The 988262-nt window shown below is 43.3% G+C and overlaps 6 protein-coding genes and 1 long non-coding RNA gene across 9 annotated transcripts; 2 read left to right on the forward strand and 5 right to left on the reverse strand.

Moving 5' to 3' along the window:
- Positions 1 to 199059: 199059 nt before the first annotated feature.
- On the reverse strand, positions 199060 to 218648 carry cetn3 (centrin 3). Its single transcript, XM_067982825.1, is given in 6 exon segments — positions 199060 to 199505; positions 199507 to 199538; positions 204715 to 204906; positions 206365 to 206479; positions 211836 to 211971; positions 218545 to 218648. Coding segments are annotated over 6 exon segments (675 nt in total). The 5' UTR covers positions 218562 to 218648; the 3' UTR covers positions 199060 to 199322.
- Positions 218649 to 232515: 13867 nt separating this feature from the next.
- On the reverse strand, positions 232516 to 243908 carry mblac2 (metallo-beta-lactamase domain containing 2). Its single transcript, XM_067982307.1, has 2 exons — positions 243410 to 243908; positions 232516 to 233078 (listed from the first exon to the last, which is right to left on the reverse strand). The coding sequence occupies exons 1-2, from the start codon at positions 243906 to 243908 to the stop codon at positions 232696 to 232698; spliced, it is 882 nt and encodes a 293-aa protein (XP_067838408.1). The 3' UTR covers positions 232516 to 232695.
- A 6397-nt stretch (positions 243909 to 250305) lies between these two features.
- Positions 250306 to 293938, reverse strand: LOC137320626 (ATP-dependent Clp protease ATP-binding subunit clpX-like, mitochondrial). Its single transcript, XM_067982309.1, has 13 exons — positions 293890 to 293938; positions 292805 to 292968; positions 288104 to 288227; positions 281619 to 281770; positions 275020 to 275182; positions 273792 to 273944; positions 268453 to 268617; positions 264103 to 264191; positions 261986 to 262150; positions 259247 to 259543; positions 254600 to 254692; positions 252841 to 252947; positions 250306 to 250390 (listed from the first exon to the last, which is right to left on the reverse strand). The coding sequence occupies exons 1-13, from the start codon at positions 293936 to 293938 to the stop codon at positions 250306 to 250308; spliced, it is 1806 nt and encodes a 601-aa protein (XP_067838410.1).
- Positions 293939 to 318676: 24738 nt separating this feature from the next.
- On the forward strand, positions 318677 to 352440 carry polr3g (polymerase (RNA) III (DNA directed) polypeptide G). Of its 2 annotated transcripts, XM_067982829.1 has the most exons (8): positions 318677 to 318717; positions 319174 to 319307; positions 324314 to 324443; positions 327538 to 327597; positions 332541 to 332597; positions 346269 to 346360; positions 348450 to 348572; positions 348899 to 352440. In XM_067982829.1, the coding sequence occupies exons 2-8, from the start codon at positions 319188 to 319190 to the stop codon at positions 348980 to 348982; spliced, it is 666 nt and encodes a 221-aa protein (XP_067838930.1). In that variant the 5' UTR covers positions 318677 to 318717; positions 319174 to 319187; the 3' UTR covers positions 348983 to 352440. The 2 variants fall into 2 exon arrangements, with proteins under 2 accessions (XP_067838930.1, XP_067838931.1); XM_067982830.1 differs by lacking the exon at positions 318677 to 318717 and having other exon boundaries at positions 319200 to 319307; positions 324348 to 324443.
- On the reverse strand, positions 349556 to 362133 carry lysmd3 (LysM, putative peptidoglycan-binding, domain containing 3). 2 transcript variants are annotated; one of them, XM_067982828.1, is made up of 3 exons: positions 361709 to 362133; positions 360373 to 360639; positions 349556 to 356116 (listed from the first exon to the last, which is right to left on the reverse strand). In XM_067982828.1, exons 2-3 carry the CDS (start codon positions 360631 to 360633, stop codon positions 355469 to 355471), a joined length of 909 nt encoding a protein of 302 aa, XP_067838929.1. In that variant the 5' UTR covers positions 360634 to 360639; positions 361709 to 362133; the 3' UTR covers positions 349556 to 355468. The 2 variants fall into 2 exon arrangements, with proteins under 2 accessions (XP_067838929.1, XP_067838927.1); XM_067982826.1 differs by having other exon boundaries at positions 360313 to 360639.
- Positions 362134 to 373959: 11826 nt separating this feature from the next.
- On the reverse strand, positions 373960 to 382548 carry LOC137320478 (uncharacterized). Its single transcript, XR_010962543.1, has 3 exons — positions 382120 to 382548; positions 381777 to 382021; positions 373960 to 376846 (listed from the first exon to the last, which is right to left on the reverse strand). It is a non-coding gene; the product is annotated as an uncharacterized lncRNA (long non-coding RNA).
- Positions 382549 to 450674: 68126 nt separating this feature from the next.
- Positions 450675 to 957961, forward strand: adgrv1 (adhesion G protein-coupled receptor V1). Its single transcript, XM_067982173.1, has 89 exons — positions 450675 to 450857; positions 463644 to 463793; positions 468274 to 468369; positions 480586 to 480690; positions 484933 to 485046; positions 491252 to 491817; positions 496410 to 496680; positions 497738 to 498067; positions 514614 to 514790; positions 515286 to 515509; positions 531267 to 531393; positions 531910 to 532095; positions 533055 to 533235; positions 537077 to 537240; positions 540502 to 540625; positions 552019 to 552285; positions 554208 to 554334; positions 557732 to 557949; positions 558863 to 559606; positions 563400 to 563773; positions 567896 to 568066; positions 570311 to 570491; positions 573631 to 573830; positions 576198 to 576327; positions 577005 to 577085; positions 584008 to 584147; positions 584375 to 584981; positions 587065 to 587280; positions 590906 to 591121; positions 593127 to 593371; positions 596110 to 596291; positions 598120 to 598931; positions 599782 to 599991; positions 605872 to 606002; positions 611758 to 611857; positions 613280 to 613459; positions 615332 to 615495; positions 620975 to 621068; positions 621679 to 621757; positions 628880 to 629018; positions 631796 to 631937; positions 636193 to 636455; positions 638795 to 638970; positions 641659 to 641783; positions 646957 to 647138; positions 647263 to 647409; positions 653787 to 653897; positions 657489 to 657753; positions 658123 to 658245; positions 660026 to 660248; positions 663100 to 663304; positions 663698 to 663844; positions 667192 to 667447; positions 668176 to 668378; positions 669697 to 669873; positions 671450 to 671632; positions 674965 to 675144; positions 686426 to 686587; positions 693340 to 693460; positions 693619 to 693742; positions 694556 to 694694; positions 698922 to 699107; positions 702013 to 702248; positions 706459 to 706607; positions 707227 to 707428; positions 708657 to 708876; positions 710861 to 711100; positions 713158 to 713307; positions 720768 to 721235; positions 726731 to 726874; positions 729145 to 729316; positions 731266 to 731404; positions 737984 to 738828; positions 743279 to 743396; positions 747427 to 747598; positions 749576 to 749818; positions 764948 to 765355; positions 766247 to 766431; positions 786215 to 786467; positions 786801 to 786940; positions 789382 to 789542; positions 796025 to 796125; positions 853392 to 853508; positions 867295 to 867473; positions 907122 to 907279; positions 930491 to 930612; positions 933527 to 933718; positions 953074 to 953251; positions 957492 to 957961. Exons 1-89 carry the CDS (start codon positions 450675 to 450677, stop codon positions 957608 to 957610), a joined length of 18657 nt encoding a protein of 6218 aa, XP_067838274.1. The 3' UTR covers positions 957611 to 957961.
- Positions 957962 to 988262: the final 30301 nt, after the last annotated feature.

Below are 988262 nucleotides of genomic sequence, written 5' to 3' on the forward strand. Positions count from 1 at the left end.
TAGAACAGGCAGTACAGGCTGGGAACCGGCCATTTGAAGGGCTATTTAAAGAAGCACTCACCTGAAAATCTTTGGATTAGGGGATACAAGTCTGACTTGATTTACAGGGCATGGTTTTGACCTTGGGCCGGGAAGAGAGCAGGAGGGAAGGTTTTTGGGTGCAAAACCCAGAAGGTAAGTTGGGGGGCTGCAAACTGCGATCGCGACCTTAATGAGGTCAACAAATTTTACTTCCAGGCTTCACGCCTGATTGACAGGCTGGCTGGCTGATGGGCAGGAAGGCCTGCAGTAGCCGGGGGGTCGGAGGGAGGGAGGGATCATGGACTGGGGAGGATATCGGGGGTGGGCTAGGAGGTGGAGATCATGGAGACTGATGCCGGGATTTGGAGATCAGGGGTCTGATCCCGGGACTTGGAGATCGCGGGGTGGGGTGGTTGGTCTGATGTCGGGAGGGGATCAGAGGTTCACTCGAAGAGATTAGAGATCGGAAGACTAGATCGGAGGTTGGGTGAAGAGTCAGAGGTAGGTGGGGGCCACCAGCTAGTTGGGGGGGGGGTGTCGGCTGATCGCAGGGTTCCTGTCAGCTAGGTGAGCTTGTTGGGCCTGGATGAAGCACTCCTGCTCCTCCGGGCCCACAAGCAGTGAAATAAAGGCACTCACCTTCCGGCCTGCTTTCACCTGACGTGAATCAGAAGCGATGGGAAACCCGAACAGGTAACTTAAATTCATTTAAGTTTTCCAATACACAAAGAATTAAATACCTCAAGTATCTCAATGAGGTACATTGCCCCTTTAGGTATCAGCCCCGCCGGCTTTAAGTGAGGGCGGGACTTCCTGGCGTCTGTTGACCACAAGCGTACAAACCTGCCTGGGTTAAACCCAGAAGTGGGCACGTTGGAGCCAGGATGCAGTCCCATTCCAAAAAGCTGTTATTTTAATCTCCCACCCACCCCCAACACACCCGTTCTTGGGGTTTAAAATTACCCCCACAGTGTCGGGATTTTGTGTGAAGAAGACTTTTTTCAGTGCTTACAACATTTCAGGAGGCTCAGAGGCCCTCATAATAGTCTGGAGCATTGGAATGGTTTTGGCAGCTCCCTTCTGGTTGGACGAGGAGGAAGAGCAGCAGCAGCTGGAGAGACCACAGGCAGCTGGAGTGGAGCCACAGAGGAGACCACCAAGGAAGGAGGCTGCAAGAACGTATCCAAGCTCACCATAGAAGGTATACAGACGCATGGTGACGTACCTACAGTTTAATGAGGAGCACTGTTTGAGGAGGCTGTGCTTCAGTAGAGAGCTTGTTGCTGCCCCATGCCATCTGCTACAGCAAGAGCACGAACCAGCCCTCACAGGTGGACATGCCTTGCCCGTGGCCATGAAGGTCACCACAGCCCTAAATTTCTATTCTTTGGGGTCATTCTAGGCTGCAGCTGGTGACATGGTAAACATCAGCACTATATGACTCCTTAAAACAGGTGACGGACACCCCATTCAGCAAGGCCATTAACTTAATTCTCTTCCCCATAGACAAAGCAGCCAGCAGGATTAGATTGTCCACATTGCAGCCATAGCAGGCTTCCCTCAATTGCGCTCATGTAGCATCAGGTCACCTGTCAATGAGGCGGCAGCCAACATGAATCAAAAGGGGTTTTATTCACTTAATGTGCGGCTAGTAAATAAACATGCCATTCACATCATTAAAGTACGTGCACGCCTTACAGGGAGGTGTTATAATGCCTCCATCCTGCAGCAATCATCCATCCCCTACTCTGCACCCAGTGCGCTGATGGCTGCTTGGGGACAAACAATACCCTCTCACTGCCCGGTTGCTGACGCCATTAAAAAATCTTCACTTGCTGGCAGAAGGAAGTTACAACTGGAGCCATGTCAACACATCATTGAGCAAGTGGCTAAAGTATTGCTTCAATTGCGTGGACAGGTCTACAGGAGCCCTTGAATACAGCCCCCAAATAGTTTCCCAGATGCTGGTGGCCTGCTGTATACTACATAACTTCACTTGCAGCATGCACTGCAAGTGGAGCTGGAGCTGCAACAAGACCTGGCGTCTTCTGATGATGAAGACCTTAAGGACAAAACCAAAGCTTTACAGCATCAGCAACGGACAGTGTGAATTGTTCAGAATCACCTCAGAGCCCAGCTCTGCACCTGAATCCCTCTCCCGCATCCCCCCCTCCACCACCCAACTCCCACATTAACAATCGTGACAAACATTGTCACTAGTTATTCCACCCTCCAAAGATAAACTTCCAACCATTGGCCAACATTCATGTCCATGTCACCTGCTAATGCAGGCTCAGCAGCCACAGAATCACCTGCAAAGTAAAGCAGATTTTCAGAAGGTGCTATTTTGTAATAGCTTCAACAACTACCATAAGACAACATTATCAGCCAGGTGTTATCAATAGTGCCTTTCTTAACTGATGGTGCTCCTACATGGTGCTGTGCCTATGGCTTCAGCATGGCCGGTGAAAAGCTGCTGATGCTCAAATAAGGGCCCTTGAGATGCTCATGGTCAGCCGCCTTTGGGAGCATAGGCCTGAGTCTAGATTAACACATCTCAGTTGATGCTGCGGCATTCTGGTCCAGTTGGCTTCCTGGCACCAGTGCGAGCATTGGACAAGGGGGTAGCTAGGGGACAGACATGCTGTCAGCTTGAGAGTGCACAGTATGTGCCACTCCTGCAGGGTCACTGCCTCTCCCATGGGGCTGCGGCTCAGCACTTTCTGCTGACCAGGCTGGTGGAGAGAGTGGAGGCCAGCATCACAGGCTCCTGAAATGCAGGTCACACTGCAGCATCCACAGAGGAGATCACAGGCTTACATGGTAGACTGTAAAGTGCTGTCACCTTGTGGCATTCTGATGCTGCACAAGCTGGAGGCAGACTCCTCTATCTCTCAGACATGACGTGGGAGCTCCTTCGCAGGCTGTCCAATGACATTTGCTGCTGCACCTGTAAAGTCTTCTTCTTAGATGCTGGGTCACTGAAGTCTGCATCAGCAGAGATTGGACCCGGGCTCGCTCTCCAGCCAGCTGTGTCCGTTGCTGTGCCTTCACTCTTGACAGCTGCTGCTCACTATTGATGTGAGATTCAACCTATACAGACATCTCCAACTCACCATCTCTTGCACCCATGGTGCTGATTTCTGTACTGATACTTCGGAGTGAGGGCTTAAAAGGAGGCTGGCTTCCTACGGGTTCCGGTTCTCTCCCTAGAGTTGTGCGACAGCTTGTCCTGCAGAAAGATGGGGAGTGAGCTAGTGTTTGGCTGCTTGTAAAGGATTGTGCAGATGTGTGAGGTAGCTTGATAGTGTGAATGCTGAGAGGGAGAAGCAGCAAGTAGTGGACAGGATAAAGAGGTGGCAAGTTACAAGGAAGTGTCTGCACTCTAAAATGTGCAAGCAATTCAGAAAAGAGTGAAAAGCTTTCCAGTTATTACCATTAAAAGCAGAATGTTGCCTTTGGCCTATTGTGAGAGCAGAAGCAGCTGGTGAGTCTGTGATTGTAATGAACAGGAGGGTTGGTGCAGGTTGCAATGGTGATTGGAGGAGAAGCATATGGAGCAGGGGACAGGAGTGCTTGGAGTACTGTGGTGGCAAGAATGAGAGAGAGCAGGAACTGATTCTCACCTTGGCTGACCTGGTAAGGTCGTTGACCTACTTTCGACATTGCACCTATGTCCTGGGGGTGATGCTTGCAACATTTACGTTTCTGACTCCTCCTTCCAGGCCTTCTATAGTATCCAGCTCAACATCCTCCCACCACTTGAAGGGAACAAGATGTGTCTCTGAGCCTTGACCTGTTACAGCACGACCTCCACCAATGCATCCGAAAGCTTGGGTGCCCTTGCACATACCATGTCTCACTGAATGTTCAGCAGCAACAACCCCAGAAACTCACCAAAAAAAAAATACACCTCACTTTAAGAAGTGTAACCATGCTTTAAGTAGGCGCCAGGCCCGCCGGAAATACCGCCCTCCTAATAGGCAAGCTGCCCGTGCTGGAAAACACGTGAGCAGCTCGCCAATGGGATTCAAATGAGTCTGATCATCAAATTGTTGGGACCTCCACTGGACAAGTGGTGCGCTGAGCCCACCTAAAGGATGCCCAAACAGGGGCAGAAGTGAAAATCGACTCCATGTAGGTCAAACAGGTATTATTAGAGAGAGAATTTTTGGGTCACAGCAAGGTTACGCACAGAATAACTGATACCTAGGAGCAACAATTTCATTTAGTGGCTTAGATGGCATCATCAGCTATGAGTGAAGTTCTTTCAATTTATACATGTCTTCTGAAACTCAAAAAGACATTGCAACCTTGAAATCACTCCCGACTATATTACTATACATATTGGGACATTTAGTGGTTTAACTGAGTTTTGAGCAGCTCTCAGTGGCAACATTGACAATAAGAGTGCTCTGTGTCATTAATGCATACTGACATTGGCACTAAAGGATTAGAAATTGTGATGTCATTGCAGCAAGTTCGTCAAATAATAAAGCCGATATAATGTAAATTTCTTTTAGCAAATTTGCACTTCCAAAATTTGAATCCACAAATAAAAAATGATTTTGTTTTTCATTTTCAACCAAGCAATGCAACAATTATTATTCACTTCTCTGCTAAAGATTCCAACTGTAAAACAGTAGGTTTGGATGAGCTGTACCACAATATGGGCTCCATTTTAGCACCCGCTATCGGGTGCGTTCCAGGCGGGGGGGGCTCTGAAAATCGGGGAATCCCGGAGCGGGTCGGGAGCCCGACTCCAACCCGCCCACTTCTGGGTTCCCCACAGACGCGCCGACGTGCGCGCGCAGCCCCCGCATGTGGGACTCCCGCAGGCAATTAAAGCCGGCGGGGTGCCACTTGAGAGTATTTATCTTGCTATTTCAGGTCATTAACAGACCTGATTAAGGGAATTTGTCAGGAGGGGTGGGATTTTAGAAACAACTGGGACTGTTTCCCACACTGGGGGAAACACTCCCATTTGAAATGGACGTGTTGCAGCCATCAGCCTGTGGCAGCTGCAAAGGTCCATTTGACAGGTGGGGGGGGAGACCCTCACTCATTGCAGGAGGCCGCTCTGTCACTTGGGACAAAGTTTGGCCTCCACCACCCTCCTCCTGACAATAAAATTCACCAACTTGCACACTTACCCCGGGGTCCAGAGACATGTACCTACCTTGCGGACCCCCTCAGATGTACATCTTCCGGATGGGGGCCGCCATAGCTGCAGTCATGACCTCCTCGGAGGGCGAACAGCATCACCAGCCTTGCCGGCCAAGCCGTCCACCTCTGACACATGGAGCTCCACAACACAGTGCTGTGACACATCCACCTGCACAGCAGGAGGGAGGGCTACCGCAGAGATAGATGCGTCGCAGGGGGCACTACCCTCGCCACAAGGTCCACAGACTGAGGCTCAGCTTCCTGGACCTCTCTGAGCAGCAGTGCACACGGAGGCTCAGAGTCACTCGACATGTAGTCGTGGACATCTGCAGCCTCCTTCATGCCGAGCTGCTCCCGGCTGGCCCGAGCACCATCTTCTTACCTGTCACTGTCAAAGTCAGCACTGCCCTCAACAACTTCTCCTCCGCATCCTTCCAGGGTGCCACCGGGGACATCGCCGATGACTCTCAATCATCTGCACAAAAGAGCCCTGCAAATACACCTACACCCACGCTGCAGTGACACAATGGGTGGCATCAGTTGTGGGTCTTCATTGTGATCCTCAGGAAAGGGCATTATTGCACAACCCAGACAAGATTCGCAAAGATGTGGCAGTAGTGGTGCCAATATAATATGTGATGTGAGTTGGTCAGAAATCAATAGAAGTAAAAACCATGACAAACCCTCAAACACCCTTGTGCATCCCCTTCATGCTCACAACACGTTTGCCTTACGCTTCCTACTGCACATATGTGATGCATGCCCTGTGGCTGCAGCACAGGTAGTGGCAGGTTGAGTGCAGCTGACCGTGAAAGAGATGCATGAGAGGGTGAGTATGAGATAGAGCCATGAGATTGTATGAGGATTGTAACCCAAGTGGTAGTGGCGGGATGAGTACTGGCGAGGTGAGTAAGTTCAGGTAAGATGAGGATGAGCTTTGAGTGGGTATGAGGGGTGATGTGACAGAGTAGTGTTGGCAGTGCAGAAGGAGATGTGGGGTGGGGGCAGTGATGTGGCAGACGGAGTGTAAGGGAATGAGTAAGTGTACTCACTTTGGCTGACCTACTTAGGTCATTGCAGCGCCTCCTGCACTGTATGCTGGTGCGCGATATGTTGGTGGTGCAGGTGACCTCCTCTGCCACCTCGAGCCAGGCCTTCCTGGTGGCAGAGGCAGGCCACTTCCTCCCGCCCGCCGGGGGGAAGATCTCTGTCCTCCCCCCTCCTCCTCACCCCATCTAATGATACCTGGAGTGAGGCATCATTAAACTGCGAGCAGCCTTCCCCCTGGGCTGCTCCATGCTGTAATTTTTCCTATTTGTTGCAGCATCAGTCAGTGGAGGACTGCCCCTTTAAATAGAGCTCCTCCAGCTGACAGACCTTACTGCCCATGCGCAGTCCGCCCGACGCGCAGATCAGCAGTGGGGAACCCGGAAGAACAGGTAAGTGGATCCAATTAGGCTGTGATCACGCGTGGGGCAGACTGATTTCGCCGGGCGAATAGCCCCCCCGCCGTGAACCCGCGGCCCTGGCAATATCAAGCCCTATATATCAGAATGAAATCTCAACTCCTACAATATGTTTATTACAGGAGGACTGATTGTCAATAGCGGCTAAAACTTGAGCTTTAGGTGTCCTAAGTTCCAAGACAATACACGGGCTCGAATCTTTCCATAGTGAGGCCTACATCTGAAGGCCCCATTTATACTCTTCCTCAAATTTTAATGTAGAAATAATATTTTTCACATGTACTCATTTTTCCTTTGTGAATTATTTCTCTATCCTCCTTCAGCTCCCTGCCCAAGTGATCTCCCTGTCCTCTAGCTTCTGCCCCCATGACCACACCCAGATAATCCACAATGCCGCACCCATACCACTGCTTCTTGGCATCTCAACATAGCTGCTCCAGCACTTCTTTATGTAGATTTTAACTACATTCAAATGACTAAACAAAATCATTAATCACTAAATCAATACCAGAGTGTTACAGTGCCTTAGTACACTGGAGTAAGTTTCCTAATCATTCTTTACTTAATTCTTTTTACTTAATTGAAACTTTTGCAAATACAGTAATATACCACCAGATGGGGAGAAACAGCTTAATAGTCAGAAATTAATTAATTGACTACATGAAAGTACATTTTTGAAAAAGTGGAAAAATAAGACAAAGTGTTTCTGGAGGCAGAGTCCTTTGAAACAGAAGGTAAATGAGCTTTTCATTGGGTTTTCATTAAAATATTTGTCAATTTCAGAATTCCTAGCATAAAGTGCTTTATTAAAATGTCCTGTCTTCAGTGCCCCAGATTTACTAACCACAATAAATGAGCCTCAATCGACAAAAGATAAGACTTCATCTGTGCATGCTACTTCTTCACTAATTATATCCTAAAGAGAGCTCTACCATATGTGAAAAATTATACATTTCAATCTTGGATTCAAAATCTGTTACCAACTATCTTGAAACATGTAACAACATGTCATAGAGCAATGCCCTTTTGTGTGTGAATGTCTGTGTCCAGTAACAGTCAGATCAGTTCACATTAACATAGTGGCCTAAAAATTGGTTGTGGCTCGTTTTCAGAATGATAACCAGTGGTCCGCAGACAGCATGCTCCCCAACTGGGAGGTTCAAGGCCAGCACGAAATTGGGCCTAGGACCTCATTAGCATTAACTGGGCGAGCTACTGGCACCTGTCACGCCTCTACAGGCTGCTTGTCCATTTGAAGATGAATTTCAGGCCCGAAGATAAGCCCTGGGGTGAAGTGGAGCAGCAATGGGAAGAGGGAACCGTTCAGGATACAGTGGAGTCGGGGGAGCACTCCTGCTCCTCCTGTCTCCACAGGAACATTGTTGTTGTTTTAAAAATCTTACCTTTTGGTGGGGACTTCTGCTGAATCTGCAGCAGAGTAGACCCGGCTTCTGCTCCACTCTGCGATGACCAGTTTCCCAGAGGGGACCTAAAACAGGCATAAGGCACCTCATTTACATATGTATGGGGCCTAACACCTGTTTTAGTCAGCTGCCTGGCCGGAACCCAATATTGGTTTGGATGCGTTTTAGGCATCCTTTGGGCGGGGGACATTGGTCCCCGAAATTGGCCCTCAGATGTAAAACAGGCACAATGAAGTCCAATTTCTAGGCCAGTAACTCTGGAATCAATGGAAAATATGACCCGAGGCAGTGACGTAGTTAGACTGAGATGATGGGCTCGATTTTGAAATCAAATTGCGGGTGCGTTGGGGGTGGGGGGGTGCTGCGAAAATGGCGAAAATCCTGAGCGGGTTCGGAAGCTGGCTCCAACCCGCCGACTTCCAGGGTTGTCACAGCTGTACCTGTGTTCGCGCGCGCTTCACAAATCCAGACATCCTGCCGGCAATTAAAGCCAGTGGGACGATACTTAAAGCACTTATTCACATTGTTAATCTTGTTGAAGTCGTTAATTTTGTGGAGATTGAGGCAGGGGTGCAATTTCAATTCAACCTCAGCGTGTTTCCCGTGCTGTGGGAAACACTCCATGTTCAAGGAGACGTGTTTCAGGCAGCAGCCAGTTGGACATTTAAATGCCTGTTTGACAGATGGGGATAAAAGGTCAGTTATTGCAGTAGGGCACTCAGGTGTCTCTTATGAAAGGGCCCTATCACAAAAGCCAGTCAAAAATGGGGAAGACGTGGCAGTAGTGGTGAGAATGTTAACATTTAATGTGAATATAACAAAAGCCAAATATAAATGAAAAACATTACAGTCTGTCAGACACCCTTGTGCATACCCTTTGTGATCACAAATCCTCAGCCTTTCTCTTCCTACTGCTTCTACGTGGTGCATCCCCTGTGGCTGCAGCAGAGGTAGTGGCAGGTTGCTCATTTTCATGTCCTGACTGCTTAGATGCTTTGGGCCTACACCCTCTGGGTTTTGGAGCCCATGAGGGCCCCTCCAAAGACTGTTCCACCTGCACCTGTGCAGGGCCTGACTCGGCCACCTGGAGAGGAGGCAACATTTCGGGCACTGGTTGAGAAGGGGGCCACGGGTGAGACGTGGGAGCACTTTGAGTGGCGTCCCCACTTCCATGTCCCATTTTGCCATCATCCCTCTCCTGGGCCAGGCCCACATCACTCCTATCACCCTGCTGGAGAACAGTTTGGAGCACATGTGTGAGGCCTTGGAAGGCCACTTCCAAAGTATCTGTCTGCCTGTTTAAGGCGGCAGAATGTTGTTCACCCTGAGTCCGAACGGCTGTTGTCAGGGCCTGAATGGACTCATTTGTGAGCCGGGCTTGAAGCTCAACAGAGGCTAGCCTTCTCTCCATCGCAGACATTCCCGCACTTACCTGCGACACTATCTCAGACATTTCAGCAGTTACGTGCAACATTATCTCAGACATTTCAGCAGTTACGTGCCACACTATCTCAGATAGTTCCTCACGTCCCTGTGACACTATCTCAGAAATTCCCTCACGTACCTGTGCCACCATTCCACTAACGCAGGAGTTGAACTCCTCCATCCTCTGCGCTATTGTGGAGAGTGCGCCTGGCACCTGTTCCAGTACCACACAATTGTGCTGCTGTCCCTCGATCATCCTTTTAAAGGATGGTGGGGTTCAGCTTCTGCGTCCAGCTGAGCAGAGCCTGGAGAGGAATGCGCCCACCGATGCAGACTCTCCAAACCTGCCCCTGCCACCAATGTCTGCTCAAGCTCGCTTGTGTGTGGTGAGTCACCAGATGCCAACCCAACTAACTGACTACTAGGACCCACTGAGGTGTGTGTATCTGCACTGGTGGATGGCTCGCTAAGATGTGATGGTGTGCCCTCAGAGGCCTGGAGCTCCTCTGAGGAATCGGCCGCTACTGGCACTGTGGTCATTGAAGGGCCTGTAAAAGAACAGAAGGCAATATTAAACATCATCACAGATGTGTCATGTTGCGATGAGCATACTGAGGTGTTCAACATGCCGAGCATTCTAATTGTGTGTGATGAATGTTTAAGTTGTGTCACCAGACATTAGTGGGGTGCCAGTTTCGGCATCCCCAACGGACAGGCACGTGCGGCTGATCTGTAGGGCCTCCTGCTCCATGTCTGTGAGGACCACTATTTGCTGTGGCCCCCCTCCAGTCCTCACCCTCTCGCGTGCATTCTGAGCAATCTTCTCCTAGAGGGGAGAAAGTACAGACGTGTGAGTGAGTGATGGTGAAGTGGTCAGCCAATGAATGCGTTACTTTGGGTGAGGCTGACCATGAAAGAGATACATCAGAGGGTGAGTATGAGACAGAGCCATCACATTGGATGAGGATTGGGTTGGAGTGGTGGGGTGACTAATGGGGAGGTGAAGAAGTGCTGAGGAAGTGCAGGTAAGTTGAAGATGAGCCTTAAGTGGGTGTGAGGAGTGATGTGATGGAGTAGACTTGGCAGTGCAGAATGAGCTGTGGGTGGGGGGGTGCAGTAATGTGCACCATGGAATGCAGGAGAATCAGTAAGTGTACTCACTTTTGCTGACCTAGTTAGGTCATTGAAGCGCTTCCTGCACTGGATCCAGGCACGGGAGATGTTGCTGCTGCTGGTGACCTCCTCTGCCGCCTCGAGCCAGGCCTTCCTGGTGGCAGAGGCAGGCCACTTCCTCCCATCCGCGGGGTAAAACATTTCCCTCCTCCTCCTCACCCCGTCCAGTGGCTGCTGCAGAGAGGCATCATTAAACCTTGGAGCAGCCTTGCCCCCATGCTGCTCGATATTGTGTGTTTTCTGGTGTTTGCTGCAGCAAAAGCCATTGGAGCAATGGCCCTCTAAATAGAGCTGCTCCAGCTGACAGCCTGTCATGTGGGTGCGCAGTCCGCCCACTGCACAGCTATCAGACGGCAAACCCGGAAGCCACGTAAAGGGCCACCAATTAACTTGCAATTGCATGGGAAACGGTAGGATTTTATTAGTCGGGTTACCCATGGTCCATTGACCCCCCCCCCCCCCCCCACAGCCCCCGCTGCTGTCCCACCACCCTTTCAAAATCAAGCCCGATATAATTGAGGCTTTGGTGGAATTTCAAAACGGCAAACACTGGAATTCTGAAGCAAAAGCAGAACATTCTGGAAATACACAGCAGCTCCATCAGCATCCGTTATAAGATGTTTTGGTTGGAGACCCTACGCCCGTACTGTTCTGAGGAAGGATCTTACACCCAAACACGTTAACCTGTTTTTTCTCTTTTCAGATGCTAATGAAGGTGCTGTGTATTTCCAGAATTTGCAGCTTTTATTGGATTTTTGTTAAGTAATTTGTTCATGTATGTAGATAGTCTTGGTAGCTTTAGTAAAAAAAACAAGTGTTGGCCATTGACATTATCGCACCCACCTGTCTGTTTAGGCAGTGAATGCAATTATCCCATTAGCAGTCAGAGTGACATCAAAGCTTTTTTCATGGAATTTTTCCACCTGGCAGAAACAGCAAGAATAAGCTTGTGGTTGGTTTCAGAATTTCCACAGTTAATGAGTGCCAGTGGCAAGGACCTACTACCAGGTCTCAGAATACATAGGGTTGAACTTTCCTGAGCCTTCCCCTACAACGTCGGGACAGAACTTCCACCCGCCACCCAACCCCCCGCCATGACTCCAGCCTAGTTTCCTGGATCAGGAATCCATATCTATTTATGACAGGCTCCCAATGGGTAACCTGCCCGCAAGCGGGAGGCCGTAGCAGTTCCCCTGGAAGATACAGGCGGTGCTCCAGTGTTTGAGTTCAACGAGTAAGGTATCATGGCAAGTTGGAGGGAGAGGAGGCCTCCACTAGGCCCAGTTGGAGCTTGTGGGGCTATTCCCACCACTACCCTACGCCTGCTACCATGGTTCACCTGGCAGTTTTGAAGAGTGGCAACAACAGGAGCCGATGGAAGTGAAATGGCTGGAAACCCCTGCCCCACAACCACCCACCACCACTTTTCTTCAACCACCTATCTAACATCTTCTAAAAAGATGACATGGTCTCTGCTCCAATCACTAACTGCAGTAGTACATTCCACAGTTGTGAATGGATCTGAACACTGTAGAATCATCAGCAAACAGCCTCAATCCTGACCATATGATGGAGGGATGGTCCTTGATGAAGCAGCTGAAGATAGTTTAGCTGCAGTGACATCCTGGGGCTGAAAAAAAAAGAAAAAAAAAACATCCTGGGGCTGCGATGAATGGTTATCGACAACCACAATCATTTTCCTTTGCATCAGGTATGACTTCAGCCACTGGAGGGTATTCCCTTTGACCCCCATTAACTTCAATTTGGCTACAACTCCTTGGCGCCATACTTGGTCAAATGCTGCCTTGATGTCAAGGGCAGCTACTCTCACTTCTCTGGATTCAGCTTTTGTGACCATGTCTGGATCAAGGCTGTGATAAGCACTGGAGTTGAGTGATTCTGGCAGCCCCCAACCTGAATGCCAGCAAGCAGGTTATTGGTGAGTAGGTGTTGCTTGATGTCACTATTGATGACACCTTCCATCACTTTACTTATGATTATGAGCAGGCTGGTAGCGGTAATTGGCTGGGTTAGATTTATCTTGTTTTTTGTAGATAGGACATATCTGGGCAGTCTGCCACATTTTTGGGTTGATGCCAGTGTCACAGCTCTACTGAAACAGCTGAGCTATGGGAGTGGCAAGCACCGGTCCACAGGTCTTCAGCATTGCACATAGGATGTTATCATGGTCCATAGCGTTTTCTGTGCTCAGTGCACTAGACTGCTTATTAATGTCACATGGAGTGAAACACATTGGCTGGACATTCATATGTGTGATGGTGGGGACCTTAGGAGGAGACCAAGTGGGATCATTCTCTCAGAATATTTGTAAACACTCCAGCCTTGCCTCTTGCACTCATTTGCTGGGCTCCACCATGGTTGAGGATGAGGATATTAATGGAGTCTCCACTTCTTCCTCTTGTTTGTTGCCTTGTTGTCCACTAACATTCTCCACTGGATGTGGTAGGGTGACAAAGATTTGCTTTGATCTGTTGGCTGTGGGACAGTGTAACTCTGTCTATAGCTGCTTTTGGTGTTTAGCATGCAGGTAGCCCTATGTTACCATCGTTAGTTTAGTACCTCATTCTAAGATATGCCTGATGCTGTTCCTGGTACACCTTTCTACACTCCCCATAAGAGAGAGGGACAGTGGGATTAGTTTTGCGTTGCTCTAACAAAGAGCTGGCACAAACACAATGGGCTGAATTGCCTCCTTGCTGGAAACTTCTATGGTTGAATACTCTTGATAAGAACATACCCACAATAAATACTGATTCCGGTGTTGTGTTATAAAGCAATGTTTTATATCTCCACATGTGATTCCTCCATATCCATTCATCAGAATCAGTGCCTGAAGTCAATGGTAAGAATAACTGTGAGCCCATTGTGTTTATGCCAGCTCTTTGTTAGCCTGACATCAGTCGTTGGGAAAATGCTGGAATCCATTATTAAGGAAGTGGTAACGGGGCACTTAGAAAATCATAATATGATTAGGCAGAGTCAACATGGATTTATGAAAGGGAAATCGTGTTTGACAAACCTATTAGAGTTTTTTGAGGATGTAACTAGCAGGGTAGATAAAGGGGATTTGGCCAGCAGGGGATGTAGTATATTTGGATTTTCAAAAGGCATTCGATAAGGTGCCACATAAAAGGTTGTTACTCAAGATAAGGGCTCATGGGGTTGGGGGTAACATATTAGCATAGATAGAGGATTGGTTAACAGGCAGAAAACAGAGAGTAGGGATAAACAAGTCATTTTCAGGCTGGTGGGCTGTAACTAGTGGGGTGCCACAAGAATTGGTGTTTGGGTCTCAGCTATTTACAATCTATATCAATGACTTAGATGAAGGGATCGAGTGTAATGTATCCAAGTTTGCTGATAATACAAAGCTAGGTGGGAAAGTAAGCTGTGAGGAGGACACAAAGAGTCTGCAAAGGGATACAGACAGGTTAAGTGAATGGGTAAGAAGGTGGCAGATGGAGTATAATTTGGGGAAATGTGAGGTCATTCACTTTGGTAGGAAGAATAGAAAAACAGAATATTTTTTAAATGGTGACAAACTATTAAATGTTGGTGTTCAGAGAGATTTGGGTGTCCTCATACAAAAAGTTAGCATGCAGATACAGCAGGCAGTTAGGAAAGCAATTGGAATGTTGGCCTTTATTGCAAGGGGGTTGGTGAGACCTCACCTGGAGTGCTGTGTACAGTTTTGGTCTCCCTATCTGAGGAAGGATATACTTGTTATAGAGGTGGTGCAGCGAAGGCTCACTAGATTAATTCCTGGGATGAGAGGATTGTCCTATAAGGCGAGGTTAAGTAGAAGGTGCCTATACTCTCTGGAGTTTAGAAGAATGGGAGGTAATCTAATTGAAACATATAAGATTATGAGGGGGCTTGACAGGGTAGATGCTGAGAGGCTGTTTCCCCTGGCTGGAGAGTCTAGAACTAGAGGGCATAGTCACAGGATAAGGGGTCGGCCATTTAAGACTGAGATGAGGAGGAATTTCTTCACTCAGTGGGTTGTGAATCTTTGGAATTCTTTACCCCAGAGGGCTGTGGATGCTGAGTCGTTGAATATTTTCAAGGCTGAGGTAGACAGATTTCTGGACTCTAGGGGAATTAAGGAATATGGGGATCGGGCGGGAAAGTGGAGTTGAGGTCGAAGATCAGCCATGATCTGATTGAATGGTGGAGCAGGCTCAAGGACCTACTCCTGCTCCTATTTCTTATGGTCTTATGATGAAGAGGGACATAGCATCAACCCAACAGATTGCTCATCCCTTGTCCAAATCACAGCCAGAACATTTGAGCAGCCAAAATACACCCGATATTTACAGGGAGGGTGCGGGGGAACGCGGGGAAAACCCGGCAAGGACGGGGACGCGGAAGTCCTGCGAATTTAACGGCAGGACCTCATTATAATATTTTTCTTTCGTTTTCCGCCTGGCTGCTGGCCAAATTGACAGGCTGGCCGGCTGCTGGACAGGAAAAACAGCAGCTGGAGGCCGCAGCCAGGACCCTTGAGGATGGTCCCCGACAATCGGAGGGAGCAAGAGATCAGGGCTTGAGGGCAGGAGTTCTGCGATCGTGGCAGAGGAGAGAGAGAGGCAGCAGTCGGCAGGGGGGAAGCCAAAGGTGAGGGGAATCACTCCTGCCCCTCCTGGCCCACAAGGAGTGCTGTAAAAGGCACTTACCTTCTTGAGCCGGCAGCTCCCGCCTCCCTTTCACTGCCGGGTTTCCCGAGCCCTGGGAAACCTGCGCGGCAACTGTTGAATTTAAATCAGGCTCCCCGTTGCGCTGTGGGGCCTGATTTAAATATGTAATGAAGTGTTTCGCCTCTCCAAAATGGGACACTCACACGCCTCAAAACCTGCCGACGTAAAAACGGCAACAGGCGCGTGAACAGCGGGTTGGGGACACATTCCCCATTTTAACATTTTTAACCCCCCCCCCACCCTTGATCCTCTCCCATCCATCGTTGGGGGGTTAATATCGAGACCCATATCTTTTCAAAGATCCTCCACTTAGCTACCTCTAGGAATGGTTACTTCATTAGTGTAGACATATAAATCACAAGAATGGACACATTAACGGAAAGGAGTTGTCTCTCAAAATCCTCACCCAACACTTTGAACATACAGAAGGCATACAAATAGGAAGGGTACATTAAGGTAAGCAAGTTGGCTCTCTGGTCTACATTTCTCCATTGCCAACAACTGTCCTCCACACAACTCAGAGAAGTTGTCATTCAATACTACAACAAGGCTGAAGTTCAGTCAGGTAGGATTATTGATTCAGCTTTTCAAGTCCCACTATGGCTGATTATTCTTTTCATTCAGAGGCTGATCTCTGGAGGATCCTTCTAGTGATGTATGTTCCACAAACTCGTCAGTCACTTTCAATCTTGTTTTTTTTTCCCTGAACATTTTCGTAATGTTAACAGATTTATTTTATGTGAGACTTATTAGTTATTTGCCTATTGAATTTTAATGATTTGCTTAATAAATCGTTATTTTCATCTCACTGAATCAAGTGTTTTTTTAGTCCCTTGATATGATAGTCACTTATCATCTCATTTGAAAAAAAACATTGAAGCATGCTGTGAGCTGCCCTGTGTGCAGCTCTTTGATTTTCTGAAGTGTTCTGGCATCTATTCCAAACATTCATCATTTGGGTTCCAATTTTACTAACATATGGATGTCAGAGGTGGCTTGATTTGTGTCAATTAAATCATAAATCCAATTGTATTCAGCAGCATTTTCAAAGATATCAAGTTAGAAACATCCACTGCAGCCCATCCTGTGTCAAAATGTTCGTATCTTACACATTTCCTACATTACAGAAAAATTGCTACATCCTTCAGGTCAGGAAACTTGGCAATGAAAGGGAGGCAGGAGCTGCTCCACAAGCTAAGTGCCTTTTCCAGCATTCCATGTGGGCCAGGAGGAGCAGGAGTGCTCCCCTCAGTCCCTCCTGGAAGCCTACAGCCTCCCCTCTGCCAATCATGGCCTCTCTCTCCCCCTCTCAATCACTGACCTCCCCATCTCCAGCCTTGATGGCTGATCTTCCCCCCCCCCCGCCACAATGTCCAATCTTCCCCCCCCCTTGCCTTGATGTCCGATCTCCCCTCCGCCACAATGTCTGATCTACCACCTCCCCTGCCTCGATGTCCGATATCCCCCCACACCCGCCACCGCGGTGTCTTCTCTTTCCCCCCTACCGCAATGGCTAACCTTCCTTCCTCCCGATTGCCGAGGATCGTCCCCAAGGTTCCCCGGCTGCGGCCTCCTGCCACTGGTTTAAATCTCCCGGCTGCCGGCTAGGCTGTCAATTTGGCCAGCTGCCAGCCGAGAAATGGATCAAAAAATGATAATGAGGTTCTGCCGTAACACTGCCCAATTCTTTGACCATTATCAGCCTTTCCCGCACTCTCCCCACCTCCTTGTAAATTTTGGGGCCATTGTCTTTAAAAAATAGAAAATCAATCTCGGAGAATGTAATAGTGGGTCACGGAGAGGTATTAAAACCTACCCCAAATTGGAGGTAGAATAGTACAATGAATAGCTTCAGAAATTAAATGGTAATCTGCCTAACTAAAATGAGGTCTGCCTCCTGACCCTTCACAAGCATTAACACTATTTTAAATTGTTGCCAGTAAATGAGGTGTAGCACTAATGCATCAAAGTATTCTTACCACTGAAATTGTTATTTTCCATTTCGTGGTAAACAAGTGGTAACATTACTTTACATAGAATTACATAAAATGTACAGCACAGAAACAGGCCATTCGACGCAACTGGTCCATACCTTCTCCAGTGCCTCTATATCCTTTTTGTAGTATGGAGACCAGAACTGTGCTCAGTACTCCAAGTGTGGTCTAACCAAGGTCCTATACAAGTTTAACATAACTTCTCTGCTTTTCAATTATATCACTCTAGAAATGAACTCCAGTGCTTTGTTTGCTTTTTTTATGGCCTTATTAAGCTGTGTCGCTACTTTTAGTGATTTGTGTATCTGTACCCCGAGATCCCTTTGTTCCTCTACCCCATTTAGACTCTTATTTTCCAAAGAGTATCTGGCCTCCTTATTCTTCCTACCAAAATGCGCCACCTCGCATTTATCTATATTGAAATTAATTTGCCAATTATGCACCCATTCTCCAAGTTTATTATTCTCTTTTTGTACATTATCGCAGTCCACCACAGTATTAACTGTACCCCCAATTTGTGTCGTCTGCAAATTTTTTAATTGTACTTACGATTCCCGAGTCCAAATCGTTTATGAAAATCGTGATTAGTGGTCCCAGCACCGATCCTTATGGAACCTTCACCCGTACTCTTTGTTTTCTGTTTTGGAGCCAGCATGCTATCTATTCTGCTACTTGTCCCCTGAATCCACATGCTCTGACCGTATTCATGAGCCTACTATGTGATGTAGGTCGGACATCGTGGCGGGGGGAGGAAGATCGGACATCACGCCAAGTGGGGAGAAGAGAAAACAACGCGGTGGGGGGGCAGGGAAATCGGACCTCACGGCAGTGGTGGTAGTCGGGGGGTTATGTTTAGAAAATAGCCTAATATTCATTATAGTGGTACATTTAGTGATATATTTTTGTACAATCATTGGATGAATTATTAATTAATTAAATATAATTACCCCCTCCCCCTATGTAGTGTGAATTTAGCAACAGTTTCCCCTGTCCTACATGTACCAAAGCCATAACAGAACAAACCAGACAGATTAAATACCGGCTACAAAATACACATCTCTAAACAAAAAGAAAAATAAAGAAAATGGAGCTAAAATTCTGCTCCACTGGTGTACGTGCAGTGGCGTGGAGCCCATGTTCACCCAAAGTTACTTCAGTTACATGGAGAGACTGGAGAAGCTGGGGTTGTTCTCCTTAGAGCAGAGAATGTTAAGAGGAGATTTGATAGAAGTGTTCAAAATCATGAAGGGTTTAGATAAAGTAAATAAAGAGAAACTGTTCTCATTGGCGGAAGGGTCGAGAACCAGAGGACACAGATTTAAAGTGATTGGCAAAAGAACCAAAGACGACATGAGGAAAAACTTTTTTACGCAGCGAGTAGCTATGATCTGGAATGCGCTGTCTGGAAGGGTGGTGGAAGCAGATTCAATCATGGCATTCACAAAGGAATGGGATAAATACTTGAAGGGAAAAAATATGCAGGGCTACGGGGAAGAAACAGGGAAATGGGACTAACTGGATTGCTCTTACAAAGAGCTGGCACTGGCTCGATGGGCTGAATGGCCTCATCCAGTGCTGTAACCATTCTATGATTCTACCTTATCGAAGGCCTTTTGAAAATCCAAATATATTACATCTGTCCAAATGTATTGCATCTTTAGCACATATTTAAAATTCCCTCCTTTATATAGTGGTGAGTCCTGCAGGAATGAAGGGACTTCTGCTTAGAAGGTAAGCAAATTTTCTATTTCTGCTTGCAAGGGAAAATTTTAAATTTTGGATGGAAGTATAATAGCATCATAGAGTTACAGCACAGGAGGAAGTCATTCAGCCCATCGTGCCTGTGCCGGCTCTTTGACAGAGCTATTCAATTAATCCCATTCCCCTGTTCTTTCCCCATAGCCCTGTAAATTTTTTCCCTTTAAGTATTTATCCAATCCCCTTTTGAAAGTTATTATTGAATCTGCTTCCATCACCCTTTCAGGTAGCGCATTCCAGATCATTACAACTCGCTGCAACAAAAAATGTTTCCTCATGTCACCTCTGGCTCTTTTGTCGATCGCCTTAAATCTGCGTTCTCTGGTTACCGATCCGTCTGCCACTGGAAACACTTTCTCCTTATTTACTCTGTCAAAACCGTTCATGACTTTGTACATCTCTATCAAATCTCCCCATAATCTTCTCTGTTCTAAGGAGAACAACCCCAGCTTCTCCTGTCTCTCCACTTAACTGAAGTCCCACATCCCTGGCATCATTCTGGTAAATCTCTTCTGCACCCTCTCTAAGGCCTTGACGTCCTTCATAAAGTAGGGTGCCCAGAATTGGACACAATACTCCAACTGAAGCCGAACCAGTGTTTTATAAAGGTTTAGCATAACTTCCTTGCTTTTGTACTCTATGCCCCTATTAATAATGCCTGGGATCCCATATGCTTTTTTAACAGTCTTCTCAGCTTGTTCTGCCACCTTCAAAGATTTGTGTATGTGCACCCCCAGGTGTCTCTGTTACTGCATCCCCTTTAAAATTGTACCATTTAGTTTATATTGGCTCTCCTCATTATTCCTACCATAAATGCATCACCTCACACTTCTCTGCGTTTAATTTCATCTGCCACATGTCTGCCCATTTCACCAGACTGTCTAAGTCCTCCTGAAGTCTGTTACTATCCTCCATATTGTTTACAACATTTCCGAGTTTCGTGCCATCTGCAAACTTTGAAATTATACCCTCTATGCCCAAGTCCAGTTCATTAATATATATCGAAAAGAGCAGTGGTCCTAATACTGACGCCTGGGGACACTACTGCACACTTTCCTCCGGTCTGAAAAACAACCGTTCACCACTACTCTCTGCTTTCTGTCCCCTAGCCAATTTTGTATCCATGCTGCCACTGTCCCTTTAATCCCATGGGCTTTAATTTTGCTTACAAGTCTATTATGTGGTACTTCATCAAATGCCTTTTGAAAGTCCATTTTCACAACATCAATTGTACTACCCTCATCAACCCTTTCCGTTACTTCACAGAACTCAATCAAGTTAGTCAAACACGATTTTCCTTTAACAAATCTGTGCTGACTTTCATTTATTAGCCCATACTTTTCCAAGTAGATTTACAAGAAGCAGAAAAAATACCTATGAATCTGCTATTGCCTGCCTGGGGAAAAATCAAGCCCCAGGTTGTATCAGAATACTTAACAACACTGTTAGGAACAAGAAGTGTCTCGAGGGAATGCAGCAAGTAGACTACTGGAAAAGAACCTGATGGCAGTATTGTTTACAAGAGACAGAATTTCCAGAGGGAGTGTCACTCAGGAGGCTCACTAATGAAGTGGCATGCTTGGTTTGGTTTCCTATGTGCTGTTTAACTGTGTTTGTAACATTGCACAGAATTTTGGCTCATAAATAAGGCAGATTTTTATTATGAGCTACAACTCAACTGAGTTAAATTGCACAGCTACAGAGAGCAAGCCAGTCACATTGTTGTTATTCTACCCAGAATATAATGCAGAAAGGACAACCTCTGATGGTATCCTGTTGCAAAAAATGCATTGCTGCAACTGGATTTTCCACAACACGTCAGCATGTTGTTGAAAAGATGTGCTAAAGGATACTAGGTATGCTAAAGAACTTTTTAAATATAAATAGTTTCCTTTTAAATGAAGTTCGCTAGCTGCAAAAACAATTAATACTAATGGGACCAAATTGGAATCCTTTGAAGACACAAATGAAATAGTCTGGCTTGTGTTAACAAGTGAGGTAGGGTTGACACATTTTACCAAGTCCAAAACTGAATAGGGGGAAGTCCAAGGACTTTGGCCAGCTGTACGGCTCAAGAAAAGAACATTTTTACAATTATATTGAGACTTGTTATTTAACTATTGTGTGGCCGTAGCATTCAAATAGTCTAGGGGTACATTTATTTTCTCATTTTTGTTGCATGATATCCTACTTTATGCTTCTTTGCCAGCTCTTTATTTTGAGTAAGGCTGATTTTTGGTGCCCGTAATGCCCTGGCTATGCCCAAAACAGTGCCGATTTCATGATACTGTGAAATCAGTTCCGCCCATTTCACACCCTGCCAGGTTTTGCACTGAGGTCTGACAGGGGCTTCGTTACCACATGCTAAAGAAGCTGTGGAAGGCCCTCGCTCCATTTCCCAGCCTGTGGACATACTGGACGCTAAATCCAATGCATATCCGAGGAATCTCGTGTGGACAGTTACTAAGACGGACCTTTATGTAAGAGGCCATTTTATAGGTAAGTGTTTTTAGATCATTTCTGGGTTATTTGGTAATGTCTTTTTCCTTCTGGCACTTAATTGTCATTATTTGCTCCCAATTCCTTTACTGGCACCAATGGGTTTACCAGTGGGAATCGTCCAAACTGAGGTGATTGGAAAAGAGGAGAACCTACATTGGGATGCCAGGCAGGTACTACAGCCGCTGAGGTGCTCTGTGCTTTCCTGCCAGCACCTGCATGCCTGCACCTGCAGTGGCCCAGTGCTTATGGCACTGCACTAACACCCCAGAGGCCATGAGTTCAAATCCCAGCATGGCAATTTAGGAAATTCAATTTAATAAATCTCATAATCTGTGGACTAGCTTCAGGTATAATGGCCATGAAAACTTTCAGATTGTTGTAAAAATCCAACTGATTCACAAATATACTTTAGGGAAGGTAACTTTTCACCCCTACTTGGTCTGTACTACAAATGACTGTAGTCCCACACTATATAGTTCACCCTAAATGCCCTCAGGACAACCAGTGATGAATAATAAATACTGCTAGCCAGTGTCGCCCACACCCCAAATACAAAGTAGAAAAAGTCACTTCATTTTGCTAGACATAACATTGGTGGAAATTCCTGTTCTCAAAGAAAGCTGTGCCAGAAGACTCTATGACATCAGTATGATATGTGAATGTCTGACTAACCGTTAGACTGGATAGTTCTTCAAAAGCACCCCACTCACTGCATGTCGTGCTTTGTCATGTGGTACTGCAATAAAAGAAGGGGTGCCAGGGTTATCAAAAGCCAAAGTTGCCTGATTGGCTAGGACAGAGGGGGTTTCAGGGCTTCCCTGCAAAAAAAAATTAAACTGTCCCCAGTGGCACCATTTGTAAGGGAGTTACAAGTTCTTAAAAAAAGAGAGATTCCTCTTCAAGGCTCCATGCCATGATCTCGGCCTAGTCCTCCAGATGGGGCCCAGTTCTGCCATTTGGTGGGCCGGTATGCCTGGTTTCACCAGGTGTACTGCCACTAATGAAACGCTGGGTCCCTCAGAGCACCAGAAAAAGCAGGAACTTCCAACATAGGGTGTCGCCATCCCAGGTCCCACCACTCCTGCATTGATATCCTTATTTGGTACCTGCAGAGGCTCTGCTCCCAATAGGCCATCTAGGAAACCTCAAGGAATGGCCGTGATCCACCAGGTTTATGGTAGGAATGTGCCAGAAAGTCCATGGATTGTTGACTCCTTTATCTTTTAAACCTTTTAATGGCCCTTTTGTCTGAAGATCTGCCCCAAGCCACCTTTCCTGCCAAGTTCCTAGGTTTAGTGTGAACTTGGCATCCAGCACGCCCTTAGATTCTTCCCCCTTTTGAATAGCTTAACGAAGCTTCTGCCTGTTTCAAACAGGGGTTTCCATCACCCGCCCTGGATCCAACCAGAAGATAGAGTGCAGCCCAAATCAGGCAGCAATGCAGCCAAATTGGTTCCTGCTGTATTTCATGATCCAATGTGCTTCACCTGTGCCCAAAAATGGAAGCAAATTGGACATACCAGACACCATAATCAACCAGGCGGAGTTCACACTTGGTGCTGCGAATAATTATGCAAATAAATTTACATCAGAGAACTGTGTGATATTTGCACTTGATCTCTCAGATGGGATTTGTATCAGTTGTAAACCATGTAGCACTGACTTGGACCTGAAGGCAAAAATCAGCCCAAGGTGTCTCACCAGACAACCTCTGGTGCTTTATCATTGTTTAATATTATATTTTGCAAAATGTTTTCACCAATTATCATAACATTTCTCTGTATAGTTAGAGGCATGTCCCTATATTATAGGTCCAGATTTTCCGATTTGATGGTATTCCTGCTGGAAGTGTACAAGCATGACCACACATTGACCCCACTGTATTTTCCAGGATTAGCCTAATTTTTTATTCTGGGTGGAGTCCTGGCAGTACTTCTGCCTGCTATTCAAAGTTGCCATTGCAAGGACTAGGAAATTGAAAGGTGCTGCAGCAACTTCAAGCCATCCTTACAACTAAAGTACTGGAAATGGCCCCCACTGAGCTTGTGAAAGGTGAGCACAATTTCCTCCACAGCCTTTTCTGGGCCCTGAGCTCCCAAATACTCAGACTCATCAGTCCTAAAATTGTGAGGAAGGTGCACTTATTTGACAGTGACAACAGGTAAACAATTAAAGAGGTAATCCAAGAGCAATGCAGGGAGATTGCCTTAAGTGTCAGTGCCATATCCATGACCCTCCTTCCCAGCACAGCAAGCTAGAGCAGGAAAAAAAATGACCTAGCCAAGGTAAGAGGACACTGTGTCACCAGCTAAGATTGCATTGCTCTAAGCATGAGTACCACTCACAACCATCTTCCCCTCAGTGTTTTGAAGTACTTCACTAGATTATCTGCAATGCACAGGTGGTACTGAAAGATCATTCACACCACCTACGTTCACCTGCAACTGTTTCTTTTGATCACAGCCTAACATAACTGAATACTCTGAAAGCCTCACTTGATTAAGTACTTGCTTGTCACATGCACCTGTTTCTATCTCCATAATTGTTTGCTTGCTGACAGCAGGGTGGGATTACATGTCATGGTAACCAGAGAGCATTCACACTCTCCACTCTCTTCTTAAAGGAGAAATCCATGCATATTGAAAGACAGTACAATGCCACAAATGGTGGAATATCCAATGTCCATCTTTTGATCCTTAGGAAGAGGAAGCCCTCTAAATTCTGGGCAAGCTCACAGGAGAAGCAGTGAGAGATGCAGAAATAGAAGATCTGGTGCAAACTGCATAGCTTTCACCGTATGTTCTCTCTTATGCTACTGAAGCTCCCATATTTGTTTTTCAAAAATGTTAACCAGCCAACATTTAACTGGAAGTCCACAAATATTAGTGCTCAAGTACCCATGCTAAACCTCCTCTTCTTGTTGTGTCTTAGATTTCCAGCAGCAGCAAGCAGAGCAACAGCATGAGAAAAACCCAGCTTACCAGCACTTTTTCATGCCTTCTCTCTGCCAACTTCCAGCCCAGAGACACCCACCCAATAGGAGAATTAGTTAGTGAGCAAGGGGGGGGGGGGGGGGTGCACAGGGTGACTCACAGATCATGAGTTACCAGGTGGAGCTGGAGGGGGTACCTAAGGAGGCAGACGATGTTGGCCAGAGGGTCAGGTGTCTTCTGGCCTCAGCTGAGGATCCTTAGCACCAAGATCTCAGGGGGTCCAGCTTTTAAAAGAAAATTGCTGTCTGAGCATGCCACATATGTACAGGCACGGGGGTGATTGCTAAAAGTGTGCACCGGGCAATCGGTTGTTTGGAGAAGTTCATTATCTGCAATTGTGGCACCCGGATGGATGTGTGTACAGCAGTGCAGTGTATGGAAGCTACAGGATGATCTGCAACAGGGGCCCCGAGCAGAGCCCCTGAGAATAGTCCTAGCTTTGCCACAGGATGCAACAACAACTGCCACAATGGCTATGTACACCATATTGGAGAATGATTCTCTCTTCTAGTCTCCAGTGATTGAGACTGCATACAGAAAAGCAGTTTTCAGGGTTTTGGGTATCATTTGACGTCCTTTCCCATAGTTTAGTGGGCTGTACAGCCACTGCACAATACTAGTGGTACGACAGGTTTGGGCTCCTATGATAATGCTCCTAGAAAAATAACATATGTGTGCCCTCTTGCCAACCCCCTCAGATGCCTGCAATTGTCATAGAGTCATAGAGTCATAGAGTCATACAGCACGGATAGAGGCCCTTCGGCCCATCGTGTCCGCGCCGGCCATCAAGCCCTGTCTACTCTAATCCCATATTCCAGCATTTGGTCCGTAGCCTTGTATGCTATGGCATTTCAAGTGCTCATCCAAATGCTTCTTGAATGTTGTGAGGGTTCCTGCCTCCACAACCCTTTCAGACAGTGAGTTCCAGACTCCAACCACCCTCTGGGTGAAAAAGTTCTTTCTCAAATCCCCTCTAAACCTCCCGCCTTTTACCTTGAATCTATGTCCCCTTGTTATAGAACCCTCAACGAAGGGAAAAAGCTCCTTAGTATCCATCCTATCTGTGCCCCTCATAATTTTGTACACCTCAATCATGTCCCCCCTCAGCCTCCTCTGCTCCAAGGAAAACAAACCCAATCTTCCCAGTCTCTCTTCATAGCTGAAGCGCTCCAGCCCTGGTAACATCCTGGTGAATCTCCTCTGCACCCTCTCCAAAGCGATCACATCCTTCCTGTAGTGTGGCGACCAGAACTGCACACAGTACTCCAGCTGTGGCCTAACCAGTGTTTTATACAGCTCCATCATAACCTCCTTGCTCTTATATTCTATGCCTCGGCTAATAAAGGCAAGTATCCCATATGCCTTCTTTACCACCTTATCTACCTGTTCCGCCGCCTTCAGGGATCTGTGAACTTGCACACCAAGATCCCTCTGACCCTCTGTCTTGCCTAGGGTCCTCCCATTCATTGTGTATTCCCTTGCCTTGTTAGTCCCTCCAAAGTGCATCACCTCGCACTTTTCCGGGTTAAATTCCATTTGCCACTGTTCCGCCCATCTGACCAACCCATCTATATCGTCCTGCAGACTGAGGCTATCCTCCTCGCTATTTACCACCCTACCAATCTTTGTATCATCAGCGAACTTACTGATCATACCTTTTACATTCATATCCAAGTCATTAATGTAGACCACAAACAGCAAGGGACCCAGCACCGATCCCTGTGGTACCCCACTGGCCACAGGCTTCCAGTCACAAAAACAACCTTCGGCCATCACCCTCTGCCTTCTGCCACTAAGCCAGTTTTGTATCCAAAGTGCCAAGGCACCCTGGATTCCATGGGCTCGTACCTTCTTGACCAGTCTCCTGTGGGGGACTTTATCGAAGGCCTTACTGAAATCCATGTATACCACATCCACTGCGTTACCCTCATCCACACGCCTAGTCACCCCCTCAAAAAATTCAATCAAATTAGTCAGACATGATCTTCCCTTGACAAAGCCATGTTGACCATCCCTGATTAATCCTTGCTTCTCCAAGTGGAGACTAATTTTGTCCTTCAGAATTTTTTCCAATAATTTTCCTACCACTGATGTTAGGCTCACTGGCCTGTAGTTCCCCGGTTTTTCCCTACTCCCCTTCTTGAATAATGGTATTACATTAGCGGTTCTCCAGTCCTCTGGCACATCCCCTGTGGCCAGAGAGGTTCTGAATATATGTGTTAGAGCCCCCGCAATCTCCTCCTTTGCCTCACACAGTAGCCTGGGATACATTTCGTCCGGGCCTGGGGATTTATCCATTTTTAGGCCTGCTAAAACCGCCAATACCTCCTCCCGCTCGATGTTAATATGTTCGAGTATATCACAGTCCCCCTGCCGTATTTCTATGTCTACATCGTCCTTCTCCATAGTGAAAACAGATGCAAAAAATTCATTTAGAACCCCTCCTACATCTGCCGGCTCCACACACAGATTGCCATTTTTGTCCCTAATGGGCCCTATTTTTTCCCTAGTCATCCTCTTACCCTTAACATACTTATAAAACATCTTAGGATTTTCCTTTATTTTGCTCGCCAGTGTTATTTCATGGCCCCTCCTTGATCTCCTAATTTCTTTTTTAAGTATCCCCCTGCACTTTTTGTACTCCTCTAGGGCTTCCTCCGTCTTTAGCCTTTTGTATCTGCCAAAAGCCCTCCTTTTTTTCCTAATCCATTCTCGTATATCCCCTGACATCCAAGGTTCCCTGGAGTTCTTGGAACCACCCTTGACCTTTACGGGAACATGTTGCCATTGTATGGTCTCAATCTCCCTTCTGAAAGACTCCCATTGCTCCGATGCGGATTTTCCTACAAGCAGCTGATCCCAGTCCATTTTGGCCAGATCCTGCCTTATCCTATTAAAATCAGCCTTCCCCCAATTTAGAACCTTTATTTCCGGCCCCTCCCTATCCTTTTCCATGACCACCATAAATCTCACCGAATTATGGTCACTGTCACCAAAGTGCTCACCTACTAGCACTTCTTCCACTTGGCCGGCCACATTCCCTAGAATTAGGTCCAGTACCGCCCCCTCTCTTGTAGGACTTTCTACATGCTGGCTCAAAAAGCTCTCCTGGATGCACGTTAAGAATTTTGTACCCTCTAAGCCTTTTACACTCTGAGTATCCCAGTTAATATTGGGGAAGTTGAAATCCCCCACTATTATTACCCTATTATTTGCACAATTTTCTGAGATTTGCCTACATATCTGTTCCTCTATCTCCCTCTGACTGTTTGGGGGCCTATAGTACACTCCCATCAAAGTGCTTGCCCCCTTTTTGTTTTTAAGCTCCACCCATATGGCCTCATTAGAGGAACCTGCTAATATATCATCCCTCCTTATGGCAGTAATTGATTCTTTAATTAATATTGCGACCCCCCCTCCTCTTATACCTCCCCCTCTGTCTCGCCTGAAGATTCTGTACCCCGGAATATTGAGCTGCCAGTCTTGCCCCTCCCTCAACCATGTCTCTGTGACAGCAACAATATCATACTCCCATGTGTTTATCAACACCTTCAGTTCATCCACCTTATTCGCAAGACTCCTTGCATTAAAATAGATGCCATCCAGCCTTGCCCTCACATATTTGCCCTGTCTTCCAAGCTGACTTGTTTGTTTCTCTATATTTGGCTGCACATCACCCCCTATTGTAGCTCCACTCTGTATCCCATCCCCCTGCCAAGTTAGTTTAAACCCCCCCCAACAGTGCTAGCAAACCTCCCCGCAAGGATATTTGTCCCGCTCTGGTTCAGGTGCAACCCGTCCAACTTGTACAAGTCCCACCTTCCCCAGAAGCAGGCCCAGTGATCCAGGAAACTGAAACCCTCCCTCCTGCACCAACTCTTTAGCCACGCATTCATCTGTTCTATCCTCCTATTTCTATACTCACTAGCCCGTGGCACTGGGAGTAATCCAGAGATTACAACCTTTGAGGTCCTGCTCTTTAATCTGCTACCTAGCTCCCTAAATTCTTGATGCAGGACCTCATCTCCCTTCCTACCTATGTCGTTGGTCCCAATGTGGACCACAACCTCTGCCTGCTCACCCTCCCCCTTGAGAATGCCCTGTAGCCGCTCAGTGACATCCATGACCCTGGCACCAGGGAGGCAACAAACCATCCTGGAGTCACGTTTACGGCCACAGAAACGCCTGTCTGTTCCCCTTACGATAGAATCCCCTACCACTATAGCTCTTCCACTCTTTTTCCTCCCAGCCTGTGCAGCAGAGCTACCCCTGGTGCCAGGAAGTTGGCTGCTGCTGCCTTCCCCTGATAAGTCATCCCCCTCAACAATATCCAAAGCGGTATATTTGTTTGAGAGGGGGACGGCCACAGGGGACCCTTGCACTGCCTGCCTGCTCTTCTTACTCTGCCTGGTGGTCACCCAATTACTTCCTGCCTGTACAACCTTTACCTGCGGTGTGACCATCTCACTAAACGTGCTATCCACGACGTTCTCAGCATCGCGAATGCTCCTTAATGAATCCATCCGCAGCTCCAGTGCCGCAATGCGGTTTGTCAGTAGCTGCAGCTGGATACATTTCCCGCACACATGGTCGTCAGGGACACCGGAAGGGTCCCTGATTTCCCACATAGAGCAGGAAGAGCATAACACGGGGCTGGGCTGTCCTGACATGACTTACCCTTTAACTAATTAATTCCAATTAAATGAATCCCACCAATTTCACTTCAATTAAAAAGGTATACTCAAGGGCCCTTGCTGAACAGCAGTCCCCCACTACACAACAGAGACCAGAGAATCCACAAACTCTAACCTTAGACAAATTCAGCAGGAAAATACTCATCAGCCAATCACTTGTGAAAGTGAACAGGCAGCGATAGGCTGTCTTTGCATTAGCGCAGGATACGCAGCTAAGAGCAGAACCCTCTCTGGACTCAGCTACCCTGCGAGGAGGGCCGTCTCAGTCCTAGAGGGCTCATGGAGGAATGCAGCAGGCAACCACCTCACAGATAGAGAACCTAGGAGAAGCTATAGATTAAGGTTGTAAGGGTACAACATTAGGGACACCAAAGGGAAGAACAATGATTAGAGAAACACACATCATGGGTGGGAAATTAAAAATATTTGACTGCTACAGGTTGAATCTTCAGATATTGGTTTTAGAAGTGCAAATGTCTCTGAGCAGATGGCATGAATGGGAAACACGGAACTTGATATTTTGTGTCAAATGTGTATAGATAAATACATTTCTGGGTTGACAAGGGAAGATGAGGACAGGAATGTTGATGCTGTGGGCGGGCGTTGTCACAGGAAGGTGTTCCAAATAAGATTGCTCTTAATGTCTGTTGCTGCAGACAATGGGTTTTCCTCAGCATCCTCCTCATCTTCCTCCAAATAAAATAGATACAAAGATATCCCCAAAGGGGAAAAAAATTGTAAACTATGGTTAGTGGTTCCTGGGAATCTCGAATCCCACATTGCGACACACCAATCTGACCCTCAATCCTGCAGTATTCAGAGACAAAATGGTGAAAAAAACTATGAGAAATATTTCTTAAAGAAAGATTTAGTAGTACTTCTGCAGGAACTGTCAAGGCCCTTTAAAATGATTTCTTCCTTGATCTGGGCACCTAGCAATACTGTACACCTGTTCTGTACAGTCAGCCTCAGCAATGAGCAAAAATACAGTGGAAGAAGTGCACAATGGGATATCCCACATCAGAATGTCATTAACATACCATTTACAATCGTCTGCCCATATTTGGGCAGGTGGGCGGTAACTTCCAACATGTTCTCGTCCAGTGGAAACATGTTGTCATGCTGCCAAAATACCTCCCCACCCAAATTCAATTATCTGCCCACTATAACACTGCTTGAAAATGTGCAAAAATAATTCAGAAAATCCAGTGTATGGTATGTGGCAGGAGCGCAGATCGGGAATTTGAGTACAGAGGTTGGCACGCCCTGCATGATTTTCCATTCATTAAAATAAATCTCTGCTTCCAAGTTTGTGATTTGCACTCCCATTCCACAGTGTTCTTCACAGAGAGCGTTAATTTGTAAAATCTACCCCTTAGACTTATTTCCTGTACGTATCTTTATTTTGCTGGATTCACTCTGACTATTATGGGTGAGCATTTGTACTATTTTGTACAATTTTTGCTTTTATTTTTACTTTTGAACCTAGTTCTTACATCTATATGAAGGCAGCATATGTTATGCTTTATAATTATTTTAATCCTGTCTCTCATGCTCATGCCCTAACCCAGCAAACTGACTGAGGGAGTTGGATGAATTCAACACTGTCTGAAGGAGCAGATCTCGGCTCTAGACTGCAAACCAGACCACATGTTCTGGATCTTCATGTGTCAGTGAACATGCTTCTGCTAGTGCCCGGTTTTAGCTTCACCAACACATCGCATTTCTCCCTGAAGCTACACCGCAGCTGTTCGAGTGCCTCCTGCGAGTCCCACTCCACCTGCTCAATGTCACACTTCATCAAAAGCCATTCACTCTATAGCTCCCAATATTTGCCAAGACTGACTGTCCCTCTTCTTCTTGGTGGCACTGAACTTCATTCCACATCCTAGTACTTTGAAGTCATCAGTAAACATGTCAAAATGATCCAGTTTTGACATTTTACTGCAAAGCCCACAATACTAGTTAAAAAAATCTAATAAAAACAGAACAAAATCTGGATAAAAACCTGGAAAACTGACTGCCTCTGCTATATCCCTCCAAACAGCCTGAACCATCATCTTACGGGGCTTCCTGCACGCAATGCACAACAGTTAATACCTTCTGGCCCTAACTTCTCTTTTGGCTCTAACTTCAGCCAGCAACGCCTCCATCAAAATAGCCAAGAATCTGGGAGCCCTTCCCGCTACTGACCGCCCACCTGCCCCCGAGGCTGCTGCTTCTTGAGACTGTTTTCTGGTGCTCAATAACTGATGTTCCCTCTTTCAGTGGCTGCAGCCTGTTCAAGACTGCATCAGTACTCTACTTCCTTAATTGCCAGTGACGATAAGCCAATGAGAAGCAGTATTACCATCTGAGAAGCATCTTTGAAAGTAGAAAAATCGCCAGGCCCGGATGAAATGTATCGCTGGCTGTTAAGAGAAGCAAGGGAGGAAATAGCAAAGGCTCTGACCATTATTTTCCAATCTTCCCTGGCTACAGGCGTAATGCTGGAGAATTGGAGGACTGCTAACGTAGTACCATTATTTAAAAAGGGAGAAAAAGATAGATCAAGTAATTGTAGGCCAGTCAGTCTAACCTCGGTGGTGGCAAATTATTGGAATCAATTCCAACAGACAGCATAAATCATCATTTAGAAAGGCACGGGTTAATCAAGGACAGTCAGTGTGGATTTGTTAAGGGAAGGTCGTGTCTGACGAACTTGAATGAATTTTTTGAAGCGGTAACAAGGGGGGTCAATGAGGGTAACGTGTTTGATGTAGTGCATGGATTTTAGCAAGGCTTTTAACAAGGTCCCACACGGCAGACTGGTCAAAAAGTAAAAGTGAAAGTGGCTAGTTGGATCCAAAATTGGCTCAGTGGCAAGAAGCAAAGGGTAATGGTTGCCGGGTGTTTTTGAGACTGGAAGGCTGTTTCCAGTGTGATCCCGCAAGGCTCAGTACTAGGTCCCTTCCTTTTGTGGTATATATTAATGATTTGGACTTGAATGTGGGGGCTTGATCAAGAAGTTAGCAAATGATACAAAAATTGGCCGCGTGGTTGATAGTGAGGAGGAAAGCTGTAGATTGCAGGAAGCTATCAATGGACTGGTCAGGTGGGCAGAAAAGTGGCAAATGGAATTCAATTCAAAGAAGTGTGAGGTAATGTATTTGGGGAGGGCAAACAAGGCAAGGAAGTACTCAATAAATGGGAGGATACTGAGAGGTGTAAAGGAACAAAGGGACCTCTGAGTGCATGTCCACAGATCCTTGAAGGTAGCAGGACAGGTTTTTAAGGTGGTTAAAAAGGCATACGGGATGCTTTCCTTTATTAGCTGAGGCATAGAATATAAGAGCAGGGAAGTTGTGCTAGAACTGTATAAAACAGTTTGAGTACAACGTACAGTTCTGGTCACCACATTACAGGAAAGATGTGATTGCACCAGAGAGGGTACAGAGGAGATTTATGAGGATGTTGCCAGGGCTGGAGAATTTTAGCTAGAGAAAAGATTAGATAGGCTGGTGTTGTTTTCTTTGGAACAAAGGAGGCTGAGGGGAGATTTAAGTGAGGAATATAAAATTATGACAGGACTATATAGAGTGGATAGGGAGGTCCTATTTCCCTTAGCAGAGGGGTCAGTGATCAGCGAGCATAGATTTAAAGTAATTGGTAGAAGGATTAGAGGGGAGCTGAGGAGAAATTGTTTCACCTAGAGGGTGGTGGGGGTCTGGAACTCACTGCCTGAAAGGGTGGTAGAGGCAGAAACCCTCAACTCATTTAAAAAGTACTTGGATGAGCACTTGAAGTGCTGTAACCTATGGACCAAGTGCTGGAAAGTGGAAGTAAGCTGGATAGCTCTTTTTCAGCCGGCATGGAAATGATGGGCCAAATGATTCTATGATACCACTCCAAACCCCACCTGCATTGATTATGCAGGTTCCAGGAGGAAAAACCGGCAGGTTAGTAGTGATGTCACATGGTGGGCAGTACCTGCTCTGCATTCATCCCAGCAATAGGTAACAGTAAACATCACCGGGAATAAATGGGATTAGAATCATAGAATCATAGAATCATAGAAAGGCATGGAAGGAGGCCATTCGGCCCATTGAGTCCGCACCGGCTCTATGCAAGAGCAATCTAGCTCATCCCACTCCCTTGCCCTTTCCCCATAGCCCTGCAATTTTTTTTCCTTTCAAGTACTTATCCAGTTCCTTTTGAAGGTTTCTGCTAAAGTTATGGCAGCAGAGCAGGAGAAACCCCAAGGAAATTTCTGACGCCTGTGTAGAACACAAAAGTATATCTTCTGGCAGAGCCTGAAAAGGAAAACAATTTGGGAAACAATTCTTAATGAGGCAAATCAGGTTACTAGGGTGCGTCTAGAGAGCACTGAAGTACAAGTCAAAACAAGTTATATTGACATTGTACAGATCAATGGTGAGGCCAGTTCTGGAGTATTGCTTGCAGTTTTGGTCATCCTACCTGAAAAATGATACAAGTATAGTAGAAAGGACTTAAGAGAAGAGTGACCAATAAGATTAGAAGACACGAGTACAAGCCTTGAGAAAGATTATAGATTGGAAGAAAGTTTTACACAGAATAGTGGACATGTAGAAAAGGCGCCCAGAGGAAGTAAATAATTCAGCATCAATTGGTACCTTTGATAGGGACCTGAATTGATATCTTTTAAGAACAGGTATTGGGTGTTAATAAGATATTACAGTCACTTTTAGGGAAGGTTCGGGAAGAGACTTAAGCCTAGATTTTCTGATCAGTTACACGTAAGAAATTGACATAATGGGAAACACTGGCTGGAGTTGTTGGCTGGACCAGAATGGGAATCTCCCTGTACTTATGTTTTTAGGAGGAAAGAGAGAAAGAGCAAAATTGTGATGCAGGGCATTACATTAGAAACTCTTTACAACCACTTACCACTAGCCACACAAGCATTTACCTATACCCCCATCTATCAAAGCAACAGTACTTGAATAGTGTGTGATTCACAAGGAAGGCTATGGCTGAGTTGTACTGCATGCTGCAAAGTGACCTGAAGCCAAACTCATCCATAGGCACAAAACTGCTAATAGGAATAAAGACCACAAAAACTCTTAACTCCTACGCCACTGAATTATTTCAAGTTGCCACTGGCAGCATCATTCACATCAGTCAATCCTCAGTATATAGATGTATGAAGCAAGTGACAAGTAGCTTGTTTGCTTGAGAAAGCAATTTATCTCCTTCCCCATGTACAGCCAACAGCAGCATGAGAGAGCTGTGAAATTTTACCAAATGGCAGGATTCCCAAAGGTTCAGGAGCTTACTATTGCATCATGCAGCACTACATATTTCATTACACATTGCCACTACCTACATGAATCACTCTATGAATTCTCAGCTTGTTTGTAACATACATCAACTTCAGTACAACCAGATTTAAATTACCAAATGTGTCATACACGTGAGTACCTTGGCCTAAAAATTCCACACTGCTTTTGGCATAGTTTCAGTGTATAATTGTAGCAAGTAACTTTTTTGGCAGCAAAATGGGTTGGAAGCCAGTTTTCCAACCCCAAATTAATCCTCCCCCCCCATCCCATGAATTCTCTTACGTTTTTTTGGCCCTAACCCGCAATCTGCCACATAGTGCCGAGTGAACTCATTTACATATATTATATTGAGGGCCAGTGGCACTGCAGCTCTGGTTTAACATTTGCAAAGCACGTGACTTAAGTTAGACTGAGAAGTTGCAGCTGTTGCCAGGATTAGCTGATACAGGCAGAAGTGAGGAATGTGTGAGCCTGAACAACATGGAGAGTTTCAACAATGATTTCTGCAACTGGAAACGACTTTTTGCAGCAATTGTTCTTTTGGCATTCTGATTACATAGAACTGAATTTGCTTCTCGCTGTTTCTGACAATGTGAGACTACCAGTAAATTTTCACCCCCACAAACCCACCCAGTCACAGTGAGGACTTCTCAGAAGCAGGTATGGCAATCCCTATGCGCAAAACCTTGCATGCCATTAACATGAAGAGGAAAAGGAAGAGGCGCAGCATGGATGGAGCAAAGAAAAATCAGGTGGCACTTGAGGATGGACGCCATCAGATATAATTCAATCAGATATAACACCACCCAGGTATACAGGTAACACAGGCCAATGAAGCGAGTGCTTCACCAAAGAGGAAATATAGCAGCTCTGCCACCTATTGCATAATGATTTGCAGCCATGGTTATCTGCCAGCACCGGTCTCTCTGTATTCAGTTCCTCTCAATATAAACCCTAAATGAAGGTGCAACCACACTCAACTTTTATGGCACAGGCTTTTTTCTGGTATCCAGGCTACAGTAGGGGCGTGCATTTGTCAGGTGACTAATGCACTTTATAGGAAAACTGGGGAATTCGTCACTTTTGGCATCACAGGAAGGCAGCAGCGAGATATGGTCGTCCAATTTTACAGCGTTGCGGGCTTTCCCAAGTTCCAGTGTTCAGTAAAAAGCACCCACAATGCTTTGTGGACTTCTATAGCAAACTCCTCTCAATCTGCCCTAATAATTAGAGATATAATAAATACTTAGAAAATAGACTGATCAGAAATAGTCAACATGGAGTTGTGAGGGGTAGGGCGTGCTTGACTAATCTAGAGAATATTTTGAGAGAATAAAAGAAAGTATACACGGGGAGATGTGAGAGATCTAGTTTATGGAACGTAACAGTGGAATTGAATTTGCAGAAAGCATTTGACCGAAAATAAAGTTCAGAAAATTAGGATCCATTGCATAAAACAGAAAGTGGTAGTATGGACAAAGAAATGGTTGAAAGGCAATCAGCAAAATGTTGCAGTAAATGGATGTTTCTCAGACCGGCAGATGATGGCTAGTGGGGGTGTCCCACGCATCAGCGTTAGAACCATTTTTGTTTCTCTCTCCCTACATATATACAGTATATATAGTCTTAGACATAAATTAGACATAAAGGATGGCTATTTGTTTAAGATATCTAACTGGGAAGAGCAGCAAACTGCCAGAGAGAGTGCAGCAGTTATAGGAAGCCATAAACAGGCTAAGAGAATGGGCAGATAAGAGGCAGATGCAGTTTATCACGGAAAATGTGAGGTAATACTTTTTGGGAATGAACAATGGAAATACTCCTTACATGGTAAACGTATCAGTGCGGTGGAACAGTTAAATGATCAAAACTTATGAACTAATTAGATCTCATTTCTATACGTCTGCAATGTCATTTTGGTCTTTTAACCACAAGTGCTCAAAACATTTAAGGGTAAACTTTCCATAAAATCGTAGAATCATAGAAAATTTATGGCACAGAAGGAAGCCGTTCAGCCCATCATGTCCGCGCCAGCCGAAAATGAGCCTCCCAGCCGAATCCCACTTTCCTGCACTTGGTCCTAGCCTTGTAGGTTACGGCACTTCAGGTGCACATCCAGGTACTTTTTAAATGAGTTGAGAGTTTCTGCCTTGACAACCCCTTCCGGCTGTGAGTTCCAGACCCCTACCACCCTCTGGGTGAAATAAAAATTCCTCAGCTCCCCTCTAATCCTTCTACCAATCACTTTAAATCTATGCCCCCCGGTTATTGACCTCTCTGCTAAGGGAACTAGGTCCTTCCTATCCACTCTATCTAGGCCCCTCATAATTGTGTACACCTCAATTAAATCACCCCTCAGCCTCCTCTGTTCCAAAGAGAACAACCCCAGCCTATCCACACTTTCCTCACAGCTAAAATTCTCCAGTCCTGGCAATAGGTCAGGTAAATCTCCTCTGTAACCTCTCTAGTGCAATCACATCCTTCCTGTAATGTGGTGACCAGAACTGTACGCAGTACTCAAGTTGTGGCCTAACCAGTGTTTTATACAGTTCTAGGATAACCTCTCTGCTCTTATATTCTATGCCTTGGCTAATAAAGGAAAGTATTCCATATGCCTTCTTAACCACCTTATCTACCTGTCCTGCTACCTTCAGGGATCTGTGGACATGCACTCCAAGGTCCCTCACTTCCTCTACACCATTCAGCATCCTCCCAATTATTGTGTACTCCCATGCGTTGTTTGCCCTCTCCAAATGCATTACCTCACACTTCTCCGGACTGAATTCCATTTGCCACTTTTTTGCCCACCTGACCAGACTTTCCTGCAGTCTGCAGCTTTCCTCCTCACTATCGAACACACGGCCAATTTTTGTATCATCTGCAACCTTCTTAATCATGCCCCCTACATTTAAGTCCAAATCATTAATATATATCACAAAAAGCAAGGGACCTAGTACTGAGCCTTGTGGAACCCCAATGGAAACAGCCTTCCAGTCACAAAAAAAACCGTCGACCACTACCCTTTGCTTCCTGCTACTGAGCCAACTTTGGATCCAACTTGCCACTCTCCCTTGGATTGCCTGGGCTTGTACTTTTTTAACCAGTCTGCCATGTGGGACCTTGTCAAAAGCCCTGCTAATATCCATGTAGACTACATCAAATGCATTACCCACATTGACCCTCCTTGTTACCTCCTCAAAAAATTCCATCAAGTTAGTCAGATACGACCTTCCCTTAATAAATCCGTGCTGACTGTCCTTGATTACTCCTTGCCTTTCTAAGTGATGACTTATCCTGTCCCTCAGAATTGATTCCAATAATTTGCCCACTACTGAGGTTAGACTGACTGGCCTGTAATTACTTGATAGAACCATAGAACCATAGAAAAGATACAGCACAGAAGGGGGCCATTTGGCCCATCGTGTCCGCACCGGCTCGAAGAACAACTAGGTGCCCGTTGTAATCCCACCTCCAGCACCCGGTCCACAGCCCTGCAGCTTACAGCACTTTAGGTGCAGGTCCATGTACTTTTTAAAAGAGTTGAGGGTCCCTGCCTCTACCACCAATTCGGGCAGCAAATTCCATACACCCACCGCCCTCTAGGTAAAAAAGTTTTTCCTCATGTCCCCTCTAATCCTTCCGCCAATCAGCTTAAACCAATGTCCTCTAGTTCTTGAACTCTCTGCTAGGGAAAACAGATACTTCCTGTCTACTCTATCTGGGCCCCTCATAATTTTGTACACTTCAATCAAGTCTCCCTTCAGCCTCCTCTGCTCCAAGGAAAACAACCCCAGCCTATCCAATCTCTCCTCGTAGCTGCAATTTTCAAGCCCTGGCAACATTCTTGTAAATGTTCTCCGCACTCTCTCCACAGCAATTACGTCCTTCCTGTAATGTGGTGACCAGATCTGCGCACAATACTCCAGCTGTGGCCTTACCAGCGTTTTATACAGTTCCATCATTACATCCCTGCTTTTGTATTCTAAACCTTGGCTAATAACGGAGAGCATTCCGTATGCCTTCTTCACAACCTTATCTACCTGTACTGCCACCTTCAGGGACCTGTGCACATGCACTCCAAGGTCTCTCACTTCCTCTACCCATCTCAATATATTCCCATTTACTGCATATTCCCTTTTACTGTTTGCCCTCCCTAAGTGCATTACCTCACACTTCTCTGGGTTGAACTCCATTTGCCACTTTTCCGCCCACTCCACCAACCCAATGATATCTTCTTGGAGTCTACAGCTATCCTCTTCACTATCAGCTATCCCAATTGTGCACTCTCAACATGGAGCTCACCTGCCAGGAGTGCTCGCTGGGAAACTGCACGTGCACAGCCCACGATTTTTCATCTATTAATATTCCATTAGTTTGTAGCCAAATTCCACACTAGTGCCTGATGGGATAACATTATTATACATTTAATGCTAATTGGAATTGACAATAATCCAATACTTACAATAATTACCAACGACTTTGCATTTTCCGCATAAAACTAACTGCCGCTTTAATGGAATACTGGATGTTGTCCAGAGCATTAATTAATACAGTTGTTGGGGGATGAATCGGATTCGAATAAGCCAGACCAGCATCTTTCCATTTATTTGGGGATGCTGAAAATGTGCTATCTGAATCAAATTAGAGGTAGGGTTCATCTGTCTTGTACTTGGTTACATATATCTCCTGTTTTGCACAAATCTGAAACTGCAATGATTCACACAAATATATGGCATCATTATTTCTCACTAGATACTATGTCTAATGCATTTTAAGTAGTTTAAGCACTGGGTGATATTTGAAAAATTACAATTTTGATTAAACTCTATCATGCACTTGATTGAAAGGGATAATAATCATGACATAATTAGACTTTTAATACCATGCAAGATTTTTAGGATTCTTCATTTCTACTTTTTATTTTTGTTCAGGTTTTTTAAAAAAGCCAGGTGAAAAATCAAAGGGAAATAATGAATGTTACATTTTCTGGTTGAAGCTCAGAGGAAAATCCAATGTTATAAAATGCTCAGGATGCACATTTATTTTCCTGATTATTTAGTTAAATACATTTTTAAAACATTTTTCTTCATTTAGCCTTTAGAGCTTGACTGTTAAGTTATTTCATTAGGAGAGTAGGCTGCAAGCTGTCTAGCAAAGGTTCTTTATGACTTGGTGCTAACAGCACATCAATATGCCCCTAACATCAACGCTCCCACTTTTATTTCTTTTCTTGCTCTGACTCTACATGTATCCTGTTACAATTATAGGTGTGGGCTTTAATTTTGTTCTTAAACCTCCAGTGGATAAGCTGCTCAGCAATTAGGGCCTCCACTCTCACTGGCCTTGTGCTTTGCATGTGAGGGACTGCGCTAGCGGATGTGTGGCAGATTCTGTTCAGCTGATTGATTATTTTTACTCCTGAACCACTGAATTTTGGGCTTAAGACTTATAAAAATAATTGGACTCTTACATCGTGTTTCAGTGATTTTAATCTTAACAGTGCCAGGGTTCACGAGGAGGTCAGGCAGATGGTGCCTTCACGTCTCCCTCCTCAGTGACCCATAATTTTCTATCTCAGCTTCAGGAACATTTGGAAATGGTTTTTACAACACAACAATATCCCCAGGTCATTGCTTCCTCTGTTTTGGAAATTGACCAAGGCAGTTTTATTATCACCTGTATCTCCAATGAAAAGGAAGCACAGGATTCCCAGCTTCAATTGGAGAAGCAGATTTGAGTGTTGAACTCTGTCCGCATGTTACCAGAAGTCTTTTTTGCCCTTTAGGATGTCAGAGTGAATTACAGTCTCTCTAATTTGGCTTACCAATACTCTTTTCTATGAACATGGGGATAAACTCATTTATTAGCATATGCTCAGATGAAGCAGCAAAATAGACAAGCCATCCCAATGATGCACTCTGGAAGTGGCCAGGTTGTCACTAGTTCTGAGGATGTTAACCAGGGGTTTTATTCTGATGTGTATGACTCTGAAGCCAAAGCATCCCCAGATGCTATTCTGGACTGTATGCAGACTCCCTTTGATGCAACTAGATGAAATGGACTGCACAGCTTTGTATGCAGCATTGATCTGGATGAAAGCTATAAAGTTTCTTCAGGCTAATGCGGCCCCTGTCTCAGATAGCTTTTCCCAATGAATTTTACAAAAGGTGGCTCCTACATTTTCTCTACTACCCCCTAAAGTGGTTCATACAATTATTCATACTGGCTCTGAAGCCAAACCATCCCCAATTGGAGAATGGTTTAATCTTACTTATATGCTAAAAAAGGGCATGGATTGTTGAAAATGTTTTCCTATCAGCTTTTTTCTCTCTTGAAATGTGACTCCAACATTTTTTACAAAAATTCTTCAACTCAACTAAATAGTTTGAGCCATCTTAGCAGATGAAAGCTTAACACATTTAAAATAAGCAGATCAATACTTCTGTTAAAATAGCAGACACAGAAATGTCCTACCAGGGCATTAAGCAATTAATTGCTAATAGCATTTACAGTTATTTCTGTCCTCTAGTTTCCAAATTAATTCACCCTGATCAGCCAGGATTTGTTTGAGAGAGGTATCATTATGATATTATCTGGCAGCTTCTCCACAAAATATATTCTGCAAATGTGTCAGATAAATCTACTCCTTTCTTTAAGTCCTGAGAAAGTCTTTGACAGAGTGGAATGGCCTTTCTTACAAGGCGTACTACAGATCATAGGGTTTGGAGGAATCCTCAACTGGTGGATCTCCTTGTTATAATCCCACCGCTGCTCATCAGTTTTCTCTGATGGAATTGCATCTTCTTTGTTTGAATTGTTGCAAGGCACTCAGCAAGGTGCCCTCTGCTTTCAACATTTTGGGGTAGAAATTGGCATTATTAATGCATGTTCTTTGGATGTAAAATGGGTGAAACCATGACAAATTTAGCAGTGGGACAGCCTGCACCTAATCTGTGCGTACCTTCAAGCCACTACTAAATTTGTCGGGCTCATTTTGCAGGCATTCCTGAAACAGGCGTTAAGCATCTTACAGTGAGGAGCCTGTTTTAAGTCCCCTTGCCGAAATTGGTTGGCAATGAGTAAAGCAGGAGACAGACCTGCTCCGCTCAGGATTCTTCAGCGGCTCCTGCAGCCACCAACGAAAGATAAGTTGTTTTTTAATTCAAAAATCATTGCTGTGGAGCTAGGAGGAGCAGGAGTGCTCCCCGGACTTCACAGTCCTTGCGATCAGCCTCCCCCTCCCTCGTTGCTGCTCCAACTGCAACCCCCACCCCCCCCCCCCGCCCCACTTGGGACTTACCTTCAGGCCGCTGCCCATGAGGCAAGCGCCGCAATATTTATCTTAGCAAAGTGAGTGAGTTGCCTGTGGAGGCGCAATAGGAGCCAGCAACTTGTTGATAAAATGTTAATGAGGCCCGATGGATTTTGGGCCCTTTCTGGCCATCCAATTGGGGCTCTCGAGCCATAACCAATTTCCACCCCTTTGCTTTGGCTATTGAGCCACTGGCTGACAGCATTCATGCTATTCCAAGCATTTGAAGGATTAGATAGTTGGGGAAGTATCATAAAATATGTGGACAATGTTGTGTTATATATCTACAGCCTCCAGTTCTCACTTCCATGTATACTGAACTGTATTCAACATTATGACTAAAGCTTTAGCCTTTTATTTTGTTGGACTGGCTCAGTTTTTCCTTATCTGGAGATGCAGATCACTCCTGGGTCACTAATGCCATGCTAATTATCCACTTACATTTTGGGCTATTTATAAGGAATTGAATAGATGATGGAGAAAAAGGACCTAGTAGAGGCGTCTTGTCCCTCCATTTTGGCCCAATTTGACTTACCTTATTAGGCCTCGGTCTCAACTGATATACATCTAAAGGAAAAGAGAAAAAGAAGACCCCCTTAGTGTCTTGGGCAGTGTCTCTGTTGGCCCACCCAATCTCTGCAACTTTCTCCAGCCTATCTCCCAGTCAGAACCCTCAGTTCCTCTGATTCTAGCCTATTGTGCATCTCCCTCTGCTCCACAATTGGTAGCATACCCTTCAATTGTCATACCCTGCAGTGTGGAACTCTTTCCTAGCCCATTAATCATGTTACTTCCCTTCCCACCTTCAAAAGCTTCCTGAAAATCTATCATGCTGTTGGTAACCTCCAACTATCCTATCTCTTCTGCTAACCTTTGCTTAGTGTCTGTTCCTCCTGTGAAACTCTGTGGGATATTTCATTGTGATATATAAGTGCAAGTTATTTTACTTATACTTGTTAATGTTGCAGTGTTACTATTCTGCTGTATATAATGTAATGTTGGTCTTTTTTTTTCTCTGTTCCTTTAGGTGTATATCAGCTGAGCCATTACCACCTCTACTCTGAACCTACTGCCATCTTCCACTAGGTGGTCCCAGGGAGCTCAGGTAAAATGGGTGGATAGGAGGAAATCCATCGGGAACCCTGCTCCTCCCCAGTGGCATTTACATTCGGCAAGCACTGAAGTGACTGTGGTGGTGTTCCCAGCAGGGACAGAGGAAGGAAAGTCGAGGTTGGGCCAGGGAGGTAGCAGGAGTCCTCACTACCCCATTTTCCTGCCATTTCTGCCGTCATTTCTTTGGGCAGGATCATGGGGGAAAAGCCAGCCCCAAAGGTCCCAATATTTCTGTTCCTTCAGGGTCTGAGATTACTGCAGAGGTGTCACCTGCCAGTTTTGGAGTGGATAAACCCATCTCCCAGAAGCCAACTTTTCATTTTGTCTGTCCCATCAAACAGTTAAGGAACCCTTTATTCCTACAAGATGTGTATTGTGAGCACTCCCCAGAAAGCAAGTATTAACTTGCACAATTTTTGGCCAGTAGTCACATACCATCTGAACGTTGAGGGAGCAGCAACTGTTTCTGTTAGTAAAAGGAAGGACACTGCCCTCACATGCATGAATAGCAATGTGAGTGAAATCAATGGTACCTTTACTCTAGAAATGCCACATGACTGGTAAATTGAACCTGCCTTACCAGCGGGTAGTACATGATGACACATTTCTCTTACCTCCGTGATGAGGCAGTGTACTCCATACTAGCTGACCGAAGTACTAACTCCTGTTGATGACTGGAAACACTCAGTTCCATTGAGGTTCTACTGGACTGCAGTCTGGATGTTGGTCCTCAGCTATAGATCTGGTTTCAGAAGCTGATACTAATCTGAGATTATGTCACTGTCAAGGCACAGCCTCCAAGGCACAGGTCCAAGTAGGTGACATGTCTTGGTACCCACACTGCATCAAGTCGTAGCAAGTCTGCAAATCTGCTTCCTATGACCCCCAACTTTCCAGGTCATGGTTTCCCTCTTGAGCATCAACAGAATTAATGGGGGAGAAATTTCTCAGAGTGGTGAACCAACAGTGCTCACCGCTCCATAGATTTATACTAACCCATTAACTTACCACGGTCTTTTCTTCAGGCATTTCCTCGAAGAGGAAGCGGAGAAGAGCCCAGCGTTAGTTCAAGCAAAGCTAGGACCTTGGGAGAAGCGAGAGGTTCACGCTCTCCCCTTGATCAATCAGATTGCAGCATTTTTGACAAGTTGCATAGCTCTCTGGAGGCTTGGAACATTAAAACCAGGAAACGAAGGGTACAACATTAAAATCATTGTAAAAACAGATATGGACAGTGAAAAAAGAGAAGGTAAGAAATAATTGAATTAAATAAAAGAGACAGAAGGGAAAAAAATATTTTAATTAAAAAAAAATTTTAATGACCAAAAACCATTAAAATAAGGAGTAATGAGACTCCACATTTTTAAAAGTTAATTTTTAGTTGTTTGGCAGTCATTAAGACTTACCGTGCTGTTAAAACTTAGTTTAGACCTGGTACATTTAAGCATACCTGTTTTGTGGCGTAGTTTTACTTTCCAGCTCAGCAATCAGCTCAGCAGATGCATCTGCGACCAATCTACCTGTCGCAGATGCATCTGTCCATGACAGTATTGGTAGGAGTGACCACCTCACTGTCCTCGTGGAGACGAAGTCCCATCTTCGCACTGAGGACACCATCCAACGTGTTGTGTGGTACTATCACCGTGCTAAATGGGATAGATTCAGAACAGATCGAGCAGCTCAAAACTGGGCATCTATGAGGCACTGTGGGCCATCAGCAGCAGCAGAATTGTATTCCAGCACAATCTGTAACCTCATGGCCTGGCATATTCCTCACTCTACCATTACCAACAAGCCAGGGAATCAACCCTGGTTCAATGAGGAGTGTAGAAGAGCATGCCAGGAGCAGCACCAGGCGTACCTAAAAATGAGATGCCAACCAGGTGAAGCTACAACACAGGACTACGTGCATGCTAAACAGCGGAAGCAACATGCTATAGACAGAGCTAACCGATTCCATAACCAACAGATCAGATCAAAGCTCTGCAGTCCTGCCTCATCCTGTTGTGAATGGTGGTGGACAATTAAACAACTAACAGAAGGAGGAGGCCCTGTAAACATCCCTATCCTCAATGATGGCGGAGTCCAGCAAAAGACAAGGCTGAAGCGTTTGCAACCATCTTCAGCCAGAAGTGCCGAGTGGATGATCCATCTCGGCCTCGTCCCGATATCGCCACCATCACTGAAGCCAGTCTTCAGCCTATTCGATTCACTCCACGTGATATTAAGAAACAGCTGAGTGCACTGGACACAGCAAAGGCGATGGGGCCCGAAAACATCCCGGCTGTAGTGCTGAAGACTTGTGCTCCAGAACTAGCCGCGCCTCTAGCCAAACTGTTCCAGTACAGCTACAACAGTGGCATCTACCCGACAATGTGGAAAATTGCCCAGGTATGTACAGTCCACAGAAAGCAGGACAAATCCAATCCGGCCAATTACCGCCCCATCAGTCTACTCTTAATCACCAGCAAAGTGATGGAAGGTGTCGTCGACAGTGCTATCAAGCGGCACTTACCCACCTATAACCTGCTCACCGATGCTCAGTTTGGGTTCCGCCAGGAACACCCGGCTCCAGAACTCATTACAGCCTTGGTCCAAACATGGACAAAAGAGCTGAATTCCAGAGGTGAGGTGAGAGTGACTGCCCTTGACATCAAGGCAGCATTTGACCGAATGTGGCACCAAGGAGTCCTATTAAAATTGAAGTCAATGGGAATCAGGGGGAAAACTCTCCAGTGGCTGGAGTCATATCTAGCATAAAGGAAGATGGTAGTGGTTGTTGGAGGCCAATTATCTCAGTCCCAGGACATTGCTGCAGGAGTTCCTCAGGGCAGTGTCCTAGGCCCAACCATCTTCAGCTGCTTCATCAATGACCTTCCCTCCATCATAATGTCAGAAATGGGGATGTTTGCTGATGATTGCACAGTGTTCAATTCCATTCACAACCCCTCAGATAATGAAGCAGTCCATGCCAGCATGCAGCAAGACCTGGACAACATCCAGGCTTGGGATCATGAGTGACAAGTAACATTCGCACCAGACAAGTGCCAGGCAATGACCATCTCTAACAAGAGAGAGTCTAACCACCTCCCCTTGACATTCAACGGCATTACCATCGCCAAATCCCCTACCATCAACATCCTGGGAGTCACCATTTACCACAAACTTAACTGGACCAGCCATATAAATACTGTGGCTGCAGGAGCAGGTCAGAGGCTGGGCATTCTGTGGCAAGTGACTCACCTCCTGACTCTCCAAAGTCTTTCCACCATCTGCAAGGCACAAGTCAGGAGTGTGATGGAATACTCTCCACTTGCCTTGATGAGTGCAGCTCCAACAACGCTCAAGAAGCTCGACACCATACAGGACAAAGCAGCCCGCTTGATTGGCACCCCATCCACCACCCTAAACATTCACTCCCTTCATCACTGACGCACTGTGGCTGCAGTGTGTACCATCCACAGGATGCACTGCAGCAACTCGCCAAGGCTTCTTCGACAGCACCTCCCAAACCTGCGACCTCTACCACCTAGAAGGACAAGGGCAGCAGACACATGGGAACAATACCACCTTCACGTTCCCCTCCAAGTCACACACCATCCCGACTTGGAAATATATCGCCGTTCCTTCATCGTCGCTGGGTCAAAATCCTGGAACTCTCTACCTAACAGCTTTGTGGGAGAACCTTCACCACACAGACTGCAGCGGTTCAAGAAGGTGGCTCACCACCACCTTCTCAAGGGCAATTAGGGATGGGCAATAAATGCTGGCCTTGCTAGCGACGCCCACATCCCATGAACAAATAATAAAAAAAATAAGCAAGTTGGCACTTTTTCAATCATTTTCCTGATTGCAGCTGGCGATATGCCTTTAATTTGAAGCTGTCATATTGCCGGCAAACCAGGAGGAGCAAGTTCCGGATTCCCCCATTTCACTGTGCACGTACGAATGTCGAATCTTGCTCCTCCATTTCACCACTAACAACGGTGAGCGCTGTTGAGTTCACCGTTACTTCGCAGGCAATTTCTGCCCCATTCTAACACCAGTGCTTCAGAGTTTACTGAAAGGTTCATCCTCTAGGCAATTCCTCCTGATCTGCTCACCACTGGAAACTTGCCGACTCCCACTGGTGCTTTAACACCAGCTCTAAATGGGAGAAATTAACATAAAGTGGAGATCACTAAATCCTGACTAAATTTGCATGTTTCACATTAATTGCTGCTTAACAAGCTGTTAACGAGCAAAAAAAGCAATGATATCAGGTTTGTGCATTACCATGTGTTAGAAATAATTACTTCTAGGGCAGAAATGCAACTATGGAGCGGGTAGTGAGGGCATCAGGAGCATTTCTGGGATTTGGAGCAGGGGAAGAGAGCCCATGCCAAAAATAACTGGAATGGGAACTCGGTGTGCCCCAGTGGTTAGGTTTATGTCCTAGCAGTCCTCGTCCAATTCTGGCCTCCTGTGCACCCCCAATTTCCATCGCTCCACCATTGGTGGCCTTGCCTACAGCTGCCTAGGCCCTAAGCTGTGGAACACCCTCCTTCAAGTTGTCCCTTAAAACCTACCTCTTTGACCAATCTTTTTTGATCACCTGTCCTAATATCTCCTATGTGGCTCAATGTCAAATTTTGTTTGATAACTCTCCTTTGAAGCGCCTTAAAACATTTTGCCATGTTAAAGGTGCTATATAAATGCAAGTTGTTGTTGTTTAGGAGCATGGACAAAAGTTAATTCCCAATCAATTAACAACAAATCACAAAATTGCTACCCATTAATGCACAATTAGCCCGTACAGTAACTCAAATTAAATCCCCATGTGGGGAATATGAATCATAGGCTTTTACAGATCGCTGATAAACATGCATCCTACATGCACATTTACCAACAAAACATGCTTACCAATTTCACACATAACAATTCTCCTCAGCTACTTCTTTTAATTTATATGTTAGAAATATTTGTGCAGATCATAATAGAAAGAAACACCCTATGAAACAATCATTTAGAAATCTCATATGATCTTGGTGAGAATAAAGGTGGCCCGGGAGTAGCAAGTGGTTATATCTTCCAGTCTCGGTTTGTCTATTACTGAAATCTTTCTATCTCAGCAGTATCATCGAACATTATGGGTATCTAACAATGAATTATAAAGCAGTAATCTAATCGAACAAATTCCATTAACTTGGAGGCTATAAGAGTAACTTTTTCCTGCTGACCAGCTGCAGGAGAATATTTATAATTCTCTTCCACTTTCTCTGCTCTTCTATTTTAAAGAAATCATTAGGCACTCATGCATGTAAAACTTCAATAATTCAGTAAATCGCAGCATTTAGTGCTCAAAATGTTCCCATATTTGTTGAATTTTTGCTAATTCACCACTACTTTGATGTTTACATGAGGGTTTGTTAATCAATGTTAAAACCGTCCAGCACTGATTGTAGCACAATTCTTTGCCTGAATCATTAAAACTGACAATAGCACCCCCTATAGGAGAAAATGTACCTACTACAAGAATTATTTTGGTGGTGCTTCTACATCAGTCTTGTCAATATTATAATCTTTGTTCCTGAAAATTCTAGAGGCTAGAAATTACTGTTGGCAACAGTAATTGGTAACAAAAACTTATTTTAAATGGGATAAATTGTCATTTACAAAGGCAAGGGTTAATCAAGGACAGTCAGCATGAATTTGTTAAAGGAAGTTTTTCGTGTCCGACTAATTTGATTGAATTTTTTGAACAGGTAACAAGGAGGGTCGATGAGGGTAACGCATTTGATGTAGTGTACATGGATTTTAGCAAGGCTTTTAACAAGGTCCCACATGGCAGACTGGTCAATAAAGTAAAAGCCCGTGGGATCCAAGGGAAAGTGGTTAGTTGGATCCAAAATTTGCTCAGTGGCAGGAAGCAAAGGGTTGACAGTTATTTTTGTGACTGGAAGGCTGTTTCCAGTGGGGTCCCTCAAAGCTCAGTACTAGGTCCCTTGCTTTTTGTGGTATATATTAATGATTTGGACTTGAATGTGGGGGTCTTGATCAAGAAGTTTGCAAGTGATACAAAAATTGGCCGTGTGGTTGATAGTGAGGAGGAAAGCTGTAGATTGCAGGAAGATATCAATGGACTGGTCAGGGGGACAGAAAAGTGGCAAATGGAATTCAATCCAGAGAAGTGTGAAGTAATTCCTTTGGGGAGGGCAAACAAGGCAAGGGAGTACACAATAAATGGAAGGATACTGAGAGGTGTGGAGGAACAAAGGGACCTTGGAGTGCATGTCCACAGATCCCTGAAGGTAGCAGGCCAGGTAGAATAGGTGGTTAAAAAGGCATACGGGATACTTTCCTTTATTTGCCGAGGCATAGAATATAAGAGCAGGGAAGTTGTGCAAGAACAAATAAAACATTAGTTAGGCCACAGCTTGAGTACTGCGTACAGTTCTGGTCACCACATTACAGGAAAGATGTAATTGCACTAGAGAGGGTACAGAGGAGATTTACCTGACCTGTTGCCAGGGCTGGAGAATTTTAGCTATGAGAAAACATTGGATAGGCTTTGTTTTCTATGGAACAAAGGAAGCTGAGGAGAGATTTAATAGAGGTATATAAAATTATGACAGGACTAGATAGAATGGATAGGGAGGACCTATTTCCCTTAGCAGAGGGGTCAGTGACCAGGGAGCATAGATTTAAAGTAATTGGTAGAAGGATTAGAAGGGAGCTGAGGAGAAATTTTTTCACCCGAGGGTGGTGGGGGTCTGGAACACACTGCCTGAAAGGGTGGTGGAGACAGAATACCTCAACTCATTTAAAAAGTACTTGGAGTGCAGTAACCTACAGGGCTTTGGACCAAGTGTTGGAAAGTGGGATTAAGCTGGATAGCTCTTTCTCAGCCGGCACGGACACGATGGGCCGAATGGCCTTCTTCTGTGCCATAACTTTCTATGATTCTATGAATCCGTCTATCAAAATAGTGGCCAGAAGAATGTCACATGAATAAGTTAAGAGTTTGTCTGCTAGCATCGCTAATAGTAATTTTCAGCCTTATAATATTAAAATGAGTGCATGCTCTAAATTTCTGGGATTACCAAGTGGCTATACTTTCAAGTCTCGGGGTTGGCTGCTACTGAAATCTCTCTATCTCAGCAATGTAAATTATAGATATCAAACAATTAATCATAAAGCAAAGCTTGAAAGGTCTACATTTATCATCTGAATTGTGAGGTTGGATTACTGCCTTAAAGTGACTGAGAGGTATCCATTTTAGTTTATAATAAATATAAGTTTGATCATTTTCTTTTTGATGATTTTTCAGGTTATTACAGTATTGTGTTTTCACTTCTGTTGCCATTTGAAAATGCTTTATGATGTAGGATCGGATGACGTATGGAATTTATGAAGTAGGATCTGAAAGTGCTTTGAATGGCTAACATAGGATCTACCATATTGTTATTTATGATACTGTAGGTCCTACTTTCCACAAGTTATAGATAGAGCACCAGGTGGAAGAGAGATGTTCCATCTCAGGGTGTTGGGTGGGGGGGGGGGGGGGGGGGTGCACATGGATCAGCTCATTTATTCAGTTAACAAAGGATCGGTATTGATGGAGGTCACGGAAAAGTTTGCAGCCTGTATTGTCTGCCCTCCTGGCTTAAGGAGGGAGCCGAATGCTGTGTGACCTGGATGAAGAGAAGGAAAAGAAAGGTCTGAATGTACTCTAGCTTTCATCATTTGTCTGAATTCCCCTGATGCCATTTCAATAATCAAATCACTCTGGAGCCCCATTTTGTCAGTACAGGAATGATTTCAACTAAATGTGAATATTTCAATAAACTACTAGTGACTGTGATTACTGGTGCTTACTTATTTGTTCAGCCTAATGTTCTGTCTCATGGGAGGAATTTGACTGTATTCAATGTGATTAATTCGCAAAGTAAGGAACATTTATTATTTTGTAATAAGTACATGATTATGTAATGTATTAGGAAAACGTCTTTGTGAGCCAGGCTGTTAAAGAGATTCACAGAGGAATTCAGAACAACTTCATTACCACACAAAAGATTTTGCTGTTATAGATATTAACCCTTTGCCCTCATTAGGAGTCTTTCACCAGAAAGCCATTTAGTGACGAGTTCAAAGAGTTAAATGAAATTTAGTAGAACAACTGGTTAAAACATTGCCTTCGGTCAGTTTTCTTTGTATAGAAACAGCTGGCTTCAAGTACAGTCCAGGAATGGTTGATGATGAGCCTGTATTGCAGGATCCAGTGAAATTCTTTGTTCTTTTCTTCCCCCCCCCCCCCCCCCACATATTCTTATTGAGTTATAGCGATACTGAGATAGAGCGATCGTAAGTCAACACTGTAAAGCTATTTGAATCCAGCACTGAACCCAGCAGTTCTGGCTTTGACAGACTAAGAATTCCAAGTGATGAGAATGGAAGTATCATGCTGGTGCAGCAGGGGACTCGTCCTGCAGGGCTGCAGTTGTGTTCATTGTTGTTAATCTGCACAATACCTGACCTAGAAGTGCCACATTTTCAAGCATTTAAAAAGAAAAACTTTAATTCTCCAGGACAGTCAGTACTGTTTTTTAATGAGTATCAGAAAGAACTATTTCTCGTGAATTTTATAGCAATGGAACCGTATAATTTTAAAGTATGGGTAATTTCCTTGATTTATCTTATTTATAAAGGAAGGGGCTTGATCTGTAAAATTAGCATGGGCTGCAAGGCTTTCTGATTACAGGGCCTTAATCCCTGAAAAAGGCACTTTGTGGCTGCAATCTACTGTTTGACATTTGGTTACGGCTTATGGTAAGGGAAGTGTTTAGCATGTTAGCTTGTTCTTTGTTATTTTTAACATGTGACAGATCCACAGCTTTCCTTGTGCCTCGTTTTCCTTGCACCTCTATTACTTTGGCGTAACAACTGGTACTCAAAGGTAAAATATGTTTTTATTCATCCAAAATATGATTATCCTCTCCAGCAGACCTTCCCAGTGGTCCCAGCATTGCCAAGGTCATGCCATTGGATACAGTGAGATTTTTTACAAACAAACAGTGAGGTAAACTCACTGAATTGATTAGAGCCAGGTTATGTTTCTATTGCAAAACTCAAAGAAAAAGGTTAGGTTTTTTCACAAATGAGAAAACAGTGAAGATAAGTCAGGCTTGACAGGTCTAGGGCGCAGTGGTTGCATCCCAGTCAGGAAGCATTTTTTTCATTTTCATTTCAGTCCAGCAAGGCTGCCTACAATATAATTTGCAATATTATCCACCTTCGGCCGCACTTGCCCCCCACCTCCACCGAAACCTTCATCCATGCATTCATCATTTCCAGGCTCAACCTTTCTAACACTCTCTTAGCTCCACCCTACACAAACTCCAACATGTCCAGACTTGGCCCCAGTCCCCACCAACCTGCTCTTTATCCCCCACCTCATAAATTTCAAAATCCTTGTCCTTGTCGATAAATTCTTCCATGGTTTTGTCCTACCGTCCTCTTCCAGCCTATGTCCCAACTCGCTCCCTCTGCTTTTCTGAATCGGACCTTCTGTGTATCTCCCCCTTGGTGACAGAGCCTTCAGTCATTCTATCCATGAACTCTGGAACTCTCTTCTTAATGCCTTCTCTCAAGTCATATCTCACTCCACTTTCAAAAGCCTCATCAAAACCTACTTTTTGAACAATGCCTTTGATCACTTCCCCTAGCCATCCTCCCTAAACGTTACTTGAACAAATAATCTTCCCGTCCTCTTGGCTGGGACTTTGTGTAGTATAGTAAAAACATGGAAAATGTAAAATAACTTACAAATTTAAAAAATTAAAAAATAAATCTCTCATAAACTGCCACATAAAATAATCACCAGTACACATTCCCAGAACAATAGAAACAGTTCCCCCATTAGAGGATTTTAAAGTAAGGTCTGAAAACTCATTCAAGGTCAGTTTTCTTCAGGGTCAGAGGATGAAAAATGATATGTGTTTTGCAAAGTGAAAAGAAATTTAGAATTTATAGAGTTAACAGAGATGAAATCTGCACTGAAAGAATGTCTGTTCTATCTTATTAATAAGACTCAGGCAGTTAGGATCTTTTTTCAAAAAATGAACATTTTGATTTCATTGCTTACAACAGGGGGATAATTTTCAGTTTGGGTGCAGACAGAAAACTGGTGTTTGCAGATTGGTCGCCCATTATATACACCCCGTCCAATTTTATTTTCCGTTGAAGTCAATTTACAGCCCGCACCGAAAGTGAAAATTATCCCCACTGAGCCCAATGGAAAGAAAAATCGGACAGGGTGCATAACAGGCAGCCGATCCTCAATCGCCAGCTCTCCGCCTGCGCCCAAAATGAAAATTACCCGTGTCTTCAAATTACAGGAAGGTTATAGCAGATGCAGAATAGAAGGATACAATCGTCTTTGGTATACAACAGTATTTTCACTACATTGGAGAAACTTTACAAGTTACACTCTCAGGGCAGAACTGTGAACACCACAGAATTTTCCATCTTTTCATTTTAATGGATGGAAAGTCCTGCAGGGCCTGCTGACCTCTGCACCCGAATTGCCAATATGCACGGCCAGGGAGGGGAAGCTCCAAATTGGGAGGCCAATTTTGTACCATCTGCCCAGAGCTGAAACTGCTTATTATTCAGTTTAGTGAGAAACCTAGGTAAAGGGCTAAGGCTCACATTGCAGGACACCATCAACATTGAAAAGGGAAAGAGATAAGAAAAGGAAGTAAATCAAGAAGCATTGGTTGGATGGCACAATGCTTGGTTTCTTAAAGCCTGTAGACTGTGCGGGGAAGGCCAAACTCAGGGAGGTTAAGAGTTCCACAGTTTTGAGATCCTGGGAAAGAACGAATTAGAGTGGGAAATGCAATATTATAAATTTAGAAATACCATGAATGAGTACACTTTTTCTTCTTTTTACCTCCATTTTGCAAGCTGTCTTAAGGGCCGCTACTTTTAAATATAGATTGGTATTTGGTGATAAGTATCAATGCTTAAAGATCATCAGATTAGACAAAGCCTTTCAAATTACTAGACGAGGGCCCTACATGCATGACTAGGTGACCACTCATAAGTTTCATGGTGCGTGCTGCAGTGCAACTTGCAAAGCAAAGAACAGAGCTCACTTTTTTATATTCAGTTATTGAATAAATTTTGTTAAAAACAGAAAGCAGTATGAAAATATATTATTAAAATATCCTAATATTGAATTCAATTGTCCTTTTCAATGGTTAAAATTCAACATCCATTTTATATTCTAAAATGTGATTAATTTCAATTTTTTGAATTATTTTCTCTGTTCAATAAAGAAGTGATGCAACATTTTTTTTAAAATTCAGTTCTCAGCGACTTTGGATGATTCTCACATTGATACATTTCAAACATAAAATGAACAAGTATATATTTGCATAATTTTGTTAATAGGGCTAGGCTTTTCACATTTGTTTACCATTACGCGTCTTTGCATCACTCATGCATGTCCTCATTGCATTGAGAATGGCACATGACTCTTTGGCTTTTATCTCTCCCTAAACTAAAACAGATTTACCAAAATCTTTTTTTTCATGAAGACAGAGTTCCTCTGTAAAAGAAAAAAAGTCTGAATTAATACTTAGTTTTGTTTTTCAAAATAAACTGCTGCAATAATGTGAGAGGGGCAGCTCAACTTGGGTGTTGCAAGCAACCAAATTTTTCAGGAAAAAAAATATAAATTTGTGTAGTGTGATCACTTTCTCATTTCAAAGTGAAAATCATTTTAAACATTGAAAATAATCAAATGTAAATTGGAGGTTGAACTTTTGCCATTAATTCAACAGAGAAAGAAACAACTGAAATGTAGCACACTTAGTTCTTTTTTATCCCTTGCTTCTGGGACAATGCACCAATGCCTAATCCAGAAGCTGATACCAGCAGGTCTCTGTCAATGCCCTATCCAGAAGCTGATACCAAGACTCTGTCAATGCTGCTCTGGATCCAGCTGCTGGTAGCCATGATTGAATCTGTTTCACTCAGAGGATAATAACTGGTCTTTGTTCTTTGTCCCTGAAGGCCCAGGTAAAACTATAAAGCTGTGTCTGACCATTCTGCGGTGCAGTGTTTTAGCGCTTCAGCCCACTGCATCACTAGGCCATCCACAAATAAAAACGTATTTGTTAAGTTACGACCATGAATACATTTCCTGTGCGTGCACCATAATACGAGAAAGGTTAATCTGACGAAGGCATTTGTTTTTTTAATAAGCGCACTGGATAGGAAGTGTTCACAGACATATTTTAAAATAAAATGACACAGTTCATGTCAGACACGTAAGCCTAAAGCCACACTCCATATCCGGGACTACAAAGAAAACCCCAATCACATATGAGCCTGCCTGTGAATATAGTGTTAAACACAGCTGCTAAATTTAGTGTGTGGTTAAACTCTGTTGTTACCGTACAAGCTGCAAACACAAATGCAACGAAAAAAATCAGTAATAGGGATGCCACAGCATTTTTGGTGATAAGATAATTGCTACATGTAATTGCTATGTGTTTATAATTGCTGATAATTGCTCCTTGGTTATAATTACTAGTTACCGGATGCCTGTCCCTCAACATGTCTCCGAGAACAGCCTAGGCACTTTTCACACTGATGAACAAGCACTTGAACACTAACACTTTTAATAGTTCAAACATTCACGTGTAATCGAAGTCTATCTTGCAATGAACTCTACTACATCATGTCTTTGCTCCAAACCAGGCCAGTGCTGTTAGTTGCGATGGAGGGCACGTTCTCGAGTTTAATTGTAGATGTTTCAAATTGTGTTCCATTTTGTTTTCACTATGGTAACCGTGTTTTATTTTGATTTTGGTTTTCTCCCTTTCCATTTTATTTCAGTGAGGGGGAGGGTAGAAATCCTTTCTGTGAATTTTTAATGCCATTGAATTTGTACTTCTCAAGCATGGGAAAATTCTGCCCCTGTCACTCAACAGCATTAATCACAGACATTACATGCCAGAAGATAAACGTTGTCATTCAAGCATCTCTCTCCTACTGCTCCAGCCTTTCCATCCAATCTCTGACACCTCTTCTACCAGTGCATCATGTCTTCTGTGGATCATTCCCCTGTTTCTTTTCCCTATCACACTATCCCTTTTATTCCTATTATTCTGTCAACTGACTTCCTTCAATCTCTCTCAAATGTTTGGAAGACCTATTTTTATCTGGGGAAGGAAAAGAGCCAATAAGACATGTCATTTTTGTTGTGATGCTATCACTGAAGTAACGTGATGATGCTGCTTGACACAACTTATATTGTTGCATTTTGTGTTTGCAAATAAGCAAAAAGCATTTTGGCAAATACATTTTCGTGAATATGGTGCACCTTTAAATTAGCAATCTCAAATCAAGAGTTCCACTGAAATACTATGGAGAATGGAAATATCACTGGGAGGTGCTCTTCTGATGCTTTTGTCAGGTTAGCCTTTCTCATATTATGGTACATAAATAGGAAAAATATTCATGGTCATAGCTCATCCTTATTTGAAATGATATTTTTTTTTGGGGGGGAGAGCAGGGGCAAGGGTGCTTTGCTCTGCATTTCCACTTGCTATATTTGACCAGAGAGTGTTTGCTGCTGACACTGAAGAGGTATGCTGGAGGGGTCACTATTGGATGGAAAATCCTATGCACTCCTGGTGGGCAGAGCTCTGTACCAGAAATGCAGATTCATGAAAGTTACCATTGAATGTCAAACAACTTTATAAATTTGGGATATAACACGTGAGTTAATAAGCCCAAGGTTACTCAGTGATTTATTTATCTAAGCCATTTTTGCAACTTAAACATATTACAATGAATATGAATATGGCATGCTGAGCATCTAATAAAATTGGGTCAAGAATTGTCTTCAAAAGGCCTTTTGATGTGAGTACAAGCCATGACAGCCCCGTGTGCAATTTAACATTAACACTAAAAAGAAATGTTGGCATATTGTTGTATTGTTTGTTCCAGAAATTTCTGACCTTCCAGACTGCATGACTAAAACTCATAGGCTTTGAAACTTATAAGGTGACAAATTTGCTAACTAATCACTGACTTGTGCTTAGGAATGGGGTTCAGGTCAGTATAAGGTTTCAGTTACCTTAGATCTAAGCAGCCTCCAGCTGGGGTTTCTGTTGCTGATAAACTGACACCAATTTGTACATATTGCAATTAAAAATGTGTGAAGTACAAATATTATACAGTGGATCTTTCTTATTATCATATGCTGTTTGCCAGCCAAACGTATGACATTGAGCAGGCTGCTGAAACATAATTGAAAAAGGACCGAAACAGGATTCAAATGAAGTAAAGAAAAATCACAGAACAATAAGAACAGATGTACTATATGTGATGGTGGGGGGTGGGATTATAAGCGAATTGCAGAAGTGCTGTGAAGTTGGTTTGATGGGATTAAAGGATTAACACACTATTAATCACATTCTAATGTGTTCACAGAGCTAATGACAGAGCAACTCCCACTACCAGGTGTGAAAATCTTTAGGTATATTTACAGATTAAAATCAGGTTACTTGTGGTTAGTGAGGTACTTTAGCCTTTAAGAAGATTATAACATTAAACAGCTACAAGCATGACATAAAAATAAAAAATTATATAGAAGTGAATAATAGAACACAACATTTGGAATTCTATGATCAGAACCAGATTATTATCTTAAATGGTAAAATAATACAGCAGCATTATAATCAACAACTGACATCAGTGCAATATCATGTACTCTATTCTGGCATTTAATAGGAATGTATGCGCATGCCAGCTTTTGGTTATCGTTTCAGAAATGATTGTACTGCAGGAACATATGTTTTTGTATTTGGAACTTGAAGATATTTATGCATGTAAAATCAAATACAACATACTTACGTCAAACTTTCTAAATAAAATTTCTCCTGCTCCAGTATGACTTGATTTTCCTCAGTATCTGGACGATGGTACTAATATTTGAACCTTGAAATTGCCCAAGTAGACTGAAAAAACTTGTTTGCTTTCCAGGCACTAGTACTCGGGTCACAACATTCGCTGGCTAGATCGTGCCAGGCCATGATACTGTTTATAGGGTTACCCCCCCTCTCCAGTTTTACATTGGTCAATTTGGTTTTTGAGCGGGCTTCTGGAAATTTTTTAAATGGAAAACAGACAAGCAAAGGGTAGATTTTCCCTTCCCAGCCAAATGTAGATCCTAGTGCAAAACTAGCCAAAAATGCAACAAGCTGACAGCCTGCAATTTTCTCCCATCAACTTATTTGCATAATTATTCTGATCTACCTGTGCAGTTCAAACCCTGAGCAGGGAGCTAATCTAATTTGGTAAGGGAAGACCGAACCAGAAAATCACACCATATCTAAATTTAAAGGAATAAAGCCACAAGGTATGTGGCGGCGTTGAGGGCAAAATTCTTAAACCCTTTAGAAAGGCCCAAAATGCATCTCAACCAACTTTGTGGAGGCTGAAGGGGTGGGAGAAGAAGTGCCAAGCAAAAATGAAATAAAATGAACCCCATTGTGGAGGCACAAAACTGAATCTGTGGACAAGTGATAGAACAGCGCAGAACCCAACTCCAGGTCCATGGTTGCAAAGAAGAAAGAGAAAAATGTCTTTTACATCCTTGGGACTTCCCAAAATGCTTCACAGCCAATGGAGCTCTTTTGAAATGTAGTCACTGTTGCTTTGTAGGCAAATGTGGCAGCCATTTTGTGCCTAGTAAGGTCCCGTAAGCGGCAAAATAAATGAATAACCAGTTAATCTGCTTTGGTGGTGTTGGTTGAGGGATGAATGTTGGCCAAAACACCAGGAGAGCTCCATGCTCTTCTTTGAATGGTGCCATGAGATCTTCTATATCTACCTAAATAGGTGACAGAAGATTGGATAGACTCCCTTACCGGCATGCAATCCTCCCTGTCCTATTTTCCTGTATTTGTTCAGGTCCAAGCAATTCAATAGCTCTAGGCACAGGAACCAGAAATCTGCCCCCACATCTTTAAGAAACTAATTCAGGGGTTCTGTGCGCCCAGTGGGGAGGCTGCTCTCAAAGAGAGTACAGCTCAGAGAGAATGCAACAACATTGTAGCCCCAATTTTCTAACATGCACTATTTTGAGCACACCTCCCTCCTGGGAATGGATGAATGCAGAATTTACCTTTAATTACCAAAGGCACACGATTTGTCAGATGCATACATTTTATATGGGCATAGAAGTAATTTTGCACATTTCTCAAGCAAACATCAGTAACGCATGCCAGGAGCCAATTTTAATTAATTAAAATATCTTCTGAAGGTTTAATCTTCTTTGATAAAGTAACGGAGCGGGTTGATAAAGGAAGTTGATATTGTGTATATGGACTTTCAAAAGGCGTTTGATAAAGTACCACATAATAGACTTGTTAGCAAAATGGAAGCCTATGGGATTAAAGAGGCAGTGGCAGCATGGATACAAATTTGGCTAAGAGATAGAAAGCAGAGAGTAGTAGTGAACGGTTGTTTTTCAGACTGAAAGGAGGTATACAGTGATGTCCCCCAGGGGTCGATGTAAGGACCATTGCTTTTTTTGATATATATTAATGACCTGGACTTAGGTATACAGGGCATAATTTCAAAGTTCTCAGATTACAAGAAAATGTAGTAATCAGTGAAGATGATAGGAACAGACTTCAGGAGGATATAAATGGGCAGACACGTGGCAGATGCAAATTAACATGGAAGAGTGTAAAGTGATGCATTTTGGTAGGAAGAATGAGAAAACGCAATATAAACTAAATGATGCAATTTTAAAGGGGGTGCAGGAACAGAGAGGCCTGAAGGTGTACATACACAAATCTTTAAAGGTGGCAGGACAAGTTGAGAAGGCTAATAAAAAAGCTTACGGGATCCTTGGCTTTATAAATAGAGGCATAGAGTATAAAAGCAAGGAAGTTATGCTAAACCTTTATAAATCACTGGTTAGGCCCCAGCTGGACTATCGTGTGCAATTCTGGGCACCACGTTTTAGGTAAGATGCCAAGGCCTTAAAGAGAGAGGGTGCAGAGGAGATTTATTAGAATGGTACCAGGGATGCGGGACTTCAGTTATGTGAAGAGACAGGAGAATCTGGGGTTGATCTCCTTGGAGTAGAGAAGGTTACGGGAAGATTTAATACAGGTGTTCAAAATCATGAATGATTTTGATAGAGTTAATAAGGAAAAACTGTTTCCAGTGGCAGAAGGGTAGGTAACCAGAGGACACAGATAAAATAATTGGCAAAAGAATCAGAGGCAAGATGAGGAGACTTTTTTTTTACGCAGTGAATTGTTATGATCTGGAATGTACTGCCTGAAAGGGTGGTGGAAGCAGATTCAATAATAACTTTCAAAAGGGAATTGGATAAATACTTGAAGGAAAAATTTGCAGGGCTTTGGAGAAAGGGCAGGGAAATGGGACTAATTGGATAGCTCTTTCAAAGAGCCAACACAGGCATGATGGGCCGAATGGCCTCCTTCTGTGCTGTATCATTCTATGATTCTATGATTAATGAGGCTTTTGTTAGTGAGAGCCTCTATCGCTATTGGTGTGGCCCAAATTAAAAAAGGCAGGCTGTGCATTTCCGGGTGCCTAAGGCCTACTAGCCTGACTTTGTTTGATATGATTTCCAGTCCTGCCAGTAAGATACATCATAAAACCAGCCCTCAACAGTAGGATTTTTAAAATATTATAAGACATAGCAGTGGAATAAATGGACTGGAGTTGGCGCATTTATTCTAATTCTGTGTCTTTAAATGTGAAGTTGAAAATTTTGAAAGAATTTTTATCAGTAGCAAAACAAATAATGGAACTCAGGCGATGATCCCAATCACTAGCCATCTCCCACCCCCTCTCTGACTTTGGACCTAGCATTAGATGGCAATGCTAATTGTCTCACCAGGCTTGGGAAGGTAGTATGTAAGGAATGAATATCAGCAAAAATGGCTATACCAAAACTGGCAACTTATATTGTGAAGATACTGGTATTAGTAATAACAATTTCCTTTATCATGAATTTCTTTAGATTAGGTTCAATCCATTTATGAACATAATAAAATTCAGTCAAATCAGTAGCAAATAACTAAAGAGCTTTTTTTTCTTTTGCACATTGTATTGTGTTAAAATCAGTTTGCAGTGGTTACAGCTTGCTTTTATTTTAAATTTCCAGGGTTTAAAGGCTTTCTTTTTATTGTAGTATCACTTTGAGTAGAAGCTGTTCTGTGATATCTCAGGCTCCTGGCTGCTGTGGAATAGCCTCTTTGTATTTCTCATCTTGGATTCTTCACCAGAATAATGAACTATGCTTTACATTACTGGCCATTGAGCCTTCACCAGTAGATAGAAAAAAAAGGGTAGCCTCTGCCTCCAGAGACAGCAATTATATTTGCCACCAATAAAACTGCTGCCTCTGGAGGCATCAGAAAAAACAAATCACCTCCTTTGGGGAGAGGGGTGTCTGAACATAACCACTGCCTCTATGTTATAACACCAACTCTGAAGTTAGAGCTCTGTCAATGACAGCATTGTAAAAGAGCCATAAGTATTATACACCCAGGCCCAAAATTCTTGGGGGAGGTCAGAATTTGGTGTGGACCCCTGACCTTCATTTACACCCTTAGCAACACTGAAAGCCAGGGACATCTATAAGCTCCTGACTAACATTGCAAGGACCTGCAGTGGTGGTGGGTGAGTGGGGGGGGCGGTGAGCTTATTTAAAAATTCAAAGGCCGGTTTCAGTTACACAGTCGATGACAGAGGAATCAATTCCTTTGCCGAAACTATCAGAAGAAACCAATTTAAGATGTTTTCTGTGCTTTCCAGGGCCAGGGCCACAGGCCCACTAATGCTGAGACCAGGAGCCACGGTGAAATTCCTACCCCCTGCTTGGCCAGACATCCCAGCTGTACCAGATACTGTGCAGGAACATTTAAATGTTCCTGAGCCCAGAATATCGGACAGGGTCAAAAACATTGGTAGCAGTCAGGCAGAGGTTCCACTCTCAAAGGCCTTCCCAGGAATTTCAAAGCCCGCAGTGTTTAAAACTTACACCACTAGGATCATTTTCTGAATACACAGTGGCAGTGGGGATCATTACCCTAGCACACCAGCGCATATCAGAAAATCATGCCTGCAATTTTTAATATGCCTTGGCAACAGGCAACCGGGGTGTATTCAGAAAATTTAAGCTTGCATCACCAACCACTAGTCACGGAGATCGATTTTCCATTTTTCTTACAAACATATTTAATTTTGCTCTTTGAGGCCGATCTCAAAAAGGTTTTGAACTTTATTGGAATAGTTTTAAATTCATGTTGCAGGTAGTATTTTCAGAATATTACTATACAATGTTAGACCAAAGCCTATACTACAACAGGGACCAGCTGCAAAAGAAGAGATCTAGTACGAGCTAGGATGAGCTGATACTGCTGTCCAGGCTGGGCCTAGAAAATTTAGTCTGTGATGTTTTGAACAGAATTTAGAAATAGTATGACTTAAAATACCTTTATAACCTTTGTACATTCCAAATAGGGAGCACATTATCACGTAGGAAATGGATGATAATTACAGCCATGTGTCAGTAATAAGCGAGAGATCGCAAGGTCATTCTTTTCCTAAAAGCTTAATTGATGAAGCCTGTAATGCAGGATCAAACTTCTGCTAACAATGTGGGGTTTTATACAAATCCTCCCAGTTTCCTGTTGTTAAAAAAAAAGTTCTCAGGTGTTTCACAGCACTAAAGATATCTGGAGAGCAGACAACATTCACCCCCGCAAGTCCTGCCTCAAGCAGTGCATGTTGTGCCAGATCTGAGGAAACACACACAGCCTGTGAAATGTGAACAAAAGATTCAAAAAAAAGAAGGTAGCTGGCCTTCTCTAACACATTGGATAATAAACAGAGACCCATGTCACTGCTTTAAGTCTGTGCATTAGAGGGTAGAATGATTCACGACTACTTCAAAGTAGATGTATCCCTACAGAATTCCAAGACTTCTGATGAAGAGTTACACTGAAACATTAACCTATTTTTCGCCTTCAAATGTTGACTGACCTGCTGTGCTTTTCCAGCATTTTCATTTTATGTGTTTATCAGCTTGGTTCAGTTGATAGCACACCATGCCTTTGAGTCAGAAGGTTGTGGGTTCAAACTCCATTGCGGACTTGTTTGGACTGACACTCAGTGAAATACTGAGGCAATGCTGCATTGTTGGAGATGTTGTTCTTTAGATGAGAAGCAAGCTCAGATGGATGTTAAAGATCCCACAGTACTATTCAACAAAGAGCAAGGAGTTTCTCCCTGAAAAAATAACAACAAAAACTGATTATCTGGTCATTCCTTCATGTGTTGTTTGTGGGACCTTGCTGTGTGCAAATTGGCTGCTATGTTTGTCCACATAACAACGGTCCAAACAATTACTTCAAAAGTTCTCCATTGATTATAAGCCACTTTGAAACATCCTGAGGTGTTACTGTGTATAAATGCGTGTTCTTCCTTATTTGTGATTTCCCTCTAGAAATAAATCCTGTTGGCTAAGGAACCATGCAAAGCGGAAACTTGACCAGTTCTGCAATCCTGCTGTAGTTTAGGCATGTTGCATGGCATTAGTATAGAGATTTGTTCTTGCACCAGTTCTCAAGGTCAGGTCATTTAAACATTACACAACTATCCCTACACAGAAGCACACGTGTGCCAATGAGCAGGATGTGTTAAAACTGTCCTGCATTGTGATGTGCCACCAATTTTCTCCTGCAATTATCTATCATGGCAGGAAGATGGGTAAGGAACAGCATGGCTCCTTTTACAGGAGGTCTTGCTCCATGAGATGGCGGCTGCTCAGGGCAGCCTCCATTCCTCACCAATACGTGCAATGCCTTGTGGAAGTGGCATGGCACATGAATACAGTATCATATTTGCACAGAATATTGCGGCAAATGAGGAATAGGTTTTCAGGAAATAAAAACAGAAAATGTTGGAAAAACTCAGCAAATGAGGCAGCATCTGTGAAGAAAGAAATAGAGTTACCATTTCAGGTCAAAGACCTTTCGCAGAACTGGAAGATGTTAAAGAGTTTTAAGCAAGTACAGAGCCAATGAAAGAGGGGGATGGAGGGGAGGGGAGGCTAGGACAAAAGGGAAGGTCTGTGATAGGGATGATGGCGCAAGGTAGGGAGGGTGGTAATGGGACAAGTTAAGAAACAAAAGATTGGTCTAGATTAGCTGTAAATGGCAACAGCAGAACCATTACCAGCAATTGTCCAAAAAAATAGGAGCAATGGTTATGATCTGAAGTTACTGAAATCAATGTTGAGTCTGGAAGGTTGTAAAGTGCCTAAACGAAAGATGAGGTGCTGTTCCTCGAGCTTACGTTGGGCATCATTGGAACAGTGTAAGAGGCTGAGGACAGAGAGGTCAGAGTGGGAGTGGGAAGGGGAATTAAAATGGCAAGCGAGCAGCAGTCAAGGTCATGCCTGTGAACTGAGCAGAGGTGTTCAGCAAAGCGATCACCCAATCTGCGTTTGACCTCCCCAATGTGTGGAGACCGCATTTTGAGCAGCGAATACAATATACTAAATTGAAAGAAGTATAAGTAAACTGCTGTTTCACCTGGAACGAGTGTTTGGGGCCCTGGATGGTGGGAACGGAGGAGGTGAAGGGGCAGGTGTTGCATCTCCTGTACTCACACGGCAAGGTGCCTTGGGGAGGAGCGTGGGTGTTGGAAGAGTGGACTAGGGTGTCGCGGAGGGAGCAGTCCCTTCAGAATGCTGAAAGGGGAGGGGAGGGGAAGATGTGTTTGATGGTGGGATCGCGCTGGAGGTGGCGGAAATGGCAAAGGATGATACATTGAAAGTGGAGGCTGGTGGGGTGGAAGGTGAGGACAAGGGGGACCCTATCATGTTTCTGAGAGGGGAGGGAAGGGGTGAGGGCAGAAGTGCGGGAAATAAGACAGATAAGTCGAGGGCCCTGTCAACTACAATGGAGGGGAATCCTCGGTTGAGGAAAAAGGAAGACATATCAGAAGCACTGGTGTGGAAGGTGGCATTGTTAGAACAGATGCGGCGAAGATGGGGAAACTGGGAGTAGGGAATAGAGTCCTTACAGGAAATGGGGTGGGAGGAAGTGTAATCAAGGTAGCTGTGGGAGTCGGTGGGCTTATAATAGACATTGATTGACAGCCTATTCCCAGAAATGGAGACAGAGAAGTCGAGGAAGGGAAGAGAAGAGTCGGAGAAAGCCTCCTCAAAGCTCATCAATCCTTTGCATTTTATTCTTCATCCTCTTACCCACTTATTCACGTATGCTGCACTATAGCAGCACAACACAAAATATCTTAGCATGTAAGCTATGTTTGAAGGGCTGACATCCTGAAAATATTACAAAATAACTTTACTCTTTTGATCCTCCAGGTGCCCACACGGAGAGACCTCTATCCTCTCTTTCACCAGCACTTTGCAGGAGCCAATGTCACTCAAGCTAACCCTGGCAAGCACCAGCACAGATATATGGTGGGGGGGGGGGATTTTAACCCCCAAGAACGGATGGTTGGAGTCAGGTGAGAGGTGAAAATATTAGTTCTTGCAAACTCAACCCCAACCCGGCTCCAACATGTCCACTTCCGGGTTTAATGTGGGCACATTTAGATGTGCGCGTGCAGCCAATTCACATATGTCGCTTCCCCAATAACTGCCGGGGGGGCGAATCGTTAGTGGGGCTATTAACATCGTTGAGATACTTGAGGAAGGTTTTTTTTAAATTGATTCTGAAACTAATTCCAATTAACGTCTCCAGCACAGGTTTCACGGAGGTGAGGTTCAACTGCAGTTAATTTGGGTTTTTAAACCTGTGATTGCCCCATCTGAATAGAAGGTCAGTTATTGCAGCTAGTCTCTCAGGCAACATTTGACTGAAAGTTCTTATATTGAGACTGGGAGTTCTTGGGTTGAGACTGGGAGTTCTTGGGTTGAGACTGGGAGTTCTTGGGTTGAGACTGAGAGTTTTTGGGTTGAGACTGAGAGTTCTTGGGTTGAGACTGAGAGTTCTTGGGTTGAGACTGGGAGTTCTTGGGTTGAGACTGGGAGTTCTTGGGTTGAGACTGGGAGTTCTTGGGTTGAGACTGAGAGTTCTTGGGTTGAGACTGAGAGTTCTTGGGTTGAGACTGGGAGTTCTTGGGTTGAGACTGGGAATTCTTGAGTTGAGACTGGGAGTTCTTGGGTTGAGACTGGGAGTTCTTGGGTTGAGACTGGGAGTTCTTATATTGAGACTGAGAGTTCTTATATTGAGACTGAGAGTTCTTATATTGAGACTGAGAGTTCTTGGGTTGAGACTGGGAGTTCTTGGGTTGAGACTGAGAGTTCTTGGGTTGAGACTGGGAGTTCTTGGGTTGAGACTGGGAGTTCTTGGGTTGAGACTGAGAGTTCTTGGGTTGAGACTGAGAGTTCTTGTGTTGAGACTGAGAGTTCTTGGGTTGAGACTGAGAGTTCTTGGGTTGAGACTGGGAGTTCTTGGGTTGAGACTGGGAGTTCTTGGGTTGAGACTGGGAATTCTTGGGTTGAGACTGTGAATTCTTGAGTTGAGACTGGGAGTTCTTGGGTTGAGACTGGGAGTTCTTGGGTTGAGACTGAGAGTTCTTGGGTTGAGACTGGGAGTTCTTGGGTTGAGACTGGGAGTTCTTGGGTTGAGACTGGGAGTTCTTAGGTTGAGACTGGGAATTCTTGGGCTGAGACAGCTTTAGCAAAACTTTGAAGCCTTTCAAACTGACAAGATCAGGATGGGGTGCAACGAATATATTCGACAGTATATCTGAGGAGGAGGAAAATGACCATCCACAGCAGCCACTTCATGCTGTATTGGGATCTGTAGGCGCACAAGAGAGAGGTGCGCAACAAAAATCTGGAGAACTGCAGAGAGGGGAGCAACAAGGGGTCCGAGGACACAGGAGGCACTACCCACATGAGAGGGTATACAGGCAGAGGCTGAGCTTCCTGGACCTCTCTGAGCAGCTGTGCCTACGCAGGCTCAGATTGAGTTGGTAGGTGGTCATAGACATCTGCAGCCTCCTCAAGGAAGAGCTGCTCCATGTTGGACCTGGCAGCCACGCATTGCCCGTCGCAATGAAAGTAACCACTGTCCTCAATCTCTTTGCCTCTGGATCCTTCCAGTACATGACATCTCCAGGGTGCGTCAGTCACTTGCACATAAGTGTATAAGGCAGATGATGGATGGGTTGTTTGCCAAGGCATCTGCTTATGTGAACTTCTCCCCGACGACAATAGCCAGAATGAGCGGGCAGTGGGTTTCGCCTCTCTGGCTGGTTTCCCATGGGTGCAGGGCTCAATCGATTGCACACATGTGGCAATCCAAGGACCACCATATAAGCCAGGAGTCTTTGAGTAGAGTTCCCACATCCATGTCCCCTTTGCCTTCATTCCTCTCCCAGGACAGTGCCACATCACTTCCACCATTCTGCTCAACAGCAGCTTGGTGCACATCTGTGATACATTGTAAGGCCACGGATAAGGTATCTGTCATCCTGTTTAAGGCGTCGGACATGCTGACTTCCGAGGTATGCATGGCCGTGGTCATGGCCTGCACAGACTCATTTGAGAGCCGTGCTTGAAGCTCCATCATTCCACTAGTGTTGGAGTTGGACTCCTGCATCCTCTCCGCTATTATGGAGAGTGTGCGAGCTCATCTTGATCATGAGATCCACCGCCTGCTCTCTCGACCCTATTCCCACCAAACTGCTGACCACCCAACTTTCCTTCCCCATGTTAGCTGATATTGTTAACAGTTCCCTCTCCTCAAGTACTGTCTCCCTCATTAAACCTCTCCGCATCTCTACCCCTCTCTCCTCCTTTAAGTTGCTTGTTAGAACCTACATCTTTGACCAAGCTTTTGGTCACCTGTCCCAATATCTGCTTATGTGGCTTGGTATCAAATTCTGTTTGATAACGCTCCTGTGAAACACCTTGAGACATTTTACTACATTAATGGCACTATATAAATGCAAATTGTTGTTGTTGTTCTCTCCATGGCCTCCTTCTCTGCATGTGTCACCTGGACAATTTGTGGAGGACCACCTCCAGTCCTTGCACTCTCCCTTGTGTTTTGCGTTCTCTTCTCCTACAAGGGACGAAAGTTCAGACCTGTGAGTGATTGAAGGTGACGTATTCACCTGATGGATGCAGTGCATTGGGTGAGGGTGACTAGGGGACATATGGATCACATTGCATAAGGATTGGGGTGAGTGGTAGTGGTGGGTGGATGAAGGGGGAGATGAGGAAGTGCGTAGAAAGTGAAGGATGGTTGCTGCTGAAACTTAAGCGGGTGTGAGGAATGATGTGATGGAATAGGCTTACCAAGACAGAGTGAGAAGGGGGGGGGGATTGTTATACACCACAGGATATAGGTGAATCAGCAACTGTACTCACTTTTCCTGACCTCATCGAAGCTCTTCCTGCACTGCATCCAAAACCGGGGTACTATGCTTCTGCTGCTCACCTCATCAGCCACCTCCAGCCACGCCTTTTTGGGAGCAGAACCAGGTTTCTTCTTCCCATTGCTTGGGTAAAATAGCTCCTTCCTGGTTCTCACTGCACCCAGCAGTACTTCAAGTGAAGCATCCGTGAACCTGGGTATTGCCCTTGCGCTGTTTGAATCCATAGCTTTATTTCCTCCTTTCTCCTCCAAAATCCATTTTTACATTGGCCCCTTAATCAGAGGACTTCAGATTGTGTCATGCGGGTGTGCAGTGCATTGCGCAACTTGGAGACACGAAACCCAAAAGCAAAAATAATTGCCTTCAATTAAGTTCGGATCGCAGATTCCGACACGCTCACATCACTTCCGGGTTTCCCACGCAAAAATCTACCCGTTCCACATGAGAACATAAGAACATAAGAAATAGGAGCAGGAGTAGGCCATCTGGCCCTTCGAGCCTGCTCCGCCATTCAATAAGATCATGGCTGATCTTCTACCTCAACGTCATTTTCCTGCACTATCCCCATAATCTCTTACTATCCCCATAATCTCTTGATGCCTTTAAAATCTAGAAATCTATTGATCTCTGTTTTGAATGTACTCAATGACTGAGCCTCCACAGTCCTATGGGGTAGAGAATTCCAAAGATTCACCACCCCCTGAGTGAAGAAATTTCTCCTTATTTAAGTCCTAAATGGCCAACCCCTTATTCTGAGACTGTGACCCCTGGTTCTAGACTCCGCAGCCAGGGGAAACATCCTCCTTGCTTTTACCCTGTCGAGCCCTGTAAGAATTTTGTATGTTTCAATGAGATCACCTCTCATTCTTCTAAACGTTAGAGAATACAGGCCTAGTATACTCAATCTCTCCTCATACGACAATCCCGCCATCCCAGGAATCAGTCTGGTGAACCTTCGTTGCACTCCCTCTATGGCAAGTATATCCTTTCTTAGGTAAGGTGACCAAAATTGTACACAATACTCCAGGTGCAGTCTCACCAAGGCCCTATATAATTGCAGTAAGACATCTTTACTCCTGTACTCAAATCCTCTTGTAATAAAGGCCAACATACCACCTGCAGCTACTGACCGATCGTATCTCGGAGCTGGAGCTGCGGGTGGACTCACTGTGGAGCATTCGCGATGCAGAGAAACTCGTGGATAGCACGTTTAGCGAGTTGGTCACACCGCAGGTAAAGGGTATACAGGCAGGAAGTGAATGGGTGACCACCAGGAAGAGTAAGAGATGCAGGCAGGTAGTGCAGGGGTCCCCTGTGGCCATCCCCCTCTCAAACAGATATGCCACTTTGGATGCTGTTGGGGGGGATGACTTATCAGGGGAAGGCAGCAGCAGCCAACTTCCTGGCACCACGGGTAGCTCTGCTGCACAGGCTGGGAGGAAAAAGAGTGGCAGAGCTATAGTGATAGGGGACTCAATTGTAAGGGGAATAGACAGGCGTTTCTGCGGCCGCAACCGAGACTCCAGGATGGTGTGTTGCCTCCCTGGTGCAAGGATGTCTCGGAGCGGCTACAGAACATTTTGGAGGGGGAGGGCGAACAGCCAGCTGTCGTGGTGCACATAGGCACCAACGATATAGGTAAAAAAGGGGATGAGGTCCTAAAAGCAGAATATAGGGAGTTAGGAGGTAAATTAAAAAATAGGACCTCAAAGGTAGTAATCTCAGGATTGCTGCCAGTGCCACGTGCTAGTCAGAGTAGAAATAGGAGGATATTTCAAATGAATACGTGGCTAGAGGAATGGTGCAAGGGGGAGGGATTCAAATTCCTGGGACACTGGAAACGGTTCTGGGGGAGGTGGGACCAGTACAAACCGGACGGTCTGCACCTGGGCAGGGCCGGGACCGCTGTCCTAGGAGGAGTGTTTGCTAGTGCTGTTGGGGAGGGTTTAAACTAAAGTGGCAGGGGGTTGGGAACCTGAGCAGGGAGAGAGAGGAAAGCGTAACAGGAAGGGACAGAAGGTATGGAGTAATAGGTAAAGTGTTAAAAAAGGAAAAAGCAGGAACTAAGCGTCACAAAACAGATTTGAAAGTTCTTTATCTGAATGCACGTAGCATTCGTAATAAAATGGACGAGTTAACGGCACAAATAACTACGTATGGGTATGATCTTGTGGCCATTACAGAAACATGGCTGCAGGGTGACAACGACTGGGAATTAAATATGCCAGGGTATTTAACAATCAGGAAGGACAGGCAGGAAGGAAGGGGAGGTGGGGTGGCTATGTTAATAAAGGAAGGAATCACTGTAATACAGAGAAATGATATTGGGACAAAGCATCAAGATAATGAAACAGTTTGGGTGGAGATAAGGAATAATAAGGGAAAAAAAACATTAGTGGGCGTAGTATATAGGCCTCCTAATAGTTGCAACTCTGCTGGAAGAAGTATTAATCAGGAGATAGTCGGGGCATGTAATAAGGGAACAGCCATAATTATGGGGGATTTTAATTATCATATTAACTGGACAAATCAAATTGGGCAGAGCAGCCTTGAGGACGAGTTCATTGAGTGCATCAGGGATGGATTTCTTGAGCAGTATGTAACTGATCCTACAAGGGGGCAGGCAACCTTGGACCTGGTCCTGTGTAATGAGTCAGGATTAATTAATAATGTCCTAGTTAAGGATCCCCTTGGAACGAGCGACCACAACATGGTTGAATTCCATATCCAATTAGAGGGTGAGAAGGTTGATTCTCAAACAAGCGTACTGAGCTTGAATAAAGGAGACTATGATGGTATGAGAGCGGAATTGATTAAAGTGGACTGGGAAAATAGATTAAAGGGTAAGACGGTACATGAGCAGTGGTGTTCATTTAGGGAGTTATTTTACAACTTTCAAAATAAATATATTCCACTGAGGAAAAAAGGGTGTAAAAGAAATGACAGCCATCCGTGGCTAAGTAAAGAAATCAAGGATAGTATCCGACTAAAAACAAGGACATATAAGGTAGCCAAACTTAGTGGGAGGATAGAAGATTGGGAATTCTTCAAAAGACAGCAAAAAGTAACTAAAGGATTGATTAAGAAAGGGAAGTTAGATTATGAAAAGAAATTAGCAAAAAATATAAAAACAGATAGCAAGAGTTTCTATAGTTATATAAAAAGAAAAAGGGTGGCTAAGGCAAACATAGGTCCCTTAGAGGATGAGACCGGGAAATTAATGGTGGGAAACATGGAGATGGCAAAAATGCTGAACAAATATTTTGTTTCAGTCTTTACAGTAGAGGACACTAAGAATATCCCAACACTGGACAAACAGGGGACTCTCGGGGGGGAGGAGCTAAATACGATTAAAATCACTCAGGAGATGGTACTCAGTAAAATAATGGGACTCAAGGCGGATAAATCCCCTGGAACCTGATGGCTTCCATCCTAGGGTCTTGAGGGAAGTGGCAGTAGGGATTGTGGATGCTTTGGTGATAGTTTTCCAAAATTCCCTGGACTCAGGAGAGGTCCCGGCAGATTGGAAAACTGCTAATGTAACACCGTTATTTAAAAAGGGTAGTAGGCAGAAGGCTGGAAATTATAGGCCAGTTAGCTTAACATCTGTGGTGGGTAAAATTTTGGAGTCTATTATTAAGGAGACAGTAACGGAACATTTAGATAAGCATAATTTAATAGGACAAAGTCAGCATGGCTTTATGAAGGGGAAGTCATGTCTGACAAATTTGCTTGAGTTCTTCGAGGATATAACGTATAGGGTGGATAAAGGGGAACCAGTGGACATAGTGTATTTAGACTTCCAGAAGGCATTCGACAAGGTGCCACATAAAAGATTATTACTTAAGATAAAAAATCACGGGATTGGGGGTAATATTCTGGCATGGGTGGAGGATTGGTTATCGAACAGGAAGCAGAGAGTTGGGATAAATGGTTCATTTTCGGACTGGCAACCAGTAACCAGTGGTGTTCCACAGGGGTCGGTGCTGGGTCCCCAACTCTTTACAATCTATATTAACGATTTGGAGGAGGGGACCGAGTGCAACATATCAAAATTTGCAGATGATACAAAGATGGGAGGGAAAGTAGAGAGTGAGGAGGACATAAAAAACCTGCAAGGGGATATAGACAGGCTGGGTGAGTGGGCGGAGATTTGGCAGATGCAATATAATATTGGAAAATGTGAGGTTATGCACTTTGGCAGGAAAAATCAGAGAGCAAGTTATTTTCTTAATGGCGAGAGACTGGAAAGTACTGCAGTACAAAGGGATCTGGGGGTCCTAGTGCAAGAAAATCAAAAAGTTGGTATGCAGGTGCAGCAGGTGATCAAGAAAGCCAACGGAATGTTGGCTTTTATTGCTAGGGGGATAGAATATAAAAACAAGGAGGTATTGCTGCAGTTATATAAGGTATTGGTGAGACCGCACCTGGAATACTGCATACAGTTTTGGTCTCCATACTTAAGAAAAGACATACTTGCTCTCGAGGCAGTACAAAGAAGGTTCACTCGGTTAATCCCGGGGATGAGGGGGCGGACATATGAGGAGAGGTTGAGTAGATTGGGACTCTACTCATTGGAGTTCAGAAGAATGAGAGGCGATCTTATTGAAACATATAAGATTGTGAAGGGTCTTGATCGGGTGGATGCAGTAAGGATGTTCCCAAAGATGGGTGAAACTAGAACTAGGGGGCATAATCTTAGAATAAGGGGCTGCTCTTTCAAAACTGAGATGAAGAGAAACTTCTTCACTCAGAGGGTGGTAGGTCTGTGGAATTTGCTGCCCCAGGAAGCTGTGGAAGCTACATCATTAGATAAATTTAAAACAGAAATAGACAGTTTCCTAGAAGTAAAGGGAATTAGGGGTTATGGGGAGCGGGCAGGAAATTGGACATGAAGCTGAGTTCGGATCGGTCAATGCCCTGTGGGTGGCGGAGAGGGCCCAGGGGCTATGTGGCCGGGTCCTGCCACATAGATTGTGTTCTTTAGATTTGTGGTTGGGATCAGATCAGCCATGATCTTATTGAATGGCGGAGCGGGCTCGAGGGGCCGATTGGCCTGCTCCTGCTCCAATTTCTTATGTTCTTATGTTCTTATTTGCCTTCCTAACTGCTTGCTGCACCTGCATGTTAGCTTTCAGTGACTCATGTACAAGGACACCCAGGTCCCGTTGAACATCAACATTTCCCAATCTCTCACCATTCAAAAAATACTCTGCATTTCTGTTTTTCCTACCAAAGTGGATAACTTCACATTTTTCCGCATTATATTCCATCTGCCATGTTCTTGCCCACTCACCTAGCCTGTCTATATCCCCTTGACACCTCTTTGCATCCTCCTCACAACTCACATTCACACCTAGTTTTGTGTCATCAGCAAATTTGGAAATATTACATTTGGTCCCCTCATCCAAATCATTGATATAGATTGTGAATAGCTGGGGCCCAAGCACCGATCCCTGCGGTACCCCACTAGTCACAGTCTGCCAACCTGAAAAAGACCCGTTTAGTCCTACTCTCTGTTTTCTGTCTGTTAACCAATTCTCAATCCAAGCCAGTATATTACCCCCAATTCTATGTGCTCTAACTTTTTTCACCAACCTCCTGTATCAAAAGCCTTCTGAAAATCCAAATACACCACATCCACTAGTTCCCCCTTATCTATTCTACTAGTTACATCCTCAAAGAACTCCAATAGGTTTGTCAAACATGATTTCCCTTTCATAAATCCATGTTGGCTCTGCCAAATCCTATTATTATTTTCTAAGTGTCCTGTTATCACATCCTTTATAATAGATTCTAGCATTTTCCCTAACAGGTCTGTATTTCCCTGTTTTCTCTCTTCCTCCTTTCTTAAATAGTGGGGTTACATTTGCTACCCTCGAATCTGCAGGAACCATTCCAGAATCCATAGAATTTTGGAAGATGACAACCAATGGATCCACTAAATCTATAGCCACCTCTTTCAAAACCCTGGGCTGTAGATCATCAGGTCCTTGGGATTTATTGACTTTCAGTCCCATTAATTTCTCTAGTACTATTTTTTTACTAATACAAATTTCTTTCAGTTCCTCATTCTCGCCAGACCCCTGGTTCTCTAGTATTTCTGGGGGTTTTTTTGTGTCTTCTTCTGTGAAGACAGGCACAAAGTATTTGTTTAATTTCTCTGCCATTTCCTTATTGCCCATCATAAATTCTCCCATCTCTGTCTGTAAGGGACCTACATTTGCCTTCGCCAGTCTTTTCCTTTTTACATACTTATATAAGCTTTTACAGTCTGTTTTTATGTTTCTCGTTAGTTTACTCTCATTCTATTTTCCCTTTCTTTATCAATTTCTTGGTCCTTCTTTGCTGAATTCTGAAATGCTCCCAATCCTCAGGCTTACTGCTTTTTCTGGCAACTTTATATGCCTCTTCCTTTGATTTAATACTACCTTTAAGTTCTCTTGTTAGCCACAGTTGGACCACTTTTCCAGTTGGGTTTTTGTGCCTTAAAGGAATATATATTTGTTGCAAATTATGCATTAATTCTTTAAATGTTAGCCATTGCCTGTCTACTGTCATACCTTTTAATATAGTTCCCCAATCAACCACAGCCAACTTGCGCCTCATACCTTCACAGTTTCCTTTGTTTAGATTTAACACCCTAGTTTCAGATTGAACTACATCACTTTCAAACTTAATGAAGAATTCTATCATATTATGGTCACTCTTCCCTAAGGGCTCCTTTACAACAAGATTATTAATTAACCCTTTCTCATTGCCCAATACTAGATCTAAAATAGCCTGTTCCCTAGTTGGTTCCTTAACATATTGATCTGGAAAACCATCTTGTTCTGTTCTCAGCTTCAGGTAAAAATCATGCACTCCAGGAAGCTCTGTCATTCAATTCCAGGAGGGAGCACTCTGTGAACCAACACAACAACAACAACAACAACAACAACAACAACAACTACTTGCATTTATATAGTGCTTTTAATGTAGTAAAACGTCCCAAGGCACTTCACAGATGCGTTATCAAACAAAATTTGATACCGAGCCACATAGAATCATAGAATGGTTACAGCACAGAAGGAAGCCATTCGGCCCATCGAGCCCACACGAGCTCTTTGTAAGAGCAATCCAGTTAGTCTCAGCCCGCTCTTTTCCTGTAGCCCCGCAAATTTTTTCCCTTCAAATATTTATCTAATTCCTTTTTGAAAGCCACGACTGAATCTGCTTCCACCACCCTTTCAGGCAGTGCATTCCAGATCATAACTACTCGCCGCGTAAAAAAGTTTTTCCTCATGTCGCCTTTGGTTCTTTTGCCAATTGCCTTAAATCTGTGTCCTCTGGTTCTCAACCCTTCCACCAATGGGAACAGTTTCTCTTTATTTACTTTATCTAAACCCTTCATGATTTTGAACACTTCTATAAAATCTCCTCTCAACTTCTCTGCTCTAAAGAAAACAATCCCAGCTTCTCCAGTCTATCCATGCAACTGAAGCCCCGCATCCCTGGAACCATTCTAGTAAATTTTATCTACACCCTCTCGAAGGCCTTCACATCCTCCCTAAAGTGCAGTGACCAGAATTGGACACAATACTCACAATACTGTGGCCAAACCAGTGTTTTATAAAGGTTCAACATAACTTCCTTGCTTTTGTACTCTATGCCTCTATTTATAAAGCCCAGGATCCCGTATGCTTTTTTAACCACTCTCTCAACTGTTCTGCCACCTTCAAAGATTTGTGCACATATACCCCCAGGTCTCATTGTTCCTGCACCCCCTTTAGAATTGTACCATTTAGTTTATATTGCCTCTCCTCATTCTTCCTGCCAAAATGTATCACTTCGCACTTCTCTGCGTTAAATTTCATCTGCCATGTGTCTGTCCATTCCACCAGCCTGTCTATGTCCCCTTGAAGTCTATTACTATCCCCTCCTCACTGTTTGCTACACTTCCAAGTTTTGTGTCATCTGCAAATTTTGAAATTGTGCCCCTTACACCCAAGTCCAAGACATTAATGTATATCAAAAAAAACAGTGGTCCTAGAGCCGATCCCTGGGGAACACCACTGTATACCTTCCTCTAGTCTGAAAAACAACCGTTCACCACTACTCTCTGTTTCCTGTCAATTAGCCAATTTCATATCCATGCTGCCACTGCCCCTTTTATTCCATGGGCTTCAATTTTGCTGACAAGCCTATTATGTGGCACTTTATCAAATGCCTTTTGAAAGTCCATATACACAACATCAACCGCATTGCCCTCATCAACTCTCTCTGTTACCTCATCAAAAAACTCAATCAAGTTAGATAAACACGATTTGCCTTTAACAAACATGAGGTGTTAGGACAGGTGACCAAAAGCTTGGTCAAAGAGGTAGGTTTTAAGGAGTGTCTTAAATGAGGAGACAGAGGGAGAGAGGCATAGAGGCTTAGAAAGGGAATTCCAGAGCTTGAATGAGCACAAGCAAATGGAGGTAGCATCAGAGGAGCTCACACCTGCTGGCCAGAGGCCTAGCTTGAATGTTCCTTTAGATGCTTATCCCAGGGCTTTAGATTTCACAGAGCCTGTCTACAAAGGCAGTTTGAACATCTTGGTTTAAGCAACAGAGGAAACAGAGCAGAAATTCTACCCTGAAAATCTATGGTCCGCATAACCAGCCAATGCTTCCATATCATAAGATACAGAAGTGGAAAAACATGGGACTTCTATTTTAAAAAAACTAACTTTGGAGGTTAATTTTGCACAAGTATATAGCATGGCTTGGTATCTTGTCTTAAAGAAGGCATGTTACAGTGGGAAAATTTATGAGGGTAACAAGAAAATTAGAGAAAATAAAACACCAATGTTAGTACGCACTATGTATAAAAACATGATTGGTATGAATTTTTGCAAGAAAGCATGGAAGGGATAAAAGGCCATTCGACTCATTTGAGAAAGTTTCTCCTAGTTGCCACTTCTCCCTGCCTAAGATAATAGAGTAAAATAAACTCTAGACAGAAATCCAGTCGGGCCTGCTGACCTCCCACTCAAATTCTGGATATACACTCCTGGGGCACAAAGCTCTACGACAAGAGTGCAAATTCCTAAAATCTACCCTAATAACTCAACAAAACTGGGATTCACTGCTTAAAGAGAATCTAAACTCCATTTATAATTCTGAAACTTTATAGTCAGTATTCATCTTGCCTAGCCTTGCAATGCTGCTGACAACTGAAAGCTGCATATGGGCCACCTGTTTTTCATTAGGAAGAGGGTGCAGTCCTTTTGGCTTCTGTTCAGATGTGGGGATGTAATTGTGTGCAGAAACTTACTGTTGCAACACTTGCTACATTGTTCATGGTTAGGTGTCCCTGGCACAAGAAAAGTGGCTACAAGAGGAAACTCAATCCCACAATTACACCAGCACACCAGATGAAGACGCCAGTAGGGTGTTGCCCTAGCCTTTGAAGAAAATGACTAGTCTGCATGCACTTTCCACACCAACAGCATTGTAGCAAATACTGGCCACGTGGTATATATTCAGATAACTCATGATTATAATCAAGGGTGGAGTTCCTTCTAAAGCTGTGATATGTTCTAACATAAGGCCAGCACTGTAAGTAAAAATAAGTTAAAAGGATAAATCATAGATTCAAATTTCTGAAATGCACCAAGCCACTGAGCCATGGATGGAGATGAAGGGTTCATGTCTGTAACTTTCCAGTTTTGGGCATGTCGTCAACAGTGGGCACAGAACCAAAGCCAGGCATTTCCCCACAGGAAGCAAAGGAAAATCAGAGAAAGTCACCCAAGCTTCTCTTGCATGTCTCCCAATAGCTGGAACAAAGGAAAAAGAATTGTGCATGACCTTAAGAGACTTAAAGAGGAGGCGATCCAATACTTTTTTTAAAATGGGAAAAAAATGTTTTTTTAGATGTTTAAGTTGCTCCCTTTTCCCCCTCCTATAAAAGTGATCAAATGTTGACTGTTTAAGTTTTCATGTGCTCATGTCCCCTGCACATTCAGTGAAACCCCACATTTCATGTGTCATAAGGTTCATGTGTTATAAGTTCAGAGCTATTGTAAGGGGTTTTGTTTCCGGGGCTTATTGTAGGTCAGTCAGTTATGTTTTCCTGAGCTGTCCTGCCCGCTGTGCGGTTTTGAATCGCTTTCCCCTTCCTGATTCTGAGCTCAGGACTTATCGAGCGGTAATAAGGACAAACGAACAGACCAGTGGATTGGTGCAAGGAAAACTAATGTTTATTAATAAGAAAACTAAAACTACAAGGTAAACAGTATTATATAGAAGATAAAAGGAATCGCTATGGATGCAATACAGTCTTACACTTAACGGGGTGGAAGAAACGGACACATCGAGGGAAAATTCTAAAATCACAATTTTAGCAATACCCCTTTAACTCCCACCCTTACACCTAGCTAGGTTGTCTTATGACGGCCAGAAAAAAAATAATGCTCATCGATGAAACAGATGAAAAGACCTGGCCCCTGTATCCTGCTGCTGCCGTCGACACGTGGTTGCAATGTTTACTGGACGGCCTTCATTCTTGGTTGCTAGCAGGCAAGCAGGACGCCGGGCCGAGGCGAAGAGAGATAGAGGTTCTGGGATGCCCCAGTTATACCCTCCTGGTAATAGGTTATTTTCGTGCCTCATCAGTTTGCTCTATTGTCCGATTTGGGCGCGAAAACGTAAGACAAGAGGGCCCCGATCTTGGCCCATTTACATTAATGGCCGGTACCTGTACTGATCGGTTCCATAACTGCTTTCCATTGTTCCAAATGTTCCTTAATGGGTCACCTTAGTCCGGGGATTACTTCTGCTCGAACTTTGATTGTGTAGGCAGGCAATGTTGATGGCTTGCCTCAGGGCGTGAATGCAACTGTGCTTGCCTCACTGCATTGTTCAAAGAGCCCTGTCTGCTCTTGTGGAAAGGTGTTTGCAGACATGTTAAACACGGAGCCTGCCAAGCTGTCAGAGAATCCAATTTCAAATGCTGCAGGCCTTTGGCCATGTGTCTGACCGCAGCCATTTTGAGAGGCCCTGGATTTTTTTAAAACACAGTCACACCAGGGTTTCTTTAATAACTCCAGTAAATCTTCGGTGGCGGGGGGGGGGGGGAACATGTGAAATTTTGCGAATCCCATCACTATTTTTGAGCTGTCAGCTTTTGTGAAGCTATAAGTCAGCTTTTGCTAGTTTTTTAGGCTGGCACATATGGGCATGCTGCATTGTTGGAGGTGCAATCGTTCAAAAGAAACATTAAACCCAGGCTGGATGTAAAAGAAATTGGAGTGGATTTTAACTCATAGCAGGTTTCCAATGGAAAACCATGCTGGCAAGTTAATTTCCTAACTGCCCGTGGCAGAATGAAGCCACGACAATTTTAACCACCGAGCCTCAGTGACATGCCACTGGCTGACTTCCCGCTTCCTGCCCAGAACAGATGGGAAGGGGATGGAAAGCAGCGTCTGGGCTGCAGAGTATTGGGTGGCCCTTGGCCGCCCGCCAGTACTCAGGTAAATGTCTGCCCTCTCAGGTGGACGTAAAAGATCCCATGGCACTATTCAAAGAAGAGCATTGTATCACATTGCTGTTTGTGGGACCTTGCAGTGCGCAAATTGGCTACCGTGTTTCTCTACATTACAACAATGACTACACTTCAAAAGTACCTAAGTGGCTGTAAAGTACTTTTGGACATCCTGAGGTCATGATAGGCGCTATATAAATGCAAGTCCTTTTCTTCCTTTAAGTCAGGATTGTGTGACTTGGAAGTGAACCCATAATGTTGCCCTCTGTCCTTCTCAGTGATACAGGTTGCTGGGGAGGGAGGAACTGTTGAAGTAACCTTGGTGAGTTTGCCTCAATGCATACTGTAGATCATTACATATTGCAGCCACAGTACACCGGTGGTAGATATTGAGCTGAATGGCAGGGGCACCGATTATGTGAACTGCTCCGTGAATTGTTCCTCGATGGCATCGAGCTTCTTGAGTGTTGTTGCGGCTGCACTCGTCCAGGCAAGTGGTGAACATTCCATCACACTCCAGATTTAAGGTTTTGAGGAGCAGGAGGTGAGCCATGCGTCATTGTTCTTGTGGCCATGGTGTTGATATGGCTGGCCCGGTTGAGTTGCTGGTCAATGATTACCTCCTCAGAGGTTGATGGTAGGAGACTTGACGATGGTAGTGCCATTGAAGGTCAAGAGGAAATGAAAGGCTTTCTTTTATTTTAGATGGTTATTCCCTGAAACCTAGGTGGTGCAAATGTTACCTATCAGTTGTCAGCCCAGGCCTGGATATTATTCGGGTCTAGTGCTGTTTTGATGTCAAGAGCAGCTACTCTCACCTCTCCTCTGGCATTCAGCTCCTGCGTCCAGATCTATATCAAGGCTGTGATTCTGGCATCAGTGAGCAGTTTATTGGTGAGTAGGTGTCGCTTGATGGAATTATTGATGACCCCTTCCATCACTTTACTAATGAATTGGAGGAGGCCGATAGGGCAGTAATTGGCCAGGTTAGATTTATCTTGTTTTTGTGGATAAGAAATAACTGGGCAATTTTCCATATTGTTGGATAAATAATTTGGTGCAGAGTGTAATTCTACCTTCTAAGCCAAAATAATTTCTCCTGGAAGGGTTGGAGATATTTTAAATACGAATATAAAAGTTGATGTCGAGACTTTAAGAAGTCAAAATAAAGGTGTTAACAACCACCAATTAAAATAATGGATAGAAGAACGTCATATGAACGCATTAAGCATTCGTCCACTATTATCAACGACAGTAATTGCTATGTTGCTGTTTTGAACCTGTCAAAAAGATTTATTTTCTTCTATTGAAATAAAAATGATTACATACAGCAATCATTAAAAAAGCAAGTTGCACAAAAATGTAGTTTCCGGGTACAGGCATGGATAGGTGAACAGTATGCCTTTAAATGGACTTGAATGACTGCCTCCAATCTATTGCACTCCTATTATACATTAATGTCACTCCTCATATTTCTCTGTGACTGTTGACCACACTAATATGGATGGCGTGGGCTCTTCCCCCAGTTACTCCATGGTAATAAATGGATCTCAACCATATGTGTGTAAACAAACTGAAAGCAGCTGGGTTACAGATCATAACCAGGAACAGCGACTCACAGGCAAACAAGCCAACAATCCACAAAATAGGAATCTCAGTGTAATTTGATTAAATTAAGTAAAGCCCATCACCATTTCTACCCCATTTTTATTTCCAAACCCTGGTAATTCCACCAGTGAAGTGACAGGAAAGCCCAATAAAGCTAGTTAATGCATTCACACCAGGAAGCATTCTCCTTATCCCAAAAAAGTGGTCGTAACTAGTCTTGAGAAAAATAAACCTTCATATAAGACAACAGCCGGGCACGTCCCTGAAAGTTCCTTTGAGCATTTTAGCAGCTTCGAGGTTATATACAACTCATATGGGGTCTTCATTAAATTACAAACACCAGTAACTAACTTTCAAAAAAACATTTATCTAATCTCAAAACTTTTCTGCTTCAAGTTTCTCTGCAACCAGCAATGGGAGAAAAAATTGGTTCTAACAGCATTCAGTTCTTCCAACTGATCTGATTGGTTCATATTAACAACCTCCAATCTCAGTGAAAATACTGATTCTTTGTCCATGAAATGCTGACAAGCTGACACATGGGTTGAAAAGTTGTCATCATTAAAAGTTGACGGGTTGGTGTGTATACACACCCTCAGTACTGCATTGAAGCATCAGCCTAGATTATGTGCTTCAGCCAGTAGTGGGACTTGAACCCATAACCTTCTGCTTCAGAGGCAAAAAGTGTTCCCAACTGAGCCAAGCTAACACACACAGCAAAACGTAATTGTGTGACCCAGATGTGAGTTGTTCTGGAAAAAGCTCAACTACACTTGTTGAAGTTAATTGGGAAAGGTTGTGCAACAGCCTTTTTCATGAAAAGATCTTAACATAATATGTTGGGGGGGGGGGGGGGTGGGGAAGCAGTTATTGAAATATTTAGCTCAGTCTTCACATGCTCCCAAATGTTAAATGAAATGAATTGTAGTAATACACAGCAGTTAACATCAGTGCTACAGATTTTATCTTCAGGAACTGATAACTCAAAATGCTTTGACATATTCACGACAGATATTTATATTGCAGAATAACCCTGAATATCCCAGTTAAGTAGAAACCCTGTTTATAAAGGGTCCCTGCCAAAGAACAACTGATAAAGACCAGATACTGCAGGGGACAAAATAGATCCAAGCCAAGCGAAAGCGATATATACGATGGTGTTTCTAACCACTTATTCGATTGATGATGCTATTTTTTTAATGAAGATTTTTTTGGTAAAAATTTTGGTAAAAATTTGTGAGATTTTGTTTCAATACTAGACCAGTACATCAGCAGCACAATGACATGCTTTAACCCAACTGAAAAAATGCACAAATCTAGGACAGTGTAACCAAACGTCCAACAGACATCAATATGGCGGGCAGTCACAGCAGTACATCCAACATAATTACCACTTACCAGAACTAGACAGTAACGTCATCTGCAAGCTACATAATAAAGCTCACTTCCTGTCACACTGCACCAAGTAAGCTGTATACCATGAAAACAATGCGCAACAATGTACTGTCACTAAGGAATAATTACACTAAAAACAATTGTGAGGTTGGGCAGTGGCTATATATCAATATAGAGCAAACTTCAGCCTGTTAAAAATGAATGACACTTTATTATTGCTCATTTCTATCCTTCAGCACACACTTTACCTCTACTGCAACCTATGGTTTCGGCATAATGGTGGGAACTGATCTTATCAAAAGAAATTGTTCCATTATCAGTATATTACAGTGTAAAGGTGGATATCTGATAGATCATAGGGCCAACATTCCTCTGCCATGCACCTGGGGAACAATCAGTTGCTGGGTGCAAAGTGAAGGAACAAAAAGGTGGAGATATGTGACACTGGGTCGCCACACCCTTTGCTTTGCCTGGACATTTTCAAGGTTTCCCCTGGCAAGAATGGCAGAGTGCTTGTAGCGAGATATACAAATGAGGCATGAGGGACCTTTTTCCTGCAGGTGTGCCCAAATCCAAGGGCTCCCAAAAGGAGGTCTTAGGCCTTGCACTCAGCCCCCCTTAGATCAAAGGAGCTGAAAAGCCAGGCAATAAGGTGACCTTTTTATTTTATTGCAGGTCCTCTATTGGTGTTTGAGCTGATGGTCTTCTGGCTGTTCTTTTTGACTGCAGCCAGAGTCCTGCAGTCGACAGCCATTATCATTGCTGCAGCTCTTGAGCCTGCATCAACAGGTAGATTTCTGTCTCTGATTTTTGCCACTGCCCTTTGCCAAGGAGTGGGCCTACAGCTGGGCTGGGGGAAGTCGAGCCTATGGTAATGTCAGAAGGAGCACAAGTTGATGCTCTAAATCTGACTAGCACCTAGGCAAAGGGGGAGTAGAAAAAATCAGCCCTTATAGCTCAATCCCAACAACCTTGTATTCTATTTTGCTACAATTTAATTTCTCCACAGCTCGGTATCTATATTACCTCTGTCTAGAAAAAGTACAATATAAAATACAACTTTTGGTTGATTATCACATTACCATTTTTCAAAAATAGCTTACACTGAACCACCTTTATAAGGCTCTCAGATACAGCATATTTATTGCTCTGTCTGATTTAATATGCTTTGGTTATGACTCCCTCACTAATAGGAATTTTTGTGCAGTTTGCAAAGGCTATGTTGCGGAAGAGAAAAAGGCTTTTGTACTAATGCTGATCTATTAAGCTATTTTATTTGATGAACCAACATACTCTTCTGATGTTATTTTGTTTTACACAAAGAAATTGTAAGTAAAAGTAGTTAAATTGCTTCCTGTAATTAATTGCCATTGTACAATTGAAGAAGCAATAGATTTTACAAAAGAGAGAAAATATAAATGATAGTGATCAATATTTCTCACGTATATGCTTTTTTTCAAAAACCATTCAAGACATACAAAATACTAACTAAAACAGTACTCAGCTGTGAAATACAGTCCTAAATCATCAAGCATTACTCAGGCATCCTCATACACTGTTCACTCAACAATTACTGTACAACCATTATAAATGTGATAACTGTGAATGAATTCCCCATCCATGTTTTAAGAACATTTGCAGCTGAAGGCTGCCTGCCTTCAATAGTCATGAACCTCGTCTATCCTATTTCAGCATCGAATGACCTCGCCAAGCAGCACTTATCCTGCTACAGCAATCGGATGTGGTGCTTAGTGGTTACATGTAAAGATCATTATCTGTACTGTGAGTTCTATTTCATGCCTGTAGAGGACTCTCAAAAGATATAGCTCATGTGTTCATAATGGCCAATAAAGGGTAGATCTGTGGGTGACCATTAAAGCTTCAATGCCCCGCAAACCACTGCATGCGGTTTCAAAATCCAACATTAAGCAAAGTGATTTGCCAAAAACTGAGTCATTAGCAAGTTCAATACAGAATTTATATTTCTCACCAATATGGATCCTACACTGCTTATTTCTCACAGTCATGGATCTAGGAACTATCAACTCAGGATCCACATCAGTGCAATTTATAAGCAAGCCTTGTATTTCAAGGTACTTACCAACTTTATGAGAAAAATGTAAATAGCTTCAATACTGAACACACTAAAAGCACAATTTTTGATGTGACTTTTTGATTTTAAATATGTAGCTTTTCCAGTCGCTGGTGGTGCTGAATCAGAACAGGTGCTGGGGGGCTGGAAAATCTGGCTTAGATTCATATGGCCAGCCCTGCATCACTTTAGTAATGAGTGCAATTTTCCAGCGGGCTTTTCAGACTGGCCTAAAGTGATCACCCCAAAAAGGAGCCATAGCTTCACTTAAAGGTAGATTCTCTGCTCTGCTTGTCAGTTGTGCAGGCATGGATCAGGCGAGGTGGATGGCATGGAGAATCAGATAAACAGGCCTCAGGTCTGTTTATTGCCTGATCCTGTGGAGCACAATTTTCTGATCAGCAGGATTTGGGGCCTGAGAGTGCCTTTGCATAAAATGTACGAGAGCTTCATTATGTTCTGATAATTATGCAAATTAATTTAAATACCTGGAAGGCACGATTTCCTGGCTTCCTCAACAACAGTTTGCTGTCTGCTTTATGAACCTATATAAAAGGGCAAGACTGGGAAGGCAAATTCTGGCCTTTTGAGAGTTTGTTATCTTAAAGGTGTGTTGGAGTTTTTTGTGCTGCAATTTACCTTGTTGGATTTGAATTCTGTGAGTTATTATTTCTGAACAGTCTTTCTAATTTTTTTACCTGCACTTTCCAACTCTGGATATTTCTGAGCGCTGCAATTTTTTCTTCTCTTTTTTTTGTGCTCATCAAGATGAGGGATGTCAGTGCTGAGGAACTTAACACTTTTCAGGCACCCAGTGTCAGCATCAAGCACTCCCAGGTCAGATAGAGCACAGCCAGATGTGAAGCAAAGCTCCCTACACTTTACCCCGACTAGGTGCCTTGGCCCCTGCCTCAAAAGAACGCCCCCCCTTCTACATTGTTTGCTGACACGAATCAGTGAAATTGGACCCTTACTACACCCTCCATCCTGCACCTCCCAAGTCAATTGGATAATGCACCAGACAGGCTTTGCCCCCTCTTTGTGCAGTTCCAGTGCTACTAGACCGGATTTCTACCTCTTTATAATGAAGCCAGGGCTCCCACGAGACGGGAGCTCCCATTTCCAGTATTTAGAGGCTGCGGTGCACGAGAGTGCATGAAGAGGATAAGCTGGCCCTATCCAGTGCATGAGCCATGGCACTCGGGGAGCAAGTGGATAGAGAATGCAAAGGGAGGGCAAGGGGGGGAAAGAGGGAAAGGGATGAAGGCAGAATGCAAGGGTGGGGAAGGCATAGAATGCATGGCAATGGGGTCACCTTGGAGAGCATGATCACTCCAGGACTAGCTGCAGCAGCGCCCCCAATGAACAAGGTCCTATGTCCAGCAGTAGTTTCTCTAACAAATGCTCTGAATGGTGCAAAAGACACCTTAAACTCCCATATAAAACAGTCTCTCTTGTCCAGTTTTGACATTCTGGGGGATCAGGTTGAGAGACCCATAACGTGGGATTTCATTGAACTCATTCTTGCCCAGTGGTCTGCTCCTATACAGATCACTGGACATGCTTAGGGACTGCCCAGCAGCAGGAAAATGGCAGGAATTGTCATCGATGATGAAGCTGCCTCTAAGGCCAACACCATATCCATCCCACCATGCTACCCTACTCAAATGCCGATAGCATGCAGGACCAGGCAGCCATTGCAGAATTAGATGTAGCACCTACACTTTCACAAAAACATAAGACCGTAAGACCATAAGAGATAGGAGCACGAGTAGGCCATTTGGCGCTTTGAGCCTGCTCCGTCATTTAATGAGATCATGGCTGATCTGATTTTTACATCAATTTCACTTTCCCACCTTTTCCCCATATCCTCTGACTCCCTTGCTGATCAAAAATTTGTCTAACTCAGCCTTGAATGTATTTAATGACTCAGCCTCCACAGCTTTTGGGGTAAAGAATTCCTAAGATTCATGACCAAACATACATGGACCTTACAGTGTTAGAGAGAATAAAATAGGTTTCATTTATGTCCTGAATTGGGGAAGAATAAGATAGTAGCAAAGAAATATATTGGCATCCATGGTAGTTGAGTTAATGCAGAGGGCAATGTTGCGGATAATGACTGGTCCACTTTATTGGACACATGTGGACTTGACAGTTTGTGCATTGGGTGGAACAGATACTTAAGTGAAAGTCTTGTCATTATAGTCTGGGGTCTAGCAGACATGTCTTCAGGCTCAGTCTCGATGTCTTCTTCTGCCAATACTGGCTCCTAGGCCTCCTCTTCCATCTGATTCATCATAACACCTTTTTGAATGGCAAAGCCATGCAAAAAGGAAAATCTACCAAAATATTTGAGATCTTGGTGGAGTTATACTGCACAATCTTTATCTGAAACTTTATTTTAACATTCCCACAGTATTTTCAACCATGATCCTAGCAATCATGTGTGCCTCATTATATTGCTGCGCTGCTCCTCTTTTACACCTGTTTCCAGGTCCTGGAGGTGTGTACACTGCAATGATCTTGGCTGCCACCTCCTGCCAGGCATGTCGCAATGCTGTCTTCTGGGGATGATGCTCTGGAGTGCCAAACAGTGCAACAAAATTATCTAAAATTTGCTGTTAATTTCATGGGGAACCAGCCAGCTATTGTTTTGGTGTTTGCTTTCTGATTAGAAACTATTCAGGTCAAGTTTGTTTGGCTGGGCCATCATGTCTTTGAAATGTTAAAGGTACAAACTCATGTTAGACATTTAGAATAATTTCTGTTGCAGCCTGATGTCAAGAGCCAACAGGATCGATTTTAACTCCCAGGCAGGAACATGGTGAATGGCATGCCCGTCCTGGAGTGGCAGCAGGCAGGTCCAGCCAATCTTAATGACCGGGTCTCATTAGCTTGCCACGTTCCCAATCAAAAGACCCAGAATGTAGGCGGGAAGCGGCTGCCTGGCTGTTAAAATTGGGTGGCAGGAGGCCGCTGCCAGGGACCCAAGGGAACAGTCCCCAGCACAAGATTAGTGCTCTCGGAGGGAAATCCCAGTCAAGGGGCAGTGGGGGAGCCCATGGCAGGGGAGGCCCAAGGTTTCCTTGTCGGGCCAATACATCTATTTTATCTGAACAAAAAGCAAAATACTGCGGATGCTGGAAATCTGAAATAAGAATAGGAAATGCTGGAAACACTCAGCAGTTCAGGCAGCATCTGTAGAGAGAAACATTTAACATTTCAGGTTGATTTTCTCTATTTCCTGGCTCTGTACTTGCTTAAAAGCTGTTCATCTCCAATATGTTCCAGTTCTGATGAAAGGTTATTGACCTGAAATGTTAACTCTGTTTCTTTCTCCACAGATGCTGCCTGACCTGCTGAGTGTTTCCACCATTTTCTGTTTTTATTTAATTTATTTTATCTGGCTTATTCCATTCACTGGACAATATACTCATTTTCTTAGATTGCAAATAAAATAACAGACCTAACACCAATTTAGATGCGTCAATGTCAATACGTCATATAAAAATACTGACACTCATGACAACACCCCGAATCATTCTGAACATTCTACCTAAGGTACAGAACATTCTCTTTTATTTTAGTTCTCATAATCTTTGAACAAGAGTCAAAGGAGATAAGAGTACAACCACATACAAACACCATCACTGATGATTTCATGGCAATTTGTAACAGAAAAAGTAAATTCTAAAAGAAACTACATTAACATTTTAATACGACAATGTATACAGTCAGTTCAAATTCAGATTTAATTTTTCTCACTAATATATCAGTGCAAATTAACAAAAAGATAGTTATTTAGCAGTTTGATAATTGAAAACTTTAATAGAGTTACTTTAGCATAAAATTATGACAGTAACACAAAGCAGCAATCAGTGTTCTTCACACATTTAAGTTTTTAAATACTTATGTTTCTATAAACATGTTTGTCAATTTTTATCTTTGGTTACAAGAGTGTCAGCTGCATTTAGTAAATGTAATCTTTGACCTATCATGATACAGTCGACTGACGGTAATGCAAACAACCTCTGAGCTAGCGTAATGTCTGCTTTCAGTCAGCAATATATCACAGTATCTACCAGAATAATCACTAATGGTTCAGCACGCATTAAAAATCAACCCTTACATAAAAGAACGTATTTATCAAGCAGCAGTTTCCTCTATAGGGTTTCCCTCAAAAGTATTTATTCAACGATTTAGTTACCAGAACCCACTTAAACTGAAATTTAGTTGCTATTTAGTTTGAAATATGACTGAAAACTTTCAGTTGATGTAGACAGTTTTTCATTTATTGCAAGTGTATCAAATGCAGCATATAGGTCACCTGACTAAACATGCAGTTATGTTTCAGATGAAAACTCTTGCTATTGTACTGTTAACCTCTTCATTGGATAATTGGATGGTTGGATGCAGGAGGAAATGAAGTCCAAATGTTAAAAAAGTCTCATATATGGGTTTAAAGAACAGAATTGAAATAATGGATTTACCAGAAATATAATAAAATTTCAGGACTGTAATGTGTGTTTATGTCTGTGTTTTTATGTGTGTGTATGTAAGTTACCCTGACATAGTGTGGAATCTTTGATGTTGCTTCCTGCCACCCAGACAAATAGGAATAACACCACAGGATTTACGTCAGAGCAATCCATAACGTTCCGTGAGTTATAGTTTTCAATCTTAACTAGAAAAATTAATTTAATCTCTAGAACAGATCACATCACAAATGCAATGTTTGGTAACTTCATTATTCCAATTCTGTACCCAAGTCTTGTTTAAGGTTTTATGGACTGTTCCACCTTTAGTACACGGATTCTCATTAATTCTGATACATTGTTATTATTTTATGCATGGAACAGCATTAAGGTTGGTTAGCAAAAATCCTTTTAGCAGTTTGCCAAACATATCCATAACATATTGAGACTCATCGAAACTAAAATGTTGGATTATATACCACCAGCACTAGCTTCAGCATTGATTATTGGATTGTTTATCTTAGGTCATTTCTATAACTTCTATAACTTTTGGAGTGATATGTTTGCAATTATTACTTATGTACTTTCAGGAATGGAAGAATATTACAAAAAGTAGATAGAATTGTTAGCTGTGATATTACAAAGAAGGTTGGCTTACAGGAATAAGCAAAGTACAAATGATTAAAAGCTCCTATTTTCCTTTATTAATGGGCCAAATGTGTGTTTGCTAAGTAGTTGAGCGTATTCTATCATAACTAAAACATTTGGCAGGAATACCAGAAAAGGACACAAATGTCAAGAAGGCTGCCAAAAAAAGTGATCTCATTCAACAAGCAAGCTTGAAGAGGTGCTAATATAAGGTCTTGTGCCCTGAGACCACTGATTTCCCCCCACACACACATACACCCACCTCTCAGAGGAGAGAATGGCTGAATTTCTTACCATGGAGACTCTGGAAAGAGTCTGAGGTTATGAGATGGGTGAGGGCAGCACTGATTCTGGTAATCTGTGGTATTGCATCACATCAGTCACTTTTCAAGAATATTGATGAATGTCAGCTAGTAGGAAATGGATATCAGTAAGACTTGAGTAAGATTCTGAAAACACTATTGGAATGTCAATTTTCCACATAAAAATGCATTTCATAAAGTTTAGTAAGTATATAGATCAAGGTCAGATGTATCAGTCTTAAAAAAGAAAGACAATGTTTCCTTAGGCGATAGATAATTCAAAACCATGTGCATTTGTTCATCAGTCGCACTTGAACATCTACATAGAATAATCATCTTTTCTTTGGAAGAAGCGGCCATCTATATGTCCGCTTAGTATCCTTATATTTTGGGATTATTAGTACGAATGTTCTTCTATGTGAAATCCCCATGTTTTCCATTGGCAGCAATATTCCACTATCTTGATGTTCATGTTAATGCTGGAAACCTAGGACCAAAAATCTGGAGGGAGCACGTCCTGGCATATATGCCAGGACGTGCCCACCAGGACCTCTGCCAAAAGCGCAGATTCAGGGCAAAGTCCCTTGATTTGCATCCAAATGGAAGGTCCCTACAGCACTAGGAGCAAATCAAGGGCACCCGCCTGCCCCAGAGGCTGGAGAATCAGCTGTCCTGTGCTCAGACCGGGAGAGGGGAGAATGGTGAGTCCTCCCCTCAGTAAGCAATTGAAAGTGTCCCCATTGGCCTCCTTTGTAACAGGGTGTCCAGATGGAACCCACATATATTTCAGGGTTCCTGTGAGGCCAAGGACTCAGGAACTCCTGCCATTGGGAATCCCGGCACCTGGCCCCTCCCCGTTCTACACCACTGGCCTTGTAAGAGGCTTTACCCCCTACAAAGCCTGTTGGAATCCCTGATATCAGACCAGAACCCAGCATATCCAGGTCCCAGCTTAATTTCCAGCCCATTGTTGTACTGCCGCTGGAGTTACAATGGGCATGCAACAGATGGGTCATGGGTTTTCAGGCCACTTATCCATTCCCAACTCTGAAAATGCTGGTTTCATACTTTATAGATTAATTAACAGCCACTTAAGTAGTACATAAAGCACGTGCCAATGTTAACCCTTCTGCAGAGAACCTAATTCCAAGGTGACTAAGTCTCAGCCATGCACAAGAAATGCATACTTCATGAATAAGTCCCTGTCTGTTCAAATAAATGCAGTGCTGGGGAGGATACAGGCTTTTTTTGGGTCAGCAAATGTCAACACTGCCAAGACTAGTGTAGTGTCTGCGAGTAAGTTGCTAAAGGATGAACGCTGTGCCCTGACCCTGAACAGTGGATGCAGTCAGGAAGAAATTCAACAGCTTGTACAAAAATATAAAGATAAGCCAATACTAATACATAAATGAAGGGTTAATGGACAGATATGGTCTGTGAGGCCATTTATGGCAAGCTGCTTGGAATCTAAATGTGCGATTGCCATCACAACATGAAACAAATATGGTATGACATTTGAAATTAATGTGTAATGGGCTACAAATACTGCAGTCCATTACCTGTGGGGAAAACTCAATCTGGCTGCTATTGTAAATCATATTTGTGACAAAAGGATGGAGTGCCCAATAAGGACAGGTAACTCCTTAGAAGTAGAGAGGGAGGTATCGGGTATTGTGGAGGAAAAGATTTTTATGCTTACTGTCATTCACATCTTGTGTTTGAAATGGCGTGAATGAATTGGTACGCCCCCATGCATGATTTGGCACAGCAAGCCTGAATGGCATATGTTGTCCTCAGATTCACAACTGCTATCTTGACTTACCCTGTTGGCATAAGAGAAGTCAGAGAGGAAATAGTAGAAGGCCTGACCACACTCTTTCAAACATCCTCGGATATGGAAGTTGCGTTGGAGGTTTACCAAAGTAACACCTTGGTTCAAGAAGGGAAAAAGGAATAAATTGGGTAACTATAAATAATTCAAGCTAACATTGCTTAGTAGAGAAGCTTCTAAAGTCATAAATATTCGACAAAATTAATACTTAATGAGAAAAACAAAGGTGGGGAGAGTTAAAATTCCCCCCCAATATGTTGTTTCATGTAGGCCAAGCTGGTTTGCAGTAGCAGAGTCAGCAGTGACACCGGAGAAAGATGGTTCTGGAAGAAGGCCCTGCCATCCTGGAAGTCCTACCTTGAGACCCTTCTAGAAGTAGGCCTCTGAAAGTAAAGGACCCTATCAAAGGTCATGATCCTATGACTTAGTATCACATTAAGGTATGTGCATGCCTACAAATGTGTTATGTGCTAAGCATAAGACTGTGTCAAGTATCACAGCATGCAGCCATTAAAGAAAGACATTCGCACCGATTTACTGGCATGACAACAATACCATTAATATGATCTCAGACGTCCCATTGCATTCCCCACAGATGTCAAGAAGCCCATTTGCTGACAGTTGCCAGCTACCATTTCAGCAACACAGAAGCATCTAATTCACTGGATACGATGGTACCATAAAATTCACATGAGAAAGATAATAGAACTATTGGTGAGTGGTTGTCAACAGAGGCTCATTAATTCAAACCATCTGCAGACATGTCTGAGGAAGTATATGTCTCAGTAGACCCCTTTGAGTAGAGGATGCTGAACCATGTGCATGGGGCATCTGCTTAAGTTAGCTCCATGGGGAATTCTGTTCAGCAAAAGGACTAAATGCGAGGGGCTGTGAGGACTAGCATCAGTTGTAGGTATTGTTCCATGCCAAAGTTGGTGTAATGGTATGGATGGTGAAACAGGGCATCTATCACATGTTCAAAGGCTTTGTGGACTGAATAGCGGCTCACTCCCATAAAATCCCTGTTGACCCTAGAAGCTAGCTGGTGGCTGCGGATGGACATGAGTGCTCCATGAAGCTTTCAATCACTCTCTTCTCTGTCTCCTGAGATAATGCAAATCAGCACTTATTACAACTGTAATATTCACCAGCATATTTATCTATCCTGGCAAAATAACAGTCACCAATGGACAATTTGTGGCAATGAATGGAGAACAAATGTTTAATTGGCATTACGAAGTAGTCAGCATTAAAATAATGACAGAATGTTGGCAGTAATAAGTTTTTTTTCCCACAGGGCAGAAAACTCAAAATAATGACAAAGCCAGTAGTGTACATTGCCAACGTTTTTTTTCTTGGTTTTCTGCTTCTTTTAATACCAACCCCATTCCCCCCTCCCCTCCCCTCCCCCCCCGCCCCCCCCCCCCATGGGTGCTAGGAGCGGAAACCTAACCTGATGAACGAGGATGAAGTGGACAAAAAGGGAGTGAGTAAACGCCAATGGCACCATGGAATGTTATTGCACATCCAAAGGGCAGGGCACAGCAACAAAGAAGAAAACACGGAGGATGACATCTCATTTGCAGGATCTCCTACAGGGTCACAAAGAAATGGAATAAATCAAGGCATATCTCTAATAGGAATTAAGGGTTGGTCCTGGACTCCCACCCCACTGCCAACTGCAGGGAATTCATAAGAGCTCAGGGTACCAACAATGTACTTGATGCTGTGTAGATCAGCCTCCACCAATGGCATAGAGACACTGCGTCACATTAAGAAACAGTTTGTATTTATATAACACCTTCCACATCCTCAGGACATCCCAAAGCACTTCACAACCAACTATTACTTTTGAAGTGCAGTCACTATTGTTATGTAGGCAAACACAGCAGCCAATTTGCACATAGCAAGGTCTCACAAATAACAAATGACCAACTGTTTTTGGTGCCATTAGATGGGGGGATATGTGTTAGCTAGGACACAGGGAGAACTCCCCATCCCTTTTTCAAATTGTACTATGGAATATTTATGTTCATCTGAACAGGTCACATTAAGCTTTCATCTAACAGACGGCATTTCCAACAATGTAGCATTCCCTCAGCACTGCACTGAAGTGTCATCCTAGATTATGTGTTCAAGTCTGTAATGGGGCTTGAATCCACAACCTTCTAACTGAGAGGTGAGAATGCCACCACTGAGCCAAGCTGACACATTAGCTATTAGGATACAATTAGCTGAACAGGTTGGTTCTATTATAATTCTGTCAGGTTCCTCCATGTTCAGGAATGTCACTAATCAAATTTCCCTAGAGTTCTGTAACAGCCAGCAACCTTATGTCACTGTGGCTTGCTCTCAGAAATGGACCTTGTAAAGGTTCCTTGTAGTGATGGCTCATCCTAAAGTTCAACGTCAAATTAATATTTACAGTTTTCCAGAAAGATAATCAATAGTGAAGGCAAGTACAACTTTTTTTGGCTGTAGGAAATACTGTATCACCTGAAAGCTTGGTAAACATAAAATTATTTTTCATCAATTTGCATCTGTTTCTGTCTTTGTCGCTGCCCCTCACCACTGCCACCACCCCCCCCCCTTCTCCCACCCCCAATGTTACAGTGAAAAACATATTGGGGTAGTTCTTGACTTTGTAGGGGTGATTGCAAGTCGGCAGCCCATTTTACATCTCACCCAATTAATGGAAAATCGGGAGAGATGTAAAATGGTTTGCAGGTTCACTATCACCCGTTTTACACAAACGCACAAAGTAATAATCTACCCCATTATTCTTTCCAAATTGAATATAAATATATTGTGCTCTCAGTGCTGGGAGGAGATCCTGTGTTTTTCTGATGTATTCTGCTAAACCTGGTGTTGTAAGATTCCTTACATTTATTTCTAGGCCCATAGTAATTTATTATATGCAGTCAGAGGATGTGCTGTTACAGTTGTTTAATGTTTAACCCTTGCCTTTGGCCAGGTTATGCATTAAACACCTGGATAGAACACATCTTTCATTTTTGTCATATTTGTTACAATCCCAAAAAGTTAACATAGACCAGGAAACTCCGCCACATTTCCAGTGAAGTTAAGGCATTAGAGCAGGAGCAGCTCTGAGGAAATTCCCAGCCATAATCATTGTAGCCAGTTTATAAAAATTATGCATCAGGTAAGAAGCCTAAAACTCTTCTCTGATTATATCACAGTTATTGACAATAAATTCCAGTAGTTCTATAAATCACAGCAGTTCAAATATAGAATCATAGAAGGAGCCCATTCAGCCAGTCACACATGTGCCTCTTTGAAAGAGCTGTCCAATTTAGTCCCTTACCCTAGCTTTTCCACCATAACCCTGCAAATTAGTCCTCTTCAAGTAACATGAACAATTGCCTTTTGAAAGTTCCTATGGAATCTGATTCCACCACCCTTAAAGATAGTGCGTTCCAAATCTTAACAACCCTCTGTGTGAAAACATTTCTACTCACTTCCCCTCTAGTTCTTTCGCCAATTATTTTAAAATCTATGACCTTTGGTAACCGACCCACTTGCCAGAGGAAACAGTTTCTCCCTACTTACTCTATCAACTCCCCTCATTATTTTGAATACCTCTATTAGGTCACCCCTTAACCTTCTCTGCTCTAAGGAGAACAATCCCAGATTCTCCAATCTCTCCATATAACTGAAGTCCCTCATCTCTGGTATCATCCTGGTAAACCTCCTCTGTATCTTCTGAAACACCTTGACATCCTTCCTAAAGTGTGGTGCCCAGGATTGTACACAATACTCCAGCTGAGACCAAACCAGTGATTTGTAAAGGTTTAGCATGACTTCCTTGTTTTTGTACTCAATGCCCCTATTTACAGAGCCAAGTATTCCATACGCTTTCTGAACTGCCTTATTAACTTGCCTTGCCACCTTAAAAAATTTATGAATCTGCATCCATTGGTCGCTCTGCTCTTGCACCCCCGACAAAAGAGTACCATTTAGATTATACTGCCTTACCATGTTGTTCCTCCAAAGTGCATCACTTCACACTTATCCGCATTAAATTGCATCTTTTTTTTATTCGTTCATGGGATGTGGGCGTCGCTGGCGAGGCCAGCATTTATTGCCCATCCCTAATTGCCCTCGAGTAGGTGGTGGTGAGCCGCCTTCTTGAACCGCTGCAGTCCGTGTGGTGAAGGTTCTCCCACAATGCTGTTAGGAAGGGGGTTCCAGAATTTTGACCCAACGATGATGAAGGAACAGCAATATATTTCCAAGTCGGGATGGTGTGTGACTTGGAGGGGAACATGCAGGTGGTGTTGTTCCCATGTGCCTGCTGCTCTTGTCCTTCTAGGTGGTAGAGGTAGTGGGTTTGGGAGGTGCCGTCGAAGAAGCATTGGCGAATTGCTGCAGAGCATCCTGTGGATGGTACACACTGCAGCCACGGTGCGTCAGTGGTGAAGGGATTGAATGTTTAGGGTGGTGGATGGGGTGCCAATCAAGCGGGCTGCTTTGTCCTGGATGGTGTCAAGCTTCTTGAGTGTTGTTGGAGCTGCACTCATCCAGGCAAGTGGAGAGTATTCCATCACACTCCTGACTTGTACCTTGAAGATGGTGGAAAGGCTTTGGGGAGTCAGGAGGTGAGTCACTCGCCGCAGAATACCCAGCCTCTGACCTGCTCTTGTAGCCACAGTATTTATATGGCTGGTCCAGTTAAGTTTCTGGTCAATGGTGACCCGCAGGATGTTGATGGTGGGGGATTCAGCGATGGTAATACCGTTGAATGTCAAGGGGAGGTGGTTAGACTCTCTCTTGTTGGAGATGGTCATTGCCTGGCACTTGTCTGGCGCGAATGTTACTTGCCACTTATCAGCTCAAGCCTGGATGTTGTCCAGGTCTTGCTGCATGCGGGCTCGGACTGCTTCATTATCTGAGGGGTTGCGAATGGAACTGAACACTGTGCAATCATCAGCGAACATCCCCATTTCTGACCTTATGATGGAGGGAAGGCCATTGATGAAGCAGCTGAAGATGGTTGGGCCTAGGACACTGCCCTGAGGAACTCCCTCAGCAATGTCCTGGGGCTGAGATGATTGGCCTCCAACAACCACTACCATCTTCCTTTGTGCTAGGTATGACTCCAGCCACTGGAGAGATTTCCCCCTGATTCCCATTGACTTCAATTTTACTAGAGCTTCTTGGTACCACACTCGGTCAAATGCTGCCTTGATATCAAGGGCAGTCACTCTCACCTCACCTCTGGAATTCAGCTCTTTTGTCCATGTTTGGACCAAGGCTGTAATGAGGTCTGGAGCAGAGTGGTCCTGGCGGAACCCAAACTGAGCATCAGTGAGCAGGTTATTGGTGAATAAGTGCTGCTTGATAGCACTGTCGACAACACCTTCCATCACTTTGCTGATGATGGAGAGTAGACTGATGGGACGGTCATTGCCGGATTGGATTTGTCCTGCTTTTCGTGGACTGTACATACCTGGGCAATTTTCCACATTGTCGGGTAGATGCCAGTGTTGTAGCTGTACTGGAACAGCTTGGCTAGAGGCGCAGCTAGTTCTGGAGCATAAGTCTTCAGCACTACAGCCGGGATGTTGTCGGGGCCCATAGCCTTTGCTGTATCCAGTGCACTCAGCCGTTTCTTGATATCACGTGGAGTGAATCGAATTGGCTGAAGACTGGCTTCTGTGATGGTGGGGATATTGGGAGGAGGCCGAGATGGATCATCCACTCGGCACTTCTGGCTGAAGATGGTTGCAAACGCTTCAGCCTTGTCTTTTGTACTCACCTGTTGGACTCTGCCATCATTGAGGATGGGGATATTTACAGAGCCTCCTCCTCCCGTTAGTTGTTTAATTGTCCACCACCATTCACGATTGGATGTGGCAGAACTGCAGAGATTTGATCTGATCTGTTGGTTGTGGAATCGCTTAGCTCTGTCTATAGCATGCTGCTTCCGCTGTTTAGTATGCATGTAATCCTATGTTGTAGCTTCACCAGGTTGGCACCTCATTTTTAGGTACACCTGGTGCTGCTCCTGGCATGCTCTTCTACACTCCTCATTGAACCAGGGTTAATCCCCTGGCTTGTTGGTAATGGTAGAGTGAGGAATATGCCGGGCCATGAGGTTATAGATTGTGCTGGAATACAATTCTGCTGCTGTTGATGGCCCACAGCGCCTCATGGATGCCCAGTTTTGAGCTGCTAGATCTGTTCTGAATCTATCCCATTTACCACGGTGATAGTGCCACACAACACGTTGGATGGTGTCCTCAGTGGACGAAGGCAGGACATCGTCTCCAAGAGGACTGTGCATCTGTCCATGACAGTATTGGTCACTCCTACCAATACTGTCATGGACAGATGCATTGGTAGATTGGTGAGGACGAGGTTAAGTGAGTTTTTCTCTCGTGTTGGTTCGCTCACCACCTGCCGCAGGCCCAGTCTGGCAGCTATGTCCTTCAGGATTCGGCCAGCTTGGTGATTTTATGATTTTTTTAAAGCGAGATTTTACAACTGAGTGGCTTGCCAGGCCATTTCAGAGGGCAATTAAGAATCAACCACATTGCTGTGGGTCTGGAGTCTCATATGGACCAGACCGGTTAAGGACGGCAGGTTTCCTCCCCTAAAGAACATTAGTGAACCAGATGGATTTTTACGACAATCCAGTAGTTTCATGGCCACCATTACTGATACTAGTATTTCAATTCTGGATTTTATTTAATTAATTGAATTTAAATTCCCCAGCTGCTGTGGCAGGATTTGAACTCATGACTCCCGATTATTAGTCCAGGCCTCATGGATTACTAGTCCAGTAACATAACCACTATGCTACCGTACCCAGTATCTGCCATGTGTCTGCCCATTTCACCAGTCTGTTTATGTCCTCCTGAAGTCTGCTACTATCCTGCTCACTATTTATTACTTTGCCAAATTGTGTATCATCTGCAAACTTCAAAATTGTACTCCCTATACCTATGTCCATGTCATTTATATATGACAAGAATAGCAATGGTCCACTGCATACTTCTCTCCAGTCAGAAAAACCATCAGGTCACACTACTCTCTGCCTCCTAGCCCTTAACCAATTACGTACCCAAGTTTCCACCATCCCTTTTATCCCACGTGCTTCTATTTTCCGAATAAGTCTGTTATGTGCTACTTTATCAAATGCCTTTTGAAAGTCCATATACACAACATCTACTGCACTGCTTTCATCAACCCGCTCTATTACTTCATCAAAGAACTCAATCACGTTCGTCAGACACGATTTGCCTTTAACAAATCCGTGCTGGCTGTCCCTTATTAACCCATACTTCTCCAAGTGAGAATTAATTTTGTCACCACTGAAGTTAGACTGATTGGCCTGTAGTTACCAGGTTTATCCCTCTCCCCTTTTTTGAATAGGGGTGTAACATTTGCAATCCTCCAGTCCTCTGGCACCACTCCCATATCCAAGGAGGATTGAAAGATTGTGGTCAGAGCTTCTGCTATCTCCACCCTTATTTCCCTCAGCAACCTTGGATGCATCTCATCTGAACAGGGTGACTTGTTAACTTTGAGTGATGCCAACCTATTTAGCACCTCCTTTCTATCTATTTTCATCCTATCCAATATCTTACTCCCCCCTCCTCTCCTGTGATATTAACTTCATCCTCTTTTTTGAAGACAAATGCAAAGTATTCATTCTATACTTCAGTCATGTCCTCTGCCACCACAAGAAGATTTCCTTTTTTGTCCTTAACTGACTCCACCATTCCTTTAACTCTCCTTTTACTTTATATATGTTTATAAAAGATTTTTGCCTTCCCTTTTATGTTACCCGCTAATCTTTTCTCATTCTCTCTCTTTGCCCTTCTTATATCCTTTTTCAATGTCCCCCTGCACTCTCTGTATTATGCTTGGTTTTTGACTGTATACTGTCCTGACCTTTGTCATAAACCTTCTTTTTCTGATTTATTTTAACCTCTATTTCCTTTGTCATCCAGGGAGCTCTAGCTTTGGATGCCCCATCTTTTCTTCTTCTTGGTTGGTTGCTTGGTTTGTACCCGAACTATCTCCGCCCTGAAGGCCTGCCATTGCTCATTTACTGTTTTCCTGGCCAATCTTCATTTCCAGTCCACCTATGTTAGATCCCTTCTCAAATTACTAAAATTGGCTCTTTTCCAGTTGGGTATTTTCCCCTTTGATTTTTCTTTGTCCATTTCCATAACTACTTTAAACCTAATTATATTATGATCACTATTATCCAAATGTTCTCCTGATGAAACACACTCCACTTGCCCGAATTCATTCCCAGAATTAGACCCAGCACTGCTTCCTTCCTCATTGAGCTAGAAACATACTGTTTAAGGAAGTTCACCTTTACACATTTTAGGAACTCTTCACCCTCCTTGCCCTTATATCCTGTTTTTTTTCCCAGTCTATATTAGGGTACTTGAAGTCCCCTGCTCTATTAGCAATATATATATGACAGAATTGTGACCAAACATTTGTCTTATCATAGTGGGAGGCCCGCTCTATGCTTCTAGCGCACACGCTAGTGCGGTAAATGGTTGGTTAGCTAATTTTAATCAAATTTGCCCTAATATCTCACTTGATTGATGGTTTAGTCATTGTGTACAGTAATACATTAGGAGTGTTCTTAATTCACTGTGAAAAATGCAAATTTGTCTTTAATCACACAAAGTAGGAAATGAGAGAGGAAATATTAAGAGGTTTAGCATCTTTGAAAGTAGGTAAATCATCAGGCCCAGATGAAATGTATCCCAGGCTGTTAAGAGAAGAAAGGGAGGAAATAGTGGAGGCTCTGACTATCGTTTTCCAATCCTCTCTGGCTACAAGCGTGGTGCCGGATGACTGGAGGACTGCTAATGTTGTACCGTTGTTTAAAAAGGGAGAAAAGGATAGACCGAGTAATTATGGGCCAGTCAGATTTACCTCGGTGGTGGGCAAATTATTGGAAACAATTTGGAGGGACGGTATAAATCATCATTTAGAAAGGCTTGGATTAATCAAGGAAAGTCAGCATAGATTTGTTAAGGGAAGGTCGTGTCCGACTAACTTGATTGAATTTTTTGAGGTGGTAACAAGGAGGGTCAATGAGGGTAGCATGTTTGATGTAGTCTACAATGATTTTAGCAAGGCTTTTGACAAGGTCCCACATGACAGACTGGTCAGAAAAGTAAAAGCCCATGGGGTCCAAGGGAAAGTGGCAAGTTGGATCCCCTGGACCTGATGGCCTACATCCTAAGGTGCTAAAAAAGGTGAAATAATTGGTTATGATCTTTAAAAATTCCCTAGATTCTAGAACGGTCCTAGCGGATTGGAAGTAGCAAATGTAACACTGCTATTCAAGAAAGGAGGGATAGAGAAAACAGGGAACTATAGACCAGTTAGCCTGACATCAGTCACCGGGAAAATGCTGGAATCTATTATTGAGGAAGTGGTAACAGGGCACTTAGAAAATCATAATATGATTAGGCAGAGTCAACATGGCTTTATGAAAGGGAAATCGTGTTTGACAAATTTATTAGAGTTTTATGAGGATGCAACTAGCAGGGTAGATAAAGGAGAACCAGTGGATGTAGTATATGTGGATTTTCAAAAGGCTTTAGATAAGATGCCACATAAAAGGTTGTTACACAAGGTAAGGGCTCATGGGGTTGGGGGTAACATATTAGCATGGATAGAGGATTGGTTAACGGACAGAAAACAGAGAGTAAGGATAATTCTCAGGTTGGCAGGCTGTAACTAGTGGGGTGCCGCAAGGATCGGTGGTTGGGCCTCAGCTATTTACAATCTATATTAATGACTGAGATGAAGGGACCGAGTGTAATGTATCCAAGTTTGCTGATGATACAAAGCTAAGTGGGAAAGTAAGCTGTGAGGAGGACACAAAGAGTCTGCAAAGGGATATAGACAGGTTAAGTGAGTGGGCAAGAAGGTGGCAGATGGAATATAACTTGGGGAAATGTGATGTTATTCACTTTGGTAGGAAGAATAGAAAAACAGAATATTTTTTTAAATGGTGAGAAACTATTAAATGTTGGTGTTCAGAGAGATCTGGGTGTCCTCGTATAAGAAACACAAAAAGTTAGAATGTAGGTACAGCAAGCAATTAGGAAGGCAAATGGCGTGTTGGCCTTTATTGCAAGGGGGTTGGAGTACAAGAGTAAGGAAGTCTTACTACAATTGTACAGGGCTTTGGTGAGACCTCACCTGGAGTACTGTGTGCAGTTTTGATCTCCTTATCTAAGGAAGGATATACTTGCCTTAGAAGGGGTGCAATGAAGATTCACTAGATTGATTCCTGGGATGAGAGGGTTGTCCTATGAGGAGAGATTAACTAGAATGTGCCTATACACTCTGGAGTTTAGAAGAATGAGAGGTAATCTCATTGAGACATATAATATTCTGAGGGGGCTTGACAGGGTAGATGCTGAGAGGGTGTTTTCCCTGGCTGGAGAGTCTAGAACTAGAGGGCATAGTCGCAAGATAAAGCTTCGTCCATTTAAGACTGAGATGAGGAGGAATTTCTTCACTCAGTGGGTTATGAATCTTCGTAATTCTCTGCCCCAGAAGGCTGTGGATGCTGAGTCGTTGAGTATATTCAAGGCAGAGATAGATAGATTTTTGGACTCTAGGGGAATCAAGGGATATGGGGATCGGGTGGGAAAGTGGAATTGAGGTTGAAGATCAGCCATGATCTGATTGAATGATGGAGCAGGCTCGAGGGGAAAGTGGCAAGTTGGATCCAAAATAGGCTCAGTGGCAGGAAGCAAAGGTTAATGGTCGACAGGTGGTTTTATGACTGGAAGGCTGTTTCCAGTGGGGTTCCACAGGGCTCAGTACTCAGTCCCTTGCTTTTTGTGGTATATATCAATGATTTAGACTTAAATGTAGGGGGCATGATTACGAAGTTTGCAAATGATACAAAGGTTGGCTATGTGGCTGATAGTGAGGAAGAAAGCTGTAGACTGCAAGAAGATATCAATGGACTGGTCAGGTGGGCAGGAAAGTGGCAACTGGAATTCAATCCAGAGAAATGTAAAGTAATGCATTTAGGGAGGGCAAACAAGGAAAAGGAATACACAATAAATGGGAGGATACTGAGAAGTGTAGAGGAAGTGAGGGACCTTGGTGTGGGGTACCGCAGGGATCGGTGCTTAGGCCCCAACCATTCATAATCTATATCAATGATTTGGATGAGGGGACCAAATGTATAATTTCCAAGTTTGCTGATGTCATAAAACTGGGTGAGAATGTGAGTTGTGAGGAGGATGCAAAGAGTCTTCAAGGGGATATAGACAGGCTAAATGAGTGGTCAAGAACATGGCAGATGGAATATAATGTGGAAAAACAGAAATGCAGAGTATTTTTTAAAATGGTGAGAGATTGGGAAATGTTGATGTTCAAAGGGACCTGGGTGTCCTTGTACATGAGTCACTGAAAGCTAACATGCAGGTGCAGCAAGCAATTAGGAAGGTAAATGGTATGTTGGCCTTTATTACAAGAGGATTTGAGTACAGGAGTAAAGGTGTCTTACTGCAATTATATAGGGCCTTGGTGAGACCGCACCTGAAGTATTGTGTACAATTTTGGTCTCCTTACCTAAGAAAGGATATACTTGCCATAGAGGGAGTGCAACAAAGGTTCACCAGACTGATTCCTGGGATGGCGGGATTGTCGTATGAGGAGAGTTTGAGTATACTAGGCCTGTATTCTCTAGAGTTTAGAAAAATGAGAGGTGAACTCACTGAAACATACAAAATTCCTACAGGGCTCGACAGGGTAGATGCAAGGAGGATGTTTCCCCTGGCTGGGGAATCTAGAACCAGGGACCACAGTCTCAGAATAAGGGGTAAGCCATTTAGGACTGAGATGAGGAGAAATTTCTTCACTCAGAGGGTGATGAATCTTTGGAATTCTCTACCCCAGAGGGCTGTGGAGGCTCAGTCATTGGGCCCCATATTAGGAGGGAAGCAGGTTGCCAGCGGGGGGTTGACTGGGCGCATGGGTAACCCGCCCAGTAAAATCGGTGGGTTCCCCACGTGATCGTAAGTAAATTGAAGCCACTTATCTTGGCTTCCGGGTTTCGCGCTGGAAAGCTGCGCAGCAGGCGGACTGCGCACCCGCATCATAGGCTGTCAGCTGGAGGAGCCCTATTTAAAGGGGCAGTCCTCCACTGACAGGAGCCAAAATTACAGCATGGAGCAGCCCACGGGGAAGGCTGCTCCCAGGTTTAATGATGGCTCACCCCAGGTCCGACTGGATGGGGTGAGGAGGAGGGGGAGGACAGAGATCTTCTCCCTGGTAGACGGGAGGAAGTGGCCTGCCTCTGCCACCACGAAGGCCTGGCTCGAGGTGGCAGAGGAGGTCACCTGCACCACCAACATATCATGCACCTGAATACAGTGCGAGAGGCGCTTCAATGACCTGAGTAGGTTAGCCGAAGTGAGTACACTTACTCATTCCCCTACACTCCGTCTGCCACATCACTGCCCCCACCCCACATCTTCTTCTGCACTGCCAACACTACTCTGTCACATCACTCCTCACACCCACTCAAAGCTCATCCTCATCTTACCTGCACTTACTCACCTCGCCAGTACTCATACCACCACTACCACTCTACCCAATCCTCATACAATCTCATAGCTCTGTCTCATACTCACCCTCTCATGCATCTCTTTCACGGTCAGCCTCACTCAACCTGCCACTACCTGTGCTGCAGCCACAGGGCATGCATCACATATGTGCAGTAGGAAGCGTAAGGCAAATGTGTTGTGAGCATGAAGAGGATGCACAAGAGTGTTTGAGGGTTTGTCATGGTTTTTACTTATATTTGATTTCTGATCAACTCACATCACATATTATATTGTCACCTCTACTGCCACGTCTTGGCCATTCTTAACTGGCTTGTGCATTAAGGCCCTTTCATGAGGTTCTCCATGAACACCCTTGATGCCACCCATTGGATCACCCTACAGTGGGTGCATGTGTAGTTGCACGACTACTTTGTGCAGGTGCCTGTTGCGCAGCACTGTGTTGTGCAGCTCCACGTGGCGGAGGTGGACGGCATGCCTGGCGAGGCTGGTGATGTTGCTTGTCCTCCAATGGAGTGATGAATGCAGCAATGGACCCCCCCACCCACCCCATCCTGACGGTGTGAGTGTGAGGGGGTCCAGAAAGTAGGTAAATGTGTTTGGACAGCAGAGTTTAGGGTATGATTTAATAATTTGGACCATGGAGACAACGGTGCAGCAGGCAAAACTTTGTCTGATGTGACAGAGTGCCCTGCGGCAATGAATGAGGGTTTACCCCGCATCTGTTAAATGGACTTTTGCAGCTGCCACTGGCTGTAACACATCTGTTTAAACAGGGAGTGTTTCCCCCAGCATGGGAAACACGCTCTGGGTAGTCCAAAATCCGAATCCTCCTAAAATCTCCAACTAATGAGGTCTGTAAATGACCTCAAGTATCCAGATAATGATCTTAAGTGGGATCCCGCCGGCTTTGATTGCCGGTGGGAGTCCCGCGTGCGGGGGCTGCGCACGCACCGATTCGCGTCATTGGGGAACCCGGAAGTGGGCGGGTTGGAGCCGGGCTCCGGTCCCGCTCCAGGAATCCCCAATTTTAGGAGCCCCCCCACCACAAACGCACCCGCTCAGCCACCTGAAAATTGACTCCATTGAGTACATTCAAAACAGCAATTGACTGATTTCTAGATATTAAAGGCATCAAGGGATATGGGGATGGTGCAGGAAAGTGACGTTGAGGTCGAAGATCAGCCATGATCTTATTGAATGGCGGTGCAGGCTCAAGGGGCCGGATGGCCGACTCCTGCTCCTATTTCTTATGTTCTTATGTCCATAGATCCCTGAAGGTAGCAGGACAGGTAGATAAGGTGGTTAAGAAGGCATACTGGATACTTTCCTTTATTAAATGTGGCATAGAATATGCCACATAGACGAGGCAACGGAACTACGCTGCCGACATGAAAACCAAGAGCAGGAAGCTTGAGAAACTCGGCATCACCACCAGCAACGACCAAGCTTCCCCTGGTACCACGGTTGCAACCACAGGGAAGTCTATTGTCAATTTATCCGACCACACCCTTCAACCAGACGAAATCGAAGTTCTCAGCCGAGGGCTCAATTTCTGCCCCACTACCAAAATGGACCCCACTAGTCTCGCGGCGGACACAGAGGAATTCATCAGGAGAATGAGGCTCCGGGAATTCTACCACAAACCCCAAGATTGCAGCAGCGAACCCAATGAGACAATCGACGATCCGGAACAGCAGACAGAGGGATCCGCGGTACAGCAACCGAAGAGGAAAGAGTCAAACTGGACTCCTCCGGAGGGTCGCTGCCCTCAGCTGGACATGGATGCTCAAGCTGTCAGGAAATGCGTCAATGCCAGATTCATCAGCCGCACTCAGAAGACAGTCCAGAATGTCACCCGAGCACAACGCAACGCCATCAACACTCTCAAGACCAACCGCAACATCGTCATCAAACCAGCGGACAAAGGAGGAGCCATAGTCATACAGAACAGAACAGACTATTGCAAAGAAGCATACCGACAACTGGACAACCAGGAACACTACAGACGGTTACCCGCAGATCCGACCAAAGAACACACCCACCAGCTCAACAAACTGATCAAGACCTTCGATCCAGACCTTCAAAGCATCCTACGCACTCTCATCCCACGTAATCCCCGCGTGGGAGACTTCTACTGCCTCCCAAAGATACACAAAGCCAACACACCCGGACGTCCCATCGTATCAGGCAACGGAACCCTGTGTGAGAACCTCTCTGGATACATCGAGGGCATCCTGAAACCCATCGTACAGGGAACCCCCAGCTTCTGTCGCGACACTACAGACTTCCTACAAAAACTCAGTACCCACGGACCAGTTGAACCAGGAACACTTCTCACCACGATGGACGTCTCGGCACTATACACCAGTATCCCCCACGATGACGGCATCGCTGCGACAGCATCAATACTCAACACCAACAACAGCCAATCTCCGGAAGCCATCCTACAACTCATCCGCTTCATCCTGGATCACAATGTCTTCACCTTCGATAACCAGTTCTTTACCCAAACACACGGAACAGCCATGGGGACCAAATTCGCACCCCAATACGCCAACATTTTCATGCACAAGTTCGAGCAGGACTTCTTCACTGCACAAGACCTCCAACCAACACTATACACCAGATACATCGACGACATTTTCTTTCTATGGACCCACGGCAAGGAATCACTAAAGAGACTACACGATAACATCAACAAGTTCCATCCCACCATCAAGCTCACCATGGACTACTCCTCAGAATCAGTTTCTTTCTTGGACACACGAATCTCCATCAAAGACGGGCACCTCAGCACCTCACTCTACCGCAAGCCCACGGACAACCTCACGATGCTCCACTTTTCCAGCTTCCACCCTAACCACGTCAAAGAGGCCATCCCCTATGGACAGGCCCTGCGAATACACAGGGTCTGCTCAGACGAGGAGGAACGCGATGGACACCTACAGACGCTGAAAGACGCCCTAGTAAGAACGGGATATGACGCTCGACTCATCGATCGACAGTTCCGACGGGCCACAGCAAAAAATCGCGTAGACCTCCTCAGGAGACTAACACGGGACGCAACCAACAGAGTACCCTTTGTCGTCCAGTACTTCCCCGGAGCGGAGAAACTACGCCATGTTCTCCGCAGCCTTCAACATGTCATCAATGAGGACAAACACCTCGCTATGGCCATCCCCACACCTCCACTACTCGCCTTTAAACAGCCACCCAACCTCAAACAGACCATCGTTCGCAGCAAATTACCTAGCTTTCAAGAGAACAGCGTCCACGACGCCACACAACCCTGCCATGGTAACCTCTGCAAGACATGCCAGATCATCGACACAGATACCACCATCACACGAGAGGACACCACCCACCAGGTGCATGGTTCATACTCCTGTGACTCGGCCAACGTTGTCTACCTCATACGTTGCAGGAAAGGATGCCCCAGAGCATGGTACATTGGCGAGACCATGCAGACGCTGCGACAACGGATGAACGGACACCGCGCAACAATCGCCAAACAGGAGGGTTCCCTCCCAGTCGGGGAACACTTCAGCAGTCATGGACATTCATCCACCGACCTTCGGGTAAGCGTACTCCAAGGCGGCCTTCGAGACACATGACAACGCAAAATCGTCGAGCAGAAATTGATAGCCAAGTTCCGCACCCATGAGGACGGCCTCAACCGGGATCTTGGGTTCATGTCACGCTACACGTTACCCCACCAGCGAACAAATGTTATCTGTTTTTAATATAATGGGTCATTTGCTGGCTCTCTCTGCCTTCCGGATGTTTCTGCCTCTCTCTGTTTTTTTTCTCTGTTTTTTTTCCCTGTTTGTTTTTTTGTTGAATGTGTATTCGGGGGTTCTGCAGGTGACACCTCTCTGTCTGAACACGGTGATTGCCTTGGCAACGGGCAGTTGCAGGGGCAGTCTGTAAACACCATGTATTGTTCTATATGTATAAATGCGTAGGCTTCAAGGAGCTCCTGAAACATTTACCTGAGGAAGGAGGAAGTCTCCGAAAGCTTGTGAATTTAAAATAAAATTGCTGGACTATAACTTGGTGTTGTAAAATTGTTTACAATAGAATATAAGAGCAGGGAGGTTATGCTAGAACTGTATAAAACACTAGTTAGCCCACAGCTAGATTACTGTGTACAGTTCTGGTCACCACATTACAGGAAAAATGTGATTGCACTAGAGAGGTTACAGAGGAGATTTATGAGGATGTTGCCAGGACTGGAGGATTTTAGCTATGAGGAAAGATTGGATAGGCTGGGTTTTTTTTCTTTGGAACAGAGGAGGCTGTGGGGAGATTTAACTGAGGTGTATAAAATTATGAGGGGCCTGGATAGAGTGGTTAGGAAGGACCTATTTCCCTTAGCAGAGGTGTCAATAACCAGATATAGATTTAAAGTAATTGGTAGAAGGATTAGAGGGGAGTTGAGGAGAAATTTTTTCACCCAGAGGGTGTTGGGGTTCTGGGATTAAGTGCCTGAAAGGGTTGTAGAGGCAGAAACCCTCATGCATTTAAAAACTACTTGGATATGCACTTGAAGTGCTGTAATCTACGAGGCTACGGACCAAGAGCTGGAAAACAGGGTTAGGCTGGATAGCTCTTTTTTGGCCAGCACAGATACAGTGGGCCGAATGGCCTTCTTCTGTGCCGTAAATTTCTATGATGATTCTATGACCACTAAAATTAGACAGTAACATTAGGGCCAAAATTCAATTTGCCAATTTCGGCAAAAAAGTAAGATTTGAGTAAATGAATTATATTCTTGCACATTCTACTTATGCCTATTTATTCATTAATGATTAGCAAAGACATGAATTTTGGTCCTATTAACTTCACAGGACAATTTCAATTTTTTTTTGGACTTTCTCCCCATTGTGTTTTCCTTGGCCATGCAGCTCAAACTCATAGCAACCACAGATGTCTCCATCTCCTCTACTAATGCTATTTCAAGCCACCCAGAAAAAGAGGAGAGAATGGCTGAACTGTGACCTTAGGCCCAACTTCTTCCAGATTTTCCCTCCCCCCAATGACTTGGCTCCACACAGAGCTGCAGAACTAACTGAGGGAAGCCTACATGCAAATGTTGGATGAGGCTGGGACTTGAACCTGTGCCTCCTACGTTAGGGAGCAGAATCCTGCCACATTATTGTTGCTAATGCTGACTTTGTGAGTCATAATTGAAAGTTACAGTAGAGGAATTTTGTGTCCACTGTCCTCCCAAAACTCTGTGAGCACTCATTATGAAAGTGTCATTCCTGGACAGAATATCTGTAGGTAAAGATAAAAATGAGAGCGTTTGTCTATTGTAATGTCTTTGTAACTGTCTTTCCGCTTTGTCTAGCGGAAATGATGATCTCCACTGGGTTTAAGTAGAGAGAAATCCTGCCTGGTTAAGGTGCACCAAGGGTTGAGTCATCGCAGTGAATTATTTAGCTTTTATTACAGGTACATTTTTTAACGTGAATATTTTGAACGAAAATGAAAATAAAACATTTAGTCTCGAGTAGGTTAATTAAAATGGCTTAATCTGCGAAAGTTCCTGGATACTTTATTATTTTCTGTTGAGAGTTGTTATTTATCTTATTTGTTGACAAAGTGTAAAAAGAAAGCTTCAATTCTCATAAGACAGACAGTTGTAAGTTTTGCCACAAAACACAGCTTGATGTTGTCGTGGTTTATCCTATTAGCTGCTTTTATTTCATTTCATATTTACAAAATCCATATTCCTGCTCCCATGAGGCAATATAATTTAGCACTTACTGTAAATGAACCTGTTTCCTAGAAATTGTGATGTACTGTGCTCCATTTATAATGACAATAGAAATTTAAATGAATGCATGGCTTCGGTTAGAGCTGGGAACCATAGAAACTATAAAACCATTCTTTATGGATAAAGCTCAGGGTCCCCCTCACTTCAATTGGCATTTTCTTCGCCTGACCCACTTCTATTTTATTATTTTGTTTCCCTTTAAATTTCTAGGTTTCTTGTACATGTTGTGTTTGTTTACCCTGCTTCTGAGTTTGATTCATTTTGGAGCCGCTTTCCTGTTCATTTTATGTTACAGTATTGTCTCGTAATTTTCCGTTCTTCTTAATTTTATCCAACTGTAGACAATAATGGAGAACTAGCCAGCTACAGCACCAGCATTCACAGTAACAATTCCTTGTTTTCATGACAACTCACAAATGGTCATTCCCAAATTTCCTTAACACTCTTTCACTGGAATATGAGGATCGCAGTTAGTGAGAAAAAGACACTAGGGATTTAACTCCTTCTGGTAGTGTACTGGTTAATGTGTTCATGTAAAATTCCTTTTACAATAAGTGGCTTAACTACTGCATTAAAATAATGCACACAGGACTTTTATGCGAACATGTTAACCATTGTGCTACTAGAGAAAATTAAATGTTTTATTGTGCGTTTTAAAACTAATGTACTTTAATGATGTTATTTTCCTAAACTGAACATTTTCCTAAAGACTATTAATAGCCAAAACAGTATTTACTTATGGTTGAAAAGGATATTCTTTAAATCCTTGTAGTGCACTGCCTTCTTCTTATGAGGTCTTTAAGGACTCTCTACTAAAATGGTTGTCTGTGTATCTGTGCTTCTGTCTTGACGTTCCCTTGTCTCTGGAATGCTCGATGTCTGTTTGTGTATTGAGATTGTTCACAGCTAGATTATCTTATCCTTTGACCAAATCTTAGATCGGCATTGCATATAAAAAAAGATGTAACTTTGGGAACAGTACAAATAAAATAGATTTCTATTACAAGCTCTAGCAGTATGCACACTATCAAAATTATTCTCCCAACATTCATGTGGAAATGACAAATAGGCAGAGCTTTGAATTAATGGCACAGCAATAGAGATTCATATGACTTTCCATCCTGCCCCACTTTATTTCTGTAGAAATACATTTGCACACAAAGAGTTATATATTATCTCTTTTCCTTAATTTTAGTAATAAAATGAGTGGAAAGGGGTGTGATCTTGGTGGAAAGTGTTAGAGGACTGTTCGTTTATGCTCGGCATTGATCAGAGGATTCCTGTTCCTTCAAGAATTAGTTAATCAACAGTGTTAAAAGCCAATTAAAAAGTCAATTATTTAATTTTTAAGCCTTGTTAGGGTAATTAATGATGAATGTTTACATCATTCAAATCCAGGTCAGACCTGAATTTTGTGGGCTGATTTTTCTGAGGCCTACAGTAGTGGAATGGCCACTGGCTTTATGGCCTTCAGGCTTTTGCTTCTAGAGAAACAATAAAGGATCTTTGTTACAGGGACGCAATGATTAGTAGTAAAGAAAAAATAACAGCCAATGAAATCATATTCTTAGAAATCATATGTGTCACAATTTTTCTGTTACTGCCATTTTATTTGCAGATCAAAAATTACAAAGAAAAACATACATTTATCTTTCATTTTTCATGAAAATACAGTTTTACCTTCATTAAAGTTTGCCCTATATTTGCTCCAACTGTCTTTCATCGAAGAAAGCTTCCCCCAGCTTACTTTTCCTCATACACTTAGTGATAATATTTCAGTTTCACTAGAGTGGAATGCTTTTCTAATGTGAACGTACCTTGACCTTGATTTCATAAGCAATATGACACGACAAGGAAGAGTTCCTCTGTGTGCTATAGGTACCAAAATTGCAAATCTATTTATAAAGAGCAGATTCAAAATGTTGTTACATATAGCTGTAGTTATTACACTTATGTGTGTAACAACTACAGCACATTTTAAAAAATAGCCTTTGTGACTTCATTAGTTTAACTTCAAGTATAGTTTACCATGATATGATTGGCTTAGCAACAAAATCCAGTATTGACAACAATCATTAAATCAGACTGCCACTGGATGGCCTGAAATATTTTTAAGTTCTTTTGCAATGAATTTTATCCTCATCAATCACCCCCTCTGCTCCTCCCCACCAATAACACTGACCCTCCACCTCGTAAATACATCCCATGCTGCATCAGTGTTATATTTCCAATTCGAACAATAGCCATCCTTATCATCTCGGTGATGTGGAGATGCCGGTGATGGACTGGGGTTGACAATTGTAAACAATTTTACAACACCAAGTTATAGTCCAGCAATTTTATTTTCATAGAATCATAGAATCATAGAAGTTACAACATGGAAACAGGCCCTTCGGCCCAACATGTCCATGTCGCCCAGTTTATACCACTAAGCTAGTCCCAATTGCCTGCACTTGGCCCATATCCCTCTATACCCATCTTACCCATGTAACTGTCCAAATGCTTTTTAAAAGACAAAATTGTACCCGCCTCTACTACTGCCTCTGGCAGCTCGTTCCAGACACTCACCACCCTTTGAGTGAAAAAATTGCCCCTCTGGACCCTTTTGTATCTCTCCCCTCTCACCTTAAATCTATGCCCCCTCGTTATAGACTCCCCTACCTTTGGGAAAAGATTTTGACTATCGACCTTAACTATGCCCCTCATTATTTTATAGACTTCGATAAGATCACCCCTTAACCTCCTGCTCTCCAGGGAAAAAAGTCCCAGTCTGTCTAACCTCTCCCTGTAAGTCAAACCATCAAGTCCCGGTAGCATCCTAGTAAATCTTTTCTGCACTCTTTCTAGTTTAATAATATCCTTTCTATAATAGGGTGACCAGAACTGTACACAGTTTTTCTTTGTTTTTCTTTCACATCGTTCACCTGGCGAAGGGGGAAGCCTCCGAAAGCTTGTGAATTTAAAATAAAATTGCTGGACTATAACTTGGTGTTGTAAAATTGTTTACAATTATCATCTCTGTGAGTGAGATAGCCAAATTTAGTCCAACTGACAATGGTTCTGTGCTGTCGACTCAGCTACGAGGAATTGGATTATGACTGTCTAAACTCATTTCACTTGGGGTCCATACAGCTATAAGTTGAACATAGATGCTGATCATATCAAGCTGAGCTGGATTCTGACACAGGCAACAGATTTAAGGGCCCGATATTACCAGGGAGGCAGGATGGCAGCAGGGGGGGGTGGGGCGACTGGGCACTTGGGTAACCTGGCCAGTAAAATCTGTCCGTTCCCCACGCTATCGCGGGTAAATTGAAGCCACTTAATGTGGCTTCGGGGTTTCCCATCGTCAACCTGCGCAGTGGGCGGACTGTGCACCTGCATCACAGGCTGTCAGCTGGAGGAGCCTTATTTAAAGGGGCAGTCCTCCAATGCTGCTCCTGGAGCAAACACCCAAAATTATAGAACGGAACAGTCCAGGGGAAAGGTTGCTCCTAGATTCAGTGATGCCTCACTCCAGGTCCTACTGGAGGGGGTGGGGAGGAGGAGGGATATATTCCCGGTGGACGGGAGGAAGTGGCCTGCCTCTGCCACCAAGAAGACCTGGCTCAAGGTGGCATAAGAGGTCACCAGCAGCAGCGTCTCCCGCACCTGGATACAGTGCAGGAAGCGCTTCAATGACCTAACTAGGTCAGCCAAAGTGAGCACACTTACTCATTTTCCTACACTTCGTCTTCCACATCACCGCCCCCACCCCACAACTCCTTCTGCACTGCCAACACTACTCTATCACATCACTCCTCACACCCACTCAAACCTCATCCTCAACTTGCCACCACTACCACTCAACCCAATCCTCATACAATGTCATGACTCAGTCTCAGACTCATCCTCTGATGCATCTCTTTCACAGTCAGCCTCACATTTTCACCATCACATCTGAGCGAGCCATCCACCAGCGCAGATACACACACCTCGATGGGTCCCCGTCCTCACTGAGTTGGGGTCGCACATGGTGAGTCACCACACACGTGAGCACGAGCAGACACTGGTGGCAGGGGCAGTTGTGGACAGTCCGCGTCGATGGGAGCATTCTTCTCCAGGCTCTGCTCAGCTGGACACAGATGCTGAACCCTGGGGGCCATCCATGAAAAGAAGAATGATCGAGGGGCAGCAGCACATTTGCGAAGTGCTGGAACAGGTGCCATGCGCACTCTCCACAATCGCATAGAGGATGGAGGAGTCCAACTCCTGCATGAGTGGAATGGTGGCACAGGTAAGGGAGGTGATCTCGGAGATACTGTCACAGAGACGTGAGGGCACCTTTGAGATAGTGTCGCAGGTAAGTGCGGGAATGTCTGCGATGGAGGGAAGGCTAGCCTCAATGGAGCTTCAAGCACAGCTCACCAATGTGTCCATTGAGGCCCCGACAACGGCCCTTTGGACTCAGGGTGAACTATATTCTGCTGCCTTAAACAGGCAGGCAGATATTCTGGCACTGGCCTTACAAGGCTTCACACATGTCCTCCAAACTGTCGTCCAGCAGAGTGGTAGGAGTGGTGTGAGCCTGGCCCAGAGGAGGGAAGATGCCAAAAGGGGACATGGAAGTGGGGACGCCACTCAAAGCGCCCCCACGTCTCACCCACTGCCCCCCTCTCAACCAGTACCCGTAATGCTGCCTCCTCTCCAAGTGGCTGAGTCTGCCCCTGCACAGGTGCAGGTGGAGCAATATTTGGAGGGGCCCTCACGGGCACCGAAACCCAGAGGGCGTACGCCCAAAGCATCTAATCGGTCAGGGCATGAACAAGAGCAACCTGCCACTACCTCTGCTGCGGCCACAGGGGAAGCACCATGTAGGAGTAGTCGTAAGCGTAAGGCAAAGGTTTCGTGAGCACAAAGGGGATGCACAAGGGTGTTTGACGGTTTGTCATGTTTTTTATTTATATTTGATTTTTGTTAATGGCACATTAAATATTATTATTCTCACCCACTACTGCCACATCTTGGCCATTCTTGACTGGCTTATCTAATAAGGCCCTTTCATGAGGTTTACCATGAACACCCACCCATTGGGTCACTCTAGGTGTATGTGTAGTTGCAGGACTATTTTGTGCAGGGGGCGGAGGGGTGGGGGGCGCTGGTGTGGCCGCTGTTCTGTCCAGGTGGTGAGGACTGGACACCTAACATCAGACAGTGTGAAGAGATCCGTTCACATATCAGTGACTCCCTGGTCAGGAGCAGCCAGGTGAGCCACTGTTCTGCCCATGGGTTGCTCCTCCTCCTCTGCCTCCTCCTCCACCTCCTCCTCCACCTCAGTGTGGGTGGCAGATGTTGATGGGGCCTCGTCCAGCGGCACCCCTCTCTGTTGTGCCATGTTGTGCAGGGCACAACTGACGACTATAATGTGTCCCACTCTGTCTGGTACGTATTGAAGCGTTCCCCCAGAATGATGAAGGCACCTGAAGCACATCTTGAGCAGCCCTAGATCATGCTCAATTATAGACCTGGTAGCGATGTGGCTGTCGTTATATCGACGCTGTGGTTCGGTGGTGGGGTTCCTCAGAGGTGTCATGAGCCAAGTGTGCAGGGGGTATCCCTTGTCCTCGAGGTGCCAGCCCTTGTGAGTGTTGGCTGCGTGGAAGAGGGGCGGGATGTTGGATTCCCGGAGGATGAATGAATCATGGCAGCTGCCAGGGTATCTGGCACACACGTGAAGGAATCTCTTGCGGTAGTCACAGATGAACTGAGTGTTGATGGAGTGATAGCCCTTCCTGTTGATAAACCATCCTGGCTCGTGTGGAGGTGCTTGTATTGCTATATGGGTGCAATTGATTACACCCTGCACATGTGGGAAGCCAGACACAGCGTGGAATCCAACTGCCCTCTCCGTCTGGCTGAGGTCATCCATGGGGAAGTTGACGTAGTGCGAGTCCCTGCGAAACAAGCTGTCGGTGACCTGCCTTATGCACTTGTATGCAGACGACTGAGAGACCTCGGCGATGTCCCCGGTGGCAAAGAATTTGAGGGCAGTGATGACTTTGACAGCGACAGGTAAGGAATTGCTGCTCGGGCCAGCCGGGAGAAGCAGATCGTGAAAGACGCTGCAGATGTCCGCGACTACCTTGCGACTGACTCTGAGCCTCCGTATGCACTGCTCCTCAGAGACGTCCAGGAAGCTCAGCCTCGGTCTGTTGACCCTGCGACGAGGGTAGTGCTTCCTGCGGCGCCACTCTCTCTGTTGTTGTCCTCTGTGCTGTTGTGCAGGTGCCTGTGGCGCAGCACTGTGTTGTGGTGCTCCACATGGCGGAGGTGGACGGTGTGCCTGGCGAGGCTGGTGATGTCGCTCGTCCTCGGATGAAGTGATGAATGCAGCTATGGCGCTCTCCCATCCTGACGGTATGAGTTTGAGGGGGTCCGCAAAGTAGGTAAATGTGATTGAACAGCAGAGTTTTGGGTATAAATTAAGAATTTTGATTGGAAAGACAAAGGTGTTGCAGCCAAATCTTTGTCTGAAGTGACAGAGTGCCTTGCTGCAATAAATGAGGGTTTTCCCCCAACCTGTCAATAATCCTTTGCATCTCCCACTGGCTGCTGGCTGAACATATCTGCTACAACAGGGAGTGTTTCCCACAGCACGGGAAACACACTCAGGTTCCTTCAAAATTGCACCCCTGCCAAAACCTCCACTCAATAAGGTCTCTCAAGTACCTCAACTATCTACCTAACTATGTAAAGCAGCATCCCGCCGGCTTTAATTGCTGGTGGGAGTCCCGCTTTCGGGAGTTGTGCGCACACCTGAACGCGTCACTGGGGAACCCGGAAGTCAGCGGGTTGGAGCCGGGCTCCGAACCCGCTCCGGGATTCCGCCATTTTACGAGCCCCCCACCCCCAACGCACCCGCTCCGCCATCCGAAAATCGGCCCCAAGGACTCATTCTACTGCCTGATCCATCATATTTTGCTTTATATTCAATTCCTGTGTTTCTTCTCTATTTTAATTTGTCAGTTCTTTATCTCTCTCAAATAATTTCTATCCAGCTTTGCACTTTTTTATTCATAGAAGTAATAAACAAACAAAATAACGTTTAAGCGGAACTAGAATTAAAAATAATACTGTCGGATTGAATGAACTGCCAGTAATAGAAAACAGAGAGGTACAGGGTGCTATCCAATGAAACACAAGTCATTTCTCAAAGGGCCCTCTCTGCTATGGAAAAAAATATACTGTGCTTTCATTCAACTGGCTCGTGATTTTAGTTCTGGGAGACGCCAACACTGAGCTCACTGTTCCTTTCTAGCAGAGAGCGTCCATTAGTGATGCTCTTCAAGCTGCTTTAAAAATTCATAACACACTCAACAGAACAGTCTTGTCAATGTACTGCTACTTGCTCCTCTTTATCTGTTTCTTTTTAATTTAATTAAATCTTTTTTGATTCTCCTCTCCCAATTTTTCTGCCTCCTCCACTGAACACACTGGAGCCAATTTTAACCGTGGCTGGCCGGCATACACGTCATGGTAGCGGCTTGAAAATGGAATGAAAACCTACCACTTTACTTATGCTGGTGCTCCAGCCGCCGCCATCTTGGTATGGGCCTTTAGATAGATGGCCAGAGCTCCAGCCGATTTCAGACAGACGACCACGTTTAATATGCAAATTAGGGTCCTATGCCGTACATAAGAACCCAATTGAATTTTGAGTACAAATGGGCATTAAATGCACGCTCCACCCATTTCTACCAGCATTGAGCGCCGTGACCATTATGAGACCACTGGAGGCCACTCAAAAAATGATCTGAACCCATTTTCAGCTTTTATTTTTGTGGATCCAGGAGAAGCAGGAATGCAAAAATACACTGGCCCACTATCAGCCCGTGCATGGCAACCCCCTACCCACCCACCACCGACCCCCCCACCCCCATCCCTTCCCACAGGCCTGGACTGACTATCAGATGGTTCAAAGTGCCAGCCAATTTCCTGCCCTCCCCAACTGGTGAGCTCTATCGGTGTGTCAGTTTAGCAAGCACAGCTCATCAGATCCATGCAAATGAGACCTGGGACTCAAAATGATTTGGGACTCCCGGCAGCAACAATGCATCTGCCCGCCAACCACCTGTTTTGTACCAAATGTTAAAATTGGCCCCACTCATTCTTTCTGGGCTACAATTCCATGGACACTGGGCAACCACTACCGCCTTTCCATAGAGGCCATTTTTCAGATGTGAGTCGAGACAGGGAGTGGCAGCAGGCTGTGGAGAGGGCATCCCTGCCAACTCTGATGCTGTCCTCACCTTACATGCATCACATTTAGGGGAGAAATTCATCTAGGGTGGTAGTGCCAAATGGACGATAGTGAGCTGGTTACCCATTTTACACTCCACCTGATTTTCTTTTCCATTGAAGTCAATAGAAAAGAAAATTGATCAGACTATAAAACAGGCTGCTGATTCTCTATCACCCATTTTACACTATCATCCAATACACCCTCTTACTTTCCCGCAGCGATACTCGATAAAAATCAGCAAGAGGAGTCCCAGCTGTGTTTTTGCTCTCTAACCCAGGGCATTTGGGCCAATAAAGTGCCCCTACCACCATCCAAACTGAATTCAACTAACTCTGCACAGACTAGGAATCAAACCTGGGACCTCTCTGTTCTGGTCCACACAAGGTGGAGTTTTACCCATGAGCCATCAGGGGAGCTTCTTTTGTTTATGATTTTAATCCTCATTTTCTATCCTTTGTGACCTAGATTTCACACCTTAGGTAAAAGTCAAGTGATCTGACGGTAGCTATCTCTGCAGGCTCCAACATTGCCAGCAGGAACTGAAATATAACCTGAGGTGAGACCTCTGATGATTTTCTCTTATTTAAGTGGCTGGGCACCAGATCACCCAGCCAAGGTATTGACCTCACTGAATGAGATTGCAAATGTCCAAATTAACTGCTAGTACTAACTTAGTACAAATTAAGGACAATTTTGCTGTTGGTCCATGCCCACTAGGAACTGGAATGAGTGTCCACACTCATTTCATGTAGGACACTTGCAGCTAGCAGACAGAGGCAAGTTGGGCTGGAATCAAACCCACATCCCAGATTCTCCCCCTTATTGGTGAACTTTCTAATTGGACACCACTGAAAGAATTCAAACTCACCAAACTAAACAGCCTGCCAGTATAATAAAAAGGATTGTTGGTGCACTATTAATATTCAACCATTAACTATTTAGTAACATCCATATCAAATCATGTCATATTCCCAATAATGCTGTATTTATGAATTATATTAAAGATAGCCAAGTGGAGAACTTTATTACTGCATCAACATTTTCTCCAGATTGACTCCTCAAATATACTATTAGACGCCTAAAAAACTAGACATAGGAGTTTGAATGGATTCCTAATTTTATTAAAACAGTTGATGACCCTCTAAGAAGGGAGTAAGTACTAGCAATTTAAACGTACATAATATATACTAATAATAGAATTTCCATAACCAACTGCAAATTATTTTTGATAAATTTGGACTAATTACAATCATTAATCATTCAGCGTGAACACCATCACGCACCTGGCATGAGCTACAACAGCAGCTGGCATCTGCACCAGCAGCCATTGTTGACACAAAAGAGTGAACCCAAAGCTGAATAAAACCCTTGACAAATGAACAATGTGAGATATTAAAAACACAACAGATATCCAGAGTAATTTTTCGACAGTAATCTTATCTTTGAGTTTAGATGATGGTTATAAACCATTCACACTTCATTCTCTTAGTATATGACATCATCCAAACCATTTAATTAGATTCCTTACTTATAAGCATTACAATGGGACGGATTTTGCTGTGAAAATAACAGCGGGGCTAACAGCGCTTACCGCTATTTATGCCCAAATCGGACAGCAACTTCTGGCGAGCAGAGATGCATGGTTCAACGTGAAAATCCGGAAGTGGCTGTCCAAGATGCCCCTCCGTAAGCGGCACGAAAATGGCATCTCGCCGTCTGGCTCCCCATTCAAATGTACTGAATGGCGTGAAGTTCCAGTACTGACATGGTAGATATTGACTAAACTCACCACAAAAAGTTAGGACTTGTCCTTTCCAGTCTAAGTACCCTTTTAATGACATGGTAAGTCTTAATTACTGCTAAACAACCTGTCTGGTACTGGAAACTAACTTTTACAATGTGTGGAGTCTCATTCCTTTAGATTTTAATTATTGTTGGAAATTTTAAAAATACATTTTTTTTACTTTTTCTTTCTGCCTCTTTTATCTCTCTCTCTCTTAATCCAATCTTTCTTTCCCTTTCTCTATTTCTCTTTCTGTAGCTGATTTGATGTGGAGATGCCGGTGATGGACTGGGGTGTACAAATGTAAGGAATCTTACAACACCAGGTTATAGTCCAACAGTTTTATTTGAAAATCACAAGCTTTCGGAGGCTTTTTCCTTCGTCAGGTGAGTTATAACCTGGTGTTGTAAGATTCCTTACATTTGTAGCTGATTTGACATTGAATTCACTTCTAACTAACACTTCCTGGTTCAGACCCTGGACTGCTCATTAACGATTCTTCAATCTGATTGGTTAAGGGGATACACCGCTGCTTGCCCTGTTCACACAGGTCCCAGATGCCCCTTAGAGGGCGCCGTGCCGTTTGGATCATTAATTTACAGTAACTTGCCGGGCAAAACCCCATAGAAAGTCAATGGGCAAGTGCAAGTCTAAAGATCACAGCAAAATACAGCCCATTATGTATTTATTATATATACCCTGGGGCTTTTTTTCATTTTTGGGAAGAGGAGACTAAGGGAAGGCTTAAGAGAAGTCTTCAAGACTGTGAAGGGGTTAGAAAGATATTTTTTCTATTGTATGCGGAACTCCATGGATTCAAGATAAGAAAAAGTAAAGTAAATAGGAAATTCAGACAGAATTTCTGCAGCCAAAGTGCGATCAACAAATGGAAGAAACAATGGGAGATTTTGAGTTTGTGCAATCGGGTAAAATGGGTGATAGTGATTCGGCAGCCCGTTTTACATCTCTCCTGATTTTTTATTTCCAATGGAAATGCAAACCGGGAGAGATGTAAACGGGCTGCCAAATCGCTATCACTCATTTTACACTATCGCACAAAGTCAGTAGCTACCCCAGCCAGTGCATGTGGCTGAATTGAAAACTTTATGGAGTTTCAAAAAGGAAATAGACAAGTAACTGGGTTGTGAAGGAATTCATTATTATTAAATTTTATAAATGATTCAGAGATATCTTACAGGAAAAAGGGGATAATTGGGTGGACAGGTTATATGGACCAATGTTACTTGTTCAAAATATCTACATTTCCCTCCTTAAGCAATCAAGCTGCTAATTTCATTTCATTGACATGTACAGAATGGGAAAATTTACAACATCTTTCTAAACAAAATTTTGCTGAAGGTGGGAGTCACTCTTTTAAGGATTTTTTTATTTTTCTCTCTTCCATTGTGGTGTTTCATTCTACACTCTACACCTGATCATTCAAAGTCATCTTTGTGCGAAAAAAATGAATAATGCAATAATTTGAATAAAGTATCAAAAATAATACAGCAATGTAAGAATATAGTGCTAAAAATTGATTTTTCAGGTAACTTGAATCAAGCAACTTTGAATTAAGTTTTTTTTTTACTTCTCAAAGCACCATGCTGCTCTATGCCTCTACAGCTATTTCCATATTATTTACAGTGGAAAGGTTTTGCACGCTGTCTGGGAAGGGGAGATGTAAAATATACATTGGGGTAAATTTTCATCTTCACCATCTGGGCAGTAATCTGGCGGAGTGGATAGCTCGTCTGTTATTGAACCCGCCTGATTTTCAGACCAGTGTAATGGAATGAAAATAGGGAGGCTTCTATAATGAGCAGGCGATCCGCTCCACCAGAATACCGCCCGAGTGGTGAAGACGGAAATTTACCTCAATGATTCCACAAGTGTCTTAGAGTAAATCAGCTTGTGTTACCTCTACTTCCTGCTGCTGGGAGCAAAATGATTATGGGATATATCATGAAATCCTCTGTTGATCTGCACTAACTTCAGATCTCCCAGCCAATCAAACTTCAGTATTCAAATGAAGTGCCGATTAAGGTTTATTTTGGCAACTGTTGTATTAGAGAATGTTGAAGCTTTATTACTGTGATCATTAGTTCAGTATCAGTAAAGGCTATCAGCTACAGTGAAGCTGTAAGTTTACATTTGCAATAAGTTGATAATTTACTTATAATAAAACTGTAAGTCCCAAAGTTGTGGAGTTAATTGTCCTAACCTTACTTCAGATCATTTTAAGATGGATTTTTAATGCTGGCTGCTAACCAATATAATTTCAATCAGGCTGGCAAACTATCTGATTCAAGCTCACTGTAACTTTACGGCCTATACTGGACCATAATAAATGCAAAAAGCTGTTTTGTTTTAAAACAATTTTTTCTTTCACCTCTATATTGCCCAATTCCTGTCTCCCGCTGCTAGGCTTCCTCCTACATCTGGGAATACCAGATGGTTTGGGGCATGGACTCCTCCACAATCAACCTTAATACTACTCCACGATCAACCGCCAGCCAATTTTCTTATAGCAGAACTGCTGCTGCCAGTTTTGTTTCATTCCCCTGAGGTGAAGAGTTCTCTTGTGGCACGGCGCTCCATGCTGCAGTCCAGCTATGAATTGGTTAGTGGCCCAATAAGGGCAGGCAAAATCAAAGTTGAATCAATGATTCAACCTGTCAATCCTCTGTGTTGGGAGTGCAATACCCTACTGCTAGAGCCCCTGAGCTGGCTTCATCGGACAGATAATTTGATACCATCTGGTGTGTGAACTAGATCAGGGCAGAGATGAGTGTAGCTACTTAGGATAACATTCACTTTAGAATCATTCAACATAATGTGATGTCGCACTGTAAATGGAAGGCCACATGTGACATTCCAGATTTGGTTCCTTATATGCTGTTTAGACAAGTGACATCAGGCCTTCCTGAGCTTAGATCAGTGTAATGCAATAGTTTCAGAGCTCTCTGAAATTCCTTTCCTTTTTTTTAAAATAAAGAACACATCTATTGCATCAGAGACCAATATGGAGTAAAATGCAATTCTTGATATCGTGCAAGAAATTCAGCAAAATGATCACCGATTTCATTGAGGACTGGGTGGTGCAGTGGTTAGGCACTGACCTTTCACTTCTGAGATAAGTATTTAAAAACAGGTCAGATTGATATTATGATAGTCTCGTCTCTCTGCTGGCTGTAAGGGTCTTACATGGAATAAGTCTGGACAGTTTGCATACCCATAGCATAAGCTGCTTGTAAATTGGAACAAATTGGCACTAAGCTGGCAGTCTTCCTAAGAAAGGTCACTGAATGACTGGTGTGCGAAATGGAAAAAAAAAAATCATGATTGCCCTACTGAGGTTAGGGTTATGGTGTGTTGTTGAGGGAGAGCAGAGAGGGCTTTACTCTCCATCTGGTTTGTATTATACCTGACCTGGAAATGCTTGATGCTGACATTGGGTGCTCAAAGTGGAAATATATGCTGTTCCCTGGTGCTGACATTCCTCACCTCGATAAGCTCAAAAAATCACCAAAAAATAGAAACTGCAGGGGAAAAAAACAATAAAAGAATATCCACTGGGACACTGCAATGACAAAACATTTCCTGCAATTACCTATATCCCATTATATTGCTACAGAAACTGCCGGGTCTAATAACAAAGACCAACCACTAAGACCGTGCTCCCTAAGGGATAATTCCTTTATTGCTACACCTATAGTAAAGATTAATGACAACCACTTCTCAAAGACTAATATTTGTTCCTACAATAAAATACAAAGCCAGCCATTTCTTTTTCAGCTGTGTTTCTGGAAAAGTCAAGAAGCTTTAGCTTTAAGTGCTGCAGTCAGTGCAATGAAAGTCTTATGTTTCCAGTGACTGAGATATCACCAACAAAGTGGAGTGAAGAGTTTATCGATATTCACTAAATTTCCTATTTTCTTTTGCTTGCAGTCATTCTTAAGCCCAAAATCGCTTTAAAAAAAATCATTTCTCATTGGCTGAAAAGCTGTTTGAATATCTCTTTTTCAGCCAATCATATGATATTTCACACCAGGTCTGATCTGATTATGTCATTAGAGAAACTGGTCAAACTCGTTACATGATTAATGAGAAAAAATTGCTGATTGAGATTAAGTTGTCAGTAGCCCTAACAGTTAAGGTGCACCAAAGCAGGTCATAGGAGCATCAGCTACATGAAAAAAAGTGTATTGCAAACCTTTTTTGGGGGCGAAGACCCATGCACCGTTTTCTACACAAGCGAGAGGGTAAAAAAAGAACTTGCATCTGAGAGGGTAAAAAAAGAACTTGCACCTTTTACATCCTGAGGACGACCCAAAGTACGTTACAGCCAATGAATTACTTTTGAAGTGTTGTCATGTATATTGCACTGTGTACTCCCAGAGAAAGAAGAAAGCTTTTGATGAATTTAGGTTAAAAGACTGAAGATTTGCCCTAGAGTTCCATTGGCTTTTCAGGCAGGAGGGTGCAGGTAGATAATTGGACAAAACCCATCCCACTAGGTTTCTGCCCAATCCTGTCCCCATAGCAATCTTCCATAGACCCATAGAAGTTTACGGCACAGAAATAGGCTATTTGGCCCATCATACCTGTGCTGGCTGTTTGCTAGAGCAATCCAAAACTAATCACGCTAATGGATGGGCATAACCAAATAAAGTGGTAGTGTGAGGTCATGTGGTACATTTTCTATATCTACCATTACACAAGGCCTTCTAATTAACTAAAATGCTCCCCGCAGGGACTGCCATCAATTGCGGGGCGATTGATTCGCACTCCCTCATTGGCAATTCACATGGGATGTTGCAGAAGCCAAATGCTTTTTCCCAATCTATAGGCAGATGACCCTTTTAAGCTGCTGCAGGGACAGAGTCCTATAGCAGCAGGAGTTGTTCCACAGCTACCACCCCTTCCCGCCTCCCCCCCCCCCACAACTCCCCCTGTGAAGGGCTCCCCATCGCAGGCAGAAATCCTATTGAGACCCACCAAAAAAAATTATATTGGGCTGACCCAGGAAATTTGTTTGGTTCAGCAGCGTATAAATCAGACTGATGGAAATCCGCTGTGCCACAATTATGGCAACAAAGCCACCAAAGGAGCTTATTTTTTCGGATGCAGAATACCACACTTCAGAAACACATATCAGGAATTCTGGTATGTGGCCACTAGCATTTTGTGTCCATTAACAATTTTCCATCAAATAGTTTTAATGAACGGAAAATCATTGGGGGTGTGGGTCTGCCCAATTTACCAATATATAAGTGGTTTATGTGTGTGACTATTCTTATGCATCACCATGCTCCCCTCTTTTTAAACCATATGATTTATGTGCTCTAGAACCTAATCTGCTACTCCTTGTATGTGGTCCTTCTGTAATTGAAGCCAGCAAGGTGGCTGTATGCTAAATGTCGGTTGGAGCCTCTCCTCTTTGGGCCTTTAGATAGCCACATTCGCAGCTGCAGGGGCTTCCTGCACGATTTCTGGCACATGTGTAGATAGTGGAGGGGGATGGTAGGAGGGTCTGGGTGTGGAGCTGTTCAATGTGCCAGTACCGTCATTCATGCCACTCCAGCCATAACCCTGCTGTTAAGCCGTAGCTCTCGATGATCACTGACAGTAAAGCTGATGGTAACACTGAGATCTAAGGCCGTTGGTGTTGCTTCATTAATATCAAATCTGCCAACATTTGGAAACCAGAGAATAGACAGCGTGTTCTATGGTGGAAGTCAGAGCTTCTGCCTGTGGGTCTCTATTTCAGATGTCTCTGAAGTTTCCTAATGCTCCATGGGGGACTGCAGTGTTCTGAGTGCATTCTTCATCCTTATACGAGTGGAGCTTGTGCACTCCTCCATAGTGGCCTTCAGCTGTTTGATGGACATGTGTCCATTGACTGGATCATTTTTCTGTGTTCAGAAAGCATCCTTCTTTTAAAAGCAGGCACTGTGAGGTCTGCCTCCCTTGGCTCCTCAGTTGAAGGAGGACACAAGCTGGCCCTTTGGGCACCAGGTTCCCGTTCTCCATCCATTACTACCTCTTGCTCACTTGTACTTTGTGAGTCTCTGTCACTAAAGAAATCCCCTGGAATGAATATATCTGAGCCTAGCACATGGGCAGGTACGAGTGAGTGACACTGGCTGCTGTAAAGCACTTGGGAGGTCTGGGGCTGCGGCCTAGTCAAATTGCTCTCTTCTACATCTACAGAAAGGATATATGATACATTACAGTGGTTGAATTACATGCAAAATGAGTTCCATGGGAATTTGTCACACATTTGTGTGCTTGGGTGCACATACTGGTGGTAGTAAGCGGGCGAGTAAGTATATGGAGTGAAAATACAGAGGATAATAAAAATGGCACCTGTCCTCAGCTTGAGAGTGGTCCCCAAGTCCCCCATCCACCACCTTCTCCACAGCCTCCATACCAAGTAACCCAACTGACACCTCTTCAAAAGAACTAAGAGGCCAGCAGTTCTGTGGGTCTTCTCACATATGGGTATATTCTCAGCAGTTATGCCTTGTCTGTCTAGGAGAGATGTACAGTCAGGGCTGTTATATAGACCACGGTAGACATGATTACGTGCAGCTACATTGGTAAGGATGGAAAGTAAATTGCAGCTTCATAGAAAAGATGAGTGAAGGCAGCTCTGTAGTCATCTGTTGAGGATATCAAAAGTGTCCTGTAGCAAAATAGTCATGCATGATAAACATTGGAATTACTGATAATGTGAGAAAACTAAGAGAACAATGTGCCATGCAGACTTTCGTGTCTACTTGAGAATATTATGGTGTTTGGACCTACCTCAACAGACCAGCTGAGGCCTATGAGCTTTTTGTGAACTTGAAGCTGTGTCCTTAGGAATGTACTGTGTGTGGGTATAGGTTCCCAACCCTCCCAGGCACTTTGGACTACATTTCTATGGGCCTGTGGACTTGACTGTCAATCATAGCCATCTTCCTGAGATGCACTTGCTCCAACAGGACTCCAATGCTGGCATTTGAGAACCTTGGAGCTATTGGTGTTGCTCCTTCAGCCTGTTCCATCTTCTGGATTGTTGTAATATAATTCACATCTCTGCAAACCCTTTCCCTTTTAAGGCTCAGCTGCAGGTTTTCAAAGCCTGCAGCATACCATATCTCCTGCCCACAAAGTCGTGAGCTCTCAGCACAGGTGTTACACACGTTAAAAACACAATTGCTTAATTTTAATGAGGTGGGCCATGGAGTCTGAATGTAGTCTGCTTCCAACTAAATTAGCAGGCATAAAGCACGATTGAAGCTTATAAGGGTAAGCATAGATATAGATGATCAAATACTCTGTGAAACGTGATAGCTCCTGGATTGATCCCCTGATCCAAACCAAGCTAGAAGATTGACCCCATTATTTGACAATCTTTACTGTCGGGATTATATATAAAGATAAATATTTAAGAAAGAAAGAAAGACTTGCATTTATATAGCGCCTTTCATGACTTCAGGACGACATGTCCAGTGAACCCTGTAATTTTCCCTCAGAAAGTTAAAAACAGTGGATGTCCAAAGGGACTTAGGGTTTCAGGTACATAGATCATTGAAGTGTCATGAACAGGTGCAGAAAATAATCAATAAGGCTAATGGAATGCTGGCCTTTATATCTAGAGGACTAGAGTACAAGGGGGCAGAAGTTATGCTGCAGCTATACAAAACCCTGGTTAGACCGCACCTGGAGTACTGTGAGCAGTTCTGGGCAACGCACCTTCGGAAGGACATATTGGCCTTGGAGGAAGTGCAGCGTAGGTTTACTAGAATGATACCTGGACTTCAAGGGTTAAGTTAAGAGGAGAAATTACACAAATTGGGGTTGTATTCTCTAGAGTTTCGAAGGTTAAGGGGCGATCTGATCGAAGTTTATAAGATATTAAGGGGAACGGATAGGGTGGATAGAGAGAAACTATTTCCGCTGGTTGGGGATTTTAGGAGTACGGGGCACAGTCTAAAAATTAGAGCCAGACCTTTCAGGAGCGAGATTAGAAAACATTTCTACACATAAAGGGTGGTAGAAGTTTGGAACTCTCTTCCGCAAACGGCAATTGATACTAGCTCAATTGCTAAATTTAAATCTGAGATTGATAGCTTTTTGGCAACCAAAGGTATTAAGGGATATGGGCCAAAGGCGGGTACAGATCAGCCATGATCTTATCAAATGGCAGAGCAGGCACGAGGGGCTGAATGGCCTACTCCTGTTCCTATGTTCCTAGAAAAACATTAAAAACTATGGAGGGAGAAGAGGTAATTCAACCCATCAAGTCAGTTTCTTCCTCAAACCATGTATAATTTGCACTGTCATGGACTTGTCCCAACTTATTAAATCTGCAGAGGGACATAAATAACCACATGCAAAATCTTTAACAACATAAAACCCTTTGAAATTGTTGCCTGCCTCCTGAACATAATCTAACAAAATTCCCCAAGACATTAATCTCACATTACAATCCAAGTTAATCAACCTGGATAAATTGAATTCTTTAGATGGCTTCCCATGACCCCAACAGCCCAGGAGCTATTATAGTTCATTCAGTACTTGATCATCTGCCTCTATACTTACTTTTATAAGCTTCAATCCAGTTCTCCAACCAATATTTATCCAATTCCTTTTTAAAGGAGTTGATTGTATTTGCTGGACGTATTCTCTACATATCTACTGCACTGCAGGAAAAATGTTTCATGTAATCTCTTATTTCTTGTAATGAATTTTATCTTTGCTTGCATCCTCTAGCTCTATAATCACAATGAAGTTCAGTAACCTGCTTGCATCTACATTATTCGTGCCTTTCAGCATTTTTCAGAACTACATCATATCCCTGTTCAATTCTCTTTTCGGCAGTGAAAAGAAGATTAATTCTGCAAATCTCTCTTCATAAATTAGAGCTGTGTGTTCCAGGAACATGGTTGGTCTTTTCTAAACTTTCTTCAGTGCATCAAAGTCTATTTAAATGTATGTAAGGGGTCGCACAACACCAGGTTATAGTCCAACAGCTTTATTTGAAATCACCTGACGAAGGAGCAAAGCTCCGAAAGCTTGTGATTTCAAATAAAGCTGTTGGACTATAACCTGGTGTTGTGCAACTCCTTACATTTGTCTACCCCAGTCCATCACCAGCATCTCCACATCATATTTAAATGTAGGATGCCCAAAATTCAGTGCAATATCCCAATTATGGCCCAACCAATAAGTTATCTATTAGTAGAGGGTTTTGACATACAGGAGTAAATTCACCGATTCTGCACTCCCAACAGAGAGCTGCATTCGAAGGGAGTCCGACCACAGATGGGCCTATAACACTATATCACTGGTTCGTCGACCTGCATTACCTTTAAGCGTGGCACCTTGCTGGGAGTGTGAATTTACTCTATAATCAAAAGCACCAAGTACTTGATTATCCTTGTTATAATAGCTTCACACTTCTGCTTTAGGGAAGTGCTTGACCTCTGCTTGCCATCTTCCCATGATAGCATATTTCAGAATGGGAATACACTAGCATTTGGATGAGCACTTGAAATGCCATAGCATACAAGGCTACGGACCAAATGCTGGAATATGGGATTAGAGTAGACAGGGCTTGATGTCCGGCGCGGACACGATGGGCCGAAGGGCCTCTATCCGTGCTGTATAACTCTATGACTATGTAAGGAATCACAGACGCAAAAAGCCACGCCCCAGTACACCATGGCGGAGAGCACGGGATCTTAAACACTCTGCCATACACCGTCATTCTTTGTTAATGGAGACTGGCTTTACTGTTTTTTCTTTCGTACAGTTCGTCTGAAAACATAACTGGAAACATCACCACAAACCTTTCTACTGGGTTTATATATATGGGAACAGAATGCACAGGGAGTGCAACAGGAAATGCTTCAAGAGAATATCGTTCATGAATTTTCTCGTGTGAAAAGCGTGACATAGACCAGAACACAATATTCACAGTCCACTATCATTTTTCACACAATGACTGGCTTAAGTGAAGAACCAATACACAGGCAGGCTTTTGCAGACTTGCTGTCTCTCTACCAGTACTTCCTCCTTGGAAAATATGTTTAGAAAAATCCTGCCAAGACTGACATTTTAAAATCTCCAGTTTAAAGCTTAGTTCATAAGATCAATTTACTTTTATATCTCTGCTGGTCTAGTTCAGTAGTGTAGCTGTTAGGATACTCATTAGCTCAATTCACAATCCTGTGTTTGTAAACTAAGGTCAAAGGCTGAGTTCTCTCCGAGCCTTTTAAAAGTTAAGTTCTCACCCATAAATACTCAAGTCAAAAACTAAAAAGTAAGGCTTTATTTTGGATGTATTTTCTTGCTTCAATTTCTATTCCTCTTCCCATCTTTCACTCTCCTTTGCCTATTCCTGATATACTGAGTTAGTAGCCTTATTGATTAACAATACAGCAAATTAACTGCAGTTGGTGATGAGATCCAGATTGCCCTCATTTTATTTGCTGTTGTCTGTCCTGAAATACATCATTGCCCATTTCATTCAGATAGTTTCCTTTTTCAATGTTCTTCCCTTTTCTCTTGCCTCTCCTAAAGGCACTGACTTGGGCTGGGGTACATTTCCATGTCTGTTCGTAGCTCTTTGGTACTGGACTTAAAGTAGCCACTCCTCATGAATGAGCCTTGGCACCAAATGTTGACAGGTTATTTGATCATGACACAGACAAACCCAAGCCTGTCTTTGCCCAATGTCCACATAGGTAGACTTTACAGCAGGTGTCACTCCATAGAGATCCTTAGGCCATGGGCTACACAGCTAATTGTAGACCCTGCCCTGTCACAGCTGCCTCAGCTATGAAACTTTGAAGTTCCCTAGTCTGGGTGGATCACTCTGTACCACACTGTGGGGTAGATTTTCATCTTCACCGCCTGGGTAGTAATCTGGTGAAACGGATCAAAATCAATGGAATGGAAATTGGGTGAGTTCTATAAAGGGTGAGCAATCCGCTCCAACAGGTTACCGCCCAGGTGGTAAAGAAGAAAATCTACCCCTTTATGTAACTTTACCCACTGAACCACCAGGGGAGGAGATCGGGTACTTTTTTATAGAGCTTTTGTTACTGAAGCTTCTTTAACAGAACGTGTTGGACAAGATCCAAGGACGAGCGTACGGACAGAAATGGATTTTAAAATATGACTGGGATATGAAACCTCTTGTAAATTATGAAGCAGTGGTTAGTGAGGTTTCTTCATGATCCACATTTATTGCCTTCTGAACACAACAATCCCCAAAGATGTACATACAAACGTGACCAAGATGCATATAAAGTCCATTAGCATTTTTGTTAATGGGATGCCTGGTCATGAGGCTGTGCGATACATAAATCGCCTGCCAGCCACTCTTCTGGTGCATTGTGTCAGGTCTTGTCTAAGCCTTTAGGTAGGATGCCTTGCAAAAACCCAGTGCCTTGACACAGGGCAAGTGCACCTCTTGTTGGTTGAGTAACAGCATTAACATTGGGTGTTGAAACTGCCAGGAAATCTCTTGCGCACTCATTTCACTTGTGTTCCCTTAGGAAGGCTAGAGGGGGGGAGATGGGGGTGGGGGGGGAGGGAACCCTTTAGGCAAACGGATACAAAAATAAAAAATGAACTATCGAGATTTTGTGTAGCTGAAAGTCAACTGCTGCATCTAAAGAAACACCATAAAATTCAGTATTCAAAGGGTAATTTCACTGGATGATATATTAACATTACCAATGCAGCCCGTACACATTCCTGACGCCTGTAAACCTATGCCAACAATTAAATTAACAGCATATATTATCAAAAAATATTGACCATACTTTTATTTGAAGTAAGTATTTTAAAAGCAGTTGTCTAATCTGAGTGCAGATAGCAGTTATGAACTGCAGGACCTCAAGATTGGAGCACTGCTTTGCAATCGCGCCTGCAAATTTATTTAACTCCGTTTTATTTTAACTAGAAACACAAGCAATGCCTTTACAAGTGTTTCTCTCAGCTACTGACACAAGTGTCTGGTTCATAGAAAAATGACCTACTAGTGACAGTTTACATTGACAGGAAGCTGCTGGGGTTTGCTCTCCCTACTTGGATCCCTTGATAATCCAATTACATTTGTCAACCATGTTTGATAATTTTGCAAAGAAAATGACAACATGAGCATCATGTGGCTTGAATTACATACATTAGGTTAGCTTGTCAAGAATATCACCCCAGTCACCACAGCACAATGCAGCACATATCCTGATTAAGCAGTTACCAGTTCTCCAAAACTTTATCTACAAAAATTTGCAACCATTTAGCATGACAGCAAAATTTGTAAGTGTCAATCTTCCTAAATGAACTTGTGCTGACCTCATGGTTGGGGACTGTTACAATGTCGCAAATGTAATTTTCTGAACAGTGATGCATTACGTATGCTCATTGTTTTGGGGTCAGGACACAGATATAAAGTCAGACATAATTACCAGACCTATCAATAACCACCACCATGATCGGTGCGCAAATGACAGGCTATAAAGTCCACTGAAAGGGGCAAGTGATAAAATGTGGTGGAAGATGCTTGAACATTTTGTGGTTTGAACAGCTGCTGAGGCCCATCAACATCACCAGGGGAGCTCATTGCATTAACATAAATTCAAATGACAAATGCATGGTACTATTCACAGACTCATTAATTTGCAGAGAGTATGGTGCTCAGATTAGTGTAAAATTTAAATGTCACCACTAGAACGTGGGCCTAATCATGAGTCAAGCCTGCACAATGTGAAAAAGAAATGAGTATTGTACATGAATCTCTTCACTTCTCATCTAGCATATTAAATGTGATGAATACATGTGTAAATCTGCTTGAAGGCAGACAAGACTCAGAATCCATGCTTTTCACACACCAAAGGAATATCATGTGGCACTTTCTTAATTGTTTGGGTACTGTAACATACCTAGACACATGGCGCCCTCTTATGGACAAATAAGCTTTTCTTAGGAGAGAGCTGGTTGCTTAGAAGGGAATATTCATTCTGAGTTCTGCTGAACGATCCCACCTGAAGTGTTAATCTATCTTTCTCTTTCAGATATTGACTGATGTACTATGCATTTCGACCATTTTCCATTTTTATTTCGGATTTCCAGCATACTTTTTAAAGGAGTGTGGTGCCTTAATTTTATATTGTTGATGATTGAATTGTTAATATTGCTATTCTCTTGCCAACAATCTGTCAGAAAAAAAAAAAATTTTAATTTTTAATTCATACCTCTATGGGCCTCCACCTTCACTGTGAAAGGGCCGAGAAATGCACCTGCATTTTCCCATCTACCCAGCAGCCTGACCTCTAAGTCAGGGAGCACATGGTGAAGTGACAGTTCTGCTAGGCTCACAATATCGTCCGTTACTGTATCTGACCCAGAGGTGGGACTGGCTGAGTTCAGAGGTCACTGTCCTAAACATTTTGTAAAATAAATATAAAATATCAGGACAACATTTTTTAAATATACTCGGGAGGGATGAAGGTACATTAATTTACATAAAAATAGTAACAATGAAAAAGGATATAGCTCATATATGTATAACCCTTCCAAGAACAGTGCACTGCTGGTAGTCACACCCAGAAATTACCTTGTCACAAGTCATTGCACATTTGTTAACAGCATCAAAAAAACAACAATGCTGCACAATATCTACAGCAAAAAGCCATATGTACTGTTGCACTGTAAACATTTCTGAAAATAACACTGGGTATAAGGGGAAGTCAGTTACATCAGTCACTTGTTAATACAAGTGGAAATTAAAAGCCCAAAAGGAAGTAGAGCGAAAACAAATGCAAAGTGCTCTCTACGATCCCATCCCACCTATATCTTCTAGCAGCTAAGGATTATGAAAGATGTTTCTCCCTTTACTTCCTTTTTTGAAGTTCTTTTACAATTAGTGTGTATGCCTTTGCACTAACACCACAAACACTGCCTTTACATTGTATATCTGGTTCTTGTTTTACTACAGTTTCAAAATGATCTGCTGGGAAAACAATCTATGCAAATCACTGCTTAACAATATCAAAAGAAGACTCATTTTGGATGTGTACAGGAGATTTTATTGAAACTAGGCTCTGAATGCACTCTGAATGGAGTGAAGTTCATGCAGTTATATCCAGAGGATATTGGACAGTGAACTTACATTGCAGTGTTCAATATATGACTAGTTTGATAGTTTGAATCAAATGTTGTTACAAATATATAAAATCTAATGCCAGCCATTGTAAAGTACACTTCATGCCACCCAAATGATTCAGTGGGTAAATATGTACCATGTAGTGTGGTATTGAGCAGTACAAGCAGAAAACTCCCAAGACTGACAGCAAGTGAGGTCGTATCTGTGGAGAAAGAAACAGAGTTAACATATTAGGTCGAAGACCTTTCGTCAGAACTAGTCATATATTGAACACTGCAATGGAAGTTCACTATCCAATATCCTCTAGATATAGCTACATGAGCTTCATTCTATTCAGACTTCTTTCCTCCCCTCCCCCCACCCCTCCCACCACCACCCCCCCCCCACCCCGCCCCAACCCCTTTCCCTGGCTCCGTACTTACTTAAAAACTTTAACTCTAACTTCTTCCAGTTCTGATGAAAGGTCATCGACTTGAAACGTTGAATCGGTTTCTTTCTCCACAGATGCTGCCTCACTTGCTGAGCTTTTCCAGCATTTTCTGTTTTTATCCCAAGACTGATACCCAGTTTACAGTGAGGGCAGTGGCGGTGATGGTGCTACAATTGGCTGCAGTGTCCATGGTCTGGGAGGGGAGGAATCTAAGTGATAAAGACATTTTGGGACCACCCTGTTAGGCTGCAAACAACAACGTGGGGGTTGGGAGTGCTCCTCCCGACCCCCACATAAAAAGAACGTGGGCCACCACCGCTCTGGCTACCAGTCTCCCACCCCCTGGCCACAAACCTCCCCGGTCACCAATCACCCTACCCCCCTGGCTACTGATTCCCCACCATTCTATCCTGCGTTCCCCCCCTCCAAACCCCACCCAGGCATCCAAAAATGGGTGCACCCGAATTTCTAGGCCCACGATGGTGAGTGAGTTCAAGGCAAAAAAAATTTTACTCTTCAGCTAGTCTGTGCTACACCTGACCTGGGAGAGCTCAATGCTAAGATAGGGTACCAAAGATGGACAAATTGTTCTTTTCCTCAGCATCGATATCCTTCACTTTAATGAGCACAACAATTCACTCTTTTTTCCATTTCCAGTATTCATCAAATAAGCCACAAAATGGTCCCTAACACATTGCTTAGCCCATGAACAAGTATTGCTTTTGCAGCTTTAACTTGATGTCAATTCATTTCTTAATTGTAAATTGTTGACTAATTCCAAATGAACACTTTACATGTGAGTCGGAAATTCTGACTACTGATACCAATTTAGTGGAATGTGTTCTGTCATTATCAGTTGAATTTATATACATAGGAAGTTCTGTTTATAATAACTAATCCTTTAGTGCCTTTACGTCAGCGGTTTTCAAACATTTCTGTGGCGGGGGGAGCTCCCTGCAAATTTTGACACACTCCTGGAAACCCTCTGCAAACATTGATACAGCCACTGGGAATCTTATGTCTGAACTTCCAAAAGATAGTCAAGCCAATTTGTCTCCCTAACTAATCAGGCAGAGCCTATGTCACATATGCCAAACTTGCACTTCACAAAACCCGGCTGTATTTTCAGGCTCAAGTCATTTACATATCATGGGATGGGACTGCTGCCTCGGATTCAATGCTCATCCAAGGGGGTAAGAAGGCCCCCAGCAGCTTAAGGCGGAATTGCAATTTTTAATGGTGGCTGCAGAACCAGGCTCAGCAGTTGAAGACAACATCTGGGACCAGTTGCGGAAGCAGCTGGGCATTCCACTGTGAGGAGACAGTTGAAATCTGCTGCACCAAGTGCACCCCGGGGAGACCTCTTGTTTCCACGAGATGGCTCAGTCTGCAGTCTTGCCTCTGAGTCAGAAGGTTGTGGTTTCAAGTCCCACTCCAGATACTTGAGTATATAATCTAGGCTGACACTTCAGCGCAATATTGAGGGAGTGCTGCACTGTCGGTGGTGCCATTTTCTGGATGAGGCATTAAATGGAGGCCCCGTCTGCCTGGGTCAGGGATAAAAGATCCCATAGCACTATTCAAAGAAGAACATGGGAGTTCTCCCCAGTGTCCTGGCCAATATGTATCCCTCAACCAACATCACTAATTCAGATCATCTGGTCATTATTTCATTGCTATTGTTGGACCTTGCTGTGCATAAATTGGTTGCTGTATTTCCCTACATTACAACAGTGACTACAATTCAAGAGTACTTCATTGGCTGTAAGCCCAGGTCAGCTGAAGGGTGGGTCAGAGAGCTTGCCAGTAAATGGTGGATCAAATAAATGTTAGCAGCACTCTGAAGAGGACCTGGCTTTAATACCACAAATAGTTCAATGACCTCATCAGGAGTGGGCAGGGGTCCACACTGTCACCTTCATACTTAAGTACTGCACAGATCTTTACAGTAATAAACTGTTCCTACATACTCATGCATTCTTTAATTGTGTCTCCAGATTCCCATGAAACATAAAAGGGGCACCCATTGTCCAAACAGCGCTGAAAAATGCCGCAAAGTTTGCCTAAAAGACCCTGGTCCCACATAGTGCAGCCCAACTACACTAAAGATTTTTTTTTAACTTGCTGAAAGTAACATCCAAAAAGCAGTACACCAAAACTTAAAGTTTACTGGCAGCCCTTTTAAAGATCTTGCAATCTCAAGGCCCAGCTTAGCAACTCCTAAGACCCAGTTTATATAGATGTTCTTCTGAACAGATGTCTGCTTAGCATAACGGCAAGAAAATGAGGCGGGTGGTATTATGATGTCACTCCATGGCATCACCATCTGATTTTAAAGTTCAGTTGCCTGAAAAGGACAAAAGGGACTGATACCTGATGTAATGGGTCTCTGCTGCTTTTTCCTAATGCTCTGACAACTAGAGGACATGGAGCATTAGGGACAGGAAAATTGGCCCCTGTGCCAGTTATTCAAAAGAAAACAGTGCCTGGAATTTCCACAAAGGTTCTCCAGCAGGAGATCGGCAGAACCCTCGGAGAAACCACATAAACGACTAAAAACTACCGTTTATACCATTTCTCCAAAGTTTTTGCTAAAGGTACGGTGGGAAATCAGGAGAATCCTGGAGAAATTCTCCCCCCTCATGCTCTACACAATGTAACTAAAATTTGAAGAGCATCATATAGAGAATTGCTGTATTTGTGCTTTGGCATTGGAAGATGTGATGGTCCAAGAATTAAGCAGGAAAATAATCATTAAACTACTGGAGAGTCTCCAGAACCTTTGTGTGGTCATGAACATTTGGCCCTGGTTACGTTTTATAATTATGATACAAAATGATATCCTAGTCCTCAAAGTCTGCTGTTGCATAAAGTTCCTCTAATCAAACAGAATCAAATTGAAAAGGAAAACAAAAGCAAAATACTGCGGATGCTGGAAATCTGAAACAAAAACAGAAAATGCTGGAGAAGCTCAGCAAATGAGGCAGCATCTGTGGAGAAAGAAACAGAGTTAACATTTCAGGTCGAAGACTTTTCGTCAAAACTGGTCAAAGTGACATCAATAAGCACAACATAAAAGCAACTGCGTGGGAGGGTTGGGAGTTCAGAAGCACTTTCTAGCCAGTTGGTGTGAAGGTTACAATTGATACCTTTAGTCAAGCAAACCTAGTGACACACTGTAATTACTGGTCATTCCACATTTTCTTTTCAAATCTTTTTCCTCTTTTCCTATTTTCACCTCCTCTCTATGTGTCACCAATGCTGATTTAGCCCTGGGAGGTGCATTTCGGCAATGTTAGAATTAACAGTGTCAGTTTTCCATTCTCTCTAAATGATGATGAATGACAGGACACTGGATCCCAACATATGTTCCCAAAACAAGTCCAATGCTCGACCATTTAGCTACCAGCCTGATTTCTATTCCAATGGATGAACAGCATTTTTATGCATTTTTAATGAAAATAAGTTGGACACGGCAGATATGGCTATATTGTACTTTACCAAAGAATTGAGGATAGGCAAGTCAAATTGTAAGAACAAGACTGAGTACTTCAATCAGCCCACTATTCTCAGCAACCTCTAACAGTGCAGACTTCACTATTACTACTTGATTACAGTTTCTACTATGGTATAGTTTGAGGCACAATACAGAACAACATTAGCAGATGGCTACAGACAGATGACATACTGCCCTCTCAATGCTGCATTATTCTTCTCTTCTGCGCCTAGCAGCACATGAGGCAACCCATTTCTTCCACTGCTTTAAATCCAGCAGATTGTGCTGGATCATCATACTAACAAAGTCCCTTTCTACGTGGCTGGCTCACAACTCCTCACTAGGGGATAGGGATCGCCACTGCACTCCCATCAGATGCGTGAACCCCGATGGAAGTCAACCAATTCAGAGGCCAGGGGCATGATTTTAGCATGGAAGCAGGAACTCAGCGAGTGGGTAAATAATCACGTGGGAAACTCGGAAGTAACTTGAGAGCGTTGGATTGTCCAATCGCAACTCAATTGATGCCACTTTACTTCCGGGTTTCGCGTTTCCAAGCTGCACAGTGTACGTACTGCTCACCCACATGTCGCAATTTAAAGCCCTCTATTTAAAAGGGTCAGTGCAACAATGGATTTTGAAAGAGAAAGGAGTAAAAAGCAAAATGGAAGGACATAGAGGAAAGGCAGCACCCAAGTTCTCAGACGCCTCCCTTGAGATATTATTAGCTGCTGTGAGAAGCAGGAGGGAGTCGTCATACCCAGGTGATAGGAGGAAGGAACCTACTTCTGCCACCGAGAAGGCATGGCTGGAGGTGACGGAAGAGGCAAACAGCAGGAGCAAGGTGCCCAGGCCTTGGCTGCGGTGCAGGAAGTGTTTTAATGATCAAACCACGTCAGGAAAAGTGAGTACATTTGCTGATTCACCCACATCCTGTGTTGTGCAACACCACCCCCCTGTCACTCTGCGTTGGCATGCCTACTCCATCACATCACTCCACACACCCTGTTAAGTTTCAGCATCAATCTACCTTCACTTTCTATGTACTTCCTCTACTCCCCATTTGTGAACCCACCACTGCCACTCACCCCAATCCTGATGCATTGTAATGTATCCGTCTGATAGTCATCCCCCTGATGCATCTGTTTCATTATCAGCCTCACCCACAGCATTGCATTCATAGGGTGAAAACATCACCTTCAGTCACTCACAGGTCTGTCCTTTCTCCCCTTGTAGGAGAAGAAAACGCAAAATGCAAGGGAGAGGACCAGAAGTGAAGGTGGTCCACCACATATAGTGAAGCTGACAGATGTGGAGGAGGAGGCCATGGAAATAAGTGGGACAGTTGCATGCCTATCCATCAGAGATGGAGAGACTGGAAACCCGTAGATGGCTGGTGACAGAACTTTAACATCTTTCACACACATGATGAATTGATTTTATCAATGAGTGAATTGTGCCTGACCTCAGTATGGTCATTTGAAAGATTGTCACTTTTCCGATGAATAGTTCATATTGCTTTCTATTGTCTTCCAGGGCACTCATGACTTCAAGAACAATCGGGGAAATGGAAGACATCGATTCCTCAGAGCTCATTCCTTCGGATGGTGCATCTTCACAGGACATAGAGCAATGCACCAGCGCAGATACTCACACTTCGGTGGGTCCTGTTAGACAGATAGTTAGGTTGTCACCTGGTGATTCACCACTCACAAGTGAGCACAAGCAGACACTGGTGGCAGGGGCATCTATGGAGAGTCCACGTCAGGGGGTGCACTCCTCTCCAGGCTCTGCTCAGCTGGACACAGATGCTAAACCCCGGGGGCCATCGTTGAGAAGGGGAATGATTGAGGTACAGTTGTACCTTTGCGAGGTACTGGAAAATGTGCCACGCGCACTCTCCACAACAGGGGAGAGCATGGAGGAGTCCAATTCCATCACTAGTTGATTGTTATCACAGGTAAGTGCGAGAATGTCTGCAATGGAGAGAGTGGCAGCCTCCATTGAGCTTCAAGCATGGATCTCAAATGAGTCTATGCAGACCATTACAATAGCCGTGTGGACTCTGGATGCCAACATGTCTGCAGCCTTAAAGAGGATGACAGACACCTTATCTGTGGCCTTGCAAGGCAGCACATCTGTTCACCAACCTGCTGTTCAGCAGAGTGGTGGGAGTAATGTTGCGCTGGCCTGGGAGAGAGATGCTGGTGAAAGGGGACATGGAAGCAGAGGCTCTATTCAAAGCGCTCCCACATCTCACCCGTTGCCCACCCCCCCCCCAACCAATACCCACAATGCTGCCTCCTCTCTCAATGAACGAGTCTGCCCCGTGCAGGCGGAGCAGTCTTTCACGGGGCCTTCAAGGCCTCCAAAGCCCAGAGGACGCAGTCAGCAGCATCTCAGCAGTCAGGGCAGGTATCTGAGCAACCTTCCACTTGCAATCCTCTGCTGAAGCCACAGGGGATGCACCACATAGAAGCGGCAGAAAGCGAAAGGTTAAGCAATTGTAGTTCACCATAATAGTTATGCCACATTAAAATTAATCATTATCACCACTACCACATCTTGGCCATTATTGCATCCCATCTGTGAAGTCACCCTTTCATTTGCTTCATCATGAATGTCAAGACATAATGACACCCATTGGGTGGGTGTGCAATGGGTGGTTAAAGGATTTTTGTGCAAAGGGAAGGGGGGGCGGGGGTTGGTGGTGGTGGTGCTGGCGGCCTGAGCATGTTAAATTCTTCACATTGCACATCTCATTATGAGAACATGTTAGAGATGAGGGCATCCCTGGCATTACAGCCACCAATGTGTGCAGCTACTCTGGCGATGAGTTCACTATCTTCATTTTCCTCCTCCTCATCATCCTCTTCTTCAATGTTGGCGCTAACAGAGGATGCTTGATGAACGCATTCAACCCCATCCACCTGTAACCCTCTCTGCAGCGTTATGTTGTGCAGGACGCAGCACACAACGATTATTCTGGGCACATTCGGTGATGAGGACTGAAGGGTTCCTCCAGGCACCTGAAGTGCATCTTCAATATGCCTATGGCTTGCTCAATGACACACCTGGTGATGATGTGGTTCTGGTTGTACCGCTGCTGTGCCTTGTTAGCGGGGTTTCACACAGGTGTCATGAGCCACATCTGCAGGGGGTCACTCTGGTCTCCAAGGAGCCAGCCCTTGAGTCTGGAAGATGTCTGGAATGTTGGGCTCATGCAAAATGAAAGAATCATGACAGCTGCCAGGGAATCTGGCGCACACCTGCAGAAACCTCCTCCGGTGGTCGCAAACCAGTTGTGCATTGATGGAGTGATAGCCCTTTCAGTTCATGTGGAGGTTCTCGGATTGCTACGTGTGTGCAATCAATTGCGCCCAGTACCCATAGAAAGCCAGCCAGAGAGCTGAAACCCACAGCCCTCTCAGTCTGGCTAATGTCATCACAGGGGAAGTTCACGTAATCGGATGCCCTGGCAAACAAGCCATCTGTCACCTGTCATATACACTTACATGCAGACAACTGAGAAACCCTGGGGCTACAATAGGGGGAGAGGAGCCACTCCCATCCCATTGGATACGAGTACCCCGCTGGATGTCAACATAATTTCCTGGGACCAGACCCGAGGATGATCAAGCTGTGGAACAAGATTCCAGAGGAAGTAGTACAGGCTGATTTTTACAGTCCTTCAAGAAGGTGCTAGATGAACTTCTGGAAAAAGAGGTGATCAAAGCATAAGGAAAGTAAATAAATCATTCAAGATAAAACGGTTTTAGACTTCTTGAAGTTTGCCTGATCACCCATGAAAAGCCGGAGATAAACTTTTGACACTGGAATCCTGAATTGGAGTCAGGCCTCTGATTTTTTGCCACTCTCAGAAAATGGAGGAAGGGGTGTTTGGAGTTTGGAGATGAAGGCAGAAAGTTAAAACAGGGGTGAAAAGTGAGAAAGGGGAAAACCGGACAAGCAACCATAAAGTGTTTTAAGATTTCTTATTTTTATTTAAAAGATTTTAAATGTTTTTACTTAAGTAATAAAGCTGCTACTGATATCTAAGTTGCCATATTACTGTGCTATTAGGGTTTATTTCAGTATCACAGTGTGTGAGCTGAGAATATTAAAAAACTATCTTATCCAAGAAGCTTGAACTTTCTTGAACTGCCAGTGCTCTAAAGGGTTAAAAGAGCTGACAAAAAATGATGAACTTTTGCTTCCTTGTATTGTGTTGTGCTTAAAAAAAATCTTGTTCAAGTGGTTAAAGATAGAAAATTCCTGGCCCATGGGATCTTTTATATCCACCTGAGAGTGCAGCTTCGATGGGGGTGATTTTAAACCCCAAGAACGGGTGGATTGGGGGCGGGTGGGTGTTGAAAATAGTTGTTTTTGGGATCGCGACCGCAACCCGGCTTTATTTCCGGGTTTAACATTGGCGTGGAAAAGTACAGGCTTCCCATTGGGAATTCAAAGTCTGAAAATGTTGCGGTTGTGATCCAAAAAAACAACTATTTACACCTCCCACCCGCCCCTAACTCACCCATTCACGGGGTTTAAAATCACCCCCAATATCTCATCTGAAAGACTGCATCTCTGACAGTGCTGCACTGAAGTGGCAGCCTAGATTATTTGCTCAAGCAAAAGATGTGAGGCTTGAACCTATAACCTGCCTGCTCAGAGGCAAGAGTGCTACCACTGGGCAATTGCTGACACCAGATCCTAACATCATGATTGGGGGAAATTGCCTGGAGGAGGTATTGACTCCCACCATACAAGGGAGATGAGTGAACTGCACAGAGTTGAAACACTCATGAATGCCTAATAGAGCATCTTGTGTGGGCAATGTTATCATACATCCTGTTGAAAGGATCTCCAGGCCAAGATCCAAATATTTGGGTCAAACTAAGCAGCAAAATGCAAAGCGGCTTTTGTGTCAACAGAGATGCATAACCACATCTGCCACAAGTCCAATGCCTATCCTGAATCCTAATCTCTGATTGCCTCAACTCTACCAGTAGCAGTCAAACATGTCCAGTTGCATTAGCAAGCTGGCAGATGTACTTCCACTCAGAAAAGGGAGATCCTTCTCAAGACCAGCAGAAGAGCAGGCTGTTAACTTGTAATATTTCCATACTATGGCTGGATTGCCTTACGTGCTTAGAGTGGTGGACTGGTAGACTGCACTCATGTGAAAATCAGGACCCCAAGGCAAAATCTCTTCCATACATAAATCAAGGGGATAGTACTCTGTCAATACTCAAGTTGTCTGCAATGCCAAGCATGAAATCATGCAGGCAACTGCCAATTTCCCTGGCTCAACTCATGATTCATTCACTTTGAGTCGGGCTGGATTGCCAAGGGCCTTTAAACAAGATGACAGGATGAATAGATGGTTCCTTGGGGATCATGGCTACAGTCTGAAGACAGGGATGTTGCCACTTCAACGCAGCCCACAGACCCCACGTGAGTGCAAATATAATGAGGCACATTGGGTAACATGGAACATGATTGAGAGAGTATTTGGCAACCTAAAGCAAAGTGCCCTCCAGGATGTATCCCTGAAAGTCTGAACATTTTCAATGTGCTGCATTGTGCACAATCCAACTACTCCGAGGGACTTATGTATTGATATATTAAAAGAGAGGGCATGAGTGCTGACAATGGAAGCCCTTGAAATTCAGAACAGACAAAAAGTGGCTGGAAAATTTAGGACTTATCTCGTTACAAATTATTTCAAGTTTAAAACTTTACAGATGAGTTCTTAAGTCTTACTACGGAAGATATTTCTACTTACAGTTTCTGCTGAAAGCTACCTTATCAGCAAACGGTTTGTAAACCAAAAGTACCATGAGAAATCCTGGTTTAGGTCTGGATAGCAAAAAGAGCTTTCCCTGTGATGATTTACAAATCTTGAACCAACAACAGGAAGTTGGTCTATAACACAATGGTATTTATGATATATCCCTAGGGACAACTTACAGCATATCTCCCCTCCCCTTAGTCCTCAGGAGACCACGGCCTAGAAAATGGATCATGCTGCGCCATTTTACAGGCGTAAAATAGGCACCTAAAGGTCCAATATGGCAGGCAATGTGCATTCACTCATTCCAGACCGGAAGTGCGCTGCCCGCCAAATATTTAGTGCTAAAATCATAGAAAATTTACAGTACAGAAGGAGGCTATTCAGCTCATCATATCCATGCTGGCCGAAAATGAGTCACCCAGCCTAATCCCACTTTCCAGCACTTGGTCGAAGCCTTGTAGGTCACGGCACTTCAGGTGTACATCAGGGTACTTTTTAATTGAGTTGAGGGTTTCTGCCTCTACCACCCTTTCAGTCAGTGAGTTCCAGGCCCCTACCACCCACTGGGTGAAAAAAAATTTCATCAGTGCCTCTCTAATCCTTCTACCAATCACTTTAAATCTATGCCCCCTGGTTATTGACCTCTCTGAAAAGGGAAATAGGTCCTTCCTATCCACTCTATCGAAGTTCCTCATAATTTTATACACCTCAATTCAATCACCCCTCAGCCTCCTCTGTTCCAAAGAGAACAACCCCAGCCAATTCAATCTTTCCTCATAGCTAAAATTCTCCAGTCCTGGCAACATCCTCGTAAATCTCCTCTGTACCCTCTAGTGCAATTATATCCTTCCTGTAATGTGGTGATCAGAACTTTACACAGTATTCAAGCTGTGGCCTAACCAGTGTTTTATACAATTCCAGCATATCCCTCCCTGCTTTTGTATTCTATGATCAGCTAATAAAGGAAAGCATTCCATATGCCTTCTTAACCACCTTATCTACCTGTCCTGCCACATTCAGGGATCTGTGGATATGCACTCCAAGGTTCCTCACTTCCTTTACACCTTTCAGTATCCTCCCATTTATTGTGTATTCCCTTGCCTTGTTTGCCTTCCTCAAATGCATGACCTCACACTTCTCCAGACTGAATTCCATTTGCCACTTTTCTGCCCACCTGACCAGTCCATTTATATCTTCCTGCAGTCTACAGTTTTCCTCCTCACTATCAACCACGCTGCTAATTTTTGTATCATCTGCAAACTTCTTAACCATGCCCCCTACATTTAAGTCCAAATCATTAATGTATATCACAAAAAGCAAGGGACCTAGTACTGAGTCCTGTGGAACCCCACTAGAAACAGCTTTCCAGTCACAAAAACACCCGTCAACCATTACCCTTTGCTTCCTGCCACTGAGCCAATTTTGGATCCAACTTGCCACTCTCCCTTGGATCCTATGGGCTTGTGCTTTTTTGACCAGTGTGCCATGTGGGACCTTGTCAAAAGCCTTGCTAAAATCCCTGTAGACTACATCAAATACACTACCCTCATCGACCCTCCTTGTTACCTCCTCAAAAAATTCAATTAAATTAGTCAGACATGACCTTCCCTTAACAAATCCACGCTGATTGTCCTTGATTACTCTGTGTCTTTCTAAGTGACGGTTTAACCTGTCCCTCAGAAATGATTCTAATAATTTGCCCATGACCGAGGTTAGACTGATTGGCCTGTAATTAGTCAGTCTATCCCTTGCTCCCTTTTTAAACAATGGTACAATGTTAGCAGTCCTCCAATCCTCCGGACCCACGCCTGTATTCAGTGAGGATTGGAAAATGATGGTCAGAGCCTCTGCTATTTCCTCCTTTGCTTCTTTTAACAGCCTGCGATACATTTCAACCAGCCCTGGTGATTTATCTACTTTCAAAGATGCTAATCCCCTTAATCCTTCCTCTCTCACTAAGTTCATCCCAACCAGTTACAAATAATGAGCCTATGCTTGTTGTTGGACCCTTTCATGAAATTGGTCTGCCCCAGCACTTGACTCACCTTGTGATAAACTCGCCCAGCAAATCATGGTGCTAACAGGCAGCAAGGAGTGCTATTTAAAGGGCTAATCCACTCCATACAGATTAGTTGCTGGTTTGTCTTCTTACGCTGCTGGTTAACGTCTGGGCCTATTTTTAGCAATTTTCTGCATTCAACAACTGAATTCTGACTTCTGCTAACTACTTTGTGCTGGTGCTGAACTGCTTTTGTCGGCCTTGAAAACAGTTTTATTGCAGTAATGGATGTTCTGGTAGGTCTGCCTTTGGGGCTGGAAGTCAAGGGAATCAACGAAGATGACAGAAGAAAGCAGAAGCAGCTGGGAGGAGGAGGCCACTGCGCAGGAGGCCATACCCACAGCAGCTCTTCAGGAAGCACTTCTCATACCTCAACTTCACCAAGCAGCAATGTGTCAGGCGTGTGCACTTCGCTAAGAAGCCTGTCACTGAACTATGTCACCTGCTGCAGCCACAACTGGAGCCTCAAGCCAGGGCATGGACAGCACTGCCTCTGGCAGTCAACATCATTATGGCCCTTATCTTTTACACAACAGGCTCCTTCCAGGCTGCAGCAGGTGATGTCAGTGACATCTGCCAGTTTGCTGTTCATTATATCAGGGAGGCTACCGAGCCGCTCTACGCCAGGAGGAGCAGCTACATCACATTACCAATGGACAGAGTGAAGCAGGATGAGCAAGCAGTAGATTTCAGCCACATTGCCTTGCATGCTCCCCATCATCAGCCTGGTATCTTTCTCAATAGAAAGGGATTCCAATCCCTGAATGTCCAGCTCGTTTGCGACCACAGACAACGCATCTTCAGGTCTATACCCTGTTTCCTGCTAGCAGTCGTGATTCATTCATCCTGTGCCAATCCTCTGTGCCACCTTCATTCCCACCAGTCTGTCATGTCACAGGCTGGCTACAAGGCAACAAGGAATATCCCCTCTAGACATGGCTCATGACTCCTGTCTCCTGTCAGGAATCTGGGCATAGACGTAGAGCTGGCCAACAACAAGAACCATGCCGCCATCAAAAATATCATTAAGCAGACCGTCGGTGTGCTCAAACAATACTTCTGCTGCCTGAACCGTTCAGGTGGAAATCTGCAATATAGCCCTGACTGTGTTTCCGGATTTGTGGCCATGTGCTGTATGCTGCGTAACTGAGGAACCAGCTCTTACCGCCACCTGGACAGCAGGAAGAGAAGCAGGAGCATGAGGAATAGCAGCACAAAGAGGAGGAACAATATGAGCAGCATCGACCACCAGTGCCCCAGCTGCTCTGAGAGTAACTCATCCAAGAGTGCTTCACCTGAACCATCCCTAGTACACCAACAGTCCCGCAATCCTTATCACCACCATCATTACTAGCACCATCTGATTGCCTTCCTTCAGTCCAGCTTTACGGGTCTTACCCTCAACAATCTACAAATATTATCAGGTCATTAAGCAATTCTCAGGATTCATTTTAATGTGGAAATTTTTATTTCTGGGTAATTGCAGCCAAGCTATTAGCGAATGGGTTTTTGAGCCCATAGTTGCTTTATTCCTCAATAAATTCTTGCACTAAAATATGAAATGCATGCTCCTTAAAATGTGGTGTAAACTTTAGTGAATTTTCCATTTTGCAGCAGTAAATAAGTCCTTGACAAAGGTCAAGTGGTTTATGTACTGTTGTTAAAATGTTTAATTTGCTGTTCCATCCATCACTCTATTGAATGCCTTAACTTCCCATTGGCAGTAAATTAGCATGCAAAAAAGTGCTAAATTGTGCTTTATGACTGGATTAAATGCCCAAATGGCCTTAATGATTGCAGACAAGACAATCCTGCTGTATATCTTTTATATAACAACATAAACTGACAAACAAGATGTTAATTATAATTCTTTATTGCAGATTTTTTAAATGATGCTGAGTGAAATTCCCTCTTTATAAAAGGAACTTTACACAACACAGAAACATCACCATTTTTCAGACAAAATTCTCTTTTTCACCTGGATGGAGTCTTATCAGGACAGTTTTTTTCTGGCAGTCACATTTATTGCAGATCAACAAAGCCATTCTCAGCAGTAAATGACTTCAATGATTAAAAGCACTGTTCTGGCTCCATAACTCAGGATTATTTATTATCCCTGTCCTCGGCTGTGGCCTGCAACTTCCTCAGACTGTATCCAGTAACTTTTCTGTATATGTTATCCATCTTTATAAATGTATAGTTTTTACCACTCATTTGTTATGTTCACAGTCATCTTTTATTTGTTTGTCAGTATATTTAAAGGACCTATCCTTTACAATAAAAATAAATAATACAATATTGATTTAAACTGATCTCATTAAAAGAGAACTGTATCCATCTGTCTTGTCATCTAACTCTAAATGATATATTGGGAAATGTTTGTGCACCTACAGATGCCTCTCAGTCATGCCATTTTAAAACTATTGGTCAGATTAAGCTTAGAAACAGATTTTTGGGTAGACTTTGCACCACAAAATTAAGAAGTTTCACTTTAGGGGCATGTTCAATGGAGCATGATGTTTATTGACAAGACAGTGGATTATGGACCATAATGACACAAAATAGTGAAAAATATGTTGACCAGGCGAAAATTAATCATCTAATTATATAAAAGCATCAATCTGTCCATTTGTCTGTAGTGTTTGCCCAAGGGCAGGTCCTAACTCAAGTCTCGCACATGAGACTCTTGAGCCACTTACTAGGGAAGAGTTGCTGTGGTAGTTTCTGTTGCCTTCCTCAGTTTTTATCTTTGGAATTCCTTGTCCGAGGCTAAAGAGCCCCACCTACTGTTTACGACACAAGTACCCTCGCTGGACATAAACCCAGTATTCGGAGCCAGGATTCTGGTCTCCGCTCGCTGGAGCTGTCTGAAGTGAGACACAAACCCAACTCTTCTGACTCAGTGGTAGGAATACTACCACTGAGCCAATGGTCTCTCCGTCCGGACATGAGTATCCTGCTGGATGCCAACCCAGTATTTAGAGACTCCATTCTGGTCTCTGAGGCAATAGCATCAATAATTACAGGTAAATAGACCCCTGATCCCTATAAAGAGACTCTCCACCAGCAATCTGGGCAGCAAGTTGTGCAGAGAATGCCACCAACAGTATTTGGAGGCTAAAACCCTACACCCCTGCCAATCTTTTTAGGTCATTAAGCAGTTCTCCGGATTTGTTTTGATGTGGAAATTTTTTTTTGGTAATTGCAGCCAACTCATTAGCATGTGGGCTTTTGAGCCCAGAGTTGCCCTATTCCTCAATAAATTCTTTCACTAAAATATGAAATGCATGCTCCCTGAAATGTGGCATAAGTCTTGGTGACCCAGCAATCTGGGCAGCAAGTTGTGCAGAGAATGCCATCAACAATATTTGGAGACTAAAATTTACAAGACAGTTGGAGGTAATGATGACAAGAAGGACTAAATATGGCACTAACCACCTAATCCCTAGGTCAGAAGGGAGACACTGGGGGCAGTCACTTGATGATTAAACACCACTGATTAAATTCTACATCCACCACAAAAAAATCCTTGTAGGATACTCAAAATTCTTAGTGATATTAAATGTGTAACAAAGCAAAAATTGATAAGTTTAGAACTGCTGAATCAAAAAGTATTATCAATAACAGATTAAGCATTAAAGCTCTTCCTTGCTGAAACTTTGTATGGTCTCTGGAATGTTGAGATAGGAGTTACGTGCGCTGTAACTGCTTAGTATGTCATCATGGTTTGTGTCTTTAGCAATGATATTTCACAAAATAATGTGTTAGTTTTCCTAATGCAATGCATTAGTATTTAGAATAATCTGTTACCCCTATGCCTTTGCAAACTACCATCTCATCTCCAACCTGCTTTTCCTCTCCAAAGTTCCTGAGCATGTTGTTGCCTCCCAAATCTGTGCAACTCTTGCTCCTCCCAAATCCACATTCAGGTAAGTATATATTTTTTTTAATTACTGTTTTGGTGGTGGTCCCTTTAAGGACCGCTGGTTAGGCCATATGTAGACAACATTTCACTGAATGCAGCCAGCCTGGCGTCATTTTCACATAAGGTGAACCAATTTGATAAAGGAGGCATCAAACAGACATTGGATCATCTATTCAGCTGCCTCTGCCACTTCCCCTTGCCCACCAAGCCAAAGCTCCTCCCAGGCGTCCCCCTGCCCTAGCCCTGAAGCCACTTCAGGAGATGAGACCCATCATCTTTTCCCTTGATCCCATTCCAAATAATCTGCTAACCACCCAACTTTCTTTCCTGACCCCCATGATGTTGTAAATGATTCCCTCTCCTCAGGTACTGTCCCTTATTTTCAAAACAACCACCATCCCCTACCCCTATGCCTTTGCAAACTACCATCTCATCTCCAACCTGCCTTTCCTCTCCAAAGTTCCTGAGCATGTTGTTGCCTCCCAAATCTGTGCCCGTCTTTCCTGCAACTCTATGCTTGAATCTTTTCAATCAGCTTTCATTCCCTGCCAAGGCACTGAAATGGCCCTAACCAAAGCCACAAATGACATCTTCTGTGACAATGACTGTGATACATTTTCATTCCTTGTCCTCCTTGACCTCTCTGCAACCTTTGATACGGTTGACTACACCAATGACCTCCAATGCCTTCCTCCATTATTCAGCTCAGTGGGATTACTCTCACTTGGTTCCAATCTTACCTGTCCAATTATCTCCAGCAAAGGCTTCTCTCACCATCGCCGCACTGTTACCTCTAGATCCCCCAAAGATCTGTCCTTGCCCCCCTCCTCTTCCTCATCTACAGGCATAATGTGCAGGCATGGGGCAGCTTCCACATATGTGCTGACAACACCCTGCTCTACCTCTCCACCACCTCTCTCAAATGGGTACCTGCATTGTCAGGCTGCTTGATGGATATCCAATTTTGGATGAGCCAAGATTTCCTCCAGTTAAACAATGGGAAAACTGAAGCCATCGTCTTTGGTCCCCACCACAAACAACGTGCCCTTGCTATAAATTCAATCCCCCTCCCCGCCACTGTCTCAGGTTGAAGCCAACCGTTATCAACCTCGGTGTCTTACTCAACACCAAGCTGAGCTTCCAACCTCATATACTCTCCATCACAAAGACCGCCTATTTCCACTTCCTCAGCATCACCTGCCTCAGTCCATCTGCCACTAAATCCTTATCCCTGCCTTTGTCACTCCCAGACTCGACTATTCCAATGCTCTCCTGGTCGGCCTCCCATCCTCCACCACCCGTAAACTTCAGTTCACCAAAACTCTGCTGCCCATATCTTATTTCACACTAAGTCATGCTCACCCATCACCTCCGTCCTTGCTGACCTATATTGGCTCCCAGTCCCCAAACAGTTGCAATTTAAAATTCTCATCCTCATGTTTAAATCCCTTCATGACCTTGCCCCTCTACACAATTTTCCCAAACTCTGTGTTCCTCTGGCTCTTGCCTTTTGGGCATTGCCCCCTACCTTTCCCCCCACCATTGGCTGCCGTACCTTAAGCCGTCTAGGCCCCATGATCTGGAATGCCTCTCTAAACCTTTCTGCCTCACTCTTCTCTTTTCAGGCCCTCTTTAAAGCACACTTCTTTGACTAAACTTTTGGTCACCCTTGCAAATATCTCCTTATTTGTCTTGGCGTCCATTTTTGTCTCATTACACCCCTGTGAAGTATCTTGGGATATTTTTCTATGTTAAGAATGTTATATAAATGCAAGTTGTTCTTGTTATTGTCAGGTCACAGCATCTCAGTCAAGCTATCAAAGCTTATCAACCTCTACTTCCACTGCAGCATTCATTCTTCATCGGTCTGAAGATGAAAACTCCCCTTTACCACTAGATTATGTAATATGTGACACATAACAAGGTTCTCCATACCTTCAATGGTTGTATAATTAGACATCACCAGATCTAGTCAGGCACTTTCATCTCTGCTTTAGAATTTCAAAGGTACACTTCACTGATCTGTGCTCATATCTGCTTGATTATCGTTTCACTCTGCTTCACTGTAGGGGGGTAGTTTTGACTTTGGGTTTTAGTGTAAAACCCATGAATTTTGCGTAAGTGTCTCTATTTCAGGCCCTAACCTTGGCCACACAAAAGCCATGCTCGCACACAATTACGCTCTTCAAATGATGCTGGTAAACAGAAATTGTGTAAAATAAAGGAAATGTGTTAAACCATGCAACATTGCAGTAATTAACATATTCTGTGCATCAAGGATTATCTGCTTGTTGAGCAAGTAGAGTCTAGAATGGTTGCTGTAGACCAGAGGGTTTTCAGAGGGTCCCCATATCACACTCTGCACAGTTGACTATATCCCAGACAATTGTGCTTCTTTGTATAAATGTATGAAGCATGAAGAACACACACTACAAAGCCTCAATCACCTCCTAAATACAATTGGACACTGTGCTTTAGGCACTGCAAGTATAAACTCTGCCAGGAGCTTGGAAGGACCCTATGGTAAAAAAAATTCCAAAGTAGTTGCCATAAATAGATCAGTAGAATTGACAAATACAATGTCCCGGGGATGAACTACTCTGGTCATTGTATGTAGCACAGCAAAAAACACATTCTTTTATAATCCATTTACGATTCTTCCCTGCCCAGTGTGGGGGTCATTTTAACTTTGGGTGATGGTGGACAATGAGCAATATCCTATTAAACAACACACCTGATATTCCTTTCCATGCAAGGGAAAATCGGGCGGGGAGTATAACGGGCGGCCAGCCGATATCACCCGTTCCACGCTATCGCCCGAAGTTAAAATGACCCTCAGGAGATTCTGTGCAGTCATCAAACGTGCTCTTATTAGGTCTAAATTCCATAAATGGTGGAAGGCTTTAGACATAGTGAATGATCATAAGTATAAAGTAGATTGAACCTAACCCTAAGAATTGCTTGAATTGATGGATTTCAACAAAAGTGAAAGTATTTTCATCTGAAACAAAGGGATGAAAGTGAAAATTCTAAACTGGTGCAATGCCTACCTCAATCGAGATTCTTTTCCAAATTTACCTGATGGAGAATTTTCTAGCACCTGTAAGATTCTGCCTATAATTTTTTTAATGTTTTGGCTCCCCTTTAAAAAAATAAGACCCCCACTATCAAAGAGTTTTAAAGTGTTTTCTAACATTAGAAATACTACTTGTATGTGGCCGTCAGATGCCCCACATGTGCTTCAGATGTGTGTGCATATGCAAACAATCACAAAAAAGTTTAATTCAAAAAATGGTCAGAACAAAGAGCAATTAACTGGATTAGATGCAAATCAGGAACAGGTGAGTTTCGGTTGTTCAACCCACTCACTATAAGGCTGTATTACAAAAAAAACACATAACAAGGACCAGGTGTTCTGTATGGCTTCTCCTTTACAGAATCATAAACAATAAATGCTTTGTCAGACATTATGGAATATTAGAAAATGTTATGGTGTAGGGTTAGATTATTTTGCTTCACCTTATGAAACTCAGATAGTATCAAAATATTTTAATTAATTCTCACCAGCCTTTTTACCAGGATTGAGGTTTTACTTAAGTATTCATTTCAGATAACACTTTCAGGGCCCTGATTTTAACTTTGGGCCAGTTTTCATAAAATCGTAGAATCGCACAGCACAGAAGGAGGCCATTCAGCCCAACCTGCCAGTGCCAGTTGTTTGAAAGAGCTGTTCCAATTAGTCCCACTCCCCTGCTCTTTCCCCACAATCCTGCAATTTTTTTCCTTTTCAAGTATATCTCAAGGTGTTGGCTCAGTGGTACCACTCTTGCCTTTGACTCAGAAGGCTGTGGGTTGAAGTCCCACTCCAGAGACTTGAGTGCAAAATCGAGATTGACACTTCAGTGCAGTACTGACGGAGTGCTGCACTGTCAGAGGTGTCAACCTTTAGATGAGACATTAAACCGAGGCCCCGTCTGCCCTCTCAGATGGATATTAAAGATCCTATGACACTATTTCGAAGAAGAGCTGGGGAGTTCTCTCCGGTGTCCTGGTCAATATTGAGCTCTCAACCAACACCACTAAGACAGATGATCTGGTCATTATCACAATGCTATTTGTGGGGCCTTGCTGTGAGCAAATTGGCTGCCAGGTTTCCTACATTACAACACTTCAAAAGTACTTCATTGGCCGTAAAGCACTTTGGGATGTCCTGAGGTCATGAAAGGTGCTATATAAATACAAGTCGGTCTTTCTTTATTTATCCAATTCCCTTTTGAAAGTTACAATTGAATCTGCTTCCACCATCACTACAGGCAGGGCATTTGGCAGGTGAGTAGCGGTGTGAGTTAGAAACTCACTGCTCTAGAATTGAGCAATCCCACCACCAACAGTAGTTGGTGGTGGGATTGGTTGCCAAGCCATGCCATGAAGGTTCAGCGGTCAGGGAGGGGCACATCCACAGCAGGGGAGGTCTAAGCATTCCTTGTGTGGCCCAAAGGAGCACTTCTACCCCTCCTGGCCCCACAATGAAAGTAGAAAGAAAAAGTGTAAAAACTTACCTTTTTGTGCCTCTGTTGTCCAATGCCTCAGCCACTCAGATGGCCTGGTGGAAAACTCACTGGAATTCATGTTCAGGCCACTAGTAGAAAATTGCAGTCTGGTCCCGATGATGTCATTGGGACCTGACATGCATATATTAAAAAAGACCCCACCAGCTTTGGACAGATGTCCTTGCTGCCTGCTCAGGAGAACAGATGAAAATCGGAACCTGGTGACTCCAGGGTGGGTAAGTAACTTGGATGATCTTAACTGTCCACCCGCCCAGTTTCTGCTGGTCGGGTAGAGTTAAAACTGCCTCACTAGTTTATGATCCTAACTAAAAATTGTCTGAGTTGCTTCTCAGCAATGATTTGAACAAAGCCAGCAAGGTAAAGTGAATGACATTTGGTCCTTTCTATCATCTTATAATGCTGTGCTTTCTGGGTCTCACAGCTTAACAATCTTGCTTTACTGTGCAGAAAACTTATTCTGTCAACACTCCCACGGAAGTACAGTATGTGCCGAATCCTTTGATCACTGCTGGCTCCCACATTTATCGGGTATAAGCCAAATTCAACACAGGCTAGCAAGGCCTCGAACCAGGTGCGCTTTGTACTGTGCTGGAAACAAATATGAAAACTATTTAGCTTTCTTTTCACTGCACTTTCCTGTGTGGGTAGGACTTATCTTTCCTAGTCCTTTCAGAATTGCAAGCACAGTTCTAAAACAATTGTTTTTTCAAAAAAATAAGAAAATATTGTTTGTTCCTAGAGTAATATTAATTTAAAACAACACATCTATCATATTGTGCATATTATGAAAGATGAAATTGCCTCTTGGCACTCAAAGGGTTAGCAAAACAAACGTAAGTCACAGAACTGTAGTGGGAATTGTTAGCTGCCTTTAAAAAGGGGGTCTAACCATCAATACAAGGCCTCACGACAAGGAACATGCAACCTTTTCTATTATCTTTAGGCAAACTATGTATATTTATACATGCTTATGATACCTTTGGCGAAATTGACCTGGACATACTTGACAGTATGAAAATTACTGGAGAAAAGAGAAAAGTCACTGGGCTCGATATTAGCACCCGCGATCGTGTGCGTTCTTGGCGGGGCGGCTCCGAAAATCAGGGAATCCCGGAGCGGGTTGGGAGCCCGGCTCCAACCCGCCCACTTCCGGGTTCCCCACAGACGGGCTGACGTGCGCGCGCAGCCCCCTCATGTGGGACTCCCGCCGGCAATTAAAGCCAGCGGGGTGCCACTTAAAAGTATTTATACTGGTATTTCAGGTTGTTAACAGACCTGATTATGGAGATATTTTACATGGGGTGGGATTTTACAAACAACTGGGACTGTTGCCCGTACTGGGGGAAACACTCCCAGTTGAAATGGACGTGTTGCAGTCATCAGACTGTGGCAGCTGCAAAGGTCCATTTGACAGGTGGAGTGGGGGGGGAGATCCTCACTCATTGCAGGAGGCCACTCTGTCACTTTGGACAAAGTTTGGCCTCCACCACACTCCTCCTGACAATCAAATTCACCAACTTGCACACTTACCCCAGGGTCCAGAGACATGTACCTACCTTGCGGACCCCCTCAGATGTACATCTTCTGGATGGGGGCCGCCGTAGCTGCAGTCATGACCTCCTCGGAGGGCGAACAGCATCACCAGCCTCGCCGGCCACGCCGTCCACCTCTGACACGTGGAGCTCCACAACACAATGCTGTGACACATCCACCTGCACAGCAGGATGGAGGGCAAAGGCAGAGAGAGATGCGTCGCAGAAGGCACTACCCTCGCCACAGGGTCCACAGACCGAGGCTCAGCTTCCTGGACCTCTCTGAGCAGCAGTGCACACGAAGGCTCAGAGTCACTTGACATGTAGTCGTGGACATCTGCAGCCTCCTTCATGCCGAGCTGCTCCTGGCTGGCCCAAGCACCATCTTCTTACCTGTCAGTGTCAAAGTCACCACTGCCCTCAGCAACTTCTCCTCCACATCCTTCCAGGGTGCCACTGGGGACATCGCCGATGTCTCTCAGTCGTCTGCACAAAAGTGCCCTGCAAATACACCTACACCCACTCTGCAGTGACACAATGAGTGGCATCAGGTGTGGGTCTTCATTGTGATCCACAGGAAAGGGCATTATTGCACAAACCAGACAAGATTCGCAAAGGCGTGGCAGTAGTGGTGCCAATATAATATGTGATGTGAGTTGGTCAGAAATTAAATATAAGTAAAAACCATGACAAACCCTCAAACACCCTTGTGCATCCCCTTCATGCTCACATCACATTTGCCTTACGCTGCCTACTGCACATATGTGATGCATGCCCTGTGACTGCAGCACAGGTAATGGCAGGTTGAGTGAGGCTGACCGTGAAAGAGATGCATGAGAGGGTGAGTATGAGATAGAGCCATGAGATTGTATGAGGATTGGGTTGAGTGGTAGTGGTGGGATGAGTACTGGCGAGGTGAGTAAGTGCAGGTAAGATGAGGATGAGGTTTGAGTGGGTGTGAGGGTGATGTGATAGAGTAGTTTTGGCAGTGCAGAAGATGTGGGGTGGGGGCGGTGATGTGGCAGATGGAGTGTAGGGGAATGAGTAAGTGTACTCACTTTGGCTGACCTACTTAGGTCATTGCAGCGCCTCCTGCACTGTATGCCGGTGCGGGATATGTTGGTGGTGCAGGTGACCTCCTCTGCCACCTTGAGCCAGGCCTTGGTGGCAGAGGCAGGCCGCTTCCTCCCACCCACCAGGGGGAAGGTCCCAGTCCTCCCCCCTCCTTCTCACCCCATCCAATGATACCTGGAGTGAGGCATCATTAAACCTGGGAGCAGCCTTCCCCCTGGGCTGCTCCATGCTGTAATTTTTCCTATTTCTTGCAGCATCAGTCAGTGGAGGACTGCCCCTTTAAATAGAGCTCCTCCGGCTGACAGACCTTACTGCGCATGCACAGTCAGCAGCGGGGAACCTGGAACAACAGATAAGTGGATCCAATCAGCCTGCGATCGCGCGTGAGGCAGACTGATTTCACCGGGCACGTTACCCACGCGCCCAATAGACCCCCGGCTGCGAACCCGCCGCCCTCCTAATATCGAGCCCACTATTTCAGGTGTGGACCCTTCATACGAACTGAGGGTCCATAAATGAAGTATTAACTTTCCTGTTCTCCCACAGGTACTGCCTGACCTGCTGAGTGTTTCCAGCAATTTCTATTTTTGTATCAGATTTCCAGCATCTGCAGTATTTTGCTTTTTGTTCAGTCTGAGAATTAACATCATTAGCTGAGGATGCTTCAACCTATTGTCATTTCAAATATATAAGTTAATTCATCTCCATTATGCTATTGGCCATAGTAACTGCAGAGCATTTCTGCAATGACATCATCAATGATCACTGTTTTTCTTCAAAACAAGATATTCTGCAAAAGAATTAACAGAACAGACAAAAAAGAAAATGATGTTAAAGTTAATGCTAATTCTTAACAGCTTGATTTTTGAAGAAGGTGCACAGATAGTAAGACACCCTCTTTAATTGGGGTTCTGATAGGATCTCCTTTAAAGGACTTGCTGTGGATTCTGCTCAGAGAACACATACTGTCAATTCACATACACAAAAATAGGTCGAAGAATGAACATATGTAAAAAGCTTCAGGTAGGTATGATTAGATAACACATTGTGTAACTTTACTCCTCAAATAACTCCAAATAACTATTGTTGTGTCAAGAATAGAACATAAATCAGCCTCCATGTCAGTGTCTCTTGGGAGCTAACCCCAAGGACAATTGACATTTTATCCTTTAACCCCATCCAACCATCATACACTTGGCAGTTTCCTTTAAGCAGGACAGATACATGTTGTCAATCATATGTGTACTCAAATGTTATATAATGCTGTTATCCATGTAGAAATGCATCAACTGACCCACTTTACTCTGAAGACTGCGACGCTTACTCAAATTTCACTCCTATGGGAATACCAGGCTTGACAAATGCCTGAGGATTGGTTGTGCTTGCATATTCCTCATGATACATAATCACAAACTTATAAAATTATGTGATATATTTTGATTTAGTCAGTTAATCAGAATGTGATTTTTGTTTGTGTTTTAGTAGAAACATTCTCAGAATGTTTAATTTCATTTAAATTTTTTTTGCTGAAAAATATTACTTCTCAGTGACACAGAGAGCAGTATTTCTTTTTCATTTAAAAAAAATGATATTTTCTCCATAAAGGAAAAGAAGTCAGCTCCTGTTCAGACATTTAGTGAGTTTAGTCTGTGCAGCTGGTTACGAGAAGCTTTGTTCCGCATTCTTTTTAAGATTTTGTTAAAAAGGTCATCACAATTCAGTGTAAAACATGCAAAAGCAGTCTTCAACTTAACAGACAGCCATCAATTCATGCTGGGCAGTACCCTGTATACTCAACCTGACTGGAACTTCAATTCCCCTGCCTGAAGTGCGATGCGTCTCTCTAGGCGAAACTGTGTCTGAATTTGGAGGGGTGGGCCATTAGCACGGCCAGTCGCACTCTAGGTGCAGGCCTTCCCCATGTCAGAGCGTTGTGCCAAGAAACTGGAGTCTGACAGGCCTGCAGGTATGAGCCTGACCATTAGTATCAAGGTCTTCTGGCTGCTTTTGGAGAACAGCAGACAGAAGGCCTCTGGATCTGATAAACCACTTTATCCGGGATAAGAATTATGGCACTTACCTTTTGGCCTTGCTGCCTAACTCCCTCAGACACTTTGGTCTTAAAGAGCTCCAGGTGCAGGATTCGTGGTGTGCCCCTGAATTTGAGTGCTCCTTAGCCACAAGCACAGGAAATTGACCTGGGATGGTTGGGAATGAGCCCTCCCACCTTATTTCCATGACAACACTTGGCCTGCTCCTATTGCAAGTGCAACCTCTGCTCCTCTCATTGGTGGAAGTCACGGAAATCTTGAGTAAATGTAAAGGATGCATTACTCTGCCCCCTTTTTCCTGATCTTTGCACTCACGGAATAAGCATTCACCAGGGATAAAATTCAGGCAAATTGGCTCCAAAATGTTTTTAGAATGTGCATTAACATCAAGTAGATTTATAAAGTGCTCGGCAGGTACGACTGATCACTCTGAAAACCAGGTTTGACACTGCATTGAATTTACACTCCAACCAATATCTCACGTTGCTTCTCTCCTGAGTCTGGTGGGATCCTGACTCTGGATTTGCTCTGCACATCTGGTGTTAGTGCGAGACTAAAATCACTTTCCATGGGCACTAAAGTTGCAGTCTAAAAACACCCAGATGCTACAAACGCTATGATTGCTCTGCATTATGTTCTGTAGTCTTACTAAATGTTGTGCAGAGGCATTTGAGCCCACAAAAATATGAGCTTAGTAACCAGTTAACAATCTGTTGCCGAAGAAAAGATATATTCTTCCCTTCCTCTCTTTAAGTCTCCCGACACCACAGTCTATCCATGCCAAACAACAGGCAGACAATCCACTCCCAGATCTGTTTGTGCACATTTGTCACTGGCTGTTAAAATCTGCACAAGCAGCCTGCGTTGTTTCATTCTTTAATTTTCTCTCCCTTTCCGTGGAGAAGTACCCAGCCTCCTCGCAGCTCCTCGTTGATGGCACATCTGTGATCACTGATTTATGCCCCTGTAACTCTTACATTCCAATTGAGTTTGAGTTTTGGCAATGGAGAAATTAAACAAAAAAAAAAGCAAAACTCAGGTGGAGGGTGCATGGATCACATGGCTCCTTTACACACATACACAATGGAAAAAATGATTAATAACTGGTCTTTTAAAATGATTACCAGTATTGCAGAATGCTGGTCTATCTTAGGAGTGGCACAGCTTCTACCTGCCACAAAGATGTATTCATGACCCTGGCTGATTTTCTGGCCTCAAGGTCATTTGAATATCATTGGTGGGCTTCCCAACAGAGGCCAGGGAGCCCAACTGGAGGTGCAGAGATTGGCTACAGGCCTCAGAGGCCTGCTGCAATGTAGCACGGTCAGCAGCTTCTGTGCTGCCAGTTAAATTTAGCAAAAAATATGTAGATTTTCAAAATTGGGACCTGAGCCTGTACCTTGTACTCCATTACACAGGCCTTCCGGACTTTAAAATTTGAATATCCCACCCGTCTGCTGCCATAGTACTGCTGGATGCCAAAGACAAACAAGCATCCCTGGCATCCAGTGTTGGTATGATTGGAATACAGATGTAAGGAAGTGATGCTTCAGTTGCAGAGAGCCTTGGTCAGACCCCATCTGGAGTACTGTGTTCAGTTTTGGGCACCGCATCTTAGGAAAGATATATTGGCTTTGAAGGGTGTACAACGCAGATCCACCAGGATGTTATCAGGGCTAAAAGAGCTAAATTATAAAGAAAGCTTGCATAAACTTGGCTTGTATTCCTTTGAGTTTAGGAGATTGAGGGGTGATTTAATCGAGGTGTTTAAAATTATAAAGGGCCTCGATGGGGTAGCTACAGAAAAACTATTTCTTCTAGTGTGGGAATCCAGAACAAGAGGGCATAATTTTAAAATTAGAGCTAGGCCATTTGTGAAACCAAGAAGCACTTTTTTCACACAAAGGGTAGTGGAAATGACTTGGCTTAATTTTTTGTGGTGAGTTTAGTCCGTATCTATCAGGTAAGTACAGGAACTTCATGCCATTCAATACGGGGAGCCAGGCAGCGAGGTGCCATTTTCCCACAGCTTTTGGAGGAGCATCAAATCTCAGAGAGCAACTTCCCATTTCCACGTTTAACTGCACATGTGTGGTCGCTGGAAGTTACTGTCCGATTTGCACATGATTAATGGTGAGCGTGTTAGCCTCACCGTTATTTTTACAGCAAAATCCAGCCCAATATCTACTTGTGAAAGACTACCTTAGTGATGCAATGTGTGATTTATTTCTTGCATTGCATTTTTAGCCTGAATCTCTCCCTCTCTTTCTCTGCTCTTTGTATCACCCTTCCTCTTTCTGATATTCCTTACTTTCTTAAAGGCCACAATCAGAATTCTGCACTAAAATCAGCTTTGAATTATAAGTCTGAATACCTCATGTGCCGGTTTAATGAAATGTAAGGTTGTAGTATGAAATAGAATGGAATCACCCGTAATGGCGGAGACTAGGGACTTTAGGGTAGAAATTGGACCTATTGTGCCAGTTTTACAGGTGTAAAACGGGAGCAACAATGCCCAATTACAGGGAACAACATTGGGTCGGGCCATTTTCAGGTGTCACTGGCGGCTGCCTAAAACAAGGGCATTAGACCCTTAGATATGTAAATGGGGGGCCTAGTGCCTGTTGTAGGCCCCCTTGCAGAAATTGGAGATCGCAGAGCGGAGCAGGCGCCAGGTCCGCTCCGCACCGGATTCTTCAGCAGCGGCCACCAACAAAAGCTAAGATTTTTAAAAAATATTTTTAAAAATAATGCTGTGGAGCCAGGAGGATCAAGAGTGCTCCCCCAACTCTATAATATCCCAATCGCCCCTCCCCTATCAAGCAGCCCAATATTTATTTCTTCAAATGGGCGAGCTGTCTCTGGTGATGGGACAGGTTTTCGGCTTTCTTAAATTATTGAAATGTGGCTCAATGCCCAATTTTAGGCCTCCTGGTTGGGGTGCCCATTCTGGGCCTGAAAGCGGGCCCAGATGAATTTCTACCCTCTTGGCTTTCTCTCTCTCTCTCTTTCTCATTTGGATTGGCTGCAGTCTGTGGCCAAAGTTTAGATGAAGGCAAGGCTGCAAACAGTGTTTATAGAAATTATGAAAGAAATAAATAATTCTTTGCGCCACTAAATAACCGTTCACATGTGGATCTTAACTTCTCATGAGCCTCCATGTTTCAAAACGGATCTCCTATAGGTCAAAGACTAAATATTATTAAATCTGATTAAGCGTTAGATGATTCATCATTTTTTTTGTTTCGGGATTTGCTCATGTGCAACGGAGTGACATGTCCATGCTTGTGTTTTACGTTTCTTCTGTGTTTTTGCATTGCCAGGCAAGGTGCTAATAAATCTATTGGTCCACACTGAGGTTATGCAGTTGGTATGTTGAGTGATCCAGGTATTGTAGCCAAAAAAAAACATAATGAGCAACAGGACATTTATATAAAATTATTAGGGCTGTCGAGGGATTAAAACAATTAATCGCGATCAATCTCACAATTAAAAATTTTATTCTCAGTTAATCTTCGTTTTAATTGCGTATTTAATTGATACAATTACTGCATCCATTTCAAGTTTGTTTTATTACTGATGCTATTATCATCCAAAAAACAATCTAGCATAAAAGCACTAGAACAGAACAACTTTGAATCCAAACCACAGCCATACTCTAACCTGCAGGCCATCAATGGGGATCCATTGAGCAGCAGGCCTCCTGGGGCCCACGGTTGATGGAGAGATGCCCTGCAGCTTGCCTCAGTCTGTATGCTGAACACCACTGACCAACACTGTTGCACTCACATTCTACTGTCACCCTGGCAATGGCGCACATACACAGAAGGACATAATGGCTACACATATGCAGAAGAAGTTTAAGTTTTGCACATTCATATAAGCTTATGGTGAGGTATTGTAAGGTGTATTGAAGGTTTCAGGCAGTTCCATGGCACTCTCCGTGATTAACGTGCGTTAACAAAAATTAATCGCCAAAAAAAAACTCATTAATCACAGAAGTTAACTACGATTAATTGACATTCCTAAAAATTATTACTGGCTTTCGTGTCAGCCTTCACTCAGTGGTAACACTCTTGGTTTTGAGTCAGAAGTCCCACTCCAGAGACTTGAGCACATAATCTTGGCTGACATCTCAGTGCACTACTGAGGAACTATTATACTGTTGGAGGTGCTGTCTGTCGGATGACACATTAAACTAAGGCCCCGTCTAACCTCTCAGGTGGATGTAAAAGATCCTATGGCATTATTCGAAGAAGAGCAGGGAAGTTTCTCCCCAGTGTCCTAACCAATATTTATCCCTCAACCAACACCTAAAAGAAATAATCTGGTCATTTGTTTCATTGCTGTTTGTGGGACCTTGTTGTATGCAAATTGGCTGCTGCATTTTCTACATTACAACAGTGACTACACTTCAAAAGTACTTCATTGGCTGTAAAGCGCTTTGGGATGTGCTGAGGTTGGGAAAGGCGCTATATAAATGCAAGTTCTTTCTTTTCTTTTTTTATTACATTTTTTCTGTAGGATGCATACACAGAACACATGCATGAAACATAAATATAAAAACAGTTTACAATTTACAGCTGATACAATTCAGATAGCTCAGTTATTGGTATTATTTAGTGATGCAATGAACATTCTGGCAAATTAAGGACTTGTTTTATGTAGCACTTCATGTCTCAATGCACCTCATATATAATTAATAGCTTTAAAGTCCAATGACACACCTTCAGATCCCACAATGGTCTAGCCCTCTTCTTCTGGTATCTTCTCCACATTCAAACACCTCACCCTCTCCCACTCCTTCCACCTCTCCTTCAAGATCTTTCTCTTCTCCTACCCTCCACCAGGCCGTGGGGTGCCTTCATTAACCAATTCCTTCCTTTCCTGCCCACCCTCAGTTTTTTCAGCATGATTCCTTATCCTTGGTGATTCCAACTTCCATCTTGACTCATCCTCTCCCATCTAAGCTTACTTTCCTTGCCACCCGCAATCTCACCTGCCACATCAGCTCCCTCACCCACAAGACATGGCCATCCCCTTGATTTTGTGGTTTGGTACCTCTAAAGTTTCTATCACCAACAGGGCATTCACTTCTCACTTCCTTATCTCCTTTCTCCTACACCTCTCATGCAGTCTAGCCTGCCTGTTATCCATTCATTTATCCTGCTTTTCTCCCAAGCATCTTAGGAGGGGGATTCCCAGTGACAAATGCATTGATGTCAGTAATGGTTCTGGGAGGCAAAAAAAGGATTCAAAACAATTGTCACAAGGCTCCTGAGAACCTAAGTGCCCACAGAAAAAAAACAAAATTAAGAAAAGGGGGCCCGAAATGACCTAAAAACTAGCACACTAAGCTTACTTCTGTACACAGCACTAGGCCTAGCATTTCTGGCCCCCACTTATATTGTGGATTTGGAAGCAGCGTAGGCCTGTAATTAAGGCCAGGAAAAGGCACAGGGTGTGTTACAACAATGCTCCTGTGTCATTTGCATATTATAATGAAGCTCTTGTCTGTGAACTGATTCACAGGGTGAAGGACAGGAAAATCAGCCCCTGAAGGTCAGCATTTGACCACTAAGTCCATCAGAACTTTCCAGCAGACGCACTGGATAGAAGCCTTTTGCTTACTTTTCTCCTCCCTAGATGAAAGGTCCTGAGTCCTTAATTGCTGCTCCAGTGCAGGTCAGCTAACTACATATGGATTGAAACTGGGATCTTTCTACTGTGTATGGGTGACATGTTATATTGGGAATTTTTCTATACAGGATTGCATTGCACAGAATTTTATTTGACTGCAAAAGTGATCAGATCGTTCAAGAGTTGGATGTGAAAAGGAAATTGATTGGGAGAATTTCAGTCAGCAGTTTGTGACAACAGTGGATAGCTTGTAGGGTCCATTTTGGATGGACAGCTCAAAGGAAAGAAAAAGGACGTGCAGTAAAGTTGCAAGCTGACAACTTCAAACAGTAGTCTGACAAAAAGATTACAGCCGATAGACTTAGATCCCACAACAGATGACACTGGTGCAATCTTGTATGGGCCTGTCCAACTATAGCTTCTAATCTTCCTTGGAAAAAGGGCAAATTAAACAATGGTATGTGCATTCTATATTTTGCTTTTTTTCTTTGCAACAGGTCAGGGCACAGAAACCATAGAAAATCTCAAGGCCGGAAAAGCTCATAGTCGAGAATTTCTGCTCCGGTAGCATTGCTTCCGGAAGTATGGCAGAGCGGAACCTCCGCCCACCCGACTGTCCCACTGCTGACCCCAGTGCACCCAGGGTCAGTATTGGGCAGATTATTTTGGCTCCACCTACGCCATGGAGTCTGTCAGAAAATCGCTGCTGCTGTAGGACTCAGTTTAAAGTGATCTGTTGCCATGTGGGGAGATATTAGTGGGGGGCCTCTTTGTTTCCCAGCAAAGTCTGACAGTGGAGGGACAGTTCATCAAACTCCCTTTGATCCATTGCGTTCACTGGGCTGAATTACTTAAATTTTAAACTCCCTTGGGCATTCCTAGAAATGCTGAATGCCAGTAAAATGCAGGTGTGACTAACATCCAACATTGCTAAGGCAATGACATATGTTGTCATTCCATCATTATCGTCATATTTAAATACAAATGTCCAAAGTTGAATGAGTGCTTCCAACTTCCATCAGAAGTGATGCCCAAAAGATCAGAATAGTTGCAGAAATGGGTGAAGACCCAGCAGTACAAGTCGATGCCCAATTTTCCACCCTCCCGCTCAAGTATTGCTGGAAAACCAACACAACCCAGAAGGAAAATCCTGCTCAATGGGTCCATTTAGGCCACCTTCCTGCTTTTCTAGAAGTTGTAATCACTGGTGTGATTCTTTACAAAATAGTATCATAGTGGGTGCAGTACAGGAGGAGGCCATTCAGTCCATCGTGACTGTGCCGGCTCTTTGAAAGAACTATCCAATTAGTCCCATTCCCCTAATCTTTTTCCATAGCCCTGTAATTTTTTTCCCTTCAAGTATTTATCCAATTCCCTTTTGAAAGTTACTATTGAATCTGTTTCCACCACCCTTTCAGGCCATGCATTCCAGATCATTACAACTCGCTGCGTAAAAAAATATTTCCTCATGTCGCCTCCGGTTCTTTTGCCAATCACCTTAAATCTGTGTCCTCTGGTTACCAACCCTTCTGCCACTGGAAACAGTTTCCCCTCATTTACTCTATCGAAACCATTCATGATTTTGAACACCTCTATTAGATCTCCCCTTAACCTTTTCTGTTCCAAGGAGAACAACCCCAACTTCTCCAATCTATCCACATAACTGAAGTCCCTCATCCCTGGTACCATTCTAATAAATCTCTTCTGCACCCTGTCTACAGCCTTGACATCCTTCCTAAAGTGTGGTGCCCAGAATTGAACACAATACTTCAGCGGCGGACTAACCAGTGTTTCATAAAGGTTTAGCATAACCTCCTTGCTTTTGTACACTATGCCTCTATTAATAAAGCCCAGGATCCCATATACATTTTTAACGGCCTTCTCAACTTGTTCTGCCACCTTCAAAGATTTGTGTACCTACACTCCCAGGTCTTTCTGTTCCTGCTTCCCCTTTAAAATTGTACCATTTAGTTTATATTGCTTCTCCTCGTTCTTCCTACTAAAATGTATCACTTCACACTTCTCTGCATTAAATTTCATCTGCAATGTTTCTGCCTATTTCACCAGTCTGTCTATGTCCTCCTGAACATAAGAACATAAGAACATAAGAAATTGGAGCAGGAGTAGGCCAATCGGCCCCTCGAGCCTGCTCCGCCATTCAATAAGATCATGGCTGATCTGATCCCAACCACAAATCTAAAGAACACAAGAAGTCGGAGCAGGACCCGGCCACATAGCCCCTGGGCCCTCTCCGCCACCCACAGGGCATTGACCGATCCGAACTCAGCTTCATGTCCAATTTCCTGCCCGCTCCCCATAACCCCTAATTCCCTTTACTTCTAGGAAACTGTCTATTTCTGTTTTAAATTTATCTAATGATGTAGCTTCCACAGCTTCCTGGGGCAGCAAATTCCACAGACCTACCACCCTCTGAGTGAAGAAGTTTCTCCTCATCTCAGTTTTGAAAGAGCAGCCCCTTATTCTAAGATTATGCCCCCTAGTTCTAGTTTCACCCATCTTTGGGAACATCCTTACTGCATCCACCCGATCAAGACCCTTCACAATCTTATATGTTTCAATAAGATCGCCTCTCATTCTTCTGAACTCCAATGAGTAGAGTCCCAATCTACTCAACCTCTCCTCATATGTCCGCCCCCTCATCCCCGGGATTAACCGAGTGAACCTTCTTTGTACTGCCTCGAGAGCAAGTATGTCTTTTCTTAAGTATGGAGACCAAAACTGTATGCAGTATTCCAGGTGCGGTCTCACCAATACCTTATATAACTGCAGCAATACCTCCTTGTTTTTATATTCTATCCCCCTAGCAATAAAAGCCAACATTTATTGAAGTCTGTTACTATCCTCCACATTGTTTACTACATTTCCAAGTTTCGTGTCATCTGCAAACTTTGAAATTATACCCTCTATACCCAAATCCAGGTCATTAATATATATCAAAAAGAGCAGTGGTCCTAATGCTGACCCCCCTGGACCACTGTATACTTCCCTCCAGTCTGAAGAACAACTGTTCACTGCTATTCTCTGCTTTCTGTCCCTTAGCCAATTTTGTATCCACGCTGCTTCTGTCCCTTTAATCCCATGGGCTTTAATTTTGCTAACAAGTCTATTATGTGGTACTTCATCAAATAAAAGATACTTGTCCAATTTAACTTTGATGAAATTTTATGCTACTTACCCCACAACATCCTTAAGTAAGCTATTCCAAAAGCCAACCATCCTCTGAATAAGTAATGCTTCTTACGTCCCACCTAAATCTACCCCTCGCCAGCTTATACTTGTGTCCCTTTGTTCTGTTATTCCGTACCAATCAACTATCCCTGATTGATCCTCTACATTTCTGAGCCTTATTAATTGTCTTATTAATCATATTGTCTTTCGGTCTTCTCCTGACCAACAAGGAGAGTCACAGTTCTGTGAGTCTATCCTCGTGTTTTATTCTCTGGTTCCCTAATCATTCTAATTACTATTTTTTGCACCTTTTGCAGCTTCCTGTAATGAGGGTTCCACAATACTCCAGGTGAAACCTGACAAACACTCTATAAACAGGCAGACTAACCTCTTTCAGGCTACATTTTATGGGGGTAATTCAACTTTCGGTGATGGCGTAAAACATGCGAAATCGGATCGACCACTCATTATACAATTTGCCCGATTTTCCTTTCCACTGAAGTCAATGGGAAAGAAAATCGGCCGGGGGCATATAATTTGGCAGCCAATTCGATTTTGCCTGTTTTACACTATCGGCAAAAGTTAAAATGACCCCTGTTTCTCTTTGTATTCAACATAACATCCCATTTGCTTTCTTGACAACCATCAAGCATTTATTTTATGTCTTGAGGGATCTATCTACTATTACTCCCAAACACCCTTCTTAATTCGTCTATACATCTTCCACCATATTAACCATCTCCACCATTTTGGAGTCATCCATAAATTTTGAGATTACTGACACTGTTAGATGATATAACAAGAAGTTTCCATAAAATCCTGTGTGTAAATTGCACTTTAATCATCAGTAACAATTTGTATTTCTGTAGTACTCCTCGTGTACACAAAGATGTCTCAAAGTATTAAATGAATGTTTTTTACAACTTGTGAATTTGTGGGTGTGACTTATTTGCTGGTTTCTATGGTGTATATATCCAGATTTGAAGTTGTTTTTCACACTAAAAAGAATTGAATTATTTAATAATCTGAAACAATCAACACAAAGAACAGCAAATGGGAAGTCAGTGCAAAAAAATTTTAATTAAGCAACTTTGAATTAAGAGGAATAGAATGTTACAAAGTTAAAACTTGCCCGAAATCACAAGTAACAAAGTCTAATGTAATACTGACTTTGAGGTTGCGGTAATGTCTGTCACTGGAAGGGGATTAATAAGACAATTGTTCCTGTAAATTACACTATTTACAGACGTATGGGAGGACTTTAAGCACACAGACTACATGTAGTCAATATATGCAAGCTACATACTTCTACTCTAGCCACAGTTCAAGAATCCACAGCAACATCACGTAGACCTCACTATGGTCGGATGATGATCTAACTGGGGCTTTGCATGTAATGTAACATTTCTGTTCTACCACAAAGACGACAGACAACGTGCATAAAAATAGCATTTACTGAATAAATATAACCATTAACTGGTTGACCTAATGGTAGCTTAGCTATTTCTTAGTCTGCAAAAGGGCTTACAAACATAACTGTTCCGAATCTCCAACTGTCAAACTGGATGGTCCAGTGTCAGTATTACTGAGTATAATGACTGATTGAAGTTCTAAATTCCCAGCCAGAGGTAAACACTTCATATTTGTATCTGTGTGTAGTCTCTAAGGATTAGAGATGTTTCACCTATTCAGCAAACTGTTAACTGCAGAGTATCTGAAGAACTCATATGACAGCAGAACTCAAACTGCGCTAATGATGAAAGATTCACTGAATTCAGCAGAATAAAGAGGGTAGATTTTCCAAGGTTCCACATGGGTTGTGAAGCCTCACAGGCAGTGGGCAGGGATTAAGAAAGTAGGCCCACGGTTGACTGCACCTGATTTGCAGTGTGCCAAATTTCCCAACAGGCAATTTATGCAGCAAGAATTATGCTGCACTACTGCCATCCATGGGCCTCATTTAAAATTGAATAATGAGGAAGATTAGGTCTTTTGCCTGAATATCTGACTGTGGGCGAGAGAATACCCAAGATATTCTGCTCACCCAGTTCAAATGGACACAGCAGCACATCGATGGTCTGCTCAATGATATTTCTGGTGGTGGCAAGGCCAGCTCTGTATCTGTGCCCAAGTTCCTAACAGGAGTCACGAGCCATGTCTGGAGGAGACACCCTTTGTTGCCCATTAGCCAGCCAGTGACATGACGAACTGGTTGGAATAAAGGCAGCACAGAGGACTGGCACGGGATGTATGAATCATGACTGCTGCCAGAAACCGGGCACAGATCTGCATGATGCACTTCCTGTGGTCACAAACAAGCTGGACATTCAGGGAGTGGAATTTCTTTCTATTGGGAAATATACCAGGCTGGTGATGGGGAGCACGCAAGTCAATGTGTGTGCAGTCTATGGCACCTTGGATCCTAGAAGAGCCTGCAATGCCCTCCTCCACCCTCTTCTACCAGCTGCTCGCCCTTGTCCTCCAGCCCCAAAGACAGACCTACCAGACCACCCATGACTGATATATAACTGTTTCCAAAGTAAACAAAATCAAACCAGCACCAGCAGAAAGTTGTTCCCAGAAGTGGAACTCAGAAAATCGCAAAAAAGGCCCAGAAGTTAACCAGCTGTTTAAGGGAACAAACAAGCAACTAATCAGTATGAAGTGGATAAGCCCTTTACATTGTGCTCCTGCAGGGGTTCTTACTGCCTGTTAGTGTCATGATTTGCTGGGCGGGTTTATCATATGGCGAGTCAGACGTTGCGGCAAATCAATTTCACAAAAGGGTCCTACAACAAGCGTTGGGCCTTTTATTTAAATATGATATTGAGGCTTTTAAATGCTTCCAGCGCACCTGCTGGTATCCTACTGAGCAGCCCGATCCAATATGGCGGGTTGCTTTTACGCCTGTAAAACAGGTGCAGCGCGATCGAGTTTCTAGGCTGTGTTTACCTGTGGCAATACCTTTTATCATTTGCTCTTCAGCTGGACAGAGTTTTCACTATGTGGTAGATTTTCATTCAGTGGAAGCCGTCTCAGATGGCATCCATGTGAGCATCAAGGTTATTCATATTAATGCTATGGCCTACATGTAAAGAAAGGGTTTGCACTAAATTAATGTTCAGATGACATCTGACGACCGAAATATAATTATACACATCATTACCAAGAAGCAAGCATAATGCCATTAGTAAGCAGTGTTTGACATGTTGCAGAGTTAAGGGTTAATAATGGAACTAACCTATATAACTACAAATGGTCATGGAAGCAACAGGCTTTCTAAGATAAACAGGAAACCAGAAGGGAACTGGGAGAAGAAAGGATGGATTAGACGGCCTATTTCAAAGGTCTGATAACGATCTGCAAGGGATGCGTGCAAAGAGACAGGGCTCAATTTTCGGGTGAAGGAGCAGGCACGTTGGGTGCGGGAGGGGGCTCCGAAAATCGCTGAAATCCTGAGCGGGTTCGGAGCCCAGCTCCAATCCGCCGTCTTCCGGGTTCCCCAGTGACGCGTCGGGTGCGCACGCGCATACCGAATGCGGAAGTCCCACCGGCAATTAAAGTAGCGGGATGATACATTGCATAGTTTGTCAGCTAGTTGAAGTACTTGAACTACTTGATTGACTCGACATTTTGGTAGGGGTGCGATTTTGAAGCATCCTCAGCGTGTTTCCCGTGCTGTGGGAAACACTCCCTGATGGAGCAGACGTGTTTCAGCCAGCAGCCAGTGGGAGATGCAAATGCTTATTTGACAGGTGGGCAGAAAATCTTATTTATTGCAGCAGGGCACTCTGTCACTTCAGACAAAGTTTTGGCTGCAAAATCTTTGTGTTTTCACTCAAAATTCTTACTTTCCACCCAAAACTCTGCTGTTCAAACATATTTAACTACTTTGCGGACCCACTCAAACTTACACTGTCAGGATGGGGGGGCGCCATGGCTGCATTCATCACTACATCCGAGGATAAGCAACATCGCCCACCTCGCCAGGCACGCCATCCACCTCCGCCACATGGAGCTCCACAACACAGTGCTGTGCCACAGGCATCTGCACAACAGCACAGAGGGCAACAACAGAGAGAGCGATGGCGCAGGAGGTACTACCCTCGCCACAGGGTCCACAGACCGAGGCTCGGCTTCCTGGACCTCTTTGAGCAGCAGTGCATACGGAGGCTCAGACTCAGTCGCCAGGTAGTCGCGGACATTTGCAGCCTCCTTCATGCCGAGCTGCTCCCGGCTGGGCTGAGCAGCATCCCCTTACCTGTCGCCCTGTCGCTGTCAAAGTCACAACTGCCCTCAACTTCTTCGTCTCCAGATCATGCCAGGGTGCCGCCAGGGTGCCACCAGGGACATTGCCGGAGTCTCTCAGTCGTCTGCACACAAGTGCATAAGGCAGGTCACCGATGTCTTGTTTCGCAGGGCCTCGCAGTATGCCAACTTCCCCATGGACAACCTCAGCCAGACAGAGAGGGTAGTGGGATTCCATGAAGTGGCTGGCTTCCCACAGGTGCAGGGTGTAATCGATCGCATCCATATAGCAATACAAGCACCTCCACACGAGCCAGGACTGTTCATCAACACTCAGCTCGTTTGTGACCACCGCAAAAGGTGAGAGGTGATCTGATCTGAGAGGTGATCTCATCGAAACATATAAAATTCTAACAGGACTAGACAGACTAGATGCAGGGAGGATGTTCCCGATGGCTGGGGAGTCCAGAACCAGGGATCACAGTCTCAGGATACGGGGTATGCCATTTAGAACTGAGATGAGGAGAAATTTCTTCACTCAGAGGGTGGTGAACCTGTGGAATTCTCTACCACAGAAGGCAGTGGAGGCCAAGTCATTAAATGTATTCAAGAAGGAGATAGATGTATTTCTTAATGCTAAAGGGATCAAGGGATATGGGGAAAAAGCGGGAACAGGGTACTGAGTTAGACGATCAGCCACGATCATTTTGAATCGCGGAGCAGGCCCAAAGGGCCGAATGGCCTACTCTTGCTCCTATTTTCTATGTTTCTATGTTTCTAAAAGATTCCTTCCCGTGTGCGCCAGATTCCCTGGCAGCTGCCACGCTTCCTTCATCCTCCAGGAATCCAAAATCCTGCCCCTCTTCTACGCACTGAACACCCTTAAGCGCTGGCTCCTCAGGGACAAGGGATACCCCATGCACACGTGGCTCATGACACCTCTGAGGAACCCCAGGCAACAGCGTCGATATAACGACAGCCACATCACCACCAGGTCAACAATTGAGCATGCTATACGGCTGCTCAAGATGCGCTTCAGGTGCCTTGATCATTCTGGGGGAGCACTTCAATACACACTAGACAGAGTGGGACGCATTATAGTCGTGCGTTGTGCCCTGCACAACAGGCACAATAGAGAGAGGTGTCTCTTGAGGAGGCCCCATCCATATCTGCCACCCATATTGAGGAGGAGGAGGATCAGAAGGAGGAGCAACCCATAGGCAGAGCAGCGGCTCAACTGGCTGCTCACGAGGCCAGGGAATCACTGATATGTGAATGGTTCTCCTAACATCAGACAGTGTGAAGAGTCAAGTCCTTACACCACCTGGAAAGACCAGTGCCCACACCAAGGCGCCCACCCCCCCCCCCCCCCCCGCTCTCCCCACACAAATCAGTCCTGCAACTACACATTCACCCACTGTAGAGTGACCCAATGGGTGGCATCAAGTGTTGGCGTTCATGGTGAACCTCATGAAAGGACCTTATTACAGAAGTCAGTCAACAATGGCCAAGGCGTGGCACTGGTGGTGACAATAATAATATTTAATGTGAGTTTAACAAAAAGCAAATATAAATAAAAAACATGACTAACCGTCAAACACCCTTGTGCATCCCCTTCGTGCTTACAAAACCTTCGCCTTTTGCTTCCAACTACTTCTACATGGTGCATCCCCTGTGGCTGCAACAGACGTCGTGGCAGGTTGCTTTTGTTCATGCCCTGACCGATTAGATGCTTTGGGCCTACGCCCTCTGGGTTTTAGTGCCCGTGAGGGCCCCTCCAAAGACTGCTCCACCTGCACCTGTGCAGGGGCAGACTCGGCCACCTGGAGAGGAGGCAGCATTGCGGGTACTGGTTGAGAGGGGGGGCAACGGGTGAGACATGGGAGCGCCTTGAGTGACGTCCCCACTTCCATGTCTCCTTTTGCCATCATCCCTCCCCTGGGCCAGTCCCACACCACTCCTACCACTCTGCTGGACGACAGTTTGGAGGACATGTGTGAAGCCTTGTAAGGCCAGTGCTATTGTTTCTTTTTTTTTATTTGTTCATGGGATGTGCGCGTTGCTGGCAAGGCCAGCATTTATTCCCGATCCCTAATTGCCCTTGAGAAGGTGGTAGTGAGCCGCCTTTAACCACTGTAGTCCGTGTGGTGAAGGTTCTCCCACAGTGCTGTTAGGTAGGGAGTTCCAGGATTTTGACCCAGCAATGATGAAGGAACGGCGATATATTTCCAAGTCTGGATGGTGTGTGACTTGAAGGGGAACGTGCAGGTGGTGGTGTTCCCATGTGCCTGCTGCCTTTGTCCTTCTAGGTGGTAGAGGTCGCGGGTTTGGGAGGTGCTGTCTCCCAAACCCGCGACCTCTACCACCTAGAAGGCAAGTTGCTGCAGTGCATCCTGCGGATGGTACACACTGCAGCAACTTGCCAATCAAGCAGGCTGCTTTGTCATGGATGATGTCGAGCTTCTTGAGTGTTGTTGGAGCTGCACTCATCCAGGCAAGTGGAGAGTATTCCATCACACTCATGACTTGTGACTTGTAGATGGTGGAAAGGCTTTGGGGAGTCAGGAGGTGAGTCACTTGCCGCAGAGTACCCAGCCTCTGACTTGCTCTTGTAGCCACAGTATTTATATTGCTGGTCCAGTTAAGTTTCTGGTCAATGGTGACCCCCAGGATGTTGATGGTGGGGGATTCAGCAATGGTAATGTCGTTGAATGTCAAGAGGAGGTGGTTAGACTCTCTCTTGTTTGAGATGGTCATTGCCTGGCACTTGTCTGGTGAGAATGTTACTTGCCACTTATCAGCCCAAGCCTGGATGTTGTCCAGGTCTTGCTGCATGCGGGCACGGACTGCTTCATTATCTGAGGGGTTGCGAATAGAACTGAACACTGTGCAATCATCAGCGAACATCCCCATTTCTGACCTTATGATGAAGGGAAGATCATTGATGAAGCAGCTGAAGATGGTTGGGCCTAGGACACTGCCCTGAGGAATTCTCGCAGCAATGTCCTGGGGCTGAGATGATTGGCCTCCAACAACCACTACCATTTTCCTTTGTGCTCGGTATGATTCCAGCCACTGGAGAGTTTTCCCACTGATTCCCATTGACTTCAATTTTACTCGGGCTCCTTGGTGCCACACTCGGTCAAATGCTGCCTTGATGTCAAGGGCAGTTACTCCCACCTCGCCTCTGGAATTCAGCTCTTTTATCCATGTTTGGACCAAGGCTGTAATGAGGTCTGGAGCTGAGTGGTCCTGGCGGAACCCAAACTGAGCATCGGTGATCAGGTTATTGATGAGTGAGTGCTACTTGATAGCACTGTCAACAACACCTTCCATCACTTTGCTGATGATTGAGAATAGACTGATGGGGTGGTAATTGGCCGGATTGGATTTGTCCTGTTTTTTGTGGACAGGACATACCTGGGTAATTTTCCACATTGTCGGGTAGATGCCAGTGTTGTAGCTGTACTGGAACAGTTTGGCTAGAGGCACGGCTAGTTCTGGAGCACTGCCTACCTGTTTAAGGCGGCAGAATGTTGTTCACTGTGAGTCCGAACGGCTGTTATCTGGGTCTGAATGGACTCATTTGTGAGCCGTGCTTGAAGCTCAATGGAGGCTAGCCTTCCCTCCATCGCAGACATTCCCGCACTTGCCCGCAACAGTATCTCAGAGATGCCCTCACGTCCCTGTGACACAATCTCAGGAAGTTGTTCACGTCCCTGTGACACTATCTCAGAGATTCCCTCCCGTACCTGTGCCACCATTCCACTCATGCAGGAGTTGGACTCCTCCAACCTCTGCGCTATTGTGGAGAGTGCGTGTGGCACCTGTTCCAGCACCTCGCAAATATGCTGCTGCCCCTCAATCATTCTCCTTTTAAAGGATGGCCCCCGGGGTTCAGCATCTGTGTCCAGCTGAGCAGAGCCTGGAGAGGAGTGCTCCCAGCGATGCGGTCTCTCCACAGCTGCCCCTGCCACCAGTGTCTGCTCGTGCTCACGTGTGTGGTAACTCACCATGTGCGACCCCAACCAACTGTGGACAAGGACCCACCAAGGTGTGAGTATCTGCACTAGTGGATGGCTCGCTCAGATGTGACGGTGCACCCTCAGAGGTCGGCAGGTCCTCTGAGGAATCGCCCTCTGCCATCACTGCGGTTGCTGAAGGCCCTGTAAGAGAACAGAAGGAAATATTAAGCATGATCACAGATGTGTCATGTTGCGATGAGCATACTGAGATGCTGAAGATGGTAAGGCATGTTAACATCAATTCATATTGTGTGTGCTGAATGTTAAAGTTCTGTTACCAGCCTTGAGGGTGCGGCTCAGCTCCAGCGCCTCCTGCTCGGCGTCTGTGAGGACGGCGGTTTGTTGCAGCCCCCCTCCAGGCCTCGCCCTCTCCTGGGCATTCTGGGTTCTCTTCTCTTACATGGAGTGAAAAGAACAGACGGGTGAGTGAGTGATGGTGACGTGGCCAACCGATGAATGCATTGGTTTGGGTGCGGCTGACCGTGAAAGAGATTCATCAGAGGGTGAGTATGAGACAGAGCCATGACATTGTATGAGGATTGGGTTGAGCGGTAGTGGTGGGGTGACTAATGGGGAGGTGAGGAAGTGCTGAGGAAGTGCAGGTAAGTTGAAGATGAGCCTTAAGTGGGTGTGGGGAGTGATGTGATAGAGTAGTGTTGGCAGTGCAGAATGAGTTGGGGGGTGGGGACGGCGATATGGAAGACGAAATGTAGGAGAATGAGTAAGTGTACTCACTTTGGCTGACCTAGTTAGGTCATTGAAGCGCTTCCTGCACTGGATCCAGGTGCGGGAGATGTTGTTGCTGCTGGTGACCTCCTCTGCCACCTCGAGCTAGGCCTTCTTGGTGGCAGAGGCAGGCCACTTCCTCCCGTCCGCCGGATAGAAGACATCCCTCCTCCTCCTCACCTCATCCAGTAGCACCTGGAGTGAGGCATCGCTAAATCTTGGAGCAGCCTTTCCCCTGTGCTACTCCATTGTGGTGTGTGGGTGTTTGTGGAGGACTGCCCATTTAAATAGAGTTCCTCCAGCTGACAGCCTGTGATGCAGGTGCACAGTCCGTCCACTGCACCGCTTTCGGACGGCAAACCCGGAAGCCACGTTAAGTGGCTCCAATTGACCTGCGATTGCATGGGAAACGGACATTTTTTATTGGGCAGGTTACTCACGCGCCCAATCATCCCACCTCCCCGCTAATATTGGGGCCATAGTATTTGGGATGACATTAACCATGACTGATTAAGGTATAACTTTAGGGACTATCATAATAAATGTAGGTAGAGGGATCAATTAACCATGGAATAGGGTGGATATTAAGTAGATGAGCTGTAAATAAACAGTTCTTGAGAGGTTTTGAGAACAGTTTGTCAGGAAGTCTTGTTTATGAAGTATATCTGTGAAGTAAACAACTAAGGCTATTTATGTAAATAAGTTTTTCTTGAAAGAATCCAAGAACAGATCAATCACTAAGTCTTATCTGTGAAGTAAACCTTTGAAGTAGGCACACTGAGGTGTATAAGAGGGGGACTTTCCAGAATTAGTTGGAGAGCTCAAAAGAGAGAGACCCAAAACTACTCCTGTATACGGCATAGATTGATCACCTACACTGTATATGAATAAAGTCTGTTCTGTATATTCCACTATCAAGTGTCTCGTACTTATTCGAAGCATGTCGTGGTGAACCTTCGAAGGAAGGGGGTCAACAAGCAGCAGTCCACAGGGGCTGCACTTTTGAAAGGGGAAGAAACGCTGGGGGTTGGGGGGATAACTGTTAAGAGACCTGGACTAACCTCTGCATCCATCCTGCCAGTCTCACTGAGAAACCCCCCTAACAGCCTAGGAGGGCCCTGCGATGAAAGCCTGAGCATCTATTTGGTGATCCATGTCCACTCCCTTCAGCTGTAAAAGAAATGTGCCAACCAGCTTTGGCACAATGAAAGAATGGGTGCAATTTTTAACTTCCACCCAAAGCGGCATGAAGTCGGCAGATCGGCTGTGCCGCCTGCCCGAAGCCAGTGTCAGAAGGCCTGAACCATTTTCACTTCAGGCCTATTCAGGTGAGTGCTCAATGAGAGGGGTCAGAAAATCCGGCAGCTCCGTGAGTGAGCTGAGCCAAAGTCAGCACTAAAATAAGGGGTGGAGACACACCGGGGTGGGGGGGGAGGGGCTACCCAGCTACTGGAAGAGGGCCACAGTATTTTTGTGGGGCCAGGAAGAGCCAGGTGGAAGGAACTGGGTGACTGTATGGACTCGGTCAGTGACTTTCGATGGAGATTGCACCTGAGCTTTTACTTCAGCCCAAAATAGGGTCGCTGTCCTTTGGCGCACTTCCTGCAGCAGAAACTCCAACTCTCCAGCATCAAAGGGAGCAGTGTTGAGCATATGTCCCCGCTGTGCTATTGTGATCAATTAGTCTTTCTGTCCCCACCACAATATCCCCTTTAATGGCTAGCTGCAGTCCTTTCGGGAGCCGCTCCCTGTCTGGATTTTCTGATCCCCAGCCAAATGTGCTGCAGGCCAAGTTCTCTGAGAAAGCTTTTCCTGTGCCTGTAACCTATTCAAATTAGAGCCAATCACTCATATTGGAAAATCGGGCAAAATCTGCCTTCTGTGCTGCAGGATCCAGCACAAACCTATATTTTCCGCATGCAGAAGATTGGGGAGTCAGATTTAACTGTTCCCGCCAGGCGTAAAATGGGCAGCAGCAGTTCGGCAGCCTGTTTTACACCCCGCCTGATTTTCCTTTTCACTGAAGTCAGGTGGGGTGTAAAACAGGCGCCAACCCGCTGTCACCCGTTTCCGGATTAAAAGGGGAACAGTTAAAATCGACCCTGGGGTGCAGCTGTAAAATTCCTCCCCCCCGAAATAAAACATCAGTTGTATTGATGGATTTTAGGAAAGAAAGTGAGCTCTCATTAAACCTAAAGGCACCATAGCATAGAAAATTTATGGCACAGAAGGAGGCCATTCGGTCCATCGTGTCCGCACCCACCGAAAGTGAGTCACCCAGCCTAATCTCACTTTCCAGCACTTGGTCGTAGCCTTGTAGGTCACGGCACTTCAGATGCACATCCAGGTACTTTTTAAATGAGTTGAGGGTTTCTGCCTCTACCACCCTTTCAGGCAGTGAGTTCCAGACCCCTACCACCCTCTGAAGAACTTTTCCTCAGCTCCCCTCTAATCCTTCTACCAATCACTTTAAATCTATGCCTCCTGGTTATTGACCTCTCTGCTAAGGGAAATAGGTCCTTCCTATCCACTCTAAGTCCCTCATAATCTTGTACACCTCAATTAAATCACCCCTCAGCCTCCTCTGTTCTAAAGAGAACATCCCCAGCCGATCCAATCTTTCCTCATAGCTAAAATTCTCCAGTCCTGGCAACATCCTCGTAAATCTCCTCTGTAACCTCTCCAGTGCAATTATATCCTTCCTGTATTGTGGTGAACAGAACTGTACACAGTACTCAAACTGTGGCCGAACTAGTGTTTTATACAATTCCAGCATATCCTCCCTGCTCTTATATTCACTGCCTCGGCTGATAAAGGAAAGTATTCCATATGCCTTCTTAACCACCTTATCTACCTGTCCTACTACCTTCAGGGATCTGTGGACATGCACTCCAAGGTCCCTCGCTTGCTCTACACCTTTCAGTATCCTCCCATTTATTGTGTACTCCTTTGCCTTGATCGCCCTCCCCAAATGCATTACCTCACACTTCTCCGGATTGAACATAAGACATAAGAAATAGGAGCAGGAGTAGGCCAATCGGCCCCTCGAACCTGCTCCGCCATTCAATAAGATCATGACTGATCTGATCCTAACCTCAAATCTAAATTCGTGTCCAATTTCCTGCCTGCTCCCCGTAGCCCCTAATTCCCCTTACTTCTAGGAAACTGTCTATTTCTGTTTTAAATTTATTTAATGATGTAGCTTCCACAGCTTCCTGGGGCAGCAAATTCCACAGACCCGCCACCCTCTGAGTGAAGAAGTTTCTCCTCATCTCAGTTTTGAAAGAGCAGCCCCTTATTCTAAGATTATGCCCCCTAGTTCTAGTTTCACCCATCCTGCTCTTATATTCAATGTCTCAGCTGATAAAGGAAAGTATTCCATATGCCTTCTTAACCACCTTATCTACCTGTAGAGATTCCATTTGCCACATTTGCCCACCTGACTACTCCATTGATATTTTCCTGCAGTCTACAGCTTTCCTCCTCACTATCAACCACACAGCCAATTTTTGTACCATCTGCAAGCTTCTTAATCATGTCCCCTACATTTAAGTCCAAATCATTAATATATATCACAAAAAGCAAGGGACCTAGTACTGAGCCCTGTGGAACCCCACTGGAAACAGCCTTCCAGTCACAAACACACCATTGACCATTACCCTTTGCTTCCTGCCACTGAGCCAATTTTGGATCCAACTTGCCACTCTCCCTTGGATTGCCTGGGCTTGTACTTTTTTGACCAGTCTGCCATGTGGGACCTTGTCAAAAGCCTTGCTAAAATCCATGTCGATTACATCAAATACACTACCCTCATTGACCCTCCTTGTTACCTCCTCGTTACCTCCTCAAAAATTCAATCAAGTTAGTCAAACACAACCTTCCCTTAACAAATCCATGCTGTCTGTCCTTGGTTACTCCGTGCCTTTCTAAGTGACGATTTATCCTGTCCTTCAGAATTGATTCCGATAATTTGACTGAACACCTCAAGAATTTTCAGTTAATCAGAGAGAGCCAGCATGGATTTGTGAAAGGTAGGTCGTGCCTGACAAACCTGATTGAATTTTTTGAAGAGGTGACTAAAGTAGTGGACAGGGGAATGTCAATGGAGTTATTTATATGGACTTCCAGAAGGCATTTGATAAGGTCCCACATAAGAGACTGTTAGCTAAGATAGAAGCCCATGGAATCGAAGGAAAAGTACGGACTTGGTTAGGAAGTTGGCTGAGCGAGGGGCATCAGAGAGTAGGGATAATGGGTAGGTACTCACTTTGGCAGGATGTGACTAGTGGAGTCCCGCAGGGATCTGTCTTGGGGCCTCAATTATTCACAATATTTATTAACGACTTAGATGTAAGCATAGAAAGTCTCATATCTAAGTTTGCCGATGACACAAAGATTGGTGGCATTGTAAGCAGTGTAGATGAAAACATAAAATTACAAAGCGATATTGATAGATTAGGTGAATGGGCAAAACTGTGGCAAATGGAATTCAATGTAGACAAATGTGAGGTCATCCACTTTGGACCAAAAAAGGGTACTTTCTAAATGGTAAAAAGTTAAAAACAGTGGATGTCCAAAGGGACCTAGGGGTACAGGTACATAGATCATTGAAGTGTCATGAACAGGTGCAGAAAATAATCAATAAGGCTAATGGAATTCTGGCTTTTATATCTAGAGGACTAGAGTACAAGGAGGCAGAAGTTATGCTGCAGCTATACACAACCCTGGTTAGACCGCATCTGGAGTACTGTGAGCAGTTCTGGGCACCGCACCTTCGGAAGGACATATTGGCCTTGGAGGGTGTGCAGCGTAGGTTTACTAGAATGATACCCAGACTTCAAGGGTTAAGTTACGAGGAGAGATTACACAAATTGGGGTTGTAGTCTCTAGAGTTTTGAAGGTTAAGGGGTGATCTGATCGAAGTTTATAATAGATATTAAGGGGAACAGATAGGGTGGATAGAGAGAAACTAGTTCCGCTGGTTGGGGATTCTAGGAGCAGGGGGCACAGTCTAAAAATTAGAGTTAGACTTTTCAGGAGCGAGATTAGAAAACATTTCTACACACAAAGGGTGGTAGAAGTTTGGAACTCTCTTCCGCAAATGGCAATTGATACTAGCTCAATTGCTAAATTTAAATCTGAGATTGATAGCTTTTTGGCAACCAAAGGTATTAAGGGAAATGGGCCAAAGGCAGGTATTTGGAGTTAGATCACAGATCAGCCATGATCTTATCAAATGGCGGAGCAGGCACGAGGGGCTGAATGGCCTACTCCTGTTCCTATGTTCCCATGTTCCTAATTTGCCACTGAGGTTAGACTGATTGGCCTGTAATTACTCAGTCTATCCCTCGCTCCCTTTTTAAACAACGGTACAGCGTTAGCAATCCTCCAATCCTCTGGCACCACACCTGTACCAAGTGAGGATTGGAAAATGATGGTCAGAGCCTCTGCTATTTCCTCCCTCGCTTCTTTTATCAGCCTGGGATACATTACATCCGGCCCTGGCGATTTATCTACTTTCAAAGATGCTAATCCCCTTAATACTTCCTCTCTCACTAAGTTTATCCCATCCAATATTTCACACTCCTCCTTTTTAACTACAATGTCTGCATCATCCCTCTCTTTTGTGAAGACAGACGCAAAGTATTCATTAAGAACCATACCAACATCTCCCGCCTCCACACATAGATTACCTTTTTGGTCTCTAATAGGCCCTACTCTTTCCTTAGTTATTCTTTTGCTCTTGATGTATTTATAACACATCTTTGGGTTTTCCTTGACTTTACTTGCCAATGTTTTTTCATGCCCTCTCTTTGCTTTTCTAATTTCCTTTTTAATTTCACCCCTGCACTTTTTATACTCCTCTAGGCTTTCTGTAGTATTGAGTTCTCGATATCTGACATAAGCATTCCTTTTCTGCCTTATCTTACCCTGTATGTTCCTTGACATCCAGAAGGCCCTAGATTTGGTAGCCCCACCCTTTGCCTTTATGGGAACATGTTTTCTCTGCACCCCTTGAATCTTCCCCTTGAATGCCTCCCACTGCTCTGACATTGATTTACCTTCAAGTAGCTGTTTCCAGTCCACATTTGCTAAATCACTTCTTAGCTTAGTAAAATTGGCCTTTCCCCAATTGCGAACTTTAACTCCTGTTCTATCTTTGTCCTTTTCCATAACAATGCTAAAACTAACTGAATTATGATCACTACCACCAAAATGCTCTCCCACTGATATTCCTTCCACCTGCTCAGCCTCATTTCCTAAAACTAAATCCAGAACTGCCCCCTCTCTTGTTGGACTTGCTACGTACTGACTAAAAAAGTTCTCCTGAATGCAATTTAAGAATTTTGCGCCCTCTATACCTTTTACACTGTTTATGTCCCAGTTAATATTAGGGTAGTTGAAATCCCCTACTATTACTGCCCTACTGTTTTTGCACTTCTCAGAAATTTGCCTACATATTTGCTCTTCTATCTCCCTCTGACTGTTTGGGGGTCCATAGTACACTCCCAGTAGTATGACTGCCCCGTTTTTGTTCCTTAGCTCAACCCACATGGCCTCATTTGACGATCCATCTAACAGATCATCCCTCTTCACAGCTGTAATTGTTTCTTTAACCAAAATTGCCACCCCCCCCTCCTTTTTTATCCCCTTCTCTATCTCATCTGAAAACCCTGTAACCAGGAATGTTGAGCTGCCATTCTTGCCCCTCTTTAAGCCATGTTTCTATAATAGCTAAGATATCGTACTGCCACGTGTCTATCTGTGCCCTCAGCTCATCTGCCTTATTTACTATACTCCTTAAATTGAGGTATATGCCTTTAAGCACCGCCAATCTCCCTTGCTGTTTATTTTCTAACCTTTGTTTCCTCTGCCTTCCTAAGTCACTTACTAATTATCTGCCTTCTATCTCCAGTTCTGATTCTGTCCCATCTGAATCTACACTCAGATTCCCATCCCCCTGCCAAGCTAGTTTAAACCCTCCCCAACAGCACTAGCGAACCTCCCCGCAAGGATATTGGTCCAGGCCCTGTTGAGGTGCAACCCGTCCGGCTTGTACAGGTCCCACCTCCCCCAATACCCCAGGAATCTAAAGCCCTCCTTCCTGCACAGCTCTCCAGCCACACATTCATCTGCTCTATCCTCCTATTTCTATACTCACTAATGCGTGGCACCGGGAGTAAATTGGAGATTACTACCTTTGAGGTCCTGCTTCTTACTCTCTTTCCTAACTTCTTAAAATCTTCCTGCAGGACCTCATCCCTCTTTCTACCTATGTCGTTGGTACCGATATGATTCCTGCCACTGGAGAGTTTTCCCCCTGATTCCCATTGACTTCAATTTTACTAGGGCTTCTTGATGCCACACTCAGTCAAATGCTGCCTTGATGTCAAGGGCAGTCACTCTCACCTCACCTCTGGAATTCAGCTCTTTTGTCCATGTTTGGACCAAGGCTGTGTAATGTGGTCTGGAGTTGAGTGGTCCTGGCGGAACCCAAACTGAGCATTATTGGTAACTGCCGCTTGATAGCACTGTCGACGACACCTTCCATCACTTGGCTGATGATTGAGAATAGATTAACGGGGTGGTAATTGGTCAGATTGGATTTGTCCTGCTTTTTGTGGACAGGACATACCTGGGCAATTTTCCACTTTGTCGGGTAGATGCCAGTGTTGTAGCTGTACTGGAATAGTTTGGCTAGAGGCGCAGCTAGTTCTGGAGCACAAGTCTTCAGCACTACAGCCGGGATGTTGTCGAAGCCCATAGCCTTTGCTGTATCTAGTGCACATCCAGTATAGTTAAAGATAATAAAAGTTTTTTTTTATTGCCAATTTAAAAACCTGGATTTTTTGGTCCTTTGAAGTTCTACTTTTAGCATAAAAATGGGAGAAAATTAGGGAGGGAAAATTGAAACCCAAAAGCCCATTTTTGGGGTTGTTTTTCAGATTCTATATTTACAATGAAAACAGGAGGAAATCTGCATGAATCAGTATTAATTCAGAACATTGTTAAAATTCAAGAAAACAAGCAAGGGACTTAAACAAAAACCAGAGTTAAGCTAAATAACAATTATTTATACAGTTTGCAGACATCACTTACGAACATACGAAAACTTCGGACAGGAAAGGACCAGCTGGTCCATCTAGCCTGTCCCGTACAGTTGTGATACCTTATGCAGCAGGTCAAGAGACTCTCTACCCCTTAGGTTCCATGTAGTCTCCTGGAAGAGGTGGAAAACCAGATCAAAAACCCAGGGTCAATTAGGGGGAAAAAATCTGGAAAATACCTCTCCAATCCCTCAAGGTGATTGAAATTAGTCCTTTAACTAGTCATGAAATATTATGAAATATGAAACATTGACCATGGCTTATATTAATTGGTACCTGCCTCTTTCATGGTGTGATCACCACCCCAGCCAGGAACCAGTCCAGCTCCCTCCTGATGGAACCTAGTGAATCAGTACCCACAGTACAAACTGGCAGCCTGTTCCACAAGACTAATATGCTCTGGAAAAAGAAGAACCATCTAACATTTAACCTATTTCTTCCCTGTATGCACAAAGCCCCTGGTCCCCCCACCCTATCAAATTAAAATAATTCATCAGTGTGCACAAAATCTAATCCCTTCATTATTTTATAGACCTAAATCAAATTTCCTAAGTCTACGTTTCTCTAATGTATATAGATCCAGCTCCTTAAGCCTACCAAGGTAACTAAGGTGATTTAAACTGGGAATCCTTCTTGTGGAATGTTTTCCAAAACCTCAATATCACCCACTATGCGGGGGAACCAGAACCGAACACAGTATTCTAAATGAAACCTGACCAAAGTCTTGTACAAGGACAAAATGGTATGTTTCATTTTCGTAATGTGAACGCAGCCCAGTACCCTTCTCTGCATTGGTTATGAACCTTTAAGAGAGTTATGAACTATGATACCAATATCTTTTTCCTTCACCAAAGGCTTCAGTTCTGTTCCTTATAAGGTGTAAGTATGCTTAGCGTTGGTCTTGCCCACATGCATAAAACTGCAGAAACCTGTCTAAGTTAAATACCATTTGCCAAATGCAGGCCCATTCCCCCAATACATCGAGATCTGCTTGCAGTTGTTTAGCCTCCTCCACAGTGCACAAGTCATTAATATAGATAATAAAGAGCAAAGGCCCTAACACCGATCCCTGCAGGACACCACTGGTGACCAGTCTCCAAGCTGATCCACAGCCACTGATAGCAATTTTTTGCCTAAGGGCATGCAGTGAATTCTTAATTCACGTGTATATGGATGAAGTCAAATCATAAGGATATTATTGCATGTTCAAAATTACTGCTATAACCTATAAGAGGAAAAAGTTAATCAATCTTAGCTCCCAAAACTACAGTCAGAGCAATTTGATTGGCTGTGCTTTTGCTCTCTTTTATTGTGCTTTTGCTCTCTTTTATTCGTAGGCTTTGCAGACTAATGATTATTGCTTTGATCTTGTGTAAAATGCTTGATGGTTCCTAGTTGGTTATTTTTGTTCTGATTTTGATTCGTAAGTTACAAAGCTCTTGAATTGTCATTTGTTAATATTTTAGGATTAAAAAATTTGAGCAAATGAAGTCTGTGGTACAGATAGACTGTAACATCTGAAGTGTAACAGTTTTTAATATAAGATAAATTGATATAAAGCTAAATTCTGCTCTCTTGCAGACAAATAATGAGTACAGATGCTTAAATGTTTTAATCGTTTGATTGTCAGTATTGAGAGCTAAGACATTTTGATAACTAAAGAGAAAGAGTGCCATCTGGTGTTGGTAAAAAATAGGCAGGAAAAAACATTTTTGAATGTTTGTATTTTATTTAAAGGAGACAGTAATGCAGTCACACAGCTAGCTTTTTTGAGGGATTTGGAGTTTAAGAGCTCCTCCAACATTATATTTTCCACTGGTATCTCCCAGGATTTACATAATGATTTCCAATTTATTCCAGCTTTTCCTTTATGTCCATTGAAACTGTTTTGTACTTAGGTTTCATGCTTGATATGGTATTTCCATTCTTTAATTAAAAAAAATTGAGGTGAAGAAAGTATTACTGCTTCAGCCAAATGCACTGAGAATAGCTGAAGCAGTAATGTGGGTGCAGGATACCAGACAGGATTCCAAAAAAGAAACCAGCGACGTTACACCCCAGAAATCACAAATGGTGATCAAGTCATCGTGATCAAGTCATCATGCTCAACTCATTATTTTTTAAGCCACCAAGTCCCATCGGGTATCTGATGTATATCAGATGTCATTGTGGTATCTCTAAACACTAAAAAGATAGAAATGAGTAAATTTTTATGTCTAAGTCTTTTCAAATATCAGCAGCATGAAGGACTGAGTGCACATAAATAGAAACTGGACGTTGGGCATACTTGCTGTTTGATATGTCATCATTTAGCCTTCAGTCTTTGAGGGAATCAGCAGCCTGGAGGGAGAGTAGTTTGAAACAGACAACCCATTACTTGTGATGCGCAAACCTTTCATAGTACTTCCAGAAGAGGAATAGACTGCTGATGGATCAGTTAAGTATCCCCAGTAATTTCTGATTTTTATTTTGGATTTCCAGGGTTTACAGTTTTCTTTTGGTTCAACCAAACTCAATCGCTGATTAAAAGTAGGAACATAGGAATAGGAGTAGGTCATTCAATTAGATCATGGCTGGTCTGTACCTTAACTCCATTTACCTGCCTTTGCTCCATATCCCTTAATACCCTTAGCTAACAAAAATTTATCTATCTCAGTTTTGATTTTTTCAATTGACCGAGTTTCAACAGCTTTTTAAAGAAGGGAGTTCCAGATTTCCACCACCCTTTGTGTGTAGAAGTGCTTCCTGACATCATCCCTGAACGGCTTAGCACTAATTTTAAGGTTATGCCCTCTTATTCTGGACTCCCCCACCAGAGGAAATAGTTTCTACCTACCCTATCAAATCCTTTAATCATCTTGAACACATCAATTAGATCACCCCTTAATCTTCTGTACTCAAGGGAATACAAACCTAGTCTATGCAACCTGTCCTCATAATTTAAACCTTTTTAGCCCCAGTATCATTCTGGTGAATCTGCGCTGCATCCCCTCTAAGGGCAATATATCCTTCCTGAGGTGTGGTGCCCAGAACTGAATGCAGTACTCCAGATGCGGTCTAACCACAGCTTTATACAACTATAGCATAACTTCCACTCCTTTGTATTCCAGCCCCCTTGAAATAAAGGCTACGATTATGGTCAAGTGTTTAAAAATACCACTATTGTATGTTTGCTGCTCTGTGTATTTTGGTTTTGACTAATTCTAAAACTATTTTTCAAGTTTAATGTTGATAGTAAGAATGAAAAAAATATATATCTTGCTAGAATTGCAGGAAAGTGGACCTCTGGTCTCTTCCAGCCGTGAGATTTTCTATGTTTCTATGAAAGATGCAAGCTGTCCTGGTACTGCCTCCTGGCTTCCACTTAAAATCTCACGATCTTTCAGATCAGCCATGATCTTATTGAATGGCGGAGCAGGCTCGAGGGGCCGATTGACCTACTCCTGCTCCTATTTCTTACGTTCTTATGATCTTCTTTTGGGGAAAATGATTGAATTCCTGAGGTTTGCTACTGCATCTCATTGAAATGGTACCAGCAAGAGACTTTGTTAACTTTGTAAGTTTAATTGTCAAAGAACATAGTTCTTTCAAAGCAGAAAAATCTATACGCTTTGTATTTGGATCAGAATAAATATTTTAGGACATCGTCGTTTTGAAGTACTGTGTCACATTCGTGCTACTTTGAGATCCATGGTGCTAATAAATTCTGGATCTTTAAAAGGAAAGAAAACTATTGAATTGTTTTTTTAAAACACCCATTACATTAGTGAAAATTTTCACTCATGTTCTTTTCGTAGATTGTTGAACAAAATGGTCAGTTATTGCAATACATGAAGTCCAATCAGCTGGCATTTAGTTTATAAAATTTATGAGCATTACCAGAAATGGTGATATTGTTTCACTGACAAAACAATGGATTTTTTTTAAAACACTGGGGGGGGGGGGGGGGGGGGAATATCACACCCTTTCTTCTTTCCTGTTCAGTTATCAATTCAACTACAATGCAAAGTGATACATTTCGGTAGGAAGACCAAGGAGAGGCAACATAAACTAGATTGCACAAATCTAAAAGGGGTACAGGAACAGAGAGATCTGGGGGTATATGTGCACAAATCGTTGAAGGCTGCAGGGCAGGTTGAGAAAGCAGTTAAAAAAGCATATGGGATACTGGGCTTTATAAGTAGAGGCATAGAATACAAAAGTATGGAAGTCATCATGAACCTTGATAAAGCACTGGTTCGGCCACAACTAGAATATTGTGTCCAGTTCTGGGCACCGCACTTCAGGAAAGATGTGAAGGCCTTAGAAAGGGTGCAGAAGAGATTTACTAGAATGATTCCAGGGATGAGGGACTTTAGTTACATGGATAGACTGAAGAACCTCGGGTTGTTCTCCTTGGAACAGAGAAGGTTGCGAGGAGATTTGATAGAGGTATTCAAAATCAAGAAGGGTCCAGACAAAGTAGATAGAGAGAAACTGTTCCCATTGGCGGAAGGGTCAAGGACCAGAGGACATAGATTTAAGGTGTTTGGCAAAAGAACCAAGGGTGACATGAGGAAAAACCTTTTTACACAGCGAGTAGTTAGGATCTGGAATGCACTGCCCGAGATGGTGGTGGAGGCCTTCATGACCTTCAAAAGGGAACTGGATAAGTATTTGAAAGGAAAAAATTTGCAGATCTATAGGGAAAGGGTGGGGGAGTGGGACTAGTTGATTGCTCTTGCATAAAGCCCATATGGGCTTGATGGGCTGAATGGCCTCTTTCCATGCTGTAACCTTTCTATGATTCTATGATACTGTGATGGTGCCTGCCCACTAAAGGACCAACTTCCTTTGTGTGCGTCAGAAAGGACCATAAGGTATGACAGAGTGGTCCTAACTCTAAGAAACCAGGCTTCTAATAGCCTGAGATCTGAGATGACACCTCCATCAGCCTCAAAATTCTGAACATTACATTCACTGTAATACTATGGTCTGGAGAGTAGGATGTTTCCAAATCATACAAAAATATAAACCTGGCAAAAAGATTATTCCATAAAAAGCCTGCAATCAAAAATATTTGAAGGAGATTTTTGATTTTTTAGGAAGGTTTCATTTTGGATTTCCCAATGTTTGCATCTAAAAATGAACAGTCTTGTTGGGCAATTTTTCTGGCACCTTCCCGGAAATATGCTGTTGTTCAGGCAATTATTAGATTACTAAATATACAGGGTGGTGTGGTATTGACCATACAGATCAGCAAAGCCCCAGATTTGATTCTGTCTGTGCTGAGTTAGCTAACATCAGCCACACACCAGTAAGGATGCTACAATGCATGCTAAACAGCGGAAGCAACATGCTGTAGACAAAGCTAAGCGATTCCACAACCAACGGATCAGATCAAAGCTCTGCAGTCCTGCCACATCCAGTCGTGAATGGTGGTGGACAATTAAACAACTAACGGGAGGAGGAGGCTCTGTAAACATCCCCATCCTCAATGATGGCGGAGTCCAGCACATGAGTGCAAAAGACAAGGCTGAAGCGTTTGCAACCATCTTCAGCCAGATGTCCTGAGTGGATGATCCATCTCGGCCTCCTCCCGATATCCCCACCATCACAGAAGCCAGTCTTCAGCCAATTCGATTCACTCCACGTGATATCAAGAAACGGTTGAGGACACTGGATACAGCAAAGGCTATGGGCCCCGACAACATCCCGGCTGTAGTGCTGAAGACTTGTGCTCCAGAACTAGCTGCGCCTCTAGCCAAGCTGTTCCAGTACAGCTACAACACTGGCATCTACCCGACAATGTGGAAAATTGCCCAAGTGGAAAATTGCCCAAGTATGTCCTGTCCACAAAAAGCAGGACAAATCCAATCCGGCCAATTACCGCCCCATCAGTCTACTCTCAATCATCAGCAAAGTGATGGAAGGTGTCATCAACAGTGCTATCAAGTGGCACTTACTCACCAATAACCTGCTCACCGATGCTCAGTTTGGGTTCCGCCAGGACCACTCGGCTCCAGACCTCATTACAGCCTTGGTCCAAACATGGACAAAAGAGCTGAATTCCAGAGGTGAGGTGAGAGTGACTGCCTTTGATATCAAGGCAGCATTTGACCTAGTGTAGCACCAAGAAGCTCTAGTAAAATTGAACTCAATGGGAATCAGGGGGAAAACTCTCCAGTGGCCGAAATCATACCGAGCACAAAGGAAGATGGTAGTGGTTGTTGGAGGCCAATCATCTCAGCCCCAGGACATTGCTGCAGGAATTCCTCAGGTCAGTGTCCTAGGCCCAACCATCTACAGCTGCTTCACCAACGACCTTCCCTCCATCATAAGGTCAGAAATGGGGATGTTCGCTGATGATTGCAGTGTTCAGTTCCATTCGCAACTCCTCAAATAATGAAGCAGTCCGAGCCCGCATGCAGCAAGACCTGGACAACATCGAGGCTTGGGCTCATAAATGGCATGTAACATTCGCACCAGACAAGTGCCAGGCAATGACCATCTCCAACAAGAGAGAGTCTAACCACCTGCCCTTGACATTCAGCAGCATCCTAGGGGTCACCATTGACCAGAAACTTAACTGGACCAGCTATATAAATACTGTGGCTACAAGAGCAGGCCAGAGGCTGGGTATTCTGCAGCAAGTGACTCACCTCCTGACTCCCCAAAGCCTTTCCACCATCTACAAGGCACAAGTCAGGAGTGTGATGGAATATTCTCCACTTGCCTGGATGAGTGCAGCTCCAACAACACTCAAGAAGTTCGACATCATCCAGGACAAAGCAGCCCGCTTGATTGGCACCCCATCCACCACCGGCGCACTGTGGCTGCAATGTGTACCATCCACAGGATGCACTGCAGCAGCTCGCCAAGGCTTCTTCGACAGCACCTCCCAAACCCGCGACCTCTACCACCTAGAAGGACAAGAGCAGCAGGCAAATGGGAACACCACCACCTGCACGTTCCCCTCCAAGTCACACACCATCCCAACTTGGAAATATATCGCCGTTCCTTCATCATCGCTGGGTCAAAATCCTGGAACTCCCTTGCTAACAGCACTGTGGGAGAACCTTCACCACACGGACTGCAGCGGTTCAAGGCGGCGGCTCACCACCACCTTCTCAAGGGCAATTTGGGATGGGCAATAAATGCTGGCCTCGCCAGCGTCGCCCACATCCCATGAACAAATAAAAAAAAATTGATGTCAACATCTCCAGTTGTGGAGAGAGGGGGGAAGAAAACAAAGTTTGTGCTACTAAATACCATTGAGCAACTAATGCAGGAAGTGCGTATCAGTGGATACCAGATGAGGATCTGGTCCCACAATCAAACAAACCTGCTAATGCTCAATACAGAGACTCACAAAGAACAGGCAAGACACTGAGGGGAGGGGGGCTATCTTCTGTTTAATCATACCTCAAGCATGAGTCTGTGTCTTCAGGAAAGGAGTGATAAGACAAGAAAACTCTGGTAATGGAGAGCAGAGGGAACTGTGTTCATCCAAGTAGCATGTTTTTGTTTTCTGAAAGGGGATACATTACAAAAATAATGAACGATAATATGGCATGAAGATTGGGGGCCATAGGTATCTCTAACATGGAAATATGAAAATACTAATATACACCATTAATTATTTTTGACAGTAAGTAGCTGCACACAGTATTCCAGCAATAATTCAAAGATTGAACTCAGACTGGAGTTATCATTCACTCACAGAATCAACAGAATCTCTTCCTCTAATGTTCTTAATTAAGTAAAAATATACACAAAGATAAACACCAATCTAGTCTTTAAATTTTAAAACTAATATTACAACAGTCAAGAGATTTATTTTTGTGTGTTTACAACACCATCACATCCAAGTTAACCTCCAAGTTACACACACCATCCTGACATGGACATATAATCACCGTTCCTTCATTGTCACTGGGTCAAAATCCAGGAACTCCCTATCGAACAGCACTGTGGAAGTACCTTCACCACACAGACTATAGTGGTTCAAGAACCACCACCATTTCAAGGGAAATTAGGGATGGGTAATAAATGCTGGCCTTACTAGCAACTCCCCCATATCCCAAGAATTAATGTTTTTTTAATTCCTAGAATACCAATTAATAAAAATTAAATTTTTGTTTATTCAGTCTGTAAATCAGTGGACTTTGTTATTTCCTACACAGCATAAACACCCCTATTCTTAAAACAATGTATTCTCTGGCTCACTGAGTAACACCATAGGATATCTGCTAGTAGTAAATATATATTTAAGATTTTGCCTGTGAGCAATGCTGTGGGAGAGCAGCTAGTTAGGATAGTAGACGGCTGCTGTAAGATTTAAGGCAATTTTTGAATCAAGTGAGTCTAAGCCAGTTCTGATTTCAATATCACCATAACACTGGTTTCATTTCTGCCCTCCATCTTTCCAGCCATTTCTTATTCTTTCTTTATATACACACACCAGGTGAAGTTTACGGGCTAGATTTCTGACCATTCATCCAACTTGCTATCTGAGGATAAGGACGAAGGCTGCAGGGAGAATGCCCAGAATGCTAACCATGGCTCCAAGGAGCAAGAGGCAGTCCGGGGGGGGGAGGGGGGAAAAAAAATGATCAGAATAGAAAGGTTGTCGTCATAGGGAATAGATAGCATCCTCTGCAGTCACGACCAAGAGTCCAGGAGGGTGTGTTGCCTCCCTGGTGCAAGGGTAAAAGGACATCTCGGAGCGACTGGAGAGGAACTTGGAAAGGGAATGGGAGGATCTACTTGTGTCCATGTCGGCACCAATGACATAAGGAAGGAGGAGGTCCTGCTAAGGGAATATCAGAAGCTAGGAATTAAATTAAAAAGCAGGACCTCACGGTTGGATTACTACCCAAGCCACATGCTAATTGGCATAGGGATAGGCAGCACAGAAAGGTGAACGCATGGCTAAAAGTGATATGGGAAGGAGGGGTTCCATTTCGTGGGACACTGACACCAGTATTGGGACAGGAAGGAGCTGTACCACTGGGACGGGGTCCACCTGAACCGAAATGGGATCAGAGTCCTAGCAGAAAGGATAAATAGGGCAGTGCAGGCTTTAAACTGGGGGGGGGGGGGGGAGGGGAGGAAAAGGCAGGGAGAAGGGGTCTGGTAGCAATAACAAAAGCTTAAAAAGATAAAAGAAACAGGAGATGAGTGTAAAGGTCAGATCAGGGTAAGGAATAAAGATAACAAATGGTTGAGGAACAAATACAGTTATAAAACAGAAGTATAAAAGGACTGTTAAAAATAAAGTAAAAGGAACTACTATTAAAGATGAATTAAACTGCCTGTATAGCAATGTACATAACGTCCAAAATAAAATGGGGGAAATAGGAGGCAATAATCCATAGCAAGGAACCAGATGTAGTAGGAATAACAAACATGGCTACATAAAGAACAGGACTGGCAACTAAATATTGCAGGCTATAACAATCAGAAAAGGATAGGGATAACAATGGCAATAGAAAAAAAGGGACATAACAGAAGGATAGAAACAGAATCTATATGGATTGAAATAAAAGGGATCAATCACATTAATAGGGTATACTACAGACCACCTAATAGTGGAAAGGAGGTGGAGGAACAAATATGTAAGCAAATATGAAATTAGTAAAGTACATAGAATAATAATCATGGAAGATGTTAACCATCTCCAAATAAACTGGCAAGAGGTAGGTAAAGGTATTTTTATAGGGAATGGAGTTTTTACAATGTGTGCCGAACTCCTTTCTTACCCAATATGTAAAAAGCCTAAGAGAGGAAGCACTTCTGGATCTAGTAATGGGAAATGAACCAGAACAGATGAGAAGCAAGCATAAGGGACCATCTAGGCAATAGTGATCACAACATAACAAGGTTTAAGATAAAGATTGAGAAGGACATAAGAATGACAAAGGCCAAAGCAATAAATTGGAAAAAAGCTGATTTTCAGGGGATGAGAGCGGAACTTGGGAAAATAAACTGGAAAAATTCACTGATAAACAAAGAAATAGAACAGCAGTGGGAAACATTTAAAATGGTGATCGAGAGTCCAGGAGAAATATATCCCACTAAAAAGACAATCTAGCCAGTAAAGATACACCATGGATGAATAAAGAAATAAGGGCAAAACAAACTAAAAAAGGCATACATTAAGTACATATACAACAAAGGAGGATGACAAAAGGGAATACGAAAAGGTTGGGAAAGAAGTTTAAAAAAATTAGGAAGGCAGAGAAACTATGAAATTAAATTATCAAGGAATATAAAAAGTATTCTACAGACACAAATAACAAGAAAAATCAGAATATGGATAGGGCCACTAAGGGATACAGATGATAAACTCACAGGTAATGACAGCAAAATGGCAGAAATATTATATAATGATTTTGCCTCAGTATTTACCAGGGAGACTAACAAGGTGGGTATGACATTAGAAGAGAACAAAAAAAATTACATTTAAGATGGGGTGGGGGGGGGGGCGCAATAATTAATAAACTAATCAAACTTAGAAAGGATAAAACCCCTGGTCATGATGGATTGCATCCGTGCATATTAAAAGTAGTTAGAGATAGCAGAGGCACTATTACATACATATAAACATTCATTAGAAAAGGGAATAGTGTCAGAGGACGGGCAAACAGCTAATGTGATTCCTATATTTTAAAAAGGGAGATAGAACAAGTCCAGGGAACTATAGACCAATTAGCTTAACGTCAGTGGTGGTAAAGATAATGGAATCCTTAGTCAAATATGTAATAGAGAAACATCTAGAAACCAAAAATAAAAGTCAGCACAGATTTCAAAAGGGAAGGTCATGCTTGACCAACCTTGTTGAATTATTTGAAGAAGTAACAAAGGGTAGACAAGGGTAATGCAATAGATGTAATATATTTGGATTTTCAAAAAGCCTTCAATAAAGGTACTGCACAGTAGACTCACGACTAAGGTCAGAGCACGTGGAGTCAGGAGACAAGTAGCAAGCTGGCTACAAAATAGGAGCGTAGGGGTTAAAGGTAGTTACTCAGACTGGTATAAGATGAGAAGTGGTGTTCCACAAGGATCAGTGCTGGGACCACTGTTGTTCACTATTTACATAAAATAATTTGGACACAGGAATCAGAAGTATAATTTCAAAATTTGCAGACGACACCAAATTGGGGGTATAGTTAATAGAGGACTGCAACAAAATACAGGAAGACATTAGTAAACTTGCAGAATGGGTGTGTAATTGACAAATGAATGTCAATACAGGTGTAGGGTATTATATTTTGGTAGGAAGAATAAGGGGGCCATATACTGCTTGGATAATAAGTCTAAATAGGATAGAGGAGCAGATGGATCTGGGGGGGGGGGGGGGTACAGATACACCAATCACAAAGTAGCAACACAGGTTAAGGAGGCCATAAAAAAGCAAACCAAGCACTGAGGCTCATTTCTGGAGGGATAAAATTGAAAAGCAAAGAAGTTATGCCAAACTTGTATAGAACCTTGGTTAGACCACACTTGAATTAGTGAAGACTTCTGGTCTCCATTTTATAAAAAAGGAGATAGAGGGCACTGGAGAAGATGCAAAAAAGATTTACTAGGATGATGAGAATTGAGATGCTATACCCTCAAGAAAGATGAGAGAAAAGAGCCCCAGCCTGCTCAAAGACTGAGGGGTAACTGGATAGGGTAGACAGATGTTTCCACTTGCAGGGGAGACCAGAACTAGGGGCCATAAATATAAGATAATCACTAATAAATCCAATAGAGAATTCAGGAGAAACTTCTTTAGCCAGAGTGGATAGAATGTGGAACTCACTACAAGGATTAGTTGAGGCAAGTAGCATAGATGCATTTTAGGGGAAGCTAGATAAACATGAGGGAAAAAGTAATAGAAGGATATGCTGATCGAGTTATACTAAGTAGGAAGCTTGTGTGGAGCATAAACACCGGCATGGACCTGTTCGGCTGAATGGCCTGTTTCTGTGCTGTACATTCTATGTGCCAATAATCTAGCTATATTTATTGCTACATTAGATTTCACCAGCCACAAGTCATGTGATGCTTCACTAATATTAAAGACCATTACAAGAGAGGATACGGTGCAGACTTACAAGGATGCTATCCACATGAGGAAATATAAATACAAAAAGAAAAATTGGGGCTATTTTTGTTAGAAGAGATTACAGGGTTATTTGATAGATGTGTTTAAAATTATGAACAAAAGGGATAGGGTAGATAGAAAGATATTTTCCAGTGATGAAGGGCATAAAAAGAGGGAATGTAGACATGATTAAAAGACATTTAGGACAGGGAGCAGGAGAAACTTTTTTTTTTAAAAAAAAAGAGGGTTGTGAGGAGTCAGTGATTGAAGCAGTGACCATAACATATAATAGGTTAGATTGGTGATTGAAAGAAAGGGAGATAAAAGGATATGGGAACAGAGAAGGCATCTGGGATTAGGACTGCTGCTTACATGGGAGGATAAACACCAACATAGAATAGTTGGGCTGAACGGCCTGTTTGAGTTGTAATGTCTAAGTAACCACTAAAAGTTTGTACGATGTTTCAGCACACCATGCTGTGCAACAAGCTATGTGCAGATTTAAGACACTGGCTTTTCACCTTTGGGACCAGAGTTCAAACCTAGGATGTTACAAATAAGTCTGTCTACTGGCTGTAAAGGTCCTATGTGGAATGAAAGGTAAATCCTGACTACTACTTTAAATTAAAATTCCAGGTGTAGGACAAGGAGACATAAGCCCAAATTAGTAAAGGTCAAATTAACTATCAAAGTTCTTCACGCAGAGTGATAATACATGGAATGGACTTCCAGATAAAATAGGGGTGAAGGCAAAAACATTGAAATTATAATAAACAACTGAATGTTGAATGTCCTTCCTCATCAGTACTAATCTTGTGAAATGAGCTAGAGTAGTCTCAATCCAATTCTTAGAGGATTTAATTTGGTAATTTTACTCTGGAAATGGAAAAAACTTCAGTGGTGCACAAGCTTGGGGTTGAGGCACATCAATGGGCTAGAGTAAAAGGGAACTTTGCTCTGTATCCAACTTAAATTGTTTAATGACAACAGCATTTGGTATCCAAGTGGAAAATGCTCCATTTTCCAACCTACCTCACCTGGAGTACAAAATTTACATAATAAATTACAAACTTTGGTACATGTAAGTTATGAATCATTTTTATTCATGAAAGACTACCTGCAGCATACTCCACAGTAGCATTAATTATATTGAAACAGTATCAAAATATCAATAGGAATGGACTGAGTGAAACATGTTTATGCTACGGGTAACAGTAAATATAACAGTTATAATTACATTTAATACTTTATTGGGTCTTTAAACAATTTACAAATACAAATTACTAAAACAAATATACAACAATTCTGGGACTAATGACAAAAGTTAAATTCAAAGTTCTTTCTTTCAGAAACAGTATTCAATACATTTTTGTTTGGTTTTATACTGAGAATATTGAATAACAATCCTCAACATTCTCTGCTTTTTTTCCTCTTTTGCGGTGCTTGGGCAGGGACAACTTAAAAGCCATGACATCAAGAAATTGTTCAAAACTTCTGCAGTAATTTTTCCATAAAGGTTAGATGTCTCCAGTCATAATAGCAATGAATTCTTCCTGGTTAACTAAGGGCAATAAAATACATGTGTGATTTGACAACTTTTGTAACAAATAAAAACTAACAGATAATCAAGAGATTTTAACAACCATCCAGACTAGCTATAATGTTCTTGCCATCTAGTAACATAAATCCAGCCATGATGCACCATGCATGGTTACAAGTGGTAAATTATTTAATCATAGTTCATTTTTATTTTGCATTTTCTTGCTGTTTGTCACATCTCTGCTCTCACTTTCCATATACTCCAATGGTCATGAAGCTGTTATAATACTATGATTCAGACAATTTTTGGGGACAATAGTCTCCTATCACAAGGTCACCAAGAGGGATATAAACTTCACATTTTATTTCAATTTGAACAAGAAGGGATTGTTCTAGCACAGCACATTGAGGCTACATGCTGTATCAGAGACTGCAGGACACTGATTCTCCCCAATCATTGTGTACATTTGATCCTAATGAGATCAGGAACTCATCACACAATGAAAAACTGGAGGCATTTGTTACGTACTTCTGAGGAATCAAGTTACAGTGCAGCATTGGCTGAGGCCAATAGGGTGTGACATGGGAATACCTAAACAAAAAAGGTAACTAGACTAACTCCCAAAAACAAGAAAGCCAATTTTTAAAAATTGGCATGACAGAAAAATAAATTCTCTTTCAGCCTGCAATGGTCTCATTCATCTTTCTTAATTTCTAATTATTTGTATCACACACACTATCTCTCCAAGTCATACATGTTTTTCATTATGGTGACCCATTTCCTTACCTCAGTCTTTATGCAAATTTCTTTCTCAGCTCTTCAGTATGTCTGCCAATCTCTGTCTGGCTGTCATACATATTTCTCTACCAGTGAAGTAAATTTCTATTCTCCTTTGTAAGCCCAAGGTAGACAGTAAGGCAAGTAAGACTGTCCAGCAACTACTGGAACACTTGCAAGAGAGAAAATGGGAAGTTGAGGGCTCAAATGTGGAATTGGGTAAAAATTTCAGGCTGGAATTGGAAGAGAGTTTGAAGCAATGTTTCTACATGCCTCCTGGTGATTTGGCAAGTCCTTCCTCCTCACCACCCACCTGTGGCCTATGCCCAAATAGATCCTGACTGTCCTCCACTACCTCAGGGTTGGAGCTGGGTTTCTGTTGTAGGATGCCAAGCCCTTAAGCTCAGGATCAGAGCTGGCTGTAACCCATATCCACTTGACAGTCACAGGCATCTTTCAAAAAAAAATTCAAAATGTTGTTTCGCAAGGTAGATATCCCGAGAGTTGTTGTATATTACAATTTTGTTACTGGGCGGCAGCAATAAAGAAAGTTCTGATCATGTGCACAGGAGCCCATAAAATATCAGGATCAAAGCCAGCTTAAGGATTCAAGCTCCAGGAAAAGCAGAAGACAGGCTCAAAAGGGCCTGAGCTAGGAAATGTTGTTTGAGGCAGTTGATGGGAAGGATATGTTTGTGAGCAAGTATTAGTGTTTTTTTCCCCCACAACTATAACTCTGTTGTATACATTTTGAGTATATAATTGGATGGCTAAGGAGCCAGCAAGGACTAAACCCTAGAGGCATTTGATTGGTTATTTGTGTGTTGGTTTCTGGTTGTTCACTGATTATAAAAAAATTTTCCTCAATAAAAAAGTTGTACAATTATACTTGTTGATTTCCCATGGTGTTGCACGTGGGGATTAAAGACCAGGTGTAGCCTTCAGTTAGAGGGCAGGGGATAATTGGACCAGGGCACAGATATATAATTCAATCCCCATTTTAAAGTCACACTTTCTGTCCTTATTGTTAGGGTTCCATTACAACTTACTATTGCCACACCTATAAATGGAATTGCATCCCCTCGCCAGTGGTGCCGTTGCAGCAGCTCAACAGGGGAGGCTGTAATGGCAGCCTGCGACATGGTACATAGGGCGTCGCCGGAGACCAAGGCGCGCACGCGCACACAATGCAATCGTTGCAGTCCATTCAGCTGAATAGCAACAATTATGCAGCAACATACAGGAGTGTCTTTACGTGTGCCTAGCACACATTGAACACACAAGAGTACAAAGCAACGACATGACCATCCATATGCCACAATGATCATTGTTATATTGCCTAGAACAAAATATCTTTACAGTTGTGAGGCAACAAATCCTTAGTGAATAAATGTTACAATTGTGGGTTAAACTTCATTTTTTTTAAATGGTGAAATCCAAAACTGGTGAACTTTAATAGTTATAGAAAGAGAAGCAAGTCATTTTATTTTAATGTAATAGCCAAATGTTAATTTACTCACGAAAAAAAAGGAATGGAAATATTTAGCATTCTGTATTATTTCTTTTTCTTGAATTTTTCCATCTTTTATTTTTAATTTTCTATTAACTTCCTTTTATATTCACATTTTTCTTAGTCACATTCTTCTGTTTCTTTATGTACCATCTCCACAGTTTGAGCTCATTTTTGCATTAGCTTACAATTTTGTCTGGATCAATCAGAGCCCCAAATTTTCTCACTTTTCCCCCACCCCTTTCCTGGCAACTTCTATTTTAATTTTTGAGTGTTTTTACTAGTTATCAATTTAAGTTTCCACAGTTACAAGCATTCCTTCAGCAAAAAGTGTCTGGCATCAGATGCCACAGTCACAGTAGTAATGAAACTAGGATCAATATGAAATAGTACTGGAATTAAAGATACTTGAGCCAGGGCACAGAGTACTACACCCTACAGAAGAATACTCCATGGGACTATCAGGTTAAACTACAGGATTGGCAGCTTCAATTGAAGAATAAAAGCAAACATTTATATTGAAGTAATTTTATTTTTAAAAACAAAGTTATTTTGTCCAGGGTGGGCAATCAGATACAAATGGTTATCAAACACCATAAGAATGTGGTTAATTGGGAGAGAGAGAAATCTTCAAAGCATTATTGCAGTGGGTTCTTTTGTCAGGTCATATTAATGTTTCCTTATTAGTGCACCTTTGGTGCTGATGCAGTGCAGAGACTTTTTAATACAATAACCTGAAAAGGGCAAAATAAACCTGACAGAGTAAGCAAGATTACACTCTATATCCAAAGGGTGGTATTGCTCTAAACTGGGCAAAGCCTACTTTGAATATTTGTTTTAAAGCTCAAGCCTTAGCTATACAAATAGCTCAGGAGGTTAAGTTTCCACTTTTGTACAGACCACAAAGGCATCAGATTCAATAGCTGATTTCTAATTGGTGGCGTAAATCACTAAATTTTACACCACAGAAGGAGGCAGGTGATTCAACAAAGAAAAGTGTCCATCCAGATACCACAATGTCTTTTCAGACTTCCAGTCGGGTTGTAAATTTTCCTCTATTTTGCTGAAAGGTCTGTACAGGACAGCAATGACAAAATTACACTTCTAATGCTTATAGGTGGAGTGGGACATCAGTAAGTTTCAGTCAGAGATCTCCAGTGAAATTACCTCCCTAATTGGCTTTTGGTACCTCCAACAGTACCAATGCCAAGTTTCCACTCTACAGGATTACATTTTAAATGTTCCATTCTGTTAATCACGAGATCTAGACACAAAGGGGTAGAAATTGCTTCGGGCCCATTTTCAGGGGCTCGAGACAGTTCACCAGATGACAGGAATCAAATTTGGGGCATTTGCCTCATCACAAGCAGCCCTCAGGTAAGTCCTGGGAGGTGGAAAACCAGAGGAAAACGCAGGGGGAGAAAGAGTGCAGGATAGCAGTGGCAAGCAGTAGTACTGTGGAAGGCTCCACAGGAGAGAAAGTCCCTTTAAGGACCACTGATTAGGCTGCTATGGAACTGGAAAAACTAGTCAGAGCATGCACAGCATTATATTCCACATAGTTTTTCACAAATTTTGCAGAAGGGCCCTGAAACAGGTGCAGTGCTCTCCTCTGCATATTTAAATTGGTCCAATGCTGATTTCTGGCAAAACCAGGTACACAAAAACACCACAGTCCAATGTGGCGGAGGGCATGCTGCTGGCACAGATCAAAACCCAGAAAACAGGTGCAACTCATACCAATGTCTTCCCCAAAGCTTTTTAAAAAGGTAGCAATGCAGGTAGGGAAAAAAAATAGTAACAGTGAAATGAAATTATGAGCACTGAATATAAAAGCAAAGAAATGTCAGGCCCTAATTGAGATTGTATGCAGTTATGGGCACCCAATTTTAAGAAGAATATTAGAGCTAGAGTGGTACCAGGAATTAGATGTTATGTGAAGAAGAAAAAAGAGGCTTTTTAAAAAAAAACCTAGGTTAAGGGGATCAAAGCTTTCCTAACTATGAGAAGTTCAGAGAGGGTAAATAGTGAAAGATTGTATTCATTGGTTGGCAAATCATTAACAAGAAAGCATAGTCAGGATTATAAGAAGAAGAAGTGAGAATTTCACAGATTATTAGAACATGGAATTTTTCACCACAATTGGCTATTGAGGCAGAAACTACAATATTATTTGAAAGTGAACATAATAGGATTCAGGAAAAGTGCAGGGAAAAGGGATTAGAGTAGATAATACCAGTTGAGCTAGCAACTGTTCAATCTCAAGGCTCTCTCATGTACTATCACTTCTATGATTTTACCACAGTAATCTTATAAGAGGGGTCAAAAACAAGGCAGCCATTGGCCTCAGCTCAGCAGCCCCCCAAAAGCATAGCAGAGTTAAAGATCTTAAGGAAATGAACCCTGTTCTCATACCATGGCAGAGTACATTTGAGCCACTTTATTTTCTTAGGTTTACCAACTATTTAGTTCTATTCACAAAAACTGCAGAAGAAATCTGCAGTGGTGTCATGATTGATAGGCTGTAGTGTTTATAGTGTGAATTTTTTTTAATTTATGGGCTCCTCATATGAGATGTCAAATACTTCAAAAATGATTTTGAAGCATTATCTAACCTCTGCTAACTCTCTCACTAGTCACTAATATGCTAAATAAACGTTTCCAATAAAATTAATATAAATCACAACCTTGCACCTTCAATGAAAAATGCTATTTGCCATAAACTATGATAAAAATCAGAAAACAATGCAAGTTCTGCATCTTGCCAGAATATATCAGACTGAACGAAAGATTAACAATCATGCAAAATGCAGACATCTAGTGTCATTTGCTCAGTTGGTAAAAGTTATCTGTATTGCTTAAACAAAATTACTGTACAGTGACTTATTTAAAAATTCAACAATCACTTACTTTCTCCATCTCCATCCTTATCAAATTCATCAATCATTGCACGTAGCTCTTCATCAGTCATGTTTTCACCAAGCTCTCTCGCAACACGACGCAAATTTCGAAGATTGATTTTACCAGAGTCATCATCATCAAACAGTTTGAATGCTTTTAGCATCTCTTCTTGTGGATCTCTATCCAAAATCCAATTGGTCACTAATCAGAAAAAATATATACATCTAATAGAATACAGCATATTTCATATAAAATTAAATACAAGACCAATTTTAGTACAATAAAAAGTCTGTTAAAAAGGAAGGATTTGAACTTTATAGTTTCAAGTGTGGGCTTGCAAGGTTTAAAGATTTATCAGTCTCATCTCTGAAACCTATGGTCAACTGTGGGGAAAAACTATTGAATTAAGGTACAAACCTAAGGTAATCTACATTAGTTGATAAAGCATTACATTTTGCTACAGTACATCAGAATGTAAGACTAGCTAAATCTTGCACAATACACAAGCAACTGGTGTCACCTGCTCAGCTGGCAAACTTTTACAATAATTTCTATAAGCAGTACTGTATTTCAGTGTACTGGAGTGCCAACATCCTATGCCACTGGAGAGGCGGAAGAGAGACTTAATCCCTCACACTGCCAAGTTCTTCCCAACAGCAGTACTCTTGGACACACAGTGGATGAAGACCAGGAAACTGGTAAGACAACAATTGCATAATCTCCTTAAAAACAATTTGATCTAGAAATTTATGGCACAGGAGGCCGTTCAGCCAATCAGGTCTGTGTTGGCCAAAAAAAGACGTATCCAGCCTAATCCCACTTTCCAGCTCTTGGTCAGTCTTCATTAATAAACCTAAATCACAAATCAATTTGATGCAAATTTTTAGACCATTAGAACAATGGGCAACTATATTTTCTGTAGGTCAAAATACTGGAAGTTTAAATAAAGGGGAAATTTGGGAGAAAAAAATAATTTTACATTCAAAGTATTCCCCCCTCCCCGACCCTATTTTGCAAGAGCAAAAGACTGACTTTCTTTCCTGTATCCACTTGGTACCTCTCAAAAAGATCAAGAACTCATGAGGGAGTTACAATGTAGCGTTATTGGGCACTTGTAGCATCAACGTACCGAGTGGTGAGATACAAATTGTGCCCAAAATGGCCCACAAAAGAGCTCCAAAATTAGAGAAAATTCTTCCCATTTTTAGTGACTGGTTCCAGACCAGATCTGGCAACAGCCTCATAGGTCAACCATAACACAGAAAGATCCAACTGGTGAGACAGGAAATATGATTCAGTAGCTGGGGAATAATAAAGTAGAATGCACATTCTACTACCCTGTGATACAGTTCAGCAGAATGACAGTAGTCATCTTGAGTGATTAATTGATTGCTTAAAATAATGTTTTTCCTAAACATTTATCCTTCAGTCTTACAATAATTCCTATAGGCAGTGCTGTATTGCAGTGTACTAGAGTATCAACACCCTGTGCCAAACTTGAGCAGTGCATAATCGAAGTACAAGAGAAATATGAAATGTGAACATTCTGTAATCTTGCCTGCCTAGAGTTTAAACCCGAGCTCTCCACCTGGTTACAATTTAAAACATCTGTACATAAAGATTTAAGCAACAGAAAACAATAATTGTGAACATAATTACCAACTTCATTGAAGTCCTCAAAGGAGATTTTGCCAGTGCCATCCCGATCATAATCTTTCAGTATCTTCAATACATCAGCCTTCTTTACATCAAAACCCAGCGCTCTCATCGCAACCTAACAGAACAGTAGAAAATAGACAAAGAATTCTATTAAAAATGATAATTCTAAACATTTAATTTTATGACATTACATTGACCATCTTTATTTTCCCATTATTCTAGCATACTGTACAATTGAGAAGTTAAAAAACACAATAGGTGCCTACCACAGCCTCAACCTAAATGTACAATGAATCCTCCACCCCATAAGCAATGCCCCAAGTAGGAATAACCCATACTCTCACATAATCCCACCCAAATATGTAACCATATAACCTTCAACAAATATATCTAAGTATTGTAATCTGTAATGTGGCACATATTCTGTATTGTACCATGGCCCAAAGATTGGAGACTTTTTGTACAATAGTAAAATAAATGCAATTAACACACACAACACAAATACCTTAATTAATAACCATTGGATTTAAAGAGTCTTGAGCAAAATTACCTTTGCCCAACCTACATTCTATCAACTTTCCAAATGTTGGTTATAGTCCGCAATTCCATCATATATTGGAGAAGGCAGAACAATCATGCTCTGCTCCTATAAAATGTCCCAACTCAAAAACGAGCACTAGTCCAATTTTTCTGTATTCATTTTTGAAAAACATTACTGTGACTGTTTTCTTTTTCCAGTTTTAGGAAATCAAAAATTGAAGCTTATAAACTAGTCTTGAAATGTTATTGAACCTTTAACAATAAAAATACATACATAAATCATTAGTGTTGTGCTGCCTGAGGTTTTCAGGTAGGATAGCTCGTCACACCTCTAGTAACACTGAACGGGAAATGGCCAGTGAAGAAGCACAGAGCTATGCTACGTAAGTTCAACCAAGGTGGAAAGGTCTGCACAGAGCTGGTGACAACTGACGTGACTCAGGCATACAGACAGGCACATGGAATATTCAGGCGTTCTGCCATTAAGGCAGAGTGATCCTTCTGTCGCGGACACTAGTACATCTCAGTTAGTACAGAAGGCCTTTAGGTGTTCTGGGCAGAACTCACTCAAACAGCCATGATGGATAACATCTCCAAATTGTAACTCTTGCCATAGATCCAAAGCACTCATCAGTTAGAAATCAGTAAATGAACACCTTCTTACAGATTATTTTGTTCATAAATATGGATATTTATGATTAATAGTAGCACATGTTCCAACAGATGTGGAAGACTCCAGTAACAATGAGTTTTATAGATGTCACTAGGCAGCCAACACATTAGCATCCCAGTGGGTCCTGTTCTTCCTATTAGGAGACTTTAATGCTGATGTAGGAGCAGATAGATCAAACTTGGCTAAGATCACTGGTGCACCTGACCACAGACAACAAATTGACAATGGTGAGCAACTTGTTGACATCTGTGCTGCCCATGGCCTCAGGATAGGAGGCACCATTTTTCCCAGAAAAGACATCCACAGATACATGTGGTACAGCAACGATGGAGAAAGAAAGAGACCACATTATTACAAGCATTCGTTGGCATGTAGTCGATAATCTCTGGATCTTCAGAAGTGCCGAGAATGGCAACTCCGACCACTATCTTGTAGCTTGTGTAGCTCTGAAATTGAAAAGAAATTCTGATCTCCCCAGAGGTTCAGCCATCAAACAGGCTGATGTCAAGAAACTCAATTCACCATCAGTAAGATATAATTTTAAATTTGAACTGTCCAACTATTTTCAGGCACTGGCACAACCCACCAGTGACGTGGACACAGGCTGGGCCACTTTGAGATCAACTTTGCAGAAGACGTCCTAGGAGGTAGACTAGGCGCTACAAGTGGAGATGTTCAACCTGGTCGAGCACTGTAGGAAGACAAAACTCAACCAGGTTCTGCAGTTCAGGAGTTAAGACGACAGAAAAAGTGCCATTAAGAGAGACTAGGAGGCCTACCTGACAGGACTATCAGAGGAGGAGAAACAGCAACACAACAATACCCAAAAAACACATGCAATTTTTTTTTTTAATTCGTTCATGGGATGTGGGCGTCGCTGGCGAGGCCAGCATTTATTGCCCATCCCTAATTGCCCTCGAGAAGGTGGTGGTGAGCTGCCTTCTTGAACCGCTGCAGTCAGTGTGGTGAAGGGTCTCCCACAGTGCTGTTAGGAAGGGAGTTCTAGAATTTTGACCCAGCGACAATGAAGGAACGGCGATAGATTTCCAAGTCGGGATGGTGTGTGGCTTGGAGGGGAACGTGCAGGTGGTGTTGTTCCCATGTACCTGCTGCTCTTGTCCTTCTAGGTGGTAGGGGTCGCGGGTTTGGGAGGTGCTGTCGAAGAAGCCTTGGCAAGTTGCTGCAGTGCATCCTGTGGATGGTACACACTGCAGCCACAGTGCGCCGGTGGTGAAGGGAGTGAATGTTTAGGGTGGTGGATGGGGTGCCAATCAAGCGGGCAGCTTTATCCTGGATGGTGTCGAGCTTCTAGAGTGTTGTTGGAGCTGCACTCATCCAGGCAAGTGGAGAGTATTCCATCACACTCCTGACTTGTGCCTTGTGGATGGTGGAAAGGCTTTGGGGAGTCAGGAGGTGAGTCACTCGCCGCAGAATACCCAGCCTCTGACCTGCTCTTGTAGCCACAGTATTTATATTGCTGGTCCAGTTAGGTTTCTGGTCAATGGTGACCCCCCCAGGATGTTGATGGTGGGGGATTCGGCGATGGTAATGCCGTTGAATGTCAAGGGGAGGTGGTTAGACTCTCTCTTGTTGGAGATGGTCATTGCCTGGCACGAATGTTACTTGCCACTTAGCAGCCCAAGCCTGGATGTTGTCCAGGTCTTGCTGCATGTGGGCTCGGACTACTTCACTATTTGAGGGGTTGCGAATGGAACTGAACACTGTGCAGTCATCAGCGAGCATCCCCATTTCTGACCTTATGATGGAGGGAAGGTCATTGATTAAGCAGCTGAAGATGGTTGGGCCTAGGATACTGCCCTGAGGAACTCCTGCAGCAATGCCCTGGGGCTGAGATGATTGGCCTCCAACAACCACTACCATCTTCCTTTGTGCAAGATATGACTCCAGCCACTGGAGAGTTTTCCCCCCGATTCCCATTGACTTCAATTTTACAAGGGCTCCTTGGTGCCACACTCAGTGAAATGCTACCTTGATGTCAAGGGCAGTCACTCTCACCTCACTTCAATAGTGAAGAGACTGCAGAAAAAAATAGCAGCTGCCAATGGAAGACCTGTTGATCGATTGTAATGACCAAAAAGAGTGATGGCGACAGTACACCCAAGAGCTGCTCACATCCACACCCAGGAGTTAATCAATAGAGCCAAAAAATGCATGAATTGACAGATATCTAGCGATTCCCCCCCAACCTCGAGATTAAAAAAGGCTTTGTCAAACTGAAGAATAGAAAAGCACCCAGCATATGTGGCAACACTCCAGAAAGATGAAGGCACTATACAAAAGTCACTTGCACCAGCTACTTACATAGGTATGGACTGATGAAACTATTCCTCACCGGTGCCGCCAAGACAAGGGATCCAAAACAGACTGCAGCAACTACAGGGATATTACCCACTGTCAAGTGGTTAAAGTATTCTCTTGAGGTGCCACTTGCTCACATCAAGACCTCTCAGGAGACAAACGCCACAAAGAGGCTGACTTCACAAAATATAGGTCCACCACTGAACAGATATTTAGACTACAGCAGGGGTCAGAGAAACAACACGAATGCAATGAACCTACATAGATTTGAAAAAATGCTCTGGCTTACTGAAGTGTGCCTGTGGCTCCTGTTATAAATTTTGGTAGGGATACCTAGAAATTGTATTAATCCTGGAGCTTTATGCCCACAAGCAACCAGCTCCATCTTAACAAAAGCTTTCTTAGCCTTTCGAGTTTAATACCAGAGTATGTCAGGGCTGTGTTCTCACTCTAACCTTATTCTTGCCAGGTGTTGACTAAATCATAAGTCAAAAGAAAAAAAAATGATTGTGGGACCAGCCTAAACAAAGACTATATGTATACAGTTCTGGACTTTGCTGATAATATAGCAGTCTTGGCTGAAACCGTGGACACTCTCACCAAACCCCTACAAATTGCTGACCAAGAGGCATCCAGACTTGTTCTTCCAATCAGCTGGAACAAGACAAAAGTGCAATTGCTAGGACATTATCATTCCAACCACCTTTATAACATACGATGGTCCATCCAAGAGAGCAGAATCAGTGATAATTCTCTTATGTAGCACTGTTTCCCCCACTGGGGACTCTTTTCCTGACGGCTGTAGGCACATTGATTTCTATATATGGGAGCTTGCAAGTGCAAACAAGTTGCAACATCAAAGTACAACTCTATAATGCATTAGTAATATCCATATTTAAATATGGCTCAGAAACATGGGTACATACCAAAAGTAATGAATATTCAAATCGATGGGATTTGATTCTAGATCGCTTCGCATACTAAAGGTTAAGTCTCAGGACAAAAATCAGACTGCATGCAAACTTCCTAATCAACTATCATTGCCCCAGTCGGTGGCTTGTTACCAACTTCTTTGGTATGGACACCTCAAGTCTGACCCTGCCAGAGCATTCACCACCAACATTGAAGACACCACGTGGCAGGCTCAGAACAACGTAAAGGTACTCCTTAATAGCATGGGCCTTATTGCCAATGAAGCACAGCGAGAGCCCTGAACCATAATGGTTAGAAGAAGCTGGTAGCAACAATGTTTTGAATAAGCTCATAGACAATGAGTACTGTGTATGCATAACTATGCTCTTATTGTATTGCTTTCAGGTTCCAACCCCCACCCCCAAAGATTCCATTGATGTCCAAAGTCCTATGTGTTTGATTTTACTAGACTAGTAAGAGTTAATTCAATTTCTGTTTGGACATCCAAAGCACAGCTTGCTCACTCTTCCCTAGTCAGAAATGACCAGAGTACAGTGATTGCAAAGCATGCTGTTGTCTATGTAACTAACCCAATTTCTTTGTAGTTCAAACCCATGTTAATACTTATGCATCTGAACTACCTGTCCCAAAGACATATGTATTTGTTTCACCACAAATATTTGCTTATGCTGAAAATGCAGGCAGCTAGTTATTGGTAAATTCATCAGTATGACATTGTCAGATAATACTCTCTTGCTATTGATCACCTGTGCATTTACTTTTCTAGTATTACTACAAGAATGAGCAGCAAGTGCTTCCTGCAGGGCTGCTATAAAATTCTCAGTTAGCTTAACTCTACAACATGCATGTCCCACAGCAGGCTATATAATTACCAACTGTCTGAAGACAACTAGCTGATTATTGTAGATAAATCAGCAAGTCAAACAGTTGAAAAGTAATAAAGTTACAGTACTTAAAAATGCACACAGTATTCAGCTGTCAAGTATTGATTCAAACCAAAATGCACCTTCAGTTCATGATAATCTATTGCTTTATCTTTATCTGTATCAAATAAGTCAAATGCTTCCTTAATCTCCCGTCTCTGTTCTTCTGTCAATTCTCGTCGCTTTTTCCTTTTTGTCTTGTCTATGGCAAGCTCTGTTCTGAAAGACAAGGTAACAAAAATTAAACTCAAAAAAGGTATTTTTTAAAAAATATTTTGAAAAATGGCTGCTCAAAACTAAAGCTTGAGCCACATCAGTATTTATACCTTCCACATCAAAGCATTGCAAAACACTTATACAAAATTAATTGCTTTTTGAAGTTCAGTATCCATTGCGCATCATTTGATTTCTAAAAAAGTCTTATTGCCTCCCCCTTTATCCCCCCTGATTTATCTACAGTGATCAGCTATTTAACCAAAATCTAAATTTGTGAAATTAGCAATGAGTCAACCCTATAGTCAATACAGCTGATTTTTTTTTTGCATACATATAATCATGTACAAAAACAGACACATTGACCTTATATTTAAGCAGACATTTCGGATCATTCATGGGAAGAAAGGTTTTAAAATAGTTGCTAGGTAGGATTCATGTAGAATGTCTGTACAATAAATCCAAGTGAAGGAATTAGTGGTCAACCACAATTTTGCTAAAAGTCAAAATCCAATTAAAGATAAATAAACCAGTACAAATAAATTTTCAAAACTGCTAATACTGGAAATCTAAAATAAACAGAAAATGCTGGAAATATACAGCATGTCAGTATCTGTAAAGAGAAATAATCCAATATATTTTCATTTAGCCTTTTTAAAAAAAAAATCAGCAAATCCAAGAAACATTTCTATGGTCCTACCCAGCTGAAGCTTCCAGAGGAGCTCAGTGGGTTGAACAATGGATTGAAATTAAGAGCCTACAATATTTCAAATAATATGATTGTGAGCAAGTTAAAAAAACACAACAATTTAATAAAGTGCCTCAGATTACATCATAAACCATAGGGGCACAGCTTGTGGTTTATGGATATCGAAACCTTGATTAAATCACTGCCTTACTACTCACTACCATATTATTTAAAACAGGCCTCTACTGTTACTTATTATTTCTAGAGCAGTATTTCACAGTTCTGGGGACAGCCTCAGGGCAGTCTGTAGTTATGACAATGCAAAGATATGCAGACGTTTTCATTAACCAACTACTACAATTTACTGTTACGGGGCAGTAATGGTATATTAATACTGCAATTGTATTATATTCATAAGGTCCACAAAGAACAAAATCTACACAGTGAGGGCTTAAATTTAACAATGTTAAATTTAACAAATGACTATTATACTATTGCCAACTCAAACGTACAGCAATTTCAGCCTCAAGGCTCTGAGCAACTTTCACTGGTACTCCAGTCTACAGTCACTTTAGACTGACAGTACTTGTGCTCTCTGAATTAGTGCCGATGACTGATAAGAACAATGCTTTTCAGCAAACCCATGAGGACTTCCACAAGGCCATGTCAAACCCATTAACATTGTTCTACTCTCTATCGTGAACAACAGGCTAACCTATAGGATATGGTGATGGGTTCCTTCAGTGCAGTATTATGCTTCTACATGGCTCAAGAGGGAATCTCAAAAAAAGGTATTGATTGAAAGATACAGGGGCATCTGTACCAATTAATTTATGTTGATACCTGGGGATTTCTGATGAATGACAGCTTTAGCTTTGACACAGTTCTTCTGGATGATGCTGAGCAGAGGTGACAGACTCTGGTCTTTCTTTAATGACAGCAAAACCCCAATGTAATTTAAGCTTGTGTTCTATAACATGTTTGTCCAAACAATCCTTTTTTAATAATTCAGAGCTCCCAAGCACATGCAAGATCCAGGACCAAACGATGAGGTGAATTTGTAGCAAAAAAGGGAGATAATAGTGGAGGCTCAGCCTATGTGACTCCCTTCAATCCATCTGGTATGCATGGAGTGATAAGCCAAAGAACCACCTTAAGAGTCACTGATATCAGTGCGATTTCTTGGTAGTTTCTGATCTCACCATGTACTTGTAGAGTCAGCTTCACAGCAGGCGTAACCTTTAACGAGGATCTCAATTAAGCAATTAATGACAATTAAGACAAACACAAAACATTAGTCATGGATATCTAAAACATCAATGTGCATAGGAACACAACAGCCTGACTTGGACTTATATTGCTATTCCTTCATCGTCGCTGGGTCAAAATCCTGGAACTCCCCACAAACAGCACTGTGGGAGTACCGTCACCAAATGGACTGCAGCAGTTCAAGGCAGCGGCCTACCACCACATCCTGAAGGGCAACTAGGGATGGGTAACAAATGCCAGCCTTGCCAGCAATGCCCATATCCAGAGAGTGAATGAACAAATTTTTAAAAATAGGGTTTGGAATGACAATCCAGCTGCTAGCAAACAAATTGCCAGATTTATTGAATTCAATTTTACAATTTGCCATGAAAGGATTTGAACACAATCTCTGGGTCACTGGTCCTGTACCATTTCCAATACACTACCAAGCACTGCTGGAGAGTTTGTCCAGCAGTGACCTACATGCAACTCAAAACACACTACGTGGTTGACTTAATGCCCTCACCGCAACTAGGGATGGGCAATACTGCCTTGCCAGTGCTGCCCACCAACCGCCACCCCCATCCCAAGAATAAAATAAGCCCTGGCATACACTTGGCATTGGATGGCAATCTAATATTTAGTCATACACTAAAACACAAGCACTGTACAGATAATTATGCTTGGGACACCCGTAGAAGTTTGTTGTAATTACAGATGGGCAGCCTTTCATTCTTTAACTGGACTATCAGTAAATGAAGAAAACAACTTTTCTCTTAAAGCAGAACAGGTATATTTTTCCCCAAATGAACGCCCCCCCCCACCACACTCCACCAACTCTACACAATTCATACTATCACATAACTCAAAGGAGTGTAACAATTAAATCAGTTTCCACAGCTACTCAGCCTTGTTCATCCATTTCTCCCATGGTATTACCGTTGATGAACTGAATTCAAATGCAAAAATAACACCAGAGTACAAGTTACCTTGCCACTCATACTTGGAACTACTTATACTGACAATAGTGATGATTCGCACTCTCGCCCTTCCTGACTCTCCTCCCCTAGACAGCTATATGCTATTGCAGCTGGTGGTAAATGTAGTTCATCTTTAAACCTCTAATGTATATATAGAATCTTGTATTTCTTCATCTTAAAAAATCATAATTAAACTCAACGTGAACATCCACGTCTTTCATCTTGATCAGCACAAAAAGATCCTGAAACATTGATAGAAAAAGTTTGCAAACGTTCTAGATCCTTACCTGGTAAGCTTCTAATGATGTAATGTGAAAGGGCATGGAGCACCACACTTTATTCATCAAACTGATTACCTAGCAGTTACGACACTAACTGCAATCATATAGTTCATAGAAGGCTATAAAGAGGCAATTATTCTGCAGTTCTCAAGCAGGATTAAGGCTATTAATAATAGCATACTATACATGATGAGAATTATATTCCCTGAAAGTTCAAGTGCCCCACAAACTAATTTTCTAAATTTAGTAAGACTTTTACTGGAGGATCATTACCAATAACCATCCATACATTACATGTAGCTCTTTTTCTTTTAAGCTTATTGTTTACCTCCTTTAGCTGCTGTCTTATCCGACTATACTATGCAGCTATTACTAGGCCAGTGACTTAGGCAGCCTACAAAAGTAACCTAACAAAGGCAATGATTGGCCTTAAGGAAGAGATACCTGGTCTCAGTTCAACATCTCCCCACACACAATAGTTGAGAACAGTAAAAACAGCAGACATTCACCTCACTGTAAATCAGGATGGCAAAACTGCACCTAACAAGTGTGTTTTTGTTCTTAACTGTACTTGAAGTAGCAGTATGAAATAAACCAAATAATATTGTATCTATTGCAAAAACACAACTGACCAGTAATTTCAAAAACCTGGCTCCGCCAAAAAAAGCAGCCAGTGGCAAACCCAAGACTGGATGAATCGTGAAGTGCAGATTAAGTAATGCTGCGTGTTGTTTTAAAGTCGTGTAAACTGCAGAAGCAAGGAAAGACGGAGGGAGATAAATTAAGCACCACTCGATGGAAGTGTATTTTGTAGACATGCTGTAATCAACAAAATTCAAATGGATAGAGAAGAATTTAAATTCTGCACTAGGACTAAAATGAAATGAGAAGAGAAAGAGCAAGCACGAGAGTGTGCGCAAGAGAGATACACTTACAAGAACCAGTCAAAACACCAAGTTTCATGCTTGTAGAGATCCCTTGGGATGTTACAAACCAGTGCAGCCAGACCTAAAACACCCCTGCCAATGCTGAGAAGAATGCCCCCACTCCTTCACTGCTAACAGTCACCAAGAATCCACCAGCAAGCCAAACCTCAAGTTCTCCCTCCACTATTCTGCCAAGCTCCAGACTCCTCACAACACCCCCCCTACCCCAAATAATGCAACATCAAGGAATCACCCCATGCTGCCAAATCCCAACAGCTCAAAACTCCAGGACCTCCACCCCAGTTGCACCAACATCCAGGATCACCCCAGAGCAGCTAAATTATATTTCCCCTATCCAGCAATGAGAAAGAAAGAACTTGCATTTATAGATCACCTTTCACAACCTCAAAACGTCCCCAATTGCTTCACAGCCAATTACTTACTTTTGAAATGTGGTCACTATTGTAACGTAGGGAAACTTTGCAGCCAATTTGCACACAGCAAGGTCCCACAAACAACGAGATAAATGACCATTTAACTTTTTAGTGTTGTTGATTCAGCAATAAATGTTGGCTAGGACACAAAGAACTTTCTGCTCTTCTTCAAATAGTGCCATGGGATTTTTTACAAATACCCAAGGGGGCAGACGGGACCTCGGTTTAATGTCTCATCCAAAGAATAGCACGTCTGACAGTGCAGCACTCCCTCAGTACTGAACTGGAGTATCAGAAGATTATATGCTTAAATCCTGGAATGGGGCTTGAACTCATGGCATTCCGACTCAGGAGAGAATGCTATCACTGAGTCAGGGCTCACTCATTTATAGTTTTCACTCAATATGGGAAAAGTGATGGCACTTGATATAGTCATTGTAAATCAGTGGCCCCGATGTCACCCTCTACATGACAAATACCCCTGTTATAAAATAGTGTATCCTCCAACTCACCATGTGAAACACCACAACTGTCCTCCTAGTTTACATGATGTGGAGATGCCGGTGATGGACTGGGGTGGACAAATGTAAGGAAATAAAACTGTTGGACTATAACCTGGTGTTGTAAGACTCCTTACACTAGTTTACATGATAATTATGGATGCGGAAGGCCATTCAGCCACCTTTATTCATCCATCCAGAAAGATCCTAACACCCCCCACCATTGTCGCATCAAATTGTTTCTTAATTTTTTGCCTCCAGTACTCTATCTGGAAGTTTATTCCACAGTTGATCATTCTTTGTGTGAAGAATTTCCTGATATCTATCTTAAAATTATATTTCTCTAGTTCGAACCAGTGTTCCCCAGTTTAATTTAAAGTAATATTCCAAGTTAACTTTTTCTATATTCTTAATCTTATAATCCTCCTAGATCACCTTTAAGAATCTTCCTTTCCAGGTTGAAAAGCACAAGTTTCTCCAGTCTTTTCTCAGACTCCTGACACAGGATCAGTCTCTTCTCTGCACTGACTCCAGCACTTGAACATTTCTCTCGTTTCTTGGTAACCAGGATTGAATGAAGTTGTCAAGGTGCAGTCTGACTGCAGTCATTTATTTTTCCTTGTGTAGCACTTTACACCTGTCTGCATTAAATTTCACCTACTTCTACCCCAGTAAAATCGACCATCCCTGCCCCTGTCGTAGCTCGTCTGCTGCTGAAACCCTCATCCATGCTGATATTACCCCCAGATGCGACAATTCCAATGCTCTCCTGGCTGGCCTCCCATCTTCCACCCTCCATGAACTTGAGCTCATCCAAAACTCTGCTGCCCCTATCTTAAATCTGACCAAGTCCCAATCACCCACCCCTGTGCTCACTAACCTACATTGGCTCCCAGTCCCCAAACGCCTCAACATTATACAACACCAAGAACTCTGCGTTCCTCCAACCCTGGCCTCTTGTCCATTCTGCACTCCCTTTGCCCCACCATTGGCAGCCATACATTCAGCTGCCTAGGCCCTAAGTACTGGAATTCCCTCCCTAATCCACTGCTCTCCTTTAATCACACCTTAAAACCTACCTCTTTGACCAGCCTTTTGGTCACCTGTCTTAACGTCTCCTTCTTCAGCTCAGTAACAATTTTTGTCCGATTGCACTCCAGTGAAATGCCTTGGGACCTTTCACTACGTTGAAGGCACTATATAAATGAAAGTTGTTTTTTATTGTCTGGGAGTCTAGGACACTCCACCCAACCCACATCGGCACAGTCCGGGAGACCACGAGATTCCCTCCCTCCGCCCGACTGCGGGCAGCTGCAGGGTTTGCTACACCGCCCGTCAGACCCTAGATGTCGGTTTGAAATCCGACGCGAACAGCCCCGGATTTGGCAGAACCCGGGAAACAGGCCAACTAAAGGGGCAGGCACTTTAGGAAATGTTTTAACACGAGCCCTCTGAAAGGAATAAGCGGGACCTTTATTTACTGCTCCAGTGCCAACAACGCCAAGCAGCACAGAGCACCTACCTCAACGACAGGCTCATTGCACCACCGTAACCGTCACACGATTCACGCACTGCACGGCGCCCAGGGCAACCAACCAACCAACCAGCCGTCACCGCCCACCCGCCTCTCCTCAACGCCGATTGGGCAGACTCTACCACCTGCCGCTTTCTTATAGGCACAACAAGCTGCTTATTGGTTAATTGCACTGTCAATAAAAGAATGTTTAACGACAATGCAACCGTCAGTGGGAGCTCGAGGACTGACAGTTTATTACCCAGAGACCCAGGCGGGCGCGTGGCTGGGCTCCAATCCTGCCTTCTTTTTCGCACCAATGGGAAATGCAGCGACGGACTTGATCCTCTGACCCTCCCCTCCTTCTGCCAGGCTCATTGCAGCTGGTGGAGTCTTGGAAAATTTATTCCTGCAGGCAAGGATCATTAGTTAAGGATCATTCCAAAAAGGCACAATGCGGACAACAACAACTTGCATTTATATGGTGCCTTTAACACAGTAAAACGTCCCAAGGTGCTTCACAGGAGCAATTATCAAACAAAATTTGACACCTAGCCGCATAAGGTGACCAAAAGCTTGGTCAAAGAGGTAGGTTTTGAGGAGCGTCTTAAAGGAGGTAGAGTGGCGTAGCGGTTTAGGAAGGGAATTCCAGAGCTAAGGGCCTAGGCAGTTAAGTCATGGCCGCCAGTGGTGGAGTGATTAAAATCGGGGATGTGTAAGAGGCAAGAATTGGAGGAGCGCAGAGATCGCAGAGTGTTATAGGGCTGGAGGAGGTTACAGAGATAGGGAGGGGTGAGGCCATGGAGGGATTTGAAAACAAGGATGCGAATTTTAAAACTGAGGTATTCGCGGACCGAGAGCCAATGTAGGTCTGTGAGCACAGGGGTGATAGGAACAACAATCTCATAGAGGATGTCAAATATTTTGCAAAAGCTAGTTGTAAAAATCAAAAGACGGAATTGCTATATCAGCATTCATCTTAATGTGTACATCAATTCACTGAATTCAACTCGAAGGTAAACAAACATTATAAACGACAATAAAAAGTAAAATTATTTTCAAGATTATGAAAACTACAGGAAGTGGGTTGGCATATTCTCCTTTTTACATTGCCTTAATGGTTTAGGGAGAAGAAAAAAAATTCAGCTGCTTTTCAAAGAGAAAAGACAATAGGATGACAGCAATGAAAAAAAATAATTCATTTCAAATTACCCGAGCAAGGAATCAAAAGAAAGTAACGGATAAATCAAAGGACTTAAAAATTGCAGTGTCTCCAGATGTTACTACTTTCCTCTTCGGTGATGATCCAAAAATGGGATGATTTCATTTGGAACTTATATAAGCAGTCTATTAATCATTACAGTATTTACAAAAAGAATGGTTGCATTTATTCTGCTTTATAGCTCACCTGGAAAAGAGTAATTGGATTATGATCTAAAAAAAAGCATGGCAACATACACTCTAAATTGTTGCTTGGTTTCTTCTGCTTGTATTAAACCACAGAACTATGTTCATATTATGTCTACAAAATACAGCAAAGACCTCTGTCATGAGTGCCTTGGGAACTCATTTCACTTGCCAATTTTCCATTCCTACTTGTGAGGAAGGTTCTTGCCTCCGTTCTCTTAATGCACTTCCAAGCCTAAATCATTAGTATATTGTTGAGACTGTCACTAGGCTGTCATTATAGATGGGTGCACATTTTCATTCAAATAGTCTTTAAGTAAGGATTCACTGTGAATCTATTCTATAACAGTTGCAATTTATAGAATGAAAAAAATACACTAAAAATACAATGAAAATTACTATGTATCGTTCCCATTGCATTTATATAAGGACCTTCATAGAAAAACATTTAGACCAATTTTATAAGATTACAACTGGTAGATTTTTTAATAGTACAATAAGAATGCCATTGCTTCTATGTACATTTAGCATTTCATTACTCTACTATATATGATAATTTCATTGGACATTTTACAAGTTCACAAGATATATACGGATGAGGAAGACAATTTGGCCCATCCTAGCTCTTTTATTTGACCTTACGAACAAATTTCATACACTTTCAGAAGTTTATGTACATTTAGGAAGATTGGAAGTAGTAAAATAATAGATTTGGTTAAATTTACTATTCAATGCTACCTGTCAGTATAGCATGTTGGTGAAGTGAAAATGTGATCCTGCAATTCCTGCACACCATGTTTTCCCATTCTCTACTGAGCAGGTCTGCAATAAAGGGGATTTCTCCAGAAGGAGGAAAACCAGTGGGTGACATGAGGTGGAAAATTAAAGGGACAGTAATGACAGGATTGCTCTTGTGCACATCTCAGCAGATACCAGAGTGGTGTTGGCAGAAGCCTAGGGGCATGTCACCTGTCCTTTTTTTGATCAAGAAATGCCAAGTTGTCCATGAGGGAGAAATCTAAAGAGGGAGAAAATATAAATAAAAATATTTTTCTGTTGATTTTTTAAAAATTGTCCTGCATCTACACTGTGTTGAAGTCAATACTTATCCCATCTTCTCATATTCTATCTCATTCTTTCCCAGGACCTCAAAATTGTGCAACTCATTACATTCCTCCATCTTCCCTTTCACTTAAAATCTACAAGCTTTTAAATCCCAAGTTTTCTGTAGTTTCTCTGGGTTTAAATTTTTATTGTCCAACATGAACATTCATAGATTCACAGTGGTAGAGTTTCTGCTTTATATAAACATCCATCATATTCCCTTTATCTACACACTGTGATATCCTCAAAAATTTCAATTAGTCAACCACAATGTCATGATTTGGGATTCTGTAGGATACTTTCCATGAAAAAATCTTGGACATAAGCAATGTGTTTTGGACAGCAGCCTGCCTGAAAGGGAGTAGTTTACCCAGGCAGCCTTATGTTAGGTTGGGAATCCATGGGCAGAATGTAGGGTGGGCAATTGCTTTGGACAAATACTTAACAATGGCCAATTCATTAGCAATGTCTGGTCATTTTAAAAAATTCGTTCATGGGATGTGGGCGTCGCTGGTGAGGCCAGCATTTATTGCCCTTGAGAAGGTGGTGGTGAGCTGCCTTCTTGAACTGCTGCAGTCCGTGTGGTGAGGCTTCTCCCACAGTGCTGTTAGAAAGGGAGTTCCAGGATTTTGACCCAGCGACAATGAAGGAACGGCGATATATAAGTCGGGATGGTGTGTGACTTGGAGGGGAACGTGCAGGTGGTGTTGTTCCCACGTGCCTGCTGCTCTTGTCCTTCTAGGTGATAGAGGTCGTGGGTTTGGGAAGTGCTGTCGAAGAAGCCATGGCGAGTTGCTGCAGTGCATCCTGTGGATGGTACACACTGCAGCCACTGTGCGCCGGTGGTGAAGGGAGTGAATGTTTAGGGTGGTGGATGGGGTGCCAATCAAGCGGGCAGCTTTGTCCTGGATGGTGTCAAGCTTCTTGAATGTTGTTGGAGCTGCACTCATCCAGGCAAGTGGAGAGTATTCCATCACACTCCTGACTTGTGCCTTGTAGATGGTGGAAAGGCTTTGGGGAGTCAGGAGGTGAGTCACTCGCCGCAGAATACCCAGCCTCTGACCTACTCTTGTAGCCACAGTATTTATATTGCTGTTCCAGTTAAGTTTCTGGTCAATGGTGACCCCCAGGATGTTGATGGTGGGGGATTCGGCGATGGTAATGCCGTTGAATGTCAAGGGCAGGTGGTTAGACGCTCTCTTGTTGGAGATGGTCATTGCCTGGCACTTGTCTGGCGCGAATGTTACTTGCCACTTATCAGCCCAAGCCTGGATGTTGTCCAGGTCTTGCGGCATGCAGACTCGGACTGCTTCATTATTTGAGGGGTTGTGAATGGAACTGAACACTGTGCAATCATCTGCGAACATCCCCATTTCTGACCTTATGATGGAGGGAAGGTCATTGATGAAGCAGCTGAAGATGGTTGGGCCTAGGACACTGCCCTGAGGAACTCCTGCAGCAATGTTCTGGGGCTGAGATGATTGGCCTCCAACAACCACTACCATCTTCCTTTGTGCTAGGTATGACTCCAGCCATTGGAGAGTTTTCCCACTGATTCCCATTAACTTCAATTTTACTAGGGCTCCTTGGTGCCACACTCAGTGAAATGCTGCCTTGATGTCAAGGGCAGTCACTCTCACCTCACCTCTGGAATTCAACTCTTTTATCCATGTTTGGACCAAGGCTGTAATGAGGTCTGGAGCCGAGTGGTCCTGGCGGAACCCAAACTGAGCATCGGTGACCAGGTTATTGGTGAGTAAGTGCCGTTTGATAGCACTGTTGACGATACCTTCCATCACTTTGCTGATGATTGGGAGTAGACTGATGGGGCAGTAATTGGCCGGATTGGATTTGTCCTGTTTTTTGTGGATAGGACATACCTGGGCAATTTTCTGCACCCATGAGGACGGCCTCAACCGGAATCTTGGGTTCATGTCACGCTACATGTAACCCCACCAGCGAAAAAAAGTTATCTGTTTTTAATACAACTGAACATCCTCTCTCTCTCTCTCTCTCTCTCTCTTCCTTTCGGGTCTCTTTCTCTCTCTCTTTGTAATCTGACCCATTGTGTATTCAGTATACTAGGATGTAATGTTTTCCGTGGCTAACCTGTCTGAACACCAGCGGCACCTTTGATTGCTGTGATCGTTTCCCAGCCGAGATGTGATAGGGGGCAGTTGGAAAGATTATCTGAAATCACCAGGCATTGTTCTCTGACTATATATGCTATGCGTTTTTAGAACCCTTCACTCACCTGACGAAGGAGGTAAGCTCCGAAAGCTTGTGATTTTAAATAAATCTGTTGGACTATAACCTGGTGTTGTGCAAGTCCACAGTGTTGTAGATGTACTGGAACAGCTTGACTCGAGGCTCAGCTAGTTCTGGAGCACAAGTCTTCAGCACTACAGCCGGGATGTTGTCGGCGCCCATAACCTTTGCTGTATCCAGTGCAAGAGACATCTAGCATCTTGATGTTGACAAATGTCTTTGACCTCTGAGAGTCTAATGACCTAGTTGTGGCAGCAGGATTAATCCTGAGATTACTACCCTGGAAGTCCAGCTTTTTAATACCATAAGACCATAAGAGAACGGGCGACCCCTTATTCTGAGATTATGCCCACTAGTTTTAGAGGGGTAACATCACTCAGCATCTACCCTATCGAGTCCCCTCAGAATCTTGTATGTTTCAATAAGATCTCCTCTCATTCTTCTAAACTCCAATGAGTATAGACCCAACCTCTTCAATCTTTCCTCGTAAGACAACCCTTTCATACCCGGAATCAACCTAGTGAACCTTCTCTGAACTGCCTCCAATGCAAGTATGTCCTTCCTTAAATAAGGGCACCAGAACTGTACACAGTATTCCAGATGTGGTCTCACCAGCACCCTGTACAGTTGTAGCATGACTTCCCTGCTTTTATACTCCATCCCCCTAGAAATAAAGGTCAATATTACGTTTGCCTTTCGGATTACCTGCTGCACCTGTATGTTGACTTTTTGTGTTTCATGTACGAGGACACTCAGATCCCTCTGTACCGCAGAATTTTGTAGTATTTCTCCATTCAAATAATATTTTGCTTTTTTATTTTTCCTCCCAAAGTGGATGACTTCACATTTTCCCACATTATATTCCATCTGCTAAATTTTTGCCCATTCGCTTAACCTGTCAATATGCCTTTGCAGACACTTTTGTGTCCTCATCGCAACTTGCTTTTCCACCTATCTTTGTTTCATCAGCAAATTTGGCCACAAGAGACTCTGTTCCTTCATCCAAGTCATTGATATATATTGTAAATAGTTGAGGCCCCAGCACCGATCCCTGCGGCACCCCACTAGTTACAGATTGCCATTTTGAAAATTACCCTTTTATCCCGACTCTTTGTTTTCTGTTAATTAGCCAATCCTCTATCCATGCCAGTATATTACCCCCAACACCATGAGCTCTTATCTTGTGCAGTATTCTTTTATGTAGCACCTTATCAAATGCCTTTTCGAAATCCAAATATACTGAATCCATTGGTTCCCCTTTATCCACCCTGCCCGTTACTTCCTCAAAGAACTCTAATAAATTTGTCGGATGTGATATCCTCTTCATAAAACCATGTTGACTCTCCTTGTTTGTATTATGAGTCTCCAAATGTCCTGCTACTACTTCCTTAATAATGGATTCTAGCATTTTCCCAATGACAGATGTTAGGCTAACTGGTCTATAGTTACCTGCTTTCTGTCTCACTCCCTTCTTGAATAGGGGTGTTACGTTTGCAGTTTTCCAATCCGCTGGGACCTTTCCAGAATCTAGTGAATTCTGGAAAATTACAATCAATGCATCCACTATAACTGTAGCCACTTCCTTTAAGACCCTCGGATGCAAGCCATCAGGTTCCTAATATTGTTGTATGTTCTCTTCCAGGGCCCCTAAGGGGTGAGGACATGGATGAGGGCGATTCATCAGAGGAGCTCCATGCCTCTGAGGGCACATTGTCACATTATAGTGAGCCATGCACCAGCGCAGATACTCACACTTTGGTGGGTCTCATTAGAGAGTTAGTTGGGTTGTCATCTGGTGAGTCACCACACACAAGTGAGCAAGAGCAGACACCGGTGGCAGGGGCAACTGTGGAGAATCCGCATCGGTGGGTGCACTCCTCTCCAAGCTCTGCTCAGCTGGGCACAGATGCTGAACCCCAGGGGCCATCCTTGAAGAGAATAATAGAGGTACAGACGCACCTTTGCGATGTACTGGAAGAAGTGCCACACTCAGTGTCTACATTAACACAGAGGATGAAGGAGTCCACCTCCAGCATTAGTGGACTGGTGGTGCAGGTAAGTGTGGGAATGTCTGCGATGGAGAGAATGACAGCCTCCATTGCGCTTCATGCACGGCTCACAAATGAGTCCATTCAGGCCCTGGCAATGGCCGTGCGGACTCAGGGTGAATAACATTCTGCCACCTTAAACAGGCAGACAGAAACATTAGCACTGGCCTTACAAGGCATCACACATGTCCTTCAAACAGTTGTCCAGCAGAGTGGTAGGAGTGATGTGGCCCTGGCCCAGGAGAAGGATGATAGCGAAAGGGGACATGGAAGTGGGGACTCCAGTCAAAGCGCTCCCACGTCTCACTTGGTGCCCCTCCCACACCACCTCAAACAGGTCCCTGTGGCGCACCTCCGTCTTGCAGAGCTGCAACTCCCAGAACTGCACTCCATGCCTGATGGTGATGTGCCTCCTCCTCAGATGTACTGCTGAATAAATCCACTGCGCACCCCCCCCCCCCACCATCCTGATGGTGTCAGTTTGAGGGGGTCCAAAATGTAAATGTAAATATTTGTAAACACAAGAATTCTGAGTGTGAACAACAAAATCTCAGTCTAAACACAAAGAGCTCCCAGCCAAAGGTTTGTCTGAGAGAACTGATTGCCATGCTGCAAAAACACCTTTTTTTCACATGTCAATTACTAGTTTAAAGATCCAAATGGCTACCGGCTGCTGGCGGCAACTCGCCTCCGTTTCCATGGCGTATTTTAGAGGCCATGGGAGGCACATTCAGGTAGAGTTAAAATCGTTTTGTCTGCCTCAATACACTAAAATTTAGTTCCCTTAACTACGTCAAATATCTTAATTGCCCCTTTAAATGTCATCACGCTGGCTTTAAGTGCCTGCGGGACTTCCGGGTTTCAGAAGCACACACGCACCCAGATGCATCTGGGTCTAAAGTGGAAGACGGCAGGTTGAAGCGGGATTCGTTCCCGCTCCCAACTATTAAAATTTTCACAACCCCCCCCCGCCCCCAAACCACCCATTCTTCAGGGTTAAAATTTACCCCTATATATTTCAGGCTGAAAACTACAATGAGTGTTTATTAAGAGACAGCAATAACACAGAAGCAAAATGGATCAATCAATAGAATGAGTATAGCAATGGATATTTGTTTTCGCACCAGTACTTTACAGTTCTGTAAAGTCCCACTCCCCTACAAGTTTTCTGCAGTTAACTTTCATAAGTTGGACCAGACATCCTCCTCCCAGTTTTCTATTCTCCTTTCCTGAAGGCATCAACTCATACTAGAATACAGGTGCCTGCTGTCCTCTGGTACCTCATAGCATGAGCCAGACAAGTGTCAGTATACCAATCAATCATGGGGACCATCACATGGCCGTTTAATAGTGTTCTCACCCAATTTCTACACACATGCAGTTTACAGGAAGTCACTGGACTACAATCAGTGCAGGAACCATGGCTCTATTTTCTACCTTGTAGTCTGGGGGCAGTGCCATCCTGATTGAAACCACCTCAGTATCTGGAAGAGGGAATTAGTAGCTTCATCTCAAAGTTTGTGGATTACACCTAAATAGTACAGTTGAAGATGGCAACAACCTATGGGGGGGGGGGGGGGGGCGGGGGTGACCATTTGGGAGTTGAGCAATCAACTGGCAGCTGCAGTTTGAGGTAGATAAATTTAAACTCATGCATTAAGCAGAGGGATTATAGGATTAATGGGAAAATATTGACAAAGAAAATAAGAAAAGGGATCTGGAAGTCATAATAGATAAATCCTTCAAGACAAAGTCAACGTCTGACTGCTATGAAGAAAGCAAATGGGATGTTAGGTTGTATAAAAAAAGCAACAGGGTGTATATCAAGAGTTGTTATACTTCCACTATATAGAGCATTGATCAGGCTGCACCTAGATCATTGTTTGCAGTTCTGGAGCTCTCACTACAGGAAGGATAGCAGCTAAGTTGGAGAAAGCACAGACAAGAGCTAGAATTATTAGGGAAGTAGAAAATAAAGCATAAGAATAGACTTAGAACTGGGGCTTTTGTCATTGGAGGGAAGGTGGAGGAGGATATTATGGAAGGCTCAGGGATGTTTTGGATCATTCTGGGTGTTATAAGTTTAGGATCTTAAATATTCTTTCAAGTCTTATATTTAGGGTGTGCCCATACTGACCAATATTTAACTATGCAATAGCATAACTTGGGGTCTAACAATACACACCATTGGGATCTGAACATGTCTTGTTCATGCACCCCACCCGTGCCTCTCCCATTTTAAGGCAGCCCAAGAAAACACTTAGTAAGATGAGATTGGATACAAATTGTTAAAAACTGGTTTATTTCACAGCAAGCAAACATACAGAGCAACAGTTTTGATCGGACTTAGTTCAATCAGTACAATTTAACTTCAAGTAATAATACAAAATAACAAACATTTTATACGGCCCCACATCAGTGGGTCATCTTGCTTGGCTTAAACAAAACAACTTCTTACTCCACTCCTGCACTCTTAACCTTCTGAACCTGCTGAAAACTTGCTCTAACAACTTTCTGTTTAAAAATTCTATTTTTGTTCCCATTTTTCTCTCTGTTCACATTCAGAGGGGAGGTCTGTGCCAGACAACTACTGCCAAATCAAGGACCTCCTTGGGTGTGAGGTGTTTATTGATTACTGAGACAGATTAACAAATTGCTTGTTATCAGTCTTTGAACAATTTGGAAGCTGATCCCTTTAGCATTGTAACTACCTTTTATGTCATTGCTTTCTTTTAAATTTGTGTGAATACACTTTGCTTTAAAAACCCCAACATTTAAATATAACTTTTCCAAATTCTTTCTGTGGAAACATGGTGAAAAAAAATCCCAAAACATGACAGGGATATTTGTTTTGCTGCAGAGTAACAACAAGGAGACATCAGTACAAGCTGAAAAGGAGTAGATTCAAACAAGATGCAAGAAAACATTACTTCAGAATGGGTGTTTTTTTTAGAACAACTTATCAACGGGATGGGTATAGGAGCAAGTAGCAATGGAATAAAAGGGGCAGTGGCAGCATGGATACGAAATTGGCTAAGTGACAGGAAACAGAGAGTAGTGGTGAACGGTTGTTTTCGGATTGGAGGAAGGTATATAGTGGTGTTCCCCAGAGGTCGGTACTAGGACCACTGCTTTTTTTGATATATATTAATGACTTGAACTTGGGTGTACAGGGCACAATTTCAAAATTTGCGGATGACACAAAACTTGTGTCATTAAACAGTGAGGAGGGGATAGTAATAGACTTCAAGAGGACATAGAAAGGCTGATGGAATGGGCAGACACATGGCAGATGAAATTTAACACAGAGAAGTGCGAAGTGATACATTTTGGCAGGAAAAATGAGGAGAGGCAATATAAACTAAATGGTACAATTCTAAAGGGGGCACAGGAACAGAGAGACCTGGGAGTATATGTGCACAAATCGTTGAAGGTGGCAGGACTGGTTGAGAAAGTGGTTAAAAAAGCATATGGGATCCTGGGCTTTATAAATAGAGGCACAGAGTACAAAAGCAAGAAAGTTATTTTGAACTTTTATAAAACACTGGTTCAGCAACAGTTGGGGTATTGTGTCCAATTTTGGGCACTCTAGGAAGGATGTGAAGGTGTTAGAGAGGGTGCAGAAAAAATTTACTAGAATGGTTCCAGGGATAAGGGACTTCAGATACGTGGATAGATTGGAGAAGCTGGGGTTGTTCTCCTTTGAACAGAGAAGGTTAAGAGGAGATTTGATAGAAGTGTTCAAAATCATGAAGGGTTTACATAAAGTAAATAAAGAGAAACTGTTCCCATTGGCGAACGGGTTGAGAACCAGAGGATACAGATTTAAGGTGACTGGCAAAAGAACCAAAGCGACATGAGGAAAACTTTTTTATGCAGCGATTTGTTATGATCTGGAATGCGCTGCCTGAAAGGGTGATGGAAGCAGATTCAAACCTGGCTTTCAAAAAGGAATTCGATAAATACTTGAAGGGAAAAATTTGCAGGGCTATGGGGAAAGAGCCGGGGACTGGGACTAACTGGGTTGCTCTTGCAAAGAGCTAGCATGGGCTCAATGGGCCGGATGGCCTCCTTCTTGCTGTAATCATCCTATGTTTCTATATGTGACAGGATACATGATGGTGGACTGAGAAATGCTTCATATCCCACAAATAGTCTGAATTGATAACTCATGAGCAACAAAGACGCAGGTGAATTATAGTAATCACATGATTGGGAAATAGATCAACTTCCCTGTGGCTTCTCAAGTTTTGTTGGTTGTTCCAGCTTGGATAACAATTAGATTTTAAAAAGCTACATGCAAATGTTAATTTTCAACAAGAAGAAAACGATGTACAAAATGCAGAACACTATTCATTTTACTCACGTGTTTGTTTTCAATTTTACCATTTGTATGAAATATGAAAATTGAAGAAATCAAGAGGGGAAATATAAATAAATGTTCTTATCTATAATTTCTGTGGATTTTGTTTCATTTTTTTGCAATCAATTTTGAAATCAAGTCATTAATTACATTGTTTCCCACTTCTCATTCTTTCTCAGCACCTCAAAACTGTGATACACCACACTGACCCCAGTGTTCCTTTTCATAGGCTTTTAAAATCCACATTTGGCATCACCCTAACCACGACTCAACAAAAATAGGGAGAACAGTGGAGAAAGATGAATAGCATAAAATTTGCAAAATTATTTAGACTGGTTATGCAAATAGGAAGATACATAGCAAATTAAATTTAACACTGATAATATAGAAACAGTAAAAAAAACACATACAAAGTATATAAAGAATTAAATTGACATAGTAAGATTTGGAAAGGCAACTTGAAATAATAGTACATATTTCACTTTAAATGTCCAGACAATGGGGGAAAACAATTGAAACACTTAAAGAATAGGATATATAACCAGAAGTTGTTAGAAATTATGCGAAGATTTTTGCAATACACTGGTCAGTCTACACTAATGGAATGTCATACTGCCATTTTGCATCACTGCAAAGCACTTTCCACTTCACAATGATGCAAAAGTGACAGTGCAACTTTGCTTCCCTGGACCAGAAAGTTGGATTCATAGCCAGGCCCCATTAAAGAGGATAAGGTAGTCTCATACCATTTCAACTAGACACTGCACGAAGTATAACTTCAGTTTTTGTCAATTAAACCTTAAAAAATGCATGGAAAGCCTCTTGGATCTCCTGGACACTTTATAAACTGAAGCAGAACTTATTTAAATTTTCTTAGCGTGTAGACAATCCAGTCCACTCTCAATTTATTTAAATTTTACTAGCCTGAAACATGAGCTCTAAGTGCATGTAAATGCACATCCACAGGGCTCTTCCCAGACCAGAAAACTGGATTCACAGCCAGGCAGTGTACAGAAGTGCTGATAGGTTCAAAATGATCAATTGCAGTCTTGTATCCACATTATAAAGAGAGATGCACTTGCATTATAAAAGCTACCATTACATTTAACTCTGACACTGACTGCAGGACCTTGTTATTCTGCCCAAAATACAGTGCAAACTAATCCCTTTAGACTTATTCCATAGCAGAGCTCCTATCATGGAAACATCCCCTCCTTATTCTCCTCTGACAACATATAATGCTCAGTGTATGTACTTCTTAGGAGTAAGACCTGTCACCCACTTAAGAGAAAGGAGTGTGGGTGACATAGAGGGATAACTGCTGCAACCCCTAATTGCAGGAAGGGCTAATTCAAAATTTACACCAAACATGACTCCGCAAATTCCACCCAATCCGGTCAGATGAATGCTGGTGAAACTATGGCCAAACGGGGACTCTACTGCACACATTCTAGTTATGTTCTCACCTCCAGCCCTTCCAGGAGGGCCTTCAGCTAGAAAGGGTTTTACCATCCTTTCAGACTATTATTACAACTACTTGATCGGCCCTAAGACCCCTACATCAAGAAAGATCATGGCAATACTGAGTAACAATACCAACAAAAAATACTGAATTCAGCAAGATGCCCTCAGTATATATCTGCAAGTGTCATAATACAAGTGTGTAAATTTTACTGAACTCAGTTCTTTTTAATATAGTTATATAAAAGAGCAACAAGACCTAACCCAAGTATAAATGGGATGAACAACATAAGAACCTCCATTATCTGCACTCCAACTATTTGCTTTCCCAATTATCCAGTTTTGTGGGAGAAAGTCTTGTACAAGTCATTGTCTCATTTTACAACCTCATCAGGAAAACCTAAATTATCGAAAGACAAGAAATTAGTAGCAGAGAACATGAAATGAAAAGTAATGAAAAGATAAATTTAGAACAGATATTAACGAAAAAATATTTACTCGGTAACAAATGTTTGGAATAACCTATCAATGTCATAACACGAAAACACAGGTTATTCAAAACACAATTTGATCCAATGATGGAAGAATTAATATACTGGAGGAATGAGATTCAATGGCAGAATGGTCTTTTCACATCTCTAATTTTTCTTGTTTTATAAAATAGCTTACCCACTTGCTGTTGATAGAGGGGCCTGCCTGCACCACGTCATTCATTGTTGCTGTTTAATAACATCATACAAGCATTCTTTGTATGCTGCGTGACCAATTGGGAAATTCACAGGGATACAAATTATTTGACTAGAAACACAATTTTCCACTTCCTTCACCATATACTGACTCTTAAGTAGTCATCTTCAGCTCTTTCTCATCATCAATGTAAAGCCAACATAGTTCTTCCTTTCCTCTCCAGAACAATGTCTTTATATGGTTGGGTGGGGTGGGGGTAGATAGAAACATGAATGAAATTTAAGCTGGTCATTTTTGTAATTACGTTCACTTATCTGCAAATGCAGAGATGCCACACTTAAATTGGGTTCCTAGCAAGGAACTAAATGTTACATCAACCTAAAATTAAAATTAATGTTCTAAAATTAAACAGCCCAGAGAAAAAAAAAAGGGATGGCAGTGAAGAATGGTTGTTACGATAATCTAATTTTCCTGACAGCACGTCATAAAATGCAAAATTGATCTACAGTATGAATTTTGTCATATAAGCTTATGTGTAAAATCCACTTTAATTTCTATTCTTTTGTAACTACAGTATAATCACAATGTACTTTACCAAATTATTGTTTTGTGGAATTTTTGTTTCATGACATTACTCCTACAGAAGCATAGATGGTTACAAAACTGCTTCCTCCAATTATCAAGTATTAACATTAACCCTCTAAGAACAAGAACATCATTTGATTTACAAATACACTCCTTCCTATCACATCAATCTTATTTAAAAGAAACCTGTAAGCTTAAACAGTGTTAAACTTTGTATCACCCATCTTATTGATCCACTCATCGTCTGCTAATATTCTTTACCCAAAGGGCTATGTTTGCAATGCATCTCATTGCACACGATGAAATTTTGTGACACACGCCAGCATTAGCAATGTAACTCGAAGCCAGATTGTAAAGTCTTTCAGCATCAAAGGGGTCAAGATGACCCGGCAGCACATCTTTCACAAGGCCATTGTCCACTAGGCTCATTAGACGTTTGCAAGTTTGGATGTAGTCATTGATGTTGCTATAAGGGAGCCAGTCAATCATGGATCCATTGTGTACTACATCTCCACTAAAGAGAATGCGGTTCTCCCGGTCGTGAAGGCAGATGCTACCTCTGGAGTGACCAGGCATGTGTAGAACAGTGAGCTGACGGTCTCCAAGATTAATAATGTCACCTAATATGAAAAGCATAAAAGTCTCAAATCTCTCTTGGAATTAGCAGGCTTGCCACTTACATTTAATTTATAATGTAAATATTTGAACTCGTCAACAAATGCAAGGGGTAACTGTAATCAGAAGTTATTTCCATTAATAAAAGCATCTCTAATTTTGCTATCTATACACAATTCTTTGCCCAATATCTTTGTGAATTGCCTTACTACTGTTGAAACTGGTGAGCATAATGTAGAATTCTGTTCAGTCTTGAGATTGATCTTGACTGTGCGATTGTGTAAAACGGGTGGTAGTGAATCAGCAGCCCGTTTTACATCTCTCCCGACTCACTATTGCCCATTTTACACCATCGCACAGAGTCAAGATCTACTCCTTGGGCTGCAATACTGCTTTGAATCACAGAATGATGTGGCACAGGAGGCCATTCGGCCCATCATGCCTGTGCCAGCTCTTTGAAAGAGCTATTGAATTAGTCTCACTCCCCTGCTCGTTCCCCATATCCCTGCAATGTTTTTCCCTTCAAGTATTTATTCAAATTCCTTTTGAAAGTTACTATTGAATCTGCTTCCACCATCCTTTCAGGCAGTGCATTCCAGATCACAACCACTTGCAACACTAAAAAGTTTTCCTCGTTGCCTCTGGTCCTTTTGCCAATCACCTTAAATCTGGTGATCAATCCTTCTGCCACTGCATACAGTTGTTCCTTATTTATTCCATCAAAACTCTTCATGATTTTGAATACCTCTATTAAATTTCCCCATAACGTTCGCTGCTCTAAGGAAAACAACCCCAGCTTCTCTGGTCTCTCCACTTAACTGAAGTCCCGCATCCCTGGTACCGTTCTAGTAAATCCACTGCACCCTGTTTAAAGCCTTGATATCCTTCTTAAAGTATGGTGCCCAGAATTGGACACAATACTCCAACTGGGGCCTAACCAGTGATTTATAAAAGTTTAGCATAACTTCCTTGCTTTTGTACTCTATGGGGGTAATTTTAACCCCTAAGAACAGGTGGGCTGGGGGCAGATGGGTAGTTAAAAATAGTTGTTCTCTTCAGCGGGACCACATCTCAGCTCCAACGCATCCACTTCCGGGTTTAACCCAGGCGTGTTAGGATGCGAGCGCAACAGAAACCTGGAAGTCCCCTCCCCACTTAAAGCCAGCGGGCCGATAGCTAAAAGGGTAATGTAGCCACTTAAAACACTTGAGGTACTTAACTTTTTGTGGATTCTGCAACATAAGCAGATTAAACTTCTCCTGAACATGTCTCCCATGGCTTCTGAAACACACCATTGAAACAGAGGCAAGATGCAGCCGAAGTTCATTTTGCCCCCTTAACACATCTCAATAAAAGGTGAGTAATTGCAACTAGGCACTCAGCTCTCTGAAACATTTGGCTGGGTATTCTTTGTGTTTAGACTGAGATTTCTTTGTTGAGACTGAGAATTCTTGTGTTCACACAAATTTACCAGCATTTTGGAGCCCCTCAAAATGACAAGACCAGGATGGGCGGTGCAATGGATTTATTCCACAGTACATCTGAGGAGGAGGCACATCACCATCCAGGGCAGACATGGCATGCAGTTCTGGATTCTGCAGGTGCACAAGACAGAGGTGCGCAACAACGACCTGGAGAAGAGCAGAGGGGACCAATGGAGGGGCGGGCGTCGTAGGAGGCACTACCCACGTGAGAGGGTATACAGGCAGAGACTGAGCTTCCTGCACAAGGTGCAGTGCCTACACAGGCTGAGATTGAGTCGACAGGTGGTCGCAGACATCTGCAGCCTCCTTCAGGAAGCTGCAGATTTCCAACAAACGTTCACCTGAGGAAGGAGGAAGCCTCCGAAAGCTTGTGAATTTAAAATAAAATTGCTGGACTATAACTTGGTGTTGTAAAATTGTTTACAATTGTCAACCCCAGTCCATCACCGGCATCTCCACATCCTTCAGGAAGAGCAGCTTCCAGCTGGACCTGGTGGCAATGTCACAACTGCCCTCAATTTCTTCGCCTCCAGATCCTTCCAGGGTGCCATCGATGACATCTCCAAGGTTTCTCAGTCGCCTGCATGTAAGTGTACATGACAGGTGATGGATGGTTTGTTTGCCAGGTCGTCCAATTATGTGGACTTCCCCCGCGACATTAGCCAGACTGAGAAGGCAGTGGGCTTCAACTCTGACTGGCTTTTCACGGGTACAGGGCACAATTGATTGCACACATGTAGCAATCCGAGGACCTCCACATGAGCCAGGAGTGTTCATGAACTGAAAGGGCTATCACTCCATCAATACACAACTGGTGTGTGACTACCAGAAGAGATTTCTGCAGGTGTGCGCCAAATTCCCTGGCAGCTGTCATGATTCCTTCATTTTGCGCAAGTCCACCATTCCAGACAGGAGATAGACTCAAGGGCGGGCTCCTTGGAGACAAGGGATGCCCCCTGCAGACGTGGCTCATGACACCTATGTGAAACCCCGCAGAGCAGCAGTACAACCAGAGCCACATCACCGCCAGATCTATCACTGGCCAAGCCATAGGCGTGTTGAAGATGTGCTTCAGGTGCGTGGATAGGTCTGGAGGAGCCCTTCAGCAAGGCTGTCCAGCATAATCATCATGTACTGCATCCTGCACAACATAGTGCAGCAGAGAGGGTTACAGGTGGAGGAGGTCGAATCATAGAATACGCTCATCAAACATCCTCTGCTGGCACCAACATTGAAGAAGAGGAAGAGGATGAGGAGGACGAAGATCACGAGGAGGAGGAAATTGAAGATGTGGAACCCATCGCCAGAATAGCCGCGCACGTTGCTGCCCTCATATCTAACAGGTTCTCATGATGAGATGTGCAATGTAATGAATTTGACATACTCAGGCCGCCTAGAACAACCACCGCCAGCTCCACCTCCCTCCCTTTGCAGAAAATTCCTTCAACCACGCATGCACCTAATGGATGTCGTCATATCTTAGCATTCATGATGAAGCAAATGAAAGGGTGATTTCACACACGGGGCGCAATAACAGCCAAGACGTGGTAGTGGTAATAATGATTAAATTTAATGTGGCATAACAAAAAAAATATATAAATGAACCACATGACATTGTCAAATACCCTTGGTGAACTACAATTGCTAACCTTTCGCTTTCTGCCGCTTCTACGTGGTGCATCCCCTGTGGAAGGCTGCTCGGATACCTGTCCTGACTGCTGACTGCTGAGATGCTGTTGGCCTGCGCTCTCTGGGTTTTGGAGCCCTTGAGGGCACCGCCAAAGACTGCTCTACCTGCACCTGTACAGGGGCAGACTCAGCCATCGTGAGAGGAGGCAGCTTTGCAGATATTGGTTTGGGGGGGGTGGGGGGTTGGGAGGGAAACAGGTTAGACGTGGGAGTGCTTTGAGTTGAGTCCCTACTTCCATGTCCCCTTTAGCCATCATCCCTCTCCTGGACCAGCGCAACATCACTTCCATCACTCTGCTGGACAGCAGGTTAGTGAACAGATGTGCTGCCTTGTAACGTCAAAGGTATCTGTCATCCTGTTTAAGGTGGCAGACATGTTGGCATCCAGAGTCTGCACAGCCGTTATCATGGCCTGCATACACTCATTTGAGAGCCATGTTTGAAGCTCAATGGAGGCTGCCACTCTCTCCATTGCAGACATTCTTGCAATTACCTGCGACAACAATCCAATAGCAATGGGGTTGGACTCCTCCATCCTCTCCCTATTGTGGAGAATGTGCATGGCACATTTTCCAGTACCTCGCAAAGGTGCAGCTGTACCTCAATCATTCCCCTTCTCAACGATGGCCCGCGAGGTTCAGCATCTGTTTCCAGTTGAGCAGAGATCAGAGACGAGTGCACCCTCCGACGCAGACTCTCCACAGCTGTCCCTTCCACCAGCGTCTGCTCATGCACATTTGTGAGTGGTGAATCACCAGGTGACAACCCAACTGAAGTAAGCTGTGAGAAGGATTCAAACAGGCCACAAAGGGATATAGTCAGGTTAAGTGATTGGGCATAGAGATATAGCAGATGGAGCATAATGTGGGTAAATGTGAAATCATCCACTTTGGTCAGAAGAATAGAAATGCAGAATATTTTTTAAAAGGTGAGAGACTAAGAAATGTTGGTATTCAGAGGGATTTGGATGTCCTTGTACACAAATCAGATAGTTAACATGCAGGTACAGCAAGCAATTAGTAAAGCAAATGGTGTTAGCCTTTATTGCAAGGGGATTGGTGTATAAGAGTAAGGAAGTCTTGCTGCAATTATATAGGGCTCTTGTGAGACCACATCTGGAGTACTGTGTACAGTTTTGGTCTCCTTATCAAAGGAAAGATATACTTGCCTTAGAGGGGGTGCAATGAAGGTTCACTAGATTGATTCCTGGGATCAGAGGGTTGTCCTACGAGGAGAGATTGAGTAGAATGGGCCTATATTCTCTGGCGTTTAGAATGAGGTGTGATCTCATTAAAACATATAAAATTCTTAGAGGGCTTGACAGGGCAGATGCTGAGAGGCTGTTTCCCCTAGCAGGAGAGACTAGAACTAGGTGTCAGTCTCAGGATAAGGGGTCGGCTATTTAGGACTGAGGTGAGCAAAAATTTCTTCAGAGGATTGTGAATCTTTGGAATTCTCTACCCCAGAGGGCTGTGGATGCTCAGTCGTTGAGTATATTCAAAACTGAAATCAATAGATTTTTCGACACTAAGGAAATCAAGGGATATGGGGATAGGGTGGGAAAGTGGAGTTGAGGTAGAAGATCAGCCATGATCTTAGTGAATGGCGGAGCAGGCTCAAGGGGCCGTATGGAGTACTCCTGCTCCTATTTCTTATGTTCTTATCTGTCTAACAGGATCAACCTAAGTGTGAATATCTGCGCTGGTGCATTGCTCTATGTTCTGTGACAGTGCACCCTCAGAAGTAATGAGCTCCTCTGAGGAATCGATGTCATCCATTTCCCCTGATTGTTCTTGAAGTCGTGAGTGCCTTGGAAGGCAACAGGAAGCTATATGAATTATTCATCTGAAAAGTGACAATCTTTCCAATGACCATACTGAGTTCTGGCACAGTTCACTCATTGACAAAATCAATTCGTCATGTGTATGAAAGACGTTAAAATTCTGTCACCAGCCACCTGCAGGTCCCCATCTCTCCATCTCCGATGACTAGGCATACAACTGTCCCACTTATTTCCATAGCCTCCTCCTCCACATCTGTCAGCTCCACTATATGTGGTGGGACCACTTTCAGTTGTGATCATCTCCCTTGCGTTTTGCACTCTCTTCTCTTACAAGGGGAAAAACTGACCTGTGAGTGACTACAAGTGACGCTTTCACCCTATGAATGCATTACTTTGGGTGAGGCTGACAATTAAACAGATGCATCAAAGGGTGACAATCAGATGCTACATCAAAATGCATCAAGTCTGGGGTGAGTGGCAGTGGTGGGTACGTAAATGGGGAGCTGAGGAAGTACGTAGAAAGTGAAGGATGGTTGATGCTGAAACTTAATTGAGTGTGTGGAGTGATGTGATGGACTAGGCCTGCCAACAAAGAATGGGGGGGGGGGTTGCGCAACACAGGATGTGGGTGAATCAGCAAATGCACTCACTTTTCCTGACCTGGTTAGGTCAATAAAATGCTTCCTGCACTGCAGCAAAGACTTGGGCACCATGCTCCTGCTGTTGACGTATTCTGCCACCTTCAGCCACGCCTTCTTGGTGGCAGAAGCAGGTTTCTTCCTATCACCTGGGTATAACAACTCCCTCCTGCTTCTCACAGCAGTGAGTAATATCTCAAGAGAGGCATCTGAGAACCTGGGCGCTGCCTTTCCTCTATGTCCTTCCATTTCGCTTTTTCCTTTCTCCTTCAAAATCAATTTTTGCATTGGCCCTTTAATAGTGGGCTTTAAATCACGTCATGCGGATGCGCAGTACATCTGCTGTGCAGCTTAGAGACGCGAAACCCAGAAGTAAAATGAAGTGCCTTCAATTGAGGTGCGATCGCACAATCCGACGCGCTCAAATTACTTCTGGGTTCCCCATGTGATTATTTACCGATCCACTGACTTCCCGCCTCCAAGCTAAAATCATGCCCTATGCATCTGTTTATAAAGCCACGGATCCTGTAATCTTTTTTTAAAAAAACAGCCCTCTCAACTTGTCCTGCCACCTTCAAAGATTTGTGTACATACATCCCCAGATCTCTGTGTTCCTGTTATCCCTTTAAAATTGTATCATTTAACTTATATTGCCTCTCCCTATTCTTCCTACCAAAATAAGTGGAGGTTAGAGCAGAAAGCTTCCTTTCTTTATCATGCAAGTCCCTGCAAAGAAGCCTAGTGCTAGGGTATAAAATTCCACAGAACTGGATGTCCCAAAAGTATGTAAATTTCAATCAAAATTGTGGAAAAGTAGGATTGCGATTTACATTTCCCCCCACAGCAGGGAGCATAAAAACGTACAGCACAGAAGGACGTCATCCTGCCATAATGCCTATACCGGCTAGCCAAAAGAGGTATCCACTTAATCCCATTCCTGTGCTCTTTCCCCACATCCTTTTAAATGTTTCTATTTTGAAGATTTATCTACTTCCCTTTTAATAACTATTATGCATTTGGCTTCAAGTGCCCTAATAAGTCTCTGCACAAAAAGAAATCTGCTGACCTATCTCAGTTTTTTTGGTGACGATCTAGTTAACAACTCACTAACCATTAGGAATAACTTTTCTCCACTTACTTTATCAAAGCCTTTCCTAATTTTGAATGTCTCGATTATATCTCAACCTTCCCTACTCTATAATGAAAACAGCCCCAGTTACTGTAGAGTTTCCTCATAACTGAGGAATCAAGCACCATCAAGCCTCAATCTCCTCTGCCAAAATTGCCCTCAACGCCAGGATTATCCTGGAAAGCAAAGATAACCCCTGGCCTCTTTTCTCCGATTCCAACCATCTCTTTACCTCACCCATTCCCCTCCAACAAGTGCAAGGAGCTCATAGACTTCTATTATCATTAAGATTGAGACGATCCATTCAGTTGCCTCTGTTCCTCAACATCACTAAAAAAAATTATCTGGTCATTATCAAATTGCTGCCTGTGGGACCTTGCTGTGTACCAATCTAAGCTGACACTCCAGTGCAGTACTGAAAAAATGCTGCACTGTCGGAGATGCTGCCTTTTGGATGAGAGGTTAAATCGAGGCCCCGTCTGCCCTCTCAAGGTGAACATAAAAGATCCCATGACACTATTTCAAAGAGGAGCGGGGAAGTTCTGGCCAATATTTATCCCTCAATCAATGCTTAAAAACAGATTATCTGGTCATTATCACATTGCTGTTTGTGGGACACTGATGTGCGCAAATTGGCTGCCACATTTCCGACATTACAATAGTGACTACACTTCAGGAATATTTAATTGACTGCAAAGCTCTTTAGGGCATCCTGAGGTCGTAAAAGGCACTATATAAGTGCAAGTCTTTCTTTGTTTCCTTTCTTTCTCCTTCCCCCCTTTCCCTTTATCCACCAATCCATAGATTTTCTCCACCCAACCCTGAACCCGAGTCTTTATCTCGTTACCTCTTGTCTCCGTTCATGCCCTCTCCAAGCACACCTTGTCAATGAGACCCATCTCCTGCTCCCTTGACCCCATCCCCACTAAACTCTGACCACCAAACTTCCTTTCCTGGCTCCTGTACTAGCAGACATTGTAAATGGTTCCCCCTCCTTTTCAAAACCATCATCATCACCCTCTTCCTCAAAACAAACCACCTTCGACTCCTCTACCCTTGGAAACAACAGCTTTCCTCTCCAAAGATTGTGAACATGTTGTCGTCTCCCAAATCCGTGCCCATCTTATCCACAATTCCATGTTTGAATCTCTCTAATCAGGTTTATGCCCTGCTGCAGCATTCTCGACGGTCCTAACCAAAGTCACAAATGACATCCTCCGTGACCATGGTGCATTATCCCTCCTTGACCTCTCAGCAGCTTTTGACATGACCAACCACAACATCCTCCTCCCAATTCTTTTCCTTCAGCTCAATGAGATTGCTCTTGCTTGGTTCCACTCTTACCTATCCAACCACAGCCAGAGCATCTACATCAATGCTTCTCTTCCCACCCCCACACCATTACCTCCAAAGTCCCCCAAGGGTCTGTCTTCAGCCCCCTCCTCTTCCACATGTACATGCTTCCCCTTGGCGACATCATCCATAGGCATGGGTTCAGCTTCTGCATGTATGCGGACGACATCCCGCTCCACCTCTCTCTCTCTCTCGACCCCTTTGCCCGTATTATCAGACTGCTTGTCCAATATCCAGTCTTGGAAGAGCCGCAATTACCTCCATTTAAACAATGAGAAGTCTAAAACCATCATCTCCAGCCCCAGCCACAAACTCCATACCTATGCCACCAAATCCATTTTCCTCCCCGGCCATTCTCAGGCTGAAGCAGATTGTTTGCATCTTGGCCTCCGATTTGACTAACAGTTGAGCTTCTGACCCCATTATCGACCACAAAGAACACCTACTTCCACTTCTATAAATGGCCACCTCTGCCCCTGCCGATCTGCCGATGAAAGCTTCGTTCACGCCTCTGTCACCTCCAGACTCAGTTATTTAAATGCCCTCCTGGTCAGTCTCCCATCCTCCACAAATTTCAACTCATACAAAACTCTACTGCCCATTCCCAATTCCACACCACGTCCTGCTCAACCATCACTCCTGTCCTTGCTGGCTTACACCGGCTCTCTGTCCCCAATACCTCCAATTTAAAATTCTCATCCTGGTATTTAAATGCCTTCATGGCCTCGCCCTCCCTATCTCTGTAACTTCCTCCAGCTCTACAATTCTCCCCTCCGTTCCTCTGACCCTGGCCTTTTGTAAATTGCCCACTTTGCCCCACCATTGGCCATCAGCCGTCTGTATCCCACACCCTAAAATTCTCACGCTAAATCCCTCCACCTCCCTTTTTTCCTTTGACCTTCATTAAAATTCACCTCCTTGACCAAGCTTATGGTCACCCCTCTTAATATCTCCTCCTTTGGTTGGCGTTCATTGTTTGTCTGATTATGCTTCTGTGAAGTGCCTTGGGACATTTTTCTATGTTAATAGCACTATATAAATGCAACTTGTTCTTGTTGTGTTCCTCCCCCCTCCTCCAAAGTAATATATATCTACATATTGCTCTTCAGAGTGTAATTACCCCAGCTGTAACTGAGGTAAGAAAGAAACATACTCCCAATGGTGCTTTGCAACCAACTAATGAAAGAGCTACCCCAGATAACTGACCCTCTGGTTTTACCTCTTTTTCTGTGATAAGCTGTCTTTCCTTTGATCACCCCTGATGGTATGGCTAAGAGAGAATCACCTACCCATTCCTTACTTGTAGATGGGAGGACAGATGTCAGTAGCCTATGCTGAGAGTACACATTCCTGAAACTGACCACCACTGAAAAGAAAGGTTTACCTCCAAATATCTTGAAAAGGGTGGGGAATAGAATCAAAGAACACCTGCCACTAAATTCCCTTGCATGAAACACATTCCAGCATTAAAGAACATGGCCATTGGTTCAAGTTTTTCTCCCCTCACAACTTGCATTTATATAATGATCTGGAATGCACTGCCTGAAAGGGTGGTGGAAGTAGATTCAATAGTAACTTTCAAAAGGGAATTGGATAGATACTTGAAGAGAAAAAATTTACAGGGTTATGGGGAAAGAGCAGGGGAATGGGACTAATTGGATAGCCCTTTCAAAAGAGCTGGCACAGGCACGGTGGGCCTCCCCGTGCACTGTACCAACTATGATACCTTTAACGTAGTAAAACATTCCCAATGTGCTTCATTGGAGCGTTATCAGACAAGATTTACCTAAGGAACCCAGTCACACAACGGTATTATTCCACAGTCACCAACAGTATCCCCAAGTGGTCATTCATGTGTGCGCTTTGGACAGAACATGCCATTTTATCACAGACATCACTACATCTGAATCCGACCCTGTCCTTACCCAGTACCAACATGCACACACTTTCCAGCAGTCACTGGGCAGCAATGAGGAGCAAACACTCTGGGTTGTTTTTTTTTTAAACTCCTTACACCATGAACACTGTGGTCAATTGTAGACTGAAATCCACCATTTCAGGACGAACTGGGGATAACAATCTGGAATCTCCCTAGTCTATATTACGGCTCAGTATGACAAATCAGGTTATCACCCACGGAGTAGCAGCAGGACAAGGGAGTCTGGCCACGGTTCCTGTTCAGTTAAATACATAAATTCAAGTCGTCGCTATGCTATCACGATCAGTGATGGGCACACAGTTGTAATGGTCAAACATTTACCATCGTCTAGTATCCGGGCAGGTTGCAAAGCGTTCACTCTGTAATTGTCTGCTTTCCAGCCCGGCCGAGGGGACCTTATAACCTCACGCTGAGACAGCCAAGTCGCTGCTTCAAAGTTGTCTCCCTGCACGAACGCGCCAGCCTCGGCCCTATGCACGGCCACTCTTTCGAAGTGGCGCAATCCGCCCGAGTGATTGAAGTGGATGTGAGTGGCGACCGCCAGAACCGGCTTATTGCCGATGAGGCCGGTGATGCGCAGGTAGCTCGGGAGGCTCCTCAGGCCGAGGCCGGCGTCGATCACCAGGTCTCGCAGCGAGCCCTGCAACAGCCAAATGTTGGCGCGGTGCCCTGACTCGAAGAAGCGCTCGCGGATCAGGAATAACCCGTCCGCCACCTCCTGCCGCCAGAACCAGTCCCAATAATAATCGAGCTCCAAACGCGCCCCCGAACCCAATGTTCCTGATCCCGATCCCAAACCCGACCCCGACCCCGACCACATCCTCCGCCTTCCACAGAACAACCACCGCTGCTGACTGACAGCCTGCTCAACCAATTGGCACTGTCCGCCTTTACCCGCCTGCAATGGGCGCATCCAATCACAGCCGTAAGGGGGCGGGCTCTCTCCCAAACACGTGACGCTGAGAGCGGCATTGTGTGTTTTTTTAGGATTGGGCAGGGGAGTGAAGTTGTTGTTGTTCTCTGTTCTTTTTTTCTTCTTCACTTTGCTCTAGTATGGATGTGTAAGCAGGTTGACTTTTTTTTGTGTGTTTTAGGCCCCCCTTTTATAAGTGAGGTTTATCTCGTTTTTTTGTGTGGATTAGGCCCCCCTTTTATAAGGTCGGGGAGGGAGGGGGGTGTTGGGGTGTGTTTTATGCGCAGCAAATCAAAACACAACAAAATATGTGTCAAATAATCATTTTATTATAACGATCCAGGATGCACTCCAGTCCCTGCGGTGCCCACCGGTGGCGGAAAGCCTCAAGTGTACCAGCAGACACCCCGTGCTCCCTCTCCAGGGCCACCCTGGCGCGGAGAATGCCGTGGAAGAGAGGCAGACAGTCGGATCGACCGTCCCCACGGACTGCGTCTAACCTGGACCTGTGGATAGCCACCTTGGACAGGCCCAAGAGGACGTTCCCCGACTTGCCCGCCCCCTCCTCACCGGGTGGCCAAAGATCAGTAGCGTGGGACTGAAGTGCAGCCAGGACTTGAGGAGCAGCCGCCCTAAATAGTGGAACAGGGACCATAGCCTCCCACACCCTGTGACTAAATGAAACTCAGACTCATTCAAGCCACAGAAATTGCAGGCGGCCTGGGAGTCCGTGAAATGGCTTAAACGCCTGATCGTGGGGACTGCTCCGTGCAACACTCTCCACCCCAGATCCCCAATGGCATTGTTGTGTTGTTGAGCAGGATTGTCGTTCCTCAGGGCAGGTTGGAATATTGTCAATTCGTTTCCAGTTAATTTGTAACAAATAAATTACTAGGGTTTGGAATTTTTTTTGAAAATGGAAATGCGTAACAGATCAGTGAACATATGTAAGAAACATTCGAATTGGGTGGCAAAATTTTAGAGAGAAAGTATATAATTATAGAATCAGCACAGAAGAATACAGACAAAAGAGCTGAATTCCAGAGGTGAGGTGAGAGTGACTGCCCTTGACATCAAGGCAGCCTTTGACCAAGTGTGGCACCAAGGAGCCCGAGTAAAATTGAAATCAATGGGAATCAGGGGGAAAACTCTCCAGTGGCTGGAGTCATACCTAGCACAAAGGAAGATGGTAGTGGTTGTTGGAGGCCAATCATCTCAGCCCCAGGACATTGCTGCAGGAGTTCCTCAAGGCAGTGTTCTAGGCCCAACCATCTTCAGCTGCTTCATCAATGACCTTCCCTCCATCATAAGGTCAGAAATGGGGATGTTCGCTGATGACTGCACAGTGTTCAGTTCCATTCGCAACCCCTCAAATAATGAAGCAGTCCGAGCCCGCATGCAGCAAGACCTGGACAACATCCAGGCTTGGGCTCATAAGTGGCAAGTAACATTTGCGCCAGACAAGTGCCAGGCAATGACCATCTCCAACAAGAGAGAGTCTAACCACCTCCCCTTGACATTCAACGGCATTACCATCGCCGAATCCCCCACCATCAACATCCTGGGGGTCACCATTAACCAGAAACTCAACTGGACCAGCCATATAAATGTCGTGGCAACAAGAGCAGGTCAGAGTCTGGGTATTCTGCAGTGAGTGGCTCACCCCCTAACTCCTCAAAGCCTTTCCACTATCTACAAGGCACAAGTCAGGAGTGTGATGGAATACTTTCCACCTGACTCGGTGGGTGCAGCTCCAACAACACTCAAGAAACTCAACACAAACCAGGATAAAGCAGTCTGCTTGATTGACAGCCCATCCACCTCACCTGAAATATCCACTCCCTCGACCACCGGCACACTGTGGCTGCAGTGTGTACTTTGTACAGGATGCACTGCAGCAACTCACCAAGGCCGTTTCTACAGCACTTCCCAAACCTGTGACCTTTATCACCTAGAAGGACAAGGGTAGCAGGCACATGGGAACACCATCGTGTCCAAGTTCCCCTTCAAGTCACACATCATCCTGGCTTGGACACATATCACCGCCGTTCCTTCATCATCACTCGGTCAAATCCTGGTACTCCCTACCTAACAGCACTGTAGGAGAACCTTCACCACACAGACTGTAGCAGTTCTAGACGAAGGCCCACCATCACTTTCTCAAGGGCAACTAGGGATGGGCAATAAATATTGTCTTGCTAGCGACGACCATATCCCAAGAATGAATATGAGAAAAAATTACCTGCACCCTCTCCAAAGCCTTGACATCCTTCCTAAAATCTGGTGCCCAGAATTGGACACAATACTCCAACTGAAGCCTAACCAGTGTTTTATAAAGGTTTAGCATAACTTCCTTGCTTTTGTACTCTACGTCTCTATTTATAAAGCCAACGATCCTATATAATTTTTTAACAGCCTTATCAACTTGTCCTGCCATCTTCTAGGATTTATGTATGTGCACCCCCATGTCTCCCTGGGGGTGCACATACAAATTTCATCTGCCATGTGTCTGCACATTTCACCAGTCTGTTTATGTCCCCCTGAAGTCTGCTACTATCCTCCTCACTGTATACTACGTTTCCAAGTTTTGTGTCATCTGCAAACTTTGAAATTATGCCTCCTATTCTCAAGTCCAGGTTATTAATATATACCAAAAGAGTTGTGGTCTTAATACCGACCCCCAGGGGACACCACTGTATACTTCCCTCCAACAAGATAGGAAGATTAGATACAGAGAAACATTTTGAGATTCTTCGATATGTTCAGATTTTTAAATATGTATGTATTTTAAATGCAGTCTTACAAATTCTAATAAGCCTACTGGCTAATATAATTTTACTTGCATTGTCCCTGACATTTTCAAAAGTTAATAAATAGAATATTTAAATGTTGTCAAAATATTTAGCACATCCTGTGAACAACATGAAATTTTAATTTTGAAACACAAGGATAGTTTCAAGGTTGTGGGTAGATGTAACTTGGAAATATGGAGGTGCTGGTAAAAATGAGGGGAATATTACCTGATTTCATGTTGTGCTCTGCCGCGCCGGAACTGCACTGGACACCATATCAGCTTGGGCGACTTTTAGTCGTCAAGGGTACCCACCTGAAACAGGGGTTGTGTTCTTTAAGTATGTAAATTGGGGTCCTATGCTGGTTGTAAGAACTCAAAAGTGAAATTCAGGTACGAATGGGTGGAGTTTGCATCATGCATCCTTAAAGGGACTACTGGAAGCCACTCAAAAAAGGCCCATGAAATTTTCAGTTTTTATTTTTGTGGGCCCAGCAGAACGTTTGAGGCCCCCCCATCCAAAGCTAAATTCAGCTCGAGCCTCAAGCTGGCACGGACTGACGCATGGAGTCATTGCTCTGCCGACTTTGGGCCCATTTTGATACTAAGGTCCTGAAACTGCGGGGGCCAGAGTGGGTGGATAGGAGGCACATCACCTGCTGGGGGGGCGGAGGGGGGAAGGAAATTGGGGTGGAACCTAGTTTTGCTGGGATTCCACCCCAATATCCAGAACTGCAAATTCCAGTCGAGTAGTGTGTGAGCGACTTTACTGTTCAACCCCTCTTCCATTTCCAGGGAGAATTTTGCCCATTACGCCTCTATAAGGCCCAAAAGAACTCTCACCAGCTGAGGGCTGGCATAACCTCCACTGTGGGTTTAGTAAAGGACCCACAAGTGCCCAAGAAAAAGCTAATTGCCGTATCACATGCACTGCAGAGGGGGCTTGTCTGATGCGCCCGTAGAGGTACAGGCCACCCGCCCTGATTATGGAAACGGCCCTGTTTCTGTAATTTGAGAATGGATCTATATTGGTGGCCACGGGCAGCCAGACGTCCTGCTCCGTGTCGCTTCCAGCAGCGGAATTTTGGACCTGGTGCACAATCTTCATACAAAAGTATTTTGAAAACCATTTGAGGGAAGGAAGAACTAGAAGGGTATAAGAACATAAGAACATAAGAAATAGGAGCAGGAGTAGGCCAATCGGCCCCTCGAGCCTGCTCCGCCATTCAATAAGATCATGGCTGATCTGATCCTAACCTCAAATTTAAATTCATGTCCAATTTCCTGCCCGCTCCCCGTAACCCCTAATTCCCTTTACTTCTAGGAAACTGTCTATTTCTGTTTTAAATTTATTTAATGATGTAGCTTCCACAGCTTCCTGGGGCAGCAAATTCCACAGACCTACCACCCTCTGAGTGAAGAAGTTTCTCCTCATCTCAGTTTTGAAAGAGCAGCCCCTTATTCTAAGATTATGCCCCCTCGTTCTAGTTTCACCCATCCTTGGGAACATCCTCACCGCATCCACCCGATCAAGCCCCTTCACAATCTTATATGTTTCAATAAGATCGCCTCTCATTCTTCTGAACTCCAATGAGTAGAGTCCCAATCTACTCAACCTCTCCTCATACGTCCGCCCCCTCATCCCCGGGATTAACCGAGTGAACCTTCTTTGTACTGCCTCGAGAGCAAGTATGTCTTTTCTTAAGTATGGACACCAAAACTGTATGCAGTATTCCAGGTGCGGTCCCACCAATACCTTATATAACTGCAGCAATACCTCCCTGTTTTTATATTCTATCCCCCTAGCAATAAAAGCCAACATTCCGTTGGCCTTCTTGATCACCTGCTGCACCTGCATACTAACTTTTTGACTTTCTTGCACTAGGACCCCCAGATCCCTTTGTACTGCAGTACTTTCCAGTTTCTCGCCATTAAGATAATAACTTGCTCTCTGATTTTTCCTGCCAAAGTGCATAACCTCACATTTTCCAATATTGTATTGCATCTGCCAAATCTCTGCCCACTCACCCAGCCTGTCTATATCCCCTTGTAGGTTTTTTATGTCCTCCTCACTCTCTACTTTCCCTCCCATCTTTGTATCATCTGCAAACTTTGATACGTTACACTCAGTCCCCTCCTCCAAATCGTTAATATAGATTGTAAAGAGTTGGGGACCCAGCACCGACCCCTGCGGAACACCACTGGCCACTGGTTGCCAGTCCGGGAATGAACCATTTATCCCAACTCTCTGCTTCCTGTTAGATAACCAATCCTCCACCCATGCCAGAATATTACCCCCAATCCAGTGATTCTTTATCTTGAGCAATAATCTTTTATGTGGCACCTTGTCGAATGCCTTCTGGAAGTCTAAATACACTACGTCCACTGGTTCCCCTTTATCCACCCTGTACGTTATGTCCTCAAAGAACTCAAGCAAATTTGTCAGACATGACTTCCCCACGTCATTTTACGTCATTTTTTGCCATAATGGCGTTGCACTTGTGATACAGTGATACATCTTGACACAATTTAAGTCATCATAATAGATGTTTGCAAACAACTGGGAAAAGATTTGCCAATCATGAAGGTGGTGGCTCTTTATTGTTTGAGATTACTTGTGATACAGAACTGTGTTTCTATACGAACATAGTGACAAAGATACAATAATAAACAGAAATAAATTTCACTATTGATTCATACTTACAGATGTACGGGCATGAAAAAGAAGCTGTTTAGTTGTATATTCTTGAACACTGGATCTAATCTCTGACAAAGAAGCAAATACGAACGAACAAACAAATTTGCATTTCTGTAGCGCCTTTCACGACATCAGGACGACCCAAAGTGCTTCGCAGCCCATGAAGTTTATTTTTTGAAGTGTAGTCATTGTTGTAATGTAGGAAACATGGCAGCCAATTTGCGCACAGCAAGATCCCACAAACAGCCAATGAGATAAATGACCAAATAATCTACTGTCTCCCTGCTCTTCTTCCAATAGTGGCCGTGGGAGCTTTTACTTCCACCTGAGAGGGCACACCAAGCCTCGGTTTAGCGTCTCATCCGAAGGACGGCACCTCTGACAATGCAACACTCCCTCAGTACTAGCACTGGGGGAGTGTCGGGCCTGGATTATGAGGCTCGAGTCTCTGGACCGGGGGCTCAAACCCATGACTTCCTGACTCAGAGACGAGAATGAGACCCACTGAGCCACGGCTGACACCTATGAGGGGGAGGGGGTCCTAAATAAAATGATATTTTAAAAAGTATTTCAATAAAGTTTTGTTTCATTGCTCTTGGGTGGTGTAAGAGAGAAACTTCGAAGTTTTATTTTCTAGAAAGTTTTACTGTATATAATCACCACCCCCAACCCGGAGTTTAAAAATATCGGGAAGAGCCTATAATGTGCAAACATCTCACGTTTATTGATCACAAACGAGTGTGCTTTACTTGTTTCAGTTTGTCCTCCAAAACAGCCCCTTTTCACATTGTACCGAGTAGTATTCAGTTGGCTGATCATTTGCTGAATGTGTCAGCTCTTTTCATCCATCCATGATCATGGCTACTCAACTTATGGTTGCCATCCACATTTGGTGGTGCCCTGTAAGAATCAATCACTGTAATTTAGTTCACACGGTAATAGAAAGTGGAAGCTAAGAAAACACACCTTAAAACACAAGTGTCACCATCAGGATATATAAATATATGACATGTTACTATTGTTAGGACTCTTCAGCCTTGATTTCCAAAATAGGATCATTGGAAGCAATGTTAACAAGGAACGTATTGTCAGTTAGAATTTGAAGTGCTATTGTACTAATGGCAGAGGTGGCATATATTTTTCTCTCTGTAAATTTAAAGAAAAAATATTTTACCAAACTCTCATTGATCCACAATAACACCTTAGTAAAATAATTTCTCTTTAACTTTATACACAGAAGAAAATATACCTTAGTATATCAAACACAAGAAATATAGGACAGATCCATCCTAGATGCTGGTATTCTGGCTATTTTGATCGTGATTCTACAGTAATTATACATATAGGGCTCGATATTAGCAGGGCAGTGGGTTCTCAGCAGGGGGTCGACTGGGCGCGTGGGTAATGCGCCCGGTGAAATCGGGGTGCTCCGCACGCAATTACAGGATAATTGGAGCCACTTACCTGTGCTTCCGGGTTTCCCGCTGGTAAGCCACGCGGCGGGCGAACTGCGCATGCGCAGCAAGGTCTGTCAGCTGGAGGAGCCCTATTTAAAGGGGCAGTCCTCCACTGACTGATGCTGCAGAAAATAGGAAAAATTACAGCATGGAGCAGCCCAGGGGGATGGCTGCTCCCAGGTTTAATGTTGCCTCACTCCAGGTATCATTGGATGAGGTGAGGAGGAGGGGAAGGGCAGGGATCTTCCCCCCGGCGGGCGGGAGGAAGCGGCCTGCCTCTGCCACCAAGAAGGACTGACTCGAGGTGGTAGAGGAGGTCACCAGCACCACCAACATATTGCGCACATGCATACAATGCAGGAGGTGCTTCAATGACCTAAGTAGGTCAGCCGAAATGAGTCCACTTACTCATTCCCCTACACTGCGTCTGCCACATCACTGCCCCCACCCCAAATCTCCTTCTGCACTGCCAACACTACTCTATCACATCACCCTCACACCCAATCAAAGCTCATCCTCATCTTACCTGCACTTACTCACCTCGCCAGTACTCATCCCACCACTACACTCAACCCAATCCTCATACAATCTCATGGCTGTATCTCATACTCACCCTCTGATGCATCTTTTTCATGGTCAGCCTCACTCAACCTGCCATTACCTGTGCTGCAGTCACAGGGCATGCATCACCTATGTGCAGTAGGAGGCGCAAATGTGTCATGAGCATGAAGGGTGTTTGAGGGTTTGTCATGGTGTTTACCTATATTTAATTTCTGATCAACTCACATAACATATTATATTGTCACCACTACTGCCACGTCTTTGCGAATCTTGTCTGGTTTGTGCAATAATGCCCTTTCCTGAGGATCACCCATAACTGATGCCACCCATTGTGTCACTGCAGAGTGGGTGTAGGTGTATTTGCAGGGCTCTTTTGTGCAGACGACTGAGAGACGTCGGCGATGTCCCCGGTGGCACCCTGGAAGGATGCGGAGGAGAAGTTGTTGAGGGCAGTGGTGACTTTGACAGCGACAGGTAAGAAGATAGTGCTCGGGCCAGCCGGGAGTAGCTCGGCATGAAGGAGGCTGTAGTTGTCCGCGGCTACATGTCCACGGAAGCTGAGCCTCAGTCTGTAGACCCTGTGGCGAGGGTAGTGCCCTCTGCGAAGCATCTCTCTCTGTGGTTGCCCTCCCTCCTGCTATGCAGGTGGATGTGTCACAGCACTGTGTTGTGCAGCTCCACGTGTCAGAGGTAGACGGTGTGGCCGGCGAGGCTGGTGATGCTGTTCGCCCTCTGAGGAGGTCATGACTGCAGCTACGGCAGCCCCCATCCGGAAGATGTACATTTGAGGGGGTCCGCAAGGTAGGTAAATGTGTCTGGACACCGGGGTAAGTGTGCAAGTTTATGCATTTGATTGTTAGGAGGAGGGTGGTGGAGGCCAAACTTTGTCCAAAGTGACAGAGTGGCCTCCTGCAATGAGTGAGAGTCTCCCCCCCCACCTGTCAAATGGACCTTTGCAGCTGCCACAGGCTGGTGGCTGCAACATGTCCATTTCAAGTGGGAGCATTTCCCCCAGTACGGGAAACAGTCTCAGTTAATTTCAAAATACGATCCCTCCTAAAATATCAGGTCAATCAGGTCTGTAAACAACCTGAAATACCTGTTCAAGTACTTTAAGTGGCACCCCGCCAGTTTTAATTGCCGGTAGGAGTCCCACATTCGGGGGCAGCGCGCGCATGTAAGCGCGTCACTGGGGAACCCGGAAATGGGGCGGGTTGGAGCCGGGCTCCAGACCCGCCCCGGGAATCCCGGATTTTCGCAGCCCCCCCTGCCACGAACGCACCCGATCATAATAATCACAACAATCTTGTTAGTACAAGTACTGAAGCTTACCTAATATACTGTGGAACCTTCTTACCATCAACAACATCCTTATCTACATGAACACCAATGATATCTGAATTAGGGATCTCATACATAGGTTCTAGCAGCAGTTCTTCCTGAAATAAAACCAGACATCACCATCCTTCAAAGGTGTAACTATTAGCTAGACTTTTATCATTTTTAAAGAGCTTATAGTCAAGTAATTATATTTGCACCTTATAGCACATAGGTATCAGTATGACTGAAATCTGCTAAAACCAAAATTAAAACACAACATATGGTCAGTCCTTCAATGCAGTGGACCATGGAGTCGGACATAGTTTATACACATGTTTTTTCACATAATGAGTTTCCAATCTCACCCATGAAGTTAATGAAGATGGTGAGTGAGGACTTGGTATTTCCCCACAGGGAGGAAAAAAAATCAGGTACAAGGTCCAAGTCTCCTCTCGCACCGGTTCATGATTGATATTTGTAGTGCCCTGGGGGCAGCCTTCCTGCCCTGTCAGCTGGGAATGGTGCAGGGAGACACTTGTTGGAGTGGGAAAAAATAAAACAAGTACAAGGTGGTGGGGGGGCAAATTTAATTAAAAGTGAAGCACTGCGCTGACTTTAATGTGATTACGGTGTATGGAGAGCACTAACATGACAGCAAAATGTGACATCGGGGGCAAAGAACTTGGACTGTTCGCTCATTAAAAGATAACACCGTACGTGCAGTGGTGCCGCATGTTACAGCACCATAGAGTGGCAGGATGATACAGTCCCTTGAGATTTTGAATTCCAGCAGTGTTGATGTTACAAAAGGAGCCCAGTTGTTTCCTCGCAGCAAGAAAAAAAAATCAGAAAACTCATCCCTGGGCCACTCTCTTGTATTTCCCAGCATTTTAGAGCAGCTTTGGTGAAGACCTGGGAGATGACCCATCATCTGCCTGCTTGGCTGCAGCTGGTATGTGGTCAGGGAAGGACAAGGAGCAAAATAGAGGAAGTAGACCATCAAAATGAAAATAATATAAAAGGTGGCATTAGAAAATGGGAGTCTACCAAAATGTTTAATCATACAGCGATCATCATATAAATGGGAATTTCTGGGCTTGCAACTTTAAAATTCTTGACAGTAGTCTCTTTACATTGTTCTGTTCTATCAATTCATAAATTCAAATGTCCATGCAGATATGTTTAATTTACAGCAACGTTATCATTTTGTAGATTATTGAAATAAATATTAAATAACTTCAACACAAAAAGTCATTAAAAAACACAATTTATGAATGAAAGTGGAAAATTATGAATGTTTTTCTCTAATTTTCCCAAATCATCTCGTTCAGTTGCAAAGTAACAGCCATGCAGATCACACATTTCTATATTATTGGTGTTGATTTGCTTAAGTGATCAGCTGATGGAAGGTGTGTTTTAGCTGATCAAGAAACAGATAAAAGTTTTCACCAAACACTCTATTATCATAAGGTGATACCTGGTGCTCTGCCCAAGAACTCAACTTAGCCTACAACACTGCAACTCCATGATAGACAGCAGGAAGGGCAGAACTAGTTCTGTTAGTTCACCTGTCCTCTCTGCTGAGCCTTTGTTACAGCCCAGTGTGCTAATTTACAACAGAACTCAGAAGAAATATTATATTTTGCTTTCTGGCTACCACCCTAGCGATTGGTTTTTGTCCTAAAATATTTTAAAATTTTACTTCCAAAATGCAACTGCAGTCTTTAACAGATGCAAGTAGTTTGGTAAAAGTGAAGTTCCCATAACATACCATGATTGATCTCAGTCCTCTGGCCCCCATCTTCCTTTCAATCGCTTTACATGCAATTGCACGCAGGGCTGCCTCAGTAACAGAGAAATGACACTGAAATGAAAGGTGCAGGAAGACTTCTGAGAAATATTCTGTACCACTGCTGTATTATTATTTAGGTTCAAAAATAAAAACATAGTTTGAATTAAATATATATTTTAAATATCAGTATGCTTAAAGTATTGGCATTTTTTAGTTAACTATATTAATTTTAAATGACAATATTTTACCTCACGCTTTTGGTGAATACTTTTTTAATGGTTTGAATGTACCTCAGAGCAGAAGGATAAAGTCAGTAGCAATGTCAAGAAGCCACACTGAATCTATTAGGTCTGTCACTACCTGCTGCTGGAGAAACAATCACATGGACAGTGGAATATAGCTGCAGTCTGCTTACTCAGCACGTAAGAATGGCAGCCTCGGCAGGATAGCTGACATTTTCTCTTTAAATTATGCATATTGAATTTAAGGATTATTGGTAACAGAATTGCAGTATTTTTAAATTATTGAAATTTAATGACACTACAGCAATTCTACAATCAACAAACTAATTTTAGGAATACCCATTCGTTAAATTTGTTATCAAAGCCTCGTAAAAGAGGTTTTGATAACAAATACTGGTGCTCATAAAGCAAATGCTTGCATCTGACACATATGTCAGAATTTGTGGCTTTGATCAAAGTCTATTATTTGTTTTCTTCCGCCATAAGAAATATAATGCAGCGAATTCAACTCTTGGTGGTGTTAAAAGGCCACCAACTGAGTTAATGACTGCAGGCTGAGTGTACCGAACAGGCTAAGTAACAATACTAAGAAATAATCTGGCCTTTATAGTGCCAGATTTTTAAAAGTTTAATCAGGTTTATTTGTACAGTACTTCTTGTGTCATTAAGCACGACCCCTTCCCTGCCATAGGCATACTTTTCAATGTGTTTGAATATGTATCACATATAATGACAAATATACTCATTTCAGATATTCACTAACTATATAGAAATATATATGCACCCATGTACATCCAGATCTCAGCTGTTCAGAGGAAGGCGGTGAGTGCAGGAAGGGGAATTCAAAGAGACAGTGACTTCAGCTACCTTGTAGTGAAAGAACAAACTTGCATTTATATAGCATTTTTCATTTCCTCAGGTGCTTCACAGCCAATGAAGTACTTTTGGCATTATCACTTGGTAATGTAGGCAAATGTGGCAGCCAATTTGAGCAAGGTCCCACAAACAGCAATGAGAAAACAACCAGATAATCTGCTTTAGTGGTGTTGGTTAGGGGATAAATGTTGGCCAGGTCAGTGGGAGAACTCCCCTGCTCTTTTTTTTTGTGTTGTTTTTCTGTGGGAATGAAATGTCCTGAGCTAGGGCTAAAGGTCTACATCGATAGATACTTGTTCACATCGATAGATACTTCCTACTCTCTAGCAGTTGACAACTTATTTTCTGCTTTTGTTTTCCATTTGCCATTTAACGGAAAAGTAGTTAAACTATTTCAAATGATCACAAGTACTAATCACAACTTGTCTTCCTCTCAACAAACTCCCTCCCAGCTTTTTATTGTATCCAGAATACCACATACCTGATGAATGTAATATATCGTTGTTTTGATTTGTTTAGTACATATTGTTACAAAGTAACTTTTATTGAAACCTCCCTCAAGGAAATGAATGGGACCAATCCTGGCTCATGGGGCCTAATAAAACTGCCTGAGCACCCCACCACTAGCACCACACACTCTCTGCACCAATGCATAATTGGGCTGCCCACGACAGTTAACGGAGATCAGTCAATTTACATAATTTAGTGGCTCTCCACAGCCATTTCTCGATGCGCCAGGAGTACCAGGACTGAATTGTCAGGTTCTGGAAGCCAATGAAGAGCAGTGGGCTACACTTACGCACCAGTTGCTTTAAAGGGTAGGAATGTTGGGCCTAGGGTGAGGGGAGGGACACAGGGAGCATCAATGTCAGAGGGTCAGGGGAGGTAAAAGGCAGAAATGCTCAAATTTCTTTTCAAATTTCAAAGGCCCATTTCAGTGCTTATTCTAAATGGGCTCTGCTTAGACACATCAGCTGCTTTATGTGGTTGCCATGTATTTAATAGGTCCAATGAAGCTAGCGCACAGTTTGTGTGTTGGCTCCCAGATCCCTTTGTGTTCACTGCCCATACTGCAGTGCGTTGGGTGCATTGCAGATATCAGGCCTCCACACTTAATTTTCACAGATTGGGCACTTACCACTGTATTACCCGCCCAGTGGTTTGACCATTGCTTATCTCAAATCCCATAGACCAATCATCTCGCTCAAAATCGACGATCAGAACATTAATTTACTCAATTGTTTTTTAAATAGATGATCAGTGCCTACATATGTACATCATTATGTTACCAGGTTTACACGGTAACATTGAATAATTCATTTGACACAAGACAATGTATCTGATAGCACCCAGTTTAAAAAAAAATTGGCCGCCATTGTGTTCCTTGACCGCCATTATTTTTGTTTTTGCTTGGATGCCGCAGGGAGTTGGAATGTCCTTCCTTATTATGATTTTATTTTAAATATTGAAAAAGGGTGCATTTTCTATTATAAAACACCAGACAGCAGCCTTGATTCCAACCACTGGCTAAAATGATCACCACTTTGTTTTCCAATATCAACAAAAAGAAAAAAAATTACTTTCAGGTCATCAGGAATACCAATCTAGATGTATACCAGAATACTCCTTACTTGATCCCTGGCCAATGCTTCCTCCTGCTGGCAAGGGAAAGGTGGGGTGGTGGGGGGGGGGGATGGGTGGGGGGAAGCAATTAAAGTGCAGTGGCAATACTATTTATTTAAGGATGATTTTTTTCTTCCTCTCTTCTAACCATGCAGAAATTGCAGTTAATAAGGACAGCTACTTATTCCCAACCCTCAGTCAAGGCTGCTCTGAACCAGACATTAGCAGCAGCACAAGAGCACTTGGATAGATGACTCCCTCTGGTTTTATTTCCCTTTCTGTGGGAAAGTGCCTGTCGTCTGTTTTCCCACAGTGATGCAGTGATTGGGAACTCAGCAGTGTAGAAGATTGTGAGCTTGAACCCAAGTCCCATAATTCTGGCAACACATATTGCTGCTTAAAACATTGCCGTGCCCACCTCTTCTTCTGCTACCATCTATACAGATAGAACTAGACCAAATGAATTTTCTACCCTCTATTTCTTACATAATTTCCTACATAATTTAATAGGACAAAGTCAGCATGGCTTTACGAAGGGGAAGTCATGTCTGACAAATTTGCTTGAGTTCTTTGAGGACATAACGTACAGGGTGGATAAAGGGGAACCAGTGGACGTAGTGTATTTAGACTTCCAGAAGGCATTCGACAAGGTACCACATAAAAGATTATTGCTCAAGATAAAGAATCACTGGATTGGGGGTAATATTCTGGCATGGGTGGAGGATTGGTTATCTAACAGGAAGCAGAGAGTTGGGATAAATGGTTCATTCCCGGACTGGCAACCAGTGGCCAGTGGTGTTCCGCAGGGGTCGGTGCTGGGTCCCCAACTCTTTACAATCTATATTAACGATTTGGAGGAGGGGACCGAGTGTAACATATCAAAGTTTGCAGATGATACAAAGATGGGAGGGAAAGTAGAGAGTGAGGAGGACATAAAAAACCTACAAGGGGATATAGACAGGCTGGGTGAGTGGGCGGAGATTTGGCAGATGCAATACAATATTGAAAAATGTGAGGTTATGCACTTTGGCAGGAAAAATCAGAGAGCAAGTTATTATCTTAATGGTGAGAAACTGGAAAGTACTGCAGTACAAAGGGATCTGGGGGTCCTAGTGCAAGAAAATCAAAAAGTTAGTATGCAGGTGCAGCAGGTGATCAAGAAGGCCAACGGAATGTTGGCTTTTATTGCTAGGGGGATAGAATATAAAAACAGGGAGGTATTGCTGCAGTTATATAAGGTATTGGTGAGACCGTACCTGGAATACTGCATACAGTTTTGGTCTCCATACTTAAGAAAAGACATACTTGCTCTCGAGGCAGTACAAAGAAGGTTCACTCGGTTAATCCCGGGGATGAGGGGGTGGACATATGAGTAGATTGGGACTCTACTCATTGGAGTTCAGAAGAATGAGAGGCGATCTTATTGAAACATATAAGATTGTGAAGGGGCTTGATCGGGTGGATGCGGTAAGGATGTTCCCAAGGATGGGTGAAACTAGAACTAGGGAGCATAATCTTAGAATAAGGGGCTGCTCTTTTAAAACTGAGATGAGGAGAAACTTCTTCACTCAGAGGGTAGTAGGTCTGTGGAATTTGCTGCCCCAGGAAGCTGTGCAAGCTACATCATTAAATAAATTTAAAACAGAAATAGACAGTTTCCTAGAAGTAAAGTGAATTAGGGGTTACGGGGAGCGGGCAGGAAATTGGACATGAATTTAAATTTGAGGTTAGGATCAGATCAGCCATGATCTTATTGAATGGCGGAGCAGGCTCGAGGGGCCAATTGGCCTACTCCTGCTCCTATTTCTTATGTTCTTATGTTCTTATGCAGCCATATAGGCTGTTTTCCACACACTTTCTCCATATCAAACAGCTTTCTTCATACCTTATCCATGTCAAACAGCATCTTGTACTGAGTTAATATTGCATTTTGTGGTTCTGTCAAAATACGAACTAACATGTCCTCATTTAAACTGTGCAGTGCGAGAACCACGGGAAATCTTCCTACAAATTCTGGAATCATTCCATATTCTATCAGGTCCCTAGCCTCCACATTACAAAGCAATTTGTCTTTCTGTTGGAACTCTTCATTAGTATTCACTCCAGAAGAATTAGCCAGGCCAGCTGCTGCTACAGCTCGACGGCCTGTGCCCAGGCTGGATGTTGCACCAAATCCTAGGTACTGAGTGAAGAAATATAGATTAGTTTATTTTTCCATTCGATTTTTCAGAGCTTTATTGCATAAATAAAATTTCAATAGTTTGAAGTTTAAATCATGAGTAAAGTATTAACACTAAGTGTGTTCGCTGAATTCGCAATCCGTGTATTGAAGAGAAATTTTTCAAAATGTTATCAACCTCACGGTAAATAGTTGGTAGACAATTAAAGTAGCTTTATTCCTTATTTAAAGTTAGGCTTTTTAAGATTAAAGAAGTATTTGTAACTGTAGTTTCATCCTATTTCCCATTTCCCCATCACCAATTTTCTCCATTTCAGTCCTGTAGGATATAGTTCCATGGACATGTCCCCAGTACCATACACCAGTGATAAATCTTTATGTGTAAGTCTAGACAGTGAGTGAGGGAGCTGTGGAGTATATGCTGGGAGCTCTGGGAATAGTACGAGGGGGGACTCCTAGTGTGGGAGTATTGGGAGTGACATCTTGAGAGGGGGGTCTGTCAGTGGTGGGTTGTTGCAGTATTTGTTGTGAGTACAGTTGTTGACTTTGGGAGCACCAGAAGTGGGTGTCAGTGGTTTGGGAGTAGTGGAATGGGATCCTGGAATGTGGGAGTAGGGAACGAGTTCTGAGGTGCATGAGTACTGTGGAGAGGGGGTGTAGAAGTTTGGGAGGGTTGGAGATAAGGGTATTGAGATCCAAAAAGGTTGGGGCAGTGGGGTGTGGTAATATATGTCAGAGTGTGGCTGTGGTGAAAAGGGGTACTAGGGTGTGGCGGTGCTGGCGTGTGATGTTGGGTTCTGGGAGTAATGGGAGTCAGGAGTCACTGGGTCTGGGAGTACTGAGAAAGAAGTCCTCTGGTGTATACCGGGAGTGGTGTCTTGAGTGTCTAGCAGTGGTGAGAGGCTGCACTAGGGTGGGGGGGACGGGAGGTGGGTTTGGGACTCCGCTGGTATTGTGGGGGGACCAGGGGGCAGGAATAGCATGGGGATGGGGTTCTGGGAGTTTATCGGTTGATTAAAGCACTTAGTGCATTTTTACAACACATTGGTAAATAAAATAAAAACACACTCGCACTTTAATCAACTAAATGACAATTTCCAACTCAGTGCTGTGAAAGCCAACCTTCCCCCACCTTAAGAAAGACTGTAATGCCAAATTCCCAGTTGTAACTCAATAACTGGCTTTAAGTACTTTTAAGTGCTTACTGTGCCTTTATTATCTTTCATGATTCAGGAAATATCAATCAAAGTGCAACAAGTGCTTAAAGGAGCTTAATAGCGATTCCTGTGTCAAAGTCGGGAACTTGCATTACAGTGAGTTTTCAAGTCAGAAGTCGGGAGCAGTGTGTGGCAGGTCAGGTCAGGTCAGGTGACAGAATCAATATACAGCAAAAGTGCAATATGCACTTTAATGAACCAAGAGCCAGTTCCTGACTCAGTGCTGGGAAACCAGCAGGAAGGTAGCAGTGTTTGGGTTGGGTGACAGGCCTGATGTTTAGAAGCCTCGGATGGGTAAGCAGTGGCCTGCAGGAACACGGCGGCATGTCAGATGAGGGAAGGGGCCCAATTCAGAGGCCTTATAGTGCCACCCAGAGCTAGGAGACACAAGTTTGAAGAGTGGAAAACCAGAGGTGGGATGAGTTATGTGGAAGGTAAGTTTAAGAAGTGATGACAAAAGGAGACAAGAGTTCCAGTCTTTGAATACTGGGCTGACATCCAGTGGGTTGCTCGTGTCCGATGGGGGCAAAGTGGTGATTCTCAATGGCATCTAGCCAGCCTTCCATGATCAGGCTAACAACCTGGCCGCATAAAACAAAAGGGAGATCTTTATTATGGAAACAATCCTGAGTATCATCTGCTGAATGTAAAGGCAATTGAAGAAATAGGTTACCTCGTGTGCCACATGGAAGAGAAGAAAAACAAGATGTTGAAGAAACTTTGTATGAGAGAAAAATGTACCTGGACCCCTGATGATTAAGATTTTTTTTCCATAATAATTTGAAGGCATTCTCACCAGATGTACCTGCTGGATCTGAAAGAAGACTCAGGGTAAGAGAACTCCAACGTATGGAGTCCCCACCCCTTTACATAGAAGTAAGTGCTAAGATCCACCCACCCCTTGGACACAAATCAGGGACCCTGCATGGTTTCCAGCCAATCCAGTAAATTCCCCCTGAAATTACTGGAGAATCCACCAGAATGGCTGTGGATTTTGGGGACCTAGGTTTTTCAACATCATTTTGATATGAGAAAAAGACAAATTTTGTTCAAAATTGTTGAATCATTGAAAATTCCACTATAGACCTTAAACCTGCGAAACATTCCCATCTCAGACATCATAAAGGCTACGAGAATACACCAGCAGAACCACCATTGAGAGAACAGTCTGTTAAATTACCGTGAATGTTGGAAAGAACATTTAGTATTTACAGAGTTAAGAACTGACTTTTTCATTTTTCCTTCTGCTGATTACTCTGTCCAGTCCATTAAAAGCTCCTGAAGCTACAAAGAGAATGTTGGTGGTGTCCACCTGAATGCTATCCATACGATACCTCCTCGAGCTGCGTTCTGGGACATTTACTATTGTTCCCTCCATGAGTTTCAACAAACCCTGAAAAATAAAATAAGTACCATTATCATGTTCCCCCCATTTGTATCTTAAAATTGCATCGGGGGTCCTATGTATGTAATAGGACCCCGATATGCTTATCACAAGTGATATCACAGCCTTAAACTTAAACTGCAATGCTGATAAGATGCCTTTAAGACCAGATGATAAAATAAAATAAAAGGCAGTCCTTACCTTGGCAACCATCCTGAGACCAGAAAATTTCTTCCTCATCTGTTCCCAGCTTTGGTGCACAGGTGAGGCAGCATTGACTCTGCTACTTCTGTGCATAGTTCCAGTCTCCATATTACAAAAAGGATATAGAGGCACTGGAGAAGGTGCAAAAAAGATTTACAAGAACGATACCAGAACTGAGAGGCTATAACTATCAGGAAAGAATGAACAGGCTGGAGCTCTTTTCTCTAGAGAAGGCTGAGGGTTGACTTAATAGACGTCTTTAGATAATGAAGGTGTTTGATAGGGTAGATGTAGAGAGGATGTTCCCACTTGTGGGGGAGTCCAAAATTAGTGGCCATAAATATAAGATAGTCACCACTAACTCCAATAGGGAATTCAGGGGAAACTTCTTTACCCAGAGAGTAGTTAGAATGTGGATCTTGCTACCACATGGAGCAGTTGAGGCGAATAGCATAGATGCATTCAAGGGGAAGCTACATAAGTACATGAGGGAGAAAGGAATAGAAGGATATGTTGATAAGGTTAGATGATGTAGGGTGGGAGGAGGCTCATATGGAGCATAAACACCGGCATAGACCAGTTGGGCCGAAAGGCCTATTTCTGTGCTGTAAATTCTATGTAATCGATGTAACTTCTATCCAGACTGCTCTGGTGCTGCCCCTCACTGGACGGTGGGCTTCTACTCCAAAGGACCATGCTCTTTTCCAGGACCTTTTCTAGCAGCACATCCGAGTTGTCTGATTGAATGGAGCCATTCTAGTCTGTGCGTTTGCTGCAGCCATTTATTCCCCCTCTTCAGGAGCAGGACAGCTTTAATGGTGACCAGAAGCCCTTTAAGAGCTGCTGGTGTCAGATAACCTGTCCCATTACCTGAGGGCACTTCATGCTCTCTGGACTGGAAGTGGTGACAATTTATTTAAATGAGCTACTGTGTACGACTGCACCGGGTCAGTTCACTGCACCACAGACATGTGCAGCATCCAAGGAGCAGTGGTCCCAGTGCCTCTGCACCAGGACTGCATTATCAATCACCGTGCGTAAACAAGCAGGCTTTGTTACCCAAGCCTTTTAGTAACCACATTAACCACCAACTAGTGCACAAACAGACATTTCTAGATTACATTCTACTTGGTTTTCAAAGAGATATTACCTGAGTTAAACAGCCCTTCTAGCAAATCAAAGACTCAAATACTTTCATCACTTAATGGAGAAGATCTTCCTAGGTCTGTGCCCAGGAGTACTTGACCACCTGGAATATCAGAAAATCAAGCAGGTTGGAGTGCACACCAGTAATGGAACCTGCCAGCTTTCCCTCTATTTAAATGAATGGAGTGAAATCAGGTGGGTTCTTTTACAAGTGTGTGCTTCGGCCCACCCGGTTTTCTGGTATTTGCTGCACCAAGGTGATCCAGTGCAACTGGACAGCAAACCCAGGAAAATCTCCCCTAAAATTTGCAAGCAACAAAAATTGTACAATTTAGGCTATACACATTATGTAAACATGATTAGCATAAAAACTATTGTTTTTTATTTAAATGCCATCTAAAACTTCTAGTTGTGGTTACATCTACTGCCCTACCACATAAGAAAGTATTTGGACAAATATTGTTGAAAAAATATTTCTCAAAAGTTGTTATTTTTTAATTGTTCTTAACTAGCCATTACCACTTCTATGATCTGAACTTTATTTCTACAGTAGGTTCACACCATCAATTAAATATTGCTCCTCTGCTGTCTCATTGAATATTATCACTCACTTGCTGCACACCTTCTCCCCCTACGTCACGAAGCTGGTGTATTCCTGGAACTGATCCAATCTTATCCACTTCATCAAGAAACACAATTCCTTTTGGATTAAAAAAAGAAATGGATTAAAAATGAATATTCAAAACCAGTACTGTCTCACTATGACACACTGACATATACTCGTATCACAGCACAGAACACAACATTCACTCTTTACGGTTACTCCATTGATAGAGGAAGACGTATCCTTGGGGGCTGATGATGGTGGTCCCATACCCCAGGCAGCCATTCCAAAGCAAGACTGAATTTTCCAAGTTTGCACCGCAGTGAGGACCCAGCCCATTAGCAGAGCTCATCGGAAAATTGCGGAGTACACTGCCCACAATTAGCAGAGCTCATCGGAAAATTGCGGAGGACACTGCCCACAACTTTTCATTCATTTAAATTAATATGCGGAAGATTTTCTGATATTTGCTGGCACTAGGCGAGGTTCCACACTTCTGGTAAGCACATGAGAAAGATTATCTCTGGAATGTTAATACTGTATAGCAGTTGAAAGACAAGAGTTCTAGTTTCCAGTCATGATCAGATGTGAAGATCGGTTGGTGGGGAGGCAAAATTATGGGCTTTGAAGTCAGTAATACCTTATCTCCTAAGGTGTAAAGACTATTGACATCTCTGTTTATTTGTTTACTTCAAATAGAATGATTGTAACATGAAAAATCCCATTTTATGTAGGCAAGGTGCACACTGTGGGCAGACCCTCACCTGAAGATGTGAGCATTGGCATGACACCTAATTTTAATAATTATCGTATTTGAGGCTCAGGTATGCTTGTAGTGCTGTCCCACTTTGTGCCCCGAAGTTGCGCATTGCAAACTGAAGTGCACAATAAATCAGGTGCACAAAGTCATCTATCTGACCTTAAGCCTGGTGCCTACTTAAGAAATACACACTTAAAGGGGTATTTTAACTTGAACCTATTTTTATTGTTTTTAAGTACTGCACTCTCAGTATCTTGTTGTTACTTACTGCTTCTATGTATTATTCAATCTCTAAATAGATCCATTCGCTTTCCCCTGTACAGCATGATATTTTCAACCTTTTGAAGGAGTCAGGAGAATGTGATGCGGATCTGACATGATTTCCAATATTGAATACTGCAGCTATTGAGGAATTGTTAATCTTGGGAACACTATCCCAGACATGGCACGTTAAAAAGCCAGAGGTTTTAGTTAAGGCTTTTCACCATGAACAAAAGAAAATGCAACCATGTCACGTCTGATCATACAAATATTATTAACTGTACTGACAGTGAATGGCTTGATCTGGGGATGTAAAAGCAATGCTTGGCTTACTAGTAGTAAAGTCAATGGATGTTCGGTTCAAATATATATGTAGAAAGCAATACACCTGGAAGTTTAATTGAATAGAAGGGAAAGGGTGCAAGAGCATAATTTAGAAACTAAAGGAGCTCACATTCTGTCAAGTGTAACTGATTTTGATTCCTTTGACCTATTTTGATAGAGACTAACACGGGACGCAACCAACAGAGTACCCTTTGTCGTCCAGTACTTCCCCGGAGCGGAGAAACTACGCCATGTTCTCCGCAGCCTTCAACATGTCATCAATGAGGACAAACACCTCGCTATGGCCATCCCCACACCTCCACTACTCGCCTTTAAACAGCCACCCAACCTCAAACAGACCATCGTTCGCAGCAAACTACCCAGCTTTCAAGAGAACAGCGTCCACGACGCCACACAACCCTGCCACGGTAACCTCTGCAAGACATGCCAGATCATCGACACAGATACCACCATCACACGAGATGACACCACCCACCAGGTGCATGGTTCATACTCCTGTGACTCGGCCAACGTTGTCTACCTCATACGTTGCAGGAAAGGATGCCCCAGAGCATGGTACATTGGCGAGACCATGCAGACGCTGCGACAACGGATGAACGGACACCGCGCAACAATCGCCAAACAGGAGGGTTCCCTCCCAGTCGGGGAACACTTCAGCAGTCATGGACATTCATCCACCGACCTTCGGGTAAGCGTACTCCAAGGCGGCCTTCGAGACACACGACAACGCAAAATCGTCGAACAGAAATTGATAGCCAAGTTCCGCACCCATGAGGACGGCCTCAACCGGGATCTAGGGTTCATGTCACGCTACACGTTACCCCACCAGCGAACAAATGTTATCTGTTTTTAATATAATGGGTCATTTGCTGGCTCTCTCTGCCTTCCGGATGTTTCTGCCTCTCTCTGTGTTTTTTTTTCTCTGTTTTTTTTCCCTGTTTGTTTTTTTGTTGAATGTGTATTCGGGGGTTCTGCAGATGACACCTCTCTGTCTGAACACGGTGATTGCCTTGGCAACGGGCAGTTGCAGGGGCAGTCTGTAAACACCATGTATTATTCAATATGTATAAATGCGTAGGCTTCAAGGAGATCTTGAAACATTTACCTGAGGAAGGAGAAAATCTCCGAAAGCTTGTGAATTTAAAATAAAATTGCTGGACTATAACTTGGTGTTGTAAAATTGTTTACAATTTTGATAAATGTCACTCTTCAAAAGTAAAACAGCTCCAGTTAAATGGATTTGTAAATAATGTCACTCTTGCTAATCACTAATGCCACTACGAAGATTCTATAACATTGACAGCTCCTCAGCAATACAAGTACAGGACTTCTGTGGCAGAGAATGAAGCTTCATACTGCTTTTAACTCCCACCAAGCCATCTTTCTTTGTATTTCATTTTTGAAAATAAATATTCAAGTAACTTCTAATAATGCAATAAATTTAACATGACCAGTTATTTATCTTGAGCAAAATTTAAAAAACACAAACCAAGCACTGGGGTTCATTTCTAGAAAGATAGAATTGAAAAGCATAGAAGTTATGTTAAACTTGAACAGAAGCTTGGTTAGACCACACTTGGAATACTGTGAACAGTTCTGGTCTCCATGTTATAAAAAGGATATGGAGGCACTGGAGAAGGTGCAAAAAAGATTTACTAGGATGATACCAGAATTGAGAGGTTATACATATCAGGAAAGATTGAACAGGCTGGGGTTCTTTTCTCTTGAAAAGAGAAGACGGGGTCAAGAACAAGAGGATATAGATTTAAGGTGATTGGCAAAAGAATCAAAGGCGACATGAGCAAAAACTTTTTTACACAGTGAATGGTCGTGATCTGGAATGCACTGCCTAAGGGGGTGGTGGAGGCAGATTCAATCGTGGCTTTCAAAAGGGAATTGGATAAATATCTGAAGGGAAAAAATTTACAGGGTTACGGGGATAGGGTGGTGGAGTGGGACCAGCTGGATTGCTCTTGCATAGAGCTGGCACGGTCTCAATGGGTCGAATCGCCTCCTTCCGTGCTGTAACCATTCTATGATTCTATTCTATGATTCTATAAGAGTGTAAAGAATCTTACAACACCAAGTTATAGTCCAACAATTTTATTTGAAAATCACAAGCTTTCGGAGGCTTTCTCCTTCGTCAGGTGAATGTGGGAATCCTTGAACGTTTCGCATTTATAAGAGTGAGGGGTGACCTGATAGAGGTCTTTAAGATTATGAAAGGGTCCGATAGGGTAGACGTAGAGAAGATGTTTTCACTTGCAGGGGAGATCAGAACTAGGGGCCATAAATATAAGGTGGTCAGTAATAAATCCAATAGGGTATTCAGGAGAAATTTCCAGAGAGTGGTTAGAATATGGAACTCGCTACCACAAGGAGTAGTTGAGGCGACTAGCACAGATGCATTTAAGGGGAAGCTAGATAAATACATGAGGGAGAAAGGAATTGGAGAATATGCTAATAGGGTTAGATGAAGTAGGGAGGGAGGAGGCTCGTGTGGAGCATAACACCAGCATGGACCTGTTAGGCCGAATAGCCTGTTACTCTGCTGTACATTCTGTGTAATTCTATGTATATAATTACCATCGATTTTGTTGGGACAATTGCAATTTTTACCATTTTCACTTTCTTTGGGATACGTCTTTGCTCATTTCTTTGTTTGAAATGACAACAATAAACTCAACCTGCTCCCAACTGTTGATCATTATAAAGTAATGGAAGCCCCTCAAGAAATGAACTCCAGGCTATCCAATGGTCAGTGCTTATATTGCATAATAATTTGTGACAGGGTATACGTCTCCTGTTGTTATAAAACACCATATCCTTGAAGTCACCATGAGCAAAACCACAAGAGATTTACTTGCATTCTCAAAAGAATGGATGCATTTGAACAAATCTGATCACGATAAGAAAAAAACAAATACTAATATTCAATGATCCTTCTCATTCGATTCTAATTTTTTTTGCCAAAAATAAAAATGACTATACCTTGCTGAGCTCTTGCAACATTGAAGTTCGCATCCTGCAGTAGCTTAGCAATAACCGATTCAATGTCCTCACCAACATATCCTGCTTGCGTTAGACAGGTACAGTCACAGATAGCAAATGGCACATCCAAACACTTGGCCAGTGTCTGGGCCAACAATGTTTTCCCTATAAAATGCAAATTGAACATTTGAATTTGAAAGAAAAAAGTGACAAAAATGAAGAACTTCTTATCATTAGAAAATATCACTGCAAATCAACTTAATTCTTAAGAGATATAAAATTAAGGCAACTTTAAAGGAGATTTATGAGTCATTTTGACATTGCTCGTGGCACAATCATTGAAGTTGTTTTATTAGCAATGACCATTTTAAATATTCATATGAAATTCCTCTCTCCGCCATCCTAACAAAGGTATTAACCCACTTATTGTAACTAGGTATATGCCTTTGTTAAAATAGAGTTCAATGGAATTTCATAGGAGCATGTTAGCACATTCGTTATTACTAATGCACAACACAATTTTAATCTAAGGTAGTTCTACCAAAAAAAAAGTATGTAAGAGGATTTCATTTCAATCCTGGTATGAAACTGGAAATGGCATTTTGGCATGGAGTACAGTTTCAATTGATACTAACGTTCTCTTCTGAATCAAAAGGTTGTGGGTTCAAGCCCCACTTATGCTTTGACCACATACATAACCTAGGCTGATACTTCAGGGAGTGCTGCATTGTTGGAGGTACCATGCTTCAGATGAAATATTAAATGGAGGTCCTGTCTGCCTATTCCAATGATTCAGGTGGACATGCAAAAATCCCATGGCACTATTCAAAGAAGGGGGAGTTCTTCCATTGTCCTGGCCAACATTCCTCCTGCAACTAATACCACCAAAAGCAGATTAATTGATCATCTCATTGCTGTTTTGGGATGTTGCAGTGTGCAAAATGGCTGATGTGTTTGCACTTCAAAAGTAATTAATTGAATGTGAACCGCTTCGGGTAGCTCCGAGAGACATGGGGCATAATTTTAACATGGCGGCAGGAACTCAGTGGGGGGTGAACAGTCGTGTGGAAAACCCAGGACAATTTTCCATGCATTGGTTCGAGTGATCACAACTAGATTGAAGGCCCTTAATGTAACTTCTGGGTTTCACGTCTCCAAGCTGCGCAGTGGGTGTACTGCGCACCCAAATGACGTGCTGGGAACTGGAGTACTTAAAGGGCCATTGCAACCATGGATTTTGAGGGAGAAAGGAGAAATGTGCAGAGATACAGCAACAAAGGAGTAAGACAGCACTCCGCTTTAACAACTCTTCTCTTGAGTTGCTACTGGCTAGTGTGAAGAGAAGGGTGCTACAGTACCCCGCTGATCGGAGGAAGCACCCTGCCTCTGCCATCAAGAAGGCCTGGCTGGAGGTGGCAGAGGAGCTGAGTAGCAGAAGCACTGTGGCAAGGTCGTGGGTACAATGCAGGAAGCACGTTAATGACCTAACCAGGTCAGGAAAAGTGAATGCAGTTACTGAGTCACCTACATTTTGTGGTGTACATTACCCCCCCCCCCTCACTCTGTCTTGCCAAGCGTACTCCATCACATCACTTCTCACACCCTCTTAAGTCTCATCATCAACTTACCTTCACTTTCTCTGCACTTCCTCACCTCCCCATTTGTGAACCCACCACTCCCACTCACCCCAATCCTGATGCAATGTGATGAATCTGTCTGATACTCACCCTCTGATGCATCTGTTTCATTGGCAGCCTCACCTAAAGCTACGCATCCATTGGTGAACAGGTCATCTTCACTCACTCACACGTCTCTTCTTTCTCCCCTTTTAGGAGAAGAGAACACAAAATGCACGGGAGAGGAGTAGGTATGGAGGGGGATCACCACAAATAGAGGCAGAGGAGGAGGCCTTGGAGCTCAGCCGCACGGTTGAATGCCTGGCCATCGGAGATGGCAAGACTGGCAACCCACAAACGGCTGGTGACAGAACTTTTAACATCCTTCACAAACATCATGAATTGATGTTATCAATGATTGACCTGTTGCACACCTCAGTATGCTCATTGCAAATTAACTTCTGTGATGATTGTTAATATTGCTTTATGTTCCCTTCCAGGGCCTTCAAGAATTGATGAGGAGGCACACAACATGGAAGAGGGTAATTCCTCAGAGGAGCTCCATTCCACTGAGGGCGCACCGTCACATCATATCCAGCCACGCACCAGCGCAGATGCTCGCACTTCAGTGGATCCTGTTAGGCAGATAGTTGGGTTGTCACCTGGTCACCACTCACAAGTGTGCATGAGCAGACAGTGGTGGCAGGGGCAGCTGTGGAGAGTCTGCTTTGGGGGGGCGCACTCCTCTCCAAGCTCTGCTCAGCTGGACACAGATGCTGAACCCCGGGGACAATCGTTGAGAAGGAGAATGATTGAGGTGCAGCTGCACCTTTGCGAGGTGCACATTTACTGGAAGACGTGCCACGTACACTCTCCACAACAGCAGAGAGGATGGAGGAGTCCACCTCCAGCATTAGTGTAAAGGTGGCAGAGGTAAGTGTGGGAATGTCTGCGATGGAGAGAATGGGAACCTCCATTAAGCTTCAAGCACGGCTTTAAATGAGTCCATTCAGGCCATGACAACGGCTGTGCGGACTCTGGATATCTGCCGCCTTAAACAGGTGGACAGATAGTTTAGTCGTGGCCTTCGAATGCATCACAGATCTGCTCCAAGTTGTTGTCCACCAGAGTGGTAGGAGTGATGTGGCTGTGGCCCAGGAGAAGGATGATGACAAAAGGGGACATGGAAGTGGGGACTCCACTCAAAGCGCTCCCACGTCTCACCCATTGCCCCCCCTCAACCAGTACCCGCAATGCTGCCATCTCTCCCAATGACCGAGTCTGCCCCTGCACAGGTGCAAATGGAGCAGTCTTTGGCGGGTCCTCACGGGCTCCAAAACCTAGAGGTCATAAGCCGAGAGCATCTCAGCATTCAGGGCGGGGATCTGAGCAACCTGCCACTACCTCCGGTGAAGCCATAGGGGATGCACCACGTAGATGCGCTAGGAAAAGGAAGGCTAAGGTTTTCCAATCACCAAGGGGATGCACATGGGTGTCTGAAGGAATGTCATGTTTTTCATTTATATTTGTTTTTCTTACATGCACATTAAATGTTATAATTGTCACCACCACTGCCACGACTTGTCCATTCTTGAGTCCCTTTTGTGAAAGCGCTCTTTCGTGTGCTTCAACATTAACGCCAAGATTTGATGCCATTGGGTGAATTTACAATGGATGTATGCGTAGTTGAAGAAATGTTTTGTACAAGTGGAGCGGGGCGGGATGGCTGGTGTTGGTGGCAGTGGTGGTTGTTCCAGACGGTCGGAGTAGTTCAGTAACTTCAGTTTGCAGATCTCATTATGAGAACCTGTTAAATATGAGTGACTTTCTGGCATCACGAACAGCCACATATGCCGCTGCTCTGGCGATGAGTTCCCATCTTCGTCCTCCTTCTCCTCCTCTTTCTCATCGTCTTCTTCAATGTTGCTGGTAAATGAGGATGCTTCGTGAGCGCATTCGAGCTCCTCCACCTGTAACCCTCCCTGCTGAGCAATGTTGTGCAGGACGCAACACACGACTATTATTCTGCACACACTCGCTGGTGAGTACTGAAGGGATCCTCAGATCAATCCAGGCACCTGAAGCACATCGTCAGCATTCCTGTGGCTTGTTCAATGACAGACATGGTGGTGATGTGACTGTCATGGTAGCACTGCTGTGTCTCATTGGTGGAGTTTCTCACAGGTATCATGAGTCACATCGGCAGGGGGTATCCCTTGTCTCCAAGAAGCCAGCTCTTAAGTCTGTCTTGTACGTGGAAGAGGTCCAGGATGTTGGACTCGCACAAATTTGGCACACACCTGCAGAAGTCTCTTCCGGTCATCGCAAACTAGCTGTGCACTGATAGAGTGATATCCCTTTTGGTTGATGAACAGTCCTGGCTCATGTGCAGGTCCTCGGATTGCTATGTGTGTACATTCAATTGCGCCCTGCACCTGTTGGAAGCCAGCGAGAGAGTTGAAACCCACTGCCCTCTCAGTCTGGCTGACATCGTCACAGTGGAAGTCGACGTAGTCGGATGTCCTGGCAAATAAGCCATCCGTGACCTGTCATGTACATTTATTTGCAGACTGAGAAACCCTGGAGATGACACAGGTGGCGCCCTGGAAGGACCCAGAGGCGAAGAAATTGAGGGCAGTGGTTACTTTGAGTGCGACGAGCAATACGTGGCCACCAGGCTCAGCCGGGAGCAGCTCTGCATGAAGGAGCGTGCAGATGTCTGCGACCACCTGGCGACTCAATCTGTGCCTGCGTGGGCGCTGGTCCTCAGAGAGATCCAGAAAGCTCAGCCTCTGCCTGTAGACTCTCTCATGTGCGTAGTACCTCCTGCGATGTCGTACCCTCCATTGGTCCCCTCTCTGCTCTTCGGCAGGTCTTTGTGGTGCATCTCCGTCTTGTGGAGCTGCAACACCCAGAACTCCACGCCATGCATGCCGAGGATGGTGATGTGCCTCCTCCTCAGATGTACTGTTGAATAAATCCATTGCGTCCCCCATCCTGATGTTGTCAGTTTGGGGGGGGTCCAAAATGTAGGTAAATATATCTGAACACAAGAATTCTGAGTGTGAGCAAAGAAATCTCAGTCTAAACACAAAGGACTCCCAGCCAAGGGTTTGTCTGAGAGAACTGATTGCCCTGCTGCAAAAACTCACCTTTTATTCACGTGTCAATTACTGGTTTAAAGGTCCAAATAAGGGCCGGCTGCAACTCGCCTCCGTTTTCATGGCGTGTTTCAGAGGCCATGGGAGACACGTTCAGGACAAGTTAAAATGGTTTGTGTAACTCAATAAACAAAAAATTAATCGCATCACCTGGTTTACATGCCTAAATTGGCCCTTTAAATATCAGCCCGACGGCTTTAAGTGCCGATGGGACTTCAGGGTGTCAGAAGCACGCACGCATGCTAACGCGTCTAGGTCAAACCCGGAGGTGGGCGTTTTGGAGCTGGGAAGCGGTCCCACTCCTAAAACGGTGGATTTTCACTGCCCACCCGCCCCCAACCCACCCGTTCTTGGGGGTTAAAATTTACTCCATGGCTCCATATAAATGCAAATACTTTCAATGTACATATTAGATTCATTCTTAAACAAACTAGACATGAACCTACTTTAACTTCACTGGTAAATTTCTTTGCACTGTACCGGGCCGCTGAAACAAAAAGATAACACCAAAATGATACAATAGTTACATTTGTATTTCTGATCCTACTGAGCTCCATTATACCTGAGCCTGTTGGTCCAAGCAGAATGATATTACTTTTGTCTAGATGAACCATATCACTGTCAGAGTCAAAAGTCTTTCGGAAACTTCTCTGTGACAATGGCTGTTGTGATAAATAAGGTGAAGGCGGAATCAATCCTGTCAGTTGCAACAGTTCTGGAGGACAAAAAATAGATGAACACTTTATTAAACATTATTTTGTAGCCATGCTTTTCATGTTTTTTTGATATTCTTACAAAAGTTCAATCTAACAATGAAACTTCAAACAGGAGTAATCCTCACTTACTCTAGCCTCTGTTTTAAAAAAAATTACCGTCAAAGCACATTTCTTTAGCTTTTCTGCTAAATAATAGCATACAAGCTACACGCAACATTCCCTCCTCCTTCTCCCTCCCTCCCACAGTGAAGGCATAAGGCTTTTTAGATGGACTATTAGGAATAGTGAGGATTTTGTTTTTAGCGGCCACTCCAGTCAGCCTACAAGACAATTTTGCACATCACCACTCATTTTTATATTTTGTGCAAAGCACGTGGAATTACTCTTTGAACCAGCAATGGCACCAATACAAGGAAAGTGCGTGACTTAGTGTACAGTATTCAAAAACAGAGGTGTTTTTATCCGTGACCTGCAATGCAATGACTTCTCCGGCTGCACTGTGCACACCAATGTGATGAAGACTGAATACTTTAAAGGATATTCCACAAACTTTTCAATGTGGAAGAAATAATAATTTACGCTCCTAATCCCAGTGTCTTATGCTGGAATGGTTCCCCAGACACCAGCAGCCATCCGGTATCACACCCAAGCAGGCATTCGTCACAAATAGGCATGGGCAGTGACTGTTGGCAAGCTATTCGTCCTGGAGGGTGAGGCATTCAAGCAGCCCTAAATCTCTCCTCACCTGATCTCTATAAACGCAAACTCTTCCAGCAGGAGTCACTTCGATCGGGATCAGAAGCGAGAGCCATAACTGATTTTGTTCCCTTCCCCTTGATGTAACCATCACTCTCTGGCTGAAATTGCTTAATTCAGCACAGACCAGAGACTGAACCTGGGACCTTTCTTTCCTGTATAACTGCAAAGCTTTTCATTTTATTACCTCAAACAAAATTGATTTAAAGTTGCTGATTTTGCTAGGGCCATCTATGCTGTCAAGTATTATTGATTTTAACCAGAAACACCGTAGGAACTTACAATTGTAAAGATCAAAAAGCCCCAGATTAGACATACCTTTAGAAGAGTGGGAGTAACCATCATCATAAACCTCAGTATGCTGTGTGACTTCGGATGGAATATTGTTGTTAAGTCGTTTATAGTGATTGTAGACAGCTACTGAGAGAACTTTCTTAGCTTGGTTTTGACCAATAACATAATCATCCAAAAATCTATGGAGCTGAAACCAAAGACATTTAACAACTTTCCACAACTTGTAAAATACCAGGTCATTAAACCGACTTTAAAATAACGATGAACAAGTTTCTTTAGTTAAAACCTGAACTCAAATGTTACCATGCTCACTTAGAGACATGGGCACCGATATTACCAGGGAGGCGGGTTGGCAGCGGGGGGTCGGCTGGGTGCGTGGGTAACCCACTCAGTAAAATCGGTGGGTTCCCTACGCGATCACGAGTAAATTGAAGCCACTTACCTTGGCTTCCGAGATTCCCGTTGGAAACCGACGCAGTGGGCGGACTGCACACCCGCATCACAGGCTGTCAGGTGGAGGAGTCCTATTTAAAGGGGCAGTCCTCCAATGCTGCTCCTGCAGCAAACAACCAAAATTATACAATGGAACAGCCCAGGGGAAAGGCTGCTCCCAGGTTTAATGATGCCTCACTCCAGGTCTTACTGGATGGGGTGAGGAGGAGGAGGGAGATCTTTTACCCGGCGGACGGGAGGAAGTGGCCTGCCTCTGCCACTAAGAAGGCCTGGCTTGACGTGGCAGAGGAGGTCAGCAGCACCAGCAACATATCCCGCACCTGGATACAGTGCAGGAAGCGCTTCAATGACCTAACTAGGTCAGCCAAAGTGAGCACACTTACTCATTCTCCTACACTCCGTCTTCCACATCACCGCCCCGACCCCACAACTCCTTCTGCACTGCCAACACTACTCTATCGCATCACTCCTCACACCCACTCAAACCTCATCCTCAACTTACCTGCACTTACTCACCTCCTCAGTACTCATCCCACCACTACCACTCAACCCAATCCTCATACAATCTCATGGCTCTGTCTCATACTCACCCTCTGATGCATCTCTTTCACGGTCACCCTCACCCAATCTGCCACTACCTCTGCTGCACCCACAGGGGATGTATGAGTAGTAGGAAGCGTAAGGCAAAGGTTTCGTGAGCACAAAGGGGATGCACAAGGGTGTTTGACGGTTTGTCATGTATTTTATTTATATTTGATTTTGGTTCAACTCACGTTAAATATTTTATTGTCACCACTACTGCCACGTCTTGGCCATTCTTGACTGGCTTGTGCAATAACTCCCTTTCATGAGGTACTCCATGAACACCCACACTTGATGTCACCCTACAGTAGCTGTATGTGTAGTTGCATGATTATTTTGTACAGGTGCCTGTGGCGCAGCACTGTGTTGTGGAGCTCCACGTGGCAGAGGTGGACGGTGTGCCTGGCGAGGCTGGTGATGTTGCTCGTCCTCGGATGAAGTGATGAATGCAGCTATGGCGCCCCCCATCCTGACGGTGTGAGTTTGAGGGGGTCCGCAAAGTAGGTAACTGTGTTTGCACAGCAGAGTTTAGGGTATACATTAATAACTTTGAGTGGAAACACAAAGGTGTTGCAGCCAAAACTTTGTCTGAAGTGACAGAGTGCCCTGCTGCAATAAATGAGGTTTTCCCCCCAACTGTCAAAAAATCTTTTGCATCTCCCACTGGCTGCTGACTGAAACACGTCTGCTCCAACAGGGAGTGTTTCCCACAGCACGGGAAACACGCTGAGGATCCATGAAAATTGCACTCCTGCCAAAATCTCCTGTCGATGAGGTCTGTCAAGTACCTCAACTAAGTAAGTATGTATTTAAATTGTCATCCCGCCGACTTTAATTGCTGGTGGGAGTCCCACATGCGGGAGCTGCGCATGTACCCGAACGCGTCACTGGGGAACCCGGAAGTGGGCGGGTTGGAGCCGGGCTCCGGACCCGCTCCGGGATTCCCTGATTTTACGAGCCCCCCCACCCCCAACGCACCTGCTCGGCCATCCGAAAATCGACCCCATGATTTGCTGCAGAATGAGTTTTTGCAGTATAGCAGTTTCCAATTAGATGTCGGAGGTTTAAAATTAATAGTACATTATTCTGCAGTTATCATCAATATGCAACGTACTTAACTCAGTTTCAGGAAACAAATTGACAAAAGTGGCCCTGAAATCCTTTGGAGGTTCTACTAGTCGCCCGCCATAACTCTGGTGGCAGTTACAATGGAAGACTGGCAGAACCCCCAACGAAACAGTATAAACAGCCATTTTCAGCTGTTTTTATATTGCGTGAAATCTATGCTATTGTCTCCCTCAATCACCACCAGCTGGCTTCCCGCTCGGGAGTTAAAATTGCCCTATTTTCATTCAGTAGTGTAAACACCAAGGCCCTGATATTAGAATAGAGGCAGGATGGCAGCTGTGGGGTGAATGGGCGCGTGGGTAACCCGACTAATAAAAAATGTCCATTTCCCTCGCGATCGCAATTCAATTGGTGCCACAGGCTGTCAGCTGGAGGAGCTCTATTTAAAGGGCTATTGCTTCAAAGGCTTTTGCTGAAGCAAACACTCACAGACCACAATGGAGCAGCACAGGGGCAAGGCTGCTCCAAGGTTTAACAATGCCTCACTCCAGGTGCTACTGGATGGAGTGAGGAGGAGGAGGGATGTGTTTTACCTAGTGGACGGGAGGAAGAAGCCTGCCTCAGCCACCAAGAAGGGCTCGTGATGGCAGAGGAGGTCACCAGCAGCAGCTGGATCTATGCAGAAGCGCTTCAATGACCTAACTAGGCAGCAAAAGTGAGTACACTTATTGATTCTCCTGCATTCCATGTTCCACATCACTGCCACCACCCCCACCCCCCCACCCCACCGAACTCATTCTGCACTGCCAAGACTACTCCATCGCATCACTCCTCACACTCACTTAAGGCTCATCCTCAACTTACCAGAACTTTCTCACCTCCCCATTAGTCACCCCACCACTACCATTCACCCCAATCCTCATCTAATGTGATAGCTCTGTCTCATAATCACGCTATGGTGCGCCTCTTTCACGGTCAACCTCACCCAAAGCAGTGCATTCATCGGTTGGCCGCTTCACCATCACTCACTCACATGTCTGTTCTTTGTCCCTTTCTAGAAGAGAGCGCAAAATGCACGCAAGAGGCCGAGGACTGGAGGGGGGCCACAACAAATAGTGGTCCTCACAGACGAGGCAGGAGGCACTGGAGCTCAGCCGCAACCTCGAGTGTCTGTCCGTCAGGGACGGCGAGACTGGCACCCCACAAGCGACTGGTGACACAACTTTAACATTCATCACACACAATATGAATTGATGTTAACAATGCTTGCCATCTTCAACACCTCAATATGCACATCGCAACATGACACATCTGTGATGATGCTTAATATTGCCTTCTGTTCCCTTACAGGGCCTTCAGCGACCGCAGTGACGGCAGAGGGCGATTCCTCAGATGACCTGCCGGCCTCTGAGGGCGCACCGTCACATCTTACTGAGCCATCCACCAGTGCAGATACTCACACCTCGGTGGATCCTATTCCTCAGTTAGTTGGATTGGCACCTGATGAGTCACCACACACAAATGAGCATGAGCAGACACTGATAGCAGGGGCAGCTGTGGAGAGTCTGCGTCAGTGGGCGCACTCCTCTCCAAGCTCTGCTCTCCATGGGCCATCCTTTAAAAGGATAATCGAGAGACAGCAGCACATTTGCGAGGTACTGGAACTGATGCCACATGCACTCTCCACAATAGTGCAGAAGATGGAGGAGTCCAACTCCTGCATGAGTGGAATGGTGGCACAGGTACGGGAGGGAATCTCTAGATAATGTCACAGGGGCGTGAACAACTGTCTGAGATAGTGTCACAGTTAAGTGCGGGAATGTCTGTGATGGAGAGAAGGCTAGCCTCTGTTGAGCTTCAAGCACGGCTCACAAATGAGTCCATTCAGGCTCTGACAACGGCCGTTTGGACTCAGGGTGAACAACATTCTGCTGCCTTAGACAGGCAGACAGGTACACTAACACTGGCCTTACAAGGCATCACACATGTCCTCCAAACTGTTGTCCAGCAGCGTGGTAGGAGTGATGTGGCCCTGGCCCAGGGGAGGGTTGATGGCAAAAGGGGGCACGGAAGTGAGGACACCACTCAAAGCACTCCCACGTCTCACCCGTTGCCCCCCTCTCAACCAGTACTCGGAATGCTGCCTCCTCTCCAGGTGGCCGAGTCTGCCCCTGCACAGGTGCAGTTGGAGCAGTCTTTGGAGGGGCCCTCACGGGCTCCAAAACTCAGAGGGCGTAGGCCCAAAGCATCTAAGCAGTCAGGGCATGAATGTGAGCAACCTGCCACTAATTCTGCTGCAGCCACAGGGGATGCACCACATAGAAGAAGTCGTAAGCGAAAGGCGAAGGTTTTGTGAGCGCGAAGGGTATGCACAATGGAGGTCTGACAGACTGTCATCTTTTTCATTTATATTTGCTTTTTGTTAAAGTGACATTAAATGTTATGTTTGTCACCACTACTGTCATGTCTTGCCCATTCTTGACTGGCTTTTGTGATAGGGCCCTTTCATGAGGTTCACCATGAACGGCGACACTTGATGCCACCCATTGGGTCACTCTACAGTGGGTGTATGTGTAGCTGCAGGACTGATTTGTGTGGGGGGGGGGTGGGGGGTGGTCTGGTGTGGGCAGTGGTCTTTCCAGGTGGTGTGAGGACTGGACTCTTCACACTTTCTGATGTTAGGAGAACCATTCACATATCAGTGACTCCCTGACCTCACGAGCAGCCAGGTGAGCCGCTGCTCTGCCCATGGGTTCCACCTCTTCCTCCTCCTCAATGTGGATGGCAGATGTGGATGGGACCTCCTCAAGCGGCACCCCTCTCTGTTGTGCCATGTTGTGCAGAGCACAACACACAACTATAATGCTTCCCACTCTGTCTGGTGCGTATTGAAGCACTCCCCCAGAACGATCAAGGCACCTAAATCGCATCTTGAGCAGCCCTATAGCATGCTCAATTGCAGACCTGGTGGCGATATGGCTGTCGTTATATCGACACCGTTGCTCAGTGATGGGGTTCCTCAGAGGTGTCATGAGCCACATGTGGAGGGGGTATCCCTTGTCCCCGAGCAGCCAGCCCTTAAGGGTGTTCAGTGCGTGGAAAAGGGGTGGAATGTTGGATTCCCTCAGGTTGAAGGAGTCGTGGCAGCTGCCAGGGAATCTGGCACACATGTGAAGGAATCTTTTGCGGTGGTCACAAACGAGTTGAGTATTGATGGAGTGATACCCCTTTCTGTTGATGAACAGTCCTGGCTCGTGTGGAGGTGCTCATACTGCTATACGGGTGCAATCGATTACATCCTGCACCCATGGGAAGCCAGCCACAGAGTGGAATCTCACTGCCCTCTCTGTCTGGCTAAGGTTGTCCATGGGGAAGTTGACATACTGCGAGGCTCTGCGAAACAAGCTGTCGGTGACCTGCCTTATGCACATGTACGCAGACGACTGACAGACCCCGGTGATGTCCTCAATGGCACCCTGGAATGATCTGAAGACGAAAAAGTTGAGGGCTTTGACAGCGACGGGTAATGGGATGCCGGTCGGCCCAGCTGGCAGCAGCTTGGCATGAAGGTGGCTGCAGATGTCCCGACTACCTGGCGACTCACTCTGAGCCTCCATATGCACTGCTCCTCAGAAAGGTCCAGGAAGCTGAGCCTTTGTCTGTAGATCCTGTGGCGAGAATAGTGCCTCCTGCAACGTCGCTCTCTCTGTTGTTGCCCTCTGTGCTCTTGTGCAGATGCCTGTGGTGCAGCACTGTGTTGTGGAGCTGCAAGTGGTGGAAGTACACGCCGTGCCTGGTGAGGCTGGTGATGTTGCTTGTCCTTGGATGTACTGGTGAATGCAGCCATCATGCCCCCCATCCTGAGGGTGTGAGTTTGAGGGGGTCTGAAAAGTTGGTAAATATGTGTGAACAGAGCGATTGTGAGTGGAAAGTAAGAATTTTCAGTAAAAACACAAAGATCTCACAGCCAAAAGTTTGTGTGAAAGAACTGAGTGCCCTGCAGCAAGAACTCACCATTTCTCCCCATCTGTCAAACAAGCATTTGAATGTCCAACTTGCTGCTGGCTGAAACATGTCTGGTAGAACATGGAGTGTTTCCCACAGCACGGGAAACATGCTGAGGATGTTTAAAATCAGATCCCTGCCTTAATGTGGACAAAATTAAGTACTTTAAGTATCTACATAAGTCTCTTAACTATCATCCTGCCGGCTTTAATTGCCGGTGGGACTTTCGCATTCAGGAGGCACACGCGCACCTAGATGCGTCAGTGGAGAACCCAGAAGTCTGCGGGTTGGAGCAGGGTTCCGAACCTGCTCGGGATTTCCGTGATTTTCGGAGCCCCCCCCAACCTCCAATGCACTCGCTACTTCACTGGAAAATCGAGCCCCAAGAGTCAGTTAAAAGAGGCTGGTCTCCTGGAATTCAACCTAAACAACACCAATATAAAAACAACTCATGAGAGAGGCATCATCATTCAAATGTACAATAAGAATCAGCGAAAGAAAAGTGTGCACCTTACTTCTTTTGGTACTGGTAGATTCACTTGACAGTCACTTTTATCAGCTGTGTGCCACAACTCTACTTCTTTGTAGCTGTTTGTAGGAGATTGTTTTGACCTCACCATCAAAAAGAAGTGTTGACATTTTTTACATTTTACAAAAGGCGTGGAGTCTAGAAGAACAAAAAACACTTTAATATTATACATATTACACCATGCACATCAAATACAATTTTCCACTTCAAATTTAAAACCCAAGGCCCAACATGTTAGTGCACTGCATTACAGACTGGGAGATTTGCATTAGAATCAAAATGTGCCAAAGGGCTTCAGGGACACCAAGCCAAAGAAGGAGTTAAAATAGGCTGATGATTTGTTATTGTCATTTTGCACTACCGCTTATGACCAATTTCATTCGCTAGGAGGGGTAACCAAAAGCTTGGTCAAAGAGGTGGGGTTTAGGAGGTTTTAAAGGAGGAAATGGAGATGGAGAGTCAGAGTAGTTTAGGGAGGAAATTCAAGAGTGTAGGGCCTAGGTAGCTAAAGGCACGACTGCCAATGGTGGGACAAAGGGAAGGGGAATATATGAGAGGCCAGAGTCAGAACAACGGAAATTTCATAGGGTGACTGGTATCTCGGAGCATTTGTGGCGTTGGAATCTGGAAGCATTGGGGAAAGGACATCTGCCACATCCTCCAGTCTGCAGTGCACACATGTATTAAGCAAATGACAAATGCTATGCTCCTGCCTCAGCCCATCTGCTGCCAAAACCCTCATCCATGCCTTTGTCACCTCCAGACTTGACTATTCCAATGCTCTCCTGGCCGGCCTCCCATCCTCCACTCTCCATAAACCACTTCATCCAAAACCTTGCTGCCCGTACCCAAACTTGCAGAAAGCCTCGCTCACCCATCACCCCTGCGCTCGCTGACCTACATTGACTCCCAGTCCCCCATTACCTCCAATTTAAAATTCTCATCCTCGTGTTCAAATCCCTTCATGGCCTCACCCCTCCCTATCTCTTTAACATCCTACAGTCCTACAGCTCTCTGAGAACTCTCAGTTCCTCCAACTCTGGCCTCTTGTCCATTCTACACTCTCTTCGCCCCACCATTGGTAACTGTGCCATCAGCCGTCTCGGCCCTAAAATCTGGAATTCCCTCCCTGAACCTCTCCATTTCTCCACCTCTCTCTCCTCCTTTAAGACCCTCCTTAAAATCTACCTCTTTGACCAAGCATTTAGTCACCCTTCCTAATACCTCCTTCTTTGGCTCAGTATCAATTTTTGTCTGATTATACTTCTGTGAAGCACCTTGGGACACTTTCCTGTGTTAAAGGTGCAATATAAATGCAAGTTGTTATTGTCTTTAGTTATACACAATGGTAAGGATGGCTGTTCAAAGGTCTTTCAAAAAAGGTTTCCCAGGATTTGATTAGTTGGACACTTTTCCATCCCCACAGACATTCCCATATCCTACAGATATGTGCCAGATGCATCATTTTTAATTATACAGAAAATATATAATTCTTCATTAATGGATGTATATAATTGTTCAGCTTTAATTTAAAAATATATGCCCATAAACCATTGAGAGTCTGAGGCTGGAATAGGAAGAGAGCTGGGAGGTAGGAAAAGGAAGTGGCCCTGGAAATAGTGGATGCATTGGTGGTCATCTTCCAAAATTCTATAGACTCTGGAACAGTTCCTACAGATTGAAGGGTGGCAAATGTAACCCCACCATTTAAAAAAGGAGGGAGAGAAAGAACAGGGAATTGCAGACCAGTTAGCCTAACATCAGTAGTGGGGAAAATGCTAGAGTCTATTATAAAGGATATGATAACAGAACAATTGGAAGGCATTAACGGGATTGGACAAAGTCAGCATGGGTTTATGAAAGGGAAATCATGCTTAACAAATCTACTGGAGTTTTTTGAGGATGTAACTAGTAGAATAGATAGGGGAGAACCAGTGGATGTGGTGTATTTGGATTTTCAGAAGGCTTTTGATAAGGTCCCACACAAGAGGTTAGTGTGCAAAATTAAAGCACATGGGCTTGGGGGGAATATACTGGCATGGATTGAGAATTGGTTGACAGACAGGAAGCAGAGAGTAGGAATAAATGGTTCTTTTTCCGGGTGGCAGGCAGTGACCAGTGGGGTACCGCAGGGATCAGTGCTTGGGCCCCAGCTATTCACAATATATATCAACGATTTGGATGAGGGAACTGAATGTAACATTTCTGAGTTTGCAGACGACACAAAGCTGGGGTGGAATGTGAGCTGTGAGGAGGATGCAAAGAGGCTCCATTGTGATTTAGACAAGTTGGGTGAGTGGGCAAGAACATGGCAGATGCAGTATAACGTGGATAAATGTGAGGCAGAAAGGCAGATTATTATCTGAATGGTGATAGATTGGGAAAAGGGGAGGTGCAACGAGACTTGGGTGTCCTTGTACACCAGTCGCTGAAAGCGAGCATTCAGGTGCAGTAAGCAGTTAGGAAGGTGAATGCTATGTTGGCCTTCATTGCAAGAGGATTTGAGTACGGGAGCAGGGATGTCTTACTGCAGTTATACAGGGCCTTGGTGAAACCACATCTGGAGTATTGTGTGCAGTTTTGGCCTCCTTATCTGAGGAAGGATGTCCTTGCCATGGAGGGAGTGCAACGAAGGTTTACCAGACTGATTCATAAGAACATAAGAACATAAGAAATAGGAGCAGGAGTAGGCCCAATCGGCCCCTCGAGCCTGCTCCGCCATTCAATAAGATCATGGCTGATCTGATCCTAACCTCAAATCTAAATTCATGTCCAATTTCCTGCTCGCTCCCCGTAACCCCTAATTCCCTTAACTTCTAGGAAACTGTCTATTTCTGTTTTAAATTTATTTAATGATGTAGCTTCCACAGCTTCCTGGGGCAGCAAATTCCACAGACCTACCACCCTCTGAGTGAAGAAGTTTCTCCTCATCTCAGTTTTGAAAGAGCAGCCCCTTATTCTAAGGAAATTGGGACTAGCTTAGTGGTATAAACTGGGCGACATGGACATGTTGGGCCGAAGGACCTGTTTCCATGTTGTAACTTCTATGATTCTATGATTATGCCCCCTAGTTCTAGTTTCACCCATCCTTGGGAACATCCTTACCGCATCCACCCGATCAAGCCCCTTCACAATCTTATATGTTTCAATAAGATCGCCTCTCATTCTTCTGAACTCCAATGAGTAGAGTCCCAATCTACTCAACCTCTCCTCATATGTCCACCCCCTCATCCCCGGGATTAACCGAGTGAACCTTCTTTGTACTGCCTCGAGAGCAAGTATGTCTTTTCTTAAGTATGGACACCAAAACTGTATGCAGTATTCCTGGGATGGCAGGACTGACGTATGAGGAGAGATTGGGTCGACTAGGCCTATATTCACTAGAGTTTAGAAGAATGAGAGGTGATCTCATCGAAACATATAAAATTCTAACAGGACTAGACAGACTAGATGCAGGGAGGATGTTCCCGATGGCTGGGGAGTCCAGAACCAGGGGTCACAGTCTCAGGATATGGGGTATGCCATTTAGAACCGAGATGAGGAGAAATTTCTTCACTCAGAGGGTGGTGAACCTGTGGAATTCTCTACCACAGAAGGCAGTGGAGGCCAAGTCATTAAATATATTCAAGAAGGAGATAGTTAAATTTCTTAATGTTGAAGGGATTAAGGGATATGGGGAAAAATCGGGAACAGGGTACTGTGTTAGACGATCAGTCATGATCATTCTGAATGGCGGAGCAGGCCCGAAGGGCCAAATGGCCTACTCTTGCTCCTATTTTCTATGATTCTATGATTCTATGACCTGAAGGGGGGAGAGGCCTGTGCTGGATCGTGGAAGGATCAGGTCCCGAGGCCAGAGGCCCGAAGCTGGAATGGGCTGTGAAGTACTAAACTGGAGAGGCAGTGGCAGGAGGCATTCTGATGCTTGCCTCTTTATGTTTGGTGACCAGGTGAAATAAACTGAGACATAACATGAATGTGATATGAAATCAAAGACCATCTACATTTCGCACTGCAGTTTTCTAGTTACTCCATTCTATTTTCATCACTAACTATGGGAGCAGTAGTTTTAAGCAGGTGCATTTCTCATCTTGGGATATTAAAACCAGCAAATTTCCAGTAGTAAAAAATAGAGAAGCAACAGGATCAGTATTCAGGAAATCACACTGGTCCCAATACTAAATAAACCAGAGTGCCTAACTTAAAATGTACAATCTCAGTCAGCATCCCACTATATCCCTGAATTAGTGGCAGGTTGAGGCCAGGAGAGCAGCGATTTCAATAGTTGTTTTTGTGCCACTTGCTTCTTTATTGGTAACTTTTTGCTGCTTGTTCATTGTATTTTTTTTGTTGCTTCTTAGTTGTTCATTGATAGTTTTGCTAATCATGATTTTTTCTTCCATAATGGACAGTTTCCATGTATAATGACACTTTGGGGTAGATTTTGACTTTGTGCAATAATGTAGAACGGGTGATAGTGAATTGGCAGTCCATTTTACATCTCTCCAGATTTTTATTTCCATTGAGGTTTTACACTAATGCAAAAAGTCAAAATATACCCCTCTGAGTTTGTCAGACACTTCTCAAGAGTGACACAATTGAATATAATAGCTAGATACAAAGTCCTAGAAATTGGTTTGTGCTGGCCAGTCGAGGCAAACTGGGCGCAGGGATCGATCTATGCACTGGAACGGGTAGGCCTGATGGACATCCAATGTTGTGCCTTGGGCCTCATTTACATGAGACCGGCAAGCTGCGGATGCCTGCTGGGTGTCTCCAGGCAACTCATCAGCAAATTGGATTTTGAATTTCGGGCCACTGCGTCACTGGCTACGGCCTTCAGGTAGGTCCTGGGAGGTGGGGGAGGAGATCAGACGAAGCCCAGCAACAGTGTTTGGCAGTGCTGTGCAGCCAGGAGGTGCACTCCAGCTCCTCCCAGCTCCACATTCAGGTATTATTTTTAAAACGTAAATTTTTGTGGCGGCCTCCACGAACCTCTTTAAGGACCAATGGTTAGGCTACATGTACACCTGGTTTTCCTGAATGCAGCTGACCTGCAGTAATGCTGGTGGCACTGATCCTGTCAGCTACCTCGTCCAGACCTGGGCCTCATTTTTATTTGACTGACAGGCTGCCCTCCCTATTGCGTTGGGAATCGGGCAACCCCCCACATGACGTGCGCAATTTCCAGCGTGTCTTCCAAGACCTATTTAAAGCAGGGATGTAGCTCTTAAAGGGAGGTTGCAATCCCCGTTCAGGGTAGACCAATTTCAGGAAGGGGACCTGAAACAGGCGATAGGCTCCGTATTTGCATGTGCAAAGGGCCTAACGCCTGTTTCAGGAGCAGGCCCTGACTACCTGTTTTTCTGCCTTCACCAGTATGGCGGGCGACACATTTCCGCCATACGCGCACGTTAACTGCCATATTAGATGCTAAGGATCCCGTTCATGCCAGTGAAATGGGCGTGGCGTCACCAACTTCTAGGCCAAACTTCCAATTATATAGAATCTTCCTAAGGAATGGAAAATTTTGAACTTGTTCACAAATGCCTGAATTTTGTCACATTTGGATTATTCCATGTTCAGCCTGGCCAGTCCCTTTAAGTAATGGTTAGGTGGATGTGCACAGAAGGGCTAAATGTTTTGTGCAGAGCTATGTCCAACACTTCTAATTAATCATTACTGAGAAATTGAAAGTCAAATCAGATTAATTTTGCTAAGAAAGTTCTTGGCCTAGAAATTGGATCACGCCCGAATTGAGGTGTGATCCTGGTACAGCGCACGCTGCACGCGCCTAATGAGGCCAGCAGCAGGTCAATGTCAAATTGGTCCACCACTAGTAGTACCAGCAAGCTGTGGGTGTCATTCACGGACCCAGACCCCGGTTGTGGAGATTGGGGAGGGCGGCAAGATCAACTCAGGAGAGTCCAGGAGGTGAGAGGCAATGGGGGGAGGGGGGCAGGGGTGCGGGGATGAGCAGCAGTCCGTGGTTTTAATGTGAAGATGGGAGTCGCACTCCTGCTCCTCCAGGCTTCATAATAAGATAAATAAAATGTTAAACTTACCTTTTGGGTGGCAGCGTCTAGTGGTCCCTTTAAGGACTGCTGGTTTGGCTGCTGTGCAAACCAATTTCTCAAAGAGGCCTGAAACATGCATTAGACCCAAAATTTGCATATGCAATGAGCCTAATGCCAGTTTCAGACATGCTCCCTGGATGCCTACTGAGCAGCCTTATCTAATTTGATGTGCAGCGCACGTCCAGTCCGCAACGATCATGTGCACGCCACTTGCCATATTGGACCCTCAGGCGCTTGTTTTAGGCGTAAAACGAGTGCAGCATGATCAGTTTTCTAGACCCTTATTTTTGCAACACCCTACACAATGTTATGAGTAATATATGGTGAAGACTCATAGCTGCAATACTGATATCACAATGGGCCTAACCAAGCAAACTATTAAGCCTAGACTTACATGTAACTGTCTCCATATGTACACTTTGACTTCCACACTTTGGACAGCATAATTGATCATGTGTTTTCCCAAAGGACTTTTTTGAGTTTTGATATGTTATCTTCATTCCATTTTTATGATTAGCCTGTTAAAATATATAGAAAACACAAATTAGCTGCAATTTTAACTCGGGACGCGAATCAAGGTGGGTGGGAAGCCTGGGTAATTTTAACTCCCGGGCCTCATTTCCATTTGACTGACAGGCTAGCCTCCCGATCGCATTGGGAATCGGACAACCCCCCACATGACATGCGCAATTTCCAGTGTGTCTTCCAAGACCTATTTAAAGCAGGGATGCACCTCCTTAGAGGGAGGTTGCAATCCCCACGTTCATTTTTGCTGTATCATTCTATGATTCTATGATACACAGGCAGAGTAAAAAGCCCTGGACATCACTGGCCCAGGCAGGGTAATGAGTGTAGGGAAGGAAAGGCTGGTGATGTACCTAAGCAGGATTACTTGTATCCCTTCATTCAACTCAGCACAGATGCAGCAAGCTTAGCAACGTCAACTTGCATTCTTTTCCCTTTTCTCTTTCTTCCTGATTCTTATCAACACTAAAAGGCTCCTGCAGGAGAACAGAACTTGGAGGAGGCCATTCCTCCTGAAGATGGATCATGAGGTGCTCTACCCCTCCCAGGCACCAGCTTAGACATTGGCTCTCCACATGGGCTGGATAATGAGCTTGAGGGGTCTGCAAGTGGCAAAACACCAAGTGCCAGTGGGCAGCAGCATCCACTGTTGACAGGGACAGCCCAGGAGAGGCCTCACTGGAGAGCGATGGCCTCTCCCAGTTCTGCTGAGGACAACAAAGATGAGGACTTCGAGGGCCCAGCCATGAGAAAAAAAAATATTGGAAGGCGGGCCAAGGTGTTTCACCACTATGGCTGAGAATGTGGAGGAGTCTGCATCCAGTCTCAGGTATTACGGTACATGGCACCACCACTTTGCAGTCTACCTTGGATAGTGTGTTCACCTGCAAGGATGCTGCAGCTGGGCCCTCACAGCAGGACTCTAACACACAGAGGAAAAAATGTCTCAATATTTTGACGCCACAACTGACTATAAATTGACATCAAAATTCCATTTGGTGAGTTGCACCATTTTTGCACTTGGTCTGGAGAGCCACTTACACAAAAATTTCACGGGTTGGCTCATTTGCATATCCATTGGAGTAGAGATTGGTGTAACCCTGTGTAAAGCAGGAATAATGTGCTGGGAGGCATGAAAATTAAAAAAACAGTTCTGGCTGAAGGTTGCATCAGCAGTCGGGGGGAACAGCAGATAAGTGAGTTGACTTAGCTGGCTTGACTGGATGTCTCATGGCTGTTGTTGTGCCACTTTACAGGAATGTCTAGCATTGGAGAAGGGACAAGGACATGACACAGAGGCAGAGAGGAAGATGCCACAATTTCACTGAGTCGGATTTACAAACCCTTCTGAACGAAATAGAAGACGGGAAAGACCAAGTACTGAGTGTCCATGACAGGAAACCTACCCAAAAGGTTTTTTATGCCCTGTGAAGGGAGGTGATCCTGGCATGGAGCAGCAATTCTCTCACCCTAGGACTGCAGACCAAGGCCCGAAAATGGTCAATGACCTGGCCAGGGCAGGAAAGGTAATATACAGCCACTCTTACTTTTCTTCCTTGCACATGGGCACCAGGGCACTCTTCACCCTCTAAAAGTAACAGCTGCACAACTAACCCTTCAGAATGCACTCTGATTATGAGGGCCGATAACTTCGGACCTTACAGTATAGCTACCTATCTCCCGTAATAGCAATTACTTGCATTCACAACCTTAAATCCCTTCCTTCACTTTAACAGGCCAACATCTCTTATTTCACCTCTCCCATGCTACACAGACACACTCCACAATTGATATTCTTCCCTCATGAGGTGAGGACTAACATCTAGTGGGGTGCATCCTGCTTAAATGCTGCCTGACTCTCCCTTGCTTCATCCAGTGCTGCTCCTCCAATTCCTCCATGATAATGGCATACGGGTAGAGAGTGGTGTCAAAATCTCCCGATGGTCTCACACTCCCAGAGACAGTCAGAAGCAAGTCCAGGTCTGTAAAGGCAGAATGCCAAAATAATTGCTGCAAAAAGTTGTTCCTTGCTGCAGAAATTGCTTTTGCAACTCTTCACACAATTCAGGCTCACAAATTCCTCATGTCTGCCTGTCTCAGCTGATCTTGGCAACAGCTGCACATTATAATTCTCATTCTAACTTACTTGAGTGCATTGTGAAAGTAAAAGCAGGAAACTTGAGGCTGTACTGCCACTGCCCCCTATTACAATATATGTAAATTAGCTAACTCGAAATTTGCTGGGCCGCACGCAATAAGGCATGAGGGGATTCAGAGGAATTGATTTAGGGCGGAAAATTGGAAAAAATAGCTTCTGTCACATTCTGTTGCCATAAAAAGTTATTTGCCCCGATTATATGCTGAAATTATGCAGAAAGCTTTGTGGAATTTCTAGGCCATTGGATATTCACGAATAACTTTTTTTCAAAACTAAATCAAAATAAGCACTGGCTGAAATAAGGACATGTTGTTATTAGAGAAGACAGTGTTGATGATAAGAGGAAAAAAAGACAAAAAAATGTTATTGATTGAAGTAGAGACCATGTCAACATCAGGTAGGCTAGATACCTGAAGGAAAGGGGGGTGAGGGTAAAGGGATATGGGCAAGGGACGGGCAAAATGGTTAGGACTACTGCCCATGTGGAGGATAACCACCTACACAGGCTGGGGTTGGGGCATTTGGTAATTTCTGTGTAATGGTACAGCTTATTAGCTTTGGAAAAGAGAAGTCATGTTCTGTGGGACAACATTTCTTAAAGGGATAGATTGTCCTAGTTGAATTGCTTGACATATCAGAGTAAAGAAGAATAAGAAATGATAAAAAGAGTAATCAAGGTTGTACGAAAAAAGGCAAAATATAATTTTTTTTTTATATTCGTTCATGGGATGTGGGCGTTGCTGGCAAGGCCAGCATTTATTGCCCACCCTTAATTGCCATTGAGAAGGTGGTTGTGAGCCGCCTTCTTGAACCATTGCAGTCCGTGAGGTGAAGGTTCGCCCACAGTGCTGTTAGAAAGGGAGTTCCAGGATTTTGACCCAGCGACGAAGAAGGAACGGCGATATATTTCCAAGTCTGGATGGTGTGTGACTTGGAGGGGAACGTGCAGGTGGCGTTGTTCCCATGTGCCTGCTGCTCTTGTCCTTATAGGTGGTAGAGGTCGCGGGTTTGGGAGGTGCTGTCGAAGAAGCCTTGGCAAGTTGCTGCAGTGCATCCTGTCGATGATACACACTGCAGCCACTGTGCGCCGGTGGTGAAGGGAGTGAATGTTTAGGGTGGTGGATGGGGTGCCAATCAAGCCTGGATGGTGTCGAACTTCTTGAGTGTTGTTGGAGCTGCACTCATCCAGGCAAGTGGAGAGTATCCCATCACACTCCTGACTTGTGCCTTGTAGATGGTGGAAAGGCTTTGGGGAGTCAGGAGGTGAGTCACTCGCTGCAGAATACCCAGCCTCTGACCTGCTCTTGTAGCCACAGTATTTATGTGGCTGGTCCAGTAAAGTTTCAGGTCAATGGTGACCCCCAGGATGTTGATGGGGGATTCGGCGATGGTAATGCCGTTGAATGTCAAGGGGAGATGGTTAGACTCTCTCTTGTTGGAGATGGCCGTTGCCTGGCACTTGTCTGGTGCAAAAGTTACTTGCCATTTATCAGCCCAAGCCTGGATGTTGTCCAGGTCATGCTGCACGCGGGCACGGACTGCTTCATTATCTGAGGGGTTGCGAATGGAGCTGAACACTGTGCAATCATCAGCGAACATCCCCATTTCTGAACTTACGATGGAGGGAAAGTCATTGATGAAGCAGCTGAAGATGGTTGAGCCTAAGATACTGCCCTGAGGAACTCCTGCAGCAATGTCCTGGGGCTGAGATGATTGGCCTCCAACAACCACCACCATCTTCCTTTGTGCTAGGTAGGACTCCAGCCACTGGAGAGCTTTCCCCCTGGTTCCCATTGACTTCAATTTTACTAGGGCTCCTTGGAGCCACACTTGGTCAAATGCTACCTTGATGTCAAGGTCTGGCAGAAGCCAAACTGAGCATCGCTGAGCAGGTTATTGGTGAGTGAGTGCCACTTGATAGCACTGTCGACGACACCTTCCACCACTTTGCTGATGATTGAGAGTAGACTGATGGGGTGGTAATTAGCCGGATTGGATTTGTCCTGCTTTTTATGGACAGGACATACCTGGGCAATTTTCCACATTGTCGGGTAAATGCCAGTGTTGTAGCTTTACTGGAACAGCTTAGCTAGAGGTGCGGCTACTTCTGGAGCACAAGTCTTCAGCACTACAGCCAGGATGTTGTGGGGGCCATGGCCTTTGCTGTATCCAGTGCACTCAGCCGTTTCTTGATATCACGTGGAGTGAATCAAATTGGCTGAAGACTGGTTTCTGTGAAGGTGGGGATAGCGGGAGGAGGCCGAGATGGATCATCTACTCGGCACTTCTGGCTGAAGATGGTTGCAAATGCTTCAGCCTTTTGCACTCACATGCTGGACTCTGCCATCATTGAGGATAGGGATGTTCACGGAGCCTCCTTCTCCCGTTAGTTAGATAAAATTGCACTCATACCTGTTTGTTTCTTGGATGATCTTTATCACAGCCTTCATCCTTTTTGCCAAATGTTGGAGTTACAGAAAATGTTCTCAATGGGCTACATGCTGGTTTATGGATCAGTCCGCAAGATGTTGTTGCTATGGCCATAAGTTTTGAAGTTGGTACCAAAAGCTGGCAGGCTAAAAAGAATAACAAAAAAGTCAAACACTCAGAACACACAGTCTGTTCATTTAGAGTTGCGAATCTAATTGTTTTCATTTCCAAATCTTGTAATTTAAATTTAACTATAGTCCTAACCGTAAGATCTATATCCTCTTTCATTGTAAAAATACCTCAACCCCAATTTTAACCCAGAGCAGGAATCAGGTGGGAGGGGTGAGGCGAGTGGCAAGTCCTCCCCCCAGCCACGGAAGCGTCACGTCCAGACAAGTTTCACTCCTGGGCCTCATCTACGTGCCACCAGTCAGCTGCCTATCGGTAGGCACGAGTGGCCTTTTGGGCAGCAAAAAGCTGACACCAAAGGAACAGTTGCTGGCAACAAGGTTAGTCATGGAGAAGGGATTTCGAGAGGGCCCTGTTCACCCTGGCCCCGCAAGGAAAGAGAAACAGAGTTAGAAAACGTACCTGTTTGGGCTTCTTCAGGCCCCAAATCCTCTTCCCGCTATCTTCACCTGGTGGGAAAGCCTCAACGGCTTCTCCAGAGAGTTCACCAGTTAAAATTGTAGTTGGAGCTCGATGACATCGTTGGACCCCAATCTGCATATTTAATGAAGGGTCCTGCCAGCTTTAGGCATCTGCCCAACCCGTTATAAGAACCACATACTAACTCACTCCACTCTTTCTGCGGGACAAGTTGGCTCACAACACAGTGGAAAGGATCCAATCTGGGGGAGGGCTAGCCTCCATTCAAGCCCTCACCTAGATGGAGGAGGAAGCCACGGGCATCAATGAAGCAGATGGAGAAAGCAGGATGGAGGCCATGCTCAGCAGGGTGTTTGTCTATTACTTGAACCCTTTCTCTTTCCTCAAGCAATCACACATTCAGGCAACGTAGCAACCTGGTACTGCATAGTACTGCCAATCATCTGCTACTGCCTAACCTTTCTCTGCCTTGTTAACCTTTATCTTGCTCCCTTTTTCTAGGTCCATTTGAAGACCTTAAGCCTGCAGAACAACACTGGAAGGAGGGCAATAATCCTGAAGAAGCTCCGACATTCACTTCATCCCTCCCACATACCAGCACAGAAATCGTCACCCTTAGTGGGCTAGATAGTAAGTTAGAGGGGTCTGCACTTGATGAATCACACAGCACAAGTAAGCAGGTGATTTGCTGAGGCCCAGCCTACAAAAGAAAGCTGCTTTCTGCACATATGCAATTGTATGAGGTATCGGAAAGCTCGCCTAGGAGCTGCTGCGCCACGTCTCAGAGTATGGAGGCGTCGGTTTCCAGCTTGTGTGGCGTTCTGACGAAAGCATCAGTGCTCTGCAGTCTACCGTGGAGTGTGTGGTCGCCGCTATGGATGGTGCAGCTGGGCCTTCACACCAGGAGTCTTGTGCCACCAGCTCTTGCACTCTGATCGAAGCTCATTTAGACTCTGGGCTTCACCATCTCCACCGCTTTGGAAAGGCTGATGGGACCACATGGATAGGGGCCTCAATCACATCATTGATCTCCTAGAGTCTGCTCTCCCACAGATCAATAAGAGTGATGAGCCACAGCCCCATAGGAGTCGCAGTGGCACAACAGGAGTGGCACATGTTGCCCTCTCTCAGGATGACAGCATATCTGTTCTCTCGCCACACCCCCTCAACTAATGTCCGCCATGGATCCAGCAAGCCAGCTGGGTCAGATTGCCCGGCAACAGCCAAAATGCTGCAGTCTGCAGCCGAGCCCTCTCTAGCCCAAGCTCTTAGAGGTCAACCATGAGTGTCGCAAGGGCCCTCAACTGAGCATCAGCCACCTTCCAACAATAATGCTGAATCCAATGTGGGAGGAACTCATAGGAGTGGCAGGACAAGCCAAAAGTCGCATTAAAGCATCATGGGTTAACACATGGATGTAAATATGATGTTATGGTCAGCCATAAAAGAAATCACAGCTTTTGACTTTGCAACATTGTCTGCAAGGGATATCAAAGCTAACAGAAAATATTTTCAGAAATATATTAAGAGAAAGACTATGGTAAAGGGGAATGTGGTCCCATTGAAGACAGATTCAGGTGAAACTATAATGGATAATAAGGAAATGGTAGACTTGTTAAATTAGTACTTTGTATCAATTTTCACAATGGGGGAAAGAGGACAAAATACCAGTGGTATAAGGGAACCTAAAAATAAGTCAAGGGGAGGAATTTAATGGACCTGATGGTTTCCACCCCAGGGTATTACAAGAAATAGGTAAAAAAACTGAAGGTGCGCCAGTCATAATTTTCCAAAGCTCTTTAAATTTGGGAATTGTGCCTTTGTATTGGAGATTTACAAATGACAACATTATTTAAGAAGGGAGGAAGAGAGAAACCAGGTAACTACAGACCTTTCGGTTTAACATCAGTTGTGCGGAAGTTCCTGGAATCTACCATCAGGGAAAGAGTGACTGAGTACTTGTACAACCATGAGCTGATCAAAGAAAGTGAGCGTGGATTTGTGAAGGATAGTCATGTCTGACTAATCTAGTTGAATTTCCTAAGGAGGTCACTAGTATGGTGGTTAGGGGAGTGTCTATGGATGTTGTCTATATGTACTTCCACAAGGCATTTGATAAGGTTCCACAAAAGAGATTAGTAGCAAAAATAAAAGTGCATGGAATTTGAGGTAACCTTGTGGCATGAGTTGGTAATTAGTTGGGACATAGGAGTAGGGATAAAGGGAACATTCCCTGATTGGCAGATGTGACAAGTAGTGTTCCCTGAGGATCTGTAAGGGCCTCAGCTTTTCACCATATACATTAATAACTTGGAATAGTGAAAAAGGAATTGTATATCCTAATCTGTAGATGACACCAAATTAGGAGGCACGGTAAGTTTGTAGATGGGAGCAGGAAGTTACAAAAAGACATAGACAGACTGTGAGTGGGTAAAACTGTGGTAGATGGAGTTCAATGTGGGGAAGTGGGAGGGCATCCACTTTGGATCTGAGAAAGATAAATCAGGATATTTTCTTATTAGATTAGGAGCTGTGGAGGAGCAAAGGGATTTAGGTTTCCATGTACACAATCACTAAAAGCCAATGCACAGGTACAAAAAATACAAAAGCGCAAAATTAAATGAGGCAACACGTGCTTTAGCAGGTTGAAGCTCATCATTAAAGAGGAAGTTGTAATGGTGGGGCAAAAAAATGAACTAATTGTTCACGGTGGCTTAGGAGAAACATGTGGGCAATACTTTTCCTTTGATACTGATGAATTGTGGGTTCTGCTGCAGGTGGAGTCCCAAAGGAGAATGGCCTTATTTGGGCCATGACAGTATAAATGCAAGATGCATGGAGGGAGGATGCCAACTGAGTCAATGCAGTCACCCAGGTCCACCTGGCTGCAAATAAGGAAGAAGTGTGCTGCCTTCAGATCCAAGGTGAAGGTATCCTCTGCAGCCATGGCTGCTGATCTCACTGAAATACCTTCAACAGCAGAGGGGGATCTTAGGCTAAGACCTCAGCTGTCTGCTGTACCTTCATGAAAAGTGTAGCATGCAGGTCACTTTTGCGCACATTTCTTGTGGAACACCTGGGCCCAGCACCCTTTGGCAAAGCAAGAGAATGGCAACTAAAAGCGGATCCCTCAAGGGCTGCAGTTTCACCGAGACTAGAGTTACCTCAGTCCTCAAAGGCTGAAGAGGAATCTTTCAGTCACCAACCTGAAGTGAGGTAAGGTGAGAGTAACTGCACTTGACATCAAGGCAGCATTTGACCGAGTGTGGCACCAAGGAGCCCTAGTAAAATTGAAGTCAATGGGAACTAGGGAGAAAGCTCTCCAGTGGCTGGATACATACCTAGCACAAAGTAAGATGGTAGTGGTTGTTGGAGGCCATTCATCTCAGCCCCAGAACACTGCTGCAGGAGTTCCTCAGGGCAGTGTCCTAGACCCCACCATCTTCAGCTGCTTCATCAATGAACTTCCCTTCATCATAAGGTCAGAAATGGGGATGTTCGCTGATGATTGCACAATGTTCAGTTCCATTTGCAACCCCTCAGATAATAAGTCTGTGCCCACATGCAGCAAGACCTGGACAACATCCAGGCTTGGGCTGATAAGTGGCAAGTAACATTTGCGCCAGACAAGTGCCAGGCAATGACCATCTCCAACAAGAGAGAGTCTAACCACCTCTCCTTGACATTCAACAGCATTATCATCGCCGAATCCCCCACCATCAACATCCTGGGGGTCACCATTGACCAGAAACTTAACTGGACCAGCCACATAAATACTGTAGCTACAAGAGCAAATCAGAAGCTGGGTATTCTGCGGCGAGTGACACACCTCCTGACTCCCCAGAGCCTTTCCACCATCTACAAGGCACAAGTCAGGAGTGTGATGGAATACTCTCCACTTGCCTGGATGAGTGCAGCTCCAACAACACTCAAGAAGCTCGACACCATCCAGGACAAAGCAGCCCGCTTGATTGGCACCCCATCCACCACCCTAAACATTCACTCCCTTCACCACCGGCGCACAGTGGCTGCAGTGTGTATCATCGACAGGATGCACTGCAGCAACTCGCCAAGGCTTCTTCGACAGCACCTCCCAAACCAGCGACCTCTACCACCTAGAAGGACAAGGGCAGCAGGCACATGGGAACAACACCACCTGCACGTTCCCCTCCAAGTCACACACCATCCCAACTTGGAAATATATTGTCGTTCCTTCATCGTTGCTGGGTCAAAATCCTGGAACTCCCTTCCTAACAGCACTGTGGGAGAACCTTCACCTCACGGATTGCAGCGGTTCAAGAAGGCGGCTCACCATCACCTTCTCAAGGGCAATTAGGGATGGGCAATAAATGCTGGCCTCGCCAGCGATGCCCACATCCCATGAACGAATAAAGAAAAACCTCTCAACCTCGTATCACTCGGTGAGCACCTCATAGAAGTAGTAGGTTAGGAGCTAGAACAAGTAAGGTATCTGGCACGCAGGGTAGACAGGATGGTAAGAAATAGTTGCAGTTAGAACCTATAAAGTTATTGGAAACTTTTGGTGAATTCTGTTCATTTAAAAGACATGCCAACATTTCCAACCCCTATTCGTACAGAAGGTCTCAAGAGACTGATGGAATTGCCTGATAATACTTTGTGCATTATCTCTTTTTCACATCCACGGAAACATTGCCTGTGCAGAAGATCTAACGTGCAATGGATTATGGAACAATTTAAAGGTGATTTATAATTTCAGATGATCAGCGAGCTTTTGAGGCCCAGGGCAAGCAATGCAAACAGAGGCCAAAAACTTGTACTGTCTGTTGGCAAACTTCAAAATTACATTTCCAGATCTATTTTAACAAAGAAAGACTTCATTGGTAAGGACATTGAGAAAGCTTACCAATCTGTCTACCCTCTCCATGATGTCTATGTTCAGCAGGTAAAGATGATGAAGAAGCCCAAGTTTGAATTGGGCAAACTGATGGAGCATCATGCTGAAGGAGGAAGTGTTTCCAGCAAACCATCCGGTGAAGAGACCGGTGCTAAAGTATGTAAGGCTAATGGATAAGAACCTCATGTCCAAGAAACTGTCTAAAAAAACTTGTTTAATAAAACATCTCTAATGAAAGAAAGACTTTCCTTTATATACTGCCTTATCACTGATAGGGGCCGATTAATGCTGTTTCATAATAGCAAACGTCAGAAGAGAAATTTAATAACCTAAGAAGCACATCAAAATGGTTATTGAGGCCTTGCAGTGTAATGGACCATGTTTCCTACGTTACAACAGTGACTACACTTCAAAAGTATTTATTTGGCTGTAAAGCACTTTGGGACGTCCTGAGGTCATGAGAGGCACCATATAAATACAAGTCTTTCTTTCTATAAAGGCACTGCACAACATAAGCACATTCCTGGCACTGATCATGGGATCTTGTTTCTATTTATCTTTTGGAGCCTTAATAATGGGAGCGCATGCCACATGTGTCCACCCTTGTGTTCCCAGGTCACTGCCAGGTTGCATGCTGGCATGCTGACTGTTTAGGGTGACCAATATGTCAAAGGCCTAAACGTTGATAACAGGGACCCTGCTCGCCTGATGGGCATTGATGCTACTGTGAAATCAGCCCCATAATGAATTACTTTGAAGTGTAGCTGGCTCCTTATATTTTATTCCAATACCCAACGGAACAAAAGGTAGATTAATTATGAAAGTATTGAAATAATTTGCCTGATAATGCATTTCTTTGTATTCATAAAATTATAGATATACAACAAGAAAAACAGTAAATTAAAGGGGCTGGAAGTGGTGCAAAGCAATACCCAGTTTATTTCACAAATGACTGAGTGAGGAAGATCCAGAAGGTTTCCTAATTTTACCTATCATAAGTTCGGCATATACTTTACATCTGTTATAGGGGCAAATTTGTTTAAAATTTGAAAAATGAAAAATGTTATTGTTATTATTAGAGGATACTTTAATACTACATAAATTATTGTGTTGTTCTCACTCTCCATCCTGCCATCTCCAGCAAAACTCCCATTACTCGTGGTTTATAATTTTTTTCAAAATCCAGAGATGAAAGATCACAGGAGTTGTATACATTTAAACCATAATGCATGAAATGTCAATTCTGCAAGGCAGCTTAACAGAGAACAATATCGGTAAACAATACCGCTTTTGCTATTTCGATAAGTAAGATTAAAACGTGCATGCAAGATAAAGTAATTTGAACTGAATTCTAAGCTACCTTTCGCCCCAATTGCAATGATTCCAAACATCATCATCTGCTGCCAGGATCTCACTCCATTGGATGTTGTGATGGAGCTTTCAAAGCCACGTGTTTATCCTTAGACAGCAGGGAAGAAAAGAAAGACTCAACAGAAATGCAAAGTGCAATACGTTTTCACTGGCGTGGGTGTCCACGTAAACAAACGAATTTTTTTTTCATCCTATGGCACATGTTGCGTCAGCTCATTAAAAAAACCACACATATATAATCGCAAATACAAATATTAAACATGCACAGCTCCCTCCCAAAAATATTAATACACACCTAAGCCCTGAGACCGAACAAGTCATTCTTTCTTATGGAACGCTGTTCTGCTTGGTTCCTTTTAACTTTAAGTTCAAAGGTAAGCTTAATGTTACAATGATCGGATGGAGAGGGAAAGCGTCCCAAAACTAAAAGATAACCCGGTTTGACAGCCCCCGACCAGGCACTAGAAACTCCCGTTCCAATGATGATTGATTATGAGCACAAACCAGTGTGTCAATCACCATCATACTAAATCTGAAATTAAATGAAAGAATGTTTGTGTGGTTTAACAAGGACGTTATTAGTATTGTTAAATTTAAACACATAGTTTGAAAATCAAATTAACTAATCTTCTGTACATCTATCAGCAAATACGCTTGAGAATACTTTTTTGATTCTACTCCATAGTCATAACAGGAATGTAAGTATAAATATATAGAAAGTGTACGCCACTGCATATTTAACATAACACACTTAGGACCATATACAGTAATTACTAATAAATTGTATAAGCATGTGTTAAAAAATAACGGGCTATGAAAGTGTGTGCAATGTTTGATGCATATACGGGCAGCCTGTTCTCGCTGCGGCAATGATGATGTTATCACTGTAGGGTGATTGATTCGTCACTGCCACTGTGACTGGTGTTGTCACTTGACCCATCAGATAGTAACAAGCGTGAGCAAACGTGGTACCTTCGATTTATAATTATTTATCTTCAAGTTTTTTCTTTACTAACTTTTGGCGATCACTGGGCGATGGGGCTTTAGAACCAATACTGGATTTTTTTCGAAGGAATAGATGTACAGTAGAATTGCTCTTATTTGCTCATTGATTTACTGCATGTTCAATCATACAGATGGCAAGCCTTCCTAGAAATACATTTCTTTCGTCTGCGCATTAGGGGTAGTCCAAGGACTCCAGGTGAGGTGCACTGATGGGCTCCATTTTGAACTATTTGCACCACTGCATTTTTTAAAGTTTGTATCATAGTGGTATCATAGTGGGTACAGGACAGGAAGAGGCCATTCGGCCCATCGTGCCTGTGCCGGCTCTTTGAAAGAGCTATCCAATTCGTCCCATTCCCATGCACTTTCCCCATTGCCCTGTAAATTTTTCCCTTCAAATATTTATCCAATTCCCTTGTGGGGGAATCCAAAATTAAGGGTCATAAATATAAGATAGTCACTAATAAATCCAATGAGGAATTCAGGAGAAACTTCTTTACCCAGAGAGTGGTAAGAATGTGGAACTTTCTAACTAATGGAGTGGTTGAGGCGAATAGCATAAATGCATTTAAGGGGAAGTTAGATAAGTACGGGGGAGAAAGGAATAGAAGGATTTGCTGATAGGGTGAGATGAAATAGAGTGGGAGGAGGCTCGTGTGGAGCATAAACACCGGCACAGACCAGTTGGGCCATACGGCTTGTTTCTGTGCTCTACATTCTATGTAATATGTAACAAAAACAAATTTATTTATTTTAGATCTACCTGTAGTGGGAAGGAAAAACACTATTTACTATCTAGAAACCAATAAAACGCATACCTCACCGTCTCTCACAAACTTCTTTGCGAATTATTTCCGTGGAGGTATGCATTCCGACCCTCAAAGAGCATTACCTCACTGCAAGCAAAGTCGTGAGACCTGCCAGTCAGCAGAAACAAACCCCTTCCAACTGCTAGAAGGAACATGATTCAGTCCTGGATGTGACTAACAGCAGAAATTACAACAGAACCAAACCCCTGCAGTTACTTGTGAACTCGCTGGTGTGCCAGCAGGGTGGAGCGCTGAGCGAATCCCTTCCCACACACAGAGGAGGTGAACAGCCTCTCCCCGGTGTGAACTCGCTGGTGTGACAGCAGGTGGGACGACCAAGTGAAACCCTTCCCACACACGGAGCAGGTGAACGGCCTCTGCCCAGTGTGAACTCGCTGGTGTGTCTGCAGTTAAGCTGAAAGGGTGAATCCCATCTCACACACTGTAAGAATCTATTAAATAAGCTAAGAATCTATTAAATATGAAATCAATCGGAAGAACGAGTTCCGAGCAGTTTGAAAAACCATGGACTAGATACATCCAGGGAATGTAAATGCTGGCTGGAGCCTAAACCTGTGTAGTCCTAAGAAGTAGAAGGCCATCTTCCGCGCGGGCTGTACAATCCTAGACAGGTAATATGCTTCTAGTTTGGGGTTGTTAGTTATCACTTGATATGTGTATCCTTTGCTGTTTGTGAACAATAAAGGCTCAATTCTTTAACAATATGGTGTCAGGTCGAATTGATTACAAGAGCCACTATACTTAGAGTGAAGGGGATTCTCACAAATTGGTGACTGCGGAAGGACGTGACAAAGAGTGCTTTGTCCTTCATAAATAGGCTCGACCGGTCTAACTGATCATTACGTTGGAAAACCTGAAAGGGGAATTTGGGATTGTGAAGACCCACCAGTAACATAGACGGAAAGGATGGCGATGGGAACGCCAGGTGACAGGGAAATGGCAAAGGGCCTGACCCTGAAAGAAGTGATATGGATACTGTCGCGTCTCACGGAAGGAAACAGAAAAAAATATACGGAGATGCGAGGGTTGATTACGTCCAGAAACGAGTGGACAAGATAAAGATTAAAATGGAGAAAGGTAGACAGTTGTTGGTCTATGCTGCGCATCTCTGGGCACATCAGGGCAATCAGATGGCTAGCTCAACTGATGTTGAGAGAGCCCAAGATAAGAAGTTTGAGAAATTATGTGTAAGAGAATTAGTGTTGTTTTTGACTAGTCCAGAAGGGAACTTGTGTCAAAAGGTGACAAAATGGATTCAAAGTCAAGTAACTGTAGGTAAGATTGTGTAGGAGGATGAGGAGAACTTAGGAACTTGTGCTGTATTAGTTAAAATCTGTCAGACTTTGTGTGAGGTGGAGACTAAGATGAAAAAACTGGTAAGGGAGAAGGAAATTAAAGAGGATTGGAAAGCAGGCATCTTGGTGTTTCAGCCACAGGAGTTAGGGAGGTTGAGAGAGGAAGTTGAAATTCGGAAAGATAGGTTGGGTGAGGACACGGACTATGAGCTTGAGTCAGTACAGAATGGGTTCTATAATGGAATCAACATAAGAACATAGGAAATAGGAGCAGGAGTAGGCCACATGGCCAATGAGCCTGCTCCGCCATTCAATCAGATCATGGCTGATCTTCAACCTCAACTACACTTTCCTGCCCGATCCCCATATCCCTTGATTCCCCAAAAGTCCAGAAATCTATCTATCTCAACCTTGAATATATTGAACGACTCAGCATCCACAGCCCTCTGGAGTAGAGAATTCCAAAAATTCACAACCCTTGAGTGAAGAAATTCCTCCTCATCTCAGTTTTAAATGGTTGACCCCTTATCGTGCGACTATGCCCCCCAGTTCTAAACTCACCAGCCATAGGAAACAACCTCTCAGCATCTACCCTGTCAAGCCCCCTCATAATCTTATATGTTTCAATTAGATCACCTCTCATTCTTCTAAACTCCAGAGATTATAGGCCAATTCGACTCAACCTCTTCTCATAGGACAATCCTCGCATCCCAGAAATTAATCTAGTGAACCTTCGCTGCACCACCTCTAAGGCAAGTATATCCTTCCCCCTTAGATAAGGAGACCAAAACTGTACACGGTACTCCAGGTGAGGTCTCACTAAAGCCCTGTACAATTGTAATAAGACTTCCTTACTTTTGTACTCCAGCCCCCTTGCAATAAAGGCCAACATTCCATTTAAAACCCTCGGATGTAGGCCATCAGGTCCAGGGGATTTATCAGCTTTTAGTCCCATTAGTTTCTCAAGTACTTTTTCTCCAATGATATTAATTACTTTACGTTCCTCACTCTCGTTAGACCCTTGGTTCCCCACTATTTCTGGTATTTTTTTGTGTCTTCTACTGTGAAGACAGATACAAAAGGAGATCACAAGCTACAGAATGTGTTCTTTTGTTTTCCGTGTACTGTCTCTTTAAAAAAGTCAGTCCTCATTGTGAGTGCTTTCTTTTCACTGTTGCAGGCTAGCCCTTTTTAGTGTTTGTTATGTGTTTTCCTTTTTTGTGTAATGTAACAAAGATTTTGTTTAGCTCAGAAAGCAGTTATTTCCAGTATTTTTACAGTTTTTGGAAAGAAACGCCTGAAGAAAGAACAAAACGAAAGACAAGATAATGTACTTTGTTTTAGTAAGATGTGTTATGTTGATAATTTTATCTGTTTGTCTTGTGTTTAATATCTCTTTGTCTTGTGTATACTATCTGTTTTGTTTTGTGTTTAATTCTGATATTGTTGAATTAAAATTGGAGTTATTGAGGTTAACTGACCTATTAAATTGTGGAAACCAGACTTTTGTTGTGGCCACGTAAAATTCTGATTCTTATTAAAAAAATGTGAGCGTCTCAAATTCCAGACATGAGATCATCACATAAAAATTGGCATTTTGAATTTCTTAAATGCTTAATGATTTGAAGTGACTGTCGAGTGGTTTGAAATTAAGTTGTTATGAGTATTGGTGAGTGTGAATTGATGTGTTAAAATATTGGGACATCTTGAAGTAACTATTTGTTTAATCATGTTTTACTGAAATGTGACAGCTGTTAGCAAACTGACCCTTTGATCTTGTGATTGATGGTAGTCAAACCAGAAATGACCACGAAGAAGGAAAAAAGAATGGTTACAGGATCTCTGCTATCTCTGTGATAACGATCTGGAGATAGATAGATTATACTGCAGAATTTTTTCATACAATGTTTAAAGTTAATAGAAGGAAATACTATTGATTTCTGCTGTTTTAACAGATTTTCAATTACTAAGGATGGATAAAATCAGTAAATCTTTTGTGCCTTCATGTCTCATGTCTTGAAAATTGGAAGTCAGAGAGCTGAAATGTATTATCCAGAGTTTAATCTTATCTTCATGCAAGTTATCACTGTTATAAAAGCACAAAGACTTTTTGGGAAAGGATCAATTTGAACTTCTTTAAAGCATTTTTGTTTTAATGACATCATAGCTAAAAAAAACTGCTATTGTGATTGACTCCTCCCCCATCCCCTGAGCTTCCAGCAGGTTAATCTGCTGACTCATAAGCAGTTTTATTGTCCCTTAGTGATTTCCAAGAGAGAGAGAGAGAAACTTTGGGAGATAGACAGAAAAGCCAGTCAGTCTCTCCTATGTTTCTCTGGACATTTTTCTAGATTTGTTTCAATTTAAAGGGATTAATCCTTACATTTAGTTCTATTGTCGTGGTGCTTTAGATAAGCGTATGAGATTTTTACATTTCTTAATTTAAGTGGATATTTCCCCACATGATAGAAGGAAATATTGGACATTACTTTTGTGCTCCCTTTGCTGACTATTCCTCCTGGAGTGAGGTAATTAGATTCATTCACGGAAACATGCATGGAGTCCTCTCTGATCCCAGGGTAAAGAGTGACAGAAGAAATTTAATGAACTGTTTGTTATTTTTAACCCCTTGGGCTCTCAAGTAGAGCCACAATGGATTTCCTATTTTTCTTTTTAAACAGGGAGCCATCGTTTTCAGGACTGCAAAAGTGTTGGCGCAGGAAACAGTCCAGTGGCGTGAAGAATTTAAGATCTTATCTGCAGACATCGTCAGATATCCAATATCACAGTGTGGTGACGATTTAGACTGAGACTTTGCCTCTCAAAGGCTCACTTTAACCCATTCAGGGTTATTTATTGTCTTTCGAGACAGTGTGCTCGAGGTGGGGAGATATGGGAGTTACACGCAAAAATAATCACAAGCACTTCTGTCTACAGTAAAACCACAAAGCCTGGACATAATTTGTTTCTGAAATTGGAATTGATAATATAAATTGCTATTCAAGCACATGAGAAGGGAAAATTTACCTGTAGTTTAAGGGGATAATCAAATTACATTTTAAAATAAAATGAGTCCAGTCTAAATGGTTCTTTATCCAGTGATGTGTATCAAGGAAGAAAGTATTTTGGGAGAAAATAAAATTGTACATTGACAAGTCCTGTCAGTGCAACAATACTGCTCTCTGGAATTAGAATAATTTTGAAATGATGGAATGGACTCAGGCACAATGTAATGGGATATTTTGGGTAATGAAAAACGGTCCAAGAAGAATTTAATTAAAATAAACCGAAAATGTATTGATACTGGACCAGCCTGTAAATATTGTATTGGACAGTAAAGTTCCTCCAGGGCTCATGAATGGTAATATGTGATGTATAAAATTGGATGAGAGAAAGTGGTTAAGAATTAAGGTATACAAACAGAGAAATTACACCACCAAATAGGAATTTATCTAAAGTCACTAACCTAGGCATGATTTACCAAAAGATATCAATCTGGTATAAATGTACAATCGAGTGAAAGTCAAGGAAGTGTAGTTGAGAATAGTAAATTGATAGCTTTCTCATGGAGATGTCGTGTCCTTGCCTTTCGTGAGCAATGAGAAAACTACATTTGATAGCCTGGCCACTACCTGAGACATCGGGACCATGCAGGGGGAGATAAGCAAAAACCTTCAGATACCCCCCGATCTTTTGATAAGATAATCTGAAAACCCAAGAATGACTACAGTGGATATGAAAGATACAAATGTATGTTGCCATCAATTGGAAACGGAGACCAGGATAAAGAACATGATTACAAGGGCCTACGATCTAGTGAGCTATTGGAACCACTCTTTAAACAGACCAGTTGCTCTTACAGGATTGAATCTTGCTGGACATGTGATGTGTGCCATGGAAAACACATTCGGAAATACCATAAGAAAAAATAAGCTGGCCAGCAGAAAGTTAATATTCAAGAATATTACCTTTGATATGTTGCGTGTGAGGCAACCAGTATGCGGAAATGCGTGATGAAGATGCACTGAAGAACGGGTCTCAGACATAGAATCATAGAAAGGTTACAGCACGGAAGGAGGCCATTCGGCCCATCGAATCCGTGATGGCTCTATGCAAGAACAATCCAGCTGGTCCCACTCCGCGGCCCTATGCTAGCAACCCTGCAAATTTTTTCCTTTCAAGTACTCATCCAGTTCCATTTTGAAAGCTATGATTGAATCTGCCTCCACTATCCCCTCGGACAGTGCATTCCAGGTCCTAACCACTCGCTGTGTAAAACATTTTCCTCATGTCACCTTTGGTTCTTTTGCTATTCACCTTAAATCTATGTCCTCTGGTTCTTGACCCTTCCGCCAATGGGAACAGTTTCTCTCTATCTATTCTGTCTAGACCCTTCATGATTTTAAATACCTCTATCAAATCTCCTCTCAATCTTCTCTGTTCCAAGGAGAACAAACCCAGCTTCTCCAGTCTATCCACGTAAATAAAGTCCTCATCCCTGAACTCATTCTAGTAAATCTTTTCTGCACCCTCTCTAAGGCCTTCACATCCTTCCTAAAGTGCGGTGCCCAGAACTGGATACAATACTTCAGTTGTGGTCGAACTAGTGTTTTATAAAGGTTCATCATGACTTCCTTGCTTTTGTACTCTATGCCTCTATTTATAAAGCCCAGGATCCTGTATGCTTTTTTAACCGCTTTCTCAACCTGCCCTGCCACCTTCAACGATTTGTGCACATATACCCCAAGATCTCTCTGCCCCTGTGCCCCTTTTAGAATTGTGCCCTCTAGTTTATATTGCCTCTCCTCGTTCTTCCTACTGAAATGTATCACTTCGCATTTTTCTGCATTAAATTTCATCTGCCAGTGTCCACCCATTTCACCAGCCTGTCTATATCCTCTTGAAGTCTATCACTATCCTCCTCACTGTTCACTACACTTCCAAGTTTTGTGTCATCTGCAAATTTGGAAATTGTGCCCTGTACACCCAACTCCAAGTTATTAATATATATCAAGAAAACGAATAGTTCTAGTGTGGACCGCTGGGGAACACCACCATACATTTCCCTCCAGTCTGAAAAACAACCATTCACTACTAATCTCTGCTTCCTGTCACTTAGCCAATTCTGTATCCATGTTGCTACTTCCCCCTTTATTCCATGGGCTGTAATCTTGATGATTAGTTTAATACATTTTTTAAAAGTTTTTATTCAAATGATTATTTATAGTTTTGTTAATTAATTTGTTAATCTAGTTTAAGTTATTAATTTAATAAAGTAATAGCAGTTTTATTCTTCCAGCTCTTAATTTAACCCACTGCCCGAACTTAGAGAGCAAAAAAAAGCTGTAATACATACCAGCCAATCACCTACCTTGTTGATGAGCCAATCAAATCACTTAAAATGCTTTTTGAAAAAAAATTCAGCCATCATTTTTTTCTCAGTAATTTAAATTTTTATTGTCCAAAATAAAGTTTTAAAATATAAAAACATCAAAAAATTATATATTTCACAATTACATAGAATCATCATAGAATTATAGAATGATACAGCACAGAAGGACTTCATTCAGCCCATCGTGACTGCTCTTTGAATGAGCTATCCAATTAGTCCCACTCCCCTGCTCTTTCCTCATAGCCCTGTAAATTTTTCCTCTTCAAGTATTTAACCAGTTTCCTTTTGAAAGTTATTATCGAATCTGCTTCCATCATGCAGGCATGCATTCCAGATAATCATAACTCGCTGCGTAAAATTCTTTTTCTTCATGTCACCTCTGGTTCTTTTGCCAATTACCTTAAATCTGTGTCCTTTGGTCACTGACCCTTCTGCCATTGGAAACAGTTTCTCCTTATTTACTGTATCAAAACTGTTCATGATTTTGAATACCTCTATCAAATCTCCCCTTAACCTTCTCTGCTCTAAGGAGAACAACCCCAGATTCTCTGGTCTCTCCACGTAACTGAAGTATTTCATCCCTGGTACCATTCTAGTAAATCTCCTCTGCACCCTCTCTAAGGCTTTGATATCCATCCTAAAATGTGGTGCCCAGAAATGGCCACAGTACAGAATTGGCCAGCTGGAGCCTAACCAGTGTTTTATAAAGATTTAGCATAACCTTCTTGCTTTTGTACTCTATGCCCCTATTTATAAAGCCAAGGATTCCGCATGCCTTTTTTAACAGCCTTCTCAACTTGTCCTGCCTCCTTCAAAGACTTGTGTACGTACAGCCCCTGGTCTCTCTGTTCCTGCACCCCCTTTAAAATTGTACCATTTCTTTTATATTGCCTCTCCTCATTCTTCCTACCAAAATAAATCACTTCACACTTTTCTGCGTTAAATTTAATCTGCCATATGCCCGCCCATTTCATCAGTCTGTCTATGTCCTCCTGAAGTCTGGTGCAATCCTCCTCACTGTTTACTACATTTCCAAATTTTGTGTCATCTGCAAACTTTGAAATTATGCCCTGTATACTAAACTCCAGGTCATTAATATATATCAAAAAGAGCAGTAGTCCCAACACCGACGCCTGAGGGACACCACTGCACACTTCCTTCCAGTCTGAAAAACAACTGTTCACCACTACTCTCTGCTTTCTGTCTTTTAGCCAATTTCCTATCCACACAGCAACTATCCCTTTAATGCCATGGGCTTCAATTTTGCTAACAAGTTTATTATGTGGTACTTTATCAAATGCCTTTTGAAAGTCCATATACACAACATCATCTGCACTACCTCATCAACCCTCTCCATTACTTCATCAAAGAACTCAATCAAGTTAGTCAAACACAATTTTCCTTTAACAAATCTGTGCTGACTTTCATTTATTAACCCATATTTTTCCAAGTGCCAATTAATTACGTCCCGGATTAATGTCTCTAAAAGTTTCCCCACCACCGACGTTAGGCCGACTGGCCTGTAATTGCCGGGTTTAATCCTCTCCCCTTTTTTTGAACAGGGGTGTAACATTTCCAATCCTCCAGTCCTCTGGCACCACTCCCAAAGCTGAGGAAGATTGGATGATTGTGGTCAGAGCCTCCGCAATTTCCACCCTTACTTCCCTCAGTAACCTAGGGTGCATCCCATCCGGACCGGGTGACTTTTCTACTTTGAGCGCTGACAACCTTTTTAGTACCTCCTCTTAATCTATTTTTATCCTATCCAATTTCTCTACTACCTCCTCCTTTACTGTGACATTGGCATCATCCTCTTCTCTAGTGAAGACAGATGCAAAGTATTCATTTAGTACCTCAGCCATGCTCTCTGTCTCCACAAGATCATCTCCTTTTTGGTCCCTAATCAGCTCCACCCTTCCTTTGACTACCTTTTTACTATTTATATGTATATAAAAGACTATTGGGTTCCCTATTATGTTACCTGTTAATCTATTCTCATACACTCCCTATTATGTTACCTGTTAATCTATTCTCATACACTCTCTTTACCCTCTTCTTTTTTCAGTTCTCCCCTGTACTTTTTGAATTCAGCTTACTTCTCTACTGAAATATGAATCCGACATTTATCATAAGCCTCCTTTTTCTGTTTCAATTTAATCTCTATACCTTTGTTCATCCAGGGAGCTCTAGCTTCGGATGCCCTCCCTTTGCCCCTCGTGGGAATATGTCTATTCTTTACCCAAACTATCTTTCTTAGGTATATCCTTACCTAAGAAAGGATAAACTTGCCATAGAGGGAGTGCAGCGAAGGTTCACCAGACTGATTCCTGGGATGGCAGGACTGTATTCACTCGAGTTAAGAAGAATGAGAGGGGATCTCATTGAAACATATAAAATTCTGACAGGGCCAGACAGTCTGAATGCAGGGAGGATGTTTCCCCTGGCTGGGGGGTCCAGAACGAGGGGTCACAGTCTCAGGATATGGGGTAGGACATTTAGGACTGAGATGAGGAGAAATTTCTTCACTCAGAGGGTGGTGAACATATGGAATTCTCTACCACAGAAGGCTGTGGAGGCCAAGTCACTGAATATATTTAAGAAGGAGCTAAATAGATTTCTAGACACAAAAGGCATCAAGGGATATGGGGAAAGAGCGGGAATATGGTATTGAGATAGAGGATCAGCCATCAGAGGCTGGGTATTCTGCGGCGAGTGACTCACCTCCTGACTCCCCAAAGCCTTTCCACCATCTACAAGGCACAAGTCAGGAGTGTGATGGAATACTCTCCACTTGCCTGGATGAGTGCAGCTCCAACAACACTCAAGAAGCTCGACACCATCCAAGATAAAGCAGCCCGCTTGATTGGCACCCCATCCACCACCCTAAACATTCACTCCCTTCACCACCGGCGCACTGTGGCTGCAGTGTGCACCATCCACAGGATGCACTGCAGCAACTCGCCAAGGCTTCTTCGACAGCACCTCCCAAACCCGCGACCTCTACCACCTAGAAGGACAAGAGCAGCAGGCGCATGGGAACAACACCACCTGCACGTTCCCCTCCAAGTCACACACCATCCTGACTTGGAAATATATCGCCGTTCCTTCATTGTCGCTGGGTCAAAATCCTGGAACTCCCTTCCTAACAGCACTGTGGGAGAACCTTCACCACACGGACTGCAGCGGTTCAAGAAGGCGGCTCACCACCACCTTCTCGAGGGCAATTAAGGATGGGCAATAAATGCTGGCCTCGCCAGCGACGCCCACATCCCGTGAACGAATAAAAAAAATTTTTTTTAAATGATCATATTGAATGGCAGAGCAGGCTCGAAGGGTCGACTGGCTTACTACTGCTCCTATTTTCTATGTTTCGATGTTCTCTTTGAAGGCCTCCAATTACTCATTTACGGTTCTACATGCCAGTCTGTGATTCCAATCTACCTGGGCCAGATCCTTCTTCAACTCACTGAAATTAGCCCTCCTCCAGTTGAGTATTTTCACATTTGATTTTGCCTTGTCCTTAAACGTAATTACTCTAAACCTAATGATATTGTGATCACTCTTTCCCAAATGCTCTCCCACTGAAACATGCTCCACTTGCCCCACTTCATTCCCCAGAACTATATCCAGCACTGATTCCTTCCTCGTTCAGCTGGAAACATAATGATCAAAAAAGTTCTCTTGGAACATTTCAGAAATTCCTCCTCTTCTTTGCCTTTATACTGTTACTATCCGAGTCTATATTAGGATAATTGAAGTCCCCCATCATCACTACTCTAAAGTTCTTGCATTTTTCTGAAATGCAAATTTGCTCCTCTATTTCCTTCCCATTATTTGGTGGCCTACAGTATACACCTAGCAGCGTCATGATTCCTCTATTGTTCTTTAATTCTAACCAAATAGATTCTGTCTTTGAGCCCTCAAGTATACCATTCCTTTCTAGTGCTGTAATAGTATCTTTGATCAATACTGCTACCCTCCCTCCAATTTTTTCCTTTCCTATCTTTCCTGAATACATTGTAGCCAGGAATACTAAGTGCCCATTCCTCCCCTTGTTTGAGCCACATCTCCGTTATTGCCACTGTATCATAATCCCATGTGGCTACTTGTGTCTGCAGCTCACCAACATTATCTACCACGCTCTGTGCGTTTACACACTGATTAAATTTATTCATAGAAATTGTCTTATGTGTTTTATAAAACCTTCATTAAATGTTTTACTTGAAGGCCTCTGCCTTTCCAAAAAGCCTGGGGTTGGACATAGTAAGTGTGCCTAGAGCAATGCTCTGTGAGCTAAACGTAGATCCTGCAGCTTCACCGCGTGCAGTGCGTTCAGCTTCCCAGTATAAATTAGTAGCATTTCGCTAGCTAAATGATAAAATTCTTCTCTCTGTCTTTAACAATGTCTATTTGGTTATCTTTCAAAATCATCTAAAGAAAAGCTAGAGGTCAAATTTCAAAAATTTTATTTAGGTAAAGTTTGTAATGAGTATTAGCAAACCTCCCATAGCATTGCCTACCATAATTGAACATTGGTTGGGCATTAAATAAAGAGGAGAACAGAAAGGGGGGCTAGAGTGGTCTCGGAGTTTTAAAAAAAGTTGGAATGAGAATTGAATAAAACAGTAGAAAGAAAGACTTGCATTTGTATATTGCCTTTCATGACCTCAGGATGTCCCAAAGTGCTTTACAGCCAATTAAATACTTTTGAAGTGTAGTCACTGTTGTAATGTAAGAAACATGGCAGCCAATTTGTGCACAGCAATGAAATAATTAACCAGATCATATTTTAGGTGTTGGTTGAGGGATAAATGTTGGCCAGGACATTCGGGAGAACTTCCCCGTTCTTCTTTGAATAGTTCCATGAGATCTTTTACATCATAAAAACATAGAAACATAGAAAATAGGAGCAGGAGTAGGCCATTTGGCCTTTCGAGCCTGCTCCTCCATTCAATATGATCATGGCTGATCCTTTATCTCAATACCATATTCCTGCTCTCTCCCCATACTCCTTGATGCCTTTTGTGCCTAGAAATCTATCTAGCTCCTTCTTAAATATATTCAGTGACTTGGCCTCCACAGCCTTCTGTGGTAGAGAATTCCACAGGTTCACCACCTTCTGAGTGAAGAAATTTCTCCTCATCTCAGTCCTAAATATCCTACCCCGTATCCTGAGACTGTGCCCCCTCGTTCTGGACCCCCCAGCCAGGGGAAACATTCTTCCTGCACCCAGTCTGTCTAGCCCTGTCAGAATTTTATATGTTTCAATGAGATCCCCTCTCATTCTTCTAAACTCGAGTGAATACAGGCCTAGTCGACCCAATCTCTCCTCATATGACAGTCCTGCCATCCCAGGAACCAGGCTGTTGAACCTTCACTGCACTTCCTCAATGGCAAGTATATCCTTTCTTAAGTAAGGATACCAAAACTGCACACAATACTCCAGGTGAGGTCTCTTATTTTATGTTAAAACATTGAATAACGGTTACGCGCTACTAAATCCCACATCCTCCAATCTGCATGCTAGACCTCACCAATCTGCAGATCTGAGTTTGTATCAGGCCTGCGAGAAAGCGTGCACCAGGGTTCTCTGCTGATGCACTAGAGGCTTTGGTGCAAGAGGTGGACAGAGGAGGAGCATCCTATATCAGCAAGGTGGGCAAGAAGCACTCCAGACATATGCTTAAGAGGCAGTGGAAGGCAGTAGGGGATGAAGTCAATGCCAGGAGCATGGCACCACAAACATGGATGCAGTGCAGGAAAACGTTCAATGCTTTGACACAAGTGGTGAAGGTGAGTGAGGTCAACTGTCAAATGGCATCTCCTACCAACTGCACCACTTGCCGCATCAATTGCTCCATGCACTACATCCCCCATCACCCACCTATCAACAAACTCTTTCAATCAGTACTCAACTCTTCCAATCACGTGCTGCATCTCACCCTCCGACGTTACCACTGTTGCAAGCTGCACACCCACAACTCGCAGGCCACACACATTGGCAGTTATTCAACCATGACAGGCACATCACCTAGACATCCCGCAGGACACGCACCGACACACTTCTCACTTTCTTACAGGAGAACCCTCTGAGTGAAGAAATTTCTCCTCATCTCAGTCCTAAATGTCCTACCCCGTATCCTGAGTCTGTGACCCCTCGTTCTGGACCCCCAAGCCAGGGGAAACATCCTCCCTGCATCCAGTCTGTCTAGCCCTGTCAGAATTTTATACGTTTCAATGAGATCCCCTCTCATTCTTCTAAACTCTAGTGAATACAGACCTAGTCGACCCAATCTCTCCTCATACGACAGTCCTGCCATCCCAGGAATCAGTGTGGTGAACCTTCGCTGCACTCCCTCTATGACAAGTATATCCTTTCTTAGGTAAGGAGACCAAAACTGCACACAATACTCCAGGTGTGGTCTTCCCAAGGCCCTGTATAACTGCAGTAAGACATCCTTGCTCCTGTACTCAAATCCTCTTGCAATGAAGGCCAACATACCATTTGCGTCATCCTGAGAAGGCAAACAGTGCCTCAGTTTAATGTCTCATCCGAAAGACAGCACCTCCAACAGTGCAGCACTCCCTCAGTACTGCACTGGTGTCAGCCTAGATTAGGTGCTCAATTCTCTGGAGCGGGACTTGAACCCACAACCTTCTAACCCAGTGGTGAGTTTGTTACCACTGAGCCACAGCTGACAGTAGAAGGTAAAGAGGCACAACAGGGGGTGTAAAAAATTCTGACTGTGGTTGGTGCCAGGGTGTAAAAGGCAATCAGAGGAAAAAAACAATTGCTAGGGGTAGAATGGCCATGGGACATGGGGCCCTATGTAAGATGTGTAAAAAAGAATTAGAGCAGGCCCGGGTAATTTAGCAGTGAGGACAGGCCACCAAGATGGAACAAATCTTGGATTGGCAATATGCTGAAGTGGGGAACAAGGCCAGCTACATATCCCAGTTGGAGAAAAAAAGAGGCAAATTCAATCACAGTCTTGGGGGACATAAATAGGGAGAAGAGCCCACCCAGAGAGCGGGCAAATATAATGTATATAACTAGCTTAGAGAGTTTCTGTTCTATCATTTGTCACTCACGGAAAGTAAACATCTCTGCTTGGATTTGGCAGAGAAGTTGGCTGATTATGCTGGCTGCAGTTGTCCACAGCAAAACACAAACATTTTTTCACATACTTCAGTGGCTCCTCTGTTGTTGTCTTCAGTGCTACATATGTATCATCATACCATGTGGGGGAATTTGGTGGTTCCAAAAACATTTCTGGGAAGAGAGGAAAGAACAACAGAGAAATTACGGACAGGTGTCAGTGATATAAAATTGTGAAGGGGGGTCAAGATAGTTTCCTCGAAATGTAAATGAAGTTGGTGCCCTCTGCAGCTCACCAACTCCTCACTTACACTTGTCCGAAGTGCTGGGGAGCTGTAAGAATGTACTTTTTTTGGGTGTAACATTACACCGATTGCAGGAGCAAAGTAAACCCAGGAAATGTCCACGTACTTCAATAGTGCAGCTATGCAAATGAGCCCTGAGGGGTTTTGATGGGTGTAAGTTTCATGGAGGCAATTGATTACCTTCACCAGAATTGCCACTGCCTCTAATAAGAGCCAGACAAAATAATATTCTTATTCCTCTGGCTCTTTCCAGATCTTCCACACTACAGCAGCATGGAGCTACTCTGATTTTCCGGATCTCCATTGCTAATGCTCTCTTGTAGGCGTTGGCGGCCAACACCGACCGATTTGGGATAGAGACTGTGTCCTGGCACCTGGGTGGCCGGAAGTTCCATGACACAAAACTTTCACAGGCAAAGCGTGACTCCCAGAATCTCAGTATATCTAGGTGTGCGTGATATAAAACTCCAGGTGATAAATCTTTTTTTTTCATTCTTGGGATGTGGGCATCACTGGCAAGGCCAGCATTTATTGCTCATCCCTAGTTGCCCTTGTGAAGGTGGTGGTGAGCCGCCTTCTGGAATCACTGCAGTCCATGAGGTGAAGGTACTCCCACAGTGCTGATGGGTAGGGAGTTCCAGGTTACAAGTCTTTTTTTTAGGAGAAAGCCAGATATTTGATCCTTAGTTTTGATCTGAAAGTTAGAAGCAATTTGCAACCTCCAAATCATTGTAGGATTTTAGAAGCATCCGCTATTACCTGGATTCCCACAGGGAATACCTGAGCAGAGGCTTAGCAACCTGAGAGAGTGAACAGCTCAGCACCACAGATGTGTTCCAGACCCCAAACTAACTTATGAGAGACTTGTTAAAGAACATTTCGACTTGCCCATTTGTTCCTATAAATTACTGGAGATGATTTTTTAAAAATTCGTTCATGGGATGTGGGCGTCGCTGGCGAGGCCGGCATTTATTGTCCATCCCTAATTGCCCTTGAGAAGGTGATGGTGAGCCGCCTTCTTAAACTGCTGCAGTCCGTGTGGTGAAGGTTCTCCCACAGTGCTGTTAGGAAGGGAGTTCCAGGATTTTGACCCAGCGACGATGAAGGAACGGCGATATACTTCCAAGTCGGGATGGTGTGTGGCTTGGAGGGGAATGTGCAGGTAGTGTTGTTCCCATGTACCTGTTGCTCTTGTCCTTATAGGTGGTAGAGGTCACGGGTTTGGAAGGTGCTGTCGAAGAAGCCTTGGCGAGTTGCTGCAGTTCATCCTATGGATGGTACACACTGCATCCACTGTGCGCCGGTGGTGAAGGGAGTGAATGTTTAGGGTGGTGGATGGGGTGCCAATCAAGCGGGCAGCTTTGTCCTGGATGGTGTCGAGCTTCTTGAGTGTTGTTGGAGCTGCACTCATCCAGGCAAGTGGAGAGTGTTCCACCACACTCCTGACTTGTGCCTTGTAGATGGCAGAAAGGCTTTGGGGAGTCAGGAGGTGAGTCATTTGCCGCAGAATACCCAGCCTCTGACCTGCTCTTGTAGCCACAGTATTTATATGGCTGCTCCAGTTAAGTTTCTGGTCAATGGTGACCCCCAGGATGTTGATGGTGGGGGATTCAGCGATGGTAATGCCGTTGAATGTCAAGGGGAGATGGTTAGACTCTCTCTTGTTGGAGATGGTCATTGCCTGGCACTTGTCTGGCGCAAATTTTACTTGCCACTTATCAGCCCAAGCCTGGATGTTGTCCAGGTCTTGCTGCATGCGGGCTCGGACTGCTTCATTATTTGAGGGGTTGCAAATGGAACTGAACACTGTGCAATCATCAGCGAACATCCCCATTTCCAACCTTATGATGGAGGGAAGGTCTGAAGATGGTTGGGCCTAGGACACTGCCCTGAGGAACTCCTGCAGCAATGCCCTGGGGCTGAGATGATTGGCCTCCAACAACCACTACCATCTTCCTTTGTGCTAGGTATGACTGCAGCCACTGGAGAGTTTTCCCCCTGATTACCATTGACTTCAATTTTACTAGGGCTCCTTGGTGCCACACTCGGTCAAATGCTGCCTTGATGTCAAGGGCAGTCACTCTCACCTCACCTCTGGAATTCAGCTCTTTTGTCCATGTTTGGACCAAGGCTGTAATGAGGTCTGGAGACCAGGTAGTTGCTAACCAAAAGGGTTTTCTCTCACACAAGGTCGTGAGAAGCTTGTTTTGATACAAACAGCAAGCCCTTTGTTCACAGTTGACTAACATGAAACTTAACATAAACTTTAAGATAAGATTTATAATAATGCAGCTTATGTTTCATAATAATATAGAAAGCTTGTTTGGTGCTTTTCTTACACTATACTATTTCCATAATGTCTCAAAAAGAACCCAGGAGCATCCCACAGTTTTATTTGTTATTGTTGCTTGCATTAGTTAAGTGATAAAGTTCATTTGAAAAACCCTGTGTTAAACTGTGTACAGTTCTGGTCACCCTATTATAGAAAGGATATTATCAAACTAGAAAGAGTGCAGAAAAGATTTACTAGGATGCTACCGGGACTTGATGGTTTGACTTATAGGGAGAGGTTAGACAGACTGGGACTTTTTTCCCTGGAGAGTAGGAGGTTAAGGGGTGATCTTATAGAAGTCTATAAAATAATGAGGGGCATAGATAAGGTAGATAGTCAAAATCTTTTCCCAAAGGTAGGGGAGTCTATAACGAGGGGGCATAGATTTAAGGTGAGAGGGGAGAGATACAAAAGGGTCCAGAGGGGCAATTTTTTCACTCAAAGGGTGGTGAGTGTCTGGAACGAGCTGCCAGAGGCAGTATTAGAGGCGGGTACAATTTTGTCTTTTAAAAAGCATTTGGACAGTTACATGGGTAAGATGGGTATAGAGGGATATGGGCCAAGTGCAGGCAATTGGGACTAGCTTAGTGGTATAAACTGGGCGACATGGACATGTTGGGCCGAAGGGCCTGTTTCCATGTTGTAACTTCTATGATTCTATGACTTTTGCCACATCGCCTTGTACGTGGATCGACCAGAAGTGGTGCATGCGTGCTCCTGGGCTGAGCAGTTCCGGTAGCTGACGAGTCTGCGTGCGGGAAGCACATGTGAGATAGTGAGGGTGAGAGTCGGAAAATATCTGTAAGATAACCGTTAAATATAGAAAACGCGTACCGGCGGCAGGATGAGCCTAGTGCCATCATTGTGCTGCTGATTTAATTCTAGGTGCAAACTCCAGCGTGTAGAGGCAGTTAGCCAATCCGTTCTGAGATCTTCAAGTTCGCTTGGGGGATTGCTAGAAATATAAAACGGTTTGAGCAGAGTGCGCTTAGAACTTAACATAAATATTTATATAAAGTGGCAAAGTGCACTTGTGATTGAGGCGTGGCCACTGTGGTGCTTCAGATCCTGCAGCAGTCGTGTCCGCACGCAGCTAGTTGTGAGAGGCACATAATCTGATGCAAACAGTATGTCTTGAGATTAAGAAGACAAGTGTGCGCCTCGTACAGAAGCCTTGTCAGTTTGTTACTATGCAGATCCCCCCCGGTGTTTATTTTACACTGTTGGTTTTGTGTAGGGATTTCAGTCGCAATGGCTGGAGGAGGACGTGGCCGAGGACGAGGGCAATTCACTTTTAATATCGAAGCTATCGGCTTTTCCCGAGGCGAAGCTTTACCTGATACTGGATGCCAACCACTCCCTTTATTTCCGGTAAGTGTGAGTAGCTTTTTTTTTAAAGGGGCAGTGTCGCTCCAGGTATAGTGTTGGGCAATTCATACAGTGCAATGATGTAACCGGCATCGAGTCACTCTGTCGCTGCACCACGGTTATGAACAGCTCTTCTGACTCATTTCCCTTTAAAGGGAAAACATGTGCGTGACCTTTATAGTTCGAATAGGACCAGCTTTATATACTTCATAAAACTTCTTAGGAATAACAAAATGGATGTCAATGTTCCCTGAACTCTTTATATTCGACGTTTGGTCCAATGGCACTGTAACAGCAAAATAAATCACATAAAAGACCCTTTTAAACTTTTGGGCCATCTGTTGGAGTCATTGAGGGTAAAATTCAATGGTTAGGAAAGTCGACCTGGGTGTATGACGGGTGGCCGATTCGCTACCACCCGTTTTGCGCTCCTGCGGATGTTGAATTTTACTTTTTTTTATATTCGTTCATGGGATGTGGGTGTCGCTGGCAAGGCTGGCATTTATTGCCCATCCCTAATTGCCCTTGAGAAGGTGGTGATGAGACGCCTTCTTGAACCTCCAACAGTCTCTTCATTTAAGAGATCTTCTAAGGTGCTTCAGTATTTTTTGAAAAGGAGGGTGAAACGATTTGACTGTTAGCATGATATTTAATTTCTTATAATGATTATGTAATAAAGACAGATTTAAATGTAAAGACCATGTTGCAAAAGTTCACACTGCAACATATAAATCAGATGCAGTGCATTTTTTGTTTGGCCAGTGGGTGGTACTGCAGTTAGTTTTCAGAAAAGGCTGAGGGGTGACCTGATAGAGGTCTTTTAAGATTATGAAAGGGTTTGATAGGGTAGATGTCGAGAAGTGTTTCCATTTGTGAGGGAGTTCAAAACTAGAGGTCATCAGTATAAGATAGTCACTAATAAATCCAATATGGAATTCAAGAGAAACGTCTTTATCCAAAGAACGGTAAGAATGTGGAATGTGCTGCCACAAGGAGTAGTTGAGACAAATAGCATAGATGCATTTAAGGGGAAGCCAGATAAGCACATGAGGGAGAAAGGAATAAAAGGATATGCTGATAGGATTAGATGAAGTAGGGAGGGAGGAGGCTCATGTGGAGCATAATTGCCGGCGTAGACCAGTTGGGCCGAATGGCCTGTTTCTGTGCTGTAGACTCGATGTAACTTGGTGCTCAAGAACATTCGTGTAAAGCTATGCAACCTTTTTACTGTTTAAAATTTGCAATGTGACTGTTTTGCTGCACTTTATAGAAATGGCCACACAAATCTTTCCACTAATTAAAATAATTTGTTAGTTTAGAAGCTTAGTACAGGTGAACCCTGATGAACCCGCTGGTTCATGTCTGATGTTATTGGCCACTAGTTCATCATGAAAAGATAAATTGCCTAAGTTGTAGTGTCATCTTCATTCTCTGAGTAGAAGCATCTTCCACATATAATGCAATAAAATCTAACAGCAGTGGGAGAGCTGTGTGAGGTGACTCTTTCCTGCCCCTTCCAAATTTTCCTCCCCTACCAAAAGTGTTGATTCATACTGTTGTACAGTTCCATGGGTGCTGACAGCTCTCTGGTGCCTTCCACATGTAAGGCTAAACAATGTGTACCAATCCCACTTCTGTTCCTGCCTGGCATTAACACAAGTGTACTTCCTGGAGGGGATCACTTAATAATGATCAAGAGCAGGATCCCTGGCTGACTTACCCGCACCCCCCAAACTCAGGTTGCTGAACCCAATTGTAGCATGCTAACTGTTGACTTGGTTGAGATTAGCTAACTCTGCACTGATCGGGAATCAAACCGTGGGCCTTCTGGGCTGTAAGGCTTAATGCTACACTAGACCATCAGGGAGATGTGGCGACCCTTAAGGCATTCTTGATTGCATGTTGTTTCACTTGTGACCTTCTTGTGTCATTTAAAGTGCTTCTCCAAAGTATGTTTTTCTTCATGTGAAACAAAAGAAATCTTAATTTGTATTATATGTGCATCTATATCTGCAACCAAGACACTCAGAACATGTGAATAAATAGAAAATAAAAGAAACAAAAGGGTAGTCATAGATGTCTAACTGTGAATAGAATGGCATTAACTATACACATCATATTCATATCTGTTTCTTACCCTCTTATATGCATTTAATTGAAATAATACAAAAAAAATGTGGAACTATGTACATAAAGGGTTAGAACCCAAAGAAAAAGCAACAGGATGGGCGAGCTGGATGTGTTGTGTATGAAAGATGCTTCCGTTGGAAAAATGAAGGAAAATGATTTCATTATAATCCAATTGTCTTCTTTACACTCATCCCCTGCATCAACTGAAGCTGGTCTCCAAATTATACAGTTTTGAGAATCCATAAATCTGATGGTATTGGCCCACAGATTGCTGAATGCAGCTTCCATGTTGCTGTTTGGGAATCGGATATTGGAAAGCATTGTCAGGAGGATGTAGGCAAGGTGGACACTTTATCGAGCTTCTTTCAGCCTGTCTATCTCCAATTCTAGGTTCTTTGCAGCCATGATTAGGCTTCAACATTCCTCAAGAAGATAGGGTCTAAGAAGGGAAAGCTCTGCCTTCACCTATAGTCTAGTTGACTAAAATCTAATTGAATAGTCCAAAGGTAGATTACAAGTTTTGTTACTACTTGTAAATTTTTAAGAAACATTTCTATGTCTTCTGAAAAGGGGTGCAGGAACAGAGAGATCTGGGGGTATATGTGCACAAATATTTGAAGGTGGCAGGCAGGTTGAGAAAGCGGTTTAAAAAACCATATGGGATCCTGGGCTTTATAAAGAGAGGACTAGAGTACAAACACAAGGAGGTTATGATGAACCTTTATAAAACACTGGTTCAGCCACAACTGGAGTATTGTGTCCAGTTCAGGGCACTGCACTTTAGAAAGGATGTGAAGGCCTTAGAGATGATGCAGAAGAGATTTACTAGAATGATTCCAGGGATGAGGGACTTCAGTTATGTGCATAGACTGGAGAAGCTGGGGTTGCTCTCCTTAGAGCTGCAACCATTATATGATTCTATATATTTTCTCCTTTTTATTTTGGTCTCCCCTTTCACAACCCAATTGCAACAGAAAGGTCACGCAACCAGAGTCTTGGGTTTACCTGTGCTGCTCTTGATGAGCTCACTAGATGCTTGAGCAGCCCAGTAACAAACCTTTGCTCTGATTCTCTCCCCGCCCCTCGCTGCCTCCTCCTATGGGGAAAGGGTGGGTCTCTAGTGTATACCCTGCAGTGCAGCTATATTCAGTACATAAGAAGTGGCAAAGCAGGGCATACTATCCTACTACAGTGCACCTTTATAAGTCAGGTCTTACAATTGGACCCAAATCCAAGTCATTAATGTATATTAAAAAAAAGCAGTTATCCTAGTACCGACCCTGGGGAATACTACTGTATACCTCCCTCCAGCCTGAAAAACAACAGTTCACCACTACTCTCTGTTTCCTATTACTTAGTCAATTTCGTATCCATGCTGCCACTGCCACTTTATTCCATGAGTTTCAACTTTGATGACTTGCCTATTTGGCACTTTATCAAACACCTTTTTGAAAGTCCATATACACCACATCAACTGCATTGCCCTCATCTACCCTCTCTGTTACCTCATCAAAAAACTCAATCAAGTTGGTTAAACACGATTTGCCTTTAACAAATCCATGCTTGCTTTCCTTTATTAATCCACACTTGTCCAAGTGACAATTTTATCCCAGATTATCGTTTCTAAAAGTTTCCCCACTACCGAGGTTAAACTGACTGGCCTGTAGTTGCTGGGTTTATCCTTACGCCCTTTTTTGAACAAGGGTGTAACATTTGCAATTCTCCAGTCCTCTGGCACCACCTTGTTGTCTAAGGATGATTGGAAGATTATGGCCAGTACTTCTGCAATTTCCACCCTTGCTTCTCTCAGCAACCTAGGATGCATCCCATCCGGACTGGGTGACTTATCTACTTTAAGCACAGCTAGCCTTTCTAGTACCTCTTTTTAATCAATTTTTAGCCCATCTTCCTCTTCCTTTACTGAGACTCTGGCAGCATCTTCTTCCTTGGTAAAAACAGATGCAAAGTACTCATTTAGTACCTCAGCCATGCCCTCTGCCTCTATGCGTTGATCTCCTTTTTGGTCCCACCCCTCCTATTACCACCTGTTTACATGCCTATCGAAGAATTTTGGATTCCCTTTTATGTTAGCTGCCAGTCTATTCTCATACTTTCTCTTTGCCCCTCTTATTTCCTTTTAAGGCCTCCCCTCTGAACTTTCTATATTCAGCTTGGTTCTCATTTGTATTATCAACCAGACATCTGTCGTACACCCCTTTTTTTTTTCTGCTTCATCTTATTCTCTATCTCTTTTGTCATCCAGGGAGCTCTGGTTTTAGTTTCCCTACCTTTCTCCGTCGTGGAAATGTACCTAGACTGTACCCAAACCCATCTCCTTTTTAAAGGCTGCCCATTGTTCATTTACAATTTTACCTGCCAATCTTTGATTCCAGTTTACCCTGGCCAGATCCATTCTCATCCCATTGAAATTGAGTATTTTTACTTTAGAGTGATCCTTGTCCTTTTCCATAGCTAATCTAAACCTTATGATACTATGATTGCTGTTCCCTAAATGTTCCCCCGCTGAAACTTGCTCCACTTGGCCCATCTCATTTCCCAGAACCAGATCTCGTTGGGCCGGAAACGTACTGGTCAAGAAAGTTCTCCTGAACACATTTCAATATTCTGGAAAAATAAAAGAATTTGTACCCTCAACAGATGGGATCCAGATTAAGATTTGGCAGTAAATTATTTAGTGAGCAAAGAGTTTTAAAAAAAAACTTGTTTAGGAATTCTGAGTTGGAGTGAATAGAATCTGATTTGGTACAATGGAAAATTATGTTTGGATCAAGTATGTGTTTATCTGGTTTCAGCTATGTTAGTGATCTTATTGTCTAATGTACTTGTACTATATGATAACCTACATTACCAATCTGTAGCCCACAGAATTTAAGCCTGTCCCCTTGAATACAGGGGAAGATGTAAACTACATTCTAGCCTTGAAGCAGGAGTTAAGGGGAGCCTGCAAGAAACTGCCTTACTACATTGAAGCTGCTCATGTAAAGAAAGGTAAGAAATAGTATGCTGCAAATAAATACACATGTAGGCAAAGCCTCCTTAGCTGCAGAGCTTTATCGGCTTGGAATATTAGGCGTGAAATTACACAGAAATTATAGCATAGAAGCAGGCCAACCGGTCTATGCCGATGTTTATGTTCCACACGAACGTATTACACTTCCTTATGCCACAGGCATGGTGCAGAAAGAGAGGAAAGTCTAGTTTTTCATGTCTGCCTGTCCTTGGTTTTGCATTGGATCTGTGCTGGAGGCAGAAGCGACTTGCACTACTCCTTGGCACAAGCTTCGTTAAAATAGGTATATGAGGGGTATCCAAAAATTGTGCAACTTTGTGCCATTGGCATAGTGCCATTCCAGTGCACCAAATGAAGGTGGAGCAGAGGGCTGTGCAGCCAGTGCAGCAACCCTTGAAAATCTTAAAGGTGAACCCATTCTTCGAGTTTATTTTTGGCTTTTTTTGATTTGTGAGAGTCTTGGAATTTCTGTATTTCTTTCTAATGTGGAGTGGAGTAGCTGTTTGGAGATAATTTTTTTGGAACTTGACTTCCCCACCCCAAAACATCCAAGGCAACTTGACCCACACCATGGGAATCCCTTAAGGAATCCCACCAGCTCTTTTTGAGATGGAGGAAATGGACCAGAGGAAGGGGCCACAAATGAGGCACAAGATGTGGACATTCACTACCCTTTGAGCAGCAACATGTAGAAAAATTAGGGCAACGGTAGCGTACTGGTTATGTTACTGGACTAGTAATTCAGATGCTTGGACAAATCATCCAGATAATGTGAGTTCAATTCCCACCATGTCAGTTTGAGAATTTGCATTTAGTTTTTTAAAAATCTGGAACTAGAAATCTGATATCAATTTTTTTTAAAAGTGAAGGTAAAGCTATCGGATTGTCGTAAAAACCCAAATGATTCACTAAAGTCCTTTTTAGGGAAGAAAACCTGCCATCCTTACCTGATTTGACCTACGTGACTCCAGTCCCACACTAACATTGCTGACTCTGAAACGCCTTATGAAGTGGGCTAGAAAGCAACTCAGTTTAGAGCAACTAAGAATGGGCAATAAATGATGGCCTTGCCAGCGACGCCCACATCCAGAGAATGAATTTTTTAAAAAAACATTTCTAGATGAGCCTGCCCCTTTAATGGGCCTATCCATCAGTGGTGAAAGGGGTGTGTAAAGTTAAGAGTGCGCGTATTTCAGTTGTGCATAAAGGTGAAAGGTTATATGTGTTACAGGCACGGCATTGCAGATCAGTACAAATGGATAAGGAGAAGACTTGTATCTTGGCAAACGTTGAGGGTCTTTCTTCTTTATCTTAACTTCAAAGATTGCACTCTGTTCAAACCTGGTTGCATGTTGGTGAGGAGGATGGCCATCGCACCCAAAGATGGCACGTCTCCTCGCCTGCACCTCCTTCAAGGCACTCTCGGTAAAGACACCATTCTTGCCTGCACCCTGAGGATTGTCAGACTTCGTAGTCATTTTCCAACACTTTCACCAAAGGTGTATTTCAAATCATCTTCTTTGTGCCCTACAGAAAAGGCCAGTGCACCTTGAGGTGCAGCACCTCAGCACTTCTCCAGAAATTGTGCTTCCTCCTCCCCCTTACATCTGAGCAAAGTGCACTGGCAGTGCACCATTCGTATGCTGATAGGGGCAGCACAAATTCTGGAACGATTCCCTCTGCAACCTGGCAATGCGAAGTGTACTGTGCAAAGTACCTGTGCACTGGCAGCACACCAGGGGCAGAATTTGAGGTCAAGTCTGAAGATAGGGTGTAGAGAAGTGGGTTTAGTAGGGAATTGATCCATCTGTGAAATGGGGATGGGGCTATAAAATTTAATACTTCATTTTGACTTTGTTATAGGTATTTTACATTTGACTATTTTAATGTGGTACTTTACATTACAAAATAATTTGAATAACATTGAGAGATTTAAGAAATTGGCAAAGCACAGTGTTTCCAAAAAAAAAATCCTCGCAACCTTTTTAGATTTTGACCAGGGTCAGAAAAAGTGCACAGACTGATGCTCAAAGCTGCTATGGAACAACAGGATACTGAAATACCATTTGCATCTAATCTTAAGAACTCAAGTGAAATAGATCAGCAAGGTCATAAAGCTGAGTTTAAATAGTACAAGTTTTGTGTTACTATCCTGTTGATCTGCATCCTGTATGCAGGTGATTTATCACAGAACAAGCAGTCTGTGTTCTGTGATAAATCAGTGCCGCACCAGACATAATCTCTCTTTTTCAAGTTCAACTAGCAGTCTGTGCCAAGTTAACTGATCTCAGTTGAGGGGCACCATTTATTCTACACTTGGCCTTCATGCCCTTAGGGGAGAATAAGCCTGCTTGCTGTCCAGCTATCCCCTGCTTGAAAATTCATATATGTGGATGTTGGATGAAGACACAATCAGATTCAACTGTGATGCTTGTTTTTCCCGGTTGAATAGTCTGCCAATGTTCACTGTCTAGGCTCACACATGAAGAATGCCTGCTTGGATAAAGTATTGGAGGACACCCAGCATATGGAACAGTACCTCAACATGAGTTAGTACCTTTTTAAAAGGAGGGGGCGGAGGGGAGAGCCTGATTTGTGGTTCTAAATTGGATAAAATACATCAGGGCAAGATGTTGATTTTAAAAAATAACTCCTCCCAAGGGTAAATTTAATTTTCTTCACCCATTGTGTTGAAAAAGAGGTTCGCCCTTCATTCTTAGTCATGTTTTGTAGTTTTATTCTGTTTATTTCAGTTTAGCCACTAGGTGACAACTGAAGCAAGTTGCAGAAACACAATGGTCTTTTTACACTGCAGAGCTGGATCACTGAAAATATTTGAGCACCATCGTAATTTAGTAAAATAGTTGGAAATTATATAAATGGATTTGTGTTTCATATTGCAACACAAAAGTGAGGTAATATAGGATGAAGAGTAGATCAAATTCTAAAAAATTGTGACTACTAAAAAGTTGAATGTAACTATAAATGATGCAATTGTGAAGTTGTACAGTGAAGCAGATTTGAAAATGTAAATCAAATAATGCTACTTTTAAAGATATTTCTTTCATTTAGATGTTGAAAGATATGCACACAAGTATCAAGACAAAGATTGCAAAAAGATTTGGACACCAGGTAACTACAAATTAATTTATTAGTGCATATTAATGTATTTCCTGCTCTTCTCTTCCCCCCCCCCTCCCTCCCCAAGTGACCCATTGAATTAACTGCATGTTTGTATTACTCTATATCTAATGTACATTGTGTTGTACTTTATTTGTATTGCCTTGTATAATCTATCTGTTTTGAACATCACTTTTGAGCATCTTTAGTCAAGTTGTGTGTGTCACTTTTCTAGAAAATCTAATTGACTGATAGTAATCATGTGATAGTAATACTGTGTACTTCCATTGGTCAGTTTTAAACATTCTGACCAGTAAAAGGGTGGGTGGGAGGCTAGGGACGATTTGGCAGATTTCAATTTATACAGTAAAAATAACATGCACAAATGTTTATAACCCAATACCTGCTGGACTTACACCAATGATAAACATCAGTTTTAATGCTGTAAGCCCTACTCTTTGTCAACCATTTAGAGTCTACCCACCTCTCGAGTGTTTCCAGGGATATAACTGTTTTTGCACCATGTGACATGACCCATTAAGATATAGTGGTAGAATATGAACTGGTGATCTTTTATCTGTCAAATGGAGAGAGAGAGAAACAAAGCAACAGCAGCAGAGACAGTAAATGTGGGAATGCACACCAGTAAGCTTCTCCTCATGGAGAGGGAGGGCATATAGCCGAGTTAGACAATCTAACCTGACCGTGGCTTAGAATCTGTGGGCAGTACTGTGGGAAATGCAGTAGCGTCAGAAATAATGAAAGGGGTTTACGTCAGAGACTTCTTTAGGCTACTGTTGGATTTCGGCTTGATGAATCAAAAAAAATTAACCACTTGTTGATTCATGATTCACTTTGTGTACAAGATGAACATATTACAGGTTTACTCCAGTACCCTTCATGACCAATGTCTTGCGGTGAACTAGACAATTCACAGCCTCTGTTCCCTTTTTGCCCCGAGCTGAGTTTTTGACCCCCCTATCCTCTCCATCACAAAGACTGCCTACTTGCACCCATGTAACATTGCCTACCTCAGCCCATCCACTGTTGAAACCCTTATCCAGGCCTTTGTAACCTCCAGACTCGACTACTCCAATGGCCTGCTGGCCAGGCTCCCATCCTCCACCCTTTGTAAACTTCAGCTCATTCAAAACTCTGCTGCCTGTATCTTTCCCACCAGAATTCAGGCCTGCCCATGAACCCCGTCCTCACTGACTACCTTGGCTTGTGGAATCTCAGCACCTCCAATTTAAAATTCTCATTGCCACGTTTAAATCCCTTCATGGTCTCTCCCTCCCCCTCTCTGCGACCTCCTCCAGCCTTACAGCACCCACCCCCCCCACCTCCAAACTGACTATTACTCTGACTCTGGCCTCATACACCCACCATCCCCCCTTCACCCCATCATTAGTGGCTGTGGCTTTAGCTGTCTAGGTACAATGTTCTGGAATTGCCCCTAAACCCCTGTGCCTGTCCACCTCATTCAACCCACCTCTTTGACCAAGCTTATGTTTACCCCTCCCCAATTATTTCCTCCATGTCCATTTTTATGATCATGCCTCTGTGAAGTACTTTTGGATATTTTCCTACATTAACAACTTACATTTATATATGATGTGGAGATGCCGGTGATGGACTGGGGTTGACAATTGTAAACAATTTTACAACACCAAGTTATAGTCCAGCAATTTTATTTTAAATTCACAAGCTTTCGGAGGCTACCTCCTTCCTCAGGTGAACGATGTGGAAATGAAATCCTCGAAATGAAGTCGCATTTATAATTCACAGAACAATGCTTGGTGAGTACAGACAGTTTTTTCAACTGCCCGTTGCCAAGGCAATCAGTGTGCAGACAGACAGGTGTTACCTGCCAGGTCTCACAGAATATACAAATCACCAAAAAAAAAACAACAAACAAAAAAAAACAGAGATAGAGAGGTAGAAACATAGAAAAGACAGCAACTGTCGATCGACAGTTCCGACGGGCCACAGCAAAAAATCGCATAGACCTCCTCAGGAGACTAACACGGGACGCAACCAACAGAGTACCCTTTGTCGTCCAGTACTTCCCCGGAGCGGAGAAACTACGCCATGTTCTCCGCAGCCTTCAACATGTCATCAATGACGACGAACACCTCGCTATGGCCATCCCCACACCTCCACTACTCGCCTTTAAACAGCCACCCAACCTCAAACAGACAATCGTTCGCAGCAAATTACCTAGCTTTCAAGAGAACAGCGTCCACGACGCCACACAACCCTGCCGCGGTAACCTCTGCAAGACATGCCAGATCATCGACACAGATACCGCCATCACACGAGAGGACACCACCCACCAGGTGCATGGTTCATACTCCTGTGACTCGGCCAACGTTGTCTACCTCATACGTTGCAGGAAAGGATGCCCCAGAGCATGGTACATTGGCGAGACCATGCAGACACTGCGACAACGGATGAACGGACACCGCGCAACAATCGCCAAACAGGAGGGTTCCCTCCCAGTCGGGGAACACTTCAGCAGTCAAGGACATTCAGCCACCGACCTTCGGGTAAGCATACTCCAAGGCGGCCTTCGAGACACACGACAACGCAAAATCGTCGAGCAGAAATTGATTGCCAAGTTCCGCACCCATGAGGACGGCCTCAACCGGGATCTTGGGTTCATGTCACGCTACACGTTACCCCACCAGCGAACAAATGTTATCTGTTTTTAATATAACGGGTCAGTTGCTGTCTTTTCTATGTTTCTACCTCTCTATCTCTTTTTTTTTGTTTGTTGTTTTTTTTTGGTGATTTGTATATTCTGTGAGACCTGGCAGGTAACACCTGTCTGTCTGCACACTGATTGCCTTGGCAACGGGCAGTTGAAAAAACTGTCTGTACTCACCAAGCATTGTTCTGTGAATTATAAATGCGACTTCATTTCGAGGATTTCATTTCCACATCGTTCACCTGAGGAAGGAGGTAGCCTCCGAAAGCTTGTGAATTTAAAATAAAATTGCTGGACTATAACTTGGTGTTGTAAAATTGTTTACATTTATATAGTTAAACACTCTCAATGCTTTGATTGTTTTTACCACAATGTCCAATAGACATCCCTCCTACCTTCCTCTCTTGATGTAGCCTACATTTAAAATTTAATACAAGCCCTAAGTCTGTAGGGGAAAATGTAGAAGATTGTCCACGTAAACATTAAACAGGGAATTAATAAAGGAAAATAAAATCTTCTTTGGTTGGGGGGGGGGAGGGAAGAGGGGAACAAATAAAACCTTGAAACCCTTTGAGTTCAAACTAATTTCTTTAAAAGGAACTACTGCAGCAGCAAAACTCTAAACCCAGATCCTTTTCTGCATACCTCCTATCCTTAACAGTCCATTCTAGGCAGCAGCATAGCAATGTTTCAGCCTCATAGAAGCAGTGTGTTGTCCAAGTTCTTTCATACAGTAGATTTACTGATGCATAAAAGAAGACATATATTGGAAGCACTGGTGTGGAAGGTGGCATCGTCAGAACAGATGAGATGGAGAAACTGGGAGAATGGAATAGAATCCCTACAGGAAGGAAGTGTAATCAAGGTAGCTGTGGTAGTCGGTGGGCTTATAGTAAATATTGGTTGAAAGTCTATCCCCAGAAATGGAAATAGAGAAGACGAGGAAGGGAAGAGTCGGAGATAGACCACGTGAAGGCGAGGAATGAGTAGAAATTGGAAGTAAAACTGATTAAATATTCCAGTTCGGGGCGAGAGCAGGAAACGGCACCGATACAGTCATCACAGATAGCAGGTGCTGGTAATGGTTCTGCTGTTGCCATTTACAGCTCCTCTAGATCCATCTTTTGTTTCCGGTCCCATTACCATCCTCCTTGCCTTGGACCATCATCCCTTTCATCATTTAATCAATCCTGCCCTCCACCCTATCTCAGACTTTCCCTTTTGTTCTTTCCTCCCCTCCACTCCGTTTCCTCTTCTTCCGCCCTCCCCTTTCCCTGGCTTTGTACTTGCTTAAAAACTGTTCAATCTTTAACTTCTTCCAGTTCTGACGAAAGGTCATAGACCTGAAATGTTATCTCTGTATCTTTCTCCACAGATGCAGCCTCACTTGCTGAGTATTTCCAGCATCATCTGTTTTTATTTCAGATTTCCAGCATCCGCAGTATTTTGCTTTTGATTCACTGTTATTTAAATCATGGTATTCTTTTCGAGGAGAGATTTAAACTAGCCCACTATGAAGGTTTTGAGAATTGGAGCCGTCAGTGGTTAGAAATTCATTAGCAACTGTATTGCGCTTGGCCTGATTGTCATACATCGCTTCGTATACCGAGAGAATTTTTTTTTGAAAGCGGGGTGGAGGCCAAGGATTAGGTGTTGGTATGTTCCCTCCAGGATTATTTATCAGTCTGCTGTGCATTAGCTGAGCGCTTGGGTTTGACCCTTTTTTTTAATCCATCTAATTGAGGAGTGTGGGAATAAAAAATGCAATTACGCACATTCCAGCTAGAATCTCTACTACATTTTCTCAGATAGATTAATACCTTATCATGTTTTTGAGGTTACTTAGGCCTAGATGGATGGTAAATTTAGCCCTGTGTACTTTAAGGCTTAAATTATGTAGCATTGAAAAATAATAAGGCATTAGTTAATTCCTCTGAGCACATACCAGATTTCCTTTTCCACAACTCCAAAAAGAAGTCTTGAAGGTTGCACTAGTCGCCGGCACTGTTTTATATCAGGGAATGCTATGTTGAACTGCGGAACACCCTACCTCCTACAATCTACAGGTTTTTAAAACCCAAACCGCTTTATTTTTTTTTCCCCCTCATCTTCTGTTCTTTTCAACTTTGGTGGCGACCTGAACAATGGCTATTTTACTCGGGTTTGTTAATTGGAAAATAAGTTTAAAATACTGTGGATTTTAGTGACCTATATGTTAATTTTAAAAAAAAACTTAAATGTTTAGATTGGAGAAGACTTCCAAGGGAGCTAAAGCCAAGAATCAAAATCTTAAAAAAAACAAGTAAGTATGATTTGTTTTATCACATTTGGTGTGTGAAAATAAAAACTTTGTTATACAAATAGAACTTAACTAAATTCCACAAATGTTTTCTGTTGTGTCCAGTTTAGGTGCCCTGGTCTTAATGTATCTTCGATCTCTCAAATTTCTAGGAAAGCAGAGCATAAATAGTACAATAATCTTCATACTGACTCTGCTGATTTCAGTATCTGCCTTGTGACACACATTTTGCAAAAGTGTGGGGTTGTACTGAAGATGAAGGATATACAGCTGCTGAAGAGCATTCTGTGTCTTCCAGTGTTCTGCATTGTATATTCTATTTACCACATTTTAAGATCATTTATATTTTCTATTTGTTGACTCTGGATGGAAAATATAGGCCCATATGCATTGGAATGAGTAAAAGCCACTTGGCTCAAAGAGTTCATTCCCTGAACAGTCCATGCTGTATCATGGACTGTGCCAAATTGACGTAGTCTGAGGGAAGCAACTGACCACAACTAAGGCTGCCAAGTAGGTAAAACTACAAACATTTTCTTTGCCTCCAAGTAATGATTGAGCAAAAATTCTTGGGTATTTATACACTTTTACAACCCATACTATTCAAATCTGAGCAGTTCTTTTTTTAAAAAAAAGTCACTATATAATTTAAGAACACCAAACAAACTTACCTACAGCTTGCCCTGGGTCCCTTGTGGCCTTCAGGTCTGCAGCTCCTCCATGCAGGCCTCAACGTCTCTTCCAACTAAGGTATTATTTTTAGGAGGTGGCCCAGGGCAGTAGTGAAGGGAAATTGGCTGCTCCATCTAACCTCTATTTTTCTCTTCCTCCACCCCCCAGGTCGTTATTTGCACATGGTAGGGTAGACAAGCAACAGCCAAAGAAGTGGAGGGTGGGAATTGGGTGGTCGGCCTCCCCGATCCATTTTTTTTCCAAAATATGTTCCGGGACCACCTGAAAATAGGAAGATTCCCTGAGGAAAATCTAGGCCTATTTTCTTTTTTTGGAAAGGGAAAGTTGGAATAGAAGCTTGTATTTTATCTGAAGGATGCAATGAACTCTGGGAAGTTTTTTTAGCTCGAGTAGGAGATCAACTGTAAACGAAAATAGATTTATCAAGTGCTACATTTTTATAATGCTAGATTCATAAAAGGACAGTAGTTTTGAGCATTAAAGTCTTGGAGCACTGTCAAGACAGGTCAGATTTTTTTTTTAAAAATCAGGTCACATACTGTGACACTGAAAAAACCCTAATATCAGTACAAAATTACCCAAATGCTAAAAGTAGCTTTATAAGTACAATATTAATCCTATACGACTGATATAAACTTGAAACTTTATTTTTATTTAACAAGAATTAAATGCTGTCTTTGTCCTCTCTTTTTTGAACACCTCACCCTGTTCCACCCCCTCATTTCTCCTTTAAAATCATCTTTGTCTAAGGGCCTCCCAGCCCCAACCTGAATTTCTGAGATATCCTTCCTCCTTTCCTCCCTCAGCCTCTACACTGACTCCTGTCATCCGTGATTTCAATTTCCATCTCCACTACACTTGTCCCCTCTCTGAATTCACCGCCACCTGTATTCCCTAATTCTCTCTTTCCATACAAACTCCTACTCATATTCATGGCCAACGCTCCATCTCCCGTGGTCTCTACTCCCATGGTATTGATCACTGGCAAGGATATCTCTAACTGCTTACATGTATCCCTCACAACCCACATCCTCCTACCCACTTCCAACCTTACTTAATGATGTGGAGATGCCGGTGATGGACTGGGGTGGACAAATGTAAGGAATCTTACAACACCAGGTTAAAGTCCAACAGTTTTATTTGAAAATCACAAGCTTTCGGAGGCTTTCTCCTTCGTCAGGTGAGTGTCGAGATTCATTGAAAATTACCGCCTATCTAGTCATAGAACAATGCCTGGTGATTACAGATAATCTTTCCAACTGTCCGTTATCAAGGCCATCAAATGAATTAAATAGTGTTCAGACAGATGGACGTCTCGGCACTCTACACCAGTATCCCCCACGATGACAGCATCGCTGCAACAGCCTCAGTACTCAACACCAACAACAGCCAATCTCCAGACGCCATCCTACAACTCATCCGCTTCATCCTGGATCACAATGTCTTTCACCTTCGACAACCAGTTCTTTACCCAAACACACGGAACAGCCATGGGGACCAAATTCGCACCCCAATACACCAACATTTTCATGCACAAGTTCGAGCAAGACTTCTTCACTGCACACGACCTCCAACCAACGCTATACACCAGATACATCGACGACATTTTCTTCCTATGGCAAAGAATCACTGAAGAGACTACACAATAACATCAACAAGTTCCATCCCACCATCAAACTCACCATGGACTACTCCTCAGAATCGGTTTCTTTCTTGGACACACGAATCTCCATCAAAGACGGGCACCTCAGCACCTCACTCTACCGCAAGCCCACGGACAACCTCACTATGCTCCACTTTTCCAGCTTCCACCCTAACCACGTCAAAGAGGCCATCCCCTATGGACAGGCCCTGGGAATACACAGGGTCTGCTCAGACGAGGAGGAACGCAATGGACTATGAAAGATGCCCTGGTAAGAACGGGATATGACGCTCGATTCATCGATCGACAGTTCCAACGGGCCACAGCGAAAAATCGCATAGACCTCCTCAGAAGACTAACACGGGACGCAACCAACAGAGTACCCTTCGTCGTCCAGTACTTCCCCGGAGCGGAGAAATTGCGCCATGTTCTCCGCAGCCTTCAACATGTCATCGATGACGACGAACACCTCACTAAGGCCATCCCCACGTCTCCACTACTCGCCTTCAAACAGCCACCCAACCTCAAACAGACCATCGTTCGCAGCAAATTACCCAGCTTTCAGGAGAACAGCGTCCACGACACCACACAACCCTGCCACGGCAACCTCTGCAAGACATGCCAGATCATCGACACAGATACCACCATCACACGAGAGGACACCACCCACCAGGTACATGGTTCATACTCCTGTGACTCAGCCAACGTTGTCTACCTCCATACGTTGCAGGAAAGGATGCCCTGGAGCATGGTACATTGGCGAGACCATGCAGACACTGCGACAACGGATGAACGGACACCGCGCAACAATCGCCAGACAGGAGGGTTCCCTCCCAGTTGGGGAACACTTCAGCAGTCAAGGACATTCAGCCACTGATCTTCGGGTAAGCGTTCTCCAAGGCGGCCTTCGAGACACAAGACAATGCAAAATCGTCGAGCAGAAATTGATAGCCAAGTTCCGCATCCATGAGGACGGCCTCAACCGGGATCTTGGGTTCATGTCGCGCTACACGTAACCCCACCAGGGGAAAAAAAAGTTATCTGTTCTTAATACAACTGGTCATTCTCTCTCTTTCTCTTCTTTTCGGATGTTTCTCTCTCTCTCTCCCTCTCTATCTTTGGTTCTGGCCGTTTGTATATTCAGTTGTCTTGGGTATCTAAGGTTCTCTGTCTGAACACTATTCAATTCATTTGATGGCCTTGATAACGGGCAGTTGGAAAGATTATCTGTAATCACCAGGCATTGTTCTATGACTATATGCGGTATTTTCAATGAATCTCGACACTCACCTGACGAAGGAGAAAGCCTCCGAAAGCTTGTGATTTTCAAATAAAACTGTTGGACTATAACCTGGTGTTGTAAGATTCCTTACAACCTTACTTAATGGCCTTGGGACATTTTACTATGTTAAAGGCACTATATACATGCAAGTTGTTTATTTTTTACTTCCTTCTGCATCTGTCCTGGGGGAGAAAAAGCTTTGCCCCCAAAGTTCCTTTCAAACTCCTAATGGCTTAGCTTTCAGCCTTTAGCCCTCCATTTGCCACAATATCTCTGCAGCAGTTGATTTACACAACCACTCCCTCACCTCCACCTTTGATATCCTTGTTCCCAGGAAAACCTTCACTGTGTCCCTGCTCCTCCTAGTACGGCCCCCATCTTCACTCCGTCAAGTTCAAGGGGTGCAAACTTGAGCTTTGGTGCAGAACTGGCTTAGTCATTCATTGTGTGATCTGGCTAGACCATGTCAAGCTCTACCGGACTTCACTCTTGTCTGCCCAAAACTGCCCACTACTTCAAGATCATCCATAAACCTTTCTCCTCTGCCCTCTCCATCCTCATATCCAACAACAAATATAAGGAACTCTTAGACTAAGATAGAGACCAGCTGTCTCTACTGCTTCTCACCCTTGCCCACCAAGCCAAACCTCTCCATAGCCCTCAACCTCTCTTTCTCTCCCATCTCTCCTCATGCCCTCTCTGAACACATGTTGTCCTTGAGCTCCACCTTGTGCTCCTTGACCCTGTGCCCACTAAACTGCTGACCATCCAACTTCACAGACTCTGTGCTTGCTGATATAGTAAATGGTTCCTTTGTTGCAGATACTGTCCCATTCCCTTTCAGAACTCCCATCATTACCTCCGTTCCTCAAAAGACCCATCCTCAAGCCCTCTGTCCTTGCAAACTACTGCCCCATCTCAAACCTCCCTTTCCTTTTCAAAGTCCTTGAATGTGTCGTTGCCTACCAGATCTGATCTGATCTCATCTCTACTGCAACTCCAAACAGGTTTCCGTCCCTCCCCCCTCACTAAATTGTCTCTAGCCAAAGTCGTGAACTACGTTATCTGTGACTGGCCGTGATGCTTTTTTCCTCCTCTACCTTTCTGCATCCTTTGACACAGTTGACCACATCATCCTTCTCCAACCCCTTCTCCGCCCTCCAGTTCCGGGGCTGTTGTCGTTTGGTCCATCTCTTATCTATCAGATTGTAGCCAGAACATCTCTACCAATGGCTTCTCTTCCTACTTCTGTACTGTCGGCACTGGAGTTGCTGAAGTGTCTATCATTGGTCCCTTCTTCTCCCTCGTCTACGTGCTGTCCCTTGGTGACATCATCCGCAGATGTGGGGTCATATTCCACATATATTCTGATGACATTCAGCTCAACATCGCCACCGGCAATCTTGACCCCTCCACTGCCTCGGCATTGTTAGCTTGCTTGTCTAACATACAGTCCTGGGTGAGCCACAATTTCCACCAGCTAAACTTTGGGAACACTGAAGCCATCGTCTTCAGCCCTTGTCACAAACCTTTACCATTTCCCCTCCCCGACCACTATCTCTCGGGCTTGATCAGACTGTTTGCAATCTCATTATCCCACTTAACTCTGAGCTGAGCATTTGACCCCATATCCTCTCCATCACAAAGATTGCCCATTTCTACCAAATCCTGCTCGCCCATCTCCTCTTCTCGCTGACATGCATTGATTCCTGGTTCCCCAAACCTCAAATTTAGAATTCTCATCCTTGCATTTGAATGCTTCCATTGCTTCGGCCTTCTTTCTGTAATCACCCTCTCCCTCTGACTAGCCTCTTCTGCATTCCTCCTCCCCTCCCCCCTCCCTCCCCCCCCCCCCCCCCCCATATTCCACTATTGGTGGCGTCAGCCCGTATTGTAGAGTTCTCTCCGCCCCTCATTATCCCTCTCCTTTGAGGCTTTATAAAACTCAGCTCTGACCAAGCTTTTGGTTGCCCCTTCTAATCTCTCCTCCTTTGTCTCGGCGTTCATTTTGCCTGAGTACCCAGATTTCTTCTAAGGTGAGCCACATATTGAAAAAATTGACCTCTAACTGAAAACTTGCCGCCAACGCTGATTTTTCAGCTAATTGAGATCTGTAAGTTTAAAGATTGACGTATTGCACAGTAGATGTAATCAAGTCAACTGTTGATGTGTTTTAAAGCACCAGGAAATGCTACACAGGACAAGATATTTTCTCTAGTGCTAACAGCCCAGTCACACCCAGACAAAAAAAAAAACTCATCTGTGGTTTGCCTGAAGGTTAATTTGCATGTTTTAAAATATTTCGGTTGGGAAACAGTTTCTGAAATGTGAGGAGCCTTGGAGACTGCATTTGAGAATTGAAAACCTATATTTATGCTGAAACCTGATGCCAATTCTGGGCTCCATACTCCATTCACAATGTCGAAACTAGCCAATTTAGTGCATTTTATATTATTTTCAAGTCAGTGAGTTACCCATGCAAAACATTTTTTTATTTTCCACACAAGTCATCAGCATTAATTTTATATATTCGTTCATGGGATGTGGGCGTCATTGGCGAGGCCAGCATTTATTGCACGATATAGCAAGTTGTCTGCTTAAAGTTTAAAATATTTTGATCAGTTCTAGTATAAAACCTACCACTGAAATGAGTCTAGTTTAAAAGATACCAATGTTCATTATTTATATTAATTTAGAGCTTGTATTTCAGGGTTTGATCAAACTTTTCAGATGTAGGTTTGATGTAATCAACTGTGATAAAGAGTGATATACATAGCCAACAAATTGAAACTGCTAAAACTTAGAACCTACCTTCTCATAAATTAATATATAATTTGCAGCAGTATTCCTGCTAGTGTGTTGTGGGTTCTAGTGAAGAACCTCCATTTTGAAAAGGCCAGGATGTGTCCCTGTCACCTACGTGCCAACCAGGTCTGCTTCCCAAATTGCTGTAAGTTTTGCTATTTACCTATAAATAATATGAAATTAAAGTATTACATTAAAATAAGAACGGACTGAATTACGTCTGTGCCCCCGACCCAATTATCTCCTACCCTCTAACCCAGGTTCACTACACTTGATCTTGACTCCCCGTGCGCAACGCCGTAGGAGATTGACTAGACTGCATTCAGTTCTGGGCACCTCACTTCAGGAAGGATATATTGGCCTTGGAGGGGGTGCAGCACAGATTCACCAGAATGATACTGAGGCTAAAAGGGTTAAATTATGAGGACAGGCTATATAGACGAGGCTTGTATTCCCTTGAGTATAGAAGATTAAGAGATGATCTAAATGAGGTGTTTTAAAGATGATTAAAGGAGTTGATAGGGTAATAGAGAGAAACAATTTCCCCTGGTTGGGTCATCCAGAACAAGTGGGTATGATAAAATTAAAGCTAGGCTGTTCAGGGGTGATGTCAGGAAGCATTTCTTCATACAAAGAGTAGTGGAAATCTGGTACCCTCCTCCCCCAAAAAGCTGTTGAGGCTAGGTCAATTGAAAATTTCAAAACTAAGATTGGTAGATATTAAGGGTTACGGAACCAAGGCAGGCAAATGGAATTGAAGTACAGGCACCAACGATATAGGTAAAAAACAGGATGAGGTCCTACAAGCTGAATTTAGGGAGTTAGGAGTTAAACTAAAGAGTAGGACCTCAAAGGTAGTAATCTCAGGATTGCTACCAGTGCCACGGGCAAGTCAGAGTAGGAATGACAGGATAGCTAAGATGAATACGTGGCTTGAGAGATGGTGCAAGAGGGAGGGATTCAAATTCCTGGGCCATTGGAACCGGTTCTGGGGGAGGTGGGACCAGTACAAATTGGACGGTCTGCATCTGGGCAGGACTGGAACCAATGTCCTAGGGGGAGTGTTTGCCAGTGCTGTTGGGGAGGGTTTAAACTAATGTGGCAGGGGGATGGGAACCGATGCAGGAAGTCAGTGGGAAATAAAATGGTGACAGAAACAAAAGGCAGTAAGGGAGAGTGTACAGAACATGACCGGACAGATGGTCTGACAAAGCAGGGCAAAGACCAAGGGAAGTCTAGATTAAACTGCATTTATTTCAATGCAAGAAGTCTGATGGGCAAGGCAGATGAACTCAGGGCATGGATGGGTACATGGGACTGGGATAAGAACATTACTGAAACATGGATAAGGGAGGGGCAGGACTGGCAGCTCAATGTTCCAGGGTACAGATGCTATAGGAAAGATAGAGCAGGAGGTAAGAGAGGAGGGGGAGTTGCGTTCTTGATTAGGGAGAACATCACGGCAGTAGTGAGAGGGGATATATCCGAGGGTTCGCCCACTGAGTCTATATGGGTAGAACTGAAAAATAAGAAGGGAGAGATCACTTTGATAGGATTGTACTACAGACCCCCTACTAGTCAACGGGAAATTGAGGAGCAAATATGTAAGGAGATTACAGACAGCTGCAAGAAAAATAGGGTGGTAATAGTAGGGGACTTTAACTTTCCCAACATTGACTGGGACAGCCATAGCATTAGGGGCTTGGATGGAGAGAAATTTGTTGAGTGTATTCAGGAGGAATTTCTCATTCAGTATGTGGATGGCCCGACTAGAGAGGGGGCAAAACTTGACCTCCTCTTGGGAAATAAGGAAGGGCAGGTGACAGAAGTGTTGGTGAGGGATCACTTTGGGACAAGTGATCATAATTCCATTAGTTTTAAGATAGCTATGGAGAATGATAGGTCTGGCCCAAAAGTTAAAATTCTAAATTGGGGAAAGGCCAATTTTGATGGTATTAGACAGGAACTTTCAGAAGTTGATTGGGAGAGTCTGTTGGCAGGCAAAGGGACGTCTGGTAAGTGGGAGGCTTTCAAAAGTGTGTTAACCAGGGTTCAGGGTAAGCACATTCCTTATAAAGTGAAGGGCAAGGCTGGTAGAAGTAGGGAACCTTGGAGGACTCGGGAGATTGAGGCACTAGTCAAAAAGAAGAAGGAGGCATATGACATGCATCGGCAGCTGGGATCAAGTGGATCCCCTGAAGAGTATAGAGATTGCCGGAGTAGAGTTAAGAGAGAAATCAGGAGGGCAAAAAGGGGATATGAGATTGCTTTGGCAGATCAGGCAAAGGAGAATCCAAAGAGCTTCTACAAATACATAAAGGGCAAAAGAGTAACTAGGGAGAGAGTAGGGCCTCTTAAGGATCAACAAGGTCATCTATGTGCGGAACCACAAGAGATGGGTGAGATCCTGAATGAATATTTCACATCGGTATTTACGGTTGAGAAAGGCATGGATGTTAGGGAACTTGGGGAAATAAATAGTGATGTCTTGAGGAGTGTACATATTACAGAGAGGGAGGTGCTGGAAGTCTTAACGCGCATCAAGGTAGATAAATCTCCGGGACCTGATGAAATGTATCCCAGGACGTTATGGGAGGTTAGGGAGGAAATTGCGGGTCCCCTAGCAGAGATATTTGAATCATCCACCGCTACAGGTGAGGTGCCTGAAGATTGGAGGGTAGCAAATGTTGTGCCTTTGTTTAAGAAGGGCGGCAGGGAAAAGCCTGGGAACTACAGACCAGTGAGCCTGACATCTGTAGTGGGTAAGTTGTTAGAGGGTATTCTGAGGGACAGGATCTACAGGCATTTGGAGAGGCAGGGACTAATTAGGAACAGTCAGCATGGTTTTGTGAGAGGAAAATCATGTCTCACGAATTTGATTGAGTTTTTTGAAGGGGTAACCAAGAAGATAGATGAGGGCTGTGCAGTAGACGTGGTCTACATGGACTTCAGCAAAGCATTTGACAAGGTACCGCATGGTAGGTTGTTACATAAGGTTAAATCTCATGGGATCCAAGGTGAGGTAGCCAATTGGATACAAAATTGGCTTGACGACAGAAGACAGAGGGTGGTTGTCGAGGGTTGTTTTTCAAACTGGATGCCTGTGTCCAGCGGTGTGCCTCAGGGATCGGTGCTGGGTCCGCTGTTATTTGTTATTTATATTAATGATTTGGATGAGAATTTAGGAGGCATGGTTAGTAAGTTTGCAGATGACACCAAGATTGGTGGCATTGTGGACAGTGAAGAAGGTTATCTGGGATTGCAACGGGATCTTGATCAATTGGGCCAGTGGGCCGATGAATGGCAGATGGAGTTTAATTTAGATAAATGTGAGGTGATGCATTTTGGTAGATTGAATCGGGCCAGGACCTACTCCGTTAATGGTAGGGCGTTGGGGAGAGTTATAGAACAGAGATCTAGGAGTACAGATTCATAGCTCCTTGAAAGTGGAGTCACAGGTGGATAGGGTGGTGAAGAAGGCATTCGGCATGCTTGGTTTCATTGGTCAGAACATTGAATACAGGAGTTGGGATGTCTTGTTGAAGTTGTACAGGGCATTGGTGAGGCCACACTTGGAGTACTGTGTACAGTTCTGGTCACCCTATTATGGAAAGGATACTATTAAACTAGAAAGAGTGCAGAAAAGATTTACTAGGATGCTACCGGGACTTGATGGTTTGACTTACAGGGAGAGGTTAGACAGACTGGGACTTTTTTCCCTGGAGAGTAGGAGGTTAAGGGGTGATCTTATAGAAGTCTATAAAATAATGAGGGGCATAGATAAGGTAGATAGTCAAAATCTTTTCCCAAAGGTAGGGGAGTCTATAACGAGGGGGCATAGATTTAAGGTGAGAGGGGAGAGATACAAAAGGGTCCAGAGGGGCAATTTTTTCACTCAAAGGGTGGTGAGTGTCTGGAACGAGCTGCCAGAGGCAGTAGTACAGGCGGGTACAATTTTGTCTTTTAAAAAGCATTTGGACAGTTACATGGGTAAGATGGGTATAGAGGGATATGGGCCAAGTGCAGGCAATTGGGACTAGCTTAGTGGTATAAACTGGGCGACATGGACATGTTGGGCCGAAGGGCCTGTTTCCATGTTGTAACTTCTATGATTCTATGATTAGCCATGATCTAACTGAATGGCAGAACAGGCTCAAGGGGCTGAATGGCCTACTCCTGTTCCTAATATATTAAAATTGGTATGTATATCGTATGCTCCATTTTAGAGACGGATAAACCTCTCCTCTGGGGTTTTCCAGTGTTAACATATCAATAGTTGTAAACAATTTTACAACACCAAGTTATAATCCAGCAATTTTATTTTAAATTCACAAGCTTTCGGAGGCTTCCTCCTTCCTCAGGTGAACGAAATGAAATCCTCGAAATGAAATCGCATTTATAATTCACAGAACAATGCTTGGTGATTACAGACAGTTTTTTCAACAGTATATTCTGAGACCTTGCAGGTAACACCTGTCTGTCTGCACACTGATTGCCTTGGCAACGGGCAGTTGAAAAAACTGTCTGTAATCACCAAGCATTGTTCTGTGAATTATAAATGCGATTTCATTTCGAGGATTTCATTTCGTTCACCTGAGGAAGGAGGAAGCCTCCGAAAGCTTGTGAATTTAAAATTATATTGCTGGACTATAACTTGGTGTTGTAAAATTGTTTACAATTGTCAACCCCAGTCCATCACCGGCATCTCCACATCATATCAATAGTTGGCTGTCACCACTCCCTGTCATGCCTATAGATGTCCCCTCAATAGGATTGCCTATTGTAAAGTGTGTAGTTAGTTGTCAAGGTCCCAGTCGTGGCAACAGATCTAGCTTGCCCACTAGATGGAACTTCAGAGCCTGCACATCCACACACGACAAACAACCTTATAGCCACCATGCTTACACAGAGGTAGGCCTAGCCTCTGTTCCCATTTTCATTTTAAAAAAATGTTTACATCATAAATATGAGATCAGACCTCTGGCCCAGTCACTGCTGACCACCAGTCTCGCTTCCTACTTCTCACTGCTCATCCAGATTGGGTCTCCCCATTGCTAACCCAGATTGCATCGCTCACCTGCTCTACCTCTGCTGCACCACAAACACTTAAGTCACGAAGGGATCTCATGGAATCCAGTGAATTCATTTAATAATGTATGGGTGAGTTAACTTAATCCAGTGAATTAATTATATAATGTGTTGGTAAATCAGTAGAATCCAGCTCTTAATGCATTACTCTTAATGCATTTTTAATCCAAAATGTTGCTGCTATCCTGGAAACTTTATATTTTGTAATCTGTTTCATATCAAAATATCAGACCTGGAAAGAAAACCAATTAATTAATTTAAAATGAGGTGTTTCAACCAACTTGTTACTGCAAACGTAGCTAATGAAAATATATGTAAAGATGAATTTTATTAACATCAATAAACCTTATTAATGCACAAAATATTTTATTCTTACTTACTAACAAACCAGTGATTGGAATAGAAGGAGCCTTGTTTGTCAGGAATACAGGTCATAGAATTGTCTTTTAGGCGACCCATTTTCTCATCTTAGCTCCACGATGGGAGCAGAAACTTGGGAAATTTACTCTAGTATGTCTTTCCTTTTATACATGAATGGATAGTGTAGCAGGATTCTAGTCTGTTCCTTTTTAAACAGTTTTTAATGATTTTTTGAACCAAGCACCAAACCTGTCTTTTCAAGTCTCTTTTATATTAATAAGAAATTTTGTCACATTGAACAATGTATGCTTTAGATTTTTGAAACATTCCTTCCCTTGCTTTTCTATTATTTTCCATATACAGTGGTAGGCAATCTACTCTCTGGTCTCTACCAGCATTGCCCTAAGGATGCTGTTATACTACACATACCAGTATCTGCAGGATGTAATGTACTGCTAGATGACCCAAATTACATCGCTGGTTCTGCCTTGCATTAAGTTCAGCAATGTTCAGTTCAGTTGGACCGATGAGGTGCTTATTAAACTTCACTTTGCAACAGGCTGCAGTTGTACTATATGCGGTGTGAAACTATTTCATGGCCTCAATCTTCTTGGCTTCAGTGCAGTTGGGAGTCAGACTGGTGACTGAGTCCTTAGTTATATTGATACCCTTGGGTCAGTATGCATCCAAACCTCATTCACAGTATGTTAATGGTACTGTAAACCGTCAATAACATGTGCAGAGTGGCTGACATGACACTCCCTTTTCCTTTTGCCCCAACCCGTGGAGCAGTACTCTATACAGTGGATCAGTTGAATCCAGGGGCTTGGAATAGAAGATCATGGGGACAAAGCTATGTCCCACCATTTTGTGGCACAATGTATTTGTAGTCCAGTGCATTGTGCTGCCATCCATTTAATTTTGCATTAACTAATCTGAGGTAAGTTTTTGAGCCCAAGGCAGAGTATTGCAAACTATTAAGAGACAAATTTGCTAATGAACCTTTTCGGGAAATCTAACATGTCTGTAGTGTAAACAACATTCAAAAAAGAAAAGGTAATTGATGCAGGAGGTGGCTTGGTATTTATTGCTTGAGAGCTAGGCTATAGATACTAGATGTATCTTGTACCAATATAGAGCAACTGGAATTTAAAGGGTACAGATGTTCAAGCTGCCTTTTTGATTGGCACAACTACATTTGCAATTGAAATGTCTGATGAATTCATGCAAACATGAAAAGGTCTATAATCCATATACTATATATGCATGTGTCTTACACTTGGGATAGTAATTCTAGTTGAAGTGTGGTGGAATTCAGCCTCCAGCTATTCAAAAATGCCATATAAATGAGAAAAAAAATTAGAAATGTCTTTTTAATATCCCACTCTAATGTACTCCTCACCTTCTGGTCTGGGTTATCCAAGCAATTACTTCCCATGAATCAGCCCTGTCTGTTTTAGATGCATAGAAGAGTTTTCAAATGAAACCATTGGGACTTACCAATTTCTTTTGTTGGAACCGATAATCGTCCTATGCAAATGAAATTTTTTCTGCTGTCAAGGAAATGTTAATAACTAGAGTAAGCAATAATGAAATGAATGTCTGGTGAGCAGACAGTATTTGGAGTTAAGGAGCAATAAAATTGACACCTAATGAAAAGTTTTTTAAACTACTTTTTGTCAAATAGCAGTGCAAATTTCATTACTTGTGTAACTTTTATATAGTTGTGACTATGGGTTTAGTGAATTTTATAGAACAGACTGCTAATTATTGCTTTCTCGATTCCATTATTTTATTTTTGCAGAAATTAGCATAAATGTACCCTCAGTCTCTAAAATGAAGAAGCCTAAAGCTGCAGTTAACAAATCTAATGAGGATGTAATAAAGACGCTGGAGGTGAGAAGCACAATTAAGTATAGTTCATTTTAGTTGCTAGTCTATGATTTACAAATTTTACATCTTGATTTCATCTGTTAATGTTACCAATTCAGTAACTTGGACTATTCCAAAAATAGATAGACCTGACAGTTCAATAATGAGTTTAATTAAAAGTGATAAAAATAACTGATCTTTGCAGTTACCTGCAAAATGAAGTGCAATAAATTGCAGTGGATAAGATGGACCATTGAACTTCATGAATACAAGGACAGCAGAGGCTGTACGGGGATAAGGTAGTGTTATGGCTATGTTATTTGACTAGTAATCCACAGGCCTGGGCTAATAATTCAGCCAACATGAGTTCAAATCCCACCATGGCAGTTTGCGAATTTGAATTCAGTTTTAAAAAAAATATGGAAATTAAAAAAAAAACAGTATCAGTAAAAGTGACCATTGTCATAAAAACCTAATTGGTTCACCAATATCCTTTAGAGAAGGAAACCTGCCATCCTTATCTGGTCTGACCTCTGTGACTCCAGTCGCACACCAACCTGACTTTTATTATTTTTTAACTCTAACCCAGACATGACCCTAAGCACCACCATTGATTTAAAAACCTTCTACTTCTCTAAATTCAAAGTTGCTTAATTTGAATTATCTGAGAGTTTGATTTTGTTTTTAAGCAGACTATAATCATTTAATTAGTAAGGCCATCTTTCATCCCTTGTTTTCCTTCTACAACTCTTCTGAATTTAAAGCCATGTTTATTTAGTTCCCAGTTTTATCTTGCCTGAAGCCAAATTTCATCAAAGCGATGTCATATCTCTTCTCCACCCCCCCCTTCCCCATTCTAATTAGTCTCTAGTTTCCTGACTTTATTTGAAATGCTTTGCAAGTTTAGATGTAAAAACTGAAATTCCTGACTTTCATATTCCTCAGTACCCCTTTCCTTTGTTTTCTTATTTCCTTCACTAACTTGTTAGCCTATCTTCTATCTGGTCAAAGGTAGGTGCCTTTTTACCCCTTCCTAAGCTTACTATTTTAGACAGTTTTTCCCCTACTTATTTGAACTCCTCGCCCACAGACTCTTAAGATTTGCCACTTCCCACTAGTTTAAAACCTCCCCATGGCTGTATTTACTGTCTCTGAAGAAAAGCCTGTTCCAGCTGTAAATTTTACCCCTTGCACAAGAACTTGTTTCAATGCCCTAGAAGTGTGAAACCTTCCCTTCTACATCATCTGTTGAGCTGTGTTAAAATGTCTAATTGTGTTTCTTCCTAACTGACCTAACACTGTGGCACCAGAAATAATCTGAAGGTTATTACCCTTGAGGTCTTGCTGTTTAATTTTAACACCTAACTCCTCAAAATCCCTTTTCAAACTTTGCTTTGTCTTCCCTGCATCATTGGTCCTAAAATGAACTGACTTTGAGCCGCTCACTTCCACCCCCGCCCTCCTTCCATAATCTTTTCCATGTGCTCTATTTTATCCTTTACCTTTGCACCTGGGAGGCAACAGACTACTCCCAGTCATGGCTGAAGAAAAGACTATACCTTCCTCTAATGACTTCCCCTTCCCACCGCCCCCCCCCCCCCCCCCCCACTAACTACTACTCATCACTGTCATTTCTTCCTCCTTAGGATAACTTCTTGCTCCATAGATGTTCCATTGAGTTCATTAATTTACAGACTCTGTTCAGCGGCCAGATCATTTCTAATAAACAATAGTTTGAATAAATAAAATGCAGCTTAGTGCATCTATCAATCCTACATGCTAAAGCATGTAATTTGGCACTGGAACCAATGTCTGTTTTTGCTTAAATTCTGCATCCTACATCTCTAAATGAGTTGTCTACATTCTCTGAATTCTCTGATGTCAGCATGGTGGTCTCCTGTGTTGTCTGTACCCTACCACCAGCATATGTCTGGGTAAAGGGATCTGGTCTTGGTAATTGGCTTATCGTATGGAATTTGCAATATCCTAATGGTGTTACTTTTTACGGATTTGAAACGTATAGCTGTTTTAACTCTTGCAGGAAGTAAATGATTCTTCAAATGTAAAAGCTATGTTCAATTTTCTTGTGTTGAAGATAATTGTTTTTCTGTAGGTTCTAGAGAAGAAGGATACAGAAAATAAATCTGATGAAGAAACTGAAGAGAAGGAGAAAGAAAAAAATGAAGAGGATGAAGAAGCTGTGGAGGATGAATATAATGAGGAAGAATTTGAAGAGGTATAGTATTCAGTATTTCCAGCAACCGTTTAGAAACAATGGGAAGTGATCAATTGATTTGTTTTGTTAGTATTAATGATTGATAGATATAGATATTGCTGATCAGAAAAGCACCCATCTATATTGTTCAGTACTTCATCTGAAAATACAAAACAAAAACGGATTGCCTGGCTATAATTTGTAAAAGTGAAAATTATTGGAGATTTATAGTTCTTGGTTGTAAGATATGTAATACCTGCTGGTGTTTTCCTCATGGTGTTAGTATGCAATTTTGATGAACTGGGGAAAACTCAAGTAAACTGATAAATCAATTCATTTTCTTTTAGGAAAATGACTACATTGCATCGTACTTTGAAGATGGAGATGAATATGGAGCTAGTGACGATAATATGGATGAAGCTACTTACTAACCGTGCCTGGCATTGCGTGTAATTAATGTACACTCTGAAAGTATTCAACATTCTTGTTAGAATTATTTTAACTTTCCTCAGGTCACTGCAGGCTTTTGTTTTGCAGATGCAAAGGAATCCAAATAAGAAATATTGTTTACAACAAAGAAAAATGGGTTCCAACTAAACTACAATAAGCGTACGTTAGATCTAGTCACTTTGGACTGGTTGATTGAAAAGCAAATTACCAGTAACCGATCTTGTTTTAAATGCACTTGGGTTGGTGGTTGCACTAGCATTTATGTACTAATATATAATTATGCAAATCTTGTAGGAAAGAGTCACAAAAATGAGGTAGAAAACATAACAGTAGAGGTAAATGTTAAAATATCCTCCTTGGTGGCAATTTGCAAGTCAACACTTTCAGAGTTTTTTTTTAATGATTATTGATAATGATCATTGCCATTTATTATGAACCCTAAAATCCTGTCAATGAAAGTAGACTGGTTCATTGCATCTTTGGTGCTAGAATGTGTCAGGTCTCTTTGCTGGTTCCGACTTAAACTAGTATAAATAAATGTTCAAAGCAATAGGTTTGAATAAATCTGATTCATATTGACTGAATCTTTATTTAGGAATGCTTCAGCTATTTGCAGTATCAAATAGTACGTATTATAAAGAAATGCAATCATGTTTACAGAAGCCAACTGCCTCCATTGCCCAGGCATGTAACCTACCTCTTAAAATTCTGACTGCACAAGTATATGTCCTTGGGTACTTCAAACCTCCAGATCACCTTTTCAATGTAACTGTTTATATATTGCACCAGATGAGATACAACAATAATACAAAGCCTTAGAAACTTTCTTAAAAGAAAGAGGCAGTCCAGTTTGGCTAAGAATGTGAGTATGAATGTACGTTTGATAAATCCCTACCCTCTGAGCTGTGCCAATTTAAAGGAGCCCAAACAGCCCTGAATTTTTCAAATCCAAGAATATATGAAAAGGAACATGGGAGAGTACAGTACAGAAAAGACCAAGCAGTCCATCTGTCTGGTCCCAAATACTAATTCTTAATTCCCCACTCCCTCAAATATATATCCATTTCTCCCTTAAATTGTTCCGCTATCTCCGTCCCTGCGCAGTCTATTCCATATGTTTCCACACTCTCCATAAAGTAGTTAAATCTAAATTGTCTGCACCTTCCCTCTTTTAAGCTTGAGCCCACATCCGCAGGCAACCTCAAACATATTATTGGGTTCAGTTTATTTATTCAGTTATGAATCTGGAATATCTCTAAGCTTTCTCTTTGCCACAGTAAATAATTCCAGGCTCTTCTACCTGTCTTACCTAGTTTAAGACATCTGAGCTATTATCTGTTTTGATGCCATTTTTATTTTTTGCAGTGCCTCTAATGGATATCCTTGCTATAGTATGGTAACCAAAATTGTCCACTGTACTTCGTGTGGATGTACTAGTGCCTCATCATCACCTCCTAAGATACTAATCCCAAGATTTTATATTCAAGGCTGAGATAGATAGATTTTTGGACTGTAGGGGAATCGAGGGATATGGGGATCGGGCAAGATAGTGGAGTTGAGGTTGAAGATCAGCCATGATCTAATTGAATGGCAGAGTAGACTCGAGAGGCCGTATGGCCTATTCCTGCTCCTATTTCTTATGTTCTTATCCAGTTAGCTTTTGTTACTGCTGTTACACACTGTTGGTTTGGTTTCAGTGAGCTGTCCATCAAAATGCCCGATTCTTCTCCTGTAGCGTAGAGTGATTTAGTTTATATTCCCACTTTTAATTCGCTTCCCTAGTCTTATTTGCCACTTACCAGCACACCTTCCCTATCTATCCAGATCCCGTTGTACTTTGTTTGCCTGTTCTTTTTAGTGTGGATGCCCTACCTTACTGTAATGCTTTTTGCAAACCTTGTTACGGATCTTGGCTCCAAATACATTTTATATATTGCAGTGGCCCCAGTATTGATTCCTATGGCATCACATTAGTGAACCCTTGTATTGTTGATGCATCTTCATTTACAACCATTATTTATTTTCTCAGATCTATAAGAACATAAGAAATAAGAGCAGGAGTAGGCCATACGGCATCTTGAGCCTGCTCGGCCCTCCACTAAGACGATGGTTGATCTACCGCAACTTCACTTTCCTGTCCTTCAAAAATCTGTCGATCTCAATCTTGAATATACTCAATACTCAAATAGACTGCATTCACAGTTCTCTGGGGTAGAGAATTCCAAAGATTCACAACCCTCTGAGTGAAGAAATTTTTCCTTATCTCTGTCTTAAATGGCAAACCCCTTATCTTGAGACTATGACCCCTGGTTCTAGACTTACTAGCCAGGGAAAACGGCCTCTCAGCATCTACCCGGTCAAACCCCCTCAGAATTTTATAGTTCAATGAGATCACCTCTCATTCTTCTAAACTCCAGGGAATATAGGCCCATTATACTCAATCTTTCTTCATAGGACAACCCTCTCATCCCAGGAATCAATCCAGTGAACCTTCACTGCATCCCCTCTAAGGCAAGTATATCCTTCCTTAGGGAAGGAGACCAAAACTGTACACAGTACTCCAATATTTAGCCAATATTCAATCCACTTCAGAAGCTTGCCTCCTATTCCATGCCTTTCTGCTTCGTGAACTAATTGCTTTTGTGACACACTATCAAAAGCCTTGCTGAAATCATATCCTCCAGAATATTGTTGTCAAGAAAAGAACATCCGTCTTTCTTGACTTCGGACACCCCAAAGCGCTTTAGACAATGAATTACTTCTGAAGTGTAGTTGCATTTTTGTAGGCAAGCACTAATGAGGCAATGAGGTAAATGACCAAATAATCTGTTTTAGTAGTGTTGGGTGAGGGATAAATGTTGATTGTACACTGGGAGAACTCCCTGCTGAAGTTAAATATTTCTGATGAATCATTCCCTGTTCCATTATAAGCTTAATCATAAACTCTAACATTGTTGTCACTGTTCACAAGATGTTCTTTGAACTCCTGGTTATTACTTATCAAGTGCAATATTTTTATTTTGGAATAGAAGAGGCTATGCTTCAATCAGCCCGCTGCCCTCTTCTAGCGCAAACCTGCATGTAGCCACAGAACATTTGAACAACTTACTAAATGGAAAATGGTGGTCTGATTGGAAGGACTAGAATTACCCTGACAAATTATTTAAAAAATTTAAGACTTGAAAACAAATGTGCAGTATTATTTTGCCTTAATTTTTTTAATCGGTTTCATTGTTCAAGGGAAATTAGTGTATCATGGCTTGTTTGCATTTGATTTTGTATAGTACATGCATATTTTTTATGTGCATAATAAATTATTGGTGTATGCTATAAAGTTTGCCAACAGTATGACATTTCTGCAAATCTTGTAATTAAATATTTATTTCTAATATGATTTTGTTTTCATGATGTAAACTTAACATACCACTGAAATATACAAATGCCTTAAAGTGTTGCATTAATAAAGTATTTGGATACTAGATTCTTGGATAACCATTTTGTTGTGGAATCCCAATCATGGTTCAATTTTTGTTTGGATTTGCTTCACTTTGTCAGTAGTTCACAAGTCAGACTAACACAAATTTGGTTTGATCTGCTATTACAACTGTTACACTGAAATTGGATCATTTGCTGCACTTTTGTGCTTGTCAAGATGAGGAATGGCTAGTCATAGAATCATACAGCACAGAAGGGGGCCATTTGGCCCATCATGCCTGTGCGAGCTCTTTGAAAGAGTTATCCAATTAGTCCTACGCCCCTGCTCTTTCCCCATAGCCCTGCAAATTTTTCCCTTTCCAGTATATATCCAATTCCCTTTTGAAAGTTACTACTACAAACATATGAAATTGATGGCAGGAAAAGACCAGCTGGTCCATCAAGCCTGCCCCACACTTCCTTAACCCCCCCACCGCACAGCCATGTAATCTGCTGGGAGAAGCAAAAAACCCAGGGCCAATAAGGGAAAAATATTCTGGAATCTGTTTCCACCAGCCTTCTGGCCAGTGAATTCCAGATCATAACCCGTTGTGTAAAAAAAAGTCTCCCCTTCTGTTTTTTGCCAATTATCTTAAATTGGTGTCCTCTGGTTACTGATTCTCCTGCCAATGGAAATAGTTTCTCCTTTATGAAGGGTTTTGACAAAGTAAATAAGTTTGAATACCTCTATTAAATCTCCCCTTAACCTATCTGTTTAGGATAATTATTCTTAACAGTACCTTCAATTACACAAGCCTTTTTTATGAGGCATACATTGGGGGCTCAAATCCTGGAGGCTCTGCTGTTCTTCTGCCATATCGCTGATGGGAGTCTGGTAGAACCTCCCCTGCCACAGAAAACAGCAGGGACCTGCTTGTGCTGGGTCTCTGACATGTTTGGAAGTTTCCAAATGTCCTGTAAGGGGTGGAACCTTCGTCTGCTGCTTAAAAGCTTAATTCCTGCTTGTCTGGCTCAGTTGGGACCTGTCGTATCACTGGAGACTGATATGCTGAGTGAGTTTAGTACGGAGAAGGTTCACTCGCCTGATTCCTGGGATGAGGGGGTTACCTGAGGACAAGTTGGGCCTGTATAAACTGGAGTTTAGAAGAATGAGGGGTGATGTTATTGAAACATATAAGATCCTGAGGGGACTAGAAGGGGTAGGTGCTGACAGGATGTTTCCCCTTGTGGCAGAGACTAGAACTAGGGGCCACAGTTTAAAAATAAGGGGTCTTCCATTTAAGACTGAGATGAGAATTTTTTTCTCTGAGGGTCATGAGTCTGTGGAATTCCCTTCCCCAGAGAGTGGTGGAGGCAGGGTCATTGAATATTTTTAAGGCTGAGTTAGATAGATTCCTGATTAATAAGGGAGTCAAAGGTTATAGTAGGTAGACGGGGAAAGTAGGGTTGAGGTCACAATCGGATTAGCCATGATCTTATCAAATGGCAGAGCAGACTCGAGGGGCCGAATGGCCTATTCCTCTTAATTCATATGTTCGTAGCACTGGTCTCCAACTGGGTGAAAGTGCAGTTCAACCAGGCAGTGGCCTGGATATCTGAAGTGGGCATTTCAAAAAAATCTTTCTGATCTGCCTCATTTTATAGAGGGCTGAGAGGGTCATGGCCAAGGTCAGGGGGAGCCTGGGCGCACCCTCAAGTAGTGGGCGGGGGGTTGGACATTCCAGCCACATGGAACTGGCGAGAGATGTTCCCACCTGCTCTTTGCAAATTAGATGCTCTCCCACTGACCCTGCATACTCCAGCAAGGGCTATGATGACGGTGGGCGCGATCCTGATGCCTGGAATTTTGTTGCTAATTTGTTTATTCATTGTATATTTAGCCTAAACTAAATATAAATGGGCAATGCATTGCATCAAAAGTGTCTCCATTTTTATTTTAAAAGTTATGACAGATTCCTAAAGATTACAATTTGGTTACTAAGCTTTAAGAGAATACAACTGAAGTAAATGTTGGAATTTCATTCTTTAACAACCACATTTAGCTTTGTAATACCATCAATTTAGAGTCATTTGGTCTTTTCACAATTATAATCTCCAGCTTCACTGTTCAGAATCAATAACTGCTACATAAAATATTAACTTTCAACAGCCTCAATACTAACAAAACATCTGCATGTCTTCAACTATAGTCAGTCAATAAATACATTTTTATATTAAAACTTAATTTTAGGCAGCAGAATCCCTTTACTATATGAACAGGTGAAATTAAGACAAAGGTGGTGCAGTGGCATTAGAGTGAGTTACTATCTCTGCACTTACAGGAGAACCATTTTGTGGACTAATCACTTCAGAACTACACTGAACATCAATGTGTTGCCATCAGGGTAGCCTTCAAGGTTTAAAGAACAGGGAGGGAGGGGGGAAGGGGGAATAATGCTAAATGCATAATTTTTGACACTGGATAGCAGGTAAATAAAAGTTACACATTAAAACTTTACAGCGTCCTTAAACAAAAGTTTTGCAATTTAATAACTAATTTATTTTAACAACCGCAAAAGAAATCTTGATCATGTCTGGCTTAGTAATGTATTTAACCAAACTAAACAGGATCACATGCAGTTACTTAAAGACGCTGGTTAAATAATGACACAAAGCTGCTGTTTAGAAGAGAAGTACAATACTAACCCAAGTGCAATTAATAATGTTGCACATCATTACTTGACTCAGGCACAAAACTCCAGTTGCTTTAAATTCAGCAAATTCTGTGTCAGTGTCAAGTTTTATGTTACCATATCCCATAAATATTGGAAGGCAAATCTGAACTGCTCTATTTATCATTTTGCAAAATTTGGTTTACTTATGCAGTAGTTTATGGAAAAAAATGAGAATTTGTAACATGATGCAATTTCCCCTGTTCCTCCCCATTACAACTGAAGGCTATTGGATATAGTCCTTTTACATCTGCACTGCACACAAAGTCCTGTGCTAGATGTTTGTGGCACTGCACACAGTCCTGTGTTAGATGTTTGAGGTCAGGTGACAGACACCTGAACTTTTGAGTTCACATGCTCAAGGGCCTTCTCTGAGGCTATTTTAGTCCTTTTGATAGGATTAATTTCATAGCTATTCTTTGGCTCTTGCTGTGCAGGCTGAGTAATAGGTAGGTTTGTTGATTCCATAGTAGAATGATGGCTCGTCTCAACCTTTACCAGAACTTCATAGTAGAGTAGATAAAACACTGGTGTAACAATCCCAACTACCAACATTATCATCACTGCATTCCACCAGCGCATGCCCCAGTCAGCTCCATAATGGGGATCTTTTCGTGGCAAGATTTTGCGATCTGCTGCTTGATAAAATGGTTGTGTAGATAAAGCTGAAACCACCTCATTTAAATGCTCCCTTGTGGTGTCATGAGATTTCACTATCCTTTCTATGTCTTTATCAACCTCTCGGAGAAAGCTGTCAGCGTTGTCATTCGATGAAGAGGAATCTACACCTGTGTTGGATTCCTGAAACTGTGCATTAGATTCCAAGGCAGCACGTGGAACTAGTCTTGATTTGGTAGGGCTGTGCGTCTCGCCTAGTAAAGTGATCTTTTTCACAGGGATCTTTATAGATCTGAGAGCAAAAAAGTCCTGGTCGTTGATAAGATTATTAACCCTCTTGATATCTGCAACCTGAAAATTAAATTTAAATATTTAGTAAGAAAAATACAATCATACTAAGGACAGTATGTTCATGTTATTCTTGCTGAAGGCTTTTCATAATGCATCTACAAACTCTCTTCAACATCAGTAGTGCAGTAAATGTATGACATCAATCAGATTGCATTTCTAACACCAAAGCAGGTGTGGTCTCAAAGTCTATTCCAATCTCAGCTAAGCAACTGCACTTATTTCTTAAATGAATCAGACAGTACTCTAAATCAGAATCCTCTTTAACAACCTGAGACAGCAAATAGGAGTTCCTCCTGCCAAAAACATTACATCAAATGTTTTGATCCTATTTGGTTCACTTTGATCTGCTGCAGAAGAACAGATTCCTGTGGCTCCATACTGACCTCTCATCACTTTGCTGGACATCAAGATTAGGATCGCAATCTTAGATTCTGCTACTCTGCATCCTTAGTGGAAAAACAAAAACGTCTTTCATAGCTACTAATGGGGCAGAAATTGCTTGCAAAATAATGGTGAGGTCAACAGCGTTGTTAGTGGCGAAATGGAGGAGCAAGTTCCAGCATTCACACATGCGCGGAGAAATGCGGAAATCTAGAACTTGATCCTCCTGGTTTGCTGGCGCTATGATAGCTTCGAATTAAAGGTATATCGCATGCTGCAATCAGGGAAATCATTGAAAAAGCACCAACTTACTCATCTGCCCAGCTGGAAAGTTACTAATATTGCCACAAAGCAGGTACGCTCAAAAATAACAGTTTTAATAGCATGGTAAGTCTTAATGACTGCCAAACAACTAAAAATTAACTTTTTAAAAATGTGGACTCTCATTACTCTTTTTAATAGTTTTTGGTAATTTAAAAATTAAAAATTTTAATTTTTTTTACTTTTGCCTTCTGTCTCTTTTAGTTAATTCAGTTATTTCTTACCCTCTCTTTTCACTGTCTATAACTGTTTTTATAATGATTTTAATGTTGCACTTTTCACTTCCTGGTTTTCACTTTGGAAGCCTGCAGACACTTAACGCAGCTTGTCAAGAATACTACAATCTGATTGGTCGAGGGGAGAGCGTGAACCTCTCACTTCTCCCAGGGTCCTAGCTTCGCTTGAACTGACGCTGAGCTCAACACTGCTTCCTGTTCGAGGAAGTGCCCAAAGTAAAGACCGTGGTAAGTTAGTGGGTTCGTAAAAATCTATGGAGCGGCAAGCACAATTGATTCGCCGCTCCAAGCAATTTCTGCCCCATTATGATGTCCCTATACAGCTGCATTGTTGGAATTATAATTCTATTTTTCCAAATAGACTCACACTGAATCAACTTGTGACTTAGTTTTAAGACTAGAAAATCTGCAGTAGCGTTGCCTACGATAAGGCAGAAGATAAGGTCTTATATACAGAAGATAAGGTCTTGTAACATTGGTTATGGTAGATGAGACAGCGTGGTTTGTGGGAGTGGGTTATTTGGGAGGGGTACAGAAGAACTGTATTGGGGAAGTGAGGAGTTACAGAGGTTGTGATATTGGTATGGAAAATATTGAACATTTCTGGGAAGCAATTGGGTATAGCGGTGAAGGATTTGGGGATAGTGAGGGTGAGGGGTAGAGCAAGTAACTGGGCACTGACCAATTACTGTAACTGGAGCAAATAGGAGTTGGGGTGTATGGTGTGAAATATTTCAATTGAAGGGATCACTCTAAACTTGCCAAAAATTGTCAACATAGAGGTACAGTGCTCGCTAACCTACATTGGCTCCCAGTCTGCCAACACTTCAATTTTAAAATTCTCATTTTCATGTTCATATCCCTCCATGGCCTCACCCTCCCAATCTCTGTAACCTCCTCCAGCCCTACAACCCTCTGAGAACTCTACTTTCCTCCAACTCAGGACCTCTTGTGCATCCCACACTTCACCACACCACTGGCAGCTTTCAGCCATCTAGGCCCTAAGCTCTGGATTTCCCTCCCCAAACCTCTCTGCCTCTTCACCTCTCTCTCCTCCTTTAAAGACACTGCTTAAAACTTACCTCTTTAACCAAGCTTTTGGATACCTGTCCTAATGCCTCATTCTTTGGCTCGGTGTCAATTTTTTTGTCTGATTATGCCCCTATGAAGTGCCTTGGGATGTTTTACTACGTTAAAGGTGCTATATAAATGCAAGTTGTTGTAGTGTACTGCTTGAACAAGTAACAAAATAATGAAGAGGATGCTACCTAATTATATATGTACTGACTGAATGGAGAAACATTTAACAGAAGGGCAAAATTTTGTTTGATGAGGGTTTGATCATTGATAAAGCAGAGGATTTCTTGGCATGCAAGTCAACAGGTCAGGTGCTAATTATAGCATGTATTCTCACAATTCACCAAAACAGTTCAGTTTAACTTACATACAGACTAATTAAAGCCACGTGAGATGTGGTAAATAATTCATTCATAAAGCTGACTACAGTAGTTACCATTGCGCATTTAGCCTTTAGATAACATTCAATAGTACTGTCCTCCATGACATCATGTCATATTGCACTGCATCAAATTAATTTGCCTGTAAACTTTTATCCTTGTTAGTTTAAATACTGCACAAATTTGCAATAGGAACATTTGTTTTGTTTACTACAGAGTACAAACAAATACTTTTTCCAAACAGCATTATAAAATGGTATCTATTGTACTCTTATAGGTACTACTTTTGACAGATCAACCGTGACATTGCATTCTCAATGCAATTTTTGTTTTCAAACTTTTGAAAATGCACACATAACAAACAACTCATAAATTAGAAGCATAATGGGTCACACATGCTTGCCAAATGGGCAGTACTGCATATTGGGATCTAAATTTGAATTAGGATCAGAAGTAAGTGAAAAAAGCCACAAAAAAGGCAAATGGGATTATGAATTTTATATACAGGGGCATAGAATACAAAAGCAAGGAGGTAATGATGAATATGTACAAGTTGGTGAGTGCAACCAATGTGTAGTTTTGGGCACCCCATTATATAAAAGATATTGGTAACATGCAAAAGGTACAATATAGATATACTGGGATGATACCAGGGATGAGAAGAAACAATTATGATGAAAGACTTAAAAAGTGAAGACTTTATTCACGAGAGCACAAAAGGTTAAGGAGGGATCGAATATGAAGGTTCAAATTATTTTCACTGGTTGGTGGATCAATAACAATGGGGCATAATTTTGGATTTTTTCTTATTTCTTCTCACGATATGGGTGATGCTGCCAAGGCTGCATTTAATGCCCTTCCCTTGCTGCGCTGAGGTGGTAGTGGTCCTTGTGGTGATGATGCTACAATGGTAGTACTGTACTAGAAGTATAAAAGGGGAGGCTAGAAAAAACTTTCCCCATGCAAATGATTAATAGAATATGGCATATATTGCCACAGATGGCTACTGCAGCTGAGGCAATTTTGACATTTAAGAGGGAAATAGATAAATACTTGTAAAAAAAATACTAATGGACATGGGGAAAAGTACAGAAATAGGATTACACTAAATAGTGCTGATGTGGAGCTAGAACTAACAATAAAGCATGATGGGTCCTTCTGTGCTGAAATTTCCATGATTCTGTGAATTTAATAACAACAGTAACAAGCTACTAACAGAAAAATTCTAATTATTGTTTCTGCATGAATAACATTTTTGAAAGGGTAATGGAACCAAAATTTGAGACATATTTAGTCTTATTTATTTTACCCCATTTAAGATTTTTTAAAGAAGCAAAAAAATTGTGATGACTAATGTATATTTTATACAACACAGTCACACAAAGCTTACCCATATATTAAGGCACTGATTTAGTTTTGGACAAATGCAGTTGTGTCCACTTTTATTTCTTGTACTATTTCCTAAAGTAGCGATCCCAACAATACATTGTGATGCTTAGTAAAAAGTAAAAGCACTGCACTTCAAAACTCAACATTAGAACGCCTTTCTGCACTGCCACACTATTCTGCAAGTCTCATTTACTTCTGCAGTTGGAGTCATCTAGAAGTAGTGTAAACGGAGGAGTGAGCCACGCTTTACAGCCACTAAAACTCATTTTCTACAATAGAACCTTTTATGTACTTGTCATTTTTATTCCGTGTTCTTGCTTTCACTTCAGTTTTACACCAGAGTGTTCTGTGCCTTTACTTCTACATCTGCAATATATTTTCTATTCTATTTTCTGCCAATAGCTTTCTTTACCATTCCTTCCACCTCTTCTTTGTAACAATCCTTTATGTTATGACTCAAATCATCACTTACAGTACAGCAGTACTGCAAAGCAAGTGCATTCAAGGTGTCACCCTCTTGAATTTCTCGGACTAGGTACACGATATCATCCAACCGATCTTTGGATGTGCTTCTTCGTACTTTCTTTCCTCTTGGTCTCAGCTCAAAACACTCTACGTCCTCTTCTGAAAGTTCATTTTCTGACGGTGTGCCATTTGCAAACACATAAACATTGCCTCCCAATGCCGGCTGAACAGTAGCCGGCAGGAAACGAGTTTGACTTCTCCCTGTCATGGTCAACTGTAGAGAGATTTAACAGAAATTAGTCTAATATTACCCTAAGAAAAATAAACAAACAATTTACTTAGATAACAAGATAGGTACAGACGAGAAAGGCCATTCGGCCCATTCCGTTTTTTAAAAAACTAATCATCTTATCACAGTATCCAGCTGTTTTGTAGATTATACCAGGGCTTTTGTCTCCATTATCCTACGAAAAAGTCAATTTTATTGGTTTATCCCTCTGCGTGAAGAACTTCCTAAATTTGCCATTCAATCGTTTGAATTTATGTCACAGTATAATCTGAATGCCCCAGATTTCATTTTTCTATGGTACTTACAATCTTTTATACTTCTAGGAAGTCCCCTCTCTTTTAAGACTGAAAACACATTTCAGTATTTTTCTCTCGATGTACTGTTCACTTTATTGATAAAGGTTGAAGTTTTTAAAAATAGCAAAACCAAAACCATTTCTATCAGTCCAAAAGGTTACAATGAAATACACTGCACATAGAACTAGCAGTTTTCAAATACATCCTGAATTCTACTTCAAATATATTTGGAGGTATATCAAATCCTGTCCTTACACAAAGTCCATAAATACATTCTTCCCAGCAGGAGTCACTGGATATCAATCAGGAAGAGGAAAACTTAATTTTCCCTTTCCTAGTCCAGGGGTGCTAACGTCAACGGCGCTGACCCTCACTCTCTGACACCCTGGGAATCAGTCAGGTGCTGACCCTCACCCTCTGACACCCTGGGGTCTCCCTTTGGGCAGTCAGGCGCTGACCCTCACCCTCTGACACTCTGGGGTCTCCCCCCTGGGCAGTCAGGCGCTGACCCTCACCCTCTGACACTCTGGGGTCTCCCCCCTGGGCAGTCAGGCGCTGACCCTCACCCTCTGACACTCTGGGGTCTCCCCCCTGGGCAGTCAGGCGCTGACCCTCACCCTCTGACACTCTGGGGTCTCCTCCATGGGCAGTCAGGCGCTGACCCTCACCCTCTGACACTCTGGGCCGGGAGAGGGGAGACCGCAGATCCTCCTGAACGGGTCCATACGCTATATTCAGCGGGACGAGGCCGGACTCACCTGCTCGCTCTACCGGCTCCATCTCTTCACCGCGGTCCAAGCCACGTCGCCGGGAATCTGCCAGCACCGGCCATCGCGCTGCAGCCGCGGAGAGCAGCCCAGGGCCGGGCCTGGGGGGGGAGGGTCAGTGGTCCGAGCTCGGCTGACGTGTAACAGGCTCCGGTTTCCCGCAGACTCGGGTTGTCGGGCTCCGCTCCGGGCCGGGATCGGGTGGTCGGATGTCCGGTCGGGGCCGGGGTCGGGTGGTCGGGCTCCGCTCGGGGCCGGGATCGGGTGGTCGGGCTCCGCTCCGGGCCGGGATCGGGTGGTCGGATGTCCGGTCGGGGCCGGGGTCGGGTGGTCGGGCTCCGCTCCGGGCCGGGATCAGGTTGTCCGATGTCCGCGTATCTCTCAAACTGCCAGATCAACGAACGACTGTAATCTCGCGAGATTCAGAGCGCGAGCGCGGCGCGCGCGTTGGTTGGTTGTTGGGTTTGGGAGTGGGATTAGTGAGAATTGGGAGTGGGATTAGTGAGAATTGGGAGTGGGATTAGTGAGAATTGGGAGTGGGATTAGTGAGAATTGGGAGTGGGATTAGTGAGCATTGGGAGTGGGATTAGTGAGAATTGGGAGTGGGATTAGTGAGAATTGGGAGTGGGATTAGTGAGAATTGGGAGTGGGATTAGTGAGAATTGGGAGTGGGATTAGTGAGAATTGGGAGTGGGATTAGTGAGAATTGGGAGTGGGATTAGTGAGCATTGGGAATGGGATTAGTGAGAATTGGGAGTGGGATTAGTGAGAATTGGGAGTGGGATTAGTGAGAATTGGGAGTGGGATTAGTGAGAATTGGGAGTGGGATTAGTGAGAATTGGGAGTGGGATGAGTGAGAATTGGGAGTGGGATTAGTGAGCATTGGGAATGGGATTAGTGAGAATTGGGAGTGGGATTAGTGAGAATTGGGAGTGGGATTAGTGAGAATTGGGAGTGGGATTAGTGAGAATTGGGAGTGGGATTAGTGAGAATTGGGAGTGGGATTAGTGAGAATTGGGAGTGGGATTAGTGAGAATTGGGAGTGGGATTAGTGAGAATTGGGAATGGGATTAGTGAGAATTGGGAGTGGGATTAGTGAGAATTGGGAGTGGGATTAGTGAGAATTGGGAGTGGGATTAGTGAGAATTGGGAGTGGGATTAGTGAGAATTGGGAGTGGGATTAGTGAGCATTGGGAGTGGGATTAGTGAGAATTGGGAGTGGGATTAGTGAGCATTGGGAGTGGGATTAGTGAGAATTGGGAGTGGGATTAGTGAGAATTGGGAGTGGGATTAGTGAGAATTGGGAATGGGATTAGTGAGAATTGGGAGTGGGATTAGTGAGAATTGGGAGTGGGATTAGTGAGAATTGGGAGTGGGATTAGTGAGAATTGGGAGTCGGATTAGTGAGAATTGGGAGTGGGATTAGTGAGAATTGGGAGTGGGATTAGTGAGCATTGGGAGTGGGATTAGTGAGAATTGGGAGTGGGATTAGTGAGCATTGGGAGTGGGATTAGTGAGAATTGGGAGTGGGATTACTGAGAATTGGGAGTGGGATTAGTGAGCATTGGGAGTGGGATTAGTGAGAATTGGGAGTGGGATTAGTGAGAATTGGGAGTGGGATTAGTGAGAATTGGGAGTGGGATTAGTGAGAATTGGGGGTGGGATTAGTGAGAATTGGGAGTGGGATTAGTGAGCATTGGGAGTGGGATTAGTGAGCATTGGGAGTGGGATTAGTGAGAATTGGGAGTGGGATTAGTGAGCATTGGGAGTGGGATTAGTGAGCATTGGGAGTGGGATTAGTGAGAATTGGGAGTGGGATTAGTGAGCATTGGGAGTGGGATTAGTGAGAATTGGGAGTGGGATTAGTGAGAATTGGGAGTGGGATTAGTGAGCATTGGGAGTGGGATTAGTGAGAATTGGGAGTGGGATTAGTGAGAATTGGGAGTGGGATTAGTGAGCATTGGGAGTGGGATTAGTGAGAATTGGGAGTGGGATTAGTGAGAATTGGGAGTGGGATTAGTGAGAATTGGGAGTGGGATTAGTGAGCATTGGGAGTGGGATTAGTGAGAATTGGGAGTGGGATTAGTGAGAATTGGGAGTGGGATTAGTGAGAATTGGGAGTGGGATTAGTGAGAATTGGGAGTGGGATTAGTGAGAATTGGGAGTGGGATTAGTGAGAATTGGGAGTGGGATTAGTGAGCATTGGGAATGGGATTAGTGAGAATTGGGAGTGGGATTAGTGAGAATTGGGAGTGGGATTAGTGAGAATTGGGAGTGGGATTAGTGAGAATTGGGAGTGGGATTAGTGAGAATTGGGAGTGGGATGAGTGAGAATTGGGAGTGGGATTAGTGAGCATTGGGAATGGGATTAGTGAGAATTGGGAGTGGGATTAGTGAGAATTGGGAGTGGGATTAGTGAGAATTGGGAGTGGGATTAGTGAGAATTGGGAGTGGGATTAGTGAGAATTGGGAGTGGGATTAGTGAGAATTGGGAGTGGGATTAGTGAGAATTGGGAGTGGGATTAGTGAGAATTGGGAATGGGATTAGTGAGAATTGGGAGTGGGATTAGTGAGAATTGGGAGTGGGATTAGTGAGAATTGGGAGTGGGATTAGTGAGAATTGGGAGTGGGATTAGTGAGAATTGGGAGTGGGATTAGTGAGCATTGGGAGTGGGATTAGTGAGAATTGGGAGTGGGATTAGTGAGCATTGGGAGTGGGATTAGTGAGAATTGGGAGTGGGATTAGTGAGAATTGGGAGTGGGATTAGTGAGAATTGGGAATGGGATTAGTGAGAATTGGGAGTGGGATTAGTGAGAATTGGGAGTGGGATTAGTGAGAATTGGGAGTGGGATTAGTGAGAATTGGGAGTGGGATTAGTGAGAATTGGGAGTGGGATTAGTGAGAATTGGGAGTGGGATTAGTGAGCATTGGGAGTGGGATTAGTGAGAATTGGGAGTGGGATTAGTGAGCATTGGGAGTGGGATTAGTGAGAATTGGGAGTGGGATTAGTGAGAATTGGGAGTGGGATTAGTGAGCATTGGGAGTGGGATTAGTGAGAATTGGGAGTGGGATTAGTGAGAATTGGGAGTGGGATTAGTGAGAATTGGGAGTGGGATTAGTGAGAATTGGGGGTGGGATTAGTGAGAATTGGGAGTGGGATTAGTGAGCATTGGGAGTGGGATTAGTGAGCATTGGGAGTGGGATTAGTGAGAATTGGGAGTGGGATTAGTGAGCATTGGGAGTGGGATTAGTGAGCATTGGGAGTGGGATTAGTGAGAATTGGGAGTGGGATTAGTGAGCATTGGGAGTGGGATTAGTGAGAATTGGGAGTGGGATTAGTGAGAATTGGGAGTGGGATTAGTGAGCATTGGGAGTGGGATTAGTGAGAATTGGGAGTGGGATTAGTGAGAATTGGGAGTGGGATTAGTGAGCATTGGGAGTGGGATTAGTGAGAATTGGGAGTGGGATTAGTGAGAATTGGGAGTGGGATTAGTGAGCATTGGGAGTGGGATTAGTGAGAATTGGGAGTGGGATTAGTGAGCATTGGGAGTGGGATTAGTGAGAATTGGGAGTGGGATTAGTGAGCATTGGGAGTGGGATTAGTGAGAATTGGGAGTGGGATTAGTGAGAATTGGGAGTGGGATCAGTGAGCATTGGGAGTGGGATTAGTGAGAATTGGGAGTGGGATTAGTGAGAATTGGAAGTGGGATTAGTGAAAAATGGGAGTGGGATTAGTGAGCATTGGGAGTGGGATTAGTGAGAATTGGGAGTGGGATTAGTGAGCATTGGGAGTGGGATTAGTGAGAATTGGGAGTGGGATTAGTGAGAATTGGGAGTGGGATTAGTGAGCATTGGGAGTGGGATTAGTGAGAATTGGGAGTGGGATTAGTGAGAATTGGGAGTGGGATTAGTGAGCATTGGGAGTGGGATTAGTGAGAATTGGGAGTGGGATTAGTGAGAATTGGGAGTGGGATTAGTGAGAATTGGGAGTGGGATTAGTGAGCATTGGGAGTGGGATTAGTGAGAATTGGGAGTGGGATTAGTGAGAATTGGGAGTGGGATTAGTGAGAATTGGGAGTGGGATTAGTGAGAATTGGGAGTGGGATTAGTGAGAATTGGGAGTGGGATTAGTGAGCATTGGGAATGGGATTAGTGAGAATTGGGAGTGGGATTAGTGAGAATTGGGAGTGGGATTAGTGAGAATTGGGAGTGGGATTAGTGAGAATTGGGAGTGGGATTAGTGAGAATTGGGAGTGGGATTAGTGAGAATTGGGAGTGGGATTAGTGAGCATTGGGAATGGGATTAGTGAGAATTGGGAGTGGGATTAGTGAGAATTGGGAGTGGGATTAGTGAGAATTGGGAGTGGGATTAGTGAGAATTGGGAGTGGGATTAGTGAGAATTGGGAGTGGGATTAGTGAGAATTGGGAGTGGGATTAGTGAGAATTGGGAGTGGGATTAGTGAGAATTGGGAATGGGATTAGTGAGAATTGGGAGTGGGATTAGTGAGAATTGGGAGTGGGATTAGTGAGAATTGGGAGTGGGATTAGTGAGAATTGGGAGTGGGATTAGTGAGCATTGGGAGTGGGATTAGTGAGAATTGGGAGTGGGATTAGTGAGCATTGGGAGTGGGATTAGTGAGAATTGGGAGTGGGATTAGTGAGAATTGGGAGTGGGATTAGTGAGAATTGGGAATGGGATTAGTGAGAATTGGGAGTGGGATTAGTGAGAATTGGGAGTGGGATTAGTGAGAATTGGGAGTGGGATTAGTGAGAATTGGGAGTGGGATTAGTGAGAATTGGGAGTGGGATTAGTGAGAATTGGGAGTGGGATTAGTGAGCATTGGGAGTGGGATTAGTGAGAATTGGGAGTGGGATTAGTGAGCATTGGGAGTGGGATTAGTGAGAATTGGGAGTGGGATTAGTGAGAATTGGGAGTGGGATTAGTGAGCATTGGGAGTGGGATTAGTGAGAATTGGGAGTGGGATTAGTGAGAATTGGGAGTGGGATTAGTGAGAATTGGGAGTGGGATTAGTGAGAATTGGGGGTGGGATTAGTGAGAATTGGGAGTGGGATTAGTGAGCATTGGGAGTGGGATTAGTGAGCATTGGGAGTGGGATTAGTGAGAATTGGGAGTGGGATTAGTGAGCATTGGGAGTGGGATTAGTGAGAATTGGGAGTGGGATTAGTGAGCATTGGGAGTGGGATTAGTGAGAATTGGGAGTGGGATTAGTGAGAATTGGGAGTGGGATTAGTGAGCATTGGGAGTGGGATTAGTGAGAATTGGGAGTGGGATTAGTGAGAATTGGGAGTGGGATTAGTGAGCATTGGGAGTGGGATTAGTGAGAATTGGGAGTGGGATTAGTGAGAATTGGGAGTGGGATTAGTGAGCATTGGGAGTGGGATTAGTGAGAATTGGGAGTGGGATTAGTGAGCATTGGGAGTGGGATTAGTGAGAATTGGGAGTGGGATTAGTGAGCATTGGGAGTGGGATTAGTGAGAATTGGGAGTGGGATTAGTGAGAATTGGGAGTGGGATCAGTGAGCATTGGGAGTGGGATTAGTGAGAATTGGGAGTGGGATTAGTGAGAATTGGAAGTGGGATTAGTGAAAAATGGGAGTGGGATTAGTGAGCATTGGGAGTGGGATTAGTGAGAATTGGGAGTGGGATTAGTGAGCATTGGGAGTGGGATTAGTGAGAATTGGGAGTGGGATTAGTGAGAATTGGGAGTGGGATTAGTGAGCATTGGGAGTGGGATTAGTGAGAATTGGGAGTGGGATTAGTGAGAATTGGGAGTGGGATTAGTGAGCATTGGGAGTGGGATTCGTGAGAATTGGGAGTGGGATTAGTGAGAATTGGGAGTGGGATTAGTGAGAATTGGGAGTGGGATTAGTGAGCATTGGGAGTGGGATTAGTGAGCATTGGGAGTGGGATTAGTGAGCATTGGGAGTGGGATTAGTGAGAATTGGGAGTGGGATTAGTGAGAATTGGGAGTGGGATTAGTGAGAAATGGGGGTGGGATTAGTGAGAATTGGGAGTGGGATTAGTGAGGATTGGGAGTGGGATTAGTGAGAATTGGGAGTGGGATTAGTGAGAATTGGGAGTGGGATTAGTGAGCATTGGGAGTGGGATTAGTGAGAATTGGGAGTGGGATTAGTGAGAATTGGGGGTGGGATTAGTGAGAATTGGGAGTGGGATTAGTGAGCATTGGGAGTGGGATTAGTGAGCATTGGGAGTGGGATTAGTGAGAATTGGGGGTGGGATTAGTGAGAATTGGGGGTGGGATTAGTGAGAATTGGGAGTGCGATTAGTGAGCATTGGGAGTGGGATTAGTGAGAATTGGGAGTGGGATTAGTGAGCATTGGGAGTGGGATTAGTGAGAATTGGGGGTGGGATTAGTGAGCATTGGGAGTGGGATTAGTGAGAATTGGGGGTGGGATTAGTGAGAATTGGGAGTGGGATTAATGAGCATTGGGATTGGGATTAGTGAGCATTGGGAGTGGGATTAGTTAGCATTGGGAGTGGGATTAGCGAGCATTGGGAGTGGGATTAGTGAGCATTGGGAGTGGGATTAGTGAGAATTGGGAGTGGGATTAGTGAGAATTGGGGGTGGGATTAGTGAGAATTGGGAGTGGGATTAGTGAGCATTGGGAGTGGGATTGGTGAGCATTGGGAGTGGGATTAGTGAGAATTGGGAGTGGGATTAGTGAGAATTGGGAGTGGGATTAGTGAGCATTGGGAGTGGGATTAGTGAGAATTGGGAGTGGGATTAGTGAGAATTGGGAGTGGGATTAGTGAGCATTGGGAGTGGGATTAGTGAGAATTGGGAGTGGGATTAGTGAGAATTGGGGGTGGGATTAGTGAGCATTGGGAGTGGGATTAGTGAGAATTGGGAGTGGGATTAGTGAGAATTGGGAGTGGGATTAGTGAGCATTGGGAGTGGGATTCGTGAGCATTGGGAGTGGGATTAGTGAGAATTGGGGGTGGGATTAGTGAGCATTGGGAGTGGGATTATTGAGAATTGGGGGTGGGATTAGTGAGAATTGGGAGTGGGATTAGTGAGCATTGGGAGTGGGATTAGTGAGAATTGGGAGTGGGATTAGTGAGAATTGGGAGTGGGATTAGTGAGCATTGGGAGTGGGATTAGTGAGAATTGGGGGTGGGATTAGTGAGCATTGGGAGTGGGATTAGTGAGAATTGGGGGTGGGATTAGTGAGAATTGGGAGTGGGATTAGTGAGCATTGGGAGTGGGAATAGTGAGCATTGGGAGTGGGATTAGTGAGCATTGGGAGTGGGATTAGCGAGCATTGGGAGTGGGATTAGTGAGCATTGGGAGTGGGATTAGTGAGAATTGGGAGTGGGATTAGTGAGAATTGGGAGTGGGATTAGTGAGCATTGGGAGTGGGATTAGTGAGCATTGGGAGTGGGATTAGTGAGAATTGAGGGTGGGATTAGTGAGAATTGGGGGTGGGATTAGTGAGAATTGGGAGTGGGATTAGTGAGCATTAGGAGTGGGATTAGTGAGAATTGGGGGTGGGATTAGTGAGCATTGGGAGTGGGATTAGTGAGCATTGGGAGTGGGATTAGTGAGCATTGGGGGTGGGATTAGTGAGAATTGGGGGTGGGATTAGTGAGAATTGGGGGTGGGATTAGTGAGAATTGGGGGTGGGATTAGTGAGAATTGGGAGTGGGATTAGTGAGAATTGGGAGTGGGATTAGTGAGCATTGGGAGTGGGATTAGTGAGAATTGGGGGTGGGATTAGTGAGAATTGGGAGTGGGATTAGTGAGCATTGGGAGTGGGATTAGTGAGAATTGGGGGTGGGATTAGTGAGAATTGGGAGTGGGATTAGTGAGCATTGGGAGTGGGATTAGTGAGAATTGGGGGTGGGATTAGTGAGCATTGGGAGTGGGATTAGTGAGAATTGGGAGTGGGATTAGTGAGCATTGGGAGTGGGATTAGTGAGAATTGGGGGTGGGATAAGTGAGAATTGGGAGTGGGATTAGTGAGAATTGGGGGTGGGATTAGTGAGAATTGGGGGTGGGATTTGTGAGAATTGGGGGTGGGATTAGTAGCATTGGGAGTGGGATTAGTGAGAATTGGGGTGGGATTAGTGAGAATTGGGGGTGGGATTAGTGAGAATTGGGGATGGGATTCGTGAGAATTGGGAGTGGGATTAGTGAGAATTGGGGGTGGGTTTAGTGAGCATTGGGAGTGGGATTAGTGAGAATTGGGGGTGGGATTAGTGAGCATTGGGAGTGGGATTAGTGAGAATTGGGGGTGGGATTAGTGAGAATTGGGAGTGGGATTAGTGAGCATTGGGAGTGGGATTAGTGAGAATTGGGGGTGGGATTAGTGAGAAATGGGAGTGGGATTAGTGAGAATTGGGAGTGGGATTAGTGAGCATTGGGAGTGGGATTAGTGAGAATTGGGGGTGGGATTAGTGAGAATTGGGGGTGGGATTAGTGAGAATTGGGGGTGGGATTAGTGAGAATTGGGAGTGGGATTAGTGAGCATTCGGAGTGGGATTAGTGAGAATTGGTGGTGGGATTAGTGAGAATTGGGAGTGGGATTAGTGAGCATTGGGAGTGGGATTAGTGAGAATTGGGGGTGGGATTAGTGAGAATTGGGGGTGGGATTAGTGAGAATTGGGGGTGGGATTAGTGAGAATTGGGAGTGGGATTAGTGAGAATTGGGAGTGGGATTAGTGAGAATTGGGGGTGGGATTAGTGAGAATTGGGGGTGGGATTAGTGAGAATTGGGAGTGGGATTAGTGAGCATTGGGAGTGGGATTAGTGAGAATTCGGGGAGGGATTAGTGAGAATTGTGAGTGGGATTAGTGAGCATTGGGAGTGGGATTAGTGAGAATTGGGGGTGGGATTAGTGAGAATTGGGAGTGGGATTCGTGAGCATTGGGAGTGGGATTAGTGAGAATTGGGGGTGGGATTAGTGAGAATTGGGGGTGGGATTAGTGAGCATTGGGAGTGGGATTAGTGAGAATTCGAGGTGGGATTAGTGAGAATTGGGGGTGGGATTAGTGAGAATTGGGGGTGGGATTAGTGAGAATTGGGATTGGGATTAGTGAGAATTGGGAGTGAGATTAGGAGTGAGCATTGGGAGTGGGATTAGTGAGAATTGGGAGTGGGATTAGTGAGAATTGGGAGTGGGATTAATAATGGGATTAGTGAGAATTGGGAGTGGGATTAGTGAGAATTGGGAGTGGGATTAGGAATGGGGTTAGTGAGAATTGGGAGTGGGATTAGTGAGAATTGGGGGTGGGATTAGGAATGGGATTAGTGAGAATTGGGAGTGGGATTAGTGAGCATTGGGAGTGGGATTAGTGAGAATTGGGAGTGGGATTAGTGAGAATTGGGAGTGGGATTAGGAATGGGATTAGTGAGAATTGGGAGTGGGATTAGTGAGAATTGGGAGTGGGATTAGGAATGGGATTAGTGAGAATTGGGGGTGGGATTAGGAGTGACCATTGGGAGTGGGATTAGTGAGAATTGGGACTGGGATTAGTGAGAATTGGGAGTGGGATTAGTGAGAATTGGAAGTGAGATTAGTGAGAATTGGGAGTGGGATTAGGAATGGGATTAGTGAGAATTGGAAGTGAGATTAGTGAGAATTGGGAGTGGGATTAGGAATGGGATTAGTGAGAATTGGGAGTGGGATTAGTGAGAATTGGGAGTGGGATTAGTGAGAATTGGGGGTGGGATTAGGAATGGGATTAGTGAGAATTGGGAGTGGGATTAGTGAGAATTGGGAGTGGGATTAGTGAGAATTGGGAGTGGGATTAGTGAGAATTGAGAGTGAGATTAGGAGTGAGCATTGGGAGTGGGATTAGTGAGAATTGGGAGTGGGATTAGTGAGAATTGGGAGTGGGATTAGTAATGGGATTAGTGAGAATTGGGAGTGGAATTAGTGAGAATTGGGAGTGGGATTAGGAATGGGATTAGTGAGAATTGGGAGTGGGATTAGTGAGAATTGGGGGTGGGATTAGGAATGGGATTAGTGAGAATTGGGAGTGCGATTAGTGAGCATTGGGAGTGGGATTAGTGAGAATTGGGAGTGGGATTCGTGAGAATTGGGAGTGGGATTAGGAATGGGATTAGTGAGAATTGGGAGTGGGATTAGTGAGAATTGGGAGTGGGATTAGGAATGGGATTAGTGAGAATTGGGAGTGGGATTAGTGAGAATTGGGGGTGGGATTAGGAATGGGATTAGTGAGAATTGGGAGTGGGATTAGTGAGAATTGGGAGTGGGATTAGTGAGCATTGGGAGTGAGATTAGTGAGAATTGGGAGTGGGATTAGTGAGAATTGGGAGTGGGATTGGGAATGGGATTAGTGAGAATTGGGAGTGGGATTAGGAATGGGATTAGTGAGAATTGGGAGTGAGCATTGGGAGTGGGATTAGTGAGAATTGGGAGTGGGATTAGTGAGAATTGGGAGTGGGATTAGGAGTGGGATTAGTGAGAATTGGGAGTGAGCATTGGGAGTGGGATTAGTGAGAATTGGGAGTGGGATTAGGAGTGGGATTAGTGAGAATTGGGAGTGGGATTAGGAGTGAGCATTGGGAGTGGGATTAGTGAGAATTGGGAGTGGGATTAGGAGTGGGATTAGTGAGAATTGGGAGTGAGATTAGGAGTGAGCATTGGGAGTGGGATTAGTGAGAATTGGGAGTGGGATTAGGAGTGGGATTAGTGAGAATTGGGAGCGGGATTAGGAGTGAGCATTGGGAGTGGGATTAGTGAGAATTGGAAGTGGGATTAGGAGTGAGAATTGGGAGTGGGATTCGTGAGAATTGGGAGTAAGATTAGGAGTGAGAATTGGGAGTAAGATTAGGAGTGCTTTTTTTTAATAGAATCTATAAAGAGTCACTGCATTATCCCAGTGTCATCAAACAAAAAACCTAACAAAAGTGCCCCCTTTGAAGAGGAGCACAAGTAATAGAAAACTAAATCATAAAGAACAGGAAATGTATCAAATAATAATACTGCCACCCGTGTCCAATATGCTCTCCAGTCACGGAAAGTGGGATTAGGAGCGTGATAGAGAATTGGGTTTGGGATTGAGAATTGGGAGTAGGATTGTGAATTGGGGGTGAGATTGAGAATTGGGATTGTGATTGAGAGTGGGAGTGGGAGTTATTAAAGTGAGGGTGATGCACTGGAAATTTTTATTATTTATTAAATTTACACGCAAACAGATTTGCAATTATAAAGCGCCTTTCAGATCCCCAGGAGGTCCTGAAACAACTCACAACTGGTAAATTACTTTTTGAAGCCTAGTCACTGTTCATACGTTGGTAAAGATAGCAGCCAATATTCACAGCAAGGTCTCCCATGTTCTTTTGTGGTGTTGGTTGAGGGATACATATTGGAGAACTCTTCTTGGAATTGTGCTATGGGATCATTTATGACCACCTGAACAGATGGGTCCTCAGGTTAAAGTTTTAAAAAATTTTGTTAGAGGAGGGGTTCTTATTTATAATTGACTCCTCAAATCAATAAATTACTTATACATTGACTATCAGGTATCACATTTATTAAGTATTATTATTAGTAGTATCATTAACAAGCTCTTTTATTCGTAGACTGGAACAACTCCCCTACATTGTTATCATTAACAGTTTCATTCTTGTTACATGGAATAGCAATTCCACCAAGTGAAACTTTTAATTATAAATCTGTCTTTAATTCAGTACTATTTCATGCCAGTTAATCTCCAGCTTCTACATAAATCCTAATTAAAAAGTATGATATATACCCAGATGTTTTACCGGTACAGAACTAACTTATTCCTGCACTTGTTATAAACTGATTAAATTTCTCTGAAATATATGAATCAGTATGCACTGGCATGTCTTTTAATTAGATTTACTGAAGTGATTAAATTGACCATTACTTTAAGGTCAATCCTGGCTCAATCGCCCAGTACCTTAAATTGACTTAAACTTCCCTGCTTAGCAGGCAAAGGCTAAAGGTTACTTTTACTACAATATAAAGAGAAATCAATAGCATTATAACATTAGCAGATTTCAGGAGACTCTGACTAACTCTTTCCTTACAAATTCATTCTCGGGATGTGGGTGTCGCTGGCAAAGACAGCATTTATTGCCCATCCCTAGTTGCCCTTGAGAAGATGAGGGTGGGACGTCTTATTGAACCGCTGCAGTTCATGTGGTGAAAGTGTGTCGAAAACTTAATTACCTATTATACACAATGCATTAACTCCAAACACTTATTTTCAGACAAGTAAGAATTTATTAAAAGAAGCTTGTATACAAGGGAAGTGTACCTCAAACAATGGTTGAGGCTACGTCTTCCTCGAACAAAGAAAGGAGTTAACTTTTATACAGTTAATTCAATAATTGTCTGTCTATCATTGAATATGGGCGTACATGTACACTCTCATTGGTTCAAGTGGTTAGTCAATCAAAAATAGGGAACCCACCCTCTATTCTCTCATGTTTGTCTCGTGGCCCCTCAACAGGGTCTGGGAAAATACGTTGCCTTAGCAACACTACTCCTTATCAGTAGAAACTGTTCCTAGTCTCAAGGCTATATGGTCATTAATTTCTGTTAGTTAGACAGTTATCTCATAAGCAGACAATAGCTCTTCTGTGTGTCTTTGCTGGGAACGTGAACACATTAAGCTTCCCATTATATTCAGCTGATCAGCTAACATGGTCAACTTATCCATCATGCTTTGCTTCTTTTATGGTCAAGTAACTGTTCAGTATTTCTACATTAATATGGTCAGCTTTATGGTTTAGGTGTATTAGAAAGTTAATTTAGTCAGGCATTTCTTTATGGTTTTCCACATTCCCCCTTTTGTCCTATATATATATATACATATATACATATATATAAAAGGACAATACTCTAATAGAGCATTATTCCACCCAAACGTTCAAACTCCTCCTGTGTCACCTCATCCTGTGTCACCCCTACTTGCACCATCAAATTTGTGGGCGCTATATGTGTACCCAGATTGGACATCATAACACAGCAGCATTTGACAAAGCAATAGGCTATAAGAATTATAACAACAAATATGACTAGTCCCTGAACTAGAGAAGTCCCAATAGAACCCAGCCATCCTGTTGCCCAGCCCCAAAGAGTGAATGAAGGGGGCTGCTTGAATTTCTCAACTTCCCTTTGGATGTGATCGGCCAAATCAGTAATATTCTTTGAACTATCAGGTATGTAGGTACAACATTCAGATCCAATTAGTGCGCATGTTCCTCCTTTCTCTGCCAATAGGTAATCAAGGGCCATACGGTTTTGTAAGGTGACCGTACGAATGGCTATCATTTCTGCACTTATTTCCTTTAAGGCTTCTGCCGTATCATTAGCAACTATTTCCCAGATATTGGCTAATTTAATAATTTCTCTGGTGGCCATGCTCACTCCCCACCTAGGGAAAGCAATGGCCCAGAATCAGTCAGCCTCAGTAATTACCCTCTTTACTCGTTGCCCAGCAGGATATTCAGGCAGGGATGATGAGTGTCGGACATATGGGATCACATATCCCAAGTAACATGATCCTGTCCATTTTTGAGGCAACCATGGGTATGCCTTGTGGCCACAAATAATGTAGGTTTCATTATACGCAGTAATTGCTGGGGAATTCTTTATGTTTATTCTATAAATTTGGCCACCTGTGCAAGGCTTCCATCTGATGGTACTACTGATGCTGGTTTCTGTCATATTTATATATTGAGTGCAATTACTCCATCCCATTACATCACCCCCTACTGAATTCTTACTTAAACATATTGCTCCATTAGTTCTTGGTGTATTTGTAAGGATTAGAAAAGGAGGTTTATGGGTCTGATCGTAATTAGGTTGGTACCACACCCGAAATCTGGTTTCACATTTTGTTGTGATTGTGTACTCCTTCCATTGCTTTTTCACAAACATTGTCTTATTTGTTCTCGCACTCATCCATCCACTATCTCGCATTCTGTTCCCATTAATTTCAATTTGATTTATTACCCACTCCGCTATTTCTTGGGAAGTTAGGGGGACTGGTCTGAGTGGAATGCCTCCCTTGGATTGAACTAGGATATGTGAGCACACCCAGCAACTAGAGATACCTTGATGCTTTGCATACATATATGACATGTATAAAAAAGTATTGACATGCAGTTCCCTTGAAACACGATTGAGTCTGCTTGCAGCAGGGGTTGTAGCAGGTTTTATGCCAGTTTCCACCCACACGATCAGGCATGCCGAGCCAATTATTCTCATTTGATTTAAAAGTTTAGGACATGCCATGCTGCAACAGTCTCTTATAACAGTTTAATTAATCAGTCAGTTTTTTTTTTCTGGTACGCCATCGCCGGGGTCCTTGTATGGGGATTTATGGGTTAATTAATTAACTACTACGCCTGACCTTTGAACTCGAGATTGGGACCCACCCCTTTATATCCCTTAATCCAAATTTTATCCCTACAATATCCTCTTAGATGCTGTACCTCATCTTAACCAGGTTCCCTTCGTGTTGGCCACCAGTCCGGGTGGAAGAGAGGCAGAGCATCTGATAATCCTATCAAACTATGATTGTCTTCCCTTTTACATGCACCTTACCCCAGCGGGTGCTACTCCCGGTACCATTAAGATGTTTTCTTAGTTGAAATTACAGAGACAATGGAGACATTCTCACCCAGACTCTGTTTTACTATCTTTGCCAAACCCTTCATCCTCTGCTTACATTTATTACATGCAATGAAAATCAAGAATCATATTGCAACAAACTGCACTATGACTAATACATGTGAAATTAATCTAATCCAAGGATGGATTTGTATATTCAGTCCCAAATTCCAGAGGTCATCTCACCAAGTGGTGACTTTAATTTGGTCAATGTCATGCTTAATGTTTTTATTGTCCTGTTGTAGGTTATAATAAACCTTCTGGGAGAGGCGTATCTTCATTCGCAATGCTTTCAAGTATTTAGGCAACAGGGGTGTCAGATACCCAAAAGTGTCCTGATATTCTTTTAAGTCCTTTTTTTGACATCCTCAGAAACTTGTAAGGTGGTGAGGTTATGCCGGTGTATCTCTACCAGTTCCTTGGGTCCAATCCGAACCGGGACTTCAGGAATGGAGCAGAACTCTGGACTTAAAATATCACAAGTTAGATTGGCATATTTAAACGTTTTTAAATTAGTTGTAACACAGTATTCGCCCTCTCCGGCATATGCCACTTGAGTGGGTTTTAGATCCGCCTCTAGGGCCTCCATGGTACAGTTAATATCCCGATTGGTACCGGTATTGTTAAACCCACCCTGTGCTTCTGGGCTGTGTCCAACACTATGTGGACATACAGTGACAGCATGTCTAGTAACACATCCCTTTAATTTTGTTCCAGCCAAATTCCCTTTAATTTTTTTTTAGCATATGGTAACATATTGTGATGGGATATGTGCATTCCGTCCTTCACTACCCCAATATTCTGTACTTGTTACACCTCTCGTCCCTGGGTTTCGGGTGCCATTACCAGTATTACTAGTACCAACCCTAGGAGCCCTCCTCCGTCAGGTTTACACTCCACTTGAGTGGGGTACACCCGCACCATTGCCCTGAATTGGCAAGGGGTGATGTTCTTGTTTGCTAACAGCCGCTTGGAGGTACCACCTCCATCATGCCCACAGGTCAGGTTCACCCTCAGTTTGTTGATTCGTTATTCATAAGGGTACTTCCCCTGCCTGTATCTGGGCTAGGTTCTCTTGTGTCTGTTCCACAATCCAGTCACCATATGTACTGCAGATGTCATTAGCAGCCGCCTGCTAAGATACGTTATATTCCTCTTTTATTAATTTATTAATGGTTTGGGCATGTGTTTCTAGCACTGTAGCTATCCTTTGCAAATGTATGGTCAGCATTTTGATCCTCAGACAATTCCTTATCTGTATTTTCATTTATTTTTAGATATATCTTTAATGCGAGACCCTAAATCTCTGACCTTTTGATCTAATGTTGCCAAATCAATGTTACTGTCCGATACAATATTTACAGTCAGCTCCAATATCCCAAAATTTGTTTATTTTATGTAATTTCTTCTTGAACCGCTTTTCATTTCCCAAAATATCCCATTACATTGTGCCCAAGTCCCTTCTATCATTTCACAATTATCCCAACTTGAGAGCAGTATTGTTGGACTGACAGGACTTGTCAATGTAAAATTTTCTTCCCTCTCGAAAAGAATTCTTCCTTGATATACAGCATTCAATAGGAACCATTTAGACTGGACTTCTTTTATTTTAAAATATAATTTGATTATCCCCTTAAATTACAAGTAAATTTTTTCTTTCTCGAGTGCTTGAATAGCAACTCATATAAATTTTTCTTATCAATTCCAATTTCAGAAACAAATTATGTCCAGGCTTTGTGGTTTTATAGTAGAGATGAAGTGCTCGTAATTACTTTTGGATGTAACTCCCATATCTTCCCACCTCGAGCACTCTGTCTCGGAAGACAATAAATGGGTTAAAACAAAACAAATCAAAAATGTTTTCAAAAGAAGAGAATCAGGTTGATATCACCACGCTGTGACATTTGGTATCTGCTGATGTCTGCAGCTAAAGTCTTAAATTTTTAACACCACAGGATCGTTTCCTGCACCAAATTTCTCCAGCAAAGGTTGCACCGTAACTTTGTAAAGCCATTTTATGTCAAAGAACTACTCTTGGTAATCCTGCACCATCAACACTCATGGTCCCAAAAACCAGGGTCACCTGTTTTAAAAGAAACACAGACCATCCATTGCGGCTCTTCTTGAGAGCCCAAGGGGTTAATTTGTCAAATCATCATTTATTATTTATTTTGTCCAAAGGAGTAATCCTTTTACCCGAAACAAATCCAGAAAACAGAACAGGAGAGAGAAATTGTCTAGTCACTCTCTCTCTCTCTCTCTGGACCTCGCAACCTGTCTGAAATAAACACTGTCTCTCCCACATACAGATGTACGTAGGACTGCAGACTGGAATTTCCAACTCCAAGTCCTAATCTCTGTGTTTCAAGATGTCCAAATCAATGGTGTTAACAACTGAGGCACCCGTATTAAAGGCAGTTGCTATGTCATTTATCACAGATCTTTACGTCTCCACTTGGAATACTGTGTACAGTTCTGGTCACCCTATTATAGAAAGGATATTATTAAACTGATGTGGAGATGCCGGTGATGGACTGGGGTTGACAATTGTAAACAATTTTACAACACCAAGTTATAGTCCAGCAATTTTATTTTAAATTCACAAGCTAACCTGACGAAGGAGGAAGCCTCCGAAAGCTTGTGAATTTAAAATAAAATTGCTGGACTATAACTTGGTGTTGTAAAATTGTTTACAATTATTAAACTAGAAAGAGTGCAGAAAAGATTTACTAGGATGCTACCGGGACTTGATGGTTTGACTTATAGGGAGAGGTTAGATAGACTGGGACTTTTTTCCCTGGAGAGTAGGAGGTTAAGGGGTGATCTTATACAAGTCTATAAAATAATGAGGGGCATAGATAAGGTCGATAGTCAAAATCTTTTCCCAAAGGTAGGGGAGTCTATAACGAGGGGACATAGATTTAAGGTGAGAGGGGAAAGATACAAAAGGGTCCAGAGGGGCAATTTTTTCACTCAAAGGGTGGTGAGTGTCTGGAACGAGCTGCCAGAGGCAGTAGTAGAGGCGGGTAGAATTTTGTCTTTTAAAAAGCATTTGGACAGTTACATGGGTAAGATGGGTATAGAGGGATATGGGCCAAGTGCAGGCAATTGGGACTAGCTTAGTGGTATAAACTGGGCGACATGGACATGTTGGGCCGAAGGGCCTGTTTCCATGTTGTAACTTCTATGATTCTATGATTTGTCTATCTCTTTTACAATGTCCACCTCCATTCCATGTCGTGCTTTGTTTTAACACTTGAGTTAGGAGGTGTTGATATAATTGTTGAGTTTTCTTAGCATTCTCAATGCGAGTTATATAATTTGTCAGGGAAGGTCTCCCCTCTTTGGTCAGATCTTGTATTGGAGCTACTATTCGTGAATAGTTTCAAATAAAATTGAATAGCCCCAGAACTTGTTGAACTTCCTTATCATACTGTGGTGGGGTAAAACTGATAGGCGTTTAGTACCCTGTGTCAGTACATAGCTCAAGTAATGGACTTCCAATTGTCCAACCTATGCTTTCCCTTCATACGATTTGTTTTACATTCCTTTCTTATCAATTTTTTTTCTCACTGTAGCATTGTCTGTGTGGAAACTTATATCTCAGTCAATTGTAGCCGTTGGCATTTCCGAGTATTTGGGTCACAGATCTTTAATAATATATAACCTATACCAATTGTTACCTCATGTTCACCTGTGTTCTGGGCAAGCCTCAGACAGTTCTCAACCGACTGGGTCATTTCTATCTGTTTGAACTGCTCTTGGCATGACAGTCTGGCTTCTTGGGATGGAAGGGGTTAATATAAACTGGCTCTCTCGTGATAGCAGTAATTTGATACTTCTCCCTCTGAGATTAAGTTTCCACCTTCCACCTTCAAAATTTCTCTTCACACAGGTTTGACTGATTTTTTTTTCTCACATTTATGGATTGCTTTACACTATATATTTTGCACAGTATTTTTGAGATTTATTTTAATCATTGTGTTTAATCAATCACAATAGCACAAAATGCTTCGAAGATCAGTTTAATTTATAACTAGAGATCATCCTGCAACTGTAACTTGTAATTCTTTAAATCTGCACTTTATCTTTTCTTTTACAATTAAACCTCATTTTGTCTTGGTGAATTGAAAACAGATGTCAGTGTCCTTGGAAGGGGTTAACTTTTTTTTAACAAAACGGCGGAGCCAGATATCAGATTCACGCAGCGTTCTCAGCATACGTCAATGTAATTTTCACATAAATTCTTTTTAAAAAAAAAAAATTCATACCGGGAAACAACATCTCCCATCGTACACTTCAGCCCACAGCCAGTCCAGCACCTCCAGACTGCTGCGACCAACTCCTGTCCAGGCTCCCCCCAACCCTCACACCGCTCCGCAAGCTCCACAACTTGCTGTCCAATTCACTCCTTTTTTAACATACTTTTAAACCTCATTTTTTTTTAAACCACAGCCAATCACAAGATAAAATTCAAAATGCCAATTTTTTTTTTGAAGATCCCATGTCTGGAATTTAACATGCTCACATTTTATAAGAACCAGAATTTAATAGGTCACTTAACCTAAGTAACTCCAATTTTAATTCAGCAATATCAGAATTAAACACAAGACAAAACAGATACATTACACAAAAGAAGAAAACACGTAAGACGCAGTAAGAAGGGGGCGTGGCCCACAACACCGACAGGAAACACTCACAATCAGGACAGGCTTTTTAAAGAGACAGTACACTGAATCAAAAGAACCTTTCTTTTTCGGGTCTCTGTCTTTTAAACATTTTTTTTCTAATCACTTAATTCTATCCATATTAAATGTATCGTCTTCGGGAAAGGGATATTTCTTAGTTCTGGTCCATTTGGATCAAACTATCAACTCGTCAGTTGTTTCTTTCCCAAAGTTTCTCTACATGTAAGCAGCTAGCGTTGGCGCCCATGGCTTATAGTTTATACAATCCTCCACACTGTAATTACACAACAATCAAGACCTATCTTAACTATCACAATTCTATACTTGATAATTCAGCTGATTGGACAAGACGTCATGTGTTCTCCACACCCACTCCAGGGTCCTGGCCCCAATAACCAGCCCAGGCTAGGTGCGTGAGAGAAACGTCTGCACTTAGTTGAATCAGCTGACTTACGCAAGATTTTTTTTAAAGTGCTTCTCCTTTTGAGAAGGGGGAACACTTCCAGTGTTTCTACCTAAACACTTAATTCAGGTAAACCAGAATTTCACACTTTTCCAAATCCGCGACATCCACACCAGTCTGCCTTTGTCGCCACTACAGACTTGTAATTTCACACTTTTCCGAATTACGCAACATCTAATCTGCGCTTGTCCAAATTACAACTTTATGCTAAGAATTTTTTTTTAAACAAGTCTGTAAACTGATTACCTTTTCTGTTTTCCTGGCGCCTTCTCCACTAGCAGCTGACAGTCTGTTGATCCTTACATCGACCTCAACTTCACTCCAGTCTCACCGGTATCACAGATCTACTCCGTTATTGCTCTCTCTCAGCCCGTTACTACAACACCGCAGCTGATAATATCGAGTAATCTGTTGCGCGTCTCTTTTTTTTCTGTCCCCTTTTTCTTTCCTTGTCTATACGAAACACATTTCCTATGATCGCCTTCCAATTCCTAAAGGCAAACAGAAGAATTAGTCACGTCAGTTAATGCATTCACTTATCAATCGCAGAGTGTCTGGGTTCGTACAGACAACTTGTTTCCGTACTTACCGGGGATCACAAGCGATCTCGGTGGAACCTCCAAGAAACTGTCGAAAACTTAATTACCTATTATACACAATGCATTAACTCCAAACACTTATTTTCAGACAAGTAAGAATTTATTAAAAGAAGCTTGTATACAAGGGAAGTGTACCTCAAACAATGGTTGAGGCTACGTCTTCCTCGAACAAAGAAAGAAGTTAACTTTTATACAGTTAATTCAGTAATTGTCTGTCTATCATTGAATATGGGCGTACATGTACACTCTCATTGGTTCAAGTGGTTAGTCAATCAAAAATAGGGAACCCACCCTCTATTCTCTCATGTTTGTCTCGTGGCCCCTCAACAGGGTCTGGGAAAATACGTTGCCTTAGCAACACTACTCCTTATCAGTAGAAACTGTTCCTAGTCTCAAGGCTATATGGTCATTAATTTCTGTTAGTTGGACAGTTATCTCATAAGCAGACAATAGCTCTTCTGTGTGTCTTTGCTGGGAACGTGAACACATTAAGTTTCCCATTATATTCAGCTGGTCAGCTAACATGGTCAACTTATCCATCATGCTTTGCTTCTTTTATGGTCAAGTAACTGTTCAGTATTTCTACATTAATATGGTCAGCTTTATGGTTTAGGTGTATTAGAAAGTTAATTTAGTCAGGCATTTCTTTATGGTTTTCCACAAGTGATGTTAGGTAGGTTGTTCCAAGATTTTGACCCAGCGACGATGATGGAACGGCGATATATGTCCAAGTCAGGATGGTGTGTGACTTGGAGGTGATGGTATTCCCAGGACAGCACGTGTGACAATGCAGCATTCCCTCAGTAATGCACTAAAATAATCTAGATTATGAACTTGAACCCACAACCTTCTGATTTAGAGGTGAGTTGTGCCACTGGGCAAGGCTGTTGGGATTTCTCCTAACAACAGCAAAAAGGCAGTTTCCATAAGCAACAGCAACAAAAACTTACATTTATATAGCACCTTTGACAGTAAAATATCCCAAGGTGCTTCACAGGAGCGTTAGCAAATAAAATTTGACACGGAGCCACATAAGGAGATATTAGGATAGGTGACTAAAAGCTTGGTCAAAGAGGTAGGTTTTAAGGAGCATCTTAAAGGAGGAGAGAGAGGCAAAGAGGATTAGGGAGGGAGTTCCAGAGCTTAGGGCTTAGGCAGCTGAAGGAATGGCCACCAATTAAAATCAGGGATGCGCAAGAGGACAGGATTGGAGGAGCGCAGAGATCTTGGAGGGTTGTAGGGCTGGAGGATGTTACAGAGATAGGGAGGGGTGAGGCCATGGAGCAACTTGAAAACAAGGATGAGAATTTTAAAATCAAAGCGCCCTGGACCAGGAGCCAATGTAGATCAGCGAGCACAGGGGTGATGGGAGAACAGGACTTGGTGCGAGTTAGAATACGAGCAGCAGAGTTTTGGATGAACTCAAGTTTATGGAGGGTGGAAGATGGGAGGCCAACCAGGAGAGTATTGGAATAGTCGAGTCTAGAGGTAAAGGCATGGATGAGGGTCTCAGCAGCAGATGAGCTGAGGCAGGAGCGGAGAAGGGCAATGTTACGGAGGTGGAAGTCGGCGGTCTTGGTGATGGAGCGGATATGTGTTTGGAAGCTCATCTCAGGGTCAAATAGGACACCAAGGTTGAGAATGGTTTGGTTCAGCCTCAGACAGTGGCCAGGGAGAGGGATGGAGTCGGTGGCTAGGGAACGGAGTTCGTGGCGGGGACTGAAGATAATGGTTTCGGTTTTCCCAATATTTAGTTGGAGAAAATCTTTGCTCATCCAGTACTGGATGTCAGAGAAGCAGTGTGACAAATCAGAGACAGTGGAGGGGTCGAGTGAGGTGGTGGTGAGGTAGAGCTGGGTGTCATCAGCGTACACGTGGAATCTGATGTGTTTTCGGATGATATCGCCAAGGGGCAGCATGTAGATGAGAAATAGGAGGGGACCAAGGGATAAATCCTTGTGGAACTCCAGAGGCAACGGTGTGGGAAGAGAAGCCATTGCAGGTGATTCTCTGGCTATGACTGGATAGATAAAAATGGAACCAGACAAGCACAGTCCCACTCAGCTGGACGATGAAGGAGAGGCGTTGGAGGAGGATGGTGTGGTCAACTATGTCAAAGGCTACAGACAGGTCGAGAAGGATGAGGAGAGATAGTTTACCACGGTCGCAGTTACATAGGATGTCATTTGTGACTTTGATAAAGGGCGTTTCAGTAGTGTGGCAGGGGCAGAAGCAGACTAAGTTTCCTGTGAGCTGAAGCCAGCATCCTTAATTGCATGTCATGAGTGGGATAAGATTTCATAGGACTAACAATTAACGTTGATTTATTACATTGGAGTTCACTTGAGATGCCCATCTGCCTATTCAGAAAGATGGTAAATACCACAAATTCAGACCAGTGTGCAATACTACTGGCTAAAGATAAGATTATACACAGGAGCAGAAAGATATAGAAACTTACTGATGGTACAAATAATATTTAGAAAACAATAAAGACAGAATCAGTCTACAAGAGATTAACAGATCCCCTTTATTACGTATTCCTTATGCAGTGCAATAATCATGGAGACTTTTGGATAAAACAGGCTTTCATAGACTTCCTAATTTGATGTCAAAACAGAAAATGCTGGAGAAGTTCAGCAAGTCAGGCAGCATCTGTGGAGAAAGAAACAGAGTTAAGGTTTCAGGTCGAAGAATTCTAGTCAGAACTGGAAGATGTTAAAAGAGTTAAAGTTTTTGAGCAAGTACAGAGCCAGGGAAAGGGGGCAGGGAGGGAAGGGAGAGGAGGAAAGAACAATAGGGAAGGTCTGTGATAGGGTAGAGGGCACGAGTGATTAAATGAGAAAAGGGATGATGGTGCAAGGCAAGGAAGGTGGTAATGGGACAGGTTAAGATACAAAAGATTGATCAGGAGTAGCTGTAAATGGCAGCAGCAGAACCATTACCAGCACTGGCTGACCGTAAAAATGGGAGCAGTGGTTATGATCTGAAGTCATTGAAATCAATGTTGAGTCTGGAAGGATGTAAAGTCCTAATCCTAATTTGATGATTATACTTTGTGCAAAATTCCTTTTCGCAGCATGGAGCCCAGCTGAACTGAATATGAACGAAAGTTGAACAGCTTTATGACCAAAGAATCCTTTCATATCATAGGTCTTAATGTTGACACATCAACTGCCTTCCTCTCGAGCATATCTCTTGATGAGATAGCAATTAGAGATAAGAGTCATCATTTTCCACGAATGCACTCACCAGCTGCAATTTTCTGCCCATTTAACCTAATCAGTTTCTGAGTACGTACTAACTTGCTTCTTGCATATATCTGGCCAGATAGACACAGTCTCATCTTAATGCTGAAAGATGGCATATCCAATAATGCAGCACACTCTCAGTACTAGGTCAGCCTAGGTTATGTGCTCAAATCCTGAAGTTGGACTTCGACCCACAACCTTCTGAAAGAGTTGAAAGAGCAACTGCTGAATCAAACTGTCACTTTAATATACAATGTAATTAATGGCGGTATGAAAAAGTTAATAAAATAATGTATAGTGCATAGGAAAGGGTTTGTTGCCAGAAGTCGCTAAAAGAAAATAAATTTAACTTTTTTGATGCGTGATTGGTAATCAAGATTAAGATCCGGTCACCCTATTATAGAAAGGATATTATTAAACTAGAAAGAGTGCAGAAAAGATTTACTAGGATGCTGCCGGGACTTGATGGTTTGACTTATAGGGAGAGGTTAGATAGACTGGGACTTTTTTCCCTGGAGAGTAGGAGGTTGAGGGGTGATCTTATACAAGTCTATAAAATAATGAGGGGCATAGATAAGGTAGATAGTCAAAATCTTTTCCCAAAGGTAGGGGAGTCTATAACGAGGGGGCATAGATTTAAGGTGAGAGGGGAGAGATACAAAAGGGTCCAGAGGGGCAATTTTTTCACTCAAAGGGTGGTGAGTGTCTGGAACGAGCTGCCAGAGGCAGTAGTAGAGGCGGGTACAATTTTGTCTTTTAAAAAGCATTTGGACAGTTACATGGGTAAGATGGGTATCGAGGGATATGGGCCAAGTGCAGGCAATTGGGACTAGCTTAGTGGTATAAATTGGGCGACATGGACATGTTGGGCCGAAGGGCCTGTTACCATGTTGTAAACTTCTATGATTCTATGATTCTAAGTTCTGTGGGAAAGAACTCTCAAATGATATATGATTGTTATCTTTGCTAAACATAGAGGCAAATTTTCCAACTTGAGAATTTTATTTATGAGGTTGATGACACAGCCAAGTACTGAAGGTGAGAGGTGTAGCCAAACTCATTAGTATTCAGGAGCTGTTTGAGGTTTGTAGAAGCTCAGACAGTTACAAACACATCATTTATTATGTTCAATATAAAATATAATGAGATAAATATAAATAATTTTAAAATCTTGCACCTGTGCGTACTTCCTGTCTACAAAATGTTGCTGCCTGTTGTCACTCTTCTAGTAATTCCTTTGTGTCAACCTTTTCCATTATAAATTCCTATATTCACATTTATAGTGGAAACTGCCCATGAAAACTATAATTGCACAATCCAGCCACCTGGTGGAGCCATGTTATTTTTTTCCCTCAAATTGCTCAATATGCTTTCTGAAACTTTTTCAATCAACATTTTTTCTCAATAACTTAAGTATCAAGTGTCTAAAGTAGGGTTGTAATAATTTTTAAAAATATACACATTTCACAATAATACGATGAAATGTTTCCATTGAATATTCCTTTTTGTCGTTTACTTCAAGGCCTGAGCCACTCCGAAAAGTCTGAGCTTGGACTTGAACAGACTGGGACAGAGCTGAGATGCTGAGAGCTGAATGTACAGTCTGTGCATTTGCAGGGTACCCAGGTTTCCCAGGATGCACGAGTGCCATTCAGTCAGTTGTACTGCAAGAATATTTTTCTTTAGCTTTTAACAGTTTCTGTTCAGTTGTTTTTTCCAGAATTATTTGAAGAAAAGCCAGAGGACAAATTTCAAAAGCTTTATTTATGTAGAGTTTACATTGAGTTTTTTTTTGAACAGAGAGCCTGTGTGCATTTGTTTGTGTGTATGTGTTTGTGAGAGAGGACTATGCTGAATATATACATACCTGTTATAATTTTTGTTTTGTGTTCTATAAACTTCAGACTGCACATTAAGTTGAGCGAGTGTCTTTCCACATGCTAATGTTATTTCAATTTTCAGAAAAACACCAGTTGTTTTTTGTAGCCAACTAATTATCTCATCTGTGCTTTGTTGACACAGAAAAATCCAATTGTTTACAATAGTGAGACAGAGATTCTAATTGCTATGACACACAGAGAGAGGTAGATAGACAGAATGTATTTCCGCATTTTAATTTAATTTCATTTTTTAAAACATAATTTGAATTTTGAAAGCAAACAAAGCCTCTTTGAGGGAAACAGGTAGGAAAGGAGGGTGGAAGGAGGAGGGGAGGAAGGAAATAGGTTGAGGGTGAGGGGCGCCCTAGCCTATCGGCACCAACTCAACTTGGAGGGAGTGGATAGGATTAGCGGGGAAATGGATGGAGGGTTAAGGATGAAGTAACAGTGGAGCAAGGGGGAGGGCAGTATACAGGAGTTAACAGCGTAGTTAAAAGGAGAAGAGGTGGAGATGGTGATGCAAATGAAGGATGGCAAGAAGGGAGGGGTAGTGGAAAAAGAAAGAAGTAGTGGATATGATGGCAGAAAAGGGGTGGGGAGAAACCAAGTGATTTGGGAGGAGTTTGGAAGAGAGCCGCTGATGGCCACATTTTACTCACCCCAAATGCAGCCTGAAACCCTCAGTGGCTCCTTTCACTACCGGAACACATTATGCCACCCAAAAGGAAAGAAAAAGACAGAGGGAGAAGCAAAAAGAAGAGTTGGAGAGAGAAGCATAAGAAAAGAAAAAGAAACAGAATCAGAATCAGAAGAGAGACAGAGAGCGAAACAGCCACGCACAGCCAACAGACACAGCTAAGAGAGAGATCATATTCTGATTTACCATGTGCAACACTACAGGATATTGACTAGTATTAAAAGTGCCAGTAATTTTTCAGAAACGTGGGTATCATCAGAATGAGAGTGGGTTAAAATGTCTGTACAAATATTAAGTTCAACAACTTCAACATTTCTGAAAAGAAAACCAAACACCAAAAGTCCTATTTTTAATATAGACATCCATTTTTTCTTTTTATCTGTGGTTTACAATGTGGATGCATTCATTTTTAAGGTTAGTAACATGTTTAATAAATTTTCATCATTTGCGAACTGAACATCACAATTCCGACCATGATTCCACCCATGCCCCAACTCTATTCTGTCCCTGCTCAGTTTTGGACTGAACAAAAAGCATCAATCCTAAATCACATGCAAAATACACATTTTCACATTTGCTTAATAAAATGAAATTTCGCAACAGTATATTTTATTACAAAGCAAATATAAAAGGCCAAAGAACATAGTAAAAGCTCATGCCACCAAGCAGGGGTGGACTGGCCATTGGTTAATTGGGAGAATTCCCCAGTGCCCCGTGAATGGTTCCATAGTACTATATTATTGGTGTCCCCCACTTTTTGCGAGAATCCCAAAGAAAATCCTGTGCCCTTTTGGGGGAGCATGTTCGCCCCTCCCACCAAGTTTGAAAGATTAGGAGAAAAGATGAGGTAAATCAGAAAATAGTAAGGATTGATAACTAACAATTGGTTTTTATTTAACAAAATTAAATGGTTGGCAGAAATCCCTGGTTGTCTTGATCCAATTATTTTTCGAAAGTTTCCCTTATCTTTGCAGTGTTTTAGATTGGAATGTATGGGTGGAACTTTCAACTTCGACAGGGGTGTCAAACGGGCAATAATCAGATTAACTTCAATGGGAGGGAAAATCCGATGGGGCGTATAACCAGCGACAGATCCGTTATCACCTGTTTTAGACCCCCCCCAACAGAGGTGAGCATTCTGGCGCATGCGTCTTTCCAGCTAAACCTAGCAACATCACACAACCTAGCAATAAGCCACATACTTGTACATCCTGTACACAACAGCAAATACAATTTGAAATAATGAAATTAAGTATTTATATTCAATTCCTAAGTATTATAGTCATTGATAGATAGTGAAATTAATTATTTAAAGATGCATTACTATGGAGCTAATGTGAAAAAGTAATGTGATAGCATCAACATTACTTAAGTAACCAATAACTCACAGCATCTAGAAAGAAAGAAAAAATGTGCATTTATATAGTGCCTTTCCTGAGCTCAGGATGCCCCAAACGCTTTATAGCTAATGAAGTACTTTTGAAGTGTAGTCACTGTTGTAATATAGGGAAATGCAGCAGCCAATTCGCACACAACAAGGTCCTCAAGCTGCAATGTGATAAATGCTCAGTTAATCTGTTTTAGTGGTTTTGGTTGATGGATAAATGCTGGCTATGAGATTGGGAAAGCTCCCTGTACTTCAAATACCATCATAGGATCTTTTATGTTCACCTGAGAGGGCCTTGGTTCAACATCTCATATGAAAGATAGCACCTCCGACAGAGTAGCACTTCCTCAGTACTATACTTAAGTGTCAGCCTAGACTATGTGCTTAAGTCGCTGGAATGGGACTTGAATCCATAACTTTCTGTCAGAGAGGTGAGAGTGCTACCACTGAGCCACAGCTGACAGCTGTATCGTCATTTGCTAATTGAAAACCAGGTATCTTTTATATACTGCTAACATAAAAATGTTTGTGATTCAATATATGTGGTGATTACTTCATCCAGCACTTCCAGAAGGGAGTGGGCTTACAGGCAGCGCATTTCAAATCACAGAATTCTCTCAACTGTTGTCGGTTTGGATGTATGTGAGCCTTTTCAAACATTTTATACCTTCACCATAACCAACATAACAGTTTTGCCTAAACCTTTGAATAAGAACATAAGAAATAGGAGCAGGAGTAGGCCATACGGCCCCTCGAGCCTGCTCCAACATTCAATCAGATCATAACTTATCTTCAACTTCAACTCCACCTACCTGCCCAATTCCCTTATCCCTTGATTCCCCGAGAGTCCAAAAATCCACCTATCTCAGCCTTGAATATACTCAACGAATCAGCATCCACAACCTCTGAGGTGGAGAATTGCCAAGATTCACAAGCCTCTGAGTGAAAAAATTCCTCCTCATCTTAGTCTTAAAAGGCCAACCCCTTATCCTGCAACTGTGCCCTTTAGTTCTAGACTCTCTAGCCAGGGGAAACAACCTCTCAGCATCTACCCTGTCAAGCCCCCTCATAATCTTGTATGTTTCAATGAGATCACCACTCATTCTTCTAAACTCCAGAGGGTATAGGCCCATTCTACTCAACCTCTCCTTATAGGACAACCCTTTCATCCCAGGAATTAATCTAGTGAACATTTTGTTGCACCGCCTCTAAGACAAGTGTATCCTTCCTTAGATAAGGAGACCAAAACTGTATGCAGTACTCCAGGTGAGGTCTCACCAAAGCCCTGTACAATTGTAGTAAGACTTCTTTCCTCTTGTACTCCAACACAATTGCAATAAAGGCTAACATACCATTTGTCTTCCTAATTGCTTGCTGTACCTGCATGCTAATTTTTTGTGTTTCTTGTACGAGGACACTCAAGTTTCTCTGGACACCAACATTTAATAGTTTCTCACCATTTAAAAAGTATTCTGGTTTTCTATTCTTCCTACCAAAGTGAATGACCTCACATTTCCCCACATTATACTCCATCTGCTGCCTTCTTGCCCACTCAGTTAACCTGTCTGAATCTCTTTGCAGACTCTTTGTGTCCTCCTCACAGCTTACTTTCCCACCTGGCTTTGTATCATCAGCAAGCATACATTACACTCGGTCCCTTCATCCAAGTCGTTAATATAGATTGTAAATAGCTGAGGCCCAAGCACCAACCCTTGTGGCACCCCTCTAGTTACAGCCTGCCCACCTGAATGACCTGTTTATCCCTACTCTCTGTTTTCTGTCCATTAACCAATCCTCTATCCATGCTAATATGTTACCCCCAACCCACATGAGCACTTATCTTGTGTAATATTGGCAATATTTACACAAATGGCTATTGACTGGTTTTAAATAGATTCAAATGGAAGAATATTGTTTGCACCCAATATTCTGAGGTCAGCTCATTAGCATAGCTATGTAGGAAGCACTCTAGTGGTGGAAGCGGAAAGAATGCATGTAAGTGAAATTTAAAGGGTTGGGAAGAATGAAAGTGGAGTCACAATCGAAGGACAAAAATTCTGAAATACTTTGGAGAGCCTCAGAGGCATCCCAACACATTAACAGATTTCACCAATGCTGGAGCAGCAAGAGACTAATTAAAAAGTCAGAAAAAAGTGAAGGGAAAGAAAACCCAGGGTGCAGGCATGTGTCTCTAGGCAAGTGACGGAGCAGCCCAGCACCAAAGGAACTATTTGTTGGCTGATAAAGTCAAAGTGGTGAAGCATAATGGGATTGCAAGGGTGGTGGTCCTCTGTGCCTCTCCACAGCACCATTCTCACAGATCAGTATTGCAGCATGCCTGTTACTGGATTTGCCACTCCTATGTTGCATGGCCTTGCATTTGACAGCACGGCCGTGCACCAGCCTCTCTGCTGGCTGAGACCCTGAGAAAACAGCTCCCCAAGATCATTGCCAGATAGGTATGCCAGGGTTAGTGACATCTTGGGGGTGTAGCCAATCAGGTTATGCTGACTGCTGATCACTCTGAAATGAAAAAAAGAAAGAACTTGTATTTATGCAGTTGCCTTTCACATCCTTAGGGTTCAATTACTTTTGAAGTGTAGTCACTGTTGTTTAATTGACAAACACGGCATCCAATTTGTGAAAAACAAGGTCCAAGAAACTGCAGTGAAATAAATGACCAGTTAATCTGATTTTGGTGATGTTGGTTGAGGGATAAATATTGGCCAGGTCACCAGGACAACTCCCTTGCTCTTCTTTGAGTAGTGCCTTGAGATCTTTTATGCCCATCCTGGTTTAATGTTTCATCAGAAAAACAGCATCTCCTGTAAAGCAGCATTCCATCAGTCTTAGGAACAGGAGTAGGCCATTCAGTCCCTCGAACCTTTTCTGCCATTCAATTATGTCATCGCTGATCTGTACCTCAACTCTATTTACCCGACTTTGCTACATATCCTTTAATACCCTCACCTAACAAAAATCTATCAATCTCAGTTTTGAAATTTTCAATTGACCTAGTCTCAACAGCTTATTGAGGGAGTGAGTTCCAGATTTCCTTTGTGTATTTTTTTATTCATTCATGGGATGTGGGCGTTGCTGGCAAGGCCAGCATTTATAACCCACCCCTAATTTTCCCTTGAGAAGGTAGTGGTGAGCCACCTTCTTGAACCGCTGCAATCTGTGTAGTGAAGGTACTCCCACAGTGCTGTTCGGTAGGGAGTTCCAGGATTTTGACCCAGTGACGATGAAGGAACGGCGATATATTTCCAAGTCGGGATGGTGTGTGACTTGGAGGGTAACGTGCAGGTGGTGTTGTTCCCATGCGCCTGCTGCAGCTTGTCCTTCTCGGTGGTAGAGTTCGTGGGTTTAAGAGGTGCTGTTGAAGAAGCCTTCGCAAGTTGCCGCAGTGCATCTTGTAGATGGTAGACACTGCAGCCTCGTTGCGCCGGTGATGGAGGCAGTGAATGCTTAAGGTGGTGGATGGGGTGCCAATCAAGTGGGCTGCTTTATCCTGGATGGTGCTGAGCTTCTTGAGTGTTGTTGGTGCTGCACTCGTCCAGGCAAGTGGAGAGTATTCTATCACACTCCTGACTTGTGCCTTGTAGATGGTGGAAAGGCTTTGGGGAGTCAGGAGGTGAGTCACTCACCGCAGAATACCCAGCCTCTGACCTGCTATTGTAGCCACAGTATTTATATGGCTGGTCCAGTTAAGTTTCTGGCCAATGGTGACCCCCAGGATGTTGATGGTAGGGGATTCGGCAATGGTAATGCCGTTGAATGTCAAGGGGAGGTGGTTAGACTCTCTCTTGTTTGAGATGGTCATTGCTTGGCACTTGTCTGGCGCGAATGTTACTTGCTACTTATCAGCCCGAGCCTGAATGTTATCCAGGTCTTCCTGCATGTGGGCACGGACTGCTTCATTATTTGAGGGGTTGCGAATGGAGCTGAACACTGTGCAATCGGCAGTAAATATCTCCACTTCTGACCTTATGAAGGTCATTGATGAAGCAGCTGAACATGGTTGGGCCTAGGACAAGAAGTGTGAAGAAATGATTCCTGACATCACCCCTGCCCCCTTGTTCTGGACTCTCCCACCAGAGGAAATTGTTTCTCTCGATCAACGCTATCAAATCGTTTAATCATATTAAACACCTCAATTAGATCACCCCTTAATCTTTTATACGCAAGGGAATACAAGGCTACTCTATGCAACCTGGCCTCATAATTTAACCATTTTAGCCCCAGTATCATTCTAGTGAATCTGCACTGCACCCTCTCCAAGACCAATATATTCTTCCTGGGCTGTGGTACCCAGAACTGAACGCAGTACTCCAGTTGTGGTCTAACCAGAGTTTTATACAACGATAGCATAACTTCCACCCCTTTTTATTCCAGCTCTCTTGAGAGAAAGGCTAACATTCCATTAGCCTTTTAAATTATTTTTTGTCCACTAACTTTTAGTGATTTCTGTACACGACCCCTAAATCTCTCTGCTCCGCCACAGTTCCTAGCTTCTTACTATTTGGAAAATGCCCTGATCTATCTTTCTTAGGTCCAAAGTGGATGACCTCACATTTCCCCACATTGAACTTCATTTGCCACAGTTTTGCCCACTTACTTAATCTATCAATGTCCCTTTGCAATGTTCTGCTCCTATCTATACTACTTACTATGCCACTTAACTTAATGTTGTCCAGCCTAGGTTATGTGTTCAAGTCCTGTAGGGGGCCTTAACTCACAATGTTGCATGCTTCTTTCATGCAGTGCCACTGAAAACATGAAAGCACTGCTGTCCTGACCTCATTTGGGAAGAGAAACTTCAACCTGCACTAATAGTCTGCCAAAGTGAGGTATGTTCACCTCTGTCTGCAAACGTGGGTGTACAGATACCAGTAGGTGGGCATCTCTCCATAGGTCCTCCTCTTCTTCCAAATTCATCAGATAGGAGGACACCCATTGCTGTCAGTAATAGTGTAGGTGGCAAAAAAAATAATAATTTGGACTAACTCACAGAAAGGCTCACGAGCGCCTGAGTACCACAAGAAAAAAAATCAAAAGTGGAGAAAAATCATTATGAAATTGCTAAAATAGTCTTATTTTTATGTTACAAAAGAAAAATACTGCAGATGCTGGAAATATGAAATAAAAACAGAAACTGCTGAAATACTCAGCAGGTTAGGCAGCATCTGTGGAGAGGGAACCAGAGTTAACATTGCAGGTCGATGACCTTTACCGTCTCCCTTTCATGCCTCCATTACACTTATTGTTGTCTAGGAACTCTGGGCATCCATTTCAGATGGGCAGAACTAACATAGAACGTGATAAACACAGATTGGTGAGAAATGACGTGCACCCCTTAGTTAATAGTTAAATGGCACTCCTGCCTGTAAGGTGGTCACATCCACTGAAAAATGCAAAGTGGGTGAAGTTCTGGCAGAATGAAATTCTCACCCATTTCTCCCATAGTTGGTCGCCTGGTTTACACCACCACAACAGGTGTAAAATCCAAATCTTTAGCTGTTTATAGTTCAGTATCAGTCACAATATATATACTGTATTTGTACAATGTATAATAATCTCAGAGGGACCTGTGCATAATAACTTATATTCTATTAGGAATGACAATATCAAAAAGATTCTTTTAAAATTTATACTTTTGATGGGTTTTTTTTTTGTGAGGGATGGTAATGCTGGGGAAAGGAATTTTTTTCTCCTTTTTTGAGTAGTGTCATCAATAAGCACTGCTATGTAAAGTACAGTGCAATAAAATGCAGAATTAAGCTTTCACTATTCTGCTGCAATGTACCACAACTCCATGCTCGAAAGACCAATGCCTACTGCACTGGTATGAATTTTTTCACTTCCCACACCAGTGAGTCTGATGGTCCCTCTGAGTAAGATTGCTAAATCAGTACCAATTATAGAATCATAGAATCATAGAAGTTACAACATGGAAACAGGCCCTTCGGCCCAACATGTCCATGTCGCCCAGTTTATACCACTAAGCTAGTCCCAATTGCCTGCACTTGGCCCATATCCCTCGATACCCATCTTCCCCATGTAACTGTCCAAATGCTTTTTAAAAGACAAAATTGTACCCGCCTCTACTACTGCCTCTGGCAGCTCGTTCCAGACACTCACCACCCTTTGAGTGAAAAAGTTGCCCCTCTGGATCCTTTTGTATCTCTCCCCTCTCACCTTAAATCTGTGCCCCCTCGTTATAGACTCCCCTACCTTTGGGAAAAGATTTTGACTATCGACCTTATCTATGCCCCTCATTATTTTATAGACTTCTATAAGATCACCCCTTAACCTCCTACTCTCCAGGGAATAAAGTCCCAGTCTGTCTAACCTCTCCCTGTAAGTCAAACCATCAAGTCCCGGTAGCATCCTAGTAAATCTTTTCTGCACTCTTTCTAGTTTAATAATATCCTTTCTATAATAGGGTGACCAGAACTGTACACAGTACTCCAAGTGTGGCCTCACCAATGCCCTGTACAACTTCAACAAGACATCCCAACTCCTGCATTCAATGTTCTGACCAATGAAACCAAGCATGCTGAATGCCTTCTTCACCACCCTATCCACCTGTGACTCCACTTTCAAGGAGCTATGAATCTGTACTCCTAGATCTCTTTGTTCGATAACTCTCCCCAACGCCCTACCATTAACGGAGTAGGTCCTGGCCCGATTCGATCTACCAAAATGCATCACCTCACATTTATCTAAATTAAACTCCATCTGCCATTCATCGGCCCACTGGCCCAATTTATCAAGATCCCGTTGCAATCCTAGATAACCTTCTTCACTGTCCACAATGCCACCAATCTTGGTGTCATCTGCAAACTTACTAACCATGCCTCCTAAATTCTCATCCAAATCATTAATATAAATAACAAATAACAGCGGACCCAGCACCGATCCCTGAGGCACACCGCTGGACACAGGCATCCAGTTTGAAAAACAACCCTCGACAACCACCCTCTGTCTTCTGTCGTCAAGCCAATTTTGTATCCAATTGGCTACCTCACCTTGGATCCCATGAGATTTAACCTTATGTAACAACCTACCATGCGGTACCTTGTCAAATGCTTTGCTGAAGTCCATGTAGACCACGTCTACTGCACAGCCCTCATCTATCTTCTTGGTTACCCCTTCAAAAAACTCAATCAAATTCGTGAGACATGATTTTCCTCTCACAAAACCATGCTGACTGTTCCTAATTAGTCCCTGCCTCTCCAAATGCCTGTAGATCCTGTCCCTCAGAATACTCTCTAACAACTTACCCACTACAGATGTCAGGCTCACTGGTCTGTAGTTCCCAGGCTTTTCCCTGCCGCCCTTCTTAAACAAAGGCACAACATTTGCTACCCTCCAATCTTCAGGCACCTCACCTGTAGCGGTGGATGATTCAAATATCTCTGCTAGGGGACCCGCAATTTCCTCCCTAACCTCCCATAATGTCCTGGGATACATTTCATCAGGTCCCGGAGATTTATCTACCTTGATGCGCGTTAAGACTTCCAGCACCTCCCTCTCTGTAATATGTACACTCCTCAAGACATCACTATTTATTTCCCCAAGTTCCCTAACATCCATTTCAGTGTCGCTATTGTGCAGGTGGGTTTGGTGGAGACTTTGTTCCCTTACCTCCAGCTTGGAGCAGGATATAAACTTTAGTGTATTCATTCTTCAATTTCTTAACCTAGTGTCACTCATGATCAGTTTGTTTCAGGCCTAACATGTTGGGTTTCATAGGTGGAAATCACCTGCTCCACTTAACACACACAGCTTTACTGTTATTGAACTAGGACTTAATTTTCAAATTGCTTTGGTGCTCTGTGATTGGCATCCCAGATTGACCTGTGCAGCTCTTAAGAGAGCCACTTACTAATAGAACAACCAGAAGCACCCTTGGTGTGTCTCTCTTCAGCAATGGCCAGTCTCTTGCAGGTTTCTAGTGAATGATACAATAATGTATAATCTGTCCTATCAAATAGGAGAATAAATAAATGATCTTTAACAGGCTGTATGAGACGAATACTTTAAATTTAAATCACTTCACTCCCCTGACCAAAATGACGTTCTCTTTTAATTGAGGTCAATTAATTCCTATCATCAATTTCCTAATTCTGTAATTAGCACCAGCTATTAAACAAGCTTTATTAGGACTGGTAGATAGTTAGATCTTTGTGGGCTTATTTTGTCCCTACTCTGACTCTCGAATCACTGTACACTTACTTCTGTTCGCCCCACTTGTACATCGCTGACCCTACAATTTCAGTAGTCAACTTATTTAATTAAATAAAATCCGGAATTTAAAAAAAAGCTAGTATCAGTAATGGTGGCCATGAAACTACCGGATTGTCGTAAAAACCCATCTGGTTCACTAATGTCCTTTAGGGAAGGAAACCTGCCGTCCTTACCAGGTCTGGCCTATTTGTGACTCCAGACCCATGGCAATGTGTTTAATTCTTAATTGCCCTCTGAAATGGCCCAGCAAGCCACTCAGTTGTACAATCTCACCAAAAAAAGTCATAATAAGAATAAAACCGGACGGACCACCCGGCATCGGACCACTAGGCACCGGACACGACAAAGGCAAACCAAGCCCAGTAGACCCTGCAAGGTCCTCCTCACTAATATCTGGGAACTTGTGCCAAAATTGGGAGAGCTATCCCACAGACTAGTCAAGCAACAGCCTGACATAGCCATACACACAGAATCATACGTTTCAGCCAACGTCCCAGACTCTTCCATCACCATCCCTGGGTATGTTCTGTCCCACCGGCAGGACAGACTGACCAGAGGTGGCGGTACAGTGATATAAAGTCAGGAGGGAGTGGCCTGGGAGTCCTCAACATTGACTCCGGACACCAGGAAATCTCATGGCATCTGGTCAAACATGGGCAAGGAAGCCTCCTGCTGATTACCACCGACCGTCCTCCCTCAGCTGATGAATCAGTCCTCCTCCATGTTGAACACCACTTGGAGGAAGCACTGAGGGTAGCAAGGGCACAGAATGTACTCTGGGTGGGGGACTTCAATGTCCATCACCAATAGTGGCTCGGTAGCACCACTACTGACCGAGCTGGCTGAGTCTCGAAGGACATAGCTGCCAGACTGGGCCTGTGGCAGGTGGTGAGCAAACCAACACTAGGGAAAAACCTACTTGACTTCGTCCTCACCAATCTACCTGTTGCAGATGCATCTGTCCATGACAGTATTGGTAGGAGTGACCAGCGCACAGTCCTTGTGGAGACGAAGTCCCGTCTTCACACTGAGGACACCATCCAACGTGTTGTATGGCACTATCACCGTGCTAAATGGGATAGATTCAGAACAGATCAAGCAGCTCAGAACTGGGCGCTTTGGGCCATCAGCAGCTGCAGAATTGTATTCCACCACAATCTGTAACCTCATGGCCCGGCATATTCCTAACTCTACTATTACCAACAAGCCAGGGGATCAACCCTGGTTCAATAAGGAGTGTAGAAGAGCATGCCAGGAGCAGCACCAGGTGTATCTAAAAATGAGGTGCCAACCTGATGAAGCTACAACACAGGACTACATGCATGCTAAACAGCGGAAGCAACATGCTATAGACAGAGCTAAGCGATTCCACAACCAACGCATCAGATCAAAGCTCTGCAGTCCTGTCACATCCAGTCGTGAATGGTGGTGGACAATTAAACAACTAACGGGAGGAGGAGGCTCTGTAAACATCCCTATCCTCAATAGTGGCGGAGTCCAGCACGTGAGTGCAAAAGACAAGGCTGAAGCACTTGCAACCATCTTCAGCCAGAAGTGACGAGTGGATGATCCATCTCGGCCTCCTCCCAATATCCCCACCATCACAGAAGCCAGTCTTCAGCCAATTCGATTCACTCCACGTGATATCAAGAAACGGCTGAGTGCACTGGATACAGTAAAGGCTATGGGCTCCGACAACATCCCGGCTGTAGTGCTGAAGACTTATGCTTCAGAACTAGCCACGCCTCTAGCCAAACTATTCCAGTACAGCGACAACACTGGCATCTACCCGATTATGTGGAAAATTGCGCATGTATGTCCTGTCCACAAAGAGCAGGACAAATCCAATCCGGCCAATTACCGCCCCATCAGTCTACTCTCAATCATCAGCAAAGTGATGGAAGGTGTCGTTGACAGTGCTATCAAGTGGCACTTACTCACCAATAACCTGGTCACCGATGCTCAGTTTGGGTTCCGCCAGGACCACTCGGCTCCAGACCTCATTACAGCCTTGGTCCAAACATGGACAAAAAAGCTGAATTCCAGAGGTGAGGTGAGAGTGACTGCCCTTGACATCAAGGCAGCATTTGACCGAGTGTGGCACCAAGAAGCTCTAGTAAAATTGAAGTCAATGAGAATCAGGGGGAAAATTCTCCAGTGGCTGGAGTCATACCTAGCACAAAGGAAGATGGTAGTGGTTGTTGGAGGCCAATCATCTCAGCCCCAGGACATTGCTGCGAGAGTTCCTCAGGGCAGTGTCCTAGGCCCAACCATCTTCAGCTGCTTCATCAATGACCTTCCCTCCATCATAAGGTCAGAAATGGGGATGTTCGCTGATGATTGCACAGTGTTCAGTTCCATTCGCAACCCCTCAGATATTGAAGCAGTCCGTGCCAGCATGCAGCAAGACTTGGACAACATCCAGGTTTGGGCTGATAAGTGGCAAGTAACATTCGCGTCAGACAAGTGCCAGGCAATGACCATCTCCAACAAGAGAGAGTCTAACCACTTCCCCTTGACATTCAACGGCATTACCATCGCCAAATCCCCCACCATCAACATCCTGGGGGTCGCCATTGACCAAAAACTTAACTGGTCCAGCAATATAAATACTGTGGCTACAATAGCAGGTCAGAGGCTGGGTATTCTGCGGTGAGTGACTCACCTCCTGACTCCCAAAGCCTTTCCACCATCTACAAGGCACAAGTCAGGAGTGTGATGGAATACTCTCCACTTGCCTAGATGAGTGCAGCTCCAACAACACTCAAGAAGCTCGACACCATCCAGGACAAAGCAGCCCGCTTGATTGGCACCCCATCCACCACCCTAAACATTCACTCCCTTCACCACCAGCACACTGTGGCTGCAGTGTGTACCATCCACAGGATGCACTGCAGCAACTCACCAAGGCTTCTTCGACAGTACCTCCCAAACCCACGACCTCTCCCACCTAGAAGGACAAGAGCAGCAGGCACATGGGAACAACACCACCTGCACATTCCCCTCCAAGTCACACATCATCCCGACTTGGAAATATATCGCCGTCACTTCATCGTCGCTGGGTCAAAATCCTGGAACTCCCTTCCTAACAGCACTGTGGAGAACCTTCATCACACAGACTGCAACGGTTCAAGAAGGCGGTTAACCACCACCTTCTCAAGGGCAATTAGGGATGGGCAATAAATGCCGGCCTCGCCAGCGACGCCCACATCCCGTGAACAAATTTTTTAAAAATTAAATAATGGTGGGCACATTCTCACTGGAGTTCTGGTGGGATTGGGGGAGAATGGAAAACCTTGCACTGCTGCAGAATAATTCTTCCTCTTCCTCTTTAACTTTCCATTGATGTTGAAGAATGGGTGCAGTGCCTTTGCTCAAAGGCAAGAGATGGAGCAGGCACTGCCTTTTAACCAATGCAATTGAGTCACAGAAATAACTGATTAATTACTATCCAAGAATAAAGGTTCTACTCGGTATTAAGTTGTAGGCTGGGTTTAATTAAATGATAATATTAATAACATAACAATCCTAGGTCCAACCGTTGACATGCTGGAGTTCAGAAAATAGTGGTGACATAGTGACTAACATAAAATGAATGCATCAAGACTGTTGCCAGGGAATGTGTAGATGGTCACACACAAGCTGAACAACAATGGAGTAAAAGCCTTCACAGTTTATGGGGCACTCATGTGCAGGAATACATAGGGCTACATGGGTGCCATCAATGACACCCAGGACTTTAGGAAATCTTGCCTTGTCATAAATTCCTCACTGTTAGTCCTGTGAGAAAGTGATGAACTTGCTTACTCTTGGAAACAGGCTATCATTCACCCACTTTATACAGCAGTGTAGTGCAGACCGATGTCCCCAGTCGCCCAATGGAAACAGCCCAAGGTTAAAAAAAAACGTTCAAGGCAGCTGTAACCTCTCACAGTGATGTCCGTGCTCTGATGTTGGGCTGGATATCTTCCTGCAGCATGTTGCACAACTCTGTCACTATCTCCTTTGTAAGTCAGCGCCCCTGAAAGCATTTCTCCTTAGTCAGGTTCAGATAATTGTGTTGGGACCAATATATTCTGTTGGCAAAGTAATAATGCATAGAAGCCCTCCTCCTTTGATGTTGTCTCACTTCCCAAGCATTCAAAAGTTCTTCCTCATCGTCCTTTTCCTCCAAGTAACATAGATACAATGGAACCCTAAGGGATACAGCCACTATAGAAGGGGAATAGTACCAGCTAAGAAAATGGCTTTAAAACAGCCTTTCAAATCCTCTGGTCCCACAGGGACATGGAAAATTAAACACAAAAAAACTTATGAAACATAATTTGTTTTAAATTATGTATTAATTTGGCTTTCAAAATTAATTCCCAGCTTTCAAAACTATTGAAACAAATCAAATCTGCATGAATTAGTATGGCCATTTGCAACAAACCAAGTGTTCCTCTAAAGGCAAGTGTATATGCTAAATGCACTTTGACAAAAAAAACACTTCACACATTAACTGTGGAATAATTAATAAAACTGGAGCACATTTAGCATTCATTTTAGTCCTGTTCTAAAATGCGGCCAAGGAAATAGATTAGTGCATCAACTTTTTCAACAGTTAAGGACATGAATTTTCAAAGCAGTTGGTGGGCTTTGGGGAGAACTTATGCTGTTTTGTGATAATAAACTTTTGGTGACAGTGAAGAAGAGTGGAATGGAACTTGACCCATCAATTTATGTATACTAAAACTACTTTTTCTTTGGGTGTGGTGGAAGAGGAGAGGGGGGTGAGGAAGTGACCTCTGACCCAACAGGTTATGGTGAAGCGAGAGGAGAACTGCCAAAGGAGACATTCCTCTGTCAAAAGCTTTTTACTATGTGAATGAGTCATTGAGAGATGGTGATAATCTGATTGCTTTTTAAATGGTATAACATCAGAGACTGGACACAGGAGAAGTCTTTGAACCATGGGGAGCGGGCAGGAAATTGGACATGAAGCTGAGTTCGGATCGGTCAATGCCCTGTGGGTGGCGGAGAGGGCCCAGGGGCTATGTGGCCGGGTCCTGCTCCGACTTCTTGTGTTCTTTAGATTTGTGGTTGGGATCAGATCAGCCATGATCTTATTGAATGGCGGAGCAGGCTCGAGGGGCCAATTGGCCTACTCCTGCTCCAATTTCTTATGTTCTTATGTTCTTATGTCACCCTAGGGTATCAGCATTTCAAAGCAATCTGCAGACGTGAATTGATTAAACATACAGCATCATTGCACTGACTCCCTGTAAAGCTCTGTAGCTTTTCAGTTCCATTTCCTTTTTGCAACTTTTCTAAATATATTCTTTGTACATCTTAGAGGAACACACTCTTTAGCTTCCAGAGACTACTTAAGAGTAGCTTAAGTGATACGTAGTATTCAGGCTGATTTTTTGGTTTTGGTCATCCTGAGACTTAAGGGTAAAATTTCCATGGAGGTTCTCCTGATCTCCTGCCCTAACTTCAGCGGAAGATCCATGTAAATCCCAGAGAAACGACATGCACAGCCCTTTATGCAATTTTCTCAACTGTATAGAGAAAAGATAACTTAACATTTCGAGTAGCCTGAGGTTTCCATGTTTGTCTTGAACAGTTTACAATGACTCCAACAATGGACAGTCCAATTTTATTTATAAAGACCAAGTATTTTTGATGTATTTCCAGTTTTCTTGGATATTAGTACTGGCTGCTGATGTAAGGGCAAAGATTTAAATCTGATGATATAAGCAAAGTTTTGATGTAGTATAGACACATGTGAGAGTCGGTCATATTTTGTGCAGATCTAATTATAAGCATATTTTGTTGTCTATTTTGACTACTGGGTATAACAGTTTCCAGCGATATCTATTTTACCAACAAATATTTCCACATTTTGACAGAGCCAAGATTGCAGTGTGTTCCCATGGTGAATTATTTGCACCCTCCCTTTATGGTACTCTGAATTGAATTAGAAAAGTAAATTAAGAAATAACTGCGGCTGGAGGATACCATTGCTGCAGATAAAACACTATAGCACACATTTTAAATGCTGCATTTGAAATAGAGCCAAATTCTAATCTACAAATCATATTTCAGATTATTTGTGTTTGCACCGATCTCTTAATGTTGTGGCACTTGAGAGGGAACATTTATTTACTAGTATTTTGAAGCATTTTTTCTGAAACCAAAACAAAAATCAATTTTCAACCTACTGTTTTCTGTTTTTCCTGAAGTAGTATATTCAAAAAGCTCAAATATTGATTCAGGGAAATGAATGGCTGCATCATTCAGTGGGCTCTGACAACTGGACAAACGCTTCCATGGTTACTTTTTGATATTCACAGTGGATACTGTGCTTTGTCTGCTTCCTTCTCTGCTGTTGAAGTAAAATAACAATCCATAGGGAACCGCCACACATGGTGAACAGAATTCAGGAACAAGTAAAAAAAAATGCAGCATCGGCTAGTCTTACATGGATTTTAGCTATAATGAGATCCTTTGGATTGCTACTGCAATTAGCCAAAAGAGGTATTTAAACACTCTAACATTTTGATAGCTATGAGTTATTTATCAACATGTGTTTGAAAACTTTAAACAAAACAATGTATAAGATCAGTGGTTGATTGAATTGTACACTATTTTGCTTTCCTCACCATAAGATTATTGTTGGGTTCCCTGTTCCAAAGAAAATCTGCAACAAGTACATACGATTCTTGATGTTTATCTAAGTTGCAGTATTCGGTGTAATGTTTAATTTTTTGAAGCACTATTTTTAGCTTGCTGCTTGCAAAATTCATATATCACCTTTAAAATAATAGAAAACAGTGAGTATGCTTGTTTGTGTAATACTACGAATGAAACCTCAGACAAAGAAACCACACAAAATGTGCAGTGTTTTGTAGATGTTGCCAGAGAAAAATCCTTGCTCATTAAAAATCCCTGGTATTTTAACAAGTAAATCTTGCACCTTGTGTCTTTGTTCCATATGGTCTGAAGGTGGAATTGGCAAAAGATACCAAAAATTCTACAAATAATTTCTGACTAAAATTTTCACCACCAATCCTGGATTTTCCCCTAGTAATATCTATAGCCACATTAGCTGTCTGATTTTAATGTTTCTACTTTTTGTTGAACATTTCTTTCTGTTACATCACAACAAGAATATTTATGATTACAATGATAGAAATGTTCTGTCAGAAAAGCCTGAAGAATTAGAGGGGGTGATTTTCAACTGTCTCCTGCTTTTCAGCATAGTAGAGGGGTTGGCAATTGAAAACTGGGGAAAAAAAATCACCTGATCATTGGCTGCCTGAGGTCCGCCCGACACAATTTTTAAGTGGGCCTTGAAAGGGGCAGCCAGGACTTCCGCCTGAAACAGACGAGAGCCTAATTGCCTATTCCAACTGGAGTCCTACCGCAGGACCCTGAAGGACCCTCTTTGCAATTTTCTAACCAGCAAGCCTTAAAGGGACTGCTGCAAGCTGTTCAAAAACAGGTACGTTTCAGGTGTAAAAGTGATTGTTGAGGGGTCAGCGGGAGCATTAATGAGTTGGGATATCTCTAATTAAGCCTCCTGGTATGTATGTTATTGTAACATACTCTTAGTAATATTTTAGAAAGCATGGCCCTGAAATGCTCAGGCTGTGATCCCAGCAATTATGCTGGGATTACACCTGTTGGCGCCCTTTAGCGCTGACGATGACAGAATTTGCAGGGGGAGGCATCTTATTTGCATTTGGCCGGTGGGTGTCAGACCACTTCCCTGGCCTAAACCCACCCCCTGCTGAGGCTCACATGTGCCCTTCTGGAGGCTGATATGCCTCATCTCACTGAGTATACCAGCCGCCAGCATTATTTCAGGTCCCTTATCATCTGGGGAAGTGGGATCTCCCAGCTTAAGGTGTCCTGGCTCTGTCAGTGGCTATATAAAGGTTGGGCAGAGGCTTCAGCCTTACAAGGCTGAGCAGAAATTCCGAGCTCTTGGGACCCAGCACATCTAGGCTCTGACTTTCTTCTGAGCCTTTTTGCCAGACACCCTTTGGAGTTAGAGTAGGAGTCTGGTGGACTGGCCAAGGGAATTTGGTTCCCACATATTTAACTTCTTATGTAATTTAATGAACAATAATATGTTTAAAAATTGGCCAGTATATGTGTTCCCAATGAATAGCTTGATGAAGGGTATCAGAGGGTTGTCAATGATTGCATCCTTGAATATCACAATTGTTTTTAGTAATATCTTCATATAAATTTGGAAATAAGATATGACCAAAATTATATTGCAGTTCAGCTGGAGCTACAAGTTACCCGGCTACATAAAACAATGATGGTGCCTGTAGTCCATGGCATTGCCCATCTCTATCTCTGTAACCTCCTCCAGTCCTACAACCCTCCAAGAACTCTACGGTCCTCCAATTCTGGGCTCTTGTGCATCCCCAATTTCCTCCTCCCCACCATTGGCGGCCATGCCTTCACATGTCTAAGCCCTAAGTTCTGGGATTCCCTCCCTAAACCTCCTCACCTCGCTACCTCTCTCTCCTCAAGATGTTCCTTAAAACCTACCTCTTTGACCAAGCTTTTGGAAACCTGTCCTAATATCTCCTTATGTGGCTCGGTGTCAAATTTTGTCTGATAACGCTCCTGCGAAGCACCTTGGGACATTTTACTACATTATAGGCGCTATATAAATGTAAGTTGTTGTGCTGGAAAATTGGAATAGCAGTTAATTGAAGGACACAACAGGGGCCACGTCCAAGAGATAAAGAGATATTGGAGGAGAATTTCCATAGGGTTCTTCCAATCGTTTGCTGTACCTTCGGCGCAAGGCACTTTTTAGCCATTTATCTCATTTCTCCGGGGGTTCCGCCAATCTTCTGCTGAAATTACATTAGTAAATCAGGAGAACCTCCACAGAAATTCTAAGCAATTGCCTTCAGTTTAATATGGTGGAATATTATTATTCGACGTTACCTCTTCAGTGTGAGAGAATGTTAATAGAATGCTGCCTTTTAGTTCTTTTGTGTTTTTTAGCAAGGGATTTGGAATATTAACTACTCTTGTAGCTAATGGTTTTTATGTATTATGAGCTGAATAGAAAAAAATCATTTCTAGTTTGTCATGTATTCTCACATGTTAACGTACGTTTATTAGGAACTGTGATGGTACTTTAAATACACAGAGTACTTGAAATAGATTTTAAAAAGGAAAGATTTTCTTCAAAAATATAAAAGATTTTACGAGCAATTTCCATTCATATGTTGAATTTCTGAGCATGGAAATGAAGATTGGATGTGTAAGAAAATGAGAACAGTGTGCAGCCGCGGTGTCACGTTTAATTGTGAGCTGAGCTTCAAACTCCTATTTCCAGCTCCCTTAACATTTCCCACCTCCCTCTCAACTATGACAAGTGAAACTTTGTACTTGAAATATTGCCATTGTTTAATGTTTATTTTGTAATGTATTTTGAGTCATTAAGCCAGTTGCATTTTTTTCATTTATTTGTATTTATGTATATCTGAGAAGGAAAACAAAAGAGAAAAAGAGTTAGTGTAAAGGAGGGAAATCCTGCATTATTTGCATTTGGAGAGGAGTTCTGAATACCTTTTCCATACCCTTAACTATCTTGTATACCTCTATAACATCAACTCTCAGTTACTTCCTTTCCAGGCTGAAAAGACTGAGGTTGTACATTTATAAGCCATGATGTGGAGATGCCGGTGATGGACTGGGGTTGACAATTGTAAACAATTTTACAACACCAAGTTATAGTCCAACAATTTTATTTGAAATTCACAAGCTTTCGGAGGCTTCCTCCTTCCTAAGGTGAATGTGGAAATGAAATTCATTTCCACATTCACCTGAGGAAGGAGGAAGCCTCCGAAAGCTTGTGAATTTCAAGTAAAATTGTTGGACTATAACTTGGTGTTGTAAAATTGTTTACAATTGTTTTATAAGAACATAAGAACATAAGAAATAGGAGCAGGAGTAGGCCAATCGGCCCCTCGAGCCTGCTCCGCCATTCAATAAGATCATGGCTGATCTGATCCTAACCTCAAATTTAAATTCATGTCCAATTTCCTGCCAGCTCCCCATAACCCCTAATTCCCTTTACTTCTAGGAAACTGTCTATTTCTGTTTTAAATTTATTTAATGATGTAGCCATCTGTGTCACCTTAAACAATAGTTAGGTTACAATTATCTGCAATTGAAATTATCAAGATCTATGCCATCTTTAAAGCTACCTGAAATTCAAATGACATGTGGTCGGAAAAACCTACCACAGGATATCGATCATTCAATCCAAAGTCATTAAATACATGCCTGTACAGGAATCAGGTCAAAGGGTTTAACCCTATATAGTTGAATAGTCTGTAAATTCTCTTAGTGAATTCATTAAAATGCTATCTCAAAATTGTTCATGATTTGAAGCTTTTTGAATTTTTTTCAATGTTTGCTTGTCAGTTTACCTCCCCTCCCTCCCTTTCCTTATTAGGGTACAGTTTTATGAGCAACAGTCACCCTGGATCCGATATATCACCAAAATGGCCATTCTTTAAGTGTGAGCCTAGATAGTGAGTGCCACAGGTTATTTGACCACAGGGTAAGCCTGACCATATCCTTATCCATCATCTAAACAAACACAGTTCCAGCATGGAAAACTGAATCATAGAACCATAGAATTACAGAATGATACAGCACAGAAGGAGGCCATTCAGCCCATTTTGCCTGTGCCGGCACTTTGAAAGAGCAATCCAATTAGTCCCATTTCCTTGCCCTTTCTCCATAGCCCTGAAAATTTTTCCCTTTCAAGTATTTATCCAATTCCCTTTCGAAAATTATTATTGAATCTACTTCCTCCACCCTTTCAGGCAATGCATTCCAGAATGAGAATCCCTACGTGGTCAGTTTTCGGTAAAATATTAAAATGCCTACGTGGCAAAGAAGCAGAATGCAAAATGGTTAGAAAGGGTTAATTAGTTAGTAACTGAGATTGATACAGGTGGCCTGGCCCTCCTGCTGGGCCATATGTTTGCTTAGTCAGCAGGCCTGCATTGTCTTATCAATGATAGGTCTTTGATGTGATTCAAGGACTGGTCTGAATGTCTCCATGTTTATGGCAGATCAATATAGGTAACGAGCTTAGCCAAAGTTGAAAGACATTCCAGGTTGGGAGATAAGGAACAGAAGGAACAGGGAAGAACATTCCAAGTTGGAAGGTGAGGAAGTATCCCCTTTGATGTCTAACAGCAACATGGTCAGCACATGGATTATCTATGATTGGCCGGAAATAATGTAACCCCGCATGGCAACCTGTGCCCGGCTTATGATTGGTGTTGACTCTTGTGTTAATGATGTTCCAACCCCTATTGATCTGTATAAAGGTATGAGTTTTTGTCTTTGTCTTTGTCTCCTTATTCTGTTAGAATCGTTCGGATTCTCTCAGGAATCTGAATTGAAGCTACAGACTAAGATCTGCTATTAAAGTTGTGTTGAACTTTACGGTGTACTCGAATCAGTTCTTACTGAACCAGACTGAGGGGAAAGAATCCGGTTCGTCAAGATCATAACAACTCGCTACATAAAAGCATTTCGTCATCTTGTCTCTGGTTCTTTTGCTAATGACCTTAAATCTGTGCCCTCTGGTTACCGACCCTTCTGCCACTGGAAACAGTTCCTCCATATTTACTCTATCAAAACCCTTCATGATTTTAAACACCTCTATTAAATCTCCCCTTAACCTTCTCTGCTCTAAGGAGAACAACCGCAGCTTCTCTAGTCTCTCTACATAACTGAAGTCCCACATCACTGGTACCAGTCTAGTAAATCTCTTCTGCACCCTCTCTAAGGTCTTGATATCCTTCCTAAAATGTGGTGCCCAGAATTGGACACAATACTCCAGCTGGGTCGTAACCAATGATATATAAAGGTTTAACATAACTTCCTTACAATATTCCTTGAATAGCAATCAGGACCAAAAACCTTGTCTGATTTTTCCTTCCCATTTTCAGGGACACAGATGGCAACTAAAGTGCCCCTATTGCTGCTCTGGCTCAGATTAGCGAACCTCAGCACAGAACACTTTGGATCCTTCCTGGTCTGCATGGCTGGACCACTAAAACATGGATAAACTTGCTGAGCCATCAGAGAGTTCCTTAAGATTTCTGTTAATATTTTCTTTTTAAATTATGTTAATAATAAGCACATAGTAGGAAGAAGTGAATGGAAATCGGGCAGGGTGTATGACAAGCAGCTGATTCGCAACCACCAGTTTTCCGCTGGCTCCAAAATTAAAAATGAGCCTAATGGTGTCTGTAAGAGTGGCACACAAGCAATTCATTGCTTGAGATTATGATCTTTAACTGAATTTAGTGAATACCTCTGACCTATATGGTGAGTTCCTCCATAGTCTTGAAATTGTGGAATATTACATGATTTGAGGTAGGGATCCATATAGGATTGGAGAAAAATAAATAAATAATTTCACTTCTTTAAAATTTTACCAGTACATTAATAAATGTTTCAAAATTAGTTTATGTTACTTTAAATGGAAAGTTACGATCATACGAACTTACGAAAAATGGCAAACAGGGAAAGACCTATTGGTCCATCCAGCCTGTTCCACACAAATGTGATGTCTTGTGCATCATAATACATACACTCCCCAAATTATATTGGATTGGTCCTGGGTGCAAAAGTAGGAAAAATGTCCCATTCCGCAGAACTGGTTAGTTTAAGTTTTTTTCTGTTGAGACAACACAAGATGAAAGGTATAGAATATGGGATATTTGAAAGTCAAACACCAGTGTTCCACCTTGAAAAATATGAAGTTGCACCAATGAAGGAATTTGAATAAGTTAGGATTTGAAAATCCAATTGTAATATTCCAAGGTGGATTTTCGTCTGGCCCTTTTTCTGGGCGCTGCGAAAGCAATGCATGCCTGAACCAAGAGACCTGAGGATCACCAGGAATTGGTCCTTGGGCCTCGATGAGATATTTTAGGCGAGCTGCCTGTACCAGTCGCATCTCCACAGGCAGCTCACCCCGCAAGAAAAATCAATTTTGGGCCACCTGCCTCGCCAACAGCGGCCCTCAGGTACGCTCTGGGAGGGGGTTGGCACAGGCAAAGAGAGGGAGGGCAATCGCGAGGACTGTGGAATTGGGGAAAGCACTTCTGCTCCTACTAGCTCCACAGAAAGGTTTCTTTAAAGAAAATGTAAACAACTTACCTTTAATTGGTGGCCGTGAGGGCCATTGAAGAATCCTGAGCGGGGCAGGCTTAATCGGTAACACATTTTGTAAAGGGGTCTGTCAACAGGCATTAGGCGTAATGCCTGTTTTAGGTGGCTGTACGGGCCCGATGAATTTAGCAGTGGGCCCAACATCTGCTCAGATTGGGCATAGGCCATCCCACTCCTAAATTTGTATGTTTTGTACCTGTTTTATGCCCAAAAACGGGCGCAATGCATACCAATTTCTACCTTTCTGAGTCTAAACTCACCTGACTATGTTTACCTCTGCCATACTGTGATTCCTAAAAATATTTGAAGGTTCTGGTAACCAGCTAATATAGAATTCTGTACCTTGTGATAGAAACTCATCCAGAAAAATGTGTGTACTGCATTATCATTTTGTGGGTACTGCATTATCATTGGACCACAATATAAGGTCACCTGGAATCTATTAACTATTAGCACAGGTTTTTCCTACTCTTTAAGGTCACAGCAAAACTCAAAATATGTTGTTTTAGAGTATGGGAGATTATGTTGGTGAGTTTGTGGTGATTTATGTTAAATAATGGGAAAGTTAATTTGTTAATCAGTAAGAACTAATGATGGAAGTCCTGGGAATATAATCAAGACAATAACTATTTGTAAAGGTATTCAATCTGATGATGTTAATTGAACTGAGCTTTCTTTATAATCAGTACTGAAGCACTTCAGAAGGCTGAGAAACTGAACTTGAGAGAGCTACCATAGGTCCTGAAGTACCTCATTAGTCCCTTGAGAGATCAAGGCTGAGTCATCTTTTTGAAGAGAGTACTGTTTGTTGCTTCACATAAAATCAGTTGGGGAGAACTTTAAACAAAATAAGTGTTAGAAAATTTACATTAAGTTTCCCAGCGTTGCTTCTTTTCTATCTGGAACTAAAACAGATTGTTTTATGTGTGTAGGTATGAGGTACAATTCTGGGGTCTGAGTTATTTGAAGCACAAAGCCTGCACTTTGACAGAGGCAGAACTGGTTATACTATGTGTATTAAGTGTAAGACTGAAAACAAAGTATAAGCAGGATTACACTGGCAGAAAATAGACTTTCCAAAAATTCCTTTCTACTGAAGGATTTTGTTGTTTCCCATTAGTAGCTTTTTTATTTCTTTGTTTTAATTTTACCTAATTTTCTCCTCCAAAGTAAACCTTACCCTCCCCCAATAGTCCACATAGTCTAAGTGTGCAATTATTTCCATGGATACCATTAATGCTGCTTCTAGGTTAACTCATGAAATTCAGTAGGGATCTCTGCGCTACCACCCCCAGCACCACCTCCCTCTCTAAAGATGGTCTGGTAAGTTTGTTCTCCTCCGCTCCCCACCCCCCCCCCCCACCCCCCCCCCCACCCATCCCACCACCCTCCACAAGTGAAGTCTAGTTGCGAATGCAAGTTGAAAATGAATTCCAACTCTGGTCTGCTCGTTGAATATTCAATCTTCTAATGTTGTAGCTACTGGTTTGACTTTTCAAGTGAGGGCTCATGCATAATTTGTTGTATTTCAGCTTTTCTGTGGATAATAACTTTTGTTTGATGCGGTATTACAAATAATTATAATATTCAGATCTTTCGTGCTTTTAAATCCTGTGAGTACTGTATATATGGATATCAATCTACCACTTTTGTTAAGGTACTAAATATATTTAACTTCACATTGTGCAGGTCAATATTCTATTTTCCCATCTATTATTGGCGACACTGGATTTCAACCTTCAGTCACTCAGACGGCTGGGGCATGGGTATTCATTTAGCAAAATAGAAACCATTTCTATGTTTCGAGGATTAGAATCCAAAATATTATGGGATTCACACCTCTCATACTTGGTTACAATGGAGCACAGTTTGACTGGATGAAAGTATCATACCTGATGGCTGTAAAAATCCCAAGTGAAATGAGTTTGGGCAGACTCAACCCAGTTCCCAGCATATAAGAGTCCAGAACACATTCTGGCATTAATAACACTAACTTATCAGTCTCAATTAGAGAAATCATGGTGTGGAAAAGAGAAATGCCACACAAGCAGAAAAGAATGGTTATTCTGAGGTTGAAGGAAACATGCATCATTGGATAAGGTAATGGGACCTTTACCCAACATCAAAACTGTAATACATTTGTCACGGGAATATTTAATGTTAATCCTGAAAATGTGTAAAATTTGAAGAATCGTCTCATCATTACATGTGACAAAATGTTTTATTATCTTCCCTGCCCCCAAAAATTAAATATAAAAAACATTTAAAATATTTGGGAACACTCATCCAGTCAGTCAGCATCTGCGGATAGACAGAAGTTAACATTTAAGGAGTTCACAAGTGAATGATTTTTACTTTGTTCTCTTCACAGATGTTGACTGAGCTACTAAGTGTTTCCAGAATTGTCTGTTATAATTTCAGATTTCCAGTATCTGCAGATTTTTGCTTTTTGTTCAAACTATTTGGGAATTGAATGGCGCAGTGGGTTACAAAATGTCTTTTCAGCCGACACTTTGGCCCTGAATTTTCTCGATATCTGTAACGCTGTTATAGTGCCAGAAAATAATGCCATTCACCAACAGTAGCACAAAAATTTCTGGGTAAATTCATTTGCACATGGAGTGGTGTTGGTTGTTGCATGATAGCGTTGTAAGAGCATTGCGTAGGCCCCAGGAAATTTCAGTGCAGAAGTGGGGAGCCTCTGTAAAGACTGCATTCTTCATCAGAGCACTCGGGTTCAGCAAGGGGAGGCTGCAAAGATTATTTCCTCAACCTCTTTACATTTGATCCACTCAAGGCATCTCCCACCCTCATTTGAAGTGCCTCTTGACAAAATCCTGACCAGTCACAGGCCAATGACAGGGCAGCAAATTACCAAAGGGCTCTGCATTTTTGTCATCAGATATTCTATTGGCACTTTCAGAGCCACGTGGGTGGCATTTATGGCACCTTCTCTCTGGGGAATCTAGCAATGCGGTTGAACTCCATGGCTCTCTCCCTCTGCTGCCTGGGTGTGATGCTAAAGTTGATTAAATCTGCAGCTGTGCTAAAGAGCACATCCATGACCTGTCGAATGCCTGTCATGACCGCTCCTTGGCTGATGTTGCGCAGATCCCCTGTGGCAGCTTGATCCAGTGCCAAAAAAATTCAGGGCAGTGGTCACTAACATTTGGACAGATTGAACTTTCTGGCAGTGGAACGAGGCTGATGATCTTCACAAAGAAGGCTTCAGAGATGTGTAATTATAGGTTTGGGCAACCACAAACCTCGAACAAAGAGCTCTTCCGGGAGGCCCTCAAAGGACCTATGCTACCTATAGATATGGGGTTGAGGGCAGTCCCTGCTGGGCCAGTGTCTTCTGCCATGTTGCATTATTCTCCTCAACTCCATGCGCTGCTGTTGCTCCTCCTCCTCCTCCATCATGATTGTATGCCCAAGTGGAATGCAATACTTGCTCCAAAGTTGTTCTGAGTAAGTGGGTGAACATGGGGGGGGGAGGGCGAAAAATGTAGGAGTGGGGTTCGACTGTAGGACTGTGGACGGGTGAAGTGCAAGGCTCAGTGAGCAAAATTGTGAAAAAAAAACAGGTTGAAAAAAAGTTTGTGAAGCCAGAAATCAGCAAAGAATATTTGGGAACTCTTTAAGGCTTTCAAACACCTCACTACCACTTGTATCTGGTGATTGGGCAAGCAACTGAACCTGGTTTATATGTGTCTAATTTACCCAGGGTTAAAGCAGGAAATTTTTGTGCACAGCACCACCAGATGATAGGTGATCTTATACAGGGCTTGGGTGGGCAGTTTCTCAAAGCTGCCAAAAAGATTGAGCAAATTTGTATTTAGCATTATAATGGCACATAAGTGGCGTAATGCAGTGAAATGTAAATCAATTTTTTCGGCACTATAACTGCATAACACTGCAGGGAATTTCATCCCCTTTTGGTTCAAATGCAATCTAAACTGATGTGAAGAAAGTCTCCTCTGCCTTTTGGAAATTCAGTTCAAGAACAAAACTGTTCCTGTTTGGCACTAAACTGGCAATCTCACTCAGAGAGATCACAAAATGGCTGGCAGAGAATAAGTCACTTTGGTGCAGTAGAAGATGCTTTTCTGAGTTTGAGGCTGAGTCACATTATTGGAGCAGAGCAGAAGGAACTTTACCTTGTGCATATCTAACCTTGGAGTGTTTGATACTTACTCAGGGCCCCTGATTTTAACTCGGGGTGTGGGGCGAGTGTGGGGCTGGCGGGGCAAGCACCAGGCTTGCCAACATGCAGCCCAAGTCATTTTATGGGCGTCATTTAAATACGAATAGCGGGTGCGAATCGGGCAACCTACCTAAATCTCACGTGCCACGTCAGGGTCCAATGTATGAAAAGTATTTAAAGCAGAGATGCACTCTTAAAGCGATACAGCCTTTGCCTAAACAGTAGTACCTGAGAGAGAGAGTGAGATGAGCAGTAAAGCTGCCCCCTGCATCTCAGATGCCTCCCTGGAGGTTTTAATTGAGCAAATGGCAAGGAGGGAGAGACCGCCCAGGGAAGAGCTCATCAGAATGTGAAGCCCCCTCCCAGCTCTGCTGAGGAGGACACAGAAGTGGAGTGCAGGGAACCAGCTACACAAAGAAACTGCTGGCATCAGACAAGGAATTATATATTGTATTGGAAGGCTTGCCAAGAAGTTTCAGCATGGTGGCTCAGCATATGGAAGAGTCGACCTCCATCCTGTGTAGTGACATCTCGCATGGCATCAACACTGTGCAGTTTATTATTAAGAGGGATGCTGCAGCCAGGACCTCTCAGCAGGGTGTTAATTTTAACCCCCAAGAACAGGTGGGTTGGAGGCAGGTGGGAGGTTAAAATAATAGCGTTTTGGAGCGGGACCACATCCCGGCTCCCATGCACCCACTTCTGGGTTTAACCCAGGCTGGTTTGTCTGCGTGTGGACAGCAGACGCAAGGAAGTCCCGCCCCCACTTAAAGCTGGTGGGCCGATACTTAAAGGGGCAATGTTCCTCATTGAAATAGTTGAGGTACTTTATATTTTGTGTATTACAAAAGTAAAATGAATTTAACCTTACCTGTTCGGGTTTCCCATTGCTTCCGATTCACATCAGGTGAAAGCAGGGGGAAGGGCCTTTATTGCACTGCTTGTAGGCCCAGAAGAGCAGGAGTGCTTCAACCAGGCCCAACAAGCTCACCTGGCCGACCCTCCCCCCCCGTTGGATGGTGGACCCCTCCCCCGATGCTGGACCCCTCCCCCGATGCTGGACCTCCTCCCCCCGATCCCGATGCTGGACCCCCTCCAATGGTGGACCCCCCCACCAGATGGTGACCCCCCCACCTACCTTCGACTCTTCACTCGACCTCCAATCTCGTCTTCCAATCTCTATTCGAGCAACCTCCGATCTCTGCCCGGCACCAGCCCCCCAATCTCCACCTGGCATCAGCCACCCCCCACCCACAATCTCTGTCTGGCATCAGCCCTCCCCCCGATCTCTGTCCAGCATCAGCCTCCCTGCCCCCCTCCCCCCCCACCATGTCCTCCACAGCCCACAATCCCACCCTCTTCTCTGATTCCCGGCCTTCCCACCCCACAGCCAGCCAGCCTGTCAATCAGGCCACAAAGCCCGGAAGTAAAATTTGTTGACCTCATTAAGGTCGCCATCCAACTTATCATCCGGGTTTTTCGTCCCACGCGACCCCACTCCCTTCCCGGCTCGAGGTCAAAATCATGCCCCAGGAGTCTATATTAGGACGCTTTGCAATTTTGATGGAAGCACAAATGGCTGCTCTGCAGGCTTTGGGCTTCACCTTCAAGAGACAGGTGTCCACCTTGGACAGAATTTTGTCCAATTTGGACAGAATGGTGGACCATATGGATAGGGGCTTTGAAGGAGTTACTCATCTTCTGCAGTTTGCTTCCCGCTGTTCAGTGGAAGTGAAGAGCCCCAGCCCCACGGGAGTGGTGCGATGGGAGCGGTGCATGTTGCCCTCTCTCAGGATATCAGCATGTCTGCTCCTTCGCCACAGCCTCAACCGATACCCACCATAGTGCCAGCAAGTCAACTGGGTCAGACTGCCTCAGTAGCAGCCAAGGTGCAGCAGCCTGCAACCTGGCCCTCACAGGCTCGAGCACCCAGAACTCACTGACCACGAGCATCTCAAGGGTCACCATATGAGCAATAGCAACCTTCCACCTGCTTTGCTCAGTCCACTAGGTAACATCTCATAGGAGTGTTAGGAAACCTTCTTTTAAGAAAAGTACAATGGTTTGACACTTGGGTGAGAAAGGTATGAATGATAGTTATTGTGATGGGAATTAAATTTATCACCTTTATCAGATTTGGCACTTGGGTCTGCAGTGTGGTTTAATAGCAGTTTCGGAGTCTGTATTGCCAGTATGTCATTGATATTGGGGTTGCTTGAATGTCCTTTAATGCAGGATTAAGGGCTTAGTCAAGGTTGTAACAAGGACTGCAAATGCAGAGGGGCTCTGTGTAAGTTTTGAGGGCAGGGGAATGAGCAGGTCCCCAGAATCTATGCAGCAGCAATCTTTGTGAAGGTATTTAAGTTTTTTTGCAGTCACAAGTTACAATAAGCAGCTTTGTTCATCATAATTATCTGAAAAACTATGAAGTATAGTTTTCCTCTGGTGTTGAGTCCCTACACTAAGATTGGTTTTTAAAATATTAATAACATTCTGAAGTTAAAGACAATATTTTTTTTTGTAAACATTGACCCACTCCCAGGGCCCCTGGTCCTAATTTTTGTAAGATGGTGTCAGCTACTCAAAGGAAAACAGTGATATTGTTGCAGGAAATGTTTTTACTTCTTCTGATGGATATCAAGAAAAGTCAACAAATATAGACATAATATAGAATGTAGAATACTTCAGACAGTCTGCAGTATTTCTAAACCAGTTGATTTTAAGGATTTCCGGGGATCCTCTCGTTGATCTCTTGGGCTCTAAGGACCTTAGTTTGAAAACCAAGCCTTAAAATACCATTATAAAAATGTCACTGTGCAACAGGAAGACCCTTTCACATCGGGAAAAGCAACAAACTTATCTTGGGTTGTAAGGTAGCTTTTGGCTGAAATCCAATAAGGATTTCTGAAGTGAATGCTTTGACAGACAGGAAGACAGACAACAGGACACAATGATTACAATACCTCCTTCACCATTTGGGGCAGCGGTAACAAGGAATGTTAGTAATTTCAGACAGAGCAGCTCAGAGGAGAAGCCCTGTTGTACATCTCAGTGTTAATACTTTTGAAAACCATGCAAATGGAAGTAATGGGAACCAGCCATGCTCTTTATTGTAGAAACAGGGATGGGAAAGGATTAAGAAAGCTACTCCAGATGTGAGGAAAGTAGAACGTTGATGAGAAACAAATGTCTAAATGGTGTGAGTATGAAAGTTGAATGTGCTTTTAGCACTTACAGTCAGGAAAACTTAGACAAAATCAGAGACCAATTCGTCCATTAATAAGATTTCTTTGTGTAAGGTAACAAAAATAACACACTAAATATTGAAGTCTGATCTAACACTCTCGTTAGAAATATCCTTCAATGAAAGTCGTAAGAAGATTATGTTCTGCAGATGCACATATTTTTAATTTTGATTGCAGGTATTATAAATCCAACAGCAATCATAATGCACAGTCAAAGGGAAGAATCCTTTTTAACAACATTTTAAATATTGAACACTCAGAGAAGCATTTTTAAACGCTGAACAAAATGCAAACAAAAGGTGTGTTTCTTCTACAAGATGATTAAAAGGTTATTTTATTGAAAGATCCATGGTCTGCTTTACTACGATTCTTCCTTGCTGTTTATTGTGAACATTTGCCATGTACGAGATAGCCATCCTGTGCCAGTATTCTAGTCATGAAATAAAAATAAACGAAAGGACCCCTTTTGGGAAATCGGTGCCTGGGAAAGTTTGATTTGATCTTTCTTAAGCCCACTGAACAAAACATGGCAGGAGCACTCAGGAAGCAGGCTGCAACAGTGGTATTTAAAGGGATCCTCACCTCAATTAAGGTAAATCTCTGGTAAATCGTTTTAGGCTGCTAGGTATTTTTTGGAGCCAATTTTTGGCTGTTTTTGCTGAGTTTGGGAAGTTTTTGATTCTACAGAGCTGTTGGAAAGCTGATTTTTGGCTGCAGCTGTATACTCCCACAACAGTGGGAACAATAGTAGCAGCAAACACGGCAGCACAGACCTGCTGAGGCTCAAAAGAAGAGGGCAAAGAACGGAGGGGCACAGGAGGCCTTACAGAATGCGGGTTTTCTGGAACAGAATGTCCTACCTGAACATGATGTGGAGATGCCGGTGATGGACTGGGGTTGACAATTGTAAACAATTTTACAACACCAAGTTATAGTCCAGCAATTTTATTTTAAATTCACAAGCTTTCGGAGGCTTCCTCCTTCCTCAGGTGAACGTTGTTTCCAACAACGTTCACCTGAGGAAGGAGGAAGCCTCTGAAAGCTTGTGAATTTAAAATAAAATTGCTGGACTATAACTTGGTGTTGTAAAATTGTTTACAACTACCTGAACATGACAGAGGAGCCATGTATGAGGACACTTCAATTCATCAGGCAGGCAGTCACTGACCTATGTCACCTGTTGCAGCAGGAATTGGAACCAAACACCAAGGCATACACAGCAATCCCTGCGGCTGTAAAGATAACCATGGCGCTCAATGTCTATGCTACAAGTTCATTCTAGGCTGCAACAAGTGACATCAGCAGCATCGGTCAGTTTGCTGTCCATACGGCCATCAGATAGGTGACAAATGCCCTCTTTGTGAGGAGACAGCAAACACCACCTTCCCCATAGAGGCTGTTGATCAGGAGGAGAGAGCTTACGGATTTGCCTGCATCGCTGGACTTCCCCTGCTGCATGATTGACTGCACACACGTTGCCCTGTGTTTTCCCCTTCAGGAACCAACCACATTTTATAACAGGAAGCAGTTCCACTCCCTGAACATGCAGCTGATGTACGACCATGGGAGTCCCTACCCATTCCCTCCACACTCTTATCCATGCTCTCCTTCATGGATTGAAAGCCTGGGGAGATGCTAGTCCCCAGATCCATGATGGCCACAGTCTGAGCTCCCAGCAAAATTGTCAGGGCTGTCACCAGAGGCTCCATCTTTATGGGATCCACTGCAGTGTTCATAGAGCTGACTACTCACTTCATGGTTGACTGCATGGTCTCAATACTCTACTCAAAACCCCGCTAGACTTCTCTATGCTCCGTGTCATTTTCTGCAAGCTCACTGGCAGGCTGCTCAGTGCACTTAGAAGGTCCTGGTGCACAGCGCTCAGTATTTTTATGTAGGCAGCATCCTAGAAGTCTACATCTGTGCCCTCTGCAGCACAGCTAGGATATGTACTCTCCCTCTGATAAGCTGATTCCTGGGCCATCCAATACCCCTGCCCATACTCTTGTGCACCAGTTTTTTTTATTCATTCGTGGAATGTGGCGTCGCTGGCAAGACCAGCATTTATTGCCCATCCCAAATTGCCCATGAGAAGGTGGTGGTGAGCGGCCTTCTTGAACCGCTACAGTCGTGTGGTGAAGGTTCTCCCACAGTGCTGTTAGGAAGGGAGTTCCAGGATTTTGACCCAGCAATGATGAAGAAACGGCGATATATTTCCAAGTCGGGATGGTGTGTGACTTGGAGGGGAACGTGCAGGTAGTGTTGTTCCCATGTGCCTGCTGCCCTTGTCCTTCTAGGTGGTAGAAGTCGCGGGTTTGGGAGGTGCTGTCGAAGAAACCTTGGCGAGTTGCTGCAGTGCATCTTGTAGATGATACACACTGCAGCCTCTGTGCGCCGGTGGTGGAGGGAGTGAATGTTTAGGGTGGTGGATGGGGTGCCAATTAAGCGGGCTCCTTTGTCCTGGATAGTGTCGAGCTTCTTGAGTGTTGTTGGAGCTGCACTCATCCAGGCAAATCCTGACACTCACTCCATCACACTGCTGACTTGTGCTTTGTAGATGGTGGAAAGGCTTTGGGGAGTCAGGAGGTGAGTCACTTGCCACAGAATACCCAGCCTCTGACCTGCTCTTGTAGCCACAATATTTATGTGGCTGGTCCAGTTAAGTTTCTGGTCAATGGTGACCCCCAGAATGTTGATGGTTGGGGATTTGACAATGGTAATGCCGTTGAAATTAAGGGGATGTGATTAGACTCTCTCTTGTTGGAGATGGTCATTGCTTGGCACTTGTCTGGCGAATGTTACTTGCCATTTAGCAGCCCAAGCCTGGCTGTTGTCCAGGTCCTGCTGCACCAGGCACAGACTGCTTCATTATCTGAGGTGTTGTGAATGCTCGGTGAGTCTCTCAGTGCAGACTAGCCTATCCTGTAAAGAGTGCTTGGTTTCTGCTTCTGAGTTGGCGCTTACTAACTTACCGTCGAGTGATGCTGTGTCTTCATTAGTGCTACCCTCTTCCAGCTCTGGGCATTCTACGTTGGCTTCACCAGAAAGAAAGAGGGATAAGGATTAATATTTGTTGTTAATGATAAGCAGAGACAGATGTGTGGCTGCTGAAAGCAGCTGCACTTTGTTATGCGTAGTGTGTGAGGTGGAAATTTCACTAAGAAGGGACTGAGTGTAAGACGGCCAAGAACCTTGTAGGACACATCCTCCAGCCTCAAAACTTGCCACGCCCCAGACGCGGCCCATCTCTATGATGTCCTCCTTGGATGGGGGAGGGTATTCATGGACGCTCTCTCTTCTCCCGTGCTTGCCTGTTCCCTGTTATTGTCTGTGAACTTGTCATGCAAGAAAGAAGAGAGAGTGTCCATAAAGGTGGTAGCCTGGTGAGATGCTTTGAGGATGTGCATGTCAAGGTAGAATCGTGGTGCTGGTGTGTGAAGGCTGGCAAGGTGTGAGGAGATGAAGAAAGTAATAGTGAGTAGAGTAGCAGGTGCAGAGTGTGGCATTAGGAGAAGAAGGAGGTGGTGTGAAGTGTGCTGCAGTGATTGGAGGAGAGTGTTAGTAATAGGGGAAGGGAAGGGTTGTGAGTGTTGGGCTTCAGATATTGCAGCGTTATGCAGGGAGTAATGCGAGACGGGAGTTAGGAGTCTTTTATTACATTGCAGCCAGGTCCATGGCATGATGCCCCTGGGACAGACTCCCTCTGCGACTTCTGCCCACTGCTGCCAAGCAGCATGTCTGGAGACCTGCCTGCTGCCTTGTGGGAAGAGGACTCCCCTCCTCCTGCCGAATTCGTCCACCAATACCTCCAACGCAGCATCCAAAAACCAGGGGCCTTTGCAGCTTCTCTTTTGCCTGCCATTGTGAGAAACTTCAGTAACAGTTACCTTCAGCCGCAGTGCACTTCCCCTTTAAGAGGTGCAGGCTGCCTTTAAATTGTGTTAGAGACACCTGATGCTCATGCCAGCACTCCCCTCCCCCCCCAATTGGGCACGCCATCAATTCATAGTTCTGGTAGTCCACCTACTTAATGATAATGAGGGCCCCTGACCAATTCCTCGTCCCACGTGGTTCTGAAAACGGGGCCAGATGAATTTCTACCCACAGTAGTCAATTATTTTTATATTTTCTAATTTAAACTTAGATCAGCAAAATTCTAAATGATTGCTATGTAGTGGTATAACTATTAGAATTAATTTGAAAGCATTTCTTGAACCTTTTTGCGAAGCAATCACACAAATATTTCAAAAAGCAAAATACTGCAGATGCTGGAAATCTGAAACAAAAGCAGAAAATGATGAAAATACTCGGCAGGTCAGGCAGTATCTGTGAAGAGAACAGACGAGTTAATGTTTCAGGTATGGACCTATCGTCAGACTTTTCAATTGGTTACCAGAGCTGTTTTAATTTGAGTATTCATTATATAAATTCTACACTTAATCATCCTCACACTTTTGTCAGCAGCTCATTGAAACTCTTATATTATGATACTTGGGGCTCGATTTTACCAGGCCTGCGGGTTTCCGGCAGGTTGGGTTTCGGGAGCGCGGTCAACACGCTCGGCGAAATTAGTGGGTTGCCCGCGCGATCGTAGCAGGCAACACACTAATAGGAATCAATTACCTGCTCCTCCCGGGTCCGCGCCGCTGGTCTGCGCGTCGGGCGGGCTGCGCATGCGCAGTACGATCTGTCAGCTGGAGGCTCTCTAGTTAAAGGGGCAGTCCTCCACTGACAGATGCTGCAACCAATGGAACAAATTGCAGCATGGAGCAGCCCAGGGGGAAGGCTGCTCCCAGTTTAATGATGCCTCACCCTAGGTATCATCAGATGGGGTGAGGAGGAGGGGGAGGACAGAGATCATCCCCCCGGCGGGCGGGAGGAAGCGGCCTGCCTCTGCCACCAAGAAGGCCTGGCTCGAGGTGGCAGAGGGGGTCACCTGCGCCACCAACATATGGCCCACCTGCATACAGTGCAGGAGGCGCTGCAATGACCGCAGTAGGTCAGCCACAGTGAGAACACGAAGTCTTTCCCCTACACTCCGTCTGCCACAACACTGCCCCCACCCCACATCTCCTTCGGCACCGCCAACACTACTCTGTCACATCACCCTTCATACCCACTCAAACCCCATCCTCATCTTACCTCCACCTACTCACCTCGCCAGTACTCATCCTGCCACGAACACGCAACCCAATCCTCATACAATCTCATGGCTCCATCCCATACTCACCCTCTCGTGCATCTCCCTCACGGCCAGCCTCACTCAACCTGCCACCACCTGTGCTGCAGCCACAGGGCATGCATCACATATGTGCAGTAGGCAGCGTAAGGCAAACGTGTCGTGAACATGAAGGGGGTGCACAAGGGTGTCTGAGGGTTTGCCATGGGTGTTACCTATATTGAATTTCAGAGCAACAACCATCACACATTATATTGGCACCACCACTGCCATGTCTCCGCGAATCCTGTCCGTTGTGTCCAATAATGCCCACTCCTGGGTATCACTATGAGGACCCACCACTGATGCCACCCATCGTGTTACTGCAGAGTAGGTGCAGGTGTATTTGCAGGGCTCTTCCGCGCAGACGACAGAGAGACATCGGCGGTGTACCCGGCTGCACCCTGGAAGGATGCAGAGGAGAGGTTGTGGAGGGCAGTGGTGACTTTGACTGCGACAGGTAGGCAGTTGGTGCTGGGGCCAGCCAGGAGCCGCTCGGCATGAAAGAGGCTGCAGATCTCGATGACTACATGTCGAGCGAATCTGCGCCTCCGTGTGCACTGCTGCTCGGAGAGGTCCAGGGAGCTGCGCCTCGGTCTGTGGACCCTGTGGCAAGGGTAGTGCCCTCTGCGATGCGTCTCTCTCTGCGGTAGCCCTCCCTCCTGCTGTGCAGGTGGGCGTGCAACAACACCGTGTTGGGGGGCTCCACGTCTCTGCGGTGGACGGCGTGGACTGCGAGGCTGCTGGGGCTGGTCATGCTGTTCGTCCTCCGAGGGTGTTCACGCACCACCCATCTGGCAGGTGTTGGTCTGAGGGGTTGTGCAGGGTAGGTGGGTGGTTCCTCGGACTGGGGCTGCGGTTTCGTGTCGGTCTGTCCTCTGGCTTGTCGGGGGGTGGTGGGGGGCAGGGGTTGCCCTATGTGCCGCGGTGGCCTCCTGCGTGGGCGAGGGCTCTCCCCCGTGGAGTGCACCTTGGCACCTGCCACAGGCTGCTGGCTGCAACACGCCTGGTTGGAGGGAGACTGTTTCCCCCAGTGTGTGAAACACTCTGCGATGCAGGTAAAATCCCACACTTCCTCTTTTGACAGCTGATTCAGCTCATTAACTTACCTCAACAAGCAAGGTAAGTACTCTCAAGTGGAACCCCGCTGGCTTTAATTGCCTGCGGGATTCCCACCAGCGGGGGCCACGCACGCAGCCCCGCACGTCATCGGGGAACCCGGAAGTGGTCGGGATCGCGGCGCGATCCGGTCACGTGACCGCATATCGGGATTTTCGGGGCCCCCCCGCTGGAAACCCGCAGGAAACCCGACCCTAAAATCGAGCCCTTGGTGTCACATCTGTACTTGGTATCATTTAATCACAGCATCTCAATCCTTTTTCTGATCAGGCTTCTAATTTGTTATGTTGGGCCATAATTTGCTGTAGCAGGGCATCTAATGGCCTCTGCCGTTAGTTAGATTTGCCTCCGCACCCTTCAGCTCAAAGCTGCTGAAAGTGCGAGCAGATAATGGCGCAGCGAGAAAAACAGCATCTGGGACCTGAGTGAACAGATCAACCAACAGGATATCTCCTTATCAATGAGATTTAAGGATTGGGAAATACACACAGGAAGGACTGAGAAGGAGGGTGAATTAAAGGGGGCGAATTCAATGTCAAATCAGGTACAGAAAGAGAAATAAAGAGAGGGAAAGAAAGATTGGATTAAGGGAGAGAGAAAAAAGAGACAGAAAGGAAAAGTAAGAAAAAATCATTTAAAATTTAAAATTTGACATTTTTAAAATCTCCTCGAAAAATTCAAAACCTGAAGGAATGAGACTGCACACTTGTAATAGTTAATTTTCGGTGCCAGAGAGGTTGATTGGTAGTAATTAACATTTACCACATCGCTAAAAGGGTACTTAAGCTTGTAATGACAAGACTTAACTTTCTGTGGTGAGTTTAATGGGCAATTAATGAGCAAATACAACAAGTTCCTAAAAAAACAGGGAGGCTGAGGGCGAGATGCCATTTTTGCGAAGCTAATGGCAGAGTGGCCCAACTCGTACAGCAACTTTTGGATATTCACGTTTAACTGTGCATCTGCTCCTCGTCTGAAGTTGCTGTACCATTTCCCCATTAATTATCGCAAGCACCATTAGCCATGCTGTTATTTTGACAGCAAGTTCTCGTATGTTATATTTAGTAGCAGGTGTGAATATTTGTATTTGAACATAGATAGGATTGAACCTTGAAACTGTGAGAGTAGGTGCAGAGAAAATACTTCATGAACATGAACCAGTATCAATGATTCAGATACTTAGACCCCAATATTTACGGGGAGACGGGGAGGTGCGGGGGAGCGCGATAGCTCATCTAAAATCCAGAAAGCCCGGGGTTGCGGAGATCCTGCCGATATTAACGGCAGGACCTCTTTATCACTTCTTCTGTCTCCTGTTTGACAGCCCACCAGATTGACAGGCTGGCTGGCTGCCGGGCAGGAAAGCGAGTGGCAGGAGGCCTCAGCCTGGGACCATTGGCGACAGTCCCTGTAATTGGGAAATATCAGGGCTTGGTGGGGAATGGGGGGTGTCAGAGCCCAGCAATCGGGAGGGAGGGAGAGATTGGGGCTCGGGATCGGCGCTTGGTGGTGGGAGGATGGGTCATCGATCGCGGTAGCAAGGAGAGGCCGTGATCGGCAGAAGGGAGGCCGGAGGCTTCCTTGGGGGTCCAGGGGGAGCACTCCTGCTGCTCCTGGCTCACAAGGAATGCTCTAAAAAGCACTTACCTGCTGGAGCCGGCAGCTGTCGCCTCCATTTCACTGTCAGGTTTCCTGATCCCTGGGAAACCCACGAAGCAACTGCTAAATTTAAATTAGGCTCCCAAATGCACTGTGGGAGCCTGATTTAAATATGCTCATGAAGACAGGACACACCCATGCCACTCAACTTGCCGTCATTTGGGAACGTTCGCAACTGGTTGGGGGTACGTTCCCCGATTTTAAAATTTTAGCCCCACCCCTGACCTTCTCCTGCCCATTGTTTGGCGGGGGGAGGGGTTAATATCGAGGCCTTAAATGTTGCAAACATTTTTATTTCATTCACTAGTTGTACATGAAGAATATTAACAATTTTATTTGGAAACATTTTGTTAATAAAAGCAGTGCATTAACAACAAACATTATTTTATTATCTAAATGTTTTCAAACTGTTGTTATGTAAGAATATTTCAGGTTCATAAGGAGATACTGGTATAGGTCACATCCTGGTATTAAATATGTTTAAAGGGGCAGTTACCATCTGGGATTTGAAGCTACAGTTCAGGTTCCAGCTAGGCAGAACCATGTTTACATTTATTGGCTTCTGCCTGGCTGAATCATTAACCCAGGAGGGAGCTTTACGCACGCTGGGATACATGCCTGCTTTCTCCCAACGGTGAGAAATTGAAATGTTTGGAGATCATGAAGGGAGAGCCCCTCCCTTCTAAACATTTAAATTAAGATCAAATAGAAACACTGAGCACTTTGTAAACTAATGTTGTCACCACAGTGGATGTTGGGCATGCCATTAACTAGAAGTACATGAGATCAGAGTGTGTCACCCATATTTTTCATGTAGCTACTATCAGCTGGTTACAGAATGGCATTGGCAGAGGACTAGAACCCCAATTGGCAAGATGGCATTGGTTTGGAAAAGTTGAGAAAATAAATCCTACAGATAGTTGAAATAAATAAATGCAAATCTTTACTTAAAGGTTTTTGTAGCTCTATTTTTAATGCTGAATGTCAAATTTAATGATTCTTCCACTAACAAAACATAATAAACTTTTTAATTTGCATTAATGTTTTTCTGGGGGACAGAGGGAGTGGGCTTAGGTTTATAGTAAGCCCATGTTAATGAAAAAAAAGGGACTGTGCCTCTCTTCACACAGACAAATAATGTTTCCCTAACAACTGAGTAGTGTGGTATAAACATAACAAACTCCCTCTGCTGTTAGACACTGTTCTTTATAATGGATGATCTGAAATCACCAGTAAGCAGAAGAAATCAAAGGTGCAATATCCTAAATACAATTTTATTGAAATTTGAAAGAAAACATTACAATATAAAACAGTTTTTTGGCAACCTCTTTTCAAATCAGGACAAGTAGATTAATGGAAGGAATGTTTATGATCTCTGGAGTGAGGTATCACTTTCACAGGACTATGCTACAGATGCAACATAGAATGACTAATATGTTCCCCATGCATTATACTGCGCTACAGACCAAAACAGAGCAAAGGCACTAAAACCTACTCTGAAAAGTTAGAAATTCCACCAGAATAATGGAAAGAAACATAGAAGCATAGAAAATAGGAGCAAGAGTAGGCCATTCGGCCCTTCAGGCCTGCTCCGCCATTCAAAATGATCATGGCTGATCGAAAATAAAGTGAAAACTGAACAAAAATTTATTTTTTATTGCTGTCTATCCCTGCTTCTTTTCCTTCACTTTTCACCCGTCTCCAGATACATTCAGAAATCCTGGATGCTATTTGGTTATTTCTTTCAAGGAATAGTCTAAAGCACCACAATAAATCAGTTCATAACTCCTTCCTTCTGCTAGCTTATTCCCAAATAGTCTCTCTAGCTCTCCAGCTCCAAGTACAATTTGCACTTGAAACACAAAGGATTATCCTAAGTCTGATGACATGACAGAAAGCCGAGATCAAATGGAGCACAAAGCACAGTTATAACTTTCCAGTCGAGACTTGCCAAACAGCTAATCTGAAAGTTTGTCAGAATGTAGTTATCTTTTCAAATTTGTTTCTGGTAGTCATGTCCAGTACCTGTTAGACCTCTGTACAATCTAAAGAAAATATTCTGAATCAAGAAAGGACATCAGATGTCAACATTACTTATTGAGCTGTTTGTATCTTTAACATCTTAGTGTTAGAGAAGAATGCAGTCATGCACATTTTGATATCACATCAATGATCTTAACAATTTATCAGGCATTATTGATTTATTATTTTCATTTTAATGGTATCGCCTTTTTATATTCATATTTCTGCTGCATTTCTATGGCAATATATCCTAACTGTCAATTAGTGAAAAATTTAAAAAAAGGTACCTGAATGGGATTGCATTGAAAGTTTTTATTGTAGTGTTTAGAGAAAGTTGTTCCTTGCTCTTCCAAGAACTGAGCTTCATCAAATGCTTCCCCTTAATTAAATATGCTACTAAAGCTTATAATGTTTGAGAACCAAATAACATAAAGAAAATGTAAAATGGTTTGAAACGGTGGTTTTCCATTTTGTTTATGTCTGGGAGACCCTCTGCAAATATTGACACACTTCCTAGGACTCTTGTCTTAGGTTCTGAAAGAGCTACCCAAAGAAAAATAGCATTATCATTGAAGACAATAGGGTAGATTTTGACTTTGTGCGAGAGTGTAAAATGAGTGATAACGAATCGGCAACCCGTTTTACATCTCTCCCGATTTTTATTTCCACAGACTTCAGTGGAAATAAAAATGGGGAGAGATGTAAAATGGGCTGCTGACCAGCTATCACCCATTTTACACTAACGCACAAAGCGACCACACAGAAGGTGGGATCCCTTCATGGACCTTGGGACATCAGTGTGAACATCGATGGTTTAAATAATTATCAGGATTAATAAATTTTAACACAGAAATGATTTTATGGTGCCCACTAAAAAGACAAGATCAGGAAAAATGTTTCAAACATGAAACCACCTTCAGCTGGGATCTGTGGAAAAAGTAAACAAGAGGAAAAAAAGATTTTGTTTGCTTATCTTTTCCCACAAGTCCTATTTAAAGAAGGCCTCAAGGTCAGAACATTGTTTATGACCTTTTCCTTTTTCAGCATCTACCCTGGAAACATTATGGTGCTGAAATTACACTTTCCTCCCCTTCCCCATTTAGTCCTCTGCATCTAGTCTGTCATTTCAGTTGGGAGGTACAGTCGAGCTATCAGACACCTCCATGAATACCATTAATGTTGCTGTTATGGGCAACTTATTAGATGGTATGTTTGAGTGGGGTAGAAAGTAACCCTTTTAGTCTTCGGCCCCAGCCAATTTTCCCCTGGAGGATCTTGTTAAGATGGTTGATGATGTAATTAATGATGCTAAGGTTATTTAGAAGTGCATTATGTAGCTTAAAAGTATCAAAGTGCAAAACTACATTCTTTTAGCAATATATCCTAACTGTCAGTTAAGATAAAAATTTTAAAAAAATACACGGATGGGATTGCACTGTAGATTTATAGTGTAGTGTTCTATATGTCACAGAAAAATTGTTGAGAGGTACCAGAAGAATCAAATTATTTTTTTTAGGTATTTGGGAGAATATATAGGACACAGATGATATCATTGTTACAGTGGGTCATTTTTGTATTCACACACAGCAATATTAAGTTAAAAAAATGCACTAGCGAATAAACTGTATTGTGGAAATAGTTCTAAGATTTCCTTTCTTAATACATAAAAAGTAATTATGCTTTCCATGCCATGTATACAAGGTTATTTTTGGTATTCATGCCATTCTTCATTGTCATCTTTATTACTTCAGCTCACAAATTGTTTTTGTTCCATAGTTACTAAACTTGCTAGAAGCACAAAAAGATTGTTTTATACAATTACAATTGATATAAATGCATTTAAAAATAGACTGCGCATTTCTTATTGTGTCAAGCCCTTCTGAATGTTTTCCACAGATCTTAAGATTCATGGAGGGCAGAAGCAATTAATAAATCTTAACAGTTCACTAACTTTTTTTCAATGCCAGGGCCAGTTTCAATAAAGTTGGGGTCAAGGCATTTCCTGATTACATCTGTCCACTTATTGGAAGATTATACTTGCATTGTGATTTGATATGGAGGCTGCATAGCTACCAAGATAACAATCCGTCTACTGTGGAGTTAGCCATAGCACAGTTAAAAGTGGATCCGTTCCAGTTGAGTAGAAAGTTGTAAAATCTGCCAACAGTATCTGTTTTCTGGCATAGCTGCAGAAGAAAGATGTTAGTACCAAATGTAAATATTCTTATAATGGCTTGTAAAACAATTAAGAATGCTGGGATCCACAGATCTAAATTTTGGTTCTTCTGTTGCATTCTGATTATGCTGGAGGTGTGGCCCTGAAATTCATGGGACATGATCCTGACGGTTACTTCAGGATTGCGCCTGCCAGTGTCCCCCAGTGCTGACTCCGTCTGAATGTGCAGGGTCAGTGGGAGGGCACCTAATTTACATGGGGTAAGGAGGTAAAAGCACCATTATGGGTGTATCTCCAATGCCTGCCTGCCCTACGCACTGGGTAATTTGGTTTTTACACGCCGTTTTGGGGAGGGGGGGGGGTCTCACCAGGCCACGTCTCACCCGAGCCATGTCCCCCTCAGCTTCCTGTATAAGGGCACCAATCAACATTTTTTTTAAATGGCCTCTTTCTTCGGTGATCCAGGTAACTTCCCTGGCCTGGGCTCCACCGGTGGGCCCATTTTCTACCTTCTGGAGGCCAGTATGCCTCAACTCACTTGGCGTGCTGACCTCTAGAGATAGGCCCCCCCGAGCCAGGCAAGTGGGAATTCCCGGCATAGGAAGACCGCCGCCCCTGGCTTCACCCCTAATGACGTTGGCATTGTAAGAAGTGGGCAGAGGTTTACCCCTTGCCAGGCATTTCAGAAACTCTTGAAACAATGGAGACCTGGTGCCAGTTTCTCTCCAAACATACAGCAGGAGGACGGAGGAAGCCCGGTGGATTTTCGGGTCCACAGTTTTCTATCTGAATTGTTTGTTGACTACTGTTTTATAACTTAGCAATACTACTGATGAGCTGAGAAAATAAACCGTTCTGTCAGCCTTTGCATTGTCTGTTTTTAGTGTTGCTTTAATACATGTATTAAAAGAAATATGTATTGGCAGAGTTGAATCATTTTAAGTTTTACAGTTAGGTAAATGCTCTTGCAGTATAAAAATAGTAATATTTTAATTTAAATATTCCATGAAAAACACATTTGGGAGGAAAATGCAGCAGAAGTTTTTTTAGGGAAGTGAACCAAACTTAATTATAAATCTGAAGTTATCCGAAAGGCCTGTTTCAGTCTTATTCACAAACATCCAAATTTTGAAAAGTCTGGATCATTTAATTTTCAGGTTGGCCTGCTGCCTTTTTAAAAAGTGGCAAATACATGTATTGGATGACAAATGTTCTTCTGAACATACACATGAAATTTTGCATATGATCATAGATATGCAACTATTAGCTGTGATTGGAGCCACAGCAAAATGTGTTTTTCCTAAATTTCCTAGTAGCCTGCCGTGAGCAGTACAATTCCTGATTATGCATCCATTTTCTCAGTTGGTCTGGTAGACGTATGGGAAGGGCTTAATCTCATCCCTGGTGGTCTAGTGATGGAGCATGCATCTGATTTCCCAAATAGCATCAGTGAGCTGTTCAGTTAGGCGGTGGGAGGTCTGCACATAATCCCTCCTGTGTGGATTTCCACACTCCCAAGCAGCACAATGGGGAGAGATGTATTCGTATTGACTGGTTGTCTAGAGAGACTTCTGGGCTGACCTAAATTACAACAGTGACTACACTTCAAAGGTAATTAATTAGCTATGAAGAGCTTTGTGATGTCTTGAAGTTGTGAGAGGTGCTATATAACTACATATTCTTTCTTTCTGACTGTTAGAATCATAAAATAACAGAATGTTACAGCACAGAAACAGGCCATTTGTCCCATCAAGTCTGTGCTGATGTTTTTCTCTACCTAGAATAATACCACTCTCCTCACTCCCCATACCTTTTGATGTTAGCTTTGTTAACAAACTATCTAATTCCCTTTTAAAAGAATTTATGGACTCTGCATCAACAACAGTTTGTAGCAAAGAATTCCACATTCTAACCATGCTCTGCGTAAAGAAATGTTTTCTTACGTCCCTTTTATATTTTCTCATTATCTTAAATTTGTGCCCTTCGGTTATCATTTCACCGACTATCACCACTACCTTATGATCTTGAACATCTCGATCAGAACTTTCTTAGCTCAAGTGAAAAAAGCCCTAACTTCTCAAATCTCTCTTCAAAACTTTAACTCCTCATCCCTGGTAACATCCTAATGAATCAGATCAGATCTAAGATCAGCTCTTCATCTTTAGTTTTTGTGAACATCAAAATGATATACAGAAAGACAAAAATACTCTCAAGTGCTCAACTCTGTTCAGCTAAATTACACTATCTATGCACCAGTGATCATGGCAGCTATGGCTATCTATCTATTTATGAATGTAGAAACACTAAGAGTTACAGCACAGGACAATAACGACTTGCATTTATAGAGTACCTTTATTGTAGAGAAGTGTCTCAAGGCACTTCATAGAGGCACAAGGAAAAAGAAACACACTAAGCCAAAGAAGGCGATAATAGAAAATGTGACTCGAAAGCTTGGTCAAAGAGATTGGTTTTAAGGAGGGTCTTACAGGAGGAGAGGGAGGTGGGAAGCAAAGAATTTAGGGAGAGAATTCCAGGGGTCTAAGTAGTTGGAGACTTGGCCACCAGTAGTGGGGTAAAGGGAGGGGACTGCACACAAGGCCAGAGTAAGAGTAATGGGGGGGGGGGAACAGAGAGTTCGGGGGGGAGGTGTAGTGCTGGAGGAGGTTACAGAAATAGCAAGGGGCGAGAACATGAAACAAGTTAAATACAAGAATAAGAATTTTAAATTTAAGGCATTGGGGAACTAGGAGCCCACGTAGGTCAGTGAGGACAGGGGTGATGGGCAAGTGCGACTTGGTGCAGGATAGGATGTGTGCAACAGAGTTTTGGATGAGCTGAAGTGGAAGATGGGAGGCGGATCAGGAGAGCATTGGAATAATTGAGTCTGGAGGTGGCAAAGGCATGAATAAGGGTTTCAGAGACAGATAGGCAGAGATAGTAGTAGAAGCAGGTGATGTTACGGAGGTGGAAGTAGGTGATCAGTCTGATGGAGAAGATATGGAGTTGGAAGATCAGGTTGTGGGTGCATAGGATGGCAAGATTGCGAACAATCTGGTTCACCTGGAGACAGTGGCAAGGAGGGGGATGGAATTAGTGGCAGCGGTATGGAGTTTGTGGTGGAGACCAAAGACAATGGCTTTGGCCTTCTGGTGTTTAGCAGGTCATCAGTGTGAAATCTAGCAGAAAATGACATGTATATAAATGAGGACTATTCATACTTTTCATTATCACTGTTCAAAGAGCACAAATCGGAGATTAGATCTAAAACTGTTAATCCAATTGGCATAAATACTGTGACTATATAAAGTATAAGGTATTTTAATGCTTTCAAAGAGCTTTCTTATGAACCAGGAAGATACATAACTCAGGAGTGAAACCACTGCCAATATTGAATGAAAAAATCAGTGATCCACCAACATTTTTTTTATTTTCGACAGTGGGTTCCATTTTACTTATAAACTTATCTTATAATACTTGATTGCAACTGACTTTGCCATTTTTAATACCACGGCTCTGAATTCTTACATTGCTGGACAGTGAGGTTATCAATCGTACCCGTGAATAATAATTGACAGCGCAAAATCCTGAATCGGGGCTTTGTGTATCATTTTATTCCTTTTGGGGAAAAAAACCACCGATGATTTGAATGGCAAAGCCATTTGTGATTTAAATCTAGCAAAATTGGGCGAATTTTGAATGATTCATTTATAGTGAGTGGCTTTAGATGCATAAATGTTATTAATTGCCCATCTAGATTCAATCAAAAGAGGCTTGAATGATCATCAAATCTGTATTGTGGAGGAATTGCATGCAACCACATTTCTTTGACAACTATTTATCACTGACAAAATCGTAGCGTGAAAAGTGTCCATTAACCCATTGACCCAATCAAAACCCCTTTGCTGTAAATAGTTGTCTTTTGGTGAAAGATAGCAGCTTGCTGAAAGAAAACTAAAATCTTTGGATTTGAGGTGAAGTCAGAGCTGGTACTGCTGATAACTTTTGTATCCACAATAATCAGGGAAAACGTTGCCTTGAACAGAAGTTAATTCCATTCCCCAGTATATATAAAAAAGACAAGTGTAACAGGGAGTGAGCTGCATAGACCGTTTTCAAGTTACTATGAAGAGCTCTCAAGCATTACATTTGACAGACTGTGCGCATACTGCAGTAATATGCAGGTAAATGCTACGTTTTGAATTGATAAAAGATTGCTTGGCTCTCTTTGTTAAACATCATTTAATATTTGTCCCGGCTTTGCTACAAATTGGCTAGCCCGAAATGTTTCTATTAGCATCTACAGTATTTTCGAAGTTCCATTATGGAAAGAAAAATCTCATTTTGCTCCTGTCCGTAACAAATTATAAAATTGTTAAAGTACAAATTTAAAATCTGTTCGCTTCTCCAACCATTTAAAAAATCGCAAATTTTAACAGAATGTAAACTGAGGAATTGTAGTTTTGACATTTTTTGAAAGCACGTAATTAAATAGTAACACATTTTGAAGTGATGAATTCTGCACCAGAAACTGAAGGATCAGTTCAGAAATTCTGGACTTGCTATGGTAGACACTCGTCCTTCAATTTTCTATTAGTCATCCTTCATCAATTCGCTTGACAGCTTTGATGAAAGATAGAGCGCATGAAAGTGTATTTACTCATGCTTGTCAGAATACAGTCGTCAGCAAAATACTCTGGGGCTTCAGCAACTTTAAGTAAATTCTTGGTGACAGAGAAAAACATGCCTAATTAGTGTTCTGTTTTTTGTTGGGACTATATTTTTCCTTAGTGAAAATGATTACCATAATCACACATTTTTTTTGTGTGGGACTAGGCAGAAATAAATCATCCTTTTCCCTCACACTTGTCAGCAGTGGTGAGCCTTGTCTTGTGTACATGGGCTCAGAACCGCTCAAGCTGACCTTATTAAGGATTTAACACGGCCTTAATCCTGCCATCTGCTATCTGTCTGCCAAATAAGCAAAGTTGAAGGGTTTGAATAGCAGGTTAGAAATTTCCCACATTTTAAAAGGTGAGGGAAAATAACAAAAATTATCAAGGGAACATGAATATGGAAGCAATGCAAAAATAGTATTTCTGAATTATGATCTGCGTTGGGAATATTACAGACAATTAGCATTTCAACCAGCCAATTTGATTAAACGCAGTGAAGTAATCTGGTTTGCAATTTGTCATTCTCCACTTGGCACTGCTGCTACCCTAGACTGTATGGAATCCCTTGAAGGCATTTTTCTTTTTAGCATTGTTATTGTTGCTTCTTATAAATAGCTAATCAGCAAAGAGGCTGGATAGTCCTGAACAGCCGAGTGGTTAATAAAAGCAGCTTTTGAATTGTACTCTATTAAGAAGAAGTATTTCAATTTTCATTGAAGATTTCAGAAAAGAAACTTTGAAAAGTTAAAAATTACACTGGACCACGTTTTGTTTTATTTTATTTCTGTCTTCATAATTATGCTACCAGCTTTTTAAAGTGCTGGTACTAGCAGCATATATTGTGGTACAAATTAGGTGGCTTTTTGGTGCAAAATTGTCAACAACTGCTATTTACTTATTTTTTAAAGTCAAATCTAAATCAATATTTTACATTAAAGTGGTATTTTTCAGTATTAGGTTTCTGTATGCAGCAATTTGCAGTGATGCATTTAAAACATAAGAACATGTGTGTGGCAGGACAAGTTGATAAGGCTGTTAAAAAAGCATACAGGATCCTTAGCTTTATAAATAGAGGCATACAGTACAAAAACAAGGAAGTTATGCTAAACCTTTATCAATCACTGGATAGGCCTTAGCTGGAGTATTGTGTCTAATTCTGGGCACCATACTTTAGGAAAGATGTCAAGGTGTTTTAGACGGCGCAGCAGAGGTTTACCAGAATAAAACCAGGGATCAGGGACTTCAGTTATGTGGAGAAACTAGATTAGCTGGGATTGTTTTCCTTATAGCAGAGAAGGTTAAGGGGAGATTCAATAGAGGTGTTCAAAATTATGAAGGGTTTTGATAGAGTAGATAGAGAGAAACTGTTTCCACTGGCAGGAGGGTTGGTAACAAAGAGGACACAGATTTAAGATAATTGGCAAAAGAACCAGGGGAGAGATGAGGGGAAGTTATTTTATGCAGCGAGTTGTTATGGTCTGGAATTAATTGGCTGAAAGGGTGGTTGAAGCAGATTCAATAGTAACTTTCAAAAGGGAATTGGATAAATACTTGAAAAGGAAAAATTTGCAGGGCTATGAGGAAAGTGCAGGGGAGTGGGACTAATTGGATAGCTCTTTCAAAGATCCAGCACAGGCAAGATGGGCTGAATGCCCTTTTTCTGTGTTGTATAATTCTATGGTTATGAACAAGAAAGGTCATAAATACTGGAGTGAGAAAAGGGCTTTCAGCCCATCAAGCCCATTTCATCCAGAATCAATGTACTCAATCATGGATTCCCCCTCCACTACCTGTTGACTCGTTATTTTAAGGAATACTGGAGAAAGATTTCCATTTTATGCGAAATGTAGTAAATCATAAACTCGTCCTTTAGTTTATGATTTTGCTACAAATAGTGCCCACCTTCTCTGAAAAAAGCCTAGCAGTGTTGCTAATATTTCTATAACCCTCAGTCCTCTTTCTCAACAGATATTGATCCAGCTCCATTTTAAAGTTGTCAATTGACTCAAATCAACTACCTTCTCCTGCAATCTCTTCTACAGGTCCATCATCCTATGGAAATTGTTTTCTAATGCCTAACATCTCCCCACACTTAAATATTCAGTTTTATTCAGTCTTCTAGTACTATGCTAAATATCTAAATTAAATAGTGTGCTTGCATAACCTTATGAATGCCTTTCGTTATTTTAAAAATCAATATCACATCTCTGGTCAGTCCTTTTTCTCTAGCATAAATTAGTTTAATCACTTAAGGCTTTTCTTCATAACTAAGGTCTGGAACCATCCTGGTCATTTTTCTCTGAACCTTTTCAAATGCATCAATATCCTTCTTGAGACAGGACAATGAAAACTGGACACCATACTCCAGAATTGGCTTCACCATTATTCTGTACCATGTCAATAGAACTCATTATGATTTGTAATAAAATGTTGTCCCGATGCATGAGTGTTCAATTTACCCTGTTGATAATGCTTCACACTGACCATGTTCATTAAGCATATGTGCAATTATCACTTCTATTCCACCTCAATCAGTGGATACCCTTCCATGTTATGCATATGTTTACTGTTACCTATCTATTTATACCTGCATTACCCTACATTTGTCCACATACAATCCATCTGTTATATTTCAGCTAATCTACATGATTGGTTCAAGTTTCTGTGGAGAGTATTTCTGCTTATTATATGCTACATAACTTTGTGTTATTAACAAATTTAATAAAGCTATAGATACCCATCCCGACCCAATACACACACCATCCCAACTTGGATATATATCGCCGCTCCTTCATCGTCGCTGGGTCAAAATCCTGAACTCCCTTCCTAACAGCACTGTGGGAGAACCTTCACCACACGGACTGCAGCGGTTCAAGAAGGCGGCTCACCACCACCTTCTGAAGGACAATTAGGGATGGGCAATAAATGCCGGCCTCGCCAGCAAAGCCCACATCCCATGAACGAATAAAAAAAAACCCTCTTCCATATCATTCAAAAATATTGTAAACAGCAGGGGTCCCTGAACAGATCCCTGGTTACTATTCTCAGGCACAGTATTTTAATTTATCACCACCCCCCCCCCCCGTCTTCTGTTGTAAAACTAATTATCAATCCATCTAGACAATTTGCCATCTGTTCCAGGAGCCTCAACCTTCCCTCCTGTTATCACAAGAACTTTATGAAATGCCTTTTAAAAATCCAAATAATCTATATCTACTAGATTGCCCTCATCAACTAGTTACTTCCACAAATAATTCTAGTAGGTTTGTAAGACATGACCTACTACTTTTAAAGGAAAATTATCTGCTCCCTATGATACCTCTACTCTTAAGAAAAGGAAAGGACTTGTATTTATATAGCGCCTTTCACAACCTCAGGACTCGCCATAGCGCTTCACAGCCAAGGAAATACTTTTGAAGTGTAGTCACTGGAAAGATGTAGGGAAACGTGGGAGTCAATTTGCACATGATTAGGTCCCACAAACAGATCAAATATATGACCTGGCAATCTGTTTTAGTGATGTTGGTTGAGAGATAAATATTGGCCAAGACACTAGAAAAACTCCCCTGTTCTTCTTAGAATATTGCCATGGGATCTTTTAGATCCACCTGAGAGAGCAGACAGGACCTCGGTTTAACATCTTATCTGAAAGATGGCACCTCCAAGAGTGCAGCACCCACTCAGTACTGCGCTTAAGTGTCAGCCTAGATTATGTGCTCAACTCTCTGTAGTGGGGCTTGAACCCATGACCATCTAACTCAGAGGAGAGAGTGCTACCACTGAGCCAAGGCTGATACCTTTAGATGGTCATCTATAGCATTTCATACAATGCCTTCAAGCATGTTTCCCAATGTGGACATGAGGCTAACCAGCATGCAATTCGTAATTTTTTGCCTTACACTTTTTTGAACATTGGAATTATATTTGTCATCCTCTGGCCCTCATGTTGTCAAGTATTTAAGCAGCTCTGAAAAATATCAACTGAGGCACGACTAATTTCTGAGATGTAGCTTTGATGCTTTTGGTCCAGGAGGCTGGTGAATATTTAATCTTTGCAGTTTTTGCATAGCACATTGTTTACTAACATCCATATGTGCTATGGATTGCTTGATTCCACTTACTATGAATGGAATTTGTCTAAAGTCTTTATTTGTGAAAACTGATCTGAACAATTTGTTTCATGTACCTGCTATATTATGATCATCTACAATAGTTTTACCCAATCTATTCTTTAATAAACCATCCTATTTTGACTTTCTTTCTGCCATTAACATTTGATGAAATGCTTCATCTGTTTACTGTTTATATTTTAACTAAAATAAAAATGTCACTGAAATTGCTTAGCATTGGAGCAGATGGACTGTCCATCGCAATCTGAACTTGTCTAACTGGTCAAATAACCTTTACAAATTTTGGGAGTCGGCTATTTCAGAACGCCAACCTGTTCCTACTCAAAACTCCAAAAATATAAAGTAACAAATGTAAATATAAAACTGAATTTATCTTTCATGAATATTCTACTCCCTTTGAAGATAAAGCATTTTTGAGCAGTCCTTGCTCTTATCTCCAAAATGAAAGAGTGAAAAAAAAAATCGACATTTCCTTTTTCATCATTTTGGATGAACATTTGTCTGGATATCTCAAATTAGGTTGGTGGTGGTGGGGGGTGCAACTGATACAATATTAATGTTAACATAAGAGTGACAATTCTGATATATGTAAAATTCACCCTCGATTCAGAAGTTGACTCTGTATCTTGTCTCGATAATAGGCAGTGTTGAAAATGAATATTGTTAGACTCACAGAGCTAATGCAAAATGGAAGAAGGATCTTCATTGTCTTCTACAATAGCTTTGGATAACTAGATATAACCTCCAGACAGAAATTCATGAGATTACTCAGAAATATCATGGACTGCAATGTGTTCTGATAGATTATTTAATCACTCTGTTTTCTATTTGCACCATCAAGCTGGTTTCTGCATCACATTTGTCAATAGGAGGATCTTGGCTCAGATTGTGTCATATAGTGTCTTTAATGTAGAAATATGTCCAAAGGCGCTTCACAGAAGCATAATCATATATATAAAAAAATTGGGCAATCAGAATGATTGAGTGGATGGAGAGATTGGATTGGATTATGTAAATCGGACATGTTCTCACTGCTTGTCCATCACACCCATCCTAACTGACCTACATTCACTCCCAGTCCCACAGTGCCTCAAATTATCACCCTTGCGTTTAAATCCCTCCATGTCCTCACCCCTCCCTACCTCTGTAACCTCCTGCAGCCTACAAGCCCCGAGCTCTTCATTCACCTGACTCCAGCATCTTGTGTATGTCCACCCAACTTTCATTCCACCATTGTCCACCATGCCTTCAGCAGTCTGAGTCCTACTGTTTGGAATTCCCTCCCTAAACCCCTTCACCTCCCTCCCATCCTTTAAGACCCACTTTAAAGCCCTCTTTGACCAAGTCACCGCTCCTAATCTTTCTTTTTATTCGTTCATGGGATGTGGGCGTCGCTGGCAAGGCCAGCATTTATTGCCCATCCCTAATTGCCCTTGAGAAGGTGATGGTGAGCCGCCTTCTTGAACTGCTGCAGTCCATGTAGTGAAGGTTCTCTCACAGTGCTGTTAGGTAGGGAGTTCCAGGATTTTGACCCAGCAAGGATGAAGGAATGGCGATATATTTCCAAGTCGGGATGGTGTGTGACTTGGAGGGGAACATGCAGGTGGTGTTGTTCCCATGTGCCTGCTGCCGTTGTCCTTCTAGGTGGTAGAGGTCGAGGGATTGGGAGGTGCTGTCGAAGAAGCCTTGGCGAGTTGCTGCAGTGCATCCTGTAGATGGTATACACTGCAGCCACGGTGCGCCGGTGGTGAAGGGACTGAATGTTTAGGGTGGTGGATGGGATACCAATCAAGCAGGCTGCTTTGTCCTGGATGGTGGCGAGCTTCTTGAGAGTTGTTGGAGCTGCACTCATCCAGGCAAGTGGAGAGTATTCCATCACACTCCTGACTTGTGCCTTGTAGATGGTGGAAAGGCTTTGGGGAGTCAGGAGGTGAGTCACTCGCTGCAGAATACCCATCCTGCTCTTGCAGCTTCTCCATCCTTGACTTGGTGTCCATTTTTTTCATTATGTCTCTAAGTGCCATTGGTTGCTTTTCTGTTTAAAGGCACTACATAAATGCAAGTTGTTGTTGAGAGTTGGGAGACTTCGGGAATGGTTCCACAGCACTAACTCCTGGCCAAAACCTGCAATTACATCACTTAAGGCAACTGTTTACATTCAGGACTTTCCATTTAACTCTTCACATAAGTAGTTTTCAGTGTTAAATGTTGACATAAAGATGTGACTACAAATCGCAACAGGAACTTGGTCAGGAATGTCCTGCATAGACAAGGCTTTTAATGATATATACAAACGTTTTAATGATAAAACAAACTTTTAGTAGACTCTTTTCATTCATCAAAATAATTTTTAGAAGTATTTTCATGTGCTGTCAATTATCAATATTTGCCTCTCCAGTTCCACCAGGCAGTTTTTGCTTTCTTCTCAAGCATGTCATTACAAAACAAAAAGGTAAAAGCAGAACTATAATTTGGGTGCGGGCGAGCCGCTCACTCAGCCAGCCCCGAAGCCCGGCGCATGCGCTCTGGCGGAGCCGCTGTGAGCCGCGGCGCGAGCCCTGATCCAGAGCCCGCAATTCCGCGGAACGGGAGCACTTTTTGCGTTGACGCTGCCAAGAATCGGGACACGTTTGTGGAGCCTCCGCAGGCTTTCCACGGACCCTCAGGGGACCGCGGCACCCCGCTGGAAAACCACTGCAAGTGAGTTTAAAGATAAAGCATGATGAGTTTAATTAAGATTGTTTCCAACCACACTTTTATTGACCTTCCAACCAATGCAAATTTTGCTTTGCGCGTGCGGGTATCTATCGGCACAAAAATCTATATTAGAAAATAACGGTGTCGCTTAAAGAAAAATACGTTTGATAGATTTATTTTTACACGGATCGTTGGAGGATCTGGTATCGCAAAGAAAATAAAATTGAAGAAGATAATGATTTCCTCACCTGCGAAGGGGGAAGAAGTACCAGAATTGTAGTCCTCTGCAGCACTACATGATCTTGCATTTTGTTCGGCTGGTTCAGCATTCGAACCTTGTATTATTTTTTTTATTTTGTCTAATGTTGATCACGCTGTGTCTGGACGCACCTCAGCGTACACGGTGTGTAAGGAATGATGTTTCAAGGCAGTGGAGACGACGAACACCTTTTTGAGTGAATGTTTACAAATCTAAATCCAGGAAAGCCCAGATTTGTGTGAAAAATCCTCATTTCCAAAATCAGGACGTTTCTGAGAAACACTGCGTAAAAAAAGCGATCGTTGTTTGATTTTAAATAGTACAAAAACATTCTGTTTACCTTGTGAACATTTCACTATAACGGCAGAGGACAGCTGATGTTCAAGTACAATTACTGTAAACAATTGCTCTCGAAATTGTAATCATTTGACAAAGTATTGAACCAATTTATGGCCAGCATCTGAGTGTGAAACTGGTATTTAAAGGGCATAAAATCCCTAAACTAGCCGTTCCTTTTCCTGAACTGAAATAATGTTTTTAAAAAGTGCAACTGAAAGAATATTATAAATATTCTAAGTTGCACTGTCTTCGTCTTACCTGAATATTTGTTTATACGGGCCCATAAAAACAGCTGCAATGGCAGTTCATTTTCTTTTTATTTAACAAGTAGTTTCCGTTTGCAGCTATCATTTTAATTCGACCGTATACTGTACTTTTATACTTGCTGAGGTAACTATTTAGAAACTGCATTTGGATAACTTTTGAGAAAGGTTGTTTTTGTACCGAAAATTAACTTTTATTTGCTGCAATGTGTCAGCTCCTAAATAAAGATGACTGTTCAGTGCATAAAACTAGGGTGGGGCTTACTATGGCATTGACACGCTTTTCATGGAAAATGACCGGAGGTTTATCAAATAGTAGGGAAATTAAAATAATTATTTTAATATGTCCAGTGCAAATATGGTAATTATGTCATGAGACTATGAAACATTAAAGTAACTCCAGAAAAAAAGCCATTACAGAACCTTGTTCTAGAGTGCTCTTTCAAGAAATTCAGACTGACAGATTGCCTATTATGATCGAAGGCACTGAAAATGGAATATTAGTGCTCAAATTTTCATCGCAAAGTAGGAGTAATTTTATCACGTTTGGTTGCATGAAAAGGGGAATTAGGTTAAAGGATTTTTCTTCACCAACTTAACGTGGCAGTGAATAAACTTCCTTTAGACTTGAAGTATGAAATCAGACAGTTGCATTTTTGATTCTAAATATTTGTTGCATATATAAATCTATGCTCTTAACAGTTCAGATTTTCATATATCAGTTGCCGGGCTAAGTTATTATAGGGCACAAGAGTTAAAAAAAACATTTTATTAGGGAAGAGTATACTGAAATAGAGCGATAGAGTGGATAAAGTTAAAATCCTTCCCCGGTCATCTCCGTCTTGGAGAGAATTATAAAGAATACCGAGATCCAATGAGGCTTGCAAATTTAAGGAGGGATCAGCCGAATCAGATTGGTTACATATGTAGACAAATTTCATTAATACAACCCCATGAAGAATAGGCAAAGTAGTTCTTATCAGGATTGGTGGGTGTTGAAGTTTGAGCTTGTCCATTAATTGTAATATAGTGCTTCTGTTGGGACCAACGGCAAAGTCTGCTGCAAGGAGCTGTTTGTAATAAGAGGTTCAACTGTAAGAGCTATGTGATTGAGTTTAAATGTCAGGTTAATAACCAAACAAATAAAGAACACTGTGAAATTAATTAATTTTTCAAATACTCGTTTTGCTGAAAATGACTTTGTAACTAACTGCTTTTTGTTCAGTCTCAGCAAATATTTATTACACACGATAAGAGGAAACCAATTTTCACGTTATTAAAGAAGATGGCAGAATGACTTAGAAACAATTCTGATTCTTCAAAATAACGTGCTTTTTTCTGTTGGTATTGGTAACTTTGTTTTCTAAAATTCCAGTTTATCTATAGTTTGAAGCTGTGATTGTTTACAGATATGACAACAGCATTTACAAAACCCAACACCTAGCTCCTATTTAGAATAATTGGAGAAGGATTAATATAAAATGTTGTCTCATAGAATAGTTTATAAAACTTAAAACTTATCAAGCAACGTGTATTTATGTTGCAAATTTGTTGAAGTCATGAGTTTTCAAGTGCTTAGTTAGCATCATTTAAAATGCCATGTTATTATTACAGTAAGTGATTGCTTTCAACTGTTGTGACAGGATGATTCAGATTATTATATTTTAAACAAATGCACATTTTATTCAAAAATCAGCTATTTCAAAAATTGAAGTTATTCAACAATATTTAATTGTTAACTGCAGGAGCACAATATCACCCAAAAAGATTACTTAGTTTAGGAGGAAGTTGAGCTGGCAGTGGTCCCATTATTCCCTTTCAATCTGTGTGTGCTTACATCCTTATTTACCTTGATAAAGATTTTTCAACACTGTGGCAGAGTTTTTTAAAATTTCATTCCTGGGATGTGGGTATCATTGGCATTTATTACCCATCCCTTGTTGCCCTTGAGAAGGTGGTGATGAGACTTCTTCTTCAACTGCTGCAGTCCATGTGGTGTAGATGCTCCCTCAATGCAATTACGGAAGGAGTTCCAGGATTTTGACCCAGCGATGATGAAGGAATGGCAATATATATGTCAGGATGGTGGGGACCTTGGTAGTGATGGTGTTCCCATGCATTTGCTGGCCTTGTCTTTCTAGGCAGTTAAAATCGTGGATTTTTGAGGTGTTGCGAATGGAGCTGAACACTGTGCAATCATTAGTAAACAGCCCCACCTCCAACCTCATGGTGGAGGAAAGGTCATTGATTGATGTAGCTGAAGATAGTTGGACCTAGGACGCTGCCCTGATGAACTCAGGCAGTGATGTCCTGGGGCTGAGATGATTGGCCCCCAACAACCACAACCATATTCCTTTGTGCCAGTTATGACTCCAGCCACTGGACAGTTACCCCCCTGGTCCTCATTGACTTCAGTTTTACAAAGGCTTCTAGGTGCCACACTTGGTCAAATGTTGCCTTGATGTCAAGGGCAGTAACTCTCACCTCGCCTCTGGAATTCAGCTTATGTCCGTTTTTGTGCCAAGACTGTTATGATGTCTGGAGCTGAGTGGTCCTGGCGGAATCCAAACTGAGCATCGGTGAGCAGGTTATTGGTGAGTCAGGGTTCCTTGATAGCACTATAGATGACTCCTTCCATCACTTTAGTGATGATGGGGGGTAGGCTGATAAGGCAGTAATTGGCCGGGTTGGATTAGTCTTGCTTTTTGTGGACAGGAAATACCTGGGCAATTTTCCACATTGTCGGGTGGATGCCAGCATTGTAGCTGTGCTGTAACAGTTTGGCTAATACTGGAATACAGGTCTTCAGCCGTAATATTGTTGAGACCCGTAGTCTTTGCTGCGTTCAGTGCACTCAGCTATTTCTTGATTTTGCATGGAATGAATTGAATTGGCTGAAGGCTGGCATCTTTAATGGTGGGGACCTCAGGAGGAGGTTGAGAAGAATCATCCACTTGGCACTTCTGGATGAAGTTGGTTGCAAACGCTTCAGCCTTGTCTTTTGCACGTGCATGCTGGGTTCCACCATTATTGAGGATGTGGAGGTTCATGGAGCTTCCTCTTAAGAGGAAGCTCCATGAACATGCTTAATTGACCACTACCATTCACAACTGGCTGTGGCAGGTTGCAGAGTTTTGCCCTGATTCCTTGGTTGTGGGATCGCTTAGCTCTGTATATAGCATGCTGTTTCCCCAGTTTAGAATGCATGTAGTCCTGTGTTGTAGCTTCACCAGGTTGGCACCTCATTTTCAGGTATGCCTGATGCTGCTCCTGGCATGCTTTTCTACACTCTTCTTTAACCAGTATAACTAAAAGTCATTAATGTTATAAAACGCCATAGTGCCGGAGCCAGAGAAATAATAATAATAATGCCAGTAGGGCTAACCTTTCTTTATTGTAATTCAATTATTGCATCACTAATTATTTTATAAATAACTAAAGTTTTAATGAATTGAAATAATTAACACATCAAGCAAGAGATTACTGGCATGATGTATTGCACAGTTTATTTGCTGAATCAGATCCTGGAGAATATTGCTGCTATTGTGTTAACAAAATAAACATTGAAATTCATTCTAGTTTAGTTTATTACAGTAGCTAGACTGTTCACTTGTATATTGGCGTTGAAATATAATCTCAACAACCTAGAATTTATTCAACATGATATTATCACATTACGGTTCAAAACTCTAAATGCAAATTTAGTTAAGAAGTATTACAATTTCTATGATTATTTAGTATTTCAAAATATTCAGTGGGATCTTAGTAAAGTGCATCAGTTTCATCCACAACATACAACATAGGTGTGAAATGGTAATGTTTGTACAAAAAATGAAGATAGTGTTATAAACAGCAGCATGTACTTATTGCTGTCTGAAGTGCTACTTGTTCAGACCTAAATATAGGCTTTTGAAAAGGTTAACGCAAATTACTTTGCAACTCGTAACTATGTAATATTCATGGGACTTACAACATTGTGCGTAGGAAGGTGAGCGAGCAGTGGCAGCTTAATTGTTGCTGGGTGAACTAGAAATACCAGGTGATTATTAATTGATGATACTATTATGAAACAACTTCTCCGTTTTCAAAGGAGTAACACAAAGACTTCAAAATGACCTCTGTTTTGGCAGTAGGGCTAACCTTTCATGAGATGACTACTAAGGATCATGTGTTGCTGTATCAGTTTCAGTATGCAGTTTAGTACAGGGAGGAGAAAGGACTGCCAACTCATAGTGCTAGTGACCAGGGAGCACTAAAATGTCAGTATGGCTGTTAGGAAATATCTGAGTTATGTGAAATTTACTCAAATAATTTCAGTAGTAGGTAAAACATAAACTGCAGATGTGTCATATGGCCAAATGAATAGCCGATTTGCTAAGGAACTGAGCCATAACAAAATATTTTGATGACATTAGGTATTGTATTCAGTATTCCACGCAGTGCAATTGGCTGAACACCACCAAGAGCAGAAAAGGGCCAGTCGTGATATAAAGGGACACACAAGTTGTATGATGAGGTGTTGCAGGCAGAGCTACTTGGGAATGACTGAAAAGAAGTGCTTTAAGAATTGGAGGCTAAACAGGGAAACTGTGATTTCCTCAATGAAGATCTCCAGGCATGATCAAACATCACTATGATCCTGAAATTCATTATGGCTCGTAATGTATATCTGTCGGGGATTTTCTGGGCGAGTATTGTCAAATGATATATTCAGTAAAAGCCAGTTTAGCTGGCCAAACTACTTAATTATTTTCGTTGGTGACCTTCAACACCCGCATGATAGGGTAGCACATTTCTATAGATCTGTTGGTTTCCGAAGAGCCCATGGAATCAATGGTTGTACACAAGTTGTAATTTGGGCTCCTATGAATAATGCAGTAATCTGGATGAACTGTAAGGACTATGTTCTGACAGTGTGCAGCTGGTATTTAACCAGCAGCATATATTATTGCAGGTGAATGGTTACTTCCCGGCACCTCCCACAATGCTTTCATTTTAAGGCAATCATCTGTGTCATCCTCACTTGATAGGAAAGGAAGAGTGAAAGGATGGTTCTTGGGAAGCCAAGGATATCAACTGCAACCATGGCTTATCATGCTCTGTGACAATCACGGACAGAAACCAAAGGCATGTACAATAATGTTCATGCTGCAGTCAGAATGGATGTTGAAGAAGGACTTTAAACATCTTGTCTGATTAGGGAGTTTTTTTTTACTGTACAGGCCTCTCTAGGGTCTCACAAATAATTATTATATGTTGCAAGTTGTGTAACTTTGTCCTACAGTTGCCTGAACATAGAGGAAGAAAAACAGAGTGCTGGAGCCATAGCAGAGCAGGAAGATGAAAGTTATAATGAGGAGTTAGCTGCCAAGCCACCAGTGTAGCAAGGAAGACTGGTGTGCCAAACATTAATCCAAGATACCTTCCAATAAGTCCCAGAGCTCCCCCTTTCTTAAACATGCAATCCATGTTTGCAAAGTAGCCCTCCCCAAATCATCTTGTCCTAAACTTTGCTGTACAGTTCCTCAAATACAATCTGTTATTATCTTTTGTTGTGCTTTTGCTTTATTCTAAGCGATGACGCAAAAATACTCAGCACAGTTTAGTGTATTGATCAACTGTAGTGTATTTATTCCATCCATTGTGTGTTCTGTGAGTAACCAAATGATTTGTCATATTGCTTCCCCTTTGTACTTGCAGTTTTTTGTGGCATGTGATATTTAACCTGCTACTTCTCAGTGATTCTGTAATTAGACTGGTTGCAGGGTTTCACTACCAGCCTGTTGGGATTGTGGTAGCTTGGATCTCTGTAATATGCACTTCACTGTCTCTTTATGTCAGCCCTATTCAGTGCATTTGGTCCTACATGCTTTTTGACACATCTATTATCACTTGTACAGGGATGTGTGATTGCCAGGATGTGGCATCTTCTTGAAAGCCACTCTTCTGATTTGCAACTTTGACAGGCAAAACCCTGCTGTTGGATATTTCCTTGATGTATCACACTTATCTGCCTGAGAGGAGATCTTTGGACAAATATGAGGTTGCCTATATCTGATCTCCAAGCATGTAGAAGCTGCCAAAGAGTGAAACTTTAAATTTAGAGCTCAATAGCAGCAGTATGAATATTCATGCAAGGTGCTTCCTTTGTGCCGATGACCCTTGCCACTTTAGATACTACAGGAGTTGCCATGCACTCTATGGTAGACTGCAGGGAAAGCAACCATTCATGCATCGCTGTTCATATCCAGATAGTGGATTGTTCTACACTCTGCTCCATACTTTGCAGTGTGTCTTACATGGATACAGAGGGCATGACTATCCTCTTCCAGCTGGAGTTCTGGTGGGGTGGGACTTCCTGCTCCAAAACTGCCCCAACCCAACCCATTTCCTTGAGTTGGGGCTCATTATTGGTGCATGGCAATCTCCCAGCAGGATTCCCACTGCCAAAAGCAGGACTAGCTTTCTTGTATGTCCACTTATGATAGGTGCTTGTCTTGCAGGGGACAGCATTGACCCACTTTAAGATTTGCTCCCATGCCTGCTGCACAAGGTGCTTCAGAGGAGGAGTCACCTGTTCCATATATTCTCTACTTCCTTTCCTAGACCCCTTGAACACTGTTTTGTGCATCTGGTCATTGGAATGGCATCTTCTTTGCTTTCTATGCTTAACTGTACAGGAAAATTGTCTTTGTGTATAGTGGGACTGGGCTCCCATGAGCTACTTAAAGGGTTTAAATGGCTAAATATTGCTATAGTATGGATGAATTGGAGTTTAGCGTAGGATGAAGTTTTGGAGACAGGCAAGGCAGGTTTTGGAGAAATCAAGCTTTTAGGTGATTAAACATGAAGGAGGGTTTTGTTGACAGTGGGGAGAGTAGGGATATAGATAGGCATAGCTATGCATATGGAAGTGGGCATTCTTGGTGATAGACTGGATTTGGGGTTTGAAGTTCAGCTCAGGGTTGACCAGGATGCTGAGGTTTCACACCATTGGGCCCATCATAAGTGTGGCCAGGAAAGGAATGGAAACAGTGTTTGAGATGTGAAATTGCTGATGGGAGCCAAACAGGTTGGGATTCATATTGCTGATATTGAGCTGACACACATATGGAAAGATGGGCACAAAGTTGGGTATTAAAGAAGCTTAGAGAGGAAGGGAAGGTTAGAGATGGGCTGGTGGAGAGGATAGAGAGGTCGAAGGTAGGGTTTAGCGAAGGAGGATGGCTATCGCAGTTTTGAAGGGGGAGGTAAATTCCTGAGGAAAGGGAGAAGTTGACTATATTGGTAAATATTAGGCTGAGGAAAAGTAGTTGGGCGGGGAGGAGATTGAGGGAGCAGCTGGTATTACTCATGGAGATCATGACTGATGAAAGCTGGGGGGAGATAAAGGAGAAACTTCAGATTATTGTGGTGTGACAGTTCGAATGAGGGGGTGGTAAAAGACAGAAAGACACGAGGATCCAGAGGTGGCTGATCGGAATGCTTCAGGTTTGGAGACAAAGAAATCCATGAGGCCCCCATTTTTGGTGTCAGAGGTGAGAATGGAGGGGGCAGAAAAGGATGGTTGGATGAGGCAATTAGTAGTGGAGAAAAGGAGTTTGGGGTTGTTTTGGCCTCCAGAATGATCCTGTAGTAATAGGAAGATTGTTACTAAAAAATAATGAGAAAAGCTTTTATATACATATATCCAAAATATTTATAAAATGATTTGGGGAAGATTATCTATTAATCTGAAAACAGTTATCCTTATAGATTGGGTTTGTACATTTTTTATCTGTAATCCTAATAATGATCCTAGTTTAAACTGGTGTTGTTTCTCTGATTTGTCTTTATAGGAATGCCTGCTGTTTTCTCGGTGGCTGAGCTTGTTTTAGGTCTTTGTGTCACTCTCTCATTTGGTGACACAGAAGTAAAGTTTGCAGGTCAAGCAAAGTTTGTGGTGAATGAAACAAGTACTTCAGTTATACGCCTGGTTATTGAAAGGACCGGAACACCAGCCAATGTCACAACACTCTTACTGGTAAGAGACAAAGATTGTCTAGGCAATCCTATAGAAACATGTTTATCGTTGAACTGCTACAACTTAAAATGCTTTCAATCTACATTTAGTACTGTTTTACACCACATTGTAAATACTTGAGGGAGTGATCTGCCACAAATTTTGTTTGAAGTATTGGAGCAAAAAATAAAATTTATCCTTAAGCTCAGCTTTCCAGACAGTGTTTTTTTAAAGAACAGAAATATTCAATCTTAATATGATTATGGTAGTGCAGTAAAAAGTTAATTTTGTTAGTTTCTTCAAATTATATTCTCCACAGTGATCAGGTACGGAGACAGAATGGACCAATCCTGTACAATATGCTGCTTTACAAATGGGAAGCAGGCTTCAGGAATGTGAAACTACAACTCCCCTGATGTACATTTGAGCTAAAATAGTGGGATTGGCAGAAGTTTATGCATGGCTTCATCAATTTTTATTATGTTATTTTAAATTTTTTTTTTAGCTGCATGGTGATGCTGAGTATTAATGGAATAGTGCCACAGAGTAGGGTTGAATACAGCTTTGAGTCCCACACTGCTCAATTCTCAATCTGAGCCCTGTTGAGTGGGGAAATTTTAAGTGGATCCCAGGGAAGGGGAGAATCTCAGTGCTTTCTGGTGGCCACCAAAGTGGGTATTAGCTGGGGCTTGGGAGTAGGGATAAAATTATCAAAAAATAAAGTTTTTTTTTTAAAAAAGCTAAAATTTAATATCAAATATTAGTTGTAGAATCACTGGAAAAATTGCTAAGCATTGTTTTTGAAAAATGTAAACTTTCTCTGGATATTTGACTGACTGCACTAAGGAGATGCTTAGTGCAGAAGCAAAATGCTTTTTGCTCTCAGAGTACAATTTCCCATTTGGATCCTGTGTAAACAGGAAATAAATCTCACTGCTCATTGGACTGATTGACAGAGGAATATGATGAGTGTTGAAGAGCTCATCTTTCTTTTGAGAGTTTGAATCCCTCTTTTTTCCACAATTCTCTTCAGTCTCCCTAAGATATACATCAGCATTAGCCATGAGGTTAAAAGTGCAATCTGTTCCCAGCATCCTATTCTGAGCTGGATACTTGGAGGTGCATGAAAGCAGCTTGGGGATGAAACAAAAACCCAGAGTCAGACGAATGGAGAGTTCTTGTAGAGCTGGAGGAAGTTAGAGTAACAAGGAGGGGCAAAGTTGTGAATATACACCGGTGTAGAAGCCATTGTCCCGGTTGCAGCACAGCCATTCAGACACCCTATAGTTGAAGACGCTGGCTAGGTAGTAGGTCTCGGGTGTCTTTTGGCTGCTTCCTCGTCATTCTTCCTGATCACACTCTTGAAGTTCACGGCAGATCCTCCATCCTCAACTTCAGGAGTCTGGACCTTAGTGGAGTGCTTGGACACATCCTAGCGGCTCCCTATGTCAAGCTGATTGGCCAGGAGCTTGTCCTCAGGAATCGCACTGTTAGCTTCATGGGATCGATACATGGGCCACTGGCTGCACCTCTTCTGATTTGCTACTAGGTTTGTTGCAGCATATTGTAATCGGTTCCCAGTAAATTTTGGCCTAAATTCGACACTGGAGGATCGGGGTGCACAATGGTCTAACTTATGGTGTTCGTTGCCAATATCGCCGTTGCTGGAAATTCTGAGCCAAAGTTGCTGGTCTGGCATTTTCGCCTTGTTACAAACCATTTCAACAGATAACCAATAAACAGTAACCAAGGAAGTGAAGCATATACAACAATCAAAAAATACTCTGCTTTACCATTTTACCAACAAATGCACAAAAAGGTTAAAATACAAATGCATACACCATGTAACTATGAGTATTGAGATCACATGCCCAACAACGGTGTCTATTACTCGTTTTTTATTTACTAATCAAAAATACAATTAGCCACATCTGGATTCCCAATTAGCCACATGTGGCTAGTGGCTAATGTATTGCACAACACTGTGCTAAGTGACATGGAACCATTGGAGGCTGGCACTGATTGAGATGACAGATGAGCAAGATTTTGTGAGGAATAGAATGTGGGTACCAGAAATCTGGATGAGTTGGAATTTTATGTAAGGTGGAGTCAGAAAGGCATGAGAAAAATCAAATCCAGGGGGGACAAAGACGTGAATCATGGTTTCAGTGGCAGTGGGGGTGACATAGGTGCCGAGATGGGCAATGTTTAGGAGATAAAAGTAGGCAGTCTTAGTGATGAACTCATCGTGGAGTTTTGTGAAGTTCAGCTCAGGGTTGAGCAGGATACCAAGACACTTGGGTGTGTACCATTAGGATGAGCTCCAGTGGATATCTGGGAAGGGGATGGGATTAGGATCTAGGCTGTGAAGTTTCTGGAAGGGGCCAAACCAAATGGCTTTAATCTTGTCAGTGTTGGACTGAAACAAATTCTGGCTTATTCACAATTTGATGTCAGACAGACTGAATTATCCTTTAAAACACAATGCCATTTATTTTTGTTTTTGATTAATTTTTTTCAGAATTAACATTGATTTACTTTCTAATGCAGTTGCTATACATTTTGCTTTCACAGCAATTCCACGAGCAATGAATCTATTGACACAGTTGTATATAGTTATGCAGTGCTGTTATATGAATTCAGGTTCAGGTTGTTTTGTCAATGGTGACCACAGATTTAGAGTGACAAAGCTGAATAGTGTAATTGATGTTGTGAGTGACACCGCATATAATTTATTTCTGTCACAGATTTAATAAGAATTAAGACAAATATTTGAAAACTGCATGGCAAGGGTGCACACTACATTTAGTCAGCTTCCCCTGGTGACTAATATGACTAGATTGACTGGAATTTTCTGGTTTGCCAGTGACAGGAGCCTGTTTGAACACCATGGGCCTGATTTTAGCACCGGGTTCCGGGTGCGTTCTCGGCGGGGGTGCCTCGAAAATCCCGATATCCAGGTGCGTGACCGGATCGCGCCTCGATCCCGGCCACTTCCGGGTTCCGCGCTGACGTGCGGGGGTGCGTGCGCAGCCCCCGCTGGTGGGAATCCCTCAGGCAATTAAAGCCAGCGGGTTGCCACTTGAGTGCATTTACTTTGCTTGTTCAGGTCATTAAATGACCTGATTCTGTCTTATTAGGAAGTGTGGGATTTTACCTTCAACTCAGACTGTTTCACATACTGGGGGAAACAGTCTCACTCCAAATGGACGTGTTGCAGCCAGCAGCCTGTGGCAGCTGCCAAGGTGCACTCCACAGGGGAGGGGGAGACCCCTCACCAACGCAGGAGGCCACTTCGTCACATAGGGCAACGCCTGCCCTCCACCACCCCCCTCCAAGCCAGAAGAAACACCGACGTGGAACCGCAGCCCCAGTGCGAGGAAACACCTACCTACCGTGCACAACCCCTCAGACCAACACCTGCCAGATGGGGGCCGCTTCGACATCCTCGGAGGACGAACAGCATCACCAGCCCCAGCAGCCTCGCAGTCCACGCCGTCCGCCTCATCGACGTGGAGCCCCCCAACACGGTGCTGCGGCACACCCACCTGCACAGCAGGAGGGAGGGCAACCGCAGAGAGAGCTGCGTCGCAGGAGGCACTACCCTCCGCACAGGGTGTACAGAGCGAGGCTCAGCTTCATGGACCTCTCCGAGGAGCAGTGCATACGGAGGCTCAGAGTCAATCGCCAGGTAGTCGCCGACATCTGCAGCCTCCTTAATGACGAGCTGCTCCCGGATGGACCAAGCAGCATCTTCCTACCCGTCGCCGTCAAAGTCACCACTGCCCTCAACTTCTTCGCATCCGGATCCTTCCAGGGTGCCACCGGGGACATCACCGGGGTCTGCCAGTCCTCTGCACACAAGTGCATAAGGCAGGTCACCGATGGTTTGTTCCACAGGGCCTCGCACTACATCAACTTCGCCATGGACGAGCGCAGCCAGATGGAGAGGGCGGTTGGATTCCATGCCATGGCTGGCTTCCCACGGGTGCAGGGTGTAATCGACTGCACCCACATCGCAATACGGGCACCTCCGCATGAGCCAGGGCTGTTCATCAACAGGAAGGGGTATCACTCCATGAACGCCCAGCTCATCTGTGACCACCGCCAGAAATTCCTACACGTGTGCGCCAGATACCCCGGCAGCTGCCACGATGCCTTCGTCCTCAGAGATTCCACCGTCCCGCCCCTCTTCCATGCACCCAACACCGGCAACGGCTGGCTCCTCGGCGACAAGGGGTATCCCCTGCACACGTGGCTCATGACACCTCTGAGGAACCCCATCACCGAGCCAGAGCGTCGATACAATGACAGCCACATTGCTACCAGGTCTACAATTGAGCAGACCATAGGGCTTCTCAAGATGCGCTTCAGGTGCCTTGATCGTTCTGGAGGAGCGCTCCAATACACGCCATTCAGAGTGGGACGAATCATAGTTGTCTGCTGTGCCCTGCACAACATGGCCCAACAGAGAGGGGTGCCGCTGGAGGAGGCCCCATCCACACCCGCCACCCACATTGAGGACGACGATGAGGAGGAGGAGGAGGAGGTGGAGGAGGAGGCCGCGCGAGAGGATGATGAACGACCCATGCGCCGAACACCGGCTCACCGGGATGCTCGCCAGGCCAGGGAGGCACTCATATGTCAACGGTTCTCCTGGAGTCAGACAGTCTGAGGCGTTCACATCTCATCACCTGCACATACGAGGGGCCATACCAGCCCCCTCCACAGAAGAGTGTTGCCAGTACTCCTGCACCCACAGTAGTGTGCCCAATGGGCGGCAGCAGGTGTTCGTCGTCATGATGGGCCGCACGGAACGCACCTATTGCACAAGCCGCAGAAGAATGGATGAGAGGTGGCAGGAATGGTGAGAACGATTGTGTTTAGTATGTACATGGTGAACGACTATAAACAAAAAGTGTACAAATGAACAGACACCCTGGTGCATTCCCTTTGTGCTTATAACGCCCTTGGCTTTCGTTTACGGGAACCCCTACGTTCCAGCTGTGGCTCCAGCTGAGGTAGTGGCAGGTTGCTCCTGTTCTTGCCCTGACAGGGTAGATGCTTTGGGCCGACGGCCCATGGGTTTCGGTGCCCGTGAGGGCACCTCCACAGACTGCTCCTCCTGCACCTGTGCAGGGGCACACTCGGCCACCTGGAGAGGAGGCACCATTGCGGGTACTGGTTGAGAGGGGGGCAACGGGTGGGACGTGGGGGCATCTTGAGTAGCGTCTCCGCTTCCATGTCCCCGTTCACCATCATCCCTCTCGTGGCCTCGGCCCACATCACCCTTTCCACCCTGCTGGACGACAGTTTGGATGGCATGTGTGAGGCCTTGCAGGTACAGGAGGGTATCGGCGACATAGTGTCGCGGATAGGTGCGGAAACGTCTGTGGTGGAGGACAGGCTAGCCTCCCTCGAGCGTCACGCACAGCTGAACATCGAGTCCATGCAGGCCCTGGCAAGGCCACCCCTAGTGTATCCGTCAGCCTGTTTATGGCGGCGGAATGTTGCTCACCCTGAATCCGTACAGCCGTTGTCAGGGCCTGCATGGACTCGATGTTCAGCTGTGCGTGATGCTCGAGGGAGGCTAGCCTGTCCTCCACCACAGACGTTCCTGCACCTATCCGCGACACTATCTCGCGGATACCCTCCTGTACCTGCGCCACCAATGCCCGCATGCAGGAGTTGGACTCCTCCATCACCTGCGCGATTGTGGACAATGCACGTGGCACCTCTCCCAGTACCTCGGCAATGTGCTGGTGCCCCTCGACGACTCTCCTTTTGACTGGTGGCCCCCTGGGTTCAGCATCTGGGTCTGGCTGAGCAGAGCCTGGAGATGAGTGCTCCCACCGACGCGGACCCTCCGCGGCTGCCCCTGCCACCAGGGTCTGCTCATGCTCACATGTGCGCGGTGAATCACCATGTGCAACCCCAACTAGTTGGTGAGGGGGACCCACCGAGGTGTGTGTCTCTGCGCTGGTGGATGGTTGGCTCATATGTGACGATGCACCCTCAGAGACCGGCATGTCCTCTGAGGAATCGCCCTCCTCACACACAGCGCTCGCAGACGGCCCTGCAAGAGAACAGAGGGCACTATGAGGCATGTGCACAAACGTTGCGGTGCGCCGGATGCCAGGTGATGATAAGGTCATTCGCGATCATGAGTGTTGAGTGTCAGCTTTCCCTTACCGGCCGTTTCTGCAGCGCCAGACTCGCCATCCGCCACGGAGAGGCAATGTTGTGTTCCGCTGATGTCGAGCGCCTCCACCTCTGCATCCGTAAGTACCAGCACATGCGGTGGGCCCCCTCCGGTGCGGGCCCTTTCTCGCGCGTTCTTGCATCTCTTCTCCTGTCAAGGCAAAACACAGATGCGTGAGTGAGTGCAGATTGCATAGTGAGACGCCTCAAGCATCGGTGTGGGTGGGTTGAGCGTGGGGCAGATGGGTGGGAGGATGCGTGTGCCACATGCCCATCCCATTGCATGGGGATTGGGGTGTGTGGTAGTATTCGAGTGGGGACAGGGACGGTGGGTACTTGCGGGCACGGCGAGGATGGTGAGTGAGTGGCTGTGAGGATTGCTGCGGGAGCGCTGTGGTGGCTGTGCAGAAGGGGTTGTGATGTGTTTGGCGTGATGTTGGAGACGGGTTGTGGGAGGGTGCGTTAGTGTACTCACTTTGCCGGACCTAGTGAGGTCATTGAATTGCTTTCGGCACTGCTCCCATGTCCTGGTGGTGTTGGCCCTGCTGCTGACCTCCGCCGCCACCTCTGCCCATGCCTTCCTGGTGACGGAGCCAGGGCACTTGCGTCTGTCCGTCGGGAACAGCGTGTCCCTCCTCCTCCTCACACCCTCCAGAAGCAGCTGCAGCGCGAAGTCGGAGAACCGTGGCGCAGCCTTGCCCCTGGGGTGCGCCATGCTGTGATGCCTCTTGCTTGAAGCAGGAGGGGCTTTGGGGGGCTGCCCCTTTAAATGGAGCTCCACCATCGCGATAACGTTAATGCGCATGCGCAGCCCGCCGGCGCGCAGCTGGGGAGCGGAGAACCCGTAACCACGGCTTAATGGAATCAATTATCCTGCGATCGCGCGGGGGGCGCACTCATTTAGCCGTCCACGTTTTCCACGCTCCCGAAGGACCACCCGCTGGGAATCTGCAGGCCTGCTAAAATCAGGCCCCATGATATACTGACAACACCTCTTTAAGGGTCAGCATCAGTCTACTTATTGTTAATATGCTGAAAGGTCAACAACAATAGAAAATGCCCAACTGAGCAAAATGTGCCATAAGGTGTTTATAAACTTCCTTAGGACTTTTTCTCTCTCTGTATTGGAGACAGGGCTGCTATTTTCTTCTTCACAGCTACATTAAGGAAAGTACCTTTGAGAAATCCAAAGTTCTCTTGAAACCATATCATCCCTTTTAAAAAAATATGTTTTTATGTATAATCAACCAGGAACCAAGAAAGTGATCAGAACTGATTTTCTGTTTGTGAAAAAAGTCCAGAATTTGTGATTAGCATTACCAGTACCTGAATACAAATAAATTCTCTGATGTGAAGAGGGTAGGTGAAATGTGGTGTCTCTTGTATCAAACAAACGTAAGCAAAATACATGTAAGTTCTGATTCCAGCAGATCTGCTCAGTTGGATGGAAAACAATAATTATAATTGGATGCAAACTAATCATTTTAATCGTAAATGACCTTTTTATATCACATTCGCAACTATTGTTATTGTGGAACAGTCCTTTGCGGATAAACTACTGGAAATATATATATATATATATATATTTTGTTTATTGCCGATTTTGGCACACTAAGAAATGGTACTATTTTTATAATTATGCTTCATGACATTTTCATAACATTTATTGTTTCTTTCTATAAAAAGAAGTCTTGTGAAGAGATTAAATACTATTGTATAAAATGAGCACTAAATTGAAGTTCAGGTAAACAATATTCATGCAAGTTGTATATACTAGTTGATCTCTTGTTTTGTACACAGCGAGTCAGGACCAAGTGTAGTCTTCAAGTGAAGTGCAGTTAAAGGGCAGGAAATAATTGGACAAGGGGGCACAGTTACAATTCAGTTCCCATTTAGAGTCATACATTCTGTCCTTATTTTTATATTATGTTTACTTGATATTACCTGTTAATATATTAAAAATCTAACATCTGTATGCAGTTTCTATCAACCTTTTCCATTATAAATTCTTATGTCCACATTTACAATGGAAACTGCCAATGCAAATTTGTTACATTGTAATTGCCCTCCCGCCATGCTTCCTGCGTGTTTAGAGGTACAAAATACAATATTCTGAAGAAAATTAATGCAAGTTGTAATTCCTTTCAGAGAGAGAGAATAATCTGGGTCTTACCCTCAAATGTTGAAGAAGCAAACTGTTCATCAGCTATAGAATGTGGTTTTATACTCCAAAGCAATAATCCAAACCTAAGAAAATATTGGGCCGGAACTTGCTCGAAAAATAACGGTGTGTTAACGACGCACGCCATTTAACATGCAAATCAGACAGCAAGTTCAGGGCATGAAGAGCTATGCAGTGAGTTGCGAATCTCCTGAACTTGCTGGTCGATTTACACCACTCCGTCGTTTGCTTCGCACGTAGGGTATCTTGCCCTTAGTCTCCCCGTTATTTTTAAGAACTTGCTGGATTTGCACATTAATTGCCCATTAAACTTGCCACAGAAAGTTAAGTCTGGTTGTTAATGCAGTGCCAATCAACCTCTCTGGTCCATAAATTGAACAATTTAAACTGTGGAGTCACATTCCTTCAGGTGGTAAATTGTTCTTCGAGATTTTAAAAATGTTAAATTTTGAATTTTACATTTTTTTACTTTTCTTTGCTGTCGCTTTTTTCTCTCCCTCTCTTAATCCGATCTTTCTTTCCCTCTCTTTTATTTTTCTTTCTGTACCTGGTTTGACTGTAATTCACCCTCCTTCTCAGTCGTTCCTCTGTTACTTTCTCAATCCTTAAATCTCATTGGTTAAGGAGATACATTGTTGGTCTCACCGTTCACTGAGGTCCCAGATGCTCTGTTACCCTTGCAACACCGTTATCAGCTCGCACTTCCACTTTGAGCTGAAGGGTGCAGAAAAAAATCTAACTAATGGGGAAAGAGGGAGCTGTTCCAATGGGACAAGCTCCACTTAAACCGGGCTAGAACCAGCCTCCTGCTGAATCGAATAGGACTGTAAACTAAAAAAAGGTGGGGGGGAGGGTCAGGTGGGGGGAAATTTAGGAATCTAATGAGAAAAGTTAAGACAATAGAACAGTGTAGTGACTTGAGTAAAGATAAGCAGAGTGTGGCAGGAGGGGACAGAGAGTTTACCAATAAAAATGCAACAAGAAGTAAGGTCAAAGCAGGAAAAAAGGAAAAAAAAAAAAATCAAAATTAAAGGCTCTTTATCTGAATGCACGGAGCATTCGTAACAAGATAGATGAATTAATTGCACAAATAGAGATAAATAGGTTTGACCTACTAGTCATTACAGAGACATGGTTGCAAAATGACCAAGGTTGGGAACTAAATATTCCAGGGTACATGACATTTAGAAAAGACAGGCAGAATTGAAAAGGAGGGGGGAAAAGCCCTAATACTAAAGGATGACATAAGGACAGTGTTGAGAAAGGATCTTGGCTCGGAAGATCAGGAAGTAGAATCAGTATGGGTGGAAATTAGAAATAACAAGGGGCAGAAAACACTGGTGGGAGTAGTTTATAGGCCACATAATAGAAGCAATACCGTTGGACAGTGTATTAATCATGAAATAATGGGAGCTTGTAACAAAGGAAATGCAGTCATCATGGGGGACTTTAATCTGCACATAGACAGGGCGAATCAAATTGGCAAAGCTAGTTTGGAAGATGAGTTTGAGAAATGTATTCAAGACTGTTTCCTAGGGCAATACAATATGGAACCAACCGGGGAACAGGCAATTTTAGCTCTTATATTATATAATGAGATAGGGTTAATTAAAAATCTCACAGTAAAAGAACCTCTGGGGAAGAGTGATCATAATACGATAGAATTTCACAAGTTTGAGTTTGAAAATAATGTACTCAAGTCAGACACTAGAGTCTTAAACTTAAATAAAGCTAATTACATAGCTATGAGGGGTGAGTTGTCAAAGGTAGATTGGGAAATTAAATTAAAGGGTTTGACAGTTGAAAAACAATGCAAACATTTAAAGAAATATTCTCAACAAGTATACATTCCATTGAGAAATAAAAACTCCACAGGAAAAATGATCCACCCGTGGCTAACTAAAGAAGTTAGGAGAGTATTAGATTGAAAGAAGAGGCCTATAATGTTGCCAAGAAGAGTAATAAGCCTGGGGATTGGGAGAGTTTTAGAAACCAGCAAAGGACGACCAAAAAATTGATAAATAGACTATGAAAGTAAACTAGCAAGAAATATAAAAACGGATTGTAAGAGCTTCTACAAGTATGTAAAAAGGAAGAGAGTGACAAAAGTAAACGTTGGTCCCTTAGAGGCTGAGACAGGAGAAATTATATTGGGGAATCTGGAAATGGCAGATGCATTATACAAGTATTTTGTATCTGTCTTCACAGTAGAAGACACAAAAAGCTTAATAAAAATAGTGGGGAACTAAGGGGTAAATGAGAGTAAGGAATTTAAAACAATTAATATCACTAGAGGAAAAAGTACTGGACAAACTAATGGGACTAAAAGCCAACAAATCCCCTGGACCTGATGGCCTACATCCTAGGATTCTAAAAGAGGTGGCTGCAGAGATAGTGGATGCATTGGTTATGATCTCCCAAAATTCTCTAGATTCTGGAACGGTCCCAGTGGACTGGAAGGTAGCAATTCATCCCCCTATTTAAGAAGGGAGGGAGAGAGAGAACAGGGAACTACAGGCCAGTTAGCCTGACATCGGTAGTTGGGAAAATGCTGGAATCCATTATTAAGGAAGTGGTAACAGGGCACTTAGAAAACCATAATATGATTAGGCAGAGTCAACATGGTTTTATGAAAGGGAAATCGTATTTGACAAATGTATTCGTTTTTTGAGGATGTAATTAGCAGGGTAGATAAAGGGGATGTAGTATACTTGGATTTTCAAAAGGCATTCAGTAAGGTGCCACATAAAAGGTTGTTACACAAGGTAAGGACTCATGGGGTTGGGGGTAATATATTAGCACGGATAGAGGATTGGTTAACGGACAGAAAACAGAGAGTAGGGATAAAGGGCTCATTCTCAGGTTGGCAGGCTGTAACTAGTGGGGTGCCGCAAGGATCGATGCTTGGGCCCCAGCTATTTACAATCTATATTAATGACTTAGATGAAGGGAACGAGTGTAATGTATCCAAGTTTGCTGACAATACAAAGCTAGGTTGGAAAGTAAGCTGTGAGGAGGATACAAAGAGTCTGTAAAGGGATATTAACAGATTAAGTGAGTGGGCAAGAAGGTGGCAGATGGAATATAATGTGGGGAAATGTGAGGTTGTTCACTTTGGTAGGAAGAATAGAAAAACAGAATATTTTTTAAATGGTGAGAAACTATTAAATGTTGGTTTTCAGAGAGACTTGGGTGTCCTCGTACAAGAAACACAAAAAGTTAATATTCAGGTACAGCAGGCAATTAGGAAAGCAAATGGTATGTTGGCCTTTATTGCAAGGGGGTTAGAGTACAAGAGGAAGGAAGTCTTCCTACAGTTGTACAGGACTTTAATGAGACCTCACCTGGAACACTGCATACAGTTTTGGTTTCCTTATCTAAGGAAGGATATACTTGCCTTGGAGATAGTGCAACAAAGGTTTGCTAGATTAATTCCTGGGATGAGAGGATTGTCCTATGAAGAGAGGTTGAGTAGAATGGGCCTATACTCTCTGGAGTTTAGAAGAATGAGAGATGATCTCACTGAAACATATCAGATTCTGAGGGGGCTTGACAGGGTTGATGCTGAGAGATTGTTTCCCCTGGCTAGCGAGTCTAGAACTCGGGGGCATCGTCACAAGATAAGGGGTCAGCCATTCAAGACTGAGTTGAGGAGGAATTTCTTCATGCAGAGGGTTGTGAATCTTTGGAATTCTCTAAAGAGGGCTCTGGATGCTGATTAATTGAATATATTCAAGGCTGAGATGGATAGATTTTTGGACTCAAGGGGAATCAAGGGATATGGGGATCAGGTGGGAAAGTGGAGTTAAGGTCGAAGATTAGCCATGATTTGATTGAATGGCGGTGCAGGCTTGAGGGGCTGTATGGCCTACTCCTGCTCTTATTTCTTATGTTCTTAAAATGAGGATTGAATTTGAATGATCATATTATTAATTGTGCTAGAGCAAATTCATCAAGTGCTGGTGAATTATTTAGTGCCATTGGACCTTACTTAAAACAGTCATTTGCTGCTGGCAGTGTTGCACCATGTTGTCAGAGGAATTTTAAGTTTTCATTGATTATTATAGCTAACAATAATCGCTAATCGAACAGTAGTCTATAAGAGAGGTTGAACTAATAATTTGCATATATCTGTTTCCTCCTTATAGGTGTTGTAAGGCTTTGCAGAGAAAATGTATAGGTGTATATTATGTACAGTACTAACTATTGTAAACTTGTCATCTGATCCCTGCACTGTGTATTTAATAACATTCAAAGAAATAATTGCATTTGAAAAAAATAGATCATCTTTAATGGAATAAAGTTATGTTGAGTAGAAGTTCATATTAATTGTTGATCTGAATCATTTATTGAAAATGAAGAAGTAGGTTTGAAAGCTTAAATAAAGATATGAGCTCACATGTATTGATTGCAAATCTTTTCAGCTTCGAGGGGAAGATACTGGCGATTTTGAGGCCACATCTGCTGCAGCCCGATTACTGACTACAGAAACAAATAAAACTGTATATGTCGCAGTCAAGGACGATGATCTTCCGGAAGCAGATGAAACTTTTGTATTTTACCTACGATTGCAGGTAACTTCATTTAAAAAATTTATTCCAAGTAAAATGGGACAATATAAGGTATCGGCTGGGTAAAGTATTTTATGAAATGTCCTTCATGTGGTTAAGCCATAAGTACTGCAGGTGCAAACAGGTTAGTATGATTTATCAAGAGAAAATGAATGCAAGTAGTCCACAACAATGTTGTGAAAGTTTATTTGATCTCTGTATGTGCAGGTCACATTTGGATTTTGGAATGAACAAGCAAAAATAGATGTGATTAAAAAGTAAAACTGAATGCTGGAAAGCTAAAATAAAAACAGAAAATGCTATAGATGCTCAGAGGGACCTCACTCAAAATTTTAATCTTTTTTTTTATTCGTTCACGGGATGTGGGCGTCGCTGGCGAGGCCAGCATTTATTGCCCATCCCTAATTGCCCTCGAGAATCTCTTTCGGATTCTGACTGATTAAATGTGCATTACCAGTATTTTTGTTTTTAATTATAGATGTATTTCTGTTGTCAAACCCAGTTGTGTGCATGAACATTGCACAGGGTGTATAATGGTTGGCTGATCCAATATTGCCCGTTTTACAGCATCGCGGAAAGTTAAATTACTCCCGTTGTGTGACTAAAGAGATAAAACAGATAAAAATGATGAAAAAGCTCAGATGGCATGTTTATCTCTCAATACTAATATTTTTGTTAAACTATCTCGCTTTTTGTCTTTCTGCTTATGATGTTGCAACATTGTGTTGGGACCCAACAATAATGGATTAGGAGTCGCACTAAAAACTCAAGTAGTATCATTAGCATTTCTGCTGTCTCATTCAGCTGAGTCTTGAACCCACATTATTGCTATTACAGTTAAGAGTCTAAGATAGACTAATGCATTACAAACAGCATCAAACCATCAAGTGCTCTGTCTTTACAGTTTTTAGGGAAGAACACAACACTGTTCTCCACTCATTGGATTGTGCCTGTGTCATTCATTGTTGCTGTTGATCTGTCAAGTGCAGCAGATGGTGTGTGGACTCCCACTGAGCAGAACATCATTGTGTTATATTTTACTTATTGGTGTTTGAATTTGTCTTTGGAATGCTTTGCATGATTTGGAGCATTAAGTGGTAAAATGACAGTTAATGTTATTTTTCCTTGTAATTAATTATCATATGATTTGTCATTATTACTTGCAACCATAGAATAAATCTAAAGTCTGAACAAAATGGTATTCCGATCAAGGGGTTTATTTGATGTCATAAACCAGAAGAGTACAGTGGATCAAAGCTATCATCTGAACCTCAGATGCTTTGAAATCACCTTGGAGTATCTGTTACGTTTAGTCACGATAAATGTTGCAACAAAAACAAAACATACAAAGCCTATGGCACTTCATGAGCTTCCCTTCCCTCCATTGGGTGTACAAGGGAAAATGAGCAAAAACTGCAGAATTGAGCTACGTTTCATTTAAATATGTTTGCACCATTCTGGAGCTTTAATGAGGCTAAAGTATAAAATTGGTGCAAGCACTTCAACTCACGGGGAGTAATTTTAACTTTCAGCCTTAGTTACACTTAGCTCAATTTTACTTTCCATATCAGAGAAACGGAAACTTTACTTATATGGATTTTAGTAGTTTAGTTTGGAGGTTTTTAAGTATTATGGTGGATTTCCATGGATGCCAGAGATCTGGCTGTATAAAAAAAAGATTGACTGGTTATTCATCTCATGGCTGTTTATGTGACAGTACTGGCATAAAATGGCTACTCCAATTCCCGACATAACACAGCCACTTTCAAAAAATTATTAATTTTGTTAAGTGTTTTGAGACGTTTCTACATGAAAAACACTATATAAATGTAAGCATTATTATTTTAGCTTCATAGTATTGTTGAAAAAATGGGGGTAGATTTAACGAATTAGCAGTCCAGGTGCAAAGCTTCACATGATGGGAACGCATATTGGTAATTTGGGCATGGGGATCATAAATGGATGGAAAATCAGGTGGGCCTGTTAACTTTGGTGCCTAAATTCCAAAGATGTGCTTCCGTTGTGTGAAGCTGTGTCATAAGGATAAATTTGTAAAATTTGTTCCAGTATAATAATACTCAAAACAGCAGCTGAATCCAGAGAGCCTGGAATTGCCTGCAGACGCCAACAATTTAAGGACTAAAACTTATATTCCTAAAGGTACTTAAACAGCTCAAGTTAAATTTAAATTAACAGCAATACTGAGCCCACCGTGAAGATCATTTTGCACGATTATTTTTGTTATTTTGTTATAATAAAGCACAGGCATGATGGGCCAATTGGCCTCCTTCTGTGCTGTATCATTCTAAATGATTTTCATTTTTGGAAGTGCTGTAATAAAATACATGAACATTCTGTTTGAAGGCTCCAATTATCAGTAAAACAAAAGCCCTGATATATCATCAATGAAATCTCTATCTTAAATGGTCACGTTCTTTATTATTAGTATTCTGTTGTGTTTTGAGAATAAAAAAAACCTCTCACTTTAAACTGGGAGCCTACAACGGCAGGTATTTCAAAGCAGAGATTAAATCATTCGTGATGGAGGTAAAATTGGAATAATGTGGTGTATGAACAGTATGATGCTAAGGAAGTTGCTATGGAAACTATTGATAGTAGACTCCAGTGTGGACTGCATGTAGTTCAGACATTAGATCAAGCGATCGTGAGTCAGAAACTGTGGAACCTCAATATCACATTTCTTTTAGAGCCTAAGAAAATGTAAAGAGCTTGACAATGAATAACACAAATATTACAGCTTTAACATTTCATCCAGTCCAGCACATTTTAAATGGATCAAAACATTTTACCAATGTAATAATTAGGAAAAAATCAAATTAAATGTTTGAAAGTTTATATGTGTCCCTTTTAATGTACATGTGAAAAATCAACAACTCCCAACATTCTTCCAGGATTTTTGAAAAGTTTAGGACTTTAGATGTTGGTTTACATTTGATAGACGATTTCAAAGAGAGATATAGGTGTCATCAACTTAACCAAAACTGTACTTACACCTTGTTCTTTAGCTTTGTTTATGCAGTTTTTCAAGTTTTCTAAAATTGAGGTGTTCTCAGGTTCAAGTATGGTAGCTTCAAACTAAATGCAGTTTTTGCAATAGAAACTTTTACCCAGCACATTGTAATTTGCCATGCCTATGTCTGATTCTTGTGCACTTGTTTGCCACACTATTTTTCTAAGAAGCTGTTAAGTCAATGGTTTTTGGACACCCCAGTATCTTATAAACCAAAGTACCTAACATTTGCTGTAGATTTCAAATTATATTTCTGGGAAATAAAAATTTTGAACAGTTTTTGTCCAGAATCTAATTAATTCACATTCCACTGTGTAGTTACTATTGCCTGCAGTAGAGAACAAAGTCTTACCCATGAGAATGGATTTTGAGCATGAAGTCTTGTTATTTCTTATTAAAGCCTGTAAAGATCTTCTGTTTTTTTTAACTTGAATTCAAAGTAAAGTATGATAATCAATAAGGAATTTAGAACAAAGTGTTTCACAGACAAGCTTTCTTTAACACAATCCTGTATGTTACATTGATACATCCAGTTAAAAGAAAGAAATGTACGATGCATCTATCTTCCCACAACCATTCATTTCACTGCATGAATCAGATTGTAGAGACCTTTGACCTGGAGCTGGGAATAGAATTCAGCTTTTTAACATTTAAGTCAAAGGATAATGTATAAAGGCGAAGGACTGAAAGGAAACTTCATTTTCAAATAGAACTGCATACTTCATACCTAGTTTCTTATTGCTATGGTGTCATTAACAGGTTGTCAAACCATGATAAATGAGTTTTGAAAGACCTCTTTATTAACTTGGGGTCCTAATTAAGCTGAGGTGCCCAAAGAACTTTCCTTTTGCAAAAGTTATAGATCATGAACAATTTACATTTTTGGACAAAATTGTGATCTGGATAGTAATCACAGGCCTGTTAAGAACAGTATGGGATCTGATTGTTGTATAAAAAAGGTTTTGGCAAATATATTTTTACTTTGGTTAGTACATTTGTACTGCATACTGCTATAAATTAGGTAGGAAGTGTGAAATGTATTTTAAGTTGGTGCTGTTTATGGCCACTGTCATTGGAACTGTGTAAATTCTATTTTGTTTAATTGATTACAGTTTTGAAGACAAAACATAAGCACATCATTATTTTTATAGATTTTACATAAAAACCTGTCTGTCTGAAAGCATCTCAAGGCAGCCAATTCTGCTGGAATTATGCATTCGCAGAATCTGTATATAAAAAAACAAATAACCATTAGACATAAGAACATAAGAAATAGGAGCAGGAATAGGCCCTATGGCCCATCGAGCTTGCTTCGCCATTCAATAAGATCATGGCTGATTTTCGACCTCAACTCCACTTTCCCGCCCGATCCCTATATCCCTCGATTTCCCCTGTGAACTATGACAAAGTATTTTACTTAATAACAGTACTGCATTTTTCTGTTTACTCTAGGGTACTTCTGCAGATGTGATGCTTGGAATTCCCAATATTGCCACAGTAACCATTCTGTCGAATGATAATGCCTTTGGAATTATATCTTTCAATATGGTAAGTATCTATTTCAGCAAGTGTAATCGTTTAGCATATTTGGAATGCTTTTATTTGTGACATATTAGGGCTGATTAATGGATGGAAAATTGTGGGGAAAATGGGCCTGAATTCCCTATATACACTCCCAGTAAGCGAGGTGCCCTGCCAGCAATGTGATTTTGTTAGATCAGCCTTATTGTTTTCAAATCGTGTGTTACAGTGCATAGCATAACACCCCTGTGGTGTACACCACAATAATATAACACGTAAGGTTCTGAAGGCACTGAAGCAGAAGTTTGATGATGTTGACGAAATCAATATTTAGTGTTATGTGAACAATACTTAGATGGGAGAACATAGACAGGAAAGTAAAATTAGGATTTCAAAAAAAAGTCTATCTTTTTAGCAAATTTTGAACTGTTAAATTATTAATGGCAATGAAATGAGTGATAGAAGTATCACAGCATTTTTTTGATATTGTAATTTTTTTATTGTGCTTTTGAAATCTTGTACAACACCATAGGATATTGTTAAATTACATCTGACCTACAGGGATGTGCTTTGGGATGTTTGGCTACATTAAAGGTGCTATGTAAATGTAAGCTGTTGTTGTATTTGAATTGGAAATACATGAGAGTATACTTTTTTGCTTTATAGTCATGCCAACTTTTTCACTAACATTAGTCAAAGGAGGCAGATAATCCGTCACATTCTCTATTTTAAATTTTGCTACTTCTGCAGTTCCTTGATTGACCAGCAGTGTCATTGTTGAGCAGAGTGGTTGCAATGTTCAAAATAACTTTGCAGAACTGGACATCACCAGTTGCTCCTCACAGGTTTGATGCAATTCTCAAGAAACAGCTTGGATATTGGAAAATAATTGTCAATGGGATGAGTATACCCTAACCCATCAGAAGAATACTTGACCTCATAAAAATGGAACTGACTAATAATATTTTGGTAATAAAAGCAATGTAGAAAATCATAATATGATTAGGTAGAGTCAACATGGTTTTATGAAAGGGAAATCATGTTTGACAAATTTATTAGAGTTTTTTGAGGATGTAACTAGCAGGGTAGATAAAGGTGAACCAGTGGAAGTAGTATATTTCAATTTTCAAAAGGCATTCGATAAGGTGCCACATAAAAGGTTGTTACACAAGGTAAGGGCTCATGGGGTTGGGGGTAATATATTAGCATGGATAGAGGATTGGTTAAAGCACAGAAAACAGAGAGTAGGGATAAAGAGTTCATTCTCAGGTTGGCAGCTGTAACTAGTGGGGTGCCACAAGGATTGGTGCATGGGCCTCAGCTATTTACAATCTATATTAATGTCTTAGATGAAGGGACTGAGTGTAATGTATCCAATTTTGCTGATGATACAAAGCTAGGTTGGAAATAAGCTGTGGGGAGGACACAAAGGGCCCGATATTAGGAGGGAGGCGGGTTGGCAGCGGGGGGTCGACTGGGCCTGTGGGTAACGTGCCCAGTGAAATCGGGGTGCTCCGCACACGATCGCAGCCTAATTGAAGGTACTTACGCGTGCTTCCGGGTTTCCCGTTCAGACCTGCGCAGCGGATGCATTGCGCACCCGCATCACAGGCTGTCAGTAGGAGGAGCCCTAGTTAAAAGGGCAGTCCTCCAATGCTCCTCCTGCAGCAAAGAACCATTTTTGGAGCATGGAGCAGGCCAGAGGCAAGGCTGCTCCAAGGTTCTCTAACTCCTCACTCCAGGTGCTGCTCGATGGAGTGAGGAGTAGGAGGGAAATTTTTTTTTCCATCTGATGGGAGGAGTGGCCTCCCTCTGCCACCAAGAAGGCCAGGCTGGAGGTGGCTGAGGAGGTCAGCAGCAGCAGCAGCAGCAGCAATGTGTGCCGAACCTGGGTCCAGTGCAGGAAGCGCTTTATTGACCTAACCAGGTCAGCCAAAGTGAGTATACTTTCGCATTCTCCCACACTCTGTCTTCCACATCACCTCCACCACCACACAACTCCTTCTGCACTGCCACCACAACGCTCTCGCATCACTCCTCACATCCACTCAACCATCATCCTCACCTTGCCTGCACTTACTCACCGCCCCAGTTCCCATTCAAACACTACCTTACAACCCAATCCTCATACAATCTCATGGCTATGTCTCACACGCACCCTCCTATGCATCTCCCTCACGGTCACCCCCACCCACACCAATGCATGCAGTGGGTCTCTATGCAACCATCAACTCAATCACGCCTCTCTGTGTTTTGCCTTGATAGGAGAAGAGAGGCCAGAATGCCCGGGAGAGGGCAAGGACCGGAGGGGGCCCGCCACACCAGGTGGTCCTAACAGATGCGGAGCAGCAGGCATTGGAACTAAGCCGGACGCTGGAGTGCCTGTCCGTGGCGGATGCCGAGACTAGGAGCGCACAAACGGCTGGTGACAGAAATCTATCACACAGCACTCATGATAGTGAATGATCTTAGCATCACTTGGCATCTGCAGCACCTCAATATCTGTCCACATGCTTAATATTGCTTTCTGTTCTCTGGCAGGGTCATCTGCGACCTCCGTGACTGCAGAGGGCGATTCCTCAGAGGACCTGCGGGCCTCTGAGGGTGCATCATCACATCTGAGCCAGCCATCCACCAGCACAGATACACACATCTCGGTGGGTCCCCGTCCTCACTTAGTTGGGCTTGCACATGGTGAGTCACCACGCACATGTGAGCATGAGCAGACCCTGGTGGCAGGGGCAGCCGTGGAGAGTCTGCGTCGGTGGGAGCACTCTTCTCCAGGCTCTGCTCAGCTGGACACAGATGCTGAACCCTGGGGGCCAGCCATGAAAAGGAGAGTCATCGAGGGCTAGCAGCACATTGCCGAGGTATTGGAGCAGGTGCCATGCGCACTCTCCACAATCGCGCAGAGGATGGAGGAGTCCAATGCCTGCATGAGTGAAATGATGGCACAGGTACAGGAGGGTATCTCCGAGATACTGTCACAGGGACGTGAAGGCATCTCTGAGATAGTGTCGCGGGTAGGTGCCGGAATGTCTGCGATGGAGGAAAGGTTCCATCGAGCTTCAAGCACGGCTCAACAATGAGTCCATTCAGGCCCTGACAACGGCCGTTCGGATTCAGGGTGAGCAACTTTCTGCCGCCTTAAACAGGCTGACAGGTACATTACAACTGGCCTTCCAAGGCTTCACACAAGTCCTCCAAACTGTCGTCCAGCAGGGTGGAAGGAGTGATGTGGGCCTGGGCCAGGAGAGGGATGATGGTGAAAGGGGACATGGAAGTGGGGACGCCACTCAAAGCGCTTCCACGTCTCACCCGTTGCCCCCCTCTCAACCAGTACCCTCAATGCTGCATCCTCTCCAGGTGGCCAAGTCTGCCCCTGCACAGGTGCAGGTGGAGCAGTCTTTGGAGGGGCCCTCACGGGCACCGAAACCCAGAGGGCGTCCGTGCAAAGCATCTTATCGGTCAGGGCATGGACAAGAGCAACCTGCCACTACCTCTGCTGAAGCCACAGAGGTAGCACCACGTAGAGGTTCCCGTAAACGTAAGGCAAAGGTTTTGTGAGCACAAAGGGGATGCACAAGGGTGTATGACAGAATGTCATGTTTTTGATTTAGTTTTGTTGGTTTTGCAAAGCACATTAAAATTTGTTATCACCACTACCGCCACGTCTTTGCAAATCTTGTCTGGTTTGTGCAATAATGTCCTTTCCTGAGGATCACTATGAAGACCCACACCTGATGCCACCCATTGTGTCACTGCAGAGTGGGTGTAGGTGTATTTGCAGGACTCTTTCGTGCAGACGACTGAGAGACGCCGGCGTTGTCCCCGGTGGCACCCTGGAAGGATGCAGAGGAGAAGTTGTTGAGGGCAGTGGTGACTTTGACACCGACAGGTAAGAAGATGGTGCTTGGGCCAGCTGGGAGCAGCTCAGCATTAAGGAGGCTGCAGATGTCCACGACTACATGTCGAGTGACTCTGAGCCTCCGTGTGCACTGCTCTTCAGAGAGGTCCAGGAAGCTGAGCCTCGGTCTGTAGACCCTGTGGCGAGGGTAGTGCCTTCTGCGAAGCAGCACTCTCTGCGGTTGCCCTCCCTCCTGCTGTGCAGGTGTATGTGTCACAGCACTGTGTTGTGGAGCTCCACGTGTCAAAGGTGGACGGCGAGGCTGGTGATGCTGTTCGCCCTCCGAGGAGGTCATGACTGCAGCTATGGTGGCTCCCATCCGGAAGATGTACGTTTGGGGGGGTCTGCAAGGTTGGTAAATGTGTCTGGACACCGAGGTTGAGGTTCCAAGTTGGTGAATTTTATTGTTAGGAGGAGGGTGGTGCAGGCCAAACTTTGTCCAAAGTGACAGAGTGGCCTCCTGCAATGAGTAAGGGTCTCCCTCCCCCCCCCACCTGTCAAATGGACCTTTGCAGCTCCCACAGGCTGGTGGCTGCAACACATCTGTTTCAACTGGGAATGTTTCCCCCAGTACGGGAAACATGCTCAGTTGACCTGAAAATCCCACCCCTCCTAAAATATTCTCCCAATCAGGTCTGCAAACGACTTAAACTATCAAAATAATTGCTTTAAGTGGGATCCCGCCGGCTTTAATTGCCGGTGGGAGTCCCGCATGCGGGGGTTGCGCGCGCATCTAAGCGCGTCATCAGGGAACCCGGAAGTGTGTGGGTTGGAACCGGGCTCCGGACCCGCCCCGGGAATCCCGAATTTTCGGAGCTCCCCCGCCATGAACTCACCTGCTCGGCCATCCTAAAATTGACCCCAAAGAGTCTGCAGAGGGATATAGACAGGTTAGGTGAGTGGGCAAGAAGGTGGCAGATGGAGTATAATGTGGGGAAATGTGAGGTTATTCACTTTGGTAGGAAAAATAGAAAAACAGAATATTTTTAAAATGGTGCGAAACTATTAAATGTTGGTTTTCAGAGAGACTTGGGTGTCCTCATACAAGAAACACAAAAAGTTAGTATGCAGGTACAGCAAGCAATTAGGAAAGCAAATGGCATGTTGGCCTTTATTGCAAGGGTAAGTACAAGAGTAAGGTAGTCTTACGACAGTTGTACAGGGCATTCGTGGATCCTCACTTGGAGTACTGCGTACAGTTTTGGTCTCCTTATCTAAGGAAGGATACAATTGCCTTCCAGGCGGTGCAACGAAGGTTCACTAGATTAATTCTTGGGATGAGAGAGTTGTATGAAGAGAGGTTGAGTAGAATGGGCCTACACTCTCTGGAGTTTCGAAGAATGAGAGGTGATCTCATTGAAACATATAAGATTCTGAGGGGGCTTGACAGGGTTGATGCTGAGAGATTATTTCCCCTGGCTAGAGAGTCTAGAACTAGGGGGCATAACCGCAGGATATGGGGTGGGCCATTCAAGACTGAGATGAGGAGGAATTTCTTCATGTAGAGGGTTGTGAATGTTTGGAATTCTCTACCCTAGAGGGCTGTGGATGCTGAGTCATTGAATATATTCAAGGCTGAGATGGATAGATTATTGGACGCTAGGGGAATCAAGGGATATGGGAATTGGGGGGGGGGAAATTGGTGTTGAGGTCGAAGATCAGCCATGATCAGATTGAATGGTGGAGCAGGCTCGAGGGGCCTACTCCTGCTTATATTCTTAACAACTTATATCTCTATAACAACTTGTATACGGTTGCAGAGGAAATGGCTTGGTAAGGAGATGACAGCCCAGGAACCATTATTTATAGTTTTCCTCATTTAAAAGAAAACTTCTTGGAGTGCTGAACAATACGGAGAAAGCGGGCACCAAATTGGGGAAGATGCTGCAGGTTGAAGTATTTGAAGGCTGGGAGGGAGGTGCTATGAGGAGGTGATTTTGGGAGAGAATTCCAGAGCGCAGAAGCATGGTGGCTGACAGAACAGCGTTCATTGGTGGAGTGGAGGGAATGTGCAATAATGTGCAGTGTTAGAGGATTGTCCGTTGATGTGTATAGTTTTCATTTCCCCAACAGTTGATAATATGTTCATCTTTACTTGAAAAATTCATTCTGCCTCATCTTTATAAATAATTTGGAAAAACTCAAAGAACATTAAAAATCCTTTTACAACATGAAGCGATATTCCCCTACCATTGTGAATCAGTCAGCCACCCAATTCAAGCATGATATGAATTCCTGTACATGCTCATACTACGGCCTTTTCCCGTAGCTAACAGGGTATATTGGTCAAATTATGTGTCAGAGTAATTACTTCAAGCCCAATCTTTTGAAGCCTTCACATGAAAACATTAATAAAACTATGTTAAAAAAAAGACAACTTTATAAATAAGTTTAATTGGGTTATTGTAAAATATTCAAGTTTAAAAAAATGTTTTTATACTTCAGAACCATAATTTTTAGCTCACATACTTGAAGGCAAATAAAATGGTGAATGAAGAAATTTTCAGCGTTCAGTGTTTTGAGTAATTTGATTAGTCTGCATTGTTCACCTCCTCCTTGATAAAAATTTGCAACTTACAGTTAATACATTAGAATAACAATAAGTGCATTTGTATATAAGACAGTTAGCTGGAAGAAATTCACATTGAGCTCAGAAAAAACTTGGAAAATCTGAATATGAGCCAATTTACACTGCAAGAAATTTGCATGTAAGTTTGATGTGGAAGTGTTACAGGCACTACTCATGATCAAGGGAAAGAACATTGAGATGGACTACCCGGATGTGAGAGCATTGTGGCCTACTAGGATGTGTAAACATTAAATGAAGGGGTTGTTGGATATAGAAGTAGTGGGAGGGGATGTCAGGATGTGGGAACACTGGGAGTGGTGTCTTGGGGATCCAGGAGGAATGGAAGAGGAATGTGATGTTTCATAGCAGCATATGGATGCCGGGAGCATTGATAGAGAGTTGCGGATCTGAGGGGGGGGAGTTGTTCTAGAATTAGGGAATATGGGGTGGAGGGGGATCTGAGGTCCTGGGAGAATTGATGAGAAGTGTTTAGTGATAGCATTGAGAGGGGTAATATTTGGAATGATTCTTGCAGTATGTTTGGGGCAAAGGGTATTGCAGGACAATGGAAGCTATAGACCTTGATCCACTCCTCCATTCCCAGAAGTTTCAACCAAGGTGCAGAGCCGGTTTCCTTGCACAAAGATGGAAACTGGTGCTTTGTTTAAAGTGCTTAGTGTCTCAAGATCATGGGGGGAGTTTTAACCCCTAAGAACGGGTGGGTTGGGATTGGATGGGAAGTGAAAATTGAAATTTGAAGTGCGACAGCAACCTGGCTCCATGCGCCCACTTCTGGTTTTAACGAAGGCGGGTCAGGGGGCAGGCAGCCAACCTGCTCTTGGGAGGAGGGTCTGTCAGTGAAATCTTTTAAGGAGGCTGCCTGCCTCCATTTTGCCTAAATTTTAAATTTTAACCCATGGAGGCCAGGTTTCTCGGGCAGCGGGAATCCCGGCAGGAAAAAGGAGGCGAGAAGGGCCGGATCCATGAGGTAAGTGCATTTACAGCACTGTGTGTGGTCCAGGAGGAGAAGGAGTGCTTCTCCCGTCCTTTCCAAGCTAACCTCTTACACACCCTGCGATTGCAATGTCTGACTCTACCCCCCGCCACCATCTCCGACTTCCACCCCCCCGCCTCCACCTCCGACTCCCACCCCCCCGCCACCATCCCCGACTCCCACCCCTCACCTCCATCTCCGACTTCCACCCCTCCCCTCGCCTCCATCTCCGACTTCCACTCCCCCCACCATCTCCGACTTCCACCCTCCCCACCATCTCCGACTCCCACCCCCCCCACCATCTCCGACTTCCACCCCCCCCACCATCTCCGACTTCCACCCCCCCCACCATCTCCGACTTCCACCCCCCCCACTATCTCCGACTCCCACCCCCCCGCCAACATCTCCGACTTCCACCCCCCGACCATCTCCGACTTCCACCCCCCCCACCATCTCCGACTCCCACCCCCCCCCAACATCTCCGACTTCCACCCCCCCCCCCCACCATCTCCGACTTCCACCCCCCCCACCATCTCCGACTCCCACCCCCCTGCCACCATCTCCGACTTCCCCCCCCACCATCTCCGACTTCCTCCCCCACCCGCCACCATCTCCGACTTCCACTCCCGCCACCATCTCCGACTTCCATCCCCCCCACCATCTCCGTTTTCCACACCCCCCGCACCATCTCCGTCTTCCACCCCCCCATCATCTCCGTCTTCCACCCCCACCACCATCTCCGTCTTCCACCCCCCCCCCACCATCTACGTCTTCCACCCCCCTCATCATCTCCATCTTCCACCCCCCCCACCATCTCCGTCTTCCACCCCCCCACCATCTCCGTCTTCCACCCCCCCCACCATCTCCGTCTTCCACCCCCCCCCCAACCATCTACGTCTTCCACCCCCCTCATCATCTCCGTCTTCCACCCCCCCCACCATCTCCGACTTCCACCCCCTGCCACCATCTCCGACTTTCACCCCCTGCCACCATCTCCGACTCCCACCCCCCTCACCATCTCCGACTTCCACCCCCTGCCACCATCTCCGACTCCCACCCCCCTCACCATCTCCGACTCCCACCCCCCTCACCATCTCCGACTTCCACCCCCCGCCACCATCTCCGACTTCTAACCCCCGCCACCATCTCCGACTCCCACCCCCCTCACCATCTCCGACTCCCACCCCCCTCACCATCTCCGACTTCCACCCCCTGCCACCATCTCCGACTCCCACCCCCCTCACCATCTCCGACTCCCACCCCCCTCACCATCTCCGACTTCCACCCCCCGCCACCATCTCCGACTTCTAACCCCCGCCACCATCTCCGACTCCCACCCCCGCCACCATCTCCGACTTCCAATCCCCGCCACCATCTCCGACTTCCAATCCCCGCCACCATCTCCGACTCTCACCCCCGCCACCATCTCCAACTCCGAACCCCCGCCACCATCTCGGACTTCCACCCCCTCCCGCTACCATCTCCAACTTCCACCCCGGCCACCATCTGAGACTTCCAACCCCCGCCACCATCTCCGACTTCCAACCCCGCCACCATCTCCGACTTCCACCCTGCCACCATCTCCGACTTCCAACCCCCGCCACCATCTCCGTCTTCCACCCCCCCCGCACCATCTCCGTCTTCCACCCCCCCACCATCTCCGTCTTCCACCCCCCCCCCCACCATCTACGTCTTCCACCCCCCTCATCATCTCCGTCTTCCACCCCCCCCACCATCTCCGACTTCCACCCCCCCCCCACCATCTCCGACTTCCACCCCCCCACCATCTCTGACTTCCACCCCCCCCCCCACCATCTCCGACTTCCACCCCCCCCACTATCTCCGACTCCCACCCCCCCGCCAACATCTCCGACTTCCACCCCCCGACCATCTCCGACTTCCACCCCCCCCACCATCTCCGACTCCCACCCCCCCCCAACATCTCCGACTTCCAACCCCGCCACCATCTCCGATTTCCAACCCCCCGCCATCATCTCCGACTTCCAACCCCCCGCCACCATCTCTGACTTTACCCCCCTCCACGATCTCCGACTTCCACCCCCCTGCCACCATCTTTGACTTCCGCCCCCTCCACGATCTCCGATTGCTCACCCCCCACGGTGTCTGACTTTCCTCCCCCCTACGATGTCCGACTCCCCCCCCCACGATCAGCCCCCACATCGAAACCCTGAAGACCCCGATTGCTCCTAGGCTGCTTTCCTGCCCGTCAGGCAACTAGCCTGTCAATTTGGCTGGATGTCGGGGGCAAAATCTGTTGAAAAAATTTTTTAAACATCCAATCGGCACGACACGCGGGAAACCCTTACTTCTGGGTTTCCCATCTGAAAATACTCCCTCCCACTCTCTTCCTGGTTACGAGTAAATATCGGGGCCCCAGGTCTTGGTGTTGAATCATTCCAGGAGGAGGGGAGGATCAGGTTGCGGCAAGGTGGAAGTCTAGAAAATGGGCAAACCTGTATTATGTAAAGTAATTACTCAGCTCAGTATTGATTTAAAAATTCTGAAGAACATAGAAACAAGTGCCTGACATTGTGGGTTTTCAGGTAGTGGAGGGGGGAATAACAGTAGTGACAGGATGGGGCAGGGGGGTTTGTCGCAAGGGGGAATACAGTAGCGGTGGAGGGAAAGAGAGAGGCAGCATTGGGCCTTTGCCATGACTTTTGGAGCTCAAAGGTGGGTGTCACTGTGGATAACAGTGCCATGTATCTTGGATGTGGAGATGCTGGTGATGGACTGGGGTTGACAATTGTAAACAATTTTACAACACCAAGTTATAGTCCAGCAATTTTATTTTAAATTCACAAGCTTTCGGAGGCTTCCCATTCGAGGATTTCATTTCACATCGTTCACCTGACGAAGGGGGAAGCCTCCGAAAGCTTGTGAATTTAAAATAAAATTGCTGGACTATAACTTGGTGTTGTAAAATTGTTTACAATGTATCTTGGAGACACAGCTTGTAGTTCTGAGAGATAAGTAAGCAACAGTGCCTACCTATCTTGGAGGACTTAATTAGGGGTAGGTAAAGTGAATTGGCAAGTGTACTTGTGACAGAAAAGCATGATAGACAAGCATGATGGAAGTAGTGTTCCAGAAAAATCTGCCTGAATTAGACATGGCAGAAAAGTTACAGGAAGTAAGTATCACTTGACTGATTTGCAAAATGTACCTGGCTGGGGCTTAAACTTGAGCCTTTGATTTAGCTTTGAGCATTAGGTTTGACATTGAGGATGGTGAACGATGCTTAGCCCTATACATGTCAATGGCAGCTAGCTGGAGAGGTGATGCCTAGATACGTCAATGGAAGGTGTGTTTACATTGTATCATAGTTGGTACAGCACAGGAGGAGGCCATTTGGCCCATTGTGCCTGTGCCGTCGCTTTGAAAGAGCTATCCAATTAGTCCCATTCCTCTGCTCTTTCCCCATAGCCCTGTAAATTTTTTCCCTTCAAGTACTTATTCAATTCCCTTTTGAATATTACTGTTGAATCTGCTTCCACCACCCTTTCAGGCAGTGCATTCCAGATCATTACAATTCTCTGTGTAAAAATATGTTTCCTTATATCGCCTCTGGCTCTTATGCCGATCACCTTAAATCTGTGTCCTCTGGTTAATGATCCTCCTGCCACTGGAAATAGTTTCTCTGTCAAAACCGTTCATGATTTTGAACACCTCTATCAAATCTCCCCTTAACCTTCTCTGTTCGAAGGAGAACAACCCCAGCTTCTCCAGTCTCTCCACATAACTGAAGTCCCTCATCCCTGGCACCATTCTAGTAAATCTCTTCTACACCCTCTCTTAGGCTTTGACATCCTTCCTAAAGTGTGGTGCCCAGAATTGAACACAATACTCCACCTGAGACTCAACCAGTGTTTTATAAAGGTTTAGCATAACTGCCTTGGTTTTGCACTATATGCTTCTATTCATGAGGCCCAGGATTCCATATGCTTTTTTAACAGCCTCCTCAACTTGTCCTGCCACTTTCAAGGATTTGTGTATGTGCACCCCCAGGTCGCTCTCTTCCTGCACCCCTGTTAAAATTGAACCTTTTAGTTTATATTGCCTCTCCTCGTTCTTCCTACCAAAATGCACCAAATGTTTTCTGATTAGGAATTGTTGGTCTTTTTTTGATTTTTTTCCCTCCAGTTGAAATATTTTCTCCCGTTTGGGAGTTACAAAAAAATATTTCTCTTTACTCTTTGATGGCAGAGTACTTTACAGTGAAAATGCTTGCTTCCCAGAAATATATTCTCCCTTATGATAAAGTAAGAGTAAAAATATATTGCCGATCCAGCTCATTTTTAAATGTTTACAATATTTTTCAAAAATGTTAATATTTAGATTTCAATTAATTCAAAGCATCTTCATATTAAGAATTGCTCCCTTGAATACCTACAAAATTTCAATTTTGCAAAAATTTAATTTCTAGTGGCAAGAAGGCAAAAAGTGTTCCATTTCCCCAGCAAAGACATCTTTTATCTTAATGAGCACTTTATTCCTAAAAAACAAAAATAACCAGTCATTAGCCCTTTTTTAATAAAGCTTGGCTCTTTAATTTTTGTAACCCAAATTGTTCTAAAAATTGGAAGATTTTAGCAAAAATTGTTTCCCATAGAATATATCATTACTGAATCACTTCAAAAATTAGATTCATTTGTCTGTGAGAGTTTGGTGTGTCAGGGTTGCGGATCTGTCTATGCTATTCATGCTGAGAGGTATATTATCAAAATAATATTTTCTCTGTCTTTCCCTCAGTCTTCCATAGTCACAGTCAATGAGGCAAGGGATAGAAAAGAATTTGTGCTGCTTACTCTAATCAGAAAGAAAGGAACCTATGGGACCGTAACTGTGAACTTTGAGGTAAGTGTTATCAAATTACTTCTCTATCTCATCTTGGCTCAATAACAGAACCTGGCATTTGGTTTATTGCTACTTGCTGACCTAACTTAGTTAATTAATGTAGCACAGATCATTTGTTATCAGACAGCCACCTGGCTTAAATAGCAAATAGTATCATGATTTCGGTCTCTGGACCTGATGGATATGATTTTTTAATGGGATTACTTCCACTGAAATCCTCCTTGGAAGTCCTTTACTATACTACAACTATGTTTTTAAAAAAAACTAAAGTATCTTTGAATACTTGAATGTGAATGATATTATAATAGCCACGGATGAAGTATAAAAAAAGAGTCTTAGTGGGCTTGATGCTCAACATGTCCAACCAATACAGAACAGCAATTAATAAACCTAATATAGGTTGAATTATAAAACCAAAACAGTACAAGTCAGAGGGGGTCATGATTAAACTGTACAAATTTGGAGGCAGTGCAGAGAAGAGCCACAAGGCTCATCCCTGGTGTCAGAGGTCTGAGTTATGAGGAAAAGACTGAGGAAATTAAGGCTTTTTAACCTCATTGTAGGTGTCTGAGATTATCTTTTAGAGAAAATAAGATCGTAAATGGCATAGAAAATGTAAATCTGCAAAATTACTTTAAATTGTCAGAGTATGATAAGGGGACAAAAGCTTTAACGGATTTGTTAAAGGCAAATCACGTTTAACTAACTTGATTGAGTTTTTTGATGCGGTAACAGAGAGGGTTGATGAGGGCAATGTGGTTGATATGGTATATATGGACTTCCAAAAGGTGTTTGATAAAGTGCCACATAATAGGCTTGTCAGCAAAGTTGAAGCCCATGGAATAAAAGGGGCTGTGGCAGCATGGATACGAAATTGGCTAAGTGACAGGAAATTGGCTAAGTGACGGTTTGTTTTTCGGAGTGGAGGAAGGTACAGTGGTGTTCCCAGGGGTCAGTACTAGGACCACTGCTTTTCTTGATATATATTGATGACTTGGACTTGGGCATACAGGGCACAATTTCAAAATTTGCGGATGACACAAATCTTGGAAGTGTAGTGAACAGTGAGGAGGATAGTGATAGACATCAAGAGGACACAGACAGGCTGGTGGAATGGGCAGACATGTGGCAGATGAAATTTAACGCAGAGAAGTGCGACGTGATACATTTTGGTAGGAAGACCGAGGAGAGGCAACATAAACTAAAGGGTACAATTCTAAAGGGGGTACAGGAACCGAGAGACCTGGGGTTATATGTGCACAAGTTGTTGAAGGTGGCAGGGCAGGTTGAGAAAGTGGTTAAAAAAGCATATGGGATCCTGGGCTTTATAAATAGAGGCATAGAGAACAAAAGCAAGGAAGTTATGATGAACCTTTATAAAACACTGGTTCGGCCACACCTGGAGTATTGTGTCCAATTCTGGGCAGTGCACTTTAGGAAGGATGTGAAGGCCTTAGAGAGGGTGCAGGTAAGATTTACTAGAATGGTTCTAGGGATGAAGGACTTCAGTTATGTGGATAGACTGGAGAAGCTGGAGTTGATCTCCTTAGAGCAGAGAAAGTTGAGAGGAGATTTGAAAGAGGTGTTCAAAATCATTAGGCTTCCAGACAGAGTAGATAGAGAGAAACTGTTCCCATTGTCGTAATGATCAAGAACCAGAGGACACAGATTTAAGGTGATTGGCAAAAAAACCAAAGGCCACATGAGGAAAAACTTTTTTACGTAGCGAGTGGTTATGATCTGGAATGCATGGCCTGAGAGGGTGGTGGAGGCAGATTCAATTGTGGCTTTCAAAAGGGAATTGGAAATTACTTGAAGGGAAAAATTTTGCAGGACTACGGGGAAAGGGCGGGGGAGTGGGACTAGCTGTGCTGTAACCATTCTATGATTCTATGATTCTGAGTTCAAACTAGTTAAAGATAATGTTAAAAGTCTGGTATTAGGAAGTTCTTCTTCACACAGAGTGCTCAACACATGGAATGGTCTCCCAGACAGAGTGGAGCGATCTGAGGGTCATTCTGGATGGATGAACTAAGATTGACTGAATGACCTTCCTCATCTGTAATTATCTTGTGATCTTTTGAACTGAGCACAGGCTATCACTTCTTAGGTATCAGCCTTGACTCAGTTGGTAGCACACTGACCTCTCACTCAGAAGGTTGTGGGTTCATGCCCCACTCCAGAGACTTGAGCACATAACCTAGCCTGATACTCTAGTGCAAGGATCTGTGGGATGCAATACTGAGGGAGTGCTGCATTGCCTGAGGTACTGTCTTTTGATGAGACGTTAAACATAAGGCCTGTCTGCACTCTCAGGTGGATGTAAAAGATCCCATGGTACTATCTGAATGAGAGCAGGGTATTTCTCCCAGTGTCCTGGCCAGCATTTATCTCTCAACCGACATCACTAAAAACAATTATCTGGTTGTTTATCACATTGCTGTTTGTTGGAAAATGTGTGCAAATTGGCTGTTATTTTCCCTATATTACAACAGTGACTAAACTTGAACAAAAGTACTTATTTGACTGTGAGGTGCTTTTGAGATGTTCTGAGGTTGTGAAAGGGGCTATATAAATGAAAGTGTTTTCTTTCTTTAGACTGAATATCACACAGCCATAAAATTCTTGTAACATTTTCCTTCTATACAAGCTGTATGTGAAAAGTATTAGGAATTAAACTCAATAGATATCAATAATGAAATATTCCAATGTTAAACAAAACCCTTGAAGTACATAAAAAATGATCAGCTAGATTTACTGAGTCACGAGAACGACCGGTTTCTGTTCATTCAGTTTGCTGTTTATTCATGTATTTCAACGTCAGTTCCATTGCAGGAAAATTAAGTGTGATGTTATAGACAACTTTCTTTAAAAAAAATTACCATAGCAAGAAGACAGTTTCAGTGAATTGAATAGCAGTGAATTTAAAGGTTTGCTTTTTAAACTGGTAGCTTATGCAGTGGAAGTTTAGCTAATTCATAAACTTTAGGCTTGCCCTTAATTATAATTAATATTTTTTCTTATTTCTATTTTCTCATTTTCCTTCCCTCTTTGTGGGGAAATGCTCAACTTCACCTCTCTAAAAATCCTCCCTTGAAGGCAAGGCTGAGAGTGAGAACTCCTGTTTGAGCATCTGAGGCACAGCTCCATTGATTTGTGCCACTGTGCAAGCCATAACTTTATTTGTCAATTTACACAGGGTTTTTCTCTGGTGTCCAAACTATTCCTGTTATTATCAGTGTATTTTTTAACTTTTTGCTTTGCATTAAACTTTCTGAATAGCTATGTTCTTATGTTTCACATTAAAATTACGCAATACCTCATAAAAAGTATTCCATCTTCATTGAAAGTTGCAATTTTATAGCATCTTATCACATGATCTGAATATCCTAAAGCTATTCACTGCCAATTAATAACTTTTGAAATGCTTTTGAAACTGTTATGTTGGGAAACACAGCTGCCAATTTGCACATAAGATAGGGAGGAGGGAATTTTCAACTGCCAGCTACCTGTTTCCCGTCTGAAAAATGGGCGACCCGCAGTTGTAATTTGGGGTGATACCTTGGCCGCCCCATTGACACCCAAGGCCCATCTGACGCAATTTTCAGTGAGCAGCTCACCCTTCTGAAACATGTGGTTGTAGGACCCAGATTGCAATTTTCAGGTACTAATGGGTGAAGCATGCCCCATGCACACTCCGCCTCTTCGCACCAGTGGTGAGTAGCCAGTAACCAGTCAATTTCCCACTGTTCCACAACTGGTGTGCTACAGTGGTGCGCCTGTTTGGCGGCAGCAGCTTGCCAGTGGAATTTAAATGAGGCTTTAGGCAGGAAATGCAGCTGCTTCACTGACCTCATGCCTGTTTCATGCTAGAATTGAATTTCCCTCCCAGGATCTTTTATGTCCACCTGATTAGGCAGAAAAGGCCTTGACTTCATGGCTCGTCTGAAATACAGCACCCCACAGTACTGCACTACATTGTCAGCAATCCCTCAGCCTAAGTTTTGTGCCCAAGTCTGTAGTGGACCCAAATGGTAATATGGGAATGTAAATCCTCATTTTAAATGCGGAGAGTGTTGATGCGCAGATTGCGGAATGGTTCCATGATATCACTGTAAAATTTTTATTTGTGTAATGCTGTCTGTTCTCAGTTATGATGTTATCTTTGTGAAATATGGCTCCACTTGTATAAAAACTAATGACTGATTTGTTAAAATTATTGTATTCTGTCTCCACTGGCAGATAACAGCAGGCCCAAATTCTGCTGATGAAGACATCAGTCCAGCAAGTGGAAACATCATTCTTCCTCCTGGGAGAGCTGTGGTAGATTATAACCTTACCATTGTGGATGATCAGGTGAGAAACACAGCTCGAAAGAACACGAATGTAAACATTCTCTGCTGAGTGAAGTGCTTTTCAGCGGTATATTTGGAAGAGCAAGCCCCCAAAAGTACACAGTTGTTCCGACAGACTACCGCTGTAAGAACGGCAGTTTCTGCTTGAACGACCACAACCACAGTTGAGATCTGGGTACGTTAGATCTTGGTCTTAAGTCCACAGTGACCTAGTAGGGCTGGATCCTCTGCCTGCCTTACAAGGCCATTGATGCTGGGGATGGGACTGGGGGCAGGCACTCTGGAAATTCTGAACTTCAGTTGGGACCTGGCGTAGCATCTTACCAGGCAAGAGTCCGCAGACAAATGATGGAGCATTCCAGCACATGATCCCCTGTTTGCTGGTTGCTGAAGTTGAGGTGTGCTGCATGAGATGCTTGTGAGGATGGCTTCCCTCTGTGCCACTCCATGGTATCACCCCCACAGGACAACATAGCAGCATGTCTGCAAAGAGGTACAGCCAAATTTCAGGCCACAGCTGACCATTACTGTCCCTGCATGGTGGCTGCAGTTCTGCATCTGTCTATCTACTGAACCGGATCTGAAGAAGACAGACCCCCATGGTCAATGGCAGGAAGGTGTGTCAGGAGCTGCAGAAATAATGATATCTTGGCAGCTGTGGCCAATCAGTTGATGCTACATCTTGGTCACCCTGGCATAACTTTTTTCATGCTGTACCATGCAAATAATGACATGTTGTGATTGGATTACTTCTGAAGAACTATGCTGCATAACAATTAGTCAGAAATGTGGGTATCATAGTGAAGCTACCGGGGTCTGCTGATGCAGCATCCTTTGGAAAGTGGAAACTCCACGACCTCAAAATCTGTCATGTTGAGGTAATTTCACTTTTTGCTGCAGGTGTGTGTGGTTGGATGTCAGTCAAAACACCTCCCATGTAGCCTGACTTTCCTGCCATCCCTCCATAGGTCATTTTCTTCCAAATGTATCACTTCGGAGGCTTCCGATTTGGAAACACATTGGTGGCAGTAATGGGAGCGGTGGCAAAAAAAAACTAATTAATACAACTGGCACAAAGGTTTGTGGTAGCCTAAATGCCAGCAGGAAAAAAATCCAGAAGGGTGTGGAAATAGCAGCAAAACACTCACATTAAAAATCTTGCCTTTTAAATGACTGTTTGCCTGAGAAACTCAACCAAGAAACCCTAGATGTTAGTTTTCCTGGGCATGAAGTGGGCTTGGTGACGAGCATGACCGCTTGTTGCAGAATGGAGTGCCTTTTTTTGCATAAGGTAATGATACCCCAGGCTGCTTTAGATTGGAGTTTCCAATGCCTGACATTTTGGGCCTGACTGAAAAGTCAAGCGGGCCTGAAATTAGGAGGAAATCAGGTAAAACACTGTTGTATACGAGAGCAGGTGGGGCATTGTGGACACCAAAATTGGCTCTGATTTACCTAAAAGCCATTCATTTAATTTAGTGTTGAAGGGAGTTGCCTTTGGTTCCTGCTCCCATGAGAAAACGACATAGTACCTTAATGAAACAGTTTTTTTCTAATCTGCTTTGCTGATTGTGCTGGCATGGAACAGGAAGTCAGGTGAACAGGCCTTGGATCAAATACATGAGGATAGAAATTACCATTCCTGATAATAGAAAATGCTTAAAATGTTCATATGTTATTCCTCTGTCCACTATTTTAACAGAAGTTAACCTATTTAAAAATAAATGAGTTAATACCCTCCATTAAAATAGAAGACTGGGGAAAGTCAATCGAATGTGTTAAGCACTTGAAACTATTCTCAGCAACAGTAAATTCTGGCCTGTTGCTCTTTTAATTCAGTCAAAAAGGCTTATTTTGTTGTACAGGAAATAACACAATAATTTTAAGAAAACCAAAAATGTACAAAGCATGGTTTGCAAGAAGAGGCAAAGGAAGCCACTGTCCATGGCACTATTTATAGGACTGACCGCTGCATAGCACTTGTGGAGATGACGTCCCATCTTCACACTGAGGACACCATCCAACGTGTTGTGTGGCACTACCACCGTGCTAAATGGGATAGATTCAGAACAGATCCAGCAGCTCAAAACTAGGCATCCATGAGGCGCTGTGGGCCATCAGCAGCAGCAGAATTGTATTCCACCACAATCTGTAACCTCATGGCCCGGCATATTCCTCACTCTACCATTACCAAAAAGCCAGGGAATCAAACCTGGTTCAATGAGGAGTGTAGAAGAGCATGCCAGGAACAGCACCAGCCATACTTAAAAATGGGTGCCAACCTGGTGAAGCTACAACTCAGGACTACATGCACTCTAAACAGCGGAAGCAGAATGCTATAGACAGAGCTAAGCGATCCCACAACCAACGGATCAGATCAAAGCTCTACAGTCCTGCCACATCCAGTCGTGAATGGTGGTGGACAATTAAACAACTAATGGGAGGAGGAGGCTCCGTGAACATCCCCATCCTCAATGATGGCAGAGCCCAGCATGTGAGTGCAAAAGACAAGGCTGAAGCGTTTGCAACCATCTTCAGCCAGAAGTGCCAAGTGGATGATCCATCTTGGCCTCCTCCCGATATCCCCACCATCACAGAAGCCAGTCATCAACCAATTCATTTCACTCCACGTGATACCATGAAACAGCTGAGTGCACTGCATACAACAAAGGCTATGGGCCCCAACAACATCCCGGCTGTAGTGCTGAAGACTTGTGCTCCAGAACTAGCTGTGCCTCTAGCCAAGCTGTTCCAGTACAGCTACAACACTGGCATCTACCCGACAAAGTGGAAAATTGCCCAGGTATGTCCTGTCTACAAAAAGCAGGACAAATCCAATCCGGCCAATTACTGACCCATCAGACTACTCTCAATCATCAGCAAAGTGATGGAAGGTGTCTTCGACAGTGCTATCAAGGGGCACTTACTCACCAATAATCTGCTCACCGATGCTCAGTTTGGGTTCTGCCAGGACCACTCAGCTCCAGGCCTCATTACAGCCTTGGTCCAAATATGGACAAAAGAGCTGAATTCCAGAGGTGAGGTGAGAGTGACTGCCCTTGACATCAAGGCAGCATTTGACAGAGTGTGGCATGAAGGAGCCCTTGTAAAATTGAAGTCAATGGGAATCGGGGGAAAACTCTCCAGAGGCTGGAGTTAAACCTAGCATAAAGGAAGATGGTAGTGTTTGTTGGAGGCCAGTCATTTCAGCCCCAGGACATCACAGCAGGAGTTCCTCAGGGCAGTATCTTAGGCCCAACCATCTTCAGCTGCTTCATCAATGACCTTCCCTCTTTCATAAGGTCAGAAGTGGGAATGTTCACTGATGATTGCACAGTGTTCAGTTCCATTCGCAATGCCTCAGATAATGAAATAGTCTGTGCCTGCATGTAGCAAGACCTGGACAACATCCAGGCTTGGGCTGATAAATGGCAAGTAACATTCGCGCCAGACAAGTGCCAGGTAATGACCATCTCCAACAACAGAGAGTCTAACCACCTACCCTTGACATTCAATGGCATTACCATCGCCGAATGCGCCACCATCAATGTCTTGGGGGTCACCATCAACTAGAAACTTAACTGGACCGTGGACATAAATACTGTGGCTACAAGAGCAGGTCAGAGGCTGGGTATTCTGCAGCGAGTGGCTCACCTCCTGACACCCCAAAGCCTTTCCACCATCTACAAGGCACAAGTCAGTGTGATGGAATACTCTCCACTTGCCTGGAGGAATGCAGCTCCAACAACAGTCAAGAAGCTTGACACCATCCAGCACAAAGCAGCCCGCTTGATTGGCACCCCATCCACCACCTTAAACATTCACTCCCTCCACCACCAGCGCACCGTGGCTGCAGTGTGTACCATCTACAGGATGCACTGCAGCAACTTGCCAAGGTTTCTTCGGCAGCACCTCCCAAATCTGCGATCTCTACCATCTGGAAGGAAAAGGGCAGCAGGCGCATGGGAGCACCACCACCTGCACGTTCCCCTCCAAGTCACACACCATCCCGACTTGGAAATATATCACCATTCCTTCATCGTCACTGGGTCAAAATTCTGGAACGCCCTATCTAACAGCACTGTGGGAGAACCTTCACCACATGGACTGCAGTGGTTCAAGAAGGCGGCTCACCACCACCTTCTCAAGGGCAATTAAGGATAGACAATAAATGCTGGCCTTGCCAGCAGTACTGACATCCCATGAATGAATAAAAAAAAGCTGGATTTTTTCTCTGAGGTGGATTCGACTGGCTCTAGTTAGAGTTTGTAATCTGTTATACTCTAATTGATTATTAATGCTACTCCTCACATTTCCTTTTGGAAGTTGACCACTCTTATACAGAAGGTGCAGGCTCGCTGGTTAGTACATGTTAACAAAGGGGCTTCCACCATGAGCATGTAAACAAACTCAGTCTATTTTCAAAGTGACATTAAAATTCACTTACAAATGGGCCTATGGCCCTATCGCACATCATATTGGTACATTGTAGTAAAATCCCTAACATGGGAATCTCAGTGTAATTTTTAAATTAAATAAAACTTATCACTATTCACACCCACTTCCTATTTTATTTCCAAACTTTAGCAAATTAGTGCAGTGACAGGAATGGTCAAACATAGCCAGTTAATGCACTCGTGCCAGGGTACCTCTTCCTTATCTCAGTCAAGTGACTAAAACTGGCCTTGACGAAAATGCTGTACATTGAAAAGTGTACCCCTCTGCTCCAATGAAGGCAACCCTCTGATCCACTTGTTGTTTCAGAAGTACAGCATTTTCAGAAAGAACAGCTGAACTCTTCGATCCTCAGAGTTCCAAAGTGGCAGATTGCAACAAACTGTTGAGCAGAAGCAGCCCTTTAACAGCTGCTGGCAGGATATCCTAACCCTTCAATCAGTGAGCTCCTGGCTGCAGGCCTAATGGAGGCAGGAAGCTCGCCGGTCATCTACAAATGATGAGCTGACTTTGTAAAATGGATGTCATCCATTGAACAACTTTGTGAAGCTAATGTTGTTACAACCCTGTCCTGCTGCACTGGACTGGGAAACAGATTCTTTTATTTAATTGAGTGATAGTTAATGTTATTTTCCACCAATTCAATACAACTTAATAACAACACCTACCAGTAATTGGTATCTTTTCTCTTTTTCAAGATATCATTCTTGTACCTAAAATATGTTAAATATTGTTCAAATTTGCCAGTTAAGCAAACAATATTATATGCAGACTTACACTTTAGATCCAATTTCACCCAAAAAGTATTTTAATCAAGCAAATTTGAGTTCTGCATTGAGCAGCCTGAATTGTTCTATTTGGCTTTGAAAAAGTGTCAAGCAGCCTGACAGAATTAACTAGTAACTGAATAAAGGTGTGCAGAGAGTATGCCCAGGGACAACAGAAATGTTTGTGAGTATTTCCAATGAAAACTGTGATTCTCCTGTGGCTAAGTTAACATGCAAATTATAGTTACTGTAACATAAACTGCTGAACTTATCCTGAATCTGATTGTCAGGTTAATTGTTGGCTGTTCCAAGGCTCACATGTATGATGAGTGAGGTGTGAAGTGAGTTACTTAATTGCTTTATTCCAAACTGTACCAATTCTTAAAATGTGAATCTGTAGTATTTTATAATTTGTGTGATCATTCTGCAGAATATTGTTTCGCCAATAGTAAATACATGTGCATTATAAACTTCTAAGGGGGATTTCACTACTCAGAAATTTTAAGTTGAAGGCCCCAAAATTCCATGGGTCCCATCTCTGCTAGCAGAATGTGGCCGTGTGGGACACCCATGCGTCCATAGACGAAGCCATAGAACCCGTTCCAATATGCAGTGACAGGGTAATTATCATAATCAGAATGGACGGCTGGCATTTCAGAGGCGCCCGCCATGTCGTTCCAAGGAAGAGAGTTCAGTTGAGCCTAATGGGGACTTCATTCCCGGGCTGGCTTGGGAACTCCACCAGACACACCCTATGATGTAGGAGGTCAGGTGGAAGATGCTCCCTCTCTCTGGAATTTGGAGGAAAGTTAAATGAACCAGAGACCTGGCAACTGGTTACTGCCCCAAATCCTGGCCCTCTAGCGGGTGATGCCCCAGCCCTCCTCAGCTGTCGGAATCTCGGTCCCAGTGGAATCAAAACATAGATTTGCCTGTTCCATGACCAAGCGGCTGCTATTTAAGACATTTCTTTCGTTCTTCTAGATTCCTGAAAATGATGAAGTTTTCACCGTCCAGTTGACAAGTGCCGAGGGAGGAGCTGAAATCAATTCTACACAAAGCAGCTTTCAACTTAAAATCACCAAAAATGACAGCCCGCTGCGATTGGCACTAGCTGTGTACACCGTGTCAGAGACAGTTGATGTGATTACCATACCAGTCATTCGTGGGAGGGACCAGGATGGAAAAATAATTGGATCTGATGATGCGCTGGTTTCTATTAATTACCAGATAGTAACTGGCAACAGTTCTGCCAGTGCATTGTTACAGTCTGATTTTATTGATATCCAACCAAACAGGACCATTATTTTCCCACCTTATGTCTATGAAGCAAATCTGAAATTTCAGATTATTAATGATCCTGTTCCCGAAATTGCGGAATCATTTCAGGTTGTGTTACTTGAAGACACAATAAAGGGAGATGCAGTACTGCTTAGTCCCAGTACAGTGCAGGTTACTATTGAGCCAAATGACAAACCTCATGGAGTTCTGTCAATTAGCAGCAGTCTTCTTGCACAGAAAGTTGTTATCGATGAAGACATGACAACAAGGTAGGGTACAATACAATGTCTCTGTGCTACAGCTTCTTGTATTACTATGTTCAGTAATGTCCCTTTTTTTACATAGAAGTAATCTTACACGTCTTTCATGTTTAGTAATATTAATCTAGTTGGGGCGACGGTGAATACTGACTTAAGTTTTTCTTTCAATGATACATTTTTCCAAAAAATAAGAGCACTACCATTTAAATTGTCTTTAAACATAATAATTGACGGCATTTAATATTATTTGGTAACCTGGTGACAATACGCTCAAGTTATATATTTAATTGACTGTATCTTCTGAAAAAAACAATTTGTTTCCTTCATTTCTCTGGAAATTTCTTCTGTTAATATCTCTTGTTCTCATCATTCCAAATGCTAAATTGCTTATTTATCTACTAAGGTTAACTCATGCGCTATAAAGTATAGTGAGACGTCGCTATATGTATGAGTGCTATAGAAATGTAAGCGGACCAGGAGTGGGCAAAAACTTGGTCAAAGAAGAGGGTCTTAACGTGCTTTTTAAAGGCAGGGAAGGAGATGTCAAAGTGGAGTTGCTGAGGGAGGGAGTTCTAGAGGGCAGGGACCAGGTGGTTGAAGGAGCAACTACCAGTAGTGACACTGAGGAATGGAAATGCGCTGGTGTTGGAGGAGCAGAGGGTACGCTTAGAGATATAGGGCTGGAGGAGATCACTGGGGCAGAACAGTTTATAAGCACCATAGTGGGCAGCAAAGGATATCTAGATTGAGGTAGAAGGAGGCATCAAGCTTGTCAAGGCGATGAGTGTCTGGGGTAGTGGAGGACAAGTAGTTTGGCGGGGAAGCAGCAGTAAGTGGAGCCAGGATGAAAGGCTGGACTGAGGTAATCAGTCGGGGAAGATTGGGGTTATAAAACGCAAATACAAGCCAGCGGGTAAGGAGCACAGAGAGTGAGGCAAGGGTGATGGGTGGAGAAGTAGAAGAGCTCAGATCTGGGTAGCAGCCATTAAACAGAGGTTAGAAACAATAATGTCCAGTATGAAAGTTTGTCAGAGAAATGTTTCAAATAAATAGGATTCATAATCAGCCAAGAAGGTTGAAGAGTAAGCCAGTATCAGTGTAGGATTCAATATGGGCAATAAATGCTGGCCTCGCCAGTGATTGGTGTAAGACTATTTCATGCCAAACCATATACATTGGTTAGAATAGTCAATAATGACACCGTAATGATCTAAAATATCAGTTCCCAATATACTTTGCCCATTGTTAGTTCGCATTGTTACCACAGTATGTAGTTTACACTCCGCACCCTGTAAAGATATCCGAGCCGAGCTCAACTGATAAGTAACGATTTGTCAAAACCTATTAAAAGCAAGCACTTCCCTCCGGCTGCAGCGTGGTGTTTGGGATATAGAGTATGAATGATGGCCACTGCTGATCCTGTGTCTATTAACATCATCTGTTGTTGGCCCCTATCAATAACAACAGAGACTACAGGTTTAGCATGGCCATCACGTCGGAACTCCACTATCGACTTTGTCAGGGGGCCGACCTCTTTCATTGTTGGCCTGGATTCTGTCCTTCAGGCGGAGCTGAAGGAGTGGGAGCTGTGGCAATTGCCACCATTTGTTTAGGTCGGCTCATAATGTTACTGGTTGTCAGAAGTGCTAGTAATTTATCCAATTTATTCTCGGTAGTATATGACTATGGCTTCGGTGTTTCGGAGTACCAAGGTAAGGGAAGGGCTGGATAGTGGTTCCTTCTTTGTCTACAATCTCTAGCAAAATGTCACATTTTGCCATAATTGTAGCATTGTGGTCCCCTATTTCCTGATCCTGACTCATTATTTAGTCCCCAGTTATTCCTATCCTTCTGTGGTCCCTCAACCACTGACACTGGTTTTCCCCCAGCTCTCGAATTTTGCAGCCCTTCCATGGGTCTAGTGATGTGTCCTTTTATATCACCCCAGGCCTGAATAGTGAATCTCAAAATTTCGTTCCACCTATCATTTTTACAGATGGATACTGCCAGTGCAGTTTTCGCTAATCGCTGCAACTGACTTATAAACATTTGTTCAAACATTGTATTGTTTCGCCGATCCACCTCCCCTTGACATTCAACGGTATTACCATCGCTGAATCCCCCACCATCAACATCCTGGGGGTCACCATTGACCAGAAACATAACTGGACCAGCCATATAAATACTGTGGCTACAAGAGCAGGTCAGAGGCTAGGTATTCTGCGGCGAGTGACTCACCTCCTGACTCCCCAAAGCCTTTCCACCATCGCCAAGGCACAAGCCAGGAGTGTGATGGAATACTTTCCACTTGCCTGGATGAGTGCAGCACCAACAACACTCAAGAGGCTCAACACCATCCAAGACAAAGGAGCCCGCTTGATTGGCACCCCATCCACCACCCTAAACATTCACTCCCTTCACCACCGGCGCACAGTGGCTGCAGTGTGTACCATCCACAGGATGCACTGCAGCAACTCGCCAAGGATTTTTCGACAGCACCTCCCAAACCCGCGACCTCTACCACCTAGAAGGACAAGAGCAGCAGGCACGTGGGAACAACACCACCTGCACATTCCCCTCCAAGTCACACACCATCCTGACTTGGAAATATACCGCCGTTCCTTCATCGTCGCTGGGTCAAAATCCTGGAACTCCCTTCCTAACAGCACTGTGGGAGAATCTTCACCACACGGACTGCAGCGGTTCAAGAAGACGGTTCACCACCACCTTCTCAAGGGCAATTAGGGATGGGCAATAAATGCTGGCCTCGCTAGTGACGCCCACATCCCATGAATGAATTAAAAAAAAATCAGGCGGTGCTTGGTTTGGTAGCACACGTGCTGGCTGAGGTGGCACAATGGGTTGTATCATCTCATACACATCAAGCAATCGATTTGCCAATGCGGTAGGGTAGTCTGTAGTTCCTTGTAACATCAGTGTACAAATTTGCATCAAATTTAGGTGTTTATTCCCAAAAATCCACTATTTCTCCAAACAACACATCAGACCCATTTACTCCATAAATGGCAGGGCTATTACATGGTTTTAAACGCCCATCCAATTCCCTTTTGAAAGTTACTATTAAATCTGCTTCCACCACCCATCCAGGCAGTGCATTCCAGATCGTTACAACTCGCTGCGTAAAAAAAAAGTTTCCTCATGTTGCCTCTGGCTCTTTTGTCGATCACGTTAAATCTGTGTCCTCTGGTTACCAACCCTTCTGCCACTGGGAACAGTTTCTTCTTATTTACTCTGTCAAAGCTGTTCATGATTTTGAACAACTCTATCAAATTTTTCCTTAGCCTTCTCTGTTCTAAGGAGAACAACCTCAGCGCCTCCAGTCTCTCCACATAACTAAAATTGTTTCTACGACAGGGTGGTACTTAAAGCTACATGTGTAGCTAATGTTCAGCCAGATTATATATGGTTAATCCAAATTGCCAAATCACATATAAATAACTGCTTAAGAAGCTAAATTGAAGATCTGCAGAATGACAGATTTTAGATGCCACATATAAATCCAGTTATTGTCACAGTGTCAGTGTTCATTAATCCACGTAGTAATTCGTCTCTGTATAGTCTATATTTTCCTATTTCTCATCTACTTGCTGCACCTCGGCGATATCATCCGAAAACACCACATGAGGTTCCATATGTACAACGATGACACCCAGCTCTACCTCACCACCACCTCCCTCGACCTCTCCGCTGTCCCTGATTTGACGCGCTGCTTTGTCCGAGATGAACAAAAATTTCCTCCAGCTTAATATTGGGAAGACCGAAGCCATTGTCTTTGGTACCCGTCATAAACTCCGTTCCCTAGCCATCAACTCCATCCCTCTCCCTGGCCACTGCCTGAGGTTGAAACAGACCATTCGCAATTTGACCCTGAGATGAGCTTCCGACCATATATCTGTTCCATCACCAAGACCGCCTACTTCCACCTCCCTAACATCTCCCATCTCTGCTCCTGACTCAGCTCATCTGCTGCTGAAACCCTCATCCATTCCTTTGTTACTTCTAGACTTGACTATTCCAATGCTCTCCTGGCCGGCCTCCCATCTTTCACCCTCCATAAACTTGAGCTTATCCAAAACTCTGCTGCCCGTATCCTATCCCGCACCAAGTTCTGTTCACCCATCATCCCTGTGCTCGCTGATCTACATTGGCTCCTGCTGCGGGAATGCCGATTTTAAAATTCTCATCCTTGTTTTCAAATCTCTCCATGGCCTCGCCCCTCCTTATCTCTGTAACTTCCTCCAGCCCTACAACCCTCTAAGACCTCTGCGCTCTTCCAATTCTTGCCTCTTTCGCATCCCCGATTTTAATTGCTCCACCATAAGTGGTCCATGCCTTCACCTGCCTAAGCCCTAAGCTCTGGAATTCCCTTTCTAACACCCTCCGCCTCTCTACTTCTCTCTCCTCCTTTAACATGCTCCTTAAAACCTATCTCTTTGACCAAGCTTTTGGTCACCTGTCCTAATACCTCCTTATGTGGCTTGGTGTCAAATTTTGTTTGAAAATCGCTCCTGTGAAGCGCCTTGGGGAGTTTTACTACGTTAAAGGCGCTATATAAATGCAAGTTGTTGTTGTTGTTTCAGATTTGATGGAATTACCATTGTAAGGAATGGTGGGACACATGGTAACGTTTCAGTGAAGTGGCTTATTTCACGGAACAGTAGTGACTCTTCTGCTGTCACTGCAGACCTCATGCCAGCTTCAGGAACTCTGGACCTTGTGGAAGGACAGATGCTAGCCACAGTGAACCTCACCATCATTAATGATGATTCACCCGAGGAAGCAGAGGCTTACCTTTTCCAGCTGTTAAACAGCACAATAAAAGGAGGAGCAGAACTGGATGAACCCATGCAAGTAGGTTTATTAAAACTCCTGTTTAGACCCACATTATTATTTCGTTTAGTGCACTCCTAGGAATGTAAAAGACTATTATGCATAAATTTTTGATGACCGATAAATAATTAAAGTAAAAAGAAAGGAAGAAAGAACTTGCATTTATATAGTGCCTTTCACAACCTCAGGTCATCCCAAAGCACTTCACAGCTAAAGAAGTGCTTTGAAGTGTAGCCACTGTTCGCAATGAGATACATGACCAGATAATCTGTTCTAGTGATGTTGGTTGAGGGATAAATATTGGCCAGGACACCAGGAGAACTCCCCTGCTCTTCAAAGAGTGCCATGGGATCTTTCACGTCCACCTGAAAAAGCAGATGGGGCTTTGGTTTAACATCTCATCCGAAGGGTGGCACATCTGACAGTGCAGTGGAGTGTCAGCTTGGATTATGTACTCGAGTCTCTGGAGTGGGACATGAACCCATGACCTTCTGACTCAGAGGCCAAACTGAGCCAAAGCTGACACAAGTAATAGCTTCTTGTACAATTCAACCTGCAAATATAAGCTGGCTGACATATTAGAGTGAATTTTACACAGTGTCATCATTCTCGGCAGTTTAGGAAAATCCAGGCTGGAGTCTCCCGTGGGCTGAAAGGCGCAGCATCCAACTGTTCACCGAATCCTAGTAACACCATAGGGCATATTACCCTTCTGCTGATGTTCAAGAAAACCTTCCCATAAATAAGATGCTTTTTCTATATTGGAGTATTTCTTTAAGTTCTGCAAAAGTGTATCCACCTTAATTACTGAATTGGTGCATGGATTTTAATCTTTTCTTGAACCAACTTGTGAACATTTAGAATGAAATCCAGTGTATAAAATTATATGTGTATGTAAGTTTTGCATTTCTTATAAACCTGGTGACATAACAAAAGTGCAGAAGTGAATGATTCTTTATCAGTTGCAGGTTGTGGTTTTGACAATACTGTAACTAACCTGTTGTTTTCTAAATTAATAGAGTAGACCAGGGATAGAAATAAAGCTATTTACAATTTTTGTCTTTCTCTTTTTGTTTAGATTATTTTCTATATTCAGGATAGCGATGATGTTTATGGCCTAATTAAATTCCATTCTATGGAAGAACAGAAGATAGAGAGTAGCCCCGCTGGGCGGTTTCTGTCGTTGAGTTTTTCCAGGCACAATGGAGCTGTGGGGGTTGTGAAGTTGAACTACACTGTACTGTACATCCCTGCTGGTGTTATGGATCTTTCTAAAGCAAAGGATGATGTCCTGAATGTTTCTAGCAAAAATAATATTATCTTCATGCCAGGACAATCACAGATGAGCCTCAAGCTACCGATAAGAAATGATGCATTCCTTCAAAACGGAGCAAGTTTCCTTGTACAGGTATGTCAGTATAAATGACAACATTTGCTGATTCAATATTATTGGTCAAATTGTCAATGTGTTTTTGCACACCAGTATAAATGATCCATTGGGATTTTGGAATATCTGTATCAGTGACATTGAACCCTTTTCAGTGAAAAATCAATCTCAGTTTTAGTTCCCCTTGAGACTGTTTATCTTGTGCCAGCCCCATTATATTTGACTGAAATATATTTGATGCCATTATTTTACAGAGTGTTTTGCAGGGAGGTATCATACATCAGTTATAATTGAAAACAGGAATTTTCTAACAGAATGCATGCTACCATTCTTTAAATGTCATTAGACCATTTATTTAAAATGTTTGCAAATCTGCCTTAAAACCTTTTTTTTTACTATTATTTTTAAGTAGTAGTAATAATAATATAGTTTGTACTGTGCTGAAGAATCAAGGATAAACAGAGTATTCTGAGTCCTTCCACCATCTTCAGATCACTGGTACAATATAAGCAGTTATTTCATCATAGTTCCTGTTATTTTAAGCCACTGTCTTGTTTTTCTAGTTCTTTGCCACTTTCAGAAATCACTGCCAAGGTTCTCTTGACATTTGCACCAACACAGGGAATGGGCAATTAATTAATATCCTGTTGTATTAAAGTACCTCATGAATATTCTCAATCATGATGCCTGTCATCAATCAAGTTTGAACATACAGCAATCGGTCACTGTACTTTCCAGCATAAAAGATCCCACGGTACTATTTGTGCAGGGGGGTTCTCTCTGGTGTGCTGGCCAATATTTGTAGCTCAACCAATATCACTAAAATGGATGATCTTGTCACGTATCTCATTGCTGTCTGTGGGATCTTCCTGTGCGCATATTGGCTGCTGCGTTTCCCTACAACGGTGACTACACTTCAAATAAGTACTTAATTGGCTGTGAAGCGCTTTGGGATGTCCCGAGAATGGGAAAGAGGCTATATAAATGCAAGTCTTTCTTTTCTTTTAATTGAATTCAATGGAGGCTTTAAGGTTACATTGAAGCTTTATAGTTTTTGGAACTGGAAGCAGCAAAGCTCTGAAACCCCATATTTTCAAACTCTTACAACCTAATTTTGCCTGAATTTGTGATTAATTGCATAAAATGCCTTTTGGGGTTGTGATAACATGCTCTTTATACCCGAACAATCTACAACCAGTCCATTAGAAAGAAAGAACAAACTTGCATTTATATTGTACCTTTCACAACCTCAGGATGCCCCAAAGTTTTTCACAACCAATGGAAAGGAAAATTGGACGGGGTGTATAATGGGTGACCGATATCATACCGCCTATTTTGTTCTCCGCCAAAATAACGGTGAGGCTAATAGCGCTCGCAGTTATTTATACGTAAATGGTACAGCAACTTCAGATGGACAGATGTGCAGTTAAATGTCAGTACCCACAAGTTGCTGTCCGCTGTTAGCTTCATAAAAACGGCATTTCGCTGCCTGCCTCACCATTGAAATGGCGTGAAGTTGCTGCATTTGCGCAGTAGATACGAACTAAACTTGCAACAGAAAATTAAGTCTTGTCATTTCAAGTGTAAATACTCTTCTAACGATGTGATAATTGTTGATTACTGCCAATCAACCTCTCTGGTACTGAAAATTAACTATTACAAGTGTGGAGTCTCATTCCTTCAGGTATTAATTGTTGTTGGAGATTTCAAAAATGTCAAATTTAAATTTTTTTTTTACTTTCTGTCTCTTTTTTTTCTCTCTCTCTCAATCCAATCTTTCTTTCCCTCGATTTCTCTTTCTGTATCTGATTTGACATTGAATTCACCCACTCTCATTTACACTTCTCAGTCCTTGTGTTGTTTATTTCTCAATCCATCAATTTGGTTGGTTAAGAAGATACACAGTTGCTTGCCCTGTTCACTCAGATTCCATTTGCCCTATTTCCCTTGCTGTGCTGTTATCAGCTTGCACTTTCAGCAACTTGCCATGCAAAAAATGTAAAAACCTAAACGTGTAAGGGCAAGTCTAACAAATGGCAGATGCCATTAGATGCCCTGCTACAGTAAATACTTGCTCATTATTTTTAAGTTGCAACCACATTGGTGCAATGTTATATTGGAATCTTACTGAGATATATGACACTGTTTTACTTCATACTTACTGTTGATCCTTGTATGTAATCTGCATGTGCATGCAATAGGCTATTGATGGCTGCTATTTCAATTTTATCTCTTAAATAAGTTTGGTGTGTCATAGCAGAATAGCACTGTGAGTCACATTGCATGGATTAGATATATATTCAAGAGCATCCTTCCAAACTATATTTTGCTAATGTTTATTTATGTGTCAACACTGTGTATTTCAGCTTTTGCTTCTGTCCTTTAGATAACATGATGATCTGATTGTATTTGAAACTTCTTAATTGCTGATTCAAAACTGAACCAGTCTCTTTATTCCAACATAACCAATCAAAATTAGTTACAGTTATGCCAGCTTTCTTAAAATCACATTCATTTGTTTTAATAAGCACTAGTTGCTCTGTAGCTCCAGTTTGTCCCTTTTCCAACATGCTGAGATAGCCATTTCTCTATTGTAAAATTGCTGGTATTAAATTGTACCTTGAAGAGAGCTGCTACAGGGAATAATTTGCTAAGCCCTTTCCTGAATTGTTTCCAAATCAAGCTGTGTGTGATGTTGGCTACAAGTTCTTTGTTGGCAGGGGTTTGTGACTAATTTTACATAAAATATTCCATTTGGTCCTGTTCATCACAGTATTAATGGTATGAATGAGGAATTAGTGTGCAATTCACTGTAATGCCAATGTTGCCCTCCTAAAAATTTATACTTTCCCTCTCTTCAATTATCTGCCTTTTGCTTCACACATAGTTGCTTTTGTTTTAACATAATTAAACTAATATGCTTGGGTTATCCGCCTGCTGGCACAGTGGGTTAGTGTCGTACAGTGCTAAGACATTGTCTTGTGATCTTTGTTCCCTATGTGGTGCTGATTTTAGGCAGGTTGTCAGGGCAAGGCAGTGAATAGTCAGGACGAGTCCAGGTGCTTTTCTACAGCAAGTTACAAAAAATTAGCAGGTAAGAAGTTCTCTTGCACCTCATAATGGCCAGATACAGGCTGGTATTCATGATAGAAAGTTGTGGATGAGAAAGGCCATTTGGCACATCCCAATTCATTCCGAAATAACATACAAAGTTAGATTTTCTGAATAATTTGCTGGATCTCTGACCATTTTTTCCCGTCTGATTTTCTGATTGAACTTTGAAGAGTCCTGGAAGAATCCGCCAGCCTATGAGTCGATGCATGTAAAAGAGTGCATATTTCACACCATTCTCTGTCATTTCCACCCGTTTAATGCTATTTTATTTATCTTGACATATTAACTGGTGTTCAGGGTTGCTACATGCTGAGCTCCATACAGAAATCATTTTAAAGAGACCAACAGCAAGACTGCCACATTGTCAGGCCATTGCTGAAGCTATTTTGTTTTTTTCCTGTGGTCACTAAGGTCATTGAAGATCCTGTGGCAATTGCTGTGGTGGTACCTTTTTTGTACTCCTGCTGTCATTGTGCTACAATGGGTATTTCCCTGGAAACTCCCTTATTTCTCTGCTTTTTGGAGGAAGAAGAGAAGCACCGACAGAGGAATGGCAGGCAGAAAGTACACTGCACCCATCCACTGGTTCCCCCCCTCCCACCCCGCCCCACCGCCACAGCAGAATTATATAGATGCAGGTGCAGATACCGCCACTTGTTTGAAATGCATTGCTTGCTTGAGCCACACATTTCATCTTCCCCATGGACAACCAAGGGCTGTACAATTATACAGAGCTGCAGGATTCCCAAAAAGTCTGGGGATTGCAGATTGTAGCTGTGTGGCCCTACATTCTCCTTTACTCAGTGCCACTGCCTGCATGAATTGAAAAGGATTTCATTTTCTGAATGTTCAGCTGAACCATCTGCAACACATGACGGAAATGAACACTTTTTTTCCAAGGTAGCTATTGGGATGCTTTCATTTTAAAGCCGTCTATCGCTTTACCAATATTTGACCCACAAAGGCAAATCTCAGGAAGGTCCCTGGGGGTTGAAGGCTATCATGCTCATGACACCTTTGCGGTATCCCAGAACATCAACTGAGCACAGTTATAATGATGTGTGTGCCTAGTCCAGTGTAGCCATTGAGCACATCATCGACTTGTTGCTACAGGTGCTTGGATCGATTTGGAGAAAATTCAGTTTAAATACAGCTGTGTGCACGTGGCGTTGCAAAGAAACATTGTCATGTAGGCTAAAAGGAGGAATGTCCCCAGGAGCAGCAAACAACTTTCAAAAGGAGCATGAACAGCATGAAGAGGCAACAGAAGACAGTTTATTGTCAGCTAAAAGAGAAATTTCTGAAGCTCTCATGCAGGAGTCCTTCTCTTAAAGTTGCAAATGTGCCCACTGCATTAACACTACACCTTTCCCATGACCTCCATTCATGCCACCTGATGAAACTTGCTCAAATCATGGCAAGAATGCTCTCTGCACAAACAACTGTAGTGTAAACATGTTTTTAATGTCCAACAACAACTTGCATTTATATAAGAACATAAGAAATAGGAGCAGGAGTAGGCCAATCGGCCCCTCGAGCCTGCTCCGTCATTCAATAAGATCATGGCTGATCTGATCCTAACCTCAAATCTAAATTCATGTCCAATTTCCTGCCCGCTCCCCGTAACCCCTAATTCCCTTTACTTCTAGGAAACTGTCTATTTCTGTTTTAAATTTATTTAATGATGTAGCTTCCACAGCTTCCTGGGGCAGCAAATTCCACAGACCTACTACCCTCTGAGTGAAGAAGTTTCTCCTCATCTCAGTTTTGAAGGAGCAGCCCCTTATTCTAAGATTATGCCCCCTCGTTTTGGTTTCACCCATCCTTGGGAACATCCATACCGCATCCACCTGATCAAGTCCCTTCACAATCTTATATGTTTCAATAAGATCGCCTCTCATTCTTCTGAACTCCAATGAGTAGAGTCCCAATCTACTCAACCTCTTCTCATATGTCAGCCCCCTCATCCCCGGGATTAAACGAGTGAACCTTCTTTGTACTGCCTCGAGAGCAAGTATGTCTTTTCTTAAGTATGGAGACCAAAACTGTATGCAGTATTCCAGGTGTGGTCTCACCAATACCTTATATAACTGGAGCAATACCTCCCTGTTTTTATATTCTATCCCCCTAGCAATAAAAGCCAACATTCCGTTGCCCTTCTTGATCACCTGCTGCACCTGCATACTAACTTTTTGATTTTCTTGCACTAGGACCCCCAGATCCCTTTGTACTACAGTACTTTCCAGCTTCTCGCCATTAAGATAATAACTTGCTCTCTGATTTTTCCTGCCAAAGTGCATAACCTCACATTTTCCAATATTGTATTGCATCTGCCAAATCTCCGTCCACTCACCCAGCCTGCCTACATCCCCTTGTAGGTTTTTTATGTCCTCCTCACTCTCTACTTTCCCTCCCATCTTTGTATCATCTGCAAACTTTGATATATTACACTTGGTCCCCTCCTCCAAATCGTTAATATAGATTGTAAAGAGTTGGGGACCCAGCACCGACCCTTGCGGAACACCACTGGCTACTGGTTGCCAGTCCAAGAATGAACCATTTATCCCAACTCTCTGCTTCCTGTTAGACAACCAATCCTCCACCCATGCCAGAATATTACCCCCAATCCAGTGATTCTTTATCTTGAGCAATAATCTTTTATGTGGCACCTTGTCGAATGCCTTCTGGAAGTCTAAATACACTACGTCCACTGGTTCCCCTTTATCCACCCTGTACGTTATGTCCTCAAAGAACTCAAGCAAATTTGTCAGACATGACTTCCCCTTCGTAAAGCCATGCTGACTTTGTCCTATTAAATTATGTTTGTCCAAATGTTCCGCTACTGTCTCCTTAATAATAGACTCCAAAATTTTACCCACCACAGATGTTAGGCTAACTGGTCTATAATTTCCAGCCTTCTGCCTACTACCCTTTTTAAATAAGGGTGTTACATTAGCAGTTTTCCAATCTGCCGGGACCTTTGCCGAGTCCAGAGAATTTTGGAAAATTATTACCAAAGCATCCACAATCCCCACTGCCACTTCCCTCAAGACCCTGGGATGTAAGCCATCAGGTCCAGGGGATTTATCCACCTTGAGTCCCCTTAATTTACTGAGTACCAATTCCTCAGTGATTTTAATCGTATTTAGCTCCTCCCCCACCTAGAGCCTCCTGTTTGTCCAGTGTTGGGATATTCTTAGTGTCCTCTACCGTAAAGACTGAAACAAAATATTTGTTCAGCATTTTTGCCATCTCCATGTTTCCCACCATTCCCGGTCTCATCCTCTAAGGGACCTACGTTTGCCCTAGCCACCCTTTTTCTTTTTATATAACTGTAGAAACTCTTGCTATCTGTTTTTATATTTTTTGCTAATTTATTTTCATAATCTATCTTCCCTTTCTTAATCAATCCTTTAGTTACTTTTTGCTGTCTTTTGAAGACTTCCCAATCTTCTATCCTCCCACTAAGTTTGGCTACCATATATGTCGTTGTTTTTAGTCGGATACTATCCTTAATTTCTTTACTTCGCCATGGATGGCTGTAATTTCTTTTACACCCTTTTTTTCTCAGTGGAATATATTTTTTTTGGAAGTTGTGTAATAACTCCTTGAATGAACACCACTGTTCATGTACCGTCTTACCCTTTAATCTATTTTCCCAGTCCATTTTAATCAATTCCGCTCTCATACCATCATAGTCTCCTTTATTCAAGCTCAGTACGCTTGTTTGAGAACCAACCTTCTCACCCTCTAATTGGATATGGAATGTAACCATGTTATGGTCACTCATTCCAAGGGGATCCTTAACTAGGACATTATTAATTAATCCTGGCTCATTACACAGGACCAGGTCCAAGGTTGCTTGCCCCCTTGTAGGATCAGTTACATACTGCTTAAGAAATCCATCCCTAATACACTCAATAAACTCTTCCTCAAGGCTGCTCTGCCCAATTTGATTTGTCCAGTTAATATGATAGTTAAAAGCCCCCATAATTATAGCTGTTCCCTTATTACATGCCCCAACTATTTCCTGATTAATACTTCTTCCAGCAATATAGCGTATTTAATGTAGAGAAAGATCCCGAGGCAAATCACAGAATCATAATCATACAAAAAATAATGCCAAGCTAAAGGAGACTAAAAGCTTGGCCAAATAGTTGGGTGTTAAGGACAGTATTAAAGGAGGAGAGGAAGGTGTAGAGGCGAATAAGTTTAGGGAGGGAATTCCATAGATTACGGCCTAGACGGCTAATGGCAGATCTGCCAGCTTTGTCCTGTATCTAATGGCTTCCCTGATACACTGATTCATGAAGCTGTCATGAATTACATTTTTAAAACTGGCTGCTAAAACATATTCCAAGTTTATGCTATGAATCTGGGAGTAGCTCACTTTCTCACCTCTCAGGCAGGGAATAATACACGTACATTGTATTCCTGAGTCATGTACAGTTGTGCAGTGATATCTGAAACTAATCTACTTCACTATTCCTAGGCCTGCCTGCTCTCCTGCTGCCATCCCAGGCTTGATCCCCTCTTGGATAAGCCTACAGCTTTCCACTGTGCCTTTCTCGGCATTCTCCGAAAGGCCCGGCGAGGTGCTCATTGCTGCCTCCTTACGAGCTGCAACCCCATCCTACTCTCTCGTGACCTTCCCACCCACCACCCCCGCTGGGGGGTAATCTTGCCAATGTTGTTCCAGCAGGTCAACAATCGCTGCTCCTCTGCATTTCCCTCCAAAATGTCCGTTCACTTGTGAACAAGGCCCTTGCCATCCATGAACTTATTGTGGATGATTGCATCAACATCATGGCCTTGATAGAAATTTGGCTCATGGGTAATGGTACCTTCCCCCATACTGAACCTCCCTGCATGGATATAACTTCCATCACCGCTCAATGGTGGCGGTGTAGCCCTTATCACCAAATCTTACCTTGGTCTGTCCCCCTACTCCTCTGGTACCTTCTCCTTCGTTGAGCACCTCACCTCTCCCTTAAAGTCCTCACTCTCTACCACCCACCCAAGCCTCACAACAAATTTCTCACAGATATCCTCACTGCTTTCCTCCCTCAGCCTCTGCTCCAAACGACTTCTCATCCTCACTGATTTCAGCCTCCCATCTCAACTCACCTTGCCCTCTCTCCTCTGAGTTCACTGCCCTCCTGACCACCCTTAACCTCTCGGTCCATATAAACTCTCCTACCCATATTTATGGATACCCCCTCAACCTTGCCAACTCACCTGGTCTCTCTATTCCCTTTGTCTTAATCACAGACAAGGCCATCTCTGATCACTTCCTTGTATCCCTCACCACTCACATTCTCCTTCCAACCCCACTTCCTTCTGTGGCCGCCCTTGTAAAAAAAAACTCTCCCTTAAGTCACTTGCAACGGCACTTTCAAACTCCCAAATGTCTAGCCTTCGGCCTTCCATTGGTCACGATACTTCTGCAGCAACTGATTTGCTCAATTAGACCCTCATCTCCATGTTTGATGCCCTCGTCCCCAGTAAAACCCTCAGTCTCTCCCACAATGGATGCTTCCCTTGGTATGGCCCCAATTTTCACACCCTTAAGTCCAAGTGATGCAGATTTGAATGTTTATGGCACACAACTGGTTTAGCCATTCATCGCCAAATCTGACTGGACCACATCAAGCATTATTGGGCCCTGCTCTCCTCTTCCAAAACTGCCCACTACTCCAAGATCACCCTGGAATGTGAAGATAACCCCCAGCTTCTTTTTTCCATTATCAACCATCTCCTTAAACCCATCTCTCCTTCCCTCTCCAACTTCACCTCATGGAATTCTTTGTCACTAAGATTGAGACCATCCGCTTGGCTGCCCTTGCTGTATTCCATCCGTGCCCTAGCCCCTCATGCCGTCGCCAAGCTCATCTTGTCCATGATGTGAAAACTGGATTGCCATGCGTTGAAGGAAAGAGTACTAGAGCCTAGTCTTTAGTTGCTTTCAAGTCTTAATTCACAGACTTTTCTCTTGCACACCCCACACCCCAGCCAAACTCTCTGATAAAAATGATCCAAGAGAATCCCCAATTGATACCCACCACCTGAATACAATTAATCCCAATTGATACAAATCATGCAATTAACACATGAGACCCATCTCCTGCTGTTTTGACCCCATTCCCACTAGACTGTTAACCACTCAATTTCCATTCCTGGCCCCATGGGTAACAAAACAGAATTAATTAATGATCTCAAAGTAAAGGATCCCTTGGGAAGCAGTGATCATAACATGATAGAATTTCACATCCAGTTTGAGAGTGAGGATCTTGGGGCTGAAACTACTGTATTAAACTTAAATAAGGGCAATTATAAAGGAATGAGGGTGGAATTGGCTAAAGTGGACTGGGTAAACAGATTAGATGGGATGATGGTGGATAAGCAGTGGCAAACATTCAGAAATATATTTTATGACTCGCAACAAAAATATATCCCTGTTAGGAGGAAAGACTCCACAAAAAGGGTGAACCAACCTTGGCTAACTAAGGAAGTAAAGGATGGTATCAGGTTAAAAGAAAAAGCATACAACGTGGCAAAGATTACTCGTAAGCCCGAAGATTGGGAAAACTTTAAAAACCAGCAAAGGATGACGAAAAGAATAATATAGATGGAGAAAATAAATTATGAGAATAAAGTAGTAAGAAATATAAAAACTGATAGTAAAATCTGACAGTGCTAAATGGGATAGATTCAGAACAGATCTGGCAGGACCACTCGGCTCCAGACCTCATTACAGCCTTGGTCCAAACATGGACAAAAGAGCTGAATTCCAGAGGTGAGGTGAGAGTGACTGCCCTTGAGATCAAGGCAGCATTTGACCGAGTGTGGCATCAAGGAGCCCTAGTAAAATTGAAGTCAATGGGAATCAGGGGGAAAACTCTCCAGTGGCTGGAGTCATACCTAGCACAAAGGAAGATGGTAGTGGTTGTTGGAGGCCAATCATCTCAGCCCCAGGACATTGCTGCAGGAGTTCCTCAGGGCAGGGTCCTAGGCCCAACCATCTTCAGCTGCTTCATCAATGACCTTCTCTCCATCATAAGGTCAGAAATGGGGATGTTCGCTGATGATTGCACAGTGTTCAGTTGCATTCACAACCCCTCAGATAATGAAGCAGTGCATGCCCGCATGCAGCAAGACCTGGACAACATCCAGGCTTGGGCTGTTAAGTGGCAAGTAACATTTGCGCCAGACAAGTGCCAGGCAATGACCATCTCCAACAAGAGAGAGTCCAACCACCTCCCCTTGACATTCAACAGCATTACCATCGCCGAATCCCCCACCATCAACATCCTGGGGGTCACCATTAACCAGAAACTTAACTGGGCCAGCCACGTAAATACTGTGTCTACAAGAGCAGGTCAGAGGCTGGGTATTCTGCGGTAAGTGACTCACCCCCTGGCTCCCCAAAGCCTTTCCACCATCTACAAGGCACAAGTCAGGAGTGTGATGGAATACTCTCCACTTGCCTGGATAAGTGCAGCTCCAACAACACTCAAGAAGCTCGACACCATCCAGGACAAAGCAGCCCACTTGATTGGCACCCCATCCACCACCCTAAACATTCACTCCCTTCACCAATGGCGCACTGTGGCTGCAGTGTGTACCATCCACAGGATGCACTACAGCAACTCGCCAAAGCTTCTTTGACAGCACCTCCCAAACCCGCGACCTCTACCACCTAGAAGGACAAGGGCAGAAGGCACATGGGAACAACACTACCGCTTCAAGTCACATACCATCCTGACTTGGAAATATATTGCCGTTCCTTCATCGTCGCTGGGTCAAAATTCTGGAACTCCCTTCCTAACAGCACTGTGGGAGAACCTTCACCACACGGACTGCAGCGGTTCAAGAAGGAAGCTCACCACCACCTTCTGAAAGGCAATTAGGGATGGGCAATAAATGCTGGCCTTGCCAGCGACGCCCACATCCCATGAACGAATGAAAAAATAGCTTCTAGAAGTATATAAAAAGGAAGAGGGTAGCTAAAGTAAACATTGGTCCCTTAGAGGATGAGACTGGGGAAATAATAATGGAAAACAAGGAAATGGCAGAGGAATTGAACAGATATTTTGTATCTGTCTTCACAGTAGAAGACACTAATAACATACCAATAATAGTAGAAAATTAAGGGGCAAAGGGGAGGGAGGAACTAAAGACAATCACTATCACTAAAGAAAAAGTACTAGGTAAACTAACGGGTCTAAAGGCTGACAAGTCCCCTGGACCCGATGGCTTGCATCCTAGGTCTTAAAGGAAGTGGCTACAGAGATAGTGGATGTATTGGTTGTAATCTTCCAGAATTCACTAGATTCTGGAAAGGTCCCAGGGGATTGGAAAACCGCAAATGTAACACCCCTATTCAAGAAGGGAGTGAGACAGAAAGCAAGTAACTATAGACCAGTTAGCCTAACATCTGTCATTGGGAAAATGCTAGAATCCATTATTAAGGAAGTAGTAGCAGACATTTGGAGACTCATAATACGAACAAGGAGAGTCAACATGGTTTTATGAAGGGGAAATCGTGAAGAAGTAACGGGCAAGGTGGATAAAGGGGAACCAATGGATGCAGTATATTTGGATTTCCAAAAGGCATTCGATAAGGTGCCACATAAAAGATTACTGCACAAGATAAGAGCTCATGGTGTTGGGGGTAATATACTGGCATGGATAGAGGATTGGCTAACTAACAGAAAACAAAGAGTCGGGATAAAAGGGTCATTTTCAAAATGGCAATCTGTAACTAGCGGGGTGCCGCAGGGCTCAGTGCTGGGGCCTCAACTATTTACAATATATATCAATGACTTGGATGAAGGAACAGAGTGTCTGTGGCCAAATTTGCTGATTATATAAAGATAGATGGAAAAGCAAGTTGCGATGAGGACATCAACCCATGTTCAATGAGGAGTGTGGAAGAGCATGCCAGGAGCAGTACCAGGCTTACCTAAAAATGAGGTGCCAACCTGGTGAAGCTACAACTCAGGACTACATGCATGCTAAACAGCTGAAGCAACATGCTATAGACAGAGCTAAACGATTCCGCTACCAACGGATCAGATCAAAGCTCTGCAGTCCTGCCACATCCAGTCGTGAATGGTGGTGGACAATTAAACAAATAATTTGCAAAAATTTAGCAGATGGAATATAATGTGGGAAAATGTGAAGTCATCCACTTTGGGAGGAAAAATAAAAAAGCAAAATATTATTTGAATGGAGAAATACTACAAAATGCTGCGGTACAGAGGGATCTGAGTGTCCTCGTACATGAAACACAAAAAGTCAACATACAGGTGCAGCAGGTAATCCGAAAGGCAAACGGAATATTGACCTTTATTTCTAGGGGGATGGAGTATAAAAGCAGGGAAGTCATGCTACAACTGTACAGGGTGCTGGTGAGACCACATCTGGAATACTGTGTACAGTTCTGGTGCCCTTATTTAAGGAAGGACATACTTGCATTGGAGGCAGTTCAGAGAAGGTTCACTAGGTTGATTCCAGGTATGGAAGGGTTGTCTTATGAGGAAAGATTGAAGAGGTTGGGTCTATACTCATTTCGAAGAATGAGAGGAAATCTCATTGAAACATACAAGATTCTGAGGGGACTCGATCGGATAGATGCTGAGAGGATGTTACCCTTCATGGGGGAATCTAAAACTAGGGGCATAGTCTCAGTATAAGGGGTCGCCTGTTTAAAACGGAAATGAGGAGGAATTTCTTCTCCCAGAGGGTCCTGAATCTTTGGAATTCTTTACCCCAAAAAGCTGTGGAGGCTGAGTCATTGAATACATTCAAGGCTGAATTAGACAAATTTTTGATCAGCAAGAGAGTCAAAGGATATGGGGAAGGGGCGGGAAAGTGGAGTTGAGGTAAAAATCAGATCAGCCATGATCTCATTGAATGGCGGAGCAGACTCGAGGGGCCAAATGGCCTACTCCTGCTCCTATCTCTTATGGTCTTATGGTCTATTGTGATAGCTGATATTGTAAACGGCTCTCTCTCCTCAGGTACTGTCCCCCTCCCTTTCAAATCTGCCGTCATCACCCCTCCCCTTAAATATTTCAGAATTGCTGGGTTCCCCATGGTTGTGGGGGCTATTGATTGCACCCAACTGTCAGCCTTACCTCTGCAGGTATGATAACACCTGAACTGGTGTGTTTGGCCACTGCCGCCATACCCAGGTCTTCAGACTATGCCACTTTTGTCTCAGCCTCCACTTCACTGCAAGTACTGTGACAGATCTCTGCCATCCGTTGCAAGCTGACGAACAGTCTACCTCTGTAACTGGAACCACTCTTCCTGTTGCTGTGAAGCTGACAACAATTTTGTTACCTTCACAGCAACAGGATCTTTTATGCCACAGGATCTTTCCAGGTGTCTGCAGGGGACATTTGTCAGATCAGCTAGTCTGCAGTGCACATGTGTATCAAGCAAATCATAATTGCCATGTTTGCCCACTGGAATTATTTCATCTCTTTTGCAGTGAAAAGGGGACAGCTGCCAGCAGGCAGTGGTATTGGTTGAAGAATAAATGTTGGCTAAGACACCAGGAGAACTTCTCTGCTCTTCTTCCAACAGTGCCATGGGATCTCTTACCTCCTGCTGAGAGGACGGATGGTGCCTTGGTTTAATGTCTCCTCCAAAAGATGCCTAAAAGGGTGTTAAAGATGCCACTTATGGCCTTGGGCTCTCCATCACAACCTAAATGTCTACATGAATAGGAAAGGCTCTCACTCCCACAATGTGCATGCGGGTTGCATGATCTAATTTGGGGACATGTAATGTGGGGTGAAACAGAATGTGAAGAAGAGAAGCATATGTTATGGGAAACTTGCAATGGTCACCTGCTCTTTGACTTCCCTGTCTCCAACTGCCTCAGTTGTCTGTCTCACCAGGACCTCCCATGTTTCTTCTTCCTTGAGGGTGAGAGGAGTCCACGAACTGTGGCCAATCTCTAGTTTTATAAAAGGAAAGGACTTGCATTTATATTGTGTCTTCCATATCCTCACAATGTGCCAAAGCACTTCACATCCAATGAAGTAGTTTTGAAGTATAGTCACAGTTGTAATGCAGGGAAACGTGGCAGCCAATTTACATACACCAATGTCCCTCAAATAGCAATGAGAATATATTACTAGTTAATCTATTTTAGTGGTGTTGGTTGAAGAACAAATGTTGGCCACAACACCAGGAGAACTCCTCTGCTCTTCTTCCAACAGTGCCATCTCCTGCTGAGAGGACGGATGGTGCTTTGGTTTAATGTCTCCTCCAAAAGACTGCTCCTCTGACCTATAAAAGTAATGCAAAAAGTGAGAATATTCTCTGGCTTCTATGAGATGCTAGTCAAATCTGGGTGTCAGCAGTTGGACCACAGTGATGAACAGTGCATGAACCGAGCAGTTACGTACCATGTAAGATTTTCAGTGGGCTGGATGAATGTTAAGCTGAGAGTGAAGGAACAATTGCAGCTGAAGACTGGTTGAAATGGGCTCTGGTGCATCCAGTGCATTAACGGTAGGCGCTTGAAGCAGTTCAACATGATAAAGGCTAGGGGGGTTTGGGGGGCAGTTGTAAGTGGGAGAGGGACTTAATGCAGTGCATTGTTGGAAAGTGTGGTTGGCTGTTTTTACCTTGCCTGACCTGGTAAGGTAATTAAACCACTTACGACAATGAGTTGCTGTGCGTGGAGATGTGAAGTTGGTACTGACCACCATGGCTACCTCTTTCCACTGGGCATGAGTACTTCTTTGTGAGGGCCTTCTCTGCTGAGTTCCAAACAGGGCTTCCTCCTTCGCCTTACTTGACCTTGTAGCACTTCCTCTGCTGCCTCCAAAAACCTGGGGGCTCTGTGCTCTGCAGCAGACCTCCGAGACAGTCTTCAAAGATTTTCACACCTGCTTGCCAAAAAAAACATTAATCGCTGATGCCTGTCCCTCTAAGCTACTGCAGACATGTAAATGCTGCAGCAGCACGCTCTTTCTTGACTCAAATGGGCGAGCTTCCAATGAAAGGCTTTGGCAATGGCAGGAAGTCGCGTTGAATGTTCTAATGTGCCTCATCATATGTCTGTTGGCATTCACACTGAAGAGAAAATCAAGGCTTGTGTGTCATCTGATCTGTCTTTTTGAGATCACCCAAGAATTTTGTTACAAATACTGAGTCAGCAGACAGAAGTGGTCAGTTACACCAATAGAGCTGGGTAACTGGCTGAAAGTGTGGTCCCGTTATATAAGAAACTTTTACATTTGTCTGTTGACTCAGTGGCAAGGCCTATAATCTCAGTGTGAGAGATAAACAACCACTCAGCTTTTAAAAAAATGAAGTACTTTTTCCCAAAGAATGTGGATTGAAATAAGTGGTCCTCCTCTCGTTCAACTGAGGACTGAAACATAATGGAATCCAAGCTGCAATATGTTTTTTTTTAAAAAATGGCATTTTTGTAGATCTTTTGCAAGATCTGTTTTTTCAAGTGAAGTAGTGTTTTGAAATGGAAAAGAAAATCCTCACATATGGAAATAGACTATTGATAATGGAAGTGTGTCTAGTATGATGAATCTAAAAAAGATATTCTGACATGAATACATATTTACTGCTTTGAACTCTCACCCACTAGCCCCGACTTTCACGAGTATGGCGTGCAGGGGCCAGGCTGAGCCGCAAGCTCGCAAGTTGGCACCCCATGGAACCTTAAAAGATTTAAACTCCCAGGCCTCATTTCCAAGTTGAATGTCCAACTCCCACCTGAACCCGACGGGAATCAATACCTGGCCAGCGGGCGGAAGCAGGATTTCAGGCAGTAGGAGGCCACTGCCGGGGATCCAAGGGAATGGTCTGCAGCACGAATGTAAGTGGTTCAGAGGAGGGGGTTTGGAACAGGCGTACTCCTCTGGACCCCACAAGGAAACAATTGAAAAAAATTAAAATGACCTATCCGGTTTCACTGGCGGGTCCGGCACTGTGCGGTTGGGAGTTAAAATCGCTTCGGGGTCCAAAACCCATCGCAGGATCCCAACTTTTACATATTAATGAGGCCCCCATCTGTCTGTGGCGGGGGTCCTTGCTCGAAACCAAAAACTGCGTGGTTAAAATGGCGACGTGTGGGAGCGCGTCAGGAATGCAGCGGGAAGCACGCGACTGCCATCTCAATTATCTTCTCGCCCTGTTACTGTCGGGTGGGCCGGGTTAAAATCAGGTTTACTGTCTCCGGACTTATGCTATTTCTCTTTGTGCATTTGCTGAGAGTATTGTATTTTGCTCCATGAGGAGCTGCATCTTTGTGATCTCAGTGCAAGAATTGTTTATATTGCTAAAAGTTGTGTGCTAGGTAAAATTATGTTTTTGTTATAATTGTAACAGTTGTAAGGTCTGGAAAAAATCTAACCATTTAGTTTTCTTCAAAGATATAGAGTTGACAAGCTTCTGGTATTTTTTCCAGTTAGAAACGGTGGAGTTAGTAAACATCAGTCCTCTCGTTCCATCAATGAGTCCCAGGCTGGGTGATCCTCTGAACATCTCACGGACAGTTACTCCCGATCTAGCAAATGGAGAGGTTGGATTTACCAGTAATGAAACTCTTCTTGTTTACGAACCAGCGAACTCTTCTGAAAGTCAGGTAAATATGAGCTACAATTTATGTTTTTTGCTAGAAAAATTATGACAATATAGGTACAAACATAAGAAAAATGAGGAACAGCAAAAGTCCAACTGATCTATCCAGCCTGTCCCATACAGTTGTGATGCCTTATGCTTCACAAGACACAAACTCCTAACCCCACGCGGAGACATGTGATCTCCTGGGAGGGGCAAAAAAATAAATAAAAACCCAGGCCAATTTGGGGGAAAAAATCTGGAAAATTCCTCTCTGATTCCCCCCCCCCTTTACTTGATTGAAACTAGTCCAGAAGATGAGGTCATAAATTACATAAATAAAAGATATTTTCTTCTGCACTGTCTGAAGAATCAGTGTTCCCCAAGAAACATCTGTGCGAGTATAATGAATAGTACAGAGATTTTTATTTTGGTTATGTTGACAGATCAATGATGTTTTAAAAGCACAGACAATCGAAAAGTGTCAGTTATTGTTTAGTTGTTGCGGTCTTGTTTTCAGATATATATTGCCTTGCAACGAGATGGAACTGATGGCTCCGCAGAGGTATACTGGCATTTGAAACCTACTGGGTTAAATCGTCACAATATCACCAGTGATGACCTCAGCCCAATCAATGGTTCTGTTACATTCTTATCAGGCCAGAGCAGCGCTACAATCAACATCACAGTAAAATCAGATGACCTGCCTGAAATAAATGAGACTTTGATTATCTCATTAGACCGGTATGTGTCTTTTCCACTGGGTTTTTTTGTTTTTAATTAATAAACTTGTTAGCTTTCTTGTTAATTAATCAAATATGATAAATTAATTATATTAATGCTCATTAAAGGTATCAGCCTTGGCTCAGTCATAACACTCTTGTCTCTGTTGCAGCAGGTCATGGGTTTAAGCCCCACTCCAGAGATTCGAGCACATAATCAAGGCTGACATTTCAGTGCAGTACTGAGGGAGTGTTGCACTGACAGAGATGCTGTCTTTCAGATGAGACGTTATACTGAGGTGCCATCTCCCTCTTGGGTGGGCATAAAAGATCTTTTGGCACTATTGGAAGATCATAGAATCATAAAAAATTTATGGCATAGAAGGAGGCCATTAGGCCCATCGTGTCCGCGCCGGCCGAAAATGAGCCACCCAGCCTAATCCCACTTTCTAGCACTTGGTCCGTAGCCTTGTAGGTCACGGCACTTCAGGTGTACATCCAGGTACTTTTTAAATGAATTGAGGGTTTCTGACTCTATCACCCTTTCAGTCAGTGAGTTCCAGACCCCTACCATTCTCTGGGTGAAAAAAATTTTCCTCAGCTCCCCTGTAATCCTTCTACCAATCACTTTAAATCTATGCCCTCTGGTTATTGACCTCTCTGCTAAGGGAAATAGGTCCTTCCTATCCACTCTATCTGGGCCCCTCATAATTTTGTACACTTCAATTAAATCACCCCTCAGCCTCTTCTGTTCCAAAGAAAACAACCCCAGCCTATCCAATCTTTCCTCATAGCTAAAATTCTCCAGTCCTGGCAACATCCTTGTAAATCTCCTCTGTACCCTCTCTAGTGCAATTACATCCTTCCTGTAATGTGGTGATGACCAGAACTGTACACAGTACTCAAGCTGTGGCATAACCAGTGTTTTATACAGTTCCAGCATAATTTCCCTGCTCTTATATTCTGTGCCTTGACTAATAAAGGAAAGTATTCCATATGCCTTCTTAACCACCTTATCTACCTGTCCTGCTACCTTCAGTGATCTGTGGATATGCACTCCAAGGTCTCTCACTTCCTCGACACCTTTCAGTATCCTCCCATTTATTGTGTATTCCCTTGCCTTGTTTGCCCTCCCCAAATGCATTACCTCACACTTCTCCGGATTGAATTCTGTTTGCCACTTTTCTACCCACCTGACCAGTCCATTGATATCTTCCTGCAGTCTACAGCTTTCCTCCTCACTATCAACTACACGACCAATTTTTTGTATCATCTGCAAACTTCTTAATCATGCCCCCTACATTTAAGCCCAAATCATTAATATATATCACAAAAAGCATGGGACCTAATGCTGAGCCCTGCGGAACCCTACTGGAAACAGCCTTCCAGTCACAAAAACACCCCTCGACCATTATCCTTTGCTTCCTGCGACTGAGCCGGATCAACATCACTAAACACAGATAGTCTGATTATTTACCCCTTTGCTGTATATGGGATCTTGCTGTGCACAAATTGGCAGTCGTGTTTCCTTATGTTATAACAATGACTACATTTCAAAAGTACTTCATTGGATGTGAAGCATTTTTGCTCCCCCTGAGGTTGCAAAAGGCGCTATATAAATGCAAGTTATTTCTTTCTTAATTCCGAGTTTCTCATGATCAGAATTGATATTTGAACGGTAGAAATTTTTTAATTAACCCTGAATGTAAGCAATTTTATACGTTCTAAAACTGCACAAGGTCCCATAAATATCAACATATTTGTATGCTTGAATAATTATTGTGGGCCATTATGCAATAAATAGCTATGTTTACCAACCCCAAATTTTATCAGGTTAATTGGTGCAGTGCATTTCATTGAAAGAGATGTTCGTCGTTTGTTTGTACAATTGGGTAAACTGGACAAACCATATCCAGCCAAATCAAATGCATTAAATTAATCTACAGATCAGCCATGATCTTGTTGAATGGTGGAGCAGGCTCGAGGGGCCGAAAGGCCTATTTCTGCTTCTGTTTCTTATGTTCTTATAGCTGCTTTTATATTGGTTCTGTTTTAATTCATAGTCTGGCAGCTGGCACGAGTATTTACACTGCTAAATCAGCTCTCTTATCTAAGTGGCAGTCTAGTAGACCCAGTTTGTCATCAGCCTATTGGCTCGATTTTTAAACCAGAACGGGAATCGGGCGAGCGGGGGCAAGGCAAGTGTCAAACCGCCCCCTTATTTTGGCAGCGTGAGGCCCAGGCAATTTAAACTCCCAGGCTTCAAATGCATGCCTCAGGTTAGATGCCCGCTCGAAATGGGTGGAAAGCGGCAGCTGGCTGATGGTCAGGAGCGTAATTTCAGGAGGCCGCTGGACAGGTCCATAGTAATGGTCGCCGGCACTCGGGTAAGACACAAGGAGTGGGTTTCAGGAGGGTTTCGCAATCAGAAGGTGGTGAGCCTTTGGCAGGGGAGACCTCAACTTTCCTTGTGGGACCTGGAGGAACACTCCTGCTTTTGCTGGCCTCACAAGGATGCTCAAAAAACGTACCTGTTTGGGTCTCTTCTAGCCCTGGCCCCTCTTCCCATTATCTTCACCTAGTGGGAAAAGCCACAATGGCTTCCACGCTTAGTACACCAGTTAAGATCCCAATGATGTCATTGGATCCTGATTTGTGTATTTAAAGAAAGACCCCACCAGCTTCAGGCGTGTGTCTTGGTATGAATGATGTGGAGATGCCGGTGATGGACTGGGGTTGACAATTGTAAACAATTTTACAACACCAAGTTATAGTCCAGCAATTTTATTTTAAATTCACAAGCTTTCGGAGGCTTCCTCCTTCGTCAGGTATGAAGCCTTGTCTGCCAGGAGTGCATATTAGGAAATTTCAAGCATGCTGCCCAGGACTTTCCATCCATAACAAACATAAAAATGTGTGGGACATGTTCATAATTTCCTGATACCTACTCCCAGTGGGCGCCTCGCCCCGAGTGTGCATTCATAAAATCGTCCCACTAATCCTTGCTCAGCACTTCCTGTTGTTTACCACCCTTGATGTAGTACAAGTTATTGTAAAATATTGATATATAAATGCACAATGTGAAAATATCAAGGTCCTTTTTTACAATTGCTTACATTTCACCATCAGCCCTCTTAATATTTCAGTCCAGCAAAGTACAAAAGCTCTTAATCAGACTTAGAGGATGTGAGAGATGCCTCACTCCCATTAAGTTATAAAAATAAACTATATCATAGTTTGTTATAAAACTACTGAAATGGTGTTTTTTGTTACATTTCTTACACAATATTCACTAAATTGTTCCCCTTGTTATTATTATGATGTGGAGATGCCGGTGATGGACTGGGGTTGACAATTGTAAACAATTTTACAACACCAAGTTATAGTCCAGCAATTTTATTTTAAATTCACAAGCTTTCGGAGATTTTCTCCTTCCTCAGGCAAATGTTTCAAGATCTTGAAACATTTGCCTGAGGAAGGAGAAAATCTCCGAAAGCTTGTGAATTTAAAATAAAATTGCTGGACTATAACTTGGTGTTGTAAAATTGTTTACAATTGTTATTATTACACAGATTATTGCTTCTAGTGAGCAATAATAAGATGGCCAACATTAGCTTGGATACCAAAGTAAAGCTGAACTAATGCAGACTTCAATTAGTCTTAATTGACATTCTTTCGCAACAGTTACATTTCCAGTTTGTTGGCAGCCCTGCTGTTGGCAGCAAATTGGCAATGTAAAAGAGGCAGTGCTGCTGCTGGTAGAGGTGGCATGTACCACTAAAAGTGCTGTTTTCAGCTGGCAACTCTCGCACTGCCTTCAATGGCAAAATTATATACAGAATAGGCTTGCAGTTTGAAGAATAGGCAGCCATGTGTTTTGGCAGCCAGCAAGCTGCGCGCTTGAAATACTCGGAGCTGCCTCTTACAGGCCAACAAAGCATTTTGTGATCATTGGTGTGTAAAGTTCTGCCACCAACTAAATCGTCATTAATTGAAGTTTTTTGTAAAAAAGGAACTAATTGTAGAAAAAAACTGTCTGTTGCTGCAGCACAAGTACCTGGAGTCAGTATTTCAGTCTCAGTTTAGAAATCAGGTCCTTTCCTATATGGCTCAAATGACCTGCTGCCACTAACAGCAGCAGCGGAGCTAGCTTCAGGCTAGACTACGGTGCCTGACTTATCAAAGAGGTTATTGTGGATACAGGTGAGGAAGAGGGTGTAAGTTGTGAGGAGAAAAGCATAGAAAAGTTACAAAACCAGACAAAGCTTGCGGAGTGATGGTTAAATTTAATACTTTTATTCCCTTATCCAATTAGCAATTTGCATTCATGTAATTTTCTTTTAATGCAGAGCTTCAAATTGCTGAATAACCATTAACACCATGAATATTACTCTTTGATCAGCCTGCCAAGAGTTGTGCTTATGATTGGACAGGGATCCTCTCCAAAGCTAGATTTTAAGCAATCCTCCGAAAATACTGCTACTTGAATTCTAAGGAAAATTTGAGTGTGAATATCAGTTTTAAACAGCTTTGCAGTCATATAGAAGTGACAGTGTGGCCTGGATTATCCTGCATTGTCACACCCTAAATCACACAAGAAAATGTCGGAAATGGAATCAAAACGAGGCAGTAAAAATCATCTGCTGCCTCCTTGACTCAAAATTGATTTTCTTTCCCCAATCCTGCCTGCTGGCATTACAGTAGAGGGGCAGGGTCTGGCAAGCTGCGCAATTTCCCTACCTTCCACTGCTATTTTTCTTGGGGTCACTGGCAGGCTCCTGCTTGCTAGCAGGAATCCCACCAGGAGTCTGCCATGCATAAATAATGACAGCACTGACCCAGGAAACTGGGCCAAGGTCATTATGAAGTCAGGGCAACATGCATAAGTCCCACCTGACCCTTCTGGATGGGAAAAGGAAAATCCAGGCCTATACTTTTGAATCAGCTCCCAATCTAACTCTGGAACCCAGTGGCTTGAGACCTATTGGAAGGCTCAGCCTTGATACTGCATGGAGTATAATAAATGCTCAGGTAATGCGTTGGACTTCCTGAACACTTTGTAAACTTAGATTATGTCTTTTTTAATGTTTTGACAAAGCAGCTCTCCTGCCTATACGCTCAAAGCATAGAAAGTTAACTGGCTGTAGAGCAGAGTGTGCATGTATTGCTATCGTTTGGTCATTAGAATTCAATTCCCAGTCTGCAGCATAACTTGGTTGCTGCCAGCTGTGCTTTCTACTGCCACTCCCAGTCTCTGAATGATCGTGCACTATAGCTGCAGCATCAGTTTCTTGGATGTCAGCCCAGCCAGTGTAGCATTGTAGCCAGTGGGTGGGATAAAATCTTATTAGTATTAGTAAATGCATATTCTGCATTTATTAATGTACATTTTGCATAGAGCAACAAATAGGTGCTACTGCTAAATTAAATTTGCATGGCACACAGAACCAATTAAAAGTCAGCATCATCTAGGACTCTACTAAAACTATACAAAAATGCAATCCTTCCTTAGGAAAAAAAACTTTTACTTTCACATTTATATTCACTGCTAGAAAAGGCTACAATCCCTAATTCACCACACATTGGGAGAAACGTGACAATTTGTGTATTCATTTTCCTGGCTGCATGTAAAAGTGGTGCATTTCAAAGAATAAGCATATGTTTCAAACACAAAGGCAAGGAGAACTTTACAATGAGGTTTTTCAGATACAAGAACAATATGTTATTACTAAACCGCTGAAATAAAATTTGCTCAGCTGCTCTCGTTTGCCCACTTAATGTGTGCAGTGTTTGGCAATAATCCTCTTTGTGAATCCATCTTGGCATAGAGTGTCATGAATAGACTTTGACATTCTGATTAGACCTGAAGCCACAATAGTTCATTGGGAAATACCAAACCCTTTGAATGCATTTGTCTTCAGAGCAAGTAGGATTTAATAATGTGCCTGTTATGCGATGTAACAGAAGAAAGAATCCTCTTTTATCCTATCTTCTGAAACTTCTGAAAAATGACATTCATATTCCCTACTACTCTGTGTCTACAGGGTAGAGACAGGAAGATTTGTGGTTTATTTTGGGTAAGTAGAGTGTTGTTCAGATTTTGCTTAACACTTTATGATTCTCATTTACTTTGGCCTTTCATGAGTACAGTATTAGCACACACATCATCTGTTTGCATGCAGCATGACTGAAATCAAGGAAGCTTTAGGTTATTTGTGCCTACAATATCTAAGGTGGTTAATTAACAAAACACAGTTACTTCCATGGTTACTGTCTTTATTTGGTTGTTGTTATTTTGAATATTCATTAACAATTAAAGAAGAAAACAGTGTTACTCGGATTCTGAAGAAGCTTTGTTTGCTTACCACAATTTTATTCGAGGTAACCTACTTGGCATTGGCCTTTTGCATTTTACTTTACATGAACTCAAATAGATGTATTATATATGTTTAAATGGAGACTAATTTTCTAACATGAATCAAATGGTACTGAAAATACTGTACTGCCAGCTGTCATTATTGCTATTGAAATCAATGTGGTTGTAGATCACGCCATTGAAAATTGTCATGGCCAGTGCTTTGTTGGTCACCATATAAAATTGTTTGTTGCCTTGATGTCTACAGATTGTGATTTGAGAATGCAAACTTAAAATTTCTGATTTTTGCATGCTGGAAGAACTATTAGCATGGTTTACCTGAAGCCATAAATATGCAATTTTATTCTGCAGATTTGGTTAGTTAAAAATGGATCTATCAAGGAACTAGGGGATGCAGTGGGTTGGCATACTAGTTTTGGGACCTGAGTTTGAATCCAACTCAGAGTGACGGAATGAAGGCCTTCTTTCTCTGTTGCTTGCAAAGGTCAAACACAATATCAGTTTCTATTGGATGTGGCCCCACAGCAGAAAAGTGTCCACAATTTTAATCTTCATGAAATAGATGGGACTTTTCGTGGAATCAGTCTGTGTGGATGAAAGAGTTTATTGAAGCACTTCAAGAATCTTTTCTTAAACTGCAGTTGAGGAAACCCACAAGAGGGAATGTAATATTGGATTCCCTCTCTGGGTTCCCTCATCTGCTAACTAATAAGAAGGAAATGGCAAGACCAATTGAAGTATGAGAATATTTGGGGGTCAAGTGATCATAAAATTATTAATTTTAAGGTTATAAAGTTGTTAATTTTAAGGTTGAAATGAGGACATAATAATTACTGCAAAATTGAATTATCAGGAGAGCACACTTTGAAGGGATGACATGCTGTATGAAAAAAATAAAATGGGAAGAACGTGAGAGGAAATGAGAATGTTTTAAGAATATCCTTTAGGATCTTCATGGATATAGAGAATTTGGAGCCTAGAAAGTTTGTCTGCTTGGCACAAGATTTAAAGACTAGGTGACACAGTTTAAAGTTAAGGATGTCAAAAGATAATTGGAAATTTGGGCAGTGATTTTTTTTAGTAAGAGGGTGATAGAATTGTGGAACTGATTACTATCTGGGTTGGTGAAACAGAAAACCATGGCAGATTTTAAAAAAGGACAGGATCAATTCCCATTCGGAAATGTTATTAGTTTCAAAATCATGATAAGGAAGGTTTGGAAGCTTAAGGTAGATGGACCAACGCTCTTCTTCTGTCCAAAATAATATGTTACTATGTATGTAAGAATAATAATTTAGCGTAAACTGGCAATTGGAGAAGGCGACAAGAAAGGGTGACAGGGAAGAACTTGGAGAAGTTGACCCATTGGGAGCATGGCACATGAGATTTGCACTGGGACGAGGAAGTGGGCTACTCATGTGGTTGCTCTTGGAGAACCAGGACAATTGGACTGGGAGCTTGGGGATGATAGACACCAGGGGCATGATTTTTACCTGGAGCCGGGAAGAAAGTTGGTGGGGTGGGGGGGTAGATTTTTGAGCAGGAAACCCAGAAGTGAAGTGAGTGCGTCGGAACCTATGATCACAACTTAATTGAAGCCAATTATTTTTGCTTCCGGGTTTCAAGTCTTCAAGCTGCGCAGCGGGTGTACTGCGCACCTGCATGACATGATCTGAAGTCCACTATTTAAAGGGCCAATGCAAAAATGGATTTTGGAGGAGGAAGGAGAAAATCACCAAAGAATTCAAAGAGAGTAAGCACCCAGGTTCACGGATGCTTCACTTGAAGTACTGCTGGGTGCAGCGAGAACCAGCAGGGACCTAATTCACCCAAGCGGTGGGAGGAAGATACCTAGTTCGGCTACCAAAAAGGCATGGCTGGAGGTGGCTGAAGAGGTGAGCAGCAGGAGCATGGTGCCCAGGTCTTGGCTGCAGTGCAGGAAGCGCTTTAATGACCTAACCAGGTCAGGAAAACTGAGTACAGTTGCTGATTCACCTACATCCTGTGGTGTACAACACCCCCCTCTCACTCTGTCTTGGCAAGCCTATTCCATCGCATCACTCCTCACACCCACTTAGGTTTTAGCAGCAACCATCCTTCACTTTCTATGCATTTCCTCAACTCCCCATTTATCCAAACACCACTGCCACTCACCCCAAACCTTATGCAATCTGATCCATATGTCTCATAGTTACCCTCACCCAATGCACTGCATCCATCGGGTGAATACGTCACCTTCATTCACTCACAGGTCTGCTCTTTCGCCCCTTGTAGGAGAAGAGAGCGCAAAATGCAAGGGAGTGGGCAAGGACTGGAGATGGCCCTCCACAAATAGTTCTGCTGACAAATACAGAGATGGAGGCCACGGAGATAAGTGGCACATCTACATATCTATCCATCAGAGATGGAAAGACTGGGAACCCACAGATGCCTGTTGACAGAACTTAAACAACTTTCACACACATACTAACTTTATTTCATCAATGACTGAACTATGAGAAACCTGAATGTGGTGATTGGCAAGATTGTTACTTTGCCATGACTAATTCGTGACGCTTTCTGTTGTCTTGTAGGGCCTTCACGCGTACAAGAATGTGCGGAGATGGATGATGTTGATTTCTCAGAGGATCTAATTCCTTCTGAGAGTGCACAGTCACAGGACATACAGCTATGCATCAGTGCAGATAATGGCACTTCGATGGGTCCTGTTAACTAGTTAATTGGGTTGTCTCCTGGTGATTCTCAACTCACAAGTGAGCACGAGCAGACACTGGTGGCAGGGGCAGCAGTGGAGAGCTCGTGTCGGAGGGCGCACTCCTCTCCAAGTTCTGCTCAGCTGGACACAGATGCTAAACCCTGGGGGCCATAGTTGAGAATGAGAATGATTGAACTACAGCTGCAACTTTGTGGGCAACTGGAAAACGTGCCACGCAAAATCTCCACAATAGCAGACAGCATGGAGCATCCAACTCCAACATGAGTGGATTGATGTCGCAGTTAATTGTGTGAATGTCTGTGATGGAGAGAGTGGTCGCCTCCATGCTGCTTCAAGCACAACTCTCAAATGAGTCTATGCAGGCCATGACCACGGCCACGCATACTTTGGAAGCCAACATGTCTACCGCCATAAACAGGATGACAGATACCTTATACGTGGCCTTACAATGTGTCACAGATGAGCATCAAGGTGCTGTCCAGCAGTGTTGTGGCGCTGACCCGGGAGAGGGATGATGGCAAAAGGGGACATGGAAGTGGGAACCCCACTCAAAGCGCTCCCATGTCTCACCCATTGACCCCTCCCCCACCATAATCAGTACCCAAAATGCTGCCTCCTCTCCTGATGGCTGAGTCTGCCCCTGCACAGGTGAAGGTGGAGCATTCTTTGGCGGGGCTGTCATGGGCTCCAAAACCCAGAGGTCATAGGCTTACAGCATCTCAGTAGTCAGGGCAGAGATCTGAACAGCCTGCCACTTTCTCTGCTGAAGCCACAAGGGATGCACCATGTAGAAGTAGCTGGAAGCGTAAGTTCAAGCAATTGTGGCTCATCAAGGGTTTGCACATTGAAGAAATGTTATGTTGTGAAGTTTCCTTTTTTTAATATTGACACATAAAATGTATTGATTAGCACCACTTCAACGTCTTGGCCAATTAGTGTTAAGTTGCCCTTTCATTTGCTTCATGATGAATGCCAACACATGACTGTACCCATTGGGCGGATGTGCAATTGGTGTACGCGTGGTTGAAGGACTATTTTGTGTGGGGGGGGGTGGGGGTGGGGGGGTCCTGGGTGGTGGTTGTGCCAGCCGGCCTGAGTATCTCAATGTATCTCTTTTGCCACTGTTATTAAGAAACTCTGTGAGCAATGAGGGCATCATTGGCAGCAATGTGCGTGGCTGGTCTGGCGATGGGTGCCCCATCTTCATATTCCTCCACCTTCTTGTCCTCCTCCTTCTTCTCCCACTTCTTCAACGTTGTCGCCATCAGAGGATGATTGACAAGCGCCTTCGTCCTCCTCCACCTCAAAACCTCTCTGCTGCGCTATGTTGTGCAGGAAGCAGCACACCGCAATGCTTCTGGAGACCCTCGCTGGCGAGTACTGAAGGGAATCTCCAGACCAATCCAGGCATTTGAAAAGCATCTTCAATATGCTGATGGCTTGCAGAATGAACGCACCATGACACTTGGTGGTCATGTAGCTCTGGTTGTATTGCTCTTGTGCCTCATTGGTGGGGCTCCTCACAAGTATCATGAGTCAAGTATGCAGGGGGTATCCCTTGTCTCCTACGAGCCAGCCCTGAAGTCTATCGCCTGTTTGGAAGAGGTCTGGAATGTTGAACTGGCGCAGAATGAATACATCATGACAGCTGCCAGGGAATCTGGCGCACACCTTTATAAATCGCTTTTTGTGGTTGCACACCAGCTGTGCAGTGACGGAGTGAAAACCATTTCAGTTGATGAAGACTCCTGGCTCATGTGGTGGTCTTCGGAATGCCACATGTGAGCAACCAATGGCACCCTGCACCTGTGGGAAGCCACTGCCCGCTCATTCTGGCTATTATCATCGTAGGGGAAGTTCATGTAAGATGGCAAACAACCCATCCGTCACCTGTCGTATACACTTACGTGCAGATGACACCCTGGAGATGTCACCGGTGGTGACCTGGAGGGCAGTGATTACTTTTACTGCGATGGGCAATGCGTGGCCACCAGATGCAGCAGGGAGCAGCTCTTCCTCAAGGAGGCTGCAGATATCTGCGATCACATGCTGACTCAATCTGAGCCTGCATCAGCACTACTCCTCAGAGAGGCCCAGGAAGCTCAGCCTCCGCCTGTATACCCTCTCATGTGGATAGTGCCTCCTGTGATGTCGGCCCCTCCTTTGCTCCCCTCTCTGCTGTTCTCCACTCAGCTCTTCTCTCTGCTGTTCTTTTGATCCTTGATGTGCACCTCTCTCTTGTGCACCTGCAGATCCCAATGCAGCACGATGTGGATTGTCGTTTTCCTCCTTCTCAGATGTCCTCTTGAATACATCCATTTTGCCCCCCCCCCCCCATCCTGACCGTGTCAGTTTGAAAGGCTCCATAGTTTTTTTTAAAGCTGTCTCAACACAAGAAGAACTCTCAGTCTCAACACAAGAAAAACTCTGGGGGTTAAATTGGACAAGGCCAATAATCGGGCGCGGGTAGTGCGATCCACGACTAACCCGTGCCCGGTGCTTCCTGCGCAGGCAGGTCGAGAAATTCGTCCGGCCTGAGTACTTATGTGACAGCAGCGTTTAAAAACCAGGCCTGACATGAGGATTCAAGGACATGTGCACTTTTCACCAGCAGGGGGAGCCCTAATCTCTTAAAGGGAGGATGTCTCTTAAAATCTTTTAAAGGTAGCCTGTACCTGTTATTTGCTGAAAATAACAGTCTGCTGTCTGAACGGAGATCAAACATTGCACATGTAAAACACAGATGCAGGTCCTGTCCCTAGGTTTACAAAGTGTTGAGTTATGTTAAAACATTGAATAAAGGTTGCACACTACGAAATCCCACGTCCTCCAATCTGCGTGCCAGACCTCACTAATCTGCCGATCTGAGTTTGTACCATGCCTGCGAGAGTGCGTGCGCCATGGTTCTCTGCTGATGCACTAGAGGCCTTGCTGCAAGAGGTGGACAGAAGGAGGGACATCCTATATCCGTGAAGGTGGTGGTGGGGTGGGGGGGCAAGAGGCCCTACAGACATATGTCCAAAAGGCAGTGGGAGGCAGCGGGGGACGAAGCCAATACCAGGCGAATAGCACCACGAACATGGATGCAGTGCAGGAAGAAGTTCATTGCTTTGACACAAGTGGTCAAGGTGAGCGAGGCCAACTGTCATTTGGCATCTCCTACCAACTGCATTACTAGCCGCATCCACTGCTCCACACACTACACCCCCCATCACCCACATACCAACAAACTCTTTACATCAGTACTCAACTCTGCCAATCAGATGCTTCCTCTTACACATTACCACTGTTGCAAGCCACCCACCCACAACTGACAGGCCACACACATTGGCAGCTATTAACCATGACAGGCACATCACCCAGGCACATGTCCCACTTTCTTGCAGAAGTGGCACATAACTGGAGGCAGCAAGTGGCAGTGGCATTTAGTCCCTCGAGCTGTATGGCTTTCAGTGAGATCATGGTTGACCTGTGACCTAATTCCATGTACCTGCCTTAGCCCCATATCCCTTAATACCCTTGGTTCACATAAATGTATCAATCTCAGATTTAAAATTTACAATTGAGCTAGCATCAACTGTCGTTTGCAGATGAGCATTCCAAACTTCTCCCACCCTTTGCGTGTAGAAGTATTTCCTAACTTCACTGCCACACGTCCTGGCTCTAAATGTTAGGCTATGTCCCCTCGTCCAAGTATTCAAATGTAGGAGACCTCCAAAAACTGTTACAACTACATCAGCAGCCAGAAGCAATAATCCAGCAACTGACCTGTAAATCCTGCATGGTCCCTTTAAATAGCACTGGTGGGGGGTCCTTCAGGCACTCTAAGACATGTTCAGATGGTTGCGGTTAAGACTGTGCGTTGAGTGGAGCGTTACGTCCCAAAATGGTGTCTACCACTTTAAATCAGCACTGCTCACTGATTGTATCCATTTTCTCCTTACTTTACAAGCTGCCAGTGTTCATGATTTGTGCATGCGCCGTTACTACCTTTACCAAGATGGCGTCCGGCACACGTCACGCTGGAAATGTGCAGGCGCAGCCAAGACACCATCTTGGCACTTCGAGAGGCCGTGTAGCGACGAAACAACGGGCGTTAGATGGCCCAATTTCTAGCCCTCTCAGTCTCAACATAAGAAGAACTCTCAGCCAAACATTTGCCTGAGACCAGCTGCAATAACTGACCTTTTATTCAGATGGGGCAATCGCAGGTTTGAAAACCCAAATTAACTGCGGCTGAATCTCTCCTCCGTTTCACTGGCGAGATTCAGAAGCCTCGGGAAACCCATGCTGGAGGCGTTAATTTGGAATCTGTTTCAGAATCTTTAAAAAAAAATCCCTACCTCAACTATCTCAACGACGTTAATTGCTCCGCTAATGACCTGCCCGCTGGCAGTAATTAGGGACGCGACCTCTGCGATTCGGTTCCGAGCGCATCCATGTTAAACCCGGAAGTGGGTGCATTGGAGCTGGTTTGCGGTCACAATCGCAAAAACTAGTATTTTCACCTCCCACCCGACTCCAACCCATTGTTCTTGGTGGTTTAAATTCCCCCCAGGAAGAGGAGGGGAGATATGAGATAAAGAGTGGGATCAGGAGATTGGCAACGGATAGAAAGAAAAACTCAGATCTGCTATGGAGTAGTAGCATTTAATTAGGAATATATACATATTGATTTAAAAAAAAGATTAACCCAATTCCTTTTGAAAAGTAGGAATATTGGAGTAGATTTTATGCATTAATTCTTTTGGTGTGGAGCTTCGCTAAATGGAAAAGCAGATGCACAATCAGGCACAGAGGTCAACGCGTCAAATTCACACCCCATCCATTAATCTTTTACACTTGGATCACTAACTCATAAAATTTACTCCATTATGTATTACATGCTTAAAACATTTGTGGCATTAAAAATTAATGTTTGCTTGAAAAATAAAACGACAAGCCTACTGCAAAGGAAACATTCATTGTGCCTCTGGAAGACTAAAGCCATTAATTTCAGCCACAGTCATAAATACTGATTCCATCCCCTCTCTGAGACTGAATCAGTTCATGCAAACTTCAAAACCTTGAAGCTGTATTTGGTTTAAACCGTTCGCACCTTTGACATTTCTGCTCTTGATAAGGTAAGAATTCTCCCCACCCACCGGCACAGCATTCTAATGTAGTTGGGGGGGAGGGGAGGTTTTGCAATTTGTTACAATGAAAATTGAGTGAGAGGGGCAGCTTGCTGGTGTGTCTGGGGGGATACTGTTTAGCTTACCCCTTTTAAGCACAGTTGAGTACCAGGGTACCATTGTGGGCCTCCTGAAGGACCAAAGGTAAACCTTCCCAGAGGGAATAATTATTTTTAAAAGGCTGCATCTCCATTCCCTGAGGGTCCTGAAAGAATTTTTTGCTGGTTCCTCTTTGGCACCACTGTTGTGCCTCTACAGGTGCTGGGCACCCACCTTGAAATGACCCTGTCCCCGGGATTTGGGACCGAGTCATGGGAGTACCAAAGCAATGGGTGCAAGTCCACTCTTTTGCACTTCCATACCCTTACCAAGATCCGTGGAAGTTTCAGGCTGATTTTTACAACATCCCCCTTGCTGGTCTCCCATTCTCCTCCCTCTATAAACTCCAACTCATTCAAAATTCAGCTGCCCATATCCTGACTTGCATTAAGTCTCATTCACCCATCTCCTATCCTTGTTGATCTACACTGGCGTCCTAATCTCCAATGCATCAAATTTAAAATCCTCAATGATCTCTTGAAATCTCTCCATGGCCTTGCTCCACTCTATTCGTCTGACCTCCTCCAACCTTTCGTTCCCTCCCACGCCCTCAGTTCTCCAATTCTGGTCTTCTGTGCATTCCCCCCCGCCCCCCCCCCCCCCCGCCTTTGCACTTTAAGTGACAGACCCTTTAGCTGTCTCTACCCCATTCTCTGGACCTCCCTCCCATAATCCCTCCTCTTTTCTTCCCTGTGCACTTTTATAGGTCCTAAAACTCATCTTTTTGATCAAGCTTTCAGTCACCCATCTTGATTCTCCACCATGTGTTGGCATCTGTTCTTTTTTATTTTTAAGTGCCTTGGGAATTTTCTCAATTTTGGGATGTCCTGAAAAGTGCTATATAAGTAGAAGTTCTCTCTCTCGCTTAAATGCAAGCTGTTGTTGATGTTGAATGTTCAACTTGTGCTGACTTAAACACAATGCTGCTGGTGAAATAACAAAAGAGAGGATTATGGTGTGATAGGCAGTGATTCAAATCATGTGACGGGTGCTGCAGGATAGTAAACTTTATTTCCTCCATATAATTTTATCTGGTAGTGCACTGGTTAATATATTTGCATAAAATTCCTTTGTGCATTATTTAAAACAGTCTAACTTGTTTATTTTAAATGGGCCGATGACTGTATTAAAGTGGTGCACAAAGGAATTTTATGTGAACATGTTTGGCTGTGCTTTGTTGGAGAAAATTCACTTCTTGATGTTGATTTGTTCTGAAAACATGTTTTCTTCATGGCTGGATGAGATTCTGGCATTTTGTTTTTTTAAATGACATATTGTAAGATCTGTAAGATTTTAAAACTGGAAGCAGTTAACAAATACTACAGCTCAATAGTTTACCGCTGTTTGAATGCATATAATTGTTTTCTGTGAAACTGTGACAATTGTAGTTTTTGACTTTGTATTTCATTTGCAGAACTAACCCTGAAAATCAGATTGTAAAATCAGGATTTACCAGTAGAGAGATAATTATTTTACAAAATGACGACCCAGGTGGAGTGTTTGAATTCTCCCCGCAGACAAGAGGACCATATTTTGTTCATGTAAGTCTGGATGAATGGTGCTGAAAATGAATTTTTGAAATTTTTTTTTCTTGATTCTCCATTATTTAATTTTATATATTTTGCTTTATATATACCCTGGATGTTCAATGTGTTTGACTTTTGTAGTTTTAAAATAGCACAAATTCCCTAATATTGTAACCTCACTGGGAGGCTTCATTTTGCCACAGAATAGAGAAGGGACTCAAGACAAAGTGGAATTCTCTTACATAGATAAGCTTGGAACTGAAAAATTATTTATATATAACCAAACTTCCACGAAATAAAATAAATTTACAATGTTTTTCTGGTTTGGGCTCACCTTTACCCAGGATTTTGGGGGGGTGTTCTTTAATATGTTCAACTTTGTACTGAGGCTGACTATAATGTGCATAATTCAGTGACATTCCACACTATCATTTTTGTTTGTTGCAAAAGGTTGTGGTAATTTTTCTTCATATACGATTTGCTGATTAGTGCTACTTGATTTTAATAGACCAAAAATATTTTCTTTCTTAGGAAGGTATTGCCTTTGAACTTAAGATTGTCCGATACCGTGGGGCACTCCTGAAGCAATTCTTACGCTATGTTGTGGAACCAAAAAAAACTTTTGAGTTTTATGGGAATACTGGAGTTTTGGAATTTGATCCCGGTGAAAGGGAGATAACAATAACATTGTTAGCAAGGCAAGATGAAATACCAGAGGTAAGACATTGGGTTACTATAGATTAATGTTTTTCAGTGCGTAAAAAACTTTGGTGTGTATATTTGATAATGATTAATAATAACAATTCTAGAAATAAACATTGATACAGTATATTCTACTGTTCTTGCGATCAGATTCCTTGAAATCAAGTACTTCTTAAAAAGAACTCTTCAGTGCTGAATGCAGTTAAAGTACAAGGACTGTGTTGTGCTGCAGGTGGGCAGTGCTGTTATAGGAATTACTAAGAAAAATTGTGATTGACATTGTAATTAAATCTGGACAACTTTGTTCTTGCAGTGCTTGAAAAAGCAGCAGCAGGCCTTGCTGCCATTTAAAAAAAATAAAATGCTAAGAGATGGCTGACTAATTTTGGTGGAATGTCCACAATTATTCTGCTCCACTTTAGTGGTAAGATATTTCTGCTAGCAGGAAAACCGTTTTATCTGATGGTTTCTGTTACGACCAAATAATTTTGTTACAATTCACTACAGCATTTATTTTACCCAGCCTATCTCATTTCCCAAGGTTCTTTGACATTTAACCATTCCCTTATTGGTAAATCTAAAAAGACTCCAGAGTACCTTTACAAACCTATATCGTATATTATTTAATCAACAACTGGTTTGGCACGGAATTCCCAAAGTCCCAGCAGTGCAGGAACATTATATTCGTAAGACATTCAATCTTTATTTATACTCATAGCGCTCAACGTTGTTTGTAACCAGATATCCCTCCACTTTTTTAAGGGTGTTGATTGACGCAATATTGACTCATTTATCTGCATTTTTTATTCCCTATCTTTAACTCTGAGGGTGAAAAAAGTTTATTTTTCTTGCTTGAGGCTTCTTAATTTTGTACCTCTCTTTTTGTAATATTTCAACTTTCATTAAAAACATAGAATAGGTAGTAGATTAATGTCTGCTGTTTATATTTATGTAATTCATTGACTTATTCTTAGCTGGATGAACATTATTCTGCAATACTCAGCAGCCATAGTTTACCACCAAGCAAATTAGGAACTGCTACACAAGTCAATATCACAGTTTTGAAGAATGATGATCCTCATGGTGTGATACAATTCATCACTCAAGAATTTACTAAAACAATAAATGAAAGCAAAGGAGATACTTTGTACACAGGTAAAAACAACTTGACCAATTAGTGATTGATTTTTTTTCCCAGCAGTTGGATGCAATCATGATGTTATAAAAGTTCATACATATCCCCTTAAAAATGACTTAACGATTAACAGAACAGTAGTCATTTTCTGATCTCTTATAAATTTAGGACTATTGAATGAATTAACGTATCTAGGTTGAATGTATTTTTTTAAATGTTTAGATGAAAACAGTTAGGCCTTAAAAAGTGTAAAGCCTCACCATTCGCTCGCATGTAGCAATCAAAGACTGTTATTAGCAACCTGATGGCATATATCAACAGGAAATGTTTTCACTCCATCAACATCCAACTGGTCTCTGACCACAAGAACAAAATAAGGCAGGTGACAGGGATACCCTGGCAGGAGCAACAGTGCTTTCTTTTGGCATCAGTACATGGTGCCAGAACTATTTCAAGGAACACACAGAATGAACGATGGCTACTGGGGGACCAGAGAAAACCCTGGAGTTGTGGGTACTAACACTATTAGAAATCTTAAAACAGAGGTTGAGAGAAGGTACAATGGCATCCTGAAGCAGTGCTTTCAATCTCTGGACAAATCAGTTGGTGTCTTACTGTACAGCCCTGAGAAAGCATCCAAAATAATTTGTGTCTGATATTTCTTGCATAAGTTTGTCATCCAAAGAATGGAACCCATTCAGCCAGTGAACCAGGAAGGTAGACCTGCAGTCTCAGTGGAAGGGGAAGAAGATGAGGAAATAGGAGAGGCTGTTGTATCAAACATGTGAATGCCTCCCTTGTGGCCCTGCAATAACTCCCTGGTCTACAGGACCCTGGAGGGGGACAGAAATACAAAGGGGTAGAAGTTTTTTTTACAGTTATATAAAGCTCTGGTTAGATCCCATCTGGAGTAATGTGTTCAGTTCTGGGCACTGCACCTCAGGAAGGATATATTGGCCTTGGACGAGGTGTAGTGCAGATTCACCAGAATGATAATGGGGCTAAAAGGGTTAAATTATTAGGACAGATTACATAGACTAGGCTTGTATTCCCTTGAGTATAGAAGATTAAGGGTTGATCTAATTGAGGTGCTTCAGATGATTAAAGGATTTGATGGGGTAGATAGAGAGAAACTATTTCCTCTGGTGGGGGAGTCCAAAACAAGGGGGCATAGCCTTAAAACTAGAGCTAGGTCATTCAGGGGTGATGTCAGGAAGCACTTCTTCACACAAAGGGTTATGGAAATCTGGAACTCTCTTCCCCCCACAAAAAGCTGTTGAGGCTAGGTCAATTGAAAATTTCAAAACAGATTGATAGATTTTTGTGGTTCAGGGTATTAAGGGTTACGAAAACAAGGCGGATAAATGGGGTTACCCTGGAATATAGATCAGCCATGATCTAATTGAATGGTGGAACAGGCTTGAGGGGCTGAATGGCTTACTCCTGTTCCTATATTTCTATATTCCTATGCCGCCCTCCCCACGCCCGCTAACATTCAGTGGCAATTCCACCTTGCCTTTACTATCAATTTTCCTCCACCCTTAAGAATTATATCTCCCTTCTGACAATAAAAGTACACAATACATTATTACTTTGAACAAGTTCTTTTTGTCTGTTTCCTTCCCTGTGTGTTGTCTAGTTTCTTTTCTTGTACTCCTTCCAAGTGACACTTCTGTGGGAGTTGCAAGTGTGGTAGCATATTGTTACTCTTCTGTGAGGACCTTGGGACTTATCTGTAAGAATTATCCTCTTTGTCCTAGTCTTGATTTGGCCCTGTAGTACTTTGCCCCCCCACCCTGACTGCTTCTGTCCCCGATGTACCTGTTCTACACTGCACTGAGAGGGCGCACTGGATTGGTTGGATGCGTCACCATCCTGAAAGGTAAATGCCTCATTCATCTCTCTGCCTGCCATCCCCGAGCTGCTGTATTCCTCCTGTGGATCACCTGGAATCTATTTAGGGCCAGCCCCCTAGCCCCCGATCAGAAGCCTGCCATCAAAGTCCTCTCAAGCTGATTGTCCAGCCTCTAGAGGCCAGAGGCAATAGCCTCGTGCAGGTTCAAGCCCAAGGCCTCTATCATCAGACACAGTGTTAGCCGGCTAAACCTGAGTTTGGGCCCCCTTTTCTTGGAAATATCCTGCAGGTCAACCATTTGCTTCATGATGTTCTGCAGTTCACAAAACACTCCCGTATGTATGGATAGATGTTGGAGCACCTGTCCTGCATATTCTCTGCTGTTCCATACAGGGACCGTTGAACATTCTCAAAGGACTTCACAAAGAGTTTCTACTTATTAATCAGGTCTATTCTCTAGACAGTCCTGTGTGCCTTGTGGCAGCTAGCTAAGTGGTTGGACCCTCTTGTTCATGATCATTTGATGTCACTCACAGGTGCTCCCTCCTCACTCTCCCTATCTGATGCCCCCAAAGTGGATATTTCTGTGATGGCACTTGTAGGGTCCAGATTGCTTGACATGTGTTAATGTGGGGGTCCAGCTGCATCAGCATGGGTGCTCCCTACACAAAGAGAAAGGAAAAATATGTTAACATTGGTATGTGGCAAATGGGATCGCACATAGTAGTAAGGCCATATGGGAAAATGTGCCTGCCTACCATTCAATGGTTGAATTTAAAGGACAAGGAAAAAGAAAAAGCTGAAGAGAAGACTTATTTTATTGGGCTGTCATTAGGCCACAAAGCTTCTCTCACCCACTCATTTTAATCGTTATTTATAATCTTGAGTAATCTGTAAAATAACCATGATTGAAGTTGAAAGACAAAGAATAGCTCAGCCATTTACTGTTAAGAAGTCTTTCTTTTTGTATAAAAGTTTGTGATATAAGGAATTGTGATACATCAATATTCCTTTGTATATATGGACAAAGCTTACTTCATAATAATTAAATGTTAAGGGACTGGCTAATTGGGCAGGAGCAGTATTCCTGTTTATGGTGTAATAGAATAACAACATGCTGGTATTTTGGATAGCAAAATACTGCGGATGGTGGAAATCTGAAATAAAAACAGAAAATGCTGGAGAAGCTGCAGAACTGACAAAGTCATTGACCTGAAACGTTAACTCTGTTTCTTTCTCCACAGATGCTGCCTGACTTGCTGAGCTTCTCCAGCATTTTCTGTTTTTATTGCTGGTATTTTGGGTTAGGTTTTCCTCTGTTATACCACCTTCCCTTTGTCCTGGCCTGTGTTTAATTGATGGTGGGAGGTGGGGCTAGGGAAGCAGGCCGATTTCCTTGCCTTCTCATCACAGTACTGATGAACCCAGATGAGGCCAGAACAGGAGTGGCAGTACTTCTTGGAGCAGCTGTCGGAAGACCACAGAAGGCCCTGATTGAGGGAGAGGATCTGTTTTCTCTCTTCTGCCCCCTTGACGCCTCAAAAAGAGATGGCAGTTCATTCTTTATAGAAAAATACATACAGGTTCTCCGAGATGCTTTTGCCCCGTTTATAATTTTAACTCCTCTTCCTTCTGGCACTACAGAAGGTGTCTCGCTGCAGCACCGCTGTACTTTCCTGGCATTTCGGATGCTCTCTCTATGGCAGAAATACTGCCGGGAGCCTGCCCTACATGCTTGATAAGCTCTTACTCAGGAAAATGAGTTATGGTCACAGCGGGGTCAAGGCATGAGGAAAATCCATCTGTCTAGGCAATATATGAGGATTTTGTGAACCTGCAGAACACAATGGAGCAACTGGTTGACCTGCAGGGTGCCTCCGAGAACAGAGGTCCCAAACTGAGGTTCAGGTTTGTTAGCCAACATTGCTGTTTATATTGTGGGCTATTTTAAATAACTTGTGCCCATATAGCTACGCTTAATGAAGTATTTTCCTTTAATTTAACAGCTGATTTTCCTGTAATCCGTGACCGAGGAACGTTTGGCAATGTTAGTGTACACTGGATTGTAGACCCTGCTTTCACTAATGATGTTTACCCAGTCCAAGGCGTGGTCAACTTTAACAGTGCCGAATCTTCAAAGAACATCACTCTTCAGTCCCTTCCTGATGCAGTGAGTTATGGTTTATCCTGTTCAGCACATTCTGATGATAATGGCAGGTTTAAAAAACAAAGGTTCATATACAGAAGATATAAGGATATTGCAGAAATTGGTCCAGTCATGAGGTTTAGAGGTGGGGGGTGGGGGTGGGGGCGGTGGTGGTGGAATTTGGAGTGAACCAAATTTATGGGTTTCTGCTCCATCTAACTTAACTTTCAAATTCTGACCAGTTGTGGAGATGAACACATCTTCTGCCTGCCCCACCTACACCCCAGCAGCTGTTTGAGGACCTCTCAGTACAGCTGGGTGACACTTCGAGATTCTGGCGGCACCGAGGGCAGGCGCATCTTTGACACCTTTACATGCACCTGTCACCCATCCCAAATATTCTAATGACCCCATCCCCCTGATTTGGGATGGGATCATTGGCAGGCCAAAGCAGCTGAAGGACGTCCTGCCCCATTGTACTTCTGTTCCCTCTGGAGACTTTGTGTGTTTACCAGGCTAATATCAGTAAAATATGTTATGCACAGAATGTGCACGTGTTCGTAGTTTGCTTTTACTAAATGTCTTAAAACTGTTTTTATTGGTACCAGATACACATGGCCTGAAATTCCAGGGGCTAGAGAGGGTGGAAATATGATGCAATCCTGGCAGGTGGGGGACATTTTGGGATAGAATCCAGATCTGTTGGGTTTCCACTGCATGTAACTTGCATAGGAAATTGCACATTGTCGGGGTGGGGTGGGGGGGGGGTGGGGGAAGGTGAGCAGAGGGGCTGTGGTTCCTTAAGCCCACTGTAGTTTTTTTAGCTATTGTAGCTTTACTGTAGTTATTGTAGCTTTACTGTAGTTATTTTTTGCTGTTTTGTTCTTCAGCCCGATATGGGCCTCAGGTGCCCCCTCTCTGGGAGTGCCTGAGTTCCGCTACCTCATTCGGGTGGGCAGAAGTGATTTGTAGTGGGGTCATGATCTATTATACAGAGGTTTGTGTATTTAATTGCGTATTGCATATTGTTTAGAAGTGAAACATGACTCTCAGTTAATTTCTGTAGAATATTTTTCTGGTAATTGATTTAAATATATTTGTCTAGTTTTGATATCCTGTACATAATATTCACCAAACAAAAGATTAATTGCCCCAGTTGTTACTTTTTCAAAGAATAATCTGTTCAACCAAATGACTCAACTAAATATTTTATCAGAGATATGATTCACTAGCTACTACTTTAGCTAGCTGAAATTATATACTTCAGCACTTATTTTTTAGTAATCTTGTTTTTGTAAATATAAAACGTATGTTTTTGAGATGACATTTGAACCTCATTGTGGTGATGTGATATTACAAAAAACTGCATTGTAACAAGGTATTTCCCTGGTCCTTACTGAAACTTTATTGTAGTCTGTAGAGAAAATTAAAACTAGATGAATGAATACTGTGGTAAGAAAAATTATATTGTCAGAATGAAGATCACATTGCTGCAATGTAACTTATATGAACTGCTCCCAAATGTGTAGTCCATATAATGCTTGTGGCACCTCACGCAGTCATCTTACACGTGTTCATCTGCATTTCCTCCCCTCCTCCTCTTCCTCCTGTAGAAGATACCAAAGAAGTGTCCTTGTTGGAGCGGGTGCCTGCCCAGCATCTGTTAAATATTTGACTCCACCCTGACTGTGGCTACTCCAGTGGGGTCAGGAGCAGAGGTCACCAGTGTGCACTCAGCCGCACATGCGCTGGTGGAGCTGGGCTGAGGAATTTCTTAATGTACTTCTGTATGCAGTGGGAATTATCAAAAACAATAACTTTCACTTACATAGTACTTTTAACGTAGAAAAATGTCCCAAGTCTTCACAAAAGCTTAATTGGACAAAAATGGATGCCGAGCCAAAGAAGAAGCTATTAGGAGGGATGACTAAAAGTTTGGTTGAGGAGTTGGGTTTTAAGGAGGGTCTTAAAGGAGGAGAGGGAGGTGGAGAGCGTTAGGGACGGAATTCCAGAACATAGGGCTAGGCTGCTGAAGGCGCAGTCGCCAGTGGTGGGGCAAAAGTTATGGGGGATGAACAAGAGGCCATAGTCTGAGGAACACAGAGTTCTTGTAGGATTGTAGAACTGGAGGATGTTACAGAGTTAGGGAGGCACGAGGCCATGAACGGATTTAAACATGAGAATGAGAATCTAAAATTTCTGGCATTGGGGGACCGGGAGCCAGTGTCGATCGGCGAGCCCAGAGATGGTGAGTGAGCAGAACTTGGTACAGGGTAGGATACAGGCAGCAGAGTTTTGGATAAGCTAGCCTGGGCAACATTGGAATAGTTGAGTATGGAGGTGACAAAGGCATGGATAAATGTTTCAGCGGCAGATGGGCTGAGACAGGGGTGGAGATGGGCAATGTTACAGAGGTGGAACTAGGTGGTCTTCGTGATGGAGAGGATACGGAATCGGAAAATCTGCTCTGGATCAAATAGGACTCTGAGGTTGCAAATAGTCTGGATCAGCCTGAGAGAGTGGTCAGTGCGGGGAAGGGAATCAGGGGGCAAGGATTCAGAGTTTGTAGCAGGGGCCAAAGATGGTTATGGAATTACATTTTATACATGGAGTTAAATAAATTCATAAAGGTATTATAAATCATTGAGTTGAGGGGCATAACTTTTCAATATTAAGTCAGTCTGCATGTTCATATTGATAATTAATTTTCTTTAGCTTTCGTTTTCTAGAACAGCTTTCATACATGTTTTACGCAATCAAAAGATATGTATATTTTGAATCTATCTATCTTATGAGTTTCATTGAATGTCAAATTGTGACAAGGTTAATGCCCCTGAGACATTAATAATAGCGATTAGCATGTTTAATGGATGTTTATTATAATGGAGGCTTTAAATATCAATTTGTTGAAATCTCGAATATCCAAAAGTGTTAAAAAGTAGTAAGTGATATGTGCTTTGCAGCGTGACGGATGCCATCATTTACGTGGAGTGCCTGGCTGATTGCGAACATTACCAATAGTTATGTAAATGCTGGAACAACATATTCTATTACAAACATAATATTGACCAGGATAATTAAGGCTTGTATGTCTGCAGGAAATGTAATCCAATGATAGTCTAGTGTTAAAATATTCCCTTGAGTATTTGGTTGAATTCTTTGGAAAAAGCTATCCACTGAAGTGCAAACCAACCTGTACTTTACTCATTATATATAAAAAAAACTTTGCTTAAGCTATAAAACTCCAAGTTAATTTACTTTATTATCTTTGTAATCTTTACCCAGATTCCTGAGGAAATGGAAACCTTCACAGTCATCCTTTTAAATACCACTGGAGGTGCCAGGCTTGGAAGTGTACTTAACACAACTCTTCTTATTAAAAAAAACGATGATCCCATCTATTTTGAAGGTTTGGTTCACCTCTTATAATATTTTTCTACAAGCATTCAACACAAACCTATTATTAATTCTAGATGAAAATAAGTTATTAGGAATATGTTACTGTCCTTTCACCTTTGGGATCAAAGTTTGAATCCAATCAGGCTGATGGGACACAAGTCTCCTTTACGAATGGTCTTACATGAAATGAGTTTCGGCAGTCATACTCCAGTTCTATTGAGCACAAATTGCCCATAATTTAGCACAGATCAGCACTGAATTCGCAATCTCAATTAGAGAGGCCATAAGCAAGGATAGTGTGATAAATGCAAATAGGGAGACGCTGCTGAGATTAGGATAAGGCATATTGTTGTGGCACAACAGAGGGTGCTTCTAGCTTGCTATCTAATCTGGGAGTGTTTCATACTGACAATAGAGACTACAAGGACAATCTGGAATTTGGGTGTGGCCCTCTACATCCATTAAAATTAATCTTTGTTTGAAAGGTTAATAACTTTTTGAAATTTTTTTTACAGCTAATAATCAAAATAGTGGGAATGGCAAAAATCAGCAAAATAATGAAATAATGTCCCTTTAATACTTCTCAAGCAGCTAACAAGCTGGAATGACAAAAATTGGTGAATCCAGCTATGGGGAGCACAGAAATGTTGCAAAATGGCTGAGTGGCAAGGCCATAAAGGTCTCTCTGTGGAAAGGTTCTGACTGTTCTAAGCAATTGGACAATGGAGAAACAGCAAGGACTCCTTAGTGGAGCAGAACCAACCCTCTCTTCCAACAAGGCACAGAGACAAGCTGCATTAATATACGGCACATAATGTGTGAACTTTTTGTCTATTACTTAGAGGTCTGAAAGGGCCTGGAAGAAGTTGCACAACTAGAGATAGGAGAGAAGGGTAAGACAGAGGATTACTGTGAAGTAGCAGCAAATCACTTTTATGGGCATAAAAGAGAGCCCTGGTTCTTAGAGACATAAAAAGAAAAGCTGAGGGAAGATTTGCTTTGTTTACTACTTGCAGCAATATCGTAAACATTTTTGTAATCTGTTATTTACAATTTCACTACAAATGTCAAACAAATAAGTGCATAATGGAGGATGCAATGACAATACATGACCCAAAAAGATAAATATTCACAGATAGAAATGGTAACAAAGATACAGCACCTTTATTTCTACAAGTGAAAAGAACAGGCGTATATTACATATGCTCTGATGGAAAGAAAAATAGGTCAATTTTCTGGGCCCCATCTGAGCCCATTTTTGGAAAGGAGTCCTGCTGGCTTGTTGTTTAATCTTGGTTCTGCTTTAAGAACATAACATAAGAACAAAAGAAATAGGAGCAGGAGTAGGTCATACGGCCCCTCGAGCCTGCTTCACCATTCAATCAGAATGTTTATTTGTTGGTTGTGGGGTGTCTATTGAAAACTCCCATCCAAAGGTGGGAGCTCCATTACAATATTCAAAAGAGGGTGGGGAAGGGTGCTGGACCATTTTGTGCCAAGTCTCCAGCACACCTAGCAAAGGTGGTCTCAGTACAGACCTGTAGGCAGGAGGGCCTTTAAAAGGCAGACAGATGTTAAAGATAATTGTTTTTAGGACCTTTACTGGGCCCTTGTAATTTTTTTTCCAGCTGACACTTAAGCTTTGTGCTAATTGTCATTAATTTATCTTTTTGCCCAGCTCCATTTATCAGCAATAATGTTTGCCCATGGGGATCCTCTGAGCTGACATGTTTGGAGGAAAAGGAGCATCTGTAGTGGGATGCCAGGCAGGTCAAGCTGCCCCGGAAGATGCTGCACAGCCTCCCACCAGCACCTGCATCCCTGCATCTGCAGAGAGATTTGAAATTACTTCACTCTGGTAGATGTGCTGGTGAAGGCTCCTCTTCCCAAAGGAAGCTGAACCAGCAGAACTCCAGAGGCATCACTGGAACGCTTGACTAACCATTATGCTGAAAGGTGTTTCAGAAGCACCCTAGACACAGCATGTCACACTTGACATGATACTGCCTGAGAGAATGCATGCCAGGATGATCAAGCCCCCAATTGTAACGCAGAGGCGGGTTCTGAGCGGAGCCAGGGGGCGATTGCTGGTGCGAAACCAGGAAGAAGTTTCACCAGTCAGAATGTCCAATTTCAACATGGATACTTAATTATCATTTTACTTCAGGGTTTTGCGTCTCCAGTGCGCTTCAGCGGGCATGATGCGAACCCGCATGATGTGATCTCAACTCGACTATTTAAATGGCCAATTCCAAGATGGAATTTGGAGGAGTTAGGAGGTTCAGTAAAGAGACGGCAAACTTTCAAGATGGATTCAGGACATTCAAAGGCTGCACCCTGCTTTAACGATGCTTCGCTAGTTGTGGTGCAGTAAGGAGCAGGAAGGAGATAATCTTTCCCAGCAACGGGAAGAAGAAACCTGCTGCTGTCATCGTTGGAGGTTGTAAACAATTTTACAACACCAAGTTATAGTCCAACAAATTTATTTTAAATTCCACAAGCTTTCGGAGGCTTCCTCCTTCGTTCACCTGACGAAGGAGGAAGCCTCCGAAAGCTTGTGGAATTTAAAATAAATTTGTTGGACTATAACTTGGTGTTGTAAAATTGTTTACAATTGTCAACCCCAGTCCATCACCGGCATCTCCACATCATCGTTGGAGGTGGCTGAGGAGGTTAACAGCAGGAGCATTTTGCCCCGAACCTGGATCCAATGCAGGAAGCGCTTGAATGACCTAACTAGGTTAGGAAAGGTGAGGACAGTTGCACATTCACCTACATCCTGCAGTGCACACCAGCCCCCCACCCCCACTCTGACTTGTCAAGTGTACTCCATCATATCACTCCTCAATGGCATTTAAATTTGAAGAGCACCCATCGTTCACTTTCTGTGCATTTCCTCACCTCCCCATGAATCCATCTACCACTGCCACTCACCCCAATCCTTATGCAATGTGATGCATCTGTCTGATAGTCACCCTCATCGAATGCACTGCATTCATCGGGTGAAGACATGCCTTACAGTCACCCATTGGTCTGTTCTTCCCCCGTTGCAGAAGAAGTGAGCACAAAACACAAGGGAGAGGAAGAGGATTGGAGTTGGCCCGCTACAGATAGTGCAGCTCACATCATTAGAGGAAGAGGCCATGGAGATCAGTGACATATCTGCTTCCCTGACCATCGGAAATGGAGAGACTGGGGCTTCGCAGCTGCCTGGAGGCAGAATTTAATATCTCTGACCCACATCTCACATAATACTTAGTCATGTTGACTTGATTTCAGTAACAAGTGAAATATAATGATCGTAATTATGCTAAGTAGCAACATTTTTACATTGCCAGTACTAATTCATATAAGTCTTTCCTCTCCTCCGGGGCCTTCACGCGTGGAACAGCAGCCTGTGGATTTTCCTGATGACGATTCCTCAGAAGACCAGATTTCTTCTGAGGGTGCATCATCACAGGACATATAACATGTGCCAGCGCAGATAATTGCACTTCGGTGTGTCCTGTCAGACAGCTAGTTGGGTTTTCACCTTCTGAATCACAGTTCATAAGCGAGAACAAGAAGAGAGTCGTGGGAAGGACAGCTGTAGAGAGTCCTTGTCGGAGGACGCACTCCTCCAAGCTCTGCTCAGCTGGACACAGATGCTGAACACCGGAGGCCATCGATGAAAAAGAGAATCATAGAGGGACAGCAGCAAATTTGCGAGGTACTGGCAGATGTACTATGCACACTGTCCTTAATAGCAGAGAGGATGGAAGAGTCCAACTCGAACATTTGTGGATTGATGTCACAGGCCATTGCGAGAATGTCTTCCATGGAGAGAGTGGCCGCCTCTGTGGAACTTTAATCGCGGCTATCAAACCAGTCCATGCAGGCCATGCAGACTTTGGATGGCAGCACTTAAACAGGATGACAGATACCTTAGCCGTGACCTTACAACTGCACCAAGCTGCTCCCCTGCAGAGAAGTAGGAGTGATGTGCCACTGGCCCTAGAGAGGGAAGATGGCGAAAGGGGACATGGAAGTGGGAACTCCCCTCAAAGCGCTCTCACGTTTCACCCGTTGCCCGCCCCATATCCAATACCTGACATCTGCCTTGTCTCCCGATGGCTGAGACTGCCCCTGCACAAGTGCAGGTGGAGCAGTCTTTGGTGGGACCCTCATGGGCTCCAACACCTAGTAAGAGCGGTAGGCAAAGGGAAATAAAAACATTGTAGTTCACCAAGGATATGCACATGGGTGACTTTGAAAATGTTATGTTATTAAGTTTCCTTTTTTTATGACCTCACATAAAATTTATTAATTTACACCACTTCCCCGCATTGCCCATTCTTGCGTGCTGGGCGTCAAGTTGCCTTTTCAGTTGGTTGGTGATGAATGTGAAGACATGAATTGATGGGACCAACTGGGAGATGTACAATGGGTGAATGATTAGTTACAGGACTGCTTTGTGTGAGTTGGGGGGTGGGGGGGGTCGGGGGATGTGATTGTTACTTTGGTCCAGTGTGACTAACTGAACCTTTGAGCTATTAGGGCATTCCTGGCAACCCGAGCAGCAACGTGTGCGGCTGGTCTGGCGTTGGATGTCCCATCTTCATCTTCCCTCTCTTCCTCGTCCTCGTCCTCTTCATTGGAATCATCATCAGATGATGAGTGATGAGCGCCTTGTTCCTCCTCCACTTCTAGTCCTCACTGCTGTGCAGTGTTGTGCAGAACACAGCACACCACGAACATTCTAGAGACCCTCGCTGGCGAGTGCTGAAGGGCACCTCCAGAGCTATCCAGACAAGTGAAGTGCATCTTGAGCATGCTGATGGCTTGCTCGATGACACATCTGGTTGTCATATGGCTGTCGTTGCACTGCTCTTGGCGTTAATTGGTGGGATTCCTCAGAGGTGTCATCAGCCAGGTTTGAAGGCGGAATCCTTTGACGCCTAGCAGCCACCCCTTAAGGCTGGTTCCAGGTATGAACAGGTCGGGGATGTTGGACTGCCGCAGTATGAAAGCATTGTGGCAGCTCCCAGGGAGTCTGGCGCAGACCTGCATGAACCTTTTCTTGTGGTTGTACACCAACTGAACATTGATGGAATGAAATCCCTGTGGTTCATGAATACTCCTGGTTGATCTGGTGGTGCTTGAATTGCCACGTGTGTGCAGTCGATGGCAACATGTACCTGTGGGAACCCAGCCATGGACGCGAATCCGAGCGCCCGCTCGTTCTGGCTATTGTCATCACAGGGGAAGTTGACCTAATTCGCAGCCCTGGCAAACAATCCATTCATCACATGCGTTTATGTGCAGCCGACTGGGAGACACTCGTTATGTCTCCGCTGGCGCCCTGAAAGGATCCAGAGGCAAAAAAATTGAGGGCAGTGGTGACTTTCACAGCGACTGGTAATGCATGGCCACCATGTCCAGCAGGGAACAGCTCTTCTAGGAGGCTGCAGATGTCTGCGACCATGTGACGTGACAATGTCAGCCTCCGGAAGCATTGTTCTTCAGAGAGGTCAAGGAAGCCATGCCTCTGTCTGTGCACCCTGTTAGGTGGGTAGTGCCTCCTGTGAACCTAGCCTCTCTGTTGGCCTCCTCTCTGTTGCCCTCCTTTCTGATGCCCTCCTCTCTGATGCACTCCTCTTTGTTGTACACCTGCAGCTCCCTCCACAGCATGACCTTGCTGCTGTGGATGGTGATTGTCTTCCTCATCCGAAGTCCAATCTAAAGCAGCCATGGCGTCACCCATCCTGATGTTCTCTGTGTGAGCACCTCCAAACTTTACCAATATATCTGTCACCTCAAGAACTCTCAGCAAACCGTTTACCAGAGGGAACTGAGAAAGCAGCTGTGAGCACTGAGACTCTTTTCCTATCAGGACACCTGGGCCTAAATTTTAGCCCCACGAATGGGTGGGTTGGGGGCAGGTGGGAAAGTAAAAATTGTAAAAAAGACTAAAACCCGACCCCAATTCGCCTCCAATCTGCCCACTTCCGGTTTTAATGGAGGCGGGTCGAGGGGCGGACGACCGGCCTGCTCTCAGGAGGCGGATCGGTTAGTGAAAGCTTTTAAGGAGGCTGTGGGCCTCCATTTTGACAGCATTTTTTATTTTTAACTTCTGGGGGCCGGGGTTCTTGGGCCTTCTGCTTCACACCACATGAGAGGAGGCAGGAAGGCCCAGCTCAGCAGGCAAGTGCCTTTATTGCATTGCTTGTGGGCCCGGAGTGTTTTGCAGGAGTGTTTCCCCCAGGCCCTACAAACCTAACTGCTGCGACTCCACAAACGTGATCATCCGACCCACCCCATCTTCCACCCATCTCTGGTGACCCCCAATCCATCCCCCCCCCCCATGATCTGTGACCACCCCGCATGATCTCCGAGACCCCTCCGCACGATCTCTGACCCCACCACGATCTCTAACCCCCCCCGACCTCCAACCCCCCCTCCATGATCTTCAACCCCCTCCCACGATCTCCGAGCCCCGCCCACGATCTCCGAAACCCCTCCCAATGATCCCTGACGCCGCCCCCCCCCAACGATCTTTGATCCCCTTGGTGACCCATGACCGATCCCCCTAATGATCCCTGACCTCCTGATGAACCCCCAAATTACTCCTCCAGCTGACAGACCCCCAGACTCCCCCATGATCCCCGACCCCACGCTGACTTCCCTCAATGACCGATCCCCCGATGACCCCCCCCCGATGACCGACCCCACCCTCGGACCCCCCCCCCCCCCCCCGGTGACTCCCAACCCCCTGGTGACTGACCCCCCTCCCCCTGATGACCATTCCCCCTGAAGGCTGACCCCCCCTCCCTCCAATCTAAGACTTACCTGCTGGCATCCGCTTCCTGGCTGTTCCCTCTTCCGACTGACAGCCAGCCTGTCAATGTGGCTTGCCTGTCGGGTGGGAAACCGACAAAAAAAAATTAGAAGATGTCCTTATGTCAAGATCATAAGGACTTCCAGGAAACGCGTACTCCCAGGTTTCCTATCAGGAATTCTCCTTCTCGCCCTCTTCCTGACTCGGGCTTAAAATTTACCCCCTGACTTTTAACCACCTTGCAAACCATAGTCCATGCTCGATCTTGCCTACGTTTTACTGCCGAGTTTCCCGAGTCCTGTGCTGGAGGCGTTAATTTCAAATCGCTGCCAAAATCTCATGAAAGTACCCTCATTAACGTATGACGGACCTGCCTCTCGAGAGTAGGTTAGTCGGCCCCAACCAAACCCGCCTCCCTTAAAACCGTGGAGGACCCAGGTTGGGGTCGGGGTTCAGATCTGTGAAATTTTAACTTACCCCCCGCCGCTGTCCCACCCTTCGTGGGGGTTAAAATTCCCCCGCAAGAGTCAGCGGAGCTGATTAGCTGCATGCACCATGGTGCCATTGCTGCAGGTCCTGGAATTATGTGGGGACCTTGAATCGGCAGACTTAATGGCCACCTGAAGCACTAGAATTGGCAACAAGAGCTTAATTTTTATCTGAAGAATAGCACATCCGACAATTGCAGCATTCTCTGAGTATTTTGGAGTGTCAGTAAATCTTAGGAAGCCAAAATCTTGCAAACCACTTTCCATGCCAAGAATTGTTGAAAGGATATTATTTACTTGTTTACTATTAAGCTTTTAGTAATAGGTGTTTTTAATCAGTAGGAATGCAAGAGTCAGATTAAAAATTGTAATATCAAAGTAACTGACAGTCATCACAGGAAAGAAAAAGAAAAAACAGTCATCACAGGTGAAATTAGTTAAAGGTGTAAGTGTTGGCAATTAGCAAATGCAAGAACAGGAGTAGTGAGCCAATAGTTTAAACCGGATGGATGGCACAGGATATTAGTGTTCCAACACTGAAATGTGAAGTTGGTAGGAGCAGTGGTTATGTCTGTGACCTCCCACACTGCATTTCTGATTTCAGCTAGCATAAGCACTGGTTTGAGGAAGCCAAGTAGCAATTGCTGTCCTATTGGTGATTTTGAGGTTGCTGTGAATCCCTAATCTGATACTGACATTAAGTTCCAGACCTGTCACTAATGATTACCTTGGGCTTGTTGCTGGCAATTGAGCACATCTTGCATTTGGATTCATAGTCTGCGCAGCAGTATACATGAAGTGGAATTTCAATAGGAAGTTGTTGTTGTTTGACTTTTTATTTCCTTTGTGACTGTGTTTGTAGCCACTTAGAGGCAATGCTGTAAGGCACATAGACTGGCCTTGTAGCATCTTTAATTGCCTATACTGTTCTGAACTGGCTGGCAGGTCTTGAAGGTGAGGAAGAGTCAGGAATTGGGGTGAGCTGGTTTCTGTGCACAAATGTCATTAAATTACTGCAGTCTGAGATCTTCAGGTTTAACCTAGTGCAAAATGTGATTGAATTTCTTCCCTGCCTAATGGCAATAAAATGTTAATGTGCAGCAAAATAAGAGGTAATAAACTTAATAACTGCATGTTGCAAAGTATGGGATTTGGACATTATTGAGGAAAGCTCCATGAGAAAACCATTAAGGGGAGAATTAATATTTTAAATCTGTAATTGGGAAGGAAACAACATTCACTTGTTATCTCAGGCTTGTCATTGATGGGGGAAACTTTGACTGTGTACCCAACAATTACTAATATTGCATCTGACAGCTCCTCCTCAGTATTGCAGGCAAATTAGCACCATTGTTAGCCAAGGGAATTGGGAAAAATGTCAATTGGGCATGGAATATTTCCCTGCAGGAAAAATTGGGGTTTCAAGTGCACTGTAGCTACCAGTTACAGAATGGCATCAGTCGATACATGGAAACAAGTAATCTGCTTGTAGCCTTTCGGAAGGTAAGCTAAGAATACAGTAATAAAGATAATGGGGGGAAAGGAAGTAAATAGTAATCAGAATATAATTTGATTGGTTCATTATGATAATCATCATCAAATGGGAATTTTTGATGGATTTGTTACTTCAAGAATCTAAACCTTGTGGTGGACAAAGAAAAATTGTCAGCTTCTGTTTGATATATTGTCAACGAGTGATTTACAAAGGCATTTGAAAACCATGAGACACTGAAAATATCCAGTTTGTATCAGAATTTGAGTTAACACCTACATTTGAAACACAAATTGAACCCTGCTTTACATGTAATCTTAAATCAAAATCCAAATTCTGGATGCTTCCAGTTGGCTCTTGCATTAAAAAAAAGTTCAATTTGGATTAGCATAATTTCCCTCTATAACCAAGAGCATTTTTAAATGTTCTGACAATGAGCAGTATGGTACAATAAAAGAAATGATCATAGGGTAGTTTTGCAAGATTGCTACAGGCATAGAGCTTTGATAGCAATGAGCACAGGTCAGAAAGAGGGCTGTAACACTAAAGCCCCAATTTTTCGACATGCAGTATAGCCTTGATTTACTGATCTGCGTCACCGTTAGTGAGCTCCTCTCCAGTGGTAGAGCGTCGCCAAATTATCCCTAGACTTAAGTGGTAGCTGATAGCTCTTTTACCACTTTAGGAGTACTGTACTGAAAACTACAGCAGAAATAAAATGAATACTTTCCATTTTGATGGAATCAGTGGACTATTGCTCTTGGGTTTATTGAGTAGAAGTGGTATTTATTGTTTTTTGTCATATGGCAAATATGAACAAAAAGGAATATTGCATTTAATCTACCAGCAATCATGAACTGTGACCTGGTATAATACAAGGCAATTATCTGTATCCACAGAAATACTTTCCTCCATACAGCACTTAAAAGCATCCTTTGATAATCATTTCCATTGCAAGGTTTTAAAGGATGTAAATGAGAACATTGCAGATGCCCTAACTATAAATTTCCAAAGTTCTCTCAATTCAGGAACCATTCCTTTAGATTGGAAAATTGCATATGTCACTCTGCTATTTAAGAAAAGGGTGAGAGGGAAACCAAGGAATTATAGACCAGTTAGCCTAACAACTGTTGTCTGGAAATTACGAGCCTATAATTAAAGATAGAGTGGCTGAACACCTTGAAAATTTTCAGCTGATCAGAGACAGCCATCATTGATTTATAAAGGGTTGGTCATTCCTGATGAACCTGATTGAATTTTTTGAAGAGGTGACTAAAGTAGTGGATAGGGGAATGTCTATGGATGTTGTTTATATGGATTTCCGGAAGGCATTCGATAAAGTCCCTCATAAGGGACTGTTTAGCTAAAGTTGAAGCTCATGGAATTGAGGAGAAATTATTGACCTGGTTAGGAAATTGGCTGAGTGGCAGGAGACAGAGAGTAGGGATAACGGGCAGGTACTCAAGTTGGCAGAATGTGACTAGTGGTGTCCCACAGGGATCTGTGTTGGGGTCTTAACTATTCGCTGTATTTATTAACGACTTAGATGACGGGATAGAGAGCCACATATCCAAGCTTGCCGATGACACAAGGGTACACAGCAGTGTAGATGGAAGCGTAAAATTACAGAGAGATATTAATAGATTAAGTGACTGGGCAAAACTGTGGCAAATGGATTTCATTGTAGGCAAGTGTGAGGCCATCCACTTTGGATCTAAAAAGGATAGATCAGAGTACTTTCTAAATGAAAAGCTCGAAACGGTGGAGGCCCAAAGAGACACAGGGGTCCATGTACATCGATCATTAAAATGTCATGGATAGGTACAGAAAATAATCAAAAAGGCTAATGGAATGCTGGCCTTTATAGTTAGAGGACTAGAATACAAAGGGATAGACGTTATGCCACAGCTATACAAAGCCCTGGTTAGACCACACCTGGAGTACTGTGTTCCGTTTTGGGCACCGCACTTTAGGAAGGATATATTGGCCTTGGAGGGAGTGCAGCGTAGATTTACTAGAATGATACCTGGACTCCAAGGACTAAATTAAGTGGCGAGATTACGTTAACTAGGGTTGTGTTCCCTGGAATTTAGAAGATTAAGGGGTGATTTGATTGAAGTTTTCAAGCTGTTAAGGGGAACTGAAAGGTAGATAGAGAGAAACTATTTCCGATGTTTTGGGGCGTCTAGGACTAGGGGACATAGCCTAAAAATTAGAGCCAGGACTTTCAGGAGTGAAGTTAGGAAACACTTCTACACGCAAAGGGTGGTGGAAGTTTGGAACACTCTTCCGCAAACGGCAGTTGATGCTAGCTCAATTGTTAATTTTAAATCTGAGATTGATAGATTTTTGTTAACCAAAGGTATTAAGGGATATGGGGCTAAGGTGGCAATATGGAATTAGATCACAGATCAGCCATAATCTCATTGAATGGTGGAACAGGCTCGAGGGGCTAAATGGTCTACTCCTGTTCATGTGTTCCTATTTATGAGCACAAAATTCCCAAAGGTATATTTCTAAGATGGGCTAGTTGAAGTGTGTTTAATGTCTTACCAGATATTTTATGTTGGTGAAACTGACCCTTTTTCTGATTTGCTTAATTTTAGAGCCAATTGTCGTTAGTGTCCAAGAAGGAAGTGTTGCCAATTTCACAGTTGCTAGAAATGGATCGGCTGACTTTGTAGCTGCTGTTGTTTACAATGTTGAGAGTGGAGGAGCCTCAAACAGCAAAGGCGACTTCCTTCCTCTGAGCGATAACAATACTCTGGTATTTGAAGTTGGAGAAAGGGCTAAGACTGTTTCTGTTATTATTAATGAAGATGATATTCCTGAAACAGATGAAACATTCTACATTGTGTTGCTTCATTCTACAGGTACCATTATTTGCCTGTTTTTCTGCAGCAGAAATTGATTGTTGTTGCAGGCACTGTCTTCAGAACTCGTGTTTTCCTTTTTCTAAATATGAAGAAAAGAGCAAGATTGTAAATGATACAAATGGGTTTTAGTTACTTCGAGTGGTTTAGAGTTAATATGGTTAAATTATGATTCACATTTTGTCTTTATTGGTAGCAAAAAAAACCTTTAAATATTAAGTAGTATTTTGCTAAAAATATTTTATTTAAAGAATACCCTATGGTTTAACTGTTCTGGCTAAAAGAAATGGATCATTAAGCCAATTTAGAATCTCATTTCTGAAACCTCGTAACATCTTGAATAAACTATCCATTAATTAATAAATATATATTACGGTGTTCATAATTGCTTCATGTAAATAGAACTTGCTAGCGCTTTTTTTTGTAGATCTAGTTAATAAAGTCATAATATATAGGTTGAGCAGTGGCAACAAGCATCTCTTATTGAATGTGTAAACAATTTTACAACACCAAGTTATAGTCCAGCAATTTGTTGTAAAATTGTTTACAATTGTCAACCCCAGTCCATCACCGGCATCTCCACATTATTGAATGTGCAGAGACCTGGGGCTCGATTTTAAAAGTGAAAAATGGTTTGGTTGGGGATGGGGGGGCATTGAAAATTGCAACCATTTCAGACCCCAACCCGCCTCCAACCCGCCCATTTCCGGTTTTCACGGGGGCAGGACGAGGGTGGACAGCCAACCCGCTCTCAGGAGGCGGGTCAGGCCTTAAACCTTTCAAGGAGGCTTCAGGCCTCCATTTTTCAGTGATTCCCAATTTCAACCTTGGGGGGCCGGGATTCCCGGGCCTTCTGTTTTAGGTCTCGTGAAAGGAGGCGAGAAGGCCCGAGACTAACAAGTAAATGCCTAGAAAGGCACAGCTTGTGGGCTTAGAGGAGCAGGAGTGCTTCCCCCAATCCCAACAAGCCTACTTGCACCGATTTCCCCATCCCCCCCCCCCCGATCGCGGAACTCCCATCTCCCCCCACCCCCCGATCGCAGACCCCCGACACCAGATTGCGGACCCCAGCTCCGACCCCGATCCCAATCCTCCAACCTTGACCCCGATCCTCCTCCCCCTCAATGATCGCGGACCCCCACGATGACCCCCAATCCCATCCCCCCATGACTGACTCCGATCCCATCCCCCATAACTCACGACACCCCCTCGAGCCCACCCATGCACCCTGTGCCCACCCGTGTCCCCCCATCCATACAAACAAAGACTTACCTGCAGACTTACCTGAAGACGTCCTCTCTCTGGCTGGTCTCCTGTCCGACTGAGACCAGCCTGAAAATTAGCTGGTCAGTCGGATGGGAAACGGACAAAAAAAAATAAAAGATGTCCTTACATCAAAATCGTAAGGACATCCGGGAAACCGGTACTAATGGGTTTCCCGACCTCAAATTGACCGCCGCCCCCCCTTCCCGGCTCTGTTTTAAAATTGTGCCCCTGGACACTGGATTCATTTCAGAAACAGTAAAATGGGGATATGGTAGGATTGACTTTTTGGCAGGATTAAATCTGAAGGACCCTCTTCATTGGAACCAGTCTTATGATCTTAGGGGAAAATTTCTGCAGTTTGCTATTCATAGTGAAATTGTAAATGTGTTCTTTAGAAATGCATTTACAATGTTTAATTTAATTTTATAGTGAAATCATAAACACATTTCTAAAGAAAATGTTCATGATTTCACTACAGTTCGTGAACAGGGTAAGCTTCTCCCCTGGTGATATACTTATTTCTGTTTTATATCCTCATAGTATTTATGTGGTTAACCAAAACCCCAAATAAGATGGAGAAAAATAATAATCTTATCAACTGATCCCTTCTGTTGTTCTAAAGCACATTGAATACTGAGTTTCAGTTATTTTCATAGGAGATACAGTTGTTTATGGGGCCTCAAGGGCTACAGTTATTATTGAAGCAAATGATGATCCTAATGGAATCTTTTCACTGGAACCTTTTGAAAAGTCTGTATTTGAAGGAATGACCAATGATTTTATGTAAGTAAAACTTGCTGTTTATAAAAAAAAAATCAGTGTGAAATTTGAAAGTAGAATGAAAGCCAAATCATATTCCAACCTGAAGGGACTTGAATTAGCTTATATGTACACTGTCCCATCAATGTAAAAAAATATATATTTACTTCAGAACACATGTTAGCCTTCTCTCATTAGAAAAATGACTATATGATAGTTAAACATTTTGAACTCCATCTTTTTATTATGTCTTTGAACAACATACATTCTGGGACTGAAATTCCGACTGCGCCATTGCAACACCTTGCATATGCTGGGCTTGGTGGGGAGGGAGCACAAAAACAGTACAGGGATAAGACATAGACTCCAAATGGGCCATGAATCAATACAAGAGGATGGCCCTGTAAAATATCTTGGGGCAGTGGGTGAATGGGGGCAAGTGAGCGGGTCAGAAGGGTGGGGAGGGAACAGTGAGGAAAGGGGGTGTAGGAGGGTAAGATTTGGGGGAGAGAGAGTAGGGGGGCTGGGGCTGGGGCTGGGGCTGGAGAGGCAGAGACCTGATGCAAAAGCAGGATGTAAAATGTGCTGCAGAATAGCTGAAATGTGCTGTTGGGGCAATGGCAGCACTGGGGGAAGGCAGACAACCTGGGCAGCAAGGATGGCACCCCGATCAAAGAAATGAATGACTTCCATGGGCCCGGACCTGCATGTTCACCTAATGGCGAAATGGAGCAGGAGAGTTGGTTTGATTGGGGTCGGGAGTTGGAGACCCTCCAAGAGTGTGGAGGGGGATGGCTGTAGCAGTGAGTGCCAGGATTGAACCCCAGGATTACTTTGCGGTGCAGGAAGAAGTTTAACAACCTCATCAGAGCAGCCAAGATACACTACCTATTCATGCTGACCCTTCCTTGTAGTATCTTTTATATGATTTGTAACCTTCATGGTGCCAGAGTACTCAGAAGTGAAAGTGGGATGTGACATTGTGGAGCAGAGGCTCTGCAGAAGTCCGCCCCTGGCTATTGAGACTGTGGAATCAGATCTTTGGGATCCTGCTAAAAACAGAAGAATGCTGGATTAGCATCACACATGCATGGAGGCACTGAGGACCACCTTGGAGGACCGGAGACAGATAACAGGAGCCGCAGTGAAGTCCAGTGCCATCCTCAATGCCAAAATCCAAGAATTTGACACAGTGCAGCATTACCTGGAGCAGGTGGTGGCACCATAAGCGTTCGAATCCAACTTCCCCGACAGGGCGCACCCAGATTATTCAGTGGATGCCCACTTTTGACTATTGTCTTCTGGCCTTAGCGGACTGTTTAGAGAGAACAATGGAAAGGAGCTTCCGAGAGCTTTAGGATGACATTTTTCAGGGCTTGGAGGATCTAAGTGATAGCAACAGGTCTTTTGCTCCTCTGATTAGTGGGTACTCAGATCCAAGACCTGGCACAGATGGCATGGTTTGGAGCCTGCCTTCCTAAGCAGTCCTCTCTCCTGGTGACAACTTGTGATCTTTCTAGCTAGATGTTTTCTCATGCAGATGTCAGGATATGGGATTAGGTTGCCCATGCACCTGAGTGCCGATGCAGGATACTGACGAGTCCTCCTGGGACTTAGAAGCCCTGAGGCGAGAGCCACATCTGTCCCAAGAGGCGTATGCTATCATAACACAGCCCAGCATTACTGACATCACTGGCCCTGAAATATAGGTTTAAGAACAGCAGAGAGAGACACCAGGGATGGTAATAAATCCTTGCTGTATGTGCACATTGTGATATGAAGTTAGAACATAAGAAATAGGAGCAGGAGTAGGCCATACGGCCCCTTGAGCCTGCTGCGCCAATCAGTAAGATCATGGCTGATCTTCGTTAGTTTGTTATTTATTTTTTGTTTTTTGAGAGGATGTTTGGAAATCAGTTTTCAACTGATCAGTTCTCGCGAGGTATATGTGCACAAATCGTTAATGTTGGCAGGGCAGGTTGAGAAAGTGGTTAAGAAAGCATACACGATCCTGGGTTTTATAAATAGAGGCATAGAGTACAAACGCAAGGAACCATAGAACCAAAGAACCATAGAAAAGATACAGCACAGAAGGGGGCCATTCGGCCCATCGTGTCCGCTCCAGCTCGAAGAACAGCCAGGTGCCCATTCTAATCCCACCTTCCGGCACCCGGTCCGTAGCTCTGCAGCTTACAGCACTTTAGGTGCAGGTCCAGGTACTTTTTAAAAGAGTTGAGGGTCCCTGCCTCTACCACCAATTTGGGCAGCGAATTCCATACACCCACCATCCTCTGGGTAAAAAAGTTTTTCCTCATGTCCCCTCTAATCCTTCCGCCAATCAGCTTAAATCTATGTCCTCTAGTTCTTGAACTCTCCGCTAGGGGAAACAGGTACCTCCTGTCTACTCTATCTGGGCCCCTCATAATTTTGAACACGAAGGAGGTTATGAAGAAACTTCATAAAACACTGGTTCGGCCACAACTGGAGTATTGTGTCCAGTTTGGGGCACCGCACTTTAGGAAGGATGTGAAGGCCTTAGAGAGGATGCAGAAGAGATTTACTAGAATGATTCCAGAGATGAGGGACTTCAGTTTCGCGGATAGACTGGAGAAGCCGGAGTTGTTTTCCTTAGAGCAGAGAAGGATGAGAGGAGATTTGATAGAGGTATTGAAAATCATGAAGAGTCTAGATAGAGGAAACTGTTGCTGTTGGCGCAAGGGTCAAGAACCAGACATAGATATTAGGTGATTGGCAAAAGAACCAGAGGCGACATGAGGAAAAACCTTTTTACACAGCGAGTGGTTATGATCTGGAATGCACTGCCTGAGGGGGTGGTGGAGGCAGATTCAATCATGGCCTTCAAAAGGGAACTGGATAAGTACTTGAAGGGAAGAAATTTGCAGGGCTACTGGGATGGGACGGGGGAGTGGGACTAGCTGGATTACTCTTAGAGAGCCAGCATGGACTCGATGGGCGGAATGACCTCTTTATCTGCTGTAACCATTCTATGATTCTAGGAGGCAGTTTATTTTATGCCTCCTTACTCAACCATTGCCTCCTTAAGCAGAATCCTTCTGAAATAGGAAGGTGGAAGCATAAGATTTTCCTGCCTGATGCTGCTGATAGGCAACTTGCAGAATCCTGCCTTAGTTGCATAGCTGGGAAAAAAAAATTCTGATTGCTTCAGTCAAAACTGATGTTTCAGACTAAGTTTGTGGACATTAAAAACCTGTGACCTACAGCAGAACTACATCAGTTTTGAAACAAAAAACCCAGAATTTCAGGCCCCTCTTTTTATTGTTTATTTTATTCAACAAATTTGTTGTCAATGAAGTAACTTATACCTACCCTAAATATTAAACAGTGAAATATTTTGGAGTAAAATGTTTTCCTTTTTTATTATTTGTTTGCTTACAAACAGGATTGTGAGACATAGAGGAAAATTTGGCAATGTCTCTGTTTCATGGCAGCTGTTTATCAATGATTCATTCTTGGAACCTGTGCAAGAGTTTTCAGAAACGTTTGGTATTGCCCTGTTCACGACTGGAGAACAAGCCCGTCCTATAACACTCTATGCACTTGCTGATGGAATTCCAGAGTTCAATGAAGTTTATGTTTTGAGGCTGCTAAGTGCTTCAGGTATGTGCTTGAGGCAAGGGCTGTTGAAATAGTATTCTATTTTGTTATAATGCAAAGATATTGCATTGCAGCAACTCGCCAAGGCTTCTTTGACAGCACCTCCCACGACCTCTACCACCTAGAAGGACAAGGGCAGCAGGCACATGGGAACAACACCACCTGCACGTTCCCCTCCAGGTCACACATCCCGACTTGGGAATATATCGCCGTTCCTTCATTGTCGCTGGGTCAAAATCCTGGAACTCCCTTCCTAACGGCACTGTGGGAGAGCCTTCACCACGGACTGCAGCGGTTCAAGAAGGTGGCTCACCATCACCTTCTCAAGGGCAATAAGGGATGGGCAATAAATGCTGGCCTCGCCAGTGACGCCCACATCCCATGAACAAATAAAAAAAAAAGGAAAAGCAGAAGCTGTTTTTAGAAACTATATCCTAGAAATGACTGATGCAATATTATTCTACAAATGTTGAACACGTTCATATCAAATTGCTCTGTTTGCTATTTTAATAGAGACCCTTTAAAATAAGGAATTAATAACTCCATGAAAATAGTAGACACAGGAATTTGATACAAATGCACTAAGTGCTTGCACACAGTAATTTCTAGGCTTAGAATATATGAAGCTCAAGTTCTCATGATGACTATAAATGGACCTTGCTGAACAAGCTTCAGATTCATATTTGAAACAGTTACTTACTTAGGTATATTTTTTATATTTTAGTTTCTTTGCTAGAGTTACATTTATAGTTATTTTACAAAGAAAAGTCAACATAATTTCTCAACAAAGGATTTGCCTCAGTTTTTTATTTAAAGCCATAACCATAACAGAGAAGTCAGAATCTTTTACAAAAATTGGTATTTGTCCAGTAGAAACATTCTGGAAAACTAATCAACTTTTCTTTTAACTTCATAGGAGGTTCTCCTGGTCCTGGTGGTCAGTTGGCAAATACCAGTTTAAGTGTGAATGTTGTGATTCCATTTAATGATGACCCTTTTGGCGTTTTTGTTCTGGACACAGAAAGCCAAGACAGGGAAGTTGCAGAAGATGTGCTTTCAGTTGATGATATGTCCTATATTACAAACTTCACCATTCTGCGACAAAAAGGCACATTTGGGGATGTTCGAATTGGTTGGGAGATACTGTCCAATGCATTCAGATATGGACTGCCCGAAATGACAGACTTTATACTGGTTGGAACATTTCCCAATTCTGTTGAATTAAGGCCACACACAAGGCGACATCACACGGGTACAGATGCTCTGTACTTTAGTGGGGCAGAAGGTGTTTATGGGACCATTAGCCCAGAATATCATCTAAGGATGAATAATACACTTACAAATTTTACTTTATCTGCATGGGTGATACCTAATCCCAACACTGATGGGTTTATTATCTCAAAAACAAACATGAATGGCATCATTTATTATGCTATGAAAGTGATGACAAACGAATCCTCTGTGTCAGTAATGCTCCACTATACTCCATTAGGGTCAAATGTCACCCTTGTTGCCATGATAACAGCATTGAAAAATGTCGAAGAAAAGACTTGGATACATATTATAATCGTGGTGGATGATGGGATAATTGAATTTTATTTGGACGGGACTCTAGTTCCTGGTGGCATTAAGAGCCTCAATGGTGAAACAATTTCAGATGGTAAGTGCTAAAGACTGACTATCGTATACAGTTTAATGGTGCATTTACATCACCAATATGTGCCGATAACACCTTTGTTATCAATAGCAAACTACCAATGTAAAGGAGGCAGTGCTGTTGTTGCCAGGAGTACTGTTCATTTTTGAAACAGGTGATTTTGGATGCAGCCTTCAGTGATAATGGTACCTCTGGTGACAATTTGAAGATGGCTATGTTGTTTGTTCCTTGGTGACTGAGTGGCTAAAGTGATCACACACATTCTATGCCGACTGGCCAGCTGTTTGCAGAATTTCTGACCTATTTCCTGTATATGGACCTTCCTCGGTCTTTGGGAAAGGTGCTGTCACCAACTTAAGACAACTGCATTTAGAGCGGCCGAGGAATTTAGAGCAATCCTAATCCAGCCATAACATGTCTAAACGAGGATAGACAAAATTAAATCAACAATCTGATTTGTAACATACATTTTTAATATATGAATAATAAGTTCTTTAAAAAACAATTAAACATTGTCAAATAAAATGCTATCTTAAATGCAACCAATATGTTCATTAAAATAATTTTCATGCCATTATTATACAAAATACATTATTTGTGTTTTCCAATTTTCTCCCTTTCTCCCCTTACCTTCTTTCCTGCTATGGAGGGTATTGGTTCCACAGGTGCTAGTCTTTCTCTAGTACCTTGACCAAGTGGTTATTTTTCACGTGTGACCTTTGACAATGATTGTCAGGCTATCTGGCTGTGGAGGATTACACTGCTCAGTTCAATGCTGTTTAATCTGATGTCCAGACTCACATAGTTCCAGCTGTGGTCACTGGAAATCGATTAGAAGCAGGAACCCTGCCTGAGTTTCTATTTCTCAACCGGGGGCAGCAACCGACTGTATTGTCCTGGCTGAGATCAGCTAATTTGGACTCCAAGGGAAACAAGGGATATGGGGATCGGGTGGGAAACTGAAGTTGAGGTCGAGGATCAGCCATGATCTTATTGAATGGAGGAGCAGGCTTGAGGGGCCATATGACCTACTCCTGCTTCTATTTCTTTTGTTCTTATGTTCAAGTCATCGTAGACTGGAGACTGACCCTGGGACCTTCCTAGTCTGTATGGCTTAGAGACAACGTGGCTGATTTTTGTCTTCAGTTCTAAGTCAATTTTAAATGGTTTAGAACTAGTGAGAACCCTCCCAAAAGATCAAGTACAAATAGCATTCAATTTTCTGATCTATGCTCATTTGCATAATTATTCACCGTGAGCTGCTCTGTAAAAGCATCTAAGGTTTGGGAGGCCCAGTCCTCCCTTGACCTTGGGTAATTGTGGGCATCCTCGGCATTTATCTGTCAAGATCATGGAACTGTTGGACACCAATAGGTAGTACCTGGAACAGGTAGAAGACCTAGGGCAGCATGTTCATCTTTATTGTACTCACCTGCTTTAGGAGTGATACTGATAGCATGCTTCATCTATCCAAGCTGGCATATATACTTTCTATGAGTGGAGTGTAATTCTTGGTGTACAGAATCAAAATTTTATGTGTTACTGCTGTGCTCAGGTATCTGAACCCTGTATCTTACCATGAAAAGTCGTAGATTCCTGTATTTGCGTGAGAATGCCTTGTGTGAAGAACACGTCCTCTGTTTGGCATAATTAATTTTGTATCTTAAAAGTCGGCGTTAATCCTTGATGATTTGGAAGGTGATGGGCTGGTCGCATATAATAGTATGTTGTCAATATGCAGTGTTTTATGAGTGATCCCACCAACCTGAACTCCATGTAATCTCAATTTTTCCTCATGAGGTAAAAAAAAGAGAAGATTATGCATCCCTCTGGTCCCTCATTGGAGAGGAAATGCAGGGAGGTGTCTCTCGTAGTAAATACTGTGGAAGCGAGGTGAATAGAGGTTTCTAATTCAATTTCAGAATCCCTCACCAAATGCCATTCTCTCCATGGGAAGAAGCAAGTCTGAGTCCAACTGGTCAAATGCCCTCTCCACGTCTAGGGAAAAGACCAGGGCAGGGGTTCCACTAATTCCTAACCCCTAAGATACCCATAAACATACCTCTGCCCTGTAACTTGTGCTCATCACATTGACAGAACACACAGAACGTCTAAAGAGAGCTTGGGAGCAAGATTAAAACAAAAGATTAAAACAAAATATGGGAACAGATTTTCACAATCAATAGTTGCAGTGAGATATGTGACAGCCAACTCAAACTCTTACATTGAACATACTTTCCTAAACTTCTTGGATTCTACCTCTCCCTGTTAGATGAATTCTGGTAAGAATGTGGCCAGACATACCATCTGCCCCTGACCCAAAGATGATCTTTTTGCAAAGTGCTATAGGTGCTACAGTGGCCATGACCAGCACCGAGAGACCTTCAGATCTACTTCCTGCCTGTTAGGCATGCTCCCAGGGATATTTTAGAAGTCCTACCACAACTCTCAGCTTTAGCATCCCCTCACTATGGCACAACCATATTCTTCCCACCACAAACATGTTAAGCATCTGTGGGATATGTGCCAGTAAGATTGTGTAATAACAGCCTCCATTTAGAACTGGAAAAGTATCAGGCAATCTGGACCACCTGCATGGAAACCTATGCAACAGGTCTTCTCTCAATCTCCATTGTACAGCCCTGCAGGGAGAGATGGGTTGATATCAATGAGAGCACACCACAAATCATAGAAATTTGCAGCACTGAAGGAGGCCATTCAGCCCATCTTGTCTGTGCTGGCCGAAAAAGAGCTATCCAGCCTAATCCCACTTTGCAGCTCGTGGTCCTAGCCTTGTAGGTTACGGCACTTCAAATGCATATCCAGGTACTTTTTAAATGCGATGAGGGTTTCTGCCTCTACCACCCTTTCAGGCAGTGAGTTCCAGACCCCTACCACCCTCTGGGTGAAAAAAATTCTCCTCCGCTCCCCTCTAATCCTTCTACCAATTACTTTAAATCTATGCCTTTTGGTTATTGACCTCTCTGCTAAGGGAAATAGGTCCTTCCTCTCCACTCTATCTAGGTCTTTCATAATTTTATACATCTCAATTAAATCTCCCCTCAGCCTCCTCTGTTCCAAAGAAAACAACTCCAGCCTAGCCAATCTTTCCTCATAGCTAAAACTCTCCAGTCCTGGCAACATCCTCGTAAATCTCCTCTGTACCCTCTCTAGTGCAATCACATCTTTCCTGTAATGTGGTGAGCAGAATTGTACGCAGTTCTCTAGCTGTGGCCTAACTAGTGTTTTATACAGATCTAGCATAACCTCCCTGCTCTTATATTCTATGCCTTGGCTAATAAAGGAAAGTATCCCTAGGTCTCTTCTGCTAGACCCCAGCTAAGCTATTTATCTTTATACCCAACTTGTATACTACCAGTTTCATTTGCTTATTATTGTTCAGCATTTCAATATTTTCAAGAGTTAATTACATTTAGAGTGCACATGTTTGCTCTCTATATATCAGAATTTAAACATTTGTTTTTTCTGCCAGCAATGTTATTTTTATAATCTCATTTGAGCTGGAAAGACTGCAACCCACATTCTGTTTTTGCAAGTGGAAAAACATAGTACAAGGTTAAAACAGTTGATTTGAACAATTATCCATTCTGTAATATGGCATATTTACACTGTAGCCTTTTTTGGAGGCCTGTTTTGTCATTATTTCACATATTAGCAGGTTTACGCGACAACACTATAATAATACAGAATTTTACATTTTGGAAGAAAATGACAATAATATTTGAAAGTAGTTATATATTCTAAAATTGTTTTGAATAATATTCTACATCTCTAGGCCCTGGTCTTCTAACTGTTGGGGCAGATGCTGATGGGCGGAACAGGTACGCAGGACTAATGCAAGATGTGAGAATGTATGTTTGCAAACTGAACCGTGCAGAAATCCATGAAATTCATGCTACTCCGGCAAAGACTGACCTGCACCCAATATCGGGATATCTGGAATATAGACAGGGAGAAAGAAAGAAGTCATTTATAGTTGCTGCAAGAGATGACAGCGAAGAGGAAGGAGAGGAATTTTTCACATTAAAAGTGACAACTGCCCATGGTGGAGCCAGAATATCACAGGATAACACCACGGCTAGGCTACGAATACAAAAAAGTGACAATGCTAATGGATTGTTTGGTTTTACTGGGACCTGCATTCCACAGGTGAAATTTATATTTTAATATTGTAAGAAAACAAACCTAACAACTTCAGGCAATTCCTAGGCGTAAGATTTTAGTTGTGAGCCAAGAAATTTTGGGGCCTTTATATTTAGAACCATAGAACATTGAAGTTTACAGCCCAGAAACAGACCCTTCCGGCCATCGTGTCTCTAATGCTTCTCTGCTAGAGCTATCCAAATGTAATCCCACTGGGCTTCTCTCTCCCCCATAGCCCTCATCTTTCTCTGAGACAAAAATTTATCCAATTTTTCCTTAAAAGGTTCAATGGCTCGACCTCAACTACTCCTTCTGGCAATCCATTCCATGCTCCAACAGTTCTTTGCATAGAGAAATTTCTCCCACCCTCTCTTAGTGACAATTTTAATTTGGTGACCAACCACAATTTTTTCCTATTCCTCCTTCAAGACCCTTCATAATTTAAGAAAGCTCTATTAAATCTCTTAGCTTTCTCTGCTCTGGTGAAGTAGTTCCAGTATCTCATGTTTTTTCTCATAACTATAGTTATCTCGGAAATCGGCGTTGTACACTATGACCTCAATGTCCCTTCTATAATTAAATGCACGGAACTGCACACAGTACTCTAACTGTGGCCTACCTGTTACCTTGTACGAATTTATCATTATCTTGTATTCCGTGCCCAAGTTTATACACCCAAAATGCTATTGGCCTTTTTTATGGATTTTTCTACCTGCACTTGCACTTTCAAGGAATTATGTATTTGAACCTTTCAGTCTCTATGTTCATGTACTCACTTCAGCAGTCATTCTGTTGAGAACATTTACTCCTATTCCTCGTTTTTCCACCAAAAATGTATTACTTCACACTTATCTACATTAAATTCCATCTACCACCTGTTTACCCCTTCTGTTAACCTGTCTATACATCTTATGCCTATTTTACAATTCTCTTTGCTGTTTGCCAAACCTCCTACTTTTGTGTCATTGGTAAATTTCAATATAATGCTCCCTGGGTTCAAGTCCAAATCATCAATATATATGGAGAACAAAAGTGGAAACAGGCTGACCATTGACGTACACCACTTTCAACCTTTCTTCAATCCGAATAACACCCATTAACCCTAAACCTTTATTTCCTGTCTATCAACTAACTTTCCAACTATATTGCTATATTTCCTCTTGGACTAAATGTCTGAACTTTTGAAACAAACCCCTTGGGAGTTACCTTATCAAGCTCCTTCTGAAAATCTATATACATTGTATCCATTGTATTAACTTCATCTATGCAATCTATTACTTAATCAAAAACTGTATTAAATTTGTCAAACATGACTTGTCTTTAACAAATATGTTGGAATATGTTATCCCATGCAACTCTAAATACATAGTGTTTTGATCTGGATTCCAAGGACAGCAGATTCCTGGGTTACCTTGGGAATTCCACCAAAATGCCACTTTTAGGCCCAGCAGAACTCTGTTTCCGAAGGCCACAAAATAGTTTCCCAGCAAAAATAGTTGATGCCAGAGAAACTGATTACCTTATAATGCATGCTCTTATTTCCCTTTCCATAGGTATGAGGGGCAAGTTGACTAAGGTAGATTGGGAAATTAAATTAAAGGATATGATGGTTGAAAAGCAATGGCAAACATTTAAAGAAATATTTCAATATTCTCAACAAATATACATTCCATTGAGAAATAAAAACTCCACGGGAAAAGTGATCCACCCTTGGCTAACTAAAGAAGTTAAAGATAGTATTAGATTAAAAGAAGAGGCCTTTAATGTTACCAAGAAGAGTAGTAAGCCTGAGGATTGGGAGAGTTTTAGAAACCAGCAAAGGACGACCAAAAAATTGATGATAATTGATGAAAAGGGAGAAAATAGAATACGAAAGTAAACTAACAAGAAATATAAAAATAGACTGTAAGAGCTTCTACAAGTATGCAAAAAGGAAGAGAGTAGCAAGAGTAAACGTTGGTCCCCTAGAGACTGAGACAGGAGAAATTATAATGGGGAATCAGGAAATGGCAAATGCGTTAAATAAATATTTTGTATCTGTCTTCACAGTAGAAGACACAAAAAGCATACCAGAAATACTGGGGAACCAAGGGGCTAATGAGAGTGAGGAACTTAAAGTAATTATTATCAGTTGAGAAAATGTACTTAAGAAACTAATGAGACTAAAAGCTGATAGATGTAGGCCACCAGGTCCAGGGGATTTGAGGGTTCTAAACGAGGTGGCTGCAGAGATAGTGGATGCATTGATTATGATCTTCCAAAATTCCCTAGATTCTAGAACGGTCCCAGCGGATTGGAAGGTAGCAAATGTAACCCTGCTATTCAAGAAAGGAGGGAGAGTGAAAACAGGGAATTACAGGCCAGTTAGGGAAAATGCTGGAATCTATTATTTTAAGAAGTGGTAACAGGGCGCTTAGAACATCATAATATGATTAGGCAGAGTCAGCATGGTTTTATGAAAGGGAAATCGTGTTTGACAAATTTATCAGAGTTTTTTGAGGATGTAACTAGCAGGGTAGGTAAAGGGGAACCAGTGGATGTCGTATATTTGGAATTTCAAAAGGCATTCGATAGGTGCCACATAAAAAGTTGTTACACAAGATAAGGGCTCATGGGGTTCGGGGTAGCATATTAGCATGGATAGAGGATTGGTTAAAAGGGTTATTTTCAGGTTGGCAGGCTGTAATGAGTGGGGTATCGCAAGGATCAGTGCTTGGGTCTCAGCTATTTACAATCTATATTAATGACTTGAATGAAGGGACCTAGTGTAATGTATCCAAGTCTGCTGACGATACAACGCTAGGTTGGAAAGTAAGCTGTGAGGAGGACACAGAGAGTCTGCAAAGGGATATAGACAGGTTAAGTGAGTGGGCAAGAAGGTGGCAGGTGGAGTATAATGTGGGGAAATGTGAGGTTATTTGCTTTGGTAGGAAGAATAGAAAAACAGAATATTTTTTAAATGGTGAGAAACTATTAAATGTTGGTGTTCAGGGACATTTAGGTGTCCTGGTACATGAAACACGAAAAGTTAGCATGCAGGTATAGCAGGCAATTAAGAAAGCAGATGGCATGTTGGCCTTTATTGCAAGGGGATTGGAGTACAAGAGTAAGGAAGTTTTACTACAATTGTACAGGGCTTTGGTGAGACCTTACGTGGAGTACTTAGTACAGTTTTGGTCTCCTTGTCTAAGGAAGGATATATTTGCCTTAGAGGCGGTGCAGCGAAGATTCACTAGATTAATTCGTGGGATGAAAGGGTTGTCCTATGAGGAGGGTTTGAGTAGAATGAGCCTATACTCTATGGAGTTTAGAAGAATGATCTAATTGAAACATAAGATTATGAGGGGTCTTGACAGGATTGATGCTGGAGAGCCTAGACTAGAGGGCATAATTGCAGGATAAGGGGTCGGCCATTTAAGACTGAGATGAGGAGGAATTTCTTCACTCAGAGGGTTATAAATCTTTGGAATTCTCTATCCCAGAGAGCTGTGGATGCTGAGTCATTGAATATATTCAAGGCTGAGATAGATAGATTTTTGGACTCTAGGGGAATCAAGGGATATGGGGATCGCGCAGGAAAGTGGAGTTGAGGTTGAAGTTCAGCCATGATCTGATTGAATGGCAGAGCAGGTTCGAGGGGCCATTTGGCCTACTCTTGCTCCTATTTCTTAGGTTCTTAGGTTCTTTGGGGAAAAATTAAACATTTTTTAAAGTTCTTTTCAGTTTGATATGAGCCTCTGTCTCCCTCTTTCAGGGCAGCAGATTGCCACTTCAGTTTGCCGCCGGTCACTTGGGGTGGGAGATTCTGTTGCCCACCACAAATATTAAAATAACCCTGTCACCGGGATTTAGCATAGGGTTAATGTCTTTCCCAGTTGGCAGCTGGGTGTCCCTCCCTGTCGCACGTCGGCAGTGGAGCAGTGCTCCTAGAATTTCGGCCCCGAAGAGTTTGCCCACTCTTACAAGTGACATTTGGCTAATTGGCCTGTTGTTACCTATTTCATCTTTCTCTTCTTTCTTGAACAGAATTTATTCCTATTTTGCCTGCAATTAAGTCCCAAAATGTTTTCAGTGTGGATATTTTTGTGCAACCCCACCAGCAAACCTTACTTTGTTTTTCTCTTGCAGACATCAGATGAAGGGTCTACAATATCATGTGTTGTGGAAAGGACAAGAGGAGCCTTAGACTATGTCTATGTGAATTACAGTATCACGCAGATTGAATCCGACAACAGCAATATTAGTGATTTTGTCAACTCCAGTGGAACTATCACCTTTCTTCCCTGGCAAAGCTCAGAGGTGAAGATAAAAACTAACCACCGAAGATTAATGTTAGGGACTATTGTGGGCAGCACTTTAGAGCACCAACAGATGGTGCATTGTAGCTGTGGGCAATAGGATTTATCCCACGTTACCTTGAATTTCTGATTTCAGATGCATACATCGGGAAGGCAGTGTCAACAGTAGACCATGATATTGTGGGGGTGATTTTCAAGTAGCACCTGAAACGAGCATGAAGTAGGCAGGGCTGCTGCTCCACCTGCCCATTTGTGCTGTTATGAGGCCCAAGCCATTTTGAGGCTCGGGCCTCATTAGTATGCCACTGTCGAGCTGCGGGCGATAAGCCGGCACCCCACTGAAGCTTGCCGGTTCTATGAGGACAGGAAATTAGCTGGCTACCACGCTGAGCTGGCTAGCAGGTCGATTCCAGGGTATGGGGTAGCAATCCCGGGGGGAGGCCTTGAACAGCAATCGGCTGGACTTTTTTTGGGAAGGCCAAGGAGGAGCAGGAGTGCTATATTTTGAGCACCACCAGGGATCCCTTTAAAGATTGCTGGCTAGACCTCTCAACATCTGGCACAATTGGGCGGAGCGTGCATGGTGCAGCTCTACCCATTTATACCTGAAAATTGGGAAGGCAAATGGTATTTTAGCCTTTATTGCAAGGGGGTTGGAGTATAAGAGTAAGGAGGTCAATTATATAGGGATCTGGTGAGACCGCACCTGGAGTACTGTGTACAGTTTTGGTATCCTTACTTAAGAAAGGATATACTTGCCTTAGAGAGGTGCAACAAAGGTTTACTAGATTGATCTGATGAAGGATCATCGACCTGAAACGTTAACTCTGTTTCTTTCTCCAAGGATGCTGCCTGACTTGTTGAGTATTTCCAGCATTTTCTGTTTTTGTTTCACTAGATTGATTCTTGGGATGAGAGGGTACTCCCACAAGGAGAGATTATATAAAATGGGCCGATATTCTCTTGAGTTCAGAAGAATGAGAGGTGATCTTACTGAGACGTTTAAAATTCTTAGAGGGCTTGACAGGTAGTTGCTGAGAGGCTGTTTCCCCTGGCTGGAGAGTCATAGAGTCATAGAGTCATACAGCACGGATAGAGGCCCTTCGGCCCATCGTGTCCGCGCCGGCCATCAAGCCCTGTCTACTCTAATCCCATATTCCAGCATTTGGTCCGTAGCCTTGTATGCTATGGCATTTCAAGTGCTCATCCAAATGCTTCTTGAATGTTGAGGGTTCCTGCCTCCACAACCCTTTCAGGCAGTGAGTTCCAGACTCCAACCACCCTCTGGGTGAAAAAGTTCTTTCTAAAATCCCCTCTAAACCTCCCGCCTTTTACCTTGAATCTATGTCCCCTTGTTATAGAACCCTCAACGAAGGGAAAAAGCTCCTTAGTATCCATCCTATCTGTGCCCCTCATAATTTTGTACACCTCAATCATGTCCCCCCTCAGCCTCCTCTGCTCCAAGGAAAACAAACCCAATCTTCCCAGTCTCTCTTCATAGCTGAAGCGCTCCAGCCCTGGTAACATCCTAGTGAATCTCCTCTGCACCCTCTCCAAAGCGATCACATCCTTCCTGTAGTGTGGCGACCAGAACTGCACACAGTACTCCAGCTGTGGCCTAACCAGTGTTTTATACAGCTCCATCATAACCTCCTTGCTCTTATATTCTATGCCTCGGCTAATAAAGGCAAGTATCCCATATGCCTTCTTTACCACCTTATCTACCTGTTCCGCCGCCTTCAGGGATCTGTGAACTTGCACACCAAGATCCCTCTGACCCTCTGTCTTGCCTAGCACTAGTCTTAAGATAAGGGGTTTGCCATTTAAGACCGAGATGAAGAAAAAGTTCTTCACTCAGCAGGTTGTGAATCTTTAGAATTTTCTACCCCAAAGGGCTGTGGATACTCAGTCATTGAGTATATTCAAGACTGAGATCGATGGATATTTGGACACTAAGGGATATGGGGATAGGGTGGGAAAGTGGAGTTCAGGTAGAAGATCAGCCGTGATTTTACTGATTAACGGAGCAGGCCCGAGGGGCTGTACGGCCTACTCCTACTCCTATTTCTTATGTCCTTATTGCAGTTGGGGTCCTCTGACTAAGCCATGTGGTCTCTTGGGTGAGGCAAAAAAACCAAATAAAACATGTAGTTGACAATTATTATTCATAATCATCTTATTTGCCAGCTGAATTCCTTTCTTGGAGTACTGAATTATGATTGTGGTGCTTCTGCTTTTTATGAAGGTTTTGAATACGCATGTTGTAGATGATGACTTACCTGAGCTTGCTGAACACTTCATAATTTCATTGGTTTCTGCAATATCTGGAGATGGAAAAATGGGCTCTACTCCAACTAGCGGGGCCAGTATAGACCCAGAGAAGACCAGCACAGAAATCACTATAAAATCCAGTGACCATCCAAATGGTAATTATGTTGTAAAATGTGTGTTGTATATGTCAAAATAACAATTGTTGCCTTCGTATAGCGGATGATTATATTGTGATTATAAATTAATTACTCATTGGAAATGTCTAATTTGAAAATACTCAATATTCCGATAAATTGAGACTTTCACCATTTGAAATGAAAATGACTGTTGATGTAGCTATGTAGGAGAGCATGGCGCCTATTTGCCGTTTAGTGGAAGTGGCTTCTATACACTATTATGCTGAAGATTGCGTGTTAGGGTAGTTGAGTTTATTATTTGCCAGCATAATAGATACTTAAGTGGAAAACACACCATATTTCAAGGCTAAAACATACCATGTATGCTGCATTGCTAGTCCCTATATGAAACTAGTGTTGTTGCAGAGGCTACAGTTTGCCTAACTGCTGACAGATGAGTGGCTATAAACTTTTTTGAATGTTATGAGAATCTGATTTAGTGCAATTGGCAGAGGAGAACCAGTAAGACAAGAAAAGGGCTACCCATGATTTTGGGTGACACACAAGGTGAACTGCCTGGTCCTCTTGGTATGCAACATAACAGGTCTATTGCACTTAGGGAGGGCAAACAGTAAAAGGGAATACGCAGTAAACGGGAATATATTGAGAGGGGTAGAGGAAGTGAGAGACCTTGGAGTGCATGTGCACAGGTCCCTGAAGGTGGCAGTACAGGTAGATAAGGTTGTGAAGAAGGCATACGGAATGCTCTCCGTTATTAGCCGAGATATAGAATACAAAAGCAGGGATGTAATGATGGATCTGTATGAAATGCTGGTAAGGCCACAGCTGGAGTATTGTGCGCAATTCTGGTCACCACACTACAGGAAGGACGTAATTGCTCTGGAGAGAGTGCAGAGAAGATTTACAAGAATGTTGCCAGGGCTTGAAAATTGCAGCTACGAGGAGAGATTGGATAGGTTGGGGTTGTTTTCCTTAGGGCAGAGGAGGCTGAAAGGAGACTTGATTGAGGTGTACAAAATTATGAAGGGCCCAGTTGGAGTAGACAGGAAGTACCTGTTTCCCCTAGCAGAGAGTTCAAGAACTAGAGGACATAGATTTAAGCTGATTGGCGGAAGGATTAGAGGGGACATGAGGAAAAACTTTTTTACCCAGAGAGTGGTGGGTGTATGAAATTCGCTGCCCGAATTGGTGGTAGAGGCAAGGACCTGCAACTCTTTTTAAAAAAAAAAAAAAAGGACCTGGACCTGCACCTAAAGTGCGATAAGCTGCAAGGCTACGGACCGGGTGCTGGAAGGTGGGATTAGAACGGGCACCTGGTTGTTTGTCGAGCCGGCGCGGACGTGACTGGCCGAATGGCCCCCTTCTGTGCTGTATCTTTCCTATGGTTCTATGGTTCTAAAGAGGATGAGACTTTAAAGGATGCTGTGACAGAGCTGCGCCATCACCTTCAGAAAGATCTGCAGACAAAATCTACCATATCTGTAGTAATGCTGCTTGATGTCAAAGTAATTGCAGTGCTGGGGAAGATTTGGCTTTGTCGGCAAATGGAAAGGGGAAAGCAGCAGAGGCAGCTGAACTAATTATCTTATTCTTAGTGATAAACTAGCCCATAAGATCCTCGCTCTTGTTTTTGGAGGTGAGGGTGGAGGGCACAGGGGAGAGGGGTTTAAGGAAGCAGTGGATAGTGGAGAAAAGAAGCTGGGGGCTATCTTTGCCTCCATGATGATTCTGGAGCACTGTGTGGTTTTAGCAAAGGAGTGTGCTGCTCGATAGTGCTTGATGTGGTCCAGCTAGATCTGGTAAGGAATGGCTCAACCAGTTGTGCACCAAAAACACTTAAGGCTGTGCTCCTTGGACTTGAGGGAGCATAGATTGGGGTGGGGGGGGGGGGTCATACCAAAGGAATGAACTTGGATGAGAGAAAGCAAAGGTAAAGAAAGAAGTTGCATTCATATAACCCCTTTCACATCCTCAGGATCTCTCAAGGTGCTTCAGCCAATGAATTACTTTTTGAGGTGTAGTCACTATTGTTAAGTTGGCAAGTGCAGCAGCCAGTTTAGCATGTGGCAAGATCACAAATGGCAATGATCTAAATAACTAATTAACCTGTTTTACTGTGTTGGTTGAGGTATAAATGTTAGCCTGGACACTTGGAGAGCTTCCCTGCTCTTTGAATAGCACCGTGGCCTCATTGGCAGACAGAGCCTTGGTTTATGATGTCATCCAAAAGACAGCTCTTCTGATAGTGCAGTACTCCCCTGAAGTATCAGCCTAGATTATGTACTCAAACCTATAGTGGGGTTTGAACCCATGACTATCTGTCTGAGAAGCAATAGTACTACCACTGAAGCTGGTTAGTAAATTTTATGCAGGTGCTTCCCCTTTGTGTGTGCTGTCTAACACCTAACTGACTACATACTATCTAACATCAAGTCTACGGTTGGACAAAGGACAAAAAAATAAAAAAACTGCAGATGTTGGAAATCTGAAACAAAAAGAAAAATTGCTAAAAATATTCAGGTCAGGCAGCGTCTGTAGAGAGAATTGAATTGAAGAGTTAATGTTTTGGTTGTGACGCCTTTGTCAAAACTGAAGGATATCACAGATGAACAGCATTTAAAAAAGGAACAAAACTGAGGGAACAGGGAAGGATACGAGAAAAGAAAAAGGATGATCTGTAAGATGCTTAAGTGAAAAACAGGAGATGGTTAAACGAGAGATTAGGAGGTATAATGAAAGGAATCAAAGAAATTAAAGACATTTATGAGTCACAGAGATTGTGTGAATAGCCGAGGAGGTGGGAAATGATGCTGGTAGAAATGGAAGCACAAAAGTCTGGCAAAGTGGACCAGACCTTGGCGGCCCAAGGGTAAGGGAAAAGAAAAAATTGGGTTGACACCAAGGGTGCAGACCACCTCGCCATCATGGTCTTCCAACAGAGGGTTCCCATCCTAGACGTCAACCAATTTCCGCCTTCCTTCCCTTGGAAGTGCCAGCACATTCATCCCAATTCACCAGCACTTCATGCAGAAAAAGTTATCTATAGGCAATAGCGATTCAGGGAATGGAAAAAGCCTTTCAAGTTAGCAAGTGTTATAAACAAGCCTTAATCTACCCAGAGCTCAGAAATATCATGTCTTACTGAAACATTTTTCAGGTTTACTGCAGTTTTCTACTAAACTACCGCCTGATAGAAACATAATTATCTCCCCTGCACTCTCCATACCAAACATCACGGTGAAGGAGGAGGTTGGACAACTCAAACTGCTAGTAGTCCGTGCACAGGGCCTTCTGGGAAATATCATGGTGGCATACCAAACTGTTCCGCTGACAGCTGCCAGTCCATCTGACTACCAGGTGAGTTGAAAACCGAAAAAGTTTTATTTTTCTTCTCATTAAGAAAGAAACATTTTGCTTAGTTGGGCTAATGATATTATAGCGACCATGTCAGAAGCCATTGAATAAAAAACCCACCAGGAAATGTTTTGTTAATATATAAAAAATATTATCTTAAGTACCCAAGACAAGAAATGGCTATCAGGCCCATACACACTCATTCCAATCATTTTGCTGAAATTCGTGGTTATCAGTATGACAAGTGGCAATGCTGTGAAACAGTGTGATTTTCACTTTTCTCTCAGATGAGGTTTAGTGGATTTGGCGAATAGATCCGTTAATAGTGCTGAAACCCAACATTTACCTTTTTTTTTATTCGTTCATGGGATGTGGGCGTCGCTGGCGAGGCCGGCATTTATTGCCCATCCCTAATTGCCCTTGAGAAGGTGGTGGTGAGCTGCCTTCTTGAACCGCTGCAGTCCTGTGGATGGTACACACTGCAGCCACAGTGCGCCGGTGGTGAAGGGAGTGAATGTTTAGGGTGGTGAATGGGGTGCCAATCTACAGGATGCACTGCAGCAACTCGCCAAGGCTTCTTCGACAGCACCTCCCAAACCCGCGACCTCTACCACCTCGAAGGACAAGAACAGCAGGCACATGGGAACAACACCACCTGCACGTTCCCCTCCAAGTCACACACACCATCCCGACTTGGAAATATATCGCCGTTCCTTCATCGTCACTGGGTCAAAATCCTGGAACTCCCTTCCTAACAGCACTGTGGGAGAACCATCACCACACGGACTGCAGCGGTTCAAGAAGGCGGCTCACCACCACCTTCTCAAGGGCAATTAGGGATGGGCAATAAATGCCGGCCTCGCCAGCGACGCCCACATCCCATGAACGAATTAAAAAAAAAATTTTAGTAAACCTACGCTGCACTCCCTCCAAGGCCAATATGTCCTTCCGAAGGTGCGGTGCCCAGAACTGCTCACAGTACTCTAGGTGCGGTCTAACCAGGGTTTTGTATAGCTGCAGCATAACCTCTGCCCCCTTGTACTACAGTCCTCTAGATATAAAGGCCAGCATTCCATTAGCCTTATTGATTATTTTCTGCACCTGTTAATGACACTTCAATGATCAGTCGTCTGCGCAGAAGAGCCCTGCAAATACACCTACACCCACTCTGTAGTGACACAATGGGTGGCATCAGTGGTGGGTCCTCGTAGTGATACCCACGAGTGGGCTTTATTGCACAAACCGGACAGGATTCGCGAAGACATGGCAGTAGTGGTGCCAATAGAATGTGTGATGTGAGTTGTTCTGAAATTCAACAGAAGTAACAACCATGACAAACCCTCAAACACCCTTGTGCATCCCCTTCATGCTCACGACACGTTTGCCTTACGCTGCCTACTGCACATATGTGATGCATGCCCTGTGGCTGCAGCACAGGTGGTGGCAGGTTGAGTGAGGCTGGCCATGAGAGAGATGCACGAGAGGGTGAGTATGGGATAGAGCCATGAGATTGTATGAGGATTGGGTTGCGTGGTAGTGGCGGGGTGAGTACTTGCGAGGTGAGTAGGTGCAGGTAAGATGAGGATGGGGTTTGAGTGGGTATGAGGGGTGATGTGACAGAATAGTGTTGGCAGTGCCGAAGGAGATGTGGGGTGGGGGCAGTGATGTAGCAGACGGAGTGTAGGGGAAAGACTACGTGTACTCACTGTGGCTGACCTACTGAGGTCATTCGACCGCCTCCTGCACTGTGTGCAGGTGGGCGATATGTTGGTGGCGCGGGTGACCCCCTCTGCCACCTCGAGCCAGGCCTTCCTGGTGGCAGAGGCGGGCCGCTTCCTCCCGCCCGCCGGGTGGAAGATCTCTGTCCTCCCCCTCCTCCTCACCCCATGTATTGATACCTGGGGTGAGGGATCATTATACTGGGAGCAGCCGTCCCCCTTTGCTGCTCCATGCAGTCATCTTTGCTATTTGTTGCAGCATCTGTCAGTGGAGGACTGCCCCTTTAAATAGAGCGCCTCCAGCTGACAGATCTTACTGCGCATGCGCAGCGCGCCCGATGCGCAGATCAGCAGCGGGGAACCCGGAGGAGCAGGTAAGTGGATCCAATTAGTGGGTTGCCTGCTGCGATCGCGCGGGAAACCCGCGCCCGCTTTCCCATCCGCCGGGAACCCACACCCCTGGTAAAATCGGGCCCCAGTTGTCTAATCAACTAGATTAAAATCTACTAAACTGATTTCTTGTGTGATCCCCACTAGCCTTAGATGATGAATGGCTTTCATCATTTGGATTAGTATCTGGTCACCCAGAATTCGCATACTCCAAAACTGTGGACCACCGAGAAAATATTAAAACATTTAAACTGTTTTCTAGGATACAGCAGGCACTCTGGATTTTAAGCCTGGAGATCAATATAAATACATAGCTGTAAATATCACCGATGATTCTATTCCTGAACTGCCAAACAGCTTTAAGGTGGTGCTTCTGAACTCAGAAAGAGGAGGTGAGCATCAATAGCAACATTTCTGGTACACAACAAAGAATATTTTCATTTCTTACTTTTCTTAATGTGCAGGATCAAAGGTCTCATTTTCCAATTTAATAATATAATTTTAAGATACAAGATTAAGGCAACATAATGCTATTACACATTAGAGCAGCAATAAGCTCTGCTATGGAATAGTAGAATAAAGGCTCATAATTTTCCACAGGGTGAGTTTCCGATATAAGCTGCACCTTGTTATTCTGTGTGTAATGCTTAACTGTGTAATAAGTGTCCCCTTGTCACTTCATTTTGTGTAGACCACCAAATTGTGGGAAGGTTTCTTAAGTCTGAAATCAAAAGCAGCTACCCGTATGTGGCACATTTGTAACTTTTGAGCATGTTTAACCTATGGCATTTGTGCTGTGGCATATGTTATTTTCAAGCTTAATTTCTGTTTTCCTACCCAAACTGTAAACCTTTCCAAGCTAATGGAAAAGACTGTTGGGCATTTATACTCCCCAAATAGTTGAATGTAATATGGGCTGTGATTATTAACTTTTGGTTTAAAACAAAATTGCTTTATCTTGTAAACAAAGGTTCTGCCTGATCTTTCAGCTGAGTCAGTGGTTCATTTTCTCCTGTTCATTGCTTTATTTTTTTTTGTGTGTGAATGTGCTGTGTGTTTATTTCTGAAGTGGCTGAACTCTTTGGCATAGGTGCCAGCGGTAGTGGTGATGGTGAGGTGGAATTCTTCCTTCCAGCTTTCCATTTACGTGGTAAGAACCTACTGTCCATCATGTATTTACTTTTGTTCAACCTTTCATGTGCTGTTTACATTTAGTTCCTAAGTTAGCATTACTGGTGATTGGGATAGATGATGCATGAGGTGAGCACTAATGGGCCTGATGGCCCTTTCTCACCCTTTTCATAAGTTATGCATCTGGCAGCTGTATCTATTTTCACTTCACTAGAATGTGCATGCCCATTTATTCATGTTCTGTCAGTCTCGGCTACTGAGTTTTTTGAATCACGATTATGTTCCATGTAGAACTAAATTTTCTAACTACCAACTTCTTGTTATCAGAAGAATGATTATTCCAAACCATTTTACTGTCCCTGGATAAATGGAATGAATATGTTTACTGTTTATATTAATTGTTTGTCTTATTATGAAAGAAAATGAAATGAAGGGCTAAATGTAGTTGAAGAGATACATTTTAAAGAAGCTTTTGAAGATGGGGAGAGATGTAACAAGGTAGAGTGGTTTAGTAAAGGAATTCCAGGGTGAGCACGTGAGATGGTTGAAGGCTCTGCCAGTGATAATGGAGTGGAGGGACACATAGTAGGCTAGAGTTGGAAGAATGAAAGATGCAAGTGGGAATACATGGAAGGGAGGTTGCAGAGATAAGGTAGAAAAATGAATCCTGGAGTTTGAAAAGAGTAATAGAGAAGAAGTGTGAAAAGGACTCCACATACTGGAAATCTGAAATAAAAGCAGGACATGCCGAAAGTACACAGCAGACCTAAGAACATCTGTAAAGAGAACAGATAAGTAAATGTTTTATGTGTAGACCCTTAACCAGAACTGAACAATAGTCATTAAGTGACTCCAAATTTGGGTTTTAAAAGTAGATTGTAGGAACAATGAAAACAGAGGGAGGCAAGGAGGTTCAGTTTTGAGGGCATCGGAAAGAATGAATTGAAGTGAAACGTAAGTATGATGAATCTTAATTTCAACACAGCGAACATGCAGAGAGCAGAATAGCATATGGGATGGCATGTACGGAATTTAGGAGGAAGGAAGTACAATATCAACAAACTATAGAAGTTAAAATGTTTACATTAAAGAGAGAGATTGGAGTTTTAAATTAAAGAGAGAGATTGGAGTTTAGAGGTGAGAGAAAGATTGCCTATCAGATGTCTTGTATCCTGTCTGGGAGTGTGATAGAGATGTTGGAAGAGCCTCTGCAGATATTGGAAAAGTATTCAAGTTTCAAATGGAATGGGCTTTATAGAAAGTTAAGGATGGTTGATGGTAAGAAGAGTGTTTTGCAGGAAAGAGGAAACTAAGCTTCTCAGATGTAACTTTGGCAATGGAGTTGTTGGGAGTCCCATTTCAGGTTAGATAGGTGCACTTTTAGGAGTTAGATAATATGCTTCTCTAAGTGGGGGTCAGACCTAAGCAGGAGAAATGAGAAAACTAGGAGAGGTGTCCAAATGCTGTTGAGGAGGTAGATTTTAAGCAAGCTTTTGAAGATGAGGAAAGATGGAGTGGTTTCTTGACGAGAATTCCAGAGTGGTTTTGGTAGAGAATTTCACAGCATGCAGATGATATGGCTGTTGGGTTTGCCAGTGATATTGAATTGGAAGGAGAGGGGACAAAAGGAGTTGGAAGAACAAAGGATGAAATCAGGATGTAGGGTAGGGAGATTTGCTGAGTGATGTGAAAAGTTTGGCAAGGATAGGGATGACAAGTACGGGGTACTTGGTACAGAACAGAGTGTTGGAAGCAGAATTCTGGATGAGTTGGAGTTCTGGATGGAACGTGGGAGGAGAGTGTTGGAGAAATTTGAAGAACTGCAATAGTAGGTGATATTGCTGAATAATGTGAATAAAGTGAGAACCAGGCAGAATATAGAAAGTTCAGAGGGGAAGTGAAAAAGGAAATAAGAGGGGCAAAGAGAGAGTATGACAATAGACTGGCGGCCAACATAAAAGGGAATCCAAAAGTCTTCTACAGGCATGTAAACGGGTAGTAGGAGGAGGGGTGGGGCCGATTAGGAACCATAAAGCAGATCTACTCATGGAGGCAGAGGGAATGGCTGAGGTACTAAATGAGTACTTTGCATCTGTCTTTACCAAGGAAGAAGATGCTGCCAGAGTCTCAGTAAAGGAAGATATAGTTGAAATACTGGATGGGCTAAAAATTGATAAAGAAGAAGTAATTGAAAGGCTAGCTGTACTTAAAGTAGATAAGTCACCCAGTCCGGATGGGATGCATCCTAGGTTGCTGAGGGAAGTAAGGGTGGAAATTGCAGAGGTACTGGCAATAATCTTCCAAACATCCGTAGGTACGGGGGTGGTACCAGAGGACTGGAGAATTGCAGATAAGAACATAAGAAATAGGAGCAGGAGTAGGCCAATCGGCCCTTCGAGCCTGCTCCGCCATTTAATAAGATCATGGCTGATCTGATCCTAACCTCAAATCTAAATTCATGTCCAATTTCCTGCCCGCTCCCCGTAACCCCTAATTCCCTTTACTTCTAGGAAACTGTCTATTTCTGTTTTAAATTTATTCAATGATGTAGCTTCCACAGCTTCCTGGCGCAGCAAATTCCACAGACCTACCACCCTCTGAGTGAAGAAGTTTCCCCTCATCTCAGTTTAGAAGGAGCAGCCCCTTATTCTAAGATTATGCCCCCTAGTTCTAGTTTCACCCATCCTTGGGAACATCCTCACCGCATCCACCCGACCAAGCCCCTTCACAATCTTATATGTTTCAATAAGATCGCCTCTCATTCTTCTGAACTCCAATGAGTAGAGTCCCAATCTACTCAACCTCTCCTCATATGTCCGCCCCCTCATCCCCGGGATTAACCGAGTGAAGCTTCTTTATACTGCCTCGAGAGCAAGTATGTCTTTTCTTAAGTATGGAGACCAAAACTGTATGCAGTATTCCAGGTGCGGTCTCACCAATACCTTATATAACTGCAGCAATACCTCCCTGTTTTTATATTCTATCCCCCTAGCAATAAAAGCCAACATTCCGTTGGCCTTCTTGATCACCTGCTGCACCTGCATACTAACTTTTTGATTTTCTTGCACTTAGGACCCCCAGATCCCTTTGTACTGCAGTACTTTCCAGTCTCTTGCCATCAAGATAATAACTTGCTCTCTGATTTTTCCTGCCAAAGATGTTACATCCTTGTTCAAAAAAAGGTGTAAGGATAAAACGAGCAACTATAGGCCAGTCAGTTTAACCTCAGTGGTTGGGAAACTTTTAGAAACGATAATCCGGGACAGAATTAACAGTCACTTGGACGAGTGTGGATTGATTAGGGAAAGCCAGCACGGATTTGTTTAATTAACTTGATAGAGTTTTTTAATGAGGTAACAGAGAGGATAGATGAGGGCAATGCAGTTGATGTGGTGTAGATGGACATTTAAAAGGCATTTGATAAAGTGCCATATGGTAGGCTTATCATCAAGATTGAGATCCATGGAATAAAGGGGGCAGTAGCAACATGATACAGAATTGGCTTATGGACAGGAAACAGAGAGTAGTGGTGAAGGTTGTTTTTCGGACTGGAGGAGGTGTACAGGGGTTGGTGCTGGGACCACTGCGTTTCTTGATATATTTTAATGACTTGGACTTGGGTGTACAGGGCAGAATTTCAAAATGTGCAGATGTCACAAAACTTGGAAGGGTAGTAAACAGTGAGGAGGATAGTGATAGACCTCAAGGGGATATAGACAGGCTGGTGGCATGGGCGGACACGAGGCAGATGAAATTTAATGCAGAAAAATGCGAAGTGATACATTTCTGTAGGAACAACGAGGAGAGGCAATATAAACTAGAGGGCACAACTCTAAAAGGGGATCAGGGACAGAGCGATTTGGGGGTATATGTGCACATATCGTTGAAGGTGGCAGGGCAAGTTGAGAAAGTGGTTAAAAAAACCTACGGGATCCTGGGCTTTATAAATAGAGGCATAGAGTACATAAGTATAAAACATTGATTCGGCCAAAACTGGAGTACTGTGTCCAGTTCTGGGCACCGCACTTTAGGAAAGATGTGAAGGCCTTGGAGAGGGTGCAGAAGAGATTTACAACAATGATTCCAGGGATGAGGGACTATAGTTACGTTGATAGACTGGAGAAGCTGGGGTTGTTCTCCTTGGCACAGAGACGGTTGCGAGGAAATTTGATAGAGATATTCAAAATCATGAAGGGTTTAGACAGAATAGATAGAGAGAAACTGTTCCCATTGGTGGAAGGATCAAGAACCAGAGGACATATATTTAAGGTGATTGGCAAAAGAACCAAACGTGACATGAGGAGAAACTTTTTTACACGGCGAGTGGTTAGGATCTGCAGTGCACTGCTCGAGTGGGTGGTGGAGGCAGATTCAATCATGGCCTTCAAAAGGGGACTGGATAAGTACTTGAAAGGAAAAAAATTGCAGGGCTACGGGGATAGGGCGGGGGAGTGGGACTAGCTGGATTGCTCTTGCATGGAGCCGGTGTGGACTTGATGGACCGAATGGCCTCCTTCCATGCTGTAGCTTTTCTATGATTAAAGGATTTCCATTCAATATCACAACATTGACATTGTAAACAATTCAACCATAATACTGTATTGATGTTTAGGCTTAACTCCCAGTTTCTTTGTCATGTGCTAATTATGGGGTGTCTTTTCAGACTGCAGTTTTCATTCTTGGGGGATGTATACTATTGATTTACTTCAGCTTTCGGCAGTTTTCTTTACACTAAACCATACCTTTTAGTTGCTACCATAAATTGTGGGATTGTCATGTTGTCAGTGTTAGGTAGTAGAGGATATTTTTAAAAAATAGAACAACGACCAGAGTATTTGACCCATGAAGCCCATTTCTTCCATAGACCATGTACAACCTACCCTACCATGAAAACTACTTTACCAACTTAATCTGTTTAGAAAAAGTTACGCAGAATTTTTCCCTGACCCCCAAAGAAGAATGATTAAGTATCAAGTAACTTAAAACGTCACTAGTAGCTTTGTGTGTTAATACAAAGGAAATTTTGTCTTTTAAAAAAATCATTCTCAGGATATGGGCGTTGCTGGCAAGGTTGGCATTTATTGCTCACCCCTAGTTGCCCTGAGAAGGTGGTGGTGGATTGACTTCTGTTCAAGAAACTGCAATCCAGTGATTTGATACCACTGACTTGCTTGCTAGGACACTTCAGAGGGCAGTTAAGAGTCAACCATGTTGGTGTGGGATTGGAGTCACATATAGGCCACAACAGGTAAAGATGGCAGATTTCCTTCCCTAAGGGGCCAGTTGGATTTTTAGGACAATCCACTAACTTCATAGTCACTTTTTTACTGATAACAATTTTAAAAAAAAATTCCAGCTTTCTTTTTATAACTGAATTCAAATTGTCGTGGTGGGATTTTAATTTATTATTAGTCCAGACCTCTGAATTATTAGTTCAGTGACATAACCACTACACTACTGTACCCTTTTCATCAAATGAATAAAACTGAGGTTATGCTATAATTCATTGTTAATGGGAATGAGACTTATCCTTTGACCTTTCATTTGATACAATAAAAAAGTTAGGATCCAATCTTTTTAACAAACCCATTATTAACTTATTTACAGTTTTAATAAATGTTTAGATTCCTACTGCAAGCAGCAAAGATTATTTCAGTTGTACATTAAAACTACAAAATTATTTTTTTTCTAGTTTCAAAATATTAAGAACTTGATTTCATTATTTCAGAATGTACTGTTCTAATTAGCTGAACACTGTATACTGAAACTCATGTAAGGACAGTTGGAACTAATGGGAAAATATACTAATAAGATTGTCTAACGTATGAAAGGGTATAAACCAATTACTCCCTTCATTGCATCTGTGTATATGGAGCATTTTCTTTCACTGTTTCATTTTTGAAAGCTACAAAAGAGTAGAAAAGAAGGAAGTCCCTCAGATAGCAGCTGGCCCTATGGCTGACCAGTCGTAGTGGCTTTTGTTGGTACAGTACCAGAAAATTGAGAATATTAGGTTCATTAAAGCACCTCAGCCTTCAAATTACACCTAGCATACTACAATTATTAATTCCATTATTAATATACACATATATCGCATAATTTAATTGTTAAACAATATCAACATTTAGATTTTTAGATTTAAAAGAAAATACCATACTTCTGGTGGGGAGGAAATTTGGATGGAGCAATGCTTGAATTTCTGCAATGTGTTCTGGCAGGCAAGGCACCCCACTGGAAGCATGGACTTATAAAATTATCTCCACATATTAAAAAAAAATCTCCCATTTTTCAACTTGGTTGTGCTTGGAGAGGCCTGGGAAAGGCCCAACAGAATGATGAGTTTTTCTTTTCTTCACTTGCAATGGAGCCAGCAGGGCTTCTGCTGAAGGTAATAATTCCCCTCTGGGACTGATTATCTTCATTCGGTAAACCTTTGGGGCTTTCAAAAGATTTCATTGAGCTCTGTTCGGGTCTTATTAAGAGCTTACTGAGCACAATTTCTGAGGTAGGTCAGGAACAACTCAAGATATACCCTCTTGATGTGGGGACAGAAGGAAGATCTGCTCATTTATTCTCTCCTCACCAGAATTTAAAGGGGCACTGTAAACTGGGCAGAACCCTGGTGAACTTGGGTTCCGCTCCAAATTCCTGCCCATCCCCTCCCCCCCGAGGGGAGGAAAAGATCTTCTTTTCCACCCTTCCCCAACCCCAGAAATTTTGGGCTCTGTGCCTTAACCAACTGCACCAACCACACATGTAAAAACAAAGTTACAAAATTGTTTATTTAAAAAAAACTGTCAGATGATTTACTATCTTACACATTCTTAAAATGGAAGTTATTTCATAAATATCAGTAGGTATTTCTGATAACATGAACAGCCCAAAAACAATTTGCAGTGGGAAGATTAAAGTGCCACTTTTTCAATTGATTTGATTTGCAGCCAGCCTTGGGATAGCATCTGAAATCATAGTGATTATTGATGCCTCTGATGATGCCTATGGAATGTTCCAGTTCAGCAATGACTCTTTGCATATGAATGGTACAGAACCCGAAGGGGGTCATGATATTGTTCTATTACAGGTCAGTAATTCATCTTACATCTGTTATCCAAGCATTTTACCTGAGATAGCAAATAGAAATTGCGGTGAAACACACAAATATGTTGGCGAGAAAGATGCTTATTTTGCAGTGTTAAATTTGTGAATATATTTTAGTGCCATTACTTTGTGGAACTCATTGGTAAGATTCTAAAATTGACAATCTGCATTACACAGTTTAAGAGTTTAATATGTTGTTTGAATTTTTAGGTTGTACGTGCTGGTGGTGCCCTGTCTCAGGTTACTTTATTTTGGGACGTTGCCTCTGATCCTTACAATAACTTGGTCAATATCCATGGCAATGTCACATTCGAAATAGGACAAACTCTGGCCAACATTGTGCTGCAGGTGGCTTCGGATGAAGTTCCAGAATTGGATGAAGAGTTTATGGTTTACATCAGTAATGTTTCCAAAGGCCGCCTGGGAACTCTAACAAATGCTACCTTGACAGTTCTAGCTAATGATGACCCCTATGGTGTGTTCATCTTTTCGGGAAGAAGTCGCCCAGTCACAGTTGAAGAGGAGGACCAGAATGTGACGCTGACAATTGAGCGGTTAAATGGATTCATGGGTATTGCCATAGTCACATACTCAACTGTGGATGACACAAAATCAACTGATCTGCCATATTTCATTGCTAGGGCAACGGAAGAAAGTGATTACCTTGCCATATTTGGGTCAGTAATCTTTGAAGCCAATCAAACGGAAGCTAATGTAACCATTCCCATACTGGATGATGTAGAACCCGAGCGGCCAGAGTCTGTGTTTGTTCGGATGCATAACGTTATGCTGCTGAAAGGGGAGCAGGACAGACCAAGTGAGTAATCCAAAATGATTGATTAGAATTTTTTTCATTTTTTTTTATTATTCACATTTTATTCGTTACTTTTAAAAAAAACTTTACTCATTTCCTCCTCTGCATACCATATACCATTCCCTCACAAAACCTAGAAGGTAGGTTCCACATCTCTGTCAGTGGCACTCTGTAAATGGTGCCATGCAGGTGTCATCTGGCCTGCCTCACCTTTTAGGTTTTTTTCTTCCCTCCATGCAGAAATGTCCAGGTGAGATCAGAAACATGCCATTTATGGAGTGAGTACATTTGTGCAATGACAATCAGCAGCCCCCTATGCCACCAAACTACCTAAGAAGATTTATTTTTATTTGTGTAATACAAATTGCTGTAACTGGGCTACATACTTAGTCTGATTTGTTACTTTGCACAAGCAGAATACAGCTCCCCCAAATCAACAACTTGCAGAAGGCAGAGTTCCACATTGCACTGAGGCTGGGCATATCCCTTTTATTGGTTTAATATTTGATCTTGATTAGAAGATAAGAAAGCTCACCCAGTTCCAATATACTTAATCCATTAATAGGCCTTCTGTCTAATGGTATTTACTTTTTTATTTTTTTACATGGTGCCAACTTTCTCTGCCTGTATTATTCTCTCCCCCATTTTCAGAATGCATTGACTCCTTGCTGGGCCATTGGGATAATCTTTTGAAATTACCTTTGTAATGAAGAGTTTGCTGTGCAGTTATGCTGGCTTCCTGATGTAGGTGGGGAGGAGAGTTGTGCAGGGAACCATTCTGCTGGTTCTCCGCTACATGATACCACTTTCAAAGCGACATCAGTCGTACAGTATGTCTGCCTGAGTATGGATGGACATAGTGTAGTGAGATGCAAAGGACAGGATTATGTCATACAACTTATTTTCCATCAATTGCTGGGTGCTTGGAATGTTGGTGCTTTTCTGGTGTCCAGGGTTGTTAAGCCCATGGTGGGGGGGGGGGGGTGGCGGTAGGAGGGCAACTTTAGCTTTAAGCCATAGGGCAATCAATTGCATCAGGCACGGTGGGAGATTTAATTTTTATTTCTCTTTTAGGACTCCTAGCTATGCTTCTGCTACAACTCCAATGAGATACCGATGTAACCCGCCAGAAAACAGCAGGGACTGATTGTGCTTGGTCTCCACCATTTCCAGGATTCTCATCCTGCCTTGTAAGGGGTGAACCTCCACCCACCCCTTAAAAGGCAAATGTGGTCAGGGACGAACCGGAAGCAGGAACTTCCAAAACCAGGAGTACTGCTTCTCTGGGTAATTTGGGACCAAGCGTAGTACTGAAGGCTGGTATACCCAATGAGATGAGGGGTATTAACCTCCAGTGCGAGGTGGGGGGGTGGCATTGTGTGGGCTAGGCCAGGCAAATCTTGATTGTCTCCTTTACACAAGGGTTTGGACAACATCCTCCCCAATGCCAGGCAGCTACCAGATTTTCCAGCTGCACAGGGTAGGTAGGAGCCACAGATGTGCTCAAGGAGGTGCTCGTGCCCGCCTGCCCCATGTAAATTAGGTGCCCTCCCACTGACCCCATAAACTCCAGGGAACGTTTCCTGCAGATTTTTTGGGCCATGATGATTATCCTGAAAAGAGAGTAACAATAGATATAAAAGTTCTTACTGACTAATAATAGCACATACAACAACAACAACATCTAGTATGCCCCGGTGAGCAGGAGATCAGAGCTCCAGTTTCTCAATACTGGGTTGACATCCAGTGGGATACCCGTGTCTGATGGAAGTGGCGTCGTTACGCCTCATATTGTATCTAGCTGGTCATCCTGGTGAGGGTTGTGAGCCTGACTACGACCTGTCCATATAAAATGGGTCTTGCAAAACAACCCAGAGCATGATCTGGATGTAAAAGCAGTGGAAGAAAATGGGTTGCCCCATGTGCCATTTGGCACAGAAGACGAAGAGTATCTAATACATGGTGTTCAGACACACTGTTAAAAGTAACTTCTGTTCGCTGAATCTTTTTTTTTGATTTCCTAACTTTTCACATGGACTACTGTAATAGTATGCACAACAATAATGATAGATTCTCTATCTTTTAGTTGCTGGTTCTCCACGCCTTGGACCAAAGAATGACATCATAGCCCACGTGGTAATCAATGCCAATGATGATGCATTTGGTACCCTGCAGCTTTCTACTTCTGCTGTACGAGTTTCTGAAAATTATATTGGACCAATAATCAATGTGACCAGAACTGGAGGCATATTTTCAGATGTTTCTGTAAAATTCCAAGCTTTGTCAATGACGGCGAGAGTTGGTAGGAGACATTTACGCTTATTAATATTACACTTGGAGTTGGAGTCTTTTTCTGTACTTTATCATATGTTAATTTGAAAATTTATATATATGGTAAAGTACAGTGGTTCATTGTATAGAAAATCTAACGTTGTCTATCTGGGAATAGTAAGACATTGCTTTGTGGCTGGAATTCTCGACACACAGTTCCAACCTGAGCTGTGCTGTCCCTTCCTCTGACTTTGGCTACTTGTATGTCCCCTTCTTTTTGCATCACCATTGGCAGCAGACCCTTTACCCGCTTGGGTTCGATTTTCTGGAATTGCCCATCCTCAGCCCCTCCACTTCACCTTTCTTCCTTCAGAAACTGCTTCAAAACTCATCTCTTCAACTAAGAGTTTAGTTAGTTCCTAATTTCTTCTTTCCTGGCTCAGTGTGTGTTTTCCAAATGCCTATTTGTGAAATGTCTTTGGAATATTTTTTATGTTAAAGATGCAATATTGTGATATATTATATGTGAAGTAAATTGCTTTTGTCAAGACATGGAGGTAAAGGGAGGAGGAGAATGGAGCCCTGATAGTTCCTCACAGGGAGGTAAGAAGGAGAAATTATAGGGAGCGCCAAGCTGGCCTACTTACCTGAACTTGTCTTGCAGCCAGTTTTAGAGTAGAATTGGTGCAGTGCAGGTTCCTTTGTTTTCCTATTGGGCAAGAATATTGGAACATGTGGGGAGCCTAAGAGGGAAGAAGGCCAAAAATAAGAGAAATACTACAAAAAAATTGAATGCAAATGATGAAATATTATAAAGTAGAGAATGCTGATGACAATCAAAATGTTAAACCAGTGACCCAGAAACAGCTGTGAGATTTTGCAAATACAGCATTACTGGGAAATGTTGAACATAAACTACTGCTAGTCATAGAATCATACAGCACATAAGGAAGCCATTCGGCCCATCGTGTCTGTGCTGGCTCTTTGAAAGAGCCATCCAATCAGTCTCACACCCTTGCTTTCTCCCCATGATGGGTGTTTTTGTGACTGGAAGGCTGTTTCCAGTGGGGTTCCGCAGTGCTCAGTACTAGGTCCCTTGCTTTTTATGATATATATTAATGATTTGGATTTAAATGTAGGGAGCATGATTAAGAAGTTTGTAGATGATACAAAAATTGTCCGTGTGGTTGATAGTGAGGAGGAATGCTATAGACTGCAGGAAGATATCAATGGACTGGTCAGGTGGGTAGAAAAATGGCAAACAGAATTCAATCTGGAGAAGTGTGAGGTCATGCATTTGGGTAGGGCAAACAAGGCAAGGGAGTACATAATAAATGGAAGGATACTGAAAAGTGTAGAGGAAGTGAGGGACCTTGGAGTCCATGTCCACAGATCGTTGAAGGTAGCAGGACAGGTAGATAAGAGTTTAAGAAGGCATATAGAATACTTTCGTTTATTAGCTGAGGCATAGAATATAAGAGCAGGGAGGTTATGCTGGAACTGTATAAAACACTGAATCATAGAAAGGTTACAGCACGGAAGGAGGCCATTCGGCCCATCAAGTCCGCACCAGCTCTATCCAAGAGCAATCCAGCTAGTCCCACTCCCCCGCCCTTTCCCCGTAGCCCTGCAAATTTTTTCCTTTCAAGTATTTATCCTGTTCCCTTTTGAAGGTCATGATTGAATCTGTCTCCACCACCCCCTTGGGCAGTGCATTCCAGATCCTAACCACTCGCCGTGTAAAAAAGTTTTTCCTCATGTCACCTTTGGTTCTTTTGCCAATCACCTTAAATCTATGTCCTTTGGTCCTTGACTCTTCTGCCAATGGGAACAGTTTCTCTCTATCTATTCTGTCTAGACCCTTCATGATTTTGAATACCTCCATCAAATCTCCTCACAACCGTCTCTGTTCCAAGGAAAACAGCCCCAGCTTCTCCAGTCTTTCCACATAACTAAAGTCCCTCATCCATGGAATCATTCTAGTAAATCTTTTCTACACCCTTTCTAAGGTTTTCACACCTTGCCTGAAGTGCGGTGCCCAGAACTGGACACAATACTCCAGTTGTGGCTGAACCAGTGTTTTATAAAGGTTCATCATGACTTCCATACTTTTGTACTCTATGCCTGTTTATAAAGTCCAGGATCCCGTATGCTTTTTTAACCACTTTCTCAACCTGCCCTGCTACCTTCAATGATTTGTGCACATATACCCCCAGATCTCTCTTCGCCTTTTTCTGCATTAAATTTCATCTGCCACGTGTCCACCCATGCCACCAGCCTGTTTATATCCTCTTGACGTCTATCACTATCCTCCTCACTGTTTACTATCCTTCCAAGTTTTAGGCCACAGCTTGAGTACTGTGTACAGTTCTGGTCACCATATTACAGGAAGGATGTAATTGCATTAGAAAGGGTACAGAGGATGTTGCCAGGACTGGAGAATTTTAGCTCTGAGGAAAGATTGGATAGGCTGGGGTTGTTCTCTTTGGAACAGAGGAGGTTGAGGGATGATTTAATTGAGGGATTTAATTAAAATTATGGGAGACCTAGATAGAGTGGATAGGAAGGACCTATTTCCCTTAGCAGAGAGGTTGATAACCAGTGGGCATAGATTTAAAGTGATTGGTAGAAGGATTAGAGGGGAGCTGAGGAAATATTTTTCACCCAGAAGGTGGTAGGGGTCTGGAACTCACTGCCTGAAAGGGTGGTAGAGGCAGAAACCCTTAACTCATTTAAAAAGTACCTGGATGTGCACCTGAAGTGCCGTAACCTACAAGGCTACGGACCAAGTGCTGGAAAGTGGGATTAGGCTGGGTGGCTCATTTTCAGCCGGCATGCACATGATGGGCTGAATGGCCTCCTTCTGTGCCGTAAATTTTCTATGATTCTAACCCTGCAAATTTCTCCTTTTCAAGTATACATCCAATTTCCTTTTGAAATTTACTATTGAATCTGCTTCAGGCAGTGCATTCCAGATCGGAATAACTCGCTGCATTAAAAAAAATTCTCATAATTTTCTCCCTGGATTTTTTGCCAATTATGTTAAATCTGTGTCCTCCTGCCAGTGGAAACAGTTTTTCTTTATCTACTCTGTCAAGACCCCTCATAATTTTGAACACATCTATTAAACCTCCCCTTAACCTTCTCTGCTCTAAGGAGAACAATCCCAGCTTCTCTAGTCTCTCCACATAACTGAAGTCCCGTATCCATGATGTCATTGAGGTAAATCTCCTGTGCACCCACTCCAAGGACTTGACATGCTTCCTAAAGTGTGGTGCCCAGAACTGGACACAATACTTTAGCTGATACCTAACCAATGATTTATAAAGGTTTGCCATAACTTCCTTGCTTTTGTACTCCATGCCTCTGTTTATAAAGCCAAGGGTCCTATATGCTTTTTAAGAGCCTTATCAACTTGTCCTGTCACCTTCAATGATTTGTGTGTGTACACCCCCAGGTCTGTCTGTTCCTGCACCCCCTTTAAGATTGTGCCATTTAATTTATTTTGCCTCCTCATTTTTGCTTCCAAAATGCATTATAATAATAGAGAATGAAATACGTATGGTATCAATGTTGGCATTGACCAATGGGAAGTATAGTAGCACATTAGAAACTTTAAAAAATCTATTACTCTGTTCTTTGTATTAATTTTGTAGGTGAAGATTACAGTATAGCTTCTTCTGATGTCATCTTACTAGAAGGGGAAACGAGCAAAGCTGTGCCAATTTACCTCCTTAATGACATAATTCCTGAACTGGACGAGTCATTTCGTATCGAGCTTATTAATGAGACCACAGGAGGAGCTGTGCTTGGAGCTGTTACGCAGGCAATCATTACAATTGAGGCTTCTGATGACCCTTATGGATCCTTTGGTAAAGTCAAAACTTTAGAAATCAATTGCTGGTTATAGCAATACATGATTAGTGAGCAGTTAGTTTATCCACTTTAAACAACATGTAAGACTACATTGGGTGATTAAGTTGCAATTATGGGTTATCGAGGCCTTGTTCATGAATGGAATTAAAAGGATGAACATATGAATGCGGGTATGCTGCTCATGATTTTCCCATATGCCCGGCTGGTGGGCAAAGCTCCTTGCCCTTAGCACACCTTCATGAAATTGGCCCTTGAATCTGTAACTCAATCCCATCTACCCTGCGGTGCATCACACCAATATAAATTTATATTTTTGAAATCCTGTCTCTAGCATGAGTCCTTCACACAGCAGGCATCACCCTTCAGACATCACTTCTAAGTGTGTTATCGAAAAAAAAGAAAGCAAGCCAGACATTAGTTGTTTTTTTTATAGCCTTGCCTCTCTAGGGCAGAAACTGGGGATTTGCAAATAGCTGCTTATCTGCAGAAAGTAAAAGGCGTGAAAGTTAACAGTTGAGCCAAGCTGACTGTTAAGGGAAAATTTTCCAACTCGGCACTGTCTGCTTCCTCACCACCCCCTCCAGCCATACCAACCATGGTGCCAGAAAACCAGTTAGAAGTGCTGTATTCTGTAGACAGACCCTCAGAGACTCGAGCACTCAGAAGTCACCAGGTTGTGCAGTATGCAGCAAACTACAACGATGTGGCCCACTTTGTAGGGAGCTTCCAGAGTGATCAAAGCACCTGAATCTGTGCTTCAAAATGCCAATGGTATGCTCTCTCATGTTTCTGGTGATCCCATTGTACCCGTGTTGCTCAGGTGGGGTGAGGTTGCCATGGGGTGTCATCAGTCAACTATGGAGGGGTTATCCCTTGTTCCCTAGCAGCCATAATCCTAGATGGGTGTAAAAGTGTGTGGAGGGGTGGATGTGTTGTAGAATGAAGGCAGCTGCCAGCGAAAGTGGCACAGACTGGCATTCTCCTTCTGTGGTGATCACACAACAGTTGAATATTGATGGAATGGAAGCCCTTCCTATTCACATAAGCTCTGGCAAGGAGTGCATTGGTGACATGTTTGATGCAGCTGTGCACTGCAGATTGGGAGATGCGAGTGATATCCTCTGTACCAGCCTAGAAAGAGGCTGTGGTGAAAACGTTAAGAGTGGTGAATTTTGGCAAAGCATGACCCCTGGTCCAGCAGCTAGCAGGTCCTGCTGCAAGAGGCTGCATAGGTTCAGCAACAGACTACCTCCTGCACTGCTCCTAAGAAATATCCAAGAAAGTAACCCATGGTGTGTGTGGACTTGGTAAGGCCTTCTACGAGAACCTCCCCCCCCCCCACTTCATCTGCCTTTCAAAAGGCCAAGCTGCTGCTTATCCTGGCTCTTCAAGCTGATGAATAAGCCCTGTTCAAATTTCTTCATGAAGCGCCTGGCTCTTTCTGGCAGGTGTGTTAGTGACCTGAGTCAGCTCCACAGTAAAAATGGCAGTCGATTGGCATCCACGGTTCGCCGGCAATATGCTGATAAGGCTCGAGTCCCAGTTTCATGTGAGGTTCTGTTGCATGCACCTTGCATGCTGCCTATTTCAGACCTGTAAGGGGACTTGATTTAACATCTCACCTGAAATAATGCAGCAATCGAATAATGCAGCAATCCCTTGGTAGGACACTGAAGTATCAATCTAGATTGTGTGCTCGAGTCCTGGGACTTGAACATACTACCTGCTGACTCAGAGGTGAGAGCGCTAACAACAGAGCCAGTCTGGAGTACTATTGTCTAGCATAGAGATCACATCCTCAGAGAACTGAATCAGATTATTGTGGCAGAATCTATGTTTTCTGAAGGCTAATAACTGCCAAACTCCCCAAATGCTTGCAAATTGCATTCTGTATAATTTTTCCCAACAGCTGGAATGTATTTATATTGTGTTAATTTAAATAATTGGTTTGGAATCAATATAAAAATTAAGTTATTCCTAATGGCTTATTTTCTGTTATAGTTTTTGAAAGGACAGAATTTACTGTTGAAGAGCCAGAATCTAAAACTACAAAGATAAATTTGCCAGTTGTTCGAAATGCTGGGACACTTGGTGTTGTCACTGTCCAGTGGATTGCCACAGTGAATGATCAACAAATTACCAGTGACCTTTGGGTGACATCGGGTGAGGTGACTTTTGCTCCAGGACAAACCATTCAAACCTTACAGTTGGAACTCCTAGCAGATGATTTCCCTGAAATTGAAGAGGTAAAGACAAAGTGATTTAAATAGATGAATGATCCTAGTGAAGTCTTGTAGTGTAGTTTGGCCTGAACAATTTTTAGAGTGGTGCCAGTGGATAGTGTAAATTACACAGCTTAATCACACTGCTCTCATATGTCCTTAAATGTATTTACAAAGCTCTGCATACTGACCTCCAATTACTGGTGAGTTTTTTAATGTTAGAAGATAAATCACGAACCCACAGGCCATCACTGAACAATAATGGTAAATGGGCAATTAACTCCATGTCAGTGCTGCTTTGAAGCTAGCTTTCGGGTTGTACATGAACGAGAGTGATCATAAGTGACTTGCTAAAAGCTTCAAGTCAATGTAAGATTATTATTAGTAAGCCAGACTAGTTACTGGAGGGCATTTGGTCATTGGTTCTGGAGTATGATGTACAGTTTCTGCCAACTTACTTTAAAGGATATAGATAAATTAGAAAGGATTCCAGGCTTTAGGGAATTATGTTATGATTGATTTATTGTTGTTACCAAAAAGAAGAATGTGGGTTGACATGATACACATCATTAAAATAATGATGTGTATCATTACGCCACAAACGCACCCGCTCAGACATCCAAAAATCAAGCCTCAAGTGTCTATCACAGAAGCTGCTGCAGGGTTGAAAGCTGGACTCTGATCTTGAATGATGAACTGATGATGCCAATACCAAAAGAAGCCTTTCACGATATAGGTGTTAAAACTTGAGATAGTAACAGTCTTCCTTTTGAGAAGATCCTAATGGGTAGGATCAGAAATAATCAATCTACACTCTTGACTGACAGCAATCAGCATAATTTCAGCGTGTTAAGTTTTTTTAAATGCTAGATACTTCCTTGGGTCCATTGTCACTGGCCAATCCTGTAAGCAGACCTTGTGCTTCCTACGAACCAGATATATGAGTGAATGTAGTGAGACCCAGGGATTGAAATTGTACTCTAGCTTACTGCCACGTGATCGCCACCTCTTGGTAGGTGGAAGAATATACACTATCTGACCTTGGCACAGGCTGCATGTCACTAAACATATTTACTGAACATCACAAACAGATAAATAAGTAGTACTGAGTACAAATAGTATATTTACAGTAAAAACTTTACTGTTTTCTTTAGTATATTAAAAACAACAAAGATTCTTCATCTGCTTTTACCCTCAGCATTGAACCAACCCTTGAAACATAGTCAGTCACTTCTTACATGGCTGCCTGCTACCATGGAGTGTCTGGGTGTATCCGTGGCAATCTCAGACAGAATGCTATCTTCGTATAATACTGCCCAAGTTATAGCTCCAAATTCCGTTAAAGGTATCCCAGAGCAAAGGGATATTAGAGACTGTTTCTTTCATAATTAGATTAGCTGGTAGCTGGCTAGCCATTTACTGGAGTCAAAATGATAGCATTTTAACTGAGGCCTGTGCAGGGAAGCTACCACTGCTTCCCTGCCAGGCTGAAGCAGGTTGGCAACTGATGGGAAAGACAAAGGGCCTCCAAGGTAAGTGTAAAAGTGCTCCTCTGGCCCCACAAAGAAAGTCGCCACCTCCCTTGCCTTAAATTCTTCCCCCAACCCCCACCTCACCTTTCCTCCCATGAGACCCTCCTTAAACCCTCTCTCTGACACTTAGCTGTAAGCTAGTGGGCAGCCAAAGGCCACCCAATCTTCCCTTGCCGGCAGCCGCACTGCACCCTCTTCCATTCTGCATGGGGAAGTGAACTGGTGGTATTTAAATGAGGCCTAGGAGTTAAAATACCCCAGGCCTAAAACTTAGGCCAGTGAATGCGTTTTGCAATCACTCCACCCCCCTGCCCACATTGGAATCCTCTCTGGATTAAAATTGACCCATATGTTTATTTCTGTACAACCTGCAGAAGCAACCAGCAGCAACCACTTTTGTCCTTGTGTATGCTATGGTCAGCAATAAAAAAAAATTCAATACGTAATCTGTGATAAACAAAAAACTCTTCATTTTTGGTGCACCTTATATGATTGGAAGCAAAAAATTAAATATCCATTTTTTTTAAAGGATCGATAATTTGATTAGATTCAGTCCAAAGGCCACTAGAGATTTGGTCCAGATAACCAGATTGTTAGAGATACTATGAAGTAGATTTTTAAATTGCTGCCCGGGCATAAAAATGGGCTTGGATCGGTCTCCCACTATAGCAATTCACGATTCTCGATTTCAGTGGAAAAGAAAATTGGGCGGTTTCTATAATGGGTACCCGATCCACAACACCAGTTTTATGTCGGGCGGCAAGTTGAAAATCTACCCCAGTAAGCTTCCTGAGGGATATCGCTATCTGAAGCTAATTTTCTAAAACACATTTGTCCTATCTAAAGTCACATAAAAATGCATAATGCAGACATTTTGCTTGATGCAGCTCCATATCTATTGCACAGCCCAGTACTGGTATTTTATAATAGAAGTCAATCTTTGTAGGTTGAAAATGAAGGAATAAAAAAAGTAAAAAGAAATGCAAGGGCGAAAGTCAAACACAGATTTCTAACAGTAAATTCTTATTATGAGTCTCAATCTATAGGCAAAGTACTTCAAACAGACAGAAATTTCTAGAAAATAAAGTCTGCATTTTAAACCTGGAATCTTTAAGTTAGGAGAAACTTGCTCCTTGTCGAAAATGTAACTTTGAACTGAGTTTTAATGTGGTGGCCAGTAGAAGTGTTTATGCATTAAACTCATTTTAAAGTGAATCTTTTCCTCTATAGATCATTCAAGTGAAGCTTACCCGTTCTACTTATGGAAGCTCCATTGGGAGGAACAATGTGGTGAATATTATTGTTCCAGCAAATGACAACCCATATGGTACTGTTCATTTCACACAAACAGTGTACAGAGTTCAGGAACCACTGGAAGGAAATTCCATCGCAAATATCACAGTGAAAAGAAGGTGTGCTATGTGCTGTGAAAGTTTGCAATAAATCCACTTTTTGAGACATTCAGGTTATAACTAATAAATAGTGGTTTATTTGTAACTATAGAATACTTGAATTGCTGTTTGGAACAACTGTAATGCAAGGCTTTTTGTTTGCATTTTTTGAAGTTATTCAAATTTCAGCTGTGTAGCCATGTATAACATTGTGACCTCAACTGGAATAATGAACTGTTGCTGGGTATTATATTTCTGTCATATGTGCAAAAGTTAATCCTATAGTATAACTGATGTTGAGTTCTGCTACAGATTGGTGGGAATATCTAATCTAAATATGAAATAGTCTGTTTCAGTGTTGGCTTTAATGAACTGAATATGAAATAATTGACCGCAATTGTATTACTGTTTATAGCAGCATCATTATAGTATGATGCTGCTATTAAAACAAGACCATTGTTATGTAAACCTGCCAGAAAATTTGGTTCAAAACTATTACAAATACATTACCCCCTCCCTTGGATTAAAAAAAATTGGAGGGTGCTTCCCCCAAGGTTCCCCTCTGCCCTAGCTCTGAACCTGCAACATTAGTTTCTCTAGTTTATTTCCATGCCCTCATGCCCTTTCCAAACTCATCTTGTCCATCCTGATCTCTTGATCCTATTCCTTTTAAACCGCTGATCATCCAACTTCCTTTCCTGGCCCCCATGATAGCTGATACTGTATACAGTTCCCTCTTTTCAAGTACTGTCCCTCTCCCTTTCACATCTGACATAATCTTTCCCCTCCTCAAAAAATCCACCCTTAATGTTTGCCAGGTTGCACTCTAAACTATCTCGTCATAGTCAGAAAATCTTCTGCATTGGCTTTTCTTTGCACTCCCGCACTGTTACGTCTGGAGCCCTGCAAGGATCTATCCTCAGCCCCCTTCTAATTCTCATTTACATGCTGCCCCTCAGCGACATTATCCGAAGACATGACGTCAGATTCCACATGTATGCTGACGACACCCAGGTCTACCTCACCACCACTGCTCTCGACCCCTCTACTATCTCTGTGTTGTCAGACTGCTTGTCCAACATCCAGTCCTAGTTGAGCCGCAATTTCCACCCATTAAACATTGAGAAGACTGAAGCCATTGCCCTCCAAGAACTTTGCGTTCCTTCAACTTGGGCCTATTGTGTATCCCCCACTCCCTTCACCCCACCGTTAGTGGCTGTGTCTTCAGCCATCTAGACCCTATGATCTGGAATTCCTTCCCTAAACCTCTCCGCTTTTCCAACTCATACTCCTCCTTTAAGACCCTCCTTAAAACCTCCTTCCTTAAAACCTACCTTTTTGACCAAGCTTTTAGCCACCTGTCCTAACATATACTTCTTGGCTCAGTGTAAATTTTTGTCTGATTGTCTGTGAGGCACCATTGAAATTTTCCTACGTTAAAGACATTATATAAATTGTTGTTGTTGATATTCAGCTGGTTTAATTAAACAGTGTATAATATATGAGCTGGTTGCTGTGATGCTAAGGTTGAAGCTGGATTGTTGACATTAATCTAGAGGTACTTTTTTGTTGATGTGGAGATGCCGGTGATGGACTGGGGTTGACAATTGTAAACAATTTTACAACACCAAGTTATAGTCCAGCAATTTTATTTTAAATTCACAAGCTTTCGGAGACTTCCTCCTTCCTCAGGTAAATGTTTTTGTTGTCATTGACTCATGCCATAACTGAATATTGAGTTCTAAGCACTGTGACAATAACCTGCTTAGAACTAAAAATACAATGAGTAAAGGTGGTGCTTGTAAATGTTTTCTAATACATTGTTTATATGTGCTTGCTTTACATGTAGCGGAGGCCATTTTGGTCAGCTGCGAATATTTTACAGCACCTCCAAAATTGATATTGTGGATCTTTTGATCAAAGAAGGACAGGATATATTCTCTTATTATGAATCCCCAGTCCCTGGAATTACAAATGGCCAACCTATTCTTCAGGTGAATGCCTCTCTGGAGAGAAATGCTTTACAAACGTGTGCAGCCATTTGTCTCAAAGAGCAAGCTTGTTTAGCCTTCTCGTTCACAAATATCTCTGGGAGATCCAAGTGCTTCTGGATAGCTTCATTGTCTAACATACTGGCCAACAGCACAGAATTCACAACATATCGCAAGAATAGTTCCAGTGTGTCAGTTCTGTTGAGTGCCCAGGCAACAGCTGGCAGCGATTATGAGCCAGTCACTGGGTTATGGGCGATGATGCATGAAGGAGATGAGTTTGCTAATCTCTCGGTTTCAATACAAACTGACACTGCACCAGAACGTGATGAAAAATTTGCCATTTTGCTTTTAAGTGTGGAACTGCTGAATGAAATGGTCACTCCAGGAAACCAACCTACAGTTGGCCAACCAAATATCTCCACTGTTATCATAGCTATGAATGGAGATGCATTTGGGATCTTTCTGATTTACAGTACTAACCCTAATGCCACAGACAAAGGGAGTTATCTTGAAGTAACAGAAGAAGCTCAGACAACAGTACAGCTCGTCATAGACAGGAGTGGTGGGAGTCTTGGTGAGGTGACTGTGGAGTGGAGCGTGGTTGGTGGCACCGCTACAAAGAACATTGATTTCATTGGTGATGGAGAAATTCTAACGTTTGCAGAAGGTAGGGTTGTTATGTGTGTCTAAAATAAATTTTCTATGATTTTTCTGAACATTATGCATTATCTGTGCATATTTGTTATGTTACAAAAATTCTAAATACTTAAAGACCACTGAGTTTGCTGCTTGTTAAAATGTTTTATTTTCAGTACAAGCTGGGCTATGCAGAATGTGAAATATATTTTTGGTACATTTCTTCACATATGATAATTTGATGGAATGGTACCTTTCTCTACAAGTGTGGATTTCTTGTGACTATTTTAGTAATCTTAGGCTTGAGAGCCATCAGATAATATGGCTGGAATTTTTTACATAGAATTTCATAGAATTTATGACACAGAAACAGACCATTTGGCCCAACAGGTCTATTCTGGTCTTTCTGCTCCACATAAGCCTCCTTCCACCTTACTTCATCTCACCCTATTAACTTATCCTTCTATTCCTTTCTTCCTCATGTACTTATCTAGCTTCCCCTTAAATGCATCTATGAAAAGTAGTTAGCAGCAACTTTTTATTACACCAGTTTTTTTTAATTAGTTAATAGTATTAATAGCTGATGAAAGTTGGATATGGACAGAAATGTTTATTAAAGTGTGCACTGTAGTTACTGTAGTTGTAAGCCTGCTTGTTGTTATGATACATCTTCTCTAACAGAAAAATGATTTAGCTTTTCACAGATGTGTTTAAAGGTTTTAAAAGTCCCTTGATAATTATCTGAAAAGAAAACTGCAAAATCAGAAAAAAAGTAGATTTTTTTTTTTGTTTTGGATGGTACTTTAAACATAAAACACAACTAATTAGGTCAAGAAACCTGCAAACTCTAAATATTACTTTTTCTCTATTTTTACCTACAGGTATGAATAGAAGATTCGTCACATTAACAATTGTAGATGATGAAGAACCAGAAGACAATGAAACCATTCTAGTCCGTCTAACTCACACGGAAGGTGGCAGTCGTATTCTGCCCAGCTCCGATACTGTTACTGTGGTCATTCTAGCCAATGATTATGTTGCAGGAGTAATTAGTTTTCAGGCATCCTCCCGTTCTGTCATTGGACGTGAAGGTGGGTTTCTGTGTGTAATGACAACACTCCTAATAATCATTATCAATTCCTACAGTGCCACAATCTTTCTAAGCCTTGCTTTATTATATTAACCATGACATACATCTTTTCTTCAATTCTTATTTTACAAAAAGAATATAGAAGGATAGAATAAATAACCAACATTCTATATGAATGTAAAATAGAGAAATTATTTTGGTAGATTTTGTGACAGTTTGACCGTTTTTATTTAATCCTCCTGGTACTGTAATTGGATAATTTTGAATCAATGGTGATACCTAAAGGTTTGAAAATTATCTTCACTGTTTTATGAACTGTAGTATAACTTGCAAATAATGAGCAAAATAACAAAGACCGTATCCAGGATAAACCTTAAAGTGACCATGGACTCATACCAAAATATAGCTGAAAGCGATCCAAAGTGTGATTGTTTCTAACCTACTTTGGACTGGCTGCTGTATATAATCGTCACCAAGCAACAGGATATCTCTTTCTTCATGGCCAGTTGGACACTGGAAAATGAAGAGTTATTTATACCTTTTTTTTTACAGCATTTTGATAGGATAAAGGTATTTTCTTGAGGACTAATCCATGACTTGCTTCTTTCTTGGATTCCAGTCCAGGAGGTTATACTTTGTTCTATGAAGAGACTATTATAAATCATGTTTGACAAACTTATTTTGAGTGCATAAAGAGGGTCCTTGAATATTGCTACTGTATATTGATTATGTACAAGGGTTTGTTGTTGTTCAAGATTTCTCAGGAACTATATATTGATGATAACTATTGATTGTTTACATGATTTATAATATGCAGGAATGCTTATGGGCCATCTATAGTTGTCATTTTTCCATAAACATAGTTATAATTATCTCCCCCTGCCAACTGTAAAAGAATGAGTGAAAATTAAACATTTTATTTGTAGTACAAAAAAGTGAATGGAAACATTAACCCCCCTCCCCCAGTGTTAATACTTTTGTAAAAATGATGAAATTGCTACAGATGGCTTTTTACAAAAACTGTCTTCTGTTTACCTTTTTTCAGGCTTTATTGATGTGGTTTGTGCTGATATTTTTTATGCTGGTGTGTCTTTGCATTAATGTTTCTGTTCAGCCTGTCACAGCTGCAGCTGAAGTGCAGCTCTGACTTGCCAATAAGAACCATCAATGTTGGCTAAAAGGTATATAAATCTTGACAATGCATTGGCTTTTAAATAATTGCAAAAGCAATGTAAATTACAACAGGTTACTTTAATTTTTTTATTCAAAAGAGATCTGTATTTATAAACTTCGGTTATATTTGATTTGTCCTAGAATAAGCATACTATCACTTGGTATAAATTTGAATAACACAATGGCCCCTAAATTGATTAGTGTCTGAAATTGGGCACAATTCTGGCCGTGCGCTGGAATGGATAGGCCCGAGGACCAAACTAAATTCGTCCTCTGGCCTCATCATAATTCAGGTGAGCTGCAGGCACCAATCTGCACCCAGATGCAGCTCATCTGTTGGGGCCTTGCCAATTTCACCCCACACCGAGGCCCCAACGGTAAGTCCAGTGGTATTTGTTTGGGGGGGCTTGTGGTGGTGTGGCGATCGGAAGTGGGGAGAGGTTGGGCCGGCAGTGGTCCGCAGTCATTTTGTGGAGTCTGGAGGAGCACTCCAGCTCTTTCTGACTCCCCAAGAAACTACATTTCTGTAATTTTTGGGGCTTTTTAAGGAGCGCTGGTTAGGCGCCTCAAGATCCAAAGTAAACTAGTCAGAGCTTACGCAGCGCAAGCTCTGATACTGAAATGATGCTGGCATTCATTTCAGGCAGCCACCAGGGCCGCCTGAAAAAAAGAATTGGCCCAAGCGCCCATGCAGATTGGACGCAGGCCTTTGCCTTGCTAAATTGGTTATTGTTATGCCTGTTTTAAGCTCATAAAACAGGTGCAACGATCTTGAACTTAGGCCCGAGTATACTTCTAACTTGAAATTAATTGTAATCTGGAAATGGTAAGGATAGTTTTTAGACTTTAGTTGTATCAGTCATATATAACCAAGTAAGATTATAGAGATAGTTTAGCTGGATGTAGCTTTTTTGCATTAAATCATAAAGTAACTGTAAATCTAATTTTTATTTTTTTAATGGATGTACTTTAATAAATATATTCACATATATTCATCCTTTGGGTGAGATAAACCAAGATGCCCCCTGCCTATTCAGGTGTTGCAAGTACACATTTAAAATCCTGTGGTGCTATTCAAAGAAGAGCATGGAATCCTTCCAATGTCCTGGCCTCATTTCTGTTTGTTATTTTGGGATATTGCTGGGCAGAATGCCTCTGTTAATGACCGTGTAACAACAGTTACCACACTTGAGAAGTAAGTAATTGCATGAAGCGCTTGGGGCGATTGGATAGGATAAGGCCTTGTATAAGTGCAAGTATTATTATTTTATTATTAAGAAAGAGATATAAAATACTTTTTACAATATACAATAAATGATTACTATGATAGAATTTTATTTTAACAATATTATATTAGGTGTAACTCAGAGTGCAGTTGTTAAATGTGTGATTCAAAAGGTAATTTTTTGACTTTAAGCTCCTTTTAAGAGTGCCTTTTGGAAATTCCAATGCAGGAATTTGAGATCATGGTCAAAAAATTGTGTAAAAACGATGTGCTACAATTTGCGATTGTGCTATTGGAGGGGGGTGGTGGTGGGTGGGGCGGCGACAGGGGTTATCTGCCAGGAGCACAAAGTCAGAAAATGTTTCTGCAAGAGTTGCACAACAGCATTCACTCTTGTGTTCCAACTTCCATATTTAAAATGTGTGGGTTGTTTCCTGTGTTTTATTAGGTTATATTTAAAAGCCAATGCAATACTGTATGTACTGGCAAAATAATGTTACTGTTTGTAGAGTTTATGATCTTGATTCTTAGCACAATGCACTTCTGTAATTATTATAATGTAATTACATTATTTTTGGAAAACTTTCTTTATAACCTTTTTATATTTATTAATGCAATGTTTAAAATGTAAATTTGAACTTTAAAAGGTTTCATTTACTTTGAGCAGAATTACTGGCAGTCTTTTTTACTAAACTATGCCTCCTTCAAAACGTTTTAACTATTTTAATATTTTTCAAAAGTATATTTTTTCACATTCTGTATGTTTAATTTTAATATCACTTTTGCTGATTTTTTGAATATCTATTTTGACTGAAACTGTTTTCGATAATTGAAAATTATTTTCTAAAATTGTAAATCTTTTTCTTTTTGTGTGTTTTTTTTGACTTGCAAACATATTTTCAGCTGCAACATACAACCATTCAGTGTATTTTTATTTTAATAAATGGTTGCTATTTTGTTTCATGATTATCCAATTTTTTGATTTTTTTTTAAATGAACATTCTATTGTATCTAAAATCGGTACATTTTTCTTCCACTTTTTTTGTGATTTTTCAACCCCCTTTATATTTTTATGTAGAATAAATATGTTTGTCTAACATTCACATAACCTTTGGCCTTGCAGGTAAATGCAAGTGTATACATTTTGTTGCATGCTTTTCATGTAGTTATACAGTGTCAATGGATTTAGCATGCAATGGCATCACTTGATCATCTAGCTGGTACATACAGCATGCCAATTTGGCATTGTGGAACTCAGCAACAATATTGTGGAGCAAGAACACTGAGACAAACAATTAGAACTATTTTGTGTTGTTATGCTCTAAGTTTGCTGTAAGGTAAATTACTTTGCAGTAAAGATGTGAATTACTTTGCATGTTTCATTACATAACCCTTTCAGCTGTTCTGAATTTGTATTTCTTACCTTATGTAGAAAAAACTTCAATGAGTGAAATCATTTTCTAATGATAACAAATGTTTCAGAATAAACAGCAAAATAATTTATTTATTAATTGAGTACAAGAAAAAACCATCTGATGAATGGGTTATTGCTGATGAAAATATTTGCATTATGTAATGTTTTCTTGGCATTTCTTTCATGTTAATGTTTTGAGCTGCCTCTTTTTACCTAATCATTTTTGCAATGAAGAATGCAGCATCTCTAGGTGTATACATAACCATATACACACACTTGTACACACAGAATGTAGTTCTATTTGGAAAATGTCAGGCCATTTTCTAGTCTACATGTATGCGTGTGAAGGAATGCTAGCAATAACTAAACCTATATGAATAAAAAAAAGTTCACTAGAATACTAATTTCTAAGCTTTCTGATTTGCGAAGGTTGGGCGCTCCTTATTATTAAATTACACCTTGATCTCTCCCTCTACTCCTCTGGTATTTTCACCTCCTTTAAGCAGTTCAACTTGTTCCATCCCTCTCATTTCTCCTTTAAAATCCTCGTTGTCTACCGCGCCCCCAATACCCACCTCAAGTTTCTCACCAAGATATCCTCCCTCCTTTCCTCCCTCAGCCTCAGTGATTTCAATCTTCACCTTAGCTCCCCTTGCCCCCTCTCTTCTGAATTCACTGACCTCCTCTCACCCTTAAATCTCTCCCTCTATATAAGCTCTCCTGCCCTTACTTATGGGCCACCTTCGTGATCTTTACGGAATATTCCTATGCATCCCCTAATAATCAGATCTATTCAAAGCATTTTTATATGATCCTGTAAATAATTATTTGGAAACTGTTATAACCACTATCCATAACCATGTCAATGTCATGGCTGTTACTGCTGAAATTTTGTAAAAGATCATGCAAGGTGAAAGATGGGCACTTAAGGATAATTCCCCAATCCCCATGTTCCCACTGCTTGAATGGAGCGCAAATTTAAGATAGGTTTATAGCACTACAGTTATGATTCTCGACTTGCCTCCCTTCAAGCATGACTCCCTGATGAGGTGGAGATGCCGGTGATGGACTGGGGTGGACAAATGTAAGGAATCTTACAACACCAGGTTATAGTCCAACAATTTTATTTTAAAATCACAAGCTTTCGGAGATTATCCCCTTCGTCAGGTGAGTGACTCACCTGACGAAGGGGATAATCTCCGAAAGCTTGTGATTTTAAAATAAAATTGTTGGACTATAACCTGGTGTTGTAAGATTCCCTGGTGAGAGTATGGGAACATTGAATTTACCCCATAGTCACAGATAAAGATTCACTCAGTCACCATCTTATTCAGTCACATATATACTTCATGCACATTCAAAATTCAAAGCCAGTAAAACAACCTAGTGCTATTTTATTCTGCTATACACAAATAAATGGTACTTGGATTAATTTAGTTCTTATGTAATTGTTTCATAAACCTGATAAGTTGAACTCTTTATTAAATTGTCAAAGTCGATTGTGGCTTTTGTAGATTGCAGTTCATGGAATGTTGTGATACAGATACTGTTTGCATTCTTCATTGTTAATATTTTGTGACTTTTCAGTCTAAAGCATGTATTACTGTATTGATTTTTACAATACAGACTTTCTTTAACAAAGATTGGGAAATAGACATTTTTTCCGTTCTGTTGTACAGATTAATTGAAATGTGTTCCGCACCGAGAAACAGTGCTTTTAATTATTTAATGCCTTAAAATTCTCGTTTTGTGCTGTAAAAATTTTTCTGGATTCAAAGAATTTCTCTTGGTCATGGAGTGATTGGTATTTGGAAAAAAATGTTTTTCTTCTTAGTTGAGTTAAAAATTCTAATTTGTTATATTTGCCATATGTAGGCTGAACATTTAGAGACAGCAAGGCCTAATAAATACTTGTATATCTGTTTTTTGTTTTTATTTTATCTATATAACTTTGCATGAAGTGTTTGATTAATACACAAAATGAATGATGCATGACTGATAAACTTATAGCTTCTTGCCAGTAGACAATGGGTTGATAGTCCAATCTGATTCTGTTTCCTAATTTGCAGGAGAAATTTTGCTGTTATGGATTGAAAGGAGTGCTCCTGGACATGGAAACATTACTGTTAATTGGAACATCGATGGACAAAATGTTCAGGAAAATTTCGCGGATATTAGCGGGACTCTTTTGCTTTCTGAGGTAAATAATTAGGACACTGCCCTGAATTACTGAGCACAAATGTTTTCTTCTTTCAATTGAAGTACACTCTTGTTATCTAACTAGCTGTAAACAAAAGAAAATGCTTTGCTTGTGTTTTAAAAGTGAGGAAAAATAATTATTACAGTTTGGTGATATGCTGATAAATTATAGTATCTGCCGTTTACTGCTAAATGTATAATCTAGTTTTTCATAATTTTCTTTCTGTATTTAATAGACATATAATTAAACATCCTGAAGGACAAAAAATTATGAAAATTGGGAGTTTTAGAATGCTAACCATAATCATGGCTAAATTCTAGTAGATCATTGAACCATTAAACAATTTGGTATTAGACTAGTACCCCAGCGGTTGAGAGGTTAAATCCCACCACAGCAATTTGTGAAATTGCATTCAGTCAGGTAATTTATGGAATGCAACAGAAAATATGACCATGAAAGCTGCTGGATTGTTGTTAAAAACCCATTAGTTCACTAAAGTTTTTCAGGAAAGGGAACTTGCCACCCCTACCATGTAACAGCAGTCCTATTATATGTAGTTGACTTTGAATGCTGTCTGAAGTGGCCTAGCAAATCAGGGCAACTAGGGATAGGAATGGGCAATAAATGCTTCCTTGGCTGAGTCACCAATATCTCAAGAACAAAACAAAAATAAAATAACTTGGGAAGCAATGCTTCCAATTTTACTGTAGGGTGGTTGCCTCAGTGAGAGAGGAAGAAGATGGCAGTAAAAACCACAATTAATGTCCAACCACAATTAATGTCCAAGCTGTTCTTCAGGTAGTTTCACGGGACCTACCCCAAATGTGAAATAAAACCAGAAAATGTTGGAATTATACCATAGGTCTATCTGCATCTGTAAAGAGAAAATACATGTCAATATTTTAGATATAGATTCTGTCAGAAAGTTCTGACACAGGGTCTACACCTGAAATGTGAACTTGCCTTTTCTCTTTACAGCTGCTGTATATTTCCAGCATTTTCTGTTTTATTTTAGATTTCCAGCATTTGCAGGTTTTTTCCTTATATTTTCACTCAATGCGGTGGAATGAGCCTGCCGCCGGCTCGATGGAAGCGATCCGAAGCCCGACCAATTTTCATTCCGTCAGCGAGCTCCTTGTACATTTGGAGCAGCTCGCTGATCGCAAGGGGTGGGAAACCTGGCAGCTCCCCTCTGGAGCCCAGCCGCTACAAGTAAGTTGTTGGAGGGAGACGATCTCTAGGGAGGGCTGCGGCGAGTCAGGCATCACGGGTTTGATCTTTGTGGGGCTAGGAGGAGCATTAATGCTCCTCCTGGCCCTATTAAAACCACTTACAAACATTTTTTAAAAACTTTTTTTGAGCAACCTGAAGCGGTCTCTTTAAGGCTCGTTGTTTATGCCGTTCAACGCCAAGCAATAATGGGTGTAGTATGCACAGTGCACTTTCCGCCCATTGGTACTTCAAAATTTCGTTGGACTTCTGTTGACCCTGATTTGCATGGGCTAATGAGGCTCCCACCCATTTCCGGCAAGTGCCTGGGCTGCCCATTTCAAGGTCCCAACCAAAATGCGCTCACCCAGGCGTCAGCAGGAATATGGTGGTAACTGCTGTGTTACTATTTTAATCATGCTTCTGGCCCATTCCCACACAATGGAGGAGATGAAAATCAACTCCTATATGTGGCTATTTTTGGTTTATTTCAGAAAATGAACAATTGAAGTGAAAACGAATTGAGAGAAAAAAAAATGTTCTTCTTTGATCAGAATGTGTGTACATTGCTCACTGGTGTACACACAATATTTTTTTCACTTTTAGAGCTTCACCAAGAGAAGTCACATCCAAGGTAGGTGTATTGTGATGCTTTAAAGGGAAAGGCAGTAAACTGCTGGGCTGGTGATGGCCAATTCACTGACTGGCATTTATACTGGTTGGAACTCAGTGTATTCAGAATAAATGAAACGCTCTTAGCAAGATGGGTTTTGTTCATTCCAAATGATGTACATTCACATTGTTTACTATGGGAAATAGGAGCCAAAATCATCAGATTTTTGTTTGTTGATTAGATTCTATTTTTCACTATAAACAAGATTATTATAGGGCTGATTCATAAATCCTGCCAAAATGCCATCTGGAACGTTCTCCACTTAAGGGAACATGTGCCATGCAGAAGTGAACTGATCTTGCCAGGTTCAGAGAGGTCAGCTCATTAATATATTTAGCATAAGCTCCCAGTGTGTTTTTCACAAGTGCAGAAAAGTTGTAATTGATACGGAATGGGATTTCCAGACACCTGCAGTTCTTAAAGCATAGCTGCTCCCACTTAAAGGCAACCAGTTTATTAACCACAAGAACTAACATTCTCACCTGGAATGGAAAGTGCTAAATGAATTGCGGGAGAATGTTCCTGTATGCAGAAGACGCACTGCAACTTCTGCTGGAATAGAGGAAAGCAACCATGTTTGGGGTTGAGAAAAATGCTCCTCTTTAAAATGAGCTCGGCAGGAGTAGGCACAAAGGAGGCAGTTGCCTGTCAAGTTGATGCCACATCCATCCAATCAACCCAACTTGCTCCTCAAAGGACTCAGAATTGCGAGGTAGCAGGCAGGAGCTGTCAACCAGCATGACATGAGAAGCGCTGGCAAAAGTTATAGAGCTACCTCGCGACCTAGAAACATAGAAACATAGAACATAGGAGCAAGAGTAGGCCATTCAGCCCTTCGGGCCTGCTTCGCTATTCAAAATGATCATGGCTGATCGTCTAATTCAGTACCCAGTTCCCGCTTTTTCCCCATATCCGTTGATCCCTTTAGCATTAAGAAATATATCTATCTCCTTCTTGAATACATCTAATGACTTGGCCTCCACTGCCTTATGTGGTAGAGAATTCCACAGGTTCACCACCCTCTGATTGAAGAAATTTCTCCTCATCTCGGTTCTAAATGGCATACCCCGTATCCTGAGACTGTGACCCCTGGTTCTGGACTCCCCAGCCATCAGGAACACCCTCTCTGCATCTAGTCTGTCTAGTCCTGTTAGAATTTTATATGTTTCGATGAGATCACCTCATTCTTCTAAACTCTAGTGAATATAGGCCTAGTCGACTCAATCTCTTCTCATACGTCAGTCCTTCCATCCCAGGAATCAGTCTGGTAAACCTTTGTTGCACTCCCTCCATGGCAAGGACATCCTTCCTCAGATAAGGAGACCAAAACTGCACACAATACTCCAGATGTGGTCTCACCAAGGCCCTGTATAACTGCAGTAAGACATCCCTGCTTCTGTACTCAAATCCTCTTGCAATGAAGGCCGAGCTATCCAATGAGACCACTATTGGGAGATCAGCAGCCGGCCACCAAACTTCACCCTTCCACTGGAGAGCACTAATAAGGAGCAAGAGATTAGTTAGCAGAAGACACACCAGGGGGATGTAAGGGAGGAAGGAAAATAATAGCAGATGCACAGAACTTTAGTAGAAAGTAAAATGATTACACTTTATTTCACCATAGTCCCAAAGTTCCTTTGGGAGTGACCATATTAAGGTAGCAACTAAAGGGTTAATGGGCATGCATGATAGTTGAGGTAAATCCAATTATAATGGTGTGCATGGGGTTCATTGTGCACTGTCAAAAAAAACTTCTGTCTGCAGACAAAAAAGACTTCTGTCACATGGTTGATGCATTGGTGCATAGAAGGCTGATTGATTTGGCAAAAGTTCTTGCTGATGGCTTGGAAGAATCTGATGGCATCAAAATCTTATGCTATGGTCAGATTCACAGCTATAAGCAGTGACATCCTTGTGCTGGTCGTTGTCTGCAGGTCAGATCTGAGGTGACAGGTTAACTGTAGTAGCTTCCCTCTTCTGTCTTTAGACTGAGATGTTAAACTGATGCCCAGTTCAGTTGGGCATAAAAGATCCCATGGCATTTTTTCAAAGAAGAAAGATCTCCCTTTCTTCCAGTATCCTGGCTAACATTTATCCCTCAATCAACACTACCAAAACAGATCAACTGATTATTCATCCAATTGAAACCTCACGGCCTGGCATATCCCTCACTTCTCCATCACCATCAAGCCAGATGACCAATGAGGAGTGTAGAAGAGCATGCCAGGCATACCTGAAAATTAGGTGCCAAGCTGGTGAAGCTACAACACAGGAGGACATAGATTTAAGCTGATTGGCAGAAGGATTAGAGGGGACATGAGGAAAAACCTTTTTACCCAGAGGGTGGTGGGTGTATGGAATTCGCTGCCTGAATTGGTGGTAGAGGCAGGGACCCTCAACTCTTTTAAAAAGTACCTGGACCTGCACCTAAAGTGCTGTAAGCTGCAGGGCTGTGGACCGGGTGCTGGAAGGTGGGATTAGAATGGGCACCTGGTTGTTCTGCGAGCCAGCGTGGACACGATGGGCCGAATGGCCCCTTCTGTTCTGTATCTTTTCTATGGTTCTATAATTGCATGCATACTAAATATTGAAAACAGTGTGCTGTAGACAGAGCTAAGTGATCCCACAACCAACGGATCAGGTCTCAAAGCTCTGCAGCCCTGTCACATCCAGTTGTGTATGGTGGTGGATAATTAAGCAACTAATGGGAAGAGGGGGCTCAATGAACATTCTCATCATCAATGATGGTGGAGTCCAGCACATGAGTGAAAAAGACATTGCTGAAGCGCAACCATCTTTGGCCAGAAGTGCCGAGTGAATGATCCTTCTTGATCTCCTCCCGAGGTCCCCATCATCACAGATGCCAGTCTTCTGCCAATTCAATGCACTCCACATGACCTCAAGGATCGGCTGAGTGCATTAGACACAGCAAAAGCTATGGGTCCCAACAACATCCTAGCTGTAGTGCTGAAGATCTGTGCTCTAGAACTAACCCTGCCTCTAGCTAAGCTGCTCCACTGCAACGACAACTCTGGCATCTACCCAACAATATGGAAAATTGTCCAGGTAAGTCCTGTCCACAAGAAGCAGGACAAATTCAACCTGGCCAATAACCACCATATCAGCCTACTCCCAATCGCTATTAAATTGACAGAAAGAGCTGTTAACAGTGCTATGAAGTGGCACTAACTCGCTAATAACCTGCTCCTGATGCTCAGTTTGGGTTCCTCCAGGACTACTCTGCTCCAATCCTCATTACAGCCTTGGTCCAAACATGGACGTGAACTGAATTCCAGAGGTGAGGTGAGAGTGACTGCCGTTGACATCAAGGCAGCATTTGACCGAGTGTGACACTAAGGAGCCCTAGTACAGCTGAAGTCAATGGGGATCGGGGGAAAAATTTTCAGTGGCTGGGCTCATACCTGGCACAAAGGAAGATGGTTGTGGTTGTTGCAGGCCAATCCAAGGGCATAGCTGCAGTAGTTTCTCAGGGCAGCCAAGACCCCACCATCAACATCCTGGGAGGGGGGGCACCGTTGACCGTGAACTCAAGATAACGCATTGGTGGCCCAGGGAAGTCAGTGTGTCAGAATAAGTTATCTTGTCAGCAATTGCCTAGAGTAAAAATTTACTCAGGACCTCCTTATGGTGTATAGCACTTACTGTCCTATAAAAACTTTGGCAAGTAGTTTCCCTGCCCCTCTTTTTAATCGACTGGGCATGTTCCCGTTACACCTTTACTAGAAGTTTAATTTCTTATGATTGGTCTGCTGATGTAGTGCATATCCTGTCTGGCTCCATGATTTTCTGTATTTGTTTCTGTTGTGTTCTATCTTTATTCTAATTGTGTCTGTGATCGCTATAATCTTACAGGGTGTCCTGAATGCATCACTTCTGGTCCACCTATTTGATGATGGTATTCCTGAAGAAAAGGAGGAATACAGAATTATTTTGTCAAATGTCAGAACTCAAGGTAATATTCTACATCATTAAGTAGAGTAATTTTGTGGCTATGATAATATGGGGTATTTATTGGGGTATCGGAACCCATTGTAGATGTCTACCAGCAAGGAGGCTAGCAAGGGAGTTGAGTTAGGAGGGGATCAAGTGAGCAGGAGGTGGTTCTCATGGACATGATGGGGTGAATTTCTCCTCCGCATGGACCGTGGAGTCACAGCGGGAGACCCGGCTCATTTTGAGGGGCGGCCCGCATTTGCATCGGGACAGCGGGTTGCGGCCGCAGTTTGAACGCCCCAGGTCGGCCCGCTGGCTCCTGGCCGCTGCAATATTGGGCAAACCGGCTGGCCACGAGGTCGAAGAATGTAGGTCCATTGTGGGGGGCCTCGATGTTTGGAGGAGAGTTGGGGATGCCAGTGAGGCAGCAGCCCAGGCTGGATCTCTGGAGCCTGGAGAGGCCTCTTTGCCCAGGTCGCCAGCTGATTGTGGTGGGAGTGTGCACCCCGCATGTTCCAGCGGCTCCCATACAAAATTGGAAATCAAGCTCCTATTGATGCCACAGGACCCTAATTTCAATTTTAAATGGGTCTACCACCTGACTCCAGGTAAATTTTTGTCTTCTCCACATGGGTGGTGCAAATTTCCCCCTGTCACGGAATGCTTCCGATTTTCATTCCATTGAAATCAACGGAAAGAAATAGAATGGGTTCCGTAATGGGCAGGTGATATGCTCTGCCAGATTACTGCCCATGCAGTGAAGATGAAAATTTACCTCAGACTTAATTAAGACTGTTTGGCTGTCCTAACGTATTCATTCCCAGGACCTCATAACTGTAAACTTTTTGGGCTTTTCCATGTTATCTGCCTTCAAGATAATTGTAAACAATTTTACAACACCAAGTTATAGTCCAACAATTTTTATTTGAAATCTACAAGCTTTCGGAGGCTTCCTCCTTCCTCAGGTGTAGATTTCAAATAAAAATTGTTGGACTATAACTTGGTGTTGTAAAATTGTTTACAATTGTCAACCCCAGTCCATCACCGGCATCTCCACATCAGGCCTTCAAGATAGCCACTCTACCTTGCATTCACCTTTTCCTGAATTGGTACAGCAGGGTGACACAGCATGTGCATATCTCCAAAAATGTCATCAATGTTGCTCCTTTGTTGACTGACTGGGAAACATACTTGAGTAATGATCTAAGTGACCTTTGCCCCAGTCGACTTTCTTTCATCCTACAGATGACTCTTCTGCACCCCTCCACACCCTGAGTATGAATGTCAATCAAGATTTTGATTTGGACATTTTTTAGCTGAGTCGTAACAATATATCTATTGGGCCATGTGTGATTTCTGAAAGATAATGGATTGCAGTTACGATTATCTCATGTTTTCAAGAAAAGTAAAAGAAGATTAACTTTTTTTTCTCCTTTGGCAGGTGTTTCCTCAACAGGTGCAGCTATTATTGATAGCCAGGGATATGAAGCTGTTCTTACAGTGGAGGCCAGCGATGAGCCACATGGAGTAGTGAAGTTTGCTCTGTCATCTCAAACTGTTTCCATTCAGGAAGGAAATAAAACCATTCAGCTGTTTGTCAGTAGGGAATTCGGATCCCTAGGTAACAAAATATTGATAAGTAGAATGTTAAATTATACATTTCAGATAGATTTAAGATGAGACAAGGGAACCTGTTAGTTTGTTTCCTTTTGGTATTATTATGTAAATTAGTCAAACATGTAATGATCAAGCTAAGCCACACATAAGGATTTGCTCCCAGTATTTTTGTACTCATACAGGGGTAAAAATGGTAGTACATTTCCAACTTAAAGATTGTTAAACTCTCTAACATTGCATCAGTGCATAATCTTTAATTCTATAGAGTAGGAATCCCACATTGAGATAGTGGAAGTATGGGAGGGTGGAGCTTCTATCCACTGTTGTGACCTGTCAATGACCCCAGGGAAGAATCATTTAAATATTCGGAACGGGTTCACACTTAACCCGGTACAGCAAAAGCACCCACCTCACTGAGGCAGCGTATCTTGGAGCAGCACCATGCTACTTCAAGAGAGGGAGCCCAAAGCATGAGAAGAAGAAAATTAGGGTCATAATTTATTTGAATCCCTTTGGGCACAGAGGGGCAACCTTGTTAAGGTATTGGGACCTACACCTGTTCTTAGCAGATGTAGGCCGTACTCCCCTGGAGTGGAATTCCCTGGTATATCTGCAGTTATCGCCCCTGCACCAGAGTTTCTCCCCAGTTGTACCAATCTACTCTGGGGTTATATTTTTAACGATAGTGCTAATATTCAGTGTTGTTGTATAAAATTTGATATTTTTCGATTTGATATTTTTTTCAAAGACTGGATCAGTTAAATTCTATGTCCCTGACATTATGCAGCAGCATACTAGAGGAGCACTCAATACATTCACTGAATTCTTCTCTATACTATCCTAAGTGTTAATCCTTTTAAAATCAATGGGTGAACATCTTCACTAAAATAATGAAAAGAGGAAATTCAGATTAATGTGTTAAGAGTTCGCTCACTATTATCCCACAGTGTAACTTTAACCTAAGTATTGTGGCATACTAAATGGAATTATGTGATTTTGGATGAAAGAAGTCAATAGGCAATGTTGATGGCATATGAAGGTTTCAAGTTGTCAAATGTAATTAAGTTAAAGTTAAATCAAAGAAGAGGTCAAGAATTTTGTGGGAGCCCTTAAAAGCAGATATGTAATGTTTCTGTCAATTTTCTTACCCCAGAAAACATATTTCACTTTTGAAAAATAGACTACTAAGGGGAGCCGCTCTGGAGTTTCATTTGGAGACTATGGGGGTAATTTTGACTTTGGCCGATTTGTTTAAAATTTGGAAATGAAAATTGGGAGAGATATATAACGAGTGGCTGATTTGATATCTGCCGTTTTAAACTATCACTCAAAGTCAAAATTAGCCCCTATTTCTTTTCAATGATGTCTTCAAATGCTTCCTGAACCAAATGATGCTGTCACGCTCAAAAGCACATTATAAGTTTATTTGTAAGAAGACTCTCTTCCCATTTTGATTTGTGAAAACACATGAAAGATAGGCTTGCAAACATACGAGAAATGACAGCACAGTTGGTCCATTGAGCCTGTCCTGTTCTGGCATTGTGTAACTTTCACACACCATCATCCCACTCCCTGCATCCCCCCCTACCCCCAGTCCCCACACAGCCATGCAATCTCATAGGAGAGGCACAAAATAGAGAAAAAATCCTTAGGTCAACTTAGGAAAAAACTCTGGAAAATTACTCTCAAAACCCTGAAAGTGTTCAAGCAATCTCCCATTAGGCCCTGAATTTCCTCGATGTCAATTATGCTGTAATGTTACTTAAAGAAAGAAATTGCAATTATTTTTGAATTCTTAATACTTTGAAATATACATTGCTACTTAATTTTCTATGCTGTCTCCTTGTTTTGCCTAATGTTTTCTTTTATTACGTAGGTGCGATTAACATCACTTTTGAGACAGTTCAAGGGTCTTTACTACCTCTGAACCTAATTGAGGAGTCTTTGGCTGAGCCTGGCCTCGATTTTCTTCCTTTTTCTGGTTTTGCGATTATGGAAGACGGGGAAGCCACTACTGTCATAAATGTCACTATTTTAGAGGTGAATCAGAATTCTATCTGGACAACTTATATTTTGTAGTAGACATACTATGTGACCAGCTTAACTGTGTCTTTTGGGATCATAACAAGTACAGAGCTGCTGCAGAAGAGAATATGGGGCCAGACCTTGCTCCGACCGGTGTGCCAAGGCCGTCCACACATCCTGCGGACAAACACTACAAAAAACTTATCTTATGGTCTCCGTCCACTTGCTCCCTTTTCAATTTTTTTAAGTTCAGCGCTGTGATTTCAGTGCAGGTTCATTCAGAACCGATACAGACTGTGGGAATGGAAGCCACACCCACAGAATCTGTCAAGAAGAGAAGTCACGCCCACAAGCTGGCAATTAGAAATCATTCCTTCACATTTAACTTCTTCTGTATGTTAGTTTAAATAAAAATTTAACATATCTTATAAAAAGCCAAGCAAATGATTTAATTTAATGCAACTTACAGAAGTTAAAGTAAAAAAAAAATTTAATATTTAATTTAATTTTTTTTAATGATCAAAAAATATTAAAATAAGAGTAATATGACATTCCACATTTTAAAAATTTTTAATTTTTTGTTTCACAGTCATTGCGCTTTTAAAAAGTAGTGTAGGGCTGGTATTTTTCAGCATGCCTTTTGGTGGTGTAAGTATCTTCGTTCCAGCTGGGTAGATGGGTAAGTTTACAAATGTTTAATGATTTTATTGATTGTAGGGGAGGTGGCTCTTTAATTTGGACCTGTCAAACCGCTGGCAAACCAATGGGAACAAGTTCACGATTTCCTGGTTTTAGTGTGCATTCGTGAACTTGCCCCCTTTCTTTGTCGACGGAGAGAGAGGACACCGTTGATGAATGGCGTCCTCGGGTGAGCAATTTATGCCCCATGGTGACTCGTACTAAAGCGATTTTGACTGTAAGATAAATAGTAACATAGGAACAGGAGTAGAATATTCAGCCCCTCGAGCCTCTTCCGCCATTTAATTAGATCATGGCTGATCTGTACCTCAACTCCATTTACATGCCTTTGATCCATATACATTGATACCCTTACCTAATAAAAATTTGTCGATCTCAGTCTTGAAATTTTCAATTGATCAAAATCCACAGCCTTTAGGGGTAGAGAATTCCATATTTCCAGTGCCCTTTGTGTTAAAAAGTGCTGCCTGAGTTCACTGCTAAATAGCCTAGCTCTAAATTTTAAGATTATGCCCCCTTGTTCTGGATTCCCCCACCAGCCTCTCTGTATCTATCAAATCATTTTATCATTTTAAACACCTCTCAACCTTTGAAACTGAAGGGAATACAAGCCAAGTTTCTGCAACCTGACCCCATAATTTAACCCTTTTAAACCCTGGTATAATTCTGGGCTGTACCCCCAAGGCCAGTATATTTTTCCTGAGGTGCGGTGCCCAGAACTGAATGCAATATTTCAGATGGGGTCTGACCAAGGCTCTGTACAACTGAAGTATAACTTTCTCCCTTTTGTATTCCAATCCTCCCCTTTGTTTTGTCACATTTTAATTGCAAAATAAAATGGAATGAAAATCAGACAGGTTCTATAACAGGTAGGCAAACCACTCCACCACATTACTGCCATTCAGTGAAGACAAATATTTACCCCCAGCCATGCAATTTCCTGTGAGACGAACATCGCCCCAAAGATGAGAATCTCAGCACAGTATTATATTCCAGATAAAGAGACACTCAAATTGAAATTTTTCAATACCATAAATAGAAATCTACCATTGCTAGCCTAGAAATTACTATCAGTGGTGTTTATTCAAATTCCCATTTCAACTAATTTAATGATGGTTTTAACCTGTTTATTTTCAATAGATTATTATCTCCATAAATATAGCAAAGAGAGGAATTTGATGCTAGCCGTTGAGTTCGTATGCTAACATTGCTGACAGTAGAATCATAGAATAGTTACAGAATGGAAGGAGGCCATTCGGCCCATCGAGTCCGTGCCGGCTCTCTGCAAGAGCAATCCAGCTAGTCCCAATCCCCCACCCTAGCCCCGTAGCCCTGCAATTTTTTTCTCTTCAAGTACTTATCCAGTTCCCTTTTGAAAGCCACGATTGAATCTGCCTCCACCATCCCCTCAGGCAGTGAATTCCAGATCGTAACCACTCGCTGTGTAAAAATGTTTTTCCTCATGTCACCTTTGGTTCTTTTGCCAATCACTTTAAATCTATGCCCACTGGTTCTTGACCCTTCCACCAGTGGGAATAGTTTGTCTATATCTATTCTGTCTAGACCCTTCATGATTTTGAATGCCTCTATCAAATCTCCTCTCAATGTTCTCTAGGAAAGTAATTTCCATCTTTAGCTTTCTGAGTTTTTAATGTGACCAAGTGCTAAACAGTGGTCTTTAAATGTTATCCAGTGTGGCCTTGAGCTTTTAATATTTGCCCTGATTGCCATGGTTAGATTCTAAAGGAATATGAACATATGAAAAGAAAGGACAGGAAAAAATAGTTGACCCATCAAGCCTGTCCCATACTGTCATGGTGCAACTTACACACACTGTAACCCACGTCCTCTGAGACGCAAAAAGCAAAGAAAAAAACTCTTAGGCCAACTTAGGGGGGGGGGCAAAACTCTGGGAAATTCATCTCTGACCCCCGAGGGCAATTAAACAAGTTCCAGGAGACCACAGACAACCCCCCAATACTCCACCTATCTTATATTCGTAGTGATGTCAGCCACAGCCACAAGCTCGTCCAGCACCCTTTTAAATGTTTTCATTAAATCTGCACAAGCCAGCAAATTGTTCCATAGGCCGATGACCTTAACGGGACTGCTATCGGCTGCTTGGGAAAAGGTAAGTTTCTTTTAAAAATGTTTTTTTTTCAATTTTTGTGGGTCCAGTAGAAGCATGAATGCTCCTCCTGGCTCCCAAAAATCTGTCGGCCTGTCTGCTTTCCCCCACCGATGATAAAACTAACAGATCGGCTCCACATCAGAGCTACTGGAATTCCTGCCCACCCCCAACCGATGAACTGCCTGTGAACACTGGAGCAATGCTTGTATCTTGCTGGTCTAATGTAAATGAGGCCCTGTTCTCAAAGTAGCTCAGGCCTTGCTGCAGAGACTTCGAGCGGGTAGTGCAATTGCGCCACCTGCCGCCTACCCAAAGTTCACCCAACCTTAAAACTGACTTCTGTATCTCTAATGGTTCCTTCTAGCAGCTTGCTTTTAACCAAAGTCAAGTTAATGGGCCTGTAATTTCCCGGTTCTGACTTAGTGCCCTTTTTAAATGTACATCAAACTACAGGAGCTACGTCACTAAGATTTTTTTCAGTGCCTTTTTACTGGGAAGAGAGTAGCAAAAGTAAACGTGGGTCTCTTAGACTCTGAGACAGAAGAAATTATAATTGGGAATAAGGAAATGGCAGAGATGTTAAACAGATATTTTGTATCTGTCTTCGCAGTAGAGGACACGAAAAAAACAAGAAAAATGGGGAACCAAGGGTCTAACAAGAGTGAGGAACTTAAAGTAATTAATATTAGTAAAGAGAAAGTACTTGAGAAATTAATGGGTCTAAAAGCCAACAAATTCCCCATACCTGATGGCCTATATCCTAGGGTTCTAAAAGAGGTGACTGCAGAGATAGTGGATGCATTGGTTTTGATCTTCCAGAATTCCCTAGATTCTAGAACGATTTCCATGGATTGGAAGGTAGCAAATATAACTCTGCTATCCAAGAAAGGAGGGAGAAAGAAAACAAGGAACTATAGGCATGTTCAATTGTAGGGAAAATACTGGAATCTGTTATTAAGGACGTAGTAACAGGGCACTTAGAAAATCGTAATATGATTAGGCAGAGTCGACATGGTTTTATGAAAGGGAAATCGTGTTTGACAAACCTATTAAGAGTTTTTTGAGGATGTAACTAGCAGGGTAGATAAAGTGAATTGAAAATAAAATTGCTGGACTATAACTTGGTGTTGTAAAATTGTTTACAAGGGTAGATAAAGGGGAACCTGTGGATGTGATATATTTGGATATTCAGAAGACATTCGATAAGGTGCCACATAAAAGGTTGTTAAGCAAGATAAGGGCTCATGGGGTTGGGGGTAATATATTAGCATGGATAGAGGATTGGTTAACGGACAGAAAATAAAGAGTGGGAATAAACGTGTCATTCTCAGGTTGGCAGGCTGTAATTAATGGGTTGCCACAGAGACTGGTGCTTGGGCCTCAGCTATTTACAATTTATATTAATGACTTAGATGAAGGGACCGAGTGTAATGTATCCAAGTTTGCTGATGATACAAAGCTAGGTGGGAAAGTAAGCTGTGAGGAGGACACAAAGAGTCTGAAAAGGGATACAGACAGGTTAAGTGAGTGGGTAAGAAGGTGGCAGGTGGAGTATAATGTGGGGAAATGTGAGGTCATTCACTTTGGTAGGAAGAATAGAAAAACAGAATATTTTTTAATTGGTGAGAAACTCTTAAATGTTGGTGTTCAGAGAGATTTGGGTATCTTTGTACATGAAACACAGAAAGTTAGCACACAGGTACAGCAAGCAATTCGGCAAGCAAATGGTATGTTGGCCCTTATTGCAAGGGGGTTGGAGTACAAGAGTAAGGAAGTCTTGCTGCAATTGTACAGGGCTTTGGTGAGACCATACCTGGAGTACTGTGTACAGTTTTGGTCTCCTTACCTAAGGAAGGAGATACTTGCCTTAGATGTGGTGCAACAAAGGTTCACTAGATTGATTCCTGGGATATGAGGGTTGTCCTATGATGAGAGATTGAGTAGAATGTGCTTATACTCTCTGGAGTTTAGAAGGATGAGAGGTGATCTCATTTATTGGTGATCTCATTTATTGCTCATCCCTAATAGCCCTTGAGAAGGTGGTGGTGAGCTGCCTTCTTGAACTGCTGCAGTCCGTGTGGTGAAGATTCTCCCACAATGCTGTTAGGTAGGGAGTTCCAGGATTTTGATCCAGTGACGATGAAGGAACAGCGATATATTTCCAAGTCGGGATGGTGTGTGACTTGGAGGGGAATGTGCAGGTGGTGTTGTTCCCATGTGTCTGCTGCCCTTGTCCTTCTAGGTGGTAGCAGTCGTGGGTTTGGGAGGTGCTGTTGAAGAAGCCTTGGTGAGTTGCTGCAGTGCATCCTGTGGATGGTGCACACTGCAGCCACGGTGTGTCGGTGGTGAAGGGAGTGAATGTTTAGGGTGGTGGATGGGGTGCCAATCAAGTGGGCTGCTTTGTCCTGGATGGTGTCGAGCTTCTTGAGTGTTGTTAGAGCTGCATTCATCCAGGCAAGTGAGGAGTATTCCATCATACTCCTGACTTGTGCCTTGTAGTTAGTGGAAAGGCTTTGGGGTGTCAGGAGGTGAGTCATTCGCCGCAGAATACCCAGCCTCTGACCTGCTCTGTGTGGAATATAGAATGTAATTTTGTGATATATCTGATTTTAGAGCAGATATGTATTTGGTTTTGTCTGTTGGATTGAAATGTGTCTTTTGCAGGATGAAATCCCCGAATTGCAGGAATTCTTCCTCCTGAATCTAACATCTGTGGAGCTCATCCTAGATGATTTGACCCTCTTCCCTCCGAGACTGGGTGCGTATTCTTTGTTTATATACCTACATATTTAATTGTTTAAGATAACAAAATTGAATCTTCTTATCAATTACATTTTTAAATATGTGTTTATGCTCTCTAATCTTCTGGGGGTTCCTGGGTCAACCTGTGATCCTATTCTGAACTGGATTTCACTCCTCTGCTATGTGGCAGATTGGTCCCTGCTGTTAACCATCTCCAAACAGTTCCTTTGCTTCTCCTGTTTGGCTCTGAATTGGACTCAATCCATCAATGACTCCTGCCTAGGGGCTCCGTCCCCTGTTAAGTTAGGTTCCTTTGATGGTTAACCGGTTATTCTCTTATTTGCCCCTACATAATTTACCTCCTTGCCGTCTCCAGATCTTCACCACTAAACCATAAAATCTGAAGTTTCCCTAATTGTCCTTCCACATGCACTTAGACTGCGGTTCTGTATCCAATCCCCTGTCACCCATGTTTCCTTTCCAGCCATCTCCAGTTCCCACTCCCCTCTCTCCACATCCAGCCATCCTTCTTTCTCCTCTTGTTGTTTCAGCACCTTCTTCTATTTTTATCTTTTAAAATTCATCCAGTTAAAGGTTGGTTTTAAAGGTTTGGTTTTAATTTCCAGATACTGCAGGTCAAGTTTCCCAGATAACTATTGATGCAAATGATGGTATAAAAGGAATCATTCAGTGGCAAAGTATTAAGTAAGTGTTTAATCAAGAATATCAACATGTGTTACTATTTAATAAAAATCTAGTTTACTTTTATATATTGATGTGTGCATTGCTATGTAATAAAATTTGTTTAATTTACTACTATTTTTTAACTTTGAAGTTAATTCCATAATTCAGTGTGCTTGGTTTATTCAAAGCTTCTGTTTACTGTATTTTTTATTCATTTATGGGATGTGGGCATTGCTGGCAAGGCCAGCATTTATTGCCCATCCTTAATTGCCCTTGAGAAGGTGATGGTGAGTTGTCTTCTTGAACCGCTGCATTCCGTGAGGTGAAGGTTCTCCCACAGTGCTGTTACGTAGGGAGTTCCAGGATTTTGACCCAGCAGTGATGAAGGAACAGCGATATATTTTCAAGTCAGGATGGTGTGTGGCTTCGAGGGGAACATGCAGGTGGTAGTGTTCCCATGTGCCCGCTGCCCTTGCCCTTCTAGGTGGTAGAGGTTGCAGGTTTGGGAGGTGCTGTTGAAGAAGCCTTGGCGAGTTGCTGCAGTGTATCTTGTAGATGGTACATACTGCAGCCACGGTGCGCTGTTGGTGGAGGCAGTGAATGTTTAAGGTGGTGGACGGGGTGTCTGGAGACGACTGGTCCTGGTGGAATGCAAACTGAGCATCGATAAGCAGGTTATTGGTGAGTAAGTGCCACTTGATAGCACTGTCGACGGCATCTTCCATCACTTTGCTAATGATTGAGAGTAGACTGATGGGGCGGTAATTGGCCGGATTGTATTTGTTCTGCTTTTAGTGGAGAGGGCATACCTGGTCAATTTTCCACTTTGTCAGGTAAATGCCAGTGTTATAGCTGTACTGGAACAGCTTGGCTGGAGGTATGACTAGTTCTGGAGCACAAGTCTTCAGCACTACAGCCGGGATGTTGTCGGGGCTCATAGTCATTGCGGTATCCAGTGCACTCAGCCGTTTCTTGATATCACATGGAGTGAATCGAATTGGCTGAAGACTGGCTTCTGTGATGGACACCTCTTGAGATCCCCACCAAGATGGATCATCCACTTGGCACTTCTGGCTGAAGATGGTTGCAAATGCTTCAACCTTGTCTTTTGCACTCAAGTGCTGGACTCTGCCATCACTGAGGATAGGGATGTTCATGGAGCCTCCTCCTTCTGTTAGTTGTTTAATTGTCCACCACCATTCATGACTGGATGTGGCAGGATTGCAGAGCTTTGATCTGATCTGTTGTGTCTATAGCATGTTGCTTCTGCTGTTCAGCATGCATGTGGTCCTGTGTTGTAGCTTCACCAAGTTGGCACCTCATTTTTAGGTATGCCTGGTACTGCTCCTGGCATGCTCTTCTCCACTCCTCATTGAACCAGATTTGATTCCCCTGGCTTCTTGGCAGTGATAGAATGAGGAATATGCCAGGCCATTAGGTTACAGATTATGGTGGAATACAATTCTGCTTCTGATGATGGCCCACAGCACCTCATGGATCCCCAGTTTTTGAGGTGCTAGGTCTGTTCTGAATCTATCCCATTTAGCACAGTGGTAATGCCACACAACACGATGGAAGATGTCCTCAGTGTTAAGACGGGACTTCATATCCACGAGGACTGTGCAGTGGTCACTCCTACCAATACTGTCATGGACAGATGCATTTGCGACAAGTAAATTGATGAGGACGAGGTCAAGCAGGTTTTTCCTACATGTTGGTTCTTTCACCACCTGCCGCAGGCCCAGTCTGGCAGCTATGTCCTTCAGGTCTCGGCTAGCTCGGTAGGTAGTGGTGCTACCGAGCCACTCTTGATGATGGACATTCAAGTCCTCCACCCAGAGTACATTCTGTGCAACTGCTACCCTCAATGCTTCCTCCAAGTGGTGCACAACGTGGAGGAGGACTGATTCATCAGCTGAGGGAGAGCGGTAGGTGGTAATCAGCAGGAGGTTTCCTTGATTTGACCTGATTCCAGGAAATTTCATGGGGTCCGGAGTCAATGTTGAGGACTCCCAGGACCACTCCCTCCTGACTGTATACCACTGTGCCACCACCTCTGTTGGGACCGTCCTGCAGTGGGACAGGACATACCCTGGGATCGTGATGGAGGAGTTTGGGACGTTGGCTGAAAGGTATGATTCTGTGAGTATGGCTATGTCAGGCAGTTGCTTGACTAGTCTGTGGGACAGCTCTTCCAATTTTGGCACAAGTCCCCAGATGTTAGTGAGGAGGACTTTGCATGGTCGACTGGGCTTGGTTTGCCTTTGCATTGTCATGTCCGGTGCCTAGTGGTCCACCCGGTTTTATTATTATTATGACTTTTTGTAGTGGGATTGTACAACTGAGTGGCTTGCTATGCCATTTCAGAGGGAGGTTAAGATTCAACCACATTGCTGTGGGTCTGGAGTCATATATAGGCCAGACTAGGTAAGGACGGCAGATTTCCTTCCCAAAAGGATGTCAGTGAACCAGATGGGTTTTTACGACAATCTGGTAGTCTCATTGTCAACATTACTGATACTAGCTTTTTAGTCCAGGTTTTATTTAATTAACTGAATTTAAATTCCCCAGCTACTTGTAGCGGGATTTGAACTCATGACTCTGGATTACTAGTCCAGTAACATAACCACTGTGCTACCACCCCCAGGATGTAGTATGTAATGTAGAATCATAGAATCATAGAAAATTTACAGCACAGAAGGAGGCCATTCAGCCCATCGTGTCTGCGCTGGCTGAGAAACGAGCCACCCACCCTAATCCCACTTTCCCGCATTTGGTCCATAGTCCTGCAGGTCATGGCTCTTCAGGTGCACATCCAGGTATTTTTTAAATGAGTTGAGGGTTTCTGCCTCTACCACCCTCTCAGGCTGTGAGTTCCAGACCCCCACCATCCTCTGAGTGAAAAAATTTGTCCTAATTTCCGCTCTAATCCTTCTACCAATCACTTAAAATCTATGCCCCCTGGTTATTGACCCCTCTGCTAATGGAAATAGGTCCTTTCCATCTAGGCCATTCAATATGATCATGGCGAATCCTCTATCTCAATACCATATACCTGCTCTCTCCCCATACCCCTTGATGACTTTTGTGTCTAGAAATCTATCTAGCTCCTTCTTAAATATATTCAGTGACTTGGCCTCCACAGCCTTCTCTGGTCGAGAATTCCACAGGTTCACCGCCGTGTGAGTGAAGAAATTTCTCCTCATCTCAGTCCTAAATGTCCTACCCCATATCCTGAGACTGTGACCCCTCGTTCTGGACCCCCCAGCCAGGGGAAACATCCTCTCTGCATCCAGTCTGTCTAGCCCTGTCAGAATTTTATATGTTTCAATGAGATCCCCTCTCATTCTTCTAAACTCGAGTGAGTACAGGCCGAGTCGACCCAGTCGTTCCTCATATGACAGTCCTGCCATGCCAGAGATTAGTCCGGTGAACCTTCGCTGCACTCCCTCTATGACAAGTATATCCTTTCTTAGGTAAGGAGACCAAAACTGCACACAATACTCCAGGTGTGGTCTCACCAAGGCCCTGTATAACTGTAGTAAGACATGCTTGCTCCTATACTCATATCCCCTTGCAATGAAGGCCAACATACCATTTGCCTTCCTAACTGCTTGCTGCACCTGCATGTTTGCTTTCAGTGACTGGTGTACAAGGACACCCAGGTCCCTTTGTACATCATCATTCCCTAATCTATCACCATTTAAATAATACTCTGTCTTTCTGTTTTTCCTTCCGAAGTGGATAACTTCACGTTTATCCACATTATACTGCATCTGCCATGTATTTGCCCACTCACTCAACTTGTCTAAATCGCCTTGAAGCCTCTCTGCATCCTCCTCACAACTCACAATCCCACCTAGTTTTGTGTCGTCAGCAAACATGGAAATATTACATTTGGTTCCCTCATCCAAATCATTGATATATATTGTGAATAGCTGGGGTCCAAGCACTGATCCCTGCGGTACCCCACTAGTCACTGCCTGCCATCCCAAAAAAGAACCGTTTATTCCTACTCCCTGTTTCCAGTCTGTTAACCAATTTTTAATCCATGCCAGTATATTACCACCAATCCCATGTGCTTTAATTTTGCACACTAACCTCTTATGTGGGACTTTATCAAAGGCCTTCTGAAAATCCAAATACACCACATCCACTGGTTCTCCCTTATCTATTCTACCAGTTATATCCTCAAAAAACTCCAGTAGGTTTGTCAAACATGATTTCCCTTTCATGAATCCTTGTTGACTTTGTCTAATCCCGTTTATATTTTAAGTATCCTGTAATCACATCCTTTATAATAGACTAGCATTTTCCCTACAACTGATATTACTACTGACCTACAATTGTCTTCACTAATCTTTTTCTTTTTATATACTTGTAGCAGCTTTTACAGTTCACTTTTATGTTCCTTGCAAGTTTACTCTCAAATTCTATTTTTCCCCTCTTAATCAATCTCTTGGTCCTTTTTTGCTGAATTCTAAACTGCTCCCAATCCTCAGGCTTGCTACTTTTTCTGGCAACTTTATATGACTCCTCTTTGGATCTAATACTATCCTTAATTTCTTTTTGTTAGCTATGGTTGGGCCACGTTTCCTTTTGTCTTTTTGTGCCAGAAAGGAATGTATAATTGTTGCAATTCATGCATTCGTTCCTTAAATGTTAGCCATTGCCTATCCACTCTCATGCCTTTTAATGAAGCTTCCCAATCTATCATAGCCAACTCACTCCTCATACCTTCGTAGTTTCCTTTGTTTAGATTTAGGACCCTAGTTTCGGATTGGACTACTTCACTTTCCATCTTAATGGAGAATTCTATCATGTTATGTTCACTCTTCCCTAAAGGAAGAGTGAACATAACAAGATTATTAATTAACCCCTTCTCATTGCACAATTCCCAATCTAGGATAGCCTGTTCCCTGGTTGGCTCCCCAATGTACTGATCTAAAAAACCATCTCGTACACACTCCAGGAATTCATCCTCCACAGTATTATTGCTAATTTGGTTTGGCCAGCCAATATGCAGATTAAAGTCACCCATGATTACTGTAGTACCCTTGTTACATGCATCTCTAATTTCCTGTTTGATCCCATCCCCTACATTACCTGTTTGAAGGCCTATAGACAACTCCCACCAGTGTTTTCTGCCCCTTGGCTCTTCTTAACTCCACCCAGACTGATTCTACATCTTGATTTTCTGAGCCAATATCCTTTCTCATGATTCCTCTGATTTCATCCTTTACTAACCACGCCACCCCACCTCCTTTTCCTTTTTGCCTGTCCTTCCTAAATATCGAATACCCTTGGATATTCAGCTCACAGCCTTGGTGACCCTGCAGCCATGTCTCTGTAATTGCTATTATATCATATCCATTTACATCTATTTGCGCTGTTAATTCATCTACCTTATTATGAATGCTTTGTGCATTCAGATACAGTGCCTTTAGATTTGCCTTTTTAACATTTTTAGACATCTTAACATTTTTTTGAACTATGGCCCTATTTGTCTTATTACCATTTTTTCTTACTCGGACCTTATTTGTTGTCTTTTGTTTGTACGCTCTGTCCCTTCCTGACACAATCTGGTTATCCTTACCCCACTCACTTTCCTGCACTGCTTCTTTGCCTTTTCTCTTTAGCGTTCTAGCGTTCTCTCCACCGGGACCCTCCCGCCTCCCTATTTAGTTTAAAGCCCTATCTACCTCCCTCATTAATTCGATTCGCTAGAACTCTAGTCCCAGCATGGTTCAGGTGAGTTCCGTCCCAGCGGAACAGTTCTCTCTTTCCCCAGTACTGGTGCCAGTGCCCCACGAATTGAAACTCACTTCTCCCACACCAATCTTTGAGCCACGCATTCATCTCCCTGATCATATTGACCCTATGCCAATTTGCTCGTGGCTCAGGTAATAATCCAGAGATTATTACCTTTGTGGTTCTGCTTTTTAATTTAGTCCCTAGCTGCTCAAATGCTCTCAGCAGAACCTTTTTCTTAGATCTACCCATGTGGTTGGTACCTACGACAACTGGATCCTCCCCATCCCACACCAAGTTCTTCTCCAGCCCGGAGGAGATGTCCTTAACCCTGGCACCGGGTAGGCAACATGACCTTTGGGACTTATGCTCCTGGCTGCAGAGAACAGTGTCTATCCCCCTAACTATGCTGTCGCCTACTACACCCCTCAGCCTTCTCTGTTCAAAGGAAAACAACCCCAGCCTAGATGTTACAAAATCTTACAGTGAAGGTCAAATAGAACCACAGCATGTACCAATTTTGGGGCAAAGACTGTCTTATGTTTGGCACCCAAGGGTTTCTTAAAGTTGGCCTACTTCTAATATACTGTGGTGATTGCAGATAGACAGGAAGAACATTAGAATGCATGGAATGAGAAAAGCACACCAGCCCTACTCCATTCCACAGACCATGTACCCTATCAGAGATACGACCCACTCATGATGGAAGGCTCTTAATTACTCCAATTTGTAAAAGTAATCAGTATCTATCCGTCTCTCAACACCTCCTCCAGCCACAGTAAAAGAGGAAACATCAGGGCAGATTTTCCTGTCACTGCAGTGCTTCAAGGAGAAGGCCCACCAGCACCTTCTGAGAGAAACTAGGGATGGGCAATAAATGTGACCTTGCCTGCATTTCCCAGATCCTGAAAACAAATCTTAAATTTTGTTAGTTTTCTGCTAAAACTTTCACATTAAGAGGACACTTTGCAAATATTCAGTAATTATGCTCAAATTTTATCCTTTTCAACCTTTTTAAAGTCTTATATGTGGAACTTCATCAGTTGCATTCTGAAGGTTGAATTAAATATACTGGTGCCTTGCGATGATATACTTGGACACATGCCCCTCACTTTTACTTAAAAGCAAGGTGAAAGGAGTGGGAGAAATTGTTACATGCACTTTCTGTTCAGTTTGGCTCCAGAGATTAGATTTTATAATTTAAAGCCAACACATCAATTCTCTGTTTAATTCCTCAAGCCAATACTAATTTTAATTGGAAACATTTTAGCTGCATAGGTCCAGTTAACTTATTTAAATTCAATTGTGATTAAAGGACCCAGTTTCTAGAACTGCCCTGTTGGAACATTTTGTTACCTCATGGATAAGTTTTTACTGTTCTTTTTCTTCAAGTTTTGAGGTCAACGAAACCGCTGAAAACCTAACCTTGGTAATATATCGAGATAAGGGCACGTATGGGAATGTATCACTATTTTACTACCCTCAGAATCTAGAAGCTCAACTGGGATGGGATTTCAATGTGACACCAATGGTAAGAAATATTTTTGAAATAATGTTTCAAATTTTGAGTTTGAATAATTGTTTTTTAATATGTTAGGGTAGATTTTCCTCTGTCCTGCGCGGCGGAATTGGCGTTGCTTAGGCACAGAGAAAAGGGAGTGAGACCCATTGGATGGAATTTCCTGGATCGCACACGCAGAAATTATGCCGAAATTCGCATCGGTTTCTGCACTGATCTTGCTGATGGGAACTTACGCCAAATTTCCTTTGAAGCTCGTTTACCTATGCCGTAATGTAAAAACCAGGGTAAAACAAGTGCAAGTTCAGCGGTAGAATCTTGCATTCTAATTTCTATATTCAAAATGGCTGAACAGAGGCTTAAATTAATGGTTTTAGTCATATCTCAATAAACTTGATAAAAACTATACAGCTGTATCCTTAAATTTTTACTCCATTGCATATTTTTTTAAATAATCAAACTTGCTAATAAATTAAACTCTGTTCTTTGCTGTGGTAGACCTTAATAAGTGCAACTAATTCAGTAAGCCCAAATGTGAATATTTAGAAAACCAGAGTTGAATATTAACTACAGCTGGACCACATGGTTTCCTACAACCACCTTTATAATTGTATTGCTGAATTGGAGCAGTATTTATTTATTTTGATACATACAAAATCTCTCCTACCCAATGCATCAATCTCTATTTCAATAAATCACATAATAACAATTCCAAGAGTTCAGCAGTTGTTCTTTAGTTTTATACAAAACATAAGTGACAGAATGAAACTTAATAAAAAGAAAAGAACTTGGATTTATATAGTGCCTTTCACAACCTCAGGACGTCCCAAAGCACTTTACAGCCAATGAAGTACTATTATTTTGTAGGGTAGTCACTGTTGTAATGTAGGAAACGCAGCAGCCAATTTGCACACAGCAAGCTCCCACAAACAGCAATGTGATAATGACCAGATAATCTGATTTTAGCGATGTTGGTTGAAGGATAAATATTGGCCAGGCCACCAAGGAGAACTCCCCTACTCTTCTTCGAAAAGTGCCATGCAATCTTTTATATCCACCTGAGTGGGCAGACGGGGCCTCGGTTTAATGTCTCATCTGAAGGACGGTACTTCCAACAGTGCAGCACACTCCCAGTACTGCACTGGAGTGTCAGCCTAGATTTTGTGCTGAAGCCTCTGGAGTGGGTCTTGAACCCACAACCTTTTGATTCATAGATGAGAGTGACCCAACTGAGCCACGGCTGACACAATTCTTTAGAGATTACACCTGTGCACTAATACAGTTCTATGAAAAATATTCTGGATTTTACAATTTATGTATTCAGGTTGAATGTTTATTTAAATAAGTTGATGGTGCACTGGAGGGGAACTTGAAAAAGTATTTGAATCTCTAGGGCAGACACTGCAGTTTCTATTTATTGGTTAAAATTATTTATATAGAAGGAAATAAAAATGGTATTTTTGAAAAAGAAAGTGTCAATAGTTATAAAAGTGTCTCTTTCCCCCCAAAAATTAAAGTGTCATACCTGGGAAATACAGTTGCTCCTCCGGTTATGCCAATATCAGGTGACTTTGGACCCTGCTGTGCTGAACTTTCTGGGGATAAATCTACGCCAGCGCATTACTGCCGTAAATTCAGGAAACTCGCATATATTAGTCTTTTGCATGGGAGTGGAGTTCTGTAAATTAGCGGAATAGGGTTTCGATGCCCTCACAATTTCCTACGGCTCCCTCTAGTGATGCATGATGGTCTGTGATTGTAGTAGATGTACGCTCAGCACTGCTATTGCACTGAGGTGGGAGAGGGAATTCCTGGCTTCCTACCTCATTCTTCAATGGATCCATCTGTTGGGCGTCCCATTGTAGGGCCTCCCCTCAGTCCTCCATTGACCAAAGGATTGGCAGAGATCCTGAGGGTAGACTGAAGACAGAAAAGCCAATTTGGCACTTTACTCTTTACTGCCGTCCCTTTCCCCAGATATTTAGAGGGAGTTGAGGGCTTCTAACTGTTGCGTCGCAACCAGGGACCATTCAAAAGGCCTAGTGGAGGAAAAGCTTCGGCAGTTGCCTCCACATACTGAATGGGCAACCATAGAGAAAAAAATACCCTCTTTTGTGCATACTGTCAATAGACTTGTCACCTGATACAAACATATAAATCCTTCTGAACAAAAATATGAAGTATAGTATTTAAAAATGACTGAAATTAAACACTAAGATGCAGATGTAGCAAATATTTTCTGCTTTAGAAATCATTAAAGTCAACCCGTTTCTGTTTGGGTATCATCAATGAATTAAATAGATGGATGCATCTAAATTTCCTCCAGTTGGATTTGTTATTCACAACTATAATTTCGCTCAACAGACACTGGTCAATCAGCATGAGTTTACTCTCCTCAAGCACCTGACATGCCACTTAACCAGCTGAGATGGATTAAAATTCACAAATTCAGCATTTTACTTAACCAAATGTAGTAAATGCACAGTGCAGTTAGGACATTTTCATACAATCTGATTTACTGCCCAGGACACGTTCTTTGACCAGATGCCAGCACCTACCTACACCCAACCCTGCTGGCAGTTATTATCTGACTGTTGCGTACCCACTCCCACGACCACTACATAGCTAACTCAACATGAAAGCCCTTGGAAAACTCCAGTGAGAGTCTACATACCAAATGTCAGCCCACACATTGACACCCCTGTTGTCAGAAAATTCTGTTTCTTTTCTGTTGAGACACTGCAGGTGATCTTAACACTGTGTGATAATTTTTTTTCTTGAATTTGCAGACCATTTTTTTTGGTGATGGGGAAAGATACAAATATGTTGAGGTTGCAATCTTTGATGATGACACTCCAGAAGGGAATGAGGATTTCCAGCTGATTCTCGCTAATCCCTCTTTAGGACTAGAACTAGGGGAAAGAACCACAGGTAACAAAAAAATACCTGCTGCAAAAATGACTAGGGACTATGGGATTTAGTAGAACAATGCACCAAAACTGAATTGTTATCCTTTATATCTGTACATATGGATTTTAATACATTCTGCAGGTGGAAGAATATTTGGGGTAATTTTCATCTTGCTTTCGATCATGCCCAAAAATGGGGCAGCGTGGAACCAAAAGCATGTTGGACACAGAACCACTGACTTACCACTGGTTGTTGACCCATTTCAATTTTTGGGCAGAACTTGATTTAAGTGGCCAGAACTCCCACTCGAAACAGGAGTGGGGGTGGGGGGGCAGTGAATATATGCAAATTGGGGTCAGATGACGTCAAGACCCCCCATGTCATTTTGTCTCTTACTAGTTAGCACTAGTTTCTGCTTCTGCCACAAACCATGGGTGGTACAAGTGGGTAGGCAACTATTTAAAGTGATCCTCAGCTACTCTTGGGTAAAACATTGGAAAGATTTGGGAGACATATTTCAGGGCTCTATTGAGTGTAGATGTGCACCGAAGAACTGAAGAGTGGCCATTTTTAAAAAGAAAGACTGAGCTAATCTGGGTAATTACAGATCAGTAAGCTAACATCTGTGGTAGGGAAAATTTTAGAGTCTTTAATTAAGGATGATATTACCACGTATCTAGCTAAAGAGAAAATAGTTAGAAGTAGCCAACATGGATTTCAAAAGGGATGATCGTGCTTGACCAACCTCATAGAATTACTTGAGAAAGCAACAGACATGGCGGCTGGAGGAAATGTAGTGGATGTAGTGTACATGGATTTAAGGAAAGTGTTTGACAAGGTACCACGCTGAAAATTATTAGAGAAGATTAACAGATATGGAATTAGGAAAGGACTTAAGGACTTAGGGGTTCAGGTACATAGATCATTGAAGTGTCATGAACAGGTGCAGAAAATAATCAATAAGGCTAATGGAATGCTGGCCTTTATATCTAGAGTACAAGGGGGCAGAAGTTATGCTGCAGCTATACAAAACCCTGGTTAGACCGCACCTGGAGTACTGTGAGCAGTTCTGGGTACCGCACCTTCGGAAGGACATATTGGCCTTGGAGGGAGTGCAGCGTAGGTTTACTAGAATGATACCTGGAATTCAAGGGTTAAGTTACGAGGAGCGATTACACAAATTGGGGTTGTATTCTCTGGAGTTCAGAAGGTTAAGGGGTGATCTGATCGAAGTTTATAAGATATTAAGGGGAACAGATAGGGTGGATAGAGAGAAACTATTTCCGCTGGTTGGGGATTCTAGGAATAGGGGGCACAGTCTAAAAATTAGAGCCAGACCTTTCAGGAGTGAGATTAGAAAACATTTCCACACAAAAAGGGTGGTAGAAGTTTGGAACTCTCTTCCGCAAACAGCAATTGATACCAGCTCAATTGCTAAATTTAAATCTGAGATAGATAGCTTTTTGGCATCCAAAGGTATTCAGGGATATGGGCCAAAGGCAGGTATATGGAGTTAGATCACAGATCAGCCATGATCTTATCAAATGGTGGAGCAGGCACGAGGGGCTGAATGGCCTACTCCTGTTCCTATGATAGCAAATTCGATTAAAAATTGGTTAGAAGGGAGAAAATAGAAAGTAGGAGTAAAGGAGTGGTTGGAAGTGGGTAGCGGTGTCCCTCAGGGTTCAGTTCTGGGGCCACTTCTGTTCAAGTCCTGAATTTCACTGCTAGTTTCCAAAGGATCCTGTAGAGTTTGCTACTTTGACCATTTCAAATTGTGGATTTAGAATATTTTAAATTTTAAGGGGCTTCTGGCAACACAATTATTTTCTTCATGGTTCTTTCCAGCAATTCCACTCGAGCAAGAGGACGAGAAGAAGAAGTAGCAGTGGTAGGAGGAAGGAGCAATGGGAGCTGCAGGGAAAATAAATAGAAGGAGGCATGATCACAGGAATCCTTACTCTCCCAACAGAGTTTATTGGCCCAGGATAACATACCCCTGACAGTTCTCTGAGGAGCAATGCTCAAGGATGATGTGCTTCTCTAGGAAAGTTGTCAGAGTTGTGACACCTCCTAGAACTAAACTTACAGCCAACAGCCCCATCTCGCACTGCGTTGCCTGTTGCAGTGAAGATCATTGCAGCCCTGAACTTCTTTGCCTCCAGCTCCTTCCAGGCTGTCATAGGGGATATCAGTAATATCAGTCAGTATGCAGTTCATGTTTTCATTAAGGAGGTGACCGATGCTACATTTGCTGGAGCAAACACTTTCATCACTTTCACATGGACAATTGGAAGCAACAGTTTCGGGCTGTCGGGTTCGCACAGATTGCAAGCTTCTCACAAGTCCAAGGTGTCATAAACTGCACCCGTGTTGCACTGCGGGCTCCTTCATAGGAATATAGGAACCAGAGTAGGCCATTCAGCCCCTTGTGCCTGCTCCACCATTTGATAAAATCATGGCTGATCTGTGATCAAACTCCATATACCTGCCTTTGGCCCAGATCCCTTAATACCTTTGGTTGCCAAAAAGCTATCTATCTCAGATTTAAATTTAGCAATTGAGCTAGCATCAATTGCCATTTGCGGAAGAGAGTTCCAAACTTCTACCACCCTTTGTGTGTGGAAATGTTTTCTAATCTCACTCCTGAAAGGTCTGGCTCTAATTTTTAGACTATGCCCCCTACTCCTAGAATCCCCAACCAGCGGAACTAGTTTCTCTCTATCCACCCTATCTGTTCCCCTTATTATCTTATAAATTTTGATCAGATCACCCCTTAACCTTCTAAACTCCAGAGAATACAACCCCAATTTGTGTAATCTCTCCTCGTTACTTAACCCTTGAAGTCTGGGTGAGCCCAAAGTCAGATGAGCCCAAAGTCAGATGAGCCCAATGCTTTCATGAATTACAAGGGCTTCCACTCCATTAATATGTAATTGGTGTGTGATCACTAGCAGCACATCTTCGGAGAAATTTTCCAATGCACTTAGCTGCTGGCATCAAATTCCTACCATCATTATTTTAAAGTATGTGTTAACCTGTTTAAAAAAGAATGAATGCACGAGAATATCTCCCATTGGAAAATATCACCTCTTATTCTTTATCCATTTGAGAGGTCGAGGTTTTTGATATTGAACTACAAAATCTAACTAGATAGTGTACAGACTAATGAAATCCAATGGTTATGACACAGCAGTAATCTCATTGAGGAGCCCAGATGATGTTATAAATCATGAGGGTAAAGCCTAAGTGATTTTATAACTGTCATATAAAGGCAAAGATAAGATTATAGCTTAGAAATCACTTGTGTTTTTTTTTATTCGTTCACGGGATGTGGGCGTCGCTGGCGAGGCCAGCATTTATTGCCCATCCCTAATTGCCCTTGAGAAGGTGGTGGTGAGCCGCCTTCTTGAACCGCTGCAGTCCGTGTGGTGACTGTTCTCCCACAGTGCTGTTAGGAAGGGAGTTCCAGGATTTTGACCCAGCGACAATGAAGGAACGGCGATATATTTCCAAGTCGGGATGGTGTGTGACTTGGAGGGGAACTTGCAGGTGGTGTTGTTCCCATGTGCCTGCTGCTCTTGTCCTTCTAGGTGGTAGAGGCCGCGGGTTTGGGAGGTGCTGTCGAAGAAGCCTTGGCGAGTTGCTGCAGTGCATCCTATGGATGGTATACACTGCAGCCACTGTATCCATCATTGTATCGATTATTTATGTATGTATTGTGGATGGTTTTATTCCATTTTGGATTTTTTTTGCCACCACAGATTTCATGTCAGAGACCAGCATGATGAGGTCTACACTGTCGGCTTAGCAATTGTGCTATAATCATTGCAAATATATTGAATGATAATTGATAACTGGTAAATAATATAGCCAGCACATAGAATAACTTAAAACATTACAATAAGAATACCCTTGGGTTGAAATCATGCTGTACAATCTTAGCAATGAACATGTTAACATATTGAAGTCAAGTTCCTTTGCTTGCTGTTTTAGCAAAGATGAAAACTCATTTACAGGTTAACATCTTCCTTGAAATAGTGGATATTGAAATTTCATGCATAGTCTTTGTAACAAATATTGCACAGCACATTTTCTACTGTTTATCCAATTTGAGAATTTGCTCTGTTTTTCCTAGTGTCAGGGTTAGAAATACACAGAAAATTTATTTTGATAGATGTTCTATGATGAAACATTTGCAAATCTTCAGACTACTTGAAGGATTATGGCATAACCCAACTGGACAACTGTTTACAACATACTTTTGTTATTACAGCCACAGTGACCATCTTTGCCAATGATGATGGACATGGGATTCTGTCATTTAACAATACTGAGCACTTTTTCCTTAAGGAGCCAACTGCCCTTGGTTTATCAGAGAGTGTTGCAGAACTGCACATTGTACGAGACCCACCACTGGGGACATTTGGAGTAGTCACTGTTCAGTACGTTGTCACAAGTATGAATGGATCAGACCCTTTGCTGGACTTGAGACCGACACAAGGTTTTATTGCACTGGAAGATGGTATGAGAATGAAGGTATAATACTTTTAAAAGTGTATTAAAAATATATTTAGTAATAATTCAGAATTATCTTTCTGCCGTTCATTTATATTCTTATCCACACAACATAAATGAATTGTGCTTACATTTGCTATTCAGAAAAGTTAAAAAGATGATAAATCAAACCCAGCTTGAACCTCTGATCTAACCTGTAAAGTATAACTGCACAGTGTGATTTCAAGTCTGTTTTATTATTTTGATGTATCTGTTTGAAGTAAAAGTAAACTCTGACTCAAGCAGAAAATAGAATGTTTGTGAACTTCAGTGATTCAAGTATTTTGGGCTGATAGAGATTTCCAAGTTTGGTTCAACTCCCTTTTTGAATTTACATAAATAGTGATATGTTTAAAAAGGAAAATGTCAGAATATCACATGGTTTTGGTTATCTGGTAAATTTCCCTCAGCAATCCAATGACATCACCTAAGTAATTGAAGTAAAGTTGCAGGTGACAGGGGAGGAGGCCAGTGATCAAAAATCATGATGTTGGCCAAAAACGGGTGTTTGTGTTTATCCAGGTACAAAAAGCACTCGAATCTAATCTATAATATATATTAAAAGTATTACACATACATGCACTTCTTGTTAATCACCTTTAACTATTATCTCTTGTCATACTAATTCCATCATGCCTGTCTGACACACCTAAACTATCTATGCCAAATGTTTACCTTTAAATCTGAATATTTCTCCAAGTTAAGTGATGCCCCACATTGCTACCCATCTGAAGATTATTCAAGTGAAGCCTCTTCCATCTCCCTCCAGAATCTTCTCTGCTTTTTAAAAAATGTTTGAATATTTATCCAATATTTTTTGAAGCTCTTTCCAATTGAAAAGTGATCTCTATGGCAGCCTCTCCCACTCTGGCCTGCTGCTGGATGCCTGTTGCTGTCCAATTGTTCCAGCAATACCAGCCCGTGTCCCTGGCCTGATCCTCTCCCCATGAGTGCTCTTACTCTCCATTAAAAATCAAAAAGAATTGAAAGAGATTGAAAGGTTAAACAGTCAAATGTATTGTGATAAAATCTTAATAGTTGGCACGACTGAGGTAGACACATCTAGCAAATAATCTGAGAACATCTAACAGAGGATAGTCCATTATTCTGGAGCATCCAACAGTAAATCCTAAGGAGTATCTGAAGAAGTGTTCTTAGTATACCCAACGTCAGGTTCCACATGTATGCTGACGACACCCAACTCTACCTCACCACCATCTCTCTCGAACCCTCCATTGCCATTGATTTGTCATGCTGCTTGTCCAACTGAATGAGCCATATTTCCTCCAACTAAATATTGGGAAGACTGAAGCTCATCTGCCGCTGAAACCCTTATCCATGCCTTTGTTACCTCTAGACTTGACTATTCCAAGGCTCTCCTGGCCGGCCTCCCATCTTCCACCCTCCATAAACTTCAGCTCATCCAAAACTCTGCTGCCTGTACCCTAACTTGCACCAAGTCCCGATCACCCATTACCCCCCTGTGCTCGCTGACCTATATTGGCTCCCGGTCCGGCAACGCCTCGATTTTGAAATTCTCACCCTTGTTTTCAAATCTGTCCGTGGCCTCACCCCTCCCTATCTCTGTAACCTCCTCCAGCCCTACAGCCCTCTGAGATCTCTGCGCTCTTCCAATTCTGGCCTCTTGCACATCCCCGATTTTAATTGTACCACTATTGGCAACCGTGCCTTCAGTTGCCTAGGCCCTTCCTTAAACCTTTCCACCTCTCCAACTCTCCTCCTTTAAGACACTCCTTGAAACCTACCTCTTTGACCAAGCTTTTAGTCACCTGTCCTAATATCTCCTTATGCGGCTGGTTATCATATTTTGTTTGAAAACGCTCGTGTGAAGCGCCTTGGGACGTTTTACTAAGTTAAAGGTGCTATATGAATGCACGTTGATTTCGTTGTTGTAGTTTTGACAGCAAGAGCCTGAAGTTTACAGCAACAGGAAGAGAAACAGATCCTTAAGATAGCTAAGCAAGGATGTTTCTTTTCGCCAAGCTAAGGGTTAATGTTAGGACACATAGTTTTGAATTAGATAAAGATAGTCCATCTGTAGATAGCACTTGATGCCAGTCATCTGGCTGGTGAAACATGCTATTAACTCCTATCATTTCCCATAGCTGGCTTGTTGGTTTAGCTCAGTTCGATGCAACATCTAGTGGGCTATTTGAGTACTGGCATAAGTCATATATAGCACTGTTGTACCAATTTATAAGTAACTTTAATGGGTGCTTGGTGCATCATATTCAACTATAGATTGTACATTGTTTGCTTGAAACCATACTTAACATGTTGTTGGATTTTTTTTCCCACAGATTCTACAGATTTCTGCTATATTGGATGAAGAGGCAGAGATGGACGAGCAGTTCTTGGTTACTTTGTTTGGCCTGACTGGAGGGGCTAGACTGGGAGAGAAAGTACAGACCCTGATAACAGTCCTTCAGAATCAGGCACCATTAGGACTTTTTAATATCTTCCCAATAGAAAACAGGTCAGAAAAAGTACATCAAATATAATAATTTACATTAAATCAAAACTAAAATATTGCAGATGCTGAAATCTGAAATAAAAACAGAAAATGCTGGAGAAGCTCAGCAAGTCAGGCAGCATCTGTGGAGAAAGAAACAGAGTTAAGGTTTCAGGTCGAAGACGAGAGGTCTTCGACCTGAAACGTTAACTCTGTTTCTTTCTCCACGGATGCTGCCTGACTTGCTGAGCTTCTCCAGCATTTTCTGTTTTTAGTAATAATTTACATTGGTTATCAAGGATAACTTTGTCAGTCGAATAATTCTAGCAGTAGAATGAGTTTACAACCCAAAGGATCATGAGTTGAAATCTCAGCCTCCATTTACATTCAGGATGTTTGTCATCCAACTAACAAACATTTTCCAGAATTATCCAGTTGGTATGTAACAAAGCTTATGTGAAAACAGTCATTACCCTAACACGTCAGTATTTTTTTTATTCATTCATGGGATGTGGGCATCGCTGGCAAGGCCAGCATTTATTGCCCATCCCTAATTGCCCTTGAGAACGTGATGGTGAGCCACCTTCTTGAACTGCTGCAGTCTGTGTGGTGAAGGTTCTCCCACAGTGCTGTTACGTAGGGAGTTCCAGGATTTTGACCCAGCGACGATGAAGGATCGGCGATATATTTCCAAGTCAGGTTGGTGTGCGACTTGCGCCGGTGGTGGAGGGAGTGAATGTTTAGGGTGGTGGATGGGGTGCTAATCAAATGGGCTGCTTTGTCCTGGATGGTGTTGAGCTTCTTGAGTGTTGTTGGAGCTACACTCACCCAGGCAGGTGGAGAGTATTCCATCATATTGCCAGGGGTGGACGAATTATGCCGGAGCAAAATTCTTGGACAATGCAGCGAAATAATTTTTTTCATATATTTTTTAAAACCACCTTTGCTTGCAGGTTGCCTGTGCATCATATCAACTTTTACATCAAATGTGACCAAACTACTACAGACCCCACCGCTTATAGTGGGCTTGTCTGTGCAAACGCAATTTGCCCTCTGTACGCGATGGCTGGTGTAACCTGACGGCCGAGATCCTGGAGCTGGCAGGAACAAGGCGCGAGACTGTGCTGTCTTCATTATCTTCACCAGCTTTTCAGATTTAAAATGTACTGTTTGAAATAATCTACAAAGCATATTCGGTAGTGCAGACCTGCAGTGCCTGATCATTTAAACTAAAATTCAGTGTACTCAGAACCCCCTGGCCAATATCTGGGTTACTTTCTGTAACCATTGATCTACATAACTTGCACTGTTTCACAATGTAAATAGAGAACAGAATCCTGACAAGTGCTGATAATTTCAGGTGCGTTTATCACATTTTAATTTTTTTTAGAAGCGTATATACTTTATTTGTTTGTAATTTAATTGTTCCAGACCCAGCCAAAAACAAGGCAGTTTATTAATGATTAATAATACAGTGTACTGTGCAATTCTAAAGGGAGGTTTAATTTCTATGACAAAACCTAATCATTCGAATGCAGGCAAATGGCAAAACCACTGTGCCTTGAAGAAAACACTTACAGTAATTCAACTTCTGATGTTTAGTATTTGAATTACAGAAACACCAAGTAGAATTAAATGTAATTAATGAGTAAACACAGCTGTTTCTGCCCAGAATAAATGTACTCAAGATGCTATAACCGGCAACTTTGAAATTGATATTAATGCGAATGGGTCATGGTTATCACTTTTTGGCCGATATAAGTGACTGCCCGTTTTAAACATGGACATCTTAAGTGGTGGGAACTCTAATTGGTGATGGTGTGAGCCTCTTAGGACAACCCAGTTTTCACAAAGTAGAATCAATTATCTCAGTGTCAGTCCTTTTCTATGAGACAATATACCAGCATTTCAGCTCTTACAACTGCTAACGATAACAGAGACCCCATTTTAAAGAAATGAGTCACAAATTTAATGAGTTGTTAACACAAAGCAGGTTTTGTTCTTATCAGGCTCTTGCAAGGAATCAGGTAAAGGGGCAACATAGTTCATCTAAATAATTACTGGTTGGTTGAATTAAATTTTAATAAAAATAAAATGTGTTTGAAAAGTGGTAAAGGAACTGTAACTACTCTAGGAAAATCTAGTTTAAAAACTCAAAATGTCAGAGTTAATTTTTATTAAGATGATAGGATTAACAAATTCTTTGATCAAAACCCCTTAGTTCAAAAAATACTACACCACACCAGATAAAGAACATTCAACCAAACTGAGGTATGCGCTGTGGGTTCTAGCTTCAATAACTCACTAAGTGGCTGTTCTTCATGAGCAAACCTAGATAGGAGGGTAGTACAACTGAGTTCAATTTTGTTCTCGCCCAATATCTATCTCTTACAGTCACAGATACACACTCGCTCACTCACTCACTCACTCACACACACGCTCTAGGGTTCACTGGATAACAGTCAGGAGCAGGATTTGTTCCCTTTTCCTCCATAGTGCAGGACACTGAAACCAGTTTTGGTTCCCCAACAACTACTCTGACATTGGCTAACCCAGCACAGACCGCAACACCACCTCATGGCTGAGTGCGATACCAGCATTACCCCACAGCCTTTGTGGAGGGTAAACCTTCATATTTACAATGTTGACGTGCACTTCAACTATTTCATTTTTGAAAATTGGAATCTTTTAAATCTTTGTTGTTTTATTTAGGACTCACTCAGTGAGCATGGAGGAAGGCATTAGAACTTTGTATTTAAAGGTTTCTCGAAGTAATGGTTTGGAGAATAGAGTCACTGTGGAATGGGAGACACAGGCTGGAACGGCATATGGAATGAGTGAGTTGTATTTTTAGAACTGCTATGTAGGGACCCATGGAAAATCTGCTACAAAAGGTTAGATATAATTTTAATGTAACAGTTAAAACCTTTTACTGGCTGTATTAGTCAAGAAAGTATGTAATATATTACCAATAGCAGATAAACAGATTGTATATGAATACATTAAGTATCTGTACAGTAATAGCATAACATAATTTCTAGGCTATTGTATTTTTATTTTTTGTCACTTACTTTATATTTTATCTCCTTCATTGTTATAAATCTCCCGATGCCACATATCATTGGTTGAGAACTTAGGGTGCTAACATTTTTCCTACTCTTTGACAGTGTTGTTTTAGAACTAGCCACTAGAGTTGGTTAGCCTGAGCTACATCATACTGCTCGATGAGAGGGTAAATTGGGCCACCAATACAATGCACCATTCTATTTTGCATTATTGTCCTTCATATACAACTTGCCATAGAAGCATAGGTCTGTGTATTTTTTTCTGAATTTCTAGTCTGCTCAAAGGTTATTCTAGGAAGAAATGTAGCTCTATGTGTAGAGTTGTATTTATCTCATTTATTGTTGTGTTTATCTCTTTTGGTTGATTTGTTGCTCATGCTAATTTTATTGTTTAGCTCATTCTTGGATTTTGTTTTAAATTGAAAATTAAGGTGAAGGGACGATTGTGCAGGACACTACCAAAATTAAAATGAGTAAAAGTAAAGCTGAGGTAAATCAGCAAGTACTGATTAAGTGGCACAATTCTCGGGCATCAAAAGCTTGATGTTTGCAGGTAGGAGGAGAAACTGAGGTAGGCAAGGAGTTCCACAGTTTTGAAGTTCTGGGAAAAAGTAGCTAGGAGAAGTTGTGATGAGTTATTTTAGAATCATAGGGGATAAAATTGGTCTTGGGTGGTAGCGGAGGGGTGGAGGTGAGAGAGTGATTGACTATCAGACTAAAAGTTTGTTCTTATATCCTCCTCAGGAGTAGAAAAGAGGTATTAGAAAAGTCTCCTCAGATATAATTAGAATTATAAGATTCAAGTATTAGATGGATTTGGCCTTTATGGAGAGTTAAGAGATGTCAATGGAAAGAAGAAGTGTTCTGCATCAAAGAGGAAACTAAGCTTCTTTACCACTGGAGAAGATTTAGGAGTTACATTTGAACAGAAAAGATAGTGAGGCCAATAATATTGATAAATGAAGGCTTAAAGATGGATCCATTAAACATGAGGTGGTAGTTGTTAGACTTAGGAAAGATATGAAGAAATTGTGACTGATGTACTAAAAGAAATAAGATTTTCATTGCCTTATTGATAGATATGGAAGAGATCATAATTTAGTGATGAAGTTATTGTACTGAGAGGATTACATGCATTATATGCATTGAGGGCATGAAATCTTAAGGAAATTGATAAATATAAAGTGGAGACATGAGCAAAAAAGTGAATAAGGTTGATGATGAATGGAAGTGGTCACAGATACAAGGAAGGAATAGACGCGAGAGAGGACGGTGCAATGGGGTACACCTAAATTAATGGAAGAAGAGTCTAAGGATGAGCAATCAAGTAGAGCACAGATGGAGAGGTTTAAGAGAACTTGAGCCCTGAACGTGGCTTTGGTGGAAGGCCATGTGATGGTAATTTGTTCAGAAGTGTGAATGGTGCCAGACTCGATTAAAGGCTTTGGAGGTATCTTAGGCAATGGCAGATAATTCACCAAAGTTTTTGAGGGCAGAAATTTCAAAAGTTTGTAACAAAGGCAGCAAGATCATAAGAGGAATGTCATGACAAAAACAATTTGGATTAAGTCAGAATTTTCAAAGTGATGGATAATTTGAGAGTTAACAGTTAGAGTTAACTTCCATAACTTTACAAAGTACTGATGTAAAGACAATCGTCCCATAAATGCACAGTGGGAGTGGAGCATAAGGCCTGCGACAAAGGCTGGGGCCCACACTGGCCTTTGCTGGTTGTTCCAGCAGGGCTTTGACTAAGGTGGAACCTCTGTCTGCCCCAAACATGGCCCTGCGTGTCAGATGGAGAATGGGCCAAAGGTGGAGACTTCCTATGCCAGACATTCGCATTTCGCGAGGCTCAGTGGGACACAGCGTAAGCGTGGAGGTCAGTACACCCAGTGAGATGAGGCGTAATGGCCTCTTGAATAGTGAACTTGGGCCTGACCTGGGGAGATATCCAGGGCCAGGAAAGCAGCCCATACCCTGAAGACCAGATAATTTAAATGATTAATAGCAATGAGGAGAAACTTCAAAATGACAAAACTTCTCCATCTGTAGACATGTTATTGACTTTGAGCTTTATCATTCTCTCTCAAATTGATCTGGCCTTTGCTCATTTGTAACTCTGCGTAGACATAAGCCTTAATCTAACTGATTATTCTGCTGAAGACAGTCAAATTTTCTCACTGCAATTAACAAATGATTATTGCCCCTCTGTTTCTCTTCCCCTCCCTCCCCCCCCCCCCCACCCCCCACTGGATGGCAGCAGGTACCTGAGTTTCCAGCTTCTGTGGGCTGGCAGGCACTTAAGATGTGCCTGCAATGATGTTTTTGCCCACCAGGCCCATGCTAAATAGATTTCCTCCCCTGATCCTGCATACTTTTGCATTCCCAGCAATATCAGGGCCAGTAGAGCAGTAGTTTGAAGGGTAAGCAGGATCATGTTTCTTATGAAAAGGATGAACACAAACTTCCAAGAAGGAAAAATGAACTTGGAGTAAGAGAAATGTAAGGAATCTTACAACACCAGGTTATAGTCCAACAATTTTATTTTAAAATCACAAGCTTTCGGAGATTATCCCCTTCGTCAGGTGAATGAGTGGAAGGTTCTCAAATCGCATATCTTATATTAGGCTGGGACAGCATCACACCAATCAAAAGGTGTCGTTGTTGTTCAAACAGGCCAGTCACGGAGAACAGCACGTCCCAGTACACTGGATATACATTGTGTCAATTACACAGACAGAAAGAAAGAGAACCAAATGGCAGAGAGAGAGAGAATATTAAAACATAACTTTTTTTTCCTTTTTTTTTTCTCCCTTTTTGCTGGTGGGGTTACGTGTAGCGTGACATGAACCCAAGATCCCGGTTGAGGCCGTCCTCGTGGGTGCGGAACTTGGCTATCAACTTCTGCTCGACGATTTTGTATTGTCGTGTGTCTCGAAGGCCGCCTTGGAGAACGCTGACCCGAAGATCGGTGGCTGAATGTCCTTGACTGCTGAAGTGTTCCCCGACTGGGAGGGAACCCTCCTGTCTGGCGATTGTTGCGCGGTGTCCGTTCATCCGTTGTCGCAGTGTCTGCATAGTCTCGCCAATGTACCATGCTCCGGGGCATCCTTTCCTGCAACGTATGAGGTAGACAACGTTGGCCGAGTCACAGGAGTATGAACCATTTACCTGGTGGGTGGTGTCCTCTCGTGTGATGGTGGTATCCGTGTCGATGATCTGGCATGTCTTCGCAGCAAATTACCCAGCTTTCAGGAGAACAGCGTCCACGACACCACACAACCCTGCCACGGCAACCTCTGCAAGACATGCCAGATCATCGACACGGATACCACCATCACACCAGAGGATACCACCCACCAGGTACATGGTTCATACTCCTGTGACTCGGCCAACGTTGTCTACCTCATACGTTGCAGGAAAGGATGCCCCAGAACATGGTACATTGGCGAGACCATGCAGACACTGCGACAACGGATGAACGGACACCGCGCAACAATCGCCAGACAGGAGGGTTCCCTCCCAGTCGGGGAACACTTTAGCAGTCAAGGACATTCAGCCACCGATCTTCGGGTCAGCGTTCTCCAAGGCGGCCTTCGAGACACACGACAATGCAAAATCGTCGAGCAGAAGTTGATAGCCAAGTTCCGCACCCATGAGGACGGCCTCAACCGGGAACTTGGGTTCATGTCACGCTACACGTAACCCCACCAGCAAAAAGGGAGAGAAAAAAAGTTATGTTTTAATATTCTCTCTCTCTCTGCCATTTGGTTCTCTTTCTTTCTGTCTGTGTAATTGACACAATGTATATCCAGTGTACTGGGACGTGCTGTTCTCCGTGACTGGCCTGTTTGAACAACAACGACACCTTTTGATTGGTGTGATGCTGTCCCAGCCTAATATAAGATATGCGATTTGAGAACCTTCCACTCATTCACCTGACGAAGGGGATAATCTCCGAAAGCTTATGATTTTAAAATAAAATTGTTGGACTATAACCTGGTGTTGTAAGATTCCTTACATTTGTCCACCCCAGTCCATCACCGGCATCTCCACATCTTGGAGTAAGAGAGGTTGAAGAGATGGCATTGGAGAGCCTAAATTCACACGCAAACATCTTGAGCATGATGGGACGTTTACCATCAGGGCCAAAGGCCTTACTGGAGTCCGACAGACCTGGTAAAAATAAAACTTAATGCTGGAACATGAGATTCTTTAACAAAGTAATCAAGATGAGAGTTGACAGAGAAAAGCAAACCAAATAGGTTAATTTTCTCTTTAATAACTAATGTATTAGGATGAAAGAGGAATGGAAAATAGGATTCACTGAAGTTACAAGAGATAGCTTTGATAACAGACCAGAATGGGTGGTTTTTGGAAGAGCAGGAAATGGCAGTCGATGTTTCTTTTCGATAGAAAATTATTCAGTACTGATTAAAATGTAAATATATTACCAGGGCTCCAAGGGTTAAATTATGAGGCGAGACTACATAAACCAGGCTTGTATTCCCTGGAATATAAAAGATGAAAGGGTGATTTGGTTGAGGATTTTAAGATTTTGAAAGGAAATGGATAGATGGAGAGAAACCTTTTCCGCTGGTGGGGGAGTTTAGCACAAGGGAACATAACCTTAAAATCAGAGCCAGGCCATTCAGGGGAGAAGTTAGGAAATGGGTGGTAGAAGTATGGAACTCTCTCCCACAAAAAGCAGTAGATGCTAGCTCAATTAATAATTTTAAATCTGGGATCGATTAATTTTTGCTAGCCAAGCGTATTAAGGGATATGGAGCCAAGGTGGGTAAATGGAGTTAGAGTACAGATCAGTAGTGATCTCATTGAATGGTAGAACAGGCTCGAAGGGCTGCATGGCCTACCCCTGTTCCTATGTTCCTGTGTATTGTTAATTTTCTAATTAATATGCAAATCGTTTTTATTATTTCAGAGGGTGATATTCAAGTGCTGTCCACGTTGCAGAATTTCTCTGAAGGACTCGGCTCAAGTTGGTGTTCCTTGACATTGAACAACAGCCTGTTTGTAATTTTTCTCCAAATATCTGGAAGCAGCTCCAAAGCAGATGTTTTGTCAACACTTTATCAGTGGCGAGGTGTATTTGTTCCAGTGCAGGTAAAAACTAACTAAAAGTGCCCTTGGTCTGTTTATTTTGAAACTAAAACTATAACTTTTTTAATCCTTTCTGGGAATCTGGGAAATTATTAAGGAAACAATAATGTTATTGTTGTTCTCACAGAACTTCAAAACCTGGAATCCCACAGGTTGCACAACTTTCGTCAAAAATGATGTATCCTACATAATCATTACTCACAGTGGAGTAACAGGAATGAAAGCATCCAATAACAGTGTTTACAGGTTTACATTGCAATCTGGATTAACATTGGTATGACCAATTTATAGCTTCTTGTTTTTAGTTAATAATTTATATGTGAATGAGCAAGCTGTTTAGAGTTGTTTTCGACAGAATGAAATATTGCCATAAGGGAACAATCTGAGGAAATATAATTGATTTGTGCAAATGCAGCCTAGTACATCAAATTACTGTTGAAACAATAATAGTGCAATTAGCATAGCACTGAGGAAAAATCCAAGGCAAATACCTTAATCTGTTTTTATATGATGTGGAGATGCCGGTGATGGACTGGGGTGGACAAATGTAAGGAATCTTACAACACCAGGTTATAGTCCAACAATTTTATTTTAAAATCACAAGCTTTCGGAGATTATCCCCTTCGTCAGGTGAAGGGGATAATCTCCGAAAGCTTGTGATTTTAAAATAAAATTGTTGGACTATAACCTGGTGTTGTAAGATTCCTTACATTTGTTTTTATATGCCCTCCGATGACATACTGGATAAAGTTATTGCTTGTTAAAGTACTAAGCCGAACAGAATAAAAAAATCCCACGTTCAATCTACCGAGTCAGCTGATCTCAGGCATGGCATAATTTTAGGGTTGACAATTAGCATCTGTGCCTCTGAGCTAGGGAGATTAATAATCATCCAGAGTTCCCACCGGGGACCTTTGCTGGAAAGAATGGTTGTGATACTTGCGGGGAGGGAGCGGGCGATCACGGTAGTGGGGGGAGGGGGGAACCCGGAAATCCCGGGGATGCGGAGGTCCTGCCGATATTAACGATTGTGGGGCAGGAAGCTCGAGATTGGGGCTGTAATGGGTGGGGGGGCGGCCGATCGTGAAGCAGAAGGTTTGAGATCAGGGGTTTGAGGGGGAGGGGGTCTCCATTTCGCTGCTGGGTTTTTTGAGCCCTGGGAAACACGGCAGGCAACTGTTAAATTGCACAACTGCAATGTGGGAGCCTGGTTTAAATATTATAATGACGTGTCCCGTCTTTTCAAGGTGGGACACTCGCAACCCACTGCCGTAAAAACGGCGGCGGGCGCGCACGCAGCGGGTTGGGGATGCTTTCCCCAATTTTTAACCTTTAAACCTCATTCGCCCTTTGTCGGGGTGGGTGGGTTAATATCAGCCCCAATTTGTGGGTGTTGAGTGAGGATGCTGTGATGTCCTCCATGGTGGAGTAGCTCCTCATATTTAGGTTCTCACATGAAGAATGGTGAAATGGGGCCGAGTTTCAGCACCTTTCAGGAAAGGACAAAAGAAAATGAGTTGAAACACAAAAGGGTCGATATTAACCCCCCCCCATCCCCCCCCCCCCCAATCTCAGAATTTAGGCGGGAGCTGGGCGGGAGGCAGGGTTAAAAATTAAAGATCGGGGAATGCGTCCCCAACCAGCCACATCCGTGCCTGCCACCATTTTTATGACGGCGGGTTGTGTGGTGTTGCCTGTTTGGTGGGACACTCGTTATAATATTTAAATCAGGCTCCCACAGTGCAGTTGGGAACCTGATTTAAATTTAACAGTTGGCGGCCGGGTTTCCCCAAGGCTTGGGAAACCTGGCAGCGAAATGGAGATGGGAGTAGCCGGCTGCAGAAGGTAAAGTGCTTTTTTGAGCACTCCTTGTGAGCCATAGAAACATAGAAAATAGGAGCAAGAGTAGGCCATTCGGCCCTTCGGGCCTGCTCCGCCATTCAAAATGATCATGCCCGATCATCTAACTCAGTACCCAGTTCCTGCTTTTTCCCCATATCCCTTGATCCCTTGATCCCTTTAGCATTAAGAAATATATCTATCTCCTTCTTGAATACATCTAATGACTTGGCCTCCACTGCCTTCTGTGGTAGAGAATTCCACAGGTTCACCACCCTCTGAGTGAAGAAATTTCTCCTCACCTCGGTTCTAAATGGCATACCCCGTTTCCTGAGACTGTGACCCCTGGTTCTGGACTCCCTAGCCATTGGGAACATCCTCCCTACATCTAGTCTGTCTAGTCCTGTTAGAATTTTATATGTTTCGATGAGATCACCTCTCATCCTTCTAAACTCTCAAGAAATAGGCCTAGTCGACCCAATCTCTCCTCGTACGTCAATCCTGCCATCCCAGGAATCAGTCTGGTAAACCTCCGTTGCACTCCCTCCATGGCAAGGACATCCTTCCTCAGATAAGGAGACCAAAACTGCACACAATGTGACCCCTGGTATGGTCTCATCAAGGCCCTGTATAACTGCAGTAAGACATCCCTGCTCCTGTACTCAAATCCTCTTGCAATGAAGGCCAACACACTGTTCGCCTTCATAACTGCTTGCTGCATCTGAATGTTTGCTTTCAGCAACTGGTGTACAAGGACACCCAGGTCTCGTTGAACCCCTTTTCCCAATCTATCACCATTCAGATAATAATCTGCCTTTCTGTTTTTACAACCAAAGTGGATAACCTCACATTTATCCATGTTATACTGCATCTGCCATGTTCTTGCCCACTCACTCAACTTGTCTAATCACATTGGAGCCTCTTTGCATCCTCCTCGCAGCTCACATTCCACCTCAGCTTTGTGTTGTCTGCAAACTTGGAAATGTTACATTTAGTTCCCTCATCCAAATCATTGATATATATTGTGAACAGCTGGGGCCCAATCACTGATTCCTGCGGTACCCCACTAGTCACTGCCTGCCACCCGGAAAAAGACCCGTTTATTCCTACTCTCTGTTTCCTGTCTGTCAACCAATTCTCAATCCATGCCAGTATATTCCCCCCATGTACTTTAATTTTGCACATTAACCTCTTGCGTGGGACCTTATCAAAAGCTTTCTGAACATCCAAATACACCACATCCACTGGTTCTCCCCTATCTATTCTACTAGTTACATCCTCAAAAAACTCCAGTAGATTTGTTAAGCATGATTTCCCTTTCATAAACCCATGCTGACTTTGTCCAATCCCGTTAATGCCTTCCAAGTGTTCTGTTATAATAGACTCTTGCATTTTCCCCATTACTGATGTTAGGCTAACTGGTCTGTAATTCCCTGTTTTTTCTCTCCCTCCTTTTTTAAATAGTGGGGTTACATTTGTCACCCTCCACTCTGTAGGAACTGTTCGAGTCTATAGAATTTTGGAAGATGGTCACCAATGCATCCACTATTTGCAGGGCCACTTCCTTTAGTACTCTGGGATGTAGATTATCAGGCCCTGGGGATTTGTCAGCCTTTAGCCCCGTTAATTTCCCGAGTATTATTTTTTTACTAATACTGAGTTCCTTCAGTTCCTCCCTCTCACTAGACCCTTGGTTCCCTAACATTTCCAGGAGGTTATTTGTGTCCTCCTTTGTGAAGACAGAACCAAAGTATGTGTTCAATTGTTCTGCCATTTCTTTGTTCCCCATTATAATTACCCCCATTTCTGACTGTAAGGGACCTACATTTGTTTTCACTAATCTTTTTCTCTTGACATATTTATAGAAGCGTTTACAGTCAGTTTTTATGTTCCCTGCTAGTTTACTCTCATACTCTATTTTTCTCTTCTTAATCAATCTCTTTGGCCTCCTTTGCTGAATTCTGAACTGCTCCCAATCCTCAGGCATGCTGTTTTTTCTGGCAATTTTATATGCCTCCTCTTTGGATCTAACACTATCCCTAATTTCTTTTGTAAGCCAAGGTTGAGCCACGTTTCCTGTTTTATTTTTGCACCAGACAGGAATGAATAATTGTTGTAATTCCTGCACACGTTCTTTGAATATTAGCCATTGCCTATCCACTGTCATTCCTTTTAGTAAAGTTCCCCAATCTATCATAGCCAACTCGCACCTCATACTTTCGTAATTTCATTTATTTAGATTCAGGACCTTAGTTTTGGATTCAACTACTTCACTCTCCATCTCAATGAGGAATTCTATCATGTTATGGTCGCTCTTCCCTAAGGGACCCCGCACAACAAGATTGTTAATTAATCCTTTCTCATTGCACAATACCCAGTCTCGGATCACCTGTTCTCTAGTTGGTTCCTCAACGTATTGGTCTAGAAAACCATCATGTACACACTCCAGGAATTCCTCCCCCACAGTATTATTGCTAATTTGGTTTGACCAATCTATATGTATATTAAAGTCACCCATGATTATAGTTGAACCCTTCTTGCATGCGTCTCTAATTTCCTGTTGAATGCCCTCCCCTACATCTCCACTACTGTTTGGGGGCCTGTAGACAACCCCAACAACGTTTTCTGCCCCTTGGTGTTTCTTAGCTCCACCCATACAGATTCCACATCGTGATTTTCCGAGCCAATATCCTTCCTCACTATTGCATTGATTTCCTCCTTTACTAACAACGTTACCCCACCTCCTTTCCCTTTTTGAGTGTCCTTCCTAAATATTGAATAACCCTGGATGTTCAGTTCCCATCCTTGGTCACCCTGCAGCCACGTCTCTGTAATCGCAACTATATCATAACCTTTAATATCTATCTGCGCTGTTAATTCATCCAACTTATTGCGCATTAAGACACAATGCCTTTAGACTTGTCTTTTTAAGATTGCCAGTCATCTTAGTTTTATTTTGCACTATGGCCCTATTTGTTTTTCGCCCTTGTTTTCTCTGCCTTCCACTATTGCTTCGTCCCTTTCTGCCTTTTGTTTCTATCCTTGTTTCCCCCTCCTCTGTCTTCCTGCTCAGGTTCCCATCCCCCTGCCATTCTAGTTTAAACCTTCCCCAACAGCACTAGCAAACACCCCCGCGATGTCATCGGTCCCAGTCCTGCTCGGGTGTAACCTGTCCCACTTGTGCAGCTCCCACCTTCCCCAGAACCGGTCCCAATGTCCCAGGAATCTAAATCCCTCCCTCCTACACCATCCCTGCAGCCACGCATTCATCTGGTCTATTCTCCTGTTCCTATATTCGCTAGCATGTGGCATTGGTAGTAATCCTGAGATCACTACTTTTGAGGTCCTGCTTTTTAATTTATCTCCTAACTCCTTAAATTCACCTTGAAGCACCTCATCCCTTTTTTTACCTATGTCGTTGGTACCGATATGGACCACGACTACTGGCTGTTCACCCTCCCCCTCCAGAATGCCCTGCAGCCGCTCCGTGATATCCTTGACCCTAGCACCAGGGAGGCAACATACCACCCCGGAGTCATGTTTGCGGCTGCAGAAACGCCTATCTGTTCCCCTTACAATTGAATCCCCTATCAATATAGCCCTTCCACTCTTATTCCTCCCCTCCTGTGCAGCAGAGCCACCCGTGGTGCCACGAACTTGGCTCTTGCTGCTTTCCCCTGATAAGCGATCGCCCCCAACAGTATCCAAAGCAGTATATCTGTTTGAGAGGGAGATGGCCCCAGGGGACTCCTGCTCTGGCTGCCTAGTCCTTTTACTCTGCCTGGCGGTCACCCATTTCCTTTCACCCTGCGTAATCTTTACCTTCGGTGTGACCACCTCACTGAACTTGCTATCTACGATAATCTCAGCATCGCGGTGCTCCACAGTGAATCCACCCTCAGCTCCAGCTCCGAAATGCGGTTAGCCAGTAGCTGCAGCTGGACACACTTCCTGCAGCGAGGAGAAGCAGGCGTGCTCCCTCGACCCCGCAAGCAAACCTTCGGCCTCCCGTCTGCCGATCGCGGCCTCTCGCCATCTGCCCCGTGATCGGATGACGCCCTCCCCCCCCACTCCGACCCCTGATCATTACCTCTCTCCCAATTGCCAGGCTGTGCCATCCACCACCAAGCCCCAATCTTTCCCAATTGCCAGAGACCGTCCCCAACGGACCCCAGCTGTGGCCTCCTGCCTGCTGTCTTTCCCGCCTGGCAGCCAGCCAGCCTGTCAATCTGGCCGACTACCGGGCGGGAAACGGAATAAAAAATTGATAACTCGGTCCTGCCGGTAAATTCGGCAGGAAATATCTTGTAAATATCGGGGCCAACGTTTTTTTTAAAGTGCACTTGTGCTCATCTGATTAAATCAGATTAGCAGAGTGTTAGGGACAGATTAAATATACGTCTACTGGCTCAGGTAATGGTGCTTCGCAGGTGAAGAATTCAAATGAAAAGGTTTTTGCATTTCTCAGTTTGTGTCAACACTACACTATACTTAAAAGAAAGAAGTGGACTTTAGCTCGACTGGGGAAAACCCTTCAATGTTTGTGGTCTTTTATATTCATTTATTTGGAGAAAATCATTTTCAAACTGAGGACTTAAGACTTAAATCTGAGTTTTTTTTACAGAGTAATGTTTTTACCAAAATGTTTGCCTGTTTTTTAGTAAATGATACGAAACTGTATATTTTATTAAATGAAGTTTTATTATATATCTATTGTGGTGATATGAAATGCTTGAACATGAAATCAAATGGATACAATATTGTTATAATTTCAAAGTATGGTCTTAGTCTTTGCTGTGATTTTCCCCACAGATTCAGTCTCTGACTGTATCCAGAACCAGTGATGTGAAACACTTTACGCAGGACAACCAGGATTATTTGATCATTAGTAGTCAAGTGGACACTCTTGACAATAATTCAAAGGTTAATTTTAAGACTACACTAGATTTAGTGACCGTAATCTTGTATTAACTCGACTTCATGATAGCAATTATTTCTATAATGATGTTAAAAAAAAGAGAAGCAGCAATTAAAGGGAGCTGTCTCTTCTGGAGATAGTTAACTCAAACACAACAAGGATTTTGGCCTTCGTTGTGCCTCCTGCACCTGACTTGAGCTGTATAATTGCTGTACTTTCAACCCCAATGTCTATAATGGGATTTTTGGTCGGCTCAGTCACGAAAAAGGCCAAACAGATTCTACCAGAAAAAAAATTTTGATGCATATAATAACCACGATGACTTTCAGTTCCTGGCTAGTTAATAAAGTTAATCAGGTTGGTCATGAAATTCTGATCAAATGAGTGGGTGGAGACCTGGCTTATTTGGGGGTGGGGTCTGTAATTTGGGGCAGAAGATGGATCTATTCAGTTTTGATCCCATTTATGCTCCACCATAAATTCTGCTGGAAGTGCGGATTGAAGGAAGAAGCACCCCCTTCCCCCACACCAAACTAGTGCAGCCATCCAAATGATGGGTTCAGAATACGTCACCCTTTCTAAATTCTGTTATTTCCACCCTAAAATCAGCCCCTGTAAATAATGCCTGAATATTACAGACGTTTCTGACCGCAGGACCCGATGAAGGCATAACTGGATTCACAGAAGTGAATTGTTTATATTTCCTTTAGCTGTACTAGAGATTGCCATAACATTTTTTTTGTGAAAAATTTGTTTTGCCTTTAAGTTCTGAAAATCTTCGCTTCCCTCCCTCAGGCAATTTTTGTTTGCGGATTTTCCCAAAATTATCCTCGAAATGGGTTTCCTATAGGGATTCCCCGCTTTGTGATATATATTTATTGACCATGTGTCAATTCCTCATCTAAACTATCTGAAGGTGTAATTCAACTTTGGCGAGGGCACAAAGCGGGCAGTAGAAAATTGGCCACTTATAATACACCCTGCCCAGTTTTCCTTTCTATTCAAGTCATTGGGGTTTATAACAGATGGCTGAGTTACTAACACAAGTTTTGCGCCACTGCTGAAGTTGAATTTCACTCCTTTTGTCACCCAAGTGCATCTATCAGTACTGGTGAATTTGTGATAGGCTATATAATTGGAGGCATTGATGGGCACATTTCTGCTGTGGAAAGTCATGACACCAGTTCTTTGTTTCCCCAGCCTTTTTCTATCTTCTTGTTTCTCCTGAGATAAAAATAATCAGTCATGCAATCAGTTTACCACTGCCATTTTAATTTAGTGTTCTGCTCAGGCAAGAGTCATCTCCGAGCATGTGCCTCAAAAAAGAGATGATTGATCATAAGCACATGATCTGCACAAACCCACTGTGGGTGCATGTCCTCCCATGTCTCCATCTCCTACAGCATTAGCTGAATGAGTGTCCACAAGTTCAATTGCTTTTTCGTCCTGCTGATTTAAGACCGCTGTTCCTTCTCCTGTTGCCTGACATTCTTTCACATTGCGAGCTATTTTCTCCTGCATCAGAAAAGAATATTTGTTATTGTCAGTCTCATATCCCCATTCTTTCATTATACTTGTTTAATTTTTCTACTATTAGAGAGTTATCATAATGGCTGTTACGAAGTTCTTCCAGGGAAGGTGAGTCTTCAAAGTTCATTCATGCATTGCACTATGTTATTGCTATATAGTTGGAGGCATCTGTGTGAATGAGTAACTGCTGGTCACTTTGTGCTCAGGGTGAAATCCTGAGGCTGCAGACTAAATTTTTAGGGTAAATATTGGCCAATTGTCTCAGGGGCAGGAAATTAACAGCTTGGAGCTATATAATATAATTTTGTTTGTCAGTTCATTAAACTTCTTCCTGCATTGGAGTGGGGTACCAGGGTTAGGAAGGTGCCACAAAATGCCAGAAACACTTCCTTCCATGTTGTGTGCATTGCTGTTTCAGCAGGTTTCTAGCTACCCATTGCAACAGTGGAATCCCTCCTCATTTTTAGCTAATTATTACGTCATTCTCAGTGAAGTTTACATCTCTTCTTCAGTTTCCTTTGCCTGGTGCATTGTCTATTTCCTGCTGCTTTCTATTTCTCCAACAAGTGCAGTTCAGCTTTAAATGCAGAAGCTGCACCCTAGCAACACCTTCCTCCACTCCGTCCCTTAGTTTTCTGGACCTGCAGTGACTTAACTCACCTATTTCTGTTAGAATCCACCCAACAATGTTATGATGATCTGACCGTGGATCAGCGTCGGGGCCCTAGTGGAAGCAGAAGTCCTGTCTTGCTGCACTTCTGGCAGCCGAGTGGGATCATTGGAATTTTGGGTCTGTTGCTTATAAGATTATTCAAAAGCTTCATTTCACTACTGTTTATAAATTAACTCATGTAGGCTGTACACTGAAAAAAAACGAATGTCACATTTAAATTGATGTGCCCAACGTGAATGACATGCGGTTCTGGGTCTGCGGTATCTACCTGCTAGTGCTCACTTCCGACTCCTGCGACAACTATGCAGATCTACTCCCAGTTACCCAATGAGCTCCAACTTACTGTCATGTTAGAGCTCAATCTATCCCTTGGCCTCAGCTTCGCCCTCCCTGCTCTCCCCCAACCTGACGCAGCCCAGGCTTCAGCAATTAGAGCCACTTGAGATTGCGCTTCCACATTATATGCCTACCCTAAAGCAACTTTCCAGCTCCCCTTCTATTCCTGTCTGCTGTCCAACATCCCTCTGCTAACACTGCAGCTTTCCCCACTTCTCTTTTCCTAGGCCCTGGTGTTTTTTTCCGCAACCTCAGTACTATGCTTCTGTTTCACACAGTTAAGGCCATCACAGGCACTTTTCCGTTAACTCAGAGCTCAACACCTGCCCTCACAGCCAGTTGTACCAAATCCCAATCTGAGACACTCAGCCTTGGCCACAGCTTGCACATTTTTCTTAGACAGTTGTTAACTTCTGTTACTGGGGTAACAGTTACTTGGGGGCAGTTACTGGTGGATGTGACAAGCACGGGTACATTGCAATACTTTAAGATGCTGCTTGACAAGTTCTTGAGGGACGAGGTCAATGGGTTGTATTGGGGTGTGTAGATTAGTGAAGTTCACCAAGTGATGTGTAATGAGTGATGTGGCCTTCTGAAGGTGCTTAAACGTGTTATGGAGTCGGGGTGGAATATCCCAGAGTTTTTCATAAACTTTAAGTACGGCTTCTACAGCCAGCTTCCCAATTGTTCCCATCATGATTTGCTGGACAGACTTGAGAATGAGTGAATCAGGTGCTGGCACAGACCAATATCATAAAAAAGTCGTGAAACAGGCAAAGGACCCGAATAATACAGCGATCAACGCACTTCCGGTGCAGATTGGGCGCAGGTGATCGCCACCCAGATTGCTTCTCTTCAACACCCGTTTTATGCCCGAAAAAGGGACGAGATGAGACGAGGTCCAATTTCTCTCGCTATTGTTTTTAAATTTTGCATGATGTGTTCACAGCTAAAATAAAAACAATCTGATTCCACAATGGTTTCACATGGTGGAGAGTAAGTTGAACATCCTCTCGGATCTAAAATCAATAGTCTGTTTCAATTGATATGCACACAGGTCTATAGATGGAATGAGCATTCATTTATTTTACACCAAAACCTTCCAACCCATGGGGCTACAGGCCTCGCTCTGTTTAACCGAGGAAGTCTACTGTACCTGGCTGTTTCCCAGTTCAGCTTCAACCAAGTATCTGTCCTCTATCAGTGGAGTGATGACCAGTTCAGCAAGCCCCAGAATTTGATGGTTCACAGAGCAACGCATGTTAGCAGCATGACTGTTGGGGCTGACGTCTACCTCGTCTTTGGTAACACTGCCATAGGAGGTCAGTGATTGGGTTGTTTATTTTTAAATAGATATTAGCATTCTATCATCCTGTTACACTGGAACGCTTTGGTAATTAAACCTTTGGTGGACAGAGTGTGAATTCTTAAAAGTACACCTAAGTTGTTTATACTACAGATTTTTTTTTGCAAAATGCTGTTGCTTTTTCAGTCTAATAAACTTCAATTTTGTTAGAAATAGTTTGTGTTTGATGATTTATGAACAACTCTGTAGTTCTTCGAGGATACTGTTGTCATTAAACCTTGCTCATTAAAGGGCTTTCAGATTCTTTATTTTAGCCACTTTTGGGTACGGCACGTTATTTATACACCAATGCATTTACTAAATTTTCATTTATTATGCTTCACAGGCAACCATACTTCCTGTCTTGTGTACATTTGGGAGACAGGACAGCCCTTTTTTAAACTGGTCCAGTCTATTCCTATTAACATTGTGAGAAGTACCTACCTTTTTACACCTCCCTCTGGCTTTGGTAAGACTCCAGAAATGAACTCATCAAACCATCAAGTATATCATGGAATTCTTTATGAAAAATAAATGGTGCGCAGAAAGATTAGTGTATAAGATTTTCAATTATCTTGTACAATTTATGTGATCAAAGTTTTTTTTTACAGTCTTGAGGTAGTTGCAAAGAGAGTTGCCTTCTGTGCTATTCCACGACACCATCCTCATGGGTCAGGATTGCAACATGCCTGCAAGGAGGTGGAGCCACGTTCAGGCTGCAACTGACCATTATTTTCACTGGATGTGCCCAACCCTGTGCTGCCTGTTAGCTGCAGCTGTCCTTGCAGCAGATGGCATTGCCAAGTATGCGTGCCAGGGCCTGCAGATACAGTTGGTGGCATCTTGGCAGTTGTGGCCAATTAGACTGCTCTATTTCTTAATTACCCTGTCATGCCTTCTTTAATACAGTACCAATGAAAGCATGACATCCTATGATTGGCATCCTTCTAAAGAAGTGTCTAAAAGTATGGTTAATTGGGCACTCACATACTTCAGTGATGCCATTGGGACTTATGCCCCAGCTTCCTTTGGATAGAGAAGCCTCCACCAGCACTGATTCCAAAGCAGGGTAGGTTTACCTCTGTCTGCAGGTGTGGGTGTGTGGGTTCCAGTAGATAGTCACAGAGCACCTCTTGTGCAGCATATTATCCCTCCATTGGTCTTCCTCTTCTTCCAAATACCTCTGATAAGGGGATTCCCGTTGATGCCAATAATAGTGCTGGAGCAAAAAAAAAGAACAATTTGCAGAAAGCCTTAAGGGAAACTAAGTGCCAGCAGAAAAAGAATGAAGAAAAACAATTAAGTAATAACTGAAAAACTCTCATTTAACATTACTGTATCCTTTCAATTACCTTCTATTTAATTAACATTACCTAGTAACTCTGGGCACCTATTTCACATGAGAATGATTTAGAAATGATATCTTGCACACTAGAATGTTAGGAAATGGTGTGTGCGATATCACCACCCCCAAATTAATATTTAAGTGAAGCTACTGCTTGCTTGAGGCAGGAGCTTCCAATGCCGGCGTTCTCTGTCTCCACCTTCCAGAATCGTGCATTTTGTCAATTGAGTGGAGATCTAGTTGATCAGAAAATACCCACTACCATCTCTTGCACAATCATTTCTGTAAGATAGGTGTAAAGCTTGTTAATATTTATTGAATGGCAATCACTTATCAGATTTATATACAAAACTGAACAATCTTGAATATATATACTACTGGCACTAACCAGTTTAAGATAGAACTTAATCAGTTGATGTGATCAAATTGCATATATTAAACACTAATTTCACCTAATGTTTTCAACAATGTGACAGTAAATACCACTTACAGCAGAACCTCAATTATTTTCTATCCTATTTCCCATATTCTCGGTTATCTGCCAGAATACTTACACAAAGTCAGGACTGCCAGAGTTTTCATAGCAGTTGGGGTTTTAGATCGGGAGGCCAGCTGGAGTCGGACTATTCAGAATTTATTTTAAAATAGAAAAGCATTCAGCTTAGAATGAAACAGAGAAGCTCATGAACCTTATTCAGAGTACCTGCTGAAAGGAGATTAAAGGGCTCTCAGTTATAGATCATATTCCATTAACCATTGTGGGTGGGGGTTGCCCTTCAATACGGTGGATAATGAAGATTCTGCTGTTCTACAAATTAATGGCCATACTTTACATGAAGTGTTTTTTATTTGTGATCAGTTGAGCAGATTATGCAAATACTAATTTTAGAATTTTTTTTTTCAGTTCATCTCCTGTTGACTGGTGAAAATCAGTCATCTCTCTACACATGGAACTCAGCAACCAGCCAGTTTTCGTTGGTGCTGGAACTCCCGCCATCAAATCATATGCTCTCTGTCACTGCTCCTTCAATTAATGGAACTAAAACCCTCATTGCTTCAGCAGGTGATTTGGATTCCTGGATCTATGAGTTAGCTTCTGTATCTAACCAATCAGATTTCATTCCAGGGTAAGACTTTCTGATTTGCCTCTGCTTCATCTTTATTTGTTTTATTTGAAAGTAATACATTTTTTCCCAGACAACTGAGAGGGACAACTTTGATATGACTGGAATGATCCTTGGTGGGCTGAGCAAAACATGTTGGGGCCCGGGGAACATTTATTTCCTGGGCACAAAAACACAGAATATAAGGGCGGAGACCTGTTACGCCGGGGTCTCCAGACCTTTTACATTACTCTGTGATTTCCAGAATTTCCCCAAGAGGGTGGGATGGAGTCATGGGTGCTATCACCAGGCACAGACAAAACATTCCCAATTAAAAGAGGGGCGAAGGGAAATTCCTGGCCTTCCCACCTCATTTTCTCAAAGTTCATAAGAAAAGCACCCAGATGCAGGGGCACCTGAAGAAGTTGGTGTGAGGCCTTGCATCTTACATCTGGACTTGATTATAGATCAGAGGATCTGAGAGGGGCAGGCAGCAAGGTAAGGAAGTCTGCAAATATAATTTCTACCTTTATATTCCAGCTTCCCCTTGGATCTTGTGGCCTGCAAGCCTTCTGACTACAAACATGGGGTCAGCTTCCACATGTATGCTGATGACACCCAGCTCTACCTCTCCACTGCCTCTCTCAACGTCTCCATTGCCTTTGTGTTTACAGACTGCTTGTCCAACATCTAGTCTTCGATAAGCTGCAGTTTCCTACAGCTAAAGATTGGTAAGACCGAAGCCATTGTCTTCGGCCCCTGGCACAAATTCTGTACCCTTGCTGCCATTTTCATCTCCCTCTCCAGCCATTGTCTCAGGCTGAACCAGACTGTTTGCATCATCGCCATTCTATTCTACCCTGAGCTGAGTTTCTAACCCCATAGTCTCTCCATCACAAAGACGACCTTCGTAACATCCCCACCTCCGTCCCTGCCTCATTCCATCTGCTGCTGAAACTTTCATCAATGCCTTTGTCACTTCCAGACTCAACTATTCCATTGCTCTCCTGTCCGGCCTCCCATCCTCCAACCCTCATAAACTTTAGCTCAATCAATGCCCGCAGCCTTTCTCGCATTTAGTCCCACTCACCCATAACCCCTTTCTATGTTGACCTACATTGACTCCCGGTCATCAACTCCTCAAATTTAAAATTCTCATGCTAGTGTTCAAATACCTCCATTGCCTCATCCCTCCTCCTGCCCTACACCCCTCCCGAGCTCCCCACTCCTCTGACTTGGTCTCCTGTCCATCCCCTTCCCTTCGCCCCACCATTGGCAGCTATGCCTTCAGACACTTAGGACCCATGCCCTCCCTAAATCCCCCTGTCGCTTCGCCTCCCTCTCCTTTTGACTATTTTAAGTTGATGAAACCTCATCACAGATTCCGCTACCAGAGGAAATGGTCCTTTCCTGTGCAGTCGATCAAAATCCTTCATAATTTAAAAAAAACCTCTATTCAATTTCCTCTTTGCCCTCCCTGCTCCAGTGGATATGGTTCAAGTATCTCAATTCTCTCCTCATAACCAGAGTTTCCCATGCCTGGTTTTATCCTGGTGAATCTACGCTGTACGCTTTCTGTGGACCTAATATCTTTTATTATGGGGAGCCCAAAACTGCACACAGTATGGCAACTGTGGCCTAACCAATGCCTTGTACAAATGTATCATTACTTCTTTACTATTGTATTCTATGTTCCAATTTATAAAACCTAAAATGCTTTGAGGGATGTTCTTCGTTTTGGTCGTTCCCATACTTATGCATGATTTCATTGTGGTGTCAACTGTGGCTCAGGGGTATCACTCTCACCTCTGAGTCAGAAGGTTGTGGGTTTAAATCCCACTCCAGAGACTTGAGCATAAAATCTAGGCTGACGCTCCAGTGCAGTACTGAGGAAGTGCTGCACTGTCGTCAGAGGTGACGTCTTTCAGCTGAGACTTTAAACAAAGGCCCCGTCTGCCCTCAAAGGCGGGCGTAAAAGCTCCCATGACAATATTCAAAGAAGAGCAGCGGAGATCTTCCCGGTCTCTTAGCCAATATTTATCCCGAGAGCCATTAGGCAGGTGTAGTGCATTACCGGCCCGATGCCCACCCAATATATACTCCAGTTGAAAATTTCCCCAATATGTTTATTTCTAATTTCCCTTTTCTTTACAAATGTCATAGCTTGATAAGCCAATTAGTCCTTTAGCCGTGAATAGCCTATAAAATGTTAATTGTTTGTCTATTGTCAGCTTGGCTTACTGGTAGCATTCTTGCCTTTGAGTCAGAAGATTGTGGGTTCACGACTTACACGAATGATATAGGTTGACAGTTCACTGCAGTACATTGTCAGAGTTACTGTCTTTCAGAGGAGATATTAAATAGATGCCCCAACTGCCTGATCAGGTAAAAGATCACTTGGCATTATTTGAAGAAGAGCAGGGAGTTGTCCTGGTATCCTGGTCAACATTTATCCCTTAACCAACACCACCAAAACAGACTAACTGGTCATTTATTTCATTTGCTGTTTGTGGAATCTTGCTGCATGCAAATTGGCTGCTGTATTTGCCTACATAACAATGATTGCACTTCAAAAGTAAGTCTGCTTGTGACGTGTTTTGGGCCATTCTGAACACCTGAAAGGCACTATATAATTGAAAGTTGTTTCTTTCTTTATTGTTAGAATAGTTGAAAAATTATGTATTGTGAAGTAGAATTAGAGAAATATACAAGTGTACAGAGCAAATCAAATTCACAGAAAAAAAACTAACTTTGGATAAACTTAAAAACTGCAACCTAATTATATTTTAAAATTCTATTAACATGCTACTGTTGTTCTCATAGTATTAATGTAAATATTAATTACTAAATATACTGTCACCTATTAAATTGTTAGGTCTGGTGAGCTCATATTTGAACCTGGGGATAAAGAAGCTGTGCTAGCAATAAATATTCTTGATGATGATATACCGGAGGATGATGAGTTTTTTGCAGTGAGGCTTACAAATGCAAAAGGAGGAGCTGAGATCGGTTTCAATGATCAAGTGACGATAGTCATCCAATCAAATGACAATGCACATGGGATAATTGGTTTTATACAGGTAAATGCAGGTACTCATGTTCATATTGATTTGCTTTTTGCTATAAATATGCTTCATTGTTACAAAACCAGTTTGGAGGCATTTTACATGTCTTAAGTTCCAGATTTGTGGTGTTAACATGAAAAGGTTATTTGTTCAATAAATCTAAAATTAAAGTGGTAGCATTGCTACATCCATACAGTGTTTGTGATTGGGAAAACATCCACTATTCCTGAAAATACTGGCCAAAATTTCTTCTACTATTGTAGTGAAAACGTAAATGGATTTTTGTTATAAATAGGCTTCCGATTTAACTGCCAGTAGGTCACAGACGAAATCTTCACTGCAAGATTCTGAACTTTATAGCTAAGCAACATCGAAGATTGAGAGTATGTTTTTCTCCCCATCCCCCAGAGTTCCTTGTCCAAGCAAGTTGAAGAATTGGAACAGGACACTGTGGTCACTCTGAGTATTGAACGACTGCGAGGAACACACAGACCTGTGACTGTACAGTGGACAACCAGTGGAAACACCAATGATATCTTTCCAACTTCTGGAGTAGTAAGGATATTTTACTTGCTTTTCATATCAGTTAATTTGTTCCTTTGTGGTCAAAATCTTGTGGATGAGCTGGGTCAAAGTTTTGGGAATTAGATTTTTGCTATCTTACCCGAAAAATACATTTTCTTTCATTTTACTTTATATTCCAAAAATCGCTGAGCTAAAACTCATCACTTTTCAATTCCCATTTAAGTGATTTCCACAATCTTTGTTTGTTTTAGAAAAGTACAGACCCAGAAAACACACTGCAGTGCATCTGGCCGGTACTACACTGTTTGCCTCCACTGGCTACCTCAGTAGTCATTCCCATATTCACCACTGTCTGCATAAAGTAGTTAAATCTAATTTGTCCTTGTACCTTCTCTCTTCTAAGCTGGAGCCTATGCCCCCAATTCTAGAGTTTGTGGTAATCTCAAACATATTGGCCCTGATATTTACGGGGAGCCGGGGAGGGAAATGCGGAGGTCCCGCCGAATTTAATGGCAGGACCTCATTTGAATTTTTTCCGTTTGCTGGCTGGCAGCCAGCCAGATTGAGAGGCGAGCTGGGGTCGGGTTTCAGATTTTTAAAATTTTAACCTCCCTCCCACCCCCCCTCACCCAACTGTCCCGCCTGTCATGGGGGATTAAAATTCCCCCCATTATTAGAGTTCAATTTAAGAAGTTGATTTAACCGGAACTCCTTATGCCATGAGTTCCCACTTCCTTAGCTAATTCGAGTTCTGGTACAGTACTGGACGCTGGTATGCCAAGTGAGATATTGGGGTCAATTTTCGGATGGCCGAGCGGGTGCGTTCGTGGCGGGGGGGGGGGGCTCCGAAAATTGGGGATTCCCGGAGCGGTCCCGGAGCACGGCTCTAACCTGCCTACTTTCGGGTTCCCCAATGACGCGAATCGGTGCGTGCGCAGCCCCCGCGTGCGGGACTCCCACCGGCAATCAAAGCTGGCAGGATCCCACTTATGATCATTATCTGGGTACTTACAGACCTCATTAGTTGGAGATTTTGGACTACCCAGAGCGTGTTTCCCATTCTGTGGGAAAAACTCCCCGTTTAAACAGACGTGTTGCAGCCAGCAGCCAGTGGCAGCTGCAAAGGTCCATTTAATAGGTGCCGGGTAAACCCTCATTCATTGCAGCAGGGCACTCTACCACCTCAGACAAAGTTTTGCCTGCCATACTGTTGTCTCACACTCCAAATTATTAAATCATACCCTAAACTTTGCTGTCCAAACACATTTACCTACTTTGTGGACCCCCTCACACTCACATCGTCAGGGTGGGGGTGGGGGGGTCCATTGCTGCATTCATCACTCCATTGGAGGACGAGCAACATCACCATCCTCGCCAGGCACGCCATCCACTTCCGCCACGTGAAACTACACAACACAGTGCTGCGCAACAGGCACCAGCACAAAGTAGTCGTGCAACTACACATAGACCCACTGTAGGGTGACCCAATGGGTGGCATCAAGGGTGTTCATGGAGAATCTCATGAAAGGGCATTATTGCACAAGCCAGTCAAGAATGGCCAAGACGTGGCAGTAGTGGTGACAATATAATATGTAACGTGAGTTGATCAGAAATCAATATAAGTTAAAAACCATAACAAACCCTCAAACACCCTTGTGCATCCCCTTCATGCTCACAACACGTTTGCCTTACGCTTCCTACTACCCATATATGATGCATGCCCTGTGGCTGCAGCATAGGTAGTGGCAGGTTGGGTGAGGCTGACTGTGAAAGAGATGCATGAGAGGGTGAGTATGAGATAGAGCCATGAAATTGTATGAGGATTGGATTGAGTGGTAGTGGTGGGATGAGTACTGGCGAGGTGAGTAAGTTCAGGTAAGATGAGGATGAGGTTTGAGTGGGTGTGAGGGGTGATGTGACAGAGTAGTGTTGGCAGTGCAGAAGGAGACGTGGGGTGGGGGCGGTGATATGGCAGACGGAGTGTAGGGGAATGAGTAAGTGTACTCACTTCGGCTGACCTACTTAGGTTATTGAAGCACATCCTGCTCTGTATGTAGGTGGGCGATATGTTGGTGGTGCAAGTGACCTCCTCTGCCACCTCGAGCCAGGCCTTCATGGTGGCAGAGGCAGGCCACTTCCTCCCGTCTGCCGGGGAGAAGATCTGTCCTCCCCCTCCTCCTCACCCCTTCCAGTAAGACCTGGAGTGAGGCATCATTAAACCTGGGAGCAGCCTTCCCCCTGGGCTGTAATTTTGGCTCCTTTCTGCAGCATCAGTCAGTGGAGGACTGCCCCTTTAAATAGGGCTCCTCCAGCTGACAGCCCATGTGCGGGTGCGCAGTCCGCCCACTGCGCAGCTTTCCAGCGCGAAACCCGGAAGCCAAGGTAAGTGGCTTCAATTTACTTACAATCGCGTGGGGAACCGACCGATTTTACTGGGCGGGTTACCCACGCGCCCAGTCGACCCCCCCGCTGGCAACCCGCCTCCCTCCTAATATCGGGCCCCAGGTGTACCAACACCCAGATTGGTGTGTGGTCCCTTAAGGGAGGGGGTCAGGGAATCAGTCCGGGGAAGCAGCCTGGAACTGCGAGAAAAGGTGTAGTATTTTAAAAATGTCTTCATTGCCATACTAGCACAGAGAGATGAGGGGGATATGGCCGCGATCAGGGGTGGAGGGGAGAGGCCAGATTTTCCAGCTCCATGGAGTCGTCAGACACTGGAGGTGCGACTCAGTGGTGGTTTATGCCCTCCTCTTCCACTGATCCTACAAACTCTGGCGGGGTCAGCACTGAAGGGAACCAGTGGGCATGATCCCAGTGTAGGTCCCCTTAAAAAAAAATGTTTTTTTAAAATTCATTCTTGGGATGTGGGCATTGTTGGCGAGGCTGGCATTTATTGCCCATACCTACATGTCCTGATACACCTGAGTGACTTGCTCGACCACTTCAGAGGGCTGTTAAGAGTCAACCATGTTGATCTGGGACTTAAGTCACATATAGGTCAGACTGGGTGAAGACAGAAGCTTTCCTTCCCTAAAGGACATTAGTGAACCAGTTGGGTTTGTACAACAATCCAACAGGTTCATAGTCACTTTTACTGATAACAGCTACAAGAACAATATTTTGTATATTTTTTTCAGACCGAATGAACAGAAAGTACTCTCACTAGACTTGTCCTTCTCCTTTAACGATTATGCTGCTATAGAAGTAGTAGCCTGACAGTGTTGTCCTTAATTACCAAATAATGTATGACTGGGAACATGTCAGATAGCTGCTTTGAGATAGCATTCTTCAATCGATCCAGTCGGTGCTGAAGTGTTCCACAATTAGTCTTGAAAGTTTTACTCTTTGTGTGATTAACTATTGGTCCATTATTACAGTTCACTTTTGCAGAGAGTCAAGCACTCACTACAGTTTCACTTACGGTACTAGCTGACAACATTCCAGAAGTAGCTGAGATTGTAACTGTAACACTTGTGAATGTTACCACAATGGGTGTGCAAGACCAAGCCAAAGGAGCAATTATTGATTCCGACAAGAGAAATGCTGTTTTGACTATTCTCCCTAATGGCTTGCCCTATGGTGTGGTTGGCTGGCACACAGATTCACTCTACATCTCCCTGCAGGAGCCTGAACGTAAGTATTATTTTATGAGTATTTGGGATTAATCACATAGCTGTTTTGATAACCCTTGAATACGCAGGTCTTTGATCATTTATAATTAAACAGATAGGTTGCAAAATTAGTATTAGCTATTTAAAAGCAAAAAAAAGTTTATATTTGTTAACAATTTGAGGGGAATAGTTTCAAAAAGTAATACACATTTAGATAACTTGGTCTATTTCTCTGTTACTGATGACCTCTCATTGTTGAAGCATAAAATGTGATTATTTTAACTTTTCATTCATCGCATCATTATTTATGGGATGTTGCGAATGCAAATGGATGTAGTGTTTGCTTGCAAAACAACAGTTATTGCACTTTGGGAAAAAAATAATTGTTTAAACCTCTTTTAGATGTTTCCACATGATAAACTGCTATATAAATGCAATATTATTTAGTAGAATAACACCTCACATTCTATGTAATAAAATTTATATTACAATTAAGTGGGGTTGATTTTGACTTTGTGCAATAGTGTAAAACAGGTAATAGCGAATTGGCAGCCCATTTTATATCTCTCCTGATTTTTATTTCCACTAAATTGGGAGAGATGTAAATTAGTCTGCCGATTTTCTACCACTCGTTTTACACTGTCACACAATCAAAATCTACTCCGGTAAGTTTATATTATGTATCTAAAAAATTCTGACAACCACACCAATATAAGGAGTATTGTAAAGTGCTTTTTTGTCTTTTTACAGTTGATGCAATTAATGTCACTTTAACAATTATTCGTGAACAAGGATTTGTGGGAGATGTTGCTGTCCAGTACAGTACCAAACCAGATCTTTTGCTCCTATCCGTTAACCAAGCAGCTGCGAACCAGGATTACACCACAAGCCATGGCACAGTAATTATAAAGGAGAATACCACACAGGCTTTGATTAGAATTACAATATTACCTGTAAGTTTCTTGAAGCTGGTGATTATTATTTTCTTTTTCAAAAGTATTTACAATTAGTCCTTGATATATTATACTGATGATAAAATAACAGTGGGTAGCTCTGCAGTAAGAAATATGGTAGAGGTTTTGTTTGCTTGCCAATGACTCTTTCCATCAACTTAGTAACCAACATTGGACTATATTTTTTCTTTGCTTGGTAATAAGGGAATATAAGGGCCAATTTTAACTCGACATGGGAATCGGGGGTGCGGATGCCAAAAGGAGTGAAGAACCTTTAGGCCCCCTAGATCATGAGGCCCGGGAGATTTTAACTCATTCCATAATTCTGAATCCCGCCCGAAGCCAGCGGGAATGATGTCACCGCTAGCGGGCGGGAGTCAAAATTAATGGGCCACTGGGGACCCACAGAAATGGTCCCCAGCAAGGTAAATGGGGATTGGGGTGGGGGTCAGGAAGTTCATGATCAGGAGGGTGGGATGAAGCCCAGGGCAGGGAAGGCCAAGGTATTCTGCTCCTCTTGGCCCACAAGGAACCTATAAAAACAATTTTTAAAAAGGACTTACCTGGACCTGTATCCTTGCTGCTGCCAGCTTTTACTTGTGGGCCGGAAACAATGTGGACCGTAGTCGGGCCCGCGGTTAAAATGGCATGTGCCATGGTGTCATCGGAGTGCGACACTGCCATTTAAATTAGGTCCCTGCGCCTTTGCAGCGGGGCGGGCTTTCTGTGCCTGAAGACGGGTAAGTAAAAATGGTGTAGGGTAGGAACAAGTCGAGGACATGCCGCAAACCCCACCATCAACCCCCACCCCGCTCGAGCCATTCCCAATGGACGGGGTGGTTAAAATCGGCCAAGTAGACTCAGGACGATCACCAGTAGAACAAAGGAAGATGTTGGAAGAGCTTCTATTACAGAGGACCATTAGAACATGGGATGTTTTCCATAAATAGCTATCGAGACAGAAAATATAACATTATTTATAAGGTCAATTAGATAAATATTTGAAAAGGAAGAATGTAAAAGGATGTGGGGATAGGGCAGAAAAATGGCAATGGAGTAGATAGTTCAAGTCGATGAGCTAGCACTGGCACAGGTGTGATGGGTTAAATGACTTCCAGTGGTGTAATTTCTATGATTCTGTGAAATGGAAACCATTCTTAGTAAAGGGACACTTGATCTTTTTTTTGATTCAAATCAGCTTAGTTATACTTACTGTACTGTTACAGTAGCACGGGAAAGCAGCACTACTGTGTGACATTTTAAATAAATGTGCCTTTTATTTGGATCTTATTTAAAAATCTTTTTCTTAATTTGAAAGGATAACATTCCTGAATTACGTGAAAGCTTTCTAGTTAACATTACCAGTGTGAAACTGACTGATACTGCATTTGTTGGAGGGCAACCCAGTGTGAAGCGTTTAGGAATGGAACTGGCAGAAATAACAATTGAAGAGAATGGTGACCCCAGAGGAATCATTCAGTTCAATGTAACAAGGGTATGATTTACTATGTGATATAGAGATAAAGTGGTGCTTGTTCATTGAAATACTACACCTAAAGTATTTAAGGATTATTGAACTTTTTGCTCTAATCGTATGCTGAAATAATTGTTACAGTTTGGTCATATTTTTGCTGTTTCCTGTTTTTTCTGTTTCTTTGGCCTGCAATGTTTACATGTAAGTTTGATAGTCTCTTAATGTTTAAACTTTAATATAGTGCAGATGCAGTTTCTAGAAGTAGTCTCTTAAAGATTAATAAATCTAACAACAGCAGTTCTTGTGGTAGATGACAACAAATAATATCAAACCCAATCAGAATTTTCCTTCCGAAATTAAAAAAAATTCTGTGTTGAAGCATTTGTTGAAACTGATGGCTCAGTATTTTGTACTAATTCAGACACTGATAAACATATAATATGCCAATATTATTCGTGTCTGTTGGTACTATTTAAATACCCAGAATGATGACATTCAGCAGTTTTTTTCAAAGGTAAATTAGGAAAATAGTGAGAAAGAGAAAACATGGAAATGTTGCAAAGTGGCAAGTAAGGAACTAATGAAAATGATTAGAGCAGGTGACTGAAATCCTTCTGATATATGTTTACGGAGCAGGGTTGGCATAGAATACAGGAATCTTTTGTATAGATAGGAGCAATGTAAACGCTCTTCAAAGAAAAAGGAATGTCTGGGGATGGAGCTCTCACTAACCTTTTGTGACGACCACAATTCCAAGCGGCTTGATTCACCATAATTTGGGCAGTGGGTTTGGGATTAGCAGTGGAGTAGGATAAGGGCTAGTGTTGTATCCTTTTGCTAAATCCAAAATTTGGTCGGAGGCAGGGTTTAGGGACGGTTTGGTCTCTCTCCCGGCCAGTATTTTGGTGGTAACGGGGCGTTGAGAGACCAAAATTCAAATGAGGGACTAACACCTCCATCCCACCAACATCTGGCCCACTGTGATCCTGGAGCAGGCTGGAAAATAGGCATCCAAGACTCCAACTAGAATCTGAGAGAAGCATCATAGGACCCCAATACAATTTTGAACCACAAACACATGGCACCCACCCACTCAGACTGTATGTAAAGTGGCCAAACCACCGGTCCTTCATGGGAACCACTGAAGGCCACTTCTAAACTGCTGATGGTGAGTGTTTTTTAAAGAATTTTGTGCATGAATGCTGTCCTGGGCCTCTGCAAATATCTACCTGACCATTGCTAGCCCCAATCGGTTTTAAAGGTTGTTGTGGTGTAGTAAAGTGGAAGTTAGTGACATGTTATACAATCTATTTTGACAGAACATGTTGACATTTATAGGGTATTTTCATTAAGTGTCTAACAAAAAGATACACACCACTGTATTACCCTCAATAGTTTGGGTATACATTCAAGTGAAAAACAAAATCTTAAACCCCCTCACTAAAGAAAAGTACATACCTTCATTTGAAATTTTGCAATATATAATGAACATTCTTGCATAAAATGATGCGTTGATACGTAAGCTTTACCAGTTTTTTTTAAATCTTATGAAAGTAATGCTGCATAATAAATGTTGATTTCTGACCAATGTTCTCAGGACGAAACTGGTGCAGTTGCTGCTTATGAGGTGGCCCCTCCAAGAAACCTTCTGAAATTGCTGGTGATCCGCAGCTCTGGTAAATTTGGAGAAGTAAATGTAGCTTGGGAAGCACTGCCTGGAAGTGCCAATTTCTCAGATTTTACACCAGCCTATGGAAACTTCACATTTGCTGATGGAAAGGTAGGCTCTTATTTTATATGGAATTATGTAGAAATTACATGAAAACAGGCTGTTTGGCTCAACCAGTCCATGTTGGTATTTATCCTTCACACAAGCAGTAGTCCTAATCCCATGTCATTACCCTTTACCAATATCCCTTTATCCCCCTTTCCTTCAACCATCTTTTTAACCTATTCTTAAGTGTTGGCATAGGGGATAAAATTCAACTTTGGTGAAGGCCCAAAAGGGACAGTAGTGGATTGGCTGCCTGTTATACACCTGGCCCAATGAAAATCAGTCTGGTGTAGAACAGGCGGCCGATCCACGACCAGCTATTTTTTCGGCTCCACTGAAATTGAATTTTGGCTCCTTGGGCAGGATTTTAAAAGGGAAAAACGAGTGGGTTGGGGACGGCGAAGTAATCAAAATCGTTGTTTTTGGGAGCAGGCAGACATCCTGGCTGGAACCCGTACATTTTTGAATGCGACTCAGGCAAATCTGTGTGCGTGCGAACATCAGTCATTAGGAAGTCCCTCCCCCACTTAAATCTGGCGGGCTGATAATTAAAGGGGCAATTGTACCTCATTGAAGTACATAAGGTAATTTATTTTTTGTGTATTGGACACGTAAAAAGATTTTAACGTTACCTGGGCAGCTGTCCCACGGCTTTCGATTCACGCCTGGTAAAACCAGGCGAAAAGAGCCGGATCAACGAAAAATAGACTAAATAAAATTACATTTCCCATTGTAAAAACAAATAAACAGACCTTAAAAACGATGTTGCCTGGACACCCCCCCACCCCCCCCCCCCCAACCGATGTCGGATATCTCCACTCTGATCCTGATGTCCGATGTCTCCACTCTAATCTTCGTTCCGCACCCCCCCCCCCACATCTCTATCCCAATGGTCGATGAGGTCTCTCTCTCTTTCTCCGCCACCCCCCCCCCCCGCCCCCCCCCCCCCCCCACCCCACCTCTCGGATGTGTAGCTTCTGTCGGTAGCCAGCCTGTCAATCAGGCTGGCTGCCGGGCGCACAACCTGGAAGAGGCATTGATTGGCTTCATTGTGACCTGCCTACTTCCCTTCCGGGTTTCGCACCCGCAAATCATATCTCCTGCCACCGGACTCTTCCCGCCAGTATATTAAAATCATGCCCCTGATGTCTGCGTTGGTCACTAAAACCTGTAGTGCATTCTGCAGCCTTTCAATTCTCGGCGTAAAAAGTTTCTCCTGCTCTCTCTCCTAAATTTCTTACATTTGACCTCATATCTATGTCCCCTCATTCTAGACCCCTTAATCACTGGAAATAGTCTGGGATGGTTTTCGTCTTCAGGTGTAGAACAGCTCTAGGATGCATTGCACTAAGACCTGCCAGAATCTCAAGTGCAAATAGTACGCAATTTTTGTGTCTAATCTTATTTTCATAAAGAGTCACAATTCCATGCGGAAACTCCACTGGTCGGAGATGAATATTGTATATAGGTCAAATTTTTTTAAAAGGCGACAGTTAAAGGAGGGAAACAAAAAATTTGAAAACTTCTGGAGAGCATTAAAAGGGATTTTAACGCATCAGCAACCTTTGCCAAGGCTAAAGGGGCATGGGATTAAGAAGTGGCAGGCCAGGGTGAAGGGAAAGGGACCCTTAGGTGCAGGCATGAGTCTGCAGACAAGTGATTGTACATTCCAGAACTTGGCCTCCTTTGATAGCTGCTGAAATCAGTAGCTTTTCCTCTCTGCCACTCTAAAGCACCATCCCATAAGTCAGCACTGCTGCATGCCTGCAAGATAGTGCAGCCAAGTTTCAGGCCACCGCTGACCATTGCTATCCCTGCACATGTGCAAACTATGCTGCATGGTAGCTGCTATTTCCCTGCAGTAGAAACCAGAGTTTGGCATCTACCCCCTCTTCGGATCCACTTTCAGAGCAGGCAGGTTACCACGGTCATTCCCAGTTGCATTTGTCATGAGCCACAGAAATGGTTAGTGCCATCTTGTCATGTGCGGTCAAACAAGCAACGCTGGCTCTTGATCACCCTGGCATGCCTTCTTTTATGCAGTACATGTAAAGCATGACATAGGGAGATGTCTGAATAACCTTCTAGCATTAGGGTTAGTTGGGTATTCACATCTCATTGTGATGCCACTGGGAGGTCTACTGACACAGCCGCCATTGAGAAAAGGAGCCGCCATTGAGAAAAGGAGCCTCCACCAACAATGTCTGCCAAAGTGAGGTTTGCTACCTCTCGACAGATGTTGGGGTGCAGGCGTGGGCAAGAGAGCAAAGGGAACCTTTCAGCAGCCTGATCTGCCTGGTATCCACCTATTGTTTTCCATTTTCACTGAACATATCAGCTCAAAGGATTCCTAATGACAAACTCTCTGATGTGAGTAAACAACAACTTGCATTTATATAGCAAGTTGTTGTTTAATGTAATAAAGATGTAAAAGCTCCACAGGATCGTAATCAGACAAAAATTGACACAAGCCAAAGAAGGAGACAATAGGACAGGTGACCAAAAGCTTGGTCAAAGATGTAGGTGTTAAGGAGCATCTTAAAGGAGGAGAGAGAGGCGGAGAGGTTTAGGCAGGAAATTCCAGACCTTCGGGCCTAGACGGTTGAAGGCACGGCTGCCAATAGTGGGGCGAAGGAAATGGGGTGTGTAGAGTTGGAGGATTGCAAAGTTGAAGGACGAATGTAGGGCTGGAGGAGGTTTCAGAGATAGGGAGGGAGGGGGTAGGCCATGGAGGGATTTGAACACTAATGATGAGAATTTTAAAATCGAGGTGTTGGTTGATTGGGAGTTAAAGCAGGCTAGTGAGCACAGGGGTGATGGGTGAACGAGACTTGGTGCGAGTTAGGATATGGGCAGTAGAATTTTGGATGAGCTTAAATTTACGGAGGGTGGAAGATGGAAGGCCTGCCAGGAGAGCATTGGAATTATTCGAGTCTGCAGGGACCAAAAATAAAGGGAAATGGGGCAAAATAAGTAAATAAGTTATTGAGTATTTTAAATGAATTTTTTTTGAAAAAGCTTTCACTGTTACAATTATAAAAAAAACACTGACTGGATAAAAATAATTCACAGTTTGAAATCCATTTGCAAGTTTTATCCATTATCATTGTACCATGACACTGTTTGGTTCAAAGTTTCAGAAGTACTACATAATCTGCATAAATGTTGCACATTTTTAAATAGCTGTTGCATCTACAACCTCAAGTTTAAATAAGTCTTCATGAGATAGATGCAGTATTTAACAAAAATGATGCTCCAGCCTCAAACTCTCTTAACTGCAAATTGCTGAAATATAAACTCACAGTATGGAATATGTTTTCAACCTTCTCTTTTTGTAGTCTTCTGCTTTTCTAGAGATCATTATAGTGGATGATAACCTGACAGAATTTCTGGAGACATTCAGTGTTACCCTGACCCAAGTGACAGGAGGTGCCAAAATGGGGGATGACATTGTAGTTACTGTCAACATTCCAAATAATGACTCACCTGTTGGAATGTTTGGGTTTGAGGAACGATCTGTGAGTATATTTTTTCCCTCTTTATCAATCTTCCTGCACACATTCAATAGTTATAATATTTGTTTACAATCTGGCTAAGGATGGATATCTGCAAAGTTAACAAGAAAAGTTACGTAATTGGAGACAAAAAACTTAGTGCTGATGAGTCTCAATATCGCAATTCTACTAATACATGGAGCGCATCAGCAAGCCCCATTCTCTTATAATAAAAACTGTAAACAATTTTACAACACCAAGTTATAGTCCAACAATTTTATTTTTAATCCCACAAGCTTTCAGAGGCTTCCCCCTTCCTCAGGTGGTGTGGAAATGACATTTTCGAATCCTTCGCATTTTAAAATCACAGAACAATGCCTGGTGATTACTGCCCGTTGCCAAGGCAATCACAGTGAGCAGACAGAAAGGTGTCACCTAAAAAGGCCACCGAATATACAAACCCCCCAAAAAAAAGAGATCAGGAAGACAGTCAATGACCCGTTATATTAAAAACAGATAACATTTGTTCGCTGGTGGGGTTACGTGTAGTGTGACATGAACCCAAGATCCCAGTTGAGGCCGTCCTCGTGGGTGCGGAACTTGGCTATCAATTTCTGCTCGACGATTTTGCGTTGTCGTGTGTCTCGAAGGCCGCCTTGGAGTGTGCTTACCCGAAGGTCGGTGGCTGAATGTCCATGACTGCTGAAGTGTTCCCTGACAGGGAGAGAACCCTCCTGTTTGGCGATTGTTGCGCGGTGTCCGTTCATCCGTTTTCGCAGCGTCTGCATGGTCTCGCCAATGTACCATGCTCTGGGGCATCCTTTCCTGCAACGTATGAGGTAGACAACGTTGGCCGAGTCACAGGAGTATGAACCGTGCACCTGGTAGGTGGTGTCCTCTCGTGTGATGGTGGTATCTGTGTCGATGATCTGGCATGTCTTGCAGAGGTTACCGTGGCAGGGTTGTGTGGTGTCGTGGACGCTGTTCTCCTGACGGCTGGGTAATTTGCTGCGAACGATGGTTTGTTTGAGGTTGGGTGGCTGTTTAAAGGCGAGTAGTGGAGGTGTGGGGATGGCCATAGCGAGGTGTTCGTCATCATTGATGACATGTTGAAGGCTGCGGAGAACATGGCGTAGTTTCTCCGCTCCGGGGAAGTACTGGACGACGAAGGGTACTCTGTTGGTTGCGTCCCGTGTTAGTCTTCTGAGGAGGTCTACGCGATTTTTCGCTGTGGCCCGTCGGAACTGTCGATCGATGAGTCGAGCATCATATCCCGTTCTTACTGGGGCGTCTTTCAGCGTCTGTAGGTGTCCATCGCGTTCCTCCTCGTCTGAGCAGACCCTGTGTATTTGCAGGGCCTGTCCATAGGGGATGGCCTCTTTGACGTGGTTAGGGTGGAAGCTGGAAAAGTGGAGCATCGTGAGGTTGTCCGTGGGCTTGCGGTAGAGTGAGGTGCTGAGGTGCCCGTCTTTGATGGAGATTCGTGTGTCCAAGAAAGAAACTGATTCTGAGGAGTAGTCCATGGTGAGCTTGATGGTGGGATGGAACTTGTTGATGTTATCGTGTAGTCTCTTTAGTGATTCCTCACCGTGGGTCCATAGAAAGAAAATGTCGTCGATGTATCTGGTGTATAGTGTTGGTTGGAGGTCCTGTGCAGTGAAGAAGTCCCTTAAAATCTAACTAACGATGCAATATATTAATTTTTTATTTTTTTCACCTTCTTCTGGCTACTTTAGCTTCTGGCTACTTTTGCTTCTGCCTTCCCTTTTAGCCACATTCCTGATGATTAACATTACAACATAGATACAGATGAGAACCCATCTAGCTCATCCAAACAACAAGAAGTTACAGTCCCCCATCACAGTGTCAGCTGTTTCTTAAGTTATTCCAGGGATTTTGGCTCCACTATCCTACCCAGGATTTCATTCCACGTTTTGACTGCTCTTTGTATTGAAAGAAAATATTAATATCAGCATTAAATTTGGCTTTCACTACTTCGAATCTGTGCCTCTTTGTCCTCCTGTCACAGTTTAATTTGAAGTAGTATTTCCTTTCCTATAGCGCTAAATATCTGATGTACTTCTAGGAAATCCCCTCTCTATTGCCTCCTTTCAAGGCTGAAAAACTCAAGTCTATCCAGGTCTTCTTTCATAACTCAGTTCTCTGACATGGGTCATCAGTTTAATGTCTGTTCTCTGTACCATCTCTAGGGCTTAATACGTCTCCTTATGCCGAATAACCAGAACTGAATATAGCACTCAAGGTGTAGTCTGACTAGAGCTTTTTATGGTTCCTCTGACTTTGGGCTATATAGTTTAACGTTCTGTTTGTTTTGTTGATTGCTGCTTTGTAGTGATTGGACATGTTAAGTATCAAGTCTGCTGATCCCCAAATCTCTCCGCTTCATCCTTATTTATTTCCCCACCATTCGTGGATCATGTATGTTGGTCATGGAATGTAGGGGGTTAAATTTGATAACCCCTGAGTCCAGGCGCGGGCATTGTGGTGCGCGATTAACCCGCGCCCGGTGCATCCGATGCAGGCAACACATAAGATTCGTACGGCCTGATCATTACCATGATTTTTATGTACAGCCAGCGCTACCCGCGCTGTTGAGAGGCTGCACGCACAAGGAGGAGGCGGCCCGAAATGGGGCGTGGCCAGCACTAGTTAAAGGCAGCCTGCATCTCTTAAAGGGGAGGTGCACAGTCAATGAGAGCAGTGCAGAATGGCAGGCAGGATTGCTGGACTGGCAAGAGAGCACGCACCAAGGTTTTCAGACGACACACTGGAGGCCCTGGTGGAGGGAGTAGACGAAAGGAGGACCATCCTGTACCCGCGGGGTGGTAGGAGACCCTCCAGACACCAGCTGCGGAGGCAGTGACACAGGAGGTGAATGCCAGGAGCATGGCACCGCGCACATGGGAGCAGGGCCGAGAAAAGTTCAGTGATTTGACACGAGTGGTCAAGATGAGTGAATGCAAGTGTCAAGTGGCACATCCTATCATCTGCAACACTGCTCCACGCACGACACCCCCTGTCACCCACCCACCAACAAACTCTGCCCATCCGTACGCAATGCTGCACTTCGGATGCTGCATCTCACGCTCACATAGTACCACACTTGCAGGCCACACAACCACCACTCACAGGTCTCACACACACCTGGCAGCTATTCGACCGTGACAGGCACATCACCCAGACACCTGGCAAGATACTGGCTCACTTCCCTTTGTCTTGCAGGAGAAGGTGGCGCATAACAGCCGGCAGAGATCTGAGGGTGGACAGGCATGACTACACGTTCTCACCCCCCTGGAGGAAACAGTGTTGCGCATCATTGGGCGGGTCATCGCTGCAGACTTGGCCACCGGCAGCGCTGGAAGTCCCGACGAAGGGGGTCTCTGCATACCTAATCCTCCTTGTTTCCCACAATCTTTTCTGACTCTTGCTGCAGATGGTGTCAGCAAGCATATCTTAATTGCTCCTCTCCCTGCTTCACAACTCAACCAGTTTCCCTTTGTCATTGCAGATACCCAAGAACTGGAGCCGACACCGTCCGAGGTGGTGGAGGAGGAGGAGGAGGACACTGACACTGAAGCTGCACCGTAACTCGATCTGACCCTCGCGTCCACCAGCTCAGAGACTGACACTGCACGTCCTTTAGAGGCTAGGTTAGAGGAGGGATCTGCACGTGGTGAAACACCGGGCACAAGTGCGCAGGAGCCGGGGCGGGGGGAACGGATACCACGGGTGCCAGCTCGCCGGAGGGCGAGGTTGCACAATGGTTCTGCTGCCGAGGATTAGATGATGACTTCGATGGGCCAGGCTACAGAAGAAGGCTGATGGACGTACACCACCAAATGCTTGGTGCACTGGAAAGCCTGCCAGAAAGCCTGCGCGCAAGGTCAAGGGGCATGGAGGAGTCCACCTCGAACTTGGCACAGGGCTTCGCACGGAGCTTGGAGCCCATCCGTACCCCATGGAATTGGTGGTCAGCTCCATCAGCACACTCCATAGAGTCCGAGAGCAGGAGGAGTGTCCGAGAGGTGAGCGCGGTGTAAAAGGAGAGTCCCGAGAGCAGGAGGAGAGTCCGAAAAGTGAGAGGCGAGTCCGAGAGGTGAGCGCAGTGTAAAAGGAGAGTCCGAGAGCAGGAGGAGAGTTCGAAAGTGAGAGGAGAGTCCGAGAGGTGAGCGCAGTGTAAAAGAAGACTCCCGAGAGCGGGCGGAGAGTCCGAAAGTGAGAGGAGAGTCCGAAAGTGAGAGGAGAGTCCGAAAGTGAGAGGAGAGTCCGAAAGTGAGAGGAGAGTCCGAAAGTGAGAGGAGAGTCCGAAAGTGAGAGGAGAGTCCGAAAGTGAGAGGAGAGTCCGAAAGTGAGAGGAGAGTCCGAGAGGTGAGCGCAGTGTAAAAGGAAAGTCCGAGAGCAGGAGGAGAGTCCAAAAGTGAGAGGAGAGTCCGAGAGGTGAGCGCAGTGTAAAAGGAGAATCCGAGAGCGAGAAGAGAGTCCGAGAGGTGAGCGCAGTGCAAAAGGAGAGTCCGAGAGCGAGAAGAGAGTCCGAGAGGTGAGCGCAGTGCAAAAGGAGAGTCCGAGAGGTGAGTGCAGTGTAAAAGGAGAGTCTAGAGAGCGGGAAGAGAGTCCGAGAGGTGAACGCAGTGCAAATCGAAGGCAAGTCATGGCAGCAGAGCTCGCACCCGTGATATGCTCCTCTTGCACTATGTGGGAAGTAATGGACACTACAGGTGTCCCTGGTGACCATGAGTGTAGGAAGTGTGTCCAGCTGCAGCTACTGGCTAACCGCATTTCAGAGCTGGAGCTGCAGGTGGATTTACTGTGGAGCATCCGCGATGCTGAGATTATCGTGGATAGCACGTTCAGTGAGGTGTCACACCGCAAGTAAAGATTACGCAGGCTGAAAGGAAATGGGTGACCGCCAGGCAGAGTAAAAGGACAAGGCAGGTAGAGCAGGAGTCCCCTGGGGCCATCTCCCTCTCAAACAGATATACCGCTTTGGATACTGTTGGGGGCGATCGCTTATCAGGGGACAGCAGCAAGAGCCAAGTTCGTGGCACCACGGGTGGCTCTGCTGCACCGGAGGGGAGGAATAAAAGTGGCAAGGCTATGTTGATAGGGGATTTAATTGTAAGGGGAACAGATGCGTTTCTGCAGCCGCAAATGTGACTCCAGGATGGTATGTTGCCTCCCTGGTGCTAGGGTCAAGGATGTCACGGAGCGGCTGCAGGGTATTCTGGAGGGGAAGGGTGAACAGCCAGTAGTCGTGGTCCATATCGGTACCAACGACATAGGTTAAAAAAAGGGATGAGTTCCTGCAAGGTAAACTTAAGGAGTTAGGAGATAAACTAAAAAGCAGGACCTCAAAAGTAGTGATCTCAGGATTACTACCAGTGCCACATGCTAGGGAGTATAGAAAGAGGAGAATAGACCAGATGAATGTGTGGCTGCAGGGATGGTGTAGGAGGGAGGGATTTAGATTCCTGGGACATTGGGACCGGTTCTGGGGAAGGTGGGACTTGTACAAGCGGGACGGGTTACACCCGAGCAGGACCAGGACCGATGTCCTCGTGGGGGTGTTTGCTAGTGCTGTTGGGGAAGGTTTAAACTAGAATGGCAGGGGGATGGGAACCTGAGCAGAGAGACAGAGGAGGGAGAAACAAGGATAGAAACAAAAGACAGAAAGGGAAGAAACAATAGTGGAAGGCAGAGAAAACAAGGGCGAAAAGAAAATAGCGCCATATGCAAAATAAAACTAAGATAACTAACAATCTTAAAAAGACAAGTCTAAAGGCATTGTGTCTTAATGCGTGGAGCATTCGCAACAAGGTAGATGAATTAACAGCGCAGATAGATATTAATAGTTGTGATTACGGAGACATGGCTGCAGGGTGACCAAGGATGGGAACTGAACATCCAGGGGTATTCAATATTTAGGAAGGACATTCAAAAAGGGAAAGGAGGTGGGGTAACGTTGTTAGTAAAGGAGGAAATCAATGCAATAGTGAGGAAGGATATTGGCTCGGAAAATCACGATGTGGAATCTGTATGGGTGGAGCTAAGAAACACCAAGGGGCAGAAAACGTTGTTGGGGGTTGTCTACAGGCCCCCAAACAGTAGTGGAGATATAGGGGAGGGCATTCAACAGGAAATTAGAGACGCATGCAAGAAGGGTACAACTATAATCATGGGTGACTTTAATCTACATATAGATTGGTCAAACCAAATTAGCAATAATACTGTGGGGGAGGAATTCCTGGAGTGTGTACATGATGGTTTTCTAGACCAATACATTGCGGAACCAACTAGAGAACAGGCGATCCTAGACTGGGTATTGTGCAATGAGGAAGGATTAATTTACAATCTTGTTGTGCGGGGTCCCTTAGGGAAGAGCGACCATAACATGATAGAATTCCTCATTAAGATGGAGAGTGAAGTAGTTGAATCCGAAACTGGGGTCCTGAATCTAAATAAATGAAATTACGAAAGTATGAGGTGCGAGTTGGCTATGATAGATTGGGGAACTTTACTAAAAGGAATGACAGTGGATAGGCAATGGCTAATATTTGAAGAACATATGCAGGAATTACAACAATTATTCTTTCCTGTCTGGCGCAAAAATAAAACAGGAAACGTGGCTCAACCGTGGCTTACAAAAGAAATTAGGGATAGTATTAGATCCAAAGAGGAGACATATAAAATTGTCAGAAAAAGCAGCAAGCCTGAGGATTGGGAACAGTTCAGAATTCAGCAAAGGAGGACAAAGAGATTGATTAAGAGGGGAAAAATAGAGTATGAGAGTAAACTAGCAGGGAACATAAAAACTGACTGTAACAGCTTCTATAAATATGTCAAGAGAAAAAGATTAGTTGAGACAAATGTAGGCCCCTTACAGTCAGAAATGGGGGTAATTATAATGGGGAACAAAGAAATGGCAGAACAATTGAACACATACTTTGGTTCTGTCTTCACAAAGGAGGAACAAATAACCTCCTTTTGGGAGGTTATGTTAGGGAACCAAGGGTCGAGTGAGAGGGAGGAACTGAGGGAAACCAGTATTAGTAGGAAAATAGTGCTAGGGAAATTAACGGGGCTAAAGGCTGACAAATCCCCAGGGCCTGATAATCTACATCCCAGAGAACTAAAGGAAGTGGCCCTGCAAATAGTGGATGCATTGGTGATCATCTTCCAAAATTCTATAGACTCTGGAACAGTTCCTACAGAGTGGAGGGTGGCAAATGAAATCCCACTATTTAAAAAAGGAGGGAGAGAAAAAACAGAGAATTACAGACCAGTTAGCCTAACATCAGTAGTGGGGAAAATGGTAGAGTCTATTATAACAGAACACTTAGAAGACATTAACGGGATTGGACAAAGTCAGCATGGGTTTATGAAAGGGAAATCATGCTTAACAAATCTACTGGCGTTTTTTGAGGATGTAACTAGTAGAATAGATAGGGGAGAACCAGTGGATGTGGTGTATTTGGATTTTCAGAAGGCTTTTGATAAGGTCCCACGCAAGAGGTTAATGTGCAAAATTGAAGCACATGGGATTGGGGGGAATATACTGGCATGGATTGAGAATTGGTTGACAGACAGGAAACAGAGAGTAGGAATAAACTAGTCTTTTTCCGGGTGGCAGGCAGTGACTAGTGGGATACCGCAGGGATCAGTGCTTGGGCCCCAGCTGTTCACAATATATATCAATGATTTGGATGAGGGAACTAAATGTAACATTTCCAAGTTTGCAGACGACGCAAAGCTGAGGTGGAATGTGAGCTGCGAGGAGGATGCAAAGAGGCTCCAATGTGATTAGACAAGTTGAGTGAGTGGGCAAGAACATGGCAGATGCAGTATAACATGGATAAATGTGAGGTTATCCACTTTGGTTGTAAAAACAGAAAGGCAGATTATTATCTGAATGGTGATAGATTGGGAAAAGGGGAGGTTCAACGAGACCTGGGTGTCCTTGTACACCAGTTGCTGAAAGCGAGCATTCAGATGCAGCAAGCAGTTAGGAAGGCAAACGGTATGTTGGCCTTCATTGCAAGAGGATTTGAGTGCAGGAGCAGGGATGTCTTACTGCAGTTATACAGGGCCTTGGTGTTACCACATCTGGAGTATTGTGTGCAGTTTTGGTCTTCTTATCTGAGGAAGGATGTCCTTGCCATGGAGGGAGTGCAACGAAGGTTTACCAGACTGATTCCTGGGATGGCTGGACTGACGTATGAGGAGAGATTGGGTCGACTAGGCCTATTTCTTGAGAGTTTAGAAGGATGAGAGGTGATCTCATCGAAACATATAAAATTCTAACAGGACTAGACAGACTAGATGCAGGGAGGATGTTTCCCCTGGCTGGGGGGTCCAGAACCAGGGGTCACAGTCTCAGGAAACGGGGTATGCCATTTAGAACCGAGATAAGGAGAAATTTCTTCACTCAGAGGGTGGTAAACCTGTGGAATTCTCTACCACATAAGGCAGTGGAGGCCAAGTCATTAGATATGTTGAAGAAGGAGATAGATATATTTCTTAATGCTAAAGGGATCAAGGGATATGGGGAAAAAGCGGGAACAGGGTACTGAGTTAGACGATCAGGCATGATCATTTTGAATGGCGGAGCAGGCCCTAAGGGCCGAATGGCCTACTCTTGCTCCTATGTTCTATGTTTCTATGTTTCACACCTGAGGAACCCACCATGACGCAGTGTCTGTTGGACAATATCGTGGCTTCCACTGCAGCATAAGTAGCTGTCATTGCAGCACAAACCGATATGATCAAAGGTCTGCAAGCTTCAGTTGAAGTTCAGACTGCTGCAACGGCAGCCCAGACTGCTGCTATCGTGGCTCTGGGTCCCACCGTGGAACGGGGCTTCCAGGGCATCACAGCACTCCAACAATCTGTTGACCAGCTAATCACCAGGAGTGCTGAGGCACTACCCTGTACAAGTGGCAGCGGTGCCATGGCAGTCGAATCTGTGGTCCTCTGTCTGGATGACAGCATTCCTTCTCCCACCCCTGCCAATCCTCCAGTGCCCTTGCTGTTGCCTATCAGCTAAACAGGCCAGACTGCTGCAGCCCATGCCGAGATGGTACAGCCTGGAGCCTGGACCCTCCCAGCCCAGAGCTGCTCGAGGTCGTCCTCCAAGGCTATCTGCATATTCCTCCGTTGAAGGCCAGCAGCCTTCCACCACCCATGCTCCAGCCACTGGGGATGCACCTTGTAGGAGCACTAGGATAGGTAAAGGCACATGAACAACAGGCACAAGGTTGAATGATCTCATTGTGTTTGCATCATTTCATCTGTTAATTTATAAATGTGAATTTGAATTTGCATTTGGTAGTGGTTTTTATTTCTGCGTTGAGCTGAGGGAGGAAGCAATGTGTAATCATATGGAGCACGATTTGATGGTCATGTGGGAGAGGACAGGTGGGGTGTGTAGGATTGTTGGTGAGTTAGGAAATGCCGTTCACGTTATTGATATTGCTCACGGATCAGGTGAGCACGCAGAGCCCTGGCAGACAGGGCCAGTGTTCCCTGTTGCCCCCTTGTGTCTTCCTCCACTTCTCCATCCGTCTCCTCCCCTTCATCCACAGCCTCTTCCTCATTCTCCTCCTCCTCAGCCTCTTCCTCTGACTTAGGGTCTTGCTGGATAATCGGTGGCAAAGGCTGTTCCCTCAGAATGATGAGGGTCTGCAGTATGCAGCATACCATGATGAGTCTTGGTACCCACTCAGCTGATTACCGCAGGGCTCCAACAAAACGGTCCAGGCAGCAGAAACATTGCTTTCGGATGCCATGGTGTGCTGAATGACAGTGGCAGCATGGCTCTCATGGCTCTCATTGTAGGCCCGCTCTGTACTTGTGCATGCGTTCCTGACTGGGGTCATGAGCCACCTCATGTTGGGATAGACCTTGTCACACAGTAGCCAGCCTTTCACTTGCCGAGCCGGTTCAAAGATAGCTGGTATGTTGGACTGCCGCATAGCGAAGGCGATGTGACTGCTCCTAGGGTCGCGGGCATTGACCTGCGCAATGCGCTGTGTGCGGTCGCACACCATCTGCACATTGAGGGAGTGAAGATGGCCGAGTTGACATGTGGAGCATGCATTGCAGTCAATGGCACCCTGCACCATGGGGAAGCCTGCAATGCAAGCAAACCCTCATGTTCACTCATTCTGCTTCTCTCTATCAAGGGGGAATGTGATGAACCTGTTGCGCATCTCGTATAATGCCTCCGTGACCTCCCTTATGCAGCAGTGCACTGCACACTGTGAGATTTTGCACAGCTCGCCAGCAGAGGCCTGAAAGGATCCAGAGCCATAGAAGTTCAGTGCCACGGTTACCTTCACAGCTACAGGCAAGTGCGGTCCTTGCCCTGCTCTGAGGCTGTAGTTGTGGCTGCAGCAGGTGACAGATCTCCGTCACGACCTCTTTGGTGATCCTCAGCCATCGGATGCACTGATCCTCGCTCATCTGGAGATAGGAGTGGTGTTCCCTGAAAGTCTTCATGAGATATGGCCTTCTGCTCAGTGCCCTGCGCCGCCTCCTCCTCCTCCTCCTCCTCCCTCTCCTCGCAGCTTGACTTGCTCTGCTTGGACTCTCTGCATGCTCCCAGTCATGTTCCATGCCCAGCAGGAGCACTGGCAGACCACCCATGGTTGCCAGGAACCTTGTTCAAACATTGTTGTAAATTACACCAACCGTAAGGCAGCACCTGCCAAACCACTCTCAAATATACTATAACAACTCTCTAAGTATTGGAAGCTTCAACAAACATGCCCTATTCTACCAGCAACCAGAAGCAATAATCCAGCAACTAACCTGCAACACTTGCATGATCCCTTTAAATTGCGCTGGTGGGGGGGATCCTCCAGGCACTCTAAGACATGTTTAGATGTTCGTGGTTAATGTGTTGAGTGGAGCGTTAAGTGCCAAAATGGTGTCTGTCACTTTAAATCAGCATTGCACACTGATCTATCACATATTCTCCCTGCTTTACATGCTGCCGGTATTCATTATCTGCGCGTGCGCGAAACCCTTTGCCAAGATGGCGTCCGGCGCATGTAACACTAGAAGCATGCGCGCGCATTCCGGATGCCATTTTGAAACTTCGGGAGGCTGCTTGGCGCCTGAACAATGGGTGCTACACGGCCCAATTTCTAGCCCGTATAGTTTTAATGTTATGTTATATGAATAAGAGTAATTGCAAATTGTCCATTTCAACTTTGATAGTGATGTTGGAGAGACAGACCATACAGCTGTGGCTATTGTACAATGAAGCACAATTGTGTACTTTTAGGTGACTGTTCAAGAACCACAGACATTTGATGATCGAGCTGGTCTGGTGTCCTTTACAGTCTCTCGCGATGATGGCCATGGCTCAGTCCAGATTGTTTGGCAGGTGGATGACTCTGCAATTGATGACCTCACACCCCTCGCTGGAACTTTGTCCTTCAATCAGGTACAAAGCATATGTACAATAATAGAAACATAAACCAGCAGAATCTGCATTTGAACCAAATACAACTTGATTAAACTTATAGTAAAGCCTAAAGAAAATTATGCATTACCTGGTGATAAACTTCACTGGCCCAATTGGCACAGCACTCTTTACATTTTAATTTAAATTAGACATTAATCCTATTTAACCCAACTATATGTTGCTGTTTCACATCAATAGCTAAATAAATTTATGGAGGAGGGGGGGCGATGCAGGCGAACGAGGCCAGCAGCGGCCCACAGTAGGCCTCAAGCCAAGAGGAGCAATTCTGCTCCTCCTGGCTCCACGTTAAAGTAAGTTAAAAAGAAAAAAAAACCTTTTCTGTTATCGGCCTCCAGCAATGCCTTTAAGGACTGCTGGTTAGGCCACAAAAAGAACCGGAAAAACTTGTGCACAGTTTCTAACCAATTTCAGAGAGGGGTCATTAAACAGGCTAAGCCCCTCAATACCATATGCATGGGGCCAAACACTTATTTAAGGCGGCCGCCAGGGATGCCTGAATATCACTTGTGCTGATATGGTGTCAAATGTATTTCAGGCATCCTTAGGGTGCGGGATATAGATTCGCAAAATTGGACCTTTTTGCACCAGTTTGCACCTGAGAAACAGGCAAAACGAGGTCCAACTTTGCCCCCTCTGTTTCTATCTACTCTGTCCCATCTCTTCATAATATTAAATGCCAGTCCATCACCGGCATCTCCACTTCATAATATTAAATATCCCTATTAAATCACCCCGTGATAGCCCCAATTTTTCAAGTCTTTCTTTGTATTTGTATTTTCTCATACTAGGCGACATCCTAGTGAATCTCTGCTGTACCCATTGTATTGCCTTAACATGCTTCCTATATTGTGGAGCCCAAAACTGCAGACACTTATCCAGCTGGTGGTCTTACTAAGGTTTTATATAAATGTAAGGAGTCGCACAACACCAGGTTATAGTCCTTCACCTGACGAAAGAGCAAAGCTCCGAAAGCTTGTGATTTCAAATAAAGCTGTTGGACTATAACCTGGTGTTGTGCGACTCCTTACATTTGTCCACCCCAGTCCATCACCGGCATCTCCACATCATAGGTTTTATGTAGACTGACCTTTGCATCTTGACTTTTATATTTCTATACCTCTTGCCATAAAACCAAGTATTCCATTAGCTTTTCTTATGGGGTCCACTAGTGATGCTGCTTTTAATGTCTTGTGAACTGTAAAATCCCTTTGCTTTTCTACATCACCTAGCTTTCACCCATTCAAAGTATAATTAGTACCAAAATGTACCAATCACAATTATTGAATTCCATCTACCACTCTTTTTTGCCCATGCTACCATCTTATCAATATCCCATTGCAGCTTCCTTTGGTCCTCAGATTTATTTACTATGGCTTCTATGCTAGTATAATCTGCAAATTTGGACACCACTCCCTCACCCTATATCCAAACTATTGATGTACATAGTGAACAGGAACAGTCCCAGAACAAATCATTGAGATACTGCTATTTTCTTCCAACCACTCTGAGAAACTGTCCGTAACTCTTATTTTCTGTTTTCCTCCCTTCTAACCCGTTTTTAATACAATTTCCTACCCTCCCCCTCATTCCATAGCACTTTGTTTTCTCCAGTAGTCTCCTGTGTGCTTTCTTGTCGAAGGCTATCTGAAAGTCCATGTACACCACATCCACTGCATTTCCTTCATCCACCATATCTGCCACCTCCTCAAAGAACTCTATGAAGTTTGTCAAGCATGATCTTCTTTTCTAAAATCCATGTTGGCTGCTTCTAATTATTTTTTCTTCATTTAGATATTTAGTAATTTCATCTTTAATTAAAAATTAAAGAATTTTCTCTACCACAGATATTAAACTAACCAGATAGCTCTAGCCCCTTTTTGAAAATGAGTATTTATTGGCCATTCTCCAATTCTCGGGCATATAGCTACTCTGAATAGAACCCTGAAATATAATTTCTTGGCCCTCCATACGTTTTGCCCATTTTCCCTCAGGGTTCTTGGTGGCATCCCATCAGGTCCCAGCACTTTGTCCTCCTTTACTAAATTCTGTAATACTTTCCTTTTATTCATTATAATATCTTTCATTGGGCTTCTAACCATTTCAGATTTACCTCTTCCCCAATAGATATTTAGTAATTCCATCTTTAATTAAAGATTCAAACATTTTCCCGACCATAGATATTAAACTCACTCACCTGGGTTAACTCTGCCTCCCTTTTTGAAAATAGGTATTACATTGGCCACCCTCCAGTCCTCTTCTTCAATTTTATTTTGTTTCTAGCCGCTTTATTTATCCATAGCATTCTGAAATTTGAAGTAACCTCATTTTTAATGGTATACATTTATTCTGCAACTTTGTAATCTTTTTAAAAAAAAATCCTGTTGTTGATCAGTCTTGTGTGCCAATTTCTTTTTCCAGCTCACTTCAGTGGATTCACTTGCCTTTCTAAAATCTGCCCTATTCTTTCGTTTTCTATTTGGACCTTAAATTTTATCACATTATAGTCACCACTCCTGAGATGCCCACTCATCTTTAACTCATTTACATGATCTATTTCATTACTCATAACCATATCTAGCAATGCCTCTTCCCTTGTAGTCATCCAAAAATATTGCTTGAGAAAGGAGCCCTGCAAACATTTTAGGAATTTCATTCCCTTTTCTCCGTTTACTCCCTCCCTGCTCCAATCGATGAGTGGGTTATTAAAATCTCTTGTTGTTCTTACTCATCTCCCTGATCTGTCCACAGATTTCCTCTTTAATTTTCCTCCTATAATTAACATGTCCATTGTACAATTCTCCCCCCATGTAACAATCCCTTTTTTATCTTTGATCTCTTACCATATTGTTTCTGTGGCTCTTCCGCCAAAGTTATGGTAGATGAATGGGAGAACCTGTGCGGAAATTCACCCCATCTTCTTTTGCCAGACTCTTTGTTCTTTTTGATACGAAGCAAGCAGGAAATGGTTGCAGTACACATTTATCCATTGACTGCAATTTTTTGCCCCATTGTTCTTTCTTTTCTTTAGATCTCTGCAGACTACAAATCATTCATTGCTTGAAAGAGTGGGTAAATAGATGACCTGTCTACAAGCCTCTGCAAGGCTGCCATTCATTCAGGAAGTATTTGGTTGAATTAAACTTCTGTGACCCCTGGGGAAGAGCCAAGTCTTTGCTTGGCATTTCACCATGAGGGTATACGTGAGATTCATAATTTGCCATCAACATTTTATAGGTATTTGTCACATAATGTGAAACTAAATACACAAAAAGTTGCATCTGGATATGAACAAAAATGTTATTTTGCCAATCAGCATTCTGAAGGGGGAGAGTGAACAGCCAGAGGTCATATTGGTCCATATTGGTATCAACAATATAGGTAGAAAGAGGGATGAGGTTCTGCAGGCAGATTTTAAGGAGCTAGGAAAGTAATTAATAAGCAGGACGTCAAAGGTAGTAATCTCCGGATTACTCCCAGTGCCTTGCACTAGTGAGTATAGGATAGAGTAGATGAATGCGTGGCTGAAGAGATGGTGGAGGATGGAGGGCTTTAGATTCCTGGGGCATTGGGACCGGTTCTGGGGGAGGCGGGACCTGTACAAGCCGGACGGGTTGCACCTCAACAGGGCCGGGACCAATATCCACGTGGGGAGTTTTGCTAGTGCTATTAGGGAGGATTTAAACTAGCTTGGCAGGGGGATGGGAACCTGAGCATAGATTCAGAAAGGAAAGAAGCGGAGCTGGAAATGGAAAATAAAAAATTAGTAAGCGAATTTGGAAGGCAGAGGAAACAAAGGTTAGAAAATAGACAACATAAGAGTGCAGCAGTGCTTAATGGTATATGCTTCAATGCAAGGTGTCTGGTAAATAAGGCAGATGAGCTGAGGGCACAGATAGACACATGGAAGTATGATATCTCAGCTATTACTGAAACATGGCTTAAAGAGAGGCAGGGTTTTCAGTCACGATAGAGAGGGGGATGAAAAAGGAGGGGGGTTGGCAATATTGGTTAAAGAAACAATTACAACTGTGAGGTGGGATGATACGTTAGAAAGATCATCAAATGAGGCCATATGGGTTAAGCTAATGATCAAAAAAGGAGCAATCACACTGCTGGGAGTGTAATATAGACCCCCAAACAATCAGAGGGAGATAGAGGAGCAAATATGTAGGCAAATTTCTGAGAAGTGCAAAAACAGTAGGGCAGTAATAGTAGGGCATTTCAACTACCCTAATATTAACTGGGATACAGCCAGTGTAAAAGGTATAGAGGGCACAGGATTCTTAAATTGCATTCAGGAGAACTTTTTTAGCTAGTACGTGGCAAGCCCAACAAGAGGGGGGTGGGTGGGTGCAGTTCTGGACTTAGTTTTAGGGAATGAAGCTGTTCAGGTGGAAGGAGTATCAGTAGGAGAACATTTTGCTGGTACTGATCATAATTCAGTTAGATTTAGCATGGTTATGGAAAAGGACAAAGATAGAACAGGAGTAAAAGTTCTCAATTGGGGAAAGGCCAATTTTACTAAGCTGAGAAGTGATTTAGCAAAAGTGGACTGGAAACAGCTACTTGAAGGTAAATTAGTTTCAGAGCAATGGGAGGCATTCAAGGGAGGGTTCAGAATAAACATGTTCCCATAAAGAAAAAGTGTGGGACTGCCAAATCAAGATCCCCCTGGATGACAAGGAGCAAACAGGGTAAGATACAGCAAAAAAAGGAAGCTTATGTCAGATACTGAGAGTTCAATACTGCAGAAAGCCTCGAGGAGTATAGAAAGTGCAGGAGTGAAATTAAAAATTAGGAAAGCAAAGAGAGGGCATGAAAAAATACTAGCAAGTAAAATCAAGGAAAACCCAAAGATGTTTTATAAATACATAAAGAGTAAGACAATAACTAAGGAAAGAGTAGAGCCTATTAGAAACCAAAAAGATAACCTACGTGTGGAGGTGGAAGAGGTGGGTACGGTTCTTAATGAATATCTTGCGTCTGTCTTCACGAGAGGGGGACGATGCAGAGATTACAGTTCAGGAGGAGGAGTGTGAAATATTGGATGGGATAAACACAGTGAGGGAGGAAGTATTAAAGGGTTTAACATCTTTGAAAGTAGATAAATCACCAGGCCCGGATGAAATGTATCCCAGGCTGCTAAGAGAAGCAAGAGAGGAAATAGCGGCTGCTCTGACCATTATTTTCCAATCCTCCCTGGCTACAGGCATGGTGCTGGAGGATTTGAGGACTGCTAACGTTGTACCCTTGTTTAAAAAGGGAGAAAAGGATAGAACGAGTAGTAATAGGCCAATCGGTCTAACCTCGGGGGTGGGCAAATTATTGGAATCAATTCTGAGGGACAGCATAAATCATCATTTAGAAAGGCACAGGTTAATCAAGGACAGTCAGCATGGATTTGTTAAGGGAAGGTCGTGTCTGACTAACTTGATTGAATTTTTTGAGGCGGTAACAAGGAGGGTAGATGAGGGTAACGTGTTTGATGTGGTCTACATGGATTTTAGCAACGCTTTTGACAAGGTCCCTCATAGCAAACTGGTCAAAAAAGTAAACACCCATGGGATCCAAGGGGAAGTGGCAAGTTGGATCCAAAATTGGCTCAGTGGCAGGAAGCAAAGAGTAATGGTCGACAGGTGTTTTTGTGACTGGAAGGCTGTTTCCACTGGGGTTCTGCAAGGCTCAGTATTTGGTCCCTTGCTTTTTGTGGTATATATTAAGGATTTGGACTTGAATGTTGGGGTCTTAATCAAGAAGTTTGCAGATGATACAAAAATTGGCCACGTGGTTGATAGTGAGGAGGAAAGCTGTAGACGGCAGGAAGATATCAATGGACTGGTCAGGTGGGCAGAAAAGTAGCAAAAGAAATTCAATCCAGAGAAGTGTGAGGTGATGCATTTGGGGATGGCAAACAAGTCAATGAAATACACGATAAATGGGAGGATACTGAGAGGTGTAGAGGAACAAAGGGACCTTGGAGTGCATGTCCACAGATCCCTGAAGGTAGCAGGACAGGTGGATAAGGTGGTGAAGAAGGCATACGGGATACTTTCCTTTATTAGCCGAGGCATAGAATATAAGAACAAGGAGGTTATGTTAGAACTGTGTAAAACACTAGTTAGGCCACAGCTTGAGTACTGCGTACAGTTCTGGTCACCACATTACAGGAAAGATGTAATTGCACTAGAGAGGGTGCAGAGGAGATTTACGAGGGCTGGAGAAATTTAGTTATGAGAAAAGATTGGATAGGCTGGGGTTGATTTCTTTGGAACGAAGGAGGCTGAGGGGAGATTTATTTGAGGTATATAAAATTATGAAGGGCCTAGATAGAGTGGATAGGGAGGACCTATTTCCTTTAGCAGAGGGGTCAGTGACCAAGGGGCATAGATTTAAAGTAATTGGTAGAAGGATTAGAGGGGAGCTGAGGAGAAATTTTTTCACCCAGAGAGTGGTGGGGGTCTGGAACTCACTGTCTGAAAGGGTGGTAGAGGCAGAAACCCTCAACTCATTAAAAAAAAATTCTTGGATGTGCACTTGAAGTGCCGTAACCTACAGGGCTACGGACCAAGTGCTGGAAAGTGGGATTAAGCTGCATAGCTCTTTTTGACCAGCACGGACACGATGGGCTGAAGAGCCTCCTTCTGTGCCTTTACTTTTTATGATTCTATGATTCTAAAGGCTAGTAATCTGTTTCACTTTTCTTATGTTAGACAGAGACCAAAAAGACACTTGTTTTACGCATTTATCCAGATGCTCTTCTGGAGGGTGAAGAACGATATATGATTCAGCTGGTATCTGCCACTAATAATGCAGAAATATCCCCAGTATGTGGTAAGTGTGTGGGATTCATTGGGCAGTTTTACAGTTTTAACAATCAATAGAAACAAGTGTAGATAAACAGAAATAAGAGCTTTAGTGGTGTTACATTTAGAAAACAAAATTGCCTCTGTTATTCTTTCTGCTTTGTCAGATGAATGTTTCTTCCACAGGAAGTGCCACTATCATTATTTTGGGTGATAGCGCAGCATCTGGGATGATTGCCATAGCTGCATCAACCAAGCATATTCTAATTGGAGAACCAGACGGCGGCTACAATGGGACTGCTCTGATAATGTACGTGGCATTCGTGAAATCACTTATTACAAAAACCATGAAGATTAACCAATAAGTTAATCAATCCGCTCTTAAAATGTTGCAGGCACTAAGTTTATTTTTTTTAAAAGCAAAAATTGTATTTCATTAAGATGTCAGTTACATATCACTATTGAAAGTGTAGTTTTAAGATACAGGTCATGAATGTCCAGTTTACAATGTTTAGTGACATTGGGGGTGATTTTAAACCCCAGGAATGGGTGGGTTGGGGGCGGGTCGGAGTTGAAAATAGTTGTTTTTTGGGTCGCGACCGCAACCCAGCTTTATTTCCGGGTTTAACATCTGCACGTAAAAGTACAGGCTTCCCACTGGGAATGCAAAGTCCGAAAATTTTGTGGTTGCTACCCAAAAAAACAACTATTTTCAACTCCCACCCGCTCCCTACCCATCCGTTCTTGGGGTTTAAAATCACCCCCATTAGATCTACTTTACTGGAGCCACCTGCCTTAAATAGGCATCTATTGACGAGCACACATCTTGCAATCATTCCTCCTCGGAAAATATGCATAGATATAAATCATCAAAGGATTCACACTAATTTATAGTTTCAAAACAAACTTTACCTTGGAAGAAAATTGAAGAAAATACAGCATGTTATATATGCCCCCATTCGCCATGATCATTATAGAACATTTTGATTTTGTTGTTGGCTAAAAAGAGGTAGCATCTCCTTTTATATAATTTTTAGAATGTAGTTGTATTGGTAAATTCACAAAGTATAACAATTTACAATGTTCGATAGAAAAGTATTTAATGCTTTTTATTTCCCTACAGATTAGTGCGTGGTCCAGGAATTTTTGGTGAAGTTACAGTTAAGTGGATCATAAGTCCAGCATTTCAGAATGAATTTGCCGAAACAGGTGGAACACTTCTAATGCGTGACAGGCAGTCATCTGCCACCATTTTGATACAGGTACAAGAAATTAAATAAAGTTTGAAATAAGTCAGACCAGGAAGTTTGATCATTGATCTTGGCGAAGTAGCTGATCTTAGTCAGTGTGACAGTAAAGTTGCCACAGTTTGTCTCTGTGCCCTGAAATAGGGAAGGAAAATGGTCAGGATTTCAGCTGCTGATCGTTATCACAAGATCACAAAATACTTTGATAAGTTTTAACTATTGCCTCAACTTCATTTTTTCTCAAAAAGAGTGAGTTGCAAACATTAAAGACTTCTCATATACTTGCTTCCAGAATCCAAGTTTTAAACAATACAACTTCAAGGCACTAATTATACTTCTCATGCATTGAAGTTACAACAGTAAAGTGGAATAATCAACTTTTGGTTTGCTTATTAACATATAGACCAAGATAATCCCCCAGTGGTGGTGTTCTAGCAAGGGGGGATCTCCGGCCGCTCCTGCAATGCTGCTGGAACCCCAACCCAGCTGCCTCCTGGCAGGCAGGGGAGAAATCCCCTGGGGAGCAGGGCCCCACCCCGTGCCACCATTTGTATGCAACGGGCGGAGAAGATGCAGCTAGCGATGGTCCCAGTGGGGATGGTGGGAGGCAAATTCCGGCCTGGATAGCGAGTTGGTGGCAGACTCACCGCCAAAATTTTGCTTCATTCTCCGCCACTTTGGATGGGATTGCGGATGGGAATCCTGGCCATAATATCAGCAAAGTCCTAAAAACATCCTCACAAAAAGCACACTTATCACGGGCAGCCACCTATACTGGGCAAATAGCACTAACCATTTACCGTTACCACAGGAGTCAATTACAAAGGGGCCACTTATAATGTACTTATAACGTATATAATTTCAATAAGTACTTACGGATTTAAAAAGCTCAGCTGATTTCAGGGAAAATTGGATCTTCAAGCAGTTTCATTCAGCAGTTCGCACCTTGTTAAAGTGCGACTACCTTAGTGGTGAGATTCTGGATGCAACTGTTAACAATTAGGAGAGGCAGTTGCTAAGTGGAGACTTTCTGTTTTTTAAAAATATGTTGGTTACTTCCCTTTTTGGTTTTACTGTCCACTGGGCAATTCGCGTTAACACCAACACGCCCGCTATAAGCAGTGGGGATTGTACTATTATTGTGTACAGTAATTAATGTTTGTATCTCACCAGGTGCTATTGTTTCCTACAGATAAATAGCTTAAGGTTAATTAAAACTTAATATCATAAGTTACAGGTTTATCAAGTAGAGTTTATTGTGCACCAGATACTGTTGAATTTGTAACAAATTTAGAAAATGCTGGAAACACTCAGCAGGTCAGTCAGTATCTTTAGAGAGAACAAACAAGTCAATGGGCCCGATTTTAGCAGGGCTGCGGGTTCTCGGCGGATGGGCTAGCGGGCGCGTGGGTAAGGCGCCCGGTGAAATTAGTGGGTTTCCCGCGCGATCGTAGCAGGCAAACCACTAATTGGAGCCACTTACCTGCTCCTCCGGGTTCCCCGCTGCTGATCTGCGTGTCGGGCGGGCTGCACATGCGCAGTAAGATCTGTCGGCTAGAGGCGCTCTATTTAAAGGGGCAGTCCTCCACTGACAGATGCTGCAACAAATAGCAAAGATGACTGCATGGAGCAGCCCAGGGGGAAGGGTGCTCCCAGTTTAATGATGCCTCACCCCAGGTTTAAGTACACGGGGTGAGGAGGAGGGGGAGGACAGAGATCTTCCACCCGGCGGGCGGGAGGAAGCGGCCCGCCTCCACCACCAGGAAGGCCTGGCTCGAGGTGGCAGAGGGGGTCAACTGCGCCACCAACATATCGCCCACCTGCACACAGTGCAGGAGGCGGTCCAATGACCTCAGTAGGTCAGCCACAGTGAGTACACGTAGTCCTTCCCCTACACTCCGTCTGCCACATCACTGCCCCCACCCCACATCTCCTTCGGCACTGCCAACACTACTCTGTCACATCACCCCTCATACCCACTCAAACCCCATCCTCATCTTACCTGCACCTAATCACCTCGCGAGTACTCACACCGCCACTACCACGCAACCCAATCCTCATTCAATCTCATGGCTCTATCCCATACTCACCCTCTCGTGCATCCCTCTCACGGCCAGCCTCACTCAACCTGCCACCACCTGTGCTGCAGCCACAGGGCATGCATCACATATGTGCAGTAGGCAGCGTAAGGCAAACGTGTCGTGAGCATGAAGGGGATGCACAAGGGTGTTTGAGGGTTTGTCATGGTTGTTACTTATATTGAATTTCAGAACAACTCACATCACACATTATATTGGCACCACTACTGCCATGTCTTCGCGAATCCTGTCTGGTTTGTGCAATAATGCCCGCTCTTGGGTATCACTATGAGGACCCACCACTGATGCCACCCATTGTGTCACTGCAGAGTGGGTGTAGGTGTATTTGCAGGGCTCTTCTGCGCAGACGACTGAGAGACATCGGCGATGTCCCCGGTTGCACCCTGGAAGGCTGCGGAGGAGAAGTTCGGGAGGGCAGTGGTGACTTTGACAGCGACAGTTAAGAAGATGGTGCTCGGGCCAGCCAGGAGCAGCTCGGCATGAAAGAGGCTGCAGATATCCACGGCTACATGTCGAGTGACTCTGAGCCTCCGTGTGCACTGCTGCTCAGAGAGGTCCAGGAGGCTGAGCCTCGGTCTGTGGAACCTGTGGCGAGGGTAGTGCCCCCTGCGACGCATCTCTCTCTGCGGTAGCCCTCCCTCTTGCTGTACAGGTGGATGTGTCACAGCACTCTGTTGTGGAGCTCCACGTGTCAGAGGTGGATGGCGAGGCTGGTGAGGCTGGTGATACTGTTCGCCCTCCGAGGAGGTCATGACTGCAGCTACGGCGGCCCCCATCCGCAAGATGTACATCTGAGGGGATCCGCAAGGTAGGTACATGTCTCCGGACCCCGGGGTAAGTGTGCAGGTTGGTGACTTTGACCGTCAGGAGGAGGGTGGTGGAGGCCAAACTTTGTCCCAAGTGACAGAGCGGCCTCCTGCAATGGGTGAGGGTCTCCCCCCACCAACTGTCGAATGGACCTTTGCAGCTGCCACAGGCTGACAGCTGCAACACGTCCATTCGAGCTGGGACTGTTTCCCCCAGTGTGGGAAACAGTCCCATGTTGTTCAAAAATCCCACATAGTCCCTTAATCAGGTCAGTTAATGACCTGAAATACCAAACTAAATATTGTCAAGTGGCATCCCGCTGGCTTTAATTGCCTGCGGGATTCCCACCAGCGGGGGCTGCGCGTGCACGCCGGCGCGTCAGCGGGGAACCCGGAGGCGGGTGGGATCAAGGCACGATCCGGTCCCGCTCCTGGATTTCGCGATTTTCGGGGCCCCCCCGCCGAGAACGCACCCGATAGCGGGTAGTAAAATCCAACCCAATGTTTCAGAACTGGAAGATATTGCAGATGAACAACATTTAAAAATGAACAGAATTAAGGGAAGAGAGAGGGAAAAAAACACACAAGTGAAAAAATAGAACATCCAGCAAAGTGCTTAAGTGGAAAACTGGAGATGGCTAAATAACTGAAATTATATTAACATCAGTCAGTAGAAGGCATAATGAGAGAAACTAAAGACATTTATGAGACACAGAGAACATTGAAGGAGGTGGTGGGTAAAGCAAGTAGAATTGAAAGCAAGACAAACCGATAAAGCAGAGCAGACTTCAGTAGCAGATTGACACCAAAGGTGTAGACTGCTCTGCCATCTCAGTGTTCCCAAGGAGGGTCCCCACCCCAAGCACCAACTCGTTTCCCCCCCCCCCCACCGAAACACCTGCCTTGCCCCCACTGCCTCACTTATTCACATGCTCTTTGTGTCTTATAAATGTCTTTAATTTTTCCCATTACACCTCCTATTGTATTATGTTAATATCACTTCAGCCATTTAAGTATCTCCTGTTTTCCATTTAAGAACTTTGACAGTCATTTTTTCTTGTGTATGTGTTTGTGTATTTTTCCTTTCCATGTGTGTGAATTTTCTCTTCCCTCTTCCCTTTGTTCTGTTCATCTGTCCTGATAGAAGGTCCACTCCTGAAACGTTAATTCCTCTGTTCTCTCTACAGATGCTGATTGACCTGCTGGGTGTTTCCAGAATATTCTGTTTTTGTTACAGATTTGCAGCATCTGCAGCTTATTGCTTTTTGTATATACTGTTGAATTTGTACCTATTTAGATGTTCAACATTTAGCTGTAAAATGACTTTTGCTGTTCAGGCAGTAGATGATGATATTCCTGAAGAGAAGCAATATTACCAACTTCAGCTGACAGGAGTCAGTGGTGGCGCTGTGATTAATGACACATCAGGCTCTGCTAACATCACCATGGCAGCCAGCGACTTTCCGTATGGTCAATTTGCGTTCTCGCGTGAACATCTTCAAACCTTTGAGAACGGAGAACAGGTGCCGTAATTTAATATATAAATTTTTATGGTTAATCAATAACAGATTGAGTTTTGAATATATTTAAAATGAATTGTTCCAGAAAAGTGAGGTAGATTAGATTCCATTACCCTGGATCAGCTCATAATGATGTTTTGCAAAATGTTAACATTTATATATCTTGCAATGAGTGATTTGATACTTATCAGCCACATGTGCCATAAAAATAGGAGATGACATGGCCTATTTTATGAAAGAGGCTCATAAATAGTATCAGAAGCTAAAAAGAAACCAAAGCAAATGGTAAAAGCTAAGAAAGTTAAATAAAGGAATGCTAAGATAGGGTTGCAAAAATGTAAAATATTTCATAAATATCTGCTTCAACAATAGGGATTTTTTGGGCGGTCAGCCAGTTATCTCATAGACATGGAAACTCATCATCTAAGAATCTCCAAACCAAACTACTGAGAAATCCACATCGGTAGAGTTTCTGTTTGTCTGACATGGAGTGCACGCTCTCTCCCTGTGGGGATACACCTCACTTACCCAAGTCCTGAGAGTTTAGGCACACACTTGGCATAGGGAACCCCAGTGCATGCAATGGTATTGCTGGAGTTCAACAGTTAAAGCTAAGCAGTCTACCAGTACAGAGTACTGGTAAGCTTCACACTACTTGTCCAGCCAGCATTACCTTATGCATTATTACACTGGCTTGCAGGGCTACCTGGAGCTAAATGGGAAGAATCTGAGCCTCAGACATAACCTTCCAGGTTCCGTTAGTGAGCCAGATTGGCAAATTAATCAACCGTACCCTAGATCACTGCAGACCTGCCTGGCTCATGTATTGGTGTACCAAATTTGCTGTAGGAGGTTAACTTATTTCCAAGCTTCCATTGGCAGGCTATTATCTTGGGATCTCCATAACCACAAAGATACCTGTTTACCATTCCCTGGAGAATAGTTACTAATGATTGACAAGTGTGAATTTGAGCCTTCAGTCAGTGGACTACAGGGTAACAGGAGCACTTCACAAATAGCATGGTAAACTTCCGTGGTAAATTTGTGACTAGTAATATTAGGTATGAACATCAAACCATAGTTATAACTAGAAGTGTCTGTGGGCTTTCTTGATCTCACGCCGTAACTTTGGCAGAACCCCTGGAGATACGGCATAAACAGATTTGCCGTCTTAGCTATGGCGGGAGATCAGAACAACTCCGATGGATATTCCAGGTTAATGGCTACTTTCAGGTTTGTTCTTGAATGCCTGATTTTGGGCCAGTGTGGGCTTGTCCATTTAAATAATTTTCCATCTTTGCTTCCTATCTTTTTCTCCTTGTTTTTAATGATAACACAAGCAACACAAAATTGCAATCATCAAGGTGGAAGAAGAGAAAGGTGTGATCTTTGTGTATCTCTTTGTGCTTTGGCAGGGGATACGGGATTTGTGTCTGATTCCCAAGCAGTCAGTGTCATGTAAATGTCCATGCTCCATGTGATCTGATGGGCAGTGGATCCATCCAGTTACCAAAAATCTAAGTTGGCAGATAAGTGCAATCATTGGAGGTATAATGGGGTGAATGCATCTGCTACATTCCTTGGTATGGTCTGCCAGTGAGCTTGTGCCCAATCCCTGTCGGTATTATTGAGGAAGGAGGGGGAACAGATGGAATGGAATCCATTCATTTTATTAGTTGGTCTAGTGGTGAGCATGCATTTAATAGTGACTTAGTACTGGCATGCAAAATATTACTGATCTAAGCCACCATTATGAGGGTATGGTTTTTGCTTCAGTTTTGTGAAGGTCAGTGTTTTGGGGCTGCTGAAATAAACATTCACCTGGAGGCTCATTTCTTTTAATGGTCAGCAGTAGTTCACATTACTGTAAATCTTTGTATATAATAGGCACTTTGCCCCTCAAAATGGCAAAATGGGTAGTGCGTGGACACTTACAAAAAAAGAATCTTGGGAACAAAAGATCAGAGCTTTCTTGAGATGCTCAAAGTGCCACTAACTTCAGCATACTGAACAATCTTAAGCTTCTGCAGCTGTTGCAAACACTCTTGGCAAACAATTTAACCGTTTTCAACAGCCAAAATTGAGGGTGTATTATACACAAAACTACATTAATCTAAAAATTTAAGAACCAAAGTCGGGGGAGGTAGAATGTGTAATATATGTGGAGGTGTGTTATACTTAAAGATTTATGGTAGTTACATACCAGCATCCACAGCTTTGGATGCCTTTGTGAGCTTATTCAGGTAAGCTATTTGCACTTGGTTAAGTTAAAAATATTTATGACTTTAATTTTAAAAAGTAGCATGACCTAAAAACAGGCTACATTACGTAGCTATGGTGTTTGCAGTCTTATGAAAGAATGCCAACTGCACTCAAGACTATTATATTCTTAAAAAGAGCACTGCTTATGACCATAAAATTCTGCATAAACTTGATCTTGTCTGATTTCTAAAAATTAGCAGCCTTTGTCTAGAAAAAAAACCTGAAACCTTTTTCCCAATATCCACTTTACCTAATAAGTATTTATTGGCTAGTATAGTTGTTTAGATAAGTTTAATGCAACAATGTGCTTCATGACAAATTTCATCCTAAAACATTTTAACCAATGGTAACTTGCCTGCTATTCCTGTCTTTCACAATTTTTATGGTGTTCTGTATTGGATACATGCTACTACAGCTCTATATAGGTTTTACAAAGTTTTCAGATTTAGTAGACTATAAAATTATTTTCCTGTGAAGTACCTGATCAAATAATGCAATATTAACTTAACCTTTTATAAGAAGTAATAACATATGCATGTTATTCTTTTCCCTGCAAACTTTGTTTAGCACAGGTTTATATTGCATGAATAAAGAAATTAATTTTCTGACTAAATGACCACCTTTATGATTTCCCTTTTTTTGTCAGGCTAACATTACCATTGTACGATCTCATGGCAGTTTAGGCTGTGTTCGTCTATGGTATCAGACATACAATGGGACCGCACTAGGTGACATAGATTTCAGATCTAAGTCTGGGCAGTTGTTATTTGAACCAAGAGAACAGACACAATTTATCCCAATTGATATTATCGATGACAATACTCCTGAAGGCCCTGAGGATTTCTTTGTGAACATTCTTAAAGTAGAGCTTCTGTCAGACAGGTAAGTAATCAAGTGACAGTATAGAGTAATTTTATTATTGAAAGATTTGGCTTTGAATATCATTCAAAAATTTTGTTGGGAGAGGGAAGTAATTATACTACCTACTTAACACCTATGAGTAAATGGCATTTTAAACAGTAAAGGTATTTTAAGGGTATTTATACATTAATAGCATATCTCCAGTGACAGGTGCATTGGCACCCCCTGCACTGGTATTGTATCAATTTAAAAGAGGTGAACATTTCATCTAGGACCTGACTTTTTTGGGGCCTCTAGAGCAGTCATCAAAAAGCAGTGCAAAATTCAGGGCTTCTTTCTATTGGCCTTTAGGGACAAGTGGCATGCTCTTAAAGAAAGACTGGGCGAGCTTAGAGATTATGGGTTTATGCTTGAGCACCATCTTACACAGTTTTCAGTGGGTGGATTGCATTAAGTTTAATTAATCTGCAGTTTTTTGATTTTTAAAACTTTTCATACTACCAGCGTATAACTCATGTTCCTGCCAAGCAGAAGGTTTTTTGTAAAAGGCCATCCTTGCTAAAGGCTATATAGATCGAGGATAGAATTTTTTGTATTACCTGATGAACAATGTGAGGTTGTTGAGACTATAATGGGAGGTAATCATAATGATATACCAAATGCTGGCTCCATATGTCAAGGGTGTCTCAGTAACTGTTTTCCCTGTAATTCTAAAGACCACAGCAGCCATTCATGCTGCAGGGTTTTTTTAAGCACCTGTAAGAAACTATAGTTGTGTTGTATTGGAGTAGAATGTCCATCTACATTTAGGAGGTGAGCCATGTATTGTCAGGGGTTGACAGCTTCATTCACCTCTCTGATAGCACGGAGAAATGGTCAATTACAATGACCAGTGGCTTTTCTTAGAGTTCTGGTGTGGTGGGATGTACTTATGTAGAAATACATACTTTTGAAAGGCTCTTACTAGAATCAGTTGAATCTGCTTCTACTTGAAATTCTTCACCCTGTTCTAAGGTTGTCAAACTACACAGCTGAGGCATTGTTTCCTCTCCTGACATTTCTGTCTGGGGTCCTCCCTGAGTTGCTTTTTTAGCTTAGAGGTTGAACACAGTGTTCTCTTGCTTTTTTTGACATTGTTATAATGTTCCCTGATGTCAAGCCAGTGGTGTTTTTTTAGAAGTGATTTTGCTGAACTACCAAGGAGCTCTTTCCAGGCCTCTCTGGGCAATCATGGATTCAGGAAATCAATGCCATTCCAAAATTTAAAGTCCTTCTAGAAGTTGCCTCCTCAGACGTCAATCTTTGCTTCTGTGAACCTAGGATTCCTGCTTCCTTTTGTTAGAACTAACTGAAGGTAGATTTTTTTTTCCAAGTTGTGGTTAATTACTTGGCTACTTTTACATTAAATTAAACATGTGATAATGTTGCTTTAATCCAGGTTGTTAAAAGTAAGATCTATAATTTATGGGCGTACAAGGACATTTTTTCTTTTCTAAATGTAGAAAATTGATTTCCATCTGCTCCTTTTTGTCATCCTCTACATGCAACTGTAATTTAGTATTTCCACAAAAATGGGATTATATAAAATAGACACATTTACCTTTCTCTGACACAAGGTTGTGACTGCGGGAGGGTGTAAAAAATTGTGTTACCTTTTTTATATGCATTTTAGTGATTTATTAATTTTTTTCTCTTACTTGAGCGATTGAATTTAGCTTCAGTGGTAATACTTCATGGTTATTCAGGATGCTTTGTCATACCAGTTTCACACTGACAGCTTTGTGGCATATAGTTGTAAAGTCTTGACCTGAAGTTTATATTAGTGAATATGAGCATGGTATATATAGCTGAAGCTAAACAAACATTGGCTGAATTTGACTAAGTTCAAATAATTATTCCTTATTTTGGAGAAGAATCATTGATTATGCAATAATTCTCCGTCCTTAGCTTTGTAAACCTTAGGCAATTTTTTCTTGAGAGCACAGGAACCCTCAAAACCAGTCTGTGTGTGTACTTTTTTATGGTGAATGGCTGAATTGAGTCCGTAATAGTCAATGTTCTCGCCCAAAGGTTTATGGTAATTATTATTAATAATAAGAAGAAACATTGATTCTCCACTGTCACCTTCACTTACCACACGTCCTTTGCCCAGGATGGTGATAGATTGTGTATTGCCGACATTCCAAATCTTGGGTAAGTGTCACGCTGTGACCGTCTGATGATACAATGGAGGTAATTTTACAAGTCAGTGCTGCTGTTGGGCGAAGCTCTCCGCTGGCAATGTCGACTGGTTAAAGCCTTATATTTGTCTAAAGTAAAATTGTGCCATTGTTGCTTCCCCCCCTCCTAAGATGGAACGGTCAAGCCTTGCAGCTCTTCTCTGGAGAGCCAGCCAAAAACTGACAGTCTGCTCATTGAGGGCAGGTGATCTCAAAGATCAGTTGAAGCAGTGAATTCAGACTCTGAACCATTGTTGGTACACCACAGGGAGCACCATCAACCTCTGTCCATTGACTTTTTTAAGAATTACATTTTTTATATTTATCATACAATTTACAACATTGTGCATTATTTTTTTTTAATTAGTAAGTAGCTTAAAATCTCTATACATATTTCTGATATATCCGTACAGACAATTAATAAAGCAAGGATAACATATTGATCCATACGTGCATTTTCCAGCAGGGATCACTGAGCAGCATTAAAGGGCAGAATTTTAACTGAAAAATGGCTGGGTTAGGGGCAGGGGAGCATTGACTGATCCCCGATCTCCCCCCGCCCCCCCCCCCCCCCTGCCATGACTGACTCCCTGATCTCCCCACGCACTCCCCTCCCCCCCCCCCCCCCCCTGCCATGACTGACTCCCCTGTGACTGACCTCCGATGACTGACTTCCCTCTCCCCCGATGACTGATTTCTCCCCCGCCCGTGATCCCCATGCCCATCGGTGCCCCCATGCCCACCCATGTGTCCAGTTCCCCCCCCCCCCCCCCATCCATACAATCTAAGACTTATCTGAAGACTTAGTTTTTCACGTCCTCTTCCTTGCTCTGCTCCCGTCCGACTGAGGCCAGCCTGTCAATCAGGGAAACTGTACTTCCGGGTCTCCTGTCTGTGATTCGAACCCCCCCCCCGCCCAGTCCCTTCCCGGCTCCGGTTCAAAATCCTGGCCAAAGTGTGAGAATGTTGGCTGATTTTCCTTCCTTTGTTCAATGATGCACCACAACTTCTGCCCTGACTGAGATCAGTGACAGTGATATGGCTTACTGTCATACACCTCCTATAAATCACCAACTCTACGGACCGTCAACCAGGATTCAACTGGCCATGTCAGAGACAATCACTTTTGAATTGGACAGGGACAGTGTGCCTCAAATCTTCACTTATGGTGCCTTTGTGACAGTGACAAATATCCTTGCAGACAAATACAAACCATGTCCCGCATTGTTGAATCATGCTTACTGGTTAAGCTATCTGGTAGCCCATGCGCTTTGCGGCTGATGAGGTGCTTGGAATTATATACCGAGACTGCATAAGCTAAATAAATAAACATTAAAACAGAATTTTAAATAAAAAATTATAAATGTAAACATTTTGCTCACCCTTTCTTTTTTCCTCCAATCTTGTCTCCTTCCCCAATCTCCCTGTATCCTACGTTTGTTACTTTATTTTTACAATGATCTATCTATCTAATACATCGTCTATTCTAACCCTTTTTCTCTTTTAAAAAAAAGTTCAAATGCTTTCCTTGTCTCATTCTTCTTGGCACTCACCCTCCAATTAGTCTTTGTTTGGCCGAAATCTGGCTCTTAAATCTGTTTTTACAGCCAATTCAATTCCAAAAATGTAAAGGTGACCTGTAAGAATACATCAAACCAGGAAAGATCATCACTGGATTAAGCTCCAAAAACTCAACTGTGTTGCAGTATCATAGAATCATACAACACAGAACAGGGCCATTTGGCCCATCGTGCCTGTGCTGGCTCTTTGAAAGAGCTATCCCATTCATCCCACTCCCCTGCTCTTTCTCCATAAACCTGCAAATTTCTCTTTTTCAAGTATATATCCAATTCCCTCTTGAAAGTTACTGCTTCCAGCATCTTTTCAGGTAGTGCATTCCAGATCATAACAACTTGTTAGGGAGTAAAGATTAAAATATTCTGTGTAGTTTTCTTGTTTACATACGAACCATAATAAGTTGGAAAGTTATGCACGCTTTTATATTTTACCAGTTTCCATGATTTCACTGTTGGAGATCACAGCTTACAACCAGATCAACCCCCTGTGTTGGGTAACATCTCATCCGTTAGGATTGTAATACAAACAAATGACAATGCAGAGGGTATTATAGAAATTGAGTCACAATTCCTCAGTGTAGAAGGTAAGTATTTTTTCCCTCAATGAAGTATCAATAAGGGTGAAAGCATATGAGCTCTAATTCAGCAATCCCGAGGGGAGCTGTTCTGTCAGGGATAGTAGCTCAGAGAATCAGGGTTACAATTTTACTACAGACCTTGTTAATCAGGAGGACCACTATCCTTCATATAGTTGATGTATAATGATATCCAAGGTGGAGGAATAACAATGGTGATTTATTCAATTGAAGCCAGATTGAATGATAAATCACAGTTGATTACTAGTAAATAACAGTCAAATATCTTGTAATTGATTACTCAATGTAATCCCTACATTTTTGATTCTCTGTTTGAGCCTATCGATGTACAAAAATATCTAATGTTTTTAGTAAGTTATACTATTTAATGGAGAGGAAAATGAATAAAAGATAGCAAAAACAAAGGAACGACAGAACTATTTGAACAACTTTAATGGATTAATATATAATTGAATTATAATGTTAATTACATATTACTGTATGAACAAGAATATAACACAAACCTTTTAAGATACTAGTTAAAATTAAATAATGTGAATTGCATAGAATTTCATTTAATGACCAAAGTAAGGGTTAACAATCATCATCCCTACATTTGATTGCACAGTTGAGGAGGACATTGGGATACTTGGAATTCCCTTGATGCGAAGACAGGGAACATATGGATTCGTCACAGCAGACTTTATCTCTCGTCCTATCACAGCAACTCCCAATGGGATTGACTACATTCTTCCTAACTATACAGTCATATTCCACCATGGACAAAACCAGAACTTTATCAATGTGACCATTATTGATGACACAGAAAGGTAAGGAAAATAATTGCTAAAATATCAAAAAGTATTTGAAACTCATCTTACCACCTGAATAACCATCTATTAAACTGACTCCCCAAGTAGGCTCATCAGGTTCCTAAACCAGATTCAGCTGATCAGCTTTAACATACCATTGAGACAATTATTCCAGGGACAACGTATCAATAATACAGCATATATATTCACTACTAAGGCAGCAAGTGCTGCAACAGACTTGATTCTATATGTTTAGCAGTCAGCGACCTAATGTGTTGTTCATCTAAGACACTTTTCCTAACAGTACTTTTATTATATAATTGAACTACTTCTGACATAAAAACCTAGGGCTCTGGCAATGGGCAGAAATCGACATGTGCTGGTGGCAGTTGATGTTCTCTCCACCAGTGCATACTTAAAAAATCACTCCCTACTTGGAAAATTGCCACCATTATGTCAGATGGCAAGGTGACTTTTAAGACTGTTTTCTATGTTGTTTAATAGAAAGCAGCAAATTGCAGTTATGTAGCACCATTCATGTCCGGGATATCCAAAGCAATCCACAGCCAAAGCATTTGTGACGTTGAGTCACTCATTGTAGTGAATATGCACACAACGTGGTCCCATAAACAGCAATGAGATGAATGAAAATTTATTGTGTTTTGTTGAGGGACAAATGTTGGCCAAGATTCTGGGAGTACTTATTGTTCTTCTTCGAAAAAAGTACAGACAGGGCCCTGATTTAACATCCCACCTGGAAGATGGCATCTCTGACAATGCAGCACTCCCTCAGTACTGCACTGAAATGTCAGCCTAGATTTGTGTACTTAAATTCCTGAATGGGACTTAAATCCACAACCTCTGACCTAGAAGCAAAAGTGCTACCACTGAGCCAAGCTGACACTTGACTGGAAGCACTATTTTGCAAACACTCCTTATACCATTCATTATAAGTGATCATTAGTGAATAGATTGTCTGCTATGTTATCGGTAATAAACCAGTCAGTGTTATTCTAAAAGTGATATAAGGAAGTAAGAAAAATAGATGGTTAGTGAACCTAAATAATATAAATTCTACATTATTTTAAATTTCATTTTTAAATCATTAGAACAGGACATCTGAGCATTTTCTAGCAGATATGTTGATAATCTGAGCACTGTTTCACCTTTTTGCATTGTGCTTAAATTTACTGTACAGTTTTGAAGTGGAAGAAAGGTGGCTGACATTGTAGTTGTTTCCCTGCAGTGAGTATGATGAGCAGTTTGAGATCCAATTGATAGCAGCAACAGGAGGAGCAATTCTTGGAACCCATCTCACCACCAGAGTAACCATCCGTAAAAGTGACTCCCTCAGTGGGCTCATCCGATTCCTAAACCAGACCCAGCTGATCATCCCTAATCCCAATATAACACAGATATTAACATTGATGCTGGAAAGGACTGGAGGATTTATTGGAGATGTGGAAGTAGGTTTGAGCTTATCCCTATCTAATAGTTCGTATATTCTTGATGGATGACTAGTTATTGTGTTTTGGACGAGGGATGAATGTTGGCCAGGACGCTGGGAGAACTCTTTTCTCTTCTTTGAAAAAAGTACTATGGGATCTTTTACAGACAGAGCCCTGATTTAACATGATCAGTCCATAATTTACTATAAAGCTATAAAATAATGTACGAATCATTGAAGGTCCATGACCAGTATTGTGAGGCTGTTACGATAGTGAATAGGCTACTGGGATGTATACTCCGAACATATGTGACTCCAGTCCCAAACTATGTAATGCCTTCAGGACAACTAGGGATGGGCAATAAATATGGCCTTGACAGTGTCGCCCATATCCCAAGAATAAATAATATATATCTAGGACAATTACATATAAAACTAGATGTACAGTTTTTACTTTGTACAAGGTCTTGCTTCAGCTGCATCGAGAATACTGCATGCAGTTCTGGTCCCCTCACATGGTAGAGGATGTCAAGGCCCTGGAAAAGGTGCGGAGGATGGCCATTTGATTGATATCTAGTTTAAGGACCTTTAGTTACTCTGGAAAAGTATAGACTTGAGGGATATGATTGAGGTCTTTAAAATAATTAAGTGACTAGATTCTGTGAACTGGATAGGTTATTAGAGTTAGATAGATAGGCAGGACTAGAGGACATCAGTACAAGTGTTAGGAAATGCTCCTTTTCACAGTTATTGATCTCTGGAATAGGTGCAATGATTGTGGATTCCCTGCAGCCCTTCAAAAGGGTGTTGGACAAGTTCCTGGGCTTTGTAGCCCAAAATTACCGAGATTTCAGCATTGCAGAAGAAACATGATAGTAAGAATAAACTTTACACAAACTCCAGCTGCACAGAGACACAGATGAGTGAGAAAAGAAGCCACAACTGAAGCTAGAGAGAAAGAGAGAAACTAGGGCAAGAGTTTTTCAAAGTGTGGATGATAAGGGTAATGGAATTTGGGAAGGTAGGATGATGTATGTGGCAAGGGAGATAAAGTATTGCCAGAGATAAGCTTTATGAGTAATTGAGATCTTGGCATTGGAGAGACAAGAGATAGCAAGGTCAAGGGGCTGTTGCATAGACTAGGCTTGTATTCCCTTGAATATAGAAGATTATGGGATGAATTAATTGAGGTGTTTACGATGATTAAAGGAGTTTATAGGATAGTTAGAAATAAACTATTTCCTTTGGTGGGGGAGTCCAGAACAAGGGAGCAAAACCTTAAAATTAGAGCTAAGCCATTCAGGGGTGATGTCAGGAAGCATTTTTTCATACAAAGGGTAGTGGAAATCTGGAACGCTCTTCCTCAAAAAGCTGTTGAGGCTCGGTCAATTGAAAAATTCAAAACTGAGATAGATTTTTTTTGTTAGGTATGGATATTAAGGGTTATGGAGCAAAGGTAAATGGAGTTGAGTTACAGATCAGCCATGCTCTAATTGAATGGCGGAATAGGCTCGAGGGGCTTAATGACCTACTCCTATTCCTATGTTCCTAGCTGTAGATGAGGTTGAGTGAAAATAAAAGGCAGAGAAGTCAATGGAGTGGGATCTAGTGGAGTTTAGGTGTAGGTTGATATCGGCAAGGATGAGGCATTTTTTGGTGCAAAGGAAAGAGATTTAATCCACAGTATTTTCAGTAAATTAGTTGGGGCTTACTGCACATACCTTCAATTCGAATTAGGCCGTTCTGCATCGACCTGCACCATAAGTCATAAAGCACTTTTATGCAAAAAGGGTAATTTTGGGACTGGTGGGAAGCCTCATCCATTATATTGGAAATTCAGATGTGCATAATGCATTATTTTTTTGACCATTTAAATCAGTGTGCTTCTGACCGGCGTGAGCCCTCACCGGAAGCGAGAAGTCAGAAAGTTCCCCCCTAAAATGTTGTCCTCCTGGTTATGTTTCTGTAATCCAAATAACTCACTGTATCACTTTCTTTCTTAGATAAAATGGAACATTCTAGGTCCAAACACAGAAATAATATTACTACCATCCAACACAGACTTAGGTGACCCTGTGAATGGATCATTCTATTTTAGAGATGGGGAGGCAGGGTATAGAACCATTGAATTGAATATCTTACCACATGGAGAAATCGAAATACAAGAGACTTTCATCATCCAGCTTAGCCTAGACTTTGGTGAAGCAGAAATTGACCATAAAGCTGGAAAAGTGTTATTAACAGTAAGTGATTGTGGGATGAATAATTCTGTGTAAACTTTTGTTTTCATATGTAAAATCCTGATGATTATCTATTCTTTTAAATTTGCATTGTACTCCAGAATTGACGTAATATAGACATGTTTTATTTGGTTGAATTGCCAGATGTAAAATTATGTAAAAATGCACATGAAGCAGTGCAAAAAATTTTAAAGCTATGTGTCAACAACCTATAAATCATTCGTTGAAATACAAAGCTTCTGAATAATGTACTATTTAGCATGGATTGAGGATTGGTTGATGGACAGAAAACCGAGAATAGGAATAAATGGGCCATTTTAGGGTTGGCAGGTTGTAACTAGTGGGGTGCTGCAAGGATCAGTGTGTGGGCCTCAGCTATTTACAATTTATACCAGTGACTTAGATAAGGGTACCGAGTGTAATGTATCCAAGTTTGCTGACGATACAAAGCTAGGTGGGAAAGTAAGCTCTGAGGAGGATGCAAAGAGTCTGCAAAGGGATATAGACAGGTTAAGTGAGTGGGCGAGAAGGTGGCAAATGGATTATAATGTGGGGAAATGTGAAGTTCTCCACATTGGTAGGAAGAATAGAAAAGTAGAATATTTTTTAAAAGGTGAGAGACTAGTAAATGTTGGTAGTCAGAGGGATTTGGATGTCCTTGTACATGAATCACAGAAAGTTAACATGCAGGTTCAGTAAGCAATTCGGAAAGCAAATGGTACGTTGGCCTTTATTGCAAGGGGGTTGGAGTATAAGAATAAAGAGGTCTTCCTGAATTCCATAGGGCTCTGGTGAGACCACACCAGGAGTACTGTGTAGAGTTTTGGTCTCTTTAACTAAGGAAGGATATACTTCCCTAAGAGGGGGTACAACAAAGATTCACTAGATTGATTCCTGGGATGAGAGGGTTGTCCTATGATGAGATGTTGAGCAGAATGGGCTTATATTCTCTGGGGTTTAGAAAAATGAGAGGTGGTCTCTTTGAAAGGTATAAAATTCTCAGAAGACTTGACAGGTTAGATGCTGAGAGGCTTTTTCCCCTGGCTGGACAGTCTAGAACTAGGGGTCATAGTCTCAGGACAAGTGTCAGCCATTTAGGACTGAGATGGGGTAATATTTCTTCACTCAGACGGTTGTGAATCTTTGGAATTCTCTACCCCAGAGGGGTGTGGATGTTCAGTCATTGAGCATATTCAAAGCTGAGATCGATAGATTTTTGGACACCAAGGGAATCAAGGGATATGGGGATAGGGTGGGAAAGTGGAGATGAGGTAGATGATCAGCCGTGATCTTATTGAATAGCAGAGCAGGCTCCAGGGGCCGTATGGCCTACTTCTGATGCAGTTTCTTATGTACTTAAACATTTCCCTAAAATCCCACTTCCATTAAGCCATTCGGGCACATGCTCTTGGCACTGTTGTTTCATTGAGATTTTTTTTTAAATGCATTATTCAGAAGCTTCACCTTTCACAATTATCAGTAGTATCCTGAATGTATAACCCTAAGCAACAGTTTTTTTGGCTATATTTCTATTTAATGCTCCCTCCCTAGCTTTCTTCCCTTTCTGATCTCCCAGGACTACGTAACATCATGGGGCAGAAAGGGCAGCTGGTATGCCCTACTCCCAGGATCCCATCTGTACTGTCCTTGAATGAATTGCTGGGAATGTGCGATAGTGGCCTGTTGACAACTCTCCCTCTATTGCTTTCCCTTCTATTTCTGTATAGAAAGGTAGCTGAACTCAGCAAAATTGGGGATTGAGCCATACCATCATTCTGTGACACCAATATTTTAATGTTCTAGCATGCTGTGCCCATTGTGCTGCTTCCTTTAATCAGCAACAGTAAAATGTTTAGCAGATGCTTTCTTAGTATTATACAAAGCCTTTTTCAATGCATGTTTGTTTGCATACAGCCAGAGGATTTTTTTTTTGGTTGGGGGAGCTAACTCTTGCACAGTAGGGACTATTTTAGGGTTTGGAATGAAAAAAATTAATTTTTGAGAAAGTTAATCAACAATCTTCTAATTTCAACAAATTTGATTTTTTTTTCATTCCTTAGATACAAAAGTTTGGAAATCCCAATGGAGTAGTTCAGTTTACCATGGAGTCTTTGTATAAAAAGACTTATCTGGAGCCATCTAATCAGGAAGAACTGTTAAATATTACATTCTTTATCACAAGAACTAAAGGAACGATGGGGGATGTAAAGGTAATACTAAGACTTGCAACATTACTTTTACTTCTTGATTTACCTCAACATTATTTCTATTAATTGTGGAAATTCTTTTGCAAAGCATAGGGATGCTTATCGTACTGTGCACAGCTGTGAACAATATGACTCAATAGAAATCATTGCCATGGTCACTGCTTGTCAGGGTGAGGATTATGAAAATGAACATCCTTTTATATTGTTTCATGTCTTTTAACTGCATTTAATTTATGTTCCATGCCCTAGTTTCAAAAATCAAAATCGCCAGATTTTCCGGTTAACGTGAATAACCAGCAAACAGTGGGGTTGAAGTGTGGCCCGAGTACTGCATCACCAGCGCTGGCACCATGCAGGCACAATGTGCGCCAGATAATGCAAGATCAACCTATTTGCTTAATTTGCTGATGCTCTGGATGCATCTCTCAGGCCTTTACACTTAATTTTCCAGGGACCACCCTCCCCATCATATTATTGGCCTAGCTGTGTCTCACTCAAATATTTGCAGCTGCATCAGCACAAAAATCAAGTTGCACTTACCTCATTATCCTCTTTATTATTGGACTGCCCCAAGTGAAAATTTTGAATAAGTGAACAATGGCATTGAAAGATCAGCAATGGGCTGAGGTGAAACAGAAGTGTTCCAAACCAGTGCCCATCTCTTGCTTACCTTTATTTGTTATGGCATGGGTAACTGTTGGGTAGTGGAAATACATTTGTTGCTTATTTTGAAACTGAGCATGTGTGCCTGGTAATATATATTTTGCATTGCAATCCTGACATTCCTCCTAATATGATGGGGAAGTGCTTTCTGAGTTGGCAAAACAAAAGCCTATGACACCTATTTTTGATTTGGGATATGTGACATGAGTCTTTGAAACTTTAGGTTCTATTTGAATTTAAGAACATAAGAAATAAGAGCAGGAGTAGGCCATATGGCTCATCGAGCCTGCTCCGCCATTCAATAAGATCATGGCTGATCTTCTACCTCAATTCCATTTTCCTGCCCTCTTGCCATATCCCCTGATTCCCTTTGTGTCCAAAAATCTGTCAATCTCAGCCTTGAATATACTCAACGATTGAGCATCCCCAGCTCTCTGGGTTATGCCAAAGATTCACAACCCTCTGATTTGGGCATTTGGGATTTTTTTTCTGCTATCTACAAATGCACTGTCTTGTCAGATGATATTACATCAGCAAACATCTTGTGGCCACTGGTTGTATTGAAGTAATGTATTCTGTTAACATCTATGGTTGAGAAATTTCTTTCATTTTACTGTTCATATCTTCTTACTCTGTAGTTGTGAGTTCCAGATGCCTTCAATTGGCCTAGGGGATGACCTTTAGAAGAATAATAATACAAGCATTTCAATATGAAGTTGACCACAACACATAGTCCTATGAAAGATTCACATTTGGCTATGTTTGGAGGAATGGCTCCATAATCCACTGCATAAAGCATGTTTATGGTCACATTTATCACTTGTCCCTTGTTATTCGAGAGCCAACCATTGATGGTTGCTTTTTCGCAACAACATTTTTCATCTAATGTTAGCACCCTACTGACTTGAAGTCTGTGGCAACAAGTTTTACAGCATTTTTGCAGACTGCATGACTTTTGGCTAAATATTACCAGGTTTCTGGATGATTGTTGCATTCTACACTTCAGGTTTTCATTGAAATTGCTCCCTGAGTGATACGGCTCAGCTGCATACTAAATGATAAACCATCAGGAGAGCTTCTCTGCCTATTACCAACAGTAATGGGAACCAGGGGGAAAACTCTCCAGTGGCTGGAGTCATACCTAGCACAAAGGAAGATAGTAGTGGTTTTGGAGGCCAATCATCTCAGCCCCAGGACATTGCTGCAGGAGTTCCTCAGGGCAGTGTCCTAGGCCCAACCATCTTCAGCTCCTTCATCGATGACCTTCCCTCCATCATAAGGTCAGAAATGGGGATGATTGCTGACGATTGCACAATGTTCAGTTCCATTTGCAACCCCTCAGCTAATGAAGCAGAGCGTGCCCGCATGCAACAAGACCTGGACAACATTCAGGCTTGGGCTGATAAGTGACAAGTAACATTCGTGCCAGACAATGACCATTTCCAACAAGAGAAAATCCAACCAACTCCCCTTGACATTCAACAGCATTACCATCGCCGAATCCCCTACCATCAACATCCTGGGGATCACCATTGACCAGAAACTTAACTGGACCAGCCACATAAATACTGTGGCTACAAGAGCAGGTCAGAGGCAGGGTATTCTGCGGCGAGTGACTCACCTCCTGACTCCCCAAAGCCTTTCCACCATCTGCAAGGCACAAGTGAGGAGTGTGATGGAATACTCTCCACTTGCCTGGATGAGTGTAGCTCCAACAACACTCAAGAAGCTCAACACCATTCAGGACAAAGCAGCCCACTTGATTGGCACCCCATCCACCACCCTAAACATTCACTCCCTTCACCACTGGCACACTGTGGCAGTGTGTACCATCCACAGGATGAAATGCAGCAACTCGCCAAGACTCCTTCGACAGCACTTCCCAAACCCACAACCTCTACCTCCAAGAAGGACAAGGACAAGGGCAGCAGGCACACGGGAACAACACCACCTGCACGTTCCCCTCCAAGTCACACACCATCCCGACTTGGAAATATATCGCCATTCCTTCATCATAGCTGGGTCAAAATCCTGGAACTCCCTACCTAACAGTACTATGGGAGAACCTTCACCACAAGGGCAATTAGGGATGGGCAATAAATGATGGCCTTGCCAGCGACGCCCTCATCCCATGAACGAATAAAAAAAAAGTAGCTTGATTACTTCTAATTGTTTCATGTGAATCCCTTTGTATGTTGTCAACTAATTTTCCAACTTTATAGTTTCCTGAGCTGGATAGAGAAAGTTTAATCTATATGACGATTGAAATGGTACATAAACAGAGAAAATAAAACACTGTAAAGTTGTCCAAAATCCTACAACCATGAACTTTTATGTTTGCAAAAGTTAAACAAAAGTATTTTATTGGATATCTGCGATGACTGGTAAACTGATGAAAAAAGTGTCAGCTTTTGAAACTTCAAATTTCTTCTGTCTACCCTGATTAACATGACAATGGATGGAATGTGCTTTATGTGCGCACTGAACATTTTCTACACATTTTAATCCATTTTATTTCAGTGAATGGACTTGATCATGTTGTTAAAGTCTAAAGATACGCTCCGTTTTCCTAACAGTGACTCTCAATGAGATCTATTTATTGATCGATATTTATCAAATGTAATTCACCTGTTGAATATTAAAGTAGTTTTTCTTCAAAGCATTAAGGGGGTTATATTGGATAACCCCCGAAAACGGGCACTGGGATTGCGGTGCGCGATTAACCCACACTCGTTGGTTGCAATGCAGGCAACACGTAACATTTGTGTTGCCTGATGATTTCAATGATTGCTGCGTGCAGCCAGTGCTACCTGCGCAGTTGATTGGCTACCCACATCAGCAGGGAGCCTCGATATCAGGAGTGGTTAGCGCTACTTAAAGGCAATGTGCGTCTCTTAAAGGGGAGGTACACTGTGGCTGCAGGAAATGCTGGAAGTCCATTGAGAAGTCAATCTGTGCTGGAATGTGGTAACGAATGACTGCGCCTGTGAAAGAGCATGCACCAAGTTTCTCGGATAATGCACTAGAGGCCTTGGTGGAAGAGGTGGACAGAAAGAGGTGAATCCTATATCCACAGGGGGGCAGGAGGCCCTGCAGACTTATGCTCAAGAGGCAGTGGGAGGAAGTAGCAGATGAGGTCACTGCTAGGAGCATGGCACCAAGAACATGGATGCAGTGTAGGAAGAAGTTCAGTGATTTGACACGAGTGGTCCAGGTGAGTGCGTTCAATTGTCAAGTGGTATATTCTACCAACTGCACCACTAGCCTCATCCATTGCTCCATGCATTACACCATCACCCACCTACCAACAAACTATTTCAATTAGTACTGAACTCTTCAAATCAGATGCTTCATCTCACCCTCACACGTTACCACTGTTGCAAGCCACACACCCACAACTCAGAGGTCAAACACACTGGCAGCTATGCACCCAAACATCTTGCAACAGTCACTGACATACTTCCCTCTTTCTTGCAGGAGAAGGTGGCGCATAACAGGAGGCAGCAGGAAAGAAGGCGGAGGAGGACAGGCATGCTTACCCCCATGGAGGAGACAGTGCTGTCAATCATTGGAAGGGCCATCGCTGAGGCCGTGGCCACTGGTGGTGCTGAAGGGATCGATGATGATCCTCCTCCTCGCTTTCCACTTCTCACTCATGCCACAATCTTTTCTGACTCACGTGTTGCAGATGGTGTCAGCACACACGTTTTACTTTCTACCCTCTCCTTACCACAACTCAACCCGTGTCCCTTTGTCATTTCAGATACCCAAGAACCCAAGAACTGGAACCTGCCCAGTCAGAGGAGGCAGAGGAAGGCGACAGTGATGATGAAGACACACCATCATTCGATCTTACATTCGCAGCCACCAGCATATTATACTTCGCGTACTTTAGAGGCTAGGTTAGAGGAGGGATCTGTACGTGGTGGGACACCGGGCACAAGTGTGCTGGAGCCGGGGCGGGGGGAATGGATACAGGAGGTGCCAGTTCGCCGGAGGGCAAGGTCGCACCCTAGTTCTGCTGCCGAGGAGTCAGATGATGACTTCGATGGGCCAGGCTACAGAAGAAGGCTGATGGGCGTACTTCGCCAAATGCTTGGTGCACTGGAAAGCCTGCACACAATGTCAAGGGGCATGGAGGAGTTCAGCTCCAACTTGGCACAGGGCTTTGCGCAGAGCTCGGAGCCCATCCTTTCCCACATGGAACAGGTGGTCACCTCCATCAGTACACCTGTGATACAGTGTCTGATGACCGATGTCACTGCTTCCATTGCTGTACAAACATTTGCCATCAGAGGACTGACTGATACATTTGAAGCTCAGACTGCTGCCGTACAAGCTCAGACTGCTGCCGTACAAGCTCAGACTGATGCTATTGTGGCAATGGGCACCACTGTTGAAAGGGGCTTCCAGGGCGTCACAGCAGTCCTGGGAGAGTGGCAGTGGCGCCGTGGAAGACGAACCTGCTGTCCTGTCTCAAGATGACAGCATTCCTGCTCCCACCTCTGCACTCCGCCAGTGCCCTTGCCTGTCAGCGAGCTGGCTCAGACTGCTACAGCCCAGGCTTAGCTGGTACCCAGCCGAGCCCTCTAGGCCCAGAGATGCTTGAGCTCGTCGTCCAAGGCCATCTGCAGTCTCCTCATTTGAAGGTCAGCAGCCTTCCACCACCCATGCTCCAACCACTGGGGATGCACCTTGTGGGAGCACTAGGAAAGGCACGCGAATGACAGACACTAAGGGAATGCACAAGGGTGAATGGTTTCATTTTGTTTGAATCATTTCAAGTGTTAATTTATAAATGTGGATTTGAATTTGCATTTGGTTGTTTTTATTTCTGCGATGAGCTGAGGGAGGAAGCAATGTGTAATCATAAGGAGGATGATATGATGGTCATGTGAGAGAGGAAAGGTAAGGAGTGTGGGACTGTTGAAGAATGGGGAGGTGTCGTTGAGGTTATTGGTATCGTTCATTAATAATCTGATCACTTAGAGCCATGGCAGAAAGGGCCTAATTGCCACTTCCTCCTCCTCCTCCTCCACTTCCTCCTCTGCCTCTTCCTCCTCTTCCTCTTGCTCAGGTTCTCGCCTGATAGGCGGTGTCAAGGGCTGTTCCCTCGTAATGGCAAATTTGTGCAGCATGTAGCATACAATGACAAATCTTGATATCCCCTGAGCTAAGTACTGCAGGGCTCCTCCAGAATGGTCTAGGCAGCGGAAGCATTGCTCAAGGACTCCCATGGTGCATTCGATGATGTTCCATGTGGCAGCATGGCTCTCGTTGTAGGCCTTGTGAGCCATTTCATGAGGGGATAACCCTTGTCGCCCAGTAGCTAGCCTTTAAATTGCCGTGGTAGTTGAAATATAGGTGGCACGTTGGACTGCCACAGAATGAAGGAATCATGACTGCTGCCAGGATAGTGGGCATTGATCTCCATGATGAGCTGAGTGTGGTTGCACACCAGCTGCACATTGAGGGAGTGGAATCCCGTTCTGTTTATGAATATGGCCGAGTTCAAATGTGGAGCACGCATGGCAATATGTGTGCAGTCAATGTCACCCTGCACCATGGGGAAACCTGCAATGTGAGCAAATCCTCATGCTTGCTCCTGCTGTTTACCTCTGGCAAGAGGGAATGAGATGAATCTGTTTCTGAGTGCGTACAGAGCCTCAGTGACCTTCCTTATACAGCAGTGCACTGCAAACTGTGAGATGTTGCTTATATCTCCAGGAGCAGCCTGAAAGAAGCTAGAGCCATAAAAATTAAGCGCCACAGTTACCTTGACAGCCACAGGCAATGCTGTCCTTGCCCTGCTTTGAGGCTGCAGTTGTGGCTGCAGCAGTTGACAAATTTCAGTTACTACCTCTTCAGTGAACCACAGATGTCTGATGCACTGGTTGTCACTGAAGTTGAGGTAAAAGATTTGGTCCCTGAAGACCCTCCTTGGATATGGCCTCTTGCTCGTGTCCTGCTCCTCCTCCTTCTAGCAGCTTGCCCTGCTCTGCATGGCCTCTCTTCATTCTCCCAGTCATGCACAATTCCCAGAGGAAGCCCTAGCAGGCCACCAATGTCTGGAAGCAACTTTTTTCAGTGCAATATTTTAAATGCCACTAACAGTACTGCAAGACCTGCCAGACCACTCTTTATAGAATATTGCAAGAATAGGAAACTGCCAAAAATGCATACATTTGCACCAGCAGCCAGAATAAATAATCCAGCAACTATCCCTTTTAAATCTCAAGAGCAATTAGGGATGGGCAATAAATGCTGGCCTTGCCAGTGACACCCACATCCCATGAACGAATAAAAAAAATATAGTGCTGGTAGGGGGAGGGGTGGTCCTTCATGCCGTTCAGGTCCTGTTCAGCTGTGCGAGGTTAAGACAATACGTTGGCTGGAGCATGGACTTCCAAAATGTTGCCAGCTGCTTCAAATCAGTGTTGCACACTGATTCGCGTCATAATTTCCCGACTCTACATGCTGCTGGCGTTCGTTAGGTGCGTGTGCGCAAACACCTTTACCAGGATGGCATCCTGCGTACTTCATGTCGGAAGTGTGCATGTGCATCTAGGACGCCATTTTCGGGGCTTAGGTGTCCGCGTAGCGCCTGCAAAACGTGCACTGCAAGGCCCAATTATGCCCCCGATATTTTTTAACTCATTTGGGAAAATGCTTAAAAAAAACTAATTCAACATCAGAAATGTACACATTTAAATATCAAATTCCACGGAACACATTTTCACCATACTTTGTAATGTTGCTCTTAATTCAAATTACTAACTATCTTTGTATCTTGTTTTAAGGTGTACTGGAAGCTGCAGAGTGATTCAGATATGACAGGAGACTTTTTTTCAATCAGTGGTGCAGTCACTATCCTAGATATGCAGCAAAATGCAGAGATAAACGTTCAGCTGTTAGCTGATGACATTCCAGAATTAGATGAAGTTTACATAATTAGGCTGACTTCTGTGGAAGGAGGGGCTGATCTGAACAAGGAAAAGGACAGTTCAAGATTTCATGTTCCTGCAAACGATGACCCTTATGGATTGTTTGCCATCTACTCAGATGGGCAAACTGTGATTGTTGAAAGTGACTTGAGTCGCCACTTTCAGATTAATATTACAAGACACGGTGGAACGTTTCAAGATGTGATTGTGGAATACAAGCTCATGTTTCATGGGCAAGATTTTTCAACGGATGGGTTTCTGGGAACAGTATTGGTCAGAGATGGTGCTAACTTTGCTGTTGCCACAGTGCCAATCACAAATCAGGTGAGTACAACAGCTTAAAGTAAAAAATATTTGGTCTTCCAGTTTAGCAAATCTACCTATGCTTGAGGTGTGGTGAGGGACTTGCACTACTGCTTTAATGAGGGGGGGTGCACAGAGTGCCTGCACCTGGATGAAAATACAAACACAGGCAGCTTTGCAAATGAGATGGGAAGGTCCCTAGGGGGCCTTCTGCCTCATTTTCCTGCTGGCATGCTGGGCAGGTACTCAGAGGAAGCAGGTCTTGGGCCTTGCACTAGGTCCCTCTCAGATCATAAGAACATAAGAAATAGGAGCAGGGGTAGGCCATACGGCCCTTCGAGTCAGCTCTGCTATTCAGTAAGATCATGGCTGATCTTCGACCTCAACTCCACTTTCCCGCCCGATCCCCATATCCCTTGATTCACTTAGAGTCTAAAAATCTATCGATCTCAGTCTTGAATATACTCAATGACTCAGCATCCACAGCCCTCTGGGGTAGAGAATTCCAAAGATTCACAACCTTCTGAATGAAGAAATTCCTCCTCATCTCAGTCCTAAATGGCCGACACCTTATCCTGAGACCATGCCCCCTAGTTCTAGACTCTCCAGCCAAGGGAAACAGCCTCTCGGTATCAACCCTGTCAAGCCCTCTCAGAATTTTATATGCTTCAATGAGATCACCTCTCATTCTTCTAAACTTCAGAGAATATAGGCCCATTCTACTCGATCTCTCCTCATAGGACAACCCTTTCATCCCAGGAATCAATCTAGTGAACCTTCGTTGCACCGCCTCCAAGGCAAGTATATCCTTCCTTAGGTAAGGAGATCAGAACTGTACACAGTACTCCAGGTGTGGTCTCACCAAAGCCCTGTAAAATTGCAGCAAGACTTCTTTACTCTTGTGCTCCAACCCCCTTGCAATAAAGGCCAACATACCATTTGCCTGCCTAATTGCTTGCTGTACCTACATGTTAACTTTCGGTGTTTCATGTACGAGGACACCCTAATCTCTCTGCACACCAACATTTAATAGTTTCTCACCATTTAAAAAAAATATACTATTTTTCTATTCTTCCTACCAAAGTGAATAACCTCTCATTTCCCCACATTATACTCTATCTGCCACCTTCTTGACCATTCACTTAACCTGTCTATATCCCTTTGCAGATCCTCTGGGCACAATATTAATGTGCCGGCTGGAAGAATCCAGGTGGAGGTGATTTGTGGGCACCAAACCTGGAAGGGAAGTAGATGGGGTGAATAAGGCCAATCAAAGCCAATCAAAGGTTTTGTGCCCGGCAGCCAGTCTGATTGACAGGCTGGCTGCCGACAGGAGCTGCACATCCGAGGTGGAGGGGGGGGAGAGAGATAGAGAGAGAGAGAGACCTCATCGGCAGTTAGGATAGAGATTGGGGTAGAGTGAGGAGAGAACAAAGATTAGAGTGGAGCCATCGGACATCGGGATCAGAGTTGGTGGTGGGGGGGGGGTTTCCAGGTAACATCGTTTTTAAGGTATGTTTATTTAATTTGTTTACAGTGGGAAATGTAATTTTATTTAATTTATTTGGTTTATTTTTCACTGATCTGGCCCTTCCCGTCTGGTTTCACCAGGCGTGAATCAGAAGCCGTGGGGAAGTCGCCTAGGTAACGTTAAAATCTTTTTAACTATCCAATATACAAAAAATAAACTACCTTAAGTACCTCAATGAGGTACATTTGCTCCTTTAATTATCAGCCTGCCAGATTTAAGTGGGAGCAGGACTTCCTAATGACTGATGTGCGCACGCACGCAGATTTGCCTGAGTCTCATTCAAAAATGTGTGGGTTCCAGCCGGGATATCTGCCCGATCCCAAAAACAACGATTTTGATTACCCCGCCCCCAACCCACCCATTTTTCTCTTTTAAAATCATTCCTTTTGTGTCGCCCTCACAGCTTGCTTTCCCATCTAGCTTTGTATCGTCAGCAAACTTGGACACATTACACTCAGTCCCTTCATCTAAGTCATTAATATAGCTGAGGGCCAAGCACTGATCCTTGTGGCACCCCACTAGTTACAGCATGCCAACCTGAAAATGACCCATTTATCCTTACTCTCTGTTTTCTGTCTGTTAACCAATCCTCTACCCATGCTAATATATTACCCCCAACCGCATGAGCTCTTGTGTAACAACCTTTTGTGTGGCACCTTATCGAATGCCTTTTGAAAATCCAAATATACTACGTCCACTGGTTCCCCTTTATCTACCCTGCTAGTTCCAGCCTCAAAAAACTCAAATAAATTTGTCAAACACGATTTCCCTTTCATTATACCATATTGACTCTGCCTGTTATGATGATCTAAGTGCCCTGTTACCAGTTCCTTGATAATGGATTCCAGCATTTTCCCGACCACTGAGCCCAGGCTAACTGGCCTGTTGTTCCCTGTTTTCTCTCTCCCTCCTTTCTTGAACAGTGGTGTTACATTTGCTACCTTCCAATCTGCTGGGACCGTTCTAGAATCTAGGGAATTTTGGAAGATCACAGCCAATGCATCCACTATCTCTACAGCCACCTCTTTTAGAACCCTCGGATATAGGCCATCAAGTCCAAGGGATTTGTCGGCATTGAATCCCATTAATTTCTCCAGTTCTTTTTCTTTACTAATATTAATTACTTTAAATTCCTCACTCTCGTTAGATCCTTGGCTCCCCACTATTTCTAATATTTTTTGTGTCTTCTGCTGCGAATTTTTGTTTAATGTCTCTGCCATTCCATTATTCCCCACGATAATTTCTCCTGTCTCAGCCTCTGAGGGACCCACGTTTACTATTGCTACTCTTTTCCCTTTTATGTACTTGTAGAAGCTCTTACAATCTGTTTTTATCTTTATTGCTAGTTTACTCTCATACGAACATACGAATTAAGAGCTGGAGCAGGCCATTCGGCCCCTTGAGCCTGCTCTGCCGTTTGGTAAGATCATGGCTGATCTGATTGTGACCTCAACCCTACTTTCTTGTCTACTATAACTTTTTTGACTTCCTTGTTAATCAGGAATCTATCTAACTCAGTCTCCACCGCTCTCTGGGGAAGGGAGTTCCACAGACTCACGACCTTCTGAGAGAAAAAAATTCTCCCCATCTCTGTCTTAAATGGAGACCCCTTATTTTTATACTGTGGCCCCTAGTTCTAGTCTCTCCCACAAGGGGAAACATCCCCTCAGCATCTACCCCTTCTAGTCCCCTCAGGATCTTATTCTATTTTTGCCCCCTTTATCAATTTTTTGGCCTCCTTTGCTGGTTTCTAAAACTCTCCCAATCCTCAGGCTTACTACCTTTCTTGGCAACATTATAAGCCACTTCTTTCAATCTAATACTATCCATAACTTCCTTAGTTAGCCACGGATGGATCACTTTTTCTGTGGAGTTTTTATTTCTCAATGGAATGTATATTCGTTGAGAATTAAGAAATATTTCTTTAAATGTTTGATCAGAAGATGAGAGAGGAGCAGGCAGCAAGGCCATGAAGGCACAAGTCTTTGGGCTCGAGGCCTTCTGGCTACTGTTCTTGGACAGCAGCCAGAAGGCCTGCAGCCCATAGTCACTACTATTATTCCAGGTTTCTCAGCCCTATGGCGGACTTTACTCTCTGCTTTCAGTTGCTGGGTTGTTGTGGGAAAGCCTGTGTCAGGGGAACACCTGGCCTGGAGTATTGACCTGAACCCTGAGATTTAGGTGGGTTCAGGTCATGTCAGGTGGAACACACTTTGGGAACACTCTGCCTGATCTACACTTAGGCAGAATGGGGGGAGAAAATCAGGATCTGTGTCCTTTTTTTTGCCCTGGAAAATCCTGCCCTGCCTTATTAGCATCCTGTTTATTACGCAATATGCTGGCACCAGGGCTGCTGCACATCGGCCCTAGTTGCATCAGGAAGCTTGCTTGCTGATAACGCAAGACAAGCACAATTAATTATTTTGGCATTGCTCCCGGTGCATTGCACATGACCCACTGGGCGAGTCTGTGGAGGTGTGATTTCCAGCACCAGCAGCTCTTAAAGGTTTTTTTTAATTCATGCATAAAATGGTTGGTGGAAGAAAAAAACTCTATTCAGTGAAAATGTTTTGGAGGTCCTGCTGCAAGGAGTCCTGCACATGAAGGATGGTCTTATTTGGAGGAAAGGGCTACCTGCAAAAAAAGAGTACAACCAGACCAACATGGACGGAAATGGTAGATCAGGTTAATGCAGTCTCATCTGTGGACAAATCTGGGAGCAAGTGATGAAGAAATCTTTTGGCCTACGTAAGATTGCCAAGATAAGTGTGCAAATATATGACATGATATTGCATGTGCCCATGCTGCTGGTGAATACTGCGAAATCAGATGCAGAGTACATCTGGTGGGATTTTAGGCCTTTTTTCAGACCCACGCTTAAGACGTTTCCAGGCCTTGTAATCATGTGCAATGAGGTCCTTGGTAATCCAGGCCAAATTTTCCAATGCCAGCCAAGGCTTCACCCAGAGTGCCAACCTGATAAAACTAGCAAGATCTGTTTAATGGGATCTTTTAAAGCTGGGTGGAATGGTCTGTGGCCACCATTTTCAGTTTTTTTTTTAGGCTGCCAGCATATCTAAAGGTTTGCTTTGCTGAAGGTGAATTGTTTTTCATCCCTTTGATGTCCTGTTGCACAGTTAAAACTTTGCTGTCCAGCATCTGTTCAAAAACATCTCCAGTCATCTTCATTGCCCAAGAGCAGGCTAGGAAGATGAGTCATGCTGAGCTACCTCCCATACTGCATTCCTTGCATGAGGAGGACCATGGGGCAGCATACTCACAGAAAGAATAGGCTCTGGCCATAAAGGCAGGGAAATTGATCCAACACACTCAGACCTAGAAATTCGATGTCGCCGTGCTTGTTTTCGGGTGCTATATGGGCACCTAAGCCTCCAATATGACTGGCAGGAAGCGCTCGCTCACTGCGAGCAAGAGTACTCCTGACCCCACATTAAAGCTGCGGGTCGCTGGCGGCTATTACTTGCCACTCTCCGATTGTGACCTCAGCTCACCCCATCCCGATGGCTGTGGCTACCCTCCTCCCAGCCAATACTACCCTCCCTTGCGATCTCCTGTTTCCCAGTCATCCCCATTATCCCCCTTTCCATCGCCGTCCTCTCCCGGCCCCCGTTAAGGACTTACCTGAGGGCCGCTGCCGGCGATGCAGAAGCCCGATCTTCAAGACCTCTTCCCTGGCGAGCTGCCGCTGCTCGCCGGTTCGATGGTAATGAGGCCCAAGGTTATGGCGAACGAGCAGAACCCCTTGGATGTTCACCTCCATAATCTTAGTAGTGGACACAGTAAGTTGGAGCAGAACTTGGAAGTACTAACTGCAAGATGTTAGGATGCTGTACTGCAGAAGTATCCTCCAGCTTGTCTTGCATATAAGACTGCTGTGGTAAGGGAGAGGAGTAGTGACCTAAGTTTCTGTAGGCCAGGGGTGATTACTGATTAATAGCTTTTTACATTTGACTTCTCTTTTTAGACTTTCCTCGGACTGGATTTTGACATTTCTGTTGAATTAATAAATGTGAGCCTTTTGAGTGGAAATACCTCCATTCCTCCCCGACTGCTCACTGGGACAGACTCAGCAATTATATTTGTTCCAGAAGAGGCAGCAAATTCTGAGGTAAAAGATAGATTTGGATTGAAAGATCTGGATTGAAAGAATGGCCAAACATTTCAGTTGTGATTCATAACTCCTTTTTTAACTTGCACTTTTTAATTCAAGAAACAAAGTAATAATGACGTTGAGATACTTAGTTACTTCTCAGTCATTTTTGCTTTACAAGATTTTGTCAAAAAAAGTGATTTTGCTGGGGGAAATTAGCAGAAATGTCTTTCATTTCCAATTATTCATTAAGGCTTTGTTTCAGGACCCCAATGCCAAATTGGGCAAAAGCAACATTTACCTGTGGGCCAGCTCGGTGTCCGAGCCGGCCGATTTTGGGAAGGCCCGGCCAGCGAGCTGCATTGGGATTGGCGTCCGCAGCTCACGTTTCAGAGATGAGGCCCAAGGCCCAATTTGGAGCGAGCCTCGGGCCTCTGTCTTCAGGTGCACGTTTTCAATGCGTCGCCAATTTCATATTGGTTCTTGCTGATAACCCAATTTCTCACCCAGTATGTAAATAACTGCAGATGAAAACCTGAATCCTGACATTCTATGGTACAGGCTATTCCAACATGTCATTCACTTCCAGCATTTTAAAACATACATAAATAAATGTCCTCAGGGCAGAGTGGCATCCAATGCTTTCCAGTTATTTAATCGGACTTGACTAGTTGCTGTAGTAGATTGCTAGGCTCTAGTTGCCTAGACAACTACTGTTCAATGGTTCTTTGGTTAGTTTTATGGGATAGTATATTGCTGACAGTAAACCACACATATACAATTTGTCATTAAAATACTGGTAATTGGAAAAGAGCATCTGAAGGTAATTGGTTAAGACTGCATTATCTTCCTCACTCATTCTAAGACAGTGTCCCTCCCCTTCCTGTTTGCACTGTGTTTTGAGAACTCAGTACTCGTCCACACAGTATTGGTGAAAAGAACAACTAATCATTATAGTATTGTAAATTTTAATATGGATGCTCTAGTTCTGTCACCAGAGTTCAGTCATTTTTCTTGTGCTCAAGGAGGCAGCAATTGATGTTGCTCATATAGCAGGGGTGCAATTTAAGACACGTAACAGCCTGTGCTAAATACATGCACAAAATTTACTGTTTAAAAGTATTCTCACTTGCGAGGTTGATATTAACACCTAGTGGGTTCCAATCATCTCAGCCCCAGGACATTGCTGCATGAGTTCCTCAGCGCAGTGTCCTAGGCCCAACCATCTTCAGCTGCTTCATCAATGACCTTCCCTCCATCTAAACTTTCCTTATTGTGCCTGGAGAAGCTCTCCTGCTCCTCTGGGCTCCACAGAGGAAAGTAATAAACTTACCTTGAATGACCTCTTCTACTTCTGATTCTCTTCTGACAGACCTTCACCTGGTGGGAAAACCACAGAGGCTTCCCTGCTCACACCAGAGTTAAACTTGTATTCAGGGCCGATTACATCATCGGACCCCAATCTGCATATCTAAAGAAGGAACCCGCCGGCTTTGGGCACCTGTCCAAAAGCGCTAATAAAATTTGGCAATTATGGGATCCAGTAACTCATCAGCGGATTAGTCACCTGGTGGATTTTAACTTCTTACCCCCCTGGTTTCTGCTGGGTAGGTAGGGTTGAAATCCTCCCCATAATCTTTGATTCAAGTATGCTTATTTCATATTTATTCAGGATGTATTAATACTTTCAAGGTATCATTTCAGAGTATGAAAGGGACTATTCATACAAGACCATGGCTTGGATTGCCATCTTTTGCACATTTCAAAATCAGATCAGAAGGTAGAATTGTGGCAGGGCAGAGGTTGGGATCCTGGTTTGAATTCTAAAAAAAATCACTGAGAAACTCATTAATCTTAAAAATGGATGGACTTCTATTTTTTTTTAAAAAAACAGATTTTAGGGCTGGATTTACAATCTAGTGGGAGGAAAATCTAAGTTTTATTTTAAAAATTTAATTAAAAAATTTCTGGACCTATCACTGAAGAGCTAGATTGTCTATTCCAGAACTGGACAGATGGCCACCTTATAATGCCTACTGTGTAATTTAACCCAGGCATATCACACTCTGCAGCAGTACTTTCAAGGGATTTATGAATTGTAAATAAATCTGAAATACATGAATTGTTACCTAGACCAGAAGTGTACTTTTTCTCTATTTCCATACAGAATACATGTATGAGAAATGGATATATGTTTGTTGAAGTCGTTAATATTTAATTCCATACAATTTCAGTAGCTTTCCAGCTGCCAAAAGTCACTGGTTGCTGAATATTATTCTTCTGTTTAGGTTGGCTTTGATTCTTTGGTTCTTCAAGTCTCAGATATTTCTGCTGGCACATGTTGGGCTGTAATATCACGGAATGGTGTGTATGGGCTTGTTGTTGTAGAGTGGAGCAGTGGCTACCCTGATGGCATGGTTCCTGCAGGATTTACACCTGGTAATATCAAACCGGCATCCGGTAAGTGAAATTAATAACAATTTATAGGACTTAGTATATTGAGATGCATGGATAGTGAACTTGGCATGAATTTGTGCTTCTCACAGACGTGACTCATGTCTTCACCTCAAATGTAGTTGTCATATAAACCTACCTATTCCTTTAAAATAGATCCACAGGGTCAATCACATGGGATAAATTAAATGGTTTCATCCCTTCCTGGAAAACCCATTGATCCGTGCCAATAGTGCGAACAACTTGTGATTGTGGGAAATTATCAGGGATGCTGTCTGGACAGAAAATAGCTAAACTCTGTACATAACAGATCTTAGTATATTTAACTATCTTTTGTCCTCAAGAGTAGTCTACAAAGGCATATTAATGCATTTAACATACCAGATCGTAATCCTAAAACAGGCATTAGGTCCCTCGTTTACATATTCAAGAAGTCTAAGGCCTGTATTAGGTGGCCACCCTGGCCTCAATTTTAGTTCAGACATTCTTCAGGCATCCTTGGGGCACAGGTCGTTGGTTCCCGAAATTGGACCTAGTTGCGCCCATTCTATGCCTGTAAAATGGGCGCAACATTATCTTTTTTTGACGTGTTTTTAAATTTCTGTACTGTTGGGTAGGAGACTCTTTTTCATTAAATTAGTTCAACAAAGGAACAATTAAAGGAATATAATTGGTAACAGCTATTGAATGGTATTATGGTAACATACGAAAGATAATAGGGTAAATTCAGCAGTCCTGCGCGCGACGGGAACATGGATTAAAGATACAGCTACAACATTGTAGTGATGAACTTCTGACTTGTGCGGGTAAATTTTAACTGCGAGCCGGGAAGGGAGTGGGGTTGGGGGGTGGTGGGAAGATTTCTGGGAGCAAAACCCGGAAGGTAAGTGGGCGGCGCGGCCTTACCCAGTCAATTGAACGTCCAGGTTTTACCCCCGGCAGCCAATCTGATTGACAGGCTGCAGCAGGCCACAGCCGGTGATCGGAGGGAGGGAGGGAGGGAGGGAGAGATCATGTCCCGGGTATAAGATCATGTCCCGGGTATAAGATCGGGAGTGGGGGGGTGCTGGGGAGGGGTTCAGCAAGCCAAGAAATAGATCGGAGGACTGAGGAAGAGATTGGGGGCTGGGAAGAATATCAGAGGTCGTTGGAGGTTGGCTGAAGAGTCGGAGGTAGGTGGGGGTCCACCATGGCAGGGTGTCCACCATCTGGGTGGGTGGAGGTGGCCTGCCGATCGCGGGGGCCTGTCGGCCAGGTGAGCTTGTTGGGTCTGGATGAAGCATTACTGCTCCTCCGGGCCCACAAGTAGTGAAATAAAAGCACTCACCTCGTGAATCCGGCCCTTCCCTCTTGCTTTCATCTGACATGAACGGGTTTCCCATCGCTTCCCAAACAGGTAAGGTTAAATTTGTTTTATTATTCCAATACACAAAGTATTAAGTACCTCAAGTATCTCAGTGAGGGGATTGCCCTTTTAAGTATCAGCCCGCCGGCTTTAAGTGGGGTCAGGACTTCTTGGTGTCTGCTCTCCACAAGCACACAGACCTGCCTGGGTTAAACCCAGAAGTAGGCGTGTTGGAGCCGGGATGCAGTCCCGCTCTGAAAACAGATGATTTTTACTTGCCATCTGCCCCCAACCCACCCTTTCTTGGGAGCTAAAATTTACCCCGTGCTCCCTGGAAGCGTAGCGCAATGTTGAGAGCATAAAATCGCTGAATTTACACTAATCTCAGAAATGTTTCTCTCAGAAATGTTTCTATCAGAAATGAAGTCATTGGAAAAACTTCTAGCCTATTCTTTTGGCATTATTGATTTAGTTGGGTAAAGTTATTGGCACTACCTGTTAAAATGTTGATCCACATCTTGCACCATTATTAGCTGTTTGTCCTTTAGCATCTTAAATAAAACTTCCTAAAATTGTTTTACGTGAGTTAATGCATTCTTTTAATTTACAGGTTCAGCTGTCCTTTTCCATGGTGAAAAAAGTAAAACAGTGTTTCTCACTGTTCCCACTACTAATTTTACAGGAGTGGAATCCTTCGCTGTACATCTGACTGCAGTACACAGTAATTTTACTAGTAAAGCTGAACTAAGGTAAAGTCAACCAATTGCATAAAAAACTGTTCATGATCAATAATTATACTTTTCTATAGTTTTCACAGTTGATTTTTTAAATTTATTCATGGGATATGGGCATCACTGGCAAGGCCAGCATTTATTGCCCATCTCTAACTGCCCTTAAGAATGTGGTGGTGAGCTACCTTCTTGAACCACTGCAGTCCATGTGGTGAAGGTACTTCCATAGTGCTGTTAGTTGGGGAGTTCCAGGATTTTGACAATGAAGGAATGGTGATATATTTCCAAGTTGGGATGGTGTGTGTCTTGGAGGGGAACGTGCAGGTGGTGGTGTTCCCATGCACCTGCTACCCTTGTCCTTCTAGGTGGTAGAGGTCGTGGGTTTGGGAGGTGCTGTCGAAGAAGCCTTGGCGAGTTGCTGCAGTACGTCCTGTGGATAGTACACACTGCAGCCACGGTATCTTATAGATAGTATATACTGCAGCCACGGTGCGCCGGTGGTGGAGGGAGTGAATGTTTAGGGAGGTGGATGGGGTGCCAATTAAGCGGACTGCTTTGTCTTGGATGGTGTCGAGCTTCTTGAGTGTTATTGGAGCTGCACTCATCCAGGCAAGTGGAGAGTATTCCATCACACTCCTGACTTGTGCCTTGTAGATAGTGGAAGGGCTTTGGGGAGTCAGGAGGTGCACAATACCCAGCCTCTGACCTGCTCTTGTAGCCACAGTATTTACGTGGCTGGTCCAGTTAAGTTTCTGGTCAATGGTGACCCCCAAGATGTTGATGATGGGGGATTCGCCGATGGTAATGCAGTTGAATATCAAAGGGAGGTGGTTAGACTCTCTCTTGGAGATAAATGTAAGGAATCTTACAACACCAGGTTATAGTCCATCAGTTTTATTTGAAAATCACAAGCTTTCGGAGGCTTTCTCCTTCGTCAGGTGAGAAGCCTCCGAAAGCTTGTGATTTTCAAATAAAACTGTTGGACTATAACCTGGTGTTGTAAGATTCCTTACATTTGTCCACCCCAGTCCATCACCGGCATCTCCACATCATTGTTGGAGATAGTCATTGCCTGGCACTTGTCTGGCATGAATGTTACTTGCCACTTATGAGCCCAAGCCTGGATGTTGTCCAGGTCTTGCTACATGCGGGCACAGACTGCTTCATTATCTGAGGGGCTGCGAATGGAACTGAACAATCTGCAATTCAACTCTTTTGTGCACGTTTGGACCAAGGCTGTAATGAGGTCTGGAGCCCAGTGGTCCTGGCGGAACCCAAATCAAGCATCGGTGAGCAGGTTAGTGGTAAGTGTCGCTTGATAGCACTGTCGACGACACCTTCCATCACTTTGCTGATGATTGAGAGTAGACTGTTGGGGCGGTAATTGGCCAGATTGGATTTGTCCTGCTTTTAGTGGACAGGACATACCTGGGCAATTTTCCACTTTGTCAGGTAGATGCCAGTGTTGTAGCTGTACTGGAACAGCTTGGCTAGAGGCGCAGCTAGTTCTGGAGCACAAGTCTTCAGCACTACAGCCGGAGCCCATATTCTTATTATGTCTTTTTGTAGCGGGATTGCACAACTGAGTGACTTGCTAGGCCATTTCAGAGGGCAGTTAAGAATCAACCACATTGCAATGGGTCTGGAGTCATATATCGGCCAGACCGGGTTAGGATGGCAGGTTTCCTTCTAAGGGACGTTAGTGAACCAGATGGGTTTTTACGACAATCCGGTAGTTTCATGGTCACCATTATTGATACTAGCTTTTTATTCCAGAATTTAATTTTATTTTAATTAGCTGAATTTAAATTCCTCAGCTGCCGTGACGGGATTTGGACTCATGTCTCCGGATTATTAGCCCAGGCCCCTGGATTACTCGTCCATTGTAGTTGATTTAATTTTATACAGTTATTATTTGAAGCTATTCATTTATCCAAGACAGTTGCTGGAATTGATTCCATCATCAGAGGAAGTAACTACTGATGATCAATGCAATTATATATACTGTCAAATAAACTTGTTTCCTCGGAAGTGTCACAATTTCATCATCTTGGCGTTCCAAAGGCAAAAATCCAGTATGTAAATTTTCTGGTGTAGTGCCAGAGCACTGTGGGTATTTCACTTGCCTGTTTCTGAAAAGGCTGACCTTGCATGAACTTCTGAGCATGGTCTCACTGGATATTCATGGCGAACTTCTAGCCTGGACTGGGCATGGTGCTGGGAGCTCACTTAATGTGGAAACGCGATAAATATTCGAAAGGAAACTACTTAAAAAAAAGTTAATGGCACTTAAAATAGAGAAGTCACTGAGCACAGATGAAAACTGGGAATGAGAATACAAGAAGGTTCTCTCCTCCCCTAGTGCTGCCTTATTCCTCATACTTCTTCTCCTCTAAGGTAGTAAAGAAGATGTGTAAAGAGGACCCACATCATGCATCTTTGACAGCTGTCATCACAAGAGCCAAAAGTTAAGGGGACACAATCCCTTTAAGGTCTAGAATAGCAACAAAGCAATAATGGTTTTTCAGTAACTATAATGTTCCTGTACCTCAGAATTCTTACCGACTTGGGCTGGCCTGGCGCTGGCTGTGTTCAGTGCTGACCAATTTCGGGAAAGGTTCCTGAAACAGACGCAATGCCCTATATTTGAATATGAACAGAGCCTAACACCTGTTTCAGGCATAGGCCTGGAAACCTATACTTCAGCCTATACCAATATAGCGGTCGGTGCACTTTAGGCGCCGCCCGCCATGTTGGATGCTTAGACACCTGTATTACACCTGCAAAATGGATGCAGAGTCGATGAATTTCTAGGCCTATGAATTTAAATTGAACCATAGCAAGTTATGAAATTGAATTTAACAAATCTGGTAATTTGTGGATTAAAACCAGACAATGACCATTAAAGCTGCTGGATTGTCATAGGAAAACCCACCTGATTCACTAATGTCCTTCAGAGAAGGGAACCTGCCACTCCTATCTGATCTGACCTACATGTGACTCCAGTCCCACACTATGGGCTCAATTTTCAAACGGAGCCGGGAAGGGGGCAGGAGGGTCAATTTAGTATGGGTTTCCCGGACTTCCTTACGATTTTCGGACGATAGATCGGCCAGAGAGAGGACTTCTGTAGGTAAGTCTTTGTTTGCATGGATGGGGGGTGCGGGTGGGCAAGGTGCGCGGGTGGGCAAGGGGCATGGGTGGGCATAGGTGGGCACAGGGGTCGCGAGTCATGGAGGATGGGATCAGGGATCTGCAGTTGTTCAAGGGGAGGATCAGGGGTCGGAGGATGGGGGTCGAAGTTGGAGGGTCGGATGATTGAGGTCAGAGGATTTGGGTCGAAGTTGAAGGGCCGGGATCGGGGTCAGATGATCGAGGTTGGAGGATCAGGGTCGGGGTTGGAGGGGAGGGGAGGATCAGGATCAGGGGGTTGGGGTTTCTTGATCGGGGTGGGGGGTCCAGGATTGCTGGGGGGGGCGGGGGGTGGCGGTCGGTGCAGGTAGGCTTGTTGGGCCTGGGGGAAGCACGCCTGCTCCTCCGGGCCCACAAGCAGTGCCTTTCTAGGCACCTACCTGCAGTCTCAGCAGTGGGCAAGAACATGGCAGATGGAATATAATGTGGAAAAATGTGAAGTTATCCACTTTGGTAGGAAAAACATAAATGCAGAGTATTTTTTAAATGGTGAGAGATTGGGAAATGTTGATATTCAAAGGGACCTGGGTATCCTTGTCCATGAGTCACTGAAAGCTAACATGCAGGTGCAGCAAGCAATTAGGAAGGCAAATGTAATGTTGGCCTTTATTACAAGTGGATTTGAGTACAGGAGTAAAGATGTCTTACTGCAATTGTATAAGTCCTTGGTGAGACTGCACCTGGAGTATTGTGTACAATTTTGATCTTACCTAAGAAAGGATATACTTGCCATAGAGGGAGTGCAACAAAGGTTCACCAGACTGATTCCTGAGATGGTGGGATTGTCGTATGAGGAGAGATTGAGTAGACTAGGCCTGTATTCTCTAGAGAAGAATGAGAGGTGATCTCAATGAAACATACAAAATTCTTACAGGACTCGACAGGGTTGATGCAGGGAGGATGTTTCCACTGGCTGGTGAGCCTGGAACCAGGGTCACAGTCTCAGAATAAGGGGTAGGCCATTTAGGACTGAGATGAGGAGAAATTTCATCACTGAGGGTGGTGAATCTTTTGGATTTCTCTACCCCAGAGGGCTGTGGAGGCTCAGTCATTGAGTACATTCAAAACAGAGATCGATAGATTTCTAGATATTAAAGGCATCAAGGGATATGGGGATGGTGCAGAAAAATGGCGTTGAGGTAGAAAATCAGCCACGATCTTGTTGAATGGCGGAGCAGGCCCGAGGGGCCAGGTGGCCTACTCCTGCTCTTATGTTCTCTCTGCCTTTCATGAGGCGTAAAACAGAAGGCCCAGGAATCCCACCCCCTGGGGTTGAAATGGGGAATTAGTTAAAAATGGAGGCCTGAAGCTTCCTTGAAAGGTTTTAAGGCCCGACCTGCCTCCTGGGAGCGGGTTGGCCACCCGCCCCTTGTCCCGGCCCGTGAAAACCGAAAATGGGCGCGTTGGGGGTGGGTCTGAAATGCCCCATGCTCCAACCCATCTATTTTTTACTCTGAAAAATGAGCCCTATGTTTTTAACTCCTAAACATACTCGCCAGACTAAATAAATGTGACTCAAAATGGATCAACAAACACTTTCAAAATAATATAAAAAGGAAAAATGACAACAAATCTTATAGTGAGAGGGGAGAGAGTACCCTGGGATAAATATAAGAAATGCAGAAATAAGTTAAAAGGATGAACAGAGGGGAAAAGAGAGACCTAGAAAAAGCATAGCAGCAGAGGCTAAACAGTAAAAACAATATTTCAGTACAATAACAATAAGAGGGTAGTCAGAGGAGAGATGAAACCATAAAAGATGGATGCAAATTGAATCTGAAGATGAGCATGAGGCAGTTAACGTTATGAATGACTCCTTCCTCCAAGTATTTACAAGGGAAGATGCAATTAATGTGCCCTCAGGTAACTAAAATAAAGGCAACAACTTCAGTATTAATGAGATAGGAGCCCTAGATAGGCTATAAGGGCTCAAAACAAGCAAATCATGAGGGATAGATGGTAATTATCCCTAGGTGCTGAAAGAGACAAGGGAACAGATTTGTGAGGCACTGACAATCATTATGAGAAAATCGCTGCACATTGGGGATGTACTAGCCGATTGGAAATGAGCCAACATTGTGCCCATATTCAAAAGTAGGGATAAAACAGACTCAGCCAACTACAAATACTTTAGTCTCATTTTCATTCCCTGTAAAAGAGTGGAATTGATAAGCAGGAGTAAACTTCAAGAGTATCTGTGCAATAATCATCTAGTAAACAGCAGCCAACATGGACTCAGAATAGGAAGAACATGCCTGTCCAACCTCCTCAATCACTTTAAGGAAAGTGGAAAGCTCTACGACTCAGTGTACCGAGATCTACAAAAGGCATTCGATGAAGTCCCACATGCAAGGCTAATAGTTAAACTATAAGCTTTAGGGATTCAGGGTAATCCTGGAAATGGATAAGAAGCTGGCTAAAGGGTAGAAAACGAGTACTGAATTGGATACACCAGGGCTCAGTGTTGTGGCTGCTACTGTTTCTCATTTATATAAATGAACTAGACTCGGAAGCTCAATGCAAAGTGATTAGATTTGCTGATGATACCAAACTGGAAGGAGCAATGGAACCGGCGAAAGCAGCTCAGAAATTACAGTGTAAGTTGGACAAAATAAATAATTGGATAGATCAATGACTGATGCAATTTAATGTAGACAGGTGCAAGGTATTGCATATAGGAAAGAAAAATAACCCAACACACATATTCCATGAAGGTATTGAAATAACTAAGGATGAACTGAAAGAGACCTAGGAATCTTAGTAGAGTCGACGCTAAATGTCCAACCAATGCAGAACAACAATCAGCAAAGCCAATAGAATGTTAAACTAAATAACCAGAATGGTTGAATACAAGTCAGAAGATGTTGGTAACCATCTGTACAATGCTCTGGTCAGACCATGCCTTGAAAACTGTGTCCAGTTCTGGTTGCTGAGACATTCAAGCACTGAAGGCAGTACAGAAAAAAGCCAAGAGCCTGATCCCAGTGTTAGAGACCAGATTATGAGGAAAGACTGGAGAAACTTGAAATCTTCAGCCTGGAAAGGAGGTGTCTGAGAGTTAATATAGAGGTACATAAAATAGTCATTGGGTATGTCAATCCAGAATATCACTTTAAAGCAAATTGTGAGTGTAGGACAAAGGCATGTGTTCAAACTAGTAAAAGGAAATTTACAACCGATATCAGAAATTCTTCTTCACAAAGTGATCAGTACCTGGAACAAATTCCAGGATAGACTGGTGGAGGCAAAACCCTTGGAATCATTTAGGATGTAGGATGATTCTGGTTGGATGAATTAAGATGGGTTGAATTGCCTGCGTGATCAGTAATTAACTTGTGATGTTCTTATGGCATGTTTGTACATATGAAGGATGAAAAATACTTACTTGTTGTTTAATTTTTATAGATCAGGATTCACTGTAGCTGAAATTGAACCACTGGGAGTCTTCCAACTTGCCCCAAATTCAAGGCAGATCAGCATTGAAGAAGATGCTGACATAATTACTTTGCGTGTCCAGAGATTGTTTGGTTTCCGTGGCAATAAAACAAAACTGACCTATTACACAACAGCAGTAAGTGCCAAACCTGATGAAGATTATGAACGCATCCAAAATGGAGAACTCATCTTTACTTCACATCAGATTGAAGCTATTATTAAATTGTTTATCGTCAATGATAATATTCCAGAAATGGATGAAGTATTCTACCTAAATTTGTCCAGCGTTGAAGTTCTGGGTTTTAGGCCAAATAATACAGAAGAAAAACCTCACTTGAATCTAGACTTTAGTGTGTCATCTATAACCATTATTGCCAATGATGCCATTAATGGTGTTTTAAGTATTGGACCCACTGTCATACACACTGTAGAGGATGATAATAATACATCAAGTGTAGTGCTCCTTCACATTCAAAGAACGCTGGGATTTACTGGGATCATCAGTGCGAGTGTTATAACTTTTGGAGAAAAAAAGGTTGCAGGTGGTTTACAAGAAACCCCTTTCCAAAACATCCAGCAAAATTCCACTTTTTCCTGGGCCAAAGAAGGAGCAGATTTTGAAGATGAAGCTTTGAATGTTACTCTACAGGATGAGCAAAGGGAGATCAGTGTATCCATCAGAATTTTAGATGATAGTGAACCAGAGGGACAAGAATTTTTTTATGTCTACCTGACAAATCCCCATGGGGGTGCACAAATTGTGGAAGGAAAAGATGAACACGGATTCACAGCTTTTATGAAGATCGTTATCTTAGGTACCAGAAATATTACCTATAGTGTGGCTTATAATCATTAAATTATATCAACATGTAACCCGGTCCAGATGGGATGCATCCTAGGTTGCTAAGGGAAGCAAGGGTGGAGATAGCCGAAGCTCTGACCACAATCTTTCAGTCCACCTTGGATATGGGAGTGGTGCCAGATGACGGGAGGCTTGCAAATGTTACACCCCTATTCTAAAAAGGGGAGAGGGATAAACCTGGTAACTACAGGCCAGTCAGTCTAACGTCTGTGGTGGGAAAACTACTAGAGACCATTGTCAATAACAAAATTAATTCTCACTTGGAGAAGCATGGTTAATAAGGGACAGCCAGCATGGATTTGTTAAAGGCAAATCGTGTCTGACTAACCTGATTAATTCTTTGATGAAGTAACAGAGAGGGTTGATGAAGGTAGATGTTGTATATATCGACTTTTAAAAGGCATTTGATAAAGTAACATATAGCAGACTTATTCGGAAAATAGAAACACATGGTATTAAAGGGAAGGTGGTAACTTGGGCAAGTAATTGGCTAAGAGATAAGAGGCGGAGAGTAACGGTGAACGGATATTTTTCTGACTGGCGAGAAGTACGCAGTGGGGTTCCCCAGGGGTCGGTATTAGGACCATTGCTTTTCTTGTTATATATATAAATGACCTGGGCTTGGGTATAGGGACTACAATTTCAAAGTTTGCGCATGATACAAAGCTTGGCAACATAGTAAATAGTGAGCAGGATAGTAGCAGACTTCAGGAGGACATGGACAGACTGGTGAAATGGGCAAACACATGGCAGATGAAATTTAATGCAGATGAGTATGAAGTGATGTACTTTGGGAGGAACAATATGGAGAGGCAGTATAATCTAAATGGTACTATTTTGAGGGGGGTGCAAGAGCAGAGGGACCTGGCGGTGCATATTCACAAATCTTTGAAGGTGGCAGGGCAAGTTGATAAGGTGGTTAAGAAAGCACAAGAGGTACTTGGCTTTGTAAATAGGGGCATTGAATACAAAAACAAGGAGGTCCTGCTAAACCTTTACAAATCACTGGTTAGGCCTCAGCTGGAGTTTATGTAAATTCTGAACACCACACTTTAGGAAGGTTGTCAAGACCTTGGAGCGGGTACAGAGGAGGTTTACCAGGATGATACCAGGAATGAGGGATTTCAGTTATGTGGAGAGATTGGTGAAGCTAGGATTGTTCTCCATAGAGCAGAGAAGGTTAAGGAGAAACCTAATAGAGGTATTCAAAATTATGAGGGATTTTGATAGAGCAAGTCGGGAGAAACCGTTTCCTCTGAAAAGTAGGTCAGTAACCAGAGATCACAGATTTAAAATAATTGGCAAAAGAACTAGAGGGGAAATGAGGAGAATTTTTTCACATAAAGAGTTGTTAAGATCTGGAATGTACTACCTGAAAGAGTGGTGGAAGCTGATTCTATAGGAACTTTCAAAAGGCAATTAGACATGTACTTGAACAAGACTAATTTGCAGGGTAATGGAGATAAAGCTCGGGTGTGGGACTAAATTGGACAGCTTTTTCAAAGATCCGGCATAGGCATGAGGGGCTGAATGGCCTCCTTCTGTGCTGTAAGATTCTGTGATTCTAACTGGCATTGCTTGAACTCTTAGTTTTCACTAGAGCTAGGCCACTCAGTGATGATATCAGAAAGCAATTCTTCATGAAAAGGGTAGTCTGGAACTCTCCCCCCCCAAAAAGGTGTTGAGGCTAGGTTAGTTGAAAATTTCAAAACTGAGATTGATAGATTTTTGTTAGTCAAGGCTATTAAGGTTTACGGAAGCAAGGCGGGTAGATGGAGTTAAGGTACAGATCAGCCATGATCTAATTGAATGGCAGAACAGGCTCGAGGGGCTGAATGGCCTACTCCTGTTCCTGTGTAATGTAGCTGAGTTACTGTTGTGTTTTTCAGCTTTCAAAATGTGCAATATCTGCGAAACCAATGGCCTTGATTGTAACTCCAGGTGGGTTTGGATGGGTGGGTGGCAAGATATGTTGGAAACTCATCCACTGCTGCAGGAATCAGGCCTGGGCTATTTTAACTCTCGAGCCTCATTAACAGGTTGGTGCTATGCCTCCCACACATTTCGGGTGAGAAGTGGCTGCTGGGTACCGGAAAATTGGGTGGTCCATGGCTGCTCACTGGCACTCAGGTAAGTGTGGAGAGGGAGGAACTAGAAGGGTCTCGGCAGGGGAGGCTTAAACTTTCCTTGGCGGGCCCGAAGGAGCACTCTTGCTCTGCATGTTTAAAGGAGGACCACGTCGGCTTTGGGTGGGTGGCTTAGCTGCCTGTCCAGAAGCCTGCATAAAAATTACGGTCGGCAGGATCCGGGAGGCTTGAAGATGTGTAAGTAACCTGGGCAATTATAACTGACCAACCCCCTGTTTTCCACCAGGCAGGTAGGATTAAAATCGCCCCCAATATTTTCCGAATATTCTAGATAGGGCTTTTCAATTTTTTCATTTAAATTTATTGGAGCAAAATCAATTTTTGGATTTACAACATTGATCTTAGTTTAATGCTTTGATGGTGTTGGGGAGGGTGGTGGATTTTATTTCAAAAATGGCTTAAAACTTAGCCAGCCCAAGCATGTGTGATCTTCAAAATGCAGTATTATTTTCAGGATGCTAGAGCTGTGCTCAATTAGTGGGTTATTTTGTCAACATTTGTGCAAAACTGTCAAAAATTGAACTACTAGAGCTCGCCAGTGGTTCATTTGGGGGCTTATAATATGCTCCTGTGAACCCTTTGGTGCAGATGCTAGTCAGGCAAAATGGAAGCCCAAATTCGGGGGCAGAGACCTTTGCTTTAAAAGTATTGCGGATGGGATTTTCCACCTGGGCAGCGCTCCATGATGCAAGCCTCCATTAAAGATAAGGAAATTATGCAAATCGGTTGCCTCCCGCCTAGCTCATTGGTTTGGGCTGGAAATACACCATCATGTACTCTGCCCTTTAAGGAAGGCTCACAGAAGTCATAAACAGGTACACAAGCAGAAGAAAACACTTCCTGCTTTTCTTAAAGCTGTGCAGTTTTTTTGCCTTTTCACCTTCCTTTGTTGTGTTTAAATATGCTAGCCTTTTTTTTTACATTGCACTTTAATTTAGACTCTTATCATGCTTTATTTACTCTTGCTCTTTTGGTTACCTGCAATATGCAACAACCACCACTGGTACGATAGAAGCTTTTTTAAAAACTCTTTTTTTCCCCCAGGGAGCTGGAGGATTTCAAGAGGGCTCCTCAGAGGGAGGTCTGTCTGTACCAGAGATGGGTTGTCTAGACCTTCCATTACCCACATAGGCAGGTCCACAGACCCCGCTGGAGCTCCTCGGGCATGTCAGCGAAGATATGCCTTTAGCAACTTTGTTTGAAAAGCACCAGCAGAAAATTCATCTTGAGATGTTGGTAGTTGAAGGAGCACATGCACAATGACAGACATTGGCACTCTAACTTGATTGTCAGGAAGTGACTGCATCGTGCAGATGAGCTATTATGGGTTTGAAAATATGAGTGTGGCAATGTATCTCATTTCACTTTGCATCTTAAAGGTGTGCCCTCCGGAATTAAGGATATGCATGAGATGCAAAGAACACATTCTAAGCTTGTGTGAGAACTTGGCACGAGTAAAGAATACATGCAGAACAAGCAACATTTTGCAGAATGCTTTAAGTGTGCCACCATCTTCTCCAAATAGTCCCAGGCCCTACAGATAATGTACACAGTGTTGAGCCCGCTTCCCACCTGCTACCAGGAATGGTGCACTGGTGTCCTCTGAAGGGTGCCCTGAAGTGCCACATTGGGCAACTCTTCTCACACCCACCTCTTTTAGCTGCATAACCAGTTAACCGCCCATCAAACAGGGGGTCTGATGCTGTACCATTAGAATTTGTCATGTGCCTCCTTTCATTTTATTTTTTATTTGCGATCTGTTCCCCCACCAAGCTTTGGCCAAGGCTGACACATATCTAAAGTTGATTTTGAAACCTGATAAAGGTTGAAATAAATATGTGGACACTTCCTTTTAAGTACGCACATCCCAGAAATTTCTGTTACCTCATTGAGTTTGCTTTGTTCACAAGAGTGACGATGCATTGGCTGGTAGCAGAACTTAATCCTCTATATTTCCAGTTTTCACACTAAATGTCCATAACTATTGTTATCACTGGAAACTAGGAATGGGGTTTAGTTTATTTTGGAATTCAGAATTAGATTTGGTTTTGGAGTACTAGATTAACATTCCCTAAATTTAGAGTGAGGCAACTTTTAATCCCCTCACTCAGGGCTGGATTAAAACCCAGTTCCCACATGCGAAAGCCAAACCACTGCACCATCCAATCCCCAGTCCTACTTTTCTTTTTAAAGAAATTTGAATTATTTTAGTTTGACATAATTATTTTGCTTGGCCTTTATATATTTGCTATACAGGAAGTGATGTACAGAATGGCATTGTGGGTTTTAAGTGGGTCTCCCAGAGTAGCCTGGTGTTGGATGAAGACTCTGAAAATAGGAAGGTCCGGCTAACAGTTGAGAGACAAGAGAACAGGTAAAACCTTCATTAATAGTTCATAAACATATTTTTCATCTTTACATGTTAAAAGAAAGCAGCTCCCTACTGGGATCAACAGAGAATTTGTAAATATTCCAGGAATCTCTAACTCTCAACAGGAACATAAAGAGTCGATTTTAATCCCCGGCAGGTTTTGGGTGGGCGGGGTACGGGGTGAGTACAAAGCGCACTCACTGGCCTAAGTTTGAGGCCCGTCGTAGTTTAATTACTGGGCCTCATCTACATGCTGCCGGTCAGTTGCCTGCACAAAATGAGCAGAAAGCAGCAATGGCCCTGCAGGTGGGAAAGGAAGTTCTGGGGGCCAGAGGCCACCGGCTGGCACCAAAGGAAGCCTCACATGTAACAGGCAAGTCACGGTGAAAATGTTTCACGAGGTTCTTGTGGATGGGAAGTGGGGGGGTAGTCCGGTGCAGGGGAGGCCGCGGCTTTCCCTGTGGGGCCCAAACGTGCCTTGGAAGGCATTTTCTGTCTGCAGACCAGCTGCATATTTGCTTCAGTCTGGTGGGAAATCTGCAGCAGCTTCCTCGCTAAGCCCCAGTTAAAATGCAATCAGGGTCCTTTTGATGTAATGGGACCCTGATTTGCATAAATTCATGAGGCCCCCACCTGCTCTGGGTAGGCCTTTCATCCTCCTGCAGAAACCCTACAGGCTAAAAGTGACAATGTTGAGAAAGGGTCAAGTTATGAATGGGTAAGTAACCCCCTTGTTTTTAACTGCCCATCCACCCGGTTTTGCGCCAGGTCGGTAGGGTTATAATCAACTCCTAAGTGATACTTTTGTGACCTTTCACTCTCATAGCTCTTGAGGTTGATTCATAAACTTCAAGCTCCTGGTTCTTGGAAAATAAAATCCAACGGGTGTCAAAAGAGTTGCAGTGCAAGAAGGTCCTGGAATCTGACATCTGATAGGTTCTTTGCTGACTTCTATAAAGCTCTTCTCCCAGAAGTGACAACTCTTCTATTGAAACTTCAAATCAAGTGGGGCCAAATCATCCTTAATCATGTTACTACATAGCAGCTGAGAAATTACTGTTACCAGTATTAACAAAAGAACAATTAACACATGACCTCTCTCTGTTTTAACAAAGGTGCTAATTCAATTAAAATAAATGGTTTAACACAGTTGTTAAAATAACGCTTAAGGAATGCCGTACTAATGCTTTAAGTGTTAGAGTCATAGAGTCATAGAGTTATACAGCACGGATAGAGGCCCTTCGGCCCATCGTGTCCGCGCCGGCCATCAGCCCTGTCTACTCTAATCCCATATTCCAGCATTTGGTCCGTAGCCTTGTATGCTATGGCATTTCAAGTGCTCATCCAAATGCTTCTTGAATGTTGTGAGGGTTCCTGCCTCCACAACCCTTTCAGGCAGTGAGTTCCAGACTCCAACCACCCTCTGGGTGAAAAAGTTCTTTCTCAAATCCCCTCTAAACCTCCCGCCTTTTACCTTGAATCTATGTCCCCTTGTTATAGAACCCTCAACGAAGGGAAAAAGCTCCTTAGTATCCATCCTATCTGTGCCCCTCATAATTTTGTACACCTCAATCATGTCCCCCCTCAGCCTCCTCTGCTCCAAGGAAAACAAACCCAATCTTCCCAGTCTCTCTTCATAGCTGAAGCGCTCCAGCCCTGGTAACATCCTGGTGAATCTCCTCTGCACCCTCTCCAAAGCGATCACATCCTTCCTGTAGTGTGGCGACCAGAACTGCACACAGTACTCCAGCTGTGGCCTAACCAGTGTTTTATACAGCTCCATCATAACCTCCTTGCTCTTATATTCTATGCCTCGGCTAATAAAGGCAAATATCCCATATGCCTTCTTTACCACCTTATCTACCTGTTCCGCTGCCTTCAGGGATCTGTGAACTTGCACACCAAGATCCCTCTGACCCTCTGTCTTGCCTAGGGTCCTCCCATTCATTGTGTATTCCCTTGCCTTGTTAGTCCCTCCAAAGTGCATCACCTCGCACTTTTCCGGGTTAAATTCCATTTGCCACTGTTCCGCCCATCTGACCAACCCATCTATATCGTCCTGCAGACTGAGGCTATCCTCCTCGCTATTTACCACCCTACCAATTTTTGTATCATCAGCGAACTTACTGATCATACCTTTTACATTCATATCCAAGTCATTAATGTAGACCACAAACAGCAAGGGACCCAGCACCGATCCCTGTGGTACCCCACTGGCCACAGGCTTCCAGTCACAAAAACAACCTTCGACCATCACCCTCTGCCTTCTGCCACTAAGCCAGTTTTGTATCCAAAGTGCCAAGGCACCCTGGATTCCATGGGCTCGTACCTTCTTGACCAGTCTCCTGTGGGGGACTTTATCGAAGGCCTTACTGAAATCCATGTATACCACATCCACTGCGTTACCCTCATCCATACGCCTAGTCACCCCCTCAAAAAATTCAATCAAATTAGTCAGACATGATCTTCCCTTGACAAAGCCATGTTGACTATCCCTGATTAATCCTTGCTTCTCCAAGTGGAGACTAATTTTGTCCTTCAGAATTTTTTCCAATAATTTTCCTACCACTGATGTTAGGCTCACTGGCCTGTAGTTCCCCGGTTTTTCCCTACTCCCCTTCTTGAATAATGGTATTACATTAGCGGTTCTCCAGTCCTCTGGCACATCCCCTGTGGCCAGAGAGGTTCTGAATATATGTGTCAGAGCCCCCGCAATCTCCTCCTTTGCCTCACACAGTAGCCTGGGATACATTTCGTCCGGGCCTGGGGATTTATCCATTTTTAGGCCTGCTAAAACCGCCAATACCTCCTCCCGCTCGATGTTAATATGTTCGAGTATATCACAGTCCCCCTGCCGTATTTCTATGTCTACATCGTCCTTCTCCATAGTGAAAACAGATGCAAAAAATTCATTTAGAACCCCTCCTACATCTGCCGGCTCCACACACACATTGCCATTTTTGTTCCTAATGGGCCCTATTTTTTCCCTAGTCATCCTCTTACCCTTAATATACTTATAAAACATCTTAGGATTTTCCTTTATTTTGCTCGCCAGTGTTATTTCATGGCCCCTCCTTGATCTCCTAATTTCTTTTTTAAGTATCCCCCTGCACTTTTTGTACTCCTCTAGGGCTTCCTCCGTCCTTAGCCTTTTGTATCTGCCAAAAGCCCTCCTTTTTTTCCTAATCCATTCTCGTATATCCCCTGACATCCAAGGTTCCCTGGAGTTCTTGGAACCACCCTTGACCTTTACGGGAACATGTTGCCATTGTATGGTCTCAATCTCCCTTCTGAAAGACTCCCATTGCTCCAATGCGGATTTTCCTACAAGCAGCTGATCCCAGTCCATTTTGGCCAGATCCTGCCTTATCCTATTAAAATCGGCCTTCCCCCAATTTAGAACCTTTATTTCCGGCCCCTCCCTGTCCTTTTCCATGACCACCTTAAATCTCACCGAATTATGGTCACTCTCACCAAAGTGCTCACCTACTAGCACTTCTTCCTATCTGCTAATATCACAAGCAGTTATTTCTGGTTTAAGAAGGGCAGGAACATTATTTCATCCTCGTTCTACAGATTGTTCTATGGATTTATCTCTCCTCAATAGCCTGTGTCAAAGTATCAGCTGAACTGGTAACATGTAGGCAATACCTGATAAGCCAGAAGGTAGTTCACCCAGACATAACTGGCTTCATATAGGGAGGTCCGTGAGAATTAATGTCAGATAACCGTTTTCTATGTGCATCACTGTACAGCACAAGTAAATACATCCTGGCAATCTGAGCACGGGGTGGGGGCTTCAATGGAATGAAAATCAGGCGTGTGATCTGCCCCACCAGATTTCCACCCAGGGAGTGAAGATGCCAATCGACTCATATTCCCTATCAGAGCCATATTCACTTCCATGTTAACGGAGAACATAGAAAAACAAAGAGATCTTGGAGTATTATTTTTTAAATGATGTTCTAATGTTAAGGAACTCTACTACTTTAACCAAAATATTTTAGGTGTGACATTTATTTTACATTTACAGATCTTTTGAGGATGTGAAGATTTCTTGGCGTGTGACATTTAATAAAACAGGTGTTGTACTACAAAGAGATGGGGTAAATCTGGCCAGTGAGCTGACGGTTATATCAGGAATTACCCTCTGTGTAACTAGAGAGACTGAATGTACCATCACCATTGAAATCAAACCAGACAAGGTCAGTGAACAGAAAGCCAGAGCTATTTAAATCACTAGTTGTGATGTAAGGAAACTGTTTATAGAAATCCTTCTCTTTATGGAGTAGATTTTGATTTTTGAGCATCTGACCGGCGGAGCGAGTTAGTCAGCCATCCATTCCGGTGGCAAAGTGGTCCCCATGATATTGAGGCTCTAGCCTCATTCATATTCACCAGACGAGCTGTAAAGCACCAAACAGGCTTCCCAATGCATCCAGATTGAAGACTGGAAATGAGGTCGGAGCTGCGCCAACAAGGTAAGTTACGGGGATGGGGAGGGGTCCCGGGACGACCGCAGCCCAAATTATTTTTGTGGGCCCCGGTGGTGAATTGCTGCTCCTCCGGGGCCCAGAAAAATAATTCAAGACTTACCTTTTAGGAGGCCTGTTCTCTTCCATTGCCACGGAACTGATTGGAGCCAGCACTGTGCAGCTTCTGACCAGTTCCTAGCTAAAGTAGCAATCGGGGTCCTATTTACATTATCGGACCCCAACTTCCATATGAAAAGGGGCCTATCGCCTGAAACAGGCAGGCACTTTTGACACCCGGCAGTAACACCCCTTTTAAAATGGAGCAAGCCGCATCATTGTTATTAACAGGGCAGAAAGGCAACCAACCCCATTTTGAGCCCGTTAATGCCAGCCGATGGCACTCAAAATTGATCCCCTGGTTTGAAATGAACTAAAACATGCTGATCAACTGAATGAGAAACCAGACGCTCCTATGTATTCAGCAGGTACACTCACATTTCAATATGATTAGATCTTCTTTGCAACTTAGTTATAAATGACTTACTTAGGATGATCAAAGAGGGTAAAACTACATAATCAGAGAACCTCTAACTGCAAAGGCAGACACATTGTAAAAATAGGGCAATTTTCCTTCTCCCTACCCCCGTGCCGAGGTTGGTGGAGTGCACCCAAAGTGTCTGCAACAACATGAATTTGACTGTCTTTTTGGGCTTAAGCCATTATCCCACCTCCAACATGCTGCAGGCACAGGCCCGCTCCCTGGCAGGGCCTTGAGCTTGTAAATGGGTGTAAAAAAAATACACTCACCAAATGATTGCACAGATAGCGTCTGTGTGTACAACCCCATAACGACATACTCCCATCCCAATCCATTGGAAAAATGGGGCTGGATAACACGCTCCTGTTAGGATTTTCTTTGGCTCTGTAATAAGCTCATGTCGTGGAGCAGCGCAAGTCTTCTGCTTGGCCAATGCTGCCTGACGGAAAAACGCTGGGCAGCGTGTCTACAATGTTATTGCCTGAACAAGACTCTTCCCCTGAAAGATCTGCTTTCCCTTATGCCCAGCCACTGGCCCACAGGAGTGAAATTTCAGCCCTTATGTATTCAAAGATGTATTACCTGAAAAAGGTGTAATGCCATTGCCCCTTGGTGAATCAAGAAGACGCTAATCTTAACACATTCGTAACATTGATATGAAAATTAAAATAAGAATATCAAAGATAAGATGATTTTAAGTTAATTTATTAGTATCTAGTTGCACTTTTAAACCCGCAATACTCAAAGGGGAATCGTAAAATCTTGTGCAGTGGTAGCAACAAACAGGTAAAACCATGACAAATAATGCAATATGAAGTTTATTAGAGTTAACTATCCAGTATTTTCATTACTTAATACATCTTTTTCTTATGAATATATTGTCAATATGTTGTCCATAAACTATCAATTGTAATTTGGATTTATGCCAATGCCTTGGAAGTGAAGCATGGGACCATGAATTATACATGTTTTCAGCTGTGCTGAATTAAAATTTACTCTACCCATGAAATTTTGAAACTACTGACAGCTACATTTCTGTGAAAGTTAAGTTTCAATTTTAGACTGTCATTATCTTTCAACATGTCACTTAAGTAATGACCACATTGTGCTGTGAAAAGAATGGACAATGTTTCTTACATACTTACTGTTCTTTGAATGCTCCTCTGCAGATCCCAGAATTTGAAACGTGGTTTCTTGTGGAAATCTATGAAGTGGGTGCAGGGGCCACGATAAATAGCAGCGCTCGATTCTTAAACATTACTATTCTGGAGAGTGATAAGGTTCACAAGTTGATCTTTTTCGCTGTGGGATCTCGGCTTCCTGTCATTCATCAGAAGGCCACGTTTGTCAGCCTGCAGGTTGTCAGGGAGGCTGGTACAAGTGCAATTGTTAGTGTTAGCTACAGTATACAGGTGAGAAACTAGGAAAAAGATTTTTTAAAAATCTAATCCAACAAATTATTTTGTGATGACCTGTGATTTTGTGTAAAGTATAGTTAAAAGCTGAACTCTTAGAAAGCCTTGAAGGTATAATTATTTCATTGTACTGTATATAAGTTTCCATATAGAATTAATATAATTTAAACTGTTACAACATTGAAGTCAATACTCAGTCATTTATTTGAGTGATCAACTTATCTGATTAAGTATTTTCTGAAATGTTTGGATAAACAGCATTGAACTGTAAATAAGTATGAACCAGTTACTGAATGGTATAATTAATTCTTGGATTCTTATGGGTGAGGCTTTTTAAGCACTGTTTCACTCTTAAAAGTTGCATCAAGCCAGCCATGAGCCATTACATTCCTTGTGATCAGGTAGTTTGTGTCTTCAATTGCATCATCCAGGGATAACAATTATCCAATTTACAGTGCCACTAAATGCTGTAATTTGAGTAGTATTCCCACTATGTCTTGTGTCAATCTGGAAAGCAGAGAATATCAAATGCTAAACCAATTCATACAGGCTAAATTAACATATAAAATGTATTTATGCTTAATTTATAAATGCAAGATTAGTAGTTAGTAACTGTACAGAAGATCTAGAAATATTCCACAAGGGATTTATTTTTTACCCTGCTCAAGATTCAGGCTTTCTCCTGGTAAAAAGAAACTGAAAAGCAAGACTTCTTCCATCTTTTCTTACATTATCCCAGAATGGAACAGTTTCTTAGGATGACACAGATAAACCCTGCCCCTTGCTGTGTTGATGTTTATCCTCCATTCGAGTAATAGTCATGATCCCATGTGTCTATCCTGTTCTTAGATCCATTTATCTCCCTTTCCTTTACTCACCTATTAATCCTATTCTTGAAATTGATATAATCTTTGGTAGTGAATTTCACAGCCTCACAACCCTCTAAGTAAGAGATTTAGGACAGAGCATAGTTTCTCCTATGCTCTGTCCTAAATCTCTTACATTTAATCTTATATCTATGCCCTCTTTTTGTAGATACCCTCAACCACTGGGAACAGTCTTCTATCTACTCTGACCCATCCTTTCATAATTTTAAACATCTCTTGTCAAATCCCCTCTTTTCTAATGAAACAGCCCCAATTTTTCAAATTTCTTTGTATTTGTATTTCCTCATACCAGGCAGCATCATAGTGAATCTGCAATGTACAGTCTCTATTGCCTCAACATTCTTCCTATAGTATGGAGCCCAAAACTGCAGCCAGTACTCCAACTGTGGTTGTACTAAAGTTGTATACAGATTCATCATTACATCTCGACTTATATTCTGTACCTCGATTCTTGCCATAAAATCCAGTATTCCATTAGCTTTTTTATGGCCTTATCCACTTGAGGTTCTGTCTTGTTAATCTAAACCCCTAAATCCCTTTGCTCTTCCATATCACCCAACTTACCCCCTATTCGAAGTTTAATTCTTACTTTTACTTTTTTTACCAAAATGTATAACCTCACATTTACTGATGTTGAATTTTATCTACCATTCTTTTGCCCATTACACCATCTTATCAATATCCCTTTTCAACTTCCATTGGTTCTCAGAGTTATTTACTATGCCTCCTATTGGAGTGACAAGGTTACATAGGCAAATCCTATTATAAATATGAACAGAGGAATTTTTAATTGAAAAAAGTAGTGACAAATATGTGACAGCAGGAAATTAAGTTGTGCAGACAGAAAATGTGCACAAACATAAGATATGTATGTGTGTGTATATATATATGAGAGAGAGGTCCATGTAGATATATTTGTGTGTATAGTCAGCACTGTCTCATATTTCTTTCCCTCTTTGTCTCTTTCATTCCCTCCTTCCCCAATCTGTGTTGCATATTCCACGTTATTTGCCTCCCTGGAAAATTTGCTGCTTAAGATGATCCTAGTTTAGTCGGTGAAATTAAATTAAGGCTATCGTAATTTGTCGTATGATATGAAACTAATCTGTTCTCTGTAGTGAGAATCATTTCTGTATGTTTCTCATGTATTTAGCAATAATACAAAATTCTGAATCAAACCTGAATGCATCACTTTTTATGGTGTGTGTTTAAGAGGGCTCAAGAGATAAGTAAAAGAGTGCCTTTTGCATTCTTGTGAAAAAGATGTCTTATAAATGGTACCTTAAGGTCTTTTGACAAGAGGGAGTAATTTTTTGCCTTCACCGCCTAGGTGGTAATCCAGCAGAGTGGACTGCCGGATTACCTCCCAGGCAGTGAAGATGAAAATTTACCTCAAGATCTTTAATGGTAGATATATTTGTCAATGAAATTATAGAATGATACAGCACAGAAGGAAGCCATTTGGCCCATCGTGCCTGTGCTGTATAAATAAATCAGAACTGGCAGGACAGAAACTAAAAGAAATAGGTTGCAAATATATAGGCATTATTGAAGCACTCTTCCTCCTGTTCAAAAGATTGTAATGTCAGCTGATACTGCAAATTCAACAAGATTCATTTATCTATAATATTTGCTTTGACAGGACCTGCAGTTTATAGGTTGCATGATTTGATTGACAAGTATGCTTATTTTGTATACTATGAATACCTGCTGTGTCTATTGTTAGTAAATAATACTGCTACTGTGAAAAATGTCTTTAGATGGAAGAGTGGCCAATCTCTGGATTATTACCTGAGCCACGAGCAAATTGGCATTGGGTAAATAAGATCAGAGAGATGAATGCGTGGCTCAGAGATTGGTGTGGGAGAAGTGGGTTTCGATTCGTGGGGCACTGGCACCAGTACTGGGGAAAGAGAGAGCTGTTCCGTTGTGACGGAACTCACCTGAACCATGCTGGGACTAGAGTTCTAGTGAATCGAATAACTAGGGAGATAGATAGGGCTTTAAACTAAATAAGGGGTGGGAGGGTCCCGGTGGAGAGAAATCTAGAATGCTAAAGAGAAAAAACAAAGAAGCAGTGCAGGAAAGTGATTGGGGTAAGGATAACCAGATTGTGTCAGGAAGGGACAGAGCGTACAAACAAAAGAGTGCACTAACAAATCTAAACAAAGGAAACTACGAAGGTATGAGGAGTGAATTGGCTATGATAGATTGAGAAGCTTCATTAAAAGGCATGACGGTGGATAGGCAATGGCTGACATTTAAGGAACAAATGCATGAATTGCAACAATTATACATTCCTTTCTGGCGCAAAAACACAAAAGGAAATGTGGCCCAACCATGGCTAACAAAAGAAATTAAGGATAGTATTAGATCCAAAGAGGAGTCATATAAAGTTGCCAGAAAAAGTAGCAAGCCTGAGGATTGGGAGCAGTTTAGAATTCAGCAAAAAAGGACCAAGAGATTGATTAAGAGGGGAAAAATAGAATTTGAGAGTAAACTTGCAAGGAACATAAACGTGGACTGTAAAAACTTCTGCAAGTATGTAAAAAGAAAAAGATTAGTGAAGACAAATGTAGGTCCCCTACAGTCAGTAACAGGAGAATTTATAATGGGGAACACGGAAATGGCAGAGCAATTAAACAAATTCTTTGGTTCTGTCTTCACGAAGAAGACACAAATAACTTCTCAGAAATGCTAGGGAACCAAGGGTCTAGTGAGAAGGAGGAATCAAAGGAAATTAGTAGTAGTAAAACATAATGCTGGAGCAATTAATAGGACTGAAAGCCGATAAGTCCCCAGGGCCTGATATTCTGTATCCCAGAGTATTAAAAGAGGTGGCCGTGGAAATAGTGGATGCATTAGTTGTCATCTTCCAAAATTCTATAGATTATGGAACATTTCCTGCAGATTGGAGGGTGGCAAATGTAACCCCACTATTTAAAAAAGGAGGGAGAGAGAAAACAGGGAACTACAGACCGGTTAGGGAAAATGCTAGAGCCTTTTATAAAGGATGTGATAACAGGACGCTTAGAAAATATCAACGGGATTAGACAAAGTCAACCATGGATTTATGAAAGGGAAATCATGTTTGACAAACCTACTGGAGTTTTTTGAGGATGTAACTGGTAGAATAGATAAGGGAGAACCAGTGGATGTGGTTTATTTGGATTTTCAGAAGGCCTTTGATAAAGTCCCACAGAAGAGGTTAGTGTGCAAAATTAAAGCACATGGGATTGGCAGTAATATAGTGGCAGGGATTGAAAATTGCTTAACAGACAGGAAACAGAGAGTAGGAATAAATAGGTCTTTTTCGGGGTGGCAGGTGGTGACTAGTGGGGTACCACAGGGATTAGTGCTCGGGCCCCAGCTATTCACAATATATATCAATGATTTGGATGAGGGAACCAAATGTAATATTTCCAAGTTTGCTGACGACACAAATCTAGGTGGGATCGTGAGTTGTGAGGAGGATGCAAAGAGACTTCAAGGCGATTTAGACAAGTTGAGTGAGTGGGCAAATACATAGCAGATGCAGTATAATGTGGATAAATGTGAAGTTATCCACTTCGAAAGGAAAAACAGAAAGGCAGAGTATTATTTAAATGGTGATAGATTGGGGAATGTTGATGTACAAAGGGACCTGGGTATCCTTGTACACCAGTCACTGAAAGCATACATGCAGGTGCAGCAAGCAGTTAGAAAGCCAATTGAATGTTAGCCTTCATTGCAAGAGGATTTGAGTACAGGAGTAAGGATGCCTTACTGCAGTTATACAGAGCCTTGGTGAGACCACACCTTGAGTATCGTGTGTAGTTTTGGTCTCCTTACCTAAAAAAGGATATACTTACCACAGAGGGAGTGCAGCGAAGGTTCACCAGATTGATTCCTGGGATGGCAGGACTGTCATATGAGGAGAGATTGGGTCGATTCGGCCTGTATTCACTCGAGTTTAGAAGAATGAGAGCGGATCTCGTTGAAACATATAAAATTCTGACAGGGCTAGACAGACTGGATGCAGGGAGGATGTTTTCGCTGGCAGGGGGTCCAGAACGATGGGTCACAGTCTCAGGATAGGGGGTAGGACATTTAGGACTGAGATGAGGAGAAATTTCTTCACTCACAGGGCGGTGAACCTGTGGAATTCTCTATCACAGAAGGCTGTGGAGGCCAAGTCACTGAATATATTTAAGAAGGAGCTAGATAGATTTCTAGACACAAAAGTCATCAAGGCGTATGGGGAGAGAGCAGGAATATGGTATTGAGATAGAGGATCAGCCATGATCATATTGAATGGCAGAGCAGGCTCGAAGGGCCGAATGGCCTACCCCTGCTCCTATTTTTTATGTTTCTATGTAAGTATCAGCCAAATTTAGTAGAGACTAAAAGGAAAAGCATGAAAATCCTGGGTATAGGAAAAGTGAAAATCGCATTTGTCCTGCTTCTCTTCAGCTTGTTCCTGGACCCCCCCCCCGCCCCCTCAGATCCTCTGATCTGAGGACATTCCCACCACAAGCCCCAGCGCCAACTTTTTTGGAACATTAAGAATGAGAGCACTTGTTCCCGCCTAATTTCTCTAACAACACAGGATCTGCACCCATCCAGAAAAACCCTGGAAATGCTGGTCAGTGTAGCGGTAACGTAGCAGGTCTCCACTTAGTTTTCCTCTCTATAGCATCTGAGTTCTAATCATTCCCCAGGCACTGCAAAGAGAAAAATTAATCCTCCACGCTGAGCAGTTTCTTTACCTATTGAAGGGATCCAGGGGGCCTGTCTCTTTCTTTTTGATTGTAAATCTCACTCCTGACACTCTGAAAACGGTGACAGCTTTGGGATTGATGTGTGTCACAAAGGAAATGGAAGGGTGGAAAAACAATTACTAAAAATGGAGAGCAAATTGTTTGAAAATAATAATTAAAAGTGTGAAATGCAATATTTAATATTAGGCAATGTAGAACTTGAATTACCAGCAATACCCTGTAAAACAGCAGATGGCACTTCATCCACCTGAATGGCACTGTGTAAAGATGCATTGGATTTATTTTATAAACCTCTGAAATATGTTCACTAAAATTTTTATCAGGATTTTAAAGATAACTTGCATGAAGTTAATATATTTCAGGCTTTCTTTTATAATCCTGTTTAGTGCCGCCTTTACTGCTGTAATCCATCATGTTTAAATTATCTCTTAAATTTACATTTCTTCGCCACCAATCAGTAGCTTTGTTTACTTCCGATTTACAGATTTTTGGAGTTTTTTTTCTAGTTCCCTTGCAGGTCATCAAAACTAAACACTTCAATGACTGTTTGAATACGTGACTGGGAATCAACTTCCTCATTCACTGTTTCAGTCACATTTTTACATTTAAGGCTAGAAATTAATGTTGACCAATAGTAAAGTAATGCTTAGTGCATAAATAAAATTTAAAGGTTAACAGCATCGGTAAAATAGCAAACAGAGTAATGTGATACGAATGGATAAAATAAGCAGGTTAACAATTGTGTTCAAATAACAGAGAGAAAAGTCTTGAGGAAACTAAGGGTTCATCTAGTAAAAGAAAGAAAGACATCCATTTATATAGCGCCTTTCACAATCTCAGGATGTCCCAAAGCACTTTGTAGCCACTGAAGTACTTTTGAAGTGTAGTCACTGTTGTAATGTATCAACATCAACAACAATCATTTCTAGGCTGGAATCACAATTTGAAAATTGCAAAACAATGGAAAGTTTAATAAGATACATTTCATCACAACAAATACTCTTTAGGATGAACATCATTTATATTTTGAGCAGAACTTTCTTTTAAAGGGACATTGTCACCATACTGGAGTTTTTATGCAGGTTCCATTCCTAGAAGAGCTTCATCTGAAAATAGCAAAATATTTCAAGGCATTTCACAGCTAGGCATTAAACCTGAGCAAGAATATGAGCAGAATTAGATGAGGTACAGTACAGTTGAAGAAATAAAAACAGAAAATGCTGAAATACACAGTAGGTCAGGCAGTATCTGTGGAGAGAGAAACAGACCTTTTATCAGAACTGGAAAAGTTAGAGATTTAACAGTTTATAAGCAAGTACAGAGCCAGGGAAAGAAGGGGGAAGGAGGGGAGGAAAGATCAAAAGAGAAGGACTGTGATAGCGTGGAGTGCAGGACTTATTAAATGACAAAGGGGATGATGGTGCAAGGCAAAAGGGTTGGTAATGGGACAAGTGAAGAAACAAAAGATGGGTCTAGAGATGCTGTAAATAGCAACAGCAGAACCATTACCATCATCTGCTATCCACAGTGGTTATGATCTGAAGTTGCTGAAATTAAAGGCTGAGGACAGTGCAGTTGAAGAGGTAAGTTCGAGGTTTTTGCAGGCAGAGAGTGACGAAGCAAGACAGAGGTTTCGGGAGCGAGTTGCAGAATGGGAAGACTCTGTCACTGTTGGTAGAGCAGAGAGAGGAGACCAGAGTTGGAAGAGAGAAGGTTGCAAGAAGGATGAGATTACAAAGATAGGATACTGCAAGGCCATGGAGGGATTTGAAGATGAGGATGTGGATTTTAAGTCAATGAGCTGAGGGATGGGGAACCAAAGCAAGTTGGCAAGGATTAGGGTAATAGCTGAGTGGGAATTTGTGGAGGACAGGATGTAGGCTGCGGAGTTCTGGGTCAGTTAGAGATCATGTATGATGGATCTCAGGATGCCAGCAAGGAAAGTTTCAGAAAAGTCAAGTCTAGAGGTGCCTAAGGTGTGGTTGCATACTTGAGCGACAGTGGAAATGAGGTGGACGGAGATAGGCAATGTTTCAAAAACAGAAGAAGACAGTCTTGATGGTGGACTGGTAATGGAATTTGAGCAGGAGGCTAAGACTGTTAATCACCGAGTTGAACTCGAGCAGGAATCCTGGGAGGAAACAACATCATGTTCGCTGACAGGGAATTATTTCAAGCAACAAATTCTGTATCTGCTGCAAAGTAAATATTTCTAAAGTAGATTTCAGAATTTTATTTTGGTTTTAATTCAAAATTATACTAAAAACCCCAGAAATAACAGAAGATCCTGATCAATTCAGCAGCTGTTTTCTTGCATTCCTCTATCCTCTATCTCCTTCCTAGTCTCTTTCTTTTCTCTCTCTCACTTTCCCTGCATTCCTCTCTTTCCACTCCCGCATCTCCCTGCATACAGAGAGAAGTCGAGCTCAAAATTATGGCTATTAAATAATCTACATAATGGGTCATTACCCTTTGTCGGATATTTTACTTACTTGAGGTGTGAAGAACCTTGAAAATTCTAAATGATTTTTCAAAATTTTGAAAATGAGCGGAATGTTTCACAATTCCCGTGTCTTTCAGATGTCACCACTGAATCACCATCTCTGATCCATTCCAATATGCAAATTCAGTTTTCCTCCTGACCTTAGCTGGGTCAGAAATCTACCCAACTGATTTGTTGGCCATCTCTCCAACCTAAAATGAAACCATCACCATCACCTGTTGATGCCCCCATAGGAGATGTTTAACCAAGCCCACACATTTGGAATTTACCAATTTTATGAGATAATATGGACTAGGCTGTCTTGTGAGATGAAAAAATCCACCTTATGTGGCACTTTGCTTTGCATCTCCCGAAGGAGAAGACATTCAACGACATTACAAATAGATGAATTGTTCAACAAATCTGGAGGGACTTTTGTGATGAAAGAATTGGGGGTGGAGGTTTGGGGGAAATTTTTGATTCTGGGTATAACAGGAAGTTTGGAATTCAGTCACTCCTAGATAATGAATGAGCAGTTAGTGGATATGAAGTCAAGCAGTCTAATATATATTGCCCAAAATAGTCAGGAGTAGCTGATGATTTTTGGTAGGGGTATAACTTAGAATCATGTGAGAGAGGTTAAAATAGTCATGACAGAATACTCAATATGAGTGACCATGACACAAACATTTGGGGCCTTTGTTCTTCAAATTTGAATCTGCTTGTCTTGTACATGCTCACAAGAAAAATGTAAAATAGAAAAAATGATGGGTGAAACATTGGGAGGACATATACTAGTTGGAATGGATAACATGCATACTCTGCTTGGAGCTCTGGAGGTACCAAGCAGTCTGAAGCCCTTTCTGAAAGCCAACAGGACCCAGGCACACTACCCCAAACTACCTTGCTGCACCCCCATGAAGGTTATAATAGACCAATTTGAAATTTGACTAAAAGCTAACAATATTCCCCCCTCCCTCAAAGCTCTGCAACTCAACTCAGCAAGACCCCTCTCTATGTGGGCTGGACCCTTGATATTCTGCTGATCCAGCCAAACCTCAAGGATCTTCACCAAATTATTTTCACCCCCAAATAGCATGCAGTTCCCATATTATGCAAAACATGCCAACAATCCCAGATACATTCTTCTGTGAGTACCGTGTGACATAACGATACAGTGACTTCAGTGAAAAAAAGTTGATAGGATCCATGTATAAGAGACTTCAAAATTGAGGGAATTTTGAAATAATGTTTTGAGGCCCCAACGCCTTGATGACCAACCCATTGTTCTTGATAGCATTAAATGTTCACTGTAGTCCTTGAAATGATGCAATAACATCAAATCACTAAATGCATCTTTTGCTTTGATTTATTCTCCTATCTTCTGTTGCTTGTGTATGAATAAACTACTTAGAATTTATTTGCAACAGAAACAACTGCGACACAGTTATTCATAGCCTGTCATGGTTGCTTACCTTAATGTCATTGTTTTGGCAGTATATGCACTAAAATCATAAGATGCTTGATATGTGGGTACCTCTGTGCCAATGGTTAATCATGCCAAGGTGCTGTCCAGTATTTTGCCCATGTTGTCATTATTCATGTGTGAGCCTTGACAGTGGGTGTTGGCAGGCTATCTAATCAGAGGATGATATCACTACCGAGCCCAACTGTGTCGATACATGCACACTTTTCAACAGGAGTGCCTGGGTAGTGATCATGAGCAGGATCCCTTGCTCATTTTCTGCTCCCTAATCCAGGGGTGCTGAGGTCAGTACCCCTGCCTCCATTCTAGATAAAATTAGCCAACTTAACACAGACTAGGGATTAATCCTAGGACCTTTCTGGTCTGCATAATTAGCCATTAGGAAGGCAGGCCCCTTTTAATAATCATAACCATAGTAACAATGTGCCTTTAAAAATGTATTACAATGTAATTTAGTTATTTTAAATTTTTGTTACATGTGCATCTCTGTGCATTCCTCACTTTTATTTACTCCTTTATCATCTGTACTGGTCTGTCGGGTAACAATAACCCGTGTTTTGCTTTGCTAAACATTTTCAGTTAAGACTGTGCCCCTTGAGCCCATGTTTAGCTTTGCCCTGTTATTTTTTTTATCTTCTGTAAACACTGTGATTTGGCACCTGTGTTTTATTCTATGACTGAAGTACACACAAAAATAGATCTAGATCAATATAATTTCAAAACAAAGTTTATTTGTTAAAATGCAGTGCAAAAGTGACTGAAGCAAACCTTGAACAGCGTTTCAGTGTGGCTGAAGAGCTATGCTGTATAATGAGCTTTTTGGTCTACACAGTGGGCCAGTGAAGAACGTTAATTCCACTGTGTCAGCCTCACAGTCACCAGGATAAACAAGTTCCTGCATCTTTGGAAAAAGAACCATTTGAGACATAATGGCCCTGATTTTAACTCCGCCGGCCTCACAAAAACCGGGCCGGGAGGGGGGCAGTTAAAATGATGGCAGCGACTTACTCCATCTGATCCCCGCTGCCTTCTTGCCGTGTCCCGATGTTAACATGCTCTTTTGAGCAGGCGAGGAGGACACCCGCAGAAAGGCAGTGGAATCCTACTTTAAATATGCAGTTCGGGTCCTGACCAGACCTGCCAGTAGGTGGATCTGCAGATGAGGCCCGGGCAGGTAAGTTTTTAATTTTATTTTAGGTTTCCTCGTGGACTAGGAGGTGCAGCAGTGCTCCTCCAGGCCTCACAAGGGAGCCTTGGGCATCCCTTGCCCTGGGCTCCCTCCCTCCCCTCCCCGATCACATTCAGAGACCCCCCCCCCCCCCCCCCCCAACACCACTTTACTGACTGCCGGGCACTGCTCCTGTGTGTCTCCGGCTATGGCCTCCTGATGCTGAATTTCCGCTCTCAACTGCAGGTAGTGAATTTGGCCAGGTTCGGGCGGGAGCTGGAGAAGATTTATGGAAATGTGGTGCTGGCTGTTAAAATTGGCCGGGCCTTGTCCTCTCAGTTACATTCATGTGCGCCGCCCGCTTCAGGGCTCACCGCGCACCATTCTCCCTCCTCATCACCCCCCCTCCCCCCTCCCACCCCATTAAAATCGGGGCAGTGAATTTATTTAACTGAAAAGATGCCTAGTGAGTGCATTTTAATGTAAACAAATCTATTTGTTGAATTGTCATTAATCAACAAAGTTTTCTCCTAGCTAATCAGTACTGTAGTTACCGACTTATCCTTTGCAATCTAGGTTTTTGGAAGATGATAAGGTGAGATAACGTTTGAAAAAAAACTTCTCCTGTTTTATAAGAACAGTGCTTTTGAAACATGGGAAGATGTTTCTGTTTTTTTGTCCAAACTTTCCATCTTCAAAGGCTGTACATATGAATGCTGTGATGAAAGAAATCTTAAGAATTTAAGAGATGCAATAAATTCATATACTATAGTTCATTGGAGCGATAGTGAACTTTTATTTTCAAACTATATGTACCATTGCCTATTATCTTTGAGGCTTTTACATCCAGTACTTAAAGCTTAATGGATGAAGTGTGAACTGGTACCCTTGTAGTTACAGCACTGGCTTTACCACTCAGGCTGTAGCAAGTTCAAATTTTATGGCAGCCAATTATTTGAATCTCAACTGGTCCAATAAGTGGATCACTTGTAACAGGCCTGTATTTAATTTTGCAATATTAAATAAAATGGTTGTACCAACTTAAAGTGAAATGTGTCTCTAGGTGTTCCATTTATGATGTGGAGATGCCGGTGATGGACTGGGGTTGACAATTGTAAACAATTTTACAACACCAAGTTATAGTCCAGCAATTTTATTTTAAATTCACAAGCTTTCGGAGATTTTCTCCTTCCTCAGGCAAATGTTTCAGGATCTCCTTGAAGCCTACGCATTTATACATATTGAACAATACATGGTGTTTACAGACTGCCCCTGCAACTGCCCGTTGCCAAGGCAATCACCGTGTTCAGACAGAGAGGTGTCATCTGCAGAACCCCCGAATACACATTCAACAAAAAAACAAACCTTTTTTTCCCTGTTTGTTTTTTTGTTGAATGTGTATTCGGGGGTTCTGCAGATGACACCTCTCTGTCTGAACACGGTGATTGCCTTGGCAACGGGCAGTTGCAGGGGCAGTCTGTAAACACCATGTATTGTTCAATATGTATAAATGCGTAGGCTTCAAGGAGATCCTGAAACATTTGCCTGAGGAAGGAGAAAATCTCCGAAAGCTTGTGAATTTAAAATAAAATTGCTGGACTATAACTTGGTGTTGTAAAATTGTTTACAATTGTTCCATTTATGTTCTGTCTCTTTGTCTCTCTTTCATGTTTTGTATGTCCCTTTTCTCTTTTTCTGTATTTTTGTCTCTTTTCCCCCAACTCAAGCATAAGCCCAGTTATGTCAATCAAGCAAAACCCAGGAAATCCCAGAGCAGTGTTGTGGGGGTGGAGATCTGACATAAGAACTGTGCTTCCTAGGCGCTCCAAAGAGGAGAATCTACCCCATCCATTATAAGTGTTAGAAGTGACTAAGAATTTCCAAAATAAATAACAAGATTTATGTTTTATACTAAGTGCAATGAGAAGCTAGTCTCAGATTATCGCTGCTAAACTTGACAACCAGTTTACATGAGAGTAAATTTTGAGAGGCACTGCTCCTGATGTGGGGTCTTGCTAAAAGGCAGCACAAGTTGCAGAATCAGCCTGATAATGTTAAAGCCATATTACAACTCTTGATACTGTCCAGTGAGGCCCTATGCCAGGAGCAGAGCCTTACAAAATTGACTCTATGATACCAGGTGACTTGGCATCTAATTTTAGCCCAAACTATAATTAAGGATAGAGTGACTGAACACCTTGAAAATTTTCAGCTGATCACAGAGAGCCAGCATGGATTTGTAAAGGGTAGGTCATGCCTGACGAACCTGATTGAATTTTTGGAAGAGGTGACTAAAGTAGTGGACAGGGGAATGTCTATGGATGTTGTTTATATGGACTTCCAGAAGGCATTCGATAAAGTCCTTCGTAAGAGACTGTTAGCTAAAGTTGAAGCTCATAGAATTGAGGGCAAATTATTGACCTGGTTAGGAGATTGGCTGAGTGGCAGGAGACAGAGAGTAAGGATAAAGGGCAGGTACTCAAATTGGCAGGATGTGACTAGTGGTGTCCCACAGGGATCTGTGTTGGGGCCTCAACAATTCACTATTTATTAACGACTTAGATGATGAGATAGAGAGCCACATATCCAAGTTTGCCGACGACACAAAGGTAGGTAGCATTGTAAGCAGTGTGGATAGAAGCATAAAATTATAGAGAGATATTAATAGATTAAATGAATGGGCAAAACTGTGGCAAATGGATTTCATTGTAGGCAAGTGTGAGGTCATCCACTTTGGACCCAAAAAGGATAGATCAGAGTACTTTCTAAATGGTGAAAAGCTCAAAACAGTGGAGGTCCAAAGAGACTTAGGGGTCCATGTACATCGATCATTAAAATGTCATGGACAGGTACAGAAAGTAATCAAAAAGGCTAATGGAATGTTGGCCTTTACATCTAGAAGACTAGAATACAAGGGGGTAGAAGTTATGCTACAGCTTTACAAAGCCCTGGTTAGACCACATCTGGAGTCCTGTGTTCAGTTCTGGACACCGCATCTTAGGAAGGATGTATTGGCCTTGGAGGGAGTGCAGAGTAGATTTACTAGAATGATACCTGATTCCAAGGGTTAAATTACGAGGAGAGATTACACAAACTAGGGTTGTATTCCCTGGAATTTAGAAGATTATTGCGTGATTTGATTGAAGTTTTCAAGGTATTAAGAGGAACTGATAGGGTTGATAGAGAGAAACTATTTCTGCTGGTTGGGGAGTCTAGGACTAGGGAACATAGCCTGAAAATTAGAGCCAGGACTTTCAGGAGTGAAGTTCGGAAACACTTCTACGCACAAAGGGTGGTAAAAGTTTGGAACTCTCATTCGCAAGAGGCAGTTGATGCTAGCTCAATTGATAATTTTAAATCTGAGATTTGACAGATTTTTGTTAACCAATGGTATTAAGGGAAATGGGACTATGGCAGGTATATGGAGTTAGGTCACAGATCAGCCACTGTCTCGTTGAATGGTGGAACAGGCTTGAGGGGCTAAATGGCCTACTCCTGTCCTATGTTCCTGTCATTCAATTATCAAGTCAAGCTTGAGGCCATACTTGAGGTTACTAAATGGCTTCCCATTCAACCAAGCTTTACATGATAGCTGTTGTGGGAAATCACTCACAATCCCACAATTGAAGGTGCTCTTCTGAGGTTGGGGGCTGAAGCACTCTGTGGGGCTAGAGAAATGAGAGCTTTATTCTGCATTCATCAATCTGGGAGCACTTAACTATGATGGCTGTTATGAGTAAAGTAGAACTGGGACTGAAACACAAGCCAAAACCACGAGATCTAGCATTTCCCGTAAAGGATGATTCTGCAATCTGAGGCTCCCATGGAACAAGATCTTGGGAAATTGTGGACATGCAGCCTGTGATTATCGGTCTATGATGAATGGAAAAATGACGGCTGTGTGCCTGTGACCACCGTTCACCACTGGGGACATCGGATTGCTGAACCATGCCTGTGGAGTAAATCTTTCCCAGCGTACAACTTGATAACATGACAGTAGAAATTGTGGAGCAGGCTTTGAGAAAAACTGGCATTCATCAAGAAATTTCTCAAAAGAAATAATAATGTACTTTTGTATCTGAATCAGTGGAAATCTCTTTAATTCTGAATGTATTTTGCACTTCACTATATTGTCTTCTATATTTCTGTTACCATGGATTTACATTTTTCTTAGTTTTTATTGAAAAGAAAGTATTGCAACTAAAACTGTTATAGTTATGAAATAATTATATGCATCGAAATAAATTCACAATGTGAAGTTTAACAGCAATGTCAATATTTGGTTATTCACCAAATTTTGAGCAAATAAATGTTCTTACTTTGTATTTAATTTAATTTTTTAGGAGGTAAGAAAAGCTGAGCTGGTAGGCCAAACCTTAATATCGCCAGCTATTGCTGGGATGGATTTTGTGAAGTCGGAAGGCATTTTAACTTTCCAACCTGGGCAGACGAGCGTGGCATTGGACATTGTCCTTACTCCAGAGCTGGCGTCTTCCAATCCATTGCCCAAGCGATTCCAAGTGGTGCTGTACAATCCAACTGCAGGAACTCAGCTGGATGAGGATTACAACATAGCAAACATCACAATAGTCACAGATGCTGACTCTCAGTTCTTCTGGGGTTTAGTTGATCAGTTATACCAACCTCTTGATGATGATTTAATAAATCAAGTTCTTCAGAAACTACAAAACAAGGTTATTACAGAGGCCACAGGAGAACAACTCAGTGGAATAATGAAAGTGTTAGAAAAGGTGAAACTTACAATTTAAGATAACCATTTATCTGAAGCAACCTTATTACCATAGCTTTTTTCCCACATAAGTATAATTATAAGGGAAAAAGCATATATTTTTTAAATACCTACCATTTGTTATCAAACATTTGCTTATCACAGAGTAAACCTAGATCAACAGTGGAACTAGATATGCTTGTTTTGAAAGTGCAGTAATTACAACACATTGTAGGCAGAACAGAATAATAACTTAGAATCATACATGTTGATTTTAGTTTCCACTTTGGCCCAAAAACAGACATAGACAGGGTGTAACAGAATAGTAAATTAGGTGGAAGCCAATTCTGCCTGATTTCCACCCATTGTGCGTCCCATACTAATTTCCAGTGGGCCAGTCTGGGGTGGATGGTGGAATGAGGAAAATTACATAATTTCATGTTTGATATCATCAACCTCAGGCAATGTGAGAAATCAGGCAGCCTCTTCAAATGGGAGCTATTTAAATACCAGATATTTGTGTAACTTACTGTGATTTATAGATAATATGAGGCACTTTTTTGTGTGTGAAAGAAATTTGTAGGAGAGATTTCCTCCATTCTCCATTGCTTGGCCCTGGACAACAAGTGCAGGGTTGGCTCCTTTGAGACCAAGGGCACTGCAGACCTGGTTTATGACACCTGTGAACCATCAACATACACCTGCGCACCATCAAAATACACCTGCCGAGCACCGGTTTATTTATGCTATCTGTCTAACCTGATGCACTATGGGCGCCCTTTTAGAATTCCCACTTTACCTGACATACTTGGAGGAAGAAGAAGGATGGTCTTGTCTGGCAATTTTTTTTTCCAATATAATTTTGTTACCTTGAGTCAGAATTTAATGTATTAATTTGTTTATGATCCAACAGGTGATACAGGAAGGAGAGACGAGGCCGGTCAGTGACACCAGTAGGGGACTACTTTTTGATATTCTTTGTGGCCTACTAAACCCTGCACGCAAAGATACCAAAGGATTCAGTCAGCTGGCTGAAGTGACTGAGAAGTTTGCCTTCTCACTCCTCACTGATGTAGAATGTGGATCCCCTGGTCAGAGGTAAAATTATTCAAGATTATTGAGATTTTATAGGATTAATGAATAACGCAGAAGCTATTATTAGCATCCATCTGCGGGTTGAATTTAATGCTTCGAGTACTGAATCTGTTAGTAGCTTTCAGTAAATGCCAACAAAGGAGCGCATCATAACGAACCAGAAAAATATAGGCAAATAAAAATTGCTTTTTAGTTCGAGGTATTATTTAAATAAATGGGAAAAATGTAACCCTATTTTTCATTGGGTGGGGTGTATAACCAGCGGCCAATCCATTCCCCTCCCCTTTTTGCGTCCCTGCTGAAGTTGAATTTTACCCCCTTTGTCGTTATAAAATTATTTTAAAAAACTTATGTATATTAGTTATGAAGTTGGTAAAAGTCTTTAAGCTACCAAGCACTACAGAACTTCATAATATGTGTGTTCATAAAAATTGCAGAAAGCCCCAGTTTTGTCACACCCCTCAACAAAATAGGGATTTTTTTCTTCTATTTTAAAGACTGAAGTGGGACTAGGGCAATTGTGCCTTTGTGACTGGTTAATTTGCAGGTTGCATGTCACTGACATAGGAGCATTACATCTACCTCATCAAAAAAAAGACGTAAAAAATGTCATTATGTCCCTGGAAAACATCATTTGACAGCTATGCAATCCTTCTGCGTGGGATTGTACTTCTTATGTGATGGTAAAAAGATATCATGCTAATATTAGGCCTTGGAAATGTAACAAAGGAAATGTTCATGCTTCACTGCTCCAATCTGTCATAAACCAAGATTCTGGACATTAAGGGATGTCTTTCCTTGGGGTTCTCCATGGTTTGTGCTCCCATGTGAAGGTCCACTAAAATGATGTGGAAAAAGTGGGTCAAATTAAATTGTAGATAGTCTCATTGTCACCGATGAGACCCTCTTCACCATCTGTGGCAGATTTATCTGTCATTCACACCTAGGTCCAGAACAGGACCTAATCTTGCTCTCAGCAGGAATAAGTCTCTCCAGGCCTATAAGGGCGTAGCTGGGTGGGATTGCTGGGATAACATGGGAATGACTTTGGATATATCCCCAAAGTTGTCTCTTGATGTAACAAGAGCAGATTTAAGAAACACTTGCACCCCTGGAGCACAATACAGAAGGGAAAATGTGAGGGGTGGAAACATGACGGATTGGAGTTTCACCCCAAAGTGCATGTCCACACTCCTACCCTCTTGGGACTAACATTTTTAGTTTGGTTTCTCTGCCCTCGACCTGAAGTAATCAACTTGCTTTTAACTGTTGCTACTTTTATCTATCAGTTAAAAAAAATTACAATTTATTTACCATTTCTGTCATCTGTTCTGATCCCCAAAAATTAAGTCATCCAGTCCCTTCCTGCCTTACCTCCCACTCTCTTTTCCTTGCAATTTTGTGGGCACAAGTTTCTGTTGTGCCAACCTGGTCTTTTGTGTTGTCTGCAGCAAAGAAATCTGAGAAGGTTATCAAGAATGGGACATTATTTGTAGTATGGAGTTGGGGAAGATCACATTGTTGGCAATGCTACTTAGAGAGAAAAAAAGTTTTGAAGCAACAGTCCAATGAATTTCTCTACTTTTGGTGTTGGCCTAGTCATTTGTACATGGAAGAAGAACTAGTTTCAAAGGGTAGATAATCAACACTTGAGACATTAACTGCTCAAGTCTTAGACCATGCAACAGATGCACTCCCAGGATTTTCCAGACACTTAAAAAAAAAGTTGCAGAGGCAAAGTCCAGTTTTTTTTTATTCGTTCATTGGATGTGGGCGTCGCTGGCAAGGCAGCATTTATTGCACATCCCTAATTGCCCTTGAGAAGGTGGTAGTGAGCCGCCTTCTTGAACCGCTGCAGTCCGTGTGGTGAAGGTTCTCCCACAGTGCTGTTAGGAAGTGAGTTCCAGGATTTTGACCCAGTGACGATGAAGGAACGGCGATATATTTCCAAGTCGAGATGGTGTACGACTTGGAGGGGAACGTGCAGGTGGTGTTGTTCCCATGTCCCTTGTCCTTCTAGGTGGTAGAGGTCGCGGGTTTGGGAGGTGCTGTCGAAGAAGCCTTGAATCATAGAATCATAGAAGTTTACAACATGGAAACAGGCCCTTCGGCCCAACATGTCCATGTCGCCCAGTTTATACCACTAAGCTAGTCCCAATTGCCTGCACTTGGCCCATATCCCTCTATACCCATCTTACCCATGTAACTGTCCAAATGCTTTTTAAAAGACAAAATTGTACCCGCCTCTAATACTGCCTCTGGCAGCTCGTTCCAGACACTCACCACCCTTTGAGTGAAAAAATTGCCCCTCTGGACCCTTTTGTATCTCTCCCCTCTCACCTTAAATCTATGCCCCCTCGTTATAGACTCCCCTACCTTTGGGAAAAGATTTTGACTATCTACCTTATCTATGCCCCTCATTATTTTATAGACTTCCATAAGATCACCCCTTAACCTCCTACTCTCCAGGGAAAAAAGTCTCAGTCTATCCAACCTCTCCCTATAAGTCAAACCATCAAGTCCCGGTAGCATCCTAGTAAATCTTTTCTGCACTCTTTCTAGTTTAATAATATCCTTTCTATAATAGGGTGACCAGAACTGTACACAGTATTCCAAGTGTGGCCTTACTAATGTCTTGTACAACTTCAACAAGACATCCCAACTCCTGTATTCAATGTTCTGACCAATGAAACCAAGCATGCTGAATGCCTTCTTCACCACCCTATCCACCTGTGACTCCACTTTCAAGGAGCTATGAACCTGTACTCCTAGATCTCTTTGTTCAATAACTCTCCCCAACGCCCTACCATTAACGGAGTAGGTCCTGGCCCGATTCGATCTCCCAAAATGCATCACCTCACATTTATCTAAATTAAACTCCATCTGCCATTCATCGGCCCACTGGCCCAATTTATCAAGATCCCGTTGCAATCCTAGATAACCTTCTTCACTGTCCACAATGCCACCAATCTTGGTGTCATCTGCAAACTTACTAACCATGCCTCCTAAATTCTCATCCAAATCATTAATATAAATAACAAATAAAAGCGGACCCAGCACCAATCCCTGAGGCACACCGCTGGTCACAGGCCTCCAGTCTGAAAAACAACTCTCTACAACCATCTTCTGTCGTCAAGCCAATTTTGTATCCAATTGGCTACCTCACCTTGGATCCCGTGAGATTTAACCTTATGTAACAACCTACCATGCAGTACCTTGTCAAAGGCTTTGCTAAAGTCCATGTAGAACACGTCAACTGCACAGCCCTCATCTATCTTCTTGGTTACCCCTTCAAAAAACTCAATCAAATTCGTGAGACATGATTTTCCTCTCACAAAACCATGCTGACTGTTCCTAATCAGTCCCTGCCTCTCCAAATGCCTGTAGATCCTGTCCCTCAGAATACCCTCTAACAACTTACCCACGACAGATGTCAGGCTCACCGGTCTGTAGTTCCCAGGCTTTTCCCTGCCGCCCTTCTTAAACAAAGGCACAACATTTGCTACCCTCCAATCTTCAGGCACCTCACCTGTAGCTGTCGATGATTGAAATATCTCTGCTAGGGGACCCGCAATTTCCTCCCTAACCTCCCATAATGTCCTGGGATACATTTCATCAGGTCCCGGAGATTTATCTACCTTGATGCGCGTTAAGACTTCCAGCACCTCCCTCTCTGTAATATGTACACTCCTCAAGACATCACTATTTATTTCCCCAAGTTCCCTAACATCCATGCCTTTCTCAACCGTAAATACTGATGTGAAATATTCATTCAGGATCTCACCCATCTCTTGTGGTTCCGCACATAGATGACCTTGTTGATCCTTAAGAGGCCCTACTCTCTCCCTAGTTACTCTTTTGCCCTTTATGTATTTGTAGAAGCTCTTTGGATTCTCCTTTGCCTTATCTGCCAAAGCAATCTCATGTCCCCTTTTTGCCCTCCTGATTTCTCTCTTAACTCTACTCCGGCAATCTCTATACTCTTCAAGGGATCCACTTGATCCCAGCTGTCTATGCATGTCATATTCCTCCTTCTTCTTTTTGACTCGGGCCTCAATCTCCCGAGTCATCCAAGGTTCCCTCCTTCTACCAGCCTTGCCCTTCACTTTATAAGGAATGTGCTTACCCTGAACCCTGGTTAACATACTTTTGAAAGCCTCCCGCTTACCAGACGTCCCTTTGCCTGCCAACAGACTCTCCCAATCAACTTCTGAAAGTTCCTGTCCAATACCATCAAAATTGGCCTTTCCCCAATTTAGAATTTTAACTTTTGGGCCAGACCTATCCTTCTCCATAGCTATCTTAAAACTAATGGAATTATGATCACTGGTCCCAAAGTGATCCCTCACTAACACTTCTGTCACCTGCCCTTCCTTATTTCCCAAGAGGAGGTCAAGTTTTGCCCCCTCTCTAGTCGGGCCATCCACATACTGATTGAGAAATTCCTCCTGAATACACTCAACAAATTTCTCTCCATCCAAGCCCCTAATGCTATGGCTGTCCCAGTCAATGTTGGGAAAGTTAAAGTCCCCTACTATTACCACCCTATTTTTCTTGCAGCTGTCTGTAATCTCCTTACATATTTGCTCCTCAATTTCCCGTTGACTAGTAGGGGGTCTGTAGTACAATCCTATCAAAGTGATCTCTCCCTTCTTATTTTTCAGTTCTACCCATATAGACTCAGTGGGCGAACCCTCGGATGTATCCCCTCTCACTACTGCCGTGATGTTCTCCCTAATCAAGAACGCAACTCCCCCTCCTCTCTTACCTCCTGCTCTATCTTTCCTATAGCATCTGTACCCTGGAACATTGAGCTGCCAGTCCTGCCCCTCCCTTAGCCATGTTTCAGTAATAGCTATAACATCCCAGTCCCATGTACCCATCCATGCCCTGAGTTCATCTGCCTTGTCCATCAGACTTCTTGCATTGAAATAAATGCAGTTTAATCTAGACTTCCCTTGGTCTTTGCCCTGCTTTCTCAGACCGTCTGTCCGGTCATGTTTTGTACACTCTCCCTTTACTGCCTTTTGTTTCTGTCACCACTTTACTTCCCACTGACTTCCTGCATCGGTTCCCATCCCCCTGCCACATTAGTTTAAACCCTCCCCAACAGCACTGGCAAACACTCCCCCTAGGACATTGGTTCCAGTCCTGCCCAGATGCAGACCGTCCAATTTGTACTGGTCCCACCTCCCCCAGAACCGGTTCCAATGGCCCAGGAATTTGAATCCCTCCCTCTTGCACCATCTCTCAAGCCACGTATTCATCCTAGCTATCCTGTCATTCCTACTCTGACTAGCCCGTGGCACTGGTAGCAATCCTGAGATTACTACCTTTGAGGTCCTACTTTTTAGTTTAACTCCTAACTCCCTAAATTCAGCTTGTAGGGCCTTATCCCGTTTTTTACCTATATCGTTGGTACCTGTATGCACCACGACAACTGGCTGTTCACCCTCCCCCTCCAGAATGTCCTGCAGCCGCTCCGAGACATCCCTGACCCTTGCACCAGGGAGGCAACATACCATCCTGGAGTCTCGGTTGCATCCGCAGAAACGCCTGTCTATTCCCCTTACAATCGAGTCCCCTATGACTATAGCTCTGCCACTCTTTTTCCTGCCCTCCTGTTCAGCAGAGCCAGCCATGGTGCCATGAACCTGGCCGCTGTCACCTTCCCCTGGTGAGCCATCTCCCCCAACAGTATCCAAAACGGTTATACCTGTTTTGGAGGGAGTTGACCGCAGGGGACCCCTGCACTGCCTTCCTACTCTTCCTCTGTCTGTTGGCCACCCATTCACTAACTGCTCCTCGACACTAGTTCTTCTGCTACCCACTGTTCAGTGGAGGTGACTGAGCCGACTTCTCCCAGAATGCCCCTCTGTCTCCTCTGCTGGAGTTGCTGCAGTACATTCTGTGGATAGTACACACTGCAGCCACTGTGTGCCGGTGGTGAAGGGAGTGAATGCTGAGGGTGGTGGATGGGGTGCCAATCAAGAGGGCTGCTTTCTCCTGGATGGTGTCGAGCTTCTTGAGTGTTGTTGGAGCTGCACTCATCCAGGCAAGTGGAGAGTATTCCATCACACTCGTGACTTGTGCATTGCAGATGGTGGGAAGCCTTTGGGGAGTCAGGAGGTGAGTCACTCGCCTCAGAATACCCAGCCTCTGACCTGCTCTTGTAGCCACAGGTTTCTGGTCAATGGTGACCCCTAGATGTTGATGGTGGGGGATTCAGTGATGGTAATGCCGTTGAATGTTAAGGGGAAGTGGTTAGACTCTCTCTTGTTGGAGATGGTCATTGCCTGGCACTTGTCTGGCGCGAATGTTAGTTGCCACTTATCTGCCCAAGCCTGGATGTTGTCCAGGTCTTGCTGCATGCGGGCATGGACTGCTTTATTATCTGAGGGGTTGCGAATGGAACTGAACACTTTGCAATCATCAGCGAACATCCCCATTTCTGACCTTATGATGGAGGGAAGGTCATTGATGAAGCAGCTGAAGATGGTGGGGCCTAGGACACTGCTCTGAGGAACTCCTGCAGCAACGTCCTGGGGCTGAGATGATTGGCCTCCAACAACCACTACCATCTTTCTTTGTGCTAGGTATGACACCAGCCACTACAGAGTTTTCCCCCTGATTCCCATTGACTTCAATTTTACTAGGGCTCCTTGGTGCCACACTCGGTCAAATGCTGCCTTGATGTCAAGGCAGTCACTCTCACCTCACCTCTGTAATTCAGCTCTTTTGTCCATGTTTGGACCAAGGCTGCAATGAGGTCTGGAGCCGAGTGATCCTGGCAGAACCCAAACTGAGCATCAGTGAGCAGGTTATTGGTGAGTACGTGCCGCTTGAAAGCACTGTCGACGACACATTCCATCACTTTGCTGATGATCGAGAGTGGACTGATGGGGCGGTAATTGGCCGGATTGGATTTGTCCTGCTCTTTGTGGACAGGACATACCTGGGCAATTTTCCACATTGTCTGGTAAATGCCGGTGTTGTAGCTGTATTGGAACAGTTTGGCTAAAGACGCGGCTGGTTTTGGAGCACAAGTCTTCAGCACTACAGCCAGGATGTTGTCAGGGCCCATAGCCTTTGTTGTATCTAGTGCACTCAGCAGTTTCTTGATATCACCTGGAGTGAATCGAATTGGCAGAAGACTGGCTTCTGTGATGGTGGGAATCCCGGGAGGAGGCCGAGATGGATCATTTACTCGGCACTTCTGGCTGAGGATGATTGCAATCGCTTCAGCCTTGTCTTTTGCACTCATGTGCTGGACTCTGCCATCATTGAGGATGGGGATATTTACAGAGCCTCCTCCTCCCATTAGTTGTTTAATTGTCTACCGCCATTCATGACTGGATGTGGCAGGACTGCAGAGCTTTGATCCGATCCGTTGGTTGTGGAATCGCTCAGCTCTGTCTGTAGCATGTTGCTTCCGCTGTTTAGCATGCATGTAGTCCTGTGTTGTAGCTTCGCCAGGTTGGCACCTCATTTTTAGGTATGTCTGGTGGTGCTCCTGGCATGCTCTTCTACACTCCTCATTGCACCAGGGTTGATCTCCTGGCTTGTTGGTAATGGTAGAGTGAGGAATACGCCGGGCCATGAGGTTACAGATTGTGCTGGAATACAATTCTGCTGCTGCTGATGACCCACAGCGCCTCATGGATGCCCAGTTTTGAGCTGCTAGATCTGTTCTGAATCTGTCCCATTTAGCAAGGTGATAGTGCCACACAACACGTTGGATGCTGTCCTCAATGTGAAGATGGGATTTCGTCTCCACAAGGGCTGTGCGGTGGTCACTCCTACCAATACTGTCTGCGATAGGTAGATTGGTGAGGACGAGGTCAAGTCGGTTTTTCTCTCATGTTGGTTCGCTCACCACCTGCCGCAGGCCCAGTCTCGCAGCTATGTCCTTCAGGACTCGGCCAGCTTGGTCAGTAGTGGTGCTACCGAGCCACTCTTGGTGTTGGACTTTGATGTCCACCACCCAGAGTGCATTCTGTGCCCTTGCTACCCTCAGTGCTTCCTCCAAGTGGTGCTCAACATGGAGGAGGACTGATTCATCAGCTGAGGGAGGGAGGGCGGTAGGTGGTAATCAGCAGGAGGTTTCCTTGCCCATGTTTGACCTGATGCTATGAGATTTCATGGGGATCGGAGTCAATGTTGAGGACTCCCAAGGCCACTCCCTCCTAACTGTATATCACTGTACCGCCACCTCTGTTGGGTCTGTCCTGCCGGTGGGACAGGACATAAGGACATACCCAGGGATGGTAATGGAAAAGTCTGGGACGTTGGCTGAAAGGTATGTTTCTGTGAGTATGGCTATGTCAGGCTTTTGCTTGACAAATCTGTGGTACAGCTCCCTTTTTGGCACAAGTCCCCAGATGTTAGTGAGGAGGACTTTGCAGGGTCCACTGGGCTTGGTTTGCCTTTGTCTTGTCCGGTGCCTAGTGGTCCATCTGGTTTTATTCTTATTGTGACTTTTTTTGGCGAGATTGTGCAACTGAGTGGCTTGCTCGGCCATTTCAGAGGGCGATTAAGAATCAACCACATTGCTGTGGGTCTGGAGTCCCATGTAGGCCAAACTGGGTAAGGCGGCAGGTTTCCTTCCCTAAAGGACATTAGTGAACCTGATGGGGTTTTGCGACAATCCGGTAGTTTCATGGCCACCGTTACTGATACTAGTTTTTTTATTCCTGATTCTTATTTTAATGAATTGAATTTAAATTTCCCAGCTGGAGTTGAAATTATCTAACTTTTGTTTTATTTTTGTTGCTGTGGAAGAGAAGCAGATGGCTGTGCCTCCTTTCTCCATTAGCCTTTTCTCGAAGCACACATATTATGGAAAGATTGACTCGCCGCTGAAATATTTCCAGTGAGGGTTTGAAAGTGCCAATTACCAAGGAAGTGAAGGTTATCATTGGGATAGCATGTGCATATTCTTAGAGATTCAGGATGACTTGGCAGTTTAGTTGATATCACACAACATGCTTTCAGTCTCTGTTCCAGGAATTAGATACAGTTACAGAAGAGCATAAGAAATAGGAGCAGGTGTAGGCCCTCGAGCCACCATTCAATAAGATCTTGGCTGATCTTCTACCTCAACTACACTTTCCCGCCCTATCCCCATATCCCTCGATTCCCTTAGTGTTCAAATATCCATCGATCTCAGTCTTGAATATACTCAATGACAGAAACAAAAGGCAGTAAGGGAGAGTGTACAGAACATGACCGGACAGATGGTCTGAGAAAGCAGGGCAAAGACCAAGGGACGTCTAGATTAAACTGCATTTATTTCAATGCAAGAAATCTGATGGGCAAGGCAGATGAACTCAGGGCATGGATGGGTACATGGGACTGGGATGTTATAGCTATTACTGAAACATGGCTAAGGGAGGGGCAGGACTGGCAGCTCAATGTTCCAGGGTACAGATGCTATAGGAAAGATAGAGCAGGAGGTAAGAGAGGAGGGGGAGTTGCGTTCTTGATTAGGGAGAACATCACGGCAGTAGTGAGAGGGGATATATCCGAGGGTTCGCCCACTGAGTCTATATGGGTAGAACTGAAAAATAAGAAGGGAGAGATCACTTTGATAGGATTGTACTACAGACCCCCAACTAGTCAACGGGAAATTGAGGAGCAAATATGTAAGGAGATTACAGACAGCTGCAAGAAAAATAGGGTGGTAATAGTAGGGGACTTTAACTTTCCCAACATTGACTGGGACAGCCATAGCATTAGGGGCTTGGATGGAGAGAAATTTGTTGAGTGTATTCAGGAGGAATTTCTCAATCAGTATGTGGATGGCCCGACTAGAGAGGGGGCAAAACTTGACCTCCTCTTGGGAAATAAGGAAGGGCAGGTGACAGAAGTGTTAGTGAGGGATCACTTTGGGACCAGTGATCATAATTCCATTAGTTTTAAGATAGCTATGGAGAAGGATAGGTCTGGCCCAAAAGTTAAAATTCTAAATTGGGGAAAGGCCAATTTTGATGGTATTAGACAGGAACTTTCAGAAGTTGATTGGGAGAGTCTGTTGGCAGGCAAAGGGACGTCTGGTAAGTGGGAGGCTTTCAAAAGTGTGTTAACCAGGGTTCAGGGTAAGCACATTCCTTATAAAGTGAAGGGCAAGGCTGGTAGAAGGAGGGAACCTTGGATGACTCGGGAGATTGAGGCCCTAGTCAAAAAGAAGAAGGAGGCATATGACATGCATAGGCAGCTGGGATCAAGTGGATCCCTTGAAGAGTATAGAGATTGCCGGAGTAGAGTTAAGAGAGAAATCAGGAGGGCAAAAAGGGGACATGAGATTGCTTTGGCAGATAAGGCAAAGGAGAATCCAAAGAGCTTCTACAAATACATAAAGGGCAAAAGAGTAACTAGGGAGAGAGTAGGGCCTCTTAAGGATCAACAAGGTCATCTATGTGCGGAACCACAAGAGATGGGTGAGATCCTGAATGAATATTTCACATCGGTATTTACGGTTGAGAAAGGCATGGATGTTAGGGAACTTGGGGAAATAAATAGTGATGTCTTGAGGAGTGTACATATTACAGAGAGGGAGGTGCTGGAAGTCTTAACGCGCATCAAGGTAGATAAATCTCCGGGACCTGATGAAATGTATCCCAGGACGTTATGGGAGGTTAGGGAGGAAATTGCGGGTCCCCTAGCAGAGATATTTCAATCATCGACAGCTACAGGTGAGGTGCCTGAAGATTGGAGGGTAGCAAATGTTGTGCCTTTGTTTAAGAAGGGCGGCAGGGAAAAGCCTGGGAACTACAGACCGGTGAGCCTGACATCTGTAGTGGGCAAGTTGTTAGAGGGTATTCTGAGGGACAGGATCTACAGGCATTTGGAGAGGCAGGGACTGATTAGGAACAGTCAGCATGGTTTTGTGAGAGGAAAATCATGTCTCACGAATTTGATTGAGTTTTTTGAAGGGGTAACCAAGAAGATAGATGAGGGCTGTGCAGTGGACGTGTTCTACATGGACTTCAGCAAAGCCTTTGACAAGGTACCGCATGGTAGGTTGTTGCATAAGGTTAAATCTCATGGGATCCAAGGTGAGGTAGCCAATTGGATACAAAATTGGCTTGACGACAGAAGACAGAGGGTGGTTGTCGAGGGTTGTTTTTCAAACTGGATGCCTGTGTCCAGCGGTGTGCCTCATGGATCGGTGCTGGGTCCGCTGTTATTTGTTATTTATATTAATGATTTGGATGAGAATTTAGGAGGCATGGTTAGTAAGTTTGCAGATGACACCAAGATTGGTGGCATTGTGGACAGTGAAGAAGGTTATCTAGGATTGCAACGGGATCTTGATAAATTGGGTCAGTGGGCCGATGAATGGCAGATGGAGTTTAATTTAGATAAATGTGAGGTGATGCATTTTGGGAGATCGAATCGGGCCAGGACCTACTCCGTTAATGGTAGGGCATTGGGGAGAGTTATAGAACAAAGAGATCTGGGAGTACAGGTTCATAGCTCCTTGAAAGTGGAGTCACAGGTGGATGGGGTGGTGAAGAAGGCATTCGGCATGCTTGGTTTCATTGGTCAGAACATTGAATGCAGGAGTTGGGATGTCTTGTTGAAGTTGTACAGGGCATTGGTGAGGCCACACTTGGAATACTGTGTACAGTTCTGGTCACCCTATTATAGAAAGGATATTATTAAACTAGAAAGAGTGCAGAAAAAATTTACTAGGATGCTACCGGGACTTGATGGTTTGACTTATTGGGAGAGGTTAGACAGACTGGGACTTTTTTCCCTGGAGAGTAGGAGGTTTAGGGGTGATCTTATAGAAGTCTATAAAATAATGAGGGGCATAAATAAGGTAGATAGTCAAAATCTTTTCCCAAAGGTAGGGGAGTCTATAACGAGGGGGCATAGATTTAAGGTGAGAGGGGAGAGATACAAAAGGGTCCAGAGGGGCAATTTTTTCACTCAAAGGGTGGTGAGTGTCTGGAACGAGCTGCCAGAGGCAGTAGTAGAGGCAGGTACAATTTTGTCTTTTAAAAAGCATTTGGACAGTTACATGGGTAAGATGGGTATAGAGGGATATAGGCCAAGTGCAGGCAATTGGGACTAGCTTAGTGGTATAAACGGGGCGACATGGACATGTTGGGCCAAAGGGCCTGTTTCCATGTTGTAACTTCTATGATTCTATGATTCTAGCCCTCTCGGGTCGAGAATTCCAAAGATTCACAACCCTCTGAGTGAAGAAATTTTTCCTCCTCTCCATCCTAAATGGCCGACCCCTTATCTTGAGACTATGACCCCTAGTTCTAGACTCTCCAGCCAGGGGAAACAGCCTCTCAGCATCTACCCTGTCAAGCCCTCTAAGAATTTTATACGTTTCAGTGACATCACCTCTCATTTTTCTGAACTCCAGAGAATTTACTTCAACAGATCTGACGTGCTGATTACACTCTCCTAGCCTGGTGGAATTTGTAGTGAAATGTGCAGTCTGATACCTTTATTCAAAGCTGGTTACTTTACACAATTCCAGTGCTTCAGTACCAGAACGCCTAGAAATGTTCAAACCATTTGCATGTAATTTTGTTCAATTTGCACAAAATTACTTTAGAAAATGGTACATGTAACTTATTTACATAGGGATTAATTCAAATCCTGTGATGTGCTTGTCCATGTTGATCTCTCAATAGAGCTGTAACCTCTTTCTTCCACCAAAGTTACGGTGGGCAAGCAGGAAGACCCCAGCAGAAATTCACCCCCTGTGATTCTATTTTAAAATCAGAGGAATGGAGCTAAGTGGATAAATCTGTTTTCCCGATGGAACAACAACTGGTATTTATAAAGCGCCTTTTAGAAAAATGTCCCAAGGTGCTTCACAGTGGCGTAATCAAACAAAAATGGACACCAAGACAATGTAGTAGACATTAGGAGGGCTGACCAAACGGTTGGTTATAGAAGTGGAATTAAGGGTTGCCTTAAAGACGGAGAGAAAGATGGAGAGGCAGAGTGGCGTAGGAAGGGAACTCTGGAGCATGGGGCCTAGATAGCTGATGGCATGACTGCCAATGGTGTGGCGAAGGAAGGGAGGATGCACAAGAGGCCGAGACAGAGGAGCAAAGAGTTGGAGGGGAGTTGTTGGGCTGGAGGAGTTACAGAGATAGGGAGGGGCAAAGCCTTGAAGGGTTTTAAACACAAAGATGAGAATTTTAAACTTGAGGCGGCGGGGGACTTGGAGCTAATGCAGGTCGGCAAGGACAGAAATGATGGTGACTGGGATAGGATACAGGTAGTAGAGTATCGGATGAGCTGAAGTTTACGGAGGGTGGAGAATGGGCGGCTTGCCAGGAGAGCTTTGAAATAGTTAGGTCTGGAGGTGACAAATGCAGGGATGAGAGTTTCATCTGCAGGTGGGCTGAGGCAGGGATGGAGACAAGTGACATTATGGAGGTGGGTGTAGGCAGTCTTTGTGAGGAAAGTATATGGGGTCAGAAGCTCAGCTCGGGGTCGAATTGGCGCCGAGATTGCTATCATTGTGGTTCAGCCTGAGACAATGGCTGGGGAGAGGGTTGGCAAGGGTACAGAATTTTGGCTGGGGCCGATCAGACAAACATACTGGCAACGCAAATGCAGTGGACAGGTAAAAAGAGATGGTGGAAAAGTAGATCGAGGTATTGTTGGCATACATGTAGAAGCTGACCCCACATTTGTGGATGATGTCACCAAGTAGATGAGGAAAAGGTTAACAAACCAATTGAGGGCAATCCCACTAAGCTGAACAACAGAGAAAAGGCATTGGAGAAGGTTGGTGTGTTCAACCATGTCAAAAGCTGCAGAGGGGTTGAGGAGGGATAATGCATCATGTTCACAGTCACAGAGGATGTCATTTGTGACTTTGGTTAGGGCCGTTTCAATGCTGTGGCAGGGATGGAAACCTAATTGGAAGAGATTCAAACATGGAGTTACAGGATAGAAATATATATAGTGGGATCTAGGTTCATGTTGCAGCCTCTAAAAATAAAACAGCAACTATTATGTAACTCACAGGTCATGTCCAGATTAATTTTGGCTCAAGATGTTCAGCAAATATTAGTACTACGCTGTCTTCTATGCTGACTAAACTATTCTTTGTCACGATTGAAGATAGTAACTTTTCAGTACCTCTTCAAACATACAGATATGAATATCATGCAACTTGTTACACTAGACCTCAATTGTATATCTGGATATGTAATCACTTTCTGCACACTGCAGAGTTTCAAAAATAATTTTTAGATGTTGGCTGGCAATCACGTGGAAAGTTGTCTGATTGTATGACAGTCTAGTGGGGCCTCATGATTTGTGCTGGTCTAGGGTTTATCCAGCCACTTATTAAAGAACAGGCTTAATGTGCTATTGACTAGTACAATTTTTCAAACACTTGAGGTTATGGAGGGAGCATTCAAACACTGGCACAAGGTTGTGTTGCACTTAATCTGTGAGACACTGCTTCCTCCACATTTATATCCTTGCACCAAAAAGGTTTACTTCAAATTGTTATGTAACTTGCATCTTTATTTTCCATGAAATCAGACAAGTTCCAATTTTAATGTAAGCAAATTGCTACACATGATTTCTAGCTTCTAAAACATTAATAATACTGTGAAGATAGATATATATAAACTTTCTAACAAACGGTATATATGTTACAAGGTGACACTAACACCAAAAATGGTAAAGATTTGACAATTGCAGTTTGCAAAAACAACCTGAGAAAGACATGGGGGAGAGATTTTAAACTCACGGCCACCCATTTAGTGCTAGTAAAATGGGCACTAGGTCTCTGAATTTTGCATGGTGATCTCTCATGCCTAATGTCCCCCGGAAGTGCCCCAATGCTATTTTGAGTCAGACATGTTTTAGTTGTCCAGGGCATTCAACCCAAAACCCACGAACGCCTAATAAACATACGTGAATAAGGATCCTACGCCTGTTTAAGGACCTTTGTGCCATATTCAACTTCCTCAGTGCTGGATTCGCTCATTGTAAAACCCACCCACTTTTTCTGGGCAGGAACAGTCGGTAAGGATGCTATACCTGCATTATTTAAAGGGAACCTCAGCAGCAGTTAGGAGGAGAGTGATGAGAAGCAGGAGAGGGAAGGCTTTTGAGTGCTAGGGCTGTAGATGGTGCAGGGCTAAGCACAGAGTAAGAGCTGGAATTCGTCAGGCTCCGACTGGCAAGCTGCATTGGGACACCTGTTTGGTGTCCACTGCTCGCCGCTTCCATTCAAATAAGGCCCAATTCTGAATTTGGCTCAGGCCTCAGGTCAGCACAGACCATTGTGCGGAGCATTCACTTTGATAACCTGCCGCCCGTTTTGGGCGCAAGTCAAATTTCTTCCCTAAATTCTTGAAATTATCTCAAAATTCGGCAAGTGGATTTCAGGCGTCTTCCCTTTGGAAAATGTTCAGTCAAAATACAACTAATCGTATTCAAAACCTTGTTGTTCAACAGAAAATTAGATTGCCCAAAAGTAATTATTGTATGCTAGCAGAAATATGGAAAATAACATTCGATAGTTTTAATAATAGTATTTCTGGAGCACATTTTAATTTAGTTACTTGCATTTAGAAATGTGATTGTCAAAACGTAAATATTAATAGATGAGTTGACTAGCCTTGGTTCACATATTGCATTTGGAACCAGCACAACATCCTTGAACTTTGTGTTGGAAACGAACTTCGAAAACTCCCTTATTGATAACAAAGTTTTTACAGAAAATAATTTAGTTACTTATTTAGAAATGAGTTAATAATGTGAAAAACTAGTTATTCATTCGTTTCAAAACAGCACAAATGCTGCTTTTATTTGAATCTGAATGTTACAGCATCAGCTCCCCCTATTTTCTCTGCAGTTGCTATCAATTCTGTTCCATACTTTGTTATCAGTCAGAAAGTTCATCCGTGTGGGAAAGATTGCAGACAGGGGGCCAATGCAAGGCAGTCTAAGATGAGTTTGGAGTGCACGTGCGTAAATGCAAATAGCATGGTAAATAAGGTTGGTGAGCGGAAGGATAAAGTCGCCAAATGGGACTATGATATAGTGGCAATAACCGAGACCTGGCTCAAAGAAGGGGAGGATTGGGTATTTAATATTCCTGGCCACCAGGTATTCGGGAAAGATAGGAAAGGAAAGAAAGGAGGGGGGTGGCAGTATTGATCAAAGAAACTATTATTGCTCTGGAAAGGGATGATGTAATTGAGGGGTCAAAGACAGAATCTATTTGGTTAGAATTAAGGAACAATAGAGGACCTATTACGCTGCTGGGTGTATTCTATAGGCCACCAAATAGTGGGAAGGAGATAGAGGAGCAAATTTGCAGGCAAATTACAGAAAGATTGCATTATGATAATGGGGGACTTCAATTATCCCGATATAGACTAGGACAGTAACAGTGTAAAGGGCAAAGAGGGGGAGGAATTCTTGAAATGTGTACAAGAGAACTTTCTGGAACAATGTGATTCCATCCCAACCAGGAAGGAAATGGTACTGGATCTAGTTCTGGGGAATGAAGTGGGGCAAGTGGAGCATGTTTTGGTATGAACAGTGATCATAATATCATTAGGTTTAGAATAGTTATGGAAAAGGACATGGAACAATCAATGTGAAAATACTTAACTGAAGGAGGGCTAATTTCAGTGAGTTAAAAGGGGATCTTGCCCAGGTGGATTGGAATCAAAAATTGGCAGGCAAAACAGTAATTGAACAATGGGAGGCCTCCGAGGAAGAGTTGCTTCGGTTACAGAGTAGAAACATCCTTACGAGGGGGAAAGGAAGGGTATTCAAAGCTAGAACTCCCTGGATGACTAAAGTTATAGAGATTAAAATGAAACTGAAAAAGGAGGCTCATGACAAGTGTAAGGTTCATAATACAGTAGAGAATCAGACTGAATACAGAAAGTACAGAGGAGATCGAAAAAAGGGAATAAGAGGGGCAAAGAGAGAGTATGAGAATAGATTAGCGGCTAATATAAAAGGGAACTCAAAAGTCTTATATAAACATATAAATAGTAAAAGGGTAGTCATAGGAAGGGTGGGACTGATTAGGGACAAAAAAGGAGATCTTCTTGTGGAGGCAGAAGGCATAGCTGAGGTACTAAATGAATACTTCGCAACCATCTTCACTAGCGAAGGGGATGCGGCCAATGTAGCAGTAAAGGAGGAGGTAGTAGCGATAATGGATAGGATAAAAATAGATGAAGAGGAGGTACTTAAAAGGTTGGCAGTACTCAAAGTAGAAAAATCACCTAGTCCAAATGGGATGCATCCTAGGTTACAGAGGGAAGTAAGGGTGAAAATTGTGGAGGCTCTGGCCACAATCTTCCAATCCCCCTTAGATATGGGACGGTGCCAGAGGACCGTCCCATATGATGGAGCTGTATAAAACACTGGTTAGGCCACAGCTGGAGTACTGTGTGGAGTTCTGGTCGCCACACTACAGGAAGGATGTGATCGCTTTGGAGAGGGTGCAGAGGAGATTCACCAGGATGTTACCAGGGCTGGAGCGCTTCAGTTCTGAAGAGAGACTGGGAAGATTGGGTTTGTTTTCCTTGGAGCAGAGGAGGCTGAGGGGGGACATGATTGAGGTGTACAAAATTATGAGGGGCACAGATAGGATGGATACTAAGGAGCTTTTTCCCTTCGTTGAGGGTTCTATAACAAGGGGACATAGATTCAAGGTAAAAGGCGGGAGGTTTAGAGGGGATTTGAGAAAGAACTTTTTCACCCAGAGGGTGGTTGGAGTCTGGAACTCACTGCCTGAAAGGGTTGTGGAGGCAGGAACCCTCACAACATTCAAGAAGCATTTGGATGAGCACTTGAAATGCCATAGCATACAAGGACTACGGACCAAATGCTGGAATATGGGATTAGAGTAGACAGGGCTTGATGGCCGGCGCGGACACGATGGGCCGAAGGGCCTCTATCCGTGCCGTATAACTCTATGACAGGAGGATTCCAAATATTATGCCCCTGTTCAAAAAATGGAAATTGTAAACAATTTTACAACACCAAGTTATAGTCCAGCAATTTTATTTTAAATTCACAAGCTTTCGGAGGCTTCCCCCTTCGTCAGGTGAACGATGTGAAATGAAATCACCTGACGAAGGGGGAAGCCTCCGAAAGCTTGTGAATTTAAAATAAAATTGCTGGACTATAACTTGGTGTTGTAAAATTGTTTACAATTGTCAACCCCAGTCCATCACCGGCATCTCCACATCAAAAAATGGAAGAGGGATAAACCCGGCAATTACAGGCCGGTCAGCCTAACATCAATGGTGGGGAAACTTTTAGAGACAATAATCCGGGACAAGATTAATTGGCACTTGGGAAAGTAAAGGCTAATAAATGAAAGTCAATACGACTTTGTTTGACTAACTTGATTGAGTTCTGATGAAGTAACGGAGAGGGTTGATGAGGGTAGTGTAGTTGATGTTGTGTATATGGACTTTCAAAAGTCATTTGATAAAGTACCACATCATAGACTTATTAGCAAAATTAAATTCCATGGGATTAAAGGGACATTGGCAGCGTGGATACTAAATTGGCTAGGGGACAGAAAGCAGAGAATAGTGGTAAACGGTTTTTTTCAGACTGGAGGGAAATATACAATGGTGTTCCCCAGGGGTCAGTATTGCTCTTTTTGATGACCTGGACTTGGGTATAGAGGGTATAATTTCAAAGTTTGCAGATGACATGAAATTTGGAAATGTAGTAAACAATGTGGAGGATTGTAATAGACTTCAGGAGGACATAGACAGACTGGTGAAACGGGCAGACACATGGCAGATGAAATTTAATGCAGAGAAGTGTGAAGTGATACATTTTGGTAGGAAGAATGAGGAGTGGCAATATAAACCAAATGGTATAATTTTAAAGGGGGTGCAGGAACAGAGAGTCCTGGGGGTGCACAAACACAAATCTTTGAAGGTGGCAGGACAAGTTGAGAAGGCTGTTAAAAAGCATATGGGATCCTGGGCTTTATTAATAGAGGCATCGAGTACAAAAGCAAGGAAGTTATGCTAAACCTTTATAAAACACTGGTTAGGCCCCAGCTGGAGTATTGTGTTCAATTCTGGGCACCACACTTTAGGAAGGACGTCAAGGCCTTAGAGAGAGTACAGAAGAGATTTACTAGACAGTTTCGATAGAGTAAATAAGGAGAAACTGTTTCCAGTGGCAGAAAGGTCGGTAACCAGCGGACACAGATTTAAGGTGATTGGCAAAAGAGCCAGAGTCGACATAAGGAAACATTTTTTTATGCAGCGATTTGTAATGATCTGGAATGCACTGCCTGAAAGGGTGGTGGAAGCAAATTCAGTAGTAACTTTCAAAAGGGAATTAGATAAATACTTGAAGGGAAACAATTTTCAGGGCTATGGGGAAAGAGCAGGGAACTGAGACTAATTGGATAGCTCTTTCGAAGAGCCAGCACAGGCACGATGGGCCGAATGGGCTCCTCCCGTGCTGTACCTACTATGATACTATGACTCCAAGGTGGCAAGATGTGATAGTTCAGTGAGTTCTCCATAATGCCGTATCTTAAGTTGATTTATTCCATCTTTGACTACCATTAAAATGTATCACTCTGATTGGAGAACAAAATTATTACCGATTCTTTCATTTGAAAAAACAAAATTATCTAAGATTGAACTGAGAAAATACGAGTTTCGGTCTAGTCCTATCAAATTAAGTAAATTCAGTTTATCTGAAATTTCTACCGTGGATTTTGGAATTATCACCAGGACACTTATTTTAACTTTTTTTCCCAATTCCACAGGGGCAAAACGGTTCTTGACACTTGCCAGTACCTCACTATTAAATCATATCACTGGTATCCCCAACAAATTAATGGACACAAGGTTGATGGGAAGAATGGTGATTCCCTGCAAGTTCCTGAACGGCTGCTGGAAGTTCCTCCTGCGTCCTTACTTACCACAGGAGATGAAAGTTGTCAACATGTGCAATTCACAGAGTACAGCAGCCAACAATGGTTCCAAACCAGTACAAAAAGAATTGCACTCAACAATAAAGTAGGACAAATGTGCTCTGAGAAAGTTTATTTATAAAAAGTTATATAGAAACGTATTGATGACCTAGAATTAGATTAACCAATAGAGATAATGGGGGTAAATTTGATCTTCGGCGTAGCACAAAATGGGTGATAGCGAATCGGCACCGCCTAATTTTCTTTTCCATTGAAGTCAATGAAATATAAGTTTAAAAAAAACTTTAAAAAATAGAGAAAAAAACAAAAACAATTGTAATCATTTCGCATTGTTTTAAATGACACTATTGGTATTGTAGACACAATTATAATGGGGTAAGACTTGACTGCCTCTTTTCTGATTCCTATTGCATCCCAGGTATTTTCAGCAAGCCTAAAGGATCGGGGTTCACGGCCTCTTGCAGACAACAATGAAATAATTTATCAGATCCACACTTTAGACAGTCGCATTGTTCCACACACATCTGCATGTCTTCTGTGGAACCAAGCAACCGAAAGGTGCAATTCAGAAATAGTTGATTTTGTATTTTATTTAGCAATTGTATTCTTGTCATTAAATGCAAAAGAAAGAGGAGTAAAAGTTTAGCTGTTACGTTTTACTTCAGAAGAATTTGGTTTTTGTAGTATTCCTACAAACATCAAAGCGAGTCTGTCAGATGGGTAACAAAATGGGTCAGGTCCCAGTCATGCTGAGTCCAAGCTTTTCATTGAACTTTCGGGGATAGCCTGTTGGGGGTGGAAACCAAAAATGGCCATTGGCATAGGAGGGGGCAGGGATGAGGGCTCTGAATGTTGCAGTTCCTGCATCTTCAGTGAACTAGTGTGCTTTGTCAAGGGCAGAAGTGGGGACTGATTTCAATGGAGTGAAAGTTGGATGTGCTCAGCTCCACCAGATTATTCCTCACGCGGTGAAGACGAGAAATCACCTGTGTTATTGTGATAATTTACTTATGAACAATTAGTACTGATTTTTGCAGAGGTGAATAATCCACATGGGGGAGGTGAAATTATAAATGGTAGCAAATCTGTAATGAACTTGCTAAATAATTTTTATCCAAGAATGTAACAAATGGTTTAAGGAAGCTATTTAATGTTGGCTGAATACATATGTAATATAATATGTATAAAGCATCTGTCTAATTTTGAGATTTGAGCATTTAAAAAGAAGCACTTTTCTTGGAGGGAAGAAAAGAGTAAAGGTTCACTTCACTGATCCAGTGGGGGGCAGTGCTCGAAAGGTGTGCAGGATGAAGAATCAACTACACAGTCTTGTAGCCCTGTCTCCAACTCATGCTAGCTTCAAGCCTACTCCTGACTGGGTGCATGGGATTAGTGAAATAACTTTTACATGAGCTATTGTGAAAGTGAAGACAATTAGAAACATAGCTGCCAGATTTGTACATTGTAGGGTAGAGTTCTGCTTGCATGCTGCTAGCACAGTGACTTGCCTGCCAAGATGCTTATCTGGAAATCATACATGCACATCTCATGATATTTGCATCAATCAAAATTAATGGACAGAGGATAGCAGGTTACCTGTGGCATGATTTCCTGAAATGCATGCCCGGTGAGGAAGGCTTTGTGCCAGTTGTGTGCAACCTTGTCCCTCTATCATGGCCATATAGCTCACTCAGATTTTCACTTGGGAAAATCGGCGTTAACAGGGCAGTAGTGGCTTAAAAATGGGGTCGGTAGCCCATTCAGCTTGCTTTAACTTGTGCAGAGGCCTACCGCTGGATGGCTGAACGCCTGCCTGAAACTAGTGGTAGGCTTCTTTCCTATGCAAATCGAGTACCAACGACGTAGTTAGGACCCCAATTGTAATTTTAAGGGACACGGGTGGATCTTGTAGTGCGAATCCTCCAACCATGTGTACTGATGTTCCGATCAGGAAACGGCCAGAACATTTTTTAAATTGATTTTTTTTGTGGAACTGAGAGGAGCAGGAATGCTTCTCTTGGCTCCATAAAAATACTGCGAGCCGCTGCCGCCTGGCCTTGCCCTGCCTCTACATCGCGTCCCTCCTCTCTCCGAGCACCTACCTGCGGGCCTCTTCCGGCGTCCCAGCGGCCAACATTCTTGAGGCCGAAGAGCGACGAGCAGCCTCAGGATGCCCGTTTTTTGTCCGCAGGTCATCTGCCAAATTCAAATGAGGCCAGAGCCTCAAAATCGCAGGTGCCTCTTAGCCGCCAGCGCGCTCTGCCGCTCAAAAGTCAAAATTGACCTCAGTAAGTGCCCTTCATGCTCAAACAGAATGATATGGGTTTGAGCCTATTTGTTCCACCGGTTATTTTCTGCTTGCTTACTGACGGTGCAGAGCTTCGCCCACCAGGAGTGCATATCGGGAAATCGTGTTGCTCACAGCCCATGATTTTCCATCCATTGACTTTAATTAATAGAAAATCATGGGCTGCCTACATTCACTTTCCTGGTAAGCACTCTCAGTGGAGTGAGTTAGTCTTTTTTTTGGTCATTGACTGTGAAGGGGTAACTTTAACCTAACCCGCCCGGTGGGAAACTGATGATCAGATCGGGCTGCCCGTTTTACATACCGCCCAATTTTACTTTCAAATAACTTCAATGGTCAGTTTCCCAACAGGCAGATTAGGTAAAAATCCCATAGAAACCCATCACTATGCTTAAGAATCTCCAAACCAAGTTACTGGGAAATGTACATGGGTAGAATTTCTTAATGCCCAATGTGGAATAAGTGCTCTCTCCCTCTAAGGAAAAATCCCACTTAGTTTAGGCATGATCACAGCCAGGGTAAAATCTACTGTCAATACTGTCCTACCCTACAGTTAAAAGATGTGTGGCATGCAAGCAACACTACGGGGAAGAAACTGTGAGCCATTTGATTAATATTTTTTATTTCAATCTACATTCGAGATGCAAATGACTTCTTCCAAGAATCCTTTACTGTGCCTTTTTTTTAATAGCTGGCTGTCAGACAACCAATTCTGTCGAGTGGTTGAAGATACCAGTAACTATGTGGAATGTGCCTGCTCACACATGTCCATCTACACAGCCTCTGCCCAAACAGACAGCCTTTCCTCCTACAATGAAGCCTTCTTCTCAGCTGCATTTATTTGCATTTCAGGTATGTGGAAATGAAAAATCATTTGGAAAAACACATGATCACATTGCGTAAGATTGTTGTTGATTGGCCAGTGTAGAAAGAGCACAGTTACCCTTCCAAGACTATAAGGGTGAAAAGCCAATAGTGTTTAAATCTGAATTATCCATTTCCCTGGGTTTGTTTCAGGTGTTGCCATTTGAAATGTGTAACTGTAGACCTTCCCTCACATTACTCAAAAATCGGCCATAAAGAGAATGCTCATGATAGCAAATTTTGTTATTACCTATCTGTCATTATAAGTAATTTCCCTGGTTCTGGTTTAATTATGTTATAGTCGGTACAAGAGCTCCAACTTCAGGAATATTGCCCATATAAAAATTAATTTGCTAATTCCCACAAATTTACAATAACAATGTTTGTCTCCGGTCCATTCTAACAATATATAGTCCCTGAGTGGCATCCATTTCAACTTAAAAAAAAAAACTCCAGCAACTGAGTGCCAAATTTACATACTGGGGATAAGGATATAAATGCTAGCCTCACCTGATCGTTAAGCCTAGATTTCTGATTGTGTTTTGTCCAATTTTGGAGCGGTTATTGGATGGGTAGGGGTGGCAATCTGTACTGTCAGAACCCCTCCCAGTTTAGTGCTTACCTGATGTTTCGATATCATTTCTGGTGGATGGCAGAAACTCGCTTCCATGGCAACTGCCACGATGCCTTCATTTTAAGGAATTCTATCGTGCAATTCTTGAGCAGGCATATGTAAGTGAGGTGGTAACGCCGCAGGTCCTATTTCCCATCATTACCACCTCAGTCCATACCAGTATAAAACTGGCTTCCAGGATTGCTGGGCACTACCCTGAGGATGGAAGTAATATAATCTTATTAGAGCAGCAGAATTGTATTCCAGCACAATCTGTAACCTCATGGCCCGGCATATTCCTCACTCTACCACTACCAACAAGCCAGGGAATCAACCCCGGTTCAATGAGGAGTGTAGAAGAGCATGCCAGGAGTAGCACCAGGCGTACCGAAAAATTAGGTGTCAACCTGGTGAAGCTACAACTCAGGACTACATGCATGCTAAACAGCGGACGCAACATGCTATAGACAGAGCTAAGTGATTCCACAACCAACGGATCAGATCAAAGCTCTGCAGTCCTGCTACATCCAGTCGTGAACGTTGGTGGACAATTAAACAACTAACGGGAGGAGGAGGCTCTGCAAACATCCCCATCCTCAATGATAGGAATCTTACAACACCAGGTTATAGTCCAACTGTTTTATTTGAAAATCACAAGCTTTCGGAGGCTTTCTCCTTCGTCAGGTGAGGAGTGTGGGATTCCCTGGAAGGTTATCGCATTTATAGTCAGAGAACAATACCTGGTGATTACAGATAATCTTTCCAACTGCCCGTTGTCAAGGCAATCGAAGTGTTCAGACAGAGTGATGTTACCTACAGGACCACCGAATACACAGACGGCCAGAACAAAAAACAGACACAGAGAGAGAGAGAGAGAAACATCCAAAAGGAAGAGAAAGACAGAGAATGACCCGTTGTGTTAAAAACAGATAACTTTTTTTCGCTGGTGGGGTTACGTGTAGCGTGACATGAACCCAAGATCCCGGTTGAGGCCGTCCTCATGGGTGCGGAACTTGGCTATCAATTTCTGTTCGATTTTGCGTTGTTGTGTGTCTCAAAGGCCGCCTTGGAGAATGCTTACCCGAAGATCGGTGGCTGAATGTCCTTGACTGCTGAAGTGTTCCCCGACTGGGAGGGAACCCTCCTGTCTGGCGATTGTTGCACGGTGTCCGTTCATCCGTTGTCGCAGTGTCTGCATGGTCTCGCCAGTGTACCATGCTCCGGGGCATCCTTTCCTGCAACGTATGAGGTAGACAACGTTGGCCGAGTCACAGTCTTCTGATGCCTTGATAGCTACATGAGTGCAGTCTGTTATGCCCTGGACACGAAGAAAGCCAGCCACCGCTGCAAATCTCAGAGCTCGCTCATTCTGGCCCTTGGTGTCCACAGGGAAGGTAATGTCCTGGTTGGCTTTGGCAAAAAGGGGATTGGTGACCTTTTTGCAGCTGCATACTACGGACAGGGAAATGTGGATGATGTCCCCTGTAGCAGCCTGGAAGTAACCTGAGGTGAAAAAGTTAGGGACGGTGGTGACTTTGAAAGCCACTGGCAAAACACGGCCCCTTGGTCCAGCAGGCAGGAGGCCCTGCATGAATGGATCAACATCAGCCTGCTTGGTGAAGCATTGGATGCTGATGCAGTGCTCCTCAGAAAATATCCAGGAAACTGACTCTTGGCCTATAGACCCTGTGGGCTGGGTGAAGCTTTCTATGAGCAACCCACTTCACCTGCTATGTTTCAACAAGCCTGGTTGTTGCTACTGCTGCTCTTCTAACTGTTCCTTCACCCAAGGCAAAGAAGCAAAAATGGTACCCATGACAAGCTGTGAGTGCTTACTCAGGGTGAGCAAGGCAAAAAAAAAAGTAAGAAACAAGCAATCTCTAAGCTCGGAAATCCACTAAGCACAATAGCAGAAAGTTCCTTCTGATCTGAGAGTCTGCAGCTGAGTGGCCCTTTAAATAGTGCTTCCAGTCATGTCAGTCAGTTTGTGAAGCCAATCCTCGGGTTGGCCACTGGGCAGGACTTCTGACCCGCGCAGATAAAATCGCATCAGGTTCGTCATTACATCATAGGACCCCGATTTGCATTCATTAATGAGGCAATCACCTATTTCCGGTGGGTGTGTTTTCCACCAGTGTCAGCTCCCGAGTTTAAGTGGCGGTTGGTGGGTATCTGGCGGGATCGCAGATTCTGGATTTTTTTTCGGGCCCACCCACCCTGTTCACGTTGGGTAGGTTGGATTGAAATCGCGATCCCTGTTTCCAATACCTGGAGCTTGCCCAAATCATATTGACCTTGCTTGAAGGTGGGTAGGAATTTTACTCATCCCGTGTACAACCACTGTGATCATGCCCTTGTAGAAAATCTAGGCTTCAGATGCCCTAATGGATAGCTGTTCTTTTTCTTGACTGAGCTGCTACAATGAGCACTTTGTTAATGCACGGGAGTGGAAAAAATCTCAAATATCTTTTGTATCCTGTTGACTGATGTGAAACAGTATTGGCGACAGCAATGGAAAATCTGCAATTCAGTCTATGACTGAAGGTGAATGATGTGGTGGCAGGAAAGCAGGAGAAACACTAATATATGAAGGAGAAGGGATAAATAATCTTGACATTGTTTCCCTTTTAAATTAGTAAACTATCACATGAAAACTTCTTTCCACCAAATCACTGCTGCTGTTTAACAGACATTGAAATGGAGAGGTCAGAAATAGCAAGAAAGTCAAGAGCCTAGCTTAATTTGGGCTGAGGGAGATGACTTTGCAGTAGAATCTGTTTCTGTTGGGTTTCCAATTCTTTTTGGCCTCATTGATAATTTCTGATAAGGGGCCAGGCACTTATGCTCCCCGTCCCCTCCTTCATGACATCACTTTTGGGATTGGAGGCTGCCCCACAAATCCCGCCAGTTCTGCCTAGCCGATGGCCAGCGGTAAGTAGGTCTACAAGAAGTCATAAGTGAGCCTTGCAATGCTGTATCCCAACAATAATTGATTGAACAGAAATTAATTGCCATTGGAGAAGCAGCACATCATCAATGGAGCAGTTGGGAGGGCACATTGTGAATCTAGTTTATTAAGGTGTTGCTCCAAAACCTTCTTGTCTCCATGGTGTGATGGAAGACGATGGTACAGTTGGCCGCATTGAAGGCCATAGAGAGGGTGAGGAGGGAGAAAGCACCATGGTCATATAAGATCTTGTTGGTGATTTTGACATATGTGGTTTTGGTGCTATGGACGAGATGGAAGCCAGGCTGAAGGAACTTGAATAGGGTACGGTGGGAGACATGGCCACGTAATTGGGCAGCAGTGATTCGAGGACAGACTGAATTAGTAAGAAGTTTTTTAAACTTATTCAAAATTCCTACGATATAAAGGGGTTGAATTTCCTTAGGGATTCTCCGGATCGTCTGAAGTAACTTCGGTGGATGATCCGCAGAAACCCCTTTTAAATGGCATTATGCCATTTCTCCAGAGTTTCCATGGATTTTCCGCTGAAGTTATGGTGAATAATTGGAAAAATCTTTACACAAATGTATCCCCAAAGTATTTATTTTTAAGTCTTTGAACTTATAGGAGAATTGAAATGTTTAATATTATTGCAGTAGCTGATAGTTGATATGCATTGAATGGTTCTTTGATAAGTTTGCCGGTTTAAAATGATGGGTTTCTGTAAAGCTGCTACAATTACATTAAACATCAAATTTCTTCTGTAAAGTAGGAGATCTTTGAAAGTAGTATTTATTACTTAGTGAGAGTCGAGAAGCATTTGAAACCGAAAGTACTTCCCGTAACACATAGGCTGGAAATTTCCTTGGATCTACTCTCACTTCACCACCGTAACTTCACCAGAAAGATGGCGGAAACCCTGTTTACACATGTATGTGGGGCTTCTGCTGCACTTCCAGCAAAGTTGCAGCGACGGAGTAGGAGCAACTCCTGGTTGCTATGAGTTTGTAATTATGAGGTTGACCGTAAAAGCTTTTACTTTATAATAGAGAAGATTGTCAATGATCCACTAAATTTGCTATCAACTTTTACAACCCCATAGTCAACTGATATGACTCACTTAACCTTGTATCACCACAGTAAGGGCAGCCAATTTGGTTGATTAATTTTCCTACAGTGACGCATTAACAATGTGGCCACTATTGTGACATCACAATAACTGCTATGTTTCCACCACTATTACCTCCCAACACTATCTGCACACTCACAGTAAAAAGATTAGAGTGTAGATTGGTACTAGTACAAAAGTCTGTGATATGATTATTGATATTAAGGAATCTTTGTCATGAACCACTTTCCTTTCTAACTCAATATTTAATCTTGTATATGCCAAAAGTCAGCAATTCCACCAGTATTGGGCTGACTGACTTTGCTCTTACCAGCTATTTTAGTTCAAACTCCTATTACCTCTTGGCTTGCTTAATGTTGATTGAATCCAGATGGGAGTATTTCAGAGACACAGAGTGTACAGGGGATCTTTCAGAGAAAATGAACCTGCAAGAGGGATTCTCAGATTTATGAATCAAGTAAGAGGGGTAGAAAATTTGGTTTTATATCGAGTCGACATCATCTTCAAAATGGCAAACACTTGTGAGCTACTCCTTTGGAATAATTGTTGAGTTTTTACACTTCCTTGAAGTAAAAAATAGAATCATAGAATTTTGCAAGACAGAGAAAGTTCATTTAACCAATCACACTGCTGGCTTTCTGAAAGAGTTATTTCCTACCCTTTTATGATTTTCTTTTTCAAATATTTATTCACTTATTTTTTTAAAGCTATTAGTGGTCTGCTTCACTATTGTTTCTGGTGAGGCTTTCTATGTTCTAACAACCCCTTGTGTAAAAAATAAATCTCCTGCTCTCCCTTCATTCTTTTGGTGATTTTAAATTTACAAGTTTTGATTCACAAGTTGTTTTCTCAAAACCTCTCAAATTTGAACATCTTTATTAAATCTCCTCTTAACCTTCTTTCTTCTAATGAAAAGAACCCTAATTTCTCTAGTCTGTTATTATAACTAAAGCCTCTCATTCATGGCATCAACATAGTAAATCACTACTGCACCTACTTCTGCATCTTTGAATAAACACTGCCACTCCCATTCCCTTTGTCCTACTCTATTCCTTCTAAACATTTTATAACCATGAATGTTCCGCTCCCAATACTGCTGTAGCCTACATCTCTGTTGGTGCTATTATAGCATACGTCCATAGTTTGTGCCTTTAGCTCACCAACTTTATTCACAATATTCCATGCATTCATGTATATAGAAAGGGTAATATATCTTGTCAAAGATCATTTAATGATTAAAAAAAAACCTCAAGGATTATTTAATACTAGTTGATCTCCCATGCTGCTGCTTACAGATTTATATGGATTGGGCTCCTACCTCTCCCTGCTGCTGATGATGGGCAGTTCTAACTATGTCATAATTAGAAATGGAGACATTGCTGTCCCTCAACTTCCTTCCTGTACCTCAAACCTTTCTTCTTCCTCTGTGTGCTAATCCCCTGTCACTTTTTTTTTCTCTGTCTCTCATATTATTTTAACTCATAGGCCCTCCTCTCCACTGCATAGCTGTGCTGTGACTAGATTTTACAATCATAAGAGGAAGAAGGCCCTTCAACCCATTTGATCTCAAACGTCTTGAACGTCAAATCTGCCACGCTGTCCTATAAACTGTGCTCTTTAAGTATATAAAACTGACAATCAGTAGAAAAATGTTGTTGACTGAGATGAATTTTTAAGACAATTCTTTACTTAAAACATAGTGAAACTATCACAGACACAGTGATGTGCTCGAAGCCTAGTACAAAGTAGTTTCTAACATCACCTATGGTCTGTGTCTACAGGTTTTTCTCTGGCCATTTTGTCTCATTTGCTTTGCTCAAGATTCTCAATGTTTGCAGCCAAACTTCTCATGCACATGATGGTTGCTTGCCTAGGAACTCAGGTAACATTTCCCAGAACTGTGCTGATTAAGATTTAACAATGTGTTGTATTATGAAATAATCATTAATCCTAGTTTTATGTTGTGTGCAATATGCTTATTTCATTTATAAGCTTTTTTGAAGAGCAGTGTATGACTCTTAAGAACAAAAAGGTGGATTTTCCCATCACATTGTTTTTGAATAACACCTGTAATAATAATATCTGTACTACCATCTATTACTATCATTGCAGATGCTCATTCAGTAACAAAATTGCTGCCCTAAAAACATGTCTAATGGTCCATTAACAGAGCCATTAGAAATCTCTATTATTTTCAGTGGAAATTAAGGATTTTTGTCATTTAATTGAAGAAATATTTTTTAAATTCATGAATTAGTAAATATATATGTGGAGTGAGGTCTCCTTTAATATTGACATGTTGAAACTTAAAATGTTATTTTTGTCCAAAATGTTTGAGTTATGTGTTAAGTACAAAGGAATCTTATTTCATCCTTTACCCATGGTTGTTATTGATTCCCTTTGCCACACTTTTTTTATTCGTTCATGGGATGTGGGCGTCGCTGGCAAGGCCAGCATTTATCGCCCATCCCTAATTGCCCTCAAGAAGGTGGTGGTGAGCCGCCTTCTTGAACCGCTGCAGTCCATGTGGTTAAGGTTCTCCCACAGTGTTGTTAGGTAGGGAGTTCCAGGATTTTGACCCAGCAACAATGAAGGAATGGTGATATATTTCCAAGTCGGGATGGTGTGTGACTTGGAGGGGAACGTGCAGGTGGTGTTGTTCCCATGTGCCTGCTGCCCTTGTCCTTCTAGGTGGTAGAGGTCACGGGTTTGGGAGGTGCTGTCGAAGAAGCCTTGGCGAGTTGCTGCAGTGCATCCTGTAGATGGTACACGCTGCAGCCATGGTGCTCCGGTGGTGAAGGGAGTGAATGTTTAGGGTGGTGGATGGGGTGCCAATCAAGCAGGCTGCTTTGTCCCGGATGGTGATGAGCTTCCTGAGTGTTGTTGGAGCTGCACTCATCCAGGCAAGTGGAGAGTATTCAGTCACACGCCTGACTTGTGCCTTGTAGACGGTGGAAAGCCTTTGGGGAGTCAGGAGGTGATTCACTTGCTGCAGAATACCCAGCCTCTGACCTACTCTTGTAGCCACAGTATTTATGTGGCTGGTCCTACTCTTTCCTCCAAGCCTTCTGTGAGTATCATCATATTTGTTTTTACAACCCTAGGAAGGAATTTGATATTAGTCATTCTGCATGGGTTTAATAGGTTAATGTTACTGCATTGGGGATGGAAATATAATGGCTGAATTCATCACAAGATATACAAAGTTTGACAAGATTCACTGCAAATTAAGGGAGATCAGATGATATCACAGTCCAGGCTGACTAGGATAAGCTGCTTTTTTCTTTTAAAAAGTGAGTCACCTAGGTCTACATAAGGGATACTGACCCCAATATTATTAGGTACTAATACTGTCAAACACTCTATGCTGACTTGTGTACCTGAATGTTATTTTATGGGTAGACTTGGGCACAATGTAGAGGTGTATACAAAAGCTGCAGGAAATTAAATATAAAAACAGATTTGAAACATTTTCATGGGTTTTTTAATCTCTACTGTTTGATTCAAATTCTTTACAATTGTAATTGGGGTTACTCTGTGCGACATCATTTACTTTGTTGTAGAGTTTAACAGGGAGGAACAGTCACCGTTTGCATTTAGTAAATATGGCGCTGGTCCCTGAAATATAAGAGTCTTTTTGTTTGGCCATTTTATTTCAGTTTTATTCACTTACTTTCATTCAATGTTTAACTGGAGGGACTTGTGGCTCATCCAAGACTGGATGTTAGACAAGCAGTCTAACAACATAGAGCAGTGGACAGGTTGAGAAAAATGGTGGAAATGTAGAGTATACATGTGGCAGCTGACCTCATATCTGCAGATGATGTCACCGAGGAGCAGCATATTGATGAAGAAAAGGAAGGGACCAAAGATAGATTATTGGAGGACTCCTGAGATAGTGGTGGGAGGGAAGCTAATGCTGGGGTGCTTTGGCTATGATTGGATAAGCAAGAGTGGAATGAAGTGAGGGCAATCCCAACGAGCTGAACAACAGAGAAGAAACATTGGAAGAGGATGATGTGGTTCACTGTGTCAGTGGCTGCAGAGGGATCAAGGAGGGATAAACAATCATGATCACAGAGACACAGAATGTTATTTGTGTTTTTGGTTATGGCCGTTTTGGCTCTCTAGCGGGGCATAAACCTGATTGGAGAAGTGTCGAGACCACGTTGTGACAAGGTCAAGTGGCTGGCTGTGTATATAAGTGGGGAATCAATGTTGGGAATGAGGTTGAGGGAGGTGAAGAGTGTCAAAGAAACTGGCTGTGGTGGGGGAGAGTGAGTTCTGGTGAAATTTGAAATCAGTGAGGGTGGTAAAAGTTTACAGAGACAGAAGGGAGGAGAATTCATTAAGGAAGGCATCTGGAGGTCAGTCGGTGTTGAATAAAGAGGTTCTTGAAGGAAGGAAGGGAGGAGTGGAAGAGGGTTAGGTGTTTGAATGTGGAGACGAACCTGGAAGAGTAAGGGGAGGAGCAAGACGGTGGGGAATGTGGTGAGTCAGGTGGGCAACTTCAGTGAGGTGGAAGGGGTCATCAACCTTGAACCAAGTTTCTGTTGAACCCAGGATGTCAAGACATTCCTCCACAATAAGGTTGTGGAATGGAAGAGTCTTATTTCAGAGAGCATGGACATTTTGAAGAGTAGTTCAGAAGGAAAGAACAGCTAGGGGCTATTGGGTGCCGATCAAGCAGACATTTATTTACTAAGGGAATAAGAGAGAGAATGAATAGAGGAAGGAGAATAAGGAGGTGATTTAAGTCATAGGCTTCAGGGATGCATACTGTGGCTGGGAAGGCATCAAGAAAGTGAAATAGGTTAGTTAAGATTACTGCTGAGGCAGAGCCGCCATCGAAAGCTGCAGTGCACATGGCAAAAGATGCCTAGGTGGAAGGAGGGATGATGAGGAAGTGGGTGGAGTACCTGGAACTCGAGCCCAAAGGTGTCAGCTCGAGGTTCGCTCCAAATTGGGCCTTGCACCTCATTTCCATAAACTGATGAACTGCAGATGCCAATCAGGCATCCAGATTCAGCTTGCCGGCCGGGGCCTTCTCAAAATCGTCTGGCTTGGATGCCGAGCTGGCCCGCAGCTAGGTCCTAGGAGCAGGGGGGGGCAAGCTCGGGCTGGCAGCGGTGCACCACCTGGCTACACATTAAAGTAAAATTTTTGAAAATTACTTGTCTTTTCGTCAGTGGCCTCCGTTTTTTGTCGAATTTGGCATTGGCGTTCTAAAACAGACATTAAGCCTCTGATTAGCATATTCAAGGTGTCTAACACCTGTTGCAAGTGGACACTCGGAAGTCACAGCTTCCATTTTGGCAGACGGCACACGACCGGGGATGCATCAGGCAGGATACCCCGACCATCCATTTAGCAACCAGAAATTGGGCGTGATGTGGGCCAATTTCTCCCCCTATATATGGTAAGTTATCCGATTCCCCAAATCACACGAACAGCTTCACACGCAACCAGTGCATGTTGGAAAACTGAGGCCAGTGCATCTGTGATTCTCTGATATGTGCTAGCTGTATGCAGTGACACAGGGCGTAGCAAAATTTACCATTATAAACGTATGCCGTTCTTATTGTTGAAAGGGACAACAATGATCAGGAACAGGGTGAAAGAGACAAATGGAAATCATGATAAACAGAGGAACAGGACTTTAAGACCTGCATTCCTGGAAGAGAAGTGGTAGTGATTAAAAATAGAAAAACTGCAACTGTTAGCAACTGAAGTAAAAACAGAAAATGCTGGAAATGTACAGTAAGCCTGTTAACTTCTCTGTAAAGAGAGATTAACGTTTCAAGTGTAGACCTTTCATCACATATGATAAAAGGTCTACACATGAAATATTAACTCATTTTTTCTCTTCGTAGATGCTGATAGGGTTGCAAAAAAGACAGACTCTTTTTATTTGTTTCAATATTGATGCAATTTATCATGTAATTTTTGTTTGTCACCTGTAGGTGGCAGCACAATAGTGTATAATTAATAGTGCCATTTTAACATTATTGACAACACTGGTAATGTAACAAAAAGTATTTGAGAGCTTTATATCATGGAGGAAGCTGGTGTTCAGATTTGCTAAAAATTGTATTGACATGTTCTATTGGGAAGGTGTGAAATTGAAAGTTAGCCTGTAAATAATCTCCATAGTTTGAAACCTTTGTTAATTAGTAGTTGGTTCAGATTTCAAAAGCCAAATTTCACACATCCACCACATAGATCTGGAATCATGAGAGGATTTCTTTCCTGTTATTGCACCTGAGCATATTGAATTGCTTGCGTGCAGCCCATAGAGGAATGTTGGGCAGGCTCTGTTAAGGATATGTGATTTTCCAAGCCGATTGTCCTTTGTGCTAATGTGACCCAATCAACGCAGGGGCAATTATCGAAAAATCTGCCCCATCATGTCCAGTATGTCTACAAAGTCATGCAATTCAGATCTAAAAATGACTCCTCTACCCAAAATCTTAATGGTTTCCCTAACCCTCCTGCCATACTTCCTCTTCAGAGCTAAATACGTCCAAAACTTCATTACAGTCTATATTAAAGTTTTCACATATACACATGCGCTCACAAATAGAGGTGCACACAATATATAGACCTATTGCTATGTGGCTTGTGAGCTAAAAATAAGTCGTTCATTTAGATTTAAAGGAAGTTTGCTATTAATATTGGCTTAGGAACTAAAATTAATACAGGCACAGCTTGAAAAATAACTTTATTGGAAAATAACTTTTTCAAGCTCCTTCCAAAACATTAAGGGCCTGGTTTTCCTCCTACCCCCATCTCCACCCCCCCCCCCCACCCCGCCACCCCACCCCAGCCCACTCTGTACCAGGATAAAATTGCAGCGTTATTTTAGTCTGTGCCTACTGTTAGAAACAGTAGCCAAATGCTTCCACTCATCCACAAAAGCCCTATTGTACTGAAGAATTATTTACCTGAGGTAAATAGAAGTTGCTCGCTGCAACTTTACAGATCCTATGATCTGGAGATGCAGCCCTGCAATTCCTACTACCTGGTTTCCATGGCTGATCTTCAGGTACACACCTGCCCAGCAGAATCCTTGGAAAATTATGTGGATGGCATTCTGCCTGCTACTCCGATTCTCGGGACCTCGGAGTGGATGCCCCTGTTGCGCCTCTACAAGAGCAGCCCTCCCTCCCCAAATATTAAAATGACCCCACCCCCAGGATTTGAGATGAGGTCAACGTCTGGGCAAAGTGGCAGGCAGAAGTCCCACTTTACCGCATTTCTGCCCCTTTAAAAGGATTCGTTGAATTTCAACCGTAAAGGATTTAGCACGTGTGAAAAAAAGAATTACATCACATAACCTGTTCAAACCTAGGAAAGTCCCTTGAGATTTATCAGTATTTCCTGGAATAGATCATGTTTATTCAATAATCTCCCTACTTTCAATTCGAGCTTTACCAGTAACATTTATAAATTGGCTGAGAACTTGATTTGAGTGGCTATGTTAAATCAAAACTAACCTTGGTGAGCGATTTAACATTTTTTTTCCTGTTCAGTTTCCCCCCTTCCTCTCCTGAAGGTGCTGACTTTTGCTGAAGTTCCAAGAAGGCCATTAGGCCTCTGGTGTCTCATCCAAGTGGATATCTTTCAAACATGAACCTAGACAGTGAAGCCTAACTTTTTCAATGGTTTCTGCCTGATTAATTTGTGGGCACAATATTGGGTGGAGTTCTGTTGTGCTGGCTTTCCTTCCATTTTCCTGCCCATCTCATTTTACATTGCCGTTTAAGGTGGGTACAGGAAATACCTGCCCATTTTTGGGCAGTTCCATGAAAATTAAGTCATGAAGCCCATATGCCCAGTTTCCCACCATTTCCACCTCATTTGCACCTCATTTACATAGCCATACATGCTCCCTTGCTCAATATTACTATCTATGTCAACAAGACAGGATTACACTCTCTGAATGTGCAGCTCATTTGTGACCAGCAGCATCACGCCATGCAAGTGAATGCTTGCTTCCCTGGATATAGCTTCCTTGGAGCTGCCCTAATGCCCTCATTTTAAGGCAGCCCACTGTGTCAATACTCTTTGACCCAGCAAGAGGAAAGCCTCAGGGTTTCTGCTGGGAGATCAAGGCTATTCTCTTCAGAAATGGCTGATGACACTTTTGCAATATCCCTAATCTGCTAATCTTGCCATTGGTAATTTCATGGGAGCCCACCGTGTATGCTTAATGATCTTCGAACCAGGAAAATGGGTTTGGCTGGGGTGGACATAGAGGGGCGGGCAGAAATCCTGCTCTGCCGGAACTCTGCCCCTAAGAAACGAATCACCCCCATAGACCTTTAAAGGTGGGAATGCAGATAGAAGTGGCCACTAACAAAGGCAAATGGAATTCTGGGTTTTATACATGGGGACATTAAATACAAAAACAAGGTGATATTGATCCTGCACAAGATAGTACGGCGCAGATTGAGTATTTAATGCAGTTCTGAGTGTCCAATTATAGGAAGGATCATAGAACCATCGAAAAATTAGAGTAAAGGCTCAATAAAATAATAATAGAAGCTATAGTTAGGAAGAACGGCTTGAAAAACTTATTTTCACTGACACAAAGAACGCTAAGTTTTCAAGATTATGGAAGGTTTTGAGGGGAAAACTGAATGATCACTATTAGTGAATGGAGACAGAAACTCAGGATTACCACTAGAAGAAAAAAAGCAAGTTATAAGAAATGTCTTCACACAGATTTATTAGAATAAGGAATATTTACAACAAATAGCCTTCAAGGCAGATTTTATGGGGCAGATTAGGTGCTCCTGAGGCACTCCATACAACTGCACCTAAATGATCATGCCAAGTTAGCTAATTTTAAAAAAAATTATACCATTTTTGGTGTTTAACACATTACACACTCGGAATGCCACAGGGTCAAGGGCTGGAATATTGGGCTGCAGCTGCAATGGCAGGTCTGTTGGCTGCCCTTGTGCCACCATAATTTGGCCAGGAGAACTGGTTCAAAGCACAGCTACCCCTTTCAGTGATTGCTTTATTGACCTCCAATAGCCAAAGCTGAAGAAAGAAGAGTTTTCCTTTTAAAAAGAGAGGCATCCCATTAAAACTCAGGCCTTAATGAGTCTCTTGCAAGGGCGTGCACTCAAGCCATGCAGATGACCCAAGACAGGAAAGTTGAACGTATTTCTCTTCTCGCAGGCACTGTACCTGTGAAGTGCCCAACCGTGGCCCCAAGAGGAAAATTGGCCCTATCCTGTTTGTTAAACAAAACTAGAAGAACTCACTAAGAACAGCACAGTTAATGACTTCTGCTATTAAAGTCTTATAGACATGAAAACAGATTTTGGGAAAATAAAATAAAAATAGAAAATGCTGAAAGTACAGAGGAGTTTGATCAGCATCTGTAACTCTTTATCAGAATGACAGCTGAATGGTTAACCTCTTTTTCTTTCAGATGCTGCTTACTCTATTGTGCATTGCTAGCATTCCTGTTTTTATTTCATTAGAGTTATGTGCTTATTATGTACACTTCCATGCCTGGTCATTTCTTCAAAGAAAAATAACACGGATTTCTAGCAAGGGTAGTCTATTTACTGCCCAGTTTACTGAGTAAACTTTTTATTTAAAAATGTATATAAGTATTAACATGCAGTCACTTGTCAATATTACATTTTTACATTGAGGCAAATCTTGTATCCATGTTTTGCTAACTTCATTTTTTTTTAATAGGCATAAATCAGCGTAAACAAAGGGGGCCCAAGGAAAATACCAAACTCACACCATATACTTCTCTTTAAGTATGAAAATTAAAGTTTCAACTTATTCAACCATCATTCATGCACGTTAGGCACACATGTTTAAGAACCTGCGATCGACGAAGCTTTTCAATTTTTAACGTGACTTATACTTAGGCCAGTTTTATGGACAGAGATGCGCTCGGGCAGAGGGATCGATAGACATCTGTAAAAGATAGAGGAGATTTAGACATATTGGGCCCGATATTACCATGGCGGAGGGTTCATGACGGGGGGGCGATTGGGCGCGTGGGTAACGCGCCCAGTGAAATCAGTCTGCCCCGCGCGCAATCGCAGGCTGATTGGATCCACTTACCTGTTGTTCTGGGTTCCCCACTGCTGAGCTGCGCGTCGGGCGGACTGCGCATGCGCTGTAAGGTCTGTCAGCTGGAGGAGCTCTATTTAAAGGGGCAGTCCTCCACTGACTGATGCTGCAAGAAATATGAAAAATTACAGCATGGAGCAGCCCAGGGGGAAGGCTGCTCCCAGGTTAAATGATGCCTCACTCCAGGTATCATTGGATGGGGTGAGGAGGAGGGGGAGGACAGAGATCTTCCCCCCGGCGGGCGGGAGGAAGCGGCCTGCCTCTGCCACCAAGAAGGCCTGGCTCGAGGTGGCAGAGGAGGTCACCTGCACCACCAACATATCGCGCACCAGCATACAGTGCAGGAGGCGCTGCAATGACCTAAGTAGGTCAGCCAAAGTGAGTACACTTACTCATTCCCCTGCACTCCGTCTGCCACATCACCGCCCCCACCCCACATCTCCTTCTGCACTGCCAACACTACTCTGTCACATCACCCCTCACACCCACTCAAAGCTCATCCTCATCTTACCTGCACTTACTCACCTCGCCAGTACTCATCCCGCCACTACCACTCAACCCAATCCTCATACAATCTCATGGCTCTATCTCATACTCACCCTCTCATGCATCTATTTCACAGTCAGCCTCACTCAACCTACCACTACCTGTGCTGCAGCCACAGGGCATGCATCACATATGTGCAGTAGGCAGCGTAAGGCAAACACGTCGTGAGCATGAAGGGGATGCACAAGGGTGTTTGAGGGTTTGTCATGGTTTTTACTTATATTTAATTTCTGACCAACTCACATTACATATTATATTGGCACCACTACTGTCACGTCTTTGCGAATCTTATCTGGTTTGTGCAATAATGCTCTTTCCTGAGGATCACAATGAAGACCCACACCTGATGCCACCCATTGTGTCACTGCAGAGTGGGTGTAGGTGTATTTGCAGGGCTCTTTTGTGCAGACGATTGAGAGACGTCGGCGATGTCCCCAGTGGCACCCTGGAAGAATGTGGAAGAGAAGTTGTTGAGTGCAGTGGTGACTTTGACAACGACAGGTAAGAAGATGGTGCTCGGGCCAGCTGGGAGCAGCTCGGCATGAAGGAGGCTGCAGATGTCCACGACTACATGTCGAGTGACTCTGAGCCTCCGTGTGCACTGCTGCTCAGAGAGGTCCAGGAAGCTGAGCCTCGGTCTGTGGACCCTGTGGCGAGGGTAGTGCACCCTGCGACGCATCTCTCTCTGCGGTTGCCCTCCCTCCTGCTGTGCAGGTGGATGTGTCACAGCACTGTGTTGTGGAGCTCCATGTGTCAGAGGTAGACGGCATGGCCAGTGAGGCTGGTGATGCTGTTCGCCCTCCGAGGCGGTCATGACTGCAGTAGAAGGCCGCAGCCAGAGATCCTTGAGCACGGTCTCTGGCAGTCGGAAAAGGTTGGGGTGGGGGCTCAGAGCGCGGCAGCGAGGAGGGAGGAAAGGATCGGGGCATAGATCTGGAGGTAGGCAGAGCACAGGTGGCAGGGGGTGGAGTCAGCAGATCATGGGGGTGGAGGGTCAGCAGATCGCGGCAGAAGATTTGCTTAAGGGGCCGGGGGAAGCACTCCTGCCCCTCCTGGCCCACAAGCAGTGCTCCAAAAGACACTTAACCGCTGGATTAGGCATCTCCTGCTTCCTTTTAGCTGCCGGGTTTCCTGAGACCTGGGAAACCTGGCTCACAGCCGTTAAATTCAAATGGCTCCCAAAATCTGAGGAATGAAGCCTCGTTTAAATATTATAGTCACGCACCCACCTTTCCAGAGCAGGTTACTCGCACGCCCCCAAACCCGTCTCGGTTAAACCGGATGTAGGCGCGTTCGTGGCGGGTTGGGGCCGGGTTTCACATGTTCACTGATTTAACCCCCAACCCCGACCCTCTCCCGCCTGTCGTTGGGTTAAAATTCCCCCATTGTGATTGCAAGAACAGGGATTTTGTTCATGTTCTATACACCTGAGTACCTCTCCCAGCGTGTTAAATTGATCTTTTAAAAAATTTTCGTACCTTTTCTCTGCTCCTCTCCCTAGGATGGTCAGTAATGATGAGATATTCTGTGGCAGCCATCTGGCACCTCACCCGTGGCCTTTCTGCATTTAAGGCCTCAGTGGATTATTTGACCATAGGCAGCCCAGCATGATCAAATACTGAACTGATGTCCACTCAAATGCACTTTATAGCTGGAGTCACTGGGTAGTGATCAGGCGAAGGAACTCTGACTGGTCTATTTTCCCTTCTCTCAACCAGAGATTATGGGCCAATTGTAGGCCCATAATAACTAGATTAGACTGGCTAAATCAGCACAGACCACATCCTTAGATCTTTGTGACCTGCATGGCTGAATACCAAACCATTTATTCACTGAGTTTTCTGGAAACTCTTTTAATTTGTTATTTTGATTGATAATTTAAAAAAAAATCTTTTCAGGGACATGTAGATAAGATAGTTAAGAAGGCATATGGAATATTTTCCTTTATTAGCTGAGGCATAGAATATAAGAGCAGGGAGGTTATGCTGAAACTGTATAAAACACTGGTTAGGCCATAGCTTGAGTACTGTGTACAGTTCTGGTCACCACATTACAGGAAGGATGTAATTGCAATAGAGAGGGTACAGAGGCGATTTACAAGGATGTTGCCAGGACTGGAGAATTTTAGCTATGAGGAAAGATTGGATCGGCTGGGGTTGTTCTCTTCGGAACAGAGGAGGCAGAGGGGTGATTTAATTGGGGTGTACAAAATTATGAGGGGCCTAGATAGAGTGGATAGGAAGGACCTATTCCCTTAGCAGAGAGGTCAATAACCAGGGGGCATAGACTTAAAGTGATGAATGGAAGGATTAGAGGGGAGCTGAGGAAAAATATTTTCACCCAGAGGGTGGCAGGAGTCTGGAACTCACTGCCTGAAAGGGTGGTAGAGGCAGAAACCCTCAACTCATTTAAAAAGTACCTGGATGTGCACCTGAAGTGCCGTGACTTACAAGGCTACGGACCAAGTGCTGGAAAGTGTGATTCGGCTGGGTGGCTCATTTTCGGCCGGCGCGGAAACGATGGGCCGAATGGCCTCCTTCGTTGCTGTAAATTTTCTGTGATTCTATGTGTTTCTGTAGCAGCATCTACATTTTTACTGCTCACCCATTACAAAAAGATGGTGAATGATAAAATTTAATTGACTGTTTCAGCAATAGTTATTTTTTTTTAAATAACAGAGCCAAAGAGAAATATATTGAACCAATCAATTTTTAATTTGTAAATAAATAATTATGCATTGTTGATCTTATCATTTTCCCAACATTGTTAAAGTAGCAATATTAGAATGTTAGACTTGAATGTATTAAAAGGCACGAGGGCTTAATCTGGGTTGCATCCAAAGCTATATTTGGCACCTGTCAAGAACAGATTGTTGAGACCATACCTGTCCATGGGAGTTTAATCTTTTTTAACCAAATCCCACTGAGAATATGACATGATTGTTTCTTTTGCCCCTGAATTGGATAATACCATTAGTTTTTCTGGTGCTAAATCCTCTTGCATCTAAAATGTGAATGTTTTTCCTCTGTGCCAGGAAACTCAAATTTACGTATAGATTATAATATCTGCCAAGCTCATTCTCCACTTTGCAGTAGCCATTTTCCCAATGTGATACAGAATAGCACATCACAGTGCAGCAGGCTGTAATGTCGTTTAATAACAAAAAGCAAGAGTTCTAATCTGCTGAGGGGTTAGGGTCACAGATCTTAACAATGGGTTGTCATCACAGGTAAATTCAGTTTCTACCTGGCCTGTATCCAATAGTATTAACCTAAAACTCATAGCACAGGATAAAATTCCCATTATAGCGTTGCAAAAATGTGCTTACACTAGCCTCCGAGTAACACCCACTCTCGTACAGTATGATCTTTTCAATTTTCACATTAATGTTCGAACACATGGGGATGAATTTTCCTTCTAACTGCCTCTTGTTTTGAGTGATTTAGGATGCTAAAAAGGGGCACTAAAGCCGATCTCCTCAAATCCACCCCAAAAAATTGTTCAAGAGTAGCCATCCCAAAAATCCATCATTCCATTTGTAGTGCCCACCTGAAGCCCATCCTGTCACATTTAACTGGGGACGGGTGAGACTGGTCAACATTCCCAATCCACTTCTGCCCCAAATTAAAACTGCCACTATATAAGTGGTGGTATGATTGGACATCGGTGTTTCTGAGGCAGACACTGCATTCAGGAGGCCATTTTGTTTACTGGAGCTGAACATTGGTTCTACTTTGCCTGCAAATTGATTTTAGCTCTTTGGTGCTCTGAAGGTTCTCACTTTCACTGCCATGTTTAGTCAGCTCTGCAGAAAATGCAGTTTTGGACAGTGACGTGGATTTCCCAGTGGAATCCCTCTACTTGTATGTTTTGAAGAGAAGAAGGACAAGGAGATGGAAGAGGCGAAATTGGGGGCACTGAGAGTGAGGCTGCGCAGAGACATTTGGGGCTAGATTTTCGTCTTCACTGCCTGGGCAGTAATCTACCAGAGCGGATTGCCAGCTCTTTATAGTGCCTGCCCAATATTCATTCATTGATTTAACCAAAAGGTGCCAACAAATCCATATATCCTGGGTTTAAATTATCATGGGGTTTTCCCAATCACCCACCATAACTTTGGCAGAAGATCCATGGAAACCCCAAAGTAACAGCAAGATGCATCCTAGGATCTTGAGGGAGATGAGGGTGGAAATTGCAGAGGCCCTAGAAATTACAGTTCAGGGCTGTGTGGAAGTGGATGTGTGCCTGAGGACTGGAGAGTGGCTAACGTCGGATTCATTCTTTAAAAGGGACACTGATCTAATTAATTATAAGCCAATTATCTTAACATCTGTGGTAGGGAAAATTTTAGAAACCTAATTAAGGATGAAATTATCACACATCTAGATAAAGAGAAAACAGTTAGAAGTAGCCAGCACAGATTTCAAAAGGAATGATCGTACTTGACAAACATCATCGAATGCTTCGAGGGAGTAACAGACATATTGGATGGAGGCAATGCAGTGGATGTAGTGTACATGAGCTTTAAGAAAGCCTTTGACCATGTACCACATAGAAGATTACGAGAGAAGATTAACGGGTATGGAGTAGAAGTTAAGGGCATTTTTTTTTTTTAAAAGAGTGGTTGAAGTGCCCCAAAGGCTTCAGTTCTGGGCCAACTTCTTTTCTCTGTGTATATCAATGATTTGGATATAGGCCCAGACAGACTATCTCAAAATTTGCCGATGATACTAAAATAGGAGGTATAGTTAATTCTTTAAAAGACCAAAGGAAGCTGCAAGAGGATATTGGTAAGATGGGAGATGGGCTATAAAGTGGCAGGTGGAATTCAGTGTCAGTAGGTATGACTCAATGCATTTTGGTAAATAGTAACAGCAGTAATTATGCTCTGAATGGAAATAGGCTCGCTACTGTAGAAAAGCAGAGGGATTTGGGGGTACAGGTTCACAGGAAATTAAAGACAGCACCTCAGGTTAATAACGCTGTAAAAAAAAAGCTAATGGAATTCTACACATTATCTTGAGAGGTATAGAATATAAAAGCCAATAGATACAAATAAGCCGACATAAAACTTTAATAAGACCTCAGTTAGAGTACTGTGTGCATTATAGGGCTCCACACTATAAGAAGGGTATTAAAGTAAAGAGGGGGTTACAACATGGATTCACTAGGATGCTGCCTGGTATGAGGAAATACGATGACAGACTTCAACAGTTGGATCTTTTTTCATTAGAGCAACGCAGATTACAGGGCGATATGATAGGAGTGTTTAAAATTATGAAAGGATGGGCCAGGGTGGATAAAAGTAGACTGTTTCCAGTAGTTGAGGGCTCAAGAGTGAGAGGCCATAGATTCAAGATTAAATGTAGGGTACGGTAGCATAGTGGTTATGTTACTGGGCTAATAATCCAGAGTCATGAGTTCAAATCCCGCCACGGCAGCTGGGGAATTTAAATTCAATTAATTAAATTCAATTAATTAAAATAAAATCTGGAATTAAAATACTAGTATTAGTAATGGTGACCATGAAACTATCAGATTGTCGTTAAAAACCCATCTGGTTCGCTAATGTCCTTTAGGGAAGGAAACCTGCCGTCCTTACCCGGTCTGGCCGATATGTGACTCCAGACCCACAGCAATTGCCCTCTGAAATGGCCTAGCAAGCCACTCAGTTGTAAAATCTCGCTAAAAAAAGTCACAATAAGAATAAAACCGGACGGACCACCCAGCATCAGACCACTCGGCACCGGACACGACAAAGGCAAACCAAGCCCAGTTGACCCTGCAAAGTCCTCCTCACTAACATCTGGGGACTTGTGCCAAAATTGGGAGAGCTGTCCCACAGACTAGTTAAGCAATAGCCTGACATAGCCATACTCACAGAATCATACCTTTCAGCAGGACAGACCGACCAGAGATGGCGGTACAGTGATATACAGTCAGGAGGGAGTGGCCCAGGGAGTCCTCAACAATGACTCTGGATCCCATGAAATCTCATGGCATCAGGTCAAACATGGGCAAGGAAACCTCCTGCTGATTACCACCTACTGCCCTCCCTCAGCTGATGAATCAGTCCTCCTCCATGTTGAACATCACTTGGAGGAAGCACTGAGGGTAGCAAGGGCACAGAATGTTCTCATGGTGGGGGACTTCAATGTCCATCACCAAGAGTGGCTCGGTAGCGCCATGACTGACGAGCTGGCCGAGTCCTGAAGGACATAGCTGCTAGACTGGGCCTGCGGCAGGTGGTGAGCGAACCAACACGAGAGAAAAACTTACTTGACCTCGTCCTCACCAACCTACCTGTCGCAATTGCATCTGTCCATGACAGTATTGGTAGGAGTGACCACCGCACAGTCCTCGTGGAGACGAAGTCCTGTCTTCACACTGAGGACACCATCCAATGTGTTGTGTGGCACTACCACCGTGCTAAATGGGATAGATTCAGAACAGATCTAGCAGCTCAAAACTGGGCATACCACGAGGTGTGTATTCCAGCACAATCTGTAACCTCATGGCCCGGCATATTCCTCACTCTACCATTACCAACAAGCCAGGGGATCAACCCTGGTTCAATGAGGAGTGTAGAAGAGCATGCCAGGAGCACCACCAGGCGTACCTAAAAGGGAGGTGACAATCTGGTGAAGCTACAACTCAGGACTACATGCATGCTAAACAGCGGAAACAACATGCTATAGACAGAGCTAAACGATTCCACAACCAACGGATCAGATCAAAGCTCTGCAGTCCTGCCACATCCAGTCGTGAATGGTGGTGGACAATTAAACAACTAACGGGAGGAGGAGGCTCTGCAAACATCCCCATCCTCAACGATGGCGGAGTCCAGCACGTGAGTGCAAAAGACAAGGCTGAAGCGCTTGCAACCATCTTCAGCCAGAAGTGTCCAGTAGATGATCCATCTCGGCCTCCTCCCAATATCCCCACCATCACAGAAGCCAGTCTTCAGCCAATTCGATTCACTCCACGTGATATCAAGAAACAGCTGAGTGCACTGGATACAGCAAAGGCTATGGGCCCCGACAACACCCCGGCTGTAGTGCTAAAAACTTGTGCTCGAGAACTAGCTGCGCCTCTAGTCAAGCTGTTCCAGTACAGCTACAAGACTGGCATCTACCCGACAATGTGGAAAATTGCCCAGGTATGTCCTGCCCACAAAAAGCAGGACAAATCCAATCCAGCCAATTACCGCCCCATCAGTCTACTCTCAATCATCAGCGAAGTGATGGAAGGTGTCATCAACAGTGCTATCAAGCGGCAGTTACTCACCAATAACCTGCTCACCGATGCTCAGTTTGGGTTTCAGCAGGACCACTCTGCGCCAGACATCATTACAGCCTTGGTCCAAACATGGACAAAAGAGCTGAATTCCAGAGGTGAGGTGAGATTGACTGCCCTTGACATCAAGGCAGCATTTGACCGAGTGTGGCACCAAGGAGCCTTAGTAAAATTGAAGTCAATGGGAACCAGGGGGAAAACCTCCAGTGGTTGGATTCATACCGAGCACAAAGGAAGATGGTAGTGGTTGTTGGAGGCCAATCATCTCAGCCCTAGGGCATTGCTGCAGGGGTTCATCAGGGCAGTGTCCTAGGCCCAACCATCTTCAGCTGCTTCATCAATGACCTTCCCTCCATCATAAGGTCAGAAATGGGGATGTTCGCTGATGATTGCACAGTGTTCAGTTCCATTCGCAACCCCTCAGATAATGAAGCAGTCCGAGCCCGCATGCAGCAAGACCTGGACAACATCCCAGGCTTGGGCTCATTAGTGGCAAGTAACATTCGCGCCAGACAAGTGTCAGGCAATGACCATCTCCAGCAAGAGAGTGTCTAACCACCTCTCCTTGACATTCAATGGCATTACCATCGCCGAATCCCCCACCATCAACATCCTGGGGGTCACCATTGACCAGAAACTTAACTGGACCAACCATGTAAATACTGTGGCTACAAGAGCAGGTCAGAGGTTGGGTATTCTGCGGCGAGTGACTCACCTCCTGACTCCCCAAAGCCTTTCCACCATCTCCAAGACACAAGTCAGGAGTGTGATGGAATACTCTCCACTTGCCTGGATGAGTGCAGCTCCAAAAACACCCAAGAAGCTCGAGACCATCCAGGACAAAGCAGCCCGCTTGATTGGCACCCCATCCACCACTCCCTTTACCACCAGCGCACAGTGGCTGCAGTGTGTATCATCCACAGGATGCACTGCACCAACTCGCCAAGGCTTCTTCGACAGCACCTCCCTAACCCGTGACCTCTACCACCTCGAAGGACAAGAGCAGCAGGCACATGGGAACAACACCACCTGCACGTTCCCCTCCAAGTCACACACCATCCCGACTTGGAAATATATCGCCGTTCCTTCATCGTCACTGGGTCAAAATCCTGGAACTCCCTTCCTATCCGCACTGTGGGAGAACCTTCACCACACGGACTGCAGCGGTTCAAGAAGGCAGCTCACCACCACCTTCTCAAGGGCAATTAGGGATGGGCAATAAATGCAGGCCTCACCAGCGACGCCCATATCCCATGAACGAATAAAAACAAATGTAAGAGATTTCGAACAGAGGGCAGGAGAAATCTATTTACACTGAATTGTGAGGTTGTGGAATTCACTTCCAGGTTTAGTGGTTAACGCAGACACTATGTCAACATTCAAGATTAGATTGGATAGTGGAGGAAGGAAAATTTCCATCAAGCCATCGAGTTGCGGACAGTAACAGACAGTCTGCCGGCGAAGCGGTATTGAAGATCATGCCGCTGCGATGTTAGCACCGGCCCTCAGATAAGTGATGAAGGGGGGTAATTGGGAAAAAGGGCGACCGGGAAGTAGGGAGCGATCGGGTCGGGATGGAAGCAGCAGCAATCAGGGTTGCGGGTAGCAACAATGATCAGCGAGGGAGTCACAGTGGACGGCAGCAGCTCGCATTCTTTAAATGTAGGGTCAAGAGGAGCACTCCTCCTTCCGGCTCCACATTCAGGTAAGTATATTTTAAAAGCTTATCTTGTTTGTTGCGGCCTAACAGGCAGCCCCTTTATGGACTGCCTCTTAGGCTGTATGTCGTCCTGGTTTTTTGACTACAGCTGGCGCTGGCTGCCTCAGAGCAAACCAGATTTGCAGTGGGGGCCTTAAACAGGCATTATTTGCACATGGAAAGGGCCTAACACCTGTTTCAGGCATGGGCACTGCAGATTGATTTTTTGACCTTTACCAATTTAGTGGGTGGTGCACTTCCAGCTCGTAATGAGTGTGTGCTTTCTGCCCGCCATATTAGAAGCTTAGGAGGCTGTCTTGGCGCCCGAAAAATGGGTGCTGCATGGCTGTATTTCTAGACTGATTTCTCCAATATCCTCCTTGCTGACCACAACTGCTGCACCTTCCATAAGCTTTAATTCCTCTAAAACTCCACCATCCAGATCCTGTCCAGCACTTCATCCTGATTGCCCATCACCCCCATCCTTGATGACTGGCACTAGCTCCCTGTCCTCCAGAAGTTTGAATTTAAAATCTTCACATGCATTGACTTTCACAGGAGCACCATCCTCATCTTCAAAATCCTTCACCCTATCTCTGTAACCTCCTCCAACCTTATAACCCCTCCTGCACTGTTCATTTCTATGAGGCTTCTATGTATCCTCCCCTACCATTGCCCCCACTACTAGTGGCAGACTTCAGCTGCCTCAGTCCTACTCTGCAATTCCCTCTCTAAATCTCTCTGGCTTTCTACTTCTCTCCATCTTTAGTAGCCTTCTTAAAATCTATTCCCACGACCAAGCTTGCAGCCACCACTCCTAATTCCCCCACTATGGCTTTTTACCCTTTCTGTAAGACACCCTGGGTGGTTTCTCTATGTTAAAGGTGCTAATAGATGCAAGTTGTTGGTGTTATACTGGATGTATTCATTGTGGAAAGTGTGATTGGAAGAGGGTGGAAGAAGGAGACATTGGATAGCTACACTCCCTCAATCCACAAAGCAAAAAGGCTATTGTACTGTGGATGTGTAATAAAAAAAATGCTACTAAAAAGGTTATAGAGGCACTGGGGAAGCTACAAAATTGATCTAGATAAGAGAAGGCTGAGGAGTGACCTAGTAGAGGCCTTTAAAATTATGAAGGGGTTTGATACAGTAGACATATAGAAATGTTTCTACTTGTGAGGGAGTCCAAAACTAGAGGTCATAAATAGAAGATAGTCACTAATATACCCAATAAGGAATTCAGGAGAAACTTCTTTACCCAGAGAGTGGTTAGAATGTGGAACTTGATACTACATGGAGCAGTTGAGGCGAATAGCATAGATTCAATTAAGGGGAAGCTAGATGAGTACATGATGGAGAAAGGAATAGAATGTTATGCTGTTAGGGTTAGATGAAGTAGGGTGGGAGGAGGCTCATGTGGAGCATAAACACTGGCATAGACCAGTTGGGCTGAATGGCCTGTTTCTGTGCTGTAAATTTTATTTAATTCTGTGTAAGGCAGTTCCAGCTCAATAAAACAAATAATAATTGCTTAGCCTGCATTGACTTTTACAGCAGCACCATCCTGTTTATATATTACATTCACAGTACTCACTTAAAGTATGCTGTTATTTCTTCACAGTCCTTCACTAATGTTGCTATTGCTTCACATATATGAAGTGGCCTCTGACGACAAAGCCTCTTGGCTATTACAAACAGTAACAGAGGAAACAGGAATTAAGATTGTTTTGTGAGAAACTAGAAAAAGGAAACAATCCAAGCTTGAGTTTTGTCAGTTGTGTTTGATTTGCACCCCTAAAGTTTACAAATTGTTGCCAAGTTATGTTTGACATATTGTATGAACTCTCTGAGGTCTCAGTGATATTCCCAAACCACGTCAGTTAAAGGAAATGTGCACTAAAAAGCTCTCTTACTCTTATTCTTTCCACGGAGTGTGTGAACCTTGGAACAAACTTGACAATTTCATTTACGTACAACCCTAGGTTTTCTGATCTATGTGTTTTTTTAAAATCTTGTTCCTCAACATGTGCTACTGCAGCAATATTTGTACAAAATTAACTGTTTATTCACCTTTGTACCGAGATAGTGTGGCTGAACACAAATTGATTTATTTTCAATATAGCTTATATGTACACTAAAATTGCATTTTTATTTAGGGAGATTATCTTCATGAAAACAGAATTTTACAAAATATTTTTGTTTAAGGAATGAGATGAGCCATGCATTATTTTCATTGCAGTAATGTAGTATGTAAGTAACACTTATGTATTTTAATGAAATTTATATCATTGTATTGGGAGTTTGCCAATATTTTTTGTCTGCTCACAGATGCTTTTTAATGAAGACTGTGCCCCTTTTACATTGGGGTGCAATAATACAGTTTCATCCACTGTCCCAAACTACCCTTCCTCATTTCTCCTCCCTGAGGTGCCCCTGAACAACTCTTTCCTCCCATCTCCACAGTGAAAGAGCTCATTGTCAGCCTTGGCACAGGAGGAGCACTCTTGCATCCGAGTCAGAAAGTTGGGGGTTCAAGGCTCACTCCAGAGACTTGAGCACATAATCTAGGCTCGCACTTCAGTACAGTACTGAGGGAGTGCTACAATGTTGGAAGTGCCGTCTTTTGGATGAGATGTTAAACCGTCTACCTGCTTTGGCAGATGTAAAAGATCCCATGGAACTAATTGAAGTAAAATGGAGGAGTTTGCCCAGTGTCCTGGCCAACATTCTGTTGGTTAGACGAAAGGGAGATGAAGGGATATGGAAACAGGACAGGCACATGGGATTAGGACGACTGCTTATGTGGAGGATAAACATAAACAAGGACAGGATAGATCAAACAACCTGTTTCTGTGTTGTTATTTCTATGTAATGACTTTGAATCACCTTTTAAATTGTTTAAACGCTTACTGTAGGGAACGTGGCTTTTGGGGTAGGATTCCTTAAAGGGCTTTCCCAATACTGAGCTGCAGAAACCTCTATCTTTTAAAGTGAAAACAGTGCTTATACTTTAATTGCCATCTCAGATCATCATAAAAGATGATCTGAGATGTCAATCCGAATCCCTCACCATCAACATCCTGGGGTCACCATTGACCAGAAACTTAACTGGACCAGCCATATAAACACTGTGGCTACAAGAGCAGGCCAGAGGCCGGGTATTCTGCGGCGAGTGACTCACCTCCTGACTCCCCAGAGCCTTTCCACCATCTACAAGGCACAAGTCAGGAGTGTGATGGAATACTCTCCAGTTGCCTGGATGAGAGCAGCTCCAACAACACTCAAGAAGCTCGACACCATCCAGGACAAAGCAGTCCGCTTGATTGGCACCCCATCCACCACCCTAAACATTCACTCCCTTTACCTCCGGCACACTGTGGCTGCAGTGTGTGCCATCCACAGGATGCACTGCAGCAACTCACCAAGGCTTCTTCGATAGCACCTCCCAAACCCGCAACCTCTACCACCTAGAAGGACAAGGGCAGCAGGCACATGGGAACAACACCACCTGCACGTTCCCCTCCAAGTCACACACCATCCCGACTTGGAAATAGATCATCGTTCCTTCATCGTCACTGGGTCAAAATCCTAGAACTCCCTACCTAACAGCACTGTGGGAGAACCTTCACCACACAGACTGCAGAGGTTCAAGAAGGCGGCTCACCACTACCTTCTCGAGGACAATTAGAGATGGGCAATTACTGCTGTTCCAGGCCTCTCCAGCGTGCAGCAGCGGCTGACTTTTTGCCCCCATTTCTGGACACAGGTACCTGTCAGGAGGTGGGCCTGTATCAGTGGCATATTGGGGTCATGCTAAAGACCTGAATCTTTAAAATCCAGAAGGGTTCAGGTCAAGTCTAGTGAGCACAATTTGGATATGCTGCACCTGACTAGTACCCTGGCATCTGGGAACGGGAATATCAGGGCCATTGTGTGTTATGCTGCTTTGGTGCAGTATATTCCTGTGTGTTAATAAGTAATTGAGTGAACAAGTAGAGGAAAAAAGAATAATAAGCAAAGGCTGATACTAGCCATGAACTTACAGGAAGTCTCTGACTCCACCCTTCCCCTCTTCCTCAATCACCTTTGGTTCAAAAATGTGGATGACACTTTCCTCATAAGGAGGAAATAGAAAAGATCTGCAAGATTGTGCTCCATTCCACATTTGTACCCCTTTTATGTGCAAACTTTTCAGGTAATCAGATACAAGACATACCTTTGCTGGAATTTTAAAGAGCAGAGGCAGTGTCACCTGGCCTACATCACCTTGTGCGAATCCATAAACATGCAACATACAAGCAATCTGGCTGGTTCTAACTTGCAAGATATAATGATGTCACTCCCACCTCATTTGAATGCCCGACGAATGCTTGTGCCTGTTCAAGGTACAGGCACTTGGCCCACCCCCCTAGGGAAACTTGCGAAGCACAAGGACAAAGCAAGAGGGAGGAGAACCGATGTAATGTGGGATAAATTGCATAAGGCCCGAAACTGAGTGCGGGTTTCGCAATTAACTCGCGCCAAGTGTTGCCTGAGCACTCACCTGAACGCAGCGTTCCACACCAGCGTGGCCACGAGGATTCAATGATATTCGCACTTTCCATCAGCTGGGGGAGCCTGAATCTCTTAAAGGCAGGCTGTCTCTCTGACAAGCAGTCAAAATCTTTTAAAGGTAGCCGGTACCTGTTATTTGCTGTCTGCACAAAGCCTGAATGGAGATCAGACTTCGCACATGTAAAACATATATGCAGGTCCCGTCCCTAAGTTTACAAACTGTTGAGTTATTTTAAAACATTGAATAAAGGTTGCGCAGCGCCAAATCCCACATCCTCCAATCTGCATGTCAGACCTCACCAATCTGCCGGTCTGAGTTGGCACGAGGCCTGCGAGAGAGCGTGCAGCAAGGTTCACTGCTGATGCGCTAGAGGCCTTGGTGCAAGAGGTGGACAGAATGAGGGCCAGCCTATATCTGCAGGGGGGGGATGGGGCAAGAGGCCCTCCAGACATATGCCATATGCTCAAAAGTCAGTGGGAGGCAGTAGAGAACGCAGTCAATGCCAGGCGCATAGCACCACGAACATGGATGCATTGCAGGAAAAAGTTCAATGCTTTGAAACGAGTGGTCAAGGTGAGTGAGGTCAACTGTCAAGTGGTATCTCCTACCAATTGCACCACTAGCCGCATCCACTGCTCCACGCACTGCACCCCCCATCACCCACATACCAACAGATTCTTTCCATCAGTACACAACTCTTCCAATCAGATGCTTCCTCTCACCTTTACACATTACCACTGTTGCAAGCCGCCCACCCACAACTCTCAGGCCACACACACAGGCAGCTATTCAACCATGATAGGCACATCACCCAGACACACGTCCTGCTTTCTTGCAGGAGAAGGTGGCACATAACAGGAGGCAGCAAGTGGCAGTGGCATTTAGCCCCTCGAGCCTGTTCCGCCATTCAGTGAAATCATGGTTGATCTGTGATCTAACTCCATATACCCACCTTAGCCCCATATCCCATAATAACTTTGGTTAACAAAAATCTATCAATCTCAGATTTAAAATTAACAATTGAGCTAGCACCAACTGCTGTTTGAAGAAGAGCGTTCCAAACTTCTCCCACCCTTTGCGTCTAGAAGTGTTTCCTAACTTCACTCTTGCACGTCCTGGCTCTAAATGTTAGGCTATGTCCCCTCGTCCTAGTATTTAAGTATAGGAGACCTCCAAAAACAGGTATAAATGCATCAGCAGCCAGAAGCAATAATCCAGCAATTAACCTGTAAATCTTGCATGGTCCCTTTAGCGCTGGTGGGGGGGTCCTCCAGGCACTCTAAGACATGTTTAGATGGTCGCGGTTAAGACAGTGAGTTGAGTGGAGCGTTAAGTGCCTAAATGCTGTGTATCACTTTAAATCAGCATTGCACTCTGATCAAACACATTTTCTCCCTATTTTACATGATGTCGGCATTTGTTATTTGCCAAGGGGCAGCATGTAAACGAGAAATAGGAGGGGGCCGAGGGTAGATCCTTGGGGACTCCAGAGGTAACAGTGAGGGGGCAGGAAGGGAAGCCATTGCAGGTGATTCTCTGCTTATGACTGGATAGATAAGAATGGAACTAGGGCAGCGCAGTCACACCCAGCTGGACGACGTTGCAAGAAGATGGTGTGGTCAACCATGTCAAAGGCTGCAGACAGGTCGAGAAGGATGTGGAGGGATTGTTTACCATGGACACAGTCACAAAGAATGTCATTTGTGACTTTGATAAGGGCCGTTTCAGTACTGTGACGGGGTGGAAACCTGATTGGAGAGATTCAAACATGGAGTTGCGGGAAAGATGGCCACAGATTTGGGAGGTGACAACACGTTCAAAGACTTTGGAGAGGAAAGGAAGATTGGAGATGGGGCGATAGTTTGCAAGGACATAGGGGGGTTGTTTTTTTTTGAGGAGGGTGGTGATGACGGCAGATTTGATGGGGAGGGGTTCAGTACCTGAGGAGAGGGAACGGTTAAAAATGTCAGCTAACATGAGGGTCAGGAAGGGAAGTTGGGTGGTCAGCAGTTTGGTAGGAATAGAGTTGAGGGAGGAGAAGGTGGGTGTCATGGTCAAGATGAGCTCGGAGAGGGCATGAGGAGATATAGGAGAGAAACCAGAGAAAGATGTGAGTTCAGGGGTAGGGCAGGGGTGAACCTTAAGGGAAGTTTGGCTTGGTGGGCTAGGGGAAGGGAGCGAAGTGGCAGAGGCAGCTGAACAGATGGTCTCAATCTTAGTGACAAAGTAGTCCATGAGCTCCTCGCACTTTTCGTTGGAGGTGAGAGTGGAGGAAGCAGAAGAGAGGGGTTTAAGAAGACGGTTTGTCGTGGAGAAGAGAAGCCAGGGGTTATCTTTGCATTCCAGGATGATCCTGGAATAGTGTGCAGTTTTGGCAGAGGAGAGCAGGACCCAATAATGCTTTATGTGATCCAGCTAGATCATTCTTAACGGTGGTTCATTCAGGAACAAAAAAGGTGGAAACAATATTTTCTGCCTGTTCTAACTTGCATACGTGTAATCCAATATTATGGCTTCTCCACTTAGATGAACACTGATAGCACCCTATAAAATGCTAGCAAGCATAATTTCTTCATAACACAAGCTTCACTAATGTAATGTTAATCAGAGATTTGAACATTTAATTTTATCTATTGCTTTAGAGCAAGAGTCACAACAGGAGGCACACTCAGGTTAACTTCTTATATTCTACAAAATATTGTTTGCATGGCATTAGAGTTATTTTAAGTAAACAGCACAGGCCTTCATGTAAATAGTGACCTAGAAAAACACACTTTGCTGTTTAGGACTGTGGACTGACCCTATTTGAACTTTTACACAATCGTTCCTTTCATTTGACAACTTGTAAGATTTAAATTCACTATTACCTGTAGTTCATTCAGGAACAAAACAAGGTGGAAACACTATTCTCTGCCTGTTCTAACTTGCATACGTGTAAACACTTGTACAGGCATTTAAATCTAAAAGCGACTGCTGGTGATACTAAATGTTTAATACATTCATATGACAATTCTCTATCTGATTTTTAATGCAGATATCGACCTATTTATTTTAAATGAGGTAGTCCTTCAATCAAATAACAGACAGGAATGTCATAAACATATTAAGCATTCATCCACTAATATCGCAAACAATAATTTCTAGTCTTTTAAGTATGAACTTCTGAAATGGGAGTTGAGGAACATGGTTAAGAACGTAAGAAATAGGAGCAGGAGTAGGCCATACAAACCCACGAGCCTACTCTGCCATTCAAAAAGATTACGACTGATCTTCGACCTTAACTCCACTTTCCCGCCCGATCCCCGTTTCCTTTGATTCCCTTAGAGTCCAAAAATCTATCGATCTCAGTCTTGAATATACTCAACGGCTGACCATCCACAGCCCTCTGGGGTAGAGAATTCCAAGATTCACAACCCTCTGAGTGAAGAAATTCCTCCTCATCCCAGTCCTAAATGTTTGATCCCTATCCTGATGCTATGCCCCCTAATTCTAGACTCTCCAGCCAGGGGAAACAGCCTCTCAGCATCTACCCTGTCAAGCCCTCTCAGAATCCTATATGCTTCAATGAGATCACCTCTCATTCTTCTAAACTTCAGAGATTATAGGCCCATTCTACTTAATCTCTCCTCATAGGACAACCCTCTCATCCCAGGAATCAATTTAGTGAACTTTCGTTGCACCGCCTCAAAGCCAGAAGATACCCCTATTCAGTGAAGGGTTTTGAGACATTTCAATGACATTAAGCTGCTTTATAAATGCTTGTTGGGGAAAAAAATTTACCCCATTTTAGTTGAGGGATAAATGTTGGCCGGAACACTGGGAGAACTCCTGCTGTTCTTCAGATAGTGCCATGGGACCTTTTACATCCAGTTGAGAGGGCAGACAGGGCCTCGGTTTAACATATCACCTGGAAGATGGCACTTCTGACATTGCAGCACTCATTCAGTACTGCACTGAAGTGTCATCTTAGATTATGTGCTCAAGTCTCTGGAGGGGGGCCTGAACCCAGGACCATCTGACTCAGAGGCAAGAGTGCTACCACTCAACCAAAGCTGACGTCCTGTTCCCGCTCCATTTGGAGCAATGTTAGCAGCCAATAGAGGGAGCAGGGCACTGCAACTGATTGAGACAGCAGGCAATGTCATCATCTGAGTGGAGGCAATGTCAGTGACTGACAGGGAAGGAATGTCCGCTGCTAACACAGGGGCATCATCAACAGGGCGATGCTCTATGTCCCCAGAGTTGACCACTACTGGGAATTTTAGTATACCAACCTCCCAGCCCAGAAAGCTAATCCTACTTTAAAATACCTGTGGACATCCAAATGCCAGCTTACTAGGTTTTGCGTTCATTTTGGGCAAAATAATGCTAGCTTTCCATTTCCCACTTTCAGCAGCTAATCTGACTTCCTTTGATGTTACGTTTCTTAGTTAAATGATTGTTAAGACAATTGAGAAGTATGAAAATGATATGATCACTAATCAGTCAGGATTAGGCAATCTTGCTTAATAGGGGCAAATATTTTTCCCAGTCTCGGGGAGAGTTCCTGCATTAATTACGCTGAAAATTATCCTCCAAAAATCAAAAGGAAAAAATATGCCACTTATCTTTTCAATTTTAATTTAAAAGTTTATCAGGGCATAGATTATACTACAAACCACATAACTGCTAACACAGTATAGGAAAATAAATCAGATGACTGTAAAACACTAACATAAATGAGAACATGATATAATAAATAACTGAAAATAAGAATGTTCACCTCACATCGTTCACCTGACGAAGGAGGAAGCCTCCGAAAGCTTGTGAATTTAAAATAAAATTGCTGGACTATAACTTGGTGTTGTAAAATTGTTTACAATTGAAAAGAAGAAAGAAGAGGTAATCTGGGATAATTTGCGTTTGTAGGGACAGTACCTAAAGGCGAACACTATGTGCTCCTACCAGGAATCTGCAGCCTCTTTCACTTGTATAAGTAATCACACAGAGTCAACCCTAATTAAAAATAGTACTTCAAAAACAATTTCTATAAGTCAGAGCTTTTTGATCTGAAACTTTAGCGTTGAAATACTATTTATAACCATCACCCTGAACTTTGCAACGGAAAACTACCAAGGCCAGGCAGATAAATAGAATGTTAATTGTTGAACACAGCATGAGTGGTGCATGCACAGATAATGTACATTCCAGTAGGTCAATGTTTTTGGAGTATTACTAATCCTGGGCGCAAAAATCCTTCAGCCTGCTCTCACTAGCATCCGTGTGAGCCCCACTGAACTTCACTCCTGACTCTACCAGTGTATCTGAGTTGGTGGCAGGGTCAGCAGATTTGAATGTCACCCCTAAGGGGAGGATTACAGCACTTGAGGGAATGCTGGTGAGTCCCTCCCCAAAACTTCTGCTCCAACAGCTGATCAGCCCCCTTTAGGGCCGATTATGAAAAGTTCTTGAAATCATTTCTGGGGTCTGGGACTGCAGCCTGGAGACCTTGGTGGGACTCACTTCCATCCGTAAGCTGATTTGAATGCCAGGTTCTTCCCACTGTTCAGATCACTGAACAGCAGGGTGGTGGGAGTCAAGTAAATTCCCGTTGTGGGAAAATGCTCCTTCAGCCCTGCCTCCTCCAATGTCATGGGACATAGCCTGGTATATTTGGGTCCTGTCCAATTTTCCTCACCCACCACTGCACTCCTGGCTACCTTACTCAGGCTCCAAGGAAATTTGGGACCCTTGTTTTTAATGCTAAAATACTTCCAAATGAAATCGTCCATGCAGTGCTGTGGGAGTGCTGCATTGCTGGAGTGGTGTCCTTTGGATGAGATGGTAAACCGAGAAACAGAGAAATTTGAAGAGCAGGGATCTGTCCCAGTTACTGGCCAACATTTCTCCTCAATCAATATCATCAAAAATAATACATAAATGGTCTTTCTTCTCATTGCTGTTCATGAGACCTTGCTATATCCCAAAATTTGTAACACATTTGCCAGCATAACTAACTACATTTGAAGTCATTTGTTGTATGTGAGGTGCTTAAGGATGTTTCTGAGCAATGTAATAAGCTGCTGCATAAATGCAAGTCTTTCTACTAGGAGAAACATTTGCCCATTTCGGAGTAAAAGCATACACTAGAAAGTATCAGTTCCAAATGGCTTATGCTAGTTTCACATTTCTCAAGTTGACAGCTATTCAACTAGGAAAAGTAACACTAAAGTACATTAAGCAGGAAATAAAACATTAATGCTATAGCTGACCAAGATGAAAGTTAAATCTTGTGAAGTGAGCAATGTGGGGATCTGTAGATGCTAAGTGGAGGAAGGTTTTGGGGGTTGCACAAGGCAGTTTTGTGTTTTAGGGGAGGTATGTAGCCATAATGCAGGCTAGGGAGTTAGTTTCCAGCGTGACGTGCGCCGGACACCATCCTGGTATAGGTATTAGGGCATGTGCAAAAACCGAACGCCAGCAGCATGCAAAGTAGGGAGAAAATGCGTACAATCAGTGTGCAATGCTGATTTAAGGTGACACCCTTTTGGAACTTAATGCTCAACTCAACGCACGGTCTTAACCATGCACACCTGAACATCTCTTAGATGGCCTGGAGGACCCACCACCAGCGTTATTAAAGGGACCATGCAGGTGTTGCAGGTTAGTTGCTGGATTATTGCTTCTGGCTGCTGGTGGAATAGAAAGTGTTTTTTGAAACTCCCTATACTTACTGAGAGTTGCTACAGTACATTTGAGAGTGGTTTGGCAGGTATTGCCTTACGGTTCAGAAAGTTATAACCGTGGTTGAATAACATTCCTGGCAACTATGGGTCATCTACCAGGGCTCCCGCTGGGCTTTGAGCACGACTGGGAGCATGCAGAGAGGCCACACACAGCAGGTCAAGCTGCGAGGAGAGGGAGGAGGAGGAGGCGCAGGGCACTGAGCAAGAGGCCCTATCCAATGAGGCTCTTCCAGGACCAATTCTCTTACCTCAACATGAGCGAGGAGCATTGCATCCGACGCCTGAGGTTAACCAAGGAGGCCATGACGGAGATCTGTCAGCTGCTGCGGCCAAAACTACAGCCTCAGAGCAAGGCAAGGACAGCACTGCCTGTGGCTGTGAAGGTAACTGTGGCACTGAACTTCCACAGCTCAGGATCATTTCAGGCCTCTGCTGGCGACATGTGCAACATATCGCAGTATGCAGTGCACTGCTACATAAGGAAGATCACAGATGCACTGTACGAGATGAGGTTCAGGTTCATCACGTTCCCTCTTGACAGAGGCAAGCAGAACAAGCAAGCACAGTGGTTTGCTCGCATTGCTGGCTTCTACATGGTGCAGGGTGCCATTGACTGCACGCACATTGCCCTGCATGCCCCGCATATCAACTCGGCCGTCTTCGTCAACCGAAAGGGCTTCCACTCCCTGAACGTGCAGCTGGTGTGTGATCACATGCATCGAATTATGGAGATTGATACCCGTTACCCTGGGAGCAGTCATGATGCCTTCGTTATGCAGCAGTCCAACGTGCCAGCTATCTTTCACCTGGCTCGGCAGGTCAAAGGCTGGCTACTGGATGACAAGGACTATCCCCTCACACGGTGACTCATGATTCCGGTCAGGAACTCACAGGCACATGCACAACAGGCCTACAATGAGAGCCATGGTGCCACACGTAACGTCGTGGAGCACACCATAGGCTTGCTGAAACAATGCTTCCGCTGCCCGGACTGTTCTGGAGGAGCCCTCCAGTACTCCGCTGAGCGGGTGGGAAGATTCGTGGTGGTATGCTGCATGCTGCACAACCTTGCCATCTTTAAGGACCAGCCCTTGCCACCGATGATCAGAGAAGACCCTGAGCCAGAGGTGGAGGAGGAAAAGGCTGAGGAGGAAGAGCAGGTGGAGCCGGAGGAGGAAGTGGAGGAAGATGCAAGGGTGCAACAGGGAACACATGCTTTGTCTGCAAGGGCTCTACGTGCTCACTTGATCCGTGCTTGCTATCATTAATGTAAACTACATCCCCCAACTCACCAACAGTCTTACACTCCCCAGCTGTCCATTCCCACATGACCATCAAATCGCCCTCCGTCTGATTACACATTGCTTTCCCCCTCAGCTCATCACACAAATAAAAACCACCACCAAATGCAAATTCAAAGTCACATTTATTAATTAACAAATAAAATTATGGAAACAGAACAGGACTATTCACCCTTGTGCATTCTCTTAGTGCCTGTTGTTCATGTGCCTTTACCTATCCTAGTGCTCCTGTGAGGTGCATCCCCAGTGGCTGGAGCATGGGAGGTGGAAGGCTGCTGGCTTTCAATTGAGAAGAGTGCAGATGACCTTGGAGGACGACCTCGAGCAGCTCTGGGCTGGGAGGGCCTGGCTTCAGACCGCACCATCTCAGCATGGGCTGCAGCAATCTGGCCTGGCTGGCTGATAGGCAACAACAAGGGCTCTGGCGGAGTGGCAGGGGTGGGAGCAGGAATGCTGTCATCCTGAGAGGACAGCAGGTCCGACTGCCATGGCGCCACTGCCAGTCTCCTGGTCCGACGCCTCAGCAATCCTGATGATCAGCTGGAGAACAGATTGCTGGAGTGCTATGATGCCCTGGAAGCCCCGTTCCACAGTGGTCCCTAGAGCCATGATAGCAGCAGCCTGAGCTTCCATTTCGAAGATGAAGGAACGGCGATATATTTCCAAGTCGGGATGGTGTATGACTTGGAGGGGAATGTGCGGGTAGTGTTGTTCCCATGTGCCTCCCTGCCCTTGTCCTTCCAGGTGGTAGAGGGCATGGGTTTGGGAGGTGCTGTCGAAGAAGTCTTGGTGAGTTGCTGCAGTGAATCCTGTGAATGGTACACACTGCAGCCACAGTGCGCCGGTGGTGAAGGGAGTGAATATTTAGGGTGGTGGATGGGGTGCCACTCAGCGGGTTGCTTTGTCCTAGATGGTGTCGAGCTTCTTGAGTGTTGTTGGAGCTGCACTCTTCCAGGCAAGTGGAGAGTATTCCATCACATTCCTGATTTGTGCCTTGTAGATGGTGGAAAGGCTTTGGGGAGTCAGGAGGTGAGTCACTCGCCGCAGAATACCCAGCCTCTGACCTGCTCTTGTAGCCACTGTATTTATGTGGCTGGTCCAGTTAAGTTTTTGGTCAATGGCGACCCCCTGGATGTTGATGGTGGGGGATTCGGCAATGGTAATGCCATTGAATGTCAAGGGGAGGTGGTTAGACTCTCTCTTGCCTGGCATTTGTCTGGCGCGAATGTTACTTGCCACTTATGAGCCCAAGCCTGGATGTTGTCCAGGTCTTGCTGCATGAGGGCGCGGACTGCTTCATTATCTGAGGGGTTGCGAATGCAACTGAACACTCTGCAATCATCAGCGAACATCCCCATTTCTGACCTTATGATGGAGGGAAGGTCATTGATGAAGCAGCTGAAGATGGTTGGGCCTAGGACACTGCCCTGAGGAACTCCTGCAGCAATGTCCTGAGGCTGAGATGATTGGCCTCCAACAAACACTCCCATCTTCCTTTGTGCTAAGTATGACTCCAGCCACTGGAGAGTTTTCCCCCTGATTCCCATTGACTTCAATTTTACTAGCGCTCCTTGGTGCCACATTCGTTCAAATGCTGCCTTGATGTCAAGGGCAGTCACTCTCACCTCACCTCTGTAATTCAGCTCTTTTGTCCATGTTTGGATCAAGTCTGTAATGAGGTCTGGAGCCGAGTGGTCCTGGCGGAACCCAAACTGAGTATCGGTGAGCAGGTTATTGGTGAATAACTGCCGCTTGATAGCACTGTCGACGACACCTCCCATCACTTTGCTGATGATTGAGAGTAGACTGATGGGGCGGTAATTGGCCGGATTGGATTTGTCCTGCTTTTTGTGGACAGGACATACCTGGGCAATTTTCCACATTGTTGGGTAGATGCCAGTGTTGTAGCTGTACTGGAACAGTTTGGCTAGAGGTGCGGCTAGTTCTGGAGCACAAGACTTCAGCACTATAGCCAGGATGTTGTCAGGGCCCATAGCTTTTGCTGTATCCAATGCAGCCATTTCTTGATATCATATGGAGTGAATCGAATTGGCTGAAGACTGGCTTCATTGATGGTGGGGATATTGGGAGGAGGCCGAGAGGGATCATCCACTTGGCACTTCTGGCTGAAGATGATTGCAAACGCTTCAGCCTTGTCTTTTGCACTCACGTGCTGGACTCCGCCATCGTTGAGGATGGGGATGTTTGCAGAGCCTCCTCCTCCCGTTAGTTGTTTAATTGTCCACCACCATTCACGACTGGATGTGGCAGGACTGCAGAGCTTTGATCTGATCTGTTGGTTGTGGAATCGCTTAGCTCTGTCTGTAGCATGTTGCTTCCGCTGTTTAGCATGCATGTAGTCCTGAGATGTAGCTTCACCAGGTTGGCACCTCATTTTTAGGTACGCCTGGTGGTGCTCCTGGCATGCTCTTCTACACTCCTCATTGAACCAGGGTTGATCCCCTGGCTTGTTGGTAATGGTAGAGTGAGGTATATGCCGGGCCATGAGGTTACAGATTGTGCTGGAATACAATTCTGCTGCTGCTGATGGCCCACAGCGCCTCATGGATGCCCAGTTTTGAGCTACTAGATCTGTTCTGAATCTATTCCATTTAGCATGGTGATAGTGCCACACAACACATTGGATGGTGTCCTCAGTGCGAAGACGTGACTTCATCTCCATGAGGACAGTGCGGTGGTCACTCCTACCAATACTGTCATGGACAGATGCATCTGCGACAGGTAGATTGGTGAGGACGAGGTCAAGTAGGTTTTTCCCTCGTGTTGGTTCACTCACCACCTGCCGCAGGCCCAGTCTGGCAGCTATGTCCATTCAGGATTCGGCCAGCGGTGGTGCTACCGAGCCACTATTGGTGATGGACATTGAAGTCCTCCACCCAGAGTACATTCTGTGCCCTTGCTACCCTCAGTGCTTCCTCCAAGTGTTGCTCAACATGGAGGAGGACTGATTCATCAGCTGAGGGAGGACAGTAGGTGGTAATCAGCAGGAGGCTTCCTTGCCAATGTTTGACCTGATGCCATGAGATTTCATGGGGTCCGGAGTCAATGTTGAGGACTTCCAGGGCCACTCCCTCCTGACTGTATATCACTGTACCGCCACCTCTGGTAGGTCTGTCGTGCCGGTGGGACAGGACATACCCAGGCATGGTGATGGAAGAGTCTGGGACGTTGGCTGAAAGGTATGATTCTGTGAGTATGGCTATGTCAGGCTGTTGCTTGACTAGTCTGTGGGACAGCTGTCCCAATTTTGGCACAAGTCCCCAGATGTTCATGTGGAGGTCTTATGTGCCTTACCTGGCTGATGCTGCCTGCCTCTTGGTCTCAGCTCTTTGCTGATTTACAATGGAAGTTTGTTTGACCTGTAAATGTTTTCTGTAAACACCAGAAATCATGCCATAGGTTGGATTTTGTTATGATTTATCGTAAAGTGTACACAAAGTGCCCATCTGTTCACTTTTTGGCCTTGAGAGAAATCAAAGTTAAAAATTACAACACGACTGAGTTTCAGCCTAATTTATGGAAACTGGAAGATCACTGGGGATAAAACTGCTTCATTTACTTTTGCCAATATGGACATTGTAGATTTTGGCTCCAGTTGTTTCATTTCACATAAACTCTATCCTTATGTTACTTATTAACATCAGGAACCTTATTGGTGACTGAAAATCTGATGATGTGGTTTGAGTGGTTATTATGTTTTGTTTTACAGCATTGCAAAAAAAAACCTATTGTGAGCAGGTTCTGCTGAGCTGGATTTAGAAGTACATTAGGAAAATCTTATTTCAAACACAACCTATTTAAATCCATCCAAAGTAGATTGTACTTTTCAATGGTTTCAATTAAAGGAATCTGCATAGCAGTAGCCTTGTTTTGACAAGGAAAAACAAAATAATTGGACATAGAATAAGTAAAATCTGGACAGATGCAACATTGGTTAACTGTTCATATAATATGTAACTGAAATAAATATTTGGTCCATGGGCATATAGGCCCTGAATTTCCTCTGGATGCAATCCTGGTGATTAGACCGGACTTTGCAAGGTCACTGGGAGAGCACCTAATTTGCATAGCATGCGAGCGCAAGTGCCATTATGGGTGCATCTCCAGCACGTGCCTGCCCCATGCAGCCAGAAACTCCAGAACCCACTGGCAAAGGGAATTTGCACAGGCTCCCCCCAGCCATGACCTTCTGAGCCCCCCGTGTAAGGAGATCAATCTTTTAAAAAAATAACTCTGATATTCCTTTAGGCATCCAGGCCACTTCCTTGACCTGGTGGGGCCTACTTTTATCCATATGGGGCAGTTATCCCGAAACTCATTTGGCATATCGGCCTCCAGAAATAGCCAGGTCCCTATGGAGCGAGTGGAGCCGCAACCACTGATGTAGGGACTCCCGGCTCATAGTTCCGCCTTCCTTGACTCATTTGCCTGGTAAGAAGTGGGTAGAGATTCCTCCTTTTATAAGAGAAGTTGGAAACTCCCCAAAACAGTGAAAACCCAATACAACCAGGTCTCTGCAATTTTCCAAGGGGTTCCGCTAGTCTCTAACCAGAATTATGGTGGGAGACTGGCATAACCCTGGAGGAATTTTGTCTAATGGATTGGAGCTAGAGAAAGATAACCCATTTATTAATGACCTTCTATTCCTCTTTATTCCTCTTAGATTACGATGTGGAGATGCCGGTGATGGACTGGGGTTGACAATTGTAAACAATTTTACAACACCAAGTTATAGTCCAGCAATTTTATTTTAAATTCACAAGCTTTCGGAGATTTTCTCCTTCCTCAGGCAAATGTTTCAAGATCTCCTTGAAGCCTACGCATTTATACATATTGAACAATAATAAATGGTGTTTACAGACTGCCCCTGCAACTGCCCGTTGCCAAGGCAATCACCGTGTTCAGACAGAGAGGTGTTACCTGCAGAACCTCCGAATACACATTCAATAAAAAAACAAACAGGGAAAAAAAACAGAGAAAAAAAACACAGAGAGAGGCAGAAACATCCGGAAGGCAGAGAGAGCCAGCAAATGACCCATTATATTAAAAACAGATAACATTTGTTCGCTGGTGGGGTAACGTGTAGCGTGACATGAACCCAAGATCCCGGTTGAGGCCGTCCTCATGGGTGCGGAACTTGGCTATCAATTTCTGCTCGACGATTTTGCGTTGTCGTGTGTCTCGAAGGCCGCCTTGGAGTACGCTTACCCGAAGGTCGGTGGATGAATGTCCATGACTGCTGAAGTGTTCCCCGACTGGGAGGGAACCCTCCTGTTTGGCGATTGTTGCGCGGTGTCCGTTCATCCGTTGTCGCAGCGTCTGCATGGTCTCGCCAATGTACCATGCTCTGGGGCATCCTTTCCTGCAACGTATGAGGTAGACAACGTTGGCTGAGTCACAGGAGTATGAACCATGCACCTGGTGGGTGGTGTCATCTCGTGTGATGGTGGTATCTGTGTCGATGATCTGGCATGTCTTGCAGAGGTTACCGTGGCAGGGTTGTGTGGCGTCGTGGACGCTGTTCTCTTGAAAGCTAGGTAGTTTGCTGCGAACGATGGTCTGTTTGAGGTTGGGTGGCTGTTTAAAGGCGAGTAGTGGAGGTGTGGGGATGGCCATAGCGAGGTGTTTGTCCTCATTGATGACATGTTGAAGGCTGCGGAGAACATGGCGTAGTTTCTCCGCTCCGGGGAAGTACTGGACGACAAAGGGTACTCTGTTGGTTGCGTCCCGTGTTAGTCTCCTGAGGAGGTCTATGCGATTTTTTGCTGTGGCCCGTCGGAACTGTCGATCGATGAGTCGAGCGTCATATCCCGTTCTTACTAGGGCGTCTTTCAGCGTCTGTAGGTGTCCATCGCGTTCCTCCTCGTCTGAGCAGACCCTGTGTATTCGCAGGGCCTGTCCATAGGGGATGGCCTCTTTGACGTGGTTAGGGTGGAAGCTGGAAAAGTGGAGCATCGTGAGGTTGTCCGTGGGCTTGCGGTAGAGTGAGGTGCTGAGGTGCCCGTCTTTGATGGAGATTCGTGTGTCCAAGAAAGAAACTGATTCTGAGGAGTAGTCCATGGTGAGCTTGATGGTGGGATGGAACTTGTTGATGTTATCGTGTAGTCTCTTTAGTGATTCCTTGCCGTGGGTCCATAGAAAGAAAATGTCGTCGATGTATCTGGTGTATAGTGTTGGTTGGAGGTCTTGTGCAGTGAAGAAGTCCTGCTCGAACTTGTGCATGAAAATGTTGGCGTATTGGGGTGCGAATTTGGTCCCCATGGCTGTTCCGTGTGTTTGGGTAAAGAACTGGTTATCGAAGGTGAAGACATTGTGATCCAGGATGAAGCGGATGAGTTGTAGGATGGCTTCCGGAGATTGGCTGTTGTTGGTGTTGAGTATTGATGCTGTCGCAGCGATGCCGTCATCGTGGGGGATACTGGTGTATAGTGCCGAGACGTCCATCGTGGTGAGAAGTGTTCCTGGTTCAACTGGTCCGTGGGTACTGAGTTTTTGTAGGAAGTCTGTAGTGTCACGACAGAAGCTGGGGGTTCCCTGTACGATGGGTTTCAGGATGCCCTCGATGTATCCAGAGAGGTTCTCACACAGGGTTCCGTTGCCTGATACGATGGGACGTCCGGGTGTGTTGGCTTTGTGTATCTTTGGGAGGCAGTAGAAGTCTCCCACGCGGGGATTACGTGGGATGAGAATGCGTAGGATGCTTTGAAGGTCTGGATCGAAGGTCTTGATCAGTTTGTTGAGCTGGTGGGTGTGTTCTTTGGTCGGATCTGCGGGTAACCGTCTGTAGTGTTCCTGGTTGTCCAGTTGTCGGTATGCTTCTTTGCAATAGTCTGTTCTGTTCTGTATGACTATGGCTCCTCCTTTGTCCGCTGGTTTGATGACGATGTTGCGGTTGGTCTTGAGAGCGTTGATGGCGTTGCGTTGTGCTCGGGTGACATTCTGGACTGTCTTCTGAGTGCGGCTGATGAATCTGGCATTGACGCATTTCCTGACAGCTTGAGCATACATGTCCAGCTGAGGGCAGCGACCCTCCGGAGGAGTCCAGTTTGACTCTTTCCTCTTCGGTTGCTGTACCGCGGATCCCTCTGTCTGCTGTTCCGGATCGTCGATTGTCTCATTGGGTTCGCTGCTGAAATCTTGGGGTTTGTGGTAGAATTCCCGGAGCCTCATTCTCCTGATGAATTCCTCTGTGTCCGCCGCGAGACTAGTGGGGTCCATTTTGGTAGTGGGGCAGAAATTGAGCCCTCGGCTGAGAACTTCGATTTCGTCTGGTTGAAGGGTGTGGTCGGATAAATTGACAATAGACTTCCCTGTGGTTGCAACCGTGGTACCAGGGGAAGCTTGGTCGTTGCTGGTGGTGATGCCGAGTTTCTCAAGCTTCCTGCTCTTGGTTTTCATGTAGGCAGCGTAGTTCCGTTGCCTCGTCTGTTTGGCGGTATAACGTAGCTGGTCTGCTGTGTCCTGAGTACAGGTTGAGAGTATGGACTCTATCTTGGTTTCGAGGTTGTGGCGTCTGCTGTAGAGTTGGTGTATGAGATGGTTGCGGAGTGTGCGAGAGGTACGGCGGCAGAGTCTCTCAGCGTAATCCGAGTTGTATGTGGACTTGAGTGGGTTCGTGATCTGGAGTCCTTTCGGGATCTTGTCTGCTTTCTTGCAGCTCTGTAAAAACTTGATGTCTGTGTCTAAATGCGTCTAAATTACCTTAGTTCTAAGTTTATGTCCCAGTTATGCTAAACCTTTATAAAACACTGTGGTTAGGCCTCAGCTGGAGTATTGTGTTCAATTCTGGGCACCACACTTTAGGAAGGATGGCAAAGCCTTGGAGAGGGTGCAAAAGCGATTTACGAGAATGGTGCCAGGGATGAGGGACTTCAGTTATGTGGAGAGACTAGAGAATCTGAGGTTGTTCTCCTTCGAGCAGAGAAGGTTAAGAGGGGATTTGGTAGAGGTGTTCAAAATCATGAACGGTTTTAATAGAGTAAATAAAGAGAAACTGTTTCCAGTGGCAGAAGGGTTGGTAACCAGAGGACCCAGATTTAAGGTGATCAGCAAAAGAGCCAGAGTTGACATGAGGAAACACTTTTTTACGCAGCGAGTTGTAATGATCTAGAATGCACTGCCTGAAAGGGTAGTGGAAGCAGATTCAGTAGTAACTTTCAAAAGGGAATTGGATAAATACTTGAAGGGAAAAAAATTACAGGGCTATGGGGAAAGAGCAAGGGAATGGGACTGATTGGATAGCTCTTTCAAAGAGCCGGCACGGGCACGATGGGCCAAATTGCCTCCTTCCGAGCTATACCTGCTATGATACTATGACTACTTAGGCCTTCTACAATGCATTTTGTAGAGTTGCTGTCTTGGTGGCATAGATTCTTGGTGCATGTGCCTTGTAAGTATCAGCTTGGCTCTGTGGTCTGAAAGCTGTCGTCCAAACCCCACAACAAATCTGAGCGTATAATCTAGGCTGATACTTCAACGTTACTGAAGGAGTGCTGCATTGTCAGAGATGCTGGGCTCAATTTTCGCACCCCCGAGCGGGTGCGTTCGTGGCGGGGGGATTCCCGGGGCGGGTCTGAAGCCCGGCTCCAACCCGCCCACTTTCGGGTTCCCCAGTGACGCACTGACCTACACGCGCAGCCCCCGCATGTGGGACTCCCACCGGCAATTAAAGCCGGCGGGGTGCCACTTGAAGCAATTAAACAGGCACTTCAGGTCGTTTACAGACCTGATTGACCTGATATTTTAGAAGGGGTGGGATTTTGCAATGCACTGAGATTGTTTCCCATACTGGGGAAAACACTCCCAGTTCAATTGGACGTGTTGCAGCCATCAGCCTGTGGCAGCTGGAAAGGTCCATTTGACAGGTGTGGGGGGGGAGACCCTCACTCATTGCAGGAGGCCACTCTGTCACTTTGGACAAAGTTTGGCCTCCACCACCCTCCTCCTAACATTAAAATTGACCAACTTGGAACCTCAACCCCGGTGTGCGGACACATTTACCTACCTTGCGGACCCCCTCAAACGTACATCTTCTGGATGGGGACTGCCGTAGTTGCAGTCATGACCTCCTCGGAGGACAAACAGCATCACCAGCCTCACCGGCCACGCCATCCCCCTCTGACACGTGGAGCTCCACAACACAGTGCTGTGACACATCCACCTGCACAACAGGAGGGAGGGCAACCGAAGATAGAGATGCGTCGCAGAAGGCATTACCTTCGTCACAGGGTCGACAGACCAAGGCTCAGCTTCCTGGACCTCCACACGAGCCAGGACTGTTCGTCAACAGGAAGGGCTATCACTCCATGAACACTCAGCTCATCTGTGACCACCACAAGAGATTCCTTCACGTGTGCGCCAGATACTCTGGCAGCTGCCACGATTCCTTCATCCTCAGGGAGTCCACCATGCCGCCCCTCTTCCACTCACCCAACACCCGCAACAGCTCGCTCCTCGGGGACAAGGGATATCCCCTGCACACGTGGCTTATGACACCTCTGAGGTACCCTACCGCCGAGCCACAGCGTCGATATAATGACAGCCACATCGCTACCAGGTCTACAGTTGAGCAGGCTATAGAGCTGCTCAAGATGCGCTTGAGGTGCCTTGATCATTCTGGGGGAGTGTTTCAATACGCGCCACACAGAGTGGGATGCATTATAGTCGTTTGTTTGCCCTGCACAACATGGCACAACAGAGAGGGGTGCCACTGGAGGAGGCCCCATCCACATCTGCCACCCATATTGAGGAGGAGGAGGAGGAGCACGAGGAGGAGGAAGCCAAGGAGGAGGATGCCGAGGAGGAGCAACAACCCATGGGCAGAACAGAGGCTCATCTGGCTGCTTGTGAGGCCAGGGAGTCACTGATATGTGAACGGTTCTCCTAACATCAGACTGTGTAAAGAGTCCAGTCCTCATCACCTGGACAGAGGAGCGGCCATACCAGCCCCCTCCCCTGCCCCCTGCACAAAACAGTGGTGCAACTACACCTACACCCACTGTAGAATGACCCAGTGGGTGGCATCAAGTGTGGGTGTTCATGGTCAACCCCATGAAAGGGACCTATTCCACAAACCAGTCAAGAAAGGGCAAGACGTGGCAGTAGTGGTGATAATAATAGGATTTATTGTGCATGTGGCAGAAAACAAATATAATTAAAAAACATGACAAATCGTCAAACACCCTTGTGCATTCCTTTGTGCTCACAAAACCTTCACCTTGCGTTTCCGGGAACCCCTACGTGGTGCTACCCCTGTGGCTTCAGCAGAGGTAGTGGCAGGTTGCTCTTGTCCATGCCCTGACCGATTAAATTCTCTGCGCGGACGCCCTCTGGGTTTCGGTGCCCATGAGGGCCCCTCCAAAGACTGCTCCACCTGCAACTGTGCAGGGGCAGACTCGGCCACCTGGAGAAGGGGCAGCATTGCGGGTACTGGTTGAGAGGGGGGCAACGGGTGAGACGTGGGAGCGCTTTGAGTGGCGTCCCCACTTCCATGTCCCCTTTCTCCATCATCCCTCTCCTGGCCCAGGCCCACGTCACTCCTTCCACCCTGCTGGACGACAGTTTGGAGCACTTGTGAAGTATCTGTCAGCCTGTGTAAGGCGGCAGAATGTTGCTCACCCTGAATCCGAACGGCCATTGTCAGGGCCTGAATGGACTCATTGTTGCGCCATGCTTGACGCTCGATGGAGGCTAGCCTTTCCTCCATTGCAGACATTCCTGAACCTACCCGCGACACTATCTCAGAGATGCCTTCACGTCTCTGTGACAGTATCTCGCAGATACCCTCCTGTACCTGAACCATCATTCCCCTCATGCAGGAGTTGGACTCCTCCATCCTCTGCGCGATTGTGGAGAGTGCGCGTGGCACCTGTTCCAGCACCTCGGCAATGTGCTGCTGCCCCTCGATGACTCTCCTTTTCACAGCTGGCCCCCAGGGTTCAGCATTTGTGTCCAGCTGAGCAGAGCCTGGAGAAGAGTGTTCCCACCGACGCGGACTCTCCACGCTACCCCTGCCACCAAGGTCTGCTCGTGCTCACATGTGCGTGGTGACTCACCATGTGCAAGCCCAACTAAGTGAGGACGGGGACCCACCGAGGTGTGTGTATCTGCGCTGGCGGATGCATGGCTCAGATGTGACGATGGACCCTCAGAGGCCGGCAGGTCCTCTGAGGAATTGCCATCCTCCCTCACGGCGCTCACAGATGGGCCTGCAATAGAACAGAAAGCAATATTAAGCATGTGAACAGATGTTGAGGTGCTGCAGATGCCAAGTGATGCTGAGATCATTCGCTATCATGAGTGCTGAGTGTTAGCTTTCTGTCACCAGTCGCTTGTGCAATCCTAGCCTCGGCATCCGCCACGGACAGGCACTCCATCGTGCAGCTGATCTCCAATGCCTGCTGCTCCGCGTCTGTTAGTGCCACCTGGTGTGGCGGGCCCCCTCTCGTCCGTGCCCTCTCCCGGGCATTCTAGCATCTCTTCTCCTATCAAGGCAAAACAAAGAGGTGTGATTGAGTGATGGTTGCATGGTGAGCCGCTGCATGCATTGGGGTGGGTGGGGTTGATCGTGAGGGAGATGCGTGGGAGGGTGCGTGTACAACATAGCCATGATATTGTATGAGGATTGGGTTGCGTGGTAGTGTTCGACTGGGGACAGGGGCGGTGAGTACGTGCAGGCAAGGTGAGGATGATAGTTGAGTGGATGTGAGGAGTGATGCGAGAGCGTTGTGATGGCAGTGCAGAAGGGGTTGTGTGGTGGTGGAGGTGATGTGGAAGACGGAGTGTGGGAGAATGGGTAAGTATACTCACTTTGGCTGACCTGGTTAGGTCATTAAATCTCTTCCTACACTGCATCCGGGTTCGTGGCACATTGCCGCTGCTGGTGACCTCCTCGGCCACCTCCAGCCAGGCTTTCTTCGTGGTGGAGGGAGGGCACTTCCTCCCATCGGATGGGAAAAGGATTTCCCTCCTCCTCCTCACCCCATCGAGCAGAACCTGAAGTGAGGAGTCCGAAAACCTTGGGGCCGCCTTTCCTCTGGCCTGCTCCATGGTTCAAAATTGATTGTTTGCTGTAGGAAGAGCATTGGTGGACTGCCCCTTTAAATAGGGCTCCTCCAGCTGACAGACAATGCTGCGCATGCGCAGTCTGCCCGCTGCGCAGCTTTCCAGCGTGAAACCCGGAAGCAAAGGTAAGTGGCTTCAATTAGCCTGCGATTGCGTGCAGAGCACACTGATTTCACCGGGCGCGTTACCCACGCACCCAGTCGACCCCCCGCTGTGAACCTGCCGCCCTCCTAATATCGGGCCCGCTGTCTTTAGGATGAGATATTAAATCAAAACTCCATCTGCCTGTTCAGGTGTAAACAAAATACCTCGTGACACTGTCCTAAGAAGAGGAGGGTAGTTTCCCTGGTGTTCTGGCCAACATTTATCCTTCAACACACACCACCAAAAACAGATTAACTGATCATTTGCTGTTTGTTGGACCTTGTGTGCAAATTAGCTGCCATATTTGCTCTAATAACAACAGTGACTGCACTATGAAAGTACTTTATTGGTTGTTGAGCACATTGGGCTTTCTGAGAATTTGAAAGGGGCAACATAATTGCAATCATTCTTTTTTATGCACTGAATGAGAAAGAACTTTCATTTATGTAGCACTTTTCACATCCTCAGGATATCCTAAAGCACTTCAATGAAGTACTTTTAAAGTGAAACACATCTCAAGAAGAGAGGAAGGCACAAAACCTCCTTGCAGCCTGGGGGCAGGGCCAGCTCCTACATTTTCTCGGTTATGGATTGGTATATGGTGTGGGAATGGAACGGAACCTAAAACAACAATGAGAAAAATAATGCCCCACCTTGCCTGCCCAAGTTACAGCACAAGATCAATGTAACTTGCGCAAGAATCTTAAATCCTCCTACCCAATCTATACAACTACGAGTGAAAAGAAAGAACTTGCATTTATACAGCATGTTACCCCATCTTCAGGAAGCCCCAAAGTGTTTTACAACCAATTAATTACTTTTGAAATGCAGAATCTGCTGTTATGTAGGCAAACACAGCAGCCAATTGCAACAGCAAGGTTTCACACAAACAGCAAATGACCAAATAATATGGTCCCGATATTAGCGGGGAGGCAGCAAGGGTCGAAGAGAATAGCAAGGTTGCATACAATCTGGTTCTGCCTGAGCAAACATCCGGGAAGGGGATAAGTCAATGGCAAACATGCTTCCATTCCATATGTTCTCGACATACACAATGGAATGATGCAGGAAGAAAGGATCTGCCGTGCAACACACGCACCTAATATTGGTGTAAGTGGATGTGATCTCTTAGCATTATACCTTAGAGAAAAAAATGATAGCCATGGATATGATTTGCCAGCATCTGGAGATATTTTTACTGATGCTTACTATAGAGTTATCTTTTCATCTAGCCATATGCAAGATGGCTAAGTCTTCTCAGGGAAATATTCTAGAAGATGACATGATGTACCAGTTTGTGATGTGCTTTCTAAGGATTTTCTTAGAGTATAAGATTAATGACTCAGTTCAGAATGCACAACTTGGCTCAGCCACTGTGTAGGGTCTGTGTATTGTTGCATACAAGTACCTTCCTTTTTATGGAAAGATGAAAGGTTTGTCCACAGAGTTTTAATAAAGTTCCATAAAACCTAATTGTTTAGACAGAGCGGTGCACTGGGAGTTGGAGCATAGCATTATGAAGGAGTGGAATGTTGGCTCAGTCGTACATTGATCCAGTTTTAGTTTGGTACAAGTGGAGGCCAGGGAGCACAACACCTTTTTGCCTACCTGCCCTCTTAACCAGGAATGATACACGTAAAGTACTCCCCCATGTAATGCTATTGACCGCCCTGTATTTTTCCTAGAGCCTCAACAGAAGCTCTCTACTCGCAATAAGATCCAGAAAAATTGGAGACCAAGTGGTAGCAATTAACGGCAGAAGCAGTACTACTATTCTTGCACAACTACTGAAAAAATCAACTGTCAGGGATATAAGAACTTTCTGAAGCTTGAAATGGTGAATAGAAGGTTGAAATGAGGTCAAATTTAATTTGTGCTGCAACTAACTGGAAGTAATTATTAGCCCGTTGTAGTGGAAAGAAATATTTAAAACTCATATATGCTTCATGCATTCATTGAGCTCGTTCCACATTTTTGTCATTAAAACCAGTAATTACCAAAGATCTGGATATTGACCTCTTTCATATCCTAGGAACAACACAATAAACAAGAAAATATTTTCATTTTCTGAGGACTGTATTTCATAACCTATTCATATATTATTATGGATTGGATCCAAGTTTATCTGATAGAAACAAAGCCAGGTAACGAAATAATAAATGTGTATGAAAGAACTTGGTATAACTGAAATATAAGCTCAACAGAATACTGAAGCTGGAATTGTCTAATATGGGTTTCCTTGAATAACATACAGTTCATAATAGAGTAGAGAACCAGGCTGAATACAGAAAATATAGAGGAGATCTAAAAAGGGGAATCTGAGGGGCAAAGAGAGAGTATGAGAATAGATTAGCGGCTAACATCAAAAGGAAGCCAAAAGTCTTTTATAAACATATAAATAGTAAAACGGTAGTCAAAGGAAGAATGGGACCGATTAGGGACAAAAAAGGAGATCTTCTTGTGGAGGCAGAGGGCATGGCTGAGGTACTAAATGGATACTTCGCAACCATCTTCACCAGAGAAGAAGATGCTGCCATTGTAGCAGTAAAAGAGGAGGTAGTAGCGATTTGGATAGGATAAAAATAGATAAAGAAGAGGTACTTAAAAGATTGGCAGTACTCAAAGTAGAAAAGTCACCCAGTCCGGATGGGATGCATCCTAGGTTACTGAGGGAAGTAAGGGTGAAAATTGTGGAGGCTCTGGCCACAATCTTTCAATCCTCCTTAGATATGGGGATGGTGCCAGAGGACAGGAGGATTACAAATGTAACACCCCTGCTCAAAAAAGGGGAGAGGGATAAACCTGGCAATTTCAGGCCAGTCAGCCTAACGTCGGTGGTGGGGAAACTTTGAAACAATAATCCGGGACAAAACTAATTGGCACTTGGAAAAGTATGGGCTAATAAATGAAAGTCAGCATGGATATGTTAAAGGAAAATTGTATTTGACTTGATTGAGATCTTTGATGAAGTAACGGAGAGGGTTGATGTGTATATGGGCTTTCAAAAGGCATGTGATAAAGTACCACATAATAGACTTGTTGGCAAAATTAAAGCCCATGGGATTAAAGGGACAGTGGCAGTTTGGATACAAAATTAGCTAGGGGACAGAAAGCAGAGAGTAGTGGTGAATGGTTGTTTTTCAGATTGGAGGGAAGTATATAGTGGTGTTCCCCAGGGGTCAGTATTGGGACCACTGCACTTTTTGATATATATTAATGACCTGGACTTGGGTATAGAGGGTGTAATTTCAAAGTTTGCAGATGAAACAAAACTCGGAAATGTAGTAAACAATGTGGAGGATACATTTTGGCAGGAAGAATGAGAGGCAATATAAACTAAATGGTACAATTTTAAAGGGGGTGCTGGATAGAGAGTCCTGGGGGTGCATATACACAAATCTTTGAAGATGGCAGAACATGTTGAGAAGACCATTAAAAAAACATATGGGATCCTGGGCTTTATTGATAGAGGCATCGAGTACAAAAGCAAGGAAGTTATGCTAAATCTTTATAAAACACTGGTTAGGCCTCAGCTGGAGTATTGCATTCAATTCTGGGCACCACACTTTAGGAAGGATGTCAAGGCTTTAGAGAGGGTGTAGAAGAGGTTTACTGGAATGGTACCAGGGATGAGGGACTTCAGTTATGTGGATCGATTGGAGAAGCTGGGGTTGTTCTCCTTAGAACAGGGAAGGTTAAGAAGAGATTTGGTAGAGGTGTTCAAAATCATGAACAGTTTTGTTGGAGTAAATAAGGAGAAACTTTCCAGTGGCAGAAGCGTCGGTAACTAGAGGACACAGACTTCAGGTGATCAGCAAAAGAGTCAGAGTTGACATGAGGAAACATTTTTTACGCAGCGAATTGTAACTGGTGGACTGTGAGGCCTGAGGCCCAATATCTGCGGAGCCTCGGACCTCACTATACAGGCGCAGGGATTCCGCGCCCCCCACCCCCCACCCCGTGCCCAAATTTCTGGGTCATAGTAATTATAAATATATTTTTAAAAAACAAATTACAAAGTTTATATATTATTAAAGTTTCATGACAAAATCAGTAGACCGTATTGCAGGTTTGTAAATTTGCATATGTGTTTTTAAAATTATAATTATTATTGAGGAAGCTTGGCAGGCCAGTGGGAGGCAGTCTTCACACATTTTACCTTCAATTGAATACAATAGAAATGTGAAATCATCTATTAATCCTTTGTTTTTTTAAAATTCATCTCTGCTTTCATCTCTTTCATGTAAAGTCTATAAAGGTATTTCAGTAAACTTGTTCCAAAAGATATTGCAAAGGAAAATCATTGCCAAATCACAACACATTTCTCAATTCATATTTTTGTTTGGATATTTTTCCTTGATTTGGGTGTAATTTTAATTTTACAGCACAAACATTACTGGGTAATTCCAAAGAGATATTTCACCTTCACCACCTGGTCGGTAATCTAGCAGAGCGGATTGCCCACCCAGTGTAAAACTTGCCCGATTTTTATCCAATTGAAATCAGTGGATTGAAAATCGGGCAAGTTCTACAACAAGCTGGTGATCCGTTCCGCCAGATTACCGCCCAGGTGGTGAAGATGAAAATGACCCCTGTAATTTTACAAGTTCATGCTCCCAGCACACAGCTTAACTTGAGTGCTTATTTTGGGTATTTGAGCACTGGGGTCATTAAGACCTGGAAGATTTTTCACTCATTAATTCCCTGCAAGTGCAAATTTGTAAAATTTACTCTAAATTATCAAATCAATTTTGTGTGTGCCAATTCCTCATCTTAAAATGGCATTATGCGAAGGAGACTAATAATTTATAATGTAGACTGTTCCATATGCAACTGTTTTCTAGGCAATCTCAATTCTGCCAAAAGCTGATTCCTCCTTTAAAAAAAATACTTTTAAAAAGATTGAGCATATCCACAGAGAGTACATCGGAAATTGTGTTGGACCACATCTGTTGTCTTAGCACACGTCAAAATGTTATAGTTTCTATCTAAACTGTGAAAACAAAGATGATATGAAGTCCAGCCAAACAGCTGGAAGTGATTTTTGTCATAATGATATCATACACCAGTGATGTAACAGTGTTTTTGCAATGTAATGACATGATTGATAAAAAATTGTTTCCATTGCATCTGAATGTTTGGCAAAGAAGATTTTCAGAACAAACTTTCTCCTGGAATTTCTGTGGGGGTCCTTTCAATCTCCTGCCGTAACTTTAGCAGAAGATTGACTGAAACCCCAGAGAAACGGTGTAACAGCCGTTTCTCCAAGGTTTGCGCCAAAGTTATAGCAGGAATTGGGAAATTCCGACAGAAATTCTATCCATTCCTGTTTAATAATGAGATGCCGCTCTAAGACCTGATATTATAGCTTTCACTACCAGGACTGGAATATAGTTGTTATTTTTCCATTATGTTTTATTTTATAAATTACAACATCATAAGTACACTGAATATTTAGGAATTATATAAGTGATATTGTGACCAAATGATGTTGAGTGAATACTGGATCCTTGGTGAATGATGTGTGAGCATTTTTTCACACAGTTTATGCTGCTCAGTACAGGCTGTGAGCAAAAGCTGATAGAAAGGATGCTTTAGTCTAAGGTTCTGCTCAAGCTGGAGACATCCAGTTCAGACCGGTACCAGGCATGGGGGAGGGGAGGCTTGGAGCATATAGATGAACTTCAATGGGCCAGCTCATTTTCCATTACAACACTCAGTGTTAAGGTTGTAAAAGAACAGCAAATGGGAATCTACTATAATCAAGACAAAGGGGGAGAATTTCAACTCATGGCCATCTATTTTGCGACTGAAAAACGGGCGGCCAGCAGTTGATAATCAGGGGTGGGGGGGGGTGGGGGAGGAGAACACCCCTCCCGCCCGTTCCATTGACGCCCAAGGCCCACACAATGCTGTATTGAGGCGGTCCTGTAAGTAGGCGATCAACCTGTCTGTCTGAAACAGGTGTGAGGCTGCTTTACAATGCAAATCAAGGTCCTAACACTGGTTGTAGGACCCTGATGCATTTTCAGGTTTGGACCCCATTTGAATTTTACCAGCAAGCTGCGGGAACCAAATGCAGTTCGCCAGTTTTGGACAGCGGAAAATTGCTCGGCTTCTGCTTGGAACTGGCCGGCAGGTAGGGCCTGTTGGGAGTGAGCGGATCCTCGGGCTGGGGATGAGAGGAGGCTGAAACATTTTTGTGGTGCCAGGAAAAGCATGAATGCTGCTCCTGGCCCCACATAAATCTTTTTTAAAAAAGCCAAAAACTTACCTTACCCTGAGTGGCCTCCAGCAGTCCCTTTAAGGATCGTTGGTTAGGCCGCTCAACACCCAGTACAACTAGGACTAGCATGCACGTTGCATAATCCACCCATTTGTACATTAATATTATAATCGGGGTCCCATAACTGGCGTAGGACCCCGATTTGTATACTTAAACAGCCTTCCACCTTTTTTTTATTCGTTCATGGGATATGGGCGTTGCTGGTAAGGCCAGCATTTATTGCCCATCCCTAATTGCCCTTGAGAAGCTGGTGGTGAGCCGCCTTCTTGAACCGCTGCTGTCCTTGCGGTGAAGCTTCTCCCACATTGCTGTTAGGTAGGGAGTTCCAGGATTTTGACTCAGCGACGATGAAGGAACAGCGATATATTTCCAAGTCGGGATGGTGTGTGACTTGGAGGGGAACATGCAGGTGGTGATATTCCCATGTGCCTGCTGCCCTTGTCCTTCTAGGTGGTAGAGGGTTTGGGAGGTGCTGTCGAAGAAGTCTTGGCGAGTTGCTGCAGTGCATCCCGTAGACGATACACACTGCAGCCACGGCGCATCGGTGATGAAGGGAGTGAATGTTTAGGGTGATGGATGGGGTGCCAATCAAGCGGGCTGCTTTGTCCTGGATGATGTCGAGCTTCTTGAGTGTTGTTGGAGCTGCACTCATCCATGCAAGTGGAGAGTATTCCATCACACTCCTGACTTGTGCCTTGTAGATGGTGGAAAGGCTTTGGGGAGTCAGGAGGTGAGTCACTCACCACAGAATACCCAGCTTTTGACCTGCTATAGTAGCCACAGTATTTATGTGGCTGGTCCAGTTAAGTTTCTGGTCAATGGTGACCCCCAGGATGTTGATGGTGGGGGATTCAGCAATTGTAATGCCGTTGAATGTCAAGAGGAGGTGGTTAGATTCTCTCTTGTTGGAGATGGTCATTGCCTGGCACTTGTCTGGCGCAAATGTTACTTGCCACTTATCAGCCCAAGCCTGGATGTTGTGGGCATGGACAGCTTCATTATCTGCGGTGGGAGTATTGGGCACGCATTTAAAGGCCTAACTGAAAATTGAGTTAGGCGGCAAATGGATTTCAAAATTGCCCATCAGAGTTTTCTCTGCCAGTCGTCCATTTCTCAAGCGAGAAACTGGCGGTCGGCAGTTAAGATTCTCCACTTATTGTCACTTGTGGAATTCACTAGCCAATGTCCTTTTAATAACAGTCACCAAACAAAAAGATATACCCTCATCATATTGACTTGTTACAGTGATGAACTGCTGCTGCAGAATTCAGAAGTGATACTAAACTCCATTTATGTTTTATTAAAACACAAATTGATGCTAAAAATCCATCAAATTTTTAATTCTTTTGACTTCAGGGACCTTTGTATAAACTTTATGATTTTTTTTCTTCCAAATTTGGGGTCTTATCAGGAAACCAGGGATATGATTTCATTATTTTTTAAGCATAAGCTTCACACCAGCTGTCAGGATATTGTCCTTGGGCCATTTTTATGGTGGATTGTGGCACAGACTTGTTTCAAGATACTGCAGTTTTAGTGCTAATATCGTTTTGCTGTTATTTTGTATGAGGCTCTAAGAAATAGCTGTCAGCCACAGTAACTGTAATTGGTATGGCTATTTTAGCCCCTCCCCTACAAAACATACATGCACATTCTTAAATTTTTCACATTTTACAGATGATTGACGTTATCTGATTTGTTGATTTCTTGTCCCTTCAAGGACCAAAGTTGTTTTCTATTTTTAATGACTATGTTTGTTTCCTTGGCTTTGATGAGCAGTTCAGGTAATTAAAATAGATCAAAAAAGCAGTTTCAGTTCTTAATGGAAATACATATCCCTCCCCTGATCTGTAGTAACAATCACAATAAAAGGGACTAAAGCACAAAATGGATTGAAAATGTTTTTAAAATAAAACCGGAAATTTCCGAAATTAAGTTAAACTCACGTCGACACACTCCAAGTATACAGTATTCAATTGATGTGGTTAGTGAACAGGATGGGAGTATGAAGACCCTGCTGAAAAAACGGCCTCCATTGTCCATTATCTACTTTCTCCAACTCTTGTTCATGCACATTGCATCTACACAAGAAAGGAGGTTTAGAGTTCAGAAGAAGAGAAATTGCATTACTTGTGATAGATTTAGTACTAAAATATTGATAGAGTTGGATAAAAATGTAGTTTCAAAAATATTAAACATAGAAATGGGAGAATGATATTCACAGATTCAACTCACAGTTCTGATTTTACATTAAGTGCCATCAAATCTTCTGCATTGATTTCAATAACATAGAAACTCAACCAGGTATGGATTGTAAAACCTGCATGAAGATACAACCTTTCACTGGACCTTGAGTAAAAACAACAGACGTGAGAGTTCTATCGTATGCACCAAAAGTAGCATTGCAAACAGCTATATACTTTAAGTGGTGTCAGCCTTGGCTCAGTGGTAGCACTCTCGCCCGAGTCAGAAGGTTGTGGGTTCAAGTACCTCTCCAGAGACTTGAGCACAAAATCCAGGCTGACACTCCAGTGCAGTATTGAGGGAGTGCTGCACTGTGGGAGGAACCGTCTTTCGAATGAAGATGCTAAACTGAGGCTCCTACTGCCCTCTCAGGAGGGCATAAAAGATCCCTTGACACTGTTTCGAAGAAGAGCTGGGGAGTTCACCCCAACGTCCTGGCCATATTTACCCCTAAACCAACGTTACTGAAACAGATTATTTGGTCATTATCACATTGCTGTTTGTGAGACCTTGCTGTGTGCAAATTGGCTGCTGTGTTTCCCTACATTACAACAGTGACTACACTTCAAAAGTACTTCATTAGCTGTGCTTTGGGAGAACCTGAGGTTGTGAAAGTCGCTATATAAATGCAAGTTCTTCCTTCTAGAATTTGCGTCAAAAACAATTTGGAGATTATGTAGGATAAATGGTCACATCTGCTCCAATGGGTCGATTTTGACTTTTGGGTGCCTGATTGGTGGAGTGCGCAGTCAGTCGCTCATATCGCGGTAAAGTGACGGCCTCATTTGCGGTGAGTTGTGGGGTTCCAAACCGGCAACCCGATGGAGCTGACCAATATTGGGCCACCCCAGCCGGGAGCAAGGTAAGTGTGGGAGATCATAATTGCAGATGGGGGGGTGGGGTCCCAGGGGCGGCAGCAACCCATATTATTTTTATGGGGCCTGGAGGAGCACTCCTGCAGGCCCCACAAAAATAATTCCAAACTTACCTTTGCTGAGCCTCTTTGACTCTATCACCCCTGGAACTAACCGGAGCGTAAACGGCACACGCCCCAGCCTAAATGTCCTAGGACCCCTCTTTGCATATTGAAAGGAACCTACCACCTGAAACAGGCAGGCACTTTGGGCATCCAGTGGTAGGCCCAATTCAAAATGGTGCCACGTTGTTGGGGTTATCAGGGCGGTAGGGCTTCCAACCCTATTTTGAGGCTGTTACAAGGTGCAGCAGATTAAAATCAACCCATTGTGTTTCATTCTGTCTATACACATAGGGAAAAAGATAACAATTAACTGCACATGCCATCTAGACCACTAATTCAGTTTTACAGTGTTTCATTGTAGCACATTTTTTATCATAATCTAGGAACATAGGAACAGGAGTAGGCCATTCAGCCACTCGAGCCTGTTCTGCCATTCAATTTGATCATGGCTGAGCTTTACCTCAAATCCATTTATCTGCTTTTGCTCCATATCCCTCGATACCCATACCAAATATAATGATAATGATATCGATCTCAATCTCAATTGACCCAACATCCACAGCCTTTTAGGGGAGAGTGTTCCAAAATTCTACTACCATCTGTGGGAAGAAGCACCTCCTAATTTCACACCTGAATGGCCTGGCTCTAATATTAAGGTTATGCCCCCTTGTTCTGGATTTCCCACCAGTTGAAATAGATTTATCTTATGGAATTGTTTTATCATTTTAAACAACTCGATTAGATCACCCCTCAATCTTCTCTACCCAAGGGAATACAAACCAAGTTTATGCAACCTGTCCTCATAATAGAATGTTCACATACTTGTTACATTTTATTTCACAAGGGCTCATGCATTAAGACTTTCAGAAAGTTGCGTGCATTTAGATAGTGTTACTATACTCGCTTCATGGCCTTACCTCTCCCTATCCCTGTAACCTCATCTAGCCCTACAACCCTCTGAGAACTCTGCATTCCTTAGACTCTGGCCTCTTATGCACCCTACACTCCCTTCACCCAACCATTGGTGGCTGTGCCTTCAGCCGACTAGACCCTACACTTTGGAATTCTCTCCCTAAACCTCTCCGCCTCTCCCGACCCTCCTTTGGAACCATTCTTAAAACCCACCTCTTTGACCAAGCTTTTACTCACCCCTCCTAATATCTCCTACTTTGGCTCGGCATCCATTTTTGTCCAATTAAACTTCTGCATAGCGCCTTGGACGTTTTTCTATGTTAAAGGCACTATATAAATGCAAGTTGTTGAACAGAATGCCAAGGTTTCGCAACATCTAGTCAGTCTGAACAGGTGGCTGTGTGGGGGTGGGACGGTGGGGAGGTAAATCGAGCCAGTGGTAAACAATTATGGCTTTGGTCTTCCCAGTGTTCTGTTGGAGGAAATTTTTACTAATCCAGGACTTGTTGTCAGGCAGTTTTAAAACACAGAGATGGTCGTAGGGTCAAATAAAGTGGTGGAGAGAAAGAGCTAGGTATCATCAGCATACATATGGAAGCTGACCCCATGCCTATGGATGATGTTACAGAAGGCCAGCATGTAGATAAGGAAGAGGAGGGATCAAGGCAGGACCCTCGGGGAACTCCAGAATGATAGTCTGGGGATGGGAAGAGAGCCATTGCTACAGATTGAGACAGTTAGGAGTGGAACCATGCAAGGACAATCCCAAGGATCTGGGAAACGGAGGAGAGGTGACAGAGGAGTGTGGCATGGTCAACTACATTAAAGATTGTCGAGAGGTCTAGAAGGAATAACACACTGCATTCACATTCACAGGGGACCTAATGGGCTCAATATTGCCAGGGCTGCGGGTTCGCGGCGGGGGGGCTATGGCGACCGGCGAAATCAGTCTGCCCCACGCGTGATCGCAGCCTAAATGGATCCACTTACCTGGTCTTCCGGGTTCCCCGCTGCTGATCTGCGCATCGAGCTGACTGCACATGCGCAGTAAGCTCTGTCAGCTGGAGGAGCTCTATTTAAAGGGGCAGTCCTCCACTGACAGATGCTGCAACAAATAGGAAAAAAATACAGCATGGAGCAGCCCAGGAGGAAGGCTGCTCCCAGTTTAATGATGCCTCACTCCGTGTATCATTAGATGGGGTGAGGAGGAGGAGGAGGGGGAGGACAGAGATCTTCCCCCGGCGGGCGGGAGGAAGCGGCCTGCCTCTGCCACCAGGAAGGCCTGGCTCGAGGTGGCAGAGGAGGTCACCTGCACCAACAACATATCGCTCACCTGCATACAGTGCAGGAGGCGCTTTAATGCACTAAGTAGGTCAGCCAAAGTGAGTACACTTACTCATTCCCCTACACTCCGTCTGCCACATCACCGCCCCCACCCCACATCTCCTTCTGCACTGCCAACATAGCTCTGTCACATCACCCCTCACACTCACTCAAACCTCATCCTCATCTTACCTGCACTTACTCACCTCGCCAGTACTCATCCCGCCACTACCACTCAACCCAATCCTCATACAATCTCATGGCTCTATCTCATACTCACCCTCTGATGCATCTCTTTCACGGTCAGCCTCACTCAACCTGCCACTACCTGTGCTGCAGCCACAGGGCGTACATCACACATGTGCAGTAGGAAGGGTAAGGCAAACGTGTTGTGAGCATGAAGGGGATGCACAAGGGTGCTTGAGGGTTTGTCATGGTTTTTACTTGTATTTAATTTCTGACCAACTCACATCACATATTATATTGGCACCACTACTGCCACATCTTTGCGAATCTTGTCTGGTTTGTGCAATAATGGCCTTTCCTGAGGATCACAATGAACACCCACACCTGATGCCACCCATTGTGTCACTGCAAAGTGGGTGTAGGTGTATTTGCAGGGCACTTTTGTGCAGACGACTGAGAGATGTCGGCGATGTCCCCGGTGGCACCCTGGAAGAATGCGGAGGAGAAGTTGTTGAGGGCAGTAGTGACGTTGACAGCGACAGGTAAGAAGATGGTGCTCGGGCCATCCGGGAGCAGCTCGGCATGAAGGAGGCTGCAGATGTCCATGACTACATGTCAAGTGATTCTGAACCTCCATGTGCACTGCTGCTCAGAGAGGTCCAGGAAGCTGAGCCTCGGACTGTGGACCCTGTGGCGAGGGTAGTGCCCCCTGCAACGCAGCTCTCTGCGGTTACCCTCCCTCCTGCTGTGCAGGTGGATGTGTCACAGCACTGTGTTGTGGAGCTCCACATGTCAGAGGTGGACGGCTTGGCCAGCGAGGCTGGTGATGCTGTTCGCCCTCCGAGGAGGTCATGACTACAGCTACGGCGGCCCCCATCTGGAAGATGTACATCTGAGGGGGTCCGCAAGGTAAGTACATGTCTCTGGACCCCAGGGTAAGTGTGCAAGTTGGTGACTTTGATTGTGAGGAGGAGGGTGGTGGAGGCCAAACTTTGTCCCAAGTGACAGAGTGGTCTCCTGCAATGAGTGAGGGTCTCCCCCCCACAACCTGTCAATTGGACCTTTGCAGCTGCCACAGGCTGATGGCTGCAATACGTCCATTTCAACTCGGAGTGTTTCCCCCAGTATGGGAAACAGTCCCAGTTGTTTGTAAAATCCCACCCCATGTAAAATATCTCCATAATCAGGTCTGTTAACAACCTGAAATACCAGTATAAATACTTTTAAGTGGCACCCCGCCGGCTTTAATTGCCGGCGGGAATCCCACATGCGGGGGCTGCGCGCGCACGTCGGCGCGTCTGTGGGGAACCCGGAAGTGGGTGGGTTGGAGCCAGGCTCCTGACCCGTTCCGGGATTCCCCGATTTTCGGAGCCCCCCCGCCAGGAACGCACCTGATAGCGGGTGCTAAAATAGAGCCCAATGTGTCTTTGGCCAGAAGTATCACAGCGCTGTGAGCATGGTGGAAGCCTGACTGATTGGATTTAAACAACGCGTTTTGGAAGAGATGGGTACTGAGCTTGGAGGCAACAACATGTTCAAGCACCTTGGAGAGGAAAGAGAGGTTAGAGATGGAAAGAACTATACTTTTACAAAGTTAGAGTACTGGTCACTAGGTATTTTATAAAGGTAGAGGACTATTTTTGTAGCATCGGTGCGATCAGTGCTTTTCAGCTTTTCTAAGTGTCATAATAATTGCTGTGATTTTGTTTCATTTACTGTGACCATGCAGAGCCAAGCTGGGGCCTGGTCAAATACTGAGTTTGCTAAACAATTATAAATATGAGAGCTAGAATCTCCGTGGTGTCTGCTTAGGTAAACACCAGATTATATGACACTGGGATGGGGGCATTACAAAGTGCACAGAGCAAAAATATTATCTGGATAGAAGGCACTTTAATGACTTGGTTACTGATTACTCAGATAGTGTTCCCATTCCCAATCTGCTACTCCAGCTATTCAGAAACTATTTTTTTCTCATGAATGTTATGTTTTAATTCAGTGGTTTTCTAATAGGGCAATTAACTTATGTTTAAGTATACCACCCAACATTCCTTTGTAACAATATCCGTGGTCTTACATAAAATTCATATTTGAGGTCTGGTTGTAGTTTGTGTGTTTTTATATTGATGGGTGGGAGAGGAAGATGACAGAAATGCTCCTTTAGCTTTTTTAAAACTGAAATCAGCCATATCAACTTTAATTATGTTACATATGATGCTACTTTTTAAAATGATTGCAGTTATTCTTTGGTTACAAAATGATATATTTTACATTTGTACTGTACAATATACCTGTATAGTATCTGTGGTACATTATGATAGTGAGCTTTAAAAAAATGGCTGAGTTGTTAATGACTCTGGAGACTGATTGCAGGGAGTGGCAGTGGTGTTAACACGTATTGCTGTTCTTGCTCACTTTGCCACTGCTTGGTGGGTTTTGGTTGTATCGCCAGTGCTTTAAGAGTAACCTTATAAATGTGTAGTGGCAGCTGGCACTGGGATCAGATTTCAAAAAAATTTGGTTCAGCCTCAGCAAATTCATGATTTTCTCTGACTGGGCTATCCTCCATCACGGCTCATTCCACATTGATCGGGTGAGCTAGTGGTCCTCCTGCACAACTTCAGTGGGATGCACCAATGAGCTACAGCTAGCAGGAAACTCGAAAGATTGCCCATATTGAGGTTCAGGGGATGATTATGGAGTTTATTGATCATCAAATGTACTATTTTTAAAAAATCCTTTAATATTTCAGATCTCGTTTTTGATGTCCATTTACCTAAGTCGAGAACTCTCAGACGAAAGTTGCTCTGCCCTTGGACTGGTAATGCATTACCTCTACCTGTGCCAGTTCAGCTGGATGCTCATTCAGGTCAGTGCATAAAATTTCTTATCAGCCAACCTAAGTCTTTTGGAAATTGACCAGGTGTTCTTCTTTACTAAAATGTGCAAAGCATGATGAAAAAGAGTAAAACTAATGAAAGAACAGCATTGAACAGGACCATAAGGAACATATTCCAACAGTCTGAGACTTACTCATGGGACTATTTCTGTAATGACTGTTAGTATTTTTCTGTACACAATAATGGAGACGGCAACACTGAGTTACGGGTCCTTTAAAGTTAGTTTTAAATCTATCGGTCCAGATAAAGATCTTGCATCCAGCAGACATCTGTCACACTTCAGATGTCACACTTTTAAGGGTTAAAAATTGAAAAAAAAGTCAATTTCTGCAAGTTTTGTTCTGTCCTTAATAACCTGGCATCTCCCAAGGGCAGGAGCCAGGAAATTATGACCAGCTGCCAATCTACAAAAACTTACAATTAGCCTGCAGTAGACTTCAGGATGTGCCTTTTTGTACCACTTTCTCAGAGGGAGATCTGAGCAGTAGGCTTGAAGATACAGACCTGTATAAACACAGATTCATCATAGCAGCTAAATATCATGGGAAATTTGTAGCTTCGGTGGAAGAGCCACAGAAACCCCAGAAAAATGGTGCAAATGCCAAAGTAACTGCAGACGAGCAGGAGAACCTCCGTGACCAGGACTGTGCTCCAAACTGCAGACTGTAAACAGCACCAACGGAGATCTGCTAGTGCTATATCTGGGAGACATCGGTGGGAGAGCACCGGAAAGGTCAGAAATTAGGCTGGGACCTGGACATATCGGGGTAGATTTTGACTTTGTGCGAAAGTGTAAAACGGCTGATAGCGAGTCGGCAGCTCGTTTTACATCTCTCCCGGGAGAGCTGCTGACTCTATATGACTCGTTTTACATATCGCACAAAGTCAAAATCTACCCCATCCATTTCCAGCCGTAAGTGGGAATTTCTATGAGCCTTGTAAGGGGTGGACTCTCTGCCTGCCCCTTACGAAGGCCAGTGCCAAGGTTTGGGTCTCCCATCACTGGGAGATCCCACATCACCAGGCTTCAGAGGGACCTGGCCATAGGTCAGCGGCGATACACCTGGTGAGATGAAGCGTACCAGACTGCCAAAGGGTGCATGAAGGCCTCACCATGATGCAGCTTGGACTTCTAAAGGTCTACAACATTTTTGAGTGGTTTGTGGCCCTCTTATACAGGAGACTGATAAACAAAAAATATGCTGTCTATGTGATGAGCCCAGCACCCACCCCCGGGCGGGCTGACTTCACCCAGAATTCCCAGCTTTCTTGGGTAGGCAGTGGTCAGAGATGTACCCTCAGTAGTGCGGACCCTCCCCATTTTCATGCAAAAATAGGGATCTCCCTCAACCCCGCAAATTTTGGCAGAGTCAGCAACAGAGGTCCTGAGTAAGCACGTCCCACCACTTACTCCGAAATGCATCACCCCCCACAATTTTTGGCCCTATTATTTCGAATGCAGGCCTCACCTGCTCAGCGATTATGCATTCAGTTTTTATGGGCAAAGCTAATGCTGAACACAGAGCCTAGCCAAATCTTGGGAAATTTGGTGTGGGCCCATTTTGAATAATTTGACTATTTAAATGAGGCCCACGCATGCCAAGAGTGTGGCGTCCTCCCATGCTGACAATTGGGTATGTTGATAATCAGGCATGCTAGGTCATGTCCCCGATGTCCCAACCCGTTGCCTACAAGGCCCCTTGCTACTGGTGGGGCCTTCCAAAATCTGGGCTAGCACTGAAAATGATGGGATTTTTATACAAACACAGTGCATGCAGATATAAAATAAACAGTGGATGCATCTCACAGATGTTGTGAACAGGACAATCCACTGAAGTCAAAAGTATTAATCCTTAACTTCAGCTGTGCATAAAATTCTAAGGGCTGCAAATGAAACTATTCATTTTTTTCCTTCTTCACTTTCTTTGCTTACTCCTCCTCTTCTGAAGTTGATGGTCCATTTTGGGATATGATGTCACAGACTGCAGCAGTCCTCCAGTGTTTCATCCAAGTGACTATTCCCCATGAGCCTGGACTATGAGTAGTGGCATGTTATTCAGTATGGCCACCATCACAACCAAGCCTAACCCCCTCCTTCCCATCGCTCTCACATGTGCAATTCTAACAGAGCACAATCAGGATTTTCCATTTCTTCATCCATCTAGTTTTCCCTGCTCTACCCATGCCTTAATTCTACAAGTCAGCACAGTTCAAGGCTCAGAACTGAAGTTGACTTGCAGGTCTCGCTGTCACACTATTGCCATGCAATTATGCACTTGACCATTTGCAGGCAATGAACCCTTAATGTTACTAATAGGTTATAAGACCAAAACAAATTTTGATTTATTCTTGCTAATGTTTATTAGTGTGCAATGTCTAGTCATAAACAATACGAAAACAACTTGCATTTCTTTAGCACATTTAACGTGGTGCTTCACAGAAGCGGAATGAAAAAACATGTGCTACACCAAAGTGGAAAAGATTAGACGGGGTTACCAAAAGCTTGGTAAGACAGGTGGGTTTTAAGGAAGCTTTTAAAGGAGCAGAGGGAAGTGGAGGGGTTTAGGGAAGAAATTCCAGCGCATGAGGCCTAAGCGGCTGAAGGCATGACTGCTAGTGATAGGGTGAAAGAGGCGGGAGGATGAACAAGAGGATGGAGTCAGAGGAACGGAGAGTAAGGCGGGGTGGTTGTGGGGCTGGAGGAGATTACAGAGATAGGATGGGGTGAGGCCATGGAGAGATTTAAATGTAAGGATGAGAATTTTAAATTTGATTTAGTGGGGGACCAGGAATCAATGTAGGTCAGCGAGGATGGAGTGATGGGTGAATAGGACAGCGTGGGAACAGAATTTTAGATGAGTTGTAGTTTATGGAGGGTGAAGGATGGGTGGCCGGCTGGGAAAGCATTGGAATAGGCAAGTCTGGAGATAACAAAGACATGGGTGTGCATTTCAGCAGCAAATGGGCTATGGCAAGGGCGGAGATGGATGAGGTTACGGAGGTGGAAGGAGACAGTCTTTGTGATAGAATGGATATGAGGTTGGAAATTCAGCCCAGAGTTGAGCAGGATGCTGAGCTTGCAAACAGTCTGGTTTAGTCTGAGACAGTGGCCAGGGAGGGGGGATGGAGTCAATGGCAGGGGCTGATGACAACGACTTTGATCTTCCTAATGTTTAGCTGGAGGAAATTATAGCTCATCCAAGATAATTGGCTATTTAACTACCATTAAACTGAATTTGAAATTCCTCTGCAGTATAGCATTTAAGAGAATCACGTCATCTCTTTTAACAAAAAAAATTAAAGAGAAAGCAAATTTATAATTTTTACTGAATCTTTCAATTCAGCTCTCATACTGTTGTGTACTGTTCCAAGCTAGTTTCTCAGGAGATATCAACAGTTTAAGCAAAAATATACAACATATCTATAGAAACAAACAGAACGCCCCCTCGGCCCCCCCACAATGATCCTAATGAATTTTGAATGATATAATTTTTAAAATCAGGCTAGAGACTTAGGCCAGGCTTCTGCAATCTGTAATCCCGCCCAAAATTGAGCCCAATTACAGCAGAGAATGACTGTAATTCAGGCGGTGAAGCCTTCCGCCACCTCACTGCCCCAAACAAGATACCCCTCCATCTACCCCTGATGCTGTCTGCTCCATCCCCACCCATGGAGGTGAGGGGGCAAGGCAGGGTGTGGATACTTGGCTGATTTTCCTTGCATCCTCCTGTATTACTGCTTCTCGGGGCCTCCATGGGGAAGGTGGCGGTAGGCACAGGAAATGGCGGTATTGGCCTTGAGGTGATTCGTAGAGGCGGAGGCCTTGTAGCGGCCTCCCCTCTCTACATTCTGTCCCCTCTGCAAGGCCCATAAGGCTGCAGTTCTTGCCATTTTTGAGGCACTTCTGCCCTTTTAAATCTGTCCCCATCAAATATAGTGCTGCAGCAACGGCCCTGTTGCACCACTATTGGCACTTCCCTCAGGGTCAATGGTAGGCTTGTTCTTGGAATTGGTATTCCCATCATGCAATGATAACAAGCCTCAACCCATGGAAATTGTTTGGAGTTGAGGAGGATTTGGAGGGGGTGGGCAGGAATCCTGCCTCGCTGGAACTCTGCCCCAAAGAGAATAATCCTGGTTTTACTCTTTCACCTAACAAGAGACAGAAAGTAAATTGCTTTTTCTATGTGTTCATTTTTTTTATTGTTGAAACCTACGGGCTAATTGCAGCATCCTGCACCCCCAGCGGGGAAGCTGCATTCAAAGGAAGTATGGGTGAGGGTTAGGACAGGATCACTGCAACCCTGATTCCTTGACCTGCACTCCCTGCAAGCAAAGCTCCTCGCTGGGAAAGTGGGATCGCAGAATAGATGTCTTAATTAGACATGATGAAGCCAATGCAAGCCTGGATGCTGATTTTGATTTGGATTCTGACTCCCCTTGTATTCCACTTCCTGATTTCCATAGAAAATGTAGATGCACGTGTAAGTTTCTGGGTCAAGCACTGAACTATAGTGGACCCAATCTTTCAGGACACACGAGATAGAACAAGAGATTGAAAACTGAGAGTGAGTGAGAGAAGGCAACTGCCTCCCTGCTTTGCAGATTTGTAATTTTTATGCACTGAAAAAGTGACAAATCAGAAAAAGACAGCAAAAAGTCTGGCTTCTGTGGTTCACTCTCACCTCCACCCCTAAATTTTAGTTTTAATTGTTAAAAGAGCATTGTCTTCATGAAAAGAGCCACAAAAGCCATGTGTCACTTTTGTCAACAATATCATGCACAAGTAACACAAAAATGTATTTCTATTACATTTACATCATGTCATTTTATAAGAACATAAAAAATAGGAGCAGGAGTCAGCCATACAGCCCCTCGAGCCTGATCCGCCATTCTACCTCGACTCCACTTTCCTGCCCTATCCCCACATCCCTTGATTCCCTTAGTGTCCAAAAATCTACCGATCTCGATCTTGAATATACTCAACAACTGAGCATCCACAACCCTCTGGGGTAGAGAATTCCAAAGATTCACAACCCTCTGAGTAAAGAAATTTTTCCTCATCTCGATCCTAAATGGCCGACCCTTATCTTGAGATTATGACCAGTAGTCCTAGACTGTTCAGCCAGGGGAAGCTGCCTTTCTGCATCTACCATGTCAAGCCCTCTAAGAATTTTATATGTTTCAGTGAAATTATCTCTCATTCTTCTAAACTCCAGAAAATGTAGGCCCATTATAGGCCTAAATATAGGCTCATGGGACAACCCTCTAGACTCAGGAATCAATCTAGTGAACCTTCATTGCACCCCCTCTAAGGCAAGTATATCCTTCCTTGGGTAAGGAGACCAAAACTCTACACAGTACTCCAAGTGTGGTCTCACCAGAGTCCTACATAATTGCAGCAAGACCTCCTTACTCCCTTGCAATAAAGGCTAACACACCATTTGCCTTCCTAATCGCATGTTAACTTTCTGTGATTTGTGTACAAGGACACCCAAATCCCTCTGACTACCAACTTTTCTTAGTCTCTCACCTTTTAAAAAATATTGTGCTTTTCTATTCTTCATACCAAAGTGGATAATTTCACATTTCCCCACATTATACTCCATCTGTCACCTTCTTGCCCACTCATTTAACCTGTCTACATCCCTTTGCAGCCTCTTTGTGTCCTCCTCACAGTTTACTTTCCCACCTAGCTTTGTATCTTGAGCAAACTTGGATACATTACGCTCGGCCCCGTCATCTAAGTCATTGATATATATTGTAAACAGCTGAGGCCCAAGCACTGATCCTTGGCACCTCACTAGTTACAACCTGCCAACCTGAAGATGACGCCTTTATTTGTACTATATTTGTAAATAAATGAAGATCAAAGGAACACTTTTTTCATAAAGATAATACTTGAGATTCAATCCCATTTTAGATCAAATATTTCTGTGTTAAATAGGAATTAATCTTAAGAGTTTGTGTACATTTTTTTTGAAGTTCAAAAATTCCAATGCCCTTTTGGCAGTACTCAGAGCTTCCAAAGACCATTGTCTTTGGAAAATTGCAAAGATCACTGACTGGAATTATATCAATGAGTGCATATTACAAGAGTTGGAACTCCAAAGTAAATGCATGGTATTCAATAATATGAGTGATATTGGGTGTACACAACGTAATTATTTTTTATATTGAGTTACAGTCAAACCTGCAATAAATTGTCTCTCTGATTCATCATCCATCAGTCAGGGAAGGGGCTCAGACTCTTAGCAAGAGGGCTTATTTTTCCACTCTCATGAGTCTGTAGTAATAAAATGTTACATTATCAAGTTACTCACAACCTTACGTAGTATGAGACAAATGTGAAAAGATTAAAAATGTGAAGAAGTTACTAAAAATTCACAGGTTACGATCCCAGCCGCTGGACTGGGATCAGACCCATCAATCATCTTCAGCGCTGACTCCACTTTTGTCTGTGTGATCAGTGGGAAGGCACTTAATTACCATGGGGCAGGTACCACATGCGTAACTTTGGGCTCATTTCTGGCACCTGCCTTCCCATGGCTTCCAGAAACTCTGGTGCCTGCCCGCCTACCCTCATCCGGTTGGGGAGGGTGGGAGGGGAGGGGTTACCCAGGCCCTTCTCGCCAATCCCAGTCACATTCCCTTCAGTCCCCTAAACAAGGGAGCCAATCTACAAGAAGTCAAAAAAACTGTCTTCTTTTGGTGGTTCAGGCCTTTTGCCTTACCCAGACTCTACCAGTGTTGCCCACATGAGCCCTTGTGAAGGTCAGTGCACCTCCGCTTATTCAGCATACTGGTATCCACTGATAATCTGGGTCCATGTCCAGCCTGGGAAGTGGGAACTCCCCATGTAAGGAGTCCTGACCCTAGCCGTCACTTGTAAGTGCTGGACAGAAATTCAGCCCCGTAAAAGGCAACCAAGAAACTCCCAGAAATAGCAATAAACTTCAACTGGGTCACCACCATTTTCCTGGAGATTCTGCTGCAGTTGTGGTGGGAGATTGGTGGAACCCTCAAGATATTTTGAGGTCACCATGTTTACGTGAATATCTTTGAACATACTCTTTCCCCATTTTTGATATGACAGAAGCACGTTTCAGTAGTTAATTGATGAAAGTACAGAGGAAAATTGGAGTTGTCTGGATCATTAGAGAAAGCAAAAGCTGGTCTGAAAGGATAGCTTGATCATTTCATCTCCACTGATTTCTTATGCACCCATCAAAGGAATTGAAAATGTCAGCCCTGCAGCTAGAAAACATTTCCACCGAAAGTTGCTTGATTGGTATTCACTCCTCGATGAACTTTAGAACTACACATGAAGCAAAACATGGGCACTATTTTACATGGTCATATTTATTAGCATTTTGAAGTGGTGCATCCAGGATGGCTCCTGGGCTGGCTGCTCCCTAAGGAGCTCCTTGCTGTGCAACTCTATCCATATTCCCGCTCTCTCCCCATACCCCTTGATGCCTTCTAGAAATCTATCTCCTTCATAAATATATTCAGTGACTTGGCCTCCACAGCCTTCTGTAATAGAGAATTCCACAGGTTCACTACCCTCTGAGTGAAGAAATTTCTCCTCATCTCAGTCCTAAATGTCCTATCCCATATCCTGAGACTGTAACCCCTCATTCTAGACCCCCCAGCCAGGGGAAACATCCTCCCTGCATCCAGTCTGTCGAGCCCTGTCAGAATTTTATACGTTTCAGTGAGATTTTTTTTTATTCGTTCATGGAATGTGGGCGTCGCTGGCAAGGCCAGCATTTATTGCCCATCCCTAATTGCCCATGAGAAGGTGGTGGTGAGCCGTCTTCTTGAACCACTGCAGACCGTGTGGTGAAGGTTCTCCCAAAGTGCTGTTAGGAAGGGAGTTCCAGGATTTTGACCCAGCGACGATGAAGGAACGGCGATATATTTCCAAGTTGGGATGGTGTGTGACTTGGAGGGGATCGTGCAGGTGGTGTTGTTCCCATGCGCCTGCTGCCCTTATCCTTCTAGGTGGTAGAGGTTGCGGGTTTGGGAGGTGCTGTCGAAGAAGCCTTGGCGAGTTGGTGCAGTGCATCCTGTGGATGGTACACACTGCAGCCACGGTGCGCCGGTGGTGAAGGGCGTGAATGTTTAGGGTGGGGGATGGGGTGCCAATCATGCGGGCTGCTTTGTCCTCGATGGTGTCGAGCTTCTTGAATGTTGATGGAGCTGCGCTCATCCAGGCAAGTGGAGAGTATTCCATCACACTCCTGACTTGTGCCTTGTAGATGGTGGAAAGGCTTTGGGGAGTCAGGAGGTGAGTCACTCGCCACAGGATACCCAGCCTCTGACCTGCTCTTGTAGCCACAGTATTTATGTGGCTGGTCCAGTTAAGTTTCTGGTCAATGGTGACCCCCAGGATGTTGATTGTGGGGGATTCGGCGATGGTAATGCCATTGAATGTCAAGGGGAGGTGGTTAGACTCTCTCTTGTTGGAGATGGTCATTGCCTGGCATTTGTCTGGCGTGAATGTTACTTGCCATTTACCAGCCCAAGCCTGGATATTGTCCAGGTCTTGCTGCATGAGGGTGCAGACTGCTTCATTATCTGAGGGGTTTGCAACTGAACACTGTGCAATCATCAGCGAACATCCCCATTTCTGACCTTATGATGGAGAGAAGGTCATTGATGAAGCAGCTGAAGATGGTGGGGCCTAGGACACTGCTCTGAGGAACTCCTGCAGCAACGTCCTGGGGCTGAGATGATTGGCCTCCAACAACCACTACCATCTTTCTTTGTGCTAGGTATGACACCAGCCACTACAGAGTTTTCCCCCTGATTCCCATTGACTTCAATTTTACTGGGGCTCCTTGATGCCACACTCGGTCAAATGCTGCCTTGATGTCAAGGGCAGTCACTCTCACCTCACCTCTGGAATTCAGCTCTTTTTTCCATGTTTGGACCAAGGCTGTAATGAGGTCTGGAGCCGAGTGATCCTGGCGGAACCCAAACTGAGCATAGACATCAGTGAGCAGGTGATTGGTAAGTGCCACTTGATAGCACTGTCAACAACACCTTCCATCACTTTGCTGATGATTGAGAGTAGACTGATGGGGCGTTAATTGGCTGGATTGGATTTGTCCTGCTTTTTGTGGACAGGACATACCTGGGCAATTTTCCACATTGTCGGGTAGATGCCATTGTTGTAGCTGTACTGGAACAGCTTGGCTAGAGGCGCGGCTAGTTCTGGAGCACGTCTTCAGCACTACAGCCGGGATGTTGTCGGGGCCCATAGCTTTTGCTGTATCCAATGCACTCAGCTGTTTCTTGATATTATGTGGAGTGAATCGAATTGGCTGAAGACTGGCTTCGGTGATGGTGGGGATATCGGGAGGAGGCCGGGATGAATCCTTCACTCGGCAATTCTGGCTGAAGATGGTTGCAAATGCTTCAGCCTTGTCTTTTGCACTCACGTGCTGGACTCCGCCATTATTGAGGATGGGGATGTTTACAGAGCCTCCTCCTCCCGTTAGTTGTTTAATTGTCCACCACCATTCACGACTGGATGTGGCAGGACTGCAGAGCTTTGATCTGATCTGTTGGTTGTGGGATCGCTTAGCTCTGTCTATAGCATGTTGCTTCCGCTGTTTAGCATGCATGTAATCCTGAGTTGTAGCTTCACCAGGTTGGCACCTCATTTTTAGGTACGCCTGGTGGTGCTCCTGGCATGCTCTTCTGCACTCCTCATTGAACCAGGGTTGATCCCCTGGCTTGTCGGTAATGGTAGAGTGAGGAATATGCCGCGCCATGATGTTATAGGTTGTGCTAGAACACAATTCTGTTGCTGCTGATGGCCCACAGCGCCTCACGGATGCCCAGTTTTTAGCTGCTAGATCTGTTCTGAATCTATTCCATTTAGCACGGTGATAGTGCCACACAACACATTGGATGATGTCCTCAGTGTGAAGACGAGACTTCATCTCCATGAGGACAGTGCTGTGGTCACTCCTACCAATACTGTCATGGACAGATGCATCTGCGACAGGTAGATTGGTGAGGACGAGGTCAAGTAGGTTTTTCCCTCGTGTTGGTTCACTCACCACCTGCTGCACGCCCAGTCTGGCAGCTACGTCCTTCAGGACTCGGCCAGCTCGGTCAGTAGTGGTGCTACCGAGCCACTATTGGTGATGGACATTGAAGTCTCCCACCCAGAGTACCTTCTGTGCCCTTGCTACCCTCAGTGATTCCTCCATGTGGTGCTCAACATGGAGGAGGACTGATTATCAGCTGAGGGAGGATGGTAGGTGGTAATCAGCAGGAGGTTTCCTTGCCCATGTTTGACCTAATGCCATGAGATTTCCTGGGGTCCAGAGTCAATGTTGAGGACTCCCAGGGCCACTCCCTCCTGACTGTATATCACTGTACCGCCACCTCTGGTTGGTCTGTCGTGCCGGTGGGACAGGACATACCAAGGGATGGTGTTGGATGAGATATTTTATACGTTTCAATAAGCCCGCCATATAAACTCCCCTATGCATATTCATGCCGCCGCCCTCCCGACCTTGCCATCTCACGTGACCTCTCTGTTCCCATCGTGTCAATGACGGATAAGGCCATCTCTGATCACTTCCTTGTCGCCCTCTCTATCCATATCCCCCTTCCCCCTCCCAAAATCACTTCCTTCTGTATTCCCCCCCTGGAAAAAACTCTCCCCAGGTCACTTACAACGATACTTTCAAATTCCCAACTGTCTAGCCTTTAGCCCTCCATTCACCACAACATTTCTGCAGCCACCGAGCTGCTCAGTCACACCCTCACCGCCACCTTTGATGCCCTTGGCCCCATTAAAACCATTACTCTCTCTCACCCTGGTCGTTCCCCCTGGTCTGGCCCTTGTCTATGCTCCCTTAAGTCCACGGGACACAGACTTAAACGGTTATAGCGGACAACTGGTTTAGCCTTTCATCACCTGATCTGTTTGGACCACATAAAGTACTGTTGGGTCCTGCTCTCCTCTGCCAAAACTGCTCACTATTCCATGATCATCCTGGAATGCAAACATAACCCCCGCTTCTCTTCACTACGAACCATCTTCTTAAACCCCTCTCCTCTGCCCCCTACACCCTCACCTCCAATGAAAAGTGAGAGGAGTTCCTCGGCTTCTTTGTCACTAAGATTGAGACCATCGTTGAGCTGCCCCTGCAGCTTCCTTCCCTTGCTGTAGCCCACCAAGCCAAATTTCCCCTACGGTTCCCCCCTGCCCTAGCCCTGAACTGGCATCTTTCTCTAGTTTCTCTCCTATCTCTCCTCTCTGAGCTCAGCTTGACCATGAGACCCACCTCCTGCTCCCTGGACCTTATTCCCACTAAACTGCTGAGCACCCAACTTCCTTTCCTGGCCGCCATGTTAGCTGATATTATTAAAGGTTCTCTCTCCTCAGATACTATCCCCCTCCCCTTCAAATCTGCCAACATCACACCCCTCCTCAAAAAAAACACCCTTGACCCCTCTGTCCTTGCAAACTAGCACCCCATTTCCAACCTCCCTTTCCTCTCCAAAGTCCTTGAACGTGTTGTTGCCTCCCACATCCATGCCCATCTTTCCCGCAACTCCATGTTTGAATCCCTCCAATCAGGTTTCCGCCCCTGCCACAGTGCTGAAACGGCCCTTATCAAAGTCACAAATGACATCCTATGTGACTGTGACGATGGTAAACTATCCCTCCTCATCCTTCTTGACCTGTCTGCAGCCTTTGACACGGTTGACCACAACATCCTCCTCCAACGCCTCTCCTCTGTCGTCCAGCTGGGTGGGACTGCTGCCGCCTGGTTCCATTCTCTTCTATCCAATTGTATCCAGAGAATCACCTGCAATGGCTTCTCTTCCCATTCTTGCACTGTTACCTCTGGAGCCCCCAAGGATCTATCCTTGGCCCCCTCCTACTTCTCATCTACATGCTGCCCCTCGGCAACATCATCCAAAAATGTAACATCAGATTCCACATCTACGCTGACGACACCCAGCTCTACCTCACCATCACCTCCTTTGACCCCTCCACTGTCTCTGATTTGTCACATTGCTTGTCTGACATCCAATACTGGATGAGCAAAACTTTCTTCTACACTGCTCATTGAACCAAGGTTGATCCCCTGGCTTGTTGGTAATGATAGAGTGAGGAATATGCCAGGCCATGAGTTTATAGATTGTGCTGGAATACAATTCTGCTGCTGTTGATGGCCCACAGCGCCTCATGGATGCCCAGTTTTGAGCCGCTAGATCTGTTCTGAATCTATCCCATTTAGCACGGTGATAGTGCCACACAACACGTTGGGTGATGTCCTCAGGACTGACGCCATTGTCTTTCGTCCTCGCCGCAAACTCCGTTCCCCAGCCCCCGACTCCATCCCTCTCCCTGGCCACTGTCTGAGGCTGGATCAGACTGTTCGCAATCTTGGCATCCAATTTGACCCCGAGATGAGCTTCCGACCACATATCCGCTCCATCACCAAGACCGCTTACTTCCACCTCCTTAACATTGCCCGTCTCCGCCCCTGCCTCAGCTCATCTGCTACTGAACCCCTCATCCATGCCTATGTTAACTCCAGACTGGCCTCCCATCTTCCATCCTCCATAAACTTGAGCTCATCCAAAACTCTGCTGCCTGTATCCTAACTCGCACCAAGTCCTATTCTCCCATCAGATTCCACATCTACGCTGACGACACCCAGCTCTACCTCACCAACACCTCCTTCGACCCCTCCACTGTCTCTGATTTGTCACATTGCGTGTTTGACATCCAATACTGGATGAGCAAAAATTTCTTCTACACTCCTCATTGAACCAAAGTTGATCCCTTGAGCTCATAAACTTGAGCTTATCCAAAACTCTGCTGCCTGTATCCTAACTCGCACCAAGTCCCATTCTCCCATCACTCCTGTTCTCGCTGACCTAGATTTGCTCCCGGTCTGGGAACGCCTCAATTTTAAAATTCTCATCCTTGTTTTCAAATACTTCCATGGCCTCACCCCTCCCTATCTATCTCTGTAACCTCCTCCAGCCCTACAACCCTCCAAGATCTCTGCGTTCCTCCAATTCTTTCCTCTTGCGCATCCCTGATTTTAATCGCTCCACCATTGGCGGCCATGCCTTCAGCTGCCTAGGCCCTAAGCTCTGGAATTCACTCCCTAAAACTCTCCATCTCTCTACCTCTCCTCCTTTAAGACGCTGCTTAAGGCCTACCTCTTTGACCAAGCTTTTAGTCACCTGTTACCTCCTTGTGTGGCTCGGTGTCAAATTTTGTTTGGGAACGCTGCTGTGAAGTGTCTTGGGACGTTTTACTACATTAAAGGCGCTATATAAATGCAGGTTGTTTTTGTTGTTGTTTGGATTTGGATGCTGCCCCAGAGCAGGGCTGTATTATAACCCAGCCATTAGTGGCTGTGTTACGCTTCAGACTTTCTTATTGCAATTATAAATAGTGTAAACAAACATTTTTTATTTTAGTGAATTACATATTTTTAAAATTAAAAACAAAACAAAATTAGTGATATAAAATCGCTGATATAACAAAATCATCTTTGTGTCAATGACACACCAGCAATAAAGCACAAACTTAATTGATTTTTAGATCAGAGTATTTTTGCCTTTATGTTCACTGTGGTGGAAGCCACTTTATGTAAAATAAAATACAAACTGGGAGAGTGTAAACGTGTATGTGATTGCAGTGGGTACAGCGTGTAATCATTGCACTTAACTGAATATTCCTTCTCTTCCCTTTAGTCCGTCAATTTCTGGCAAGTGCTTGTGATGAATGATGAACACACAGATCGGCGCTACTTGCTCTTCTTCATTCTGAGTTGGGGTTTACCTGCCTTTGTCGTGGCCTTACTTGTAATTATCCTGCGAGGAGCCTATCACTGGACTATGCAGGAAGTCTATGGCACTGTATATGGTGATGTGTAAGTATTGCAAGTTACGAAAGCCTTACCAAACCTGTTAAGTTGCAAACCTATGTCATGTCCCGATTATTAGGCATCTTTGAAATTGTCAAGTTATGGCTTACCTTCATTTTCAGAAAGTTCAATGAGGGTGAATGAAACAAAAATAAGAAAAATTCTGGGAGCACTTAAGGTGTGTAATAACTTTGCTTTGCTTTTTCATATTCAAGCAATATCTGTGATACACCCGAGCTCCCAGCTTAAGACATGAATTAAATTCCGCTGTTGAATTTAAAGCTTTGCTCAGCCATGACTGTAACTTCCTGCAATAGGACAAGGTGGCGATAAGTTTTGTCAGTACTTTGTTGCTTCTAGAATTAGGCCAAGAGTTATTTATACTAGTTGGTAAAGAATTACCCACTTCCTGTTTGTACTTTAGCATGCATAGATACGTCAGTTAAATATCAGATCATCTTGGTCTGCTTCTCAGCCTGTTCCTTGCCACCCTCCCCCACAGCCTCACACACAAACATGTACAAACACATGCGCACACACATCCTCCTACAATCTTTTTACAGAAATTTTACATATTACAGTTCTAGTACAAGGAAGTTTGACTAAGAACGTCCTCAGAACATCAAAAATTGAAAAAGAACTAGTTTAAAAGGAAAGTATTGTCATCAGAACCTTTTTCTAAAGTCAGACTTCTTGAAGGAATTCCAGTTAACTTTGACATTTAAAAAACACTATCCATTCTTAATGATTTTTTGAATAGAAAACATTTGGCTTAAACAATCACATAATTCGTGGACTTCCTCTCCAGTATTCTCTGAAGATGTTAACTTATCCTGGAGTAAAGCTGTATAGATGGGAGCACTTAAAATATGTAATAACTTTGCTTTGCTTTTTCATGATGTGGAGATGCCGGTGATGGACTGGGGTTGACAATTGTAAACAATTTTACAACACCAAGTTATAGTCCAGCAATTTTATTTTAAATTCACAAGCTTTCGGAGACTTCCTCCTTCCTCAGGTAAATGTTCCTGAGGAAGGAGGAAGTCTACATTTACCTGAGGAAGGAGGAAGTCTCCGAAAGCTTGTGAATTTAAAATAAAATTGCTGGACTATAACTTGGTGTTGTAAAATTGTTTACAATTGCTTTTTCATGACAGCTATCCTCTGGTACTGTTCATCACCCATTTTTTATGTGTGAGTTTAGACAGTGAGGCCTAGAAATTGGGCTGCATAGCGCCCGTTTTTCAGGTGCTACACGGCCTCCTAAGTCCATAAAATGGTGGGCAGTAAGTGCGCCACCCTCCATATTGGGTACGGAGAAGCAAGAGACGTCCTTTACCCATGCCTGAAGCAGGCATTAGGCACTTTGCACAAGCAAATAAGGGGCCTAACGCCTGCTTGAGGTCCCCGCTACCACATTGGTTTGGACTGAGGCTGCCAGCACTATAGCTAGCTGCACTCAGGAAAACCAAACCTACAGATCGCCTGCATATCCATGACTCCTCTGACCCCACCATTCATGCACAGGGTAAGTACCCTGCGTTGGGGGAAAATGGCTGCACCTGAAATTCTAGGCCTTACTGTTGGTATGCTATTAGACCATGGATGCTGTCCTCATCTGATCACGCAAGATTTTTCATCAGTAGTCAATCGAAAGTGATCAGGAGTGGGATCCAAGGCTGGTTTTTTCTTTCCTTCATTAGCCCAGGAATACTGATATTAATTGTAGAATTGTTTGCGCCACCCTAGCTGAGATTAACCAATTTAGCACAGAGGAAGGATCAAGCCAGGACCTTCTCAACTGAATCATTGGATCAATAGGATTTACTTTTAAATGTTTATTTATATTACTGTGGGCTATGAACCCTGATGCACAGGTCTCACACAATCAGTGGCACTCCCCAGTGTAAATTTCCCTATGTATCTTGTTCCAGCTGCAGTGAATGTCTCCTTTTTCATCAGTCTCTGGATCTGCTGTCAGTACAACCTCCTCTGTGGCTCCAATTAACCTGCAGAACACCACCAAGTAGATTTCAAATATAAAAACGGGAGAGCAACACAGGAAAATTGACAAACATGGGATTGGTTTCCAAACTTATGGCCACAATATACAGCTCTGTCTATCCACCATCATCCTTGATTCCATGATCACCTGTGTTATCAGACTGCCTACCTGACATCAAGTCGTGGATGAGCCAGAACTTCCTCCAATTTAAAATTGGGAAAACCAAAGCCATCTTTTTCAACTCCTACCAAAATCTTCATACCTTTGTTTCCAACTCTGTCCCTTTATCCGGCTAGAAGAGCAAGGGAGCTCTCCCCGGTGCCCTGGCCAAAATTTACCCCTGAACCAACACCATTAAAACAGATTATGTGGTCATTATCACATTGCTGTTTGTGAGACCTTGCAGCGCAAATTTGCTGCCGCATTTCCTACATTAAACTATGACTACACTTCAAAAGTTCTTCATTGGCTGTATAGCGCCTTGGGTTGTCCTGTGGTCATGAAAGAGGCCATATGAATGCAGGCCTTTCTTTTTTCCCTTTACCTGGCAGCTCACTCAGGCTGAACCAGGCAGTATACGACCTGTGTTTATCGCCAAGTCTCCGAGAAAACCTAACGCTCAACCTTTCTCTCTCCTATGGGACATCTTATTACATCTTATTACAATACTTGTTGGTTTGGCTTCATTCTCTTAAGACCCAGACTATTCTGAGCCACAATGTAAAAATGCCTTAAAATGCTGTAAGAGTTACCATACTCAGCACTGTGATGGAGCTAAACTAACACATACAGTTGCAGTGCCAATGCTCATGAAAGCCCAAGAGATTAATGACTGTAGCTGCCAGCGCATTTTTGTGCAGCTGGCAGCAACACCAAGATAAACTTGCCAGACTCACTAATGCCAGCAGCCAGGAAAAATGTGTCTTCCCCAGCTGCTGGCCTAAGTGAACCCTACAAATTTATTTTGCTATTACCACCACAACACCAACATGCTGGGAGCCCACAGCACTAGTACAATATAAAAGCAGCTTGTACATATTGATGCTAATTCAGCTCAGATTGAAGGGCTAAATGTCTGCTCCAAATTAGGTTATCAGCACTCAAAATTCAAACAAAAATATTGAAAAATTAGATCGAAATAAGCAGAAAAGAGATGTTATTTATTCAGAATTCTTCACATTCATTTGATTTTTAAAAGCAATACTGGTGCCAAGGTCTCTGCAGCAAATTTTCTCCTGGTTTTCAATTTAAAAATGTCATAATCTAGTCAGGAGGGGACAGAAATTGGGAAGGGAGCTGTCCTTCCGTTTATGGTGGCGGTGGTCACATTACATATGCATGAGCATGTTATAACACCATGCAAATTAGGTAAATACAAATTTACTGTCATTTGTGCCCTAGCAACACTGAATGCAAAGAATATGTGTGCATCCCTAACATCTATTGTGTGGGTGAGTGGGATTAAAATTTAAAAGGCCAGGTTCTTTACTACAGTTGATTGTAGATCAATCAATTAAGTAAAGAAATGAGTCTATTTTAAAAAAACAGGTGATTTTCTTTTAGTTTTATGCATATTTTTGGGTAAACCAAGGCGCTGCACATATTAAATCCGCCTCACGTAAGATGGACATCCCAGCTGCACCATAAATGGTGTGGGCACTTGCCCAAAATACTTTAATACCTCTGTCTCTGGGAAATGGGAATGGGGTCAGGGTACAACTAGTGAGCCAGTGAAAGTGCTGCCTTACCATACTTATAGCAGCAGAGTGGAACCAGAAGAAATTCTGTTTTTAGGTGTCTAATTTCACCTGTTTTCTCACAATCAAGGTAACAGAAAATTGAGGACACTACTAATTTGTGTGACATTATCACATTGTGGAGATGCCGGTGATAGACTGGGGTTGACAATTGTAAACAATTTTACAACACCAAGTTATAGTCCAACAATTTTATTTTAAAATCCACAAGCTTTCGGAGGCTTCCTCCTTCCTCAGGTGAATGTGAAACTGAAATCATCGAACCTATCGCATTTATAAATCACAGAACAATGCCTGGTGATTACAGAGAGTCTTTTGAACTGCCCGTTGCCAAGGCAACCAAAGTGTTCAGACAGATAGGTGTTACCTACAGGCCCACCGAATATACAAACGGCCAGAACTAAAAAAACAGATGATGTGGAGATGCCAATTAAAAACAGAGCGAGAGAGGTAGAAACATAGAAACATCCGAAAGGAAAAGACAGCAATTGACCCGTTATATTAAAAACAGATAACATTTGTTCGCTGGTGGGGTAACGTGTAGCGTGACATGAACCCAAGATCCCGGTTGAGGCCGTCCTCATGGGTGCGGAACTTGGCTATCAATTTCTGCTCGACGATTTTGCGTTGTCGAGTGTCTCGAAGGCCGCCTTGGAGTACGCTTACCCGAAGGTCGGTGGCTGAATGTCCTTGACTGCTGAAGTGTTCCCCGACTGGGAGGGAACCCTCCTGTCTGGCGATTGTTGCGCGGTGTCCGTTCATCCATTGTCGCAGCGTTTGCATGGTCTCGCCAATGTACCATGCTCTGGGGCACCTTTCCTGCAACGTATGAGGGAGACAACGTTGGCCGAGTCACAGGAGTATGAACCATGCACCTGGTGGGTGGTGTCCTCTCGTGTGATGGTGGTATCTGTGTCGATGATCTGGCATGTCTTGCAGAGGTTACCGTGGCAGGGTTGTGTGGTGTCGTGGACGCTGTTCTCCTGAAAGCTGGGTAATTTGCTGCGAACGATGGTCTGTTTGAGGTTGGGTGGCTGTTTAAAGGCGAGTAGTGGAGGTGTGGGGATGGCCATAGCGAGGTGTTTGTCCTCATTGATGACATGTTGAAGGCTGCGGAGAACATGGCATAGTTTCTCCGTTCCGGGGAAGTACTGGACGACGAAGGGTACTCTGTTGGTTGCGTCCCGTGTTAGTCTTCTGAGGAGGTCTATGCGATTTTTTGCTGTGGCCCGTCAGAACTGTCGATCGATGAGTCGAGCGTCATATCCCGTTCTTACTAGGGCGTCTTTCAGCGTCTGTAGGTGTCCATCGCGTTCCTCCTCGTCTGAGCAGACCCTGTGTATTCGCAGGGCCTGTCCATAGGGGATGGCCTCTTTGACGTGGTTAGGGTGGAAGCTGGAAAAGTGGAGCATCGTGAGGTTGTCCGTGGGCTTGCGGTAGAGTGAGGTGCTGAGGTGCCCGTCTTTGATGGAGATTCGTGTGTCCAAGAAAGAAACTGATTCTGAGGAGTGGTCCATGGTGAGCTTGATGGTGGGATGGAACTTGTTGATGTTATCGTGTAGTCTCTTTAGTGATTCTTCGCAGTGGGTCCATAGAAAGAAAACTTCGTCGATGTATCTGGTGTATAGTGTTGGTTGGAGGTCCTGTGCAGTGAAGAAGTCGTGTTCGAACTTGTGCATGAAAATGTTGGCGTATTGGGGTGCGAATTTGGTCCCCATGGCTGTTCCGTGTGTTTGGGTAAAGAACTGGTTATCGAAGGTGAAGACATTGTGATCCAGGATGAAGCGGATGAGTTGTAGGATGGCGTCTGGAGATTGGCTGTTGTTGGTGTTGAGTATTGATGCTGTCGCAGCGATGCCGTCATCCCCCACGACATCTGTCTGAACACTTTGGTTGCCTTGGCAACGGGCAGTTGAAAAGACTCTCTGTAATCACCAGGCATTGTTCTGTGATTTATAAATGCGATAGGTTCGAGGATTTCAGTTCCACATTCACCTGAGGAAGGAGGAAGCCTCCGAAAGCTTGTGGATTTTAAAATAAAATTGTTGGACTATAACTTGGTGTTGTAAAATTGTTTACAATTATCACATTGGGCAGTATGCAGGTATCTTGGCCTCCCATCCTTCACCCTCTATAAACTTCAACTCGTAAAACAATGCTGCCCGTATCCTATCGTGCACCAAGTTCTGCTCACCCATCAATCTGTTCCTTGCTAACCTACATTGGCTTCTGGAACCGTAGTGCCTCAAATTTAAAATTGTCTTCCTTGTGTTTAAATCCCTCCATAGCCTCACCTGCCCTATCTCTGTAACCTCTCCCAGCCCTACAACCTCTTTCACCCCTGAACTATGTTCCTCTGATTCTGGCCCACTGTGTTACTCCCCTCCTTGCAACCAACCATGGTAACCATGTATTCTGCTGTCTAGGCTCCACTCTAGAATTACCTCCCTAAACCTCTCCACTTCATCTCTCTTTCCTTATTTAAGACTCTCTTAATCCCTTCTTCTATGGCTCAGCACCTGTTTTTCCTCATGCCTCTGTAAAGCAGCTTGGTAAGTTTTTCTACATTAAAGGTGCTCTATAAATACAAGTTTTTTTGTTAAGACTTTAGCACTGATGCACCTTAGGAATGAACAGGCTATGTACTTTGCTGCTGAAAAATATTGTTCTCATAATGAAATATGTCAGTTAACTACTTTATAATTAGTGCTGTTTATTGTGCAACAGTATTGTTCATTCTGCCAGATTCAAGAGAATTAGAATAGTCACTAACTGTGTGCAGGAACACTGATGTCAATCACAAAACATTTACAATTTAAATCTGTGGATAGATTAGCTGTAATTAGTTTCTATTAGAGACTGAATAATGATTGGAAGGCAGTAATATTATCTAGAATTCCAAATGACATCATAAATCATGACAGGAAAATAAGATCTTTCCCAGGTTGAGATGGGGTTACAGCCTTGAAATCATTGCTGTGCAGCTGCTCCATTTCATCCTTTCAACCTTAACATGCGATAATCTGTATATGGTTTCCATGAAATAACAGTGAATATACATTATTGAATGCTTTACATTGAATGTATTTTATCTTCTCCCCATTTGTTCCATTATCTCCCCATTTATCCCATTACACAGCCAGAAAAGCAGCCCAGTGGGAATTGTGATCTTTTTCCCCAGCCACCCATTAGCCCCATTCCACAAACAGTCAGTATGAGATGTGATTTAAATATTCTATTTGTATTTCCCTTACATCAAGAGTACCTCTCTTCCACATGCACCTCTGCGTAGCAGTCCAGAATTCACCAAATTGAGGCAAATACAATTGAGTGATCAGCAGCCTTTGGACCAAGAGCTGAAATCTTCTGTCAGTTTAGCTTAGTTGGTAGCATTCTCAATCTGAGTCAGAATGTGGTGGATTCAGTAATCTAGGCTGATAGTGCACAAGAGTGGGGAGTTCTCCCGATGTACTGGGCAACAGTCTTCCCTCAACCAACATCATCAAAAACTAGTCATTCATCTCATTGCCATTTGTGGGATCTTGCTGTGCACAAAATGGCTGCCACATTTGCCTATATAACAGTGATTGTACTTCAGAATTCATTAGCTGTGAAGTGCTTTTGGACGTCCTGATGACATAATAACATGCTATATAAATGCAAGTACTTTCTGAACCAACACCACCAAAAACACTAATTAAATGACTACTTGCCTAATTTACTATTTGTTGGAATTTGCTATGTGCAAGTTGACTTCAGCATTTGCCTACATAATAAGTGACTGCACTTTAAAAAAATCATTAATTGATGTTATGAAGTCATGATATAAGATTCTGTATAATTGCAAGTTCTTTCTTCCTCTTCTTTGCAATTCATTACTCAATGGCTTGAGTTAAAGGGTAATGTCTGCTAAGTACATTCATTTGTTAATAGGCGTTAAAAATGCTATTTGTCTAAAATACAAGAATCTGAACATTTTATTAAGTTGTGTGTTGAACTAAGGATAAGAGTCCTGAAGATTAGAAGACAAATTCCTTAAATATCAACAATGGGCAATATTACCTAACTTTTGCCTTTATGCAGAACTTAACATTATGCACATAATTTAAAATGTTGAAAGAGTATTGTAACCTCCTTTATGAAAGGTTCATTGTTTTTGTATAGAATAAATTAATCAGTCATTTTGGGTTCATTAAAGTGCACTTAATTGAGATTGAGGCAAAAGGAAAGTCAGGCTAAAGAAACCCAGTGTTCTGTTGGGTTTTTTGCCTCTTAGCGTGACAGTGGCTGTTTTATCAGATTGTCTTGCTATTTCAGGCTGGGTAGATCAGACAGTGTTTTTCTGTGGTGGTTTTGAATTCAAGCCATTGTTGGTCCTGTTCCATCGCTAAAAGTTCAACAGCTGCATATGGAAACTTGCAGTCATTAAGCTGTGATCTATCACGTAACTTTATACAAAGTACACAGAGTATTTTTGGCTTGGTTATTATAATGGCACGATAAACCAGCATACTGTTAGTTACATGATTGGTTAAAGCTATACATACATAATTAACATAAATACTGACTTGTCAGGTGATATGTTAATTCAGGAAATTATTGTGATGTGGTAGAGTTAAGCTTTTAAGCTTTCTGCAGCAATGTAATTGCAACATTTTGAACAGTGTTACAACCAATGGATATATTTTGTAGTTTTGAAGGTGACAAATTATTTAATCATTTTTTAACAGTAAAAGCTATCATTGATAAAACATGGTAAGACATTGATTAGGAAAATACCTTATTGTCTTTAGTTTCTCTTTCTGGCCAATCCTTCACTTACTACCTTCTCTCTAAATCTCTCTCTCTCTTAGAAACATTTCTCAGGATTTTAAACGTAAATATTGTTCATCCTTTTCCATTGTATAAAATTCAACTGTATGTTTTGATGTAATGTCCATAAATCCCTATAAACATAAAGTAGGAGATTCACTAAAAACAAATACAGCTTCATCGATTGAAAGATTAATTTTAAAAGTTGTCTCTTCTACATGATGGTTACTCAGCTTTGCTACAGGTAACTGTGTTAACTTTCATAGACCATGGAAATGCCCCAAGGAACATTTGTAAACATGATTCATTACTTTAAAAGAACAGTAGAAAAAATCAAGTTCAGGAGGTACATATTAAAAAAAATCTCCAATACATATGTTCTTTATTTCTTCAGTTAAATGGAAAACATGTTCTGCATTTGTATCCAATTATTATGGGTATGAAAATATTTTGGACTTCAAATTCACATTTTGCTGACGATTCTATTAACTGATAATTATTGGGAAAACCTGCAGTAGTTGATAAACATTTGCTTGGAAAACACACAGTCTGAGATTATAATGCATTCCTGAAGAGGACATAAGAGTTTTTTTTAGCAGATTGGTTGTTTGGGTATTTCATCCACAGCCAAACAGTTTTGTTAGTATACCAGAAAGGTAAGCAGGTCTTACCCTAGTGTTGAAATATGAGAACTTTTTGGAATGTTAATTGAGTATCTGCACACAGTAATATGAAATAATCTCCAAAGCATGAATGCACAGAAAGGGAATGATACACAACGGCAATCTTCATATATTATATTTTTCTGAAGTAATAGAAATATAGGAATTTACAGGACTAAAAAATGACGATTATGGTCCCTCTGGCCAGACCCAGGCCTAGAAAGTCTTTGGCGCCACACCCGTTCGACAGGCATCAAACGGATGCTTAAGTGTCCAATATGGCAGGTAGCTTGTGCACGCACATTCCATGTCACCCAGCATATTGTAAACAATTTTACAACACCAAGTTATAGTCCAGCAATTTTATTTTAAATTCACAAGCTTTCGGAGGCTTCCTCCTTCGTCAGGTGAACGATGTGAAAATGAAATCCTCGAAATGAAATCGCATTTATAATTCACAAAACAATGCTTGGTGATTACAGACAGTTTTTTCAACTGCCCGTTGCCAAGGCAATCAGTGTGCAGACAGACAGGTGTTACCTGCCAGGTCTCAGAATATACAAATCACCAAAAAAAACAACAAACAAAAAAAAACAGAGATAGAGAGGTAGAAACATAGAAAAAACAGCAACTGACCCATTATATTAAAAACAGATAACATTTGTTCACTGGTGGGGTAACGTGTAGCTTGACATGAACCCAAGATCCCGGTTGAGGCCGTCCTCATGGGTGCGGAACTTGGCTATCAATTTCCGCTCGACGATTTTGCGTTGTCGTGTGTCTCGAAGGCCGCCTTGGAGTACGCTTACCCGAAGGTCGGTGGATGAATGTCCATGACTGCTGAAGTGTTCACCCACTGGGAGGGAACCCTCCTGTTTGGCGATTGTTGCGCGGTGTCCGTTCATCCGTTGTCGCAGCGTCTGCATGGTCTCGCCAATGTACCATGCTCTGGGGCATCCTTTCCTGCAACGTATGAGGTAGACAACGTTGGCCGAGTCACAGGAGTATGAACCATGCACCTGGTGGGTGGTGTCCTCTCGTGTGATGGTGGTATCTGTGTCGATGGTCTGGCACGTCTTGCAGAGGTTACCGTGGCAGGGTTGTGTGGTGTCGTGGACGCTGTTCTCTTGAAAGCTAGGTAATTTGCTGCGAACGATGGTCTGTTTGAGGTTGGGTGGCTGTTTAAAGGCGAGTAGTGGAGGTGTGGGGATGGCCATAGCGAGGTGTTTGTCCTCATTGATGACATGTTGAAGGCTGCGGAGAACATGGCGTAGTTTCTCCGCTCCGGGGAAGTACTGGACGACAAAGGGTACTCTGTTGGTTGCGTCCCGTGTTAGTCTCCTGAGGAGGTCTATGCGATTTTTTGCTGTGGCCCGTCGGAACTGTCGATCGATGAGTCGAGCGTCATATCCCGTTCTTACTAGGGCGTCTTTCAGCGTCTGTAGGTGTCCATCGCGTTCGTCCTCGTCTGAGCAGACCCTGTGTATTCGCAGGGCCTGTCCATAGGGGATGGCCTCTTTGACGTGGTTAGGGTGGAAGCTGGAAAAGTGGAGCATCGTGAGGTTGTCCGTGGGCTTGCGGTAGAGTGAGGTGCTGAGGTGCCCGTCTTTGATGGAGATTCGTGTGTCCAAGAAAGAAACTGATTCTGAGGAGTAGTCCATGGTGAGCTTGATGGTGGGATGGAACTTGTTGATGTTATCGTGTAGTCTCTTTAGTGATTCCTTGCCGTGGGTCCATAGAAAGAAAATGTCGTCGATGTATCTGGTGTATAGTGTTGGTTGGAGGTCTTGTGCAAGGACCCACGGCAAGGAATCACTGAAGAGACTACACGATAACATCAACAAGTTCCATCCCACCATCAAGCTCACCATGGACTACTCCTCAGAATCAGTTTCTTTCTTGGACACACGAATCTCCATCAAAGACGGGCACCTCAGCACCTCACTCTACCGCAAGCCCACGGACAACCTCACGATGCTCCACTTTTCCAGCTTCCACCCTAACCACGTCAAAGAGGCCATCCCCTATGGACAGGCCCTGCGAATACACAGGGTCTGCTCAGACGAGGACGAACGCGATGGACACCTACAGACGCTGAAAGACGCCCTAGTAAGAACGGGATATGACGCTCGACTCATCGATCGACAGTTCCGACGGGCCACAGCAAAAAATCGCATAGACCTCCTCAGGAGACTAACACGGGACGCAACCAACAGAGTACCCTTTGTCGTCCAGTACTTCCCCGGAGCGGAGAAACTACGCCATGTTCTCCGCAGCCTTCAACATGTCATCAATGAGGACAAACACCTCGCTATGGCCATCCCCACACCTCCACTACTCGCCTTTAAACAGCCACCCAACCTCAAACAGACCATCGTTCGCAGCAAATTACCTAGCTTTCAAGAGAACAGCGTCCACGACACCACACAACCCTGCCACGGTAACCTCTGCAAGACGTGCCAGACCATCGACACAGATACCACCATCACACGAGAGGACACCACCCACCAGGTGCATGGTTCATACTCCTGTGACTCGGCCAACGTTGTCTACCTCATACGTTGCAGGAAAGGATGCCCCAGAGCATGGTACATTGGCGAGACCATGCAGACGCTGCGACAACGGATGAACGGACACCGCGCAACAATCGCCAAACAGGAGGGTTCCCTCCCAGTCGGGGAACACTTCAGCAGTCATGGACATTCATCCACCGACCTTCGGGTAAGCGTACTCCAAGGCGGCCTTCGAGACACACGACAACGCAAAATCGTCGAGCAGAAATTGATAGCCAAGTTCCGCACCCATGAGGACGGCCTCAACCGGGATCTTGGGTTCATGTCACGCTACACGTTACCCCACCAGCGAACAAATGTTATCTGTTTTTAATATAACGGGTCAGTTGCTGTCTTTTCTATGTTTCTACTTCTCTATCTCTGTTTTTTTTTTGTTTGTTGTTTTTTTTGGTGATTTGTATATTCTGAGACCTGACAGGTAACACCTGTCTGTCTGCACACTGATTGCCTTGGCAACGGGCAGTTGAAAAAACTGTCTGTAATCACCAAGCATTGTTTTGTGAATTATAAATGCGATTTCATTTCGAGGATTTCATTTTCACATCGTTCACCTGACGAAGGAGGAAGCCTCCGAAAGCTTGTGAATTTAAAATAAAATTGCTGGACTATAACTTGGTGTTGTAAAATTGTTTACAATTGTCAACCCCAGTCCATCACCGGCATCTCCACATCATGACACCCAGCATATTGGTAAAGGCTCTTGTACAGGCATCTAGGGCCCGCACCTGAAAATGTTAACGCCTTTGCATTTGCAAATCAGGAGCCTTATGCCTGTTTCAGGCCTCCTAAGCAAAATTTGTTAGCAACTGACCACAGCAAGCGCCGTACGTGTTGCGGTCAGTATTCTCAGGCTCTTAAATGCTCCTAGGACCTCTGAAGGCTGCCTCCCAATAGGTAAGATCATATTTTTTTCATTAGTTTATTGTGGAGCCAGGAGGAGCAAGAATGCTTCTCCTGGCTCCACATTAAATTTGCAGGCTGCTACCAGCCACCACTCGCCCATCACCCCATCATCCCCCTCCCCCTGAGTCTGAGCTGGCCAATCTTTGGTCTTCCCAGGACCAGCAAAATGCCTTTGGGGCCTGGCGCCAGCTGCCTACTCGTAATAAACAAATGAGGCCGGCAGACTAATTTTACATGCTGCTGCCAACAGCCTCATTGGGCACGTGCAACATGCGCTGCACTGGGATCGTGCCCCAATTTGGGCACAATCCAATTTCTTGGCCCAAATGTCTAGGAAATAGCATATCCCAGAATAAGTCTTATACCCTTCTATCAAATTTTCCTCTTTTTTGAATTGTCTGCTACAATCAGCCTCCACTGCCTTCCTTCGCTGTCCATTCCATAGGCTCACCATCCTCTGCGTAAATTGGTTAAATCTAAACTATCTTTTCACTCTGTCACTGAGAGACAGTGGCCTTGAAAATACACTGTGAACAGTAATACACTAATGAACTTCTCTGAAATTCTTCTCTCCCTTTTTTAGCAGTCTCCCATGGTGTTTCTTAAAGTGAGCCCGAAGAGTGTGACAGGGAAAGTGATACACAAGTAAATGAGACTCTTGCAGAAAGTCTCTACCACATTGAAGACTTTTAATATATTCAAGTCTTAACTCCTGTCGTGTTACTGACAGTGTTTTATAAGGAAGTAGATATGGAATCATAGAATGCTTACAGCACAGAAGGAGGCCACTTGGCCCATCGAGCCTATGCCGGCTCTCTGCAAGAGCTTTCCAGCTAGTCCCACTCCCTTGCCCTTTCCCCGTCGCCCTGATATGGCGTGGTGGTAATGGGAAGTGAGAGGATTAATAAATTAATTAATTTGTCGCTGTCCTGTTATCACTGAAGTCTGATTTGCTCTATTCAGTGCCCATTTATTTAATTGATTCATTTGTCGCTGAGCCACTCACTCTGAAGCCCGATTGCATTTGTTCAGGCACATTTATTTAATTAATTAATTTGTGGCTGACTTGATACAGCTGAAGCCTCATTGCATGTACTCTTAGCATATAGATTTATTTCACAAGAGCACTGATTACAACATCCAGTACACCCACTCCCATATTGTTCCATGCTATTTTTGATGCCCATGTGCTTTAGAGGTGAATGCAGGAACTCTACCATGACAACATTAATCCTGCTACATAGGCAATCATTTATACATTGAAAATAAATTAACTTCTCCAGGTGAGTTTTTCGTTTTTCTTTTATTTAAGGAACTGCCAGATATCTGGAGAAGACTCACAAATACGAATCTTTTGAGACCCTTCCCTGCAACTCCTCTCATAGCCCCAAAGTTTGCTGTTCTACGTCTTGCACTTCTATATTGTTACAGCTATGTTAAGTCTTTATTACAATATCAAATCAAATGATAGAATGATCACAATTATCCAAGTTTATTAATCAGTTCTGGCGAACGCAAATACTAATTCTAAATTAGCATCTACCCTCTTACTCCGTCGTGTTGTGTTTACTTACTAGTGCCCCCAATGGCTCAGTTAATAAAGGCAGTGGGCCCAAAATTCTTCGGCCCAATTCCATTGGCATAAGTGCAGGCGGAGCGAGTGTTGCTGACTTCCACTCCTGATCCTGCTGGATCCTGGGCATGGTCAGATAATTCTAATAGGCATCAGGCACCTGTGCGAGTATGTGCATATCTTGGTGTCCATTGCAGGGGGGGGGGAGGGGGGAGTTAGAATTATAGTCTCATATATGCCGCTTGGGGGGGTGGTGGGTCCACAGGATCTTTCAGGCTATGACTCTGGCCTGGACTCCCTGGTGAGCCCCAATTCTGCCAATTCAGCAACTGGTATACCATATTCATCCTGGGGTGGAAGGAGGTTCCACCTACTCCAAGCCCTGTCAGGAATTGGGTGCATGGGCTGGGAACCACTTACAACTGACTTACGCTGTGAACGCACCTCTGGTCCCAAGGGAAATAGCAGCCAGTGTGTAGCTGAGCTGTGTAGACCAGAAGGGTCACAGATTCATTTGTCAGTCAGTGCCAGGTTTGCTAATCTCTACAGGGTTTATGGAAGGGGCAGTACAATTGGTGTTGGCTCCCCTGGGTTCAGGAGGGGAAAATCAGCCAGACTTCCTGCTCCTAAGACTTCAAATGTCCCTCAAGAAGGGTCAGTGCCTTCAAGAGAAGAGATGGGGGAGGAAATTAGCTCTTCAAAGATCAAGGGAATGACTCCTGACCTCACCCCATTCTATTTCTAAATCATTTCTAAATTCAAAATATAGAGGAATAAAGAAGTGTACTCCTGAGCTTCTATAGTAGTTTGCAGATATTCTTCCCTGCCACTACCATGAATATGACAGCTTTATCCTTATACTGCATGATTCCAAATGATTAGTTAACGTTTCATTGAAAATCAGACGAGCTCTATAATGGGCGAGCGATCCACTCAGTCACATCACCACTCAGGTGGTGAAGTTGAAAGTAACCCCCGACATATCCATGACAATTTAAATTTTAAAAATCTCTGAGTAATTAAAGCAGTGGGGTGGACACTGAACAGGAGGAGAGAAAAATTTAGGGGAGAAGAGAAGAAATTCTTTTGCACAGCGAGTTGTTATGATCTGGAAGGTATTGCCTGAAAGGGTGGTGGAAGCAGATTCAACAGTAGCTTTCAAAAGGGAATTGGATATATACTTGAAAAGGAAAAATTTGCAATGCTATGGTTAAAGAGCAGTGGAATGGAACTAGTTGGATAGCTCTTTCAAAGAGCCGCAGAGGCAATAAGCCTAATGGCCTCCTTTTGTGCTATATGGTTCTAAGATCAAAGATGCAGTCAAAGGGTTGGGCTTTTGGAGGCTTTAGAAGATAGAGAGGGAGGAAGCAAAGTGAAGTGATACAGAGAATTCTGGAAGACAAGGCATACTGATTAAATGACCACCCTCTGATAGTGGAGTGGATAACGATTAATAATTGGAGTCAGATGAGGAGAGGGTACAGCCAGGAACTAGAGATTGTTGGAGATGATTGCTTAGTTAGGGTAGAGTGAGGCCTAAATAAGGATGAGGATCATGAAATTGATTTACTATGACAGAGAGAATCAGTGGAGTTTGGAATGGATAGGCTGATGAATGTGGAGAACCTTGTGTGAAAGAGAACAGAGGTTGCAGACTTCTGGATTAGCTCAGCTTTGTGAGGGGGTGGCCAGTGAGGAGAGTAGTGGGGAAATTAATTCTTGATGTGAAAGCATAGATTAGGGTTTCAGCAGCAATATGCAAGAGATAGGGGCATAAGTAGACAATGTTGCACAGGTAGAAGAATGTGATCGTCAGGTCAGACTGGATAGCAAGTTTGCACACTTGGCTTGAGAGGGCTGACACGGAAGTTGATGGAGCCAAAGACAGTAGCACGTAGCGGCTGGTCGGAGCTGAAATGGATGGCTTTAGTTTTGCCAATATTGAACTGAGGGAAATTTTGACTCCTCTCGAATCCAGTCTGAGACAGACAGTAAAAAAGTATAGCAACAGCCTTTGAGTTGATGGCGGTAAGTGTTGTCGCTATAGTATGGAAGCTAGCTCTATACTTGCATCTTTGCTTAGCCTCAACATCCATACTGCTGCTGCTCATTGCTTTCAATAAGGGGAGTCCTGGGGACCAAGACTAGGCAAAGCCAGGGCAGTTAGCCCCAGAAATGTGTGAACAATAGCAGTCCCAAAAGGGAATCAAACCACCTTACATAGAGTTTTTAAAATATGAAAATTACTGATATATCCATTTTTTAATTATGTACAGGATCAATGGCATTTTGGATGCAAAATGTAACCTGTAAATGTTTATCCAGACAAGCATTATGACTTCATTCTTTAACTGTATATGCATCCCCATTGTTCGTGATAAAATTAGTTGTTTTGCTTCGTGGATAGATGTGTTTATTCCCTGCATCTTTATGCATGAACTGTGTTCAGATATCATTGTTGAAGATTTATTTTCATGTGTTTAACAGCACTGGGAATATGACTACTGGGATTTAACTTTTTCAGATCTGTATGATCAACACCTTCTCCCATTTTTATAGATAGCTTTTTGTCTATTTTTTTTTAATTCTCCTTTGTGTTATTCTTCCTTGAGTCTGTTTGCACCTTACCTGGCTCAGAGAGACCCAGTGTGACTGATCCTACAATTTACATCTTGTCCCTTTGGGGAAGTATCTAGTTTCTCAGTGTTGTCCCAGTGCCAACAAGGTTGGGATTGGGAACTCACAGAGGGGAATTATGGGTGCAAAGCCATGTCATGTCATCTGTGGTGCCGCCTATGGCGCTCTGATGTGCTGCTCCATGTTGCCACCTATTACTGTTATATTTACTCAATAATAAATCACATGTGTTTGCAAAGATGCCCTTGATGTTTCTCTCATATATTCCTTTACCCCATCCCTTATACAACACACTCCTGCATGAGAATGGCAACATTCTTATTCTGTTACTTACTCTCCAATTCTCTTTCTTCTCTGGGGAAGTAATTGATCTCTGCTCAACATATTTCCCAATGGAATGACATCAGGAGCTCACTGTGTGGAGAATTGCACGGATGAGCTTACATCCTTCCACTTGTGACACTGTGTATTGTCCATCCATTGGCCCTGAAATTCTATGAGGATTCTCCCGACCTAACTTTGGCAAGTGGCCACCGGAATCCCCAGAGAAACAGTGTAAACACTCTTAGCTTTCGTCAGTTACAGTGGAAGATCAGGAGAACCCCCGCGGAACATCTGTACACAGCAGACACCCAGAATTGCTAAGGTGGCAAAAGCCGTTTAAAAATTAAATGGCCCACACACACAGTACAATTGATCATAGGGTGATCAATTTGTTCTCCCTTCCTGACACATTGTGGTGGAACTCCAAGAAGCCGGATGCTTTTTTCTGAGGAAGTGGCAGCCTGACCCTTTATGCTGCAGCAGGCTTCAGAGTCCTCCAGCAGCGATCCCCACCCCCTTCCCCTCTGCGAAAAGTTTCTTGATGCAGGCAGAAACCCCACAAGAAGCCTGGCAAAATATTTTAATTCGGCTAACCCCAGGAAATTTGCTGGGGTCTGCGGCACAACAGTAATGCAGGCAAAAGTCCTGTCCCATCACGCTTATAATACTACTGCCATCAATAAGAACAATCTTGACTTTTTTTTCTAACCAAGCCCTCTAAGGTACCATAACTTTTTTTTCAATCATTTTATTATAGTTTTGATCAGAAGTCATATCCTTGAAACAATGACTCACACCAGAAACATAAACATGACTGAATGCAGCAATTCATGACTGTCATATGGTATGCAAGGAACAACCAAAATGCTTTGGTGTGTTCTTCTCTCCTTTTTCTCATTGTTCTCTCTCCTTTTCTTCTTTTTCTCTCACTGTTTTTCTCTCTTTCAGTCTTTACAGCCTACTTGACTGTGGGGTTTGCAAGTGTTTCTGGTAGAGTCCAGGAGAAAGCAAGAGACAGACATGGAAGCTGGCCTATCCCAGAATCCATTGCAGGAGTGAAAGCCCTCTATATATATATATATAGCCTATATAGTTCTTGTAGAGAGCTTTCAGTATTGCTTTGAATCATGGGATAGTAGTACCTTTAGAATGATATCTTGCTTCTCACTTTTTAATGAAACCAAGAGAAGAGCTACTGATTACAGATACAGTGCACATCTTGAGAGATTGCAATCCTGAGGCAGAAGGGTGCAGATTAACAGACTGCTGCCAAATACAGACAATTTGGTCAGTCTGAATAAAGAGACAGCCACTTCCTTTCATGCATGAAGTGGGTGTCCTGAGTTACTTTTTGAATAAATTTCCAAGCTACAATTCCCAAAGTTGCTAAGTAATTGATTTCACAATTTACTGACCTGTTTGGTATTCTTTATTTAGTAAATAGGAGTGATTTAATTAGTGCACACTTGCAGAATTCACATTATTATGCCTTAAATTCAACAGAATAATTACCCCATAGGGAATGCAAAAGCTCCAAAAGATTCTTAAGAGGCTTGGAAATAATACCAATGCAAATGTCCACAGACATGCATGTTGTGAGTGTGAAATCCTGCCTCCATTGTGCTTTCTGTTTTGAAAATCATTTGCTTCATTCTGGCCTAACCTTTGTCATTGCAAAAGGTTTGAAGTGTTGCATGTTAAAGTTAAAACACAGCTGGTGCGAGAATGCCTTTTTGTATTGTGTGTAGCATTTCTCATGTCAGAATATGAATTATGCTCAGTTCTTTGTGGCAGGGTCTTTTTACTTGGTAACAAGCTCTTCTACAAATTAACCAATCCTAGCCTTGAGCATTGGATTACAATGTGCTCGGCAACAGCTCGGGCTCAGTAAACCAATAGAAAGGCTTTCTTCAGCTATTTTGCATGCAGCTCAGCAGAAATTTTCAAGCTTCCTATACACCATCTGTGAGAAATAGATGTAGCATTTGTGATAAGAGGTGCAAGGGTTTATTTAGCCAATCCACAGCTTCAGAGACAAATAGAGTTCAGAGTTCATATATAATTAAAACAATATTTTAAAAAATAGAATAACAGAGCTGGATTATCTTAATACATCAAGCAATGATCTGATTTGATTTTTAATCTGCATTCCTTGTTTTTAATATATTATCTGCACTGTAAATACAGTAGAATCCAGTTGCGTGCAGCAGATCGGATAAGAGAAATGATTGCTGGTAAATACAGAGTTTTGCACATCATGAATGCAGAAAATCTTGCTAGGGTTGCTAACATCCATGCCCAAATTCCTTAAATGTGCTCCTGACAGGCGAAGCTCTGGGCCAAGAGTACAAACTTATAAAACCTACCCTGTCATGTAAAATGGCTGTGATGTTGATAAATCAGAAGTGTGTTGGGATGTGACTGAAATAAATTAGACCTTATCAACAATAACAGAACTTAACAGGAAGAGCTCATTTCTGTTCAGTGAATAGTTTATTTCTACACAGTATTGCTTACTTGTCAGGATTTCACAAAGCAATACTAGCACTTACATGCACTTACTATTCCTCAGTTTCTTGCCTAATTTTAACTGATGGCTGTTTATAAATTATGAGTTATTTCCTGCTGCTACTTTTAAATTCCTGCTGCTACTTTTAAATTCCTGCTGCTACTTTTAAATTCCTGCGTTCAAATGTTGAACTGACAACAGTAATGCAACATGTTACAAAGAGGGCGAGTGCAATAGCTCCACCCCCATACAGAATGGAATCTATAACATAGGGAGAGGAAAATAAGCCATGGTTTTCACTGCTCATTGTTATCGGGGATCCCTGCTGAGAGTGCATGCATATGTGTCAGAAAACAGCAGTTTAACTTATCTGTTCTCTACACAAATGCCGACTGATCTGCTGTGTGTGTCCAGTATTTTCCTTTTTGGTTTCAGATTTCTAGCATTTGCAGTGTTTTGCTATTTTTACATTGAAAGAAAGCAGTCTTGGTACAGATTGGATGCGGGGGAGGAAGCAGAGTTGGGGTCAAGCAATATGCCGAGGTTCTGCACCTCTGAGCTAAACCTTCGATGGCGACCCGCGAGGAAGCTGGAGTTGAGGCCAAAAGCACGTAGGCCCCAATTTTAGCACGGGGCGAGATTGGTCCGTGCGAGGGGCCTGGGTGACCAACAGGCTCACATGCTGAGGCCCGGAGATATTTTAACTCCCCGGCCTCATTTTAACAGTCAGGCCCCAACTTATGCTCAAACCTGGCAGAAAGTATTGCCTGGCCAGCGGGCAGGAGCTGATTTCCGGATGGTAAGAGGCCATGGGAATGGTCCCTGGCAGTCAGGTAAGGGGAGGAAGCCTGGGTAAGGGAGGCCCATGGTTTCCTGTGGGTCCGGGAGGAGCACTTCTGCCCCTCCTGGCCCACAAAGAAGTTTAATTTTTTTTTTAACTTACGTTACTGGGCCTCTTCTGGCCCTTGATTCAGCTCCAGCAGGTTGGGCCTGGTGGGGAAGCCACCACTGCTCTACTCAGGTCTCCGTTAAAATAGCAGATCAGATCTCAATGACATCGTTGGTACCCGATCTGCATATTTAAAGAGGACCCCACTGGCTTGGGGCGGTTCTCCTTGCCGACTGCAATTTAAAATTGTAGTTAGTCAGATAGGGCGGGAAAGGAGTAGCTTCTGCCAGGCAGGGGGGAGTTAAAATTGGGACTGTTGTGTTTGCCGAAGCCAAAGAGGATTGCTTTGGATTTGCCTACATTAAACTGGAGGAAGTTTTGTCTTATCCAAGTCTTAATTTTGGATAGGCAGTTTGACACAGTAGCGTCAGCACGGGCACAATGGAGGAGGTGGCAATGTAGAACTAGGTGTCATCAAAATACATGTGAAAGCTGACCCCATACAGTCAGGGTTAGCAGAAGGGATCAAGGGTGGAACCCTGGGGTATAACAGAGGTCACGTTGGCACGGGAAGAAAAGTCGTAAGAGATGATGCAATGAGTGTGGTGCGACTGGAAGGATTGGAACCAGGAAAGAGCATGAGATGGTGAAGGAGAAGCATTTGAGAATCATGTGGCTGATTGATCGACAGTGATCGGCAGCAGGGAGCTTGAGGAAGGGCAGTGAACTGCATTCATAGACACATCAAATGTCATTGGTGACTGTGACCAGTTGGGTAGAAGCTTGATTGGAGGGCTTCAAACAAAATGATGAGAGAGGTGGGAGTGTAGTTGCAAGATTTCCGTCACAGTTTCAATGAAGTAACGGCAGCAGAGCGGGAGCAGCTCCCAGGAAATTCCCAGCCATTATATCTTTCTGGATAGTTCAGACACACCAATAAACAATTTTGTTGAAGTATGTTTTACTAAAGAATATTGGTTAGAAATTATTTTTATAATATTAATATTATAATACATTAACAGAAGAACACTAAAAGATTCATATGTCATTCCTCTGACAAATATTCGAACAAACCTGTTTATTTTAACAGAATAATGTCCCCGTAAAAATATAAGGAATCTTATAACACCAGGTTATAGTCCAACAGTTGGTGTTGTAAGATTCCTTACATTTGTCCACCCCAGATAATCACCGGCACCTCCACATCCCGTAAAAATAGTAGACAAAGGCATGTCACATGAAAACGTCAAGTACTCATCCACTAATATCACCAACAGTAATTCGTAACCTAGTGATTTGTAAGAAAAATTGTTTTTGTTCTGCATAATTTAGTTAAATCCAGAATGTAAAAAAGCATTGACAGTACCTAACATTTAAAATTAAAATAGGAAATGAAACAGTATAGTCAAAAACTGAAGATATGAATCATTCATGAGAAGCGTAAAATATGAATTGCACTCCACCTTCATTAGAATTCAGTCCTCGAAAGTGAAGTGTTTCATGTGCTGTACTATAATGAAGTACATTTATTGTGAATGGCCTGTAACATGGTGTTATTTGATGTTGCATAAAATGAGTCAGGACTGTGACCTAATCGTCATTTTCCAACCCTGAAGGATCCCTGAATTTACTCATATTTTACAGCGAGTTTGGGGTGTAAGTACAATGTACCAGCACTTTTTGGCATGCATTTTTGGCATACATTTTGGGGCGGGACTTATTTCTACCACGTTTCTGCCCTGTAATGGCTGCACTGGTGCTTCTGTTTGGATCTGAAGCCTTCCATTGTTGTGCTTTACGATGTTGTGGGGAGGTCATTGTAATATATGTAAATGAGTTTGGCCAGCATGGGCGAGGCCAAAATCCATGACATATGCCCACAATGTGCAACGGGTAATTTGGAATGAATGAAGAGATGCATCAGTTGATACCAGCAAAAATGTTTCACTTTGATATCTGCAGCCTGAAGAAACTTTGAAGAATGACTGTGTGAATCCAAAAACCAAACCTGTCAGCAACCTCCGCTGCTAACCCCGCTGGACTTTCTGGGGTCAGAGGAAGTTCCCTAATTTGCCTGCCAGTGCCAGCCCTCCCCTGAAATATCTTTATGGTGCTCCCAGCAACCCTCTTGGAAAAGGGGCAGCATTGAAAAATGATCTTAAAACAAAAGTTCTTTAGGGGTCCAGACCTGGAGCCCATGGCAGGTACTAATTCCGCCCCTACTGGCGAGGAGCTTCTGGCATGACGAGATGTCCCTCTGCAAACCATATATAGGACTCCACTGAAGTCCCAGGGCATGGGAACTCCAGTGCATGGAGGCCCCCCCCCCTTACAAATGATGGTCATGTTTGGGACAGCCAGAGGCTCCAACCCTATAAACCATAGAAGAAACACTAGGGAAATGCCAGGACCTGATGTAATTGAGTCCTCGCCAACTTTCCAGCCATTCCAGCATACTCCTGGCAAAGTTACGGAATGAGCTTGCAGCAACAATCACAGATTTTCGGGACCACTTGAGATAATGTAGAAAACTGCCCTCAGTAATTGATTGGGAGCTAGGAGACAGAGAATTTGAATAAAGGGAATGTTCTCAAATTGGCAGGATGTGACAAGTGGTGTTCCCCAGGGATCTGTACTGGGGCTTTACCTTTTCACTATATATATTAATGATTTGGATGATGGAATAGTGAGTTGTACATTAAGTTTGCAGGTGACACTACATTAGGAGTCACAGTAAGTTGTGCGGATGGGAGCAAGAAGAGACAAATGGACATAGACTAAGTGAGTGGGCAAAACAGATGGAGTTCAGTGTGGGGAAATATGAAGTAATTCACTTGGATTTGTGAAAGACCAATCAGAATATTTTCATCATGGTGAGAGACTAGGAACTGTGGAGGAGCAAAGTGATTTAGGAGTCCAAGTACACAAATCACTAAAAGCCAGTGCACAGGTAGAAAATATAATCAAAAAGGCGAATGGAATGTTAACCTTTATCTCAAGGGAGTTGGAATTCATAAGGGAGAAAGTTATGCATCAGTCGTGAAGAGTCTTGGTCAGACACCATCTGGCATATTGCATTCATTTTGGTCACCGAACCGCAGGAAGATATATTGGCTTTGGAAGGAATACAATGCCGATTCACCAGAATGATACCAGGGCTTAAAGGGTTAAATTATAAGGCGAGATTGCATAAATTTTGCTTTTATTCCCTTGAGTTTAGAAGGCTGAAGGTTAATCTAATCTAGGTGTTTAAAATGATAAAAGGATTCAATAGGGTATATACAGAGAAATTATTTCCTCTGGTGCGGGAATCCAGAACAAGAGGACATAATCTTAAAATTAGAGCTAGGCCATTTAGGAGTGAAATCAGGAAGGACTTTTTCACGCAAAGGGTAGTGGAAATCTGAAATATTCTTCTCAAAAGGCTGTGGATGTTAGGTCATTGAAATTTTCAAGATCGATATATTTTTGTTGGGTAAGTGTATCAAGGGATATGGAACAAAGGTGGGTAAATGGAATTGAGGTACAGATAAGCTATGATCTAATTGAATAGCAAAACAGGTACAAGGGGCTGAATGGCCTACTCCTGTTCCTGTGTTAAACCAGCCTAAAGATGAATTAGTATCTGGGAAAAATATATTCAATGTTATTTACTAAATTTCACTAATATTATTAAATTGTCTAGGAATCTTATTCAAAGACTAACTGCTGGAAATACCATATTTCTTTCACTTACGTGGAATATTCAAATCTACTCAAATAAATTAACATCATTCTACATAGAAAACAAGAATAGCTGATTAGAGCACAAAAAGAAATTGCAATGTTCATACTTGTGAGAAACCTGGAAAATACATTCAATGTGCTGAAGATTATAAAGATAAAGCAAATTTATATTGATGTTTATACCAAGCTGCTAAAAGGTTTTGCAAGATAAAGTAACTGATTCACTTTATAACAGTCATAAACTTCAAGGACCATGCTGGAGATGAGTGTTCACGAGGATTATAAACAATTACCAGCTGCTAAGACAATATATTTGATCCAAGTGTAATTCTATTGTCACCTTTGGAAACTCTGAAATAATACAAAAATGTATAGAACAGACAGCATGAAGGGTGAGAGGCAATTTCTCAGAATAGGATAGTGGGTCTGCAGAAAGAAGGAAGTTGTGTTTTGTCTGCAAGTTAATTATCTTAAGCAACACCAGTAAGAGACCATCTTAACTTCTTGATCGGTAATAGTTCAAGTTCAAGTTTTAGATGTAGTTTTTTATATTCATTCTCTGTATGTGGGCAACACAGGCAAGCCCAATATTTATTGCCCATCCCAAGTTGCCCTTGAGAAGGTGGTGGTGGTGAGCTTTCTTCTTGAACCACTGCAGTCCATGTGGTGAAGGTGCTCCCACAGTGTTGTCAGGTAGGGAGTTCCAGGATTTTGACCCAGTGAGGATGAAGGAATGGCGATATATTTCCAAGTCGGGATGGTGTGTGACTTGGAGGGGAACATGAAGATGATATGCCCATGCACCTGTTGTCCTTGTCCTTCTAGGTGGTGGAGGTCGCGGGTTTGGGAGATGCTGTCGAAGAAGCCTTGGTGCGTTGCTGCAGTGCATCCTGCAGATAGTACACACTGCAGGCACGGTGCACAATGGAGGCAGTGGATGTTTAAGGTGGTGGATGGGATGCCGATCGAGCGGACTGCTCTGTCCTGGATGGTGCCGAGCTTCTGCACCCATCCAGGCAAGTGAAGAGTATTCCATCACACTCCTGACTTGTGCCTTTTAGGTGGTGGAAAGGCATTTGGGAGTTAGGAGGTGAGCTACTTGCTACAGAATACCCAGTCTCTGATCTGCTCTAGAAGCCATGGTATTTATGTGGCTGGTCCCCAGTTGAGATTTGGGTCAATGGCACCCTCCAGGATGTTGATGGTGGGGGTATTCGGTGAAGGTAATGCCATTGGATGGAGGTGGTTAGACTCCCTCTTGTTAGAGATGGGCATTGCTTGGCACATGTATGGCACAAATGTTACTGGTCAATTATCAGCCCAAGCCTGGATGTTGTCCAGGTCTTGCTGCATACAGGCATGGATGGACTGCTTCATTATCTGAGGAATTGCAAATGGAGCTGAACACCACAATCATCAGCGAACAGCCCCACTTCTGACCATATGATTGAGGGAACGTCATTGATGAAGCTGCTGAAGATAATTGGGCCTAGGACGCTGTCCTGAGGAACTCCTGCAGCGATGTCCTGGGGCTGAGATGATTGGCCTCCAGCAACCACAACCATCTTCCTTTGTGCTAGGTATGACTTCAGCCACTGGAGAGTTTACCCCCGATCCCCATTGTCTTTAGTTTTACTAGGGCTCTTTGGTGCCACACTCAGTTGAATGTTGCCTTGATGTCAAGGGCAATCACTCTCATCTCATCTCTGGAATTCAGCTCTTTTGTCTGTGTTTGGACCAAGGCTGTAATGATGTCTGGAGCTGAGTGGTTCTGGCAGAACCCAAACTGAGCATCGGTGAGCAGGTTATTGGTGAGTAAGTACCACTTGATAGCACTGTCGACGACACCTTCCACCACTTTGCTGATGATTGAGAGTAGACTGATGGGGCGGTAATTGGCTGGATTGGATTTGTCCTGCTTTTTGTGGGCAGGACATACCTGGGCAATTTTCTACTTTGTCGGGTGGATGCCTGACTAGCTTGGCTAGTTCTGGAGCACAGGTCTTCAGCACTATAAAAAGCTGTATATGCTACTACCAGCACCATTATGGTCCTGCTTAGGATAGCCCAGAGTTTTTTACTCCTTTTGATGTTTTCTCCTCCGTTTCAAGGTGGCACAATTTTTCCCTCTTTCAGTTCAAAATGGCTTGAAATCCTTTCTCCTTTCAAAATCTACTCCCTCCCCTAGTTCAAAGTGGTTACCCTGGTTCAAGGTAGCACTCTTTTGCCTTTCTCCTCCAAATTCATGCATGTACTCTTCTCACTTGCTTCAATTTCAGGCTGGCACTTTCTTACCGCCTCCAATTTCATAGGGCAATTTTGTCCCCCACCCAGTTTCATGTTGGCACTTTTGTCCCCTATCCCCCATCCAGTTTCATGTTGGCAGTGTTGCTCCCCCACCCTTCTCCTCCAAATTCAAGCTGATACACTCCCACCTTTAGAACATCTCCAGGCTCCCATCCATAGCACCACTGCTGGTTCCTACCTCTTGCTGGTGCTCCAGGTGATGGAACAACAATGCACATTATTGGAAGGAACTTCTGATATCTTGAGAATGCCCGCTTACAGTGTGCAGCAGCATTTCATCACGTGGAGCAGCAGCAGAAGGTAGGAAACTGGCTACGACATTGAAAGGGATGAAGGAGCCAGCAGTGGCACTGAGGGCTGGAGGAGCCTGGAGAGGTGCTGAGAAATGGTCATACAGTAACCTATTCATGACTATTATTTGTGAGTAATGTGAAAGCATTCTATTTGCTAACCATATATCCTTTCCATACATAAATGGAGCATCTCATTTATAGTGTGATCTCAGTGCAAGGCCTAATAGTGTACAACAAAGACCTGAACAGATCCGAATTCTGAGGAGAAATTAAAAGGCTATAAAATCCAAAAATTCTTTAACATTATTTTGTACATAATATCATCTATTTGCACACCTGACATTAGAATTAAGCATTCCTGCACAGTGTGCTGCATTCATACTGGAGGACAAAATTGAAGTCTCAAAACATGTGGCCTATGATTGGATTTGACCTTTTATTACAGAAGAGGTTATATTTTATCACTATTTGAGTTCAGATCAGTTTATGGCTTTATTTGAAGAATGTTAAGATATGGCTTTGTGACTGCTGTAAAAAAAATACAAAGCTGCCTATATATGACAGTATGTGACATTTAAATGTTGTGGTGGTTTGGGGTTGGCAGGCACATCAGTTGTTTATAGTTTTGCTGAACAGGACGTGCTGGTCCTGTTTCTGAACTTGTTCACCCGCTGGAACCGTATGACTGTGGTACGAAAGTGAAAGTGCAGATTAAAAGTGCCTAAGCAGCTACAAGCTACTAATTGTTTGGCCAACCTGTGAAATCTCTATTAATCAGCACTGTTTTTCCATACAAAATGCACTGACCTTTGTACCATGAATTCACACAGCACACCAGGGTGTACTTTAAGTAGGCTTATGGACTCAAAAACAAACTTGAAATGAAAACAGTCCCTGAAAAAGTAGCATTGATATTTGGTGTGAAAGTCACAAGCAAGCAGAGGTTTTAGTTTGATTCTTATTTCTGGTACAATTTCTATAGTTAATTATCTGAATTTCTTGCAACATTTACTGAATGGGGCCTAAATTTGTTATTGCCCAAAAACGGGGGGCGAAATTATCATTGCGCACCAACTGTTCATATGGGCTCGGGGACCACACAAAATTGGTCCCCGTGCCTGCTTAAGATGAAATAAAGCAAGCTGCCAATTCTTACTTACGCTCTTCATTGACAGCTCGCCTAACGGGAAGGGTGGGGAATTGGATGTCACTGGCATCAGTTAAAGGCAGCCAGCAGCTCTTAAATAGGAGGTCTACTGTGGCTGCAATCAGTTTCATTCTGAACAGCACTGAAATCACAGATGAGGTGCTGGAAGAGCTCCCTGCTTTTCAGATGCAGCTTCGGAGATTCTGATGGAGGAGGTTGGCGGGAGGAGGATTGTTTCACCTAACTGCAAGAAGGTATCCCGGCTAGCTTTGCATCAACAGTGGGCAAAAGTAGCAGAGCGGGTCAGCACCTGAAGCATTGCTCCAAGGATCTGGCTGCAATGCAGAAAAAATTCAATGATCTAACAAGGGCTACTAAGGCAAGACTCCTGACCCATATCTTTCATTACTCTCTGCTTAGCAATGCATTACCTGTAACCTCAGCACTCACAACCCTTCCCTCCCCTGCTTTTCACCACTCTCCTCCGATCACTGCAGCTCACTTCTCTGCACTTCTTTCTGCAGCTGTTGTCCTCATTATCATTTCCCGCTGCGGATTCACCTCATTTGAGCACTACAATTGATAAGAGAGCACAGAAGACAGGCATTAGGGCTTTGCGTAAAGGTGATTTTTAGTTCTCTATGTTCAGTATATGTAATCATCAAAGCAAGAAAGATCTTGGTATAGCAAAAAAAAATTGTTGGATTGCTGATGGTCTTCATAGTCTCAGTCATGGAAGGGCAGCACCCATGAAATTGGACTATATGAGGGCAATCAGATGGTAGTTGTGAGGACTGGGTTAGGTGGATGGATGGACTGTTGGTGCATTGGGGAAAGGAGGGAACATTTATGAGGATCTCTCATCAATGAGTTGCTGCTTGAGACCTCAAGACCTCTGGCAGAACTGCTGGGCCTTGCTCTTCCTCCGCAGCCTCAGCTTCCTGAGCCACTGCTTCTTGTTCGTCAACCTCTTCCTGCTCTTGCGACTCCAACACTTGCCCCCTTTCCAAGGCAAAGTTGTGCAGCATGTAGCACACAATGAAAAAAAGTGACTCTCACTCCGGGCTATATTGATGTACACCCCCAGATCTGTTGAGGCATCAGAACCTTTGCTTGAGGAACCCAATGGTCTGCTGTATGAGAGCCCTGGTTCTGGCATGCCTCTCTCTCATTGTATGCATGCTGTGCATCTGTGCCCAGGTTCCTGCCAGGAGACATGGGCTAGATGTTAAGGGGATAGATAGCCTCTGTCCCCAGGCATGAGATATTCATGAGGAATATATTTTACAAATTTACACTCTTAGCGCTGAGCTTTGCTCACTGGGAGTGAATATCAGAAAATCAGGCACAAAGGTCAGCGGGCCCCTTAGGATTTTCCACCCATAAAATTAATGGATTGAAAATCCTGTGGGGCCTGCTGAATGCTGTGTTCGAATTTGCGATATGAATTCTAGGCAGATGACACCCTAGCCCAGGAGAGCAACTTTGTAAAAGTTTCCATGCTTAGTTTCTCTTTGAATGTAATTGTAAGTGATATTTAGGTCCGCTGGTTTATAATGACTGAAAAGTCAAATTACATTTTTACTCCTTGATATTCCAGGATTTTTACCAGTATTTTGGGATTGAATTCCACGATTTTGCCCATTCATTTTATGGGGGGTGACATTGAGCGACTGGAATCTTTTCCTGTTGATGTAGGTAACATCATTAATGAAGGAAGCCCCAAAGGCCATGTGGGTGCAATTTATACTTTAGGGAATCCTGCTACTTGGCAAAGTTTCAGTATCCTGTCATGTTGGCACTGGTTGTCTATGAGGAGAGTGGTGAACTGTCTTACAATAGCAAAACGGTACTTCTGTGACTTGGTTGAGGCATCTGTGCACAGCCAATTGAACAATGGTACTGATGCCCCATAAAAACCTGAAGACCCTTAGCATAAAATTCAGGGTGGTGACGACTACTGGCAATGTTGTGCCCATGGTGGAGGTGGGCTACAGGTTAGTTGCAGCATGTGGAATAACTCATTGATGGTTTCGCTTGTGAAACACAGTCTCCACAAGCACTATTCCTAGATCAGCTGGAGTACTGGCAGGTGGATTCCACATGCCTCCTGTGGTGCATTACCATTCTGGCCTCCCTCTGTTTGTCATCCTCTTTCTCCAAGAAACACAGATACACGAGTACACCCAATGAGAAACCCATTGTGGCCTTTTTAGTATGGAGGAGGGTGCAAAAACAGAAACCCTGCAGCAGAAGAAAAAACGGTAGACGTTGAAACAGTAGAAAGTGCCAAAAAAATAAATTTGAAAAACTGTTCACAGTAAAGATCTAAGAGCACATTTTGGTGTACCTGCAGTGCCCTTTAAATTTACCTCTAATCTTTCTAGCAACTAGCAACACAATTGTTTTATACAGGCATTCGAGATGTTCAATGTTGTAGAGGCAGCAAATGGGATGTATGATGTCAGCATGTCTTACTTAAGTACCGTCTTATTTAAATACCCCCATCCATATTTGGGTGGGCAGAGCCAGCAGAAGTAACATCAGAAAATACATATTGGCCCAGATTTTGCTGGAGCAGGGCATCTTGCCGAGTGCTCCGTTAGTTGGACTTAAATGTTGTAAAACAAAATTTTGCCCACAAAGTTGCTGGAAGTGTGAGCTGATAACGGCACAACAAGGGCAACAGGGACATTGGTAAACAACAGGACAAACAGTGAATCTACTTAATGAGATCTAAGGATTGAGAAATAAAGAGAGAAAGGACTGAGAAGGAGGGTGAATTTGAGTGGGTGAATTCAATGTCAAATCAGGTATAGAAAAAGAAACGCACTTTCCTCCATAGCAACTCATTGATGAGAGATCCTCATAAATGTTCCCTCCTTTCCCCAATGCACCAACAGTCCATCCATCCACCTAACCCAGTCCTCACAACTACCATCTGATTGCCCTCATATAGTCCAATTTCATGGGTGCTGCCCTTCCATGACTGAGACTATGAAGACCATCAGCAATCCAACAATTTTTTTTTTGCTATACCAAGATCTTTCTTGCTTTGATGATTACATATACTGAACATAGAGAACTAAAAATCACCTTTACGCAAAGCCCTAGTGCCTGTCTTCTGTGCTCTCTTATCAATTGTAGTGCACGACATGCTGTTTTCGCAAAGCTAACGACAGAGCAGCGCAAATCAGCCAGCAACTTGTGGCGATTCACAATTCACGGGTATCTCTTCCTTGCTACAAGTTGCTGGATGATTTGCACATTAAAAACAACGTGTGTTGTTAAGACGCCATTATTTTTTCAGCAAAATCTGGCCCGACGTGTGAAAAAGGGTGGTCTCCTTCCACCCCAATGTGCCAGAATACTGCCTTTTTTTAATTTGTTCATGGGATGTGGGCGTTGCTGGCGAGGCCAGCATTTATTACTCATCCCTAATTGCCCTTGAGAAGGTGGTGATGAGCCGCTTTCTTGAACCGCTGCAGTCCATGTGGTGAAGGTTCTCCCACAGTGCTGTTGGGAAGGGAGTTCCAGGATTTTGACCCAGTGACGATGAAGGAACGGCGATACATTTCCAAGTCAGGATGGTGTGTGACTTGGAGGGGGACGTGCAGGTGGTGGTGTTCCCATATGCCTGCTGCTCTTGTCCTTCTAGGTGGTAGAGGTCACGGGTTCGGGAGGTGCTGTCGAAGAAGCCTTGGCGAGTTGCTGCAGTGCATCCTGTGGATGGTACACACTGCAGCCACAGTGCGCCGGTGGTGAAGGGAGTGAATGTTTAGGGTGGTGGATGGGGTGCCAATCAAGCGGGCTGCTTTGTCTTGGATGGTGTCGAGCTTCTTGAGTGTCGTTGGAGCTGCACTCATCCAGGCAAGTGAAGAGTACTCCATCACACTCCTGACTTGTGCCTTGTAGATGGTGGAAAGGCTTTGCGGAGTCAGGAGGTAAGTCACTCGCCGCAGAATACCCAACCTCTGACCTGCTCTTGTAGCCACAGTATTTATATGGCTGCAATCTATCATGGAAATAAGAACGTGTATCCATGTGCTGGCAAACTAAGTATTATCTTCTCACCAATTTTAAAATTCAAGATGCATGCCATGTCAACTTTTATATAAGCTGTCTGAAGGTTCAGAAGTTAGAGCTAATTTGTTGCACTTAAACTGAATCAGGTAATATGGCAAAAAACAGTGTATTTTAGTCATTTGTTTTTGGTGCTAATCTAAATTGACACTTCTATGACATATACGTTTTTTAAAATCTGCAGTTTAGAAACCAACCAGAACATAAGAATATAAGAGATAGGAGCAGGAGTAGGCCATTTGACCCTTCGAGCCTGCTCTGCCATTCAATGAGATCATGGCTGATCTGTTTCTGGCCTCAACTCCACTTTCCCGCCTGTTCCCCATATCCTTTGACTCCGTTGCTGATCAAAAATTTGTCTAACTCAGCCTTGAATATATTCAGTGACTCAGCCTTCACCGCTCTTTGGGGCAAAGAATTCCAAAGGTTTACAACCCTCTGAGAGAAGAAATTTCTCCTCATCTCCGTCTTAAATGGGCGACCCCTTATTCTGAGACTGTGCCCCCTAGTTCTAGATTCCCCTATGAGGGGAAACATCCTCTCAGCATTTACCCTGTCAAGCCCCCTCGGAATCAATAAGATCGCCTCTCATTCTTCTGAACTCCAATGAGTAGAGTCCCAATCTACTCAACCTCTCCTCATATGTCCGCCCCCTCATCCCCGGGATTAACCGAGTGAACCTTCTTTGTACTGCCTCGAGAGCAAGTATGTCTTTTCTTAAGTATGGAGACCAAAACTGTATGCAGTATTCCAGGTGCGGTCTCACCAATACCTTATATAACTGCAGCAATACCTCCCTGTTTTTATATTCTATCCCCCTAGCAATAAAAGCCAACAATCCGTTGGCCTTCTTGATCACCTGCTGCACCTGCATACTAACTTTTTGATTTTCTTGCACTATGACCCCCAGATCCCTTTGTACTGCAGTACTTTCCAGTTTCTTGCCATGGAGATAATAACTTGCTCTCTGATTTTTCCTGCCAAAGTGCATAACCTCACATTTTCCAATATTGTATTGCATCTGCCAAATCTCCGCCCACTCACCCAGCCTGTCTATATCCCCCTGTAGGTTTTTTATGTCCTCCTCACTCTCTACTTTCCCTCCCATCTTTGTATCATCTGCAAACTTTGATATGTTACACTCAGTCCCCTCCTCCAAATCGTTAATATAGATTGTAAAGAGTTGGGGACCCAGCACCGACCCCTGCGGAACACCACTGGCTACAGGTTGCCAGTCCGAGAATGAACCATTTATCCCAACTCTCTGCTTCCTGTTAGATAACCAATCCTCCACCCATGCCAGAATATTACCCCCAATCCAGTGATTCTTTATCTTGAGCAATAATCTTTTATGTGGCACCTTGTCGAATGCCTTCTGGAAGTCCAAATACACTACGTCCACTGGTTCGCCTTTATCCACCCTGTACGTTATGTCCTCAAAGAACTCAAGCAAATTTGTCAGACATGACTTCCCCTTCGTAAAGCCATGCTGACTTTGTCCTATTAAATTATGTTTATCCAAATGTTCCGCTACTGTCTCCTTAATAATAGACTCCAAAATTTTACCCACGACAGATGTTAGGCTAACTGGTCTATAATTTCCAGCCTTCTGCCTACTACCCTTTTTAAATAAGGGTGTTAAATTAGCAGTTTTCCAATCTGCCGGGACCTTTGCCGAGTCCAGAGAATTTTGGAAAATTATTACCAAAGCATCCACAATCCCTACTGCCACTTCCCTCAAGACCCTAGGATGTAAGCCATCAGGTCCAGGGGATTTATCCGCCTTGAGTCCCCTTAATTTACTGAGTATCAATTCCTTAGTGATTTTAATCGTATTTAGCTCCTCCCCCCCTAGAGCCCCCTGTTTGTCCAGTGTTGGGATATTCTTAGTGTCCTCTACTGTAAAGACTGAAACAAAATATTTGTTCAGCATTTTTGCCATGTCCATGTTTCCCACCATTAATTTCCCGGTCTCATCCTCTAAGGGACCTACGTTTGCCTTAGCCACCCTTTTTCTTTTTATATAACTGTTGAAACTCTTGCTATCTGTTTTTATATTTTTTGCTAATTTATTTTCATAATCTATCTTCCCTTTCTTAATCAATCCTTTAGTTACTTTTTGCTGTCTTTTGAAGACTTCCCAATCTTCTATCCTCCCACTAAGTTTGGCTACCTTATATGTCCTTGTTTTTAGTCGGATACTATCCTTTACGGTTACGGGGAGCGTTCAGGAAATTGGACATGATTTTAGATTTGAGGTTAGGACCAGATCAGCCATGATCTTATTGAATGGCGGAGCAGGCTCGAGGGGCCGATTGGCCTACTCCTGCTCCTATTTCTTATGTTCTTATGTTCTTAATTTCTTTACTTAGCCACGGATGGCTGTCATTTCTTTTATACCCTTTTTTCCTCAGTGGAATATATTCTTTTTGAAAGTTGTAAAATAGCTCCTTAAATGAACACCACTGCTCATGTACCGTCTTACCCTTTAATCTATTTTCCCAGTCCACTTTAATCAATTCCGCTCTCATACCATCATAGTCTCCTTTATTCAAGCTCAGTACGCTTGTTTGAGAACCAACCTTCTCACCCTCTAATTGGATATGGAATGTAACCATGTTATGGTCACTCATTCCAAGGGGATCCTTAACTCGGACATTATTAATTAATCCTGGCTCATTACACAGGACCAGGTCCAAGGTTGCTTGCCCCCTTGTAGGATCAGTTACATCCTGCTCAAGAAATCCATCCCTAATACACTCAATAAACTCTTCCTCAAGGCTGCCCTGCCCAATTTGATTTGTCCAGTTAATATGATAGTTAAAATCCCCCATAATTATAGCTGTTCCCTTATTACATGCCCTGACTATTTCCTGATTAATACTTTAGACAGATATTAGGCTAATTGGCCTATAGTTACCTGCTTTCTGTCTCCCTCCTTTCTTAAATAGGGGCGTTACATTTGCGGTTTTCCAATCTGCTGGGACCTTTCCAGAATCTGATGAATTCTGGAAGATTACAAGCAATGCATCCACTATCTCTGTAGCCACTTCTTTTAAGACCCTCCTGTGCAAGCCATCAGGTCCAGGGGACTTGTCAGCCTGCAGACCCATTAGTTTACCTAGTACTTTTTCTCTAGTGATATTGATTGTTTTTAGATCCTCCCTCCCCTTTGCCCCTTGATTATCTACTATTATTGTAATGTTTTTAGTATCTTCTACTGTGAAAACAGATACAAAATATCTGTTCAATGCCTCTGCCACTTCCTTGTTTTCCATTATTATTTCCCCAGCCTCATCCTCTAAAGGGATCTATACTTACTTTAGCTACACTCTTCCTATTTATGTACTTGTAAAAGCTCTTACTGTCAGTTTTTATATTTCTTACTAGTTTACTCTCATAAACTATTTTCTCCCTCTTTATTACTTTTTTAGTTTCTCAAGTTTTCCCAATCTTAGGGCTTCCCACTAATCTTTGCCATGTTGTATGACTTTTCTTTTAACTTGATACCATCCTTAACTTCCTTAGTTAGCCATGGTTGATGCACCCTTCTCGTGGAGTCTTTCCTCCTAACAGGGATATATTTTTGTTGAGAGTCATAAAATATCTTTTTGAATGCCTGCCACTGCTTATCCGCTGTCATACCTTCTAATCTGTTTTCCCAGTCCACTTTAGCCAACTTTGTCCTTGTGCCATTGTAATTGCCCTTATTTAAGTTTAATGCCATAGTTTCAGATCCTAGATCCTCACTCTCAAACTGGATGCGAAATTCTATCATTTTATGATCACTGTTTCCTAAGGAATCCTTTACTTTGAGGTCATTAATTAATCCTGTCTCATTACCCATTACTGGATCTGAAAGGTGAAGGATATTTCTAAGCCAGCATTTAATGCTCCTACAGCATGCCGACACTGATAAAACATATTGGTATTCTTGCTACAGTTTATAGTTATAAAATGTAAAGGAGCTGGTAATATTAACACGTATTAAGCAAAGGCATTTAAATGTACAGTTGTTGGGGGCTATATATATCAATGATTTCTAATTTTAATCCCAGTTAAAGGGATTTCCAAGATGGTAAACTGAATCTTCCAGACATAGGTGAAACCTGATTTACATTAAGTCTTGGGGAAGTATTAAAGTCCTATCTACATTTATAACAACATGGACTAAAATATAATGATATCATTAGTACCCAAACATAAAATTTTCTTGTCATATACTTTTTTACCACATTTATGGAATGAACACAATACAATAGTTGATATTAAGTCACTGATATATATTGCACTTGCAAGCAGGACCTAAACAATTCACTTGAGTCTGTGGCACTCATCAGTTAATGGGCCGGAACTTGCTCCAGCCAACGTGGCAAGGCTCTCCGCACATCCTGCAGATAAAAAGTATTAACGTACTCACTGCGTAGGCCACGACGTTCATTTGCTGAATTTTGAAATCTTGTCCAGTGGTGGGCTGCGAGATCAGCACAGGCCATGTGCACAGGCAAAGACTGTGGGAATGCAAGCCCCGCCCACAGGCAGGCAAGTAATACTCATTCATTTAAAGTGACATTCCCTATGTTAGTCTAAATAAAAATTTTACATACCTTATTATAAAAAGGCAAGGAAATTATTTATAATGTACTGAAATATACAGAAATTAAAATAAAAAAAATAATTTTTTTATTTTTTAATAAATTTTTTTAATGATCAAAAATATTAAAATGGGAATAATTAGACATTCCACGTTTTTAAAATTTAATTTCTTGGTGTTTTGCAGTCATTATAAGTCACCACGCTTTTAAAAAGTAGTGTAGGGCTGGTATTTTCAAACGTACCTTCTCCTGATGTAAGTATCTTCATTCCAGCTGGGCAGATGTGTAAGTTTATGGATGTTTCCTGATTGTATTGATTGTAGCGTAGGTGGCCCTTTAATTCGTAACTGTCAAAATGTCGGTGAACCAATCGGAGCAAGTTTGCGATTTCGGGGTTTTACTGCGCATGTGCGGATTCGCAAACTTGCTCCGATGGATTTGACGGCGGTTGGACAGGACGCCATTGAGGAACGGTGCGCGAGTTGAGTAAGTTCTGCCCCATTTTGATTCTATTCACTTTTGGAATCGATTACATGTTCAGTGGCTTACCTATGTATATCCCCTAATGCCACAATATCTTTACCAAAGCCAGGCACATCATTGCCTCATGACCTCGTAGCCTCCCTGTGTAGCACAGTGTTGTGTCTGTATTCCTGAAAAAATGAACTTGAATAGTTATTAACAATAGGTTGAGAATAGATAGGAATAAAGAGAAAAGCTGATATATTCATTTCCCAGAGTGCTCTAGACTGAAGTATTCACTTAAAGCTGTATTGTTCCTTAGTACAAGTCCATCAAAAACTGTGGCCAATAATACAGCCCAGTTTCTTCTTTTCATATCAATGGAAAACAATAGGCTGCATCTACTGATGGTCTCTAAGATGGGGATAAACAATTCTGATATTTTCACACAGATTTGACAAATAGGAAAGCACCTTGACAAAAATTCCTACCATTTATAGTGGTACCATTTATAGTGGTACAAAAATAGTAACATCCTGTTGACTGAAAATCCCGACACAAAAATGCACCTTCACAGTCATTGGGAAACACAAGGACAGAACTGGAAAGGCACCAAGTGATTTCGCATTAGTTTAATTTGGGAGGAAGATGACTCTACTCAGGCCTATGTGGAAGAAAATAAATTCGAAAACTTGAACTTTGGTATACTCCTTGAATAGTATTTATTTGAGCTTTAAAACTGCACAAGTTCCGTGTAATGAATCACTGAAAAAATATTGTTCTGTTAACTCCTTAATACCAAATATTCTGGAGCAAAATATTTCATTTGTAGAGTCCTTTGTGAACTAATTCTGAAGAATGATTTTCAACAAATTTGCAACTTCTAACTTTGTCATATTTGCCATTTGCAACAGTTTTATGACATTTATATTCAATTGGAAATCAAGAATGTTTTTTAAGGCTTATACAGGAAGAATCTCGGAACTGTTTCTTACAAACTGGGAATGTTTTATCAGAGAATATTAAACTCCCTTACCCAAGGGTCACTTTAGACCGATTTCCCTGCATGTCATATGATTGCATGAAAATAACTTATGACTATTTTAACTTCTGATGTAAAATCTGTGGTTTTTCAGTTTTGTATGAGTCAGTATCACACAAGAAAGTGGATTTTGGAGATCGTTTAGAAAAAACAGCTCTTCATTGATTTGCCAGGTTTTGGAAGATTGTCATGGCTGCATCATTGATTTGGCCAGGTCAAGACTGCGAACTGACTGTTTTCATTGACAGTGAGAGGAGCTGACAGAGCCGAGACAAGTAACTTCTTCATACCGCTGAAAGAGTCAAAGTATAGAAAATGGTATAAAATTCAAAGTAATATTTCAGGCAATGAAAACTGGGGTCTCATTGTTCCCTTTTTTTCATCATAGACTCCCATTTGTACACTTGATTGTGCCTATTTATGAATGTTTTTGAAAAAATAGAGGTTTTATGAAAATTACCATTTTACTTGACTCCCTAATGGAGCTTAAATCTAATTGATTTAAGCTCCATTTATTCCTCAAGCCTACCTAGAATCTTACTTTTCAGCATCAGAATCAAGTGGTCTATCACCTCAACTGCATAAAAATTGTACACCAAATACATGTGAAATAAGATTTAATTGGAGCATGCTTCAGTCTACAGTACCACTATGATATAATTTTAAAGCATCTGTCAACTTACAAGTGACTGCTGTGTGGTGAAGTTCTCAAGGATGTGAAACAGTAGTAATCTGAAGATAGTATCAGTTTTCTTTCAGTTTTGTTATTTCAACAGTCTGTGTTGATTTACGTATTGGTGGAATTACTGTACACTTTAGGCTAATTTGACAAGGCTCTGCTCCTAGCGCAAAGCCTCCCTAGCAGCAAGTGTGGATCAAAAAATAGGGGCTATCATGTTATAGTCCTAAGTCTGCTGCCATTCTCACTGCAAATGAGGCTCTGTGCTGGGAGTGCAGCCTCAGTAAATTACCCTTATTGTTTACATAGTATCTGCAGGACCATAAATGAAGTCGTAGTGTAGCTGTATCAGCTTCAGTAATGTTACTCACTTAAGGAAAGGATGTGTTACGCTGCAGCTATACATCACAGGTGACCAGAACACAGAATAAAAGGGCTAATGATATGGGAAAATTTTTTATCTGTATGTCACTGAGCGATCACTATGGTTTCATATTTTATAAAGAGGTACACAGGGGTGTGAAGAATATTTAAAAGTGCTGATCCACCATTGACCTCATTAAAATGAATATTCTTGTGATCTGAACTGTAAAGGTGTTATCTGACCATATGTAAAATAGGCTGACAAAGATGTACAATAATAGTGTTTTATTTTTCTCTTCTTTGATGTCCATAGGTGCTTCATTCCAAATATTTATACTGCTCTTGCCACAGCAGCTCTGATACCGTTACTGTGCCTTGTGGGAGTCTTTGTAATTTTTATCTATGTCTATCAGATGTTTCAACAATGGAAGTCCTATGATGATGTTTTCAGAGGGAAAACTAATAGCACAGGTAAGGACAGCATGAATATTATAGTTCAAATCAGTTGCAGTCATAATCATTTCAATACTATTTTCAAGTACATTTTTCTTCAAAGGTCAATTTTGTCTTGTCTTTGTGATGGTGTCATATTCGCCTCTATAGAAAAGATGAAAAATCTTCTTTGCATTTAACTCATAAAACCCGTCTTCCCTCCTATTGATATTTTCAGCCCTACTTTCATTTTTCCAACTTTTGTTTTGACATAAGCTGACGACTAATTAAATATTTACCCAAAAATGCTGAAATATTTTATGTCTCTTTAAAAAAAAATCAAGGGAGCGTTTTCTCCATCTCATGAGGAAGTACTATTTGCTTTCCTGCAAAAATATTGGCAAGTATGATTACATGTATTGCAATTGCCTCAGCCACTGTTATTCTCCTACTGTGTGGATGGGAGTGAGTGCCAATTTGAAAATGAGGTAGTAGTTTTAGGGAAATTATGTATCTTAAATGGGAAAACTATTTTATTACAAAAGAACTGATGTGTTACTCAGCTGATATATTGTTGATATTTCATTGTTGTAAAAAGCCATTTGGGTCAGTGGGTTAGAATAATATTCTTTTATATTTGAGGCATGGGTTTTAATACATGCCATTCAGCTATGTTTATGATATTGTTTTCACTGAGCTGTTCTAGTTTGTTAGGGTTTGTTATCTTTTGACTTTTTCTGCTCTTTGTCGACTTCGAATCTCTCCACATTCTGTCACCTTCCAAGGCCTGAAGGGCAGGAAATCAACCTGGTTTCCGTGCCTTTACCAATGCTGCTTTGAGTTGACTGTTAGGAGGAACTTGAAAGAAAGAAAAGAAAGACTTGCATTTATATAGCAACTTTCACGACCTCAGGACGTCCCAAAGTGCTTTACAGCCAATGAAGTACTTTTGAAGTGTAGTTACTGTTGTAATGTAGGAAACGCGGCAGTAAATTTGCACACACCAAGGTCTCAATGTCATAATGGTCAGATTATCTGTTTTAGATGTTGGTTGAGGAATAAATATTGGCCAGTACATTGGGCAGAACTCCTGCTCTTCTTCGAAATAGTGCCATGGGATCTTTTATGTGCACCTTAGGGCATCTTAATGTTTCATTCAAAAGATAGCACCTCTGATAGGACTTCCTTGCATGCCTCATACGATTCTCTTATATAATTTGATTAGTCCACTGCAAATTCGCTAATGTAAGCAAGTTTTCAACAAATAACTCATTCAGTAAGGCCCATAAATCATTATTAAAATTGACAAACTTTACTGTGCAGTCATTTACCCTTGAGATAATGCATGCAAGATGATATAATAAAGATACATATTTAAATTTGGTGACACCACACCTGGAGTACTGTGTACAGTTTTGATCTCCTTACCTGATGAAGGATATACTTTCCTTAGATGAGGTACAGTGAAGGTTCACTAGATTGATTCCTGGGATGAGCAGGTTGTCTTATGAGGAGAGATTGAGTAGAATGGGTCTATATTCTCTGGAGTTTAAAAGAATGAGAGGTGATCTCATTGAGATGTATAAAATTCTCAGAGGGCTTGACAGGGTAGATACTGAGAGGCTGATTCCCCTGGTTGGAGAGTCTAGAACTGGGAGTCATAGTCTCAAGATAAGGGGTCAGTCATTTAGAACTGAGATGTGGAGAAATTTCTTCACTCAGAGGGTTGTGAATCTTTGGAATTCTGTACCCCAGAGGGCTGTGGATGTTCAGTCATTGAGTACATTCAAGACTGAGATCTGTAGATTTTTGGACACTAAGGGAATCAAGGGATATGGGGATAGGGTGGGAAGGTGGAGTTGAGGTAGAAGATCAGCTACGATTTTATTGAATGGCGAAACAGGCTTAAGGGGCCATATGGCCTACTCCTACTCCTATTTCTTATGTTCTTATGTAAATTTCAGTAAAACAAGAATTAGGTCAATACAATTCAAGATCTGATTAATTATTTAAAGTTATTTATACACAAGTAGAAAAAAAGAGCCAGTCAATGCCCATAGAATGACATCACTGTCAACATTTGCTTGATCGGTTTCAAGAGCTAAAATCAGTCTGCCCATTCTCATTTGCTTAACGCTTATCATTTGTGTTTGTGTATCATGATGCCACACAGCAGGTGTCATTTATCTTTTAGAAATCATGAAAACAGTCTAGTTATTTTCTACATTGCTATAAACATCCCATAGGACCACAGCAATGCCAAAGGTAGTCAGGTTGATCAAACAGACTGGCTGCAACTCAGTGGAAATAGCTATTCATATCTTAGTTCTGAGCCATTGTGCGTGAGTTTAATCAGTTGGTTGATGAGTCATTATTTAAGGTAATATTATCATTAATATTATTATTACCTGCAGGGAATTGTAAGTATCTACCCATAGAACTGTGTCATGTCTCGAGAGGGCAAGTTTTCTATTTTACATGGCCTATGACACTAGCGTCGAATTGCAGTGGAGACAAGGATATTGGGCATGGATCTATATTGGCATATCTCTGCCCATTTTGTACAGAGCATAATGTTCTGGCCAGCCTTTTATGGCAGCATAAAATGTGTGACAGCTGTACTTCAATATTTAAATTATATAAGGTTTTAGGAAAATATAGGACTGGCAAAGACTCTGCAGTCCATCTGGCTGATCCCAAGAACTAATACCACTCAATTGCCCACTCCTTTAAATGTTTTATCCAATTTTGCCTTCACTGTCTCCTTGGAAAGTCAGTTCCATATGTTCACCACCCTCAGCACAAAATAGTTAAATCTAAATTCTCTGTGCACCATCCCTCTTCTAAGTTTGAGCCTGTGTCTCCAAGGTCTAGAATTTGTGGCAATCTCGTACATATAATCAGAGTTTATGAAACTTCAGTACTTAAATGAAATCTACCTTGAGCTCTCTCTTCTCCAGTTATTGTAAACAATTTTACAACACCAAGTTATAGTCCAGCAATTTTATTTTAAATTCACAAGCTTTCGGAGGCTTCCTCCTTCGTCAGGTGAACGATGTGAAAAAATTCTCCAGTTATGGTTATGGCTATAAAAAAACTCGACACATTTTTGAACATAAATAAATGAATAGCATTCATTTACGGTAATTAAATACATTTCTGAAAGTGGACCCTGAACAGTGCTTTTTAGCAATGTTTTATTTTTTAAATTTTGTTTGCCCAGATTTTTGGTAGTAACATTTTTGTTTGCTAAATCAGAATATGAAAATTCCCTTGGGTATTTTGGACAAATAACATGAGGATGCAAGGTAGAATCCAAATCAGGTTCAGTTGCACCAGATGCTATTGCCCACCTCTGTCACTGGGTGCTCTGAAGCAAATACCTTGATGTTGCCATGCAGTACATGGTGGACTGAATTTCAGATAATTGATCATGCATGACTGCACAGATGCAATTAGTAGATTCCTCCACAATGATCGCCAGACCATGCAGGTGCTTGGCACACTCTGTAATGACAACAAAAAACTTTGGTGTTTAGAAAGTAGCCTTTTATTTGCAGGCCCGTGAGGTCTGAATCCTAGGGCTCTGCAGCTGACAAAGGACACAATGTGGCCTCAGCCTCTGGCCAGCAAGTTCCTGCACCTCCTGCTCACTCATGCCCTGTGATCCGCCCCGTGCATCCTCCTCAAACTGACTATCTAAATCCCCCATAGTTGGTGCACTGGTGCTTGTGACAGGTGGAGTGCTTGATGCAGAGTTCTGTGAAGTGCTGGGTTGTTGGCCATCTAGGGCAGCTTGGGTTGATTCCTGAAGGTTGCCTACAGAAATAGCCTCAGGGAAGCCTCTAGCTTCATCCTGGACCATTCCCTTAGTGACTTCCATCCTCAGGATGTCGAGCATAGCCTGTTTGAAGGGACCTATAGCTTTGAAATTAGAGGCCTTCCCACCATTCAGGTTTGTTCCTGTCTGTCATGACTCCTTGCCTTGTTAGCAAAGAAATAGCGTTGAGATGCTGAAGGTTTGAAGAGTACATAGAGTGAGATATAAGTATTTAAACTGAATCCCAGCTTGTGTAAATGAGCTTACACCATGCAGCTAGGTAATGCTATAACCTTACTTTATGAGCTCACCGACACAAATGCTAATATGACAATAGTTTTAGGTGGAGGAAGGAAAATCAGAGGGATAGTCTCCCATCTTCTTGGCCCAGGGGATGTGTGACATGGGAAGAAAATAAAGGGGTGTTATGTTCATAATTTGTTACAAATTGCAAAAAGTCCAGTTTCAGCACTACTCTGTGGAACATTTAATTTCAGAGAAGTGAACAAGTTAGGATAAGTGGATTCCCTTACAGCACATCTACACACCAGCAGTTCAACGGGATCGGACTTTTCATAGTCTGTTTATAGATTGATTGCAGGCTAACAGGTTTTTTGAAGAGCCCTCTAACAAGTATTACTTCAATTATAAATAGATCATTTTTAATTAATTAGTTATCTTACTTGTGGATAAGTACTAGTGATTCCAGGCAATTAACCAGCACTTATGACTTCGAGACTGGATAGCAAACTATAGCTTTTTTAACATGGGTTCTGTACCTGGCATTACTTTTCAGTAGTTTCCTTTTTCTCCTCCAAGTTCTCTCCCCTCATCCCCTTCTTTCCAGAAAGTACTTACTATTGCTGGGTTACAGGTCCATGGTTAACTGCTGCCCCAGAGTCCCTTGTCTAAGGGGCCATTCTTTACAAGTAAGCTTGGACAGTGAGTGATGGCAGGTTATTTAAGCATCAGGGACATCATAGCCAAGCTCAACTTGTCTCACATGAGGTGATGTGCATAGCATACTTTTAGCAAAGGTCACTGGATAGCAATCTGTAAGCGGAACATCGGACTCTTTTCCCTCTTCCGGGATAAGGATGCTGAGGACTTAACACCGCTCCCAGCTAAGGTGAGCGTTGTTAAGTCTTTATCTAAGTAAAGACCAGGAATCAAACCTTTAGCTTTTGATGTCTACCTGGGAAAAAGTAACCATAGAATCCAAATGTTTACAGCACAGAAGGAAGCCATTCGGCCCATCATGCCTGTGCCAGCTCTCTGAAAGAGCTATCTACTTGGCCCCATTCCCCTGTCCTTTCCCTGTGCACTTTTAAATTTTATCTACAAGCCTCTTTTGCAATACACTATCAAATTCCTTTTGAAAGACCAGATACATAGGTCCCAATATTTACAGGGAGGCGGGGAAAGAGCAGTGTTGCGTGTCTGTGGCCAGGAAACAGAGGTTCTGCACAATTTAACGGCAGGACCACATTAGCAGTTTTTGTATTCCCTTTCTCGCCAGGCATCCGGCCAGATTGGGAGGCTGGCTGGCTGCCAGTTGGGAAAGCCTGCTGCGGAAGGCTGCAGCTGGGGCTGTTCCCTGGCAATCGGAGAAGATCGGGGCATGGTGTGGGGGGGGTCTCGGAGCGCGGCAGCAAGGAGGGAGGAAGGGAGGGAGAGATTGGAGGGGGTTTGGACGATCATGGGGTTGGAGAGATTTGCTTGTGGGGGTGGGGGAAAGCACTCCTGCTCATCATGGCCCTCAAGCAGTGCTGGAAAAGCTCCAGCCTCACTTTAGCTGTCAGGTTTGCCTAGCCCTGGGAAACCTGGCCCGCAGCCGTTAACTTCAAATGGCTCCCAAAATCTGAGGAACGGAGCCTCATTTAAATATTATAATCATGGACCCGCGTCTCCAGAGCAGGTGACTCGGACGCCCCCAAACCCGTCGCGGTTAAACCGGATGTAGACACGTTCGCAGCAGGTTGAGGTCGGGTTTCATATTTTTGCTGATTTAACCCCCACGATCCTCTCCCACCTGTCATCCACTGCATTTCATTTAGAACAAAAGTTTACAGCACAGAAGGAGGCCATTCAGCTATTATGGGCTCAATTTTAACATTGAAAAACCGGTGGGTTGGTGGTAGGGGGGGGCATTGAAAATTGCCACCATTTCAGACCCACCTCCAACCCGCCCATTTCTGATTTTCACCAGGGCGGGTGACTAACCCACTCCCAGGAGGCAGGTCGGGCCTTGAAACCTTTCAAGGAGGCTTCGGACCTCCCAGAGGAGCAAGAGTGCTTCCACCAGGCCCAACAAGCCTACCTGCACCGACCCCCCCAACAATTGTGGGCCCCCCCCCCCCCCGATTGCAGACCCCCAACCCGACCCCGATCCTCCCCCCCCCACTCTGATCTTCCGACCCCCGATCCTCCCCCCTCACTCCGATCCTCCTCCCCCGATCCTCCCCCTCGATGATCGGGGACCCCTGCGATGACCCCCGATCCGACACACCCTCCCGTGACTGACCCCCGATCCCATCCTCCACGACTCATGACCCCCGTGCTAACCTATGCCTACCCATGCCCCATTCCCACCCATGCCCCCCCTCCCCCATCCATACAAACAAAAACTTAGCTGCAGTCGTACCTGAACACGTCCTCTCCCTGTCACTCAGGCCGGTCAGTTGGATGGGAAACCGACAAAAAAAATAAAAGACGTCCTTACGTCAAAATCGTAAGGATGTTCGGGAAACCCGTACTAATGGTTTCCCAACCTCAATTTGACCCCCCCACCCCCTTCTCAGCTCGGTTTTAAAATTGAGCCCCGTGTCTGTTCTAACACTTTGCTAGAGCAATCCAAACCTAATTGCACTGTCCTGCTCTCCCTCCATAGCTCTGTACTTTCCTCTGCTAAAAATATTAATGTCCTTTTGGTCTTAAAGAATTCAATTAAATTTGGCAGACATTACTTGCCTTTTTCAAATCCATGCTGGCTGCCCTTAATGTTAATTAAGTTTTTTTTCATGCCTTTCTAAGTAAGAATTATTCTTATCTAGTATTATGGTTTCTAGAATCTTATCCACTGCCAACATAAGCTATAGTTACTTGCTTTATCTCTTTCTTCCTTCTTGAACATTGGCATCCCTGCAGTCCCCTAGCACAACTTCCATATCCACGGATGCTTGAAGATTCTTATGTTCCTTATTATTGTCAGAGCATCTGCTGTTCGCTGTGACTTCCTTCAGGATGAATGCCATCAGAATCTGGTGCCTTTTCCACTTTTAATTCCACAGGGATTTGTTGTTCCATACCTCCCATTTAGAATATTTATTAATGATATTGAACAGAGTATCTTGTAATAGTATCAAATTTACTGATGACAGGTTTGTGGGCAGGTAATGAATGGAAAGGATACTGTCTCAGAGAAACTTGGAGCTAATGCAGATGGGCACAGATGTGGCAGATAGATTTTAAAGTGAATAAGTGTAAGCTAATGCATTTAGGAACAAGTAAGAATATGGAATATAAAATGGTCCTTTTTTAGTAATCCAGTGAAAATTGAACCAGGCAAGTCTCACCCTACTGGAATACAAGTACCTCTGCTTACAGGGAAACACCAATAGAAGTACCAGAGAGAACTAGCCTACCCAAACCAACTTTAACAAAAGATAACTAATAAAGTAAAAATGTTCAGGGGGTGCCCGATCAGTCAGGTTATAGTGATATTGGACCAAAAATCTTCAGCCCTTCTGCTGCACTCACGCTGTGTTAGAAATTTAGGCCAGGATCCAGATGCAGAGGGAATTCCCAATCGGCCTTGTAAGGGAGTGGAGCCTTTGCCTACTTGTCCCTTACAGGGCCTTCGGCATAAGATGGAGCAGGGCCTAGAGGAGAGGACTCCCAACATCAGAAGTTTGTGCATCCTCGTCCTATGAAACATAGATTGGGCACCCAGATAAAAGAGGTGTACCCACCTCAGAGATAGTGGTGCGTAGATCTCTGAAGATTTTTTCAAAAATAGGATTATTTCAGTCCCCTTAAATAAGCTGCCAAAAATTTATTTCCGTGGGGTATTCGCCTGGCATCCGCTCCCCCAAAGCAGACTGACCTAGGCCAGAATTCTCAGCCTCCTTGAACAGGCGGGATGTTATGTGACCCTAGTGGTGAGGGAACCCACCTGGGTGTAAAATAAAACACCTCTCCATAGCCCTGTGAATTTTGGCAGGATCAGTCCCGAGTGGACACACTCCTAGACATACACTAGGATGTGCCCCCATGGATTTTTGGGCCCATTATCAATACTGCTTGATACTTTTCTCTGGGAACAATGGGGAAAGAAATTAGTATACCTTAAAGTAAGGGATCAACAGATAGTGCTGGAGGGATACCCATGAAAGAATAATTATACCTGGACTCCGGATAGAGTCAGCAGTGGATGGGCTGTATGGTCTTTTCTCGCTCTCGGTTTTCTTTTGCACTTGGAGCAGACATCAGCATTCCAGCCTCTGTTTTTGACAGTGGCGGAGAATGAGGCAAAAGCAGCCGGTGAGGCTTACTGCCGCTTCACCGCTCTGACCTCAATTTCCCCCCTCCCACTCCCACCAGGACCACCACTGACAATTTCTTCCCTGGCCCCCGCATGCAAATTTCGGTGGAGTTCGTGGGGGCCCAGCTGCCTCCCATTTCCCCAATTATCTGCCGCTTCCCAGGGCCACTATGTGGAAGGTAGCGGTAGTTGCAGGGCAGCGACGGTGGAGGCCCCAAGGTCAGGGAATGAAGAGAGACAGGCTAGTAGACTCCTCCTCTCCCTCCGGATAGGCTCCCGCTTACTTACCTGTGCAAACCTTGGTCTCTACTGAGACCTACAAGGATGAAGTTCCCTTCATCCTCGGGGCTCTTCTGTCCCTTTAAATGCCTGGCCATCTCTTCTGCTGCCACAGGGGAAGTCCCACTGCAGCATCATCAGAATTCTGCAGCTAGGCACTGGCGGCCTCCCTTTTAGGAACATAGGAACAGGAGTCAGCCATTCAGCCCCTCAAGCCTGTTCTGCCATTCATTTAGATCATGGCTGATCTGTGTCTCAACTCCATTTACCTGCCTTAGCTCCATATCCTTTGATACCCTTACCTAACAAAAATCTATCAACCTCTTGGCAGCGGGATTCCCGCCAGACACGCACTATGGATATTCGATGATACTCGATCTAGGGAAATTGGTCAGGTTGAGGCAGAGTTGGAATGATAGACGATGGTCATGCCCCCTCCTACTACTCTGCTCTAAAGAGGAATATCCAGCCCATCGTATGTTTCCAGATTTATCTGTTTTTGTTTCAGATTTCCAGCTTTAGCAGTTGTTTGCTTTTTCCACGCCTTCTCTGGTCTTCTATTTCCAATTTCACTCTTATCAGTCAAGAGGTGCTAGGCACAGATAAGGAGCAGTTAGAGTGTGGTGTGCAGTTTTGGGCACCCCACTGTAGAAAGAACATTAAAACCATACAGAGCATATTGTGTAGTTTCACCAGGATCTTGTCAGGGATGAGAAGCTACAGTTATGAGGAGAGATTTGAGATACTAGGACAGTGACAAGGGGGTCATCAGTTTAAAAGAGAGTGAAGAGAGAGGTTCGGAGAAATTTCTTCATGTGGAAAGTTGTTAGAGCTTAGAATCCTTTGCCACAAGAAATAGTTACGGCAGACACCACTGCATGTTTTAAAGGAAGAGTAGATAAACATTTGCAGCAGAGGAAGGTCCATGGCTAAAGGAAGAGAGCAGGACCGTGGGATTAGTTTTGGATTGCTCCAGCAAAGAGCTGGTTCAGACATGATGGGCCAAATGGCTTCCTTCTATATTGTAAATCTCTGTGGTTCTATGTAAAAGATAGAATCAAATTTCTGCTTTTAATTTGTTGCACTTTTGTAAGTGGTGACTGAGTAGTTCTTTTATATATAAGGTTGCATAAACTTATTTGGCTATTCAGTCTAATTCAAAAGTGTGTGGAATGACTGATATTAATTATCCTCAGAAGTGAAGTGATCGTGTAGCATAAATCCAAAGTCATTACATAGGTATTTTGTTCACCTAGGACAAGCTTTCTCAGGTCACTTTGCACACTTCAGACCAAAGGGTGCTTGCCTGTGGGAGATGACTTTTGCATCAGGTGTGAGAAAAGCAGTTGGTGAGAGGTTGAAATATAACCCTACCGATAAAAAAACCTTACAGAAATATTCTCAACTATGTCACAACACAATGGATAGAGTTGTCAGAAAATTACAAATCATTGAAAATATGGCCATAAGCTCCTTTGTATAAATTTCTACAAATAGTTAATGGAGTGGGTGGCTTTTGAAATTAACCACAGTATAAGTCTGCGTGCATACACTATAATTGAAAGAAAGCAACCCACAGCATCCTGTCAGCAGCTGATTCCTTCCTGTGTTGTATATATTGGTGGTACTATCTGGTTATTTCCAAATCTTGGTCAGACATTTAAAGTTGTGCATCAATTTATTTGCAGAATGTGTTGAAAATAAGCACTCCTAAAGCTGTACTAAATGCTAACACTGCTCAGAATAAATGCACCTGCTTCAATACTGATACTGTGGGTAGCTCACAAATGCAATAGTCTTTTCTATCACTAAAAGATAACGGCCCTGACAATATGAGGTCGACAATCATAACCACCGAGATCACCTCCACCGGTGCCGAACAGCACTGACCCTGTTAGAGGTCGTGAGATCAGCAGGAAGACATCTAAATTGCAGTGGGCTGGCTGGGGGCCAGTGTCACTACGGGCACTGCTCCAGTGCCCGCCAGCTGTATGCACCTGGACGGTTTGGTGCCTGCCCTAACATTGAGAGGGTGGGTGGGTTGCCCAAGATCGCACCGACCCGAGAATCTTGTGATCTAATGTCATGTGATCCAACATCACATGGTCAGATGTCACATGATAAACCCTCCAGGAATACCTCCAACCAGGATTGGCAACAGTACATCAATAATTGTAAAAGTTGAATCTAGAGAATACCTCATTGCACTAATATTCTTATCTTAAGGAAGCTTGTTTGTAATAATGTTTGGTAAAATTGAACTAAAGGCACAGGCATAGGGCCTAATGTTTTTATTTTATGAGTCCTTATAATATCCTTGTGGGCGCTGGCTTTAATGATTCAAACAGTGCAAAGGAATGGAACTAATATCCATTGGTTTTCTCAGGGAGGTACAGCTTCAGCTGTTTGAATTCAGTTCCCATATAATCCCACTGGTGTAATCATCAGGACTCACTGATTTAACAAAAGATAAAAGAAATGCTCAACAATGACTGAATAAAGTCAAAAGAATGTCAAAGTTCATCTTCATTCATTTTAATGGGTTGATTGAGAGGGTGGGTGGTTGTCCAGCCCCCTAATCCCCTCCTCCCACCACCCGAGAATCTTGTGATCAGGCATCACATGGTCAAACATCACGTGATCAACCCCTCAGGAATAGAATCATAGAAAGGTTACAGCACAGAAGGAAGCCATTCAGCCCATTGAGTCCGCGCCGGCTCTATGCAAGAGCAATCCAACTAGTCCCACTCCCCCGCCCAGATTGAATCTGCCTCTACCACCGCCTCAGGCAGTGCATTCCAGATCCTAACCACACAATGTGTAAAAAAGTTTTTCCTCATGTCATTTTTGGTTCTTTTGCCAATCACCCTAAATCTAAGCCTTCTGGTTCTTGACCCTTCCGCCAATGGGAATAGTTTCTCTCTGTCTACTCTGTCCAGACACCGCACGATTTTGAACACCTCTATCAAATCTCCTCGCAACCTTCCCTCTTCCAAGGAGAACAACCCCAGCTTCTCCAGTCTATCTACGTAACTAAAGTCCCTCATCCCGAGTATCATTCTAGTAAATCTCTTCTGCACCCTCTCTAAGGCCATCACATCTTTCCTAAAATGCAGTGTCCAGAACTGGACACAATACTCCAGTTGTGGCTGAACTAGTGTTTTATAAAGGTTCATCATGACTTCCTTACTTTTATACTCTATGCCTCTATTTATAAAGCCCACAATCCTGTATGATTTTTTAACCGCTTTTTTAACCACTTTCTCAACCTGCCCTGCCACCTTCAATGATTTGTGTACATATGCCCCCAGATCTCTCTGTTCCTGTGCCCCTTTTAGAATTGTGCCCTCTAGTTTATATTGCCTCTCCTCGTTCTTCCTACGGAAATGTATCACTTCGCATTTTTCTGCATTAAATTTCATCTGCCACGTATCCGCCCATGCCACCAGCCTGTCTGTATCCTCTTGAAGTCTATCACTATCCTCCTCACTGTTCACTCCACTTCTAAGTTTTGTGTCATCTAGAAATTTTGAAATTGTGCCCTGTACACCCAAGTCCAAGTCATTAATATATATCAAGAAAAGCAGTGGTCCCAACACCAATCCCTGGGGAACACCACTGTCCACCTTCCTCCAGTCCGAAAAACAATCATTCACCACTACTCTCTGTTTCCTGACTCTTAGCCAATTCTGTATCCATGTTGCTACTGCCCCTTTTATTCCATGGGTTGCAATCTTGATGACAAGCCTACCATGCAGCACTTCGTCAAATGCCTTTTTAAAGTCCATATACACCACATCATCTGCATTGCCCTCATCTACCCTCTCTGTTACCTCATCAAAAAACTCTATCAGGTTAGTTAAACATGGTTTGCCTTTAACAAATCCATGCTGGATTTACCTAATCAATTCACACTCGTCCAAGTGACTGTTGATTCTGTCCCGTATTATTGTTTCTAAAAGTTTCCCCATCACTGAGGTTAAACTGACTGGCCTGTAATTGCTGGGTTTATCCTTACACTTTTTTTTGAACAAGGAGTAAAATTTCCAATTCTCCAGTCCTCTGGCATCACCCCCATATCTAAGGATGTTTGGAAGATTATGGCCAGTACCTCTGCAATTTCCACCCTTATTTCCCTCAGCAACCTAGGATGCATCCCATCTGGACCGAGTAACTTATCTACTTTAAGTACAGCCAGCCTTTCTAGTAGTTCTTCTTTATCAATTTTTAGCCCATCCAATATCTCAACTATATCTTCCTTTACTCCAAAAGGTCGTGATGGTCAGCTTCTTTAAATAAATTAACAAAGATGTGCTATTGTGCAAAGTGCACATTTAACAGTTTTGAACTTTTTGTGATTTGCAGGCTCACACTTTGGTGAAAATAAATTTGAGGTTTAAGGGATAAATGTAAAGAAATATCAGATCAGAAATTCCTTGGGTCATGGTTCCATTGGTTACACGACAATTGTACCCGACAAATCCTTATAGCTCTGGCCCCACCAAAGTTTGCAGGATCAGCAGGAGAGCACCTCATTTGCATTGGACAGGCAGGTGCAAGATGCACCGCTTCACCCATCTGCCCATGACTGCCAGGAACGTCAGCATTGCTCATCCATTGGAGGGGGTTGCTCAGGCCCCCCGACCCCAGCTACTGTCTCTTGGCCATCACTGCATTGCCAGCTTCTGACTGAGGATCAGGAGTGGGAACTCCCATCTAAAATTTTACAGTAGCCTAGTGGTTATGGAAGTGGCCTTGCAACCCAGAAGTTGTGAGTCCAGATCCCACCCTGACAAGTTGTGAAATTGAATTCAACAAACCTGGCAATTTGTGGGCTAGAACCAGAAAATGACTACGACAGCTGCTGGATTGTCATAAAAACCCAATTGGTTCACTAATATCCTTCAAGGAAGGGAACCTACCATGCCAATGGCCTGGCCTATATGTGACCACAGCCCCATAATATTTGGTTGATTCCTAATGCCCTCAAGGCAACTAGGAAAGGACATAAATGCTGTCTTGCCAGTGCCATCCATATCCCAAGAACAAATTTAAAAATCTCAAAAGTTCAGAGTGCTGGCGAGATTAAGCAGATAAAATGGCACCTCACCATTATTATTGCAGAAGCTCTTGTTAAAACATTTTTTGCCTGATGTAACAGACCTTACGATCCATCAAGTTTCAGTATATAAGAATCGCTATTATATATTTTTAATAAAATTTGTTGTCTGATAATTTAATTGTCACTTCGCCCACTAGCCTAAGCATTCACCCCCTCCACCATTGGCATGCCATGACTGCAATGTGTACTATCTACAGGATGCACTGTAGCAACTCGCAAGGCTTCTTCAGCAGCACCTCCCAAATCCACGACCTCCATCACCCTGAAAGATAAGGGCAGCAATGCATGGGAACACCATCACCTCCAAGTTCCCCTCCAAGTCACACACCACTCTGACTTAGATATATATCACCATTCCTTCATCGTCGCTGGGTCAAAATCCTGGAACTCACTCCCTAACTGCATTGTGGGAGCACCTTCACCAAACAGACTACAGAGGCTCATGAAGAGCATCACCTTCTCAAGGGCACCTAGGGATGGGCAATAAATGCTGGCCTTGCCAGCGACGCCCACAGCAAAAGAATGAAAATAAATGTTTTTTATTACTGCTTGCTGAAAGGAAATTAGTCTTCATTTGGCTATGTCTGTGTGTTTGGGATTGGTGGAATTCTGCTTGCTCCCAGAGATTTTCTTGCTGTTCCGTTGTGCATTTCCCTGATTTGGCCAAAAGACACCTTCCCTTTAATCTTCTACAGGCCCTTAAGAACCTGCAGCTGCATCCGATTTTCTGCCTCTAACTTGGTGAGCTGTCTAGGGAAGCACAGTTCACGCTGGCAGCTCACCTAAAGCATGCAAAGGAGGGGCAACCCAGAAACTGGGATGGATCCCCCACCAATTCCTCTGAATTGCCATTGCTTTTGCATCTCTTTATACTGGGTGACGAACATCAACCCTTATATGTCTGGTTTGAGACCCTGTAAACAATGCTTTTCCATCTAGCAATCTGGATTACATGGGAAGGATGTCAAGACGTTGGGAGAGGGTGCAGAACAGATTTACTAGAATTATACCAGGGATGGGAGACTTCAGTTATGTGAACAGACGAGAGAAACTAGAATTGTTCTCCTTAGAACAGAGAAGGTTAAGGGTAGATTTAATAGAGGTATTCAAAATTTTGAAGTTTTGATGAGTAAATAAGGAGAAACTGTTTCCACTGGCAGGAGGGTCAGTAACCAGAAGACTCAGATTTAAGATAATTGGCAAAAGAACCAGAGGGGAGATGAAGAGAAATCTTTTTTATGCAGCAAGTTTTAATGATCTGGATTGCACTGCCTGAAAGGGTGGTGGAAGCAGATTTAATAGTAACTTTTAAAGTGGAATTGGATAAATGCTTGAAAAGGAAAAATTTGCAGAGCTATGGCGAAAGAACAGTGGAGTAGGACTAAGTCGATAACTCTTTCAAAGAGCCGGCACAGGCACGATGGGCTAAATGGCCTCCTGTGCTGTATGATTCAATGTTATGCAAACATCAGCCTGGATTCCTAATCCAATTAAATCAAATTTTATTTGACTAGTCTTTTTATTGAAATTACTTACATTGATGGATTCCTTTTGTCTCTGGATTGTCACTGCAGGAAGTAATTCAAAATGGTTCTGTTTTGACTATTTGGGAAGAATATCTATTTTATCTTCCTTTTTGGTAGCTCGGACATCAAAGCTAAGTGAGAATTTTCCCAAATTGGTGTCCCATGTTCTTCAATTTTCCGTTTTGATGCATGTTCAAAATATACTGAAAAACTTGTAAGTTTGAAACTTTTGTTGTTTGGAACAAATTATGTTCGTTATGTTGATCTGCTGATTCATTTTTGCTTCTGTATAACCTTAATTTCTAATGAATGTAAATTATTAATTATACCTGAGCTATATAGCCTGCAAGTGTGCTGTTTGGAGAGATCTAGACCATGTGCCATGTAGGCACGTTATTCCAATCTCCTGCTATAACTCAGCGAGAGACCGATGGAACCTCCAGAGAAATGCTGTAAATAGCTGTTTTTTTAAACATTTATATTGTTTCTCAGAGATTCCAATGATCTCCTGTCGAAGTGGGAAATCAGGAGAACCCCGTGGAATTTCAGAGCCATTATTTCTGGTGCAAATGCTAAAGGTAGAAGGATTCATTGTTAACCTTTTGGAAATACATCTTGGATATTTAGTGTACAAGGTCAAGTTTCAGTTCATAGGAAGCATAGACTCGCCAATGAAAGTAACTTTTGTGGAAAGCACAAATGAAGGACATTGGGATGGAACTCAAATTGTAACACTTGATCCTCACAGAAACTCCATTCTCTCGTCAGTAAAAGAGCTAAAATGTCAATGGCATGAACCCTGTTACTTTGCTTCTTAGCAGGGCGAACAGCTTGAGCATGCCTGGCATGCAATTGGCTTAGCCGTCCATCGCGAGATCCAGCTTGACCACATCGAGCTGTACCAGGCCTCATTCTTCTCTGCGAAAACTGCCCACTACTCTAGGATTATCCTGGAAAGCAAAGCTAACTCCAGGCTCCTTTTTTAAAAGCCCTTTCTGCTGACTTCTAACACCAAATGCTAGAAACTCATCAATTTTTTCATCAGCAAGATAGAGACCATCATTCAGCTGCTTCTGCTGCTTCTCCCCTTCCTTTTGCCCACTAAGCAAATCCCCCACCCACCTCCTGTTCCTCTTGCCCTACCCTAAACCCCTGTCCCTCCAGTTTTCCCCCATTCCCCTGCCCTCCCTAAGCTCATTTCATCCATGAGACCTGCTCCCTTGACCCCATAACGTTAAACTCCTGACCATGGACAACATCCATTCCTGGTCCCCATGCCAACTGTAAACGGATCCTTCTTTACAAGCACTGTTCCCCTCCCTTTCAAAGCCACCATCATCAACCCCTCCCCAAAAAATCCACTCACAACTCCTCTGTCGTCGCTAACTACCATCCCATCTCCAACCTCCCTGTTCTCCTCAAGGTCCTTGAATGTGTTGAAGCCACCCAGATCTGTGCCTATGACTTCTGCAACCCTCTGTTTGAATTTCTCCAGTCAACCTTTTGCCCCTCCCACAGCTCCAAAACAGCTCTAACCAAAGTCATGAAGGACATTCTCTGTGACTGTGACCATGGTGCATTATCCTTCCACTCTGCAGCCTCCAACAACAACATCCTCCGATGCCGCTCCTCCATTGAAGTCAATGGAAATGAAAATCGGAAGAGGTGTTTAAAGGGTAGTCGAGCTGATAGTGTAAAATGCACAATATCATCTAAAGTCAAAATAACCCACAATCAATCCAGTGCTCTCTTGGCCAGCTTTCTATCCTCCACCCTCCATAAACTTCAGCTCATCCAAAACTCTGCTGCCCATATCTAGTGCTACTCCTCCATCAACCCATGCTTGTTGACCTACATTGACTCCCGGACCATGATTTTAGCATGGCTGCAGGAACTCAACGAGTGGGTAATTGGTCGCATGGGAAACCCATAAAAAATTTTAGCATGTCAGTTTGAGATATTGCAACTGAATTGAAGGTTCTTAATTTTACTTACGGGTTTCACATCTCCAAGCTGCGCAGCCAGCGTACTGCTCACCCGCATGATGTGCTGTGAACTGGAGTATTTAAAGGGCCAGTGCAAAAATGGATTTTGAAGGAGAAAGGAGGAGCAATGAAAATGGAGCGGCACAGAGCCAAGGCAGCACCCCGGTCCAGCCACGCTTCCCTAGAGATTCTACTAGCTTGTGTGAGAAGCAGGAGGGAAGTCCTCTACCTGGCTGACAGGCGGAAGCAACCCGATTCTGCCACTAAGAAGTCATGGCTGGAGGTGGCAGAGGAGCTCAGCAGCTGGAGCTTGGTGTCCAGGTCCTGGGTTCAATGCAGGAAGCGGTTTAATGACCTAACCAGGTCAGGAAAAGTGAGTACATTTGGTGATTTACCCACATCCTGTGAAAAGAACTCCCCCATCTCCCCCCCACCCCGTCTCGCTCACTCTGTGTTGGCAAGGCTATTCCATCACATCGCTCCTCACACCCACTTAAGTTTCATCATCAACTTGCCTTCATTTTCTATGCACTTCCTTACCTCTCTATTTGTGCACCCACCACTCTCACTCACTCCAATCCTCATGCAATGTGATCAATCTGTCTGATAGTCACTCTCTGATGCATCTGCTTCATTGCCGGCCTCACCCAAAGCCACATATCCATCGGGTGACGACATCACCTTCACTCACTCACATTTGTTCTTTCTCCCCTGGTAGGAGAAGAGAGCGCAAAATGCACGAGAGAGGAGTAGGAGGGGACCCACCACATATCAGTCTACTCTCGATCATCAGCAAAGTGATGGAAGGTGTCGTCGACAGTGTTATCAAGCGGCACTTACTCACCAATAACCTGCTCACTGATGCTCAGTTTGGGTTCCGCCAGGACCTCTCTGCTCCTTCTAGGTGGTAGAGGTCGCTGTAATTACATTACAGCCTTAGTCCAAACATGAACAAAAGAGCTGAATTCCAGAGGTGAGGTGAGAGTGACTGCCCTTGACATCAAGGCAGCATTTGACCGAGTGTGGCACCAAGGAGCCCTAGTAAAATTGAAGTCAATGGGAATCGGGGAAAACTCTCCAGTGGCTGGAGTCATACCTAGCACAAAGCAAGATGGGAGTGGTTGTTGGAGGCCAATCATCTCAGCCCCAGGTTATTGCTGCAGGAGTTCCTCAGGGCAGTGTCCTAGGCCCAACCATCTTCAGCTGCTTCATCAATGACCTTCCCTCCATCATAAGGTCAGAAATGGGGATGTTCGCTGATGATTGCACAGTGTTCAGTTGCATTCGCAACCCCTCAGATAATGAAGCAGTCCGAGCCCGCATGCAGCAAGACCTGGACAACATCCAGGCTTGGGCTCATAAGTGGCAAGTAACATTTGCGCCAGAAAAGTGCCAGGCAATGACCATCTCCAACAAGAGAGAGTCTAACAACCTCCCCTTGACATTCAACGGCATTACCATCGCCGAATCCCCCACCATCATCATCCTGGAGGTCACCATTGACCAGAAACTTAATTGGACCAGCCATATAAATACTGTGGCCACACGAGCAGGCCAGAGGCTGGGTATTCTGCAGCGAGTGACCCACCTCCTGACTCCCCAAAGCCTTTCCACCATCTACAAGGCACAAGTCAGGAGTGTGATGGAATACTCTCCACTTGCCTGGATGAGTGCAGCTCCAACAACACTCAAGAAGCTCGACACCATCCAGGACAAAGCAGCCCACTTGATTGGCACCCCATCCACCACCCTAAACATTCACTCCCTTCACTACCGGCACACCGTGGCTGCAGCAGTGTGTACCATCCACAGGATGCACTGCAGCAACTCGCCAAAGCTTCTTCGACAGCACCTCCCAAACCCGCGACCTCTACCACCTAGAAGGACAAGAGCAGCAGGTACATGGGAACAACACCACCTGCACGTTCCCCTCCAAGTTACACACCATCCCAACTTGGAAATATATCGCCGTTCCTTCATCGTCGCTGGGTCAAAATCCTGGAACTCCCTTCCTAACAGCACTGTGGGAGAACCTTCACCACACGGACTGCAGCAGTTCAAGAAGGCGGCTCACCACCACCTTCTCAAGGGCAATTAGGGATGGGCAATAAATGCCGGCCTCACCAGCGACGCCCACATCCCATGAACAAATTTTAAAAAAGGTCCTGACAGAGGTGGAGGAGAAGGCGTTAGATCTGAGCTGCACAGTTGAATGCCTAGCCGTCGGAGATGTTGAGACTGGCAACCCACAAACGGCTGGTGTGGTGTCAGAACTTTAACATCCTTCACACACATCATGAATTAATGTTATCAATGAGTGACCTGTTGCACACGTCAAGATGCTGATCTGCGATGATTCTTAATATTGTTGTAAGCTCTCTTCCAGGGCCTTTAAGGAATCCTAAAGAGGCACACAACGTAGACGAGGGCGATTCCTCAGAGGAGTTCAGTGCCTCTGAGGGCGCATTGTCACATTCTGGTGAGCCATGCACCAGCGCAGATACTCACACCTCGGTGGGTCCTATTAGAGAGTTAGTTGGGTTGTCACCTGGTGAGTCACCACACACAAGTGAGCACGAGCAGACATTGGTGGCAGTGACAGCTGTGGAGGCTCGGTGTCGGGAGGCGCACTCCTCTCCAGGCTCTGCTCAGCTGGGCACAGATGCTGAATCCTGGGGGCCATCCTTGAAAAGGAGAATGATCAAGGTACAGATGCACCTTTGCAACCTACTGGAAAACATGCCATGCTCACTCTCCACAATAGCAGAGAGGATGGGAGAGTCCACTTCCAGCGTTAGTGGACTGGTGGCACAGGTAAGTATGGGAATGTCTGCGATGGAGAGAATGGCAGGCTCCATTGCACTTCAAGCACACTCACAAATGAGTCCATTCAGGGCCTGACAACGGCTGTGCGGACTCTAGATGCCAACAAGTCTGCCGCCTTAAACAGGCAGACAGATATTTTAGCCATGGCCTTAGAACGCGTCACAGATCTGCTCCAAGCTGTTGTCCAGCAGAGTGGTAGGAGTGATGTGGCCCTGGCCCAGAAGAGAGATGATAGTGAAAGGGGACATGGAAGTGGGGACTCCACTCAATGTGCTCCCACGTCTCACCTGTTGCCCCCTCCCCCACCCCCAAACCGGTACACGCAATGCTGCCTCCTCTCCAGATGGCCAAGTCTGCCCCTGCACAGGTTCAGGTGGAGCAGTCTTTGGCGGGGCCCTCAGGGGCTCCAGAATCTAGAGGGCTTAAGCCGAGAGCATCTCAGCAGTCAGTTCAAGGACCTGAGCAACCTGCCACTATCTCTGCTGAGGCCACAAGGGATGCACTAGAAGTAGTAGGAAGAGGGAGGCAAAGGTTTGGTGATTACCAAGAGTATGCACAAGGGTGTCTGACTAAATGTCATGTTTTTCATTTCTCTTTTTTTTATATTCACAGTAAATGTCATACTTGTCACCACCACTGCTGCGTCTTGCCCATTTTTGAATCTCTTTCATGAAAGCGCCCTTGCATGTCCCTCATCATGAATGGCGAGACTTGATGCCACCCATTGGGCGCGTTTACAATGGGTGTATTTGTGGTTATAGGACAGTTTTGTGCAACCTGGGGGGTGGGGGGGGGTGGTGGTTGGTGGTGGTCGTTCCAGGTGGTCTGAGTACTTGATTAACTTCACTTTGCAGATCTCCTTATGAGAATCTATTAATATGAGTCACTCCCTGGCATCATGAGCAACCAGGTGTGCCGCTGCTCTGGCGTTAGGTTGCCCATCGTCGTCCTCCTTGTCTTCTTCAATGTTGATGGCAGGTGCAGATGCTTCATGAGTGCATGGGACCTCATCTACTGGTAACCTTCTGTTGAGTGATGTTGTGCAGAACGCAATACACGACTATTATTCTACACACCCTCGCCAGTGAGTACTGAGGTGACACCCCAGCTCGATCCAGGCACCTGAAGCGCAACTTGAGCATTCCTATGGCTTGTTCAATGACAGACCTGGTGGTGATGTGACTGTCATCGTTCCGCTGCTGTGCCTCGCTGGTGGGGTTTCTCAGAGGTGTCCTGAGCCATGTCTGCAGGGGGTATCCCTAGTCTCCAAGGAGTCATCCCTTACGTCTGTTTTGTGCGTGGAAGAGGACCGTGATGTTGGACTCACGCAAAATGAAGGAATCATGGCTACGCAAAATGAAGGAATCATGGCTGTCAGGGAATTTGGCACACACCTGCAGAAACCTCTTCCGGTGGTCACAAACCAGCTGCGCATTGATGGAGTGATATCCCTTTCGGTTGATGATCACTCCTGGCTCATGCAGGTTCTTGCATTGCTACGTGTGTGCAATCAATTGCGTCCTGTACCTACCTATGGGAAGCCAGCCAGAGAGTGGAACCCACTGACCTCTCAGTCTGGCTGATGTCGTTGTTGGGGAAGTGGATGTCGTCGGATGCCATGGCAAACAAACCATCTGTGACCTGCCGTATACACTTATGCGCAGACAACTGAGAGATCCTGGTGATGTCACCAGTGGCACCCTGGAAGGATCCGAAGGCGAAGAAATTGAGGGCAGTGGTTACTTTAACTGCGAAAGGCAATGTGTGCCCACCAGGCCCAGCTGGGAGCAGCTCTGCATGAAGGAGCGTGCAGAAGTCTGCGACCATCTGGCGACTCAATCTGAGCCTTTGTAGGCACTGCTCCTCAGAAAGGTCCTGGAAGTTCTGCCTCTGTCTGTAGACCCTCTCAAGTGGGCACTGCCTCCTCCGACCTTGGCCCCTCCGTTGGTCCCCTCTCTGCTCTATTGCAGGTCCTTATGGCGCACCTTTGTCTTGTGGAGCTGCTGCTCCCAGAACTGCACGCCGTACCTGCCGCGAATGGTGATGTGCCTCCTCCTAAGATGTACTGCTGAATAAATCCATTGCGCCCCCACCCATCCCGATGGTGTCAGTTTGAGGGGATCCAAAAAATAGGTAAATATTTGTGAACACAAGAATTCTGAGCTTGAACAACGAAATCTCAGTCTAAACACAAAGAATTCCCAGCCAAAGTTTTGTCTGAGAGAACTGACTGCCCTGCTGCAAAAACTCACCTTTTCTTCACGTGTTAATCACTAGTTTAAAGGTCCAAATGGGTGCCAGCTGCAACTCGCCTCCATTTCCACGGTGTTTTTCAAAGGCCACGGGAGACACATTCAGAAACAGTTAAAATAGCTAGTGTAACTCAATACACAAAAATTTAACATCCTTAAGTAGTTTATATAACTCAATTGGCCCATTAACTATCGTAAGCCGGCAGGATTTCCGGGTTTCAAAAGCGCGCACGCACCCAGGTGCGTCTGGGTCAAACCCCGAAGTCAGCGGGTTGGAGCCGGGATGCGGTCCCGCTCCCAAAACCGACAATTTCACTGCCCACCCGCCCCCAACCCACCCGTTCTTCGAGGTTGAAATTTACCCCCCAGTCTTTCAAATTCTTGTCTTTAAATATTCCCATGGCCTTATTCTTCCCTATCATTGTAACTTCATCGGCCCTACAACCCTGCAAACTTTCCATTGCTCTGACTCCAGCCCCTTATGCATCACCTATGTTCCTATGTACCCCTTCCTTTTGCCCCACCATTGGTGCTCATACCTTCATCTGCCTAGGCCCTGCTCTCTCAAATTCCCCCTCAAAATCCCTCCACCTTTCCACTTAATGAAATATATTAAAAAGTCAGTGATGACAGTTTATGACCGGTCAAAGCTGTACACAACTAAAAATAAAATAAAAAGATTGTGAGATCAGATCAAAAATGATGAGAATGATTAGCAAAGCAAATAAAGTAAGTTTTATGAATTTGTGCTCCTGGTGCAGAACTTTGTCCAACAGGAATACATATTGGTAATTCCAGCATGGAGGTCAAGGGGTCCTGCAAGATTTTCCATCCATTAAAATATGTACTGGAACTTTCTAATATGTTCTTTCACTGTTTTTTCTCCTTTACTCACAGAGATTCCCCTTGTGCTGTACCTTTTCGCTTTGATATCACTGACATGGCTATGGGGAGGCCTGCACATGGCCTACAGACACTTCTGGATGTTAATCCTATTTGTTATCTTTAATATCCTGCAGGTAAGAGTGGTACACACATTTAGAACATCATTACCATCATATAGAAGGATAAGTATGAAAAATCATCAAAATGATGTGATTCTTAATATATTCCATTGTCATAGGAATGAAACATCTTTTTATTTATCTATTTCTAAACTGCATCAGCCACCTACTATGACTCTAAAGGCCTAGTAGCAGCTTCTCCACATCTCGTAGAATCTGAATCTGAATGGTTATAGCACGGAAGGAGGCCATTCAGCCTGTCGAGTCCGTGCCGGCTCTCTGCAAGAGCAATCCAACTGGTCCCACTCCCCCGCCCTTTCCCTGTAGCCCTGCAAATTTTTTCCCTTCAAGTACTTAACCCAATTCCCTTTTGAAAGCCACAATTAAATCTGCCTCCACCATCCCCTCAGGTAGTGCATTCTAGATCACAACCACTCGCTGTGTAAAAAAAGTTTTTTCTCACGTCGCCTTTGGTTCTTTTGCCAATCACCTTAAATCTATGTCCTCTGGTTCTCAATCCTTCTTCCAATGGCAATAGTTTGTCTCTATCTGCTCTGTCTAGACCCTCCATGATTTTGAACACTTTGATCAAATCTCCCCTCAACATTCTCTGCTCTAAGGAGAACAACCCCAGCTTCTCCAGTCTATCCACGTAACTGAAGTCCCTCATCCTTGGAATCATTCTAGTAAATCTTTTTCGTGCAAAACAGAACTGAACTAACATGAGAGTCTGTGCCACCTCAGATTCACCAGGAGTTCCTAATATCCTTCAATCAAATCCCATTAACACTGTCCCAGCTTTATTTTTAAACAAAGCAAACTTGCAAAATTAATTATGCAAACAAAAAGATTACAATTTGTCTTCTACAATTTTCCAGCTGAATTGAGTCTGACATTATGATATAGAAGTCTGGATTAACTCATTTTAAATCTGAATTCACTTCATTTCATTTTTGTCTTGTATAAGTTAGATTTTCTAAGATTTATAATCTAATTGAATAAATTTGGACAAAAAAAACACCCTGTTTACATTAATTCTGTTTTCAAAATTCTACTAGTAACTTTCCAATCCCCTGTGATTACTGTGATTGGAGTTGTGGACTGCACTGATTGCAACTAGATATGTGAGGCCACACAGAAGCTCTACAAAATGAGGGGTATCATCATCCTGATTTACATCAATCTGCCAAATATCACGATGCTCCGTAGAATCATAGAATGATACAGCACAGACGGAGGTCATTCAGCCCATCGTGCCTGTGCCGACTCTTTGAAAGAATTATCCAATTAGTCCCACTCCCCTGCTCTTTCCCCATGGCCCTGCAAAATTTCCACTTCAAGTATTTATCCAATTCCCTTTTGAAAGTTGCTATTGAATCTGCTTCCACCACCCTTTCAGGCAGTGAATTCAGATCACAACATCTCACTGCTTAAACATTTTTTCCTTATATCCCCTCTTTTATCAATCACCTTAAATCTGAGTCCTCTGGTTACTGACCCTTCTGCCACTGGAAACATTTTCTCCTTATTTACTCTGTCAAAACCGTTCATGATTTTGAATACCTCTACCAAATCTTGACTTAACCTTCCCTGCTCTGCTCTAAGGAGAACAACTCCAGCTTCTCCAGTCTCTCCACATAACCGAAGTCCCTCTTCCCTGGTACCATTGTAGTAAATCTCTTCTGCTCCCTCTCTATGGCCTTGACATCCTTCCTGAAGTGCGGGGCACAGAATTGAACACAATACTCCAGCTGAGGCCTAACCAATGTTTTATAAAGGTTTGGCATAACTTGAGATCCAGGAATAAGTGAGACTAACCAGGATCAAGGACAGGAATTGGTAAATGCAGCCAGCATATGCCACCTCCTGAGGCAGATTTTGTAAGGAACTCATATGACTAAATTCAAAGCACAAATTCTAACTTCAAAAAAAGTAATGATTATCTGTAATGATTAATGTGAATACATTTTTTGAAATCCTAACTTATTATTTTTAATGAAAGCAAATGCAGTTCTTCAGACATTTACAGTGATGATCCTGAATGCCATCCTGTATGATAAACATGTAAAATGAACGATGCCATCAAGACCTGTTTAGGCTGCAATGATGTATGTTGGTGAGAAAAGATGATCTTGGCACTATGGTATTTTGTTTTGACTACAAGCTTCCTTATATGGTTGAAGGCCTTGTGGGAATTTAAGATGTTGGACATAAACAACTACAGAAGAGCAATTATTTCTGTAAAACTGTTGTATAACCCTTTTAAACAACTATCGGTAACTGAAAAAAGCCTTAAACGCTGTTTACTGAATATGAACTGGTTTCCTCTCGTCGACAAATTGTTAACCTTTACAATGCACGGAAAAAGAACAGCTTTTTTTTTCCTACAGCAGTATCTCAACGCACAGCCAAACAAACTTCAAGTGGAAATGGGAGTGCACTTGCCCAAACCAGATGCATAACACATTAACCCTCAAACTACTGATTTTTTAAAACACATAAAATTATTCTTTATCCAGCAGGGAGAGGGTTAAAGTTACTGGGGCGAGGGTTAAAGTTACTGGGTGCTTAGCAACCCACTGCTACCCCTCTTGCTAATACATATTGTTAACACCATAGGGAAAACATTACCAGTGATAGCAGAAAATGGAACCCAGATGCCAAAACTAATATCCGTAACATAAGATTGAAACCTAGATGGTGACGCTCACCAAAAATCATAAAAAAGTAGGAAACAAGTTGGTAAAAATGACAGGACCAAAAATCCGCAACCATCAATCCTAGCACATGCCAGCAACAAATCCATTTTGTTTAATATGAAATTAATTTTTTAAGCTTTTCCCAAATCGATTTTTACTCAAAAACATTTGTTCTGCCACCATCCTCTTTAATACAATGTTTCTGATGTTTTTTTGGTTGTGTTTTTCAGGGCCTGTATGTTTTTGTGGTGTACTTTATCTTGCACAACCAACTCTGCTGGCCAGTGAAAGCCAGCTACAGTATGGAAATCAATGGTCATGCAAGTCCAGGGTCAACTTATCTCACACAAGGCAGCAGTGCACCGTCAGTGGGAGGAGAGATCAGCAAGTCTACTCAAAACCTAATTGCTGCAATGGAGGAGGTAACGTTTACCCAAACTGTATTTTCATTTAAGCCCGATCACAAGGTTGATAATCTAGATTTTTCTGACCGCACATATTTATCTTGAATGTATATGTGGGTATTCTTATCAGGAATCAAAATGTTGGTAATGAAATCCCACTAAAATAAGAGAAAAAAGACTTGAGCAGAAACAATTTATTTTCCTCATGTGATGTTAAAACATTCTCCTATAGGACAAATATATTTTTAACATTTTAGTGGGTCAATATTCCGCTGCCGGTGCCGCCCTGGAGCAACTTGGGTGCTCCAGGACAACAATCTCCCTGCAGTCTGCCATGGAGGGAGCTGGTAAGAGGACAGCACCATAGTGCCAAGCAGTAGGCGGAGGAACAAGGTAAACAAGTATAGGTATGAAAATGATAGTGGGGGAATAGGAGGCCAGTACTGGTTTGATTGTGAGGCTTCTCTTTTTATTCAAGGTGGAATGGAACAGTGGTATGGTCAGGGGATGGGGATTCTTCCTCTACGGTAGTAAAATAGGTGTTTGTGGTTCAGGAGCGGTCTGACGAGTCTCTTCAGAAGCTGTCAACGGGGCTTGTGGTCATTTCCCCTTGTCTGTCGCCAAATAAGAATATCCAGAAAGGTTAGGGGAGTGGGATGACAGAGTACTGAGCATGGCCTCCATCACTAAGCGTTAAAAGACTAACATTATTGAGCAACACGTTCTGAAGTGCAACACCATTATCAATGCCCATAGCCAAAAATAAAGCCTTTTGTTGACAATCCCAGGTTTTCCCTTTTAAGATGGACAGCCCCTAAATGGTAGCTGATGAAACAGTAGCAGTAGGTTTTTATATGGACATTCTGTCCCTACTCAACAACCAGGGCTATTAAAGGAAATCTGTGTACAAAGCCATCTAACACCAATTTGTAATGTACGTTGCTACACCTTCTTCAGGTACAGTCAGTTGCAGACACCAGAAAAGCTATAAAGGAAGTTCGGGAGCAGTGCTATTCAGATGCTGAATGTGGAAAAGGACTAGTGCCAATTTTTCCCCGGCATTGCATATATTGCGCTACTGTCATCCCAACACCCAAGGTGCTTTTTGGGAGCAGGGCAAAGGAAAATTCACCCAATAAGGGTAGAAATTAGTCTAGGCCTGAATAGGCCCAAACCGAGAGGCCCGATGCTAGCTCAAAATTGAGCCTCGAACTGCATCGAAATATTCTGGGAGAGCTGCCATCGCATGTCATGTCACTGAAGGCAGCTCACCCTTCAAGAGGTTTGAATTTTAAGCTGCTTGCATCACTGGCAGCGGCCTCAAGTTAGACCTGGGAGGTGGGTGGGAGAGGACAGTAAGAGGTGAGGCCGATTGTGGCTGGCAGTGGCTGTCAGGAGTGCTGAGGAGGCAAGAGAAGCACTCCTGCATGACAACAAAAAAAATTTCACTTACCATCATGGTGGCAGCCGCTTGCTAGACTGCATCCACACCAGCGAAACCTGAGTGCAGCAGGCCCAGCACTGGCTCTGCTCAGAGCAGCCAAATTTCACCGAGGGGGTCCTAAAACAGGCTTTCGGCTCCTCATTGGCATAGGCAAAGGGCCTAAAAATGTTAAAGTTTAAATGGTGCCATTCGTTAGTCACGACAATACACGTCTTTTGTTTGGGCGTCTGCATGTAACAACAAATTTCATCAGTATCTTCATTTGCATTACTTACTGTTTCATTAAGATAAATGGGTTATCATTTGTGGAAAAGCAAACAAAAGAACGTCATACAAGTCATTTAAGAATTCGTATACTAATATAGCTCTAATTTCTAGAGTTTTTATCCCCTCTGAAATATTGACTATCTGTGCTCCACTACTACCAAGACCCTAATTCACACCTTTATCACCTCAAGGCTTTCCTTCTCCAATGTGCTCCTTGTCTACCTCCCCATCTCTACCCTCGCAAAGGACAACTCATTCAGAATGCCATGGCTAGCATCCCCATCCACACAAAGTCCAGCCCTCCAATCATTCCCATCTTTGTCAAGCTCCCTGTACACAAATAAATTGATTTCAAAATCATCAATATCATCTCCAAATCCCTTCAAGCCCTCATTCCACTCAACCTTAGTGAAACAATCCATCCCTGTGCCTCACAATTACCTTCTCTTCCACTGACATCGGCTTACTCCCACCTCCATATGCTCTTCAGCCCACCATTACGCCACTGCTCTTTGGAACTCACGCTCTAACACACCTTGCCTTGCCACCTCCCTCCCTCCTTCCTTTCAAAAACCTCCTCATAACTCTTCTCTTAGACTGTGCTGCCTCCCAACCAACATTTCTGTTACCCCTCTACCTTCTGCTCTGTATCCATTTTATCCTCCACCCTATAAAGCACTTTGAGAGGCCTGCCTAGATTTTCTTCTGCAGCAGGAATTCCACCAGTAGCTTCCGAAGCTATGCCCAGTAGGTTTTCTAATTTAAGTATTGTTGGGCGAGGTCACAGCAGGATTTCCAGCAGTGCCAGGGAGCCCACCTTGGAGAGAAGGTTGTACTGTCATGGCTGTACCAGCAGAACATGGCCAGTCACCTCCAGGTCAACTGAAGTAGTGTGAAAATTTTACATGTCGTAAAATTTCGTGTCCATGCCGACCAAAAATGAGCCACCCAGCCTAATCACACTTTCCAGCACTTGGTCCGTAGCCTTGTAGGTCACAATACTTCAGGTTCACATCCAGGTACTTTTTAAATGAATTGAGGGTTTCTGCCTCTACCACCCTTTCAGGCAGTGAGTTCCAGACTCCTTCCACCCTCTGGGTGAAAATATTTTTCCTCAGCTCCCCTCTAATCCTTCTACCAATCACTTTAAATCTATGCCCCCTGGTTATTGACTTCTCTGCTAAGGGAAATAGGTCCTTCCTATCCACTCTATCTAGGCCCCTCATAATTTTGTCCAAATCATTAATATATATCACAAAAAGCAAGGGACCTAGGACAGAGCCTTGCGGAACCCCACTGGAAACAGCCTTCCAGTCACAAAAACACCCGTCGACCATTACCCTTTGCTTCCTGCCACTGAGCCAATTTTGGATCCAACTTGCAACTTTCCCTTGGATCCCATGGGCTTGTACCTTTTTGACCAGTCTGCCATGTGGGACCTTGTCAGAAGCCTTGCTAAAATCCATGTAGACTACATCAATTGCGCTACCCTCATCGACCCTCCTTGTTACCTCCTCAAAAAATTCAATCAAGTTAGTCAGACACAACCTTCCCTTTGTAAATCCATGCTTACACCCATCTTTTGGGCTATTTAAAATCTAAAACCTCCCTCCACTCCCTTAACAATACTGGAGACCAGAACACAATGCCATCCCTAATGCCCAGCGTTGCTACAGCATTAATGAAGGAAAATACATTGGATGACATATTTTCCTCATTAACATGCAATTTGTAAGCTCCGAAACACTATTATCACACATTAAGAAAATGTTTGCTTTAAATATACGGTTTTCTCATGAAAGTTTGACTGGGGAGCTAGCTGGCTGAGAAAACTCTGTTTGAACCATTGTGGGCAGGTGTTGTTATGCCGTCACTTTTGGAGGAAAATCCTCAATATGGCGGCAAACAGTAAGAAGCTGCAGAATGGCTCCCGACCAACTTCCCTTTCAGCTCTCCCCACTACTGACTGAAAATGTGGAGGAACATTTAGTATGTCTTCCTTAAATGAGAAATGTTTAGAAATGTAAATTGTTGCAATAATGAAAGAAGTGTTGACTAGCACGTTAGACCTTTTCTGTCATGAAGAATGTTACCATTGTTGGAAGCCAGTAATTAGCACCCCATGCTTGTTTCAATGCATATACACGAAACTCTGACTTCTCATACTCTCGTATAAATACAACCAAGTAGTACAACCACAGTTACCCACTCACATTACTCCCTGATACAGTGCTGCTAACTGCATTACAACTGGACATTTAGGACTTTCACAAATCCTAAATGATTAGCTATCTTTCAGCCAATGTACTGCTATGGTAGCAGTATTTTGTTTGTTGTACAGGTGCAGTTTAAGTATGTGCTGAATACGTCAACCAATTTAGATTGTTAATCAATAACTAACCATAGCTGGATTATTATTTCAACTTTTGCTGCAGGTGGTTATCATGTGTTTGGCTAGAGAAAATTTCACTGCCACCCATAAAATAAACAGTGGCTAATTGATGTAGTTAATTAGTTACAGAAACCTTCATATTGTTGAAAGTCTAATGATGCACAGGAAGTATTATCACGGTGTTTCATGCATGGACTCAAGTATGGGGAGATGGACCTGTTTTTATGGCTTGCATTTGGCCAATCTTCCTGTTTTGCACAAGAGCTTTTAGTAGATGGAAGTTAACTGATGTTATCAGTTGACATTCAACGGGGGTGAAATTGTTCTTTGGCGATAGCACGAAATGGGCAATAGCAGATTGGCAGCCTGTTTTACACCACGCTCAATGTTCTTTTCCATTGACTTCAAAGTCTTTGTCTTTGTGTTGTGGGGACACTTGCAGAACATGATTCGGAGATGAATGAGTTGGACAAAATAAGCATGTCAGCAGGTCATACTTAAATAAGTGCAAAGAAAGAACTTGCATTTTTATAGCACCTTTCATGTCCCCAGGACATTGCAAAGACAATGAATTACATTTGAAGTGGAGTCACTGTTCTTTTGTATACAAATATAAATTCACAGCAAGGTCCCACTAACACAATGAGATGAATAACAAGGTATTCTCTTTGGGTAAGGACAACTCCGCTACTCTTCTTGAAATAGTATTATGTGATCTTTTACATTCTCAGAGGGCAGACAGTGCTTCTGAGAATGCAGTACTCGCTCAGCACTGTACTGAAGTGTCAGCCTAGATTATGTGCTTAGGTACAGCTTGGACCCATGACATTCTGACTCTGAAGCAAGGGTGCTATGACTGACACAAATCACTGCACACAGGATGGAAAAATAAGGCAACATATGTACTCCATGAATAGTGTTGAAATAGCTACGGATGAGGTTGAAAGAGACCTTGCAAGCCTTAGTAAACTCAATGCTAAACATGTCCAACTGATGCAGTGCAGCAATCAACAAAGCAAATAATGTTAAACATCATAGTCAAAATAGTTGAATATGTCAGAGGAAATCATGTTCAAACTGGTCAGTGTTCTGGTCAGACTGCACCTTGAATACTGCATCCATTTCTGGTCACCAAGGAGATACAGGTTCAGACTAGTAAAAGGCAACTTTAGGACTGATGTCAGGAAGATCTTCTTCACACAGAGTGATCAACACTGGGAATGGACTTCCCAGTAGAGTGATAGAGGCAAAACCCCTGGATGTATTTAAGAAACAATTGGATGCTGTAATGGAGAGACTGCCTCTGGATAGATAATTAATATGGGCCAAATGGTCTTCCTCATCTGTAATTACTTGTGATCTTTTGAAGTGCAGGACATACTGATATTGGCAAACTTCATCAGTGTGTTGAATTTTTTGCTCATCTGGGAAGATGACCTTTATACTGTAAACACTGCATTAACTTACTGATCCACCTCTTTCAGGCATCCCTGACTGCAGCTTGCTGAAGGGTGTGACTCTGACATCCAAACATGGCACATCTCCTTGTCATCATCTCCCTCAACATGACCTGCAGGTTTCTTTCAGAAAAGATAGATATTCCCCCTCCCCACTGTGAATTAGCTTAATACAAACAAGAATAAGCAGAATTCAACAAGTTGCAACCAACAGGAAGTGCAGGTGCTGCTTTAAGGATCAGCACCTGGATGTTTGCACTGCTGCTCCCAATGCAGGACGCAAATCACACTGGAGTGCGCTAGCACCATGAGGAAGCCAGGGATACCTGGGAAAGTTCCCTCCGTGTGTCAGTAGCACAAAAAATGCCATGCCAAATATGCTACTGCTGCCGATGGGCAATGAGCGGAATTTATAGAAAAATAAGAAAGTTATTCTGCTATCTATACTATTGATTATAGATATTCTATTTTATCTATTCTTAAAGTTCTGTTAATGGCCTAGTGGGTAAAGGTACAGCTATAGGTGATACTGAGCCAAACCACCTGGTCTGATGTCCAGTCTGTGTGGAGTTAGCTGGTCTCAGCCTTGACAACAATTGGAATGCTGCAGTTGGCTTCAGCATCCCTGGGCTGGGTTGGGGAAAAATTAACTCCTGACATTTACTGTCTAGGCTCATAAATGAAAAATACCCATTTGGAGCATCAGCGGAACCGTACCCAGCAAGAGTTCATGCTGCAGGAGAAAAGCATTCAGGATTTTTATTTTAACTCATTTTAATGGACAAAAAATTTGTGAGCCTACAATTGTACAGGCACTGAGATTCCAGATATGCACTCCCAGCACAAGAAGCTCTGCACACGGAACGCTAAAAATGAAAATTTATCCCTAAGCGTCCTATTTTCCATTTGTTACTAAGTCAACATAAAAATTACAGGCACTCATAGGAGCTGTAGTGCTGGTATAAAATTAACCCATAGAGCTGGATTCTCCTCTTCACATGGGACAGAAATTTTGCCCACCGGCTCAAGATCATCACAACCCTGACCCACTTTCCTAGGTCTGTGGTCAGTTGCAATGCAGGGCAGGTTAGGTTCCAGAAGCATTCCCTGCCAACAAGTGGGAGTCAGCCAGTGTAAGTGAGCAAAACCCCAGTGGTGTTGCAACGACACTACAACATTATAAGAGATGACCAGGAATTTAAAGAGGAGAAGACAAAATCTTTTTAGGCCTCAGCCGAGACCAAGACCTAAAAAGGTGATGCTATGAGGCCAAAATGGAGCAAGAGGAGGCCTCTACTACGTCTCCTCCATTCAGAAAATTCAGGACCTTACTGCCACTAGCCTGGGCCTTCCATTTTTCACCATGTGATCCTGGAGGATGGACGGGAAGGAAATAGGTCAGGAACCTGAGCCTTACTTCTGTGGTGGTATTTGCATGCGGTGGGCAGTGAAGCGCTGGCCGGCAGGGAGAGGAAAGTTCAGATTGGGTGGGGAGGCAGCCTTACACCTCACCGACCTTTTTTTCCTGTCATTTTCACTATTCCACCCGCACTATCTCTCCCTCACCCAATTTGGGGTGTATAATGGAGGAAAATCTAGCCCATGGATTCAGTAATGAAACATAAGTGCTGTCACCAGTAGAATAAGACACAGTTGAAAACTGATTGCAGTACTAACAGCAAGTAATGTAATGAAATGAAACTCTGCTTGAATTTAGTTTCCTTTTCAACTAGCAGTAAAGCAATACATGTTTCATGATATTCCATTAATAGCAAAATGGTGCAGTACATATCATGTTACTCTTAAAGGAATGGTTTATTCCAGAACCAGCTGTATATGATAGATTAGCTTGGCAGCCTTCAGTGAACATGTTGTCTATAAGTGGGTGTTAATATTTTCCACCACATTCTGTAGGCATCCAGATAAATAAATATCTGTGTGTTCACACAAATTGCTTGGAGCTTTATAGACACATGGATCATGGTCTTCGCTGTGAGACAGAAAATGTTCTGGTGCTGCTGTATTTCATTTAAAACCAACGACTTCTAAAAATAATGCTAGTTAACTTTGGAGTAGTAGCTCTATGTATAAAGCAATCATATTAAGAGCAGGTCATGTGTGATGAAAAGTTGACTGAATTGTTAAAATGAATGATGCTGTTGCAAATCTGCAATACATCGTGCTTTACAGTGATTGGACACATTTTGAGCCCATTCCATCAGAGGAAGGCACAGAGCAGAGATAGAAAGGGAATAAATATTGAAGGGACCACCATTTTGGTCTGTTCTTGTGCACTTCTTATCAAGGCAGCCTGACAGCAGGTCACTTGCTTTCCCTCTGAACAGCGAAGGTGTGTAGCATGGAGATCAAGGGAGGGAAGGAGGGAAAAAAATACATATACATTGAGGCTTTTAGAGAATGCATATAAAGTGAGTGAGACAGACTGTAGTGCAGTATTATATTAATCACAGAATGTTATTATTGAAACAAGTGAAGAACAACTTAATTTTTTTTCAATAAAAGTTTATTTTAAGCAACAGTGAAACTACATCTGCTTATTCTACTCGTGGAACTCCTTATGAATGGTGTTCCATAGAAATTCTAACAGCTAACCATCACGTACTAAACTATGGTTGCTATGTAGCCTATTTGAAATCTGTTGTTCATTGGTACCACAGTACAATTTCTCCAAGTCGTTCTGTGCTCCGGCAACCAAGGTCAAATCTGTCATCTCTATTTGTATCCTGTGTTATGCTACCAAATGCACAACATACCTAGATTGTTTTAAATCTAAAAAGACGGCTTGTTTAATATTTCCTAATGTTTAATCAGGATAAAATTTGACTTCGATTTACTTAATCCTCCATTGGGAACCAGGTCAAATCTGGATTACTTCCCTGTGCGTGTACATTCTGTGCCCAAAGATGGATATTGATCTCAATCACCAGTGCAGACATATCTTATGTATTTGCTTCTTTGTCTTAATGCATTGACATATAAGAAAAGTTGAATGTGGAATATTTCATTATCATGATTCCAACATATCCAGCAATGTTGACTGTCTGAGGACTGCAGCAGCACCTCTGCATCAAGATTTTAAAAAATAACCAGATTAGACATCTATAGTCAATCCAAACCATTTGGGAATTTAGAAAGGTGCCAGAGTTTCATGAAAGCCCAGAACAAAAAAAACATACACTCTGTTGCTGCTTTAACAATTCCTTATAAAACCGTACAAAAACAGCACACATTTGTTGAAGTAATTTTCATTTTCAGAAAGAGAAATATCAGAAATTTTAAATACAACAAATTGAAGGATTACTCACAGGGAGATTTCTGCTTTCCAACTTTCATAGATTGATATAAACTTTACACACTCTATGATTTGTGCTCTACATTCATACTGTCCAGTTATAGTCTAACTGCTATTACAATAATAATGCAAAGTGAATAATAATTCCTTAAATCCCATCTATTTCCATATGGATTTACTTTTTTATTTGCTGCAGCGCCTGAACTAAATGGCCTCCTCCATGGTCATGCCACATAATGCATTTTATGCTTGGTACAGATGTAATCAAAGGTTAGTCATGATGTGGAGATGCCGGTGATGGACTGGGGTTGAAAATTGTAAACAATTTTAAAACACCAAGTTATAGTCCAACGATTTTTATTTGAAATCTACAAGCTTTCGGAGGCTTCCTCCTTCCTCAGGTAAATGTTCAGGAGCTCCTTGAAGCCTACGCATTTATACATCACAGAACAATACATGGTGTTTACAGACTGCCCCTGCAACTGCCCGTTGCCAAGGCAATCACCGTGTTCAGACAGAGAGGTGTCACCTACAGAACCCCCGAATACACATTCAACAAAAAAACAAACAGGAAAAAAAACAGAGAGAGAGAGAGGCAGAAACATCCGGAAGGCAGAGAAAGCCAGCAAATGACCCATTATATTAAAAACAGATAGCTTTTGTTCGCTGGTGGGATAACGTGTAGCGTGACATGAACCCAAGATCCCGGTTGAGGCCGTCCTCATGGGTGCGGAACTTGGCTATCAATTTCTGCTCGACGATTTTGCGTTGTCGTGTGTCTCGAAGGCCGCCTTGGAGAACGCTTACCCGAAGATCGGTGGCTGAATGTCCCTGACTGCTGAAGTGTTCCCCGACTGGGAGGGAACCCTCCTGTCTGGCGATTGTTGCGCGGTGTCCGTTCATCCGTTGTCGCAGTGTCTGCATGGTCTCGCCAATGTACCATGATCCGGGGCATCCTTTCCTGCAGCGTTTGAGGTAGACAACGTTGGCCGAGTCACAGGAGTATGAACCATGCACCTGGTGGGTGGTGTCCTCTCGTGTGATGGTGGTATCTGTGTTGATGATCTGGCATGTCTTGCAGAGGTTACCGTGGCAGGGTTGTGTGGTGTCGTGGACGCTGTTCTCCTGAAAGCTGGGTAATTTGCTGCGAACGCTAGTCTGAGTTTGGGTGGCTGTTTAAAGGCGAGTAGTGGAGGTGTGGGAATGGCCATAGCGAGGTGTTCGTCGTCATTGATGACATGTTGAAGGCTGCGGAGAACATGGCGTAGTTTCTCCGCTCCGGGGAAGTACTGGACGACGAAGGGTACTCTGTTGGTTGCATCCCGTGTTAGTCTTCTGAGGAGGTCGATGCGATTTTTCGCTGTCGCCCGTCGGAACTGTCGATCGATGAGTCGAGCGTCATATCCCGTTCTTACCAGGGCGTCTTTCAGAGTCTGTAGGTGTCCATCCCGTTCCTCCTCGTCTGAGCAGACCCTGTGTATTCGCAGGGCCTGTCCATAGGGGATGGCCTCTTTGACAGAGAAATTCATCAGGAGAATGAGGCTCCGGGAATTCTACCACAAACCCCAAGATTTCAACAGCGAACCCAATGAGACAATCAATGATCCGGAACAGCAGACAGAGGGATCCGCGGTACAGCAACCGAAGAGGAAAGAGTCAAACTGGACTCCTCCGGAGGGTCGCTGCCCTCAGCTTGACATGTTTGCCCAAGCTGTCAGGAAATGCGTCAATGCCAGATTCATCAGGCGCACTCAGAAGACAGTCCAGAATGTCACCCGAGCACAACGCAACGCCATCAACGCTCTCAAGACCAACCGCAACATCGTCATCAAACCAGCGGACAAAGGAGGAGCCATCGTCATACAGAACAGAACGGACTATTGCAAAGAAGCATACCGACAACTGGACAACCAGGAACACTACAGACGGTTACCCGCAGATCCGACCAAAGAACGCACCCACCAGCTCAACAAACTGATCAAGACCTTCGATCCAGACCTTCAAAGCATCCTACGCACTCTCATCCCACGTACTCCCCACGTGGGAGACTTCTACTGCCTCCCAAAGATACACAAAGCCAACACACCCGGACGTCCTATCGTATCAGGCAACGGAACCCTGTGTGAGAACCTCTCTGGATACATCGAGGGCATCCTTAAACCCATCGTACAGGGAACCCCCAGCTTCTGTCGCGACACTACAGACTTCCTACAAAAACTCAGTACCCACGGACCAGTTGAACCAGGAACACTTCTCACCACGATGGACGTCTCGGCACTCTACACCAGTATCCCCCACGATGACGGCATTGCTGCGACAGCATCAATACTCAACACCAACAACAGCCAATCTCCAAACGCCATCCTACAACTCATCCGCTTCATCCTGGATCGCAATGTCTTCACCTTCGATAACCAGTTCTTTACCCAAACACACGGAACAGCCATGGGGACCAAATTCGCACCCCAATACACCAACATTTTCATGCACAAGTTCGAGCCGGACTTCTTCACTGCACAGGACCTCCAACCAACGCTATACACCAGATACATCGACGACATTTTCTTTCTATGGACCCACGGCGAAGAATCACTAAAGAGACTACACGATAACATCAACAAGTTCCATCCCACCATCAAGCTCACCATGGACTACTCCTCAGAATCAGTTTCTTTCTTGGACACACGAATCTCCATCAAAGACGGGCACCTCAGCACCTCACTCTACCGCAAGCCTACGGACAACCTCACGATGCTCCACTTTTCCAGCTTCCACCCTAACCACGTCAAAGAGGCCATCCCCTATAGACAGGCCCTGCGAATACACAGGGTTTGCTCAGACGAGGAGGAACGCGATGGACACCTACAGACTCTGAAAGACGCCCTGGTAAGAACGGGATATGACGCTCGACTCATCGATCGACAATTCCGATGGGCCACAGCGAAAAATCGCATAGACCTCCTCAGAAGACTAACACGGGACGCAACCAACAGAGTACCCTTCGTCGTCCAGTACTTCCCCGGAGCGGAGAAACTACGCCATGTTCTCCGCAGCCTTCAACATGTCATCAATGATGACGAACACCTCGCTATGGCCATCCCCACACCTCCACTACTCGCCTTTAAACAGCCACCCAACCTCAAACAGACTATCGTTCGCAGCAAATTACCCAGCTTTCAGGAGAACAGCGTCCACGACACCACACAACCCTGCCACGGTAACCTCTGCAAGACATGCCAGATCATCGACACAGATACCACCATCACACGAGAGGACACCACCCACCAGGTGCATGGTTCATACTCCTGTGACTCGGCCAACGTTGTCTACCTCATACGCTGCAGGAAAGGATGCCCCGGAGCGTGGTACATTGGCGAGACCATGCAGACACTGCGACAACGGATGAACGGACACCACGCAACAATCGCCAGACAGGAGGGTTCCCTCCCAGTCGGGGAACACTTCAGCAGTCAGGGACATTCAGCCACCGATCTTCGGGTAAGCGTTCTCCAAGGCGGCCTTCGAGACACACGACAACGCAAAATCGTCGAGCAGAAATTGATAGCCAAGTTCCGCACCCATGAGGACGGCCTCAACCGGGATCTTGGGTCCATGTCACGCTACACGTTACCCCACCAGCGAACAAAAGCTATCTGTTTTTAATATAATGGGTCATTTGCTGGCTTTCTCTGCCTTCCGGATGTTTCTGCCTCTCTCTGTTTTTTTTCCTGTTTGTTTTTTTGTTGAATGTGTATTCGGGGGTTCTGTAGGTGACACCTCTCTGTCTGAACACGGTGATTGCCTTGGCAACGGGCAGTTGCAGGGGCAGTCTGTAAACACCATGTATTGTTCTGTGATGTATAAATGCGTAAGCTTCAAGGAGCTCCTGAACATTTACCTGAGGAAGGAGGAAGCCTCCGAAAGCTTGTAGATTTCAAATAAAAATCGTTGGACTATAACTTGGTGTTGTAAAATTGTTTACAAAGGTTAGTCAACAGCTCCAGTGACATTTAAAGTTTTCCTACTTATACAAGCCTTGGCTCTTCTGCACTAAAGCAAATGGGAGGCAATGTGCCAGGTAGAAACCAGGCAGCTGTTTTCTTCATTAATGCATTACTGAAGTCTGACTTAAGTATAGTAAGCGATTTCTAGCTCTGTCACAGAGATATTTAATATTTCTTCCAATAAACACTTTCTATAAAATCCATGTTTTGACTCTCTCAATAGCCATTCCTTTCAATGGTTCTGCATATATCTTTTCTATGCAGCTCAGGCTCTACTCTGTACTGCGTACTGTGCCACAAAGAAGATAGAGGTTTAACATCTAGATATACCTAACCATCATAGCCTCGTACAAGGATCACTACTTTGCATATGATAGTTGCAGTCGACCATGCGCTCTTGACCTGATCCCATTTCCAAAGCATGTGTGGTATAGTGGCAGTAGGTATATGTTGATAATTGCTTTAACTGACAGATACAGGATAAATCGAGGCAGGAATTGCTAGATTGGATAGATTAATTGTATAACACATATATAAAATAATGCTCTCATGAGGAATAAAGGTACATCGGTGATTTTTTAAAACATGAACAGAATTCTTTCAAATTGATTTATGAGACTTTATGCACTTCAGAAAGGTATCTGTGAAAATGGTGTCCTAATGAGAAATTCTGGTAGAGTAGGCTCTTTTGCTTCGAGATATGATTCAAAATGATCCTTGTTTATACTTCGAGTCAGTTTTTTAACTTGTGTAATTAATTGGATCACTCGGCAAGACTTGTACTACAGTCCATCAAATATTAGAATCATAGAAAATTTACAGCACAGAAGGAGGCCATTCGGCTCATCGTATCTGCGCTGGCTGAGAAACGAGCCACCCAGCCTAATCCCACTTTCGCGCATTTGGTCCGTAGCCCTGCAGGTCATGGCCCTTCAGGTGCACATCCAGGTATTTTTTAAATGAGTTGAGGCTTTCTGCCTCTACCACCCTCTCAGGCAGTGAGTTCCAGACCCCCACCACCCTCTGGGTGAAAACATGTTTCCTCATTTCCTCGCTAATCCTTCTACCAATCACTTTAAATCTATGCCCCCTGGTTATTGACTCCTCCACTAAGGGAAAAAGATCCTTCCCATCCACTCTATCTAGGCCCCTCATATTTTTGTACACCTCAATCAAATCACCCCTCAGCCTCCTCTGTTTCAAGGAAAACAACCCCAGCCTATCCAATCTGTCATCATAGCTAAAATTCTCCAGTCCTGGCAACATCCTCGTAAATCTCCTCTGCACCCTCTCGAGTGCAATTACATCCTTCTTGTAATGTGATGACCAGAACTGTGTGCAGTGCTCAAGCTGTGGCCTAACTAGTGTTTTATACAGTTCCAGCATAACATCCCTGCTTTTATATTCTATGCCTCAGCTAATAAAGGAAAGCATTCCATATGCCTTCTTAACCACTTTATCTACCTGTCCTGCTACCTTCAGGAATCTGTGGACATGCACTCCAAGGTCCCTCACTTCCTCTACACCTCTCAGTATTCTCCCATTTATTATGTATTCCCTAGCCTTGTTTGCTCTCCCCAAATGCATTACCTCACACTTCTCCGGATTGAACTCCATTTGCCACTTCTCTGTCCATCTGACCATTCTATTGATATCTTCCTGCAGTCTACAGCTTTCCTCCTCACTATCAACCACACAGCCTATCTTTGTGTCATCCGCAAATTTCTTAATCATGCCCCCTACGTTTAAGTCAAAATCGTTAATGTATACCACAAAAAGCAAAGGACCTAGTACCAAGCCCTGCGGCACCCCACTGGAAACAGCCTTCCAGTTGCAAAAACACCCGTTGACCATTACCCTTTGCTTCCTGCCACTGAGCCAATTTTGGATCCAATTTGCCACATTCCCTTGGATCCCATGGGCCTTTACTTTTTTGACCAATCTGCCATGTGGGACCTTGTCAGAAGCCTTGCTAAAATGCATGTAGACTACATCAATTGCGCTACCCTCATCGATCCTCCTTGTCACCTCCTCGAAAAATTCAATCAAGTTAGTCAGACACGACCTCCCCTTAACAAATCCATATCACACAGATTGAAAATTATACACTCGGATCAAGGTAATTGGTCAACAGTAGATATGAACAACAACTTGCATTCATATAGCACCTTTAATGTAGTAAAATGTCCTAAGACACTTCACAGGAGTGATTATCAAACAAAATTTGACACCAAACCTCATAAGGAGATATTAGGACAAGCGACCAAAAGCTTGGTCAAAGAGATAGGTTTCAAGGAGCATCTTAAAGGAGGAGAGCGAGGTAGAGAGAAGCGAAGAGGTTTAGGGAGGGAATTCCAGAGGTTAAGGCCTAGGCAGCCGAAGGCATGGCCGTCAATGGTGGAGCGATTAAAATTGGGGATGCACAAGATGCAAGAATTGGAGGAGTGCAGAGATCTCGGAGGGTTGTAGGGCTGGAGAAGGTTACAGAGACAGGGAGGGGCGAGGCCATGGAGAGATTTGAAAACAAGGATGAGAATTTTAAAATTGAGGCATTCCCGGGCCTGGAGCCAATGTAGGTCAGCAAGCGCAGGGGTTGGTGGAGAACGGAACTTGGTGTGAGTTAGGATACAGGCAGCAGAGTTTTGGATGAGCTCCAGTTTATGGAGGGTGGAAGATGGGAGGCTGGCCAGGAGAGCATTGGAATAGTCAAGTCTAGAAGTAACAAAGGCATGGATGAGGGTTTCAGCAGCAAATGAGCTGAGGCAGGGGCGGAGACAGGCGATGTTACAGAGATGGAAATAGGCGGTCTTGGTGATGGAGCGGATATGTGGTCGGAAGCTCAGGGTCAAATAGGATGCCAAGGTTGCGAACGGTCTAGTTCAGCCTGAGACAGTGGTCAGGGAGAGGGATGGAGTCCGCAGCTAGGGAACAGAGTTTGTGGAGGAGAATGAAGACAATGGCTTCGGACTTCCCAATATTTGGTTGGAGGAGATTTTTGCTCATCTAGTACTGGATGTCAGAGAAGCAGTGTGACAAATGAGTGACAGTGGAGGAGTTGAGAAAGGTGGCGGTGAGGTAGAGCTGGGTGTCGTCAGCATACATGTGGAACCTAACGACGTGTTTTCAGATGATGTTGCTGAGGGGCAGCTTGTAGCTGAGAAATAGGAGTGGGTCACGGATAGTCCCCTTGGGGGACTCCAGAGGTAACAGTGCCGGAGCGGGAAGAAAAGCCATTGCAGGTGATTCTCTGGACTGGATAGGAAAGAATGGAACCAGGCGAGCACAGTCCCTCCCAGCTGGACGACAGAGGAGAGGAATTGGAGGAGAATGGTGTGGTCAACCATGTGAAGGGTTGCAGACAGGTTGAGAAGGATGAGGAGGGATAGTTTATCATGGTCACAGTCACATAGGATGTCATTGACTTTGATAAGGGCTGTTTCAGTACTGTGGCAGGGGCAGAAACCTGATTGGAGGGATTCAAACATGGCATTGCGGGAAAGATAAGCATGGATTTGGGAGATGACAACACATTCAAGGATTTTGGAGAGGAATGGGAGGTTGGAGATTGGGCAGTAGTTTGCAAGGACAGAGAGGTCACAGGTGTATTTTTTGAGGGGGGGTGTTGATGGCAGATTTGAAGGGGAGGGGGACAGTACCTGAGGAGAGGGAAATGGTAACAATATCAGCTAACATGGGGGCCAGGAAGGGAATTTGGGTGGTCAGCAGTTTGGTGGGAATAGGGTGGAGGGAGCAGGAGGTGGGTCTCATGGTCAAGATAAGCTCAGAGAGGGCATGAGGGGATATAGGAGAGAAACTAGAGAATGACGCGAGTTCAGGGATTGGGAAGGGGGGATCTGTAAGGGAAGTTTGGCTTGGTGGGCTAGGGGAAAGGAGGGAAACGGCCTGGGAGCTGAATGGATGGTCTCAATCTTAGTGACATTCATCCATGAGCTTCTCGCACTTGTTGTTGGAGGTGAAGGGTTTAAGAAGATGGTTTGTAGTGGAGAAGAGAAACCGGGGGTTAACTTTGCATTCCAAGATGATCCTGGAATAGTGAGCAGTTTTGGCAGAGGAGAGCAGGACCTGATAGTGCTTTATGTGGTCCAGCCAGATCTGGCGATGAATGGCTAAACCAGTTGTCTGCCATAAACGTCCAAGTCTGCATCCTTTGGTTTTAAGGGAGCGGAGATTAGGGCTGTACCGGGGGAACAACCAGGGTGAGAGAGTAATGGTTTTAATGGGGACAAGGGCATCAAAGCTGGAGGTGAACTTGTGATTCAGCAGATCGGTAACTACAGAAATATCATGGTGAAAGGAAAGCCAAAGGCTAGACAGTTATTCATGATTGACTCGATGGGAATAGAGAGGCCACATGAGATGGCAAAGTCGAGGGAGTGGCCTTGAATATGGGTTGGGGAGTTTATATGGAGGGAGAGATTAAGGAGGATAAGAGGGCAGTGAACTCAGAGGAGAGAGAGCATGTTCAGTTGAGATGGAGGTTGAAGTTACCGAGGATGAGATATCCATCCAATTAGCAGTATTCTGGATGCTTCATAGAAGAACAGTGTAACCAGTTATCGGTCTAAAGTAAACCAATTAATGTGGTATCTTAACTAGAGCTGAAAATGAGATTTGTATCGGTACACGCTTGACATGTGACTATGTGAGGTGCTCTTATCTAGAATCAGAGAATCCAAAAAAAAGCCCCAATTTTATTGCAACTGAAATTCCAAACTTGATTCACAGTTTACAGCTGCTGTCAAACTGACAGTGTAACCAATGGTGCAGAATTATTTGCTCTAATCCTATATGAAATGTTCATTATTAGTATCTTTACCAGCCATTAGAGATAAGAGTCATGTCTGTCTGGGTTGAGTAGATTCAAATCCAGGTCCCAAAGATGGAAAGGAAGTGGTATAACTGCTAAACTCATTCCTTACAGAAATTTCTATTTGTGGCTTAATATTTTGTGCTCCCTGTTAGAAAATATTATTGATGTCACAATAGCCCCACAATTCTTGGATGCACAACAACTTATCAATTCATTTCTTGCCCACAAATGCACAAATGAGGAAAATGAAGAGTATAAGAAAAAAAGAATTTTCAGTGTTATAGAAAGATAGTCCATTACATTTAATTAAATGTCCTCCATAATAGTTATTCATAATCCTAACTGGTATGAAATTGGCAGTCATAAAACACTGCTGATTCATTTATAATTTTACCTAACGGTCTCATTTACTCTTGCCTACATTGGAAGATACAACATACAGGGTGAACTTGTATCAGCTGTTCATTTCAAGTTGGATTGGTAATTTTAGGCACTTCCAATAAAAGCATTAGTCAGAGTTTCACTGATACATATCTAACAAAGTTCTGTGGCCTTTCCTAATGAGTACAGTTTAGGATTTTCACAAACAGATGCAGTATAATATAGTTAACAAGGGTTTGCATAACGTCTTGCTGTTGTCATGCAAAACAGGCAGTCCAAATGAGCTCAGTTGGACAATTTGAAACTCTCTATCATACAAAGTAAACCCACTGTTATGGTAGGTATGATTTTAATTGTTGAGATCAGTGTATAGTCATCATAGTGTTTGCTTAAAAGGAATGAATGTACAAAGATAATATTTTGCATAAAGGAGCTTCCATTGAGAGGTTTTCACTGTATTAACCTTTCAGATACTTTTCCTTGGTATACAGTTTTTACTTTACCTTATAGTAGAAGAACTTGCATTGACATAGCGCCTGATCACATCTCTCAGAAATGTCCCAAAGTACTTCACATACACTAAATTACTTTAAAATGGAATCACTATTATGTAGGTATACAACAGCTATTTTGCACACAGTAAGATTCCACAGCAATGAAGTGAATGACCAGTTAGTTAGATGGGCAGTGTTGGTTGAGGGAGAACTGTTGGCCAGAACAGTGGGAAAACTCCCTGCAGTTCTTCAAATAACACCATGGAATCTTTAACATCCACCTAAACCAAGGGAACAGGCAGATGTGGCCTCAGTGCAACATCTCATCCAAAGGACAATATCTCTAACAGTGCACCATCCCTTCATACTGCACTAGATCAAGGGTAAATTTCTGCGGGGGATTCTCCGGCTCATCCACTGTTATTTACCCATTTTTTTCACGTTTCTGTGTCTCTTCCACAAACATTACGCAGGAGAACGCCAGCAGAAATTCACGGCCCTGCGTGCTGGAGTGAGGGTCAAACCCACAACTTGAGAATACTACTAGCTGAGCCAAGCAGACACTTAGAATTATTAAAGGAACAGCATTTTCACAAAAATAGTGTTTGGCAAACTTTTTCTGTTTGTATTCTTGTATTCAATAAATGCATCATTATGTCACTTGCAGTTGCACGGGTTGCACGGTCCTAACACTGCCCCTGGTTGTTTTATCTTGATTTGTTAATCTAACATAAATTATGCATTTCTTATATTTAAGTTTCTAATTGTTAGAAGTTTGTTCTTTCCTTAGATACCTGCTGACTGGGAACGAGCCTCTTTGAGACCAAGCAGTCAAACAAGCAGTATCTTCAAGCAAAGTCCACAGAATGGCAGCACCTATGCCACCACAGGGGGTTATGCCAACAGCAACCTGGTGGCAGATGAGGAGTCACAGGAGTTTGATGATTTAATATTTGCCTTAAAAACTGGTGAGTGATTAATACACAATCTGCTGATAGAAGTGAAAATACCTTACTTTGCCAAATGATTAGTCCATGCAAAGACTCCTGTTCCCAAGGGAAGCTGAGACAGCAAACCTGATGACACCACTAGGAAGAATTGTAATATTGGATGTTTTCTTGGTAGCATGTCCATCAGCCATGTCTTCATTGGCAAGAATCAGGCCACAGTTAACCATTACTGTCACTGGATGTGCCAGCCCTTTGTTGCATGGTAGCTGCAGGTATCCTTATAGCAAATAGCACAGCTCTGCATCTGCCTTCCTGCAGAGTGGCACCTTGGCAGGTGCAGCCAATCAGGCTATACTGGCTCTCCATCACCCTTGCCTGCCAATGAAAGCATGACATATTATAATTGGAGTGTTTCCAAGGATGCATCTAACATTACAGTTAGTCATACGTTCACATAGCTTAGTGATACCATCTGGTCTACTGTCCCAGATTCCTTTGAGAAAAGCAGTCTCTGCACAGTCTAATCATCTCCCAAAGTGAGGTATGTTCATCTGTATCTGCAGATGCAGGTGCGCAGGTACAAATGGGTGTGCACAGAGCATCTCTTGTTCAGCCAGGTCTACTTGATATACCACAGTAGGTCCTCCTGCTCTTCCATTTATCACCAGCCTCTATCTTCTGTTGCCGACCCAGTTTTCAATCTGCCTGGACAATTTGTTAACTATTCCACGAGCCTTAAGCTTTCTTATTCGCCTCACATGAGGAACTAAATCAAATGCCTTTTGAAAATCTGAAAAATATATCCATTGGACTACCCTCATCCACTAGCTTAGTTACCCCCTCAGTGAGTATCAGTAAGTTTGTACGGGCATAATCTATTACTTCCGAAATCATGCTCACTATGATACCTATGTTCTTTAAATGTTCTTCTTTGCATCCCAAGGAATGTTTACAAGTATTTTTGCCACTATGGATGTTAGGCAAACTGGCCTGTAATTACCAGGTTCATGCCAACGTCCTCTTTTGGACATTGGATCTACATTTGCAACACTTCAGTCCTCGGGTACCTCTCGAGTCTTTATGGCGCCTTGAAAAATACCAACCAAAGCATCACTAATGTCACTTTTAATTCCTTAAGGACCCTAGGATGTTTCCCACCTGGCACAGGAGCTTTGTAGATGTTTAATCCTTCCAGTTTCTAAATTACACATTTTTACTAATTTCTTTATGTACTTTGAGACCACATGAGCTTCAGAGTTATGGGTGAGAATTTTAACTCTCGGCCGGGCAAACAGCCCAGCGAGCAGCCAGCCCGTCCAGGGATGGCAGCGGGAGGCCCAGCTGATATTAATGACCAGATCTCATTAACATGCCACAGAACAATTTCCCACCCAAAATGGAAAGAAAGTCAGTGGGGAACAGTGGTAAGTTGTGCAGCCCAGAGGCTGTCTGCCGTGTCCAAGGTAAGTGCTGGGATGGGGGTTCCGGGACGGTCAGCGGTTCGCAAAAGATGGTGTTGTCGGGGGGGAGGTCCGAGGCTGAGGAGGCCTTCACTTACCTGATGTAGGAGTCTGAATGGCCTCCATTGTAAAGAGCTGATATGCATAATAGAGCAAGCATCTTTAGGGGGTCCAGGCCTGGAGGTGGGCACCATCTAAATCCCAGTACTTACCTTGGACATGGCAGACAGCCTCTGGGCTACACAATTTACCACTGCTCCCCACTGACTTTCCATTTTGGGTGGGAAATTGGTCAGTGGCATGTTAATGAGGTCCGGTCATTAATATCGGCTGGGCCGCCCGCTGCCATCTCGATGTCCAGGTCATTAGGAAGGCCAGCACCAAGGAAATTCTCCCTCTCCTCAGCCCTGCCCACGCTGACATTAGCGCCATGTTTGAGATGGACAGAAGTTCCACCCCAACCAGGGCCTTGTATGAATTACAAGCGGACTTGATTCAGAGTGGAGACCCGGTGTCCCAGGAGCACTGTTGGTGCCACGGAAATTCCGCCCCTGTGATGCATGTATTTTTCAGTATCAGTAAGATTTGTAATATTTTTACCTGATATGCAGTATTGCTTCAGTAAATTTTCCATTTTATAACAATGAGCAAGCCACTATTGTATTTAGGCTGCAATGAAACCGTGGTAAGCACCAGAAATTATGCCGCAGGTCCTAGACTGTCCACCAGCAATGCCACGGGTGAGCTACTAGTGTGAAAAATAGTCTGTTCTGATAAGGAATGTCCTTGGATCTAACCAAATCCATATATTAACGCATGCATGACTGAGGGAGTGATGCTGATATGAGCTTAAAAATGTCTTCATGATAAAGTGCTTGGCAAACCTTTCCTAATTCAGTAACATAAATCATGTTGAAATGCAGCATCCTGTCACCTGCACGTGGTATCGTCGTGGCTGTTCTTCCTCCCTAAACAAGAAACAGTTTGCCAAATAGGATTTCATGAAGCCAATGCCCTTAAATACAGATCTCTATGAAGATTTATTACGTGTAGGCTTACAACACAGTTTTGCAGCAGTACAATCATTATGTACCTGCTTTCTATTTTAACAGTAGTAAACTCAAAGGTGTGTGTTCAACGTAGGTTACAGGACATTAAGGACTATTTAATATGAGTCAAAGCCTACTCTTAAAACACACAACACTGTAATAAAACCAATTTAAACATGCACTTTGTGACCTAGCAACATAACGTAGCAACTGCTCTGATTTATAAACTGGGCTCCTAATGTGATATTTATTATCTCATTGGGTCCCCCCTATCTTTTTTAAATACACTTTACTTGGGTAAAGTATTAAAATAATCACGTGACTGACAGCAAATTATCAATTTCCATTATGTTGTATCTTCTAATATCTTACAAGGAGAACTGAAATAGATAAGGAATACATATTGGCCTTCTGCAGGACAAGGCAAATATTACGAGCATACAAAATTGACAGGCAGAAAAGACCAGCTGGTCCATCAAGCCTGCCCCACACCATGATGGCCAGTCCATCTAAATACTTCTTCCTACCCCCAAACTCCTACCCTTACACTCACCCCCGCAGCCATGTACTCTCCGGGGAGAGGCAAAAAAAACCAAAAAAAAAACCAGGGCCAATCAGGGAAAAATACTCTGTAAAATTCCTCTCCAAACCTGTTAGGCGATCAAAACCATTCCGGGAAACCACATGGACCAAATATTATCTATAAAGACGCTTACCTTCTATATGATGTGATCTCTGCCCCAGGAAGCGGTTCAACTCCCTCTTGAAGGCATTCAGAGGATCAGTACCCACCACAGCAGCCAGCAATGTATTCCAGAGGCTCACAGTTCTCTGGGAAAAGAACAACTGCCTAACATCCAATCTAATCCTACTCTTCCATAGTTTAAATTCGTGTCCCCTGGTCCTTCTCACCCTGTTAAACTGGAATAATCTATCAATAGGATCTATCCAGCCCTTTAATTACTTTTTAGACCTCTATTATGTCACCTCTAAGTCCACGCTGTTATAAAGTAAATATAAAGTAAATAGAACACGGTCCTTGAGCCTATCTGAGTAGCTGAGGTTCTTTAAGCTAAGAATCATTCTTGTAGCTCTTCTTTGGATCTTTTACAAAGCCACTACATCACCATTACGTGGGGAACCAAAACTCGGCACAGTACTCCAGATGCAGGCTGACTAGCAAAAAGAAAATATAGAACTGGAGGAGGTTTTAGAGGTAGGGTGGGATGAGGAAGAAGAGCATTTTGTAAACAGGTATGAGGATTTTGAAGTCAGTACTTTAGAGGAAGTGGAGCCAGTAGAGGCTGGCAACAAAAAAGGGTGATAGCTGAGCATAACTTAATGTGGGCAGGAATGAGAGTGGTAGAATTTTAGATGAATTGGAGTTTGAGTCAGATCCTGTCCTCAACGATGTTCACTCAACAGGAGTCACTGGATAGCGATTAGAAGCAGGAACCCTAACTAATTTTTTATTATAACATTAGTCTAGAGACACTGAGACCAATTATGGTAATATAAATGCTTTCCCAATGTAGATCAGCTTACTCAACACAACACACAGTTCAGTGCCACTCCACATGATTCATTTATCCATTGAGCCATTCAGAGAATTTCTATGCTGCCGTATTCAAAAGGATAACCTTCAGTGGTTTGAAAGTTATTTCCAGGCCATAAACTCTGGTGCTATCTGTTGAAAAGAACCAACACGCCTCTCTTAATGATTCTAAATGAATGTTTTTGTTGCTTCAGGGGCAGGCCTCAATGCCAGTGACAATGAATCATGTCACGGAAGCCAAGATGGTGGAAGCATTGCTAATTCACAGATTGTGGAGCTGCGAAGAATACCAATAGCAGACACTCACCTCTAACACCCTTTTGTGCTTTTTAAATCAAATTTGTCCATATTTTTATACTTTACAGATGTACTTCTTTTGCACTAAAATTTTGCATTTAAATATGTAGAACAGTGTTATACTTTTCAATGTTTATACAACATTTTTGTAATTTTCAACTGATTATGACCTTAGCCTTCAATCAAATCTATTTAAAAAGCATTTCCTGTAGGGTTTTTTACATAGTTAAAGCGAAGTAAATTTTAACTCACTGTGACTAACTGGGATGTACAATTTATGTAGGATTTAGATACAAACTCTAAAATAAAAACTAGCAATAAATTACTTGTGTAAAACATTAACATCTTTCTGTAGAAATAACACAATAAAAAGCATTTTGTGTTCATTTCTGAAAGTGTGAGTGCAAAAAGCAAGCCAGTTTTAAGTTCTTCCTACGGTGTCATTCTTGTATATTGTATCATGCTGACTTAGCACATACTCTTACACAAAGCACTAAAATGTGTTATTTTATACACTCAGTCTATCCACTATGTGTAGGGTTGTAACACTATAAATATGTCTGTTGGAGGCTAAACAACAACTTGCATATATTTGGAACATAGGAACAGGAGTAGGCCATTCAGCCCCTCGAGCCTGCTCCGCCATATGATAAGATCATGGCTGATCTGTGATCTAACTCCCTATACCTGCCTTTGGCCCAAATCCCTTAATACCTTTAGTTGGCAAAAAGCTATTTATCTCAGATTTAAAATTAGCAATTGAGTTAGCATCAATTGCCGTTTGTGGAAGAGAGCTTCAAACTTCTACCACCCTTTGTGTGTAGAAGTGTTTTCTAATCTCGTTCCTGAAAGGTCTGGCTCTAATTTTTAGACTGTGCCCCATCGTCCTAGAATCCACAACCAATGGAAATAGTTTCTCCCGATCCACCCTATCTGTTCCCCTTAATATCTTATAAACTTCAATCAGATCACCCCTTAACCTCCGAAACTCCAGAGAATACAACCCCAATTTGTGTAATCTCTCCTAATTACTTCACCCTTGAAGTACGGGGATCATTCTAGTAAACCTACGCTGCACTCCCTCCAAGGCCAACATGTCCTTCCGAAGGTGCGGTGCCCAGAACTGCTCCCAGTGCGGTGCGGTCTAACCAGGGTTTTGTATAGCTGCAGCATAACTTCTGCCCCCTTGTACTCTAGTCCTCTAGATATAAAGGCCAGCATTCCATTAGCCTTATTGATTATTTTCTGCACCTGTTCATGACACTTCAATGATCTATGTACCTGAACCCCTTAGTCCCTGGACATCCACTGTTTTTAACGTTTTACCATTTAGAAAGTACCCTGTTCTATCCTATTTTCGTCCAAAGTGGATGACCTCACATTTGCCTACATTGAATTCCATTTGGCACAGTTTTGCCCATTCACCTAATCTATCAATATCCCTTTATAATTTTATGTTTTCATCTACACTGCTTACAATGCCACCAATCTTTGTGTCATCTGCAAACTTAGATATGAGACTTCCTATGCCTTCATCTAAGTCGTTAATAAATATTGTGAATAATTGAGGCCCCAAGACAGATCCCTGCGGGACTCCACTTGTCACATCCTGCCAATGTGAGTACCTACCCATTATCCCTACTCTGTCGCCTTTTACTCAGCCAACTTCCTAACCAAGTCAATACTTTTCCCTCGATTCCATGGGCTTCTATCTTAGCTAACAGTCTCTTATGTGGCACTTCATCAAATGCCTTCTGGAAGTCCATATAAATAACATCCATTGACATTCCCCTCTCCACTACTTTAGTCACCTCTTCAAAAAATTTAATCAGGTTTGTCAGGCACGACCTACCTTTCACAATTCATGCTGGCTCTCTCTGATTAACTGAAAATTTTCGAGATGTTCAGTAATCCTATCCTTAATTATAGACTCCAGCATTTTCCCCACATCAGATGTTAGGCTAACTGGTCTATAATTCCCTCGTTTCCCTCTCCTTTCTTAAAAAGCGGAGTGACGTGCAATTTTCCAATCTAGAGGGACAGTTCCTGAATCTAGAGAACTTTGAAAGATTATAGTTAGGGCATCTGCAATGTGCTCACCTACTTCCTTTAAAACCCTGGGATGGAAACCATCTGGTCCTGGGGATTTGTCACTCTTTAGTGCTATTATTTTCTTCATTACTGTTGTTTTACTTATGTTAATTTTATTGAGTCCCTGTCCCCGATTCAATATTAGTTTTCTTGGGATTTCTGGCATGCTATTCTCTTTTTCTACTGTAAATACTGACGCAAAGTAATTATTCAACATGTCCGCCATTTCCCCATTGTCAATGACAATATCCCCACTTTCAGTTTTTAAGGGGCCAACACTGCTCCTGACCACCCTCTTTTTCCTAATGTAACTATAAAAGTTCTTCGTATTGGTTTTGATATCCCTTGCAAGTTTCTTTTCATACTCTCTTTCTGTAGCTCTTACTATCTGTTTTGTGCCCCTTTGTTGATCTTTGTATCTTTCCCATTCACCAGGATCTGTGCCATTTTTTGCCTTTTTATATTCCCTTTCCTTATGTCTTACACTGTCCCTTATTCATCTTTAACGTAGATAAATAACGTGAGGCACTTCACAGAGGCATGAGGAAAAAATGAACACTAAGCTAAAGAAGGAAAGATTAGTAAGGTTGCCCAAGAGGCTGTGCTGGATTTTGCTGTGAGCGGCGAGTGGTGAGTTTAGTCCGTATCTGCGACATCAATACAGGAACTTCACACCGTTCAATACATTTGAACGTGGAGCTTTTGCACGCAAGTTCCTGGAAATTAGAAATCCAAAACACATGGTGCCCGCTACAGGGCATCTGGGACCTGTGTGAACAGGGCAAGCAGCTGAGTGTCTCCTTAACCAATCGATTGAAGTGCAGAGTCAGAACCAGGAATTGTAAGAAGTGAATTCAATGTCAAATCAGGTACAGAAAGCAAAATAAATAGAGGGAAAGAAAGATTGAATTAAGATACAAAGATAAAAGAGACAAAAAGTATTTAAATATTTCTATTTTTTTTAATGTCCAATAATAATTAAAATCTGAAGGAATGAGAATCCACATTTGTAAAAGTTAATTTTCAGTGCCAGAGAGATTGCTTGGCAGTAATTAAGACTTATCGTTAACAGGGTTCTTAGACTTGATACGACCTGACAACATTTTGTGGTGAGTTTAGTCCGTGTCTGCAACATCAGTACAGGAACTTCACGCTGTTCAATACATTGGAACAGGGAGCCAGACAGCGAAATGCCATTTTCACGCAGCTTTTGGAGGAGCATCGCATCTCAGACAACAACTTCGAATTTCTGCGTTTAACTGCGCATGTGCAGTCGGCAGAAGTTCATAGAATCATAGAAGTTACAACATGGAAACAGGCCCTTCGGCCCAACATGTCCATGTCGCCCAGTTTATACCACTAAGCTAGTCCCAATTGCCTGCACTTGGCCCATATCCCTCTATACCCATCTTACCCATGTAACTGTCCAAATGCTTTTTAAAAGACAAAATTGTACCCGCCTCTACTACTGCCTCTGGCAGCTCGTTCCAGACACTCACCACCCTTTGAGTGAAAAAATTGCCCCTCTGGAACCTTTTGTATCTCTCCCCTCTCACCTTAAATCTATGTCCCCTCGTTATAGACTCCCCCACCTTTGGGAAAAGATTTTGACTATCTACCTTATCTATGCCCCTCATTATTTTATAGACTTCTATATGATCACCCCTTAACCTCCTACTCTCCAGGGAAAAAAGTCCCAGTCTATCTAACCTCTCCCTATAAGTCAAACCATCAAGTCCCGGTAGCATCCTAGTAAATCTTTTCTGCACTCTTTCTAGTTTAATAATATCCTTTCTATAATAGGGTGACCAGAACTGTACACAGTATTCCAAGTGTGGCCTTACTAATGTCTTGTACAACTTCAACAAGACATCCCAACTCCTGTATTCAATGTTCTGACCAATTTGCACATAAATATCGGTGAGCGTGTTAACCTCACCATTATTTTTACAGCAAAATCTGGCCTGTTATCTAAGTCCTTGAGTGGAAAAAACAATAAAGGAGTAACAATCTAATACTAAACTATTCTGTTATAGATAACCTTTATATTTGCATTAGCCTCCAATTTTACTTGCTATTTTGCTGAGTTTGTGTCATAAAATCAGTGTACTGGAAATTTTGTGGGTGGATTCTGCAGCTGGACCCATTCAGCCCTGTAGTGGCTAGGCTGTAATTGCTGACACGATTTCAGACCCTCCATGTGTGTGCTCACTGATGATGCTGTGAGCTCATTAGCATATATTAAAATCAGCAGTAACGTCATTGGAATCCCCAAATCCGTGACGTGCCCCCAATGCATCAATTAATAACAAGTTAAAAGAAGCATTCCTATTGCCAGTATCATTTGATATGAGTGGCAATGCTGTCCTTTAGCACCTGCAGCCTGAAGAAACTTTCAAGGAGTTACCCGAGAGCTTTTAAAGCATTTTTTTTGTTGCCTTGTACCTGGATGAGCTGGACTTGCCTCTGACAGCCTGAAGGCCTCTGAGACCACCAAAAGATTTTCGCCCCACTCAGTAAGAGGTTCTGAGTACCAGCTATTGGATTCCCTAATATGCAATTTTAATGGATGAAGAGAAAGAGTGTAGGATAGAGTAAATGAGAGAGACAACATTGAGGAGACATTGGGGTCTAAATTTAATATCGTTGTGCTCATTTAATGGTCCTAAAATAGGTGTAATAATAACCAATTTCGCAGTGCAGAGGCCTGCGCCCAATCTGCATAGAATCATTTCAGATTTGGATTCGCAAATTTGTTTGCTCTAGTTGGAGCTTGCAATACGTATGCAAAGAAGCATACCGACAACTGGACAACCAGGAACACTACAGACGGTTACCCGCAGATCCGACCAAAGAACACACCCACCAGCTCAACAAACTGATCAAGACCTTCGATCCAGACCTTCAAAGCATCCTACGCATTCTCATCCCACGTAATCCCCGCGTGGGAGACTTCTACTGCCTCCCAAAGATACACAAAGCCAACACACCCGGACGTCCCATCGTATCAGGCAACGGAACCCTGTGTGAGAACCTCTCTGGATACATCGAGGGCATCCTGAAACCCATCGTACAGGGAACCCCCAGCTTCTGTCGTGACACTACAGACTTCCTACAAAAACTCAGTACCCACGGACCAGTTGAACCAGGAACACTTCTCACCACGATGGACGTCTCGGCACTATACACCAGTATCCCCCACGATGACGGCATCGCTGCGACAGCATCAATACTCAACACCAACAACAGCCAATCTCCGGAAGCCATCCTACAACTCATCCGCTTCATCCTGGATCACAATGTCTTCACCTTCGATAACCAGTTCTTTACCCAAACACACGGAACAGCCATGGGGACCAAATTCGCACCCCAATACGCCAACATTTTCATGCACAAGTTCGAGCAGGACTTCTTCACTGCACAAGACCTCCAACCAACACTATACACCAGATACATCGACGACATTTTCTTTCTATGGACCCACGGCAAGGAATCACTAAAGAGACTACACGATAACATCAACAAGTTCCATCCCACCATCAAGCTCACCATGGACTACTCCTCAGAATCAGTTTCTTTCTTGGACACACGAATCTCCATCAAAGACGGGCACCTCAGCACCTCACTCTACCGCAAGCCCACGGACAACCTCACGATGCTCCACTTTTCCAGCTTCCACCCTAACCACGTCAAAGAGGCCATCCCCTATGGACAGGCCCTGCGAATACACAGGGTCTGCTCAGACGAGGAGGAACGCGATGGACACCTACAGACGCTGAAAGACGCCCTAGTAAGAACGGGATATGACGCTCGACTCATCGATCGACAGTTCCGACGGGCCACAGCAAAAAATCGCATAGACCTCCTCAGGAGACTAACACGGGACGCAACCAACAGAGTACCCTTTGTCGTCCAGTACTTCCCCGGAGCGGAGAAGCTACGCCATGTTCTCCGCAGCCTTCAACATGTCATCAATGAGGACAAACACCTCGCTATGGCCATCCCCACACCTCCACTACTCGCCTTTAAACAGCCACCCAACCTCAAACAGACCATCGTTCGCAGCAAACTACCTAGCTTTCAAGAGAACAGCGTCCACGACGCCACACAACCCTGCCACGGTAACCTCTGCAAGACATGCCAGATCATCGACACAGATACCACCATCACACGAGATGACACCACCCACCAGGTGCATGGTTCATACTCCTGTGACTCAGCCAACGTTGTCTACCTCATACGTTGCAGGAAAGGATGCCCCAGAGCATGGTACATTGGCGAGACCATGCAGACGCTGCGACAACGGATGAACGGACACCGCGCAACAATCGCCAAACAGGAGGGTTCCCTCCCAGTCGGGGAACACTTCAGCAGTCATGGACATTCATCCACCGACCTTCGGGTAAGCGTACTCCAAGGCGGCCTTCGAGACACACGACAACGCAAAATCGTCGAGCAGAAATTGATAGCCAAGTTCCGCACCCATGAGGACGGCCTCAACCGGGATCTTGGGTTCATGTCACGCTACACGTTACCCCACCAGCGAACAAATGTTATCTGTTTTTAATATAATGGGTCATTTGCTGGCTCTCTCTGCCTTCCGGATGTTTCTGCCTCTCTCTGTGTTTTTTTTTTCTCTGTTTTTTTTCCCTGTTTGTTTTTTTGTTGAATGTGTATTCGGAGGTTCTGCAGGTAACACCTCTCTGTCTGAACACGGTGATTGCCTTGGCAACGGGCAGTTGCAGGGGCAGTCTGTAAACACCATGTATTATTGTTCAATATGTATAAATGCGTAGGCTTCAAGGAGATCTTGAAACATTTGCCTGAGGAAGGAGAAAATCTCCGAAAGCTTGTGAATTTAAAATAAAATTGCTGGACTATAACTTGGTGTTGTAAAATTGTTTACAATTATGCTCCAATTGCCATTTCTGGGTCTTGAGCAGCCTGACCAGCGGTCTTCGAAGGGACTGCTCGAGGCCAATCAAAAGAGGCCCATAAACTTTGAAGGTTTTTAGTATTTTGTGTGAAATCTGAAGGAACAGCAGTGCTCCTACTGGCTCTACAAAACAACCGCAGGCCGTTACCAGCCCACCCTTGCTCCTTTCCCGATCACTTCCATCCCTCTTCCGGATTTGGCACAGACCAAAATTCATAAGGCCCCAACAGGTGAGCTGCATCGGGGCATCTGATTGGTGCCCGCAACATGCCTGTTTTATTCTGATGAAGCCCGATGATGAATTTACTTCTGTAGTCGGGCATTTCCATTATAGCACGCCATCACTGCACACGGCCAGAATTGTGCCTGTTTTGGTGCACTGAGGAATTCAGGGCCCAATGTCCTACAAGATATTACCCCCTCCCCCACCTCAAAGAATTTACACGCTATGCAGATGCTATGAAGACCTTAATTAGAAGCTCTATGTTAGAAGAGTGTACTTTACCAAAGAGGCAGTAAGGGAACTATGCCAGTTACTGAGAAAGACCTATGGCCAAGATCATCTGCCCAGATTGGTCTGCCTGTGGCTGTGAAAGTGACAACTGTGCTCAACTTTTATGCCTTAGGCTCATTTCAAACAGGCACAGGGAGATCTGTGCAATACCCCCCAAGTGTTGTCTGGCTGTGCATTTGTCAGGTCGCTGACACTTCTTATGCGAGCTGAGGAATTCATCCATTTAAACATGACAGTAAGGCAGCAGCGTGATAGGACCATAGTTGCTGGATTCCCCAAAGTCCAGACTACCCACATAGCACTGCAAGCTCCTACAGTTAATCCCCTTAGCATTAACATTCAAAAATAAATGACTGTAACACAGTTAACTGAACAAGTCACAATCCGTGTTTGAAATGCAAAGAAATTGAGAGATAATCTATGTCAAACCAACCTCATAACATATATATCGAATTTGGCTGGGTTACGAACTTGTTTTTTAACTATAGCTCCTTTTGAGTGGATTTAAAGGAACAGCCATTGAGCCAAACCTAGACAAATAAAAATAGTAGCCTGAAAATCCCTGGGTCCTCAATGTGACGGCATCAGTGCAGCAAACCGGGAGTAATGCCTGCTGAAATCACAGGAGCATCTAACTTCTCTGAGGCTGATGTGAAAGCGATGTCGGCCCAAATTGCTCCACGTATTGGATACAATAGTTGGAGAACTAGGGGAAAAGTCATCAACTGCAGCAGAGACTTTTGGAAGGCTGTGGCTCTGATTGAGACTTCCATAACCCCAAGGACCTCGTGGAGTGTCAGAAAAAGTTTAATAACTTCACTAGGTGAGCAAAGGTAAGAAGTGTTTTCACATGAATAACAGGGCAGATAACTGAATCACAGAGAAGCACATTATTTCCTAAAACAATAGTCGCATAGCACCATGTTCCTTGTTCCGGAAGCAGTTACCTGCCAGCACTCATGTTGGCCCCTTAAAAACTGAAAGTGGGGATATTGTCATTGACAATGGGGAAATGGCGGACATGTTGAATAATTGCTTTGCGTCAGTATTTACAGTAGAAAAAGAGGATAGCATGCCGGAAATCCCAAGAAAACTAATATTGAATCGGGGACAGGGACTCAATAAAATTAACATAAGTAAAACAACAGTAATGAAGAAAATAATAGCACTAAAGAGTGACAAATCCCCAGGACCAGATGGTTTCCATCCCAGGGTTTTAAAGGAAGTAGGTGAGCACATTGCAGATGCCCTAACTATAATCTTTCAAAGTTCTCTAGATTCAGGAACTGTCCCTCTAGATTGGAAAATTGCACGTCACTCCGCTTTTTAAGAAAGGAGAGAGAGGGAAACGAGGGAATTATAGACCAGTTAGCCTAACATCTGTTGTGGGGAAAATGCTGGAGTCTATAATTAAGGATAGGGTGACTGAACACCTCGAGAATTTTCAGTTAATCAGAAAGAGCCAGCATGGATTTGTGAAAGGTAGGTCGTGCCTGACAAACCTGATTGAATTTTTTGAAGAGGTGACTAAATTAGTTGACAGGGGAATGTCAATGGATGTTATTTATATGGACTTCCAGAAGGCATTTGATGAAGTGCTACATAAGAGACTGTTAGCTAAGATAGAAGCCCATGGAATCGAGGGAAAAGTATTGACTTGGTTAGGAAGTTGGCTGAGCGAAAGGCGACAGACAGTAGGGATAATGGGTAGGTACTCACATTGGCAGGATATGACTAGTGGAGTCCTGCAGGGATCTGTCTTGGGGCCTCAATTATTCACACTATTTATTAACGACTTAGATGAAGGCATAGAAAGTCTCATATCTAAGTTTGCCGATGACACAAAGATTGGTGGCATTGTAAGCAGTGTAGATGAAAACATAAAATTATAAAGGAATATTGATAGATTAGGTGAATGGCCAAATGGAATTCAATGTAGGCAAATGTGAGGTCATCCACTTTGGATCAAAAAAGCATAGAACAGGGTACTTTCTAAATGGTAAAAAGTTAAAAACAGTGGATGTCCAAAGGGACTAAGGGGTTCAGGTACATAGATCACTGAAGTGTCATGAACAGGTGCAGAAAATAATCAATAAGGCTAATGGAATACTGGCCTTTATATCTAGAGGACTAGAGTACAAGGGGGCAGAAGTTGTGCTGCAGCTATACAAGACCCTGTTTAGACCGCACCTGGAGTACTGTGAGCAGTTCTGGGCACTGCACCTTCGGAAGGACATGTTGGCCTTGGAGGGAGTGCAGCGTAGGTTTACTAGAATTATACCCGGACTTCATGGGTTAAGTTACAAGGAGAAATTACACAAATTGGGGTTGTTCTTATTCGGGTGGATGTGGTAAGGATGTTCCCAAGGATGGGTGAAACTAGAACTAGGGGGCATAATCTTAGAATAAGGGGCTGCTCTTTCAAAACTTCTTCACTCAGAGGGTAGTAGGTCTGTGGAATTTGCTGCCCCCGGAAGCTGTGGAAGCTACATCATTAAATAAATTTAAAACAGAAATAGACAGTTTCCTGGAAGTAAAGGGAATTAGGGGTTACAGGGAGTGGGCAGGAAATTGGACATGAATTTAAATTTGAGGTTAGGATCAGATCAGCCATGATCTTATCAAATGGCAGAGCAGGCTTGAGGGGCTGAATGGCCTTCTCCTGTTCCTATATTCCTGTATTCCTATGAGTGCCTCCCATCCTGTAATGCATGCTGGCACATTGAAGTATCATATCCTAACTTGTTGCTCCCTTACATTGATTGTTACTTCCATTTATTCCACAAATGCTAACTCGTGACGGCAGGGCCTGGAAACTGCAGCAGCCAATTGACACAATGCATTCTTCCTGCTGGAGAAGACAGGATTTATTTAATGATTCTATGTATTGTTCAATCTTATCACCAGGTACCACTTTCCTCATAACAAATCCTGATTAAGATACAATGCTGCTCAAGCACACCTTAGCTAACAGTACTTTTTTTTTCCTCCAGAGGCTACAAACCAGGATACAGCAGAGCAAATTTCTGAAAATCTTGCAGTCCCCTCCATCTCTGGGACTTCTATTGTTAGTCCATGTGAAGCGCACAACATGCTATCAGAACTTGTGAGTCAGTGCTGGGCACTTACTGCAAAGTACCTCTGGATCTATGCAGGCACCTTCCTTTGAGCATCCCAATGGCTTGATCAACAACTTGCATTTATATGGCACCTTTAATACAGTAAAACGTCCCAAGGCGCTTCATAGGCGTGTTAGCAAACAAAATTTGACACCGAGCCACATGAGCTATTAGGACAGGTGACCAAAAGCTTGGTCAAAGAGGTAGGTTTTAACCAGTGTTTTAAAGGAGGAGAGAGCAGTAGCGAGATGGAGAGGTTTAGGGAGTGAATTCCAGAGCTTAGGGCCTAGGCAGCTGAAGGCACAGCCGCCAATGGTGGAGCGATTAAAATCGTGAATGCGCAAGAGGCAATAATTGGAGGAGCGCAGAGATCTTGGAAGGTTCTAGGGCTGAAGGAGGTTACAGAGATAGGGAGGGACGAGGCCGTGGAGGGATTTGATAACAAGGATGAGAATTTTAAAATCGAGGCATTCCCGGACCGGGAGCCAATGTAGGTCAGCGAGCACAGGGGTGATGGCTGAACGGGACTTGGTGCAAGTCAGGATACAGGCAGCAGAGTTTTGAATGAGCTCAAGTTTATGGAGGGTGGAAGACGGGAGGCTGGCCAGGAGAGCATTGGAATAGTCAAATCTAGAGGTAACAAAGGCATGGATGAGGGTTCAGCAATAGATGAGCTGAGGCAGGGGCGGAGACAGGCGATGTTACGGAGGTGGAAGTAAGATGTCTTGGTGATGGAGCGGATTTGTGGTTGGAAGCTCATCTCAGGGTCAAATAGGACACCAAAGTTGCGAACGGTCTGGTTCAGTCTCAGACAGTGGCCAGGGAGAGGGAGTTTGTGGCAGGGACCAAAGACAATGGCTTCAGTCTTCCCAATATTTAGTTGGAGGAAATTTTTGCTCATGTCGGACAAGCAGCGTAATTAATGAGAGACAATAGAAACGTCGAGAGAGGTGGTCGTGAGGTAGAGCTGGGTGTCGTCAGCATGCATGTGGAACATGACATTTTGTTTTCGGATGATGTCAGCAAGGGGCAGCATATAGATGAAAAATAGGAGGAGGCCAAGGATAGATCCTTGGTGGACGCCAGAGGTAACAGTGCGGGAGTGTGAAGAGAAGCTATTGCAGGTGATTCTGTGGCTACAACTGGATAAATAAGAATTGGACCAGGTGAGCGCAGTTCCACCCAGCTGGAACATGGAGGAAAGGCATTGGAGGAAGATGGTGTGGTCAACCATGTCAAAGACTGCGGACAGGTCGAGACGGATAAGGAGGGATAGTTTACTGTGGTCACAGTCACATAAGACCATAAGAGACCATAAGAGATAGGAGCAGGAAATCCAAATATACTGCATCTACTGGTTCCCCTTTATCCACCCTGCTCGTTACTTCCTCAAAGAACTCTAATAAATTTGTCAGACACGATTTCCCCTTCATAAAACCATGTTGACTCTACTTGATTGTATTATGAGTCTCCAAATGTCCTGCTACTACTTCCTTATTAATGGATTCTAGCATTTTCCCAATGACAGATGTTAGGCTAACTGGTCTATAGTTACCTGCTTTCTGTCTCACTCCCTTCTTGAATAGGGGTGCTACGTCCGCTGGGACCTTTCCAGAATCAAGTGAATTCTGGAAGATTACAACCAATGCATCCACTATCTCTGTAGCCACTTCCTTTAAGACCCTCGGATGCAAGCCATCAGGTCCAGGGGACTTGTCAGCCTTTAGACCCATTAGTTTACCTAGTACTTTTTCTCTAGTGATAGTGATTGTTTTTAGTTCCTCCCTCCCCTTTGCCCCTTGATTTTCTACTATTATTGGTATATTATTAGTGTCTTCTACAGTGAAGACAGATACAAAATATCTGTTCAATTCCTCTGCCATTTCCTTGTTTTCCATTATTATTTCCCCAGACTCATCCTCTTAGGGACCAATGTTTACTTTAGCTACCCGCTTCCTTTTTACTGTCAGTTTTTACAAATAACAGTTCCTTGCTAGTTTACTCTCATAATTTATTTTCTCTCTCTTTATTATTCTTTTCATCATTCTTTGCTGGTTATTAAAGTTTTCCCAATCTTCAGGCTTACCAGTAATCTTTGCCATGTTGTATGCTTTTTCTTTTAACCTGATACCATCATTTACTTCCTTAATTAGCCATGATTGGTTCACCCTTTTTGTGGAGTCTTTCCTCCCAACAGGGATATATTTTTGTTGTGAGTCATAAAATATCTTTTTAAATGTTTGCCACTGCTTATCCACCATCATCCCATCTAATCTGTTTACCCAGTCCACTTTAGCCAATTCCGCCCTCATTCCTTTATAATTGCCTTTATTTAAGTTTAATACAATAGTTTCAGACCCGAGATCCTCGCTCTCAAACTAGATGTGAAATTCTATCATGTTATGATCACTGCTTCCCAAGGGATCCTTTACTTTGAGATCATTAATTAATCCTGTTTTGTTACCCATTACCAGATCCAAAATGGCCTGTTCCCTGGTTGGTTCCCTGATGTATTGGTCTCAGAAACAGTCCCTAATACACTCTATGAACTCCTCTTCAGGGCTAATTTTGCCAATTTGATTTGTCCAATCTATGTGAAAGTTAAAATCGCCCATGATTATTGCATTACCTTTTTTACAAGCCCCCCTTATTTCCTGATTTATATTTTGCCCTACAGTGTAGCTACTGTTAGGGGGCCTATATACTACTCCCACCAGTGATTTCTTTCCCTTGCTATTTCTTACCTCCACCCAAATTGATTTGCCATCTTGATCTTCTAACCCAAGATCATTTCTCACTATTATACCAATTTCATCCTTTATTAACAGAGCTACCCCACCACCTGTACCCTTTTTCCTAGGATGTCATTTGTGACTTTGATGACTTTCCCCCTGAGGCTACAAACCAGAATACAGCAGAGTAGATTTCTGAAGAGCAAGACCTTGTGGTCCCCTCCACCTCTGGGACATCTACTGCCAGTCCTTGTGAAGCACATAACATGCTATCACAACATGTGGGATGGTGCTGAGCACTTACTACAAAGTACCTCTGGACCTATGCAGGCATCTTCCTTTGAGCATCCCAATGGCTTGATCAATTGTCTTCATGTGATCTTCATTGTAATGCTCCTCTGCAGCACTGGTAGCCCTACGAAGATGCGTCATGAGCCACAGGAGTAACAGGTATCCCTTGTCACCCAGCAGCTGTCTGGCCCTTGCCACTGCTGTTAAAATATAGCTGAAACATTGGATTGATAAAGTATAAAAGCATCATTACAGCTCCTAACATGTTGTGAATTCACTTCCCAAAAGTCATTTGAAATGCAAAGAAAATGAGAGATAATGTATGAATCTATTGCACCCAATGATGTCAAGCAACTGCAACTTGTCAATCAGTCTATACATATCTCTGATTGACCTGGTAATTCAGATCTCAAATCTTTTTCCCATCTTAAGTCCTAACTCTTACACAGTATCTGTTTCTTCACCACAGGGCTCTTCTGATCATTGTTTCATATCTATCTCAAAAATTCCACAACCACCCACAATCTGTAAACCAGACTTATTTTTTGTTGGCACTATAGGGCAGATTCATGAACTTACATTGGAACATAGGAACAGGAGTAGGCCATTCAGTCCCTCAAGCGTGTTCCACCATTCAATTAGATCATGGCTGATCTGTACCTCAACGTCATTTACCTGCCTTTGTCCCAAATCCCTTGATACCCTTACCTAACAAAAATCTACCTGTCTCAGTCTTGAAAATTTCAATTGACCCAGCATCCACAGCCTTTTGGGGGAGAGCGTTTCAGATTTCCACTACCCTTTGTGCAAAAAAAGTGCTTTCTGATTTCACTGCTAAATGACCAAGCTGTAATTTTAAGATTATGCCCCACTGTTCTGGATTCCTCCTCTAGAAGAAATGGTTTACAGGAACAGGAGTAGGCCATTCAGTCCCTCGATCCTAATCTGCCATTCAATTAGATCATAGCCGATCTGCACCTTAATTCCATTCACCCATCTTTGTTGCCTATCCCATGATACTCTTACTTAACAAAAATCTATTGATCTCAGTCTTGGAAATTTATTGGCTCACCATCCAGAGCCTTTTGCGGGAGAGAGTTCTAGATTTCCACTATGCTTTGTGTGAAAAAGTGCTCATGATTTCACTGCTAAATGGCCTAGCTCTAATTTTAAGATTATGCCCTCTTGTTCTGAATTTCCCCCACCAGAGAAAATAGTTTCTCTGTATCTATCCTATCAAATCCTTTTGTCATTTTAAAGACCCTTTAGCCTTCTAAATTCATTTATTGTTTGTGGAACCTTGCTGTAAACAATTGGCTGCTGCATTTGCCTGCATAACAACAGAAACTGCATACAAATGTAATTCATTGATTGTGAAGTATTTTGAAGTGTCCTGAGATCATGATAAGGCATTGTATGAATCCAAGTTCTTTTGTTTTAATGCTCCATATATTAATCTAGTCAATCTAATGCCAAATCTCACCTCACAACATCAATAGCTTTCCAAAATCTAATTAACTGTTTGTAAACTATAAATCTGTCTTAATTATTTTCTATCTCTAGTAAATTGATTAATGAATAATTGAATGAGCTCCAGCATAAGGATTAGAAAGTCAACTATTTTCCATCTGTAGTTTACAGAAATACTAATCCAAGGTTTAATTATTTTGGCAAGCCAGTTTTGCATACATCAAAACTCATCTATATAAACAGAATATGCAAATGTATGTACCATGCAATAAGCAGCATAAAAATAAGAACAGCTGATCCTTCCAGATTAGGCATTATGGTGAGGGATGTGGTATATTACAGCATGTTTTTTCTACAGTAAAGCTCTCTCTATTTAAAGTATTTTTCTCTCATTTTTTTTGGAGCTCATGTGCATGTGTTCAAACATATGAACCAACTGAAAGAAAAATATAATTTGAGCCCAGTAATCTGAGCAGAAATCTTGTGCCTAGGCTTCCATCAATGGCACTCTGGAATTGGCCACCAAGACTTGCGTGATGATGAGATACTGTGACTCCTACTGATTTTCCCTTGGTCCCTACTAGCCTTTGCTCAGTGCCATTCTATGGTGTTGTGGCTTCTTCAATAGCCTTCCTTTCATCATAAGTTCAAGAGTAGGGCTGTTCATTGATGATTCCACAGTATTCAACTCCTTTCACAACTCCTCCAGTAACGAGCCTAAACCAGCTCACAGCAAGACTTGAACAACATCCAGGCTGACAAGTGACAGGTAATATTCACACCACATAATGCCAGGCAATGACCCTCTCCAACATAGAAACATAGAAACACAGAACAAGAAAAGGCCCAACCATTACCCCTGACCTTTAACAGCATTACCATCACTAAGTCCCCCACCATCAATATTCTGAGGGTTACAATTGACCAGAAACTTAACTGGACCATATCAACAACATTTTACTATAGCAGGACAGAGGCTGGATCTCCGAGATGAATTGTTCACTTCCTGACCCCTCAAAGCCTTTCCAATATCTACAAGGCTCAAGTTAGGAGTGTGATGGAATATTCACCTGGATGGATGGAACCTCAACAACACTCAAGAAGCTCAACACCATCTAGAACATAGATATAAAATTAAACGTAAGAGATTTAGGACCGAGGGCAGCAGGAACATTTCCACAGAGAGTTGTAAGACTGTAGAATGCACTACCAGAGTTAGTGATTGAAGCAAAGACCATGTCAACATTTAAGAATAGGTTAGAAAGGTGGTTGAAGGAAAAGGGAACATGAGATTAGGACTACTGCTTATGTATAGGATAAACATCACAAGGACTGGTTGGGCTGAAAGGCCTGATTCCATGTTGTAATTTCTATGTAATATTATGTAGGGACAGAGCAATTTCCTTGATCAGCATCCCTGCCATTGGACTTAATATTCACCCCTTCCATCACTGACACAATGTGGTACCAATATGTACGATCTGCAGGATGCACTGCAACAGCTCATGAATTTTACTTCAACATCTACTCCCAGTCTTCTACCACTGAGAAGGAGAATGGCAATAAGATCTTGGGAACATCTTCACCTCCATAGTCCCCTCAAAGTCACAAACCACCCTTTTATTCCTGCTCCTCCGGGCCCCACAAAAATAAATTTTACACTTACTTTACGGGGCCTCTGCTGGGTGCCCACCAGGTTTTACTCAACGGGATGTTTATGGCAGATGAACTGCTCAGTGGGCAATTAAAATTGCATCGGGATTAGGTGACTGAGCAAAACTGTGTCAGATGGAGTTAAATGTGGAAAAGTGTGAAGTTATCCACATTGGACCTAAGAAAGATAGATCAAAGTATTTTCTAAATGGTGAGAAGCTAGAAACTGTGGATGAACAGAGAGATTTAGGGGTCCAAGTACAGAAATACTAAAAGCTGGTGGACAGGTAAAATAATTAAAAAGGCTAATGGAATGTTAGCCTTTATCTCAAGAGGACTAGATTACAAAAGGGGTGGAAGTTAGTTACAGCTGTACAGACCTCTGGTTAGACCGCATCTGGAGTACTGCATTCAGTTCTGGGCACCACACCTCAGGAAGTATATATTGCCCTTGGAGGTGGTGCAGCATAGAATGATACCAGGGCTTAAAGGGTTAAATTATGAGGCCAGGTTGCATAGACTAGGCTTGTATTCCCTTGAGTATAGAAGATTAAGGGGTGATCTAATTGAGGTGTTTAAGATGATTAGAGGATTTGATAGGGTCAATAAAGAGAAACTATTTCCTCTGGTGGGAGAGTCCAGAACAAGGGGCATAGCCTTAAAATTAGAACTGGGCTGTTCAGGGGTAATGTCAGAAAGTACTTCTTCACACAAAGGGTAATCTGGAACTCTCTCCCCCAAATAGCTGTTGAGGCTAGGTCAATTGAAAATTTCAAAACTAAGATTGACAGATTTTTGTTAGGCAAGTGTATTAAGGGTTACGGAACCAAGGCGGGTAAATGGAGTTAAGATACATCAGCCATGATCTAATTGAATATTGGAACAGGCTCGAGTGGCTGAATGACCTACTCTGTTCCTATGTCCTATCTAACTGATAGGACCCTAATTTGCATATATTTATGGGCATCCTCCTGAGTCATGCGTGCATCTCAACCACCCAGGAAAACTGTGGCGTTAAAAAATAGCGGCAGGATGAAAAATGAGCAGTAAGTATACCGGTTGTATTTTATCACCCATTCCGTCCGGTTTCTGTTGGGCATTGGGAGTCAAAATTGCCCCTATAGAATTACAGAATTTTTCAGCACAGTAAAGGGCCACTCATCATGCCTACATTGGTTCTTTATAAGAGCTATCCACTTAGTTCTATTTCTCTGTCCTTTCCCTGAACCCTTTCAAATTTTTATTTTTCAACTATTTATCTATTTCTCTGCTACAAGGCATTATGGATTCTGCTTCTATCACTGTTTCTGGTAAGGTATTCCATGTCCTAACAACTCTCTGCATAAAAGATATTCTCCTAACCTCTCCCTTTATTCTTTTAGTGATGATCTTAAATGTCTGCTCTCTCGTTAACAACTCATTGATCACCAATCAGAGGAAACATTTGTTGCTGATTTCCCTTCTCTTTTAGGTCTCTAAATAACCACATGGTCGAAACTTCAAGAAAACCTTCAAGAATCCTGATCATTTGGAAAAATTGGACGACCCTTTCATGTTTCTATTTGCCGTGGGAAAGGAGATGAAATGATTTGCTTGAACAAACAAGGCATCCATACTTCCTTTACACAATTATCTACTGCAGGTTGTATAATGTGAATGATGTCACCAATGGTACTTTGGAACCATCTGGAGGCAAAGAAGATAAGGGCTGCACAACTATAGGCAGTACCATGCCTGTGGGTGAGTTTGGTTGCAGATCATTTTGTAGAATGTAACACCACTGCTACAAGGGAATGCTAAGAACACCCTCCATCTGTCACAGCTCCATTTGTGAATTGCAGCTTGCACAAGTACTACTTTCTGACAGTTCTAGGTGTGGGCATCTTGGTCTGTAAATGCGGGTGCAAGGGTTCTGACGTCCTCTACTGCAGCCTAATCTGTCTGACAACCCTCCACTAGTCTTCCCTTTATCCTCCAAAAAGCACAAGTGCAGGGGGATTCCCATGAGGAATCTTATTTTGCCAGCACTGTCACACCACAACAGTTGCCACAATAGCTCCTGGCCACCTAAGTAAGAAAGCCAAAAAAAAACACCAGAAGTGTCAGATATGGCTCAAAGATTCTGCATGGGAATCAGGCCCACAATGTCCCCATATACACTCCGAGCAGACAAGGCTGCATGCCAGAAGCACACAGTCAGAAAATCAGCCCTTACATGTATCGAGTAGATGGAGTTAAGGTACAGATCAGCTATGATCTAACTGAATGGTGGAACAGGCTTGAGGGGCTGAATGTTCTTATGTAAAAATCAGTGCATATTTATTGACTCTGATCACATGCTATTCAAGCCACTAATTACTTCTTTGTGATTGGAGTTAGTGCACCTGAGTCCCAAGCAGTGGATTTGTGGATCTTATGCTTGTAAGTACAATTTGCATAACACTCAGCACTGCAGCTGGTAGCATGTGTGCCCAGAGATAGTGATCACCTGGGTCATCAGGTTAACCCAATAACCTGGTCTGGGCCACATTATGGGTGCTCACACCGACTCAAGTGTGTCTCTAGTCATCTAATCCCAGGCATTGGGTCACTCTACTAAGTTTCAGGTAGTGGAATGGGCATCTTAAGCTGCTGCCAACAGTCATCCACTGATGTATGGGGGTTCCTAGTGCACATGTGGCACTCATCTAGGCCTTAGGGATAGGACTTGGTATGGGTAGGTGCTAACTTTGACTCAGAGGTGTGCTTTTGAGTTCAGGGAATTAAATAAATGCACGGAAACCACCAGAAGGTCTACTTTGAACAGTAATAACTGAGTAAAGAGCGCAAGTATACTTCTGCCGTGGAATCAAGTATGGAGTTGTCCTAAAATTATAAGATTCTGCTCGATAGAAGCAAAGGTAGGCTAACGACATGGGTGGAAGTCTCACCCTACTGCACTTCCACCAGTTCAAAGAGCTCAGTGGGATTTCCAGGCTCAGATATTTATCCATTTATGGAAGAAATGATGGGAAGATCTAGTAAGTGACATAAATGGTGCGAGCGTTCACTGCCTTTATATAAATGACACCATTCCTGGGATTTGGAACAGATTGGTGGCCAGAAGTCCTGCCCGGTTACACTTCCGGCATCATAGCAGTCCACCAGGAATTTTAGGGCTCTAATCTCTCGTCTAGCTTCAGGCTTATTAACTTTGTACTTGTGTCCTCTAGTTCTGTTTTCATAATATTCGTAATAGGTTAAATAGTTTGCTTAAATCAATGTTATCTTTGCTGCTCAGCTTTTTAAGGGCCTGGAGAAATGCCGATCTTCGGTAATAATACAGATAATGCTGAAGTCCTGAGAGATAAAGGACAAATTTCCTGTGTTTGCACTTTCCCCATTGGTTAACCATTATTATATTAGAAATGATCAGACATTTTACTTGTCCAGGTAGATTTGATATCTGATGTTTACTTATAGCGTCACTAAACTATTCATACTCTCATCATATTAAGTAACACAGATAATGAATGGAAAAGCATACAAAGATTATTCTATTACTTAATAGTAGCTCCAAAAAGAATGATAACATCAAACCATTTTATTGTAGTCAAAGGTGGTCTGGTAGGTCTGCCTTTGGGGTTCGAGGACGAGGGAGAGCAGCAAAAAGGACAGGGCGGAGCAGGAGCAGTTGGGAGAAGAGGAAGGAGGAGGGCACTGTGCAGGAGGCCATACCCACACTGGGTCTTCAGGAAGAACTTCTCATACTTCAACTTCACTGAGGAGTACCAGGAGGAACACATCCATCACGTTTCCCATGGACAGAGCAAAGCAGGGAAGGGCAGTAGGCTTCGCCCATATTGCAGGCTTCCCCAGGCTCCAAGATGCCATAGACTCCACCCACATTATCTTCTGTGCTCCCCATCACCAGCCTGGCATCTTTTTCAATAGAAAAGGAAACTTAATTCAAATTCACAAACTGCCAAAATAGGTTTTGAACTCATGTTCTCTGGATTATTAGTTCAGGCGTCTGAATTAGTGTCACATTTCAAACAAAACACTTCAGAAGCCACATTCCAAACAAAAGCCATCTTTTGAAAAAATGGGGGAAAAAGCCAGTTATTGACCTGGATCCTGAAATTTACAAGCAGTTATAACTATACCCTGATTGAACTGAGGAACTTACAAGCAGTTACAATTATATGGATTCACACATGGGGTATTTGAGCAGCGTCCTTAAAGGAACAGGGTAGGTTGCAACACCAGCTAGTAAATTAATTGTTTATTTTAACCATTTAAAGTTAACATTACAGTAATAAAGATAATTTGAGTAACATTATTACTGTACTATTCGGGCTGATCTGTGATCACATGCTCCCATCGGGCACAAAGATCAAAGGTTGGGGAATCGCAGGCCTGCAGCATTACTTTTCATCCATTAATGTGGACCTGTGATTTCTTGAACTGCATTCATTGTGCGTACTGATCACAGAATCAGCTCTTTAAGATGTGAATTGAAACCTTTTTAAAAATTGGCCAGGCCAGGGAGCATGGATTTTCCCTGAAGCTGCTGGCAGACTAGAGGAAAATGCTTTGCTGATTAAAAGCTTTAAAAAGAGTGAGATGAATATCTATTTTGGTGAAGGATTGAGGGTTATAAGGATAAATACAGCAAGACATAATCAAATACTCTGTTAAATTTGATGGCTCTTGAGCTGTTGGTATTTCACTTCAAGAAAGGCAACAGATCAAGGATTGTAAGATGTTGGATGTAAGGTTAGATAAATATTTAACTTTATCTACCTTTGAAGGTCAGGGAGAAACTTTGCAGAGCCTTTTCTCATGAGATTAAATGGGTTGGACAGAGTTCTCGGATAGCGGAATATTATAGTCTGTGGAGGGATAGGCTTTTATGATTTCTTATGTTCTTAAACCTTACCTCTTCGGCAGTATAAATAGGAGTAGTTGAAATAAACTTTAAATTCTGAGTAGACACTTGCTGAATTGTGGCCAAATATGTGATACATATTAAAAGAAACAGTAGACTTTTAGGCACCAGAAGAATGGACCCTCTATTGATTCTCAAGTGTGGTGTACAATGGATGCAATCTGCAGGATAGTTACATACCAGGACAATCTCACAGATTAAGTAATGATTAGAACATCTGCTGCAAAGCAGTACAAAGCAGGAATTCTGGTGACGGGTCCCATCCAAAATTAGTCTGTCTTTTCCGATTCTTTCTGAGTAACAGGGGAGCTCAGCATCACATTCTAATTTAAAGAGCTCATCCAGATGATTGAGAAAACCCAGTTACGTGACTGGGACTGTCTGACACTCAGCAGGTATGCAGGAAGTGATTTTAATGCCTTGTTGCACAAACACGGCTGTGAATCAGTATTCACTCAGTAAAATGCCTTCAGGGTGAATAGCAAGCAGAAGGAGCCAGTGCCTTTTTTTTTTAAATCCTTTCTTAAAAATCACTTGTATTTCTTCTACTTGTCGGGGTTCTCTGCACTTCAGCTGAGAAAATGGGCAGATGAGCTATTTTAAATTATTTTAACTTGGCCGTTGGATGATTGTGAAAGCAGCTTGGTCTCAGATAGTTCCCTCCCTCTTTAGGGAAAACTGCCAAGCTTCCACACTGCCTGCGCCTGACAGAGCTGCCAATCACTAATTGGGGCATTAGTGATCTAGCACACTTGTTTCTAAAAAATTCCTGCCGCATAATTTCCAGACACAGATCTGTCCCAGGTATCATTTAACAAACTCTGTGAGTTCCCCTGATGTCTCAGAAAGTTTGGCTCTTAAGTAGATGAATCATATTGATCAGGAAGATCCTGGGTTTCTGTTGAGTTAGCTGACCTCAGCTTTTCTCATTAAGAGGATTACAATTGGGCACAGCATCAAGTTTAACGAAGGAAAAATTCCCCGGGGGTCCAGTTCATGATTGCTATCCAGTGGACCCATGCTGGAAATATGGGTTTGCAGACATTGGATTCAGCCAAAATGCCATCCCCCCGTGGTTAAACAGCTATAATGCCATCCCCCCGTGGTCAAACAGCTATAATGCCATCCCCCCGTGGTCAGACAGCTATAATGCCATCCCCCCGTGGTCAAACAGCTATAATGCCATCCCCCCGTGGTCAAACAGCTACAATGCCATCCCCCCATGGTCAAACAGCTATAATGCCACCCCCCCATGGTCAAACAGCTATAATGCCATCCCCCCATGGTCAAACAGCCATAATGACATCCCCCATGGTCACATGGTCAAACAACTTACCTATTCCCCCCTGGCAAGGATTAAGCATGAATAATGACCACTTGGGTGAGGTACCAAGGGAAGCCAGTACCCATGGTCTATACTCAATATCCTCAGGAGCAGAGAGAGGACGTTTTGGGGCCTTTTTTTTTGAGCATCCTCCAGCGGCCCCTTTCAGGACCACTGGTTAGGCCGGTCAAGACCCAGAAATATCAGTCGGAGCTTGGGCATCGCAAGCAGCTCTGAAATGGGCAAAGGAACCTCATTTAAGGAGGACGCCAGGGCGGCCTATAGAAAGGCCCCAACCAATTTAGCAGTGTGCGAACGTCCAGGCAGATCGGGCACAGGCCTCTGCCCTGCTAAATTGATTATTATTGCGCCCATTTTATGCCCATGAAACGTGTGTAATGATGTCGAATTTAGACCTCTAAATTACCAATCTCAGCCTTAGAGCCATAGGGAAGTGGAGGCCACTTCTCCACAGAGAGGCAGGGCAACTCGGAATGATATTCATCTCAGTTGAAGATAGGGGACAGCCTCTGTTAACACCGCTCTGAATCCAGCCACTAGGAGCATGTACGCTGGCAGCCTGAAGTGACTAACCCTACAGTCCTCCCGGGAAGAGGGGGAATCATGTGCCCACAATGACCCAGATAAGATGGGAACTGACTATGCGTAGGATTACACATAATAAAAAAAAGAAAAAAACTGCAGATACTGGCAATTTAAAATAAAAACAGAAAATGCTGGAAACCATCAGCTGCTCAGTCAGCACCTGTAGAAAGAACAAACAAGTTAACGTTTCAGTTATATAACCCTTCATTAGAACTAGAAAAAAATTATAGATAAACAGCATTGAAAAAGGAACAGAACAAGGGGGAGAGAAAACAAAATTGACAGACTGACATAACCTGCTGACTGTTTTGGAATTTTCTGCTTTTATGTGAAGGATCCTGTGTGTGAGCCTGCAACATGTCATTTGTTGGCTTTGCATACAGGGACTCCAACCTGCTATCATCCTTCACATCTACATTCATGTTTTTCACATCCTTTGTATAGAAGGTGACTTATAAACCAATATGAATTATACAGGTTTTAGCCAAAGGAAGTGCTGATATATTGCTGTGCTATACTGAAATTATTTTACGGTAGTAATCTTACAGTTATGTTCCAGATTATCCTAAAGGAAAGGAGACAGAATCTTCAGAATTATCTCCTTTCTGTATTTTTACTGACAATCAAAATTAGCAAGCTTTGTCCTCAAAGTAGCTTGATTTGTTCAGCTGTGCTGCTTCAGGGTTTCCCTTGGGTTTCAGTGGGGCTTCCAATGTATAAGACATCGTTATGATGCCAGCAGTATATCTATTAGGCTAATGAGTTATAATCAAGGTTCAAATTGCAAAGCAATGCTTTATTTCAGCAAATCTCTCCTTCTCTGCTTCCTTCTCACCTTTGCTGCAGAAATGTTGTCATCTTTACCTGCTGAGTGATGCAAGCTACTGCTTGTTGGTCTACTGCTTGGGTGTACTGTTCTTTTTAAATCATAGGAACATATAGGAACAGGAATAGGCCATTCAGTCCCTCGAGCCTGTTCCGCCATTCAATTAGATCACAAGGTATCACAATTGTGTGGGATAGGCGCTGAATGGACCAAAGGATCTTTTCCTGTCTGTCATTGTTAGTATGTTCAGGAGAAACTTCTTTACTCAGAGAGTGGTTAGAAAGTGGAACTCGCTACCACAAGGGGTAGTTGAGGCGACTTGTACAGATGCGTTTAAGGGGAAGCTAGATAAACATATAAGGGAGAAAGGAAGAGAAGGATATGCTGATAGGGTTAGATGAAGTAAGGAGGGAGGAGGCTCGTGAGGAACATAAACACTGGCATGGACTTGTTGGGCCGAATGGCCTGTTTCTGTGTTGTACATTCTATATAATTCTATGTAATTCTATGTTCGTATCCCTTAATACTCTTACCCAACAAAAATCTATTGATCTCAGTTTTGATTTTTTCAATTGACCTAGCCTCAACAGCTTTTAGAGGGAGAGAGTTCCAGACTCCCATTACCCTTTGTGTAATAAAGAAATAAATAATTCACATAAATCAATAGTTTATGTGAAGATAAAAAAAAACTGAGTACATCACTGGATGACACGGTGGGAAGGTGGAAGGGGGGCTGGAAACCTGTTCGCAGGCCTCTGCGGTGCCACTGTAATTGGGCCCTGAAAGTCTGACAAAAAGTGCTGTCTTTGTGTAAAAAGCTCATGGTCTCCACGACTGGCTATTCACAAATATTTTGAAGTTGTTTGGTGAAGCTTCACTGAATCCAGATTTGGAAGGAGGGTGTATATACCTTGTATGTACTATGTACCTAAAGTAGGAATTCAGACAGTATGTGAAGGAGGGCAAGTGACAACTCTTCCATTTTATCCATGTGTTCATCAAAGTCCACTTCATTGCAAGTGATTAGAATGCTCAGTACCAACCAAGGTTCTTAATACCAGCATCAATCTTCAGGATGAGGAAGGATGCCAATTCCTGTTCAAATTAATGAGTGCCACCCGCTGATAGAGCAAGAATGCACATTAGTACAGAGGAGAACTGAAAAGGGAAATAAAAGGGGCAAAGAGAGTATATGAGAATAGATCAGCAAGTAACATAAAAGGGAACCAAAAGTCTTTTATAAATATATAAATAGTAAAAGAGTAGTCAAAGGAAGGGTGGGGCCGATTAAGGACCAAAAAGGAGATCTTCTTGTGGAGGTAGAGGGCGTGGCTGAGGTATGAGTACTTTGCATCTGTCTTCACTGAAGAAGAGGATGATGCCAATGTCACAGTTAAGGAGAAGGTGGTAGAGAAGTTGAATAGATAAATAGGAGGTACTTAAAAGGTTGGCAACGTTCAAAGTAGAAAAACCACCCAGTCCGGATGGGATGCATCCTAGGTTGCTGAGGGAAGTAAGGGTGGAAATTGTGGAGGCTCTGACCACAATCTTCCAATCCTCCTTAGATATAGAAGTGGAGGCAGAGGACTAGAGGGAAACTTTTAGAAACATTAATCTGGGACAAAATTAATTGGCACATGGGAAAATATAGGTTAATAAACAAAAGCCAGCATGGATTTTTTAAAGGCAAATCATGTTCAATTAACTTGAGGAATTAACGGAACGGGTTGATGAGGGTAATGTGGTTGATGTTGTGTATATGGATTTTCAAAAGCATTTGATTAAAGTACCACATAATAAACTTGTTAGCAAAATTGAAGCCCATGGGATTAAAGGGACAGTGGCAGCATGGATACAAAATTGGTTATGGAACAGAAAGCAGAGAGTAGTGGTGAACAGTTGTTTTTCAGACTGGAGGGAAGCATACAGTGGTGCTCCCCAGGGTTTGGTATTAGGACCATTGCTCTTTTTGATATATATTAATGGCTTGGACTTGGGTATAGAGGGCATAATTTTGAAGTTTGCAGATGACACAAAACTTGGAAATGTAGTAAACAGTGTGGAGGATAGTAAGGAGGACATAGACAGGCTGGTGAAACGGGCAGATACATGGCAGATTATATTTACTGCAGAGAAGTGTGAAGTGATTCATTTTGGTAGGAAGAATGAGGATAGGCAATATAAACTAAATGGTACAATTTTAAAGGGAGTGCAGGAACAGAGAGACCTGGGGGTGTACGTACACAAGTCTTTGAAGGTGGCAGGACAAATTGAGAAGGCTGATAAAAAAGGCATATGTGATCCTTGGCTTTATAAATAGAGGCATAGAGTACAAAAGCAAGGAAGTTATGGTAAACCTTTATAAAACACTGGTTAGGGCCTAGCTGGAGTATTGTGTTCAATTCTGGACACAACACTTTAGGAAGGATGTCAAGGCTTTAAAGAGGGTGCAAAAGAGATTTACGAGAACAGTACTGGGGATGAGGGACTTCAGTTATGTGGAGAGATTGGAGAACCTGGGGTTGTTCTGCTCAGATCGGAAAAGGTTAAGAGGAGATTTGATAGAGGTGTTCAAAATCATGAACGGTTTTGTTAGAGTAAATAAGGAGGAATTGTTTCCAGTGGCAGAAGGGTTGGTAACCAAAGGATACAGATTTAAGGTAATTGGCAAAGGAACCAGAGGCAACAAGAGGGAAAAAAAACTTACACTGCAAGTTATGATCTGGAATGCACTACCTGAAAGGGTGGTGGAGTTAGATACAATAGTAACTTTCAAAAGAGAATTGAATAAATACTTGAAGGTGAAAAATTTGCATGGCTATGGGGAAAGAGCAGGGGAGTGGGACTAATTGGATAGCTCTTTCAAAGAGGCATGATGGGCCAAATGGTCTCCTGTGCTGTATCATTCTATGATTCTATGATTAGCAGAACAATTCTCTTACAGTCTGGAGATCCGATGAGGAGTCTCAAACAAGCTACCCTGCAACTGTTCAGAGTGTGATTTTTTCCTAACAGTTAGGAGAAATAACATAAAATAGTTTTTAATAATGTTTTCAGAAGTAAAATTGAAAGCCTTTACCCTCACTATTGTTTTGCTTTTCATACTGTTTTAACACCAGTCCAAAATTTGGAGAATTTGAGCTTCTAGCATGTGTACAGGGCATTTAACTGTTAAAAACAGAAACATTCACTAAAGTTAGTCTTCGGATTCTAGAAGGAGCTAGTGTGACCTGGGTAGAATATATCACATTTGTTGGCAGCCTGCTGTTTTCAAGAAGAGGCATGCTTCCAGTCCAGCTCCCTGCCTGGAACTGGTTACACAACCCACGTCATTTAGATCTTTACTTTAAAAGGTGTGTTTTTTCCAAGTCTTGTCGGGTGGTATGAGTCAAAAATCATTTCAGGCAGATACATTTTAAAATATCTGGCACACAAGCCAGATATTAGACAAAGAATGTGAATAAAAGAACCAATGATGTCAGTGGTGAAGTTGGAACTTGAGCATACTTTGAAATAGTGAGCGCTCAATGCTGGAGGGAAGAGATTACTCAGCCCATGTTATTAAATTCTTCTCTACTTAGGATAAAATATAAAGTAGTCATTTTCTAGTAAGCACCAGCCTATTATCACTGAATGAGGTGGAGTGCAAAGTGATTTGTTATTATTTTTCTTTTTAATTTTTTCTCAGGATGTGGGTGAAATGGCATAGCATTTATTACACATCCCGAGTTCCCAGAGAAAGTGTCGTGGGCCCTTCCCTTGAACTGCTGCAAAGGTTGTGCTGATGACACTCCCACAATAGTGTTCAGTGGGGAATTCCAGGATATTGACCCAGCAACAATGAAGGAATTGTGATATAGTTTAAGTCAGGATGGTGTGTGATTTGGAGGGGAACTTAGAGGTGATGGTGTTCCCACAACATTGCTGCTCTTTTCCTTCTTGGTGATAGAAATCATGAGGAAGAACGTGCTGTTGGAGTAACCTTGGTGTGTTACTGTAGTGTATCCTGCAGACTGTACATACTGCAACCACCGTGCACTGGTGATGGAGGGGATGGATATTGAGTGCAATGGCAATGGGTGCTGATCAAGCAAACTGCTCTGTCCTGGATGATATCGAGCTTCAAGTGTTGTTGCGGCTGCACCCATCCAGGCACGCAGTGAGTATATTCTCACACTCTTTACTTCAGCCTTGTAAATGGTGGAAAGGCACTGGGGGGGTTGGGAATTCGTCAGGGTATCCAGCCTCTGCCCTACTCTTAGGAGCATAGTCACATAGGAACAGATGTAGACCATTTAGCCCTCCAAGCCTATTCCGCCACTCAGTTTTAATCATGGCTGATCTGTACCTCAACTCCATCTAGCAGCCTTTTTTCCATATCCTTTTATACCCTTACCCAACAAAAATCTATCTCTCAGTCTTGAAAATTAATCCAGCATTCACAGCCTTTTGGGGGAGAGAATTCCAGAATACCACTACCCTTTATGTGAAAAATTGCTTCCAGTTTTCACTTCTGATTGACCTAGATCATGCCCTGATATATTGGATTCCCACATCAGGGGAAATAGCTACTCTCTATTTACTGGTAAGCTATGATCGTCTGGCCATCATTGTGGGGAGGGGAGGGGGTGGCGGAGGGGGGCAGGCTTGATAGACCAGCTAGTCTTTTCCTGCCTGTCAATTTTGTATGTTCATATGTTCATATATACTACTCTCTATTCCTTCCTCCAAGTTATTCATATATATGGTGAAAAGCTGAGGCCCATTACAGATCCTGAGGAACACCACTTGTCACATCCCACCAATCACATCTCACAAATAACCTGCTCACTGATGCTCAGTTTGGGTTCCGCCAGAGTTCCAGAGGTGAGGTGAGAGTGACTGCCCTTGACATCAAGGCAGCATTTGACCGAGTGTGGCATCAAGGAGCCCTAGTAAAATTGAAGTCAGTGGGAATCAGGGGGAAGACTCTCCAGTGGCTCGAGTCTTACCTAGCACAAAGGAAGATGGTAGTGGTTGTTGGAGGCCAATCATCTCAGCCCCAGGACATTGCTGCAGGAGTTCCTCAAGGCAGTGTCCTAGGCCCAACCATCTTCAGCTGCTTCATCAATCTTCCCTCCATCATAAGGTCAGAAGTGGGGATGTTTGCAGATGGTTGCACAGTGCTCAGTTCCATTCACAACCCCTCAAATAATGAAGCAGTCCATGCTCACATGCAGAAAGACCTGGACAACATCCAGGCTTGGGCTGATAAGTGGCAAGTAACATTCGCACCAGACATGTGCCAGACAATGACCATCTCCAACAAGAGAGAGTCTAACCACCTCCCCATGACATTCAACACCATTACCCATCACCAAATTCCCCACCATCAACATCCTGGGGGTCACCATTGACCAGAAACTAAACTGGATCAGCCACATAAATACTGTGACTACAGAGCAGGTCAGAGGTTGGGTATTCTGCAGCGAGTGATTCACCTCCTGACTCCCCAAAGCCTTTCCACCATCTACAAGGCACAAGTCAGGAGTGTGATGGAATACTCTCCACTTGCCTGGATGAGTGCAGCTCCAACAACACTCAAGAAGCTCGACACCATCCAGGACAAAGCAGCCCGCTTGATTGACACCCCGCCCACCTCCTTAAACATTCATCCCCTCCACCACCAGCGCACTGTGGCTGCAGTGTGTACCATCTACAAGATACACTGCAGCATCTCGCCAAGGCTTCTTCAACAGCACCTCCCAAACCTGCGACCTCTACCATCTGAAAGACAAGGGCAGCAGGCACATGGGAACACCACCACCTGCTCGTTCCCCTCCAAGTCACACACCATTTTGACTTGGAAATATATCGCCGTTCCTTCATCGTCGCTGGGTCAAAATCCTGGAACTTCCTACCTAACAGCACTGTGGGATTACCTTCACCAGACAGACTGCAGCGGTTGAAGAAGGCGGCTCACCACCACCGTCTCAAGGGCAATTAGGGATGGGCAATAAATGCTGGCCTTGCCAGCGACACCCGCATCCCATGAATGAATAAATTTTTTAAAATCAAAGAACGTTCCCTTTATCCCTACTCTCTGCTTCCTACCTCCCAACCAAATACTGACCCATGTCACAAGGAGCTATAGTGTTGATCTGGCTGGTCCTGTTAAGCTTCTGGTTAGTAGTGAC

Source organism: Heptranchias perlo, chromosome 4 (genome assembly GCF_035084215.1).
Source record: "Heptranchias perlo isolate sHepPer1 chromosome 4, sHepPer1.hap1, whole genome shotgun sequence".
Lineage (NCBI taxonomy): Eukaryota > Metazoa > Chordata > Chondrichthyes > Hexanchiformes > Hexanchidae > Heptranchias > Heptranchias perlo.

Excerpts from the sequence above, each read along its gene's own strand:
- mblac2 (XM_067982307.1), bottom strand. The coding sequence starts at position 243,908 with ATGTGGTCGGGGTCGGGGTCGGGTTTGGGATCGGGATCAGGAACATTG. Across the intron at positions 233,079-243,409 it reads TGCCCGGATACTAGACGATG|GTGACATTATTAATCTTGGA; the intron begins GTAAATGTTTGA and ends TTTTCATATTAG.
- LOC137320626 (XM_067982309.1), bottom strand. The coding sequence starts at position 293,938 with ATGGACCTAGAAAAAGGGAGCAAGATAAAGGTTAACAAGGCAGAGAAA. Across the intron at positions 292,969-293,889 it reads GGTTAACAAGGCAGAGAAAG|CCTGCCAGCTTTTGGTACCA; the intron begins GTTAGGCAGTAG and ends TATTCTTTTTAG. Across the intron at positions 275,183-281,618 it reads ATCTACCAGTACCAAAAGAA|CTCCATAGATTTTTGGATGA; the intron begins GTAAGGTGCACA and ends CTTTGGTTTCAG.
- polr3g (XM_067982829.1), top strand. The coding sequence starts at position 319,188 with ATGGCTGGAGGAGGACGTGGCCGAGGACGAGGGCAATTCACTTTTAAT. Across the intron at positions 332,598-346,268 it reads CAAAATCTTAAAAAAAACAA|AAATTAGCATAAATGTACCC; the intron begins GTAAGTATGATT and ends TTATTTTTGCAG. Across the intron at positions 348,573-348,898 it reads ATGAGGAAGAATTTGAAGAG|GAAAATGACTACATTGCATC; the intron begins GTATAGTATTCA and ends ATTTTCTTTTAG.
- lysmd3 (XM_067982826.1), bottom strand. The coding sequence starts at position 360,633 with ATGACAGGGAGAAGTCAAACTCGTTTCCTGCCGGCTACTGTTCAGCCG. Across the intron at positions 356,117-360,312 it reads AAGAAGAGGTGGAAGGAATG|GTTGCAGATATCAAGAGGGT; the intron begins GTAAAGAAAGCT and ends TTTAATTTTCAG.
- adgrv1 (XM_067982173.1), top strand. The coding sequence starts at position 450,675 with ATGCCTGCTGTTTTCTCGGTGGCTGAGCTTGTTTTAGGTCTTTGTGTC. Across the intron at positions 636,456-638,794 it reads AAGATGGTATGAGAATGAAG|ATTCTACAGATTTCTGCTAT; the intron begins GTATAATACTTT and ends TTTTTCCCACAG. Across the intron at positions 738,829-743,278 it reads TATGAAGATCGTTATCTTAG|GAAGTGATGTACAGAATGGC; the intron begins GTACCAGAAATA and ends TTTGCTATACAG.